General features: G+C 54.1%; 9 protein-coding genes, 6 long non-coding RNA genes, 1 other non-coding gene and 1 pseudogene across 117 annotated transcripts, besides 102 other annotated features; 9 read left to right on the forward strand and 8 right to left on the reverse strand.

Annotated features, from left to right (window-relative positions):
* Positions 8,012 to 8,306: a silencer, noted in NCBI's record as "tiled region #14803; HepG2 Repressive non-DNase unmatched - State 10:DNaseD". NCBI's record gives its function as "represses a minimal TATA promoter and a strong SV40 promoter by Sharpr-MPRA in HepG2 cells {active_cell/tissue: HepG2}" and the evidence as "EXISTENCE:reporter gene assay evidence [ECO:0000049][PMID:27701403]".
* On the reverse strand, positions 39,560 to 48,228 carry LGALS3BP (galectin 3 binding protein). Its single transcript, NM_005567.4, has 6 exons — positions 48,129 to 48,228; positions 45,445 to 45,519; positions 44,270 to 44,461; positions 42,993 to 43,124; positions 41,275 to 41,527; positions 39,560 to 41,009 (listed from the first exon to the last, which is right to left on the reverse strand). Exons 2-6 carry the CDS (start codon positions 45,494 to 45,496, stop codon positions 39,881 to 39,883), a joined length of 1,758 nt encoding a protein of 585 aa, NP_005558.1. The 5' UTR covers positions 45,497 to 45,519; positions 48,129 to 48,228; the 3' UTR covers positions 39,560 to 39,880.
* Positions 43,392 to 43,686: an enhancer, noted in NCBI's record as "tiled region #6708; K562 Activating non-DNase unmatched - State 8:EnhW". NCBI's record gives its function as "activates a minimal TATA promoter and a strong SV40 promoter by Sharpr-MPRA in K562 cells {active_cell/tissue: K562}" and the evidence as "EXISTENCE:reporter gene assay evidence [ECO:0000049][PMID:27701403]".
* Positions 44,481 to 45,164: an enhancer, noted in NCBI's record as "H3K4me1 hESC enhancer chr17:76972258-76972941 (GRCh37/hg19 assembly coordinates)". NCBI's record gives its function as "activates a minimal SCP1, AML or CMV promoter by ChIP-STARR-seq in naive H9 embryonic stem cells {active_cell/tissue: H9 hESC(naive)}" and the evidence as "EXISTENCE:reporter gene assay evidence [ECO:0000049][PMID:30033119]".
* Positions 48,262 to 49,254: an enhancer, noted in NCBI's record as "H3K27ac-H3K4me1 hESC enhancer chr17:76976039-76977031 (GRCh37/hg19 assembly coordinates)". NCBI's record gives its function as "activates a minimal SCP1, AML or CMV promoter by ChIP-STARR-seq in naive H9 embryonic stem cells {active_cell/tissue: H9 hESC(naive)}" and the evidence as "EXISTENCE:reporter gene assay evidence [ECO:0000049][PMID:30033119]".
* CANT1 (calcium activated nucleotidase 1) lies at positions 60,021 to 78,069 on the reverse strand. 3 transcript variants are annotated; one of them, NM_001159772.2, is made up of 6 exons: positions 77,969 to 78,069; positions 66,453 to 66,591; positions 66,145 to 66,268; positions 65,297 to 65,949; positions 63,323 to 63,526; positions 60,021 to 62,225 (listed from the first exon to the last, which is right to left on the reverse strand). In NM_001159772.2, exons 4-6 carry the CDS (start codon positions 65,925 to 65,927, stop codon positions 61,855 to 61,857), a joined length of 1,206 nt encoding a protein of 401 aa, NP_001153244.1. In that variant the 5' UTR covers positions 65,928 to 65,949; positions 66,145 to 66,268; positions 66,453 to 66,591; positions 77,969 to 78,069; the 3' UTR covers positions 60,021 to 61,854. The 3 variants fall into 3 exon arrangements, with proteins under 3 accessions (NP_001153244.1, NP_001153245.1, NP_620148.1); NM_001159773.2 differs by lacking the exon at positions 66,453 to 66,591; NM_138793.4 differs by lacking the exon at positions 66,453 to 66,591 and having other exon boundaries at positions 65,297 to 66,268.
* Positions 77,789 to 78,168: a silencer, noted in NCBI's record as "silent region_9077". NCBI's record gives its function as "represses an Ori minimal core promoter by ATAC-STARR-seq in GM12878 lymphoblastoid cells {active_cell/tissue: GM12878}" and the evidence as "EXISTENCE:reporter gene assay evidence [ECO:0000049][PMID:35858748]".
* Positions 78,409 to 78,458: an enhancer, noted in NCBI's record as "active region_12915". NCBI's record gives its function as "activates an Ori minimal core promoter by ATAC-STARR-seq in GM12878 lymphoblastoid cells {active_cell/tissue: GM12878}" and the evidence as "EXISTENCE:reporter gene assay evidence [ECO:0000049][PMID:35858748]".
* On the reverse strand, positions 87,514 to 95,960 carry C1QTNF1-AS1 (C1QTNF1 antisense RNA 1). Of its 2 annotated transcripts, none has more exons than NR_040019.1 (3): positions 95,681 to 95,960; positions 88,311 to 88,541; positions 87,514 to 87,921 (listed from the first exon to the last, which is right to left on the reverse strand). It is a non-coding gene; the product is annotated as a C1QTNF1 antisense RNA 1 (long non-coding RNA). The 2 variants fall into 2 exon arrangements; NR_040018.1 differs by having other exon boundaries at positions 88,264 to 88,541.
* Positions 91,239 to 118,093, forward strand: C1QTNF1 (C1q and TNF related 1). 13 transcript variants are annotated; one of them, XM_047435297.1, is made up of 7 exons: positions 92,474 to 92,799; positions 93,167 to 93,550; positions 93,748 to 94,240; positions 102,625 to 102,838; positions 112,260 to 112,428; positions 114,860 to 114,999; positions 115,843 to 118,093. In XM_047435297.1, the coding sequence occupies exons 5-7, from the start codon at positions 112,274 to 112,276 to the stop codon at positions 116,391 to 116,393; spliced, it is 846 nt and encodes a 281-aa protein (XP_047291253.1). In that variant the 5' UTR covers positions 92,474 to 92,799; positions 93,167 to 93,550; positions 93,748 to 94,240; positions 102,625 to 102,838; positions 112,260 to 112,273; the 3' UTR covers positions 116,394 to 118,093. The 13 variants fall into 13 exon arrangements, 12 of the variants coding, with proteins under 12 accessions (NP_699203.1, XP_047291253.1, XP_047291252.1 ...); XM_047435296.1 differs by lacking the exon at positions 102,625 to 102,838; XM_006721664.2 differs by lacking the exon at positions 102,625 to 102,838 and having other exon boundaries at positions 94,129 to 94,240.
* Positions 92,806 to 92,895: a silencer, noted in NCBI's record as "silent region_9078". NCBI's record gives its function as "represses an Ori minimal core promoter by ATAC-STARR-seq in GM12878 lymphoblastoid cells {active_cell/tissue: GM12878}" and the evidence as "EXISTENCE:reporter gene assay evidence [ECO:0000049][PMID:35858748]".
* Positions 112,270 to 112,770: an enhancer, noted in NCBI's record as "H3K4me1 hESC enhancer chr17:77040047-77040547 (GRCh37/hg19 assembly coordinates)". NCBI's record gives its function as "activates a minimal SCP1, AML or CMV promoter by ChIP-STARR-seq in naive H9 embryonic stem cells {active_cell/tissue: H9 hESC(naive)}" and the evidence as "EXISTENCE:reporter gene assay evidence [ECO:0000049][PMID:30033119]".
* Positions 114,959 to 116,158: an enhancer, noted in NCBI's record as "CDK7 strongly-dependent group 2 enhancer chr17:77042736-77043935 (GRCh37/hg19 assembly coordinates)". NCBI's record gives its function as "activates an origin of replication core promoter dependent on BRD2, BRD4, P300/CBP, MED14 and CDK7 cofactors, with strong dependence on CDK7, by STARR-seq in HCT116 cells {active_cell/tissue: HCT116}" and the evidence as "EXISTENCE:reporter gene assay evidence [ECO:0000049][PMID:35650434]".
* Positions 131,012 to 131,306: an enhancer, noted in NCBI's record as "tiled region #5335; HepG2 Activating non-DNase unmatched - State 21:Repr, and K562 Activating DNase matched - State 9:DNaseU". NCBI's record gives its function as "activates a minimal TATA promoter and a strong SV40 promoter by Sharpr-MPRA in HepG2 and K562 cells {active_cell/tissue: HepG2 | K562}" and the evidence as "EXISTENCE:reporter gene assay evidence [ECO:0000049][PMID:27701403]".
* Positions 142,991 to 143,530: a silencer, noted in NCBI's record as "silent region_9079". NCBI's record gives its function as "represses an Ori minimal core promoter by ATAC-STARR-seq in GM12878 lymphoblastoid cells {active_cell/tissue: GM12878}" and the evidence as "EXISTENCE:reporter gene assay evidence [ECO:0000049][PMID:35858748]".
* Positions 143,129 to 156,904, forward strand: ENGASE (endo-beta-N-acetylglucosaminidase). Of its 22 annotated transcripts, none has more exons than XR_934535.2 (16): positions 143,129 to 143,395; positions 145,735 to 145,802; positions 145,968 to 146,169; positions 147,794 to 147,942; positions 148,512 to 148,669; positions 149,230 to 149,378; positions 150,203 to 150,368; positions 151,325 to 151,428; positions 151,787 to 151,895; positions 152,066 to 152,256; positions 152,843 to 152,991; positions 153,539 to 153,647; positions 153,925 to 154,039; positions 154,238 to 155,488; positions 155,613 to 155,670; positions 155,751 to 156,904. XR_934535.2 is itself a non-coding variant. In NM_001396054.1 (15 exons), exons 1-15 carry the CDS (start codon positions 143,250 to 143,252, stop codon positions 154,652 to 154,654), a joined length of 2,421 nt encoding a protein of 806 aa, NP_001382983.1. In that variant the 5' UTR covers positions 143,129 to 143,249; the 3' UTR covers positions 154,655 to 156,904. The 22 variants fall into 22 exon arrangements, 10 of the variants coding, with proteins under 10 accessions (NP_001382983.1, NP_001036038.1, NP_001382984.1 ...); XR_934536.2 differs by having other exon boundaries at positions 156,056 to 156,904; XR_007065430.1 differs by having other exon boundaries at positions 153,925 to 155,488.
* On the reverse strand, positions 157,650 to 733,876 carry RBFOX3 (RNA binding fox-1 homolog 3). 58 transcript variants are annotated; one of them, NM_001385807.1, is made up of 18 exons: positions 727,174 to 727,280; positions 714,501 to 714,639; positions 712,442 to 712,547; positions 705,875 to 705,993; positions 550,759 to 550,903; positions 376,029 to 376,129; positions 304,071 to 304,110; positions 183,799 to 184,053; positions 174,956 to 175,093; positions 172,378 to 172,431; positions 171,467 to 171,559; positions 169,889 to 169,949; positions 165,997 to 166,050; positions 165,597 to 165,729; positions 164,958 to 165,138; positions 163,818 to 163,879; positions 162,756 to 162,834; positions 157,650 to 159,190 (listed from the first exon to the last, which is right to left on the reverse strand). In NM_001385807.1, the coding sequence occupies exons 8-18, from the start codon at positions 184,018 to 184,020 to the stop codon at positions 159,188 to 159,190; spliced, it is 1,080 nt and encodes a 359-aa protein (NP_001372736.1). In that variant the 5' UTR covers positions 184,021 to 184,053; positions 304,071 to 304,110; positions 376,029 to 376,129; positions 550,759 to 550,903; positions 705,875 to 705,993; positions 712,442 to 712,547; positions 714,501 to 714,639; positions 727,174 to 727,280; the 3' UTR covers positions 157,650 to 159,187. The 58 variants fall into 58 exon arrangements, with proteins under 58 accessions (NP_001372736.1, NP_001372747.1, NP_001372768.1 ...); XM_024450593.2 differs by lacking the exons at positions 157,650 to 159,190; positions 705,875 to 705,993; positions 727,174 to 727,280 and adding exons at positions 160,252 to 160,946; positions 733,676 to 733,876; XM_024450592.2 differs by lacking the exons at positions 157,650 to 159,190; positions 705,875 to 705,993 and adding an exon at positions 160,252 to 160,946.
* Positions 166,416 to 167,129: an enhancer, noted in NCBI's record as "H3K4me1 hESC enhancer chr17:77094193-77094906 (GRCh37/hg19 assembly coordinates)". NCBI's record gives its function as "activates a minimal SCP1, AML or CMV promoter by ChIP-STARR-seq in primed H9 embryonic stem cells {active_cell/tissue: H9 hESC(primed)}" and the evidence as "EXISTENCE:reporter gene assay evidence [ECO:0000049][PMID:30033119]".
* Positions 171,398 to 172,383: an enhancer, noted in NCBI's record as "H3K4me1 hESC enhancer chr17:77099175-77100160 (GRCh37/hg19 assembly coordinates)". NCBI's record gives its function as "activates a minimal SCP1, AML or CMV promoter by ChIP-STARR-seq in naive H9 embryonic stem cells {active_cell/tissue: H9 hESC(naive)}" and the evidence as "EXISTENCE:reporter gene assay evidence [ECO:0000049][PMID:30033119]".
* Positions 185,069 to 185,973: an enhancer, noted in NCBI's record as "H3K4me1 hESC enhancer chr17:77112846-77113750 (GRCh37/hg19 assembly coordinates)". NCBI's record gives its function as "activates a minimal SCP1, AML or CMV promoter by ChIP-STARR-seq in naive H9 embryonic stem cells {active_cell/tissue: H9 hESC(naive)}" and the evidence as "EXISTENCE:reporter gene assay evidence [ECO:0000049][PMID:30033119]".
* Positions 229,874 to 230,374: an enhancer, noted in NCBI's record as "H3K4me1 hESC enhancer chr17:77157651-77158151 (GRCh37/hg19 assembly coordinates)". NCBI's record gives its function as "activates a minimal SCP1, AML or CMV promoter by ChIP-STARR-seq in primed H9 embryonic stem cells {active_cell/tissue: H9 hESC(primed)}" and the evidence as "EXISTENCE:reporter gene assay evidence [ECO:0000049][PMID:30033119]".
* Positions 245,509 to 246,188: an enhancer, noted in NCBI's record as "H3K27ac-H3K4me1 hESC enhancer chr17:77173286-77173965 (GRCh37/hg19 assembly coordinates)". NCBI's record gives its function as "activates a minimal SCP1, AML or CMV promoter by ChIP-STARR-seq in primed H9 embryonic stem cells {active_cell/tissue: H9 hESC(primed)}" and the evidence as "EXISTENCE:reporter gene assay evidence [ECO:0000049][PMID:30033119]".
* LOC124904069 (uncharacterized) lies at positions 251,574 to 254,587 on the forward strand. Of its 2 annotated transcripts, XR_007065926.1 has the most exons (3): positions 252,809 to 252,882; positions 253,257 to 253,360; positions 253,831 to 253,995. It is a non-coding gene; the product is annotated as an uncharacterized LOC124904069 (long non-coding RNA). The 2 variants fall into 2 exon arrangements; XR_007065925.1 differs by lacking the exons at positions 252,809 to 252,882; positions 253,257 to 253,360 and adding an exon at positions 251,574 to 251,997 and having other exon boundaries at positions 253,831 to 254,587.
* Positions 251,582 to 252,462: an enhancer, noted in NCBI's record as "H3K4me1 hESC enhancer chr17:77179359-77180239 (GRCh37/hg19 assembly coordinates)". NCBI's record gives its function as "activates a minimal SCP1, AML or CMV promoter by ChIP-STARR-seq in naive H9 embryonic stem cells {active_cell/tissue: H9 hESC(naive)}" and the evidence as "EXISTENCE:reporter gene assay evidence [ECO:0000049][PMID:30033119]".
* Positions 256,392 to 256,551: a silencer, noted in NCBI's record as "silent region_9080". NCBI's record gives its function as "represses an Ori minimal core promoter by ATAC-STARR-seq in GM12878 lymphoblastoid cells {active_cell/tissue: GM12878}" and the evidence as "EXISTENCE:reporter gene assay evidence [ECO:0000049][PMID:35858748]".
* Positions 261,116 to 261,773: an enhancer, noted in NCBI's record as "OCT4-NANOG-H3K27ac-H3K4me1 hESC enhancer chr17:77188893-77189550 (GRCh37/hg19 assembly coordinates)". NCBI's record gives its function as "activates a minimal SCP1, AML or CMV promoter by ChIP-STARR-seq in primed H9 embryonic stem cells {active_cell/tissue: H9 hESC(primed)}" and the evidence as "EXISTENCE:reporter gene assay evidence [ECO:0000049][PMID:30033119]".
* Positions 270,788 to 271,606: an enhancer, noted in NCBI's record as "H3K4me1 hESC enhancer chr17:77198565-77199383 (GRCh37/hg19 assembly coordinates)". NCBI's record gives its function as "activates a minimal SCP1, AML or CMV promoter by ChIP-STARR-seq in primed H9 embryonic stem cells {active_cell/tissue: H9 hESC(primed)}" and the evidence as "EXISTENCE:reporter gene assay evidence [ECO:0000049][PMID:30033119]".
* Positions 279,452 to 279,962: an enhancer, noted in NCBI's record as "H3K27ac-H3K4me1 hESC enhancer chr17:77207229-77207739 (GRCh37/hg19 assembly coordinates)". NCBI's record gives its function as "activates a minimal SCP1, AML or CMV promoter by ChIP-STARR-seq in naive H9 embryonic stem cells {active_cell/tissue: H9 hESC(naive)}" and the evidence as "EXISTENCE:reporter gene assay evidence [ECO:0000049][PMID:30033119]".
* Positions 291,461 to 291,961: an enhancer, noted in NCBI's record as "H3K4me1 hESC enhancer chr17:77219238-77219738 (GRCh37/hg19 assembly coordinates)". NCBI's record gives its function as "activates a minimal SCP1, AML or CMV promoter by ChIP-STARR-seq in primed H9 embryonic stem cells {active_cell/tissue: H9 hESC(primed)}" and the evidence as "EXISTENCE:reporter gene assay evidence [ECO:0000049][PMID:30033119]".
* Positions 291,962 to 292,462: an enhancer, noted in NCBI's record as "H3K4me1 hESC enhancer chr17:77219739-77220239 (GRCh37/hg19 assembly coordinates)". NCBI's record gives its function as "activates a minimal SCP1, AML or CMV promoter by ChIP-STARR-seq in primed H9 embryonic stem cells {active_cell/tissue: H9 hESC(primed)}" and the evidence as "EXISTENCE:reporter gene assay evidence [ECO:0000049][PMID:30033119]".
* Positions 295,928 to 296,699: an enhancer, noted in NCBI's record as "H3K27ac-H3K4me1 hESC enhancer chr17:77223705-77224476 (GRCh37/hg19 assembly coordinates)". NCBI's record gives its function as "activates a minimal SCP1, AML or CMV promoter by ChIP-STARR-seq in primed H9 embryonic stem cells {active_cell/tissue: H9 hESC(primed)}" and the evidence as "EXISTENCE:reporter gene assay evidence [ECO:0000049][PMID:30033119]".
* Positions 409,168 to 409,217: an enhancer, noted in NCBI's record as "active region_12916". NCBI's record gives its function as "activates an Ori minimal core promoter by ATAC-STARR-seq in GM12878 lymphoblastoid cells {active_cell/tissue: GM12878}" and the evidence as "EXISTENCE:reporter gene assay evidence [ECO:0000049][PMID:35858748]".
* Positions 434,589 to 435,089: an enhancer, noted in NCBI's record as "H3K4me1 hESC enhancer chr17:77362366-77362866 (GRCh37/hg19 assembly coordinates)". NCBI's record gives its function as "activates a minimal SCP1, AML or CMV promoter by ChIP-STARR-seq in primed H9 embryonic stem cells {active_cell/tissue: H9 hESC(primed)}" and the evidence as "EXISTENCE:reporter gene assay evidence [ECO:0000049][PMID:30033119]".
* Positions 442,039 to 442,202: a silencer, noted in NCBI's record as "fragment chr17:77369816-77369979 (GRCh37/hg19 assembly coordinates)". NCBI's record gives its function as "represses an EF-1alpha promoter that drives an FKBP-Casp9 reporter gene in an ReSE screen in phorbol 12-myristate 13-acetate-treated (for megakaryocytic differentiation) K562 erythroleukemia cells {active_cell/tissue: K562(+PMA)}" and the evidence as "EXISTENCE:reporter gene assay evidence [ECO:0000049][PMID:32094911]".
* Positions 469,571 to 469,745: a silencer, noted in NCBI's record as "fragment chr17:77397348-77397522 (GRCh37/hg19 assembly coordinates)". NCBI's record gives its function as "represses an EF-1alpha promoter that drives an FKBP-Casp9 reporter gene in an ReSE screen in phorbol 12-myristate 13-acetate-treated (for megakaryocytic differentiation) K562 erythroleukemia cells {active_cell/tissue: K562(+PMA)}" and the evidence as "EXISTENCE:reporter gene assay evidence [ECO:0000049][PMID:32094911]".
* Positions 472,262 to 472,763: an enhancer, noted in NCBI's record as "H3K4me1 hESC enhancer chr17:77400039-77400540 (GRCh37/hg19 assembly coordinates)". NCBI's record gives its function as "activates a minimal SCP1, AML or CMV promoter by ChIP-STARR-seq in primed H9 embryonic stem cells {active_cell/tissue: H9 hESC(primed)}" and the evidence as "EXISTENCE:reporter gene assay evidence [ECO:0000049][PMID:30033119]".
* Positions 476,004 to 476,505: an enhancer, noted in NCBI's record as "H3K4me1 hESC enhancer chr17:77403781-77404282 (GRCh37/hg19 assembly coordinates)". NCBI's record gives its function as "activates a minimal SCP1, AML or CMV promoter by ChIP-STARR-seq in primed H9 embryonic stem cells {active_cell/tissue: H9 hESC(primed)}" and the evidence as "EXISTENCE:reporter gene assay evidence [ECO:0000049][PMID:30033119]".
* Positions 476,506 to 477,005: an enhancer, noted in NCBI's record as "H3K4me1 hESC enhancer chr17:77404283-77404782 (GRCh37/hg19 assembly coordinates)". NCBI's record gives its function as "activates a minimal SCP1, AML or CMV promoter by ChIP-STARR-seq in primed H9 embryonic stem cells {active_cell/tissue: H9 hESC(primed)}" and the evidence as "EXISTENCE:reporter gene assay evidence [ECO:0000049][PMID:30033119]".
* Positions 481,547 to 482,064: an enhancer, noted in NCBI's record as "H3K4me1 hESC enhancer chr17:77409324-77409841 (GRCh37/hg19 assembly coordinates)". NCBI's record gives its function as "activates a minimal SCP1, AML or CMV promoter by ChIP-STARR-seq in naive and primed H9 embryonic stem cells {active_cell/tissue: H9 hESC(naive and primed)}" and the evidence as "EXISTENCE:reporter gene assay evidence [ECO:0000049][PMID:30033119]".
* Positions 541,832 to 542,126: an enhancer, noted in NCBI's record as "tiled region #4769; K562 Activating DNase matched - State 5:Enh". NCBI's record gives its function as "activates a minimal TATA promoter and a strong SV40 promoter by Sharpr-MPRA in K562 cells {active_cell/tissue: K562}" and the evidence as "EXISTENCE:reporter gene assay evidence [ECO:0000049][PMID:27701403]".
* Positions 577,248 to 577,905: an enhancer, noted in NCBI's record as "H3K4me1 hESC enhancer chr17:77505025-77505682 (GRCh37/hg19 assembly coordinates)". NCBI's record gives its function as "activates a minimal SCP1, AML or CMV promoter by ChIP-STARR-seq in primed H9 embryonic stem cells {active_cell/tissue: H9 hESC(primed)}" and the evidence as "EXISTENCE:reporter gene assay evidence [ECO:0000049][PMID:30033119]".
* Positions 600,694 to 601,465: an enhancer, noted in NCBI's record as "H3K4me1 hESC enhancer chr17:77528471-77529242 (GRCh37/hg19 assembly coordinates)". NCBI's record gives its function as "activates a minimal SCP1, AML or CMV promoter by ChIP-STARR-seq in primed H9 embryonic stem cells {active_cell/tissue: H9 hESC(primed)}" and the evidence as "EXISTENCE:reporter gene assay evidence [ECO:0000049][PMID:30033119]".
* Positions 601,466 to 602,237: an enhancer, noted in NCBI's record as "H3K4me1 hESC enhancer chr17:77529243-77530014 (GRCh37/hg19 assembly coordinates)". NCBI's record gives its function as "activates a minimal SCP1, AML or CMV promoter by ChIP-STARR-seq in primed H9 embryonic stem cells {active_cell/tissue: H9 hESC(primed)}" and the evidence as "EXISTENCE:reporter gene assay evidence [ECO:0000049][PMID:30033119]".
* Positions 616,754 to 617,253: an enhancer, noted in NCBI's record as "H3K4me1 hESC enhancer chr17:77544533-77545032 (GRCh37/hg19 assembly coordinates)". NCBI's record gives its function as "activates a minimal SCP1, AML or CMV promoter by ChIP-STARR-seq in naive H9 embryonic stem cells {active_cell/tissue: H9 hESC(naive)}" and the evidence as "EXISTENCE:reporter gene assay evidence [ECO:0000049][PMID:30033119]".
* Positions 739,728 to 740,234: an enhancer, noted in NCBI's record as "H3K4me1 hESC enhancer chr17:77645285-77645791 (GRCh37/hg19 assembly coordinates)". NCBI's record gives its function as "activates a minimal SCP1, AML or CMV promoter by ChIP-STARR-seq in primed H9 embryonic stem cells {active_cell/tissue: H9 hESC(primed)}" and the evidence as "EXISTENCE:reporter gene assay evidence [ECO:0000049][PMID:30033119]".
* Positions 749,995 to 750,985: an enhancer, noted in NCBI's record as "H3K4me1 hESC enhancer chr17:77655553-77656543 (GRCh37/hg19 assembly coordinates)". NCBI's record gives its function as "activates a minimal SCP1, AML or CMV promoter by ChIP-STARR-seq in naive H9 embryonic stem cells {active_cell/tissue: H9 hESC(naive)}" and the evidence as "EXISTENCE:reporter gene assay evidence [ECO:0000049][PMID:30033119]".
* Positions 752,439 to 753,184: an enhancer, noted in NCBI's record as "H3K4me1 hESC enhancer chr17:77657995-77658740 (GRCh37/hg19 assembly coordinates)". NCBI's record gives its function as "activates a minimal SCP1, AML or CMV promoter by ChIP-STARR-seq in naive H9 embryonic stem cells {active_cell/tissue: H9 hESC(naive)}" and the evidence as "EXISTENCE:reporter gene assay evidence [ECO:0000049][PMID:30033119]".
* Positions 759,524 to 760,375: an enhancer, noted in NCBI's record as "H3K27ac-H3K4me1 hESC enhancer chr17:77665156-77666000 (GRCh37/hg19 assembly coordinates)". NCBI's record gives its function as "activates a minimal SCP1, AML or CMV promoter by ChIP-STARR-seq in primed H9 embryonic stem cells {active_cell/tissue: H9 hESC(primed)}" and the evidence as "EXISTENCE:reporter gene assay evidence [ECO:0000049][PMID:30033119]".
* Positions 763,530 to 763,699: an enhancer, noted in NCBI's record as "experimental_47566 CRE fragment used in MPRA reporter constructs". NCBI's record gives its function as "activates a minimal promoter by MPRAs in K562 erythroleukemia cells, with activity observed for both the introgressed and non-introgressed 17:77669234 or rs146414228 variant alleles {active_cell/tissue: K562}" and the evidence as "EXISTENCE:reporter gene assay evidence [ECO:0000049][PMID:34662402]".
* Position 763,615: a transcriptional cis regulatory region, noted in NCBI's record as "Neanderthal adaptively introgressed variant 17:77669234 (GRCh37/hg19 assembly coordinates) or rs146414228 in the experimental_47566 CRE". NCBI's record gives its function as "modulates activity of the experimental_47566 enhancer by MPRAs in K562 erythroleukemia cells {active_cell/tissue: K562}" and the evidence as "EXISTENCE:reporter gene assay evidence [ECO:0000049][PMID:34662402]".
* Positions 763,672 to 764,272: an enhancer, noted in NCBI's record as "H3K27ac-H3K4me1 hESC enhancer chr17:77669291-77669891 (GRCh37/hg19 assembly coordinates)". NCBI's record gives its function as "activates a minimal SCP1, AML or CMV promoter by ChIP-STARR-seq in primed H9 embryonic stem cells {active_cell/tissue: H9 hESC(primed)}" and the evidence as "EXISTENCE:reporter gene assay evidence [ECO:0000049][PMID:30033119]".
* Positions 765,641 to 765,960: an enhancer, noted in NCBI's record as "active region_12917". NCBI's record gives its function as "activates an Ori minimal core promoter by ATAC-STARR-seq in GM12878 lymphoblastoid cells {active_cell/tissue: GM12878}" and the evidence as "EXISTENCE:reporter gene assay evidence [ECO:0000049][PMID:35858748]".
* Positions 767,813 to 768,397: an enhancer, noted in NCBI's record as "H3K4me1 hESC enhancer chr17:77673338-77673922 (GRCh37/hg19 assembly coordinates)". NCBI's record gives its function as "activates a minimal SCP1, AML or CMV promoter by ChIP-STARR-seq in naive H9 embryonic stem cells {active_cell/tissue: H9 hESC(naive)}" and the evidence as "EXISTENCE:reporter gene assay evidence [ECO:0000049][PMID:30033119]".
* Positions 769,998 to 770,518: an enhancer, noted in NCBI's record as "H3K4me1 hESC enhancer chr17:77675499-77676019 (GRCh37/hg19 assembly coordinates)". NCBI's record gives its function as "activates a minimal SCP1, AML or CMV promoter by ChIP-STARR-seq in primed H9 embryonic stem cells {active_cell/tissue: H9 hESC(primed)}" and the evidence as "EXISTENCE:reporter gene assay evidence [ECO:0000049][PMID:30033119]".
* Positions 775,413 to 776,034: an enhancer, noted in NCBI's record as "H3K27ac-H3K4me1 hESC enhancer chr17:77680917-77681538 (GRCh37/hg19 assembly coordinates)". NCBI's record gives its function as "activates a minimal SCP1, AML or CMV promoter by ChIP-STARR-seq in naive H9 embryonic stem cells {active_cell/tissue: H9 hESC(naive)}" and the evidence as "EXISTENCE:reporter gene assay evidence [ECO:0000049][PMID:30033119]".
* On the reverse strand, positions 775,481 to 775,554 carry MIR4739 (microRNA 4739). Its single transcript, NR_039893.1, has one exon. It is a non-coding gene; the product is annotated as a microRNA 4739 (primary transcript).
* LINC02078 (long intergenic non-protein coding RNA 2078) lies at positions 775,571 to 780,622 on the forward strand. Its single transcript, NR_109783.1, has 2 exons — positions 775,571 to 775,961; positions 776,777 to 780,622. It is a non-coding gene; the product is annotated as a long intergenic non-protein coding RNA 2078 (long non-coding RNA).
* Positions 776,035 to 776,656: an enhancer, noted in NCBI's record as "H3K27ac-H3K4me1 hESC enhancer chr17:77681539-77682160 (GRCh37/hg19 assembly coordinates)". NCBI's record gives its function as "activates a minimal SCP1, AML or CMV promoter by ChIP-STARR-seq in naive H9 embryonic stem cells {active_cell/tissue: H9 hESC(naive)}" and the evidence as "EXISTENCE:reporter gene assay evidence [ECO:0000049][PMID:30033119]".
* Positions 779,444 to 779,993: an enhancer, noted in NCBI's record as "H3K4me1 hESC enhancer chr17:77684903-77685452 (GRCh37/hg19 assembly coordinates)". NCBI's record gives its function as "activates a minimal SCP1, AML or CMV promoter by ChIP-STARR-seq in naive H9 embryonic stem cells {active_cell/tissue: H9 hESC(naive)}" and the evidence as "EXISTENCE:reporter gene assay evidence [ECO:0000049][PMID:30033119]".
* Positions 780,623 to 782,035: 1,413 nt separating the features above from the next.
* On the forward strand, positions 782,036 to 782,131 carry LOC124904133 (uncharacterized; annotated as a pseudogene).
* Positions 785,183 to 785,682: an enhancer, noted in NCBI's record as "H3K4me1 hESC enhancer chr17:77690645-77691144 (GRCh37/hg19 assembly coordinates)". NCBI's record gives its function as "activates a minimal SCP1, AML or CMV promoter by ChIP-STARR-seq in naive H9 embryonic stem cells {active_cell/tissue: H9 hESC(naive)}" and the evidence as "EXISTENCE:reporter gene assay evidence [ECO:0000049][PMID:30033119]".
* Positions 796,127 to 797,087: an enhancer, noted in NCBI's record as "H3K4me1 hESC enhancer chr17:77701584-77702544 (GRCh37/hg19 assembly coordinates)". NCBI's record gives its function as "activates a minimal SCP1, AML or CMV promoter by ChIP-STARR-seq in primed H9 embryonic stem cells {active_cell/tissue: H9 hESC(primed)}" and the evidence as "EXISTENCE:reporter gene assay evidence [ECO:0000049][PMID:30033119]".
* Positions 796,127 to 798,047: a biological region, named in NCBI's record as "H3K4me1 hESC enhancers GRCh37_chr17:77701584-77702544 and GRCh37_chr17:77702545-77703504".
* Positions 796,886 to 797,005: an enhancer, noted in NCBI's record as "active region_12918". NCBI's record gives its function as "activates an Ori minimal core promoter by ATAC-STARR-seq in GM12878 lymphoblastoid cells {active_cell/tissue: GM12878}" and the evidence as "EXISTENCE:reporter gene assay evidence [ECO:0000049][PMID:35858748]".
* Positions 796,912 to 797,206: an enhancer, noted in NCBI's record as "tiled region #9091; HepG2 Activating DNase unmatched - State 4:PromP, and K562 Activating DNase unmatched - State 5:Enh". NCBI's record gives its function as "activates a minimal TATA promoter and a strong SV40 promoter by Sharpr-MPRA in HepG2 and K562 cells {active_cell/tissue: HepG2 | K562}" and the evidence as "EXISTENCE:reporter gene assay evidence [ECO:0000049][PMID:27701403]".
* Positions 797,088 to 798,047: an enhancer, noted in NCBI's record as "H3K4me1 hESC enhancer chr17:77702545-77703504 (GRCh37/hg19 assembly coordinates)". NCBI's record gives its function as "activates a minimal SCP1, AML or CMV promoter by ChIP-STARR-seq in primed H9 embryonic stem cells {active_cell/tissue: H9 hESC(primed)}" and the evidence as "EXISTENCE:reporter gene assay evidence [ECO:0000049][PMID:30033119]".
* Positions 799,248 to 810,524, forward strand: ENPP7 (ectonucleotide pyrophosphatase/phosphodiesterase 7). Of its 3 annotated transcripts, NM_178543.5 has the most exons (6): positions 799,248 to 799,697; positions 801,813 to 801,958; positions 803,348 to 803,974; positions 805,346 to 805,565; positions 806,221 to 806,367; positions 810,099 to 810,524. In NM_178543.5, exons 1-5 carry the CDS (start codon positions 799,445 to 799,447, stop codon positions 806,349 to 806,351), a joined length of 1,377 nt encoding a protein of 458 aa, NP_848638.3. In that variant the 5' UTR covers positions 799,248 to 799,444; the 3' UTR covers positions 806,352 to 806,367; positions 810,099 to 810,524. The 3 variants fall into 3 exon arrangements, 2 of the variants coding, with proteins under 2 accessions (NP_848638.3, XP_011523039.2); XR_001752505.2 differs by lacking the exon at positions 805,346 to 805,565; XM_011524737.2 differs by lacking the exon at positions 805,346 to 805,565 and having other exon boundaries at positions 806,202 to 806,367.
* Positions 801,167 to 801,216: an enhancer, noted in NCBI's record as "active region_12919". NCBI's record gives its function as "activates an Ori minimal core promoter by ATAC-STARR-seq in GM12878 lymphoblastoid cells {active_cell/tissue: GM12878}" and the evidence as "EXISTENCE:reporter gene assay evidence [ECO:0000049][PMID:35858748]".
* Positions 801,267 to 801,386: an enhancer, noted in NCBI's record as "active region_12920". NCBI's record gives its function as "activates an Ori minimal core promoter by ATAC-STARR-seq in GM12878 lymphoblastoid cells {active_cell/tissue: GM12878}" and the evidence as "EXISTENCE:reporter gene assay evidence [ECO:0000049][PMID:35858748]".
* Positions 810,268 to 810,437: a silencer, noted in NCBI's record as "silent region_9081". NCBI's record gives its function as "represses an Ori minimal core promoter by ATAC-STARR-seq in GM12878 lymphoblastoid cells {active_cell/tissue: GM12878}" and the evidence as "EXISTENCE:reporter gene assay evidence [ECO:0000049][PMID:35858748]".
* Positions 815,992 to 816,931: an enhancer, noted in NCBI's record as "H3K27ac-H3K4me1 hESC enhancer chr17:77721486-77722425 (GRCh37/hg19 assembly coordinates)". NCBI's record gives its function as "activates a minimal SCP1, AML or CMV promoter by ChIP-STARR-seq in naive H9 embryonic stem cells {active_cell/tissue: H9 hESC(naive)}" and the evidence as "EXISTENCE:reporter gene assay evidence [ECO:0000049][PMID:30033119]".
* LOC124904070 (uncharacterized) lies at positions 825,649 to 827,332 on the reverse strand. Its single transcript, XR_007065927.1, has 2 exons — positions 827,147 to 827,332; positions 825,649 to 826,018 (listed from the first exon to the last, which is right to left on the reverse strand). It is a non-coding gene; the product is annotated as an uncharacterized LOC124904070 (long non-coding RNA).
* Positions 828,405 to 828,906: an enhancer, noted in NCBI's record as "H3K4me1 hESC enhancer chr17:77733899-77734400 (GRCh37/hg19 assembly coordinates)". NCBI's record gives its function as "activates a minimal SCP1, AML or CMV promoter by ChIP-STARR-seq in primed H9 embryonic stem cells {active_cell/tissue: H9 hESC(primed)}" and the evidence as "EXISTENCE:reporter gene assay evidence [ECO:0000049][PMID:30033119]".
* Positions 830,621 to 831,121: an enhancer, noted in NCBI's record as "H3K4me1 hESC enhancer chr17:77736115-77736615 (GRCh37/hg19 assembly coordinates)". NCBI's record gives its function as "activates a minimal SCP1, AML or CMV promoter by ChIP-STARR-seq in primed H9 embryonic stem cells {active_cell/tissue: H9 hESC(primed)}" and the evidence as "EXISTENCE:reporter gene assay evidence [ECO:0000049][PMID:30033119]".
* On the forward strand, positions 845,616 to 856,288 carry CBX2 (chromobox 2). 5 transcript variants are annotated; one of them, XM_011525383.3, is made up of 6 exons: positions 845,616 to 845,690; positions 846,689 to 846,732; positions 847,667 to 847,732; positions 850,001 to 850,106; positions 852,037 to 853,337; positions 853,583 to 855,875. In XM_011525383.3, the coding sequence occupies exons 4-6, from the start codon at positions 850,074 to 850,076 to the stop codon at positions 853,752 to 853,754; spliced, it is 1,506 nt and encodes a 501-aa protein (XP_011523685.1). In that variant the 5' UTR covers positions 845,616 to 845,690; positions 846,689 to 846,732; positions 847,667 to 847,732; positions 850,001 to 850,073; the 3' UTR covers positions 853,755 to 855,875. The 5 variants fall into 5 exon arrangements, with proteins under 5 accessions (XP_011523685.1, XP_011523684.1, NP_005180.1 ...); XM_011525382.2 differs by lacking the exon at positions 845,616 to 845,690 and adding an exon at positions 846,453 to 846,612; NM_005189.3 differs by lacking the exon at positions 845,616 to 845,690 and adding an exon at positions 846,453 to 846,612 and having other exon boundaries at positions 852,037 to 856,288.
* Positions 846,258 to 846,637: a silencer, noted in NCBI's record as "silent region_9082". NCBI's record gives its function as "represses an Ori minimal core promoter by ATAC-STARR-seq in GM12878 lymphoblastoid cells {active_cell/tissue: GM12878}" and the evidence as "EXISTENCE:reporter gene assay evidence [ECO:0000049][PMID:35858748]".
* Positions 846,648 to 846,717: a silencer, noted in NCBI's record as "silent region_9083". NCBI's record gives its function as "represses an Ori minimal core promoter by ATAC-STARR-seq in GM12878 lymphoblastoid cells {active_cell/tissue: GM12878}" and the evidence as "EXISTENCE:reporter gene assay evidence [ECO:0000049][PMID:35858748]".
* Positions 847,113 to 847,706: an enhancer, noted in NCBI's record as "H3K4me1 hESC enhancer chr17:77752607-77753200 (GRCh37/hg19 assembly coordinates)". NCBI's record gives its function as "activates a minimal SCP1, AML or CMV promoter by ChIP-STARR-seq in naive H9 embryonic stem cells {active_cell/tissue: H9 hESC(naive)}" and the evidence as "EXISTENCE:reporter gene assay evidence [ECO:0000049][PMID:30033119]".
* Positions 858,262 to 858,411: a silencer, noted in NCBI's record as "silent region_9084". NCBI's record gives its function as "represses an Ori minimal core promoter by ATAC-STARR-seq in GM12878 lymphoblastoid cells {active_cell/tissue: GM12878}" and the evidence as "EXISTENCE:reporter gene assay evidence [ECO:0000049][PMID:35858748]".
* Positions 859,073 to 859,882: an enhancer, noted in NCBI's record as "H3K27ac-H3K4me1 hESC enhancer chr17:77764567-77765376 (GRCh37/hg19 assembly coordinates)". NCBI's record gives its function as "activates a minimal SCP1, AML or CMV promoter by ChIP-STARR-seq in primed H9 embryonic stem cells {active_cell/tissue: H9 hESC(primed)}" and the evidence as "EXISTENCE:reporter gene assay evidence [ECO:0000049][PMID:30033119]".
* On the reverse strand, positions 860,437 to 865,382 carry CBX8 (chromobox 8). The gene is made up of 5 exons (NM_020649.3): positions 865,235 to 865,382; positions 864,802 to 864,845; positions 864,555 to 864,620; positions 864,362 to 864,428; positions 860,437 to 863,863 (listed from the first exon to the last, which is right to left on the reverse strand). Exons 1-5 carry the CDS (start codon positions 865,301 to 865,303, stop codon positions 862,940 to 862,942), a joined length of 1,170 nt encoding a protein of 389 aa, NP_065700.1. The 5' UTR covers positions 865,304 to 865,382; the 3' UTR covers positions 860,437 to 862,939.
* Positions 861,651 to 862,365: an enhancer, noted in NCBI's record as "H3K27ac-H3K4me1 hESC enhancer chr17:77767145-77767859 (GRCh37/hg19 assembly coordinates)". NCBI's record gives its function as "activates a minimal SCP1, AML or CMV promoter by ChIP-STARR-seq in naive H9 embryonic stem cells {active_cell/tissue: H9 hESC(naive)}" and the evidence as "EXISTENCE:reporter gene assay evidence [ECO:0000049][PMID:30033119]".
* Positions 863,427 to 864,167: an enhancer, noted in NCBI's record as "H3K27ac-H3K4me1 hESC enhancer chr17:77768921-77769661 (GRCh37/hg19 assembly coordinates)". NCBI's record gives its function as "activates a minimal SCP1, AML or CMV promoter by ChIP-STARR-seq in naive H9 embryonic stem cells {active_cell/tissue: H9 hESC(naive)}" and the evidence as "EXISTENCE:reporter gene assay evidence [ECO:0000049][PMID:30033119]".
* Positions 865,081 to 865,460: a silencer, noted in NCBI's record as "silent region_9085". NCBI's record gives its function as "represses an Ori minimal core promoter by ATAC-STARR-seq in GM12878 lymphoblastoid cells {active_cell/tissue: GM12878}" and the evidence as "EXISTENCE:reporter gene assay evidence [ECO:0000049][PMID:35858748]".
* Positions 865,415 to 865,709: an enhancer, noted in NCBI's record as "tiled region #5922; HepG2 Activating DNase unmatched - State 1:Tss, and K562 Activating DNase unmatched - State 1:Tss". NCBI's record gives its function as "activates a minimal TATA promoter and a strong SV40 promoter by Sharpr-MPRA in HepG2 and K562 cells {active_cell/tissue: HepG2 | K562}" and the evidence as "EXISTENCE:reporter gene assay evidence [ECO:0000049][PMID:27701403]".
* Positions 865,415 to 865,830: a biological region, named in NCBI's record as "Sharpr-MPRA regulatory region 5922".
* Positions 865,621 to 865,830: a silencer, noted in NCBI's record as "silent region_9086". NCBI's record gives its function as "represses an Ori minimal core promoter by ATAC-STARR-seq in GM12878 lymphoblastoid cells {active_cell/tissue: GM12878}" and the evidence as "EXISTENCE:reporter gene assay evidence [ECO:0000049][PMID:35858748]".
* Positions 865,861 to 866,020: a silencer, noted in NCBI's record as "silent region_9087". NCBI's record gives its function as "represses an Ori minimal core promoter by ATAC-STARR-seq in GM12878 lymphoblastoid cells {active_cell/tissue: GM12878}" and the evidence as "EXISTENCE:reporter gene assay evidence [ECO:0000049][PMID:35858748]".
* Positions 872,598 to 872,697: a silencer, noted in NCBI's record as "silent region_9088". NCBI's record gives its function as "represses an Ori minimal core promoter by ATAC-STARR-seq in GM12878 lymphoblastoid cells {active_cell/tissue: GM12878}" and the evidence as "EXISTENCE:reporter gene assay evidence [ECO:0000049][PMID:35858748]".
* On the forward strand, positions 876,902 to 880,784 carry LOC124904071 (uncharacterized). Its single transcript, XR_007065928.1, has 2 exons — positions 876,902 to 877,291; positions 880,684 to 880,784. It is a non-coding gene; the product is annotated as an uncharacterized LOC124904071 (long non-coding RNA).
* Positions 877,438 to 877,567: an enhancer, noted in NCBI's record as "active region_12921". NCBI's record gives its function as "activates an Ori minimal core promoter by ATAC-STARR-seq in GM12878 lymphoblastoid cells {active_cell/tissue: GM12878}" and the evidence as "EXISTENCE:reporter gene assay evidence [ECO:0000049][PMID:35858748]".
* Positions 878,377 to 878,456: a silencer, noted in NCBI's record as "silent region_9089". NCBI's record gives its function as "represses an Ori minimal core promoter by ATAC-STARR-seq in GM12878 lymphoblastoid cells {active_cell/tissue: GM12878}" and the evidence as "EXISTENCE:reporter gene assay evidence [ECO:0000049][PMID:35858748]".
* Positions 878,657 to 878,776: a silencer, noted in NCBI's record as "silent region_9090". NCBI's record gives its function as "represses an Ori minimal core promoter by ATAC-STARR-seq in GM12878 lymphoblastoid cells {active_cell/tissue: GM12878}" and the evidence as "EXISTENCE:reporter gene assay evidence [ECO:0000049][PMID:35858748]".
* Positions 879,442 to 879,967: an enhancer, noted in NCBI's record as "H3K27ac-H3K4me1 hESC enhancer chr17:77784936-77785461 (GRCh37/hg19 assembly coordinates)". NCBI's record gives its function as "activates a minimal SCP1, AML or CMV promoter by ChIP-STARR-seq in naive H9 embryonic stem cells {active_cell/tissue: H9 hESC(naive)}" and the evidence as "EXISTENCE:reporter gene assay evidence [ECO:0000049][PMID:30033119]".
* Positions 879,442 to 880,056: a biological region, named in NCBI's record as "H3K27ac-H3K4me1 hESC enhancer GRCh37_chr17:77784936-77785461".
* Positions 879,877 to 880,056: a silencer, noted in NCBI's record as "silent region_9091". NCBI's record gives its function as "represses an Ori minimal core promoter by ATAC-STARR-seq in GM12878 lymphoblastoid cells {active_cell/tissue: GM12878}" and the evidence as "EXISTENCE:reporter gene assay evidence [ECO:0000049][PMID:35858748]".
* Positions 880,785 to 891,756: 10,972 nt separating the features above from the next.
* LINC01977 (long intergenic non-protein coding RNA 1977) lies at positions 891,757 to 896,009 on the forward strand. The gene is made up of 3 exons (NR_146504.1): positions 891,757 to 891,843; positions 892,100 to 892,179; positions 894,389 to 896,009. It is a non-coding gene; the product is annotated as a long intergenic non-protein coding RNA 1977 (long non-coding RNA).
* Positions 894,691 to 894,967: a silencer, noted in NCBI's record as "fragment chr17:77800185-77800461 (GRCh37/hg19 assembly coordinates)". NCBI's record gives its function as "represses an EF-1alpha promoter that drives an FKBP-Casp9 reporter gene in an ReSE screen in HepG2 liver carcinoma cells {active_cell/tissue: HepG2}" and the evidence as "EXISTENCE:reporter gene assay evidence [ECO:0000049][PMID:32094911]".
* Positions 895,157 to 895,658: an enhancer, noted in NCBI's record as "H3K4me1 hESC enhancer chr17:77800651-77801152 (GRCh37/hg19 assembly coordinates)". NCBI's record gives its function as "activates a minimal SCP1, AML or CMV promoter by ChIP-STARR-seq in primed H9 embryonic stem cells {active_cell/tissue: H9 hESC(primed)}" and the evidence as "EXISTENCE:reporter gene assay evidence [ECO:0000049][PMID:30033119]".
* Positions 895,659 to 896,158: an enhancer, noted in NCBI's record as "H3K4me1 hESC enhancer chr17:77801153-77801652 (GRCh37/hg19 assembly coordinates)". NCBI's record gives its function as "activates a minimal SCP1, AML or CMV promoter by ChIP-STARR-seq in primed H9 embryonic stem cells {active_cell/tissue: H9 hESC(primed)}" and the evidence as "EXISTENCE:reporter gene assay evidence [ECO:0000049][PMID:30033119]".
* Positions 900,179 to 901,000: an enhancer, noted in NCBI's record as "H3K27ac-H3K4me1 hESC enhancer chr17:77805673-77806494 (GRCh37/hg19 assembly coordinates)". NCBI's record gives its function as "activates a minimal SCP1, AML or CMV promoter by ChIP-STARR-seq in naive H9 embryonic stem cells {active_cell/tissue: H9 hESC(naive)}" and the evidence as "EXISTENCE:reporter gene assay evidence [ECO:0000049][PMID:30033119]".
* On the reverse strand, positions 901,461 to 907,745 carry CBX4 (chromobox 4). 2 transcript variants are annotated; one of them, NM_003655.3, is made up of 5 exons: positions 907,488 to 907,745; positions 907,316 to 907,359; positions 906,142 to 906,207; positions 903,951 to 904,017; positions 901,461 to 903,700 (listed from the first exon to the last, which is right to left on the reverse strand). In NM_003655.3, exons 1-5 carry the CDS (start codon positions 907,554 to 907,556, stop codon positions 902,264 to 902,266), a joined length of 1,683 nt encoding a protein of 560 aa, NP_003646.2. In that variant the 5' UTR covers positions 907,557 to 907,745; the 3' UTR covers positions 901,461 to 902,263. The 2 variants fall into 2 exon arrangements, with proteins under 2 accessions (NP_003646.2, XP_011523701.1); XM_011525399.3 differs by lacking the exons at positions 906,142 to 906,207; positions 907,316 to 907,359; positions 907,488 to 907,745 and adding an exon at positions 904,282 to 904,485.
* Positions 903,328 to 903,377: an enhancer, noted in NCBI's record as "active region_12922". NCBI's record gives its function as "activates an Ori minimal core promoter by ATAC-STARR-seq in GM12878 lymphoblastoid cells {active_cell/tissue: GM12878}" and the evidence as "EXISTENCE:reporter gene assay evidence [ECO:0000049][PMID:35858748]".
* Positions 904,293 to 905,114: an enhancer, noted in NCBI's record as "H3K27ac-H3K4me1 hESC enhancer chr17:77809787-77810608 (GRCh37/hg19 assembly coordinates)". NCBI's record gives its function as "activates a minimal SCP1, AML or CMV promoter by ChIP-STARR-seq in naive H9 embryonic stem cells {active_cell/tissue: H9 hESC(naive)}" and the evidence as "EXISTENCE:reporter gene assay evidence [ECO:0000049][PMID:30033119]".
* Positions 905,485 to 905,534: a silencer, noted in NCBI's record as "silent region_9092". NCBI's record gives its function as "represses an Ori minimal core promoter by ATAC-STARR-seq in GM12878 lymphoblastoid cells {active_cell/tissue: GM12878}" and the evidence as "EXISTENCE:reporter gene assay evidence [ECO:0000049][PMID:35858748]".
* Positions 905,575 to 905,869: a silencer, noted in NCBI's record as "tiled region #202; K562 Repressive non-DNase unmatched - State 2:TssF". NCBI's record gives its function as "represses a minimal TATA promoter and a strong SV40 promoter by Sharpr-MPRA in K562 cells {active_cell/tissue: K562}" and the evidence as "EXISTENCE:reporter gene assay evidence [ECO:0000049][PMID:27701403]".
* Positions 905,585 to 905,664: a silencer, noted in NCBI's record as "silent region_9093". NCBI's record gives its function as "represses an Ori minimal core promoter by ATAC-STARR-seq in GM12878 lymphoblastoid cells {active_cell/tissue: GM12878}" and the evidence as "EXISTENCE:reporter gene assay evidence [ECO:0000049][PMID:35858748]".
* Positions 905,855 to 905,904: an enhancer, noted in NCBI's record as "active region_12923". NCBI's record gives its function as "activates an Ori minimal core promoter by ATAC-STARR-seq in GM12878 lymphoblastoid cells {active_cell/tissue: GM12878}" and the evidence as "EXISTENCE:reporter gene assay evidence [ECO:0000049][PMID:35858748]".
* Positions 905,937 to 906,760: an enhancer, noted in NCBI's record as "H3K27ac-H3K4me1 hESC enhancer chr17:77811431-77812254 (GRCh37/hg19 assembly coordinates)". NCBI's record gives its function as "activates a minimal SCP1, AML or CMV promoter by ChIP-STARR-seq in naive H9 embryonic stem cells {active_cell/tissue: H9 hESC(naive)}" and the evidence as "EXISTENCE:reporter gene assay evidence [ECO:0000049][PMID:30033119]".
* Positions 906,761 to 907,582: an enhancer, noted in NCBI's record as "H3K27ac-H3K4me1 hESC enhancer chr17:77812255-77813076 (GRCh37/hg19 assembly coordinates)". NCBI's record gives its function as "activates a minimal SCP1, AML or CMV promoter by ChIP-STARR-seq in naive H9 embryonic stem cells {active_cell/tissue: H9 hESC(naive)}" and the evidence as "EXISTENCE:reporter gene assay evidence [ECO:0000049][PMID:30033119]".
* Positions 907,632 to 908,341: a silencer, noted in NCBI's record as "silent region_9094". NCBI's record gives its function as "represses an Ori minimal core promoter by ATAC-STARR-seq in GM12878 lymphoblastoid cells {active_cell/tissue: GM12878}" and the evidence as "EXISTENCE:reporter gene assay evidence [ECO:0000049][PMID:35858748]".
* Positions 909,227 to 910,050: an enhancer, noted in NCBI's record as "H3K27ac-H3K4me1 hESC enhancer chr17:77814721-77815544 (GRCh37/hg19 assembly coordinates)". NCBI's record gives its function as "activates a minimal SCP1, AML or CMV promoter by ChIP-STARR-seq in primed H9 embryonic stem cells {active_cell/tissue: H9 hESC(primed)}" and the evidence as "EXISTENCE:reporter gene assay evidence [ECO:0000049][PMID:30033119]".
* Positions 910,051 to 910,872: an enhancer, noted in NCBI's record as "H3K27ac-H3K4me1 hESC enhancer chr17:77815545-77816366 (GRCh37/hg19 assembly coordinates)". NCBI's record gives its function as "activates a minimal SCP1, AML or CMV promoter by ChIP-STARR-seq in primed H9 embryonic stem cells {active_cell/tissue: H9 hESC(primed)}" and the evidence as "EXISTENCE:reporter gene assay evidence [ECO:0000049][PMID:30033119]".
* Positions 913,141 to 913,360: a silencer, noted in NCBI's record as "silent region_9095". NCBI's record gives its function as "represses an Ori minimal core promoter by ATAC-STARR-seq in GM12878 lymphoblastoid cells {active_cell/tissue: GM12878}" and the evidence as "EXISTENCE:reporter gene assay evidence [ECO:0000049][PMID:35858748]".
* Positions 918,538 to 919,737: an enhancer, noted in NCBI's record as "BRD4-independent group 4 enhancer chr17:77824032-77825231 (GRCh37/hg19 assembly coordinates)". NCBI's record gives its function as "activates an origin of replication core promoter dependent on BRD2, P300/CBP, MED14 and CDK7 cofactors, and independent of BRD4, by STARR-seq in HCT116 cells {active_cell/tissue: HCT116}" and the evidence as "EXISTENCE:reporter gene assay evidence [ECO:0000049][PMID:35650434]".
* Positions 935,395 to 935,504: an enhancer, noted in NCBI's record as "active region_12924". NCBI's record gives its function as "activates an Ori minimal core promoter by ATAC-STARR-seq in GM12878 lymphoblastoid cells {active_cell/tissue: GM12878}" and the evidence as "EXISTENCE:reporter gene assay evidence [ECO:0000049][PMID:35858748]".
* Positions 937,499 to 938,026: an enhancer, noted in NCBI's record as "NANOG-H3K4me1 hESC enhancer chr17:77842993-77843520 (GRCh37/hg19 assembly coordinates)". NCBI's record gives its function as "activates a minimal SCP1, AML or CMV promoter by ChIP-STARR-seq in primed H9 embryonic stem cells {active_cell/tissue: H9 hESC(primed)}" and the evidence as "EXISTENCE:reporter gene assay evidence [ECO:0000049][PMID:30033119]".
* Positions 938,027 to 938,556: an enhancer, noted in NCBI's record as "NANOG-H3K4me1 hESC enhancer chr17:77843521-77844050 (GRCh37/hg19 assembly coordinates)". NCBI's record gives its function as "activates a minimal SCP1, AML or CMV promoter by ChIP-STARR-seq in primed H9 embryonic stem cells {active_cell/tissue: H9 hESC(primed)}" and the evidence as "EXISTENCE:reporter gene assay evidence [ECO:0000049][PMID:30033119]".
* Positions 956,841 to 957,342: an enhancer, noted in NCBI's record as "H3K4me1 hESC enhancer chr17:77862335-77862836 (GRCh37/hg19 assembly coordinates)". NCBI's record gives its function as "activates a minimal SCP1, AML or CMV promoter by ChIP-STARR-seq in naive H9 embryonic stem cells {active_cell/tissue: H9 hESC(naive)}" and the evidence as "EXISTENCE:reporter gene assay evidence [ECO:0000049][PMID:30033119]".

Here is a 962,984-nt window from a genome sequence, read left to right on the forward strand (position 1 = left end):
TTTTATAAGTGTCCATGGTATGGACACAGTGTCTTGCACCTGTAATCTCAGAACTTTGGGAGGCTGAGGCAGGAGGATCACCTGACACCAGGAGTTTGAGACCAGCCTGGGCAACACAGTGAGACCCCATCTCGACAAAGAATTAAAGAAATTAGGTGGTCAAGGCCAGGTGCAGTGGCTCATGCCTGTAATCCCAGCACTTTGGGAGGCCAAGGAAGCTGGATCACTTGAGGCCAGGAGTTCCAGAGCAGCCTGGCCAACATAGCGAAATCCTGTCTCTACTAAAAATACAAAAAATTAGCTGGGCATGGTAGCATGCCTGTAGTCCCAGCTACCCGGGAGGCTGAGGCACAAGAATTACTTGAACCCAGGAGGCTGAGTTTGCAGTGAGCCGAGATCGTGCCTGTACACTCCAGCCTGGGCGACAGAGCGATACTCTGCCAAAAAAGAAAAGGAAAAGAAAAAGAAAGAAAGAAATTAGCTGTGCATGGTGGCATGTGCCTGTAGTCTCAGCTTTTTGGGAGGCTGAGGCAGGAGGATCACTTGAACCCAAGAGTTCAAGGCTTTAGTGAGCTCTGATTGGGTCACTGCACTCCAGCCTGGGCAACAGAACAAGAGCCTGACTCTTAAAAAAAAAATTTCCATAATAAACAGCATGTATAATACTTCATATATGTGAAGTCAAATATGTGAGTGGATCTAGAAAGAAGTATACAGGCCAGGCACGGTGGTTCACGCCTGTAATCCTAGCACTTCTGGAGGCCACGGCAGGAGGATCGCTTGAGCCCAGGAGTTTGAGACCAGCCAGGACAACATGGCGAAGCCCCATCTCTACAAAAAATACAAAAATTAGCCGGGCATGCTGGCACACGCCTGCAGTTCCAGCTACTTGGCAGGCTGAGGCAGGAGGATCACTCGAACCCAGGAGGTGGAGGTTGCAGTGAGCCGAGATCGTGCCAGTGCACTCCAGCCTGGGCGACAGAGTGAGACCCTGTCTCAAAAAAATAAAAAATAAAAAAAAAGAAGCATACAAAGGTGTTCACAGAAAGGTTAGTGGGTGCGCCTGGGCAATGGGAACTCAGGTAGGTGGGTGTCTTCTGTCCTGTTCCGTGTGGAGCAGGTAATGTAATATTCCGATGAGGGTCCGGCCCTGAAATGGGCAGGCCTGGGGGAAGGAGCACAGATGTTTCCCACCCTTTCTGTATAACACTATTAAAGCCTTCTTGGCCACAGCCATCAGGGTTTACTTTTTAAAGATCCTGCTCCACCTTCCAGCCACTCTTGGTTCACGCCTCCCTTTGGTTTTCTTGTTTGCTTGTTTTTGTTTTGTTTTTTGAGACAGAGTCTCCCTCTGTTGCCCAGGCTGGAGTGCAGTGGCACAATCTCGGCTCACTGCAACCTCTGCCTCCCAGGTTCAGGCAATTCTCCGGCTTCGGCCTCCCAAGTAGCTGGGACTACAAGCATGCACCACCACGCCCGGCCTTCCCTTTGGGTTTTGTTTGGCAGAGTCTGTTGATCTATTTCATGCCATCCCACAGGCCATCTTTGAGAAGGTGGGACTTTGGCCTCTCTCCGTCACTTCCATCTCCTGTCACCCCAACCTACCGCCCCTCCGCAGACAGGCACCCCTCAGGGCAAAAGCAGCCATGAGCCAGGGCACCTCCCTTTAGCAAACCTGCTTGGATTCCAGCCTCTGCACACCCCTTGTGCCCGGCACAACCTTCACAGCCCCAGGCAGCAGCCCCAAAGCCAGCCCTGTTGCCCTGGTCAAGTCTCTAGTGACACCAGAAAGAAAGGAGGAGAGGCAGAGAGGTTGTCCTGGTGGTAAGCAAGAAGCCCATGACATCACTGGCTCTACAGACTGCCACGGGTAAACAGCTTAGACCAGATGACTCAGGCTGAAAGCATATGAACCCTTCCTGCAGGGAGGCCGCCCGGATGCAACAGTGGTTTCACCCCTGAGCCGGGCAGCCTTGGCAGACCTTGCTTCACGTGGGCTGAAATGGCAGTGTCTCTCCTCTTTGTGGCCAGGTTTTGCCTCCTCTTTGACTCGGAAGCATCTCCTATCCTGCAAGGACAGTTTGAGCAGGGCCCCCGGGCCCTCCTTCCAAGAGGCTTCTGCAGCTGTGGACCCCCAAGAGTTTATGCCGCTGAGCTCTGCTGTCTCTCCCCACCTGCTCCCCACCTGTCTGCCCCCACACCTGCGACTCTGGCTCTCCTGGATCCTCCTGTAGACTGGTTCCTATAAGCACAAGGAGGAACATGCGAGATGCTGGGATTGGATGCTCTGGGCCTGGGGCTGGTGTTTCCTCATGCCCGGGCTATTTCCTTTTGGCCCTGGGCATGCAGTCATGTGCTTCCTTTCATGGGCGGGTTGGGGACCAGGGCCAGCGAGCAGAGACGGTCCCCAGGGCTTCTCCATCACTGGCTCTCCCCAGGAAGCAGCCTCAGCTGGCGTGCTGGGGACCGGAGCTGGCCATGAGGGAGGGGTGGACAGTGGAGGAACCGGCTGCCCAGCTCAGCAGGGATTTGTGGAGGCTGACTTGCATGGTTTCGGGTTTGCCTTGCCTGGAAGCCTGGCCAGGGGAGGCTCAGGTTTCTCGCCAGCTGGCCTTCCTCCTCCTCCTCCGTGTGAGTGACGCCCCATGGCCATGATGTCATCACCTCGTACAAACAGAAGGGAGACTGGCTTGGCGGAGCTGGCGGCTGTCCCATGCTGAGTGCAGCAGTAAATTTCATTTCAAGGCTATGATTAGGTCTGTGCCCAAGAATGTCCCCTCTCTCCTCCCCTCTCCCCAGGCCTGTTTTTCTCTCTCTGTTCCTGTCCCGCCTGCTTTTCCTCCTTGCCCTCCCCTCTGGTCCTTCCTCTCTCTCCTCTGGGGATGCTTCAGTTTCTCTGTGATATGGACCCTGTGGCCAGCAGCAGCATCAGGCCCGAGCCAGACTCTCATTACCTCCAGTTTCAAACTCAGCCTCACGTCCTCTGGAACCGGCTTCCTGAAGCCTGGGACAGGTCTGAGTCCCTGGATTCCTCCTGGGGAGGATGGGTTGGGGTGAGGGGCAGAGTTCCTGAAGGTCCTCATTCAACCTTGAGCTGGAGTGCTGGACAGCAGGAAGAGCAGGCTTGGGGGTGGCTGTGGTCACTACCACCGAGATCAGAGGCAGTGAGGCAGGAGAAAGGTGAGAAGGAGCCAAGCTTCTTGGAAAGCGATTCAGATCCTTCTCGCCATTCCCAGCTGGTTTCTGGAGATTTGAGTCTGACTCGTTAACTCACTTTTTGGCATGGCCACCCTTCCTCTCAGCCCCCAGAGGGCCCCTAGGCTCTGTGGACACCTGTGACAGCCCTGTCACCCATCACACTCTGCCTTGCCTCTTGCGTGACTGGCTACCCTGGTTCTGTCCTGGTGCTCTCCGGCCCAGGAACAAGGCTGACGGCTCGTCACCCCTCAGCGTCCCCTGCATTCACCGGCCCCTGCTTGCCTCCCCTCGAAGGTGCCACCCAGCCAGAGCCGTGTTGCTGTGGATGCCCATGAGGAAGGCTCCGATGTCTGGGCAGGTGGTGTCCCACCGCACCTGCACTGGGCTGGGCTCCCTGCTGGGGTAGAGGGTGCTCTGGGTCGCTGTCGGTGCTGCCTGTCCTGTGGGACTGTGGTTCTGACCCCTTGAAGGAGGTAGCAGAACGCCCTAGATGTGGCCTCGTTGATGAGAGAGCCCACAGTCACTCCCAGCCCCATCAGACACTGCCTGCCCCGCATTCAGCCATCCTTCCTCATTAAGACCGGCCTGGCCTCCAACCCCTGCTCACCAGGCAACAGCCAGCTGAGAGTGAGGCGATGCGCTGCAGCCCCGGGGAGGGGCCCAGCTGGGGCGGGGCGGAGATGCAGTCGTCCTAGCAACCGGCAGAGGTGGACCCCGCATTTCTGTGGCTCATCACCCTGACTTCATCCAGACTCCCTGTATTTTATCTCATAGATTTCTCATTCTGATGTCTGTCTCCCCTACTGACTGTAACCTCTTAAGGCTATAGTTCATGTATTCATTCAACTGGTATTTACTGGGCACCAGCCATGGGCTGTGCAGACGTCAGGGAAATGGATGGGGAGTGACCCCTCCTTCCTGCAGCGCAAACCATCCTTTAATATGAAAGAGACAGAGACCATTGCAAAGAGTGTGCTGGGTGCGGTGACTGTGGTGCGACCCAGGACAATGGACGGGCGCCAGCAGGGTTGGGGTGGTCTGGGGGGGCTGTCTGGGATGTCTCGAGTGGGACCTGGAGGTTGAGTCAGGGTGATCCAGGTGGAGGAGGCAGGCACTGCTTCAGACCAGGGAGCTAGCGGCGCTGGGAGGCCCACAGGCCGGAGGACACCCAGGACTCCAGGGGGTCAGGCTGGCTGAGCCAGAGCCGGGTGGGGGCAGAGCCTGGGCTGTCGGCACAGGGGGCTGAAGGTGAGTGCAGGGAGATGGAGACAGCGGCAGCTGTTGGTGGTGACTCACTGCTACTCCGATGATTGGAAACACATGTTCCCGCCGAGAGGCGCGTTTATTACTCACAGCCGAGGGTTCTTGGACGACATGGACGTCAACAGGGAGAGGGGTGGGGAGGGAGAGTGGTCGGCGGTGGGGTGGTGGGGAGGGGCTCCAGGGTCCCTTACTTGTCGCTGCTCACCGACTCTGCCCCTTAGAGTCTGCGACAGGATGCTCTGGCCATATTCCTACTTGCTACTTAAAAAAAAAAAAAAAAACAAAAAACTTATGGCCAGGCGCCATGGCTCACGCCTGTAATCCCAGCACTTTGGGAGGCTGAGGTGGGCAGATTGCCTGAGGCCAGGAGTTCGAGGCCAGCCTGACCAACATGGTGAAACCCCATCTCTACTAAGAATACAAAAAATTAGCTGGGCCTGGTGGTGGAGGCCTGTAATCCCAGCTACTCGGGAGGCTGAGGCTGAAGAATCACTCGAACCCGGGAGGCAGAGGTTGCAGTGAGCTAAGATCGCACCACTGCACTCCAGCCTGAGCGACAGGGTGAGACTCTGTCTCAAAAACAAACAAACAAAAGTATTATGAAAAATTTCAGAATTGCAAGGACAGAGGCCAGTACCAGGCTGACCATGGACCAACACCCACGTTGGAAACTGATCGACTCATCCGGGTTTGTTTCATCAACATCCACCCAAGAGGATTATTTCGAAGCCGATCCCAGACATTGTAGTTCACAGGCAAATATTGGAAGAACTTTTTTTGTTGTTTTTACAATTTTATTTCTTATTTCTTTTTAAATGATTACCTTCTCTTCTTCTGGATAGAGAAGCATGTCAACTTTATATGGCAGCGGCTTATCTTAGCACAAGACATTTCTCTTAAGGGCAAAACCAGCTTCCCAGCATCCTTGCCTTGGAATCCTCACCCTCTGTGAAAACACACAACTTTTCACCCATCCTTGCAAATATGCCCTGGGGATGCCTTCAGGCCTGAACATTTTAATTTGGCAGGTGGCCAAGCAATATGCTTTATTTCTCCTTCCTAATTCTTGAGGATGCTGAGAGGCTCTGCCCGAGGCATCGGCTATAGGTAAAGGCTTGTCATTTTTTTTGAGATGGAGTTCTGCTCTTGTTGCCCAGGCTGGAGTGCAATGGCACAACCTCGGCTCACTGCAACCTCCGCCTCCCAGGTTCAAGCAATTCTCCGGCCTCAGCCTCCCGAGTACCTGGGATTACAGGCACGCGCTACCACGCCCAGCTAATTTTTGTATTTTAAGTAGAGACCATGTTGGCCAGGTTGGTCTTGAACTCCTGACCTCAAGTGATCCACTCACCTTGGCCTTCCAAAGTGCTGGGATTACAGGCGTTGAGCCACCGCGCCAGGCCAAGGCTTGTGATTTCTCAGGAGACTGGAGGTTTCTACGTGGGTGAAGGGACATTTGAAATATGATTATTACTTACCATGTTGGGATGCCTATGACATGCCACTTCCAAGCCATGATCTGATCTGATTCTCCTCCCACCGTGCAGTGCGGAAGGAGAGTTTAATACAGCAGCTCAACTGGGCTTGAGAATCAGATAAGCCGGAGTTCGCCTCCTACCGCCAGCTGGGTGACCTGAGCATGCGTGCTTCATGGGCTCCACCTCTCCTTCATTATTTGGAAAATGGGATCGTGCTAGTACCTGTCTGAAGGAGCTCACGGAACAGCGTGGAGCACATGGCAAGTTGTTGTGATGTTGGCTATGAAGGAGCCAAGAAACAAAAGCAGGATCGTACAGCTGGGAGGTTGCTGGAGCCAGGATTCAAACCCCCCCGCCAAAAGCTGTCAGACCCTGAACGCTGTCCCCCTTTTCCACCAGCAGGCACCCCTGAGCTCCCTTTGTTAGTGTCCACTGACCGACCCGGACCAGTGACTTTTGGTCCTGATCTGAAAGGTCTCTCTGCTGGGACCCATCCCATGGGCACCAGGGTTAGGGGAGATGTCCAGGGAAGCATTTTCCTTAAGAGATCAAGAGCCTTGGGAACCAGTAGCAAGGGGGGCCTTTCAGCCAATGTGGAAGTGGAGAGGAACCAGAAGAGAGCCATTCCTTTCCCCCGGAGGCAGGTGGAGGCCGCTCCTCCCACCTGCGGACAGGTCGCCTTAGTGTGACCCAGTCCAGATCTTTGGCAGTTTTGTTTTGTTTTTGAGACAGGGTCTCACTCTGTCACCCAGACTGGAGTGCAGTGGTGCGATCTTGGCTCACTGCAGCCTCAACCTCCAGGGCTCAAGAGATCCTCCCGTCTCAGCCTCCCAAGTAGCTGGGACCACAGGTGTGCACCGCCACACCCAGCTAATTTTTGTACATTTTGTAGAGAGAGGGGGTCCCCCATGTTACCCAGGATGGTCTTGAACTCCTAACCTTAAGTGATCCGCCCACCTCGGCTTCCCAAAGTGCTGGGATTACAGGCACAGAGCCACCACACCCAGTTGATATCTTTAGATTGTAAGGAATAGACCCCCAGATGAGACAGCTCAGTCGAAGGGGCTTCATTCAAATGATACAAGGAATGCCCTGTGACCTACGGGCAGAAAACACAGCTGGCGGGCAGGGGACTGCAGTGTCCTGGGGGCCACCCTCCCCTTCTTGCTCCTCGTGCTCCCGGCACCTCACCTCCACTGCTGCCCTCTCTGCCTCTACTCTCCCCACTGGCTCACTCTCTCTCTCTTTTTTTTTTTTTTTTTTTTTTTTTTTGAGACAGACTCTCGCTCTGTCGCCCAGGCTGGAGTGCAGTGGCGTGATCTGCACTCACTGCAATGTCTGCCTCCCGGGTTCAAGTGATTCTCGTGCTTCAGCCTCCCGAGTAGCTGGGATTACAGGTGTGCTTCATCATGACCGGCTAATTTTTGTATTTTTAGTAGAGATGGGGTTTCACTGTGTTGGCCAGGCTGGTCTTGAACTCCTGACCTCAGGCAATCCGCCTGCCTTAGCCTCCCATGATACTGGGATTACAGGCATGAGCCATGGCACCTGGCCCCCACCGGCTCTCTGCATCTCCATGGCCCAGTGTGACGGCTGTCACCCACTCTGCACCATTTTAGTTCAGATGCTCCCGTCTCATTCATTCTTCTCCCAGCGTCCCCCTCTTGGTAGTAAGGACCTGACTGAGCCAGCAGGGGCCAGTTGTGGCCACTGACACCAACCGGGTGGTCAGGGCCTGGGAGTCTGAAGGACAGGGCTGGTCTAGATGGGAGAGGGATGGACAGCTCTTGGAGGGAGGGCAGTGCCCCCACAAAAAGACTCATGGCAGAGCAGGTACAGTTGGGCCCTTGACTGGCCTCCTGTGAGGCCCTTCTACCCTCAGAACCTTTCAGCAACAGAAGGCAGTCAGGGGCTGGGCCTCTGGAGGGTCTGCCACACCGCTCGCTGTGACAGCCAGGTGCCCATCAGCTTGGGAGAGGTTGTGTTGGCCAGAAGGCTCCTGTGGGGCCCCATCCCTCAGGCAGCAATCTCTCTGGCCTTGATGGGGGAGGGGGAAGAACCCTATTTAAGGCAGATGAGTTCAGAATACTGGCCTTGTCCACTGTGTCTCCTGGGCAGCTGTGGAGGGCAGCGGCCACTCCAGGCTTGGCCATCGCCCGGGAGAGATGTCTGGGGCTGCCACCCTCATATTGGCTGCCAAAGAAAATATTTTTTTGCAGGTTTCCTGTGAGCTGAGAATGAAACTCAACACCCAGCAGGATGAGTTGTGCAGGGTGGGGAGGGAGGCTTGGCTCAGCGTGCTCCAGCCACACCAGGGCCTGAAAGTCTTGGCGGCTGAGAAGGGGCTGGGTGGGCAGAGCAGCCGAGAGTGGGGCTGGCCTGGGACCCCAGCAGAAATGGGGTTGTTGGGGCCAGGCATGGTGGCTCACGCCTGTAATCCCGGCACTTTGGGAGGCTGAGGCGGTCGGATCACCTGAGGTCAGGGGGTTGAGACCAGCATGGCCAACATGACGAAACCCGTTCTCTACTAAAAATATAAGAATTAGCCAGGCGTGGTGATGTGTGCTTGTAGTCCCAGCTACTCTGGAGGCGGAGGCAGGAGAATTGCTTGAACCCGGGAGGCGGAGGTTTCAGCGTGCTGAGATTGCACCACTGCACTCCAGCCTAGGCGACAGGGCAAGACTCCGTCTCAAAAAATAATAATAATAATAAAATGAGAAAAAAAATGGGGTTGTTGGGAAACTGCACGCACTAAAAAGGCAAAGGAGGGGACAGGCTGAGACTAAACACTCACCAAGAGGCATGTGCTAGAAATGACTTCTCAAGGGGGATTGCAGAAGCTCCAGCTAAAAATAAACAGGATAATAACAACCACTTCTGAAAAATACAGAATGCACAATGAGTTTAGAAAGTTCAGATAAGCCAAAAGAAAAAATACAGCCGATACTCATACAGAGAGCATTCCTCTTAGTATTCTGGCCCACATTATCCATTCTTTTTCTTTGCATATGATTCTATATATTTTTTCATATAGATGAACACATATATAGCTAGTGAGATCTCATGTGCTGATTTGTAGCCTTTTTTTTTTTTAACCCAGGAAGTTACCATGGACATCTTCCCACGTCATTAAGGGTTTTCCTGCAGTACCTCTTGGAATGTCTGCACAGCATTCCGCTGTAGCTCTCTCCCTCCCCAGGAGGCAGAATGCGGTTGGCAATGGCAATTGCAGGCTTGGTGGCCCTTATAGCTCCCAGCCCCAAAGAGTAAGCAGGTGTCCTCAGCCGTTGCCATGGAAAATACCTGAGGATGGCTCTGATTGGCCAGGCTTGGATCCTGTGCTCATCCTTGAGTCAATCCCTGTGGCCAGCAGGATTGAGGACTTGGATTGGCCAGGCCTGAGCCACGTGCCCATCCTGTAGCCAGGAGGAGGCAGGTGGAAGGGATGCTGAGGCGACAACAAGCAGAGATCCCCCAGGCTGCAAGCTGGCAGGAACTCCATAAATATGAGTGGGAAAATGCTCCATGGTGTCTTGGGCCTAAGGCTAAAGATCCAGCCCCTTCTCCTGAAGAAGCTTATAATTTTGGGGAGACCCCAAAATATGGAAAACTCAGTTTAAAAAGGGTTCAATGTCAAACATGAGATCAATGCTACAGGAGGACTTTGCTGCAGGACAGACTTGGGTTTAAGTCCCATTTCTACCATGACCTTGGCCAGTCTCTTTCCTTTTCTGGAGCCGAGCTTCCTTCCACGTAAAGTGGGAATAATATCACCTGCCACACTCATCAGTGGTTGAGAATTTGATCTGCTGCCATAAGCAATTTGGAGCCTGGCACGTAGTACATGTTTAATAGGTAGTAATTTGTAATAGCAGGCCAGGCATGGTGGTGGCTCACACCTGTAATCCCAGCAATTTGGGAGGCCGAGGTGGGTGGATCACTTGAGGTCAGGAGTTTGAGACCAGCCTGGCCAACGTGATAAAACCCCGTCTCTACTAAAAATACAAAAATTAGCCGGGCGTGGTGGTGGGCACCTGTAATCCCAGCTACTTGGGAGGCTGAGACAGGAGAATTGCTTGAACCTGGAAGGTGGAGGTTGCAGTCAGCTGAGACTGAGCCACTGCACTCCAGCCTGGGTGACAGAGTAAGACTCCATCTCAAAAAAAAAAAAAAAAAAAGAGTAGTAGCAGTAGTGTTCAGGGAAGGGAGACAGCATGATGCATAGACCCAGTGAGTGCTTGGAAAAGGCTGGAAAGTGAATGGTGGACTCATCACAGCCATAAGGTGGAAACAACCCAAGTGTCCATCGACTGAAAACTAAACACAAGGGGGTCCCTCCATGCAATGGCCATGAGAAGGAACAAAGTGCTGATCCATATGCAACCACATAGCTGAACCTAGAAAACATTATGCTAAGTAAAAGTAGCCAGACATAAAAGGCCACATATTGTGTGATTCCATTTATATGCAAGTCCATAGAGACAGAAAGTAGACTAGTGTTGACTCTGAGCTGGGGCAGTGGTGCAGGTACGGATGGGGAAATAGAGGCTTGATACTCGCAGGGTCCAGGGTTTCTCTTTGAAGTGATGAAAATGTTCTGAAATTGACTGTGCTGATGGACCCACATCTCTGAGGATAGTAAAATCCAGGGGCTGGGTGCAGTGGCTCACACCTGTAATCCTAGCACTTTGGCAGGCCAAGGCAGGCAGATCACCTGAGGTCAGGGGTTCGAGACCAGCCTGGTCAACATGGTGAAACCCCATCTCTACTAAAAATACAAAAATTAGCCGGGTGTGGTGACGTGTGCCTGTAATCCCAACTACTCGGGAGGCTGAGGCAGGAGAACCACTTGAAACTCAGCAGAGGTTGCAGTGAGTTGAGCTTGCGCCACTGCACTCCAGCCTGGGTGACAGAGTGAGACTCTGTCTCAAAAAAAAAAAAAAAGAAAAAGAAAAAGAAAACCATGGAACTGTCTGTTTCAAATGGGTGAATTGTACAGTAAGTGAATTCTATCTTCACATAACTATTATTTTTTTTTTTTATTTGAGGCAGAGTTTTCCTCTTGTTGCCCAAGCTTGGGTGCAATGGTGCCATCTCAGCTCACTGCAACGTCCGCCTCCTGGGTTCAAGTGATTCTCCTGCCTTAGCCTCCCAAGTAGCTGGGATTACAGGTGCGCACCACCACGCCTGACTAATTTCTTGTATTTTTAATAGAGACGGGGTTTCATCATGTTGGCCAGGCTGGTCTTGAGCTCCTGACCTCAGGTGATCTGCCTGCCTCGGCCTCCCAAAGTGCTGGGATTACAGGCGTGAGTCACCACGCCCGGCATAACTATGTTTTTAAAGGAAGGATGAAAGAAATGTGAATCTGAGACTTGAAAGCTGGGTTGAGTTTAGAAAGTCAGAGAAAAGAAACCTTCTAGGTGGCAGGGAGGGCTTGCCTGAGGCTGAGGGGAGCCAAGCGTGGTTCGAGGGCATGACGCTGGCAAGAAGAGGCTGATGGTGCAGGGCATGTCCTGGAAAGTGGGCGGGGAGGGTAAGGCAGGCCCGGAGGATGCCAGAGCCCCTCAGAAGAGGAGCCGGGGGCTGGGCCTCGTACTTCTACCTCTGTCCAGCTCAGAGTGCCAGGACAGACAGGGACCGCTCCATGGCCTTGTCAGGACGCTGTGAACAGGAGAAACTGTAAAAAGCCTCAGCTCACTGGCTCCCAGGAAGATGAACTCTAGAGGCCCCGTGCCCATGGAGGATGAGAGTGTCTCCATGCCACCTGCTCACACGCCACCCTCTGCAGCTGGCCTCTCCTTTCCTTGACAGCCCTGCACGCTTTCTGCCAACAATCTCTCATTCACCTGCTCTCTGAGCCAGGACCCACACGAACCACACGCATCCACTGTGATCTAGATAGTAAGAAACAAGGCAGAACAGAGCAGTGGCAACGGTGGCACCACCAGCTCCCCCATCGCCATCCTCTCCTCTTGGACAGACACTCCCCAGCATGGGAGTATTTTCTGCCACTTGGTGCCCACCCCAGCCCTCAGAGCTGTGAGGTCTGCTGGTCTGGTGCTGGGCATCTGAGTGGGAGTTGTGGGTGAGGGAGGGACCAGAGGAGGTGAGAAGAGCTTCTCACACATGAGCTGGAGAAGGCAGAGCTTTGCTGGCAAAAGAGCGAACAAAAACGAAGCCACCTGAAGACCAGAGGGTGGGGAGAAATGACAGGAGTCAAACACATTAGTTGGGATGGGGTGATGTTTCGGGGACCCTGGCAGCAGGAGTGGGGGGACTCTTGAGGCAGCTGCTATGGGCTTAATGCAAGGAAAATCCAGGAAGGAGGAAATAGGGGCGTTTTGCTGCGTATTTTGAAAACAATGCCTTCATTAGACGCCTGTAATCCTAGCACTTTGGGAGGCTGAGGTTTGGGAGACTGAGGGAGGATTGCTTCGGCCCAGGAGTTCAAGCCCAGCCTGGGCAACATAACAAGACCTCTATCTCTACAATCACTTTTAAAAATTAGCTAGGTGTGGGTGCTCGCCTGTATTCCCAGCTACTTGGGAGGCTGAGGTGGGAGGTCAAGGCTGCAGTGAGCTAAGATCGTGTCACTGCACTCCAGCCTGGGCAACAGAGCCAGACCCCATCTCAAAAAAAAAAAAAAAAAAAGCAGGTGGCCCGGAAGACACGAAGCCAGGTCTGCATTGTCCTCCCAGTGCTGCTGAAATCTGACGTTTCCCTGAGACCTGGTTCTGCTTGGGAGACACAGCCAGGCTGGGAGCTGCCCAGGGCCGCCCCACACAGCAAGGGCTGGGGCCGGCTGGTTCGCAAGCCCCATGGCCCAGGTCTCCCTCAGCTTCTCCATCCTCACGGACATCATGAGATACTGTGATCACTTTGCTCTCTGTGATCGTGGAGTGTTTGATGGGGAGGCGTGGGGCCTGAGGAAGGGGCAGTCCTGACATCATGGGGGACTCTGCCGCACTAAGGCACCCACTGAAGGTTGGCGTGATGGTGGCAAGTCCCACGCAAGGTGCAACAACCTCTAAAGGGCAGGTGAACTTCAGGGAGCATTCCAGGGCCAGCCCAAGTCCCAGAAGAGGGCATACAACAAAGCCATTCTCATCTGTGTGGGCAGACACTGGGCCTCCCAGCACTGCTCTGGAGGGCTGCCCACCAGGCTGGGCACCCCACGCCCCTTGCCTTCCTGCGTGTGGAACTTCACGAGAGACAAACGGCTCACGCTCAAATCAAAGTGGTGGCCTTGCGACTTTGGAGCTCAGACCTAAACCCTCTGCTGATTTCCTTTTGCGGGGGCATCTTGACAGGTGTGATAATTTTATGGCCCCTCCCTCTCGACAGGTGGCCCCACAGGCTTTGCATCCATCCTTGTCCTGGCTTCAGCTGCCTGAGGGAAGACTGACAATCTCTCACCCACCCCTCAGGGTGAGCATCAGGCACCCGCTGGCCTCCACAGATATCCAGAGCCATGTTTTTCTTCAAGCGCACAAATGTTGAGGTTAGAGCTTGGTGCATCTCTGCACCGTGGTCATGCCCCAGTGACGACTGTGCAGAATGAGAAATGGAACGTCACCGGCCCCCCCGACACCACCTCCCTCGAGTCCCTCCCAGTCACCACCCCTGCTTTAAAGCAGCTGCTTTCCTGACTTTGAGCACTGGGCATTCGCTCTGCCAGGCTTCTGTTAGGCCAGATCACCCCAAACACACATCCCAATTTGCCAAAACCCCGTCTGGTCATTTTTTGGAAAAAACAATTCTATTTATCTAGAAAACACAGTCTCTGCTTAGTTTGGTTAAACTTTCTTTTCTTTTTTTTGAGATGGAGTCTCGCTCTGTCACCCAGGCTGGAGTGCAGCGGTGCGATCTTGGCTCACTGCAACTTCCACCTCCCGGGTTCAAGCGATTCTTGTGCCTCAGCCTCCCAAGTAGCTGGAATTACAGGCATGCGCCACCATGCCTGGCTAACTTTTGTTTTTTTTTTTGAGACGGAGTTTCGCTTTTATTGCCCAGGCTCTGGAATGCAATAGCGTGATCTCAGCTCACCGCAACCTCCACCTCCTGGGTTCAAGTGATTCACCTGCCTCAGCCTCCCAAGTAGCTAGGTTTACAGGCATGTGCCACCACGCCTGGCTAATTTTGTATTTTTTTTTTTTTTTTTTTTTTTTAGCAGAGACAGGGTTTCTTCATGTTTGTCAGGCTGGTCTTGAACTCTCGACCTCAGGTGATCCACCTGCCTCGGCCTCCCAAAGTGCTGAGATTACAGGCGTGAGCCACCATGCCCAGCCAATTATTTGTATTTTTAGTAGAGTTTCACCATGTTGGCCAGGCTGGTCTCAAACTCCTGACCTCAAGCAATCCATCTGCCTCAGTCTCCCAAAATGCTGAGGTTACAGGTATGAACCACCCTGCCTGGCCAAACTTAATTTCTTGCCAACAGTTTGTCTGTATTTATCTGTATCAGGGTGACTGTCTTAGGGAAAAAGTTACTAGGTGTCTAAGTCATCAATATCTTGAGCAATTTCTAGATTTGATCCAATAATCTCATTCCCATCTCCTGAAGAACCAACCCCAAATATAACTAAAGGACAGACAAGATGGGAAGGTTTTCCCTGCATCCGCAGTTGGGATAACAGGAAGACGTCTGATGACGTGGATTCTAGCAGCAGGCAGCGGGCAAGGGAATGGCAGTCATCTCTCCAACGGCCGTGTCATCACACTGAGTCTCAGATGAACACACTTAACTCTGGGCTTCCTGTTGGGTGAGATTTTAAAAACATCTGTGTTGGCCAGGCACGGTGGCTCACACCTGTCATCCCAGCACTTTGGGAAGCCTAGGCAGGTGGGTCACCTGAGCTCAGGAGTTCCAGACCAGACTGGCCAACATGGTGAAACCCATCTCTACTAAAGTACAAAATATTAGCTGGGCATGGTGGTGCATGCCCTTATGAGAATTGCTTGAACCCGGGAGGCAGAGGTTGCAGTGAGCCAAGATTGCACCACTGCACTCCAGCCTGGCAGCCTGGGCGACAGAGTAAGACTCTGGCTCAAAAACAAAAACAAAAAAAAAGGAGGGAAGCAGTGGAGGGAGCTCCCAGCCCAGGGTCTGCCTTCCTCCTTCCTCTTCTGCCCTGGGCGTGGGGCATGCGGACCCTGTCACCTCCCCTATGGGTGGCAGCCCTTCCTCATGTTCAAGTTTGTCTTGCATGGTTGAGCCCTCCTCGCCACAGAGCACAGAGAAGTAGAAGGAGAAGGAGCGGCTTGCAGCCTGGGCAACATGGCAAAACCCCATCTCTACTAAGAACACAAAAATTAGTTGGGCGTGGTGGCAGGCGCCTGTAATCTCAGCTTCTCGGGAGGCTGAGGCAGGAGAATTGCTTGAACCTGGGAGGCAGATGTTGCAGTGAGCTGAGATCGCGCCACTGCACTCCAGCCTGGGTGACAGAGCAAGACTCCATCTCAAAAAAAAAAAAAATCTGTCTTACTTAAGTCCATTGAGTTGGAGTTTTATTTGCAAACCAGACAGAGAGACAGTGTCAGATCACGAGGCATTTCCACCCACTGAAGAAATTTTGTTTTCTGCAAAAAGGCTGTGATGACCTTTTCCTTAGTTTGCCCATTTCTCGTGGACAGGTAAAGATGGCCTGCCACCCTTCTGGGACCGGCTTTGGACTCGGCTCCAGCCAGCTGGTTCTGAAGGAAGTGCTCAGGGGACAGGCCCTGAGCACTCATACACTGAGGAGGGTAGGGCCTGCGGCCGAGGGCAGAGTGGGGAGGAGGGGAGGCAGGAGGCTGCGCTGCTGGGCACAGCTTTCCCAGAGGCCGCACCTTTTCTAGAGATGCTCTCAGGACACTGTTATTCTTGGAGGCTTTCTTGACCATGCTCAGCAAAGCTTTATGTGCCAAAGCTGCGGGACGGGGCTGGGTATGTAGGAGGAAATCAGGCTTGTCAAAGTTAACCTTGAGCAAAGAAAACAAGAATGGCTGTGTCTTGGGCTGCAGTGTTTTACTGTAACAAGGCTGGGTTCATGGCCGTGAATGTGCTGATAACATAAAAGCACTGAGGCGCCGCTCCTTCCTGCCCTGCCCCCATGTCCCACACAGGTCCTAGAGAGTCTTTCTATTGCCCATTTCTGCCGATGGCCTGGGAAAGCAGTGGCTCCCTGGTGCCAACCAAATTGCCTCCTCTGGGCTGTGGGAGGCCTGAAGAGGCTCTAAGCACCAGGCTGGCGGGGCAGGGTGGCCCCGGCCCCTCTTCCCACCTTTCACAAGTCCACATCTTAGAGGACTCAGTCACAACGTGGGGGTGGCATCTGGGTTTTGAAAACAAGTGACTGGGCATAGTGACTCATGCCTGTAATCCCAACACTTTGGGAGGTGGAGGCGGGCAGATCACCTGAGGCTAGGAGTTCAAGACCAGCCTGGGAAACATAACGAAACCCCATCTCTACAGAAAATACAAACATTATCTGGATACAAACATTATCTGGATGTGGTGGTGTGCACCTGTAGTCACAGCTACTCAGGAGGCCGAGGTGGGAGGATCACCTGAGCCTGGGAGGTTGAGGCTGCAGTGAGCTGTGATTGTGCCTCCATACTCCAGCCTGGGTGACAGAGTAGACTCTGTCTCAAAAAAAAAAAAAAAAAGAGAGAGAAAAAAGAAAACAAGTGAATGGCTGGGCATGGTAGCACATGCCTGTAATCCTAGCACTTTGAGAGGCTGAGGCCAGAGGATCGCTCGAGGCCAGGAGTTTGAGACCAGCTTGGGCAATACAGCAAGACCCTATCTCTACAAAAAAAATAAAATAACTAGCCAGGCATGGTGGTACTTGTAGTCCCAGCTACTCGGGAAGTTGGGGTGGGAGGATCACAAGGCTGCACTGAGCTATGATCATGCCACCACACTCCAGCCGGGGCAACAGAGCAGGACCCTGTCTCTTAAAAAAAAAACAAAAAAAACAAAAACAAAAAATGGCTGGGCGCAGTGGCTCACGCCTGTAATCCCAGCACTTTTGGGGGCTGAGGCGGGCGGATCACAAGGTCAGGAGATCGAGATCATCCTGGCTAACATGGTGAAACCCCATCTCTACTAAAAATACAAAAAATTAGCCAGGCGTGGTGGCGGGCGCCTGTAGTCCCAGCTACTCGGGAGCCTGAGGCAGAAGACTGGCATGAACCTGGGAGGCGGAGCTTGCAGTAAGCTGAGATCACGCCACTGCACTCCAGCCTAGGTGACAGAGCAAGACTCCATCTCAAAAAAAAAAAAAATAAATAAATAAAACAACTTAATGAACCTTGCCATATTCAGAAGCAGAGAAACATGTTTTGTAACATAAGCACCTAAAAATTCTAGCTGAATAGCTATACTTGTCTTCATTTATTTTCTCTCCAAGTATGATTTTTTTAAAAAAAACTTTTCTATAGAGACAGGTGGGAGGATCACTTGAGCCTGAAAGGTTGAGGCTGCAGTGAGCTAAGATTATGGCACTTCACTCCAGCCTGGACAACAGAAATTCTGTCTCAAGACAAAAGAACAGTGTTTTTCAAACAGTGGGTCATGACTCTTAATGGTTATAAAAGAAATACTTATTAGATGGAGAAAATACATCTCATGCCTTAATCCTAGCACTTTGAGAGGCTGAGGTGGGAGGATCGCTTCAGCCCAGGAGTTTGAGACCTGCCTGGGCAATATGATGAGATTCTTTCTCTACAAAAATTAAAAAAATTAGCCAGACATGGTGGCATGCGCCTGTAGTCCCAGGTACTCTGGAGGCTGAGTTAGGAGGATTGCTTGAGCCTGGAAAGTCGAGGCTGCAGTGAGCTAAGATCCCATCACTGCACTCCTGCCTTGGTGAGAGAGACCCTGTCTCAAAAACCAAACAACCCCCCATCACACATACACAAAATCAACGTCTATCACATGGAATACAGATGGCACCTGTTTTGGTTGCATATGAATACATGCTGTGTCCACTAGGTAGGGATGCAATGGCCTTGGTTAAGACCCTCTCAATTGGCCGGGCGCGATGGCTCACGCCTGTAATCCCAGCACTTTGGGAGGCTGAGGCAGGCAGATCATGAGGTGAAGAGATGGAGACCATCCTGGCCAACATGGTGAAACCCCATCTCTACTAAAAATACAAAAATACATGGGCGTGATGGCAGGTGTCTGTAGTCCCAGCTACTTGGGAGGCTGAGGCATGAGAATCACTTGAACCTGGGAGGCGGAGGTTGCAATGAGCCGAGATCACACCACTGCACTCCAGCCTGGCGACAGGGTGAGACTCCATCTAAAAAAAAAAAAAAGATACTCTCAATTATAAGCAACTATGTACCAAACTCACACAGTCTTAGACAGTGAAGTAGATTTGCTTGCTCACTTAACTGAAGAGTCCCCAGGGAGGGAGCTGTGGACATGGAACAAAGCTCTTCCCTCTTCTGAGCATCTGCTTCTTGCTCAGAGTGGATCACCTCATGGTCACAAAATGGCTGCCAGTACAACACACTTCCACATTCAAGTTGTGCCACAGACCGGAAGTCTTGAACTTTGCTATGAAGTGGTTAATAGTATAGGCTCAGAATCATATAGATCTGACCTTTAACTTAGTCTCCATTGTTTTCTGGCCTGTGACCTTGGGCAAGTTACAAACCTCAGTTTCTATAAAATGGGAAGAAAGATCACTCCAGTCTCACTGAGTTGTGGTGAGAATTGGGTGAACGAATATTAAGCACTTAGCACGGCCCCCATGGTGTAGTGAGCACTGTATGAATGTTGGCTGTAGAGGGCCCGTGATTGCATCAGGGTCCTCTACAGGAGAGGAAAGGAGAGCTGTTCCTCTCCTTTCTCTGGGGGACCCTGCTGGTTTTGTTTGGAATCCACACCTCCCCTAGACACTCTGGGGAGAGCTGAATCTACCCCAGCTCCATCAGTGACACATGTCCTATCTGCTGGTCTTGGTTATTGGCCTAGTGCTGGATAAATGGCCCAAAGAGGCTTGGTGAGAATGGAGAAGACATCTGGGAGACTGTGGCAGAAGGCATTTTTCGAGATGGACATAGCAGCTTCCACGCTACTCACACTCAATGCGACCTTGACACTCTTCCCAAGAGCGGTGGGATATGCAGCCCTACCCCTTGAATCCAGGCAGGCCTTTGTGACTGCCTTGACCACCAGTCTATCACAAGTGGTGCTGTGTGGCTTCCAAGGCTGGGTTATAAAATGCCATGTACATCTGACTTGTTCTCTAACCCAGCCACCATGCTGTGAGGAAGCCTATGCAGCCCTCTATGAGAGCAGCCGAGGCCCCCATTTCACAGCCCTTGTTGAGTTCCCAGACAACAGCCAGCACCATTTTTCAGCCACGTAGGTGAGCCATCTTGAAATGGATCCTCCAATTCCCAGGTGAGCTGTCCCAGCTGATGCCATGTGGAAGAGATGAGCCACCCTTGCTGAGCCCTGTCCAAATTGCAGATTATGAGCAAAATGAAAGATCCTTCTTAGCCTCTAAGTTTTGGGGTAACTTGTTATATACAAATAGATGGCCAAAATGGAAGTTCTGGAAAAGAGGCTCACTCCTGCCTTTTACCTTTTTAGGGTCCCACTCTATCAACCTGGCTGGAGTGCAGTGGTGTGATCATAGCTCACTGCAACCTCAGACTCCTGGGCTCACACAATCCTCCTGTCTCCACCTCTTGAGTAGTTGGGACTACAGGCTCATGCCACTCCTGCCTTTTAAATGTTGTGGTATAGAGCCTGGAGCCACTGCAACCACTTTGCCACTATGATGGAAACTAGTATGTGAATGAGTTGCTGCTACAGAAGGCATAAGAGAGAGGAAGACCTGAATCTGGACATGGTTGAACTGCTGGGCTCCATCAGCCATGAAGTCCACCCGGTTGGTATACTTTCTAGTTAATATGAGTGAAAACACTACCTCCAAAGGGTAAGCATTTCTCAATCATATTTGTTACTTATAGCCCAAACCATCCTAATATACCATCTATCCCTAACAGGGAATCATCAGCTGGGTTTAAGCAGAGGGAAATGTCTCGATGAGATGCTTTAGAACAATAGCTATGGTGTCTCCACAGGGCTGTCCTGGAGAGGGCTGGGAGACAGGAAGACCAGCCAGGAGCCTGCAGCAAAACTTCTAGGCAGGAGAAGGTGGGGGTCAGGGTCAAGCTCATGGAGCCGGAGGCTGGCATTGCGGAGTGACAGTGCAGGGCTGTGCATGACAGAAGGACACACCAGACACCACCTGTGCTCCACGGAGAGATGAACAAGCCCTGAGCAACTGGGGAATAGCAAAGGAAACTCCACCAACCCCCTCCCTCTCCTCCCTTCCTAGAGAGGAAGCCTCTCTCTCCCTTTGTCCTCACTGCCTGACTGTGAGGATCGACCAGAGATCTCCCAGGAGGATTTTGGAAAAGGCTCTAAAGGAAGTAGAAGCTTCCAGACCCAAGTGGCTCTCCCCTTTCAGCTGCTGCCCACCCCTACATTTGTGCTCGGTCGATCCCCACCCAGCTGACCTCAGCTGAGCTAGGACCGGCTCAGGACCCCGCCCCCAGCACCCCACACAGCTGGGAGTTGTTACTGCAGGCCCTCAGATGTTTACCCAAGGGCCTGCCTTGCCTTCGCTCTCTGCTGGCAACACAGATTCTTAAAGGGCCGAGGCTGGTTTCTCTTCTCCTGGGCCTGGGGGACCCTCTTCTCTCTGGATGCTTCCTGGGAGTCCCCTCCAGGCCCTGGTGTCTGTAGGGAAACCCCCTTCTGTAGGCGACGGGGGCGGAATTTGGACAGCCACGGCCAGCAGTCTGGATGACTCCCTCAGTGGCCAGCCCCTGGGGCCCAGGTCCCCCTGACTGTCCAGGGTGGCCCGCCTAACTGGCCTCCTTTTCTTCCATGGCTGGGAGGGCATTCACCCCCACCGTGGGGAAGCTCAGGGCAAGTTCCTGAGACCCACTTTTTGAGGACCCCTCCTACCAAGGTCTTCCTGGCCAGGCCTCCTCTCTGATCGGGTGAATAAACACAGGAACCCCAGGGTTTGGGGAACCCACAGCCCCAGAAGTACCAAACTGTGCTGAAATGCAGAAAACCCTTTTTAAGGGAGCTGAAGGTTTTAAGCATTTGAAGAAATTCTCTGAACTCATAAGACACCAGGCAGGCTATGGACGTGTCCCACGGACTCCCCACCCCCGAGCCCAAAGGGAGCTGCTGGTCCAGCAGGGCGGGAGGAGCTGGCTTGGCCCATCATGTGGTCAGTGGTGAGCCCTGCGAGTGGTTCCCCAGGCTGAGACCATGGAGGAGGGCAGATCAGCCACCCAGGCCTCGGTGGGCTCGGTGCCAGTGGGGTCCAGCTCCTCTGCTCTCCTCTTCCTGAGCCCCAGCGAAGGCACAGCCTTCGGATTGTGGCAAAGCCTGAACCCCAAACATGGAGCACTGCCCGTAATCAGATGGGGGTGAGAGAGAGCTTGTCACCAGGCCTGGGACAGCACCAAAATTCCTAACCTAGGGCTCCAAAAGAGGAAAGATTCCTGCAGGAGTTAGCTTGGAGCCGGTCCTCCATGAACATCAGGTAATGACAAGAAAAGATGCCAGCCAGATGTGCTGGCTCATGCCTGTAATCCCAGCACTTTGGGAGGCCGAGGCGGGAGGATCACCTGAGGTCAGGAGCTCGAGACCAGCCTGGCCAACACGGTGAAACCTTGTCTCTACTAAAAATATAAAACATTAGCCGGGCGTGGTGGTACATGCCTGTAATCCCAGCTACTCAGGAGGCAGAAGCAGGAGAATCACTTCAACCCGGGAGGCGGAGGCTGCAGTGAGTCAAGGTCATGCCACTGCACTCCAGCCTGGGCAACAGAGTGAGACTCTGCCTAAACAACAACAACAACAAAAAACAAAAAGAAAAGACGCGTAAACATCCCCACCATCTTGATCGCAAAAACAGTCACTGTCAAAGACTCCAGATGCCTTTCATTCAGTATTTACAACACCCTTGAAGAGGTCAGCAGCCCATATTACAGAGACCAGAGCTGAGCTTCAGAGAGGGGAGGCCTCCTGCCTAAGATCACACAGCCAAGAGGCAGGCGGCCAGCCTGGACTTGTGACTCGGAGCAGCATCTCACCACCTTTTGCAACGGATCCATCTGGAACCCAGAGGTCACGTTGCTCGTTGGGCTGTAGTTGCAGAGTGAGAGGCAGGCGTGGTCTTGGGCTGCGGGGTAAGACCAGGGCAAGCAGGGCCTCAGCTTTGGGTTGGGGGCTTTAAAATGGACACAGGACTCCTTTGAGCCTCCTGGAGAAAACTGTCTTAGGGCAGCTGCCCTCTAGGATGAGTGGGTGGGAGGGACGGGGTCGCTGAGGCCTCCCCTGAGCTCTAGTCTCGTTGCAGGCTTGGAAACGGCCCCAGTGAATGCGGGAGAGGAGAAAGCCAGCAGCCCCAGGAGACGGTGAAGGTCAAAAGCAGCCCTGGTTACCATCGCTAGCCAGCCCCCAAGTCTTTGCGTTGCCACGGCAACGCTACTCCTGTGCTACCCATCCCCGCACGGGGTCTGCTGTGACTGAAGCAAAAAGCCGCTTCCACGAGGCTCCTTAAAAAGGGTTTGAGGCTGTCTAATGGGGACCAGCTGCTCAGCAAATTACAAACACGCAGAAGAATAAGGCTCTGCTGGCTGGTAGAGTTCCCCTGCCCAGCCCTCCCTGCATGCAGCTTCTGCTGGGGGCAAGAGAGCAGCCCCTCCCGGAGAAGCCATCCGCCCACCCTTTCCACCTCTGACAGCCTCCCTGGAGCTGAGCTGTCCTGACCTCAGACACCCAGCTGGCTCCCCAACTTCCATGTCCAGCTCCCCACTTTGTCCTCCATTCTGTTGAGAAGGGGACGGGGGCAGGGAGACAGCCCAAATAGAGCGCACCCCATCAGAAGGGTACGGTGGGGCAAAGGCGTCCCCAGCGTTCCAAGCTCCCAGGAGATTCCAATACACAGCTCCAGAGGTGAATCACTGGCCCAGACCCAGTGGATTTTACACTCATGTGGCGCCAGAATTCCAGGAGGGCTCTGAAGTCACAGGCGCAAACTCACCCCGATTCCCTGGTCTCCGGTTCAGTCGGACCGGGGTGTTCCCGAAGAATCCGCGTTGCTGACGGGTTTCCTAGGCACCGGGATGCTGCTGAGTGGAACCCCACTTTGAGAAGTACAGGTTCCATCTGCTCTGATGGTGAGCAGAGCTGCTCCTGCATCTGTCACCTTCGTCATTTCCTCCACTTGTGACTCAACTAGGATTCATGTTCTGAATTTTGGGGGTTTCCTCCTGGGGTGTAGATGTAGTGAAGGTGGACATAGGTCTATACTGACCTTTTGTGTGAAGGCAGGGGTTCCTTCATTCATTCAGCAAAGACTTGAGGGCTACCCACGTTCCCACCTGGTGCCGGGCTTTCCCGGGAAAGACGAATTCAGCCTGGCAGTGACGGAGACACCGGCAGGGATCTGCCACACCCTGTGGAAGGGCCGTGAGGGACACAGAGTGTGCTTCGGTCACAGGGTGGGGCTGAGACTCGGATGCCCGAGAGGCACTCTCAGAGGTCGTGAAGGCTAAGCCCCTGGTCCCCAGAGTGTGCCAGAGGACCAGCAGCGTGGGCATTGCCGGGAGCCGATTAGAACTGCAGAAGTGCAGGCCCCTGTTTAGCAAGATCCCAGTGACTGAGGGTACCCAAAGGTTGAGAGATCCCCAGAAACACACATAGGAATTAACCTGGTAAAGAAGAAAAAGAATGTTCCGTCCTGGCCAACGTGGTGAAACCCCGTCTCTACTAAAAATACAAAAATTAGCCAGGCATGGTGGTGGGCACCTGTAATCCCAGCTACTCAAGAGGCTGAGGCAGGAGAATCGCTTGAACCTGGGAGGCAGAGGTTGCAGTGAGCTGAGATCGAGCGAGATCGAGCCATTGCACTCCAGCCTGGGCAACAGAGCAAGACTCCGTCTCAAAAACAAAACAAAAGAATGTTCCAGAAAAAGAAGTCATGAGTGCATTACAAGAATGATTTTTTTTTTTTTTTTTGGAGACAAGGTCTTGCTCTGTCCCCAGGCTGGGGTGCAGTGGTGCCGTCTCAGCTCACTGCAGCCTCAACCTCCCTGGGCTCAGGCGATCCTCCTGCCTCAGCCTCCTGAGTAGCTGGGACTACAGGTGCACAACATCATGCCTGGCTAATCTTCGTATTTTTTGTAGAGGTGCGGTTTCACCACATTGCCCAGGTGGGTCTTGAACTCCTGGGCTCAAGCGATCTATGGCCTCCCACAGTGCCTGGCTGAAAAGAACTTCCGACGCCCAGAGCCAGGATTTCTGGGGCTGGGTGATAGGGATGGGGAAGCATCTTTCTTTGTGAAGGGACCACCAGGGGCTGCTGTCGGTCCCTTACGTGGGGTAGCCAACCCTCCCAGTTTGCCCAGGATGGTTTTCTGTCGGTCATGTTAAAGAAAACGATTCAGTGACACTTGTGTGAGGTCAGTGAGGCTGACTCGACTCAGGGCCGTCTCGATAGGCGCAGGGACCATGCAGGGGGAACCTGCCATGGGCAGAGGTCAGGGTCAACTCAGATGCAGCACGGCCAAGTGAATTTCTAGCCAGGGAGCAGGGTGGGGGTCAGAGCGGGGGGAATTACTAAGAGGAAGCAGGGGGTCAGGGGGATTCCGGCTAAACCCACCTAACAGGATTCTTGCTGAAGGCAGGCCGGGGTGACCAGACATCGCCTGAGGGACGGTGGAGGATGGGGGCTTCTTGCTAAACTGACTTCGCAGGAATGGCAGAAACTGGATTTTACAAGGCGGCCTGGAGATGGGGCCCGGGAGAAGGTTTGGGGACCTGAGGCTAAAGCGCCAAGGACTTCGTCTTCACTTCCCCCACCTCTGACTCTGCCCTGGGGTGGTGGAATGACTCACCTGATGGAAAAAACTGGGTGTTGATTTGCTAAAATCCCAAAAGCAGGTCTGCATTTAGAAAGCGCTGGCTCCTTGAGAAGCCTGGCCTGGAACCTGGAGCCCAGGTGGGCTCCTTGAACAGATGATGCCTGAGGGATGTCGCCTGGATGCTGGGAGTGAGCGAGGCAGCAAAACACTGTCTCTTGGCCTGTCCCCAAGTCAAAATCCCACCTTAGGGGGGCCAGCTGCTTTGGGTTAAGGGTGGGGGAGTTGAGAGATGGAGAGGAGCTTAGAAGTCATCAGGGCTCCCCGTTTTAGAGAGAAGAGCCTCGGGGCGGGGGAGAAGGGACTCAGCTCTGGAACTAAGGACTGGACCTCGGGTCCCAAGCCCCAGTCTTAGGAGCTGCTACCTCCTTATTAAAGTGCCAGGGGGCCCTCCAGGACGGGCCCCATCCAACGCCAGCCGTCTCATCTCTGTCCCACTCTGTTAGAAAACACCTCCTTATATTAAGCTAAAATCTGTCTTTTCCACAGTTTCTTTGATGCGGCCTCTTGGATCTTTTTAAGATGCTGTGATCAATGACTCACTCAAATCCTCTCTCACCAATCTCACCACCAGCATCCTCAAATTGACTGAATTTGCTGTCTATTTCTAAGGTCAAATTTGCAGCCACTTCCTGATACCTCCCACGGAGGTTGGCGCTGGTCCTCCATGCAAGGAGGTGACTGCGGCCAAGGGACTCACCAAACGTGGAGGTTTGCCAAAGTTATGTCGAAGAGCCTGGATCTCAAAGTGAGCCGTCTCCCGGGAAACAGCTCGAGACGTTCAGATTCTGAACATCCGCTCCACATGCGGCAGGGGGGCTTGAGAGCTCTCAGCACGTTCATGTGAGAGAAGAAGCCCAGGAGGCCCCCATGGGCTCTGACATCCAGGAGGCTTGCAATGGGAGGATGGGGGTGTGGGAAGGTCCCCCTGGGAGCCAGGACTCCATCCCATGCCCAGCATCCACCTGAATGCCAGCAGGATTCGAATTAGAGAATGCACGTGATGGCAAAACAGCTTGCACTCCCGGAACCCTGAGCAGCCTCCTGTGGGCTGAATTCCGTCCCCCAGAAAGATACATCTGCGTCCTGACCACCAGTACCTGTGGCTGTGACTTTTTTTGGATATAGGGTCTTCGCAGATACAATCAAGGCTCTTGGCCAGGTGTGGTGGCCCACGCCTGTAATCCTAGTACTTTGGGAGGCCAAGGCAGGGGGATCACCTGAGGTCTGGAGTTCGAGACCAGCCTGGCTGACATGGCGAAACCCTGTCTCTACTAAACATATAAAAATTGGCCAGGTGCAGTGGCTCACGCCTATAATCCCAGCACTTTGGGAGGCTGAGGCGGGCGGATCACCTGAGGTCAGGAGTCTGAGACCAGCCTCAACATGGAGAAACCCCATCTCTACTAAAAATACAAAATTAGCCAGGCCTGGTGGTGCATGCCTGTAATCTCAGCTACTCGGGAGGCTGAGGCAGGAGAATCGCTTGAACCTGGGAGGCGGAGTTTGCGGTGAGCCAAGATCGCGCCATTGCACTCCAGCCTGGGCAACAAGAGCAAAACTCCGTCTCAAAAAATAAATAAATAAATAAATAAATACATAATAAAATAAAATAAAAATAAAAATAAAAATTAGCCAGGCGTGGTGGCAGATGCCTGTAATCCTAGTACTTTGGGAGGCTGAGGCAGGCAGATCACTTGAGGTCAGGAGTTCGAGACCAGCCTGGCCAACATGGCGAAAGCCCGTCTGGGAGTTCCCAAGCTGGGAGATAGGGCAGGGACAGAGTCTCCCTTAGAGCCCCCAGAAGGAACCAGCCCTGTAGACCCCTTGACCTCAGACTTCTGGTCTCCAGAGCTGTGAAAAGAAAATTTCTGTTGTTTTAAGCCACCCAGGAAATGTCTGTCCTTTAGGCAGACCCAGGAAACTAATACCAAGCCTCGCATTCCTGTCCCTTCCCAGGAGTCAGGTCTGGACATCATGTAGCCCCCAGGATCTGAGGTGGGCTGGAAAGGCCGGAGACTGGGTCCTGCTTCAGGGGGATTGAGGGGGTCAGAGACACTGGCAAGCTTGGGTGAAGCAGAGATTTGCAGGCTGGCTCCCGGCTGCCCCGACTTAAGCTAGTTCTGATAAGGAAGCAGGGCCGGGCAGCATGACTCAGGCCCCTACTCACCCCACCTGACTCTGGGCAGTGCAGTGATGGCCCAGAGTCCAGCCCTTGGGATGGGCTGACCTGGCCCTCCTGAGACCCCACTCCCACTGCTTGGAATGTTGGATTCTCCCCAGACCATCTATGAACACCGCCCTCCTTTTGTCTTTGGGTCAATACCCTGGCGCACCCCTCCAGCCAGGCTCCAACTCACCTTCCCTCCCTCCTGGCAGTTGTATCTTTCTCTCCATCTCTGCTGTGGTCTGTTTATCTCCTCTCCTCCCATTAGACTCTAAATGAAAACTGTCTCTACTTCTGACACTCAACGTGTGGGCCTTCCTCCCCCATACCGAGTAGTTCTCCAGTTTTTGTTTTTGTTTTCCCCTGTGACAGTGTCTCACTCTTCGCCCAGGCTGGAGCGCAGTGGTCCGATCCTAGCTCACTACAGCTATGCAATCCTCCCACCTCCTGCCACCACACCCCGCTATTTTTTAATTTTTGTACAGATGGGGGTCTCACTATGTTGCCCAGGCTGGTCTCGAGCTCCTGGGCTCAAGATATTCTCCTGCCTTGGTTTCCCACAGTGTTAGGATTATAGGCGTGAGTTCGTTTAATCCTGATACTATCCGGAGTTAGCGCAGACCCCACAGGTTAGGAGCTCAAGACTGCCCGCCACATCAGACCCCGAACATAAGCAGAGGGTCCTCAGGTTGCCCACGTTTCAGTCCAACTTGGCTACAAATTGGAGGCTTCCATGACCCTCTTCTTGGGTTTGGTGATTTGCTATTGGGGGCTCCCATGACCCCCTCCTCAGGTTTGGTGATTTGCTTTTCCTTTTTTTTTTTTTTTTTTTTTTTTTGAGACGGAGTCTCACTCTGTCACCCAGGCTGGAGTGCAGTGGCGTGATCTCGGCTCACTGGAACCTCCGCCTCCTGGGTTCAAGCAATTCTCCTGCCTCAGCCTCCTGAGTAGCTGGGACTACAGTCATGTTGTCCAGCTAATTTTTGTGTTTTTGTAGAGACAGGGTTTCACCATGTTGGCCAGGCTGGTCTTGAACTCCTGACCTCAAGTGATCCGCCCGCCTTGGCCTCCCACAGTGCTGGGATTACAGGCGTGAGCCACCACTCCTGGCCGATGATTCGCTATTGGTGGCTCCCACAGCCTCCTCCTCAGGTTTGGCGATTTGCTATGGAAGGGCTCACAGAACTTTCCTTAGGGCCTCAGGTTGATGATAAAGGATGCCAGAAGGAGACACATAGAGACCAAGGTCCAGAATCCAGGGCAGGCGCTTCTGTCCCCCTGGAGTACGCGTTATGCCAGCCTCCCGGCTCATGGGTTCGTTCATTACCCTGAAGTTCTCTGAACCCTTTCTCTTCAAGCTTTGATGGAAGTTCCACTATGTGAGCATGATTGATGAAATCATCGACAATTGGTAATTGACTCAATCCCTGGCCCTTCCGCCTTCCTGGAAGTCGGGGTGGGGCTGAAAATTTCAACCCACTAATCCCATGGTTGGTTCCTGGGGCAGCAGCCTCCATTTTGAGACTAGCTAGGGACCACCGAGTCACCTCATTAGCATAAGTAGGATGGTGGAAAGGGGTTCCTTATAAGTAACAAAAGGTGCTTCTCTCACCTCTCTCAGAAAATTTCAAGGGTTTTAGGAGCTCTGTGCTGGGAACCCAGGAACCGGGAACAAAGACCAAATAGAATATATATTTCTTGCCAGGCACAGTGGCTCATGCCTGTAATCCCAGCACTTTGGGAGGCTGAGGTGGATGGATCACCTGAGATCAGGAGTTCGAGACCAGCCTGGCCAACATGGTGAAACCCCATCTGTACTAAAAATACAAAAATTAGCTGGGTGTGGTGGTGAGTGCTACTCGGGAGGCTGAGGCAGGGGAATCACTTGAACCTGGGAGGCGGAGGTTCCAGTGACCCAAAATTGTGCCACTGCACTCCAGCCTGGGTGACACAGTAAGACTCTGTCTCAAAAAAAAAAAAAAAAAAAAAAAAAAAACCCACAAAAAAATATATTTTTTGAATAAGAATATTTTGAATAAGAATATATATTTCTTATTCTCTCACAGCCCTGACTGAGCCCCTTGCAAACAGAGCCCCCAGTCCTCTCCCTGGTGCCCCTGAGCTTGGCCTGGAGGAGTCTCTGTGAGAATCTCCTGAATTGGGCTTTTGAATGCACATGGGTGAATGCACACATATGGTGTGTGCATATGTGCAGACAGAACACACATGTAACACTTGGAGCGCTAGCGTAAGCAGGAGGGAGGTGTGGAAGACAGGCCTGCATTCTTCCTCTGCATTTTGCAACTGCCACAGGCTTGGCTTCGAGCTCCTGGCTTCACCCCAGTGACATTCTTTCAGAAGCCCAGCTGCTGCCACATCAAACCATTTCTGTCCAGCTCTCACTCAGGCCCAGCCACCTCCATGGGCCACACGAGTGGGGCACGAGGAAGCCCAGCCTTTTCAGGGAGTTCATGAGTGTATTTGTGCAAGGGTGTGGCTAGAACCTGGGGTGTGAATGCCTCAACAGCCAGGAGGCTGCTGTTAAGAAATAGTTCACTGCAGCCAGGCGCAGTGGCTCATGCCTGTAATCCCAGCACTTTGGGAGGCCGAGGCGGGTGGACCACCTGAGGTTGGGAGTTCGAGACCAGCCTGATCAACATGGAGAAACCCCATCTCTACTAAAAATGCAAAAATTAGCCAGGCATGGTGGTGCATGCCTATAATCCCAGCTACTTGGGAGGCTGAGGCAGGAGAATCGCTGGAACCCGGGAGACAGACGTTGCAGTGAGCCGAGATCATGATGCCATTGCACTCCAGCCTGGGCAACAAGAGTGAAACTCAGCCTTAAAAAAAAAAAAAAGAGTCATCCATGAATCCCCTCCCCAACAAAGGTGCTAACACAGGTCACATGCTCTTCTCCCTCCTAGCCAAATCCATCCCAAACCAATTCCCACAGCAAAGAGGATGGAATTTCCCATAGTCCCTCCCTCAGATCGCCCCAGGCTGCTGCCCAGTGGGATGGTTCCCTGAAGGAACATATAGGTCATCTGGGGAATGAGGAAGAGTGGGGAATGGAGACTCAACAGACAACCAGTGAATGTTCTATACAGGATTGTTCTGCACGTTGCTCTTTTGAAAAACTTGGGCCAGGCACAGTGGCTCACACCTGTAATCCAGCACTTTGGGAGGCTGAAGCGGGCGTATGGCTTGAGGTCAGGAGTTTGAGACCAGACTACTAGCCAACATGGTGAAACCATTCTCTACTAAAAATACAAAAATTAGCCGGGCGTGGTGGCGGGTGCCTGTAATCTCAGCTACTTGAGAGGCTGAGGTGGGAGAATTGCTTCAACCCGGGAGGCGGAGGTTGCAGTGAGTCAAGATCGCACCACTGCACTCTGGCCTGGGCGACAGAGCGAGACTCCATCTTAAAACAAAAAACAACAACGACAAAAAAACACTTGATGTTGTATCATGAAGATCCTTTATGTCAGTACATATGGGGGCCACAAAATCCTTCTGAGTAGCTCTACAATAGTCCACTCTCCGGATGCCCGGAATGAACTGAGCTGTCCCTCAATGCGTGGAATCTCCTTCTGCCTTTGTGAAGCCTGCCTCCATGTGACCTGCAAGGCCCAGGTCGCTGCTCTCAAGTGGCCTCGCGGGGCTTTGAGCCTGGAACAGGGCTCTCAGTAAGGCAGGAGTGGTTCAAATGCTTGCTGTGGGTGGTGACATCAGCCACAGCCTGAACCCAGTGTCCCCTGAGGGCGGTGAGCAAGTCTGTGTCAATTCCAGCCAGATTACTCCGGGTTCAGAGGTCCTCAGCTTCCTGGTTATGGCCAATTACAAATGGTCATAAATTCTTCAAAGCGACCCTCATCAGGAGGTGGAGTTTATTTTCCACCTTTGGATCGACGCTGACCTTGTGATGTGTGTGTCTAAGCCTGGACCTCAAGAAGCCTCGCATGTTAGGCTGGGCGTGGCGGGTCACGCTTGTAATCCCAGCACTTCGGGAGGCCAAGGCGGGCATATTGCTTGAGCTCAGGAGTTTAAGACCAGCCCGGGCAACATAGCAAGACCGGGTCTCCACAGAAAATTTAAAAATTAGCCAGGTGTGGTGGCGTGTGCCTGTAGTCCCAGCTACTCAGGAGGCTAGGGGACGGAGTGGGGAGGATTGCTTGAGCCCAGGAGGTCAAGGCTGCAGTGAGTCATGTTCGGGCCACAGCCATGATCATGCCACTTGCACTTCAGCCTGGGCAACAGAGCGAGGCTCTAAAAAAAAAAAAAAAAAAAAAAGGTTTTTTTTTTTGAGACAGAGTCTCGCTCTGTTGCCTAGGCTGGAGTGCAGTGGCACAATCTCAGCTCACTGCAACCTCCGCCTCAGCTCACTGCAACCTCCGCCTCAGCTCACTGCAACCTCCGCCTCAGCTCACTGCAACCTCCGCCTCCCAGGTTCAAGTGATTCTCCTGCCTCAGCCTCCCCAGTAGCTGGGATTACTGGCACGTGCCATCACGTGAGGCTAATTTTTGACAGGGTTTCACCATGTTGGCCAGGCTGGTCTCAAACTCCTGGCCTCAAGTGATCTGCGCACCTTGGCCTCCCAAAATGCTGGGATTACAGGCGTGAGCCCCACTCCCAACCAGAAACAAAACAAAACAAAAAAAGGTTCTGCATTCCACATCATGGAACACTGCTACCATGGGACCAGGCCTGGCTTAGCGTCCACCAGAATGAGACCCTATGGAGAGAGGGGCCCCACCTTCCCAGCTCTTCCAGCCACCCCAGGTGAGGCCTCTGACATAAGTGAGCCCAGCCAACACCATGGGGAGCAAAGGTGAGCCCTCCCAGGTGAGCCCAGCTGAAATGACAACCCACAGGGTCAAGGCGGATGAATGGTTATTGTTCTCATGGTTTTTAGCCACCGAGTTTTGGAGCAGTTTGTTACTAAGCAAAAGTTAACCGCACAGCCACCTTACTTAATTCCCGCTCAACTCCTAGCCTTCCTATCAATTCTGTGACCTTCATAATTTTTTCCATAAATCTTTTTTCTGTTGAAGTTAACCAGAGGTGGTTTCTGTTGGTTGAAACTAAGAACACTGGCTGGTATAAAAATTAGTATGAGGCTGGCCGGGCGCAGTGGCTCACACCTGTAATCCCAGCACTTTAGGAGGCCGAGGTGGGTGGATCACGAGGTCAGGAATCGAGAGCATCCTGGTTAATATGGTGAAACCCCGTCTCTACTAAAAATAATAATAAAAAAAATTAGCTGGGCGTGGTTGCGAGTGCCTGTAGTCCCAGCTACTCGGGAGGCTGAGGCAGAATGGCGTGAACCTGGGAGCTTGCAGTGAGCCGAGATCGTGCCACTGCACTCCAGGCTGGGCGACAGAGCAAGACTCCATCTCAAAAAAAAAAAAAAAAAAAAAAAAATTAGTACAAGGCCAGGCACAGTGGCTCACACCTGTAATCCCAGCACTGTGGGAGGCTGAGGCAGGTGGATCACCTGAGGTCAGGAGTTTGAGACCAGCCTGGTCTCACGGTAAAACCCCGTCTACTAAAAATACAAAAATTAGCTGGGCGTGCTGGTGCACACCTGTAATCCCAGCTACTTGGGAGGCTGAGGCAGGAGAATCTCTTGGACCCAGGAGGCAGAGGTTGCTGTGAGGCAAGATCGTGCCACCGCACTCCAGCCTGGGCAACAAGAGCAAAATTCTGTCTCAAAAAATAAAAGTTCATAGGAGCTTTACTCAAAATAACAACAAGAACAACAACAAAAACCACCCTCTGAAAACAACCCAAATGCCCATCCCCTGTAGACTGGGTTGATAACCTGTGGTATAGTCACGTAACGGGGTTCACTTCAGCTACAAAGAACAACGTGCGTGAATCTCATAGGCATTGTATGGAAGCCAAAAAGCCTGACACGACACTAGGGAGTGGGTACTCAGGTACGATTCCATTTACATGAAGTTCAAGAGCAGGAACAACTACTCTGTGTCGACAGAAATCAGATTTAGTGGTTCCATGGTGGAGGTTCTGACCTAGAGAGCCTTCTGGGGTGAGGGAAAGGTTCGGTATCTCTATCCGAGGGGTGGTGCCAGCAGTGTTTACATGTAACACAACAATTAACCAAGCTCTACGCTTCCCACATGTGTGTGTGTAATATACCAATAAAATGGTTTTTAAAAATCTCACTGGCAGGCAGGGTGCTGTGGCTCACGCCTGTAATCCCAGCACTTTGGGAGGCCCATACGGGAGGATTGCTTGAGCTGAGGCATTTGAGATCAGCCTGGGCAAAGTAGCAAGACCCCATCTCTAGAAAAACTCAAAAATTAGCTGGGCATGGTGGCACATACCTGTGGTCCCAGCTACTCAGGAGGCTGAGGTGGGAGGATCGCTTGAGCCCAGGAGGTCAAGGCGGCAGTGAACTATGATCACGCCATTGCACTCCAGCCTGGGTGACAGAGTGAGACACTGTCTCAAAAAAATAAAAATAAAGAGGAGCTCAGTCTCGGGATAGACAACTGAGAAAAGTTTTGTCCTTTTCTGCTACCTTCTTCTTGCTGCCTGAAAGGCAGAAGTGATGGCTGGAATCTCAGCAGCCATTGTAGATCATGAGGGTAGCCTTGAGGGTGGCAGGCATACAATAATGGTGTACAAATGGAAGAAGTCTACCTCCAGAAAGGGTGCCTTCTCCCTTTTATGTGTCAGAAAATAACAAAAAATGTCATATAGAGTCCCTGCTATGTTGGGCTTTCATGATAGGAAGCTGAAGCTAAAAATATCTAGTACAGGTGCATGCATGAGAGATTCTGGCTTTGTGCGCTAGCTTGAGCAGCTGGGAGCAGTGCTAATTATCTTCTCAATTGCTTGACTGAAAACTGGAGTCACGGATGGCCCGTGAATTCCTCAGTGTGTTGTAGAGAAAAGAATCCAAGGCATCGAGGAGCCAGGTGCCCTGGAGTGTGTGCCGTGTGCAGTCAATTGCTGGCCTTGACTCTGGACAGACCCAGGAAGCTCTCCTCCCCCAAAAGCCCGCCCAGGGAAATGTGCAGGGAAGGAGGAACCAGTCTCCTAGAAAATTCCCTGCGGCTGCTCTGTGTAGGTCAGAGAGGCCCTCTGGAGATGCTGCAATTGAAATGCTTCGTGATGGCCATAAGGTGGAGGTGCACAGGACCAAAACAGGCAGGGAGCTTGCAAAACCCTCACATGATCTGTAGTGTTAGAAAAGCTCAAGATCCGGGATGGGCGCGGTGGCTCATGCCTGTAATCCCAAACACTCTGGGAGGCTGAGGCAGGTGGATCACCTGAGGTCAGGAGTTCAAAACCAGCCTGGTCAACATGGTGAAACACCGTCTCTACTAAAAATACAAAAAATTAGCCGGGCGTGGTGGTGCGTGCTGGTAGTCCCAGCTACTCGGGAAGCTGAGGCAGGAGAGTCGCTTGAATCCAGGAGGTGGAGCTTGCAGTGAGCTGAGATTGTGCCACTGCACTCCAGCCTGGGGGACAGAGTGAGACTCCACCTCAAAAAAAAGAAAGAAAGAAAGAAAGAAAAGCTCCAGATCTGGTGAACAGAGGCACCTTGTGCCATCACGACAGAGTCGTAGCCTCTCACCCATTTCCTGGATCACCCAGAGCCCCTTGGAAGGAAGGGTGGTCAAATCTCTTACAGAAAGGACCCTGTAATAAAATGACAAGGACTTACAGTACCAAGAATCCGCTTCCTGGCCTTCCCCAAAGAGGCTCTTGGCCGTGAACCCGGCGACCGAGCTCCAGGGCAGGGGTTCGGCAGCTGTCCCGAGGACTTGGTGAGTAGCTTCTCGTGAGTTACACCAGATGAAGACGGCGCTGCCACTGTTTCAGATGTGGCTGATTGGAGTAAATGAGCACACCCCGCACGTGGATGCAGCAGTGGCTGACGGCAGCTCCCTCCCCCTCTCCCTATCTCGGTCTGTCTCTCCTGCGTCCACACACACACATGCGTGCACACACATGCACACACACGTGTCCTGCCTCAGGAGTACACCGGCTGTCTCGTTCTGCTTCCTGCCAACTCATGATGCTACAGTCATCACACTGGACCAAAGTGAACCCCAGTGGGTGCCCTATGTGTGTACCCCTTGGTGCCTTAGAAACGGGCCCAACCTTGGCTAGATCTCTGTGGACTTTTGAGGGGACACATGCCTTACTTGGGGAGTGGCTCCTGCCTCTTTACTAGAGACCCAAGTCTGGTGTCAGAGCACGAGGCCACTGTCTGCTGGTGCAGCTGCCTTGCCTGTGACCTTAAGATCCGTTAGGCCAGGACGTGGGGCTTGAGATGCAGGAAGCTATGCTGATGGGCGTGAGGGGCCCGCGGCAGGCCCGCTGGGAGGACCACCCAGGAGCATCCAGCGGTTTGGAGCTGAGCAGGGCCCTCTTTGGCAGGGAGATTCACTCCTTCCAGCACAACCAGCTTTGGCCCAAACATTCGAGCATGGGTCATGAGCTGCCCTCCATGAGCTGGAAGGACACAGGTGGACGTGGCCCTCAGGAGCGCGGGCAGTCTCTGGAGACATGGGTGATTTTCATCTGTGCCAAGGCTGCCCCACCCTCCACCCAGGGCACCTGGGGCTTCCCCCAGGGCCTTATGGTGCATTCCCTAATACCGGTGACGGAGGTGACGGAGGTGACGGAGGTGGGAGAAACGCAAGCCTGTTTCAGATTGCACTGCGGGCTAATTCCAGGTGGGAGTGGCCTGTTGCCCAGCAGAAAGGGGACCTCGCTTTGGGCAGAACCCGGAGTGGCCAATCTCAGTTTCCGTGTGGATGGAGGGAAGCCGGCCTTGGCCACGTGACCTGTGGAAGCAGCTCAGGGTTTGATCAGAGATGCCAGGGCTGGAGGGAGGAGGATGGAAGAATGAGTAGCCGTGAGCTTTGGGAAGAGAGCAGGGACCGGCGTCTTGGGATGGCCACAGAGATGAGGATGCTTCTGTCCCCTGACTGTTCCCTGAAAGGCCCCACTGCAGTCCTATGCTGGGGTGCCTACCCCGGGGTGTGGGGACAGGTGTCACAGAGTGTCACTCTGCACCTCTACAGCCTCCAGGGCCTCCTCTGCTGAGAGGTGGCCTGTGGGGAGGGAGGCTTTGCACGGGCTCACCACTGCCATGTCACCAAGGCTGATGGGAGCGGACCTGGCGCTCCTGGGCCTTCGCTCGGCGCCTCGATGCCCATGGGGAGCTCCGGCTTCCTGAAGGCCGTGGCTTGCAGCCGACCCCTTCCATCGGAGGAGGCAGCCGCTTGCTCCCCAGGAATCGACACTTACTCTAGATCTGAATGCCCCCATCCTACACGGCCCTCAGTGCCACCAGCCCTTCACTGACTCAACACCTTTCCCACCCTGTTGGCCACCCACAGACATGCAGGTGACTCAGGAGCTGCAGTCAGGCCGTGGGCTCATGGTCACATGTGTCACCTATCACACATTCAAGGGCTCACGAAACAGGAAGGCTGGGATGAAACCTCAGGCTCAGGAGGCCAGTGAAGGGAAAAATGCAAGAGCCTGGCTCTGCGGACGTGCTGGGCGGCAGATGAGACAGCCCCGGAAGTCCCTGCCTCCAGGTCCCCCAAATCATCCTTTCCTCCCTCCCTGTAGACAAGAAAATGCTGCCCTCCACCTGTGGACGCACCAGCTCAAGGAGCCCATCTGCATTTCTCCTTGTTCAGAATGCACAGCAGTGAGCCATGGGGCCCTGAGCAGGGCGCCCATCACCTAGTGCAAAGGTTCTGCTTCTAGTCCTGAAACCTGGGTTCTGTTTTTTTGTTTGTTTTTTGTTTTGTTTTGTTTTTTTTGAGACAGAGTCTTGCTCTGTCACCAGGCTGGAGTGCAGTGGCATGATTTCGGTTCACTGCAACCTCTACCTCCCGGGTTCAAGCAATTCTCCTGCCTCAGCCTCTTGAGTAGCTGGGATTACAGGTGCGTGTCATCACGCCAGCTAATTTTTGTATCGGGGTGGGGGGGTTTTCACCATGTTGGCCAGGATGGTCTCGATCTCTTGACCTCGTGATCCGTCCTCCTTGGCCTCCCAAAGTGCTGGGATTACAGGTGTGAGCCACCACACCAAGCCGACACAGGGGTTTTGCACCCAAGAGAGGAACGTTTCCACGATGAGACATCTCCACGTTCCTTCAAATTGGCAGTGAAGATGGGGATTCGCCTCTGGGACCACGGTGCCTGTGGGTGAACAGGTGAAGAAGGGAGGAGTGTTTCGGAGGCTGGGATGGTCGGTCCTGACTGTCCCGGGGGAACAGGGCTGCCGCTCAAAACTGCAAGCAGCACGGAAGAACTCCAGTGACTTCTCAAACTCCTGCATCTCCCAGCCCCACACAGGGCTATGGCCTCCCTTGCAGGCAGGACCCACGGGGCTCAGAGTTCCCTGGAAGGAAGACTCCAGTTACCTTCCCTGGCCGTGAGATGCCAGGGAGCACGGAGCGGGAGAGAAGAGAGCTGCTGTGGTCCTGGGACTGACTCGAGAAATGGAGGCTGTGATTCTGGTCTTTGCCATGTCTGCCACGCCTCTACCGTGACATCGCTTTTCCTTCTTCCTCCTGATCTCATTGTGGTTTGTCCCCAACACTGGTCTTGGCAGTGGTCCGTGGCGACGTGGCCCCTCGGTTGCTAAAATGTCAATAGGATCAAAATAGAGGTGGAGGAGATAGGCCGGGCAGAGTGGCTCATCCCTGCAATCCCAGAACTCTGGGAGGCTAAGGCGAGCAAATTGCTTGAGCCCAGGAGTTCGAGACCAGCCTGGGCAACATGGCAAAACCCCGACTCTACTAAAAATACAAAAAAAGAAAAAAAAATTAGCCAGGCCTGCTGGCGCACATCTATAGTCCCAAGTACTTTGTAGTCCCAGAGGCTGAGGCGGGAGAATCACTTGGGCCCAGGAAGCAGAGTGTGCAGTGAGCCAAGATCGTGCCACTGCACTCCAGCCTGGGCGACAGAGTAAGACACTGTCTCAAAACAAACAAAAAACATGTGGAGGAGGGGATGTCCTGCCAGGATGGTGGACCTGGGCTGGACGCAGGATCTGGAGGTGGGGGGGTTGGGGGAGCAGAGGCCTCCATCCAGTACAGGGAGCAGCTGCCTTCACAGGCAGGAGGTTTTGTGAGACTGCTTTTGTTCCTTGTGGCACCTGTGGGGAGAGGGTGGGTGGGGCGTCTGCTGCCATCTTGGCTGTTCAGCACCTGAACCTCCCTCCCATTAGGGGAGCCCCTGTGCCACCTCCTGTTCCAGAGGCCACACTGTTGTCCTCCCAGACCGTGGCACAGCGGCAGGTGCCAGCCTGAGCTCGGCCCAGCAGGTGCCTCCCTGGGGACTCTGTGCCTGCAACGGGCCATGGAGAAGCAGGGGCAGTTTTGAATTCCTGTTGGTGGTGAGCGACGTTCTGTGCCCAGAACCTGCTGTGGCATTGTCACGGATGTCCCCCCGGCATCCAATGGGTCCCCCAGCCTCCCCTGAGACTCTGTGGTTCCCAGGATCTTCCAGCGCACCTCTACCCGCCTCACTCAGCCCAGGGGAGGTGCCTTTTATTTGTAGTCAAGCACCTGTTGGTGGGTATTGACGTCGTTTCCAATTCTTCACTCTTACAAGGCTGAGATGAGAATCTCTGTCCCCTGTCCCTGTGGACCAGGATTTCCAGAGCGAAGGTTCCTAACTCCTGCTGTTCGTTCTCCCTCCTCCCAGCTTCCACAGTCTGCTGTCTGCTGCTCTCCATGACCCAGCCCGGTCACGTCTTCCAGAGACCCGATCGCCCCGCCGGAGGTGCAGCCCTGACCTTGCCACCTCAGCACCCTCTCCTTCCGGTCGGACGTGAGCAGGAGGTAGTGCTGGCAAAAGCACACCCACCCATAGGCCAGGCACGGTGGCTCACGCCTGTAATCCCAGCACTTTGGGAGGCTGAGGTGGGTGGATCCCCTGAGGTCAAGAGTTCAAGACCAGCCTGGCCCACATGGTGAAACCCTGTCTCTACAAAAATACAAAAGTTAGCCAGGTACGATGGCAGGTGCCTGTAGTCCCAGCTACTCAGGAGGCTGAGGCGGGAGAAGCACTTGAAACCGGGAGGTGGAGGTTGCAGTGAGCCAAGATCACACCACTGAGCTCCAGCCTGGGCGACAGAACAAGATTCTGTCTCAAAAGTAAATAAAATTTTAAGAGCACACCTACCCAGATAAGGGGTGAGGGCACCCGTCACAGCCAGACTTTCATGAGCACACACACGCCTGTGCACATGCAATCACACACCCACGTGCACGCATGCAGTGGCACGCACCCTCCTGCTCGTGTCCCACTGTGTCATTGCTCCGGGCTGGGAGGTGTGCTTCCTGTTCCCTGTCTTCCCCGTTAGCCTGTAGCTTCACAAGGACAGGGACTCTGCCTCATGACCTGTCCCCCAGAGCCTGGCACACCTGATGTCTAAACACGGTGTGGACCCAACAACACTTTCTGTACAAACAAATGTAGGAACCTCAATGTAATTTTAATGACCTCAGACCAGTGACAAGGGCAGACTGACCAGGGGCTGTGGGGGGATCCCAGAGCAACCTCGAGGGCGTCCTGGTGCTTACCACCTGGAAACTGGTGAGGTGGTGGGAGAACTCCTGGTGGACCCTAGTGGAAGCCTTCCAGTAATTTCTTGAAGCTGAGCGCTCAGGTGAGTAGGGCGACATCTGGTGGCCGGTTGTTGAAGGTCATTGCAGAGAGGAAGGAAGCCGAGGAGGGGAGCCTGCAGTGAGGGCGTCCTGGGGTTCTCCGGTTCTCACCACCCTTGGGCCACGCCGTCTAGTCCACACCTGAGGAGTTGGTCAGGTAGAAGGGGCGGATGACCGTGCGGAAGCCGTTGAAGTGCCCTGCCGGGCAGGGGAAGGAGGAGGTGCTCTTCGAGCTGTTGGTGTCCAGGGCACTGGGAATCGCAGCCTTCCAGCCCTCGAAATCGGTGACGTCTGCCACGAAGAGCCCTTCGCAGAGCATCAGGGCTTTGTTTTCGTAGGCAATGGTGCGATCTGAGCCGCCAGACTTGGTGAGGCCCAGGACAGGGAGCTCGTCCGAGGAGCAGGAGAAGCCGTAGTTCCAGCAGCTCTGGATGGTGGGGAGGTAGACCAGGGACCAGGACACCCTCTTGTCCTGGAAGAGGAAGCTGGGGTGTTGTGGAGTCTGGAAGGACTGGTAGGGGTAGTATCTGTAGTCAGAGGGGGCTTGGAAGTAATCAGAAGAATATTTGACCAAAGGCCCCCGTCTGGACTGATAGACCAGTTGTGACTTCCGTGCACTCCAGGAACTGTCTGTCACAAAGGCACTCCAGGTGGGCGAGGTGTAAATCCGGGGCTTGTAGGTATCCTCGGTGAGGTTCAGGCCTTTGTACCGGGCCAGCAACTGGAAGGGCACAGTGTGGAATTCCAGGGCCTGCAGAGTCTTCTTCTGGAACAGGGCCTCGTGGCTCCAGTACAGGGACAGGTTGAACTGCAGCTCAAAGAGCTCCTCAGGGAGCATCATGGGGAAGCGGATCTTCTCCACCAAGCCCTCCACCTCCTCATGGGAGGCACGCTCCCCCCAGCTCCAGGTGTCCACGGCCTTCAGTAGGGCCAGCTCGCTGGGCACCGCCAGGTCGCTCCTGGGCAGCAGCAGTTGGAGCAGGTCTGTGGGGACACTGGGCCAGGCCTCGGCCTGCGTCAAGGCCTCGAAGTTCCAGGCCAGGAACTGTAGGCAGAGCTTCTCCAGCAGGGCGTCCCCTGTGGCCACTGCATAGGCATACAGGTCCAGGGGCATCTGGAACGAGGGGTCCTGGGGGAGGAGGATGGCAAAGAGGCTTGCGCAGTAGCCCTGCAGCTGCCTGGCCCCATAGGCAGAGGCCAGCTTGTGGAAGCACTTGACTGACGACAGGGTGATGTCAATCCTTCGGGAGTAGAAGTACCTGGGGAGAAAGAAGGAGAGCAGATGCCGGCCCCACAGGACAGCAGGGGAGCCCTGGGCCCAACTGTCCAACACAGCCACCTGAGTGCACACAGTGTGGGAGTGAGCATGCGTGTGTGTGCAACTGCGTGAGTGCATGTGTGACTGCGTGTGTACATGTGCATGCATGAGTATGTGCAGGTGTGTGTGTGGGGGGCTGTGCTTTTGAAGAGGGGAGGAGGACAAAGCCCCTGGCGGCCCCAGAGCCTGAGGACGAGACGGCTCACCTGAGAAGGTCCCTGACCATGGGCACACACTCAGCATCCACACTCATGGTGACATTGCTGCCCGGCTCCTTCCACAGGGCCTGGGCCTCCAGGTTGGCAGTCAGGATGACCGTGTGGCCACAGAAGCCCAGGGCGTCCTCGCCCTGCACATTCACGCTGATGGACAGGTCGCAGCCCCGCTGGCTGTCAAAGATCTGGCCAAGGGCCTCCGAGAGCTCCCTGGAGAGGTCCAGGGTGTGGGTGCTCCTGGTTTCTAAGAAGGGGCGGGAGGGAAGTGGGCTGCGTTAGGAGCCGGGGCACTGCCACTCTCTGGGGTCAGTGTCTTCATCTGAAAGTGAGGGATTTGTGGCTGCCTCATTCACTCTGGAAGGCTCCTGGGAAGACGAGGGACAAGAGAGACCGGAAGTGTCGGATTCCTGGACCCTGAGGCCCCGCCCCTTCCAGCCCTGGGGAACAAGAGCAGCTAGGACCTGGCCAAGCCTGTCCAGGCCCCCGCTTTAGGCCCTCTGCTCTGTGCTGCTCCCCCGACTCAGGCAGCAGCTCCGCATGGAGACTTGGTGGTACTGACTCCGGAGCCCCCACTCCCCAGCCTTGGTCACCAATCACCACTAACACCAAAACCACTGCCTGCTTAGATGGCCTGAAAAGTTAGGGTCCTGTGGCAACCCCATTTTAGAACTCCGGGGGTCCTCGAGCAGCTTCCTGTCGGGGAGAAGGCCTGCAGAAGTCATGGGAGGCTCCCGGCTCGGGGGTCAGTGTGGTGCACCCTCTCCCCTTCTTTGAGCCCCTCTCAAAGCCTAACTCAAAATGAAATCCCATAGGTTTTTCTTCGCCACAAATATAGTAGTTTTGAAGTAACTGTGACCTTTCAACCAGGTGGGCTTGCCCTGGGCCTCCTAAAACCTGAGCCACCGCAGGACCCCCAGCTCCCTCCCACCTGCACGCCTTACCACAGCTCTCCTGCCCCAGGAGCTTTGGCCGTGCGCCCATGGCCCCGTGTGCTCCCCGCCGCCTCCCCTGGCCCCCGACAGCCCCATGGCGTCTCCTGGGCTTCCCCCACTGTGAGTCCAGGCTCAGCTCCAGCCACTTGTCCATCCCATGTGGGCACAGGGGCTCCCTGGGATTCGACCCGTCCTGCCTTAGGGGCCTCCAACTCCTGGCAAAGGGCAGTGGGCAGGAAATGCCCAGGTTGTCACGTGCAAGCCCAGGAAGAGCCACCTCGGCATGAAAGAAAAACAAGAAACTCAGATCCAGAGGCTCCAACCTGCAGAGCAGCCTGGGTTCCCTCCAAACTGGGCCAGGTTGGGGGAAGCAGGCTGAGGCTGCGAGTAGCCGGGACTCCCTCCGCCAGGACGGGCTTGAGCCTGTCGCGTGCTGTGAAGTGTATTTCTGAGCGGACGCTGGCATTTCAGGTCAGGCTGGAGCCAGGTGTCATGCTCACTGAAACTGTGGCTCACTGCCCCACACTCGGGTTCTGCATGGAGACTTGGTGGTTCTGGGTGTTTCTCCAGAAGGGGCTGGGGAGGAGTCTGGGACTGTGGGACTGGGAGCTGGTGGGCTCTTGGGACGTCTGGGCCTCTCCATGCGGAGTGGGCAGGCGGTAGTGGAAGGAACCTTTGTGTGCTTCATGTGCGTGGGGGGGTGGTGCTGGGAGGGGCAGGGGCCACGGGACCCCAGGGCACACTGGGGCCTCCGCAGGGAGGTGCGCCCCCGCTCACCATTGGTGCAGACCACACCAGCGTCTCTCTCGTGCCTGCAGTTGCTCTTCAGCCAGCCCAGGGACTTGCAGTCGGCCAGTGAGGCCTCGGTTCCCGTGCACTGGACCTCATCCAGCATGATGGGGCCTGATCCTGTGGACACAGCAGATGGCAGGGCTGGGGGCGTGACGACTGCACCCAGGAGTCCCACAGCGCGACTCAGCCCTTTGTTCTCCGCCCCGGCCGTGTGGGTCCATCTGCTTACAGGTCCTTCACCAGCGAACCACGGAGGATATTCCAGCATGGGCTGGATTTGTGATTGCAATGTCAGGCCATAAACTTAGCCTTCATGCTTATAAAGCTTACCGGCTGCTTCAGCGACATCACATTCATGTATAGTAATTGTGTGACTATCCCTGCAACATCAGTTTCACATACTGTAATTGTGTGACTATCCCTGCAACATCAGGTTCACATACTGTAATTGTGTGACTATCCCTGCAACATCAGGTTCACATATTGTAATTGTGTGACTATCCCTGCAACATCAGGTTCACATACTGTAATTGTGTGACTATCCCTGCTGCTAAATAGTTTATGGATTGTTTCTTTTTTTTCCAGAATCGCAACTGCTGTGTCAGTGGAAATCTTCCTGCAGACTTTTCTTTTGAGGAGAAATTGTTTCAATGGGATAAACTCCCTGGAGTGGAGTTTCTGGGCCGGAGGGAACGAGCCCAGCCGAGCTCTTGAACCTGCCCAAGCACCCGCCACCATCACTGGCCAAGTGTGGGTGGAGCAGTCCCATCAGAACTTGATCCGCAGGCCTTCAGCACCATTGAAAATGTTTGCTCATAGGCCGGGTGTGGTAATCCCAGCACTTTGGGAGGCTGAGGCGGGCGGATCACTTGACACCGGAAGTTTAAAAACCAGCCTGGCCAACATGGTGAAACTCTGTCTCTACTAAAAAATACAAAAATCAGCCGGGCATGGTGGCAGGTACCTGTAATCCCAGCTACTCAGAAGGCTGAGACAGGAGAATCACTTGAACTCAGGAGGCGGAGGTTGCAGTGAGCCGAGATTGTGCCACTGCACTCCAGCCTGGGCAACAGAGCGAGACTCCATCTCAAAAAAAAAAAAAAAAAAAAAAAAAAAAAAAAGTGTTTGCTCTTGCTAAATTAATAGGAATCCAATTTGCATGTCTTTGAAACCTGACTGTTTCGTCTTAGGGGATTTGCCCCTCCTGGGAGCTGGCTGTGCTGTGGGTCTCAGCCTCAGTGGAAGGGGACAGCAGGCCCTACCTTGCCCGAAGGCAGCTCTGCCCAGAGCCTGGGTGGCGTTCTCGAAGCCCAGGGCCCGGCAGACGACGCTGGCATCAGTCAGGTCCCACAGGTTGTCACACACAGTGCCCCACTGGCCTCTGTAGAAGATCTCCACGCGGCCCTGGTTGGTGGCGCCCCCATCGGCCAGCCGCATGTCACCATCGTTCACGCCTGCAGGCAGAGACCAGCGAGGGCGAGGCTGGGGCCTGCAGCACCCACCGCCCACACCTCCAGGCCCCATATGCTGTCCTGGGTCTCCCCTGCTGAGCTTGTATTTCAGGGCTTCAAGGTCCCCTGGCCTCTCCATGAGGGGCACCTCCATGAGGGAGGAGTGGAAGATACATACAGCCCCCCCTACCCCGCAAGGAGGCCAAACTCGCCTTTCCTTGTTTTAGGGGTCTCAGCCCTTCACTCCATAGACAGAACAGGGGCAGAGAAGCCCTGAGTTCTCCAGCACTGGGAGTGGAGGTGGCAAGACCCTGAGGGAAGGATAGGAGGGGAACGGAGGCCCCGTGCTGACCCGCCCTGCAGAGGGTGTCTGCAGTTTGGGGGTGCTGGCCTATGGGGGCAGCAGGCCTAGGGACCCCTGGGAGCACAGGCAGAATGTTTCCAGGGCAGATAATGGGATTCCCCCGCCCCACATGTCCTTCTGGGACTCAGTCCACCAACACTCCAGCCCCTACAGGAGCTGACAGAGCCGGGCAGGAGCTGGGTGCCTGAATCCAGTCGGGGGTACATCTGGCTTCCATGGGGCCCCCAGGATGAGCATGAGCTTCCAGGGGCTCACAGTGTAAAGAATGTGAGGAAAAGCAGCCAGGACCCTCTGGAAGACTGACCTGCGTCCAAGGCCACTGACCTCACAACGGCCCCTGTGACTGCTGGTTTGATCAGCCCCTCTGGTTCCCTCTGGACGGAATGGAGGATTCCCTAGTGTCCTCTCTATAACCTGCATCTCACCTGAACCCAGGTGAGCCCCCGGGAACCTCCAAGTCATCATCACTGGGGATACCTGGTGCTTCAAGCAGGAGAGAAGATCTGGCTAACCGCTGGGCCCCGGGCCCCAGGCAGAATATCTCCTTGAAGCTCTGAGCAGCCCCAGGGTGCACCAGCCTTCCACACTTCTGCTTTTGGTATTTCCCAGGGGCTCAGCTCACCTTGGGTTCCTGCAACCAGCAGCCACACCCAGAAGAGCCTCGGAGGGGTCATGGCCGTGCCTGGATGCCCAGATCCTGCAGCAGACAGAAGCGGAGGGGTGAGGCACGGGAGCCAGATGGCCCGAGGCCCCAGGGACTGGCCTGCCCATTCACCCTTCAGCCCAACCTGGGCTGTGTGGCAGGCGGGGTCCCTCTCTTGCAGAGCCCACTATGATCCCAGTAAGTGTGACGTGTGCTGTGGATGCCCCCGCGGGGGCCCCTCACCTGGTCTGCAGTGTGGTCCTGGAAGGATGTGTAACACTTGGCTAGATGAAGCGTGGGCTGGGGGCACCCCCTGGCAGTAAGGGCAGCAAGAATTGGTGACTAGAGGCAAGTGAGCTCATCTCAAAAAACCAGGCCCCGGGCAAGGCTGCCACACGGGCATGGGCGGGGAGATGGAGGAGGCCACAGGCGTGGGCCCAGGTCGGGAGGCCGGGTGAGCCTGGTTAAGATCTCGGCCTTAAGCTTCAGGCAACAGACCCCTGCAGGGACTGTCCCAGAGGGTCTCAGCAGGCAGAGACGAGGCTGCAGCCTGGAGAGTGGATGGGAGGGGACTCGTCAGGAGAGGGCACAGAATCCGGGCGAGGGGTGACAGAGATAAGTGGCAGGGAGATATATCGGGGCTCCGTGGTGTTCCGATGGGGAAGATAGATGAAAAGGGTCAGGGCTGCAGCCCAGGGTGGGCCAGGCTGGGGGAAGAACAGGGAGGAAATGCTGAAGTATCCCCAAGACACTGACACTCAGGCCAGGACTGGGGAGGTCCGGGTCTCCACCTTCTGGCCTGGTGTTCTTGCCTCCGTGTAATTTCCACGCTTTTGTCTTCGTCTGCCTCCCTCCCCCACACCCTGCCAATGGAGAGACAGTTATGGTTTCTCTGGCTCGGTAAGAATCCTGTGATACCTGACACTGTCCCCTCAGTTCAGCAAGCCTGGGGCAGGCCTCTGGGTGGCACTGCTGTGGGCACCGGCTGGGAGTCTGGGCCTGGTGACCTTGAGGCTGCTTGGAGGGGGCCTGGTGGACGGCTGCAATGGCATCCCCAGAGCTTGTCGGAAATGCAGTCATGGCTGGCCTTGCCCTAGCCCCTCTGCATGGGAGTCTGCATGAACAAGCGCCCTGGGAGCTGGGTGCACTGGCTGGTGAGCAGCTTTGCTCTGGGACTCGTGCTCGCTGGCACTGTGCAGCCACCCCTTGTCGGGGCTCCCCGGGCACCACTGGAGGCCTTACCGTGACCCTGAGAACCACCTTAGTTACACCTCACCTTACAAGTGAATGAGCTGACACCCAGAGAGGCAAATGGGCTCCACATCCACAGTCAGTGAGCCACAGGCAGGGGGTCTGCTCGGGGGAGCCCACCTCTCCTCCCTGTGTCAATGTCAGTAGATGGCTAAAGGGGCCAGGGTGTGACCGCCTGTCCTGTGTGCTGGGGACTGTGCTGGTTTTAGCACTGAAGTTTCCCTGTGTCCTGGGAAACCCCTCAGTCCCAGGCACGCCGGTATGGGTGGACGCCCTCTCCACTTCTGCCCCCAGCCACTTCACTCTGCTGCAGCCACTAGGTTTGTCCGTCCTGGGAGAGTAACTCAGGGCCTTGGAAAAATGGCCAACTGGCCAGGCGCGATGGCTCACGCCTGTAATCCCAGAACTTTGGGAGGCTGGGGCAGGTGGATCACTTGAGGTCAGGAGTTCAAGACCAGCCTGGCCAACATGGTGAAACCCCGGCTCTACTAAAAATACAAAATAATAATAATAATAAGCTGGGCATGGTGGTGTGCACCTGTAGTCCCAGCTACTCAGGAGGCTGAGGCAACAGAATTGCTTGAATCCGGCAGGCAGAGATTGTAGTGAGCCGCTGCACTCCAGCCTGGGTGACAGAGCAAGACTCTGTCTCAAAAAAAAAAGGGGGGGGGGCAACGAAGCACCTGGCAGGTGGCGTCGCTGCCCTTTGTGTGGCAGCGGCTATTTTTGCCTGATTCCTTCATACAGTTGAGACCCGGCTGCCTGTGTTGGCCCCTTCGTGCAAATCAGAAAAAAAGGTGCTCTTCCTTGGAGTGGGTGCAGGCCTAGGCCAAATGCACAGGTCTGAGAGAGGGCCAAGCTGAATTCTAACCCACTTGCCCTTTGGCTGGTATCCTTGTGCAGTGAGTAATCTGCCCAACTGTACACAGAGGCCCTGTGGGCCTGGGAGCAGCAATGATTGTTGCTGGACTCAGGAGCCCTGGATCCCCAGCTCCAGGCCTATGTGCAAACAGGGAGGCATGACCCCCACTTGCCTGTGTAGAGAGAGGGGTGCCCTGGCCGGGCGCGGTGGCTCACACCTGTAATCCCTACACTTTGGGAGGCCGAGGCGGGTGGATCACCAGAGGTCAGGAGTTTGAGACCAGCCTGGCCAAGATGGCGAAACCCTGTCTCTACTAAAAATACAAAAATTAGCTGGGCGTGGTGGCACGCGCCTGTAATCCCAGCTACTTGGGAGGCCGAGGCAGGAGAATCGTTTGAACCCAGGAGGCAGAGGCTGCAGTGAGCGGACATTGCATCACTGTACTCCAGCCTGGGTGACAGAGTGAGACCCTGTCTCAAAAAAAATAAAAATAAAAAAGAGAGAGAGACTGAGAGGGGTGCCCACCTGAGAGCTAGAGGCAGGAGCTTACCTGGCTGCGGTAGCTGCAACGGCCGTGTGGAGCCTCCTCGCTTCCAGCCACAGGATCCCTCTGCAGACTGGTCCTTTGACCCAGAAGCCTCTCCCAGTATGGAGCGTGGTCAGGCTGATCCCAGGAAATGCTTCAGAAAAGAGTCTACTTTCGATTTCCAGAAACCACCTGACATAGATGTCTTCCGGGATTGGCTGCTGCTGATACTCCCCAGGGCCCCTCTCTTTTGTCTCAGCTCTGCCTGTGGCTATCAGTGCCAGGCTGGCAGAGGCCCAAGGTGGGAGTCTGGCTGGAGCAAGGCCTGCAAGAGGACTAACAGCCACACTCAGTTGGAAAGGCCGCCAGGCTGGTCAGGGGCTGGCGTTTGGTGGACGGGAGGGGAAGAAGCAGAGGCTCTGGGCCCAGACAGTCTGCACCTGGTGGTGTGGCTGTGGACTCTGACAGAGCGCTCCGAGTCTTTTCCTGGGTCTAGCACGTTGCTGGCTGGGTGAACACCACACAGGGGGCTGCTTATGTGCAAATCCACCCTCTCTGTGCTCTTGGCATGCTGACCACACAGAGGGCCTGTGCCCCACAAGGTTGCATGGCACTGTCCCCTGTCCCCAGGGGAGGGAGGCACTGAGAACCAGGTATGCAGCTGGCCAGTGGAGGAGCTGGACCCTGCTCCAACACCTGACCCCAGAGCCTGTGCTCGCCACTGCTGGACCTGTGGCCACTCTCCTACTGTCTCCCCCTCAGCGGGGCGGGGGACAGAGCCTCTCTGGGTGACATAATGGCTCTGTCCAGCTCATACCCATTCCCTTTCCTCCCACTGAAAGCCGGCACCTCAACTGTCCCTTGGGGAGCACCCCCTCCCATTCCCGGCTGTGTGGTTCCCAGAGGGCCCCCAGCTCTTGGCCTTCAACCACCCAAGGCCTGGCTGTCTGAGCCCTGCGGGGGCCCCGGGCCACACTGCTGGTTTCAGGGTGGGGCTGTGAGCCCAGCCAGCCGGTGAGAGCCAGCTTCTGACTGAGAGGATGTGGGCCCAGGCTGCTGGGGCCGGTGGGGCAGAGCAGAGGGAAGCAGGCATCCTCCGGCCTGAGCTCCTGGGTCCAGCTGGCCTAATCCATGGTCAAGGCTGGGCTTCACCGCTCAGTGAGGCAATCAGCAGCCGCTCTTGTTTCTGTCACTTGCACCCCATGGTTCTGGATGAGCCTTGGGATGTGCCCAGGCCTCTGACCAGTGGTTCTCAGCCTGGGCTGGACAGAAGAATCATCAGGGAGTTTTACAAACTCCTAATGCCTAGACCCAGGAAGTCACCATCTCTGGGAGTAGGGGACAGGCAGGGGCATTTAAAAGCCCCCAGGCAGTCCCACTGGGTGGAAGGCCCTGGTTCCCTGGCAGCTTAGAGTCCGAGACAGCCAGCCCAGAGGTCAGACATTCAATGACTATTTCCTTCAAGGTGTGAGGTTTTAGGCAGCTGCACGGTTTGCCTAATCCCCTCCAGAGGAACTGTGAAGATCCAGGGGCAGGTGCAGCTGGAAATAGAACTGGCTGTGGGGAGTTTAAAAAAATCTCATCTGGATTAAGGGCCTGAGTGCACAGAAACCCCAGCATCATCCCTTCTCAGCAGTGCTAATGACTTCTGCCCAAGTGGCCAGGGAAGGACAGGAGTGCAGAGGACGGGAGGGCATCTCTGGGAAGTGCTGGGAAAGGTTTTAAAACTCAGGTGCCGAATCTTTAGCCCCAGAGTCCGGGAAAGTCCTAAGCCATCCAGGCAGGTAAAATGGAAAACCCAGAGGCCTCCTCGTGGAATCGGAGCACCAACATCTGCTCCCCTGGGGCTCGCAAGGCCTTTCCGGTGTGCGATGACCATGGGGTGGAGGGAAGCGCTGACAGGGGACAGGCAGGGGAAGGGGCAGCGGCTCGGCTCTGAGAAGACAGCTGGGTGAAAGCCTCAGATTCGTGTGGACAGAACTGCTGTCATCAGGAAGCCGCTCCCAAGACATGGTAGGGAAAGTGCGGGGCATTTCAGAGATGAGAATGGTTAACTGGCCTGTAAGGTCATCTTTTGTGCCTCTACCCCAAACCTCTCCGCAAATTGAGGAACGCTCCCTATAATAGCTAATATGGATTTCGCCAGGCATTACTATAAGCCTTGCCACAAATGAATGCATTTAATACTTCCAGCCATGATGGGAAGCAGCTGCTCTTATATTCCCTGTTACAGATGAGAAAACAGAGGCTCAGTGAGGCGACGTAATCGGCTAAAGTTGTGCAGCTGGTAGGGGAAGAACTGGGGTTTCAAACCCATCCTTTCCTTCTTTTTAAAAATTGGCTTTCTTGGCATATAATTTACGTGCAAAGTTTTGGCAAATGTGTAGCGATGGTATCATGACAACAATCATTACCTAGGGCGTTTCAATCACCCCTAAGAATTCTCTTATGCCCCTCTGCAGCCACCCCTCCCCCCAGCCCCTTCCCAGCAACCACCTCTCAGCTTCTGCCACTGCTGGTTGCCTTTCCTAGAATTCCCTCTATTTTGTCTTCTTTTTTAAGACACAGTCTCCCTCCATTGCCCAGGCTGGAGTGCAGTGGAACAATCTCGGCTCACTGCAATCTCTGCCTCTCAGGTCCAAGTGATTCTCCTGCCTCGGCCTCCCGAGTAGCTGGGATTACAGGTGCGCCCACCACCACGCCCAGCTAATTTTTGTATTTTTAGTAGAGAAGGGGTTTCTCCACATTGGCCAGGCTGGCCTCGAACCCCTGAACTCAGGTGATCCGCCTGCCTCTGCCTCCCAAAGTGCTGGGATTACAGGCATGAGGCACCACTCCTGGACCCTAGAATTCCCTCTAAATGGAATCATACAGTATTTAATATTTTGCATGTGGCTTCTTTTACTTACCACAGTGCTTCTGAGATCCATCCATGCTATCTCAACAATCAGTAACTGGCTCCTGGTTTTGCTGGGTGGCGGCCCACTGTATGGACAGAACACCACTGTTAATACATGTTTGCACTGATGGACATTTGGGTCATTCCATCTTCCACTATTATGCATAAAGCTGCTGGAAACATTTGGATACAAGTCTTTGTGTGAAAATAAGTATTTATTTTGTGTAAATACCTAGGAGCAGGATTACTGGGTCATATGGTAGATATATGTTTACCTTTTTAAGAAACTACCCAGCACTTCAGGAGGCTGAGGTGGGTAGATCACGAGGTCAGGAGTTCAAGACCAGCCTGGTCAAGATGGTGAAACCCCGTGTCTACAAAAAAATACAAAAATTAGCCAAACATGGTGGTAGGCGCCTGTAATCCCAGCTATTCGGGAGGCTGAGGCAGGAGAATCGCTTGAACCCAGGAGGCAGAGGTTGCAGTGAGCCGAGATCACACCACGGTACTCCAGCCTGGGCAACAGAGCGAGATGCCGTCTCAAAAAAAAAAAAAAGAAAAGAAACTGTTTTCCAAAGTTGCTGAAACATTTTGCATTCTTGCTAGTAATTTCTTCATGTTCCAGTGGTTTAAATCGTCACCAATACTTGGTATTGTCAGTCTTTAAATTTCATCCATTCTGGTGGGCATGTAGTGAAGTTTCATTGTGGTTATAATGACGAATGATAGGCCGGGTGCTGTGGCTCACGCCTGTAATCCCAGCACTTTGGGAAGCTGAGGTGGGCAGATCACCTGAGGTCAGGAGTTTGAGACTAGCCTGATCAACATGGAGAAACCCCATCTCAACTAAAAAATACAAAAAAATTAGCCGGGCGTGGTGGCGCATGCCTGTAATCCCAGCTACTTGGCAGGCTGAGGCAGGAGAATCACTAGAACCTGGAAGGCAGAGGTTGCAGTGAGCCGAGATCGTGCCATTGCACTCCAGCCTGGGCAACAAGAGTGAAACTCCGTCTCAAAAAAACAGAAAAAAAAAAAAAAGACGAATGATGTTGAGCATCTTTATGCTTCTCTGTCATTCACACATCCTCTTTGGCAAAGCGTCTGTTCAAATCTTATGCACGTTTGAAAACTGGCTTGTTTGTTGTGTAAGTTCTTTATATATATTCTGTTCCTGTAGCAGATATATGATTTGCACTTTTATTTTTAATGAAAAGCTTGCTTTTCATTATCTTTTTTTTTTTTTCTTTTTTTTGAGACAGAGTCTCGTTCTGTCGCCCAGGCTGGAGTGCAGTGGTGCGATCTCGGCTCATTGCAAGCTCCGCCTCCCGGGTTCAAGCCATTCTCTTGCCTCAGCCTCCCGAGTAGCTGGGACTACAGGCGCCCGCCACCATGCCGGCTAATTTTTTGTATTTTTTTAAGTAGAGACGGGGTTTCACCATGTTGGCCAGGATGTTCTCGATCTCTTGACCTCGTGATCCACCCACCTCCGCCCCACAAAGTGCTGGGATTATAGGCGTGAGCCACCACGCCTGGTGAGCAGAGGGTGACTGAATAGAATGGGAGGCAGGATGGCCCTAATCAGTCCCAGCTTGACTTTTCCCTTTAGCTGGTGATTTTGGGGCCCAAGATATTTTCCTTTCACAACTCTGTTCTCTGTGGGAACAAATGACTTCAACTTTAAGGCAGGAGAATGGTGTGCACCCGGCAGGCAGAGGTTGCAGTGAGCCGAGATTGCGCCACTGCACTCCAGCCAGGGCGACAGAGAGAGACTCCGTCAAAAGAAAAAAAAAAGAATGTATCCATTTGTCTCTCATCTACCTGTGACCTGGAAGCCCCCTCCCCACTTGGAGTTGTCCTGCCTTTCCAGACTGAACCAATGTTCATTTTACATGTGTTGATTGATGTCTTATATCTCCCTAAAATGTATAAAACCAAGCTGTGCCCTGACCACCTTGGGCACACACTGCCAGGCCCTCCTGAGGCTGTGTCAGGGGCGCCCACGTCCTCAACCTTGGCAAAATAAACTCTAAATTAACTGAGCCCGGCTGGGCGCGGTGGCTCACGCCTGTAATCCCAGCACTTTGGGAGGGTGAGGAGGGCAGATCACTTGAGGTCAGGAGTTCAAGACCCGCCTGGCCAACATGGTGAAACCCCATCAATACCGAAAATATAAAAAATGAGCTGGGTGTGGTGGTGCACACCTGTAATCCCAGCTACTCGGAAGGCTGAGGCAGGAAAATCACTTAAACCTGGGAGGTAGAGGTTGCAGTGAGCCAAGATCACACCACTGCACTACAGCCTGTCAGGAGAGAGATTCTGTCCCAAATAAATAAATAAATAAATAAAATAAAGTAAATTAACTGAGGCCTGTCTCAAATTTTCAGGGTTCACAGGGTTGTCCCAGCACCATGGTGGGAAGACAGTCTTTTGTATTTCAGGTGAATTACCCTGGCTCTTTTGTCAAAAGTCAATGGGCCACATCCATAAGGGTCTATTTCTGGACCCTATTCTGTCTCACTTGTCGGTGTCTGTTTTTCTTATGGCAATACTACACTGTTTTGATTACTTACAGCATTATATTAAGTCTTGAAGCCAGATAGTATAAGTCCTTCAACTTTGCTTTTCTTTTTCAAAATCAAGTCTGTAGACCCATGAAGACGTATACTGTTTTGTTCTTTTGAGTCTCTGATTTCTTTCATCAGTGTTTTGTAGTTTCAGGATGTAGATGTCACACATCTTTTGTTAGACTTATACGTAACTATTTCCCGATTTTTGGTGCTACTGTAATTGACAATGTTTAAAAATTTTACAATTTCTAGTTGTTCACTGCAGTTATAATAAAGTTAAATTTTGTATGTGGAATTAATATATTAATATGTTAAATATTAATGTATTAAATTTAACATATTAATATATATTAAATATTAATATATTAAATTTAGTATGTGTAGTTTCGTGGTTTTTTTGAGACAGAGTCTCGCTCTGTTACCCAGGCTGGAGTATAGTCGTACAAATACTGCTAACTGCAGCCCCAATCTCCTGGGCTCAAGTGATCCTCCCACTTCAGCCTCCCATGTAGCTGGGACCACAGGCAGGCGTGACCACATCCAGCTAATCTTTACATTTTTTTGTAGAGACAGGGTCTTGCTATGTTGCTCAGGCTGGTCTTGAACTCCTGGGCTTAAGTGATTCTCTTGCCTGAGCCTCCCAAAGTGCTGGGATTACTAAAGGCGTGAGCCACCATGCCTAGCCTCGTAGTTATTTTTTGAAGATTTCTTAGGCTTGTCTAGCTAGTCAAAGCTTGTCACTGGCGAATAAAGATAGTTCTATTCCTTCTTTTCAAATCTGAATAACTTCCTTTTTTTTTCTTTTGCACCAATAGGATGAGGAATAAAAGTGATGAGAGCAATGTCAGTTTCCTGGGTTTGGTAAATGTACTGTGCTTAGGTAATCAGTACACTGGAGGGAGCCACATGAATGCTGCACAGAAACACGACTGCTGGCCCCGCTTATCTGCAGTTTCACTTACTGCAGTTTCAGTTACCCACGGTCAACTGAGGTCTGAAAATATTAAATGGAAGATTCCAGAAATAATTCATAAGTTTTAAATTGCATACTGTTCCTAGTGGGATGAAATATTGTGTCATCCTGCTCTTTCCCTTCTTCATCACAAGGGCGAGTACAGTACACTAAGATATTTAGAGAGAGACCACATGCACATAACTCTTATTTTAGACTATTGTTCTAATTGTTCTATTTACTATGTTACTGTTAATCTCTTACTGTGCCTAATTTATGAATTAAGCTTTATCGCAGGTATGAATGTAGAACAGTAAATTCCACATTATCTATGGTTTCAGGCATCCACTGCGGGTCTTGGAATGTATCCCCCACAGAAGGGGGATATGAACCAAAAAGTATCTGAGACTGTTCTCAACCAGTTAATTTTGCCAAGGTCAAGGATAAGGCCAGGGAGGCAAAACAAAACGTGACAAAACACGGAATCGCTGAAACAGTCTGTGGTCTGTGCCTTTCTCCAAAGGTGACTTTGAGGGCTTCCATATTTAAAGGGGAAAAGCAGGCTGGAGGGGGAAGTGGGAGGGTCCGGTCCTAGTGCTGCCGCCACGGGTTGCAAGAGAAGAGAAGCAGGCAGGGGAACAGTCAATCGTGTATTCATCTGGTGCTCAGTAAATTGGCACTTCACATAAGATAAGGTGAGCACAGTAGCTACCTGCCGAGGTCTTTAGCCTTTCCTCTGTCGCTCTCTGCTTAGGAACAAGAGGAAAGGCAGCTGCTTGCATGACTCAGCTCTCAGCTTCCTGTTTTTTCCTATTGGAAGGGTGCATTGCGGTTTTTATTTTCCTTTCATAGGACCTACTGTATTTTTGCAACTTCTGTGTGGTTCAAAATTTTATTTCAAAGGAAAAAATGGTGGGGAAGAAAGTGGTGAAAGCAGACACTCTTGCGTTGTTCCTCAGGGGGAAGGCATTCAGTGTCTGACCGTGAAGTAGGAGCTTAGCTGTGGACTTCTCACCGGAGCCCTTCATCGGGTTAAGGATGTTCCCTAACGGGTTTTTTGGCTTTTTGTTTAGAATTGGATTGGGTGAATGGCTGTTAGATTCTGTCAAATGCTTTTTCTCTATCTTTTGAGATTATCATGCTTTTCCCCCTTTTTAGTCTTTTTTTTTTTTTTTTTTTTTTTTGAGATGGAGTCTCGCTCTGTCGCCCAGGCTGGAGAGCAATGGGATGATGTCGGTTCACTGCAACCTCCGCCTCTCAGGTTCAAGCGATTCTCCTGCCTCAGCCTCCCAAGTAGCTGGGACTATAGGTGCGCCCCACCACCCCCAGCTAATTTTTCGTGTTTTTAGTAGAGACGGGGTTTCACCATGTTGGCCAGGCTGGTCTCGAACTCCTGACCTCAAATGCCCACCTCAGCCTCCCAAAGTGCTGGGATTACAGGCATGAGCCACCACACCCTGCCCCTTTTTAGTCTTCATATGAATTTCATTGATTGATTTCAGAATACTGAACTAACCCTGTATTCCTAGAATAAACCACACCTATCGTGAAGTATTCTTGTCAGAGACGTTTGAACCAGAGCCACTCCATCTTGAACCAGGTCTGGGTAAATTACGGCTGAGACCTGCTGGGCTGCATTCCCAGGAGGTTAAGGCATTCTTAGTCACTGGAGACAGAAGGTTGGCACAAGATACAGGTCATACCTTGCTGATAAAACAGGCTGGCCGGGCGCAGTGGCTCACACCTGTAATCCCAGCACTTTGGGAGGCCGAGGCAGGCGAATCGCGAAGTCAGGAGTTTGAGACCAGCCTGGCCAACATGGTGAAACCCCATCTCTACTAAAAATATACAAATTAGCAGGGTGTTGTGGCGCACGACTGTAATCCCAGCTACTCGGGAGGCTGAGGCAGGAGAATCGCTTGAACCTGGGAGTCGGAGGATGCAGTGCGCTGAGATTGTGCCACTGCACTCCAGCCTGGGCAACAGAATGAGACTCCATCTCAAAAACAACAACAACAACAAAACAGGCTGCAGTAAAGCCGGCTAAAACCCACCAAAATCAAGCGGCGATGAGAGTGACCTCTGGCTGTCCTCACTGCTATGCTCCTGCAAGCACCATGATAAATGCCATGGCAACATGAGGAAGTTACCCTCTATGGTCTAAAAACGGGAGGCATGAAGAATCCACCCCTTGTTTAGCATATCCTCAAGAAATAACCATAAAAAGGGACAGTCAGCAGCCCTGGAGCTACTCTGCCTTTAGAGTTGCTATTCTTTATTCCTTTACTTTTTTTTTTGAGATGGAGTCTCACTCCATCGCACAGGCTGGAGTGCAGTGGCGCGATCTCGGCTCACTGTAACCTCCATCTCCCAGGTTCAAGCGATTCTCCTGCCTCAGCCTCCTGAGTAGCTGGGATTACAGACATGCACCGCCACGCCCAGCTGATTTTTATATTTTTAGTAGAGATGGGGTTTCACCATGTGGTCAGGCTGGTCTCCAACTCCTGATCTCGTGATTTGCCTGCCTCAGCCTCCCAAAGTGTTGGGATTACAGGCGTGAGCCACCGCACCTGGCCTACTTTCTTAATAAACTTGCTGTCACTTTACTCTATGGACGTGCCCAGAATTATTTCTTGTGTGAGCTCCAAGAACCCTCTCTTGGTGACCTGAATCAGACCCCTTTCCGGTAACATTCTAATTTTTGATTATTGCTGAATTTGGCTTGCTAATCTGTGCTAAGGATTCTTTTTTTATTTTTTATTTTTATTTATTTTTTTTTTTTGAGACGGAGTCTCGCTCTGTCACCCAGGCTGGAGTGCAGTGGCGCGATCTCGACTCACTGTAAGCTCTGCCTCCTGGGTTCATGCCATTCTCCTGCCTCAGCCTCCCGAGTAGCTGGGACTACAGGTGCCCGCCACTGTGCCCGGCTAACTTTTTTGTATTTTTTAGTAGAGATGGGGTTTCACTGTGTTAGCCAGGATGCTCTCAATCTCCTGACCTCGTGATCTACCCGCCTCGGCCTCCCAAAGTGCTGGGATTACAGGCGTGAGCCACTGCTCCTGGCCAGGATTTTTACATCTATGTTCATGAGGGATACTGGTCTGTATTTTTTTTTTTTGTAATGTATTTTTCTGGTTTTGGTATCAGTATAGTGGTGCCCTCATAAAATGAGTTGGAAAAGTTTCCCAACTCCCAGAATCATGGAAGATTTTGTGTTGCTTTCGTATTATTTCTCCCTTACATGTTTGGTACAATTCAAAAGTGAAGCCATCTGGGCCAGGGGTTTTCACAGTGTGACGGTATTTTATTTTTGCTTTAACTCTTTTAACAGCATGAAGGGATAACTTACCTTGAGATTTATCAATTTAAAGTGTACCGTGGGCCGGGCGCGGTGGCTCACACCTGTAATCCCAGCACTTTGGGAGGCCGAGGCGGGCAGATCACAAGGTCAGGAGATCGAGACCAAACTGGCTAACATGGTGAAACCCCGTCTCTACTAAAAATACAAAAAATTTGCCGGGCACGGTGGCGGGAGCCTGTAGTCCCAGCTACTCGTGAGGCTGAGGCAGGAGAATGGCGTGAACCCGGGAGGCGGAGCTTGCAGTGAGCCGAGATAGTGCCACTGCAGTCTGGCCTGGGCGAAAGAGCGAGACTCCGTCTTAAAATAAAATAAAATAAAATAAATAAAATAAAATAAATAAAATAAAATAAAATAAATAAAATAAAATAAAATAATAAAATAAAATAAAATAGTGTACCATGGCTGGGTGCAGTGGCTCACGCCTGTAATCCCAACGCTTTGGGAGGTCAAGGCGGATGGATCACTTGAGATCAGGAGTTTGAGACCAGCCTGGCCAATATGGAGAAACCCCATCTCTACTAAAAACACAAAAATTAGCCGGGCGTGGTGGCGCACGCCTGTAATCCCAGCTACTTGGGAGGCTGAGGCAGAAGAATTGCTTGAACCTGGGAGATGGAGGTTACAGTGAGCCAAGATCGTGTCCCTGCACTTCAGCCTGGGAGACAGAGCAAGACTCCATCCCCCCAAAATAAAAAAAAGAAAAGAAAAAAAGTATACTGGAATACAGGATTAACACGTGGAATGAAAGAAACTGAATCTCGTTTTTTTGTCCAGTTGAGGTGACTGGAGAGTCTTCCATTTGCAGATGAGCTGTGTGCCGGACCCATGAGTGTGGAGCCGGCAGTCACTGCCCCACGAGTCCCGCATGTCACAGCTTCTTAAACAGATGGTCAAGAGCTTACATGCGGTTCCTTATCCCAACCCGCCGCGGCCCGATGCGCCCTGGCTTTTTCTGGAACTGTTGTTCTGTGGATCCTCGCCGAGAACGCCCAGTTCTCCTTGCTGCTCAGTCATGGAGTCTCTCTGGGGACCCCGCTGCCGCGCTGGTCCTTCTGCAGAGGCCGCCTCCCTGCAGCGCTGTCTTGGTCAGGCTCCCAGCAGGAAAAGACGACACCCGAATGAAGATCATCTAAGGAGGCTTCAGTGAAGGGACCATTTACCACGGATGAGACAGCAGGGCGTGCGGGCGGCACGAGGGGCCGCTGTAGCATCTGGAGCTGCTAACAGTGGAGCTGTCACTCCCATGTCACACTCCCAGGCCAGAAGAGACCAGGGGAGGGGACTCAGCCCAGACACTGGGAGTGGCACCAGGGGGCTGCCTTGAGAGGCGAGTGCCAGAGAGAGTCAGGGACTCCCCAGGGGCCATCCCAGAGGGCACTGAGGAGGTTCACTGGGTCTGGGACCCGGAGGAGGCGGGGAAGGAGAGTGGGTCTGAAGGGTAAGGGGTCGATGTGGGTGCAATTGCCCTTTCTGATTCCGCTCTCCCGGTTTTCTGTCCCTCTCTGGCCGCCCCTGTCCTGTCTCTAGTTGAGGTCTTTCTTGGCCAGTGCCTGCCTCCCTGGCGCCTGTGGTTTCAGTGATGGGGATTCTTCCATGCGTCACTTGGAGCGACCTCGTCTGTTCCTGTGGACTCACTGACACACTAAAGACACCAGCTCAGCCCTGACCTCTCACCTGAGCGCCTCCTTACCAAGTCATCCAGATGGCTCCCCAGGGATGAGCAGCAACAAAACGGGCACGTGGGTGCCCAGCACACGTCAGGTGATGTTCTAAGCCCCTTGCGCGTACCCAGTCACTTACCGTTCACTGCAGCCCCGGGATGAGCTCTGCGATGAGCATCCTTTTGCAGACGAGGACACTGAAGCACAGGAAAGTTAGGTCATTTGCCTAAGGACATGCAGCTGGATGGGGACAGAGCCAGGATCGGGCTTGCAGTGGCTTCAGACCCCACCTTTCTGACCACAGCGCTCGTGCTCTTGGAGCGCCTTGAGATAGTGGGACAAGGCGGACTGGAGGACGCAGTTTCCAGATGGGATGCCCTGGCGGGCGACTCCCGTGCGCATGCCCAGCATCCTGCGCAGGCGCTCTCGTGGCCAGGCCTCTGCAAACAGTCAGCACAGACCGGGAGACAGAAAACTACACTCCCTCAGACGCTTTATTGTTTACAAAACAGATGGATCCCATAGGGAAGGAACACAATCATTATGCTGACAGCAGCGAACAGAGAGGGGAAGAAAAAAGGTGAGCTTTAAAGTAATCGCAAATCACTGCCTATGCGAAGAGGCTGCTTCCGGGCACCTGGGCTGTGACTCAGGTGCTGACATGAATACATCAGCAAGGTCTCAATTCAGCCACAGTCCCAAGTCCCCCAACCTTCCTGATTGCATCTCTATTTTAAATGACCCAGCCTGGACATCAAGGACAATGATCTAGGAGGCGGGTCAAGGAGACAGCCAGGCAAAGTCAGAACAGACTTGGGGCTTCCAGGCTATGCCCGGTGACAGCTGAGCTCTTCAGAAATGCGTCACATTCAGCGTTCACTTCCTTCGCTTCCTCCACTACCTATGACATAGCGGGGGAAAGAGACAACCATGAGAGAGGGGTCCCTCCTCGCTGCCCTCCTCGCAGCTGTGCTTGAGTTTCAAAGGGGGAGAGGTTTGTGAGGGACCGGCACAGGGACAGCCAGAGCCGGCACCCTCCGGCCCACCGTGGCACCCCTGACGATCGCGGGGTGGGGTAGGAGTGAGGGTGGGGGTCGGGGTGAGGTAGTGCTGTGGGGAGGGCACTGTGAATGATGGAAACGTCCCTTCTCAGCCTGGGTCGTGCCTAACCTGGGTCTCAAATCCCACTCTGCCTTCACCCTGGAGTACACTCCAGCGAAGCCGAGGCCCAGCCAACGCTCGTGAAGTTTCCACAGAGAAGAGCCTGCAAAACTCCCACTGGAAGAGGAGAAATAAAGGCCATGGAAAGAAACCCCAGGGAAGAGACAGGCCTCGTTCACAGACCCTAGGCAGGGAATAAAAAATTCAAGTCATTCACAGAAGTCTTGAAAGGCATGAGGATTTCTGACAGTTCCTAGAAAAAGGCAACATTTTCTTTATCTTTGTATCCATTGGCCAAGAACGCCGACATGTGAGACTTGCTTCACCAGCCGCCACCGCTTCCTTACAATCTCCCGCACTGCTGGAGCGGGCTGGGTAACTACAGGACTGTGCTCTGTGTGATAAGATTTGGTGATTCCACTTTATAAGAAAGGAAACTGCTTTAATTAAAGCAGGTTAATAATTAAAACTTCAAAGTACTGCACAGCCACAGAATTTTCTTGAAGGGAGAAAGCGGTCACTGGCCATATGATGCGGAGATGGTTTTATCTGAGGCCTGAGAACCAACAGATGTGCCTGCGCCCTGGCCTGTGCAGCTGTGGGCAGATGTGTCCCCAGGGGCCTGCCCTCACTCGTGACCATGCAATACCCTGCAACATAAACATTTTCTTTTCCAAGGATCTGCAGGGGTGGACATGATGCTCCAGGCACAGAGTAGGAAGAAAAGGGGGTGACCTGGGGTTCCCAGCAAACAGGTCCACCTCATGCTCACTGCGTTCTCAGGGTGAGGCATAGGGCCTGACATATGGTAGGAGCTCTAGGGATATTCACTGAACAAAAGAACATAGGAAAGAAAAGAAACGAGGTCGGATGGAAGAAACGACCCAGCCAGTTAGGCAGGCCTTGAGTCAATGCCTGAAGTGACCGAAATCACCACCAGATGGCAGCATGGAAAGCAGTTCAGACCGCGGCCTCCGTGGGGCCCGGGGGTCCAGTGCCCGCACCACTATGGGGCCCGGGACTGGGCTCCCTGTCCAGACCTCCAACCCAGGCACAGTTCCAAAAAGAACAAAACAAAACAAAAGTGCACTCCTCTTGTTTTTATAAAAGCTGAGTCCTGATGGCCTTGCTCAGTGTTTCCGTTTTGAGTTAAATGAACTCGATGCCTTCGTATTTCACGCTTCCGATCTTGGTCTCCGGCAACAGGAAGCGCCCGTCCAGCGTGAAGGCCATGATGTAGGAGGCGACTCTGCCGCTGTCCTCCTCGGATTTGAGGGCCACAATGATCTGGTCGTCGGTGTTGGGGATGAACTTGAAGGACGAGAAGCCGTGAGTGGGGACCACCGCCCCGACGTGGCTCACAGCGATGTCGCCGAAGTCAGGGGAGGCGCTCAGCAGCAGGTTGGCGCCCTTGCGCTCGTCGTCCTTCTCGCTGTAGCGCTCCTGGCTGGCGCGGCGCGGCAGGAAGAACCAGCGCTGCAGCGTGTCACTCCAGCAGGCAGACTCATGGATGAGGTAGCCTGGGAACCGGGTGACCGCGGGTCAGACACGCATGCGGCCTGGTGTGCCCAGCCCCACACCATCAGGCCGTGCGCAGTAGCAGGCAAGGGGCTGCGACCACCAGGGCCCACCAGCTCACAGCAACCCGCCCCTCCCTGCTCTCCAGGATTCTGGAAGGTTCTGTGTTCTCGGTTATCCCATGCAGGGAACCTGCAGCACCCGCTCCCTTGAAGCCTCCTCCCGTTCCACCGAGAGCTGCCTGTGAGCTGCATCAGGGATTTGGGCTCATCGGAGCCTCCTCGGGGCTGATCCAGAGGAACCCAAGGAAAGGGAACAAACCCCCATTGGATGTGGGGAGGCATCGGCGGGGAGGCTGCCTTGAGGCTGCAAGGAAGAGGAGACAGCGTCTGGGGCCCCAGGCACAGACTCAGTCACTTCCTCCTGAACCTCAGGCACCTAAGGCCTACTCCATCCTGACTAGGGGGAGGCCAAAGTGCTGCTGGCCCTATGTTGGTGTGGAACACCACGGCCCAGCGCCAGGGGTAGGGACAGGGCCTGACCCACCAGTGCAGACAACCGGGCCACAGGCTGGGATGCTAGGAGGCCAGCTGCCAGGGCGAGTGGGGCAGGAAAGAGAAAACAGCTCATTTGCCGCCAGAATCCACTGGCCTGAGGGAAGCCACCATCAGAGGCAACCAAAATCACTAAAATCAAGCAAGAAACGGCCTTGGAGGCTGGGTGTGGTGGCTCGCGCCCGTAATGCCAGCACTTTGGGAGGCCGAGGCAGGTGGATCACCAGATCACCCGAAGTCAGGAGTTCGAGACCATCCTGGGCAACATGGTGAAACCCTGTCTCCACTAAAAATACAATTAGCTGGGCGTGGTGGTGCACACCTGTAGTCCCAGCTACTGGGGAGGCTGAGGCAGAAAAATCGTTTGAACCCAGGAGGTGGAGGTTGCAGTGAGCTGAGATCGTGCCACTGCACTCTAACCGGGGTGACAGAGCAAGACTATGTCTAAAATAAAAAACGGTTTTGGAGGCAAATGCAGGAGGAAGCAGGTTCCCAGCGACTGGGCTGTGGAAGCCACACTGTGGGCTGGGGCAGGCGTCTCTTACCTGGCGGCTGGATGCCGGCAGCAGCCCGCAGGGCGTTGTAGTTGGACACCCAGTTCTCGTGGTCCACGCTGCCCTTGTAGCCCACCACCTTCACCCACTCCGGGTTCTCGTTCACCACATCACCCGTAGTGGTCGTCCACTCCTTGCCCAGGCCGCCCACGTACAGACGCTCGTCCTTCACTGCCAGCCATTCGGCCTTGAAGCCTGGCCAAGCAGAGTGTCCTTAGGCCCCGCACCCAGCTCCCGCCGCACCCCTGCACCTGGCTCCCACCCGGCCCCGCACCTGTCCTTAGACCCCGCACCTGACTCCCGCCCGGCTCCACACCTGCCTCCCCTCCGGCCCGCACCTGGCTCCCGCCCAGGGCCGGCCGGCTGCCCTCCCCTCAGCTCCTGAAGGTTCAGTGACCACTCTCAAGTCTCCTCTGATCCCCAACTCCCCGCTCCTCAAGCTGTAACCCCAACCTTAGGATTATCCTTAAAGGCTAGAAAAGCTGAAAAGTGACAGCACTCTGAAGGGGCACGTGTGTCCCAGGGGAGTGCGGGTGCTGCCCTCGGCCACACCTGAGGTCTCACCGAGCATCACTCTAACTCCAGTGGCCGGAGAGGGGCTTGGTGCTGGGGCTCCCAGTCTTCCTTTCAATGGATTTGTTCAGAAGCTGTTTTTGCTTTTTTTAAACTGATTTATTTAAAATAAGCCTAACTTTGAAGGCTGCCACAGTTCAGGCTGTGTGGGAGCCTGTGTTCTACCGTGTATTCTTATCATCCCTACACCCTGGTGTTCTAACTTCTGTTTGCTTTCCCCAAATTTTGCCAGCTTCTTGCCCCTGAGAGCTGGAGCTGTGCCCTCTGAACTGCCCGAGACTGTAGTAGCTTCTCTGCAGGGCCCTGGAGGGACCTGCGGTCTCCTGGTCTGCTTGTGCGATGAGACATTCTCCATGCCAGGGTCTTCCATCCCTCCCGGATGACCTGAGTACAGCCCAACCCCAGAGCTCCCTGTACCCCGCTTTCCTCCCTATCCAAGGGAAGGACAGAACTACACTAGGGTTGCCTAAAACCCTGACAAGTGCGAGGCAGGAAGTAGGCGACCAACGCCTCAGTTGATACCTCAGGTGAGGTCCGTCCCCTGCCCAGCCCTGGGCAAACACTGAAGATTTTATCACCGGGTGTGGGGAGGGCCTGGCCGGCCATGAACTGTGTGGGCCGTTGTTTAGTGCAGTTCCTCCTTGACCTCAGAAAGCCTGCGGTGGCATTTAGCTTTCTAGAAGGTGGGGATCCACCGCCAGCTCAGACAAACGGAGCTCAGAGGAGCTGGCAGCTCCTCTGCCAGCGTCCTTGGCACCTCCCCAGCTCCTCTCTGGAGGAAGACACTGGCCACCGTGCCTCCCCAAAGCCTGTCCCTGCCCTGTGGAAGCAGCACCTCCTTTCTGGTGAACAAAAAGGCTGGCATCAGGCTCCACTCCAGGGGGGTTGGCACAGCTCACACATGCCCTCCCCCTGCTGGGGTTCAGGGAGAGGAGGGCTGGGCAGCAGTTTACCCTTCAGTAACATGAAACCAAAGTCTGGGTTTTGAGTGAGAACCATCTGTCCCCATGGCTTTCAGGGCAAGGCTCCTGGTAGGCACATCCTAGCGTGGTCTTGAGAACCTTTGAAGGTGTAAAAAGGGCGTGTTCCCAGAGGCTCCGAGAGCAGCAGCGGATACAGCCGAAAACATCTTGGAGAGATTCCCCACGTCTCCCACAGGCCTCTAGCGATAAGCTCTTCCTCCTAGAAACTGCTCAGTGTGAAGTGACAGTAGGCTATGCTCCTGGCTAAGGGTAAGGGGGCCGCAGGTCAGAGCAAGAGGGAGACGTGCTCCCTCACCACATCCCTGGCTTCTAGGTGTGTGAATTCTTTACCATGTGCCTGTGTTTGCCAGCCAGGCCCTGAGCTCCCACTCCCCACCCACACCTCCATAAAACCTCAGGGTCCAGTTACCTTTCTCCACGGTGCCGTCGCCGTCGGACAGAATCACCCAGGGCACGGCTTTGCTGCCTTCGATCTGGTAGACGACCCCCGTCCGGTCATCCACGGAGTAGAGTTTCCCATTGAAAACAATCAGGTCGGATAGCTCCATGCCTCTCCCCTTCTCCGCCAGGTGGGACTCCAGGACCCCATGGTCTTTGTCCCATTCCACGGCCACCTTGTCCCCACTGTCTGACAGGGTCAGGTAGCCCTTTTTCAGGTAACTGAACCAGGTGTTTTCCTCTTGGGCCCTTGACTCTGTGTCCAGGTCTGCGATAACTGCGATTCGATACCGAATCCCAGCCGGTGTCCTTTGTGGGGGAGACAGGGGGTAGGTGTCATTGTACCAGTTGGCGGGCGCCTGGCCGAGCCTCCAGTTGTGTGCATTGTGGGTGGGGGGCCTGCCGGGGGCCGGGCGGTGGGAGCAGAGCAGCCAGAGGATGGCAGCACCCACAAAGAACGTCAGGATCACCTTCCAGCGGGGGCGGAAGCGGGGGTCCGCGGCCTTGGTCATGGACGCCAGCACAGGAAGGCCCCCCACACTGATCCGGAGGGAGTGCATAGACTCATTCCATTCCGGGTGCTCAGACAGCTGCACGGGCATCAGCGTGACAGACAGGCGGGACCTGCACAGCCAGGGAGGGAGGAGAGGAGTCAGCGCCTCCGCAAGCCCAGTCACATCTTAGTTCCGGAAGCTGCAGGCGCTGGAGGCTGACTTTTCCAGAAGAAACAGTATTTCACTACTCTGTGGCCATTCTTACTCCCTTGGCTTAATGAATTCCCGACTCTAGATTCCCGACTCTAGCAGTATCTTTGCTTACTTTCATTCGGCAAGACGTGAAGTCTTTCCACAGCAAAATTACTCCATCTCCCCTGTCCCAGCTGGCAACGTGGGAAGCTGAGTGAGGAAGGAAGTTCCATGCAGGCTGGTGCTCTGTGGTCCCTCTAAAGAGAGAAGCGCAGGAGAGTCAGGTGGGAGGGGAAGGCTGACGGGGTGAAGTGGGATAGGATCATAGACAGGGTACAGGTCTGTATTTTACTCAAATGCCACCTCATCCAGGAAGCCCTCCCTGACTGCCCTGCTGCAGACATCACCCTCCGTCCCTGGGTCCTTGGCCCTTGTCCCCACCTGACGTTAGAGTATTGTATACAGTTATCGGTTTGTTTGTTTCTGTCTCCACCTCTGTATCCTGGCTCCTAGAACAGTGCCTGGCCTGGAGCAGACAGATGTGCAGTAAAGGAGTCTCCACTTCCTCTGGGTTAGGCTCCTGCAGCATTGGAATACCAAACACATCCAAACCAAATAAAAACACTCCTTCTTTTTCGTATCTGTTGTTGTTTTTGGCAGTGTCTGTCCCCTGGCGCCTTTCTATTAATGCAAATGACTGCAGGGACCAGAGTCTGCGCTGCCCTGACTGCCTGGAGGCCAGCGTGTCTGTGCCTTGGCGCCAAAGAACTGCTCGGCTCACTGCGGGGCCTGGCTCGGCCGCAGGCCTCTCCCAGCTCACCCTCCACCCCAGGCGTGGCTCTGTGGCAGAGCCCCAGGGTCAGGGTGCTGGTGGCGGCCAGGAACTGCAGCCCTTCACTGCTGTCGCCAAGCCCACTTCCCGGGCATACAGCATGATGGCTCAGTGCAGCCATGGGGCACCAGGCCCACGTCTGCGCCGCCTTGGTGAGAGCTGCCTGTCTCTGGACAGCCGCCAAGTGCCACAGTGGGGCGTGGGGAGACAGCTCCCGGTGCTTCGATCGAGAACACTGGCCCTGGGCAGAGGTTCCATATCTCTGCCCTCCAACTATAGCTCAGTGAATCCCGGCCTGAGAAGCTTCCCTGGCTGGGTCCTCCTTGAGAAAACAACAAAGCAGCAAACATGTGCCTTTATGGGCAGACGCTGTCCTCCCTGCCAGGGCGCCTGGGAAGGGCTTGGGGACTCCAGTGGCTCCGTGCAATTCTGGGCCCCAAATATGTGGACCACGAGGCCCTGGTGCACGGCAGCCAGCAACAGACACCCCCACCAGAGACACCCCCTTCTCCACGCCGCAGCCTGCTGGGCTGAGAAGATACAAAAACAGGGTGACAATTCCACATGGAACTTTCGGACAGTCCTAGGTTTTAGCCCCAGGGTGAGGTTCAAGGAGTGAACAAGGCACATACGTGGAACCTGCTGCTCAGAGTGATCCTCCTAACAGCACAGGGGGGCTGCCAGCAGTTCCTCCAGGCCCGCAGGGAAGACTCCATGCTCCCTTTAAGGGGCAGGCCTCTCAGGACCCCCTGAGGTGGTCACAGGGCTGATCACCGGGGCCTTCCCGGCAGCAGGGCTGGGGTTCCCCGTGCTGGACATCCTCCTCTGACTGCATCCAGGCCCTGCCCCTTTTCTAGTCCCAAGGCCTCAAAACCCCAGCCAGGCCCAAGAAGTCTCCACTGAGCTCGAATTACTCTATCTTACCTGCTATGCCAATCCCGCCTACATTTCTTTTTTTGTTTTTCTGAGATAGGGCCTCGCTCTGTTGCCCAGGCAACAGTGATCACGCTCACTGCAGCCTCAACCTCTGAGGCTCAAGCGATCCTCCCACCTCAGCCTCCCAAGTAGCTGGGACTACAGGCGTGTGCCACCACGCACAGCGAATTTTTTTTTTTTTTTTTTTTTTTTTTTGGAGACAGAGTTTTCCTCTTATTGCCTAGGCTGGAGTGCAATGGCACGATCTCGGCTCACTGCAACCTCCGCCTCCTGGGTTCAAGTGATTCTCCTGCCTCAGATTCCCTAGTAGCTGGGATTACAGGCATGCACCACCACGCCCGTCTAATTTTGTATTTTTAGTAGAGATGCAGTTTCTCCATGTTGGTCAGGCTGGTCTTGAACTCCTGACCTCAGGTGATCCACCTGCCTTGGCCTCCCAAAGTGCCAGGATTACAGGTGTGAGCCAACACACCTGGGGCACAGCTAATTTTTAATTTTTTTTATAGAGATGAGGCCTCGTTATATTGTCCAGGCCAGTCTTGAACTCCTGGGCTCAAGTGATCCTCCTGCCTCAGCCTCCCAAAGTGCTGGGATCACAGGTGCGAGCACCCGCACCCCCCCTTACCTGCATTTCTGACATGCGTCTTAGACATTTCAAGACACGAGTCCTGTGCAGCTTTTCCCTCAAGCCTACTTGCTCCTCGTCTCCCCTTGGGAAGGGTAGTGGTGACGGGTGGCCACCGTGTCCACAGTGGTCTGGTTCAAGCTCTCTCAGGATCCTGGGAGATGTGCTTTTCTGTGTGAATATACACTTCGATAAAAACATAAGGCACTGCCACCACGAAAAACCTGACTGGCCTCATCCTCCGTCTTCCTTCCTCAGCATTGACTCCGTGGACAGGTTCTGTCCTCTTCCATGGCCCTTCCTCACCATGCCATGCCGGCTGCCTCCCTCCACCCCTCCTGCCTCTCCGCCCCTGACACTCCCATACCCCCCGCCATGAAGTTGCCCTGCCAGCTGCCCCCCACCAACATCCCCTGACACTCCCTCGCCACCTGCCATGAAGTAGCATCCATCAGATGGCACACTCCCAGCTTCAGCGGCTTCCTCAGGTCCTGGGGTGAACCCACTCTGCTCCCGCTCAGCCCTCACACTGTACCATCTCCTCTGCCTGCCGGCTGGCTACATAGACCTCCTTCTGTCCCCTGACCACACTGGCCCTGGCAGAGCCTGCAGTTCCCCCTGCCTGGAACAGTCGGGCCTGCTCTTCGCACCAGCAGCTCGGTCTCTCCTACGGGGCATCAGCTCCCTGGGAAGACTTGCCCACTCGCCCTCCCTCCCATGCCGCTCCGGCTCTCCCACCGTCCCTGCCTGGCTAGGTGATTATTTCTGCTCCTGGGGCAGGGATCTGGCCACTGTCACAGCCCCAGCACCTGACGCACTGCCAGGCAGGGAGCAGACAGTCTGCACGCATTGGCTGAAGGGAAAGAGATGCCAGGTGAGCCATTAGCCACTTCTTCAACAGCCCCTCTGCACTCTACCGGGGGCCCCACCTTAGGCATATTATGAACCCACAACCTGGATCAAGCACCCCAAAGATCGAGCTGCTCAGCTGCCACATCTGAGCTGCAGGCCCGGGAAGACGGTGCTTGCCAGCACAGAACAACGGTGCCTGCATAGACTGCTGTCAGACATCGTGAGGTGTCGTCGTCACCAGCCCCTGGAACCCCCATGTTCTTCCCTGTTCAACTCCCTCAGCACTCCGGAGAGCCACTGTCCTCACCTTCACCATTCCTGTCAAATCTCCGGCCCACTTCTCCCAGGAGACCACTCTGTGGCCAACTTCAGCAGCCGAGGCCCCTGGGTGGGGCTCACACCTGCCACTCAGGTCAGTCCCCCCAGCCGCCGGGCACCTGCTCTTCTGGTTCCTCCCTTCCATCCACAGGCTGCCCCAAGTCGCCCACCTTGTCACCATTTTACCTCCAGACCCCACACTCCCACAGACACTCAACTGCTGCTGAATAAATGGCGAATCTGTTAATGAAGGAAAACCCTTCCCTGAGTCCCCGGCACCTCTGTCCCTTCCCACCCCCGCCCAGGCCCCCTCGCCCACCATGGTACAAGAGCACCCACACCTACACCCTCTCCTTCCCTCTGGCTAATCCTCAGAAGCAGCCACCTGAAGCCTTCACCAGTGGCAAACCCAGTGAGCACATTGTCAGTGTCCCTCCTCGAGGCAGGGGGGCACTCTCTGTGGGCCTCCTCCCAGGCAGGTCTTCTCGGCCCCCACTGCTGGCAGCCCACTGACCTCTCCCAGGGCCTGCCCTCTAAGGTGAAGACCCCCACGCCTTTCTAGCCTGACCTAGTCTCTGAGCCTCCTCATCCGATACCCACAGGCACCGCAAACCAGGTCCTCCTCAGGAACTCCCTGTCCTGGCAGTGCCGGCCCTCAGGAGCCATCCCAGGAAGCAATTCGTCCTAACCCTCCTCCCTCCCCAGCCCCACGTGTCCCACCCAGCTTGAGACTCGCTTCCCTTCTCCCCATCCACACAGCCTCGGCTCCAGTTCCATCTCACCCTGATGACTCTCAGAGTCTTGGTCTAATGATCTAGACCAAGCTTGTCCAACATGTGGTCCAACACAAATTCGTAAACTTTCTTAAAACATGATGAGATGAGATTTTTTGTTAAGCTCATCAGCTATCAATGGATTTTATGTGTGGCCCAAGACAATTCTTCTTCCAATGTGGCCCAGGGAAGCCAAAAGATTGGACACCCCTGATATAGACCATCTGGGCTCAGCCAAGGGACTTCCCTTGGCCTCAGTTTACTTCCCGGAGCCATGCTGATGGGGTTAGAGAACTGTGCACAGGGGCTGACTGCTACTGCTTCTCACTCACTCTACAAGTACCCTCTCGCCTGCTGGGAGGGTTGCAAACTACCACCCGTGGGCCAAATGCAGTCTCCCGCCTAGTGTGTAGATGCGGCCTGTGTGGCCTGGTATGTGGTTGCAGCTTGGTGTGTAGACTCTGCCTGGTGTGTAGACGCGGCCTGCGTAGACGCGGCCTGCTGTGTAGTCACGTCCTGGTGTGTAGATGTGGCTGATTAAAGCCAGCTAGGACTCCTCCCTGGCATGCTGAGTCTGGCTGCACCGTTGAGTGGTCGCAACAGACTGTGGAGGCTGAAAATACTGACTCCCTGTCCCTCGACAGATCCCTGGTCAAGACCATCTCAAATCACCCTCCACAAAACTGACAGAATAATTTTTCCAAAAAGCAAGTCTGGATTCCAAGTCTAGTAGATCCCAATGCCTTCCATCTGAAGGACAAACGTCTCAGCCTGCAGAGAAAGCCTCAGTGGGTTTTTCCCCCTGCACTCCCAGGAGCAGGACCTCTCCCAGGTCGCTGTGCAACACTGCACGCCTTCCTATTCCAGACTCCTGGCATCTACACCGTGGCACACGCTCCCCACCCGGGAGGCTCATGTCCTCTGACCACATGGAACCAGAGGTGTCTGAGTCCCGGCGTCTCTGCCCCTCTGGGGAATCAGTGTGACGGAGGCAGGGGCCTTTCCTCCAGGAGCTCAGCACAGTTGGGGAGACAGACTTTGAACAGTCCCGTGTGGTCAGTGTTACCTCGAGGTCACGCTGATTCCCCAGAGCTAACAGAGGGGCAGAGACGCCAGGGCCTCAGCCACCTTTGGTTAAACAAGGGACTGCTTCTAGTGACAAGAGAACTCTGTGTACCTTCCAGAAAATTCCTTTAACTTCAGCACCAGAACACCTTCCCTTGGGCTTCATCTCTCCTTCAGGACCCCAAGGAATTATTTTATTTTGCAAAAAAATTTCAAATCAGATGCCTTTGCCACAGCCCATGCTGGTGTATGAGCTACCACTGGCTGCCGGGGTGCCTGGCTGCCGGCGCCTGCTGCAGGCAAGAGTTTGCATGTTCTTTAAAAAGCTGGGTTCTTTTTCGGGGGTGGGGGGTGGGGGGGCTCTTTTGTTTGTTGCCAGCCAGAAACAACAGAAATGAACCGGCGAGGGTAAGACACAAGATGGACAAAGTCCTTTCCAGAAGGGGCTCGTGTGAGGCTTCTCCCTACACCCCTCAAAGCTTAAGCAGTTTAAATGCTCGCTTTATTGTGAAAAGATTGACAAACCCAGTGCCTGCAGAGTAATGGTTTGATTTTAGATAATCAGCAACAAGAGGACTCAGGGACTACAGCAAAGTCATGGGTTCTGTGGCCAGCCAGGCTCTCCTGTTCAGTGGGGCTGCAAACCAGCTATCTCCCAGACTCAGGGGCCTACAGGGACAGGACCCCTGCTGCTGCCTGGAGAGCACTCACAGGAGCACTCACAGGAGGAATAACCACCTGCAAGGCTTGCAAGGCACCACGGAGGCATCTGTCCATCCCACAGGACACTCCCAGAGCGCAGGGGAGCCACCAGTGAGGGAGCTGGGAGTTAGGGAGCGGGGAGTTAGGGAGTAGGGAGTTGGGGGGGAGTTAGGGAGGGGGGAATTGGGGAGGGGAGTTAGGAAGAGGGGAGTTAGGGAGAGGGGAGTTAGTGAGTGGGGAGTTAGGGAGGGGGAGTTAGGGAGAGGGGAGTTAGGGAGGGGAGTTAGGGAGGGGAGTTAGGGAGAGGGGAGTTAGGGAGAGGAGTTGGGGGGGAGTTAGGGAGGGGTGTTAGGGAGAGGGGGGTTAGGGAGAGGGGAGTTAGGGAGAGGGAGGTTAGGGAGGGGAGTTAGGGAGAGGAGAGTTAGGGAGAGGGGAGCTAGGGAGAGGACAGTTAGGGAGAGGAGTTAGGGAGGGGGGAGTTAGGGAGGGGAGTTAGGGAGAGGGGAGTTAGGGAGAGGGAGGTTAGGGAGGGGAGTTAGGGAGAGGGGGGTTAGGGAGAGGGGGGTTAGGGAGAAGGGAGTTAGGGAGGGGAGTTAGGGAGAGGGGAGTTAGGGAGGGGGGAGTTAGGGAGAGGAGTTAAGGAGAGGGGAGTTAGGGAGGGGAGTTAGGGAGAGGGGAGTTAGGGAGGGGGGAGTTAGGGAGAGGGGGGTTAGGGAGAAGGGAGTTAGGGAGGGGAGTTAGGGAGAGGGGAGTTAGGGAGGGGGGAGTTAGGGAGAGGAGTTAAGGAGAGGGGAGTTAGGGAGGGGAGTTAGGGAGAGGGGAGTTAGGGAGAGGGGAGCTGGGGGGGAGTTATGGAGCAAGGAGTTAGGGAGGGGGGAGTTAGGGAGATGGGAGTTAGGGAGAGGGGGGTTAGGGAGAGGGGAGTTAGGGAGGGGAGTTAGGGAGAAGGGAGTTAGGGAGAGGGGAGCTAGGGAGAGGGGGGTTAGGGAAGGGGGAGTTAGGGAGGGGAGTTAGGGAGGGGAGTTAGGGAGAGGGGATTTAGGGAGGGGGGAGTTAGGGAGAGGAGTTAAGGAGAGGGGAGTTAGGGAGGGGAGTTAGGGAGAGGGGAGCTGGGGGGGAGTTATGGAGCAAGGAGTTAGGGAGGGGGGAGTTAGGGAGATGGGAGTTAGGGAGAGGGGGGTTAGGGAGAGGGGAGTTAGGGAGGGGAGTTAGGGAGAAGGGAGTTAGGGAGAGGGGAGCTAGGGAGAGGGGGGTTAGGGAAGGGGGAGTTAGGGAGGGGAGTTAGGGAGAGGGGGGTTAGGGAGAAGGGAGTTAGGGAGAGGGGATTTAGGGAGGGGGGAGTTAGGGAGAGGAGTTAAGGAGAGGGGAGTTAGGGAAGGGAGTTAGGGAGAGGGGAGTTAGGGAGAAGGGAGTTAGGGAGGGGGGAGTTAGGGAGGTGAGAGTTAAAGAGCGAGGAGTTAGGGAGCGGGGAGTTAGGGAAACTGTGCTTTTCTCTGTGCACACCCAGGAGGCGTCTCCCTGCTGCTGCCCTTTCCCAGGAGAAGGGCTCAGGGGCCACCTACCTCCCGAGGCCATCCCCAGGCCTGCCGCTGCACTCTGAGCAAGGCTATAATGAAGGGAGTGGCGACTCCCTGGACAGCAGACAGCCAAGAGGGTTTGTTTCTCCAGCTTCCTGCAGGAGTGGAATAGGACAGGTGGCAGAACCAGCAGGTTTACTGAGGGCTGCCAGGCTCCTCCCTTTCAGGATCCAGGCAGGGCAGGAAGCCACATCATCCTGTTAAGAGGCCGCCACATCCTAGCCCCCACCTCCTTGGAAGGGACGGGTAGGCAGGTGGCAGGTGCGCCAACCCCTTATCTCTGGAGAAGAGCTACCTTCCTTTCCCTTCCCACACCCAGAGAGCAGGCAGGCAGGCCTCAGAGTGCCCACTGTGTTCACTGCCATGGTAAAGAGCAAACCCCACTGACCTACAGACTCTTCAGCACAGCCAAGGCAGAAGCCAAGGCCTTCACACACTCATGCTAACAGCGCCTGAGAGAACACGGGTGGCGCATCTCAAAGAAACACTTATTAATGCCTGCTATGGGCCAGACTCCTTGAAAACGTTACCTGATTCCTGCTTTGGCACTTGCAAGGCTAACTATTGTACCTGCAAATTCCACGGCAAATCTCCTCGGGGGTGGGCAGTACAAGGAAACCAGAAAGGAAGAAGGTCACAGGGAGTCTGGTTAGGCCATCCTGCCTCCACAGACAGCACGCTCCTTAAAGGTCAAGCTCAGGATCTGACTGACTTCTGCACCTGTCCCCGCCCCTAGTATCCAGCACACGGCAGGCAGCAGGCACCGTCCTGTGGGACAGAAGCCTCACACGGGCCATGGCTCCATTCTCATGCCTCTTCCAGCTTCTGGAGGCACCCACATTCCCTGCCTGGTGGCCCCTCCTCCCCCTCCAAAGCCCGCCCACTGCACTTCCCCAAGGCTCTTGGCCATCATCTCCCTCCGGCTCTTCTGCTTCCCTCTTCTGTTCTTAAGGACCCTGTGATTACACTGGGCTCCCTGGGAAAATCCAGGATCATCTCACTACTTTAAGGCCGGCTGATCAGCAACCTTAATTCCCCTTTGCCATGTAATGTAACATATTCACAGGCTCAGAAGGTAGGACGTGGACATCTCGGGGAGCTGTTCCTCCACCAATCACAGGAGGAAGAGGGGAAAGAGCCTCCAGGTTTTTCCAAGGGCCAGGACCAGTCACTGTCTATGGTGTGGGCGCACAGCTTCAGAACCCTCTACGGTTTGCAGTTACTGCCTTGTAAAGAGGCTGTGTCTGCTTAATTTGTATCATCGATGTTACACCTGGAGGAATTTTAGCCAAAAGGCGACCTTCTCAGTTGAAAGGCACATTCCAAATGGCACCACACATCTGGGAAGGTGTCCTTTTCCAGAGTGTGTGAAAATAACGGGATGGGATCATCGCCCCATGGACCTGGATCAGGGCTGCCTTCCACACCGCGGTGGCACCTGCACGAGCCCACCTGCTTACTGCCACCTTCTCTCCTCACGCTTTCCTCCAGGCTCGGCTCCCGGGACACAAAGGCCGAATCGCCAGGACTTTCACTCAACCCGGCAACACCCTCAGAGCCATTCTGGGGGGTCCCAGTCTCACCTCTGCCCCACTCCCACATGGTGGCATCACGCACTGTCTTAAGTCTTAAGCCAGACTTCAACGCCTTCTTCACTTCCCATAAAACCATCCCAGAGGAACGCGGGGAGCAGCGTCCTGCCTGGGAACCAGGCGCTCCACATGACCACTGCACGCATGACAAAGACGAGCAGGGTCCAAAACAAAAAACAGAACGTCTCCCCAAACAGACTTCTCTACTGCCAGGATGATTTTTTCCTAATTAACCATCTTGATTAAAGTAAAAGGAAAATCAACATGAACATTCTTAAGAATTAATATAAAAGTTTCTAATTCCCTTGATATTGGCATTTCATAAGAGCTTTCCAGGAAATCTCGATAGTTCAGAGTGCACTGAGTGAAAAGAATGAATGCTGTGTGTCCTTGGCATCCCTGGTACCATTCAACAAACAATAGAAAAATGACCTCCTTGTGATAGTACTGACCCATTTCAGGACCTGGACAATAGTTCCAAGTCTCAGATCTTCTGTTTTTGAAAGAGAAAACACTACAGCATTTATACATCTACCTATCTACCTATACGGTTGCCAGAAAGTACCGAGACTCCGAGGACGGGCCATATGTACTTGGGGGAGCCTGCACAGGCACACACACCTCGAAAGCCACATCCAGGTGGCAGGGTAAAAACACCCACAGGGCCAGGAGAACTGCTGCTACCACACCCTGGGTCTCCTCACGTACTCTGCAGCTCAGGGGGGTCCTGCAGACCAGGTGCACAGTGACGGGTGAGTGAAAACGTTCTGGAGTACCAAGAGCTTTTACACCAACACATTTACTAAGCTGCCATGGGCTAGGAAAATATGGTTATAGCCTAAGGGGAAGAAAGGAGACCTCTGGCAATCAGAAGCGTCAAGCCTCAGATGTGCCCCTCCAGCGAGGTGTCCCAGGGTCCAGGGGTCCTATCCCGCTGCGAGTGGAGGGTTCCCTCTACCACCTTGTGACATGTCATTCTCTTTTGTGATCACGTTAATTTGGACATGAAAAAGTGACACTAGAAGTTGGTCCCCACACTGCTGCGGTGGCCTCATGACAGTGCCTGGACAAATCCATGCTTCACCTGAGTCCTGGCCGTGAAGATGCCTGGGGCTGCCCCGACAGGAAACCCTTGCCACGTCCAGAGGGGAGAGGGTTGGCTCCTTCAGTGTGCCTTTCAGCAGGGGCGTGTGCTAGGATAGAGGGCTCATTGAGGCCAGCAGGGAGGAGCACCTGGGAGGAGCCCCACTGCCGTTCCACAGGCTCCAGCCAGACTGTCCTGCTGAGAGGCCTGCGGTGGGGCTGCAGGGAGGGTCTGTGGTCCAGGCCTGGAGGGACCTTTCTCAGCAAAGCTCCTCAGAGGGAGAGGGAGGAAGAGCTGGGAGATAGCGGATCCTGAAGGGCTGCGGCACCCGCTTCCTTTTAGGAGCCTTCTACGACCTGACACTTGTTTCAAGTTTGGGCCCTTACACTGGAGAGCTAGCCGGATTCACTTGACACCAAGAGCCTCACATTTCCAAACCTCTGCTTTGTTGAAAATGTGGTAGGAAAGGCCATAGGGCATACAACCTCAAGAATAAAATAAGAAATGGAGCTGGGACACTAAGAGACGGCTTTTCCAGGGGTCACTAAGGGGGAAAGGTGTTTGGGAGAGAGATGTGTCTGCTGATGGAAGAGTGGTCACAGGTGCTCTGTGCCAAGCCTAGGGTACACAGAGGGCAAGGGAAAGACCATTCGGAGGGAGAAGCAAAGGCACCAGGCAACATGGACTGGCAAGGAGGTACCAGTCTCCAAGGATGAGAGAATCCAGACCGGATGGCAGTAGGGGTGTGAGACAGGTATGGTGGGGAGGGCGAATCATTTGCATGCAGGAAGATGAGAGTGAGCTGTGTGCCTGGAGGAAGGCTCCAAATTGGATGAGGGCAGGGAGAGCAAGGACTGGGATGGGGTGGGGAAGGTTGGCCTGTTACAGGTTTGACCAAGTGCCAGTCAGAGGGAGAAAATTCCCTTATCAGTCCAAGGAGACCCTGCATAGACCAGAGGAGGGGTATTTGAAGTCAGAAGGTGGTGGGAGGGGGTCATTCCCAGGAGGGGTGCCCCACACTAGCCAGAGCGGGGAGGCGTCCCACACTAATCAGAGGGGGATGGTCCCCACACTAACCAGAGGGGGAGGTGCCCCACATGAATCAGAGGGGGGTGGTCCCCACACTAATCAGAGCGGGGAGGTGCCCCACAGTAATCAGAGGGGGATGGTCCCCAAACTAATTAGAAGGGGGGTGTCCCACACTAATCAGAGCGGGGAGGAGTCACATAATCAGAGGGGGGAGGTGCCCACACTAATCAGAGGGGAATGGTCCCCACACTAATTAGAGAGGAGGGGTGCCCACACTAACCAGAGGGTAATGGTCCCCACGCTAGTCCCAGGGATGAGGTGTCCCAAAAGTCAGAGGGGGTGGTGTCCACCGCCTGTCGGAAGAAGGGGACTTTCCCACAGGTCAGAGGGCAGAGTCCCAGCCCAGTCTGCGAGTCAGGGGGCAGAGATCCCGCACGGGTGGGACGGGAAGGGGGCCTGACGGGTCAGGGGGCGGGACGCGGCAGGGTCGGAGGGCGGCGGCAGGCTCCGGGACGGGGGTCCGGGCCCGTGGCTGGGGCAGGGCGCCGGCGGCCGCGGGCGCAGTCACTCACCCGCTGCGGGGCTGGCTCCGGTGCCCGCGATCGGCGGGGCTTGGCTGGGCTTGGCTGGGCTTGGCTGGGCTAACGGCCGGGACGGAGGAAGGTGGCCGACTTCCGCCCCGCGCGCGCTCGCCCCGCCTCTGGGCCCGCGTTCCCGGCAGCCTCTGCTCTGCGGCTGCGCGCGGACGGCGCGAGGGCTGCTGGGAGCTGTGGTTTGTGTTTTTTTGGGTTTTTTTTTTGTTGTTTTTTTGTGTTTTTTTTTTCCGTCCTGCGCCTGCGCGCTGGAGGAGCGGCCGGCTGGCTGCAGGCTGGAGGGGCGCGAGGGTCCGCACTGGCACATGAGGGCCGTCTTCCACCGCGTTGCGCTGGAACGTGGGCCCAGCAGATCTTTTGGGGTGGGAGGCATTGAGGGGGGTGAAGGCTACTAGGGAGGGAAGTTCTCATTCTCCGAGCGAGGGCCCCCTTACATGGGCCTCCCGACCCTCGTAGTCTTGGGAGGCGGAAAACCGTGGGCCCCTTTCTGCCATCCTCATTCTCAGGCAGCCCCTCTCCTTGGCCCTTCAAAACAGCCGCCTCCAGAGTGCTGCTGACCAGTTGCCAAAGCCAGGATCAGGGAGGTCTAAGGCTGTAGTGTCCTGGGGTGGGGACGGTGGGGTGTTTCCCTGCAAAAAATCTGCAGTTGACAAACCTGCCAAACAAGGGTCTCTGATTTCTCCTTTCCCCTCCGTAGCCCTAGCCCCCGAGATATTTTAGGGCACTCTGTTAAAAGGCTTCCCCGGCCCCGCCCTCCTCCATCCCAAAGTTCTGAGAAAGGCCTGGTGGCCGTGGAGCCTCTGGCAGGAGAGCTTGGCAGAAGGGTGCACCAGCCCCCTGCCCATCTGCACCTTCAGCTTTCCTGCTTGATACCAGCTACTTCCCCCAGCTCTCTCAAAACCTTCCGTTCAGTAAAAGATACACAAGAGGAGGAATTCAAATTATATAAATGGTACGCAATGAAAAATAAGCCTCCCATTGCCGTTCTGTATTCCCTGCCCAGAGGCGATCACTAGATGTTATATGGTATCCAAACAAGTCATAAACACGTATCTTAAATTACCTTTAACTAAATAGAAATGTGCTAAACACTGTTATGCACTTTTGGTTTTTGATTTTGGAGAGGAGACAAACCTTTCTTGAATTCATTAATGTTTCTTGTCATGCTAAACTGAGTCCCAACCATGTCTCACATAATACTCATTATTGTCAGGCCTCTGAGCCCAAGCTAAGCCATCATATCCCCTGTGACCTGCACATATACATCCAGATGGCCTGAAGCAACTGAAGAACCACAAAAGATGACATTCCACCATTGTGATCTGTTCCTGCCCCACCCTCACTGATCAATTGACCTTATGACAATACACCCTCCCCACCCTTAGGATAATGTACTTCGTGATATTCCCTCACCCTTAAGAAGGTACTTTGTAATATTTTTCCCACCCTTGAGAATGTACTTTGTGAGATCCACCCCCTGCCCACAAAAAATTGCTCCTAACTCCACCACCTATCCCAAACCTATAAGAACTAATGATAATCCCACTACTCTTTGCTGACTCCTTTCTCGGACTCCGCCCACTTGCACCCAGGTGAAATAAACAGTCTTGTTGCTCACACAAGGCCCGTTGGTGGAATCTCTTCACATGGACGCATGTGACAATTATATTTGAATCTTTTATTTTCTAAAAGATCCACATGTGCCTTCCAGCTTAAGAAATAACACATTATTCCTGCATCTTTAAAACTCTCCAGGTTCTTCCTGTTCTGTACTCCCTGCTACCCCCAAGAGGTGGTAGCCACAATACTGAATGTTGTGTTAATCATTCTGTTGCCTTACTTTATAATTTTAGCACATAGGTATGTATCCCTAAACAATATATTGTTTAATTCTGTCTATTTTAACCTTTATAAAATGAAATAAAACTGTATGCAATAATTGAGAGATCCAGTGGCTCTCTCAGAGGCCTTCGAACCAGAGCAACACCATCTTGAATAAGGGCTGGGTAAATGAGACCTGCTGGGCTGCATTCCCAGGAAATTAGGCATTCTTAGTCACAGGATGAGATAGGAGGTTACAAGATACGGGTCACAGAGACCCTGCTGATGAAACAGGATGCAGTAAAGAAGCTGGTCAAAACCCTCCAAATCCAGGATGGCAATGAAAGTGACCTCTGGCTGTCCTTGCTGCTAATTATACCCTAATTATAATGTATTAGCATGCTGAAAGACACTCCCACCAGCACCATGATGATTTACAAATGCCATGGCAACGTCAGGAAGTTACCCTAGATGTTCTAACGGGGAAGAACCCTCAGTTCCAAGGAAATCTCCTCCCCTTTCCCAGAAAACTCATGAATAATCCACCCCTTGTTTATCATATGAGCGAGAAATAACCATAAAAATAGCCAACCAGCAGCCCTTGTGGCTGCTGTGCCCATGGAGTAGCCATTCTTTTATTGCTTTACTTTCTTCATAAACTTGCTTTCACTTTACTCTGCGGACTTGCCCCAGATTCTTTCTTGTGGAAAATCCAAGAACCCTCTCTTGGGGCCTGGACTGGAACCCCTTTCTGATAACATCTTGCTGAGAAACCATGAAGGGACAACACTGGAGAGACCTCTGACCCAAGGGAAATAGACTTCAGCACCAGTTGACCAACTTTGGGTACATGGTGGGGTATTTTATCCAGGGTAATGGATGGAATTGGGTTAGAGGCCCAAATTAGGAGAGTTAGAGTCCCTCCTAAGACACAGGGAGTTAGAGGCCCCTCTTTGTAAAGAACAAGAATGCTTGTTCAAACTTGGGTTGAAGGCTCAACTTCAGAATGTTAGAGGCCACCCTTAGTAAGAGCCCTCTTGGTTAAAAATGGATTCAGCACTGCAGGATGTTAACCGCCATTCTATTTGGATTAATTTGCCATGCCCTCTTTGCTGATGGCTGTGGGTGACAAGATTAGGCATGTGCAGGATCATGGGACCTGGGGAGCTTTTTTTCCTCCCCCAAAGGGGAAAACTTGAGAGCTGATGGGACTGCTGGAAAAGATCCCTTTTTGACAAGCAGCTGTCTGAACTTTTGATTCAGTGTCACTGTGATGGATGGGTCTTTCTCTGGCTTCTGTGAGCTCCTCACCTCTGCAACCCACCACAGGCAACACTCTTCTCCCTTCCCTTTCCTCTCTCTCGTTCTCGCCTTTCCCTTGTCTGTCTTCTCTGTCACTCTGGGTGATGATCTACTCTTCCATCTTGCCCAAAAACCACCTGTTGAAACTCCTGGTTGGCAGTCATTCCGCCCCCACTTTGAATGGATTAAACACTACAGGGGCCAATGGGGGAAGTTTTGAGCCTTGCCAGGTCGATATTGGGTGCTGAGGGGGGTGGCTAGTGTCTGTGTTTTGTCAAGTGCACTTTGTTCTGGCCAGAATGGAAAATGTTGATTCGATTCCTCCATGCAACTTGTTGTGTAGCATCTTGCAAAATTGAGAGGCTTTTCCTATGGTTCCATGAAATGGAAAAGGGTGATTTTTGCTTTGCGATGTGGCTTGGCCCCCACAGTTATGGTGCTGTGAGCAGGGTCACGAGGGCTGCTTAGGGAAAGGGATCCCAGAAACCTGGCATGCTGGCAAAAGGGTAAGAATTTCTTACCAGTCAGGCCTTTGGTCTCTCTCTCTCTATGCAAACCAGTTGAGTGAATGGTAAAAATCACTGTCTCCTCTGCAAGGTTTTGATGAATGGGAAAAAGGATTTGTGAGGCTAGTCTTAGGCTGTGATGAATCTGGTGTACTTTGTGCTATGAATTTGGCTTTCTGTGTCATTCTGTCATAAAAGGGGTATCATAGGATAGAATGTGGCCCTAGGACCCCTGTAAGCCCACTATTCAAGCTGGCCCAGCAAACTGGTCAGTTGACAACTTTGCTTCAGGTCACTGAAACAAAAACTGGATGAGGATTCCCCCTCGTCTTGTTTTATGTCCTTGGGAGCTTGACTTGTGACCATGGAGGGGTATTTTCTCTTGGTCTGTACCATCCCTGTGAGTCATGTTTTACAACCAAAATATATAAAAGAGCTCTATTTAATTGGCTTAAATAAAAATAAGCACTTAAATAAAATATTTTGCCAGAAAAATTAAAATGCTAATGCCTTTTTGTTCACATGACTTTAGTCATCTTTGGAAAAGCAAGGCAGTTTTAAAGATTATTGGTAAAATAAAAATGTCTTTGAAATTTAGACATTTGGTCTAAATTAGGCAGGTCAGATACTAGGTTTACTAAACTACTTCTCTGACTTTTGATAATTGTTCAATTTACCTTCTTTGGAGCCATTAGCGTCTATGTAAGGCCTGGGAACATATGGAGTTAGCCATGCCCCTAGCTATGCTGGAAGGGGTCAGACCTTATCTGCACTTTTGTCTGGTGCCCCAAGCTCTACACCTGGTACACAAATAAAATCACTTACCAAATTTTTCGCCAAAAATAAAAGTTGCTAAGAGTTAACATTGTACCATATGTAACTGAGGTTACTGGAGGAACACTTTTACATGCACAGTGTGTAAGGAAAGTATAATGTGTGTTTGGTAAAAGATTATAAGAAGGCATGGGAAGGCAGGGTGTTTTTGCCTGGTTTGGAAGTTTAAAGAGTTGTTCTTAGATAGGAGAAAGCGGAAGGTCTAAGCAAGTCGTGGAAGGTTTGTGAAAGTCTAATCTTGTAAAAGCAATTCTCTGTGTTAACATATTGGCTAAAGTTAAAGGAGTATTATTTGGTTTTTCCATAAATTGAACATTGGAATAAAAGCACAACAGGGTTTTCTTAGAGCATTGGTCTACTCTTTAACAAAAAAAATTGTAAAGGGTTATAAAAGCTTTATGAAAATCTTACATTATGGTCAAACTGATTGAAGTTAGGAAAATTTGTCTGTAAAGTTTTACTAGGAATTGAATTTGACATCAATAGTACACTCATGCAAAGATGAAATTTGGCTTTCTCTCTTGAACAAGATTTTCATGTAATATTAAAAGATAATGAAAGATTTTTGTTTACCTTTTAAATAAACTACAGGAGAAAGAAGGGAAAGAAAAGATTGTTTGAAGAGCTAAATCTTCCCTCTATCAATGAGTAAAGCCTTTTGCCTTTTTTAAATTGTTGAGTTAACATTTTGGCTAAATAAATGACTTACAGTGACCTGGAATTTTATGTTATAATATCAAGTGTTTTAAACTTTTGATATTTGACGAACTTTCCAAAATCAGATTCTAAATATGTCTTTTTCTGACCTGATTAATCATTTTAGATGGTAAAAACCCTAAAGTCCAAAAGAGACTTATTTGGCTTATTTGGTATATTAAAATCATACAGGAAGCATTATCAAGTATGAAATGGTGTTTGGCTTTCTTTAGACCATATTTGTATAAATATATTATTGGTATGCATTCTAAAATTATGGGAAATTCCTATAATGACCTAGGTGTATGTTATTGGTGACTTAGTGTATGTTATCAGTAATAATTATAATTGTTATGTAAAATTGTATGCTACAGAAGTAATGAAATTTCCTTGTCAATTGCATCTTTGACTGTGGCTATCCTAAGACTTTTTTGTCATTCAGAGACAATTATTGTCTTGTTTTAATCCTCTTCAAAAGAAGGTTTATAACCAGCTATAGGATGCTGACAATTACTCTTAAATGCGAGTGTCTGATAACTTTGGAAAGTGTGCCATTAAAATAGAGAGGAAAAAAAAGCTTCCAAGACTCTTTTGGAAAGCTAATGTGTTCTTAAATATTGAGCAAAACAGAAATTAATTGTATAGACTAATGAAAGACTGAAATAATCTTTTTACGACTTTTTGCATAAAATATTGCTGTTCCTTTCTGTTTTGTTTTCCAAGTCGAGCAAACTTTTTTATTTTTTATTTTTTTTATTTTGAGATGGAGTCTCGCTCTGTCGCCCAGGCTGGAGTGCAGTGGCGTGATCTCGGCTCACTGCAAGCTCCGCCTCCCGGGTTCATGCCATTCTCCTGCCTCAGCCTCCCAAGTAGCTGGGACTACAAGAGCCCGCCACCACAACTGGCTAATTTTTTGTATTTTTAGTAGAGACAGGGTTTCACCCTGTTAGTGAGGATGGTCTCGATCTCCTTACCTCTTGATCCGCCCGCCTCGGCCTCCCAAAGTGCTGGGATTACAGGCGTGAGCCACCGTGCCCGGCCAAACTTTTCTTTTGAACTCTTTACAGCTTTTAACAGTTGAGTAAAATACACTCCTGTAAACAAAATTTGGAGCATATTTCTTTCTCTCTACCTGATTTCTCCAAAAATTGAAAACTATTTGTGAGTATTCTTAACTTATGGCTATATATTAATAGTTATTTGCATAAGTGCAGTAAGAATCTGTTTTCTTTTGTAACAGGACACAATTGGAGAAATTGGGTTTTACTAAGGCTTTGAATGGAATGGCGTGCTTTCAAATATAAAAAAAACTGCCTTAAGGAATCAAAGTTGACTTATAGAGCTAATAAAAGGCCCTTGGAAAAACTGGCTTTATACCTTGTCTATGCAGTCCCTGTACAGGGTTCCTGCCATGTGGTAAGTAAAGAATGTCACTTTGTGACAGGTTCAGGAGCCCTAAGTTATATTGGGACTTTGAGACGAGAGAAATTTACCTAACTCATACAGGTATTTGAAGGCATAAACCCATGGCTGGGCAAGGCTTTAAAAAGTCAAATATAAGATTCCTTATGGAACAAGATTCCATCAAAGCCATTTTTTTGTAAAAAGAGCCTATATGGTGAATAATTATTCTTACTGCACTTCATGCAAATGATCATGCCAAGTATAATAAGACTAAGGTTTATTTTTCAAACAAATAAGTCCTACCATTATTTGTTTTTAATAAAAATGGGGACTGGAGAGAGAAAAATTAGGTTTCAAAAACTATGGTACACCTGTTATTAGATTCTAGTCTCATTCATTGTTTTTTTTTTTTTTTTCTGCAGTCTAGACTGACCCTGCTTATTTCTGTGAACCAACCAGTGATCTCTGGCCATGGCTCAGAACAAATAATAGGGATGGGTAACATAAGAAATATCTGGATCAGTATTCTAATTCAGGGCACATATTGGAATCTGTTAGCAACCCCATATCAGCTTAGTTCCAACAGTTGCCCAGTTGATGGAATGCCTTATTTAATTTATTTGGGATAAAGTATTAATCCATTCTCACACTGCTATAGAGAAATACCCAAGACTGGGTAACTTATAAAGCAACAAGATTTAATGGCTCACGGTTCTGCAGGCTGTACAGGAAGCATGGCAGCATCTGCTTCTGGGGAGGCCTCAGGGAGCTTTTAGTCATGGCCTAAGGCAAAGGGGGAGAGGCCTCTTACATGACAGGAGCAGGAGAAAGAGAGAGAGCGAGGAGGTACCATACACTTTTAAACAACCAGATCTCACGAGAACTCACCCACTATCATGACCAAGGGGGATGGGGCCAAACCATTCATGAGAAACTGCCCCAGTGATCCAGTCACCTCCCATCAGGCCCTACCTCCAACTTTGGGGACTATAATCGGACATGAGATTTGGTGGGGACACAGATGCAAACCATATCAGATAATTTTACTTATTTTGCTTTACTATTGTGGAATATATTCCTGTTGTACTCGTTGTGTAGGAATGCAGAATAAGCTTACTCGCCGTTTTCTTAAATTGAACATTTGCCAGTCTTCCAGATATCACCTTTTGTTGGAACTCAGAGTTATGAATGGCCGTCAGTATGCTGATGCTTTCTGACTGAGTTCCTCTCTACCCTGAATACAAAAGACCTTAATAGTTAGATGAGAATATCATTACTCCTATTTAGCCTGAAGAAGCTACAGAAGGGGAATCTTCCTACCTCTACAACCCTTAGGATTAGTGGTCCTCTTGTAAAAAGGAGGGGGGAAATATGTCAGAGGCATTGGAAGCAGAGCAACTTTAACTTGAATAGGGGCTGGGTAAAATGATGCTGAGACCTGCTGGGCCACATTCCTGGGAGGTTAAGGCATTTTAACCTCCCGGGATCTGAGATGAGATAGGAGGTCACAAGATACAGGCCACAATGACCCTGCTCATATAACAGGATGCAGTATAAAGGCTGGCCAAAACCTGCCAAAACCAAGATGGCAACAAAAGTGACCTCTAGTTGTCCCAACTGCTCATTATATGCTAATTATAATACATTAGCATGCTAAAAAAACACTCCCACCAGCACCGTGGCAGTTTACAAAGGCCATGGGAACGTCTGGAAGTTACCCTGTATGGCCTATGACGGGGAGAAACCCTCAATTACAAGAAATTCTTGCCCCTTTCCCAGAAAGCTCATGAATAATCCACCCCTTGTTTAGCATATGATCAAGACATAACCATAAAAATAGCCAACCAGCAGCCTTTGGGGGTGCTCTGCCTATGGAATAGCCATTTTTCTTTTCTTTTCTTTCTTTTTTTTTTTTTTTTTTTTGGCACAGTGTTGCTCTATTGCCCAGGTTGGAGTGCAATGGCGCAATCTTGGCTCTCTGCAACCTCCATCTCCCACGTTCAAGTGATTCTCATGCCACAGCCTTCTGAGTAGCTGGGATTACAGGCATGCTACTTGAACAGGGGCTGGGTAAAATAAGGCTGAGACCTGCTGGGCTGTATTCCTGGGAGGTTAGGCAGGAATAGGGGTAAATAGGGGTAATTATATTTTTAGTAGAGATGGGGGTTCACCATGTTGGCCAGGGTGGTCTTGAACTGATCTCAGGTGGTCTGCCTGTCTCGGCCTTCTGAAGTGTTGGCATTACAGGCATGAGCCACTGCGTCCGGCCTCCTTTACTCTCTTGATAAACTTGCTTGTATTTTACCCTGTGGACTTATCCCAAATTCTTTCTTGCTCAAGATCAAAGAACCCTCTCTTGGGGTCTGGTTTGGGACCCTTTCCAGTAACAGCTCCACAGACATCATCAGATGGCTTAATTTTGCCAATCTGATGGTAATCAGTGTCTTCTCCTTGCCTGATTACTGTGAGGTTGTATATCTTTTCTTACACTTTTTGGCTGTTTACGTTTCTTTTTCTGTGGATTCCCCATCATCTTGTGTGTTTTTAGGAATTGATCCATCCCATCCCCATTGATATACGTGCAATGCCAATTTTGTCATAGATCAAGTTTTCATACACACATGGGTCTTTGTCGGGTGGGCCTTCTATCATGTTGAACTAATATACTTGATCACATCTGTTCCAATACCAGTATCTTCATTATTATGTCTTTATAATAAGCCTTCCTATGATGTAGGACAAGTCCCCTCCTACCTCACCCACCTTCAACCTTCTGGGATTTTGAATGGAATTGCTTGGAATCTATAGCTTAATTGAGCGAGAACTGAGTTTTTTTTTTTTTTTAATGATATTGAGTCTTCTATCTAAGACCACGCTTTGCTTTTCCATTTCTTTGGATTTTCTTTAGTGCTTTTCAGTAAGGGTTTGTAATTTTCACTTCACAATATAGCTTGGAGATTGTTCCAGATCACATATAGAGAGCTGTTTATTCTCTAAAGAGCTACACGGTGTTCCACTGTGTGGAATTTATTTTACCAGGCCCCTAATGATGTCCTTTGAGGGTATCTGTGCTTTTTTTATACTACGGCAATGCTTCAGAGGATATCCTTGAACTTACTTATTTGAGCACCCTTCTAAGTTTATCTGTAGGAGAAACTCCTAGAAGAAAGATTAGGGGGTCAAAGGGTATTTGCATTCTGTGAGCGAACACACCCTCCCTTCCAGAGAGGCTGTACCATAAAATCACTTTCCTTAAGGTCAACAAATACAATCAGGCTTTCATTGGATTTTCATTCTCCTTGTCTTCTTTGCATCCTCAGAGACTTCACCATAGACTCCTTTTGGAAATTCTCTTTAGTTTCTGTGGCTCTGCATAAAGGACAAGACATTCTTTATTGAATCATTCATTCATATGTTGACATGCATTTACTCACTCATTTCATAGTTAAGTGCTTGGAACTGGGGAGTCCACCAGGGGGCCCTCCCATCTTATTTATCAAGTAAAATATTGCCTAGTCGATCAGTATATGCCTGTCTCCATGTAACTGAAAACATTCATTGCCAAAACAGGAGAGTAAATATTCAGAGGTGAGGAAACTGAGGCATAGGGAAATTAAATGGCTTGATAGAGTTGCAAGGCACACGTGTACATGGCCTCAGGGGAGACTTCTGTGGAAAGGCATGGCTTCCTGGAAGAGGGAACGCCCTTACCCTCCTGGTTTTCTGCAGGTGTGAGGACCATAAAGAAACCTATTCACCTGGTGTGTCCTTGCAGCTGCCAGTCCTGATCTCCACCTGTCCCAAGCTGCTCAGAACGTGGCAGCGCCATCCAGGAGCCACGAGCATGGGCCAGTGGCCAGGGAGGCTGGATCTGTCTGCCAAGTTTCCACTTTTCCATCTTAGCAGCTTCTCCGAAGCTCTGTGGAGACTCTCCCCACTCCCACCCCTTGGCAGTGGGACGTCACCATCGGAGCCGGCCGGTCGCTACCCTTGGGAACAGAATTCAAAGTTTGCAATACCAATCTCTGCCCTTGTGGGATGACTGGGCAGCCCGACCCAAAATAGCTGGGAAAGGCGGGATGTTAGGGCCGCGGTGGGAAAACTCACAGTGCTGCTAATGACATGCTGTGCTTATCTGGAACCGAGTGTCTTGCAGACTTTAACTGAGATCACATTGCTTTTTCCAGCAATAAGTAAACAGACCCAGCGAGTGGTGGTGACAGGCCCAGGGAGAGAGAAAGAATTACCAAATCAGGGAGGGCACAGAACGTGCTGCCTTCCCTGCCAGGGGTTCCAGGAAATATTTCTTCCCATTCTAGGATCTACCCTTGACTAAGAATATGGGATGATTTGGGAATATTCAGGAAGCCTTTAGGGGTTTTGACCCAGACACCTTGTGTAGATGTGAGCTCCTAGGGAGTTTTAGGATGGGTTTGTGGGGGCTAAGAGAGAGACCTTGGGGAGGGGACTCAGTCTTTCTGGAAGTTGGCTTTGACTTCTGACCCATAATCTCAGGGCTGATGAAATCCCCCAGGCACTGTGGCTGATTTTTATTTTTGATTTCTGTTGTTGTTGCCCAACAGGAAAGGATTTTGCCAAAGGGAAAACACTCTGCCTCTTGTTGCTTGGGGGCACCTAAGGCTGAGAAGGAAGAAAATCAGCCACTCTGCAAGGACATCCCTTGCTTGCCAAAGTTTCCATCTTTCCTACTTAAAATTACAAAGCAGAAGTGAAGTTGATGACAAAGAGCATTAGGAACCTGGCATGCTCTCTATTTTGGATTTTTTTTTTCACTTTATTGAGGACAAGCTTGTATTCTCTGGGAGCTGGCCTTGTGAGTCTTTGCCCATTGCCTGCTGCCTTGAGTTGTGAGCCATGATGGTGGCACCTAAGACATGTGCTCAGACCTCAACTCCTATTCTTTGGAAGTTCCCATGCCTCCGAGCCTTGGGTCTCACACAAGATCTTGGGAAACCCCAGGCTCTCTTTGTTACCGTTTGATACCACTCCTCCCTATCCCCAGTTTCTGCCTCAAGGAAAATGAGTAATCCCTTTTCTAATCTCCTCCTTCCCTCCTCTTCCCAAGAGGATGGAAGGAAGATTATACTTGTAATAATGGTAGTTGCAATGAACAATGTGTCTGTTCCACCAACCTTTTTATTAATCATGTGAGAAGCTACAGGTTCACAATCACTTCTCCAAAATCCCTGAAATGCAAAAAATCTGAAACCTTAGTTTTTCCCTAAAGTTGGCACACACAAATTTGACAGAACAATGTGGCTTGAACTATCCTGAGACTATGGATGCCTTCATCCCACTGCCGAATATTCAAGTGTTTAACGAAGGGGCGCTGCCCGAAGCCCACTGGGTAAGATGCTTTGTGGGATATTTGCATCTGACTCTGAACATATCTGACCTCCTTGGTTCCAGATAAGAGACCCTGGACCTATCTCTGCTTTGTAGATAAGGAAGCTAAGGCCCACTGAAGTTTGGTAGCATCCCCAGGCTGCCTCAAGGTAGGACAGAGCCGGGACAAGACCTCCTAGTAGGATGAGCCAGGTGCACCTGGAAGAGATGACCAGCCTTCAGCTGTCTTTCTAGAACTTTGCACTATATTGGGCCTCTGAGTTCTGTCTTGGAATTGTGTTAAAGATAACTGTTTTCCAGTTCTTCAACACCAAAGCCATCTTGGATGGGGTAAAGAGAAAGAATAAATATTCCATCATCCACAACTTTTTTTTTTTTTTTTGAGATGGGGGTCTTGCTCTGTTGCCCAGGCTGGAATGCAATGCCATGATTAGGGCTCACTGCAGCCTTGACCTCCTGGGCTCAAGGGATCCTCTCACCTCAGCCTCCTGAGTAGCTGGGATTACAGGTGTGTGCTGCCAAGCCCAGCTAATTGTTTTATATTTTGTAGAGACAAGGTCTCACTATGTTGCCCAGGCTGGTTTTAAACTCCTGGGCTCAAGTGATCCTCCCGCCTCAGCCTCCCAAAGTGCTGGGATTAAAGGTGTGAGCCACCACACCCAGCCCATCATCTGCATCTCTTTCTCTTTCAAGCTGTGTGTCCCGCTTTGTGAATTCTGGTATCTGCCCACGACTTTCCTGAGTCTGAGGCTCCCAGGCAGGGCAACAAGAAGCCTTCTCATTGCACTGAGGGATTTCCTAGCTCGTAAGAGTTCTAGAAAGTCCCAGATTCTCTGAAGTATGGACGAAGGTCTCATAAGGGCTGCAAAAAATGCTGTTGTTTTCTCTGGTATCCCTGCACCAAGGGCTATTTGAGGACAGAGTAACTAAGGAAAGGTCAGTCCGTGTGCTAAGCCTTGCTCCTGGTGACTGGGAAACTTCCTCATGTCACTTACAGGAATGGAGACAAGCTTATCTCTGGCTTTTCCTGTATCAATAAGCAACCAGGGATGTAGGTTTTGCCAAGCCTCAGACACGTATGCCAAGAACACAAGCAACCCCTGATCTTCTAAGCCTAGCGGAGGCTGCATCTCTAGTTGGTTAAGTAGTGTTGACTTCATATCCCCATCGTGTCCTCTGAGTTCCCCCTGGGTGCTGGAGGCCTGGCAGCCTTTCTCCCTGTACTCACAGGAGGGGTTGACGCATGCAGTCAGGGCCTCTGTGGAGTGGCTTTTGGGCGCCTCGCCTGCCCGGAAGCCTCCCCTTCTGTTCTCATCTCCATTTGTCCTCAGCTCTACCTGAGTGCTGGCCTCGCCCAGCCTGGGGCAAGGCAGTGGGCATTGTGCTTGCACCCTCTTCTTCCTCTCCTTTTTGATTCTTTTCATCTGTCCAGTTGTTGGTGCGGCGGATGGGAGGACACTCCAGGCAGGGAAAGGTGAGGCCTCTTAGTTTTGCTCTGAATGTCCCAACCAGCATCCCCATTTTCGCATCTCCTGTTTGTCCAGAGACAGACCCTCACAGGAGGGATAACAAAACAAAAAAATCCAGCTGCAACATCGAGGTGAGGGGCAGCTCGGAGAGAACAGGGCAGAGGGGGGAAAAAAGAAGCAAAAAAAGGGGGAATGCTGTTATCATCAGAGCTGGCTTCTGCTTCTCTGGCCAAATCCTTCCCCTGCTAGTGATATGGTAAGTTTCCAGAGCAAGCTGGGCTGACGCAGAGTCTAGGGATGGAGACTGGGTCCCAACCAGGGCCGGCTCTGGAGCAGCCTGGATCAGGGATCAGGATGGGAGGGCAGCCTACGGGCCTTGTTCAGAAAAAATATTTGTGTATGACTGAGAAAATGTCAGGTTTTCATATCAAGGAATGAGAGGCCTGATAGAGACTGAGGAGTGCTTCCAGCCATCCTGGGCTCACCACTGTACTCGTGCTGTTCTCTAGAAAATGGAAATCTTCCCGGCAGGGGCTCCTTCCTAACCTTTAGATCACAGAGCTCTCAAGACTCTGAACAAAACAGTGGACCATCACCTTCCAAAGGTGATGCGCGCGCGCGCACACACACACACACACACACACACACACACACAGTTTGGCATTTTGTTATAGGGGGTTCACAGATTCCCCCAAACCTGTCTGAGTCCCCGATAATGCACAGGGCGTCTCAGGTCTGCCACTGTTTGGAGACCTGACCCCTCAGGGTTGGCCACAGCGGATCCCGGAGGCCTTGGGGCTCATCCCTCTGCTACCAAGTGACTAGGAGCGCTCAGCCTTGCTGGGCACCCCCATCCTGCGGGGGGCATTCTCGTCCGGGGCTCGCAGCCCCTCCGCCTCTGGACGGACCTCCAGACTCACGGAATCTGCCCCACCCCCACTCTCAGCCTGGCGGGCTCCCCAGGGGGCCGGGAGGAGGCGGCCGCTGGATTTCCCTGAGGCGCGGCGCGGGGCACACACGGTTAATCCTCCGCGGCTGCTGTTTGGACGAAAAGCGCTGGGGGTGTTGGAGGCTCCTCGCTGCTCACATCTGGCTGGGCTTCGCTCCTTGCGCGTCTGTCCCACTTTCTCCCTCTCTTCCTTTACTTTCGAGAAACCGCGCTTCCGCTTCTGGTCGCAGAGACCTCGGAGACCGCGCCGGGGAGACGGAGGTGCTGTGGGTGGGGGGGACCTGTGGCTGCTCGTACCGCCCCCCACCCTCCTCTTCTGCACTGCCGTCCTCCGGAAGACCTTTTCCCCTGCTCTGTTTCCTTCACCGAGTCTGTGCATCGCCCCGGACCTGGCCGGGAGGAGGCTTGGCCGGCGGGAGATGCTCTAGGGGCGGCGCGGGAGGAGCGGCCGGCGGGACGGAGGTAGGTGGCCGGGCCGGGGGACCCAGCGCTGCCCCGCCCCATCCTCGTGGCTTCAGCCTGGTGGCCAGGGCGGGGATGGCAGACACCTGGGCCGGGACGGACGGAGAGCGCCGTGGGAGGGGCCGGTTGGCGGTGGCGGCGCAGGGGCGGAAAGACCCGGGTTTTCGGGGGCAGCCCTGGCGTCTGGCTCTGGCTCAGCCCCCGCCATAGGCGCCTTTGCGCGGGGGTCATAATGGTCCCGGGTCTCCCTGACTGTGGAGGAGCGGGGCTTTTCTGCACGTGGATACTAACGGGAGGAATTGCACCTTCCCCCTAGTTTTTTGTGGGGTGTTTATCTTGTTTCACTGTTCTCTGGTGCCTTTCTGAGGGTGTGGAAGGAAGAGGAATGGTACTAATGCCCGCGGCTGCACCTGGCGGGGATGCCCTCACCCCACTCCTTATCACTGGGACCACCTGACCGCCGGGTCTGTCCAGTCCTGTCTGTGGCCAACCTGGACCTTCACGGAATAGGAAGCGCTGACTTTGGCCCCCCGCATCTGACAGCCTTGGTGTCCTGGAGGGGGTCCAGCTTGGGCAGGAAAAAACGGTGTTGCTTCCCCGGGGCCCTCCTGGGAAGCGAAGCTGCCTGTGCCGCTGGGAGTGGCCCCCCCGGCCTGGGGCTGGAGCCTCTGAGCCGCCCTGGGGCTTCTGGACCTCGCAGGTGGACCCACCGCCCACCACCCAGCCCTCCATGGCTTCTCCACCGGTGCAGGTGTGGTCCCCACTGTTAGCCCGGGCCTCGCGGGGCCAATACCCGGGCCACACTCTTCCAGCCCCAGAAAGCCAGATTATCTTCTCTGGACCCTCCGCGTGCTTCAGGCACCCTTGGGCCGACTCATCCCTGCTTGGGAGGGAGGGAGGAAGCCGCCCCCCTCTGTGAGGTGTTCCTGACTCTTCTACCCCACCTAGTTTCTAGGAAAGGAGGCAACATGACGTGCTGGGAGCTTTCTGGTCCTGAGCTTTGAACATGAGAAATGCCGTGAGAAACTGTTTTCTCCACCGCTGGCCACTTCACAGCCCCAGGGGAGCATGTGATGTCCTTACAGGCTGCCCGGCCTCTGCTTTTTATAGTGCAGGAAAGTACACACTCCCTGGCAGGCCGTGCAGCCATGAACAGCCACAGATAGACGCACTTGGCTGTGGTGTGTGCTGCAGGGAGCGGGAGGACATGGGAGGACGTGCTCCAGGAGGCCTCTCCAGCACCTGCCAACCGGGGAGGAGGGAACCAAGACAGGGAGATGGGAGCCGAGGTCTGAGGACAAGCAGAAGCTTCCCCACCCTCCCTCTTAGAGCTGCAGAGCTGGAGAGGCCCCTAGAGTCCACCCAACAACAACAGTGGCAATCATCATCACCATCATCATCATCATCACCATCATCATCATCATCATGATGTCAGCCACAGGTTTGTGTGTCTGCTTCTCACATGGCAGGCGCTCAACATTATATTAATAATTATAATAATTATTATAATAGTTAATTCTCAACACTTCTATCAAGGGAACTCTCACTTGTGGAAAGAGCAGAGCTGCAAAGCTCAAGAGGCTCACGGCTTGCTTGAGGTCTCAGAGACAGGGATGGAGGACTCAAGACTCCAATCTGTGTCTTTATCCCAAGTGCGTCATATGCTTCTTTTTTTTTTTGAGACAGAGTTTCGCTTTTGTCATCCAGGCTGGAGTGCAAGGCCAAATCTCGGCTCACTGCAACCTCCACCTCCCAGGTTCAAGCGATTCTCCTGCCTCAGCCTCCCAAGTAGCTGGATTAGAGGTGTGTACCACCACGCCTGGCTAATTTTGTATTTTTAGTAGAGACTGGGTTTCACCCTGTTGGTCAGGCTGGTCTCAAACTCTTGACCTCAAGTGATCCACCCGCTTCAACCTTCCAAAGTGCTGGGATTACAGGGGTGAGCCACCGCGCCTGGCCTCCGGGGCGTATACTTTTAACCTTCCTATCTGGTGTTGGGAACATGGCACTCAGCTCGCCAAGCTGATGCTGGGAACTTCTCTCTCCCAGCTGCTAACAGAGAATGCCCAGGGGCAGGAAGGACACAGGTCCGCTACCCAGGGACTCTCTACTTCTCCTCCCGCCTCCCTCTCCTCCTCTTGTGTTGCCAAGGGTGGTGTCCCCAGTGAGCTCATTCAGGGAGGCAGGAAGCATGGTGCAGGAAGCCCTAGGTGGGCGCTGTGCGGCTACAGGACACCACTGCCCCTCCCAGGCAGGTGCAGCCAGCTGGCGAGGGACGTCCTCCCAAGTAGGAGCAGAGAAAGCCCAAGCTGTCCCAGGAAGGCCATGGGTTCCCTCCTTGTTCCTAGGAAGTGACCCCCCTTTTCAGGGCAACCAGGACAACAGAGTGTTTTTGGAACATGCTCCTTTCTGTTCTTCTTCCTGGTGCCTCCCCCCAGCTGTAATTAGCATGACTCATAAACCAAATATTCTGGCATTGAACTTTGCTCATCAAAACAAAGATGAAAAGAATTTCATAGATACAGTTGTGCGCAGGGACTGGAGCTTCCCATTTGTGTCTTGTCCTCAGGGGTCCCTGTTCCTGGGCGGGGGGGGGCTGTGGCTGAGGCTCCAGAACCTTAGGGAAGGGGTGGGGGTGACGGACACCAGGAAGGGCAGGAAGAAGTAGCAGGTTACACCATCCCCTGGACGATCCCACCTCTGCCTGACAATCAGTAGCCTCTAGAGATGTTCAAGTGGGGGCACTCCCTCATGGGCCACAGGTTGCCATTTCCCCTGTTAACCTGCTGAAATTGGCCTGCTGGTGTCAAATGGCACAAGGCAGCTCTCTGGACAGGACCCTGCCATCTCCCTGACCCCTTCATACAGGGCAAGAACTCACCTGCCCACTTTAGAGAGCAGTCTGGAAGAAACAGCGACGTCAGCTCAGCTCAACAATGTGTTTCCTTCAGGCTCTCTTGGGGCAGCCCAGCAAGCCGCTCTCATGAGCCAGGGATCCTTGGGGCCCTGTCCTGGGGTCTATGCTGGGGTCCTTGGCCTGGAAGGGCCAGTCCTGAGCTTAAGCAGGGACATGCAGGAGCAGGACATGCTCACTCCTTTCCTCCTTCCCGAGCCCCGCAGTGAGATGCTCCAACTGCTGCCGCTGCAGCCTCTAGTTCTCTGGGAGAGGCATGCGGTGTGAGCAGGAAGGGAGGGGCTTCGGAGCCATGTGGGAAGGATCTTTATCTCTGGGTCCTTGTCAAGGTCACGGCTGTGTGACACTTGTGCTGGGGTGATATGAGTGGCTCTTGGCAAATCAGCACCCCTCCAGCTGCCTGTTCTTGCCTACATTTGATTTCCAGAGCTGGGCTTGGCATCTGAATGTGGTTCAAAGGGGGATGGTCTCCAGCAGGGGCACGGGGACCCCCACAGTCCCCACTGTACACCAGGGCACTGCTATCTTGCCTCTGAGGCCCCCTGGATCTAAGCCGTTCTCCAGCTTCAGATGGGGCTGGCACAGACTGCAGGCCCCTCCCCGGGCCCCCATCCTGTCCAGGACGGCCGTCGGGACGGCTGTGGCCGGGCCGGTGTCTGCCCATCTCCCTGGCTCCTGTAGGAATTTTCCTTGACACGAGACAGAGTAGAGCAGGAGACGGCAGGCAGGGAGGCAGGAGTCGAGGGGAGGAGGAGAAGAGGCAGACAGGCAGGCGGGGCATGGGGAAGTCAAGTTCTTGGTGCCCTGTGCTGGGTCAAATGTTGTTCTTGGCCACGGCTAAAGCCACACTTGGTGGAATGCCCCAAACCCTATGCTTTGGGTTGTACCCATCCCCCTCAGCAAGACATCTGGATAACAGCCACCCTCTGCCCTGGGGAGCAGGGAAGCTGCTGGGAAAGCTGCCAGCCCTGGGTGGGTTCGAGGCAGATGTAGGTCAGAAGGCGGGCAGGGCCCCCTGACTCTGCCCACAGGTTCCTGGGGCCAGTCTTCAGAGCTGGGGACAGAGGTGTGTTCAGAAAACGCTTAGACCCATTCTCCTTGTAAAGAATCTAAAGTGAGAGATGGAAGGATCTGGGTGGGTTAGGGGGTGACCACAGGTCTCTTGCGTCCTCTGGCATTCAGGGGAGCCCCCTCCTCCATGAAAGGATATCAATGAGGGCAAGGCCCATGGTCCTGAGGGTCCTCCCCGTGTGGTGCGTGAACTTAGATTCCTTTGCAACTCAGAGCTCAGGTCTGCTTGTGCCCATTAGAGGGCACTGGTCGGGAGAGAAAAATCATCTGTACCCCAGCACATGGGTCTTTTCCTCCCTTCTTCAGAGCTTGCCAGCATGCTGGTGTCTCTTCACCCTACAAAAGCAGTGCCCTAAAAATGCACATCCGATGGGCCACACTGCCCAAGCCCCTCACATTTTAAGGTGTGTGTGTGTGTGTGTGTGTGTGTGTGCATGCACGCGCGGGTGTTCCTGGTGATCCTGTGCCTAAATCCAAAGGAATTAAACTCCGGTGGTGTATTTTAAGATGCTAGCAGGCTGGCACCAGGGATATCTTAGCACATTGCATCAAGGAAGATGGTTACAGGTTTCCCTGGTACCCCATACCATACCTGGCATGTAGTGGGCACTCGGTAATCCTCTGTTGAATGATGAATGCAAGGGCTCAGCTGCTGGATACAGTCCTCGAAGCCAAAGGCTGCTGCAGCGGTTCCACCTATAAACAAGTAAGCAAATTGGTGGGCACCGTAACCCTGAGCCCAGTGGGCGGGAACGGTCGCTGCACCATGGCTTGGGAGGAGGAGGAGCCTATGCTCTCTGGCATCTTTCTGGCCACCCCTCGGGGTGAAGTGTAATGTGCTTTGCTGTCGGACACACCTAGGTCTAATCTGAGCTCCAGCACCTCCCCACTGTGGAACCTGGGGCAAGCGGCTCCATCGCTCTGAGGCTGTTTGCGCATTCTAAGGATCAGGTATTCTAAGGATTAGGCATTCTAAGGATCAAGCTTTCTAAGGATCAAGCTCAGTGGTGTAGGGAAGGCACCATGGCCAGAGTCTGGCTCTCAGTGGTGGCTTTTCAGGGGTAGCGGGGCTTTGTCAGAAGGAATCTCTGATAAACATTGGGCTACTCCTGGGTCCAGGAACATGCTGGCCATTGCACATCACGCACAGGATGGGCTGCAGGACGGGGCTCCGTTTCCTTCTGTTTCACGGCTGCAGGCCACCGGCCCTACTCAGGCAGCCTCCTTCAACAGCAAGGGCCAAAGACGAACAAAGCCCCTCACTGCTAGGAAACGGGTTCTCTCTGGCTCGCCTAATTCCAGCCTGGATGAAGTGCCACCCTGCTGGGCTCCCTACCACCTGTGCTGTTCCTGGTCCTAACACATCCCATACCATAGCTGCCAGGGACTCTACTGCCCAAGGGAAAGGGCATCTTGTTCCGTTCGTCCCAAGAATCCAGCTCCCTGCTGGGTAGGTAGTAGACACTCAATAAACACCTGTTGAACAAATGAGCAAAAGAGCGTGAGACTTCAGCACTAGGTCAACTTGTATTCCCCGTGGTTCCGCTTGAGCCTCAAACGATGCAATATAACAAGCTCTCTTTTCTCCCCATCCTACTCTTCTATGCATCTAGTCGAGTTTCCTGGAATAAACAAAATGCTCCCTTAGTCCCCAGGGTGGGGCTTATTTGTCATTTTTCTAGTGGAAAATAATGTGTACTTACTGTGAAAAAGGACGTGACTGTTACAGGGGAAAGAAACAGAGAGGCCAAAATAAGAAAATGGTAAGCATCTGTATTTTCATCACCGCAGATAATTGCTGTTGGCAGCCTGGTGGGTGGCCTTTGGGTCTTTGTGGTTTTGTGTGTGTGTGTGTGTGTGTGTGTGTATGTGTATGTGTGTGCCTGTATGTGCGTGTGTTTGGGTCTGCATGTTTTCATTCTGCATTTTCAAAACTCATTACTGCTTTACAAACTTTCTCTCTCTTTCTTCTTTCTTTCTTTTCTTTCTTTCTTTCTTTCTTTCTTTTTCTTTCTTTCTTTCTTTCTTTCTTTCTTTCTTTCTTTCTTTCTTCTTTCTTTCTTTTTCTTTCTTTCCTCTCTTTCTCTCTCTCTTTTCCTTCCTTCCTTTCTTTTTCTTTTCTTTTCTTTTTCTTTTTTGAGACAGAGTCTTGCTATGTTGTCCGGGCTGGAGGGCAGTGGCGTGATCTCAGCTCACTGCAATCTCCATCTCCTGGGTTCAAGCGATTCTCCTGCCTCAGCCTTCCGACTAGCTGGGATTTTAGGCACACGCCACCACACCCAGCTAATTTTTGTACTTTTTAGTAGAGACGGGGTTTTACCATGTTGGTCAGGATGATATTGAACTCCTGACCTCAAGCGATCCGCCTGCCTCGGCCTCCCAGAGTGCTGGGATTACAGGCGTGAGCTACTGTGCCCGGCCCAAACATCTTTCCATGTCAGTAAATATTCACCTATTTACAGAGACGCCTAACTGGTGCTGCTGGCTGATTCTGCTCCCCAGTCCCTCCATATTATTTCTTTTCTTTTCTTTTTTTTTTTTTTTGAGATGGAGTCTTGCACTGTCGCCCAGGCTGGAGTGCAGTGGCATGATCTTGGCTCACTGCAAGCTCCACCTGACAGGTTCATGCCATTCTCCTGCCTCAGCCTCCCAAGTAGCTGGGACTACAGGTGTCTGCCACCACGCCCGGCTAATTTTTTGTATTTTTAGTAGAGACGGGGTTTCACCATGTTAGCCAGGATGGTCTCCATCTCCTGACCTCGTGATCTGCCTGCCTCGGCCTCCCAAAGTGATGGGATTACAGGCGTGAGCCACCGTGCCCAGCCCATATTATTTCTTTAAATGTCTTTAGAAAGAACGCGTTTACTGGTTTACCACAATCCCCATCCCTCCCTATTGCTGATTTCACCACTCTCATCAACCACCTTGTTTTTCTAGTTTCCATCATATGGATGGATGCACTGTAAATTTTTTGTTTTCTTTTTTTGAGATGGAGTTTCACTCTGTCACCCAGGCTGGAGTGCAGTGGTGCTATTTCACCTCACTGCATCCTCGCCTCCCAGGTTCAAGCAATTCTCCTGCCTCAGCCTCCCGAGTAGCTGGGATTACAGGCATGTGCCATGCCTGGCTAAATTTTGTATTTTTAGTAGAGACAAAGTTTCACCATGTCGGCCAGGCTGGTCTTGAACTCCTGACCTCAGGTGATCTGCCTGCCTCAGCCTCCCAAAGTGCTGGGATTACAGGCGTGAGCCACTGCACCCAGCCATGTATTTCATTAGACTGTCTTCCTGGACATGTAGGTGGTTTGTAACCTTGGTGAATGGAGGCAGTGGTTTCATCTCTTTGAAGCAATAGACTTTCTGAGTGCAGATAAGAGGAGCGTTTCTAGGGAAGATGGCTACATGGCCACACCAGGAGTCAGCACTCTGGTGACAGTGATGTACCTTGGATCTCTGTGTCCCCAGCTGGAATTAGAGAGAGATTTGGACAGGCTTGTGGCTGAGGCATGTCATCTTTGGACGATGGCTCTGTACTTGGGATTGATTGAAGGTGAGGAGAGCATTGGAGCCCTGTTGAGAGTTAGACACCGGATGCTGGTGATGCCTGAGAAATGAGATGGGGCTCCCATTTCCCAGGGGCTTGGAGTCTTGGGGACAGGACGAGGAAACCAAGGACTGTAGACCGGTTCGTCCGGATGCTGGGGGAGGGGCACCTACAGCACACCCAGGTCTGGGCAACTTCCCGGAGGAGGTGGCCTCAGGCTGAGCTCTGGAGAATACACGGATGGAGAAGGTGGAGGAGAAACAGGCATCCAGACAGAGGAAAGAGCGGGTGCCAGAGGACGAGACCTCAAGTGTGATCTGTTAGGGACTGAGTAGCTCCAGGGAGCTGGACTGAAAGGGACTCACGCGGGGTGGGGAAGGGCCAGATGGAAACGCTCAGGGCTTACTCCCTCCTTTACTGGCATAGGAAGCCCTTGGAGCCAGGGGTGGCATTCAGATTTGCGTTTTTCAGAGCTGCCTCTGGAAGCAGCGTGGGAGACAGATGGGAGGCAGAAAACCAGCCAGGGCTGGGGAAGAAGTGATGGAGAGGAGAGGAGACCTGCAGGGGGCTGGCGATGGATGAGATGTGGCGGGTGCAAGGAAGGTGGCATCCAAGTGGCTTGCAGGCTTCTGGCCCGGGACCCCGCGTGATGGCATGCATAGCTTTCACCAAGCTGCAAGCCACAGGAGGAGAAGCTAATGTGGTAAGGACGGGGGAGAAGGATATGAGTTAATTGGGGGCTTAAAAGCCTTAGGGCAGAGCAGCCTGGTGCGGTGGCTCACACCTGTAATCCCAGCACTTTAGGAGGCCGAGGCGGGTGGATCGCTTTGAGGTTAGGAGTTCGAGACCAGCCTGACAAACATGGCAAAACCCCATCTCTACTAAAAATACAAAAATTAGCTGGGCGTGGTGGTGGGCACCTGTAATCCCAGCTACTTTGGAGGCTGAGGCAGGAGAATTGCTTGAACCCAGGAGGCGGAGGTTGCAGCGAGCCAAGATTGTACCATTGTACTCCTGCCTGGGTGACAAGAGCAAAACTCTGTCTCAAAAAAAAAAAAAAAAAAAAGTCTTAGCGCAGAGCAAAGAGGAGGTGTTCAGCAGATGATTGCATATGTGGGTCTAGACCAGCGCTGCCCAGCAGAACCTTCAGCTGTGGTGCAAGGTGCTAAGAGCTGTGCTGTCTAGTATGGCAGCTGCTAGTCACGTGAGCACTTAAAATGTGGCTCCTTGGCCGAGAACTGGATGTTTCATTTTGTTTAACTGACATAGCTCCATGTGGCTCGTAGCCACTGTACTGACTTAAACATTTGCAAGCCCAGGTCTCAGCAGCCAGGTCAGTGGTGGGGACATGGAATGGGGCATTGTCAGCTGAAGATGTGGTGTGGACCAGGACAGGCAGAAAGAGGTCAGGCACGGTGGCTTCACGCTGATAATCCTACCCGCTTTGGGAGGCCAAGGCTGGAGGATTGCTTGAGACCAGCCTGGGAAACATAGTGAGATCCTGTCTCTAAAAAAAAAAAATTTTTTTTTTTAATTAGCTGGATGTGGTGGCATGTGCTTGTAGTTCCAGCTACCCGGGAGGCTGAGATGGGAGGATCACTTGGGTCCAAGGGTTTGAAGCTGCAGTGAGCCATGACTGTACCACTGCACTCCAGCCTGGGTGACAGGAGACCCTGTCTCCTAAATAAATAAATAAATAAATGTAGAATTAGGAGCAAGAGGAGCTGAGAGCTGAGGAACAGCCTGGGAGAGCACCTGTCTTTGGGGGTTGATCAGGAAGGCTAAACACTGGGAGACAGTGTGGGCCAAACCCCATGGCTGAAGAAGAGGGCAGTCGACATTGGCAGATGCTTACAGTGCGCACGAAAGAGGAATGCAGAAGGGTGTTGGGTGCCACGAGGGTCGTGGGTGATCGTAGCCAAGCAGTCGGGGCGGGGCCAGCAGGAGGAGGGCCAGTGGGATGCTGTGCTGATTATATTCCTGACCTAGAAGCCCCAGGCTGGGGATAAAGCCCTGTCTTATGCCAGGCTTCCTCAGGAGCTGCCTGGAAAATGCTGGGGCTTGTCCAGGCCCCAGACAACCAAATACGTTTGTGCTGCTTGTAAAGGGCTGGGTGCGACGGGGCACCAGGCCATAGAATTCCCAGGTTCTTTCCTCCCTCTGTTTTGGGAGCGGTCGGTCCCCGAGGGCGTCCCCGCTGCTGGTGCTAGGGAAGTGGGCGGCGGGCCAGGCCACCTGCAGAGTGGGCTCAGGACAGCTGTTGGTGCCTCTTCTCTCTCACACGGTTCTCAAAGCAGGGGCAAGCCTGCCGCCCGAGGCCTTCCAGCTGGGAGGTGAGCTGAGGACAGCTGCTCTACTCAAGGAAATCTTTGTTTCCACTGGGACGGAATCGGAGCTCTGGAGGCTGGGCTGGCCAAGCGCCCCGAAGGCCCGATGCCTGACGGCTCATGCGGCCTCCTTGTTTGCAGGGCCTGGGCAAAAATTTACACTGAGTCCCACTCTTCGCTCCAGGTGAGTCCTTCCTGGTGAAGGTGCAGTTGCTCCAAGATGGGAGGGAGATGCTTTAGGATGGGAGAATTCTTGGCCTATCTTCGCTTCACTTTTTTGTCCCAAGCCAGACCTCATTCCCCTCCAGGGAAGAGGAAACCGTTGCTAATTAAGTAGCAAGTAACCCTGGAAGAGTCTGTATTCATCCCTGGACTTGGGCTTTGGAAGTAACCAAATAAACACCTAAGCCTTAAAAACAAACCCTCCTTCTGCAAGACAGAGGGCAGCTTTTTGGAAACAGGAGAGAGGGAGATTGAGAGAGGAGATAGGCTCCAGGACCCCAGCATCTCTCAGGAAAAGGGGCTGCTCGGCTCCATCTGGCGAGAATTCCTTCCATAAGGGACCCCCATCCACCACGAGGTTGAGGGAAAGAGGGAGAGTCTGAGACCAGTGGGGGCAGTGCAGTTAGAGCAGGGAATATTAGCTATTAAATGGGCTTCTAGAAGAGGTAAACACACATCACTCATCAAATGGGAGCCACTCTGCCCGCCTCCTGCCCATCACCGGAGGAGTTTGGTCATTGGGCAATTAGTGTGATGAATGAATGGCTTCTGGCAGGGAGGAAAGGGCTATGAGCAGATGTCACCTGTCAGAAGGACACCCCAACGTGGCACCTTCCTCTTTCTTGGCACCCCAGTACCTGAATCCTCTTGCAGCAACAGGAGAGCTCTAAGCTTCTCAACAGGAGAATTCTACCAGACGTCAGAGCCGAGGGGGAGTGGACTCAGGGCTTCTCTTCTGGTTGGGAGGATTCTGGGGATGTTCCAAAGGTGGCTGGAGGGGATGGCACGAAGGGGTGGTGATGGCTAAGGGGCCGTTGAGGCTGTGTAGAAACCAGGAGTGTTTGAGTTCTGGGCTGAATCGTATTTTTTTTTTTTTTTGAGACAGTCTCACTTTGTTGCACAGGTTGGAGTGCAGTGATGCGATCTCAGCTCACTGCAACCTCTGCCTCCTGGGTTCAAGCGATTCTCCTGTCTTAGCCTCCTGAGTAGCTGGGATTACAGACACACACCACTGCACCCAGCTAATTTTTGTATTTTTAGTAGAGACAGGGTTTTACCATGTTGGCCAGGCTGGCCTCGAGCTCTTGGCCTCAAGTGATCTGCCCACCTCAGCCTCCCAAAGTGCTGGGATTATAGGCGTGAGCCACCATACCTGGCCTGAATCCAATTCTTGAACTGGACACCACTAGATGTGGGATAAAGTCCTATCTTATGCCAAGTTTCCTTGGGAGATGAATGTAAACTGGGGGCGGGGGCAATGTCTAGACCCTGGAAAAGGCAGACGAAGATGCTTGTCTTGGGTGGACTGAGGTCTGGGGGACAGCGGAGCCCCTGGAGGGCATCTGATACAGGCACAGGGCAGGAGGGAGAGTTGACCTTTAGGATCTATTCAAGCAGGCTGGGGATGGATGAGATGCGGATGCATGAGAGGAAAGGGTCTAAACGCCTCTCAGATTTCTGGCCTGCTGTTTGTTCACAGTTACTCTTCCTCCTTGATGACTTCATTTTAATCTAGAACAGAGCTGTCCAACAAAACTTTCTGCAATGATTGAAATGTTCTATTCTATACTTTCCAACATGGTAACCACTAGCTACATGTGGCTTTTTATTTTTATGTTTTGAGAGAGGGTCTTGCCCTGTTGCCCAGGCTAGGGCGCAGTGGTGCAGTCGTGGCTCACTGCAGCCTCAACCCCCTGAGATCAACCAGTCCTCTTGCCTCAGCCTCCAGAGTAGCTGGGACTACAGGTGCACACTACCATGCCTGGCTAATCTTTGCATTTTTTGTAGAGATGGGGTCTCGATATATTGCCCGGGCTGGTCTTGAACTCCTGGGCTCAGGCGATCCTCCCACCTTGGCCTCCCAAGGTGCTGAGATTACAGACATGAACCACTGTGCCCAGCCTACATGTATTAATAGTTATTGAATGCTTGAAATGCGGCTAGTGTAGCTGAAGAACTGAATTTTGAATTTTCTTTCATTTTAATTAATTTAAATTTAAATAGCCACACATAACAGCCACTGTACCGGACAGCACAGTTCTAGAATGTTACCCACTTAGCATTTTAATTCAACATGTGTTGTTCTGTCTTGAGCTATAATTGGGTACGTGTCTGTTTCCTTCACTAGCCTGTTATATTCTTGAGGTCAGGGAATAGATTTAATTCCTGGTTGAATCACTTCCTCCCAAGCTCTTGCACAATGCCATGCAAATCATGGGCATTCAGTAAACCCAGCCTGTGTTAGATGGTCAGCTGAGAGGGCAGCTTGGACATGTCTGCCAAGGCTCCTTCCAATTCAAGGAGATTATAGGCTTCTTGCCTCTCAGAACAGCTGCTCACCTGATGAGGATTAAAGAAAAAGGAAAACAGTGTTTACAGAATGCTTTTGTCAAAAGGCCCTGCGCTGGGTGGAGCATAAGGACAAAACCCAGGCACATAGTCCCAGAGCTTCAGAGGTCCGCTGTCAGCACACAAGCATGAGAGCACGGAGGTGAAACAAAAATATAACAGGACCCACTTATTTGTTTATTTATTCACCATGCCCAGCTATTTTTTTGTTTTTGTTTTTGTTTTTTTGAGATGGAGTCTCGCTCTGTCGCCAGGCTGGAGTGCAGTGGCATGATCTCGGCTTAGCACAACCTCCGACTCCCTGGTTCAAGCGATTCTCCTGCCTCAGCCTCCCAAGTAGCTGGGATTACAGGCACGTGCCACCACGCCCAGCTAATTTTTGTATTTTTAGTAGAGCCAGGGTTTCACCATGTTGGCTAGGATGGTCTCCAATCTCCCGACCTCGTGATCCACCCGCCTCGGCCTCCCAAAGTGCTGGGATTACAGGTGTGAGCCACTGTGCCCGGCCAATTTTGGTATTTTTACTAGAGACAGGGATTTGCCATGTTGGCCAGGCTGGTCTCGAACCCCTGACTTCAAGTGATCCACCCTCCTCGGCCTCCTAAAGTGCTGGGATTACAGGCGTGAGCCACTGCGCCCAGCCAAAAGGCCCAATTTGAAACAAATATAAGGAATGGTGAACTTGCATGTGACTACTCTCTCCTTAAAGGACCTACCACAGAGCTAAGAGGCCTGTGGAGGGATAAAAATTATTATTATTATTATTACCACAGGGTCTCACTCTGTCACCCAGGCTAGAGTGCAGTGGTGCGATCATGGCTTACTGCAGCCTTGACTTCCTGGACTCAGGTGATCCTCCTACCTCAGTCTCTTGAGCAGCTGCTGGGACTACAGGCGAACACCACCATGCCTGGCTAATTTTTGTGTTTTTGGTAGAGATGGGGCTTCACCATGTTGTCCAGGATGGTCTTGAATTCCTAGGCTCAAGCAATCTACCCACCTTGGCCTCCCAAAGTGCTGGGATGACAGGTGTGAGCCACCACAAGCAAACAAGGGATACAATTTTTTTCTTTTTCTTTTTTTTTTTGAGACGGAGTCTCACTCTGTTGCTCAGGCTGGAGTGCAGTGGCGCGATCTTGGCTCACCACAACCTCTGCCTCCTGAGTTCAAGCAATTCTCCTGCCTCAGCCTCCCGAGTAGCTGGGACTACAGGTGCACCCCACCACGCCCAGCTAATTTTTGTATTTTTAGTAGAGATGGGGTTTCACCATGTTGGCCAGGCTGGTCTTGAACTCCTGACCTCAGGTGATCCACCTGCCTTGGCCTCCCAAAGTGTTGGGATTACAGGCGTGAGCCACCGCGCCCGGCCGGGATACAAATTATTCACAAGGATGTGTCCTCAGGCTTCCTGTCCTCCTCTACGTCCTGCGTGTAGCCTGGTTTCTCTTTTCTGGCCTCCCTCCTCCTGTAAAGGGGGATGTGTTCTTGTTGGGGAGAAGGTCAGGTGTAGGTGGATGATGTGGGGTTGAGGAAGGGACGCTGAAGAGCGGCTAGTCCTCAGGGACATGGAGGGAAGGAAAATGGTCGCCGAATTACCATGGAAATTGGCTCATATTTGCAGGATTTGGGAAAGGCAAGTAAAGAGCTTGAGTCATGCTGGAACTGTCTTCAGTTGCCTTGCCTGCGATGAGGCCTGGAGACTGGGCCACGTGGATCTGGATTCACACAGGTTTCACGTCACTGGCCAAGATGTGCTCAGGGCACTTCCCTGGAACTGCCTAACACATTCTTCCAGATAACCTTGCTGGGACACAGCCTCCCTACTGTAGGGGGATTTTTGCTGGAAATCACTAACAGTGATCTGGAGCCAAGTTTGGTTAGATGTTGGGCAATACTGTCTTTGCCCAAAAGTGACTAAAATGATCATCATGTTATGACGCTGGCTTTGCTGTGGGATTTGGTAAAATGCTTCTTAAGATCTTTTCAGGAAGGAAAGATTTCAACCTGGGTTTGCTCTGACTCCGAACAGCAGGCTTTTGAGGAGAGCCACCACCGCCAAAGTGGCCTTGTCCCTACCAGCCTGAGCCTGGGGCTCTCTGCTGGGGTTTCCCAGCCCCACCCCACCCCAGTGACAGCATCGTTCCTAACCCAGCTGCATCCTGGACCCCGTCTCTTCTGACCAAGGTGTGGAAAATCCCTTTGCTAGACTAGAAAGAGATAGACCAACATAAAAACAAATGCTGGTGCTTAGCTAGGGGCAATTTTGCCCCTGAGGAACAGGCATATTACCATGTTTGGAGACATTTTTTGTTGTCATAACTAGAGGTAGTGGTGCTAATGGCATCTGGTGGGGACAGTCCAGGGTTACTGCTAAGCATCCTACAGCACACAGGCTAGCCCCCCACCACAGGGGATTATCTAGGCCCAAACCTCAATGGTGCCAGGGTTGGCTGGCGCGGTGGCAAACGCCCGTAATCCCAGCACTTTGGGAGGCCGAGGCAGATGGATCACCTGAGGTCAGGAGTAGTTCAAGACCAGCCTGGCCAACATGGCGAAACCCTGTCTCTACTAAAAATACAAAAATTAGCCGGGTGTGGAGGCACACGCATATAATCTCAGTTACTAGGGAGACTGAGGCAGGAGAATAACTTGAACCTGGGAGGCGGAGGTTGCAGTGAGCCAAGATCGCGCCACTTCACTCCAGCCTGGGTGACAGAGCGAGACTCTGTCTCAAAATAAAATAAAACAAAAAAACCCAGCAATCCTTCAATGGTGCCAGGGTTGAGAAACCACAGAGTAGAATAATCCAAGGTAGCTTTTTAATGCGTTTTGTAGTTACTTTCCAACCTCTCTTAAATAAATATGTGTGTGTGTGTGTATATATATATATATGTAAATATGTATATATGTATATATATGTAAACATGTGTATGTGTATATATAAAATTTGGGATTCAGGAAAAAAATATTTAAAGAAAGGAAAATCTCTTTTCCTTTTAACTGGTACAAGTTTGCCACTTAAAAGGAAAAAACAGAATAATTATTAAGGCACCAAGGAGAAACAGAGGAAATACAGAAATGGAGAAATAAACAAATTTAGAGAATTCAGTCTGACAAATATTTGCTGAGCACCAGTGATTCAGGGTGCTGCAGGATGCTTGGCTAGGGGACGTCCCAGCCCTGGAGGAGGTCACCCACGGTCTGCTGAGTAGACTCTCATAGGCTAGACAAACTCTCTGCAGTAGGAGACAATAGGAAAAATAAAATTATGGCGCCCACCTATAATCCCAGTACTTTGGGAGGCCAAGGCAGGTGAATTGCTTGAGCTCAGGAGTTTGAGACGAGCCGGGGAAACACGGTGAAACCGTGTCTTTACGAAAAAACAACAAAAAAATTTAGCTGGGCGTGGTGGCGCATGCCTGTAGTCCCAGCTGCTTGAGAGGTTGAGGTGGGCAGATGGCCTGAGCCGGGAGGGTTGAGGCTACAGGGAGGCAGAGTGAGACCCTGTATCAAAAAAGAAAACTAAGACCGAGGATGGAGAATTTTTCCCAGTTGAGGGGCCTGGGAAGGCTTCAGGAAGACTATGAGACCTTGAGTTGGGTGTTGAAGACAAGGCGGGCAGGATTTTATTGTCATCTGTTGTCAGCCTGTCTGAGTCCAAATGCAGCCCCCCTGCTCAAAAATCAGTCTTGGCCCGGCGTGGAGGATCACGCCTGTAATCCCAGCACTTTGGGAGGCTGAGGTGGGCAGATCACTTGAGCCCGGGAGTTTGAGACCAGCCTGGGCAACATGGTGAAAATTTGTCTCTACAAAAAAAAAAAAAAAAAAAAAAAATTAGCTGGGTGTGGTAGTGCATACCTGCAGTCCCTTCTACTTGTGAGGCTGAGGTGGGAGGATGGCTCAAGTCCAGGAGGCAGAGGCTGCAGTGAGCCGAGATTGCACCACTGCACTCACTCACAGAGTGAGATCCTGTCAAAAAAAAAAATCAGAATTTTAGGCTAATTAGCTTCTCCAAGTCTCTGTTTTCTCATTTACATATCTGCTACAGTCATGAATGTATATTGTCTCCCTAGAGGATTGTGGGGCCATCCGTGATGGGATAAAAATTATTAATGAGGAAATGTTCTCAAACCTAACTAGACGGATAGCTGGAGAGAGAACTTAGATGTGTATTTTATAAATTACCATGTGCACATACACCCTTTTTTTGGCAAGTGGTGGGAGGTATCAGAGATTCTGGGTGGGGGCTGTGGCCTAAGCAGCTCCTTGGTCATTGGGACGGTCTCTGGGCCCTGACGCATGGGAGGGACAGCTGGCTGGTAGGACACTTGGAGGTGGGGGCTCCAGCTAAGCCACTGCAGAGATGGGGCGTGGGCCATGCAAGGTGGTGAAGACTGGGTGTAGGTATGTGTGACAGGGGAGGAGAGAGGTTCGGGGGGGCCAGCCTTGCTCTCCTCACTGTCACCTCGGAGGCTCTATCGGGAGAGCCCTGGACTCCAGATCTTCCCCTGCAATGTTGACTTGGCGTGAGGGCTCTGCGGGGAGCCCTTCAGACTTCACTCAAGAGCCCACTAAAGTCCTGGGCCGTGGCTCACGCCTGGAATCCCAGCACCTCGGGAGGCCGAGGTGGGTGGATCACTTGAGGTCAGAAGTTCCAGACCAGCCTGGCCAACGTGGTGAAACCCCGTCTCTACTAAAAATACAAAAATTAGCTGGGCGTGGTGGCGCATGCTTGTAATCCCAGCTGCTTGGGAGGCTGAGGCAGGAGAATCACTTGAACCTAGGAGGCGGAGTGAGCCGAGATCACACTGCTGCACTCCAGCCTGGGTGACAGAGCAAGACTCCATCTCAAAAAAAAAAAAAAAAAGCCCGCTACAGACATCCCCCGCAGAGGCTCCAAAGCCCCCGAGCGACGGTGTGTGTGGAAGAAATTCCCGGCTTCCCAAGATGAGTAAGACGTCGCGGTCATCTTGGTGTGTAATATGGGCAGAGAAAGAAATCTGTCAGGATTTTAACTTTCCTTAGACATAAGAGGAGTTAGAGGAGAAAGAGTCTGGCCCAGGGCCTTTGGAGATGAGCCCTTGCTTTCACTGTTTGCCTCTCAAGAAAGAGCTGGAGTCCACGCCGGCCTGGCAGCCAGGAGTGAGGGACGCTTCTCACCCACCTTCTCACTGGGCGGCTGTGTGTTGAATGAGGTGTTCCCACGGGGCCTGCGACATTTCGAGTTTTACATTTTGGTGAACAAAGAGGGGTTAGAGTTGACCACAGTCGCTGTGCCCCTCGGTGGGGAGGTTTTCGGCCCACCTGAAACGGCTGGGCCTGCGACTCCTGATGCCAGATTCCTGGGCGAGGGGAGCAAGCCGCTCACAGGGTGGCAGGTGGGCGTTCGCCTAATGTGGGCCCAAGTGCCGCCCCTCGCGGGCTCCCTGGACTCCCCACCTCCGTGAGCACCCCTTTCTAGAAGGACTGTCCCAATACTGGATGGAGGGGGTCCTGCCCCAAGCTTTTGCCAAAAGCTCTGGGAGTGAGACGTGGGGTTGGCTTCCTGGAAGGATGACTGCTCTGTGGGGCTGGGCTTGGCACATCCCTAAAGTAGATGCCAAGGACACCTGCTGATGCGCCGCCTGGTGGCCAGAAAGCAGCTTGCAGCCACCTTCCTACCCACCTACCCACCGGTGAAGGACCTGGTCATTGAGCCAGCTTTGCTTTGAGTTAAGGGATGATGATCATTCAAAGCTTGCTTGGGATTTTTCTTACTGTCCTAAGAGGGGTGGTATACAATTGTCTGTGGGGCCAGCGGCTGATGGACTCTCCTTCCCGAGAGGCTGGGTGGGCAGAGACAGCACCTTGCTCAGCAACCCCTCAACACCAGCCTGACTGGCTGAGGCTCTGGGGGCAGAGTGTGTGCGCACATGTGAAGGTGTGTGTACATGTGAGCGCATGTGTGCATGAGTGGATGTGCATGCATGTGAATGTGTTGAGAGTATGCGGGCGTGCACGTGAGTGTGCATGTGATGTGGGTATATGTGTGCATGTTAATGTGTGCACGTGTGTTGAAAGTGTGCATGTGTGGATTGCATGTATGCGAATGTGCATGTGTGTGGATTGCATGTATATGAATGTGTGTGCATGTGTGGGTTGCATGTGTGTGTGGGTTGCATGTGTGTATGTGTGTGCATGTGTGCATGGATTGCATGTATGTGAATGTGTGTGCATGTTGGATTGCATGTGAGTGCATGTGATGGTATATGTGTGTGAGTGCATGTAAAAGTGTGCATGTGTGTGGATTGCATGTGTGTGTGAATCTGTGTGCATGTGATATGGGTATATGTATGCATGTGTGTGCATGTGTGTTGAGAGTGTGCATGTGATTTGGGTATGTGTGCATGTGAGTTGTGCATGTGTGTTGAGTGCATGTGAGCATGTGGATTGCATGTGTGAGTGCATGTGTGTGGACTGTGTATGTGCATGTATGTGCATGTGAGTGTGAGTGTATGTGTGTTGACTGTGTGCATGTGAGCGTGTGGATTCCATGTGTGTTAAGAGTGTGCATATGGGTGCGTGGATTGCATGAGTGTGCATGTGATGTGGGTATATGTATGCATGTGTGTAGGTTTCATTGTTGAGACTGTGCATGTGTATTGTGTGTACATGTGTGTGGATTACATGTGTGTGGATTGCATGTGTGTTGGGTGCATGTGAATGTGTGGGTTGCATGTGAGTGTATGTGACTGTGTGTGCATGTGTGGATTGCATGTGTGTTGAGTGTGTGCATGTGTGGGGGTTGCATGTATGTGAATGTGTGTGCATGTGCGTGTGTGCACGTGAGTGCGTCGTGAGTGCGTGTATGCATGCATGGGTGTGTGAGAGTGATTGTCCTCCCAGAAGCTGTGTAACTGCAGCATTTCCCAGTGGCGTGAGGCTGGGGAAGCACCTCCGATTTCCAGGCTGTTTCTCTCCCCAATTTTCAGGCTGTTTCTCTGTGCAGCTCCTTCCTAACTCGGTGCCTTCCCTGTGTGTTTCTTTCCCACCAGGGCCCGGCAGGAAGATGGGCTCCCGTGGACAGGGACTCTTGCTGGCGTACTGCCTGCTCCTTGCCTTTGCCTCTGGCCTGGTCCTGAGTCGTGTGCCCCATGTCCAGGGGGAACAGCAGGAGTGGGAGGGGACTGAGGAGCTGCCGTCGCCTCCGGACCATGCCGAGAGGTGAGGGGCCACGAGGGTGTAATAGCAGGAGCTCTGGCTCTGGCCAGGCTGAGCCTGGGCCTTGGGGCCCCTGGGGGAGCTAGTTCACTGTGAGATGTGAAGGCAAGAAAGCTGAAGCTGAGCCGTGGCCCTGCTGGAGGCTGGTCCTGCAGGACAGACGAGCGATTCCTCCTTTCAGTGGCTTGGGCACCTCACCTGAAACTGCGGACAGTGATCCAGCCTCACCACGAGCCTAAAGGAGTGGGGTCTGCAAGTGGCTTTGCAGCTGCCTCCTTAAGAGCAGACCAAGCTCCCAACCTGCCCTCCAGTTTGTCTTTCCATTCTCACTTTGTCCGCTGAGAATATCTGCTGGGGACCTAGGCACCACTTGGAGGCAGGGAGAAGTGGAGCATGGCCTTAGGAGAGATGCTGGACCAAGAGCTGGTGTCCATGGCCCACGCGTCTTATCACACTGCAGGACAGGAGAGGACAGCGGAGACTGGGTGGGCCAAGTGTCGGCTTCCCTTGAAAGGTTGTGAAGGACTCTGGATGGCCTTCGTGTCTACGACCTGCAATGACAGAGAGACTCCAGCCGACCTGGGACATTTCCTAGGGAAGCCGAGTGCTTCATCCAACTGCCATGTACCCAGAGTGAGGTCCTGGAGACCCGGCGACAGCTCAAGCCTGGCTTGGAGTCTCTTCATTATTTTGAGCGTTGGGCTGACTTGATACTTGAGGCTTCAGACTAACTTCAGTGTACGATGGGATTGGACAGGATTTGAGGTTGAGTCACATCATTCCGTTCTTTCTTCCTCTCCCTCCTCTTTCTTTGATTGAGCCCCTCCTATCAGTCAGGCCATCCCCCAGGCACGGGGGGACACATGAGTGGCACAGTCCTGGCCTCCAGGAGCTCTGAGGCCGAGAGGGAGATAGACACATGAGAGACAGGGCAGCGTGGTGGGCTTTGTAGTAGGGGTGTACCCATGACGCTGGAGGCAGGGCCAGGAGAGGGAGGAGCGGGTCCCAGGAAGACTGAAAGGAGTGAACTAGGTCTTGAAGGACACCTGCGGGCCTCCCAGGTGCAGAAGGAGGGGAAAGCTACCTGGTAGCCAGAATGGGGTGTGCAAAGGCATGGCTGGTGGTGTTTGTTGGGCTGGTGGGTGGTTTGGGATGGTGAGACCCAGTGCTGGAGGCTGGAGGCTGGAGGACAGTAGGGCAGTTGAGCCTGGAGGCAGCTGGGTCTAGTTGGGGAGGGTCTCACCTGAACTCAATCCTACAAAGAACAAGAGGAATCATGGGAAAGCTTGAATTGGACGGTGTTCTCGGAAGAATGCCAGAGGGAGGCAGCAGAGAGGATGAGCTGGTGCGGGGAGGGGCAGATTCCAAGTGAGAGTCGAAATGGCAGGGGTGCATCAGAGATGATGAGGGCCCTGGGCTCAGTTCTGGAGGTGCCTTTTGGCTGGGAGCCCAGGACTCTGCTGAAAGTTGTGCCAGGGGGTTGGCGGAGGGAGTCGGGGGTGATGCCGAAGGCTCCACCCTGGGCACCCGCTGTTGATGCCAGGAACAGAGCTCAGAAAGAGAAGATTCCAGGGGCGAAGGGATGGGGACAGGGGTTTCGGTTTTGCATACATGACATCTGTGGGGCCTGTTGCATCTCCAGATGGAGACTTCTGGTGAGAAGTTTGAAGTCAAGGTCTGGGGCTTAGGAGAGAGGTAGGGGTGAGATGTCCATCTGGGAGTCCTGGGCTTATGGGTAGCTGAACTTAGGGCACAGAGATCCGTTTCCTGGATAGTCTGGGGTGCAGAAGTGGGAGCAGCATTAGATGAGGAGCTGGCCCATCCAGGGGGACTTTGCTGCCCCCGTGGGTCTGCGCAGCTCTACAGCCTGGGCAAGAAGAGCCACAAGCCAGAGCACATGTGATGCCATGAGGGGCCGCGAGGTGGCAGCCAGGAGCCGCCGCCGTCCATCCTGCCTGCGGGCTTGTCCTTCCAATCAGGTTGGAAACATAAGAGTCTCTCCAGCGGCTACAGCTGAGGGGAATCCTAAAGATCCAGTTGAACCTTCTTATTTGCAGACGAGTCAGCTTCATATGTTATTTTCTAGCATCACGGATATACGATAGGGAGTCCCGGCATTGTCTTGTGTCACCCAAAGACCCTCTCTTAGAAGTGTGGATTTCTCCCGAGCAGCCCCCATCTTGCGTGGCACTCAATTGATCGCTGCGTGTGTTTCCAGGACTGTCATTGCCTTTAACAGAGGGCAGGGGGCTCGTTCGGTAGTGAGGATCCCAGAGTGGGCCGTGAGCCCACCAGCGTGAACACAGAGCCTTGTGGGTCCAGGTGAGAGAGTGAGAAGGCAGGTCAGGCATGCCAGAACCACTGGCAGCAGGAGAGAGCAGCGTTTCCAGGCCTGAGAGTGGCTGACTTTCACTGTGATTCTTTATTCCCTCAGGGCTGAAGAACAACATGAAAAATACAGGCCCAGTCAGGACCAGGGGCTCCCTGCTTCCCGGTGCTTGCGCTGCTGTGACCCCGGTACCTCCATGTACCCGGCGACCGCCGTGCCCCAGATCAACATCACTATCTTGAAAGGTCAGATGGCTGCAAAGACAAGCACGGGGTGGCCGGGCTGCTCTGTGCTGATCCGGAGGAAGGGATGGAGTCGTTAGGGTGGGGCTAGGCGAGAGCAGAATGGCTCCCTCGGGACAGGGAGCAGAGGCAGGCAGGCTGTCATCTAGAGGGGAAGGCACAGGAAATTCTGATTTTGAGGCTCTGGCCCCTCTCCAAGAGGAGGGGTTGGAAAGGGGCCCACAGGACCAAGAGCAGGAGAGGGAGCCCAGAGGCTACTCGGGGTCTCGTCCCTCCAGTTGTATGTGGACGCCAGGCTTCTAGGCCCTTTGCTTTGGGGCTTGGTCCCCCAGCCTGCTTTCTGAAATGCCACCTGCTCGCTCCGGTCCTGCACACGGCAGATAACCCTGCACAGCCCCGTGAAATCGAACTGGAAACACTTGCAGCCTAGATCCCCAGCTGGCCCCGACATCTGGAGTTCATTTGCTCAGAGCGAGCCGTCGGTCTGGCCGCAGAGCCCATTGCTTTTGGACGAACCCGTATGTTCCATTTTCTTTTTTTTCTTTTCTTTTTTTTTTTTTTTACCAGGGCTTTCCAGAAGGAAAAAAAAATTATTGCTTCTGGGCGAAAATAGAACCATCCTTGAGGTTGAGTCTGTTTGCTTGGCCATTTTGGGAATCACAATACCTCTGTGCCAGGCTGGGACGCCGCCCGTGGCAGGGGGCTGGGGGCAGGAGTGAAGCTTCTGCCAGGTCAGGGCTGTGAGGACGAATCAGGACAGCGCCAGGGACCGGAGAGTGAGCAGCCAAGGCTCAGGACACTACCGGATTGCTCCATTAACAGCACGCGTTTTCCCATCCCTTTTAGGGGAGAAGGGTGACCGCGGAGATCGAGGCCTCCAAGGGAAATATGGCAAAACAGGCTCAGCAGGGGCCAGGGGCCACACTGGACCCAAAGGGCAGAAGGGCTCCATGGGGGCCCCTGGGGAGCGGTGCAAGAGCCACTACGCCGCCTTTTCGGTGGGCCGGAAGAAGCCCATGCACAGCAACCACTACTACCAGACGGTGATCTTCGACACGGAGTTCGTGAACCTCTACGACCACTTCAACATGTTCACCGGCAAGTTCTACTGCTACGTGCCCGGCCTCTACTTCTTCAGCCTCAACGTGCACACCTGGAACCAGAAGGAGACCTACCTGCACATCATGAAGAACGAGGAGGAGGTGGTGATCTTGTTCGCGCAGGTGGGCGACCGCAGCATCATGCAAAGCCAGAGCCTGATGCTGGAGCTGCGAGAGCAGGACCAGGTGTGGGTACGCCTCTACAAGGGCGAACGTGAGAACGCCATCTTCAGCGAGGAGCTGGACACCTACATCACCTTCAGTGGCTACCTGGTCAAGCACGCCACCGAGCCCTAGCTGGCCGGCCACCTCCTTTCCTCTCGCCACCTTCCACCCCTGCGCTGTGCTGACCCCACCGCCTCTTCCCCGATCCCTGGACTCCGACTCCCTGGCTTTGGCATTCAGTGAGACGCCCTGCACACACAGAAAGCCAAAGCGATCGGTGCTCCCAGATCCCGCAGCCTCTGGAGAGAGCTGACGGCAGATGAAATCACCAGGGCGGGGCACCCGCGAGAACCCTCTGGGACCTTCCGCGGCCCTCTCTGCACACATCCTCAAGTGACCCCGCACGGCGAGACGCGGGTGGCGGCAGGGCGTCCCAGGGTGCGGCACCGCGGCTCCAGTCCTTGGAAATAATTAGGCAAATTCTAAAGGTCTCAAAAGGAGCAAAGTAAACCGTGGAGGACAAAGAAAAGGGTTGTTATTTTTGTCTTTCCAGCCAGCCTGCTGGCTCCCAAGAGAGAGGCCTTTTCAGTTGAGACTCTGCTTAAGAGAAGATCCAAAGTTAAAGCTCTGGGGTCAGGGGAGGGGCCGGGGGCAGGAAACTACCTCTGGCTTAATTCTTTTAAGCCACGTAGGAACTTTCTTGAGGGATAGGTGGACCCTGACATCCCTGTGGCCTTGCCCAAGGGCTCTGCTGGTCTTTCTGAGTCACAGCTGCGAGGTGATGGGGGCTGGGGCCCCAGGCGTCAGCCTCCCAGAGGGACAGCTGAGCCCCCTGCCTTGGCTCCAGGTTGGTAGAAGCAGCCGAAGGGCTCCTGACAGTGGCCAGGGACCCCTGGGTCCCCCAGGCCTGCAGATGTTTCTATGAGGGGCAGAGCTCCTGGTACATCCATGTGTGGCTCTGCTCCACCCCTGTGCCACCCCAGAGCCCTGGGGGGTGGTCTCCATGCCTGCCACCCTGGCATCGGCTTTCTGTGCCGCCTCCCACACAAATCAGCCCCAGAAGGCCCCGGGGCCTTGGCTTCTGTTTTTTATAAAACACCTCAAGCAGCACTGCAGTCTCCCATCTCCTCGTGGGCTAAGCATCACCGCTTCCACGTGTGTTGTGTTGGTTGGCAGCAAGGCTGATCCAGACCCCTTCTGCCCCCACTGCCCTCATCCAGGCCTCTGACCAGTAGCCTGAGAGGGGCTTTTTCTAGGCTTCAGAGCAGGGGAGAGCTGGAAGGGGCTAGAAAGCTCCCGCTTGTCTGTTTCTCAGGCTCCTGTGAGCCTCAGTCCTGAGACCAGAGTCAAGAGGAAGTACACGTCCCAATCACCCGTGTCAGGATTCACTCTCAGGAGCTGGGTGGCAGGAGAGGCAATAGCCCCTGTGGCAATTGCAGGACCAGCTGGAGCAGGGTTGCGGTGTCTCCACGGTGCTCTCGCCCTGCCCATGGCCACCCCAGACTCTGATCTCCAGGAACCCCATAGCCCCTCTCCACCTCACCCCATGTTGATGCCCAGGGTCACTCTTGCTACCCGCTGGGCCCCCAAACCCCCGCTGCCTCTCTTCCTTCCCCCCATCCCCCACCTGGTTTTGACTAATCCTGCTTCCCTCTCTGGGCCTGGCTGCCGGGATCTGGGGTCCCTAAGTCCCTCTCTTTAAAGAACTTCTGCGGGTCAGACTCTGAAGCCGAGTTGCTGTGGGCGTGCCCGGAAGCAGAGCGCCACACTCGCTGCTTAAGCTCCCCCAGCTCTTTCCAGAAAACATTAAACTCAGAATTGTGTTTTCAGCATCCTGCCTCGTCAGTTTGCTCATTAAACTGAATCCTTTTCGTCTTCTCCTCTCCACCCAAGGCCCACTCCTGCCTGGGAGGCCCTCAGCTTCATACCTGGGGACATTGGTACCCAGCAGGTGCATGCTGGACCCTGAGTTGCCTCGCTCCTCCAGGGGGTGCAGCCTCCCATGGGTGGGGCAGCGACAGCGTGTCTCAGCTGCAGCTGAACGTGTGCCTGAGTCGGGCGCCTGGGGCCTGGGTGGGTCTGGGGACTTGTGAGAGGTGGGTGGGAGGCAGGGGCTTGATCTCCTGAGCAGGACCGCACTGTCCCCCGGGAGGGAGAGAAACTGTGGAGGTAGCAGCTTGGCCATGGCTCTGCAGCCTGGACACTATTCCTTTCCTAGGGCTGCCGTGGAAACTGGGGTTGGGGCGTGGGTGGCATAAGCCTCTAGCGGAGGGTCCTTCCTGCCCCTTCCAGCTATTGGTAGCCCCAGGCACTCCTTGGCTTGCGGCTGCATCTCCTCAGGTTCTGCTTCCGTCTTCATGTGGCCTTCCCCTCCGTGTGTCTCAAATCTTCCTCTCCCTTCCCTTACTATAACACCTGTTGCTGGATTTAGAGAATCAGGTAAATATTTAGGGCCCACTGTAAATCCAGGATGGTCTTCTCTCTAGATCCTAACTTAATTACGTCTGCAAAGACTATTTCCAAATAAGGTGACATTCACAGATAGCAGAGGTGAGGACTTGGACATATCTTTTTTTGGGGGATACAGTTCAACCTCTACCATGGCTTGCAGCTTGAATACACCCATCAGCAGCCCCCTCTGTTCTCCAGTGGTGCAGAGCAGATGTTCCTTCTTCTCTCCATCGCTTGCCAACTGGGTTAACAGCCAGGCACTGCATCCAGCTGCCAGCGGGGAGCACAGAAGCTACCTTGCTCTCTCTGGTGCCAGCAGGCTGCAAACAGCTGATCTCCTTCCTCTGCCCGCTCCTGGGGTGAGGCCATGTGTTCATGCTTGGCCTTGTGCTAGAGCCAGACTGGATCAAGGGGACCCTGCAATCCTGCTCTGTACGGGAGAAGGAGCAGGCTCCTACCTCCGCGGAGTTCAGGCCACTCAGCAGAGGATGTGCTTCCCAGGCAGTGGGGAGCAAGGGCTAAGTGCCCTTCCCAGAGGTGCCTGGAGGGAACCAGCCAGCTTCATACAGGTGCCCAATGACAACCCTCTCTGGAGACGGAGTCACGTGGACCATATAATACCTGTTTCTCTGCTGGCCAAATTCCCATGGGAAAAGAGGCAGGGTCTGCTCCAGTCCGCTCCATGCTCCTTTTAACATCCCTCTATCTTTGGGGTTTCCCCACCCCCAATATTTTCAGGCTGGCATTTATGCTCCACCCATTCTTCCTCCAAATATTTCCCTTGCTCCTGCTTTGTGGCAGATCGTGTGCTAGGCACTGGAGGCATAAGGACAGATAAGATATGGTCCTTGCCTTCCTGAGGACTTTCCCAGGGTTTCGACTGCCGTCTGACAGAGGTCAGCCTTCTCAGAAGAGCTGCACGCTTGGTACCAAGTGATCTGCTCCACCTGATGCCTCCCCAAGCAGTTGATCTTGACGGGATCCTCTCCCGGTTTCCTGTCCCAAGCTGGTGAGAAATTGGCTAGCCATCTCACTAAAGGGTCTAGAAAACTCAGTTGCAATACAAATATCAGTGTTTTAGCAAAAGGACTTAGTAATGGCTGATGACTCAGCCCAACGAAATAACTGCCTATGTTAGGACTTTCAGGAGCTTTTGTAGCCAGGGATGGGGATGAGGAGGTCATGGCCCACACTAGTCCTCAATGATAATTTTCTGTAAGGTCCACTATGGGAACGCAGTGGCGTGATGGCAAGCTGATTTTATTGGGCCATAATGACTAGCATAAGATGAGACATTGTTGCCCAGATTATTAAAAAAAAATAGAATGTAACAGAAAATAATAAATAATGCAAGATATCGATGTCCCAACATGCAAAAGAATGGAGTTGGGCCCCTACCTCACACCATATACGAAAATTAGGCCTTGGATCAAAGGCCTAAATATTAGAGCCAAAACTACAAAATTCTTAGAAGAAAGCCCAGGCATACATCTTCATGACCTTGGATTAGGTGATGATTTCTTAGGTATGATATCAAAGGTACAAGCAACAAAAGAAAAAAATAGATCAACTGCACATCATCAAACTTGTAAATTTCTGTGTTTCAAAGGACACCATCAAGTAAGTGAAAAGACAACTCACAGAATGGGAGAAAATATTTGCCATCATATATCTGATAAGGGACTTATATCTAGAATATATAAAGAACTCTTGCAACTCAATAATAAAAAGACAAATAATCTAATTAAAAATGGGCAAAGCAGCCCACACTTCTCCAGAGGAGATATACAAGTAACCAATACACACATGAACAGGTGTAATCATCAGAGAAATGCAAGTCAAAACCACAGTGAGACACAACTCTACAACCACCAATACACACATGAACAGGTGTATCATCAGGGAAACGCAAATCAAAACCACAGTGAGACAACTCTACAACCAATGGGAAGGCTGTTGTCAAGAAGACAGATGATAACATGTGTTGCTGAGGATATGGAGCTGCTGGAACTGCTGTCAGGAATACAAAATGGTGAGTCCCCTTTAGAAGACAGCCTGGCAGTTCCTCAAAATGTTAAGCATAGAGCTACAGCTGACCCAGCCATAACACTTCTAGGTATATACCCAAAAGACATGAAAATATATGTCTATGAAAAGCTTATAGATAGATGTTCATAGCAGCATTATTAGTAATAACAAAGAAGCAGGTACAACCCAAGTGCCCACTCAGCTGATGAACAGGTAAACAAATGCAGTGTGTCTATACAAAGCAGGCAGATCACAAGGTCAGGAGTTCGAGACCAGCCTGGCCAACATGGTGAAGCCCTGTTTCTACTAAAAAAATACAAAAATTAGCCAGGCGTAGTGGTGTGTGCCTGTAATCCCAGCTACTTGGGAGTCTGAGGCAGGAGAATTGCTTGAACCTGGGAGGCAGAGGTTGCAGTGAGCGGAGATCGTGCCACTGCATTCCAGAGCCTGGGTGACAGAGCAAGACTCACTCCATCTCAAAAAAAAAAAAAAAAAAAAAAAAAGGAATGAAGTGCTATTACCTACTACAACATTGGTAAACCTCAGAAACATTATCAAAAGGGAAAGAAGCCAGACAGAAAAGGCCATACGTTGCATGATTCCATTTATATGAAATGACCAGAATAAGCAAATCTAAACTAAAAATTACTGAATTCTACACTTTAAATGGATGATTCTATGGTATGTAAATAATATCTCAATAAACAGCAGTTATCAAAACAAGTAACACAAAACCAAAAAATTAGGCTGCCGCAGCCTTCTCTATTCAAGGCTGGAAAGTCCTGGAGCTCCAGAGTCATGACCTTCAGAGTTGGTCCCATTGTTCTGGGCTTGGCTTACGATGGCACAGGGGCCAAGGGCCAGTGAGATGGGATGGGAGTGTCAGGGTTAGTTTTTCCAAGGACATTGTTGAACAAGCATTTTTGAATCAACTGGTGGGTGAGATCACAGAGTCAGCAGGAGGCTGATGCAGGTGCCAGGGGAAGCATTCCACAAGGAATGACTAATTGAGGACCATGTCTTCCTCTCTAAAGTCCTTCCACAGCTGGGGCAGGGATGGGAAACTATGGTGACCTCAAGTGCTCCCATATCCTGCCCTTCCTAGGGCAGAATGGAGTAAGCCCATTTCTCATTATGCAGATGGCCAGGCAAGGACAAGGAATTTCTACTTCAGACACTTTTATAGATAGGATTAGAAGTCCATATGCTCTGGAAAATTTGGAAACCTCCTTGCCTAAAGACAGGAAATGTTCCAACCGCTCAATTGACATAGCCACTAAGTTAGTTCTCCAAGCAACTTGAGATCCTGCTTACTGAGATATTCCACAAGAATGTATTAAATGCCTACCACATGAGGGAAAAAACTCTTACCATTTAGAGTTATCACAATCAGAATATAAAATAACTATGCTTGCTACATTCAGGGAGGTAAAAAAAAAGGATTGATATTTGTGGCAGAAAACTTTAATGATGGTGATGATGGTGGTGATAATAAAGAAGCAAATGGAAGCTCTAGAAGTGAAAAACAAAACAAATGAATTTAAGAGCCTGGGCAACATGGCAAAATCCCATCTTTACAAAAAAATACAAAAGCTAGCCGGGCATCGTGGCACATGCCTGTAGTCCCAGCTACTTGGGTGGCTGAGGCAGGAGGACCACTTGAAACTGGGAGGTGGAAGCTGCAGTGAGCCATGCTTGCACCACTGCATTCCAGCCTGGGGTACAGAGTGGGACCCTGTCTCAGAAAAAAAAAAAAAGAAAAAGAAAAAAAAAAATAAACTAAGAATTTGGTGGATAAATATACCATCATACTGTACACAGCTGAAAAGAAAAATCAGTGAATTAGAAGAGAAATCAGAAGAAAATATTTAGAAAGAAGTATGGAAAGACAAAAGGATGAAAACACAGAACAAAAGTACAGAAGTGACAATAAGAAGGCCCAATACACGTGCAACTGGAGTCCCAGGAGGCAACATGAGAGAGAAAAGGCAACAGAAATATTGGAAGATAAAATAGCTGAGAAAAATCACCCAATTGATCAGTCTCTAAGGTACAGATTCAAGAAACTCAGTGAATCCCAAGCAAGACAAATAAAACCAAGGTCACAGCCAGCATGGCATATCATGGTACAACTACTAAAAACCAAAGACCAAGAGAAAGTCTTAAAAGCAGAGGGGAAAATATTTTCTTTCACAGGAGCAATAATAAGTATCACAACTGACCTCTGCTGTGGTTTGGATTTGTGTCCTCACCCAAGCATGTCAAATTGTAATTCCCAATGTTGGAGATGGGGCCTGGTGGGAGGTGATTGGGTCATGGGGGTGGTTCCCCCTTGAGTCCCCCTGTTCTTGTGATAGAGTTCACATGAGATCTGGTTGTGTCAAAATGTCTTCCCCGTCTCTCTCTTCCTCCTGCTCTGGCCATGCAAGACCAGCCTGCTTCCCCTTTGCCTTCTGCCATGATTGAAAGTTTCCTGAGGCCTCTCCAGAAGCCATCATGCTTCCTCTACAGCCTGAAGAACTGTGAGCCAATTAAACCTCTTTTCTTTGTAAATTGCCCAGTCTCAGGCAGTTCTTTATAGCAACAAGAGAATGAACAAATACAAGCAAAAGAGCAGAAGCCACAAGATAGCGGAATGGAATGTTTAAAGGGCTAGAAATAACTGTCCATCTCAGTTCTATTTCCAATTAAAATATTTTTAAAAAGATATTTTCAAACAAACAAAAATTGGGAGACTCTGTCACTGGAAAACCTGCACTGAGAGAAAATGAATGCAGAGGAAAGGTGAGAGATGCAGGGAGGAATCCAGGCCTAGAATAATGGTGAATTTGGTGGCGATTCTCAACGGATGTCGCCAGTAAGAAAATAATAATCTTGGAAACCAGTCGGAAAATTCTCAGAATGTTAAACATAGAGTTTCCACATGACTCAGTACTTCCACTAAGTGTATACCCAAGAGAAATAAGGACAAGCTCCCACACAAAAGCTTGTACTCCAATGTTCCTAGTAGTATTCATAATAGCCAAAAAATGGAAGCAACCCAAATGTCCATCAGTGGGTAACGGAATAAATAAAATGTGGTGTGTCCATATGATGGGCTATTATTTGGCTATAAAAGGAATGAATTAGTGATGCATGCTACAGCATGGAATGAACCTCAAAACATTACACTGTGTGCGAGAAACCAGACATGAAGACCACATATTGTGGGATTCCATTTATATGAAATCTCCAGGGGAGGCACATCCATGGAGACAGAAAGCAGACGAGAAGTTTCCAAGGCTGCTTGTGTGTGGTGGGGGGATTAGAATACGACTGCTAGTTGGTTTCTTTTTGGGGAGACAAACTGTTTGTTTGTTTGTTTTTTTGAGATGGAGTCTTGCACTGTTGCCCAGGCTGGAGGGCAGTGGCATGATCTTGGCTCACTGCAACCTCTGCCTCCCAGGTTCAAGTGATTCTCCTGCCTCAGCCTCCCAAGTAGCTGGGATTACAGGTGCATGCCACCACGCCTGGCTAATTTTTTTGTATTTTTAGTAGAGACAGGGTTTCACTATGTTGGTCAGCCTGGTCTCAAACTCCTGACCTTGTGATCCACCAGCCCCGGCCTCCCAAAGTGCTGGGATTACAGGCGTGAGCCACCATGGCCGGCTGAGACAAACTGTTCTAAAACTAGATTGTGGTGATAGCTGCACAACTCTGTTAATTGTCTTGTTGTTGTTGTTGTTTGTTTGTTTTTGGAGACAGAGTCTCGCTCTGTCACCCAGGCTAGAGTGCAGTGGTACGATCTCAGCTCACTGCGACCTCCACCTCCTGGGCTCAAGTGATTCTCCTGCCTCAGCCTCCCGAGTAGCTGGGATTACAGGTGTGCGCCACCATGCCTGGCTAATTTTTGTATTTTTAGTGAGACAGGGTTTCACCATGTTTGTCAGGCTGGTCTTGAACTCCTGACCTCAGGTGATCCACCCACCTCGACCTCCCGAAGTGCTGGGATTACAGGTATGAGCCACCACGCCTGGCCGAACTGTTAAAGAAGACCTTATTTAGTGACTCTTGTTAAGGCATGGTAAGGCAGACCTTATCAGGACTGTTGAGACAGGTACAGGGACCATTGCAATGGGGTCTTGTGGTGGAGGAAAGGGATTGGGTGTAACCCAGAATACAGCTTGGGCAAGTGGGGATTTATAGCCGGGGAGCAGGGTGGGGGTCAGTGGGTGGAAAATTCCTAGGAGGAAACATCGGGGTGAGGGGGTTCTGGCTATAACCATTAGGTTTTTATTGTGGCAGCATCTGTAGGGAATGCTGGGCTGTGAGTCAGCACTGCTTCCCAGTGCATGTATAAGTTATGTTTACGCTATACTATAGTCTATTAAGTGTGCAACAGCATTAATTCTTATCAAAAATGTACATACCTTAATTTAAAAAATACTTTATTGGCCCAGGCATAGTGGCTCACGCCTGTCATCTCAGCACTTTGGGAGGCTGAGGCAGGTGGATTTCTTGAGCCCAGGAGTTCAAGACCAGCCTGGGCAACGTGGTGAAACCCCATCTCTACAAAAAGTTAGCTGGGCATGGTGGCACATGCCAGTACTCCTAGCTACTTGGGAGGCTGAGGTGGGAGGACCACTTGAGCCCAGGGAGGTCAAGGCTGCAGTGAGCTGAGATTGCACCACTGCACTCAACCCTGGATGACAGAGTGAGACTGTGTCTCAAAAAACAATAATAATAATAAGAATACTTTATTGGCTAGGTACAGTGGCTCACACCTGTAATCTCAGCGCTTTAGGAGGTCAAGGTAGGAGGATTGCTTGAGCTTAGGAATTCGAGACCAACCTGTGCAGCAAAGTAAGGGCACCTATCACCTATCTCTACAAAAAATAGAAAAAATTTAGCCAGGCAGAGTGGCACACGGCTGTGGTCCCAGCTACTCGGGAGGCTGAGGTGGGAGGATCACCTGAGCCCAGGGAGGTTGAGGCTGCAGTGAGCCATGATAGCATCTCTGCACTCCAGCCTGGGTGACAGAGCCAGACTCTATCTCAAATAATAATAATAACCATAATAATAATAATAATAACAACAACAACACAACTTTGGGAGGCCGACGTCACCTGAGGTGAGGAATTCGAGAACAGCCTGGCCAACATGGTGAAACCCTGTCTCTGCTAAAAATACAAAAATTAGCCAGGCGTGGTGGTGGGCACCTGTAATCCCAGCTACTAGGGTGGCTGAGGCAGGAGAATTGCTTGAACCTGGGAGGTGGAGGTTGCAGTGAGCTGAGATTGCACCACTGCACTTCAGCCTGGGTGACAGAGCCAGACTCTGTCTCAAACAAAACAAAACAAACAAAAAACAAAACCAAAACTCTTCAAAGAAAATGAACAGGGCTAGAATCTAATACTGGATGCAGCATGGTTTTTTTCTGAAACATACCATGTCACCCTTGGCCTTAAAACTCCCCTCCTCATGTGGTTATTTGTGTTACACCCGCTTATTCCTCACCCCACTGACCCCAAACCCAACACATCCCACCATTGCCGACTGTGACAAAAACTTAGTGGCCAACACCAGAGTCATGGCAATAAGTTCCCCTTTTGTGTGTGTTTTCTTTAAACGAGCAATCCACAACCCCCACAAGAAAGAATAAGATAATGCCCATGGGCCTTAACGAGGGCCTGATCTCACAGGTCCCCACCCACCCCACCGCCACGTACACATATACACCTCCCCCGCTGGGTGAGCTCCCTGCTGTCTCTGGACTGCCCATCGCCCTCTCAGGCACGTTGTTCTCTCCAGGGTCTGTGAGTAATAAACTGCTTCTCTTCCGTCATGTGTTCTGTAATGATGCCTCCTGGTCAGGGCTCTTCTAGAGAGTCACTGTCTTGGTAGGGACACAGGTCACACAAAAGCCACAAGGGCTTCCAGTGGAAACAAGTTTCCTGGGAGAGGAACACCTGGTGACACATAGGCATTAGGCCATCTACCAGAATAAAGAAGGCTCTTATGGCCAGGCGTGGTGGCTCACACCTCTAATCCCAGCGCTTTGGGAAGCCAAGTGGGACAGATCACCTGAGGTCAGGAGTTGGAGACCAGTCTGGCCAACACAGTGAAACCCCATTTCTACTAAAAAATACAAAAATTAGCTCAGTGTGGTGGCGCATGCCTTTAATCCCAGCTACTTGGGAAGCTGAGGCAGGAGAAATGCTCCAACCCGAGAGGTGGAGGTTGCAGTGAGCTGAGATCATGCCACTGCACTCCAGGCTGGGCGACAGAGAGAGACTCTGTCTCAAAAAAAGAAGCCTCCTGTGAAAGGCATACTGCAAACGCCCACCAGCACTTCCCCTGGAGCCTTGTCAGGGCGAGTTTACAGGCACCCTCCAGAAGAGACCTGAAGGCCAAATTAGAGGAAAATCACACCACCACTGAGCAGTACACTTAAAATGGGCAATTTAGCAAATCTTATGTGTGTTTTATCACAGTAAAAAATCTGGAAAAAAAAAAACAGGAAGCGGAGAAGTGGACGGTGGTTGGGGTTGGGCAATGAGTACATTTGTATTTGTGTGTGTGTGTGTGTGTGTGTGTGTGTGTGTGTGTATGTGTGACAGAGTCTCCGTCTGTCACCCAGGTTGGAATGCAGTGGCGCGACCCTGGCTCACCGCAACCTCCACCTCCTGGGTTCAAGCGATCTGCTGCCTCGGCCTCCTGAGTAGTTGGGATTACAGGCACGTGCCACCATGCCTGGGTAATTTTTGTATTTTTAGTAGAAACAGGGTTTCACCATGTTGGTCAGGCTGGTCTCAAACTCCTGACCTCGTGATCCACCAGCCTCGGCCTCCCAAAGTGCTGGGATTATAGGCGTGACCCACTGTGCCTGGCCACATTTGTATTTTAAATTCTACATAATGTGCATTGTGTGAGGTGCACATGCTACCTTTTTAGTATGAAAAACCAAGCTAGCAGCCGGGCATGGTGGCTAATGCCTGTAATCCCAGCACTCTGGGAGGCCAAGGCAGGTGGATTATTTGAGCCCGTAAGTTCAAGACCAGCCTGGGTAACATGGTGAAAACCCATCTCTACAAAAAATGCAAAAAGTAGCTGGGCATGGTGTCATGCGCTTGTGGTCCCAGCTGCTCAGGAGGCTGAAGGGGGAGGTGTGGCAAACTTCATTCTTGTCTTTTTTTTTTTTTTTTGAGACAGTATCGAGCCCAGGAAGTTGAGGTCGCAGTGAGCTACGATCCTGCCAACTGCGCTCCAGCCTGGGTGACAGAGCCAGACCTTGTCTCAGAAAAGCAAAATAAAACAAACAAAAACAAGTAAAACCAAACTAGCACAAAAAGCTATATGTCTTTATTATAGAAAAATATTCAAATAGAAGCTGGTTATTTTAGTTTAAAGTAAAGTATCGGGCCAGGCGCGGTGGCTCGTGCCTGTAATCCCAGCACTTTGGGAGGCTGAGGGGGGCCGAGGAGGGGCGGATCACCTGAGGTCAGGAGTTCGAGACCAGCCTGGCCAACATGGTGAAACCCCGTGTCTACTAAAAATACGAAAAAAAAAAAAAAAAGCCCGGCGTGGCAGCACATGCCTGTAATCCCAGCTACTTGGGAGGCTGAGGCAGGAGAACCCTTTGAACCTGGGAGGCAGAGGTTGCAGTGAGCTGAGATAGCACCACTGGACTCCAGCCTGGGTGACAGAGCAAGACTATCTCAAAAAAATAAAATAAATTATCTCTCAGATTAAGAAAACATATATCATATATATATTAATAGTAAAGCTTTAGTTGCCATAGCTAGAGATTCCTCTGATGGATCTGGGCAAGTCAACTGAAAACCTTCTGGAAGAGATTCCCCATTCTAGATGACATTAAGAACATTCATGATTCATGGGAGGCCAACATTCACAGGAGTTTGGAAGAGCTTGATGCCAACCCTCATGGATGGCTTGGAGGGTCCAAAATTCCAGTGGAGGAAGGAACTATAGAGGTGGTGGAAATAGCAGAGAACTAGAACAAGAAGCGGAGCTTGGAGATGGGACTGAGTTGCCACAATCTCATGATCAAACTTAAATGGATGAGAGCTGCTTCTTAGGGATGAGCAAAGAAAGTGGTTTCTTGAGATGGAATCTACTCCTGGTGAAGATGCCATGAACATTGTTAAAATGACAACACAGGATTTAGAATATTCCATAAATGTAATTGATACAACAGTGGCAGGGTTTGAGAGGACTGATTCTAATTTTTTTTTTTAGATGGAGTTTTGCTCTGTCACCCAGGCTGGAGTACAACGGCATGATCTTGGCTCACTGCAACCTCTGCCTCCCGGGTTCAAGCGATGCTCATGCCTCAGCCTCCCAAGTGGCTGGGATTACAGGTACCCGCCACAGTGCCTGGCTAATTTTTGTATTTTTAGTAGAGGCGGGGTTTCATCATGTTGCCCAGGCTGGGCTCCAACTTCTGACCTTAACTGATCACTTTAAATCCCAAAGAGCTGGGATTACAGGCCAAGCCACCATGCCTGGCCTGATTATAATTTTGAAAGAGGTTCTTCTGTGGGTAAAATGCTATCAAATATTATTGCATGCTGCGGAGAAATCTTTCCTGGATGGAAGAGTCCCTCGGTGTGGCAAATTTCATCATTGTCTTTTTTTTTTTTTTTTTTTTTTTGAGGCAGAGTCTCACTCTGTTGCCCAGGTTGTGCAGTAGCACAATCATGGCTCACTGCAGCCTTGACCTCCCCAAGCTCAGGTGATCCTCTCACCTCAGCCTCCCTAGTAGCTGGGACTACAGGCGTGTTTCAGCATGCCTAATTTTTTTTTTTTTTTGTAGAGAGGCGGTTTTGCCATGTTGCCCAGGCTGGTCTTGAACTCCTGGGCTCAAGCAATCCTCCTGCCCTGACCTCCCAAAGTGCTGGGATTACAGGCGTGAGCCATGGTGCCCAGCCCTGTTGTCATATTTTAAGAAATTGCCACAGCCAGCTGGGCATGGTGTCTCATGCCTGTAATCCCAGTATTTTGGGAGGCCAAGGTGGGTGGATCACGAGGTCAAGAGATCAAGACCATCCAAGCCAACATGGTGAAACCCCGTCTCTACTAAAAAATACAAAAATTAGCTGGGCATGGTGGCGCATGCCTGTAGTCCCAGCTGCTCGGGAGGCTGAGGCAGGAGAATCGCTTGAATCCGGGAGGCAGGGGTTGCAGTGAGCCGAGATCGTGCCACTGCACTCCAGCCTGGCGACAGAGCTAGACTCCATCTCAAAAAAAAAAAAAAAAAAAAAAAAAAGAAATTGCCACAGCCACCCTAATCTTCAGTAACCACCACCCTGGACAGTCAGCAGTCACCAACATTGAGGCAAGATCCTCCACCAGCAAAATGATGACAACTAGACTTGCTGAAGGCTTAGATAATCACTAGTAATTTTTAGCTATATATATATATATATATATATATATATATATTTTTTTTTTTTTTTTTTTTTTTTTTTTTTTTTGAGATGGAGTTTTGCTCTTGTTGCCCAGGCTGGAATGCAGTGGCATGATCTCAGCTCACTGTAACTTCTGCCTCCTGGGTTCAAGTGGTTCTCCTGCCTTAGCCTTCTATTACAGGCATCTGCCACTATGCCCGGCTAATTTTGTATTTTTTTGTAGAGACAGGGTTTCACCATGTTGGCCAGGCTGGTCTTGAAATCCTGACATCAGGCAATCCACCCACCTCGGCCTCCCAAAGTGCTGGGATTACAGGCATAGGCCACCGAGCCCGGCCACAATAATGTATTTTTAAATTAACGTGTGTACCTTGTTTCTTAAGACATAATGGTATTGCACACTTAATAAACTACAGTATAATGTAAACATTACTTTATAATTAATTAATTTTTTTTTTATTTTAGAGATGGGGGGTCTCACTCTGTTGTGCAGGCTGCAGATCCATGGTGCCAACACAGCTCACTTCAACCTCCAACTCCCAGACTCAAGCAGTACTCCTCCAGCCTCCTGAGAAGCTGGGACCGCAGGCATGCACCACCACGCCCGGCTAATTTTTGTATTTTTTTTGTTGTTGTTGTAGAGACAGGGTCTCACTATGTTGTCCAGACTAGTCTTGAACTCCTGGGCTCACTTGGTCCTCCTGCCTCAGCTTCTCAAAGTGCTGGGATTACAGGCATGAGCCAAGGTGCCCAGCCCATAAACATAACTTTTATAGGCTCCAGGAAACCAAAAAATTGTAACTCACTTGTATTAGTTTGTTTTCACGCTGGTGATAAAGACATACCCAACACTGGGCAATTTACAAAAGAAAGACGTTTAACGAACTTACAGTTCCACGTAGCTGGGGAGGCCTCACAACCATGGCAGAAGGTGAAAGCTACATCTCACGTAGTGGCAGACAAGAGAGGAGAAGAGACCTTATGCAAGGAAACTCCCCTTTTTACAACCATCAGATCTTGTGAGACTTATTCACTATCACGAGAGCAGCACGGGAAAGACCCGCCCCCATGATTCAGTTACTTCCCATTGGGTCCCTCCCACAACATGTGGGAATTCAAGATGAGATTTGGGTGGGGACACAGCCAAACTATATCATCACTTTATTGCAATATTAACTTTACTTTGGTGGACTCAACTGAATCTGCAATATCTTTGAGGCAAGCCTGTACCAAATTAATTACATTGTTGCATAACAAACCACCTACCTAATAGCTTAAGAAGAAAACATCAGTTCCTCATCCGTCATGATCGTGGGGGTTGGCAGGTGGATCTGCTGGCTTTATTTGGCTTGTTCATGAGGCTTTCTGCAGCAGGTAGTTCAGCTGGAGCCAGGTGGCCTATGATGGCCTCACGCACGTGTCTAGGGCCTCAGCTGAAAGGGCTGAGGTGTCTATGTCTCTCTCCCCGCATCCTCTTTCATCCCAGGCTTCTTCGGAGTGTAGTGATCTCAGCACAGTGCTCCAAGAGGGTAGGAGAGGAATATATGAGGCCTACTGGGACCGGGCCTCGGGAGTCACATGGTGGCCCCTCCATCCAGTCACAGGGCCAGCCCAGGGAAGCGGTGGGTAACAGACTTCACCATGTCATGGGAGGAGATGCAGAGAATCTGCAGCCATCTTTAACACATCAGAGAGGCCACTTACAAAATGTCATTTACCCAGAGGCAAATCTTTTTTTTTTTCAAGATGGAGTCTTGCTCTGTCACCCAGGCTGGAATGCAGTGGTGCAGTCTCGGCTCACTGCAACCTCTGCCTCCCCAGTTCAAGTGATTCTCCTGCCTCAGCTAAGTAGCTGGGACTATTGGCACCTGCCACCATGCCCAGCTAATTTTTGTATTTTTAGTAGAGATGGGGTTTCACCATGTTGGCCAGGCTGGTCTCAAACTCCTGACCTCAAGTGATCCACCCACCTCCGCCTCCCAAAGTGCTAGGATTATGGGCAAGAGCCACTGTGCCCAGCCCCAGAGGCAAATCTAACAATCAATGTGTAAGACCTTTACACAGATAACTGTTAAGAAGTATAAAATTGAAATCCACGGACAGCACGTTGGTTCTTATTCTCTGAAAAGATGCCAAGACAGGATTGGAAGTCCATGAGATTTATTTGGGGACGTGTTTGTGAAGGATAAAGGCAGGAGGAGGCTGCAGTGGGGAGCTTAGACTACGTGGGAAAGAGAGGGCAAGGCAGGAGAATTGGGTTGGAAGAATCTCAAACTGTAGCACAGTTCCCAGAAAGGTTTGGCCAGGCTGATGGGTAGTCCTTGAGCAAACATGATCCTTTGTCACAATGCTGTGCTCAGTCATGGGCTAAGAGCAGACTGTGGGCAGCACAGCCTCAGCCTGGCTTTGTGAAATCCCCAAAGACAGCAGCTCAGCCCTCCAGTCACCTGTTCCCCTGTGCCCAGCAGGAGATCTGAGTGGTGCATCTGCTTGGTCTCCGTGGAAGAATATGCCATACTCGTGTGCTGTCAAACCCAATCATATAATGATGTCAATTTTTTCCCAACCCGGGATTTCAATTATATCTCAATCCAAATTCCAGTAGAAATCAACAGAATAGGCTGGGCTCAGTGGCACACTCTTGTAATCCCAGCACTTTGGGAGGCCGAGGCAGGCAGGTGACTTGAGGTCAGGAGTTCCAGACCAGCCTGGCCAATAGAGTGAAACCCCATCTCTACTAAAAATACAAAATTCAGCTGGGCATGATGGCCCACACCTGTAATCCCAGCTAGTTGGGAGGCTGAGGCACAAGAATCGCTTGAACCTGGGAGGCAGGGGTTGCGGTGAGTGGAGATCACGCCACTGCACTCCAGCCTGGGCGACAGAGCGAGACTCCATCTCAAAAAAGAAGAAAGAAACTGAAAGTACGATTCTAAAAGTTATGTGGGGCCGGGCGCAGTGGCTCACACCTGTAATCCCAGCACTTTGGGAGGCCGAGGTGGGAGGATCACCTGAGGTCAGGAGTTCAAGACCAGCCTGGCCAAATGGCAAAACCCCGTCTTTACTAAAAATACAAAAATTAGCTGGGCATGGTGGTGTGTGCCTGTAATCCCAGCTACTCAGGAGGCTGAGTAGGAGAATCGCTTGAACCTGGGAGGTGGAGGTTGCAGTGAGCCAAGATTGTGCCACTGCACTCCAGCCTGGGAGACACAGTTAGACTCCATCTCAATAAAATAAAATAAAATAAAATAAAATAAAAATTATATGGAAATATAAGGGCCAAGAATATCCCTGTTAATCTTGGAGATCAAGGTCAGAGAACTTGTTCTGCTAAATATAAAGATTTATTTTAAAGCTTCGACATTAAGACTTTGGGATGTGCACAATAAAGACAAATGGAATAGAGGGCTCAGGCACGTGTGGATGTGTGACTTTCCAGAAGGGGGCACTGCAGAGCCACAAAAGAGACTTTCTGGAAATCATGTGATGACTGGAGGGACATACGATAAAAAATAAAATAAAACGTGTCCCCTTCCCTCACGTCATAAATAAAAGCAATTGCAGGTGAGCTGCAGATTTGAAGATTAACGGAAAAACAGTAACGCTTGCGGAAAATAACAGAGGATGGCGTAGCCCATAAGGTCATGACTTTGAAGTAAGGAAGTGTCTTTAGAAAAATCCACGAAACTACTAATAATAAGAGAAAAGGCTGATGAACTTTACTACAGTAAAATTAAGAACTTTTTTTTGATGGGTTAAGGAGGAGCTAAAAGTAGAAATTACAGAGTATTTAGAACTTCATGAAAATGCAAGTACTACCCCATCAAAACCTATGGAGTAACAAGAGAAGTGATTCTCAGGGGCACACGTGTCCCTGAGACTGCATGCATTTGAAAACAAAAAAGATTTAAAAATAAGCGAACCCCAATTCGCAATTGCAAAATCATGGAACCAACCCAAATGCCCATCAATCAAAGAGTGGATAAAGAAACTGTGTGTGTGAGAGAGAGAGAGATATATATATATCACAGTATATATATCATATATGGTATATATATGGTATATCATATATATACTGTGATATATAAGATATAATTATTATATATACTGTGATATATAAGATATGATTATATGATATATAAATGATATATATGATATACCAAATATACACCATATATATGATATATACTGTGATATATATGATATACTGATATATCACATATATATGATATACATCAGTATATATACTAATACATGTGATATATACATATATATGATGTGAAAGAGAGAAACTGTGAGAGAGATATACATCATATACATACAGTGATATATATGACATACTGATATATATCACATATGATACACATATATCATATATCTGATATGTAAGTGATATATATATACACACACACACACATATAGGATGGAATACCACTCAGCCATAAAAAGGAATGAGTTAACAGCATTTGCAGTGACCTGGATGAGATTGGAGAGTATTACTCTAAGTGAAGTTACTAGGGAATGGGAAACCAAACACCTTATGTTCTCACTCATAAGTGGGAGCTAAGCTATGAGAATGCAAAGGCATAAGAATGATACAATGGACTTTGGGGATTTGGGGGGAAGGGTGGGAAGGGGTGATGGATAAAAGACCACAAATAGGGTACAGTGTGTACTGCTTGGGTGATGTGTGCACCAACATCTCAGAAATCACCACTAAAGAACTTACTCATGTAACCAAATACCACCTGTACCCCAATAACCTATGGAAAAATAAAAAATCAAAAAATGAGAATAGAAATAAAAAAATAAGTGAACCTAAGTTTCCACTTTTGAAACCAGAAAAATGGCCAGGCAGCCAGGCGCAGTGACTCACGCCTGTAATCCCAGCACTTTGGGAGGCCGAGACGGGTGGATCACCTGAGGTCAGGAGTTTGGGACCAACCTGGTTAACATAGTGAAATCCCATCTCTACTAAAAATAAAAAATTAGCCGGGTGTGGTGGCATGTACCTGTAGTCCCAGCTACTCGGGAGGCTGAGGCAGGAGAATCGCTTGAACCCAGGAGGCAGAGGTTGCAGTGAACCGAGATTGCACCACTGCACTCCAGCCTGGGTGACAGAGTGAGACTCAGTCTCAAAAAAAAAAAAAAAATGGACAGATGAGGTGGCTCATGCCTGCAATCCCCGCATTTTGGGAGACCGAGGCAGGAGCATCACTTGAGCCCAGGAGTACGAGACCAGCTGGGCAACATGGTAAAACCCTGTCTCTACAAAAAAATTAGTCAGGTGTGGTGGTATGCACCTGTAGTCCTAGCTACCGGCAAGGCCGAGGTGGGAGGATCGCTTAAGCCCAGGGGTTGCAGAGGTTACAGTGAGCTGAGATCTTGCCAACTGCACTCCAGCCTTGGTGACAGAGCAAGACCCTGGCAAACACACACACACACACACACACACACACACACAAAACAAACACCAAAAAAACCAAACAAGAAAAATCCAGAAAAAGAACAGCATAAATCCAAAGAGCATGAAAATATTAAAAGCAGAAATTAGTGAAACAAAAAATAGAACAAAATAAAGAGCTTGTTTTTTGAACAGACGAGTAACATGGACAGTCCTTCAGCAAAAAAGCATGAAGAAAAAAAGGAAGAAGACACAAATAAACACAAAGAGGCGGCACAACCAAGAGACGAAAAGAGACGATTAGGAGCAACTTAATACCCCAAATTTGAAAACCTTGATGAAATGGACACTTTTCTAGGAAAACAGTAATCAGCAAAATTGGCCCAGAAAGAAAGGAAGGTCTGAGTAGGTCAATAACCAAGAAGGAAGATGAACTATTAAAGACCTACTTCCCAAAAGGCATCTGAATTTGTAGATGTAAAAAGAAAAAACAAACAAACACAATTAAGCTAGAGAATTATTAGCCAAAGATGCAGGAGAATACCTTTGTGAGCTTACAGCAGGACAGCTCTGCTAAACTGGGGAAACAGGAAAGTCATATATGATGATATGAATCCACCTGACCATACTGAAGTGTGAAATACCAATAGTACCAGAGACTTTGAAAGAGTTCAAGACAAGCAGCACACAGATTCGCTCCCTTCATATACAGTAAAGGCAAAATATCAGTATCTGGGGTATGCAATACACCCCTAAACACCAGTAAGAAAATAACATAATTGAAATGAACAAAGGGCTTAATGGGATTGTCACAGAAGATGTAACACATGTCCCAAGGGCTAATTGACATTACAAGCTGTGCAACTTGAAGTTTTTGTGTGTGTGTGTCGAATTGCTTTTTTCTTTTTCTTTTTTTTTTTTTCTTTTTTTGAGACAGGGTCTCACTCTGTCGCCCAGGCTGGAGTGCAGTGGTGCAGTCTCGGCTCACTGCAGCCTTAACCTCCAGGGCTCAAGCAATCCTCCCACTTCAGCTTCCCGAGTAGCTGGGACTACAGGCGAATGCCACCATGCCTGGCTAATTTTTTGTATTTTTTTGTAGAGACGGGGTTTTGCCATGTTGCCCAGGCTGGTCTTGAACTCCTGGGCTCAAGTGATTCATACACCTCGGCCTCCTAAAGTGCTGAGATTGCAGGAGTGAGCCTCCCATGCCTGGCTGGTTCAGATCTTTTGAGAGACAGGGCCTTGCTTTGTCACCCCGGCTGGAGTGCAGTGATGCAGTTATAGCTCACTGCAGCCTCACTGCTGGTTCACACTATCCTCTTGCCTCGGCCTCCAGAGTAGCTGGGAATACAGGTGTGTGCCACAATGCCTGTCTGATTTAAAAATAAATTTTTTTTTTGAGATGGAGTCTCACACTGTCACCCAGGCTGGAGTGCAGTGGCCCGATCTTGGCTCACTGCAACCTCTGCCTTCCAGGTTCAGGCGATTCTCCCGCCTCAGCCTCCCAAGTAGCCGGGATTGCAGGCACCTACCACCACACCTGGCTAATTTTTTGTATTTTTAGTAGAGATGGGGTTTCACTATGTTGGCCAGGCTGGTCTCGAACGCCTGACCATGATCCACCCGCCTCCGCCTCCCAAAGTGCTGGGATTACAGGCGTGAGCCACTGCCCCGGCCTAAAATTTTTTTGTAGACTTGCAGGTGTCTCATTATGCTGCCCAGGCTGGTTTCAAACTCCTGGACTCAAGCCATCCTTTCACCTTGGCTTCCCAAAGTGCTGGGATTGCAGGCATGAACCACCATGCCTGGTGCAACTTAAAGTTAAAACAACAATGAAACTCAATGTTCACACATCAGGTGAGCAAAAAAAAAATCTTAAAGTTTGATAACATCACTGTTTGTGAGGTTGCAGAGTAATACACACTCATCCAGTGCTGGGGAAGATGTCAGTGGTGAAACCATTTTGAATGACAATTTGGTAGTGACTGTTACAACTGAAAGTGTGCATATGCTACTGTTAGTAACTCATGTTTTTACCTTAAAAAGAAAAAACATATATATATACAACCCAAAAAGGTTTATACAAAGATATTCATTTTAACATAAAAAATAGCAAACAAATGTTTGTTATGTTGCTATTTAAGCATTCACTGAAATGATGGCATATTAAGTAGCAGTCAAAATGAACAAATTAGAGTTACATAAATCAATATGGCTTGATTTAAAAAATACTGCTAGGTGTAAAAAGCAAGATGCAGAATAACCTGTACAATATGATACGATTTTTATAAAACACAAACAGCCCTATACAGTTCCAGGTACATACACATATTTTAAAGCATGTATGTTTTGAATATCTATACATGTACAGAAAAGTATTTTATTTTAGTTTAGTTTAGTTTAGTTTAATTTATTTTTGAGACAGAGTCTTGCTCTGTCACCCAGGCTGGAGTGCAGTGGCGTGATCTTGGCTCACTGCAATCTCCGCCTCCTGGGTTCAAGTGATTCTCCTGCCTCAGCCTCCAGAGTAGCTGGGCTTACAGGTGTGCACTACCATGCCTGGCTAATTTTTTGTATTTTTAGCAGAGACAGGGTTTTGCCATGTTGCTCAGGTCTCAAAGTCCTGAGCTCAAGTGATCTGCCCACCTCAGCCTCCCAAAGTGCTGGGATTACAGGTGTAAGCCACTGTGCGTGGCCCAGAAAAGTATTTTAAAACATCTGAAAAATACAGGCCAAATTGCTGATATTGGTGGAATACTGAAGGGTGGACTATTGAGGGGGAAGTATGGAAAGCAAGGGGGAGTGGATGAAAGGCAGCATGAATTCTATCTGCAATGCTTTGAAATTTTAAAAGGAGAAAATGAATGCCGTGTGTCAAAAGACAAAATTATAACACATTTAGTTATAAATCTAATTGGCTTTTATTTGAGATTCATGAATCGGGGCAGCTTCCCTTCTACAACATGGAGTAAGAGCTTCCATTGGCCAACGGCAGACAGCGGCTTTTGTGAGATGGGAACAAGGAAACGGAACCACGGGAAAAACGTCAATTGGTCACCATCGTGTTACCTCCTTTGGTAAAGGTTAAAGCAGAGGGGACTTCCTTATCACACTGACTTAAGTAGACTGGAATCTCCTGTTTTCAGGAAAAACTTGTCTGTTTGGGATCTATCTGCTTCCTTAAGGGTTCGGTTTGATGATATGTGGCGTTTAGCATGAGTGACTCCATCTTGCTTTGCTGTGGTCTGTTGGAGCCTAGTGTAGGAGCTCAGTCCAAAATAATGGGTTCCCATAATTTTTGTTTAACAAACACTTGTGCAATTGCAATAATAACACAAGGGAAAATGGGCAGGGCAGGCATCCCAGGTAGTGTCAATGTATTGTTGAGGAGTGAGTGTGTGTTCACAGACAGAGGCGTGCAGGCAGGCAGGACTTTCGAGCAGGTACCTGGGTGCAGCCTCCAGTGGGTATAAAGGTGAGTCGGGGGGCTGGAGCCAGAGGCCAGCCATAGCCACAGCTTTCTTTCATTCATTAAGCCTTTACTGAGTACCAAGGAGAAAGGGAGTGACAGTTGAAAAGTTATTCTTACTCTTTCTTCCTTTTTTTTTTTTTTTTTTTTTTGAGACAGGGTCTCAATCTGTTGCCCGGGATGGAGGTGCAGTGGCACAATCATGGTTCACTGCAGCCTCGACTCCCGGGGCTCAAGTGATCCTCCTACCTCAGCCTCCTGAGTAGCTGGGAGTACAGGCGCATGCCACCACCTGGCTAATTTTTTGTTTGTTTGTTTGAGATGGACTCTTGCTGTGTTGTCAGGCTGGAGTGCAGTGGCATGATCGTGGCTCACTGCAACCTCTGCCTCTCAGGTTCAAGCGATTCCCCTGCCTCAGTCTCCCAAGTAGCTGGGACTACAGGTGCATGCCACCATGCCCGGCTAATTTTTTGTATTTCAGTAGAGACTGGGTTTCACCATGTTTGGCCAGAATGGTCTCGATCTCCTGACCTCAAGTGATCTGCCCACCTCTACCTCCCAAAGTGCTAGGATTACAGGCATGAGCCACCGTGCCTGGCCCAGGCTAATTTTTCATATTTTTTTGGAGAGATGGGGTTTCTCCATGTTGCCCAGGCTGGTTTCCAAGCCTGCTCAAGCAATCAGTCCTCCTGCCTTGGCCTCCCAAAGTGATGAGATTACAGGCGTGAGCCACTGCGTCCAGCCTTGAAAGTTTTACATTGTGCTTTTTGTTTTTCCTCCAGCTGGTCTGAGACATGTATCTGAATGAAGGGACAGTGAGATTTATTGCAGAAGGAATGCAGTGACAACGAACAAGGTAAGAAGATTTTGAATGACAAAAAAAGATACCAGCCTTGCAAGCAGGCTGCTGTTTTGAGAGGTTTGTCTAAATTCCAGGATTTATCCCACTCATCTTAGTTAGATTTAGCTACTGTAAAAACACCAACAGAGTATTGGCTTAAATAAGACAGAAGGGTATTTCTGTCATTTAAGAGTCTGGGCTGGCCGGGAGCAGTGGCTCATGCCTGCAATTCCAGCATTTTGGGAGGCTGAGGTGGGCAGATCAGCCTGATGACAGAGCAAGACTCCATCTCAAAGAAAAAAAAAAAAAATTAGCCTGGCGTGGTGGTGGGCGCCTGTACTCCCAGCTATTCAGGAGACTGAGGTGGGAGTTCGAGACTAGCCTGGCCAACATGGTGAAACCCTGTCTCCACCGAAAATACAAAAAATTACCAGGCGTGATGGTGGGCGCCTGTAATCCCAGCTACTTGGGAGGCTGAGGCAGGAGAATCGCTTGAACCCGGGAGCTGGAGGTTGCAGTTAGTGTGCGGAGATCACGCCACTGAGCTCCAGCCTGGATGAGAGTGAGACTCTGTCTCAAAAAAAAAAAAAGTCCAGACATAAGCAGTCCAGGGCAACACTAGTCTTGCTGTTGGGGACCTAGGCCCCTCCCAGCCCTTCCACAAGTGGCTTTCATCTCATGGTCTCAGATGGTTGCTGCAGTTCCTGCCATCACATCCTTGCACCCAGCTGGCGACCAAGAGAAGCCAGGAAGGAAAGGTGGAGGGCAATGCCCCCTTTGTTTTGCAGGCACAACCAGAATTGCACTTCTCACTTTGTTTCTTGTTTCATAAACCACAGCTTACTTGTAAGTAAGTACACGTGGAAGGTCTAAGTTCTGCCTCTGGGGAATGCTGTCTTCATCTGGGCTACCATGTAGTCAGCAAAAACGTGGGGCTTCCGTTCCTAAAGGACAGGCTCGGAAGGAATATTGGGGACAATTAGTTCCTGCCACACTCTTCAGCATATCAGCAACCAAGCCCGGGGACCAGGTGGTGTCCACTCACCTGATTCTCATTTCCGGCTCCCCCGGAGGCCATGAAGGAGGAGGCAGAGGAAGGCAGAGCAAGCAGGTGTGACTCTAGGTCCCCACTCCGGGCGCTCTGGGCATGGCGAGGGGGGGTGCAGAGGCAAGTGCATGCACTGCGTCACGACCTGCAACAGGAAGCTGATGGGACAGCATGGTCAGGCAGGGAGACCCGAGGCTCAGCTGTCCCAAACCAACCAGTACTGGTGTGGGCAGAGCCCAGGACAGCCAAGAGCCTGCAGGGAGGTGTCAGAGGGGCCCCTGTAACAGGGCAGGGTGGCTCTGCCGAGGCTGTAGTTCAGATTCACAGGTAGGGATGCCAGATTTAGCAAATGCATAGACAGCATCCTAGTTCAGTTTGAATTTTAGATAAATATGCAATAACTTTTTAATATAAGCTTGTCCTATGTCCCAGGCATCATTTATTTGGAATTCAAATTTAACTGATTGCTCTGTATGTTATCTGAAAACACCAGAAGGTTAGGGTTTTAGAGGGCCCACTCAGGCCTCAAACGGATCCAGAGCCCCAGTATGAGCCAATGTGAGCTCAAGGCAGACAGGGCCCCTCCAGGCTTGGCCTGACATCCAGAGAGACCACGAGCCACAGGGGCTAACAAGAGGCCACAAGGCCTAAGTCCTTTCTGTCCTCAGGGGCGTGCAAGGCTGCCTTCACTTTCTTGCTCTTCTAGACCAGGTGCCTACTCTTTGGAAAGGAGAGAAGAAAAGGGAGGTTTGGGCATATTTTCTCCCAGAGACTGAGCATTACCCAAAGGCTGTTCAAAGTATCCCTTAGAACTGTGTTCTAACCTGGGTAGGATGAAAGTTTATCTATTTTTATTGCTAAGCTGCAGGTGAGGGCTTGGGAACACCTGGTTACATGCACCCCAGATCAAGACTGTCCACGTCCGGTGCACCCCTGAACACAGCAGGAGGGAACTTGGGGATCCACTGCCCTCGCTCACTGTAAGCTTCCCAGGACTGAAGCCCCAAAGAGGAGCCCTCTGCCTTCTCTGTCCTCCCCATGGGTCAGCGTGTCCTGCTTCTGAGTGGCCCGTCCTTCCTGCCTAACTGGCTGGCCTGCACCATGGCCCATATTCAACAACCTTAGTCATAGTTCCCACCATTGGCGTTTATGGAAGCTTGGAGCCTCATAAAGTTCAAAGTCTGCAACAATAATAAAGGCCCAGTCAACTTGGCTTGGGCGGCAGCTGCAGCCCAGCACTGGAAGCTCCTAGCTGTGGAGGGGCGTTGGGGCCTGGAGGGAGGAGAGCCTTGGTTTGCCCTGTGGGGCCCAGCCTTGAGTTCTGGCTTCTCAGGGCTCTGTTCTATCATGTTTCCTGTGAACTCCTTTTGTGCCTAAGACGCTGGGCAGTGCCACTCTTGCAGAGGTGCCACTCCAGGCCCTGCACGCTTAGGGGTAGAGCAACTACTACTGTTGGGCACAGGCGTGGGGCTGTAGAAAGAAATCCGTGTTTCACTGGAAAACTATGCATCCTACATAGGACACCAGCTTCCACATGGCCCGATACTAACCTACTAACCTTTCATCTTTTTTTTTTTTTTTTTGAGACGGAGTCTCCCTCTGTCGCCCAGGCTGGAGTGCAATGGCACCGTCTCGGCTCATTGCAGCCTCTGCCTCCCGGGTTCCAGCGATTCTCCAGTCTCAGCCTCTCAGGTAGCTGGGATTACAGGCATGCACCACCACGCCCGGCTAATTTTTGTATTTTAAGTAGAGACGGGGTTTCACCATGTTGGCCAGGGTAGTCTCGAACTCCTGACTTCAGGTGATCCGCCCGCCTCGGCCTCCCAAAGTGCTGGAATCGCAGACGTGAGTCACCGCGCCCGGTCTGAAAATTATCTTTTAATAGGGGTTAGCTGCATGAGTTAAAATCTCATTGCCACCATTTGCTGACTTTGTGCCCTCTGGGAGATTGCTTAATCTCTCTGGGATAAACCTCGGTTTGCTTGACAAAGGAAGCTGGTGAGGCTAAAGAGAGAACTCTAAGATTGGGGCGTTCCGAAGCCTTCTAGAGCCTTCTAGCACCCTGGACTCATAGCCAATGATGGGCAACAACAAGAACGACGACGAACCCTGGGCTCGGAACTCGCCCAGGCCCCGCCCCTCACAGCCCCGCCCCGTCCTCGGCCCCGCCCCCGGCCTGTCGCCTCAACAAAGTCCCCGCCGCGCGGCCGCTGGCCGGGAGTCAGCTCGGAGTCCCGTCCCAGCGCGGCGTCAGCGCTGCGCACTTCCCATTGGCCGAGCGCGGCGCGGGGGCGGGCCCGGGCCTGCGATTGCCTCTCGGCGTGCGCGGACAGTGTCATGGAGGCCGCGGCGGTGACGGTCACCCGGTCGGCTACACGGCGGCGGCGGCGGCAGCTGCAGGGGCTGGCGGCCCCGGAGGCGGGGACGCAGGAGGAGCAGGAGGATCAGGAGCCGCGGCCGCGGCGGCGGCGGCCGGGAAGGAGGTGGGGCTGCGGGGCCCGCGTGAACCCCGATCCGCGGGGCTGAGAGTCCGTGGCCCCGGGGCCCGAGGTTTCCCGGCACGGGCGCGCCGAGGGGCGGGGGGCCGGCGCCTGTGTCCGCTCCGTGCACAGTAAGGGACAGAGGGTGGCAGCGCCCCTCCGCCCCGGTCCGCCCCGCCGTCCTCGCGCCACTGCCGGGCAGCGGCCTCCGGCCCCCGTGCGTGACCCCTGCCTATCTCAGAAATACGGGTGCAAACCCGAGTGGCCGCGGGGCCCAGCGGGAATCCCGACGCCCCGGCCAGACCCCTGCTTCCCACGTCGCTGGTCTATGCGGAAGATCCCGGCGGCGGTGCTCATGCCTGGCTCAGTGGATGCCGGCTGGTGGAAGGGGTGGCCTTCTGTAGGGGTGACACTAGAACTGAGTCTTTGGGGAGGAGGAAGCCTTCAGTAGGTGGAGAATAGGGAGTAGGGTATCCAACTGGCGGGGAACAGAAAGGGCCAAAGCACAGAGACAGAAAGGGACGAACATGCCCCTCTGGGCTGGGCTTCCTTCCTTTGGGGGGCACTTGCCCACCCGGTAAACTCCCCCTCAGTAGGTTGCAGGGGGAGAAGTTAGGAGCACAGACATGGCTTCCGGAAACAGCAGCCGTAGCTTTGTTTCTAAACCCAAAGCAGTGAGACTGCTGAGCATTTCAGACCTCATGAAGATGGGATGAAGGCTGGCTGCTGGGAAAGATATTTTTGGACAGGAGGAATGTGGAGATGGCTCTTTCCCTCCTAGTGGAGGAATGACAGGTGACAAAGGTGACCTGGTGTGGGATTGTTCTGAGAAGGTCTGGGAGGGGGTGGCTGAAGTATAATAAGGACATCAACGAGGAAGGGGGCTTTGGAAAAGGAAGGTGGAGAGGAACAACTGCGGCATCTCTGCTTGAATCCGTCCCCGACCCCTGCAGTTCTCAGGGTCTCCCAATGTCATTCTGGAGGCCCTGGGTCAGTGTTTGGTGATGGCAGATGCTACAGAGGACTCTTTGCAACAGGCCTCTGAATGGCAGTGGAGTGATGGCAGATGACAACTCAGTGAACAAAGAAGTGGCCTTGGGCGTTGGTAGATTTAGGGAATCTCAACGTTGGTGCCATGGCCTCTAAATAGCCACTGCGGTGTCTTCTTACTGCTCCTAAAATAATAATGATTTTTTAGGCCAGGCATGGTGGCTTATGCCTGTAATCTCAGCACTTGGGAGGCTGAGGCGTGTGATCACCTGAGTTCGGGAGTTTGAGACCAGCCTGGCCAACATGGTGAAACTCAGTCTCTACTAAAAGTACAAAATTAGTCAGGCGTGGTGGCAGATGCCTGTAATCCCAGCTACTTGGGAGGCTGAGGCAGGAGACTCACTTGAACCCAGGAACTGGAGGTTGCAGTGAGCTGAGATTTCACCACCTTACTCCAGCCTGGGCGACAGAGCGAGACTCTGTCTCAATTAATCAATCAATTTTTAAAAGAAAGTGGTTTGAGATGTATTTAGGAGCTTTCCATGTTAATGTACCGAAGGAACGAAGGAACTCTTTCTCCCTGTAACATACATCCATGAACAGCGCGGAAGGCACTTAGGGAAGTGTGGCCTATAGAGGAAGCCTGGTCTCTGCTCTCTTAGGACCTGAAACTTTCTGGTGCTTTGGGTATTTGGATATTGCCCCTTGGCCATAGAAAATCCTGGGGACCCTGTGAAGTATTTATGTCTGGTCTTTGTGGTATTGGGGTGGCTGCTTTAGAGGGTAAGGTTTATTCTATTTATTTATTTTTTTGAGATGGAGTCTCGTTCTGTTGCCCAAGTTGGAGTGTAGTGGCACAGTCCCGGCTCACTGCAACCTTCGCCTCCCAGGTTCAAGTGATTCTCCCTGCCTCAGCCTCCCAAGGTGCTGGGATTACAGGCGTGTGCCACCATGCCCAGCTAATTTTTGTATTAGTAGAGATGGGGTTTTGCCATGTTGGCCAGGCTGGTCTTTAACTCCTGACCTCAGGTGATTCGCCTGCCTTGGCTTCCCAAAGTGTTGGGATTACAGGCGTGAACCACTGCGTCTGGCCTAGGGTAAGGTTTATTCTTAGGAGTAATCATTGGTACGTGTGTCCATGTGGAAGCCAAGCCCTGGTTGCTAATATAGGTAAAACCTTAGGATTATCACAGGGCACTTCCTTGCTTTATACAATGTTTCTATAGTTAATATTAAACAACATAAGGCAGAGAATATCTCTCTGTGTTTAGATGAAACTGGTCCATTTGCTTCTAAGTGTTCTTACCTATTTATGTTTTTATTTATAAATGTACAACTCCCTCTTTGCTTAGCATCAAAGATGAAGAAGAAGAGACAGTCTTTCGAGAGGTGGTCAGTTTTTCCCCGGACCCCCTGCCAGGTGAGGAGACAGAGGCTCTGAATACCGATCCACCTTCACACCTGGGGCTTTGGGGCAGGTCAGCCCCTGCCCCCTCTCATGTTCCTTCTCTGTTATTGTTAAAATGTTTCGATTAATCCTATAATAGTTTCCATTAATTGCTCAATGTTTCTGTCCTCGGACCAGTTAGATATTATGACAAGGACACCACCAAACCAATCAGCTTTTACTTGTCTTCGCTGGAGGAGCTCTTGGCGTGGAAGCCCCGCTTGGAGGATGGCTTTAATGTGGCCCTGGAGCCCCTGGCGTGTCGCCAGCCCCCTCTGAGCAGCCAGAGGCCCCGGACTTTGTTGTGTCATGACATGATGGGCGGGTACCTGGATGACAGGTGAGGACCTGGCCTTACATTGATGTTGCTTACATTGTTCTCCTTTGCTGGGGTGGGGGCTGGAGGGGCGGGAGAGAGTGCCATGTGTAGAAAGAGCACTGGGCGGGGAGTCAGGAGACGGGCATTGGAGGGATGGCACTAACTGCGAGAAGAAGGCAGGCCCCAGTGTTTCATCTGTAAAAAGGGAAGACTGGGCTGGGCTTGGTGGCTCACACCTATAATCCCAGCACTTTGGGAGGTCAAGGCAGGTGGGTCACCTGACCTCAGGAGTTTGAGACCAGCCTGGCCAACATGGCGAAACTCTGCCCCTACTAAAAATAGAAAAATTAGCCAGGCATGGTGGCAGGTGCCTGTAATCCCAGCTACTTAGGGGGCTAATGCAGGAGAATCGCTTGAACCAGGGAGGCAGAGATTGCAGTGAGCCAAGATTGCACTACTGCACTCCAGCCTGGGCAACAGAGTGAGACTCTGTCTCAAAAAAATAAAAAATAAAAAAAGGAAGGTTGGATTAGGCAGTGTCTTATGTCCCTTTCAGCTCTAGAATCATTTGACTCCTTGAACCTCCTCAACTTGAAGGCTGGTAGTAGATTGGAGGGAGCACAGCAGGCAGGGGGTCCTCTTCGGCTGCCTGTCCGCAGCCTCACCCCCTCACGTGGTTTGGTGTTCGTCACCTTCTTCCCTTAAGCTCTGATCCTGTTCTGGGTCGCTGGGCTCTGGCTTTCATGCACAGAGATGTTACATGCCCCACCCACCCCAGGTGCAGACGTCCCATCCAAAGTTGCCGTGGAGTCCGCGCGGCGCTTTTAAATGTCCATAAAACAATCTTGGACCCTGTGATTGATGGGAAGGCTTGAGTCAGAGCCAACCATCAAGGTAGAGATAGAAGCAGGTGGTGAAACCTTGGGCGCAGCTCACAGGGCTTTCAACCCCGACCTTCGAGTTCCGGGAGACTCTGTTCTGAGGGACTGCCTACCCCTCCAAATAGAGTGGGAAGCCAGAGACGGGACTTTGACACGAGACTTCCTGCTTCCCCTCCTTTCTCTCCCTTGTTCATTGGCTCACAGGGGGTAGCAGTGCTCGGTCCATTAGATGCAATGGCAGATGCCTGATGCCCCGGTCAGAGCACTCTGCCTGTGGCTACAGGAGTGGCAGCTGGTTCCTGCCTCTCTCCCTGCCTGCACCTTGCCTGGACACAGCAGGCTTCCAGGGAGTCTTGACTGAATGGAACTAAAGAGAAACCTTTGGGGACACCCTGCGGTCTCCGTGTCCTTATTCTGCTTCCTGGGACCTGACTCTGTTTCTTTTTTTCTGTATTTTGAGACAGGGTCTTACTCTGTCACCCAGGCTGGAGTACAGTGGTACAATCTGGGCTCTCTCCAGCCTTGACCTCCCAGGCTCAAGCAACTCTCCCACTTCAGCCTCCCAAGTAGCTGGGACTACAGGTGTGCACCACCACACCTGGCTAATTTTTCCAGTTTTTGTGGGGAGAGATGGGGTTTTGCCATGTTGCCCAGGCTGGTCTTAAACTCCTGGGCTCAAGTGATCCACCTGCCTTGGCCTGCCAAAGTGCTGGGAATAAAGGCATGAGCTGCCGTGGCCAGCCCTGTTCTGTTTCTTTCCCCAGGTTCATTCAGGGCTCGGTGGTGCAGACTCCCTATGCTTTCTACCACTGGCAGTGCATCGACGTCTTTGTGTACTTCAGCCACCACACCGTCACCATTCCCCCAGTGGGCTGGACCAACACTGCCCACAGGCATGGGGTCTGCGTGCTGGGTAAGAGCCAAGGACTCACCTCTGTGTCAGCCAGACTCCTCAGCTCACCAGCCAGGGGACCCCGTGATTAGGAGGCACGGGCTTTGCCTGCTTCTCAGTGCCCAGAGCCCCTCGCTGGGGGCCGCCTTGGTCGGCTAGGACAGGCAGCTGCAGGCTTTTTCTGGAAAGGACCAGATAGTATTTTCATGATTTCAGACCACTGGGTCACTGTGGTGATTATTGGAGTGATGGCAGGTACACAAATAGGCAGGGCCGTGTTCCAGTAAAATTGCATTTTACAAACACAGGTAGTAGTGGGCATCGGCCCAAGGGCCACGGTTTGCCGATTCCTGGGTCAGAACAATGCTTCTCAGCTTTAGCCTCAATCCCGATCGTTGATGGGCTTCCGTCACCAGGACTGCTGGTCTGCACTGGCAGAGTGTCTGATTCACGGGATATATGGGGATTTGAATGTCTACCAAGTGGTCAGGTGATACTGAAGCTGCTGGTTCGAGAACCTCGCTTTGAAAACTGTGGGTGGAGGGAAAGTGATTCCCGTGGCTGACCTTGTTTCTCTCCTATCCTCACAGGGACTTTCATCACGGAGTGGAATGAAGGGGGAAGGCTCTGTGAAGCCTTCCTGGCCGGGGATGAGCGCTCGTACCAGGCAGTGGCTGACCGGCTGGTCCAGATCACTCAGTTTTTTCGTTTTGATGGCTGGCTGATCAACATCGAGAACTCGCTGAGTGTGAGTGCCCAGCCCTCACCCACCTCCCCGCCCCTTGCTGTGTTGCCGCCCACCTCCACCTCTTTCCTGCCTTGGCCTCACCTCGCCCCACGCCTGGGCTGCAGGTTGCAGCAGTAAGAGCCACTTCTCGCCTCCCAGGCAGTGCCAACTCTGAAATCTTAGTTACACGCAGTGAGACAGAATCTCCTCCGACTGTTTCCAGCAAGCGTGCTTGGCCGGCTCCCACGTTTCCCGCCCCTGCCTGTGAGCACACCTTTCCTTTTCCGCGCTCTGCTCTGGGCTGGGTGTGTGGCTTCCTTCTCAGGGCATCCTCCCCTTTCGGTGCACTCTGTCTTTTCCTGACTTCTGTGTTCATGTCCTTCTTGCCGCAATAAGAAAGGACGGTCGTCTGTTTGGCTGGACTCCACTTGCGGGGCTGTGGCGGGGAGGGCCTTTCAGAACTGCAGCTTCGCCTGTGGGTCTGTTTGCTCTGCATCCCCCTGTCTGTCCAGCGCTGGATACTTCTCATGATAGATAGATCTGGGGCTCACTGAGGCTCTCACCTTGTTCTTCTCTTTCAGCTGGCCGCTGTGGGGAACATGCCTCCTTTCCTGCGGTACCTCACCACACAGCTGCACCGGCAGGTCCCAGGGGGCCTGGTGCTCTGGTATGACAGCGTGGTGCAAAGTGGGCAGCTCAAATGGCAAGACGAACTCAACCAGCACAACAGGTGAGCCTGCAGACAGGTGCTGTGAGGGGGCAGGTGCCGTGGTGGGGGCGGGTACTGTGAGGGGTGGGTGCCGCAAGGGGCGGGCGCAGTCTCCCTCATGGAGGTGATGCATATATGACTGCATTGGGTAAAAAGAGGGAGAAGGTGGGCCAGGCGCAGTGGCTCATGTCTGTAATCCCAGCACTTTGGGACGCCGAGGTGGGCAGATCAAGAGGTCAGGAAGTTGAGACCATCCTGGCTAACACGGTGAAACTCCGTCTCTACTGAAAATACAAAAAATTAGCTGGGCATGGTGGTGGGCACCTGTAGCCCCAGCTACTCGGGAGGCTGAGGCAGGAGAATGGCGTGAACCTGGGAGGCGGAGCTTGCAGTGAGCCAAGATCGTGCCACTGCACTCCAGCCTGAGCGACAGAGCGAGACTCTGTCTCAAAAAGGCAGAGTTCTCTTAACATCCTGAGCCTCAGCAGACACCATGGATGCTGGGCGAGGGTTTCAGGTCACCATCTGGGCTGCTCGCTGCCCCTGGGGAACAGGCCATATCCTAGGTCCTGGAGGCAGCTCCCAGCCTGTGAGTTGCAGGTGCCTCTGAGATCTAGGAGGGGAAAGGCTGAGATTGTGCAGGTGGAGGGGGTGGCCCTGTCCCTCTGGGCTCTAGGAGGGGAAAGGCTGAGGCTGTGTGGGGTGGGGTGGGGTGGGGTGGGGTGGGGTGGGGTGGGCCCATCCCTCTGAGTACTAGGAGGGGAAAGGCTGAGACTGCAGGGTTGGTGGGGGTGGCCCCATCCTTCTGGGCCTGGGCCTCACAGCAGGTCCTTGTTGCTTCTCAGGGTCTTCTTTGATTCCTGCGACGGCTTCTTCACTAACTATAACTGGCGGGAGGAGCACTTGGAGCGGATGCTGGGGCAGGCTGGGGAGCGCCGGGCTGATGTGTACGTGGGCGTGGATGTGTTTGCTCGAGGGAACGTGGTCGGAGGCCGATTCGACACAGACAAGGTGGGTGGTGGCTTTCGTCCAAGGGCCAGCGGCCCAGTGCCTCCCCTGGGACCTCATTTCCTCATGGACCTTCCATTCCCGTCTGCACCTCAAAGGAATGACAGCAGCTGTTCTTCCCAGAGTGGGGATCCCGTGGCACTGAGAAACAGGTGTCCTGCCCCGGCCAAGCTATGTCCCCACTGAAACCCCTTTCCCGGCTATTTCTACAATCAGATAATGTATTTTTGTGTGGGTGTTACCAGACAGAGGCGCGTCGTTCCCCCGCTGTCCGGTCCTCGGCGGGCCTGGGCCTCCTGTCCCAGCTGCGTTCCTTGATCTTCCCCGTGAGGGAAGCCTGCGGGGACGCACAGGGGCCTGCAGCGCCTCTCACTGCGGCTCAGGGGCGAGGACGGGGGAGGTGCCCAGGGTTTGGGGATCGGTAGGTGTCATGACGAGGGAGCATTTTCTGGCAAGGCAGGTCACACCAGCACAGAGGAAGGAGCGGGGCCAGGCCGGTGCCCCTGGCGTGGGATGCGCAGGGCTCTGCCTGCCTCTGGTCTATCAGTCCTGCCCGTTCCCAGAGCCCCAGGGATGTTCTCAGCCCTTAATTTAGCTTTAAATGAGTAAATTAATCCAATAACTAAAGAGCCTCTTTACTGCCCGTGATTCTGATAATCGAATGAGAGGTGTGCCAGAGGACAATGGGACCGCGCAGCCACAGCCAGTTGGGGCCCAGCCCCTGCCCCCCTGCCCTTGCAGCAGCGCTGACCGCCTCTCCCGCGCCCTCTTCTGGCGGGCTTGTGGAACGACGGGGGTGATGCCCAGCAGCCTCCAGGTGCATCTAGGAGGGAGGGGTTGGACAGCTTCCCCCTCCCGTTTCTGAGCTGCCCTGAGAGCCCCAACCCACGTCACTGGCGTCCAGGAGCCTGTCTGGACTCTGGTCCTGATGTGCCCAGCGTCTCCCTCTGTCTCTTCAGTCGTTGGAGCTGATCCGAAAGCATGGCTTCTCCGTGGCTTTGTTTGCCCCCGGCTGGGTGTATGAGTGTCTGGAGAAGAAGGATTTCTTCCAGAACCAGGACAAGTGAGTCCTGCTGTCCTGGGTGCTTAGTGCAGGCTGATGGGAGGGAGGGGTTTCTGGTGTCTCTGATAGGACACGTTTGTGCTCTTTAGTGACCCTTCCTATGGGGGGGTGGTTAAGGGAGGATGACAGGGGAGGAAGCCAGCACCCTGGCTGCTTCCGGGCAGGGACCAAACCCAGCGGCCGCTTCCTGCAGACTCGTGTTTGCAGCGTATCTGTAGACGGGGAGGCTGCAGTCCTCCTGGAAGTCCTGTCTTGGAGGGTGCAGGAGAGCCTCGAGTTTCCACCAGCAAGTTTGAGGGACACTGAGAGGCTCCCTCCCTTCCTCCGGACCGAGCTGTTGCCCCCATGTCTCTGGCAGGTTCTGGGGCCGACTGGAGCGTTATCTGCCCACACATAGCATCTGCTCCTTGCCTTTCGTCACGTCCTTCTGCCTGGGCATGGGTGCACGGAGGGTCTGCTATGGCCAGGTGGGTGGGTGTCTTCCCTCCGTGTCTGTCCTCTGGCCTCAGCTGGGACAGGTGGGAGGAGCCTGGGACTTGCCAGCAGGCACGGTGGTGGTCTTACCCTTCCCTGCCGCTCCGGGCACCCCTGCTCTGTTGGCCTCTGCTGAGTGCCCCTGTTCTGCCCTTTTCTTCAGGAAGAGGCGGTAGGGCCCTGGTACCACCTGAGCGCCCAGGAGATCCAGCCCTTGTTTGGAGAACACAGGCTGGGAGGGGATGGCCGGGGCTGGGTGAGGACGCACTGCTGCCTGGAGGATGCCTGGCACGGAGGCAGCTCCCTGCTCGTCCGGGGTGTGATCCCACCGGAGGTTGGAAATGTGGCTGTGAGGTGGGTGAGTGACGGAGGACGGTGGGCCCACCAGCTTCTCCCATCACACGTGGTGGCCATGGAACTGGACAGATGGGGCAGTGGAGGCCAGAACAAGGACAGAGGACAGACCCAGATGGGTTTTTTAAAATTGTGATCAAAAATGCATTAACGTGAAATTCACCATCTTGACCCTGTTGAAGTGAACGGTACAGGAGTGTTAACTCTGCGTACGTTGCTACGTGACAGATCCCTAGAACTGTGTCATCTTGTAGGACTGGACTCTCCCCATTGCACATTAGCCCCCCATCCTCCCCCAGCCCCCCAAAGCCACCCCTTTACTCTGCATCTGTGAGTTTGGATACTTTAGATGCCCCATATGAGGGAATCCCATACGGTATTTCAGAACTGAGATGTTTCAGCCCACAAAAGAATCTGGCCTTGGGGGAGGACTTGTCCCCTGGCTACGGACAGGACCACGATGTGGGAGCATTTGGCACCCAGGCCCCCTGTTCCTGGAGGGAGGGGCTGGTGGACGCGATTTGGAGCTGGCTTCGATTTCTCAGTGGTCTCTCCACGGCACCCATCACAGGACCTTTTTCCCCAGGTTATTTTCCCTGCAGGCCCCAGTGCCACCCAAGATTTACCTGTCCATGGTGTATAAGCTTGAGGGGCCCACGGACGTCACAGTTGCTTTGGAGCTGACCACAGGGGATGCCGGCAGCTGCCACATCGGTGGCATCTCAGTGTTGAACGGTGAGGTAATGGGGCCCAGGCCTGCCTCTGCCCAGGGCGGAGAGCTCAGGGAAGAGAAGTGTGGAGAGGCTCCTGGGGTGTGGGGAGGAGCTGGTGTGGACAGTGGGGGGGTACATCCTGCCTTTGCCGGAGTCAGGGCAGCTTGTGGTCAAGGCCTGGACAGGGAGGATTCACTTCTCAGCCACAGCCTCTGTCCTGTGTCCTCGTCGGGCAGCTGAGGCTCCTGTGCAGGGTGGACATGGGCCCCTCCCAGAGACCTGAGCTGCACAGCCTTGCTGCTGGCCGTGGCGTGGAGAGGGGCGAGCAAATGGGGTGGGGGAGACGGCAGGCTGGAGGGCGCCAGGACGAGTGAGGGCGCGGCTGACCCCAGACACGCATTTCCTTCACCGAGCTCCTCCGGAGTCCTTGCTGGTTGCTTCTTGGGACCCGCGAGCGTCTGGCCGAATCAGGCAGCCTTCTCTGGACTCCTGGGGCGCCCTTGGTGGTCCTTCTCAGTGCCTTTTCCTTTGAGATTCTCCTTTTTCAAGTTCCGTGTCTCCTTCTGCAGCAGAAACAAGCTCAAGACACAGCCTCCGACCCCTCCGGGTGCCCCCCACCAAGCTGGCCAGATGGGTGGGCCGCTGCGGCCGGCAGCTGAGTGGGGGCTGGGTCCAGCAGTAAGTCCCTCTGCTTCTTCACGTCCTTCTCCCTCACTCAAGTCTCTGTTGGGAAACCCCAGAGCTGGAGGGATGGAGGGGCCCTGGGCTGGCCCCCAGGTTTTGGGCAGCTCTGAGACAGAAGCCCAGGACAGCTGCTGGGAGCCCTGCTGTCGGCCTGGGGTCCCCCATGACCCTGGGATGCATCTCCCTTCTGCTGTGGCTTGGGGCCTCTGGACGGCTCACCCTGGAGCCTCTGGGCTGAGCCCGGCCAGTGATCAGCCCTTTCGCCCCGTAGCTGCTACGAGGTGAGCCTGCGTGGGTGCCTGCTGCTAGACCTCCTCGTTTGCTTCTCACGGCCGCCGGGTAGTCGGGAGGAGGAGAGCTTCACCTGTCGGCTTGGAGAGATCCAGGTGATGCTTCCCAGAGGGGCTCGGGCTGGGCTGGCTGTTTGTCCAGCTGGAGTGGGGGTGGAGGCCGCCCCAGGCCGCCCCCTTCTTGGGTTCAGCGGGGAACTGGGGTGGAGGAGTCAGGGAGGGGAAATGTGTGCGTGGGGGCACCCTCTCCCCGCCCCCGGGCGTCCAGCCGTGCTGAGCCTTCTCTCCTGCCAGGTGGTGGACGCTGCCAGCCTGCTGGCCCCTCTGCCCCAGGTGCAGGCCGTCACCATCTCTCACATCCGCTGGCAGCCATCCGCCTCTGAGCGGGAGGGGCCCCCTGCTCTGCTCCAGCTCAGCTGCACCCTGCACTGGTCCTTCCTCCTCTCACAAGTCCGTTGCTTCCGAATCCACTGCTGGGGAGGGATGAGTGATGACTCTCCGGGCAGGGAGCTGCCGAGGCCAGAGATGCCCATGTTCCTGGGGTTGGCTTTTGCCACCCAGTACCGGATAGTGGACCTGCTGGTGGAAGCCGCCGGGCCCGGCCAGGATCGTCGCATGGAATTTCTGGTGGAGCCTGTCCCCAAGGAAGGGTTCCGGGTACCTCAGGCCGAGTGGGGCAGGGCAGTTCTGCTTTATTCAGCCCCTGCATGAGCGGATGCTAAGGCCGGGTGGTCTCCTGGCCTCGGGCTGAGGCCTCTTCCCGGCTGTCTGCCCCTGGCCTGCGCTGGACCTGCTAAGTGCCCACAGTGGCAGCGAGGTCCCGGTCCCGGGGCTGGGGTGGGAGACCCCGGGCTGAGTGCTGTGGCTTTCTGGTGGGGGGCGATGGAAACAGGAAACCAAGCAGTGGGATCGCAGCGTTGGTCACTGCGAGGCGAGTGGCGGGCTTTCTGTTTCTGCCTTGTCCCTCCCCACGGTACCTGGTTCCCAGGTGAAAATGAAAGGAGGGGAGAAGTTGAGAACAGAACATTCCATAAAGGATATTTCCTAATAGGCTGCAAGATGCTGATGCCGAGAATGATGATTTTCTTTCCTGCAGATGAAACTATTAGAAAGGGTCTTAGATTGTGGCAGGTAGGCTTTGGAGCAGGCGCCGAGACATTTCTGAGCATGAGGACGAGCTACAGCAGCTCCTGGGGTGGGGCTGCCTGCGGGATGGCGGGAGAGGATGCCCTGGAGAACCGTCCTCCCAGTGTGGAAGGCCCTTTTCCCTGAGGAGTGGGCATTCTGGGCCAGCCGGCGCTGGCTTCGTGCCTCCACGTGGGCCAGCCCCAGCTGCTCCGTGTTTCCTGGCGTTGGCAATTTACTGTGCTGCTGAGTGTGAGGTCATCTCCGGAGCGTTTTCAGCAGCCCCTGGCTCTGCGGCGTCTCTTCCGGGCTGTGGGCATGCAGGGAAGTGGCTCTGAGGCAGTCTGCGCTGTGGCCCTGCCTCTGCCCAGCGAGAGGCCGTGGGCTCTGGACAAGCCGCCCTTCAGGCTGGGGTAGCAGGTCAGTCCAGGCAGGAAGCAGCACCTGCCCCCCGCGCCAGCCCAGCCCCAGCCTGAGTGCAGGAGCTGCAGGACCCGCGGGGGCTTTTCCAGCTACTCTGTTCCTTCACGTCCTCCCTTCTCAGCCTCGTCCAAGCACCGGGAAGACCTCCAGGCTGACCCCTTGAGCAGCAGTCAGCACAGGTGCGTGGGGGCGTGAGGGAGGCAGGGTCTTCACCACAGGCGCCTTCCTCTGTCCTTCCTGCTCTTTCTTCTCTGCCCAGGCCGCTGCAGCTGCACAGCCTCTGCTACACCTGGGCTGCCTGGGAGGCTTCCTGGTGTGGTGTCTGGACCCCACGGCCTTGGGTCATCCTGTGGCTGGTCTGGGGTGGGGTCTGTTGTGGTCCTTCCACGGTGTCAGTGGCCTGAAGTCCCTCGCTTTTGGGGGGGGGGTCTCTCACCCCCAGGCCACATAGGGCCAGTGGTAGGGGTTCCCTCTATGTCGGGCAGTGCTGAGGGCTGGGATGCTCTGTGACCCCAGCTGGAGCCCACACCTAAGGGCTGGCATCCACATCATTTCACCCTGCAGTGAGGGAAGAGGCCACCAGGTGGCAGCACAGCCACACCCGTTCCCACGTCAGAGGAGGGCAAGGCTGGGTACTCAGCAGCCACTCTGAGCCGGGGCTCCTTCCAGGAGCTGAAATCCACCTGTCTCCATCTTCCTTGCCTGCCTGGGTACTCATGCCAAGCAGAGACTGGGATTAGGGGTTCTGTGCTCTTGCCTAATTAGGAACATTCTCCCATGTCTCTTGTGTGGTCCCAGAAGGAGAAGTGAGTTTGCCAAGGATATGGGGCAGGAGGCTCCCTCTGCTGACCCCCTGCAGCCTGGAGCCAGCCCGGGGACTGTCCTGGGTGGAGGGCAGGTGAACACAAGCTGCTGCCGGGGACTGTCCTGGGTGGACGGCAGGTGAACACAAGCGGCTGCCGCATGTAGCCACTCACTCGACTTTTTTTCAGCTGTGACCATTCCCGGGAGCTCTTTGAGCCTTTCTGTCTCATTTGGAACCAGGGGGAACCAGGAAGGGGCTCCTGGCCTCTCTGTGTCCTCTGCAGTGGGGGTTGTGGGGGGCGCAGCATCCACGCCTTGCTGCCCTTCTTTCATGAAGTCTGTTTTTTAAGTGCTGGTTCCCCCGAATATTTTATGCAGAGGAGGGAAAATTTATAGTGGCAATTATTTTCTCACAGTCTGGTGAGCAGGCAATTAATTAGGAGTAAGGGGGCCTAGTAGAGCGTGGCGTGTGGCAGAATCGCACCGCCCCGGCTCCCCAGCCCACCGCCATGCAGGGCTCGCGTGCGGGAAAACTAATATGCCGGCGTTTAAGCCTGTGCCCCTCTGCTGGGTGTAACTGCGCTGAAATAAATGATCTGACAATGTGAAGCGTGCAGTCGAGTCCTGGTGTGATGGGGCGCGGGCAGCACCAGCCCGGCCCTGGATGCTGGCTCCCTGTCCAGCCCTGGCCCCAGCCCCAGGCTTCTGAGCTCTGGGTTCAGGTTCTGCCACTCGTCTTCCCATCTCCCCGCTCAGCTGAGCCTTTGCAGCTGTGCTCTAGCTCCTACCCACCTTCCAGGAGGGGTGACTGGGGCTGGCGAAGTGGGTTTACCTTGAAGCAACATGGCTCCTTGTGGGCCCCAACAACTCAGGCTACACCAGGCGTGCAGAACTGGCTGGAGCACCAGCCATCTATGCCTCTGTGCCATGTCCCCCCACCCTCCCAGCTCCGTGCTCTTTGTTGCACTGGGTCGACCAAGCACAGCTGTGTGGTCACCAGTTCTAACCTTTCTGCTTCCTGGGGTGCATTCTGCTCTGAGGTCACGCTGTGTCCAGCACATGCTGTAACCAGGAAAGAAGGGACCAGGGCTGGCCTCGACCTGAGTCCGAGAGGCAGGCCAGGCAGCACAGATATGCCATGAGCTGCCACCCACCCAGCCTATCCTGGGGTGGGATGCAGACGACCAGCCTGGACTTGAGGATTGGGACTGGAAAGTCTAGGGCCTTCTGACACCATTGCCACCTGGCTGTAGGCCAAGGCAGGGCTGCATCCCGTCCTGGCCCCCGTCCTGCACCCTGGGCCGCTATGCCCTCCACCCACCATGCCCGGGAGCTGCCAGAGCATACAGAGTTGTCCTGGTTTGAAGAAAGAAATCTTTATTAATAATCTTAATAATACTGTTAGTTTGAATGGTCACACCTTGGAAGCATACAGAATGGTAAGAAAGGAAGCCCGGGGCTCGGCTGCAGTCCTGGGGATCTGAGTGAGTCGGGGGGTTGAGCTGCTGCAAGAAAAGGGTCCGGAACAGCAGAGGGGACAGGGGGCTCTGTACAGAGGACAAAGCCGGAGGCAGGGCGTGGGGCTATGTACAACGGGAATAGAAAAGGAGAATTCCATTTCAATAGCTGATGCTGAATAGAAAGTGAGGTGTATTTTTAAATTTTTGACACTTCATGAGACAGTGGAGCCACGTTGGGAGCCTGTATTTTTTGCTGCTTCCCTACTTCAGTGCTCCCTGCCTCGCCAGGGGTTCCTCCCTGCCACCTGCTCTGCTCCTGCTCCTCCCACCGGGTAAGCCTGGCTGTCCTTGGTGCTGCTCCCGCCACCTGGACACCTGCCTTGGGAGCAGGGAAGGGGCCGGCCCAGGCTTCCCCATCCCTTGCCCTTCCCATGGGCCCCTGCTCTGGCTGTGCCCGTCCAGGCCCACAGCCACTGTGACTCCCAACCTCGCGATGCAGCCGGGCGCTGGCCCGTCCCTGGCCCTGGGCGCCCACGGTGGACTGGGCTCACAGGGGAGCGGCAGGGAGGGCTGGGTCCCAGCAGGCAGCACGAGGTCAGCCTTGGTGTACACAGGCCCCGGGCCTCCTCCAGAAAGGGAGAGATGGCCAGGAAGAGCAAGTAAGTCCTTGGCCTCAGGGCCCACTTGGCCACACTTGGAGGTGTGAGGAGTGGCTCCTGGCTGGCTGGGCTTCCTTCGTCCTCCCATGGAGCGCCCCTGAGTCCTGGAGCCACGTCAGCCCTTTCTGTTGGGAGCTGGCCCCGGGGCTACTGTTGGACGGCTTCCTCGCCAGGCTGGGGGCACGGGCGGGACTGCCGGGCAGGAGGGAGGTGGGACGCAGGGGACGCGACAGGAGGGTGACGGGGCCCAGTGGAGCCCCTGGGATGAAAGCTGCCCGCACCCCTCAGCCCCGCCGGCCCCCTGGCACAGCTGGCCACAAAGATCAAGTCTTGCTAGCAGCGCCTGCCTGCTCAGGCCCGGGCCTGCTCCGCCGCCGCTGGGCTCCACACTGTCTGTCTTGGGAGTTGGGGGCTGGGAAAGGAAGACTGGATGGAAAACAGAGCCCCCCACGGGTCCCACAAGGGAGGCCCCTTCCCCTCCAACTCCCCCACTGCCTGAGACGGAGGGGCGTGTTCCCACTGTGCTGCCAGCCAGGACGCGGTGGGGCCGTCCTGTCCTGGGGCCGCTCCTCGGCGCCCCTGCCGGCGTGCTCCCTCGGTGCGGGCGTGTGGCCAGGACGCGGGACTTGGACTTGGTTGGATGCCTCTTGGTTTGGTTGGTTTTTTTTTTGTTGCTTGGATCTTAACATCTTTTTTTGTTTTTTTTGTTTTGTGATTTTTTTTGTTTTTTTGTTTTTGCCCTTCATGGTCCGAGAAGGAAACGGTGGAAGGTTTCACTACAACAGAAACAGAAAGGCAGGACTTGCAGCTTCTCGGGGGAGGCACAGCAGGTGTGAAGGCGACAGGACCACGTGGCACGGGGCCCCTGGCCTAAAGTCCTGGCGCCGCCACACCTGCCCCCCAGGTTTCCAGGACCCTCATCTTCCAGGGCTGAGTGTGGGTGGATCCCAGGATGGGGCCCAGGCAGCCCAGGATGGGAGGAGACACCTGGGGCCCTGAGGAGGAGACAGAGCTGAGCAGGGCAGGGTGAGTGGAGAGGCTGGGCCAGCACAGGCTTCGAGGCGGCCTGGATGAGATGGCAGAGGGTGATGGTCTGGCCACGGGAGGTGGGGGAGCCGGGCCCCCCACGGCAAGGGCCTGGTGGGCGGCAGGACTTCAGCCCTCACTGGTGGGGAACCCACACCCTCCAGCTGGCCTTCCAGCCCCAGGAGCCCAGCCGTGGCACACTCAGAACCTGAGGCTACTTTTCCCTGTCATGGAGGTACAGATCTGTGTGCCCCAGGCCAGTGCCAGGAAAGGACTGTGCCTGTCTTGGCTGGCTTTTCCTAGGCAGGCCAGCAAGCTGCCCACGGCTGTGCTCAAGTGAGGTCCCAGCCAGTGTCTCCCCAGAAGCGCCATGCACCGGGCTGGCCAGTCCCAGGGCTGAGGAAGGAGTGGCCCGCAGGCCACAGGGCCCTGCCTGCAGTCTCCCTAATGCAGGGAGGGGACTGACCTGGGGCTGACCGGCCTGCGCTCAGGGGAGGGCCTGAGCAAGGGTGCATTCTGCCCCTCATCAGCTCTCCTGCCTGCTGAGGACCCCTCCTTCCGGAATATACCCCAATAAAGACATTTCGAAGCTTGGGGACAGGGAAAGTAGGCTGTGCCTCCAGGACAACCCCCTTGCAAGGCTGGCCTGGCCTTGGCCCTGCGGTGCTAAGGGGCTCCCTGAGGAGCGACCAGGACGTGCCTTTCCACATTTCCACTTTCTGCTGCAGCAGTGCTAAGGAGTCGCAGAGACTGGCGTGACCACAGCAGTTTGCACACCACGCGACACGCTTGTGACTACGTCGGCAAGAAATATCGTCAATAAAATTTAATGAAAAATATTAGTTTCAGCTGAATGGGGCGAGGAGGGGCAGTGGCTACTCCTGTGGTTGGCTGGGTGAAGGCCTGCGGGAGCACCCTCAGGCCGGGGAGACCCACACTGGGTGCCTGGAGCCCCTCCCTCCCTGCGTCAGGGTGCTGGACACTAGGGCCATGGCACGGGGCTGGTCGGGTGGCTTTGGGGGAGGCCCTGCCAGGCGTTTCTGTTGTTCTGTGCAGCCTGGGAGGCCAGGAAATGTGGCTCTTGCCCTCATAGGGCGCTACCGCTACTCCCAGGTTGGGGGCTGCCTGGTCTCCTGGCCCAGCCTGGACCCCACGGTGTGCACACCGTACCTGCAATGGCTTGGGTAGTACAACATCAACAAAGTCAAAATAGGAAATCACGGTTGCAGACATACAGGAAAAACCAGGGTCAAAGACACACACACCAGCACAGGTGGGGTGGGGAGACCAACTGGCTGGAGAGAAATAATCTATAGATTTTAGAGTTGCAGGGGGCCAGCCGTGCGTGTCGCTGACCGGGAGGGGTGCACTGTCTTCTGGTGGCTGTGCCTGGTTTTGGGCTGTTGGGTTTGGTGTGTAATAGGCAGTCAGTGTGAATGCTGTTAGGGGCTGGGTCTCTTGCTAGTAGGGGGTGAAGCGGCTGTACCCTCCTCGGCAGAGGCTAGCCTGCAACATCAAAGATGAAAAACAGCCAATCAGTACCGTCTTTTGGAAGAGGGGAAAAAGCAAAAAGAAAAAAAAAAAGGAAAAACAAAAAGAGAAATAGCCAAGTCTCGATTTCTTTCCCCCTATATTCCTTGGGGAGAAAGGAGTTGGGTTGTCATGGCAACAGGAAGAGTAGGACCTGCCTCTGACATAGTGGTCTTGGGCCAGTGTGGGGTGCTCTGGGGTCATGGCCAACAGTGCTTCTAGGTCACAGCTTGAGTTATGTCTGGGTCACTTCTCTGGGCTCAGGCCTGGCCTCTCACTGTCCTTATGCAGAGGGGGGGTCCCAGCTTGAGCCCCACCTCCTCGCACCCCAGCAGGGTGGCACGGGGCATCTTCAGAGCACTGAGGGACCTCCTGGCGGGTTCCTGGGCCTTGGCTCAAGAGCCTGGGGCCACTGAAGCCAGCTACGCTGGGAGAGGCAAGCCTGCTGGGCATAGTGTTCAGAGCCTTGCTCTCTGGGGGGGTCTCTGGGTCCTCCTGGGCCCACCTGAGGCCCAGCCCTGTCCTACTGGGGAGAGCGGGTCCTGGATGCTCCAGCTCTCCCATGTCCTGGGCTGCCTCCAGTCAGGGAAGGCTCTGAAGGGGCCTCCCACCCTCCCACCACCCAGTTTTCCCAGAAAAGAACAACACAGCAAGTGCAAGAGAAGAAAAATTGGGGAAAAATAGAAAATCTTAAAAATACAAAGTGAAAACACAAGAGGGAACCCTCCGTGCGTTAATGAAAGCTTTTAGCTTGCAGCTGCACGGAGGGCCCAAGAGCCAGGGTATCACACCTCCATCCGGGTGGGGCCGCACCAGACCCGCGCCTGTGGCTGCCCACAGCCACCACAGGCTGCTGGGGGTGTCTGAGGCTCGTTAAAAATTGAAAAAAAAAAAAAAAATTGGAGGGAGTCATCAAAACCAAGAAAGATGGGAAAAATCCATATTGCCTCTGAACCTCCTCCCTCCTCACTCTCCCAAGATGTTTTCATCTTTGATGCTGGATGCCAAGCTAGCTAAAACCCGTGTTCACACCCCGGGGCTGGGGCCAGTGGGTACAGGAGGCAGGTGTCTGCTGGAAGCAGCTCTGGGTGCAGAGTGAGCTGGGCTGCACGTGTCAACAGCTGGCCACACACACACACACACACACACACACACACACACAGAGACACGCCACGCCGCGCACCTCCCCGCCCCGCCCCTTCCACCCCACAGCCTGAGGGAGGAGGCTGGGGCAGAGCAGGCACTGTTTCCCCAGGACGCCAGGAGCCCCCAGGAAGCCAGGAGCTAGAGCCTGGTGAGAAGCAACCGGTAACCCACACTCCCCTCTCGGATGCGATGCGAGGGGGCTGCAGCAGTGCGGGTGGGCCGTGGGTATGCGGTGTGGGCAGAAACAGCCCCGGGGCCTTGGGAGCCTCTGCTGGGAAGGAGAGGCGGCCCTGGTTTGGTTTCTGAGGTTTTCCTGGTGGAAATGGGAATGGAGGGGCCTCAACGGGACTTTATTATAGTGAGGGAGCTCAGGGAAACGGATCAGGCACATTGGGGTGCTTTCCAGAGGACCAGATGGTACGGTGGGCTGACCAGCCATTCAACCTGCTTCCCCGCAACTGAGAGGGCGTGAGGGGCCAGCCCTCCCCTCACCCTAACTCACATCCAGGCCGTGGTCCTTCCAAAGTCTCCGGGACCAAGGCATTGGTCAGAGGGCTCGGCCTCTCCCCCAAGGGCCTCACCACCCATGCCCAGCTGTTAGGACTGGCACCCAGGGCTGGGCGGGCCTGGGCTCCTTACCATGGTTCCAATGCTGTAGGTCGCCGCGGGCCCGATGGTGTGATGGTACGGGTCGGCAGCTGCGTAGACTCTGCCGTAACTAGGGAAGAGCGTGGGAGGGGGAGTGGGAGGAGGGTGGGGGAGGGGGGCAGGTGAGGGGCAGCAACGGCCTCCCACCTCCTCCCAGACACTACATGGGCACCCTGTACCGAGGTCCCATCTGCAAGGCACCCTCCCCTCCTGCAAGGCCTGCAAGGCCTACCCCTCCTTCTTGTTAAGAAGGAAGCTTCTGGAACACAACAGGCAACCCTCTCAATATGCCCACAGTGTGCTGACCCTGACGGGGTGGGGGGAGGGGGTGTGTTCCACTCAGTGCTACGTGGAGGGGGATGGTGTCCTCATGGAGCTCGTCTGCAGGGAAAACAAACTTCCACCCCAAAAAGAATGTGGTAAATACTGGGGAGGGTTTCAAGAGAAGAGAGAGGGTCAACGAGGAGGGACCAGGAACACTGCCCCCAAGAATGTGACACTTGTGTCCCTCACGACTTTCCCTTCAGCAGTTTGTCTGTGCAGGGAACTCTCAGCTCCTTAGAGAGCAGAGCTGGGCCACGGCACCCTGTACACCACACTTCAGGGAGATGGAGCCGGGGCTGCCAGGAGGGAGGGGGTACAAGCGGTCCCCAGACCAGAGTGGTGGAGCTCAGCTACCAACAGGCCAGATGTCTGAGGGGAAAGGCACTAGGCTAGGTTGCTCCAGGAGGAAGCACTCAAGCGTCTGCCTCCAAGACAGACAGCCACTGTGGGCACGGGGCTTGCGGGGGGCGGTGGGGGGACTGGGAATCAGAGATGCGGTCTCCACCTGGGGTTTCCACAGCCTCCCCATGGGGTAAGCAGGAAGTGACTGAAGTCAGGGGCTCACTGGCTCAAGGGCCACACTCAGACCTGCTCCCCTGTCCCGACCCTACTCCCGCCAGGCCTGGAAGAGTGGGTTACGCCTCCTGCCTGTCTGGGCCCAGCTCCCCAGGGATCCTTGTCCATCTTCTCCCCACCCTGCTCCAGAACAGTGCTGGCCCCCGGCCTCACCTGTCGCTGTAGGCTGCCGCCGCTGCAGCGGGCTGAGCGTATCTGTAGGCTGCGTAGCCTCCCTGCAGGGTAAGTGGGAGGAGAGAGAGCAGAGGGACTTAGTGGGGCTCCCCAGGGAAAGGCTGAGTGGGGAGAGGAGACAGACCCTGTGCGGGTGGGGCCCTGGGAGGGACTACAGACCTTCCCAGCCTCCCAGCCTCGGCTGGGTAAGGATTAGGTGGTACCTGGCCTGGGCACCTAGTTCTGGTCTAACACAGGACCGAGGACTGCAGATGGCTAGGTGGCACAGTTCAGGGCGAGGCAGGTCTGCCTGTCCACTCCATTCATTCACTCATTCATTCACACATCCATCTGTGCACTCCACACACATTAGCGGGTACCCATGACTCATCTGGCTGGGTGCTAGGCCTTGGCAAGGAAGAGGTGCTCACAGACCTGCCACCAGGCCACTGAGGCCTGACTTGGATGCTGAGGGGCTGGGAGAACCCACAGTGACTCTGGATAGTGTCCTGGACACCAGGAAGGGTCAAGGGTAAAGGGCACAAGAGGACGTGAGCTCAGATGATGTCCTGGCCTCAAATGGGCAGGTAACTGAATTGTAGGCAGCTGCCCAGGACTGAAGGGTGGCTGGGTACATGGGGTGTGGCCGTCAGTGAGTCTGAGACAGAGGAAGCAGCACATGTGGCCCCATGAAGGGGGAGAAAGGCCACCGGACCCCATCAAGGGGGGTAGGCCCTGGAGCACAGGCACCCAGGGGCCCTGCCTCCTGGCCCCTCTTGCAGCCCGTGCTGTGGGTGCCTTAGGGGCTCACTCACTGACCGCAGCGTGGTTAGGGACGTGGCAGAGTCCCACTGCCCCCATTATATGAGGCCTTGCCCACAGGAAGATGGTTTCAGCTCACAGGGCTGCTGGGCGGCCCATTAACTGCTCCCTTGATGGGTACCAACAACCAAACTGTGCCATGCTGGGATTCTCAGGGATGCCATACTCTGGGCAGACGTGGCACCCTCGCCCTCCTGGCTTCAAGGGTGGGATGGGATGGGATGGGAGGAGCGGGCAGTGAGAGAGGAGACGCCGACTTCTCATTGAGACCCACAGAACGCCTGATCCCACCCTCCCTCCCGGCGGGGCTACACTTACATAAATCTCAGCACCATAAAATCCATCCTGATACACGACCCTGGAAGCAAACGGACAAGAAAGTGGTGGGAACGCTGGAGAGGTGGGGTAGGCCGGCTCCGGTGTCTGCTGAGGAGGGAGGGGGCACGGTGCCAGCCCCGCCCATGGGACTGGCATTTTAACAAGCGTTTGCTCCAGTGCCCTGTTTTGGTATAACAATAGAGTAACACCCTTGCTGATCAGCAACTTTCTCCCACAAACCCCGGGGCCCATAGCCCACCCGACCCCAGGCAGCTGTGCCCCCCACCCCTTTAGTGATGGAGGGCACCAGACCCCAGGGAATGGGAGCAGAGAGGGCTCAGAGAAGCCCCTCGCTGACCTCAAGAGTGGACAACGGCCCCATTAAAGCATCCAGACAAGGTTCTGGGGCTCTGAATGTCCCCCTAAATGCCAGTGACCTCCGCGATGCCCGCCGTGGTGGGGATAGGGGTGAAGATAATGGAGGCAGCTGCAGGGCTGAGTTCTGGGGCTCCCACGATCCTCCCCCCCCCCAGGTCTGGAAAGGCTGCCTAGCCCCTCGCACTGCGCAGGGCCTCCCCATTTCCCTCCTCCCCGCCGTCCTACCCCCTCCTCCACGCCTCCCCCGGCCCAGGTACTCACGCTCCGTAAGTCGGGATGGGGGGTGGGGGTGGCGCAGCCCGAAATGTATTATACACGGCCCGGCCCCGGCCCCGAAGATGTGCGCCCCGGTAGGCAACGGCTGTGCCGGTGGTGGGGTAGGGGAACCCCGTCACTGCAGGAAACGGGGCCCGAGACACGTGTGAGAGGCACAAGGGGACCCACCTGGCACCCCCTCCCCGTACACCTAGCCCCCCCGCGCACCTAGCCCCCAACCCCTCCCCAAGCCCCGCCCCCGGAGCGCTACTCAGTCAACACGGCGACGGGAGGGCGGGGACGGCCCACCTGGCCCCGCCCCTCATGCCCCGCCCCCAGAGCCCCCGGAGCCCCACGGGGCCAAGTAGCTGGTCTCATCCCATCCCCGCCCCGCCCCAGCTTTTACCTGCATAGAATTCAGGCCCGTAGACTGCGCCGACCACTGGATTTAGCTTCCAGCCTAAAACAAAGGCACAGAGACCTAGTCACTGCCTTCCCCGACCCTTTTCCCACCAAAACGTATGCCTGGGAACCCCAGCGACACCGGTGGAGCCCTTGGGAACATTCCCAGGGCGCCTCCCCGCGCCGGGCCCCCCTTTCCCACACTGCCCGGACAAGTGCTGAGTTCAAAACACCAGGGTCTACTCCTTCCTGACTCTTCTGCCTGGGGGTCTGCTAGGATTCTTTCCCAATTGTGATCCTCCTCAGCCTGCCCCTGAGCAACCCTCACCCCTGGGCGTCATCCCCCGAAGCCTGGGGTACCCACCTCCCAGAAGAGAACTGGAGAGGGAAAGTGGAACTTGTTATCTACCCCCCTGAGCACAGCTGGGATGAGGGTTTCTGGAGTCAGACTCAGCACAGCCCCACCATCCGAGCTCCAGGTGGCCAGAGGCTGCAGGAAAGGCGCTTGGACTCTGCCCATAAGCTCTCCCCACTGCCTGCCAAAGTCCCCGTCCTGCTCCCTCTTCCCCGTGCTGAGTCCTGCTCTCACTTTCCTCCCGTCCTCATCTTCCCCCAGAGCGGCTGTCCGGGAGGGTGGCCTGGGAGCAGGTCGAGGAGGAAAGGGCATTTGGACTGGGAATGATAATAAGGATGGGCTGGTTTTCCTCAACACTGTGTGTGAGCCACACAGACTGTTCGAAACTCACGGGGTCCTCCCTGCCCAGTGAGCCACCACACCCTCCCCATTTTGCAGATGAAGAAACAGCCCTGGAGAGGCACAGCAACCTCCCGTCAGCAGCTGGGGAGTGGCAGAGCCAGGGATCCCAGCCTGTAATCGGCATCCCAGCCTCTCCCTTCCTGCAGGTGGGCCAGTCTTCCTCTCCCCGGGGGAACCCAGGAGCAGAGCAAAGACCTGCTCCACCTGGAGGCCTCTGCGGGGGACACCAGCTGCCTTGCAGTGGGCTCCGGCTCCAGGCATTCCGACAGGTTGGGCAGGAGGGCTTCTTGACGAGGCCCAGCCCCTTACCCCTCCTCAGTGTACCCAGGTCTTATCTCTACAGCATGCCCCGTGGGCCCGGCTCCTTGTCCCTTTGCACTGGGTGGGGAGGAACAGCAGGGACGAGAGCCCACTGGCCAGCTGGGGAGATACATCTGGAGAGGGTGGCAGTGGGCCCAGGCCATGTGTGAACCCCTGACCCAGATTCTAACAACCCCACTGCAGGGCAGGCAGACTGGAGGCAGTGAGGACGGAGGGTCGGGGTATGTTCCTCCCTCTGGCCAAGTCTTCACCCCACCCCGCATCCCCGGCCCACCATCACACAACCTTGTGTCTGGACGCCATTGCTGGGACTTTGGAATCTTCCAAAAAGATAAATCCCAGGTTAGGAAGGAAGAAACTTTTTTTGGGGGTAGGGGGGCACAGTTTCTTGCTCTGTTGCCCAGGCTGGAGTGCAGTGGACGATCACGGCTCACTGCAGCCTCGACCTCCTGGGCTCAAGCGATCCTCCTACTTCAGCCTCCCGAGTAGCTTGGGCCACAGGTGCCTGCCACTACACCCACAGCTAATTTTAAAAACTATCTGTAGAGACAGGGTCTCCCTGTGTTGCTCAGGCTGGTCTTGAAGTCCTGGGCTCAAGGGATCCTGCCACCTTAGCCTCCCAAAGTGCTGGGATTACAGGCATGAGCCACTGCATCAGGCTGAAAGAAATGTTTTGTTTTCTGGGAAGACCTCCAGTCCGAAGAACTGACTCTTCTTACTAGAAGGCCCATGATGGAGCAGAGTCCTGGAGACCCTGACCCCAAGCCCAGACTCCCCGGGGCTCCATCCAGTGACTCTTCTGGGTCCACTCTGGGCGAGTGAGACTTGGAGGCTGCATGTGTGCTTCAGATGGCCCTGGGCACCTTCACCTGTCAATTCTGGCTTCCTGGATGCCTCCACCGGTGATTCTGGCTTCCTGGGTGCCCTCCCCTGTCAATTCTGCCTCTCTGGGAGCCTCCACCTGTCTCTGCTGCCTCCATTTCACTGTCTGGAACCCCAGATGGCAGAGACAGCCTGAGACTGCCTGGCTGGCCTGTTTCTACCGTAAATAGTTAACACCTGGGCAAACCTGGTGGGTTTGTTTTCTACAATGGAAACCTCCACCCCCAACTGATGAATTCCAGAGTGTTGGGTAGTGTTGAAGCCAAGTCACGCAGCACTCGCCACCAGAGCCCATGGGTTGGCTTCGGTGCCAACCTGCAGAGAACCCAGGGCCGTCCCACTGCAGCCCTCTGTGCCCAGGCTGATGAAGAGATTGAGATGAAACGGCTCTTGCTGCAAAGGTGGGCAAAGGTTCCCACCTCCCTCCATTCCCTGATGTTTCACTGGTGTAGGTTCCGTGCCCCTCATGAGCCGCATAGCCCGAGGCCATTCAGAGATGGGTCTGTTCTGATTTCCATGCTCCCCTGAATTCTCACTTCTGCCCAGACAGCGGTGGGTGTGGCCCTTGGGTGCAGAGTGGGCAGCTGGTTCCAGAGATTTTGCAGCCCCGCTGGTTGATCACCTGTACCCTATAAAAATGTCTACCGCTTTTACTTCCTGTGCCAAGTGCCAGATCACAGAAGAGTCACACCCAGGACGCACTCGGGATGCTTGCAAAGTGGGAACACTCCCAAATTTTTAAAAAGAATTTGAGATGTGTAAGTCCTCAGAAAAGCAGGATATGAGGCCATGAGAATCAAGTCTAACTTGGGCCAGGCCAGAGGCCCGGCCCCACCCCAGCATCGGACACCAGGAGAAGAGCTCGGGGGAGAGGTGGCGGATCGGGCGGTCCTGTCCAGGCTTCCATGCTGGTTGTCACCTGACTCCACGTATGGCCGATCACATGGGGGGCCATGAGAGGCTGGGGGTGACACCGTCTGAAAGTCCACGGCAACAGGGAGATCCATCCCGTCTAGGGGCAGCGCTGAGGCTTCTAAGGGGTCCGAGTGGGAAGCTGCTCCCTGGCAGGAATGAGCGGAGGCCCCCAACGTACGCCTGCTCTGCTCAAAGCAGGCCCCTTGCCGGATGGAGTTAAGACTCGCAGTGGCCACCAGTGGTCCCCCTGCTTCTCCAGAGCCAGCACTTAGCGTCGGCAGATCCATCTCCAAGGAAGACCGGCCACCTCCGTTTGCAGTGGGGTGCACACACACAAGATTCCTCAGTCTCCCCTTGCTGTGGACAGCAGGGCTCAGCCTGGGGCCTCAGGGCCACCCATGTCAAAAAGCCCCAGGAAGGCAGTTACTGTAATCACATCCTCCGAAATCTGAGCACCTCCCCCCGGGCCCTTCCTCATGGTGCTTAAAGGTGTCATTTGTCATCGAACAGCTCTGGGGGATGGTGTCACTATTCCTGTTTTGCAGATGAAGAGACTGGAACTCAGAGAGGTCTAGAAGCTCATCCAAGGCCCCCCGTGCCCTCACTGCCCTCCCTGAGCCTGCTTACACTGGGAATCGGTGCAGCAGGTCTCAGCACAGAAGCCTTCAAACTCTGGCCCTGGGGGAAAGTCAGTCCTAATCCAGGAAGGCACAGCTATCCCCCTGGATCAGAAGCCTGCACGTGTGGCCTCTGGGGGCCAGGCACGCCTGGGAAAGTGAGACTCCAGCTATGGCTGACTGTATGGGGCCATGAGAGGGGTGAGTGGCCCCCAGCTCTCCTCCCGCCTCTTCTGCCCCACCCGCTTCTGACCGGGAGCAGAGCGGCAGCCCCAGGGCTGGGACACTGGGGACGGAGGCTGCCTAGGATCCAGGAAGGTCAGCCTGCAGCAGCCTCAGCTCCCCCAGGGCCTCTGTCCCAGCCAGTGACCCCAGCAGCCTTGTGGGGGGACCCAGCCCCTTACCGTTGGTGTAGGGGTTCCCCGTCTTCTTGTTGGTCATCACTCGGGCCGTGGCATTATTGACCTGTTCAAAGAGGGAAGGAGAGAGAGGAAGAGGGAGGATTAGCCTCCTGGAAGACCCACTGGCCACTCCTCCCCGCCCTGCTCCGTTAGCCCCCGGCACCCCCCGCCCCAGCCTCCTCTCTCCACCATGCTGCCTGCCCTCCGGGAGCCTTGGCCCCCACTGCTCCCAGCACGGGCTAAAGCCCCGCCTGGCCCAGGACCCCAGACCCAGGCCTGCTGGCCTGTATCCTTCATGTGGCTGTTCCCATAAACCCAGCCCCAGGCTCCCAGGCACCCCAGGACAGCTGGAGCAGCTCCCTGGTGGACTCTCCACAGAGTGCTCTCTGACCAGAACCAGCTAAGAGGCTGGACTCCAGGATGCCCCCTCCTCCCTGAGGCTGCCAAGGCCCACCTAGGCATGGGTACCAAGATGGCCACATACCCCTCCTGGATGATGCCCCCCTCCCCCGAGGCCAGAGTCCTCAATGCTGCAGAGTACAGAGGTCTCTGATGGGGCCCGTGTGCCCCTGGAGGACGAGGCCGACAGGGAGGGGGGCTCTGGGCACGAAGTCACCTATTTTCCACACATATGCCTGGGTGAGGCTGTCCAGGGGCAGCCTGGGATGGAGAAGACGAGGCATGTGTGGGAGGGAGTCGAGAATAGCAGGGGTGATGGGTCCCAGGAAGGGGTCTGGGCTGTTCTGCCTCCCCTGCGTCCTCCATTGAGCCCCGAGGGCGTGGGGCTGCAGCCTGGCCAAGCCAGTGCCTTCAGAAGTCTGGAAACCTCCTCTCAGGCCCTTCACTGCCTGCCTGAGGGCTCTGTCATGGTGGCTGGCCCCAGCCCTCCTCCAGCCACCCTTTGGCTGCCCTGCCTGTTGGGGTACCCAGCTCCAGACACCCAGGCCGCAGCAAGGGAACACAGCCCACTGGCACTCTGGACCCCTGGGGAGCAGGGAAGGAGGGGACAGAGCGGGATGGGTGTCAGGGAGGGACCCAGGGCCCCTCTCCCTGCTCCTCCTTGGGGCCTGGTCTCTTCCTCTGCCCTGGCCATTGCCACTGCTGCCTCTGCTTCTACCCAAACAAGGGGTGGAGTGGGGCCAAGGTGGGGGCAAACTGCAGGGCCCAGACTGGGCCATGTGGGGACAGGTTGGGGACAGCCGCTGCTCCATGGTGAGCAGGGTCTGGGGATTAATGGCTCCTTGGCCGGGTGGGCTGGCCATGGTCCTTGAAGCTGCCAAGCCCCAAATACAGGATTTCTGGGGCTCCTCCAGTGTCTGGTTGGGGACAGCGCCTCTCCTAGGAAAAGGAGGGAAGAGGCAGGGGAGAGGGGACCTCGGGTGAGCCTGAAGGGGTGACAGGTGATAGGGCTCAGCCGGCAGCTGAGCACCCTGGCCTTAGTGCGACCCTTCCTCCCACCCCAGGGAACCCTGGCCAGGCTCTCTGAAGGGTGCGGCAGTGGCAGGGCTGGTTGGTTGGGGGAGCTGGGGGGCAGGTGGGCGATCTTGGGGCATCCCTGCCGCAGCACACTTATCTGAGCACCTCAATTTTCCGTCCCTCTACGATCGTCCCATTCAGCTTCTCCCGGGCTCGGTCAGCATCTGAGCTAGTTTCAAAAGTTACAAACCCAAAACCCTGTGAGCAGAGGAGAGGGAAGGACAGGCACGGAGAGGAGGACACAGGGCGAGAAAGAGGAGGAAGACGAGGAAGAAGAGGAGTGGGAGGGGGGCAGGGGAGTGGGGAGAGAGAGAGAAGGGGTTGAGTCAGGTGAGTTGAGGCAGAGACGCAGGCAGCCCAGAGGTCTGTCCTAGGGCCACCGGCAGGATGCCAGGAGGGGTATGGGCCCCAGGGGGGCAGCTGCTGACCCAGCCTGAGCCCAGCCTGAGCTGATCACCCGGCATCTCCAAAGGGACAGGCCAAAGCCACATAAGAGACGCCATACCTGACCACAGGCCAGGCCTGCCCCCTGAACCCCACCTTGGGGTAGGGGGCCCAGGCTGGGCTTCAGGACCTGCAGGGGCAGCCCACCCATCTCCACCCTCGGAGCCCAGGGTAGAGGGTCGTGCCTTCCTGGAAGGGGAGTAGGGCTTGTCTCCGCCGGACACCCTCCCCAGCCTGCCCTCTCTGTAGCCCCTCCCTCAAGCTTCAAGGCCAGTGGTCCCCTGGGGTAAGTGTTCAGTGGGGGTGGGGCCCGGACCTGGGGCCCAGGGCTCTGGGGTGCAGGCAAGAGGTCCTGGTGGCTCAGAAAGAAAAAGCGGCAGCGGCAGCAACAACACAGACAGCTGGGGTGGGGGCGGGGCGGGTGGGGGCGGAAGAGCGGGGAATACAAGCACCCGTGTCGCTCAGGGGTCCTCGGGCGCGAAGCTCTCCAGGAAGGAAACGCACATTTCACACGTTAGCCTGGCGGGACCTACAGCCGGCGCTGTAAGGCGGCAGCTCCGTGCGGCACCCACCTTGGAGCCCCGCTCGTTAAAAATGATCTCCACGTCTAAAATTTTTCCGAATTGCTGCAGAGACAGAGACAAAGAGGGAGTGGGGCAGACAGGAAAGTGCGGGTTAAGACTGCTGGCCCAGCTGCCCGCTCCACTCCTGAGACGCTCATGCCTGTGCTCTGCCCTCGGCCCCCAGCTTGGGAAAGGAGACCGGGGACCCCCTCCCACCCCTGGCCATGGAGCAGCTGGGACTTGGCCACTTGGAGAAGGCGATGGTGGGGATAGGGTGCCCAAGGCATCACCAAGAGGGTCCTTGGTGTGGTGTGGGGACAGGGACAGCTCTCCCAGCCTCTCCTGGAGGCCCGTGTCTCCCTTCTGCCTTGGGGAGCTTTTACTGCCAGGACACTAACTCCAGCTGCCAGCTGGGCATGGGGGTAGGCACATCACCAGTGTCCCCTCCTCACCCTGCTAGGACATGGCCACTTGGAAAGGGTTACAGTGGGGATAGGGTACCCAAGGCATGACTGCCCCACCCCTAATTCACACTAAAGGGTAAAGGTCTGCTTTGAGACCCTTCTCTAAAGGATGGGGGAGAGGGAGACAGAGGGACATGAGTGTCCATTAGGGACAAAGTGCCACAGAGAAGAGAAAGTGCTGGGGTCAGGAAATGGAGACTGAGGCCACCGGAGAGCAGGACCCCTGGTTGGGAAATGGGACCCTCAGGCCTCCCTGAGATGGGGAGGAGGTTGGGCAGGGGGAAAATGGGGTTGAGGGTGTGAGGGCAAGAGGGAAGCATAGGAGGGTCTTCCGCCCAGGCCCCCGGGACCCTGCACAGCCTGTCATGGGGCTGTGCTGGCGTGCGGTGCTGAGCAACTGTTCAGGTCGTTTGGGCCAGCTGGGCCATGACGCTCTAGCTGCCTTCTTCCCTCCCATTGTTGGCCATAGTCCCCATGGGGCAGCCCTGTCTCTCTCACTGGTACTGAGACCATGAGCCTGTGAACAGCCCCGAACAACACTTCTGAGGTCCCCAGGGCCTGTCCTGAAGCCTGCAGTGCAGGCAACTGATGGGGGTTTCCCAGTCACCTCCACACAGTCCTGGAGGCGGGGGGTGCAGCAAGCCCCAGTGGGGCCAGACAGCAATGAAATCCCAACTCTGCCAGGTGCTGAAAAGAGGGGGACAGTAACCTCCGTTCTGCAGGGACCCAGGGAGCTGATGGGGGACAGTGTCCCCATCCTGCAGGGACCCAGGGAGTTGATGGCGGATGGTGCCCCTGTCCTGTAGGGACCCAGGGAGCTGACAGGGGATGGTGTCCCCGTCCTGCAGGGACTGAGTGTATGTAAACAGGTCCCCTGCAGGGGGCATCCAGCCAGAGCTCCAAAATGTCAGCTGCTATTAAGGGGCAGCCCCAGGCCCAGAGAAACCTGGCAGCTTGCTCAGGACCCAGAGTCGAGAAGGGACAGAGTCCTTGCCATCTGATGATTCTAAGTCATGCCAGCCCTCCAATGAGTCTAGACTGCAAATCCAACCAGGCCGGGCTCCTGAGACGGGGAGTGGACTTCTAGGGATCACGTCAGGGGGTAGGTGAACGGGGACCTCTCCACCCTGGGGCTGCCAGAGGTGCTTCCAGTCTGCCTGACAAATCCCAGCTGGGTCAGGGTGGCATGAGGGGAGAGGCTGGGATTCAGGAGCCAGAGGCTGTCTACCTGCGCAGCAGAGGTGGGGTGGGCACCGTGGCAGGCAGGCGGAAGAGAAGTTTGGAGGGAGGGAAGAAACACGGCCGGGCTGCGTGGTCCTCTGTGGCCAGGGCAGGCCTGGGAGCCTGGGCTGAGCCACCCAGCTGCTGCCGCTCACCCACCACTCGGCAGCCCCAGCCCCCTGCAGGCATCAACACCTGCCTGGCGCATTCAAGTCCAATAACAACAAAGTGACCCAGGACCCAGGGGCAGCCCTGCACGTTCTCACGGTGACCCCACCACGGGGCTGAAGCCTACAGTGCAAAACCCGGAACAGGCCCTCGGAGTCCAGCAGGGGCTTCACTTCCCATTGACTGTGCATCCGGTTCCAAGTTCCCCACCTGGGGGCCCGGGGGACACAGGCCCGGAGAGGTTGACTGCCCGGCCCCCGGGCACACAAGAGAGGCCAGGGCTGGGGCTGCTGCTCTATGGGAGGTTGAGCTGCCCCTCCAGGTACCCTCTTGCGAGGAGACAGGAGCCAGAATGTGGGAACAGGGCGGTCATAACCAAACTGGCTGCGAGGTCCCAAGGTACTCTAGGAAACCCCTGAGCTCAGGTGGTCTGGGGGGCATGGGTGGATTTCTGGCTGGGAGCAGGAGGGGTGGGGTTTGAGGGGCAGCCGCAACAGATCCCCCTACTCCTCAGCTTGAGGCCTTCCTCTTCCCCGCCACCGTCCCAGCAGGTTCAGGTCAGGGCAGGGCTGGGCCCAGGAGGGAAGGAATCCTGGGGCCCCGGAGGCTCCCTGCGCAGTGGGAGGCAGGAAACCCGGGGGAACAGGTGTCGGCAGGAAGGCAGGGCCTGTGGGCGCCACCCTGGAGCTGGGGCAGGTGTGGAGGGCAGGATGGGTGGGGCCGCGCACACTCACCCCGAACATTTGCCGCAAGTCGGGGTCCCTGAACCGGAAGGGGATGTTGGAGACGTGTAGCCGCTTGGGCTGCTGCTTCTCTGTAGGGTCGGAGGGGTGGAGCGGCTGGCTGTCCGTCTGTGCCGCCTCGTCTGTCTGCTGCAGGGAGAGGACTGGGCTGTGGAGGCTGCCTCTGTGTGCGGGGTTGCCCATCCCCTCTGCTAAAGGGTCGGCAGAGTCTAAAGGCCAGATTCTCCCCACCCTTCTGGGCCTCTCCCCCATCCCTGGGCTGGGATCCTTGGCAGAATCTGGGCAGACGGTTCCCATGAGATACAGCACAGGGGCACCTCACACAGAGAGGCCCCACCTCTAGGCCTTCGCCCAAACTGTGCAGGTGAGGCCGCCTCCCTCCCGCCATCCCAGTGCAAGGCCTCCTGGCCTGCTCTGTTCCCCGCTCCCGCAGCCCAGGCCTGTCCACAGAGGCTGAACCTCCACGGTCTCTTAGCCCCACTGACATCTCAAGGCAGTTCTGGGAGCCTGAGGACCCCACTGTCTTTCAAGTCCTGATGATGAAGTGGTGAACTGCAGACAGATGTCGGCCTGGCCCGAGGGTCCGCCTGTCCGAAGGTGCTGCCCTTCGTGTCCCCCATCCCTGCCATGCTCCTGCTTATTCCAGCCTGCTGCTGCCACTCAGAACCTTTGGGGTTCACCTCCAGAAGCCTCTCCCAAGGCAGGGCGTGGCCAAGTCCAGTCCTCTATAGCCCCCATTTGGACCCAAATACTGGTGGGCAGATGGGCTCCCAAAGACTTGGGTCTCAGGAAACAAAAGCCACCTGGCCCCCAGCTCGCTGTGAGAAGGCAGGGGTGTCGCCCGAGGCAGCGCAGTGTGGCCTGTGTGAGGCTTTTCCTGCGTGGTCTTCTCCAGTGGACTGGCCGTGAGCTCACGGCAAGGCTGGCCTTCAGTCTGGCTTGGTCCTGGCTGTATCCACAGAGCAGGAACTCCAGGCATGTGGCAGGTGCTTCATCAGCATCGGCCGGGTGGATGCACGGGTGACTGTCCGAGGTGGCCATTAGCTCATCACGACCTAGGCCCAGGCCCAAGGGCCTCTACAGGCCAGTTCCATGGATGCAGCCAAACCGCAGGTGCCAGCCTCGCAGGCTGTTTGTTTTCCCGCTCAGCCCACTGGCAAGGCGGGTGGGTGGCACAGGAGCACCAGGGTACAGGAGAGTCCCTCGGTGGCGACAGGCACAGGTGGTGGGTGCACGCTCCAGCTCCCGCGGGGTGCCCTGGAGGGGTTCTCACTGTCCACACTTCCTCCAACAATTTAAGCTCAGCTGCCCATGGGAACAGCAGGCTGACAATGTGCCTTTTATTGGCTTCCTTCGCCTTCCCGCCTCAATTCCATGCTGCCCCTTAGGGGTTTTGGGAGATCATCTCCCAAATACACCCTGTGCATTTGAATCTTTGGCTCTGGGCCTCCTGACACTCCCAGTGGACAGCTGGAGACCACACACGGAGAACCCCTCCTCAGAGGCCATGTGGCTTCTGGGACAGGACGCCAGCCGAAGGTAGGAGGGTCTTGGCTCCAGCCGTCTGGATCCTTTCTGGAGCGGCCGTAGAGGAGACTGGGGTCCCTTAGAGGCCTACACGGCAGCCGGTACAAATGGAAGGCTGGTAGCATGGTCTCCCGTGTGGCCTGCGGAGCAGAGGCAGCCAGCCTGCGAGCAAGAGGAGGAAAGCCAAGAAGAGAGGCTCCAGAGAGCCATTCCCACGCATCTCCAGCTAGGCGAAGCACCTGGCTGCTGAAGCCACTTTCCGGAGGGCATCTGTCGCGGGCAACCAAAGGAGTGCTGAGTTAGGACGGTGAGTGGGGAGCCTGGGGTCACAGGGCTGGAGGCCTCGGCCCACGGCAAAGGAAATGGAGCCAGGGAGGCAGAGCCGTGCCAAGGTCACACTACAGCTAAGTGGCCACAGCTTGGTCCCTCGACTCCTGTCTGAGTGGCTGTCCGGCTGTCGCCGCCCCCAGCACGGCCACCCTGGTTGTCCTTTCTGGAAGGACAGGCTGCTCCCCTGCATTTCCGCATGTAGCCAGAAAGCCTCTGACCAGGCTCCAGGGCAGCAGGTGCCGCTAGGTGACCAGAGGGGAAGTCACCACTTCCTGGGCTGCGCAGGGTGGTGGAGGACACAGCCTCCCCCGTACCACAGCTTCTTCCCTGGCGACAGCCCCTGGCACTGGCAGTGGGGCAGGCTGGGAGTGGGGTCTCAAGGGCTGTAGGGCTGTGGAGCACACGTGTCCACGTTCCTGATGCAGCTCTGTCCCCTGCGTTGAACAGCGAGGATGCAGCACACACCCCACAGCGTGGGAACCGCTGTCCCGATGCTCACCTGGGCATGCGCTGCAGGACCTGTCTCAGCAGACGCGCCATGTGGTATGCTGTCCCAATTCCGACAAGCATGTGTTCTGAGCTGTACGTGTTCCCAAGGTGTGAGGCTCCGGGTGGATCCTGCATCTCCCTCAGGACCCCAAGAGGTGGAAAATGGTCATGGCTCTCGGAGGGCATGAGCCCCCAGGCTTGGGCAAGCTGGGCGGCTGCTCCTTGGGGTTCCCTGACATGTGCCACCCCCATCAGTGGGGGCTGAGCTTTGGCACGGAGGCATCTGTGGTGGGCACAGCTGGCAGGGCCAGGAGGGTGGATGACAGGCCTCCGGAGACTCCTGGTCTGGCTGGCATCACGTCCCCAGTGACGGGCAATGCAGGGCAGCTGACTCTGGCTCGACAGGGGTATGCGGGAGGCTCCTCCATCCAAGCCTGGGGAACTGGAGATGCCCAGCAGCCCAGTTTCCCAGTTCTGCTGCCATCCTCCTTGGTCCCAAGTTTTCTTGCAGAAAGCAAGCCTATGCTAGACCTCCGGAGGGGACGACCTTACCCCTGAACCAAGGCGAGACCGTCCAAACATCCACCGATCTTTATGGAGGTCTGAACCCCACCCTCCCATTGGACAGGCGTGGGTCTTTCCTCCTCGGTGGACAGGGATGTGCCTGTGCCCTCTGCTGCTCTTGGGTACAGGTGACTGAGTCATCCCAGATTCAGGAATCCAGCCTGGAGAGGGGCACACAGCTCTGGCCTCTGAGCAGCAGAGGGCGATGGTGGGAACCAGCCCCGCGCCCACCCACAGGCGCTGGGGCATCCACCCCAAAGTCCTAAAGGGGAGCAGCCGAGGATGAGGCGGGAGGAAGGGGGTGATGGGGTGTGAGTGGGAGGAGCCATGAGTGGGGCCAGGACACAGGTGAGGAAGAAGCCATTCTATCCCTGCTCAGCCCCGGGCAGAGGCTAAGTGGGTTCAATGGCTGTGAAACCGTCAGGTGTGCAGGGAAGCCCTCGCATGACTGCACACGGACTGCCCCAGGCCGGGGGATGGGGGCCTTCCCACACTGACTGTAGCGGTCCAGCAGCCTCCACCGCCTTTCCAGCTTTCTCAGGGGCTTTCTTTCCCCCACTCAAAAAAAAAAAAAAAAGCCGTCTTTGCTTCTTGTTCTCAAATGCAGGGAAAGAGAAAAGGACAGGACTGCCCTTCCCTCCCGACTGGGCTGGGGGTCCTGCTTCTGCATCCTTCCCCAGCTCTGTCTTGGCCCGGCCATTATGGACACCTCCCCAGCCCACTCAAGTTCGGGGTGGGGGTCTAGTTGCCACACAGCACCTCCCACTCTCCACATCCTCTGAGGAGCCTGCACCCACTTTCGCCTGGGGCCCCCAAGCTTGGCACGGAGACAGACAAAGGGAATGAGCCCCAGGCAGGGTCTGGTAGACCTAGGCAGACCCTGGACAGCAGGTGGGACCCGGTGGCTGTTGTTGGCACGGAACCAAGCTGTGCTGCTGTGGCACCACATGAACCGGTTTTTGGAAATCCCTTCCTCGACAGCGCCGTCTCCCTTCGTTCCTCCAAAGACCTCCTAGGCACTCAGGCAAGGACCTGCCTTGGTGAGCCGCTGGTGGGCAGCCAGTCAGCCTTGGAGGAGGGGTTCTCTGCGTGTGGTCTCAACCTATCCACTGGGAGTGTCTGCTTCAGAGCCTGGTGGCACTGGTGGCCCCTCCTTGGGTGAAGCTGTTGGCTCCCACGTGGCATTTGAAGAACACAGGATTTCAAGCCCCTCCTGATCTGGCCTCTGCACCGTGGCACGGGCAGCCGACTGACGCCTCATCCACTCCCACCTCCCAGCCTGGGTAGGGGCATCTCAGCTGAGCCTCACTGTGGCGTTGCTTTGGGGACCAGCGCCTCCTCTCTTCCGCCCTTCTCAGGCCAGTGGCCAGCCACGGCCTACCCCTCACCCCTTCCATAAGCTGTGAGAGCCAAGAACACAGTGACCAAGGGCTGCAGCTCCTGGCTGAGGGGAGAGGGCCTTGGCCAGACTGTGAAGCCTGTAGTTATAGATGAGGTGGTCCAAATGGAAGATCAGGGCAAGTGCGGGAGTTTCCGAGGAGGCTCAGGCCCGACGGACAGCAGAAAGGACAGAGGTTCATCCTGGGGCTGCAGGTCACTGGGCAGAGAGGCCTCCAGGGACCTGGGCGCACAGGCATCTATGCCTGCAGTGAAGCCAGGGGTGCAGAGCCCAGGTCCCCAGCAGGCAGTGAGGGAGGTGCTGGCCCCTCAGACATCAGGCCCTTGCGGCCCACGTGGGGTCCCTTCTGGCAGGTGGAGGAGCCCACGTGGGCTCTGGAAAACACCAGTCTCATCCCGTCTCCCTCTACCTGGCTGGCCCTCCACAGTGACCCTCCGTGCTTTGTCTGGCATTTTTTTTATCTGCGTGCTAATCTCTCTCTCTTTTTCTCAGAGTTTTGCTCTGTCGCCCAGGCTGGAGTGCAGCGGCGTGATCTCAGCTCACTGCAACCTCCACCTCCTGGGTTCAAGTGATTCTCCTGCCTCAGCCTCCCGGGCAGCTGGGATTACAGGCACGAGCCACCATGCCCGATTAATTTTTGTATTTTTGTAGAGACAGGGTTCCACCATCTTGGCCAGGCTGGTCTGGAAGTCCTGACTTCGTGATCCACCTGCCTCGGCCTCCCGAAGTGCTGGGGTGACAGGCGTGAGCCAACATGCCCGGCCCGTTAGCAAGCTGAGGGTCCCTTGAGCACAAAGACTCCCAAGGGCCCACAGTACTGGCACCTGCGTGACCCCGAGTGAGTGAATACATGCTCCAGATGGTGACCCCTGCTGGGGAACACAGACCCTGGGGGTGGCTCAAGGTAGTGAGATGGGGTCCCCCGGTCCTTCCGCAGCCCCTCATCGCACTCTGTACCCTTTGCTGCTTTTGTCCAGAGAAGGCAGGTGATGTCGTGGTGAGCGGTGAGAGAAACGGAGCCTATGTGCAGGTGTGCGTGCCCCTTGTGGGTTCTTGTCACATGTCCCTTCCCATCACGGATGAGCAGAGACGCCCCTGCCCCACCAGGAAGGAGCCTCCGTATTTCTGGACGGTGAAAAGAGGTGTCCTGCTCAGAGGGGAGGAGCCTTCCTGGGGAATGATGTAGCTGGAAAGTCACTGGGGGTGGTCGGGACCCACCCGAGGGTATCGAGACCACAAAAATCAGTGCACGCTCCGCCTTCTGTGGGAAGTCTCAGTGTCGGTGAGGGACCGGTGGCCCCCAGGAACCCCATGTTTCTCTCTGCAGGGTCAGCTGTGCTTCTGTGACTAGGGGTTGAGGGGTGCATCCCACCTGGGTGGTGGAGGTGTCGGGAAAGGCCCTGAGTTGGATGAACACGGACTTCCCACCAATTGCTGGCTGGAAACCCTCCTCGGGGGAGGAGGAGCAGGAAGAGGCCTCGTGGTTCCAGAAATTCCAGGAAGGCCTTTCCGGAGCTGGGGCCCAGGCTGTCTTTGAGGATCCTGGGGTGGAGGAGACGGAGAGGTCTGAGGCATGGGGATGGGCTGCAGGGGCCACTGCTCTCTCCCATCGACGCCATCAGCCCCAGGTCCTAGAACGGAACAGGCTGCCTGTGTGGGCCCCCGGGCCTGGACAGGACCCTGCCGTCTAGGGGCCGGCTCTGCCACAGCTACCAGTGGGGTGGGTGATGTGGGGGCTGGACAGGCACTCCAAGCTCCCCCTCTCCACTGCCCTGGCCACACCAACTGCCAGGGCAGCCCATGCTCACCAGCAGAAGGAAGTCCCCTTGGGCGAGAGGGCGGGAAGCCCCAGTGGCCTCTGGGTGGCATCTGGGTCCAGGGAGCGTCCAGGGGGTTGTGTGCCCTGACCTGGTGCCAACCTGGGCAGCAGGCTCTCGGGGGGGGGGTGGGCTGGGTAGGACTTCAGGGATGGTGGGGAAGGAAGAGACCAGGGTACTTGGTGGCTGCACACGGGCCCTCGAGTGCCCCGGGAGCTCAGGAAGACACTCTGACCTAGGCAGGTCTGGACCAAAGCTCTGAACTCATCCCACTTCCTATCCCGAAGATCTAGACCACAATACCAGGCTGCTTGGGGCAGGGCCAAGGGGAGGCTCGAGTGAGCTGAAAGGGCCCTGCTGATGACCCAGGGACAGGGTCTGGGGACACCTGAGCCAGCAGGGAGGCGTTCGGCCTTCAGCTGTGAGTGCCGGGCAGCCTCTGGGAGGAAGGAGCTCCTGGAATCTAGAACACCCTCTCCAGCTGCCTTCCAAGGTAGGAAGGCTCTGCATGAACAAATACTCCAAGGTTGGGGAGCGCATGGCCTCTGAGGAGGCCCAGGTCTTTGTTCTTCGTGGGGCACCACGCCGATGCCGTAACTTCTGCCTGCAGCCCTGCCCTGGGTGCAGGTCATGGAGGATGACTCTCTCCTCTGGGTCCCTGGATGAAAGATCTGCAGACCATGACCCTGAACCCTCTGCCAGACCTGAGAGACCCCAGCCTGAAGAAAGGAAGGTCAAGGCCGTCTGTCCATCCTCTGGGCTCTGGGTGCTTCCCACCTGGACACGCTTCCTGGGAGGCTCTGGAGGCTAATAACTGGGTGGTGAGACTCCCATCCTCCTGGTTGGAGAGTACTTCATTGGATGCAGCATTCACCTTTTCAGCAGCTGCTGCTCACTCGGGGATTCTCTCCATGGTCTGTGGCCTCTCACGGGCAAGCCAGACCCAAGCCAGCCTCTGTTTCTGACTTTCCTGTCCTTGCGTGGCAGGAACTAGGGGACAGGGCTGGGTCCTTTCTTCTTTGTAGCCTCAGTGCCAATTCAGTGCCTGGAACACGGCAGGTGCTCAGCAAATGTCTGCCGAGTGAAGGAAGACTTTATGTGTGTCCTGGTAGGCTGTGTCTGGTGGCCCCAGGTGTCCAGGAGGCATCTGGCCTCGGTTCTGTTGTTCAGTTAGAGTGCTAGGTCCGTCCCCAAGCTGTGTTATCTGTGTGTCTGACCCTCCTGCTTCTGGTTTTCTTCTGGGACGAACCCCTGAGGCTCACCATGAGAGACCCCCTCGTCTGTCCATAAGGTGGCTGTCAGAGGTTTGAGCAGATAAGCTGTGTCTACTGGAGTCAGTCAGAAGGAGACCCAGCCTGCTCTAGCGTGACTTGTTTATGGTGAACCCGGCTTGGCTCCTGGGATCATCTCTGTCTTTTCTAAGCACACACAGGGCGTGGGTTTGATGAATAAGAACCAGAGCAGACAGGGAAGCTTGGCCCCTGCTTCTACCACCCTGGGGCCTGGCCTTTTCCATGTGTGTCCTGTGGCTGTAGGAACCCTGGGTATCAGGATGCTGGGGGCGCTGGAAAGGCTGATGGTCTCGGGGCAGATTCGGGCTGGGCGGGGCTCCAAGCAGGGAGGAAAGGCACCGCCTGGGTGCCAGATGAGGGTCGGGTCCAGCCCAGGAGGTGGCTGGGTGGGCTCTCTCGGCAGAGGGCCTGGGTGACGCTGGAGGAAGCCCCTGCCCACACATGCACCGGGGGAAGGCTCCTATCTGCGTCCACGCAGCACGCTGGGAGCCAGGCTGGACGGCAGGAGGGCTGAGGCAGTCGGGAGGGGGACCCCCATTGGGAGCCGCCGGGGCGGTGCCACTCCCGGGCAGTGCAGAGAGCTCTGGCCTCCTGCCCAGCCCCGCCAGCTAGCACATCCAGCGGCTGGGACAGGGCCAGCGGGGACAGTTGGATGAACCTGGAGCCCCAGAGCAGGGGCAGGGGAGGCACATGGAGATCTCAGTGGAGGGGACCAGACAAAAGGAATAGGCCGGCTGGGGCTCTGGGGGGTGGGTGGAGGCAGGGCCTGGTTTTTGTACCCAGAGCCCACTCCAGGCCAGCCGCTTGGCCACTCCCTGCTGGCTCTCTTTGCTCTCAGGAAATCTGAGAAGTGAGGGCTCAGCACTTTTGCCTGGGAGCTGCATTACAACCACATAATTGAAGCTATCTGATTGGAGGCCAGCCAAGCAGGTAGATTACAAGTGATTAGAAATGATAGGAGGGCCTGCAACCCGAGGCAGCTCGGAGGGCCCTGGGCCACCTCCACGGCTCTGCCTCTGCCCTCCGCCCGTCTCCTTCACTTTCCACTAACAGGTCTCTGGCAGCGAGGACACCTCCCAGCTGGGGTGAGTGTTTGCTCGAAGCAGGGAAGCCAGGCCCAGGCGGCTGGAGGACGGTGGCTGCCACCCCACCCCTAGGTGCCCGGCCATTCCTCCAGATGCCTGCTCATCACAAAGCTCCTTGGCGCCGGGGGTCGAGCAGGGGCTGGAAATGCCTTCACTGGGGGTGACTTCTGGCCCAGGAGCCCCGTAAAAGGCCTGCCCTCCACACACAGAGGCCCTGCCCAGGCCCCTCGCCCACCTGGTACACCTCATGCCCTTCTGGGCCACCCTTCTTCTGGGTGGGTGCTCCTCCCTGAAGCTCCAGGGCTGGGCCTGGGGTCGTGGGGGCCCTTACCGGCACTGTCTGGGTCCCGGCGATGGGCTGTGTGCTGGCCTCGGAGCCTGGCTGCTCGGGGTGGGTCTGTGCTGGTGTGTACAGGGTCATGCCATGCTCTGTGGGGACCGGGGTCTGGCCGGAGTAGTCCTGCGTGGGGTGCGGTGGGGGCGGGGCGTACTCGGCAGGGATGCCGTTCTGTGGCGGAGGGGGGTACTGGGCGGGGGGGTAGGGCTGGGCCATCGCTTCAGGCGGAGCCGTGGCGTCCTGATCGCTCTGTGGAAGGAGAGAGAGCAAGGCCTGGTTAGAATCTTGTCCCCTTCCCGGAGCCCCTGAGGATGGGGCCTTGTGGCTGAGCAGAGCTTCTCCAGCAGTATTTTCAGCAGCCTTTCCCCGGCCCCTCCAAGGGGGGCTCGCCGGCATGGGCACCAGCTCAGAGCAGGAGGGGGTGCTGCGCTGGGAATGCCGGGGAGCCTGGCTCTGGAGTCAGACACCCCTGGAGTTCAGCCCATTTACTCACACTTGTCAGACCTGGGTACAAGAACAACTGAAGGGTTTTTGTAAACTACCTGATTTTAAAAAAATTAACCATTTTAAGGTAACTGTAGGCTCGTGCAGCTGTAAGAAGTAACACAGTGATCTGTACACCTTGTAACCAGGGTCCTCACGGTAACATCCATAAAACCACCACCAGCAGGATACTGACATGGATTCACACAACACACAGAATGTTCCAGCAGCATGAGGACTACTGCTCTTCCCCTTTTAGAGCCAACCCATCTCCTTCCCACCTCAAGAATTTTAAGCCTTGACAGGTGGATCACCTGAGGTCAGGAGTTCAAGACCAGCCTGGCCAACATGGTGAAACCCCATCTCTACTAAAAATACAAAAATTAGCGGGATGTGGTGGCACGTGCCTATAATCCCAGCTACTCGGGAGGCTGAGGCAGGAGAATCACTTCAACCTGGGAGGCAGGGGTTGCAGCGAGCCAAAATCGCACTATTGCGCTCCAGCCTGGGTGATGAGAGCGAAACTTCATCTTCAAATAATTTTAAGCCTCAGTTTTGTCATTGGAAAGCAGAAGTGAGAGGGCGGCGCTGCCCAGCCCGCACCTGGATCCCTGGAAGTGACTGTGCAGAAGCTGAACTCAGGGCCTCCTGCCTCCCCTGCCAGTGATGGCCATGACAGTGAGGTGTGTCGGGGGGCAGGGAGGGTTCCAGCCTCTGTGTCAAGGATCTCTGAGGAACTCTCAAAGATCTGTCTGTGCCCCCTCAAAGGCCTGCTGCCCCAAGCGGGGAATACTGCTCCTGCAGCCACTCTCAGAGGCTCTTAGAAGCCCAGGCCCTTGGGCAGGACCCCAGCAGCAATACAGGGCAGTGGTTGTCAAAGTGGCCTGGGCCCACAGCATCAGCAGCACCTGGGAGCTTTTTGGTGGGCAATGCGGGTTCCAGGGCGCACCCCAGGCCTCCTCCAGCAATCTGCGTGCACTGAGAACCACTGACCTAGGGCCTGAGAAGCAGCCCTGGTGGGGAGCCCTTATGATCCCAAGAGGAGGGCTGGGGTCTTTCACAGTGCCAGAGAGCAAGGTGCAGGCGGAGGCGGCAGAGGGAAAGGGGCTCCGGCCTCCTCCACTCGCTGTCCTCCACTGCAGACACAGCCTGGGGCCCAGGACCCCCTGAGCAGGCGAGGCACTCGCCCCCCCAGGAGTCTGCGGTGAGGAGGCCCCACTGCCTGGAAGGACAGATGCCGCCTCTGCCTGGAGCAGCCCAGTGTGTTAGGACCCCTGCTCAGATGTGGATGGGTCTGACGCTCAGCCACCCTGGCAGGGACAGGCAGGAGTCCGCGTCCTTGCTGAAGGTGGGCTTTGCGGTGGGGAGGAGGAGCGCCCAGCAGGGAAGTGGCTGCTCACCTCCCTCACCTGCGCCTCCACCCCACGCTCCCATCACCCGGGGCCACGCACGCTTTGTTCACACCACACACGTTAGTTCAGTGAGCACCTACTAGGTGCAGGCAGAGGCTGGGGGCTGCCCCCGCAGGGCGGTCTTTCTCCCGCTTCCCTCCACACCCACACATCCCCCTCTGCCGGGCTCCTGTGTTCTCGGCCTCTGGGCAGTGCCTCCCCTGGCTAAGGAGGAGCCCCTCATGTGCCCATGCTCCCTGCACAGGTGGATCTGGCATGTCCACCTCTGTCCTGCCTCCCCCACCCCTAGCCTGTCCTCTGCATCCTTCATTCAGTTCCTACAAATCCACCCAACAACTGTTGATGGGGTACCTGGGGTGTGCCAGGCCCATGCCAGGGCAGGGGCTGTGTTGACAGCAACCCCGACAGCCCCTGCTCCCTGCTGGTGGGGCCTGCAGTCCAGCGGGAAAGGAAAGCTTCAGAGAACAATGACCCGATGTCAAACCATTGTTACAGCACTGAGGGCTGCAAGGGACCTGGCTGCACCAGGGAGGTGGCCCCAAGGGACGGTCCAAGGCTGGGTGTTCTGCTTCAGACCCGGCCACCCCCTCCTTCTGTTTATGGCCCCAAACCCTCTGCCTGGGGGCCCAGCAACCTAGGGTGGGTGCGCATAGCTGGAAGGGTGGAGCCTGGGCAACCCAGCCGTGCCCTGCTCCCTGAAGCCCCCAGTGCCGGCCGGCCCTGGGCTCTGCAGCGGGGGCCGTCTCGGTGCTCGCCACCCTGCGACAGACTCGCTGACTGGGAACCTAAGGAGCAGAAGTGCTGTCCTCCTCCCATCCCCACCCCTCCACAAAGCCAGCTGGCTCCTTCCCTCTCTCTGCAGACTCTGAAACTGGGGCGACATTCAAGCTCCTCAGCCACGGGAGGGAAGCACACACGTGTGCATGCGTACACACTCGTGGGAGGTTCCAGGCTCATTGCCCCAAGGTAGCTGGTGAGGCCCCATCGTCCGTTGTTAGCAAACGTGTTGGTGACGGAGTCCAGTGGGAAGGGGTGGATCCATGAGGGAGGAGGAGGGGGAAGGAGAGTCAGGGCACCCAGGAGGGGTGGAGAGCATCTAGAACCCAGGATGGCCAGAGGCAAAATCAGGAAAACAGGAGCAAGAGAAAGTGTGGAAGGCACAGCGTGAGGGCCCTGCAGACACAGGGGAGATGAATTTGCTGATAAATATTTGATTAGAGCCTTCACCGCCTTGCACTGTCTTCCCAGCAACCCCCTCCTCCACCTCCTCCAAGGCCTGAGAAAGAGTGGGCTCCTGGTTGGGTGCAGTGGCTTATTCCTGTAATCCCAGCACTTTGGGAGGCTGAGGTGGGAGGATTGCTTGAGCCCAGGAGTTCGAGACCATCCTGGACAACACAGTGAAACCCTCTCTACAAAAAATAAAAAAAAAAAAAATAGCCAGGTGTGGTGGCACATGCCTCTAGTCCCAGTAATGTGGGAGGCTGAGGCAGGATCATCACTTGAGCCTGGAGGTTGAGGCTGCAGTGAACCAAGATCACACCACTGTGGTCCAGCCAGGGTGACAGAGGAAACCCCTGTCTCAAAAAAAAAAAAAAAAAATAAAGAAAATAAAATAAAAAAGAAAGCGCAGCTCCTGTCCCATCTGCTTCCTTCTCACCCTACCTCTAACCCTCTGCAGGGCTCTAATCCCTGTCATTCAACTTGGGGCTGAATGACAGCTGCCAATCACTCTCACTTGAGGTTCTGCAGGGCTGAAGCCCAGAGCCCTGAGCTAACAAATGACAGGCGAACCCGCCAACATAAAGGGGGGAGCTCCGGCAGTAGGTGCCAGATCTGAGGGCATCTGTGGTGGGCAAGAGGTCCCTAGCAGATGGGGACATTTTAGGGACATTTGTGACACTAGAATAAAACAGCATATTTGAGCCCACAGTGCTCCCTGCTTTTACAGACGCTCACTCATTGAGTGGACACTTCCCCCTTTCCCAGCTAATAAAACCGAGGTGTAGAGACAAAGTGATTTGCCAAACTAGTATGGGAGGACCCCAGAGAGCAGCACTGGCAGCCAGGATCCCAAACCCACCATATGCACCTCCACATGGAATTGTAGCCCTGCCCAGGGTGGTTTGCAAGGGAGAGGAGGTTTCACAGCCAAGCATCGGGGTCTAGACCCTGCAATGCACGGGGATGGGCTCCAATGTCCCCTCTTAGCCACCAGGTGGTCCTGGTGACTGTCTGTCCTCTCTGCACAGGTTTCTCCATCCGCAAATGGTCACAATAGAGCCTGGACAGAGGAAATGCAGAATGAAAGCCAGCCAGCGTGACTCAGGGGGTCTTAGGGTGACAAGCAATATCCCTGCCCTGTGTGTCCTCCACAGCTGTGCTGGTGTGGCTGTGGTCCTGCAAGCGGCTCTCAGAGCTGGCTACACATCCCAGTCACCTAGAGAAGTGTCCACACCTGGGCCGCACTCCTGAACAACAGAGGCCACTTACAACCAATGTTTCCCAGGAGACTGACATGCAGCCCTGGTGGAGAGCCCCAGACCAGAAAAGCAAAGTGTATCAGGCCCATCCTGATAGGGTACGTGAATGCCCAGCACACAGAAGGCTGTGCAGCCAGTATCTGTCCCATTGCTTCTCTTCTTCCCAGGTCTGCTAGGGTCAGAGTCAATGAGGGCCTGGGGTTGGGTGGTGTGAGCGGAGGAGTTCCTGCTGGGCTATGGGGCTTATCTCAGATGACCTCATGTTGGACCAGCTTGTGGAAGGATCTGGTTCCCCAGGGGACTGTACATTCTCAGAGAATGGGGACCACTTCACTCACCCTTTGTCCCCATATCCCTGCACTCAGCACAGCACCCTGTTCTACTCAGAAGAGTCTCAGCGTACAAGAACGGGTGGATGTACGTACGTATGTACGTATGTATGCATGGATGGATGGATGGGAGGGGTACATGGGTGGGCAGGTGGGTGGATGGAAGGATAAATGGATGGTTGGATAGATGGGTGGATGGATGGATTAAAGGGTGGGTAGATGAGTGGATGGATCAGAAGGTGGGTAGATGGATGAGTGAATGGATGGATGGAAGGGTGGATAAATGGGTGGATGGCTGAATGAATGAGAGGGCAGATGGATGGGTGGGTGGATGGATGAGTGCATGGATGAATGGATGGGTAGATGGATGGGAGGGTGGATAAATGAGTGGATGGAAAGATGGATGAATGGATGGAAAGAAGGGTGGATGAAAAATTGGTGGGTGTGTGGATGCACGGATGAATGGATGGGTGGATGGTTGGATGGATAGATGGGTGGGTGGGTGGGTGGATGGAAGGGTGGGTGGGTGGATGGATGGACAGATGGATAAATGGATAGATGGGTGGATGGATAGACGGATGAGTTTAAAGACCATGGATAAGTTGTTATCCTCCCTTCCTCTACAAACTTGCCCCCCTCTTCTATCATCACTTGTGCCTGGCAAAACTGGTAAGACCCAGCTCTTCCTGCTCTACTCCACAGCCCACACTGAGGCAGATAAACACAAAATCACCCTGAATGATTCATTCAGAATCCATGACCACCCCCTGCCATGGGCCAGGCACTGCCATTCAGCTCTCACGACCTGAATGTTGATTTCACCCTTCCTCCTCAACCTTCCAAATATTCTCCTTTATCCTCACTCTTGGTGAGACCTTGCTTCCTGTTTTCTAGGAAACAGGAGACAACATCCACATTCACCTGCCCACCTCCCTGCCTCGTCACCTACACCAGGCCCTCCCTTCTGTCCCCAGGGATGAGCATCGTGCTCCCAGACATGACCAACCACGTCACCTGTACACTAGAAACCAGCCCTTCTCACCATCATATGCTCACATCTCTGGCAATTCGCCCCTTGCACTCCACAGCCATCAATGTTTTCCTCCTGCCAGCACCCTGACAGGCTGCAGTCTCTCCCGTGACAGGGAAAGAAAACCCTCCTTGACACCATGGCTCCTTCATCCTACAAACTCAATTCACCACCTCCCTTAGAGCAAAACTTCCCAAATGAGTTGTCTATACCTGTGGCCCCAATTCCCTCACTCCCATTCTCTCTTGGTCCCACTCCAAGCCAGTGTTCCGAGGCACCATTCCCTGAAGCCACCTTTGTCAAGGTTTTTACATCCACCATACTGAAAATGCAATGTGACCATTGCAATGTGACTGATGTGTCCAGTCCTTGTCTGGTCTGGGCCCTCAGCAGCATTAGCCATAGTTGGTGGCTCCTCTATGTGGAGACACTTCTCTTGGCTGCACTGCCCCACTCTCAGTTGGTTCTATTTTACTGGAAGCTTCATCTGCATTGCTGATTCCTGTCTATCTCTCCAACATCTGGATACTGATGGGCCCCAAAGCTCAGAACTCGGACCTCTTTCTTCCCTGTCTATGCTGACTTTCTGAAGGTTTTGATTTAGTCTCCAAATTAAAAAAAAACATCTGTATGTTGACAATCCCAAAGTTTTATCTCCATCCTGGACTTCTCCCCAGAATCCCAGCTGCCCCTTGCAGTCTCCACTTGGACATCTGATACACTTTGGGGGTTTGACGTGCCCCCAAAGGGACCTCTGACCTCCTCCGCATTGCCCCCATCAAACCCATCTCTGAGGTCTTCCCCATCTCAGGAAACACCTGCCCCCCAGTCCAGCACATAGTCCTAATCTGGGGGTCACCCTTGACTTGGCTCTTTTGGCCCACACACCACAAACAGTCCAGTAGCAAACCCCACAAACAGTCCAGTAGCAAACCCCACTGGCTCCGCCTCCAGCCGCCCTGAACCGCCCACTGCTCCCACCTTGGTCGGGCCGCCATCATCTCCTGTCTGGTCCTCCTACTTCCTCCCTGGCTCCTACACTCTGTCCTCTGCACAGTAGAACCCAAAGTCCTGAGACGGCCCCTCCCCCACCAGGGTCCTGCACGACCCCTGCTCCTGCTTCTCTCCTCTTGCTTGTCTACTCCAGCCACAAATGTCTCCGCTGTTCCTTGAACGTCTAGCTGCCACCTAAGGAATTTGGCACACAGGTGTATAAAAAGGTGCTCACCATCATTGATCATCAGAGAAATGCAAATCAAAACTACACTGAGATATCATCTCACCCCAGTTAAAATGGCTTAAATCCGAAAGACAGGCAATAACAAATACTGGCGAGGATGTGGAGAAAAGGGAACCCTCATACACTGCTGGCGGGAATATAAATTAGAACAACCACTACGGAGAACAGTTTGGAGGTTTCTCAAAAAACTGAAAACAGCTGCCGTAGGATCCAGCAATCCCACCTCTGAGTATGTTCCCAAAAGAAAGGAAATCAGTATATGGAGGAGATATCTGCATTGCTGTTTATTGCAGCACTGTTTACAATAGCTAAGATTTGGAAGCAACCTAAGTGTCCATCAACAGATGAATGGGTAAAGAAAATGTGGTACAGATACACAATGGAGTACTATTGAGCCATAAAAAAAAAATGAGGGCCTGTCATTTTCAACAACATGGATGGAACTAGACATCATTTTGTTAAGTGAAATAAGCCAGGCACAGAAAGACAAACATCGCATGTTCTCACTTATTTGTGGGATCTAAAAATCAAAACAACTGAACTCACGGACACAGAGAGCAGAAGGATGATGACCAGAGGCTGGAAAGACGAGGGGGGTGTGGGCTGGGGGAAGGTGGGGATGGTTAATGGGTACAAAAGAGCAGAAAGAATGAATAAGACCTACTATTTGATGGTATAACAGGGTGACTATAGTCAATAATAACTTAATTGTACACTTAAAAATCACTGAAAGAGCATATTTGTATTGTGTGTAACAGAAAGGATAAATGCTTGAGGAGGTGGACACCCCATCTTCCCTGATGTGATTATCACACACTGCATGCCTGTATCAAAACATCTCATGTATCACATAAATATATACACCTACTATGTACCCACAACAATTAAAAGTAAGAAAAACGAAAACCCTGCTGGCACTCCCCACCCCCTCTACCCCCAGCTCAGTTCTGCCCTTCCCCCTCTGAGTGCCTCCAGGTGTCCATGATCACCGTCTGCCTCTGCCCCCAGAACTAGTCAGGAGAACAAGGACTTTGTCCCTCCTGCTGCTGAATCTCCGGCATCCAGAGCAGTGTGTCACACACAGAGGGGACACGCTAACAACGGCCCTAATGGATGGATCAATGCCCAGATGAAGAAAGACGTCTCGGTGGGCGTGCTCGCTGACCAAGCTCTAGTGTACCCCACACGTGCCATCTCATCGAATCCCCACAAGCCTGTAAGGCAGGCTCAGATGTCAGCCTTGCTCTGCAGATGAGGCTTGGGCAGCCATTCCTATCGCACCTGGCAGGCAGGCGGCAGGCAGTAAAGTTTGGCCAGCCCCCGCCTTCAGGGGCTATTGATGCAGGTGGGGACGTGCAGGAAACCCGGCTGTGCTGCAGGCCTGCTCTGTGTCCACTGCCTCGCGGCCATCATCTCATCTTTACTTACCATTCCTCCATGTGGTCGGTACCACGAACGCCATTTTTACAGAGGGGCCAAGGTGCCTGCCCAGGGTCACAGAGCCAAGGTTCTCACATAGACTGCCCCCTCCCACACACTCTACTGCACACACCCTCTTCAACACAGCAGGCAGGGAAGCGCAAGATGAGTTGGCATGGAGGTGGCGGCTGGCTCATCCCAGCATGTGAGTGCCACTGGGCATGCTCTTTACAACTCCAGGTCTAGTGACCACACTGGGAGTCTGAAATCAGCCCTGGTGGGAGCATTTACACCACAGGAATCGGCAAAGGCTGCACATCACACATAAGGGCTGGATTGGGATTTGTCACAGAAGAGAGGGTTGTTAGACATTTACCGGCACGCCACTGCCCAGCTCCCTTCAATCACACAGCAAGGTGACCACCATGGCTGCCCCGGAGGCCTGAACGTGTGGCAGATAAATGACACTGAACGAGGCTGTCTGCAAAGACTGCACTCGACATTTTAAAATCAAATGCAATTCAAGCAACAGTTATGGAGCCCCTCCTCTGGGCCTGTATTTAGAGGTGAACGAGATGGGGCCTTATACACTAGAGGATTTCTGGTACCACAGGGAACTGACCATTCCCAGCCAGCAGCAGCAAGGGCTGGAAGGTGGTGAGCTCCATAAAGGCTAATGTCCACGTGTCTGGCAAAAGTGAACCAGGGGCCATGACAGAGAGGGATGGCACCAGCTCGGGTGTGGGGGCAGAGGGAAGGTGTTGCGGGGGTGGGTGGCCAGGGCTGGCCTTGTAGGCAGGGCCAGGGCTCTGGGAGTGGCTGGCCTGCCAGGCCCGCTCTCCACCCCTTACCCCGCCTCTGCTCCATGAACCTGGCAGCCTGGCCTGGACCTGTAGCCCTGTGGCTTCCTGGTGACAGTGGGGGGTGGGAGAGGAGTGTGGGTCTGGTGTATTTGGTCCCCTGGTTGCCCACTGGGAGGCTGTCGTCGGCTGGCTCTGTCCTGGACCATGGTGGACTGACCTTGTCTCGGGGGGAGCCCAGTCCACGACTCTCCCCACTCCCTGGCTCTAGTCATTGCTTCCTCCACGCGCTCCTCCGGGCCTGGCGTGGTGATGGCTCTGTCGTCGCCAGTTCTGGGGTCCTGTGCTGTCCCTGGTGGTCCCTCCAACCCTGACCTCTAGACGCCTCCTTGAAAATAAACTCGTCTCCAATTATCCGGGAATGAGCGAGCCACCTGCTGCCTGTTGGATCCTGATGACATGACGGTGTGGGGCGAGGGCTTCCCTAGCCCAGGACAGGCAGGTGGGGCCCTGAGCAGGTTGGGGCTGTGGCTGGCTGTCTGAGCCACAGGGCCTCGCCTGGGCTGTGCTCTGGGTGTACATGTCCTTGGTCCCAGGACCCTGTGCACTAGCCCCACCACCACTTTGGGCCTCAGCAACTTAGTTTGTGGGATGGGGACAATGACTCATCTGCCTGGAGGCAGGGCCGGGCAGAAGCACCCTCCATCTTCCAGACCTAGAGCTGAGGACCCCCAGAGGTGTCTGCCCACGTCGCTGGCCCAGTGTGTTCTCTACCCGGCCTATCCCTTGGCCAATGTGCTCTCCGGTCCTGCCTGGTAAGGTCCCCCAGCCTGCGTGTGGGACAACGGGCCGGCAGGGAGCTCAGGGAGCAGGCGGCAAGGAGACAGGCTGGCCAATGGTCTGGCCGTGGATGGAGCCCCTCCCGCACGGCCTGGCCGCCTTCCCTCGGCACAGCCCTTCCTGGCTCCCTCTCCTCTCAGGCCCTCCAGGACAATGAAGCTAATTGCCTTCAGACGGCTCCCGCCTGCGGGAAGGGCGCCGCGTGGCCCTGGGCCGGCGGGGCAGGCTGCAGTGGGAGTGAGGCTGGTGGCGAGGCTGGGCACCGGGCCATTTCTCCAGCACCTCTGGGCAAAGCCCATTCCAGGCAGAAATGGGGAAGGGAGGGAGGGGGAACGCCAGGCCCCATCCGCCGAGCTGTGAGGTGTGTCACAGCCTGTGCCACCCATGCAGGTCACCTGCCTGCCCAAGAGGTGAGTCCACCCACCTGCAGATCTGTGCTGCCCTCACCCTCATAGCCACTACCACCCCCTGCACATTTAATTCTCCTGCTGACCTGCAGAGGTGGATGTCACAAGCTGAGTTTCACAGAGGGGACACCGAGGCCAGCAGCTATGTGTTCCGTGAGCAGGAAAGCCCCTCACCCCCTCCCCACGATCTGGGACACCTCAGACTTCCTGGACGCGTCTGCCACATTCCCAGTTTGAATGCGGTTGGAACACAGACGTGTGAAAGTCTGGTGTGAGGAGGGGGCTTGAGGCTGTCAGCCCCACATATCCCTGTGATGGGGACCAGAACAGGACAGACGGATGTCCACTTCCAGAGTCTGGGGTGGGGGCCAGAGCCATCTCACCAAGAGCGTGTGGTGCCCTCATGTGGCAGGCGGCGATTCACAGGCAGGTACCCGATGTGAGCACCCCTGCCCGGCCCACAGCCCTCCCGAGATCCTGGAGGAATCTGGTGTTGGAAGGGGAGGCTGGTGACCCGGGGGCTGACCTCTGGCAGGTAGGGGGTGTGGGTTCCAGTCCCTGGGGTCCCTGATGATGGCTGGATCAGGTGACCTCATTACTCTGACCTCCCCTGCCTGGAAGCAGGGGTGGTCCTGCCCTCCTCCCTGTCTATACACCCAAGGGCGTGCAAACGAGGCCCCATCTCTCTGCATGGCAGGGAGTCTACATCCTCGTCTCTGGCTGCAATTGAGCACCCTGAACACTCCTTCAGTTCTAGAATCTTAGAACAGGTAGTTTCTGCAGGAGACACCCAGCCCAGCCCGCCAGACAAAGTCTCCTCTGTTCCCTCCCTGACCGGCACCCCGGACCTCTGCTCAAACAAGCCTCCTGACCGGTGCTTTACTAACGAGGAGGCTCCTTCAGTCCACCTCAGAACAGCTCTGCCACTCACTGAGCTGAAATCTGCCTTCTGGAAACTTCCACCCGGCACCGGGCTTTGCAGGCATCCCACAGCCTCCTCTTCGCAGGCTGGTCCTCCAAGAACGCACAGAATCCACCTCTCTAGTATGTTTGGCTTGGGTGAAGCCTCCAGTTTCCTGAGTGGCCAACTGCTACCAGCTTTGCCCATCCTGGCTGCTCCTCAGCACGACTCCAACGCCACATTCACTCCCAACTTACAGGTCAAGAGTCACAGGCAAATGGCTCTGGTTGGATCTGAATCCGGGCCAGCCTTCCAAATTATCACCCGACGTCACCATCATGCAGGTCCGGGTGCACCCTTCCTTCCTGAGGGGCTGGGAGCAGCTTCACTTCTTGATACCTGAGTGCAGAAAGGGGGGCTCCCCAGCTGTGCCTGCCCAGGTGGCCAGTTCAAGAGCAGAGTGGGTAGTTTCCACGAGCCAGAGGACAACCCAGAGATAACGCATCAACAGGAACGATGAGAGGGAGACCTGAGGGAGAAGCAGGTGTCCAGAGCGGTGAGGGAGGAGAGGAGGTGGGAAGAACGGAGGAACAGAAGAACAGGCATTTCTAGACAATGCATTTGCTTCTATTTTCTTGCAGGTGATGCTCCTATTTTCTTTTCTTTTTTTAATGTGCATATTACAGGTCAAAGAAGTTTTAGGGAAAATAAAAGATTATCTAAAACGGATGAAGATTAAGCTGGAAAACATGATGATGTCAAGGGAAGGCCCAGGTGCCCCCGACCGGCGCCCTTGAGCCCCCGCATCAGAGGCCGGTTCCTATTGCTGATGTCACATCGTGTGCTGGGGTCGGGTCTGGTTCCAGGAAAGATGTCCTGCCATGATTAAAGCTGCACTGGGCTGGAACAGCACGAGTTATCTGGATATCTCCGAGGAGGGTGGAGCTGGCCCCACTCATAAGAGACCTGTGACCCCCGATCCCAGGAGGTTCAAGATGAAAGGCGTCTCAGAGAACATTCTGTCCACTTTGTCAAGGAGAAAATGGGCACCGGAGAGGCTGACTTGCCCCTGTCACGCTGCCCCCGTCACGCTGCTGGTGCGGGCAGGGAGCCCTGCTGTTCTGCATGTCTGCACCAGCAGGAAAGTGAGCAATGGTGTGCGTGAATCTGCCCCCAAAATACACACCATGCGACCGCTCAGCGCCAGGTTCTAGATGTCTGGGCACAGCAGCGGGTAGAGTCCTACCCTCAGGGAGCAGACTCCTGGCGGAAGCCCTCCCCAGCATTGGCTAAATTGGAGATGCATGATTCCATGCTCAGGGGTCCCCCACTTGGCCTCTATTATGTTTGGCTTGGTCGAAACCTCCAGTTTCCTGAGTGGCCAACTGAAGGCTGGGCACGTCCTCCTGGCATTGAGCATTTGCTTCAGTGACTCCTAGAGAGGATCCCCCATGTGTGGATGAGGGGGGGACTTTGCTTCCCAGAAGCACAAATAAACCATCGTGAGCGTTTTCTACGACCCACTGAGGTCCCAGAAGCAGGTTTTCCCCAGGTGCTTTGTGGACCCAGGATCCGCCAGGGCTTTCCCAGGATGGAGGTCACAGGTGGCAGGGGGACAGGAGGGCCCGTGCAGCCACAGCTCTCTCTCCCGCACCAGGTTCCTGCCTTCAGACTCAGCTGCTTCCTCCGCCCAGAAACAGGCCACCTCTACAGCTCACAGGCTCCTAACTCCAAGGTCTGTGGTTCCGGCTGGACTGGGAGAGTGAGCATCCCTGCCGGATGAGAGCAGAGGCCCCTGACCAGCATGGAACACCCCCAAAAGCCAGGTCGTAGCCAGCAAGGTGAGAAGCCTGGGAGCCGGGGCTGCCTGCCCCTGCTCCTGTGGGGACTCCTGCTGTGCCAGGACGGGCAGCTCAGGAGACCTCTCACTCCAGGGCAATCTCATGCCTCCTTATCAGGAGCTCTTCGGGAGTCATCCCCAAGGTGCAGGATGTACAGAGGGGTCCCTGCAGGTACTTTAAAGCCAGAGACCTTGGTGCATGGCCCTGTTTCAGCAGAGGTGCTATTGCAAATGCCTCAGGCCAGAGTGAGGCTATGATCACAGTGAAGAAACCTCTGGTGGTGCTTTGCCACCTGAGCCCACCTGAACTTTCCAGAACCTCAGCAGTGGAGGGTAGCACCCCAGACCCCGAGACCCTGAGCACAAGTGCTTGTGCTTCCATCACTGAGTCCCCAGGGGCTGACCCGGTTCAGGCACATGGCAGGTGCTCAGTAAATGCTGAGTGATGCTGCTGCTGCTGATGATGATAATTAGAGTAGTGACGGACGGTGGCTGAAGGCTTACGAATGCCCAGCACTGGGTGAAGCACTGAAAGTACATTATTTCATTTAATCTTCAATGCGCTAAACTGGCATTCTTGATGCAAGGAAAGAAACTCAGAGTGGGGAAGTTACTTGCCCAAGCACACACATCCAGGATGTAGCAGACCTGGGATCTGAACCCAGGCCTGTTTGATCCTGGAACCACCTGCTGCTACCTGACAGGTATGGACTGCTTTCCAATCCGGAGTAAGAGGGTGTGCCCTAGAGACCCAGGGGAGGAAGGAGGGGTGGGCAGCAGGACAACGCTCTCTCCTTCCCCCAAGCCCCCCAGGCTCCTGCTGAGCCAGTTGTCCAGGCTTCCTGAGTTCATTCTAACCTAGTGACCAACCAGGGTTTCCTGAGACCCTGATATGCACCCACCTCTGTGCTTGACACTGTCCTTCAAGGTGCAGAGGACACCATAGCCTCTGTAGGGGCTGACTCAGGACCTCCCCTGCCCCAATGGGGAGAGGTAGTGGTGTGCTGGTAACATTAACAACTGGCTCCGTGGGGAAAAGACTGCTTGTGGCGTTTGCCAATTTCCCTGGTGTAAATACTCCCACCATTGCTGGTTCTAAACTACCAGCCTGAAATCTCTGAAGGTGCAGCTGGGAAGAGATACTTACAGTCCAGAGCTTATATGACACCCCAGCCCATGCCAGGGAGGGGAGGAATGGGCGGACCTGCCCCAGTCGGGCTCCAATTCACTCTCCTTGCCCCAGCAAGAGGTCTAGGGAGGCCCAGGAATGGGGGCTGGTGAGCAAATGGGAGCTCTGCAGGAGGAGGGCAGGGGCTGCCCTGCGGGGACCGGGAGGAGGCTGGGCAGCGCTGCTTGCTGGGGAAAGGCTCAGGAGGTGCCCAGGCCTGGAGCAGGAATGCACCTGAGTGACTTGCTCCCACCCCATCCAACCCATTCTGTCCCCTGACAGCAGGTTTAATATCTTTTATTAATTAGGGCTGTCGGACGCCCCGCCACACTGCATATTACTTCATTCAGGGACCATTAGGTCTCCATGTTCCACAGCCACCGGCTCTCAGGTCCCCTTCCCCCCCGACTTCTCCACGAAGACTTCCTGGAAGGCCCAGGGCAGATCAAGAGCCTGCCCCCGCCCCTCAGACCTAGAGGGGCTTCAGGGATCATCCAGGCAGAGCCACACTGTGGGTGAGCAGGGCTCCGAGGCCCACAGTCACTTCGCAAGCCAACAACCCGCCACCAAGTCGCATGCTCTGCCGCCTGCTGTTGGCAGTGGAGGGCGGGCACAGGCTGGGCCGCTGTGGTCCCTGCCACCGCCCTCTGCCAGGAGCGTGGATGTCCCCACCCTCTTTCTCTCCTTTGCTCAGGTCCACAGCTTCTCATTTCCCCCTAGGGCCTCAGGGCTCTCCCACAGTGGCGTGAGGGCAGGCGGTCCAGCAGGGAGGCGCTGAGTGGGCCATGGGGCAGACCTCCCTGCAAACTCCAGGCCTCGGCATGCAGCCTGCTCTCCAGGCCCCGGTGGGGACAAGCCTGGGTCTCACAGAGCCCGATACCGAGCAGTCTTCTGACACAGTCCCTGGAACGAGTGGAGTGCCCTGTCCTTCAGCCCGGGCTTGGTGCGGGATGGGGCCTGCCATGCTCTAAGCTCTGGCCTCCCTGCCTGGAGGCGGGACCTGGCCCAAGCCTCAAAGCCGAAGCACAAATTCCTCATCAGTGAAGATCCAGAGCCGCCGTGGTGCTAGGACACGGTGCGCGGGAATCAGCCCCGCACCTGCAAGGCAGCGTGCTCTGCGTGCCCTGCGTGTGCCCCATGTGTACTGTGTGCCCCGTGTGTGAGCATGTGTGCCCCATGTGTGCTGTGCCCCCATGTACTTGTGTGTACCGTGAGCCATGTGCTGCGTGTCCCGTGTGTGCTGTGTGCCCCGTGTGTGCACATGTGCGCCCCGTGTGTGCTGTGTGACCCGTGTGCTTGTGTGTACCGTGTGTGAGCCATGTGCTGCGTGTGCTGTATGCTGTGTGCTCCGTGTGTTCTGTGCACTGTGTGTGCCCTGCGTGTACTGTGTGCTCTGTGCCCATGTGTGCTCCGCTCAGTCTCCATGTGCCCTCCGTGTGTATTCCATGTGCCCTCCGTGTGCTGTGCTCTGTGCACGCTGGGAACAGCGCTAGAGCGTCTGTGCTTCTGGACAGGAAAACAAGCCCCTCGTCTACCTTCACCGTCTTCCAGCTGAACGTTGGTAGCACCTCCACCCACAGACGCGGCTGCAAACCCCACGGCGTGAGCCCACCTGACGCAGCACCCACCACCACCCGCAGGAGCCTCAGGCCTTCCTGTTAAGCGTCGCCACTCCGCTATCTGCTGACCTTCACGCTCACTCCAACTCCAAACCTGGGCCTGGTCTCTCACACGTTAGGAAGCCACGGATCATGTTTTCATGCACGGGTATTTTCTTTTGGTAACTGTATCTCAATACAATTGGTTTCCTTCATAATAATCTGTTTTATTTTATGCATTTAAGACCATTATTGGAAGAAGGGGTCAGATATTGAGGGGTTCAAGGCACAAGACCTGGTAGAAACCACTGGCCCAGTGATGCCAGGGGCCTCCCTGCTCTGATGGCTGAGAGATGGCCCCGAATCCTGCCCGGCCACCTGGCCAGAGCCCAACCCCAGCCCCAGACCAGACTCAGTCCCTCCCTGCTCAGGTCAGCACAGATCTCAGCTGAAAAGCGCCAGACGAGGGGACAGATTTTCACACGATTAAGCGGTAATTCTCTCCAAGCTCACTGCATACAAATCATAAATAATGTGGCTCCATAAATCCTCTTCTCCCACCAGCTTCACCTCCACCTACTCTGCGTCTTGCCTGGGGAAAATCAGCAAGGAGCCAGGTGTCTGGCTGATGGGGCTTGGTCGGCAGGTGCAGAGCGGGGTGCTGGGAGGTGAGTTCACCTCGATGGTCAATCAGACGGACGGAAACACCAACAGTTCCCAGCTCCCAGGGTGAGGGGGCTTGAGGCTGCTGGCCAGCTGGGGCTGAGGTCAGACTCAGGCACAGAGCCCAGGAGGGGTCTCTGCAGCGGGTAGACTGGGGTGGGGTGGGGTGGGGTGGGGGGCAGAGGGCGTACGTAGAAGAGCACTGCACTTAGGGTAAGCAAAGGAGCTGAGCGACGCGGGCCAATCACTGCCCCGGATGAGCAGCGGCCTACAGCCCTATTCCATGCACGTCCCTGCCGTGGTCTGAGGCTGTAGCTCTGAGTGTGCACGTGTGTGTACTCACGCAGGTGCAGGCGCCACGGGGGATCAGCACCCGGCACTGGGCGGCTCCCCTCGGAGCCAACAGGAAACAGCGTACATTGCTGGTCTGACGGGTGAGATTGGCAGGAGTGCCAGAGCTGCTGGGGGCAGAGTCGGGGGTGAGGACAGAGGGCCTGGGTGCAGGGTGTCGCGGTCCTCTCTCCCCCTGCTCTGCCCTCAAGCCGCAGGCATCCGCCTGACTCGCCCTTGAGCGGCCTGGCTTCCAGCTGCTGCTCACTGGCCCTCCCCTGGGGCTGAGGAGAACCTCGAGAGCAGCAACACTGGAGGACAGGGAGGGGGTGCAGGCGACATGAGGAAAGCCGCAAGGATTGGGAAGAGAGCACCCAACTCCTCTGAGAGGTAAGGGAGGCGCTTAGGAAAAGCAAAGCCCTTCCCCTGGGAGCAGGAACCCTCTTCTCCACCCTGGACGGGGCGTGCGGGCCCGTGGGAGGCTCCAGGTCCTGAGGATGATCCCCTTGCCCTCATCGTGGCCCCTATAACCAGGCTGCTCTCCATTTCACACACGAGCAAAGTGGCCTGAGCCACACAGGTAGGGGGAGCTGCCAAGGCTGGGTGGGCCTCAAACCCCAGCGTGGGGGTGACCAAAGGCCTCCTTCCCATCCAAGGAGACCTTCTGCCTCCAGGGAGGAGGGGGAGCTCATGGTGGCCTCCTGCCCCTGCCCACAGGAGCAGGGTGGGGAGCAAGGGTTCTGAGATCCCGGTAAGTTACCAAGGCAGGGGCCAGTGGGAGAAGACAGAGGAGGCTGCAGGGGAAACCAGAGGAGCGGGTCCCTGAGGAGGCCTGGGCCCAGCCTTGTCCATCCATGGTCACTACCAGCTCCTAGCAGAGCTTCACTGCAGCTCTCATGCAGCTCCCATCTCACCTTGTACCTTCCCACTCACTCAGCTGAGATCTGTTTGCTGAGCACCTACTAGGTTTGCTGAGCACCTACTAGCCATCTCTGGGACACCATGGTGAAAAACACCACCCCATGTGGTGTCATGGACAGGCTTTGTGCAGAGCTTCTCTGCTGTGACTCAGGTCTTCCCTCCTCTAATCCTCCTCTACATCCTTGAGGTGTCCAAATACCTCCTCTGGGAAGCCTTCCAGGCTACCCCTACCCAGCTGTGATCTCCACTGTACTCAGTTCCTCCTCCATCCTTGCTCAAGTCCTGCTGAGATGCTGCTGTGAATTTATATAAGCAGGTGAGTACACGCAGCATCCGTGGTACACACAGCATTTGGCCTACACCTGAGGGTGGACCAGGAGACACCAGGTTCCTACTCAGTGGGATGGCAAGAACATCATCCAGGCCAAAGCTCCCTCCCAGGGCCTTGTGAGGACAACGCAACAGGTCAGCTGTCAAGTGACCCACCAGAGGAGAAGCGCTGGCTGTGAATATCGGAGCAGCCCCTGGGCCTCTCTCCCCCAGGGTTCCAGGGCCGCTTGCTCTGCCAGCTACAGAGGCATCCTCGTTTCTGTTTTCTGCATATTCATTAAGGAATATTAGCATTATTAATGGCCCATGGTCTTCATTTAGCAAATGGAACAGGATATTAAGCACAGTGCCCAGGACATGAGGTGGGCAGGAGGGGGTGGAGACGGCGGGAAGGCAGGACCCCACCCTTGCACTCTGCACCCAGCAGCCTCAGGTCTGGGACGTTCCCCTGTCCCTCCCACGGTGCCCTGGGGCTTCCAGCAGCCACCTCCTAGTTACTGTGAGCTCCAAGAAGGCGGCTTCAAATGAACATTTGCAAAATGTAATTAGGAAGGTAAATTTCCTGGCAACGAAGATTACATAATGCGTCCCACAGCCAAACACCCACCTGGTGGAATGTGGTTGGAAAACTGGATGTATTCATCACTTGGGATCAGTCCCCTGATGATCCCTTCTTTAATGGGGGTGCTTGGGAGTTGGTGGTCCGGGCAGTGGCTCTGGGAGGGAGACTCTGTGGGTACAGAACCCCTGGGTGCTCACGCCTGGTCGGTCACATGTGGCTGCGCACAGCAGGTGCACACAGCTCTGCAGCCTTGCAGCTGGGACACAGTGAGGTCTGTGTTGCATGGTGAGCTTTGAGACTCTGCTCCTCAAAGTCTGGACTGCGGACCCTGTCATCTGCTAGAAATGCAGATTCCTGGGCTGCACCCTGACCTGCAGCCTCAGAATCACAAACCACAGCTGTCCCAGGGAGGGGGTCCTGAAGCCAGTTGGCACCCTGACCGTGTCAGAGACACCATGCAGGGGCACAGTTCCCCCTGGGGGAAGAGGCAGTTCCCCCCTGCGCCTGGGCCCAAAAGGACGCCACTCGGAACATCAGGGACAGCAGCCACCGGTGGACACTGGCATTCCCACCAGTGGTGCTGAAACAGCTGGTGGGCCTGGAAGAGGGGTCTGGAGGAAGAGCACGGCGGGGCTGGCTTCTGAGTCCATGGGAAAGGCCACCTGGGCACCCTCAGTCACAGCAGAGATTGAGGAGGGGGCAGAGACTTGGTGAGGGAGGGGGACTCTGAGTGCCGTCCTCTGAGAATCACAGTGAGTGGGACCCCATCTGATCCCACAGATGGTGAGGTTGAGGACACTCAGCACACCCAGGATGAGGATACGCGGTCACGAGGTGAGGGGCACCACCTGGTCTAGAACCCTGGCCCAGGGGGCAGCAGGTGCTCTCTGCTTCACCTGTCTGTACCTCTGAGCACCTGCCCAGTCCACTGCCCGGCCACAGCCAGGGAGACTGAGTCAGCGCCGCAGGCCGTCCTGGGGCTGTGTTTCAACTGTAAAATGGGACAGGCAAGGGAAGGCGGTGGGGTCCTGGGGAGGTGAGATGGGTGGCGGTGGGGTCCCTGGGGAAGGAGCCAGGCCACCTTAAGTGCTGTCCTCTCATAAGGAAAACCTTGCTGCCCCAGCCATTAGCCTCTCCTCCAGCAGGACACACCTGCCCTGAGCCATACCCCACCTTTGGAGGGGGTTGCTCTGGGCTGGACACAGGGATGCTCCCTGGGAGGCCTGAGCCCCTTACAGGATGCCCCCTTCCCAAGAGCAAAAGCAGGGCTTCCAACAGGGGGGCATCTGAGCAAAGGCCTGGGCTGCCCATGACTGGCCCGACCTTCCTTCCAGGTGCTCCCCAGCGCAGTGGGGGCATCGGGGGAGGGATTCCCTGTGGCATGTCCCATCCCACCCCCATACAGGATCTCTGTGGGACCATTCCTTGCCAACCTTTCCCCAAAGGACCAGAAACTGTCCTCACCCACGTCCCTAAAATCCACAAGCGGCCTGGCATCCCAGGGCTCCCTGCCCCCTCTGCTGTGGCTAAGACAGCAGCCAAGGACTCAGAGATAGATGCTTCAGGCTGGGGGACACACGAGGTCACAGAGTCCCTCCCTAAGACGCCAGCCAGGGCTGCGCTATGAGCTGCTGAGAGCTGAGAGCTTGTGGATTCCACAGCTCCTCGGCCACTTATGCTGGGTGGGGTCACAGTTCTTGGCATCAAACCTGAGTCCCCCGGCTGCAGTCTGAACCTACTTCCTCTGGCACTGTTCTGTTCCTAGCTAGGCGGAGGCCTGGGTCTCCCTCCTGTACATCTGGACGGGTGAAGACTGAGCTCCCTGGCATCCCGTGGGCTGCCTGTTTCTGTTTCCCTTCTCCACACGTGCCGACCTCAGAGACGTGACAGCACCTTCGCCCTGGAGAATCTGTTGTGTCCGTCACGCTCTCCCTGGCTCAGCCCTGACAGCCCCCGCAGTACGCGTGCACCCCACACTGCCTTCATCCACTGCCCAGCCCACGCCTGGGCAAGGCCCACCCCTTCCCTATGACCCCTCCCAGCCAGAGGAAGTGCCATGGGAGCGGCCAGTTGCACCCCTATGTAAGGTGGTGGAGCCTGGACTGGGAGATGCACTCAGGAACTGCTTAGGATAAGCACGCTCGTGCAGACCGTGGCAGGAGCGTGGGGAGGAAGGAGGACGTGCCTGGCCCAGGAGCGGAGGGGACCCCATGCTGTGAAGAAGCACCCCCCACCGGCCCCAGGCTACCAGACCTCTCACTCAGGGTGGGACAACCTGCACCAAATGGGTCCATCCTGTGCTGCTGGCCACTCAACTTTCCAGGCACTGGGGCCCCTGGGTCTCTCGCCCAAGCTCTGTTGGTTGGCTCAGCCTGGCGTAGCACTGCCAGAAGATGGGGAAGGTGCTGGGAAGCACCGGGAACCTGCTGATCCTCACCCGGAACCGAGCTCTCAGCCAGGGTCCCCGACCTGATGTCTCAGTCCTCTCAAATGCCTGCCCCAGGGCAGGCGGCAGTGCCAGGCCAGCTCTCATCTGAGCCTGCTCTGCTCCCATCAATCAGTAGCAAGCTCCTCCTGGCCTGTGACAGCCACTTCCTAGGAGATAGTCACCACCTGGCAGGGGCCACCCCTCTCACAGTCTTAAGCCAGAGTGGACGATTCACACTCGCTCTAAGAAGGAGGCTCCATCCCAGGGGCGTGGGGACAGCTTGTATGGTCCTGGGATTCTGCACATTCAGCCACACGCCTCTGACCTTCACAACCCTGGCATCCCCCAGGACTCCCAGAGGTCCAGGCCCTCCTCCGGCTCGAGATCTTCCCTTCACCAGAGGCACCCCTGTTTGGGTTCTGAACCCCAGCGGGGTAGCCCCTGGATGCATCCTCACAGAGACACACACACGTGCTCACATGCATGGACTCACACACGCAGCCTCTGTGCACACACGCAGGCCTCGTGGACATGTGCTCACACAGACCCTCTTCATGCACACACACACACACACACAGCCCTGTTCATGCACACTCACAAGACATGCAGTCCCTGTACACGTGTACACACACACACATTCCCAGTGCATTCTCACACAAGCACCCCTGGATGACAGGAGCACCCTCCAACCCCCAGGCCATTGTGAAATTATCAAATATCCTCAGGCAGGGGGCGGGGCAAAATCACCCCCTGTTGAGAATCACTGACCCAGACACGCCTTACCCGACCCCTCCACACACACGCGCCTGCAGTGATCGTGCACGCAGCAGTGCACCTGCACACCTACACACATTTCCCACCCCCCAGTCCACCTGCCTGGACTTGGGCTTGCCCTCCACTGCCTGCCCCCCGGGGCCTGAGCGCCTCCTTTCCTCCCAGCCAAGCTGCTGGCGCCTGGCCTGGCCCGGGCACGCGGGGAGGGTGTCGGGGGAGGAGGCGGATGGCTTCTTTTCCCGTTAGGCGCCTGGCTCATGGAAGAGGCGAGTGTGGATCTAATCTTCAGCTGATTAAATGTCCCTCATTAATGAGTTTCTTTAATTAATGAAGTTTTTGGGTCTGCTCCACTTGCTTTATTCCAGCCACACTCTGCCTTCTCAGCACAAAGCGGGGCCATTTCCTCCCGGGTAATTGAGGGAGCCGCGGCCCGTTCCTGCCGACGCTGCACTTTGCTGATTGCGCCTGTCAACTCGGGGCTGACAACTCCATTTTTAAACATCTTCTTCTCTAGAAGCCATGTGCACATGTGTGCTTGCACAGGCGGAGGCACATCCCAGGCAGCCCGCCCCCGCCAAGCACTGTCTCCGTCACACGCCAGGCACACACACGCCCACTCACGCGGACAAGGCACGCTCGTGGGCAGGTCTGATCTGCAGCTGGGAGCCTCTCCAGGCACCCAGAGGGGCGTGTGTCACCGAGCCTGCGAGGCACACTCCCACCGCAGGAGCAACCTGTACATGCCTGCACACTCACTGCACACATCCGTGTGCAACACGCACACTCAGACCGTGCATGCCTCTACATACCTGTATTCCCCATGTGCATACACACAGTACACACTCGCACACTGTGTGGACTCACCCGAGCACGCTCGTGTGTACCATGTCACACGCAGGTGTGAACACCCGCACGCACACACTCCACACATACACAGTGCACACTCTCATACTGTGAACACTCACTCCACACTCTCACACTGTGAACACTCACTCCCAAGCTCATGCACATACACACCATGTCACAGTCATGTCCAGGTAATACGTACAGCCCACACTGCATCCACACGCATATACACTGTGCATGCTCACTCCTGAGCACACACAACCAAAACACACATTACACCTGTATGGTGATGCAACCCCTCACCCACACACACATAGCACGTGTTCACACCTCCTCACCCACACACGCACATACACAGCACATGCATTCACACCCTCACCCATACACATGGACACAGCACATGCGTTCACACCCCCTCACCCACACACGCATGCACACAGCACGTGTTCACACCACCATCCACAAACATGCACACAGCACATGCCTTCACGCCCCCTTACCCACACACATGCGTTCACACCCCCTCACCCACACACATGCACACAGCACATGCATTCACGCCCCCTCTCACCCACACACGCAGGCATACAGCAATGCATTCACACCCTCACCCGCACACGCACACAGCACATGCATTCACACCCCCCTCAGCCCCACACATGCACACAGCACATGCGTTCACACCCCCTCACACACATGCACACAGCACATGCGTTCATGCCCTCACCCACACACGCACGCACACAGCACGTGTTCACACCCCTCACCCACACACACATGCACACAAGCACATGTTCACACCCACTCTCACCCACACACGCACAGCACATGCGTTCACGGTCCTGCCTTGGCATGCTCACACCTGGGCTCACACCCATGTCCACACACATTCCAGTTCACACACTCACCTAAGGCACCCTCCCCACAAACACAGGGCCCCCCCCACCCCGACACAGGGAGACCACAGATACACAGGCATCAGGCAGGGCTGTGCCCACCCCAGAGGAGGAAGAGCTTGCTATGGATGCCTGCATGCCAGGTGACTATGTCTCCAGGTCCACCTGTCATCCAGATGACCTGCCCAGCCGCATCTTGGCCCTGCTGGCTGCACTTCCTGCTGTGACTGGGTGCCAGCTCTGGGCTCCAGGGCCTGGAAGGACGATTTACACCTTCTCATTGGCTCGTGAAGAGCTCTCTGAATTAAAAGCATTCATCTTCTCCTGCTGACCGGGATGTGGGCTCCTTCCCCGTGAGGCTGGCCGGAACTGGGCAGGCAGGGTCACAGCTCCAGAGCCAGGGAGGAGGATGCACTGCCGGCCAGACTCTCCTGTGGGTGGGCACGTGGCTGTGATGCAGTGGGGGACCAATGGGACAATTCTTTCCTACCAGGATCTGCCCACCACCAACCGCGAAAAAGGAGATCCTTCCCAAAGGCAGAAATGGGCCCTTCTGCCGCTAGGGATCAGCCAGGAGTGGCTGTGCCCAGGGCAGGATGAGCATCTCTGCACTGACGATGCCGGAGGGGCAGAACCACCGTGTGTGCCCGGGGAGGACGTCTTGCTGACTTCATCCCAGCCAGACGACGTGGGTGTCACTATCCCCATGTTACTGATGGGAAAACTGACGCCGAGAGAAGCCAAATAAGTCTCAGGCTTTCCCTGCAGGTAAAAGGGGCAGGGCCAGGCCTGGTGTCCAGCTCTGTCTCACTCCCAGGCCCATCTCTCCTGGTCCCGCGGCCCTGCCAGGCCACCCCGCCCTGTGGCTTCCCCAAGAGGGTTCTGGCATCTCCATGGGTAGCTCTCCCGCCCAGCAATGACAGCCTCGCATGTCATTGACCAGACTCTTCCTGCGCAGCCCTTGGCAGAGTCTTCACCATACCTGAGGGGAATGTGCTGTGATCTCCATTGTACAGGTGAGGAAACTGAGGCTGCGAGAGCTTAGTGGCTATGGGCAAGTCACGCAGCTCAAGTATAACAGCTCAGCTCATCTCTGAGCCCAGGGCCATTTCCATCTCTCCACTCTGAGCCCCATTTCTGTATCTCCAGCCCTGGCCCTGGAGGGTGAACCCTGTATGATGCCACACCCAGCCTCTGAGCTGAGATGCCACTGCCTCCTGGGCACCAATCACACACCTGTCTCCAGGTGCATGTGTGGGCCAGACACAGCGTGTGCCAAGCACCTGCTGCAGGCTGGCACCGGCACCCACATTAGCTGTAAAGCTCACGATGGCCCAGGCGGTGACAGTCCCTGGTTTTGCAGACAGGGAAACTGAGGCTCAAAGAGAGAGAAGGACAACCTACAGTCCCACAGCTCGGAAGCACAGCATGACAGACCAACCCAGGCGTGTGCCACAGAGCTTTAGTCTCCTAGCATGTTCTAGAAAAGTGCTCCATGGCCAAACTTCTTGGGGAAAATGCCACCATGCTGTCTAGAAAAGGCCCGGAGAAGTTCCGCAGTGGAGAGACAGGTTTAACTGTGCTGGGCATGCCATCCATCCCTCACACTTCTCCACCCGGAATTCTTTTTTTTGCCAAAGACCTATCAGAAGTAGAGATATTTGGGAAACGGAGCCAGATGCCATGCTGAGGGCTGGGGTTGGTCCCTTGAAAGGACACCTGGCTGTGCTCACAGAGGTCCTCTCCTACCAATGCTGAAGACCCTTGCTGGGTGACAGAGGCAGCCCGGGTGGCTTCGCAGGGATGGTCCTGGGATTTCCTGAGCACTCTCTGGGGACAAAGCTCTATACTTGGAGAGTGCAGGGGAAGCCCAGGGCCCAGCAGGGTGGCAGCTGCCTGGTAAACGGGGATGCACCGTGGCTCACGCGGCTGTCGATACAGGCAGAACGGAGGCCTGAGAGCTCCTGGACTGATGAGCACTGTGGCTGGGGACAGAATTGGGAGGGGTCAAAAGACTGGTCTTTCTGCAATAAGCGAGAGGGCTGAACCTAAGATTAGTGTGATTGGACTCAGGAGCTGGGGTTGGGGCAGGAATGCTTATGAGCAGGACACTGTTGGGGGCCAGCCAGGAGCCCCCTTTGCTGCTGGGAGTTACCCAGAGAGCAGGGAAGGCTACAGAGTTCACACAGGCAGAAGGCAGAGGCCCTGCCTAGGGCTCCGGGAGGGTCTCTTCTGGGCATCTGATTCTGAAATCTCAGTTCTATCACAAGAAGCCAGTGTTAAATTTCTCTTCTTATAGTGGCTCAGAGGGGGTCAGCATGGGGCCTGAGGTTACACAGCACATCAGCAGGGGAGGGTCAGGTGGTTGGGGTGGGGCTGGGTCTCCTGATGTCCAAACACTTACAGAAAGCCACAGCCCCTTGGCAATGTGCCTGGGTCGGGCAGGCTAGAGCTTGAGTCCTGAGAAGTTGGGGGTCCCTCGGTAAGTCCTTCACCTCCCTGGGGGTCCTGTTTCCTCATCTGTAAAGCAGGCATAAGACAGCCTCCCTGGGCAGGCTGTGTGAGGACTAAAGCTGTTAACACAGGTGAGCGGACGACACAGTGCCCCCCGGTCGCAAGCAAAACAGACAGTGATGCCGAAAGTGAGCGTTATCTATAAGAACCCTGCTGCCTGGGCACCCCAAGGGAGCTCTGGAGAGCCAGCCTGGCCTCCCCTACCTGACCTCACAGGAAGAAAGGGACGCACACAGGTAGGAAAGCAAAGAAACCCTGAGAAAGAGGAGGAGACGGGGCGGGGCCCAGGACGGGATCCTTGCCCGCTGCCTCTGAGTTTGTGGGAAGGGAGGGAAAAGGTTGGTGCTGCTATCCTTTTACGATGCTTTGAAACACCGTCTGGATGAAGGGAAATTAAATATCGCAGCTTTTAACTGGAGCCACACCGAAAACACAACCTTGCAGTAAATAAAAAGACGATTTACCACCGTGACACTTTCATTTCACAAAACTCCCTGTGTGCCTTGTCTGTAATTATTCCCTCCCGGTCCCCGGCCTCTGGCCCGACTGTATTACCTGCCTCTGGGGATGGGGAGGTGGCTGCGGAGCCTCCAGGGGTGGGAGCAGCCCCGTTGGAGAGGCAGGAGGGGTCTGAACATGGTTCATTATGATTGAGATTAAACTGAAAAATCAATTTTTAATTGAATGTATTCTTCAAACAGACCCTGTTGCCCACGGCTGAGCACTAATGGAATTTCCATCCTAAGCCGCCCCTTCTCCTTGACGAGCCCTCCCCAGCCTGCTGACCCCAGCAGGACTCACCAGGCCAGCAGATCTGCCCCTACTGGGGCTGCAACGCTGCAACTAAACTCCGCCAGCGGGGCACGGTGGCGGGAGGCCACTCGTGGGTGTGTGGAGGTGGGGAGGGGCTGGATGGTGGAGAGTCTGTCTTCTCCACGTAGACTGGCTGGCCAGCTGGGGGGTGCCGGGGGTGCACCTGGGCTCCTCTGAACAGGCCGAGGGCTGCTGCTTCTTGACCCAGTCTGGGGCTCTTACGAAGTTGTTGAAAGATGGGTCTGGGCTTCTAGGCACAGGGGCAGGGACACAGCCCCCAAGGTCCTCTGGTTCCCAAGAGACTTTTCTACCAAGAGCCATGTTCAAGGATGGGGGGAGAACCAGGCCCCTGGGAGTAATGCCCCCCATAACCCTGAAGACCACGGCCTCCCACCCATGCACGTGGCCCTGCCTGGCATCCCACTGAGTCCAGGTCCCAGGACTAGAAGACGAAGAGGGAGGCCCAGGACAGGGACATCCTGGTGCACGGTGGGCTGCTGTGTGAAGGATGCTGGTCCCTGCACATCTGCTTCCCATCTGTAAAGGGGACTCACAGCAGGCTGCAAGGGCTGGGCTAACAGTAAGAAGGGTGGGACCACCTGCCTGCCATACCTTGGACCCCACAAGAAGGGGGGTCCCTGTGTCTGTGTTTTGGGCAGCCTTGCATCTGACCGTGGCGACTAGCACTGACCGGATCTTGGCTGTGCCAGCTCGCCCGAGTCCACCCCGTTCTCTGCCCACCCTGCCTCTGTCCTTACAGGCCCCCTGGAGAGTTCCCCAAGCCTGTTCCTGGGGGACCTGGATATTCTGGGGACAGTTCTGTGGATGGTGCTGTCCTTGTTGGTGGAGCGGGGGGTGGGGGGGGGTTCTATAAATCCATCTCAGGCATTTCTCCTTCTCCAAGCCAGCTCCACCTCTGACCCTCTTTTCCTCCACTCCCTGCTGCCCCCACAGCTCAGAAGCCAACCCACCCACAGCGTGGGGGTCTCCTCCCAGGCTCGCCACTACCCTGTGCAGAGCAGTTCCTTGATGAGGCTGGGCCTTGGCCACCAGAATCGGGGTTCTCCCCACCAGGGACACCTCTGCTCTGGCCACAGGTGACCCCCTTCGCTCGGCACCAACGCCACGTGCAGGAGCTCCCTAGGGACAGGAACGGGGTAGGGGACCGTCGTCCTCCAGCACAGGCCCCCACACCTGGAAGCCACTCTGCATCTGAGGCTGGGCATGTTTTGGGTTGGAAGGTGGGTGGTGCCCTCGGAGCCCCTCCTGCAGGAAGCACTGACTCATGAAGACCCCCTCCATTTTCAGTCGGTGAGGACCCCCGACCTGCAGTGCCTGGGCTCAAGCCAGGACACCCCAGTGGAGGGTGCTCTTCACGGCCACCCCTGTTCCTATTTAACTGCAGGCCAGGACGGACACCCCCATCCTTCCACTGAAGGGTGGCCACGAAGGGGGACAGACCTGCTTGGCCGGTGCCTGGATGGTAACAGGCCCCCGTGCCCAGCTCTGCCCGTGACACCCTCCAGAGGAGGACACATCTAAGCCACAGGCCCGGCACTGGCATCGAGGGGTCCAGAGATCTCCCTGCAGAGGATGTCGTGTGTGGGTGGAGGGATGCGCTGACCTGGCCAGAGAGGGGGGCCTGCCTCCCCCTGCCTCTGAGCCAGGCCAGGCCCTCCAAGCCGTCCTGGCATCAGTGGGTGGCCAATGGGCCTGCTCTCGAGGCAGGATCCGTGAGGCCTGAAGAATTGTCCCGCTCTACCCCCGCCCCATGGCTGCCTTGTTTAAAAATGTGCCAAGATTTTGCAGGACGGCCACGGAGGGTGGGGTGGGCAGAGTAGGCGGGAGACGCCTACCACAGAGGCGTCACATGACCCCCAGCTTCCCAAGGTCCCTCCCCAAGCCTCCTAGCTGCCTCCTGCAGGCCTCACTCAGAAGCTCTTTCCTGGTGTGGGGCAGGTCCAAGTCTAGATGTTTCTAGAAGCTCAAGCATGCTCTGCGCCCCACTGCTGGGGCCTGGGTGAGAGGAGTTGGTGGGTGGAGGGGGCAGGGCTCATGCCGCAGACCTGAAGCCAAGCCCAGGGTTGAGCCACAGGAGGAGGAAGAAGCACCCCTCTCCCGGCCCTGGGACCACGGTTCCAATCCTGCCTATGTCCCCGAACGCCGAGTGCCTCCTGAAGGCCAATGAACCTCTCTGGGTTTCTGTTTCCTAGTCCTAAACTGAGGACTAGGTGCCCCCCACTCGGGCACAGGAAGGCAGAGCTCAGGTGCCAAAGACCAGCCTGAAGTGTAGATGTGTCAGAGCTGAGGGCCCGAGGCAAACGCCCTCCCTTCACAGATGTCTCCTGGCCCACAAAAGGGGCAGACGGGCCGCTGCCTACCCACCTCCGAGCTGTCACCAGGTTCCGAGTCCAAAGGAGACGAGCGCACCTGTGCTCCCACACGCTGGTTCCCACCTGAGCCAGGGAAGGAGAATCCACAATGATGCCTCGAGGCTCTCAGCAGGGACTGGCACTGAATCGCAGCAAGGTGGGGGCGGGACAGGGTGTGCGGGGTCCTTAGTCGCTGCCTGTCCTAGGAGATCAGGGGAAACTGAGAAACTGCCCAGAAAAACAGCTCAGGAAGCCCAGAGCCCGAGTTTGGGCACAGATTCTGTCCCATCATCGAGCTCAGCCAGGACCCCCAACACAGGAGCCTGCGCACGTCCTATCCGAGTGTGCACCTGCGTCTCCTGGGGTCTTGCAGAGATTCTGACTCAGTGGTATGGGATGGGCTGAGTGTATTTCAAATAAGTTCCCGATGTGCGTGGCGGTTCTGAAACGTGGCCGCACCCTGAAATTGCCTTGGAAGCTTTAAAACATACTGGTGCCTGGGTGCCCTCCCTGGAGAGGGTCTGAGGCCACTGGCCTGGGGCGAAGTCTGGCCACAGGGACTTTAAAGGCTCCTGTGGTGATTCCAATGTGCAACCGAGTTTGGGAAGCACCTGCTCTCCGTGTTCTCCGGAGCCAGCCCACAGGCCAGCCCAGTCGGCTCTGAGAGGGGGCCCCGCCCCACCGCCCTGGCCTTCCTTCTGGGGGCGCAGAGGCCTGCTGAGCACTGGCCCCGCATGTGGTGGCAGCAGGGAGGAAATGGGGCATTCGCCGCTCTGTGGTTGTGTTTTTTCTGCCACCACCACAGGCAAGGCGTTCGGCAAAGTGAGTGCATAGTTCCCACTCAGCACCTGGACCCACTGACACGTGGATCCATGCGGCCCACACGGGGGCTCTCAGCCGGGCGACGGTGCCCTGCAGGGGACATTTGATGACTGCTGGGGACAGGGTAGGTCAGCGTCTCCAACCTTTTTGGTACCAGGGACTGGTTTCATGGAAGACAATTTTTCCAAAGGCCGCCGGGGGCAGGGGGGTGGTTGGGGAGGGATGGTTTTGGAATGAAACTGTTCCACTTCAGATCATCAGGCATTAGATTCTCATAAAGAGCATGCAACCTGGATCCCTTGCACGTGCAGTTCACACGTGAACTGTGCCCCTTTGAGAATCTAATGCCGCTGCTGATCTGACAGGAGGTGGAGCTCAGGTGGTCACGGCAGCGATGAAGAGCGGATATGAATACAGACGAAGCTTCACTCCTCTGCCCGCTGCTCACCTCCTGCTGTGCGCCCCAGTTCCCACCAAGCCATGGAGGGGTTGAAGACCCCTGACGTAGGTTGTCACAACGTGGGGTGTCCCTAGCATCGAATGCAGGGAGGCCAGAGATGCTGCTCCACCTCCTACAGACGCCCATCAGAGTCTGACCCAGCCTGGCAGTAGTGCCCTGGGCCAAATGACAGGAGGGAGAGCTTCCCCAGGGGCCGGCAGGCCCCCGTTTCACCACTGCATTAGACCGAGTCTGCAAGAGGGTACGTGACTCCATCCTAAATGGGTGTTGCTTGGACTTGAACTCAAGACCTGGGTTTAGTCTTAGCCCTGTTCTTTCCCTCTCTGAATTGTCAGGTTCAATGTTAAGGGCCTGGAAGAACCCTACATGCCATCCTGGTTCCAGGCAAAGCCAGTCGGTTCCCAGGTGTGTGCAAAGCAGCCAGACAAGCCTTGTGCCTCACTGGGGAGCAGCTGAGGGGCTGGTCTGTGTGTGACCAGCTGCCATCTGCGAGTCCAGCCCCACCTGGCTCTGGAGCAGAGCTGGTGCCTGCCCAGGGCCCAGAAAAGCTTCTCCATGGGGGCCTGGGCCTGCAGCCTGCTGGTCACGTGGGTCTGCTGCTGGGAGGTCCTGCAGAAGCTGGGGAAGATGGTGGGTCTCCTCTCTGCAGGCTCAACCTCACCATGAGGAGGGGGCAGAGGCCTGAGGAGGGCGGGTGCCCCTGCTGTGAGCCCCTGGGCAGGGTGTCTGGCAGCTCCTTGGCTGCCCCCTTTGGCTTTAGCAAAACATGATCAAAACGGGCCCCCTGCCTGCCTCCTGGACACACCCAGGGGTGAGATCCTTTACTTTGGATCTTACAGGGAACAGGGGACAAAATAAGAAACTGCACCAGCCTCCGGGTGTCCCGGGGTCAGCCCCCGGTGCCAGGTTCCCAGCCTGCTGTGCTGCTGTCTGGACACCAGAGCCAGGACCCTCCAATTCCAAGGCTGCTCCCTTGCCCTCCCGTCCGTGTCGTCCTCAGAGATGGCACGGCCCAAGTCAGGAGGACACTGTGGTCACAGGAGGCGCTGGCCATGTCTGGCCTTCTGGAGGAGGCAGGAAATCCATTCAGTGCCCACCTCTGCAGGTGGCCGGGAGGACAGCTTCAGTTCACCAGCCCTACGCAGCCCATTTTACAGAAGCAGAAACCCAGATGTAGAGAAGATAATTAACTAGGGAACATCAGAGTTGGGGTTTGAGCCCAAAGCCTGGAAGAGGCTGTAAAGGCAGTGAGGCCGCCAGCCTTCCCCCAACCCCTCCGGAGCCTGGCCCATGCTGTGCGCCAGAAGAGGCCTGGGGAGTTCCCTGCTGCCCTGAGAGGCAGGCCCTGGTCCAGAGATCGGGAGGATCTCATTGGGGAGGGGGGGGGCTCACCTTCTGGTAAGAGGATCCTGGGGGCCATGGCTGTCCCCTGCCCTTGGCAAAGCCCAAAGCAGGTAGTTGGCAAGACCCCAAAAGGCAGAGCACGTGGAGCCCAATCAGCCTTGCACACCCCTGGTTCTGGGCTGGCCAAGGGCCTTGTCCGCCACCCACAAGTGTGTCCAGGCAGGCTCTGCGCCCCTGGTGCCCAGTACCTGGCCAGGGCTGCCGGTGGGCGACGAGGCAGTAGCTGGTGCAAGCTTTGCCAAGCGCCTTCGATCCAGCCTCTCTCTCATGCTAATGACTGTCAACATGAAACAGAGGCTGTGAAGGGGAAGAAAATTACTCCCTGAAAAGGAATTGACTGATCCCCATCATTTCTCAAGGAATCACTGACCTGTGAATATTTCATTACCCAAAATGCTGCACCATCCATCCAGAGCCGCCGCTGCCGTGGGGCCCCGGGGGGAGGGCGGATGTACAGGGCCAGGCTCTGGCCTGTGACCAAGATTTCCTCACCGTGGGACCCCAGGGTGCGTGCGGCCCTAAAGACCCAGAGACAGGTGTCTGGCAGACAGGAACACGGTAGCCTCTCTAGGTTTTGGGAGCGGTCATGGCTAACACTCCTTGCAGCTGTGTTCTGTGCCTGGAGTCTCCATTCTGGTTGGAGGACTGGGGTCCCGTTTCCCACCCACAGTCCCTTCTCCAGCCTCCCAAGGTCCCTTCCCAAGCCTCTCGGCTGCCTCCTGCAGGCCTCACTCAGAAACTCTTTCCTGGCTTGGGGCGGGTCCAAGTCTAGATGTTTCTAGAAGCTCAAACATGCCCTGTGCCCCACTGCTGGGGCCTGGGTGACAGAAGTTGGGGGGTGGAAGGGGCAGGGCTCATGCCACAGCCTGAAGCCAAACCCAGGTTTGAGCCACAGGAGGAGGGAGAAGCACCCCACACCCCCCCAGACCATGGTTCCAATCCTGCCTCTGTCCCCGGCCACTGAGTGCCTCCCGAAGGCCACTGAACTTCTCTGGGTATCCGCTTCCTAGTCTTCAACTGAGGCTAACAGTAGTTGGGGCCACCTTACAGGTTGTTGAGAATAAACTAAGACCAAGATCTAATCTCAGTGCCCGACATGAGGCAGTTGCTTCCTGGAAGTGATGAGAGTTGGGCGACTCTATCCCAGAAGCACAGGCCACAGAGTCTGAGGACGCAGGGGAGGGAGGCCGACCCCGCCGGGGCTCCCTGCAGCCTCCGAGGGCCTCTGCGGGCCTGGCTGGGGTAGGCTAAGGCCAAAGTCCCCAGAGGATGGGAAAGGCTGAGACCACCCTCGCTGGCACTGATCAGGTCCTGAGTTTGTAAGGTCATGGGGGATGGAGGGGGACAGCCTGGGGCTTTCTCCAGGAACTTCAAGGGGCTGGAATAATTCATTCAAGAAACGCTAACCATAAAACCCTCATGCTGTTCTGGGCTTGGACTGGGTGGGATTCAAACACTCAGCCTGCAGCTCCCACCACTGACGAACAGCGCACTCTAAAGCTTAAGAAGCACAAGGAGATCCTCCAGGGCATGGAGGCTCCCGCAGCACCCAGGCTGGGACCCCCGCTGCCTGCCAGGAAAATGCGACGTCTGTGCTATTATTGCCGGGGTTACACCAGGGATGGTGTTTCCAAATTAGCAAAGGCCTGGGAAGGTGGCAGGGCATCCATCTGGGGCTTAGTAGAGCGTGGGAGGCAGCATCTCGGGACCCCTCCCTGGCCCGGTGCAGCCACGGGGAGCCCAGATGCAGGCAGTGGGGGGAGTGGGGGCACGGGGGAGGACAAAGGGGGGCTTGGCTCAGGCCCAGCCCCGGCCCCTCCTGGTGGCTCTCCCCACTCGTTGGATTGGAACACGGGCATTGCTGTCCTGGGGGAGGAGCAGGGCTGGACACGAGAGTGGACCTGGCCTCAGTGAGAAGGACTTTGGTGGGCTGTGGGGAGGAGCTTCAGGCTGTGAAGTGGGTGGGGCAGTGGGAAGTGTGCCTGGGGGGGTCCGTGGACGATTCCTCCTTCGGGACTGCTTGACCACTGCCTTCCCCGCCAGCTGGACCGTCCCCACACACTGCAGAAGGTTGGGGGTGGCCTAGGGGCTCATGCCCGCCCGCTCAGGCCTTCTCTCACTTTGTCGGACCCAAGACCCTGGGATGTCGAGTGGGGTCAGTAAACGGACCTGCAGGTCCTGGGAGGACAGGGCAGGGCGGCTGCTGGGCATCGCCATGAGCTGAGCTTCCACTGAGCATCTCTGAGTGCCAGGGTGAGGGGACAGAGATGGCTGCCAGCCTCCTCCTCTGGGGCCTGGAGACAGGAGGGGGACAGGTGTTATAATAAGCAGTGACAGTGGCTGCGCTGAGGACTCAGGCTAAGTGCCAGGGTGGGGATGGGGATGGGGGCTGAGGGTGGGGATGGGGATGGGGGTGGGGGTGGGGGATGGGGATGGGGGTTGAGGGTGGGGGGTGGGGGTGGGGGATGGGGATGGGGGTTGAGGGTGGGGGTTTGGGGTGGATCTAGTTGGAGGCAGACAAGGAGGGACTCTCAGGTATCCACAGGGGAGGGGCAACCAGGAGCTGCCCTTGAGGTCAGGACAAGAGGGTGGTGGGCAGCGGTGGGCGGCAGCTGTGGGCCACGACCTAGAGCAGCAGCCACGTCCCAGGAGACTGAGGCCCTCAAGGCACAAAGCCTCGTGGGGGGTCCTGGCTGGGGCCCAGGCCACTCTGCTTGGGTAGGACGCTCTGGGTCAAGGGGCAGAGTGGCTGCTGTGGGCCTGGGACACGCAGACAGTAGAGGCCTGGCCGTTCTCTGGGCTCTGCAGGCGGCCAACCCCCTAACTCAGCTCCATCCGCAACCCCCATACCCTGTTCCCCAGCCCAGGAGGTTCCTTCAGTGCCTCAACCTCACCCTGGTCCCGCCTGCCCATCACTCAAGATAGGAGGCAGCTGAACTGCCGGACACTCTACAGGTGGCCGCGCTGGCTCAACTTCTTTGAGAACCAGGGGAGACAATGGGAGGTGCAGGGCCACCAGAGCTGTCACTGAAGTAGGGGATACCTGACCACCTCTGGGGGCAAGGCCAGGCCTGCCAGGGGCAGGGGCAACAGATTCACCTCCCATCTCCTCCTTTCCCCAGCAACCCCACACCTGCCCCACATTCTTAGCCAGAGAAGAGGCAGGTAGGGATGGGCACTTCCGAGAAAAGAGGGGGGCAGGGAACTGCAGAGGCCACAGGGTGCCTCTGACTGGCCATGGGGCCTCAGGGGGGTCACCTCAGCTCGAGCCTCAGTGTCCCCGTGTGCGCAATGGGAGGACGAGGGCTTGCTCATGCCTAGCGCCGCCTGCGAGGGAGCCTCAGTTGGGCAACGAGCCTGGCTTGCTGCCTGCCACAGAGGGCTGGGCAGTGCTGGTGGCCGCCCCGCTGCTGTGCGGCTCTCACCAGGGCAAGGCCACCTCCCCAGTCCACGCTCCGCAAGTGCTCAGCACACACACATCCCTCCACCATGCTGGGCCCTGGACTCTCAGAACCACAATAAATGCAGCTCTTGGCGCAGATTCTGGGTTTGATCCTCGCGCTGCTCCCCCTACTCGGGGCAAGCAACAAAGCCGGCATCAGACCCTGCGTGCTGACCACCCCCTGCCCTGGGAGGGCTGAGGGGAACACAAGAGAAGAAAAAGACACACAGTCCAGGGGGAGAAGCGAAATCCAGTGCCGGGGCTGAAGGGACCCTGGGTCAGCTGCCCCACGGGACGCGTGGTCCCGACGGCTCTGGGTCCAGACACGTTCGGTGTCACGGGAAGGAGGGGAAGGGGCTTCCCGGCAGAGAGCAAAGGCACGGGGCTGGGAGGGGACCTGCAGGGGGAGGAGGGGAGGCGAGGATGGGAGGGGACCTGCAGGGGGAGGAGGGGAGGTGAGGATGGGAGGGGACCTGCAGGGGGAGGAGGGGAGGCGATGGGAGGGGACCTGCAGGGGGAGGAGGGGAGGCGATGGGAGGGGACCTGCAGGGGGAGGAGGGGAGGCGAGGATGGGAGGGGACCTGCAGGGGGAGGAGGGGAGGCAATGGGAGGGGACCTGCAGGGGGAGGAGGGGAGGCGAGGGTGGGAGGGGACCTGCAGGGGGAGGAGGGGAGGCGATGGGAGGGGACCTGCAGGGGGAGGAGGGGAGGCGATGGGAGGGGACCTGCAGGGGGAGGAGGGGAGGCGAGGATGGGAGGGGACCTGCAAGGGGAGGAGGGGAGGCGATGGGAGGGGACCTGCAGGGGGAGGAGGGGAGGCGAGGGTGGGAGGGGACCTGCAGGGGGAGGAGGGGAGGCGATGGGAGGGGACCTGCAGGGGGAGGAGGGGAGGCGAGGATGGGAGGGGACCTACAGAGGGAGGCGCGGATGGGAGGTGCAGGGGGAGCTCCCACATCCCCCATCCCCAAGGCCCCCTGTCCCGCAGGGGAGAACGCTAAGAAATGGGGAAGCAGGAGGGGTGATGGGAGGCTGGGAGGCCTCAGGGCTCCCCCCACCCACCAGTCCCAATACCTGATGGACTAGAGCCAGTCTCAACTGGGAGCCTGAGACTGTGCATAAGTGGGCGAGTGGGGTCCCAGGAGAGGGGCCAGGGTTGGGGAGCCCCAGAGGGCTCTGTCCCTGCAGGGTCTCAAGCCATGTCCAAGCCCAGCTGCTCTCTAGCACCTGGGGCCTGGCCACCCCCGGGGCGAGACTTCGGGGCACCTCCCCCAGCCCATCCTCAGTGAAGCTGAGAGGCGGCTGCTTCGGGTCAGCAAACGTGGACACTGCCTTCCAGAGAAATCAAAGCACTGTGCCAGCCGAGGCCCAGAGAGTCATAGGAGCAGTGCGGGCCGCAGCCGAGGCAAGGAAGCAACCTCCTTAGGGGGGACTAGGGTGGGGGGGTATCCCTTTCCAGCTGGGCCGGGGGTCACCCCGAACTTGGGATGAGGGCACTCATTCTGTGAGCTTCTTCACCCCGCTTAACGCCCCACAAGCGCCCTGAACCCTCTGTGCAAGTCTGTAAGCTGCACAGGCGAGCAGAGACTCTGGGAGCTGGGAGAGGTGGAGGGTCCCCAGAAGGAGACGGAAAAGGGGAAAGAGAGGGAAAGAACAATGTCACAGCCAGCGAGAGGGCCAGAGCAGGGCAGACACAGCTGTGGGGGGCACCGAAGCAGTATCCACATAACAAAGGAGGCAGGGCCAGAGGCGAAGACAGGGCCGAGAGGCAGAGTGGCTTGGGCACAGGTGCCAGACTTGCCCCATCCTCCCACACCAGGAACACGGCGCCGGCCTCCGGGACTTCGCCGCATTGCCCATTGCTTTCTTGCGGGTGTTTACAGGCTGCCAGCACTCCTGTGCTGGGGGTGTTTCCAGCCCTTCTCTGGTGAGGCAGGGGAGGTCTGGAGGTGGCTGCGGTCGGGTGGGCCCGCTGTCCAGATACCCCGCCCCACCCTACTCCCTAAGTGCAGGGCAGGACATCTGCCCGCTGGGGCTGCCCTATTTCCTCTGTCCCCGTCCTGCCCCTCACCAACTGAGCAGCTCACTTTTCCTGCCTCACCCTGGTCCAGCTGTGTCTGCCCCCGACCCTTGGCCCTGTTCTGGGGTCCCTCCCATTTTGCAGAACTGCTGACCCCCAGATCCTTGGCTGGGGGTGGGTGGCGGACACAGCAGGCAACGACCACCTGTGATCACCCCATTTCCCTGCACCCTGTGCTGGCCAAGATGTGCAGAGGGTGTGGCCAGGGAGGTAAACAGCACAGGCCTTCTAGAAGGTGCTGAAGGAACTTCATGCCTCATTGAGAGAATTTCCAAATTCCCTCTACTAGAAAATTCTCTCCACGAGAAGCCCATTTTTGGGGCTGGTGGGGTGATAACAGGTGTGAGCCCAGCTAAGCCTCGGTGTCAGGGCTGGGGACTTCAGAATGACAGGAGTGGCTAAAGCTGACAGGGCCCTGGGAACCAGGGTGGGCCAGGCTTCCCGTTTATCAGAGCCCAGAGAGGCTAAAGGGCTTGCCCAAGGACACACAGCACTGAGAACACCAAGCTCCCAGATTTCCCATCCGGCTTTTTCTTTTTCCTTCCTCCCAATCCTTACTTGCTGCACGGACATTATACACACAGGAAAAGAAACCAGGAAAGAATCACGTGTAACCAATCCCACCACCTGCACCTGGGCACCTGACTTCCCACCTCCTCCTCCCACCTTTGGCAATGGGCTTTCTACCCGGCTGGGACCATGGATGTTGATATTTGGCACCTGTGGTTGCAGCCCTCTCCTGCCACATGCCCACACAGGCCTGAGCCCCGGCTGCCCATGGTGGTCTCCAGCCCCCATGATCCATTCCACCCTCAAGTGACAACCGCAGACCCTACTGTCTTGAGGGGATGGGAGGGGCGGGCCCAGTCCGGCTCCCACGGCAGCCAGGGAGATGGTTAAAACAGCACACACTGGACCGTGCCTCTCTGCTGCCTGAAACCTCTAATGATTTCCCTTCACTCTGAAGAAATGTACCCTCCTGACCCCGGCCCCCAAGGCTCTGCTGGTCCCCTCCCTCCCTCCCTCCCTGTCCAGTCCCGCCCCACCTGGCTGGCTCCAGCCACCAGAGTCTGTGTTCAGTTCTTCGAACACGCTAAGCTCCATGGCCTCAGGGCCCTCGTACATGCCCTTCCCTGTACCCACAATGCTGTTCCCTCAGTCTTTCCTTGCCCAGCTCCTTCTGTTTCAAAGCTGCCCCTTCAGAGATGTCCTCCCTGGCCACCCTGCCTGAAGTGGGTTCTGCTGTTAGCCCTCTGTCTCGGGGACCCCGCAGACTGTGAGCCTGTGAGGACCAAGACCTCATCTCTCTTTCTCTGCTGCACCGAGGTGCTGTCACGATGCCCGGCACATAGCAGGTGTTCAATAAAGGAGTGAGTGCCTAAGTGGACGAGTGGGGAAGGGTGGATGGAGGGAGGAAGTCGGGCGCCTGTGCTGAAGGGCTCAGAACCTGACTGGAGAGGTCTGGCTGAGGGCAGACAGAATGAAGGACGCTGGCTGGCTGCCCAGCCGGGCATGAGCCAGGACGAGCCAGTATTTGGCTGGGTCTCGCCCTGCCCGGTCCCCACGTGGCCGGGAGACTGGCGTGGGTTCAGATCAGCCGCACCAAAGACCTCAGGCCTTGGAGCTGCTGGCCCCTGCCCCGTTGGCTGGTTCCTGCTTCTCTGAGGAAGGGGAGGCTGTGGGCAGGAGGTGCCACTGAGGAGTCTGGGCCTCCCCCAAACCCTCTACTGAGCAAGTGCGAACCCTCCCAGGCACCTGCACAGGTGCACATGCACAGGTGGGCAGGACATCCCCACCTCCCTCCCTGCTCTTCCACAGGCCCCGGGGTCCTGCGCCTCCCAGGACACCTCAGCCCTCGTCAGGTGGCGCTGGCAGCCCAGCCTCGGCGTCTGAGGAAGGGGTGGCAGCCGTGCCAGGCATCCAAAGGGTGGGTGGGGGAGGGGGCAGTGGGCAGCCGTGAATGGCGGCCTCCCTGCCACGGCACGTGAGCTCGGCCCAGCGGTTCCCGGGGCAGCAGCAGCTCCCGCCTAAGTACTATGTTGAAGTGGCCAGCTAGTGCCGCGTCCCTCCCCGCCCGGGGCTCTGTGCCTTGGTGAGGTTTTATTGTGAACACAGAGCCCACAAGGTGGGGGTGTGGCTGCCAGGGCGCTGCTCAGAACCCGCCCCACACCCCCAAGCCTTGACAGTACCCCCAGCAATCACTCAGACTCCTCAACACTTTCCCCTCCCCGCTCCTCGGGCAACCCCAACTCAACAGTGGAGCTGGGCACTGCCCGCTCTCGGGCAGGAAGCCAGTGGGCAGGGAGGTCCGGGGCGGCAGGCTCCCAGCTCCATCAGACGGATACCTCGGAGCGGAGCCAGCATGAAATATTCATGCAGTAAATGGTGCAATTTTGTCTGCATTCAGCCGACTTCATGTATATTTCAGAGTATTATGAAATGGTAATGCTGTACGGCAGAGGTGGTGCAGCCCGGAGGGCCACAGCTGGGGGCAGGGGGGTCTCAGGGTGAAGACGAAGTGGGTGGGGAGAAGGACCCTGTCCCTTAGGGGCACGGAGATGAGAACGACCAACTCTCTGACCAGGGTGGGCAAGAGAATGGAGGTGCCAGCACCTCCAAGACGGGGGAGGCAAGGACTGGAGGGTGGGTGGTGGGAGTCCCCAAGAGTGCCACAGCCTGGCAGGAGGCAGCCCACCCCTGCACCCCCAGGTTGGAGGCACCCCAGACGCACTCCCCTCCCGATGGTGGCTGGGGGTAGAGCTGTTCCCACCCGCACCTCTCCTCTCTGACTGCCACGGGGCTCGGGTGTCAGGCCAAAGCCTTGGTGCCAATTCAGCATCGCTGCCTCCCAGGTGCGTAGCAGCAGGGCCTCTCGGGGAGGCCCCAAGTGCAGAACCTCCCTGGCCCCTCCAGGTGGGCATCATTCAGCGGCCTCGTCCCTCGGCCAGGCCTAGCCATCCCCTGGTGCCTGAGTCCAATCTGGCTGTTGTTCTGGGGACTGACACACTTGGGGGTGACGGGGAAAAGGTCTTGGGAAGGAGGATGCGCCCGCCTCATTTGCTACGCTCTGAACTTTCTGGGGGTCTTGGATGCAGAGAGATCTGGCATCCAAGAGAGGTCACCCAGAGAGAAACTGTCCTTCAGCCTCTGCTGTCCAGGACTCAGGTTTGGGGGTTCCATGGTGGCCACCCCAGTCCTCCATTCTTCATCCACCCAGGCACCAACCATGGCTTCTCTGGACCAGCCTCCCGGGGCCTACACCAGAGGAAGAGCCCCTGGTTGGGAGGGTCCCCATTCCCAGGGACAGTGACCCCAGAGGCCTGGCAGCCCCACACACTGCGGGGGCAGGGGAGAACCTCGCCTGAGCTGCTTGGGCTGGGAACTGGGTTTCCTTGGCTGCCCTCACCCCTCTTCCACGTCTCCAGTTGGGCAGGCCTAGGGTCCCCATGGTCAGCTAGACCAGGGATACGCACAATTCAGCCTTTGGGCCAAATCTGGCCCGCTGCTTCTCTATGTAAATAAAGTTTTATTGGAACCTGGCCACACCCCCTCACTCACATATTGTCTCCGGCTGTGCTCGCCCTACCGCATCACTGAGGAGTTGCAGCAGAGGCTGTGTGGCCCGGAGAGACTAGCCCAGGTGCTGTCTGGCCTCGTACGGACTGGGCTGGCTGGCCGGCCCCTGAGCTGGACAGCAGGACAGGGTGAGCCTGGCTTGCTGGAGTCCTTGGCTTCTGCTGATGGGAACTGGCCCTTCTCAGGAGTCCCGGGAGGAAACGGCATGCTGGCAGGCGCGGGGACTCTGTGCCCTTGGCTGGCTGTGTTTGCCCCGCTGTGGTGGCTGGGTGAGAATGAATTTCATCCCTGGCAAGCTACAGAGCCACACTGTCTGGTCTGCAGCCTCCCTGGCCAGAGCAGCAGCCCCTGCGCTCTCCTCAGCCGCTGCTGTGGGCCAGGGAGGCGGTGGAGGTGGCCGAAGGGCAGGGGCCTCTGGAGGGCCCCCAGAGACTCAGAGAAACCCCTCCGGTGTCCTCGTCCTGACACCTCCCTGCTCTCTCCTTTGCGTGTCTCACTTTGGGCTCTGCTCTTACTCCCCGTCTCCCACCCCAGGGGCCCCCACTCTGTCCTCACGCTCCCTCTGCTTTTGCCCTGGCCTGGCGTCCATCAGCACCCAGGCACTGTCCACTCTGCAGCTGGCCCTGTGGCCTAGCCAAGAGCCCACAGTTGTCCATCCCCTCTGCGGAGAGCCCAGCTGCCGTCCATGCACCCCTTCCACAGACACTGACCACAAAGCTTCTCCCCGTAAGGCCCCGGAATCTGATCAGGACCCTCCGAGGGAACCTGCCAAGAACACAGATGCCTGGCTTCCCCCTGGGTCACCAAATCTAGCCCACAGCGAGAACTGGCCGGTGCCACTTACTGATGTGCCCAAGGGACTCAGCGTGGTAGAGTATGAGGACCCGGGGGTGAGGTTGTACAGGGGCCGGGTTTCCCTAAGTCCCTAAAAGCTGAGATGCCCTGGGCCCTGAGCACAGCTCCTCTCCTTGTCCCAGGAGAGCCAGCTCTGCCGGGGGACAGAGGCCAGGGCATCAACAGTCCCTCCCAGGCCCACGCTGTCCCCACCACCACCTCTTAAGGCTGGCAGTGCCATGTTCCACCCAGCTCGGCACATGCTGGCCCAGATGACCAAGGACACCCCACTCCCTGGCTGGCCAGCCCCAGATGAACAATGAGTGCTGCTTATGGTCACCGCACGTCTGGAGACGCAGCACAGGGGAGGCGACTGCAAGCTAGGATGGGGCTAGACGGCCCTGGGGAGCTGCCTCTGCTGCTGAGAACGACCGAGCTGTATCACCCGCTCCAACTCCTACGCTGAAGTCCTAACCCCTAGTACCTTAGAATGTGGCTGTGCGTGGAGACGGGACCTTTAAAGAGGTGATTACATTACACTGGGGTCATTAGGGTGGGCCCTAATCCAACATGACTAGCATCCTTACAAGAAGAGGCGATTAGGACATAGACACACACAGACAGACGACCATGTGAGGACACAGGGCAACGACAGCCATCCACAGCCAAGGAAGAGAGGCCTCCAACAGAACCAACCCTGCCCACACCTGGACCTCAAACTCCCAGCCTTCAGAACTGCGCGAGGAGAAACGCCTGTTGTTTATGCCACCTGGTCTGTGGCAGACCAATACGGCTACTTACTAGTCGGCTGGCCCTGGGCAGGCTTCCTATGCCCTCTGTGCCTCAGTTTCCTCTACTGTAGAATGGGATAGCAATGTGCCCACCTCTTGGGCTGTGGTGAGCCGGTTAAGATGTGAAGAGCCTGGAGCAGGCTGAGCAGGGGCACTGCAAACCTGCTCCTGTTCTTACACTTCCCCACGACTCAGAGGCCGGGGACACTGGGCACCTTGCTTGCAGCTCTCACGCCAGCTTACTCCTAAACACCCCAACCAGAGCCCCTACAAACACAGCCAAACGGAGCAGAGGCAGGCAGGGTCTGCTCCCGACAGCCCTTGCTAAGGACGCCCGACCAAGGCTGGCAAGGAAGGTGGCTAGGGCTCAGAGCTCACTGTTTTCTGGGAGGAGAAATTAAAACATAAATGAAAAAGGGCTCCGGGGCTGAGCAGGGCATGGAGGTGGCCAGGACAGGAGCCCAGCTGCAGGTACAGCCCCAATTTATGTGATTTTTAGGGACCTGGAAAGGGACCTGGCTCAGCCCACGTGGCAGTCACTTCTCTAACTTCCTAACTGCGGCCCCAGGATGGCTGCTGGGACTCCCAGAGATGGACTCTCACGGCTTCCAGGGGTGCAAAGGAAGGACAGTGTGGAGTGTGCTGTAAGCCCCAACCGACACTGCTTGAGCACCTGCTGTATACTAAGCGCTTTCATACAGTGAAGGCGAGGCTGCAGGCCATGTCCAGCTCACAGACAGAGACACCAAGGCCACCCAGGCACCAAGGTGATGCAGCTACCGAGGCCACACGAGAAGCAAGAGGGCATCTCTGTGGCAGGTGGGTAGTGGGAGTTAGTGTGAGTTGGGGAGCGGAGACCCAAAGAGCTGTGCTGGGTGGCCAGGGAGGCTCTGACTCAATGCCCAGCACCAGGTGAGCTGACCTGGGGGTGCCCATGTGTCCACTTATGGGAGACCAGGAGGCAGAGGCAGGTTGGGATGAGAGTCCTGGGGGTAGAGCTGGCCCGGGCGGTTCCTCCTCACAGATTCTATAGCCGGAGATGGAGATGGCTCAGGGGCATGCCTGCCTGCGGCCCTGGCTCTCCAAGAGCTCTGAGACCAATGCCCCCGGCTTAGCCCAAGCCGCACAGGAAAGCCATCCTGTGGACCAAGTCTGGGCACACAGAGAGGGCTGGACTCCACACGCATCTGTGGCAGGCTCCTGGAGACTCCTGGAACACCCCTGCATTCTCCCTTCATTCTCAAGCAATATTCCTTTGGGAAAATGCTCACCTGGTCTCAGCTGAATCCAGGAAATTGATTGCCACCCACTCACACACTCAGAGTTCAACTGGGGTGGTAGGGACACATGCACAGGACCGTGCCCACGCCTGGGCTGCATGCCCGCAGCTGGGGGACACACACACAGAGTGACGTGCACCCATCACTTACACACACACATTGGTCACACACATGTCCACACTAAATCATTTGCTCACAACCACTCACACACACACTACCTCCACACTCACACCCTACAGCTGCTGAGGAGGGTGAGGACAGGTCGCTACTCCCACCTCCCTCATAGGATGAGCTGCAAAACGGCTCAGAGGCTTCAGCGAGGGTGCATGCGTGTCCGCCGAGTGTTCCAGCGTCCCGGGACAGTTCTCCCCAGCACCGTTGATACAGCCCCCACTGCCCTCTGAAGTGCAGACAAAACGGAGGGCAGCTCTGCTCAGGGCCTCCCTGGCCCCAGGAAGGGCCAACAGGCAGCAAGGGCTGCCTTCCCCAGGAACGCTCCGCTCGAGTAGTAAGTGACTGCCTAGCTCCGGCCCCGGGGGATTCTCCTGAGATCTGTGAGTAGATGAAGCTGGGGATTAGCAGACATAGCTCCAGGCCGGGAGGAAAAATCCATGTGTGATTCATGATGCCCTCCCAGACGTGGGGCGATGCAGGTGGCCTGGAGCCAGGGCTGACGCCTAGGACCCCAACATTTCTCTGCACCCAAGGGGTGGACCTGGGGGCCATGCAGGCACTAAGGCAAGGCACGAGCGTGTGAGCGTGCAGCAGACAGCATGGCAGTGTGGTCCCACCTCAAGCTGCAGGGCAGAGCACGAGAGACCCAACGTGGTCTCTGGATGGGGTCTCAATTATCCTGTACGGCCAAGGCCTAAGTTCTAAGAGCTGGGCAGTCCCCCGTATGTGGGGCGGTCACAAGCCTGCAGCTGTCCCTCCTGCTGTATATCCATCCCGAGCTCACCCTGGAGCAGGCCTGGGTTCCCGGGGCACCCCCATATCCCACCTGCCCACTCTCAAACAACTCTTAGGCCAGAAAACTCTCTGAGAAGGGACAGCAGGACTTGGGATTCCCCCATTCATTCATTCATTCATTCATTCATTTTTTTCTTAATAAACATCTTGGCGAGCGTAGTGGCTCATGCCTGTAATTCCAGCACTTAGGGAGGCCAAGGTGAGTGGATCATTTGAGGTCAGGAGTTCGAGACCAGCCTGGTCAACATGGTGAAACCTTGTCTCTACTAGAAATACAAAGATTAGCCAGGCATGGTGACGCACACCTGTAATCCCAACTACTTAGGAGGCTGAGGCAGGAGAATCACTTGAACCCAGGAGGCAGAGGTTGCAATGAGCTGAGATCACACCATTGTACTCCAGTCTCGGCAACAAGAGCGAGACTCCATCTCAAAAAAAAAAAAAAAAACAAAAAAGTCTCGTGGGCTGGGCACAGTGCTAACTGCTAGCAACACCCAGGCAAGGAAGATGTCTATCTGGTTTTTGCCCACCAGGAATTTGGAGGTTAGAAACATAGCCCCTCTGCAGATAATCTGTAGCAGGACAGAAAACAAAGCCTGGTTATGGTGGGGTCATCCAGCCTGAGGCACTCAGGGGAGGCTCCCTGGAGGAGGTGGCCCAGCTAAAGCCTTGAAGGATGCACAAGAGTGAGTGAGCCAAGGAAGGGGCCGGCACGAGTCAAGTCGCAGAGCCCAGGGGACAGGTCAGGTTGGAGAAGGGATGCTGAGAGGCCCCATGAAGCCCGTCCTCTGCTGCCAATGAACCCTTCATGGAGGCCTGGAAGCACCGCATGGCTCCAGCACACACCCCGATCCCATCACTTCCGTCTCCGCATACCAGCTGGGGATGCTGCTCCAGGAAGTGACCTCACCTTTTAAATACAATGCGTCTTCCTGCAACTTAACCCCCTCGGGGGTGTGTGGAGGCCCGGAAGCTGGCCTGCCTGCTCTTGCAGCTGGTGGTTGAAGTGCCCTTGCTCTTCCGGTTATGGCTCTTCCGTTTTTTTTTTGTGTGTGTGTTTTTTTGAGACAGGGTCTCACTCTGTCACCCAGGCTGGAGTGCAGTGGCGCGATCTTGTTTCACTGCAACCTCCGCCTCCCGGGTTCAAGCGATTCTCCTGCCTCAGCCTCCTGAGTAGATGGGACTACAGGCGCATACCATCACACCCGGCTAATTTTTGTATTTTCCTAGAGACGGGGTTTCACCATGTTGGCCAGGCTGGTCTCAAACTCCTGACCTCTTGATCCGCCTGCCTCAGCCTCCCAAAATGCTGGGATTACAGGTATGAGCCACCGTGCCTGGCCACACCCACACTCTGTGGGGACCAGGGCCTCCTGCCACAATCAACCCACAACAGTCGAAGGAGGCTATGAGGCCCCAGCGGGACTTTTGGGGGACAGGGATGGGAGGAAATTCAGGACTAGACAGATTACAAAACCGCTCACAGACTTCTGCCCCCAGCTGCCCCTGCTGAGAATTGGGAGCCAGAAAAAGGAGGCCAAATCTCAGGGTAATGTTCATGCTCCTTGTAACCTCTGGTCCCATTAAACTAGCAGCACAATCCCAGCTTTACCTTGCAGAGCCAGACATAATGGGGCATTAGAAGGGAATTGAATTTCCCTTTAATTACAATGGCCCACAGACATTGTTTAATTTGTAATCTGGGAGTTAATGTGGTTTTCTCCTCTTGCAGTCATGGGGCCGCCTGCACACACATGTTCTCATTCACCCGGACGGAGCATGGGGCCCACCCTGCAAGGTGAGACGTCGGACAAGGCCGCCCCCAGCCCGGTGAGTGGAGTGCCGCGCCCAGCCCTGCCTCTCTCCTGCCTCCAGCCAGGCCCACCACACAGAGGACGTCAGTGTGGCTGTCACATGTCACATGGAGCACACATGCATGGAGCCATCCTAATAGGCAGGCAGGAGCATAATTTTTCCTCTAATTACATATTCAGCACTTCTGAGAAAATGAGATTTTAGTAATTCAATTGGACTGAGAAGCGGGGCTATAATAAAATGGAATTTGTAACAATCGCGCAGTTAAATTAGTTAAATGGAGAGGAAGGAGCTGTGGAAAATTGACCCCTCGATCTCCTAAGGACTAATCAGACATTTGAACTGAGCTGTGCTAACAAAGCCCTCGGGTGTTGTGGGTGGTGTGGGCGGGCGGGGGTCTCCCGCGGCAGGTGAAGGAGGGGACGGCGGAGAGAGCAGGGCTGGGAGAGCCGGGAGGGGTAGAGGACAGCTCAGGGCTTGGGGAAGTAGGTGCTGGAATGGAAAAAGCCAGTGGCACGGCTTCTGATCAAGCGGTTCTCAAACTGCAGTTTTCAGAACATCCTCCAGTGCCACCTGGAGAGGGACAAAGTCACGGAGGAGACCGAGGTCTGTGACATGCAGCTCTCGGGTGCTCCTGAGCACAGACACGCCAGGGCTGTCTGGGGGAGAGAGGGTGACGGCGGGACCAAAACTGTGCCCACCTCACTGCCAAGCTGAAACAGAGTGGTTCAAGCTGGGGGAGAAAAGCAACTTCTGGCCAGGGTGTGGCCACTGCTCCCCCATCTCACCTGGGAGCATCCGGCCCCAGGACCCTAGCCGGGTCCCTCTCTGGCCTTGGCCAGCTCCCTCCTTGGGGCCGGGCAGCACACTCGGCTGAACACCAAGTGTCACAGAGGAGGCAACCGCTCCTGCCCCGCCTGGGGAAAGCCGCAGGCCCGGGGCCTCACGGCCTCAGTGTTCTGAGGGTGTCAAGAGGGGAGGTGTGGACCCCAAGCCTTTGGAGAAACTGAGAGATCCCGGAAACAAGACTCCAGGGATGCTCTTCAGGCTGTGGTGGGGCAGAGTGGAGAGGCCAGGGCATCCGAATGTCCTTCTGACGCTGCCCCAGACCCTTCTGGTTTGCAGAGATCCTGTCATTCAGGAGAACATTCTTCCCCAGAAACCCTGGCAACATAAAAAGTCAGGGAAGTCCCAGAGCTGGAGGGCAGGATGGGAACCGGGAAGGTTGTTGCCACCTGGACCAGACTGGTGCTTTCCTCACCCTGCCCACCCAGCACTGGGTGCAGAGCTGCCTGGGTGGGGAAGGCCTAGAGGGATGCCCCCCACCCGCCCGCACCCCACTTGCTTCCCTCCTGGCTGATGCGGAAGCTTTGCCAACAGGGTGCCCCACCTCCCTCAGGCACCTGGGACCGCCAGATGCAGAACGGGTCTCCTGCGTTGAGCTCCTCCTTGCCCAGGTGCTGTGGGTGTCTCTGGGCCAGATGGTGTCCAGACAGGCCTGCTGGAGCCCACCCAGCCCAGGCCTCCTGAACTCTTATGCTGAGCCATGCAAACAGGCTGGGGCCAATTGGAGGGTGGGGACCCCTGCCCCACAGCCTGACCATACAGCACATTCTAGAATATCAGCAGAAGCAGCTTCCTGCTTTCCTCTGCAGGCAGGCCCACCTCCACCCCACAGCTCAGACAGAGGTGTGGGCTCCAGGAATCCTTCTGTACCAGGGTTCGGAAAAGGGTGAGATGGGGAAGCTCAAGGTTTGGGATGGGGGAGGGAAAGAATGGGCCAAGAAGATCCCAGAGATCCCAGGCCTCTGGGAGGGGTGGGCATGGCTGCACCCCAGGTTCCCCACCTGGCAGGGGCGGTGGCGGTAGCGCCTGGGCAGAAAAGTGCAGCTGCTCTTCAGGAGTCCAAGGTTAGGGCATAGTGGGGAGCTGGGAGAAGCCAACAGGCTAAGGACTTCCTGTGGGCAGCACCGTGCTGAGCTCGTGGGGTCATCCCACTTAACCCTGAAGACCCCCAAGATACAGGTGCTGGACTGTCCTTGGCTGTGCAGTCCGCAGCTTGGGTGCAGGACAGGGGCTCTGCGGCCTGGTGAGAGACGCTCCTGGGGGTGGGCGGCACTTCACCCCTTCAGTCTTGGGGGGAGGTGTTACATAATTAACACCTTGGGTGCCTTGGCGCATGGCCAGCTGTGCCAGTGAAAACGGTGCCACTGGCCCTTGGTGGGAGGCCCAGCGTCAGGTGCGGCCACAGCACGGCGGAGCAAAACAAAAGTGCACGCATTCCTCGGTTCATGGAGGTGAGCCCTTCTCTTGGTGAGGGCAGTGGAGGTCCCAAGTGGGAAGGCCGGGGGTCCAGGCACCCTCCTGGGAGCCTCACCCGCGTGGTGGCTGCCCTGATGCCCCAGAAGCTGGTCTTCCCATGTGCCTGGGCAGCGGGCTGGGAGGGCCAGGGGGAGCCAAACTGCAGAAAATGCAGTGGCCCTAGCAGGCAGAACTCACCCTTAACTTCCCTCGCCCCTCTTCTCCCTGCACCAGAATCACCCAAGGGACCCAGCGTTTCACTCATCTTTCCACCCTTAGTGCCGGGAAGAAAATGAACCCTCAGAATAACATCTGCTAAGGAAAGACCAGACCACACGCTCATCTTTCTAGAGCCAGGAGGAAGGAGCCTCTGACATGGCCCCTGAACAAAAGCAGCCGGGCCACACCTAACAGGCAGGGTGGGAGGGGGAGGCATGGGGAGCAGCCGGGAGGGATGAGAGGCGGGAGACATGGGCTGGTGTCCTCTGCCCTCCAGCATCTTCCTGCACAGCCCTCTGGGCTGGCTTCCACCTCCCAGGCTGCGGTGAGCCATTCAAATATTTATCCTTGTGTCATCTTCTGAAAGGGGAGAGAAGAGAAAGAGGGAGGGAGGAGGAAAAAACCCGAGTTTCTCATTTGAAAGTTAATTAGTCTAATTAGGTCTAATTAAGAGCCCCCAACACAATGCAGTGCACAAATGAAGTGCCGGCTCCTCATTTCCTTTGGTTCTCATTTTAGACTGAGCTGGGAAAGCCTGGGAAGGAGGGGGTGCCTGGGGAGGCCGCAGGAGGGCACAGCGGGGTCCCATCCCTCTGGGGGACAGGTGGCGGGGGCCCCTGGGCAGAGCTGGCAGGTGCACATCCCGATTCCTCCATGCCAGCCATCCCGGGAGGTGACGGGATGAACTTTTAAATCCCATTCTCAGTGCTCTCCTGTTTTCTGGCTCCGGAGCCCCCTGGAGAAATTCTGGCTTCGCCGGCCGGGGTCCCTGGCTCCTTTCGCAGGTGCCTCAGACACGATCTTCAGACCTGCACAAGGGCTTGGGGTCTATGTCCAGGACATGCCCCACCCCCAGGTTCTGGAAGCTTCCAGAAGTCAGGCCAGGTCACAGGATCATTAGGGGCTGAGTCCTGGTTTGGGGGTCCCGTGCCTACCTGGATCACCCCAAAGGAGGGCAGGGCAGCAGCAGATACCATGAGACGCCCTGAGATTGTGGGCATTCTGCCTGCAGCAGGGCTGGGAGCCGGTGACACGCGGCGGGGTTGCTGAGGACACTGTGAGCCAAGGCCCTGCAGGGCACCCGCGTGCACTGGCCGGGGAGGGATGTGTCCACAGGCCCCGGGTTTACACAGAGGGAAACTGAGGCCCAGGGAGCTGGAGTGAGATGTTGCACAGATCTGTACCCGGCGTGCGGCAGAGTTGTGATTGGAACTAGGTACAACAGAGGGATACAAACCTGGGCTTGGCCCACGCCCACCCCTCCTGTTCCCCCCCCGGGCAGGTAAGGGCGAACCTTGGCCCCAGACAAACTGGAGGATGCAACTCCAAGCAAACACCAGTGTGGGAGGGGCTCCTTTCCCTCCTGCACCCCCCAGCGCAGCCTCCCGTGGGAGGGGAGCCTTGGCAGGAGCTATGCTCAGGAAAGGAGGCCCGGGCAGTTGTGGGGAGCCCGCCAGGAGCTGTAGCCGCCCCGGGCTCCAACTCAGGCAGCCGAGACTGAGCCATGCAGCAATGGGAATGGCCGGAGGGGATGATGTCTGAACCAAGATCAAAAGACTTAAGTAGGCTCAGCTCTCAGCCACAGATGAAGGGGAGTCCAAGAGCCACCCACGGGGAGCTGAGATGGGGGAAGGGAATGAGGGGGCTTCGGAAGGGTCCCGAGGGAGGGCAGAGCCTCAGGGAAGGTGAAGGCCCAACACCCCAGCACCGAGATCCGGAGGAGGAGCCCAGCCCCTATGAACATGCACAGGTCGGAATGTAGGCCCTTGACCCTCACCATCCACCTGGCCGAGGGAAGCCCCCAGGCCACTCAGAGCCCATCCACCCCTCCTGCCAGGGCTGGCCCCAGCCAGGTCAGAGTGCGGATGCCAGGCTGGGCTCAGTGGGAGAATCGAAACAAAGGGAAGTTGCCAATAAACTTTTTGGGTGATGAAAATTCAAAAACGGGTTTCTGGGATGGTTGCACAACTGTGAATTCCTTAAAAGTCACCGAATTGCACACCTGCCAAAGAGTGAATTTTACAGTATGCAAATTACACCTCAATAAAGCTGTTAAAAATAAGAAGGTGAACAGACCAGTGGCCATGCCTCCGGGGGCCCAGAGACAGCCTCAAACAAAGGACCATGAGGAAATCCAGAGAGCCCAGCTCTCTCAAGACCCCCGGCAAGGCGGGCACGTCACCCCCACGACAGACGCGCTCACAAGGGCAACCTTCTCAGCTACTCTGGGCCGCAGTTCTTCTCTTCTGTGAAATGGGAAGATCGATCATATCCTGGGGCTGCTGGAGGCTCAAGTCAGAGACTTCCAGACAGTGCCAGGCACATGGCCAAGAACAAGCCCAGGTACAGTGCCAGGCACAGTGCCAGGCTCGGGGAGTGCTAGGCCCCTCTTCCCTTGTTCTCTCCCCAGGGTCTCCATCAGGCTCTGGGGGGCCCCTTCTTCCCCTCCCTCTGGGGTCTCTATCAGGCTCTGGGGGCCCCTCCTTCTCTCCCTCTGGGGTCTCTATCAGGCTCTACGGTCCTACTGAGCACCCTCCAAGGAGGCCCTGGCTGATGTCAGGGCTGTGGGTCCATGGGACCTTGGCTCTAGTGGGGCCGCATAATCCCCCAGCAGCCTCCCATGGGTCATGGAGTCCTTTCCTGGCCATCACAGGCTTGGCGGGGTTGAGGACTCCAATTTACAGATGAGGGCACTCAAGCCTGTCTTCTGGTCTGTCTCTCTCACCCCGGGCTCACTCACAGCCCCGGCCGCAGTCTGCCTGCCCCCGCAGAGGAAGCGTGCTTGGTGGGTCCCCTGCAGTCCCGCCACCCGTCTAGATTCCTCGCTTTAAATTCTCCCCATCAGCTGCCCTGGGGCCTCTTCAACCCTGGCCCTACCTGGGGTCCAGGGCACCCCGGAGCCGGAGCACGGGGCCTGGAGGTGCCCCCGGGACCCTGGAAGCTGCCTCTCTGGGATGCTAGGTCCTCTCAGAGCTCATCCGGGACCCTCCAGGGGAAGCACAGAACCTCCAAAGGCTCTATGGATTTCCGAGGAGGGGGCAGGACAAAGATGGGCCTCCCCCAGGTAAAAGCCCTTCCCTTCACCTCCAACCACAGAGTGGGGGGCAGTGGGGGTCCCCGGCTGGACCCCAGCCCCAGGGCTGGGTGAGGGGTGGGTAACTGGGGAGGGTGGTTGGCACTTTATTTACGGGGTCCTGAAACAGTGGGGCCGGCTCAGAGGCTAAGGAGCCCAGAGGGCTCTGATGCCCCGACCCTCGTTCGGGAGGTCCATCCCTGAGGGCCCTGACCCCGCTGCTGCCTGACCCCTGACCGGCAGGGCCCTAAAGAGGCAGGTGCGGCTTGCCATGGGTGGGTCCCCCACTGGGCAGGGAACCTGCGACCAGTGCCTCCAAAGCATACTTCCAACCCTAAATTAAAATAAATCCCACCACCAACTCATGAATAGCACAATTGCATGGCACCTGCCTGAGTATGGGTTTAAATTGTGAATTGACCAAATGGAAATAGTCAAGATAAACTACACATTTTGTGACCTTATCTTAGCAATTTCTCTTCCTGATGTCATAGATCCACAGCCTAAGAGAACAGAAGAGGCCCGTGCCCAAGGGGGTTGGCCCCACGGCCGCCCTATGTCCTGTGGCCCCCTGACCCTGCCAGCCAGGAGGTGTCCTCACCCCCACTGGTCCATGAGGAAACTGAGGCTCTGAGGGGAGAGGGGTCACTGAGCAGGTGTGGGCGGCCTGGCCCGCTTGTCCACATCCGCTGATGAATGCACTGAGGTGGGACAGTGCCACCTTGGACAGGCCAGCCGCACGGGGCTGCGGCCTCTCTGCGGGTGGCCCGGCAGACACAGAGCCATGGTCTCCTCTGTCAGCCAGTGTGTTTGGGAACATGGCCCATTTGCTGGTTCATCCTCCTAGCTCACCCTGTCTTCCCGCTGGGCTTACATGCCGGGTGCGCCCTCGCCTGGCCCTGGGTCATGAAGGCACTGCAGATGCATGCAGGTAGGGCAGAGAGCCCACTTGGTACTCACAGTACCAGATCCGTAGCAATGCAGCCGTGGCCCCAGACACACAGCCGTGATACATGCCTGCCACCCTTGGAAACAACCAGCACCCCAAACACGCACACTGGCTCTCGCCACACTGCCGCTGAGTGGAGGACCTTCCAAACAGCCCCCTGGCCCTGCTCAGCTCTCAGGAAAGAGCCCAGCTGCACAGGGCGGATCCGTGGGGACTGTGTGAATCCCGGTGTCATTTCCTACTTGGGATTTGTAAGAGGGACAAAGGCAGCACTCACAGCCCTGATTCAGACATGCAGGGGGGTGCCCACCTCTGCTTGGGCCCAGGGCAGTCAGCAACCCGGGTTTCACTGGAGGGGCTGGGTTTTTCTTTTTCACACACCTTAGGCATCCTGAACTCAGATGCTGGGGTAGCGGTGAGGATTCCATATAGGGGAAGGGCAGGGAACACCCCTGGGCTGTGCGGTGGGCAGTCCCTCTCCTCCTCCCCTGCTCCTTCACCCACTGCGGGCAGGACAGGCCCTCAAACTGCTCCCACAAGACCCCTCTAAGAGCCAGCTAAGATCACACACCCCACCCAGGACCCAGGACCCAGGACCCCGCCTGCCTCCGCCAGGGCTGCAAGCCCTCAGTGCAGAGTCCACACCCTCCCACCATGGGACCCTGCACACTGCAGCCCTCGAGAAACAGGAGGCGGCACCGAGGGCCCCACCTGGTGTGGTCCCGTGGCATGAGGCAGCCCCAAAAGGCAAATCCACAGAGGCTGGCAGGAAGGCCGCACACGGGTGGGCTGGGAGGCTGCCAGAGGCTGGGTGGGGAGAACGGGAGGTGGCTGCCACTGGGCATGGTATTCTTGTTAAGATGGTGAAAATATTCAGGAACTAGAAGTGGCGATGGCTGCACAACGCTGAGAATATACTGAAAACCACGGAACCGTATACTTCATAAGGGTAAATGTTACGATACGTAAAGCCCACAGATACAAATCATTAAAAGGAAAGGAAATGAAGAGAGGAAAGAAGGAAGAAGAGAAGGAAAGAAGGAAAAGAAGGAAGGAGAGAGGAAGAGGAGAGAGTTAAAAAAGGAGGAAAAGTGGGAGGAAAGAAGGAGGGAAGGGCAGGAAGGAGAGAAGGAAGGAGAAGAGGGAAGGGAAGGAGGAAGAAAGGAAACGGAGGAAGGAAGGAAGGATGGAAAGCAGGAAAGGAGGAGGAAGGAAGGAAGGAAGGAGGAAGGAGGGAAGGAAGGAAGGGAGGAGGAAGGAGGAAGGAAGGGGAAGGAAGGGCAGGGTCCGGAAGAGGCTGCCTTGGCTGCAGTAGGGCTCAGGCCAGATGTTCACGGAGAACAACAGGTTAACGGTGTCCAGCTTCCAGGAGGGCCAAGTGTTCATGGCTGGCTGGGGTACCGGCTCCGGTCCTGCCAAACGGGCCAGAGGGGAGATAGAGGAAGGAGTTGGACCTGAGAGTCCCCTGCCAGGGGCCTGCAGCCCAGCCTGGAGCCTGAGGGAGGGCTCCAGGGCCAGGGGAGGGAAGGTGTTTTCTCCATCAGGGAGCCACGGCCTGGGGGCTCTTGAGGGCTGGGGGGGCAAGGCCTGGTCAGTGCAGGCTCAAGCATCCCATCCACCACGCGTCTGCACCGTCCTGAAGCCAGAAACCAGCTGTTCTACAGGGACCCCTCCGTGGTGTGTCCGTTAGGCCTCCCAGGTATACCTCTCCCGCTAAAGCTTCCCCATCCACCCCTCTCTGTCCCTACTGCTGCCCCTGCCCATACCCCTGTTCCGGCCGCCCCTGGTCTGTAGCTTTCTGGCCCCTCCTTTTCTATCCCAGATGAACTTTCCTTACTTGTAAATCTGATCCTCACTCCCTGCTCAAAGACCTTCTGTGGCTCCCTATTGCCTACTGGAAAAAGTCAAAATTTCTCAGCCTAGAGCCCCAAAACACTCACTCCCTCGCACCCCGGGTACCAGGTGCTCCAGGAACCCCCGTGAACCCACTCAACCCTGTCTTTCCACGTAAACTGCTGCCTCCGTGTGGATGGTCCTGTTCACAGATCCACTGCCACAGGTCCAGACCCCAAACACAGAGGGCAGAGCCCCGCTCCTGAGACACCTGCCTAGGTCTCCGGTGGAGATAAGCCTTATTCCTTTTAGATCTGAGCTGTCCACTTCAGCAGCCACTGGCCCCATGTGGCTGTCGAGCAATTGAGGTGGGTTGTGAGTGAAAATTATACAGTGGATTTTGAAGATTCAGCATGAAAAGAGAATGCCAAATATCTCAATCATGTGTATATTGATTAAATGCTGCAATGAAAACAGTTTGGACTGGGTTACACAAACACGTCATTAGCACGAATTTCATCTGCTTCCTTTTACTTTTGCAGATGCGGCTGTTAGGAAACGTAACATCACCCGTGGCTTCACCACGCTGCCATCTGCGGACAGGGCTGGTGTAGGCCAGAGACTGGCCAACGTTTTCTACGAGGGGCCAGAGAGCAAATATTTAGAGCTTTGCTGGCCATATGGTCTCTGCTGCAACTGCTCATTTCTGCCGTCGCCAGGCAAAAGCTAACACAGACAACACGTAAACAAATGAGCGTGGCTGTGTTCCAATAAAACTTTTAAAAAATAAAAACAGACAGTGGGACAGATTTGTTCCACAGACCCCTGCACTAGATCTCTGGTTTCCAGACTTTTGAATCACACTAATTACTAACATTTAATTACTTTTTTTTTATAAATTAAAAAAAAAATAGATCTTGCCACTTTGCCCAGGCTGGTCTCAAACTCTTGGGCTCTAGTGATCCTCCCAACTCAACCTCCCAAAGTGCTGGGATTACATGTGTGAGCTCAAACTCTTGGGCTCAAGTGATCCTCCCAACTCAACCTCCCAAAGTGCTGGGATGACGGGTGTGAGCCACCACACCCAGCTGTAATATTTAATTTAAAAAGGGTGGAGGAGGGGGAAGATCCATTAGAATTACCAACCTTTGGCTGGGTGCGGTGGCTCACGCCTGTGATCCCAGCACTTCAGGTGGCCAAGGCAGGTGGATCACCTGAGGTCAGGAGAGTTCGAGACCAGCCTGGCCAACATGGTGAAATCCTGTCTGTACGAAAAATATAAAAATTAGCCAGGGGTGGTGGTGCACGCCTGTAATCCCAGCTACTCGGGAGGCTGAGGCATGAGAATTGCCTGAACCCGGGAGGTGGAGGTTGCAGTGAGCCGACATTACACCACTGCACTCCAGCCTGGGCGACAGAGTGAGAGTCCGTCTCAAAAAAAAAAAAAAAAAAAAAGAGAAAAAGAAAAAAACGCCAACCTTTTATTTTCCCAAATGAGGACATTTAAAAAATGAACAGCAGATATCACTATCACAAAAATGGGCATTTCAACACAAAAAGTAAACATCTTTATGAAAACCATGACTACATTATTCTGATTTTGCCCACTTTGCCACAGGTAGGTGAAACCTTTGTCACAGACACAGCGTGTTGTTGCCTGGTGCAGGAGCTGGGAGGGGACCGGTCTGAGTCTGGTCTGAGGCCTGTGGTCATGGGAGTTTCTCCCAGGCCACCCTGTCCACGTCCCCCTGGTGCTCCCCATGTTCTAGAGCAGCGTGACTCCCTGGGCCTCCATCTGATGGCGATTCCAAGGGAGGCGGCTTGGGGAGCCGGAGGGTCTGCGCTTCTAGCTGGCTCTCCTCACTGCAGGACCAGAGGGAGTATCAGAGCCCTAGAGTTGCTGTGTCCAACAGAAAAGAATGTTCTAGATCGGCCAGTACGTTAACCAGGAGACCCATATGACTATGGGTCCTGGAAACGTGGCTTGTCTCAACAGAGATATTCTGTTTGTGTAAAATCTACACCCAATCTCAAAGACAGTACAGACACAAGAATGTTAACGATCTCTCATAGTTTATCTCATCCTGATTATTCTGGGGGATAAGATTTGAGCTATGCTGGGTTAAACAAAATGTATGATTGAAATTCATCTCATCTGTTTCTTTTCACCTTTTAAAAATGGCTACCAGACGGGTGAGGTGGCTCATGCCCGTAATTCCAGCACTTTGGGAGGCCGAGGTGGGTGGATCACCTGAGGTCAGGAGTTTGACACCAGCCTGGCCAACATGGTGAAACCCCATCTCTACTAAAAATACAAGAAATTAGCCGGGTGTGGTGGCGCACGCCTGTAATCCCAGCTACTTGGGAGGCTGAGGCACGAGAATCGCTTGAACCCAGGAGGCAGAAGTTGCAGTGAGCCGAGATTGCACCACTGCAGTCCAGCCTGGGAGACAGAACGAGACTGTCAAATAAATAAATAAATACATACATACATACATACGTACATACTACTAGAAAATGTAAACTTCCCTGTGACAAGCACTGTATTTCCATTTGACAGCGTTGCTTTGGAGCCTTTCACAGAGCCAGCCAGCCTCTGCTGAATTCTTCTGGTGATGGGGAACTTACACCTCATGAGACAGCTCATGCTAAAGGCATTAACACTGGAGACGCCCTTGGAGGTCGTCTTCCTACTGCCATCCCACCCTCTAGTCCTGCTAGCCCTGTGCTGCCTGGTGGGGAGGGCCTATTCTCTCTAAGGGGCCCACCTGCAGACTTTTGAAGATGATCAGCTAAGATCCCAGTTAAATGCCCCTGATGCCTTTAGCTGATCTTCCCGGTCAACCTTCCAAAACACACAGTGGCTTGGCAGTGACGGCACGGCACTGGATGCGCCAGCGGGTCTAGGTGGCTCTGACCCCATCCCGTCCGCTCACTGGGTGATGGGGCAGGGGGCCTGGGAGGAAAATGGTGAGCTGGAGCCACCCCTGGATCTCAGACTTTGCTGATTTTACCCCAGGCCTTCTCCCACCGTGTCTTGCCATGCAGCTGGAGATGGCTTCATTTTTTACATCATCCACCTATCGGAATGGACTCTCCATGGGTCATTCTGAGACCCTCTCCCCACGCTGAGTACAGAGCTTTGCACACGCCACGTGCTGAAGTGGAGCCCTGCTGGGGGTGGGGGGTGGGGGTGTCAGCGACCTCTTAGTCACCCTTGACTCCAGGGTCACTGGATCTTCTGTTTCCTTTTGCTTCCCCTGAATTTGTTGGTCTAGTTCCTTGTGAAGTCCCATCCGCTTATTAGCTACACCAGGAGACACAGAGGAAAACGGCGAGCGTCTCAGTCCCAAATGGGGAGAACAGGGCCTCTCCCCAGGCCTGGTGGTGGGGACCAGGGAAACCTCCAGGGTGAAAACACCTGGTAGAAGGTTTCCTGGGGCAGGGACGAAGTGCTCACTATCACTTAGCTGTCCTCTGCCTTGCCCTATGGTCAGTCCCACACACACAGGCACACACACAATGCACACTCACATGCACTCACATACATGCCACATGCACACAATGCATTCACTCACATGCACACAGACACACGCACACAATGCAGCCACACGTGCACACAGACACATGCGCACACACACACATCCACAATGTACTCTCACACTCAGACACGCACACATGCACTCACACACACTGACACAATGCATATCACATACGCCACATGCACACAATGCAGTCACACACGCATACTGACACATGTCCACAATGCACTCTCACCGACTCACAGACACATGCACAGTCACACACTGATACACAATGCACACTCACATGCACTCATACATTGACACATGCACACACCACTCACACTGACACACATCCACAATGCAGTCGCTTACATGCACTGACACACACCCAATGCACACAACCACTCACACACAATGCACACTCACATGCACTTGCACACACACAGACACATGCACACAATGCATTCACACGCACACATACACTGACGCACACACAACACACTTGCCCCACTTAGCACAGGGCCCGGCACAGTGAGGAGCAGGTGACGTTTGTCTAAGTGAGACTGAGGCCTAGGAGTAGGCGACCTGGGCACAGGAGAGCTGAGCGTCCCCTTGCAGGGTACAGCCACGAATCCCAGCAAAATGCACCTTCATCCACAGTGGCCTCTGCCTGGAACGGTTCCTCCTTCCCCTGCTTGCAGGCCTCAGCTCGGGGCCTCCTCTGCCCCTCTCCGAGGCCCCCGTGCCAACCCCCAGGCATGCCCCAGCCCCTCCTGCCTCTTCCTTCCTCTTCCTCCATACCTGGCAAGTCTATCTGCCTCTTTAGTGACACTCTATCTCCCTTCCCCACCCACATGATAACTCCGCCAGGGCAGCGGTGACTCATGGGGGTCTGACACGCAGGTGGGAGTACCTGGCGATGGCCAAAGGACACATGGCTGAACAGCGCTTGGGCAGCATGAGGTCCCTGACCCTGAGCACCTGTCATTTCCCAACTGGCATCCTCGCTCTTTCACATAAGGAAACTGAGGCTCCAGGGACAGGGAGCTCACGCTAGGCCACCAGGCTGGTCACCAGAAGGGCCCAGGACAGCAGACTACCCCACCCATCCCATTCCTCTGGAGTCCCTGTCATAACGGCTTCAGATGGACACGGACCTATGACCACTCCCAAGGCTGGCATGGAGTCACTCTCCTGGGATCTCCCGGTGTGGGCACTGGCCGAGGGTGGGGTGACTGGGGTCCTTTCCCGCGGGCGTGCTGCCCACTGGAGTGTGATGAAGCAGCCCTCTTCCTGTCTCCAGGCGGTCCAGGGCCTGGCAGACACACTGCCTAGACCACCCCTCTCCTGCCCCGCTGCCCTGGCTCCCCAGTGCTCCCTGGACGAGCTCCCCAGGGTCAGATGCTTGAAGCTGACTCACCACAGCTCAGAAGCTGGGCACGCCCGAGTTGCCGGCTCTTGGGGTGGCGCCTCTGAGGGTGATTAAGAGGCTGTTCAGAAAGCCTGGATTGGTGGTGGGCAGCAGGTCCGAGCTGCGGGGCGCAGTAGCCTCTGCAGCCCCAAAAGCTCTCTGGAGAGAAGATGTAAAACCCTGCCTCAGAGGCTTAGACACAGACGCCCCGGCTGGAAGGGCAAGACGGCTGGTGGACTCCCCACTCTCTCTGACCACCTGGGGGCTCGCATACACCCTCACAGCCAGTGCCGGGGAGATGTGCTTGTCACCCTGGGGACCAATTTCTGTGACTGAGTTGTGTCTGTGAACCCCAGGAAGGGCAGGACAGGGTCCTTTACTCTGGACTCTAAACTCAGGGCCTACTGTGGTGCTTGGCCCAAACGGCAGCTCCAGGAGGAATTTGCGGAAGGGGGTCCTCTGGAGACGGTGACGCCCCACCTCTTTGCCTTCTCCTCTTCTGTGGATTCCCTGAGCTGTGCAGGGACCCCAGGGCGAGGGCATGGCCCTTGGATACAAAGACCCTGCCTGCCCCACAGAGGTCTGGGCCCAGCAGAGACAAGACTTGCTCCATTGCCCTTCTGTGGCTGTCGGGCCCATCTCTGTTGAGCTGGTAAGGGACCCACTGTCCACAGTTCAAGCTGGACCTGCTGGCACCAGAGCCCCCAGCACCCCCCAAGCAGGGCCCATGGCATGAGCCCAGCAGCTCAGCCGAGTAGTCCCAGCCTTCCTGCCCAGGCCCAAGCCCCCCAGCCCCAACTGGGTCTCCTTCCAGAGCCGAACTCGCTGCCCCGGAGGGACTGTGAAACCAATGGCCATATTCCAGCTGCGCTGGTGACACAAGAAGTCGGAGTCAGTCCTTCTGGTCTCGAGTAATGCGATTTGCAAGATACACACAGCCCCCGACAAGCCAAGTCTGCCTGGTGGATGGGTTGGCTGGAGGGGGTTTCCCAGGGGCCTAGTTAGAGCCTGGGGGATGAGGAGGGGCTGGAATCTTCCGGGAGGAAGTAGTGGTGGCTCTCCCTGAAGGAGAGAAGCAGAGAAAAAAAAAATGACCGTGGCAGAGAGAATAGAAATTAGGCAGGGAGGGAAGAAAAAGGTGAAAAGGGAGAAGATTAAAAGCATGGAAAATTCTAGGGGCCACAGCTGATCATAAAGGCAGAAGAAAAAGGGTTAAGGCCGGTTAGGAAGCTCCGAGACAGGTGCTCCAGAGAAGGAAGCCAAGAGAAGAGACAGACGGTGACCTGTAATCTCCTTCACGGAGGTCCCAGCTGCTGTCCCGGTCTGGGTCGGAATCCACTGGCCTCCCCTAGTCCCCACTATGCCCCCTGGGTCCCACACCACCAGGAGCTCCGGACCTCCCTCTGGACGCCTGCCCATGGGACTGTCTGTCCTGGCCCAGGTGCCACATGGGCCTAGCCTGGGCTGAGCTGGGTGCCAGGGGTTGCAAGCACCTCCCCAGAGCTGGCCCAAGGCCACCACTGGCCTCCTCCTCTCCCCCCCCGCCCTCTCCCCAGCCTTGGAACCTGATATTCTGCTTTAAGCCACCTTTGGGTTGTGTCCCCAGGACCAGAGGACAGGAGACAGAAGGGCACGTGGGCTATCTTGGCCTCCACCTCCTCCAAGGACGGCAGCCGTTTGTGCTTCCCAAGTTGTGTGGCTCAGCGTCTGCCCTGCAGGTCTAGCGGGCAGCAGACACCCCGCTGTGCCAGGCTGGAGAGGAGAGGCGGGAGGCACATTCATTGCATGGCTGCAGCGTTCTCCCCTGCCCTCTGCTAACCTCCCAGCATGCCGAATGGCCGTCAGCTTACCCCCCTCTGCGAGCCCAACCTGCTCCTCTGGCCCATACCGGTTGGAGAGCCAGGGGGCACACTGGCACACCCATGCTGCCCACCAAGCCCAGGTCCTCAGGTGGGACAGGTCGGGATGGGCATTCTTCCCATGTCCATCCCAGAGCCTGGGTGCAGGTGGACCCGCTTCCTAGACCCTCCATGGGCAGGGGTCGGGGAGATTTTACTAGTAGTTCCTGGGAACTGGTACATGATTCAAACCTTAGTCTGCTCAGCCATCAGGATGAGGTTTTGCAGCCTCTTTAAGGGACCTGAAAAATCCTACCACCCTCAATCAAGCGCAGAGTTAGCTGCTCCCCATTGCCTGGACCATCCCTGGCCCCGGCCCTCTCCAGCCCCTGAGAAACACACATTTGTCCACGTTGGGAGGAGCCCCAGTCTCTGGACAGAGACGGCCCCCAGGGAAGTTGGAGGTCCGAGGCTGCTGGCTGCGCACAGCCCACATGCCCCGCCGAGTCTCAACACTGAGCAACCCGCCGATCCTCCACCGAGCAGCCCCCATCTGTGTCCAGGGCCGGAGCTTTCTCCTCGGCCATCACTGCCGGGCTCCTACGGGCTCCTTCCCCGCCGCCACGTCCACCAGCCATGCTTATCCTGTGTCCAGCCAGCCAGAGCTCCCTGCTCAGAGAAACTCACTCACCCCACGGAACAAGACACCATGTGGAGGTTTCCGAGACAGGACCCTTCCGCTTTTCTGAACCCAAAGGAATCTCCTAAACTTCGCTGGGTGTCAGGGTTCAGGGGAGATCAGGCTAAAGACTTGCAGGAAAAGCCAAGAAAGAGCTTAAGCCTCAAGAAGCCTCCAGATAATGCATGTTTTCTTTTGCACATGGCCAAGAAAAGGGGTTGGAAAAGGACCAGAACTTCCTGAATCTTCGTTGTTCAGGAGAAAGCGACATGGACTCGAGCCCCAATTCTGGAATCTGGCTGCCTGGGCTGGAATCCAGGTTCTGCTTCTCAGCAGCTTCCCGAGGTAGTACGTGACCTAACCTCCCAGTGCCTCGGTTTCTCCAACTGAAAACATGCATGTCCACACCCTCAGCAGATTCCAGAACAAACGTCAGCTGCCAAGGAATGAAACTGGGGAAGAACCCACAAATGTAACCGAGCTACTTCAGTAACCAAATGACATCAGGGTAAAGAGGTCTCACCTGTACGGATGCGTGGCTCAAAGCAAGGACCAAGTGCCATCCTTTCCCCCCAATCATTCCCAGGGAGTGAGGGCGCAGGACCGCTGCGTGGGTTCATTCAGAATAAACATCACCCGACCTCAACTACTTGTCTGGTTAAATTCTCCAGTGAACAGGACAATTTTTCGGATGTGGCTGCAGCCAGCAGACCAGACCTGGGCAGCAATGGATGCTGCCGCGGGTGCACGAGCTGCTGTTCAGTGCCCTCCTCCCTCCGCTGGCCAGTGGTGGGATACTCTCTAGCCACCCATGCTGACCCGCGAGCCAGCGTGTCTCAGACGGGGTTCCTGGAATCCCACCAAGTCAACAGGGGAAGCATCAACAGCCCAGGGAACAGAGACTAAACGCAAGGTGCAAGGGGTGGTGCTACGTCTGCCACAGTAATTAATCCTGATTAAAAATGCCTGTGATTAGCAGCCTCGCTACCTTAGAGGGAAGAGAGAATGATTATTAATAAGAACAGTGCCTCCTAATGAATCTCAGAACAGACCCTAGAATCCCCCTGCCCCTCGGCGGAGCCTTTGGGTTCCACAACCAGAGGGAACGTGCTCTGCCATCAACAACTCCAAGAAGCAATTGCTGGGCACCGTGAAGCCGCTCGGAAACGCCGCATCCTCCACGGAAGCTTCCGGTGCCTGGTGATGTTTACCTCAGCAAGGGAGACTATCTGTGATTTCACCTTGATTGAGCACACACGGAGAGCAAAAGCAACGGAATTCACGACGCGTCCCCCAGGAAGACCCTGGGTCCTCTCAGGGCCAGTCCCTCTCCCCCGGCCAGCCCCCTCCCCTCCCCTTACAATACTTGAAGGCACTCACAGCCCTCTCCCCCGGAGCCATTTACTGGCTTGCAATAGGATGGAATAAGATTCTCTTTTATAGGAGACTGCAGTTTAATAATAAAGTAATTACCGTGACAAAATCCCATTTTTCGAGCTTGGGGTTTTTTCCTCCTATCCTCTCAAACTTGGTCCACTGGATCCCAGGCCAGGGCCTCCCAGAGAGTCCTGCTGATGGTCTAGATTTTCAGATGAGCTCCTTCTTGCCCTGAAAGGTGACCAGTATCAGCCCCAACCCTCCTCACTGGCCATCATGCACCAGCAACAAAAGCTTCAGGGTTCCTAGGAGGGGTCAGATGTTGGGGGACCACGGCACGGGGCTACCCTTCAGGGAGCTAGGCCGGCGCCCAAGTGGGGCTCCTGGAGGTGGGCTGAGTGGGCAGGAAAGCTTCAAAGGGCATGAAGTGAGTGTGGCCCAGGGTCACCCCTCATGAGCTCTTAACAAACACCAGAGCCCAATGCACAGCTGGAGTTCTCCTGGTGTCAGATGATCCGAAATCATCCCGGGATGGTCGGAACTCAGAAATATCACCTCCGCTGCTGGGAGAGGGGCTGAGAAGACAGAGGGACCAACAACAAGTGCCTCTAATTAATCACAGAACTGTTGTGTCTCAGGAGGGACACACCCCATCCCCAGCCTACCTAGGGTCCAACCCAAGGCAGCAGGAAAAGGCTCATGCTTCAGTAGAACGGAATTCCGCTGGGTGAGGTTTTAGTTGGTAATTTCCAGTGTGAAAGACTATAGGCTTAGAAAGCCTGTTTAAATGCTGCATCTTAATGTGCCTCAAACTACGTCTCCTGTCTTGCTTGATTTCACGTCTTTTGCTCCCGCTCTTGTTATCAAATGTGCTGTTGAGATTGAATGTACAGCCTACATATGGTGCCAACACTCACGCAGAGGACCTGCAGCCCCCACCTGGGAGGCTGGAGCACCACAGGCTCTCATTTCTAGAGGCCTGGCCGGGTATGGCCCTAGGCCCCTCCTCCTGTGGCCTTTACCTCCGGGGGCTGCTGCAGGCTCTGGCTCATTCCAAAGGTGGTTTGGGATAAGCGGGTTCCCAAACTAAATGTCGTTATTTGTTTCTTAACGGTTCTGGACCGCCCCAGCTGTGTGTGCTCACCTAAAAACATACACCCACAAATAGCCAGGAAATGGCTGCATTCTAGACCTTTCCGGAGTCCACCGAGACACATGGCCAACCACCCCAGCAGAACAGCCGCGGGCGAGGGAAGGAAAGTGAATGCTCAAAGCCCGGGGCAACAGCAGGCTCTGGCTTTCCCAGGGACAATTCGGGATGGCTATGGCTCCGTGGACATCTTTTTGCCTTCCCACTGCCCCTACAGAAAGCTCCAAATGCCACAAGTCAGGGATGCATTCACCTAGCTCTGGAGAAATCGGGGTGTCTTCCCCGTGGGTCATGTTGGTGGACTCACCCCAACTATGAGCGCTGGTCTAATTCTACCGAGACAGCGCCAAATGTGTGGCTGCCATTTTTCGGAGGCTTGCCTCTACTTCATCTTAACTCAGCCCTCACATTCAGCCAGTGAGGACTATGTCATTCAAGGAAGACACTGAGGTTCAGAGTGGTGATAACTAAGACAACAGAATCAATAAACCATGGATTGGTCTCCAGACCAGGACCCTTACTCTAAATCCTACACTCTATCTGCAGAAACCCAGAGCTACGCTTCCTGCTGCCTGGGACATTCCTGCCATGCCTGGGTGGCTGTACAGCAGATCTGTCCCCAATAACCTGACCTGGCCACCCCAGAGATTCCCAAGTCAGTCCTATGCTCATGGAAAACCGGGAGGGGCTGGGAACCTGACCTCGGAGGCCTATCCTGACTCCCTGTGATTCAGTGTCAACTGGGAATTTAGGGCAATGGCCATGGCCTGGGATTGGATGACTTCCTGCCTGTCAGTTTGGGGGCTCCCCAGTGGCTCCTGGGCTGTGTCCAGGAGTCCCCAGATGTCACAGGTGGTCCTGGGAAGATGGCACCAAAGATCAAGGGCCCTGGGCTGCAGGCCACTGCCGGCCACCCTCTGCCACTGCCGGCCACCCTCTGCCACTGCTGGCCACCCTCTGCTCCTGGACCAGCCTCTGCTCCTGACCATCACACAGTTCCCCTGTCCCTCTGCGGCTGCTACGTTTGGCAGTCCCTCATGCATGGGCCCTTGTAACGGGCTGACCCAAGTGCCCAGGGGCTAGCTGCCCTGGGCCAGCTCGGAAGGTCCCATCTTTGCCTTCTCTGTCCATTGCTCCACCTTAAACCACCTTCTATAGCTCCTTGGAGGGCCAAGGGGCACAAACGGGTAAGAACCCATCACCCAAAGGCCCAGACCCCTGGAGTCTCTCATTGTCTCCAAGAAACACACACACACACACACACACACACACACACACACACAAACACACAATCACTCTTCTCCATTTCTCCTCCAACGTGTGCATGGAAGCGGGGGTGGGGAGACATCTTCATGGAGACTCTTGGCCTGGCCTGGCCAAGTTCCTTGGGGTGGGCACCCTGTACTCTCTCTCTCTCCAGTCTCGAAGCCCCCAACACGGGGTGCAGAACGCGTCCTATGGGAACCCCTCTCACTGGGCCCTGCAGGCCCCAGGATGAGCCTGAAGTGCTCACAATCCCACCAGGCTCCTCCAGCAGCCGCCCCCACCCCTGCAGGCCCAAGCAGAGGGTGAGGGTGGGAACCGAAAACAAGGCAGACGCCACAGCGCCAGGAGGAAGAGACAGGCCCAGAGATGTGGGCAGCCAGGGTGGGTGAGGCCAGGGTATTGAAGCCCGGGCCAGGCTGGCGCCGGGAACTGCGGCCCACAGAGGCCGAGGGGCCTGGGGGAGACGAGGGAGTCCCCCTCTGTCCCCAGTGCAGGCCTGGGACTGCACTAATTCCGCATTGGGTGGCAGCGCAGGACCCCCGTCCCCTCCCCCAACGCCCCGGCCGGCCGGCGGGCAGGCGGCTGCTGATGCTCTGTGCGCACCTCCCCACGGGGCATCCTGGGGATCTGGTGGCTCAGAGTCGCCGACTTTCCTGCCCCCACCCAACCCCAACTCGCCAGCCGGAGCTTCCTGCGCAGCCCCCAAGATTGCAAAAGTCTGGCCCCAGCCCCCTCCCCGGCCAGAGCTCCTGGGGCCTCCCTCGCCAGGCGGGTGGCCCACCTCCCCCGCCTCCCCGGAGGCCCGGCGCGCGGTCTGCGCTGCAGCAGAGCTCGGCGCCCCCGCCGCCACCTCTGCGCGCCCCCCGGCTTTCCCGACGCTGCCAGGGAGGATGCCCCGCTCCCCGCCCCGAGTCCCCAGCGGCCCGGCGCGAAGTTCCCCAAAGTGACCCGGGCGCCGAGAACCCCCGCCCCCTCCCCTCGGGCTTCCCCGGAGACTCCGCCCGCCGCCCCCTCCCGCGCCTTCGGAAAAGTTGCGAGCGACGCCCCAAACTCCGGCCCCCCCGCCTCGCGCCGCGCGCGCCCTGGGCGCCCCCGCGCTCGGCCGCCGCGCAGGGGCGCAGTTCCCCCTACCCCAGCCCCGGCGCCATGACGCGGGGAGCGCAGCGGGGGCCACCGGTGGCGGCGGCGGCGCAGAGGCGGCCAAGTGCGGGGCGTGGGCGGCAGCGCGGGGCGCACGTGCGCCGGGCCGGGGGCCGGGGCCGGGCGGGGGGCCGCTTACCTGTTGGAGGTAGAGGAAGGCGGGCGGGCAGGGCACGGAGTGCGGGAGCATGCTGCCGGAGTTGGACAGCAGGAGGCAGCCCGAGTTCGCCATGGAGCACAGCATGGGGCGGCAGGGGGGCGCCCGGCGGCGGCTCTGCGCTCGCTGCGTCCCTCGGAGTGTGCGCGCGCCCTGCCTCCCGGGCGCCCTCCCGGTCTCTCTCCTCCTCCTCCTCTGGGCCTCCCCTCCCCCTCGTGGCGCTCTTTAAGAGGGAGGCATCGAAAGGAGAGCGGCGCGCCTCTGCCCGGTGTTCCCCCTGCCCGGGCGGGGAGGCTGGAGAGAGCGCGCGCGAGAATACGGCCAGAGAGTCTGTGCGCGAGAGATCGGGCGAGCGGGCGAGAGCAGGAGTCAGTCACTTTGGAGCCTCCGGAGCCCTGTCTGCAAAGAGTGGTGCGTGTGCGTGTGTGAGTGCGCGCGTGTGCGCGCGTGTGTAGCGGTGGGAGGGGGAGTCCCTGGCGTACTCCAACATCAAACGGAGCCCCGCGCGGAGGGAAGAGAATCCGGAGCGACGGCACAACAGCTGATCCCACACTTAACCCCTCGCCCGCCGGCACCGGGGCAGCCCTCCCTCGCGCCCTCCCACGCTCGGGCCCCTGCGCGCCCCTCCTCCCCCCCGTTGCCAGCACTTGCTCCTGGCCTGGGGGGTCTGGAATCTCCCTTTGCCCCCGCTCCGTTCTCCGGCCGCTGCGGAGAGGAGGAGCCGCTCCGCCGGCTCTGCGGCCGACCGACCGGAAGGCGCCTCGTCCTGTTTCGCGTTCAGAGAAGCGCCTTTCCTAAGGGAGGCCGGCTCAGTGGCGGGGATGTCGGTGATGTAATCCGAGGGCATCTACGCAGAGGCTTCCGCGCTGGGGAAGGCTTCTCTGGCTGCCCAGGGCTTGGAAATCCAACCAGAGCCTCCAGGAGCGTCTCCTGCCCTCCTGCTGGCCCCCAGACCCCATCATACATCCCAGCCTCCTGCCACAGGCACCTGGTCTTGTGGCTACTTAGATGGGGGTGGGGGACACGGGCACCGGCCACAATGCATCCTCCCCTCCCTGTACCCAGACACACTGGACTTGACGTGTTTCGCTCCCACGGGACAGGCGTGCATAGGTCCCCACCTCCTTGCCCCATTCAGCATGTGGCAGAGGTCTCGGCAGTGCCCCTTGTTCCACCACTGTGACTGTGCACACACCTGCAGCTTCAGCGGCCACACACACACCCACTGGCCTGCCCCGAGTCCACACTCACCAGAGGCCCCGTGGATCAGTCTCAGTTTACCAGGATAAGCCACAGGTGAGCTTGGCTGCAAGAGGGATGGGCTGCCAGTGGCCACTGTCAGAGGCAGAGCCAGTGGCTCATGCCTAACCTCACGCCTTCCAGGAAAGGGGCAGATCCCAGGCACCCAGTACCCATTCTGAACGCACCTGTCCTACCTTAGGGCACTTGTGACTCCCCTCCTCTCACTGCAGACAGTGAGCCCTGAGCTGGAGGGAGGCAGGCCTGGGGCCGCCTGGCAGTGGGGAGATGGCTGGCCCGGCAGTCATGTCGGACCCTCACTTGCTGTGTGATCTCAGGAAGGTCGATTGTCCCCTTGGGGCCTTGGTTTCCACATCCAGCCCGAGAGATGGGTCAGATGTTGTCTGAGATCCCTGTTGCACCCACTGCAGGACACGTGGCCTGAGGGCCATTGAGGAAGAGGGAACAAGGAAGGGAGGGAGAGAAGGGTGGCCTCTCCACGCCCAGTTTAGGAGGCTCCATTTGAACAAGGCAGGTAGGTGCAGGCACCTGGGACCATTCTCTCAGGTGCCCCTTGTTCATCTTCTTCGTAGAGGAGCTGGGATGTGGAGTCCGGGAGGGAGGCAGACAGGGGAAGAGAGAAGGCTCAGGGGAGAGACGAGGCAGGCGAGCTGGCCATCTAGCCGTGTGGTCTGACCTGCAATCCTGCTCTGTGTTCCCTCTGGGGTGGTGCTGGCACAGGACAAGGATAGGGGGCTGGTCTGTCTCCACAGGGTCTTGGCTATGGACTTGATGAGGCCCTCCCTGCTGTCAGTAACTTGGTTTCCCAGCCTAGGACAGTGGTGGGGGTCCCAGCGCAAGGGCCGGGCATGCCTGGGCCAGGAAGATGAGGTGGGTTGTAGCATTTGCCACCTGAGCCTCGCAGAAGGGCTCCTCGTGAGCGTGGTGCCCTGGAGTGGCCCTTGCTGCCTCCCTCCTGAGTCAGGTTGTTCTTGCTTGTTCCAGAAGCCATCCCTCTTTTGTCTTCTCTGGGCACCTGTCCGTCACCACTGCCCTGCTGCACCTTCCCTGGAGGATGCTCAGGAATTCGGGACAGCCACATAGCATTCAGCCGAAACCCAGGCTCCAGATCCACCCTGCCTGTGAATCATTTGCTCATTAATTTGCCATTATGACCATTATGACCAAGTATCTCCTGTGGAATCCAAGCCTCATCCCCTCCAGAAAGGGATTTGGGAGTGCTTCCTAAGCCATGCCTGACACAGAGCCACTTTTTGAGTCAACGCTACTGTTTTTCCTTATTGAGAACCCACTATATGCAGACAGTGTGCTCGGTGCTGGGGCTGCAGAAATCAAGTTCTCTGCCCTGGAGTGAGCACACCGTCTAGTGGGGGAAACCAAGCTTGTAAACGAAGACTGCAGCCTAATGTACTGAGAGCTTTGACAGCCCAGGACAGGGAGAGCTCAGATCTGGGGTGTGGCCAGGGAAGGTTTCCTGGACCCCTGAGCTCAGTCATTGGCCCAAAGAAAGCCAGGGTGGTCCCCACTATCTGCATCTGCATCACTTCTGGCAGCCCTGCATCTGGTCACCTGTGTGCCTCTCTGCCCAGCCACCTGCCTTCCAGCCTCACCTCCAGATTGCACTGGGCCCAGGAGCATGTCTGGACACCTGCCTCCATCAGGCGGCTCATCACACCCAGCTCCAGAGAGAGAGGACTGAGAATAGCAGAATGGAATGAAAATAATACCTCCAGAAAAAGGATCTGAACGTGTGTGTTTGGCTTATTTCTTGGGACAGGGGCTGTTACGCTGTGCTTCAGCACGAGCCAGTTAGCGAACAGCACGCACCTCAGTGCTCCGCTGTGATCGTTTCAGAGTGTCGCGCAGGCCTGACTCTGCGGACCCCACCGGCAGGAACCATGCCCTCATCACCTCCTACCTCCAGTACCTGGCACCAGGGCGGTACGAAGCTTTTCAGATTCTCCAGGCCCCATGCAGCCCTCCCGAGCCCCTGGTGCCTTGTGGACTGGGGTGGGTGGCCCTGAGCAGGGGGTGGGGGAAGCCTGTGCTCCTGGTGGCTGTGCTGCCCCCGCTCCTGGGGCGGAGGGAGGCTGCGTGCTGGGAAGAGCTGTCACTCCAGTGCTAATATTCACTACTTAAAAAAAAGAGGCAAGAAAAAATACCCCATTCGCCCTGAATCTGAGAAGGGCCTTGTTAGGCAGGCAGGAACTGAGCTGTAATTATTTCTGCGCTCCTGGGCACCACTATAAATATCAGGCAAGGGAGGCACCTCAGAAGGTTCCGATGGTTCCAAGGCTTTGGAGATCTCCTGGCTCCTTCCTGCCCCCATCCTATGTCACCTTCCCTGGCAGGGGCCTTGGAGGGTGCAGGCACTGCCTCTCCTCCAGTTGGGCAGGGCGTGTCTTCCCCAGCTTCCCTGAGCGTGCCTGCCTGGGAAATTCTGGCCCACGTAACCTTGCCAGATGCCCTGAATCTCTTCAGTGTGTACCTCTGTGAAATGGACACACAGGATTCTCCCTGGGAGAGCATTTGCTAAAAGGTGTGCAGGGGAATACTAGACTCCAAGGTGGCCTGTGTTTTTAACAAAAGGTGGGCCAAATGAGTCCTGTGGTCAGATGACTTGGGGGAGTATTTCTTTTGACCCCTACCCATGTCCTTTGGAAATTCCCAAGGTGGCAAGTGGCAAATCATAGTAGAAAGGAAGCAACTCCACACTCCCTTTAGGGGAGGAAGGGAGGTGAATTCCTCATGCTCCTGCCCCTCTTTCCCCTTCCAGGCGCCCAGGCCGACCATCCTCAGGCTTCCCCTGCGCCGTGAGGACAGTGTGCAGCTTGGCAGCAGCGCTCCCAGGACAAGGAGTGAGCTCACAGTCTCTGGTTGCAGCTGTGCTTGGCCGCGCCAAGCCGAGCCTTCATCGACAAATACATCGTGCTTTCCGCAGAGCCAGACCTTCCTGCCCCAGCCCTGGGGTATTTGGCCTGGGCTTGGGCATGAGCACTGGGGGACGAAAGAGGCAGAGTGGCAGAACTAGATCTCCACAGTGGGGTGGGGTGGGCATGGCTCAGGGATGGGAGGATGTGTGCGTGCCTGTGTGTGTGTGATGGGGTGTGGGGAGAGCCAAGAAGCCACTCTGACCAGCTGGAGTCCTGTATCACCATGGAACACTTTGCAGGGGAATTAATGTCCCAATTCAGCAGCCAGGGCAACAGGGTTGGAGTCAGGGAGAAGCCCCCACTCAGGCTTTCATGGGATGCCCCCAGCAGACACCACGGGGCAAGGTCAGGCTGGGGATGGGAAACCCAGCAGACACCATGGGGGAAGGTCAGGCTGCGGATGGGAAACCCGGCAGACACCATGGGGCAAGGTCAGCTTGGGGATGGGAAACTCGTCAGCCTTTTTTTAAAAAAATGTAGAAATTCTCACATTCCCAGAGGAGGCGGCTTCCTTATATCAGGAGTCGGGGGCTGCTTCCACTTTGTTCTGGCCTGTTTAATCTCCCCAGAAGGGCAGAAAAGCCGGCAGAGGGTCCCTGCAAGCAGGGGTGAAGCAAGCCCAGGGATGAGCCGTCGGTGCAGCCCTGGCAGGCGAGGCCTCGCTGGAGGTGGCCAGCAGAGGGCCCACTCACACCACCTTCACCGGCTGGCCTGCGAGGAAGGGCTGCTGGGGTGCTCCCCACCCCCAACCCCCTCTGCCTCCCTCTGCCAGGGGTCCTCAGCAGTGCAGAGGGAAAGCTAAGCCCAGCCCAGCTGCCGGGGCCAGCACTCACCTTCCGGCTCAGCGGGGGTCCCCCACCCACTGGCACTGTCCCCCTGGCCCCAGCAGAGACTGCAGCAAAAGTAAAAATCGGCGTGCAAAGGAAGTTTATTTATCTGTTTAATTAAGAGGCGTTTGCCAGCCACATTCGGGTCCATCCGTCTCACTTACAACCATGTCCCAGCAAAATTAAACATAATAAATACAGGGAGACTGAAAGCGAAGGGCACACTTGAGATATATGGGCAGAGCCAGGAGTTGCACAGGGTTGCAGTTATAAGCACATCTCTCTCTTGCAAGTTCCTCTCCCCTCGGGGGCCCAGGAGCCGGAGGAATGCGCTCAGAGAAGGGGCTGTGGGTGCCGCTCACTCTGCTCCTTCCACTCCGCACTGTTGCCAAGCTTTATTTATTTTAAATGAGCCCCCAGGACTTCTCCCTTCTCCTCTTCTGTGGAAGGCGAGCGAGCTCTACACCGAGCAAAAGGAACATCTGAAAGCAGCCAGCACTGTGATGTTCCACCCCAGGGCTCGGTGGGTAAGAGGCCTTGGAAGCTGCGGCCCTGGAAAGCTCGTTGCAAGCTCCTGCTGCATCTGGGCCATGAGCTCCTGGCAAGGAGACAGCCTAGGCTGAGCAGAGCCTGGGAGAAACAGATCTTTGGTCTTCAGTGCCAGCTGTGGCCAAGCCACCGTTTGGCAAACTGGGCCCAGAATCCCACAGAAGCCAAAGGAAGAGGGGGGCACTTTGATTTCTGTCTCTCATCTGAAGGCTCAAGAGCCTGGCCATTTGCTTAAACTTCCCAGGAACAGAAGCACACAAAGGGGGAGAATGGCAATTTATTATTACTGATTGCTAACTGTAACAATACCTTGTATCTGCTCAGTGCTTTCCTAACCTTTTCAAAGAGCCTTCATGTATCTCACCTGATCATCACAAGTTAGGTAGGGAAGGTGTAATGATGCCCATTCGATATATGATGACCCTTTTAGGATCACAGAGGTGGTCCAAGGTCACACAACCAGTTAGAGGCAGCGTCTGGGCCAGAAGGCAAGACTTGGAACTTGGATTTATGGGAGCCCTTTTCTTCCCTTCGACTACTGTGCTGGGCTCATGCCCTTCTGTGAACATGCTCGTCGTTAGCCCTTGGCTCTCTCTCCTAACAGGATCAACCCCAAACCAAATCCGTTAATGTAATAGTCATTTGCAATAGCTTGGGCGTTTACTAATCACACCACCGCTCCGTCTGTGCAGCAATTATCTCGAATTTCCTCTTTCTCATTAGGCAGGAGGTCGCGAGGACTCAGTGGGTTGCTGAGCCCTGTGATGACGCCAAGGAGAGGAGCTGCTGCTAGACCAAGGAAGCCCTCCCTCAGCGTTCCTAGCTGATCTTCCATGCAGCGCCCAATTTCCTGGGCCCTCACCCCGTGCTCAGCTGACCCACCAGCCCCGAGCCCTCCTGTCCTGCCCAAGCCTGTGCATGTGTGCCCTTGTGCCCAGACCATAGATGGCTACAGAAAAGAGAGTCCTGAATGGCTTGGGAAGTTGTATATTTGCTTGGAGATGATGACTCCAGCTCGGACTGGGTATCCAGTGAAGTGCCCTTGGATGGTTGGGCCCCCACTGCAGACATGACTGATGACAGCCTTTGCTCCTGCCAGGGCAGGGATCGCACCAGCCAAGGAAAACCCATATCACTCGCTGCTCCACGCAGCCCACCCAGGAGGCATGCACCGCTAACATCACTCTTGGTACCCCCACTTGCTCTCCTTCAGCATCAGGGTCAACTCCAGCCTCCTGTTTGAGGTCACCTCTTTCCCCCAATCAAATAACAGAGTGAAGGCCGGGTGCAGTGGCTCACGCCTGTAATCCCAGCACTTTGGGAGGCCAAGGCGGGTGGATCACCTGAGGCCAGGAGTTTGAGATCAGCCTGGGCAACATGGTGAAACCCCATCTCTACTAAAAATACAAAATTAGCCAGGCGTGGTGACACATGCCTTTAATCCTAGCTACTCGGGAGGCTGAGGCAGGAGAATCACTTGAATCTGGGAGGCGGAGGATGCGGTGAGCCGTGATCGCGCCATTGCACTCCAGCCTGGGCAACAAGAGTAAATCTCTGTCTCACCAAAAAAAAAAAAAAAAACAAAAAAACAGAGTGAAGAAGAAGAAAGGAGTCCTCAGGGACAAGAGTGATGGGGCTGGAAGGGGAAGTGGCATCACGTCGCCCAGTCCCCGGCCTTCTAGCTGGCAGACACCAAAGCCTTCAGAGACACGTGCTCTCTTTTTTTTCCCCTTGAAGCTCTCCACTGGGGGAGACCCTGCTGTCTCTCCGGGGAGCCCAGTTAGGTTTTTATCACCCTGAGTGCCAAGAAACTCTGCCTCGTGGTACACAAACCTTTTCCGTCTTAATTTTATTCAAAGGGTGAAGGCTTTGAAAGAGTGACAAGGGGGAGCTTAGACCAGAAGCTGAAGCCACTGCCGCTCCCTGTAGCTCCCAGGAGGGACTGGGGCCACTGACCAAAACTTGTAGAGCAAAGCCGTGCATAAAGGGAGGGGGCTGAGTGAGCACAGCTCTTGCATACCGATGGGGAACAGGAGCCCTGCACTCTCAGGGTGTCCAAAAGGGAAGACTGTACACACAATGTGGGTACAATTTGGGTAGCTCCCATTGCTACGGCCGGCATGAATTTGCACCATGTTTGGTTAGAATTGAACTGAGGAAACAGCATTCAGGGTTCCTGAGTAGAGACCCATGGGAAGAGGTCAAGGTTTGTTCTTCCATCAACAGCGGGTGGGTCTGAGCTGACCCCTGGGTAGAGGCAGCAAGGGTCCACCTCCAGCAGTGAAGTGGCTGGGTGCTCCCATTTGCCATCAATTTTTAGAAAATCTTACTTAACAGAGAAACCAATATCCCTTCCTCCAGCACTGGGCAAGGAGAGGCCACATGGAGAGCACGTGCAGCACTGTAGAGAGGGAATGGTGGCCCGGGGGTACCCCGCACCCCAGGACTGGGAAGTTAGGACCTTCAAACTCTGACCAAACCTGAAAGACTCTGGAAAAAGCAGCTGCCTGTAGCCCCAGCCCCAGCACTCAGTGAGTTAAAAAGCAACCGCAAGGCCTCGGGAAACAGAATGTGAGGGGCGGGCACTCTGTTCGTCCCCTGCCCCTGCATGCCCCCTAAAGCCAAAGCGTCAGCTCATTAAAAGCTCATTAGGAGCCCAAGGCACACAAAGGCCCGGAGAGGCATTACTGTCCTGGCAGAGTGCGTGGCCCTGGGGAGGCCGATGCACTGCTAGGCAGCCAGTGCCAAGCTGCAGACAGGGGCCGGGCCATGGAGTGACGAGGCGGCCGGCGGCGGGAGGTAGGGGTGCAAGGTCCTTCTAACGAAGCCTCATGGGAGCTGAGCTTGTCCCAGGACTCAAGGGAGTGGGGACGAGCATATCTGCCAGGAAGCAAAGGAACAGATGCAGACGGTAACCTACAGACTCACCTCCCCACACCTCCACAATGACAGAGGCCAGATAAGAGTTCCTTTCTCAGGCTTTGAGAGCAAGGAGAAGGCAGGGTTAGGCAGGACCCTGGGCAGCCTCTTCCCTCCCGGCAGCCTAAGATACACCAGGGAAGTTGTGTGAATTGCTGCCCGGTGAGCAGAGATGGGGCAGTGGATGCTGATGTGTTTTAGTCCCTAAAAGTTGCCCAAGAGCAGGGGAAGTGCCTATCTGGTGGGGGTGTGGAAGCTTGTCTTGAGTTAGGTGTGAAGCTATTCTGAGGCTGCCACCCCTGCCAACCCCCTACCGTCTCCTCCCTCTTGATCCTGGGAGGAAAATCCCTCCCCTTTCCTGATCCACTCTAGCATTGGGGTCCAGCGATGTTTTGGCCCCAACACAACTCTCCAGTTCCAAGGCATGAGGTTTCTGAGAATTCACTGGCAAGGAGGTGTGGGAAGTTGGCAGCCAGCTGAGGGCCCTATGCTGCTCTTAGCCGCTCCCGGCCTTTCCTCCCACTGAGAGTTGCTGCATCAGGATGGGGGGGAGCCGTCTGTTCCTGCTCTTACTTCCCTAGGATGCTGTGACTTTTGATTCCTGCTTGATTAATATACAGCCAACAGAGACTGTATTTAAGGCAGCTTTAATTCTCTCAGGTCACCAAACTCGGGAGCAGCAAAGCTGCAAGGAGCCAGCCCCGCAATAGATCAAACACCAGGACCTTCAAATCGCTCTGTGGCCCAATTTCTTATTGCTGCTGCTGCCTGATAACCCTCCCAGCTTGGAGGCAATAGCTCCTTTTTCTAGGGGTGGACACGGGGGCTGGATGTGGATGTCCATGGCTGAAACCCTCCTGGCAGCACGGAACGAGAGCTGGAAGGACCGGGCACGAGAGTGAGACCGTCAGCACCAGGGACAGCTCCAGCCAGACCCTGGAGCCGCCGTGGCTGCCTACACCTCTGTCTCCCTGGGCCCAAACAAGCACGGGTGTCAGTGAACTCTCTGTTTTGCAGGGGTGGCCAGCGGCTAGCCCTGCTGATGGCCACCTTTTACCAAAACATCCTCGCCTGTTGAGTTAGCCTGCTGCTCCCTTTGGGGCCCTGCACACTCTCACTGGCTCTGTCTCCCTTTAGGAGATCCAGCTTTTGCCATCCCTGACCCCCAGAGGGAAGCAGGCTGCTGTGAGGACTATCTGTCTGGCCTCTGTGCCAGCCCCTGGTGCCCAGGGCTTCTGTGGGGCCAACAGTTTCCTTCCTGGCTGAACCTCATCCGCTTCCAACTTGCCTCATTAGCATCTCCTGAAAGGCAGGCTAATTCCTCTGCTGAGCACCTGGGTGTTCACTTGCTCGGTGGGGGCAGGGGCAGGCATGCCGGCATGGCTGCCGTTTCCTCCAAAGCACCTTTTATAGACCTGGTCCGTGTTGCAATTTGGGAGGCACCGGGGAGCAGCACAATGTGGGGAGATTACGCTCGGAAGCCGGGCTTGTAAATTACCTCCCAGTGGGGGCAGGGAATGTGCCTATTAACAGAGAACCTGGTGCACACAGCCATTCTCATTTAAGAGCAGGATCTTCCCGGATCAGACTCTGATCAATCCTTGCTGCCACCAACACACCATATATTAGGAAGAAATGTTTGCATTGAAGTTGGAGGAAGCCCCATACTCACCTCCCCCCGCCAACCCCCTACTGCTGTTTTATTAGGATTTTCTCTAAACCCAGCCCCATTGGATTTATTCCCCCTGCTCTGCCTCTATCCACTTAAAAATATTGTCTATGGATTTTCAAATTATTGCTACACTTTCTAAGAGAAGGATGCAGTGGTTAAAAATTAACAGCAAATTTATGGGAATTCTATATGGCAATTACAGAATTATAATGAAGTGGCTGCCACTTGGCTGAGTGTGGGTAATTGGAAATCCACACTGGGAAGACTAGAATCTTTACTGTATTGGAATTGTGTTTTTGAGAGTAAATGCTGTGGAGAGGGTCAATGGAGCCTTGAGTAGGCCAAGTTCTTCTCTACAGGAAAAAGTGGTCTGCTCACTGCCTATTGGGAGGCAATTTAGAAGGAGAATCACTTATGCTGGCCCACAGGAAGGTGGCTGGAAACCACTGGGGGAGGTAGGTGTTCCGGGCTAGGGGAGCAGGCCTGATGGTGGAGGAGGTGGGAGTGGGAGAGCATGAAGGGAGGAAGGCCAGGGCATCACCAGCAGAGGGAAGGCCCACTGTGGTGCAGCTCGAGCCTGACAGAAGGCAGCACCGAAACCCTGATGTTCTCCCTGCCCTGTGGGTTCATTTTCCTTGGAAAAAAATTTTGGTAAAAAAACAGAGATGATTTTATCATGAAGACACCAATGTTGCTCTCCTTTCACATGGCGCTGTCCTCGCTCCCACAGCTGCTGTGGTAGAAATGGACTTTGCCTCTGATCTCCTCTGCAGCTCTTTAGGGCCTTAGTGGCTGAGAGGTGGAGCAGGAGTCTGTGATAAGGGAGCCCAGATTCCGAGCAAGGGGGTTCTGCCAGGAATCTAGGTACAAACTGCCTCCTGGAAGCCAGGTGCGGTGGCTCACACCTGTAATCCCAGCACTTTGGGAGGCTGAGGCGGGTGGATCACTTGAGGTCAGGAGTTCAAGACCAGCCTGGCCAACATGGTGAAACCCTGTCTCTACTAAAAATACAAAAATTAGCCAGGCATGGTGGGCATGCCTGTAGTCCCAGCTACCGGGGAGGCTGAGGCAGGAGAATTGCTTGAACCTGGGAGGCGGAGGTTGCAGTGAGCTGAGATTGCACCAGCCACTGTACTCTAGCCTGGGTGACAAAGTGAGAGTCTGTCTCAAAAGAAAAAAAAAAACTGCTTCCTGGTTCTTCAAGAGTTTTGTGTAGACCTGGTGCTGTTGAGTGCAGGGGCCACGGGCCACATGTGGGCATTCAGAGCTAAAACACGGCCGGTTCTAATTGAGACACTCCCTGTGTGTGTGGGTGTGTGTGTGTGTGTGTGTGTGTGTGAAATGCACATGGGATTTTGATGACTTGGGACCATAAAAAGAGTGAAAAAATAGTTTGTATCTAGATTACATGTCAAAATGATCATATTCAGGTATATTGGGTTACATAAAGCGTATAATTGAGTGCCCCCAGTTTTGTTTGTTTTACTTTCTCAATGTGGGTGCTGAAGAATTAAGCATTTCCATGTGTGGCCTGCATTATGCTTCTATTGGGCAGCTCTGGTCTAGAACATGGGCAGATGTCTTTCCGCTCAGCCCCACCGACATCAGCTCACTATCATCCCCATTGCCTGCGCGGTGCCTGGCCACGGGTAGCCTCTCAAGAAGAAGTGCAGGCCGGGTGCCGTGGCTGATGCCTGTAATCCCGGCACTTTGGGAGGCTGAGGCAGGTGGATCACCTGAGGTCAGGAGTTCGAGACCAGCCTGGTCAACATGGTGAAACCCTGTTTCTACTAAAAATACAAAAAATAAGCCGGACATGGTGGTGGCTCTCGTGCGTACAGTCCCAGCTACTCAGGAGGCTGAGACACGACAATCACTTGAACCCAGGAGGCAGAGGTTGCAGTGAGTTGACATTGCACCACTGCACTCCAGCTTGGGTGACAGAGTGAGACTCCATCTTGAAAAAAAAAAAGAAGAAGAAGAAATGCAAAATGCAAAGCCAACTGGGTCTCTTCTTAGAGTAAGGCCGCACGCAAGTCTGTGTGGGCAGGAAGCCTGCCCTGATCTCCCCATCCCAAAACACAGACACCCAGCAAAAGGGTCTGCTCCATTTCAGTCTACGTTTCTTGGTTTCTGTCTGCTCTATCCTGATATCTGAGACTGGGGCCTCCTTATTTTGTCCTACCATTGCAGCTGTGCAGGCACACAGTGTCTGCTGAGGCCAGTGGTGGGGTGGCGGGGGTGGCTTTCCTTCTGTGCTCCCTCCCCTACGACCGGACAGCACCAGGAAACCAGCACTCTGTTTTGGGGTTTGGGGATGAGCTCACAGGCAAATACTTCTGCTTCCTAACCTGTGACCTGTGCTAGGAGAAAGTGTCCTAGTGGCCAGCTCCCGTGCGGCTGCACTCGCTTGCATTTGGCTGCTGGGTGAGCTTATTGATTTTTCTCTCCGAGGTAGAAGGAGAGGCCTCGGAAATGCCATTCCAGTGAAACTGGGCATGGCGATAATTATCATCATCAGAACACCCTGGACAAATTGGATCTCAGGCACCCAGAGCACCCTCAGCCTCATGCTCCACCCCAGCCTCCTCTGAAGGCAGAGGGAAGGAAGTGGGAGGGTGAATATTATTCTTCCCATCTCGTTGGATGGAGAAGCTGAAACCCAGGGTAGAGGAGTGTCCCAAGATGGGAAGTGGAGGCCGGGATGCGGGGTCGGAGTCACTGCCCCCTTCTACTGGAGAAACAGCAGCAGAGTGGAGCTTGGATCATCTTGAGCTCCTAAGAAGACTGTAGTCCCGCATCTCCTACCTTCTACCACACACCCAGCCACAGCTGTTTCTCACACCCTCCTCCAGCAGAAAGTGGGGCCCGCTCCAGCCTGGGAGTCACAGACCCGGAGTCCAGCCCATCTCTGCCCCGACCACCCGTGGGACTCTGAGCGAGCAACTAAACATCTCCAGTGTTGGTGTCTGCGTCTATCAGAATGGGACGGCAGTACCTCTCTCAGTATCGCATTCCCACAATACCTTGTGAGGATTCAAAAACATGTCATATACAAACCAGCTGGCACATAGTAGATGTTCAATAAATCATGGTAATTAATTCAACAAATACTTATTGAGTTTCCCCAAGTGCCTGGTTTTGTTCTAGGTCCCTTCTCTCTGCAGTGCCCAGATGAGACTGCTGATGAAATTTCCTCTCTTCACCCGGATGGACTGCACTTGCCCTGCTCATCTCCTAGGCCTTGGTACAGAAAGTACAGTTAACTCTCAATTATCTATGCCAATGGAGTGGAACGTTCCACTGATAATTCAGAAAGAGCAGAGAGTCTACAGATAATTCTTATTTGAATTAGGAATGCATTATGCTTATTTTCACATCGGGTTTACCTTCCTAATTACTGTTTGTTCTGGATTATGCTCAAACTGGTTTGCATTCTCAGAACTCACATCGGTGTGGTGAGGGGTGTGCCGTGGAAGTGTACTGGGGCCCACCAAGTGGAAACCAGCCACAGACCACCTCTCTGCACTGCCCTCCAGCACCCCGGGTGGACTGACGCCTGCTAACAGGGAAGTAGTAGGCACTGGGGCTGCTTGGTATCTGCCCGGGAGGAATGGTGGCAGCTCCTTGCGTGTTGTTTTAAGGCTGTGCCCATGTGGGTGGCTGGGCACGCGTGGGTAAAATGGAAGGAGGTGCACCAGTTCCTGTGAGCTGTGATTCTCCCCAGAAAGCCAGGTGCAGACATAAGAGGCATCCTCACATGCAGCCCTCCGTCGGGGCTGTCCACATGCTGTTTTCTGTCTGTCTCTTCTCTGTGTCTCCCGCTACATCTTTCTTTGTGTGTGCATCTCTCTGTCACTCTCTGCCTCCCCTCCACACTGCCATTCACTGCACTCTTTTCTCTGGGACAAACCAGGAAACAGATATTTCTTTTCTTTCTTTCTTTCTTTTTTTTTTTTTTTTTTGAGACAGAGTCTCACTCTGTCGCCCAGGCTGGAGTGCAGTGGCATGATCTCGGCTCACCGCAACCTCTGCCTCCCAGGTTCGAGCGATTCTCCTGCCTCAGCCTCCCGAGTAGCTGGGATTACAGGCATGTGCCACAACATCCTGCCAATTTTTTTTTTTGTATTTTTAGTAGAGACGGGGCCTCACCATGTTGGCCAGGCTGGTCTCAAACTCCTGACCTCAAGTGATCCGCCCACCTCGGCCTCCCAAAGTGCTGGGATTACAGGCATGAGCCACCTCCCAAGCCCAGAAAACAGATATTTCTTTCTACAGACACATCGTCCACGCAGCCAGGGCTGCAGATGGTCGGGGCTTGTGTCTAGCTGGGCAGTTCCTCCTAATGCCACTCCATTCCCCTTTGTACAGCAGAGAGGGACGGAGAAAACACCAATCTAACCTCCCAAACCACGGGCAAGCAGGGAGCCGGAAACCCAAAGAAAAGCCTGAGTCTCTGTGCCCTTCCTCACCTCCCCCGACTCCGGGCATGGAAGGGGGTCTGCCCTGCACCAGGCAACCAAGACAACATCTATCTGTGACTGCGGCGCGTGCTTCTGATTTCCTAAGCATGCCGAGTGAATCCATCCCGAGTGCCTCTGTCTGCGTCAGGAGAGTCGTGTGGGGTGGGCTTGTCATCCCGGAAGTGCTACGGTTGCATCGTGTGGGGTGGGCTGTCATCCCGGAAGTGCTACGGTTGCATCGTGTGGGGTGGGCTGTCATCCCGGAAGTGCTACGGTTGCATCGCTGGACCATCCTCAACACTGGACCAGACCAGAAGGGGAAATCATGGGTGACAACCGCCTCTGGCCAGCCCTCTGCCCTCGCCCCTGCCCTGCACCTCTCCATCCCACATGAGGCGACCTTGCAGGCACAGGTGCGGACAGGAAGGAGAGCCTGCACCTGGCGATGGTGACTCAGGGGATGTCTTTCCAGCTCTCACGGGACTCAGTGCTAAGGTGACAGTGGAACGCTGGCATCTGTGTCCCGCCTGCCAGCTCATGGAGAAAGTTCACAAATGTCACCTCAGTATGCCTCACTCAAGCCTGTGGGACAGATGGGTACAGCTGGAGACTGAGGCTTGGAGAAGTTCACAGACTTTCCAGGATGTATTGCCCATGCCACTCGTCACTCTGATAGGACTTTTAGAGATGTGAGAAGCCTCCCTGCTTTTGAACTTTCTCTCTCTCTTTTTTTTTTTTTAAGATGGAGTCTTGCTCTGTCACTCAAGCTGGAGTGCAGTGGCATGATCTAGGCTCGTTGCAACCTCCACCTTCCGGGTTCAAGCGATTCTCCTGCCTCAGCCTCCCAAGTAGCTGGGATTATAGGCATGTGCCACCACACCCAGCTAATTTTTTTTGTACTTTTGGTAGAGATGGCGTTTCATCATGTTGGCCAGGCTAATCTCGAACTCCTGACCTCAGGTGATCCACTCGCCTCGGCCTCCCAAAGTGCTGGGATTACAGGTGTGAGCCACTGCACCTGGCCGAGCTTTTTGATGCCTAATATTCTACTGCTTCCCACTGGTTAAAATACAAATTGTCTCCTGCAAAGATGCTGAGTTTGTGAGGCTGAACATTGCCTGTAACTCAGTTGTGAGGCTGTTGACTGAGAACTGGTTTTTAGGGAGAGAGGGAGGAGACCCAGAAAACAGTGGGAAGCAAGTGGGGGCTGTCTCCATGGAGTGAAAGCTGCCCAGCAAAGGGTGCAGCTGTGGTCATAGGGTGGGGATGGGAAGGCAGACTCTGGCTGGCTCACTCTGCCTTCTGAGAATGTAAAGGGCCTTTCGAAAAGACCTCCCTAGCCCCCCACCCTCGGCAGCACCACCCACCAGCCCCTTCCGGTGGACTTCACACCTGCACGGCACCTCCTGGCTCTCATTCATCCTGCCCTTCTTCTTCCAGCAGGTGGGAGGGTCAGACTCAGAGGAGGGAGCATTCCCAGGAGCCTCCAACCCTCTGCCCACCGCCCTACTGCAGGAGTTGCAGATCTTGGGGGTCTCTCAGTGGGGGAAATCAGCCCAGGTGGGACTTGAGGAAGAGGAGAAGGCCAGCCATCTGGATGGCCTGAACCCAGTCACTGACTTAGGGCTGCCAGTGACCTCTGTGGTGGGAACAGGTGACCTAGAACACACTGGTTTGGTCCCAGTTCAAGAAGTAATTAGATATGCTCTCAAAGAAGTCCCCAAAGCTTTAATTAAACTCCAATAAAAGTGAGGCTCAGTCCCTTTGTTGCATGAGCTTCATTTCCAAGAGTCACACATGGCTCCTGGTGACCATATTGACACAGATATGACATTGCTGCTGCTGTAGGATTTCTGAAGCACGCTGAACAAACCCACCCTGATGCTCCAGTCTGTCAGGAGAGTGTCTATTCTACAGTACCGCTCTAAAGCTTCCCACATCTCAGTTTCCTTATCTATAAAATGGGGAGAAAAGGGCCGGACGTGGTGGCTCACGCCTGTAATCCCAGCACTTTGGGAGGCCGAGGTGGGTGGATCACCTGAAGTCAGGAGTTCAAGACCAGCCTGGCCAACATGGTGAAACTCCGTCTCTACCAAAAGTACAAAAAAATTAGCTAGGTGTGGTGGCACATGCCTGTAATCCCAGCTACTTGGGAGGCTGAGGCAGGAGAATCACTTGAACCCGGAAGGCAGAGGTTGCAGTGAGCCGATATTGCGTCACTGTACTTCAGCCTGGGTGACAGAGCGAGACTCCGTCTCAAAAAAAAAAAAAAAAAAAAATTGGGAGAAAAGTACCCTCCTTAAGTACTTCCCAAGGCCCAGTGAGATGACAGATGGCCAAAGCCGAGTGTACAGATCATCAGCAAGGTGGCCTGTGCCCAAGCTGCTGGACAAACCCTCTTCACCACAGCCACTCCCAGGGAGTCAGAAGGTGGGGCTCCAGGGAAAGCCAAAGCCTCTTGATCAGGCAGCAGGCAGGGGGGCCACCAGCTGTCACTCAGGTGTCCCACCTAGTCTAAGAGCAAATACAAGAAAAAGAAGAAACCAGCCCCACAGACAGAGTCACAAGACAGGAGTGGCCTCAGCACAGAGCCAAGAGGGGCAGAGGTGCCGCCGGAGGGACAGCGGTGGCCGAGCAGAAGCCAGGGACCCCACACCACCTGGCTCCTTGCAGCGCCAGAGGAGAGCTGTTCAGGGAGGGCCTTGGTGGGTTGGGACATGAGGTGTCTCAGGTCACGTCTCTGGGGAGTTGAGACGCCAGGAGAGCTCTGCTGGGCTGCCAGGAACCCTGACGTGAACTCAATAATAAAAGCAAACGAGAACTTTGCATGGAGGGTACAGCTTTGCTGGGGAGGGGAAAAATCCACAAAACTGATGGGGGATGCACCTGGACCCCTGGTCCCCCCTACCTGATGTAGTGACAAGTCCCCTCCTTAGGCCATATCTGGGAAGCCAAGACAGAAGAAATCCACCCAGCCTTTCACCCCCTCCTGCGTCCTCGTCTCTGTGTGCGGCGGGCAGCTGGGCCTGGCCAGTCCCAATTCCCTCAATATGAGCCTGTCCCTCCCAGCCCTTCACTGCCCTCAGCTCCTTCCTCAGCCATTCCCACACGTCTGTGTTCTCCCCACGACTCCTTCTCTCCTCTCTTCCCACCCTCTCCTTGTGTGTCCTTTTAGCCATCACTTCTTAACAACAACAACGACAACAACAACAACAAGAGGTGCATCAGATCATCCGGATCCGATGGAGCTGTAACCAGATCCACACCAGAGGCCTCAGCATTGCCCTGACACACAGAGTCCGTCCGCCCACTGGGCTGCTCTCTCCTGGTCTCCAGGTTGGAATAGATCTACTCTTATTGGCTCAGAAAGTAATGGGCTGAGAGAGGGAATTCTGAATACTTTAAAAAGGGAATGTGGGGGATGACCTGGGTGGGAGAGGGGAGGGAGGGAAACCAGAGGATGTTTTGCTCCCAGAACCCCGGCAGTGGCAGACTGTCTGCCAGAATACCGAGAAGCAGGTGGCCTGCTGTGAGCTCAGGGAGGGCTTTCCAGGGCTAGGGAGCCCTCCTGGGCTTCTCAAGTCTGCCTGGGCTGCAGTTCCTGGTCCTGAACCTTCCTTTCTTCCAGCATTTTCCTCCTAACCCTGGGGCATTCATGATTTCTGTCCATCCTCTCAGGAGGGGACTGTTCACGATCTCTCTTCTCTCTCTTTGTATTTTCTGGAACACGGAAAGTGCTTCTGACAGGTGTATCACATCTTCTGCAATCATAACACTCTTGCCCCTCGGAGGTGGCGGAGGTGGCCCATGGCCCCCATGCCCGCCCAGTGCCAAGCTCACACACAGCACCCCCTGCCTTCTCTGTCTTCACCCCTTCCCACGTGCTTTCTCTCCTCCACACTTCCCTGACTCCGCTGGAGGCTGGGGGAGATTGACGAAGAGCCTGGGGCAGACTTGGGCAAACTTCTTGAAAAGTTGCCTTCTACTTTCAGGCCTCCTCTCTCTGCGTCTCCGCCCCTGCAGGAGAACCCAAATGCTCAGCTTCATGCTGACACCACCTTCTCTCTACAGTTACTGTCTCATCCTCCTCCTCCTGCCGGCTTCACTCACAGCTGTCACAGTCCTGGGGTGCTGACACATATCTCTGGAATCTCAGCAGTCATTACCAGGAGAATGACCTCGGTCCCCTGGGTGCACTGACAGGCTTCCCCGGCATGGGGGGTAGAGTAGGGAGGGCCCAGGAAAGGAGGGCTCTGGAGGAAGACACCCCGGGGTGTGGTGTGATCCCTGCATCTGAGCTGGACTGTGCTCTGTCCCGCTGTATCATCTACAGGGGCCTCTTATCCACAGCAAAACGGGAGGAGCCTGGAAACAGAGTGGGATTGGCAGGAGAGGCAGCCCTGGGTAACTCTGGGGCTGTGTCGGGTACCACGCTCACGTATAATAACAGATGACTCTGTTTCCCCAGCCCCTGAAAGCCCCCTCTGTGCTCACGGCAGACCACTCACTCCTCTGTATCCTGGTAGAGTCTGCCACTGCTAGGGGTGCTGGGAGCAATCCCTTATATAAGCGCAGAGCCATACAGCTTACGAAAATTTCACCAACACCATCTCACGAATTCTTACAACAACCCCATGGGACGGTTATGACTATGTCAGTGTTACATCCGGGAAGAGCGAGGCCCAGGCCAGGGGCTTGCCCCAGATCGCCTGGCTTGAGCCCACACAGCAGACACCACCCCAGTCCCACCTCCCTCCTGCTCTTTTATTCCAGCCTTGGCTGTGCGTGTCAGAGCGCACAGCTGTGATCCAACAGCCCCTCGCCCTAACACGCTGCACAGCACTGCCCGCCCTGGGGCTCTTCTGTTACTGCCACGTGGGACTCCTGCAGAGCACACTCAGCCATGCAGATGCACTATCATGCCTGGTGGTGAAAAGGCCTTAATACCACTGTGTGGGGCAGTCCTTGGCTGGACGGGGAGAGGACCTGGTGAATAAGCCATACATGGAGCCCCGAGGGGCTAAGCCCCCAGCGCCCACAGTGGTCTCAGCTCAGTAACGCACCCTTGGATTCCTTCTCCTTTCCCTATTTTACTCTCCCCAGTGCCCCTCCCTCCTGTGCACTTCCCAAAATATGCTACCTGCATGCGAGCACTTCTCTCGGGGCCTGGATTTTGGGGGCTCCCAAGCTAAGGCAGTTTGTTCCTAAGATGCCTAGAAAGTGGCCCCTCGGGATAGGATTCTGGAGTGGGGCCAGACATTGCTAAGGACCACGCTGCTGGTGACAGATGGGGCTGTGACAACCCCTGGCCTGTGGGGGCACTGTGATTACATAGACCCTCACTGGCAGAGGATGGGGAAGAGGGGCAGGTGGAGGTGAAGCATCTGGCTATGCTGTTCCTGTGGCAGTGGTTTGAGGGTGAAGGGGCGTGTAAGGACTGTGGGGGTGGGTGGAGGGCGAAGGGGCGTGTAAGGACTGTGGGGGTGGGTGGAGGGCGAAGGGGCGTGTAAGGACTGTGGGGGTGGGTGGAGGGCGAAGGGGCGTGTAAGGACTGTGGGGGTGGGTGGAGGGCGAAGGGGCGTGTAAGGACTGTGGGGGTGGTTGGAGGGTGAAGGGGCGTGTAAGGACTGTGGGGGTGGGTGGAGGGTGAAGGGGCGTGTAAGGACTGTGGGGGTGGGTGGAGGGTGAAGGGGTGTGTAAGGACTGTGGGGGTGGGTGGAGGGTGAAGGGGCGTGTAAGGACTGTGGGGGTGGTTGGATTTATTAATGGACTTAGAAGCTTTGAAAAAGGAAAACAACTGTCTCAAGCTAGCTGACTGTCAACACAGGGCCCCTGGCCTTCATGGAAATATGTAACTAGACCTTTGTCTCCTAAAGCCCAGGAAGTAATTGTCACCAATTAGTTTTTGGTGTACCAATTGTATACCAATTGTACCAATTACAATTGACACCAATCAGAGTCACCAAGGAGCCTGAACCCACGGACATGGCACTTCTCCCCTGACGAAGTCCAAGCACCGTAGGAAAGAGTGAGACCCTGGGATGAGAACGTTTGTGTGGATGAGCCTGAGAACTTTGCACCCCTAAATTCCCTGAACGCTCTGGGCTGGTGGAAGTGGCCCCTTCCATCTTTGCTAAGAGAAAGCAGACTTTTCTCACCTGGAGAACCAGCAAAGACCTCAACTGAGAAATTTTCTCATGAGATAACACTTGTCCCCCACTGAGAGCTGCCCCTACTTCCCCTACTGCCATGACAGCAATAGCTAGAGTTGGGGTTCAGCACAGGCCAAGGGGGCAACAGCCCCAGCTCAGGAAGAAAACAGCCACACACCCAAAAAGCTCCAAGACCCAGTGGATACACACCAGTGGACGCCGGGGAGCGGACACACACCAGCGGGCGCCGGGGAGCGGGTACACACCAGCGGGTGCCGGGGAGCAGGGGGCGTAGGTGGGGTTGGGGCAGAATGTAAGTCTGAACAGAGGAGAGATTACTGACGTGAAAGTAACTTCTCATGACTCAGGGCTTAATATCCTGGAAAGGACACGCGTACCAGTCCAGTGAACAGCTCCTTGAAGCGCACACATACCGACAGCATTCAGTCAACGAGGTCGACGCGCTGGAACTACTTTGGTGGAGTATTAAAGAAGGGGTCCGAAGGCCCCAGATGCTGTGAACAGAGAACCCACTAGATGACTCTGTGTCCCAGAAGGGTATGGGGGACATTCCCTCCACTAAGGCAATAAAAAATGCAATTCTGGGGTGGGGGACCGCTGAGGCATTTGGAAAGCTTCGTGGTGAGTGCCTTCACTTAGGGTTGCCATTAGGAGATGCTGCCACTAACTGGGCTCCTTAGTATCAGTGAGGATGAGAAGATTCTAGAATAGCAGGGGCCAGATAGTTGCATTTAACCATCAGAGGCAAGTTGGAATTAAATACCACCGTGGTCAGCCAGGCTTTGGAGATGACCAGGGTGCTTTGAACTACAGAAGTCTGCAGCTAATAAGCCATGGTGTTCCTGGGGATGAAATGGATGGGTGGCCAAGTAGGGTATTGCTTGGCTTATATAGCCAGGAAAAAATCAAGAGCTAGAGAGCAGAGAACTCCTCAGTCATCACAACGGGAAACTGCAGTACCATATCCAGTTCCAGGTCTAAGGCAGTTCTCCAGTCAGAGCCCACTGGTGGAAGGAAGACCAGGTAGGGCTTAGGAATGCACTGCAATATTTATAATGATAGCATCCCCATCCTTCCCCAGATGGACCTGTGGATACTTGCCAGAGAACCTGTGTCCTGGGGAAGGGGACTAGCAGAAGTTTTGCAGGCAGGAGGATACATGGTTAGAGCAGACACTGATACCTGTGAAATGAAAACACCATCATTTCTGCCAGTTAGAGTGGGGGTCCACAGAAACCCAGGGATATATGACATCCTGAACCACATCCATCTTACAGCAGGTCTGTCAGGCTCATGGACCCATCCTGTGGTTTGTTCTCTGGTCTCTGAGTCTGCATTTGGATGGCTACACTTAGCATCTAGCATAACCTGAATATGAGTTCCCTGACGTAGGAGTGCCAAATGGGAGCCTATAAAACCTCCCTAACCCCCAGCTAAGACAGGAAATCAGAAAAAACAGTACACCCCAGGGAACTTGCAAAAATTATATCCACTATCAAATACTTAAAGGAAGCAAGGATGAGGTCCCCATCCTATCCTTGTTCAATTCACCTACAAAACAGAACCCTACAAAAACCAGATGAATCAGAGTGGGTGATGGTGGATTACTGGAAACTTCACCAAGCAGCAGCCTCCAATTATTCACAGCAGTGTTGTATTTACTGGAATAGCTCGACAGAGCCTCTATTACTTGGTATATGGTGATTGATATGGAAAATGTATTTTCCAGTCCATGTCCATAAAGAGTCAAAAGCAGTTGGCTTTTTTTTTTTTTTTCCTTAAAGTAGTTTGCTTTTACATAGGAAGGACAGCAATACACATTTCCTATCTTGCTGCAAGGCTGCAATCATTCTCTTGCTCTTTTCCACAATATAGTCTGCAGGGACCTTGGCCGTTGTGACATTCCAGAGAATATGCTCATCCGATACACTGAGGAAATCAGGCTCATTGAGCTAGACGGGCAGGAAGGAGCAAGTCCAGCTAATGCCTGAGGAAGACCTGTGTGTCAGAGGGTGCGAGGTAAAGCCTAGCAAGAAGGTCTACAGCTTGCCACGTCAATGAAATATTTAGAGTCTGGGGCTTTCTGGAACATCCCCTTGAAGATCATGTAAAAGCAAATCATTGCACTCCTTCCACCAAGAGAGGGGCACAGAACTTGGTGGCCTCTTTGGATGCTGGAGGCAGCAAATATTCCCCTTGGGAATACAGCTCTAGCCTAACACTTCCAAAGGCTATCCGTTTTGAGTAGGTCCCAGAGCAAACGAGGGCTCTATAGCAGGTCCAAGATGCAGTGACATCATCCCAGTGGTGCCCGACGTACACTGTGGCGGATAAGGCTGTGTGAGGAGTCTCCGGCAAGTCTCATTGAGAGACACAGCACTGACTCCTCAAGATGGTTGAGGCTGGCCGTCATCTTGAAGACTCTGTGATGAGCTGGACATAGTACAGGGGTGCAAGAAGTGGGCGGGAGCGGATGCCTCCTGTGTCCACCTTGTCTCCTCTAAGCCCTGCTTTTCACTCCAGACTTTGCTGCAGCCATCAGCTGTCCACAGATGTAGCCTGAAGACAACTTGACTTAGTGAGTCTCTCCAGGCCACCACTGCTCAGCTGTCCCCTGGCAGGAACAAACCTGAATGTGCCGGCCAGTTAACACCCCATGGTGCACCCTGCGCTGTGGGCTATGGCAGCTGGTGGATGCAACCTTCCCTCTTCTATCCCTCAGGTGGGCAGCTCAGAAAGTGCCTTCTACACCACTCCTCAGAGAAGTCCTAACTGGATTGAGTCTTGGAACCACTCCCCATCTCATTGACTCAATAGTACACCTGGAATGGCTTTCTTCCTCCCCATTTCACTTTTCCCAGCCCCCTTTCCTTTGGCTCATTTCCCAAAATAAACCTCCTGCATGCAAGCCCTTGTCTCAAACTCTGCTTTGGGGAGAAAACTCTAGACTAAGACAGACAAGATTTGAAATCTGAAGTTTCCCATGCAAAGAAAAAAGCCATGCAAGTTTTCTCTGTTTGCCTGTCTCCCCAGTAGAAGAGTTTCCAAATGCTTACTGGGTTAAAAGTGCCTCTGCCTAATATTATAATTAGTAGGGTTGTTTTACGATTCAGAAAACAGAGGAAAGTATGAAGAAGATTATCACCCATGGTCTAATGAGCTTATTGGGCTTAATGGTTCATATTTAACAGGAATGAAACGCTCCTTTCCCATGTCACCAGGACAGGTACAGAGTTGAAACTTCCTCTCCATGTGCCCAAACTCACTGCTGGACCTGAGTGAGGCCCCCAGTGTCCCTCGATTAGCCACCTGCTCAGTGGCCTGAGGCCAGAGTCAGGGAGCTACGGTCAGAGGTGCCTGGATGCTGCTCCACCCCTAGCGAGGCCTGCACTGTTCCCAGCGTGGCACCAGGGCCCCTTGCAAGCTTTACCAAGAAGCCTCTCGGGTTATTCCCTGTGGCCAGGCTCGGGCTGGGTCCCTGGGCCTATGGGCTGTGGGGTCAGCCCACTGGGCAAAGGGATCTGGGATTTCTTGGGACAAGCTCCAGGAACAGGAAACTTTGGAACACGCCCTCCTCTCGCGGGCCTAAGCTCCCTTCCCTTTTCTAGGGGGGTGTCTGCAAGTCTCTGTGCTGCCCTCTGGGGAGGACTGGCCTTCAGGAACTTTCCCGTCGGCCACTTGGAGACTGGGGTGCACACCAGGGCACCTCCAGGCAGCGCCTCCTGCACGCTCACACCTCCTTTCCCTCCCCTTCTCTCTTCTTGCTCATCCTCAGCTCTTTTGCGGCCAGCCAGTCTTGCCCCCAAAAGGAGGAATGGTTATTTCTTTAGCTATACAATTAATCAATGTTTTGGCCCTTTCTTTTAAAACAGTATGGGCCACAAGTCCGGGACCGCGGGAGCCTCGGCAAGCCTCGGCTGGGCTGGGTGAAAGGTGGCCCTTCTCTGGCCAGCTCTTGGTGTCTCCCTCCCTTTGTTCTCCCCTCACGCCCTTCTTCCTGCGTCTGGAGGGAAAGGCTTATTTACAGTCACTGCAGAAACACTCCCTCTCCCCTCTGTTGGTAGAACCACAACCAAGCGGATACAGCAGAGCTGAGATGCTGCTGGCAGTGCGGGTCTCCAGCTGTCAGCCCCGAGCTGTGGCTCTCAAGACAGGATTCAGGCACAGAACCAAGACTCTTGGTCCTTCCTGCCCAGCCAGGCTGTCTCTGTCACACACACACCCGGCCAGGCCATCCCAGCCAATAGCCAAAGGCCTCGACCGCCTGGAAACCAAAGGGGCTCCCCTCGGCCCTCCAAGCAGTCCGGGGAAGGGGTGGGGCTGGGAGTCAGTCGGGAAGGTTGGGTCAAGGAAGAGAAAAGAGGCACTTGCCTTCTGCTGGGGTCTCCAACCCCTGGCTGACTTCTCTCTTGGGATGACTTCCAGCTTCTGGCTGTTTCCCCAGGTGGTATCTTTGAAAACACGGTCAGCTGTTCATCTTCTCATGGAAGTGTGGGTGCCAGGCAAGTGGCATTGAGCAACCTTGAGTGAAAGATGCCCACCTGGCTGGTGGAGGCCCTTCCCGGGCAGAGGCAGAGGCAGAGGCAGAGGCAGAGGGGAGGCTCTTGGTGGAGAGATGTTGTCTGAAGCCAGAATTATTCTGACCGTGTCCCCACGCTTGCTCCTAGGGCCCTGCTCCTGCCTTAAGGGGCCCCACAGGACCTCACTCCCATCTCCACCCTGGCTGCTCTTTCTCTCTTTCTTTTTTTTTTTGTTTGAGACGGAGTCTCGCTCCGTCGCCCAGGCTGGAGTGCAGTGATGTGATCTCGGCTCACTGCAAGCTCTGCCTCCCGGGTTCACGCCGTTCTCCTGCCTCAGCCTCCCAAGTAGCTGGGACTACAGGCACCCGCCACCACGCCCGGCTAATTTTTTGTACTTTTTTTTAGTAGAGACAGGGTTTCACCGTGTTAGCCAGGATGGTCTCGATCTCCTGACCTTGTGATCCGCCTGCCTCGGCCTCCCAAAGTGCTGGGATTACAGGCGTGAGCCACCACGCCCGGCCCCTGGCTGCTCTTTCTGTACGTGCCCATTCCTCCCCTCTCCCACCAGGCCACCCATGTGAGTTGTGGTTGGTGATGTGGCTGGGCCAGCCCTCCTGCACAAGGCCTTCTGTGATGTGCCCCCATCCCAGGAGCAGGCCAGTGCCTCCTTCTGGGTGCCCACATTGTTTGAACCCCATCACCATGTTTGCACCTGCTCTGTAACTATTAATGCACAGCTCCGGGACCTCCCAGGGGGCAGGGACAAGGCTTCATCCCTGTTGTGTCTCCAGGGCTGAGTGTGGCAGGCAGGACAGAGGCACTCGGGACACACCCATTGAACCAAACGGAACTCCCACTTCCAAAGCACCATGGAACAAAATGTGGCCGGCACCGCAGGTGTGGCCTCTCATTCCCCATACTGGGGACTTGACTTTCTCCTCCTCTAGGCAGTGAGCACCTCTGCAGAGAGATGAACCACCTCGGTACCCCAGTGTCCAGCATAGGTGTCTGCACATAGTACCTGTCCCATAAAAATAAGCAGGACGAGGTTGCCTGCAGAGACACAGCAAGAGGTGGGGTGCATGGCTCACATGTGCTATGAAAGGACGGCGCTGGCCGGGCGTGGTGGCTCATGTCTGTAATCCCAGCACTTTGGGAGGCGGAGGCGGGTGGATCACGAGGTCAGGGGATCGAGACCATCCTGGCTAACATGGTGAAACCCCGTCTCTACTAAACAAAAACACAAAAAATTAGCCGGGCGTGGTGGTGGCCGCCTGTAGTCCCAGCTACTTGGGAGGCTGAGGCAGGAGAATGGCGTGAACCTGGGAGGCGGAGCTTGCAGTGAGCCGAGATCACGCCACTGCACTCTAGCCTGGGCGACAGAGCAAGACTCCATCTCAAAAAAAAAAAAAAAAGAAAGAAAAGAAAGGACAGCGTTTCTGTGTGCGCACAGAGGCGCCTTAGCAAATCCTGCAAAAACAACAGACACACAGGCTCAGCTTCTGCCCTGGCTAGATAACCTCTGGAGCCCGAGGGAAGAGTGTACCTGCCTGGGGGGAGGGATATGGAGTGGGGAGTGCAGGGGGCCACCCGGTTAGGGCAATGGGCAGGTGCCTGGTCAAGGAGGGAGGCTATTCTTTTGTGAACTTTTTTTATTTCTTCAGTGTTTTTTCAGAGTTGGACCCCCGGCGTCTTCACGCTAATGCCACCGTCTTCATTTCTCTCTGGCTGCATCTGCTCTTCATCTCCATGCGGTTATAGTTTTCACCTCGCTGTAATCAGGGGTCCTGCTTTTTCACTTGATGATATACAGAGACGGCTTCCCTTGTACGGGGACTTCCTACCCATCAGGTCTCACGGCCGCACAATATCCCATCGAGTGCCCGCCGCATACTTCACGTAACTATCCCTTTACGGCGGACAGGTAAGATGATGCCAGAGGGGTTTCTTCTGCTGCTATAAATATCTTGGCACGTCCAGCTTTTTTCATCTTTTGAATTATTTCTCAGGGATATGGTCCCGGGGCGGGATTATGGAATTGAAGGGTCGGGTGGCTCTTGTCCTGTTCTGCCAGTTGCCCTTCAAGAGATGGGGCTGGGGTAGGTGATGTGGAGGAGTGCCCTACCACCCTCCATCTGCACGTCTGGTGCCTGGTGGGGATGTGCAGCATGGGCAGAGGGTGCAGCCCGCAGCAGGAGCTCCCAAACACAATGAGGGTGCCGAGTTTTGGAGTTTCCAACACCTTCTCCAGCGTCCGGTGATCTCAGTCCTGGTCTCCTCTAGGCAGCGAGCAGTGAGCACCTCTGCAGAGGGATGGGCCACCTCGGTATCCCCAGTGTCCTGCACAGGTGTCCGCATATAGTTCTTGTCCCATACAAATAAACAGGAGGAGGTTGCCTGCAGAGACACAGCAAGAGGTGGGGTGCGTGACTCACATGTGCTATGGTGTGCGGCTTGGGCAGAGGGTGCAACCCACAGCAGGAGCTCCAAAACACCATGAGGGTGCCGAGTTTTGGAGGTTCCAACACCTTCTCCAGCGTCCGGCGGTCTCAGTCCTGGGCCACGGAGCAGACGGTGGGAACACAGGCTTCCTGGCAGGCAGCACGGCCCGATGCGGGCTGGTCTGGTGGGTGGCTGTGGCTTCCGTCGTGGGGAGGCACAAGCCCTGAATCAGGATGCTCATTTTGGCACACGGCAGCCTGTGCCTCTGACCCTGCCAACGCCAGCCTCCGCCACCTCCTGCCCGCTCAGCCTCCGGAACCATGAGCAGGACGTTCCAGATCCGAGCTGCTGACAAGCCACAGCAGGCAGGAAGATAAATGGAAGGGTCCTTAATCCCAACTTCTTTCCATAATTAAGTTTTGAGATCATCGTATGCTGAACCCAGGTTTCAGCAGAGCTGCTGGGACTGGCTCCAGGTGGACGCTGGCGTGCAGTTAACAGGGATAGGGGCCGTGTCGCTGCTGCCAGCAGCCTGGGAGAGCCCTGCTACTCATCCCCTGCGGATGCCTCCTTCCCACGCTCAGACTCCGGGGGGCTGGACAGACAGGGAGGCAGCTGCAGATACCCCAAGGTCAGAGTCCCAGGCTCCGGCAGGGCTGTACCCCGGTCCATCTCCAGCCCTGACTCCTCCAATCCTAATATGACTTCTCACTGCTGGTTGGGGCATTTCTAGATCCCTTTACCAGAACCACTGGTAACTCTCCTCAAAGCAACCACAACGCTTTGCCCTGGTCCTCCCTTAAGCCCTGGACTTTCGGTTAGGCCCTCTCTTAGCACCTCTCCTGGTCACCTGGGTTGTGCCAGGCTGACTGCTGGGCACGGGGATACGTGGGGGGGAACAAGACAGATGAGACCCCTGCCCACAAGGAACTCCCCCAGCGGGCCCAGGAGGTTGTGGCCAGGCCAAGCTCCCGAAAGCTCTGGTCTCCTGGGGTCTTGGAAGACAACCAGCCAGCACCCTCCCTCCTGGAGTCCCGCTGCATTGGGGAAATTGACCAGCGCCCAAAGACGGGCCCACCTGGGCATCTTCGACCATGCCAGGGACAAGACAGCAGAAAAATGGCCCCAGGGAGAAGGGCTGGGGTCTCTGGACTCTTCTCCAGGAAAACCTTCAAACTCTAGACACCCTTGGCCACCCGCTGCCCTGGGTTCTTCCAGGCTGGGGCTGGGGCTGGGGCAGGGCTGCTCCGCCTGGGCTCCTACGTGACTCCTTTCTCCTCCTCCCCTCCCCATTTGCCTGGGAGGAAGGAAGGGGCCGCACTTGCTCCAGCCTCTCTGGCTGCTCCTTCCTTCCCTCCTGCAGCCGGGCTCCTGGCGCTGCCCGTTCCCAATTTCTCCTTCCTGTAGGACTGCTGCAGGGGCCACCCTGTTTTTAGGGGGTCGGGTCTCACCCTGGGCCCCCCAGTCCGCAACTCCTGACTCCTTATTCTGCACTTCCTTCCTTGTTCTTCATAAAGAGTAGATTTCAGAGCAACTTAACTTCTTTCACAAGCAAATTCCCAGAGCCTGGTTCTTCCCCAGCCCTGGAGGGCCTCCCCGTAATTGCAGGCCTTACTCTCTCTGCTCCTTTTCAATCACAAATGTCGCTGACAGTCCCCACACTACCACTTGTTTCCCCTTTTGTCCTAGAATGAGAAAAGCAGGCTGTGGGGAGGGGCGGGGAATGGGAGAAAGTGCCTGGCTCTAAACAGAAGCCAGGCCCATTCTCTCCCTTAGGGGACCCAGACAACTTCCTGGGGCCTGGAAACAGATGTCACCTCAGCTACAGTGTTTGAGTTGGAGTCTGGCTCTGTTGCCCAGGCTGGAGTGCAGTGGCGCAATCTCAGATCACTGCAACCTCCGTCTCCCAGGTTCAAGAGATTCTCCTGCCTCAGCCTCCTGAGTAGCTGGGATTACAGGCATGCGCCTGTAATGCCCAGCTAATTTTTTGTATTTTTAGTGGAGACAGGGTTTCACTATGTTGGCCAGGCTGGTCATGAACTCCTGACCTCAAGTGATCTGCCCGCCTTGGCCTCTCAAAGTGCTGGGATTACAGGTGTGAGCTACCACGCCCAGCCTGGACATGAATATTTTAATGACAATGAAAAAGAGGATAAAGTTCCCCTGTTTCTCTTGTGAGCAGATGAGGGTTGAGGGTCAAGGGTTTAGGGTGGTGGTGTTGGAGCAGGTGGCTCCCTCGCCTCCCTGCCCTGCACTCACCCAGGAAGGGGAAGGACGCGGCGGGGGGGCACCTGGATCCACAGCCCTGCAGATTCCACAAGGGAAGCTGTGTCTTCACCAGCAGTCCAGGCCTCGCGTCAAGTCCCCAAAATATGCACCCGCAACTGCTACCAGGACCTAAATCCAGCAACAGCCAGACGGGGGAGGGTGAGATGAGGGCCAAAGTCAAGGGCTGGCCCTCCCCTTCTTGGCCTCCCACCCCGCCAACCAGTGGGGCCCATCCAGAGGCTCCTCCCCCAGGGTCAGCCCCACTCTCCTGTCACTCCCCCTTTATCCACATGCTTGTTTGGTGAGATTTCCTAAGTCCTTCCATCTTGGATGTCCTGAGCCTTCCCCGGGGACTGCGACCATTAGGGGCACTTTGCACCTAACAGGGTGTATCCACTCGGCACCGCCAACAAATGTTGACCAGCTGATAGCTAAAATCTCTCCTCCTCTCTTGGACTCCCACCAGATATAACTTTGGGAACATTTGTACCCCAAGGACAAAGGGCTGCGAACGTCACAGGAAACCTGACTTTCCAGCCGGCCACACTCCATGCACAAGCCCAGAGGGTCTCCTCAGCCATTCTGTACTGGGCATTGCTGGGTTTTGGGAATTGAGGATGTGAAGGAAGCCAAGACATCGCGTGCTGCCTGTGACCTGTGGGCCACAGCCCCTAAACACTCAGCGGATCAGACTTGGTTCCGTTTCCGAAGGTGGTGCCAGCGGATGTTGGGAGGCCCGGTGAACTACAGCCAACCCTCGCATGGCGCCGCCCAGCTCTGGTAGGAGGGACTGAAATAAATGGAGTCAAGTGAACTTCTTTGGTAAACCATGATGGATCTCTCTTTAGGAACTGCCCCTCACCAGAGCTTTGCCACCCGTGGGTATTAGGACCCTGATAAAGTCGGCCTCTCCAGCAACGCACGGAGCTATCTCACTTACAACGTGAAAGTGGCTGTGTGTTGGTTGCCGGCATGAAAAAACACTTTGCTTAATGATTTTTAATAAAAATCAGACATGGTCATGGAGGTGCCTCATGGAGGAAAGCCCTGTCTCCTCATTAATTAGACAAGCCCTCCCGCCCGCAGGTCCAGCAACCAGGGAGGGTGGGGGCTCTCTTCTTGAGAAAAGTGATGCAAAGCCCTTTGGATCAGTGTGACTGGGAGGACGCTGCTGCCCACCCTGGCACCCAGGGAGGAGGAGGAGAGATGGGAGAAGAGGGGCTCCCTGGGGCAGGCCAAGTGGGAGGGATGTCTGGGGGGGGTCTCGGAGGAAGCAGGAAGGGTTGGCCTCTGTGGCTGTCCAGGGAGAGAGAGGAGGAGCCCAGGCTCCCAGGCAGGGCTGAAGCTGGGTCTGTTCCCCAGGTTCCTGGGAGGGTGGCCATCTGGGAAGCCCAGGAGGGGAGGCTGGAGGCCCAGGGGCCCCCAGCTACTAGACGGCCCTAGGAAACAGACACTAAATCCTCATTACAAGGCTTGTTAAATGCACAGACAGGATATTAGCGTTTAAACAGCTTCTATTACTCCAGGGCAAACTTTAAAAAACATAATATTTATAGAAAGCCTCATTCAGCTCACCCTGTTTGTTCTTTATTTCTCTGGCAATTACCGCTAATTTGGAGACGTTCTGCCTTGGCATCTTCGCCTGGTGCCGGTCAATTATGAAGCCACCCGCTGGTGCTGCCCCCACACCCGTCACTCCTGCACAAGACCCAGCGGCTGCAGGGCTTGGGGGAGTGACATGAGCCCACCCCCTGGCTCCCTGCCCTTCCCCTTCCTGGGCAGGGCAATGTTCACACACCCCAGGCCATCTTCCTGTGCCATCTGTTTGTCCCATCGGGTTGGCTCTGGGGGAAGTGGGAGGGAGGTGCTGGCCCCCGCAGGGCTCCCGGCTGAAGCTCCCAGGCCCCAGACTGCATGCTGCCGCCCTCGTGCAGCTCTGAGCTGAGCCCAGCAACGCTGAGGCTGTAGGGGCAGGGAGGTCCTCCGCTCTGGGCTGCAGCCCCGTCAACCAAAGAGTCACACTGGTTTCCAGACCTATGAATGTGACCGTGGTAGGAGACGCCTCTGGAAAGCACCCTACTCATGCTCAGACGTGTGGCCCCTGCTCTGCCATGCCAAGGACGTAGCACTGTCAACACGCTCCCTCTCTCCCTCCAACCTCCCTTCCTTTCTCCATCTGTTCCTTGAGTCCTTGCCAAGCCTCTCCCCTTTCCAGGGCACTGCTGACCGACCACTCAGACTCATCTCCTGCCCACACGGAGCTCACAGTCAGCTGGTGCCCTGGGTAAGACAGGCACCCCTGGTGTGCGGGGACTCACAGAAGATGGAAGGGCAGGGCTCAGGGAATAGCACATAGAGGAATAAACTGGTCCCCAAAGGCTGTGCATGGCTGGACGTAGCCCAGCAGGAGCGTATCCCCCAGGCTTGGCTCTGCTGTAGGCAGCCATGCCACGCTGGGCACCGCCCTCTCTCAGCCTGCCCTGAAGCGGAGCACCCACTGCCTCGGTGCCTGCTGGGCACACTGCCGGGCTCAATGTGTCCTTTGCTTTTGTCCCCAAGGCAGTGGGAAGCCACTCTGGCGGCTGTGGATGCTGGTGCAGGCATTTGGACGTCGTCCTGAGGGTTCCTGAGTAGAGGTCAGAGCCAGAGTCAGGTTTAACCCGATAGCCTTGCAAGCAGCGGACGCAGGGCTGGAGCTGATGGTCTTGGGGTCACCCAGGGGTCCAGCACTTGTCCCCTGCCCCCAAGCGTCCTCAGCCCAGCGGGGGTCAAGATGTAACTGTCTGGGCTTTGGAGCTGGAGACCAGGTTCTGGTCCTGGACATCACAGTTGGGTTGGTGACCTGGATATGTCACTGCCACCTCTGTGGCCCCCCAGCTGGGTGGGGAGAGCAGCCCAGCCTGTTTGCCTCCCAGGCGTAGGTGAGGCGAGCTGAGACGCCATCTGTGAGGAGGCTCTGAGAGCCACTGTGGTCTCTGCGGTGTGTGGCATTCTTGGGACACAGGGTCCATGTGAGGAAGTGTACCCACCTGACGGAAGAAGGTGGAGACCATGGGGACCACGGAGCAGGTGGGGAGGGGTCTCCTGGCTGGGACCACCTGGAGGGCCTGGAGTGGAGATGGACTGGGGGGCAGGCAGGAAGGAGGGGTGGGGCATTGTAGGAGCAGCTTAGAGGTAGGACCAGCATGAGGCCAGGGGGCAGGAGTGAGAGGAGGGAGATGAGGAGCACGTTGGGCTGAGCCCAGTCTCCTGCAGGAAGGAAGGTACCATGGCCCCTCAGGCCCAGAGCACAGGCCCCACGGCTGGTGTGGGCTTCTCTGTGGCAGTGAGCAGAACCCAGGTGGGGACAGGGTCACATGCCCACCCGTTCTGGCGTCTCCCTGTCCTGCCAGCAAATATCCCTGTCCTGCTTGACCGGGCACAGAACACGCAAACAGTAATTTTCACCCAACCTGATCTCACTTTACAGATGAGCCACCTGAGGCTCAGAGAGACTTGGTGACTTGTCCAGGGTCATGCAGCTGCCAAGTGGCAGAGCCAGATCCCAGAGCAGGCCTGAGGAACACGAGTCCCCTGCCCCTGCCATTGAGCCCACTGCCCAGACCCCAGCAGCCTTTTTACCCCCGGCCCCTGTCTCCCCACCGTGGTGGCAGCCCTCCTCCAGGGGGTATCCCCAGGTGAAACATCCGAAGGCAGAGATACCCCCAAAGCAGGCAGGGGGCCCCCCACTCTGGGCCTCTCTCACAGAACAGCAGTGACCTCCACACCCTTGCTACCAAGGGGAGCCCCTCCCCGCACGGCCAAGCTGAAAGGGCCTGGGGGCAGGTTCCTCCCTGCAACCCACTCTTGCTTTGCCAAGGCCAGGCCCCTTGGCTCTGCTGGCAACTGTCCCCTTCACAATGAGCACAGAAATCATTGGCCGCAAGTTTGCCAGCTTTAAAATGGGAGCAACAATATCTCCAGTGCTGCCCTTGAAAAGCCATGCCCATGGGAGGTGGAGATATGTTCACTCGAGGATGGGAGAGGAGGCTGCACAAGAGTGGGGAGCCCTACAGAGCTGCTGCTTCAGGGGATACCCCTGGCCAGGTCCCATCCTGCATCTCGGAACAGACTCATTCTTTCAATCACTCACTCGTTCATTTCAGTGTTCAGTGTTCCCAGAGCCCCAGCTGAACATCAGACACAGGGCAGATACCAGGAACAAGAACTGAACAAGACCCAGCCAGGGTGCTCGAGGGAGCTGCAGGCAGAGGGGAGATGGAGGGGTGAATGGGTAACAGGAGCACCCAAGGATGAGGGTGGGGGTGCAGAGGAGGAAATGGCATCTGGCTGTGGGGTGCTCAGGGAGGGCTTCCTGGAGGTGGTGACAGCTAAGCTGCCCTTGACTCCATGCCTGCAGCAGCCCCTCATGTCTCTGCCTGAAAGCTCACCCTGAAGTCAAGCAGGAGCCAGTTATGGGGGTGGGGTGGGAGGCAGGGTGTTTTTTTAGGTGGAACAAGCCCAAAGGAGAACACGGCAGATGTTCAGATTAACCTTGGAGCAGCTCAGCCTGGCTGGGCCACGGGGCTTAGGGAGGAGCCGGAAGGAGGTGCGGGGTGAGGTGGAGCTGAGAGGGCAGGGTGGGGAGAAGTTAGCGCTCTGTGTTACGAAGGTGAGATTTGATCGGGGCAGGCGGGGCTGGGGCTGGGCCTGGAAGCTGAGTGGGAAGTCGGGGTAGAGGGAGGCAGGACCCACTCTGGGAGCTGGGGTCAGGTGGACGGTGGTACCCACTGGTGATCCGCAGGGCAAGGATGGAGAAGCCAGTCTGAAGGAAACAGCAGTTTTCAAGGCTCATTTTTGAGTGTGAGTTTGAGGAGTGTGTGGGCATCAGGTGGACAACAGGAATCGAGCTGGCGAGGCTGGGAGGGGGTCCTGGTGGGGTTCGGACTTGGGGGGTGGCAGCGTTTGGGTGCCGTCTCCCACACTGGGGTGGGTGACATGGCTCAGGGAGGGACAGCAGGAGAGGAGGAGGATCCTCCTATGGGGGCCTGGTTCTCTGCCCAGCTGCAAATCCCAGCTTGGAAGTGGAGCCGGGGATCTGGCTCCTGGGAAGATGAGAAGGAGAGGCTCCCCGATCAGGTTCCGTCCCATCCCAAAATAGCCTGGAAGGTCCAGCAAAGGAGCACTGGCCCGGCCCCCAGGGCTTGGCCGAGCGTGGCTGAGGACAGGCAGAGCCCCTGCTGGGGAGAGGGGGAGTTCTGGGAGGAAGACCCCCAGAGGAGCCCGGCAATCAGACCCTAACCAGAGACGGAAGCCCCCTCCCACCTCTGAAGGGGCTCCTAGGCCGGCTCACACACGCCAGGTCAGGGCCGGGAGCCGAGATGCAGGGAGGTCAGGGAACAGGGTTCCATTCTGCCTGCAGGCTCAGGGAATGTCTTTGGGGAAGTGGTCGCTGAGGCTGGCCTTGAAGAATGAGGAGGGGGACTAGTGGGACACATCAGGGCATTCTTGGTAGAACCAAAGGCCTCGGTGCAGACATGGAGGCCGGAGCACCCGGGCACATCCTTGCCCCAATTTTGCCCTGAATGGGAGCAGAGTCAGCAAAGCACAGCAGAGCTCAGCCCATGGGGTGACCAGCGGTGAGCTTGACCCTCGCGATTCTGACTCCCAGGGGCCATCCGTCCCTTCTCCACGGCTGCCATGGCTCCTGCGGCCTCAGCCTGCTCTGCGGACCCCCTGCTGGACCCACAGTCCAGCTGCTTGGTGTGGGCCCCACAGGCACCTGTGCGGGGTCAGGCCCTCCCAGTGGGGCTCCAGGGCCCTTGAGCCCTTCTCCTGGTGATGGGGCTGGACTGTGGCCCTGGAGTTCCATGCTGCAGGGTAGATTGTGTCTGGACCCAGAGGTCAGGCTGGGAAGGGGTACCCGGATGTGGGGTTGCCCCTGCCTGGGAAGTGTTCCTGGGCTGAGGCTGCTGGCTGGGCACAGGGGAAAAGTTCACCCTACACGGAAAGCACAACAAATTCACACAGATTTCCAAACCACTTCTGCGCAAGCCTAGAGGCTGATGATCCGGGGATATGCAGCCTTCTCCAAAGTGTGTGCATGTGCGTGCGCGTGCACACACACACAAAGACACACAGACACACACACATACCCTAAACCTTTCCTTCTTCTCCCAGTTCCGCCCAGTTGAGCTAGGATGGCCCGGTCCTCCCCTCACTGTGAGGGCCCCTTCCTGCTTGGCCTCGCCTGGTACTGCCCCTTCAGGCCTGTCTGGCCCAGACCCCTACCCTGATTTTTCATTTCCTTTGCCAAAAGGCACAGGGGCTCGCAGAGGAAGGTGGGGGAGGCTGCAGAGTGGGGGCGCCTACTCTCCCCAGGGCCTCTGCAAGCTGCTCGTGTCTGGGCTCAGAGCTCCGGGGAGGTCGGCTGGGGCTCACAGCCATGCTTCACCACTCCTTCCCAGGGTCCGGTTTCCCACACCTGATTTTGTTTGGGAAGCGGGAGGAGTAAAGGCACAGGATAAGGGGGAGGGGAGCTTGTGGGGCTGGGGCTGGTGTGCTGGGTTCCTGGGAGCCATCTGAAGTTTGGGCTAGTGTATCCCCTGCCGGGTATTACTGGAGGCTGGGCCCAGCCCCCTGTCCCAGCCCCCTGTCCCAGCCCCACCGTCTGCATCCGAGGCCCACCTAGAACAGTCTGGCCGACAGCCAGCACTTCCTGTCTGGGGACACCTCCAACCGGCACCCCTGCCTGCTGGGCCCTGGGGGAAGGGTGGCATGGCCTGGGAAGGCACGGGGTGGGGGGGTGGGGGGAGCACGCTGAGCTTCCCAACATTTCAGCCCCAGATCTGCCCAGAGTGAGAAAGCAACACGCAGTCCACGCTTGGTACATACCCAAAAATACATCATCATTTCGGAACCGCGGCTCCACAGCAGGCTCCCGGGGAGGAGGGGAGGAGACCCAATCAGGGAAGCGGCCGCTGGCGGCAGGTTGGTGGGGGTAGGGGCTTGGTCCCCCAACGCTGGCACTCAGTTTAGCTGTCACTTGCAGCTGTCTTAGGAAGTGCGGCTCTCCTCTCTGCCTCCCGCTCGCTCCTGCTCACTCCAGGTCCTCTCTCCCTCTCCCTGTGTCTCTGCCTCTCGCTTTATTTCCCCAGGTTGCTCAGCTCCGTGCCTGCTCTCCGCTCGCCCATCGATGGGGTCCTGCCCGGCACTGCCCTGTCGCAGTCACTCCTGCTGCCTGGATCTCTGTTCAGAGTTGAACTACAGCGTCCTGATTCCAGCGCTCATCAAGCAGGGGACCCAGGGGAGGGTGTGTGTGTGTGTGTGTCGGGGGGACACAAAACCTTCCAGCCTAGCAGATCTCACGGATACCGGAATGGGGAGGACACTTTACTGAAGGTTAGAACAATTCTCATAAGGTCCCTCTTGGCTTCAGAGGGTGGGAGATGAGATTTGGAAGGGCCAGAGAGGTGACACTGCCTGGAGACCCCAGCCCCAAGTTGGAGCAGCAGGGAGGGAGGAGAAGCAGCTCCTGCAGAGGCGGGGCGGCTCTCCAGGCCTGGAGCGTGGGCCAATCAGAGACGAGGCGCAGAAGTTGAATGTGCATTGGGTGCAGCAGGGGTGAGAGGGTGGAGTGCAGGGAGGTGGGGCCACCGCCTGCAGGAGAGCCTGCATCTAACGTCTGTCCTGCCTCAGCGTTTTCCAGGACACCCCATCCATGAGGGACTCCGATACCTTCTCCACTAACCCACCCTGCTGGGGGCTAGGACCTTTGAGGACTCACTGCCCTGCAGCCAGGATTTCCGCTCAGCCCTGCCGAAAAGCCGATGCCGGCTGAGCGCTGTTGACAGAGGCCTCTCAGCCGACCTGCCTCGCTGCCCATCATCTCTGGCCAGTGCCACCCATGGGCTGTATACAGCCAGGGACCCAGGCCCAGGGCCCGGTCGGGAGCCTGCTCCACCATCGGCCTGAAGGCCAGAGCCCACCCGGGCGGTTGCCTGCTCTTTGAATAGACAAAAGAGACTTCTTTCTATGGTTCTCAGAGTTTCTTCCAATGAGCAACAATGAGGCCCAGAGGCCGGTTAGTGTTGGGGTGGCTGCAGGCGGGTGGCTGCGTGAGGTCTCATGTGCTGGCTCTGCTCTCATGCTTCCACTCTTTCCTCTGGAGAGTGAGAGAGTGATGCAGGTTGGGGGGCCTCTTGTCCCCCTTGGGCCTGCATTGGTGGCCTCAAGGGCCAGCCCTAGACTAAACACCCAGGACTTTCCTTCCCTGGAGGGTAACTTGGGTCCCCCAACCCAACTGTGTCCAGCTGTGGTAAGGTGGGGTCCGGGCGAATTCATGATCGTCTTCAGTGAGAGCCCACCCAGACCCACAGAGGTCTTCCCACCCTGTCACTCCTTCCATGGGGACCTGGCTGAGTGGAAGGAGGGCTCGCTGGGAAGGAGGAGGTGGGGGTCGGTGGCTGGAGCCTCTGGCTCTGCTCCCTGGCTCCCCTCCAAGGCCGCCGCCCATAGCTCTCTGGCTGGGCAAGCCCAGGGGAGGTGACAGGATGCAGGCAGCAGCATCAGCTTTGAGTCTCTGGGGCTGGCATGGATGCCTGGCAGGAGCGGGGAAGGGTGGAGGTGCAGATGGGGAGGGGTGCAGAGGGCAGAAATATGAGTTGCTCATGTTGCAAGCTCTAGAATGAGACTGCCCAAAAACCTCCACCAGCCACAAACACCTGAGGGTAGGAAAGCAGGTGTTCCACCAGAGCCGATGCCATAGGGACCTGCTGCCTGATTTCTACCCGTTGCCTGATTTCTACCCATTGCCTGATTTCTACTGCTGCTTGATTTCTACCCGCAGCCTGATTTCTACCTGCTGCCTGATTTCTACCTGCAGCCTGATTTCTACCTGCAGCCTGATTTCTACCGGCAGCCTGATTTCTAGCAGATCTAAAGCCCTTTATGGCTCCCTGGGGATCCAACACTTTGTGCTAGCTCATGCCAAGGAACCAGCCCTGGCCAGAAGGTACAGAGGCCTAAGATCCATCTAAACCAAACATTTCCCAGCTCTGCCACTGCCAGTCTTGCAGCCTCTGTGGGCTGCGTCGCTGCTCTCCACCTTAGTGTCCTCATGTCTAAGCTGGGATGGCAGGACAAACCCTGCTCCAGGGCTGTTTGGGGAAGCTCCTGTTCTTTTGAAAGGGCCAGAGCTCTGGGGACTCTGAGTTGGCACAAGCCCCTGCACCTGAGACTCTGAGCAGCATTCTGTAGCCCCTTGCCGAGGCCAGTGAGCAGCCACATGTCCTCTCGCACGTGTCCAGAAAGTTGAGCTTTGGGCTCAGAAAGCTCACAGGACGACAATGCCCACCAGAGATGGCCTTGAGCCCCTCCTCCATGTCCCCCCACACACAGCCTTGTCATTGCACATGGACTGGGCTGTCCCTGCCCTGGGCACACAGGCACCTCCTAGAGGGCAGGGGCTCAGCCACACTTGTCATGTCCAGGGTGGCCAGCATGGTGCAGATGCCCAAATGCTGGCTGTGGGGCTGGAAAGAATGAAGAGGTGGCCGGGCATGGGCTGGGTTGCTCTTTGGGGAGCACAGGGTGAGAAAGAAGCAGTTTCCTCTGTAGCCTGTGTCCCCCGGGCTCCATTCTGGAGGGTCTGTGATGACAGTGGTGAATTTCTGGCTGCAGCTCTGGGGTGTCAGGGTGTGGGTCTGCCACCTTTTCCTGCATGCCCTGGGGACCTGCCCATATGGCCAGTGGCTTCCTCAAACAAGCTGCCTGTCTCCTGCATCCTCTAAATTCTGGGGTGGCCACTCCATCACCCTCGAAAAATGGGCTCACAGGCAGGGCCTCTGCCAAGTTAAGTTCCAGTGTTTCTGCTCTAAAACTCCACACCTTGAGTGCACATGTGGCAACAGCAGACAGCACACACAGTTGCCTGTGTATCTGTACACACACACGGTCCCCCTACACACACACAGCTGCATATATCTGCAAACACACACATGCACGGATGCCCTGATACCCCTGCACACGCACACAGCTGCATGTGTATCTGCACACACACACATGCATGGATGCCCTTATCCACCCCCCTCACAAACAGCTGCGTATACATGCATGGTCACATACACACCTCTGCACGCAGAACCTTCCCCTGGAAATGTACCAATGTGGCAGCCCCACTGGGGCAACCCCCAGTGAGCAGACCACTTCCACACATGCCCTGGAGGTCTTGGGCTTGTCCCTGCAGATCCTGGCATGGAAACCCGACCCTGCACTTGGGCCAGGCTGTGACATTTGCCACACATTCTGCCCACAGCCCTCAGGCCAGTGGCGTGAGACATGGAGAGGATGCGGCATCCTCTGGTCAGAACGCCAGCAGCTATGAATAAATAATGATGAAGGGAGAAGAAAGAGGGGCCGGGGTGCAGGACACTCCCCCACCGAGGGATTCTGAGGCCTGGGCAGCTGTCCTGGGCCGTCGACACATTCCAAGCTCAGCTGCTCTGTGGCAGTGCGCCCCCCCTACAGCACAGCACTAAAGCAAACAACACTTTCAATAATTCAGCAGCAGGAGAGGGGATTTAGGAAGGGAAAATCCACCTCAGCATTGACAGAGGGGCCAAGAGGAACAAGGCAAAGGTGTGTATATTGGGAGGCAAAGGTGTGTATATTAGGAGGGAGGGAGAGACAGCAGAAGGGAAGATGGCAAGCACGATGGAAGGCAGGCTTGAATGCCGCCTCCTGCACACCTCGCCAGTTCTCTGCGTGTGTCCTGATTGAGAGTCTCTGGGCAGATTCTTCTTTCCCAAACAGTAACATATGGTGGTCACTGAGGCATTAACTGCCACCAAGAGCCTCCGGAGTCACCTGGCCTCTCCCCTTCCAGGACATAGGAAATTCCTCTGCAGCCTCCCCACCGCAGATGCCTCCAAGGACCAAGGACAGGGAATCCAGGCAGCCCACCCGATGGCTGCCAGCTGTCATGGTCAGGAAGTTCTTCTTTCAGACAGCCTGAAATCCATCTCCCCCAGACTCTCCTCATTGATCTTAGTTCCGCCATCTGAGGCCACAGGCATTGTGTGGACTTTCCCTTCCACAGGCCAGCCCTTGAGCTTTCCAAGACAGATCAACCAGCTCTTTCCTCCTCTGGGCACACAGCGCTGGTCCCTGGGGCCATTTCCTTTAGGGTGCATTTGGGTCTTTACCCCGTCTTGTCCACTTGGCTGCGAAACATCCCCTGGCCCATAGCTGGGAACTCCAGGGTGAAACTAACATTCCAGGTGGCCCTGCGGCCCAGGGATCCCCTGAGGTGATCCAGAGTGGACCTTACCCATGCCATCTAAACAGAGTCAGCTTGGAGGGCAGCCACTTAGCTTTGGAGTCATCGTCCCTCCAGCTTCCTGGGGACACAATTGGTTTACACTGTAATTATTAACAGGGCTGCAGTTTGGAGGATGTGTCATCTGGTCACTCTAATTGTACTGAATTTGTGATCAGTGACAGCCCCTGAGTCTTCTTTCTCTTGTACTCATCCAACTGGTGTTTTTGGAACTCAGAGCAAGATTTTACATTTAGTCTTGTTACATTTAGTGAATTTCACCCCTGGTGCTAGCCAGCTAACCAGGAAAACTATTAGTTATTCCTCTCATCTTTAGAAGAATAAGAATTTGATCATCATGCCTACTAAATGTTTACATAAACTGCTGGTGAAAGGCATGACTAGCATAGGGTTGAGAGCCCAGCCTTGTGGCGCACCATTAGAGACACCCCAGGAGTCAGTGCCCTTTGACCATTCACACACGTCACCTATGCAAAACATGCCCCTGCCTTTCCACCATCCAGTCTTCAGTGAAAGGTGACCAGCACGTACACAGCCCACATGGCTTGCACAGTCAACCTCTCTCCCTCTTTGGAAAGTTCGGCTGTCTCCCAATCTCAAGCTTCCTCCCTGGGCATCTCTCGCTGGCCAGTCCCCTCCCCAGCACTGCTGTCCCCTCCCTCCATTCTTTTTTTTTTTTTTTTTTAGACAGGGTCTCACTCTGTTGCTCAGGCTGGAATGCAGTGGCACCATTTGGACTCACCGCAACCTCCACCTCCCGGGTTCAAGCGATTCTCATGTCTCAGCCTCCCGCATAGCTGGGATTACAAGCATGCACCAACACACCTGGCTAATTTTAGTATTTTTAGTAGAGACGGGATTTCACCATGTTGCCCAGGCTGGTCTCAAACTCCTGACCTCAAGTGATGTGCCCACCTCAGCCTCCCAAAGTGCTGGGATTAAAGGCATGAGCCATGTGCCCAGCCCCCGGATCAATTCTGTAAGTGCTCAGCTGCTGGATTGACTCTGGAACTCCTCACAGCCAAGGGGAGCGTGTGTCCATGCCTCGAGGACCCACAGACCCCAGCTGGGTAGGGGGCTGCTGGGCAGAGCCGGAGGGGGTACTGGGTCCCTTCTGCCTCAGCAGCAAGTCCACAAATGTGTGTGAGGTGCCAACTGCAGGCTGGGCCCATTCCACACCAGGGACCCAGCTTTGAACCAAACAGGTTAACCTTCCTGCACTCCTGGGCTTTACCCCGTACTGGGGAGGAGAGTCAACAAACATAATTTAGAAAATTGTCTTGCATGTCAAAGGGCGACAGTGGTGGGGGAAGCAGGATGGGGGTGTGGGAGGGCAGAGGAGGGGGCTGCAGTGTTCAGCCAGGTGGTCAGAGTAAGTGTAATTGATGAGGTGATGTTCAGGCCCATCTGGATAGGCCCAAAGAGGGGGCTCTGAGGCTTTCTGGGGAGAATATTCCAGCAAAAAGAATATCCCTGGCAAAGGGCATTCCACATCATGGGATATGTCTAGCTATTTGGGGAACCAGCAAGGTGGCCCATGGGCTGGAGTAATGAGAGTGGGCAGGCAGCAGTGGGAGAAGTGGTCAGATCATAGGAGGTCCTATATGGGAGGGTATTGTGAGGACTTTGGCCTTTCTCCAAGAGAAGTGGGAGTCACAGGAGGATTTGGAGCAGAGGAGGAGTGCAGCCCAACTTGGGCTTTAACCGTATTAGCGTCACCCCAACAGCACATTCCCTGGATAGGAAGTGGGCCAGGTGTCTAAAGATGGACCTCATGACCATCTTTGCTCAGCCTGAGGATTTTGTAATGGTTGGTATTCACGGGGAGGTGGGGATGGCTTCCTGGCCTGATGAGCAGTCACCTGCCTGCTATGCTTCCCACCGTGGTCAAGAGAACGCATGGGGTCTGTGACTGCACCCAGTGTGTCCTGGGCATCACCCTGTGGAGCAGGAGGAGCCTGGGATGTGGCAAAACTCAGACCTGAGCTCAAATTCCAGACCAGCCACTGTCCTGCTGGGCAGCTTTGAGCAGATTACTTAACCTTTCTGAGCCTCTGTTCCCTTTTTGGTAGAGTGGGGATGGCAACATCTACCTTCCTGGGGTGACTATGGGGGTTTAGCAGTCACCAAGGTGGAGGGTCTGGCACACAGGTATTGGATAAAAAATATCACATTAATCAAGGGACATGGGCATTTGCAGGTATGTGAGTTAGGAAAGAGGGAGCGTGAGGCTGGCAAATTTCTACACCAGCGTGAGACTGGATAAGGACAGACTCCAGCTCTGACAAGTTGCTCGGGAGGCTCTGGGACCTGCCAGGCCTGGGGGAACCCACTAAGCATTCTGGGCAGGGACCTCTCACTCTGGCCTGCGCGGAGCATCTGCAGAAGCAGCAGAAGGCTGCGGTGCCTCCAACCCCGCCTTGCTCCCCTTTCTCACTCCCGTGTCTCTTCCCTCCCTCCTTCCCTCTCCCTCTAACTTATCTGCAAGCGCCAGCCAGTTGGCAGGCTGGACACTCAGCAAAGGAGCCATGGAGACTTCTTGCTGGTTTTGGCCGAGACCACCAGTTTTGTGTGTTGAGTCCCCAGAGGCGAATTCCAGCAGAGGAGGGACAAAGTAAGTCCTGAGAGGTCCAGCGAAGCAGCGAGCCAGAGAACATCCACAGAGGCAGGTTGGGCCTCAGTTTCGGAGTGGTTTCCCCTTTTCCTCCTGGGCTGGTGTCCTTTGATCCCATGGACCAGATGGAGGTGTCCCCATGGATGTCAGAAATCCAGCCCACCCCTAAGAGGGGGTGAGTATTGTTTGAGCATCAGCTCGTCCAGGGCAGGGGCTTTGTTTGGCTCCTTGTTGCATCTCAAGCATGTCATTTGTGCTCACTGCACAGGAGATGAGCAGGTCTCTGATGCCAGTGGGGGACTCTGCCATAGAGAAGGATTCAGCACAGGGCCCCGCTCATTCCCGGCTGGCTGGGGGATGGCGGCGTGGGGAGGCTGACTGGCGGCGGTTACTCACTCTTCCATGGCTTATAACTGGAGCACATGTGATGGCCAAGAGGCAAAAAGCAAAGTGCCCAGGAAGACCCTGACCAGCCTGAGGGATGCAGGCAGGTGGCCTCAGTGTCCAGGTGAGGGTGGGAGAAATCCAGGGGCAGGGGAAGGTAGGCTCGGGGCCTCTGTGTTGGTTTTTCCTTCTGAGCTGGTAATGCCAAGGCCAGCGAGGTCCTGAATTGTAGCCATCACATTGCATGGACCTCCACTTTGCTTAGTGGGGAGCAGATAGGTACTGCAGCTTTTTAGCCACCAACAGCGATAAAACCCACCTTCTTTGTGGACCTCCCCCTACGAATCCTCTGGAGAGACAAGGGGCCCTGCGGTCAGCGTCAATGTAAGGCCTGCAGGGTCAGAAGGACCCAGGTGTGGGCAGCCAGGCTGGCCAGGGACGCATGTCTTCCCTGCCCTTCCTCCGTAGGACGGAGCCTGGCCTGCTCCTCCTTCTAAGCTGCTTACAGGTCTCTCTCGTCACCTGTTCTGTCTTAAGTGGGATTGTGTCAAGACCTCACTATCTCGCCTCTCCTCCCTGGCGCTATCCGTGGGCTCTCCGTGTTCCCTCCGGCCTGTGCCTTGGCAAAGCTGTCCGCTCCGGAGCGGGCGGGGTGGCCATGAAGCCTGAGAGAGAGGTGTGTGTCCTGCTCTCTGCACCGTGACGCCTCCCGCTCCCTGAAAACCAGGGAGAAATTACTCTGCCCAAGCGGAACACGCCCGGACAAGCCTCCTCTCCAGCTGTAATTAATACTCTGGGGAAAACACAGACTTGGGGTTTTCATACTTCCACACAAACACACACACACTCACAGATTTCTTTCCATTGTCCTCCGATCCCATCTCAAATGTTTAATGTCCTGCTTCTTTCATGGGTAGCACAAAACCACCCAACTGGATACATCCAGAAAGCCAAGGGAGGCACCAGGGACCCTCTTCAGGTTCCGTGATGCAGAACTTGAGCGTTTGGGAGCTGATTTGCCAACAAGCAGTGCCCAGGCTGCATCCCTGACGTGGAGCAAAGCAGCTTTGGCCTTCTCAGAGTCAGAAATAGCCGTGAGTTTGGGTTAACCCTTTGTGGTCAACATTCTGGGGCATTGCTCTTTATTTCCCCCATCACAGTAGCCTAACTGATGCGCTAGTCCAAACACGTGTGCGCATACCAAGCGCTCCTGCCACCTGACTCATTACAAAACACTCTGGTGAGGCAGGAGCCTTGCAGTTCCATGAAGCTAGGCAGCTGGCAACTCTGATATTGGAAATGTTCTCTCAAAGGACAGGAGAGGGCCGGGCGCAGTGGCTCATGCCTGTAATCCCAGCACTTTGGGAGGCCGAGATGGGCGGATCACTTGAGGTCAGGAGTTCAAGACCAGCTGGCCAATATGGTGAAATCCCATCTCTACTAAAAATACAAAAAAAGTAGCCAGGCGTGGTGGCATACGCCTGTAATCCCAGCTACTTGGGAGGCTGAGGCAGGAGAATGGCTTGAGCACGGTAGGCAGAGGTTGCAGTGAGCCGAGACTGTGCCATCGCACTCCAGCCTGGGTGACAGTGTGAATGAGACTCTGTCAAAAAAAAAAAAAAAAAAAAAAAAAAAAAAAAAAAAAGGGACAGGGCTGGGCGTGGTGGCTCACATCTGTAATCCCAGCACTTTGGGAGGCCGAGGAGGGCAGATCACTTGAGGTCAGGAGTTTGACACCAGCCTGACCAACATGGTGAAACACCATCTCTACTAAAAATACAAAAAAATTAGCCAAGTGTGGTGGTGCACATCTGCAATCCCAGCTACTCAAGAGGCTGAAGCAGGATAATTGCTTGAACCTGGGAGGCAGAGGTTACAGTGAGCTGAGATGGTGCCACTACACTCCAACCTGGGTGACAGAGCAAGACTCCATCTCAAAAAAAAAAAAAAAAAAAAAAAAGACAGGAGAGCTCAAGTGGGCCAGGAAGGGTGGAGTCCTCTGCATCTCCCACTGGTCAGAGAGCTCCTTTGGGGTGGCATGAGGAGGTGGGGATGGGAATGGGCTCAGAAATCCAAACCCGTGAAATCCACAGTCTCCTACAGGGAGGCTTGACTTCTCCAGGGAAATTCTCAGTGTGAAAAGTAGCCTGAACAACCAGGACTGTGGTCTTGCCTTGGCCACTTCCAACGTGGGCCTGGGTGAATAATCGACCCATCCTAAGCCTCAGTTTCCTCATCTGTAGAATAGGGACACCATTCCTGCCTTTTGAACAGGCCTGTTGTACGGATGACATGGGACGGCAGGTTTCACTTGTGATGACCTGTGTCCAAGCTCCTAATCAGCTGGAGATGCTGTGCCCAGATAAAGGATTGGGTATGTCCGACTCAGCTGAGGCAGGTGCAGGGACCATGATTTGGAAGACCAAACAGGCTCAGCTTCTCATGGGTCCTCCTCAGCTATTCTCACTGGGGGCAAGGGGGGTGCCGCCCAGAGGCACAGTGACACGCAGTGATGATGAGGCTGGTTGGGTTGCCGTCGGCCTCTAGGTTCCCTTCTCCCCAGTTTTCTCATGTTCCTCACCACCCAGTCTTTGAGAGGCTTGGAGGCATTGTTTTTCTCTCACTTTCTCTCCATATTTATTTATTTATTTTTTTGAGATGGAGTCTTGCTTTGTCACCCAGGCTGGAGTGCAGTGGTACGATCTTGGCTCACTGCTACCTCTGCCTCCTGGGTTCAAGCGATTCTCCTGCTTCAGCCTCCAGAGTAGCTGGGACTACAGTCACCCGCCACCATACCCGGCTAATTTTTTGTATTTTTAGTAGAGATGGGGTTTCACCATGTTGGCCAGGCTGGTCTCGATCTGCTGACCTCGTGATCCGCCCGCCTCGGCCTCCCAAAGTGCTGGGATTACAGGGGTGAGCCACGGCACCCGGCTCTCCTTATTCTTTACAATCAAAATGTTCCTGAGAAGAAACGCTGTGAAGCAGTCTTGCTAAGCCTTTCCAGAGCTAAGTTCCGGCTCCTGCAGAGCCCTCATCATTGAGGAGAGGAGGCTGTTCTCAAGGCATGGGAAGCAAAGGTGCCTGTCTCTACACTAGGACTGTGTGTCCCAGGCTCACGAGTGCTTCTGACAGCCCTGTAGCTCGTCTCCTTCCACCCTGCAGGGGACTGGGGACAAGGGCCAGGCCCAGCCTGTGTATGTGCCTGGGTTTGTTCCAGCAGCCGGGCAGTTACTGCAGAGACAGATCCGGTGTAAAGAAGAAAACAGTTCTGCTTCTGGTCAAGATGGAGAAATGGGGACTGATGTGCCTGCCTCCGAGAACAATAACAACAAGCTGAAGACTAGTTTTCAAGACACTGGACGAGATACAGTGAAGGGCAGTGATCCCCCAGTGCTGGTCATAGAGGAGCTGCACAGTCGTCCCAGCTGACTGTCTTGAGGAAGTTTTCAGGCCATGGTGCAGTGACCCCAGGTCAAGCCTGGTGTACTCCCTGAGTTGAGGAGACAGAGCTGAGAGGTGGGGAGCCAAGGTGGCTGGAGTTATAAGACAGAGCAATGGGGAGAAGACAGCTGGACAGAGAAAGAGCTCTACAGATACTAAGAGGGTCCCACTGAGTACTCAGCTGAGTACTGATCAGCACAAGCTTTGGAGAAAACCACCCAAGGTTGAGGCGAGAACCCCCTGGAGGGATGAAGGACACAGCACTGGGCACCCTCACAGGGCCAGAGTAGCTCAGTCCTCACTAGTCAGATTGGAACAGGAACTTTTTACTGTTCATGGGGCACTGGGTAGAGCATGCAGAGCCCTGCCTTAGTAGCAAGAACAATCACACCTAGGATAAATACAGCCCTGGGCATATCAGGGCTGTATTTATTGTAGAAGAAAACTGCCTTTGTTAACATAATCATTTATATAGAAAATCTGACGGAATTGACACAAAATCTACTAGAACTAGTAAATAGATTTAGCAAGGCTGCAGGACACAAAATCAATGTACAAAAAATCTATTTTATTTCTATACGCTAGCAACAATCAATCAGAAATTGAAAGAAAAATACCATTTTAAGAAGCATTAAAATATGAATGACATTGGCATAAATCTAAGAAAAGATGTTCAATATCCATACACAGAAAACCATAAACCATTGATGAAATTAAAGAAATTCTAAATAAATGGAGAGAAATACCTTGTTTATGAGTCAGAAGGCCCAGTATTGTTAAGATGTCACTGATCGCTGTATTAGTCCATTCTCATGCTGCTATGAAGAAATACCCAAGACTGAGTAATTTATAAAGGAAAGAGGTTTAGTTGACTCACAGTTCCACATGGCCGGGGAGGCCTCAAGAAACTTACAATCAGGGCGGAAGACACCTCTTCACAGGGCGGCAGGAGACAGAATGAGCGCAAGCAGGGAAATACCAGACGCTTACAAAACCATCAGATCTCGTGAGACTCACCCATTATCACGAGAACAGCATGGAGGAAACCACCCCCATGGTCCAATTACCTCCACCTGGCCCTGCCTTTGACACATGGGGATTACAATTCGAGGTGAGATGGGCATATCAATCCCTCAAACTGACTTATAGATTCAATTCAATCCCGATCAAAATCCCAGCAGGCATTTTTTTTTCTTAGAAATTTACACACTAATTCTAAAATTCATATAGAAATGTAAGGGGCCTAGAAGAGCCAATATAACTTTGAAAAAGAAGGACAAAGAACAGGAAGATTACCTGGTTTCAAGACTTACTAGGAAGCCATAACAATCACTGTAATAGCTGTGGTAGGACTGGCATCAAGACAGGCCAACAGATCCAAGAAACAGAATATCAAACCCAGACATAGACTCACATACACATGACAACTGATTTTTGATAAGACTGCAGGGACAATTCAATGGGGGAAAGGATGATCTTTTTAATAAGTAATAATGAAATCATTGGACATCCATATGGAGAAAAATAAACCTCAATCTATAGCTTGCCCCATGCACAAAAGCTAATTTGAGATAAATCGTGGAACTAAATGTAAAACCTGAAACTATAGAAGATCTAGAAGAAAGCATAGGCGAAAAAAAATCTCTTTACTTTTTAGCAAAGAAGACATAATAAATGCCAAATAACCATACGAATAGATTCTCAACATCATTAGTCACTAGGGAAATATAGATTAAAACCCCAGTGAGCTACCGCTACATACCTAGTCAAATGGCTAAAGTTATGAAGACTGACAACACCAAGGGTTGCGGAGGCTGAAGAACTGCAATTCTCACCCACGACTGGTGGGAATGTAAAGTCGTGCAACCACTTTGGAAAACCGTTTGGCACTTATTTAGGGCGTTAAAATATACTTACCTTGAGATCCAGCCATTTCACCCAAGAGAAAACAAAGAATATGTCCATGCACAGACTTGCACACACATATTCACAGCAGCTTTATTTGTAACAGCCCCAGACTGGAAACAGCCCAAATGTCCTTCAAGGAATGAATGAGTCAGCGCTTTGTAGCTCAATCCCAGCGTGGAATACTACTTGGCCAGAACAAGGAGAAAAGTATATCTATGTCCAACATCACAGAGGAACCTCTGAATAACTATGAGGAGTGAAAGAAGCCAAGCAAAAAATGACCACAGATGCTACGATTCTATTTATATAAAACTCCAGAAAATATACATATTCTACAGCGACAAGAAGCAGAGTCAGTGCTTGCCTTGGAAGAGGGGATTGGGTGGGGTGTGAGGAAGAGATTACAAAGAGGCACAATGTAATGGTTGGGGGTGATGAATACATCCATTATCTTGATTGTGGTGATGGTGTCATGGGTATACATATATATCAAAGCTTATCAAATTGCATACTCTCTGTGATGTTTATCATACCCCCAATGTACTTCAATAAAACTATTTAAAAAACCAACGTGCAAAAATCCAAGTTTACGGGACCAGGCAAATGACTGCATTCTTACATAGAGTGCAAATGGATTCCTTTTTTTTTTTTTAGACGGAGTTTTGCTCTGTTGCCCAGGCTGGAGTAAGTGGTGCAATCTCGGCTCACTGCAACCTCTGCCTCCCGGGTTCAAGTGATTCTCGTGCCTCAGCCTCCCATGTAGCTGGGATTATAGGTGCCTGTCACCATGCCCGGCTAATTTTTGTATTTTTAGTAGAGACGGGGTTTCACTACATTGGCCAGGCTGGTCTTGAACTCCTGACCTCAGGTGATACGCCCGCCTTGGCCTCCCAAAGTGCTGGGATTACAGGCGTGAGCCACCGCGCCCGGCCCGGCAAATGAATTCTTTATTCTACAAGTGACTCACCTGGGGGCTCCTTCCGATGCTTCCCTGTAAAATAGATTCAGTTTACAGCGGTGGCATCTCAGGAGGCGGCTGTGACGGCTGCTGCCCTCCTCGTGGTGAACACTTGCGGGCGCCTGTGAGGCCAACACCCGGCGGCCTTCCTGTCTACTCCCACGGAAAACTGCATCTAACCCTGACACACACAGGCAGCCACTCGGTACGGGGGACCCTGTTACACACGGCCCACTGTGGGAAGCCTGAGGCCATGTGAAGGGGACCCCCTGGGCTCTGTCTCTTTGTCCTCTTCCTGCTAGAAAGCCGGAGAGCCGGCAGCAGAGCCCGAGCTGCCTCTGCCCGCAGCCCTGAGTGGCTCCGAGGTGACCTGCTTCTAGGACGGAAGCACCCGGCTCAGGTCTAGCCCAGGTCTAGTTCTAATGTCAGGTCTAGCTCCAGGCCATCTGGTCAGTGCCCACTTCTGAGCCAAGGGCGGGCTTAGGGCAAACGCGGTACAAAAAAGAGTGCCCAACTTTTCTAGTTTTGGCTGAAGAAGACTTCATACGCTGACGGATCTAGTTTCCGGTCCTGATTTTTGAAAAACGCAGCGCTGGCCTTGTGCACACACCACCCAAAACCCAGGACCTAGCGAAGAGAGGCCACCTGAGGGCCGATGGCTGCATTTTCTAATTTTGTTCACACTAAATATACATTACAGATGATCTCCAACTTACGAAGGTTTGACTTACGATTGACTTTGAATTTTTCAACTTTATGTTTGTTGGGTTTATTGGGGGCATTAAGTGCTTTTTTTTTTTTTTTTTTTTTTTTTTTTTGAGATGGAGTCTTGCTCTGTTGACCAGGCTGGAGTGCAGTGGTGTGATCTCAGCTCATGCAACCTCCGCCTCCCGGGTTCAAGTGATTCTCCTGCCTCGGCCTACCAGTAGCTGGGACTACAGGCACCCGCCACCATGCCCGGCTAATTTTTGTATTTTTTAGTAGAGATAGGGTTTCGCCATGTTGGCCAGGCTGGTCTTGAACTCCTGACCTCAGGTGATCTGCCCACCTTGGCCTCCCAAAATGTTGAGATTACAAGCATGAGCCACCAAGCCCGGTCCATTAAATTTATTTTTGACTTACAATATTTTCACCTTATGATGGGTTTATCAGGACACAACCCCATTGAAGGTCCAGAAGCATCATACTTGTATAATAATCTCCCCAAAGTAAACTCTGCAAGTGAATCTGTGGAGGGGGTCAGCCACAGGTGGGTAATGGGGGTTGGAGGTACAGAGCAATGGACCAATGGGCTCAGGCAGTAGTAGCCAGTCCCCCAGCGAGGGTCAACACTGGGAACTGAGCTGGTATCCGAAGCCCCTTCCCCGAGGAGACCAGGCCATGGAGATGAGTTGGACCACCCTGGACCAGCAAGCTGGGGCTGCCTGAGGAATGGGTGGCCATGCGCGGAGCACCTGGGGTGGGGGACCTTGGGGTTGGGGGAGGGAAAGGATCAGGAAGGCAGTGACATTGCTTCTCAGGCCAGCCAGAATTGCCTAAAAACAATCGTCCTCCATCCTTACCCCATTTATCCATTTCCCTTTCAGCCCCTCCGGCTCCCAGTCCTGCCTTTCCCAGCACATTTTGGGCTCATCCATGGGGGACAAGAGAGAACACGACACAGAGGTGCTAAACGGCGCCAAGCCTTCCCTCCACAGCCCCCAAACTCTTCCTCCCTCCAGTGGCTGGGAAACCCCAGAAACTCCTGGCTTTCATTATCAGCAGCTCCCAAGATGTTCAACATGCTCATATCTGTCAAAAACTATTCAGGAAAAATAGAGAAAGTCTTTATACCTTTTATTCAGCCAATTTTCCCCGAGGCACTCTGGGCTCTCTAAGAAAAGAAAAAGAGAGAAAGGAGAGAGAATCACAATCAATGTTGTCATCATGCATCTGGTTGCTGGCGATGCTATTTGCTCATCGACTAGGGAAGTCTGGAGGTGGAAGCATCATCTCCCTGGGAGTCCAAGGAAACCTGCCTGGGTTAACCTCTGGCTGCCGTCTGCATCTCAAGCATGGCTGGGAGGCGGCGGTTAGATAACAGGCAGAGATAAAGCAAAACAGGGCACGGTGGACCGGCCACCCAGAGGTTTCAGACTCATTTTCTCTGCGACTCTGGATGTTCCTTTTTTTCCCCCACCTCAAACTCCAAGCACTCCCCAGCCTGGTTTGAGGTTGTCCACAAACGCAGGCCTTGTGGCTTGTTGATGGTGACGTTTAGTTTCACACTGGGTTTCCTCTGCCATGCCGTGGGGATTTGCTTCCTCCTCCAGGTGTAGGGCGGGGGTCACTTTGAGTGTGGTCATGGCATGCACATTCATTTTATTTATTTATTTGTTTTTGGAGATGGAGTCTCGCTCTGTCTGGAATGCAATGGTGCGATCTTGGCTCACTGCAACCTCCGCCTCCTGGGTTCGAGCGATTCTTGTGCCTCAGCCGCCCTAGTAGCTGGGAGTACAGGTGTGTGCCACCCCGCCCAGCTAATTTTTTGTATTTTTAGTAGAGACGGGGGTCTCGCCATGTTGCCCAGGGTGGTCTCAACCTCCTGAGCTCGGGCAATCCACCCACCTTGCCCTGCACATTCATTTTATGTTATTAAAGAAAAGTTATTTAACAAATTCTAAATCCCACCAAACACATAATTATAGAGGCAATCGTTGTATGTTATTGTGAATCAGGTGCACCTACCAGCAGCAGGAACAGCTCAGTGATACGGACAGACTGGCAAGGACCACCACTCACTCACTTTATAATCCAGGGCCCGGGGCCAGGGTATCCACTCCTGCCTAAGTCACAAAGCTAGCTCACTGGGGCCTGGGACTCCACACGAGTGCCTGGAGACCTTCCTTTTCTTAGTAGGTCATTGAGGAGTTCAGAAACAAAGGGGTGTGTGTATAGTGTGCTTTAAACAAACTTAGATTTCCTTCCTTTATTTTAGTAATGTTTCATAATTTTCTGTGTACATGACTTGCACATTTTTTAATTGTGGTAAAATATACATAATATACAATTTACAATTTTAACCATTTTCAAATGTACAATTCAGTGGTATTGAGTGCATTCACACTGCTGTCAATCACTGCTGCTCTCTGATGCCTGAACCTTTTCGTTGCTCCAAAAAGAATATCCATACCTGTTAAGATGCCACTCCCTGCCCCCAGCCTCCTGTGCATATGTGTATGTGTGCGTATTTTTTAAAACTTAGTGCAAAAAATAAAAGCAAGTGAAAAGCTTCTGGAATTGAAAGACGGTCAGACTGGGCCTCTTTCTTCAGATCTAGAAAAATCACCACCACCGTCTTCATCCACATCACTGTAAAAAGGTTACTGCGGTCGTTTAGTTTGCATGGTTTATGAGCCAGGCACCGCCTGTACATTGCTTCATTCAGCCCTCCCAACAGCTCTAGCAGGCAGGTACACTTCTTACTCTTCCCATTCTTCAGATAAAGAAACCAAGGCCCCAGCTGGTGAAGCGACTGTGGCCACAGTAACTGAGTCAGCTGGCCCGTCCCCCAGAGCAGGTTACCCCATCTGCCTGTCTCACCCACAGGTGGAAAGAAGTACCCCGCCCTGTGGGAGGCGAGAATGAACGTGGCCACAGAACACCAAAATGCACAGGGCCTGCCTTCCCTGCTGGAGTTTGTGCAGATCACAGTGGCAGTATTGGGTACTTCATAGGCGGGCCCCTCCCAGCCGCATCAGGGAGGGCTATGGGCCAAGGAGCAGCTGAACTTGAACTGGGCACTGGGCTGGCCATTTCCAAGGTGGCCCTGTGGAGCCCCTGTTCTCCTCCCCAGTAAAATGGCAAAGGTAACTTCTGGCCCGTGGAGCCATCTCCACACACAGCTCACAAAATGACGCTGAGAAGGGCAGGTGTGATTGGAAGGCACTGCCAGTGAGAGTCACTTCGAAAGGAAATGTGTCATCTGAGCGGCTTGCATCAACTGCTGCCTTCGTTAATTTGGGGGATTTTTTTCTATTTTTGAGACAGACTCTCGCTCTGTTGCCCAGGCTGGAGTGCAATGGTGCAATCTCAGCTCCCTGCAACCTCTGCCTCTCAGGTTCAAGCGATTCTCCTGCCTCAGCCTCCGAAGTAGCTGGGATTACAGGCATGTGCCACCACACCTGGCTAATTTTTGTATTTTTGGTAGAGATGGGGTTTCACCATGTTGGTCAGGCTGGTCTTGAACACCTGACCTCAGGTGATCCACCTGCCTCGGCCTCCCAGAGTGCTGGGATTACAGGTGTGAGCCACCACACCCAGCTGGATTTTCTTATTGGTGATTTCTTTTCTTGAAGTGAGTTCTTCTTCCAATTCAATACAATTTGATTCAATTGAATCCAGCCCCACTGAACAAACACACAGCCAGGCATTTGGATCTGAAGCCAGGTCCAGAGCCTTGGAAGGGTACGTCTGTGGCTCTGCTGGAGGCAGGCTCGGGCCCATGGGCTGAGAAGGTGAAGCAGGACTAAGCCAAAGATTCAGGGCTTCACCTCTCTTCCCGAACACCTCCGTGTCCCCTGTCCCTTCTCCTCTACTGGCCCAGGCTCTATGCCCAAGCCCTTAGAAGTCCTCCCAGCACAGTAACTCCTTTCGGCTCTGGAATTCCCAGTCTTTAGGCCACATCAGCCCAGATGGGAGCTGGCAGAGTAGCCTGTTCACCCCACCCCATCCAACCCAGCTTCTCTGCCTCTGCCAACCCTTCTCTCCTGAGAGATTGCTGGCATTTCTTGAGTTCTCTTAAATGTGTCACACACGTACGAGTGTCTTTATTTAGTCAAGGTGAAATATGTCCTACCTGCACTGTGTGAACCCGGGGTTGCAGTGGCATCTGGAGGCCCAGGGGCTGAGCCACATTTCAATCACCAAAGAGTCCCCATTTTTGAAAGCTCCAGAACTAGAGGGATGGTCAAAGAGCCGGTCGAGCCTGATGCCTCAACCACAGGGTCCAATCTGTTTTCCTGGTTCTTCGGGCCAGGAGCTCCCCGAGCCCAGCTTCGTCCTCCATCGTTTCACAGAACCTCCAGGGTCACGAAATTCCCTGCACCTCCCCGGAGGCTCTTGTGCATGGAAAGGAAGGTGGTCTCTGTGCAGAGCAGCCCACAATTTGGGAGCAACCAACTCCAGTGGTGGCCTGGTTGCCCATCCCTGGGATGGTGCCTCGCTTCGTGTTTCTGAGATGTCGGCTCCCCCTCCTCTTCTGCACTCCCAGCATTTTCTATGTCTCTGGTCCTTGCCCCACCTACCCAATCCTGGGGGCGGGGGAAGGAGAGAGGCCCCCCAGGTTCATTCCCATTCCATGGGCCTTTTGGATGACATCCCACGGGCGTGCTCCCAGGGTCATGAAACACGGAGCTGATTCTCAGCCTCACTGTTAGCAAACACTGCTCTCAGCCACTCAGCGGGATAATCAATTATGGTAATTTTTGCCTCCATGAATCAGGTTCATGGAGGAACACAGGGATCAGCACAGTGGTGCCGACTTCCCCAAGTGCACATGCAGTCACACCCTTCAGCAAAGCCCAGACAGAGCAAGACCCGCCTGCCAGGCTCAAATTGTCTCCACACTCCCAGAGTCCACTCCACACTGCCCACTGCCCCCAGGAGACGGCGGGGCACTGCACAACTCCACACTCTTCCTGGGGGAGCAGGGAGGGCTGTGGTTGGGGTGAGTGCCCAATGTGGAGCCCCTGGTCTGCTTTCCCACTAGACTGTGATGCCCCCATGGGCAGAGGCCATATCTTAGAGGTCCTGGTGTCCCCAGACACTGGTGTGGGGCCACCATGGACCAGAGGCAGTGGATGTTTGCTGAATGAATGAACAAGGGAATGAAATTGTAACAGGTAAGGGTTTGACTCCAGAGGTCAGAGCTGGACCCCTGTTTTGAAGCATGGGATTGGACACTTTGAGAATAATATTTGCTCTTGGGGAATCCCAGCCACGGATGTGCATTTATCCACCTGGAGAGGCCTTTTCTCATGTTCTCCCTTTCTGTCCTGTCTCTCCTTTAGGCCCCTTGATTCCACCTGGCTCACAGTTCAACTTCCCACCTTCGCACTAGTCCCTCCAAAGACGAGTTCCTTGTGGGCTTTTCCCTGCAATTCTCCTCAAGGACATGTGATTCTGTCTTTATTGAACTCCATCCAAATGACGGAAGTCTCCCACCTCCCAAAGCCTTTAACCCTAGCTGTCTTCTGTCCATAAAACATTTCATTCTTCAGAAATTAAACTGGGGCTTGCTTGTGTGGCCCTTGAAATGAAAAGCACATGTGTTCCTTAGTAAAACTCATCGTTAGTGGATCATGCAAGACAACTGGCCAGAAAAAAACCGCTCATGTCAAAATCAGACCACTCCCACTCATTGGTGGCCCTTCAGCTTAGCTGTCACACATACATCCCTTCTCTCCCAAGATAGATGCAAGTTACTTGATTATGGGGAAGGTCTAGAAAGGCACAGAGCAAGCGGAACGTGGATTTCTGCATGGATGTGTCCCCAGCTCTTTGATAAAGTCAATTTCTTAGCAGTGGCCATCATGTCTCTTATTTATTGAGCATCTACTGTGTCAGGCACTGAATATACATCATTGACCTCACGTCAGCCCCATTAGGGACACATTCCTACCCTTGATACCAAGATGAGAGAAAGGATACTCTGATGTTTCTCCTGGTCTGTTTCACTTTATTTTTAAAATTGTTCTTTTTATTTTTTTGAGATGCAGTCTTGCTCTGTCACCCAGGCTGGAGTGCAGTGGCACAATCTCAGCTCACTGCAAGCTCCGCCTCCCAGATTCACGCCATTCTCCTGCCTCAGCCTTCCAAGTAGCTGGGACTACAGGCACCCGCCACCACACCCAGCTAATTTTTTTGTATTTTTAGTAGAGATGGGGTTTCACCATGTTAGCCAGGATAGTCTTGATCTCCTGACCTCGTGATCCACCCACCTCGGCCTCCCAAAGTGCTGGGATTACAGGCATGAGCCACTGCGCCTGGCCTAAATTTTTCAATTAAAAAAAAATTTTTTTTGAGCAGGATCTTGCTCTGTTGCTCAGGCTGGAGTGCAGTGGCACAATCATAGCTCACTGCAGCCTCCATCTCCTGAGTTTAAGTCACCTTCCCACCTTAGCCTCCCAAGTAGCTGAGACTACAGGCAAGCACCAACATGCCTGGTTATCTATCTAGCTATCTATCTGTCTATCTATTTAATCTTTTTTTTTTTTTTTAGTAGAGATGGGAGGTCTCAGTATGTTGCCCAGGTTGGTCTTGAACTCCTGGCCTCAAGTGAGCCTCCCACTTCGGCCTTCCAATGTGCTGGGGCTACAGGTGTGAACCATGGCATCCGGCCTGTTTCGCTTTAAGTTTGAGCCCTCTGCGTAACACCATCCTGCACTTCTGGGGAGGTGATATGTGGAGATTCCATCATTTTGGGACATCTCTTCTTAACTCCATTGGCAAGGACAACTGAATCAGCCACAGATGATGGCTGGGAAGAGGGGCAAGGAAAAATGGGGCCTGTCCTGGTGCCAGGGTTCAGGGGAGCACAACTAACTGATGTTGACGTGGAAGGTGCTGAGGAAGGTGACTCTGTGCTGAGGAAGGTTCCACTGTGACCACGTGGAACTGTTTGTGCGGGAGGAAGCTTGACTGTCTGAAGCAGGGAGATGGTTTTTGTCACTTTGGCTGCCATGATAATACCATAGACTGCCGGCTTAAACAACAGAAATGTATTTCTCCCAGTTCTGGAGGCTGGAAGTCTGTGATTAGGGAGCAGTGTGGTCAGGCGCTGGTGAGGGCTCTTGTCCTGGCTTGCAGACAGCCGCCTTCTCACTGTGTCTTCACATGGCAAGGAGACAGCGTGAAAGCAGTCTCCCTGGTGTCTGTTCTTGTAAGGGCACTAATCCCATTGCCCAAGGGACCCTCCCTCATGACCTCATCTAACCCTAATCACCTCCCAAAGGTCCCATCTCCAGATATCATCCCTTAGGGAGTTAGGGCTTCCATATAGGAATTTTGGGGAGTGACCGACATTTAGTGCAGCACACACAGCTTCCACGTATTCACTCGATTCTTTGCTTTCTTTCCTTCCATGTTTTCCTAAATGTGCAGTGACGGTGCTTGGACCTAGTTTATGGTCAGAGTAGATTTATTTGGCATTGTACGAGTTCCTGCAGCAGAGGCACTGGTGCCAGGAAAGACCTTGGGAGCTCTGGTTCCCAGCGTGCTGCTGCTGCTGGTGGAGGGGGTGCTACCTGAGGAGCCCCGGGGTGGGGGGCAGGCCGTATGGAGGGTCCTCGAGGCAGCTTTGAGAAACTCCCAGTGCACCACTCTCTTGTGTTACTTCAGATTTTATGAAACGATCTGTTTGTGCTCTTTCCCTAAGGGGAGCTGGAGGTGAAGGGTGCAATTTTATAAATCACTATAAAATTATAAAATTTTTTATAAATTATAAAAAATCAACTGTGGGTGGCTTAAACCTGGCTTGTGATGACGGTGATCAGAGCAGGAGAGCCACATCTATTTAATGTGATGTTTTCCTCCTTCTTCTGAATAGAAATTTGCCTTTAGAGAGGAAAGGAGGGGAGAGAAGAGGAGAGGGGAGGGAAGGGGAAGGGAGCATAGGGCAGGAGAGGGCAGGGGAGGGAATCTGGCTTATGGCTCTGAGCCATAAACTGTCACCATTAGGGAGACCGGGGAGTTCTGGCAGGTTCTGGCCATCACAGTAGTCCCTGGAGTGGCTTTGGGTTCTGAGCACACTGCCCATACTTAGGTCTGTGGGAAGGGCCACCCCCTTACTGGGCCTCCACAGGGCAGCAGGGCAGGGCTTAGGGGTTATACGCCGTGCTCAGAGCAGTTTTGCCTCCTCTCCCAGGAAGCCCGGGCAGGGCTCCACAGCAACCTGCCTGGAGTCCCACCTTCAAGGTCCTTCTAGGCACTCTAGGCCTTCAGCTGTGCTCCAGTGGGGCCTTACTCCTCCTCTGCCTGCGTGGACACTGCTGTGGGCCCCGTGACAGCAGCATGCATGCCTAGCACTTGCTGAATGTATGCCAGGCTACCTGCTGGGGACTGTGTTTTTCTGGGGTTATGCCATTGATGATGTCATTTCAGCTTTACAACCACCCTAGGGGGCAGGTACTATGATCACTTCCAGTTTCCAAACATCAAATCTGAAGCTTGGGGAAGTGAAGCAGATTGCCCTAAATGCCACAGCTGGTAGCGGTTGCAGCTGAGTTTGCGCGAGACCCACCTGACCACAACCTTGTGCTTAGAGCTGATTATTCTGCTCAGGCCAAGCACTCCCGGATAAACCCTGGAGTGTCAGAGTGAGCAGGGGGCAAACCAACGTGGCCCCAGGAGAAAACCCACTGTACTCCTTTTGCTCATTGCCGGGTCTAACTCCAACCTGCCTCCCACCCCAGCACTTGTGCAGCCTCAACGCCCAACATCAGCCCAAACCTTCTGTGACCAGTTGACTCTTCCAGCTGTGCTGGGCTTTGCAAAGCCCATGTGCCTTTGCCCTGGGGTGTCATTTGGGACTGTGGAGTCGACCACAGTCAATTGCTTGGGTGATATATTAGAGGTTCTGTCTGGTGGGATGAGGTCTGCAGGCACCTGGCTGCCCTCAGGTGGGAGGGTGTGGGGAAGGTGCTGGCTTTGCATGAGCGGAACTTAGCGCACACCTGTGGACTGAACTGAACTCACTGGCCCACCCCTGAGCACCCTTGACAACACCCAAGCTGTGCCACAGACACCATAGTGTATCCTCCACCTGTCCCTGGGTCAGCCAGGCTCAGAAACAGAAGCCCAGAGAAGGAATTTTGCCAAGGTTGACACAGCTTCCAAAGGGCAGAGCCAAGACAAGAAGGCGCAATGCCACCAAGCAGATGGCAGTGGAGGAGACAGAGACCCCACTGAGGATGCAGAAATGGCCTGCGGTCCCAGAGGTAGGGGGCAGGTGGGAGGCCCAGTGTGGCATCTCTGCCCTGGAGCATCTCCAGACAGGCAAGTTTCAGGGGCCAGAGCCCAGCACTGGGTCATCTCAACAATCCATAGACACCCTCGGCCTTCCACACATGAAGGAGATACCACCGCACAGGGCAGAATGGTGTCCCCAGAGTCCATGTCCATCCGGAACCTTATTTGGAAACAGGTTCTTTGCAAATGTAATTAGTGAAGATGAGGTCATAGTGGAACAGACTGGGCCCTACATCCAATGCCCGGGGTCCTCATCAGTTGAGGAGAGGACACAGAGAGACACGCATTGGGTGAGGGTGTGTGAGGATGGAGGCGGAGATTGGAGTGATGTAGCCACAGGCTAGGGCGCGCTGAAAACTGCCAGGAGACTTGAAAGGACAAGGAAGGAACCTGCCCAGAACTTTCAGACAGCAGGGCCCTGAGACACCTGCATTCCAGACCTCAAGGCTCCATCTCCAGAGCAGTAAGAGAATAAACTTCTGTTGTATGAAGCCTCCCAGTTTGTGGTCATCTGTTACGGCAGCCACAGGAGAGTAACCCACCCACCCTCCCCACCTTCAGGGCAGTGCCAGCGAGGGCTGCGGGCGCACAGTGGGCCTGGTTTTCACCCCCTGCCTGCACCCTACTCACTCTGGGCTTGCTGGGCCTGGTTCCCAGAGCATGGTGGCCCTTTCTTCACGGTCATTGCTCTTCCACGACTTCTCCATGATGTTATTCCTGACCACACAAACACTGTCACAGGTGCCCCTCCTAGAGCCTTCCCTTCCCTTCCCTTTTCTTTCCTCTTTCTTCTCCCATTCCTTTCCTTCCTTCCTTCCTTTTCTTCCTTCCTTCCTTTATTCTCCTTCCTTCCTTCCTTCCCCCTCTCCTTTATCCCTTTCCTTCCTTCTTTTCCTTCCTTCTTTCATTCTCCTTCCTTTCCTTTCCCTTCCCTTTCCTTCCCTCCCTCCATCCCTCCCTCCTTTCCTTCCTTCCTCTCTTCTTTCTCCCATTCCTTCCTTTTTTCTTTTCCTTCTTTCATTCTCCTTCCCTTTCCCTCCCTCCCTTCCTTCCTCCCTTTTCTTTTCTTTCCCTCCTTCCTTCTTTCTTTCTCCCTCCCCTCCCCTTCCCTCCTCTCCCTTTCCTTTTCTCTTTTTGTTTTTCTTTTCTTTTTGAGACAGAGTCTCACTCTGTTGCTCAGGCTGGAGTGCAGGGCCATCTTGGCTATCTGCAAACTCCGCCTCTCAGGCTCAAGTGATCCTCCCACCTCAGCCTCCCAAGTAGCTGGGTCTACAGGCGTACGCCACCACACCCGGCTCATTTTTGGGTTTCACCTTGTTGTCCAGGCTGGTTTGGAACTCCTAATGGGGCACACTAGAGGGACCTAGAGGCCACATGCCACGGTGGCCTCACACAATTGGACCCCGAGAAAGACCGTTCAGACCAAAGGACCCCAGGAAAATGGTTTTTCCTTTGATGTTTATTTGGAAGCCACTTTTTTGGTTTGAATTTTTTGTGGTAAAATGCCCATAATATAAAGTGTACCATTTTAACCATCTTTAGGTGCACAGTTCAGTGGCATGAAGCACCTCACACTGTTCACCCATTCCCACCGCTCACCCCCTCAGTCCTTTGTGAGGCTGAGTGATATTCCATTATATGGATACACCACATTTTGTTTATCCATTCGTCTGTAGGTGAACATTTGGATTTTTTTTTTTTTTTTTTTGAGACACCTAACTCTGTCGCCCAGGCTGGAGTGCAGTGGCGTGATCTCAGCCCATTGCAACCTCCACCTCCTGGGTTCAAGCGATTCTTCTGCTTCAGCCTCCCGTGTAGCTGGGATTACAGATGTACACCACCATGACTGGCTAATTTTTGTATTTTAGTAGAGACGGGGTTTCACCATGTTGCCCAGGCTGGTCTCGAACTTCTGAGCTCAGGCTATCCACTCACCTTGACCTCCAAAGTGCTGGGATTCCAGACATGAGCCACCACGCCCAGCAGAACATTTTGGATTTTAATCCACTTTTTAAGACAATGAGAATCACGTCATTGGCCCCATTTCCCATTTTGCTTCAGCCACGAGCATGTCAGAAAAAAAAAAAATTGTTGCTCAACCTTACTGGTTGTATCAAAAAGCCCCACTGCCTCATTTTCCTGCCCTCTCTGTCTTCCATTGTCTGACCTTGACTTTTATCTGCTGACGTGCTTCCGTCTGATTTTATGTGGCTATGGCAATGGAAAACCATCTATAGAATGACATGGACACAAGCTGAAACGACCCTGCCTCAGGTCATTCTCCAAGTCCTCCCTGATGCCACAGGGGGCTGTGTGCCTCCGGGAGAGCCACCTTCCCTCCCTGCCTTGCAGCCAGGCACAGGGCACAGCACTGCATGAGAGGAACAGTCCCGCCCCCGACTGCTCGTGGACTGTGGGCCTTGGACACCTTTGGGCTTCCAGATTTCTTGGTCACCTCCTCTTGCTGGTGTCTGATTACGCTGAGTGGGCTGTTCTTCCTTCTACTGTGAACCTAAGGGAAGCGGAGTCCCTGTCTGAGCTGCTCTCTCCGGAGCTGGCGCTGCACGCCATATTCCCTCCAACACTCAGCTGAGACAGAGTTCAGCAATGATGGTGTCCAGATGGCCGTCCAGTCCCCACTTGGCTGCTGTCTGCTGCACCTGTCCCCCTGCTCCCGGGTGTGGAGAGCCAGCCTGCCTATGTTCACAGGCACAGCCGGGATGTCTCTCCTATGCTGGTGAGATCTCAAGACCCATCCGACATCCCTTGGAGAGATGGAAACTCTTTGAGACCTGAAGAGGCACCACCTCTCTGCAGAGAGGGATGTGGCTGGACCGAGGACGCGGCCTCCCAGCAGAAGTGTTGCAGGGGATGCTGGGTTTGGTCCTGCCCATGTGTGGCTGTGAGCAGTGCCAATGGGATGGGGGTGGGGGGAGAACGGCGGAGACAGGAAAAGGAGCCGAGTTAATACACAGGGCAGACGGCACCACTCAGCACGCAGGCAGCTGGAGAACGCCGGCTTCTTAGATGAGCGCGTTTCATTATCAACAATTTAGACATGTCCTTTCTCCTTTGGGAGATGGGCAAAATCTCATTTCCTGAGCAAATCCCCTAAGAAACCAACCTATTCATTCCTCTAAGATTTTCAGAAATCCGTCTCCATCAACCTACTTACAAAATAAAAGTAGCTAATAGGCCAAGTGTGCTGGAGGCTGGCTGCTAGAATGGCTGGTCTGTGGAGCCCACGGGAGCCAGCCGGAGGTCCTAAAAATGCCTAGGATGAAAGGTGGGAGATACAGCCAGCTCATCTCCCCACCCTGGCTGGCTTCGGTAATGCCACAGGTAGACACACACAGAGAACATAATCGTATTTTTTTTTTTTTTTTTTTTGAGACAGAGTCTCACTCTGTCACCCAGGCTGGAGTGCAGTGGCACCATCTTGGCTCACAGTAACCGCTGCCTCCCAGGTTCAAATGGTTTTCCTGTCTCAGCCTCCCGAGTAGCTGGGATTACAGGTGTGCACACCAAGCCTGGGTAATTTTTGTATTTTGGGTAGAGACAGGGTTTCACCATGTTGCCCAGGCTGGTCTTGAACTTTTGACCTCAAGTGATCCGCCCACCTTGGCCTCCCAAAATGCTAGGATTACAGGAGTGAGCCACCGCATCTGGCCCCCATGTTGTTTTAATTTAAGGCAACAACTAGATAAGCATTTGTAGAATTAGAGAAAAGCAATGCAGAGTTTTGCATCTGGGGAAAAATCACAGGGTGGGGCATCTCCACTCTTCCAGCTCCAGAGAAGAGAAGGCAAGGCAGGACCCTGGCTGTGCTTGGAACTTAGATCTGGCGGTTGATCCATGTTCTGAGTCAAGCTGGGATGGTTGGTAAACCTCCCATGGGTTACTCAACATCGAAGTGCCTCAGTTTACTCCCCTGTAAAAGCGGGGGTGACAGTAGGACCCACCTCTAGGTATAGGGATGAAAGGCAGCCCAACCCTTAGCACAGTGCCTGGCCCACAATGGGAGGAAACAGAGCCACCCTTAGCACAGTGCCTGGCCCACAATGGGAGGAAACAGAGCCACCAGAGGCAGTCACAGCAGGAGCTGCTCAGGGCTGCAGTGAGCTCCGGTGGGGAGACCCTGGGCTGTGGGTTTCACCCAAACAGGGCGAAGGGGCGGGGCTCTCCTCTACCTCCGGGGCACAGGAGAGGGAGGGACGTTTGGAACAAACCCCAAGAAGACTTCTGCACCTCTTGGACCCAAGTGATGAAAAGGCTGGTGGCTTTGTTTTGTGTGTGTGTGTTTTTTTTTTGGAGATGGAGTCTTGCTCTGTCCCCTGGGCTGGAGTGCAGTGGCGCAATCTTGGCTCACTGCAACCTCCACTCCCGGGTTCACGCCATTCTCCTGCCTCAGCCTCCCGAGTAGCTGGGACTACAGGCGCCCGTCAAGGGCTGGTGGCTTTGAAGTGATTAAAAGCCAGGTGTCTGTCCCTGGAAGGGTGGGGGGTCTTAGAGACTTTGGTGGGATTCACTTGCACCAAGATGCCTTCTACCCGGGAGGAGGCTCAAACCTGAATGAATGCAACGTCATTTCCACGTGTTAAACTGCACTCCCCAACCTAAGCTAGTTTCCCTGGGAGGTAACGATTTTTGAAACAAAACCAAGAGTAGCTCCCATGGGCAACTGTGGGCCTGTGCTTGGTGTCCCCCACAGTGACGGCCGGAGTGCTTTGCACATCTCCTCCAGAGGATTCTCACCCCACAACCCTATCGGGGGGTGCTTGTATCCCTAGGCACAGGTAAGGAGCTGAGGCAATGGGGGTCCCCGTTGACTCACTCTCTTTGGGGACTGAGGCTGGCAGGGAGTGTTGGGTGTTGCCACGCAGAGCCACTCAGCATCCAGCCTCACTTACCAGCAAGCTCCAGCTCCGCAGAGATTCTCCTTCTTGGAGGCCTCAGAGCTCTGCAGCTCAGCGGGCAGCTGGAGGCCCACATCCACTGCCTCTTCTGTGGGAGGGCCCCCGCCTGCCACTCGCCAAGCCCCCATTCTGAGCTGGGACCTGCCTCCATCGGCTGGGATGCGGTGCGGTCTTCCGCCAGCGGGGCCAGAACCCAGAGCGAGGCTGCCTCCCCTGGGTCGGCAACGCCACCTCGCTTCCTGCAGCTGACAAAGGACTCCTGAGGCCACTAACCCTTCCAAGCCCTGCAAAACCATCTCTGGAACCACCCTGAAGCTAGGGACTCGGCTCAGGAACTGCTGCTTGCTGGGGCGTCGAAAGCCAAGCGCGCTCAGGTCTTCAAAGCCACCGTTTGTGCTTGGGCTGCGGATTCTGGCTAGTGAGATGCTGAGCTGTGAACAAAGTCAGAGTCCACTCATAACCACCTCCCTCTGTTCCCTGTGTCTCGGCCCGCTCGGCTCCAATGCTGCTGCAGTCACCGTCTTTTATTCCCTGTATTCTGATGCTTTGACATCTGAAGCCTTGCTGGCCCTGGGGAGACGGCTCCTCCCAAAGTAGCAGATTCCGAGAGGCAGCAAACAACGGGCTTGGGGTGTGCTTTTTCACCTGCAAACCGGCCAACCAGATCCCACACCCCAAGCCCCTGCCTCTATCGGGGTCCCATGCTCCCGGAGACTGTTTACCTGTCCTAATCACCCCAGAGCCAGGTACAGACAATCAGATCCAGCCCCATAGCCCAGAGCTCACTGAAATGATCCAAACCAGCCAGCCCCAAAACCACTTCCCCTGCCTCGCCCGTTCCTTCCTAGGGAAACCACAGTCAAGACCCCTGCCCCTGTGAACCCCCATTCCCTCTGCCTCCCGACCAAACCTGGTACCTCCCTGTGTGTCCCTGATGCCGAGTTCCCTGTCTCTAGGGATCTGTCCCTAGATAGGCTTCTTCTGCCATGCCAGTCATTTCTGTATCTGTGTGTCTTTTTTACCCCATTAAAACAAATTCCAGGTATCCTTAGATCCCCACCAGCCTCACCATCCTAGCTGCACCTGCCGGCATCCCTGGCATCGCTTTGGCTCTTGCGAGAGGGAGCCAGTTTTAAGGATGAAACCGTAATGCTTCCCTGGTGGTAAGGAGTTCCTTAGCGCTTGGTGCAGCTCAGAGGCTGCTGGCTCAACCGGATTCAGAGTTTCCACTGCCACAGCCGCGTCAGAAAGACTATTACTGCTCAGCAATTGCCTTTCGGGATTAATACATCTTTACTCACATGATCAATTTCAGTCTCCTACTGGATACGGCCTCAGAAGTGAAATGTGAACATGGACTTCTATCACACCCATGTCCCGGTGAACGTCCATCTGCAACTAACCCACATTGACAAGCAGCTAATTTGCAGATTGTGCCTGTATCGACAGTTGGGTTTGTTTAATAATAGATAGTTGCTGTCTTCCCTGGGTTCTGTTCATGCAGAAGGTCTTTGCTGAGACGGAACACGATAAATTGCGAATGTGTTTACATGGACATTCCCAAGGCCCCGGGGCTCGTGGTCAGACTTTAAAGAATAATAAAAATAATTTTTGTTGTAGGAGGAGTTCCTGATGAGGGCGCTTAAATGAGCCGATCACTCGGCGTGGGCAGGAGCACCATGCAGGGAGACCCAGCCTCACTGCTTGGCCGATACTCAATGAACATTTGCCTCAACAGATAAACACGCTTGCTTGAGCTTCATATGCCCTCCCAGGCTTTGAGGACCTCTGATTTATAAAAATAAAGCAGCGTTGAGGTGCCACAGGACAGTATCCTCTGCAAGACTCCCTTCGGCAGCCACCCCTGTGCTTGGCTGTCCCCGTTTCTTTCTTCCTTTCTTTCCTTTTCTTTTTCTTTCCCTCCCTCCCTCCCTTCCTTTCCCTCCCTCCCTCCCTTTCTCTCTCTCTCTTTCTCTCTTTCTTTCTTTCTTCCCTGAGTTTCGCTCTGCAGTACAGTGGCTCACTGCAACCTCCACCTCCCGGGTTCTCCCAAGCAATTCTCCTACCTCAGCCTCCTGAGTAGCTGGGATTACATGTACGTGCCACCAAGCCCGGCTAATTTTTGTATTTTTAGTAGAGACGGGGTTTCACCATGTTGGCCCGGCTGGTGTCCCAACCTCAGGTGACCCACCTGCCTCTGCCTCCCAAAGTGCTGGAATTACAGGTGTGAGCTGCCGCGCCCGGCCTATCCCTGTTTCTGATGTGAGCTCAGCCTCCTCAGCAGCTCCCCTTCTCCCTTGTCCCCTTCTGGTCCTAGCCACACACCCTGGATGCTGTCTGTGCCCTGGCTCTATCCGCCACCCACCACCAGGAACTCCTGCATGTAGGTTTACAATCCAGATCTCTGGCACCTCCTAGATCTTACTACCTGGTTACTGGTGCCAACGTCACTCAACGTGTGGGACAGAGAACAGACGAGGGCCTCTCCCGAAACCTCCTCTACCGCTGCCCCTCCCAGTATAGTCAATGGCACTAAAGTTGATTCAGCACCCCCAAACTCACTGAAATTGATCCAGCACCCCTAAACTCATTGGAATTGATCCAGCATCCCAAACTCAGATCTCTGGGCACAACCCTTCCCCCTCCCTTGTCTCCAGTGCCCACCCAAGTTGCCTCTAGGTCCTATGCATTCTTCTTCCTTAACACCTTCTGTACCTGTGTGACCTCCGCTACCCACAAATCCACATGGCTCAGGCCCCTTCTCTTCCTAGAACATGGCGCGGCCTCTGAACTTGATCCTGGCTCAGAAACCCTACAGCTCCCACATCCAGCCTCAACTCAGTGGCCAGACGAGTCGGCTGCATGGCAGGTTCCGCCCCATTGTACACTTCACAGCTGCCCACAGGCTCAGGGAAGGTTCAAGACCTCTTGGCCTGGGGCTGAGGATGCCCACACCTGGCACCAACCCACCTGCCCACCTGCTTCTCCCTCGGCTCCCCCACCAGGGGTCTGCCCTCAGGCTGAGGAGAGCGTCTTACAGCTCCCCAGTGGCCGAGCTCACACTCCTGGATCCTTCCCCTCCCTGCCTGAAAAGACTGAGCCCTCTCACTCTACCCAGCAGCCTCTTACTCACCTGGAGACCAGGTGGCCTGAGCCAGCCTTGTCTTTCTCCATCTCTCAGCAGGGAATGAGTCTGCTGACCACGCCTCATGCCTCTGGAAGCACACTTTGTCCTGGGCTGGCCCACACCCTCCTGGTCTCCCCATGGCTCTGGCCCTTCCTCCTGCCTTTGCCTAGTGGGTAACTGGGCATTGCAGGGCCCCTTCTCCTTCCACCCTTTACTTTCTCCCCAGGCAACTTCAGAGGTCTGGCTTCAACCCGCACCCTGATGCCAGCAATGCCCACTCTAGCCGAGTTCCCTGTGGGTCCAACCTTTTGCTTCCCTTGATGTCTCCCAGACTGCTCTGTCCCACATGGCTGAGGCTCAGGGTCTTCTCCCAGAAACCTGGTCCTAGCTCAGTGGTCCCTATTTCAGTGAATGGATCTATCACCCGTCCAAGTGAGCAAGTCAGCTGGGGTCCACTCTGACCCTCCCTCTCTTCCTCCCCCATCCTCCAATCCATCATTGACTGTCAGTTTGACCCAAGGAGTTCGGGGGCCTCTAGAGGCTGGAACAGGGAGGCAGTGGACTCTCCCTCGGAAATGAGCTCTGATGGTTCCTCGATGGTAAACCAGTGAGGCTCCTTCCTGACTTCTGCCTTCCAGAACTGCAAGGCCACCCATCCAGCTCGTTTCAAGCCGCTACGTTTGTTTGCGACGGCGGCACCTAATGCGGTCCTCTTGGAAAGTTCTCAGCGTCACATCGCTCTGGCTGTGTTGACCACTCCCAGCCAACTGCCCCTCTCAATGCCCCTCTCCTTTCCCTTCCTTTTTGGGTCTTCATGTCCACAGAGAGTGAGGCGTGGACCCAGGCTTTCTGCCTCTCCAATGAGACAGGAGGGCAGGGAGCTGAAAAATCTCAAATCTGCCAACCCCACCCTTCCCCCTCTATCCCGCCCGGCAAGCCCCAGCCCCCTAAACCCGCAGCCTTCTTTGCCGTCTACACTCAGCAAAGTCAAGTCCCTCTCTGAGCAGCCTCTGCTTCCCAGATGGAGCCTCTGGCCCTGACCCTGCGGGGTGGTGCTGTGTGGGAAGGGGCAAGAAAAAGGAACAAGCAACGCTTGACAAGGCTGTTTCAGGTCCCCCTTCTTCTTTCAGCCCAAGTAGATCCTGGCGGCCGACAGACACCGCAGAGGGAGGTAACCACCACTCCTCCTAGCACAATGCATCTGGTGCTCCCTCAAGAGCTGCCAAAGCCAGACGGGGCTCATCTTTCCCCCCACCTCAAATACCTGCCCTTCACCACACACACATCCGGACACAAAGCCGGGGAGGACTCGAATTAATTTAACTTTTAATTATATTCACTTAACAAGATGATCCAGCTGAGGTTAAAAAAAAGTCTGCCTCCCCGCCCAGATGAAAAAAACCTCTTCTGTATCTATTTATATCCAGTATATACATAACCAGAAACGAATCTTTCTTTATGGACCATTAAAGATCTAATGTTTAATTTATAGCCACTTTCTCTGGCGGGGTATCCAGGCACAATGTCAACATTTTTAATTAAATGAAATTTTTTTTTTAAATCACAAAGGAAGATATATATTTTTAAAGCCACATTTGAGCCAGTGAGCAACAGCCCTGAGTTGCTGCTTCCAGGAGGTGCTGCTGGTTGGAGAGGGTGCCGGGGAAAGGGGAGACATCTCTGGAATTTCAAATCCCTGGCTGGCCAGTCTGTCTGCGGTTAGGGTGGCAGGGGTGTCCCCAGATGAGGGCATGGCAGTGTACCTAGCAGGGGAGGTCCCCAGCTGCTGTTTGTTGAGCACCTACTGTGTTTTGGGCAGTGCCCTAGAGGGTTTTCACATGCCATCATCTTTAATTCTCCCAGCAATGGTCCACGGGGTGGCCATGGGATGGGATTACCACGGAGGAAGCTCAGAGAGGTTGGACACCCTGCCTGAGGTCACACAGTAGCAGATGGATGAAGAGCCCATGTCTGGGTCCAGGTCAGGTTCCCAAACCTAAGCACTTTTCTCTTCCCCCACGCAGCCTCTGAGGGCGGGTATGGGAGGGAGCCTTCTCCCCAGCTGGTGGCAGGACTTCTGAGTCCTCCATGGTGCAAATGAAGTCACTGCAATGCCCAGGTCCTGGGCAGGGAGGCAAGTTCACCACTGCATCGCTAGCACCCAGGACACAGGAGCCTCACAGAAGTCATTTGCTGAGTTTTGCAGTTCATGAGAGTGAAAGTGATTTTCCAGAAGGTTCTCAGATGTCCTGGCTTCAGGGAGCAGGGCCCCTGAGGTCTGGAAGAGGCCAGCTGCTGCCCAGTCCTATTCCTGCCTCGTTCAGAACCCTGCCCACCCCGCAACCCCCAGGTGGCAGCAGGTGAGGAACCTTACTCCTGAGACCCTCAGCCCTAGCTCCACATACCCCCAAACCTGCCCCCCAATCCAGGACACATGGCACCAGGGCCCAGCCTTGAGACCAACCAGCTGGACTCTTGCACACTGACCTCTGAACATAGATGGAGGGAAGCCCTTGAGTTGCTAAGCCTGTAGGTGACCCTGACTGAGGGTTCTGGGGCTAGAGATGGAGCTTTGGGAAGCTGAGCCCTTGAACCCTCAGCTGGTGACCAGTGCTGGCCCCAGGGATCTCCCACCTGCTTGGGTTGGTCTTATGCCACCAGGGGCCACTTCTGAGCCCTCTTGGCGATTCGTATACTTGCCCCTCCATGCAGTGTCAGTCCAGGCTGTGAAAAACCCGCCCTGCCTGAGTGGGTGCCTTACCTGGACAGTATCCAGGTGGACAGGTGCCTTATCTTGGCTGGGCATGAGAGGGGTCCCAGAATGTCTGGAAGTGCTGGATGGCCCAGGTTATGGCCACTTGGCTATCACCATGGGCTGGACTCTCTAAGGACAACGTGGGGCTTCAGGCTGACATGCTGGGATTGGCAACACCCCAGACTCTTGCTCTAGGTAGGGCCTGGGGCAGGACTATGTGCCCTGAGCCCTCTATCCTGGGCAGGAACTGTGGGTCAGAGCGGAGGGCAGGCAGCTTGTCCTTGGGACCTTGCTGGCTTCCTGCCCCCAGGGCCTGTATCTGCTTGGCCTCCCCTCCTTAGCCAACTCCTTGACCCCTCAGAAACTTGACCTCTCTCCAGGCTTTTCCTATGGGGCCTACCCAGGCCACACCCCTCCCAGCCAGTCTGGTGCTGCCTCCAGGACAGAGAATGGGAGCTGAGTGGCCCTGTGGTCACATGTGTGCGTGTGTGTGTGTGTGTGTGTGTGTGTGTGTACTGGGGGTGTGGCATGAGGAGGAGCACTGGAGAGGGAGTCTGGGGTGACGGTGCCGTAGACTCACTATGGTGGGTCTCAGCCCGGTGGCTGAACATCAGTGACACCGTTGAGAGACACGTGGACACTTCAACATCTGCCCTGCTCTTCAAAGAAGTGACCTCACAGGGGCATAGTCCCTGTCACCATTCTCCACCCCAGAGCCCTGGCCCCCCATCTGTGCTCAGGAACAAGGCTGTGCTTAGGAACAAGGCTGTGTCCACCCTTGAATTGTCCAAGGGTGGAAATTAGAGGCAGCCAGAAGCCGAGGCTAGCATGAGCCAGCGGCCTTTAATGGGACACTCCATCTTCCCCTGGCGACCGCGTCTCCCAGGAAGCCTCGGGAAGCTGCTGAGTCAACACTGCATGGGCAGGGTGGCCGGTGCTCAGCAGCAGCACTGGGCCTGGCCTCCCAGTCCAGCTGATCACCATCCCGGGGGCACCTGCAGCTCAGGGGCAGCGTCCCTGGGCTTCTCCTCCTCCATGGCTGCAATTCCCCTTCCTAGAGGGGCCGCAGATAGGAAGACCCTCCTGTACATCCCAGGGACGGTGGATGTTGCTGGTGTAGGGACTGAATCGACACCACTTCTGGGACTCCTGTCTTCTGCTTGGGGCTGGGGATCCTGGACCCGCTGCCTGCCGAGCACAGAGGGGCACAGCTGCCTCCCCAGCCAACTCCCTCGGGGGCTTCCAAAGCAGCCATCCAGAAAATGCCTGGTCATAGTCCTCTAGGAATTTCTGGAGCTGTCTTCCATACCACCAACTTCCCTGGTGCGGACGGGAGGGGCTGACCTAGCAGTCCATGGTAGGGAAGCCCCAGCCCATTGTAAACCCTCCCAGCCCCGCCAGGTGTGCACCCCCGCCTTGCTCAACCTTCATCAGCTGTGGAGGTCAAGAGCCTCATCACTCCCTCTTAGCTCTGCTCCTTCCTGCAGGGAGGCACGCTTGTCTCTGGGGCTTCTATTCCCATAAACCGACCCTTCCTTTCTCATGTGAATCCACTTTAATTACAAAGCTAAATAACGAGAAGGAAATATTAAAATTAAAAAAAAATTCCCTACACATAGCAAGTTTGCTTGTGCCGGCCACCGGCTCCGGGAGCTGAAGCCCAGAGTGAGGATGGCACCACGCCACTCACTAAAAGCATGAGTGTCCCTAAATCAATAATTCATTTACTTTAATGAGATAAGTACTTTGAAAACTAATTGCAAACCTGCTCCATTTACTCCAACCTGCTACAGCCCTTAATGTAAATCGCAGAACCATGGCTGTGGGGAGGAGAAAGTCTTTAGGTGGAAGACACTGTGTCATCTTCCCCTTTCTTCTAAGAAAGGGAAAGAAGTTCTGCCAGGTACGGTGGCTCATGCCTGTAATCCCAGCACTTTGGGAGGCCGAGGCAGGTGGATCACCTGAGGTCAGGAGTTTGAGACCAGCCTGGCCAAGAAGGAGAAAACCCATCTCCACTAAAAATTCAAAAATTAGCCGGGCATGGTGGCGCACGCACCTGAAATCCTATCTACTCGTGGGGGGCTGAGGCAGGAGAATCGCTTGAACCTGGGAGGTGGAGGTTGCAGTGAGCCGAGATTGTGCCACTGCACTCCAGCCTGGGCGACAGAGTGAGACACCATCTCAAAACAAACAAACAAACAAAACAAAACAAAAAAAAAACAAAAAAAAGAAAAAGAAAAGGAAAGAAGTTCGTGACGCGGGTGGGAGGAATCTGGGGAACTGGTGGACTCCTGCTGTCTCTCCACCTGCCCTACCGTGAGGCAGCAGACGGGTCCCCTCCAGTATGAGGTTCGACTCACATCCTTCCCCTGGGAGAGAGGGTAGCACTGGGAAGCCGGAATGTGGCAGCACACACTACAATCAATGCCGGGAAGTGACTGTCCTGGGGCCTCCGGGGACTCCTGTGAGTCCCTCTGCCAGCAGGTGCTCTGAGCAGTCCTTCCCCAAGCCCCGAGCCCCGGGAGGTTTGTGCGGTTCCAGAGACACCAGCACAGGGATGCATGTTGTTAGGTGAGTTTTCAGTTCATGCTTTGGCAAGTGAAGTCCCAAAGGGTCCAATGTTCCAATAGCTTCCCCAGAATACAAACCCGAGACCAAAAAGATGCTCTGACTAGCAGGTGCCCTGAGGAGTCTGCTGCCAAGATGCTGAGAGCACAGCCTGTGCTGAGTGGAGGACAGAGCAGCAGACCAGGAAGCTGCTCACCTACCAGGGGTTTGGCCAAAGGGCTGCAGGGCCCATGGGGCCAGGAAAAGACACCTGAGTCCTTCTCACTGTTCTTTGCTTTTTTTTTCCCCCTCTGAGACAGAGTCTTGCTCTGTTACCCAGGATGGAGTGCTGTGGTGCAGTCTCAGCTCACTGCAGCCTCCACCTCCTGTGTTCAAGCGATTCTCCCGCCTCAGCCTCCCGAGTAGCTGGGACTACAGGCACATGGCACCACACCTGGCTAATTTTTGTATTTTTAGTAGAGACGGGGTTTCACCATGTTGGTCAGGCTGGTCTTGAACTCCTGAGCTCAGGCAATACACTCGCCTCAGCCTCCCAAAGTGCTGGGATTACAGGTGTGAGCCACCATGCCTGGTCTGTCCTTTGCTTTTGTTTTGGGAAAAAAAAATAAAAAAATAAAAAGCAATGATGGTACATTTTTCAGCTTCTAATCTTGTGGGGACGGGGGTCTCAAATCCTTCTTCTCTCTCCCCCTTTATCCCCTTCTCTCCCCACTGTCTCTCTTTCTGGTTTTTGGCCTCACTGGGAATAGATGCCAATGCCTACACAGAAGTCCAAGTTTGCTTCTTGACATTTTCAGGAAGAGCCTGTTTTAGAGATTATGACTCTTGGAAAATGCAGAAGAACCTATTTCTGCTTTGCTGCTAGACACTGGTTGGTCCTCCGCGGTGAATAGCTCAGCTAAACCAATCCAGCTCTCAGGGCTGACCCAGTGCAGGGAGCACCACACTGACAGGCAGTCGCAGCACCAGACAGCAGCCTCCAGTGATACGCCGCAGACACAGAGAAAGGATCTGAAACGGATTCCCGCTTAAATCTCAAACCCTACTCAATACTCCTGTACTGAGGTGAAAGCAGAGGATAACATCTCCATTCCTCAGAACCCACCAGGTGTGTTGCCGTGGACCACAGTCAAGGTTGCTGCTGTTATGATTCAGCATTTACTGAGCACGGGAATGTGCTGGGCCAGCCCTTCCCACGGGGGTCCCTGTCTAAATGGAACACAGGTTCCCCAGCCTGGATGGAGCCAGGACCACTAACGACACTCAGGGGTCAGATCCTGGGCAGACTAAAAGGAGCTCTAGAGCCTCAGGGCCAAGGGAGGGTGGGACAGGGAACGTGGCGAAGTTCTTCTCAGGTGCACCCAGCAAGAGAGATGGACAGGCCCTTTGGAAGATCAGGAGGCAGGGGCTGGTTGGTGGGGGGTGCACTCACAGCTGCTGAAGACCCTGTTCAGGAAGGGCTCATCTCCTAGTGGGAATCCCACCCTCGCCACACCATCCTCCTCCTGCTCTGCCGATGACAGAGAGGGTCCTGCACCTGGGCCACCTTGTACTTGACCCGGCTATCACAGTCCACCTGCCATGGCTACTCGATGCCATGTCGAAAGGCGCCGTCCCAGCAAGTCTGGCCCCAAAGCTGCCCTGCTTTCTCAGCGCTTGCTAGAGGGAAGCCTGCTCTTTCTAAGTGGCTGCAGCTGCTTTTGCAGAGTCGCTTATCACTTGCAATCCCAGCTCTAAGTCATTGCTCAAAACCAGAAATGTCAAAATTCTCTTTCCCTTATAATTCTGCCCTTCAGGCTAAACTGTCTGTAGGGATGACGACAGCAGAGCACTGGTGGGTACTGAATGCTGTTTTTCTATAGACCCACTTTTCTTCTCCCTGAAATACTGACCCAATACGCAGCTGGTGTCTGGCCCACCTGGCATCTGTGGACTCTGCCCCAGGGGCTGTGCTGTCCTCGGGTCGAGGGTGGAGCAGGAGTGGGGAGTGGGCACAGCACCGATCTCGGGTAGGGTCCACCTGCAGGACCCGCAGCCCTGTGGCAAGAGGGTGTGTTCTGGGGTCCCTGCCCTTCCGTGGTGAGGGCAGCTGCCTGTACCCCAGAGGCGAATGGGAAGGTGAGGGCAGGGGCAGGAGGCACCAGAGATGGGGTCATCGCCAGAGAAGAGCTCTCCTGTGTTCCTGAGAAGACAAGCTGCAAACCAGCTGCATCTGGGAGGCAAGGCCTGAGGAGGGAAGGGAGCAGGCAGGACTCTGGGGGCCCAGGTGAGATGGCGTTGCCTGGGACCGCATGGAAGGGAAGGCCACTCAGCTGATGCAGAGGCAGCTGGGAGGGGGCTGAGAGCAGGGACCTGCTGGTCAGTAGACCGGGCTCCCTTTGCTGAGCCTGGCAATCCTGCGTTCCCCGGGAGCCAGGAGACGCAGGGACAGGCTCGGTGTGGCCTGGGTGTCTAGGTGCCCCCGCATCTCAGGGTCACAGTAGCCGCAGGGGCTCTGCAGCAGGCGCCATTCTCAGTACTGGGCAGCATTTTCCCTCTCTCTCTCCTCCCTGAAGAGGCCCGTCTGAGCATTATCCCTCTTTTGCAGATGAGGAAACTGATGCTCAGATATGTCAACTGTGAGTGCAGCAGGGATGTGAATCCAGTCAGGTGGGCTGGGCAGCCAGATGCTGAGCCCCTTCCTGGCCGCTGACTTTCCCTGGGTAGAGTGAGGACCATGGGAGATGGTCCTCACACCCCTGGTGTGGGGAGCCCTCTGGACAGGTAGAGTGCTGTCTGCACATCCCTTATTGTCTAGCCAGCACTTACTGAGCACCCCTGGGCCTGGCCCAGCCCATCGGCCACCTGGTTTAATCATCAAATAAGGAGGTACAGGGGGAGGTGGAATGGGAGCCTGCCTTGCCCAGACCCTCACACCCCTCCCCACTGGCTAGCTGTCGGGGACCCCCTGCCCTGCTGAGGCTCAGCTTCTCCCAGGGCCCCTTCCCACAAAGCAGCCCCATGTGCCGGCACCTGCTCCCTGCCACAGTGGATCCAGCACTGTCTGTGGCCTCTGCCCCACACGTTCTGGGCCCTGAGTGGAACCCAGATGGGGTCTTGTTCTTTCCCCTGCACCTTGGAGCTAGGAACCCTGAGAAGAAAGAACGTGGCCTGAGAAGGGCCCCAGAAAGAGCCACGAGGTGCCCACAGTGCACGCCAATAGAGCAGAGATGCCACTGGCACCTCCACGGGTGAGGGGTCAGCTGCTGGGGCCAGGCCCGTGCCCCTAACTCTGAGGGCAGCACTGATGGCCAAGGCCAAATCCAGAGCCCCAGGGGTGGCCCAGAGAGGTGTGGCCACACTGGCCTGAGGCTGAGGACACAGCCAAGCTGCAGCCAGCTTGCCCGGCCTTGGGGCCTGATGGGAATCCGACGCCCCTCCCCTGGGGATAGGAACATGGCCAAGGAAGACGCTGTAAAGTGCGAGAAAATGGCATGTAGGAGAGGATTTTCAGTCCACATCACAGAGCAACTCCAAAGTCCTTTCCCAGCTCTGAGGCCCACCAGCTCTGGCCGACTGCCAGACTCTATCACCCTCCACGGGCCGCACACTGGCCTCCTCACTGGCCCTGGCACCTGCCGGCACACTCCACCCAGGGCCTTTGCACCAACTCCAGCCTCTCCCCTACCATCCATGTGTTTCCCTCCCTCCCTCCCGTCCTGGGGCCGGGGCCTCTCCCCACCCTAGCTGTTCCTCGCTTGCCTTCGATCTTTGCCCAGATCCTTTTTCTCACCTCAGTAAAGTCAAAGCCTTCATACCCCTACACCCCTCCAGTTCCCACCCCACGGCGTTCGCTCCTCGAGCCCCCTACAAACATACTCATCTGTTCCCCCAACTGCCCATCTCCCCTATTGCAATGTAAGCACAACAAGAGATTTTTATCTGCTTTGTCTCCTGATGTACACACTGATGTGTCTCCAGAGCCCAGGACAGGGCCTGGCACAGAGCAAACAATAAATATGTGTGAGTAAATGAAGGAGGGGGCACGAGCACCCCGAAGCCACATGCACAGGGTCTCTTTCTTTTTCCTTTCCTTTTTCTCTCCCAAGACCCAAGACCTGCTTTTCTCTTGCAGAAAGTGGTGTTCTGAGGGGCATGGAGCTCCTTGGAAGGAGCCGGAGGCAGAGGATGCAGGTGGAGGCGCTGTACTGCCACAGTCCCCCAGGAGCCTCCCAGGCCTGTGCGGCTCTCTCTCCCCGGCACAGGATTCCCTGGAGGGCTCTCCACAGTGCAGAGTCAATGATGCGGCAGGTCTGGGGTGGTGGGGGTGCATTTCTCACAAGGTCCCAGGTGACACGGAGGCTGCTGGAGCAGGGGCCACCGTCTGAGCAGCAGCTCGCACACAGGCGGGTGGGCGGCAGGACCCTCCCTATCCCATCCCGCACTGGTCGCCACGGGGACCTTGGTGTGAAACCAGGATGAAGGCTGCACACCCCACGCTTCCCCTGTTCACACAAGAGGCCCCCAGAGCGGCTTCCCCTCCTGTTTCTTGGCAGCTTCTGATGGAACCCGAAGAGGGGAGGGGAGGACTTCAGGTGCTCACGGCCGGCCCCGCGGAATTGTGGGTTTGCCTTTACTGGGGCTTGTGGAGGGGGGAGGCGTACGAACACCTGCAATATTAATGCAGATTGCTGGGCATCGGGATCCTTCACACACTCCAAAACTTTGCTTTGAGTTCCTCTGAGATTCCTTTTGAGGTTTGAGATTCCTTTTGAGATTCTTTTGAGTTATTTGAGTAACTTTGAGATTCCCTTTCTCTGCCTGGGCTGTATGTTAAACCAAAACCACTGCTCTGGAAAAGCCTCTCGTGGCCACAGCTCTGTACACACAATGTGGCTAAGCGGCGGCCAGGCCAAGCCCGAGATGCGGCGGTTCTGAGCCTCAGCTTCTCCATGGAGGCTCCCACAAGCCCAGAGCTCTGCAGCCAGGGGCAAGTCCCGCAGCCATGGGGGGCCCCGGACAGGGGCTGTGGGTAGGAAAGGGGTGGCCAGGACTGGCCTGGGAGCCAGCCATGACCCTGCGCAAGCAGATCCCACTGAGGGGACACGGTCCCTCTCCTTGGTTTCCCTGCCAGGACTTGCACATTTCTCTGTGAATTCCACCTCGGTCGTTCTCCTTTGAAGAACAATCGATGGGTAGATCTCCACTGATCACACAGGGACAAACTGATTAGGATCCTAAATTAGATCAGTGCTGCTGTCTGCTCAGAGGGCAGGACCCCTTAATCCTATTCCAGTCTCAAGAGGTGGAGGGAGGCCCAGGCTGGTGGGAAGGGCTGTGGGCCCTCTGTGCAGGCTCACGGTGCCAGCTGTGGACAAGCCCACAGGCAGGAGTGGAGCTACGGATCTGTGGCTGCCCCGTGTGCCCCACAAGGCTGGAGTCCATCCTTACTTGGGGCATGAGGACAGCCAGGCCAAGACTGGTCCAATAGTATCAGCTGCTCCCTGTTGGATGGAAACCAACCCATATGCCTTCAGCCATGAGCACTGGGGCAGCCCCAATAGGGCGAGGCTCCTTCTTGCTTCTTGGCTGCAAAGCGCCAGCTCTGGTTGCCTTCTCCTTGTTTCAGGTGGCCTGGCTGCCAAAGCTGTTGGCAGACACTTGCTGGGCTGATGAACTCTGCAGGTGAGGCTGCAGCTGGTAAGGCCTCAGCTGCCTCCCCCGGGAGAACTTGCTCTTGGCCACTCTGGGTTGAGGCGACTTAGCTGAGCAGGCCCAGGCCTTCAGCTCAGGCAGGGTAACTCGCCCAGGCCTAGCGTGCCCCTCCAGGGTCCCAGGGCCCCGCGAAGCCACCCTGACCCAAGTGGATGCTGGGGTACCCCCCCGGCTGTGCTGCCTCCCCCAACCTTTGGAGGGCTCAGGCTCTGGAAACACTCAGGCTAGAGGGAGAACACAGCAAGGGCAAACTTTTCGTGATTTCTGCTCTTTCCTCTCTCCCGGCCCAGCATTGGGAAGGTGGCCAGCACTTTTAAGGAACAATCCAAGTGAACGCTGGTATTTTACAGGCACTTTGTAAATTCTGCAGCACTTGAAATTTATGTGATTTGTTTGGAACGCTGGAAGGCACGTGGAGTTTCTGCGGACACAGAGGCCTTCTGCCCCTGGTCAGGTTTTTACCAGTCGTGGCGGGGCCCTGGGCCCTGGCTGGGAGAGTCCCGTGCTGCTCGTGGCAGAAGTCCTGGGAGTGGCCACTGGAGAGGAGGCAGGAAGGCAGAGGCTGCCCCAGCTCATCGTGAGCCACCCCCACCTGCTCTCTAGGGTGGCCAGGTCATATCCACCTGGAAGGCAGACCAAATGCCACCACACCCCCTCTGCCCCGAGCCCAGGCTCCATGAGAGCTAGGACTCTGCGTGTTGTTGCCTAGAACGGTGCCTGACACACAGGGGGCAGCCAGCGAATGGCTGGATGAACGCGCGCTTACGAGGGGCAGAACGATGTCCCCAAGAAGGTATGTCCAGTCCTAACCCCCAGAGCTGGAATGTGACCTTATTTGGAAAAGGATCTTTGCAGATATGACTAAATGAAGGATGATAAAATGAGATCATCCTAGATTTAGGGTTAGCCCTAAATCGAATAGCGGTTGCCTTTATAAGAGAAAGGAGGGAGGCTTGAGACACACAAGGAAGAAGGGCTCGTGGAACCAGAGGCAGAGATTGGAGAGTCAAGGAATGCCTGGAGCCCCTAGAAGCTGGAAAGGCAGGAAGGACCCTTCCCTAGAGCTTTGGCGGGAGCGCAGCCCTGTTGGCATCTTTTTTTTTTTTTTTAAGACGGAGTTTTGCTCTTGTTGCCCAGGCTGGAGTGCAGTGGTGCGATTTCAGCTCCCGGATTCAAGTGATTCTCATCCCTCGGCCTCCCAAGTAGCTGGGATTACAGGCACCTGCCACCACACCTGGCTAATTTTTGTATTTTTAGTAGAGACAGGATTTCACCATGTTGACCAGGCTGGTCTCGAACTCCTGACCTCAGGTGATCCATGTGCGTCGCCCTCCCAAAGTGCTGGGATTACAGGTGTGAGCCACCAAGCCTGGCTTTTTTTTTTTTAAAGACGGGGGTCTCACTATGTTATCCAGGCTGTCCTCGAACTCCTGGGCTCAAGCGATTCTCCTGCCTCAGCCTCCCAAGTTGGTAGGATTACAGGCAGAAGTCACTGCACCCGGCTCCTGCTGACATCTTGATTTTAGACTTCTGGGCTCCAGAACAGTGAGAATCCATTTCTGTTGTCTCATGTCACCCAGTTCGTGGTCATCTGTCACAGCAGCCCCAGGAGACTCATCCACGTGCTCTGGTCTGGAGTTTAATTCTAGCAAGAGCAGATTCTCCTCATAGCTTCCCCAGTTCACCCACCTGATGCTGTTTCTGTTTTCCTCCCTGGGACCTTAGCAAGCATGGGCCCGGGGTACAGTCTCTGTGATTGGTGGGTCCTGTGTATACTGCCAGAGGCGGTGTGCCCCACGAACCGGGCCTCGACTTCCCCATGTTCTGTGCCTTCTCCTTGGCTCCTGCCCCCGCTGGAAGGTTCTGCTCCCCTGTACGGTTCTGCAGGGCAAGCTGGGTGAGAACATGGGGAAGTGTCCGGCATTACTGCCACGAATGCCCTTGGAGACCCTCAGTGCGAGAGGAGGGGGGGGGGGCGCAGATTTGTGGCGATCATAAAAACTGCATCAAACTACTACAGAAAGCAGCCCATGCAGCTCTGTTCCAAGCAGACTTTCCACCACCTCCCCTGCCAGATGCCACGCTCGGCAGTGACCACAGGGTGAGCTGGGCAGAGGCAGTCCAGCCCCCCGTTCCAAAGGACAAAACGCAGAACACAAACAGTTCCAAAGAACAAAACCCTCTCACCACCCTTCAGCCTGGAGGAATGCTGGAAATGAAACCAGGTTTCATGAGCTTGCTCCTAAGTTTTTAAATGTAATGCCGTGTCCTCCCCGAAGCCGGCCCTGGGGGGCCACAATTATTAACTGTCTTCAGGCGGTCATGGGGAGCAGCTGGCCTCCGGGGCTCCCACAGCCTCCCGCTTAACGAGGGTTTCACCGGCAGCAGCTGACACTGTCCTCTCTCTTGCTTTTTCCTTTCCCTAATAGTCTCTCATGAAGGACCTCATCAAAAGCTTTTTGAAAACACAGGTAAATTATGTCCACTGGGCTGCCAGAAGGACTGCCACTTTATTAACTTTTTAGAGCACTCTGGAGAGTTAGAGAGTCTGATTTCCTTTTAGATATGTGTAGCAGTTTGACCTTATTACCCCTGGGCACGCGGGTCTGTAATTTCCAGGGTCTCCCAGGCTGATGTTAGCGACTTTCCAATTTCCAGAAAGGGCTTAGTTTCCGAATGCCTTTCAAGATCACTGCTATTTTATACTTTCTAATTCCATTAGGTGAATTCTCTCCCATTCCGGAGATTTAGTGGGCTGGGATTTTGCAGGTAAGCTTATAACCTGCTTCCTGAGAGCCTGCGGCTGGGCAGGCCTGCCAACTCTGGGCAGGTCGTGTCTACCGCCAGCTCCAGGTGACTTTGGACAGGTGGCTCAGAACTGGCTTGGGGAGGGGGCCCCCACAGAGCTCAGGTCAAGAAGGCTCATGGCACAGCATCCAGACTGCTTAGGCAGCAGGAATTTAAATTTATACAAACACTGTGTAAATCCATTCCCGCTGTAACAGACCTAGACCAGAGCTGACTTTTCCCAGAGGGCTGCTCACCCGGACCGGGCAGGTGAGACTGTCTGCTCCAGCCTTCCCGCCCCTCTCAGCCTTCTCTGGGCATTGCCCTGCCCTCCTTCCTTTGATTCCAATGGGAAAAGACCCTGGTTATAGCAGCCTGTTCTCCCATGGCAGAAACAACCTTGAATGAAGTGAGCAAGTTTCCTGTCTGGCCTGGCCTCCATCCCCAGCTGATGTGGGAGCCTGGACTTCTTGGCACATTCCCCTTGAGGACATTTCAGCCCCTTGAAGGGAAGTGTCCTCATCCTCGTGGTCCAGGCACCTTCTCACCTTGTTTGCTTCAGCTTCTGATTTACCTGCTGAAGTCAGTGCTCCGCCCGCCCATCTCATCCAGCTGTGCTTTCTGTGTTCTGTTGGGACTGTTCCTTTTCTTAGGGGGTATTATTCAGAACTGGGTTGGAATTGTTTGCTAAGTTTCTGTGTTCTGTGATTTGACTTTCAGGAGGGCTGTTACTGGGCCGGGTTCCCAACGCGGAGCTCCCGAAGTGCTTGGAATTTCCCGTGTGCCAGGACGGTCTTTAGAAAGTTATGAGATGACTCTTGGTGGCCCCTAGATAAGATAGCTTCAGAATGGGAGCTGGCCCCAGAGACACCAACTTTGTGATTAGAGGGCTGGGACTTCAGACTGGCTCAACCTCAGGAGAGGGGAGGGGGCTGGAGATGGAGTTCAATCAGGTGTCCAGTAATGTCATCAATCATTCCTACATAATGAAATCCTGATGGAGAAAGCTCTGGGCCCCTAAGTGTGGTGGAGCTTCCTGCTTGGCGAACACGTGGGTGTGCCTGGAGAGTGATGGGGTGAGGGCATAGGAGCTCCGCGCTCCTGCTCAGACCTCACCCTCCCTGGATCCTTTATAACAAAACTGGAATCATTTGCATGCCACTTTCTTGAGTTCTGTGAGATGTTCTAGCAATGACTGAACCTGAGGCGGTCATGGGAACCCCAGAATTTGCAGCTGGCTGGTCAGAAGGTGGGTCCTGAAACTAGGAGCTGGCTTGGAAGTTAGGGTGGTCTTGTGGGGGACTTTGCCCTGCACCTTGGAGTCTGAGGCTGACTCTGAGCAGTGAGTGGCAGAATTGCACTGAAGCCCACCCACTTGGGGTGGGGGCAAGGGGGCATCACACCAGATGCAGACCTTGCTGGCTCTGGGCCCTGTGCCATCTCTCAGCCTCGGTTGGGGAGTCATACTCTTTGGCGGGTCGCTGAAACTTTAGGGCCTTCAGTGCCTCCCCTTCAAGCTGATGGTGATGGGATGGATGATCTCCAAGTTCTGTCCAGTCCTGAAATGCTGTGACCCCGAGCCAAGATGCCCATGTCACTCTCTCTCTTTTTTTTTTGATTTGAGATAGAGCCTTGCTCTGTTGCCCAGGCTGGAGTACAGTGGCGCGATCTCGGCTTACTGCAACCTCCACCTCCTGGGTTCAAGTGATTCTCCTGCTTCAGCCTCCCAACTAACTGGGATTATAGGCGCATGCCACCATGCCCGGCTAATTTTTGTATTTTTAGTACAGACAGGATTTCACCATGTTGGCCAAGCTTGTCTTGAACTCCTGACCTCAGACGATCCACCTGCCTCAGTCTCCCAAAGTGCTGGGATTACAGGTGTGAGCTACCAGGCCTGGCCCCATGTCACTCTCTATGGAGGAAGATGCCAGAGCTCATGGCCTTGTTGTCTGGGACCTTGGCTGACACCATTCCTCTCAGGGAGAGACCTCCTGAGTCATGGAGAAGCCCAGGAAGGGTCTAAGGTGTGGAAACCTGGGCGTGTCAACTGGCAAGGTAGAAGGAGGAGGAGCTAGGAACGCGCAAGGCAGAGAGAAAAGGACGGGAAGGAGGTGTCTCTCCAGCCTAACTCTTGATGGCTCTGGGCTCTATCCACACGATTTCTAAAATGCCTTCCACTTTTTATACCCCCACTATAGAATTCAACCTGCACATGTCAAAAATGTCCTCGGTCTCTGCAAATTTTCCCCTTCTCCAGGGAGTTTTCACCTCTTTCAACCCTCCGCATCATCCGTTGTCTCTCCCATCTCCTGGAGGCGGAGTAGATGCGTTTCCTGGCTGCCGTGAGGGGCAAGCAGGGAGAGTGGCTTCTCGTCTGCGAGTCTGCGAGGGTGTCCCCTGTGGGGAGCATCTGCTCAGGACTGGCGGGTTGCAGACCATCTAGCCAGACCCTGGCCACCCTCAGGTTGCCTCTGTAACCGTCCCAGTGTTTCCCAGCCCACCTTGCCTCACCTCCCATTTCATTCCAGAAACTGCCCCTACTCAAAAGTTCTCCCCTGGGCATGACCGACATTGCCTCTTGATGGCTTCCCCATGGGTCTGAGTACCACACTCCTGACCACAGAGGCCAAGCTCAGCCCCTTCCTCCAAGACAGACCTTCTGGCCCTTCCTCAGCTGGGGTGCTGCTAACTCTCCCGCTGCGGGTGGGGACGTCTCTTCTGCCCTCTGAGCTCCAGCCACAGTTCCCAGGCCAGTCCTCTGCCATCTTCATGGGAAAAGGAAGCTGATCTTCTCCTTTGTGACCCCAAGCCCCTGGCCTGCACATCCTCCTGGACTCCCTTCCCCCAGGAAAAGCCACACTCATGCCCTGGCTGACTCCAGCCCCCGTGTGATGACCCATGGCTCTGGCATCCCTCCCGCTCCCTGACTTCCCACACCTTCACTCCGCTCCCCATCTGTCCCTCTCCAGTAGCCCCCGGACCTCATCCCAACCTGTGCTGCCCGCTGCCTGCCACCCTCTTTCCTCTTTCTCTCATTCCTGTTCCTTCCTCCCACAGAGGACATTGGTCCTGGGCCTAATTAGGACAGCTCAGCCATTGCTCCCTGAAACGTCTCCCTCTCACCCCCTTGTCTTCACACGCCTCCTTGTCCAGCTTAGCTGTTGTACTGGGGTGTCCCCCCAAATTCATGTCTACCTAAAGCCTCAGAATGTGACCTCATTTGGAAATAGGATCTTTGCAGTTAGCTAAGATCAGGTCAGACTGGACTGGGGTGGGCTTTACATCCAATCACTGGGGTCCTTCTGAGAAGGGGAGATGCGGACACAAAAGATAGAGACGTGCAGGCACACGCCAGGAAGAAGGCATGGGAGGGCTGAGGCAGAGATTGCAGTGATGCTGTCCCCGCCAAGTAATGCCCGGGGTCCCAGGAGCTGGAAGAGGCCAGGATGGATCCTCCCTTAGAGCCTTCAGAGAAAATGCAGCCCTGCCCACACCCTGACTTCAGAGTCCTGGCCTCCAGAACTGGGAGAGGAGGCATTTCTGCTGTTGAAGCTGGGTAGTTTATTACGGTGGCCCCAGGAAACTCACACAGACGCCAGGACTCAACCATCCAAGAAGTCACAGGTCACTGTCCAGGACTCCTCGCAGGCAGCAGGTGCTCAATGAATATTGGCCCTTCCCACTCCTGCCTCTGAGAGCTGTGGGAAAAAATTCCCCCCTTGAGGATCACTACCCTATAAACACACCTTCTCTATTGTCACCTGGCCCTCTGGATCCTCCTCCCCGTCTCCCTGGGGATCGTCCCATCCACACCTTCTCTGTTCTCCCCCTACCTGACTTTCTGCCGGTGACCTCCCCTCCTGTTCCACTGTCAGCTCCCTGCACCCCCCACCTCTTTTCTCCTGGCGGGGCCTGGGTCTTTCCTCTCCCTTGTCTGTCACTGTCCTCTCTCCAGTGTCAACACCCTGTCTTTCCTTGCCATTAGCATTTAAATGCTGGGTTCCTTTCCATTGTAAACATCATCACAAGCAAGCCTTCCAGCAAGGTGAGCCCCACCACTGCCCTCATCCACCTGCAAACTCTCCAGCAAAGTGAGCCCCGCCATTGCCCTTATCCACCTGCCCACACTGCCCCTCCCTGTGCCTGCCCTGCAGCATCTGGGGTGGGGACGCCACTGCTGCCCTCAGGGCCTCTGCTGCTTCTCCATTCAGCGAGCATCTGTCTGCCTTCTTGGCTTGACCTCTCCCCCTCTGCGAATCACTCCCTTCCTCCTTCTTGCCACCCTCTCGCTGGTCTTCCGCCTCTGTGGCCACCCTCCTGGTTCTCCTCCGTCCTCCTTCCCTTTGCCATTGGCTCCTCTTCCTCAAAAATGTCAGTTTCCATGGAGGAGCATTCCCTGCTCCCTTTTTCCCAACTCCTCTGCCAGGGCCCCCGCCATGGTTTTGAGAACAGCCCTGTGCTGATCACTTCCAAAGAGAAGTGTGCTGTCCTTGCCTCTCTCCTGAGTTCAGAACCATCTCTGCAGGTGTACTGACCTGTCCACTGGGGTCCCTCAGATACCCAAACCTCTAAGGCTGATCTCAGTACCCTTCCCTAAAAGCCTCTCCTCCTGCACTCCCCAGCTCAAGAGCGGGCACCCCCTCCCCTGTGTTGCTCAAGCCAAACACCTGTGACCCATCCACCATGCCTCCCCTTCTCCTGTACCCAGGTCTGTCCTTTCCTATTATTTAATATGGCCACCTCTCTTCTTTCCCTTTGCCACTGGGCAGGAACAAGGGCCGCCATTTCTCACTGAGAATAATGCAATGGTGCCAGGCCAGGACGCACCACTAAAGGCATCCAAGACTGGTCCCCCTCCAGGTGCAGCGCCTGCAAAGAGAGCGATGTAGGCAGAGTAAGGAGGGGAAAGAGGCAGTTCTGGCGGCCCTGTTCCTCCTCCACTGGGCCTAGGGGGCAATGTGGGGAAGCCCTCCTGCTTTAATCCACAAACACACAGAGGGACAACAGGCTTTGCCCACTGGCATGACCATGACAATACCTTGCACAGAGCATGTACTACACGCCATCTTCATCCCCATTTTGCAGATAAGGAAATGAGGCCGAGAGGTTCAGTCATTTTCCAATGTTATGCAACAACATGCTAGGGCTGGATTCAGATTCCTTTTCTTTTTCTTTCTCTTTCTTTTCTTTTTTGTTTTTTTCTTCTCCAAAGCCCAGGACTGATGACTTAATTTTCAGGGCCCATTGCAAAATGAAAATATGCATCTTTTCTTAAAAATTCATAAGATTTTTTTTTTTTTTTGAGACGGAGTTTTGCTGTTGTCACCCAGGCTGGAGCGCAATGGTGCGATCTCGGCTCACTGCAACCTCTGCCTCCCGGGTTCAAGCGATTCTCCTGCCTCAGCCTCCTGAGTAGCTGGGATTACAGGTGCCCGTCACCATGCCCTGCTAATTTTTGTATTTTTAGTAGAGACAGTGTTTCACCATGATGGCCAGGCTGGTCTCGAATTCCTGACCTCAGATGATCCATGTGTCTTGGCCTCCCAAAGTGCTGGGATTACAGGCGTGAGCCACCGTGCCCGGCCTAAAAATTAGTAAGAATTTGAAGGTGGGACAGCAGAGCATTAAGCCAGGCATGGGAGTCTTCTAAGCTTGGGTCGGATCCCTGTGTGCCTGCCGGACTCAAGCTCATTAGCCGCTCTTTGCGCTGTCCTTCTCCCCGGGCAGGGCTTTCTCCCAGGATCAGGTCCCTCCCAAGGCATGCTGGAGCCCTCTCTCTGAGGGCAGAGGATGCCTGGGCCATGTTCCTACCACCAAGTCTTTCTTCTGACTTTCCCTTCTCCCACCCCATCTCATTCCAACTGAAAGCTCTGACCCTGCGGCTACTTCCCTGGGTGACCCTGGGCAAATCACCAGACTTCTCTGGACCCCGTTGCCTAATTAAAGACAGTAAGGACACTGGTCCTAAAGGGTACAGAGCCACTGTAGAAAGTATCAGATCCCAGAGAAGAAGCGGATCCTACTCCCAGGACACCATGAGGAGAGTCAGGACCTAGAGGCACAGGAGTTCCCCGGGGGCTCCCCATGGCTCCAAAGGGTCTAGTCCAGCCAGTGACCGCAAGAACAGAATCCACACCAGCAGCCGGCCACAGAGGGCCGGCCAGTTATTCAGCACTGAGCTGGCCCTTCCCGCGGAATATATGTCCTCAAAATAGCCCGCTGGGTGGGCCTGGTTAGGGCCATCTCCCTTTTCGGGGTGGGAACGCCGAGGCTGAGAGACGACGGAAACTTGTGGAGTCAGGAAAGGGCGAGGGGGAGGGTGGTTAACACCAGCTTTGGGGTGTGTGGGGCTCCCTGCTGGAGAGAAACAGTCCAGGCTTAGAGACCAGAAATACACAGGCAGCAGCCGCCGTTGCTATTGGCAGCCACTGGTTACATGGCCTTTGTGGCTGGGGGCGGGGGGCTCTGCTGATCTCGGGGTTACCTTGAATGAGACCCTCACATTCTGTTTGCAGGAAGACCCAGGCCTCACTGTCTGACTGTCCCTGTGACACATGGCTCATCTGAGTCCAGGCCTGCATGCAGGTGGCAACACACTGGTGATATTATCACTTAAAATCACAAGATAACGGGAATAACCATCAGCATTTTCTCTCCAGTGGTTGCTGAGACAAGCCATTCCCCTCTTCTCAGTGTTACACAGGCTGCCGGCCGGCCTGGGGAGCCACATGGCCCCTGCCCACGCGGGGCCACGCAGGTCCCACCTGGCTGCCTCCCCAGGTGGCCCCTTCGTTTCCTGAGGAGGGGGTAGGGGGTCTCTCCTGTCCTCCTATCAGATCGCTCCAACTGCCCCCTTTGGGGACTTCCCTGTTGTTGGTGAAATTGTTTAAGTTGGGAGTTTTGCTCAGTTCCAGCTCTGTCATCGCAGATAATTGTGTCACCTGGCACGTGTTCCTGTGTGAGTCAGTCCTGGGGTGCTGTGGAGGGAGGGCTCTGGATGCAGGAAGCTGGGGCTTGAATCCTGCCCTCTTCCTCTCCTGTCCCCTTTCCCAACATCTTTCTCCAGAAAGATTGTCTTCCCGATGTGCCAGCTGTGCCTGTCTGCTTGCCCCGTGTCCCCATCTCTAGGGCCACCCCAGTACCAGGAGCCTCCGAGGGTGGTGGGCCATGGCAGGGAAGCCACTAACCTGCTAGGAATTTGAAAAATGTTCCCACGTTTCAAGGGGCGCCATGCTGGGGCTCTGCCTCCCAGGGGTAGCACTGACTCCCTCTGGGGCTTGGCTTGGAGCCAAAGAACAGAGTGGTGACCTGTGACTACCAGGAGTCCCTGGCGGAATCTAGCCACCTGGTGGACGGGTGGCACTGCCCTGCCTGTGCCAGCAGATCCAGGGTGTTCTCTGAGCCCCTGCAGCAATCTGAGTCAACCCTTCCACAGCCGGCCTGAAGCCCCCAGGAGTGACGTCCACCACCAGGGATTGAGGGCCACTTGCACTCTTGTCATTTTTTATTGGTTGTGGGGACAGGGCTGAGACCAAAGTCTGTATTCAGAGCAATCTGCCTGAAACCTGGTGTCACAGGAATTTTCCAGGATACTTCAGTCCAGGGCTGTGAGAAGGGGAGAGAGTGTTTTAGGGTGGGGTGGATGGAGTCAGGTTGTTGGAGGAGGTGTGCAGAGGCCTTCACATAGTAGGCTGCCCTGTGCCCAGAGTCCCAGTGGTCCCCCAGTGAAATCACCAAGCCAGGCTTAGCTTGGCAGGCTATAGGGTAAACAGTGCTCTGGGGGGGGCGGGGGCGGGGTGCTAGCAGATGGGGCTAGTCCTGGGGGGCAGCGTGAGGCTGGCCCTGGTCCTGGGGCACATAGGTGGTCCCAAGATGGGCATTGGTACCACAGAGCTCAGCCCCATTGGCAGTGATGTCCGAGCGGGGCAGGTCCAGGATGGCTGTGGCCAGGTGCCAGGAGCTGGCTTCAGTGCAAAAACAGTTAAAGTCCGAGGACAGAAAGAGCTGGGCTGCAGGGAGCCCGTGCCCTCCTGCCACAGTGACAGGCAGTATTTGCAGGGGGGAAGGAGGAACCTTCTGCCAAGAAGGGACCTGACCTGGTCCAGCCAGCTGGAGCTGACCCAGGTCTCCCTGCCTCCTCCGTTTCCTGCAGGCACAACTCTTCCAGGGTTGGCGATTCAGCACAGGTGTGCCCCAGATTAGTGTCCAGCGCCACCCTGGCCTTGTGGAGAGACGGTTAGGTGTCAGCAGAGCTGCTGAGCCAGGGCAGGGGCGGACGCTGACCCCATGCATACAGCTGGCTGAGAGAAGGCGGTGTGCCCTGGCCGGTCCTCCCACCAGCAGTGTCCACCTGTCTGGGCACTGGTACCACCTGTCTGGGCACTGGTACCCCTCCTACAATTGTTCTCAAGATGTGCTCCTGCCTTTTGGCTGGAGACTGGGATGGGGGTTGGATATCAGGATGGCGGAGAGTTTCCTGCCCCTGTAACCTGGCAGGAGCTTCAGGACCTTGCTGCCTCAGTTTCCTCATTTGCAACACAAGGAAATAGTACCGCCTCATCGGATGTCATGAAGATGAAGTGAGAGAATTGTAAGATTGCTCGGCAAAGGGCCCAGCACATGGTAAGTGCTCAGCCAAACCAAGGTGTCGCAGCTCTTCTCTGCACTCAGGCGCGAGGGAACTCCTTTGTCCTGCTGTGAGGCCGAGGAGTTGAAGCTTCCGTATCTGGGCGGGGAGGCTGGTCCGACCTCTGTCCTCCCACCTGCCCTGGGCAGAGGCTGTTCCTGGTCGTGGGGCTCAGGGAGCCCTGTGGTGCAGGGCTGGCTCTGTGGCACCTGGAAATGCCAAGTCAGGGCACCAGCGAGGGTCCCCTCATCCCCCAAGAGGCTGGGGGCACAGACGTCTCCACCTGGCTCACTCCCCGCTACTGGCCCCCAGACTTTTCCACCCCAGGAAATGTCTCCCCTGCCTGCAGCTTCAGCGAAAGCCCAGGAGGCACGCTTGGCTCCTGCCCATCCTCCCTGACCACGGTCCCGCCAGCACAATCCAACCAGCAAGCCTCTCAGCCCTGCCTCCAAAACCAACCCCAAATCCCCTTCTCTCTACGTCCTGCTAGTGCCCCAATCCAGGTCATTTTCACCCCCTCCCCACACTAGGGTCTCACATGGCCCCCGCAGGCATCCCCACCCCACCCCCGTCCCACCTCCATCATCCACCAGCCCCAGAGCTAGGAGCCAAACTGGTCCTGCCTTAGACTCTTGGCTGTGCTACCCGGCCTTCCTGAGCCAGCCTGCCTCTACACCCCTTCTCTCTGCCTCTCTCTCCATGTCTCCCTCTCTCTCTCTCTCTCTCTCTCTCTCTGTCTCCCTCCCTATCTCTCTCCCCCTCCCCTGGCCTCATGCTCCTCCCCTGGCCTCATGTTCCTCCCCTTCTCACTAAAATTTCCTCCCAGATTCTTCTGACCTTCCCAGCTTGTTCCTGGCTGGGGCCTGCACTCCAGCTGTCCCTGTGTCTGGTTTTCTCTGTCCCTGATGTCACCGGGTCATTAGGTCTCAGAGAGGCCCCTGACCACCAGGCCTGAAGCACAGCCTGGGCCTCACACTTGTTCTGTTCTCTGCTGAGCACTCACGTGATCATGATTTCCTGTTTGGGGACTAATGGTCCCCCCCCAACCTCCAAGACGGTAGGCTTCATGAGCTCAGGGCCACCCACATCCCCAATACCTGGAGGGTGCAGACCGCACGCTCACTGAAGTCCTTGAAGGGAAGTGAAGGAATGGGTGAGGGCCCCTCCCCAATGGACACAGAAGCACAGGGGGTATCAGGCAGGGTTGCCAGCACACCACTGTGCCTGGCTCTCTGCCAGATGCATCGGCCACCCTCAAAGGACTTCAGATCTGGTTACGGTAGCTCCCCCACCCCATCTCACCCATACTAACACTGTGTGGTCAAGTGGCACATGGTGGGCTATGGATGGTCAGGAAGCAGGAGGCCCTCGGGCTGGGCTTGGAGCTGGAACAATCAGAGGTGACATTTCCTCTAAATCCAGAGCCACCGGAGGACCCAGGTGTTCCATCCGTGGTATATACCCAAGAGAAACGAAAATGTATGTTCAAACAACTAGCTGCACACGCGTATTCATTGCAGCGTCATTCACCACAGCCAAAAACGGGAAACAACCCGAATGTCATCAAGTGATGAAATGATCCACACACTGCAGTCCATCCACACAATGGAATTGTGCTCGGCCATAACAAGGAGGGCATTTCTGACACATGCTGCACCGTGGATGAACCCTGAAGACGGTACGCTCAGAGGCAGAAGCCACACAAAGGCCCCGCGTGGCATGATTCCATTCACGTGACACGTCTGGAGCAGAGCCATCCAGGGATGGAGAGCAGAGGACTGTCCCCCAAGGGCTGGCCGAGGCAGAAATGAGTGACTCTGGTGGGTCAAGGTTATTCTGGGTGAGGAAACATTCTAGACCGGATTATGGTGATGGTTGCCCAACTCTGAATACACTAAAAACCCCTGAATTGTACACCCTAAAGGAGTGAATGGCTTGTGAATTGTTATCTCAATAAAGCTGCTTTTTTAAAAAAATAATGTTTCTTGACCAGGCGCGGTGGTTCACGCCTATAATCCCAGCACTTTGGGAGGCTGAGGCGGGCGGATCACCTGAGGTCAGGAGTTCGAGACCAGCCTGTGCAACATGGTGAAACCCCATCTCTACTAAAAATACAAAATCAGCTGGGTCTGGTGGTGGGCGCCTGTAATCCCAGCTGCTCGGGAGGCTGACGCAGGAGAATCGCTTGAACCCAGGAGTGAGAGGTTGCAGTGAGCCCAGCTTGTGCCACTGCACTCCAGCCTGGGTGACAGAGCGAGACTCTGCCTTAAAAAAACAAAACCAAAACACAAACAAACAACAAAAACCAAAACCAAAAATCAAGAAACTGGAGTGTTTCTTCAGCTGCTGCACCGGCCAGGCATGTTCTCAGCAGTCCACGTGCATTGATTCAGCCAATATACAACAGCTCTCTGAGGGAGAAGAGACCACTGCCCCTCTTGTACAGAAGGGGAATCTGAGGCAGGGAGAGTTTACTTGCCTAAGGACTCAGGGCTGGTACAGGCTGGAGCAGGGTTTACAGCCAGCTCCCTGTGGCTCTAGGACCTGCACAGTCAGCCACCCCATCTGCTATGGCTCCCAGTGAGCACATGATGACGTCAGCCTCGGCCTTCTCCAAACTCCAAGGTGGTGGTGCCAGCTCCACTTTTGCCTGGAAGGTCGGTGGGTGACACTGGGCACATTGAGCCTTGTGTTCCACCAGGGACCAGAGTAAGCCCAGCCCACTTCTCTGCCCCTTCCTGGTGCAGCCCACCTTGCCCCCAGGCTGCCACTGGGTTCAGGCTCTGTACACATGGCACAGCCTGGTTCTGCCCCACCTGCCTGGCTCTGCCCAGATCTTTCAAAGCTCCAAGGCCTCCAAGGCCTCCAAGGATTCCAATGGTGGGGAGGGGGGGGGTAGTGCTGCTCGACTGGTACCTTATACTGTAAATACAGATATAAGTATTACAATTGAGTTTAATATTTAATACAATCAGGTTAATACACATTCCAAACTCCATAAATAATCATTAGCTGAGGTTCTAATTGTGCTGGTGGGATCCAACTTCATGACTAATTTAAAGACCAGAAGATATTCCCATACTCAGTTCCCCGAAACACCATAAATTAACCCGCAGCCCAATCTCTGCTGTTACAGCCGACGCGGTATGTTTGCCAAGGATGGCCTGGCCACTGCGGGCCTCTGCCCAAACCTCCCCAGGCTCACTGCCTGGACAGGCAGGGGTAGCATGTGGCGTGCTGGGCCTTGAAAACTCCACTGGGTCAAGGGTCAAGTCACTGTTGCGGGTGGAGGCTTGGAAGGAGGGTTGGCTGTAGTGTGGGGGCTCATGGTGGGAAGCCAGCTGCTTGCAAGGGGAAGCAGAGGATGGGGCAAGCCAGAAGGCTCGGAGACAGCGTGTGCAAACACAGAGCCTGGGCACATCCCCTTAGCCCCCTGCAGTCCTGCACCTTGGGCAGGGGACTCACGGGGATGGGAGGTTGTCTCTGCAGAGTTCTGGAGAGGGACTTCAGAGTTGCCACCGAAGCAAAATCCCAAGAGCTTTACAGGCAGGAGGGCAGGGGCAGTTTTCTCAGCCTGATTGGAGACTTCTGTGTGATATGAGGAAAAAGCCTGGAAAGTGTGGCTCACTCTGCAAATGTACACAAAATGCCAACATTTCAGAGGTGTGTGGTGACAACAAGGGGCCACATCTGGAATTGAGATGGCCCCAGGAAGGCTGGGAGGCTGGCCCGTGGCAGCCATGGGGGGCCTCGGGGGTCCAGTCCTGGGAGAGGCAGCACCAGAACTCCACAGCCCTGCTCCCCAGGCCTGACGGGCTCCCTGGCCCGTGGCTCCAGGCTGCCTGCAGTAACAGCATCATAGGATCACGAGAAAGAGGGCCTCTGCCCCCCTCCTCAGAATAGCTGAGGACCCTGGTTCCTGGTACCCCAGAAGAGGGACCCCGATGCCAAGCTCTTGGTGTCACCCTGCCTGATGGGGTGGTTCAGGCGCCTGCCACATGGCACCTGCTCCCAGAGTGGGGGAGGTTGAAGCCAGAACTTTGCTGGCCCTGCCTCTTGGTGGGTGCCCCCTGCCCAGCTGCCTCCCACTGGGAAGTGGCCCTTGCAGTGAGGTGGGGAACCAGGGAGCATGCAGACCCCCCACCCTGCCTGTGTGCTGTGGGCGTGGCCTGTGGTGCCGGCCGGGCCTGTGCCCAGTCTTGGCCTGGAGATCTGCCCTGCCAGCGGCAGCCCGCACGGCTTGTGTCTCTGTCTGGTGTCCAGGTGCAGCCTCACACGAAAGGCACCCCTGACTTAAGCCTCTACCCTGTCCAGGACGAAGATGCATCCACATGCATAGGGCAGTGGCCCATCGTCAGCTTAGTGGAATAGCCAGGGCACATGATGCCAGAACGGGAAGGGACTTAGTGATCTCCTGGCCCAGCCCCTCCAGTGACAGATGAGGAAATGCAAGCCGTGGGAGGAGAGGCAGGGGAGTGGTGCCAGCAGCCGGTTCTGGTTGAGCACTTTTGTGGGGCCAGCTGCCTCTGCCTCTGTCATCCCACTTACATCTCCACATGCTCCTCTCACAACTTTTGGAGGCACATATTAGTAATGCGCCCATTTTACAGATGAAGAAATTGAGGGTCAGAGAGCTTCAGTCCTCCAATTACTAGTGGCAGAGCTGGGACTAAAATTCTGGCTTAGAACCACACCGTGATAGGAGGAGGAGGAGAGGAGAGGGCAGGGGAGGGGTGGCAACAGGGTAAGGTGGGCACGGGAGGTGTTCACGGGGTCTTAAGAACAGCCAGGAGAAAAAGATACAGAATTGGATTAGCAGGAGGTGTCTCTGCTTCTCTAGGTTGGACATTTTGGGGACATGGGTCCTGGCACACAGTAGGCACTCGATATTTATACTGACAGGGTCCCACAGCACCCAGGACATTCCCTCCTCCAGTGCTTACATTCTGGGACCTCTAATGGTCCAGTTCACTCTTGTTATTTTTCTAGACCTTGATGCTGAGATTCCAGTGGGTGGAGGGAGCATCCCCCACCACCCTCACGGCACAGCATGGCCCGGCCCGGCACGGTACGGCACTGTCACGGCGGGTTGTGGGCACGTGGCAGATGCTGGGTGACCAAATAGAGCGAAGGCATGACCCAGTCCAAATAACCTATGTGCCAGCCAGTTGTTTCTGGTCACCCTGTCCTGTCCAGCTAGCACTGCTAGCATTTGCTCAGTAAACGCAAACTCACTGCAGGCAGGCCTCAGCTCCCCACAGCCAGCAAGGCACTCCCACGGCAGACAGCTCTGCCCTGCAGGCTCGTGGTTGCAGATGTAAACTTCACTCCTTGGGAGCTGTGGGCTCCGCTGTCCACCCCAGGCAGGGGGAGGTCACATTCTCAGGAAAGGGGATGCAGGTTAGTGTTTGTCACTGAGAGGTTGGAAAAAAAGGACCCGTGTTGTCTAGGGAGGAACAACTGGAAGGTCTTAACAACTCCAGGCACCAGAGAGGTGAGGCACAGTCCAAGAGGCACCGCGTGTCTGTGTGTGTGCCTGGTGTGTGTGTGTGCTTCTCAGAACAATTCTAAAATAGTAATGGGTAGTCCAGAGGAAAAAAATCATGTCACCATTAAGAATGTCACCACACCCCTATGGGAAGAGCGAAGCAGCAGCTAGGGTTGTAGACAGAAGGCACAGCATGCACATGTGTATGCACACACACACGCACATACATGTCACACACATGTGCGTGCACACACACACGCACACACCACTCACACACACATGCACACTTATACACACCACACACTCACAAACATGCACACACACGCACACATGCACACACACACACATGCACACACCCTCCACACACATGCATATACGCACATGCACACACCACACATACACCCCCCAACACACCCACCCTCTGAGGAAACCATCAATGCGACAAAAAGAAAACACGTGAGTCCTATGGGACTGTCTGTGTGAGATGGAGAAGACACACAGAGGGTCTGGGCACAGGACACACACACGCTGGAATGTGAGGCCCACCCATCAAGGCCGCGATGCCTTCCTGCGAGGCCTCCCACACCGGAGCTCAAGCTCTGTGGAGCTCCAAGTTCCATGGAGGGGCCTCACCCCTGCCTTGAGCAACTGGGAATGTCTTCGGAGTGAGCTCAGGTTCCCATAACGCCTTTGAGGAGAACACGCTGATTCAGGAGGGTGTTCCTTTTAGAGAGTGAATTTAGACGAAAGTCATTATGTTTTGGTCACAGTCATGTAGACGGGCCTTGGGGCGCACGGCAGGCGGGGCTGGCATCCTCCTATCAAAGCTGAGCACAATGAACCGAAGCATCCAGATTTGCCTCTGCTTTGCCAGGGGCCTCTGCCTGCACATCATCCTGAGACCAGGAAAGAGCTGCCAGGCAGGCTGTCCCATTGTGGGGGGGGGGAGGGGAGGGTCTCCTGCAGGCATGTGGGGCACAGCTCTGCCATCCATCACGTATTACTTAGAACATTCTGGGAAGAACCTCCCATCAATCAGGAGTGTAGGAGAAGAGGCAGTGAAGCGAGCACGTGGGTGAGGACAGGGGATACTGAAAGATGATCCCCTATCACCTCCAGACCACATCTATCACCCCCACTGGCAGGTGGCAGTGACAGATTTCACAAGTGCTTCTGAGCCAGACATACCTGGGTTCCAGCCTTGGCACGGACCAGCTATGTGACCTTGGGAGCTTCGCGTGTCTTCCAACCTGAGCTGCTTTATTTGTAAAATGGGAACAGCCTTGTGGAGTTGAGGGAAGGATTTGGATAATGATGGGACTACCCAGGTGCCTTGGGCCTGGAGGAGCCGTGGGCTTGTGGTTTAGCTTGGATGCGTGTGGTTAGCTTAGAGAGGACTATCCAAATGCCTTGGGGCTGGAAGGAGCCGCGGGCTTGTGGGTTAGTTTGGATATATGGGGTTAGCTTAGAGAAGACTATCCAGGTGCCTTGGGCCTGGAGGAGCCGCAGGCTTGTGGTTTAGCTTGGATGCATGTGGTTAGCTTAGAGAGGACTATCCAGACGCCTTGGGGCTGGAAGGAGCCACGGGCTTGTGGGTTAGTTTGGATGTATGGGGTTAGCTTAGAGAAGACTATCTAGGTGCCTTGGGTCTGGAGGAGCTGCAGGCTTGTGGGGTGAGCTTGGGTTGGCTCAGGTTGGCTCTCCTGCCCTTTGGATATTTTATCAGCACTCACATCTCTGCACCGCTAGCCCATTCTGCTCAGTGATCAAATAAACTGGTGGACCTGGCTGGAATTCACACCCAATGGTGTATGCATTTAACTGCCTTCCTCAAGGGCTTTTCACACATCAAAAGGTGTTAAAATCAATAAGTAGCCTTGAGGTTTTTTCTTCTTTGAAAGTAAATATATGCATGATCTTGCACTTGGTCAAGCTCACCCGTCCTGGCATTGGGTGCTTAGGAGTCCCAGTGAAGGAAGCCATCATCGGGGAAACGAACAAGCCATTAGGCTGCAGAAAGACGTCAGAACAGGTGCAGCCCGTTAATTTCATCATCACTGAGCGGGTCCGTGGACTTTGCTGAGACAAATATATCTGGAAAGAAAACACTGAGGGGGCAGGGGATGGGAGGAGACTGACATGAATTCAGAGGTTGTTGGCTGGGGTTGCAGTTTTATTTGCTTTTTGAAATAGTGCTGACCAAAGGCCCTGAAGCTTATTAAGAATCCAGGCAGTTCTGGAGGGGGGCTTGGCAGCACCACGGGATGGGCATGGGGAGCTATGGGTGGGGAGGTGGTGGAAGGAGACTTTCCCACAAACGAATCCATGAGAAGGTTGATTGAGAACACGGCCACGAAAGCAGGGGTAACGGAAGGGGTGCAAGGAGAAGAGGGAACCTCGCCCTGTTGGCTGAATAAAGTACAGGAAAACTTCCATGTCAAAATGTTTTTCCCCTAAGGGATTCGCTGATGCATTTCCTTTTTAGAAAAGGGTTCTTTTCTGCTCTCGGGAGCTTAATTTCATTCGGAATGAAAAATGACGAGAGTGAATTGGACCAGCAGCTTGTACCCAGCCTGAACTGCTGGCTCAATGCGCTTCATGTTTATTTAGCTGGAAGCCTGGTTGGGAAGTCATTACCTTCACCAATGCAAAGAGAATAGGGGTGTGGGGTGGGCAGGGAGGGTCACTGCACGGGGATGTGGCTGCAGGGCCGGCCGCTGACCCAGAAGGGGTCCTGGAGGAGCCCATAAGAGGCACTGTGCAGGGGAAGCCACCTCTGCCACGCATCCGCCTGGACCCCAGGCAGCTGTGTTCTCTGGGCATCGGGGGCCTCAGCCCACCTCTTCCAAACCCAGCACAACCAACACAACATCAGTCCAAAGTGTGAGGGCAGCCGCAGGCTGGGCCAGTTCCTGGCCTGATGGAGGCTGGAGAAAGAGGCTGGTCTACTGGACACCCACAAAACAAGACTGACCCTCAGCTCTGCCTGGTACCTGCAAAGCAGCAGCATCTTTGAAGTGGTTCAGGTTTGAGCCACCCAGCCAGTGGTTCTCACTGTATTTTAGCTCATGTGAGGAACAGAACCAAATTGAAAAGGGGAAGCCACCAGCATCACAGGCACACAATCTGAGTGATTTTGTTTTCAAGGCAGGCCTGGAAAGTTTTCATTTTCAGGAAAGAAATCAAGGCGGGGGCGGGAAGAAAACGCTTGCTAAAGCCATCGATATTTTGTCATATGGAACAGGAGCAGCCTCCGTTAGTAGGTTTTGCTTCCTTCGTGGTTTCGTGTTCATAGCTTCTAGAATAAATGAGGGAGACAGAAGTCTGCCTGTGCTAAGGTAATATTCCTATGTTCCTTTTCTTTTTTTTTTTTTTTTTTTTGAGATGGGAGTCTTGCTCTGTCGCCCAGGCTGGAGTGCACTAGCGTGATCTCGGCTCACTGCAACCTCTGCCTCCTGGGTTCAAGCAATTCTCCTGCCTCAGCCTCTTGAGTAGCTGGGACTATAGGCATGTGCCACCATGCCCAGCTAATTTTTGTATTTTTAGTAGAGATGAGGTTTCACCATGTTGGCCAGGCTGGTCTCGAACTCCTGACCTCAAGTGATCTGCCCGCCTCGGCCTCCCAAAGTGCTGGGATTACAGGCGTGAGCTATCGCATGTGAATTCGGTCTAGATTTAAAAGTACACGGAATCATGGTGAGATTTGTTGTGTGTGCTTGTGACAGGTCCTTAGAGACCTGGTGGGAGGATGCCTGGGCAGCCCAGGACCTGCCTTTTCTAGACCCTCTTGTTGGCAACACTCCTCCCGATGTCAGACCCGAGTCCTTGCCCATCATGCAGAGCGGTTAGTGGCTGTGGCAGCTCCAGCCATCCTGTTTCTTTGTGCTTTGTTGGATCCATCGCCTAGAACTCTATGACTGCTTCAAAACCAACTAATTTCCCTTTGTTTGAGACATCGTATCATTTGCCTGTTTCAGTACTTATAAATGGAGATGCCTTCTCCAGGACCATCGTAACATTTGCCTGTTTCAGTACTTATAAATGGAGATGCCTTCTCCAGGACCATCGTAACATTTGCCTGTTTCAGTACTTATAAATGGAGATGCCTTCTCCAGGACCATTGTAACATTTGCCTGTTTCAGTACTTATAAATGGAGATGCCTTCTCCAGGACCATCGTATCATTTGCCTGTTTCAGTACTTATAAATGGAGATGCCTTCTCCAGGACCATCGTATCATTTGCCTGTTTCAGTACTTATAAATGGAGATGCCTTCTACAGGACAGTTGATTCTCATCTGGGCCATGTTTCCGTGAGCATCGGCACGAGTGGACAGTCCGTTTCCAATGCAGGGTTGCTGAAGAGAATTATTTATGAAGTCTCTGAACCACTTGGGGTTCAGAAAATATTTTGGGAAGAGTAAAACCTAGGTTACAATATTTAATAACTTTCTTCAATGTTTTGTTATTCCAAATCCACAACCCAAATGTTTTGGTTTGTTCAGAAAATAACAGCAACAAGAAAGTCATAAAAAATAGGGAGGAGAGTGCGTGGTGATTGAGACAGGCCCTCATGGGAGCTGAAGGCTCAGAGCAGTCACAAGGAGATGGCTGGAAGCAGGCTTGGGGGAAGAGACTCGCTTTTTTTTTTTGACATGGAGTTTTGCTCTGTCACCCAGCAGGCTAGAGTGTAGTGGCTTGATCTCGACTTACTGCAACCTCTGCCTCTGGGGTTCAAGGGATTCTCCGGCCTCAGCCTCCTGAGTAGCTGGGATTACAGGTGCTCATCACCACGTCCGGGTAATTTTTGTAGTTTTAGTAGAGACGAGATTTCACTATGTTGTCCAGGCTGGTGTCGAACTCCTGACCTCAGGTGATCCACCCACCTCGGCCTCCCAAAGTGCTGGGATTACAGGGGTGAGCCACTGTGCCCAGCCAGCCTTCTCTTTTATGACTGCCCTGATGGACTTTGGGGTCATGAAGGGGCTGGAGATGGCAAGCTTGGGGCCCTTCATCCTCTGGCCCTGGTGTTCGGAGAGAAGAAGGGCAGACACAGAAGTAGACCTCGCTTTGTAAATGGTCATGGATTCAAAAGCTTGTGTGGATATTTGCAGCCTGTGTGACACCTGGCAAATGATTCCACTCCCTGTGCCTCAGTTTTCCATCCACAAAATGGGAGTGGTGCTACCTGCCTTGCGGATGTGTTGGAGGATGAGAAAGAAGATGCTTGAAAATCTCCTTCTACGACGCAGGCACATCGCAAAGAACAGCCAACCCTCCTCTGGGCTGTAACCCTCTCCTCGCTCCTGCACTGAGAAGCTGTCAGTGGCGCTGTCCCCCCTTTCTGCCCCAGCCAGGTGGATAGACAAGCTGCAGTTAATATGCCCACAAGAATTCCCATTTGCTCTTTCCTGATTTCATGCCATGGTCAGCTAATGAAACAGACCTGTTGATGAAAAGTTCCATGTGGATGCAAATGGTACTAGTTCATAACCATATATTCCTGCTCATTTACGTGATACACCCAGAGATGTTGTACCTTCATTTCTGACCATCTTCAATTAACACAGGCTCCACATACTGTAGCATACAATGCCCTGAAACCTTTCCATCAAGTAGGTAAAGATCTGTAAACCAATATTGAAATGCACTAGAGAAGCTCCATCCTACAGGAATCCTGCTGTGAGTCCCTGTGGTTTCCCGAAGATCCACTGACAGTGCCAGAAACCACCTGCTCCTTTATCTGCTTTGATAAGGCTGCATTTTCATGCATTGGTTTTTGTTTTGTTTTGTTTTTTTGAGATGGAGTCTCGCTCTGTCACCCTGGCTGGAGTGCAATGGTGCGATCTCAGCTCATTGCAACCTCCGCCTCCTGAGTTCAAGTGATTCTCCTGCCTCAGCCTCCCAAGTGTCTGGGATTACAGGCGCCCACCATCATGCCCAGGTAATTTTGTATTTTTAATAGAGATGGGGTTTTGCCATGTTGAGCAGGCTGGTCTTGAACTCCTGACCTCAGATGATCCACCTACCTCGGCCTCCCAAAGTGCTGGGATTACAGGCGTGAGCCACTGCACCCGGCCTGTGCATTGGGTTTTGTTCAAGTGGGTACATCTGTCCTACACAGAAAGTCAATGGGCAGAATGGCTGCTGGCTTGAGACCATTCCACTCAGATCAGCTGGCACTGTGACCTTCTAGAAGCTGAGTACTGGTGCAGAGTCTATTGCAAATAAATGTCCCTGGCCTGCCTCTCCGAGCCCTTGTGAGGACCCTCTGACGTCATGTGGCTGCCTTGATTGGCATTGCAGAGATTGCTTGGCTCCCATGTCATAGTGGCCACCTGGAACTTTCTAGGACTTTCTGCCCCTTAGAGAGCCTGGTAATTCCTGGCTTCTCACTGCAGGTTTTGGACTCAGTGGAGTGAGGCCACTTTCTCCACGCCCCCGGCTGCCATCTGCAGTTCTGCCCCAGAAGTATAGAGATGACTCTCCTGTCCCCATCCCCTCCTCCATCACCAAATCACCCCAGCACTTCTCTCCCCCTGCAGCCTGCTCCCAAAGACCAGCAAAGCCTGTTGAACAGAAAACGCTGAGATGGGGGTGCTTCACGCCCGGCCCCTGATGCTTATTAACTGTGCAGGGAGGGTTTGCCCATCCCTGGGCTGGCTTCCTCCTGATATGTGACAGAGCTTAATACGCTGCGGCTCCCAGCCTCGCCAGCCACCCCGAGAGAGCTGCATTTCACAAGCCTTTTGTTAACCCCCTACTGGGCTGATTCCGTGACTTTCTGGTTCTTCTCCCTTGGTGTTAAGAATGGGAAAGGGTAGGGCCCTAAAGAGGATGGAGCCAGGCTGTGCGTTAACATAGAAGCTGGAGAGGGAGGTCCCACCCATAGACCTGCTCACTGAGGGAAGACGGAGGTGCCCAGCAAGGAGGTGCCTGCTGAGGACGCCCTGGTGCCCTCCTCAGACACTGTCAGAAGCCTGGTCCCACACTGTGGGCTGAGAACGCTGTAGGGTCAGGGTTCCCTAATCCACCCTATGTGCGTGTCAAGTGAGGTCCTGTGGCCAGAGACTCTGAGAAAGCAGCATGAAGCCAGGCACAGTTCACTAGCGGTGCTTCCCCCACATCACAGCGGCCCTGACGCAGCTCGAGGGGCTCACACCGGGGCAAGCAGGATAGCTTTACCCAGAGGACAACTTGCTGTTGGCAGACCAGTGACAGAGCCTTTTGTGGAGCAAAGGGTGCTCTTTTTAAGGGGACAATCGCTTCTTCACCCTGGTGCTCTGAGTGTGTTTGAGACCCTCTGCTCGCTAAGGCGAAGGACCCCCTGCCTTACTGCTCCCAGGTGCGAGAAGGGCTGACAAGTGTCACTCCCACTTGGAAAGCACCAATCTTCCCTGACCCCCATAGCACTCCCCACCCACAGGGGGCCCTGGGTGCAGCATGTCTGTGCAAAGAGGGAGGGAAATTGGGTTTCAATGGATTCGTTTTTCCTCTTGAGTAGGTTTGCATTGAGTGGGGGGTAGAGTGGGGTGTTGATCCGAGGGGTTGTCACATACGCCTTGACCTTCCAGCTCAGTGTCTCCCCTTGCTGCTGTCCAGGAGCTCCATGACATGCTCAGCAAAATCCACAACGTGAGATTCTCCAACCAGTGCTCTGGGCAGGATCAGACCCACTGATGTGAGACCGGCCAACAGGCAGCTGGGCCAGGCCAGGGCACCAGGGCCCCTCCCCACCCTGAGAATCGGGGATCCTGAGGTGACCTGTGCCCTGTGCCGGCACTGATGAGGTTGGCAGGGAAGCTTAAAGAAAGAAGGGCTCAGCCATGGCTGGAGGGACAGAGCCCACAGGGGTCCAGGCAGGTTGGGCTCCCCGGTCTCAGAAGCTTCCTGGACACCTTGGCCTGTGCTGACCGCCTGGCCTCCCTGCTTCTGGAATGGACGGGCTCATGGGACGTGTGCTCTGACCTGCCCACTGTTTCTCAGGATTGTCACATTGCGGCACGTCGCAGACAGTGAGTGCGGCTGTGCATGGGACGCGCTCTGCCAGTTAAGTCGGGCCATTCCGGGCGCTGCTGCAACCCCTCTCGGGCTCCACATTTCACTCCCACACACAAAGTCTTAAGTCCCCACGAGGCCCTGCCTGCTCTGCCCCAGAACCCTCCAGATTCCACCTCTGAGTCTCAAATGCCAAAATGCCACCTTCTCAGTGAAGCCTCTGATCTCCTCCTTCCCTTCTCTGCACCCCGGGCCTCAGCCCTGCTCCCACCTGATATGCGACAAATCATACCACTTGCTGGCTGCCCGTCCCCTCTCGGGGCCAGGGAAGCTCACCAGGACAGGGCTTCTTTGGAAGTCTGTTTTGAGAAAGGTGATCCCTGCCCCCAGATACCACAGGCCACCAGGGAGGACGGACGGGCACACAAATACTTGCCATCAGAGAGCGGAGATAGATCCCATCTGTCTGCTCAAAGAAAGTCCTCCCATGACTGGAGGAGTCTCCTGGCCTTCTTCTGCAGGCTGGACTTCCTGGTAGTGGGGCCCGATAACCACTGCCCCTTTCCATTCTCTGCAGCCCCCCCCAGCCCGGCTTCCAGCCCCTCCATCCTGGTCAGTCTGTGGGCATGAGACTCCCCCACTGCAAAACGTGATGGGCAGTTTCCGTCCTTACCACGTCTCTCCCCACCTCCTGCATGATCCCTCGCCCGTCATCCCAGAGGCTCTGCCCTCAGCTTCAGTGGCCCACACTCCAGCGAAATCCCAGGGCCTCTTTCCCCTGGGCCTAGCTTCAGTTCACTGGTCTTCTCACCCCACAGCGACATGCTCTCCTGGGATGATCTTATCCATCTCCACGTTTCATGTCCCCCAAAATATAATGACCCCCCCAATTGATATAGCTGACCCCAATAACCTCTCTGATTTCAGAGTTCATCAGTGAGGTAATAGGGAGAAGTAGAGTGTTCTAGGCAGAAGGAACACTGCATGAAAAGCACAAGTTCTGAAAGGGAAGGACCTGGCTCCTGTTGGGGACAGAGTTGTTTAGCATGGATGGAATACAGTAGCAGGGAATGAGGGGGTGAGCCCCAGGGACTGGGGTGGGAATCTTGCATCCATGGGGACAGCTGGGGGGAGTCACTCACAGCTGTCCTCCTGTCATTATCACATTTGGAAAGTGACCTCACCAGAACCTGTCATCTCTAACCTTCTGCTGCTCCCCAGATCCCAAAAGACACGCCCCTATGCAGAGCCAGGGACACCAGGCCTCTCCAATACGTTCCGCACAGCCTCTGCCCACGTCGTAGTCTCAGGCCCGAGTCGGCGGGTTAGGTGTGGCAAGAGCCATCTGGAGCCCTGTGGCTGGCCCAAGCTTCAGTCCCTTCAAGCCAGAGAGATGGGGAAGGTTAGAGTATTCTCCAAAACTCAGGCCTGTTTCTGCCCCGGCCCTTAGTGTCGACACCCAGGACCAGCTTTGTAGACCAGTGAGCACTGGGACCCGGCAGCCTCGCCAGCCATCAGCAGCCACAGAAGGAACCCAGTACCCAGTCCCCATCAAGCCCTTGACTGGCCTTTGCCCCTGACTTCAGAGCTGAGGTCCCCAGAAATTATCTGTCTTTTCTGTTTAAGCCACAGCTTCCCCTGACTTCTTCCTTTTGTGTTGGTGACAGCCCAGGGACTGTGCTTTTTCCAGACACGATGTTAACTCTCTGGTCCTACTTCCTGGCTCAGGGGACAGCCCTTTGGGGCTTTCCCCCTTTGGCATCATCTTTAAAGCTGCTTCCTGCACTCAAAGCTGCCTCCCAGCTCCTGGCCTCTGGTTTAGAGCTTCCCCCAGAAAGTGGCGTATTTTATCTTTATGTGTCAGGATTTATATAAAAAGGGGATAGTTCAACTCTAAATGTAATGAGTTGGAAGAACAGCTCTCTGGTGGCTTTCTGTAGTGAACATGACATCAATAACATTGATTGCTAAAAATAACTAATAACACTGGGCTATAACTAATAACACTGGGTGGCCAGGGACTGCTCCAACCCTACCCCTAAAATGGATGAAAGGGAAACAGGCCCTTGCCTCCAAACAGACACACCTCCAACAGGTGAGTTCCCAGAGGGTTCAGACAGAAGGTGGAGGAGAAGCAAGATGCCCAGGGGGTCTGAAGGGGTGAGCAGAAGTTTTTCAGGCACTGGAAGCTCCTTGGAGGGCAGGCAGGTGGTGGGAGACAAGCACATGCTGTAGGGGGGTCCTCACATACCAGTGTGAGACACACATGTCTGGAAGGGGAACCTTCTCAAGCTGGAGGAGGCATCATAGAGCCTTGTGAAGGAGGCCTCTTGGGAGGCCCATGAAGATGGCAAAGGAAAAGGGAAGGAAGGAATGAGAGGCAGGATGGCTCGTGGCTAGGAATGCAGGCTCTGGGGTGAGCCAGCTGGGTTGGAGTCCTTGCTAGCTGTGTGGGCCCGGGTAAGCCATCGAGCCTCTAAGGGCCTCATTTTCCCCATCTGGAAAGTAGAGATTCGTGATTTTCCATATGCTGTGACGGTGTCATGGGCTTCCCATGAGGACCCGAAAGCACAGCCTATGTGTGGCTCTTCGCCTCATGCCTGGTGCCTGGGAAGTGGTTCAACACATGCCTGCCGTTGCCACGTCCCTTCTCGGTATAGCCAAGGGAAGGGCTCTGAGAGCTAGCAGTTAGCAAATGGAGTCTGAGGTTGACCCACGTGACCCTTGCTAAGGGCCTTCTGAGGTCAGGCCCGAGGGAAATAAATGATATTTAGGATGAATGTTTACCAAAATCAGAGAAGCAATCATTTCTGACAAGGCAGACGGACAGGCATAGTTACATACATCTCATCGAGCCTCCAGAGGCTTCTCCTCTGGGTTTGCTGACTGGTGGCTGGAGAGGCTCTACCTTACACACAAAATCAATTCTTCCATGCCCTCAGCCCTGGCCACTCTGCCCTTGACACCCTGGCTGCGTTCTCCCAGAAATAGCTGTGTGCTTGGATTGGAATCTGCTGGGGCGAGGGGCAGCTGCAGCAGGCAGCTCAGCTCAGCTCAGCCTGCGTGGCTCTCTGCCTTTCTGGAAGGATTAGCTTGCCTAACCTCTCCCAGTGCTTCCCACCCCTCTCCTGGGACTTTGGGAGAGGAAAGGCAAATGAAAGGTGTGGTGTTGGGGGCTGGAGGAAAGAAAGACCATGATAAAATGCCAGCCTGCAGTTGAGGAAGAAAGTTATTTAGTGGGTCAAAAATGAGTCAAAGTTTATAGAGAAGAAATGACATGTTTTAAAATTAATAGCATAAATGTCAACTCTGATGGCCAGGGCATTAAACCATAGGATCAATGGAGCATTCTTTGTGAGGTTATTTTCTCTCTCAGATGTGCCCTGGGTGTGGGGAAAAGAGCGAGAGCTCGCTCTGCGGTGCCACATTTTGGATTCTGGGGTAGCTCCATCAGCTAGGTTACAGTGTGAGAGATAAGAAAGTTGCTATGAGGCTGTGTTCAGTTGGCTGGTCTGCATGGAGCTGACATTAAATACAGTAGGAATCTGCAGCCCTCGGCTTCAAGTGTGGGGATTTATTGAAGTCTTGCAAAAGCTCTTGGTCAGGGATGCTCCTCCCCTGGGCAGGAAGAATGGGGCTGAGGGCACACTCAGAACCCTGTGTCATGCATCCACCCCTTGAGCCTCACAGTCCCTTATTGCATCAGTAACAGGGTCTGCAGAGCCGGAATGGCTCACTGCCCAGGGAGGCAGGACCAAACAGGGAGTTTTCTCTGAAGTCTGCCTTGATCTCTGTTCTCAGGGACAGGCAGCAGTGTGGAAGAGCCCCTGCGTTCACAGAACACAGAGAGTACACAGCCCCTCTCCCCTGGCAACTCTTGGAGCCTTTCTAGATGACCTCATGTGGTTCCCCTCTGTTCAGGAGCAAGCAAGGGAACTACCTTTGCAGGTTGGCTATGAGAAACTAGGGCGCCACATGATTTAGCTAATTCCAACACAAAAGCTTCACCACGGAGCTGAACCTTGAATTTCACAACGCCCAAGTCTCAATCCTGGGTTGGAGGCATGGGTTTAACTACAGCCAGCCTCCACCCCTACTTAGATGCTGTAGCTTAGGACCCCCAAAGCCAGCCACGGAGCTCTCTCACCAATTTACCCCACCCCTCATTCCAGGGCTTTCTCTGGTGATCAGTATTTTGGGGTTGCTCTGAATTACTATGAATCTTCCAGTAATCATATTGTGGTAATAGAGGGGTTGCCTGAAAACCACAGGAAGCCAGGAGATGCCTGGTGCCAGGACACTTCACAGGACCTGAAGAACAGCTTCAGGTGAGGACTAAGAGCAAAACCAGGGTAAGGAAGGGCAGAGAAAATCCCACTCGTGTGCATCTTCACAGACCCCACGAGTGTCAGGACCCCGCATGCCTCCAGTATAGAATTTATTCTATTGTGCCTTCCTTGTCTCCCCACTAACCAAGAGCAACCAGGGGACCAGTGCTGTCTCCCCACTAACCAAGAGCAACCAGGGGACAAGGGGACTGTGGCACCAGTCACTAGCATGTCCCCGGCACATGGAAGGTTCTCAATGAATACTGGTTGAAAAAAGGAATTAAAATGTTAGTCTATAATGGAACATGTTTACACTCACACTTACAGTTGGCACTGTACACACACACACACACATGCACACACACACACACGCACACACACACACACATACATGCAGACCCAGTGCACTGCCCTTAGAAGTGTTTGATGCTGCGAAGGACAGCATGGGCTGCTTTCGCTGTGTAATGAGGGAACAGCAGTATGCCAAATGCTTAGAAGAGATCCTTTTGCTTTCTTTCCTCCGCTCAATTCTGCCGCTAGAGACCCTACTGTTGTATTCTGATTTCACCAACATGAAACTGCATTTGGGGGAAAAAATCACCCATTCCCTTTATATTAGGAAAGTAAGAAGCAAACAGACTTCGTTTTGGAATTTGGCCTTTGTTTTGGGAGTTGGTATAAAAGACAATTCCTCCCTGGAGGTTTTGCTTTGGTTTTATGGGGTTTTTATACCTGCCCCCACCTTCCATCCCCCTTGAAAAGAGGCCCCTGAAGAGTTTGCTTGGCTGGAACATCACAGACCAAAGTCTGAGAACTGCTTCTATTTTACAGTGCCACTGTTAGTAATGCCTCATATGTATATTATATTTCATAGTTTTTCAAAGCCACTTAAAAGTATGGCCTCATTTGACCCTTCCATCAGACCTAGATGGTCAACAGAGCACATCTCATTATCTCCGTTTAACAGGTAAGAAAACTGAGAATTTAGAGGGTAAAGTGACCTGCTCAAGCCCACATGGGGCCAACAAAAATGTTCCAAGTTACTCATCTGCTGCTCACATCAAGACCGATCTTTGCTTCCTTCCTTCCTTCTTTCCTTCCCTGCCTCCCTCCCTTCCTTCCCTGCCTCCCTCCCCTCCCCCTCCCTCCCCTCCCTTTCCTTTCCCTTCCCTCCCCTCCACCCCTTCCTTCCTTCCTTCCTTCCTTCCTTCCTTCCTTCCTTCCTTCCTTCCTTCCTTCCCTTCCTTCCTGTCTCACTCTGTCTCCCAGGCTGGAGTGCAGTGGCACAATCTTGGCTCATTGCAACCTCCACCTTCTGGGTTCAAGTGATTCTCCTGCCTCAGCCTCCTGAGTAGCTGGGATTACAGACTTGCACCACCATGCCTGGCTAATTTTTGTATTTTTAGTAGAGACGGGGTTTCACCATGTTGGCTGGGCTGGTCTCGAACTCCTGGCCTCAGGTGATCTGCCTGCCTTGGCCTCCCAAAGTGCTGGGATTACAGGCATGAGCCACTTGCCCAGCCTGAGCCATTCTTGCTTTAGATAACCTGCTGCTTTGGGGGCTGACAGATAAGCAGGAAGGCTGCCCTGTAGCAGCGGCAAGGTCCACAAATAAGCCAGATGAAGGAGAAGAGAAATATAGGGAGGCTGTCAGGGACTCATTCTGGTTAGGATTTAAGCCCCAGCTGCTATTACAGGATGGAGAGATGAAACAGGGCCGAGAAAGAGCCTCGGCCAGCATGGGGTCAACTAGGGCAGGGGAAGCAATGACATAGTCTCACAGAGTCACCTGTCCGACTTCCAGAGCAGGTACAGATTCATACAGAGCAGGTGCAGATTCATACTGCAGCCTACTATGCTCTTCAACTGGGGCCACCTGCTTGCCTTACAGAGTCAGAAAAGCAAAGTGAACCAGTTTTCTATTCCTCTCCAACAAGCCGCTGCTCTTCCCTAACAGTTTATCTGCACTTAAGATCCCTCAGCAGAATCCTGGACTGGAGAGCAAGTTCGTCAGATTAGATGGGGCATACCTTTCACCCAGTTCTAGCCTTGAGTGTCTGTGCCGGACTCCGGTAGCAGACACCTTTTGCTTTTTTTTTGTGGATGGAGTCTCACTTTGTCTCCCAGGATGGAGTACAGTGGTGTGATCTCTGCTCACTGCAACCTCCATCTTCCGGGCTCAAGTCATTCTCTTGCCTCAGCCTCCCGAGTAGCTGGGACTTCAGGCGCCTGCCACCACGCCCAGCTAATTTTTTGTATTTTCAGTAGAGATAGGGTTTCACCATTTTGGCCAGACTGGTCTCGAACTCCTGACCTCAAATGACCTGCCTGCCGCGACTGGGATTATAAGCGTGAGCCACCACGCCCCGCTAGATACCTTTGCTTCTTGGAGAAACAGGAAAGATGCGGAATGGGGGAAGGCAGGAGTTCAGCACCACGGACAGCGACCTGCGGGTGGGAGACGCTGCCAGCCACGCGGCCGAACTCCGGACTGGGGGCCACGTGGAGGAGGCCTTGGTTCAGCTCTGCCCCATGCCTCACGGGACACACATTTATCACCTGGAAACAGCGGCCAGTGCTCAGGAAGGCTCATGCCATTGCGGATCTGCCTTCATTAAATCCAAAGCATGATTGCTTGTCACTTGCTTTAATTCGTTTCCCTCCCAACTCTTTATTTGAAGAGCTTTCTAAAGTTTTGTCCATAAGAGGAAGAGATTCTCTTTTGGGGGTGGGTGAGACCTTGTTATGGAAGAGAACAGCGGCCAGTTCAGGGAGTGTGGTCTTCCACTTCGATCGTGATGTGTTTCTGTGTCGCTTGAAGTCTAGCTTGCCTTTCCTAACGCTCTCGGCCCGGGTCAGAGACTCCATGTGAGAGAAGACGGCCACAGGGAATGTGCTTGGATTTGGGAATCTTCTCAGAGGCCACGGTTTGACCTGGCACCAGTGGTTGGGGCCCATAAGCCACGCAGCACGCAGATGAAATCCGCCTCGTGTGTCCTCACTAAATCCACAGCGCTAGAAATGCATTTAAAGGCAATCCTGCCTGCCCACAGCAGATTTTCCATACCCTGGCAATTGGAGCATGTTAAGGATGAGACACAGCTGCCAGGTCTGATTTCTTAAATCAAGATTCGTTTTGTAGGGAGAGCAGGAGGAAAAAATTAATGCACAACCTGGCAAGGTGAGGGAGCGAGGGAGGGATGCCTGCCGCCTTGGTGGCTCTGTCCACTTTGGGTGGGAGCCAGTTCCTTTCCAGCAAGCGCCTTCCAGCTCAGGGAAGGGCAGGGGCTTCCCACAGACAGCCTGGGATGAGCAATGCCTGACTCAGGGTCTGAGTGCGGGCAAAGTCAGGTGCTGATGGAAAGATCAGAAGTTGTTGGCTTACATTTTGTTTGATTTGTTTTTCTCTGAGTTTTCAGCCATTCTCACCACATCACACTTGGTTTCCTGTCCTGCCCCACCGTCAGCTCCCCCTGCTCCCCCAGCACCCTGTGTCCATCCCACAAGGATGGATGAGCCAAGCTGCTCAGGCACAGCTTGAGGGTGGGATCTAGTACCTTCCCTTCCCTGGCTGCAAAGCATGGGGTGCGTTTGAGGAAGGGTGAGGGCAGCATTGGGAGTGGGGACTGTGCAGTATGTTTCGGTCTGTCTGTGGCAGGGCATGGGGAAGGGCGGTTATTTGTAAATAATACTTAATTGATGAGACTTAAATAATAGATGAGCCAGCGTCATTCCCAGTGGCCCAGCAGTACTGATGGCCACCTTCATTCTTCCATTTCCCAATTACAACAGGGTGGGGCTGGGCTTGGGGGAGGGGTGTCAAGAAGGGGATAGAAGAGGGCAGGGGAGCAACGGGGTGAATTAGAGACTTTTGTTGCATTTAATATCAATTCATTTTGCAGGCTGCTGACACAGCCAAATTTCACAGCTCTGAATTTGTGGGGCTCCCCAGTGTACAGACGCAAAAGGAAAATACAAAAGAACTTTTTAAAAAATGGCCTGCCATCAGCAAAAAATTAAAAGAAAATTTTAACCCCCACCCCGCAAAAAGGCACAAACAGACACACACACACACACCACACACACACACACACACACACAAAATCTGATTTTGATTTCTTATATGGTTGAGGGACTCATCTCATTACTTAATAATCACATTGTTTGCCAGAGCCGGGCTGTGTTTTGTCGCTCTATGGGCCGACTTTGTTACACCTGCATATAAAAATGACAAGTGTAGTGAGATTGTCAGCAAAAGGGACACACTGAAGAACAGGCACAGTCCCCTGACTGGAGGAGGGTAGCCCCAGTCTAACCCCTCCCCGGGGAGCCGGGCTCCCAGGAAAATGCCCAACGGAAGAGTCCATACCTGGCCTCCAGCCTGGGAGGTTTGCTTCCTCCACACACACCAGCTGTAGACTCTCCCATCTCCCTCCTCTTCCTCCTCCCCTCCCTCCTCCCCTTCCTCCTCTTCCTTTTTTCCTCTTTCTCCTCCTCCTGTCTTCTCCTCTTCTTGTCCTTTCTCCTTCTTTTACTACTCCTCTCTGTCTTTCTCCTCCTCTCCCTCCTCTTTTCCTCCTCCCCACTTCTCCTCCCCTTCTTCCTCCCCCCTCCTCCCCCTCCTCCTGCTTCTCCTCCCTTTCCTTCTCCTCCTCTCCCTCTTCTCCTCTTTTTCCTCCTCCCCATCCCCTCTCTCTCCTCCCCCTCTCCCTCCTCCTCCTCTTCCTCATCCTCTCCTCCTCCCTCTCCTCTTCCTCCTCCCCATCCCCTCTTCTTTCTCCTCCTGCCCCTCCTCTCCCCAGCAGCTCTGGCTTTTTCCTCCTGATCTTGGCCAGTGTCTTGCTCTGTGTGCGTTCATTTTCTTAAAGTGATGCCCAAGGCCCACTACCTGCCTTGTCTGGAGCTTGGCAGAGCCTCCTCTTCTCCGAGCAGCCATGAGTTGGGGACTGGGGTCACATAAAAGCTGAATAAGAATGACTCCCAGCAAACAGCTAACACCCTGGACTCCCATCTAGGGACTTAGTGAGTGCTCCTTCCATGGGCCCCTTGGGATCCAGCCTCCCAGGCAGGCTTATCTATGGCCAAGGTGCCCCTCATGTGAGCTAGCCCTGTGGAGAGCCGTGTGCCTTTGGGAAGCACCAAAGCTGGGGTGCTGCTGCACATCCCGGGCCAGCCCCAAGGGTAACTAGTAGAGCAGGTGAGATTCATCTCTCCCTGGTGACATGGCTTCCTCGGGCCATCCCCCGGTACCACTGAGACCCCTTCCAATCAGCAATCCCAGGGTCCCAGGAGCAGGCTGGGCTCTGGCCTCCAGGAGAAAGAAGCAAAGCTGATGTAGGACAGACACTGGAAATCTGGCCCAGTGCCTGCCACAAAGCAGGTGGCCATAGGCCAGGGCACAGTGTGCCTTTCCCAGGGAGATGGGGGTCAGGCCCAAGTCATGGTTTATTCATAATAAACACAGCCGGCCACACTGACCAGTCCATAGGTCCCAGCCCACTTGGGGGTGGCCCTCAGGAAGTTATGCCCTTGGAATTGGGCCACAGGAGCAGATGGGGTGACTGAGGCACTGGGTGTTTCCCCACCTCACTCCAGCTACTCTTTAGAAATTGTTCTAAACAGTTGAGCAGAAAAGCCTATTTGTCTGACTATACCCAAATGGTCAAATAATAATAATAAAAAAGCCTATGAATTACCAACAACGCGTGTGTCTGGGAAGATGTAACGGGTGGTAGTGTCCCATTCTGGTAGCTTCTCCTTGTGGAGAGTTCGCCATCAAGCAAATACGAAACACATTTGGGTTAAGTCATTGGACTCAGTAGCATCTTAGAGCAAACAGTTAAAGGTAGATATGAGCCAGTTCAGATCTAGCAAGCTCAGGAGCACTGGAGATGTCTTCTGGAAGTCAGAAAAGCATCTGCAGCTACTTTGCAGCACTCCATCGAGCAACACCCCAGGGGAAAGGAGCTATGTCTGCATTTAATGGGCAGTTTATTAAACACCAAATAAGTGCCGGGCACTGTGAAGGCATGGGTGGGGGACAAAAGTAAATTGCAACAAATCTCAGCTTTTAGCTGCTCCCTCCTGGTAGAGAAGAGACTGGAGGCATAGGCTGGCTTCACGATGGGCGAGCACAGAAAGCACAGAGGCGGTGCTGGGAGAGTTGTGGCTAGCTTCTCCGGGAGAGGACACCTGGATTAAATATCAGAAGACAAGCAACCTTTGACTAACAAGGGTTTTCCAGGCCAAGATGCAGCATGACCAAGGGTGCAGCGGTCAACAAGCCAACGCTTCACTTGATGGAGAGGGTCAGGAAGATTCTGCGGCCACCAGGTCGCCAAGTCCATGCTTGGTGGAACACGGCACACCAGGAGAACAGCAGGGCATTGCAGCCCCAGAACCTGCCGAGGAAGCCATCTCAGGCCAGTGATGTGTCAGAAGGTGCCCCCTGAGATCCGAGGGTCATCTCGCCGGCAGGGCCCAGCTGGGGAAGCTGGGGGTCCTACCTCTTGACACTGCCCCCACTTACACACCTTGAGTTTGAGGTGTCAGGGGTGGTAGGAGAGCTGGAGTGGTTTCTCAACAAATGAAGTGGAAGAGGGTGGAGGGCTGTGGTGTGGGCATCACTGCAACATGCCACTGCTGCTGGATGCGAGTGATGTTGACCTTGCTGGCAGGACAAGACAGCAGCAAACAGACTGTGCTGGTGGCACGATCCATCAGGGCTGGGTGGCAGCACCGGGCGGCAGCCTGCTGATGCAAGGCTGGGAGGCGGGAGGGCGCGAGTCTGTAACTGGAGAGGTTTGTTTGGATTCAGCATTGCTGAAATCCTCCCTGGCAGCAGATGCGGCTGGCCTCGGAAATACGGGAGGGACATGGGAAATGAACTAATAAATAAGAGGCCAGGTGTGGTATCTCGGTGCTGGCAAAACAGAGGCCAGAGAGGGTGGGATGTGAGGGCGGGTCCCATTCCTGAAAGTAAACCTGGCAAACCCTGGCCAGCACACCCAGACACAACCCCGGATGGCATCAGGCTCGGTTAGGGGCTGAGTTTTGTCCCCTCAAAATTCCTGTGTTGAAGTCCTAACCACTGGTTCCTTAAAATGGGACTGTACAGGCAGTCCTCTGGATCTTAGAGTTCTGCATCCATGGATTAAACCAACCACAGGTCAAAAGTATTAGAAAAATAAATAAAAATAATGATACAACAATACAAATAACAGAAGTGAAAAAATACAGTGTCATTGCTATTTTCGTGGCATCTACATTGTATGAGGCCTTGTGCGTCACCTAGAGGTGATCTCCAGGGTACTGGAGGATGCACGTGGGTTACATGCAGAGGCTGCGCCATTTCCTACCAGGGGTTTGAGCATCGTCAGATCGTGGGGTTTTTGGAACTAACCCCCTGAGGATACCAACGGACAACTGTGTTTAGAGATATGGACTTTGAAGGGGTAATTTGGTTAAACTGAGTTAATTAGGGTGAGTCTTAATCCAAAGTGACTGTTCTCCTGAAGAGGAGATTAGGACAGACGCAAACAGAGGGATGGCCACATAAGGACATGGAGAAGACGGCGTCTACATGCCAAGGGGAGCAGCCACATCCCTGCCTCCAGCATCTCTGTTTAGCCAGCTTCTCAGTACCCCACACAGGCCTCCAAAGGAATCTGCCGACACTCTTTTTTTTTTTTTTTGAGACAGTGTCTCGCTCTGTGGCCCAGGCTGGAGTGCAGTGGCATGATCTCGGCTCACTGCAACCTCTGCCTCCCGGGTTCCAGTAATTCTCCCAACTCAGCCTCCCGAGTGGCTGGGCTTACAGGCATCTGCCAGCACACCCCCTAACTTTTGTATTTTTAGTAGAGATGGTGTTTTGCCATGTTGGCCAGGCTGGTCTCAAACTCTTGACCTCAGGTGATCCACCCAACTTGTCCTCCAAAAGTGCTGGGATTACAGGCATGAGCCACTGTGCCCGACTCCTGCCAACACCTTGATCTTGGACTTCCAGCCTCCGGAGCCACGAGAGAAGAAATTTCCATTGCTGGGGCCACCCTGTCTGTGCTGTGTTACTGCAGCCCCCAGAAATTGATACGGATCCCAAGCACTCAATATTGCCCTGGGAAGCACCCAGAATCCAGTAGAGATGGGAAGAATCAGAAAGGGAAGTGGGTGATTCCACCCGAAGTGGGGAGATGTGATCCTATTAAATTGCTGCCCTAATTTAAAAAAAATCTCTTTGATTTCTTAATAAAAATGAAATAGAGACATAGACTTTGGGAGAAAACCCTGGAGGAGGGGAGAATCTGTGTGGGTTAAATAAGCTTAAACGTGAACAACAGAAAGATCTACCAGTCAGTCAGTGACAGAACCAGGAGGCTGGGGCAACGTGGACTGGCGTGTTCTTCTGGAACTGATGGAGAGACCATTTCGGATAAAGATGATATTGCTGTGACTATTATTGTTGTTTTGCCTGATGTGATGAACTCCCCAGGGGATCTAGTTTCCAAGCCGACGTTTCGAGACTCTGGGGGACACCCAGACGTGACCCTGTGCCTCTGCACCAGAGACCTTGGTGAGGCACCTGGGGCTGCACTTGTATTTTAAGTTTCTAGAAAAGATGAATGGGTCTTGGGAGAAAATGGACATTCCAGTGTTTCCTTTTCAGAAAATTCTTCCTTAGGTGGCCACAAAGCTTTTATAAACAAAGTCCCAAACAGGGGAGGCATGGATGCCAGGGCTGACGCAGGGCCCTGACTCCGGCCTTGACTTTGGGAGAACATGCCCTTTTTCCTCACCATCACCTCCTGAAATCTTGCGGGCCACCAGATCACCCCTTCCCAGTCACTGCACCTCGGCAGTTTTAACATACGTAGGCCCCAGGGAGAAGCCTCTGGCTAGGAGATGCTCCCCTGCTGGGATGGGCCTGGGAGAGCCTCAGAGGCCACTCTCTGGGTCCCAGCCCATTTAATGTATGGGACTTTCTGGGTCCCAGCCCTTTATGTCAAGAAGGACTTTGCACATGTGGACCAAGCCCTTTAACAGGTCCAGCCCTCTGGGGCTGCGAGTTGTCCATCTGGGCCACACCCGGACTTGGAACCCCACTGGGGTGAGCGGCTAATAGAACACAAAGTCTCCCAGGGTGATGCAGCTCCCATAAGCCTTGTGCAGCACCAGCGGGAACACTGCCTTGGTGGCATGTGTGTTTTCAAGACTGAGACCACAGAGGTGTACTCCAAACATTCTGGCGCTCAGAGTCGCCCTGACAAGGCTCCGGCCCTGCTCACCTAAAGGCCATCCACAGGCCAGTCTCACAGGCTCTGCCTTTATGTGGGAGAAAGCAGGGGAGGAGCACCTCGCTGGAAAGTGAGTTTCCTAGTCAGTCTATCTTCCATCACACAGTGTCAAGACAGTCATGACAATGCAGACCCACCCGCAGCAGCACTACTCCCAGTGGCCAAAAGGGGACAGCAGCCCAGGTGTCCATCAAGGGATGGATGGAGAAGCAGAATGCGGTTCCCCCACCCATACGTTGGAAACTATAGGGCCTTAAAAAGAAAGGAACTCCTGACACAGGCCACAATGTGAATGAGCCCCGAAGATCTTATGCTGAGTGAAATAAGCCAGACTCAAAGGGACAAATACTGTGTGATCCCACTCACGTGAGGTCCCTAGAGTCATCCGATTCACAGAGATGGAACGCAGGATGGAGACTGCTAGGGACTGGGGGAGGGGGTGGTTTCTAAATTGGTGGGGTATTATTTAATGGGGACAGAGTTTCAGCTTTGCAAGATGAAGAGTTCAGGAGACAGAGGGTGGTGATGTTTGCACAACAATGCAAATGCACTTATACCACTGAACTAAAGATGGTCAAGATGTTAGCTTTTGCTCTATGTATTCTAATATAATGAAAAACAAATGTGAACAGACATTTGCACCCACTGAGCTCTCACTGCATGCCGGGCACTGTGCTGATTCCTTCACACAATAAATAAATACCCCTCCCCTTCCATCAGCAGCCCTTCAAGAAGCATATTATTGTCCCATTTCATGGATAAGAAACCAAGGCTTAGAAGTTAAGTACACGATCCAGGATCACTCACTAGTAAGACGGAGCCAGGGTTCCACCCAAATGTTTCTGGTTCCTGGCAAGCACTACAGAAATAGACAGTGTTGGCCAGGTGTGGTGGCTCACACCTGTAATCTCAGCACTTTGGGAGGCCGAGGCGGGTGGATCACCTGAGGTCAGGAATTTGAGACCAGCCTGGCCAACATGGTGAAACCCCTTCTCTACTAAAAATACAAAAAATTAGCTGGGCGTGGTGGCAGTCGCCTGTAATCCCAGCTACTTGGGAGGCTGAAGCAGGAGAATCAGTTGAACCTGGGATTGCGCCATTGCACTCCAGCCTGGGCAACAAGAGCAAAACTCTGTCTCAAAAGAAAAGAAAAAAAATAGATGGTGAAAGAAATGAGTGAGTGAATGAATGAATGATACCAAGTCCCAGGCTTCATATACCATTGAACTTGGCTTGTTTTGCAAAGTTTTTGGTTGGTAGTAGTTGGGATGCCTTTTAAAACAAAATAATATTTAAATTATTCCCAAGTAAGGGGTTTGACTTTGGAGTGATGGAAATGTTTTGGAATTAGACAGAGGTGGTGAATGTACTCAATGCCACTAAGTTGTTCACTTTAAAAGGTCTATTTTGGCTGGAAGCTTACGCCTGTGATCCCAGCACTTTGGGTATGTAAGGCCGGAGGATTTCTCGAGCCCGGGAGTTTGAGGCTGGCTTGGGCAACATAGTGAGACCTCATCTCTACAAAAAAAGATTTACAAAAATTAGATGGTTTTGATGGTGTGCACCTGTGGTCCCAGCTACTTGGGAGGCTGAGGTCGGAGGATCGCTTGGGCCTAGGGGTAGAGGCTGTAGTAAGCCTTAATCACACCACCGTACTCCAGCCTGTGTGACAGAACAAGACCTTGTCTCAAATAGTCCATTTATGCTATGATTTTTAATTCACCAAATTATTTTAGAAATATGTATACCTGAAATTGAATATAAATATACCAGAAATATGTTTACTGATTATGCGGTATATGGTTGCACAAATATACACACAAATGCTTCGCCTGTGGACAGCATCGTCTGAGTGGTCTTGGGGAAGTGGGGGTCTCAGGGGTCTTCAGCTGGATTTGTTAGGGCAAAGATGCTCACCACCTTGTGCCCCCTCAGGTGCGGAGCCTGCAGACTCTAACCTGCAGGCCAGGGATTTGGGTCTCTTTTAAGCCTGATTTTATTAAAAGTCCCCTGAGCATTTTCTCTTCTGAGGTTTGTCTGCTTGCCTCCTGAAATAATAAGTCACATGGGCTAGGGGCACTGACCTGCCCAGACTCATCAACATCTATTTCCCTTTATCTTTTAGAGAGAAATGATAGTTTACTCCCCGAGAATGGTTGCTAGGGGCAGACCATCTGATAAATAGATGTGATTAATAATGAATTAATTAACATCACCTTCCAGCTGACAATGAAGAGAAGCTTCCACACACTAGGTGCACGTACGTGTGTGTATGTACCTGCGTGTGCGGTACACAGTGTGCATGTGTTTGTATGCATGTGTGCATGTCTGCCTGTGTGTGTGTGTGTGTGTGTGTGTGTGCATGTGTGTACTTGGCCACACATGCATCTGGAGGACCTGGGAAAGACCTCCATGAGGGAAGGAACATGAAGCCAGATGCACCACCCGCTATGGAGCTGCCTGCGACTTGGGGTTTTACCCATTATAGGAAGTTAATGCCCCAGGGAGCCCATTTCTCACAGAAGCTCTTTGGAGTGTATGTTTGCAGTCTCCTTTATAATGTGAATAATCATTTTCTAACTCCTGTTTGGAAAATTAATCTTCTAGTTTCTTAGAGTGTAGCATAGAGTTTTGGAAATAGGGTTGGTGGTTAATGCCTGTCTTAGTACTTGCAAACAGGCTTGAGGGACTGGTTATGGTTTTTCTATGCAACAGAATGATATTCAATCATGAAGAATGAGGTTAATAGCAACCTATAAATATGTTCCTGAGAATACTGTCTAGCAACAACAGCAAGTTACAAAACAAAAAATATATATGTATATATATACACACACGTAAATATATAGGTATATATGTACATATATTTGTATATAATGTAAATATATGCATATATGTACATATATATTTTGATATATATGTGTATATATATATAAATATATAGCATGATCCTGCTTTTGCAGAAGGATTTTCATACTCTTATGTGTTAAAAAAAAAACTGCTAGAAGATCACACACATCACACACGCACTGAGGTGTGAGCTGTGGTTATTTCTGGCAGATTGTTACTTCTTCGTTTTTCTTGTCTGTATTTTCCACAAAAACATCTATTGCTTGTGTAATAATAAAAAGATACTGACCTGACTTTAATTGAAAAAGAAAATTATTGATTTTGCTGAAAGTCCCCAGACCCTTCTAACCCCAGGGGAGAAAAGATGATGGGATTAGAATGAAAGAGGATGGAAGTCAAACCCGGGGCCTCTGTTCTTGGTTCCAACTCTAAGATTCTCGGAAGGTGCTGGTGGCTGTTGGGTTATATGAGGGAGAGCTGGCCGTGACACGGGTGCCGTGTTCTCGAGGCAGAGTCTTGCTTACACCTGCTCGTGTCTGTGGGAGAACCAAATCCCTCACCTCCTTCACTTGGCCCCTCCCTCCCACCGCGTCTCACACTGGGGCATTCCATCATTTTCCATGGACGCTATCCTGAGCCCCGTGCTTAGAGGGCCGGGTGGACTCCGCTGTGGCCCTGCTCTCAGAGGATGCTGTTTCAGCAGGGTGGGTGGGCCGCCGCCTGGCCAGGGCAGGAAGCACAGCTCTGGCTATTTTTAGTCAATCATCAACCCCTCCGATGGTGGCCCCAGGTGGCTCAGTTCCTGAAGATCAGGCAGTTGAAGCAGAGCCACTAAAGGGTTCTTGCCTGTGTGGGGGGGAAAGGGAGAGGTGGGGGCAGGGGGCTTGGAACCCTGCGGCCGGCCAAGCCCTGCCGTCATAGCTATTACTGGGATCAGTTTCATCCTGCCTTTCAATCATTATGTTTTTCTTTTCCACCCACCCAACTCCCCAGAACAGAATCAGATAAGAAACCCTAAAAAGGTCCACCAAATAATCAGAAAAATCAAGACGACGCACAGCTGTCCCAGTGGGGCTTGCTGTTTGGTTTCAGAGCCACGTGTTTCCACCTCCATTTCCCAAGGCAGGGCAGAGCCCTGCCCCCTTGTCCGCCTCCTCTGGACAGACCGACATGAAATGGGCTCGGCCGCCCCCTCCAGTGAGCCCCTGAACAGGGGAGAAAGACTTTGGGGAAGTCACGGTCAGATCTTTCTGCCTCTCCTTTGGCCCTGCGTCTTCCTCCCACACAGCCTGTGTGGGCTGGGGTGGGGGCTGTACCAGCTACACAGCTCTGAGCTGAACAAACTCCTGAAAGGGCAGGGAGCCTCCGCTGGGCCATTTTTCAGACTTTAATTGCATTGAGTGAAACTTAAAAAGGACTTTCCGTTTGCTCAGGCTGAATTCCCTCTCCGCTGTGGGCAGGCAGCCTCCCTCCAAGGAGAGCAGAACAACCAGCAGAGAGTGCATAACCTGGCTAACCATCCAGGGCTGACCTGCCGTAGCCTCTAGCGTAGAGCCCTGGGCAGCAGTTGTGCAAGCCAGTGGATGGAGGCTGCCCAGACTCTGCCGTCACTGGCTGCCCTGCTAGAGCTCAGCTAGAGTCGAGTTTCATAAAAGCAGCAGCGTCTACAGTCTGCCTTTATGTCCAGCGGGTGAAAGCCAGAAAGCACAGACGGAATCTAGCCGATAGGGCTCCATGCTCTGCAGAAAACATCCTGACCCGAGGCCTGCAGGCGGCGGCTGCTGCAGCCAGATAACGCCAGCCTGAGCCTCAGCTCTGCCAGTTCCCAGCTGGGTGGCCGTGACCTCCCTGAGCCCTGCTAAGAGCACCCATGCACGGCAATGGCGGAAAATAAACGAGACGGGGCTGTGAGACATCTCCCCGGCCCACGGCACTCAGCAGTGCTAGCTGACAACGCGCCAGGCCAGGGCGGCTCACACGTCCATGCAGAGCGCCAGCCATGGCCCGCACGCGTGTGACTCTCTTGGAATTTGGCTGATCAAAGGAATCAGTGCAACGGAGCCTGCTGCCAGCCTACCCTGGCACACCTGCCCTCAGGAGCGCCCCTCCCCTCCCTGCTTTGTTCCTGGGGCTCCCTTCTCTTACTGTTTCCAACTCAGGCTAAACAATTCCTGCCGCAGCCTCTGAGCCTGGGAGAGGATGAGGGTGGGGTCTTCCTCAGGGGCCATCCCGAGGCCACTTCCTCCCTTTCCCTTCCATGCTGCTGAGTTGGCAGAAGGATGTGAGAGGGTGCAGGCAAGAAGGAAGGTGCCAGAAGGTCCAGGGTGCCCTGCCTACCTCCCTCTCTTGGCTGCCCAGATACCAACAGCCCCACCTGAGCCAACCTCCTAGGCCTCCCGTGCCGGGTGTCCTCCTCCACCCCCAGCTCCACGGGCACCTGGGAGAGCTTTGCCATGCCTGATCCTCAGACCCGCCAGCCTGGGCGTTGGGCCTCTGTCAGGAGGAAGATGAGAGGCTGGGGGAAAAGGGAACCCCTCTCCTGGTCTGGGGCCCGACATCCACGACTCTTGGAGAGTCTGGCCCCAGGCCCTCTGAGGGAGTTTTCTTTGATATTTATTAACCCACTTTCTCTCTTGGCACTCGGAGCAAGGAGGGAAACTCAGCCAAGGCTATTAATAGGCTAAGGCCATCCCTGGGGAGAAGAATGAGCTCATACCTACAGCACAGGTGCCAAGTATAATAAAGGTTTCCGACTCAGGCCTAAATATAGGCTGCGGCCACCTCGGGGCGCGGAAGGAGGGCCTCGCATGAGCAGCGTGTCCGCCCTGTTGCCATCCAGCTGGCCACTTGGGCAAAGCTTTTTGACACCTGTGCCCGGGACGAGCTCCACCGGGAGATCTTGCGGTCACACGGTCCTGTTCCACCCTAGGTCAGCCCCGGTGGGAGCCACCCAGGAGGCAGGGGAGGCGAAATGACATTTCATTTATATTAATGACTCCTGTAAACAGAGAGTTTAATAAAAAGGCAGTGAGGGAATTTATGGGCAACCCAAGGATAATTAAAATTATTTATCTACTTACCTCCCTTGCTTGCTGATCAGTCTATTAATTATCTATTATATACTCGCTGATTTGCATTTTAGTGAAGGGACTGGGGAAGGGCAGGTGAAAAGCACAGAGGAGTTAGGGAACCCCATGGTGGGGACCCTCCTCTCTGCAGACCAAAGCTCCTCCTGCAGACACCCTCACGCATCGTTCCCCATGGCGGTGGGCCACCCTGAGGCCTGGGAGAAGCCCCCATCTGAGAACCAGCTCGGGGGGAGCAGAAAGCATTGCGTAGAGAGGTTGGTTCTTACCTGTTTGCAGAGGGATGGCTCCAGGAGCAGGTTCCCAGCTGGAGGGGCTGCAGACCTGGGAAAATGGTGGCAGAATTTCCTCTGGCTGCTGTGACTTCAAGCTGCATTTCAAAAAGAAAACAAGAGAACAAAACGGTGTTCAATCTCTGAATATCTAGAGTGCATCAGACGCATGCTCTCCCGCACTCTTGATTGAAAATATTACAGGACAGAGTGTCACGGGCACTATGTCTTTTGAACGATACAAACAGGAATGCGTTAGGCTGGGAGAAGCTGTAAGAAGGTGTCCCTGTCCACCACCTCATGGGTAGAAGATGCTCCCAGCTCTGCAGCCCTGGATATTGTAGGTGAGACTCACGGTATCAAAACCGAAGCTGGGGTCAGAGGGGAGAGTGCCAGCAGGTGACGGGGTCAGGCTGGAGTTTGGACTGACGGGGGAATGGCCGAGTCGCCTGTCCCCAAGCCGGGCCCCAGGTCTCTCATGCCAGCAGAGCCTCCTTGGGGATGAATCCTCAGCACCAGGCCCAGCTCCTGGGCGCTGGGCTGCATCCTAGAGGAAATTGTAACGGCCGGCGTGGGTTGAGCAGCCCTCGTGGTTTGTACTTGCAGCCTAGCTAGGCCCTCGATGGGAAGTAAGGCTGTTTTCTCATCAGACCCCATCAGTGTCACCACGAGCAGCTGTGAATTCTCCTTCTTGGTCTTAGGCTTCTCTGGGGTTGACAGTGTGAAGGCCTCTGGCCACCAGGCCTCCCTGCTAGACACTGGGTGGGGGCAACGTCAAGGGGGCACCTGGCTTCTGCCTCTTAGCGGCTCACTCTGCCGATCTGTGTTGGCTGTGAGCAGGGACTGAGTCTGCCATGGTCCGAGTGTTTCTGTTCCCTCAAAGGCCAAATGTGATGGTATTTGAAGGTGGGGCCTTTGGTGGGGGTCATAAAGTCATGAGGGTGGGGCTGTCTGAATGCGATGAGTGCCTTCATAAGAGTGTCTGTCTCTCTCTCTCTCCTCTCTCTCCACCCACCCACCCCCAACCCCCAGTGACAATACACCAGATCTGCTGGCACCTGGATCTTGGATTTCCCAGTCTCCACAACTGTAAGAAGTAATTGTTTGTTGGACCGGGTGTGGTGGCTCATGCCTGTAATCCCAGCACTTTGGGAAGCCGAGGCGGGGGGATCACTTGAGGCCAAGAGTTCAAGACCAGTCTGACGAACATGGTGAAACCCCATCTCTACTAAAAATACAAAAGTTAGCTGAGTGTGGTGAGTCCTAGCTACCAGGGAGTCTGAGACAAGAGAATTGCTTGAACCTGGGAGGCAGAGATTGCAGCGAGCTGAGATCACACCACCGCACTCCAGCCTGGACAACAGAGCAAGACTCTGTCTCAAAAAAAAAAAAAACTAAATGTTTGTTGTTTAAGCCACCCAGTGTATGACATCTTGTTATAGCAGCCCCAGCCCACTAAGACAGAGCCTCACGTGGCTTGTATTCCTCAAAGCACCTGAGAGTAGATTTTGCACAGGAAGGAGGAAGGCAGACAGGGCAGGAAGGGGGTGTCACATGATTGGGGTCTCCGCTGAAACTTTGGACTCTTCCTCCCTCCACCTCTCCTGAGCCTTCCTCTCCCACCCCGTGGCTCTGGCCCCGTGGGCACTGCCCCATCCCCTGCATGTGCCCCGCCCCCTCCTGCTGCTTCTCACACCTGCTCCTTGCTCCCTCTGCCCCACCCATGGGGGCCTTCTGGTTGGATTTGACCTCAGGGTCCTTGCACATGTTGTCCCCTCCTCCAGGTGTTGGGTGACATCTGCATGTTCAGGCCTCCCCTTGGAGAAGCCCCCAACCATCGTATGGGAAGCCCCCTCCCCATCACCTGCCGCATCTACTCATGGCCTGTCGCATCATAATGTGGCTTGACTCTGTGTCCCCACCCAAGTCTCATCTGGAATTGTAATCCCCATGTGTTGAGGGAGGGACCTGGTGGGAGGTAACTGGATCATGGCGGCAGTTTCCCCCATGCTGTTCTTGTGATGGTGAGTGAGTTCTCGTGAGAGCTGATGGTTTAAAAGTGGTTGGCAGTTCCCCCCTCACTCTCATCTCCCGCCACCATGTAAGACGCACCTCACTTCCCCTTCGCCTTCCGCCACGATTGTAAGTTCCCCAGACATGAGGAACGGTGAGTCAGTGAAAGCTCTTTCCTTTATAAGTTACCCAGTCTCAGGTAGTTCTTTATACCCCACAGTCATAAAGTAGTGCCATCATTGTCTTCATTTGTGCACAACGCCCTAAAACGGAAGTTTCCCGAGGACACGTGGAGCTGCTGCGTGGTCTCCATACCGGAGCAGGGCCTGGCAAGCCGCAGGTGCTCAGGGAATGAGGAATGAGGGATGAATGTGTGAATGCACAGCTACCCCGGACGCGGTGTTCCAACTCCTATTTGCATTCCCTGCCCGCAGCATGGCCTCCATAGCATGCATTCCCCAACCTGCCCCTAGAGTAGATTTTTAAAGCACAAAGTTGTTTAAAATCCCTTGAAGCTTCCCTGAAGGCCTGGGGGTTAAGTCCAGATTCCTGAGCCTGGGGGTCCAGGCCCTTCACAGTCAGTTTTACTTCCTTCCCAGGGTCCTCTCCCCATGACTGGTGCAAACCTCAGCCCTGCCAGCCTGCCCAGACCAGGGCGAGACCTCCTCTGTGTCCCCAGAGCAATCTGTCACCAAGCTCGAGGTTCCTGTAGACTTTTTTCTGCACTCCTCCCAGTAGAGGCTCCCATGGGCCCCTCCCACCCCTCTCTTTTCTCTCCTACCTGCTCCCCAGCCCCGTCCTGCTTCTAGGACAGTCAGCAGTGGCTGCCCATTTCCCCACTGCTGAGGGTCCTGTCCTGTCGGCGAGGTGGAGCTCCTGCAGGCTCACAGAGGAGAAGGACCTCCACCCTCCTCCCGCATTCCCCAGCCTCTGCCCGGGCCCTTCTGTGGAGGGAGCACCGCTCTGTTGCTCACCGATGGCACAGACAAGTCACCCCCAGCGCTGCCTCGGCATTAAACATCTAATGCAAGTTAGGAGCCCATTTTCCATAACACACAGAAACATTGCTGTTTCCAGGAGTTCACTGCCCTCTAGGCCCATCCATTGAACCCTGGTCATCAGCTCTTGGGGTCTCGGGGCATCTGATGGTCAGTGTTATGCGTCCACTTGGCCAGGCTCTCGTCCCCTGGGATTCAGTCCAGCACGTACCTAGGTGTTGCTGGGGTGGTACTTGGTAAGTGTGGCTAATGCCTAAAATGAATTGATTTCAGCACAGGATATGGCCTTTCTTAATGTGGGTGGGTGGGCTTCATCCAGTCAGTCGAAAGGCTTCATCCGGTCAGTTAAAAGGCCTTAACAGCAAAAACTAAGGTTCCCTGGGGAAAACATTCTGCCTCAAGACCGCAGCACCAGCTGGGCGCAGTGGCTCACGCCTATAATCCCAGCACTTTGGGAGGCCGAGGCGGGTAGATCACCTGAGGTCAGGAGTTCAACACCAGCCTGGCCAACATGTCAAAACCCCATCTCTATTAAAAATACAAAAATTAGCTAGGCATGTTGGTGGGCACCTGTAGTTCCAGCTACCCAGGAGGCTGAGGCAGGAGAATCACTCGAACCTGGGAGGCAGAGGTTGCAGTGAGCCAAGATCACACCATTGCACTCCAGCCTGGGTAAGAAGAGCGAGACTCCATCTCCAAAAAAAAAAAAAAAAAAAACAGACTGCAGCACCAATTCCTGCCTGAGGTTCCAGCCTGTCCACCCATCCTACAGAGTTCAGATTCGGCAGCCTTCGCAATAACATGACCTAATTCCTTAAAATCTGTCTGTCCTATCTGTCAATCAATCAATAATCAATCAATCAATCATCTACCTACCTACCTAGGTCCTGTTGACTTTGTTTACCTGGAGAACTCTGAGTCAGGCCCTCTGGGGTCTCTCGCAGGTTGGGCTCCTGGAGCTGACTCTGTCCATCAACAGAACCAGACATCCCACCTCCCCATGCTCTGCCCAGCATGCAGTTCTGGCTGGTGGAGTGGGAAGCAGTGCCCCCATGATGGCAGAAACGGGGAACAGGAAGGAGGCAGCCCAAAGCCTCATGTCTGCTTGGGGGCAAGGACAGCATTCTCACGAACCTGGAACAAACCGGCCCTCCTGAATGTAAGGTCAGGCGCGGCTGTGATGAGGACAACCCAGGTGCCAGCTTCAGCTCGGGCCTGAAAATCCCTCCCCGTCAGAGCTGACATTTCAGGACAGGCATCTGCCCTCTCCCTTCTCCTCCCCCTTCCTGACTATCATTTCTCAATTCTGATGATGTATCAATAACTGCAAAGCAAAATGCCACAGTTAGCAGCGCTACCGTACTGTAACTAATCGTTTTCTGAATCAATTCTCAGGGTTGTGTGTGCACAACGAGGTGGGGCTGCATCTCCAAAGCCTCTGCAGCCTCCAGGAATTAGGCACACCAGGAGAAGTTTCAGGAGACAAAGAAGAGGGCTGGGAAGAAAAAGGGAGCAGGCAGGGGAGAGACAAGGAAAACAGCAGATTAAGAAAAAAAAAAAAAGAGGGCGAAGGGAGATTCTCAACAAGACAGAGAGCCGGTGGCAGCAAGCCATGGCCTGACCCACCTTTCTAGGGTGCAGCAGAGATGAGGAAGGGGCTGTGGTCTGAGCACTTTTGATGGGATGAGGTGTGGTAGGCAGGAGGCAGGCCACCAGATGCACTGTGAGGGCAGGAGCATGAGTCTGCCAGGCGCTGTCCTGTGCTCTCGGAATGTCTGAGTGAGGATACTAGGCCAGACCAGACCAGGGTCCCCAAGGTGGGGGCAGGTGGTGGGGCTGGCTGTCAGGTGACAGGTGCCTTCCTGGGAAGGGGACACAGGGGAGAGGGCAGACTGCTGTACACCCACCTGTTCCAAGCAGTAAGAAAGACTCAGGCCCAGGAAACCCTCCAGCTCCTTCATGCACATAAAAAGACCTCAGGGGTCTCTGGAGTTCATGCACTTAAGATTTTATTGGCTTAATAAACTGTGCTGCTGCTGCCCGCAGGTCTTCCTTGGCCTGAGCACATGTGAGGATGGAGGGGCAGCTCTCTGTAGCTGCTGTAATCTCCTCGAGGGGGAGAGAGCTGGCAGGAGTGGGAGAGAAAGGACAGGCAGCTTAGACAGGGCTGCAGGGCCACAGTGGGACCGAGGGAAGCCCTTTCTGCAGTATAACTCATTAACCCTTCCAGTGACCCTAGGAGGAAGCTGAGATGTAGGATGCTGGGAGAGTCTACTCCAAGGCATACAGCCTGCATGCTGGCAGAGCTGGGACCCAAACCCAGGGCATCTGGCTCAAGAGCTCAGCGCGGCACCTCTACATTGCTCTTGCTCTCACTAAGGTCAGCCAGCTGCAGACTCAGTTTCCCCATCTGTAATGTGAACTCTTTAATAGCTGCCCCCCTTGCTTCTGGCACCTTCCAGGCTCTTGCATACCCCACTGGGGTGGGAATTATCAAAGGGGTAGGGCAGGCAGGGCTGGGGGAGGCTCGACCTGGCTCCAGGGGCTTTCTTAGTGAAGTGCCAAAGATGGGATGGATGTCCTCACAAACGTCCAGAGCACGGACCTCCCAGTGAAGCACAGTGAATATAGCAGCCTGGGTCCATGCCTCACTTCTTCACTCACTCATTCATGTACTCATTCATTTAGTCAAGCTGTGCTGGGCCTGTTTACCTGTTTCCACCCTGAGGTCTCACCCCAGACCCCCCTGCAGGTCCCAGGCCCAACCATCCAGGGCTCTGGTCAGTGTAGGGGAGCAGCCACAGAACCCCTACAATCCTGACGAGAGTCCAGTAACACACTCAGGGGAGCAAGGGAGAGATGGGCGGGGCGGGACCTCATCTTTTCTTCCTGGAGATAAAGTGAGGCCAGGCCAGGCCTGTGCTCCGTCATGGGTACCCCTTGCTCAGAGCCTCCCCTTCCCACCCCCAGATCCTTGGGGGCTGTGGCTTCAGCCCCGACCTCCCAGCAAGGCTCCTGGGGCAGCAGCATCTCTGCCTCGGGGTGGGGGGCCGCTTGCTCCCAAGTTTCAGAGCCCAGGTCTTGAGCCCACCACAACCCCCACAAGACAAGAGGCTCCCCTGCTTGTCCTCCCACCTCCAGGAGCTACTGTGGGGCTGCACCAAATACCTTCAGCCTCTGAAAAGAGGGAGGCTGTTCATCCTCACTTGCATGTCCGGCTCTTGCCCGCAACTGCTGGGAGGGTCCTGCAAACTGGCCTGGGGGCTCAGGTAGCCAGGTGGCCTCAGAGGGCAGCGAGTGGTCACAGCCCCCACATGGTGTTTCAGTCACAGGCTCATGATCATTCATGGAGGGGGCTACAGACAATGGGGTCTAACAAGAAAGCCCAAAAGTTTCTGAATGGGTCACTCTTGTTGTTTTTTTACTAAAAGGGCTTTACGTTTTGCTCTAAATCTTTCTGAGGTGCAGGCTGCTTTCCCGAGTGACAAAGTAGGAGCTGGGGTAACCATGGCTCCCTGGGAGTGTGCAGGACCCCCAAACCTGCTGAGAAGCAGAGGAGAGAGGCATGGCAGTCAGGCAGCTCCAACAAACACAACACACCAGAGCTGGGCTCTCTCGTGGGCACAGTGAGAACGATCGGCCTCAGCATCAGTGATGCTGGGAGGAGACTGAGATCGCATACGGAGCTGGTGGGATAGGCAGGTGCAGATGGCCTCGCAGGACCTGGACAAGATCGGCCACTCACAGCCAGGTCCACGCCTGAGACAGGAGACAGCCACCAAGACTCTCACTCGGCATTCTCTGAAATAGCTGCACTTTGCAAACCACTGGGAGTTTCATGAATGAAAGAGTGGACAAAGAAAATGGGGCAGGTTTCTAAGTCAGATTCTCCACAGTAGATAAAAGGAACGTATCAGAAACACACCAGAGCTGCAGAAACCATGTTCAGTCAAAGAGGTGAGTTGCAGGAAGAGGCCATGCATGTGCATTTGAAGAAGACATAAAACAGTGTGAGCTCTGGTCCACGCTTACATGTGTGTATAAATGTTTTTCTCAAGGGACAGAAATAATAGATGCCAAATCGATGCTCAGAGCGGCCTCTGGGTGTAGGGGAGGGGAACGGGGCTGGGTGTGCTGGAGGGGACTTGGACTTTGTCTGTGATCCTTCCTTTTTTTTTTTTTTTTAAGACTAATGCAAGAGAACAAAGTGTTAGTTATTGTTAATTGCAGGTAGAGGAGGATAGATATTTATCTTTTACCTTAATTATAAAAATTCTCCAAAAATTTTTTGAGACGAGCATGGTTAGATTGATGGCCCGCTGCAGGAGTGAGAGACCCTGATTATACATGCGTGACACAAAGCTGGTGTCAAAGCACAGTGTTTTCTATGATTAGTGGCTCTGTAGAATCTCACCGGCTGGTGGCCTGACGACCAAGTAAATGGATGACGTACACGATGGAGTGATTCCGGAGGGAGCCACTTCCCAAGAGGAAGTAAAACCATTTCATCCCTAGTGATGGCCTCCAGACTCTAGACCATCCATGTCTCCAGGAGGTAGGCTCCCCTGCATCCTTCTCTCTGGGGACCCAGACCCTGGTCTTCTGAGCAAAGCATTCTCCATACCGAGAAGGAGGCCAGAAAGTGCTGGATGCAGAGGCGGCTTTTCCCTCTTCTCACACCACCATCTGCAGGCCGACAAGGAAGTCAGAGGGGACGTGAAAAGAGCCACCTCTCCCATCCCCCGACAGATGGGACCCGCAGGGGTAGGGGAAGAGCGGTGTCTCCCAGGCCGCGCCTTCACACTTGCTGGCCACTGCGGCCAGACAGATGTGCACCCTGGTCCTTGCTTTGATCTCACACGGTTACACTTTCAGTGTTACAAGCTCATAAAAGCCACGTGATCAAATTCCAGGTCATTACTCAAGGAAAGGGACCCCTCTGTGGTCGACAGCGACAGTTTCAAACCAATTAAAATAAGCCTGGCGTTTCTGCGGGCTGCCGCCCGTGCCGCCACCCTGGGGGTCTCTGAGGGCCTTGCTTGCAATGAGCAAGATGCAGGAAATGTTAATGGAGACGCTTAAATGGCGCGCCGAGGGGATTCTGGTAAATAAGGCCACGCGGAAGGGGCTGGGGAGAGGCCTCCCGAGCTAACCCTGGAGGAAACTTCAATAAACACGAGATTGGATTGGAAACAATTCACTCCGCAAGGGGTGGGTCCGCCAGCAGCTCTGGGAGGGGTCTTTGGGGGAGGAAAGCTATTTCATTCCCTATTAGTTCCCCTTTGCAAGTATCTGTGCCCCCTGCTGCTGGCACTGGAATCTGCCAAGGCTCGACAGCACCCACTGAGCAGGCTGGGAGCACCAGGGTATAATTTGCCAAGTAAAAATTGGAGAGGGCGGGAGAGGCTGCGCGGAAGAGGAGAAGGGGTGGCTGGTGATGGTGGAGGGTGGAGGGGCTGGGGCTGAGGACGAGGCCATGCAGTGGCTTTGTGACTGTCTGGCAGGTGCTCTGAACTCTGCAGGATCCTGTTTCGGGAAGATCGAACGTCACCCATGAAACAAACAGAGAAGTTTCCAGAGAACACCACCCCAAGCCCAGGCCAGCATGTAGATGGGGCCAGGCCAGCAGGCTGTGGTCGGTGCTGTCCAGCTCAGTACAGACTCAGGGCCCACCTGAGTTGTGGGCAGCCCTCCTTGGGCAGGGGCGATGGCTCCCACCTCTGCTCCCAGCCAGGGACTGTTACTCAGGATGTGGGCAGCTCGTCGCTCTGCTCAATGCAATGGAAGGAGCTCCAAACGTGAGAAAGGGAAGGGAGGTCTTGAGCAAAATGAGGAGCCTGGGCCACACAGCCTGTGTCCTTCCTCCCAGAGCCCCTCCCCACAAGGCCACCACGGCCCCAGACCCCTGCACATCTGCTTTTGTGGGCCTAATCTTACAGCCGAAATAGCAAACCTCATTCCAGTGACAGTTTCCACATTTAGGAAATAAAACCCCTGGATATGCAGTTAAATTAGAAATTTCAGATAACAGATAATGTTTTCATTGTTTTAGTATAAGTTCATACCATGCAATATTTGGGAAGTACTTATATTAATTTTTCATTGCTTATCTGATATTCACATTTAACCAGTCACCCTGTGTTTTTATTTGGCAGCCCTAGCTTCCAACTGCCTGATTACCCAGGCTAAACACACACAGGTGCACATATGCCTGCACACAAGATATGCACACTCACCCGCAAATGTGCATGTGCACGCACACACACAGATGTGCACGGACACGTGCACATACACATCCTTCAAAGAAAGGAGCTGACCCTCCATGAAGACCGACAAGGAGCTGGCATTTCCCATATGCTCCCTCATGGAACACTCCTCCCATCTCCCCCACGGCCACCCCCCTCATTCAGACAAAGAGGTGCAGGCTCCAATTGCCACTTTCTCAAGGCCACACAGTCAGCATATGGCCCGGCTGAAATTGCAGACCCAGTTCATTCGTATTCCAAAGTCTGCACTCTTTCCACCAAACCAGACCCAATACATCAAATTTTAGATGTTTCTTTTCAAACAGAACGGCCATAAGGAAGTTGCTATTGATTCTGCAGTCAGGCCAATGGCCTTGGCTCAGACCCACACGGACCTCAGAACAAAGACGCAGATTTGAGCTGGTGAAGCCCCCACGGGTTCAGCCTCACCAGGGTTCACCTGTGGGGCTCAGGGTGAGCACATCTGGCTTCCACACAGAGGCTGGTGGTTTGGGTCCACCCTGGAGGGTTCTGCTGGCAATTGAGTCCTGAGCAGGCACTGGCAGCAGCACCGATGCCCGTGGCAGGGCCTTCTAGTGAAGGGGATGTTTCTCCCCTGGACGTGGTCTCAAACTCAAAGGGGACAAACACAGACTTGAAATTGTCTGCAAATTGGCAAGGAATCCCTAAACTCTGGCTTCCACTAATTAACTAGCTGCTTTCCAGGTAACTAGTAGGTACTTTAGGCACTTGTTATGTAAGAATCACAATCTTAAAAAAAAAAAAGTTGCAATGTTCGATGAGGCCATGGTGAACCTAAGGGTGCCACCTTGTCTACCTGGGCCATCACTCGGCAGGCAAAGAGATTCGATCTGGCTGGCAAATCTTGTTCTTTATGTGAGCAGGACAATTCTCAAGTAACATGCTAACTTCCCTATCTTGAGTTGTCGGTTTCATGATTATTTTTCTAGGAATGGAAGTTAAGCTTGCCGCTTCATCATTTCTAGAAATGTCTTTACCCCCTTTAAAAAAACTGTCTGTGGATTGGGAAAAACCTCCAGCCCCTTGTTACTCAGGCCTCATCTCCTAAACTGCCTGGCTGCTGCTGACAAAGTTGCTGAGTAGACAGAGCTTACAACTGGGGAGGTGTCAGCCGGAGCCCTTGCCATGGTGATGGCTGATTCCTATCATGAGTGGAACAGGAGCATTTTGGGCCTGAAGATCTGGATGCTCCGGGTGGTGTTTGCTCAGCCAGCAGCCAAGAAGTCCAGCAAGGAGGGAAGAGGAGAAGGAGGTCTGTGTGCTTCACCCAAAACTCCAGCACGGAGGATGCTGCTGAGCCAAAACCCAGGAGATGAAACTGCTGGGGGCAGAGGAGCTGGGGAGGTCTGGGAAATACAAACAGCAGCAAATCTCCCCACTTTATCTTCATAGCCACCACCCCTTACACCATATGGCTCCCCCTCTCAGCAATGCAGTTGAGCAACGGTCTCAGCCATACCATAGTGGTGAGGGTTTCATGATTTGCCTAATGAGAGGTCTTACTGGCAAATTTCATACTAAGAGTTGGATGTTGAAATTTGACTGTGGGGCCACGTGCGGTGGCTCATGCCTGTAATCCCAGCACATTGGGAGGCTGAGGCAGGTGGATCACGAGGTCAGGAGATCTAGACCATCCTGGCTAACACGGCGAAACCCTGTCTCTACTAAAATTACAAAAAAATTAGCTGAGTGTGGTGGTGGGCGCCTGCAGTCCCGGCTACTTGGAAGGCTGAGGCAGGAGAATGGTGTGAACCCGGGAGGCAAAGTTTGCAGTGAGCCGAGATTGCGCCACTGCACTCCAGCCTGGGTGACAGAGCGAGACTCCATCTCAAAAAAAAAAAAAAAAAAAAAAAAAAGGGATGGAGGGAGGGATAGCATTTGGAGATATACCTAATGTTAAATGATGAGTTACTGGGTGCAGCACACCAACATGGCACATGTATACATATGTAACTAACCTGCACGTTGTGCATATGTACCCAAAAACTTAAAGTACAATAATTAAAAAAAAAAAGAAATTTGACTGTGGAAGGAGGGAAGACATGAGGGTGGGCGGAGGGAAAGGAAGCCAGCACCGGATGTGGCTTTCCCGGAGGCAGCCCACTGGAAAAGCGGATTTCATTATAGTCAGGTGGTTGTTTTTTAGGTCACCTACTTCCCAGACGGTTTTTCCTGCTTTTCTTTCCTGTTACAAAGTTTTGACATATTGGAGCCGGGAAGGAAGAAAAGTCGCACTGTATCACCAAGAAGTAGGGGACCCAGGGGCTCAGTGATCCACAGCAGAAAGGAAGAGGCGAGGAAGGTAGGAGATGCAGAGAAAGGAAAGAGGCAGAACGGGGGCTCCTGCAAGTGCGGAGATGAAGCCCTGTCCCAGGAGGTCCCACTTGGGCTGCCGGAGTGGTGATGACCCAGGGCTCGGCCTACTTTCAGCCTGAGAATCCTGAGAGAACCCCCTCCAAGAGCAGCCTGGGCAGATTGGTCTTGTCTGGGCTGCTGGTCTTGTCTGGGCTGCTGGGCTATGTCTGGGCTGCTGGTCTTGTATGGGCTGCTGGGCCAGCTGTTCTTATCCTGGCTGCTGGTCTTGTCCGGGCTGCTGGTCTTGTCTGGGCTGCTGGTCTTGTCTGGGCTGCTGGGCTATGTCTGGGCTGCTGGGCTATATCTGGGCTGCTGGTCTTGTATGGGCTGCTGGGCCAGCTGTTCTTGTCCAGGCTGCTGGTCTTGTCTGGGCTGCTGGTCCTGTCTGGGCTGCTGGTCTATGTCTGGGCTGTTGGTCCTGTCTGGGCTGTTGGTCTTGTCCAGGCTGCTGGTCTTGTCCGGGCTGCTAGTCTTGCCTGGGCTGCTGGTCCTGTCTGGGCTGCTGGTCCTTTCTGGGCTGCTGGTCTATGTCTGGGCTGCTGGTCTATGTCTGGGCTGTTGGTCTTGTCCAGGCTGCTGGTCTTGTCCGGGCTGCTGGTCTTGCCTGGGCTGCTGGTCCTGTCTGGGCTGCTGGTCCTTTCTGGGCTGCTGGTCTATGTCTGGGCTGTTGGTCTTGTCCAGGCTGCTGGTCTTCTCTGGGCTGCTGGTCTTCTCTGGGCCAGCTTATCTTCTTTGGTGGCATGTGGGAGGCTTGAGTGGCTGGTGTCTCCTGAGACTAGAGACCTTTCCAGAAGGCTGTGGTGGACTTGCTTCCTGACCACTGCTGGTGTGTCTCCTGGAGGGAGTGACTGGAATTCACTCCTGCATGGAGCCGCTCTTGGTGCTGACCCTGATCCCAAGCCACCAGAGGGACCTCCCAGGACCAGAGGGGCATTGCTGGCAGTCCAGACCCCTACCAGTGCTGGCAGCCTCTGCCAGAGACAGATCTGAACACCTTGGCCATGCAGCAGGATCCCACGTCGTGCCACTTGGGGCACAGACTGGAGAATGCCCATCTGGTCATTTCCTGCCTTCAGGCAGTAGCCCTCATTAACAGCTTTTGGTTCTGTGAGGATCAGTGCTATTTTAAACACTTCCCAGCAGGGAAATCCGTATACCTGCCCTCCCTTGGCAAACCCTGCCCATATCTAACCAGCTCTACTGCCAGAATGAGTTCTTCCTCCCATCCCTCCAAAATCCTTTGCAACGAAACCACGAGTCTGTCCCCACATTCTGTTTGGAGAGTGGCTGCTCACCACCCTCTGGGCGTTGCCAATAGAGCCCTCAACTAAAACCAGGCACCTCAACGCAGGAGCCCTGCCCGCCTGCTCTCGGTGTGAGTCTGTCTTCCCCCTAAAACCTTGGAGCAGAACTGCCACTGTTTGCAGCAAAAACAACTTTGAGGTGCTGTTCTAGGTCTCAGAATCAGAGTCCGTCTGTCACCATCGCTAACAGGTAGGGGGAAAACAGATTATTCAGCCTCCTGAGAAGCCACCTTCCCTGCACATTCAGAGTCCGGCACATTCTGCCAAAAGCTCCCGTCACAGCAACACTGGATCCTAAATGTAACTGGTGGTTCCACCTGGAGCCATTCACAGAGGCCCAAGGGTCCCAACAGAGCAGATCCTAGAGGCCCCCGTGCCACTGCCAATATCCATGTGCCACGAGGCAGCTCAGTGATTGGATTGGTGGCCTTTATGTTGCAGATTGAGATGGTCTAAAGCACAGGTCAGATGAGAACTGCAATGGGCTCAAAGACCATGCAGGAGCCCAGGGCATAGGGACACCACAGTCTTCTATGGGCTCATTTCCCTTCTACAACGTACAGTGATGCTGGGGTCTCTACCTCATGTCTTCCCTGTGTCTGCACCAACTTCTCAGTGTCAGGGAAAGAAAAAGAACAGAAAATCAGGACACTCTTGCAATGGCAGCAGGACGTAGAGAGGCTATGGCAGCCAGGTCCCTGAGCTAAACGTTCAGCTAGACCCCTCCAGGTCCGGCCCCAACACGCCCACTCCTAACTGGAGCCGAGACACAGAAGCCCTTCTGAGCATGACACAGAAACACAGACATCTAATTTTCCCATGGAGCGCAGGTGAGAAAGTTCTCATCCAAACGGTGGTGATGTGGGAGCTCTACCATCGCCAGTGTCCTAGCAGACAAGAGAGATGTTAGAGGCAGAGGGAAGGCAGCAGTGAGTCTTCAGCAGGCACAGAGGACCCCATAAGGTGCACAGTACAGGATGCCAAAGAGCTGGAATTGCGAGCCGGGCTTTCAGGAATCTGGCTTTTTTTTTTTTTTTTTATAGACGGAGTCTCACTGTGTCACCCAGGCTGGAGTGCAGTGGCACAATTTTGGCTCACTGCAACCTCTGCCTCCCCGGTTCAAGCAAATCTCCAGCCTCAGCCTCCCAAGTAGCTGGGACTACAGGTGCACGCCACTGAATCCGGCTAATTTTTGTATTTTTAGTACAGATGGGGTTTCACCATGTTGGCCAGACTGGTCTTGAACTCCTGACCTCAGGTGATCCACCCGCCTTGGCCTCCCAGAGTGTTGGCATACAGGCATGAGCCACCATGCCCAGCCAGGAATCTGGATTCTAATGCAGGAGCAGAAACTGATCTTTGAACTACTCTCAATGTTACCTGCACACCAACAATTATGAAATAAATATAAAAAGTGACACAGAGAAACGTCAGGGCCAGGAAAAAAGAGATGGGTGTGATGAGGAGGGGCAAGAGGACTTGCAGGTGAGGGTGGGTTTTGAGCTGTGATTCATAAACAGTAAAAAATACAGGGGGGTGGGTGGCAGGGAGAAGAGGGGCACCTCAGGAAAGAAGGGAGAGAGAGAGGAAGAGCAAGAAGCTGCTCTGTGGAGCAACCTGGTGTTCAGCGGAGGCTGGGGCTACGCACTCCGAACTGGAATGCTGATGGGCTGGGGGAGAGTTCCAAGTCATTAAGTGAGATGGCACAGGTGGGGTGCCCAGGCAAGCTTCCAAGCACAGAGCTTGGCACCAAGCACGCCCTGAGTAGAATTTAGCTCTCTTCCTCTCCCTTCTCCATGTCAAGTGTAACAGATTGGGCTAGTAGATTGCAGAGCTGAGGACCTGGCTGGAGAAGCTCGCTTTCACAGGGAAGATGGAACATGTGTCACGCAGCATCCAAAGGCAATGGTGGCCAAGCACGACCCCGAAGGGAGGGGGTACAGAGGAGACACAGCTGGGTCCCCAGCCGCTGAGACAGGGACTCCTAGGCAGGGGTTGAGGACGGACCAAGCAGCTTCTAGGGGTCTGGGAAGCCCCCTCTGGGCCTGTGTGTTCATATATGCATGCCCCAGAGGGAGGATACCAGGCTTGTTTTGGGTTCTCAAGGGGGGCCTGGGATGTTCAGTGAGCTGACCGGCAGCACTGGAGCTCCCCAAGTCCCTTGCCCAGAAGTTGCCTTCCCAGCTGTCTACACAGCCGACTGTCTACACAGCTCAATTGCAAAGCACCCAGACAAGCGTATTGGATTGCTGGCACTGCATGTGGCCAGCTGGCCCTGAGCTCACTTGTCACAAGCATTAGTTTGCAAGTAAGAAGTACGTGGGGGCATTGTGCTGGGGGACATGAAGGCTGGGAACCAAGCAGGCCTGGTTTAGACAGATTTCTCAAAGCCTTCATTAGGAGGGGGCTCCTGCAAAGCTTTCAGCTTTTCTAAGCCTCATTGTCTTAGGTGTCAAAGGAAGATTATTGATATTCTGATCCCACTGTCACTGGGATTGGAAATGATGCTGGTGAAAGACACAGCACTGGCATGCAACAGGAGCAGATTTGCTATTGTTTTCCACAATATCAAGAAAAACATTGAGCTAGGGCATCTCAAGAAAGCTCCCTGGGTCTGGAGAGTTTATTTCCAGGAGCCACTTACTCTTTCAGTGTTTGTGCTGAGCCATTGCTGTGGCAGAGATGTGGGATGGATGCTCTCCCAAGTTCATAACCATCCCAGGGCAGTTTTCCTGGAGATGGAGACACGAGAGATGGTTGCGAGAGGTCCACTGTTTTGTGAAGTGAGTTTTTAAGCCCCACCTTGCCACCCTGGGTGATGATAACGGTAGCACGTTTTGCAGCCAGGAGAAGGGCTGTAATGGCAGCTGAGGCCACCAACAGATGCAGAGTACTCAGTGACTCCACCTGCCCACCCAGCTGGACCTCCTCCCCAAGCCTCCCTGCAGCGGGGGCTCGGTCCTGACCTTTGTCCTGTTTGATGCTGCCAGGATTACTGAAGAAGTAATGTCCTGCTCAGCTCTCTTCTGCCTTGGCCAGAGATGGCTGCGTGCCGAGAGCTGGCGAGAGAGGCATGTTCTGCCCGTGGCCGGTGGTGTGTGGAGCAATGCACCAATGCGAGCCCGCAGTGAGGGTTCATTACCATGCAGATCCAAGTTGGCGAATGGAGACCAATTGTTTGGGCAGATTGCTTACTGTCTAGCTAGAGAGGCATGATGAGAACTCAGGATCTTGCATTTCCAGGCTATTTTGCAAATCTTCAGGTGCCCATTTCTAGGAGGAACAGCATCACTCAAGTGCTTCTGTGGTGTTGGGTGCAGCAGGTGGGAGATGGGAAGCCCGCTTCCTCTTGTTGAGCCCTTTACAGGGGTCATTACTGTTCCTGGGAGCTTGCCAGAGCCACACAGCTCACCTTAGCTCTGCATCCTTCAGTGGGTCAGGCCTGGGGACTGCCACCCTCTCAGGGCCTCCCTGCAATAGGAAAGGGCTGAGGGATGAGAAGGGAGTCACTTGCCAGCCTGCAAGCATCTGGGAAGGAACTGGCTTTGGGGGCTTGGGTCACTGTCACAGCCAGGAGGAGCAGCAGCACTTTCCCTCTGCTTCCAGAGCAATCTGCCATGGCCCAGTGGCAGCCTCAAAGCTGGCTGACATCTGGCAAATGAGCGTGGGATGCAGCTTGAGCTTCCAGAGTGTACACGCTCCCTTCTGGGCAGACCCCAGGGGCTCAGGAAGCCTCCGAAGCAAACTCTGTTTTCAAGGGCTAGTGAGGAGTCACAGTTGGCACACAGCCCTCCCATTGGCAGTGCCCCTTCTTCGATGGAGGGCATGTAGCTTATCCTCACATCCTGGCAGTAGCCCCTCTGGTGGGCAGACAAGCAGGTGACGTGGGCAAAGCATTTATGAAGATGAATCTGCAGGTGGCCCCCAGCTCTGCTCCTCAGAAAGCCTCCCGGCCCCATTTGGAGTTCAGAGGACCTGGCTCCTGGGTGGAGGGAAGGGAGACCCTTGGAGTGGGGAGCCTGGATAGGGGAGAGCAGGCAGCCTTCCTGCTGCAGCACGGCCACAAGCCAACACCTGGCCGAGCAACCTGCACCCGTGGGAGGCAGACGCTCATTCATCACCCTTGAAGCTCAGCCCTTGCTTCCTCAGCCTCTGGGCAGGCAGAGAAGCAGGAAGAGGGCTGAAGAGCCATGAAATATTGCCCACAGTCCAAGGTGGGGTCACCATCCCAAGGACTATCCTCTGCCTGGGATTTTCTTTAGGCTTGTGTGCAAAGACAGGAGTGTATCAAAGCAGGAGGGTGTCTAGGAACTGCAGAAGTTTAGCGCACTCAGCGTTGGGCATACCCAGCCTTGATGACTCTCTAGAAAATGTCCAAGCCCTTCAAAAATGTTGAGGCCTGAGCCAATTTTCCCCCAACCCTGGGCAACACCACCCCTGTGCCCATTCCTGCTATGTGCTGGGCCCTGCATCAGGGAGAAGCAGACGGAGGAAACTGAGCCAAAGGACAAATGGTGGCAGGGAGCTGCCCCCTTTGCATCCCCAGCCCCCTGGGTGGGCTCATCCCTGGAGATTCCACAGGTGGGTGAGGGCAGCCTGTGGGGTGCGGCCTTCCCTGGAGATGAGGAGTTTATAGCTCCCTGGGCTCAAATGTGGTGGGAAATTTGAGGACTTGGGTCATCTCATTGAAAGAAAGAGCTATGGCATCAGAGGGACTAATTTGAGGAGCCCGGCAGCACTGTGGGGAAATCTACTTATCCCTAAATGTCAACTACCCAGTTAGTTACATTTTCCCAACCAAACGGCCCCATTGACCTCAATCCTCCATGTGGGAGACCCGATAGAGACTTGTCCTTGGAATGGAGGGAAAAGGAGGCCAAGGGAGAATGTCTTTAAAAGGTCACTCAAAGCCACCTCTTCTTAGGACATTACCACCTCCTCACCCTGAAAAAATAATCAATCAATAAAAAACAAAAAGCACAACCAAAATGTAAGTACAGCTGCAGTGGCTCCTCCCTCTCTCCCTTTCCCTACCTCCCCCTCCGTTGCCTCCCTGCTTTGAGCTCCAACCTCTTGGATATTTATCGTTCGCTCCCTCCTAAATCATTCCTGACGGCTGGACTGCTCACACTCCATTACAGGGCGAGGCTGTGCGGAGTCGCAGTTCCGTTTAGCTTGCAGAAAAAGGAGCCTCCTAGGAAAAACCCACCCGGGAGCTGTCCGGTGCTGAACTCCGGCATGATGGACGATTATGGACCAACTGCACTTTCAGAGGGGGATAGATTTATGAGCGGAAGAGACAGCTAGAAGAGTGTCCATTACTATAACTCACTGCCCTCTTCAGAGATATTCTAATCAGGCATCCTTTCCTACCACCGAAAGGCGCAGGTTAAGAACTAGCAAGAGGGGAAATCAATTACATACTTCTGGGGCGGTTTCTTCCAGAGCATCACTGTCTGTGGCATTGGGGGTAAGGGCATCAGGAGGCCGGGGATGGGGGTGGATGGTGGTGGGCCCCTCCACCTGCCAAAGCAGGCTTCCCATCAGCACTTCCTAGCGTCTCCCGTCACACCACTGCTCTTGATCTCTTGCAACTGGTTGAGAAGCTAGGAGGCGCCAGGATGTCCCTCCCTTCTCGCCCTGCACGGATCTAGTTGAGATTTACTGACAACCCAGGATCACGCAGAGGGCTGCAGTGAAAATATCTGGTTCTTCCTGGTCGCCCATGCACTTTGACACTGATGTGCACAGGGGAAGGGAAGAGAGTGAATCTCCATGGGATGCTGGCCTGGGGTCAGGCACTACACTGGATGCCGTCTATATATTCTTTCACCATAATCTTATTCTTACTTTATAGGTGAGAGAACAAAGGCCCAAGGAGGTGCCAGGTTTCCAGCCCAGGCCTGCCCAACCCTCTCTAGACAACCCGCAGGCACAGTTGGCAGTGCAGAGGTGCCCCTGGGCACTCCCTGCCAGAGGTGGCGAGCTCCCTGCTCCCCAGCTCCTCTCCAGCTGCATTACTCCCGACATGTCTCCTCTGGGCCCAGACCTCCCACCCTCTAATGTGGCCTCAGTGTGAACCCTCAGGCCCTGTCTACTTGAACCCCAGCCCTCTAGAAAAGACAGCTACAAACAGATTTCTCCCATTTCTACAGGACTTCAGAGTTCACAAAGCATTTTGACACTACTGAACCTGACCACAGCCCACTGAGGTGGGCCCAAACAGATAATTTTAACCCCATTTTAAAGATGAGGACACTAAGGCCCAGAGAGGTTAAGTGGCTTCCTTGAAGCTGCACAGCACACCAGGAGCCGATCTGGAACCAAGCCCATGCCTCCTGGCTCTGCAGTCAGGCCTGTCTGACCTCACTCTCTGCTTCCCAGCAGGCTGCTCTGAGCACAGTCACCCTTGAGCATTTCCTTCCCTAGGGACCAGCCTGGGCTGGGTACCCCCCACACCTTCCCCACAAGGCTCTCCCTCTGTGGTTCCAGATCTTCTTTCCTTTATCCATTCCCTTCCCTCGAATCACTACCAGGTCAGAGAAGACTGGATTTTAAGTCATGCAAAGTGATGATCACACCCTTGAGGGTCTCCTTGGTTCACACCTCCCTGGGAAGGGTAAGTCCTCCAACTCATGGGGAGTCCTTGGCAACCTCACCCTGGCACAAGCTCTGAGACTCCAGTCAAAGGCCCTGGACATCAGGAAATTCACCCCACCTCCTGCCAGGACCCTGGTGTTCTCCAAGATGATGGGTCGGTGGCCTGAGCGATGGTGTCCAGCTCAGCAGCAGCGACCACGGATGAATGCTCCAGAGCCAGGTCCTAACCGGGATGAAATCAGGCTGCACCTGAGAGCAGCAGAAGCTCAAGGTGTCTTTCTTTTGTTGCTTTTATTTTTATTTATGTTTTAAAAAACTACAGTCCTACCTGCCTCACCTGGGAGCTCACCTGTGGCTTTTTCACCTGGGAAAATACTTCTGGTTTTGCCAAGCCTGCTATAGTCATCCACTTATTCCTTCTCTTTTTTTTGAGACGGAGTCTCCCTCTGTCACCCAGGCTGGAGTGCAGTGGCACAGTCTTGGCTCACTGCAACCTCCGCCTCCTGGGTTCAAGCGATTCTCCTGCCTCAGCCTCCAGAGTAGTTGGGACTACAGGCATGTGTCACCACACCTGGCTAATTTTTGTACTTTTAGTAGAGACAGGGTTTCACCATGTTGGCCAGGCTGGTCTCAATCTCCTGACCTCACAATCCACCTACCTCGGCCTCCCAAAGTGCTGGGATTACAGGTGTGAGCCACCGCACCTGGCCTTCCTTCTCTCTCTTATCTATACAAACATTGATGACAAAACCTGACCTTGCTCTGGGCAATCAGGAAAGGTTTTCTGCAGGAGGTCACACCTGCTGAGCAGTGGAAAAGGTGGTCAGGTAGAAGGAGAGTGGGAGGGCAGAGCCCGTGGGTGCAAACACGGGCAGGACTCATGGCATACTATTCTGTGTGTCTGGAACGGAGATGGGATAGATCCAGGAGGCGTGAGGCTGGATTGGGGAGCAGGGGCAAGGACCCCTTTTGATAGAACCTTGCCCTAAGCCTCTTACTCTGCAGAACTGGCCACTTTCTGCTGAGCATTCAGGACAGGGTCATCCACTGTGCAGACCACACCGTCCATTGTGGCAGGGCTATCTGGTAGCTGGGGTGACCCTGGCCACAATCTGTGGCTGAGATGCCTGGCCCCATAGCCACTGGCATATGTGGATTTTGAACACTTGAAGGTTTTTGGGAGTCAGCATGCCTGAGGAACAGAATTCATCACTGTATTTCATTTTAATTTGATTCAATGGAAATGGCCACCCATGACCCGTGGCCACCGTTGCAAACAGCACAGGTCTGGGTGGTGAGATGCTGCTGACAGCCCCCAGGTCTTGCACAGCCTGACCCTCGCAGGCACTGGCTGAGTGCACTTCTTGACAAGACCCTCATGTTCCCAGGCTTTGAGACCCAAGCAAACTGCTGGCAACAGAGCGATGGAAGGGGGAGTATCTCTCTCCACCCGGAGACATTTGGCTTCACCTGTGAAAACAGCATCCACTTGATGAATGGCCGTTTCCTGCACTTTGTAAAATTAAATTCTTGGCTTGGACCAAGCAGCGCAGGGTTAGCCGTGGTTGCCCAGGGATAGGGATGGGGCATCAGGAGGGAGCCTGGGCAGCAAAGGACTCAGGGTCCGAGGTCCTGGCAGCTGCCACACATGGGGTGGGGGAGATCATGCAGGCAGAGAGCTGAATCAGCAGGTGCCCCAGGTATGGGCTGAAGGCAGAGGGGAAGAAGTAAAGAATAAAAATGCAAGAAAGGACCCACGTGGCCAGGAGGGACAGGGAGGAGGCTGGATACAGAAAGATAGTCCCCACCCCACCCACTAAATCCCAGCCCTGGCTCCCGCAGGGCCAGGCCTCTCCAGGGAACCATTCACATCTGCTCTGAGCTTCCCATGGTGCTCCTCCCATTTCAGACACTGGAGAATGGAGGGATCCCTAACATTTCCAACCCAACTCTGCTCTGTATGGAAACAAACTCCCTTCCCACGCCATTATTACCATCATCATCTTCACTAGTGCTTGGTCCAGTGTACCCGTCATGGTCATCCTGGGGCTCCTATCAAGGGCTCTTCACCCAAACCTGTCCCCCATCCTGGCCACACTCCTGCCGGTGATCCTGTGCACCCTGGGGAGGAAGGCATGGAAGTGGCTCCCCCAGCCTCTTCTCCCACCGTAGCAGTTCCTGCTGATGGTGTTACGTGGCCACGCCATCAACCCAGATCACCCGTGAGAACTTCCTTCATTAAAGGGCCACTATATAACCTGAAATTATTCCACACCGTGCCCTCTCCTCCTTCCCTGGAAGGAGCTCTGCATGCCTGGTGGGGGCTCTGAGCAATACCCTCTGGTCCATGTCTCTCACCTGCAAAGTCTAGGGAAGCTGTAGGCCCCCCACCCCGGCCTAATGGCCAGCCCCGGTGCATCTTCAGGAAGACACAGAGGCACCCTGGCCCACGCCTGTCCTGGATTCACCCCTCGCTCTCCCAGGAGATCTCCATCTATGGCTCCCATCCCGGTTCCTCTTCACCGGGCTTCTCTTTTAAACAAATGGCTGGTCGCACATTTTAGCCTGGTGTCACCAAGGGTCCCACGCAGAGTCCGGCTCCTTCTCAGACCCTTCAGCCCTGACCTCTCGTGCTGATCTGTCCAGAGTGGAAGAAATCACTCATCCCAGGAGCACCTCTGTTCACACCCCTAAGTCACAGCCAGAAAACAGCCCCCAACACCCACCCAGGCCTGCATCTCTCAGCTCTCCATTCAGAGCTGAAGAGTTAAGCTGGGCAGAAAAACTGACCATCACATGAACTCCAGAGACTCTTGTGTGTGAGCATGTGTGTGTGCAGGTGCGTGTGGGCGCGCGTGTACCTGCGTGTCTTCACTGCTTCTCCAGATGAGTTTAACCCCGCTGTGGGACACAGCAATGTCTTCTCTTTCCCCTGTGCCCCCTGACCCCCGGTAGAGTAGACACTGGGGAGTGTCACCCTCATTGAGGTGAAATTGAAGGGTTTGGGGTATCATGCTGGTTTCACTGCCATGCAGGGGCTTCCCCTCTTGCCCTGGATGGTTCTGGAATTGCCCTAGGACTACACAGGAGTCCCCCCAGTTTTCTCCCACTCAGACCCTCACTGTCATGGTCAAAATCCCCTCCACCGAGCACAACGATGCCACCTGTTGTGGTTTTTTTTCTTTTCACGCTGCAGAATCTTGGGTCATTCCTGCAGATGCTTGAAATAGACGAGGGGATATTCAGGTTCCACACGCTTCTCCGTTTTACAGAGGCGGGGTTTTCAGGGTGGCAGGGGGTCTGATAGTGGTCCCACTCCTGTCTCCCCCAGGCCTCTCCCACACCCCTGACTCTCACCAGTTTCTGGCTCTGGGACGGGCAAAATCCAGCCCCACGGCCACCATGTGGGCTTGGGGATCATGAAGTCACGTGGTGGGGCTGTGCCTGGGGGGTCTTCTCTGGGTCTGAAGGTCCTTGGGCCGCTCCCTGATCAACCAGGTCCTACTCACTCTGAGCCAAGGATGGACCCTCCCTTCGGAGAAGCCTTCCCTGACTCTGTGGCCAACAGGACCTTCTCTCCCAGCTTCTGGTCTCAGGGCTCTGACAGCCTGGGGCAGCCGTCGGCCACGTCTCGCTGTGTTCTGACACACACTGGGTCTCGGATCCTTGTGTCATTTCACTCTATGTTGCTCCTGTTTCATGAATGTGGGTCCCATCCCGCTAACTGACCGGTATGCTTAGATTTTAAAGAAACGTATATCTGCAGCCCCCAGGCTCTAAGCATCTCTTTCCAAGTATTTATGGGTTCTGTCCCCTCCCAGACCGCCCAGCTCAACATGGGCAAAAAGCAAAAGCTGTGTTCCTGGCACCCTATTTATTTCTGTTCCTTGACAACCCCTCCCTGAGCCTCATGGACTTCAAGCCCTGCTGTCCCTTCGGCCACCATCTCCCATGCTCAGCCCAGAAGCATTTCCCCTGCCGTTTGCCTTTCCTCTTCATTCTCACTCTTTTCCTTACAAGTGGTCCCTGGTCGCCACATGTCTGGGATGGCCACACTGCCTCTCCCCTGTCCCGTTCTGTTCACATTACCAGAGTCAACAAGCCCCTTCCTGCCTCCAAAGCCTCTGGGGGGTGCATCACTGTCAGGGTGGGTGTCAAGACCCACCCCAAGCTGAACCTGGGGACCCAACACAAATGTTTCGCTTCATTCCAGAGGCCTCTGCCCCCCCTGGACCCCTGGAGAATGTCCTGCCCGTGGCTCCAGCCTGCACTGCTCAGTGTTGTTATTAGACGTTTTCACAAATGCAGATTCTAGATCTCCTAAGAGATTGAAGACGGCACTCCCAGAAGACGGCACCCCATCACAATCACTTTTGTTCTCTGCTGCACCTGCCCCGGGGCTGGGCAAGTAATTGACACCGCAAGGACTTTCTGAACTAAAAGCGTGCTGTGGCCTGCCCGCTGTTAACACCCCCATCTTCCCACTGGAAGTGAGGCCACACAGCTCTGGTCTTTAGTGACACTACAGGGGACAGCACAGAATCCCAGTTTTCTTCGACTATTTTTCTCAATGCCCCTGGAAGCACGGAGGGTCCCGACCACCCAGTGTGAAGCCCTCCTGTGCGGCTCACAGGGCCAGCCTGGTCCTCTTGGTAGAGACGTGCACCCCACGATGACAGTCACTTCCTGCTGCTCTAGACTATTCTGTTTTTCCATTCTATCTCAGGTCTGAGCAACCACGTGTCCAGACTCCTTGGGGCTCCAGGAGCAGACCCAGGGCTCCCGGCAGGTCTGCTCTGGTCCCACCTACAGGGTCATCCGAAAACCAGAGCAGCCATGAACTAGCCCCTCTTAGCGGCTGCCTGCCTTCTTTCCCCACACCCCTTGCCATTTCCTGCTCCTTGTCTGCTGCCGTCTGGGCTGGAATTCTGTCTCCAAATTGGAGATCACTCCAGGCCCTCAGGACTGGAATTTGAGCCCTGGGAGGGGAAGGGACCATTTGTAGCTCTTTTCTTTTTTTATGCTGCTGAGCGAAGCAGGGATCAGGCTGAGCACAGCTGCCAGGGAGGTGGTGTTTTGTGATAAATCAATAAACTGCTCGGGGTGGGAGAGGGAAAGGGATAGATAGGGAGCCCTAGGATGCTGGAGAGGAGGCAGGCTCTGGGGTCCACGTGAGCACCTGAGTCAATGAACAAAAAGAGATGAGAGACGGGGTGCAGAGGGGAGGGGAGCACATGAGTGAGGGGCAGCCAGAGACAGAGACACAGAGAAGTGTGGGGGCGTGGGGAGACAGAAACATAGAACCAGAGAGACAGAGAGAACAGAGACACACACAGAGAGACAAAGAGAGACAGAGATGGAGACAGAGAGACAAAGAGAGATGGAGACAGAGAGACAAAGAGAGACGGAGACAGAGAGAGAGAGACAGAAAGACAGAGCCTGAGAGACAAAGAGAGCAGAGACACAGAGAGAGACAGAGAGATAAAGAGAGGCAGAGACAGAGAGGGAGACAGAGCCAGAGAGAAAAAGAGAGACAGAGACATAGAGAAAGAGAGAGAGATGGGGTGGGGGAGAGAGAGAGACAGAAAAACAGAGATGGGGAGACAAAGAGAACAGGGACAGAGAGAGACAGAGGCAGAAAGACAGATAGACAGACACAGAGAAACGGGAGGGAAAGAGACAGACAGAAAGAGGTAGAGAGACAGAGAGAGAGAAACAGAGGAAGAGAGAGAGAGATGGGGTGGGGGAGAGACATATAGATAGACAGAGACATAGAGAAAGGGGAGGGAGAGAGACAAAGAGACAGACACAGAGAAAAAGAGAGAGAGAGAAACAGGCAGAGACAGAGGAGGACAGGCCAGGGGAGACCCTGCCAGCCTTTACCAGGGAGGAGACTGACCCTCCAAAACCACATTTACACGCAGCAGACCAGCTCACAGCCTCAGTGAGGCCTGCACCCATCAAAGGATTTGGGGGAAGGTGTCCTCGCTTCCTGAACTATTTTCATTAAAAGAAAAAAGTTGCCGAGCTGGCTTCTCCACACTGGCCTCCTGCGTACTGTGCTCTGCAATGGTCTTGCTTTCTTTTGTTCCAGAGACACAGAACTGTTTAATTCTCATCCCTTCAATCAATACCTGGTGTCATGTCATCCAAAGCCATTATTTTTACACCAGAGAAAAATGGAGACCGAGTACAGTATAAAGAGAGAGAGGAGACAGAAATCATTGCTTCAGAGGCTGCAAGTGAAAACCTCGCTCAGAGCCACCCAACCTCAGCATCATCCAGCTGGCTCTGCAGGTCTCCTGGCTCCCAGAACAAAAGCACCTGGAGAAGCAGGTGCAGGAGAGGAAAGTCCTGGGGGAAGAATGTCCCATGACCCCAGAGAGGTCTGTCTGATGGCAAACAGCTTCTTCCCAAAGACACACCCACAGTCAGCCCCTGGATGGGAGTTCAGCAAGGGCTGAGTCTCCCCCAGCTCCCTGATCCCATCCTCCTCTCCCTCCATACCTCCCACTCTGCCTCTGCCCCCATTCCTGCCCTTCACCCCACGAGCACACACAGCTTCCACATCCTCAAGAGGCATCATCCTGGGACCTTCCCCCTCTCCCAGATGCCGAGGTGTCTCCTCTGTCTCCTCCAGACTCTGTCTACACTGCCACATCGTCCCTTCCTAGGAATTGGAATCTGCCCATGTCCCCACCCCTCCCTTGGGAATTCCCACCCTGGTCACCAACGATCCCCTCATTGCCAAATCCAGCAATCCATCTCAGTCCTGCCCCATTTCTTGTTTCTGTTGCTTTTACCTGATGATCCTTGAAACTGCCTTTTTCCATCACCTCTTCCTGTTTCTACCATCCACCCATTCCTAGGGCCCCAGTTCCTTCCCCACACCTCCTAAATCACAATCTTTAGCTTGGGCCTCCCTCTCTCGAGACTCCTGTGTCCTAGTAGACACTTTCACCCAGAGATGTGCCCCAGGTGGCTTCACTGGCACCCAATGCTTCTCCTGCATCTGCCATCTCAGACAGTGGCATCGCCAGCTGCATGGCATCCAGACAACAAAGTGGAATCATGGTCACCCACTCCTCATGCTCCGTAGGTTACAGGGACTTGTTGGTGTCTCGGAACCTGTCCCTTTCTGGGTATCCACTGCTTCTGACGCTGGGCCTGGATTCTTGGAATTGCATCCTTAGTGTTCAGATCCTGGAACCACTGTTTCAAAATCTCCTCCTTACCTAGAGATGGGCTTCTTAACCCTTCGGGGCCCCTAGGAAACCTCTTCCCAGAAAAGGCACATATGTGCACAAAAGTTTGCAACCATTTCAGGAGGCTCATGGGCCAACTGGAGCCCATCTGTGAGGCCTACAGTTTAGGAGCCTAGGTCTGCAGGCCCAAGACTGAGCTCTCCAGGGAACCAGGACCATCACACTCCAGCTCCCACACATCTTTCCAGCCTCAGTTTCCTCGTCTGCCACATGACAGCAGTAATGGACCCATCTCAGAGGATGCTTGTGAGCTTGAAGATGCAGTGAAAACCACATCGAGCTGTGCCTGTTGCCTGTGCCTGGCACGTAGCAAGTGTCTCACCCCCCAACCAGCCCAGCCCACCCTGCACAGACACAGTGGCATTTCTCCAGCATGCTGGGGGCCTTCCCTTGACAAACCTTGGACATTCTGTCTAGAATATTCTCTGCCAGGGAACCCTCTCTTACCCTCTGAAACCTGGCTCAGATGCCACCTCCTCTCTGCTGCCTGGAGCCTCACTAGGGCTCCCAGAGTTACTGTCATCACACTGTGTCTGCCTCTGCATCCAGGTGCTTCATTAGAGGGGCGTATGTGGGCCTCTCCCTGTGTAGACGAGGCTGCCAGAGGATGGGGCTGGCTGGCTCCAGCTTCTCCTGCCCCCAGATGCACAGACTCCAGCACACAGCAGGTGGCCAACATGAGTATGCTTGATTTGCAAATGAAACAGATGGAGATGTCCATTTGCGACCAAAAGGAGATGCCTAGGACAGAGTCTGGGGGACCTGCATGTGCCTTCTTTCACCCTTGTGAGGGCTGAGAAATGAAACATCATGTAAGTGTATGTATATGTGTGTGTATATATGTATGTATATGTTTTCACATGCACGTTTTGCTATTATTTACTTTAACACGCACAGACACTATTGTCATCACCCTCGTCTTACAGTGGAGGAGGCTGAGGTCCGACACTTGGCCATGCACGGATCCTCTAGAATCAGGACTCCAGCCAGCCTCTCATCTCTAGGTCCCAGGCTACACTGGAGTGTCCGTGTACACAGGCATGAGTCCACACCCCTTGGCGCAGAACCCCCAGCCTCCGCCATCTGGCTCTTGCTTTCTGCCCTGGTTTTCCTCCAGTGACATCTACAACCACGCTGGGTCTGGCCCTGCTCCCACGTGCTCATGCTCACAGGTGCTGTGCTCCACCTGAGCCCCTCCAGGCCCCACTTGCTCCCGTCCTCTCGTCCTCCACATCTCAGATCCCCAAAGCCTTCCCTGGCACCGCACACTCAGGCAATCTCACCTGCCCCTGCACTCCACGTAGCCTGCAGCCATCTTAGCTTTTCCTGTTCAATATTGGAACTTTCCAGAAATGCTACCCTAGTTGTCATCCTTATCCTATTCAATGGGTTTCTACAGAAAAGAAAACTCGCTGTTTCTCACACCTGCCGGTCTGCCTGCGCCGCTTCGTAGACACCGCCCTCCCTCTGTGCTGTTTGCCATGGACTCCAGATAGCTTCACACACATTCCTTCATTTCACCCCATCACACCCGTTCTTTTAAATCCCACTGTTCTGGCCGGGAGCAGTGGCTCTCGCCTGTAATCCCAGCACTTTGAGAGGCCAAGGTGAGTGGATCACCTGAGGTCAGGAGTTCGAGACCAGCCTGGCCAACATGACGAAAACCCATCTCTACTAAAAATACAAAACTTAGCCGGGCATGGTGGTATACGTCTGTACTCCCAGCTACTCAGGAGGCTGAGGCAGGAGAATCACTTGAACTCAGGAGGCAGAGGTTGCAGTGAGCCAAGATCGCACCACTGCATTCCAGCCTGGGCGACAGAGTGAGATTTCATCTCAAAAAATAAATAAATAAATAAATAAATAAATAAAATAAATTGAAAAAAAAAATAAATCCCACTGTTCCAGGTGGGGCAACCGAGCTTCTGAAAAGCTGAAGTCCCCTGTCCAGCAGCGCATGGAGACAGAACTGTGCAAAGGGTTGGGTCACATTCAGCTGTCTGGACTCACAAGGGCAGAAATCAGTGAGACCCACAGGTGAGGTCCCTGGCCTCGTCCTCTCTCCTCCACACTGGACCTTCAGTAAAGACGGTGCTGTCCTCAGGCCCGATCCCAGCCCTGGCTCAACCAAGGGCAGCTCATTCAGGGGGATCACAACAGGGGGGTGGCTCTGAACCAGGAGGTGCACATAGTGAATACCAACAGAGAATCTTCCAGAGCTTTGGGGCTTTTACTGGTGGCTGATGGCCTTCAGGAGGCAATTAAAAAGGCACAATAAAAAGTGAAGTGGGCCGGGTGAGGTGGCTCACGCCTGTAATCCCAGCACTTCGGGAGGCAGAGGCGGGTGGATCACCTGAGGCCAGGAGTTTGAGACAACCCTGGCGAACATGGTGAAACCCTGTCTCTACTAATAATACAAAAATTAGCTGGGCATGGTAGTGCACGCCTGTAATCCCAGCTACTTGGGAAGCTGAGGCAGAAGAATCGCTTGAACCTGGAGCAGAGGTTGCAGTGAGAGGAGATTTTACCACTGCACTCCAGCCTGGGCAACAGAGAGAGACTCCATCTCAAAAAATAAAAAAGGTGAGTGCTCTTATTTCGATAGTCCTGACTCTCACACCACGGGAAAGGACCACGTCATCTTGGCTCCTCCTAGGATCAGACTCCAGGCTAGGACTTTTCAAAGGAAACATTGTGCTTACCTGACAAAAAAAAAATTAATCCCAGGTGGGATGGAGCCACACATCCTAACAAACTTCTCCTTGGCATCTCTGGCACCACTGCTATTTCCAGAACCATCTCTCAAAGCCCACGCACAGCACAGCTGCATCCGGGCACAAATGCACTCTCGTGTGTTTGCACTGACATGCATGCCTCAGGTCCCCGTGGGCACATGCGTGTACAAGAAGAGCCCATTCACAAATCGGATCAAGAAAATGCAGTTGCGCCGGGCACGGTGGCTCACGCCTGTAATCCCAACACTTTGGGAGGCCGAGGCGAGCAGATCACTTGAAGTTAGGAGTTCGAGACCAGCCTGCCCAAGATGGTGAAACCTAATCTCTACTAAAAATACAAAAATTAGCCAGGTCTCGTGGCACACACCTGTAGTCCCAGCTCCTTGGGAGGCTGAGGCAGAAAGACCAGCTGAACCCGTGAGGCAGAGGTTGCAGTGAGGTGAGACTGTGCCACTGGACTACAGCCTGGGCAACAGAGCAAGACCCAGTCTCAAAAAAGAAAAAGAAAAGAAAATACAGTTGAGTTTACTATATATATGTCACATACACACACACAGAGTTCTTATAGCCTACCTCTGAAAGAGAAGTGGCAGGCATGTGTCTCTTTTTCTTAAATTTTTGCTTCTGTTTCATGTGTTTGCTGGCATACTTCTCCAGATTTTTTTTTTTTTTTTAGACAGAGTCTCACAGTGTCACCCAGGTTGGAGCGCAGTGGCGCGATCTCGGCTCACTGCAACCTCTGCCTCCTGGGCTCAAGTGAGTCTCCTGTCTCAGCCTCCCGAGTAGCTAGGATTACAGGCACCTGCCACCATGCCCGGATAATTTTTGTAATTTTAATAGAGACGGGGTTTCACCATGTTGGTCAGGCTGGTCTCAAACTCCAGACCTCAGGTGATCCACCCACCTTAGCCTCCCAAAGTGCTGGGGTTACAGGCATGAGCCACCGCGCCTGGCCTTCTCCAGATATTTTTTAACGGGCTGGAAGGAACTGGGGTTTCTTTTTGATCCTTCCAATTGTCACCTGCAATGGTGGGAACACAGACTGGGGCTGTGGTTTGTGTAGCTCTCCGTGGTGCTGCCCTGAGCCGAGAATATCAGCAGACAGGGAGAGTATTGCAACCCTTCTATGACTGTAGTTTGTGAAATTTCTGTCTTTCCATGGAATTTCAGGGTGATGCTGGTGAGATGGGAAGAGTCCCTGTGAAACAGCTTTTCCAGAATTGGGTTTGGATCCCCCATAATTCAACTCCCTGAGGCACCGCACCGCTGCTATTAGCCTGAGAACTTATTTATTAAAGACTTCCTGTCATCTGCATTGGTTTTCAGCAAACTATACTCACTTAAGGGGTCGACATACATCCCCCAGGAGTAGAATCTGTGAGTTTACCATTCCCTGTCCTTTTTGGAACTCGCATTGCTACACATGTCCCCAAGTGCTTCAACAACCACAGAGGGAGGAGAGGCGTGAGATGCAGTCAGCTGTGTGTTCCAGAGGATGCCTTTCTGATGACTGTTGCTTTTCCTTGTTAGCCCTGGAGACAAATAAAGAGCTAGCTCAAACTTGCTTGGCCCTGTTTCTACTCTTCCTTCCCATAATCCTTAGGCTATTGTTTGTGTTTGGCTGTGTGATCAGAACATTTGCATCAAACCCACTAGTGAGAGGGAAGGAGGCGGTTCTATAAAAATTCAGATTTAGGGCTGCTGAATTCTGAATTCTGAATTCTGGGGAATAGAAAATCTATTTACCAAGTTGTGCAGGTGATTGCTTTCTTTTCTTTTCTTTTTTTTTTTTAGACAGTCTCACTCTGTTGCCCAGGCTAGAGTACAGTGATGCAATCATACCTCACTGCCACCTCGATCTTCCAGGCTCAAGCAATCCTCCCGCCTCAGCCTCCTGAGTGGCTGGGACTACAGGCATGCACCACCACACTCGGATAATTTTTAAATTTGTTTGTAGAGACAGGGTTTTGCTGTGTTGCCCAGGCTGATCTTGAAGTCCTGAGCTCGAGTGATCCTCTTGTCTCGGCCTCCCAAAGCGCTGGGGTTACAGGCATGAGCCACTGTGTCCAGCATTGATTCTTAGTCGCGCTGAAGCTTGGAAAACCATTGTTCTCAAAGTGAGAATTACCCATCGCCTACCTCAAGAAAAGGCACAGTGCAACACCAGCCTCACCCACGAGCTCAGTAGAAAGACAGATTCTCACTGGAGCTGGGTGGGTTCCTTATTGGAGCTGGTGGGAGGGAAGGAGGAAGTGGTTCCTTAAAACACAGACTGCTGGGCCCCATTCCCAGAGTTTCTGATTCAGTATGTGTGGAATGGGGTCTGCTAATTTGCTTTTAAACAAGTTTCAAGAAGGTTCTGAGCCTGCCGGTCTGGAGGCCCTGCTGAGAGAAGAGCTGTGCTGGGAGACGATAACTCGGGCTGGCACAGCAACTGTTGGCCTGGAAGTTGGGGTCTGGGTCCTCATTTTGGTCCTAACCTTAGACAAGTCACTCAAGTCCCTTCTCCTATTTGATTCAGAATTTTTTTTGGCATAAAACAGGACTGGATTGAACAGGTGTGCAGTTCCTTTCTAGCACCTACATTCTACGACTCCAGCCCTTGCTGAAATGCAGCAGTAACTGGTGACCAGGACAAACAGCTAGCAGAGAAGCAGAGTCCTGCTGATGCCCCCTGTTCTCCCTCTGTCTTTCAGAGTCCTGTACCCTACTGATGTTAAACTTCTGAGCATGGGCCGGGCACGGCGGCTCACACCTGTAATCCCAGCACTTTGGGAGGCCAAGGCGGGCAGATCACCTGAGGCCAGGAGTTCGAGACCAGCCTGACGAACATGGTGAAACCCTGTCCCTACTAAAAATACAAAAATTAGCCAGGTGTGGTGGTGCACGCCTGTAATCCCAGCTACTTGGGAGGCTGAGGCAGGAGGATTGCTTGAACCCGGGAGGTGGAGGTTGCAGTGAGCCGAGATCACACCATTGCACTCCAGCCTGGGCAATAGAGTGAGACTCCATCTCAAAAAAAAAAACAAAAAACAAAAACAAAACTCTCTGAGCATGATAGAATCTATGTTGGGAGCCAGGCTGCCAGCAGCTGCCTTCCGCAAGCCCCACCTCCCAGAAGTGAAAGCTTCTATTCGTTCTTCCCCATGGGGCAGGGTTCCTGGGCTTACAGCCTGAGCCGCCCTGTGATTTTCAGAGTTCTGTGTAAAGATGGAGTGTGTTCCCCTCCACACCTCCCCAGCTGCATGGGGCAGAGTGACTTCACTGCACATCCTGGTGTGTCTGAAAAGCGACATGATTTGGGGGTGATTAAAGGCAACCCACATGCTTGATGAGCATGTAATTATTGCCTGTTTCATGACACGGGTCTGGCACTCAGAAACCTGGAGACGCAAGCACTTGCAGTTTTTCATGACAGCCTGACTTCATCCGATGAATGAAAAAAAAAAGTAAGGAAAAGAAAAAAGATGAAAACATCTGTAATGAACATCTGGATTCCATTGCTAACCATGAAAGCAAATTCCTCAGAGTCAGCATGCCGGAGAGGGCTGGGAAAGGGTGTATTTATAAACAACTGTGGTACTTGAATCAGAAAAAATGCCCCCAAACACCACCCCTTCCTGTTTGAAAACCTTTCAGAATGGAGAAGCATTGAGTTTCAGTTCTGTGTCTAAGCAATGGAGAAACAGTTACACCTGCAAGTCAAGCTCTGGACTCAAACAAACATAATGACAGCCTCTGGGCTCAGCAGTTGGTTCCCCAAAACAGTCATCTGAAGAAAAGATTCAAATACCTCTGAGTGTTTGCGGGTGTGTGTGCAGTCATGTGAGTGCACAGACATGCACACGGGAAGGCAGACATGCACGTATGCACAGTGTGTACACAGTCATGCACACCTGTAGGCGTGGGTGTGTGCAGAGAGTCATGCACACAGGAATGCAGGCAGGGGTACACAGGTGTGTGTGTACATGTGTGTGCACAGGTGTGCACACAGAAATGTAGGCATGTGTTCATGTCTCATGTGTGTATGCATGCACAGAAATGTCCAATTCATATGCCACAGCCCACTTTTTTGCAGCCTCCTTTTTTACTTCCTCATACTATACAGCTTCATACCTTGTTTACAACTTCCCATTATTCATATACCTATCACCAAGTTGTGCCCTCTTCGTGCGTAACTAATTGAGTTCGTGGGAGGCTGTTGCTGGGGGTCCGGCAATTACAGCACAGTGGCGGGTGTTGGAAGCCAGGGGAGCTGAGGCTAGGCAGCATGGCTGGGGCTGGGGCACGGCTGTCCTACACGCCACATGGGCTGTGCACATGGAGGCTCCTTGTTGGCACCTTGGAAAGCCTTAGGGTCCATTTCTCTACCTGGAGAAGCAGTCACTGCCCCTTGGTGTGTGCATGGGGGACAGAGCCAGGGAGCGTCTCCCTTGCTCCCTTTCTGAGTTCTGAGCTCCAGGCTCCCTGCATAACCATCTTAACAGAAAGAGGAGTGGCGAGCCTGTCTGCTCTCATAAACCATGTGCCCCTGCAAACCCCCAAGCCAGGGCTAAGGGAAAAACAATTTGCAGCCGGTGGCTCCTAATAGATGGAAATAACTCTATCCGTGAATGCAGGTGATGCGCTAATGTGAAAAGAGATGAAAAGTGGAATTCATTTGGAAAATTTTGGCTTTGGCCCCCAAGGCTGGGGCAAGAGGGTGTCCTCCATGGCTGGCCCCCTCCCCGGCCCCCTCCCAGCCTCCCTGTGAGCTGGGGGCAGCCTGGCCCAACCTGTCACCTGGCATTAGAGGCGATAAAAGCCATGTGCTTCCCTCACCTCGTGGTGCAGCTCGTGTTTAGGGCCTTTGCTTTATCAGTTTTTATTTCGTGTAATATTCATCACACTGGTTTATTTATGGGGCCCTTGTTGGGAAGTTATTTTTCAGGCCTGGTGAATAAAACATTAGACTTTGCGGCTTGTCAGGGTGACTGCGGCTACTCTGATGTCAGCCTGACAAACCGCCTTTTCTTTTTCCCAACAACTGCACTTTTAGAGAAATTTATTTGTATTTTGTTGGGCATTTGTTGTTTTTTTCTCCTTTTGGCTGGTGGATGTTGGTCAGAGTCGAAGTCTCTCTCTCTCGTCTGATTAAATGCTGGAGCCTTCACTTGCTGAGAAAGGCAATATGTTAAGCAGGAGAAGTGAGGTGAGCACCTCGGGCCTCCAGAACCTAAGTCCTGGGCTACAGGAGAGCCATGGGATCCCAAAGCCTGCAATGAATCCCCTCCCTGCAAAGCCTAGCGGCTCAACCTGGGTGTTCACAGCCAGTGAGCGAAGTGCTTTAGCCGTGCAGGTCAGAGTCGAAGGATGACCTGGAGGAACTGCTGGAGAGGTTGATGGGGCTTTGTGCGGAAAGGCAGAGGGCACAGGAGTGTGGGTCCTAAAATCCTAATGAGAATAATGGGGGAAAATCCCAATAAATTAAAAACAAAACAGGCGAAATGTGGCTTTAAGCAAAGCTCTCAATAAGAAAATCTGCACTTAAGGAAAACTAGGGTGAAGAGACTCACTTTACAACGGGGCTTGTCACAGTATTTCTCAGTTATTCTCATGCACTTAAAATGTGGATTACTTTACATGACTTTTCAAGTTTTGTTAAACAAGAGAAAGAGAACACAGTGGGGGGAGAGAGAAAGAGAAAGAGAAAGAGCGAGAGAGAGAGAGAGAGAGAGAGAAACCTGGTAATGCTATATTTCAGATTGAAGAGTGTTGAGTTTTTCTTTCTTTCTCCCCAGAAATCAAAAGGATTAAGAAAACCCCAATCAATAACAATCCAGCCAGCTGCTGGTGATTCACTGTGACTTGTCCTTTAGATGGCTTAGTACATGACGATCTCTTCATTAAGTGATACCTGGACTGTGTTCATCCTTACTAATAGCTCATAAGCTCAGTGGCTTTTTTAAAACTGGAGGAAGGGCCAGGCGAGGTAACTCACACCTGTAATCCCAGCACTTTGGGAGGCCTAGGAGGGTGGATCACCTGAGGTCAGGAGTTTGAGACCAACGTGATGAAACCCCATCTCTGCTAAAAATACAAAAATTAGCCAGGTGTGGTGGTGCACACCTGTAGTCCCAGCTACTCGGGAAGCTGAGGCATGAGAATTGCTTGAATTTGGGAGATCGAGGTTGCAGTGAGCCGAGATTGCACCACTGCACTCCAGCCTGGGAGACAGAGTGAGACTCGGTCTCAAAAGAAAAAACAAACAAACAAACAAAAAAACCCAAAAACACTGGAGGAAGAAAATGTCATTTAGCTTCTTGAGCAACACCACCACCAGACCAAGGGCATCAGCTTCCCTTCTTGGATTCTCCCGTGGATCAGGTGTCACCTGGGATGGCTGCACACTGACCCCTAGTAACAGAGGCTACCATTTGTGGGGTATGTACTGTCAGCCAGGCAGTGAAGAAAAGGGTGCCATCATTCATCTTCCTTCATCATTCATGAGACAGGTCCTGTCAGCCCATCTTACAGGTGAGGAAGCTGAACTCAGAGGTGGAAGAACAGCCCAAAGTCACTCAGAGGAATCACGGGGCAGGAATTGGACACAGCCTGCCCGTATCTAAGCTCTTACATGAATCTCCCTGCCCACAGGTCGGCTGCATGCACAGGACCATGGAATTAGACCCCCATACTCTCCAGAGAGATCCCACTCAAGTGGGTATGAGAGATGCCAGGAAGATGCCACTGATCCATTAGTGTCTGTGACAAGGACAAACACTTATATAAACCACATCAAATCTCCAAGAGGGGTTAGTGTGGGCTACATGCACCCCTGTCAGAGGTGTAGGCAAATGGGATGGATGATTTGAGAATCAGGATGCTCATACACAGCTAGGGTTCTATGTCCCGGGTCCTGAGGCCAACATCTTTTCCTCCAGACTTTAAGGAGTCAAGACCTAAAGTAAAAAATGCAAATATATCTTCCAAAAAAATTCCTTGATTTGGGGGAAATTTTAACTGGCTAATTTGAGTTGGCATAAATGAAAAAATTCCAGACTGCCAGTGAGTACATCCTTGGAAGGCTCTACCATTCCCGAGAGCTTTCAAACAACCTCCGGCGATTCTACAAGCACCAATAAAAACAAGGACTATGCATCTCTCCCAACAGCCACCCCCTACCAGAGCTGCTGCCCTCTCCCTCTATCCCCTTCCTCATTGGGCTTCTCAATCATTTTCCTGCAGAGGATGGATTCATGTTGTCACTTTGTTTGATTATTTATTTATTTATTTATTTATTTATTTAGAAGACGGAGTCTCACTCCATTGCCCAGGCTGGAGTGCGGTGGCACAATCTTGGCTCACTGCAACTTCCACCTCCCAAGTTCAAGCGATTCTTGTGCCTCAGCCCCCCAAGTACCTGGGATTACAGGTGCATGCCACCATGCCTGGCTAATTTTTGGATTTTTAGTAGAGGTGAAGTTTTCACCATGTTGGCCAGGCTGGTCTCAAACTCCTGATCTCAGGTGATCCACCCACTTCAGCCTCCCAAAGTGCTGGGATTACAGGCATGAGCCACCACGCCCGGCCATCTGTTTGCTTTTCAACCCACCCCAATCTGCCTCTGTCCACACCACTTCATCAAAACTCTCTTATCAAGGTCACATTTGACCCTCTGACTGCAAAACTCAGAGGATGAAGTCACTTGCCTGTCCTCAGACCATACTTGACCACTCCTACCTTCCTTCTGGAAACAAGTTTTTCTTTGGTTTTGTGACACTAAACTGCTGACTGTTCTCTGCCTGTAGGGCTGATTATTCTCTGTTGTTTTTGCTGAACTCTAAATGCTGGAGTTCTTCAGAGGACAATTCTAACTGTCTTCTTCAACAGCAGTGTTCCTGAGAGCTTCTCTTCTCCACCTGTTTGTTTTGGTTTGTTTTGTTTGAAGAATTGATCCATTTTACCTAAATTGTGACATTTACGTGCATAGAGTTGCCTGTAGTATTCCCTTATTATCCTTCTAATGGCTGCAGGGTCTGTAGTGATGTCCCCTGCTTCATTACTGAGATTGGTAATTTGTCTTTTGTTTATCCTTGTTGGTCTTGCTAGATAGAAGTTTATCAGTTTTATTGCTCTGTTCATAAAGGGATTGAACCAATTTATGCTGTCCTTCTTATGAATAAGAAGCCTGATGATCATTATATTTTCTGAAACTTGGATTTGTCAGGCTTTGAAAGTCTTGCCAATCAAATGGAAGTTAAACGCTACTCATTGTGGTCTAGATTTGCATTTCCCAGCTGATTAGTGAGGTTAAACATCTCTTTTTATGTTTATTGATTATATATTCTCTTCTGTATGAAATTCCTGCCTGTCCTCTGCTTTTTTCTCTTTTGGGATGTTTTATACTTTTCTTCTTGATTTTCAGTTATTTAAACATTTTTGATACTAATCTTTTGTCAGTTGTGTGTATTGCCAATATTTTCTTCTAGTCTTTTCACTTCTTAAAGACTTCACTTTTTCTAAACCATTCAATATATTGAATTAAAAAGCACTTATTTTTTCTTAACTTTAATGTACTCAAGTCTGTCAATCTTTTTTTATACTCATTTGATGTGTCTTGTTTAAGACATTTTCCTCTATGAGATTTGTTTTTTGTTTGTTTGTTTGTTTTGTTTTTTTGAGATGGAGTCTTTCACCCAGGCTGGAATGCAGTGGTGTGATCTTGGCTCACTGCAATCTGCACCTCCCGGGTTCAAGCAATTCTCCTGCCTTAGCCTCCCAAGTAGCTGGGATTACAAGCACACACCACCATACCTGGCTAATTTTTTGCATTTTTAGTAGAGATGAGGGTTCCATCATGTTGGCCAGGCTGGTCTCGAACTCCTGACCTCAGGTGATCCACCCACCTCAGCCTCCCAAAGTGCTAGGATTACAGGTGTGAGCCACCATGCCTGGCCTCCTCTAAGAGATTTTTGACATTTAACTACTTCATCCACCTATGTCCATTTTCAAAATATGGTGTGAGGTAGAGATCTAATAGTGTACTTTGTATATGGGTAACTACACAATTTTTTTTTCCAGCTCACTTTGTTAAACATCCCTGCCTTTTGCCAGTGATTTGAAATGCTACCTCTAACATAACCAAAGTTACATAAGTTCATGGATCTGTTTCTGGGAATCCTGGGAATTGATTAATTGGTTGATCCTTATGACAACACTAGGTAATCTTAATTACCATAGCTTCACAATGAGCCCAGATATGCGATAGGAGAAGTATCTCCTTCATGCTCTGCTCCTCAGAGGGGTTCTGGCTAATTTTTGGTGTCTTAATCTTCTATATCGTCATTTGATGAGGCTCCAATTGGGAATTAATCAGAATTGCATTGGCTGTAGTCAATATAGATCAACATGGGGAAAATGACATTTTAATGATATAAAAACTTCCTATTCATTTATTAGAACTCCTCTACTTACACTTCATAAAGTTGTACATTTTGCCTGTATAAGTCTTAAGCATTTTAAAATTAAATTAAAATTAAATTTATTCCTAGGTATTTGACATTTTCTGATACTACTAAAAACAATGTCTTCTATTTGTGTGTGTTTGCTGCTGGTATGTAGATAAAAACTGAGTTAAACTTATGCCAGATAACTTGCTATACTCTCCAGTTTCTAAAAGATTTTGTGTAGATTTGGGCAAGGGTTCTATGTAAATGATCATATCATCTGAAAATAATACAATTTTTTGTTCTTTCCAATCCTTACACATCTAGCTTCTTTTTCTCTCTTTGTTGCACTGCATAGGAGAATGGAAGTTTTACTAGCTTTCACATCTGAATGACAATTTGGCTGCATGTAAAAGTCTATGTTCTATGTTCTTTTATTCTGTGCTTTGAATATATCACTCCATTGTCTTCCTGCATCTGGCATAGCTGTTGAAAATCCTGAAGTCTGTATAATAACTTGCTCTTTGTGTGTGATCTCTTCCTGTCTGGAAACATTAAGAACTTTATCTTTGTTATTCTTAAATTTCACTGTAAGTGTATAGGTTTTGTTTCCCTCTTATCTCTTCTTTTTGGGACTCCAAGACCTCTTCAACCTGGGCTCTTTCATCCTTTTTCTTTAAATCCCATTGATTTTATCTCCACATTTTCTTCATATATGTCCTCTTCTATATTTTTATTTTTCTCTCTTTGTAGGACTTCTATGATCCACATGTTAACAACTTAACATTAGCACCTTAACTTCTTTCCTCCTTGTGTTAGAACTTTTCTATTTTCTTTTTCTTTGTGCTTTTCCTTATTTTTTTCTTGGCTGATACATCAAGCTGGTCCTCCAATTCACAAATGCATTCCTCAGTTATTTATTCTAGTACTTTTCTCCTGTATCGCATTATTTCCACAGCTATACCTTAACACCAACAATTTCTACTCGGTTCCTTTGTATATCTTCTTGATCTTATTTCACATTGCTAATATGTCCCTTATCTCATTTAGGAGGTTTATTAAGCTTATTTTTAAAATTGGTCCCTCTGTTCTGGTATTTCTATTCTGATAGAATCTGGAAGCTGTAACTCAGTTTGTTGCCTTAAAAAAAATGCTTGTGCTTCTCGAATACCTTGTTATTTTGCCTGCCAGCTCATTCCCTCCAGTGGAAGTCTGCTACTCTGCCCTGCCCTGTCTGAGAGGTGGGTAGCCCAGTAAGCCTGAGTGATCTCAGAGAGCGGTGGGTGAATGTACTCCAAGTGGAGAGGCTCCAAAAAATCACAGTCAACCCCATCCACTCCACCAAATTCCTCCTTAGATCAGAGCTTCACCTTCCCCCTCCTGAGAGATGCGGCATTCAGAGGGACCTCCCCAAGCCTGAAATAGTGCAGTCTCCTGGTCGTCTGCAGAAAAGCGGGGAAGTGACTGCTGGGGTCAGGTGGGCTGCACCTGTTTTGCTTGGCTCCCTGTGAGCACAGGTCCCTCTGCTGCTGTGCTGTATTAACACCTGCACCTGAGCCCTGCATAGCCACAGGTATAGACAGGCATGGTTTGTCCCAAGGCAATAGTGGCTGGAGCTGGGCTAAGTAAGAACAGACATCAAACATTCCCCTTCACGCTTATTCTCCCATAGCTGTGTTTGGCCCACCCCTGCTCCAGGCCAAAGCCATAGCCCCATGCACAATGATTTGAAACCCCTCACCCCCTCCATCTGCTGTCTCATTGGTTTCACTCTATTCTTCCCCTAGGGGTGAGTTTGGAGCAAGGAGCTAGTGGTCTTGCTGGTTACCATCAGAACAAACCCAATTTCTTTTCTTTTCCTTTTTTTTTTTTTTTTTTTTTTTTTTGAGACAGAGTTTCACTCTTTTTAAACAGGCTGGAGTGCAGTAGTGCCATCTCGGCTCACTGCAACCTCCGCCTCCTGGGTTCAAGTGATTCTCCTGCCTCAGCTTCTCAAGTAGCTGGGCTTACAGGTATGCCCCACCATGCCCGGCTAATTTTGTATTTTTAGTAGGGACGGGGTTTCACCATGTTGGCCAGGTTGGTCTCCAACTCCTGACCTCAGGTGATCCACCTCGGCCTCCCAAAGTGCTGGTATTACAGACATGAGCCACCACCCCCGGCCTAAACCCACTTTTTCAATCATAATGTGTCCAAGCAGATCTCCCGACATCTCCACTCTCCGAGAAACCCTGCTCTTCCCTCTGCATCCTTCATGTGGGTAAACAATCCCTCCAGGCACCTTATTAGCTACATCCCCTCTGAAAGCCAGCTGTGCCTCTATCTCTCCCTCTTCCCACAAATTCAACTCACTGCCAAGTCCAGTAAGTTCTGTCTCCAAAATGTACCCATTTCTTGGCTCCTTCCCCATCCCCACGCCTGGCGCTCCATCATCTCCTGCCCCAACCATGCAAGTTTCCTGCTTGGAGTCCCTGCTTCACCCTCACCGAGCAGCCAGACCTATCCCTGCTCAGCCCCTGCACGTGCCTTCCACTGAGCTGTGGGCTGCGGGGCCAGGCACAGTCCTGCCTGCACCCTCTCCTCCCACCTCTCACCACTCGCACTCCTCTGCCCACTCAGCCACACAGCCTTGCTGGGTCTGGGGTCACTCTCATTTGCTGAGATCCTGCCTCCCGGGGGCCACTGCTATTGCTCCTGCTTCTGTCTGTCACCTCTCACTCTCCTCCTCACTTCTCCCACCTTCTCCTCCTTCTCCCAACTCCTACTCACCCTCCCGGTCCCTATTGAAATTCTGCTTCTCAGAGAACCCCCAGACCTCCCATTGAAGCACCCCAGGATGCCTTGAGCATTTCCCTGACCATGGTGACCACTCTTTCATGTTTCCACTGGTTTGTGCGACTCCAGTCTGATGTCTGGTGATCCCACCAGGCCCGGCAATGCCTGAAGATGACGTCCCTGCTTATTTCCTTTCCCCCTGTATCCCCGGGGCTCAGCCCAGCCCTGGAATACCGTCACAGCTCAACAAAGATGCGTCATGTAGCTTGGTGCACCGAGAGATGCCATCAGTGGTGGATCCCCAGCAGGGCCTTGCCTCCTAGGGAAGCCGAGGTAGGCACAGCCGTGATCACCAGGACGGAATGGGTTCCCTGAGCCCCCCGGGGCAGGCACGGCCATGATCACCAGGACAGAATGGGTTCCCTGAGCCTAGGCCACGTGGCCCACACCCACAGTTGGGTGCCCTCTGCTCCAGGAGGAGAGGCTCCAGAAAATCACAGTCCACATCGTCCATGCCACCAAAGTCGTCCTTAGGTCATTCAGATCTGCTCATCCCTCGCAGATCCATTCCCGCCCCACCTGTGTAGAGAGAATCAGACACTCAAGCCAGCCAATGGTGGCTCAGGCATGGGGAGGAGAGCGCCCAGGATGCCCCCTGTCCGTGGCATTGTCCAACAGCTCTGTCCTCCCTGGCTGCAGCTGCCCTGGCAGCCCCTCCTGACAGGCAGTTCTGACAGTGGCCGGCTCTGCGCCCCATCCCGCCTCTCCAGTCCTAGGGGCTTCTGTCTGCTGCTGTCCTTCCTCCTCTGATGGTCCTGTTTAATTCTCCAACTCTTCCCTGGTCAGTGTAACTGATTCTTGGTATTAAATGCTCTCTCTGAAACTCCCAGATGGGTCTCCCTTCTCCTGGGGGGACCCTGACTGATACATCCTGTGACTATAGGTTCTTAGAGTAAAAGGCAATTTCATTTCATTTCATAGTTATGGATTGATAGGGTGACCAATGAATCCTGGTTTGTCTAGGATTATCCTGATTTTAGCAGTGAAAGTCTACATCCCAGAAACTCCTTAGTCCTGGGCAAGTCCAGCCATGCTGGCCCTGGGGACTTCATGGAAGGCAGGCATGGCTGTGACCCCTGCCCCACCATGCCTCTGTCCCTGAGAAAGCAAGAATGACCACGGCTCACATGCCAGCCGGTGTGTCCCTGTGACCTGGTGCTCTGCAGGGAAGATGCACCATCCTGTGAGAGCCCCTGATGAGGGTTGTGGCAGACAGGGCTCAGGCAGGGCGGCCTGCAGGGTGGCGTGAGCTGGCATGAATTGCGGGGAAAGAAGGTCTCTCTGAGCTCAGGCGCCCCCATGGCGACTCTCCCACCTTCCAGTGCCCTGGCTGTCACCTCATTTTTTTCTTTCTCTAACTCCCCTTCCCACCTTTTCCCCTCCCTGGCATCCCCTGGTAACCTCTAATCCACTTTCTTTCTCTCTGAATCTGCCTTCTCTAGGGACCTTATGCACGATGAATGGTTCAGTATTTGCCCCTGTGCATCTGGCTGTTTCACCCGACGTAATGTTTTCAAGGTTCCTCTGTGCTGTAGCATGTGCCAGAATTTCCTTCCTTTTACCAGGCTATGTAATATTCATGGATAGACCACATTTTGTGTATCTGTTCATCCATCGACAGACACTTGCTTTGCTTCTACGCTTTGGCTGCTGTGAACGATGCTGCTATGAACACCAGCACAAGAGTCTCTGAGTCGCTGTGTTCAATTCTCTGGGGGCATGTTCCTTGAAGTGGAAGTGCTGGGCCACAGGGTAGGGCTCTGTATAGCTTTTTGAGACACTGTCAAACTGTTTTTCCAAAGCAGCCACATGCTTTACATTCCTATCTGCAAGGAGCAAGGGTCCCAGTTTCTAACCATCCTTGCCCATTCTTGCTTTTTTTAAGATGGAGTCTCACTGTGTCACCCAGGCTGGAGTGCAGTGGCTCACTGCAGCCTCCACCTCCCAGCTTCAATCTTGCTGTCTTTTCTATTGCAGACATCTTACTGTGTGCCAGGTGGAGTCTTGTTGAGGGTCTGATTTGCATTTCCTTGGTGACGATGATGTGGAGCATCTTCTCATGTGCCTGTTGGCCATTTGTATGTCTGCTTTGGAGAAATGTGTAGTAAGTCCTTTGCCTATTTTTAAAAGTGAGCCATTTGCCTTCTTGGTGTTGAGTTGTAGTTCCTGATGTATCCTGGGTTTTAAACTCTCATCTGAGATATGATGTGCAAATATCTTCTCCCATCTGTTGGTTGCTTTTCCACTTTCTCGATAGTGTCCTCTGATACCTCAGGTTTTAATTTTGAGGAAGTACAATTTTTCTTTTGTTGCCTGTGCTTTTGGAGTCCTACCCTCACCCTTGTTTTAAGGCCTCCTTGACATTTGTTTTCCTAGAGAGTCGTTCAGGGCCTACAGGTCCCTGTGGGAAATCAGGATGGGAGGGGATCTTAGAGGCCTGTGAACCCCGGCTTCTACTGAGAGGAGAAGCTTCTGCATTCCTGGTGGAGCAAGCATATCCACCAGAACCACTAGAACCAGCCCCATCAGCACCCACCTCCTTCTGTGTCCTGCCTTTTCCTCCTTTCAAGGGAAGTTGTTATGGTTTGGCTCTGTGTCCCCACCCAAATCTCATGTTGAATTGTGATCCCAACTGTTGGACATGGGGCCTGGTGGAAGGTGATTGGATCATGGGGGTGGTTTTTAATGTTTCAGCACCAACCCCCTAGTGCTATCTCATGAGTGAGTTCTCATGATATCTGGTTGTTTAAAAGTGTGTAGCACTGCCCTCTTTGATCTCTCTCCTGCCACCATGTGAAGATGTGCCTGCTTCCTCTTTGTCTTCTGCCATGATTGTAAGTTTCTGAGGCCTCCCCAGCCATGCTTCCTGTGCAGCCTGCAGAACTGTGAGCCAATTAAATCTCTTTTCTTTATAAACTACTCAGCCTCGGTTCTTTATGGCAGTGCGAGAACAGATGAAAACAGAAGTGCCCTGAGGGAATGCATGGTCTCCAAGTGCCTTCCATTCACTGGCCAGGCACCGCTGTCTCAGATCACATCCCCAACTTACCTCTTAAATGTTCCCTCTGGAAAGGTAAAAACTCCATGATGTCAGAGTCCACTCTGGTTTACTGGTGTGGCCCACACCTCCTAGGGTTCCCTTACATCCACAGTGAGTGAAGAAAGGCAAAGAATGGTGCACAATGAGGCATGGGTGGCAAAGAGCCTGCTGCCCCCCAGAAATGACCTCACAGTGTCAGGTCACCTAGGGGACCACCTGGTGGGGCTCAGCCTCACAGGCTCTGCAGCCCCACCCTGTCTGCACTGGGAATGGGTCCTCCTGCTGGGCACTGGGGCCACATCAGTTCTACTCATTGACATTGACTGGCACACTCCAGCGAGCACTGCCAGAGCCTCCCTTTTGGGCAGACAGATGGGAAAGTTTGCTCATCAACACAAAGGCGCTTGGAGCATCCACCTGGAACAGGAGTGAGGATCACACAGGGACTGCCTCGGGACATCAGGATGACATGGTCTGACCTGATGTATCTGCTGCACAGGAGGGACATCGTCCCTTGACAATAAAACTATGAGCCTGCGTTGGCCTGGACGATCATGCCCTGAACAACCTCGCCCTGAACAGCACATCAGGGAGCTGCTCACCAGGGCCTCTGCGGCTGCTGTGGACACTGGTGCGCAAGTGTGTGTTTGAGTCCCTGCTGAAGTCTCCTTCATCCCAGGGTGGCTGGGAGCACTGCCCTCCCATCCTCTCCTCCATGGGGTGGGATCTTCCCTTCCCCTGAGATCTGTCAATGACTCTGGCCAGCTCCGTGGACTCTCCTGTGAGTGGGAGCACACTTGCATGCTCCTCCTCCTCCCTGCCACTCACTAGGTGCCCAACCTGGGTGATGAGCAAGCTTTGTTTGTTTGAGCAAAAAGAGACTCATCTAACAATCTTAGCTTACAGAATTTCTGGGAAATCCAATATAGCAGCTAAGATGCCACTATATAAGAAGCAATACTGCCCGGAGAAATACCCATCACTCATGCAGATGCTGCAGTGAAGCTGCAGACCAAACACCAAACCTCCAGGAAATCACTGCAAGGAAAAGCCACGTGATTCTGCACGTGGCCTCTCCAGAAAGCTGCGTGTCTTCTGGGGCCTGGAGCTCACATGACCTCCTCGGTCTCAGCCAGTCGCGTTTGTGCACCACCGAGGCTTAGCCAGGTGTCTGGCTGAAGGTGGAGATCAAGCAGAGTGCTCCTGAGGCACGAGGGGCCCCCACTGGCTTTCTCACCCTTCCCCAGGCGAACCTTGCACTGTCCTGTCCTGCAGATGAGGTGTGCAGTGGGGGCCGCTCCCTGAGGTCCCACCCCCGCGTTACCCACTTGACCATCGACCTCCAAGTCCTCTGCATCTCTCTCAGGAGATCTTCCCTTTCACCACCCGACTCTTATTTTTGTTTTTAATAGCCTTAATGTTTTTAGAGAAGTTTTACACTCATAGTGGGATGGATGGGAAGGTACAGAGAGTTCCCACAGACCCCCTGCCCTCCCCATGACATGCACAGTCCCCCACTGTCCACAACCGCCTCCAGAGGGTCCATCAGTTCAATGGGTGAACTATACGGACAACGTCATTGTCACCCAGAGTCCAGGGCTCACAGGAGGATTAGCTGTCAGTGTGGTGATCCTGTGGGTTTGGGCAAATGTGTAAAGACGCAGGCCCACCATTCTAGTGTCATGCATGGCGGTGTCACCGCCCTAAAGAGCCTCTGTAGGCACTGGGGCCACATCAGTTCTACTCATTGACAATGACTGGCTCACTCCAGCTAGCACTGCCGGAGCCTCCCTCTCAGGCAGACTGATGGGGAAATTTGCTCATCAACACAAAGGCACTGGGAGCATCTGCCTGGAGCAGGAGAGTGAGGACACCCCAGCCCCCGGCATCTACAGATACTCTCAGTGGTTCCATAGTTCAGCCCTTTCAGTCTTGGCGTTTTCAACATTTTTCTCAGAACTAACCCCGGGACAGACTTCACTTCCACCACGGGGAGAAACCAGCGTGGAAGGCAGTAGGAAGATGACAGGGACTGAGGCGTGGAACAGACTGCGCGTTCAGCGCAAGCCAGGTTCCTGCTGCCTCTGGTGCAGCTGTGGGGGGAGAGGAGCCCTCAGGAGGGTTTCCCTTCCCAGATGTGTGAGAGACTCAGGCACAGGGACCTCACCTCCAACTCCGGCCCCTCAGAGAGGGGTTAATTTCCATATTTCACGATTAATCATTATTATAACTATTTTTAGTTCCACAAGACAAGGTAGTTTAACACGCTGTGCATTTTTGCAAGGTATCCTTGATCCTTCTAAAGTAAAATTAAAAGCTATAATTAGCTCCCTTAATAGAGAATTGCACTTGGTTCGGCGTCAGCTAACAGCGGGCTCCCTTCCCTGGCTGTGGGATTATTAATGGGTGTTATTTTGCTAATAGTCCGCCCCTCTAATGGGGACTCTTCCCACCGGCCTCTCCTCTTTATAGCCCCACACGGGATCATTCTGACTCTCGGATTCCACTTTCTCACCTACTTCCAAGAGGTTTAAAACATGACCGTGTAATCAACTTAACACATTTAACATTTAACACGGGGTTCGGCACTTGTGGGGTCGGGGGTCCCTGTTCAGAGCTGACTCTCCCTAAGAAGAAAGTTCTTCCGAGGAAAGGCATCAAGGCTTTGGCTCTGAACAAGCATGTGAAGCCTGCAGAACGTATCGAGGGCTCTGGGGAGACGTGTTGTTTGCAGAGCAGGCTGACTTCTGTTTTCAGCCACTGGGGCACAACTCCATTGACTTTGCCAGGCAAGCATTTCCTCTCTGCGTGGGATACCCGCCCCCGTTTCCAATGCTTGTACCCAAGCCAAGTGGCCCCGGGCGATGGTGGCAGAGGCAGCTCCCCTCCAGCCTCTCCAGGTCCTGCTGCCTGGGAAGCCACCTGCTCCTGAACCCCTGAGTTCAACGCATGTTAGAAACTAAAAGCTGAATATACCCCAAGCCTGTGAATTAATTGCTTTTTTTTTTTTCCGAAACGGAGTCTTGCTCTGTTGCCCAGGCTGGAGTACAGTGGTTTGATCTCAGCTCACTGCAACCTCCACCTCCCAGGTTCAAGCAATTCTCCTGCCTCAGCCTTCCTAGTAGCTGGGATAACAGGCTCACACCATCATGCTCAGCTAATGTTTTAATTTTTAGTAGAGATGGGATTTCACCATGTTGGCCAGGCTGGTCTTGAACTCCTGACCTCAGGTGATCTACCTGCCTTAGCTTCCCAAAGTGCTAGAATTACAGACGTGAACCACCGTGCCTGGCCGAACTGCTTTTTAGAAATTATGTTTCTTGTAAGTGCAAGGAAAATTCCAGCTCTGCTAAATGTTTGACATCCTTATGTAATATGTGACTTAGGTAATTTCCATAGTCTGACATCTGGCTCACTCCTAACTCCAAATATCACTGCGTCTGTATAAACTCTTTCCCCTCTCCTGAATTAGAGCATGAATGTGGGGATGTGCTTTGGGGCGTTCACCCCAACTGAAGTCTAAGCTCAAGTGTTCTTGGCTCTTGACTTTTGGCAAGAACTTGAGCTGACGTCGGTCCTGCCTGCTGCCTGAATGTTCCTGCTTGTGAAACTTGGAGAGGCATGTTCTCCCAGGAGCAGGACATACTTGCAGACCCTCCTGCAGACGGGGTGGGGGAGAGAGGAGGCACTTGATCCCACCTGGGCAATGCCAAGGTACCTCTGCCGTGAGGCACGTACTTTTTCACTTTTAAAACAGGGAAGTTTTTTTTTTTTTTTTTTTTTTTTTTTTTTTTTTTTTTGAGGAGGAGTCTCACTCTGTCACCCAGGCTAGAGTGCTGTGGCACAATCTTGGCTTACTGCAAGCTCCACCTCCCAGGTTCAAGCGATTCTCCTGCCTCAGCCTCCCAGGTAGCTGGGATTACAGGTGCCTGACACCATGTCCAGCTAATTTTTGTATTTTTATTAGAGGCAGGGTTTCACCATGTTGGCCAGGCTGGTCTTGAACTCCTGACCTCAGGTGACCCACCCACCTTGGCCTCCCAAAGTGCTAGGATTACAGGCATGAGCCACTGTGCCCAGCCAGTTTTGATTTTTTTTTTTATGCCATCAGAGAAGGACATAATTTAGTGATAGGTGTGAATAACTATTTGGGAAATAATTTCTTTCCTAAAATATGTCCAGAGAGAGACCAAAGGTAAGAATTTGTTGGGAAGAATCATGAAAAGTCAGTTTTCACCTTGCAGTTACAAAGGTGTCAAAAGTGCAGCCGGGCCTGCCTGGGCCAGCCACTGCCCCTGCTGCAACTCCGTCCCCCTCAGCCAGCTCCTGTCGGGCTGAGCCTCCCAGTGGCACTGAGATGGGACACTTGGCTACCCACCTCTTGCTTGAGAAGCTATGTCCTAAAGTGTCCCCCTGAGCACTCACAACAGAGACTCGGCAGTGACAACTGGGGAGCCGGTGCCCTCCATGTGGCATTCCTGCTCTGTCCTAGCCCCACGGGGGCCCCAGACACGCCCACACCCGCTGGTGACAAACTCGGCCTCCCCGGGTGCTGTGGCTGCTGCTCTTGCACACACATCCTAAAACGCAAACACAAGCAGGCTGTACGCACATGTAGAGTGTCTGTGCTTGCACATGAGCACACTCGCCTTTAAGCAGAAAGAGCGCCACTTGTAAGCTGCCCAAAAACGAAACAAAACAAACACTAGCCAGGAGCAAAAGTAAAGCTTCATTCCAATGTTTAAAAAACTCTGAAAGAGGCTGGGAGCTGTGGTTCACGCCTGTAATCCCAGTACTTTGGGAGGCCAAGGCAGGTGAATCACCTGAGGTCAGGAGCTTGAGACTTGCCTGGTCAACATGGTGAAACCCTGTCTCTATTAAAAATATAAAAAAAATTAGCTGGGTGTGGTGGCGCACGCCTGTAGTCCCAGCTACTTGGGAGGCTGAGGCAGGAGGATCACTTGAACCCAGGAGGTGGAGGTTGCAGTGAGCCGAGATTGCACCACTGCACTCCAGCCTGGGCGACAGAGCAAAACTCTGTCTCAAAACAAACAAACAAACAAAAAACAAACTCTGAAAGACGACTTCACTCCTCATGCTAAATGAAAAGGCAAGAGTTTAAAGCGCAGGGGGGCGGTATAGGGGGGTGGTGAAGAATGAAGTGCGTTTGTTGAATTTGTAAAAAGACAGAGAAATATTTTGTTACCTCAAGGGTGTTTTTTTTTTATTTACTGCTTTCCAAGTCAATACAAATGTTTACCAATTAAGTTCATTTTTTTAAAAAATCAGTAAATTGAAGTTTTTTTTTTACTTTAGTATTTAAGTAACTTCCACTTACCAGATCCCAAACAAGCTATTATTATTATTATTATATATTATTATTATTGACAGCATCTTGCTCTGTCACTGGAGTACAGTGGCACATTCATAGCTCATCATAACCCTGGGCTCCTGGGCTCAAGCAACCCTCCTGTCTCAGCCTCCCAAGTGGCTGGGACCACAGGCACACACCACCAGCCTAGCTAATTTTTATATTTTTTGTAGAGACAGGGTCCACCTATGTTGCCCAAGCTGGTCTCAAACACCTGGATTCAAGAGATCCTCCTGCCTTGGCCTCCCAAAGTGCTGGGATTACAGGTGTGACCAGTGTGCCTGGCCCCAAAGAAGCTATTTTTCATCCCTCTGGGACCTAACAACAGGCACAAGGGGGAAGGTAGTGAGCTAGAGCCGTCTTCCCCTCCCCAGCACTGGCGAGGATGCTCACGCCGTGGGGAGACCCCACCATCGGCACACTGCCCTCCCTTCTGACTCAGGCAAAATCCCACCTCCTCCATGAAACCCCTCAAGTCTACACTTCCTCTCATTTTTCTTTTCTTTCTTTTTCTCTTTTTTGAAATGGAGTTCTGCCCTGTCACTCAGGCTGGAGTGCAGTGGCATGATCTCGGCTTGCTGCAACCTCTACCTCCCGGGTTCAAGCAATTCCATTGCCTCAGTCAACCTAGTAGCTGGGATTACAGGTGTGCACCATCACGCCTGGCTAATTTTTGTATTTTTAGTAGAGAAGGGGTTTCACCATGTTGGCCAGGCTGGTCTCGAACTCCTGACCTCAGGTGATCTGCCTGTCTTGGCCTCCCAAAGTGCTGGGATTACAGGTGTGAGCCTCCGTGCTCGGCCTGGTTCTCTCTCTTTTCTGAGTTATAGTCACAGGCAGTGTTTCCAACACAGGGTGTGGCCATTCCATTTCGCCATCAGGATCCCTGGGTTTCTCATGTGTATCAGCTCTACCTTCCTGCCAATTGCTCGAGAGCCACTTGGGAACCAGAACAAAGTATCCTTCCCTCTTTTCCCAAGTGCCCCCAGAGGGCTCGCGCAGAGCAGACACCACGAGTGGCACAGGGAAGCTGCCCCCTGCCCCACACCCAGCCCAGGGAGGCACAGAGCACTGGAAACTTCCATGGGTGGGTTTGCACCAGGCCAGGTGTATCCATCAACACATCCTGTAATCCTCTCTACAACTGTATTTTATGAGTGAGGAAGTAAGATTCAAATGGGTTAGACGGATTTAAACGTATCCCTAATCCACCTCTTAATGACCCCACAGGCTCAGGGCAAGAGCTGAGGGGCTTGGCTGACTGCAGCGCCTACCCCGCCCCTCCCCAGGGCTGCCAGTGTTAGCAAAGAAAAATACAGGATATGCAGCTTAATTTGAGTTTCAGATAAACAACAAATAATTTGTAGTACTAGTCTATCTCAAATATGGCATGGAACATATTTACACTAAACACTATTCATTGTTAATCTGAAATTCAGATTTAACTGAGCAGCCTTTATTTTATCTAGCAAGCTACTCTCCACATCCTCCCCCACAAATTCCAAAGAGCATATTTTGCTGAAGGTGAGGCATAGCCTTCGAAGGAAGGGCACGGCACCTGCCTCCCCGCTGGCTCCTAATCTCTGCACCCAGACAGGCCAATCACATTTGAACAATTTAGCAGACACTCCTTGGAAGAGAAGAGAAAATCACCCACCTCTCCACCCCGACTAAGGCAGGACCATAGGATGGGGCTCCAGGGAGGGCTGGCTCTGCAGGGGCCTCTTGGTGGCTCTGCCAGGTTTGACTATCTCCTGCACTTCGTAATTTGGGTCATTTTTTTTTTTTGAGATAGGGTCTCACTCTGTTGCTCAGGGTGGAGTGCAGTGGTGATCAAAGCTCACTACAGCCTCAAACTCTTGGGCTCAAGTGATCCTCCCACCTCAGCCTCCTGAGCAGCAAGGACTACAGGTGCACGCCACCATGCCTGGTTAATTTTTGTATTATTTGTAGACAGGGGGTCTGGCTCTGTTGCCCAGGCTGATCTCGAACTCCAGGGCTCAAGCAATACTCCTGCCTTGGCCTCTCAAAGTGCTGGAATTACAGGCGTGAGCTCCCATGCCCGGCCTAGGTCATTGATGTTTCTTTATTTTTTTTTTCATGTTGGTATTCAGTGTCCTTATGACTGGGTGTTTGCCTTTTCTCTTTCCGACCTCCATGCACCTTAACTTCATGAAACATAGCAAGCATGCTGTGCTCATGAAACAAAAATACTTCATGGTACTGGAGGTTTTTAGGGGTGTGGCCAGCTAGCCCAGCTTCCCACCCTTACAACGATATCGATATCTGAAGCAACCAACAAAAGCAAAGCGAGGGTGCAGCAGTGAGCTTGGAAACAGAGAGCCTGGCCCATCAGCCTGGGCCTGCAGGGAACCAAGGAACCTGCAGGGAACCCTGCACCCAGCTGGGCACGCTCATCAGACTGCAATCCCGCCAACAGGTGCCACTGGAAGCTGCTCACCAGCCCCGCCAAGCGCCGCACCCTGGGGCCCCCACCCGTCAGCTTCTGCAAAGGTGCCCGCGCTCAGCAGGGACGTGAACAGTTTTCTTGACACTCCATCCTCATTGAAGTGAAATCCACGCAGCCAGCATCGGAGACGATGAAATGGGACAAGCTCTCACCGCTGCCCGTGGAGGGATACCTGGCTGGGACTCAAAACCCCTATTACAAAAATCAGACCATTAAAAAAAACTAGCCAGGAAGAAGCCAGGAGATTTCCCTCCGCCATCTGTTAATTTATAGGGTTATCGGTGTCAGCAATTTAGGAGAAGTTAAATTATATCACAGCCCCACTCACAACTCTGCCATGGAAACTCAGAAATGTAATCACAAATTTTAATTGAGAAAAATTGCTCTGGATCAAATTCCTTTTTTTTTTTTTTTTAAGAAACAGATTAAATTATGTTGGGGGAAGGGGAGTGGCAATATGAGTTTGAAATTAGTTGTGATAAAATTGAGGTGTGATTGTAAACCAATTTGTGTTTTGTGTATTGTGAGTAATTGTTGGGAGAGAGAAGCCTGTCCGGGTTATTTCTGCTGAATGCCGCACCGTGCCTGGGAAGAACATCAGCTTTTGGAAACAGAAGTTCACGTCTCAGGCAAAGGAAGGGAAAGGAATAAATGGCCGAACCCCTCCTAAGTCAAGAAAGACACACATTTGGCTCCAAAGGTTTGAAAGAGGGTGACAGACAGCTGTCACCCTCCCTCTGCTAACATCAGGCTGTTCCCCAGACCCACCCATCTGCAGACAATTTCTCCTGGACCAATCCCATCCTCGGCTTGCCACTGCCCGACCTGGCCTCTTCCCTCTCCCCAGGCTGCTGGTTGGCGCCTTGATCCATTTGCCATCGGGGCTATCTGAGACGCTCATCGAGGTGCTTACCCGCTAACAGCTCTGTGCAGGTGGCATGAGCTTGCATCCCCCACTGCCTTCCTTGTGGAAAGATTAAACATCTCTCAGATGCTGGGAGGACCCTCACGGTGGCCCTTGGTTACTGGAGTCACCAGGACCTGCAGCACCTTGCCAACACCCTGGCCACCACCTCCTGCCCCTGAGCCCGCGTGGCTCTCTGTGCCACAGCTGGAGAGGGCCCAGCTGATCAGCAGCTCTGCCAGGCACTGTCCAGGGCTTCCCTAAGGGACATGCCAGCCCACGTCCATCTCTCCTCCTCCTCCCAGCATCCCCTCTCTTTCACTCTGCCCTCAAACAGCATTTCACTCCATCATTCATTTCTTGGTCTTTGGGCCAAGGTCATGTGTGTGTGCACACGTGTGTGCGCTGTGCAGGGGTACCCAGTGTAACTGCCTGCACTTATTTATTTAGAGAAGCAGAGGAAGTGGAGGTGTTGCCAGTTCTTGCCATTTCATCTTGATTTAGTCATTTTTATATGGCTCACAAGGCATAGGCAGATTTCTCTGTTTCTTTATTTGTTCATTAAAACTTCAATAAAAATGTTATAAAAATGTCTTATTTTGGTAGTTAATTGCCATTTCCATTTTAATATGCAAGCGGTGTTGGCTCTTCTCCGAGATTCTTCGAGTCTCTCTGTAAATAATACAGCTGCCTTGGACGAATGTTCCCTGCCTGCTGCGTATTTACTCAGTCATCAAAGCGCAAATGTGGTGGGTAACAGATCACTCCCTTCGAGAGAATCCACTCCACTGCCAGCTCACACACAGCCCTCCACGGGCCACGGCCAAGCGCTGAGCCAACAGAGTTTGCCTCCTGCCTCACACCGGGGTCTTTCAGCCTGAGGTGAGCGCCCCAGAGAGCTTCCCAGGTTCTCAGATATTTTCCTGCCTTTGGGAAAATGCATCTGTCTCCCTGCGTTTCTCTGAAGCCAGAATCCCGGCCCTTCAGGGCTTGGCTGAGATCCCCGGCCAGCGTCTGCGTAGGACGGTGGGAGAGGCTGAGTGCAGCGTCTTTCAGAGCCAAACAGAGCCCCAGCTCTGAGGCATGGGGAGAGGATCACCCAGGGGACCAGGGGGTGGGGGTGGCGGTGGGCGTGGAAGGCCACCTGCGCTGGGCCTGGATGGCACTAGGCTGAGGGGAGCAGGGGGAGCAGTGTCAGCAGGGGCCTGGCTGTGGCTTGGGATGGAGATGGGAGCCTTTATGTCCCGCGTGTGAGGGGCCCAGAGGCCTCTTTGCAAAGCTTGAATACCTGGCGCCCCAGGAAAATGAGAGCCGGCCTGCCGGGCAATTGCTTCCTGTGACGGAGCCAGTTACTGGCACCTCATCTCCACTGGCTCTGAGCTGCACAGGCTCATTAGAGACCATGGGATGGGGCCTCCGAGGAGCTCTGGGACTGCTCAAGGCCACCAGAGCTGGAATTTGTTGCCACAGCTATGAGAGAGGGGTAAAGCGGGAACATCAGACAACCCTGAACGCCCGGCTCTGTGTGCAGACCTCATTCTCGGACACTTCGAGGCCACACAGGTGTGAGAGGTCCCACTCCCCAATCTATATCCCCAAATGCTGGTGATGTCCTGTCCTGAGTCCAGGACCCCTCTAGGGTTGGAGCGGGGTAAGCCCCAGAATATCTCACAAGCCAGAGTACCTTCTCCAAGTGCAGAAAACGGAGAATTACGGGAAAGTAAAAATTCAGAGGCATGACGCTTGCACATGCGAGGTTTCTGGGCCATAGTGAGCCGCAGGGGAGGCACGTGGCTCCTGCAGGGGAGATGGAGGGGAGGCACATGACTCCTGTGTCTGAGGTGGCTCCTGCACTCCTGAGCGTGGCCAGGGGTTCTGTAGTGCCAGCAAGGCTGATGCACAGAGAGGGGACATGGCTCACGGGTGACAGTTAGGGTCAATGTGCAGAAGAACCAGGGGACTCTTTAAAGGGCAAATGCGCTGTGAATGGAGACTCTCTTGGCAACGCCAGGGAGAGGAACAGGATTCCTGGGATACCCAGGAAGTCTGTGGGCTGTTCCCTCTGGAAATAGGGGGCTAAGGTGTTCCCAGGCCTGGTCACCTCCACCCCAGACTTCCAAACTCTTCTGTCTGGCTGCCTCCTCGGCTTTTTCAAGAAGCCTCAGAAGTATCTCAGAAGTATCTCAGATCTTCTGAGGATGCCCAACACAAGGCTCAATTCCCCTTCCTGTTCCTGCCCAGCTTCCCTGGGGGGTCTCCGCGAGCAACATACCTCTTACCCAGGGGCCCAATCGAAGATCTAGGGCCTTCGATTCCCTCCTTTCCTTGATGCCAGTATCCAGGCCACCAGCAGGTGTTTCAGGGACCTCCGACACGCCTCCAGAGCCCCCAACACCTCCAGAGCCCTCCAGCCTCCATGCTCAGCCCGTCCGCCCCCCAGCAGCCTGGGTCTGACTGAGGAAGGTCAATCAGCTCGCACCCCTGCCCCACTCAGAACTCTCTGGGGCTGTCCACTGCACTGGGATAAAGCAGACGACGGGCTCCTGCAGCCCCTAACTCTCCCCACCTCGTCCCCCTCACCCACTCCACTCCAGCCACCCTGGCCTCCAGCTCCTCCACAAATCACAGCCTGTGCTCCACCACGCCCTCCTTTTCCACCAGGCTTTATGGGGCTGTGCCTTCTCAAGCCTCAGCTCAGATGCCAGGTCCTCAGAGAATCCAGCCCTACAGGAAACAGCCACCAGCCACCCACCCCATGGATTTTCGGGACAGCACGCACCACTCTGGGACCATTCACTCAGTCATTTAAACAGCCCCATGCCCAGAAGGCAGGCTCCGTGGGAACTGGTGTTCAGCCTTCCTCTCTGCTCCACCTGCCTGCCCAGAGTAGGTCTGGCACAAAGTGAGCAGAGATGGTAGCCATCAGTTGACAGGATCACCAAATCCCAAATCTCCATTTCCTGTTGTTCCTGGCATGCTGTTTTAGGACAGTCCTGAACTGGACTTGCAGTCTATAGAAGACACACGCTTGGGTGTTCCTTGAATGACGGGGCTGATGGAGATAAAGCTGCCATTCAGATGCAGGTGGACTCTGAACTCTGCGAGGAAAGAGATGCTCTCTGCAGCTGGGGACAGTGCTGCTCTCCCAGGCCAAGCACGTCTCCCAGGCATCTGATGGGTCAGTGCGCAGTTAATGAGTGTGTTGACTGCACAGACACTGCGTGCAGCTCTGGGGATGAAAAGATGCGTAAGACAAAGGGGCCAGGGGTTGAAGGATGAGGGTGTGCTGGTGGGTGACGGGGAGCGGGCGTGAGCAGGTCGGATAGCCTGCTGTTTGCTTTCTGGTGGGGAAGCACGCTCTCCACTGATGGGGGACACCATATGGGGCTGGGGACCTAGAGGAACACATTATAGCCCATCCAGCACAGCCTCCAGGGAGAGGACCCCGCAAAGCCCCAGGATGACTACCCAGCCCACGCATGTGGCCTTACCTACAGCCTGGGTTGCTCCCTCAGCTGGAGAGGCTACCTTGTGTGGCCAGAACCACTCAGTCAATGTGAGGCTGACTCCTGGTGCCCAGGGAGTGGCTGGGCAGGAGCCACCCAGCTGCAGTGCTTGGGCAGCAGTCAGCCCAAGGCTCAGAAAGGCAGCATCCAAGCAAAGGGCAGGATGCTCCCTGGGCCAGTCTTGGACACATTAACTAGAGTTGGTGGGGGAGGCTTGTCTCTTGGTATTTATTGGGCCCCCAATAAAGCCTCTCTACCCTCAACACTTTAGTTTCTGCTCTGGATGTGCGCACACACACACACACACACTCTCTCATGCACATGCACACGGTATTTCTGGGGAAAATCTTAACTCCTTGCTCTTTTCAACTCCTTTAAAAAAATCACTTTGGCTTGTTCCAGTTTCATCCTCCTATGAACAAAATATCCACTCCAGCAGAAGTGGGAGGGATGACTGTAACTGTGGGGAAAAAATAGCATCCCCTTTGATGTTAAGTAATACAACAAACTCCTAAATGAAAATCCACTAAGAGAAAATGAAATAGAAAGCTGCCTGGGCATCAAAAATTGCAAAATGAAACTGTTAAAGAATAAAACTCATTAAATGCCTGTGATAACACTTTATTTTAATAGTACATTTAATTCATACTTAATTCCAATGTGCTCTAGCGCGGCCCTGGCGCTCCCACGCGAACACCAGATAAATGGATTACGGCAAGCCAGGAGACAATGAGTGCCCACTGAAGCCGGCGCGGCGGCAGGTGAAAAATGCTTTAACGGAATATGTTTCCCATACATGAATCACCAGCATATTTGATAACACCTTCCACAGAAATAAACCTGAAGGAATATATCTTCCCCACACTGACAATGTAGATTAAATAGTTTTACCCCATATTCTATGGGGACGCTGCTATCTGATTTAGAGCTCACAGAATTCACAAGGTAAAGAGGGCAGGGGCAGGCACCTGGCAGGGTCAAGGGGCTATAGTGTCTGCTGCCCGAGAGGGAAGGGGGCTTGCCAAGAGCACAGCGGCCACACCTCTGGGTGCCCGGTAACCATGGAGATGGCAGCCCTTCTTGGATACCACACTCTTGCACCAAAGACGCCATCAGCGTCATGACCACGCCACGGATGTCCTGCCACTGCACATTTCTGATCTGAAACCAGGAGGGCAGCACACAGGGATGCTTCTGCCCACAGGGGACACACCATGCTGCAGCCTGGAGCCCCTGTGCTGAAAGTCACCTTAGGGAAAGCAAGTAGAGCAAGCTTCAAAACCAGCAAGACAGAGGCATCAATCAACCCGGTCACTAGGAAAGCTAGCTGCATAGCTGACGAGAAGCAACCCACGATCAGCCTGTGGTCCAAGTCATGCCCAGGCACCGCACTAGTCTTTCTGGTAGACGATCAGGCATCTCGGGCACCATCACTGGTAAAGGGGCTGCTTTCTGTATAAAGAACAGCAGAGCCCAGCCAGTGACTCCCTGACCTGTTCATGCCTGCAGACCGTGGCTGTCTCTATACTAAGCCGTTTCTTTTTCTTTAAAGTGTTTATTTAATTCTAAAGGAATGGGTGGGATCTGGCAGCTAACGCCTGCTCTAAAAGCGAGCTGTGATTTTATGGTATATTATGCCGGCGCCACGTCTCAATCTATCAAAGTCAGTGTCCCCAGAGCCTGAGAAATCAAAACATCATGAATAGAGCACCACTTCCCAGCTCCTGCTGTCTGCCGGCGAGAGAGCCAGCCCAACGAGCAGTGCCTTATTGACCCTTCCATCGTGCACAGTCGATCCCAGCCGCCTCGCCGCCAGCCCAGCATCTGCTCAACTAGAGGAGGATGAATGCAGGGCCCCAGCCCAGCAGAGGCAATGTTTGAGGAGCTGGAAGGCTTCTGCCTGTGGACACTGGCAGGACTGGGGCACAGCCCAGCAGGACGACCCTTGTCCTTCCTAGCAGATGTTGTGCTGGCCCACCTGGAGCCCCTTCCGGGGAGCTGCTCTCACCCCAGCTGCTGGGACCCTGGGCAGCTGAAGGCTCTCAGCTGAGTCCCTCCCAGAGTACTGTCCTCAGAGAGAGCCACCTCGCCCAAGGGCCCTGGGGAGGGTCCACATCCATGACAGGTGGGCAAAGGGGTACAAAGGCCATGCCATTTTGCCTCAAGGTGGGGCAGCTCCAGAGCTACGCAGAGGTCTGCTGCACCGTGTTGTGACTGCCTCACAGCCTCACACCTCCCTTGCCCAATTCTGCTGCCCTCGCTCCCACATGAGTGCTGACCCCAGGCCTGCATGTCACCTTCGCAGAGTCGGCTTCCGGAGGACCCCAGCCTCAGACACCCTCCTTTCCTTCTTCTCTTCCTTCTCCTCGAAGTCCTCCTCCTCTCCCTCCTCCCCTCCCCTTCTCCCTCCTCCCCTCCTCCTTTTCTTCTTTCATCTCCTCCTCCTCCCCCTCCTCCTCCCTCTCCTCTTCCCCCTTCCCCTCCTCTTCTTCATTTCCTCTTCCTCCCCCTCCTCCTCCTACTCCTCCTCCACATCCTCCCCTCCAGTCCTCCTCCACCTCAAGTCCCCCGACCTTCTCCCACTGCTTGATCCTTCTTCAAAACGCAAATCACATTGGCCAGATTCATGCATGTATCACCCAGCAGTTAGCGATGAGCACTCATGAGCTCTGGGCTACAGGTGTCAGGAGAGACCGAGACAAGAGAAGACACACAGTAAGAAGAGTCCGCTTTCCCTGGTTTTAAGGTTTAGATTGCAAAAGTCAGATTTACTCCCAGCCAGTAACTTGAAAATATTTCCCCAGCCACCTACTACGGGATGCAGCAGAGGAGAAAATGGCACTACCATCCACCCCTCCGGGGAGGACAGGCAAAGGGAGCCACGGCCAGTGGGTGTCATGGTGGGCCGGACAGGCAGCTCTTTTGGGGGGTCTCTGTGGCAGCCAAGGTATGTGACAGAGGAGGAATCAGAGCCCGCCTGGCCCCCCAGGAAGGCTGCTCACCTGAAGGCAGACACTGTGGACAATCCACCGACAATCGTTCACTATGAATGGGTTTCTCCTGCCTCCGAATGTCTGGGACATCCCGGCATGACTCTGTGTGCATTCAGGGCTGGGGAATTAACTTCAGCCAAAGACAAACAACAACCGAGGGTCAGGGACACCTGAAATTCTTACAGGAGATTCTCAGCACATGGCAAGGTTAGTCCCAATGGGATTTGCTTTCATTTCCTGCTAATGAGATTAAGAGGCGTGGGGACAGAAGTTCCTGTCCACACCATCCTTTATTACGCATTGGCCCTGTCTTTCCTTCCACGGGATCCCACGGGATGGGTTCTCTTACAGAACAACTTTTCCCCTCTCCACAGCCGTGCCCACGTCATTCTGCAGAAGGGCTGAGCCTTATCTAAAGCAAAGGGAGCTGCAAAGATGAGGGGTCCAGTAGGAGCAGCAGCTGAGGAGAGACCTCCCCCTCCACCAGCCTGGGGCTGTAGCCAGGCCACACCATCCAGGTGGGGGACCAGGAAGCCAGGATCCTGCGTGCTGTCCTGCATCTGGGTTTCCCAATGTGGCTTCACAATGCTATTTGAACTGTGTTCATTTCCAAACCTAGGACGCCCGCATTTGCAGATGGACAAAAATGCCACACTTGGGAGTCAGTCGTGGGTTCCACCGGTTCCCCGCACCTGCTGCCTTGGTCTCAGTTCCTCTGCAGGACAATTGAGAAGCCCGTGGGTGGGTGACCTCATGTTGCCATGAAAGACACCACTCCCTGGATTGTTACCATCCGAGAAGGTGCTGGAAGAGCTGACCAGATTCCAAGCAGCAACCAACCCAGAGGTCCTCGCACACCAGCCCGATGCTGGTCCGAGGCCCCACGCTCAGCCTCCCTCCAGCCAGACACACGGGTGTCCGGGAGGTTGATCCTCAGCCAGGGCTGACACCATTAGGGCCATGGAAATGTCATGATTTCTTTTAAAATGAGAAGATAAAATGAACTTTAAGGGCCAACGATGCTTTTGTCTTTGTATCCACACTGTGGCAAAATCTACTTTTCACTATTTTTTGATGGCAGGAGATGGCCCACACAGGGCCCATGACAGGATGCAGCCATGGGCTTCACGAAGGCAGGAAAAGGCAGATCCCAGTCACTCGCTCACCGCCGCCTGCTATCCAGCCCACGGCCCACCACACAAGGAGAGCGAGGAGGGGCTCCAACCACACCAGCTCTGCCACCCCTGGACAGCCTGGGGGCATCTGCTCTGAGCTGTCTCACTGCGCCCAGTGCAGCTGGTGGGCATCCGGTGGCACTGTGCCACTCTCCAAGCACACGAGCAACGGGCAACTCTGGGTGGGGAGGGGCTGCCCATCAGCCGGGGTTGACCTGTGGCACCGGGTGCCAACACCATCTTCCCACCTCCCCAGGCACGGCGCCACCTCCACATCTGTACCCAAAGGCACCGGAGTTTCTACCACAGTCTGCCCCCACTCCCCGGGGAGGGGCTGATGGGGGCTCACCAGAGGGGTTGCCCTGGACCCTGACCGTGACCCTTGCCGTGACTGCTGGGGGCAAAGGACACGCGTTTCGGAGGGTTTGCTGTTTTCACCCCCAGAACTCAAATGGCCTTAGCAAGACAGGGCTTGTCTGGGGATCCCCTCGAACACCAGGCATACACAAGGCGCCTCCTCCCAGGCCTTTCCCTTCCTGCCACCCCAAACTCTGGGTGTGTGTTCTGGGGCATGGTTGGTGTTGCTCTGGTTAGCGTTGAAAGCCGCTCCCCTGCCACCACCATCTTGGTCAGTTCTGCCCGCAATGGCCTTGGGAGCCCACGTGTGTCTCCAGGTGATTCTTCACTGCTGTTGCCTCCCCTCTCCCTAGAGGGCCTTTCAGGTCCTGCAGCTCCTGGTGCCACCCCAGCTCAGGCTCTCTCTGCAGCCTCGGGAAAGATCATCTGCCCGCCCTGATGGATGGAGATTTGGTCAAACATCTGAGTGTCTATCCCCTGGCCTTGTCCCTCCTGTCCCCTCTTTCCCTCTCAAAGAAGCTCCCACGGAGAGAGAATTCCAGCTACGTCGGTGCAGAGTGGCCTTGGCTGAGGGTGAGCACTGGGCTGCAGGTGCACATTTCTCCTCTAAGCCCCACCAGACGCCCTTCGTTAGATGGAGTTTGGGATCCCACCAAAGAGAAGGCTCTTGGCCAGCAAGGGAGTTCACACCTGGGGCCTCGCTGGCTTCCAGCCCTTCCTGATGCTCCCTGCTCTGTGGTGACCAGGTCTTGGTGCCAACCCCATCATCACCAGAGCACCTCTCTCACCAGGAGCCAACGCTCACAGAGCCAAGAGGAAAGAAGTCACTGACAGCACTTGGACGTCAGAAAATCTTCCAGATAGATTCCCCAAGGAAGCAAAGCTGGAGACACCACTCTGCCCGGGTTGCCACGTGTGCAGCCCTCCCATTCCCAGCAGGGCCAGAGCCCCACCCAGTGCCTGAGCCCCACCCAGGGCCTCACTTGACACTTGCAGAATGCACTTGCTGCCACCTCAATGCTGTGGCCAAGGTGGACACATCCGACCATGCTCACATGCTCACATACACATGCACACACCCTGATGTGCACAGTCACATACTAACATACACTCACACACGTGCTCACTCACACAGGCACACACACGTACACGTCTCTGGTACACCCTGAAATGCACACATACACTAACATACATACATGTGTGCTCACTCACACAGGCACACACACGTACACGTCTCTCATACACCCTGACATGCACAGTCACATACACTAACATACATACATATGTGTGCTCACTCACACAGGCACACACATGTACACATCTCTCATACACCCTGAAATGCACGGTCACATACACTAACACATACGTGCTCACTAACACACACAGGCCTACGCTCACATACACACGCACATGTCTCATGCATACACCTTGACTTGCAGTCACACTCACTCACACACAAGCTCACTCACATATGCACACAGGCACATGCACACACATGCTTCTCTGGGTCCTTAGTTCCCAGGGCCAAGCACCTTATCTGGAGAAACCAGTGCCCCCATGTGGGGCCAAGCCAAGAACACCTGGAGCTCCCAGCAGGTGCTTGTGACTGGGAAGGCACCTTTCCTCTCCTCCCCCGGTAGGGGGTTAGGGAGGGAAGGGGGACATGCACGGCAGGGGACTTGGGGAGGCATGCACGGTGGGGTGGCTTCCCAGGCCAGCACGGTGTCCCTCCTCCTGTCTGGGTGTCCCTGGGCCACCTGCTCTGCACTGGGGCCTGGGACCTCCTTCTCTGCCTTTCTTCACTGAGGGACCATGGCGAGGGGCCACAGTGGCGGCCCTGTTGCCTCCATGGGGCAGATTAACCCCACTTTGCTCTGCCTGGGCACCTGGGTTTGGAAGGTTCTGGTACGTTCCACTGTGAAATGGGCACATCCGAAGGGCTGTGAATATCTTGCTGCTTTAGAACAAATGAGGAAGCTTTGCCCGTGGCCAGATTCCAGAGGAGCCCAGGGCTTCCGTCTTCCTCAGCTGAGTGCCCATGCTCGCCCTCCCCTTTCCTGCTCCCTGTGGGGGCAAGAGCTCCCTGGCTGCAGAGTGGCCCTTGTTGCTGGGCTCCATAGACCCCATGCAGTCTATCAGGGGCTTTGGCTCCTGAAGGCAGAGCACTCCTTGCTGCTCCTGACACCACTCTGTTTAAAGAGAAAATCGAGACGCCCAGAGTGTCCAGCAGTCCCTAGGGTTAGGGGCCACTCGATGAGGAAGGTCCCACCAACCAAATGTGGTGGGGGGACACGTGTCATCTCCAGGACACCCCCAGCAGCCCTCACGCTCTTTCCTCTTCTCGAAAATGTGGAAACCACGTGTTAAAGATGGCAGATCCTGCAAGTGGGAGGGACTGGGGCTTGGGGTCACCCTTGGGAGCAGAGCCTCGCCCTGGTCAGCCGTGCCCTGAGGGACCTGGCATGGTGAGAAGCGTGTCTCTGCTGTGTCACGACACTGAGATGGGGAGCTGGCTGTCCCCGCAGAAAGCATTGTTCAATTCATACCAAAACCAGGATCAGAGGATCGAGGCTCCTAAGCAGGCCAAGGAGAGGTGCAGAGCAACCACAGCCCACAGGCAGGTTCGGGGAGACCCTCCCCGCAGACGCTTCAGTTACAGGCAGGTTCGAGGAGACCCTCCTCGCAGACGCTTCATTTGGGCCTAGCACGGTGAATGCACCCTCTAAACGCCAGTAACTGCGAGGATGACTGTGGCCACGGCAGCCCTCAGCAATGCGCTGCCCGGTGCTGTGAGGGCTCCTTCCCCAGGAACAGCCTGCCCCGGACAGCACTGCCTGCCCGCAGGACTCTGTCAGCTGGCTCCCCAGCCTGTCCTATGGCCTCCCCATACTATCCCCGGCAATCCTATGGCTCCCCTGGGTCCTATAGCCCCTCTATACTATAGACCCCCCCCTGTCAAATCCCCCCCATCCTATGTCTCCTCCCAGGTCCTACAGGCCCCACCTCCCCATCCTGTGGATCCCCCTAAGCCCTATGGGCTCCCCCATCCTATGGCTCTCCTCAGTCTTATGACCCCCCAGTTTTATGTCTCCCCCCTGGACTTATGGGCCAGTCCATGGCTCCGCCTCTGTGTGATGGATGCTCCCAAGGCCAGGCCTGGCCCGGGCTCCCACCCCTGCGGGTCTTTCTCCATTCTAAATCCCCCCCAGATCCCTGCCAGGATGAACAGCCTAGCTCAGCCCAGTCTCCTGGCTGGAGGCTCTGGGATGTCAGCTCCCCCATGTTTCCTGGGGACTTCCTCCCCACCCACAGGGGCAGGGCAGGGACAGACGTGTGAGACACACCTGATTAACCCTTCTCATGCTCCAGAAAAAGGGGAGTCTGGGCAGGGACTGTTGCCCACCTTTGCGTGGGCATCAGGAGGAACCAGCATAGAGGTAGAGCTGCGTGTCCAACTGGCCGCAGGTGTGCTGGGGGAAGCTGACAGAAAACATGAGTCTGTTCCTGAGATTTTTCTGGTGCAATTGCGTGAAATGAGTCTATAACGCAGAGCAAGACAGGGCAGAAGGTGGGCGGGGACTGGCAGGAGTCAGGGGCTGATAAGGAACAAGGGCCAGCAATTAGAGCCCAGCCCAGGGTGGATGGGGCCGGCCCACTGGACTTTTATCTCACTCCTCGGAAGAGGAAGCTCACGTCGCCTCTCAGCAGGTGGGGCAGAGGCCTGGCCTCCAAAGCTTGCAGAGACAGGGGTGACGGCAGGGGAGCAGGTTGATTCCAACCCCATTTCCATGTGTTACAAATGCACCGGACTCCCCCAGCTGTGGCCCAGGCCTCAGGTCCATGAACCCCTCCAAGTTCTTCCCTCTGTCCTCCCCACCCCTACGGCCCCCACACATACATACTCAACTCCAGCTCCTTAAGGGCCTAGTCGACACCTCTCCCCACATTTCCATTTGGAGAAAATGAAGCTCAGAGAGGGAAGGGGGCTTGCCAAGGACCCAGCCCAACCCTACCAGGCACTCGGGCTGGGCGTGGGAGCATGTCACGTGCTCAGAGCCTCTGATCATGAATGGCAGCACCAGCCTGAACCCATCCTGGCTCCATTCAGAACACACCTGAAATCCTTTCTCCAAAGTGCTCTGTGAAATGGGTCAGAGGGGCCAGACGGGTGCTTACCTGAACACACATCTGAGCATTTCGCAAACACTCCATCTGAGGACTTGACGCCTGCTGGCCTGAATCTGTCTCGGTGGTTTTACAGCCCACACTGGAGGCCCCTGGGGTGCCAGCATCATTTTTATGTGTGAGTTCCACACGGCTGCTTTCTCCTGGACAGAGCTCCCCCTCAACCCCCGAGCAGGAGCCGGGCCTACCACCTGCCCAGCAAGTCACGGGCCACCCTGGAAGGACACAACCTCCTTCCTCCAGGGCAGGCTGAGCGCAGGGACCAGTTTCCTCCCATCTCCCTACGGTTTTGTGATGAGTTTTCTTTTTTTGTTTTTGTTTTTGTTTTGAGACTGAGTCTCACTCTTGTCGCCCAGGCTGGTGTGCAGTGGCGCGATCTCGGCTCACTGCAACTTCCGTCTCCAGGGTTCAAGCGATTCTCCTGACTCAGCCTCCTGAGTAGCTGGGATTACAGGGGCCCACCTAATAATTAGCCCAGCTAATTTTTGGACTTTTAGTAGAGACGGGGTTTCGCCATGTTGGCCAGGCTGGTCTCGCACTCCTGACCTCAGGTGATCCACCTGCCTCGGCCTCCCAAAGTGCGGCGATTACAGGCGTGAGCCACCTCGCCTGGCTTTGTGATGAGTTTTCTAAGCACCTGGTGCAGCTGCTTCCTCTACATGGAGCAGATTCCAGGGAGAGGAGGGGCTGACGAGGAGAGTGGGCGTGAGAGAAGTAAAGACGAGAAGCCGCAGCTTCCCAGGGCAAGGGACCACCATCTCCCAGAGGGGTTTCCAGGCGAGGGGGCTGGTGTGTGGGTGGTGGTGCGGGGGCAGGCTGCTCTGTGTCCAGGTAGAACAAGGCTGAGCCTTTCTTCTTTGGAAAGGACCGGCTTTCCATGCAGAAACAGGATCTGCTAATAGATGAGAATTAAGAAAACCCATTAAGCTAATGAGTTGCTGCTGAAGACTTAGGGCAGCAAATAAAACCTGGAAGGGAGGGCTTTCAACATTTGCTTTAATTTAAATTGAACCAGACTGATGAGAAAATGCGAGAGCTGGCTGCGCCCAGGTACACGCAGCGAGGTTGGCACACGCACGGCACATGTGTACACGCTTGAGGCTCCGTTCGCATGTTTGCGGGCTTTCTCCTTGTTTTCACACGTGTAGGTGTGCCTGGCTTTTAAGAACACTCCATATCAAAACAGATAACTTAAGGAAAGTGTTTTTGCCTTTAGCAAAAGGGTTATTTTCTGGGAAAGATTTCTGGCAAGACTTCTTTACAGACTGAGCCTCCCCCAGTGCATTTAAAATATGATTTGATTGAAAGAAACTCTATTTACTCTATTTCCAGGCAACATCCACAGCCCTTGCTCCTCTCAGCCCAGTGGCTTCCTTCTTCCCAGAGCCCCAAGCTGCGGCTGCTTCCCTCTCTCCCTCCTGCCCCAGCCCTACCCACCTCCCTTCCCCTGCCGCTCCACCAGCCTAAGGGCACCACTCTCCTCACCTTGCCAGATCCTGGTCCCCTGGGCTCGCCAAGAGCCAGCACACCAGGTCCCTGCCATTGAATGACACCCTGTGTTCCTACAGTAATGTGACATCCCCGGGAGCAGGAACACGGTCCTCCTAAATCCCGTCATTTGGTCAAGACAAGTTTCCTCCAGGAGATTCCAGAGAAGAGTCAGTGAAGGAAAATCATTTCCCAGGCAGCTGGTCAACAAGCCTTGATTATGGATCAACCCACGCTGCAGAGACTTGTGGAAGGCTGGATGGGTAAAGAGGGGACAGGGCCCTCCCTCTAAGAAGCTGCTGGTCCAGTTAGGAAGACAGAAGACACACACACACACACACACACACACACACACACACACACACGAAGCTCTTCAGTGCTGGGGATGTTGAGGGTGTGTATTTGGGGAGTGTTGAGGGTAATCAGGGATAACATACTCTCGGCCCCCAGGGGAGGCCCCAGAAGCAGGGTGACGTGCTGGGCTCTGGGGAGGGAGCAGCGTTCTGGGAGAGCTCTCTGCCACCTTGTTGCCATCTCAACTCAGGGTGGGACACACAGGTGTGCAAAAAGTTTCTGGGGGCTGAGCAGACTCGGGCAAGTGGCTGCAGTGATGGAGGTGGGGTGAGAGGGGATGGAGTTGCCCCCTTGGAGGCCATAAGGGGCACAACTCTGATACCCAATTCAACCTCACTGCCAGCATGAAACCCCTCCTTTGAAAGGGGCCGCTGAGCCCAGAGGCTGCAGGACACGGCCCCTCACCGTCAGGTCCATGACAAGGTGAGCCTGCCTGCTTCCGGGTGCCTGGGTTCCAATCCTGGCCCTGCCCCACACCAGCTGTGTGGCCTCGGGCAAGTTATTTAGCTTCTTTGTGCTTCAGTTTCCTTGGCTGTAAAACGGGGAGTGCAGTTGTGCTTCCCTCACAGTGTGGAGCAGGGATTTAGTGAGATTCTGTTTGTAGAATATGAAGATCCATTTCCAGCACACAGTGAAAGCACAATAAATGTAGAGACGATTCTCGTCCTGATCATGCCCAGATGTGGAGTCTGAATGCCCCAGAGCCCAGCCGACCCCCTCCCAGGCAGCATGGTGGCCCTGTGTCCCCCAAGTCAACACCCCCTCCTTCCTTTCTCCAGCAGCCCCTGGGCGAGGAGACTGCCTTCTCCAGGTTTGTCTCTGTCCACTGGTCCCAGGGACTCCCAGCCTGGAATCGACTGGTTGGAATGAAATGATTTCCTCCCATTTTTGGCCCCACTTGGAAAGGAGAGAGAAAGTCCGGTCTCTGTTCCTGAAGCTGCCTTCCCAGTCATGGGTCACAAGCAAAGAGGAGGTGTGGGTGGAGAGGGAAGGTGGGGGTGGCAGGGGCCGGCCAGGCACCCGCAGGACCCTCTCTCTGCAGATACTGGGGAGACTGGAGCTGCCAACATGAAGAAAGCTGGGCCTCAGGTGGGAACCCCCACCCCAAAACACACACAGCCAAGTGTTCAGCTGAATTCTTTTTCAAAATATTGTAAGAGAAGTCATATTCCACCGTGAGCAAATTGACTCAATTAAATTACCAGGGCATCCCCGGCCCAGCCCACTGCGTGTTTGCTCAGCTCTCAGGAGTGGGAGCTGCTGTCTTGCAGCCAGGGCCGCACGGGGGCTGGAGGAAGAGGAGGGGTGCAGATTCCAGGTCCAGTGACCATGAGTTGAGGACCTTGTTTTCAGCAGGTGGGGAGGCTCGCAGGGGGATGGGGGTGCTTCTTTCACCTGTTCGCTTTTCTGTCTCTCCACTGTGGAGACATCGTGAGCACAAGGACAATCTGGTTTCTCAGGGTTCCATTTTCACCTCCCTGGAACCCCGAGATGTGGGAGGTTGGGAAGCCCCCATTCTCTTCTCCCTTGCTCAGTGCCACCCCAGCCTGGAGCCCGACACCTGCCCTCCCGCCAGTACCTCCTGAGGACCAAGGCTCGCTGCTCCCTCCAGCCTGCTTGCAGGTTGAGTTTGGGGGTGTTCCGTGTTGTTCTTAGAGAAACCGCAGTGGGCAAAACACCCTAGACCAAAATACAAAATATCCCTCCTTCTAGAGACTCCTTTTCCTAATTAGGCTACTTCTGGGGCATGGCTCTGGCTTTCCACTGCCCAGCTGGTCTTGCATATTTGTCTAGACACACAGAGCACACGTGTACACAAAGATACACACACACTACACAGACGCACAGAGATGCAGAGACGTGGACCACAGATGCATACAGACATAATTACACAGAGACGCATACAGAGCCCTGCATGGACACGTGCACACGGAGACACAGGCACTCTTACACACAGACATGCACACCCACTTGTAAACGGAAACACATCCATGTGGAGACACACACACTCATACACACACAGACATGCACACCCACCTGTAAACAGAAACACATGCACGTGGGCATGCGCACGCACACACACACACCATGCTCAGCGACATCACTCCGAGTTGGTGACATCCTCCTGACAGCTCCATCGCACCCATGCTGTAGGTGCGGCGGCCGAGGAACTCCCCTTTGGTAGGACGCAGAGCTGCACTCAGGCGGTTCCACGGTGACAGCCGGAGCAGGGAGCCAGAACGGCATTGTGTCCACGGGGGAGGGGCATCGAGCTTCTGAGTGCCAGCATTGTAATCAGGGGCTTGGGACACCGCTTGGGGTCCTTTATTTGCCCCTCTGCCCTGCATCCCTTTGGAAACTGCAGAAGCCCACGGCTTTCTAGGTGTGCGTGTCCCTGGTGACCCGAGGTCGCTGCCCTGGTGGAGGGCAGCCTGGAAATGTGTGGGCACTTGGCTGCCTGCGGGACTGGGTCACCTGAGAATTCCCAGCACTCTAGAGAGGGGGCAGGGCATATCTCCGTCAGGCCCAGGGCCCATACAAATACTTTCATTTATTTTAAAAACAGAATAAACTTTTAGGTTAGGGAAAGTGTCTTAATATAGGATAGGAATATATTCATTTTTATACCAATGCAGTCACAAACTATAATATTTCTTTATGGAGGAAGCGGATTGTGAAGGCACAAGTGCCCGGACCCCGTGACTCCCAACACAGCCTCTGAGAGCACATCCATCTCATAGGGGGGGCGCATCAGGGGTCCCAGCGGGTCTCCACCGAGCCCAGAGCCCTGGAAAGCACCGAGCCTCCCCGTAGGGGCTTAGCCCTCATCACCACTCTGGACACAAAGAACTGAGCCTCTCCCACTGGTCCTAGAAGACTCTTCTCCTAGAAGAGTCCAAGAGGGGCTCAGAGAAAGGGACAGAGCAGCTGACTCCCTTTCTGGAGCCTGGACTAGCTTCATGAGGGGGATCCCACTTTAGTAACACATGAGTTAGACACAGGCATGCCCCAGACCATAACTTCCATCCCAAGAACAGGTAGAGGATATATTTAAATAATACGATTGAGAGCATTAAAAAATATCGCACTTGCCCAGGTGTCGGACTCGCTAGGACATAACCCGTGGCCGCCCTTTTGGGATTGTGTTCACAGACCCCAGGAAGCCAAGGACAGGGTTCGGATGGGTGGGCTGAGCCCGGGACAGAACCTCCCAGGTGCTGGGGCTGTGTGGGGGGCCCGGAAAAAGAAACCTCCTCTCGCTCTCCTGCTCTGCACTCTCCTGTCCCCCAGCCTCACCTGGGAGCCAGGCTGTGTCCCATGTTAATGCAGCTACTTCACACAATTACCCCAAGTTTCTCCAGTAGGGGCTAATGGATAACATTTGCTAATCACAGCACATTGATCTCAGCCTCGCCCCCGGAACCCTTTCCCCACTGAAAGGCTGGCAGGGAACATGGATCCTGCTCTCCACAGCCGCACAGTGGGTACAGGGGTGGGGAGTCTGGTCACCGGCACCTGCTATTTGCCTCTGCTCCAGCCCCAGGGCCCAGAGGCCCCGTCCAGGCTGCACAAGCTTCGGAAAGCGGGTAGGAGCCTGGGTTCCGTGTCCCAGCCCTGGGTCTGACTCTGGCCATGCCTCCTGGGGAGGGGGATTCTCAACTGGGGAAGCTGTCACAGGGGCGATGTCCATCCCAAGCCTGATGGACACGTTCCACCACCTCTGCCACTCCCAGCCCCATCCTGGCACAGGAGGGCAACCGTCCCATGGCACGCGTCGGGGTGAGCCAGCCATGCGCTTGCTTATTTGTGGCTGCTCAGCTCCACGCAAATAAGGGTTTGCCTGTTTCACTCCCAGGGCTCAGGATGGGCCCGCACATTGTGGGGTCACTGCCAGAATTCCCGACTCCTTGCCTGCCCTGGGGACTCAGGTCTCGGGGATGACCTCCTACTTCCGAGAGCTCACAAAATCCTCCTATGAATGGAAAAGTCGAAGAAGGGGTGTGTTCTGATTCTACCCCGTTTTCGTTTTGTTTTAAGGTCCTCCCTCGTTCACCTAAGGGAGACACACACTTGTCTCCATCTTCACACCTTTCTCAATGTCCTGGATTTTCTACATTAAGCACGGATGGCTGTTTTGGTCAAACACCACTATCATTTTAACCAGAGAGAATTACACCCTGGCCTTGAAAGAATGAACACGGGTGAGCAGGGACCTCGGAGACTCAGCCTCTCAGGGGCCGGCGTTCCAGGCGGGAAGCTGGCTCCAGGGCTACACTGCGCTTGTGGTGAGGGCCACACAGCTCAGCCCCCGCAAATCCCGGATGGACTCATCTGCGCCCCCGAAGATGGCTTCCCTCACATCCAATTCCCGGTCCAGATCGGACTCCAGGGTGTTTCATGATTTCAGGCCCCCAAGATGCCATCCGGGTCCTCACATGTGACCTACAGTCCCCTCCCTCTAGTTACCCACCTAAGAAGCACAGAGCGGCTCTCAGGCCCGCACGAGTCTGCATGTGCGTCCTGCAGCTCCTCCTGCCGCGGCCTCTCCCGCACCCTCCTTGGTACAGCTTCTCCCTCCCTGTCCGCACATCCCCGGCTCTGCTGTTCTGCTTCTCTTCCAAATTCTTCCCCTCCATCCCTCTTTGAGTCCCTCTGTTAGTCACCTCCCACAGCCCCACTGCAGCCCCTTCCTCTCCTAGTCCATGACCGCATGGCCATCATCTCCATCTTTCCCCCAACCCTCAGCATCTCTAACCCTCCCCGTCTGGCTCCCCCACCTAACAAATCTCCACAATCCCCCCCTTGCCACCCCTCCCCCAGGCTGCCAAGCCCATCTCCAGCACACGGGGCAGATCTTACAGCAGAAGGATTTAATTGCATGTCAAAATTAAATCTCTTTTGATGAAGAACAATTCAACTACGGCTCTGCCTAATCAAATTAACAAAGTCTTTTTTAATTTTCAATTATCTTCTTCACAGGAACACTTTATCCAAGGCTCTTGTGAAGGTGGCCGACAGGCTGTGCATTCACAATGAAGGGCCCTAGCCTGGACCTGCTGACCGTGGCCCTGGCTGTCAGCGCCCCTGGCCTGGGAGAGGGCTGCACAACCCCTGGGGTCTGCCCAGAGCCTCCTTGGCCTCTTGGAAGCCTTTCCTAGATGCTGAGCCAGAGAGCAGGGACCGTTTACTGCAGCATTTGTCCTTTGGAAATGGGAGAAAAATGGGTGAGGGGCAGGCACTCAGGAGAAGGGGCTGGAAATCGTGGGGCACCAGCTTTGCACTGAGAACCAAGCTGAGCATTTTGGATGCATTTGGTGAGCAATGGATCCACAGTGGCCCTCAACAGAACAGGAGCCTGGGTTCTACCTGCGTGCTCTGGTGCCCTGCCACCACACTTTCTAAACACCTCCAGCCTCCACCACACTTTCTAAACACCTCCACGAGCACTTCCGTATTTGGACGTCGCTCCACGAGGCACCTGTGTCGGCAGACATTGCTGCCCCAAGACCAGCTCTGTCCCGTGGAAATGCAAGGGAGCCACACATATAATTTTATATTTCCCAGTAGTCACATTAAGAAGGTAAAAAGAGGCCAGGTGCAGTGGCTCATGCCTGTAATCCCAGCACTTTGAGAGGCTGAGGTGGGCGAATCATGAGGTCAGGAGATCAAGACCATCCTAACTAACACGGTGAAACCCCGTTTCTACTGAAATTACAAAAATTAGCCGGGCATGGTGGTGTGTGCCTGTGGTTCCAGCTACTCAGGAGGCTGAGGCAGGAGAATCGCTTGAAGCTGGGAGGCGGAGGTTGCAATGAGCCAAGATCCCGCCACTGCATTCCAGCCTGGATGACAGAGCAAGACTCTGTCTCAAAAAAAAAAAAAAAGTAAAAAGAAACACGTGAGATTCATGTTAATTTTTTTCACTTAACCTGATACATTCTAAACATTGTCAGGTCGACATGTGATCAATGTAAAAACCATGCATGAGATGGTGTACATGTTTTTCTTTGTACGGAGTCTTTGAAGCCCAGCGCGTGTGTCCCCATCACAGCACCTCTCTGGCTGCACTGTGAGTGCTGAGGAGCTCCCCGGGGCTCGGGGCTGCCGTGTCAGACAGCGCATCCTGGGCCACAGACGTGTTAGGGCCGGTCAGGCAGGGCATCTTCTGGTGTCCATGTTCCCCTCAACCCACACACCGGGCCTGGCATCCAGCTGTGCGGAACAGGCACTTGGTGTGTGAATAAACTGACCACCTTGTACGACTTCGATCTGTTATTGAGGTAGGGGCAGAGTTGGGGGCAGGACTCTCCTGCTAGGGGAATCACCCCTCTTTTCCCATTTTCTGAACTCTGAGGGCCCCTCAGCAGCCAGCAGTCTCCCAGGCAGGCCTCAGCGCCTTCCTTTCCCATCTCCAAATGTTGCAGCTCCCTCCCTGGACTTGAGAGCCCCAGGAGGAGGTTATTTGGAAACGCAGACAGAAGGGAACCAGCCTCTCAGCGGGGCCCAGGGGTGCACTGAGGAAATAAAACCGAAACCCGGTGTCACCATCATCACAAAACATATTTGACAAAACGTCTCCAAGGACAGCTCAGTGCTCCATGCACTCCGATACCCTTCCAACAGCAGCCGCCAACAGAGCCCCCCAGGGCATGGCAGAAAAGGTCCAGAAAGACTAAACTCACACACTGCGGGACCCACAGAATAGGAGACCGTGCTGGGCTTCAGATCTCACCCTGGGGTGGCCTAGCCATACCCAGCCACCCAGACTCAGTTTCTCTGGGGCTCTTGTGCCACCACCCAACGGGAGACGATGGTCACATTCACTGAAGCAAGCTTTGGGCACCAGGCACTCGTTCATCTGCTGTCCATGGAAACCAGTTGTCAGGACAGCAGCATCCACTGCCCAGGCTTCCACTGCATCCCTGCAGGGATGGGGGGCTCTAGACCACTCCAGGTTGGGGGCTAAGCCTTCCTTGTGTCCCACCAACTGCGTTACCAAACAGCCTGTATCTTGTCATGACAGTGGCAAAAAGTGTACTTTCCCAAGAGCAGCCTGTGTTGGGCGGCACGTGGTTACTCCTCAGGGGGTTCTTGGGCAAACCTGTTTCCCATGTCCTCTAGGGCAGGAGCCAGAAAGGCTGACACGGGCAGGCGGGGCCCCTGTGAACTGGTTCCACATGTGCTTGCTGGGGAAGCCAACCCTTGCGGTCATGGGCAACCCTTTCTTTGAACCAAAGACCTGACCAGATTGGCCACAACCACACTCACGCGCATTTCCAAGGCTTCAGTGCCAGCATCCTCGCAAACAGCTTCTGAATGCCATTCACCCAATGTGGTCCTGGGCAGCGCCCTCTTGCCTATCGCCTCCCAGGCTCCTTGCAGCCTGATGCAAAAGGAACAGGGCTCCTGCCATCCTGGCGTCCATGCTTTGGGTGCTTGCTGGTGGATGCCATCAGGGGAGCCTGAATGGGGCATTTCCAGAACCTTGCTGACCTCTTAATGAGGTTTAGGGTGGGGAGGCCAGGGTGACTAACTTGAATGGCTGGTTTAAATTTTCTTAACGATGGGCTTTAGCTATTAGGACCACATTTTCTGGGGCTGTGTGGGCACATTTCCAAATCAATCAATCTCTGCCTCTCAAACACACACACACACACACACACACACACACACACACACACACAGTGTGTAGAATCAATACCGCAGCCTTCACCAGAGCCCTGGGGTCCAGTATCTGATTATTGTCCTCTTGAGATCACAGCACAGAAGAGGATGGGAAAAGGGGTGTATCCATAGACCAGGGACAATATCACATCACACAGCCTGCCTGGGGGCTTCCAGCCACCCCTCGCCTCCTTCACCCAGGTTGTCCGGCCTCTCCCCAGGACAGGCTGTTGTCTAGAGGGTCTAACACGGCTGGCCACGTGACCACTGCCTCCCCAAGCGGCCCAAGAAGGTGCAAAGGCACCCTCCACCACCCCACGGCCGCGGCGGTGCACCAGTAAAAGTAGTTAACTGTATCTACCCTTCAGCACAGAGACTTGTTTGATCAAAGATTTAGTCACTTTTTCTCCCCTTCCAGCACAAAATCTTGGGCTTTCTTGACAGAGAATTAATTGCTGCTGATTAAATTTCATTGCTGAAGGAACACGCATCCCTGGAGGAGTACCCCCCCGATGGCTGCCTCCTGCCCCAACGTGTGGAAAGTGCCCCTTACAGAGTCAGAGCATGGGACACCTGAGGGGTTCCTAGGGACTTTCTGTGGGTGCAAGGTCAGGAAAGTACTAGAACATGTGGTGGGAATCATGATGGTTAATGCCCAGAGCTTGGTGGGTGAGGATCAGGGGCACCCCCTGGATGACTGTAGGGCCTGGGGAGCTCAGTGTCCCCTGCCCCTCCATCCTGGCACACAACACCCGGGAGATGCTGCTGGAAGAGCAGAAAGAGGCCTCCCTGGCCAACACTGGGTCCTGGCATTCCCTGCCTCTTATTTCAGAGGTGTAGTGGCCCCCGGGACCCCCATATGTGGCAAGGAATGTCAGAGGGGGGGGCAATCAGGGTATGTGGGGGAAGGCAAGATTCAGGGTTTGGACCCAAAGCCAGACACGGGGCTAGAAGCCAGGCTTTCAAAGGTCAGACTGGACTCTGGAGGCAAAGCGGGACTCGTGTGAGTTCTCGCAGCCGCCACATGCCCACAGCAAGGAGAGGACACCTACAGCGGGCTCAGGGCGAGGGCTGTGGCCAGGTCAGGCAGGTCCAGGCAGGGGAGCTGCACTTTCTGGGGATGTCGGAAAACAAAGAGGGTTTCTGAGCCTCCAGGACTCACTCTGGGGACCCCGGTAAGGGGAGCGAGGAAGGTAATGAATCTCCCAGGAGGCCGCACTGCCAGGCACTCTCTGTAGGTCTGTTCAGAGGGAGCTCTTAGAGGCTGTGGGGGAGAAGTCCACCCACAGGACATCTGGCCACGCCCTCCCTGTCTATGCCTAACAGACTTACTTGCTTGTAAGGGGCTGGTCCACCTCCCTGGGAGTACATTTCCTGGCCCAAGAGTGTTCTTGCAGGGTGACTGCACAGGGGGTTTAAGCAGGCTGGACTCTGGAGAACCGTCTGCCCTCAAAATGCCCCTCTCTGTGGTATCTGCAAAGCCAGCTTCCAAACCCATGCAAGAGAGATGCACCAAGAATCAAGGGGCCGGAGCCCTGCCAGCACCCTCCTCAGGCCCACCCAGGCCTGCGCATCTGGGGACCAAGGCGGTCAATACAGTTGATGCCTCGGGAAGTCCACAGACGGCCAGGGGTGAGGCCCAAGCAGGCTGCAGCCTCATACACCAGCGCTGACCCAGCTGGCGGGCCAGTCACCTGCCGTGGAGGAGGAGCTGCTGGCAGGCTGGCTCCCACCCACACCGGCCCCTGAACACAGCACATCTAAATACTGGCTAGCAGTTGTTGGCCAAGAGTCCAGCGGCAAAACGCATCTTCCGGGGGATGTTTCAGTGGGGAGGGAGACCTTCCAAACTTCGGCAGCTACACGCCGGCTGCTGCCCACCCAAATTCTCCCAGCATTATCTGGGGAGAGGCCCAGAAGGTCCCTGGAGCCTCATCAGATTGCCCTTCCAGGGCCTGGTTCAGAGGCAGGGCTTTGTGGTGGGACCAACATTTCCCGGCCCCTGCCAGGCCCTTGCAAACCCCTCGGGTCCCAGGAATGCCCTGGCTCTTGGGCCCACCTGCCACAAACATCAGCAGCTTGTCCCAAAACACCTAACGTGCATGGGAAATAACTGGGAAGGGCAGAGACGGGAAGGGGAGGACAGAGCCTGGGAAGAGAGCTCTCCAGGGTCCCACAACAAGGCAGAAAGAAGCCCTTGGCAGCTCAAACCAGAGCACCCAGCAGGGCGGGGAGGCTGCAAGGGAAACACCAGGCCCCATGTCCACTACCAGCCATGGGAAGTCAGGCAAGACCCACAAAGGTCACTGAAGGAAGAGCTTCAACTTTGCCAAGAAGCTCATGGAGGAGCCTGAAACCATCATCCATCGAGGGTGCAGGATGCAGGACAATCAGCGAGCCCCCAAGAACACAGGTGTCCTGTCCTGCCAGGCAGGAGGGGCTGTGCCTGTTCCTGGCCACAGTGATCAGAGCTGCTGGCTGAGCCTGGTCCCCCATGCCCATCTGAGAACTCTCAGTGAGTCACAAAGACAGAGGTTCGCTCTCAAATACCACGTGTGCTGCTCCCTCATTCTGTGAGCCCTCTGGGTGGGTTCTATCACCCCCGTTACAGACAGGGGCTCCAGTACCTCCTGTGACAGACGGGCTCCATCAGCTCCCATAACAGAAGGAGGCTCTATCACCTCCTATTACAGATGGGGGCTCCATCACTCTCCATTACAGAAGGAGCTCCATTACTTCCTGTAACAGATGGGGTTCCAACACCTCCCATTACAGAAAGAGGCTCCATCACCCTCCATTGCAGACAGGAGCTCCATCACCTCCTGTAACAGATGGGGGTTCCATCACCTCCCATTAGAGAGAGAGGCTCCATCACCCTCCATTGCGGACAGGAGCTCCATCACCTCCCACACCAGATGGGGGCTCCATCACTCTCCATTACAGAAGGAGCTCCATTACTTCCTATAACAGATGGGGTTCCAACACCTCCCATTACAGAAAGAGGCTCCATCACCCTCCATTGCAGACAGGAACCTCCTACACCAGACGGGGGCTCCATCACCTCCCATTACAGAAAGAGGCTCCATCATCCTCCATTGCAGACATGAGCTCCATCACCTCCTGTAACAGATGGGGGTTCCAACACCTCCCATTAGAGAAAGAGGCTCCATCACCCTCCATTGCAGACAGGAACCTCCCACACCAGACGGGGGCTCCATCACCTCCCACAGCAGACAGGGGCTCCATCACCTCCCATGACAGAAGGAGGCTCCATCACCTCCCATCATAGATGAAGGCTCCACGATTTCCCGTTATAGGTGAGGGCTCCATCACCTCCTGTAAAAGGTGGGGCTCCATCACTACTTTACACATAGGGAAACTCAATAAGAGCCAGAAAGTTACTAGTCCAAAGTCGACAGCTAGTGAGTGGCAGGGCTGGAATCCAAGCTGGGGTCCAAAGCCAGAGCCCTCATACTATCACCATGATGTCAGTGAGTGACAGAGGAAGGAGCCCCCAAGTGTTCTGTTCTCCACCAGGTCCCACAGAGCCAGACACCTTCCCCAGAGTCAGTGTGAGCTCCCGGCCAACAACCACGGGCACCTTTCCCCAAGGAGTTCCTTCCCCACCCGACATCTTGGCCCCGCTGTTCCCTGCAGCCCTTGGGGTCCAGCCCCTCCAGGCTACCCGGCCCCACCCCCTACTCCAAGCAGGACCACATTTCTGACTAGCCTGCTAAGAAGGCTAAGTTCTCATGTCTCTACCCACCCCGCCTAGTGGCAGAAGGCCATCCCTAGCAGCCATGTCCGTGTGTGATGTGGCAGGACCCCATATTTTGACATTTGCTGTCTACTTGGGAAGACAGGTCTACTTATGAAGGAGAAAAATGGAACTCAGAATTGGAAGGTAGATACCTGGAAGGCAGAAACTCTGCTCTTGCAGAATTCTTTTTCACTATTTTTTACATGATTTTCCCCACCCCATTCACAGGCCAGTACCTCTAGTACTGAACAGGGACAGGAAAGCAGGACCCAGGGGTTTGAGAGGTCCCCAGGGCTCCCTGGGGTCCCTCTTGAGTTCTAGAAGAGTCTTTACTGAGTCCTACTGTCCAAGCATGGGGTCTGGCCACACTCATGCTTACACACAGCATTTCCACTGCGTGACTTCAGTAATTTGTTTCTACAGTAAAAACTGATCTGATACAGCCTAGTAAAGGGTTTTGTGTATCTGAGTGTGCTTTTCATCACAAAAAAACCCCAGCATCCTTAAAGGTTAAGAAAAATCGGTCCTATTATTCTAACAACTCACAGGCGTGAGTCAAAACATGAAGGCAAACACACTCTGGGGAACACTCATCAGAGACCCTGAAAACAAGTCCCAGGTCTTTTAAAAGCAACCTCAGCTTTCCGGCAGGGCCTGATCTAGGGATAAATACTGCCAGGGCCCACAGGGTCCCACCGTCTTCACTGGAAGATGGCTGGTACCGCCCGCATGGGCTGGATGAGAAAGCTGAGGCCAGAGAGGACAGGCTTCTCCCCCAAGCCAAATACAAATGAGGGGCCATGAGCTCTGCCTCACTGTGGTTCTCACCACTGCCTATGTGCCATGTTGTTGGACTGGGGGCCCCCAGGCTGGGTGCAGTGGGGCCACTTCTTTCACTGGGAGCAGGAGGAAGATTCTTCTTGCCTCCTGAAAACCCATAACCACACTGCAGGGGGCCTGGGCACTTGGAGTTCAAGGGAAGAGCCCACTCCTTCCCAACCCATACCCCAAGAGCAGGACCAGACTAACGTGTGCATGGGTATGTGTGCACTGTACAGTGTGTGTGCACATGTGCAAGAGTGTGTGATTGTGTGTACGAGTGTGCATACATGCGTGTGCATGTGTACATGTGTGCATGTACATGCATGTGTGAACGTGTACCTGTGTGTGCATGTGTGAATGTGTACGTGTGTGTGTGTGTGCATGCAAGTGGATATGAACTTGTGTGCATGTACATGTGTGCACTGTGCAGTGTGTGTGCCTACGTGTGCATGTGTGTGCATGTGGACATGTATATGTGCATGTGTGGTTGTGCATACAAATGTGTGTGCATGTGTGTGTGCATGTGTGTTAGCAGCTCTCTGACCACACAGACTGGGCCATAACTACGCAGCCCCCATGTGCTCCATGGGCTGTGACTGGGGTGGGGGCTCTATCACAGAAGAGTCATGCCCAGGCCAGAAGAGCTTGAGAGAACAAGGAGTTGGGCCCTTCCAGGGCCTCAAAAGCACCCAGGCATGACCACGGCTGAACGAGGATGCAGAGCCAGTGCAAGATCCTGTTTTAGGGAGCTTTGTCAAGGGTTACTCATCTCCCCACGCATGGAGCCTGTTCCCTACTTCTTCCAACACACATGGAATCGTTTTCAGCTGTGTCCAGATGCCTTCCCACCTGCATGCGCCTTACTTAGTCACCAAAGGCAGGCATTTTTAAAAGAGAAGATTTTTAATAAATCTCTAATCTCTTTTAAAAACAGGGGATTTAAGCTGGCTCTGAGCGCCCCTGCTCCAGGAAGCTCACTGCACAGCTGCGGGCTGGATCTCGTTCCCACCTGCAGCAGCACTACCCTCTAGTGGCCACGGAGGATGTCCACGTCCCGGCCAGGGTTCCCGGCAAGGACACAGGTGGCAGCTCCTCAGCAGCCGCCTCCAGCCACCCCTCCTGCACATGCCCCGGTGCTGCCGGAGCCTCTCGCCAAGCATCACTCACACAGGTGGCCACCACAGCCCCACTGATAATTCATCTTGCCCGCTAACCACTTATCTCTGAGCTGTGCTCACCGATCACCATCCTCTCCCAGCGGCAGGGAACAGATTCCCTTAACTCCTCCCAGCCGCCAAGCCCTCCAATCCTTTAGAACTGGGGCCTTGCCTCTCAGCTTCCTTCGCCTCCTGCAATAAGCATTTCAGAGGGAGACGTGGCCCCACCAATGGCCTTTTCTCTACATCCTTCCTCCACACTGACCATGAATGAGAACAGAGACGGAGGGACGAAGCGGTGGGCGCGGGGGGGCGGTGTGGCAAGCACCGCGTCACAGGGGAGGAAACTCACTTTTGAAGTTTGGGGTCCCCTTCCTCTCTCCCTCGCTGCTCTTCCAGGAGAGCACTAACCACCAAACCTCGGGTCACTCACCCCTTTGGTGTGCAACGAGAGTTGGTGGTTATGTGACATATGGAGGACTGGGGGTAGAAACACAAAGGTCTGGGGACCCCTAGAATGAGATGCCCAAATAAACAGTAGCTGGGTATTCTCTGGAGCACTCCTGCCCCTGGGAGGCCCCCTTTCTGGACTTTTGACTTCTCCCCGTCAGTAATGCTGCAGCTGGTTCGTACTTTTCAGGAACTCTACAAGCCAGCTGACAGCAGCTGACAGCCCTTGAGGGGGTATTTACAGCAGGGGAATTGACAAATGCTACACATCAACCTGCTTTAGTTCCTTTGGAAGAGCCTATTGTTAAACACTGAGTCCCCCACCCTGCCTCGGCCTCAGTGGGTCTCCACTCAGGTAAGGGCAGCCTTACCGACACATGACACATGAGCATGCTGGGCCGGTTTCCAGACTGCCTGACTCCAGAGATCTGGGGTGGGACAGACGACATGCCTTTCTTGTACGTTCCTGGGGAATGCCAGTACTTCCAGGCTGGGGACCGTACTTGGGGAACCAGTGCTCAGTGGTTCATCAGCACGAATTAATTTATACAAAGGCACAAAAGACAACAGTTTAGAATGAGAGGAGACTGAGGGGGCCAGGGCCATGCTCAGATACTGCAGGGCTGGAGACTAGCGTTTTCTGTTTCCAAAGCAGAGAGGGTTTCAGCTGAGAAGGAGGCCTTGGAGCAACCAGAGCCAGGTCTCCGCAGCCTCCAGGTCTCTGTAGCCTCCGGGTCTCCGCAGCCTCCAGGTCTCCGCAGCCTCCAGGTCTCCGCAGCCTCCAGGTCTCCGTAGCCTCCAGGTCTCCGCAGCCGCCGGGTCTCCGCAGCCTCCGGGTCTCCGCAGCCTCCGGGTCTCCGTAGCCAGCCACCCGGCCGAGGGGCTGGGTCCACAGAGGAGGACCAGCAGCAGTGAAGGGCAAGTCCACAGAGTTCTGAGGTGTCCAACCTCCGGGACGCTGCACTGACTTTCAAGTGCCCAGAGGTCCTCCTAGAATAACACATCCCTCCGCCCCATCATCCTGCAATCCTTTAGCTGGCAGACACCAGCATCCCGGGGGGACTTCTTAGACTCCACTCTGAGTTTGGCTTTGCCACGCTGTGGTTTCATCACGACCATCACGGCCAGGTGACGGGTTCCAGCTCATTCGGGGCTCAGCCCCATCTGCCCACTTTGGTGCTGGAAAATGCACTCAGAGTCCAACCGGCGTGGAAATACAGTCTTTGCGCCACTGCTTTTTTTTTTTTTTTTTAGATGGAGTCTCGCTCTTGTCGCCCAGGCTGGAGTGCAGTGGCACAATCTCGGCTCACTACAACGTCTGCCTCTCAGGTTCAAGTGATTCTCCTGCCTCAGCCTCCCAAGTAGCTGGGATTACAGGCGCCTGCCACCAAACCCAGCTAATTTTGTATTTTTAGTAGAGACAGGGTTTCGCCATGTTGGCCAGGCTGGTCTCGAACTCCTTATCTCAGACAATCTGCCCGTCTCGGCCTCCCAACGCATGGCCCATTCAAAGTTTGCCAGAGGCGAGTTCAGGGTGGGGATCCTGGCAGTGGGAAACTGGAGGAGCGCATGGAGCATCTGAGAGTTGAGGCAGCGGAACCCCTCACCAGGAGGCACCTTCCTGCCCAGACACCTCGGGATGAGCCCCTGGTGGGACTGCTCGGGTGCCGGCAGGGAGTTCCTGGACCCACCCAAAGCCAGCTCTGCTTCTCCCTTCTCTCTTCCCGCTTTCTTCTCCACAGCCCCCTGATTCCCACAGATCCTTCCCTGGAAGGCTTTCTCGCTGTCTCTTCAAAGTCTCTCTTCTACCCACTGCCATGGGAGCCTTCGCACCTCGGGTCTGGTGGCCTGTAACCCCTGCCAGCCAGGCTCCCTGATACCAGCCTCTCTTTTTCCAGACAGTCTGATTAACTTTTCTAAAACCTCACTACCACTGTATCAAACTCCAGCTTCTCTTCAACCGTCAGCGACTTCCCCACTGCTTGCAGGATGAAATCCAAATTCCTTAGCGCAACCCCCAAGCTGGGGTCTCAGCTCCAGCACCTCTCACCTGACCCTCAATGACCAGCTGTCTCAGGGGGAGAAAAAGGGAGGATTTAAACCCAGCACACCTGGGTTCAAGCTTCAGCTCTCCTTCCCACGATTGGTGAACACTCGGGCAGGTTACCTAACTTCTCTGAGCCTCAGTCTCCTCTGCTTAATAATGGGTGGTATCATAACATCTTCCTGAATTATTATCTAAAATGTCAAGTTCATGACTTGTCCGCCCAAATACGGCAAATGCCACCGATTTTAATCTCACCCGAAACCAACCTCACAGGTGCTGATTCACTTTTAGGAATTAGGAATTTAGTTTTAGGAATGAAGAAATGAGGCCCAGTGAGGTACATGTACACGTGCACATGTGCATACATGCGTGTGTACTTGCCTGCCTGTGCATCCACATATATGTGCGTGTGAGCGTGTGTGGGCACAGGAAAGTCTGTGTGCACGTGTGAGTTAGGGTGGGGGGTATGTGGAGACACCAGGACCACCAACATGCATGACAACGAGAACCAGTACGCATGTGTTTGGGGGACAGCACACCCCCGCTCTGATCCTCGGTTTCCGAATCTGTTAAAAAAAAAAGGCTCCAGGCTGGACAAGCCCCAGGTCCCCTCCTTCCCGGTTCTGAAGCTCACAGGTCGCGGGTTTGCTGAGAAGGCACGTGCTCCCCCTGGTGGAAGGAAACTTGTATGGCAACGCTCCCGCCAGGGCCCCGCGATGGTCAGGCTTTCTGCCGTCTTGGAAACAGACACCGACAAGCAACAGGGTTCCCATAGTGCCCGGGCACTTCGGACCCGCTGCGGGACCTTGGGCAAACTCTTTTAGCCTCAGCACCTTCCTCTGTGAAATGGAGCCAACAACAGCACATCACAGAGCTAACAGTAAAGAAAACTGGGGCAGCCTCCTCACCCCCGTCTCTTTTCTCAGTGGTTAGTTATGCCAACGATTGTTCCAGAATCCAAACTCACACAGCAGAGAGAGGCAGCTCAGCACACGGACCTTGCAGCCAGTTGGCCCTGAATTCCAGCCCTGCCACTTACTAGCTGTGTGATCCTGGGCACGTGATTTCACCGTCTTTCATTGTGGAGTTGTGAAGATTCATAAGCTAACTCTCACACGGTAGTGAGCGCAGGGCCCGGCCACTCACAGGTGCATGGTAATGTCGGTGGTACAGGTGTCTTGTGGCTGTCACTGAGGTTGTTCATAATCTCCTGGCTCCTGTTCCTGCTGGAGCCACGGGGAGCTGCCCTTCCCACCCACTTAAGTTAGGCACCATCCCGTGACTTGCTTTGCCCAACAAAATGGGAGCAGAGGGGTGTCACTTCCAGCCGAAGTTTGCAGAACCAACAGTGTGTGCAGTACCACACCCTCTCTTCCCGATATCTGGCAAGCATCGGGCAGTGGCTCTATGAGCTTGGGTCCTGAGTGAGGGCAACAGCACAGCACAACACCCTCAGGAACCAAGATGCATATGAGCCAGAAATCAACCCGCAATTGCTACAGATCTCTGATGTGGGGTTGTTTGTTACTGAGCATAACCTGCTGCTGCTGACTGAGACACTGACTCCTGCAGAGCTTCTCTGAGGAGAAAGGATTCCTTCTCATTTATCCTGACATGTACTTACTAAATAGGAATATTTATCAGTTAACGAACACACATTTCCTTTCCCCAAACCTAAACTACCAAGCAAGAGAACCACCAAAATTTGCAATTCCAAGTGCATCGTGATGGAGACCAAAGCCCCAACTTGACCACTACACAGTCTGCACATGTAACAAAATTGCACCTGTGCCCCCAAAATATGTAGGAGTTGTAAAATATACACAATGAACTGTGATATGAGCAAGAGATAGAACATAGCAGAGTGCAAAGGCATTTTTTCTCAAACACACAAAACCTTTATGGAGACGGATTTGGGGTTTCACAGTTCAGTTCCACCCGCGTAGCCGCCTGCTGCAGCACAGGGGGAAAGGGAGGCTTGGGGCACCTCTCCTACCCACACCCCAACCCCACACTTCCACCTGCACCTAACTTGCTTGTTAGAAGACAGGAGAGTCGTGGTTACAATACACTGGGAGGGAGATGCTGGACGAAGCAAGCCTCTCAGGGGAGACCCGGCCAGTGAGCAGCCGCAGGGAAACGCTCTCCGTTCGTGTGGTCCCTGGCGCCACCTCGCGGCGCTGGCTGGCACTGCTGGGAGCTGGCTCCTGGTCGGCAATCTGCTCCTGCTCCTGGCCAGGGCAATAGCACACTGGATGCTGAGCGGGTCATCACACACATCGGAGCTGGTCATCAATGAACATCTGAGCCAGTCATCACATACATCGGAGCCGGTCATCAATGCACATCTGAGCCGGTCATCACACACATGATCTGAGCCTGTCGCCACACATCGTCTGAGCCGGTCATCACGCACATCTGAGCCGGTCATCATACACATCATCTGAGCTGGTCATCACGCACATCAGAGCTGGTCATCATGCACATCAGAGCTGGTCATCATCATGCACATCATCTGAGCCAGTCATCATGCACATCTGAGCTGGTCATCACACACATCATCTGAGCCGGTCATCACGCACATCATCTGAGCCATTCATCGCACACATCAGAGATGGCCATCAATGCACATCTGAGCCGGTCATCATACACATCATCTGAGCCGGTCACCACGCACATCGTCTGAGCCAGTCATGCACATCTGAGTCTGTCCCCGTGCACATCATCTGAACTGGTCATCACACACATCGGAGCTGGTCATCAGTGCACATCCGAGCCCGTCATCATACACATCATCTGAGCCGGTCACTATGCACATCGTCTGAGCCAATCATCACGCACATCTGAGTTGGTCCCCGCGCACATCATCTGAATCGGTCATCACACACACATCTGAGCCCTCGCCTGTGGGCTGAGATCTGCGAGAATGGACAGAGGGCCCAGGATGGAAAAGCATGAGGGACTCAAGGACGACACTGTGTCCAGGTCCAGGGAGGAGCTCACCCTGCACCCTGATCACTGAGACACTCACTCCCCACAGTGCAGAGTGACCCTGAGGCCAGAGCCCAGCCAAGCCCCCATCTCCACCACTGGGGCAGGGGTCTCCAGGGCCCTCTGAGTGCAGGTGGGGTTCATCTTACCCCCTGGAAAACAGTCTGGCTTCTATGTCCACCCTAGGCCGGCACCCTAGTGCTTGGCCAAAAATGGAGCAAGCCACGCCAGCCTCAAGGGCCTGTCCTTCTCCATCCACTCCAGGACAGGAGGCTGACAGTCAAGGCAGCACGCACAGTCCTCCCAGCGAGATGAGCAAATGAAGGACGTGAACTGGAAACAGGTCCACAGAGTAAACAAATGGCCCCCACTCTAAATGGTCTTGTCTGAAGCCTTGGACCATGCCTCTTTATCCAAGTCTCTTTGCACAGATAATTGTTCCAACACTGAAGCCTGAGCCCCCACTGACCCACACATCTCTCTCCTCAACTACCCCAGGCTCATTGGAGCCACAGCTCTGCCCCACTCCTGAGACGTCCCGGGCCCTCGCTACATGAGTGACCCAGTGAGGTAGAGGGATATGAGAAGAGCTAGGAGAAGGGCCTGGAGACGCAACACAGGCGCTCGGGGCGTGTGCAGGTGGGACGACGCAGAGAGGCGGCAAGACGTCAGGAGGTGCCAGAAGGGTGGATGAGAACCCAGGGTTAAGTGCAGCCTTCCAGAACAGCCTTAAAGGTGGATCAGCCATCCCAGTGGTGGCCACAGCTGCTGTCATTCAGTGCGACTGATGGGGATCCAGGCCCGCAAAGCAGTGCTCTATCTGGGCCTCCCGTCAACCTTCTGCCGGAGACCAGGGATTCAAGGATCAGTGGCAAAGGGCTAGATGTTTTTGTTAGTCCCTTTGTTTCATTTGCAGCCACGATGAGCTGACACCGGACCCAGCAATGTGTGGCGGCCTCTGTGGAGAACAGCTGCAGGCTCTATCTTGAGCAAGCCTTTGGCTCCCTGCCTGGGAGGACCCCTCCTAAGGGATGGGGCATTCCACACCTGGACTGAGCACAGTGGAGCCAACCACCGCTCAGTGCCGGGAGGAACCACACTTCCTGGGGACCTGCTATGTGTCTGGCCTCGCTTAAGCTGCATCACATCTGTGAGCCACACACGGCTCCATTTGTACAGGTGACCCTCACTGAGGCCAAAGGTGTCTTTGAGACCCTCTCTCCTAAGCCAGGCTCAGCACACAAGCCAAGAGCTCTGGGCTGTGGTTTACAGTGGACAGCGAGGTTCCCTTCACACTGGATGGTGACAGCTGGCGCCCGCCTGGCAGTTAGTGTGTGCCGGGCACTGATCCAGGGGCTTCCAGTGGGTCATCTCCCCCAACCCCAACGGGTGGGACTGGTGGTCTTTCGCTTTGCAGAGGAGGACGCTGAAGCACAAGGCAGAAGCGCCTTGCCCAAGGTCAACAACAGCAAGTGGCTGAGCCGTGACGTGACCAGGAGCCCATCACGTCAGCCCTGGATTGAGGCTGCCTCGGTGACTCAGGAGGCTTGAGATCCCCTCCTGGCTGTGGGAGCAGAGCATCCTGCAGAAGGGGTAGACCCTCACCTGCCAGCGGGGCTGCAGCTAGGCCATGGGGCATCCCTCACCCTTGGTCTGGGGTACAGGTGCACTAACAAGGTGCACACAAGGAGCCCCGCCTGCCACTGGTTTCCGTTCCAGGATCCGGGTCTGGTGTCATCTGGATGCTCAAGCTGCCAGGACCTGAGGATGTCTGAGCCCCTGAGTCCTTCCCCAGAACTCTGAGCATCTCAAAAGTAACAGGGCAGGGTGCAAAGCCACGTCTCCACCTGGGGCCGGAGGGCCCTGCCTCCAAAACCTGCCTCCCACCTTCTTTTGGTTACCACCTTGGCTGCCTGGACCTCCAGTGGAAGGAAAGATACCCTTTTGGATCAAATTTGGACTGGGCAGAGCCGGGGGAGAAGGGTGTGGCTGAGCTCAGAACAGAGAAGCCCAAACTTGAAGCTCCCTGTGTCTGTGCGTCTGAGATGCTGCAAAGTGACCTCTGCTGCCCACGAGGACTCTTGCTTCTCTCCCTGCTCATCCTGGCCTTGCCCTTTAAAATGCAGCATCCTAAGGAAAAGGGGCTCCCCACTCCCTGAAATAAACCTCTGTCTTCTCCAGCACAATGATACCAGAAGAATTAAGGGTTTCTTTCCAGAAAGGGGGAAAGGACCTCCTTCCTTAATGCAAATTTTATTCTGACTCCCCCTGAGACCCCCTCCCCAGCCCTATGCCCACCCTGCTCTCTAAGTGGGAGGGCATCCTCACAGGTGCTGGCCACCCCGTCATTATCCAGAGAAAAAAGGGACCCAGACTCAGGAGGGCTGTCATTGTCCAGCTGGCCTGGGTAGGCCCACCTACTGCTCGGAGGGATGAAAGCTGTCCCCCTCGGGCCCCAGGCTGTGGGCAGGACCAGCTACATAATTTGCAGGGACCATCCCCTCATTAAAAAGTTGTCCAGAATTCCCAGACAGCAACAACAGGGCATGAAACCCAGCCTGGATCCCTTCTGAGTGCAGCTTCCAGCGCCTCCACCGGTCACGGGTCCGTGAAGCCGGGCCAGGGTGGGACCTGTCATCCATGGTAGGGAAGTCTGCAAGGAGAACGAACCCCTGTCACAGCGGCAGGGAACGCGCACCAGGCTAAGCCGCAGAGCCTGAATCTTGGAAATGCTTCCTGGCTGCAAGGACGACCTGTCTCAAGGGGTGGATTTGGGAATAAAGAAATACAGCTTTGTCACTTTCACAGCATCAGTGTTTCCAGGAGACGCCTCCCCACAGCCCCGCGGACAGGCAGGATTTCCTTGCCATAGCATCACTATTTACATTCAAATAAGTGACTATCCTTTTAAGAAGCGTGGGCTGGGCGCAGTGGCTCACGCCTGAAATCCCAGCACTTTGGGAGGCCGAGGCAGGCGGATCATGAGGTCAAGAGATCGAAACCATCCTGGCCAACATGGTGAAACCCTGTCTCTCCTAAAAATAAAAAATTTAAAAAAAAAATTAGCTGGGCCTGGTGGCGCACACCTGTAGTCCCAGCTACTCGGGGGTCTGAGGCAGGAGAATCACTTGAACCCGGGAGGTGGAGGTTGCAGTGAGCCAAGATAATGCCACTGCCCTCCAGCCTGGGCAACAGAGGAGGACTCCATCCCCAAAAAAAAAAAAAAAGTGCGACCCCCACCCCCAGAAGTTTAGAAAAGCCCATTAAGAGCCTCCTCGCATACCTCATTTCCCATCAAAATCAACCTAGGGCAGATTTAAGCTTCGGGCCAGGTGAGCTGGCCATAGTGTCTGATTTAGAGCAGCCCAGCTCACACCTCACTGACATCTTTTCCTTTACGACATGGTCCAATGGCTGAGATAAACCAGCTGCATCACAGGAGTCACGGCAGGGACCTGTTACCACCCCCGGGAGGCCTCCAGGACGTCGGGGAACCCTCTGTTTTTCTGGATACCTTTCTCAGGCCACAGCGGTGGGCAGGGGAGGTGTCTCAGCCTTGACAGTTCGATGCCAGCACCGAAAGCTACAACCACAAACAGAGGCCCTGGGGCTGGGAAGATGGATTTTCCGTCCTGGATCACCGTGAGACGCCGTCACGAATCTGTCCGGCGGCGGATTTTCAGAATATTCTCGTCTGCGGTCCTGCACACCCCCACCCAGACAGCTTTAGGGTACAGACAGTATCACAGGAGTTTAAAGAGGAGGAAGACTCGGAGCCCGAACGAGGCTCTGGGCGCCTTGTCGGGGCCCCAGAGTCAGGGCTTTGCAGCTGAGCAGCAATTAGAGCCCAATCTAGTGCTTTGCAAGAAAGAGAAAATACAAGCAGTGCTGAGAGCAGTCCTGATCCTGCTGGGCCTCGGGAGGCTCATTATGCACCAGAAAGGAGGCCTGCAGAAACTCCCAGAACTGCCCCCCAAGTATGGGAGCGTCCAGCCCTGAGGCGCTCCTGGCCTAGACGAGGCTTCATTGCATCAATTTGCACCACGGTTTCAGAAAAGTGGGAAAGGGTGAAGGTGTCCCGTCACCCCAGAATGTGGGGACCCACTATGGGATGTGAACTGGCGAGGCCTGGCAGGAGGACACAGCCTGACGATATCTGTCAGCGTTTAACATACGTACACCACATAAACCACGTCAGCGGCTCTCCACCGAGAGTAATTTTACCTCCTGGGGAGGGACACGTGGCAATGTCTGGAGACATTGTTGGTCATCGTAACTGAGGGAGGGGCTTCTGGCATCTGGTGGGTGGAGGCCAGGGGTGCTGCTGAATGCCCTGCAGCGTACAGGGCGGCCTCCACCGTGGGCGACGATGCGGCTCCCACGTAGCAGCAGCGCTGAGGCTGAGAGAGCGGAATTACCCTGGGAGATGTGAGTGCATAAAGTAGTAAGGGCAGGGGCACAGTGGCCATCTACGTGATGTTTACCGGGGGCCAGTCACGAGTCTGACCACTTTTCACCTGGGGACTCACTTCGCCCACCCAACACACACAGTGCACAGCTGAACTGTGTCCCTCTAAGATAAGTTGAAGCGCAAACCCCTGGTACCTGTGAACGAGATCTTCTTTGGAAACAGAGCCTTCGCCGATGTAATCAGGTAAAGATGAGGTCATAGGGTGAGCCCTAACCCACCATGACTGGTGTCCTTGTAGGAAGAGGAAAACACCGTGTGAAGACATGCATGAGAGAAGGACGCATGACGGCAGAGGCAGGGTTGGAGTGACGCGGCTACAAGCCCGGGAACCCCTCGGGTGGCTGGCGGCCCCCAGAGGCTAAGAAGCCGTGGGGAGGATTCTACCTGGAGTCTCAGAGGGGGCATGGCCCTGCTGACCCCTTGGTTTTGGGCTTCTGACCTCCAGAATGTTAAAAAAAAATCTTGTGTTTCCAGCCACCCAGTCCGTGGCAGTTTGTTACAGCGGCCACAGGAAATGCGTACCGTGGGTGAGGCTATCCCCGCTTCACAAATGAGGAAACCGAGGCACCGGGAGGCAAAGGTGCGTGCCCGCACACACACAGCTGGTAAATCAGCAGTTTTGCTTCCGTGCACGGCTCGCGCTTCTGATTAGAGTGACAGCATTGCACCAGCTTTCATGAAGGGTTTTCCTGGCGTGACTGCAGGTTCCATGTGGAGGGCAGGGATGGTTTTTTTTTGCCATCTTTTCAAGACAGTGGTTCAGGGAGGACTTTTCACCATCAGGGGTCATCAAATTTAGCAAAATCCCACACGGTGGCCGCACCAGGGCCCAGCAGGCCACGCTCTCCCAGCAGTCACAAAGGAGAAAGCAAAAAAAATCTACCTTTAATTTTGTGGGAAAAGTGCTGCTGAAACCAAAAGACAATGTCCATTATGAAAACCTGTTTTTAAACTCTGATGTTCTCATCACCTTTTCCTGCTGGCTTCTCAGGCAGATGTAGCCGAGGCCCCTCCCCGGGGAGCAGCAGACACCACAGACCCTCGGGCGCTCCCGTCTTCAGCAAGCGTGAACGCGCCGCTGGAAAGAATGCTGGCTTTCTCTCCAAGTGAACGTTGTCCTTAACTGGCTAGTGCAGGACAGTCTAACTCCCGCTCTGGAATCTAGACATCGTTTCCCATCACTCAGGAAAGGTCTGGAGATATCCAGGTTCACCCACTGCTTGTCTCTACCCACAGATTCTCTCAGGAGTGCTGGAGGGACAGTGGAGCCACTGCTGATTTAACCGGTTTCCAGACACTTCCAACACTGCCCCTGGGATCAGGATCGGAGCAGGATTCTCGGGGAATGGGGTTTGGAGTGGGGAAAAAGTCTGACAGTGAAACAAATGCACCACGGGGCTCTGGAACTCCAGAGGGGAGCCACAAACTGGGTGGCTCAGAGCAACATGAATTTTTTCCTTCACATTCTGGAGGTCAGGAGCCCCAAACCAAGGGGTCAGCAGGGCCAAGCTCCTGCTGAGACTCCGGATAGAATTCTTCCTCATGGCTTCTTAGCCTCTGGAGCCACCCGAGGGGCTCCCGGGCTTGTAGCCGAGTCTCTCCAACCCTGCCTCTGCCGTCACGGGGCCTTTTCCTGTATGTGTCTTCACACGGCGTTTTTGTCTTCCTACAAGGACACTGGTCATGGTGGGTTAGGGCTCACCCTAGTGACCTCATCTTTACCTGATTACATCCACAAAGGCTGTTTCCAGATAAGGTCACGTTCACAGGTACCAGAGGTTGGCGCTTCAACTTATCTTAGAGAGACACAGTTCACCCATAACACCCACCTCACAAGGTGTTGGGGGTGGGTGAAGTGAGTTCACGTGTGACCCGCGAATTAACCACAGTTTTAAGAATGCAGAAGGCTCAGACACACTAGGAAGATGCGGCTGTAAGCGGGGTGTCCCAAATGCAGCAGCTCCTGCTCTAATGCCCGTTGACTGAGAGGTGGGAGCTGGACTCACCCCTTTTTGGGGGCACCTGTTGGCCCCGTCACTGCCCTGATCTGGGAGGGTCTCTGCATCAGTCAGGCCACCTCCGAAGCCAAAACCGAAGTCCCCACACTCTCCTAAGCTGGGCCAGCCCCTCACAAAGCTGCCACAACACCTTGCCACCTGGGGAGCTCCTGGATGTGTCTACAGACAGCCTAGCTAGCATCCCTGTGCCAAGAGATCCTCCTCCGAACAAAAACGAGACAAAACAGAAAAACACGTCGTCACAACCCTACTTCCAAAGCTAGAGATCCGGGCGTGTTCATTTTTAAATTCACAGACGCAGAGCCTCTCCAGTGCTGCCCTGCAGAGCAGTCAGCCACGCTGGTGCTCGCTTCTGGAGCTGCTTCTAGAATGACAGCGGTTCGGCAGGGGAGATCAATTCCTACAGGAACGATCAAAGGAAAGATAAGAACTTCGGGGCTCCGCGGTCAGGTTCCACTCACAGCCAGCTTCTCGGAAAGGAGCCCTGAGCGGCGGGAGCCACGCCCCTGCGCACGCTGCTGCTCACGCGCCCCACCAGGTGGTAGAACGGGGCTACTACCACTTTAAAATAGGTCAACTTCAAGCCAAATGGGAAGACAAAAAAATAAGAAGAGCCAGTGAGCCCCCCAAAACGACTCCTTCATGATCCAGGGGTACAGTCAACCAATCAGCCAATCAATGAGACCACCTTGAGAGAGTCTGCAAAATGCAAACGCCTTATTCCCTGTCCTGCGTGTGTGTTCCCAGTGTGCACGTGAGACCCTGCCTTCAGTGCAGAGGGAGAGGGGAGGGAATGGGAGAGGGGAACCTATTTCTTTTGTTTCACTTTTAAAGGAGACAACACTCCAGTATTCCGCAGCTCATTTCTCCCTTCACCCCGATCCCATGCCCCGTGTTTGGACGTTCGCTGAGCCTGCTCCGTGACGGGTCTGTAAGTTCCTACATGGGGCGTCCTCTCTATGAGCCCCAGGGCACCTGGCCCAGCAGTTCACGGTCTGTACCCACTCAGATATCATTGTGGGTCTGACGACCGGCTCCAGATACAGCAGCTTGACACACCAGCCCCAGCCTCCCGAGGGAGCGCGGCCCTGCCTTGATCCTGGACTCTGGCCTCCTGAGCTGTGAGAGCATAAATGCTGCTGTTGAAGCCACACAGTTGTGGTCATCCGTTCTGGTGACCACAGGAACCGCATACGGCTCTCTTACAGGTGAGACCTTCCACGTTACCTGCAGAGCAGCCACCTGGGAGTCACACCTGAGAAAGAGCAGAAGCAGGGGACAATCTGTGGCCCACCACCAGGAGCCCAGGGTGGAGGACCCAGGCAGAGCTGGGCATGCTCAGAGGCTGCTGTCCCCATGGCACCACTCAAGGAGAAAAGGGGTCTCTGGAGAGAGAAGAAGGGAAGGGGCTCTGCAAGGGAGGCAGGATCCACTTGGCAGCTGCTCAAATTTAGTTTGCACCTCCTTTGCCAGTGCAGAAGAAAACAAACGACCTGCGAACTGAATGAAAAATGGTGATTCATTACCCCTGATGTGTGATGATGGCTTAATTATTTTTCTAACTGGGGAGAGACGCTTTCTGACAGCAGGTGCAAATGAATTCTCCACTGTTTTAAGGAGTGATTGGCCCAGGACAGGCGGAAAACTGGGAAACCTAATTAAATTGGGAGCCCCATGAAATAAATGGAGCGGGGAGTTTGTTTGCTTGTGCTAACGGGGATTAACGATCCCCTGAGAAGCTGTAGGGCTCCCGCTGGAGTGAGCGCAGGGGGCCCCGCGGGGCGGACACAGACAAAGCAGGAGCCACATGGGGTGGTGGGGACCCCACTGCACAGGAAAGGGTGGGCCAGGGCCTGGACGCTGAGCTCTACGACTGGCTATCATCTTTGGCTCTCGGTCTCCTTGTCTGTGAAACAGGAGGCTGGACGATGGGAGGACCAGGTGAAGGCTCAGTGCCAGGTGATGGGATGGGATTTCAGAGCACGGGTTTGGAGTTGGACAGCCCGGGGTCAGAGCCAGTGCACCCTCTGCCTCTGACCCGGATCCAGCTTGGATCCTCAGTTTTCTCATCTCTACTATGGGGGTGTGAGCAGTACCTACCCTCCCGGATGTCGTGGGGCTGCCCCGAGGTTGCAGGTCACATTCTCAGCAGGAGCCTGACCCACAGGACGTGCCCGGCAAAGAGAAGGCTCATCAGGATCGCCATCAGATCATGCTGAAGGTCTTCATCTGCTCTGCTGTGGGAAGGGCTGACCCTCCCACCAGGCACACTAACCCCTGGACCTTTTCTCATCTCGGAAGGGACACAGTGGCCTTGCTGGGAGAGGACTGCAGCCAGGGGGAAGGAGGAAGACTTGGCTCCCTCCCCCTCGCTGGGGCCCTGAACAGGCCTCCCTTGGTGCTTGGGGAGGGGCGGTGAAAAGCAAGACCCTCCCCACCACCCTGTATGTCCTCCTGATGGCTGAGAGCCTGCTGGTCGCCCTTTAGCTTGCCAGACTGTCCTAGAAGGCCCTTGGCTGGCAAGGCCCACACCCCTACCAGGTGGGGCCAGGTCCCGGCAGCAGGGCTGCCCCTGAGGTCAGGGATCTGTGCAAATTAGAGACGGGCAGCTCCCATGGGGGGTTCAGGCTCCTGTGGATGGGCACCTCTGTCAGGGATATCTGTCACCTACAGGTGGGCAAGCCTGACTTCCAGACTCCAGAGCTCAGGAATAATCCGTGAACACAGCCCCACCATGGACTTCCACCCCCGTCAGCCCCACAGCTCCACAGGTCCAGCTTCCACAGACCCACAGGTCTAGCCACTGAGGGCTGTGCTGTGGTGGGAACGTCCCGGACAGCTTCGGTGGGAAAGTCCCTGGTGGCTTTCCTGGCTTGGGCAGGGCGGGGCTTGTTCCCTGTCCCCCAGTACACTGCCCCCTCACCCGCCCTCCAGGCATCTGTGTCAGGGCAAACCTGCCCAGGCCCCGTCCTCTCAGGTTCCCCCAGCACAAGCTCCCAGATGTTCTTTTTCTTTTTTTTTTTTTTTTTTTGAGATGGAGTCTTGCTCTGTCACCCAGGAGTACAGTGGCGCGATCTCGGCTCACTGCAAGCTCCACCTCCCGGGTTCACACCATTCTCCTGCTTCAGCCTCCTGAGTAGCTGGGACTACAGGCGCCCGCCACCACGCCTGGCTAAGTTTTGTATTTTTAGTAGAGACGGGGTTTCACCATGTTAACCAGGATGGTCTTGATCTCCTGACCTCGTGATGCACCCATCTTGGCCTCCCAAAGTGCTGGGATTACAGGCGTGAACCACCACACCCGGCCCAGGATGTTCATTTTCTATGGTCCTCTCTTCTCACTCCTTCCCTGCCAAGGGTGATGCCAGTGTCCCGTCCCCACTCTCAGTTGAACACACAGATTTGGGGGAGCCTGAGGGGGAGAGAACAAGCTGGCGGGAAGCCGCAGGACTGAGGCCCGTGAGGACAGTGGGCGTGGGCAGGGCCACAGCGGTGGGAGCCCTCCATGTCCCAGCCCACCAGGGGCCTGGCTAGGCACTGGTTCCTCCCTCCTAAGCCAACTCTTTGAGGTGAGCAGTCTACACTCCGGGCATGAGGGATGCAAGGAGTTGGGACCAGAGCACGTGTCAAGGAGTCCCAGCCCGCGGGCACCCCAGGCCACACGGCCCCACTCTGCTGCAAAGCCCTCTGTGCCCAGGTCACGCAGCTGGCCCAAAGATGGCAGGAGACACAGATGGACGCAGAGGGCCAGCCTGTGAGAAGCCAAGAAGCACTGGGGGTCCAGTCTCAGCCCCGGCGCCCTCTCCTCTGCCCACATCCAGGCCACCAGCTCCACGGACTCTCCTGTCCCTCCCCTCCCATTACCTAGCTTCTGGCCCTCCTCACCACCCCTGTGGGTCCCTCAAATCACTCACTGGGCCCAGTCCTGCTCTCACAGCCTCCCTCCCCCAAGAACCATCCATGGCTCCCTGTGGCCTGGTATGCTCAGACCTCAGCTGCCTGGGCCATTCACCTGTCCATCTCCAGAGTCCAGCTGCCTTCCTACCCCACACCAAGTTTTAGGCAATTAACTCTTTCCTCTATATGTGTTTGACCTCCCAGCTAGTCTGTAAAATCCTAGAAGACCAGAATCATGGATGTTCAAAGAAGTAGATAGCCTCAGTCCCCTCCTCAGGACCTGACACCTAGTCTAGACTCCAGGAAATCAAAGGCCTGCATCGGATCGTCCCACCCACGGCAGGATGCTGGGACTCCCAGACTATGAGGGCCTCCCAAGCAATCACCACAGTGAAGCATGTTCCCCAGGTCTCTCCAAAAATAGCCCTTTACGTATTCATCTTACAGCTGATTTTCCCCCAACATTTTATCACCAATATATTCGAACATATGGAAAAGCTGAGGAGTTTGACGGTGACGGCTGCACCCCACCAGCTCGATGCAACTGGGGCATTCTCCTCCACACTGGGGCATTCTCCTCCACACGCTGCATCACACATCTGAGCCCATCTCCACCCTCCGCCGCCCGACAACCTAGTTTATTATTTTTGATGCATTTGAAAGTAAGCTGCAGACGTGTGTGCACTTCCCCCGATACTTCAGCGAGTTTATCATCAACTAGGGTTTGACATTTGTTTACATTTTTTTTTTCTTTTGAGGTAAAAATTGACATACAATGAAATGCATGAGTCTGGGCCAGGCATGGTGGCTTTATCCTGCACTTTGGGTAGATCACTTGAGGCCAGGAGTTCAAGACCAGCCTGGGCAACATGGCGAAACCCTGTCTGTACTAAAAACACAAAAATTAGCTGGGTGTGGTGGCACGCCCCTGTAATCCTAGCTACTTGGGAGGCTGAGGCAGGAGAATCGCTTGAACCCAAGAGGCAGAGGTTGCAGTGAGCTGAGATCATACCGCTGCTCTCCAGCCTGGGTGACAGAGTGAGACTCTATCTCAAAAACAAAAACAAGAAAGAGAAAAAGAAACGCATGAATCTGCAAATGCACACAGCTGCACAACTCTTCACCTGCCAAGATGCAGACCATGCCCCTCAGGAAGTCCCCTCATGCCCCTCCCCAGCCATTCCCACCTCCAGCCCCCAGGGCAACCACTGTCTTCACTGTTTTCCACCACCTCTGAGTTTTCCCTGTCCTAGAACTTTCTGTGCATGGATCTTGGGACTGCACGCCTTCACTGCTGGCTCCTTTCATGCTACATCAGGGTTTTGAGGCCCATTCACCTCCCTGCATGTATTGGCCCCTTGCCCCTTTTCATGGCTGTGTAATATTCCTAATGCCCCAGGGTTTATTTATCCATCTCTCTGCTGATGAATGTTTGGGCTGTTTCCATTTCTGGGCTCTTGTGAACAGAGCTGTTGGGAACATGCCTGTCTGTGTTGTTCAGCTACAGCTTATTTTGAGAGATTATTTTCTCATTCTTTATGTTGCTTTAGAAGATGGAAACCAGGCAGAGACAAGCAAACTCTCTTTTTGCTCGTTCTCCCAGCTGCCGACAACCCTAGGGATGGGGTCGGCTCAGCACTGCTTCAGCCCCAAAATTCTCACCCGTGGCTCCCGCTGGGGGATCTTGACTCTGCCAGGTCGCTTCTCAGTCTCCACGTCTCAGGACTGGTTGGGTCTCAGAGCTCTTCCTGCAACACCCTCCACTCCGTGTCCAGGCAGGACAGCCACCTGCTTCTCCCTGGGCTGGCGAGGATGAGGCCTCTCCATTGCCTGGCTGTTGTTTCTCCCGCCAGGAAATCCCTGACTCACTTCTAATTGCCGGGAATTGTGGAGAGGGAGGCGTGTCCCATCAGGATGGGGACAATTAACAAACGGTGCCCTCCATTTCCTTTCACGCCTGTAAATGTGACGCGGCGCTGAGTGTCATTATCTCCCCATGTCCTACCTTCCCAACATGACCACGTCGCATGGAATTGGCTCCAGCAGTTGATAAAATTTGCTTCATAAAATTCTGGGGCTACTACATGTGTTTGTTTAACTGGCTTGCCCCCGCCATGGGAAAGGGTGACTCCCTACAATGCTGGATGCTTACTGAGCAGCCAGGACCTGGGGGGACAATATTTGGGGGATGCAAAGAAATACCCGAAGCTGGCTCCAGACTCCTCTATGCAGCTGAAGTGGATCTGCACGGACTTCCATGCCAGGCTGCTGGGGAGCTATGGTGGAGAGAGAGGTGAGCTGCAGATCCACCGGTGCTTACCAACGTCCGTGCATGCTTGTGTGTTTTTGTTTCTGTTTTGAGATGAAGTTTCGCTCTTGTCGCCCAGGCTGGAGTGCCATGGCAATCTTGGCTCACTGCAACCTCTGCCTCCTGGGTTCAAGCAACTCTCCTACCTCAGCCTCCCAAGTAGCTGGGACTACAGGCACCCGCCGCCATGCCCGGCAATTTTTTGTATTTTTAGTAGAGACGGGGTTTTGCCATGTTGGCCAGGCTGGTCTCAAACTCCTGACCTCAGGTGATCCACCTGCCTCGGCCTCCCAAAGTGCCGGGATTACAGGCGTGAGCCACCTTGCCTGCCCTGTTTGCATGTTTTTAGTAAAAGTAACAATAGAAATCTCACAAATGAACAAATAAATCACTCAACTATTGAATAAAGGTCTGGGAGTATCTGTCCTATTGTTAAAAGAGGCTTCCCCTGGGGGAGGACAGGAAGGAGTGGGGCTTTTCACTTTGTATGTGATGTGTTTCCGCATCTTCATTGAAGTGCTGTGAGCTTGTCCTGCCTTCTTTCAAGGTAGTATGTAATTTGGCTGGAGAGCAAGACGGGAACATGCAGTAACTCACAATGTGAGACAATAAATGAGGCTCCGCATTTGGCTTCCATTCAAACCAGAAGGAGCGAGTTGTCTGGAGGACAGAGGGTCCCTCAGGATTGGGGGACAAGGCGTGGGGAGGACTTCTGCAGGATTGCAAAGGAGGAAGGAGAGCTAGGCGGCCGGGAGCAGGAATTCATTCAAGGTGGCTTGGGGGAAGGTGGGAGTAACACCGAGGCAAGAATGCAAGGCGCCCTCTGAGAGGGCTTGTGAAAAACCCCTGTTCTCAGAGTCCTCTTTGCTAAGACTAGAAACAACAGAGAATCGTTCTTTTACTCCTTTGCACTATATAAAGACCTACTATGCAGCCAGCACTGGCCTGGAGTCGGAATGCAAAGATGAAACGCCGGCTTCTCCTCCAAGGAGCTGTGTCGAGCACGGAACCCAGGTCCCAGCTAGTTTGTTTCCAGCGTGGGCTCTGGAGCCCGCCAGCCCCACTTCCGATCCTGCCCTGACGCTTGCCAGCTGTGAGACCCCAGGAAGCTGCTTCTGATCTCCAGAGTTCTGTTTGCTGGTCTGTGAAGTGGGGGGAGAAGGAGCACTCGCCTCCTGGGGTCACTGTGGGGAGGCAGGCTGCGTATCTAGCAGAACACCCGGCCCAGACACACACTCGATGGCTGGGTCTGCAGGGGCTCTTACTAAATGATCTCTCTCATCACAGTGAGAAGTGCCCCACCGAGGACAGCTTCTTCACCCAAGCGAGACCAGTGGGAGGGTCGGGCAGCCCCCACGCAGCACTGAGCTATGAGGTCAAAGATGAGGAGGTGAGTCCACGGGGCAGAATCAGCCGAAGAACTTAAGCAGAAAAGGCTGGAGCAACCAGCGGGCAATGAGATCTGAGCAGGATGGGGGCCCAGGGCTCTGTGGCTCACGGCCATCCCAGGAGCCTGGCCAAGTCATTCTGTGGTTTTAAAGACAGCGACCTCCGAACCTGCGGGTTCCCCATCTGCTGCTCAGGGCTCCCCCAACCACAGATCTAGACATGGTTGCTAAGGGGGTGCTGGATGGAAGGCAGGTCCCTAGGAGACCCTGTTCTGAGAAGCAGAGTCTTAAAATGCATTTAGCCGATGAGGCCCACATTGTTTGGCTGAGTTAATGCCAAATTGCATCTGAATAATAATAATAACCAGAATTATAACGCCAGGTAAAGCTGAGCTGATAACATCATCACCATCATTGTTCTTGCATTAATGGTCTCTCTCACCAAGTAATTATTGTAGTATTATTATTCATCGAGGTGAAATTCACATTACACCAAATTAACCATTTTAAAGTGTATCATTTAGTATCATTTAATCTGTGATGCAACCACTGTCTCTATCAACTTCAAAAACATTCCATCACGCCAACAGAAAGCCCTCTACCTGGTTAAGCAGCCTCTGCCCATCACCAGCCCCTGCCACCTGGCCCTCAGCCCTCAGCGACCACCAATCTCCTTTCTGACTCTATGGATTTACCTACCCTGGGTATTTCATATAAATGGAATCATACAATATGTGGCTAGACACAAAAGGCCACCCCTTCTGCTGAGCACACTGTTTTCAGGGTTTGTCCACGTGGCAGTCTGTATCGGAACTGAATTTCTTTCCATGGCTCTGTGGCACTCCCTTGCGTGGCCCTACCACGTTTTGTGTGTCCATTCTCCAGCTGACAGGCATTTGGCTTGTTTCCGCCTTTGGGCTCTTGCAAACGGTGCTCCTACAAACGTGTGCACACATGGATTTCTTTGAGCCCCCACTGCAGTCTTTTTGGAGTGTGTGTCTAGGAGCGAGACGGCCGGGTTGTGTGATAGTTCCATGTCCAACTTTTTGAGGAACTGCCACCCTGTTTTCCAGTGGCTGAACTATTTTACATCCAACAATGCACAAGGGTTCCAATGTTTCCACATCCTCACCAACACCTGCTATTTTCTGGTTTATTTTCCTTCTGTGGCCTATGAAGTGGCTGCCTATTACTTGTGTAGATATATGGCCTTCTGAAGTCCATAAGGCATGTGCAGAGGGTGGTGGCATGTTGCCTCTGTCCATATGGAAACTGATAAGCAAGAAGTGAAGTGCAGGGCCCTGTGTCTAACCCCAGAGCAGGTGGGCCTGAGACCTGGAGCTGGCAGGCAGCTGGGGTCCCCGTATTCCCACAGAGCGGGCAGGCAGGTCCCTGGAGACCAGTGCCATGGGGTCAGGCTGGGGGATGGGCACTGGTGAGAGGCGGCAGGGGGCCAGCTCTAGGGATGCTGTCTGGCCTCTGAGAGACACCCCCCCATCCACCCATTTCTTATCCCAGCACCTCTGGCCCCTGTTGATGGGGTCAAGTGGCCTCAGCCTAGAAGGTGCAGATTGGAGGGAGGAATGGAAGTCTCCTGGCATCTTGGGTGGTATTTGGAATGCAGACAATGCGAATGGAAGGATGTGTTGTGATTTCTTTTAGGACAACAGGTCCTCTCCTTATTTCCCGCCTGCTCCTCTCCACTGCCACTCTCCACCCTTCAGCTCTGCACACCTGGACAGTGAACAGCTGTTCCCGTGCCTGCTGCCTCAGCTCAGCATGCGTGTGCAATGCTAGACGGCCCCCTGCACACAGTGTCCTGGCCGCCTGGCTGCCTTGGGCCAAGGGAGTGTCTCTTGTGGACGGTCAGTTTCCTCTGGGACATAGGTTCTCCCCTGCACAGTCTTAGCTGCTCCCAGTCAGTGGCATCTACCCTGCTGCGTTTCAGGCTGGTTCTCGTCTCCGTGCATCATTCTGGCTGCGGCAGGCAGAGTTCCAGGTCAGCACCTGGTGTACACACATCTCCAAGTTCTTCAGCCAAACACAAACCGAGGTGCAGCTGTGAGGGGATTTTGCGGCAGGGGGGCGGTCATTAAGGACCCAGGTAGGGAGTTTATCAGGTGGGCCTGACCTAAGCAGATGAGCCTTTGAAACACAGAGAGTTTTCTCCAGCTGGTCGCAGAACAGGAAGCCAGGGGATTCCACAGTAAAAGGGATGGGGCAAAGGGGAACTTCTCCACTGGTGGCGTGAAAGTGGAGGGGTCCCGTGGTGAGGAATGTGCATCTGAGCTTCTGACTGACAGAAAAGTGGCCTTCAGAAAAATGGTGTTGCTTAAGCCCCTGAGCTGGAGGTGTTTTGTTACTCATCAGTGGCACATGCACGCCCAGGTCAGGCGGTGCCTCCTGCCTCCTGCTTCCTGAGCTCTGCAATCCCTCCTGCCTCAGTTGCTTTGCAGGCTGCTCCGCTTGACTGCCGGCCCCAGGAAGGCAAGGCCCCGCCATACCAGCTGCTCACCTGTGGCACCAGCAGGTGCTTGCTCACTGTAGGCTGGGGAACGAGCTGGCACCTGCTCACACCCCTCCCACTCTCTGCACCACACGGCTGGGCTGGGCATCTGGAGACCTGGGCTGAGTGCAGAGACCCCGCTTTCTACTTGTGCGATCTCTGCCAGCTACCTTGCCATTTTGTGCCTCAGTTTCCTCCTCTGTAAAATAAAAACAGCAACAGGAACCACCTTGAGCACATTTTTTTCGTGCCCCGGCACCAGGCGCTGTGCCGACGGAGCCGATGCTGTCACGTAACCGGATCAAATGTTCCCAGGACTTTCTGTGTGCTGCTTGCCTGCGCCCTGCTTTCTGGGTGTGTGTTCCAGCTTCTGAACTATATCGAAGGGTCCCAAAGGCATTTTGGGGTGGGGGCACCTCATGGCACCTCACTGATCTGCTCACACCAAATGCAAAAACCAAAACCCACTGAGACTCATTCTGGAATTACCTGCAGTTACCCCAAGCAGCCAGGTTGTCTCGGACCCAGGGCCTCTGCACGCACCGTCCCTCTGTGTGGAGCATTCTTCCCTGGGGAGCGTGTTCAGCCTTGGCCTCAGCTCCACGGGCTCCTCCTCCACCCTTCTCCCACCTCCCCTCCAGGTCTCCATCAGTTCCCTCCTTGGGGCTGCCCTGGCCCCAGGCTTCCCCTTCCATGCCCTCCCTCTGTGCTGTAAGCCCCTGCCTGCCAGCCCGACTTCGGTCCCCACGCCCCCACCTGCACAGTGGTGAGGCAGGACCAGAGCCTCATTCCCTTGTATGTCCCCAGTCTCCCATGGTGCCTGACTTGTAGCAGTTGTTCATGCTGTGATCCATGCATGCAATGGTTGTTCTAGAGCACCCGTGTTGGACAAGCCAGGCCCCAGTCCTCGTGGAGCCCTGGGCTAGCACTCAGGGGACGTTTGCTGAATGAATGAACAATGAAGGCTCATACTGGGGCCAATTAAATGGAAAATATGGAACAATGTGTGTGCAGCGTGTATGCACGTGTTGTGTATATGTATGTGTGGTGTATGCGAGTGTGTAGTATGTGTGCGTGTATGCACGTGTGTATATATGCCTGTGGGCATGATGTGTGTTATATAAATGTGTGTGCAGCATGTATGCACATGTTGTGTATATGTGTGTGTGGTGTATGTGAGTGTGTGGTATGTGTGCGTGTAGACGCATGCGTGTATATACGTATGTGGGGTGGTGTGTGTATATAAATGTGTGTGGTGTATATGCACGTGTTGTGCATGATCTGTGTGTGGTGTAAGTGTGTATGCACATATGTGTATATGTGTGAGGGCATAGTGTGTATGTGTGTCATGTATGCATGTGTTGTGTGTGATATGTGTGAGTGTATGGTGTGTGTATGGTATGTGTGCGTGTATGAACATGTGTGTATGTATGTGGGCATGTGTATATAAATGTGTGTGGTGTGTATGCACATGTTGTGATATGTGTGGTGTGTATGCACATGTGTGTATGTGTGAAGGCATGGTGGTATGGGTGTGAGTGAATGTGTGTGAGGTGTATACATGTGTGTGATATGTGTGAGCGTATTGTGTATGTGTGTGCACATATGCACATATGTATACATGTATGAGGGTATGGTGTGTATGAATGCATTGTGTTGTGTATGCATGTGTTGTATGTGATATGTGTGTGCTGTGTGGTATGTGTGTGTATGCACGTGTGTATATATGTGTGAAGGCATGGTGTTATGTGTGTGTGAATGTGTGCATGTATGCATGTGTTGTGTGTGATATGTGTGAGTGTATGGTATATGTGTATATGTGTGTATGCACATATGTGTATGTGTGAGGGCATGGTGCATATGTATAAATGTGTGTGGTGTGTATCCACGTGTTGTGATGTCTGTGTGGTGTATGTGTGTGGTGTATGTGTGTGTGCCTCTATGCATGTGTGTGTATATATGTGAGGGCATGGTGCGTGTGTGTATGAATGTATGTGTGGTGTGTATGCACGTGTTGTGTATGTGTGTGGCATGATCCCCACCCACAGTAAAGGGGTGACTACCACTCTCTGACCCTGAGCCCCTCTCTGTTCAACCCTCCAGCCTCCCTTCTGCTCTCTGACAGCCAGAGGAACCAGCCTGCTTCTGCCCTGTCTCCGTCCATCTCTCCTAAGAAGGAAAATTGGGCATTTTCCCAAAAGGTTCTGCTGGTTTAAAAGCAGGGAGGGGGAAAGGGGGAACTGCCTGCAAATGTCACTTGCAGATGAAATTTCTGAAATGCAAGAGAGACCAAAACAGAAACCTCAAATCAGCCCAGACCCAGCCTCAAGAGGGCAGGCCGGGGCACCCCTCCCCTGCAGTGCCCATTTCTGTGCCAGCCAAGAAACTGCTCTGGTTACAAAGGCTGCACTTTCTCAATTTCCGTGACTTAGACTCCAAATTATCCCAAAGGCAGGATGTGGAGTCTCTGAGTGGAAGAATGACCATTCACCTGGCTCTCCTTCCAGAACCTGCTGCATCCAGAGGCTTTCTGAATTTCCATGGATGTGGGGAGGAGCCACAACACAAAAGTGACACCTGGGCTACTGGGGCCCCCCACAAACAGCAGGGAATCCCTGGAGCCACAGCATCCCCGCTCCCACCCAGGAGGCTCAGGCCGTGAGCTCTTCTCTTCCCGTGGCCACACTTCATCAGGGAGCAGGTTTCCACCTGGAGCGTGGAGACTCTGAAGCCAGTGGGAAGGAGGCTCTGGGCACAGGCAGCGTTGCAGCCCCAGTGAGAGATCCTTCTGCAGGTGCACACCTGGGCGATGGGCAGAGGGGAGGGGGCTGGAAGGCAGCCCGAGGAGCAGCAGGCCGCGAGCCCACAGGGTCCAGGAAGAGCTCGCACCTGGGCACCCAGCCCGGGCCATCCTTCTGCGGCCTGGCCAGCAGCCATGTGCACTGGCTGCCACAGGGCAGGCGGCTGCCATCCCATCTGCACCTCAGCTGGGGCCTGGGTTCTGTGCCAAGTGGTCCCTACCAGCCTCATACAGGCGGGTAGTGGTGCCCTAGGCAGGTGGCGTGGGCTCTGGGGGTAGGAGAGGGGGCATGTAGGGGGCTGTGAAGCTGTGTCTCAGGGGCAGCAGGGGCAGGACAGGACCAGGCAGAGGGGACCCAGCTGGGTTTGGGCAGCTGGAAGGAAACTCCCCACCAGCTCGGCTGGCCTCGGCCTTGTTATTCTACCCAGGATCCACAAAGCCCCCAGAAGAGGCTCAGGCAGGTTCTCAAGGGCCCTCCTGGAGTCCCCTTCAGGGCCACACTCCTGTCCATATCAGGGACTTGCGGCAGCATTTTCTAATACAATGCAAATCAACAATTGCCTTGCTGAAGAACAAGGGGTAAAAAAAATCACTGTAAACAAAGTCTCCGTTGCCATGGAGACTATTAAAAATAGATTGGCCACCCTACCCCCTTCCTTCTGGGTAATGTACAGCGAGTTCCTTCACACCACATTATTATTACTTTTTAATTATGAATAATTTCCTCCTTTCCATAGGAAGATGGATTAACACACACAACTTCCCCACAAAGCCCCTCAGCGTGTATTTCCATATGCAAATGCGGCGGGACGGTGCCCCGTGTGTCCAGGCCCCAGGGCGAAAGCTCCCCGTGAATCCCTTCCACCTCTCCTGGTCTCCCTGCACTCTCAGCTTCCTAAGCCTGTGTCTGACTGTCCGTCTGGCTGTCTGTTCGCCTGCCTGCCTGCTCCAGGCTGCGGACTCAGAAACAGTAAAGACAGGTCTGGGAGGTCCGGCCTGGCAGAGCTAAGGAACTGCTGTGTGGGGTAAGCAGCAGACCCCCAAGAGGATGGGCACCTGGGAAGACAGCGTGCCCACGGGAGGACTGAACAGCCTCTGCACTCCCGCTGGCGCGAACAGGCTCTGGTGAAAAGATGGGCTTTGTAGCTCCTTGCTGACATCTTTCCATTCAGTCGGGAGGAACCATGCAGCAACCCCCTGGCAGTGGGTCTGGGACAGAGCCCGAGGTGGCGGGAGCCAGGGCAGCGGGAGGGGCCGTCGCAGTCCAGCTCCCGTTCCCAGAGGGCTCCTGAGCCTCTGAGGTCCCCAGCTGCCAAAGCACAGGTCTGTTCCCCAGGGCAGCCTCCCCAGCTCATCGCCACGGTCCACATGCGGACAAAGACTCACACCAATCCCAGGGCCACCAGGCTGCAATTTCATCACGGGGTTCTGAGTCTGGGGAGTTCAAGTGACTTCTGAGACCACTTGGGGGTGCAATCTGCCCGGTGCCACCTACGAGGACCGCCTTTGCCGAGGTACCTGGGCCGAGGCCCAGCAATACCTGGTAGAATCTTTGTATTCGTTTAAGCCCAGATGAGTTCCAAAGAGCCAGTCCCTGGCACACAGACTCTCACCTTTAGGAGGCTGCCCATGGCTGGACCCTGAGTGATCCCCACATGAAGTGTGGGGCTAAATACTCCAAGGTCCATTTTTTGATCCTGGGGGTCAGAGTACCTCCCCTCCCCCACCCAGGGAGAAGGGGGCACTGTGCACCCCTGAGGCCGACCCTAGCGGCTGTGGAAGAGCTAAGGAAACTTGGAAGCCCTGGACATCTCGGCTCTTGTATTTCAGCACGGCAGACGCAGATGGAGGAGAGAGAAACTCCCTCCTCTGGTGGTGTGTGCATGCAGGCAGCCCCAAGCTTTCCAAAGCCACTCTGCCGGCTCCTGGGGCCACCAGGGCGGGCAGCTAGATGGCCAAGTGGCAGGACAGTCACACAATTGCATGCGGCTCAGTTACGATGGGCACACAGGGAGCAGGTCCTCGGAGGGAGGGGCTGGGGCGGAGTCGGCTCCCTGCCTGACGTTTAGGTGAAACTCTTCTTTCATCTGGGCCCTGGGGGAGGCAGAGTCTGTGTGGGTCATAAGGAGGGGTCTCTGCAAATGGCAGCCTGCATGTGCTGGGGCTGTGGAGGAAGGGAGAGGGACTGCAGGGGTCTCTGAGCATGCCGCAGACCCCAGGGGAGCCCACACACTGGAGCAGGCCCCTCCCACCTCCTCACCTGCAGACGCCCCCAGACTCTGAGAGTCTCTGCTCCCCTCTCCACTGACATGGGCCCCAGAATTCCAGGAGGAGGCTGGAAAAGGCCATGCCTGCGCTGCCTCCTTCTGCCGCCGCCTCTTCCTCTCGCCTGCACTCCAGGGTCCATGTGGTGCAACGGAGTCCTTCCAGCACCCCCAGGCAGGGCAGGGCTGCCCACAGGTGCCCCCACAAGGCCAAGGGCTGCCACCTGCACGGACAGGTCTCAGCTCACCTGGGAGGGCCAAAGGACAGCTGGAATCCTCCCCGGGAGCAGCTGGAATCACCTGCAACCCTCGGTCAAGGAGTGGACCTGGGAGCAGTTACTGCACCCAGAGCTCCCTCCCTCTTCTGGTCTGAGGTGCTTTGGCCATGGCCCCTGCCAAACCAGCCCTTCCTGCTCTGCCCACCGCCAAGCCCAAAGCCTCCTCCCTAGCAGACCCGCCAGCTCTCCTGCTAGGCATAGTATAGGGCAAGGATAGCACCACAGTCCCCATTCTCACTGTCAGCCCCCACTATCCATCAAGGACGCCCAATGGTTCCAGGATCCAAGACAGCGACGTGGCCCAGCACTTCTGGTGTGGCCCCTGCGATGGCGTGACCAGAGAGAGCGAAGACACTTGCTCTCCCACGGGGGCCAGCAGGTGAACCCTGGGGCCAATCCCAGTAGCCTCCTGTGGGGAGAGAAGCTGCAGGAGAAGTGGAGGCCGGCCCTCCCCCGCACCCACCCCTCCAGGTTGGGATGGGGCTGCCACTCAGGCTTCAGCAGCCCCTTGGATCTATCTGCCTCGATTGCTGACCCCTTGGTACTGACAAGCGCAGCTGGCTGTTTTGTGACCTTTAGAATCTAAAGCAACACAAATAGAGCAGCCCCCTTGCCATGAAAGTCTGCAGGGCAAACTGTGGGCCCAGGGGATGTGCTGTTTTGGGGATGCGGCTCTCCCTCCTGCTGGCTGCACCTGGCTGGCAGGTTGGGCAGGACCCATGTTCCTTACCCGCATCCGAGGAATACCACAGTTGCCTGGTAAGCCCCAGGCCCCTTGGCATGGTTTGCAGCAGGGTTCGCATGGCAGGGAGTGGAAAGGCGGCCCCACCCTGTCCCTGCCGCTCTCCCCAGCTCTGCATAAGGGGCACATCTCTCCTGGCAGGGTGGAAGGGGCAGCCAGGTGTTCTGCCAGGATGGCAGGAAAGGGGAGAAGTGGCTGTGACTGTGCCTATGTCATCTGCACAGCCTGGGGGAGAGGAGAGAAGATAACAGAGGCAGAGAAGCTTCTCCTTGCTCCCCGTAAGAGTCTCTCAGCCCCTCAGCCTCTCCCAAAACCCCTGGTCAGAGGCAGAATACTCACTCCTGCTCAGGGGTGCCTCAGCTGAAGCTCTCAGGAAAGAAGGGGCCTGGCTCTGCAGTTCTTGAGGACATCAGAGAGGACACCCCTGGCCCTGTCACAATCCCTTCCAGAGAGCACCAGCGGCCTGGCTTGTCCCTGGATGTTGAAAAGTAGCTGTTCCCCACGGCCTTTCTTTCTCAGAGGAACATGCCCAACCAGGCAGGGAAGAGTCCTGACTACAAGCCAATGGGCTGCCCGACACCCATAAGGATGGCTGCTATCAAAAGCACAGAAAATAACAAGGCATTGGCGAGGGTGTGGGGAAGTTGCAACCCTCATGCATTGCTGGTGGGAATGGAAGATGGCGCCGCTGCTGCGGAAAAGGAAGGTTTGGCGGTTCCTTAAACAATCAGATGGAATTGCCATATGGTCAGCAACCCTGCTCCTGGGTACAGCCCCAAGAGAACTGAGAGCCGCAACTCCAACTGAGAAGTGCACTTCGTGTTCACGGCAGCATCACTCTCAATAGCCACACGGGGCGGCAGCCCAGTGTCCACGGATGGACGAATGGAGAAACAGAACATGCTCCATGCATAGAGGGAATATGACCAGCCTTACAATGGGAGGAAATTCTGACACACACAACATGGGAGAACCCTGGGGACATGACGCTGAGTGAAGTAAGCTGGTCACAACAGGACAAATCCTGTGTGAGTCCACTCATGTGAGGTCCTTAGAGTCATCAGATTCAGAGACAGAAAGGAGAATGGAGATGCCAGGGGCTGGGGAGATAGGAAGGGGGCTTCGTGTTTCCTGGGGACAGAGCTTCAGGTTAGAAAGATGAGAACATTCTGGAGATGGATGGTGATGGCCGCACAACAAGATGAATGTACTTAATGCCACTGAACAGTGCACTTAAAAATGGTTAAGATGGTACATTTTATGTTATGCATATTTTACCACAACGACAAAAAGTTTTTTCCAATCGCAGGGATGTATGTGTTCCATCCAGCTGCCTAGTCCTCCCTCCTTGCACACCCACCCATGCACACGCGTGCACACACGTTTCCCACACTAAAAGTTGGCCACGTTCTTCCTACAGCAAAAGAAAGGTACCTGCCCCCAATTTTCCCTCCACTAGATAATCTCCTTGAACAATTTCATAAAGAAGGATTCACACCGTGCCACGCGAGAAAGCCGTGTGTGTCAGCCAAGAGCCTGCGGCCTCTGGCCAAGAGCAAGAAGAAAGGCACAGACATAGATGCCCAGACATGTGAAGGTGGTCAGTCGTGGGGCCAAGTCTCAGGGCAGCATCCCAGCTCAGGGATGCTTCTTGGCAAGGAGGTCTGGGAGAAAATCAGGAAGTGGCAGACTAAGACCAAGACAGAGAGGGATGGATGTGGCTGTGCCAAGTGCCCTGGCATCCCCCAAGTCTGGGTGGCAAATCCACTCTCCTTAGACTTGCTGCTTGAGAAGGAGGTTTGGGAGAGGAATTCCTTCCCAAAAAGTGAGGGAGGACATGGCACGGAAGACCCAGCCCCTTCCCATGCAGCCTGGTACCAGGCAGTAGGTTTGAGGAGATGGCACCCTTGTCTGTGCTAGCTCAGACTGGGTCACCACCCAGCTACAAATGTATCCTTATTTAATCTATAGCAATTATATTCACATTCTGCTAGACAAATAGATTTTACAAGCCCTCAGTTAAATGTGGATAATTACGTCTGCTGGTGTCAAGGGACCGTATCGTCCAAGCTCAGGAGGAAGCGTGGCATCCTGAGTCCTCCTAATGCTGTAAATTAGCAGGCAACATTCCCATGGCAGCTAAGCAATTATCCATGATTTCATTTTTCCCCACGCCCCCTCCTCACCTCTGTGGGCTGCCCGGCCATGCCTGTGCACACATGTGTGTATGGATGTTTCAGGCATACGTGGCTGGGAATGGCTCATCTGTCTCTCGAGTTGCTAAGATGCCTTTTCCCCGTGAGAGGCCTCTCCCCATGTTGGGGTGCCACCCACTGCTCTGTGCTCTCCTGTGCCAACCTTTCTCCTGAAAATGTCCATCATCAGAGGTGTTTCCAGAAAACCAAAGATGAGCCAACGCCTCACCACTGCCAAGACCTACGTCTTGGCAGGGTTCTTGCAGATGCAGGAGGTCAAACAGGAGCTTCGGAAGTGCATAGCAGGCAACGAGGACCACCCAGTGCTCACAATGGTTGCCTGTGTGCATGTACACACACGTGTGCACAAAATTCAGAGGCGCTCAGGCGCTCCGAGGTTCACAAACGCCTGCAGCTCTGCCACTTTTACACAGGGCAATCTTGGAGAAGCCCCTTCATCTCCAGACCTCAGCACGTTCACCTCTAAACGGGAGAAGTGATACCCACCTCCCACCTGCAGTCCCCCTCACAATGTGGTTGTGAGATCATACGCAATGAAAAATAGGAAAGCATTTTGAAACACACAAAGCACCAATGAAATCAAAGGCAGGGCTGCTTGTGTGAGTTCTGGGCGCCCTGGTGTCTTGGCATCCTCTCCAAGAGCAGACTTATGAATGCTGTAAGATGGTTAACAGGGGCCGGGCGCGGTGGCTCATGCCTGTAATCCCAGCACTTTGGGAGGCCGAGGCAGGCAGACTGCCTCAGCTCAGAAGTTTGAGACCAGCTTGGGCAACACGGTGAAACCTCGTCTCTACTAAAATACAAAAAATTAGCCAGGCATGGCGGCGTGTTCCTGTAATCCCAGCTACTCAGGAGGCTGAGGCAGGAGAATCGCTTGAACCTGGGAGGCGGATGTTGCAGTGAGCTGAGATCATGCCACTGCACTCTAGCCTGGGCAACAGAGCAAGACTCCGTCTCATACACACACACACACACACACACACACACACACACACACACACACACAAAAGATGGTTAACAGGTGTGCCTCCTTTTAGGCAAATCTGATGTTTAAAAAACACAAATTGGCTGGTGAGTCACTTTACAAAAGGTCCCTTTAACGTGGAAATGGAAAGTTTCTGAGTGCATTTCAAATCTACTGCCATTTTTAAAAATACTTGTTTATCTACAAGTTTCTCAGAACATATGTGCAGCACCAAGTCAGGGACTCCCAATTAGAACGCCCCCACCCACGAAGGGAGCATGGGAGGAAAGTGTGAGTCAGCGGCCCCAGGGCTGCTGGGCGGAGTCCTCTGCCAGCCAGCCTGCTAGAGTCCCCTGGGACCTTCTCCCTCCACAGCCATGTCCAGGCTCTGTCCAGCACCTAGGTCTGCCCCCATCCCAACCCAGGAGAAGGGGTCCACATTCTCACAGGGGTCTCCATGGCACCACTGTTAGCAGGCAGGGCAGGCCTAGGGGAGGGAAGTGCACGGGAACCGCTTGCCTCCCAGCCACTGCTCTGCAGCTGAAGAGCTCGGCCACCCGAGGGGAGGGTGGAGGAAAGAGGCCTTGCTGTGAGGAATCTCACCCCTGCCACAGGAGGGTCAGGCCTCTGCCCTCAGCTTCTAGGACAGGATGTCTAAGCCCCTGGAACGGCTTACTGATGAGTGTCTTTATTTACTCAGGGTCTTCGTCTAGCCAGGAAGTAACAATGTGATGTGGGGGCTGGTCTGGGGTCTCACGGGATCAGCTGACCTCTAGAAAGCCTGGAGACTCAGGTCAGCCATGTACACCTCCCAAGCCGCCATGATGAAGCTGGTGAAGACTCGGGCATGGAGGCCCAGGGGCTTCCCTGCTGAGTGAGCCTCCCCTGGTGGGTTGAGGGGCTTCCCTACTGGGTGAGCCTCCCCAGGTGGGTCGAGGGCCTTCCCTGCTGGGTGAGCCTCCCCAGGTGCTGTCAAACATCAGTGCCAGGAAGATGACACCGTCCTGGCTTCACAGCAGAGGGCAGGATGCTCCGTGCCCTAACCTACAGGCCTCCATGCCCTAACCTCCGCGGCCGCTTCTCTCAGCTGGTTCCACCCTGTGTCTTTTAGCTGTAATGAACCCTGAGCGTGAGAACCATGACTGCTGGGCTCCGAGGTCCTCTAGCAAACAACCGGGCCTGAGAGTGGTTCTGGAAGCCTCTACGCTTGAGGCTGGTGTCAGAAGTGGGGCTGCTTGAAGTGGATGGCCCCCTCAATGTGGAAGGAGGCTGGGCCTGGCTGCCTGCCAAGCCTAGGGGCCTCTCCAGAGCCCACGGACCACAGCCACTGGCAGGACAGCAGCTCTCAGCCCCTCCCCCTGAAGAAAGCATGTGGGGAGGGACAGGGCCCAGGGCCTCACCTGGACAGGAGGCGAGGCTCAAATGACCCATGCTGGCATTGGGTGACAGGAGGGGGCCCCAGAAGTTGAGGACACAAGGAACATGGACCCCTGACCAGGGCATGCGGGACCCCAGGGGCACACCGAACGCGGTCACCATAGGACCAAACAAGATGACCATAGGACCAAGCAAGATGACGCAGGCCCCTGGCAAGCCTGAGGCCGGGGCAGCAGCCATGCTCTCTCCTCCTGTGGTGGGGAGGTCTCCTTGAGGCCTTGGGACAAGGGCAGAGAGAGAGAAGGGGAAGGAAGTGATCAGGTGCCGGAAGGCCCCGTGAGGGTGGCCCACGAGGCTCATGGGTTCCAGGAACCCACGCCCCACCCCAAGCTGCCCGGTCCTCAGCAACTGGCCCCATGTTCCACAGGCTCAGCAGCTCCCAACAGAATTCTAGGTGCTGCCCGGACGAGATGAGGAGGGGGACTTGCCGGCTGCTGGCTTCCAGCCTCATGGGGTACAGAGGCACCCAGGGAGGGGCAGAGAGGGGAGAAGAGCATTGAAGGGGCTGAGAGAGGCGGGACTTGGAGCCTGGGGAGAAGGGTGTGGGCCGGGGAGGAGAGGAGAGGTCCTGAGAAGGCCCTCTGATGATAGCTGCTCTGGAGAGGCAGAAGGGAGACAGGGAAACAGGGGGAGCCATGTGCAGACAGCAGTTGGGACGGGCACGCGGGGAGGGCTGGCCCCCGACAGCGGCAGCACAGCCTCGTCTTCCTGGTAAATCATCCTATGGCCTCGCTGGCAACTGTGACCAAGATGCCCAACCCCCCTCCCCACACATTCAACCCCTCCCTCCGTCCTGTGCTGCCACAGCACCCCCACTGCCTCCCTGTGCCCGGCCCTCCACTCCCAGGCCGGTGCCTCCAGGAAGCCCAGGGGGTCACCTGCCCGAGCCGGCTGCTGCCCTCTGTGTTTCACCCAGGGCTTCCCGGCCCAGGCTGCCTCCTCTGTCCTCCCGCTCCCTACACACCCCTTCATTTGCGGAAGCCGCCAGGCAGACACTCGGTCTGGGCAAGGCCCAGGGTCCAGCAGCCTCAGGCTGGGCGGGGCCAGGCTGGGCAGATGCTGGGTCGTCACCCCGGCAGTGCTCCTCTCTGCCTGGGCGCAGTGGCGGGAACCCGGGGTGCACCCTGGCTCTTCTCCATCACCACCTGTTAGGGTCTAAATTGTGCCCCCTCCCCAACTTCATATGTTGCAGCCCTGACCCCCCTGTGTAGCTGCATTTGGAGGTGGAGCCTATAAGTAGGTTATTAAGGTTCAGTGAAGTCACAGGGACCCTCATCGGATGGGATTGATGCCCTTACAGGAAGAGACAGCAGGGCGATATGCACTCTCTCTTCCTCTCCCTGTCTCCCTCTCTGTGTTTCTGTCTGTCTCTCTCCAGGGGTGCACAGAAAAGGCCACGTGAGGTCGCAGGGAGAAGGCGGCATCTACACCAGAAAGAGTCCTCACAGGCACGGGACAGGCCGGCCCCTGCGACGGGACTTCGGGTGCCCCGTGTGCCACGAACTCCCCTCTTTCTGCCTCCAGCCCCAGTCTCCTTCCAGACTCCAGACTCTTGGGTCCAGTGGCCAACTAGTCACCCCCACCAGAGTTTTCAAACGTGTCTTGGCGTCACATGTCCAAAACCAAACTCCTCACGTCCTGCGGTCTCCCCGTGGAAGCCCCATCTTTCCAGGTTCCCAGGTACAAGTTCGTGGCATTGTCCTGGATTCCTTGACCGTCCTCGCCACGCCCCCATCGACCAGGATGCCAGGAGCCAGGATGATTCTGCTTTCAATGCTTGTGCAGATCCTGCCGCACAGACCCCAACCCTACCTCCAGTGTGGTCCGGCGCCACCACCTCTGCCGGACGTTTGCTATCTCTCTACCTCCGTGCCCAGCCCCCGGCTATTCTCAGCACAGCAGCCAAAGAGATTCCTTTAAAATAGAAGTCACATCCTGCCAGCGCTGCCGGTACCCAGCACCTGGGGTTCTCCGCTATCTCCCACACATCGTTCTCAAACGCCGCCACCTCTCCACGCTGGACACTGCCCCCTGTGCAAACGCAGCCCCCACCCCTTCGTCCCATTTGCTTTTTCCCAGGAATGCCTGCCCCCCCGACCACCCCGTGCCCACAGACAAGGTCAGCTCAATACATACTTGTTCAAGGAACGGACAAGGAACAAGCCCAGTGGAGTCGCTGCTGGGCAGGGCTGCCCATCAGCAAATCCCCTTGCAACTTCTCCATCGTCCACGAGGCTCTTGGTGACCCCATCCCGGATGCCCAGTCCAGGCGCACACTCAGTCATGTGCTACCCAGAGCACGCCACATGCCCTCAGCTCCCTGAGGCCTTTGCAGCCACTATGCCCTCTACACGGAATGGCTCCCTCTTGTCCTCTCTTGGCAAGGGCCAGCCAGCCTGCAGCCCTAGCCCAGGCACCCCTTCATCCAAGGAGACCTCCCTGCCCCTCAGTCCGAGTCAGGAGCCCCTTCTGTGGGCGCCCTCTAGGCACCCTCACTCACCCCATACCAGGGTGCTGCACAGCCTTCAGCCCTCCCTGTCTCCTGCTCACAGCAGAAGCTCCCTGCAGCCAGGGGCGGGTCTTATTCACCCCTCTCCCCAAGTGCAGAGCGGAATCCTCCAGGCAAGTACATCATGTGAGGAATGAACACACAGTAGGGGCTCTCCCAGCACAGGTGGCGTGGGAATCATAGCCTGTCCGGGCCTCCCGCCCGTCCCAGGAGCACAGGGGTGAGCGTCTCTCCCTCGGCACTGACCAGGGGATGGACAAGGAAGTCCACAGCCAGGAAGCCCCTGCCCCCAGAAGTGAAGCTGGGGCTTGGCAGGAAAGAACAGCCAGCCAGGCTGGCGGAGCCTGCCCTAAGGTCCCTCCGCTCCCCCCGCAACTGAGCTCTCGACTCTCAGCAGCCATGGGCCCTGCCACCTGCCAGCCATGCTCTTCCTGTGAAATTCTCTCCAGCTGGAGTCACCACTGGCCTGGGGCTTCTTCCTGTCTCCAGGGTGGTGCCCACTGAGTCTCCTTGACTAGGACCACCCCCTCCCCCACCAGGCTTCCAAGGGCTCGGTCCAGCCCTGGCTCTCCTCTCCCCTCTGGCCTCAGGCAGGTCTGTGGCTCAGGAGGACCTGCTGACAACAGCCATAGTCTTCCCCCTCGGGCCGGGCCGGAGCTCCAGCTGCCACCTCATGTCCTTCCTGGGGTCATCCCTTGGGATCCTCAAACCTGGCCTGCCTGGACGGATGCTGGTGTCCCCTGACTCGCCCCATCTCTGCTCCTGGAAGGCAGCCCCTACCCATTTAGTCACCAAAGCCCCTCCCCACCATGGTCAACTGTCTGCAAGTTCCCAGAGGGAGACACATTTCCCTGTGGCCTCTGCTGTGCTCTGACACCCTGGGCCAGCCCCACCCTGTCGCCCGATGGCTTGCTGTTTAACATGTATCAGGTGACACTCACGCCCTGCTAACCCCTCCACAAGCCTCCTGGTTTTAGAAAATAAAATCTGTGCTCCTTACCCAAGGCCTGTTATGCCCCACCCTCCTCTCTCACCTCCTCTTGCTACACTAAACCCTCCAGGAGCATGGGTTTCTGTCAGCTTCTAGAACATACCCAGATCCTTCTGCCCAGGCCACCGCACCCTGCAAACCCCCCTTCCTGGAGCACCCTCGTCCAGACCTAACTCCTTCCTGGCTGGTTCTCATCCCTGAGGCCTCAGCTCCCTCTGAGTGCCCTGAGCAAGTCCCCTCCGCAGTAACCCTCTGCAGTGGGGAGGGCCTGGGGGGGCTTGTGTGGCCCCAGTGCTCACTGGGAACCCACAGTGTGTAGCCAAGCAGGGAGTCAACCCCCTGGGGCCCCAACTGCCTGCACTCCCCAGAGGAAGGAGGCACCTCCCACCCGGACTGGAGCCGTGTCCACAGCTGCCAAGGATGGTGCCCTAAAAGATTCTCACTTCCTTCAGAGGGGCAAAGCCTGAGATATCTGGGAGACCCAACAGGACACAGCAGAGGCCATGGGGGTAAATAAAGAGGGAGTTTCCAAGGTAGACCCTGCTGAGCTGTGCACTTGGGATCAACCTTGGGGCGGCACTCACAGCCAAGAGATGGACAGAGCAAGGAAGGGGGAGAAGACAGGAGGGCCACGAATTCCGACTTAGAAGGCGGCAAGAGCAGAGGGAGCAGTGAAGGGACAGAGCGGGAGATTGGGGGCCCGGGGGTTCCGAAAGACACTGGACAGTTGCAGTGGAGATGGGGAGGGCAGGAGGAGAGGATGGGGGGAGGAGAGGACAAGGAATGGTGAGGGCAGAGACCCCCTTCCAGGGATCTTGCTGCAAAGAGGGGCGGGCACCAGGCCTGCGCCTGGGAAGGTGGTGCGAGGCGAGGGCTCTCTCTGCAATGGGAAGACAGACGCGGTGACCAGTGTAACACTGGAGGAATCACGGAGAGTGTGGAGGGGGAGAGAGCAAGGCTGCGGGACTCATGGCCTGGAGCTGGGGAGGAGAGGGAGACACAGCCCACAAGCAGAACCAGGGGCTTTTGGCAAGAGTGAGTCAGGGGGCATGGGTGCTGGTGGCCTGGGTTTGAGGAGAGAGAGGAGCAGAAGAGCTGGCTGGGGTGTGAGGACTTTCAGGTTCCCCAGGTCGTGGGGCCCACCTTTCCGGCAGCATCCCAGTCCTTTGTCCCACTTGTCCCATGCAGGCAAGGCCCAGAGGGGAGGCAGACAGTCGAGGATGGCTGTCGCAGGTGCTGGGAGAGGAGGTGTTCTCGTGAATGCGCCATGTCTTTCTTGCTCGAACAGTAAATAAAACCTCAGGGTCAGGGGAACAACCCACATTCTAAACTGGCATCCCTGAGAGGTGACAACAATGAAGAGACAACGGCAGGCAGGCCGGGAGCACTCGCGACACAGTGTTCTGTGGTTCCAACAAGACTTTCCTTCCAGCCGATGGGGCAGGCACCTATCATCCTCGTTTTACCGGTGAGGGAACTGGAGTCCAAAAGTGAACTGATGAAGCCTCGGTGTGAACCCCAGAACTTCCCTAGCCCACAGCTTGACTTACTTGTCCACACCCCACCTCATTTCCAAATTTTGGAGGGGACAGCACGGCTCTATTTACTTTGGGGTGTGTGTTTTTTGTTTGTTTGTTTGTTTTTTTGCTTTGAGACAGAATTTCACTCTTGTTGCCCAGGCTGGAGTGCAGTGGTGTGATCTTAGCTCACTGGAACCTACACCTCCCAGGTTCAAGGGATTCTCCTGCCTCAGCCTCCCAAGTAGCTGGGATTACAGGCATGCACCACCATGCCCGGGTAATTTTGTATTTTTAGTAGAGATGGGGTTTCATCATGTTGGTCAGGCTGGTCTCGAACTCCTGACCTCAGGTGATCCACCCGCCTCGGCCTCCCAAATTGCTAGGATTACAGGTGTGAGCCACCACACCCAGCCCCGGAGTCCCTTTTCTTAGTTTATTTATCTGCAGAAGCAGGGACCTGGCTCTGATGACCTGCAGACCCTCAGTTCCCGCCAATCCCGAAGCTCTCTACATCCTCAGTTCTCCAGGTATGGTGCTCGGAGCAGTAGCTGTGCCTCCCCTTTAGCTGGTAAGAGATGCGGACGGGGGGCCCCTGCCCAGACAGGCCCACTCAGAATCTGGATCCCAATCTGTCCGGGGAAGCAGTGCGGCCAGGGAGGCTCCATTCCACATCACCCAGCACCACCTCAGGGACCCTGCTCTAGGGAATGGAGGGGCTGAGGCTCTAAGGTCCTGGGAGATGTCCTTTGACCCTGTTGGTAGAAAGGTCCCTACACAGTTGGGCTGGCGGGAAGCACCCCTGTCTCTGAGGGGCGACTGCAGGGGGCCTTCCCGGGCTGTGCCTGCTCCTTGCAACACTGATCCTACAAGATTTCCCACAAACCAGGGGAGCTGTGAGGCCGAATACGCTTGGGAGCTCAGCCAGTGATTTTGCCTTGTGGATGCTCCTGATGAACACTGTCCCATTGAAGGCACCAAGAAAGTATGGGCAGAGCCCACTGCACTTCCTTAACAGCATTTCTCACTCTTAACCGTGGAGACCCTTGTTAGGACACAGCTAAGGCCCCCGAAGAAGGATCCTGTTGGGGAAACATCCTGAGATAGGAAGCACAATGAGCAGAGAAGGCAGAGGCTCCTCATAGCACATCCATTCACACCATCTGACAAACCCCACCTGCACACGCACAGATGCGCACACACATATTTGCAACATGCACAGGCGTGCACACATGAACATACATGTACACATGCACATATGCACACATGAACACGTGTACACACGTCCCTGAGGATGCTTTGTCTCCCAGCCACTTCTTTTCCAAAGCAGCTGTTGACTGGGCCCCGTGCTCCCAGCAGATGGAGCTGGGCCTGCTGGTTACGGCTGGCACTTCACCTGACGTGGCCACCACAAAACCACGGCATCCCCACACTCCCTCCTCCTGTATAACTGAATGTCCAGGTCAACCCCTACACTCAGCCTTAAGAAATGGGCCCACAAGGCAGCCACTGTGCCGAGACAGACTCCGCCTGCAGCAATATCCTCGCTGTCCTCGTTCCCTCTCTCTCTGTCCCTTGAAGGTGCCTGGTGCACTGTAGGTGGCTCCTGGGTGTGGCACCAGCACAAACCCTCCCATCTCCACAGTCACAGCCTGAAGGCACAGTTTCCCCGGAGCCCCTGCAGTGAGGGGAGGTGAGGGAGGGCAGGTGCCATGGGGGAGCTCGCGGGGCAGGACGGTCTCCTGCAGACCCACCCTGGTCTGGGAGCCACTCTCCACCTGCGTCTGCCCCCGCCCAGCCTTCGCATCCAGGAACAAGTCCAGGGACACGGTATCAGGGCAGAGCCAGCTCCACTGATGGGGCCTAGAGCCCTCTTAGGCTGGTCTCAACTTTTTACTTGTCCCTAACACGGGGCTGCTGTCCCCTGAACATCACCACAGCCATGCCAACCCACAGGTGACCCACGGGCCTTCCTGCTTTCCTCTGGTTCCCTGAGCTGCACCCACAAAAAGCCTCCGACAGCCTCGGGAGGCAGAGATACGGACTGCTCTGATTTCACAGACGCCCACGTCCACACCCCTGCTGATAGAAGCCATGGTGGCAGTGCCTGTGACGCTCACGTCCCCAGCAGGACGTGGCCTGTGACCTCCCCAGCTCAGGACTGAGGGTAGGTGACACTCCCTGCCCCCCGGCTTATGTTCTCAGAACTAGCAGTGAATTACTGATGGGTAACCATCGGTCTAATTTCTGTCTGTATGAATTTAACTGTTCTAGGGACCTTGTATAAGTAAAGTCATATAGTATTTGCACAGTATATTGGAGCTTGCCCTTGCTCCATGGACAGAGTTCCCGGAGTGGCTGACTCCCTCTTTACTCCGGGTCCCCCTTCCAGTGCTTCCCTCACCGACTCTTCCCCTGCCAGTGACTCCCCCAGAGAGACTCTTCCCCCTTGAGATTCTCCCCTACCCAGAACCTTTTCCTGCTGCTGTTGATGCCAACAACACCTCTGCCAAAGCAGCCCCAGGTCCACGTGCTGTGCACACGTGTGCAGAGGCACACACGCTCACACACGGCCGTGGAGCATGCTCCTTGCAGCCTCTTCAGGGACACCAGCACAGAGCTGGGCGAGACCTTGGAAAGGCATCCTTGACCCTCTGTGAGGAGAGGCAGTGGCCAGCGACCACACACCCGCACAGAGCCTCGTCCACCCTGAGGGGCCCTGGGATGGTCATGAGTCCCATCCTTGCCCATATGGGAGAGGAACAGAGGAAACCGGAAGAAGAAACGCTTGAAGTCCCCAAATGGGGACTGGCAATGTGGGGTGGCAGCAGGTGATGGGAGGAGAAGAGATGCAGGCAGAGAGTGAGTCCAGCAGGCTGGGCAGGAGGAGGGAGGCCATGCCGTGGACTGGGCCAGGGTTTGTATATACAGTTGCCTCTCACTCAGTCCCTCACTAAGAAGCCCAGTGTGGTGCCAGCTGCCTGCAGCTGCCGAGGTTGGGTCCTCAAGGGGGCACCTGGGGAGCCCAGGGGAGCCTGAGGTCACACCTGGGCCAGTTGAGAGGCTGACTCTAATTCCCACAGTCCTGCCACCCAGAAACTAGGAGCTCCATTTTACAGAAGACAAAACCGAGGCCATGGGAATCAATGACTCGTCGGGGCCACATGCTTCCTGAGTGAGATCCAGGATCTGATGCCAGCTGCGTTGGGCTCCAGAGCCCAACATCCCTACATTTGTTCTTCTTTTGGGAGGAAGGGGAGGGCTTGCAGCCTTTGTTCTATAAATTCGTGGTTCTGCTCAACTTGGGGCCTGTGCTTGAGGACCTGACTTTGGCCTGGGAGTCCTTGACCTCTGCGAATCCAGAAAGGAAAGTGGGTGAGAGGACAAAGGATGCAAGCCCCCAGCACATCAGAGTCCAGGCAGGGGGCTGCCGAGGCGAGGTGGGGGAGCCTGGTGCTTCACCTAGCTCCCTGGAGACATCAGCGCACCAACCCAGCTCTAGGATTGAGTGATTTCCCCCAGCGTTGCACTCAGACCACAGGGGCCAGCCAGCCGTCGCTTTGAAGACGACTTCAGAGAAAAGGTGTTTGATTTGAACAATAGCCCAGTCACTTCGAGAGCCATTGTTTTTACAATAGCAAGAAAAATTCTTAGGAGAGTGAACCTGTCTAAAACATCTTCCAAATAAATAAATAAATAAATAAATAAATAAATAAATAAAGCAGATAAGAAAAAAAGTAGAAAATAGACTCAAACATAACATGCCTGAAAATCCTTCAACACATCCGTAAATGGAAAACCCCTGCCTACAGTTAAGGAGGCTTCCCAAACTATAGTTCATTTAACTGTCCTTTTAGGAGTCTCTTAATCAGAAAGGTGATTTCAGTATCAAATACGCTTTTGCAAGTACTTTTGTTTCTAAAGTATAAATAGTATGTGCTTTATACTGTGCTCGACTAATATTATTATTATTGTTTGAGACAGAGTCTCACTGTGTCACCCAGGTGGAGTACAGTGGCGCCATCTCAGCTCACTGCAACCACCGCCTCCGGGTTCAAGCGATTCTCCTGCCTCAGCCTCCTGAGTAGCTGGGATTACAGGTATGCAGCACCACACCCAGCTAATTTTTGTATTTTTAGTAGAGATGGGGTTTTGCCACGTTGGCCAGGTTGGTCTCAAACTCCTGACCTCAGATGATCCACCCGCCTCGGCCTCCCAAAGTGCTGGGATTACAGGCGTGAGCCACCACACCCGCCCTGTGCTCAGCAAATATTGTTTCTTATCTGCCAAAAGACTGTCATAAGATCACTGGGCATAAAGTGAAAACAGACACGCTCAGAGCCCCATGTTCAGTTTGCTGCCTGTGGACATCAATTTCACCAGAAAGCATGTCTGATAGGTGCCGAAGATTGGAAATTCATTGATCTCTGTGGCCAGAAGAACAACTTCAAGTTTCCCGGATCAAACCAGAGAATCATTCCTTACAGTTAAGTCTAAAAACATGAGGTCAAGCCCGATCGGTGATCATGGGTATTGCACATGAAAAGGATCGGGGAATCCAGGGCCCAGCTGAGGAACACGAAGGTGTGAAATGGAAACCTTAAACACGCGGTCTGTTCTCACTGCAGTGGTTATGTTCCACAAAGACCTCTCAGACACTGACTTTACAAATACTGAACCATTGTTCCTAGGGGAAACACATGGTTAGGTTCCCAAGAGCCTCTGACCACATTTTCTTTTTTTGAGACGGAGTTTCACTCTTGTCCCCAAGGCTTGAGTGCAACGATGCAATCTTGGCTCACGGCAACCTCCATCTCCCGGGTTCAAACGATTCTCCTGCCTCAGCCTCCTGAGTAGCTGGAATTACAGGTGCCCCCCACCCCCCACCATGCCTGGCTAATTTTTTTTTTTTTTTTGAGATGGATTCTCACTCTGTCATCAAGCTGGAGAGCAGTGGCACCATCTCGGCTCACTGCAACCTCTGCCTCCTGGGTTCAAGTGATTCTCCTGCCTCAGCCTCCTGAGTAGCTGGGATTACAGGCATATGCCACCATGCCTAGCTAATTTTTGTATCTTTAGTAGAGACAGGGTTTCACCATGTTGGCCAGGCTGGTCTCGAACTCCTGACCTCAGGTGATCCTCCTGCCTCGGCCTCCCAAAGTGCTGGGATTATAGGCGTGAGCCACAGCGCCCGGCCCACATTTTCATCAACTGAACAAACATATCTCTGAACCATTACTATCTTGAGTGTACAGTCAGTGGCATTCGGAACATTTGCTTTGCTGTCCAGCCATCGCCACCTTCCATCTCCAGAATGCTTTTATCTTCCCAAACTGAAATTCTGTCCTCATTAAACACTAACTCCCCAATCATTCTCTCTCAGGCCCTGGTAAACACCGACGTAATTTCTGTCTCTATGAATGTAACCATTCTAGGGACCTCATCTAAGTCATACAGTGCTTGTGCTTTTAGGTCTGGCTTCTCTTACGGAGGCATCACGTTTTCTGGCTTCATTCACACTGTGTATTCTGTGTCAGGATTTCCTTCCTTTTCAAGGCTGAGTAATATTCTCTGGCATGGACAGACCACATTTTGTTTCTCCATTCATCTGTGGCTGGACGCTTGGGTTTTCCACCTCTTGGCTCTTGTGAATAACGCTACTATGAACCGAGTGTGCACATGTCTCGTCCATACCCTGCTTCCAACCCTGTTGGGTGTATACCCAGAAGTGGGGTTGCTGGGAGAGTCTTTTAAAAGATTGTTTCATAGAAACAAGCATCTCCATGGAGCTTCACCTCTTGGGCCAGGCGGCAAAAGCCAGCTTGGCTCATGGAGGAGCTAACCATACCCACATCAGTCACCTGGGTTGGTGGGACATCTGCAAATGCCACTGGAAACACGTGTTCACTTCCCAAGGGTCGCGAGCAGCCTTTTATTTGTGTGCAACCTGTTTCGTTAAAAAAAAATCTGCCTCATTTGTTTGAAGTGTAAACAAAGGACAATTAATTAATTTGTTAATTATTCTTCCGTCCTTCTCATGCACACTGGTATCAAAGGCCCTGTGTCCCAGATGTGAAGGGAACGGGTTCATTTACTGATGAGAAACCAGGGAGATGCCCTAAGGCAGACAAAGGGGAAAAAAAAAAAAGCTAACGTGGTACAAGCTTTCAGAAAAGGAGACAACGTAATTGGAATGATCCTAGAAATTCTGCAAGCTCCTCTTCTTAGTATTCTTAGTAAAACAAGTGGGTCTGTAGGACAAGTGCCACAGCTCGCGAGGCTGGGTCCCTGAAGATCGGTGCTTTACACTTAACTTGGTGACAGCGTGAAAGACGTCCTTAAGTAAAACGTTTAGAATCCGGTCGCTCTCCTCCCTCTTCTCTTGCTCCCCCTACCCCAGCATTAATTAACTAGTCTCATTTTCTCTCCCTCTCCCAGCACAGACTCCAGGTTACATCTTCATCCTGCTGGTGTTGGTGTGGTTGGCAAGCTTGCCTGTGTCACCACCAACACCAATGGGACACAGACGTCTCTGCAGGGAGACACGGTCACTCAGACGCTCAGGGCCAGGAGGGTCCAGGTGCCATCAGGAAAATGGTGTGAGTCACCCCACTCGCATCCTCTGTTCCCAGGGCCACCTTGGGAGAGGTCCCGCCCTGGTCTCTGGGCCAGGGCTCCCTCACCACAGTCCTACCCCTACTCTAGCTACCCAGGTTTTAGGCCAGTTGACCTGGACATCCTGCCCATACCTCTGTCTTTTAAGCAGATACAAAATCTAAGTGTGGGAGAGGGGGCACTGTTCCCACTTCTGTCATGTGACTTTGTACTCCTCCCATGGAAGCAAGTGTATTACTCCACCCTGTGACATTGTGCTTGGCTGGCTGGCTGGCTTTTACCAACAGAATGTGAGCAGACAATGTACACACAGGCTCCGAATGTACTTATGCAGCTGGGCTTGGCCTCTTGGACCTCTGTCGTGGCTGGGAGAAGAACCTCCCTTGGGAGCTGCTGCCCCTGGACCCAGCCGATTCCACGTGAGCAGGACTGAGCCACGCCCAGCTGGCTCACAGCTTGAAGCAGCTGCAGCACCCAGCCCAGCCCAGCCCAGCCCAGCCCACACTGACCTGCAGACCCCACGAGCAAGGTGCGGTTGCTTCTTGACATTTGCCATGGTTATGTTCTATCAAGTCACCGTCCACACTGGATTAGCCAATACTAAACCAAGGGCTCCCGGGGAAATACATGGCTAAGTTCCTGCAAGCTTCTGGTCGCAAAAGTTTCATCGGTCAATCAGTACCTAACCTTGTTTTAAGGGTGTTTCTATTTAAAGACACTGTATTTCATATATACTGTTGATTTGTTAACATTGAACTCACGGCTAACAGCACTAGAGGAAGCACCTCTAATTTTCTCCATAAGACACGTCACAGCCTCCTGGCGCTCAGGAACACTGGACAGCTGTGTTGCACGGGGCTCCAGCGCCCTTTTAAACAGTGAACCCCCCAACGGAAAGCACAAAAACGTGAAGAACATCGCACTAAGCAGGTCTCAGAAAGGACGCTTTGTAGTGTGAGAGCTGAGGCTGGAAGGCCTTGTTTGACCTCAGCTGGGACCACATGCATCTGGCTACTGCAATTTTTTTGCTGCTCTGCACAGGTGCAGGAAGAATTATGAAAGCACCTTTAATCTTGATTTTGGGGTCACAAATAAATTTTAGCAAGTAGATGAATTTGCAAATACAGAATCCTCAAATAATGAGCATCGACTGTAAATGTTTGAAGCCATGGACTTATGGGGCCGTTTGTTACGCAGCAAGAACTGACTTACACATGATGAAGACCCAGAGAACCCATGCCCCCAACTTCCAAGGAGGAGGAGTCTGGAAGTGTTGGAAACACCTGGGTAGGCTGAAGTCCATGAAGCGAGTTGGGATTCTCTTTATCCTATGACAGCATAAAAATCCCAGTGTTCACATCACAGTGGGAAATAAAAGCCTACTGTCTCTCTTTCAGGCAACATGCCTCTCTTGAACCCCAACACATTCTAGGTGAGTTGCATCTAGCTGTGTGATTTTGTATAGGGGATTTAGCCAAGGGAGCAAGCAGGCCCAGACAATTGTGCATTGTACTTAGGGAAGAGAGGATTCAATTCATAGTACTTCAAAATCCTGACTCTGAACTTCAGAGAAAGCTGTGTTTTACTCAGGTTCATTAATGGGGAGAGAACTTTTTCTCTGGAGATGGACTCCGGGGCTACGGGGAATCAGGTGATGGCCAAGCATGGCTGGGACCCTGAAGAATGGGGTGACAGTGCTCAAAGAATGACTGTGCTCCAAGCAGGCTCCTGTCCAAGCAGGTGAAAATGCAAGTTCTAAGTAAAAAACGTGTGTGAATCCGTGCAAAGAAAACACCAAGGAAGGTAACATCACGAAAAATACAAGTTTCTCCTCTGCAAAACAAAAAGACATGATTTTTGTGGCCCCCAAAGCCTTCCCCTTTTCCTTCAATCTGGGACCCCAATATCTGGCTCTGCTGGGTGCGTCCTGGTGCCAGCGTGTCTGCCCCCCACCTCCGCAGGGTGGACAGTGAGTTGTGCCCTCTGCCTCTGGCCTGCCTGCTGGTCACCAGAGGAAGCTGGTTCTCAGTTTGGAGTCTCTGTCCCATGGAATGGCACCACATGGAGGTTGGAGTGTAGGCTCTGGAGCCAGGATCCAGGTCTGCCATGGAATAAAGGTACCTGCTTATGCTTTAAAGGGGGGAGAAGGAAGAAAGCTCATGCCCTGAGTGTCCCCCACATGTGGCTGTCCACAGGCTGCCAGAGCTGATTCCAACACAGGCTTGTCCCCATGCAGGATCTGCCGCTGTGTGGCACCCCTTGATCCTGGTTCCTGAGCCTACGCTCCAAACCCATCTCTGTACCCAGCTTTACCTTTCTGTAGAAGGAGAATGAGCACAGTCACCACCTCCTCCAGGGCGTTTAGGAGTAAATGTGTCAACAGGAGGAAATCCCTGCAACAGAGCCTGGCTCCTGGTAGGCACTGACAAACGTTGGTCCCCGGGCTCAGGCCCGGGCCCCTGGGCCCTCCAGCCCTGTGCCCCATTCCCCTTTGCTGGCCAGGTGCTGGCATTCCCATTGGTTTGCATTTGTTAGTTCACAGGGTGTCTCCATGCAGGTGGTTCTTTATCAGTGGTGTGTGGCTTATCCACAACAGCCTTCCAGTCCCCGATGTCTCCCAGCCACCTTGCACATCCCCGGCCACCTCCTCCCACACTCCAGCTCTGTGTGCTCGGGGAATGCAAAGCAATCTTAACATTGTTCTAAGTCAAACATAATTGGGAAGGTAAACCTATAGTGACAACAGAATCACAGACTGCATTCCAAATCCACAGAAACGGCACTGGGATCTCAGACGCTCCCTGCAGCTGTTTTCACCGCCCCCATGAGACCTGCAACCTGTGAAAGAGCAGAGGGAGCCTCACTTCCCCAGGCCCATGTGTGGATTCTTCATGCTGGTGGGTCTACACCACAGAGCGGGGTTCTAGAAGAATGTCAGCAAACACCCCCGGGTAGGCAGCCGCTGGGCATCTGCTGTGAGTGGGCACTGTGCAAACGTACAGGACATGGGGCTGCCCACAGGATGCCTGGCTTGGGTGGGGCAGGCAGCTCCATTGGCAGCTGCTCTAAGGCAGTGCTGGGTAACAGACCAGGGCAGGGGAAGGTCATTCCGAAACACACATGCTTGTGTGTGCACATACTTGGGTGCAGCTGGACAGAGGGGCATGGCCCCGGGTGCACCTAAGCATGAGTACGGTTGAAGCAGAGGCCACATAGAGGTACCAAGGCCTGGTGACAGAGGGTAGCCTGAAAGTCCAGCCCCATGGGCGGGACAGGGCTAGAGGGCAGCTGGAGAGCTGGCAGAGCCCAGGACACCCGGGAGGAGCTGAGCCTGCAGGCCACCAGGAGCAGGTGGAAGAGCAATAGGCAGATAGATAGATGTGGGGATGGGAGGCAGGCAGCAGTACGTGCCTGGGCCTGGAGGGACCAGATGATTAGGAGGCCAGGGAGCTCCTGCCTAAGCCCTGGAACAAAGGCGCCTGCTTATGTTTTAAAGGGGGAAGAAAGAAGAAAGCTCAGGACCTGAGTGTTTCCCACAGGTGGCTATCCACAGGCTGCCAGAGCCGATTCCAACGCAGCCCTGTCTCTATGCAGGATCCAAGGCCCAAGGCACTGGGACCTCACCAGCCTCAGAGCCAGGGAGCCCAGGGTTCATTTTTGACAAAAAACTGCCACCCACCCCCTCCACTTGGCCCCTGGTGATGCTTTGACCTCTCCGGGGAGCTGGGGCAGGAGGAGGGGTGCTGTGGCCAGAGCCGCCATCTTCTGTCCTGGGAAGCACTCTGTTAGAGATGGGGGCCCAGAGAGTGGAGTCTCAACTGAGGCTGAATAATTTCAATCAGCCTACAGGCCGCCCCGATTCCCTTCTCCAACAGGGACCTTTGAGTGCTCAGGAGGGTCTCTGGGGTCTGCCTTTGAGCCTCCGCTTTCTCTCCTCTGGATTCCCCATGCTGACCTCATCGCCAGGCCTGAGGGTCTCACCCCCCAGGAGCCCCCCTGGGGTCTGGGGCCGCCCCATCCCCAAGCCCCAGAGGTTGGCTGGTGCCTCCACTGCTGCCGGCTGGCCCTGACTGACAGCTGCCCATGCAAATATTGTCCGTTCCAAGCTCCAGCCGGGGAGGCCGGGTCCCCCTGCCCACCCGCTCCTCCTGGAGCTCCTCCAGAACCTTGAAGAGATGACTCAATAAATGACGAGCCCAGGGAGGTGCGGGAAAGCCCATAGCACCTCTGAGCTGAGCTGCCTGTCACCGTCACTGCCACTCTGTGACACCAGCCCCACTCCAGGCTCTGAGGTCCTGGAGGGCTGCTGGAGAGCTGGCAGAGCCCGGGACACCCGGTAGGAGCTGGGCCCCCAGGCCACCAGGAGCAGGTGGAGGAGCAACAGGCAGATAGATCCATGTGGGGATGGGAGGCAGACAGATCCATGTGGGGATGGAGGGCTGGTCTTCAGGAGTCTCCTGGGCACCCCAGAGTCAGGAAACCCCATTCCCAAATGCCAGGCTCCCCAGACTTCCCACCCTAGGCCGGCATGAGGCCTTGGTCCTGAAACCTGTGTCATCTCCCAAAGGGTATTTCCAGAAGGCATCTGGCTCCTGCCTGACTGCTCTGCCCTTTGGGAATCTGGAAAACCATTTGTTCTAGTGCCTGACATACATGCCCTTCCCTTCTTCATGAGCAGACCTGGAGAGGCACATGCCACACACATATACTCATGTACATGCACACGCATTCACACACAGATACATGCATGCACAGAGGGGCACAAGCACACCATGCACACACATGCAGACACAGGTACACATGTACACAGAGGGGCACAAGCACACTATGCACACACAGGCATGCACACACAGGTATACACAAGCACACATGTATACATGCACACACACAGGTGCACAGGCGCACACACACACACACACACGTCACCACCAGGGCTCTAAATGCAGCTGCAGTGACCTTCATGTTGTTGAAAAGAAAACCTCCTTCTGTGCTGCTGGCCAGGGTCCCTGGCAGCTCTCCCTGCTCTGGCCCCTGAGCTCAGGTCCTAACCCTGCAGGCCCAGTAGGGGCACCGCTAGCGCTGGGTTCTATGTATCCTACTCCCTCTTGCCCAGTCCAACCAGCTCCTCCATGATAGTAAACATGAAGTAAAACCCACCCTGTTTTTCATGGAAGGATCAAGGAGGATCTGTAAGCTACTCTTTTCCCTCCTCTCCAAGATCAAATGATGAGCTTCAGCCTCCAGCATATGGCTCCCAACTCCCAGGTCCATGGCTCTGCTCTCCTGGATCTCTAAACGCTGATCTGGCTCTCCTGGATCTTGAACATTCGCCCTCACGATAGCGGGGCAGCCAGGCTGCACAGCAGTGGGCTCCTTTCTCTGGGGTCACTCCCCGTCTCCTCTCCCCTCTAGGAAAGCCTGGCCCAGTACCACATAGGTGAAGTCAGGGGCTGGCTGGGGGTCTCCCCAGGGGCCAGCAGGGGCCGTGCCTACAATCGGACTAGGTCAGGCCTCATCAGTTCCCGAGGGCACTCACCTGCTTTGCTTGGCTTCTCGGCCATGACCATCACCTGCGTTTCCTCTAGAAGGGAGGAGTGCCCCCGAGCAGGAGCTGAGGGGAGGGATGAAATCTGGAAGTCACTGCCTCAGAACTGGTCCATGGCACGGCAGTAAGAGAAAATGAGTTCTGGGTGTGAAATCCCCGAAGCTCAATATTTTGGTCTGTCCATACATGGGGCAGGAAGCTGGGGAAATCTCCCTTTTCTCCCTCCTCCCGAAACCATCAGCTTCTTTACAAATTCCCCAGCTCCCAAGATTTTAATTTTACAGTTCACATTTTCTCCCGGCAGAATCCCAGGATGACGAGGTAGAAAGTCTGCCCTGATTAACTGTCCCTCTGGCGCTGAGCAGGGCCCGGCGTGATAAATAGCAGGAATAAAACCGAGAGAGGCGCGCAGCAAGCTGTCGGCAGGTCTGGCCGTAAATCCCAGCTCTGATGGGGCCGAGATGAGCTGGGGGCTTTATGGAGGGGAAGAGAGGCTGCTTGCAGAGCAGCACCCCGCTCCCCAGCCCCTCCCCAGCCCTCCTGATGCCCATGCAGTGGATATAGTTTAAGTAAGATAGAGCGAAATCGCTCTGTTGTGTCATTGATTTTTAATAAAAACAGGTAACGTACTGCAAATCTCACTGTGATTTCATCTCTCCTCGCCTTTGCCCAGATGTCCCGTAACCTCCCCTAAAGGCTCCATCCAAACAGCAGTGACCATGACTGGTGTCTGGCAGGCGGTGGACTCAGGATTTTGAGAAGTTTCCAGGAGGTCTAGGCTGTTTTCCCTCTTGACATACACACACATTCACATACATTTGCGTGAACACATCTGTGCATACAGGCTCACAAGATGTGTATGTCATGCACACACTCAGCTCACACGCACACTGCACACATGTATGTCCATGCATGTGCAAGCATGATCGCATGTGCACACGTGCCTCTGCACATGCACACACACTCAGTGGCATACACCACACACCGTGCATATGCACATGTGTGCGTAAGTGCAAGTACATGCATGCACACACACATACATGCACACACACACATACCAGACCTTCCTGGGGAGAGGCACAAGCCAACACTGAGCTCTCCTGCTGACCCAACTCTACTCTCTGGTGACCCTGAGTCTGTTATGAATAATCCAGAACATTCCAGGAGTAGGAGAAGGCACACATGTGCAGACGGGAAAATAGGAGAGGCGTCAGAGAAGGAGGACGCAGGAATGGCATCAAGCGGCAGGGGAGGGGAGCGTCCCTGTCAGACTCATGAGGCTGCCCGAGCCTCACACCCGGGCCAGAGGGCACTTGGGGGGATCTGGGCTGAGCGGCAACGAGGACATGGGCCACCAGCGATAACCAGGCCTCCTCAGGAGGCCTCTGTCACTTTCACCAGCCTTACCGAACAGAGATAAAGCCGTGTCTAATTTGCAGCTGAAGCAGGCACACTGTTTACCTGTTATCAGGGTTAATAGCGTCCGTCTGAGCTGCAGAGACAGCGCTGTCCTGCGGACGGGCCGTGCTTTTCCACGGCATTTCCCATGTCCCAGGGCATTTTTGAAAATGGTGGCTTCCTTTAGGGTCACATTTATTGTCCCCTGTGACTACAGAGGCAGGTACCATCCTCCCCATCTGATGCACCAGGGGCCCGAGTGACTTGCCTGATCTCCTAGCCAGCTCCCTGCCAGCTGGGGCTCCATTGGCTATACCTGGGCCGGCCGAAGCCCAGACCAGGGGAGCCGAAGCCGGTGACCACAGGGCAGGGAGCTCCGTGACAGCCTCTGCCGACCTCTCCCACAGCAGTGCCCTCTTCAGATTTTCCTCATTGGCCGTCCCCACTGGACTTCATTTTTAGCCATGGAATCCACAACTAAATCACCTCTGGACCCCGGACCATGCCCCTCGCACCCCAACTGTGAGAAAGCCTCACCCGCAAGGTTGACCTTTGCCCTATGGCTCTAGTTCCCCAGCACAACCTCCTGCCATACCCCCCTTCCCCATGGCCATTAGCCCCTCCCCACCAGAGGAAGGGCCCCCCTGCACCCCCTCATCAGCATCCACACCCCTGCTCCTGACCACGGCCTCCCTTCACCCAGGGTTTGTCCCTCAGAGGCCTCCTGGTCTTCCCCACACCCCATACGAGGGGACTTGGAGCTCTTTTCAGGCCCAGCCCTCGCACGGTGAGTCGGAACCAGATCAGAGACATGCATAGTTGCCGCACAGGCTGGAAATGTCCCGCCAGAGCTGGCTTGGGCCCAGGGGCAGCTTTGCAGGCAGGTCACACACCTGGGGGTGCAGGGAGAGGATGCCGAGTGGATCAGGACCCCAGGAAAGGGCGTCAGCGGAGGCAACCAGAGACACAGCGGAAGGATTTGTGGAAAGAGAAATCGCCTGGGGCAGGGTCATCAGGAGAGGGAAATAAACTTGGCCCAGAGATGGGTCCAAGCGTGAGAAGGAGCAGGTGTGACGAGGGTGGGCCAGGCTCTAGGCCAGGGTCCTGGGCGTGCCTCCTTCCTCCCGGAGCCTCGGCCTGCAGGGGCTCAATAGTGGCCCCTAAGATTCATGTCCTCCTGGAACCTGAGAAGGCAACCTTGTTGGAAACAGGGTCTTTGCAGATGGAAGTAAGGTGCAGATAGAGATGAGGCCATCCTGGATTAGGGTGGGCCCCAAATCCAAGGCCAGAGAGACAGGAGACACAGAGGCACACCCAGGGAGGTGGCCACGTGAAGACAGAGCAGAGATTGGAGAGACGCTGCCTTGAGCTGAGGAATCCCAGGGACAGCGGACAGCCCCCAGATCTGGGAGAGAGGCCAGGGACAGATTTTCCCTCCAAGCCTCTGGAAGGAGTTAGCCCTGCCAATACCTTGATCTTGGACTTCCAACCTCCAGAATGGCAGAGAGTCCATTTCTGTTGTTTTAAGCCCCCTAGTGTGCGGTCATCAGTTACAGCAACCCCCAGAAAGCAGTGCTGCGTCCTTGCCTGGGAAATGAGGGTGGAGCCCCGGCAGACCCCAGGGTGGGTCTTGGGTGGGAACACACACTCGTGGCCCACAGGCCTCGGCCAGCCAGGGCTGACGTGGTGCTGGTTCAGCCCTGGCCCAGGCAGGTGCTTAGTGAGGCAGGTGAAATCAAGGGTCTCACTGAATCAAAACAGATGGCCGTAGAGAAAGGCAGACCAACAGGTCAGGAGCCCGGGCCCCGCCTTGACCTTGGAAATCCTCCTCAGGTCCCCTGAGGAGCCACTTACTCTGGGCTCCAGCCCCAAACTTCTCAGGGAAGCTTCCAAGAGCAAAGATGCTCTTCAAAGGCCCTGGGGTGAAAGGGACGTGTTGGGAGACCTGACCATCCACGGCCCTCTCCTCTGTCCCTGCTGAGCCTGGCCTGGGAGGGAGGGGAACCCCATTCGGCCTCCAACCACAGCTGCTGGGGACCACTGGCAGAAGAGAGAGGAGGAGGGAGGGGGAGAGAGAGAGAGAGAGAGAGAGAGAGAGAGAGAGAGAGAGAGAGAGAGAGAGAGAGAGAGAGAGAGGGAGAGAGGGAGGGAGAGAGAGGGAGAGAGAGGGAGTGAGGGAGGGAGAGAGAGGGAGGGAGGGAGGGAGGAAGAGGGGGGGAGAGAGAGAGAGAGAGAGAGAGAGAGAGAGAGAGAGAGAAAGAGAGACAGAGAGAGAGAGAGAGACACCAAGCAGGGCTGGGTGAGTTGGGTGTCAGGGTAGTAAGGAGCTCACCCTGCAAGGCCCCTTGTGGTGAGAGGCGTATGGTAAGAGCTCCAAATGGCGGTGGCTGCTGTTGCTGGGATTTCATGACAAAATGCAGACACAAAGGACAAACCCAGAGGAGGGAGCCACCTAGGACTCTGCTACAATTGTGTGTTTCCACCTAGTACCTGCCGTGGGGGCTGCTGGTGCTCCAACCTCATTTCCCAGAGAGGACCCTGCACTGCTTCCCTGGGGCTGCCGTAACTATTAATAATTGCCAGAGGAAGCTGCAGGCAGAGCCGGAGGGGCAGACTGGGGTGGGGGTGAGGAGGGGAGAGAGGGTGAGGGGAGGACACCTCCCAGAAGAACCCCTCCCAGGAGGACAGGACCTGAAGGTTTCTTCTCTCAGCTCCCGGGTAGAATCAGGTCCGTGCATGATTCCACTCCTTGCTTCTGGTCTGAAGCTCCCCACAGCCACAATGGAAAATCTGACTGACTTGGCCTTAAAGAGGTCCCAGGCCATGAAGCAGCGCCCAGCAGCTCGGCATTGGTCAGAAGCCTCCACCTGCCTGGAGAACCCCTGGAAAACATCCACCTGTGCCATGAGGTCCTCACAGGCCAAAGGTGCACATGGACGAGACAGTGGTGGCCTCTGCCCCTGTGGACAAAACCGGAGCTCAGCCTCCCATGTCGCCTCCCCAACCAGCCACCTGGGAACCCGAGGAAGTCAGATCAGCCGAAGGGGCCCAGCGTCCAGTCCAATCCTGGGTGCTGCCAAGTCCCCTCTGCCCCAACAAGCTGCTAGGTGTGTGTCACCAGGCCTCTGCCACCGGCCTCGCCACGGGGGAGACCAGGCCAAGGCCTTGCCAAACACACACTCACATAAATGCAGTCATGCTTAGACACACACAAATGCACACTCACATACACCCTTGCCTCTTTTTTTTTTCTTTTGAGACAGTCTTGCTCTGTCGCCCAGGCTGGAGTGCAGTGGCTCGATCTCGGCTCGCTGCAACCTCTGCCTCCCAGGTTCCAGTGATTCTCCTTGCCTCAGCCTCTTGAGTAGCTGGGATTATAGGCACCTGACACCACTCCCGGCTAATTTTTGTATTTTTAGTAGAGATGGGGTTTCACCATGTTGGCCAGGCTGGCCACAAACTCCTGACCTCAGGTGATCCACCCGCCTCGGCCTCCCAAAGTGCTGGGATTACAGGCATGAGCCACCGCACCCTCTTGTTCACTGTCTCACATGTGCACACACTCGTTCTCACATGCTCACACTACTTGGGATCGCAGCCTCTTCTCCCTTGTCTAATGACCACACTGTCCCACTGCCTCCCTCGGCCCCCGACCCTTTATTTGCTGAGCCCCAGAGTGACCCTCTGGGATGATGGTGGGAGGGGCAGGCTGCAGAGAACTCAGAATGCCAACAAGGAGAACAGAAATCCTACAGGGTACCCGTGACTTACTGGGCTATCCCGAGTGCCGTGACACTTCATCTCATGGTGCCTGAGACAGGCACTGCCATCCCTCTTCCCATCTCCCAAAGGAGGAAACTGAGGCAGGAAGCAAAGTCAAAGCTCATACCCTGGCAGGCCCTGCTCACAAATGCACACCTGTATGTTCAGGGTGGCTACATGGAGGTCAGTGAATCATTAGGGGGACAGAATGTGGGAAGGATACATTGAGAGGGACAAGGAAACCCTGGGGATATGGAGAGAAAAGAAGGCCAAGGAGGGGGCTGCAGACCGGACACCCACTTCAGGTTTGCCCAGCACCCTCAGGGGTCAGCCAACTTCTGTGACCTCAGCTGGGGGACTGGGAGCCCCTTGTGGGTTGGGGGCCAGCAAGACCCACCCCTCTTATGGCCTGTGCGTCTGGCTCAGGTCCACTCTCAGGCACCCTGAGCCCAGTGAGGTTGGAAGCAGCTGGGCATGCATCACCGAAGACCAGCCGGGGGAAGAAACCTGAGCTCACAGAGCAGATGGGCTGAGCAACACCCCATGAAGTCTTGAGCCAGCCCAAAGCCCACATAGGCCGGTGCCTCTGAGCCACAGCTCCAAAGCCCTCTGTGCCTGACCCCAGCCTCCCTCACCAAACCTCTCTCCACCACTTCCTCTGGGCACCCAAGGCTACCCTGGACTCCTCTCTGTCCCCTGATGTGACCTGGCTTCCAGAGTCTCCCTCAGACACTTCCCGGACTGGCCTTTCACAAGCCCTGGGTCTAGATTTGTGCCTTATAAGCCCGCATTTGCTCCAAACTAAACTGTGGGCTCTTCTCAACAGCGTGCAGTAGAGAAGAGCCTACAGTTTAGTCTTGAGCAAATATACATTCAGATATATATATAGTCAGTTATATATATGCAAATATATATATGCAGTTATATATTATATATTCTTCCAGAATATATAAGGAATTACAACTCAATCTAATTCTAGAACGTTTTCATTGCACCAAAAAGAAACCCACACCCATTCACAGTCACTGCCCATCCCCAACCACAGGCAACCACAGATTTTTCTGTTCTGGACATTTCAGGAAAATGGAGTCACACACTCTGTGGCCTTATGTCTGTGTCTTTCACTGAGCATGACGTCCTCAAGGTTCATGTGTGTTGGAGCCTGTGTCAGGTTTCATGCTTATTTGTGGCTATATAATATTCCACTGCAGGGACAGACTCCATTTTGTGGACCTTTTCATCAGTCGATAGACATTGAGTTGCTTCCACATTTTGGCTACTGTGAATGGCGCTGCTGGGAACACGGGTAGGTGTGTTCATGGCAGACATATGCTTTCATTTCTCTTATGTATATTAGGGAGCACATTTTCTTGTAAGGGGGTCCCACTGCCCAGTGGGAATGTCAGGTGAAGCTCAGGCTGCAGGAGCCAAGGATGAAAAATGAGTTTCTAAATGACAGCGGCCTGGGTGAGGGCCTTCCACGTGCGGGAGGCACTGCAGGGCTCTGGGGTCTTAGAGGAGGAGACTCGATTCTCTAAGAAACCTCAGCCACAGGCCTCAGGACCCGCCTCGATTTCCAGGACTGTCTACCCCAGCCCACAAGCAGAGCAATTTCCAGATCTTCAAGACAAGCCCACTTCCAGGATCATCTCTCCCCACACCCTCCTCCCCTGTGATTTCCCTTCCTTGCTGTGCCGAGCTCAGAGCCCACAAAAAGCATCTGTCTGCACAGCCTGCTTTCCTGGGGGCAAAGCCGGGGAGGCAGAAGAGTCCAAGATGGGGCATTCCAAAGCCCACCCCTTCCTCCTCCATGTGCTCCCAGAGTCACAAGAAGCTGCTCGGCTGGGTGTTGCCCTGTTTTATTGCTAGAACCTTCTGATTCAGCCGGGGTTTGCAGGACAGTCCCCAAATCACTTGGCCTTGGGAAGGTTTTGCAGAGGGCAGGGGCTCTCTGAGTCTGACTGGTGGACCTAGGGCAGGGGCCCTCCAACCAGGGGTGGGTTTGCCCCTGGGGCCATTTGGTGGTGCCTGCAGACATTTCCAGTTGTCACAGCTGTGGCTGGGGGTGATGCTGGCACATGGCGAGCGGAACCAGGGATGCTGCTCATCCTACAATGCAAGGAACGGCCTCCACATGAGAGAATGGTCCCCCGACATGTCAACAGTGCTGAGGTTTAGAAACCCTGCCCTGAAGGGTAGGGGACCTGGGAGGTGACAGCTCCTCTGAGGCTCTGAACTCCTCACCCAGCATGGTCGGTCAAGCTGAGAGCACGCTGGCCCTAGAGATGGTCAGGAGCCTCCAGGGCCCTGGCGATGCTGCCTCCATCATTCCCATACTCCAAGGACACAGGATTCCACACGTCCAAAAATTCCAGCAGCTCCTCTCTCTGCTCTAAGCAGGACATGGCTGCCTTTCTCCTCCAGGCAGCAATGCGGCAGACCCCTGGTCAGACCTCAGGGCTGGGAGGAGAGGAATGATTGTGGTCATGCCTGGGGTCTCACATAAACTCCCTCCACCCCTATTGAGGCAGGAGGTGGAACTTGACTCCAGAGGTGAGGCTCAGACATCAGACCAAACTGAAGACTAGCCAAGCAAACGGGATGGAAGCAGCTCTCCCTAAGATATGCCCACTAGCGTGCCATGTTAGTGTACCATTGCTATGGCAACGCTCCTGGGCAGCACCCAGGAGTGACTGCCCATTTCCACGGCAATGACCCATGACCCACAACTCACCACCCTTTTTCTAGAAATTTCTGCATAACCTGTCTCTTAATTTGCATGCAATTAAAAGTGGGTATAAATCTGACTGCAAACCTGCCCTGAGCTGCCGCTCTCAGCACACGGCCTATGGGGCAGCCCTGCTCTGCAGGGGCAGTCACGGAGCTGCACACGGCCCATGGGGCAGCCCTGCTCTGCAGGGGCAGTCACGGAGCTGCCACGTCATCACAGATGTAACACCACGGCTTCAATAAAGCTGTTTTCTCCTACCATTGGCTTGCTGTTGAATTCTTTCCTGAGAGAAGCCAAGGACTCTCCTGGGCTAAGCCCCAGTTTGGAGTTTGCCTGCCCTGCAACACGAGTACCTGAGGCACAGCCAAAGCCTACCTTGGGTGAGGCTGGGGCCCGTGTCAACCTGGGCCTCCCTTCAAATGCCTCCATTCTGTCTCTTGATATTATCTCAAAACAAGCTTGGACGTGCAGTCCCTGCCTTCCATGTGTGCAGCAAATGTGAATTTGTCGGCAGTAAACATTTCAAACAGACCTGAAGTTCTGTAACCCGCTTTCGGCATGCCTCCATTTTTCAGTCGAACTGGAGCTTCTTCTGCCAGTGGATGCAGCCCAGGTCTCTGCCACCTTCTGAGAGGCCCATGAGCAAATCTCAGGGCTGGAGCTCTGAGCCGCAGGGAAATTAAATGTGCAGCCTCATCCATCCAGCCACCTCACTGCACAAATGGTCCCACAAACTGCCACTCCCCCTCCACAGATGCCGTGTTTGCTGGCAGAGTGCCGGCTTCATCTGGAAGGTTGTGCCTAACCGAGCAGGCATGACTTGCCTGTGATAGCCTGTGACCCGTCTGTCTATTGTGTACGGTGATACGGTGCACAGTCCCATTTTACAGAAGGACTAACTGAGGCACAGAGAAGTCAAGAAGTTGCCCAAGATGCAGCACAGGGAGGGCCAAGGGGCTGAAATTGAAGACTGTGCCCAAGCCTGGGCTTAAAGCACCATCCTCACTCCCTTGCCTTTACCTTGTGGGGATTTTCTTACAGGCAGTTGGGGAAGGATTTGGAGGGCTCCTTCTCTCTCTGAAGCTTCATGCCATCCATGTGAGCATTGCTCAGCAGAGCAGGCTGTGGGCCGTGCTGAGGGGCGGCCAGGGTGAGCCCCAAAATGGGTGATATGGTTCGGCTCATGTCGCTACCCAAATAGCATGTCAAACTGTAATCCCTAATATTGGGGGAGGGACCTGGTGGGAGGTGATTGAATCCCAGGGGTAGATTTCCCTCTTGTTGTTCTCATGATAGTGAGTGAGTTTACACAAGACCCAGTTCGTTTGAAAGTGTGTAGCACCTCCCCCTTCGCTCTCTCTCCTGCTGCCATGTGAAGACGTGCCTGCTTCCCCTTCACCTTCCGCCATGATTGGAAGTTTCCTGAGGCCTCCCAGCCACGCTTCTGGTACAACCTGTGGAACTGTGAGTCCATTAAACCTCTTTTCTTCATAAATTACCCAGTCTCAGGTAGTTTTTGATAACAGTGTGAGAACAGACTAATACAATGGTTCAGGAGCCCCCAGAAGAGGGGGTGGGGGTGTGAGAGTCTGGAAAACTGGGCAGAAGACTCTAAACTGAAACCTTTGGACACTGTAGTAGGTTAAATTGTGTCTCCCAAAAAGATGTGTCCAAGTCCTAACCTGGGACCTCAAGCTGTGACCTTATCTGGAATGAGGGCCTTTGCAGACAAATTTAAGGTAAGGATCTCAAGATGAAATCATCCTGGATTATGATGGGCCCTAAATCCAGGGATCAGTGTCCTCATAAGAAACAGAAGAGAAGAATGACACACAGAGAAGGCCACGTGGAGACAGAGGCAGGGACTGCAGCAATGCCTCTCCAAGCCAAGGAACACCTGGGGCCGAGAAGCTGGAGGAGGCAGGATGGACCCTCCCCTGAAGCCTTTGGAGGGAGCACAGCCCTGCCCACACCTTGATTTCAGGCTTGTGGCCTCCAGAAATGCAAGACTTCATGTCTGCTGTTTTAGGCCCCCAGAAAGCGGTCACTTGTTATATCAGATGCAGGTCACTCATACAGACATACTCAAGGACTGGGGCTAAGGGGCTTCAACTTGCAGGAGCTCCCAGAGCAGGTTCAACACCAGGAATCTGGCCTCGCAGGCTCAGAAGTAGGCCATCTCCCTCTCCCCACCTGGACGGCAGCCCCTGATGAAGGGAAAACAGCCCCCAGACCCCTCATGCAGGTTCCCTGACACAGAGAAAAGGGCCAGAAGGATGTGGCTCCCATGGTGAATTTGGCTCAGAGTTGACGTCCTGGGCACTAGAAGGGTCACTTTGCCAGCCACGCTCCCCTGTGGACCCTCACGTCTGCCTGCCTCGGCCACTGGGTTGGAGCTGCTTTGCCAGGTTGGGGGTGCACAGGTATTAGTCAAGAGCCCAGACCCCTCTTCCTGCCTGTGCCTGTAGTCCCTTACCACAGAGAGGAGAGGGAGAGCAAACAAAACCCCTGAAGCTGAGAGGTTCGGGTAGGAGGGGCCCGGGATGGGTTTCTGGCACTGTGTGTTTTTTTCAGCTTCTATGAAGAAAATTAACAATTACAGTAGAAGCTACATGAAACATAAGCAGAGGCCTGTCACTCACCTCTCTTGCTTCCTGTGCTAACCCCCGTTAACCCCTTTCTGCCCCCACGATCCTTCCTCCCTACAGCCTAGAACACGGGCTGTCCCCAAACTTTCTCCCTTACAGTTCCCGGGTCCCCCTCTCAACCTGCCTCCAGGTGAGTCTGCAAAATTTCCTGGGCTCTCCCCAAAGCTCACCCCAGACACCCTAATCCAATTCATCCAACAAAACCATTCAGAAGCCTCCAACAACTTCTACTCTGAAATATTCTAGAATTTTGCATAATTGCCAATTAAGGTCAGTTTTCATCATTCAATTATAGGTGAATATACTGATGTGCTTATTTGAAACCTGCACACATAAACACACACACACACACACACACACACACTTTGAGTCTGGCCACCCGTAGACCCAATGGAGCATCTCTGCTGGTGGACGTTACATTCCGGATGCTGGATGGCAGGTGACCCCAGCTCTGGGGGCGCACATACATGGATGCAACCTCTTCACTTCTGCACTAAGAAAGGAGAGTGGTCTGGGCAGGAGAAGACTCAAGGGTTAAAGTCACGATGGGCACACCATTGTGGTGGGTGGCTGGCCCCCTCCTGGCCATTGTTCAGCAGGGTCAGCATATTTCCATCTTCCAGCCAGCCCGCTCGTTAATTAATCACTCATTAGGCTAATCACAGCTATCTCGTTTCCCACTAGGGGGGAAGATGTTAGCACAGTGGAATGCCAAAAAAGCCCAAAATGCAACTAATGGGTCTGTGTGAAGAGGCAGAAAGAGAGACCGTGGAACGATGGGACGTTTCTAACACCTGACATACACACACACACATGCACACGCATGATGAAACAGAAGCCATGTGTGTGCAGAAACTCTCTCAACATGGATGCCAGACTCAAGGAGGTCAAAAGTCACCCGTGGGTGTACAGACACTGTGGACTGCCCTCCCGCCCTCCTGTAGGCGAGAGTTAAGCAGAAAGGAAAAGAGGCCATTTCCAATTTCAATTCTAATCACTTCCCTTCTCAGGCTGTGAATGAAGGCCTGGACTTGGAACAAGAGCTACTTTGGCAGTAGGAAGAATAAAACGGGGAAAAAACACCGGAGCCTATAGGAGCACCTCCCTACAGATGTGAAGAGGCAAATGCCGAGGTATTGGCACAGATGTCCCCATCGGAGCCATCCTGGGATGGGGACTCCAGGAAAACGAATCACCCCAAAATTCCAAGAGGAATTACAAGTTCATCCAAACACAGACCACCCTGGACTTCTGATTTTTTTTTTTATATTATGATGGGCTTATCAGGGTATTAAATATATTTTCAACTTAGCAATAATTTCAACTTATGGTGGGTTTGTTGGGGTGTGACCCATCATAATTCCAGGAGCACCTGTATATGGGCCTAAGGAAGAAGAAGACAAGAACAACTATTAGCAACTCATCGTGATCCAAAGTGCTACACTACTGAAGATCAGGAGGACCCCTGTCTGGCAAGGATTCGACGGAGCTCCCAGGGTAGCCTGCCAAGAAAATAGCACTGTGCAAGGTGCTGTTTGCATGCATAACAATGATAAGACTAGTCCCAAAAGATATATGCCAAGAGGAGAGAAAAAGTAAAACTCTGGCTAAGGAAACAAATTCAAGAAGTAAAACCTACTTTTAGAAAAGCACAAAATGAGATTTTCTAAATCAGAGCTGGCAGCCTTCAATTAGAAGGGGGTGCAGCATTCTCATCCGAGAGCTCTGACTCCCAAGCCCAGGCTGGGGGGCCCGATGGCTCACCCAAGGCAGTGTTTTCTGTCCAGAAGTTTCCACCCACAAATATGCCAAACCCTTCCTCTCGCCTGCCTTGCTTCACTGGGACAATTTGCTATCGAAAGGCACAATTATCAGGGGACATATGATGTTTAGGAGCATCATTTGGAAGAAGTTATATCTAAACACCTGAGTAGTAAATGAGAAAAAAAAATACATTAGGAAATTTGGTTTTAAATGTTTTATGCTAATTTATTCGGCTCAGTCAAGTGCAGTCAACCCTGAACCCCCGGGACTGTCAGTGTGGGTGACAATCACAGGCAAAGACGTGCCGGGAAGACGTTGTCACCTCCGCCGAGCTCTGAACCCAGAAGACAAGCTTGTCAACATCTCAGAAGCATCATCTTGGGGATAGAGAGGAAGCTGGGGAAGTCTGTTCAAATCTTCCCTAGAGACAAATCTCTTCACCTTGACTGCAGCTCAACTGTTCAGCCTGAATCAGGGGGTGAGGCCTGCCCTTGAATTGCAACTGGCAGGAGGGAAAATGACCTACTCTCAGATGGGGATCACCTACGAACCATCACAGTAAGTTACCCTCAATGCAAGAGGCATCCGTGGAGCACCCACCCCTGGTGAGGAGGCAGCCCAGGCTCAAGCCTTGGCTCTGACACTCATGGGCAGGGAGGCCCTGGGCAAACCACTGGGTCCCCCGCAACCTTCCATTTCATCCTCTGAAAAACGGTGACAATAAGCGTACCAACATCATCAGATCATCATGAGTACTGAATGACAGCATCGCAGTGTTCGTACGTTAGGTGGGGCCTAGTGCCCAAGGGATCATACGTGCTTCACGTCTGGAGACGCTTCCACAGAACACCTTCCCCCACGCCCACAGCATCCCTGCCACCCAGTACTGGCACCCTCATCCACACAAATTACAGGGGGGTACCAACACCCGCAGGGCTCTTTTGAGTCCTAGAGAGCCCAGAGGGCTTTACGCTATGTTCCCTGTGGCTACAGGGGAGGAGAATTCAGCTGGCCTAGAAGGATGGGTAGAATTCTGAATGGTTGAAATTAAGGAGAAGGAAGTTGCTGGAAGGCATGGGGCAGACGGAAGCATGGAGGTGGGAACTGCTGAATGCTGTGATCTGGCAGGAACATGGGATGTTTGAGGAGGAAGGCGGAGGTGAGAGTGTAGGGGCTAGCTGGGAACTGAACTTTTTAGAGAGTAAGACTGGGAGCTCAGATGGGCAATCGGCAGTGCAGGATGGAGGCCCACCCTGTCACCACCTCCGCTGCGGAGGAACGCAGCAGTCATGGTGGAAGGGAAGGCGGATGGGCATTCTTTGTGCACATGCCTTCGACGCAGAAGGCAGAGCTCCAGCAAGTCACTGACGCTCCACTGTCTTGGGACAGATGGATGCTCAGACATGGACGTGGTTTATGATTGTCCAGGTTGAGGCTGTTGGCTCTTTCTTCTTCAGGGAGACCGTCCCCTGCCCTCTGGCTTCTGGCATGCAGCAGCGAATGGGTCATTAAAGATCACCTTGGAGGTGGGGGAGTGGGAAAGGGAAGTTAGGGCCATCAGGGGAGAATGGGGTCACAGAGCGGAGAGGGGAGGCTCCAGGAAGAAAGAAGCCACACAGCAGGGATGAGGGAGGGGACCACTGGGAGAGACTCGGACTTGGTGGCCACAGCCCCTGCCAACTGCTGGAGAAGTTGGCATCTCCCTGCCATCAGTGGAGAAGCAGGCCCGGCAGGGTCAGGAAAGGTGAAGGAGGGCACAGAGAGCTTGCACAACCCGGGGGCATTGCAGGGAAGAAACACCCTTGGCAGGCTCAGGGCCTTTGGACCAAGAAGCCAGTGGAGAGGAAGCAGCACCGTGGTGCCATCCCGCTCACGGCCCCCCGGCCACCTGGACCACGTCTCCCCTCCAACACCCACTGAGACGTGCAGCTTGGAGCACATGGCTTCATCTCTCCAGGTCTCGGTTTACCCATCTGTGGAATGGGGGTGATCGCAGGGCCTCCCTCAGGAGATTGCTTTGAGGATCAAATGAGCGAATTTCTGCAGCAGTCCTCAACCTGCAGTCACGGCAGTGTGTCCTTTCTGTAAACCCGGGATGAAATGCTAATAGCCGTGTCATTCTACACATGCTATGCCGGAGCTGAAGAGTGCGTGTTGGCTCTGCCCAGACCCAGCGGCCATGCTGGCCACACCCTAAGTCCAGAGCGATGCCCAGAGAACAAACCACTCTAGGCCCTCTGGGGCAGTGGCTTCATCTCATTTTTGAAAGGGGGAGCTGTGTGGCCAGCAGAGATGGCCATAGAAGCTGGGGCGTCGCAGTGGGGCCCCTCTCTTCCTCCTGGCGGCAGATGGGGAGGCTGGCCCTGAGTGGCCAGCTCAGTGGTCACAGAGGGACAGGCCTCATCTCCTTGGCACCCTTTGGGGTGGTGGAAGGGAAGCTGGTGGGAGGCAGGGATGTCACCCAGAGTCCCAGGATAACAGAGGGGACTGGCAGGCCGCCTGCTGCAGCCCCACAGCCCCACAGGGGTTATGGAGAGAAATAGTGCCGTTTAAGAGTGTGCAGAAGAGTGGGTGCGGAGATGTGTGGGTATGTGCAGGTGTGGCCAGGCACATGGGGTGTGTGTGTAGATGTGTGTGCAGTGTGTGCCGGTGTGTGCAGAGGCATCTCTGGGACAGGACTGGGGCTGGTGAGCCTCACCCCAGAGGACCCTGGGGGAGAGATCTTCTCCCATGTTCTGCCAGCTCCCTCAGGTCCCCATGCAAAGCTGCAGCCTGACACGCAGGCATGAGGGAGGCTCTCGAAACAGCTTGGCTGGCAGAGGAGAGGAAAGGGGGCTGACTCCATGCCCAGGAGCTGAGTTCTGGGATCCCTTGGACACCTCTCAGCCCGGGGTGGACAGCAGGCCATGACCTGGGGCGGTGCTAGGTGCCATGTGCCCCCCATGGTGAGTTGGGAAGCGTCTTTGGTGACGTCCTGTGTAGGAAATGCGCTCTGACAAGGGGTTGCACAGGAGGGCACCTCTCAGATGCGCCAGGGGAGGCAATGCCGTCTGGAGCCCTGCCCCATCACCTCTGCTCTGACCCCCATGCCAACCTGGCACCTCCTCAGCCCCTTCTGCACCTCTCCCCTGTTCTCAGAAGGGTGGCCAGGACCCATTCCCCACCCAGCCGCATGCCCCAGGCCTGGGCACATCATTCTGGCTCCCAGGGCCCTCCCTTGAGGCCTCTCCTCAGCATACCCCCAAATCCAGCTTCCAGGGAGTCCGAGGCTGCCTACATCTGTCCTGCCCCAGGGCCAGGTGGCTCTGTCTGCTGTATCCCTGCCCAGCCCCTCCTGCCCCTCCTGGCCTGCCCTCTGCGGAGGCCCAGCCCCGCCACCTCTCTCATCCACCAACCTCACCTCTCCTGGGATCAAGAACACTGCCGCTCCCCCACCTTGCCCACCAAGCCCTCCCAGCACCCCCAATCTCTAGCTATTTGTAGGTCCTCCTGGCCTGTCCACAGCAAAGGGGTCCACTCACTCTTGGACCCAGTCAAGAAAGTCCAAGGAAGAATTTCATACCGTCCGGCCCTGTGCATTACCACACAGGGAGAAATGGGAGTTTGGCAAGGAATCAAAGGCCCAGAGAGGTTAAGCGACCTGTCTGGAGTCACACAGCTCATTAGGCAAAGACATCTGACCCACCTTAGGGCTCCTGTGGCCCACTCCAGAAGCAGCCCTATCCACACTGACTGGAGCGACTTGGAAGATGACATGAGCTGAGCCAGGGTCTCATCTGATGGCCCCATGTGGTGATGGGCCCACTCCCATTGTAGCTCCTCAGTATTCAAGGCCTGGGGTTTGGGGGCCCTGCACCCAGAGGCAGGAGATACTGCCTACCTGCACCCACTCAGACTGGGCTGCTACAGAGCCAGCCACGTGCACGAGGCCCGACAGCATCCCCCATGGGGTGTGTGCAGGCCTGGCAGCATCCCCTTTATGGGGTGTGCACAGGCCCACAGCAACCCCTCCATGGGGTATGTGCACACAGGCTGGACAGCGTCCCCCTCCACGGGGTGTGCACAGGCCCGGCAGCATCCCCCTCCATGGGATGTACATGGGCCCCACTTTTCTTGTATCTTAAAAATGAGCCCCATAACTGGAGGAAGCTGGATGTGCTACTCCCAGGTCAGCAGCCACAAAAGGATCCAAAGACGCGCAGGCTACCGTGACGGGGGAGCGGAGAGGGGGAGAGGCAGGCCCTGAGCAGTGGCATCTGGGGAGGAGAAATTCGGAAATTGTTGGCCAGGAAGAAACCGCACCACGCTTCTGCCCAGGAGAGACCACCTGAGGGTCATCCAGGAGGGTCAGTGTTAACTGAAGGTGGGAATCAGATGAGCCCAGGAGAGTGGCCATCTGGGTCCAGAAATGGCCAGGCAGGACTCCACGGGAGCTGCCACCACAGAGCCCCATGGAGATGCCACGGGGCCCGTGAAACCTTTGAGCAGAGGCCAGGGAGGGTGAAAGGGGGAGGCCAGGCACACGGGTGTGTGCACACACACACACGCACGCAGTCACACACTCACATGCGCACACGTTCAGAGGAACCTATCCACACACACATTCATTCACACACACACTTCCACAATCACATTCACAGACACACATGCCACCACACACTCGCTCACAGCATCAGACGGACGCAGACATTCACACATTCCACACTCACACTCATCCACAGAGCTGCTGTCACACGCACAGCCACACACAGCCCCATGCTCCACATGCACCCTTGACACCTGCAGCGGCACCTCCAGCCTGGCCTCCCCCGAGGGCCACCCAGGTGTCCAGTGCTACGTGGCGTCTGCCTCTCTCGGACATTGCACTAACCAGGTCCCACCGCAAGCCTCAAGAACATCACACTGATGAGGCTCCACCCCAAACCTCAAGAACTTCACACTGACGAGGCTCCACCCCAAACCTAAGGACATCACACTGACCAGGTCCCACCCCAAGCCTTAAGGACATTGTACTGACCAGGCCCCACCCCAAGCCTAAAGGACATCACACTGACGGGGCCCCAGCCCAAGCCTGAAGGACATCACACTGACAGGGTCCCACCCCAAGCCTTAATGTGCTCCCGAGCCTGTTCCTCTCTCACGCAGTCTTTCTTTCTGCTACTCAACCTGAAAATCTGGGCATCATCCTTGCTCTGTCCTCTTCTCCTAACCCTCGTCCCGCCAACTCTGTTTGTTCCGCCTCCCACTCTGACCCTGTCTGTCCCCTCCAGGCACCATGGACATCTGGGGCTGGGTCCTTCTTGGTGGGAGCATCCCGTGTGCTGTAGGATGTTTACTGGCATCCCTGGGTCCCCACCCACTGGATGCCAGGGGCAGCCCCCTCCCCAGCTGTGACAACCCCAGACATTGCCATGCATCCCCTGCTGGAGAGAACCCGCCCCAGACCAAGCCCCAGCCCCTCTCACCCAGGCTTTGCGCTGGGTTCCCAAAGGGTCTCTCTGCCTCTGACCTAGTTCCTTCTAACCATATACCAGACCATTCTTTTAAAATATTAATCGGTGAATTTCAGAGATGCCATCATTTTATAAAGACACTGTTAAATGCATATTTATACCAGGCCAGAGCCCCTCCTGAGTCAGACCCCCGGGAGTTCCCACCACACTTGAATTGATTCAAACCCCCCAGGGCCCTTCAGAGCCTGCCTCTGCCCACCCTGGCCCGGCCGGCTCTCTCGGTCTTTCAAACACAAGCTCGAGAGGTCTGGGCACAAGTCAGTCCCACTGCCTGGACCAGCCCTCTACTCTCTGTCCCCAGCCACCCACTCAGCACAGGGCTGCCTCCTCCCATCCTAAATCCCCCAAGTTGTTCTGTATCACAGCACCTGCCCATTCCCATGGGAGTCCTTCCAACAGTTAGTCATGAATTGTATGTGTGTGTTATAGGCAGAGGTACAGGCATAGGTATATTGATAGAGAAGATAATGAGATAGGTTGACACAGATGACACACACGTGGCACAGGTGTAGACAGGCAGGGTGAGGTCTACAGGCACCCTCCTCCCCAGGGCATGGGCTCCTGGGGGCATGGCTGCCCTACTTCCTGGTCCCCTGAGCAGAAGGCCTGGGCCCATGTCCAGCATGGAGTAGGGCCTTGTTAGAATATTTCAGGGTTGATGGTCGGACGGATGAGGGCCTCATGGCATGGCCTCGGGTAGCAGTGGAAAAGGAGCTGTTGTGGAGACACAGGACACAGGCTGGAATCAATAGCTCTCACCATGTGGTGTGTGCCATCACTCCTCACTGGGGTGTTGAGGGGAGGGGTTGCTTTAATATGGCTCATGAATGGGGGTACGGCCTTTCTAATCTCCGCAAATGTCATCGACTTCCAGAGATCTGTGAAATCACCCAACCAAGACACGTGGCCGCTAACTCCTTCTAACGCGCCTTCATGTCCTGCTCAACATCCCAGCGGCTCTTCCTGAAGCCCAGGGCCAGCAGCCCCGTGTAGATGCCCCGGGACCTCCGTTTCCGGGGCAGTTGGGGCGCCCTCTCTCCCCAGGACAGTGGCAGTGTGGCAGCACAGAGCAACAGCTGGTCTCTGCTCCCAAAGAGATGCAGAGAATGAATGCGTCCTAGGCCAGCCAGGCCCTGGGGCTGTCCCCGCGATGTCCCTGCACACAACAGCCATGAGATCCCTGCCCTCAGGCAGCGAGTCCAGTGTGGGGAGGTGCAGGAAAACCCTTGAGACCCTTCAGTGCATAAGGAAACGGAACGTGACCTCTAAGAGCAGAGGCGACTTGAAGAACACAGCCCAGCACAACGGCAGAAAGAAGGTGTTCAGGAAAGGGTGTGGCAGTCAATGGATTCCTCCAGAAAACACGGTGGGTGGGGAGCCAGAGGTCCTTGCATCCAGCAGTCAGGCCACAGCACAACCTCACCTGGGCCAGGGCAGCAGAAATCCCCAAGTCCCTTGACCTCGCAATCATGCAACCAGGCCCAGGCCATCTTTGCAGGGCGGGGGACCCGGGTGTGCCTCCCCAGGTGGGTAACAGAGCAGGCAGTTGGGCAGGGAAGGAGCAGGGAGAGGTCCGTCTGCCAGGCCCACATGGTAGGCAGGCACGCAGTGTCTCGAAGCAGTCGGCGCACACGGTTACCCTTAATGGGACTGCGCTGCCTGACTCATATGCTCTGAATCTGTCAGGGCCTTGTTTTTGTTTTTTGTTGGGAAATAATTACGGATTCACTAGAAGGGGCAGAGAAATGTACAGGTGCCTCGCACCCTTCACTCAGCTCCCCGCAATGTTGACGTCTCACGTAACCACCATGCAACCAGGAAACCGAGATGGGGCAGTACACAGGGCTGACTCAGATTCCCCAGTGATATACACACGTGTGTGCATCTGTGTGTGCATGCCTGTGTGTGCGTGTGCGTGAGATATGTAGCTCTTTGCCATGTTATCACATGTGCAGCATCGTGCGACCATCACCGCAGTTGAGATACGGAACTGCTGCATCAGCACAAAAGCCTGGGTTGGGGTTTATTTAATTAAAAAAAAAAAAGGTTGAAAACTAAGAATTGTCACAGCAAGTAAGTGAGCTCTTCTGCAGTGCTAGGGCAGCTCAGCTGAGCTGGGGCGGGGGCAGCAGCTGGGCAGTCTGCTTCCTGAGCGGAGGAGCAATTTCCTGGTGTCCGGGGACTCTGGGTGGCAAATCAGGGAGAGAATAAGGAGCGAGATGTTGAAGCCCTCACCCCTGCCACAGGAGGCCCAGCTGAGAAACAGCCACCAGCTTCCTCTCCTGTTCCTGCCTTCACACTCCCCTCCATCTCTGGTTCCCGGGTACTGTTCCCTCTCTCTGTCCCTCCAAGCAGCATGGCTGGATCTAATGGCAAGCACAGGAAGCTGGGGCACCTGCCTGTGCAGAATGTGAAGCGCGGCCGTGGGCTACCAGGCCTCCACCTGTGCCCACTTCGTCCTTCTCAGGGTCTCCCTGTCTGTATCATCTCTGCAGCACCCAGACCTGACCAGCTCTGCAGCCCAGGCACACAGAACCCCTCCCCTAGGCACTCCACAGCCTGCTGCTCCCAAGAGTAGAGTCCCCAGGTCCCTCTTCTGGCATGACTCACAGGCCCAGGTGGCTCTCAGAGTGCATAGGGACAGCAGCAATGCCGCAGCGTCACCTCTATGGGGCCCTGGAGGTTCCGAGGCTCTGGAGGCAGAGAGAGCTGCTGCTCTTCCACTAGCTGGTGCTGGCCATGTGGGAGGCGCTGGGGAGGCTGGAGGGCAGGGGCGGATGTGCAGAGCGTTCAGGACTCTCTTCCCTCCACCCACCCTCCAAGGCTGGACTTCATTTTTCTCCAAGAAGTGGGGAGTCCTGTGGAACCCAGTGTGACCAGATGGTACAGAGCACAGTGGGGCGGATGGCACTGGGCAACGTCCTGCCCGGCAGAGGAAGGGGATGCCAAGGACCAGATGGTACTCCAGGCTGCAGGACACCAGGCGAGGGACCAGGCAATCACGGGGCAGTGCTGTGTTCCCCTGGAAGTCAAGTCCACCACCCCCACCCCCACCAATCCTAGAGACTTCCAGGCCACCCTCAACACTGGCCACCTTCTTAAAGGCTAAGAATAAGGTCCCTTGACACAATGGCAGGTATTGGAACACACCTGTTCCTTGCAGGTGGGACACAGAGATGATGATGGTGAGGTTGGGGGAGAGGGGATTTAAGAGTGAGGGGTATGGGATTCAGGGTTACTGTTTCATTTCCTCATTCTACAAACACATTTTGAGCACCAGAAATCTTCAGAAAATAGTCCCACATGTCTATTGTGTGACTGGAATAGTCAATAGTCAAACGTCCCTTGATGGTTGAATGGATAAACTCAATGGTAGGTCCAAGCAGCGGAAGATTACTCAGCTGCAAAAAGGAATGAGGCATGGACAGGTGCTGCAATGTGCTGCAGAAGGGCAGGTTTCACTCCATTTCTACAAAACACTCAGAACAGGCAAATCCACAGGACAGAATGCAGAGGGGCAGTTGCCAAGGGCTACGGGAGGGGATGGGGAGAGGCTGCTAATGAGTACAGGATCTCCTTCTGGGATGATGAAAGTGTTCTAGAACTTGACACAGATGATGGTTGCACAATATTCTCAATGTACTGAATACCACTGAATCGCACCCTTTGAATCAATTAATAGTTCATGTTATGTTATGTACAATTTTACCTCATTAAAAAAAAATGGGCCCCTCTCTGACTCTTCTGCTCCCAGGTGAGTTCTGAGTTTTGTCCTCTCTACCTCAACTCCAGCAGCAGCTTCCTAAAAGGCTTCCAGTCTATCATCCACCACACTCCCACCACAGTCAGCTCCCCAGAATCAAGCTCATCAGGTCTAGCTCTCCCTCCCTGCAGGCAGAGCTCGCAGGACTGTGCCAGCTAGGGCCACGCCCTCAGCCTCAAGCCCCATGCCCCAGCCACTCTGAGCTCTCTTGCTGCACTTACATAAGCCATGCTATGATGGTTTAAATATGTCTCCTGAAGTTCACGTGTTGAAAACTTATTCCTGCCACAGGATGTTGAGAAGTGGGGCCTAACAAAGGTAATGAGGTCATGAGAGTCTGCCCTCATGAATAGATTAATGTAGTTATTGTGGGAGTGGGTTCATTATCACGAGGGTGGGTTTGTTATAAAAGTGAGTTCAGCTCCCTCTTGCTCATGCTCTTTTGCCCTTCCACTTTCCACCGTGGGAGGATGCAGACCTGCACCAGATGCCAGGGCCATGTTCTTGGCCTTCCCAACCTCTAGAAGCAAGGACCAAGTAAATGTCTATCATTTACAAATTACCCAGTCTGTAGTATTCTATTACAGCAACACAGAATGGACTAAAACAGTGTCTTTTTTTTTAAACCTCCATGCCTTTGCTCTGTGTGCAGTTCCATGCTCACCAGTTCTTGCCAGAAAACTTCTGTGCATGCTTCAAAACCCACTCAAAAGCCTTTCCACTGGGCCCCCAAAGTGTTTGTTCTGCCTCACTGCAAAGGATGCATAAACTGTAACCTATCTGTCTCCTCCATGAAACGGCAAGCTCCCCAAGGGGGTTGTTGGGGGTACACATTACATTCATCTGGGATCCTGAGGACCCAGCGTGATGACTAACACATCCTTTCATTTCACAAATACCACTGAAGGCCCAGGATTCAATGAGGAATGAATAAAAGATGGTGAGTCATGAGAACTCAGCCCATGAGGACCTCTGGCTGTCACAGAGAAATATTCTCTTCTCATTCACATTCTTTCTGTTCTGCTTCTGAATACCACCACCCAAGTCTTCCATTCTCCCTGGGACAGTGAGTTGAACAGCTGGGAAGGAGGAGGAAGATGGAGAGATTGCATCTCCAACCATTTCCGCCTTCTTTGAACTCCAACAGCATTTGTAGGTGGAACTATACCATTTTAACAATTATAGACTACATCTTATCCTTTCTATGCCTTGTGAAGTGTCCCCAGCCCTGCTGAGCACAGGGTCTCGGCACACTGCCCATTTCCCCATGGTGAGCATCACTTACTGCAGTGGGTTGAACAGTGGACGCCCAGAACTCAGATATACCCAGAACCTCAGAAATGACCTTATTCGGAAACAGGGTCTGCACAGATGTCATTTGTCAAAGCTCTTGAAACGAAATTGTCCTGGATTTAGGATGGGCCTCCAATCCAATGACTGGCATGTTTATAAGAAAAAGATGGGGATTTGGACAGAGACACAGAGGAGAAGGCCATGTGACACAGAGGTAGAGGCTGGAGGGATGCAGACACAGGCTGAGGAACGCCATGGGTGGCCAGCAACCCCCAGAAGGTGCAAGGGGCAAGGGAAGTTCTTCCTCAAAGCCTCCAGAAGGAACCAGTCCTGCCAACGGGCACCTTGATTTCTCACTTCTGGCCTCCAGAATTGTGAGAGATTACATTTCTGTTGTTCTAAGCCACCTAGATTTTGGTAATTTGTTCTGGTAGCCCTAGAAAATTAACCTGCTAACAAACTGTACAATTTATGGATGTGTTCAGTGTCTGCCTCTCTCTCTAGAACACAAGTTCTATGAGGGTAGGTATTTCTATCTCTATCCATCAATGAGTACCAAGCTCCTAAGACAGTGCCCCGCAAATAGTACGTGGCCAACAAACACTCATGAGATGCATGAACGATGTAACGATAAGATGCACAGGCTGCCTGAGCCTGACTCCCAGCTCTGCCACCAAGGCACTAATGGTGTGACCTTGGGCAAGTTCTCTAACACTGCTGGACTGCAGATTTCTCTTCTGTAGGGTGGAAAGAATGATTAAAAAGAAAAGTCATGGAGCATTACATGGATTCAATGCTTAGGAAGGCATAGACGGTGTCTTACGCACAGTTAGCCCTCAACGTTAGATGTTAGAAATGAAGTCACTCAAGAATAAATTAACAGTGGCTCTCAACTGGGGGCAAGTGTTGCTCCCCAGGGGACATGAGACAAATGCCTGGAGACATTATTGGTTGTTACTACTTAGTGGAGGGATTGCTACTGCCTCCAGTAGACAGAAGTTAGGGATCCTGCTCAGTGTCCTACAGCCCAAAACATCACTAGTGCTGAGGTTGAGAAGTCCTGATATAAAGTAAAATTGGTTTCTGGAGAGAAAGAAGCAAGACGTAAAGATGAAATAAAGTCCCAGATACGGAATTATAAAACTGGGGAAATGACTACACACACGTCTATCTTTCCAACCCATTAGCTGCCATATTGAAAGCTCACACAGAGCGTCTCCAGCCCAGACACAGCGGTTATCTGACATTTACTTCTTCTGGGACACTCTCAGCCCAAGCCCATTCCAAGGTGGAGGAGAGAAAGCAAGAGAAGCCTCTTTGAGCATCGTTCGATTGCCCTGTTGCCACTGCCACCTCCACCACCATCGCCACTGCCACTGCCACCTCCACCACCATTGCCACTGACACCTCCACCACCATCGCCACTGCCACCTCCACCGCCATCGCCACTGCCACCTCCACCGACTTTGCCACTGCCACCTCCACCGCCATCGCCACTGCCATCGCCACCGCCACTGCCACCGCCACCTCCACCACCATCGCCACTGCCACCTCCACCGCCATCGCCACTGCCACCGCCATCGCCACTGCCACCTCCACTGCCATCGCCACTGCCACTGCCATCGCCACTGCCACCTCCACCATCGCCACTGCCACCTCCACCACCATCACCACTGACACATCCACCACCATCGCCACTGCCACCGCCACCTCCACCACCATCGCCACCTCCACCGCCATCGCCACCGCCAGTGCCACCGCCACCTCCACCACCATCGCCACCGCCACTTCCACTGCCATTGCCACTGCCACCGCCATCGCCACTGCCACCTCCACCGCCATCACCACTGCCACCTCCACTGCCATCGCCACTGCCACTGCCATCGCCACTGCCACCTCCACCATCGCCACTGCCACCTCCACCACCATCACCACTGACACCTCCACCACCATCGCCACTGCCACCGCCACCTCCACCACCATCGCCACCTCCACCGCCATCGCCACCGCCACTGCCACCGCCACCTCCACCACCATCGCCACCGCCACCTCCACTGCCATTGCCACTGCCACTGCCATCACCACTGCCACCTCCACCGCCACTGCCACCTCCACCGCCATCACCACTGCCACCTCTACCGCCATCACCACTGCCACTGCCACCTCCACCACCATCTCCACTGCCACTGCCACCTCCACCGCCATCACCACTGCCACCACCACCATTGCCACTGCCACCTCCCCATCGCCACTGCCACTGCCACCACCATCGCCATCACCACTGCCACCACCACCACCATTGCCACTGCCACCTCCCCACCATCGCCACTGCCACCTCCACCACCATCGCCACTGCCACTGCCACCTCCACCACCATTGGTAGCAGCCGTGACAGCTTTCCTAGGGCTGCTCTGCAAAAACAAACTCCTCCTGGGCTTAACCGTAAGCCCTTGGCAACCACCAATGATGGGGAACTTGACTGCTGCTTTGCTGGACCCAGACCAGGAAATCCAGATGGGAAGACGCAGGAGTGCACCAGCTCCTCGTGCTCTGTGGCGAGGCCTCTGCGAAACGGGCGCACATCAGGAAATGTTCGCTCTCCCTTCACCACCAAGGAGACTGGCCGATTTCCTCTCCTTCAAGCTTCTTCCAACGGACAGAGAAAATTCCCAGAAAGACGTTGGGGGAAATGTTAGCGACAGCCCGGAGAAGAGGGGAATGTTTACGTGGACGGGCCTTTGTGCCTGCCCAAGGTGCCGTCCATCAATACCGCCAACTTGGGGAGGATGCCCATCAAGGCGGAGCAGGGACACAGAGGTGTCACGTGCACCTCGGCCCACAGAGGAAGGATGCCCAGTACATCTGTCGGGGCGGCCCGAGGACAGGCGACAGATTCCCCCGCAGACATCTGCCTGCTGGAGGAACGTGCCGTGATGCAGACGCCGGGGGGAGGCAAGGAGAAGGGAGGAAGGGAGGCAACTCTTTTTATAGCAAGTGAGCAAACAAACAAACTGTTTTGCCTTAAGAAGCCAAAAAGGAAAAAAGAAAAAGAAGGAGAATACATTTCTGCCACTGCTGGGAGCATCGTAAGAGCCACCTTGGTTGACCACAGAAAGAAGTGCAGGGTGCCAGGCACACTGAGGCCAGGGCCTTCCCTCCGCGGCCCCGAGGACAGCTGAGAACAGGCCAGCCCCAGCCGCTCAGATGCCAGCAACGTGCTGGCACAGTGCTCGCCCTGTTGTGAATGAGTCCTCAGTCCCTGCAGAAGCTCAGTGAAGTCGGATGGTCACTAACCCGATTTGACAGGTGAAGAGGGTGAGGCTCGGCAAGTTAGCAAGTGGGGAACCACGAGGTGGCCCCAGCTCTGAGCCCCCACCTGCCACACTGCCATGGGGACCCAAGGGTCTCCCGTTTATGAGCTCAGCCTTCCGAAGGCGAGGTGGAAGTGAAGGACTGCAAACCCCGAGTTAAACCCTCTGACTTCTCTCCACCTCCCTCGTGTCTTCCTCCTCTGGCCCTCAGACCCTCGAGCCGATGAAACGCACCACGACCTTGGCTTCCCGAGGCGGCCTCCCCTCACCCCGACACGGGAGCTGACATTGTGCATTCCATTCAGAGCTCCCTTTGTTCAGGCCACATAGAAACCAGAGCTGCTCGTCAGAGAAAAGCTCCATCCCATAATAAACAGCATGAACTATTTATAATCCCGAAAACATCTTTATTATTATTTTTCTTCCCTCCAGAAACAATCTCACGCAATCCTGTTAAGTACACACCACGGAGGACTGGAGGGCCACGGGTCGGGGCTGCTTCCCCTGGCCCTGCCCAGCGAACAGATGGCAGCGTGGGCGTTAGGTACCAGCCTCCTGGCAATCTGAACATCTGTTCCCGTTAGAAAATGCTAATTGCCATCAATCAGGACAGCACCTACCCACATTTACATGCAAGCACACATGCACAAAAAAAAAAAAAATACATCTAAATTTCTCCAAGTGCAACACTCCCTGCATGTTAACTAGCCTAAGCTTTGCCTCAGCCTCGGAGGAGCAGCCCCGTGGCCAGCTTCTGGCCTGGAGGGCTCCCGTCGGGGCCTGCCCTGGACCCACAGCAAGCAGTGAGGTTAGGGAGTCACTCGGCAGGTAGCCATGCTTCAGCCCCCGGTGGCCTCTCATCCGCCCAGCAGGGAGTAGGCACGGGATCGCGGCCTGGGCAGTGCAGGCCGCCTGGACAGAATCCCTCCCTAGCCTGGATGTTTCTCTCTACGCCTCCACAAAGCCACTCCTCCGGCTCCATCTGTCCTCGATGTCTGCACCCATTCCCCTCTCCCTGAGCAAAGCTTCTGGGCATCCCCACGGCCCCCAGGAACAACCCAGCTGGATCTCCCAGCCCAGAGGTCGTCTCCATATCCACATCCAAGGGCTGGCCCATGAGGCTCCCTCTGCCCAAAGTGCATGTGTGGAGACACCTGGCAGCTCCAAGCCAAGGTCCCAGACCCGGCCTCTGCTGGGCTGTGTTTTCTACCCCGTGGGGCTGGGGACAAGATCTCTCCAGCATGTCAGGTGGGACTGGGCCCCAGCGGCCTCCTCCCTCCTCTAGCCTGGAAGCCCTAGGCTTGTGAGGCCCCGCACCCTCTCCCGGATTGTTCTCTGGTTGAGCATCACAAAGCCACAGGCCTTGGTGATCAGGAAGAGTCCTGGGGGGCGGGGGGCGAGCACAGGCAGTGGAAGGGAAGCAAAGCTGCCCCAGATAGGTGGGTGACCCAGGATGGAGAAGGGCAGCACCTGCGAGTGTTTGCCCCTTGGGGAGTCGAGGGCAGAACCTCCCTCCTTCCTTGCCTGGCTTTCTGCAGAGCCCCTGCCCTCCCCAAGGAGCACAGACCCAGGCTACTCCCTGGGACCTTGGGAGGGTCACCTGCAGCCCTTCTGGAGACCACAGGGACCAATAACATGCCACAGTGACCTCAGGCCATGCATGCCCATTGGAGGACCCTCTGCATTTTTAGAAAGTGAGCTGGAAACATTGGCCTATTATATAATGAAAGTCCCACACACACACACCCTCCCCAAGAGAAAGCGATTTTGCTAATTTTTCTCCCGGGCGGCAGGCGCCGTTGCCAGCCTTGGTTGCTATGGGGCCCAGTGACTGGTTTGAGTGGTAAACTCAGGGGATTGGAGGAGAGGTTTCCATGGGGAGCCACAGAGTGCAGCCGATGAGAGGCCACAGGTCTCCCCACCTAGGGCAGCCCACACGACCAGGTGTGAAGAGGGCCTCCTGGACCCAGACCTGGCAGGTGACCCCATAACAGGCATGAGCCATCTCCATGACATCATAACAGGGTCTCTTAATGGGGACATCCCTGTCTGTGAACCAGGTACAGGCTTCCTCTGTGCACATGCATGACACATGCCATATGCATGCACTGCACACGTCTAGATAAGGTGCAGAGCTGGCACTGCCACGGGCATGTGTTATGGCCTCATCGAGATGGCTCAGGACTGCGGTGGCATCACCTGCCAGGTCTGGGTCCGGGAGGCCCTCCTCACACCTGGTGGCACGGGCTGCTGCAGACGGGGGGTCCTAGGGTCTCTCACCAGCCACACCGTGCTGCTTCCCATGGAAACCTCTCCTCTGATGCTTGAGAGAGGCTGATGTGTGGCTTAGGTCCCCAGAGTAGCGTGCCTTCCTCAGAGATTTCAGGGGATGAGTGATAAATAAAGAAGTGGGTGGAGATGAGGGCAGAGCGGGGAGGAGGGAGAGAAGGTGGAAAAACTCAAAGAACCTTGCTTCCAAATTTCTTTTACATTTTGCCTTCTTTTAAGATGATCCCTCTCTTGGTACCAGGTAAACTCATGTGGATGTTGAGGACATGAGGCCACCTGATGTCCCGGGGGCATGTCCCAGCTGTGCACCTGTGGCCAGCACTCCTGGGCCACCCCCTGCTCTGCCTGCCTGACAGAGAGGCTTACCGCCACCAGCAGCTCTGCTCCTGAGCTGCCTAACTGCAGATGGTGGGGGGCAGCACCTGTTCCGTGGGGCTTAGGGCCTCCGGCTTCCATCCATGAGTGCCAGCGTCCCTGGAACGTGTGCCCCACCTGCCTCCTGCCAGGATCCAGGAGTGGGCACCTCTCCTCCCTGGGATCACTATGGTCTTTGTTCAGAATCACAGTGTTTCTCTCTGCTATGGGCCTTTGAGTCCTCCCAGGAAGGGACCTTGAGCAAGGCCTCCGGGAAGTTGGCCTCCTCCTCTGCTTGCCCCCTCCCACCACGCCCTCTGACCCTCTGATTTCTCTGTGGCTCCTGAGCATGGCCTGTCTCCCTGCAAGGTGCCACAGGTATGAGAACCCAGGAGACGGTTCTTCTCCAACACCCGAGGCAGACGTCATGCCTCCTCCCTGCCTCTCACTTCCCACTTTGCAGCTTTACTGTCCGCATTGTTTGGTTCGCTGAGCCCTAGGAGCTGAGAGACTGGTTAACCATGAGGGACTGTGGAGCCAGGAAACATGACTTTGACCATTTGCCCTTCCCACCCTGAACCCCACACGCTAAGACCAAAGGAGGATGAAGTTTCCAAAATCAACTTCACAATAATGATAGAAATTAATGAGTTCCACACAGATAGGCAGATAGACAGGGGATGACGCATGAATAAATGGATACCTGCATAGATGGATAATAGATAGATGAGTAGATGGATAGGCAGATGGATATAGAGACATACAGATAGACAGGCAGGTAGACAGGTGACAGATGATGGATGGATGCATAGACAGATGATGGATGGATGGACAGGTAGGTAGACAGATACATAGATGGATGATTGAACAGACAGACAATAGATCAACAAATGAATGGATAGACGGGTACACACATGGATGATAGATAGATGCATACACAGACATAGGTAGATAGATCGGTAGCAGATAGGCAGGCAGGCAGGCAGACAGACAGGAGGATGGATGAATGAATGAATGGATGGATGGATGGATAGATAGATAGCAGATAGGCAGGCAGATAGACAGAAGGATGGATGGATGAATGGATGGATGGATAGATAGATAGGAGACAGGCAGACAGATAGGAGGATAGACGAATGGATGCATAGATAGATAGCAGATAGGCAGGCAGATAGACAGGAGGATGGATGGATGGATAGATAGATAGATAGGAAGATAGATGGCAGATAGACAGGAAGACAGGCAGGAGGATGGATGGATGGATGGATGGATAGATAGACAGCAGATAGGCAGGCAGATAGACAGGAGGATGGATAGATAGATAGGAAGATAGATGGCAGATAGGCAGGCAGATAGAGACGGGAGGATGGATGGATGGATGGATGGATGGATGGATGGATGGATGGATGGATGGATAGCAGATAGGCAGGCAGGCAGACAGGAGGATGGATGGATGGATAGATAGATAGACTGATTGATTGACTGATCGACTGACAGACTGACAGATAGATAGATAGATGGATACAGATAGATATGGATATAGCTCCTCTATAGAGGAGAAAATGTAGGGAAAAAACCCCTATATTTTCCCCTACACCTTCTCCTTTATGGGTCATTCAGAAAGGTCGGTCCAGGTCTTGACATCGAGTTGGCAGCAGAGGAGCCAAGGACTCAAGCCAGATGAATTCTCACTGGTCACGAGGTGTCTGACATGTATGCTGGGCGGGCTCAAGTCCAGGTCTGTGCCCATCTCCCTGCAGCAGCACTGGGGCCCCTTGGCCGCCCATGCAGTCCTGGGAATCCAGGCACCAGGGACCAGACCTGACCTGAAACAGGGATGTGTGTGGAGAGGACCCCACTCCACGTCAGGGCGCCTGGTCCTGCCTAACGCTCCAGCCTGGACAACTGCCCTGTGCCTACATTCCCTGTGCCGTCCCTGTCCCCTGTCCTGCAGGTAAGCAGCTGACCACCTGCTCGCACCTCACATCTCCCTATGGCACATGCCCCACCCCACCACCCTTTAGGTGCCACAATGAGCCTGCCAGACCAGACTCCCTCCCTCCACCCACAGCTGCACACAACTGGATGTGGGACCCCAAAAAACAGGTTTGGCCTCCCTCATTCCACCAGGATGGGGTGATCTGAGCTAAGAGAGGGAAGGACCTCTAGTTAAATGTAATGGGGAGGGCAGCTTGCTCACGTGCAGTCAGAAGAACACGCATGAAGGAGAGCGCTCATGAGGGAGAGCTCGCATGGGGGAGCACGTGCACGGAGGAGAGGGTGCACAGGGGAGAACGTGCACAAGGGAGAACGTGCATGATGGAGAACGTGCATGAGAGAGAGCACGCATGGAGATGGAAGACCATCTCATCGTCTCCAGCCCATAGCTCCTCACCCTAAAACACATCCCTGGCAGTGTGCTCCAAGGAGTGACCAAGAGCCAGGGTGAGGGTCGTAGGCACGTGTGGGGCCTCCTGCAGACCACAGGTGCCTTGGAGGAGAGGCTGTCATGGGTCATCTTTGTGTCATCCTTACGTTCAGCTCCACACACACAGCCCCTGGCCCCGATCCAGACCCAAAAGGGCCCTGCGAATGTTGGAGAATGAATAGTTGTGTGCTTCAATATCACCTGAACTCAGGAGATCACTACTGGAGACACCACCGCAGCCCCAGTGGCCCACATGTGTGTACCTGGGACATCATCCTGGCCCCGGTGGCCAAAATGCCGTGTGTCCACTCTGCTGGACAGAGGGGAAAGAGTAAAGACTGTCAACAGCAAATAAGACAGGCTGGCGGGTGGGCTAGGGCTGGACGGAGGGCTGTCTTCACTCAACAGCTCCCCCCGAGGCTACTGGCTCCCCATGTGAAATGTCGCCACATTATAAGCAGAGTCTCATAAAATTTCACAGGAAGGTGGCATTAAAATTCTTCTACTCCAAACCACCCCTCAGCACACACATGCATCTAAGGTTAGAATCCCTTCCCCAACATCCTACCACGTGCTTCTCAAGCTAGGGAACCCCCCTCAGCCCCCAAGGGTGTGCAGAGGTGAGATGAGGGTGGCTGGCCACACAGCCCACGCATGTGCCTCCTCTCAAAGTATCCGTTCTAGCCAAAGTGTCTGGGGGAACTATTACTGTCAGGTTATAGCCAGCACAAGCATATTGTGGATTCAATGTAAGATGTGCTTGAAGTTTTAAGAGAACAAATAAGACTTCAAAGAAATGTCATCCTTTCTCTGGACCCCTTCTGGCAACACACGCCCAGTCCCTCAGGGGTACAGGTTTAATATTTCCTCTCTTCTGGAGTCTTCCGGGGAAAATGTATACCTCCAGGGAAATGCTGTGTGCCTCTCTGTCATCCAAGACAGGCCACTTAATCTCCCTTTGCCTGAGCACAGCCCACTGCACGCATGTTCTAGCTCTGTGATGCACCACCACGAAAAAAATAACAGCAGAACCAGCCCTTCCTTTCTATTCACTGAAGGAGAAAAAACAGAATTAACTGCTTCATAGACAGTCAAAATAAGCTTTCTGCTGGCCTCAGTGACAATGCTTGACATCCATAATGCAGAATGGAGGTGAGTCCTGGGTCCCCAGCACCCCTCCTGCTGGAAGAGGCCAGGACACACGAAGGGTCTCTCATGGGAAGCAGCCATCGTGGCTCTCAGCTCATGGAAAGCGGGGTACGTGACCAGCACTGGCCAGGGTGCGACGCTTGGGGTATTCGCAGGGAAATGAGGGCAAAGCATTTTGCAAAGAGCGTGCAGGGCCGGGCAAAATACTAAATAATTCAAAAATCATGATGACCTTGCCTTGGGAACTTTTGGAGCAACAGAATGGTTTAGAATAATGACCCATCCAATGACATTCTGGCTCACAGACAAGAGACAATATTCAAACGCCACCTCTGGTCACCCCTGGCCTGAGGGACATTTGTTTTGGTGGCTGAGGCAGCCGCCAGTTACCCAGTACTGTGGGTACAGGCGTGAGCTTTCTCAGCTACAAAGAGCACGACATAAACAAGGAAGGCGCACACACACCTGTCACCTCTCCGTGGACTGCAGTGTTTAAAAGACAGTCATCACCCAAAGTGCTTTTTATAACAAGAAAGGACTCTGAACGTTGTCAGGTGAGTAGCACTGCCTGTGTCCCCATGGCCAGGGCGTGTGCAGAGCCTGGGTGGACGCAGGCAGGTTAGCTATCCCAGCCCTATGCATCACTCCTGCATCACACCTAGCGCCCCGTGTGTGACCCGGGATCCCACCGTTCTCCAGGGTCGAGGGAGAACACTTCAAGAGAGGCGACTAAATCTCCACCAAGCACATTATATCAAATACGCCTCAGGAAAACCCTTTATGGAAACCTACTATGTGCAGCACTGTGGGAGAAACAAGTTGCAGCCTGTGCCCTTAAGGAACTCCAGAAAGAAAAGGGGACAGGTGACAAGAGACATGACCAAAGAGGCAGCTCCATGCACAGATGACGACGACCGCCCAGCTGCCCTCTGCAGGTGTGCAGGACCAGAGGGCAGGAAGGTGGGGTGGGGGTGGGCTCTGGGTCATGCCCACTTGGCCTCCATCCCAGAGAGCAGCTCCCCCAAACCTGGAATGATGAGTGTGCCTGACGGGGCCCATCTGAGATAGACCACAGTGGTCGTACTAGCTGGTGGCAGAGGGTTGGGAGTGGTAGTCCTTAAATTATTTTGAAATAATTTAAGAATCACAGGAAGTTGCAAAAATAGTACAGAAAATTCCCGTGCACCCTTCTATTATGGACTGAATCATGCCCTCTCAAAATTCATACATTGAAGTCCTAACCCCTAGTACGTTAGATGTGACCGTATTTGGAGATAGGACCCTTACCAGGCCATATGGGTGGGCCTCATCCACTCTGACCAGTGTCCTTCTAAGAGAAGAAGATTAGGACACAGACATGCACAGATCAAGGGGCGGCCATGTGAGGACATAAGGAGAAGATGACCATCTACAAGCCAAAGAGAAGCCTTCAAGGAAACCAATGCTGCCAACAGCTTGATCTTAGACTTCTGGCCTCTTGAATTTTGAGAAAATTAACCTCTGTTGTGTGAGCCCCCAGGCTGAGGGGCTTCACCATGGCAGCCCAAGCCGACCACACACCTCCCACATCTCATGACCACCCTCCATTCTCAAGCGAGGACACTGCCCTGGGTCTGTTGGTCAGTGGCAGAGCTTATTCAAACGTGACAAGTTCTGTGATCTGACCTGTGTGGCCTCTATACCGGCACTTCTCAAACCATCTGTGGTGAAGGATTCATTGGTTTATTTCCAATTCATTCTGGACCTACATTTTTGTTTCTTTGTTTTGTTTTTTGAGACAGGGTCTCACTATGCTGCCCAGCTGATCTCAAACACCAGGGCTCAACCAATCCTCCCACCTCAGCCTCCTGAGTAGTTGAAGTGACAAGCCCTTACTTTTGGTTTTTAGAAAACCTATAAAAATAGAATCACTAGAAAAATGGAATAAAGAAGGCATACAAAACACAAAGCCCAGGTTCTTAACGATTAGACTCATCAGACCTAAAACGACTCCTTCAAATGACTAAAAGATTCTAAATGCTTAATTTCAGCTTCTGTACTCAGTTGCAGGGATCAGGAGCAGCACCTCACGGGCTGGCACCCATCCACAGACCTCACTTTGAGTAGCTGAGATATGGGTCATGTGAGACGTGTCCTCAGCCTGTTGCTAGGGAGCTGCTGTGGGTTTGAATTCTGTATGGCCCTGGGTTGGTCATTTATCTGCAGCTCAGCTTCCTCACAGAGCCCGAGTTGGAACTGTTGTGAGGATTCACGATGATTCATATATATTTTGGGACGAGAACCTCGGGTAAGATAACCTGCTCACATGTGTCATTCAGGGACGTCAGCCTGATGGATTTCCAGGCCTTGCATACTGTTCTGGACACTCCAGGCACACAGATGCCTCCCACAAGAAGTTGTGTTACGAGTGTATTATTTGATCTTTGTTGAACTTGGGTTTATCTTTGCTTGCTTTCAGGCCCTCCCATAATGTTGACATCCTGATGAACCCCCGCTGGTGACGGCAGGTGGCCACACCCTGCAAGCTCCCTGTAATTCCAGCCATTACTCAGCAATGCTCAGCAATGCAAGGTCACTCAGAAACACCATCTGTCCAAGCTCCATCTCCCCTCCCACCCCAAAGGAAAAAAGAAAAATTATTCTGTTCCGCCTCCATTTTTCTCCTCCTCCTAAAAGCACACACACACACTCACACACACACACACGCAGAACTAAAGTTAGGCTTGCCTTGACCTCTACTTCTAAATTAATTTTCCTTCCTCAGGCATTTGCTGACGCTCCTTTTCTGTTCTTTCCCCCACAGAACACAGATGTCTTTGAAAGCACCAATCCTGCAAACACTTTGTATATCCTTGCAAATCGGGTAAAAGAATAATTTTCTCCAAATCTATACAAATCCTCACTCGTCCATTCACCTTTGCCATGGAATTCACCGGCAACCCCCTCTGAGGAATGCACGTGTCAATGCAGAAAAAAAAAAAAATGAAGAAATTCCGGAATCACATCGAGGGGCCTCAGCCCCAGGTCCCATCTAAGAATGAGGCCAGCAAGAACCACTTAGGCTCTTGGATGCCGTTGACTCACGTCCCTGGTGGCCCTTGATCATTTTGAATCTAAAACATATGGATTTATACAGATTCATGTGGAACCTTCTCATGTTTCTCCATCCAGAATATCTCTGTGACGATGCAGTCACAAGTTCTGCAGTTACTTCTGTGTGACAGGGTCTGTTTGGATCATGCTTGCACAGGTGTCGATATACCATCCTGGAACACGAGGACTAACCCTCCTTTCCCTCAACGGATGGTGACAATCATTTATTGGCTCTCACTGAAGACACAGCCCTTATCGCTGGGGGACTCAGCATCTCAGAGGAGGATGGGCTGTGCATGCAGAGGGAACACAGGGAGCAAAGTCTGTGCAGAAGGTCACCTCACTCACATTTGACTTTTGTATCCGTGAACTTCAGTGCAGCGTGTACCCAGGATCTATTTTCTGCTTCCATTCCCCCTCATTCCCTGGTGCCATTAGTTCCTTTTCCTAAAGTCCTCATGGGTCTCCCCCAGCCCTGGACTCTTACCTCCACCATCACCACCTGACTCAGTCCCTGCTGCCCGCCCACTGGCCTGCCTCACCACCAGAGCCCCACGCATCACTAACTTCAGCACCCGTGCCCACCCAAAAATGTGTCCACATCCCTCTCTCCCCAGAGGTCTCTTTTTCCCTCTGTTTCTTGGGCCTGACTCCTACCTTTCCTTCCAATTCATTCCTTCCACACCTCAAGAGCCCCCTGGAGAGACCTCACAGGCTCCCCTCTCCTGGCCCAGCTCTACAACGCCTCCCTCTCCCACAGGCAGAGCAAGACTCCAGTTTCTCTCTCCTGTGACAAAAGTGTGCGCCCAAAACTTGCAGCACGAACTGTTTATTTTTAGGTTTAGATTTGGGGTCTGGCTTTTAATTCTTAGTTTGTTCTCAAGTCCGATCTCAGCAGTGGGAGGTGGGAAGTGGGTGGGGGACAGAGAATGATCTCAGCTCATCGTTCCAGGTGCCTCCCTCTCCACTAGGTCTGTGGACGGCCTTCTGACCTGGGGTCCTGGGGTTCTTCCAATGTCCACTCTTACAGCTCCAGTCATTCTGGCCTTGGTTTTACCGCTCAGCCTGCATACCTTCTTATCATTGTCTTAAAATCAGCCAAGGGATGGTTCTTTTCCAGAGCATCTCAGTGTCTGGGTGAGATCAGGGCCGAGGGTCAGGGGACACCTCAGGATGAGTCGTGGGCTGTAGAGTCATAGTGCCTGGGTTCATCTTCCTCCCTGGCAGCCTTGGAGGATACAGTGGGTGGAATCATGTCCCCCCAAAACATGTTCCAGCCCTAACCCCCAGGACCTGGGAATGTGGCCTTAGTTGGAAATAAGGTCTTTGCAGATGTGATGAAGGTAAGAGGTGGGCCCCGATCCAATGACTGGTGTCCTTAGAAGAGGAGGGGAATGAGAACACACAGGTGCACACACATGCATGCGTGCACACATGTACACACACAAATGCACACACACACAGGAAGGTCGTGCGCGACAGGATACACAGGCATGGGGGTGGGGTTGCCTCATGATGATGGAGGCAGAGACTGGACTGACAGTGCATCTATAAGCCAAGGCCCACAGAGGATGGCCAGTGGCCCCCAGAGCCAGGAGAAAGGCCTCCGTGTGTGGGACAGTTTCTCCCTGAGAAGCAACCCCGCTGCCCTCCTGATTTTGGATCCTGGCCTCCAGGAATTGGTGAGAACGAAGAGCTATCGTGAGAAGCCACCCAGTCTGTGGCATTCTGTGATGGCAGTCACGGGACACCGACCCAGATGATCTGAATTTCCAGCCCCACTGGCCAGGCTGACTGTCCTGGGGGCTGCACCTGACACCCTGTGCTCTGGGGGCCACTGACACCCTGAGGACCAGGCCCTGCTGGCTCCTCTCCTTGGATTATTTCCATCTGGGGAGCAGCGGCAGGGCCCTCCCTTCCCGCTCCAGCGCTGGAACTACATCTGGAAGCTCTTCTCACCCTTAATTGTTCTTAATGCTTTAACACACGGAGTGACTAATGGGCTCTAATTGGGAGCGGTGTCCTGGGGAACTCGCCCACAGCGCCCTCTGCGACCCGCCCAGTCTCCTCCGCTGCTCACTCACAGAGCTCTAAAGTCACCAAGGAAAAATATTGGCCCGTTTTTCTATTTTTTTAAAAAATGTCACACCAGTGCCAAAAAGCAGTTTTATCCTTCAGCCAACAAGTATAGGGCAAAGAAAAGGATAGAGGCAAAGCCAAAAGCAGATGGGACAAAATATCACAAATGCCACTGAGGTCTGTGACATCTGTCTAGAGACAAAGAGTTCTTGGAGGCAAACCCCACGCCAGTCAGTTCAGGGCGTGTGAAGGATTCCAGCCACATGTTTCCCCTTGAAGGGGAAAGGAAAGAGGGGATAAGGCATCTCTGATGTCTTCTCATCTCCTCTCCGACCCCTGTGAGGGGTAAGTGGTGACTGCCAAGTCACCAGAACTGCAGAGAAGGAACCAGATGATAGAGAGGATAGGCAGAGGCAGGGTGGCAGAATTAGGGGGTCTGGAAAAGAAAGTGCAGAAAAGCCTGAAGTGCACACAATTCCTCAGTGGGGTGGCGGGGACAGAGAGAGACAGACAGAGACAGAGAAGGAGGAAGAGGAGGGGGAATGAGAAAGGAAAGAAGTAGGGGGAGAGAAAAAAGAAGAAAGAGGAGAAAGAGGAAAAGGAGACGGAAGAGGAAGAAGAAGAAAAGGAGGAGGAGGAAGGTGCTCACCCTGTAACCCCAGCACTTTGGGAGGCCTAGGTGGGTGGATCACTTGAGGTCAGGAGTTCGAGACCAGCCTGGCCAACAGGGTGAAACCCCGTCTCTACTAAAAATACAAAAATTAGCCAGGCGTGGTGGTGGGCGCCTGTAATCCCAGTTACTCGGGAAGCTGAGGCAGGAGAATCTCTTAAACCCAGGAGGTAGAGGTTGCAGTGAGCTGAGATCGCGCCACTGCACTCCAGCCTGGGTGAAAGAGCAAGGCTCCGTTTCAAAAAAAAATAAATAAAGATAAATTAAAAAAAAAAAAAAAAAAAGAGGGCGCGGTGGCTCACACCTGTAATCCCAGCACTTTGGGAGGCCAAGGCAGGTGGATCACGAGGTCAGGAGATCGAGATCATCCTGGCTAACACGGTGAAACCCCGTCTCTACTAAAAATACAAAACATTAGCCAGACGTGGTGGCGGGCGCCTGTAGTCCCAGCTACTTGGGAGGCTGAGGCAGGAGAATGGCGTGAACCCGGGAGGCGGAGTTTGCAGTGAGCTGAGATCGCCCCATCGCACTCCAGCCTGGGCGACAGAGCGAAACTCCGTCACCGGAAAAAAAAAAAGAGGAGGAGGAGTAGGAAAAAAGGGTGAAACAGAAGCAATGGAGTGGGGCCCCAGGTCCTTGTCTCATGTCCTCTTTCTCACAGGGACATCCTCAGAGCTTGCTCTGGTGGTGAACAAGCAAAGGGGCAGGGTGGCAGAATTAGGCAGGATCAGAATGAGGGACTGAAGTGGCTGAGCCTGGCATCCTTCCTAAATATTTTCCAAATACATTTCTTAATAGAAAAGGAATCACAGAAGTTTTTAGGACCCAAGTCTCCAAAGACTGGCTCAAACTAAAGTCTTCTCATTAAAATATTGGATCCAAGAAGGAAATAAGATGCCCCTGTAGGAAGGAGAGACCCCAGCAACGTCCTTCAGCTGGGCACCGCCTGTTCCACCCAGGAGCACCTAGGACGAGCTCCTGCAAAAGGAATGCATTCACTGCAAGCCTGGGAGCAACGTCCCATCCGCTTCTGGTATAACTAAATGAAGCCATGATCCCCCTCTCCCCGCTGCCAAGCAACGCTCATGTGCTCCAGGAAGCCCCACGCACGTTCCCACGGCTCATGCGGGCAGCCTGTGTCTCGGCTCAGCCCTCAAGGGTGCCATGCTCCCCGTGTGATGGATTCCAGTTTAACAGCTTTTAAAAACAAGCAGACAAGAGACGGGCGTGATGGATGAGTGCAGGAAGCACGCTCATTTGGAGATGATTTATGGGAAGTCATGTGTTGCCGCTCATGGGTGCGTCCCTGAGGGTGGGGGCCGGGGTGGATGGATGAGTTTGGATAGTGTAAGCTGCACTACCACGGCAGGCTCACACTCAGCCCCATGGCGTGTGCGGCAGCTCCCGCTCCCATCTCATCACGGCAGGCTCACACTCAGCCCCATGGCATGCGCGGCAGCACCCGCTCCCATCTCATGCTGTCTGCATCAGGGCAGAAGACTTTGTTTATCTCTCAGCTCCAGAACAAAGATGCTCCCCCATCCCCAAAAACATCTAGAGAAGAGACAACCGGCCACATTCCTTGGCTCCTCTGTGTGACCCCAACAACGAACAGCAATGTGGTTTAGGAAAATTCAGGTTATCCCATGAGAGTGGTGAAGGGGAGGGGAAAGGAAGGGAAGGGTCAGGGTTGGAGGAGCAGATGACCCTCCTCTGGAGTTTTTGCTCAGGCCCATCTCTTCCCTGTGGACCTGAAAGACCCATCTGCTCCAGGCCTCAGCCACTGCATGTAACAGACAAATCTCGTTTTGCAGCATCCATGTTTTTAATAAGGACTTAGAATTTACTATACAGTAAAACCCAAATTGAATCCATAGTTAAAGGGATGAGCTTTAAAACGGGATCTAATTGACAGGACCCTTTCCGAGGCAGAGGCAATGAACCAGGGCTGAGGCAATGTCCTAGGAGGAAACTGCTTCCTCCCCACACTCTCCTTTGAAGCAAGGACTCGCCTGCAGTGATGGGGAGTCTCGGTCGAAGGGCTCCTTGCCAAGGCCATTCCTGAATCAGAAAGGCCAGCCCGCCTCACTGGGGCAAAAGCTCCTGCAGGCTTTTCCCTGCCCGGGTTTCTCCATCACTGTTCTCCAAGTCCCTCTTAGGAAGCCCCTTCCTCTAGTCACATTCCTTTGGGCCATGGACGGCATCCACATGCCAGAGCTCTGGTAGCCCAAGGGGTGGTTTTGGCGGCCCCTTCTCTGAAGCCCATGTCCAGGCTGCAGGGAGAACCCAGGAGCTCGCGGGGCAGGAGGGTGTCTACAGGCACACCTGACCTCAGATGTGTGTACATGGCCCTCTTCCTTCAGACACCCGCCATCCACCATCCTGAAGGTGAATAAAAGACAGGCAGAGATTCAAAGCCACACGCAGGCCTCAGACTGCATTGCTCCTTGCTCTGAGGGGCTTCCTCTCAGAGGGGCTTCCTTCTCTCCCCTTGACCTCACCCTTTTAGAAAAGGAAGACTCTGAAAGGCAGATTCCTCACTTCACAATTCAGAGCACACCTTTGGAATCAACAAGGGGCTGGACAGTGAACACACCGAGGGAAGCAGCTCAGGTCCAAAAGAGCTTGTGGGGTGACCCCACCAACCCTGGACTTCCCAGACGCTCCCTCGGGGGTGGGCTGGTCTTGTACTTTCACTGTTGATGACCCCGAGGATTTACCTATTTGGGGGACACAGGTTCTCAGACCCACAGAAAGGTGAGGCTGGGCCCCGCAACCTCCTTCTTGGAGGCAGCAGGAAGTGGCATTTTCAGAGGAGCATGGGAGATGGTGCTACCGTCACGGCCTGCAGGATGTCTGTACGTCAGGGCCCTCCCCTAGGGACAGAGCTGCACGCATCTTCTTGGAACTAGGCGTCTGAGGTTCCAGAGACAGAGCATGATCTCAGGGGGTCTCTCGTCCTGCACTGAGGCCAGCCCCAAACCTCGTGCCCTATACTCATTTTCTCAGACAGCCTGCAAGCACAGTGATCTTGGCACAGAGCGACCTGACCAGGAGCCGTAGTGGATGGCACACCAGTGCTGCCTTCACAGCGACACTGCAGGGAGCCCCAGGACAGAAAGAGCCAGAAAGAGCAGTGGGATTCCTGCCCTCTAAACAGTCACATTGCTGCTTCTCTGTCCCATACAGGCTGGGGTGTGTGGCCTTCCTATCTGGGCTCCCCGAGGGGGCCCCTGATGGTTTACGGAATGGGGTGACAGCCGTTTCAGCAGAGGAGGGGAGTTGTTTAAGGGTTTATCTCAGACATGGGCCCAGATCCACCACTCCTCTCCTCCCGGGTCCATGGCAGAGCCAGTGCTCCCAGGGATAGAGTGCGACAGTGGGCTCGCTCGTCAGCTGTCCCTTGCTTCCACTCTGTCCCCCTCACAGAAGGCAGAGACACCTTTGTATGTCTCAGGCCATTCAATCCCTCACTCAGAGCCCTGCAGTGGCTCCCACCACCCTTAAGACAAAATCCAAAGTCCTCAGTCCCAACCTAAAGGCCTCTGCATCCAGCCCTGGACCCTCTTCGTCATCTCCTTCCTCCACCTGCACAGCCCCCGGACCCCGTGATGCCAGCCCCTCCTGCTACTTCTCCAGCATGCCCACACGTTGCTGCCTCGGCGCCTTGGCACTGGCCATTCCCTCTGTCTGGAACACTCTCCCCTCAGACATCCTGGGGTCCTCCCTCCCTTCCTTCTGTCTTGGCTCACAACATCAGCACCGGGGCCTGCCCTTCTGTCCTGGGCAACTGCAGCCCCCACCATTCCCCGTGGTCTTAATGCACTGCATTTATCTTCACAGCGTTATGGCGCCTGACATACATTTATTCGCCATGTCCCTGCTAAAATATAAACACCATGAGGGCCAGAACTTGACCTTGTCTCCACTGCGTCTCCAGCACCCCAAACAGGGCTCAGCACATCGGGGGCTCAAGGTTGTGGAATGAACAATGTAGGGCAGTCTGGATGGATGAGCTACGGCAAGAAGACCCCAAGGAGCCCTGGAGCAGAGAAGAGCACCCATGGCCTTCACCAGAGAGAAGCAAGCAGTGCACGCCTGGAGAAGCACCCAGACTGTGCATAGAGACTTCCAATTCTGCAAACTCTGGAAAGAGCATCTTTTGATGGGTATTGGAGAGACCAGCCTGTGTCCGGGCCTCTGGTCTCTTTGTCCAGGGTTCTCGTCGGCATCATCTGCTCAGCCTACAGTGGGTCATCATGCAAAGCCTGCCTGCAGGCTTCAGGGCTCCAGTCCTCCCTGCCTGGGGGTCGCTGACCCACAGCTTTGCATTGTCTATCAGCAGGGAATGGGGCTGCACTGAACCTCATGGGGGTTTAAGAAAGAATTCACCTGGTGTCTGTCCCTGGTTCCTGGGAGGTGATCTCTAAAACTGCTGGGGTTTCCAAGGGATAGGAGTGTCTTCTGTTATTCATAAAAAGCCACTCCTGACCACACCTGACCGTGTGCTGACCTGGCAACTCACAGGGACCCGTAGGAAGCTTCAAGTGTGAGGCTGGCCGTGCACGTGATTAGAGGGTTGGAAATTTCACTCCCCACCTCAGGGGAGCAGAGAGGGCTAGAGACAGCTCAGTCACGTGGCTCGGGGAGCTTGCGGTTGGTGAACTTGTGGGTGAACCAGCAGGGTGGTGCATCCTAACACCATGGGGAATGGGTGTGGATGCTCCGAACTCAACCTGTGTGTATCATACGACTGTCATACAACTGTCATTTTTAGTGTAGTGCTTTTTTGTTGCTGTCGTTCTGTGAACTGTAGCAAATTATCAAAACTGAGGGGTCCTGGGAACCTCTGAATTTGCCACTGGTCACAAGTGCAGGTGACCCTGGCAGCTTGCATTCGAAGTGAGAGCCATCTTACAGAGCACTTGGCCCAAACCCTGTGGAGTCTGACGCTGACTCCGGCGGTTAGTGTCAGAGCTGAACGGCAGTCACCCTCTCGGGGTGGGAACAGAGGCATCATGCCGTCCCCTCTAGAGCCACAGGAAGGCTTCAGGGCCCTCCCTGAGCCGCGGAGCAATCTGGGCAGCAGAACACGAACCGTGCAGGGGAGGGTCAGGCCCTGACTTTGGACTCTATGGCATCTTTGTTGACACCAGACAGTGGACCCCACACCCCGCCCACCCTCCTTCCAGGACTAACTGCCCCGCAGCCAGGCTGATGGGCTTCGAGGTACAAAGAGCGGTCACTCCTTAAAAATTCTACCCCATACCTTCTTGGGCGTCCGTCGATGTTCCCCCTCCTACTCCACAAAGACACCATGACTTGAAAGCTATAGAGAGCAGCACAGAACGCCCCTACCCCACAACCCTTGCTGGAAAATCAAATCACCGCATTAAAACGTATTTCCTCCACAAATGCAAACTCTGGGGATGGGCATGGCGGACAGGTGGGGCCGCCTTACCTGGTAGTGGGAGGTGAGGTCTGCTTTGCTGAGCGGGGAGGCCCCAGTGGGGCTCCTTCTGGACCGTCCTTGGCAAGGAGGGGGCTGCTGGGGAGGAGTGGCGACCACAGGAAGACTGTTAGCTTCTCAGAGGCAGAATTTCAACCTGCAGGGGGAAAAAAGCAAGTAAAAAAATTGCCTTTGAAGAAAACATCTTCCTTTTGATCTAAAACAAACATTTGGTATTAATAAACCAGGGAGGGGGCAGCTTCAAAGCCAACTGTTTGCCACCAGGGATCGAGGGATTGAGGGATCAGCACCCTCCAAAGGGCACTTTGCTTTTTATGCCCCAGGGGAGTAAAAGGAAACTTGCAGAAAACACATCATTAGGACCCTATTGCCAAACAGCCACCGTGCAGTCCATCCCAGGGTCCGCCCCTCTCCCAGCCCGCTTGCAATGGTCCCCCAATCCCAGGGACTCTTCCACCCCACCACGCTGGCCCCTCCCCATCGCCTTTCCCACTACCGCCCGCTCTTGCTTCCTCCCCCACCCAGCCTAGATTCCAGGACCCACCACTGTCCGCACTCTCCCAGCTACTTTGTCCCTCTCTTTTAAAAATATTCATCAGATGATGTCACTGTCCTGATCTGGTGACACAGCCTTCCACTGGTGTCCTGTGTCATTTGGAAGAAACACTTAAAGTTGCTTCAGTGGCCTGCAAGCCAGGTGAATCTGGCTTCTGTGATTTGGGGACTTCCTAAGAAAATAACATACGAGGTCTCACATGGGGGCCGTGCGCTCATAGACAGCTTCACGGTCAACCCCCTTTGCCTTTGGGGCTCTCGGCAGTCTGGCTCCCTCTCCTAGTATACTCCCTCTCTCCCCTGCAGCCCCACTGGCTTCCTGGCCATCCCTCCACACAGGCGCATGCCTCCCCGACCCCACCCCTGCACCACACCTTTGCAGGTCTACTGCATGGAATGCTCTTCCCTGCACAATTGCAGGCCTCCCTCCCTCCCTCCCTCCCTGCCTGCCTGCCTACCTGCCTCGGAGCTGTGCACATATGGCACCTTTCCAAGGCCATCCAGGAGCAGAACACCCCATCAAAATAACCAGCATCCCTATGGCATTTCCTTCTCCTTTTCCCCACGAATTTCCCCCCAGGGACTTAGCACATCTGGCTTCATGCGGATGTGCTGGATCCCGCCATCCCACTTTGCCTCCACTGGAATGCAGGCTCCCTGAGGGCAGGCATCCACAACGGCTGGATTTAGTGCTGAATCCCCAGTGCCCAGGATGTGCCTGGCACATAGCTGGGGCTCACTCCGTATTCTTCTGAGTGGATAAGTAAATGAATGAATGAATGAACCCACAAAAGTTACTCCCCCATTAATACTTCTGGGTTTATTTAGAATCATATCCCACGATCACACCGGAGAGCAGGAATTCCCGGGATATGGAGGGGACTGAAGGATTCTGTTTGTTTAGTTGGTGAGGGCTGGCAGGGGGTAGACCCAAGCCTGGGAAGTCTTGTTTGCTTAATTTACTCCAACCCAAACAGTGTATGTGTGCCATCAGCCAGACAGGACACAAAAACGGTTTAGGAGATCCACTCTGATTAGCCTGAGAGACTGTCTCTGGGACAGAGTCATGAGATCAGGGTGGCCAGGGAGTGGCTGAGCTGTGTCTCCCTGAATCCCCCCCACCACTGGCACCACCCAGAAATTTCACAACGGAGTTTTAAACAGCAACACACAACAATAATAAATCTACCAGTTTGTTTCTTTTCCTAAAATCCAGTCACTGGACAGAGTACCACCCCCATACCGAAGAACCGAAGAGCAGAACCAGCATCACAGAGAGCCCAGCAACCCCGGAGCAATGCCTGGGGAACATCTGCCCTTTCAGGGACCATTGGTACAGAGCCCAGTGCCCACTGCTGGGTGTGGGAGCCACTCTTCAATGGCAAAAGTGTAAGTAATAGGAACAGTTCCATGGATGAAATGCAGCCAGGGAGGTGGCTGGGAGAGGGCCTGGGTGCAGGGGGCCTGGGTGCAGGGGCCTGGGTGCAGGGGGCCTGGGTGCAGGGGGCCTGGGTGCAGGGGCCTGGGTGCAGGGGGCCTGGGTGCAGGGGGCCTGGGTGCAGGGGCCTGGGTGCAGGGGGCCTGTGCAGAGGTAGAGGACTCAGGTGGAGGTGGAAGGCAGCCCAGGTTGGGTAGGAAGGGGCTCCAGGAAGGGGCTGGCCTGGTGGGGAGAGAAAGCAGGCGGCAGGCTTCTCTGCGACCTAAGTGCTTGATTCTCAGCAGGAGCACAAAAGGCAAGGGCTAGAACTCACACTGCACCAGGCCCTGGGCAGGGAAGTCCATGGGGAACTGAAGATCTGCACCTAGCCTCCTCTGAGCCTGCTGTCCACACCCCCACAGCCCCAGCTTCCAGCTGTTCCAATGACCGGAGAAGCAGAAGTTTCTGTAAGCCCTCAAGTCTCCCCTGGTCCCCTTGGGGCTTTCAGGGAGATAATAGGATACACTTCTGGTCCTGGAGGCGATTCCCAAGCATTTGCTTTAACTCTCAATATCACCTCCTCCCCAGACAGGGCTCCCAGAGCCAGGATGGAGGCAGGTGGTCCAGGGAGACTCCTGCCCCGCTGCTCTCTCCCACCAGCCCCAAAGCAGAGGCTGCCCAGGGCCTGGGCGAGAGGAGAGCCTGGGGAGAGGCGGGCTGTCTGCCGGGGCTCTCACCCTTCCTGACTTGTCAGTTCTCTTGCCTTTGAGGCGGATGGAGCCCTCCTTCCCAGAGCAGTCCTGGCAGGGGAGGCGCCCACAGGAAGGAATGGAAACAGAGTCCATCCCTGGGGATCCCAAGTCATCCCCTGGGGCCACATGGACACCCATGCTGCCCAGCCTGGCAGCCAGTCCAGGGCCAGGGAACATAAACCCTTGAAGGAGAGGGGGAGGAATTAGAGGGAGCAAAGACAGGGTCGGGAGATGTGATGAAAGAACCCAAGAGAAGCTCCAACCCCACTGCTCCCCTCCCCAGCACAGAAATCTTTAAGTGTCATGCCTGAAACCCAGGCCGCCTTCTCTAGGTGCTGCTCTTGCTCCTCCCCCATCCAGCCTAGATTCCACATCCCCCCAGAGGCTGAGCTGAAGGCGGTGCCCCCAGCAGCCCCACACTTCTCCACCACACCTTGCAAGCCAAGCTCACAGGAGATTATTTCATTTTCATTTTAACTGGTCCTACCCAGCCCTGTCTGCAGCCGCCGGCTTAGAAGATGGAGACACGAGCGATCCACAGGCCGCCGAGTCCGGAGGGCAGGGATCAGCCTCAGGGCAGCCACCCCTGCCTGCGCTCGAGCCTCCTTGGCGCCCCGCACCCCTCCTCTGCCGCCGGCTAGGCGAAGGCGCTGCATCCTAGCCCCACCGATAGGCCCAGCCTGGTTTTGTTTTGACCCGAGCTGAGTGGGAGATAACTTAACAGCTTGTCCCCGATTGTAATGGCATGTTTTTCCCCACTCCGCAGTGGGAAACACCATCCATCATCCATAGCGCAGAACACGGGCCTATGGCCCCCTCCGCGTGCGCTCCTGTACCCCACGCCCCACCCCTTGGTGCTGCGGGGTTTAGGGGACCTCAGGGCTCGCCCCAGGCTTGTGGCTGGCAGAAGGAGTGGAACCACGGTGGGAGGCAAAAGGCCCAGTGACCAAGTACCCTTGACGGCTCTCTAGGCCCCGCAGCCCGGCAGGGTTGGGAGCGTAGTTGGGGGCTGGGCTGGGCTGCAGGTGGCTTCTCAGGGCGCAGTGGCAGGGACCAGGGTGGGCGGGGCCTGGTCGAGGCCACAGCCTACCATTCCCCCACTTCCTGGGGACAAAAGGGTCCAGTCTGTCTCGGGAGTGAGCTGTGTCCTCCTCATTCTCCGACCTGTATTTATTGCCCCTCACCATGCGCTGAGTGCAGTGCTCAGAGCACAGCAGAGCACACAGGGACACCCCACTGTTGACCTTCAAGGGGAAAAGCCCCTGCAGCCTCCTCAACTCCCCTTCTTCTGGGAGGTCAGTTGGGGAATTCTGAGATCCCATCCTGTCCCCTACACACACATATGCGTGCACATATGCTCACATATGCACACGAGCACAGACGGGCCATCCTGGACCCTACCCTCCACCTGCTTCCTCAGGATCTAATCCTCTTGCTTTAATGACAGGGCCCCCAAATAATAAAGGAGTCCAGGGAGAGGCTTAAGCATCCCCAGAAGGCTGGCTATGGGTGGCAGGGCCCCCAGAAGAGCTGGGAAGCATGAGGAGTGTCCTACAAAGGGTGAGGGCTGTGCCCTGGGGCTTGGAGGGGGGCCTCAGTCTCAGAGAAGGATTTTAAAGACTCCTGTGCCCGCATCTGCAGCTGGCCAGTTTCCTCTTCGCAGCTCTCAGCCTGGCTGCTTCAACCTGCTGCAGAACCAGCCAGCACTGCTCCCGAGGCAGCACGAGACTGGGGCAGCCCCTGGTGCTCTGGCCCCAAAAGGTCTCCTCTCAGATTCTTGTCATTGGAAAGAGAAGATAGAAAAACAAACATCTGGACTGCTATAAAGTGTCCTCTATCAAAAAATAAGCAGATACACAAAGGGAGAGGGAGGTAGCAGAAGGAGTGAGAGAGACCGAGGGAGGGAAGAGGAGGGAAGGAAGCCTCTGGGGATGAGGCATGTTCACCCAGCCTGGACAGGGGAAGATTGAGGAGGGCCATGGCAGAGGTGTGGGTGAGGCACACAAGGTAGCTGGAGCAGAAGCCACAGGCAGATAGCCCAGGTGAGATGCACTGGCCAGGCAGAGAGGAGGCTAGGATGGCAGGCCCTGGGCAAGGGCAGAGAAGGCAGAAGTCAGATGACCTGCCCTGGCTGGCCCCGACGACCTTGGACTCACGAGTTGCCTTTGGTCAGAAGCGTGGACTTGTGTTGACAAAGATGCTGCAGAGGCCGGGTGGCGGGGAGGCCAGAAGCAAGGGACACGCACAGCTAGGAAAGAATGTGCTGAGATGGGGGAGAGGAGAGCCTGGCCGAATCACCATCATCATCCTCGTCCTCAGCCCCCCGTCAGTGTTTGCTCACTATCGTGCCCCAGCGCCTGGCCAATGCTGGCACACAGTAGGCGCTCAGCAGTTTTGGTGAAATGAATGCTGCAAAGAAGGAAGTCAATCTGGGTGAGTGGCATGGAGCTGGGTAATGTTTCTGATGAAAATTCCAGCACTTTGGGACGCTGAGGTGGGTGGATCACGAGGTCAGGAGTTTGAGACCATCCTGGCTAGCACTGTGAAACCCTGTCTTTACTAAAAATACAAAAAATTAGCCAGGTGTGGTGGCAGGCGCCTGTAGTCCCAGCTGCTTGGAGAGGCTGAGGCAGGAGAATGGTGTGAACCCAGGAGGCGGAGCTTGCAGTGAGCCGAGATCGCTCCACTGCACTCCAGCCTGGGTGACAGAGCAAGACCCCATCTCAGAAAAAAAAAAAAAAAAATTCCTGGGTGACCTGAACACCAACAAATGGGATCAAGAAGTTGTCACTGATTTGCATCTGACGACGGGATGGTCTTCAGGCTCCTAGAGGTGGGGGTGAGGTGGAATGAACTTCCCATTCTACATGGCAAAGCAAATGAACTCAGCCCACCTAAAACACAGGCACCCCAAGACCCTCACACTCACAGCCTCCTGTGCAGAGAGAGGACAAACAGCCAAGCATACATCCTGGATTTTTTTCCGCACATCTCCAAATAGAAGGCCACACTTGGACTTCAGCATGCAAGGACAGGCTGGGGACATCACCAGTCCCTTATAAATTAAGGCTCATCTGAGGACATGGCTTCATTTATAGGATTTAAGATGAGGCATCACAGAGAGGCAGAAGTGGCCGGTGAGTTGAGGCGGAGCCCCCCATTTCACTACCCCCTCCCCGGGGCCTACTGACAGCAGCACATGGGGGAATGAGACAATGGTCCCCCTCTGGGCAGATGCAGCCTTGCCAGTGCAGGACTTGAATTCTGAGGCTGTTCGTCTTCTCAGAGCATGCTACACTCCATTCTCTGCAACAGCCTGATTGGCATGCCTTGGAACATTCCAGGCCATGGCAAGGGAAAAGCTTGGAGCAGGACCCGCAGGCCTGGGTTCTCCTCCCAGCCCATCACTGTGTGACCTGGGACATCTGAACATCCCTGATCCTTTCCGCATCAACTCACAGGAAGTGTCTACTATGTGGCAGATGCAGACCCAGGTTCCGGACATTCAACAAGGTACACTAGCAACCCCATCCCTGCCCAAAGTGTCTTGGATGTCACCTTCCCTGCCCCCTGTATGAGGCACACAGAAAGAAGACAGAAAGGGCTTTGCACTAAATCACAGCTGCGCTTTCTCCTAATACTCCGAGGAGTCAAATGACCTCTGAAGGCCACCAGAGCCACAGGCCTCTTTGTGATGGTCACACATGGGCTTGTGAAAGAGCCATTTAGGGACATAGCATAGGGGACTCTGAGACCAGGGGCTCCAAAGGAAGGACCCTAAAATCACCAGAAATCAAGTTTGGGTTTTTATAGCATTTTGCTTATCTTTTGTTTTGTTTTGTTTTGTTTTTTAACAAAGATAGCAATATCACCAGAAATATGCTTGCATTCTTATTTGGCTTCCTGGAGGGACTCAGAAAATGGCATTTGCAAAATCTCAGAGGACTCCACTCGCACATTTTAGATTTTACTTTTCTCCCCAAACTACGCCTTTGCTGGTTCATTTTATTGCAGAGAGCGGAACATTTTAGCCTTCTAGTCCTGCCAGAAAGTTAAAAAAAAAAAAAAAAAAAAAAGAATCAGAGTAATGGCAAGGATTTAACATTCTTCATTTATTTTATTTTTTGAGACAGGGTCTCACTCTGTCACCCAGGCTGGAGTGCAGTAACTTGAACACAGCTCACTGCAGCCTCCACCGCCCAGGCTCAAGCAATCCTCCTGCCTCAGTCCCCCAAGTAGCTGGGACTACAGGTGTGCGCCACCATGCCTGGCTAATTTTTGCATTTTTTGTAGAGATGGGCTTTCACCATGGTGCCCAACCTGGTCTCGGACTCCTGAGCTCAAGCGATCCACCCACCTTGGCCTCCCAGAGTGCTGGGATTACAGGTGTGAGGCACTGCACCTGGTCCAACATTCATTTTTTTAAAACCATGGAATTCTCCAAAGGTACTAGAGCTGTGCACCCTCCCAACTGCAGCATTTCCTCAGGGTATGCAGCCCTCTGGAGCTTGCCCGGGGTGCAGTTCCTCAAGGCACTGTTCTCTTTCCTTCTGTTTTTCTTACACTAGCTTCTCCCTGGGTGCCAGTGGTTCTACTTCTGCCATCTTTTCTGGTTAATCCCTCTCATACCTTTCAGGGCTGCTGGCTTTGCTCTCTTCCATTTTCCATCACCCCAATTCCTCCTCAGCCTCTGTACCCCGCAAAACATAAGCTCCTAACCAAAATCAGAGTTTAAAATAGGACTCAAACTAAGAAAGCAAAATTTGCTCTTTCTTTAACCAAGAGAAAAACAACACAGAGCACCTCATTTTAGTAGTAAAGATTATAGGGAATATACAATATTCAGAATAAATGAACCTCCTCCCCCTGTTTTTAAACCACTCTTGTGAAACCAGCTTAATTCCTGGCTCCCCTCATGCCTTCTGAATCCTGTCTCTGGCAAAAATAATTTGGGTTTTATTCTTCTGGCATCTGGTGGGAGTCGGTGACAATTTTACTGTAGCTATACTTCTTCTTTTTTAATACCAGTGTGTTTTAATAATACAGTGTACCTTTTGGTATTGTTGAAATGTTACATTATTCAACGTATCCAACGGGAAAGGGAAAGGCCTTTTGTAATTTATGTGTCCTCAGTGCTGTGTTTAAAGCTTGCAAAGTGGAGGGCTGTAATTTGGGAAGCAATTTTCCCCAAGGTCGGGAGAATGGTTTCTGGAGGAGAGGCTGGAGACTGCCTGACCCGGGTTCAGTGGGGCTGGGGGCCCAGAACCCTGGCCATGAGGCTGATCCTAGTGGTAGGGAGTACCGTGGGCTCAAAATCAGAAATGTTCCCCAAAATACAGCAACAACAACAAATCCTCAGCCTGGCTATGGCTGGCTTGCTGGGCCACTTGGGTTTCAAGCAACTCATTTAGTTTCCAGTTTCTGGCCCTTCCAGAGAGCATCACTGCTGTGCTAAACATCCATGAGTCCCTCCTGCATGGATACTGGGGCACAGCTGGGAACACCACAGGCACCTGTTGAGGGGCCTGCAGTGTAGAGAGAGAGAGAGAGAGAGAGAGAACAGGTAAACCACAACCCCAGAGGCAGGGTATGGGCTCCTACAAGATGGCAAGCTCTAGAAGGTTGGGGCCTTATTTTTCTCAGCACCACAGCTAAGCCATCGAGAATGGTGCCTGGCACACCCCAGGTGCTAAGCAAACATGCTTGAGTGAGTGCATGAAAGAGTGAAGAGCCAATAGAGAGACATGGGTGACGGGTGTCTAGGAACCTAAGCAGAGGTACTGCATTCATGGGAGGTGTTCTGGCTTCCTAGGGCAGGTGACCAACCCTGGAGTGAATCGGAGAGGAGAGGGGAGGGGAGGAAAGGAGAGGGGAGGGGAGGGGAGGGGAGGCGAGGGGAGGCGAGGGGAGGGGAGGGGAGGAGAGGGGAGGGGAGGGGAGGGGAAGGGAGGGGAGGGGAGGGGAGGGGAGGGGAGGGGAGGGGAGGAGAGGGGAGGGGAGGAGAGAGGAGGGCAGGTGCAGAGCCTTGGACAGAAGGGGTAGGGGAAATGTCATCTAGGGAATGCAAATAATAGAGGAAGTTTAGGACTAGGGGTAGCAGGAGATGAGACCAGACATATAAGTTAGAAACCAGATCAGGAAGTACCTTGAACACCATGCCAAGGACTTTAAAAAGCCATTTGAGGAATTTTAAGTAGGACATGATGAAGATTTGGGTATTCGGAAGCACGCTCTGGTGCCGATGTGGGCTGGGTAGAGGGGAAAAACCAAGGCAGGAATCTCAGTAGGGAGGTGGCCCAGGTGATCCAATGGCCTACGGAAGGGCGGATGGAGTTAGTGACTGTGAACACCAGGACTCGGTGACCAGTCCCACCCACATGGGAGATGAGGAAGACGCAAGCCACCTCCCGGGTTTCGGGTTTGTCCAACTACATAAATAGGGGGCCAGTTTGTGATAAGGTGAGGAGGAAGAAGTTGGGCTTGGGAGACCAGGACATCAGGAAATTGCAGTGCAGGGGCCTTCAGCTTGGTGATGGTGTCATTTATCGCATTATTACCCACAGTCTACTCTGCTATTCCTTACACCTTTTCCTATGTTAAAAATGGCACAAGGCCGGGCATGGTGGTTCATACCTGTAATCCCAGCACTTTGGGAGGCCAAGGTGGGCAGATCACTTGAGGTCAGGAGTTCAAGACCAGCCTGGCCAACATGGTGAAACCCTGTCTCTACTAAAAAACTACAAAAATTAGTCAAGTATGGTGGTGCATACCTGAAATCCCAGCTACTCGAGAGGCAGGAGAATTGCATGAACCTGGGAGGTGGAAATTGCGGTGAGCCAAGATCATGCCATTGCACTCCAGCCTGGATGACAGAGCAAGACTCTGTCTCAAAAACAAAACAAAAAAGAAATGGCACAGTATGATGTTTCAAGGCCGATGGGGCTGAGCTCACACTGGACATGCTGAGTTTGAAGAGCCCCTGGAATGTCGGGGAGGAGGGTTGGTCAGTGGTGGTGCTAGCATCCAAGCTGGAGAGAATCCTGCCTGCACTGGGGACTGTGGCAGTCCAGGCTCTAAGACAGCCCCTGTGTCTTCACCTCCTGGTGCCCAGACACCCCCTGGTGTCACCTCCCCTGTCATACCAGCACTGGTCTGTGTGACCAATAGAATTCAGCAGAAGTGAAGGTTCATCAATTCTAAGATTAGGTCTTAAAAGAGCTCCATCTTTCTCTCACTCTGGAGGAAGTCAGCCGCCCTGTCATGAGGACACTCAGGCAGCCCTACAGAGAGGCCACCTGGAGAGGAACTGGGGCCACAGCCAGCAGCCACGAGAGAGACCAGCTTACAAGCAGATCCTCCAGCCCCAGTTGAGCCTTCCCATGCCTGCGGCCCCGGCCAACATATCAACGCAACCTCGAAGGGACGCTGAGCCAGGCACTCAGCTGAGCCCCTCCCAGATTCCTGAACCTCAGAAACCATGAGCTAATAAATGATTGTTGTCTAAAGCCATTAAATTTGGGGATAATCTATTACACAGCAATAGATAACATAGGGATTACAAAAAAATATGAATGGTGGCTGGAGCCACAGGCATGGAGAAGAACGCGAAGTGAGAAGACAGGATGAGAGCAGATTACAGAGGTGAGGAAGGTCACACTGGGACACGCCAGGAGGCAGTGGTGGGAGAGAAAGGCCCGTGAGGAGGGAGGAGGAAGAGCCCTCAAAAGGAGGAAGACAAGGCTGAGAAACACAACAAAATCCCAAGGATGAGAGGTCTATTAGGCTGTTCTTGCATTGCTATACAGAGATGCCTGAGGCTGGGTCATTTATCAAGAGAAGAGGTTTAATTGGCTCCTGGTTCTGCAGGCTGTACAGGAAGCACCGTGTTGGCATCTGCTCCTGGTGAGGTCTCAGGAAGCTTCCACTCATGGTGGAAGCTGAAGAGGGAGGAGGCGTATCACACGGCAAGAGGGGAGATGAGGGAGGCACCACACTCTTTTAAACAACCAGATCTCACATGAACTAATTGAGGGACAACTCACTCATCACCAAGGGGGTGGTACTAAGCCATCCATGAGGGATCCGCCCCCATGATCCAATCACCTCCCACCAGGCCCCACCTCTAACACTGGCAAATGATTTCAACACGAGAGTTGGAGGGGGACACACATCCAAACCGTATCAAGAGCATTTCCAGAAGGAGAGCGTCAGATGCTACAAAGGCACAGCAGGACCCCGGCTTCCCAGGGACCAAGTTCTCCCCCTACCCTGTCTCAGTCCAGACCTTCTTACCTGCCACCTCCCTGCCTGGCTGCTGGCCCCATCACATCTCTCAGATCCCACTCCCAGGGTCTTCGGTCTTCAATGAGAGGCCTTCCCTGACCACCCATGCTAAAGGAGTCCCCAACCCCAGTTTCCCGGTCACTCTGTCATAGCTGCCTGGCATTTGTTGCAAGTTGTAATTATATTTTCATTTGTTTCTGTCTCAGCCATGACCTATGAAGGCTGGGAAATATCTGTTTCATTCACTACCATAAACCAAGTGCATGATATATCCTAGTTTCTCTATATTTGTTGGATAAATGGATGGAAAGAAAGAAAGATAAAAACCCTGAGTTTCACCTGGAGGCCCAGTTCAACTGGTGGAAAAACCACTTCCCTCCCCAAGTCACACACCCGCCGCGGCAGTAGGGCTCCTTGGCTCTGGAGGAAAACATAGCTGGGCTGGGGGAGGAGGTGGAGAAGGACAGGAGACTCTGAAGTTGACCCAGACCAGCTCTTCCATCATTCTAAAAGTGGGGAAGCTGGATACGGTGGTGCATGCCTGTAATCCCAGCTACTTAGGAGGCTGAGGCAGGAGGATCACTTGAGCTGAGGAGTTTGAGGCTAGCCTGGGCAACATAGCAAGACCCCATCTCATATCTCATAAATAAATAAATAGTAATTAAAATGAGGGCTTCTTTAGGAATTCCAAGTGGCCACCGTATTTCCTTCAAGCATTCAACAAACATCAACAGGCTGAGGCTGTACAACTGGGCTAGGTGGTGGGAACCTGTCCCCTCAGCAGTTCAGAGTCTTGGTGGGGAAGCTGGCAGCCAGGCAGGGCAGGAGAAGATGCAGTGTAAGGGGTGAGGCCTGAAGGCTGACTGTCCCCCTCCACCCTTCCTCCCCGAGCTGTGAGGCCCTGGGCAAGTAGCATAACGTCTTAAACTTCCACAGCTTGCCTGTAAGCAGGACTGCTCCCACCGCACAGGCTGGCACCCCCTCTTGTTCCTCACCAACAAAGCACTTGGGCCTGGGCCAGAGCATAGGTCCACATTGCCATGATTTCAACTGGTAATTACAATACACTGCAGAGAAGACACACAGAGCACTGTGGACACAGGGAGGGTTGGAGTGGGCTGGGGAATGAGCAGCTTTCTGAAGGAGGTAACAGTGGAGGCTTGAAGGAGCGGGAGGCGTGGAGCAGAGAAGCAGCTCAGAGACATAAACCCTCCCATGCCCAGGCAAGGAGGCCAGAGGGCCTGAACAGCTGAGGGCTTCAGCAGCAGGACCCAGGCTGGAAGTGAGGCCCGTCAAGGACTGAACCCAACCCTGCCTACAGAGGAGTATCTGTGGCCAGCGGCACAGTCACCAACACCAGCATCCGGTCCAGGGCCACAGCCTGAGATAGCCACACCCAACAGAGGCACAAGAGGACCCACGCAGGAGCCATGCAGAGCTGGAGGTCGATGATTTTCATCTGAACAGGGAGCTGGGCCCCGAGGAGGACTTGGAACCACCCAAGTCTGCCCCATCTTTGGGGGTGGCTGTCTGTCCACGCAGTGGCCATCTGGGATATGGAGGGTGGCACGTTTGCCACAGTTCAGGTTCATCCCCATGCGTGCTTCCCCAGGTGTTGTGCCCCGTTAAGGGTCGAAGCCCCCTCCTCACAGCCCATCCTGTTTCCCGGTCCCCTCGAGGATCTCCACAGGTGAGTTACCTGGCTTACGTCGGGTGGGAGGTGAAGAGAGGAACTTTCTAGTTGCTTTTCTCCAGCTTGGAAGTGAGGCCTTGGAGAAGCCTCCTGAAGGGGGGAAGGGAGGGACGGCTGGCACGGGTCGTGAACACCATGGGGGAAGCAGAGAAGGGCGGGGAGTTGGGGGGTGCAGGGGGCTTCCGGGGGACAAGGGAGGGGCACTAGTGTAGAAGCCACGATGGGGTGGGGTACAAGGGCACAAGGAGGTAGGAAGGGGGAACAGGGGGTGGAGGTGTGGGGAGAGGGAGAGGGGACTGGGACAGGGGTGCAAAAAGGCAAGAAGGTGGGGGAGGGGTGCAGAGGGTGGGGAGGTGGGGGAGGGGTGCAGAGGGTGGGGAGGTGGGGGCAGGGGTACTGGGGGCAGGGATGGGGATGTGGGAAGGTGGGGGAGGGGTACAGAGGGTGGGGAGGTGGGGGAAAGGGTACTGGGGCAGGGATGGGGGTGCAGGAAGGTGGGAATGGAATGCATGGGACAGGCACAGGTACATAAAGGTGGTTGGGGGCACAGGGGTGCAGATGGAGGGAGGTGGGGGAGAGGGTATGACAGGGTAGGGCACGGGGCAGGGGAGGGGTGCAGACATCCACAGTCTGGGTGCAGGTGTAGGGTGGCAGAAGGTGGTTGGGGGTGTAGGCGGTGGACGGGGTGGAGGTTAAGGCAGAGGCCCCTGTGGGCAGGGACCCTGCAGGCCGGGACCCTGCAGGCCTCCAGCCTCGGCACAGCCTGAGCAGTGGCAGCGTGGCAGATGGGAACGTGCAGAAACATGCAGAAGCATGGCCCCTGGTTAATAAGATTAGGATGTTGAACGGCCGACATGTTCTCCGAGACTGGCTGTATGCCACAAATGGAGGGGACTGCGACCTTAATAGAATGCTGAACTTTTGGAAAGTGGAGCAAAATGGAGAGAGTCAGAGTTGGGGACTGAGAGTCCCCCTCTCGGGCTGGAGGCCAGGGCTACTGGTGACCTGAGGGCTTCCGGGAGTTCAGAGTGGGGCATTTTCACTTCTGGATCCTAAAAGCCGGTGGGCCTGGATGGGACTCATTCCTTGGCGTCCTGTTACAGCAACAGGAATGACCAGCGCTCCTAAAGGCCCCCCACCTGGCCCTGAGACCTCCATCTCTGCCCACGGTCTGGCTGCATCTCCTGGAAGGTTTTGTTTTTTAATGCTCCTGTCCTGGGGCTCTTCCTCTCTCTAGGCCTAGCACACACTTCCAGCCTGGGCATCAGGGAAATAACTCAAAACCATAACACGCTTTAAAAAATACACTAGCCAGCAACTGCAACAACATTTGCTTTGCACAAACATTTCAAGAGAATTCCCCAGATAGTCTTGCTGTGGGGGAATTCTAGCCACCAGGAGAAAGCTGCCCAGGCCCTGGCGGGGCTTGGCTTCCCAGCGGTCCCTGGCCACCTTGAGGACAGGAGGCAAACAGGGACAGACAGCAGCAGAGGGGTTTGAGGCCACAACAGCATACAGAATTTCCTGGCAGGATGTGTCATTAGAGCTCTCCTAGAGACGGCCCTTACCCCACCCTTTCCTTGACAGCCTAGGACACAGTGATGCCCACCTCTGAGCCTCCCATGCGTTATCTTAGGTGTTCACGAGATTGTCACGTGAATGCCGAAAGCCTGCCTGCCTCCCACGGAGCTGGGAGCTCTTGAGGACAATGTCTGCCACGTAGCAGGGCATGGAAATCTTCCTGAGTGATTTGGGTGTTACCTGTGTGGAGCCGATGACCTTTCACGGTCCTTGCCTGCCTCGGGACCCCTGTTCTGTCAGGCTGTCCCCATGCTATCCCTCCCAGCCAGCCCATCACCTCAAAGAAGCGGGGCTGTCATGAGCCTGCACTGGCTGAGGCCATCATGAGAGCCCTCCTAAGGTGGAAGCGGAAGTCCTGGGTCCACCCCCTGCATGGCAGCCCCCACCCAGGTGCACTGCCACTCCTCCCCCTGGCCCCATGACTCAAGGAACTTTCCTGGGAGCTGGGAAAGCTGGGAAATATCTCAATTTAGGTCATGGCTATAATGGTACAGATATTTGTCAAAACTCACTGGACCATACTAAGACCTACGCATTTCATAGTATGTAAATTACCCTCAGTTTTTTAATTTAAAAAAGTTAACTCCTGGACCGAAAACAGATTTGAGCAAAAGCCACTGCCTCAGACCCCTAAGGCTTCCAATGGACCGCAGAGTCTTTTATTCAGCCAAAGTCAGCCAATGGAGCCCAAGCAATACGTTTGGGAAAAAAAGCAATCATCAATGTAATGATAAGGAAAGTGTCTCATACGTAGTACTAGGAGACCTGCCTCGGTGAGTTTCTACCAGCAGTGGCAGGAAGGCCAGAAGCCACCGGTGTCCACACAAAGCCTGGCTCTTTCCTCATCAGTTCTCTGGCAGTGAGGAGAGGGCAGGAGTAAACACGAAGCTCTAGAACAATGTCCTCTTCCCAGCCCCCCAGCTGGCTGCCTGGGTAAGGTGCCAGGTAGGGATGGACATTACATACACAAGGCTGGTGGTACTGAGGGGCCATCTCTGAAGGTGTGCACCTTACAGCAACACAGATGGGCACGGCCAAAGCTGCTCCCCTCCCCTCTGGAGCCAATGGCCACCCCAGCAGGGACTAAGCCAAAGCTTAGAGTCTGCCCAAGACCTCCCCAGGTTAAGAGAGGCTACTGCAGGACTCCAGGAGCTTCCCCACTCCCTCTGACAGCAACAAGGCCCTGGCCTTGGACCAGACCCCTAGAAGAGCAGATGTTAGGCAGATGTGCAGGAGGCTCCAGAAGGTTATGGTGGGAACAGCTGTGGGTGCTGAGGAGCAGACAAAAGCAGACAGGAGAGGAGCAGAATGGAGATTTACCTCTTTGGCAAGAGGCTCTTCTGACCACCGCTTGCCCTGCCTTTTGGCTGAGAACACAGACTGAGGCCTGGCAGAGAGAAGGCCTTGCTATGTAAGCCCAGGTTGACTCAGGGCCAGTTTTGGCCTTCAGTATGCTCTCCCTCAGGGATCCCGCCATGACATCTGCCTTCATAGGAACTCGTTTTCCTTTTGCGCTCCTTTGGGCAGCATTCTTACAATCCAACAGAAGAATTCTGGCTCTTGTGGAGCTTCATGAAGGGGGAAGACCTCCCAAAACCAGTATGGCTCAACAAAGCGCCACCTGCCCACTCATCCATCCACCCATCTACATACCTACCCAACCACTCACCCATCCATCTACTCACACAGCCATCCTTCCACCCACCCATCCATCTACCCATTCACTCATCCATCCATCCATCCATAAGCCTACCCATCCATCCACTCATCCATCCACTCACTCACCCATCCATCCACTTACCCATCCGTCTACTCATGCACCTATCCTTCCCCCCACCCCATCTACCCATTCGCCCATCCATCCATGCATCTATCCATCCATCCATCCATAAGCCTACCCATCCATCCACTCATCCATCCACTCACTCACCCATCCATCCACTTACCCATCCACCTACTCATGCAGCCATCCTTCCACCCACCCCATCTACCCATTCAGCCATCCAGCCATCCATCTGCCTACCCATCCATACACTCATCCATCCACTCACCCACCCTTCCATCCACTTACCCATCCATCCACTCATGCACCCATCCTTCCACCCACCACATCTACCCATTCGCTCATCCATCCATCCATCCATCCATCCATCCATCCATCCATATGGCTACCCATCCATCCACTCATCCATCCACTCACCCACCCATGCATCCACTCATGCACTCATCCTTCCACCTACCCATCCACTTACTCATATGTCCACTCATATACCCATCCATCCACTCATACCCTCATCTACCCATCCATCCATCCACATTCCTACCCATCCATGTACTCACTCATCCATCTACTCACTCATCTATCCACTTATCCATCCATCCATCCACCCACCCATCCATTCACTCATCCACCCACCCACCCATCCATCTACCCATTCACTCATCTATTCATCCAATCATACATATACCTACTCATATATCCATTCATCCATCCATTCACATATCCATTCACCTGCCCATCCAACCACCCACCCATCTACCATCCATTTATTCATCCACTATTCATTCATGCACTCATCCATCCACGCATCCAACCTTCCATCCATCTATATATTCATCCATCCATCCATCCATCCACTATTCATTCATTCACTCATCCATCCATGCATCCAACCTTCCATCCATCTATATATTCATCCATCCATCCATCTACCCACTCACCCATCCACCATCCATTCATTCATCCACAAAGAAACCCCAATGAGAGGGGGTGAGAAGGCCCACAACAGGGGCAGGGTTTGGAGGTCAGTACTACAAAGCCTGAAATGTGAGGTACCTACAAGTCTGGGCTTGGGTATCAGATAATCCTGGATCAAAATCCTGGCTCCCTTGTCACTATCTTCGGGCAAGTTACTTAACCTTTCTCAACTTCAGTTTAATCACCTATAAAATGGGGCAATAATAACTTTCTCATTGGGTTACCATAAGAAACAGATGAGACCGTGTATCCAGAATGCTTGCTCTGGTGGCAGGTACATAGTTAGCATTTGATATACAGTGGTGGCCATTATCCGCATCATCATCAGAATTGGCCACCCTCCACACCAACAAAAGAGTATGCATTAATGGGGCTCTCTATTCTTTCCTACTTCATGCCCTTTGCCATGCGATTTTGCAGTTTTTCCTGCAAAAGAGGTGGAGCCTCCTTCCCTACCCTCTATGAATCTGGGCCTGCCGTGGGACTTGTTCAGAATGAGGTGGAAGAGATGGTGAGCCATTTCCAAGCCTAGGCGAGAAGAAGCCTTGTATGTTTCCACTTGTTCTGTCATTGCCATGGTTGGCTCCCTGGTCCCAGGACGGGGATGAAAGATCCATAGAGCACAGCTGCCCCAGCTAGACCAAGCCAGGAGCAGGGCAACTGAATCAACCCACAGACCCATAAGGGAGACCAGCCAGGGTCAGCCAACTCCCAACGACACAGACTTGTGAACCATAAAGAGAAATGACTTTTTTTTTTTTTTTTTTTTTTTTGAGATGGAGTTTCACTCTTGTTGCCCAGGCTGGAGTGCAAGGGTGCAATCTCGGCTCACTGCAACCTCCGCCTCCGGGGTTCAAGTAATTCTCCTGCCTCAGCCTCCTGAGTAGCTGGGATTACAGGCATGCACCACCACGCCTGGCTAATTTTGCATTTTTAGTAGAGACAGGGTTTCTCCATGTTGGCCAGGCTGGTCTCGAACTCCTGACCTCAGGTGATCCTCCCGCCTTGGCCTCCCAAAGTGCTGGGATTAGAGGCATGAGCCACCATGCCCAGTCATTGATTGTTGTTTTAAGCAATGGGTTTTCATAGTTTGTCGTGCAGTAATAGCTAACTGGTATACCTTCCCCCTTCAATTTCCCCATCCCCCTTCTCCTTTTCCCGTATCAAAAGACATTGATTATGAAACGTCTAGTTCTGTCTCCCTTACAAACCAGAAAAGGAAAGACTTCTGCAAGAGATCCTGTGAAGCCTCAACTTCCCTGCCTGCAGCCCCTGCCTGTTCCCTGGAAACAGGAAGTGACAGTGAAGCCCAGGAAGAATGACGTTGAGGGCAGGTGGGCCAGGCTTGGAGATGCAGACACCCGTGCTAGGGACACGTTTGCTTGTGTGCCTGTCTACTTAAGTACTTTTAATTCAAGGTAACCCAATTTTCAGCATCTCCAGGGAGTGGGCTCTCAGACGTGGGAAGTATGAGAATTTGCTGTGGAAATCACTGCCGAGGGGAGATTAGGGCTTCCGTGAAGGGTGCGGAGCTCTTTCCTGCAAGACCATTAGGGATTCCGCACAGCGCACGTGGCGTAAATCACTTCCTATTCAGGCCTGCTGATGAGGGGCTCAAAGGTCGATTTTCCATGGTTATGACAACAAAAACTAAAATTGGGTCAAACCCGAAAGCTATTATCTTCCTCCGAGCCGCTAAATGCTCAAGAGTAATGAGGTTGGTTGAGCAATACGCTCCAGCCTGCTTGCAGGCTGCGGGGAAGACAGACAGGCCCATTCACTGGGCGGGCTCAGCCGCCCTGCCACACCTCCACATGTCCAGCGGAAGGTCCCAGACCCTTCATCTCGCTGGCCAGAGAGGCTGGTTGTCTGCAGCCCTCAGGCCCTTCTTCCTGCCTGTAAAAGCCTCACAGCTACCAAAGAAGAGATGTCCAACAGCTCCAGGAAACCTGAGTCACTGGGGTTGGTGGGGGAGGCCACTTTTGTTCCCGAGTCCCACCCTCTGCCTCCTCCTTGTCATTATGACAGCCACAGGTTTGAACCTGCAAGAGCCGAGGGGCTAAGGATTTGTTCCAGCTGGGCCCCTCCCTCTGAGGAATCCTGGCCTCTCACTGTGGCAGACGCCATGCCAATACCTGGAATTTGCATAATGTGCCCTTCTCCTTATACATTATTGATTTGCATTCCATGCACACACATGCCCCGCCTGGAACCCATCCTTCAAAGCCTCACTGTCAATAGGCTTCAAATTAGACCCATCATCTCAGTTTATACAGTATTTAACAACTGACCTGTCCCACAACTTGGAGTTATTCTTAGAAACTGCCCTGCCTTATCTCAAGAGAAAGAGAAGAGGGAAAACGGGGGAGATATTTAAAGCCAGAAGTATCCCTCCAGAATTGATTTTGTTCTCTAAATTATGTGACAGCCATTTATTAAAATGGTGGATGGGGCATGTTGGCAAAGCTGGGGACACGCTGGCAGCACCCGGCCAGGGTGAAGTGGACAGATCCTGGAGAAATATCTGAGAACCCTGGTCATTGCCACACTCACAGGCCACGTGACCACTAAGCAGGTCCCACTGAGCCTTGATATAAGCCTCAATGTGCTCATCTGAAAAATGGGGCTAATATAACCTATTTACAGGGTCTGGAGAGAGTGGAGTGAGATTAGTTAAATGAAAGGGCTTTGAAAACATTAAACTATATTCTGATACATGAGTGAACCTTGAAAACATTAGGCTAAATGAAATAAGCCAGACACAAAAGGACTAATACTCCACTCATGGGAAGAACCTAGAATAGCCAAATTCATAGAGAAGGAAAATAGGGTGGTGGGGTGCCAGGGATGGCAGGGAGGGGGAAGGGGAGTTGGTGTTTAATGGAGACAGTTTCCATGGGGAAAAATGACAAAGTTCTACAGATGGAAGGTGGTGATGGCCACACCACAAGGTGTGTTCACTTAATGTCACTGAACGGGCCACTTTAAAATCATCAAGATGGTAAATTTTATGTTATGCATATTTTACCACAGTAAAAAATGTAATGTTTCACCATGATACAACTGTGCAGTGATGTGATGTCAGTTCCTGTGTCTTTCAGGAACATTTATCTCATGCCCCCAGCCTGGAACTGGAACCCTGCTTGGGCAGAGGGAGCAGCTCCAATCTTGCCTTTGAACTGGAGAAAAACGGGGTTCCATTCCTTGCTGTTGCCTCTTCGGCCTTTACCACGACTCACTCATGCCGTGGAAAAGCATGGATTCTGTTCCTCGGCACAGATCCAGAGTTTGAGAGAGGAGGCCCGGCCTCCCCACTCCCTGTCCACGGGGTTCCAGCAGGCTTGCAAGGAGGGGGACCCTGCCGCCACCACCCTGGCCAACCTCCTCCAGCCTTTCACAGAGAACCCTTTCAAAGTCCTGTCCCGATCAGCTCAGGACCCCATAACAATATCACAGACTGGGGACCTTAAACAAGAGACAGGTATTTCCCACAGTTCTGCAGGCTGGGAGTCCGAGATCAGGGAGCAGCGTGGTCGGGTTTTGTGGAGGGCTTTTCCGTGCTTACAGACAGATGCCTGTTCCCTGCATCCTCATGTGGAAGAGAGAGGGGAGAGAACAGGCTCCCTGGTGTCTCCTGCTATAAGGGCACTGATCCCATCACAACGGCCCCACCTCCTGACCTCACTTGACCCTGATCACCTCACAAGGCTTTGTCTACAGATACCATTCCACAGGGGCTTAGGGGTTCACCATATGCATGGGGCGCCCAATTCAGGCAGCAGACCCTTCAGATTAGATCTGCAGCAAACAAGCCAGTCTCCCTCTGCCCCGGAGCTGGCACAGCCACCCAAAAGCGTCTGCTAACACATGGGATTTTACATGTTCTAGGAGCCATATTTTAAAAAATTGAAAACAAGCAAAAGTAATTTTCATGATATGTGTATTTAACGTAATATATTCACACTATTATCATTTTGACATGTAATCAATACAGGGACTATCAATGGGAGATTGCTCATCCTCTGCCTCGCACGTGGTCTTTGGTACCCCATGTGTGTTTTAGACACTCGGCCAGCCTGTCTCCACCCAAACTCCCACATCTCCAGCTCCACGGCTGCGTGTGGCTCGGGGCTGCCACACTGCACGGTGCAGGTGAGGGATCCCTCCGTGTCCTGCAGCCCCACAACCAAGGGACATGGGGCCCCACTATGGTTGTAGGGGTCCACTGGGAGGGGAAGAGAAGCCGGTTCCCAGGAGCTGATTGTCTTCTGCCCGGCTCTCCTACACAGGCTCTAAAGCCACAGCTCCTCCACACCAGCCACCATCTGAAGGAGGGTGTTTGCCTGATGGAATCCAGAGGGGTGCAGAGCTCACAGGGGCTCCTGGACCAGGACGGGGATGCAAAACCCTTCCTCCCGACTTAGACTCCAGCGGAGCTTGTGCACACCCACCTTCCAGACTCCAGTCAAGGAAATGGGAAGGTGGGTGGGCGGGGTGGCAGGGTGCTCCAGGTGGCAGGGTGCTCCAGGTGGCAGGGTGCTCCAGGTGGCAGGGTGCTCACCTCGAGCTCCTGAGCACCGTCCCCTGAGAGAGTTCCTGTGACCAAAGACATCACCTGCTTAGGCAGAGGGAGCAGCCACCCCAATCAGGGCTTGCCCACATGCAACCGTTCAGTCGCGTAAGCGTTTGTGACATTGGCATGTACCCCAATCAAAACCTGGCATAGCAGGAGCCGCCGTAACAAAGCCGTTGGCAGCAGATATTTAAAACTCCTAGCTTCTCCCTCGCCGAGTCAGAGATCGGCCATGGGACGCTTCCCTCCCACCCAGAGTAGCTCGCTCACTAGCAATGTGGCACATTTCTTTACAACACAGCATTAGTTTCCTCCTGTTCCTGCAACAAATGACCACAAATAGAGTCGCTCAAAGCAACAGAAGCTTCTTCTCTCACTGAGGGAGACCAGATGTCCAAAGCCAGTTCCCTAGTTGAAGTCAAGATGTGAGCATGGCCGAGCTCCCTCCAGAGGCTCCAGGAGAGAAGCGTTGCCTGCCTCTTCCAGCCTCTGGGGCTGCAGCAACTCTCTGGCTTGTGGCTGCATCGCTCCAGTCTCTGCTTCTGTGGTCACATGGCCTTCTCTTTTGTCTGTGTCAAATCTCCTTCTGCCTCTCCTTTATAAGGACATTGGTGATTACATTTAGGGCCCGCCTGGATAATCCAGCACCATCTCCCCAGCTCAAGATCCTTCACTTCATCACACCTACAAAGTCTGCCTTTGACATATAAAGTAACATCCATCGGCTCTGCAGATTAGGGCATGACTATCTTTTGGGGGCCCTTATTCAGCCAACCACAGATATGCACTAAAAACATATACAGATGCGGACGTGCGTGAGGGATGAGATGGTGAGATGAGATCGGTTCACTCCCTGGTGATGAGGCCTGGTGATGTGGCCATTTGCCACAAGAAAATGGTTCTTGGGGAGATTCTAGCATTGCCTAGTGAGAGCTGGCACCCAATAAGGTAAAGCACCCACTGGCCGGCCAGCTGCTCTGAGCATCCCCAAAGCTCAGGCATCTGAGGCCCAGGGCAGGCAGAGAAGTTCACAAGGAGATGCCACCCAGAAGCTGCTTAAGTGGAACAGTGGGAGGATTAGACTCTGGCACCACAAAGGAACTCTATCAGCTATTAGCACCACCATCATGATCGCTTCAGAAGAGGATCTACAGAAGACCCCGCCCAGGCCCACCACACCCCCGCTTTAAACATTTCAGTGTACGCAGCCCCATCCCACTGCCAGCACCTGCCTGGGGTCCAGAGTACCCCTGGAGCAGCCTCAGTCCACGAACAACAGAGGTGGGTGTATAAATACCCCAGCTCCCTCTCCCCTGGGCTGGAGACCCCTAAGCTGTGTGTCCTACACTTGCCTTCAGGGTCCCCAGTGGGATTCAGCTTCACTTGCCCGCAGCAGACCCTGGGCTGCCTCTCTTCCCTGTCCCACCTCCCCAGCTCCTCTTCTGTCTCCTTCACCTCCCCCAGTGCTTGCCCTTAGATACTGATGGCGGAGTCTGCTTCTGGGAAAAGCCAAACTGAGACATGGGCACTGTCAGAGCACCAAGGAGGTACCACCACCAGCTCAGGAATGGGAGCAAAAGCAGAGGTGTATGAGCCTGGAGGTGTCTGGGATGAAGGTCAAAGGGGAAGTGAAGAGGTAGCTGGTGAGACAGTGCTGCACTGCTCTGATGGTCCCCACACCGCACGCCTCTAAGGGCAGACATTTTGACCATGATATTGATCTCTATCGCTGCTATTAAGTGCTTGATGCTGTAAACACTAGGCACGATGCTGAATGCATAGCCTGCATATTTCACTGAATCCAGGCAACCAAGGTGGGGTCTGGCATGGCCCCTATGTTATAGCTGAGGAAGCAAAGGCTAAGAGCATAACTGGCCCAAGGTCACAGCCCTCCTAAGTGGCTACAGGTGGATTCAAGCCTGGACGCCTCCCCCTTCCCTTACTCCCATATGCACCAAACACATAGATGCTTATGGCAAACGTTTTAAAGTTCCCAGGCTAAGAATAACAGAGAAGTAAGCGTTTGAGGAAGAGTAAGGGAAAGCCAGAAGAGAGATGAGGAAATTGATACCACATCCCTGTGGACCTTGCTTCGCAAAGGGAATGCCCCCGGACATCTCCACTTCTAGACTTTCCTCCATCAGAGCCAGAAAAGGGAGGAGGGAGTGCCAGGAGGAGGGTCCAGAAGGGGTGGGGAGGGACTTGAGGGGGCCAGTTTCCTGCCTGGCTTGGCTGTGTGGCTCTTCTTGAGAAGCAGCAAAGGTACACGGACTCGGCTCATCCTTGGCTCCCACGATCACTGCATCACGCATGGGGAAATTCAAGGCGATGCCGAGCGGCCATCTGTCTGTTGTGGGGAGCTGGGCCAGAGGCTGCGCTGGGTGACCTCCACACTCCCAGCCCCCTCTTAGATTCTAAATATTGTCAGATGTCCCAAGAGGAGTGCTCCAGTGGCCCCCTACCTTCCTGCAGCACTGCCCCGGGCCACAGAGCCTCTCAGGCCATGACCGGGGAGCTGGACCCCAGATGGCGAGGAAAGAGCCAAGGAAGCCAATTGCCGCGGCCAGGCCTGGGGACTGGAGTGCTGAGCGGGCCAGCCCCTTCACCCTGTTCTGTTTGTCAGAGGTTGGAAGCTGGGGCCAAGGTGGGCTCAGTGAGTCTGGATGGGAGACAGGACCAAAGCACCGAGGAGAAACGAATCAGGATGGGGGCCGCAGAGGAGCGGCGGCCGCTTCCGGCAGAACATGGAATCCTGACGCAGCCCAGCTGGGAAGCTGGAACCCTTCTCCAGTGCCCCCACGATCCAGAGGATGGGAAGTTCTAGAGACAAAGCCTCTAACCCAGTCACCACAGGAGGCCTGCGCAGATGTGGCCTAGGATGGGTACTCTGGGTTGTTGCGGGCTGGCAAGCATCTGCCTGAGAAATCGGGATCCACCCTCAGGAGGCAGCTGGAGCCCGTTGGTGGAATCTGATGCTGCCTGGGAGCCCTGGGGGCAGGAGAGCGGAGGAGCCTGGCCGGAGGGCCTGGTGGTGATGGCAGACCCCCGGGGGAGGCTGGAGACACAGCCCCATTCTCCACACCCTGCAGCAGACCAAGCGGTGCTCCATCCCGCCTGCTTCTTATCAGACACCACTGGGTACCTCTGCCATCCCATCAGACACAACCGCCAGGGCCTCAGAGCACTGGCTGCGCCCACACCACCTGCCACTCAGGTGTTTTAAATGGGGCAGTCACCCCCTGAAGACCCCTGTCTCCTCTCAGCAGTATAGGCCTAAGCAGGGCCCGAGACTTATAATTCTGAGGTTGGAGGGCCTAAATTTGGCGTCCATGGGGGCGCCACAATGGGGCTCCTGCTTGGCAGTCCCCGCCCCACATGTCAGGTGCCCGCGGGATGCTGGGTGGGTTCTCGTCAACTCCATTCTCAGCCCCAGGGTGGAGACGGGGAAGGGTGGGCAGTCCTACTCCCCTGCCATTGTCCAGTCCATATCCCAGGTCAAAAGAGATTCAGAAGAAACAGAAGCCCTCCCCTCTCCTCAGACAAGAGCCCCCATGTCAGACAAGCCACAGCTGGTACTGCCACTCAGAGACATTGGCCACATCTTGCATCCTCAGGAGATGTCCATGAGGTCTCTTCACTGATAATGAGACCCTTCTAGAAGTTTCCAGAGACTTCTCTAATGACCACCCCAAAGGGAGAGTCTCCTCTCTCCTTTACAGGTGAGAGAACCAAGGCACGCACCAATGAGGTTGCACAGAGCAGGCCAGGAAAACCCACCCTGGGGAAGCTGAGCCTTCCTGGGCCTGGGCAGCCCATCACAGTGACAGGGCCAGTGAGGGGGCCACACACTCCAGCATCTGCCACCAGAATCCTTCACCAGACAGCTTTTCTCTAGCTCTTCCCACCAAAGACCTGAATGGGGCTTAGGAACATGGATGCTGTTGAGGACACAAGTCAGGGTCTGGCCCGTGGATTTAGGAGCCTCAATGGGACCGATTTGTAAACTGCCTGGTAACATGGAAAACACCAGCAGACTCCAGAGGCCACGGTGAAACCGGGGCAGAAAGGAAATCCCTGCATGAAAATGACGGCAGCCCCTGCGCTCGCTGGCCTTCTAGAAAAGCCCACCCGGTGGGCCGCTGGGAAGAGCAGGTGCCATGGAGGCCAGCGTCAGCTCCCCGAGAGGGGGTTCCTCCAGCACAGGGGCCTTCCGGAGGGAGGCTTAGTGGCTGGTGACCCAGTGCTGCCACCCCAGCCACATTGCTCCCTGGAGGTTTGCCAACATTGGGGGCGTCCTGAGCCGCCAGCCCAGCCCGACCTCCTCCGCCTGCCTGCCCGAGGCTGGGCCGCCGCCCACCGCCTCCCTGACCGCCCGAGGCCGCCCACTGCCTCCCTTGTTGTTATTCTTCTCAGTGCCTCCCTCCTCTCTCTGCTCCCCGCACCCCCACAGGCCTCTGCAGCACCGCGCTGGCTCGGCCGAAGCTGACTGGAGTTTTAATGACTCATCTGGGGTTGGGGTGGGCGCTCCGGCCCCAGGTCCACCTGCTGGATCCTTGCCAGCCAGCGTCCTCTGCCCCAGCAAGGGAAGCTTCGGGCTGTGCACAGCCCCCTCGCTGGGAGATTTGGAGAGCCCACCCGGTATACCGTGCACACCCCACACTCCGCACACCCCACACACCCCGCACACCCCACACACCTGCTGCTGCCAGCACAGCCATGTGTCCCCAGGGCAGAGGGCTGAGGCGGGCGGCAGGCGTCCATGCGAGGTGCCCCTGGCTGCATCCCTCGGCTTCTACAGGGCACACCAAAGCCAAGGACTTCTTGCATCACAGATTTTAAAACTTCTCCTGCAGCCTCAGACCACACCCCCAGTCCACATCAGGCTCTCAACCTCACCTGCAGGTCAGAAACACCTGGGGGGCTTGGAGCCTGACCCACGTCCGGGCCCCCCGAAGGCTGACGAAGTCAGAGCCCAGGGCAGGCAGACACTAGTATTGTAACAGCGTTCCAGCTGGTTCTTTGGCCGGTCTGAATGACCCAGCCCCAGGGCCCCGGCCCTGGGGTCTAAATCAACCACTGCCCCCATGAGGTTGTGGAGGGATCCGGGCAAGGGGCTGCAGAGCCGGGACACAGCAGGAGGACAGCGGGGTCCCCAAGGCGGCCTGGTCGATAGGAGCGCCAGAGCCGGTGTTTCAGCGTGGGTGGCTGTCTCTCTCTAGGACGCTGGAGCTACGGAGGCTACACAAACGGACAAGAAGAGAAGGGCCCTGGTCCTCCCCACACCCCCTCCAGCCCCAGAGCACATAGCTCAGCAAAGCCAGGGGCCCAGGCTCCCACTCTGCGGGTATATTTGTTCACTGTGACCTCACCTGCAGGTCCAGAAACACTTGGGGAGCTTGGAAACTGACCGATGCTCAGGCCGACGGAGTCTGAGTCCAGGGCAGGCAGGCACTTGTATCGTAACAGCGTTCTAGCTGGTTCTCCGGCTGGTCTAAATGGCCATACCATTCCCCACCCCAACCCCTCCTTCCCTTATACTAACGGTTCCATGGCAGGGTCGGCGCCTGGGAGAGCTATGAGGCCTCAGGGACCCGTCCCTTCCTTTCCCTCCGTCATCCATCAGCCGTCGCACCCCAGGCCCTCGGTGACAGCTGGGGTAGAGCCCAGGGTTAGGGTGAGGGCTGGGAGCTCCGGGCTGTGCATGGAGGGAGAAGCCAGGAGCCCAGGGCCTTGCCCTGTGCTTCCATGGACTCAAGGACTCTCCACCCCTCCCTGAGCCTCAGCTTCCCCAGTTGCCAAGAGCAGGCACTGCACTATGTCATCAGCAAAGATCCTTCCAATCCTACTTACTTGGGCATGACGCCTGGGAGAGGAGGCACAACCAAATATTTTCTAATATGCACATATTACCTTCATAACCCAAGAAAAATCAATTTTACAACAGGAGTCAATGCAGAAGGAGCATCCACAGCATTACCTCTGGTCCTCAAGTGGCGGCGTGAATGGCCTCACGCAACTCTGCCAACAGCCCGGCCCACCCACCAGAAGTTGGCCCTGCAGGTCAGCAGCCAAGTCTCCTGCAGTGGACGGGTGGTGGAATTGTCTGGTGTCGACAGAGGTGCCACGGAAAAGCCACCAGCCCTTCCCATCGGCAACAAGTTCCATCCTCCCGGCCAGGCCCCGGGACTCTCGGCTCCCTGTAACCAGCAAGCCCTGTCCCGCCAAGCCCCCACTTTAAATACTTTGTACCTGACCCGCTGCGCACCCACCGCCAGGTCTGACAAGCACGCAGGACACGACAAGGGGCCAAGGCAAGCTGCCCCTGCTGCTGGCACCCAGCCACCCTACCCTCAGACGACACACTCATTTCTGTGCACCCTCAGCCGCACCAAATCCCATAACCTTCATGTTCGGGGCCACAGGGAGAGGGGCACCGTGCCTGCGCAGCCCCTCCATCCCAGGCATCCATTAACATTCCCCGTGTAAAGTTGGGGCTGTAATTACAGCAAGTGATTAACAGGCCTGAGGTAGCCTGTCTGGGAGGGAGCAGATTAACAGCAGAGCTTGGGAATGCCTGCGCTCACCTCAGAACCACCAGTGCATCTTAAACAGGGCCCAGCGCCCCTACGAGCGGGTGATTAATGGAGGGGATGAGGACGGAGGACGTTTCCCTGGCATCCGTCACCAAACTTTTTCCTTTGGGCGCCTCCCTTGCTGGCCAGGCACAGTGGAGGGCAGGGGAGGGCAGCCAGGACTCGGGGCGAGCACCTGGGGCTTCCACCAGGGGCCTCGCTCTACCTTCCCCTGGGCCAAAGTGTACCCCCAAGCAGCAGCATCCTAGGGAGAAGGAGAGGGAGATGGAAGCAAAGCCCACAGGGCCGAATGCATCCCAGGAGCCAAGAACCTCGGCCTCCTTTGTCCAAATAGAAAATCTGAGGCTGCCCCCCAGAACCTCCTCCAGCCCCAGGCAACATTCAGGGCTGTGCTAACAGGGAAAGGCTCTGCCAGGACTGTCCTCATCCACGCAGGGGCACCAAGGTCAAGCAGAACAACTGCTTGGCTGGCAGAGGGCTCACGGGAGCCTCCACCTGGGCTGTGTCCTCCTGAGGGTCAGGGAAGAAACGGGAAGGGACTCTCCCTGGGCCAGGAGGTGTTTGCAGGGTTGTGATGTCCAGATATCCGCTTAGACGAAACTCTGTGTGTGTGCAGTGTCGTGGGGTGTCATGCAGTATGACATGTTACCTATGCATTTAGGTTTTAAACTACCCCCTTTTCAGTGCCTAATATGTGTCGGGGCTGGGGACACAAAGACAGTTTAGGGATGATCGTCCTGCCCATGAGGCTCTTGGTCTTGCAGAGGAGGAGTCGTGGAAATGGGATAATTGCTGGAGGGCTCTGTGAGCAAGAGCTGCACAGCAAAAGCAAAGGGGATGCAGCAGTTCTGCCCGTGTGGGGTGAGGGCAGCAGCAGGAAGGGCTTAATAGAGGAGGTAACCCTGCAGTGAACCGTGATGTCAGGTGAGAATTTATCTGTCAGGCAACATGGGCCAGATGCATGTTACCATCTAGCACAGCCCCATGGCCAGGGGACACCCACCCGGATACATGTTACCATCGGGTACAGCCCCATGACCAGGGGACGCACACCCGGATACATGTTACCATCGGGTACAGCCCCATGGCCAGGGGACACACACCCAGATACATGTTACCATCGGGTACAGCCCCATGGCCAGGAGACACACATCCGGATACACGTTACCATCGGGTACAGCCCCATGGCCAGGGGACACACGTGCAGATACATATTACCATCGGGTACAGCCCCATGGCCAGGGGACACCCACCCGGATACGTGTTACCATCGGATACAGCCCCATGGCCAGGGGACACCCACCCGGATACATGTTACCATCGGGTACAGCCCCATAGCCAGGGGACGCACACCTGGATACATGTTACCATCGAGTACAGTCCTATAGCCAGGGGATATACACCCGGATACATATTACCATCGAGTACAGCCCCATGGCCAGGGGACACCCACCCAGATACATGTTACCATTGGGTACAGCCCCATGGCCAGGGGACACCCACCCGGATACATGTTACCATCGGATATAGCCCCATGGCCAGGGGACGCACACCCGGATACATGTTACCATCGAGTACAGTCCTATAGCCAGGGGATATACACCCGGATACATATTACCATCGGGTACAGCCCCATGGCCAGGGAACACCCACCCGGATACGTGTTACCATCGGATACAGCCCCATGGCCAGGGGACACCCACCCGGATACATGTTACCATCGGGTACAGCCCCATAGCCAGGGGACGCACACCTGGATACATGTTACCATCGAGTACAGTCCTATAGCCAGGGGATATACACCCGGATACATATTACCATCGAGTACAGCCCCATGGCCAGGGGACACCCACCCAGATACATGTTACCATCGGGTACAGCCCCATGGCCAGGGGACACCCACCCAGATACATGTTACCATCGGGTACAGCCCCATGGCCAGGGGACGCACACCCGGATACATGTTACCATCGGGTACGGCCCCATGGCCAGGGGACACCCACCCGGATACGTGTTACCATCGGGTACAGCCCCATGGCCAAGGGACACCCACCCGGATACGTGTTACCATCGGGTACGGCCCCATGGCCAGGGGACACCCACCCGGATACGTGTTACCATCGGGTACGGCCCCATGGCCAGGGGACGCACACCCGGATACGTGTTACCATCGGCTACGGCCCCATGGCCAGGGGACGCACACCCGGATACGTATTACCATCGGCTACGGCCCCATGGCCAGGGGACGCACATGCAGATACATGTTACCATCGGGTACAGCCCCATGGCCAGGGGACACCCACCCAGATACATGTTACCATCGGGTACAGCCCCATGGCCAGGGGACACCCACCCGGATACGTGTTACCATCGGGTACGGCCCCATGGCCAGGGGACACACATGCAGATACATGTTACCATCGGGTACAGCCCCATAACCAGGGGACACACACCCAGATACATGTTACCATCAAGTACAGTCCTATAGCCAGGGGACATACACCTGGATACATGTTACCATCAGGTACAGCCCCATGGCCAGGGGACACATACCTGGATACATGTTACCATCAGGTACAGCCCCATGGCCAGGGGACACACACCCGAATGCATGTCACCATTGGGCACGGTCCCATGGCCAGGTGACACACACCCAGATACATGTTACCACCAGGCATGGCCCCACGGCCAGGTGGCCCACACCAGGATGCATGTCATCATCAAACATGGCCCCGTGGCCAAGTGGTACACATCTGAATACATTCACCATTGGGCATGGCTGTGCCATGGCCAGGTGGCACATACCTGGAAGCATTCACCATCAGGCACAGCTGCCCTGACCATACCCCCATCCTCCTGTGGACCCCCATCCCCACAGTGGGGGCCTTTCTTGGTGAAATGGCACAGCAGGGTGGTGAAAGGGCCTCCTTGGAACCAGACTGCTTGAGTTTGAATCACAGCTCTGCCTCTTACCAGCCACGTGGCCTCGGGCAGGCTGCATGATCTCTCTGAGCTCCAGTGTCCTCCACTCCACAGTGGGAGCCGCACAAGCTTGCCTACCAGAAAGAACCGTCAGTGAGGCGGTACAGGCGCTGGGCACTTCACACAGCCTCCTGGGGCCAGCACACAGAGCCATTTCTCCCGAGTGTGGTTCCTGGGTCTATGGGGGCCCGCGTGCCCTAGTGGGCCTCTGTGGTTGGCCTTCTGGGCCTGCCCCTGCACATCTGGTAGCCAGCTCACCCCTGCTTCCCCTAGTCTAACTTGGAATTTGGCTAGGGCTGCCAATCAAGATGCCCTGCCCACCATGGGCATGTGACCAGACCTGCCAATCCTTGAAGCACTGTGATTGGTCCAGGGGCAGGCACGTGACCTCAGCCAGGCCAATCGGTGTACTTTCCTGGTATTTACCCCTCTGGAGTTGCTGGGTGGGGACCATGTGTATCAGACTTGCCTATGACAGCCTCCTACCATCTCCACCCTGTGCTGGACAGAGGAAGCCACTGGAAGCAGCAGAAAACGCGGCCAACACTCCTGGGATTCTGCTCACCTCCCAGCGTCCACACAGCCAGGCACCCCCTCACCCCACCCTTCCCAACAGCATGCACCTCTGCAGTGGGCTACATTCAGAACATGCACCTGGGTATCCGACACACGGGTACACACTCGGCGGTCACGCAGACATGCACTCCCTGGGCCCAGCACTGGTCCAAGCAGTGGGCCACTATTGCCTCACTGAGTCCTCTCACACCTGCCAGGTAGGTTCTAGAACCACCACATTCACAGATGAGGTCACGGGTGCGTGGCCTCACACACCCAGGTGGCCTGAGTCACGCCTCGTTGTTGTGATCTTGACAAAGCACCGCTGTCTCCTGGATCTCGGCAACCACACAGCGATATCCTGCCCTTTTGTGGCCACTGCCCGACAGGCTCTGGGGCCACAGGCAAGTTTCCCTGGCTGCCACCACACCCCTAGTGTCCCTCAGCAACACCACAGCCACCCCTAGTAACCCTGGCCCTAACCCACAGCATCTAGCACAAGCCTCTGGGTGGCATCTGCATCCCCCCAGGCCATGTGGATCCACTGGACCCTGGAGCATTTCTATTTGGTTAAGGCCACAGCTTGGGAAGGACAAAGATGGCCCAGTGCATGTGAACGTCCTCTGTGCACTGTGAAATGGAACCGTGCAGAAGCTGTGGTTGATGTGGAGCTGTTCTCTTGGGACTTGGTGGGACAGGATGGGGAGCTTTCCAGAAAGACCAGACAGGAGGCTGGGGCTCGGCGCTGCCCCATTCCTAATCCCCACTTCCCTAGAGCCGTCACCTCTTTGCTGCCTGGGGTGAGGGAATTCTCCCGACTCTCCAACACACCTTCGGGTGTCCTGAGGCAGAAGTTGGCCTCTGCCTGGGTCCCTCAGCCTGGGTGCACCTGGTAACATCTGGCCCCACCCACACATCTACGGGAAGGTAGAACTTGGCAGAAGGGCAGAAGACCCTTTCCGGAGGAGCAACACTCAAGCCAAGTGCTGAGCTTCCATCTGGATCAGCAGAGCCCTGCTCTGGTGAAGCCCTGTGGCAAGCCTCCCACTGCTCCCCAGGCCAGGTCACCTCATAGCTGGGGCCCCTGGGGGTGTGCAGTGCCCAGCCTACAGCTGGGAGACAGCACATGGCCCAGGGCCCAGTGATCCAGCCACTCCCCCATCTGACCCCCACGCAGCTCCCGGCCATGTGTCAAGCCACTTGTACCCCAGGTCTCTCCCATCTCCTGTGTTACACTGATCCCCTTCCCTGAGACTTGCAGGAGCTCATCGACAGGGTTACAAGAGAACCGCAATCGGAGAAGAGCCACCAGCACATAGAAAAAACGAGAAATGCTGGCCGCTGGCAGCACAGTTCCTTCTCAGAGTCTCTGCTCTGCTCTTTCCTTGAGGATGTTTTCTCTTCCCTCCATCAGAAAACCTGTTTGCCTTTCAGTTTCAACCCAATGCCACCTCCCACATTGCCCCTAAGTACCCACCCTCCTCAAGGAGGTATCTGCCCCTTCTCTGGGTCCTTGCTGTGGCAACCACACACCATGTTAGTGTGGTGGGCAGGCATTCGAGGCTCCCGGCTGAGGTTGCACCGCTTCAGAGTCCGTCGCCACCCTTCACCCCTGCACCGAGCCCCACACGCTACTAGCACATCACAGGGACTAAACTGCTGCTGGGTGGATTGGCTACAGGCCTTCTCCAGCAAGGAACATAGTTTATCTTCTTCCTTCCAGAAACCTAGCTTTAATCGAGGCGCTCACCTCCAGGACCGAAGTCAAGGTGTCCTCGACTCCAACAGCCTTGAGTCCAAGGCTCTGTGTGCCTACAGCCAAGAACATTTCACCAGGCCAACAGAGAGAGAGGAGAGAGTCAGAGAGAGAGAGCAGAGAGTCCGAGAGAGAGAGGCAGAGAGAGCACGCACAGCCTGGCCAGGAGCACCAGCTGCTGCTGTATCAGTCTGCATTCTCTGGGCATGACAAATGTTCAACACAACAAACGAAGAAAAATGAACCATTTCCATTGCCTAAAATACTCCCATCCCCACGGGGCTTAAGATAAAAGTAAGAAGGGACAGACATTGAATTGAAGAGAACGCAGGTGGCCATGAGTTCTATGAAATGCCCACGTGTGGCCACACTCCCCTCCCTGGGCACCCCTGCCTTTCTACCAGCATGCCCGGGCCTGCCCCCTGCCCTGGAGAACCAGGATACCCAGCTCCTGGGCAGAGAGACACAGGCTCTCACCCCATGTAGGATTAAATGAGGCTAACTCAAAAGAGCTGCTTCATAAATATTCACGTCCAGCCCAGAGGGGCTCCAGGCCTTAGAAAGAGCCAGAGCTCTGTTCACGCCCCGAGGTCAGAGTTCATCCCCAGAGGAGGTCCTGGGACCCTCATTCCTCTAATTACTCCTGAGAGCCTGGCCCAGATGGTAGAGACGGGATGGAAAGTCTCAGGTAACTCAGATGAGAAGCTAGGAGCAGCGAGATGGAGCCACAGACTTGGGGCCTCCCCAGGTGTGCCCTCCGAAAGCACGCTGGAGCAACACACTGTGCATGGATGGATGGACGGACAGACGGATGGACGCGATGCGCTGGAACGATCCCTGCCCCAGGAAGAAAGGAAGCTCTGACACACGCTGCAATATGGATGGACCTCGAAAACGTGACGCCGAGACAAGCCAGACACAAAAGGTCGGATGTCGTACAATCCACAGTCCACCCCTCGGGGAGTCATACTCGTAGACACAGAAGGTAGAATGGGGGTTGCTGGGCTGGGGATGGGAATGGGGAGCCGGTGTTTCATAGGGGCCGAGCTTTGGTTGGGGAAGATGAGAACGTTCTGGAGGTGGATGGTCACGATTGCACGGCAATGTGAAGGTGCCGAATGCCACTGGCTGAACTGTGCCCTCAAAATGGTTCGTGTGGTAAGTGTTATGTCATGTGTATTTTATCACAATAAGAAAAAGGAGGGCCGGGCGCAGTGGCTTACGTCTGTAATCCCAGCACTTTAGGAAGCTGAGGCAGGTGGATTACTTAAGGTCAGGAGTTTAAGACCAGCCTGACCGACATGGTAAAACCCTGCCTCTACTAAAAATAAAAAATTAGCCGGGCATGGTGGCAGGTGCCTATAATCCCAGCTACTTGGGAGGCTGAGGCAGGAGAATCGCTTGAACCCAGGGGGCGGAGGTTGCAGGGAGCCAAGATCATGCCACTGCACATCAGCCTGGACTATACAGTGAGAGTCTGTCTCAAAAAAAAAAAAAAAAACAAACAAAAACAAAAGAAAGGAAGGAGGAAAATGATGGAGGATGAGACGAAAGGAAGAGTTCTGAACTTTGGAAGCGGGAGTGGGGTTCAGGGGCCCCCATTCCTATGGCTGAGCTCTTGCTCAGTGCTTCAATTACTCAGCAGGGAGAGAGATTGTCAGGACAACTCAAAAACTCCAAGGTGCAGTGAAAACCCCACCCAGCCCACCACTGGCCTCTCACCCACAGCTTCAAAGAGGGAAGGCCAGGGAAAAACCCCACGGTCATTAAATAGATTGTGTTGGGGGAAAGTTATCATTTCGGTAACATCGACGGAAACATCAGGAAATTTCCGCTTCTGAGACACATGATCTCCATCCTTCCTTCCCTCTGGCAACTTCAGGAGCCGCCTCGCCTGTTCCTGACTCAACACCAAAGCTCCCGGCAGATCCCTCACCTTCTTGAAAGCAGCTAGCCCGAGGTCTGACCCGGTATTGATCCTGAAGTGCAGACAGGAGGCAGCCGGAGAAACCGAACGAGACTCCCATAATTACATGGAGATAAGACTATCAGGTGTAATTAAACAGTATCCACAGGCAGACCACTTGGCTACATCCTCCGTCTCTCCCCTCCCTCCTCCTCCTTTTCCCCAGGACTGCAAAATAAATTATCCTGTGAAGTCAGCAGAGGCTGAGCTATGGAAACAATTAAACAGAAATTAAATCTAATTCATTTATACTCTGAGCACAAGTGGATAATGTAGGTTTTTTTCTCTCTCTCTCCTCTTTTCGCCTTGGTGTTAGAGAGGACTATTATGGGAAATTAATCACGAGACATGGCAGTGAAAGTGATCTATCACTCTTTCAAGCGCACAGACCCACTATATACGATCTATGACAGCAGCTACAAATGTGCGAGTGACACTGTTTGGGAGAAGCGGGCAGGCGGGGATGGGGGCGCCTCACGGAAGCCCCTGTGATGGCCTGGCCGGGGCCCCAAGTCCTCCGGGTCGGATGGTGCTGGAAAGTGCCTTGTACACGAGTTTCCCTGGGCTTGCTTAGGTGTCTCCAAAGCCTGGCTCATACCCACGTGGGGGAAACACTGTAATCCCTGAAGGCTGGGGGAGCTGGGGCCTGGACGGCTGTGGGGAAGCCTACTGGATTTTTCTCCCACCACTGGAAGGGCAGGCCTGGCGGAACAGCCCCTGGGAGGAGGACCTGCAAGAACAAGCCAGGCCTCAGGCTCCCCGTGCAAAACCGGGGTTGAGGCCCCCTTGCCGTGCCTTCCCTAACAGAAGCAACACGGTGCAGAGTAGGGGTCAAATGAGCAAACCCACAGGAAGGCATTGAGGAAGGAAAGCCGCAGAGTGGTGTCTAGCTCTGGGCCCACAGAGGCTCGCTCCAGCTTTCCTGCTTTCAAGAGAAACAATTTGGAAAATTGTTTTCCCGTCGTAGGGAGGGTGGAGATGGCATAAATAGAACATTTCCTCCAAATGAAGGGAGGGCCGAGGCGGCCACGGCCAGGAACGGCCAGAAGGAGAAAGCCAGCCATCGCGGGAGACGCGTCTTCAGGATGCTGTACCCGGGAAGCACCAAGAGAAGCCCGGGGCTGGCAGCTCCCCCTAAGGCCTGGGGACACCGGGCCCCCGAAACAGATGCTCCGGAGGTAAACCAAGGAGCTGGGGAAGCCCGAGCTTTGAACTCAGCATAAAAATCGGAAGAAACAAAGGCCAGTTTCTATTCTGCTTCTCTCTTGAAGGGCAGGCAGCCCTCTCGGCAGATGGGGCCATCCCTGGGAGCCTGCACACCCCACGCCCCCACCCCCAGGGCTCACACTCCCCACAGAGTGCTCCTGCCATGCTCTCAAGGAAGCAGAGCAAGAGACCTGCCAGTGACGGCAAGCAAAGGTGTGTCCTGCAAGTCCTAAGCCCTCTGGCCCTGGAATGGCCCCGGCTTTGCAGCCCACCCAGCTCAGAGGTGGGACCGAGCTAGCCAGGACCAGGGTGGGTACGGGGAACAGAGCCCCTCAAGAGGGAGGAGGCCACAGCCCTGCTTCCCTGCTGAGAGGAGACGGCTCCCCACCCATCCCCTCCCCTTTACCTGTCCTGTCCATGCTGTCAGGATCACAGCATCCATCATCACACTGTCAAGCGTCAGTCTTACCTGGAAGGTTTGGCCCTTGACCCTGGCTCCTGGGAGGTCACCCCTAAGCCCTTGGAGTAGCCTGCCTGAAAGAGCATCCCTGTTTACCTCGGGCCCCACCATGTCAGCTTGACCCTTGGAGTGGCTGGAGATTGAGGTCAGCACCTGGGTGGTCAGTCACGTCTCCATGACTGAGACCCAGTAAAACTCTGGACACCAGGGCGGGGGTGAGCGTCCCTGGCTGGCAACACCCATATGTGCTGTCCCGCATGGCTGCTGCGAGAGGACCAGCAGAGCTCCTGGCTGGTCCCCGGGACCCTGCCCTGCCTCTGCGCTGCTCCCCATGGCTGGTTTTCCTCTGCATCCGTTCACTAGAATAAGCTGTCACCTCGAGGATGGTGGCTGTGCCGAGTTCTGAGTCCTAGCAACCCTCAACCTCAGTGGTCCACAAAGCCCGTTGAAAGTCACCAAGCCAGGTCTCCCCTGTGCAGTCGAGGACACCGAGGCCCAGGCTTGAGTGAATTGCCCAAGTCATGCAGCTCCATGGGTGAGGGGGCTGGGACCAGTGTCCCTCCCAGCCTTGCCCCGCCTCCTCCCCTGTGGAGTGGGGCTCACCGGGCAATGTGTCAGCCAGTGGCAGTGTGACAACGCCCCAGGCGGGCAAAGCAGGTGACGAGGCAGCAGGGCAGGAGACAGCAGGGGTGGGACGCAGGCTGCTCCCCGTCAGCCGGAGACTGGGGACGTGCAGGGCAGCTGCCAACCTGCATCTCCGGGGACAGCAGTGAGGACTAGAAGGAGCATGTCGGGCCAAGGCAGGGAGCAGCCTGGAGCTGCAGCTGAGCGAGCTGCCCTCCTGTGCGCACGTGCCAGGGTCCAGGGGTCAGGTGCCAGGAACACAGGATGCGCATTAAAACCCCAGCCCATACTCCCGCACCCAGACACACACGTTCCCACACCGCCTGCCCCCTGCCACCAGCCCACCAGCCGTCTCCCTCTGCTCTGCCTCATGCACAGGGCCAGAGGCCTAGAAGTGATTAATGTCCTCGGCCACCTGAGCCTGACATCTCGGCCTGGGGACAGCCGGCGCCACCCTGCAAAGAGGCCAGCACCTGCCACGGGGCCTCAGGCTGGCAGAGCACAAGGGTGGGGTTCGTGTTGGACTCCCCTCCAGGGCGGCAGGGAAAGAGTCGGGCCCTCCCGGCTGGCCGGGTGCCACACAGCCTCCCCCGGCAGACACACTCGCACACAGCTTCCAGACTGGCTTCTATTTGAAGTCGCCCCATGCTGCAAGAGGTCCCCACCAGATCCAGCTACACGAATTATAGTCCTCAGAGCAAAATGCAACTGGGAGGCCCTTGTTTGAATCTCACAATGGTGACGGCAGAGCACTGAGCCAAGCACAAGCCCTCCCGAGCAGGGAGCACACGGGTGAAGCCAGCTTGGCTCTGCTGCCAGCGCCACTCCTGGCTGTCTGGGAGGGGCCGGAAGACACGCAAAGAGGATGGGGGGCATGAGAGACACAGCTTGTCCCCCTTACACCAGGTAAAGCCAGGCACCTGCTTTACCACAGTGACCACAGCAATGCACCAGTACATACAGGCATGCACAGACACACACAGATACACACTCACGCTCAGACACACACACACACATTCTCATGCCCAGGCACACACACACTCACAGACACACGCACAGACACATGCACAGACACACTCACAGATACACACACATGCTCAGACACACACATTCATACACACATTCACACACTCACACTCAGACACAGATGCAAACACACTCAGGCACAAACTCACATACACAGACACACACATACCCTCACAGACTCACACTCTCATACACACATAGGCACAGACACATACACAGAGATACACACATTCAGACACATTCACACACACACGCAGATATATACTCACAGACACATACGGATACATTGACAGACACACATTCACACACACACTCATGCACAGAAACATACTCCACAGACATACACATTCACATGCAGACACGTGTAGACACACACACAGACATACTCATATACACTCACACACAGATACATTCATGCATAGACATATGAACTCACAGACACACTCATACTCACACACGGAGACACACTTATACATTCACACAGGCACACACACACACATATACATACACAAATACATAGACGCACACACAGACAAGTGTGGACACACAAAAACACACAGTCACACATGCACATACATATCCTTAAGACACTTTTTTGCTAAATAAATTTTATCTCGGCTCATTCAAAGTCCTAGATAACTGTGTAGCCTAACTAATGTCCATTGCCAGTGAAGTGGACATGGGAGTTTTTCAGTGAAGTCGGTGGCTCAGGACTCAGGGCCAGAGTGAGCGGCAAAGGAGGGCTCTGCTGCTGCTCCCGCTGCTGGTGACAGGCTGACCTTCACCCGACGGAATCTTGGACCAGTGCAGGCCACACTGGAGGGGAGACCCTGGAAAAACTCGGGCAACTGGAATTGCTCCTAAAATGTGTGGTTGCCTCTAATGCTGAAAAACTGTTTTCACAGCACTGTGTGAGCTCCTGAGCAGCTCCCCACTCTCCAAGTCTCCACCTTTGAGGAGCTGGTTCTCTGGTGCTGTTTTTCTGGAATGTTCCCTGCCATTATTTTTCTAGAAATTGCTCTAACCCAGAGGCCCTGTGTCATGCTGTCTTCCTAAAGGCAGCCCTGAGCCTTAAGTCCACCAGTCTCTAGAGATTCTCTCCCTCCTCAAAAACCATCCTCAGGAGCTAGAGGCCCCCAAACTTCACGTCCAGACACAAACTCTCCTGCTGGCACCAGGGCTGGAGGCCTGAGGGGCCATCCCCACCGCACACCACCCCTGAGCTAACTTTTACCCAACTCCAACTATTTTCAGGGTACATTTGGGTGTTTTGAGAGATCCTTAGTTGTATTAAGACGGCATCACATTTAAAGTCCTCTCACCCGACACACACACCACCTCTCCCCACTGAGAGGATACGAGATTCACCTCAGGAATGTCAGATCTCATCCAAAGTAAAGAAGAGGGCTGGGCGTGGTGGCTCACGCCTGTAAACCCAGCACTTTGGGATGCCAAAGCAGGCAGATTACCTGAGGTCAGGAGTTTGAGACCAACCTGGCCAACATGGTAAAACCCTGTATCTACTAAAAATACAAAAATTAGCCAGGCATGGTGGTTGATGCCTGTAATCCCAGCTACTAGGGAGGCTGAGGCAGGAGAATCGCTTGAACCTGGGAGGTGGAGGCTGCAGTGAGCCAAGATCACGCCACTGCACTCCAGCCTGGGTGACAGAGCAAGACTCCGTCTCAAAAAAAAAAAAAAAAAAAAAAAAAAATGCAAGGAAGCTCTGACGCAGGCCAGAACAGGATGGACTTTGGGGACATTATGCTGAGTGAAATCAACCAGGCAGAAAAGGACAAATCCCGTAGATTCCACTGATTATGAGGTTCCCAGAATAGCCAAATCCATAGGGACAGAAGGAAGAATGGAGGTTGCCAGGGGCTTGTGGTGGGGGGGCGGGTGGTTTGGGAGAATGTGGAATTGTTTCTGGGGGACAGACTTTCCATCTGGGAGGAGGAAAAAGCTCTGGAGATGGGTGGTTGGTGGTGACAGCTGCACAACAAGGTGAATGCTCTACATACCACTGACTTCTAAACGGTTACGACGGCAAATTTTATGTGATGTATATTTTATCACAATCTAAAAAGCAAAGTTTAAATGTCTCAAGTGTGGAACTGAACTTGCCTAAATGTCACCAGTCACCACCAAACCCCACTGTGTTTCAAGTGTTCAGAGGGCGGGAAACGGGCTGGAGGGAGGAGAGGTCCTTCTGTGCTCTTAGACACATCCCTGAAATGTTGACGAGGAAGCTTCCGTGACTCTTCTTGCGTTCCTCATGGTGAGGAGACCCAGGTCCTCAGTGGTGACTTTCTATTTTGAGTTCTGTTGTCCCTGGTGAGCCACCAAAGAGAGGATGTGATCAACGGCCCCATTGGTTCATGGACAGAGAGTTACTGAGCCTGGTGGAGCTTCAGGTGAACACGCAGCTGCCAGGATTCCGGTGAGGGATAAGGCAAGCTGCCTGCCCTCGGGACTCACAACCCCGTGGGGTAGAAGGAGATGGGCAAACACAAATTAAACACAAGGTGATAAAACGCAAAACGAATAAAAGGCGAACCTTGTAAACTAGCCAGCACATTTTGAGTGGTCCTTGATTTCAGAAGGTAGATAAGAGTTCGGTGTCCTAATACCTTATCCCCCACAGCCTCTCCACACCGTGTATCTCAGTCTCCCCTGGCCACCTCGGTGGCACTGGAAAACGGGGCCAGACTTTCACAGCCTCAAGTGGAGGTTCGGGTTTCTGTCCTGCCCTCATGACCCTCTTGTTGTTCTTCCCTTCTGGCAGTCAGTTTTCCCATCATTAAAGCCAGGGAGTTGGGTTAAATGGTCCTTAAGATCCCTTTGAAGTCCCGCATTCTATGATTGAGGACCTTTGAGTTTTCCTCCTGAGAGAGGATTCCAGGATCACAGAGCATTCTGAAAATAAAATAATCCTGCTCCCCATTTGGATAAAACAATGAGTTTGGCAAAAGGGTACTGCAGACAACAATGTTTGGGCAGGCTTACCAACACACAGTAGACATGCTGCAGGTTCAGAGCCATTTCCCTGGAACCAATATTTACAAACACTGTCTCAGCATTCAAGCAGGCAAACAGCTTCACAGGAGTTTAACGGAGACCTCTCCTCCCCCAGCTTAATGGAGGCAGCCCGCTCTCTCTTCGGCAACCTCCCAATGGTTTTAAAGAGGAAAAACACCCACACCAAAACACACCTTCACTCTCACGGCGGGCATTTAGGCTAGCTCTGGGATTTCACTGCCAGATGACTACCTTGAATCTGTGGCAGCATCCCCCTCCTAGGAGGCCAACCTCAGGTTGTGGAAGCTCTTTCCTCCCTCTACCAACAACGTGCAGAACTGGGGGCTGGATTCTGCTGCCCCTGGCTGTGCTGGGAGTGTGGAGCAGGCACGGGCACTGGGGGTTAGATCCTGCTGCCCCCGGCCGGGCTGGGAGCGTGGAGCAGACACGGGCACTGCATCTTCCAGCACATGGCTCTGCCGTGCAGCAGGTTTGTAAATGGAGCCCTAGTTTGCAGAGCACCTCGAACATGGCATCATGGGTGGGTTCAAGCCGAATGAATATGCCTCCGCCCCACAGCAGGTGTAAAGGGAGCCCCAGTTTGCATAGTGCCTCAAACACAGCATCATGGGTGGGTTCAAGCTGAATCTCCCCAGGCCCTGTTTGGTTCTGTCCCACCGAGTGCTTAAGATCTCCATGATTCCATAATTGGCTAACAAGGATTCTTGCATATTATTCACTGTCAGAGAGCAACACCCTGCCATGTTCCTCTAAGCATATTGCCCTCAAGGGCTCTGGCATAGAAAGAGACCAACCATGTCTCCCAACCTTTCGGGGTGCCCTGTAAACCAGAGTTCGGCACTGTTGACATTTGGGGTGGGAGAGTTCATTCCTAGTTGTGGGGCCGTCCTGTGCATTGTGAGGTGTGGAGCGGCGTCTCTGGGCCCCTCCCACTGGACACCAGGAGCACCCCACCTCCAACGGAGAAAATGCAAGATGTCTCCAGACATTGCCAAATGTCCCCCCGGGGCAAAATCACCCCCTAGTTGACAACCCTGCCATAAACTAAAGCACCACAGGCACATCATGGGGCAAGAATCACCATTCTCCTAAAAAAGAGTAAGCCAGAGACCAGGGCCTCTTGTACTCATTACATGGAGTCACCAAGTTACAGGTGAGTTTGCCAAAAAGTGAGAAAGACTGGTCTTCAATTCCCTGGAAATGCTTCCCAGTCTTCCCGGAGGGGCCAGCTGCCAAAATCAGCTGGATTTCTATAACACTGCACTCTCTCTCACCCCCATTCTAGAATTATCTGCACCTCTGTAAAGTTTCTATAATCACATACGTGTAATCAAATCAAAGCTATTAGGCTTGCCAGGAGCTCGATGTCTAAAGGAACATTGCTGGAATTCCTTGGGTAGTATATTAGAATTCCAATCACCATCATCTATTTTTTCTAAGCTTGGGTTTTTGTAGAGGAAAGTTGTTTCCTTGTTTGAGTATATATTCTATGAGTACATTTTAATTCAAAAGGGATCAAAACATTTTTTCTTTAGAATTTCAACCTGTCTCTTGTGATAACTGGAAAAATGCTGGAATCCCCCAGCCAGGATGGGAATCGCTGACCTACAGCCTGCGAGGAAAGCCCGAGAAAAGTGGCTGGATTCAGTAGGACGAGCTGGCTGTGGAGACAAGCCACCGCCACCCCCGACGGCCATTGGCTCTGCTGCGGCTCAAAGGTTTGCCTCCAGGCTGCTTCCAGGTTGGGGTACACCAGGGGCACTGACACCACCCAGCCACAGTGCAGGAGACTGAGCCAGGAAAGGAAGTCCATGCAGCCAGCACTCAGCCATCTTACCTGGAGGTGACGCCAACACTGCCAGTCACAATCCCTCAGGGAGAGCTAGCAAGTTGTGTGGCCCCACTTAGGAGCAATGGAGGCAGCACCATGAGGGGAGTGTGACTCTCAGGTGGTCACCCACAGAGGCTCAGCCAGAGCGGCCCTGAACCCTGCCTGGAGGAGCCACCCAGAGGCAGCCCCCACATGATCATGAGGAAGCCAGCCTCATCTACGAAACGGGACCAGGCGTTGAGCCAAGTGGCTTCCTTCCCAAAAGAGAAGAGAACCCAGGATAGTCATCATGCATTTTGTCACCTATCACACGATCCTAAATCCTAGGGAATTTCTGCAAGGCTGTGCCTCCGCCACTGACAAACAGCGAGGTCAGGACAGTGGCCTGAATGCCCCGAGTGGTCCCCGGACGCACTCTTGGACCAGGTCATGAGATAGGAAGTATCCTGATCGGTAGCAAGGGGTCAGAGCAGAGGACGGTGGGGTTGGCAAAGGGAAAAACCACAAAGGCAATAGGGGAAGGGCACCACCGTCCCAGACAAACCAAGTCCTGCTGGCTGGATGTGAAATGGACATGAGCACTCAATTCCGTTGCCCTGGCACATGGAGTTTGAAGGGTCATGGCATGGCTCAGATGAACCAGGCAGGCCTCATTCTCTGCAGAGAGTTTTGTATAGACAGTGATTCACCTTGCACCTTCCCGTTATACCCACTTTGGGTGAGGGAACTGAGTGTATGAGAGGGTTTGGAAAAAAACCATCGTGTGACACCAGGTCAGCCCCCTCCTGCTCTTAGCTCTGCAGCCAGCCACGCTGGAGGCTTCAAGGTAACCAGACACAGAAGGACCCTACAGCTGGAAGACTCACAAGTCACCTGTCAGCCCCATGACCAGTGGCCAATCCCCCAGGTCAGGCATCTGCCTCTGCCCCCACCCTGGGCAGCCTGAGCTCCACCTCTGTCCTCCTGGCTGGATCCTATCTTCTCTTCCCGCCACTCTGAGCTACTCGTGCCTCTAGGCACAGAAGTACCTCCCTGTCACCCGCCCAGACAAAGGAGAATCCTTTAGCTCGGCTTGGTCTCCTGTCTGCACCTGCGGATGCAGAGCACGCCTGCCACCTCTTCCCTGCCAGGAGCTTCAATTCAGTTGGCTGGAAGCTAAGCCCTTCCTTTTCTTTCTTTTCTCTCTTTTCTTTCTCCAATTGCCCTTCTAGGAGAGAGAAGAAAAGCCAGGTCTTTTTGGAAACGCCCATCCTGCCACTGCATATAGAAGATCCACCAGCGTTGAAATCTCAACACTAAAAAAGAACCTGGGGGAGCACGGTTCCGCAGCTGTGCCTGGTACTTCTGTGCTCAGCTACTCGATGGGCTTTGTGCCCTCTCCTGGCCAACTCCCTCCCCCACCAGCTTTGTCTCTCTCGTGTCTATTTTAGTGGCTGATCAGTGTGCCTCTGTTTCCCAACCCAGGGCTTACGCATGTGTATTTCTATACATTATTCCCTCCACGGAGGCTTCTGAGCCATGAAAATGGCTCCTTATGCAAATCAAGGGCTCCTCCATCTGCTTCCGATATCCCCCACTTCCCCTTCATAACCTGTTTGAGGGGATGCGGTACAGGCAGCAGATGATGCAACTTTATTTTTGTAAACCCAGTTGGTCCTGGAGTGCTGGCAGCCACAATAATAGGAGAGCATGCCTGTTGCTGCCTCTCAGTGAGAAACCAGCCAGGAGGGCCTCCTGGGGCAAAAGGGAAGGGGCGGTTCGGGGTCTCAGCAAAGAGGCCGATGGAGTCCTTGCCCTCTCCGCTCCTTAACACCTTCCTCTTTCTGCCGAGTCAGGGCTTGCTGTGGATTGAATTGTGCCCACCACCAAACAAAAGACACGTCAAAGCCCTAACCTCTGAGTACCTCTGAGGAGAATCTTAGTTGAACCACTGAGTACCTCTGAGGAGGATCTTAGTTGAAACCCTGAGGTATCTCTGAGGAGAATCTTAGTTGAACCTCTGAGGTATCTCTGAGGAGGATCTTAGTTGAACCTCTGAGGTATCTCTGAGGAGAATCTTAGTTGAACCTCTGAGGTATCTCTGAGGAGGATCTTAGTTGAACCTCTGAGGTGTCTCTGAGGAGGATCTTAGTTGAAACTCTGAGGTACCTCTGAGTAGGATCTTAGTTGAACCTCTGAGGTGTCTCTGAGGAGGATCTTAGTTGAAACCCTGAGGTACCTCTGAGGAGGATCTTAGTTGAAACTCTGAGGAGGATCTTAGTTGAACCTCTGAGGTATCTCTGAGGAGGATCTTAGTTGAAACCCTGAGGTACCTCTGAGGAGGATCTTAGTTGAACCTCTGAGGTGTCTCTGAGGAGGATCTTAGTTGAACCTCTGAGGTACCTCTGAGGGGGATCTTAATTGAACCTCTGAGTAACTCTGAAGAGGATCTTAGTTGGAGACCGGGTCTTTGCAGATGTAATTAAGTTGGAAGTTAAGATGAGGACATTTTGGAGTAGGGTGGGCCCTACATCCAATATAACTGGTGTTGTCCCAAGGAGAGGAGGGGATGCAGAGACACATGTATCGGGGAAGGCCGTGTGAAGATGGAGGCAGAGGCTGGAGTAAGGCAGCCACCGTCACGGAGCACTGCGGGCTGCTGGGAGCCACCAAAGCCAGGAAGAGGGGAGGGAGGACTCTCCCCTAGAGTTTTCAGAGGGAGCACGGCCCTGCGACACCCTCCCCTCGCAGGGGATGACCGCCCAGCAGCCCCTCCCATCTCACAGGTGCTGTTGTGACTGGGACAGTGTCTGTCTTCACTCTGCACCGCCCCTCAGTTCCTGCTTCAGGGCCTCAGGGTATGTGCTCAAAACATATTTGGCAGAATGAAGGCAGAGTGTTAAGTAACTGTTCCCACATAACAGCACAGCAGCCTCAGGTAGAGGTGGGGACATGGAAACACACCTCCATGTGAATGGATGCTATCTCTTGTGAGATCTCATTTAACACCGGAAGGACACTACTTACATTCCAGTCTGAAGCTGCATTCCCCTGGTGAAGGGTACCCAGGATTCCACGCACTTTTGCAACTTTCTATGAGCCTATAGTTATCGCAAAACAAAAGCCTGGGGGATGGGGGTGCATTTTCTTTTTGTTTTGACAAGAGGCTGTAAAGCCCAGCAAAGGTTGACCCATCCCCCCACCGCATCACCCATCACCCCACCGCATCACCTGATCCTGAAAGTCCAGAAGACAGGGTTTGAATTCCCAGGAAGGAAAGCATTTAGGGAGAACTGTCCCTTCTAGTCCTATGTTTTCAATCCTCCACGGAACCAGTTGCATGGCTCACAGCAGACAGAGGGAGACTGGGGTGCAGGAGTGGGATGCGTGCAAAGAAGCGGCTAGCTAAAGTGGGGGCGGGGTGGCTGGCCAGCAGCATGGCACCCCGGGAGGGAGGTGGCTGATCCTGCAGTGAGGAGGCATGAGGGGCCCTGCCGAGGCCCCAAGAGGGAAGAGGATGCTTGTGTGAGGTCAAGGGGTAGAGGACACAGTCTGTGGCAGAGGGAGAACTGGTACCACTAGCCCTGGGGACACCGCTGAGATGATGCTGAGGTCTGGGCATGCTCCAAGGCAGAGGAAGGAGGGAGAGTGAGGAAGGAAGGGTCGAGGGCACTGCTCATCCTGCCCCCGTCCCCTGAGGCTCTAGAAGAGGGGCTGGCAAACTCCGGCCAGGGCCAAACCCAGCTCCCCCAGTTCCCCCAGCTCACCACCTGTGCTTGTGAACAACATGTTGCTGGGACCCAGCACGCTCCTTCACGTTCATCCATGGCTGCCTTCCTGCTGCATGGCACAGCCACGTGGCTCTGAGAGGCTGAGACCATCTGGCCTGCCAGGCCTGGAATATTTACAACCTGGCCCTTGACAGAAGAAGTTCGCCGACCCCTGCTTCAAATCATCTCCGCCATGGAGGAGCCAGCGTGAACTTCCACAAAGCCTGGATGGAAGGGGCTTTTTAATGAGATGAGGCAGCATCGAGCACAGCCCACAGAGAGGAGGAATCGGCAAAGTGAGTTTTCTTCGTTCTCACCCTGGAGAAAACCTCCAGCTGTGCACCACGGAGAGAGTGGACTTTGCGGGGGCCAAGCTGGGGTGAGGCACCTGCCCTGTTATCAATTTAAAGTTGTATTTTCAAAGCAGGGATGTTGTCATGCTGTGGCAGAATTGTCCTGATCACCCTGGCCCTCGTCCCTCTGCGAATAAATCCCCCACGCATGGCACCATCCACCAACAGAGCGTTCTTGCCCAAATCTGCCAAAGAGTATGAAATGCGTAAGGCCCAGAGCCGTGCCTCCTCCGCCTTTGTGCCGCAGCCCTGGGCTCAGCGACAGCTCACCCGGGGCCAACTGATGGTAGTTTACTTTGAGGCCGTGATGGAATCCATCCACAAAAATTCAGCACCAAGAGGCAGCCCAGCCCTGCAAGCCAGACCACAGAGACCAGAGGGGAGGATGGCCGCCCCAGCAGTTCCCTTGATCAGCGCCAGCCTGTGTAGGCCCTGGAGCTTCAAAGATGAATGAGACTCTGCTCCAGCCCTCGGGTGCCTGCAATAGGGCTGCAGAAACCATGAAGAAGCCCAGACGGGACAATCACCACAGTGTGATGTTCTGGGGAGGTGCCCACATGCCGCGGGACCACAGAGGACGGAGCCTCCGGGAGCTTCCAGAGCAGCTACTCCAAGGCCGTCTATACTGGGAAAGGGGGTCTGTTTGCAGCAGCGGATTCTAAGTAACTCACGTTGTAAATATTCCAGGCCTGGCGGGTTAGACGGTCTCGGCCAGTCAGAGCCACGTGGCTGTGCCGTGCGGCAGGAAGGCCGCCGTGGATGGACGTGGTGGAGTCATATTGTGGGCTGCTGGTATTCTTGGCCCTCTACCCTAAGGTCGCTGGGGCTTTGTGCCCCAGTCCAGGGGCTCCTCCCCGCCAGGACTTAGCAATCGTTTGCGCAGAGCCTGCCCACTTTCTCCTTGGAAGAACGGGCAGATTCCTTCCCAGAAGGTGCTACACGGAAAAGCCCCATTGTCACTCCCAAGCCCCCAGACCCCACTTCTCAGTCCCCACAGACTGTGCTTGCCCATGGGGGTGGGGTCTCCTGCTGCCGGCCCAGGAGGGTCTGCAGCACAGGTGCCCACCTGCCCTGCCAGCATCTATTGCCGCCCAGAGGCCCCAGGTGGGCATGAGGAGGCTGCCTGCGTGTGCGGAGGAGGGCGGCCCAGGCGAGCAGGTGGGCCCAGGCAGCTTGGCGGCTAAGTGTTCTCGGCATCTGAGGCGGCTTCACTTTTCGGCAGCCAGTGAAGGACAAGCACCCTGTAAATTTAGAACGCGTGATGGCTGGCTGCTTTTGGTATTCATCTGAGTGCACGGGGGAGACGGAATAATCCACCCATGGTCATGCCCTTACATCCCAGCCCACGTCGCTGCCTGCAGAAGGGAAAACCTTTCCCAAAAGTAAAAAGGTGATGGGCCCCTCTAAGGCCGGTCCCAACACCAGCCTTGGCCGCCTCCCAAGGGGACCCTCCTCTCCTTCTCACATTTAGCTAAAAATAAAGCCCTTTTTGGCAGCAAACGCACCCAGTTTCCCCAGAACATAAGCTCCCCGGGAATCTAGAAACGAAAGAGCTCTACCTCTTATCAAACCCAGATGGATTCCTGAAAATCTGTGTCCAGGCAATTTGTGCAAATCAATCACGTTCTCCGTGACTCACCTTCATCTGGGATGCGTCCCTCACAGCTGACCGCCAGGCCGCTGACCACCCGCTCCGCACACAGCAGGCTGGACAGTGCCGGCCTGCAGCAAACCCTGCAAGAGGGGCCAGCTGCTGCAGGGGAGGGTCCTCAAGGGATGTGGACCCTTGAACCCAGATTCTGCTGTGCATGTTGGGAGGTCAGGTTCCCACAAAGTGAGGCAGGCCTGAATGCAGATGACCCTGCCGTGGATTCTTTTAGACCTTGGCCTCATTCCTTCTCAGGTGGCAGCGCCAGAATTACCCTGGAACCTCTCACAAAGTTGTCCTCGGGGCAAATGATCTGAATGTGAATAACTGCACTGGAGGGGGGAGGGGAGGAGGAAGAATGAGGCTCAGTTCCCCCTTTGTACACGTTATCCCCTGCAGCTCCTAAAGGCAGAATAGGATTGGCCCAAGGCCAGCCAGCTCCAGGCTGGGACTCCATGTGGAGCCTAGGGTGGCACAGAGGGGATTGAGGTGGGGCCCAGGTGAGCCCATTTGCACTGCAGAGAGAAGCCTCTGGATTGGGACAGAGGAGGAACCAGGTTGCATGCAGGGAGGCTCAGCCAGAGCTGATGAGGTTGCAGGGGCTGCAGAGATGGACAGAAAGGGTCAGATCCAAGGTGAGTGGACTGGGCAGGGGGCCACACGTGGGAGGCTGGAGGAGTGGAAGTAACCGAGATCAGCGATGGAGGCCCACACTCCAGAGGCCCACACTCCAGGCTAGGAGCCACTGAGGCCACCACACAGAGCTCGCTCTCCAGGAAGGAGCGGCCAGGGGCCCCTGCCTCTGTCCCTACTCTTGATAAGGGTGGAAAGGGGTTGTGGGGACAGAGTCTTGGCCTTGCTGCCCTCACATCGCCAGCATAGTACTAGAATCCTGGGACACAAGCAAAGGCCACAGGGACCGATTCCTGCCCTATGGCTCTCTTTCATCAGGTGACTATTGAACACGTGTGTGTGTGTGCACGCATGCACGCCGCCTGTCAGGGAAGGGGTGGCCCCTGTCGAAACTGCTCTCAGCAGGTAGGAGTTTGATGTCAGCTGACAGACGGAAGCTCTGGCAGCAGACTTTACTGGTTTGTACCAAGGGAAGGGGCTGTCCCCAGCTGGACTCAGCATTCCTCCAATGACAGAAAGACGCAGCGCTTGTCCTGTCTCAAGTGCCAGGCAAGGTCTTGACTCCCGTGATTCCTTTTAGTTTTCACATCCCTGTGAAAGAGGCGTTGCCCCCATTTTCTAGATGAAGGAGACTAAGCTTGGAGAAGTTCCTAAGAACCAGCTGGTGGGCAGCTGGGACTTGAACCCGGCCATTTCATGTCTACTTCATGGCCTCTGCCCTGTGTTTCCCTGGTAGGACGGTCCCAGGGCCGGGACAAGCTGCGCTCTTTGTCCTCCCCAACTGGAGGCAGAGAGTCGAGTCCAGGCATCGAAAATCCTCCCAAGCCTACACCTGGCCATGCCCATTGGCTGGCGGCGGCAGAACAGAGGAATAGTGACATTGTCAGCGAGGGTGGCGATAAACCCACCCCTCCGTGCTCAACATAAAAGCCACAGCTCCATGCTCAACATGGTCTGCACCTGTCAGGGAGGGGCCTCCAGGTTCTGGCATGACTGTTTCTTTCTCTCCTGGCCGACTGGGGGAGTTTTCTGAAAAGCATTTCCATTACTTCAACCCTCACAGAAACCAGCATCAGTTCTGCCCAGCCCAGGGTGCCCCGAGCATGAGGCATAGATACCCCGCGATGGGGAAGGGGAAGCTCTCAGGGTGTGGCCCCCTTGGGAAGAGCCCAGGGGCTGGTCATGGGTGCTTTGCAGCATAGGAGGGCAGCCTGGGTCATCTCTGGTCAGAGAGTCTGAGCAGCCTCTAGAAAGATCCGTGGTATCACTTTTTCCTTATTATAAAAGTTATACATATTCACTGTAGAAAATTTAGAAACTACACATATGCAAAAAGAAGAAAATAAAAATAACCCATAATCCCACTAACCCGAAATAACTCCTGTTAACATTTTGAGCATATATACACTCCCAGACTTTCCTATGCATAGAATATATATTTTGGGTTCTAAGTGGGATCATACTGTACATTCCATTTTGTAACTTTTTTCCATTTAACTCTATGTCATACCAAATCATTAACTATTCTTCCACAACAGCATTTTTAAATGGCTGAATTAGCCAAAAAATACTAAAGGGACAGTTGAGGGCAGGAGAGGAAATTTTACAACACAGAAACTTGCAATTAAGCATTAAATAAGAAAACGCCCTTTGTAAACAAACGTATTTTCTCTCTTTAGTCCAAATTCTACAATAGTGAAAAACGAAAATGTCATCCAACTTGAGACAGGAGACCTCATCACCCATAGCTGGTGACGGCTTCAGGAGGAGCCGGCATCACCGTTCAGAAGGGCTGACCAACTCTCCCTGCAGGTGGGAAGTTGTCTAGATATTTCTGAGGCTGTAGGATTGCAGTCATCGGAACATTGTCAAGCCATTCCCCGGCGAGATGCTCAGGAGTGGCTCAGAGGGAGGTGGGAGAGGTTAGAATCCGAATCCAAGGGGATCCCACAGGACTCACATCAGCTGTGCCAAGAGCAGGGTATGTCGTCACATATGAAATGGGAGCTCTGTGGGGTCTGCCAGACGCTCCCCAGGTCCTGGAGGGGCTGACATCCTTTCCAGTCCAGGCTCGGAACCAGCCAGAGGCTGTTCCACACCACTGGTCCCTGAAGCTTGGTAGCAAATCCAAGAAAAAAGGTGTTCCTGGGGGTAGAACCAATGATGAATGGCCATTGCCGTGCCAGCCCCAAGACCCACCGTGACCTAACAGCGGTGTCTGGAGAAGAAATCAGGCTTGTAAAACATCACCATGGCCAAGCATCTGTGTCTCCCCAGTTTATTCAGGTTTCTTTTCTCAATGTGCTTTAGGGAAGCCCCTTCAGGAAAACGCCCACCTGCCATGTGCAAAACAAAGACAGAGGGAGATCGTCGCCCCCTCGGAAGTCGGTTTGACAAGTGCCCCAGAGACTGGGCCCACAGAGACAAAGACCAGGGGGAGAAATACGGGAGAGTCTGCTCTGGGGGACTGCCATGTGGGCAGCTCTCATGCCCAGAGGGATCCCAGCTGAATCGGTTAGGATGCTTTCAGCTGCACCCAACAGAAACCTGACCCAAACTGGCTGAAGCCACGAGGAAGCGTGCCAGTCACATGACGGGAAGTCCAGGCTGTGGCAGCTGCGGGGTTGGGCGATTCAGCCCCTCTCTATGCCACAAGGACACAGGTCCTGTCTCCTGCCTGCTCTGCTACCCTCAATGTAGGCCTCCCCCTTGGGCTAGAAGCAGCAGCTCCACGGCAACATCCCAAGGCCCCTCTCCAAGGGCTGTTCACAGAGGCTGACTCCCGTCCTCCCTTTCCTGAAAGACACTCTCTTTGACTCATTGGCCAGATCTGGGGATCACCTATAGGTAAGGAGAAGAGGGAGGGTGACAGAGGCTCCCAGAAGTCAGCCCACCAGCAAGGCCTCTCTCCAGCAAAGCTCATTCCTACCTGTCCTCCGGAGAGTGTCACAAGGGGACAGCGGCCTCCAATCTCCCGATTCCTTTACTCTCCCCTGTTACCCAAGTGAGTCACCCCAAACGAATGAGGCCCTCAGATGATCCACAGGCTGGAAGGGGCCCGGCTACCCCTCAAAGTTTCCTGGGCTTGCAGGTCTGCTGCATGGCTGCGGTCCTGGCCAGACCACATTCTGGGCGGACAAGGCAGGATAGCCAGCCCACAAAGACACAGTATGCGCAGCCAGGCAAGGTTGCCTGTGTTGGGGACAGTCAATCGGACATAGGAATAACGTGTCCTCTGCACCCAGGAAGCCTGCAGCACTGAGCCGTCTGCATTTGCTAGGGCCACCAGCTGCCACTTACTCCAAGGAACAGGGTGGGAAGAGTCCACACGGAGAGGGGCCGTGGGTTGATCTCTGCTCCCCCTCAGTCACAAACCCACTCCTGGTTTCCCTGCACCTCCCCCAGCCACTGCACCCCTGCCCGTGACCAGTAGCGGCAGGGTCATCTCCACAGGCCCCTCCCTCCCTCCACAGCTTCCTAAGCACTGACAGGCCCTCTCTGTCCTCCCTCTCCCCACTTTCATTCCTGGCTAGATTTAAGCTGGTCTCACAGGGGGCTGGGGAGGGAGAGCTGCAATCCCCATGGCCAGGCAGTTCGGCCCCAGACACCCTCACTCTGTCACCCAGACTGGAGTGCAGTGGCGTGATCTCAGCTTACTGCAACCTCTGCCTTCCAGGCTCAAGCGATTCTCCTGCCTCAGCCTCCCAAGTAGCTGGGATTACAGGTGTGCACCACTACCACCCAGCTAATTTTTATATTTTCAGTGGAGACAGGGTTTCACCATGTGGGCCAGGCTGAACTTTTGACCTCAAATGATCCACCTGCCTCGGCCTCCCAAGTTACTGGGAATACAGATGTGAGACGTGGCACACAGCCCACCCCCATTATTCTAATCACCATCAGATGTGCCCTTGTCTTGCCCTGCACAGGCCTGGTTATGTGTGTTCCAGTAAAATACAGCACCATGGAAGCCTGAACATCTGTAAATCTGCCAGCTGAGTGGCCCTGCTTAATTACAGCTCCCAAAACACCCACTGTGGTGGCATCAGCCCCGTCAACGGTGATCCATTGCCCTGATGGGCAAGCTCATCACCCTCGGGCCTCCTTGGCCACGGGTGTTTTCCCCTGAAGGAGCCGGCCACAGGGCATGCTTGCCCCGCCCCAGCGTAGCACTTTGCAGAGTCCCACACTGTATCATCCGTCCTCTAACAGAGGCAGGACAGTGACCTGTTTGGCAGGTGTGTGTGTGTGACTTGTGGCTGCCGTAACAAATCACCACAAACTCACCGGCTTAAAGCAACAGACATTTGGCCGGGTGCGGAGGCTAACACTGTAATCCCAGCGCTTTGGGAGGCCGAGGCGGGCAGATCACAAGGTCAGGAGATCGAGACCATCCTGGCCAACATGGTAAAACCCCGTCTCTACTAAAAATACAAAAAATTAGCTGGGCATGGTGGCGAGCACCTGTAATCCCAGCTACTTGGGAGGCTGAGGCAGGAGAATCACTTGAACCCAGGAGTCGGAGGTTGCAATGAGCTGAGATCACACCACTGCACTCCAGCCTGGTGACAGAATGAGACTCCGTCTCAAACAAAACAAAACAAAACAAACAAACAAAAAACAAAAAAAAAAAAAACCAAAAAAGCAACACACATTTATCCTCTTACAGTTCAGAGTCTGAAATCAAGGTGCTGGGAGGTTTGCGCTCCCTCCAGATTCTAAGGCTCCTCCCTCGCCCCTTCCGGCTTCTGGCATTGCCGGCGGTGCTCAGTGCACTTGACTTGTTGCCAACATCACTCCTGGCTCTGCCTCCATCATCATGTGGCCCTCTCCCTGTGCATCCGTTCTCCTCTTTTCTTAGAAGGGCACCAGTCATTGGATTTAGGGCCCACCCTCATCTTAACTTGATGAAATCTGTAAAGACCCTATTTCCAAATAAAGTCCCATTCACATGTTTGGGAGGTTAGGATTTGGACCTGAGGGATACACAGCCAGCCTGCAACAGTGGGTGTCCCCTGCAATGCCAAGGGGGGACAGTGTCCTCACTCCTCCTGGGCCATGCTAGACACACAATTCCCTTGGACTAGCCAAATTCTCTTTCCCTAGAACCCCCGCCCACAGGTCCTGTTTCTGCCTTTGAACAAAAACGGACAAATCTACTTCCTCCTGCCCATGACAGACTTTGAAACTGTGGAGCATCGTGACAGGCCTACCCTCTCCCCAGTCCCCCAAGGCTCCCAGCTCCAATTATGACCCCCATCTCCCCACCTCAAATTGAGGAGGTGAGTCCCTTTGTGCCCAGCTCTTGGGCCAGGCCAGCCCCAGGTGGTCACTGTCTCTCCTACACCAAGTCACAGAGTGGACCCCAAGTGTCCCAGGAGGATGAGCTGATGGGGGTGGGGGAGATGAACACACCTGGAGGCCCAAGGCATGTCCACACCCCCCGAGGAGATGCTTCCCCTCAAACGTGCACTGGGTGCTGTGGTGGGGTTGGGGGCAGGGGTGCTGGTGAGGGCAACACCAGGCAAGGCCTCCGTACTCAGGACTCTGGAGCCCAGCACAGGGGTTGGGGCAGAGATGCCAGGCAGCTCTTCCCCTGAGCCAGGCTATCCTTCTGCTATTCAGCTATTTTGCAAACACAAACCCCCAAAACTTAAAACCGACAGAAGAGGAGCTGCCCCTTCCCAGGCTGTTGTGAATACATGTAATCTCATGATGAGTCTTCTCTCCCACAGGCTGATGGCCCTATGGCATCAGGAGCATCTGTGTGTGCCTGGCACACAGCAGGAACTTAACTAAGCCAGTGGGATGAATGGAGGAATAAATGAATGAATGCACAGGTGATCTGGCTACAGTGGAGAGAGAGAGCTGGAGTTTTCCCTTCTATGCCCCTTTCCTCCCACCTTGCAGTCCATGAGGCACCGCCCTGGAGTGAAGGGCAAGTTTGGCCTTGCGGGAGGCAGGGACAACCACAGTCAGGGCAGGAAGCCTCGATGCCACCTCCCTGCCAAGGCCTGGTTCCCTGCTCTGGAGCTGAGCTTTCCCTAGGCACAGTAAGAGCAGGACAGTAAAGGCGGGTGGGCTTTGAGAATCATCCTCGCCAGCCCCTGCCTTTAGGGCAGCAGTAGGGCAGTGACACATTCACGGAGGAACTCAACCACTGTGTGGTTCCTTCAGACCCAAGAATCAGGATGAGATCGGCAGGAAACAGGTGCCCATGTGGGGGCTGGATGTCTGTTATTCCCAGGAGACCCAGGAGGCCACCATTGTGAGCTCAGGTCTAAGTCCCAGAGATCAGGGGAGGGTCTGATCACACTGGCCCAGAAGCAACCTCAACACTGTATGTAAAGTCAAAGCATGGGTATGGCCCATATGTAAAGAGTGCCCTGAAATTAATAAGAAAACCACCCCATGGAAACACGGACAAAGCATGAGAACAGGCTGTTCACATAAATACGCATGCAAACAACCAGTAAACACACGAAAAATACTCCACCTTCCTCAAGTTGGGGAAATGCAATTAAAATGCTGAGATGTTTTATATGCTTAGACTGAAAAATAAGGACTAATACGTGGTCAGGTGTGGTGGCTCATGCCTGTAACCCCAGCACTTTGGGAGGCTGAGGCAGGAGGATTGCTTGAGCTCAGGAGTCCGAGACCAGCCTGGGCAACATAGCAAAAACCTGTTTCTACAAAAAATAGAAAAATTAGCAGGGCATGGTGGCACATACCTGTAGTCCCAGCTACTTGGGAGGCTGAGGTGGGAAGATCACTTGAGCCCAGGGGGTCACGGCTGCAGTGAGCCATGATCGTACCACTGCACCCAAGCATGGGCAACAGAGTGAGACCTTGTCTCAAAGATAAAAATAAAAATAATAACTGATGTTGGTGTGGGAATAAAATAATCACATAGTGTGGAGGCATCTGTCAATACTTTTGACTTTTTATAAAGTAACCCAGGTGTAGTTTTAAGTTAAAATTTAAGATACACATAACCTTTGCCCCAATAAGTCTACTGTTGGGGTTTTCTCCAGGAAAGCTACGAGTGCCAGGAAAACACATAGTGCATGGTGGTGTCTGTGCATTGGTTTGGGAGGAGACATTTCCCATTGCTAACAGTGGTTAACAGTTGGAGGTCAGAGGTCGCCCCAGGAGAGTTGGATTTGGGGAAGGAGGTCCCAGACTATTCATTTCACTTTATACACTTCTGTGTTGTAAGAACAAAGAAGCAAATATTTTTATAGCTCATGCAACTGAATTTTTAAATGACTAAGAACGTCATTTCAAAGTAAAGCCTTTCAACTCTCTATGCTATTACAGGTAGGGTCCTAGATTTAGGGAATAAGAACATGGCGCATGGTTAACTTTGAATCTCAGATGAACACGGTTTTGTTTGGGTTTTTAGTGTAAGTAGGTCCCACGCGATGTGTAACACATACCTATACAAAAAAACCTTTGTCATTCATCTGAAATCCGGATTTCATTGCATGTCCTGTGTCTTATCTGGCAACCCTGGGGACAGCAGGAGGAAAAGGAAGAAACAGCTTCACAAATCTCTGCCATTTTAATGGATCCGTTTCCTCTCCTTCCTCATGAAAACCTGCTGTGTCCAGGGTGATATTTCTTTCTCCCGGTAATCACACGCATGCACACACACTCACAGGTGCTGACCATTCGTCACCCTCCAAGAACATTCTGACTCGGAGTGAGCATTTCAGCAGATGCTGATATTCAGCGTGGCTCCGATCTGAGAGCCAGGATGTCACTTCAAACTCATCCTGCTGAGAGACCTGAGTCTCTAGAGCAGGGTCCGGGACTCTCCAATGCTGTGTTCCAGCCTGACAGTGCCCGGTGCACGGAAGGGAGTCGGCAAATGCAGGGAGACAAATGAACGGCGGAGGCCCCGGCACACAGTGGAGGGGCTGGCATCCACCTCCTTAAGGTGCATGGCGTCCAGGCCCCAGCCCCAGAATCCTCCTCAGCGTGTCAGGCAGGGCTGCCCCACATCTGTGCCAAGGCCAGCATCCTGGATGGTCCTCCCACTGCCAGGTGCTCCTGCTGTTCTCTCCTCCCACGCAATGCACACTCCTCCACACAGAAGGGCCCGGGCCCTGCTTCCAAAAGCAGACTCCATGTCATTCACATACCGCCGTGGTGCACAGACGTGGGCTGAGAGCGGGGAGCTACACTCGGGCCTGGAGCCGGTGTGGCCTCCGCCAGGTTGTGGGTTGCTCGACCTCCTGGAGCTTCAGTGCCCCCATCTGTAAAAGTGGAGGTCGATGAAATATTCTTGAAGGGGTTTCTAAGCATTTCTGAGAGTTTAGGGTCAGTGGTGTCCTCAGCTGTCCTAATCCATTTAGTACCAGTTCTACTTCAACCGGACACTTCAGAGCATCTCAGCCAGAGACACGGGGCCACTAGCTGCAAGAAAGTTCCTTCTCGCCCCTCTTCTTGAGGCCTGGGGGGATCTGCAGGCCCAAGTATCCTCCGAGGAACTGCTGCTTAACCCGAGTGCTTGTCGAGCCTCAGCAGCCACAGACGAGACATTAGCGTTACAACCCACACTGATCTTTGTCAATTACGCTCCAGTATTTGAGCTCTAACCAGCTTTAAATTGAATCAGGACAAAATCATCAGAATAAAAAGAGCCCAAGCCACAGCCTTTCAATTCCAGCACTGGAAAAAAAAAAAGCTATACATTTCATAATGGCCTTCTACCCCATAATGAACAGGAAAAATAAATTAGATTCCAAGCTAAGGGTATATTTATGCAATTTCATTATGTGCCCATGAGCAAGCCTGGTTTTCACCAAGATAAAAATGAGCTCTCAGAAACACTCACACTAAATAAATGGAGTGATATAACAGCTTAACAGGGAGCGTGGAAGAGGAGCTGAAGGACAATGTCAAAAATGAGAAAATAAAAATAAGAGAAGCTTACAATGTACCACCATACTTGGTGTACAAAGTACTAGAGGCGCCTGGAGTCTGTGGCCGGCAGCGGGTCCGCCTGTCCCTCCGGAGGAAGCAGCTCTGTCCTCAGCACTCCAGGGACCTAAAGCCAAGAACAGCGGAAGGGACACGGCTTCTCCCCTTGACACACGAGCCCATGTGATGGCAAATCCACCAAGGCTCTCTCTGCACCCTGGTCAGTTACACTGTTACCATCAAACCGCTAGGCCTCAAGTCAGTTCTTCAGGCCCACCCCGGCTCCTGGCAAGAGACCGCTCACCCCGGAGCAGGATTTCAGTGGAAACTCTGGCTTTGTCTCAGCCCTTTCCGTGCTGATCAGTAACCTTTCTTCATCTCACTGACAGAGTCCCTCTTGGTTCTCTCTTTTGCTTGTCTCAGGGCCCTCACGTTTGATGGCACCAGTTTCGAGGGCAGAGTGACACCTCCTGCCGATGTCACCAGGTGGGCCACGGAGCACGGGGCTCCTCCAGGGTCCCCACGCACTGGCTGCCGGGGCCTTCCCTCGAGTGTTTCTTTTTACAGAACAAAACCATGTTCTCTGCTGCCTTTAAACACCTTGAGAGCGTCGACCTTTTTTTTTTTTCATGTATTGTTTATCGTGCAACACTCCGAGACCTCTATGTGAGAGGCGTTTTATAAGTTCAGGTTGTTGTGAAGGTTGACAAAATAATAGATTCCTTTTTATTTTTTCAATGGATATTTACAAAGCTGGAAATTGTTTCCTGAAAACCCTGGCGGTGTCTAACTGGGGCAGACTCGAATTCAGACAGCTCAGGGGTCTCTCCCAAAAGGCAGCGGCTTCACCCTCCCTGGCTGCCCTCTGCAGACTCACAAGGGGCTCCCCAATGCTGTCAGCAAGGGCCAAGGAGAAGGTAACGAAACTATGCAGTGTGAGCGCTAGTGGGGCGGCTCCCTAGTCCCTAGATGAGGAAATCAGGAAGAGATTAGGAGGGATCCCAATGAATCAGCGAAGAAGCTGGGCTTAGACCAGTCTGTCTGATAGAAATAGCATGGCAGTCCCACGGGCAATTTTCAGTTTTCTAGGTGGCTGACGCCTGTAATCCCAGCACTCTGGGAGGCCAAGGCAGGTGGATCACCTGAGATCAGGAGTTCGAGATCAGCCTGGCCAACATGGCAAAACCCCGTCTCTACTAAAAATACAAAAATTAGCTGGGCATAGTGGTGCATATCTGTAATTCCAGCTACTCGGAGGCTGAGGCAAGAGAATCGCTTGAACCCAGGCGGCGGAGGCTGCAGTGAGATGAGATCACACCACTGCACTCCAGCCTGGGCAACAGAGCGGGACTCCATCTCAAAATAAAAGGATTTTTTTTTACAAAACAAAAGAAATTAATTGTAATCACATATTTTATTTAACCTAATATATTCTAAATATTTTTGGGTCAATATGTAAATTGTATAAGGGATTATCAGTCACGTGTTTTACATGCTTTGTCCATGTGCTGGGTCTTGGAGTTGGCGTACACTTTTCACTCTACACACGTCAACTGCCCAGCTCTCTCCCGTGGCCGGTGGCTGCCATCCAGGTCCAGGCAGGCACAGACCCCTATATATCACAGCTGCCTCCCTCACAACCACAACCCCAAGCCTAAAAGACAACCATTTGGCCACATGTAACCCGGCATACGGCAGCTGAACGGTAAAGGGGAATATGTCCAACACTCAGAACCGTATCTTTGCAAGTAATGAGTGATTTTCCAAAACCACCAGGAGACCAGCAGAAAATCACCTCCTCCACGCCTTACTGAGCATCTTCTCTGTGCCAGGAGCAAAGGACGTTACAGGTGCGAGTTTGCTACATCTTCAGAGCTCTGCGAGGCCAATGCTGCCTTCACTGTGACTCCCTGATAAACGGAGGCTCAGATAGGGCCGCCCAGAATTGCATCAGTGGTGCACAGTGAAAGGACGCCTGAAATGCCAATGTTCATCACCCTCTGAGGGTAGAATTTCCCCTCCTGACAAGCAGGACCCCCTTGGAACCAAACAGGTACTCAACACCCCTACGTCTCTCGTGGGGCAGGCTTCGGCTACTCAGCTACTCGGCACAGAGCGAAACCAAGGCCTTCCTGCCAACTTCACACTCCCCCCTTCATCAGCTCCTCCTTGATCAGGGCCTCCGAGGAAAAGGAATAAACAAACAAGCTGATAAACAAACAGCGAGCGAGGTAGATGAAACACGCGGCGAAGATGAAGCATGCTGGGCACGTTCCAACCCCGCGGTCTTAGGTACAAAGCCCATTAACTCATTAGTGCGGATGGAGTTTGAATTCCACAGCACCGTGTGATTCTTGGCTACCGTCCAGCAATAATTCAGAGCTACTGGTCAACCAGGAAAGACACAGCCAGGGTGGGCCGAATGGGGCAAGGGTGGGATGCAGGGTGGGCCGAATGGGGCAAGGGTGGGATGCAGGGTGAGCCCCCTACCCCCCAGAGCCAGGGTGCCCACAAGCAGCCTGAGAGAGGGGAAGTCAGAGCAGCCATACCACCAAGTAAGGGAAACTCGTGCCTAGGAACAGAGGGGCTTAAACAACCCTCAGCCCGTCCCTGGGCATTGAGAGCTCCTTTCCCCTGTGCTAAGGAGGAGGTAAGGCCCACAGATAGTCCTGCTGCCATCCTCACAGTGACCCTATGAGTCAGGCACTTCTGTGTTGCAAGAGAGGAAACTGAGCCCAGAGGGCTGGTTGGTGTGGTCCCTGGACTGACACTGGCCGGTCACTGTCTCAGTATCACTTGTGTGTGTTTTCTTCCAGCCTTGTGGAAGAAACCCTGAGATCTATACAACGGAAAAGTACCAGAATCAGCCCCCAAGGATGCCATGAGCTCAGGCGCGCTGGCACGTTGGGCACTCGCTGTGGGCTGACTCTATTCAACACGGTGATTGCTGGTGTTGGTGGAAGGAGGCATCGAGGAAATACAGAAAACTGGGAAGCTGTCTCCCCAGTCGCTGGGGCACTGATTTGGAGAAGGAGGTGACAGAGAAGCACAGAATGAAGAGGAGAGAAGAGAAACAAAGCGCAGAAGGATCAGGAGCCCCCATCAAGGCTTGGAGAAGTCCACTCCTCCCGTCGGAGTACCCCGACCCTCCATACCTCCCTGCCCTGCCAACCCTGACACCTGCCATCCACCTGCCCCACCACACCTGCCCCACCACAACCACCAGGCTCCCTGCAGACACACCTGGCTGCCTTCCCCAGGGCTCAGGGAGCAAGCCTGCATCCTCAGGCTCTGTCTAGTCCCTGGAGCCGCCTCCTCGAAGCTCTTACATAACTCGGGTCCTTCCTCACCTCCTGAGCAGCACCGCCCTCCCCCCACCTTCTAGACATGGGGGAGTAACATCTGCTGTCCTCACTCCTCTCCAAGAGAACTCCCTCCCCAACACCCGCACCCCAAACTCAAACACCGCCACCCTCCCCAAAGCAGCAAGGGATAAAAAATAACATAAAATAAAAACATGCTACCACCACCACCCACCACATCATTAAGGGCAAAAAAAAAAAAAAAAAAAGAGAAAGAAAGAGAAAGCTCGCTCCTACAAATAAAACTCTTTCCTTCTTGTTCTAGAAAAACAAGAATGAATCCTGGGGGGAAGGAGCACAGGAAGGGGGCAGACGGGGCCGCTCTACCTTTTCATCTTCATTGCTGAGAGCATCTTTGATATGGCTTATTTTGTAAAAAGAAAGAAGTCCACGTAGATCCTTGTGCTTGCATGCACGCTAAGAGAAGGTATCAGAATCCCGCTCTGGGAAGGGCGTCGAGGGTCCCCATTCCCGCCCTCTCCCTCGCCCCTGCTAGAGGAGCACGTCTACCAGGAAAGAAGGAAGGGGCCAGCCGTGTTTGGGTTTTGGATCAAGAGGCCAGGATTAGCCTGATTGGAAGGCTCCACAGCAACATGGGGAAGAAGAGAAAACAGCCTGGCTGAGGAGCCGGCCACAGGGTCCCACCGGCGACCACCCCATGCCCTCTGCCCTTGCCCCTGCCTGGCCTCTCCCCACTTCGGCCACCTTGGCAACACTCAGCCTCCAGGGGCCCAGAGGGAGCGGAGGTCTCCCAGGCCTGACTTGGTGTCCCAGGCTTCCCAGGTCGCTTCCTTCCAGGCAGCCGATTGGTTCAATGTCTGCCTTCCCTTCCAAACACTTCCAAGAAAACAAGAGGGGAGGCCTTACTTCTTTCCCCAGGGGACGCTGTCCAACCCACCTCCTGTTATCCAATTCCGCCTCCCAGCTGAGACTGCAGTTCCCCTTAACAGTGTGTTCCCAGCTGTCCTGAGCCTTCACCACCCTGCTCCAGGTTCTCACAGCCACCAGGACGGTTCCAGACATGCACACTCAGACACACCCGTGCACACTCAACCCCGCCAGCTCACTCGGCTCACTCCATTTCTTTGGCAGTTCTCATGGGGCATGGAAGGTTCTCCTTTGATCATTCCTATATAGCTAATTGGAAAGACTGTGTGTGTGTGCACGTGTGTGCGTGTGCACGTGTGTGTGCACATACATGCATGTATACTACTGCACAAGCCATCATGCTACCACTTGGACAAATCTCAGATATGTGGATACCTCTCGCAGATTTGCATAATGACAAATTTAAAGCAAATAATCTTCAATGGCTATAGGTAGATCCAGAAAGGTCATAGCCACAGTCTGGACCCCAGTAGTTTTCCATCTCCCTGATCTATATTCCACCTGCCACCACTGATGAACGACAACCATGTAGACCCATTCAGGACCTCAGCCGAGAGCCCAAACCCCAGGACGCTCTCCCACCAACACAGAGGATCCAGCTTGACACCCCAGAAAGGAAGCACAGGTTTATGGAGCACCAGCCAAGTGTCTACAGACAGTCTCCCTTTTCATCCACACAAACGGCCATCAGATGAACGTCATCACCAGTGCCCCACTGCTGAAGTGTGGCTCTGAATAAGCACAGAGCCCTATCTGCTCTAAGCCCTTGATTTCCAGCACCCCAAAGAGCAAGACGACTCCCTAAACAGGGTTGATCGATGGCTTGTCTGTAGCCCCCTCCATGCCCATCCATCTGACGGCTTCCCAATGGCCTGTCTGTAGCCCGCTCCACGCCCATCCATCTGACGGCTTCCCAGCTGCACCAGAAGCAGCACATGGCTTGGTTCCCTCCCATTCCCATCCGCCGGCATTCCCAGCAGTACCTTCCTCATTCTATTTTTTTTTTTTTTTTTTGAGACACGGTCTCACCCTGTTGCCCAGGCTGGAGTGCAGTGGTGCTATCTCTGCTCACTGCAACCTCCGACTCCCAGGTTGAAGTGATTCTCCTGCCTTAGCCTCCCGAGTAGCTGGGATTACAGTTATACACCACCACACCCGGCTAATTTTTGTATTTTTAGTAGAGGCGGGGTTTCTCCATGTTGGTCAGGCTGGTCTCAAGCTCCCAACTTCAGGTGATCCACCCGCCTCAGCCTCCCAAAGTGCTGGGATTACAGGTGTGAGCCAGTGCACCCCAGTCCCTTCCTCATTCTTTAGACCCACTACTCAGCAGGGGCTCTGCTCAGGGACGAAAAGGGAAGGTGGGTCTGAGCCTGACCCTTCCATCCAGGGCTGGACAAGGAGCCCTAGGGAGCCTGGCAGGTGAACAATTACCTTGGGGCACCTGAGTCTGCCCTGGGGTTCAGAGATAAAAGCATCTTTCAAGCCAACTCCCAAGCGTTCACTTTTCTATTAAAAAATCACTCACGCCACTTTTGGAGGCCGAGGCAGGTGGATCACGAGGTCAAGAGTTTGAGACCAGCCTGACCAACACGGTGAAACTCCGTCTCTACTAAAACTACAAAAATTAGCCAGGCGTGGTGGCATGGTGGCGCACGCCTGTAATCCCAGCTACTCGGGAGGCCGAGGCAGGAGAATTGCTTGAATCCCAGAGGCGGAGGTTGCAGTGAGCCAAGATTGCACCACAGCACTCCAGCCTGGGTGACTGAGCAAGACTCCATCTCGAAACAAAAACAAAAACAAAAAAACTGTTGCTTGTGGAAGGGACAAAGAGACCAAGAATAGGAACTTCAGGAGCCAAATCCCCAGACAAGCCCTCCTGAACCCTCTCTCCTCAGAACTGGAGCTGAGTCCACTCACCCAAACAAACACACACCCCCAGCACACATGAGAATTGTGTGTGCTTCACTTTCGGGGAACATCCACTGGGGAGAAGAGACCACAGCATGTACCACACCCAGTCCAGGGGCTGCCGTCCAGCACCTGCGGAGACCAGTGGAGCAGGCTGGGGGAGGACGCGGGACTTTAGGGGGCAGCAGGCAGGGGCCACACCACAGCCCCTCTCCCTGGACAAGGCTTGGGTTGGGTACCTGGGCTGTACTCGCACCCACACCGATTCACAGCCTTAGCCAACATCCCGGCACCCCAGTGAAGGACTCGGACCTCCAGCCCTTCAGTGGGCTGAGCAGCCAGTGGGTTCATCTGATGGAGGCCCTGCCGAGGGCTGGCCATCCCCTGACCTCCTGGGAGAGGACCAGCTTCCCTCCTCACCCTATCCTGGACTACTCTGAACATTTCTTTTCCTGTCTCCACCCATTTCCTCAAATATTATGGAAAAATCAAGTTCCCAGGCAGAGTTTCCACTCAGGTCTAGTGTCTTCTACCTGGGAACCTCGCCCAGTGCGGCACGGGCTGTGCCTCCCTTAAAGAAAGGGCGGCAGGTAGGGGCGGGCACAGCTCCTGGTGCCCCCAGCTCCTGCTCCGCTCCCGGAGTCCACCCAGGAGGGCCCAGCCTGGCTCACAGCAGAGTTTCAGAGGCCACCAGAGCACTGGGGTCTCGGGCCTGAGGCTGCCCTCTCTGGACACACCCCCACCTCACCCATGTGCTCCTGGAACAGAAGGGCTGGCTTGCATCTGTGACTCCCGAGGCTCGGAGGTCCAAGTCAGCGTCCTGCCTGTGGGGAGGACAGCAGCCCCCATCTTCTCCAAAGGGCCTGGCAGCCCCGTGGCACGGCTGCCACCACCCCCAAAGCCTGTGCACTTTATTTCTGCAGGAAGCGCAGCTGTGCCCAGGATGGTGGTATGAACTAAGAGGCTGTCTCAGGAGGTCCGAGAAGTGCAGCTCTTGAGGCAGCATCAGATGCTGGAGAGGGGCCCAGCTCAGGCCTCAGTTTCTCCAGCTGTAAATCAGGGGACATTCCAGCCTGTCCAGGCAATGCAGCCCACTGCCACAAGACACTCACTAAGTGGAGAACAGCCTGCTACCATCTCTACAGGGGTGTGCGTGTCCTTGGGCATGCGTTGCATGTACTGCTGTAGCCCCAGTGCCTGCTTCAGGACCCGGCATACAAGTGCTCGAAAAATACCTGCAGAATGAATATATGACAGCTACCTTGTGGCATTTTATTTTATCCTCATAAAAAGCCTGCAAGCTAGCAAGTGCCATCACTCCCTCGCTAGATACCATGGTAATTGTTGCAGTAACAAATCCATATTGACTGTAAGGCACTTTGCTGGCATAATCTCATGCCTTCCTCTTCTCCAGGCTGTGAGGTGGTGGAATTGTGGTCACTAGTTTGCAGATGAAGAAACTGAGGCTCGGGATGGGCAGATGCACTGACCAAGGTCCCTTGTCCCCAGGGCAGAGCAAACACCAGTTATAACCAGGCCAGGCTTTGTCTGCCCTTCCAGGAAGGCTAGGGAAAGCCTTGCCAGCAAGTGACAGCCACACAGCCTCAAGATTTTCATGAGTCTCTCTGGGCTCTGCCAGGCACAAGCTGGCCTTACTTTGAAGTCCTAAGGGAGGTTGGCGGGGCTCAGCCTGCAGGTAGGAGCCTACAGCAGAGAAGCTCCGCCCCCTGGCTGGTCCCAGCCCACTCCTCTGGGGCTCATCCGTCCGGCACAACCCCAGGAATGAGCAGATGGCCTCCCTTTTTCCACTAGAGACAGGGAGAGGGATGCAGCTCCATAGTAATTAGAGCCAACTGCAGCTTTGAGGCGGCAAAGCTAATGTTTCTGCAGAGACGTGAGAGCAAGTGAATCTGATACCAGGGTTAGAGAACCAAAAACATCTTTAAGGATCATAACAATGATTTGTGTCTGTGTCAAAGTGGGGTGGTGATTCCAGCCTCCCACCCAAAGCGGGGCTCTGGGGACACCCAGGATGATGGGGGCCCTCAGTGGGGCAGGCCTGAGGCCTTCCTGTGGGCACTGGGGAAGGAGACAAAGGAAGGCACAGCAGGTGCTGCTCCCCAGTGTGAGCCTCATGCCCTGTCCCTCTGGGAAAGGAATCTGACTGTCACCATGGGGCCAAATATCACAATGGAGAGGGCTCAGCAGCTGTGGTCACAGGCCTCAGCCTGGTCAGAGCTAACGTTCAATCAAGAATGTCGAATCGTCATAAAAAGTGAGAAAACTCCAGGCTTTAGTGATATGATGGATGAAGCAGTTTACCTAAAAAACCTTCATGTTCTGGGAAGACCACACACACCAAAAAAAAACGTGGACAGCTAACTTGTAGGGCAGGACGTGGGCATGCTGACCAGCCGTGCCGGGCACCATCCAGAGCTCTCACGCATCCCTGAGTCAATTGCTCCCTGTTGGGACCATCTTCCTCCATTTTCTGAGGTCTACACCGGGACAACTTCCCCAGCCAGGGCCCTGTCAGGCCTGTGAACCTGAACACAAATAGGAGAGGTCAGGCAGGAACACAGGGACTTGGGGAAAAAGAGCACTGAGCCCAGGGAAACAAGAGGGCCCGAGGGCATCCCAGCTCCCAGGGGCATCACCCTCAAAGCTTATGTAGCTTTGATGTAAAAGGGGCAGCTCCATGAAGCCAGACCTGTTCCATGGGAGCCAGTGTATTAACCAGCTCAGGCAGGAGAAATCATGGAATTGAGAGATTACGGTGCAAGGAAGGCTAAACTGGTACAGTAAAAGGGGGCCCAGACATCAGGGAGAAAGTCCAGATGCAGGTCCACAAGCTCATGGTAAGGAAGTACATCACACACACACGTCTAGTACCCAAGCCTGGGATGGAGGACACATAGACCATTCTATGGTTTATTTAATAAGTATTTTTCAAAGTACCACTACATGCTATAATCATTTACGGAATGACGGAATGACAAAATGACTAAGTGGATGAATAGATGGATGAGTGGACAGATGATGGGTGGATAGATGGGTGGGCAGATGGAAGAATAGATGGATTAAAAGACGGATGGATAGGTAGGTGGATGGGTAGATGGATGAGTGGATGGAAGGATGGATGAGTGGATGGAAGAATGGATAAGCGGATAGGTGGCTGTGTGGATGAATGCGTGGGTGGGTGGATGGATGGATGGTCAGTGAGTGGGTTGATTTATGGACAGACAGCTGGATGATACTCTGTTGAAATAAATGGAAGCAAATGGACAGAAATAATTTGACTTTGCAATTCAAAAATTCTCAAAATCTAGGACTTGGTATATTCTACATCAGTGCCATCCAATAGAACTTTCTGTGAGGACAAGAATGCTTTATACCTGCACTGTCCAGTGTGGTAGCCGCTAGCCCCATGTGGCTACTGAACACTTGAAATGTAACTAGTATATCTGAACAAAAGAAATTTTATTTAAATAGTCGCATGCAACTAGTAGTTGCTGCATTGAACAGAACAGTTCTAGAGTTTTTCAACACACCTTGCTGGTACTTCCTGGGAGGCCCTTGGGAATCCAGGCTATGCAAGGCCAGTTAGAAGAGATGACTCTGTGAGAAGCTGACACCAACATGAGCAGGGCGATTCCCCTCTCCCCCAGCCCCTGGTTTCTGCTGAACAAGAAGGGAACTTGCAAAGCCAGGGGCTAGGAAAATGCTTTTCAACTTTAACATGTAGTATAATTTGGATATTTGTCCCCTCCAAATCTCATGTTGAAATGCAATCCCCAATGTTGGAGGTGGGGCCTGGTGGAATAAGTGGATGGATGGGTGGATAGATGGGTCGGTGGATGGATGCCTGGTTGAATAGGTAGATGGATGAAAAGATGGGTGGATGGACGGGTGGGTGGATGGACGGGTAGGTGGATGGGTGGATGGATGGACGGGTGGGTGGGTGGATGGATGGGCAGATGGAAGGTGGATAGATAGGTAGGTGGATCCCTCATGAACGTCTTGGTGCCATCCTCCATTTGGGTCATGGGGGCGGATCCCTCATGAATGGCTTGGTGCCAACCTCCTGGTAACAAGTGAGTTCTTGCTCTGTGAGTTCACATGAGATGTGGCTGTTTAAAAGAGCCTGGAACTTTCTCCTCATGGTCTTGCTTCCTCTCTCACCATGTGACACTCTGGCTCCCCTTCACCTTCCGCTGTGATTGTAAGCTTCTTGCAGCCCTCACTAGAAACAGATGCCAACACTACGCTTCATGTACAGCCTGCTCATGGCCAAATAAACCTCTGTTCTTTATAAATTACTCAGCCTCGAGTATTCCTTTAGAGCAATGCAAATGGACTAATATAATATGCATACAAAGCACCCAAAAATTTTGTTTAAAATGCAGATCCTAAAATTCAGTAGGCATAGGGGAGGACTCAAACATTTGTATTTCTAATAAGCCCTTACATGATGCTGACGTTGGTCCAAGGACAATATTTTGAACAATAAGAGTTTTGGAGGCTTTCCATTCCAGAAAAACAAGGTTTTGTGGGTAGCAGAATGGAAAGACCCTAGAAGACCAAGATTAAATACAGAGAATATGGCATAGTAAAAGAAAAATTCAAATCTTCAAAATTTGATAATTTAAACAAATTAATGTATTGAAACCTTACTATAGGCCTGTATGCTATGGAAAATGCAGGGAGCTTCTGAGCTAGTTTAGGTTGCAAAATAAACACATGAAAAGTTAAACAATAAATGACTTAAAATAATGGCTTAAACATCACACATCAGCAAAGCCTTTCATGGCCCCCACTCTTCACACTGCAACCTCACCCTGACTCCTCTCCCAGCAGCATAATTTGCCATAAGAATATCATTATCTAAGTTACAACACAATTTTCTTATTCGTTTCCCACCTAGAATGCAAGCTCCAGTGGGGAAGGAATTTCTATCTGTTTTGTTCACTGTTGTATCACCAGGGCCTGAACAGGGCCTGGTGTATGGAAAGCGCTCAAGTCAGCAAATATTTCTTGAATTATAATGATTCCATTGTAATTCAAGAAATATTTGCTGACTTTAAGGCTTGGCTCCATTTGGAGTTTATCGAGGTGTAAAAAATGTTCTTCAGGATTCTTAAGTTTTTTGCACATGCATTTTGCACATTTCTTGTTAAGTTTATTCCTAGATATTTTATTTTTGTTATCATAAATAGGGGCCTTTTCTCCCATTATATTACTGTTGTAAGACAGATACATATATACATATGGACATGCATACATGCATACATAGGATTACCTTGTTGGTTGTAGTAGTTTTTCATGGATTCTCTAGGATTTTCCAAGTATACAATTATATCATCTAAAAAAGGGTAATACTTTTAGCCCCTCCTTTCCAATATTTATTCTTCTCATTTCTTTTCTTGTCTGATTGCATTGGCTAATGCTTCTGCTACAATATGAAATAGTAGTAGCAAGAGTAGGCATCCTTGCTTTTTTCTTAACTTCAGTGTTTCCACATTAAGAAAAAAATGAGTTTTGAATATGATTACAGTCACGTTAAGAAAGTATCAATTTATGTTTTGCTGAATGTTTATCAAGAATGGATGCTGAATTTTGTTAATGCTTTTTCAGTGTTAAAAAAGATAATCGTGTGTTAATTCTCTTTATATTAATATGATGCATTATATAAACAGATTTCTTCCTATTAAACCATTCTTGCATTGCTAGAATAAACTCCAAGTAAACACAGGGTATTATTATTTTAAGATGATGCTTGGATCCTATTTGGTAATCTGTTATTTAAATTTTTGCATTGATATTTATAAGTGAGACTGGCCTGTAGTTTTATTTTTGTACAATATTTGTCAGGTAAAAAAAATTTTATTCTCACTTTAGGAAAATTACTTAGACTTTTTCTTCTTTATCTTTGCTGTGGAACACTTTAATTAGCATTGGAAGCACCTGCTCTTTAAAGGTTTTGTTCAAATTCCCCTGTGGAACCATTCAGACCACAAGCTTTGTGTGAGAGTAGCTTAGAAACTTTCTATCTTCCATACAAATTGATCAGTTTGGTAAATTATATTTCTCCCTTATTATTCCTCATTATGTGTTCCTTGGGTTTTCTTGGGGTTTTTTTGTTTGTTTGTTTTCGTTTTTGAGACAGAGTCTCTCTCTCTCTCTCTCTGTTGCCCAGGCTGGAGTGCAGTGGTGCGATCTTGGCTCACCACAACCTCTGCCTCCTGGGTGCAAGCGATTCTCCTGCCTCAGCCTCCCAAGTAGCTGGGATTATAGGCACCCACCACCACATCCTGGCTAATTTTTGTATTTTTAGTAGAGATAGGGTTTCACCACGTTGGCCAGATTGGTCTCAAATTCCCAACCTCAGGCAATCCACCCGCCTCGGCCTCCCAAAATGCTGGGATTACAGGCGTGAGCCACTGTGCCTGGCTGCTTTCTTGACTTCTAACCTTGACTATGTTTGTTAGTGGTTCATCTAACTTTTTCCAGAAAACAGCTTTTATTTACTAGTCCCATTTTTCTATTTTGTGGCCCATTATTATTATATTAGTTCATTAATGGCTTCCTTCTACTTTTCTTCAGTGCATTATTTTTTGTCCTTTTTCTAACTTTTTTGAATCATAAGCTTAACTGAGTTACTTTTGTTCTCTCATTTTTATTGGCTGTGAATTTAAGGCTGTGCATCCTCTCCATCCTCACTCACAGTCACCCCTCACCTGGCCCTCTCCATCCTCACTCACAGTCACCCCTCACCTGGCCCTCTCCATCCTCACTCACAGTCACCCCTCACCTGGCCCTCTCCATCCTCACTCACAGTCACCCCTCACCTGGCCCTCTCCATCTTCACTCACAGTCACCCCTCACCTGGCCCTCTCCATCTTCACTCACAGTCACCCCCGACCTGGCCCTGCTGGCCCTTTCTTCGTGGGTGCTTCGCACCCCGCTGTGAGCCTGACTTCATTGTGCTGTGCTGTTTCCACTTTGCCTTCCCCAGCAGGCTGGGCTCCTAGGAGGTGGGGACCACGTCCTGCTCAGTTCTGGATGTCTAGCACCTAACACAGGGTCTCACACATGGAAGGTTTTCAATATACATTTGTGGGAAAAATTACAGGGTGGATAGTAATTTTGATGTAATATACAATCATTATAACTCTAAAACCAATATTTGAATATTAATTCTATTCCAGGCTCTGTGTTAGGTTCTGATGAGCATAACTTTTTTAATCCTCAGACACCACCATGAGGTGGGGTTTCCTCTCCCTCTTTTATGGAATAGAAGACCCGGGCTTAGAGAAGCTAAAGACTTCTCCAAACCATAGAACATCAACGGACAGAACTCAGCCTCATGAACAGCTAAAATGTACAGTCACAAAAAGCAAAGGAAACCAGCCTGAGGGGAACAAAGAGGGTCCACAGGGCAGGGCAGCCAGAACACAGGCTTGAGTGTCAGGCAGACTTGAGTTGGAATCAGATCTGCCACCACTAGCTGTGGGACCCAAGGCAAATAGTTTCTCTGTGCCTCAGATGTTTCACCTGTGAAATAGGGAGAAGAGTATCCATATCCCCAATGGATGACTGTAAAAATCACATGGGTGATAGCTATCACATACCCAGCACAATGCCTGGCCCATGGTAAGCACTCGGGAAGTGGTGATAGTGATGGCCATGGTGGTGGTGGTAGTGGTGGTGATGGTGGTGATGATGGTAGTTGTGGTGGTGGTGATGGTGGTGATGATGGTAGTTGTGGTGGTGGTGATGGTGGTGATGATGGTAGTTGTGGTGGTGGTGATGGTGGTGATGATGGTAGTTGTGGTGGTGGTGATGGTGGTGATGATGGTAGTTGTGGTGGTAGTGATGATGATGATGACAATGATAATGGTGGTGATGACAGTGGTGGTGGTGGTGGTGATGGTGGTGGTGATGGTAGTTGTGGTGGTGGTGATGGTGGTGATGATGGTAGTTGTGGTGGTAGTGATGATGATGATGACAATGATAATGGTGGTGATGGCGGTGGTGGTGGTAATGGTGATTATGTCAGTGATGGTGGTGGTGGTGGTGGTGATGGTGATGATAGTCATGATGGTGGTGATGGTGGTGATAGTGGTGGCAATGGTGATGATGGCAGTGATGGTGATTATGATAGTAGTGGTGGTGGTGATGGCGATGGTAATGGTGATAATGGCAGTGATGGTGATGACGGTGGTGATGGTGACGATGATGATAGTAATGATGGTGGTGATGGTAACGGTGGTGATGATGATGATAGTGGTGATGGTGGTGGTAGAAGGCAGTGGCAGCAGCAATGGTGTTGGCAACAATGACAACAATTACATTATCCCAGAACTCCAACTACAACAATGTCACCAAAACCCAATACCATACAGTGAAGACAGGCCCCATTGGAAAGATGAATCAATGCCCACAGAGCAAAAGAAATGGAAGATTCTAGAATGTCAGAGCGGGAAAGCATACTTGCAATCATCCAGACGCAATTCCTCCACTTTACAGACGGGGAAGCAAAGACCAGGATCAGGAGAGCAGTTTACCCAAGGTCTCACACCTGCTACCAGCCAGGCCTAGAGAAGACCAAGTTTTCCAAACCAAGCTGGTCTCCACTCCTCCCTCCCTGCTGACCCCTCAAACACCAGTGAGCACTTACTCTGGGCAGGGCACTGGCTTAGGTCCTGGGAACCCAAAGAAATGAATACAGGAAGGGGACGTCAGGACATAAGGCAAAATAGACAGCAGTTCCATTCGGTGGCAGGAGGAGGAGTGCCCGTGTGGCTCCGTAAAGCATTTGAAGGGCCGAGGAGGGGACAGACCATGCTGGAAACAGGGTTGATGGAGGTAGCTCTGCCCAGGCCGCCCACAGGAAGGCTTACAGGGAGCTGTTGGGGAGGAAGTGTTGATTTTAACACAAATGAGCGACAGGAGGAGGAGCTGTAACCACATCCAGAGTGGGTGGGGAGAGGAAATCAAGTACACAAATTAGGGCTGATGTGAAATTAACGGCTACTTAAAAGACTCGAACTAATTTAATAACTTTGTCAGTAATGAAAATATATGAACTAGGAAGAAAAGACGGGCAAAATATTTACTGGCAAAAGGCAAAATAAGCAAATATCTGAGAAGGCAGCACATCTATCAACGTCTTGAGATGGCAAAATTCCTAGGAAGGGAGGGACTTTCTGGAGGCACAGAGTCCACCGAAGGGGAGCGTGGGGAAGGGGACAGAATCAAGGACTCCTCACTAGCAGGGGTTGCTGCTGCCCAGGGGTTCACCCTGTGTCCAGCTGGTGCTCAGGGCTTTCCACGTCTGTCTCCATGGTCCCCAAAGAACTCTACTGAGAAACTGACAAGGCTAGTCATGGTGGCTCATGCCTATAATTCCAGCACTTTGGGAGGCCGAGGATGGTGGATCATTTGAGGTCAGGAGTTCAAGACCAGCCTGGGCAACATGGTGAAACTCCATCTTTACCAAAAAATATAAAAATTAGCCAGGCATGGTGGTGGACACCTGTAATCCCAGCTACTCGGGAGGCTGAAGCAGGAGGCAGAGGTTGCAATGAGCCGAGGTCGCACCACTGCACTCCAGCCTGGGTGACAGAGTGAGACACTGTCTCAAAAAAAAAAAAAAAAAAAAAAAAGGAAAGGAAAGGAAAGAAATTGCCCAGAGAATGAGCAGGTAGCCTGGAATTCCAATCCAGGCAGTGTGGCCCCAGGCCCTGGACTGTTAGTCTCTATCTGGTCTGTTACCCCTGCCCACCCACCCAGCCATGGAGAAGCCAACAAGGGCCACCCTCCAAACCCCGAGAAAACCCAAGTCCAGTCTACTCACAGCCAAGCCCCCATCCCACAGCTGCAGTCTCTGAGATGATGGAACATTTCCAAAGAGACCACGTCTGGGGCCGTGGGAGCCCGGCGGTGGTGGGGGGAAAGGGGGGAAGAGTGGCAAGGACCAAGTGACAGCTGCGGATCCCCAGCCCATTTTCATAGGTGCCACCAAATTAGCGGCTGTTGGTGAGGCCGAAGAAACGAGTCTGAAGAAATGTTCTGTGTGAAATTGGACTAGATTGGCTCTGGTATCAACACAGGCACAGGCTGAGGGAGGCTGGACAGCCATAAACAAAGGCTAACGGCAGATGTCAGCGTATCGGGCAGGCGGGGGCATCTCGTGGGAGGCCTCCTGGGCCACTGCAAGGCCCCAGTTTTGTTTAATATCCAAGCTAATGATCTGGAAGACAACAGACAGGTCACGAGCAAAACCTGCCGAGGACGCAGGGGGTGGCGCTGCGGTTGTTTGCTGGGGCAAGGGGACGGCCGGGAGACAGAGGAGACCTGGAGGGAAGATAAGTAGCTCCCAAGTAAATTGAGATTCAGCTTGAAGAAAAATTACAAACACTCAAATCTAAGAGGAGAAAAAAGCAGCCTGAAACTGCTATTTTCTGAGCCGAGGAAACCCAGGAAGCAGGGAGAGGGGACAGACTCAGATCATCACGAGGTCCATCGCAGACCAGCTTGTGATGTCACACGGGGAGGGTGATTTGTGTTTTGTTCACTGTTTGGGGGCAGGAAAGACATACCCTCAGAGGAGCTGAGAGGGCCACGTGGCCCAGGCCCAGGGATCTACCTGGGTGGCCGCCTTTGCTCTGAGGGGCCTGGCGCAGGAGCAGGAAGGAAAATTGGAGTTCAGAAAAATATTTGCTAACACAGAGAGAGTGAGAGCCAGGATCTCCCGCCCTGTGTGCATGAGAGCCAACCCAGTGTCTGGTGACTGGCAGACAGCAGGGAACCGTCCGGAGGGTCCAGGCGCAGAGACCGGCTGGGGGCAGCTGAGGGGCGGGGCTGAGGGCCCCAGGGTGCTGGCGGATGGGGAGGATCTTCCAAAGCAGAAACACCAGGGCCCACACTTCCCGGCTGCCCAGGAGGGAGGCAAGACCACAGTCAGGACCAGCCCTCCAAGGTGGCTTCGGGCCCCTGAACACTTCCCTCCCGGCCGGGCTCCATGCACTCACTGCTTGAGAGGAAACCAAAATTGTCAGCCCGGACACATTTGGAAATTTACTGGAGCAGCCTTCCCCTGCCTTGCGGGGATTGGGTTAGTCAACCTGTTAACCACATATTCTCACCACCCACAGTGCGCGGAGGCTGCGTGGGCCTGCGGGGAGCAGGAGGGAGAGAGGAGGGACCGAGGCCAGCTGCACAAGAAGGACATTGACAATGGTGGGGGGTGTGCCAGGGGATGCAGGGCCAGCATGGAGGGCACAGAGAGGCTTGCTAAGGAGCAGGACCCCTGTGGCCCAGAGGCTGTGTGGATTCAACGTGGGCAGGTGCCCTCACATAGCAAGCATTTACCAGGCATTGTCCATGCCAGGTGCTCAGCTGAGGGGCAGCAGCTGGACTCCTGAGAGTCCCCACCAGGAGACCCTGGGAGCCCTGGCCAGGCTGGTCTCGGGCCTGGGAACCTCAGTCTTACACGGGCAGCAGCACTGATGACCTCACAATCTAGCACATTAATTGTTCTCACTGGAATAGAGCTCCCTGAGGATGGGAGGGGCGGGGGTTGTCTGTCTTTTTTTCCCATGATTGTCTTACTGGTGCCTAAAATAATACCTAGCATGCATTAAGTGCTTACTAATTATTTATAGAATGGATGGATGGGTAGATGGCAAATGGTGGGTCATGGTGGGTGGTGAGTGGGTGGTGGATGGTAGATAGGTGAGTGGCAGTTGAGGTGGATGGTGGATAGTGAATGGGTGGATGGGATGGATGATTGGATGGATGGGTGGATAAGTGAATGGGTGAATGGTAAGTGGTGGGTGGTGGATGGGTGGATAGTAGATGGGTAGGTGGATGGTGACTGATGGATACTGCATGATGGATGGGTAGGTGGTGGATTTTGTATGGGTGGATAGTGGATGGTGAATAGGTGGATGGGTGGATAGATGAATGGTGGGTGGACAGATGGGTGAGTGGGTGGGGGGGTGGATGGAGAGTGATGAGTGAATAGGTAGATGGATGGATGGGTGGATGGTGAATAGTGGATGGGTGGATGGATGGGTGGGTGGGTGGATGGATGAGTGGGTCGGTGGGTGGATGGATGGGTGGATGATGGGTGGTGGATGGATGGGTGAATGAATGGGTAGATGGATGGATGGGTGGATGGTGAATAGTGGATGGATGGGTAGGTGGGTGGATGGATGAACAGATGGGTGGGTGGATGTTAGGTGGTGAATGAATGGGTGGATGGATGGATGGGTAGATGGTGAATAGTGGATGGTGGGTAGGTGGATGGGTGGGTGGGTGAGTGGATGAATAGATGGGTGGGTGGGTAGGTGGATGGTCGGTGGTGAATGAATGGGTGGATAGATGGATGGGTGGATGGTGAACAGTGGATGGGTGGAAGGATGGGTGGGTGGGTGTATGGATGAATGAATGGGTGGGTGGATGAATAGGTGGGTGGGTGGGTGGTGGGTGGATGGATCTTGTGACACCCCGTTGCATCTTCAGCAACTCCTAGAAAATCAGGTCCAAAGTAACAGCCTCCCCCACCCACCGTCAATCTCCATCCCAGCCCCAAAAGACTGAGTGTAGAAGTGACTGGGCTGAAATGGTTGCTGGGTGGTCACCGAGCCAGAGCAAAGCACAGGGAAAGGCTGAGGGAGACCCGAAAAGCCTAAGAATGCCCAGCTCTCACATACACAGGGATACTTTGCGAACTGCAGAGCAGAGAACCCATGCAGGTATTCATGCTTCATTCGCCATCCCACTGCAAATGAAGTGCCCTCCCTGTCCTGCTGGCGGAAGGTGTGAGAGGGCAACCACTTTACTTCTCCTTGACTGTAGCCTCAGGACCAGTCAGAACAGGTACTCAAGAAACAGCAATTTCATTTTTATGTTTACCAGGACGGTGGGCACCTAATGAGCAGCTACTGCCCACCCGACCATGGCGTGTCCAGGAACATTGAAGAATACGCACTCCAGGGATCATGGGGTTCAGTGACTTATGTTCCAGCACCAACTCCCCACATCTAAGCCTGCCAGCCAGTGCTGTCACAGCAACCTCACCTCACCACAGCCAGAACACTCGTGGCGGGAAGCCGTTCAGTCTCCATCCACAGATGCCCCCACCCACTTCCCCACCCATGACAGCACGGCCAGCGCGAGAGCTGCAGCTGCAGGTGCTTCCCGAGCTTCAGCCTGTCACTGGGTGGCATGCGGAGGACTTCACCTGCGTCCTCTCCTTTTCTCAGCTGCCCCAGGGGGTAGGAAGGATGCTTGGTCCCATTTCACAGTTGGGGAAACGGAAGCTCATGGGGATTCAATAACTTGTCCAAGACCACGTGTGTAATAAGAAGTGAAGCCAGCATTTGGACCCCAGCCAACTCTATGGGCCAGGCTCCCCACCAGACAGAGCTGGGGGCGCCTGGCCTCTCCCACAATCAGCTGCACCCTCAAAGGAGGATGTGTTCACAATTCAAACAAATAGACCTTGCACTACAGTGAGTCCAAAAGAGGAGTCTCAAAATCTTTAGAGATTTGGAACAGATGCTTAGAACTTAGTAAGGTGACTGCTTTGCAAAGGGTCCTTTTGCCATTTTAAAAAAGTCACTACCATGTATGCCCCTGGGGGCTTAAGTTCACCACCGTGCTCCAAGGGTTCAAAGGGAGTGTCAGGGGTGCCAGAAATAGAGCCCAGCCTTGCCAGGGCTGAGCAGCCGGCAAGCCCAGCTTCCAGGAAGAAACGCTGGACAGTCAGCCCTTCCCCAGGCTCTCCAAATCCTAGACCTCCCTCTGCTCCAGTCACCCCCAAGGATTAAGGGTGAGCAGAGACCACCACTGCAGATTCAGATGACAGAGAGCAAGGGTCGCCAAACTCAGGAGTCCCCAGAGACACACGAACGAGGCTGACCCCACACCCCAGCTCCACGAGGCCACTGGGTCAGCGCCTTTCCATCAGCCGATGTCACCGCTGAAACTGAAAAGCGGTGCGTGTTGGTGACAGCAGTGAGTGCCCAGTGTATGCAGACCCCTCGAGGCAAGCACCACCCAGCTGGGCACTGAAGCAGGTGTCCTCACAGCAAACTCTGCAAAAGGAGCCCTCCCTTCATCCCGGCCCGAGTCACAGAGCAGCAACCAGCGTCCTGAGGGCAGCCCTCACCTCTTCCCAAGAGAGGGGCACATGAGGGTAGGGACTTAGACCCAAAGCAGGCTCAGGCTCCCGTCCACACCTGTGTCTGGTGGGGACGGGCAGGAACGCCCAGCAAAGATGTCATCCCTGGCATCAGGGGGAGGGACATTGGGCTTCCCATGCATGGTGCTATGAGTCCCACTGCTGGGTGGGCAGCAGAAGAGATGGGCAGCGGCCCACACAGCTCACCTCATGGGGACAAGCTAATCACTCCATTCCAAAATGCAAGCTGGCAGCCACTCAGCAGCCACCAAAGGCCACCAAAAGGGGCAGACCAGTACGTCTGTGACATGCATTAGCAAATTCATTAGTGAAATTAATTCTCCCCCTAAACAGCTGAGATTGTGTTAAACAAAGCCTTGTAGAATGGTTCGTGGACTCCTTTTTTCTTTATTCCTGCCTGCAAGGAATAGCATGCCGGCTGAGACTACTGGGAACCGGGAATGGAAGTCCTGAGCCCTCACCCGAGTCGGCGGCTTCCCCATCCACACACGGAGCTGAGTGCCTCTAGGGCCAGAGTCCTGTGGCTCTCTCCGCCGTCCATCTCCTCTCTTGAGTACTTGAGCCTTGTCTTTTTTTCTTCCTCTCCCCTTGAAAAATCAAGTAGCATGCATGTTGGGTTTCGCTGGATGCTAGAGATTAGATTGCATCTGTCTGGATATAAATAATTTACTGCTTGATGGTCAGAGGGAATTTAATTAGTTCTTGTTCTCCTGATAGAATCAGCCCACCATTGCTAAAACATTTCACTCCGAATTAGTCTGAAAGGGGCCAACAAGGCAATGCTAATTTTATACACATGACGTCCCCCGCAGCTTCTGAAAATACACATCCAGCACGAAGTACCACCCGGGCTGTTGCTGCTGCCGCTTCGGTGTCTGGGGGCGCCAGAGAAAGTCCATGGAGGGTGGGCCCCGGCCCCGGCTGGAGATAAGGGAATCGGGGTAGGGGCCAGAACCCTGCTGCCTGCCACATACAACCTTCTCCTCCCAGCTCCAGATAAAAGGAGCAGGGACCCTAATGACATGATGATCAATGAGTCCACGGGGCCCAGGTAAGGGGCTCGTACCCACCCCAGGAATCCAGCAGGAAAGACTCGACAGAGCTGTGCTGGGATTTTTTCCCCTCTGCAGAGCACGGCTCTGCTGGACGCCTGCCTCCCACCTGCCTAGGGAAATCACAGCTCAGATGAAAACCTGGAGATGAGGCCCTGTGCCAGCCAGCACTCGCCCACTGCCTCCGCCTGGCCCCTGCGCAGCAGCAGAGCGGGCGGGGGGAGCAAGAAGGCCTGGTTTGTCCTGAAGTTCCCTTTAGGAACATTTGAAATGAAGCGGATCTCAGAAAACAAGCCAACAGGATCAATAGCCCACAAAAACCACCAACAAAAGGATGTTTTAAAATGTGGGCCAGGTAGCCAACGGGTCTTTGAAAAAAAAAAAACAAAAAAACAAGAATCTCTAAGGAATGTTCAATGAGAAGGAAGAGGATGAACAAGCCAGAGGCTGACTCATCTATTGATCAGACTGTCCCTTCAGAGACAGCGGCCTGGTGAGGCAGGAAATGAAACGCCTCGCTTCCGTCTGCAAGGAAAGGGCAGGATCCCTACGCCCCACTGCCCTCAGCAGCCCCTTAGGGGGAAGATGAAGGCAGCCACTTCTCAGCATGTTTCTCTCTCTGGCCTACAGCACATTTGATTTCATGGCATGATTTAAAGGAGTGCCTGTTTCACCACAACCTTCCCAGCATTGTGTGTTAGCATTTTTTAAGTCTTTGCTAACAATCTGGGAAAAGAGGTGTTACGTTGTTGACATTGGTACAGGTTTGATTACTCGTGAGATGAGTTTCCTTTCCATATACTAGAGGAGTAGAATAGGTCTTCTCTTGCTCTTTTTTCTTGGCACATTCTTTTCCTTTGGAGTTAAACCAATCCATCTTCAGTGCCTTGCCTGAATCCCCCACTGGCCGGGAGTCTAGGTCTGAGGGCGTCTTGTCGCTATTTGCTTGTGCAATACATGTTCTCCACCCACAGAGCTGGCATTTAATAAATATTTGTTGGGTAAACCAGAGGATGGAGTTGAGGAAGTTCTCCCATGAGTCATAAAAGCATTCTTCATATAGACAAAAGCAACAAGAATAATGATTCTAAGAAAAATGTCTCCCATTAAGTGAGCACTAACTATGCTACGTACCCTATGCCAGGCTGAGTACCCTGCACATTTCATGGTTTTGCTTCCCCACTGTGACACTCAGCCCCAAAACAGATGGAGGACCTGCAGCTTCTTTGGGGTCAGTACCTTACCCAAGGTCACACAGCTAAGGAAAGAACCAGCATTTAAATCAGGCAAGGTGGCTTCTGGCTTTGCCCTGAGCCATCCTGCTCTCCCCGAAGCCCAAACCATCAGGCTCTTTTTGCCATGCAGCTCCCATTTGACTTCCTTTCATTCATTGAACAGTCCTTCCCTATGCACTTTGAGCCAGATGAAACAGACAAGGTTCCCAATAGCAGCAAACCCAAAATGGCATTAATCGTGCTGGGAAGAAAACCAGGAGCTGGTGTAGTGGGAACCTGCCTGAAGGGGCAACATTCTCACCTATTACCTTGGTGAAGGTGGCATCTAGGGATAATGGCCGAGCTGGCCTTGCTGGCTGGTGGGGGCTGGTGTGCACATCTTAATAGGAGCCGAACCTTCCTGGAGGACGCCTTAGCAGAACGGTGCTGGAGCCTCAAGAACATTTATATTCCTTGACCCAGGAATTCTACTTCTAGGAATTGATCCTACAGAAATAATCAGAGGCGCAGACCAAGATTTATGTACAAGGAAGTTAATCACAGGATTATTTATAACGCAGAAAAAAACTGGAAACAACCCAAACAGCCGACAGTACAGGAAAGAGGAAACAAATTATGAATTTTGGGGACATCCACACCACAGACTAGTCAGCAGCCACTGAAGTGTGTGGTTGTGGTAGAAGCTCGGTGGCTCACGCCTGTAATCGCAGCACTTTAGGAGGCTGAGGTGGGCAGATCACGAGGTCAGGAGTTCGAGACCAGCCTGGCCAATATGGTGAAACCCCATCTTTACTAAAAAATACAAAAATTAGCCGGGCGTGCTGGCACACGCCTGTAGTCCCAGCTATTCAGGGAGCTGAGGCAGGAGAATTGCTTGAACCCGGGAGGCGGAGTTGCAGTGAGCAGAGATCACACCACTGCTCTCCAGCCTGGGCAACAGAGCGAGACTCTGTCTCAAAAAAAAAAAAAAAAAGAGTGATGCTTACCTTGTCATATTAAGTAAAAACAGGGTACAGACTATATATAAATATCATTCTAATTTTATTTTAAAATATGTATTTTTTTAAAAGACTGCTAGGAAATATACCAAAATGTTAAAGTAGTTATCTCTGGGTGGGAAGATTAAGGTAAGGTTATGATTGATTTTTGTTCCCATCTCTACCCTCTTCTGTGCTTTCTCTACTTTTTGCAAAGAGACACTATTTACTATAAGCATAGAAAATATTTTTTAAGAAGCAAACAATACATTTAGGACATCTTTTTTTTTTTTTTTTGAGACAGAGACTCGCTCTGTTGCCTAGGCTGGACTGCAACAGCATGATCTCAGCTCACTGCAACCTCTGCCTCCCAGGTTCAAGCGATTCTCCTGCCTCAGCCTCCCAAGTAGCTGAGATTACAGGCATGCACTACCACACCCAATAATTTTTTTGTATTTTTAGTAAAGATGGGGTTTCACCATGTTGGTCAGGCTGGTCTCGAACCCCTGACCGCAATTGATCCGCCCACCTTGGCTTCCCAAAGTGCTGGGGTTACAGGTGTGAGCCATCATGCCCAGCCTAGCACATCTATTTTTTGGCAATAGAATTCATTTTGGAGTCTTACTTGATTAATCAAAGTCCTTTTAAAGTAGGGCATAAAGATCTTAACATAAGACCCTGGCAGTGCCCTATCTGAGAAAGGGTAGAGCAGGGTCTCCTCCTTTCTTCTGCAGACAATACTTCTATGAATGCAACCCAAGACCACTCTGCATTTTGGATGCAGCTCTGTCACACTGCTGGCTCACGCTACAGCTTGCTAAGTCATACATGCAACCAGCTAGCTCTGTCTCACCATCACAGGCTTGGAGAGCTTGGCTATTTGGACCCCAGTATTTTGGGTTCTACTAAATTGTATTTTGCTAGCTTCACCCTACCATTCTGACTGTCGAGATATATTTAGATCCTAAGCTTGTCTACGAAGCACTCTCACCAATCCTTCCAGCTCCCTGTCATCCTCGGATTTAATAACTCTGCCACCTGCGCCCCATCCGAGACATCAGCAGCCACAAGGAACAGGGAGAAGGTGCTGATAGAGCCCTATGGCACATCTCTAGAGACCTCCCTCTATGTTTCTTCTACTTGTTAATCAGCTTTCATTTGTTATTCAACCAATTACGAATGATGAATGAGCCCTCCCTTTGCGTAAGCACGTCTTGCCATAGTCCCTATTTAAGCCTCACCAGGCTGGGCCTGGGGTCTCCACTCATCCACTGTAAGAAGCGGCCAGCGCTAAAGAGCCTTCCTCAGTAGCTCCGTCCTTCATCACCATGGTCCTGCAGCTCCAGGGGGACTCTCAGGTGCATGCAGGAAAACTGGTAAGACCAGCTTTGGCCCAGCACCGCATCCATCCATGTGCTGTGCATCCTGGGGTGGGCCAGGGGACGGGGGAAGAGCTGAGGTCCACAGCAGATCCTAAAGCCAAACCGCCAGAACCCCAGTCCTTCCATGCTTTGAGGAAAGTCTTGCAATGATGGACAGAATCAGCCAGTGGAGATGAGGCTGTGCTGGGTCCCCAACAACCCAGGCCACTCCAGCCAAGATGCTGACCTGCCTGTGGGCCTAGGGCACTGTGGTTGCCCTCAACCCCAGAGGCAGAAGCCTTGCTTGCCACTGTTCATAACCAGTATCTGTGGTTCATTCGTTCTGTGGGACATCCAGCACCTTCAGCCGAGCATTGCCCCAGAGGGGACACGAGGCAGTTACAATGGCTGGGCCCTGGCACCTGATGGGACAGGTCCAAGCCCCATCCGGCAAGGCAAGAGTCACCAGCAATTTGCTTCACTTGTTCTTAAGCAAATTACCTGGTTCATGTGCACCTCTGTTCTCTTCTTTGTAAAATGAGGTCACAATAAATTCTTGTTAATGGAAGTCACCCTGCAACCGAGGACTCACTCCTCCTATCTAGCTGCAATTTCATGTCTGTTAACCAACTTCCTCCCATCTTCCTCTTCCCGTTCTCCTTCCCAGCCTCAGAATCCTCTCTGCTTCCATGAGCTCAACTCTTTTGAGTTCCCACGTATGAGTGAGAACATGTGCTATTTTTTTTCTTTCTTTCTTTCTTTTTTTTTTTTTTTTTTTTTGAGACAGGGTCTCACTCTGTCGCCCAGGCTGGAGTGCAGTGGTGTGATCTCGGCTCACTGCAACCTCCAGCTCCCAGGTTCAAGCGATTCTCCTGAGTCAGCCTCCCTAGTAGCTGGGATTATAGGTGCCCACCACTATGCCCAGCTAATTTTTGTATTTTTTGGTAGAGATGGGGTTTTACCATGTTGGCCAGGCTGATCTTGAACTCCTGACCTTAAGTGATCTGCCCGCCTTGGCCTTCCGAAGTGCTGGGATTACAGGCGTGAGCCACCGCACCCAGCCAGGATTTACCTTTCTGTGCCTGGCTTATTTCATTTAACATGACGTCCTCCAGATTCATCCATGTTGCCATAAATGACAGGTTTCCCTGATTTGATCATTACACACTGTATATATGCATCAAAATATTGCTTTGTATCCCATAAATATGTACAGCTATTATGTGTCAACTAAAAATAAAGGGAATAAGTAAATAAATAAACTAGGTGACTCCTTGTCCGTACCTCTTAGGGCTGTCGTAAGGATTTGCTGAGATGCTACGTGCCAAGTTCCTGGCAGGGAAGAGCGATCTTTAACAGAGTCCTTGCTGGGACTCCATCTCCAGGCTCTCCAAGCCAGGGCTAGCCAAGTCAAATCAATAAAGAAAACCCTCTTTTCTTCCAATTCAACACATTCAGAATTTGAAAATCAATTTGAAATTCATATAAAAGAACCTGCCTGACCTTTACCTCTGCACTGTCTATTAAGAGATGGTTTGCAGACCAAATCAATGATGTAAAGTCTCCTGGAACCCTTCTAGGATGCTCCCAGAACAGCATGGGTGCCCGCTCTCCAGTGACAGTCACACTGCGTGTACTTGCGCTGGGTACTTCTTATCTTCCAGAGCAATAGCCTGCTGGAAGGAGTGCGGGCTCACCTTTCCCTCACCCCTGCCAGCCCCCAAGCTGGGGTGACACACATCTAGAGTACAAAGACTTTATCTGGTCTTGGAAGCAAACATCCAAGGCCCCCACTAAGCAACACTATGCTGTAAACTCAGTACCGATACCACAAGCAAGTCCATGTGCTGAGAGAACAGAGAACCGATTCCTTTTATCACACAGCCTGAGCATCTCAAATCTGAAAATCCAAAATGCTCCAAAATCTAAAACTTTGTGAGCACTGACATGATGCTCAAAGCAAATGCTCACTGGAGCATTTTGGTTCTTGGATTTTTAGGTTTGAGACACTCAACTGATAAGTATAAAGCAAATATTCCAAAATAAAAAAAAAATCCAAAATCTGAAATACTTCTGGTCCCAACCATTTCAGATAAGGGATATGCAACTGGTAGGCAAACTTCTGCTGGTTCCCCTGACTCCCACCACAACTAAAGCTGGGGGTAATGCCCCTTCTTCAATGTTTCTCCAGTGCTGGGGGCCACCCACCCACAGCACCCTCGATACATTCCAAAGAGGTGATTCCTCCTCATGAGAGCCTGGGAAGACTCAAGAGACCCCCATGCCCTGTATGGTGAAAAAAGGCTAATTTCCCAGCTCCGCCCCCATTTAAAAAATCCTTCGCTCTGAAGGCGACTGGTTGGCCCATAAGCCAGATTCCTGTGTCCCACTCACCACCACCAAGGGCAAACTGGCCAGACCCCCAGGACCTGCTCCGTGGAAAGCACCTGAGTCAGCGAGACCCCTGCCGCCCCACCTCCCAGAGCTCCGGACCCAGTGAGGATGTGCTGAGGGGTGATGGGGGCTACCTCCCCACTAGATGCTTAGGTATCTGCCTTCTCCTCAACCCACCCACCTTGAGAAATACCCCCACTAGCCTCTCAGGTAGGTTTCTTTATTCTTGTTTTAGGGGATTTTTTCATTGTGGAAACATCTATAGCAAGAAAAAAAAAAAAACCTTGCCATTTCAAACCATTTTTCAGTGTACAATTCAGTGGCCTTAATTACATATCAAATGTTGTGCACCCATGACTATGACCCACTTCCAGAACTTTTCTATCACCCCAAACAGAAACTCCATTCCTATTAAACAATAGCTCCCCACTCCCCCCAAGCCCTGGCAACCACTCGTCTACCCTCTGTCTGTATGGATTTGTATTCCAGTTATTTCATCTAAGTGGAATCATGCAACGTGTGGCCTTTTGTGTCTGGCTTCTTTCACTCAGCACATCATTTTTAGGGTTCATCCATGCTGTAGACTGTCAGAGCTTCATTCCCTTCTATGGCTACGCACTATTCCATTGTGTGGATATACTACATTTTGTTTGCCCACTCACCTGTTGACGGACATTTGGGCTGTTTCACTATTGTGTGGTGAATGATGATGCAGTGAACATTGGCATACAAGTATCTGTGTCCTTGTTTTCAATTCCTTTGGGTATATGTCAGTAGATTTCTTTAATCTGCCAACCTGCAGATTAAACCTGCAGATTAAATAAATGCTAACGTGCATTTATTCCATTTGCTGTTACTTAGCGGGGCCTGCTGCAAACATTGTACCAGATGCAAGATATTCTGGTGGCCAAGGTCAACATCTAAGAGTGTTTGGATGGATGGAAAGATAGAAAATCGATGGATGATGGATAACAGATGGATGGTGTATGAACAGATGAATTATGGATGGATGGTGAACGGGCAGATGGATAGTAGAGAAGGAATGGACAGATGGATTATGGATGGATGGATAGGTAGATTATGGATAGATGGTAGATGGATGAATGGCAAATGGACAGATGGATAATAGATGGATGGTAGATTGATAGGTGGATTATAGATGGATGGTAGATGGATGGATGGATAGATGAGTTATAGATGGATGGTATATGAACAGATGAATTATGGATGGATGGTGAATGGGCAGATGGATAGTAGAGAAGGAATGGACAGATGGATTATGGATGGATGGATAGGTAGATTATGGATGGTAGATGGATGAATGGCAAATGGACAGATGGATAATAGATGGATGGTAGATGGATAGGTGGATTATAGATGGATAGTAGATGGATGGATGGATAGATGAATTATAGATGGATGGTATATGAACAGATGAATTACGGACAGATGGTGAATGGGCAGATGGATAGTAGAGAAGGAATGGACAGATGGATTATGGATGGATGGATAGGTGGATTACAGATAGATGGTGGATGGATGAATGGTAGATGGACAGATGGATAATAGATGGATGGTAGATAGAAGATAGATAGATGGATTATAGGTGGATAGATGGGCAGATGGATAATATATGGAGGATGAATGGGTGGACAGATGGATGGACAGACATCACAGCCACGTTGCTCCTCCCTTCCCCCTACTGACTGGCACAGCAGCAGTCTAAGAACTTCTGAGCGGGCCTGCCTTCATTTGTCTCAAACCTTGTCTGTATCTGAGTAATGTTTCCCACCAACAGTGTTGGCTGCCACTAGCTCTCAAGCCCTCCTGTCCCTTAGGGTCACCTGGACAGCATTTCCAAAGTGACACTTACAGACCCCACCCCTGGGGACCCTGACTCCACACTCTAGGGTGGAGCTCACAGTCAGTGCTTTTCATGAACTCTCGGGTGGCTCAGGGGATCGGCCAGGGCTGGGAACCCCTGATGCAGGGCTCACATCTTTCCAGGAGTGGGCCTGTGGGCCGGGCTGCTTTGCATGCCTTGCAATAGCTGTGGGTTGCTTTTAAAAAATAGAATGTCATGTCTCAGGAAGGATGAAGAAACCTGTAAACCACAGATAAGAGACTCTTACTGAAGGATGAGGGGGGGCCCCCGGGAGAAAAGAATTTTTTATAAAATAGAGTGGCAGGGAGGAGGAGTGAGGCCAAAAATGCTGCAATGAAGTTAATCTATTAGGTAATTATTGTAATGCCAGTTCCACGTCCCCGGCCCTGGCCTAGCTGTCATTTAACTCGTTGAAAAGGATGTTTCTCATTACTGGAATTTTACCCTTTGGACTAACAATCTGGTAGCATCAGGCATTCAAGATTCTTAAGGAATCCCAGGGTCCCCTAGCATCTCTGGGTTCTTGAAAGAAGTCAGCATTGTGGCTTCCAAATATCCCCAAATCAAGAAAATGGCAGAGCCTGCCCTAGAGCCAGCAGATTATGGTCCTTGCTGTACAGCTGACCCCTGAGCAGAGCCCTGACCTGGCCTCTGTCAAGCCTGGCTAGGACAGGCTACGGCCAGGCCTCCCTCTCCCTTCTGCCTATGCCTGCGGGTGCCATATCCTCTCCACTGCCAGCCCAGAGTCTTCCTCGAGGCCCCATCATAAAAGAAGTGTCATAAGTGTTTTTCATCTGCTTGGGTGTCCCCACTCCCACCCCCCGCCCCCCCAACCACTCTCTTCCATCACAGAAATTCAGATTTAAATGGAAGTGTACCAGGATAATTTGATCAGGTTGTCTTAAACCTGGAGTCTCATATTTGTGATCTACAGTTTTAATTAAGCTTTGAATCTCCACTGCAGGATCTCACGTTATCTTGCTGCATCGCACCAAGCAAGGGTGGTGGGTCAGGACGCAGCCGACCTGGCCAAGACTGGATGTTCGTGAACTTGCTGCAGGGGGTCTGGCTTCCTCTTCCTGCTCCTTGAGTAGACTCTAATCCAAGGATCCCTCAAGGAGGGAATGAGGTAGGCAACAGGAAGGCCTGTGGTGGCGACAATAGAATGGGCAGAAGACTGTGCCTATGAGCACCCCGGGTGTGGCCTGCTCACCTCCCCCCAGCGTCCTATCTCACTGCCGACCCCTCACCTGCAGGACTTTTGTCATAAGAAGGTGATTTGCTGGGAGCCATCGGGTGCAGACACTACCTGGTGCTAAGTATTCTCTCATTTAACCCTCCTGGGCATCCCGAGAGGCGGGTGTTATTATCACTCCTCCCATCTTATACACGGGGAAACTAAGGCATCAAGAGGCTGTTTGACTTGCCCAGGGTCACACAATTAGGGCAGTGGGGACTGGGCTGGGATTCAGGTCCCCCTGCAGCCTGACACAGAGCCCCTAACACACCTGCTGCCCAGACCATGGTCCATTTGGTGCTCAGACCAGGGCATTCCCCTGCCCCTGGCAGTGAGTCTTTAGGGCAGCATCGCCCCGCCACCCGGCTTAGCCATCCCTGAACCCACAGTCCTTGGGGCACCTGGAGTGGCTTCTCCTCAGGCAAGGTCCCTGTGTCCAGGAGCTCATTGTGGCCCCAGTGCCTAACACCCAGCAGGTGCCCACCCACCATGCACACCCATGGATGAAGCCGAGGCCGATCCCACCCCTCTTGCCCCTTCTCCCAGACCCCTCCCACCCCAGCTCTGCCCACCAGGCCTCCCTGGTGGATCCTGAAGGCCTTCAGCCCTCTCAACAGGGTGGGGGGAGGGAGGGGGAAGGGGAGCCAAGCTGAAGGCAGTGGGAGCTGAGCCCTTTCCCCGGAGGTGGCCCCAGGTGAGTACCACAGTCTTAAGTATTTATTAACAAAGGCAGGAGGGCAGCCAGCCTGTCTGATTACTTTATGGCCTACAGCGGTTTGCAAACGTGCGTGTTTCCCAAGGCTCATTGTCTCACAGCAAAGACCTGGGGAAGCTCAGCTGCTCATTAGGGCTCTGAGGACCAGAATAATGGCCACGCTGCAGGGACGCAGAGGCTGGCCACCCGTGCTGCCCTGAGGTGCCTTCCGGATTCCCCACCCACCCTCACCCCATGCAGGCTTGCCAAATTTGGCAGATAAGACAGCATAGCCAGTAAAACACTAATTCCAGAGAGAAGACAAAACAATTATAGGATAAGTATATCCCATGCAATCTTTGGGACACACTCATACTAAGCAATTATTGTGTATCTGCAATTCCAGTTTACCTGGGCGTCCTGGGTACACCTGGCAGCCCTGCCTCTACGGCACCTGACACCTTTCCTGCTTATGCCTCAGGCATTTCCTCTTCTTTCTGTCCCCTCTCCCTGAAGATTCCCAGAGGGGCAAGAGCCAAGCCCAGCCACTCTAGAAGTCACCCTCTCCAGAGCGCAGCAGCAGAGCCACTGGAAATACTTCCTCCAAGCCTGAGACAGATGAAAAGGAGAGAAAGACCAAGGCCACGGGGAACAAAGGCAGAGGGAGCTGGGCATCGAGACTGGGCTCTGGAAGGAGCTGCACGCAGCACTGCATCCACACACACACACCTGTGGGACGACTCTGGGCTATGCAGTCCCCAGCCGTGCTTTGAGGCCTTTCAATCTTGCAGGACCTCGTGCAGCCTGGAGGAGGGGCTTCCAGGCTGAGCACTCGGAGCCCACGGCCCTGGAGACACTCTCTGGTCTGCAGAGGGGCTCCAGGCAAGGAGAGAGGCCCTTCAAGGCTTTCACCCTGACTTCCCCAGCACGGGAAGAACAGGCACCTGTCCCTTTAACAAGCTCTCTCCATCCTACAGCTGTGACCACTTGATGTGAATGATTGCTGCTGAGAACCTCATCTGGGATTTTCCAATGCGATGATTCAAGCCTAGCTGTGTTCAAAAACCTCCCCTTCCGCCTTGCCATCTTCCTCTGGAATGTTCTGTCCCCTCCCCTCCCCCCGGCATCACCTGCCTCCAATCTCCATCCTACTTGGAGTTTTTCTCTCTGAATCTGCCCGGTGGGGGGAGGGTGCCTAAAGCAGAGCCACGCGGGCACGTTCACCAGCTGGAGAAAGACAATGCCTCCTTCTCCTCCCTGGCTCAGGACAACATTCTCTAGGAATAAACTAAACTGCGGAGGTGGGAAACCAGGCGGGGAGGAGAAAAACAGAAACTCCAGCGTCTCCACCCATGAAGAAGGGGTGCGAGCCCCCAGGGGTGGGCTGCCCACTGGAGAAGGTGGGCTGGCCCTCAAGGGAGCAGGTCAGCAAGGAAGGGATCCAAAAGGAGAAATCTGAGGGGTTGTTTAAAAAGTCCTCACGGAGAAGTTACAGAAGGTGGATCTTCATCCCTCTCAACCCTTAGGATTAAGGGTCCCCTTGTCAAAGGGAGGAGGGAATATGTCAGCGGCGTTTGAACCAGAGCAACTCCATCTTGAATAGGGGCTGGGCAGAATGAGGCTGAGGCCTGCTGGACTGCATTCCCTGGACATTAAGGCATTCTTAGTCACAGGATGAGACAGGAGGTCAAGTGATACAGGTCACAAAGTCCCAGCTGCTAAAACAGGATGCAGTAAAGAAGCCGGCCAAAACCCACCAAAACCAAGATGGCGATCAAAGTGAACTCCAGTCATCCTCACTGCTCACTGTGCGGTAATTATAATGGATTAGCTGCTAAGAGACACCCCCGCCAGCACCATGACAGTTTACAAATGCCATAGCAACATCAGGAAGTTACCTTGTACCGTCTAAAAAGGGGAGGAACCCTCAGGTCCGGGAAATTCCCATCCTTCTTCCAGAAAACTCATGAATAATCCACCCCTTGTTTAGCATGTAATCAAGAAGTAACTATAAGTATACTCCGTTGAGTAGCCCATGCCGCTGCTCCGCCTATGGAGTAGCCATTCTTTTATTCCTTTACTTTCCTAATAAACTTGCTTTTCACTTTAAAAAAGAAAAAAGGCTTCACAGGTTCGCTGAGTGAGAGCGTGGTGAGCCACTGCCACGCTGGTGCCAGAGACAGGCCAGGGTCCAGCCTCCCAGGTGGTACCCAGAGCCCTCCTCAAACTGTCACATGTCCCCCAGCCACATGGGGATCTCATTGAAGGGCAGGTTCTGAGTCAGCAGGTCTGGGCCAGGCCTGAGTTTGCATCTCTAACCAGCTCCTGCGTGATGCCGCTGCTGGTCCAAGGATCGCACTTTGAGTGGCACAGTGGTTCCCAACTTTGAGTGCATACTGGAACCAGCCAAGGAGTTTCAAAATGACTGCTGCCCTGGGGTCTACCCCCTAGGTTCTGAAGGCAGCCTGGGTATGGGGGCTGTGAAGCCCCCCAGGCGATTCCAACATGGAGCCTGGGCCCAGAACCCCTGATCTAAGAGGAAAGGCGCTGGTTCAACGCACACCCAGCAATTAGTTATGAATTACAGCATGGATGTCCTGCAGACAAGGACAGGTATGAAACGCTGTGAGGGCATGCAACAGGGAAATGGGGGCTCTTGAGTTAAGGGGCAGGAACGAGTACATGGGATAGGGGGGCAGAGTGAGGGAGACAAAGGGGCCACTTTCCAGGGCCCTGAGGCCAGGGAAGACAAGGTGCTAAGAACTCCGGGAGGCCACAGAGCTACGATGGAAGTGGGTCGAGGTGCAGGGGCAGCCAGCAGGGCTGGGGGACGGACCTCATGCCATAGGTAGGAGCTCCATCTTCCAAAAGCCACGGGAAGCCCTTTGAGGTGTTTTGAATATAGTAGTGACAAGGTCAGCCTTCGGCTTAGAGAAACCGGTTGGAGGGAAGTGCACAGGAAGAAGAAGGAAGACAGTCGTTTAAGTCCCTGTCACTCACCCTTTGAAAAAGCTATTCTAAATGAGGCTAAAAATTGAACAACTAGGGCACCTCTGTCTTAGCACTAAACATGGGGTCAAGGCACTTCCGACTTCTGAGAAAGAGCTAAGTCCTTGCCCGGGGCAGCCTGCCAGAGCAAATCTAGCCCTAGGCCCAACACATGCTATTTTTAGTCTGGCCCCTCCCCATAAGGCTGCAAATTATTTCATGGTATTCCTGTGATAGTAGCAAGCCCACCCCCTCGGTTAGGCTGAAACCACTGATCCAAACCAAACTTCCAAGCAAAAGTCGCCAGTCCTGTTGGGAGCTTGGAGGGATGCTGTGCTGGTCAGTGTTGTGTCCACATGGCCAGGCCATAGTCTCTAGGGATTAAGTCCAACATGAATCTGGGTGTTGCTGAGATAATATTTGGTCGTTGTGGTGAACATCTACAATCAGCTGCCTTCAGTACAGGAGATGAGCCTCCAGAAGGTGGATGGGTAGGTCCCAACCAATCAGCTGAAGGCCTGAAGAGCAGAAACTCAGGCTTCCTAGAGAAGAAGAAATTCTTGCCTGAAGACTGAAGCACAAATCCTGCCTGTCCTAGGAATTTCAGACTTGCCAACACCTGTAATCATGTGAACAAATTCCTTAAAATAAATCTCTTGATAGATGGAGATATGGGGATGGAGATGGAGATGATGAAGAAGATGAAGATGGAGATCACAGAGATGATGGAGATGATGGAGAAGCTGGAGATCATGGAGATGATGGAGAAGATGGAGATCATGAAAATCATGGAGAAGATGGAGATGATGAAGAAGACGGAGATGATGGAGAAGGTGGAGATCATGGAGAAGATGGACAACATGGAGAAGATGGAGATGATGGAAAAGTTGGAGATGATGAAGAAGATGGAGATCATGGAGAAGTTGGAGATGATGGACATGATGGAGATGATGGAGAAGGTGGAGATCATGAAGAAGATGATGGACAGGTTGGAGATAATGAACATGATGGAGATGATGGAGGGGTGGGAGATGATGGAGAAGTTGGAGATGATGGAGAAGGCGGAGATGATGAAGAAGATGATAGAGAAGATGGAGATCATGCAGAAGATGGAGATGATGGAGATCATGGAGATGATGGAGAAGATGGAGACCATGGAGAACATGGAAATGATGGAGATCATGGAGAAGATGGAGATGGAGATGGGTAGAGACAGCCTACTGGTTCTGTTTCTCCAGAGAACCCTGACTGATACAGGTGCCCACAGCTCTGGTCCCAGACACTTGTAGTCCCCTCCCACCTGGCTATGGCTTGATGTTTCCTGCTGTCCACCTTTCTATCTTAAAAATGGGGTTCCCGAGAGCCCCAAAACCCAGACCCCAAAGACCTGACTAGGATGGAGGGGGATTACTCAAGCCTATAGAGCCCACACACAGACGACTCACAGCATGGAGGTCTCACTCTGGACTCTTCACTCTCCAGACCCCCATCCCAGCCTTGCCCTCAAACCCCAAGAAGTGATCTTGGCTTTGATGAAGATGGACAGAGCCAGTGCAGGACGTGTCTGTCTTCCAATGACCAAGATCTAAACTTTCCAAAAGCTAGATTTCCGACAATTCTGGCTAGAACTGAAAAGTAGTGGGTGAGTAAGACATTGGAGAACCTGGTGGGGTGCAGGATCACTGAGGGAGTCAGGCACCATGAACGGGGCAAATGGCACCCTCCATGGGGAAGCAACGAGGCCCTGAAGATGGAAGAAAGTGAGCAATTCTTCACACGCACGGGCAGACTCAATTCGGCAGGGGAAATGCACCAGAGGAAAAAGCAGCAATGTCAAAAATGTCTCTAAGCTTGATTGTTTAAACACTTATCATCAAACTTGAAGAAATAAACTCAAAGGCCATTTTAATGACATACGCGGGGACAAGAAAAGCATTTGTGTTTCCAGTGCCAAGTTCCCTTGCATGAGCGACAGAAGTTTCTGCAAGTACAGTCAAAGGTGATGGGCGCACACTTTGCCAACAAAGATCCCACTTCCAACACACACACGTCTGTGGCTTATCATTGCTGACTTGTTTCAGAATTGGCTCCAGCTCCCGAAGCAGGTTGTCAACCCACCTCCTCCCTGGAAAACCCAAAGGAGAAGGGGAGGGAGAGAGGTGGAGGGGCCAGGGAGGCCAGTGTAGGAGAACTGGGGTACGGTCCTCTCTGGACCAGAGCAGCATTGAGCACCCTTTGTGAAAAGCTCGGCAATGCCAGGCTAGGTCCCCCTGGTGCGAGGGTGGCTCTGAACCACTGTCACAGAAGATGGAGCTCAGGGGCCCGTGCAGACCCAGCGTGGGTGGCAGTGCCCACAGGCTCCTAAAAATAAGCATCCGTTCAGCTCAGAACCCTGCTGTCCCTCCACCTGGCCCCAGAGTGTCCTCACTTCCTCGGCCTGAGCACTGCTGGCTTTCCGGATGGGCAGGAGGCAGAGCTGAGCCCAACCTGGGGTAGTGGTGGAGGGAAGGGGGGTGGCCCAAATTTGTCCAACAGCAAAGGCCACCTGGAGCGCTTCTCTTACCCGTGGGGGATTTTGGCGATGCCGGGAGCAACCACAAAGCCCGGGGAAATCAGGAGCTTTGCAACAAAACCCGCTCTGGGGAGCATCAGGGCACTCAAGCCCTCCAATACCTTTCCCCAAACAGCACATGGTCAATCAGGAATGCAAAATAGGCAGCCCATCAGATACAGAGCAAAACCAAACCGAGGCAGGGTGCCCACTGCCTGGTACCCCTTGGGGCAGGCTCCCTGCACATCCTCTTCTGTGTGGGCACACAGGTGCCGTTCTTTGGGGAGGTGGCTGTGGGTGTATGCACACAGTACCCACTCAACCCCTGATGGGCTTGTGCCCTCCCTTGGAGGCAGGTAGATGAGGTGAAGGCCTGGACGGGCCGGCCATCCTGAGACCCGCTCCGGGCCAGGGACCTGCACATTCGTGCACCTTTTCCGCATCCTCAACAGAGACCCTTGGTCTGGATGCTGCGTGAATTCACAACATCTGTCTGTGGGAGAGGAACTCCCTGACTTGGCTCTGAAAAAATAATAATAAAATAATAAACATTTAAAAGGAAGTGCAGCTTCTTCCAGGAAGCCAGAGGTGTGGGTAGCTGGTGTAGGGTTTGCTTGGCATTGGGTTTGGAGCACAGCAGATCATTCCAGAATTCCACCATTCTCCTGGCACAGGGTCTTTGCCCAGGGCTGACCTCAGGGCTCGCTCCATCACCGCATGACCCCAGTGGCACAACTGTGGTTACACCTGCTGCAAATGCCCTGGTTAGTTACGTTCTCTAAGACGCAGTGGCCTTGACTCAGGGTGGCTGCACTTCAGACTCAGCCTCCTGCCCCCTCAACGTCCTGAGCATCGTGCTTGGTCCATCTCCCATGCGTCTCCGTCGCGTTCCCTCTTCCCTTCTGAACAGGACGGGCCTTTGTGCTGTTTTCTTCCTGCCCAGCTCTGCTTCCCACTCCTGCCCTTGCCTAATTGTTCTCCATGCTCTTTGGGGGAACCTCGTCTGGTCCTGCCCTGTGGGGAGGCACAGACCCGACTGGGCTCCCTGTCCCCTGCCCGAGGCAGCCCAGTCTGACATGCATGCTGCGGTTGACACGGGTGCTGGCTCTGCTGCCGGGTGCTGGCTCTGCTGCCGGCCGCTGGCCCATGGCTCCTACCAGAAAAGCCCACATGGGAGGCAACATCACATCAGCCGGTTTGCTCCCCAAAACCAAGAACTGCACCCCGCTTTTGGCCTTGATATTCACAGGTCATTTTCCTTGGATACTCAGGAAGATTCTGTCTTGCAGACCATCTCCACAAAACGTGGCCCTGGGACCTGCTCGGGGCAGGGCAGAGGGGTCGGCAATGCTGAGGCAAGGCTGTGGAGAGGAGAGCATCCAGCACGCGCGAGTGATGAAGGAGAGGAGGAGGCAAGCTCCGGGGCTGGCGGGAGCTGGAGAGGACAGGCTGGGAGCCATCAGGAGATGGAGCAGAATGTGGTCAGGTGGCTCAGGCATCCACTGAGACTCGGCACCATGGTGGGGAAGTCACTGGCGCCATGGTGGGGAGTCACTGGCGCCGTGGTGGGGAGTCACTGGCGCCGTGGTGGGGGTGTCACTGGCGCCGTGGTGGGGGTGTCACTGGCGCCATGGTGGGGAGCCACTGGCGCTGTGGTGGGGAGTCACTGGTGCTGTGGTGGGGGGGTCACTGGCGCTGTGGTGGGGGGTCACTGGCACTGTGGTGGGGGGTCACTGGTGCTGTGGTGGGGGGATCACTCGCACTGTGGTGGGGGAGTCACAGGGTTGGGGAGTCACTGGGTCGGGGAGTCACTGGCTGCCATTCACCCTCAGTTGTCATCTCTAAAATGGGAACTGGTGCCACAGCGACTGCACTCAGCTGGTCCCTCCGAGGTAACTGCACCTGGTACCTTCCCAATCTCATCTCTGAGAACTTGGCATCCCAGTCCCATCTCCTGAGTGCCCCTTGGGCTTCTGTGCTCCGTCCTCCCACCATGGCTTTGCTTAAGGGTTTGTCTTACCTGCAGTCCACCCAGTCCCTGCCCCAGTCCCACCATCATTATCATCTCCATCTCCTCCTCCTCCTCCCCCCGTCCTCCTCCTCCCCCCCCATCCTCCTCCTCCTCCTCCTTCTTCTCCTCCCTCTCCCTTCTTGGATTATCCAGATTTGATCTATCAGCCAACAACTCCCTCATCCCACCCCGAGCAACAGCATGTCCTATCTTTTCATAGGTTTAAACCACAGCCCCCCAGCCAGACAGGCAACCCCATTAGACCAAGACAAAAACCCAATCCCATTCTTATTGCTTCCATCACTCTGGGCATAGACGACTGTTCAGCGGTGCTCAGTGAATTAAACCATTGCCAGAGGCTGAGAGACGACTTCAGTGAGGCACCTCGATCAGCCAGGAGAGAGGAGGTTCCGCTGCAGTAACAAACAGCTGCCAAGTCGCAGACACTCTTTAGAGCAAAGTTTTTTTTGCTCATGCTATGTTCCTATCATGGGTCCGTCTTGCTCCTCATACAAGGGGCCAGGCTGATAAAGCAACCTCTTTCTGGAACATTCCTGGTGGTCACGACAGAGAGGAAAGAGGGATGGATACACTCCATCCTAACCCATGGCAGACACGACTTCCAGCCCCATATCAATGACTTTGGTCATTGGCCAAAGAAAGGCACAGAGGTACATGAGAGCTCCACAGCTGGGCAGAGCAGAGACACCAAATATTTGTGACCAAAGTGAGTCTGTCTCAATGACACTAACCCAGGCCAATGCAGATCATAAAACACCAGTGCGGCCAGGTGCGGTAGCTCACGCCTGTAATCCCAGCACTTTGGGAGGCCGAGGCAGGCAGATCACGAGGTCAGGAGATCGAGACCTTCCTGGCTAACATGGTGAAACCCCGTCTCTACTAAAAATACAAAAAAATTAGCCGGGCATGGTGGCGGGCGCCTGTAGTCCCAGCTACTCGGGAGGCTGAGGCAGGAGAATGGCATGAACCCAGGAGATGGAGCTTGCAGTGAGCCGAGATCGTGCCACTGCACTCCAGCCTGGGCGACAGAGCGAGACTCCATCTCAAAACAAAACAAAACAAACAAAAAAACAAACAAACCAAAAAAAAACACCAGTGCACTTAGGTTGTCACGGAAGCCTCCGGGCTTTTGCAGAAACAAGAAGGAAGACTTCCCCTCGGGCTCAAGTGGATCTGACCACTCCTTCAGGGGTTGCCCTTAGCTGGGCCAGATTGCAGTCTGGATGCCCTGGACACCAGAGCATCAGGCAGGAAAGAAGATGGAATGAAGCCAGAGGGACTGTCAGAGTCGTTACGTCACTCACCGCTGCCATTTCCATGCACACGTGAATCATGGCAACAGAAACACCCCCACACAGAGGGCCACGGCTGTGTAGACGCTCCTTGGCCTGCCTTGCCCCGAGGCTGAGGATGCTCTGCCCATTATTTGATATGCGGGAGGTTTCCACTTGGTTTCCTGTTGCAGGAAGAGAAGAGAGCTGTACTTGTGCCCACACAGCCAGGGGCTGGAGGAGGGCAGGTGCCACCTGCTCCGGACCTGGCAGGGGAGCACCTCTTGCTGTTCCAAGGAGTTTGGAAGCTGGACCCAGAGGGATTTGGCATGGTTTTCATAGACACTGCCATGGAGCATCTGCCATGGAGCTAGAGCCACTTGGCCACCATAGGGAATCGTGTTAGCCCAGAGGCCAGGTTGCCCCTCTGCTAAAGCTCCCCTCACGCCTGTGTGTGCCTGTGTATGCAAGCACGTGCCTGCCCATGTATGTGCCTGTGCGTGGCTGTGTATGCAAGCACGTGCCTGCCCGTGTATGTGCCTGTGCGTGCCTGTGCGTGCCTGTGTATGCATGCATGTGCCTGCCCATGTATGTGCCTGTGCGTGCCTGTGTATGCAAGCACGTGCCTGCCCGTGTATGTGCCTGTGCGTGCCTGTGTATGCATGCATGTGCCTGCCCGTGTATGTGCCTGTGCGTGCCTGTGTATGCAAGCACGTGCCTGCCCGTGTATGTGCCTGTGCGTGCCTGTGTATGCATGCATGTGCCTGCCCATGTATGTGCCTGTGTATGCATGCATGTGCCTGTGTGTGCATCTGTGTGCATGCATGTGCCTATGCCTGTGTGTGTGTGCCTGTGCCTGTCCCTACATGTATGTGTGTGTGTGCAAGTGTCTGGCCCTGGAAAAGTGGGCATTCAGCCTCGCTTCCACTCTGTGTGTGCTCCTTCTCCACCTCCCCACAGCCTCTCTTTGTCCATCCCTGATGACTTGGGGAAGGGGAAGACAAGATCTTTCTCTTCTCAATAAATCTCTGTTCAAGATGCAATTCCAACCGGGTGCGGTGGCTCACACCTGTAATCCCAGCACTTTGGGAGGCTGAGGCAACAGGATTGCTTGAGCCTACGCATTTGAGACCATCCTGGCAACAAAGACCTCATCTCTACAAAAAATACAAAATTAGCTAGGCATAGTGGCATATGCCTGTAGTCCCAGCTATGTGGGAGGCTACTGAAGCCCGGGATGTTGAGGCTACAGTGAGCCATGATCGCGCCACTGCACTCCAGCCTGGGAGACAGAGCAAGACCCCGTCTCAAAAAAAAAAAAAAAAAAAAAAAAAAAGGATGCAATTCCTGGAAGGACCTGAGTGGCTAGCAGCGCCCTGCCCTGTGTGATTGCCCATGGGATGTGTTTAGATGCTCGTTCCTGAGGGCCTCGTTCAGGCCTGTCTCAGCCTCCCAGAGCCATGGACCACTGCGACCCACAATGGGCCTCTGGTGCCCACTTCCGCCAGGGCTTCCCACAGATGTGCCACATCATAGGCTGTTGAGGGCACTGCAGGGGACAGGCAAGCCCGTTCCTAAGGGGCCACATCAAGGATGAAAGATCCAAACACATGGAAAACAAGCAATGAAAGCCGTACCAAGTCAGCACTGGGCGCTGCAGGGGAGGGAGTGCTGGGGACTGGGCAGTGTGGACCAGTGGCTCTTCATCGACACATGACCCTGGCCTCCCCAAGCCTCAGCTTCCTCCTGGTAAAGCAGGGCCCTCTTTCACAGGGATGCTTTGAGGATGCAGTAAGCTGATGTGTGTGAAAGGCCCTGACACTTTCATTCACTGGTCTCTGCAACTGTTTAGTCTTTAGAGAGTGAGCGCCACGGCAGGTCCTGGGACCCCACGGTGACTCAGGTCGAAGGGCCCCTGACCTTACAGAAGACAGACAGATGTCACGCAGTGCCCCACAGTGACTGCACTCAGCTGGGGTCCAAACTTCAGGGGGCATGTGGGGGTATAAGAACAGCTAACTGGGACCCCTAAGTGGGGACAGTTAAGGAAGTCTTTCCTTAAGGGAGTGACATTTGAGCTGAGCTCTGAAGACTGGGTCGGGATCAATGACAAGGTCAAGGGGAGAGGGAGAGGAGGCACTCCAAGCAGGAGCTGCCTGTGCAAAGGCCCTGAGGCCCAGAGGAGTGCAACCTCTAGAGGAATGGACCGGCCAGGAGGTACGGTGGCTCTGGTAGCATTTCATGAAGCACTATCATCATGTTTGCATTTTTAAAAGATGCTCTGCCCATGCTCCCCTCCAATCCACCTCCCACTCAGTAGCCAAAGCCTGTGAACCCAGGCAGGAGGCCGCGGCCATGGTCCAGGCCAGAGAAGGTGGTGGCCATGGGAAAGGAGGGAAGTGAACAGAATGAGGGCTTTAGGAGGTGAGAGGGGAAAGGTGTGGGGGTGCCTAGAAAGCGGACATGGCGGGGGATGGAGAGCACAGAGGGAGGAGCCCAGCCTCCGCCTTGTACAAAAAGTGAGTTGGGAGTGGTGCTGTCCTCTAAAATGGAGAATGCTGGGAGAGGAGGAGGCAGGGGCACGGATCACAAAAGGCCTGGGGCTAAGGACATGAACAGACAGTTCTCAAAAGAAGATATACCAATGGCCAACAAGCATATGGAAAAATGCTCCACATCACTAATGACCAGGGAAATGCAAATCAAAACCACAATGCAACACCACCTTACTCCAGCAAGAATGGCCATACCCAACCAATCAAAAAATAATAGATGTTGGCACAGATGTTAGCAGGGAACACTTTTACACTGCTGGTGGGAATGTAAACTAGTACAGCCACTATGGAAAACAGTGCGGAGATTCCTTAAAGAACTATAAGTAGAACTACCATTTGATCCAACAATCCCACTACCAGGTATCTACCCAGAGGAAAATAAGTCATGATACAAAAAAAGATATTTGCTCATGCATGTTTATAGCAGCACAATCCGCAATTACAAAAATATGGAACCAGGCCAAATGCCCATCAAATCAATGAGTGAATAAAGAAAATGTTATATATACATATGTGTGTGTATGTGTGTGTGTGTGTGTGTGTATGAATACTACTCAGCCATAAAAAGGAACAAAATAATGGCATTCACAGCGACGTGGATGGAACTGGAGACTATTATTCTAAGTGAAGTAACTCAGGAATGGAAAACCAAATATCGTATGTTCACACCCATCTGTGGGAGCTAAGCTATGAGGACGCAAAGATTAAGAATGATACACTGGATTTTTTTATTTTTATTTATTTATTTTTTTTTTGAGACTGAGTCTCACTCTGTCGCCCAGGCTGGAGTGCAGTGGCACGATCTCAGCTCACTGCAAGCTCCACCTCCCGGGTTCACGCCATTCTCCTGCCTCAGCCTCCCAAGTAGCTGGGACTACAGGCACCCGCCACCACACCCAGCTACTTTTTTGTATTTTTAGTAGAGACGGGATTTCACCGTGTTAGCCAGGATGTTCTCGATCTCCTGACCTCGTGATCCGCCCGCCTCAGCCTCCCAAAGCGCTGGGATTACAGGCGTGAGCCACGGCGCCCAGCCGATAAATTGGATTTTGGGGACTCTGGGGAAAGTGTGGGGGGTGGTGAGGGGATAAAAGACGACACACTGAGTACAGCGTCCACTGCTGGGAGGATGGGAGCACCAAAATCTGAGAAATCACCACTAAAAAGCTTGTTTATGTAACCAAACACCACCTGTTCCCCAGAAACCCATTGGAATAAAAAAATTAAACAATTAAAAATTTTTAAAAGGCCAGATGATGGCTCACGCCTGTAATCCCAGCAATCTGGGAGGCTGAGGCGGGTGCATCACCTAAGGTCAGTAGTCCGAGACCAGCCTGGCCAACATGGTGAAACCCCATCTCTACTAAAAATACGAAAAATGAGCTGGGTATGGTTGCAGGAGCCTGTAATCCCAGCTACTCAGGAGGCTGAGGCAGGAGAATCGCTTGAACCCGGGAGGCAGAAGTTGCAGTGAGCCGAGTTCACAGCATCGCACTCCAGCCTGGGCGACAACAGCGAGACTCCTTCTCAAAAATAAATAAATAAATAATAAAATAAAATAAAAATGTTTAAGACCTGGGGGAGGTCTAGGAATATTCAGGAGGAGGGGCCTGCATGAGCTGGCACTTGGGTATTGGCTGAGCCCTGGTCCAGCCCAGGGAGAGTGAAGAAAGAGGATGATGCCTCTAGGAACTCCCAGCAGCAAAGTGCCAGTAGGGAGGATGAGCCCAGGAAGCAAGAGCATCTGAACTCAGGGTGGACAGATGAGCCTGATGGGCCGAGAGACAAGAGAAAGTGAAAGGTTAGGATGGGCTCCGTGGGGCCGGGCAGTGAGCTGAGACTGGACAGGAGAGGAGCTGGACACAGGCCTTCTTTGACCAAGTCTTCATTTGTCTTGCTGGCACTGACCCCCAGCTGAGCTCCTGCATCCACCAACCAGCCTTCCCATCTCCCAGGCTGGGGCCCTCAGACTGGGGTGATTCCCAGCATGGAGGCTTGCCCCTGGTGTGGACTGAGTGCAGAGATGCCCCAACTGTTCACATGTCCATGGAAACATTCCCTTTGCAATGTGACTTTGTAGCTCCTTCCACCAAGAGGCAGGGTCTACTTCCTTGCCCTTTGAATCAGGGCTGGCCTCCAGACCAAAAGATGTCCTAGACACGAGGGTGCCCCCATTCCAGGTGGGGCCTCAGCAGGCCTTGCTCACTTCCATTTCTGTCCCGGGACCCAGGCACGGACGTGTGAGCAAGCCTGAGTGAGCCTGCTGGAGAAGGAAGAGCCAGGAGAAGCAGGGACCTGTCTCAAGTCCAGCGGCCTCCGCCCCACCTGCCAGCTGACCACAGAGGTCCCAGCAAGCCCAGCTGGGACCAGCCAAGCATGGCCCAGTTCAGCAGAAGGGCCCAGATGACCCCTGGACTCATGAGCAAGAACAACAACTGCTGTTTCAAGCTACAGCGTTTTGGGGCGTGTTTGTGATGCGGCAGTCGCTGACTGGTACCCCCTTCCCCCAGGCATGAGGACGTTCCTCAACTTCATCCCGCTTCCCAGGATTAGCTAGAAACCAACAGAGCCATGTGGCTAAATCCATTCTGGTAGGGCTTGTAATTGAGCTACTTGGTGAGATCTTCCGTTTGATTTTCTCTTTTCATATGTTTTCAATCAGAAATATCAGAAGCTGCTTTGAATGTCCCTGCAGAGTTCTCAGAAGCATCCTCTCCCGGGTTTCTCTGGAGAGCCCACCTTGTTTGTTGGAGAGTGTATTCTCCTGCAGCTTTTCAAATGCTACGTTTTCCTCTGATGGCAGCCAGGGCATTTGATTGCATGAGAGATGGTGATGTGGTTGCAACTGCTGTCGATATTCCTTTATGACTCTGAATTTGCATCTGTGCAAGTCTGGTAATACCTGAATTCCAGGCACAAATAAATGAAACTTATTTAAAATAACTGGGAAAAATTCCACACTGGAGGTAAAATAAAAAATAGATTTGCTGCTACAGATGCAGAAACTGGTCCAAGAAAGACCACTGGAAATTGACTCAATAACTGGCCGGTCCCAAGAAGTCTGTAGCCAGAGTAACTGGTGGGCGCAAGGCAGAAAGGTGAACCATTAAGGCCTAGACCACACACCCTGTGGTGCCTCCACTCTCCAAGACCCCCCGCAACCCTGAGAATAGGAAGGTGGTGTGAGGAGAAGGGAGCATGGCTGGTCACGAGAGCCCTTTTCCACACTCGGTCACTATGGTGCTGGCATCCTTCCTGTGCAATGTAAGGGGCAGCAGTGGTGCCCACATTGCACAGGAGAGGCTCCATGGAGCCAAGGCAGCATGACCTTACATAGCATGTCCACGGCAGCCTGATCCCAAGACCTCCACCTTGCAGTCCAGTGTCCTTTGCAGTAGACACCAGCAAGGCTAGGGACCCCAGCCCCTGCTGTTTTCATCCTAACTTGGACTTATCTGTTGTGATGGCCAGGCCAACCCTGTTTGGGAGAAGGCGGCTGGTGAGAATAAACAGGGAACACCGGCATCGTCTACAAACCCAGTGGAGCCACTCAGCCAGGACCCTCAGCCCCAAGCTGCCCAAGTCACTCAGCCAGGCGAGGTCCCCCCACGGAGCAGCAGGCTGGCCAGAAAGCTTCAGACCACAAGCTTCGGACCAAGCGGCACCTAGGAAGGGAGCAGGTATGTAACCAGGGAATCACAGGACCTTGATCGAGGTCCCACTTGGAGGCAGGGGGAAAGGCTGTGGGAGAATAGATGAAGGAGCCCACGGGGAAGCAGACGGAGCTACTTCACGGGAGGACGGAACATTTGAGTTGGGTCTTTTTTCTTTTTAGAGATGGGCTCTCACCCAGGCTGGAGTGCAGTGGCACAATCATACCTCACTGCAACCTTGAACTCCTGGGCTCAAGCAATGCTCCCACCTCAGCTTCCTGAATAGCTGGGACACAGAGGCATGCCACCATGCCTGGCTCTTTTTAAAAAATGTTTTTGTAAAGAAGGGCTCTCACTATATTGCTGGACTTGAACTCTTGAGCTCAATCCATCCTCCCACCTTGGCCTCCCAAAGTGCTGGGATTGCAGTCATGAGCCACCTTACTTGGCCTGAGTTGGGTCTTGAGGCATGCATAGGAGTTTCCAGGTGGGATGCAGTTGCTGGAGCTGGACCATGCAGATCCAGCTCTGGAGCTCACAGTAATGTTCATAAACAAATGGTTTTGAGCCTTACGTGAGCCAGGCCCAAGACTGGGCATTTTCTCATGTGTTTTCTAATGCACTTGATAACTGATCTTATTCTCCCCCGGGGACTCTGGGTGCAAGGAGACATTCTGGGCTTCATCCCACCATGAAGACCAAAAAACATCCTGAGGGCAGGCTTGGCATCAAATCCTCCTCCTGCCACTCCAGGAGCCGAGCGCAGACCTTGCTGCAGCCAGGAAAATAAATAGTAGTTGACCAAGGTACTGACCACCCTCACCCCAGGTTAGGAAGAACCTGCAAGCCAATTTCTCTTTGATGTGTTGAGCTATAGCCCACCCCACACCCCCTTCACTGCTGTTTGCTTCCCTAAAAATGAATAGCACTCTGCAGGTATCCCCACCCTTAAGCACAGCCCTCCCCCAAGAGACCTGTCCTGAGCTTGGACCTGGGTGATATAACGAGACCCATCCTGAGCTTGGACCTCGGCAATATAGTGAGACCCCATCCTGAGCTTGGACCTGGGCCATATAGCGAGATCCCGTCCTGAGCTTGGACCTGGGCCATATAGTGAGACCCCATCCTGAACTTCGACCTGGGCAATATAGCGAGATCCCATCCTGAGCTTGGGCCTGGGCCCTATAGCGAGACCCCATCCTGAGCTTGGACCTGGGCCATATAGTGAGACCCCGTCCTGCACTTGGACCTGGGCCATATAGTGAGACCCCATCCTGAGCTTGGACCTGGGCCATATAGTGAGACCCCATCCTGAGCTTGGACCTGGGCCATATAGTGAGACCCCGTCCTGAGCTTGGACCTGGGCCATATAGTGAGACCCCGTCCTGAGCTTGGACAGTTCTTTCAGGGCATAGCAGTGCTCAAGGGTGGGGAACTTAAGGAACTGCCTGGGAGGGGGCATTAGAGCTGGGGCTACCATAACACAGGACTGCACACTGGCGGCCACAAACAACAGCATGAATCCTCTTGCGCTGCGGCAGGCTGCCGTCTGAGTCTGGGTGTGGACTCCGCAGGTGGGCTTCTTCTGGGGGCTCTGAGCGAGGATCCGCCCCAGGGCTCTCCTTGGCTTTAGGTGCTCTCCTGAGTGTCCGTGGCCTGTGGCTGGCTCACCCCAGCCAAGTGCTGTCTTCTCCCTGTCTCTCCACATCACCGTCCCCTGTTTGTGCCTCTGTGTCCTGATTTACCCTTCAGATAAGGACACCAGTCCTGTTGGATTAGGGCCCCCCATCCCCTCTGAGAAGACCCTGTCTCTAAGGTCACATTCTGAGGTCCCGGAGGTTAGGACGTCAACATGGCTTTTTGGGAGGACATGATTCAGCCCGAATGGGTAGCCTCTTCCCTCCCAATCTCCTCCCTGCTGCCTGCCCAGGCTCCTGGAGCTTCCCTGGGACGCCCTGGGGGCTGTACCAGAAATGCACGGGGAGGAGCTGGGACCCCCTGGAAGGGACCCTGGAGAACGGCAGTGAAGAGGGGTCACATGCACCCCGACACCCTCCACACAACCCAATACCCCCATGTGGGTTTGGCCTGCATCGTCCCACCATGGGGGGTCTGTCCTTCCAGGTCTCGGCAAGGCCCAGGCATGCTGGGGAGGGCTGTCAGTTCAATGGTGGACACCAGCGTTTGATGTGGAGATTTGGCAGTGAGAACGGATGTGCCTCAGTGCGAGGTTTATATAAAATGACAGATTCTGGAAAATGAAGCCCTCAGATTAAAAAAGAAGAAGAAAAGGAAAGAGGAGGAAGAGGCAGCAGGGAAGGTGCCCTCCACCCCCCATGTATTCCCTGGAGGGCACTGCAGGGGCGGTGGGGGACCGGGAGACAAATGCCCCATTTGGGGGTGCTTCCTGTGCTGCTCAGTGTGCCTTGGCTTTGCCCCAACACCGCCTCCCCACCCCCCAGGCCACACACTTCTTTACCATCCCCATCCGTCCTATACCCAGGATAAGAACCCCAGGGGACAAGGCCCTGATAGGGGACAGACACGCGCCAAGATAGCACGCGGTAAGAGACAAGCAATTATTTGGAAACTTTCACATTACTGTCGTTTTAAAAGGGAGGGGGCTAGATGGAGGCAAAGACTCCAAGAATCCTTCCTAGGAAGCCCACAAAAGCAAAGATGGATTGCACATAATTGCCCTTTGTTTAAAAGGCACATGGATATTCCTGCAGAGCTGGAAACTCATTCTTCACACAAAAAAGCTTCCAAAAATTGCAACCTATTTGTTGCCAAGTTTGGGACTGTTATTTCCTTCCCAGCCCCCTTGGGTTGCTTTTTTATTTTTTAATGACCTGAAATGTAAATTGCCTTCCCTGTGGGTCTCCTGGGGCTGGGATGAGGTCTAGGGAAGTCCGCCTCCCAGGACATCCCAGCTGGGGCTCCTCCAGGAAAGGAGGCGGAAAATCCAGGATACCAATGAAGTTCATTCTGGCCACCTGGCACCGAAAGTGGAGCAAGAGACCAGACCTCTTCCCCTGCCTTCTCCCTGGATGCTGCGTGTCCACCTCCTGGCGTTCAGATGGCCCCTTTCTCACCAGAACGAAAAGGAGAAAGCAAGGACATCAGCTCAGCCCTGGGGTAAGAGTTCTCATCACCACAAGGCCCAGGAGGACAATATCAAACACAGCCAGCATGGACCCCACCCCAAATCTCAAAGAAATCTTCAATGAACCCCAAGAAGGGGCCTCAAGACTGCAGCCAACTTCTCAGAATTCCCCAAGCATCCAGCCTCTCAGGAGCACAAAAGAAGCCTGTGAGCAGCTTCCCAGCCCTCGGAGGGACGAGAAGTTCCCGTGTCTGCCGGGGACCCTGGGAGCAGGGAGCTGTCGCCGCCCCTTCCTCCCAAGCCTGCTCACTGTTCCAGAAACAAGGAGTCCAGGAGAAGAGCCAGGATGGGGGAATAAAGGTTTCCATGAGGGGAGATCCCAGAGAGGCCCCCTGAACCTGGCAGTCACGTGGTCCCGGGGGTCGGCACCCATTGCCATGTGTCCCCCCTGGCACAGGTGTCGCTGGGGGCCAAGGCTTCAGAAGTTACTGCTGGAATGAGCCCACCTGCCTCGGGGGCTTCCTTCATCTCAAAACTCAGAGTGTTGTCACAGCCACGCTGCCACTCTAGATTTCCTGGGGACAGGAGACACACCATGGCCAGGACCAATCCTGGCACCAAAAAGGAGAACCCCCAGCCAGGCTGCGCCCATCCGATGGACACCAGACTCCTTGGTACACATTTATTGGGCACCTACTGTGTTCCAGGCACAGCCTGAAGTGATAAAAGCCAGGCACAGCGCCAAAGGTCCCAGCAGAAGGTGGCGGCCACCCCCAACCCCCAGCCCATCCCCGTCTTTCCTTCCTCTTGGGCCTCCTGTCCCCTCTGGAATTCAGCCCCAAACAGTATCGTGTTTTCTGTTGGGTCACCGCCTTTGCTTGGAGCCCCTGAAAACAGAGCCTGGGGCAAGGGTTGGGGCACAGATTGCTGGTTTGAGAGCAAGTCCAGGAAGCTGGTGTGAGGTTATCTGGGAGCCTGATGAGGATGGAATAAAAGCTATGTGTGCACGTATGGAGGGTGTGAGGAGGGGTGTGCACGTGTGGAGGGTGTGTGGAGGGGTGTGCACGTGTGGAGGGTGTGTGGAGGCATGTGCACGTGTGGAGGGTGTGTGGAGGGGTGTGCATGTGTGGAGGGTGTGTGGAGGGGTGTGCATGTGTTGTGTGTGGCATGTGTAAACGTGTGCACGCATGTGGTATGTGCAGTGTGTGTGTGTGGAGTGTGGAGTATTGTAGTGTGTGCACACATGCATGTATGTGTATGTGTGTGGGTGTGTGCAGGGGTGGAGTATTTTGTGTGCACATATGCATGCATGTGTGTGTGTGTAGTGTGTGTGGAATGTGAAGTATTGTCGTGTGTGCATGCATGCATGTGTGTGTGTCTGCAGGGTGTGGAGTACTGTCGTCGTATGTGCACACATGCATGCATGTGTGTGTGGGGTGTGGAGTATTGTCGTCTGTGGATGCATATATGCATGTGTATGTGGGTGGGGGGGTGTGGAATATTGTTGTGTGTGCACATATGCATGCCTGTGTATGTGTGTGGTGTGTGAACATGTGCATATGTAAATGAGTGCATGTGTGTGGTGTGTGCAGTGTGTGATATGTGTGGAATGTGTAGTATGGGCACACGTGTGCATGTGTGGTGCGTGCATATGTGTGTGGACAGGTGTGCATGTGTGTAGTGTGTGCATGTGTACGTGCGTTTATGCAGTGTTATTGAACAGGTCACCCTGTGGGCAACTGGAGCTGGATCCATGGGGACCTTCCAGGTCACCCCGTGGACTGCCTGTCCCTGGGAAGGCTGGGGCAGGGAGTGGTTCCCTCCCCACACTCCCACCTGCGCTGTGAACACACTCCCTCCTCTCCCACTGAGTTGAGCCCAGGACTGCGGGCTCAGGACACCAGGACTCTCCCAGGGACAGCCACTCCCAAGGTGGCCCCAGCAGGCCCAAGCCAAGGCTGTCGTCTGTTTCAGACTGGGCACTGCGGCATGGGGCCCTTGACAGGGAAATGTACAGCAGTCCTGGCGCATCCCAAATGTTCTCTATGATGGCAGCACCTTAGACTTCATCCCACAGCCATGTGCTCCCCTGCCCCTTCTCCCTGCCCAGAAGGAACCTGGCACACCCACTACCCCACACCCCTGCTTCCATGGCCCCCTGCACTCCTGACCTGGCAGACCCCAAACCACAGTCTGCTTAGTGGCAGCAACCACCGGGTGAAAAGCCTGAGTGCTCGGAGGTGGGGGTCAGGGAAGGCAGCCCACACTGGGCTCTTGCCACTCTCGGGGGACAGAAGTGGGTGGCAGCTGCTCCAGGGAGGGGTGCAGGTGCAGAAGAAACCCCTAAGAGAGGAACATGTGTGTCCACAGCCCACTCTTGGCAGGCAGACACCCCCAGGAGACCCCACATCCCACCAGGACGGACACCACCTGCCCTTCCCTGGCAGCTCCCAATCCTTCCTCCTTCTCCCAGCTCTTTTTTTGTAAACTAAGTCTGTTTCTGGAGGGCGCGTCATGTGTGCACGCCTGTACATGCATGCCGAGTTTTTATTCCAATCCTTAAATGAGGTCTTTGCTGAGAATTTACAATTCCCCTGTGGCCTCAATCTTGCAAAGATTGCTTTTTTAACGCTGTTAGGCCTTAATTCTAATAAGCCTCCTCCTTATTACAGAACCAGGTCACATTGCCTTGACACCGCCAGAAAATCTCTCATGGCCACGGGAGGGTGGGCGTGGAGAAAGGGGCTGCCAGAGAATGGGGCAGAGATCTGGGAACACCGAGGGAGGAATCCTTTCTTAATTCAATGCAATTCTAAAATAATCTAATTTCTGAGGACCGGAGTGGCCTCTGCTCACTTTAGATAACTTTGTGATGTGGTTGTGTCTCCTGCAAATGTTAGTTTTCTTTTTTGTGTCTTGATTTTGAAAACGACAAGAGGAGTCGGGGAGCGACGGAACCCGATGGGCACACTGGGCACCAGTTCAGGCCCTGGCCTCAGGCAGTCGGTCATCTGCAGCGGCCCAACGTCTGTTCTCCCTGCTCCCAAGGGCCAGGAGAGGAAATTGAGAGAGTATGGCACCAGCAGGCTCCAGGACAGAAACCAAAACCCGCTGGCACTTGTTGGGGGTGGGAGGCACTTGGACCAAAGGGTTTGGGCACCTGGGGAATCCATCAGTCAAACTCGCTCTCCTCCCTCTTCCTGAGATAGCTGTTTTTAGGTTCAAGGGGATACAGAGGAAGCACGCAATTGAGGAAAATGAACCTGCCTCTGTCTGACTCATCAGGACAGCGCGACAGTCCCTCCTGCATTCTCACAACATTGATTAAGCGCCTACTCTGTGCCAGGGAGTGGAGAGGTGGGTCCTCCTGACCCACCTTCTCCACTGGAAGTAGAAGAATCTCAGAGCTAAGGGCTGAGACGGTGCTAGAATGTTCTTTAAAACCCTTGGAAACTTTCGAGACTGAGGGGTGAGTCCAGAAACAAGGTCTTTCTTCTAGAAGATTCTGCATATGGAGCTGTGGAGACGGCACTCTGCGGGGCAGCAGGGACAAACAAGAAGTGGAAGACACAGCCCTGACCCTCTGGAGGCACCCAGGCCATAGCAAGGAAAGAGATGGAAATGGCTTGCTGTCCCCAGATGCTCCTGTTCACACCACCAGCCAGCCCCCTCCAGGCTCTGCCTCCCACATGCTGACTTCAGAAGCTGTCCACTCCAGGGCCACCCGGGGCCTAAATCCGGCTGTGCAGCCCGGCCCCTGCGCAGGGAGGACTCGAGCCACACAAACCCAGCACCTCGAGGTTCTTGTTCCTGTCCCTGGGACTGCAGGACCCAACAGCACTCTTCCTCGAGGGCAGTGTGAGCAGAGCCAATTTTTTAAATACAGAACTGTACATCAATGTGACGTCTAACATAAGGCACCTTATAAATCAGAGGCCATTTTTTAAAACTTGGATGTGAAAGGTTCTGGTGTCCAGGGGCTGGGGGTGTAGGCAGCTGCGAGGCCTTCCAGGGGCACCCCTGAACATACAAGGAAGCACCCACTCAGCGCTTCCCCACCCTCGGCATGCCCCGGAAGCCACCCTCAGAAGCCTCCACTGGGAATTTCTGAGTTTTCACGTGTGGTTCCTCTTATCCTCCATCCCCTGTGGGTGCCACACAGAGGGCCAGAAGGTTTGCATTTACTGGGTCCCCAAAGAGGAGACCAGACTGGACCATGTTTGGCACAAGTGCTGACCAAGAACGGAGCCCTGAGGACACGCCCTCAGAAGACGCTGATCCCCTCCCTGGGATGACGCTCCCCATCCCACCCTTAGAGTAACAGCAGGAATGACCCCCACCCCCGCCTGGAGAGCCATCGGTATTGAGAGAAACGAGCCACTTTCCAGGTGTGCCGAGGCTGACCATAATGGGGCCACCAAGGTGCAAGGTCAAGCTTGCCAGAAAGAAACCGGCACGCAGACACGCAGCTCCCTGGAGAGCAGACTTGGGTCCCCAGCCCAGGAACTCGATCCTCCCACTGAGGCCCACCGTGCCCCAGCGAAGAACATGCTCAGTCAGCAACCGCTCGCTGGGCACCTGCTTTGTGCCAGGCACTGGGCTAAGCACTGAGAATACCAGATGAAGACGAGACAGTGCACCAGGTCCACACGCTTTAGGATTAAATCACACTGACGGTTCTGCCGTCTTTCTTTTCCACGAAAATGGACTGTGGGTCTCTTTCCACATCCATGGAAAGCAGCTGCCTAAAACCCACCGTGTGTATGAATAGGCCATTCTCTCTTGAACGCTTTTAACCAATCCCCTGCTGCAGGGAGTGTGTTAGCAGCGGGGAGACCTGTGGGAAGTGGCATGCCAGCCGCGCAGAGGGGAGGACGGACCTGGCATCTCCCTCTAAGCCAGCCGCCAAGTCACGAGGGGCTCCTATGCATTCCAAAAACCCTCCTAGAGGAAGAGCAAGGTGGCAGCCCTTGGCCCATGGGCAGCAGATTCTTGGATTCTGCAAAACATAATTGTGAAGCCCAATCTGCCAGCGGAGAAATATGCAGCGCATTCACAGGCTAAATATAAATAATATTGATTCATCTGCCATCTTGAATTATCCATTCCACTTCTGTTTTCCATTAGCATCAATAATCACGAGCGTACTCCCCTGTGGACGGGGTACATTACGCTCCGAAGGATGCAGCTGGCCCCAGGGTCACACATCTGGAGGAGCCTCAGGATATCTTCCAGAATTATCTGGCATCTTCTAGAGCAATCCAGAACCTTCCTGGTACTTTTTCCTCCCTCTTATCTACTCCTCATTCCAAGCCCAGGAAAGAGGGGTGGCTCAAAGAGACATCTGAGACCCCCCTTTCAGAGGCAGTCTGCTCTATTTGGCAGCTGACTCTGGTTCTGGGAAACAATTGCACACGCTCCAAGGTTCACTTCCAAGGAAGGAGGGGAAGAAGCTCCTGGGGCTGATGCAGAGCCCAACTGAACCCTCAGGGCAGAACCAGGGCCCATTTCCTCTCTGGGCCAGAAACCACAGTGGCTTTCCTGCAGATCAGCGGGGTCCTTGTTCCTCTGACAGCCCTCTGCCCCCAGGCCCTGGGGCTCTCTGATCAGCAGGCAGAGAGTGTGCCCAGCACCAGCCAGGGGTGGGCCAGGGCCTCCGGCACACCCTCCTACCCCTTCTCAGTGGAGCCTCTAGAGACAGAAATAACCAAGGCACGGAAACCCACCAGGGCCACCCACCGTGGGCCCAGCCAGGCCACAGAGCTAATGAGCCACAAAGGCCCCTGCCCCCCAACCAGCTCTCAGAATTCAACAAATGTTGATTGAGAATGGACTATGAGCAGACAGCCATGCTAGGTGCTCTGGGAAGACATGGATCAGCTGCAGCCCCTGCCCGCGAAGCACTTGCAGCCCAATACGGGAGATGGAGCTGCAGACGCCCATCAGGATCTGTGATTTTTTGCTTTTCCTTCTCAGTGCTGATTACAGCTCCCAGAAAGTGCTATGGGAAGCAGGTGCTGACATCAGGCCCAGAGGGAGGCTTTGTGGATGCTTCTCATGTCCTCTGCGTGCCTGTCTACGTCAGTACGTCCCACTTGCTCACCGCCTTAGATACACCCAGTGATAACCTATGGCTTCGCTATGTTCCGTGTTGATAGAAGGATCCAAAACCTTCCCGTTGGCCTTCACCGTCTACTTAACGAGCCACGCCCCTCCTAGGACACTGCAAGAGAAATGCTGGGGTCACCCCTGGCCGAGGCCTCCCTCCTGCTGGCCACACGTAAGAAAGGACTTCACAAGGGAGACCTCCGTGGCTGCCACACACATTCACCCCAAATGCTTCCTGGAGAAAGCACCTGCCCTCACACTGTGAGCTCGTGAGTTTGCCAAAAAGGAGATGCAGGAGCCTGAGATCACCTCCTGTCTTGCTGCTAAAATATCCCAGCCGTGGAAAAGCAAGGCTGGCCTCAAATTGGGGAATCTGGTCTTGCCAGCCCAGCTGTGCTCCAGGGACTCCGGTTTGCATTGGGAATGAGAGAGTGTTGGCCGGGTAAGATGGCAAGACAGACACAGTCCTCCTACAGACTTGTAGAAGGGCTTTCTGCCCGCCCCCACCCAGGGCAGAAAGAGGAGGCACAGGGGAAAACAACAAGAGCCCTGGCCAAGAATGAGCCCTCTGCCGTCGTCCTGTGTGTGGCCTTGTGGCCCAGCACCAGCGCTGGGGGGCACTTTGCCCTGCCTGACAGGAGGAAGGGATGCCCTAGTGAGGTGGGAAACAGAGGGAGAGGTTGAGACCACCTTGGACAAGAAGGGCCAGGGAAGGCCCTCCTCACCTGTCACTACAGCCCGACACTTAGAAGGTACCGCCTGATTTCAGCCTCTGCATCCACGGTCACCTACTAAGTACCCCCCATAGGTAGGGGTTGGCTCCTGCCTTTCCCAGGAGGGAGGACAGACTCACCCTGTGGCCAGCAGGGAGCAGACACCCCCAAAAGCCACTGGGGCTGCAGGGCCCCCAAAGTGGAAATGACCTGCCACTCTGTCCATCCCATGGGGGAGAAACAATCAGACCCTAGGCAGGGGGCATTTAGGGCAAACAGCTGGCCCACAGCACGGACTCTCCTCTTTGCAGCTAATTTTTGGACTGCATGGGCCACATCTGGGCCCTGGGACTTCCCATGGAGCCGCGGCAGGTAGAAGGATGGAACCCCACAATCTGAAGAGCAGAGAGGAGCCTGATCAGAAGGAGTCTTGGCTTCTTTATTATTCCTCCTTGACCCACCCTCTTTCCACCATCCCTCACTAGCAATTCTCCCCAAAATCCTGCTGCAGAAATCTGCCTTCCAATAACATTGCCTGGGCAGAAGCCACAGGAGCAGGAGCGCTGCCTGCTGGAGGGTGACCAACAGGTGCAGGGGCCTCAGGTGCCACTGCCTTTACACACGTGGCCAGTACAAAAGAGCACTCCAGGAGGAAGGTGGTGGCAATGCAGAGATGACCGTGCACATGCACACATGCACACGTGCACACATGCACACACACGCTCATGCACATGCACACACATACATGCACACATGTGCACACATACATGCACATGTGCGCGCACACACACACACATGCACACGCGCACACACCCTCCTCGTTGTTAAGGACCTTAACTTAGAATGATGTATTCTCTGTTCTCCTGGCTATAATTATTTTAGCGTGGGAGACAAATTCTGTCTCCAGCATCTCCGAAGTGCAATGTTGGAAAATCACATCCCATGGTCCTGGAAGATCCCTACCTTCTCCAGCTCTTTTCCTCCACAGAGGAGCATAAACAGACCCTTCCAAGGGGTGAACCTTGGAGGCTTTAATTCCTCCTCCAAGCAGCTCCACGTAGAGCAACAGAGACGCAGGGACCGTGCAAGTAACCATGGCAACTCCAGGAAGTTTAAAAAAATAAGTTTTTGAGTTGTTGAGTTGTTATTTGGTGCTTAGTGGGTTGGACTCTTGCCTTCCTTTTTGAGATAACGAGGCCTCTGAATGGTGCTTTTAATGAGCTTTGTGGGTACCGTATGGAAGGCAGCCCGTGTCCCCAGAATCTCATGACCTTTGAAGGGGGAAGCAAGTGTCTCATCTCAGTTCCACAGAGTCCCAGGCAGGTCTGTCCTCAGATTAGGTTGCTCCCTGTGGGGTGATCTTGAGCCAGTGTGGCCCCTCCCCAACCTTCCACCCACCCACAGAAGTGAGAAGTGCTCCATGCCTCCCCCTCCCCAGGAGACCCAACATTTACAGGAACTCTTACAGTGCCCAGCTACTCTGCAATCCAGATCCACCAGGATCCCAAATATTCATCCCAAGACACCCACGGGGGCAAGTTTCCACGCACGCATCTCCTAAGTGGGGGAAGAGGGTCAGGCTACCCCTGCGAACATACTAATATGCTGGCCAGCACGCATGTGTAGGTGCACAGGAGACCCGTGCAACTCCACCCCCGCACGACACGACCCCACTGCCCACACTCGGAGATTCTCAGGGTCCCTTGAAGGGTCCAGCTGGCCTTGGTGGAGGCGAATGGGAGCCGCTGTCCTGGGGTCAGCCCTTCTCTGTGCAGGCCACAGCAGCAGGTGTTCTGTGCCAAAGGTCATCCTCGCGTGTGCCGATGGGGTGTACATGTGCTCACACAGGCACAAAAGCACGCACGCTGCTATTCGTGCCGTGACCGTGAAGCCACCGCAGCAGGCCACGTCTTGCGGCTCCCAAGGGCAGGCTGCCTTGACCACCCACTGAGCACCTCCGACAGAACCATGGCGGAGCCGCAGCCCCCCAACAAGAGTTTGTTGCAGGTTGGTGCCGGGAGAGCTGAGGAGTGCTTGGGCCACAGCTGCAGAGGCAAAGGGCTGGGCTACCTGGCTGGGGAAAAAGGAATATTTTCTTAAAGGGAGAAAAATCCTAAATGGCCCTCGCAGTCTCTTGGCACACATAATTGTAGTATCCAAGTTAATGAAAGGCCTGGCACATGGGCTGAGTCACAGCAAATGCCTGGCCCTGCACCTCACATGCAGCAGCTCGTAGAAATCAGACGATGGCGGGCAGGGGGCAGGGGGGGCCCAGGAAATAAAGAGCATTTCCAGGAATGGCAAGTCTCCCACGCGGGATCATATCATCAATTAGCCAGTGGGAGGGCCGAGGAGTGCTGGCATCTCATTTCCACAAAGACAAAGTTTCCTTGAGGAAATTGCCAGAGTCTTCAAGGTACTGAAATAACACACAGAACAAATGAAGAAGGACGGCCGCAGGGCTTGGTGGATGCTCAGAAGCCCAGCTCCCGGCAGCCTTGCAGAGGGGCGTGTGTGTTTAAAGACACAAGTGGAGCCTGCGATGTCCAAGAGGCAAGCACCAGTACCAATACATGACACACACATGTGCTCACACATGTACGACACACATATGCTCATGCACGCACACAGGTACATGTGGGTACACAAATGCAGAAACACACTTGTGCATGTGCACATACATGCACACACATGCACACATACAGGATGCACATGCATGCCTGTGTGCACACTCTACACACAGGCACATGCATGTACAATCTACACGTGTGCATGTGTGCACTGATATGCACGCACCTGTGCACACATACATGTGCACAAGCTCTGCTTGCAGGTGGGGGTCCACTATCCTGACTTCCAAACATTCAGGTTTGAGGCTCTTGCAAATGCCAGATACCATGGAGACAAAACGCCCTCTAAACACATTATCCAGAATTTTCCCTTAATTCCCTACAGCACATGCCCCATTTGTGAGGAGACCCCCGGGGTCTTCAGGCTCTGACTCTGATGGAGCTCAGAGTATGTCAAACCCTTGAACAGTCCATTCAGGAACCTTCAAAGCCACACCCCAGGGGGCTCCCACCTCGAAGGCCCGGGGAAGCAGTCTAGCTCAGCCGTCTAAGTGGAGGTGACTGATTTATTCTGACCATCCTGACTCTTCACGACACTGCTCTCCTCCAACCATGCACGGCTTTAATTGTCCATCAAGCAGGGCAGGGAGGAACCGTAAATCTTTCCTCCCGCTGCTCCGAGCTGAGCCTGCTTGACCTGCAATTGCCAGCCCCTCGCCTGCGTGCAGCCTGGAGAAGTCCGCTGGCTCTGAAGGTGAAGGAGGGGAGTGAGGAAGGGGAACGCAGGAGAGGCAGAAGGGGGTCAGGAGGGGAACAGAGAGAGCCAGGCAGCAGGAGAAAGCAAGCAGCCGACATGGCCATGCTCCCGCTGCTCCCGCCCCGGGGCCCCTGCGGAGGAATGAATGCCTCAGCCCGACTGCAGCCTCGAGGGGCCCCGGCTGGGGCGTCTACACACCTCGCCTCCCAGGCTCCTGCTCTCAAGCAGCGGGACCCTGATAAAGTGAGCCAGACCCTCAGGGAGTCTTGGCATTCCCTTGCCAGGCTATAAAACATCACAGCCCCAAAAGGAGCCCGCTGCGGGGGATACTGATTCTCCATCCCACATTCACGGTGTCTGCAACTGGACCCCAGCTAGGGGCACAGGATCCTCTCTTAGGGTGGGTGTCTCTGTGAGGGCAGGGACAGGCCAGGGGCCACATAGCCCCAGCTGTGGCCGGGAGAACAGAGCTGGTCCAGGAGGTTTAGCCACAAGCTCCAAAGCACGCCCCCTTCCCCTGCAGCAGACTTAATATTTTCTGTAATTTTAGTATATATTAATGCACTTCAAAGTGGTGAACATTATAGTTATGATTATTACCTAAAGACTTCCTTTATAGCCCTCATTTTCCAGTGCTCATTACTTTCTGAAAAATTATCCTTGGGGGCTGAAATTTTCCTAGTCTGGTCTTGTGAGTTTTCTTCTTAGGTTTTAAGCAAAACATATCCGGAAGGGGGAGAAATTACTTCTCCCAAAGTCAGTCTCCTTGGTGACTTCTGCCAAGGAAAGAACCCCATGGGAAGGGGGCGGGCTGTGTCTTTAGCATGTAGATACTGATACTGTTATCAGTGATCTGGCCTTAGTTGTGCCCGTCTGTTCTGGAGAGACGGCTCTATTTTAAAAGTCCAAGAGGCGGGGAGGTACCCATGCGACACTCATCTTGCATGCTGCAGCCTGGGCAAGTCAGGAAAGTGAATGCTGGTTATGGCAATGCTGCCGACGCACACACACAAGCAGACGTATTTTCCAACACAAAGTGCAGATCTGCAGAAAGTCTCCTGTCTGTGGCCTGGGGATGCCGATAGAGTTAAAAGCATGCAGATTCTAGGTGTATCCTTCTCAGCTGTCCTAGATGAGATCTGCCGGTGAGAAAGAAAAATGTACCCGCTGGAAGACGGCCTTTAATCATCCTATAAAGTTGTCCCAGACAACGTCACAAGGCTTTAATGGTAAGGAAAAGGGTAACAGGCTCCCCCATCAAACACAGGCCATCGTCCACCTGCTCTCCCTCCCGCCCTTTGGCCATCAGCTGAAGGTTCCCAGCTGTCAAGATATCAAACAGACTTCTGGACGATAAAGCTCGACACAGCGTTGGCTGTCTGGGAGTGTTGATTATAATGTTACGCCACTGACAACAGTAATTCTCACCTTAAATTTCTTCTCTTTTCTGCTAAGATTCCAAAATACTTGAATAATGTACCCTTGGATAGCACCCCTGCGAGGAACACAACCAACCACTGTCGGTCTTCTCCCCAGCAGCTGGGGGCACGCAGCCAGGATGGCCGGTGAACCACACGCCCCGTCCCAGGTCTATAAGGAGCCTGTGGAAGCAACCCCTCGGGTCTCTAGTTCCACTTCACCTGTCCCTGCCGTGAGGCCCCCAGCTGTGCCTAATGGCATGACATCAATGATAGTCAATACTCCAGAAAGAATAAAAGCACACACTTTGTTTTTTTTTTCTAATGGGCTTTGCAAAGCTGTGCTTCGGTTTTTCATGGGTTGAGAACTGAGATCCAAAAACATATATCCACACGGAAGGCAGGGGTGAGCTGGAATCCCTCAGCCTGCGCGGTAAGCGATGTGGCAGCAAACTATAGGCTCAGAGGAGCCCGGGAAGGGCTGGGGGAGGGAGGCCATGATCCTGCTTCCTTTCCTCTCCCTCATGGGAAATCCAACTGGCATGGTCTGGAGCCTCATCTCTGATGATCCAATGCCACTCCCTTTGCAAAAGCAAGAGGACCTGCTGCAGTGCCCCTCTCTCCTTGAGCTACCCTTTTTTTTTTTTTTTTTTTTTAGGGGGAGTCTTGCTCTGTTGCCCAGACTGGAGTGCAGCGGTATGATCTTGGCTCACTGCAACCTCCACCTCCCAGGTTCAAGTGATTCTCCTGCCTCAGCCTCCTGAGTAGCTGGGATTATAGGCGTGCACCATCATACCCAGCGAATTTTTTGTACTTTTAGTATAGATGGGGTTTCACCATGTTGACCAGGCTGGTGTTGAGCTCCTGACCTCAGGTGATTCCCTGCCTCGGCCTCCCAAAGTGCTGGGATTACAGGCGTGAGACACCCTGCCCTGGCCTCCTTGTGGTACTCTTGACACCCCGCTGGCAGTGGAGGCATGGGGAGAGCACACCGGGCCCATTGAGGGGACACAGCACAGGCAGGAGCCCTGTTATCCCCTGGATGGCCTGACCCGGGTAACAACTGAGTCCACGGCCCCACAGACAGGACCTTACTTCTTTCTGCCTGGCTTCGGGGTGTTCCTAAGGACATGAGCTGCTGGGGGCTGCTCCAGGGAGCCCTTCCAGGCCACCCAAGGGAGTGAGGGTCCCCTCAGACCCCAACCTCTCTATAGAGACATGCTAAGGGTTGTTTCCATCCTTACATCTGCAAGTTTATCTTTTAAAGCGAGCTCTATTAAAGCAGCCTCATAATTATACCCACAGGGAACAGTTTGGAATCCATTCCTTAACCCTGACCCTTCCGAACCCTAGCAACATGCTCGTTCCTCTACTAGGTGGATAGCCCCAGGGAAGGGTCCCACTCACCACATCAGCGGCTTTACATAGATCGCCTGATCCACGCAGCAGTCCCTGCTTCTCAGCAGGGTAAACTGAGGTTCCAGAGCCTGCCCTGGGTGGCAAGGCTGGGAAGGGTGCACGCCCTCCCCAGCGGTATGCTGCAGGCAACCCTGCCACCATCAGAGGTCAGCTCCGGCCTCAGGCTGTCCCTGCACAGAGCCCGCCCACCAGCCAGCAGGTGCAGGCCGAATCCACTCACCACACCCACAGGTTGTGCGGCCGGCCCTGATGGGCTTTAAGAGCTCATGAAAGGTAACTGACATACCGCCTTGCTCAGAAGTCACTTCCATTTCAATGTGCATGTAACTGTGTGTGCCCACGGGCAAAGGGTGATTCTTGTAAGAATCAGCTGATGGGAGTGGGGAGCTGCCAAGATGTACAACCTCAGAACCTCCCATGAATAAGGAAACTAACTGAGTGAAGACTCAGCCACACCTCCAGGGTGAAGGGCAGGTGTCAACACCAAGTCATTAGGCTTTGCAGAGCCCATCAGGAGCCTGTGCATGGACCCAGTTTAAAGCATATTCTGGGTTTCCTTTTTTTGCTCGGATCTCAAGGTGACGGGTAATGTCGGGACATACCGGTGTGTGCGGCTCTCCCAGGTGATACATTAAAAAGTCATCCTCACACCTCGCTGCTGAAAACAAAAAGCTACAAAGCCCTTCTTGCCATTGCTTTTTAAAAAGTGGGGTGGGCTGGGGTGGGGTGGGGAAGAAGAGGTCACCAGCAGGTGCTTGATTCCAAGGTGCCCAGAAGCTCTTAGGAACAGACCCTGGAGCTTCAGCCAGCCCCCAGCCCTCAAAAGTTCCAGAAAAATAGGAGTTGTTTTTGATGTAATCCAGGAGAGAAACCTCTAATTTGCATTAAGAGTTTGGAGCTATGAAAGTTTAGTGAGAAATGATTTCTAAAGGTACCAGGGTGTTTGTACTTGCTTTAAATCTTTCTCCAAATTGTGGACCTTCCTAATACAAGGAAACCCTATGTCCTTTGGCTCCAAAAGAGGTTCCCATTTTTCCATCAAAAATCTCATTGCTGAGGATAGCCTGCTCCTCCATGTTCTCATGACCGTTGCCTAAAAGCAAACGATCCGGAGACATGAGCCTGGCCCAGGAATCGGCATTTGCTTGGTGTCCAAGGATGTGAACTGCAGGATGAGAGCAAGGGCAGGAGAAGCACCTGGACTCCAGGGACACCATTCCTGCCATCTTCATCCCTGGGTCTCACCTGGTGTCATAGACAAGGAGACGTGGATGAGAAGGACTGCAGTCCATGGTGTTCGGGCTGCTCAAGGGCAGAACTCTGAATGCGCCCTTGGTTTGCGTGGCACACTGCCTCCACTACTGTATTGGTGGCCCTGCAGAAGAGAATCTGATCTGGAGGTCCGGGTTACCTTTGTTTGTTTGTTTTGATGGAGGGAGAATTTTGGAGCAAGACAAGATGCCTTGGCACACAGGATTCTCCGCTCTGGCACAAAAGATACATGTTATGATCTCAACTGGGCCCCCAAACAAGGACTTGAAACTGTTCAGGGGCTGGCTGGTGGCAGCTTTCTATGCTCAGGCAGTTTCCTTGCCTGCAAATGGGATTATTTTCTAAAAGGGCTAAAATAGACATACCCGGCCACCTTCCTCGCCAGCTGGCTTCCACTCACAGCCCAGCGTTCAAGGCAGGGTGGGCTCACCTCCCCAAATATGGAGCAGCCAGCCACGCAGAGACCTGCGCATACAGAGCTGATGACCAGCGGTGGGTCCAGTAGGGAGACGGCCAGGTACAGAGCGGTTGCTCCGCCTAGGCCTCTGTTCTTCTGGAGTCTTGGGAGAAAGCTCTCAGCACAGCCGCTAACCAAAGCAATAAGCAAGTAAATTCCTGCTAAAAATACATATATTCTTCCTCTTTCTTTTTTCTGCTGGGAATATGTTCTGAGCACAAATAATTAAACCTTAAAAGAAAACTTGCAGTAGCAAGTGCTTGGCTCTTGGTCCTAAGAGGAAACCACGGAGGCTGAGGACCCCCAACTCAAGTTGACGCCAGCAAGTTACAACCCACCTCTCAGGTGGAACCCACGAGCCCTGGCCCCAACCTACACGGAAGGAGTGGAGACGGATCCAAGGGAAGACTGATTTTCACTTCTAAAAAGCTTCCCCAAGCCGCAGCTTTCTCTACCCACAAGGGGAACACTCCCCACAGAGGAGAGCACCCCATCCCTTGTTCTTCTGCCCCCTATCCCCTGACTGCAGAGCCTTCGATACCACAGTCTTGTCAATGTTTCGAGTGCAGTGAGTTGGCAGGGGCAGCAGCAGTGAGAAGGGAGAGGAGGGGCAAGGAGACCACCTCAAGCTGCTGGTCTGTCTAGAGACCAGGAAGAAACCAGAAGGACGCCTGGGCCTGACCAGAACAGTCAAGGCCCCCACGTGTCTTACAGGTAAGGGCCAGGATCAGAGGCCTGATGACACCAAGCTCCCTGCACCCAAGAGGTGGCCTTTGCTTTGGGAGAAAACATACTTGTCCACTTAGCACTTGTAATTTCTATAGGAGTCCTATCACACAGTGGAGCACATCCCTAGGCCCCTAAATTAAAGATGGTGGATGGTCCTTTCCCAGGCCAAGAGGGGGACTCCCGTGGTACCCGGGCAAGACGCATCCAGAATGACTCCTTCCACCTAGACCCTGGCCACACTTTTCAAAATGCAACTGATAGACTGAGCTCGCCCCGAGCTACAAATAAACTAACAGACTTTATACTCTTTATTATTCCAGCCTCCCTCTAAGGCGTGTTTTGGTGTCAGTCTATGTGTTGGAGAAACTGTGATAGCAAACTAATTTACTAAGTGCATTGCACTTAAAAATGTCTATTTTATACACCAAATCAGTCTGTGTCACGTGGTATTTCTTGAAGGGAGGTGACTCGTCTGTCTGTGGGTCCCCAACCCAGAACAGGCCCCGCCGGGTATGCACAGCATATGTATGTGTGCAATGCTCCTTGCATGCCCGCCATGCAACTGTTAACCAAGAGCCGTCCTCAACCCTCACAGGTCACACAAGGAGGCAATCACACACTAAGCATCCGCGCCACTCAGAAAGCACAGGAGGAAAAAAGAGTTGGGGAGAGGAAGAGATAGACGGACAGGGAGACAGGGAGATAGACCCAGGACGTTATAGAGGACAGGGATGGCTCAGGGAGCAACCTTCTTCAGAGAGGCAGCAGAAAGTAAGATGTTGAGGCTGCCTGAATGTTTCATGAGCCTGTGAAAATACCGCGCTGCTTTATGAAAGAGCGTGGAGAGATGCTGCAGCTTATCAAAGGGTGGAGGTACAAACGGGATGTGTTTATAAAGCCGGTGCCTTGTGCCAGGAGCAGGGGCCTGTGGCAGGCAGGGATTTAGGGAATGGTAGGTTCCCTACCAACCAACAAACGGGTCTCTGTTGAAGGGGGAGAAAGTTTCAAGATGGCTTCTTCCCCTTCACTTGTTTAAAAATAAAAAATTCCTCACCAAATGTCAGCTGCGTGTCAGGTTCCATTTGTCTTTATAACAGAGTATCAAGCAGGAGCGTGGAAATAAATAAACACAGGGAGACAACCGACCAAAACTTGCAGGCTCTGGGCTGGGCTGGGCTAGAGGAGGGAAGCCCCACCCTGCAAGGGCTGAAAAATAATATTGCAGTTTCGCGTTCAGCACTGTGGCTCTGGCCCACTGACATGTTTTCCTCTCTTTACTGCCCCCCACCCCCTACCACCACCACTCTGGCGCTTCTGGGAGGGATAGGAGCGTGACTTATGCATTCCTTCCTTCCGAATTGCACAGGCATCATGGGTCAGAACACCATCTGCGTATATGGGGGAGGGGGCAGATAAACCAAGCAGGGCCCCTGCCCTCAGCAGCAAGGCACCTCCAACTGCCACACATCGGTATGAAGGCGCCTTAGGCCAGGGCTGAATGTGGCTGGGAGAGAGGTGTCAAAGAAGGCTGCAGGGGAGAGGCAACAGGGCTGAACCAGCCAGGGAAGATGGCATTTTCTCTGGCCACTACAGTGTCTAGTTCATCCCTAGACACCAAAGAGCCCGATAATCTCTCCATTTCACCGATGCGCCATCAGCCACGCTCCAAGTTGAGTAAGTGACAGGCGCAGGACAGAAGGCCCACTCTGGAATGGTACCCAGGAGGCCTCCTTGCTGTAATTACCTCTTCGCAGGCCCTGGGCTTTTCTGGCTCTTGAATGAGCCTCGGGAGCCCTCCCCATGTCCTCAGCAGCCTGAGGGCGGCCGCCCGCAGCGCCTCCAGCGGCCCTGGGACCGTGTCAGAGGAGGGAGGGCGAGGAGGGCAGGCTGTGGAGGCCCCGGCCCTGTCCTTGGTGCTGGCGCCCGCTGAGTGCCTGCTGAGCCACTCAGAGGCAGGGGCCGCCCATGCCGCCACCTTCCCTCGACATCCGCCTCTGGTCCCTGCGGAAGGGCAGTGAATACTCCCAGCCCCGCTGTGGCTCCCAACCGAGGTCACTGGGTGCGGAGCATTTGCCGCAAAGGCCCATCCGAGTAAGGGGCGGAGCCTAGGGACTTCCCTGGACTCCTGGCTCCTCCTGGCACCCAGAGGCGACCCGAGGTCCCCGGGGTGGGCACGGGTCTCTCTAGGCCCCAGGCCCCTGAGGAAGGTGGATCAAAGCAATCACCCAGGTTCCCTTTTTTCTTTGGGGGGAGGAGGGTGGATAGCTGCTAGAAATGGACAACTCACCCCAGAAAACCCCGGCCGTGCAAGCGCAAACAGCCCAGCACCAGTGGCAACCCCTGCCGCACGCACGCAGCCACCTCGCCAGGCCCAGGCTGTCTCGGCTTGGGTGCGTCCCTTCAACCGTGCTTCTTGCTCCTTAACCCCTTCAGTGGTCCCCACGTCACCCGCTCTGTCTCCCTCCTGGGGACAGCCTTGCCCTCCCAGAAGCTGTCAGCCAGGAAATGAAGGGTTAAGCGTTGCTTCCAGGAGTGTGCGGTGAGCGGTGAGCGAGGCGCCCACGCAGGAAGGCCTCCAGTCCTGGGGGAGGGGCGGGGGGGCCAGCCTCGGTCCTCGGCCAAAGGGAGCTCCTCGCCCGCAGGAGGCGGAGAAGGAAGGCGCGCCGGGATGGTTCTAAGAAGGCTCCCCTCCTCCGCCCCCGCCATGCCGCCCCCACGCCCCCACCCCGCCGGCGCTCAGTGACCTGGGGCGCCCCTGCAAGAGGCCCATACCCGGCTTTCATCAGGCAGCGCCTTCTCGACAACTTTTCTCCCTCTCTCCCCTCACAATTTTTGCTCACCTGGAGGGTCGGTTTTTAATTAGTGTAATATCCCCGTGAACAACGCAGCCTAATTAAGACATCCGTCCCGAATCCGCGATGCACACTTAATGAGCAGGTTCTGCCGCAATGTTTATACTTTTTTTTTCCATTATGTTTTGCAGACCAGTAAAACCGAAGCCGGCTTCCGGCTGAAAGACCTCATTACGGGCGACCCCACTCCATTAGCCTCCTACCTGCTCCACGCTAAGTGCCCGGGGCGCCCGGGTGCATGCCCAAGGCGTCCCCGAGTCCAACCTGCGTTTGGAGCAGGAAATTAGCAACCTGCGCGCCCGAGAAGCGACTTCACCACCAGCTGGGGCAGGAAGGGGGACTTAAACCCAGGGATGGATCCCTTGGGTCTCTGTCCTTAGCCTCCACCGTGGGGTGTCTCGCGCGTCGGGACTAGCGGCTCCGCGGGACTCCTTTTTAAAAGTGATCATTAAATAAATCAGGTACCTCGCCAAAGCTGGAACGGAAAGGGGAGGGGGAGGCAGCTCTGTTGTCCAGGAGTTTCTCCCCACCTCGCTGGGCCCCCGCCCCCACCAGTGGACTCCGGGAACATCCCACCCCCACCCTACGTGATACCAGGGATCCCAGGGCCGCTTGGGGACCCGACAGGTTCCCAATGCCCCTCCACGCGGGGCGCCGCGTCTCGGTCCCCGCACCGACACTGCAGGGCTGCGCGCCAGGGGAGGCTCCGCGTCCCGGGGAGGGAGGCTGCGACCCCCAGCACCAAAATGACCACTGGCCTCGCGCCACCCCGAGACGCCACAGAAGACCACCTTCCCGAGCGTGCGAGCCCAACACGCCCCGGGCGAGCCCCACCACCGCCCGGGGCCACCAGGGCAGAAAGTTTGGGCCAGGGGCGTGCCCGGCTTTCCCAGCCCGGCCGCGCTGCTCGAGGCCCTGGGGGTGGCCGAGGCTTCAGAGAGGCAGCCTCTGCTCCCGTTCCAGCCTTCCTATCGTGCTTGGGGACTCGGCCCGGAGCGCCCCCAGCCCGCCCCCTGTAGGGCCCTGCGCGCCGCTCGCCCCTCGCTGCTCGGCCCCCGCGCACACCGCGGTGCTGCGGGCCCCGCTCCTATTTGGGGAGCTGTGGCAGCCCCTTCCTCCCCACAACTCCTTTGGGTCATCAACCTCTCAGCGACCCTCCTTTCAGAGGACCCCGGCAGGGCTCTCTCCGGGCCTGGGTGCCGCGACAGACGCACGTTGCACCACCGCCGGGTCGCCAGCCTCTCTCCCACCCGCGCGGGCTCCGGCTGCCTGCTCGGACGCGCCCCGCGGGGCCGGGATCTCCGCGCGCCTCTGCCTCCCCCCGCCGGGGAGTTCCCCGCGCCGGGCATTGTGCCGCCGCCGCCGCCGCCACAGCCACCACCACCGCCACCGCCACCGCCACTGCCACCGCCACGCAGCGCGCGGGACTCCCTGGCGTCTCCATGGAGCCCGACCCCCGGGCCTTCCCATTCACAAAATCGCCCCTCTGGCCCACGGCCGGACAGAGCGTCCAGACCCCAGCCCCGGAGGGACCCAGGGACCCCGACCCCGCGCAGGGACCCCTGACCCCGAGGGCGCCACCCCACCCCACGCGCCCTCGGGTCAGCCCCGGCCGCGCTCAGCAGCCCGCCTCCCACTGCGGGGTCCCATGCGCCCCTCCGCGGCCATGTCCCCCTCCCCCAGCTCAGCCCGATGGGAATGACCGCCGCAGAGCGAGGCGGGCGACGAGGCCAGGCTACTCACGGGCTCAGCGCTCCCCGCGGCAGGTGACTGGGGGCCGGCGGCCATGCCCCGGCTGCATCCCGGCCGCCGAGCGGGCAGCGGCGTCCTGGGGCCGCACAGGCACCGGCGAGCCAGCGGCAAGGGGCGCGCGAGGCCGGGCTCGGGCGGCAGCTGTGGCAGCTGCTTCTCCTCCGACCACGCGAGCTGCTGGGGCCCGGCTGGGGCCGCTGTCCGAGGAGGTTCTGCTGGCTTCGGAGCAGCCCCGCGCTCGCTCTTCCCTCGCCTCCTCTCTCTCTCTCTCTCCTCCCTCCTCTCTCCGCCCTCCTTCTCTCTCTCTCTCTCTCTCTCTCTCTCTCTCTCTCTCTCTCTCCGCCCTCCTTCTCTCTCTCTCTCTCTCTCTCTCTCTCTCGTTCCTCTGGCTCGTTCGGCTGGAGCGAGGCGGCAGCAGGAGCACGCGGCGGCGGCGCGGGCGGCGGTGGCAGCTCGAGCGGAGCGCGCAGCGCGCGGCATGGGAGGGGGCTCTGGCTGTCGCGCGGCCGGGGAGGGCGGCGGAGCGGGGAGAGCCATGACCGGGTGGGCTTCGGCGGTCAGCACCCTGCAGCCTTCAGCGCCAACTCCTCGGGGCAGGGGCACAGAAGAGGTGGGGTACACACGGAAGATCCCAGAACCCAGTGCTGCCCTGGTCCCTTCAAGGGCAGCCCCAAGCCCGCTGCCCCTCCCCACCTCCAAGCTATCTTGGGGGCGGATCAACCCAGGTGACCCTTAACAGGACCCCTGCCCTTGTGCCTCGCTGTCCCTGGGGGCCATTTTTCTTTGCCAGGCCCAGGGATCCCCAGCAATGGGACGTGGTCACCAAGCATCAGGGACGAATGCCACCCCACCCCGCATGCCATGCCATGCCTTTGAGTTGCCCACATACCCCAAACCCCCTCACTAGGCCCAGGTGCCCTGACTTCCTGGAGGACCACTGGAAAGGAAGGGATCGGGCCCACTCCGTGCTGTTAGTCCAGATTGGCCAACCCAACCCATTTAAACATTTCCACCTGTGCCTGGCTGGAGAGGAAGGACTGTGGGAGGTCAGCTTAGGATTTCCCTAAAATCAAAAGATCAGGTAGCTCCTGTCCCCAGTCCCAGCCTCCCCCAGCATCTAGAGTAAGGGGCCTGGTGTGAGTTCTGGGAGGGTCTCTATCCTTGGTGCAGAGGGAGCAGGAGAGCAGAGGCTGAGGACACAGTGGAGTGGGGACCCTCTGGAAAGGCAGGAGAGATCTATTGCTGGGGTCAGCCCACCACTGGCACACAACACCAGAAGTGGGCAAGAAGGTCTGGACGGTCCCAAACAGGTTTAGGCAGGAGGCTGAGTAATCATTTCCAAAACAAAAGACATTCTGGTGCAGCAACCAGGCTGGAGAAACGAGCCTGCACCATCGAAGGACATTTCCAAATTACACACAAACAGATCCAAACCCGTCCCCATGTCACTTTTGCTCCTGAAGGCTGCTCCTGGAACAATTAGCCTCCTCCTCGCACCTGACTGTCCTGCTTTTCTGTGTGAGGTGAAAAGCACATCATGGAATCTGGGGTTTGGTAGGGGCCTGGAAGACCCAGAGGCCAGGAAGAGGGGAGTATGGATTTGGAGCTTCTCGGTAGTAGGGGCTCTGGGCTGCTGGCTGCCCCCCCTGCAGGGCAGCAGAGACGGTGGCCAAGACAGTGGCCGCTGCCCACTTATGAGCGTCATGCTTTTAATTTCTGGCCCTCCAGCCCGTCTGGGTCATTGATCTGTCTTGGCCGGTGGGAATCGTGTTATACAATTCCAAGCATACAGCTAAACAGCCCCACAGCTAACCACCAGATAAATGCCGTGTCTACGAGCAAGGCAGCCGCCTGGTTGACTGAACTTTCCCCTGCCACCGGATTTGAAATGGCGCATTCCAGCTCTAAAGCCCTAATTGGGCCTCTTGGTTCTCTGCTGTCAGATGGTCCAGGCTTTCGTGGCCTCCAACTCCCGGCTGGGCCCAGCCACTGCCTGGCAGGCACCTGTCTCCCTGCAGGCAGGGCTCTTGCCTCGCTGTGCCGGCAGTGCCCCCTGTCGGTCCCGCTTGTCCCTTGCCCACATTTCTTCTCCCTGGGGAGCCTTTTCCTCTCTGGTCCAGACCCTACTGCCCTTTGGAGCCTCCTCGCAGAAACCTCTCGAAGAGTGGGATTCGAGCCCATCTCCGTCTCCCTTCAGCTCCCCATGCGAGTTCTGCATGTGCCTGTGAAGTGGGGACACATTGACCTGGCAGAGCTGTGTGCCCGAGTGGAAGAGGGGTCCCTGCAAAGCATAGGGCCCGGTAAATCATTCCTTGGGGACGTTCTGGAAGAGCTCTCTGAAGACAGCACCAAATCTTGTTCCAAGTTCCACCAGTCCCAGCCCAGGACTCAGGACACGGTGGGCCTGCTCAGACGCCCGGGTGGTAAACTGAAATTGGCCTCTGTGGTTGGGACTGGCCACAGGGCCTGCGCGTGAGGACACCCCTTGGGAACAGGCCCCAGCCAGGCCGGCCTCATTACCAGCCCCAGAGAGTTTGCCCTTCGTGCTCAGCTGTCGTAGACAGGGATCTGGCCGGAAGAGAGTAAGTGTCAGGGCCAGCAGGACATACCAGCACTAACCGGGAGATTTTCCATTTGGGGACGTCATCTAAGAGAATTTTTAAAACCTCTGATTTGGAAACTTTAATTTTTAAAAAGTGAGCACATGGGGAGGACTGGGGAGTCCTTGGTAATAATCATTAGGAGAGAAACACAGGGAGACTGGGCTTGGGGCCAACAGGACGACTGAAGGCACAGAGCTAATTTCGTGCCCTCTGAAAAATCCCACTAAAACTACAAAGAGAAAATTTTAAAAAGGGGCTGGGCATGGTGGCTCAAGCCTGTAATCCCAGCACTTTGGGAGGCTGAGGTGGGTGGATCACCTGAGGTCAGGAGTTCGAGACCAGCCTGGCCAACATGGTGAAACGCCGTCTCTACTAAAAATAGCAAAACTAGCCAGGTGTGGTTGTGGGTGCCTGTAATCCCAATTACTTGGGAGGCTGAGGCAGGAGAATCACTTGAATCCGGGAGGTGGAGGTTGCAGAGAGCCGAGATCGCGCCACTGTACTACTCCAGCCTGGACAACAAGAGTGAGACTTCCATCTCAAATAAGAATAACTTTAAAAAGGCATAAACCCCAACGACCTGGAGAATAGGAGAAAAGAGAACAGTAGCCGGCTGTGGGCAGCGGGGAGGCACAGGAGAAGTGGCGGCCCGCCCTCACGGAGCTGAGTCTCGGCCCAGAGGCAGGGAAGGCTGACAATGGAATCCCCCGAAGGCTCAGAAGGCGTGGGGCCCAAGACCCGGGGAAGCCTGGAGATCCTCGGATAGCCCCTCTGGAGGTTTATTCCCTGAGGACACTGAAGCAGCCTCTGTGGCCTGGGGGCCGCCAGACACTGCGGACAGAGGGGCGTCCTGCACGGAGAGCCCCCCTTTTCCCTCACGGCACCTGTCAGCATCCTGACCTCCACCCTCCTGGCAGGAGGCCGGAAGAATCTCCTCTGGGGAATCTCACCAGCACCCAGAGGGGAAACCTGAAGATAGAGCTTTGCTGCTTCCAAGCACAGGCCCCACTCCCTGCTCGGAGCTGCCAACCAGCTTTGCAGCCCCCCTAAGGTGAGTAAAAAGCCAAGGATGACCAGACACCTGCGGAAAGCCTTCATGAGAAGGAGCCGCCAAAACACGCAACAGAGCGGGGCCGACTTCGAGGAAACAGATATTAGGCAGGGAGGAGAAAACATCAGAAATAGCAGTATTTAATATCCTCCCAGAGATCAGAGGAGATACCGCATCCATGAACCAAGAGCAGGGTGCTATTTTAAGGAGAACATTTAGAGAACAAAAAAGCTGGGAAGTTAAAAGCATGAGAGCAGAAACAAAACATCTCAACAGACAGGCTGGAAGAGAAAAGTAAGGGAATGCCCCAGAAGGCAAAGCAAAAAGGCAAAGAGGAGAAAAAGAAGAAAGAGGGGATGAAAAAAAACTAGATGATCAATTCACGAGGCTCAACACAAAAGGAATTCTAACCCCGACCCCCATAGGGCCCCCAGAGAGAAGGAGGAGGAGGAGAAGAAAGGAAATCATCAATTACTTAAGAATTTTTTTCCAGAAATAAGTTTCCAAATTGTCCACAAAATCGATGGAAATGATTCATATCAAGGCACATTATCTTGAAAAGTAAATCACTGAAGAAAAAAAAAAAATGTTTCCCCAAGTTTCCAGGTGCCATAAAAAAGAGCAGGAACGAGAATAGCTCCAGAATTCTCAACACAAAGAGGGCAGCTAACCAATCACAAAGCGTGCCTTCAAAAGCTGATGGCAAGTGATTTCTGGCCTGGAATCCCTTACTTCACAAAATTAACAATCAAACGTGAGATTAAAACAAAGACATTTGCACATGCGAGATCTCGACAAAATTATTTCCCACACACCATCTCTCAGCTACCAGAGGACGTGCTCTAACAAAACAAGGGTGTAAAGCATGAAAGAGGGCAATGAGGGATGGAAGAAACAGAGGATCTAGTAAGCGGGCAGGGATCCACATAGTGGGAGAGGAGGGAGGGCAGGAGGGCAGCTGTGTACCGGGCAAGAGGTTGCCAGTCCAGATGAGAGCAGGGTGGTGGCATGTCCAGCTGCCTAGGGCTCAGACATGTAGAGGGCTGTCACTACCAAGATGCCTCCTGCCATTGTACCACCCTTTCAGTGCCAGGTGAGCCTGGCCCCTGCTCCCCTCTGTGCCCGGCCGGCTCGGGCCGTGTTGCAGTGGAGTGCCTGTTTTCCTTTCCACGCACTGCCACCTGTGTAAGCTGAAGACCCTCATTTCGCCCCATGGAAGCATTTACTTTGATCTACTCTTAGCATCAGGAGGTGGCCACAGGGAACAAAGAAACAGAAAACACACATCAGCCCACCAACCTGCAAGAAGCCCCAGCCAAGGAGGCCCTTGGTTCCCCAGGACCCCTCATGCCTTGCCCAAGAACTCCCTAAAAGAGGCTCTTGTAAAGCGTGGGGCAGCTGCGGTTCCAGAGTTTCACATTGTCTTCTCCCAGGCTCCTCCGTCTAAGGGTAGCAGACCCAAATCATCACAGACAGAAAGGACATCATGGCCCCACTTTCATATTCAGCACTGGACACATCCACAGATAGAAAGGAGGTGAAGATGCAACTGTAGAAGGATCGAGGAAAGCAAGAGATCAGGGGCCTGCTTTTTCCTTGCTGGTCTTTGACGTTCTTGTGAGGTCCACAGATGGCCAGCACCGACGGCCCGTTGGAGAGCTGATGTCACCGCCATTGGCTGCCTTGCTTGCTTTCTCAGTCCAACAGAGTAAATTATAAGGTTACTCTATGTAGTCGTAACCTCCTTGTTAAGAATGGATCTCTCGGCCGGGCACGGTGGCTCACACCTGTATTCCTAGCACTTTGGGAGGCCGAGGCAGGTGGACCACCTGAGGTCAGGAGCTCAAGACCAGCCTGGCCAACATGGCGAAACCCCCTCTCTACTAAAAATACAAAAATTAGCCGGGCGAAGTGGAGGGCACCTATAATCCCAGCTACTCAGGAGGCTGAGGCAGGAGAGTCACTTGAACCCGGGAGGTGGAGATTGCAGTGAGCCAAGATCACACCACTGCACTCCGGCTTGGGCGACAGAGCAAGACTCCATCTCAAGAAAAAAAAAAAAAAGAATGGATCTCTCTGTCTCTCTCTATACAAACACACACACACACACACACACACACGTGTTACTACTTCCCCACTACTGCCAGGCCTGCTACCGCTGTTGTATGTGTCGGATCTCCCCTTCAGGCCACCATCCAAGCACGCTGTGGGACCCTGTGCAGTCCTGCATCAATAAATACCACTTAGGGAGAGCCCCACACGACCTGAGGGAATGTATGATCAAAACGCCCCACTACTGTTTCACGAAACACGCGGGGCAGATGTGCAAACATTTATACTGTGTGGGCTCTCAGGGGTTGTGCACCTGTCCGGGCTCCATGGAATGTAGGTCACAAGGAGACCTTGGAGGTCAGAGACGCCAACCAGCTAACTTAAATGAAGACGTCACAGGGCCGGGCTGTGCTCTGTCCCATAGCTGGAAGAGAGGTGTTCGGCCCTCACACACCCAGCCTCAGCCTCAGCTGTGTCCGCCGGCTGGCTCTCCGCTCTTCACTTCAGTCCCAAGGTTTATCATCCCTCTTTCTCCTGACCCTTTTTTCCTGGCAGATGGTGGCACAGTTTCACCTTGAAGCTAGAGCCTTCAGTGGGAGCAGCTTTCTCCCTGCACGCCTCCTTCTAGTTTCATCTTGTCTTCCTGCTCCCTTTCAAATTCTTCTTCCGTTTTCTCCCTCCATCCAGCCCTCTCTTGCTCTATCCTCTTCTGTCTTTCCTGCTCTGGGGATGGGGGGGTCTTAGCCTACCAGCCTAAAAACCTTATCTGGTCTTCCCCATCCTTCCAGAAGCACCCCTAGATGCTCTTCTCTCCCCTCGTTCCCCTTCCATCCTCGCCTTCCCTCGATCACAAGCATCCCTACCTCCACGTCCACACCCACGGACACCCCAGGGAAATGGCTCTCTCGGGTCACCAGGGAAGGCTGAATCACAAACAGCCAGGCCTGCACTCCCTCCTTGGTTTACTTGATCCTTTACTGCAGGTGGCCCCGTGGCCAAGTCCCTTTCTAGAAACCTCGACTTCATCCTCCACCACAGCACCGTCTCCCACTCTTCTCTCCCGAGGTTGCACGTCAGCATCTCCACCTGTCTTTCTCTGCTTCTCCCTAAACACCAGCGTCCCATTTTCCCAGGTGATCCTATTTTTCTCCCCAATGAGCTCATCCCTCCAGTGGTCTCACTGTCGTGGAAGTCATCCCCGCATTTTGAGCTGAAAGCAACTTCAGAGGTCATGTTGCACAGTCCGCCCATATCACAGATGAGAACACTGAGGCCCAGAATGTCCCGTGGCTCGCCAGCAGCTCTGGGTCCTGGCCTGGGATGCTGCCTACTGCGCCAGCCCCACTGCCCCGCCGCCTCTTGTGTCACATGCAGGGAGCAGCAAGCGCATCTGCGATGTCACATGTGCACCTCCAGGCTTGATATTTTATTTAAGAGTGTGCGACTCCATATCAGTGCCCAGTGGCTTTCAGTTCTGACATTTATCTTCTCCAGAGGAGGATGAACCACTTGCACGCCGTCCGTCTCTCCTCCCACGTGGATGGGAAATGTCAGAGGGAAGTCCAGGTAGTTCAGGGTCCCACGTCCACACCACAAGGATTTACTGTTTTTGTGCTGCTTGATGACACAGCTGTGTTTGGGGAGCGGCGATAGCCTAAAAAACACACAAGTGGAAATAGCAAAGGTTTTCTGAGGCACCGTCAATTTCTGCAGCCGGGGCAGTGGCCAGTGTCTCCGGGAACAGGCGCCGCAGTCCACTCAGGGGCCCACAGGTTCTTCCCCGTCTTCCATCTCCTTGTCTTGAGTGGGACGTGAGCCGTATCTCTGAGCTCAGCCTGTGATTGCACAATAATACCACCCAGAAAACAAATTAAAAATAGGAAAAATCCATCCAAGCCGTGTGTCTGCTCAGGCAGAATAGTGTCAGATTGCTAGGCAACTCCAGGCAGTCCTGGGGGAAGGAGGGCCGTGCTCAGCTTGTTCTGCAGAAGTAGAGTCCTTGTCCCTTTTGTGTGGATGTGCTCAGCCGAATCTCAGCAAAAGTCATGAACAGAAAGGAGAGGCGGGCTGCATAAGCCGGCGGAGTGCACATCCGTCTGGACAAATGGATTTTCCGGAGGATGGAGAAGAGACGGGGGTGTCCACGTGATGAGAAACATCTGGATACGCGCTGGAAAAATCAATCTGATTTCTCTGTGCTTCCCAAGATCCAGGTGTTTACAATTGTGTAGGCAAAGCGTCTGAATGTTAATGAAGTCTTTCCTCTCAATATCCTGCATCTCCCTCAGCAAGAGGCAAATGAAAACTAGGCTCAGCAGGCCTGGGAGAGACGGGGAGCAGGAGGAGGAACTAGAGAGACCCAGGCAGAGGAAGCCGGGAAATGGAACTGGGAGATCACACTCGCCCAGTCGGGGTTTCTGCTCCCAGGAAGGAGATGGAGGCAACAGGGCAAGAAAGACACGTGCATTTTTCACAGTTCAGTCGAAACCATAATCATATTAATATGTTTGTGGATGCTAAGACGTTGGCTATAAGCATCAAATACTTTTCAAAGGAAGAGGCAGGGGACGTGGCATCGTGAAAAATAGCACCAATTTTCCATTTGATTGTAAGCTCTTTAGCACTCCAGGAGGGTAGAACCTCGACAGCGTCTTCTCTTTTAGGAGGTGCAGAGACTGCCCAGGGCCAGCACAAAAGCATGGATTCAGGTCCTGGGGCTGCCACAACAAAGTCCCACAAAACCAGAGGCTGAAAACACAGAAACTTATTCTCTCACAGTTCTGGAGGCCAGGTGTTTGAAATCAAGGTGTCAGTGGGGCCAGGCTCTCTCAAAAGGCTCCAGGGGGACTCCCTCCCGTGCTTCCCTCCTCGCTCCTGGGGGCCAGGGGCAATCCCAGGTACTCCGGGGCTTGTGGCTGCGTCTCTCTGACCTCCGCCTCTGTCTTCATGCAGCCTTCTCCTCTGCCCTTCTTTGTACAAGGGCAGCAGTCGTTGGACTTAGGGCCACCCTGATCCTGTATGACTTCATCTTATCTAACTATACCTGCAAAGGTACTGTGTCCAAATAAGGCAGGCTCTGAAGTTCTAGGTGGACATGAACAGGGGATGGGGGGCAGCTCAACCCACTACAAAGGGCTTGTGAAGGGACTCAGGCAGGCTCCGGGGCAGGTGGACTCCAGCAATCCTCTGATCTCCTCCACGTCCCGGACGGACAGGGTGTCACCCAGGAAGCACTCCAGGGACAAGCCATTCACCATCTCCCCTCCTCCAGCCCTGGGGGAGCCTCCTCTACTGGAAAACATCCTTTTCAACAGCAACCAAATTCTCCTCTGGCCGTCGTCCAGGTTGGAGTTCAGACCTACCTTCTGGAGTAACGAAAAATAACAAAAACAGCAATCGTGGCTGCTTCCCGCACCCTGGAGCCCAAGCCAACCACACGCGCACACACGCACATGCACACACATGCACATGCACACACACACGTGCACACATGCATATGCACACACGCACATGCACACATATGTACATGCACACATGCACACAAGCACATGCACACATGTGTGCATGCACGCATATGCACACATACACACATGCACACGCGCACACACATGCACGCGCGGACATGCACACACATGCACACACATGTGCACATGCACACACGTGCACATGCACACACAGGGACATGCACACACGCACATGCACACATACGCACATGCACACACACGTGCACACATACGCATATGCGCACACACGCACACACGCACATGCACAAATATGTACATACACGCACGCACACAGACATGCACACACACGGACATGGACACACACGGACATACACACACATGCACACATGCCCACATGCACACACACGGACATGCACACACGCACGTGCACACATGCACATGCACACATGCGCACACACATGCACACGTGCACACACGCACGTGCACACACGCGCACACACATGCGCATACGTGCACATGCATACGCGCACATGCACACACGCATGCACACATGTGCACACCCGCGCGTGCACACACGCACGCACACACACGCACGCACGCACACATGCACACACGCACATGCACACACGCACACGCACACACACGGACATGCACACACGCACATGCACACACGCACATGCACACATGTGCCCATGCCGTCCTGTAGGTATTTCTCAGGCGACCCCCTCCACACCCTGATGCCCTCCTGGAACCCCACATGATTCTCTGGGGGTTCCTCAATGGTCCCAGAACCTGGCTCCACCCTCCACAGCAGGGCAAACGGCAGAGAAGGGTTATCATTCCTGCCCTTGGGACCCAGGCTGTCCACTGTGACGTCCTTAGCTGCCACATCACACCCGATCTCATTTCAGGCTGGTTTCTTCTACGCCGTTCCTGGGGACATCCAGACATCAGTGGGGTACTTCTCTTACTCCTGTTAAAGTTAATCCAACTTCTTTTTTTTTTTTTTTTTGAGATGGAGTCTCATTCTGTTGCCCAGGTGGGAGTGCAGTGGCACAATCTCAGCTCACTGCAAGCTCCACCTCCCAGGTTCAAGTGACTCTCCTGCCTCAGCCTCCCAAGTAGCTGGGACTACAGGCACGTGCCACCACGCCCGGCTTATTTTTCTATTTTTAGTAGAGATGTGGTTTCACCATGCTGGCCAGGCGGGTCTCGAACTCCTGACCTCAGGTGATCCGCCCGCCTCGGCCTCCCAAAGTGCTGGAATTACAGGTGTGAGCCACCACGCCCAGCCTGTCCTTCACTTTGTATTATCCCAAAGTTGAAACCCAGCACCGAAGGGCTTGATCCAAGCTGGGGGAAACCGTTGAGCAGGAATGGAGCCCTGAGCAACCCTGCAAAGCCAACGATACCCAGCGAGGGGGCCATCCTGAATCTACACATTTTCAAGGTGCAGATATTAAATAACCATAGTAAAAGCACGTCTCTACCAACAGGCAGAAGTGAGACTTCACTGAATCATGTTGGTCGTTAGAGTTTGCAATACACTGAGTGCCTGGGTGGCAAATTCTGACCTGTACAAGTGTCCATGAACTTCTCAGTGATGACTGTCGGGTCAATGTCAGTTTCATCGGGGCATAACCCAGTGTCCTTCAGAAACCAAGTGCGGGAGTCGTGCATGTCACTAAATGTTCATGCGTGCCTGCAGGACTCAGGGGCACGTGGCTGTGTGGGATGCAGCCTCTATGGGAAGCTTGCTGCTAGCACTGCTAGCACGTGTTACTAGGTGTACACAGGCTAACCCAGTCACCACCCACAAAGGCAGCAGCTGCTGGTGGCTGCTCTCACCCGTGTGAAGACACACACATCATACAAGATCGAGCGTGTGTTCATGACACCGCTTAAGAGACACCCGAATCCGGGGAGAAGGATAAGGGACAGGCTGCAGAGAAGACCGCAAGCTAATCTCAGACCTCTCAGACCCTGAACTGTGCGTGTCTTTGAATTCACCCTTAATGTAAATTTCATTCTCCTTAGTTCAAGATCTTTCAAAAGTAGGGCTTTTCTAAGGTGTCCTTTCATTCTCATTCTCCTCCTGGAGACTCTCTGTGGGTTTCTCTTCAGCCATGCACATGTTACTAGGTATACACAGGCTAACCCAGTCACCACCCACAAAGGCAGCAGCTGCTGGCCACCACCGCCAGCCAGACTCACATCTTGGCACACCTTCAGACCGCCTGCCCGTGGAGCCTGATGGGGTGGGGGGTGGCAGGACCGAGCCCCCTCCTTCCAGTTCCAACCTGCTCTTGGAGAAGCATCTGTCACGGGGAGTGGCAGCCCCGTACCCTGCACCCTCCCCGGGCTCTCCCTGCCTCCCCGAGACTCAGCCAGAGGAGGTGGGGCTGGGAGGTGGCCTCTCCCTCTCACAGGGCCAGACCACCACTGCTCTCCCTCCCCCAGGTCTGAGTTGGCTCAGGCCACCGTCTCAGAGGACCGCAGACTGTGGATGTAAACATTCATTCTCCCGCAGATCTTGAGGCCAGACGTCCAAGATGGAGATGTCAGCAGGACGGCTTCCTTCGGAGGCCTCTCTCCTTGCTCTCAGCTGGCCGTCCCCTCCCTGTGTCCTCCACAGCCGTCCCCATGTGGCCTGCATTCTACATTCCCTCTTCCACTGAGGACACCAGTCAGGTTGGATTGGGGCCCATCCCACCACCTCATTTCACCTGAATCACCTCTTCAAAGATCCTCTCTCCAAACACGGTCACACGCAGAGGTCCTGGGAGTTAGGACGGCACCATATAGATTTTGAGGGGCCCATGATATACCTGTTTCTTCTACTAATGTCTTTATTCCAACACAGCCACAGTGGTTCCTGTTCTGCAAACGTGGCAGAGCCTCCGCTCCTCCCCTTCCCCAGCTGCCACTCCCCATCAGCCACAGGCCCCATCTCTACCACGCCCTGTCCTCAGTGCCCTCCTGGCCTCCCCACTGCCCTGCCTCAGCCCAGACCCTCAGCTCCCTCCCCTACACTCATGTACACCTGACCGGGGAGCCAGAAACGTGCCCCAGCCCTGTTACTGCCCCAGCAGAATCCTTCCCAGCTGAAGAAGAGACTGCCTCCACTCAGGATCCTTCCCTGACCTCTGCAGGTGTGCTCATCCCCATCTACAGATGAAGAAACTGAGGACTTGATAGACGCAGAGCAAGGTATGGGGTCAAGGCTGAACTTCTAGAAGCAACCAAAACTACCAAAAAACTGGTTCAAGAACACCACCATGCCCACTGCTGCCCACAGCCTGGGCGCTGAGTTTGAGATACCCCACAGGAGGGAGGTAGAATACTGGCCCCAAAATGTCCACGTCCTAACCCCTGGAACCTGTGACTATCTTAGGTTACACAGCAAGGAGGAAGGAAGGTTCCAGATGGGATTGGGGTTGCTCACTGGTGACCTTGAGATGGGAGGTGATCCTGGATGATCCAGGTGGCCCAACGTAACCACAGGGTCCTTAAAAGTGGAAGAGGAGACTGGGCGCAGTGGCTCAGACCTGTAATCCCAGCACTTTGGGAGGCCAAGGCGGGGTGGATTGCTTGAGGTCAGGAGTTTGAGACCAGCCTGGCCAACATGGTGAAACGCTGTCTCTACTAAAAAATAAATAAATAAAAAATTAGCCAGGCATGGTGGCCCACACCTGCAATCCCAGCTACTTAGGAGGCTGAGGCAGGAGAATCGCTTGAACCCAGGAGATGGGGATTGCAGTCAGCCAAGACTGCACCACTGCACTCCAGCCTGAGCAACAAGAGCTAAACTCTGTCTCTAAAAAAAAAAAAAAAAAAAGTGGAGGAGGCAAGAGAGTCGGTGTCAGAGACAATGTGATGATGGAGGTGGGTCGGAGAGAGCTGTGCTGCTGGCTCCGCAGGGTGAGGGCTTCCATCTTGAAGAAGGAAGAGGGAGCTGGGAGCCAAGGAGCGCAAGCAGCCTCCAGAGACTAGAAGAGGCCCGGAAACAGACCGCACCTTTGACACTCCAGAAGGGAATGCAGCCTTTCTGCATTTTAGCCCAGAGAGGCCAGTGTCGGACTTCTGACCTCCAGAACGGCAAGATAATGAACTTCTGTGTTTTAAGCCACTAGGTTTGTTGCAGTTTGTTACGGTAGTCCTAGAAAACTTAATCTACCACTTCTACACCAAGAAGGGTGACGCTTCAACCACCCCAGTACAGCTTCCTAGAGAGGGGAGGCCTCATCTCCTTCCCCGAGACCCGTCAGCTCCCGGATCAGGGTCTGCCATGGACACACCTGCCTGGCCAAGTCCGGGCCACATGGCTGGCCTTAGCTGCAGGGGAGGCTGGGGAAGGGAGGGAGGCTGGGGAAGGGAGGGAGGCAGCCCTCACCCTACTAAGTTCCATCATTCCAGAAAGTCCTCCATCACAGAGAGGCCTCCAGTTGCCAGGCAGCCAGAAAGACAGGGAGGAGCTCCAGGGCAGGGGGTTTGGTGGAATCTGGAGACTCAAGTCCAACAGCGACCACAGAGCCCTCTCAGAGACCAGCAAGTCCGAACTAAATCCAGAGCCGAGCGAAGGGAGCAGCTCACCCTGGTGCCTAGCACCACCTCAGTCCTCTGTCTCTGTTGAGGATTTTCTCGGGACCTGCTTCTCTTGTGTCCAGGATGGCCAAGGTGCTTCGGCACTTCTGGAAGTAAGGGCCCTGCCGACCCTCCACTCACAGGCAGCCCTTGGAGCCTGCAGACGCCTCTCCCATGTCACTGAGGTTCTCCCACCTCTGAACTCACCCTTAGAAGGCACCCCCGCCCCCCACCCCCCGCCCCATCCCTCGAGGAGAACCATCCGGAGCTCCCACTTTGGGCACACTCACTGCCAGCCAAGCTCAAGGAAGGGGTCCCCACCACGAAGCGCCCCAAGGGCAGGACTCCTGCCCTGTGTACTCAGAGACTGGGGAAGGCAGCATGTGTGTGTGTTTAAAGGGCGTGATTGAGGTGTGACTGGCATATGGCACACCTCCCATGGTTAAAGGGTACAGTTTATGCGCTATGACATGCAGATATGCCCGTGAAACCATCACCACCATCAGGATAGGGAACATATCCGTCACCCCCAAGGTTTCCTCCTGCCCTGATGTGCCCTCCTCCTCCTCCTCCCTCTCCCTGTATTCCCCACCCCCGGGCAACCACTGCCTTGCTGTCTGTCCCTGTACATGAGTTTGCCTTTTCTGGAGTTTATATAAGTGAAATGACACAGTACATACTTCTTTGTTGCCTGGCTGCCTTCCCTCAGCACCATTCCCCAGAGATGCGGCCATGCCCTTGCCTGCACCAAAGGTTCACTCCTTTTCATTGCTGAGTAGTATTCCATCGCATGGATGTGCTACAATTTGCTTAGCTGCTGTTGGTGTACATTTATCTCCAGGTTAGGGGTATCGTAAATCAAGGCACTATCAACATTTGGATGGACATGTGCTTTTATTTTTAAAAATAAGTGAGTTTGGGGCCAGGCGTGGTGGCTCACACCTGTAATCCCAGCATTTTGGGAGGCTGAGTGGGGGCGGATCACCTGAGGTCAGGAATTCGAGACCAGCCTGGCCAACATGGTGAAATCCCATCTCTACTAAAAATACAAAAATCACCTGGGCATGGCACTAGGTGCCCATAATCCCAGCTACTCAGGAGGCTGAGGCAGGAGAATTGCTTGAACCCGGGAGGTGGAAGTTGCAGTGAGCCGAAATCGAGCCATTGCACTCCAGCCTGAGCAACAAGAGCAAAACTCCGTCTCAAAAATAAATAAATAAATGAGTTGGGTAAAGGTGGGCATGTGGCCCACTCTCACTCGCCCACACACGTGCGCAGACGGGGGTGGCTGCGGCCGCTAGGGCATGGGAGGCAGCGCCCCTTACCACCAGCAGAAGCCCCAACTTTGAGAGCGAGGGGGTTTGGGGGGACGAGGTGCTGTTTATGGTTTTGCAGTTGCTCCAGGGGAAAGGCGGGCTAATGAACAGTTAGTGGGAAATAGTTTATTGAAGTGAACAGAACAAGAATACATTAAAATTATTAAGACTGTGGCCTGGGGCAGTAAGCGGCATCCTGTTTTCTCATAGTTTACATGACAGTGGGAGAACACAGGAAGTGGGGGGAGGATGCTGGGGGCAAGGAGATGCAGGGAGGCCTCTGCCAAGGGTCAGGTGGACCAGAAACTTCCCTGGACTCATCCTCCAAAAGTTAGCATCTTCTAGCAGACCCTCCAACCTTTGCACCTCCCACCCCATCCCATTCCGTCCACAGCAGTGCCTCCTAGCCACTTCTCTTTGCTTATTAACAAAAGAAAAGGGGGAAAGCCTTCCTTCCCAGCTAGGGCAGGATGCTGTCTCATCACCTGTCTCAGCGGGCCACGCCAGTAAGCAGGAAGCGGCCACTGTCGCTTCTGCAGGGAAGGAATGGGCTTCCCGGTGTCTCCGGGGCTTAATACTAAAATCATCATCCCCCGTCTGGAACCAGGATTCTCACGGCCCCATCTGCATTCTCCTTTTTTGTGCCAATAGCAGGATTCTCGATATTCAGCTGGGCACCTCATCGTCCAGGATAAAGACCACGCCTCCCGGGCTGGGTGTGAGTCTGTGACTACTCTCCCACCGATGGGATATACACAGAAGTGACAGCTCCAGCTCCCGGGTCACACACTGAAGGGGGCATCCCCCCATCTCTACCGCATGTTTGCAATGCGGTGAATTGTGAGCCTTCTTGGGCCAAGCATGTGGGCCGACACCCTTAGGATGGGGAGTCCCGAGAGAGAAGGTGCTCGAGCCTCCGGTGACCTCCCGGGGCTCAGCCACCTGCCTCCAGATGGTCACTTCTGAGAAAATTAACTTCTGATCTGTGGAAGACCCATGGAAGCCTGGAGCCTCGGTCATGCTCAGCCTCATGTATGTCTTAACGGAAACACCATTTCTATCTCAATTCAGCCTCGAGCCTCAGAATGAAACAGGAAGATGCACCCAGCAAATAATACTTTTGGCATGTTACTAATAAAATAAGGAAAGGAAAAACCTGGGGCTCAGACGGTCATCTGATTTGCCAACAGCCACACACGGAGGTGTGACCAGGCTGGGGACTGCAGGAGCCCTGGCCCTTCCCTGTCCAGGGAATGTGCCCTCTGAGGAGCCTGGTCTGTTATTCTGTTTCCAGCAGTAGTAATCAAGGACCCTGGGCTCCCAGGTGACTTTGACCAGTGCCTCCACCTGATGCCACCTTCCCCCCAGGTGCATCTTCAACATAGCTTCCCCCACCCCCTGGAGTGTCCAGCTGGGCACAACCAGGCCCCATGGCACCTGAGAAATAGGAACACAGCCTCCCCGGTGAAGTAGAGGAGAGTTTAAGCCAGGACTTTGCCTGTGCCGAGGGCCTGGGAGCCGGGCTCAGCTCTGCCTGCCTGCCAGGGATGGGACCAGGGCTCGGCTTTCTCCTCTGCTAACAGGAAAGACCCCATAAGCCCTCAGGCCTGACTCCAGGAGTGAGACCTGTGATTCTATGTGAAACAGCCCCAGGCTGCCCACAGCAAGCCAAAGAATAAGAGCCCGCGCCTCTCCAAGGATCCGAGACCCAAGCAGCCTGGTGCCTTCTGCAAAACCTCTTCCTGCTTCTCTTCTGCAGGGAGCAGCGGCGTAGGTGGCTGGGGTGGTAGGGAGGAGAGGTGAGCTGCTTATTGCTGGAGATGACTTTCCTCTCTCCTCCTCCTTCTCTGGGCAGCTCGTTTTTTCCAAAATAACTCTTCTTCCTCCCTCCCCAGGTTGCTAGTTTCTGTCTCCTCCAGGCTTCCAAGTGCCCCCTGCAAGGGCAGCCGGCGGAGGGAGCAGGGGAGGGCTTACGTTCTCAAGATGCAGAAGTACAAGCGTAGACAAAAGAGACCCCCACGGTCCCCGTCAACCCCCTCACCTCTGTTTGAGCCCCCATCACTCCCCTGGGCTGCCTCTCTCTGCTGGCGGCAGAACAACTGCACAGAGGCTCTGCTCAGGCCTGCTCCCCGCCCAAGGGTCCTCACAGCATCCCAGGCCTCAGAGAAAGCGGCTGCTTTAAGCATTTAAAAGCTCCTACAGGCTCAACTCCCCCTCCTCTGTTCCAGGACCCCCAACTCCAAACAAACAGGTGTGCTGATCTATGCTTGACCAGGCCGGAGCCCTGGTCCCCAGCTGCCCTTGGCTCAAGTCACCCTCCCAGCCTAGCACATCCTTCTGTTCCCCACCCCAAACAAGGACAGACCTAGGGATGACCAACCCCGGCCTGGCCCCAATGCGCTTCCTGCTCAGACCTCTGCAAACCTGATCGTTTCCCCCTCGAAGACTCCCCTGGATTGTGGGACACCAGTTCTGATCTGAGATCTTAGGGCTAACACAGGAAATTAGGGGATGGGTGCATAGATGCAATCCCTGCTTCATCACAAGGCCGCAGAGTCCTTGTCTGCCATGACGTGCCCGGGTTTAGACTGAAGAGGCAGGAGCTGGGGCCAGCGAGGGGAGCCCTGAACTCCATTCCTTTTAATTGAGGCGAAATTTATATAACATAAAAGTAGCCATTTAAAGTGTGCAATTGAGGGGCACTCGGTGCATTCACCATGTTTTGTAGCCAGCACCTCTATCTTGCTGCACCTTCCATCATCCCAGAAGGAAAGACCTTACCCATGAGGCAGCAATTCCCTGTCTCCCACCACTGGACTTTGTGTTTCCTTGGAAAGCTTTTGATCCGAGTGCCAATCTGCCCTCCAGAAAGGCAGATTGTCTATTTGATGATAAATAGACAAAAGGCAACTTTCTTCTATTATTCTTGTTTCACAGCACCGGCCCTTTGGAATAGGAGCATCACACTGCCCTTGTCCCCTGGGCTTGACCACTGCCCCAAGCAACACGAGGGGGCATGAAGACCACAGCAGTGTCCTGAGCTGCCTTCGTGATCCACTTTGCTATTTGCCCAAAGAAAGGAGTAGCTCATGCAGGGCCTTTGTTCATTCATTGATTCAACAACTATTCTTTGCCACCTTTGAAGTGACCGGCTCTGGGGCAGGCAGAGGGGCCCACAGGCACGAGCAAGATGCAATCCTGCCCCCGCGCCCTGGGTGTGGAGTTGGGGAGACAGGTGGGTGAACAGCCAGATAACAAGTCCACCTGGTAAGTGCTCTGAGAAAAACCTGAAGAAATAATCAACCTATAGGGTGGCTTTGCCATCTTCTCCAAATATTGTCCTCCAAATTTCATGCAGCCATCTTCACCTCCCAGGCCATCTTTAACTACCAAAGCCAGGGCCACACATGCTGGGTGACACCTCAGCATGCAGGGACTTGAAGAGGCCACTCACAAAAGAAGACTGAGAAATGACTCCAAAGCAGGGACAGTGTCGAATCCCACCAGTCACCAAAGCAAAGCAAATCAAAACAAAAGCCCACTTCCATTTTTTCCACCTGCCAGATTTTGAAAATGCCCATTGCACCCAGTGCTTCAGGGGGTGCGGGGAAATGACCTCTCATTCGCTTGCTGGTGGGATTCGGAGTCAGTGTAATCTTTCTGGAGGGCAGATTGGCACTCGGATCAAAAGCTTTCCAAATGTGTTTAACCTTTAACTCGGCAATTCCACTTATAGGAATTTACCCTAAGGAGAAACTCAGGAACAAACACAAAGACTTATCTGGAAAGATTTATGTACTAGAATATTTGCACCATTGCTCATAACATCAAAAGATTGAAAACAAACTAAATGTCCAACTCCAGGGTGCTTGGTAAATAATTTGTGCACTCATTAAAAATCCTATTGTAGAAGAATATTGAATGCCATTGCAAAGTGTTTATAAACCATTAAATGAAAAGATTTATAAAACAGAATGTGCAAAGCAATCCCATTATACTCCCCAGGCCTCCGAAGCAGGCTGGAAGGACACACTCCTGGGCCTGGCAGTGGTTTCCTCTGTGTAAGTGGACGACGGGCTATTTTGTATTTTCTTTTTTGAATTTTATGATTATATTCTAAATTTTCTACATTGGATCTGAATCGTATTTGTAATTAAGAAAACTATAAGGAAAAATTTTTTAACTTGGTAAGGCATGTCATGGATCCAGTTTCTCCCCCAAGGTACCAGCTCACAGGGGAAGGAAGACTAAAGGACTGCCTCCTGATGAACGTGGGGGTCCGCCTGTAGGGTTTCCACGATGCTCGAGAACCCCGCAGAGTCTCAGGCCTTTGACCAAGAAGACTCCAGAGTGAGCGCCTTAGGGAAACACGGTCGGCCAAGCATGCAGCACCTCCGTGCCCAGACTGGATACGGCACTAATGATGCAAACAAGTCATCGCTCAGTCAGGGAGATGGGTCATTGTTGCTGTTGTTTTTATTTGTTGTTCAGTGGCCAGATGCAAACGTGTTGCATAAGAGCCACCCAGAGGCGGCTTGAGCTCTTCTCGGAGGAAATGTGGGTACTGTGTTGCTTGATCCTGCCTCTTGACAGTCCTTTCCAGATTCAAGTTTAAATGGGTTTGCCGGTATCAGGATGTTAGGGGCTCTCCAAATGCCAGTGGAGCAAATGGCCCATTGCAGACACATTTCCAACCCTCATCAGGGGCTTCTCAGGAAAAGGCCCAGCCCGTGTTAATTATTATTTGAACACAAGTTCTGGAAGTTTCATCCTTACAAAATATTTTTAACGCTCGTGGTTCAGGAGAGGAAGGGAGAGAAGTGAGTAACACTTACTGACTCCCTACTATGCACTAGGCACCTAACGTGTATTTTCTCGTTTAACCCTCAAAATAATGCAGCGGGTCTGCATTATTGACCCCAGTTTACAGTTGTGGAAACTGAGTCTCTGAGAGTCTAAGTGACCCAGACCTGCAAGGTTTGCTCAGCACCCAGTAGCAGGCTTCCCCCAGAGCAAGCAACCCGGAAAAGCACGACAGCCCCCGCCCCACGAGGTGGAGGCCACAGTCTCTTCAGAACCTCATGGCCAGGGACGGCCGTCAGAGCCAGAGTCCACTCAGACAGCAAAGCAAGTCGTCTCTCCACTACCTCACGCCAGTGCCTCTTGCATTTGGATTAACCAGGGTGATTTCTAAATCTGGACGTCCATCCTGCAGCCCACACAGGGTGCAGTCAACCCTCTGGGGTGGGACTCGCATCAGGACGTTGAAACCTCCCCAGGCGGCTCCAGTGTGAGAACCACTGCAGATGTGGGAAGGAACCCTCCAGCCTTCAAATCACCACATCATCTGCCTCGGCCATCTCAAGAAATTCATCAGGAAGTGTGGGTCTAAACACTCTATAGATGCCCCCAGGGTCAAGAAGGAGACACGGGCAGTGAGAGTGATTCCAGGAAGAAAGTCGTTGACTGCAATTCACACGGTGCACGGGCCTATTTGGAGGCTTAGGGAGGACCCAGATGTGAATTTACAAGCCAGTGTCAGACACCAGCTTGTACACTCATCTGCCTTTCAGGGACTAGGTCCTCCCAGACCAGGAAGACATCCACCTTCAGCGTCCAGACTGGGGTCCATGAGGGACCGGCCAGGGCTGACCACACGGGGCCTGGGAGGCACCACCTTCCCCACCATTTCTCATGGTATTGACCTTTGATTATGTTCTCAAGGCACCGAGGAAGTGTCTTCTCACCGCAGTGTCTCAGGAATTCCCTGCAACCCTCCCCAGTGGCTCACCTCTCAGGAGGAGCTGCCCACACTTCCCTAGAGCGGGGGCCAGAAGATGGAGAAATGATGGAGACCCATCTTCACGGGCCTAGCTCCAGGACACAGGCAGACCCAGCCACCCTCAGGCTGCTCCCCCTGGAAGAAGGATGCCAGCTCTGTGGGGTCCCTGGAGTGTCGTTTATAATTGCCCTTGCACAGCACCCTGACGGAGGGTACCCAGCAGATCCCTCAAGGTTCTCCCTGCCCCCAGAGAATGAACAGCTCACGGACAGCAGAGCTCCGTGTCATCCGCCTCCTGCCAGGGCACAGGGGATCCTGGCAGCCGATGTGCCGTGGTGCCTGCGGCAGGGCAGGCTGCGCAGGGAGACAGCGAGCCCTCCGCGCTGCAGGAATGTGGGCCTCCTTCCTTGAGAATGCAACATTTCAGCAACCAAGAGACAACTCTATTGGGAGAACAAGAGCTAATTAAATTTACTGGGATCACTGAAGATGAAATTATTTAATATTCTGAACAGAATTTAATATTTGAAAGCACGAACAGCCTTGGTTCGTTGTAGACGGGTTTTCCATCACCTGGGTCTGCATTAGGAGGATCCGTATACAGATGAGGGGTGGGGCCGGGGATGTGCTGCTTCTGGAAACCAGAGGAGATGGGAGAGGAACTGGAAATGGGCAGGAGGACAAAGTCCTCTTCGGGATCCTGGATGATTCTGCTCCACGTTTCCAGAGGGACCCCTGTTGGTGCCTCTAAAGTGATGGAAAATCACAGTTGTGGTGCCAGGACCCCATGTCTGGGGTCTCTGACCACTGCCTGCCTCCGCTCCACCTATCTCTAACCCAGGGTCATTGCTGGCCAAGTCACATGGTGAAGTCAGAGGATCCGGAAGCCAGTGCTCTTCCCTGGCATGCACGAGTCCCCGGCCACACGCTCCTGTGGCGGAGTACAGTGGCTCACACCTGTAATCCCAGCACTTCCGGAGGCTGAGGCAGGCAGATCCTTTGAGCCCAGGAGTCTGAGACCAGCCTGGGCAACATAGCAAGACCACGTATCTACTAAAAAAAAAAAAAAAAAAAAGTTAGCAAGGCCTGATGGTGCACACCTGTGGTTCCAGCTACTTAGGAGGCTAAGTAAGGCAGGAGGATGGCTTGGGCCTGGAGGTCAAGGCTACAGTGAGCTGTGATCACAACACTGTACTCCAGCCTGGGCAACAGAGCAAGACCCTGCCTTGAAAAATTTCATTTAAAACACTCCTGTATTCCACAGGGGACACTGAAAGAGAGATGGGCACTTTTACCAAGTCCCTGAGATACCCAAGTTTGGACCCAGTCAGGAATTTCTCAGCCATTTTTCCTAAAGTCACTCTGCAGACCATCCACGAAGTTCCTCAAGGAGAGTTTCTCCTAAAGGAGCTGTCGGCCCATGTTGGCAACGCCCCACAGTGTTCACGGGGCCATGACTCGGCCTCCAGAGTCCGGGGCTCGGTTTCCCCAGATACCCTGGAAAAACTGTGAGTACAGAGCCCAGGAGCCACAGCTAAGACTCAGCCACCTGGGGCTCCTGCATGGGCAAAGTGGCCGCCAGAAGACTCCCTGGAGAGCTTGACTGTGGGGCCCCAGGCCAGAGCCACTGTCAGTGCCAGCGGGCAAGGCCACCACCAACCGGAGAAGCTCTGGGCTCAGGTCATTCCGGGTGCACCCCCTCCCCGGGGCGGCAGCTGCAGGGAGAACACAGAACGCGTGTCCACCGTAGGGAGGTGGGCTGGGTGGGCAGGCCCCAGTGTGAGCCCTGCAGGGCCCTGGTCTCATGGATGCACAGGTGAGCCACCTCCTCACTGCCTGATCAAACCCCAGATGGGCAGATGCCTCCGCAGGCCCCCAGTGGGACTTGGTGCCAGCCAGACTCCAGCGGCTGTTTTTTTTTTTAACTGTAACGGATTCTGTGTGCTCCACACCCTGAGGGCCTGGAGACTGGACATGCTTTGTAACTGAAATTAGAAGTCAATAAACCGAGGGCCAGGTGGGTCAGTAGAATTTCCATCGTGAGGCATCGGAGGCTGCTCTCGGCACATCAGCCCTGGCTCCTTCTCTCATCCTTCCAACCCTTCACCCCAGTGAGTGGGAGTTTCTAAGAGCCCCGTGTCCTGATGTGCCACCCTTGGAAGAACAAAACCCTGAGACAAACTCGTATTTTGCTTTTTTTAATTGTCTCTCCCACTTTGCTTCCTGTTCAAACAGATTATCATGCACATCTGTAATCCCCACTTAAGCACCTAAGACCCCCTCTAAAATAACCCATTAATCCATTCCCACTCCTGTCTGCTGCTATTAACATGTTTGTCTTCGACGCCTTTGGCAGCTCATCCCCTTCCTCACCGGGCTTATCTGCCTTGCCCGGCATTGGGCATCCCATCCAGAGGTGGGAGGGGTGGCAGCCTGGAGCCCTGGAGGCCAGGGCCACCTCCACACCTCTCCCATGCTTCCCAGACGCCACCCTCACACTCTGCTTTCTGTACTGGTGAAGGAGACAGGTAAGAACTGCAGATCCATCTGCCCTTGGCCATGGGTCAGCCCTGCCCACCTCACCGCCAGAGCCACTGGTGAGCAGGAAAGGCTGGGGCACCTCCCCTCGTCTACCAGTAGGAAAAGAGTGAATCCCACTTCCACCCACACCCTCTATTCCATTCCAGGGGATCCAAAGGCCTTCCGCCCCTGCTGTCCTCAAGACAGGCTAAAACCCACACCCAAAGTGGGCTTTCTGGGCCAACCAACTATGGACACAGTACATAGCCTGCAAAGCCTCCTTGGACATCAGAGCTGCCCCAGAACCCCGGCGTTCCCATAGACCCGCAAATGGGGTTCTATAGAGCACCCACTGCATGTCCGACTCTGTCTAAAGACCGTGGGTAACACAGAAGCATGAGGCACAGAGGGTCCTCAGGGAGCCTTCAGGGTAATTGACCAACTCACCCCTAAGACAACGGGAGGGAGCACATGGGCTGTGAGTGTCTTGGCTGCACACAGAGAGGCCTACTGTTCTGCCATTTCCCATCCTCATGTCCTGGAACTTTCCTTCCATTTCCTCAATTATAAAACTGGGGAGCAATGGCTCACACCTGTAATCCCAGCACTTTGGGAGGCCGAGGCGGGTAGATCACTTGAGGTCAGGAGTTCGAGACCACCCTGGCCAACATGATGAAACTCTGTCTCTACTAAAATTACAAAAATTAGCCAGGTGTGGTGGCATGCACCTGTAATCCCAGCTACTCAGGAGGTTGAGGCAGGAGAATTGCTTGAACCCAGGAGGCAGAGGTTGCAGCAAGCCGAGATCACCCCACTGCATTCCAGCTTGGGCAATAAAGCGAGACTCCATCTCAAAAAAAAAAAAAAAAAAAAAAAAAAAAAAAAAAAAAAAAAACGTTGGCACTGACATAGATGATATCTAAGGTTCCTTCTGGCTCTCAAATTGTCTGCTTCTGTAATTCAGATCTGAGCAGTGAGGCATGGGTAAGACACTCCCAGAGTCTCAGGGATGCCTGGTTAAGGGCTGGAGGGGGCATGGAAGGCTTCCTGGCATCACCAGGATGCAGCCCAGATACTCATGGGCCCTGGCACCTGGAACCATCTGCTCAAAGGCATCACGTGGCAACCTGATCGTCCCATCATCTTCCAAAGCCTCAGAAGAGCAGCTGAGAAGGATCCTGGGAGCCCTGTCCTGTTACATAGGAGCTTCCCTGCCACGTTCCCTTCCTGCCTCCTCCCAGACGATTCTCTTGGATGCAAAGCAAGAATCTGAGGAGGCTGAGAGAAAGTCACTTTCACCAGATGATAATATTACACATCATTTTAAAATCTGAGCATGGAGAATGGTTAAATGCTGTGTAAAACATAGAAGACATTAAAGGAAAAACTTCTGGCTAAAAACAAACAACTTCTGTACTGGAAAAAATAGAGACTATAAACAAAGTTAAAAGAAATATTACACAGTGGGGGAGAGATTTATATCCCATATAACAAAAGATTGATTTCCTTCATAAACAAAAAGTTACGGCAAATTAAGAAGTAAAGCATGAACAACGAGTGGGAAAAATGCTGTTTCACAGAAAAATATAAATGGTCATTAAACATAGGAAAAGAGGCTCCACCTCATTCATCATTAAAGAAATTCAACTAATAGCAAGTTACGATTATTAAGTGTCAAAGTGGCAAAAATATTAAATAATACCAGGATAGAACAAGGTTCTGAGCAAAAAGACACCATTTGATACATGGTAGGTAAGTCTATAAATTGATAAACCCACGTGGAAGACCTATTTGGTGATATTTATTATTTTTTAAATGTTTGTGCCTTTGATCTGAAAATTCCATTTCCAGGAATCTATCCCACTGATTTACCCTGACAAGTAAGCCAAGGTGGACATACAATGCATAAATGCAACAGAAGCAGGAAATATACTATAGGGTGAGGGGGAGTATTTTCAAAGTGAGATAGAGCTATATGTGCTGATAGAACACTATATCCAAGATATATTGTGACCAAAAAACAGTACACATAAAATTCCATTTATGTAGAGAAAAAGGGATTATAAAGGATTATGTGTGTGTGTGCATGATTTTCTGAATATACCTATATATATAATTTTCTGAAAAAAATACACTACCAATTTTACTGCTGGGCCATGGGAATAAAGGGGGCATTAAGAAAGGTCAACCAGGGAGACTTTAGTTTTCATTTTTTAACTTTTCTATACTGTTTTCATGTTTTTGCTATGATCAAATATAATTTTTTAATAGAAAAATTGTTTTAAGAGAGATTTTTCTTTAAAATGGTTTTAAGAACAGAAGTAAAAGTGTTTACTTTTACTTAACTTCAATCGCATACAAAACTCTTTTGTATGCAATGTGATCAGCTTTAAATGGACTATTATAACTATAAGATGTTTTATGTAAGCCTCACTGTAATCACAAGGAGTAAAATCTCTAGTGGATACACAAAAGCAAAAGGAATCAAAGTATGCCACTATAAAAAAATCAACAAATCATGAAGGAAGGCAGGAAGAAAGAAAAAAAGGAACTACAAAACAATCAGAAAACAAATTAATAAAATGACAAGAGTAAGTTTTTGCTTATAAACATTTACATTACATGTAAATAGACTAAATTCTCCAAACATAAGATGTAGAATGTCTGAGTGGATTTAAAAAAAACAAGATTCAACAACATGCTGCCTATAAGAGACTCGTTTTAGCTTTAAGGATGCACATAGACTGAAAGTAAAGCGATGGGAAAGGATATTCCATACAAATGATAACATGGGTGGCTATGCTTATGTCAGATAAAATAGACTTTAAGTCAAAAACTGTTATAAGAGAAAAAGGTTACTATATAATGATAAAAGGGTCATTTCTACAAGAGATATAACAAATATAAGTCTATATGCACTCAACATCAGATCACCTAAATATATAAAGCAAACATTGAAAGAGCTAAAGGGAGTGATAGACAGCAATATAACAGTAGTAGGGGACTTTAATATCTCACTCTCTATAGTGGACAGATGATTCAGAAAGAAAATCAATAAGGAAACAGCAAAACTAAGCAACAGTATAGACCAAAAGAACCTAACACATATACAGAACTTTCTACTCAATAGCAGAAAAATATACATTTTTCTCAAGTGCACTTGGAACATTCTCCAGGATAGATCACATGTTAGGTCACAAAAAAATTTTAACAAATTCGGCTAATGTCTGTAATCCCAGCACTTTGGGAGGCTGAGGGGGGTGGATCACCTGAGGTCAGGAGTTCGAGACCAGCCTGGCTAACATGGTGAAACCCCGTTTCTATTAAAAATACAAAAAATTAGCCTGGCGTGGTGGCACACACCTGTAATCCCAGCTACTCAGGAGGATGAGGCAGGAGAATCACTTGAACCCAGGAGGTGGAGGTTGCAGTGAGCCGAGATCACACCATTGAACTCCAGCTTGGGCAACAAGAGCAAAACTCTGTCAAGAAAGGGAAGGGAAGGGGAGCGAAGGCGAAGGGAAGGGAGGGGAGGGGAGGGGAGAGGAGAGGAGGGGAGGGGAAGGGAGGGGAAGGGAGGGGAAGAGAAGGGAAGGGAAGGGAAGGGAAGGGAAGGGAAGGGAAGGGGAAAAGGGAAAGGAAAGGAATTTTAACAAATTCAAGATGATCTAAATTATTCCAAGTACCTTCTCTGACCACAATGAGAAGAAACTAGAAATCAATAACAATAAGAAAATTAGAAAATTCACAAATATGTGGAAACTAAATAACACATACTTGAGCAACCATTGGACAAAAGAGGAAATCAAAAGGGAATTTTAAAAATATCTCAAGACAAAAACAAAAACACAATACACCAAAATGTATGGGATATAGCAAAAGCAGTTCCAAGAGGAAAGCTTATTAAAATAAATGCCTACATTTTTAAAAAGAAGAAGAAAGATTCCAAATAAACAACTACTTTATATCTCAAGGAAGTAGAAAAAGAGAAAACTGAGCTCAAATATAGTAGAAGAAGGGAAATAATAAGGATTAGAGCAGACATAAGTCAAATAGAGAATAGAAAAACAATAGGTAAAATTAACAAAACTGAGTTGGTTTTTTTTTTTTTTTTAAATAAAATAAAATTGACAAACCCTTAGCAATACAAAGAAAGAGAGAAGGCTCAAATAAATAAAGTCAGAAATTTTAAAAGAGGTATTAAAATGAATGTCTCTGAAATAAAAAAGATTATAAGGGACTATCATGTATAATTATATGCCAACAAATGGGATAATCTAGAAGAAATGCATAAATTTTTAGAAACATGCCACCTACCAAAACTGAGTCAGGAAGAAATAGAAAGCCTAAACATCCTATAGTTTGGATGTTTGTCTCCTCCAATCTCATGTTGAAATCTGATCCCCAATGTTGCAGGTGGGACCTAATGGGAGGTGTTTGGGTCACAGGAGTGGATCCTTCATGAATACGTTAATGCCCTTTCTTAGGGAAGAGGGGTGAGCAAGTTCTTGCTCTATTAGTTCCTGTGAAAGCTGGTTGTTATAAAGAGCCTGGCACCTCCCCACTTGCTCTCTCTTGCTTCCTCTCCTGCCATGTGATCTCTGCACAAGCCAGCTCCCCTTCACCTTCTACATGAGTGGCAGCAACCTGAGGCCCTCATGAGAAGCAGATGCTGGCATCACACTTTTTGTAGTCTGTGAGCCAAATAAATCTCTTTTCTTTATAAATTACCCATGCTCAGCTATTTTATAGCAAGACAAAATGGACTAAAATACAGAAAAATATCAAAGAAGGAGACTGAATCAGTAATCAAAAACCACTCAACAAAGAAAAGCCCTGAATCAAATGGCTTCACAGTTGAATTATATGGAACAATCAAAGAACTAATACTAGTTCTTCTTAAAGTCTTCCAAAAAATAGAAAAAGAGGGAACACTTCCAAGCTAATTTTATTTATTTTTTTATTTTTTATTGTTTATTTTTTTTTGAGACAGAGTCTCACTCTGTCGCCCAGGCTGGAGTGCAGCGGCGCAATCTCGGCTCACTGCAAGCTCTGCCTCCCAGGTTCACGCCATTCTCCTGCCTCAGCCTCCCAAGTAGCTGGGACTACAGGCACCCACCACCGCGCCCGGCTAATTTTTTTGGTATTTTTAGTAGAGATGGGGTTTCACTGTGTTAGCCAGGATGGTCTCAATCTCCTGACCTCGTGATCTGCCTACCTTGGCCTCCCAAAGTGCTGGGATTACAGGCGTGAGCCACCGCACCCAGCCCCAAGCTAATTTTATGAGGCTAGCATCACCCTAATAGCACAGTCAGACAAAGACACCACAAGAAATGAAAACTACAGGGCAATATCTCTGATGAACATAGATGCAAAAAAATTCCCAATAAGATACTAGTAAACTGAACTCAACAACACATTAAAAGGATTATACATTATGACCAAGTGGAATTTATCCCTGGAATGCAAGAATGGTTCAACATACATAAATCAATGTTATATACTACATTAACAGAATGAAAGGGAAAATCTATATAATCATCTAAATAGACATAGAAAAAGCATCTGACAAAGTTTAACATCCATTCATGATTAAAACTCTCAACAAAATAGCTATAGAAGAAACTTACCTCAACACAGTAAAAGCCCATAACTAATATCATAATCAATGGGAAAAAAACTGAAAGCCTTACTATAAGATCTGGTGCGAGTAAAGGATGCCCACTCCCATCATTTCTATTCAACGTAGTACAGGAAGTTCTAGCCAGTGCTATTAGACAAGAAAAAGAAATAAAAGCATCCAAATCAGAAAGAAGTAAATTTTTTTCTATTTGCAGATGGCAAGATGATATACGTAGAAAACCCTAAAAACTCAACAACCAAAAAACTGCTTTAAAAAATTCTGTAAAATTACAGAATACAAAGTCAACATACAAAGATCAATTGTGTTTCTATACACAACAATTAAGTATGTGAAAAGGAAATTAAGAAAGTAATCCCATTCACAATAGCAACAAAAAAAGACTTAGGAATAAACTTAAAGAGGTTGAGGGCTTGTACAGTGAAAATTATAAAACACTGATGCAGGAAATTAAAGAAAATAGACATAAATGAAAGGACATCCTGTGTTCATGGATTGGAATAATTAATATAGTTAAAATGTGCATACCACCTACCACGCAAAGTGATCCACAAATTCAGTGCAATCCCTATCAAAATCCCGATGGCATTCTTTACAAAAACGAAAAAATAATCCCAAAATTTGTATGGAATCACAAAAGATCCTGAATAGCCAAGCAATTTTGAACAAGAACAAAGCGGGAGGCATTACACTTCTTGATTTCAAATATCACAAAGCTACAGTAATCAAAATATTATGGTACTGATATAAAACAGATATATAGACCAATCGAACAAAATAGAGAGCCCAGAAATAAATTCATTCATTTATAATCAACAGATCTTCAACAAGGGTGCCAAAAACACACAATGGAGAAAGGCTAATCTCTTTAATAACTGGTGTTTAAAAAAACTGAAGATTCACATACAGGAGAATAAAACTGGACTCTCACCTCACTCCATACACAAAAATCAACTTAAAATGGATTAAAGACATACATGTAAGACCCAAAGCCATAAAACTACTAGAAGAAAACATAGGGAAAAAAACTTCTTAACATTGGTCTGGCCAATGATTTTTTTGGATATGACACCAAAAGCATAGGCAATAATTCTAAAAATAAGTGAGATTGCATCAAACTAAAAAGCTTCTGCATAACAAAGGAAACAATAAAGCCAGGGTGAAAAGGAAAGCTATAGAATGGGAGGAATATTTGCAAATCATATATCTAACAAGAAGTTAATATCCAAAATATATAAGGAACTCAAACAACTTAATAGCAAAGAAACAAATAACCCAAGTTTAAAATGGGCTAAGTACTTGAATGACATTTCTCAAAAGAAGTCATACAAATGGCCAATAGGTATATGAAAAGGTGGTCATTATTAACTATCAGAGAAATGCAAAGCAAAACCACAGTTAGATATTCCCTCACACTTGTTAGGATGGCTATTATCAAAAAGACAAAAGATAACAAGTATGGGCAAGGATGCGAAGAAAAGGGAAACCTTGTACATTGTTGGTAGAAATGTATGTTGGTACAGCCATTAGGGAAAACAGTATGGAGTCCTTAAAAATTAAAAATAGAACTACCATATGATCCAGCAAGACTACTTCTAGGTATATATTCAAAGAAAATGAAATCAGTTTCTCAAAGAGACAACTGCACCCCCATGTTTATTGCAGCATTATTCACAATTGCCAAGATATGGAAATGGGAAACAACTTAAGTGTCCATCAGTAAATGAATGGTTAAAGAAGACGTTACATACATAATAGAAAACTATTCAGCCTTTAAAAAGAAGAAAATCCTGCCATTTGCAACAACACAAATGAACCTGGAGGACTGATATGATTTGGATCTGTGTCCCCACCCAAATCTCATGTCTAATTCTAATCCCCAATGTTGGAGGAGGGGCCTGGTGGGAAGTGATTGGATTATGGGGGAGGTTTCTCATGTTTTAACACCATCTCCCTTGGTGCTGTTGTGCTGATAATGAGTTCTCATGAGACCTGGTTGTTTAAAAATGTGTGGCACCTTCCCCTCTCTCTTCCTCTTGCTCTGGCCATGTAAAGTGCTAGCTCCCCCTGCACCTTCCACCATGATTATAAGTTTCCTGAGGCCTCCCCAGAAGCAGATGCCACCATGCTTCCTGTACAACCTGCAGAACTGTGAACCAATTAAACCTCTTTTTTTAATGAGTTACCCAGTCTCAGGAATTTCTTTATGGCAAAGTAAGAATGGACTAGTACAAGGACATTATGTTAAGTGAAATAAGCCAGACACAGAATGACAAATACCGCATTATCTCACTTATATGTGGAATCTAAAAATGTCAAACTCATAAAAACAAATAATAGAATGATGGCTGCCATTGCTGAAGGGTGGGAGGAAATGAGGAGGTGTTGGCCAAAGGACATAAAGGTCCGGTTATGTGGGATAAATAAGTTCCAGAAATCTAATGTACATTATGGTGACTATAGTTAATAATAGTTGAAATTTGCCAAGAGGGTAGATTTTTAAGTATCTTCACCACAACAAAAAATACTGCAACTATGTGAAGTGATAGGCATGTTAATTTGCTTGATTGCAGTAACCATTTCACAATGTATATATATATACAAATTCATCATGTTTTACACCTTAAATATATACAATTTTTATTTGTCAAGTATACCTCCATAAAGCTAGAGGAAAGTATTTTAAGAAAGCATGCTGTCATTTTCTTGTGAATTTAATGATCTCTCTCACTTCACTTTTTTATTGTTAATGTCATATGGGCTTATTATAGGGAAAAAAAGTATAAAGTCTAGATAAAGTAAAAAGTACAGCAGACAAAGCTAATATATAAATTAAAATGGAACACTAAAACAAACAAAGTTAACCACAAAGAAGGCCGAGAAGGAGGTACAAATGCACGAGAAACAGAGGACACAAACAGAAAACAAATAGGAAAATGATAGATCAATTCTAGCCATATCAATAAGTACGCAAAATACCAATGGACTAAATCTTTCAGTTAAAAGGTGGAGGTTATCAGCTACAAATATAGATCGAGCACTTTTTAAAAGGCTTAAAATGAGCCTGAGCAACATAGAGAGACCTCGTCTCTACAAAAAATTAAATTAGCCTGGCATAGTGGTGCACTCCTATAGTCTCAGCTACTCAGGAGGCTGAGCTGGGAGGATCGCTCAAGCCCAAGAGTTCAAGGTTGCAGTGAGCTGTGATCACACCACTCCACTCTGGCCTGAGCAACAAAGTTGGACCCTGTCTCTAAAAAACAAAAGGCTTAAAAATGATACCATGCTAACAATAAGCATAAGAAGGCTAGATGGGTTACATTAATGAAAATAAATTAGACTTGAAGACAATGGATATTAACAGAAATAAAGAGTAACATCACGTAATATTAAAAGATTTAATTTTTAGGAAAATATATAATTCGCAAGCATAAAGGGCCTAAGAGAAGAACTTCACAATACATAAGGAAAAAGCCAAAAGAATTAAAGGGAGAAATCTATAATCATAGTTGGAAATTCTAACACCCCTCTCTTGACAACTGATAGAACAAGTCAAGAGAAAATCTGAATAACATCATTAACTACTTTGTCCTAATAGCCATTTATAGAACACTAAATTCAACAACTGCCAAATACTCATTCTTTTCAAGTTTACATGACATATTCACCAAGATAGATCATGTGCTGGGCCATTTTTTTAAAAGTCTTCATACATTTCAAAAGATTGAAACTTGCTGAATATGTTTTCTGACCACACGGAACTAAATTAAAAATTGATGACAATAAGATATATGGGAAAATCCCCCAAATATTTGGAAATTAAACAATACATTTCTAAATATTCTATAGGTCAAAGTAGAAATCACAAAGCACATTTTAAAATATTTCAAACTGAACAGTAATGAAGAAACAAATATCAAAATTTGTGAACTATAGCTAAAATAAAGCTTAGAGAAAATTTGTAGCTTTAATATGCTTATATTAAAAAAGACGTTCTCAAATTAATGAACTAAGCTTCTACCTTACAAAACTTTTTCTTAAAAAGTAATTAAAAGGAAATAATACAAATAATAGCAGAAATTGAGTAAATGGAAAACAGACAAAAAGAAAATTAACAGAGCTAAAAGATGGTTCTTTGAAAAGATCAATAAAAAAAGAGAAAACACAAGAGAGATCTCTAGAAATCCTACATATATTAAAAGGTTAATAATGGAATATTAAGAACAACTTTATGCCAATACATTCAACTATTTAAATGAGATGGACATATTTCTGAAAACACAACTTACCAAAATTGACACAAGATGAAATAGAACATTTGAGTAGAGATTGAATACATCATCAAAAACTTTCCCATGAAAAAATTTCAGGTCCAGGTGGTTTTACTGGTGAATTCTATCAAAACATTCAAAGAAGAAATAATTCTACTGGAACTTTTGCAGAAAATAAAGTAAAATCTTCCCAGTATGCTTTATGAGGCCAACATAACTATGATATCAAAAACTGATAAAGACATTACAAAGAAAAGCACAGACTGACATAACTCATGAATATAGAAACAAAAATTCTCTACAAAATACTAGCAAAATAAAATTAGCAGTAACATTGTTGAATTTTATCTCAGCAATGCAAGGTCTTTTATATTAAGAAATCCTAAAGAATCTATAACATAACTAGAACTAAGCAGTGTATTTATCAAGATCATAATATACGTAATCAATACTTAAAGATCAATTGTATTTTTATGTTTAGAGATAAAAATAATAAATAACATTTTTTAAATCCACTTGCAATGATGCCACAAATAATAAATTTTAAAATAGGTTTAATAACATGTGAACGAAGTGTACGTTGGAAATTAAATATCTCAGGAAGAAATTAAAAGCATCTCTGGGCGAAAGTAAAGAAGACCTAAACAAATGAAGACATATATCATGATTATGTAAGCAGAGAATTCCATATTGCTATGACGTCATTTTCTTCCACTCAATATAGAAATTCAATGCAACTGTAATCAGAATCCCAACAGGCTTCTTTGTAGAAATTGACAAGCTGGTTCTAAAATTTTTATGGAAATGTGGAAGGCTCAGAAAATGGCAACTTTATTCTTCCAATTGTTCAGAAAAACAAAACACCTGTAGTTATCCTCACCTCCTCTCTTCCTTTCAGGCTTCGTGTGTAATCTAGCAGTAAACTTGTGCTGACTCTGCCTTCACAATATACTCAGAGTCTAATCACTTCTCACCAATTCTGCCACCACTGCTCAGACTCAAGCTGCCCTTACCGCTCACCTGGGCCATCGTGAAGCCCCCGAACGGTCTCCCCACATCCACACCCCGCCTTTCGCTTATTCTTCTTTCGCTCATTCTTAGGTCAGTTCATGTCCCTCCTCTGCTCAGAACCCCAAAACCTTGCGTGCAATGTCCAGCAAGTGCACCTGTGTGGTGTGCCCCACCCCTCAGTCCCACCCTCCTCCTCCTGACTAGCCACCCGCCAGAAACACCGCCTCTTTATGCGCCACCAAATGCCAAGCACACTTTGGCCACGGAGACCTTGCAGTTCTGGTGGCCCCTACCTGGAATAATCCTCCTCAGATATCCTCATGCCTCTTCCCCACCCTTCAAGATGATGCTGAATGTCACCTTCTAAGCGAGGCTTGCCTGAGGACCCTCTTAAGACCTCATACCTTCCAGCTGCCCCTTCTCTCCATCCCCTGCTTCCAGCCCTACACTTGCCACTGGGTCTGCCAACTTCCCAGTCCAGCCCAGGGAGCCCAGGCCTGGCATCACCCAACTGCCCAGCCCATCCCTGGCATCATCCAGTTCACCGTCTTTCCCTTAAACACTTGCTGCCTGGACCGCAGCGGCCTCCTTCACTTAAGGCACAGGGCTGCCTGGCCAGGGCAGAAGGAGTGAAGCGGGGTTAGCCTGCAATGAGCCCTCACCTGACAGAAGAGGAGCCCTCACCTGGCAGGCAGATGGGGTAAAGTAGAGGGAACCTTGAGACACCCCCATGGAGGGGCCCAGAACCAACCTGTGAAGTTTGTCAGGACTCAAAAGGAATCTGCAATAATTCGACATCCTTGATTTAGATGGATGCTCCTGCACCTCCCGCAAAAACTGTTTCCTCTCTTTACATCCACCTCTCTCCCCACTCTCTCCCTTGCACTAAGATCCACATCTTCTCTTGGTCTCCTGGCCTCTCCCCCTCCACCCTTTCACAGTTAGTGGGCTTCGGGATCTTGTATCTCACCCCCAACCCCCAGCCACTCCCTTCCCCAGAAAGACACCGTGATCTGTCATGCATGTGCCCAAAATGTACAATTGATTTTTTTCTTAGGAAACTCACCTTCCATCCCTTGTCACACACACTGAGACCCAGGGTATTCTTGCAGAACAAGTTTGCAATGTCCCAGGTATTGTTCAGAAACAGATGGTACAATGGAAGGTGTTGTCAGAAAACGTGACATGAGAAGTTTAACCAAAAACTGAAAAAGAAAAATGAGTCCCATTGTATTAGTCTGTTCTCACACTGCTAATACAGACTGGGTAATTGATAAAGAAAAGAGGTTTAATGAACTTACAGTTCCACATAACTGGGGAGGCCTCACAGTCATGGCAGAAGGCAAAGGAGAAGCAAACGCATGTCTTATGTGGTAGCAGGCAAGAGAGTGTGTGCAGGGGAACTCACACTTATAAAACCATCAGCTGTTGTGAGACTTATTCACTACCATGAGAACAATATGGGGGAAACTGCCCCCATGATTTGATTATCTCCACCTGGCCCTGCCCTTGACATGTGGGGATTATTATAATTCAAGGTGAGATTTGGGTGGGGGCACAGCCAAACCATATCACCCATATCACAAAGACCAAACCTGACCTGCCCATTTGCTACCCCCAACCCCAATATCTCTCCTGTCTGGCTCTGCTCTGCCGCCAGCACCCTGACTGTCCCTCTGTCCTGCCAGCCACCCTCTGCCCCATGACCTTTGCAAGTGCTGATCCATCTGCCTGACCTGCTTTTCCCCAGATACCCACACAGTTCACTTGCTGGCCTCACTCAGGCCTTTGCACTGCCTGGCCTTAGCAGAGAGGATGGCCCAGTGTACAACTACAGCATCCCCAGCCCAGCAGTGGAGCCAGGGGACAGGGGACAGGCCAACCCCACCTCTCCTCCTTGATTTTATTTCCTCTGTGACATTTTCACTGCCGTGTGTGTGTGTGTGTGTGTGTGTGATCTCCTTGCACTAGAATGAGTGAGAGGACTTCATCTGCTCATGGCTGAGCTGTAGCCCTGATGCCTAGAGCCGTGCCCAGCCATGCCCAGCAACAGGGCACCTTTCATAAACAACCATGAACTGAGCAGCCGCTGTCAGCATCACTCCACCGGTGTCGCCTGCAGAAAGCCTGACACATCCATGGGAATGGCTCCCAGGAACAACACATTCCCCTGAAAATGGGTGAGTTCCTCTCTCCCATAGCCTCCAGTTGCCCCTTTGACCCTCCTCTGCCTCAACGCAGTGCGAGGTCTCTGCACAGGAAAGCAGCAATGAGACCCACAGCACAGCAGCTGCCACTCATGTCAGCAATGCCTCCAGCTAATTCATGCAACTGCCGGGGAGGATGCCTTAATACCTCTGCACAAGACAGAGTAATTACGTCTAAACATAGCTGCTTCCACACTGTCTCCATTTCCCGGCACTGGGAAATCTCTGGCCCAGAGTCAGCTCTCTGCCATCTCCCCCAGCCCCGGGAGCCTGGGGCCATCCCACATCTGTGGGAGCACCAGAGAAGCACATGCCACACAGAGCACCCCAGCCCACAGGCCCTGCTGCCCCTAACTGCACAAGGTCATGGCACAGCGCATGACCAGGGCCTTGTGGCTCAGGGCTTCGATCCACCTGACCCCTGCCTCCTCCCCAACCTTCCACCCCACTCTCCAATGGCCCGGGTCACCCTGCCCCACCCCCAACTCACACCTGTCTCCCACCTCCAGGGCCAGTGCTGTGGTGGACACAGAGCCCACCTGGGGGTGGAGTGGTAGAGACAGAGCCCACCTGGGGGTGCAGTGGTGGACACAGAGCCCACCTGGGGGTGCAGTGGTGGACACAGAGCCCACCTGGGGGTGCAGTGGTGGACACAGAGCCCACCTGGGGGTGCAGTAGGAGACACAGAGCCTCCTGGGGGTCCAGCAGGGGACACGGAGCCCATCTCAGGGTGCAGTGGTGGATGCAGAGCTGGTCTGGGGGTGCAGTAGTGGGCACTGCTAGTCCCTCCGAAGCAACAGTTCTCAGAGTTGGGAGCATCAGGCATGGTCAGACAGTGTGAGACGAACTGGATGGGCCTATGAATGTGGTCAGGGACACTCAAGATGAGCTCTGCTCATGGCCAGCATGGGACTGGCAAGAGTACCTGCAGGACAGGGAGCGGTGCAGATGACGTGGGTAATGGAGACCTAGAGCTTAGCTTAGGCTGCACAGTCAGGACCTAACTCACGGGCACGTCCTCCCCAGAGGCAGGTCACCCAAGAACTGGGCCGCTGAGGTATGAAACAGATGCCTGGGTTTGCATCCTGCTCTCCAGTTACCAAGCTCTCCAGACCCCTGCAATAGCATTGTGGGGACAGGCGTGGCCCCATTGCAGAGGCTGGTAAGGAGGCTGTGCCTGAAGCATGTCCAGCAAGCCCTGCAAACAGCAAGTACTCCACGATGTTAGCTGTGGCTGTGACTCTGTCATCCCTCCACAGGACCTGGCCACCTCTGCCTCGTTGGGGCCGATGGGGGCATGGCAGTACTTCCTGGTATTAGGGTCCAAGGACACCCCTCAGAGCCATGGCCAGGTATGGAAGCGGTTACATAACTCCGGCAGGGGCTGGGGCTGCTCTCCAAATGTCCCCACGCCATCAAGGTTTCCCAGCCTCCCTTGCAGGATGCTGGATCCCTGTGGCCAGTGGGTTGCGGGCAGAAATGATACAAGCCGTTTCACACCTGGCCCTTAAAACCCTCTTGCTCCAGCCTCTCCCACCCACACCTATGCCCCACCACAGCCACCTGTGGTGTTACATTCCAGATGCCATGGCCACAGGATAAGGAAGACAGCTCAATCAGCTTAGCATGAGTGAAAAATGTCTTTTTTTTTTTTTTTTTTGAAACATAGTCTCACTCTGTAACCCAGGCTGGAGTGCAGAGCTACAATTGCAGCTCACTGCAGCCTCCACTTTATGGGTTCAAGTGATCCTCCTGCCTCAGCCTCCCAAGTAGCTGGGACTACAGGCACACACCACCATGCCTGGCTAATTATTTTTATTTTTTGGTGGAGATGGGGTCTTGATGATTGCCCAGGCTGGTCTCAAACTCTTAGCCTCAAGTGATCCTCCCACCTTGGCTTCCCAAAGTGCTGGGATTACAGGTGTGAGCCACCATGACCAGCTGAGAAATAAACATCTACTGGGACAAGCCAGTGAGATGCCTGGGCTTGTTTGTTAGCACAGAAGAACCTGGTTTATCCTGACTCACCCAACAACTTTGAATGCACCTACATTAGTCTGTTCTTGCACTGCTATAAAGAAATACTTGGCCAGGTGTAGTGGTTCACACCCATAATTCCAGAACTTTGGGAGGCCGAGGCGAGTGGATCACCTGAGGTCAGGAGTTCAAGACCAGCCTGGCCAATGTGGTGAAACCCCGTCTCTACGAAAAATACAAAAACTAGCCAGGCATGATGGCGGAGGCCTGTAATCCCAGCTACTGGGGAGGCTGACGCAGGAGAATCACTTGAACCTGGGAGGCGGAGGTTGCAGTGGGCGGAGATAGCGCCATTGCACTTCAGCCGACAGAGCAACACTCCACCTCAAAAAAGAAAAAAAGAAATACTTGAAACTGGGTAATTTTTTAAGAGGTTTAATTGGCTCAAGGTTCTGCAGGCTGTACAGGAAGCATGATGCTGGCATCTGCTTGGCTTCTGGGGAGGCCTCAGGAAACTTACAGTCATGGAGGCAGGCGAAGGGGAAGCAAGGTATCTTCCATGGTGGAGCAGGAACAAGCAGGGAGGGAGGCGCTACCCACTTTAAACAATCAGATCTCACAGTAACTCACTCACTATCAGGAAGACAGTACCAAAGGGTGGGTGCTAACCCATTCATGAGAAACCGGCCCCCTGATCCAATCACGTCCCACCAGGCCCCACCTCCAACATTGGGGATTACATTTCAACATGAGATTTGAGCAGAGACACAGATCCAAACCATATCAGTGCCTGTGCAAGGACCTCTCATCATAAAAACAATGTTTCTAGGGAAAGCTTTGCTGGAAGTTCCCAACAACTGATGGTGAATTATCCCCAACTAAACTGGGGGGATTCGATTTTTCCACTCCTTTCTCTCTCTAATCACCCAAAACAGATAAGAAGCAGAAACAGAATGAATTAGAGAGTAATGCTGGATGCCCGGGCCGAGGGAGAAGGGCAGAGCTAGGGACCTGTGGGGTGGGCCAGGGACGGGGCTGCTGATGGCAAGCAAGTTGATTTGCCCTAAGGAACCTCCAAAACTCAGGGAAAGCAGAGGCCCTGGGTACTTTAAAGGCCCAGGGGAGGCCAAGGCACTGGGGGTTCTCATAAGGATTCTGCACCCTGCCAGCCTCATTGCAGCCACGCCGCTCTCCCACCCACTGAGGCGCATTTCCACTAGGACGTGAACCAGAGAGACCTGGGGCTCAGGGATGCCAGGCTCACAGAGCAGGGGACAAGCACAGTACTGAAGGACTATTAAACAGAAGTCTCCGGCCCCTCCACTGCCCACCCCAGAACCCAGGACCCACCCCAGGCAGATCAGAGGATGCACTTCTGGAGAGACTAAAGCTCCCCAGAGAACAGACCTATAAATACACCGACACTTAGGAGTCACAGTAGAAAGGCAGCTGTCCACCCATGGCCCCCGAGGGAAGACTGCCATCGACGTCAGCGCCCACCAGTCCCCGGCATCTCCAAGCGCCCTGCAGGCTCCAGGGTGGCACCAGCATCTCCATGCCTGAAGCTTCTCCTAAAACCTCAGAAGATGGCTCTGCCTCTCGTGGGGGTGACAGGGTCCTGGCCTTTACCCTCGGCCTCTCCAAGAGCCCTGCACCCGGGACTCGCCTGAGGTGGGGCATAAACACCCCAGCTCCGCCAGCGCCATCCAGGCAGGGGATTCCAGGTGTGTGTTCTGCACTGTTCCTCAGAGGTCCCTGCAGGGTTGAGTTCCAAACACACGCACTGCAGGATTGAGTCACCAAGTCGCCGGTTTGGTGATGCACCCCTTCTTGGCGGCCTTCCCTTCCAGGGTCCACGTGCCCACTTCCCCTACCAGGGCTTCCTCCACCTCCCCAGTAAACTGCTTTCCCCCAAGCCTTGGCTCAGGGTTGGCTTCTGGAGGAACCTAGATAGAGAGGGTCTGTGAGCTCCTGGCCATCAGCTCGATGCTGCAGGTCTTAAACATAAGGGGAAAGACAGACAGCGCCAGAGAGTTGAGAAAAGTCTCCAGTGGACAACAGCAACCAAAACAACAGACAGGGGAAGATGCGGATCATGTTCTGTGGTGCCAGACTCCAAAATGGCTGCCTTCTGGTGGTGACACCCCCGGGCCGTCCCCTCCCACTGTTCCAGGTTGGTCTCTGTGACTGATGGAGTGTGGCATGCAATGTGACTGGTGATATGGCACTTCCGAGATTAAGCTACAGAAGATGCTGCAGCTTCCATCTTGGTTTGTCCTCTCCCTTTCTCCTTTTCTCTCTTGCCCCCTTTCCTCTCTCTCTCTCTCTCTCTCTGTCTCTCTCTCTCCTCCCCCGCCTCTCTCCCTCCCTCCTTCCCTCCCCCTCCCCCCTCCCTCCCTGTCTCTCTTTCCCTCCCTCTCTCCTTCTCTCTCTGCCTTTCTCTCTGTCTCCCCCTCCCTCTCCCTGTCCATCCTTCTCCCTCTCCTTCTCTGTCTTTCTCTCTGTCTTCTTCCTCTCTCTCTCTCTTCTCTCTCTTTCCCCCCCTCCACCACCCCCCATCACTGGCTTTGAGGGAAGCCACCTGCCATGTCAAGCAGCCATATGGAGAGGCTCACGTGCCGAGGAACTGCAGCTCCTGCCAGCAACCAAGTGGCTGAGCTTGGGAGCAGATCCTTCATCCCCAGTCATGCCCTAGATGCCCCCAGCCCTGGCAAACATATTGACTGCAAATTCACGACACACCCCAAGCCAGAACCACCCAGCTAAGCCCAACCAGATCCCCCGCCCATGGAAACTGTGAGATAAAAGCCATTTGCTGTTTTAAACCATTGTGTTTGGGGGTAATTTGTGACATAGTAATAGATAACTAGTACAAGTGTATGCTTTACAAAGAGAAGAAAACTTCAAAGAATCCATTAATATTGTCACAGAGATGAGAAAAGATACTACATCCATGAAACAAGAAGAAATAGAGAACAAGAATGTTTGCAAGTTAAATATAATAACATAAGCTGGGGTCAATAGAAGTGTTAGAAAATAAAATTGATGCTTGAGCCCAGGAGGTCAAGGCTGCAGTGAGTTATGATTGTACCAGTGCACTCCAGCTGGGGTGACAAAGCAAGATCCTGTCTGGAAAGAAAGAGAGAGAGAGAGAGAGAAAGAGAGTGTGGGATAGGTGCAGAAGAAAGGAAAGGAAAAGGAAAGGAGAGGGGAGGGGAGGGGGAAAAGAACGAGAGAAAGAGAGGAAGGAAAGGAAAGGAAAGGAGAGGAGAGGAGAGGAGAGGAGAGGAAAGGAAAGGAAAGGAAAGGGAAAAGGGAAAAAGAAAGATTGAGAACATTTCCCAGGAAGCAGGACAAAAAGGCAAAGAAATGTACAGTCGGTTTTTGTTTGTTTTAACTGAAGAGTTAGGTAATGAAGCCAGGAGTTCCAGCATTTGATAAACAGAAGTTCCAGAGAGAACAGAGAAAATTAAGGGAATAAAATTATCAAAGAAATAATACCATAAATGTCCCCAGAACTGAAAGGCATTAAGTCTTCAGGTTTAAGACCATTCCAAGTGTCCAAACAATGAAAACTATAGGCACACCTTTATGACATTTCAGAACACCAAGGATAAAAGCTTCCAGAGAGAAGAAAATGGGGCCATATAATAGGATCAAAAGCTGAATGTCATCACCATTTTCTACAGCAGCATGGAAATCAGAATTTAGTGGGAAAAAAAATGCCTTCGAAATTCTAGGTAAAAATAATTTCAAACCCAGGATTCTGTACTCAACCAGACTCGTTAACTGAACATGAGAACAGAATAAAGAGGCTTAGGATATTATAAGAGAATGTGCTCCACTAAGGCCAAGCAGTAAACAAAAAGATAAAGCTGCTAGATCCAGGAACATGCACGTCGGCACAGGGTTGAGCAAAGAAAAGTCCTGGATGAGAGCCCTGCAGCTGCCTTAACAGTAACCTGTGAGTGCCAGGGCACAGGTCTGAGGGCCCCAGGACAACTTCCCCAGGCAGAAAAGAGGGCTAAGATGTGTTGACTACGTGGAAGGTTGTATGAAAAGGCATGTTGGAAGGTGTACAAAACCCTAAGCCATTATTAACTCCAGGATAAACAGAAAGTTGTACAACAAAAAAGAAAAATGTTACAGTTATCATTGTTATAGTAAGAAAAACCTTAATGTAGATTTAACGAAGATTGAGGTTTCATTGTTTAGGTGTAAGTGAGATAAAAACCCGATCTACCATAAAAGAAAGCTTAAAGATGAAGTGTAAAAATAATGAATCGATAGCTTCGAGTGTATAAGCAATGTTCAGAAATGCAGAGGTTAATTCCGGAAGAAACAGCTAGCAGTAGAAGAATAGGCAGAAGTAGGAAGGGGGAAAGAGAATGCTGGTGTTTATTATAAATTTGGAGCATAATTTCAATTTTAAAACTATTTGCATGTCGTGGTTTTTTTTTTAAAGTTAGCTGGATTTCCAGCACTTTGGGAGGCTGAGGTGGAAGTCTTGCTTGAGACCAGGAGTTTGAGGCCAGCCTAGGCAACATAGCAGGACCCTGTCTCTACCACCAAAAAAAAAAAAAAAAAAAGTTAATTCAGCTTTTTAAAAACTCATAAAAATAAAATGTTAGGGCACCTGTACTGGAAAGTCTCACCAATTCATACAAGTTGTTTGGTTTGTCACCTGAACAGTATGATTTTGAAAGAAATACTGCTCTTTTTTTTTTCATCTCCACAAAGTAGGTTATCTAAAGCAAGCAGTTTTGCTAAAAGGATAAACAAGGGCATGAAAGAAAGAGGGAATTGTGGACGTATACAGCTTGCAAAGGCCTTCCAGTTTTCTGGTCCAAGCCACTCATTCATTGCACAGACTGGTAAATCGAGCACCGGAGAGGCTGTGTTTACCCCAAGATGGGTGGGTAACAACCAGCACAGCCAGTCTCTGACCAGCTTTCGGACTCTCCAGCCCCTGAGCCCCTCTAGACTACCCTCCAAAGAATTTTTTCACAGTGGGAAGACTCTTCTAGGGCAGGTGGCCTGGCACTGAGGTCAGGGAGCAGGGAAAGGGAAGACACTGGAAAATGAGTTCCAGACACACCTAAGCAAATGAAAGAAGCATTAGAAAAGGTTACCTTGGCTGGGGCATGTCTAAAAGACTCAGCCCATGTTCCTGATCCTTTTCTGAAGACATTGAAAACTCTACAGATCAAAAAGTCTACGGCCCAGCTGGAGAATTCAAATAGACATGGGCACCAACCGCCCCCAGGTACAAGCCCCTCGGTGTAAGGGAAGGAGTCCCTATTAAGGAGCTCTAACTTTAACAAAATGACCTGATTTCCAAACAAAAAGAACTGGACTTACCCAGGTAGCAGAATTTTGTCCTTCAGAATCGTTTTAGCACCTTGCAGGGGAGGGCCCCTTTTTTAAAATGCTATCTCATTTGGAACATCTGGGAATTCCACTTTGAGAGGTGGCCTTCAGAGCCAACGTAAAATCCACAAGGAGAAAATGGGTCTCATCGCTTTATGGGCCTCTCCCTCTCTCTGAAGCAACATTATGCAAATGCCTCCTGGCTGCTTCCACAAAGCGAGCCTACCGTCTAAGGACTAAGATCTGACTCCGCGGAAGGACAGGAAAAACAGAATAAACTGTACAGTCTGAATGGGATTCTAGAGGAGAGTTCCAAAGCGACTGGACCATGCCATTAGCACGAGTCTGAGGCTTAGCTTCCCGACGAGGCTGTTGGAAGGGAAAGCACCCAAGTAGATGAACACACCGGGCCGTGAGTTAAATGTCGGGTGGAAGCTCAGGTCAGTCCACTCTGCTGAGTGCTATTCTGTGTCCTGCACTGGTCCCTGGGGCCACAGGAAAAGCCCTGCACCCGGACCAGCACGAAGAGGGCACAGGTCTGACCTAAGTCCGCAGGGGGAAAAAGCGGGAGACAGGGAAGTCACTGACGGTGGCCAGGCCCTAGGTTCATGTCTCAGTTCCTGGACTCCCTGACCAGGTGACCTTGAGGCTGTGTGCCCAGGGAAATAACCACGTTCCCACCCCCCAGAGCCATCTATAGGACTCAATGAAGTAATGCATAAAAATTGCAGTAACTGTCAAATAGAAAGTCCTCAACCAATGTAAGCTGTGACTATGTGTCCAAACCCTTTATCCTAAATTCAAAAATTCCAAAAGCTCTGAAAGCCTAAAGTTTTACCTTCTAATTTTGGCAGTAAAACTCATTTGGCAGCAAAACTTGACCTGAGCCGGCAGGAGGCCATTGGTGGCCTTTACTGACCCTGACAGGGACTGGCTGTGCCTTTTGCTTCCAAAACACCCATGTGTGAGAATGAAGTACAGCTCCAGACTCACTGAGACTCTTATGAGGTAGAAAGCAGGTATGGCCCATGATCTCTCTATAAGAAGGTTCTGGAACAGTCAGTGTGGTCAAGGGATGTCCAAATCTGACCTCAAAATCATCCCTCAGTATGGGGTGTCCACCAATACTCCTGACTTAGCCAATGCCTCCTCACCCCAGCCCCACACCAGTCACACTCATGGGAGACATTCTCGACCTTCCCACTGCCCGACCCGCCTGACCCATCCAGCCCCTAGTCCTGCTTACCTCAGCCCCTAAACCTCTGGATGCCATTCTCTACCTTCTTGCAGGCCTTCCAGAATGGCCCCAGAGCCTTCTGCAGGGACCCCGAGGGAAGCTTTAGGCTGGGCTCCCCGTCCCTGCCTCACTGCCTCCCCCGCACTCTTGCTTCTGAGATCACTCTCAAGCAAACCACCAGAACCCACGTCCTTGTCACAGCTCTGCTCTGTGAACAGCCCAAAGGAAGGCAGCTTTTCAACCCAGGGGCCGGCCAACTTGCTGTCAAGGGTCAGGAGGTGAATCTGTTCTGCATTTCTGGTCACATTGTCTCTCCTGCAACTCCTCCACTCTACCCTTGTCTCCAAAGCAGCCATTGACAATGCACACATTAATGGGCGAGGCTGTGTGCCAATGAAACTTTATGGACAAGGCCGGGCACGGTGGCTCACACCTGTAATCCCAGCACTTTGGGAGGCAGAAGTGGGCGCATAACTTGAGGTCAGGCATTCAAGACTAGCCTGGCCAACATGGTGAAACCCCATCTCTACTAAAAATACAAAAATTAGCCGGACATGGTGGCGTGTGCCTGTAATCGCAGCTATTCGGGAGGCTGAGACAGGAGAATCGGTTGAACGTGGGAGGCGGAGGTTGCAGTGAGCCAAGATCACACCACTGCACTTCAGCCTGGGTGACAGAGTGAGCCAAGAAAGGAAAGAAAGGAAGAGAAGAAAGAAAGGAAGAGAAGAAAGAAAGGAAGAGAAGAAAGGAAAGAAGGAAGGAGGGAAGGAAGGAAGGAAGGAAGGAAGGAGAGAGAGAGAGACAGAAAGAAAGAAAAGAAAGAAAGAAAGAAGGAAGGAAGGAAGGAAGGAAGGAAGGAAAGAAAGAAAGAAAGAAAGAAAGAAAGAAAAGAAAGAGAAAGAAAGAAAGAAAAGAAAGAAAGAAAAGAAAAGAAGGGAAGGAGGGAGGGAGGGAAGGAAGGAAGGAAGGAAGGAGGGAAGGAAGGAAGGAAGGAAGGAAAAGAAAAGAGAAATTTATAGACAAAAACAGGCAGTAGGCCGGATTTTGCTGTGGGTGGTAGTTTGCTGACCTCTGTTCCTGTTGCATCCACTCCCTCTGCCCTGTTCCAACAGGGTCTCCACACAGCAGGTAGGAGGGCCTTTTCAGAAGGCAGATCTGACCATGTCACCTTCCACCCTAAGCCCTTCAATGGCTCCCCCACTGCACCCTGGAAGAGGAGAAGAATGAGGAGGAAGGGGAGGAAGGAGAGAAGGGAGAGGATGGGGAGGAAGCAGCCACACGGCAAATGGAAGCCTTCTCCTCTGAGCTGATCCTCAGTGGCCTGTCCTACCAGCTAAGGGGGAGATTGCAGCAGGTCTTTAAGCATCCAAGTCCCCCACCCCACCCCCACACACTCCCAGCATGTTATCAACATCCCAGCCACACACATCAACTCTGAGGCTGGATTCTAGAAGTGAGCATAAAGAACAGAGCTGGAGCTGTGCACAGTGGCTCACGCCTGTAATCCTAGCACTTTGGGAGGCCAAGGCAGGTGGATCACCTGAGGTCGGGAGTTCAAGGCCAGCCTGGCCAACATGGTGAAACCCTGTCTCTACTAAAAATACAACAATTAGCCAAGCATGGTGGCAGGCAACTGTAGTCCCAGCTACTCAGGAGGCTGAGGCAGGAGAATCGCTTGAATCTGGGAGGCAGAGGTTGCAGTGAGCCAAGATCGTGCCGTTGCTCTCCAGCCTGGGTAACAGAGCAAGACTCTGTCTCAAAAATGAAGAACAGAGCTGGACACCTGGAGCACCCAACAGGCTTCTGCTGTGAAATGCAGTGGGTCACCACAAAAAATCAGCCTTAAACTACAGGAAAGAATGCAGAGGTTACAATGCAGGTCCCAGGCATCTGCCAAGCAATGAACACGGATGTTTCCCTCCGTTTTTAAAGAAGGCTTAAGCTCTCTCAGGCAAATGCATCAGAGTAACACCAAGGAGAAGGCCCAGTATGGCCCTGGGCCCTCCTGGAGACACAGAGGGCATCTTCAGGACAGAGTCCCTCAAGACGAAACGACCCCAGGCTCACTTTAGTGGAGAGAGAGACACTGGCTGAGAACAGTCTGTTCTTCTGTAAGAATGACAAATGAGGCCCTTGAGTTTCAGTGGCCCCAACACAAGCAGCACAGGACTTACTTTACTCGTGGTTTTTTTAAGTCCAGGAGAATTTGCTACTATAAAAGGGAAGGACTTGCAGTGCCCATAAAAGAAAGAAAACAGAGGATGACTTAGAAGGAAGCATGGAGTCACTCTGTTCCCCATTTCCTAATTTAACCAAGTGAAATGGTCCCCTCCTCCATTTCTCCCTCCCTCCCTGTCTCCTCCTCCTCCACCCTTCCCTCTCTCCCTCTCTCCCCCATCTCTCTCTCCCTCCCTGTCTCCTCCCCCTCCACCCCTCCCTCTCTCCCTCCCTGTCTCTTCCTCCTCCACCCCTCCCTCTCTCCCTCTCTCCCGCCATCTCTCTCCCTCTCTCCCTCCCTGTCTCCTCCTCCTCCACCCCTCCCTCTCTCCCTCTCTCTTTCTCTCTCTTCCTGCATGTGCACTCCATCACACCTGCACCCATGGATAATTCTACCCATCACCGTGGCCAGTATCCTGCCTGCCTGGAATAGGCACTGATTACTAATGGAGAAACTGCAGCTCAGAACAGTGAAGCTGTCGCTTGTGCAGAGCTAAGATGCAAATGGTCCCTCTCCATTCCACTGCCTCCTCCCCTGAGGCCAGTATCTCTGCCTCCATCATCCCTTTGGCACAGCACCGAGTGCTGCACTGTCATCGCCTCAGGAGAATTTTGCTGAGCCCCTACTGTGTGCCAGGCACGTGCTCATTCATCGGCCCTGAAAACACAGAAACAAGAGCTTATATTCTAGACAAAGACACAGACAGGAAGCCTACAGGCAAGTCACTTACTCAACAAGATAACCTCCATTTGCAATGAGCGCTTCCTGCACTGGGATAGTGTAGGTTCTGCTGCAGTAGAAAACACACTCACATCTCATAGGTTTGCGGAAAGGTTTGTTTCTTGTTTATATCACAGTCGAGTGTGGTCCGGGCAGCTCTTCTTGGCAATGCTCCTCCTAGTGGTCACACCAAGACCCAGGCTCCTCACATCCCTGAGCCCTTCCTACTGACGTGAGTGGCCGCCTTGGTCACCGCACAGGAACAGGGAGTGTGGACCACGCGGGGGCCCGTGACAACATCTGGAAGTGGAAGGCATTGCTTCCGTCTACAACCCCCTAACCCTGACCTCACTGCAAGGGAGACTGGAAAATAGAGTCCTCCTTTAAATCTTCCCGGAAAAAGAAATAGAATTTGGTGAACACAGGCATTGTCTCTAGAATAATAAATGAAATAAACAGGATGATGTACCAGAGGGTATCTGGGTCAAGCGGCCTGTTGTGGATAGATAGGGCAGGGAAGGTTGCTTTAAGGGGGTGACTTGGATCCAGCTAGGAAAGAGCACTCAGAGCCCAAAGAACAGCAGGTGCAAAAGACTGGGGCGGGAAAGCACCTGGCAAGTTCAAGGAACAGAAAGGTCAAGGAGATAGGCAGGTGGGGAGCGAGAGTGGGAAGAAGGGAGGGCTGTGCATAGGCCAGGGCAGGTGGTGACCCTGACATACATCAGAGCCACACCCCAGACACCACGAAACCTCCCATGCTGGACCCTCCCCACTCCCCAGAGACTGATCCAGTGATTCTGGCCTGGGATCAGACTTTATATTTGTTACTGCTTTGTTTAAGAAAATAATACATATGCTCAAAAGTACACAAATAATTAGTATAGGCTCAATGAATAGTCAGAGTGGACAATCCAGGCAACCACCACTGAGATGGAGAAATAGAATACACAGATCCCTGGAGGGCCCCTCTTCCCTCCCCTTCCCCCCAGCCTCCCACCTTTCTCCTCCCTAAAGGGAACCACTATCAAGATTTCCATCAAAATCTATGCTGAGTACAGTGGCTCAAGCCTATAATCCCAGCACTTTGGGAGGCTGAGGCGGGCAGATCATGTGAGGTCAGGAGCTCAAGACCAGCCTGGCCAACATGGTGAAACCCCATCTCTACTAAAAATATAAAAATGAACAGGGCATGGTGGCGGGCGCCTGTAATCCCAGCTACTCAGGAGGCTGAGGCTGGAGAATCACTTGACCCTGGAAGGCAGAGGTTGCAGTAAGCCAAGATAACACCACTGCGTTCCAGCCTGGGAGACAGAATGAGATTTCATCTAAAATAAAAAAAATCAAAAATCAAAAATCTAGGCAATACCATTCAGGACATAGGCAGGGGCAAAGATTTCATGACAAAAACACCGAAAGCAATCGCAACACAAGCAAAAATTGACAAATGGGATCTAATTAAAGAGCTCTGCACAGCAAAAGAAACTATCATCAGAGTGAACACACAACCTACAGAATGGGAGAAAAATTTGCTATCTATCCATCTGACAAAGGTCTGATAGCCAGAGTCTATAAGGAACTTAAACACATTTACAAGAAAAAATCAACCCCATTAAAAAGTAGGCAAGAGATATGAACAGACACATCTCAAAAGAAAACATACATGTGGTCAAGAAGCATATGAAAAAAAGCTCAACATCACTGAACATTAGAGACATGCAAATCAAAACCACAACAAGACTTCTTCTCACACCAGTCAGAATGGCAATTATTAAAGTCAAGAAACAACAGATGCTGGCGAGGTTATGGAGGAAAAGGAATGTTTTTACCCTGTTGGTGAGAGTGTAAATAAGAAGATGACGTGGTGATTCCTCAAAGATCTAGAGGCAGAAATACCAGTTGACCCAGCAATCCCATTACTGAGTATATACCCAAAGGAATATAAATCGTTCTATTATAAAGATACATGCACGTGTATGCCCACTGCAGTACTATTCACAATTGCAAAGACATGGTATCAACCCAAATGCCCATCAATCACAGATTGGATAAAGAAAACATGATACATATATACCATGGAATATTATGCAGCCAAAAAAAGGAATGAGAACATGTCCTTTGCTGGGATGTGGATGGAGCTGGAAGCCATTATCCTTAGTAAACTAACACAGGAACAGAAAACCAAACACAACATGTTCTTATAAGTAGGAGCTGAATGATGAGAACACATGGACACAGGGTTGGGGGAATAACACACACTGAGGCCTGTTGGGCAGGGGGAGGGAGAGCATCAGGAAGAATAGCTAATGGATTCTGGGCTTAATACTTAGGTGATGGGACGAGCTGTGCAGCAAACTACCACAGCACACATCTACCTATGTAACAAACCTACACATCCTGCACATGTACCCATGAACTTAAAATAAAAGTTGAAGATTTTTTTTAAAAAAGGTTAAAAAAAAAAGATTTCCATCTTGCCCATTTCTGAACTTCACATGAGTGGAATGCCTGGATTCTTTGATTCTACATTATTTGGTGAGGTTCATAGAGTATAGATGTGCTGTTTAGTGTTTAGTGTTCATAGAGTGTAGTTCTGTTTAGAATCATAATTGTGTGATTTCACAATTTATTTGGCCACACTACTGTGTTGCTTGGCCTGGGTTACTTCAAGCTTGAAGTTGTGAAAAACAGTGCTGCTGTGGTCACACTCATGCACACATTTCAGTGCATCTGGGCTTGCATTTCTGGCAGGTGATATCTAGGGATAGAGTAGCTGGGTTCTGGGGCAGGTGTATGTTCACCTTTAGTAGATTCTGCTAAACAGTCTTCCAAAGTGATTGTTCCCATTTACATTCCTACCAGCAATATAGGGATGCCCCAATCATTCTATATTTCTAGCAACCCTTAGGACTGGCAACCTATTCACTGTAGCCATTCCAGTGTCTAGATGGCAGTATCTGGTTCTACCTGATGACTAGTAAAGCACTTGGTGAAGTGCTTGTTCAAGTCTTTTTCCCATTTTTCTGTGAGCCCTTTTTTGGTGACATATGTTGCCAATATCTTCTTCCACTTGGTCCTTGCCTTTTTGCTCTCTTAATTGTACCCTTTGATTGTGCCCATTGCTCTTATTCTTAATATAATCTGATTTGTTAATATTTCCCCTTGTGGTTAATATTCTTTGAATCATGAAGATATTCTACATCTTCTGTGTTATCTTCTAGAAGACAGATTTTTTTTTGATACAGTGTGAGGTAGGGATCAAGCTTCCTGTTTATTCTTTTTTTTTTTGAGTCGGAGTCTCACTCACTCCAGGCTGGAGTGCGGTGGTGCAATCTCTGCTCACTGCAAGCTCTGCCTCCTGGGTTCACACCATTCTCCTGCCTCAGCCTCCTGAGTAGCTGGGACTACAGGCGCCCACCACCACACCTGGCTAATTTTTTGTATTTCTAGTAGAGACAGGGTTTCACCATGTTAGCCAGGATGGTCTCAATCTCCTGACCTTGTGATCCGCCCACCTCAGCCTCCCAAAGTGCTGGGATTACAGGTGTGAGCCACCGCGCCCGGCTGCTTCCTGTTTATTCTAAGGTGGCTATTTGATGGATCCAGCACCACAGGTTGCTGGACCCATAGGTTGCAAAGATCTGCCATGCCCTCCTTAACGGGACCGCCTTTGTCATGTGCCAGTCATATACACCCTCTTGTGCTGGTTCCATGCCTGGGCTCTCTGCTGTCTTCATTAGTCTATTTGTCTGTCCTTGTATTAGAATCTTTTTACTGTCTGTTGGTGATTCTAACACGCAGTCGGGGTTAAGAACCATCAATCCAGAACCTTGAAGTTCATGGTAACAAGTCTGGGTGTTAGTCTAAATGCAATTATGTAGAAACCCAATAAAAAGTTTGTAGAGGAAAAATAGATTAACTTTGTGGCATGGGAAGAGAAACGGCAGAACCGTGGGGAAGGCATCTGTGGAGTGGCTGAGGAAACCAGGTAACAGGCCTGAAGCTGAAATCTCAGAGCAATCCAGCCGGCTGTTCACTGTCTCTCTTCTCCCCGCTCCAGACCTCCAGACCCTCCCACACCAAAGTACAAACAAGGAATGACAAACACAGGAAGGAAACGTCGCTGTTTAAGTCATCAGCCAAATTTAAGGAAATCTGATCCCTCCTGCAACCACGTTTTATTCCCTGGTTACCCTGGCATTTCCTATAATTAATGGCTAGGTTTTAATTAAACATTGATTAGCCACTAATTAGTCTAATGATTAGTCTTGGGGAGGAGACATGGCTGTCAACACCGCAAAGGAGGAAGGGGAGATGGTGAAAGATTATGGCTTAGGTAGAAATGCTATTTCTACCTTCCTCCAAGCCAAATGTTTTCTATGATTTGGGTCCATTATAAATGATGCTTTCAATGTGAATTTTCCTAATCGGTTTGAGTCTGATGAAGTCCCAGGTGACTGATGCCAGGAAGAATGAATCTATTCGCCTTTTCATCAGATTTCAGACTCTTAATGCAGCCAAAGAGCTTCTTCCCACTTAGAGAAGAATTCGTTTCTGTCTCCACAATGAAGTCATCCTGGGCTGAGGCTGTTCTCCTCCCAAGTCCTTTATAGGGGGTCTGACCTTGCCAAGGACTTCTGAGATGCAAACATCACAGGGTGTTTCCCCCAGAGAAGATTCTGCAGACACCTTGTGCCCCCACATACCTGTTCCTCATTCTTTGCCACTTCGCCCAGACCTCCCAAAATATTGACACAGCTCTAGTTTCATCTGCAGACAGAATACTACTTGTGTGTAACTTGCTGTCAATCAAGGATGTATTTGGCCCCCCTGACCCTCAGCCAACAAGGAAAGTTGAGTTGCTGTGCATGGACACAGTTCATATTAAATTGCATTGGAAGTTATCCTACTAGAAGTTAATAACGCAGTAAATCTTGGGGCGGGGGTGGGGTGATGTGATAACATTGGCCAATCAATCCCCCAAGGATCTTTTGTAAGTTTGAATTTACGTAGAACAATACAAAATTCCCTTGAAGCCCAATCTTCGTGTTGAGTATAAAGCTTGGGAGAGAACTGAGGCGTGAAACTTGAAATCCAGAAAGGACCAGGGAAGAGGGAAAGACGCTGACTACCAAGGAAGGCAGGTCCCGACGAGCAGGCCTCGCCAGCCCCAAAAAGCCTCCGTGTTTGTCTTTGGGGTTCCTGCACTACTGGAAACACCTCTGCTCGGGTGGGAGAAGGGATGGGAAAGACACAGAACAGTTGGGAATACTCTGCTTTTTTTAAGTGTGGTAAAACACAACGTTAAATTTACCATTCTTACCTTTTTTTTTTTTTGAGATGGAGCCTCACTCTGTTGCCCAGGCTAGAGTGCAGTGGCGCAATCTCAGCTCACTGCAACCTCCACTTTCCAGATTCAAGCAATTCTCCTGCCTCAACCTCCCGAGTAGCTGGGATTACAGGCACGTGCCACCATGCCTGGCTAATTTTTGTATTTTTTTTTTTTTTGAGATGGAGTCTCGCTCTGTCGCCCAGGCTGGAGTGCAGTGGTGTTATCTCAGCTCACTGCAGGCTCCGCCCCCCGGGGTTCACGCCATTCTCCTGCCTCAGGCTCCCGAGTAGCTGGGACTACAGGCGCCCACCACCTCACCTGGCTAATTTTTTGTATTTTTAGTAGAGATGGGGTTTCACTATGTTGGCCAGGCTGGTCTCGAACTCCTGACCTCAGGTGATCCACCCGCCTCGGCCTCTCAAAGTGCTGGGATTATAGGCGTGAGCCACCGCGCCCGGCCTACTCTCACCATTTGTAAGTGCACGGTTCAGTGGCATTACCTGGCCATTGTTGTATAGCCACCACCTGTCCATAGAACTCTTCCATCTTCCCAAACTACAATTCTGTCCCCATTAGATGACACCTCTTACTCCCTCCTCCCCCCGGTCCCTGGAGACCACTGTTCTCCTCTGTCCACAAGGAGGGACCTTCTATAAGTGGAATCACACAGGATTTGTCCTTTTGTGACTGGCTTATTTCACTTAGCATAATGTCCTCAGGGTTCATCCACGTTAGAGCACGTGTCAGAATTTCCTTCCATTTTTAAGGCTGAATTCTATTATTTTCTGGAAAGATCATAGTTTGTTTAACCATTCATCTGTCTATGGACACTGGGGTTGCTTCCATCTTTCGGCTGGGAAATCCTGACACTCCTTGATCCGGCATTCAGATTCAGATATTTGAGTCTTCAGGTGAACAAACAGGTTAGACAGGGCCCTATGCAAGCCCCACACCCGCCCACAAATCTCTGTTTCACTCTCTTCAAATCGGCAAAGGAGAAGCAAGATTTGTCCTGAGCTCTCGAGACTCTATCAGAATTTTTATGTCCCTTTTACATCCCCTTTTTATCTCTCTTACTTGTCATTTTCCAATAGCTTTTGCCAGAAGAGCACACGGGACACATTCTACACAAACTTTTATCATTTCACCGAGATGGGGCCAGAGCTGCACGAAATCTCCTTACCTGGGAGGGGCCTGGAGAGGAGCGGAGCAGAGAGGAGGGGCCTGGAGAGGAGCGGAGCAGAGAGGAGGGGCCTGGAAACCGACGCCGGGGTCTGAGCTGCGGCTTTGCCAGTGACTTGGGCAAGACCCCTGGCCTCTCTTTGCCCAAGTATAAGTGGGGCCTTGTGCCTCTGGCTCTGACAGGCTTTGGGATGTGTTATCTGAGGACTCTGCACAGTTGCATGGGCATAAAAAGCGGCTGCTCCACAGCCCCACGGGATCCGCGCCAAGTGTGTGCACGAGGCCAACAGTGGCTCACGTGAAGCCTCTGGCTGCCAGCCCCAGACTTCAGAAATGGTAGGAAAAGGGCCTGGCGCGGTGGCTCATGCCTATAATCCCAGCACTTTGGAAGGCCAAGACGAGTAGATCACCTGAGGTCAGGAGTTCGAGACCAGCCTGGCCAACATGGCAAAACCCTGTCTCTACTAAAAAAAATAAAAAAATAAATAAATAATAATAATAATAAATAAAAATCAGCCAGGTGTGGTGGTACACAGCTTTAATCCCAGCTACTCAGGAGGCTGAGGCAGGAGAATCACTTGAATCCAGGAGGCAGAGGTTGCAGTGAGCTGAGATTGTGCCACTACACTCCAGCCTGGGTGACGGAGCAAGACTCCATCTCAAAAAAAAAAAGAAAAAGAAAAAATGAATGGTAGTAAAAGGAAGCTTTCTCCAGGACAAGGGACTGGAGGGTCAGCAGTGCAGGGGGCCATTGCTGCTGCTTTATCCAAATTACATCCCCGGGAGCTCTCATCACTGTAGACTCAGAGTAACTACCAAAGGCTGAACAGGTAACAGGTGCCTGGCCGCGAGAGGCTCTTTACTGATGACAGCGTGTTAATCTCCACAGGAGGTGTATCGTGTCCATTTAAAGGCCAGGAAATTCGGGGCACAGAGCTAGCAGGTCATGTGCACAAAGCCACATAGTTGGTCCCAAACCCCTGTGACAGGGACAACAAGCTGGCCCCAACAGACATGGGGCTCCCTGGCCCCCAAGGTGGGTAACCAGGGGGAACTGCACTCCCCACCCATATTAGTCCGTTTTCATGCTGCTGATAAAGACATAGCCAAGGCTGGGTACTTTATAAAGAAAAATAAGTTTAATAGACTCAAAGTTCCACGTAGCTAGGGAGGCATCACAATCATGGTGGAGGGTCACAAACACGTTTTACATGGTGGCAGAAAAGAGAGAATGAGGCTGGGTGTGGTGGCTCATGCCTGTAATCCCAGCACTTTGGGAGGCTGAGATGGGTAAATCACCTGAGGTTGGGAGTTCGAGACCAGCCTGGTCAACATGGTGAAAGCCCGTCTCTACTAAAAATACAAAAAATTAGCCGGTGTGGTGGCAGACACCTATAATCCCAGCTACTCCGGAGGCTGAGGCGGGAGAATCGCTTGAAACCAGGAGGCAGAGGTTGCAGTGAGATCATGCCATTGCACTCCAGCCTGGGCAACAAGAGCAAAACTCCATCTCAAAAAAAAAAAAAAAGAGAGAGAGAGAGAGAATGAGAGCCAAGCAAAAGAGGTTTCCCCTCATAAAACCATCGCATCTCATCAGACTTACTCTCTACCATGAGAACAGTATGGGGGAACCACCCCCATGATTCAATTATCTCCCACCAGTTTCCTCCCACAACACATGGGAATTATGGGAGCTATAATTCAAGATGAGATTTGGGTGGGGACACAGCCAAACCATATCACACTCCACCCCCACTGCATGAGGACGGAACTACGTGTCTGGTTCTAGCCAAAGGAGTGGAATTGAAAAAGTGTGGTGTCTCTTCCAGGATGAGGGTCCACATCCCCATCTTGGAGAGGACACTGTCACAGAAGGAGGAGCGGCTGAGCCTGTCTTGTGAAGGACACTGTGAGAAGAGAGCAAGCGTGCATGTGGTGTGCTATGTTGCAGGAGGTGGGGACTGCTTGTCACAGCAGTTAACAGGACTGACTGATACACCTCCTGCCCAAACCCCAGGGTGACCTCTGGCCTGGTGAATTGGGTCAAGGCAACCGTTTCGGAGGGAGGCCTCATGGTGTGGGCCATTCCCATGCCTGCTCCTCACAGACGACTCTAACATGGGACGCAGCCACACACTCTCACTGCTGGAGAACGGCTCCGCTCAGCCTCCCTGGGTCGGTGTGGCAAGCCTCTGTGGAGAGCAGATATGTGCCAGGAGCTCGTGGTACAGAGAGGAATAAAACAGCCTTTGGCCTCAGGATGCTGATGAGATAAACGAAGACAGATGGGCCATGGGTGGGAAGACAAGGCCCCCGGACACTTGGCCCAACCAGAAGCTCAGGAAATGCTTCTTGGGCAAGGGGAGTCCTCAGCTTGGTCTTAAAAGATATGCACCATGGGCCAGGGGCAGAGAAGAAGAGAGGGCAGTCCAGGCAGAGGGCACGGCACGAACAAGGCACAGAGGCGGATGGAGGCACACTCAGGGCCAGCACTCGGGGGCGTTGCAGAATCAGACCTGGCCCACAGACCTGGAACCTGCCAGCTGTGCCTGGCAGCATAGAGATAGTCCTGGGCAACCAGGAGCACTGGCAGCTGGTTACAACAGGGGAGAGGCATGAGCGGGTTCCCATGCTAAACACGCCAGCCTAGTGCAGTGCAGGGCATGATGTGGGGGACAAGGCTGGAGGCCAGGAGACCATGGAGAGATGGCCCCTACGGTCCTGCCAGTGCCCCTGCTTCTGAAAGGCATGCAGCAGGCACAGACCAGCAGTGGGTACCCGAAGGAAAGGAGACAGAGAGATCAGGTCAGATTTGAGACAGCTTCAAAACATCAACACAGCAGTGTTCTCGTAAATGGTCACCTGCCACCTGGGACAGAAATAGAGGGAATTTCAAAATCCATCTTTCTCTCAAAAAAAAAGACCCCTTGATGAGGCCACAAGGGACACTTGCCCGTTATTCCTACTTAGCAAGAAAGAAAAGGCAGCAGCTGTCATGCTTAGAGAGGGACAACTGTAAGGTCTCTGAATTCTCTCCTGGCAGCCTGAGAAGAAAGGAGCACCTGAGCAGGGAGGAACAGCCTCAGCAGCAAGGAGCACCTGAGTGGGAGGAACATCTAAGCAGGGGGAACACCTGAGAGGGTGGATCAGCCTGATTGGGAAGAGCACCTAAACAGGAAGGAGCACCTGAGCAGGGAGGGACACCTGAGTGGGAGGAGCACCTGAGTGAGAGGAGCAGCAGTGAGCCCCAGCCAACTGCAGCTGTGCTGTCCAACGCACACACGCCAGCCTGGGGACTCGCTCCCCTCCACCTCCTCCCCTCTGATCCCAAACACTCTTTCTGCTGACTTGGCAAATGCCCCGAGACAGATTCTCCCTTCCCCCCACCAAGCTGCTCTTGCTCCTGCTGTGTCACTGAGCCAGCTGCTGCCATTTTGAGGGCATGCCATCATCCGGCCAGCCCACAGGCCACTGGTCCTCCTTCAGCCCAGGCCCCCACGCCTCAGGAAGCTCATTTCCAGATGTGCGGGATGACGGCACCCTGGCTTACCTGGGCTCAGCACGGGGGCACTTTCCAGGCAGACAGCATATTGGAGACGGCTTCTTCCCACCTGGAGGGGACCCCAGGAAAGCTGGTCCTCATTCTTGACGGACCTTGCAGGATGAGGGTGGATCAGGTCTCAGAATCCCGGTTGGATGGGCCTAAGGAGGGAATGGGGAAACTGAAGACACGCTGCCTGGTTGGATGCATGTGCGCTTCTCAGGACCCCGGGCTGCTGGCGGGTCCCTGGGAGTCTGAGATGGAGCTGGGTCCTGCTTAACCATCAGGGAGCACAAGATCACCCCACTCGTGCTTTCCTTTAATTGTTGCAATGAATGCTTATGACCTGCCCACCTGCCCTCCAGGCAGGTTGACAGATGAAGAAATCAATGGACAGGCCCAGGCTCCAGGGAAAAGCTTCTGGCCACTGGCAAGGCTACGAAACAGCGCCAAGTTCCAGGAGCCCAGGAATGGAAGGATAACCTTTAGTTAGAGGCACACAGAAGGCTTCCTGGAGGAGGTGACATTTGAATAGGGTTCTGAGGGATGTGCAGGATTTCAAACGGAGGAAAGAACCAGGCCCATGTCCCACACAGAGGTCCTGGGCCAACGCTGCCCAGGGTGAAGAAGATCAAACGGTGACAAGATGCACGTGGGGACGGGGAAGCCATGTAGGGACGCTGCCAGCCAGAAGTTCACTCAGTTATTCAACAAACATTTATTGGCTGCGAGGACTGAGCTGGAGGCACTGAGGCTACAAACTGTGTGACTCAGTGCAGCAGCAAGGCTGAGTGGTGAGGAGGGTCCAGGGCACCAGGGGACTGAAGACAGAAGCCAGACGTCCAGGAGCCTTCCAGCAGGCAGCTGCCGGAGACCCTGGACAAGAGGTGAGATGGGGCCAGCCTGTGCCTTCAGAGGAAGACAGTGGCAGCTACTTGCTCATCTGGTGGGTCCCCAGGAGGGAATTCAAACATTGTCCCCATCCTCACGACAAGTACACTCAGGGTGACCAGAGAAACTTGGGTCACAGTGGCCAGTGGGCTCCTGGGGAGAAGCTGTGGGGACTGCAGGTGACTTCTCTGCCCATATGAATTATTGACACACCCAGCCAGGTCCACTGTGTTCCTACAACCTGTGCTGTGGCTGCCCCTTGCTCATCACTGTCCTGAGTTTCGGGTGCTGCCTCCAGCCACAGGGGTGAGTTTTCCTATGAGCTGGCAAGGCCTGCCCATGTGCTGGTCGTCCTGGCCGGGGGTTCAGGCTCCACCCTCCCACTTCCCTCTGCATTCACTGGCCCAGCTGCTGGAGTAGTGACTGCTGTGCACCTCTCATCAGATGCAGATTGGGGGAAATCAATGGGGTTAGGTCACCAAGGGGGAGACAGGGTTGGTGGCAAAGCCCCTTGTTGCAGGTCCTGCCCAGTAGGAGCCCCAGGGAAAGCAGGCTCCTCCTGGCTGCCGTGCATTTGAAGGATAAGGAGGCAGCTGTCCCTTCCAGAATGCACTTAGGGATCTCAGTCTCTTCATGGGGGGAGGAAAGGCCACTCTCAGCTGCAATCTGAGGTTCAACACAGCCTCAAAATGAAGCAGCCTCCTTCACCTGCAGGGTGAAGGTGGCAGTTGGCGCCTGCCACCGCCAGCCATCTCTGCAAGTTGAAAATCCCTGGGAGGTTCCTGAGACACAAATCAATGGTGATGAAGACTAAAACTGGAGCTGTGAACCCAGAGAGGACCGGGCAGCTGAGGAGTCATCCAGGGCAGCCCAGCCAGGCACGTGTCTGGCCCCAGCTGCCCAGCACCCGGCCTGCCAAAGACTCACACCCACCCCAGCCCAGCAGGAGCCACTTCAGTCCCTGAAACTCCAGAAGACACACGTGCGCACGCGCACACACGCTCATCCCATTATTATCTTGCTGCACCGGCTGAAATTTATTAGCAGCAGAAGCGTCAAGGCCCTTTCCCAGAGCTTTCATGCTTTTCTACAAAGTAATCTTCCACGGGTGCTTCTGTATTCCTTCCCTGTGCGGTAGAGCAACATCTCAGCCGCCAGACCCTCTGAATGCTAATTTATTTCAGGAGTCGGAGCAGTTGGCTCCAGGAGGTCCTCCTGGCAGGGAAGGGAGGGAATAAAAGGTATTTCTCTCTCCAACTCTCCAACTGCAGGCTCCAGCTGCCCCCACGGTGTTTACCTCCCTTCTCACCCCACCGGGAGGGAGCAGAGCAGGGTGTCCATGGGGGCTGCAGGGGGGTTGGTGGGGGACAGTAGCCCAGCCCACACCCACAGCTCCCTCCTCCATCCAGGCTCAGAGCCATGTTCCCAATGTGAGGCCCCTCGGGAATGAAGCAGACACAAATGGCCATGCTTTCTGGGCGAGACAGCTGCGCCAGCCTCATTGGGGGCCTGGAAATTGCTTCTGTCTCAGTGGCATCCGGAGAGCCATTTCAGAGGATGCTGACAGGCCACATGCATCCTCCATGGAGGGGAGAGGCACGGTCCTGAGTCATGGAGGAGCACAGACAGACTGACACTGCATAGGTCTGGGGACTATGGAATCGAGTCAGAGGCAGGTCAGCCCCCAGAGCCGCTGCTCCACCACTCAAAGGCTCCACACATCTCCCCTGGCAAGTGGAGATACCCAATGGGCCAGCCTCAGGCCCCTCCCAGCACCAGGCCCTGCTGGGTCGTGGGTCCACGGTGCCCCTGGTGGGAGACACGCAGAGCACACAAACGAAACAAGTAATGATGTCATTGTAGGTGCCTGTGTGGGCTCTGCAGAGAAGAGAAGTCACTTCTGGTGGAAGTAACTGGCCACCGCAGGGCTGCTGGGCATCTTTAGGTTGTCGGGAGGCCTAAGCAGAGGACACTGGAGTTGAGACCTAAATGACAGGGAGGCACAGCCACCAGCATTTGTGAGTGAAGCAGAGCCCCCAGGAGACTGTGTGTGTGCACCTGCATGCACGCATACACAGGCCTAGATGCCCACATGCTTATGCAAATGCACAGACACACATGGATGCACACATACACCTACATGCAGTGCATGCGTAGATGCTCACATAGACACACAGACACACATGGATGCACATGTACCTATACACATGCAAATACATAGAGATAGGTGTATCAGCACATATACAGGTACACATATATCTACAAGTACGTAGATAGAAACTCACACATATACGTACTTGCACACATACACACATATGCACATAAACACATACACACATTGATAGATGAATGCATATGCATGTACACAGGCACACACATAGATGGACACATACACATAAATGTACATAGGTGCATATGTGTTTATACAAACATGAACACACATGTATATCTCTACACATAGATATATGCATACTTTTACATATACACACATGCATGCACATACATATACATGTACACATGCATATACACACCCACAAATGCATGTATAGGTGCAAATACACATGCGTGCATATTACATGTAGATACAATTGCATATATACGTATTCATACATGTGCGTGTCACACATACATGTACCATACACAGGCACACATATGAAGGGACTTTTCTACAGCGATTTGATGTCGCACCACAACCGAGGAGCTAGTTAAGCCATCTCTGTGAGGAGCTTGAAGTCCACAAGGGAGACTGTGGGAAAGGGACAGTGATGTCAGGTGGAGTGTGGGAGGTGGGCGAGAGTGAGGAACCCAGGTACAGGCTGGAGCCCACAAGGATGGGCTGGGGCCATGGCTGTCCTTGCTGCCTCTGAGCATGGTGGTGTGGGCATCCTGCAGAAGCCAGGCCCTCGCTCACAGAGCCAAACACCCACATCTGGCTTGGGAGCAGGCTGTGCTGGAGGAGGATCAGGGTTGGAGGAGGATCAGGGTTGGAGCAGCTGCAGCGCAGCCACTGTCTCTGCTGTTTGGGGGCCAAGCTGTGCGGCAGGGCCAGCACTTAGGAGGTTTCACCCTTTACCCAGCACCAGGTGGAAAGGATGGGGGGATACAGACCACAATTGCTGCAGGGAAACAGTAAGAAGGGCTTGGGCTCTGGAAATGTTTGAGAGGAAGAGCAAACAGGACCTGTAGGTGGGATAGGGTGGGGTTGGAAGAGAGAAACCCCATGTAGCTCTGTAGCTCTGGCCCAGCACACTGGGTGGCTGGTATTTCCACTCAGTCCCCCAAGAGGAGAGGTTTGGACAGAAAAGATCTGAGAAGGATAGGAAGGGGGAAGAGAAATTAGGCTTCACCTTGCCCCCAAAATGTCCCAGCTCCCAGGTATTCCTGGGGTGCTACCAAAAGACCAACCTTTCAGTGAGGCCAAGAGACAGAGAAGCCATGGGGCTGTCTGGGCCTGATTCCAGTCCTCCCCCAATCCACACCTTGGAGCCCTCATGGAGCTCACGGTCAAACCAGACTCTACTGCCAGCCAAGTGGTAGTGGGCTCTTCTCGCAGTCCTGGGGAAAACACACAGGAGGGATTAGTGGCATCTGTAACTGGGACTTCTCCACTGTTCTACAGAGAGAAGTTGGAAAATGCTTCTAGAGGAAGCACAGGGAGTGATTGTGGTTGGTGGGAATAGGTTGGGGAAGACAACAGGTAGAATGGCTGGTGCCCAATCTGACAGCAGCATCAGCAGATTTGCACGAGCTACAGATGTTGGAATTACTTTAAAAATGCATAGACTTGAAAAAGAACATATAAATAAAAATTTCAGAACTGAAAAATGTACTGACTGAAATAGAGGACTCCGTGGATAAGTTTTAAAGCAATTAGACATAACTGAAGAGAGAATTAGTACACTGGAAAGTAGGTCTGCAGAAAACATGCAGAGTGAAACCTGGAGAATCCAAAGGGCAGAAAAGAAGGAAAAAAACAACAAAACAGAAGAAGAACAGGAGACCCACAGACACAGTGAGAAGGGCTGGCATGAAGCTGAATTCCAGGAGGGAGAGAGCCCATAGGCAAAAGCAAAATTGAAGAAGCAACCACTGAGAATTTCCTATAACTTATGAAAAACATCAAGCCATGTTTTCAAGAAACCAAACAAACCCCAAGAAGGACAAACCAAAAGAAACCCACACCCAGACACAAGATAGCAAAACTGAAGAAGAGAGACCATGCCATCCACCCACCATCATTCAAGTGGCTGAGGCAAGACCTGAACCCAAAAATAAAAGGTAGTTTCATCAGAAGAATAGTGGGAAGCTCCTAAAAATCAAGGAGAAAGCTGGGGGAACAGATTCAGAGAGGGATAGCAACGAGGTGACCCCAGGAGACTCTAGTGATGACCTTGGCCTTATCTAATCCCCCCAGGTATAAGAGAAGGGTCCCTGACAGGGGGGCATGCAGCAGGGCCCCTCTGGCTTCTATAGGGGAAGGGCAGGTGTCTGCCTCCCTGTCCCTTGTACACCACGCTTTCCAAGACTCCCCAGCAGTGGAGCATGGGCCTCTAGTGATGCAGAATTTTTGGTTTTACTCAATTGCTACCTCAGAGCCCAGGGCACCCCAAGACAGGGCTTGGTCATGTGGGTTCAAGTGGAACCTCATGCAGTCCCCAGAAGCACTGATCCAGCCACACTCAAGCACTGTTGTGGCTCTAACCAGCATCCCACGTCCCCTACTTGCTAAGAATGTTATTTCAGGGGTCCCACTGCCCTTCTTGCAAGCTGCCTTCCAGCCCCCTCCAAGCTCAGCTCATCAATATGTCAACATCTGAACCCCACTAGGGAGACGTTTCCCCTGGGGTTCCCAGGCTGCACAGAAGTCAAAGGATGGGCCCGGCCTCCTGGCAGAAGGATTCCACAGCAGACAGTGTGGCTCCCTCATCCACAAGCTTGGCCACAGAGGCGTGGCCAGTGCCTCTTGGGTCAGCTTTGACCCAGCCATGACATCTCACCCCATGAGACTTAGGGCTGCAGGAGGAATTTGAGACCCTAGTACAAGCCAAACCTGACTCTTCTGGGCTCATGGACTGGACAGGCCTCAGGCAGAACGTCCCCTGGACACCAGTGGGCAGGGCTGGGGCAGCAGTGACTTACACTGGATTCAGGTCCTCAAACTCACAGCATAGGGGCAAGAACACATCTCTTCTGTGGCTCCACCCACGTCGCTGTCTTTGGCACCTGCTTCCCTGAGCAGCAGACACTGTGCCTGCCTGTCCTGTCCCCTCACCCTTGCAATGCCTTCTGAATGCCAGCACCTGTGCTTCTTTGTCTGAGGGCTTTCTCTGGCTTTTCGAGCCACTTTGTCCCCATCCTCCCCACCTTGCATCCCAGGCAGCAGGCTGGAAGCACCAGGGTGTTCACATCCCAAGGGAGCAGCCCTCAGAGGCTGGTAGGGCTGGTGTGGGAACTCCCAGCTCCTTTGCCTCCTGATGGGATAACCCCAAGACATAAGCCACACTCCGGCGGCTGTCCGGATAATCCTCCTGGATAGGCTGCCCTCCCCGGCCCGTCCCATGCCCCTCTCCCCCACTAACAGGTTTTGCGTCCCCCGACAAATTACTTGCACCCTATCCTTATCTCGGGTCTTCTGGGGAAACCCTATCCAAGCACCCACTGCCGGCTGCTGATGGGACAAGCTGGGAATTGGAGTGAACATCAGACCTTGAGCAGGCCAGCCTCGGGGGTGGATGGTGCAAGAAGGCACCACCTCCTGCAAATGCAGCTAAATCAGCCAGGGCTGAGGTCTTCAGGCAGTGGTGGACACCTGAGGGTCCAGGGGAGTCAAAGCAAAGCCCTTGGGGTCAGCAGCAAGCAGAAGCCACTGAGAAAAGAGAAGCAGTGGAGCAAACCCAACAGCTCCCAGGAAGATCCACAGAGGGCCAACGGGCACGTGGAGGTGCTCAGAGCCCTCAGTCATCAGGAGAATGCAGAGCAAAGCCACAATGAGATACCACTGCATACCCACTAGCATGGCTATGATTAAAAACTAGAAAGTAAGTGCTGCCGAGGAGACAGAGAAATCAGAACCCTCATCACTGCTGGAGGGGATATAAAATGTTGCATCTGCTTTGGAAAGTGGTCTGGCAAATCCTCAAAAAGCTAAACGTAGAGTTACCATATGATCCATCAATGCCACTCCTAGTATATACCTAAAAGAATCGAGGCTGGGCGTGGTGGCTCATGCCTGTAATCCCAGCACTTTGGGAGGCCTAGGTGGGTGGATCACCTGAGGTCACGAGTTCAAGATTAGCCTGGCCAACATGGTGAAATCCCGTCTCTACTCAAAATATAAAAATTAGCTGGCTGTGCTGGTGTGTGCCTGTAATCCCAGCCACCTGGGAGGCTGAGGCAGGCGAATCACTTGAAGCTGGGAGGCGGAGGTTGCAGTGAGCTGAGATGGCACCACTGCACCCCAGCCTGGGCAATAGAAGGAGACTCTATCCAAAAAAAAAAAAATTGAACTGACATTCACACATCATCTGTACACAAATGCTCATAGCAGCATTAGTCACAATAGCCAAACAGTGACAGCAAATGTCTATCACCAAACAAATGGGTAAACACAATGAGGTCCATCCATACAACAGAGTCTCATTCAGCCATGGAGCAGAATGAAGCACTGATGCATGCTACAATGTGGGCGAACCTGAAACTTTCACACTAAGTGAAAGAATGCAGCGGACCCAAAAGGCCACACGTCACATGATTCCACTGTATGAAATGTCCAGATAGGCAAAGCCACAGAGAAAGGAGACGGGTGGCTGCCGGGGGATGGAGAGAGAGAGGAGAGGGAGTGACTGCTTAATGATGATGGGGTTTCCATTCGGGGTGATAAGTTTTGGAACTAGATAGAGGCGACGGTTAATGACATCGTGAATTACAGAAAGCCACTGAATTGTTCACGTTAAAATGGTTACATGTTACATGATGTGAATGTTGCCTCATAAAAGAAGTCCATCTGTATCACCAATTTAAATACATCTTCCTGGTAGTGCCTATTAAAATTATATTGACTTCGATCTTTTTATTATGAAAATAAACTGCACTCGGGTGGAAAAAGAAAGCAAACTTCTGCCACACTGGATCCTCGGAGGGAGGGGGCAGTTGCAAACCCAGGGCAGGAGGACGGCACACAAGCCATGAACGGCAGCCGTCCGGGGGCATCACCACGGCGCCTCACCATCCCTTCTCTGTGTGATTCCTGTTGTTGCCATCCTTCTCCCTAAGAAAGCATCTGCCCTGCTACCTGGAGGAGGGCAGCTGAGAGCTGCCACTTGAAAATGCCTACAAGGACTGACCGTATCAGTCCATTCTCACACTACTATAAAGAAATACCTGAGACTGGGTAATTTATAAAGAAAAGGGGTTTCATTGGCTCACGGTTCTGCAGGTTGTATAGGAAGCATGGCTGGGGAGGCCTCAGGAAACTTACAATCGTGTCAGAAGGCAAAGCGAAAGAGGGCACGTCAACATGGCTGGAGCAGGAGGAAGAGAGAGGAGGGGACACGCTACACACTTTTAAACAACTAGGTCTCATGAGAACTCACTCACTGTCACGCAAACAGCAAGGGGGAAATACCCACAACACATGACCCGATCACCTCCCACCAGGCCCCTCTTCCAACATTGGGGATTACAATTTGACAGGAGATTTGGGTGGGGACACAGATCCAAACCATATCACAGACCTTATGAGTGGTACCGGCAGGTGTCTTCAGTGGGACGCCCTAGAAGGAGCCCCCAAGCTGGGGATTCTTGTTCGGTGGAATTTCCAAGGACAGGGTTCCCAGGAGTGGAGTGAGGGAGGGGACCCATGTAGGGCAGGGGAGAGGCTGAACAGGCACGGCCTCAGCAGGAGGCCAGCCTCAGCCTGGGCCCACGAGAAAGCTCTGAGAGCAAATGGCACCAGCGCCCTTGCCACCGTGGGGCCAGCCCTTACGCCTCCTATCACCTGGCCAGGCACCGGTGGGCAGTTCCCCACGGAGGGCTGCCGTGGGTTGGCAGAGCTGGGGCAGGGCCCTCCTGACCCCTCTCCTCCTCTCACCCAGTGGCCTTGAAGGCCAGAGCACAATCCCAGGGAGGTTGGCAAAATTCCCTCCTTCACCTGAAGCCGGCACCAAGCCAGCTCTGTGGGCCTCCCGGCAGCACCGCTTTGCCGACCTGCATGTGAGTGGCTGTTGCCAGCACCTTCCAGGCTGCCCAAAAGCCTCTGGAGTGCACCTGTGACAATTACAGGTTTCGTGGCACTAACAGCAATAATAATCATTAGAAAGCAGCCTGTGCCGGCTGCATCGGTTTCTTGTTTAGTTGTGCTTTGAGTGCAGTTAATCTTATAGCTAATATCTAAATGGAAAGGGCAGAAAGACTGTGTTCTTTCTATTTCCCCTCTAAATAGATGTTGCCTTCACCCAGGAACATGGCTTAGCAAGAGGCATGGCTTACAGGCCTTGCCGTGCCCCAGGAATGGCTGCTCTGAACAGCTCACAAGGGTCCCGATTCCTTACTGCCGCTTCAGCAAACGTTCCTGCGGATTTTACGTGGTGACGGGTGCCCCCTGCATGATAGCCGTCCAGACCCCAGCACCCACAGAAACTAAGCCACCAAAACAAGACCTAACAGGAGGGGACCCGCAGGGCTCCTGAGCAGAAGGCTGGGCGTCAGGGGAGTCCCAGCAGATGGGCGCTTGTTCAAGTCCTCAGGGGCAGACAGAAGGTTCCAGAGAGGTCCTCCCTGCGGCTGCCGCCTCCCCGGGCTGTGCAGGGCTCACTTGCAGTTAATGAGCCCTCATTAACATGTTGATGGGGATGTGTGCTGTGTCTACTTGGAACCCTTTCACTGTGATGGTTGTTTTTGTTGGATTAATGATGCTCAGGTTGGATCCCTTCATAAAAGATGCTGCTTCCCCTCCTTCCTCAACCCCAGCCTTTTCCTAACAGAGCAATGCCATTTTCCCAGGCAGGCCTCCCTGCAGCCTCCCACCCTCGGCCAGCCCACTGACCCCAAATACTTGCCCGGACCACGATCCAAGTGCGTCCCTGCTGGCTTCCCCTCCCCATATGGCTCCACAGGCCACTTCCAAGTTCCAGGTCCCTCCTGCTTTCCTCTGAGCAATGCATTGATCCTGCGGCTGCCTCTGGGCCCAGCAGCTCCTTAGCCTGGGGATCCAGGAGGCAGGGGCTCCGGGGACCGCTTGGCTGGGACCATGCAGAGCAAGTCCAGGGCCAAGGCACCCAAGGCCAAGTTAAAGCTTGGAGCCTGGAATGACTCAGCGCGTGCCCCGGGAGCTGGCCTCTCCAGTGGGCACTCAGGGTTCTGGTGAGGAGCTAGGGGCACCTGCAGCTACCTCTGAAGGCGTGTTTCTTTCCCAGGTGCTGTGGCAATTTAGGAACAAGCTCAGGTGAAAGGTCGGTAATAAGGGAAGAGGTCTGTGCCCTGGGGTAGGGTGTCTCCTCTGAAACCATCGCGGACTTCCCCAGCCTGGCTCGAGTGCCAGTCCACCTCCGTCACCTCCGTGTGACCTGGAATCTCTCCTCCATGTCCTTGAATCCCCTCCACCCACTCCTTGAACCCCTCCAGCTTGAACCCTCTCCACCCCCTCCCTGAGCCCCCTCCACCTTGAACCCCTCCATCTTGAACCCCCTCACCTCCACTTTGAACCCTGCACACTCAGTCCACACCTCTCACTGCTGCCCCTTTGCAGGTCTCATGCCCTTCCCCACTCCCCTGAGTCCCCTCAACTGCCACATCTACTTCTAAAGCTCCCCAGCCTCTTGATGCAGTGTATTAGTCAGCAACTGCAGAGTTAACACTAGGTAAGAAAACTCCCGCCATGTCACTGGGGAAGGTATTCATTCCTATCTAGCGAGCCTGCAGGCGGGTCCGAGCTCTGCTGGTTAGAGCGGGCTCCACCCACCACTCTGCTGCAGCTGCGTTCCAGGAGAGCTTCCTCCAGACCAGGCTGGGCCCAGGCCTGTCCCTCGTGTGTTCATTCTGAAGCCCAGGCTGAAGGAGCAGTGGCTGCCTGAGGCCTGCTTTTCTCCAGGCATCTGTCACTGGGAACTCAAGAACCAAGCCAGCCACGTGAGCTCTGTGTGCATCTTGTCCACTGCCATCCCGCTGGTCAACAGTCAGGCCCTGGAGCCCAGTGTCAGTAGGGAAGGGGATGTACACTCTGCCTGCAGTGGGAGAAAGCCCGGGAATCCTTGCTAGGAATCGCACCAGCTTGAACCCACTTCCCGGGCTGCACTGCCGGGCCCCCTGAGCAGCCAGACCCCCTCCTGCCTCTGAGTCTCGAACATGCTATGGACCTCCCCCGGCACAGGCCCAGCAATGTGCTGCATATGCTGGGTTGCCGATGCCTACAGTTCTGTGGCCTCTCGTGGTCCTGTTTACCTGCACAACCCCTTGCATGATCCCTGTCACATAGTAGATGCTCAGCACACACTCTGTAATCTCCTCGCGCACCCAGCTTTCTATCACTCAGAAGGGCCAGGTTCACCCCAGCATACCCACCCCAACCCCCACAGCTCAACAAGGGAGTGCGCTTCCCCCACAGGTTGGGGAAGCTTTGATGTGCTGGCCCCATCCAGGCCCAAGGCAGGGACAAGGGGACCAGCTGTTCTCTGCCCTGCCCTGCCCTGCCCTAGCCTCTGCAGAGACACCTCCAGCTCTGTTGCTATGGTTGCCACTCTGTTATCCCCTCTGCTTGCTCACTGATGCCAGACTTTTCTAGAGTGGGAACTGACCCACACTCTCTAACAGGGCATAAATCATCAAAACTTTAAAGTCCTGGTTAAGACCCAGGGACAGGAAGGGCCCCGAAATCCTGTGCTGGTGAGAACGTGGCTTCACTTCTCCCCTGCAGGGCCATCTGGGGGTTGGCAGGCATGGCAGGTCCATCAGAATCCCACCCTGCCCCAGGCAGGGGGCTCTGAGAGCTGAAAGCGGGACGAGCGCTGGGTGTGGACACATTAAAGCAGACAGGTGAGATGCTGAGGGCGTTACTGACCCAGGTTGAGCATCAAAGAAACATTTGTCGAATGAATTAATGAATAATGACAAGGCATTGCTTCCATTGCACCATGCTGATGTAACCCCAGGGTGGCCACCATCCCAGTTTACCCAGGACCAAGGGGCAACCTGGGATGCAGGACTTTCAGTACTCAAGTCAGGAGAGTCCCAGGCAAACTAGGACAAATGGGTCACCCTCCATGAACAAGGAGATCCTTCAGCCCCTTCCCGGTGACTCTGCTTGGGGTGGAGGGAGAGGCAGAGGCCAGAGCCCAGCGGCTCCTCCGCACCCGCTCGCCTGGGCCCAGAGGGGTGCACCAGCCTCTGGGGGAGTCCTGCCATGGCCACCCACAAGCTGCTCAGAGGGGAGACAGCGGGACCCCTGGTGGCTGGGAATGAGACTCAGCATCTCCAGGGCAGGTCCAGGAGCCGCCTCATCTCATCCAGTCGTGGACACACCCAGGAGTTCTGCTGGCAGCAGGAAGCAGGCGCTGGTTGGCTTCTGTTTGCCGATGTCTGTCCTGAGAGGGAGGTGGGCTTGTTTCTGGGACAGCCGAAAAGCAGAGAACCAGGTTTGCCTCCAACCCTGTGGCTTCCACCTGGCCAGCCCCTCACCGAGTCATTGTGGCTCCTTCAGAAATCACAGATTGGGGTTTCCCAAGCACCGCCGGCTCAGTTGGCAGGACTGACTTTGGACAGGAGACACATGAGACCCTGACTGAAGCTCTGCAGCTGAGGACCCCCACGGCACTCAACAGGCCCCAGGAATGCACAGCTCCTGAGAGGGGATGAGAACATTCCTGGGGTTTGCAAAGCTCAGATCTAAGGCTAAACGCAGTGTTCTGCTTCAAGCAGGAACCCAGGACATGTGAGCCAGAAAGGAGTGGGGAGAGAGAGGAAGGGAGGGAGGAAGAGAGGGGTCAGGAGGAGAGAGACACAGAGAGAAGGAGAGAGACACAGAGAGAAAGAGGGAGAGAGGGAAAGAGGGAGAGAGAAGGAGAAAGGACCTGCTGAAACGTGAAAACAGAAATCCAACCAGAAAGAGGAGACAGGGTTGAAGGAGGAAGGAAAGAGGTAGAAAGCTGAAAGTGAGGAGAAGGAAGGAAACTCCGTTCTGCCCTCGTGCCCAGACAACAGGTGCTCATTCAGAAAGCATGGTGGCTCTGGGCCCAGAGATGCCCTGGGGCTGCCCAGATGCCGCAGGGGTCAGTCGCCTCCCGGAGGCAGAGCTCAGCCAGTGTTGCCTCCAACCCTCACCTCCTGGCCCAAGGTGAGCCACACACATTTCTACACATGGAAAGGAACTGTGGAACTGGAGAGGGTGAGCCCAAAGACCCATGCAGACCACTGAAGGCCCAGACATAGCAGAGACGCCCTGACGAAGAGCACCAGGGGGTGAGGGCACTGCCCTGCCAGCCCCTAAGACACTATAAAGACACACTAAAGACAGCGGCAGTAGGCAGCACTGGACTGGCAGAGAGACCCATGGGACAGAACAGAGCCAGGGCAGCCCCATGCACTGATGTGAGCTTGGTCATGACCAAGTTCACGCTGCAGGCGGCATCGCGGGAAACGGTGCTTGGAGTCAGGTTATCTATACTCTAAAATAAAATGTGATACCCCCCACAAGTTTAAAATTTTTTCAAAGAAATGATTTATGATCTTGTGGTCCATAAGAAGGTCTTTTTTAAAAATCACACAAGCCATAAAAGAAATAATTGAGAAAATGTAACTGCTTAAATTTTTTAAAAACCTATTCAAGGCCAGGCGGGGTGGCTCACACTTGCAATCCCAGTGCTTTGGGAGGCTGAGGCAGGCGGATAATCTGAGGTCAGGAGTTCGAGACCAGCCTGGCCAACATGATGAAACCCTGTCTCTACTAAAAAAGAAAAAAAAAATTAGCTGGGCGTGGTGGTGGGCGCCTGTAATCCCAGCTACTTGGGAGGCTGAGGCAGGAGAATCACTTGCACCCAGGAGGCGGAGGCTGCAGTGAATGGAGATCGTGCCACTGCACTCCAGCCTGGGCGACTGAACATGACTCCATCTCAAACCAAAAAACAATACAAAACAACTACAAAGGCTGGGCACGGTGGCTCATGCCTGTAATCCCAGCACTTTGGGAGGCCAAGGCGGGCAGATCACGAGGTCAGGAGATCGAGATCATCCTGGCGAACACGGTGAAACCCCGTCTCTACTAAAAATACAAAAAATTAGCCGGGCAAGGTGGCAGGCGCCTGTAGTCCCAGCTACTCGGGAGGCTGAGGCAGGAGAATGGCGTGAACCCGAGAGGCGGAGCTTGCAGTGAGCCGAGATCATGCCACTGCACTCCAGCCTGGGCGACAGAGCAAGACTCCATCTCAAAAAACAACAAGAACAACAACAACAAAAGGCTGGGCACGGTGGCTCACGCCTGTAAACTGACAGAGCAAGACTCTGTCTCAAAAAAAAAAAAAAAAAAAACACATACAAAACAAACAGAAAGTGGAAAAACAAGTCAGAAACCCAGAGATGGTTGCGGCATGCATAACTGATAAAGTTTGTATTCAGAATGCATTTAGGACTCATAAAAATCAATGTTAAAAAACACACGAGACAATCGGAAAATAAACAAAAGACCAAAAAAAGGCATTTCATACAAGGAAGTGTCTAGCCGATGAAAATGTGGATCCGTATTCAACCTCATTAGCACCCAGAGATACAGACATTGAAGCCGCAATGAGAAACCACTGCATAGGCATCCAATACTCAAACCATCTTTAATGGGGTAAATGGGGTAATATCTGGTATTGGCCAGGATGTGGGTTCAGGATCCATCAGACACGATTGGTGGACTTGTCACCGCTGCAGCCACTTAGGAAACCGTTCGGCCTCACCTGACGAAGCTGAAAATGTGCTTCCCTGAGACCCGACAACTCTCCTTCTTGGCAAATGTTTTAGAAGTCTTGCCCATGTGCACCAGGAGACGTGGACATTCACAGCAGTGATGCTCAAACTGATTAAAATCACATCCTCCACCTGGAGAACCGAGGGCTGCTGTGCATTCAGACGCTGGAATTCCACACAGCACTGAAAAAGTGGGCCACAGCCACACATCTGCACATTTGCCCATCTCAGAAACGACACAGAGTCAAAAAAAAAAAAAAAAGCAAGAAGAATTACACACTGGAATTCCATCCAAATAAAGCTCAGAAATATACAACTGAACCACATGTGATTTAGAGTCAGAAACAGCAGATAAAACTATAAAAGCAAAGAATAGAAAACACCACACTCAGGATGCTGTTCCCATTTGGAGGAAGAGGGAGAAGGCAGGGAATGAAACTGGGAGGCGGGCAGGACCCAGAAGGCCACGCCAGCCATCTGTGCCTCCGGCCGGTGGTGGACACAGGACACACTTTGCTTATTCATTATTTATACGTAAATGTCTCTGCATATTTCATCATGCTCCAAAAGAACGCAAATGAAGGCAAGAAGCTAACGCAACAGGACAGGGGGCCGAGGGAGGAGAGGCCAGGCAGGCTCCAGCTAGGGAAGGCTTGTTCTCAACACCCCCCCGGTCAGCTGTTGGGGGCTGTGCCCTTCCCCCCACCACACCCTACCATCTTCTGATGCTCTGTCCTCGTCCCACAGAAGTGACTGGTCTGGGTCTGACACCCGGCACGTGAGCATCCCCAGGATGTGAGGGGCAAAGCATACCTGTGGTCCCCCCACCTGGGGGCTCATTAAAAACGCGTGTGGACTGCACTGCGCTGTGCTGACCCGGGCTGGTCCGGGATGTGTGGACGCAGCCGCTGGTTGGAAACGTCCATTGTGCCGCTGGCTGGTGGAGGACGCCGCATGGCTGAGCCACCCCGAGGGGACCTGGCTTCCTTCCCCCTTCCTTGTCCAGTCGCCTCTTCCTTCCCTCTGGTCCTCACTCCGACTTAACCCACAGCTTTGGGTGGGCTCCCTGCTGCCCCAGTGGGCCCAGTGGGCAAGGAGGGGCGACCCCCAGGATCCTCAGAAAAGCAAACCCTCTCTCCACAGTGCCCCTCGCTGCCCCACATTTCCCCAGGTGTGTGGGGGCCACACAGTGGCAGCCAGGTCTCTTTCAGTGCCTCCCTCCGCCTGCCCCAGGAGGGACACCCTAGAACCCCACTCAGCACCCACCAATGCACAAGCCAGAGCAGCTAACCTCTGCCCAGAGGGAGGAGGATGCCCTTGGGCCAATTCTTCCCCCACTTGCCTCTCTGATGGCCTTTCCAGGGTCTGGGGTTGGGGGGGATCCTGAGAGCCTGGCCGTCAGTCCCGCCTGGAGGAATCACTCAGCCTGGAGTGGGCTCCACCTCCTTCCCTGCCCCTCCCCAAGGTGTGGGACTCTGTGCCTCAAGCTCTGCCTTCCAGCTGTCTAGGCTGAACCCCCAGATGACACCCCAGAGCCTCCACAGAGCCCCGAGGCTGCCCCGGGCTATCTGCCAAGGTCCAGCCAGGGGAGGGATCCCAGCTCTCCCACTGGTTCCAGCCCAGGCCCACGTGGCCTCCTGATGTGGCTCCCAAACCAGCCTTCAAAGCCACTCACTGTGACGGACACAGGAGGAATGCCACCTCCTCATCCAACGTGAGGACAAAGGATGGAGCCAGGCCGTCAGCAGTGTGAGTGTGTGAAACTGCTCGGCCCAGAGGGTTCAGCTTCTGCTTCTCAGGGGACAGAGGCACCAACTTTTACCAAACACTGGAATAGAAGGAAGCTCCGTCTGTCTGTCCCTGGGTTAACAGCTATTGAATGATGGACAGAGGGTACATGTCTACAGAGGGTACAGAGGGATTTATCAATGTCTCTGTTGACTATTGATGACAATTGGATTTTTAAAAGCCTAGGGCACAGTGGGTTTCACTCTATAGAAATCGCACCTTAATAAATCTGAGCGAAAAATCTTAAGGAAGGACAAAGGGATGGGGACAATCTGTCCATTCCCCTGTCTCCAGATGGCCCAGCCCGTGAATGATCTGGTCATCCATTCTACCGGCCATCCCTCCTGTCCCCTCAGGACAGACCCAGCTTTTGGCTCTGTTTCTACAGAGATCAATGGCACCTCCCCACTGTCCATGGCTCTTCACAGACAGGCCCAGGAGACCATGTGGGCCAGGCCCCAACACAGGCAGACCCAGCGTGCAGAGCCCACCTCACCGAGGCAGGAGAAGGCGGGGAAGACTTCCTGGAGGAGGTGCATTTTGGAGGCTACATAGGCGTCCACTAAGTAGAAAGGGATGGAGAGGCTGGTGCAAGCTGAGGAGCCTGGGTAAGGCTGTGGCATGAGGCATAGGGAGCTGGAGGATGTGGCCTAGACGGGGCCAAAGGGGACCCTGGGGAAGAGTCAGGGAGAGCCTGTCCACCTTGCTGAGGAATCTGGATTCTATCCACTGGGAGCACGGGGGAGCTTTGAGCAGGAAGCACCAGGACTGACTCCGTGGGTGGGAAACTGGGCAGAGACAGAGGGGGGCACACAGCCAGGGGCAGGGGCCCAACGGGGACTAGGACCGTAGCCCTGTGAGAGACCACAGTGGTCAGGGCCAAGGATGGGAAGACGAGAACTGGGGGGGCCCCTGAAAGTGGAGGTGAGGGGTCAGGATGGTACCCAGGTGTGGGCACAGGAGGGCAGGGGCACTCCAGAGGCAGGAATGGAAGAGCCACGGAGGGACTGAGTTCTGTGCATGTCGATTCCCGGCGCTGGCAGGGCTGCCGGGGGACTCGTCCAGAGAGTACGGGGACATGGACACAGGCACCATCATCACTCCGTGGTGGACAAAGCGACAGGCTGGCTAAGCAGAGGGACAGGCAGAGGACAGGGTCCTGGGAAGCACCCTCGGACGTGGGCAAGCAGAGGTCCTAAGCCAAGGGTCCTGGCCGGGGAGGACAGGGAGGTCAGGAAGCCACAGGGGGGTATCCGAGGACGCCGAGGGCTGTGAAGACACTGAACAAAGCGAGACCAAAGGTGGCAGACAGTGGCCAGACCACGATGACCAGGCACAAAGGCTTCAGAGCACGGCAAGGCTGAGAGCCGGAGTACAGGATGTGCCTAAAACCCCTCACCCTAAATGCCCCTGAAGACAAAGCACAGGTCATCCACGCTGCAGGGCCCCCCAAGGAAGGCGGCTCCCAGGCCTCAGGCTCAGCTACCCAGCCTGGAGCAGGAAGCCCCTTAGCAGGGGAGTGGGCTGTCAAGCCCATTGCCTCAAGCCAGAGGGCTCCAAAGTGTGCCTGGGGACCACCGAGGGTCCCTGAGAGCCCTCCAGGGGTTCTCAAGGTCAAAGTTACATGCATTTTTAACACTGAGCCAATTTGCCGCTTTCACCGAGCGGACTCTCGCTGTCGGCCCAAACGCAATGGCAGAAGGACTGTGGGCTGACAGGGTCAGGGCCTCAGCCACCGCACTCCTTGCCGCACGCATTTGCAGAGGGAAAAGGGAGTTGAACAAAGTGAGCCTGTCACTCCAGGGAAAAGAAATGATGGTCTTTGTTATCAATGATAAAATCTATTCTTTTTTTTTTTTTTTTTTTTTTTGAGACAGAGTCTCCATCTGTCACCCAGGCTGGAGTGCAGTGGCATGATCTCAACTCACTGCAACCTCCGCTCCCCAGGTTCAAGCAATTCTCCCACTTCAGCCTCCCAAGTAGCTGGGATTACAGGTGCCCACCACCACACCCAGCTAATTTTTGTATTGTTAGTAGAGACAGGGTTTCACCATGTTGGCCAGGCTGGTCTCGAACCCCTGACCTCAAGTGATCCGCCCACCTTGGCTGCCCAAAGTGCTGGGATTACAAGCATGAGCCACCACGCCTTGCCAAAATCTACTCTTTCAAAGAGAAATTAGAATTTGGGGAAATGTTATCCACCACAGAGAGCTTGACAGCCTCCCAATAGTTCCAGACTTTGCTGATGAGAACAGAGATGGTTTTAACAAGTATGATTTTTGATACTGCAGAGCAAAAATTGTTTTGATATGGTAGTACATTTTTTTCCAGACCACTGAGGCACAATGATACAAGATCATATGTGGCTAAAAGATCCATTCAAAGTGCAAGACAGACCAGGGGATTTTAGGATAACAGAGCAAAAACATTCATTAATACGCTTTCCGTTTCCATATTGCAACTAACCCTTGAGAAACCGGTACTTGTGAAGTGTCAGTGCAGTATCAAAGAGGAAAAGCCACCTGGGGGAGCAGCTACGAGATTCCAGCTGTCTTCTATCAAGCCAGAAGTTAAGGAGATTTGCAGAAATATAAAACCATGCCACTTTTTTTTTTGCTTTGGAAAAAATACATTTCATCATAAATATTTATGCCAACATGTAATGACTATGATCTTTACTGAATTAAATATTTTTCTTTTTTTTTTTTTAGATGGAGTCTCGTTCTATCGCCCAGGCTGGAGTACAGTGACACGATCTTGGTTTACTGCAACCTCTGCCTCCCGGATTCAAGTGATACTCCTGCCTCAGCCTCCTGAGCAGCTGGAATTACAGGCACACACCACCATGACGGGCTAATTTTTGTATTTTTAGTATAGACGGGGTTTCACCATGTCGCCCAGGCTGGTCTCGAACTCCTCGCCCCAAGCAATTCACCCTCCTCGGCCTCCCAAAATGCTGGGATTATAGATGTGAGCCACCACACCTGGCCCGTTCTTTTGCATCCTTTATAATAAGCTGAGAAAGCACCTTCCTGAGTTCTGTGAGCTGTTCTAGGAAATTCTCAAACCCAGGAAGGAGGCTGTGGGAAACCCGGTGTAAAGCCAGTCAGAAGTGTAGGTGGCCAAGGCCAGGCACGGTGGCTCACGCCTGTAATCCCAGCACTTTGGGAGGCCAAGGCAGGCGGATCATGAGGTCAGGAGATCAAGACCATCCTGGCTAACACAGTGAAACCCCATCTCTACTAAAAAAAAAAAAAAAAAAAAATACAAAAAATTAGCCGGGCATGGTGGTGGGCACCTGTAGTCCCAGCTACTCGGGAGGCTGAGGCAGGAGAATGGCGTGAACCCGGGAGGCGGAGCTGGCAGTGAGCTGAGATCGCGCCACCGCACTCTAGCCTGGGCGACAGAATGAGACTCCATCTCAAAAAAAAAAAAGAAGTGTAGGTGGCCAAAACTCACAACTGGTGTCTAGAGAAGGGGCAGTCTTGGAGCAAAAGCTTCAGCCTGTGCAGTGTGACACTACCTCCAGGTAGTGGCGAAGTTGAATTGAATCAGAGAACACCCAGCTGGTGTTGAGAGTAGGGAGGAAGCCCACTCTCCTATTAAAAGAGACACAGCTGGCCAGGTGCGGTGGCTCATGCCTGCAATCCCAGCACTTTGGGAGGCTTAGGCGGGCAGATCACGAGGTCAAGAGATCGAGACCATCCTGGCCAACATGGTGAAACCCCATCTCTACTAAAAGTACAAAAATTAGCCAGGTGTGGTGGTGCGTGCCCGTAGACCCAGCTACTCAGGAGGTTGAGGCAAGAGAATCACTTGAACCTGGGAGGTGGAGGTTGCAGTGAGCTGAGATCGCATATGGAACTCCAGCCTGGTGACAGAGCAAGCAAGCCTCCGTCTAAAAAAAAAAAAAAAGACACTGTGCATTTGGTGTCAGGAGGAGAAAAACACCTGGGAGCCTCTCCCCAGCTCCCAGGTGAAATCACGCTGATGGGGTTATGTCAAGGTCATACTTCGCTTCTTGGGTTCATTCTCCAAAGCCGGCATCTGCAGACCATGTGGAGCTCACACTTCCCTTCTTGGGTTCATTCTCCAAAGCCGGCATCTGCCAGATTTCCGCTAGTGTTTCCCACCTCGGTCTGTGTCCGGTCAAGTCCTGTGCCCCTGAATCTGGTGACCCTCAGCCCTCCTCCCCAAGGAATAAACCCCCCAAAGCAGACCCAAAGGTCCCGCCTTGCGCTGTCCTTGCAAGGAAGAGAGAAATGGCAGCAAAACTAGCCCAGATCCTGTTTTCTTCCTCGCTATGTGATGCTGTGCTGAGTATAAATAAATATATAAATAAATGAATAATTTAGGTTTTTCTAAATAAGTAATGAAAAATGGATGTGTGCGTCAGTCATAACTGTTTATGGACTAGAACTGCAGTTAATAGTTGGTTAAGAATAAAATGTGACAAGAATTAATGGAAATTTTACATTCACAATTAAATTTGAGATCTAATTAAAAAAAAAAAGCCACCGCTGGATCTGACATACTCAGGTCATACCTGCTGGGTCTCCCCAAGACGCCTTCCTCCCTCCCACGACCCCGACAAAGGGGCTCCTTGTCCTCCTGTTCAAAGACATTCATGTGGCCTCTCATATCAATATCACTACAGAGGAACAGTCCCCTCTCTCAGCAACAGACCCCCACAACCCTCGAAAACAATGGGGGAGACTGGGGGTCTTAACCCCAGCACCACCTCCACCACCAGAATCTGTGCATGGCCTCTGACCTTTGAATCTTAGCCCCCACGACCTCCTCCTCCCACTGCTCTGCATAAGCCAGCATCTCAGGTACCCCCAAATCTCACAGGAAACCTCACAGAGCACAGAGAGCCCCGGACAACACTCACTCCTCCCTCAGCCACTGTCCTGGACCCCACCAAGCCGCACCGGCAGCCCAGTCCATCATCCCTCCCCGGTGCCCTGTGTCCTATAGTGTTTGGTGTCCTGTTTTCTGGCTGGATCTACGAGCCAGGCTGCCTCACACACATCATGGGGTGGATTTGGACTGAGGTGGGGCCGCTGGGCTGCATGGAGCCTGCAAAGCTGGACTCTGGTGCCGAAGTTTGCCGACACCTACTCTGCTGTCCAGCCTGGAGACCGAAAGAAGAGGAGCTGGCCTGGGGCCCAGGAGCTGGAGTTCCCAGTCCAGTGGGATGACGAGGAGGATGGGGTGGAGGGGGAGAGCCCGGGCCCACCTGGAGAGCCCTGCTGTGCTCTGCTGTAGGGCGTGTGAGAGGGGCCACAGACTCACACGGACTCACAGGGCTTTGGACTTCTTAGCAACCTGGAGAGGAGGGAGAGAAGGAGCAGAAGGAGGGGATGGGAGGCCTCATGGAGTTCCTCAGGCCCTAGGGCCACCCTCAGACCAAGGCCACACCGTCCTGCAATCCAGCTGGCTGCTCTAAAGGGGCTTTGTGTTCCCAACACCTAACCAGGTTCCTCTTCCTCCAGCTTTGCTTCTGAGGTCTCCAGGCCGTGAGACCCTCAAATTTGAATCCTCCCTGATCACCCGCAGCCCCACACATGCACATAAACACACACATGTGCCCACAAACATGAACACACAATGCAAATGCACACACACGTGCACATGCACTCACATGCACACACGCCATGCACACGCATGCACACATGCATTCACACTCACGTGCACACGCGTACACATGCATGCACGCATGCATTCACACACATGCACACACACACACGTACACATGCACACACATGCACACACATGCACATTCACACTCACACATGCACACTCACACGCACATGCACACACTCGCATGCACACATGCACATGCGCCTCCAAGGCTGGCCCTTTCACGCAGCTTTGCTTGCCCAGCTTCCTTCAGGTCCAGGTTCCCAAAGCCCTCCCCTGACCACAAAGTTTCCAGGCCGGCCTTGGGTTTGGCCCCACAACGGAGGCAGAGCCAGACACCACCTCAGAGATGGCTCAGTCTACCTGCTGCTGTACGACCAGGTCAGAAAGGCCCAAAGAGGCCACATGATGCCGAGGTCACCTGGCCTGCCTGAGGGAGCTGGGTCCAGGCTCAGCCCTCCAATTCCCGGGGTCTCTTCCCAGACCCCAGGAGGCCTGGTGGGCGGGGGTTCTAGGGGCCTGAACTGTGAATGTGGGACACAGAGCTGGGCCAGGGTTCCAGAGCACAGGCTGCAGGAAGGGACCAGGCAATCCTGGAAGGAGGAAGAGCCCATAGCTGTCCATCCTGCTTGTCTTCATGCACGAAGCAGGTGTCAGTCAGCTGGGACAGGCCATCTCGAACTGGCAACCACCCCACTCAAATACATGATTTTAAGTGAGCCCCACTCTGCAACTCTGGCCAACACAGCTATCCGCATTTGTTTGCCTAGCTCAGAAGGGGAAAAAAAATATCAAGAGGCAGGCGCTTCAAGTGCAAATGTATCCAACTCCCAGCAAAAGGTTGTGCTGCGGGCCCACGGCCAGGCAGTATTCTGGGATTGGACCTCTTCCCTTGCCCTAAATTTAACCAGCTGGAAATCTTTTTTTAAGCTGCATCCTATTCAACCTTTTGAAATAAAGATTTGCCTTTTAATGGGAAATCTGCATTCCATTGTGGAGAAGGAACCGGCACCCTTGGCTCAGCCCGGCTCCTCCTGGCACGCGGCTTCCTGGTTTTGGCTGCAAACCTAGGAAAGCTCACATGTGCAGGGGTGGAGGCCCCTGACCGTCCAGGCCGCTGTCCCTGGGCTGAGGGGACATTCTGAGATGGGCACAGAGACTTTCTTAGGGAAAGCAGGAAATTAAAAGCAACAGCAATGAAAAGACACTGTGCCAAGAAAATAAATAAGACATTCTTCAATTTTTGCCCACGAACGTGCCCCACGCATGGGAGCTGCGTGCGGCCCGTGGTCAGGCAGAAACACCCGCACACAATGGCTGGGTTCAAATCTCGCCCTACCCCTCCTAGCTCGTGAAACATCTCTGTGTCTCAGTTTCCCCATCTGTAAATCAGGGGTGAGGACAACACCTACCTCCCGGGGGCTGCTACATAGATTGAGTTAATAGTGGTATAGCACACTGGTAAGAGCACAGGTGGGGCCAAAGAATAAATGATAGATGAAACGTGTTCTCTCCTGGAAATGGCTTACTACCGAGTCATGCAGGAGGGAGAGTCAGGAGTAGGGAGAAACCTTTAGTCCAGGTTCGATTCTGCGGCCTCGGGTGTGAGGCCGGTGCTATGCAGGGGCTGTGGGAACAAGGACATGGCCTTCACCAGCGTGGAGAGATGAGGCAGACGTGGAGGTGGACCCAAAGTGGGAGATGTCAGGGCAGACCTGGCAGTTGGGGATGTCTTTAGGGACAAAAGGGGACATGAGCCAACCCCAAGGGAACTAGGCAGGCAGAAAGGGCAGGGACCCATCCTCCTGCAGACACACTAGGATATCAGACGATGACGGAGCCTGTGTTCTGGGCGCCTGGTCCAGATGGAGGCGATGCAGGTTGGTAGAGGCCAGGAGAGGAGGTGGGCACTGTTTCAGGACCCCATGTGTGTAAACAATTTGATTTTCAAATGTATCACAGAAGTGGTGGCTGGGCCTGTGCGAGGTATGAGGACCCGATGGAGACTCTGAATGATGGTGGAGAGGACCAGAGAAGACCGCCCATCGGCTGAGTCCCAGAGCGACTGGGGCATCTGATCCCTTGTCCCTTGTACAGGAGAGACAGTTGGGCAGCGTACAAAGGAAGGCACCCTATGGGGACAGCTCTGAGGGCCCCAGCCAGCCCCAGACACTGGAGGGGGACATAGGAAACTGGGAGGCAGTCCAGGCACAGGGCCCTGTAAGCTGTGAGTTCCAAGGACAGGACTGCCCAGGGTAGAATCAGAGCATGGCCACCTCTGCACAGCAGATGCTGTCCGGGAGGGCACAGGGGAGCCTGGGCAGGGTGAGGGGTGCACATGTGGAAAATGCGCCCAGCCGTACCTCTGTGGCACAGCTATCTGAGCACGTGTGCATGTGTGTGTGCGTGTGTGTGTACATGTGTGCATGTGTGCGTGTGTGTACATGTGTCTGAGTGCACATACGTGTGCATCTGAGTGCACGTGCATGTGTGCCTGTGTCTGAATGCACATGTATGCACATGTGCTCAAGACCAGGGAGGGCAGATCCTGCAGGCCAGCTGTAAAGAAGGAAGGGGGAGCCCTGGACTAGAGCAGATCTCAGGAACCCCAAATCAGGGACTCATTCTCTTCATTATAACCTCGGGAGAAGAATTACAGAAAGTTATGAGAATTGCAATCACTTCCTATGTGTGCCCAAGGTGTACGCACTTGACCGTACATATGTTACACCCTGAGGAAAATGTTCATTAGGATAGAATATTTGCATAATTATATGTCAAGCTGTACACTATTTTGGTAGGCAGATAGGGGGCTTCATGAGATGACCTTTCAGAGTTCTCGGGTTTCTTAGGGGCTATGAGGGGGTGGAATAATGGCCCCACAGATGGCCACATCCTCATCTCCAGAACTCAACCCCTGCTTCTGTGAACCCTACTCTCTGTGAATTCATTGCCTTGCATGGCAGCAGTCACAGGAGTCAGTTAAAGATCTGGAGATGGGAGATTATCCGGGTGGGCGGGTGCAATCCCAACGTCCTTAGAAGTGGAAGACGGAGGCGGGAGGGGTCAGGATGATGTGATGGATGGAGCTCATGGAGGGCACAAGCCAAGGAGTGCCGCAGCCTCGAGAAGCTGGGAAAGCCAAGGAAGCAGATTTCCTGCCCTTTGAGCCTCCACAGAGGAACACAGCCCTGCCGACACCTTCATTTTAGCCAAGTCTAACCTCCAGACTGTAAGATGACAAATTTGTAGCTGGGCACGGTGGCTCATGCCTGTAATCTCAGCACTTTGGGAGACTGAGGCAGGAGGATCACTTGAGCCCAGGAATTCAAGACCAGCCTGGGCAATGAAGTGAGAACCTGTCTCTATAAAACATTTTTTTAAATAAAGATAATAAATCTGTGTTATTGTAAGCCACTTAATGTGTAGTAATTTGTTAGGGCAGTAACAAGTAACTAACACAGACTGTGACTCTCCGAGCACTGGGAGTCTCTCTCCACCCTGCCACCATCCTTCCCAGGAGCTTCCTTTCTTCTGTCCAACCTCAGGACCTGCTCCCTCAACAGACAGGAACTAAGGTGCACCATCGGGAGGCTGCACGCCATGAGTGTCTTAAGGGACAACACACCAGCAGAGACGCACGTGTGCCGTGGAGGTGGCAGAGGTACTCTGCGGATGGGAAGATGCATAGCTACTCAGGGCGTGCGTGGCCACACACTGTGGCAATTCCTACACCCACAATGCAGGCGGCTGGCCTGTGGGCTCTCACAAATACACACACACACGCACAGGTGTGCACGTGTGCAGGTGCCAGCTCCTTCCACCCAGCCCATCCCTGCTGGGAGCCAGAACGTACACCTGGACACCCAAGGAAGGGGGCGCTGCACGTGTCCTTTCCACCCTGGAGTCAGGTGCCAGCACCTCCCCAGATTCCCTCAGCCCCTCCCCAGTCACAGCTTGGAGTGTGCAGGCCCTGCTTGGAGGGCCATTCATCCGCCTGGTTTCTGAGAAGAGCTTTCGTGCCGTGGGCCTGTGTGGGCACCTGCACCCATGTGGACCTTCTGAAACCGGGAGGCTGTGCCACGTCTGTGGGTAGTTCGGTGCGCACACGCTGGATGGGCACACGTGTGTGGGCGCGTGCATGTGGGCATACAGTGGCACATGCGCACGTGTGACAGGGGCTAACAGGTCCTAGGCCTGAAGCCGCGTGGAATCTCGGAATCCTGAGGCCTCCTTTCAAGCACTTGTGTCATCCCCTACTGAGGTCCCTGAGTCACCATGATAGTTGGTGCCTGGCCTCCGAGTTGCCAGCCCAGCCCAGCCCTGCTCCCCTGGGGGGTGGGAAGTTCCCTCTGGAAGCTCCTGTCACAGCTGCACCTGAAAGGCCCAGCTCCCAGCACAGGCCCTGAGGGACAGCAGTGAGGACCAAGGCCAAGGAAGCTCCCATTTCCATGACAACAGCAGGCAGGGATCATAGGAGCTGCCAGAATCTGGGAGAGGCACGGAAAGACCCCCCAGAGATCCTCAGAGAGAACGCGGCCCCACTGGCACCTTGACCTCAGGCTTCTGCCCTCCACAACCCTGAGTGACCACATTCCCGTTGCTTCCAGCCACCCGTGTGGGGTCTTTTGTTACAGCAGTTGCAGGAAATTCACATGTGGTTTGGGCCCATCAGCCAAGCTCCCGTACAAACTGGCCCCCCAGAAACCACATGGATGGGGAGGGCCCCAGATCATAGCCAGGATGCAACCCACTCACAGGGGCCACACGCCCAGCCCTGCTGTTGTCCTTGGCAGGATGCCCTGTCATTCTGGTTCAAAAATGTGTCTGCTCCCTGCTGGAGCTGTACAAACACTTCCTCTCCGAGTTCGGAAGATCTTTCTGCATATCCGATTCTCAAGTTCAAAGAATGATGGAAACAAGAAACAGCCCCAAGCCTGAGATGGCAGAGCTGGAGCCAGCCCTCTTCCCTGGAGAGCCGGTGGAGGCTGGGCTGCAGGAGCCTGGGCAGAGGCTTGGGCCAGCACGGCGGCCCCACCCCTGAGGGTGAAGAGCAAGGCGGGAGGAAGAGGGCAGGAGCTGGGCTCTGCATGGTCACTGCAGGCTGACTCTCACCTGCTTTAGCAGGGTCAAAAATATGAGCAGGTCTTTGGGAATGAGAGCTGGCCAGGAATGGGAAAGCTCCTCCAAGAGGGACCAGAGGTGCCTGGGAGCAGGTTTCTAGAGTGTGTGTGCTCGCTCTTGCTCTCGCTCTCCTCTCTCCTCTCTCCTCTCTCCTCTCTCTCTCTCTCTCTCTCTCTCTCTCTCGCTCTCGCTCTCTCGCTGTCTCTAGCTGTCTTGCTACCTATCTCCCTCTGATACAGAAGGGAAGTGCTGGGAAGGGAAGGCATGGTCCCTTTAAATGATACAGAAGGGGGTTAGGGAAATGCTGGGTAGAGGGGGGCATGATCCCTCGCTAGGGCCCCACCCCCACAGGCCTAGGGCAAGGAGTCTAAATGTTGCATTTTCCAAAACCACCCTGGCCCGCCACGCCCCCATCCCGGGCCTATAAAAACCCGAGACCCCAGCGGGCAGACACACAGAAGCTGCTGGAGAGCGGGAGGAACACATGGGCAGAAGAAGACAAGTGGCCAAGCGGCCGGGACATGGACAGGACGTGGAGGGGAGCACGTCGGCAGCCCGACTCCACGGAAAAACCATCTCCCTTCTGGCTCCGCCATCTGCTGAGAGCTACTTCTCTACTCAATAAAACTTTGCACTCATTCTCCAAGCCCATGTGAGATCCGATTCTTCCGGTCCACCAAGGCAAGAAACCCTGGGATAAGGAAATCCCTCTGTCCTTGTGATAAGGAAGGGGGTCTAATTGAGCTGGTTAACACAAGCCGCCTACAGACGGCTAAACTAAAAGAGCACCCATAACACACACCCATCGGGGCCTCCCGAGCTGTAACACTCACCCCTAGACATGGCCTTGGGGTCAGAGCCCCACAGCCTGCCCGTCTTATGCTCCCCCAGAGGTTTGAGCAGCTGGGCACTGAAGAAGCAAGCCACACTCCCTGTCACACGCCCTGTGAGGGGGACAAGGGAACTTTTCCCGTTTCACCTCTCCCACCCTTTCCTTCTCCCTGCACCCCTTCCCTCTGCCTCCTTATGTCCCCACAATCCTCCCTGCCATCATCAGGGTTTCAAACAGACAGTCCCCTTGGCATGGAAGGAACCAGCAATGACAGTCATGTGACTCTAGGCAGCACCTTCAGCTCTAGAGACCCAGGTGCTTCCCCCTGGCCACGGTGAAGAGGGTGGAGATAAGGAAGGTCCCTTCTGAAGTCAGAACAGAAAAGTCCCCGAAGTTCCTGGTAAAACCCCCATCGAGGCGGTGGCTCAAGCCTGTAATCCCAGCACTTGGTGAGGCCGAGCCGGGCGGATCATGAGGTCAGGAGTTCGAGATCAGCCTGACCAACATGGTGAAACCCCCTCTCTACTAAAAATACAAAACTTAGCTGGGCATGGTGGCGGGCACCTGTAATCCCAGCTACCCGGGAGGCTGAAGCAGGAGAATCACTTGAACCCGGGAGGTGGAGGTTGCAGTGAGCCGAGATCACGCCACTGCACTCCAGCCTGGGTGACAGAGCGAGACTGCGTCTCAAACAAAAACAAAAACCCACCACCCAAGTCGTTTTCCTCAAAAGTGTCAGTTTGGGGTTTGTCTATTTACAGATCCTCAGCATCACGGAAAGGATGGGGGCAGCCATTCATTAATAACTCATAGAAGCCAGGGGACCAATTAGAACGGGTTTTCCATTTCAGGGCACGCCGGAAAAGCCACCGGGACCTGGAGCAGCCACTGCAGGAGCAGGTGGGGGTGGGTGAAATGGTGGTCAGAAAAAAAATCCCATAGAGGAGGAAACATTTCAAGAAAAGATATTAAAATAGAAAGCAATGATCCATTGCTAAACACTTCACATTTTTCCCAAAGTTCCCTGCAACTTGCTTCTGGAAGAGTAAATGGAAAACTTTGGGAACGTAATTTTAATTGTCTATTTCACACCCACGTGTCCTGCTCCCTCCCCGCCCCCACGCAGAAGCTGGGCCGTCTGCATCAAGACCCTCTTCCTCCAGCTCCAGCGGTGGCAGTTGTGGTGGAGTGACCGGGGACACAGCAAGCAGGCGGCAGCCCCATGCACGCGGGGAGCTGTCTGGCCTTCGCAGGGTTTTTATTGTATTATTTAACACCCAAGCCTTTCAGCATGTGCCTGCCGCACAGTTTATGCTCCCAGCAGAGGGACAATAACTGAAGGAATATTTGCAAAAAGCTGAGTTAAGTAAATATTTTATGCCCATTAATGTAATGGCTCAGGAATGATGTGTTGGGGCAGGCGGGCAGGGGAGCCAGTGCTGCCAATGTGCAGAGGGTGACAGGGGTTCCTGTGGGCCTCAGCCAAGCTCTGCTGACTCTCAGCCCACCTTTGAGGCCGCCTAGTCAGAGAGGGTGGAGGGGGTGTGTGGCAGGCCTCCTCCAGGAGAGAGCCACACACCCCCTCCACCCTCTCTGACTTGGCTTGGTTCCAGCAGAGTTGAACTAAGCACACCTGAAGCCCTGATGTCTCTACTTAAAAAGAGAAAACTTCCCATGAGCACACGCCCTTGGCTCAGTTAATGTGCTTCTCAAAGTAGGGTGCCCGGGGCATCAGCTGGTTAGAACCTCGAATTCTCAAGCCATGCCCAGACCCACGGGATGAGACGCTGTGGGGGTGAGACTCACGAGCTGTGTTACATGAGCGTTCAGGGGATTCCGTATGGTCGAGCGCAGACTCACTGTCCTGGGCCACCAGCTGTCCAGCTCCCATGTCCCTGTCCAAGAAGGCCCTTCCACCTTTCCTGGTGAAGCCACCCTGCTGACCACACCCACGGGCTGCGTCCGTCTCTTAGGTTCTAAGTATTTGACAAATTACATGATGACCCAGCTAGGGGGGTCAACTGTTCCCCACGCAGCATCTACAACCAGAGGATGGAGGCTGGGATTTACGTTCCAGCCCTGGACCCACCCCACTGGCACCCCAAACCTGCCCACTCTCACTTCAGACCTGCCCAATGTCACCCTGGACCTGCCCACTCTTACCTCAGACCCACCCACTCTCATCCTGGACCCGCCCACTCTCACCTCAGACCCGCCCACTCTCACCTCAGACCCGCCCGCTCTCACCTCAGACCTGCCTGCTCTCACCTCAGACCTGCCCACTCTCACCTCAGACCTGCCCACTCTCACCTCAGACCTGCCCACTCTCACCTCAGACCTGCCTGCTCTCAATCTGGACCCGCCCACTCTCAACCTGGACCCACCCACTGTCACCCTGGACCCGCCTACTCTTACCTCAGACCCGCCTGCTCTCAATCTGGACCCGCCCACTCTCAACCTGGACCCACCGTCACCCTGGACCCGCCCACTCTTACCTCAGACCCACCCACTCTCACCCTGGACCCGCCCACTCTCACCTCAGACCCGCCCACTCTCACCTCAGACCCACACCCTCACCCCAACCCTTGGTTCAGTTAACGTGCAAGGTGAGAGTGTGACTGTCATGGTCACCACGGACCTGCCCACATTCATGCTGGATCCACCCATTCCAACCCTGAACATGCCCGTTCTCACCCCAGACCTGTCCACTGTCACCATCACCCTGGACCCACCCACATTCATGCTGGACCTGCCCACTCTCACCCCAGACCCACCCACACTCTCACCCCAACTGGCCCACTGTCATGGTCACCCTGGACCTGCCCACTTTCATGCTGGACCCACCTACTCCCACCCTGGACCCGTCCACATTCACATGGGGCATCCTGCCTGCCTGGAGGGGACTGAGTCACTTAGGATGCACGGAAGCTGGGGTGCTGGTAGCTGTCTTGATCTATTTCACAGGTTTGGGGGACCCAACTGCACCCCAGCAGAGGGCCTGGAACAGGTTCCCTCAGCCTCACAGACAGGCGGCATCCAGTCCAGGGACTGTAGCCCTGACAAGGAGCCCCACCTGCCCAGGGCCCCCCAGCAGGCAGCGTCTCCCGGACTTCCTCCCCCACCGCAGGCCCTGGGATGGGGCATCTGAGGGAGGGATCTTTCTCTAAAGTCAGGCAGTTCCTGAAAACGATAAGGCAGCGTCTCCCCTCCCACAGTCAGGCTCAGAGTGGAAGGTCTGCATTTGGGGTCTGCCGCCCGGGGACAACAGGGAGCCCTGGAAATGACACGCCCCGCCCCCACCCTTCCCTGATGCCTTGCTCTGGAAGGTTCTTCCTCCCAGCCAGTCTCCTCCTGAAAAAGGAGTGCGGGCACTCTGCCTTGCTTCAGGAGGCCTAGAAAGAGGGGACAGGGCCTGGGGAGCGGGGGACAGGATGAGGGGGAGGGCAGGGTGGGGGAGCTGGAGGGGGTGTTGGGAAGGGCTCAGGGAGGGACAGGAGGTGGAGGCAGGGGTGGAGGACTGGGTGCTCCAGTCTGAATGTGTGTGTCCCCTCCAAAGTTCACCTGCAAACAGTCTCCAGCAGGATTGTGTTAAGAGCTGGGGCGTTTAGGAGGTGATGAGGGCCAGAGGGCTCCTCCCTCCTGCCTGTGCCCGGATTAAGGCCACACCAAAGAGGCTTCACACAGCACTGGACACCTTGTGTCCTTCACTTCCCGCCAGGGGAGCACAGAGCAAGAGGCACCATCCGGGAGCAGAGAGCAGCCCTCACCAGACACCCAGCCTGCCGGCACCTTGATCTTGGACTTCCAACCTCCAGAACTACAAGAAAATAAATGCCTTTTCTCATAAATTATCCAGTCTCAGGTATCTTGTTCTATAGCCCAAAAGGTCTCAGACATGAAGGAGGGGAGGGGCACAGGTAGGAGGGTGGGGGAGAGGAGGGATGCAGGTGGGAGGATGGCAGAGGGGAGGGGTGCAAGTGGGAGGGTTGGGGAGGGGTGCAGGTGAGAGGGTGGGGAAGGGGAGGGGCACAGGTAGGAGGGTGGGGGAGGAGAGGAGCACAGGTGGGAGGGTGGAGGAGGGGAAGGGCACAGGTGGGAGGGTGGAGGAGGGGAGGGTCACAGGTGGGAGGGTGGGGGAGGAGAGGAGCACAGGTGGGAGGGTGGAGGGGGGCATATGTGGGAGGGTGAGGGAGGAGAGGAGCACAGGTGGGAGGGTGGGGGAGGAGAGGAGCACAGGTGGGAGGGTGGAGGAGGGGGAGGGCACAGGTGGGAGGGTGGGGGGGCATAGGTGGGAGGGTGGAGGAGGGGAAGGGCACAGGTGGGAAGGTGGAGGAAGGGAGGGTGACAGGTGGGAGGGTGGAGGAGGGGAAGGGCACAGGTGGGAGGGTGGCGGAAGGGAGGGTCACAGGTGGGAGGGTTGGGGAGGAGAGGAGCACAGGTGGGAGGGTGGAGGAGGGGAAGGGCACAGGTGGGAGGGTGGCGGAAGGGAGGGTCACAGGTGGGAGGGTTGGGGAGGAGAGGAGCACAGGTGGGAGGGTGGAGGAGGGGGAGGGCACAGGTGGGAGGGTGGAGGGGGGCATAGGTGGGAGGGTGGAGGAGGGAAAGGGCACAGGTGAGAGGGAGGGCGAGGGGCACAGGTAGGAGGGGCATCTGTAGGATGCAGGAGCAGGGGCATCTGTAACCCCAGGCCTGGCGCCGTGAAACACTGGAGGCCACCAGGTGCAGGGAGATGGTGCTGGGTCAAATGAGCCTCTGCAGAGGATCAATGGCGGCCAGAGCCATTAGCCAGGAAAATGAGACAGAAGCGAAGGCCTGACAGGTGATCGATACCGGGTCACCCAGCGCAGACAGGAAAGGGTCCAGCGGAGGACACCAGGGGCCAGCGATTGACATCTCACCCTGAGGAGGCGGCCGAGCTGTCTGTCACACACACCCCCGGCCACAAGCCTCCCCCTTCAGGGACCTGCCGTCACTGACAGCATGGACTCAGTGTGGCCCGAGAGGACTGCAGGGACCACCAAATACCCGAGTCTCCTGGACACTGGGGCCCCCTGGGGGCGGGTTTCCAGAACAGCTGGCAAGCAGGGCACCCCAAACAAAGGAGGGCGTGGTGCACGCACAGGGTGCATGGGGACCCTGCAGGCCCGAGGCAGGGGCAGGTCTAGGAAGGAAGCGGTGCACACAGGCAGAGGAATCCAGGGCACTCCACAGCCAGGCGCAGGCTGGCCACCACTGGGACAAGCCACCCCGGCCCTACCTCCCACCCAGTTTCTCTCCACCTAAAGGTCAGGGGCCTGGGAGAGGCACGCGGGGGCCTCCAGTCCAATCCCACCCTTGCTGAGTGATAGGTGTGGCTCTCCGACAGCGGGAGAAGCATCCCTCTCCACCCACCCCAGCACTGGGGTCAGGAGGGAGGAGAGAGGGTGCTCCCACCCCTCCATTCCTGCAGGTTCTTGGCCACATGTGCCGATTTCATTTTGCTCGCTGGATTGCAAAGGCCCTCATGAGCGACTGAGAGCTGCCACTTCGATTTGCGAATCTCGCTGAGAAAAACGTGACATGCACGTTTCCACTGGGCACTGGAGAAAGAGCCAGGGGACTTGGGCAAGACAAAAATAAAACCAGTCAGAGTGGTGAACACGGGCAGGACGTCCACATTGCTCCTCTCTCCTCTGCAGACCCTAGTGGGCCAGTGGGGCCCTGGCCTCCTCCTCCTTCCCTCCCCTTCCTCCTCCCCCTCCTCCTCCCCTCTTCCTCCTCCTCCTTCTCCCCCTACCTCCTCCTCCTCTTCTTCTTCCTCCCTCTCATCCTCCCCCTCCTCCTCCCCTCTTCCTCCTCCTCCCCTCCTCTATCTTCCTCCTCCCTCTGCTCCTCTCCCCCTCTTCCTCCACCTCCCCTTCCTCCCACTCCTCCTCCACCCCTCCCCCTCTTCTTCCTCCTCCTACTCCTCCTCTGCCTCTTCCTCTTCCCCCCTCCTCCTCCCTCTCCTCCTCCTTCCTCCCCTTCCTCCCCCTCCCCCTTCTCCTCCCTCTACCTCTTCCTCCTCCCCCCTCCTCCCCCCCACCTCCTCCTCGTACCCCAGGCAGCCCCTTCAGGTCTCAGTCCCGTCAAGCTCAGACCTGGGACCCACATAGACCCGGGTCAGGTGCCAGCCCCTCTGCAAGACCCTTGTTGGGCCCCTGGGCCTCTCGGGTCCTTGCTGTCAAATGGGAGCACTAGTTGTCATGGTGACAACTCCAGCAGTGCCCTGGGGACTGGAGCGCATACCAGGTGGCCCAGCCTAAATGGATGGCTCTGAAAAGTTCTCTGGGCACAAGGGGTCCCGGGCTCCTCCTGGGAGAACACGAGGCCCTCCCTCCTGGCCTTCCAGACTCAACGGAGCTTCTCCAGGCTGCAGGGACAACAGGCAGAAACTTCTCCGAAGCCAAGAGCCTGGGGCAGAAGTGAGCAGCAGCCAGTGGCACCTGCAGAGCCGGGGCACCCGCAGGGTTCCCAAGAGAGCCTGGAAGATCTCAGCAAAGGCAGGAGCAGGAGAGACGTCGAGGGCGGATGAGGAGTGGACACGGTGGTGGTGAGAGGGGTCAGGAGGAGGAAGGCCAAGGCTGTCCACAGGGATGGGGCCAGCATCTTTCCATGCCCACAGCAGCCATGCCAGATGGGACCCCAGCCACAAGCCCGGGAAGGCCAGACGGGAAGCCCTACAACGGGAGGGCCAGGATGTGCCCGAGGGAGGGGCTCAGAGGCACCCCAGGGAGAAAGCAGAGTGGCTGGGCTCTCTGTGCCTGTTTCTCCACACACAAAAGGGGCGCAGGTTTGCAGCGCTGCAGGAGTGGGGGGTAGGAGGTGGCGTGGAGTCAGCCCAAGAGGCGTGAGCCTCGTAACAAGCAAGCAGTGCAGCTGTGGTGGTTGTTTCTGAGAATGCGTGGATCACAAAAAGGAGGCAGATGGTAAAAGTTAAAATGTAAAACAGGTGTGCAAAGCCAGGCATGGGGGCACAGCTACTTGGGAGGACCACTTGAGCCCAGGAGTTTGAGGCCAGCCTTGGCAACGTAGTGAGACCCTGTCTCCAGTAATTAAAATAAAATAAACAGGTGTTCAAATACGAGCTTGTGCTCGCGCGTTCACGGCGGCGCAATTCGTGGTGGCCAAAGGGTGGAAACAACTCAAATGTCCATCAAGGAAGAAAGGATCAATAAAATGTGGTCAGCGCAGACAGTGGAATATCACGCAGCTAGACAGAGGAGTGAAGCCTGACTCATGTCACCACACGGAAGATGCCAGAAAACATTTGCCCGATGAAAGAATCCAGATGCAAAAGGTGCATATTGTATGATTCCACTGATACACAATGTCCAGGATAGGCAGACCCACAGAGACAGAGAGCAAATGGGTGGGTGCCGGGGATGCAGACTGACCACTAATGGGTATGGGGTTTCCTTTGGGGTGATGGGAATGTTCTGGAACTACATAAAGGTGGTTGTATAAGGCCGTTCTTGCATTGCTATAAACAACCACCTGAGACTGGGTGATTTATAAAGAAAAGAGGTTTCATTGGCTCACAGTTCTGTAGGCTATGCAGGAAGCATGGCTGGGGAGGCCTCAGGAAACTTACGGTCATGGCAGCAGGTGAAGAGGAACCAGGCACATCCCACATAGCTGGAGCAAGAGGGCGAGAGGGAGGAGGGGCTATGGGAGCGACACACCTTTAAACAACCAGGTCTCGTGAGAACTCACTCACTATCACGAGAACAGCAAGGAGGAAATCGGCCTCCATGATCCAATCACCTCCTCCAGGCCCCTCCTCCAACCCTAGGGGTTACAGTTCAACGTGAGATTTGAGTGGGGACATAAATCCAAACTGTACCAGTGGTGGCTGCACGATACTGCATACGTGCTAAAAGCCACTGAATTGTTCACTGTAAAATGGTTAATTTTATATTATGAGAATTTCACCTGGATAAAATAAAATTTTAAAAATAAAGTTAAAACAACAGCAATGGCTGGGCACGGTGGCTCACACCTGTAATCCCAGCACTTTGGGAGGCTGAGGCAGATGTGTCACTTGAGCTCAGGAGCTTGAGACCAGCCTGGGCAACATGGCAAAATCCTGTCTCTACAAAAACATACAAAAATTAGGCGGGTGTGGTGGCGCACCTGTGGTCCCAGCTACTGGGGAGGCTGAGGTGGGAGGAACACTGAGGCTGGAAGGTTGAGGCTGTGGTGAGCTGGGATCGTGCCGCCGCACTCCAGCCTGGGTGATGAAGCAAGACCCTGTCTCAAAAATAGCAATAATAATAACAATAATAATAATAACAATAATGGCAGCGAGCACTCCGGAGGCGCTCACTCTGAGCTGAAGAGGGTTCTGAGGGCTTTGACCCAGTGAATTGCTGCAGGACCCTATGAGGTGGGAACTTCTCTGTTGCCTTTTCCCAGCTGAAGGAACCGAAGCTCAGACACGGTGAGTGACTTACCCAAGGTCACCCAGCCACTAAGAGGCCAAGGGGACAAGAGAACTGAGTGTAAGGAGGAAATCAGGAAGAGACTGACAGGAAGTGAGCAGGGGACAGTGCGCAGCTGTCCTCGTGATGGGCCCAGCCTTGAAGGCAGCGTTCCGGCTCCCAGAGCTGGCAGCAGGAAGACATTGCTGGAGGGAGCAAGAGGTGGGGCGGGCAGGAGGGCCACCTGAGCCCTGAGCCCTGAGCCCTCAGCGGGCTCCTTGGAGAGTGACCTGGACCTTAACATTGACCCTGGCACCCCGCCTGCTGTTCCCCATGACGCCCCACGCCCCCACCCTGCGTCTGCTCCTGTGACTTGAGGAAACGGACCGACCTCCTTTAAAGGAGGGGTTCCTGAGCCTGGGGAGCGTGACTTCCGAGCCTGTCCGAAAACACCAAACGCCAAAGACACCGAAGCTGTTCCACAGAAGCCGCAGCCGATCGAAAGCCATTGCTGCACGGGATTTTCTTTGGAATTGGTTTTTGGTTCAGGTATTTTTTGGATTAGCATCATCAACACTAGAACTCAACATGAGAAATCCTCCTGGCACCCTCAGACCCCCAGGATCCACCCGCAGCGCCCCACCCCTCGGGGGTCTAAGGACGGGGCCACGGGAGGTGCTCCCCACGCCTTAGCTAGACGCAAGGCCCTCCCGCAGGCTCCCGCAAGCCCATCAGGGCTGGGCGTTTCCCACCCCTTCCCACCCCACCCATCCACCTTCCGTCCAAGCAGGAGTGCAGCCTGCTTGGGCTCAGCGTCCCCTCTTCTGAGAAGCAGCCCGGCCCCATCCTGAGCGCCCCTGGGCCCACAATCCCTCCTCACGTGTGTGGGGCTGGCCGTTGATGTCGCCTGGGCTGGGGGTGCACCTGCAGCGCAAACACGTGACTAAGCATCTTCCTGTCCCGGGCCCTATCAGCGTTGGGCCCCAGGCAGCCCCTCCAGGGGCTACAGTCACCCACCCACCTACAAAGCCCCTCATCTGCAGCGGTGGCTTCATTCCCGGGACGCGCCCCAGGCTCTGCTCAGTCATGGCCCCCAGACCCTCAGGAGCCCCCGAAACATGATGACCTCCAGCCACGTGCCAGCTGCCAGGAGGAGGCTTCAAGACCCCAGATGAGCACCCGGCTGGCCATGCCCCAGGGACAGAGGACCCAGTGTGACAGAATCCGGCCTGGGCCACAGCCACCCACACAGTCCATCCCAGTTCAGCCCGAGGTGGACAAGAAAAGTCCCACCAGGGACTGGAGCAGATGGGGCGGGCTCCGGACCCCTGCCTGGTCCACCATCTGTCTTGCCAGTCGGTCCGTCTACCCAGGCAGCCCCTCCTCCCGGCCCACCATCTGCCCGGCCCTGCTAGGCCCTCCTCCTGGCTCCTCCAGGGCCCTCAGGAGGAGACAGAGCTGGAGCCAGGGCCCAGACCTCCACTGCCTTGGGCCCGCCCCATCTGGCACCTCCAGAAGAAGGGGGCGGCAAGAGCTTGGCCAGGGCAGGGGCACTCCAGGGCAGCCGAAGGCCCTTGCCAGCTGTCTCATGATGAGATGAGCAGAGGGAGGGGGAGGGGAGGAAGGGAGAGGCTCTGGGAAGACAAGGGCCCCTCCGCTCCTCCTCCCTTCTTCCTCCCCTGCCCACGTGGCCTGGGCGGGAGGGACACGCCGATGGGAACATCCCAGCTGGTCCAGGCCTCTGCTCCCCCCAGCTCCTCCTCCCTGGCGGGCAGCTCTTCTGGGCTCCTGAGGTGCTGCGCAGCCCCTTCCCTGGCCCTGGGACCCCCAGTGCCTGAGATGAAAGAGGAGTTGCTTCCATGGACGGTCCCAGTGCAAGCTGGGGGGCGCTGGCCTCAGGACACCAGGCATCCAAGACATAGGGACACCAGAAGCCCCGGCTCTGCCTCTGAGGTCCAGCAGCCCCAAAGCCCCTGCTCAGAAGCCAGCGATGGGAGGGCAGGGCCTGCCTGTGGGACCCATCATGGGCGCAGCAATCGCCAGGCCCTGGGCAGACAGCAGCACAGCCTGTGAGTCCAGGGCTGGGGTAAGTCGGCAAGTGCACCCCCGGAGGTGGAATGACAGGAGCTCCTGTGGAGGACGCAGGCGACCCCCGCCCCTCACTCCACTGTGAGGCCTGAGGATGTACAGGGGCAGCTCTCCCTGGCTTATGAAACGCCCCCACCCTGCTGCCCCTCTGGGTCCTCCTCACCCTGTGGCCTGCAGGGTCAGGAGCATGACTTTGGTGTCAGGAGAGAGGCTGGCTCCTGCCTGTGGCGGGTGTTGGGGGAGGAGTGGGGTTCATTATAAATTACGCTCCCCTCGAACCCGGCTGTTAGGTGAGGGCAGGGCTGGGATTCACCCTGCTCTCTGCAGGGGAGGGTCAGCCCCCAGGTGCTCCTGGGTGGGTCTCCACGGCAGGCCAAAAGGGCAGGCCCTGGGCATGTCCACCCCCTGTCTCTGGTCCCACAGCCCCCTACTTGCCACCTGCCCTGAGCAGCCCCCAGGAGAGCACCCGCAGGGAGGATGCTGAGGTGCTGGAGGGCAGGAGTCCCAGCTGAGGCTGTGACCCCAGCTGTGCTCCCCGTTCCCTCTTAGGACCAGCAAAGACCCAAGGACAGGCGGCCAATCAGGGCCCGGTGTTTACCCCTCCTCCCCCACCCCCATCACGGGCCTCCCGCAGGACCCCCAGGAAGAGCAGCTTCCATTGACCAAGGTCGGGGGACGCCCTCCCGCTGACACTCACTCTCCACGGATCCTGGAGCCCACGAGTCCCCTCCCCACCTCCACTGCACTGGGCCCCCCGCAGGCCCTGGTGGGGGTGGCCACGGATAACCACACAAACATGCATTTTCCTTGTAGGAGCAGGCAGGTGACAACCAGTGTCCTACTTTCCTGCATTAAAACACCCAAATCAACAGGACGGAGAAGGCCCGGAAGAGGGGACCTGAGGGAGCCAGCCGGGCGCTCAGCCTGCTTCGCTGGGATGCTTGTCGAGGTCGGGACGGCACCACCAAACTCACCTCTGTGCGCCCTGCGGGGCCCAGGAGACTCGGTCCTCCCTGGGCTCCCCCAGGCCTGGGGTGGACGTTGGAATAAAGTGGGGACAACACGATGAGAGACCCCAGCCCTGGAGGTGCCCTCGGCCAAAGCCCGAGATCAAAGCTGGGAGATTCGTGGCTGGACAGCACCACCTGGTGGACACGTTGGAGATTACCAAAGCCGAACAGTCAATTCGTTCTTGGTTCTGGGATTTTCTTAATTGGGTCTTAGCTGGGCCTTCCTTTCTCTTTCCCCAGTAGCAGGGGCTTTGTGACTATCAGAAACACCTGCCAGGCCTGGGCAATATGGCGAGACCTCATCTCTACAAAAAAAAAAAAAAAAACACAAAAATTAGTGAGGCGTGGTGGTCCCAGATACTCAGGACACTGAGATGGGAGGATCGCTTGAACCCGGGAGGTCGAAGCTGCAGTGAGTCGTGATCATGCCACTGCACTCCAGTCAGGGTGACAGAGAGAGACCCTGTCTCTAAAGAAAGAAAAGGCCGGGAGCAGTAGCTCACGCCTGTAATCCTAATACTTTGGGAGGCCGAGGCGGGAGGATTACCTGAGGTCGGGAGTTCGAGACCAGCCTGACCAACATGGAGAAACCCCATCTCTACTAAAAAATACAAAAATTAGCCAGGCATGGTGGCGCATGCCTGTAATCCCAGGTACTCGGGAGGCTGAGGCAGGAGAACCACTTGAACCTGGGAGGCAGAAGTTGCAGTGAGCCGAGATCACACCATTGCACTCCAGCCTGGGCAACAAGAGTGAAACTCCGTCTCAAAAAAAAAAAAAAAGAAAGAAAGAAAGAAAAGAGAAGAAGTCCTTGTCTTCTAATAAGATGTTGTTGGTTTCAGAGAGCCCAATCCAGGCACTTCAAACAAGGCAGGGAAATCAATGGCCCTGAAGAAAGTTTCTCTTCGACAAGCCCCTCCCTCCCTGACACTGGCATTCTGGCATTCACCCACCAGCCCCTCCGTCCCTGACGCTGGCACCCTGGCATTCACCCACCAGCCCCTCCCCTCCCTAATGCTGGCACCCTGGCATTCACCCACCAGCCCCTCCCCTCCCTGATGCTGGCACCCTGGCATTCACCCACAAGCCCCTCCGTCCCTGACGCTGGCACCCTGGCATTCACCCACCAGCCCCTCCCCTCCCTGATGCTGGCACCCTGGCATTCACTCACCAGCCCCTCCCCTCCCTGACACTGGCACCCTGGCATTCACCCACCAGCCCCTCCGTCCCTGACGCTGGCACCCTGGCATTCACCCACCAGCCCCTCCCCTCCCTGATGCTGGCACCCTGGCATTCACCCACCAGCCCCTCCCCTCCCTGATGCTGGCACCCTGGCATTCACCCACCAGCCCCTCCCCTCCCTGACACTGGCACCCTGACATTCACCCACCAGCCCCTCCCCTCCCTGATGCTGGCACCCTGGCATTCACCCACCAGCCCCTCCCCTCCCTGACGCTGGCACCCTGGCATTCACCCACCAGCCCCTCCGTCCCTGACACTGGCACCCTGGCATTCACCCACCAGCCCCTCCCCTCCCTGATGCTGGCACCCTGGCATTCACCCACCAGCCCCTCCGTCCCTGACACTGGCACCCTAGCATTCACCCACCAGCCCCTCCCCTCCCTGACACTGGCACCCTGGCATTCACCCACTGTCTGGGGCAACTACCCTTTCCTCCCACCACTGATGGGACGGCACCCTGGCACCCTGGCCTACCAGTTTTGAGGGGAAAAAAATTAGAAATCTTTGGCCAAAGAGGGGACAAATTGAGCCTAAAATCAAGCCTTGGTGTCTCACTTTTTAAATCTACTTTTACCTTTTGTGTATTGGTTGTGTGATTTTTTGTGTACTCATTGTGTATGATTGCTGAATACACAATGAATACACAAAAGCTATAAATAGATTTAAAGAGAGAAAGCAAACCAAAACCCATCGGTAATCCACTGGAAAAACAAGCCTCCAACTCTATTCAGAACATTGTCAATTAAAAGAAAAGAATTAAGAATTTCCCTTTTAAACTATATTTCAGGATAACTCAATAACTCTAGTGGACAACAGCAAGTATTTTTGGTTTTTGTTTGTTTGGTTTCTTTTTTTTGAGATGGAGTCTTGCTCTATTGCCCAGGCTGGAGTGCAATGGCACAACCTCGGCTCACTGCAGCCTCTGTCTCCTGGGTTCAAGTGATTCTCCTGCCTCAGACTCCTGAGTAGCTGGGATTACAGGCGCCCGCAACCAGGCCCTGCTAATTTTTTGTATTTTTAGTAGAGTTGGGGTTTCACCATGTTGGCCAGGCTGGTCTCAAACTCCCGACCTCAGGTGATCCACCCACCTCGGCCTCTCAAAGTGCTGGGATTACAGGTGTGAGCCACCACACCCAGCCTGTTTGGTTGTTTTATTTAAGAGACAGGGTCTCGCTCCATCGCCCAGGCTGAAGTGCAGTGGTGTAATCACAGCTCACTGCAGCCTTAACCTCTTGGGCTCAAAGGATCCTTCTGCCTCAGCCCCCGAGTAGCTGAGACTACGGGCGCGCACCACCACACCTGGCTAATGTTTTATTTTTTTGTAGAGATGGGGTCTTGCCATGTTGCCCAGGCTGGATTCAAGCTCCTGGCCTCTCTCACCTTGGCCCACAAAAGCTCTGGGATTACAAGCGTGAGCCACCGTGCCCAGCCTTTTTTGTCGTTGTTGTTTTTAACAGAACAATTTCAGCTACTCATTGTGAAGGAGATGAGATCATGAGAGAAACCATGATTTTGCCACCTCTCATGACATAAGTATTTCTCGCAAGGGTCATGGATGAGATCAGTAATGACAAAACTAGGGCATCACAGGGTGGATCCGGGCTATGACCACCTGGACCCACGGGGCACACTTAGCATCACAGGGTGGGCCCAGGCTGTGGCCACCTGGACCCACGGGGCACACTTAGCATCTCAGGGTGGGCCCGGGCGATGGCCACCTGGACCCACGGGGCACACTTAGCATCAGAGGGTGGGTCCGGGCGATGGCCACCTGGACCCACAGGGCACACTTAGCATTACAGGTGCTTCCATGTGGCTCTCACAGCTCTGCCCACGAAGGCTTCTGGCAAAGAAAGATGAGCCTGAATCTAAGGGCGTTTCTGCGGCACAGCTTCCATTTGCAGGAGACACGGGGCGAGGCGACACCACAGAGAGGCAAACAGCAGCGCGATAGGCCACACATTTGCAGGACAGCTGATCTGGTTTCTGCAACAAATCACAAGTGGTGGGAGGAGCAATGGGGGTCGGGGGCGGCGCCTGATCTAGAGTAAGAGAGGTTCAAGAGGCGCCACCACAAAACTTAAACTTTGGGCCTTGTTAGGAACCTGTGTGTTCCATCTGATGGACGTAAGCAAACAATCAGGGGAATGTGATTCTGGATGGGGCCTGAGCGGGTGCCAAGGAATGACTGTTAATTTGAACATTGCCCTAAGGGAACCGCAAGTGTGTTCCAGAGTTTCCCGTACTTGGCGCCTTGCAACCTGAAGTTCATAGGAAGAAAATTTCAGAACGTTTTTGCTACAGGATGGAAAGTGCTTCAGCCACAGGGGAAAAGCAAAGAGAAAGACAACAGCAATGCATGAAACAAGTGTGGCGATTATCGATAAAGTATGTGTGGTGATCACTGATCACGTGTGTGAGTTTATTTGAAAACTTACATTAAAAAATTTTGAGGCCAGACACGGTGGCTCACGCCTGTAATCCCAGCACTTTGGGAGGCCGAGGTGAGCAGATCACCTGAGATCAGGAGTTCAAGATCAGCCTGGCCAACATGGTAAAACCACATCTCTACTAAAAATAAAAATAAATGCAAAATAAGCCGGATGTGGTGGCAGGTGCCTATAATCCCGGCTACTCAGGAGGCTGAAGCAGGAGAATTGCTTGAACCCGGAAGGCGGAGGTTGCAGTGAATCAAGACCGTGCCATTGCACTCCAGCCTGGGCAACAAGAGTGAAACTGTGACTCAAAAAAAAAAAAAATTTTTTTTTTGAAAAGAGACTAGGCATGGTGGCTCATGCCTGTAATCCCAGCACTTTGGGATATCAAGGCAGGAGGATTGCTTGAGGCCAGGAGATCGAGACCAGCCTGGGCAACATGGTGAGACCCTCGTCTCTTAAAAAAAAAAAAAAAATTTGCCTCCCAAGACACATGCCTGTAGTCCCAGCTACTTGGGAGACCTAGGAGAGAGGATTGCCTGAGGCTGGGAAGTTGAGGCTGCAGTGAGCTATGATCAAGCCACTGCACTCCAGCCTGGGTGACAGAGCAAGACTCTGTCTCAAAAAATAAACAAAAATGAAGAAAGACATAACCTTTCTCTTACAGACATGATCAGGCATCATGGAAATCTTATTGCAGAAGTTGCTTGCCCTTCACCCCTGAGCCTCACCTCTCTGTTTCAGGGGATCCGAGTTTAGGGAAGGAAAGTCGAGGGGGCCATTGCTTCTCCCTTGTGGCTGCTGCGCCCACAGCCATGGGCCCCTCACGCTGGGGCTGGGTGCCTGAGCAGAGTCCCTGTGCAGCCCCCACCAAGCTCCAGCATCCTGGACACCTCACGCCAGCCCTCCTGGACTTTGTGCTGGGGATGAGGTCAATATGACAGCCCCCCTGAGGTCTGGTCGCTCCCACACACCCTCCACAGTGGGCAGAATGGTGCCCCCCAAAAGGCCCACATCCTAATCCCGGGACTGTGAATGGGTGACTTTTCATGGCAAAAGGGACATTGCCAGTGTGACCGAGGGTCCTGCGATGGGAGACTCCCCAGGATCATGCAGGTGAACCCAATGGCATTACAAGGGCCCCTGTGAGAGAGAGGCGGGGGTCAGAGCAGACGTGGCTCGAAAGCAGAGGGTGTGGTGACGCCCCAGCCTGGGACTGAGGCCCAGAACGCGGTGGCCTTCAGAAGCCGGGAAAGGCCAGGAGACGGATCTGCCCCCAGCCTCCAGAAGAAGCCAGCCCTGCTGACACCCTGGCTTTAGCCCAGCGCGGCCCCATGGGACTTCTGACCCCCAGAACTCTAAAATAATAAATTGGCATTGTTTTGATCCTTCTGTGGCTGATATGTGTGATGAGGGGGTTTTCACACTCTTGCGTGGGACGTGAAACGTCTTTAGAACAGTGGCACGTTACCTGTCTTACATGGGGAAAAAAGAGGAAAAATAAATACATTTGCATTGTTTTAAACCGCTAAGTTTGTGGTCACGTGTAACAGCAGAAACAGCAAACGGATGTGCCCTCCGAGGCTCCCCTACATGCCTGCGAAGCTCGGGGACGCTGGGGAGGGTCACCTTGGCCATCTGGGAGCAGGTGGTACATCAGGACCCTCCCTCCCTCATCACCACCCTTCCTCCCCCTTCGCCATCCTCAATGGCACGGGAGCCAACCCACAGTGAAGCGGCCGGACAGGCAGGCTGTGCTAATTCTCTGCAAGGCAGAGCTGTTCCTCCAGCCTCAGAATGCAGCCAGCCCCTGCACGGCAGCCTCAAGGGGACAGGACCCCCGTGCTCTCTCCTCTCCTCTTTCCCCTGGCCCCGGCCCTGCCTCTCTGCTCCCTGCCCCCCAGCCCCACTGCCTTGGGCCTCCCTTGAGCTCCCAGGACAGGTCAGCAAATTGCTATGTGTGCATATTTTCTAGGGAGAGTCCACAACCATGGTCAGAGTCCCCGAGTCCAAAAAGAGACAGAGACATGGCCTCAAGTGGCTCCTTGGGCCCCAGGTTCTGAGCTGGAATTGGATTCCCTGAGCCAGCTCTTAGTCCACGGTGACAGGCATCTGCTGATGTAGCCTCCTCTTATCTTCCCCAGAAACCAGATTAGACGCGGCCAGCAAAAAGAATATTCTCAGCTGGCAAAACGCTTTCACCGGCCACCAAAGGCCCCCCGTCCCTCCAGCCCATGGAGGGCACGGTGCTCTCTCATCCAGATGGGCTCCGGGCCCTGTGCCCCACATCCCGGGAGTGAGCCTAGGCCCTGCGCTGCGTTCATCGTTTGGGAGCGTTGTGGGGTGTAGGTTTCCACCCACATCCAGACCCTTGAGTCCTCAGGAGCAAGGACTGGCCTCTCTGGTTTCCCTTCAGCAGGTGCTGAATCAATGCCCGGGAACCGAGGCGACCCATGAGGTGACAGAGGCTGAGCTGGAGAAGGCTCACCTGAGACCTGCACAGATTCAGGCGTTATCGCCGCCAAGGCCCAGCAAAGGAAGCGAGGCTGCCGTGGACACAACTCATGGCTCAAACTGGGGCGGCCCGAATGTTCCTTCGTGGGGCTCCGGGGCTGGTAGAGGGGGGTCTATGCTCTTCCCCCTGATCTTTTGGCAGGTCCTGGCTCACCGGGGCTCAGCCCCACCCTCCAACGCACCAGGTGTCACAGGGCACCTGCTCAGTGGAGCCTGTTGCTGTCCAGAGACTGAAGGTGGTGATGATGAGGCCAACACCGATGGCCTTGGGACCAACATCAAGGTGTTTTCCTACCCAAGGACTGCACCAGAGGGACACCCCTCCCCGCCACACACACACACACACACACACACACACACATGAGATCCTGTCCCCTGATGGGGGAGGTAAGGGGGAGCAGGCCCTGCAGTGACCTGTTGGCCATCTCTTATCCACCTGACGTGGCCAAAGGTAGCCACGTTATCTCCCATAGCATGTCCTCTCCTCCGTATCAGGACACAGTAGACATCCAGGTGCCTATAAAATAGACGTTTCTGGAGATAGCAGACCCTTGCAGGCTCTCCGGAAAGACTCTGTGATAACAGCCCTGGTGAACAGAGAAGCCCTTAGCCACACGGTGTCCAGGGGCCCCACCACACCTCTGGCCTTTGGACAAAGTCAGCACAAGCCACTCCCACCCCACCCACCTCCTTCGTGCATTCTGCAGCTGCCACTCCCTGCCCACCAGGGCGACCAGACGCTGGCTGGAGCCAGGGCAGGGGCGGGCACTCTTCACCGTTTCCACAGGAAATCCCAGACCCTGTCCCCGCAGCCTGGCACTCAGACAGCTGCTCCCACTCTCCCCCTGCCCATGGGAGCTCAGCCTCTGGGGCAAGAGGGGACCCTGTTTACACCAACACACCTAGGAAAAACCTTGGGGAAAATTCCAGGCCTGAGTCCCCAGTGTCCCCAGAGTCCATGGCTGGTGGCAGAGGGCCAAGAAGATAGTGACAACGAGGATTTATACCCCAGCAATGAGGGGACAGCAACAAGGCAGCTTCTCTGCAGGTCCACACAGGAAAGGAAACCCACAGTGCGGCTCCGTGCAGCAGGGGCTCTGAGTGACACTCGCAAGGCCATGGCACCAGGCAGGGGACCCCCCCACCGGAGGGCATGGCTCAGCAGAAGCCGGGAGAGGGTGGGTCCTGGGATCCCAGCCCAAAGCAGGCAGTCAGGAACTGAGTGACCGCGGGTACCCTGGGGGTACAGGGCAGAGGGAGGAGAGTGTCTCCGAGGCCCCCTTGCCATCCCTCAATGCCAAGTCCAGCAAAGGTGGTTTTCTGGCGCCAACTAGCAGGCACTGACCCCCCTCGTATCCCCAACTCGTGACCCAGCCACCTTTCCCGGGGGCTGAGTGGCTCTGAACAGGGGTAGAGCCGTGGGGCAGTGTGGGGCTGACACCCAGGAGGCGGTGGGGGAGGCGCCCACTCAGGCCCTCGCTGCCCGGGGAAAAGGCTGCTGCATGCAAAGCACGCTGACGCCAGAGCCTTCGGCAGAGGAGGGGGAAATTGTTTATATCTCACCCTCCTTCTTACCATGGGCCTCCTGGGGGCTGCTGGCCCTGGGTGAGCAGGACGGACCAGGACCCGAGATGCCTCAGAGGGACACTTCTTGGGCAGGAGGACAGCACAGGCCATGGAGTCCCAAGGGGAGGGGGAGGGCTGTCACACTGGGCCCCGGTGGGTCCTCTGCAGCATGACAGTCTAGCCTGCCCCTGGCCATGCTGAGCCATGTGGCTCTCCTCTCCCAGACCCTGTGGTGACAGGCAAGGGCACAGGGGTGGCGGGGCAGAGGCACTGTTGAAAAACCTGCCCAAGGGCCTGCCCTTGGCATCTCCTGGACCCACCCTCATCTTCCCCGAGGCTGTCCGAGTGCTTTCCCGGGTGGTCTGTCCTCAGTGGGAATGCGGCAAGCCTCCCCCTTGTGCCTGGTATAGCCCTACCTGCTGGGGGAGGGGACACTAATGATCACCCCCAGCTCATAGGCACAGAAGGGAGGCCTGGGGCAGGGGTAGCCCAGGGTCGTGGCTGAGCCACTGAGAAAAGCTCAGACCCCCAACCCCCTCAGCTCTTCCTCCCCCAGGTTCCTAACCACGGCCCGACCTCCCTGGTCCAGTGAACGTCCCACTCCGCATTGCATGCTCCCCTCTGGGTTCCTCCAAGGTTCTCAGAGTCCAAGCCTGGTGATCACCAACAAAAATCTCTGCAAACAGCAGATTCCTACACAGATGGCCCTGCCTTAGGATGGCTCCACCGACGGCCTCTGACTCCACGATGGTAAGAATGCGGCCAGAACTCAGCAGCAACGGCACTTGAGTCCCACACCACCATGTTCACTTTCAGTACAGTGTTCGACAAATTGCACAAGAAAATCAACACTTGATTAGAAAAATAGCTCGTGAGCCGGGGACAATGGTTCACGCCTGTAATCCCAGAACTTTAGGAGGCCAAAGCAGGAGGATGGCTTGAGCCCAGGAGTTCAAGACCAGCCTTGGCAACATGGCGAGACCCCATTTCTACAAAACAAAACGAAACTTTTTTAAAATTAGCCAGGCGTGGTGGCACATACCTGTAGCCCCAGCTTCTTGGGATGCTGAGGCAGGAGGATCATTTAAGCCCAGGAGTTTGAAGCTGCAGTGAGCTCTAATCACACCACTGCACTCCAGCCTGGGTGGCAGAGTGAGAGTCCGTCTCAAAAAAAAAAGCAGACCTCATGTGAGCTGATTTTGTCCACCTAGAGGCTAATGGGAGTGTCCTGAGCACACATCTGAGGTCGGCTGGGCTGAGCTGGCCGGGCGGTTAGGCACACTAAATGCACTTTTTTTTTTTTTTTTTTTGTGATACAGTCTCACTGTGTCGCCCAGGCTGGAGTGCAATGGCACCATCTCGGCTCACTGCAACCTCCGCTTCCTGGGTTCAAGCGATTCTCATGCCTCAGCCTCACGAGTAGCTGGGATTACAGGCACGCACCACCCCGCCCAGCTAATTTTTGTATTTTTAGTAGAGACGGGGTTTCACCATGTTGGCCAGGCTGGTCTCAAACTCCTGAGCTCAAGCTATCTGCCTGCCTCGGCCTCCCAAGGTGCTGGGATCCCAGGCGTGAGCCGCAGTGCCCGGCCGGTAAATGCATTTTTGACAGGATATGTTCCACTTGCGACAGGTTTACAGGGACCCCAGCATGAATGGAGGAGCCTCTGTGTGCCATCCGGAGCCCAGCAGAGCACAGGGCTTGTTAAACTCCTGCTGCTCACAGAGGGCATCACCCAAAATCACAAAGAGGACCGGACAGAGCCACAGAACCCCCCACTACTGCCCAGTGGCCCCCAAGCTGCACCAGGGCCTGAGCCCCCAGAGACTACAACTCAGGCCTTGCTGTGTGGAGACCCCAGAGGCAGGGGCTGCACTGAGCCTGCACCTCTCTGTCCGGCCCTGCCTGTGCCCCGCTCTCCAGGGGTGAAGGCGCCTCCCCATTCTGGTGCTCCTCAAAATCAGCCTCAGGACCTTGGAGTTCATTGTCATGTCATAGGCAGCTGGGGCCATTGAACACTTGAGTTGTTTCCACTTTTTTTTTTTTAAGTCGGATTCTCCCTCTTGTCGCCCAGACTGGAATGCAGTGACGTGATCTTGGCTCACTGCAACCTCCGCCTCCCGGGTTCAAGCGATTCTCCCGCCTCAGCCTCCCAAGTAGCTGGGACTACATGTGCCTGCCATCATGCCTGGCTAATTTTTGTATTTTTAGTAGAGACAGGGTTTCACCATATTGGTCAGGCTGGTCTCGAACTCCTGGCCTCAGGTGGTCCACCCGCCTCAGCCTCCCAAAATGCTGGGATTACAGGCGTGAGCCACCACGCCCAGCCTGTTGCCACATTTTTGCTTTTGTGAATAAGCTGCTATGAACACCTGTGTGCAAGTATCTCTTTGAGACCCTGCTTCCGATTCTCTTGGGCGTATACCCAGGAGTGGTACGCATGAACAAATAAACAAGGGACACGCCAGGCAAGCCTGTAATCCCAACATTTTGAGAGGCTGAGGCAGGAGGATCCCTCGAACCTAGGAGTACAAGACCAGCCTGAGCAACACAGGGAGACCTTGTCTCTACAAATACATTTTAAAAATTAGCTGGGCGTGGTGGTGCACACCTGTGGTCTCAGCTACTCAGGAGGCTGAGATGGGAGGATGGCTTGAGCCCAGGAGGTCGAGGCTACACAGTGAGCCGTGATCTCACCACTGTACTCCAGCCTGGGTGACAGAGCGAGATCCTGTCTCAAAAAATAAATGTAAAAAAAACACAGGACAGGCCGGGCGTGGTGGCTCACGCCTGTAATCCCAGCGCTTTGGGAGGCTGAGACAGTGGATCACGAGGTCAGGAGATCGAGACCATCCTGGCTAACACGGTGAAGCCCCATCTCTACTAAAAATATAAAACATTAGCCAGGCATGGTGGCAGGCATCCGTAGTGCCAGCTACTCAGGAGGCTGAGGCAGGAGAATGGCATGAACCCAGGAGGTGGAGCTGGCAGTGAGCCGAGATCACGCCACTGCACTCCAGCCTGGGCAAGACTCCATCTCAAAAAAAAAAAAAAAAACAGGACACAGGACGGTCACAGATGGGCATAGACTCACACCTGGAAATTCTAGGTGTGAGCACACAGGCTTCCAGAGAGGAGGAAGGTGGGTCGTCAAGCATATGGGTATTTTATAGGTTGAAGCGTGGTCCCCCAAAATGATATGACCCTGTCCTAATTCCCAGAATGTGTGAATATGGCCTTTTTTGGATGGAGGGCCTTTGCAGATGGAATTAAGTGAAGGATGAGGAGATGAGGTCATCCTGGATTATTCAGGCAGGCCCAACATCCAAGGGCTGGTGTCCTTATAGGAGTCATACAGACAGACACAGAGAAGGCCTCGTGAGGATGGTGGCTAAGCAGGAGGGATGCAGCCACAAGCCAAGGACGCCCAGGACACCAGAATGCATGACTGCTGCTTGAAGCCACTCAGCATGTGGTCATTCATTACATCAGCTAAGCCAGGTCTGCACACACCTGCAAAGCAGGAACTCCGGAGCAGAAGCCAGACCCAAAGAGGGACAGTTTCCCCTCTGGCCAGGACCTCACCCCATCAACCCAGCTGCCCACGAGGCTGCTGCTCAAACATCCCAGGCCTACAGCTGCCAGCCTGTCCTGGGCTCAGCCGAGGGAAGAGGGAGCTGTGAACAACTCAGCCCTGGGCCCCTGCAGGGAGCCAATGACCCCCTCCCTTTCTCCCTCATGCATTCATCCCTTCATTCATTCATTCATTCATTCATTCATCCATCCATTCATCACTCCTTCAGTAAACAGGCCTGGCACCTCCCACGCGCCTAGATATGAATGCAGTATCAATGTGTCCCTTTCAGGGGCCCACAGTGGGTGGGTAAGCACACCCACAAATTCATAACTCCAGAGGGGACAGGAGGCCCAACAGAAGAATCACAAGGGAAAGCCACAAGGGCCTCAGCTCTGCCTGGGGCAACAGGGAGAAGCCCCCTAGACTGGTGTCTGGAGGCCCATCCTGGACTGACGCAGAGGCTTTCCTGATGGGCAAAGAAGGAGGCCTCCCTCTGGTTTGTGAAGGAGATGGTGGCACAGAGAGCTGGAGGTGGGATCCTGGGTTTTGTCCTCCAGGCGATAGACACAGGAGGGGTGAGAACAGGCTCACCTTTATCAAACTTTGGTGGAAAATTGAAATTGTGTTCCAGGACAAGGACCAAGAAAGTCTGATGCTGGCCATGTTCAGGCTGTGCTGCTCTGAGATACTGGGGCAGGCGGGCTTGGCAAGGTGGCCCCCATCCTTCTCTCCCCATGTCCCCCTGCTCCTGCTCCTGCTCCATGTCTCCCCACTCCCAGCTCCTCAGTGGCCAAGTTTGGCGTCCTTCAAGAAGTGGCCGAAACCTCTAAAGGAACTTCACCCCGCAGGGCAGGCCCTGCCCAAGGATGTCTCCACCACCCAGAGTCCAGTTCCGGCCCTCGACACCCCACCCCCATCCCAGAGTCTGGAATGATGCAGCCCCCAGCTCCTGGGGTCCCCACGTGGAGCCCCTGCTCCCAGCAAACCAGCGAGGGAGGCCTGGGGGGAGGGAGGGGCTAAGAGGGAGGGGAGCGCCTGGCCGTCCCCAGAGAGTACAGCTAACCCACAGCACATAATCCTGTTAAAAAATTAATCCTCATTTAGCCGGGAGGCAAGGCAGCCGCTGAGATAAAGCCCCTGAGAAGTAATAAAAGGCAACAGCAATTGATAAAGTGGTGAGGCCGCTCATAAAACCCTGCTGCAGTGAAGGTCGGGCAGGCCCCAGGAATCGGAGAGTAACCACTGCCAGGTGGGGGCGGGGGGCATTGCTTACAAGCCCCAGCCCCTGCAGAGGACGACCCCCTTGGGCAACAGAGCTGATGCTGATGGTGGACAGAGGGAGAAAGGAGGGAGGCTGCCTTTCTCAGCTCCTCCCTGCTCGGCCTCACTGGACGACCGTGGCCCTTTGGGAAGGAATCACCATCCTTGGTCCTTGTCTCTCTCCTAACATCATAGCCATGAAAGATCACAGCCCTCCTGGGGCCCAGCCGGTCCCAGAGTAGAGCTGGTGAGCCTGGGCCTGTCTCCTGTGGCTCCTGGTGGCCCCCGCTGTCCCCCACACACTTGTCCCAGGGATAGGAGGATGGAGAGCCCACCCCAGCCCCCACACCAGGGACTCACCTGGAATCCTCCCAGACGGCAAGTGTGGTCACCACTGCAATTGGCATCTGCCTGCTGGGGAGGACTCATTGTCATGTCCTCACGGGGACGTTCCACTCCAGCCAAATTGCATAACCAGGCCATTCCTCCTTCAGGGTCCCCAAAAGCCAGTAATGGTCCCCACAAAAGGGCACTGGACTGGAGGCAGGAGAGACCCATTGAGACCCAATATTGTACCATTAGACATGGTGGAAAATTAGGGGAGGGGACTCGATGCCTCCGCTACTCCAACACTGGCGACGACCCACAGGTGTAAGTGCCCAGCTTCCAAGCCCACCCCCCTCACCAGGGCATCGAGGGCTCCCTGGAAGCACCAGTCTGGGGCTGCACCCTGGCCAGAGACGGAAGAGAGTGATTCCCATTACTGTATCACTCCAACTGCTGCCTGGAGACTAAGGAGAAGCAAGGAGACCGGTCAGAAGGCAGTTGCAATGGTCCTGACCATGCTAACTTCACCCACGTTCTCTTTCATTTATGCACTGAAGAATCATTTATTAAACACCTACTGTGTGCCAGGCATCAGACCAGGAGCTCGGGATACAGTGCTGCTCACAGCCTTGTAGGAGAGACACATAAACAATTGCAATAGAATTCCTTGTATCAGGTTATTAATGAGAACAGGAAGTTAGCGGCAAAGCTGACCTTGTGGAGGACAATGCCTGCCTTATGGCCCTCGGCCACCAGCTGAGACACCAGCAGGCCTGGGCAGGCCAGCCCCTGGCCCAGAGGCTGGGTCCCTAGGGCCCGAGCCCCCTACATGGCTCATCTGCATGGGGCAATCTCTACCCGTGCAAGCGTCAAATCCACCCGGTCCCAAGGACAAGGAGGCCTCTGGGATCAAGTCCTGCTGGGCACCCAGAGCCCCCTAAGCAAGAAAAGCAGTGAATAAACACTTTCCTATGTGTCCATAAGGAGGAGCCCTCTCCCCTACAGACACTGGTTTGCCCATAACCACTGCACCCACAGTGGCCATCAGCCCTACCTCTCTAAGCTCACATCCATCTGCCTTAGGTGAGGAGTCCTCAGCTTCAAGGACACTGGAATGACGACTTTACGAATGCTTTGCCCCCCACCCAGGTAACAAGGAGCCCACACACCTCCCAGATCTTGATCTCTAATAACATCTCCAATAAAACAAGCCAGGGCTCCTTGAGAAATGCTGGATTCTAGGGCAGAGGAAATATATAAGATAAGCCTGGAGCATCTTATAGTGCTCAAAACACATACATCCACACATGCACACATGTACACACACTTGCACACATGCACACACGTGCACACACCCACTTGCACACAGAAACATACACACGCGCATTCACACACATATATGCATACGCGCATGCATGCATGCACGCACATGCACAAACATACATGCATACACACACACACTTGCACACAGACACGCGCACTCGTACACACACACATTTGCACACACTGCAGGGAAACGTGAAACAGATTAGGAGCCATCTGAAAGACTGCCCAGCAGCCAAAAGTGGAACAATTGGAGCTGCAAAATAGAGAAATACAGGATTACCACTCAAAGTATAAAATAGTTATCAGTCCATACTGACATAAACGAGTCACTGAATGAATAAATAAATGGGATGGGGGGCAAACCCCCACACAGAATTCCAAGTAGTCTATGCAGCCACTCCATTGTCCAGAAGCGTGACCCCTCACCCCGTGAGCGTGAGTGGCATGCATGGCCTTCCTTCCAAAGAACAGGGTATGAAGGGGGTGGAGGGCAGGAAAGACAGCAACCTCCAGGGAGACACCCGTGACTTTCCTCGGCTGCGTGACCCAGGCCACGTCACCAGTGATAAGCCCTGTTGATAGCGTGTGCCTTGATGTGACCTGGTGGGAACGCCTCCTGTTTGGTTGCTTTTTGTTTTTTGTTTTTTGTTTTTTTTGAGATGGAATTTCACTCGCTGCCCAGGCTGGAGTGCAATGGCGTGATCTCGGGTCACTGCAATCTCCACCTCCTGGGTTCAAGCGATTCTCCTGCCTCAGACTCCCAAATAGCTGCATGCCACCATGCCCGGCTAATTTTTGTATTTTTAGTAGAGACGGGGTTTCACCATGTTGGCCAGGCTGTTCTCGAACTCCTGACCTCAGGTGATCCACCCTCCACAGCCTCCCAAAGTGCTGGAATTACAGGCGCGAGTCACTGCGCCCGGCCAGGCAGGAACAGCTCTTTATCTCTGCAAACCTCCTCCCCAAAAACCATAACCCCAGCCTGGCGATAAGGAAAACATCAGATAAATCCTAATTGAGGGACATTCTACAAAACACCTGACCAGCCCTCCTCAAAACTGTCAATGTCATCAAAAACAAGGAACAGCTGAGAAATTGTCACAGCCAAGAGGAGTCTGAGGAGACCCAAGGACCGAATACCATGCATTCGTTGTCCAAGAGGTTGAGGCTGCAGCGAGCAGAGATTGTGCCACCGCACTCCAGGCTGGACAACAGAGCAAGACCCTGTTTCAAATAATAATAACTTATCAGTTGGGCATGGTGGCTCATGCCTGTAATCCCAGCACTTTAGGAGGCTGAGACGGGTGGATCACCTGAGGTCAGGAATTCAAGACCACCCTGGGCAACATGGCGAAACCCCATCTCTACTAAAAATAAAAACAAATTAGCCGGGCGTGGTGGCGCACACCTGTAATCCCAGCTACTTGGGAGGCTGAGGCAGGAGAATCACTTGAACCCTGGAGGCAGACGTTGCAGTGAGTGGATATTGCACCATTGCACTCAAGCCTGGGCAACGAGTGAAATTCTGTCTCGAAAATATAAATAATAATAATAATAACTTATCAATGCTGGCTCCTTAATTGTGTAAAGTACCACCCTAATAGTCAACATTAATAACAGGGGAAACTGGGTGCAAGGAACGTGGGAACTCTATATTGTCTTCGCAATTTTTCTGCAAACCTAAAACTGTCGTAAAATAAAAAGTTCTGTCAAAACAGAAAGTATGTTAGATATTTGCATGCATTTGTCCTCTTAATTTATTTACTCATGCAACAAAGATGCATTAAGCACCTATGCTGTGCTGGACACTCTCCCAGGCTCTGGTGATACCATGATGAGCTAATATGGCAGGCCCCTGCTTCAGAGAGCCTGACCTCACCGTCTACCTGAAGGCTTGCATGAAGAGTATGGGGAAATTTCAGGTGACAGATATAAAGGACAAATGTTTACCCAAAAAATATAATCTAGGCCTGGCACAGTGGCTCACGCCTAGAATCCCAGCACTTTGGAAGACGGAGGAGGGTGGATCATCTGAGGTCAGGAGTTAGAGACCAGCCTAGCCAACATGGTGAAACCCCGCCTCTACTAAAAATCCAAAAATTAGCCGGGCGTGGCGGCACAAGCCTACAGTCCCAGCTACTTGGGAGGCTGAGGCAGGAGAATCGCTTGAAACTGGGAGGCGGAGGTTACAGTGAACTGCGATCCAGCCTGGGGCCTGGGCAACAAGAGGGAAACTCTGTCTAAAAAAAAAATATATATATATATATTCCAAAAGTATAAATTCAGAAGAATGTGCATTGTGGCCAGACTCCACATGCTCAGCATGAAGTGGATGGGGGAAATTTCAGCTGACAGATATAAAGGACAAATGTTTATCAAAAAAAATATATTCCAAAAGTATAGATTCAAAAGAATATGCATTGTAGCCAGGCTCACACCTGTATTCCCAGCACTTTGGGAGGCCAAGGTGGGAGGATCACTTGAGCCCAGGAGTTCAAGACCAGCCTGGACAATATAGAGAGACCCCGTCTCTGTTTTTCAATAAATAAATAAGAAAGAAAAAAAAGGAAAAAATATGCATTGCAACATACATAAGGAACCAATTAAACCATAAGAGTTAACGCTGGGCTGCACACAGTGGCTCATGTTTGTAATCCCAGCACTTTGGGAGGCCGAGGTGGGAGGATCACTTGAGCCCAGGAGTTCAAGACCGGCCTGGGCAACATAAGGAGACCCTGTCTCTACTGAAAATTTAAAAATTGGCCGGGTGCGGTGGCTCACACCTGCAATCCCAGCACTTTGCAAGGCCAAAACGGGAGGATCAAGAGGTCAGGAGATCGAGACCATCCTGGCTAACACGGTGAAACCCCGTCTCTACTGAAAACACACACAAAAAAATTAGCTGGGCATGGTGGCAGGCGCCTGTAGTCCCAGCTACTCTGGAGGCTGAGGCAGGAGAATGGTGTGAACCCGGGAGGCTGAGCTTGCAGTGAGCCGAGATCGCACCACTGCACTCCAGCCTGAGCGACAGAGCAAGACTCCGTCTCAAAAAAAAAAAAAAGAAAAAAAGAAATTAACCAGGTGTGGTGGTGTGCGCCTGTAGTCCCAGCTATGCGGGAGGCTGAAGTAGGAGAATCACTTCAGCCCGGGAGATAGAGGCTACAGCAAGCCGTGATCATGCCACTCCACTCCAGCCTAGGCGACAGAGCGAGACCCTGTCTCACACACACACACACACACAAAATTCAGTGCTGAAGAACCCACTTAATCAGTGGTCGAGGATAATAAAAGTCCTCACATGGGGAGTTAGAGACAAGAAATCATGACATGGAAAATCTCCCAGTTTCTCTGGCTTGATACTTTAAGATATCTTTACACGCCTATGACACTATCGAAAAGGAATAAAAAGATAAAACCCAATAAAGGTAGCACGGGGTGGGGCAGAGGGGATATTTACATTAACTCGTGGCTGCTGGTGCTATCAACTGCTTCAACCTTTCCTGTGTTAAAGAAAAAACATTTGGCCGGGAGTCATGGCTCGCACCTGTAATCCCAACACTGTGGGAGGCTGAAGTGGGAGGATCGCTTGAGTCCAGGAGTTCAAGACCAGCCTGAGCAACATAGCAAGACCCCATCTCTATTAAAAATAATAATCATATGGCCGGGTGCGGTGGCTCATGCCTGTAATCCTAGCACTTTGGAAGGCCGAGGTGGGTGGATCATGAGGTCAGGAGTTCAAGACCAGCCTGGTCAAGATGGTGAAACCCTGTCTCTACTAAAAATACAAGAGTTAGCCAGGCGTGGTGTCAGTGAGCTGAGATCATGCCACTGCACTCCAGCCTGGGCAAAAGAGTGAGACTCCGTCTCAAAAAATAATAACAATAATAATTTTTAAAATAAAGAAAAAAAGTATTCATGACTCTTGTTAAAGACAGGTAGGAAGACCTTATTCCAGGGGGGCTACCACAATGGGGTTTAGCTGTAGGAGAGCCAGATTGGGCTCAGTCTCACTCTACCAAGGACGAGTAGGACATGCAGTCCAGGAGCAAGTGTGCCGGGTGGGTGGAAAATGACTAAGAGGAGACATTGAGGAGACGGGATGCTTACTCGGCCAACTCAGCAGAAATCTTCCTGAAAGCAGGCCAGGGTAACAAGATATCGAGAGTGGAGGATGAGGAATCTGATCAAATACTGAGGGTGATCACATAGGATTTCCACTAAACTGACTCAGCAGGACTCTTGCTAAACCCGAACTAAAGAAGCCGAGGACAGAGCCCAAGGTCAGCGCCTTGAAGGCTTAGTGGAGTAGAGTTAGGTCGAGAAGAGGGTCTGTCACCTGATAGCCATCTGATCATAACAGCCAAGTAGCTTTTCCATCCTTTGTCCAATAACCTTTCTCTAAGCACTGTACCCCAAGGAAAGAAGGCAAAGGTTAAAAAAGAAAGAAAGAAAAGGAAAAAGTCAGTGGTGTCAAGATACTCACAGCTGCATTATTTTTGTTTGTTTGTTTTGTTCTGTTTTTTGAGACAGAGTCTCGCTCTGTTGCCCAGGCTAGAGTGCAGTAGTGTGATCTTGCCTCACTGCAATCTCCTCCTCCCAGGTTCGAGCAATTCCCATGCCTCAGCCTCCCAAGTAGCTGGGATTACAGGTGCGCACCACCATGCCCAGCTAATTTTTGTATTTTTAGTAGAGATGTGTTTTCAGCACGTTGGCCAGGCTGGACTACACCATTTTTTAAATAAAATGTTGTCAATAGACCCAAAGCCTGACAATAGAATCCCAAGTGAACAAAGGCTGGTAAATTGCTGCCTTTTGAAGCAGCTGAAGCTGAACACTGGGGCTCGGAAGCCAGAACGCTTGGGTTCCAGCTCAGCTCCTCCAGTCACCAAGTGATTTTAACCGCTCTCTGCCTCAGTTTCCAACCTGTAAACTGAGGATTGTACTAAGTCCTACCTCAAGAACTACCTCCAAGCTTCAGTGAGATCGTGGCTATTGCCCAGTGCCCACGGACTGAAGGAAATGTCCTGTAGCCACGAGCTACAATCAACCACCGCACACCCTTTCCATCCAAGTGCTCTATGAGATCGCAGAGAAAATGGAAACATACGTGGGGTGACCCAAGGAGCTCCCCAGCAAAGCGGGATTGAGGTACAGAGCCAAAAACCAAAGGAAGAGTTACCCAAGCATGGCTGGGATGTCCTGAGAGGAGCAGGAGCAGACCTTTCATGCCATCTCCAGACCAGGCCCAGGCAGGTAAGAGGGTGAACAGGACCAGGAATTCGCACAACCCCAGGGGCCGACAGGAGAACCTGCAGAACCACGGACCCCAGACCTGCGAGCCACCAAGATCTGCGCCGGCCTCAAGCACACCCCAAATGCACTCCAGCCGAGGCCTGGCCAGGCCCCTGGACCACTGCCTCGGCTCCTCACTCAGGCCCTGCCTCCCTGGCGGCCCTCTCGAGCCCCACCCCACAGCCAGCTCCTGCTTAAACCTAGCAATGCCCCCCAGGCCTGGAATTCTATTATCAGCTTGAACTAGGTCCCGCTGAGAGTGACAGGAAACCCAAATAATGGAAATTGCAACGAGGCAGAGTGTGTTGAATTCTCCCCGGGAGGATGCAGCCTGGAGCTGAGCTACACAGGACGCTGGGGACCAGGCCCCTTCTGTGCACCCCGGCCATCCCCGGGGAGCCCCTCATCAGGCGGCTTAGGGTGGCTTGCCAGCCAGAGGCATCAGATGGAGGAAAAAATCAAAAAAGAAGAGAAGCAAAGCTAGCTTCCGGCAAGAGGCTGGGACTGCTACAAGACATTCTCCTTTTGCCCCATTGGTCAAAATGTGGTCACGTGGCCCTGCTTTGCTGCAAGGAATGCTGGGAAATGTAGTCTTTCTTCTAGCAGCCATCTTATCATGGAAAGAGGGGAGAACAGATATTAGGGGACAACTAACCAGCTCTGCCACAGCGGAAAATCCAGATTCCGCCACGGCCTACAGGCTCCTCCTGGTCGACCCTCTCGGGAGCCCCGGTGCCTCCCTTCCTCCATGCCTGGTCCCTCTGCCTGAAGCCTTCCCGCCCTCTCTCCTGGCTCCATGCATCCTGTGGGCCTCCCACAACGCTGGTGCCAGCAAAGCCCGATCTCCTCTCCCGAGGCCGCCTGCATTCCCCCTGTGCGTGCATCGTAACCTGTGTCCCTGACTCACAGGGATCCTTACCCTCCCCAAGGTCTGTGCTCCCCAGGGAGGAGCCAAACCTCTGGGTGCCCTGAGCCCCAGCCCTGCAGAGCAGGCACCCCACGCGGTGGTTGCAGGCACCGGGCAGTCGCTCCATCCTGGTTTTCAGCTTTTGGTGCACAGAAGCATGAAGAAGAGGGGTCACTGGCACGGAGTCCTCCTTGAGAGTGTGTTCCAGTCGGCCAGGCAGGGGCAGCCGGGGATCCGTACCAGTGGTCCCTGCCCACCTGGGTTAGGAAAGGCTGGCTGGCCTGGGGAGGCTGTGGACGGCGTCTGCGGTGTCATCTGAGTGCCACGGCCATCGCTTCGAGACGGCGTCTGCTTGCTGCAGCCAGCCAAAGGTCTTAAGGAAGGCCGGGGCCACTGTCGGCAGGTGTGTGGCTCCAGATTGAAATTGTGACAATACCTCCAACCATGCCCTTCCGTCTTCCCACCGCGCAATCCAGTGCACCACCTCCCACCATGCAATCCAGCGCACCACCTCCCAGCAAAACCTCCAGGATCCGCCTCAAACCCAGCCCCATCCCACAGCCACCACCCTGGTCCGGGCCACCAATAGCTCTTGCTCAGACACAGGCAGTCACCTCTCCAGGGAGCACCCAGTGTCCATTCTGCCCTCGTTCTGGTCTATCCTTCACCCACAAATGGAGAGTATATTTTAGCATTAGATCAGTTCATGTCACTCTCTTGCTTAAAACCCCCGCCTGGCTTCCACTGCCTGGCATGAGAATCACCGCCACCTGCCCTACGGGACTGGCCCTGCCACCCCTGCCACCTGCCCCATGCCCGCTCCCCTAGCTCATGGTCCCCCAGAGTCACTGGCCTCCACCATCCTCTCAGCGAAACCCCACCAGCCACCACTGCGTGCCGCCCACCCACCCCGCCAGCCTCTCCATCACGTCTTCCTGCCTTCCCTTCTTTTGGGAAACTCTTTTTTTCTTGTTTGTTCATTTTATCTTCTGTGTCCCCAACTCGAATGGAGGCCACGAGGAACATTGTCTGTCTCATTCACTTCTGTGTCCCCAGAACCTAGAACCATGCCTGGCACACAGAACGTGCTTAATAGGAACTGAGACAGAGACATACAGGGAAGGAAAGAGGGAGAGAGACAGAGAAAGAGAGAGAAAATAAGAGAAGGGGAAGGAGAGATGGGGGAGAGGGAGGGAGAACCGCACACTGAATCCAGGGGTTCCTCTCCCACCCTTCATGTGCCTATGGTAACAAGGGAGTCCCCCTCTTCTGACCCCTTGTTGTCATCAAGCAAGAACGTCCGAGCCCCAGGCACCCTCTGAAATTCCCAAGAAGGAAGCATCCCAAGAAGGAAGCATCCCAAGAAGGAAGGCCCACAGGACGCTGGTCTGGAGCCATCCGGTTCCCGGTCTGCTCACCACGCTCAAGGAGCCCCTTAACAGGACCAGGAGGAGAACAGGCACCCAGCCTGGGGTTCCCCCCGGACAAGGCCATGCTGTGACCCAGGCTTGGTCCTGGCCCTGACCATGGGAAGCCCACCCCACAGGCCCTCACCCAGGCAGGCCTGAGGCCCATGCACCACTAAAGGCCTGGAGAGGGGGTCCCACCCCAGCCTCACCTGGGTCCCCTGGGGTCAGGGTGAGCTGGGACAGAGGGACCACCTGTTGCTATGGGAGAGGGAGAGGGCACGACTTTCCCAGTGGAATGGGCTCCTGCTGTGCTCTGAGCCCTGGGTCACTGTCCCCACTCTGGGGAGGGAGGGGAGGAGCCTGGAGCACCAAGGGCGCGGCTGGCAATAAAGGCAGATGCTCAAGTTGATGCCACCCCACGCACGTGAGGCTGGGACCAGGGGTGGCACTGACACGGCTGGGGAGCCCACTCCCGAGGTTCGACCCGGGGATGTGCACAGCCACATTCCAAAGGCGCACGGGATGAGATCAGCCCGGGTGACCCTGGGACTTTGTCCTCCTCGGCAGGAGCCAGCCCTGTGCACCCTGTGTGCCTGTCCATCTGGAAGGCCCAGCATGAGAGGCCCGGCCGTCCTCCTCACTGTGGCTCTGGCCACGCTCCTGGCTCCCGGGGCCGGAGCACCGGTACAAAGTCAGGGCTCCCAGAACAAGCTGCTCCTGGTGTCCTTCGACGGCTTCCGCTGGAACTACGACCAGGACGTGGACACCCCCAACCTGGACGCCATGGCCCGAGACGGGGTGAAGGCACGCTACATGACCCCCGCCTTTGTCACCATGACCAGCCCCTGCCACTTCACCCTGGTCACCGGTGAGTACTGCCCTGTGACGGGGCCTGGGGGTGGGAGGGCCTGAGAAACCAGATGGCACAGAGCCGTGTCGTGCAGGATAAAGGGGAGAGGTCCTTGCTCCAGGCACAGGACAGAGCCAAGGGGACCATTAGGAATCCTCACCGTTGGTAGCAACAGATCCGGGACAAAGAAAAATGACCAGGGGGGTCCTTAAACCCGTGGCCACAGCCAGGGCAGCAACCCCAGAAGGCTTCAGGAGGAGGGGAGTGTGGCGGGCTCCCCGCTGGCTCCCATGGCTCCCCTCCCCTGCCCGCCCCTCCAGCTGGCTGTGTCAGCCTCTCCCTCTCCCTTCCATCCTTTCCATTTTCCACCCAACACCTCCCTGACAGATCTGCCCAGGCTGTAGACAATACAGACATAGGTTTTTAAAAAGCCAAATATGGGGCCAGGCTCAGTGGCCCACGCCTGTAATCCCAGCACTTTGAGAGGCTGAGGCGGGCGGATCACTGGAGGTCAGGAGTTCGAGACCTGCCTGGCCAACATGGCGAAACCCCATCTCTACTAAAAATACAAACATTAGCCAGGCATGATGGTGCATGCTTGTAATCCCAGCTACTTGGGAGGCTGAGACAGGAGAATTGCATGAACCCAGGAGGTGGAAGTTGCAGTGAGCTGAGATCGCACCACTGCACTCCAGCCTGGGTGACAAAGCAAGACTGCATATAATATATATATACATATATATATACATATATATATGTATATATATATATATATACACACACATATATATATATATGAGGCCAAGGCAGGAGGATTGCTGGAGTCCAGGAGGTAGAGGCTGCAGTGAGCTGCAATCACACCACTGCACTCCAGCCTGGGTGACAGAGCAAGACCCTGTGTCAAAAAAACAAACAATAATAAAATAATAAAAAGCCAAGTACCACAAAAAAGGTGTTAGAGAATTGAAAAGCAATTGGCCCTCCCTAGGGGCTCAGCCACCTCCCAAACCTGCGTCATCCTCCAAAGACCCTGCGTGGGTGTCCCAGGGCGCCTGCAACAAAGATCTGCAGACTGGCTTAAACCCACAGAAACGGATCCGCATGCTTCTGGAGGCCAGAAGGCCAAACCCAGGGCATTGCAGGGCTGCACCCACCCGGAAGGTTCCAGCAGAGGCTCCCTCCTCACCTCTTCTGGCTCCTGGGGCCTCGGCAATCCTTGGCATTCCTGGGCTGGCGGCAGCATCACTCCGACCTCTCCCCACGTCTCCCCAGGGCCTTTCCCCTGTGTGTGTGTGTCTGTATTCAAACTTTCCTCTTCTCACTAGTACACCAGTCGCTGAATTTCGGGTCCACACTTCTCTGGTATACATCCCCTTACCCTAGCTAATCACATCTGCAAAGACCCTATTTCTAAATAAGGCCACGTTCTAAGGTTCCAAGTGAGCATGAATGTGGTGGGACACCATCCACCCCAACACAGGCAGCTCATCCCCACACCAGCCTTTCTGCCCCTTCTAACCGCAAACGGAGGTGTGCGGGTCTCCCGTCTGCGCAGCGCCTCTTTTGCTCTCTGTATCGCAGATGAGGACGGGAGGGACCTTCTCCACATCATCTCTCCTTTTGCACCTTTTGGACTTAGTACCATGTGCACGTGTTTCCTGTACAAAAATAAATTCAAAAAATCTCCTGGAGCTCCACGTAGTTCACTGAAATTCCTGCCTGGGATCTCGTCTGATGGCTGGGCCATCATTTATTTAATGAGTTCCTTCCTGACGGCCGTGGAGGTCACCCGCAATCTTTTGCTAAAGCAAACAAGGCTGCCACCAGGATCCCTGCACACGCATTCGTGCCTGTGTGCCCGTCCAGCTGTGGGACAAACTGAAAGTGGAAGTGCGATTGCTAAAACAGGTCAAAGAACACGTGTCTATTTGTCTCAGACATGACCTCGAACCTTGGCTCCCACGGGGCAGTGCAGGAGGAAGTCTGCTCCCCCCAGCCCTGCCCCAGGCCCACTCCCCACCCAGCACACAGGGAAACCTGGGCTGTTTTGACTTCGCCTCTTCCAGCCCTGGGTCCGGCCTTCGCTGTGACCCCGGTCCATCCCGCCGCCCTCTGCACCTCTTCCTCCCTCAGGCAAATATATCGAGAACCACGGGGTGGTTCACAACATGTACTACAACACCACCAGCAAGGTGAAGCTGCCCTACCACGCCACGCTGGGCATCCAGAGGTGGTGGGACAACGGCAGCGTGCCCATCTGGATCACAGCCCAGAGGCAGGTAATGTCACCCCCGCCCATACTGACATCGCAGAGCACGGGGGCACCTAGGCCCAGGTGAGGCTTGGAACCATGTGAGATCCACGGCAGGTCCCTTCCCCACTCCAGGGTCTCGGGGCTCCTGGCCTACCCTGGCACAGAAGGGTGTGAAGTAGGGCCCCAAAAGGGGCAGGTGGTGGGTGCTGGTGAGGACTAACCAGTGAGCTACGTCCGGCTCGGCCCATGGACACAGCCCTGCCCGGTCCTCTCTGGGGGGCCCTGGGAGCAAGAGGGATTGCTCTGTCCCCCTAGTCGGAGGGAGAACTGCACCCTTGGGCCCTGCAGCATTGGGGGTGAGGGTCGGACAGGGAAGATCACTGTGACTCAACAAGAAAGCATTTAACAATTAGACGACTTTCTCCCTTTCCACATCCCTGTCACAGCTGAACAGCTAAATTCTAAAGGGCCAAAGACAAAATGAGAGGTGGGTTACAGTATTGACCCAGGAACCCCCCCACCCACCCCCAGTTTGCAATGCTCTGGGGGCTTCCTGGCCCAGAGGCGAGGCTTCCAGTAAACAAAGTCAGTGGAGGTTTCCAAGATGACGCTGGAATAAATGTCAGAGCCCATGCCCACCCCAGAGCCAAGTTATCCACTCAAGCCGGGGTTCCCTCACTCCAGAAGGATCATAGACACACTCAGGGCTCCTTCCACCGGCTGGTGAGCAGGAAGCCAAGGTAGAGACCCTGGCATCACAAGGCTCTTGATCCAATGAAAGAATATCCTGGGGGAGTGGACGGGCAGGTGGGATGGACAGTGATGAGGCAGACACTGCGTATCTGGGAACATTTTTTTTTTTTTTTTGAGACGGAGTCTCGCTCTGTCGCCCAGGCTGGAGTGCAGTGGCGCCATCTCCGCTCACTGCAAGCTCTGCCTCCCGGGTTTACACTATTCTCCTGCCTCAGCCTCCCAAGTAACTGGGACTACAGGCGCCCGCCACCACGCCTGGCTAATTTTTTTGTATTTTCAGTAGAGACAGGGTTTCACCGTGCTAGCCAGGATGGTCTCCATCTCCTGACCTCGGGATCCACCCGCCTTGGCCTCCCAAAGTGCTGGGATTACAGGCATGACCCACTGCGCCCGGCCTCTGGGAACATCTTTATACTGATGTCTTGTTTAGTGCTCAAGTCCAGTGGGCACCTGTTGTTTCCTCTATAAAATCAGGTTTTACCCCCATAGAACATGAGATCAGGGATGTTTTAGAAATTAAAGGCCCCGCAGCTGCAGCTAGGAGCAGGGATGGGTGGGTGGAACAGAGAAGTAGGCACGTGGGGGACAAATGTGTTCACAGGCATGAGACAAGGGGCAGCCCACTGAGGAGTCCTGTCTTTCACGCTGCCTTGTCTGGCAGGGCCTGAGGGCTGGCTCCTTCTTCTACCCGGGCGGGAACGTCACCTACCAAGGGGTGGCTGTGACGCGGAGCCGGAAAGAAGGCATCGCACACAACTACAAAAATGAGACGGAGTGGAGAGCGAACATCGACACAGTGATGGCGTGGTTCACAGAGGAGGACCTGGATCTGGTCACACTCTACTTCGGGGAGCCGGACTCCACGGGCCACAGGTACGGCCCCGAGTCCCCGGAGAGGAGGGAGATGGTGCGGCAGGTGGACCGGACCGTGGGCTACCTCCGGGAGAGCATCGCGCGCAACCACCTCACAGACCGCCTCAACCTGATCATCACATCCGACCACGGCATGACGACCGTGGACAAACGGGCTGGCGACCTGGTTGAATTCCACAAGTTCCCCAACTTCACCTTCCGGGACATCGAGTTTGAGCTCCTGGACTACGGACCAAACGGGATGCTGCTCCCTAAAGAAGGGAGGCTGGAGAAGGTGTACGATGCCCTCAAGGACGCCCACCCCAAGCTCCACGTCTACAAGAAGGAGGCGTTCCCCGAGGCCTTCCACTACGCCAACAACCCCAGGGTCACACCCCTGCTGATGTACAGCGACCTTGGCTACGTCATCCATGGGGTGAGTCGCCTGCTGGAGGCACCACCTCCAGGGGCTCCCTCCCCAGGCTCTGGGTCTTCTTTTTTTTTTTTTGAGACCAGGGTCTTGCTCTGTTGCCCAGGCTGGAGTGCAATGGCAGGATCTCAGCTCACTGCAGCCTTAAACTCCCAGACTCAAGCGATCCTTCCACCTCAGCCTCCTGAGTAGCTGAGACCACAGGTGCACACCACCATGCCTGGCTAATTTTTGTGTGTGTTTTGTTTTGTTTTGTTTCATTTGAGACAGAGTTTCACTCTTGTCATCCAGGCTGGAGGGTAATGGTGCCATCTTGGCTCGCTGCATCCTCCACCTCCTGGGTTCAAGCGATTCTCCTGCCTCAGCCCTCTGAGGCATTACAGGCGCCTGCCACCATGCCTGACTAATTTTTTGTATTTTTAGTGGAGACAGAGTTTCACCATGTTGGCCAGGCTGGTCTCGAACTTCTGGCCTCAGGCGATCCACCCGCCTCAGCCTCCCAAAGTTATGGGATTCAGGTGTGAGCCACTGTGCCCAGCTGATGTTTGTATTTTTTTGTAGAGACAGGGTTTTGCATGTTGGCCAGGCTGGTCTCAAACTCCTGGGCTGAAGCGATCCTCCTGCCTGGGCCTCCCAAAGTGCTGGAATTACAGGGGTGAGCCACTGCGTCTGGCCTCTCCTTCCATCTCCATAGAGGCACTTCCTGTTTCTAGCTGGTCCCCAGTTTGAGGAGTGTCAGCACCGAAGGGACACTTCCTTCACTATGCGGTAGGGTGTGTGCACATCTGTGTGTGCCCTCCACATTCAGGCACCAGGCAGTGGGAGTGTGTGTGCACGTCTGTATCCATCATGACCAGGCACTGTGTGATAGGCGTGTGTGTGTGTGTGTGTGTGTGTGTGTGTGTGTGTGTGCGTCCTACGTGTCCAGGGTAAAGTGTAGAAGTCCAGCCCCAAGGGTGACATGGAAGAGGTAGGAAAGAGTCAGGAGCCCAACCTCCCCTCAGCAGACAGCACAGGGATGCTGAGCCGGAAGCGAAGCACAGATTAGGGAGCAGACATCCCCGGAAAGGAAGTGACCGATGGGAGGCAGCGTTCAACACCGCACAGGCGGCAGGCCCCGAAGCCTGGAGCTGCCCGCTCCACTCCCATTTACTCAGGGTCTGGTCTCCGTTCATTTAACTGGACCTTCCCTGAACTTCACTCTTTAGGGTGACTGATCTTTGGAGGCTCAGAATTCGGGGAAACTGAGTCTTGGAACCCCTCCAGCCCTCACGTTGGTGCTCCTTCCTAAGGGGGTGTTCATAGGGTGGATAGGGTAGGCGGAGAGGGTCTGTTGCTCCCAGCAAGGACCCAGGACCCTTGCCCGCTCCCCGGCAGAGAATTAACGTCCAGTTCAACAATGGGGAGCACGGCTTTGACAACAAGGACATGGACATGAAGACCATCTTCCGCGCTGTGGGCCCTAGCTTCAGGGCGGGCCTGGAGGTGGAGCCCTTTGAGAGCGTCCACGTGTACGAGCTCATGTGCCGGCTGCTGGGCATCGTGCCCGAGGCCAACGATGGGCACCTAGCTACTCTGCTGCCCATGCTGCACACAGGTGAGGGCAGGGTGCCCCAAATCCCCGCCTGCTCTGGTGTGTACACGTGTGCACACGAGGGTGCCTGCATGCCTGTGACCAGGACACCCTTGAGCCCCAAGTGGGGCCACCTCCCCTGGCTTTGGAGAACACCAGAATCTCTCACATTCCCACAACACGTGACCTCTCACGAGCACCTCATGCATCTCGGGCGGCACGAGAGGGCGAGGGGGAGGAGTGGGCAGTCTTGCTCAAGAAGGGGCTGGAGGGAGCGAGGGTGGCCCAGGCGGGCCTGCTGTGCAGAGCCCACCTCCTGGCTGCTGGATCCCCACTCCCCACTCCCCACCACAGCAACCTGAGGGCCTCCTTTCTGGAATCTTCCTGTATCAGCCTCCCACACACACACCTCCCCACTGGAACCTGCCCCATCTTGGGGACAAAGGCCACCTGGAAACTGACAAGGTGGCGACCCCGGCGGGGGCCTGGCTGGAGAGGGGTGGGCTCTACTGAGCAGGGCTATGAAGGGCCGTGGTGGACAAAGGCCATGGGACCAAGGGGGCGGTGAAAGAGGAAGGAGGGGCTCGTGGGGACCAACAGAGGACCCCGAGTTTACTGTGGAGAGGCTGGGGTGAGGAGCCATCCCTCTCTCCCTCACAGGTCCTCTGGCTTTCCTTAGAATCTGCTCTTCCGCCTGATGGAAGGCCTACTCTCCTGCCCAAGGGAAGATCTGCTCTCCCGCCCAGCAGCAGGCCCCTCCTCGTGATGGGACTGCTGGGGACCGTGATTCTTCTGTCTGAGGTCGCATAACGCCCCATGGCTCAAGGTCAGAGACCCAGAAGGCAGAGGCGGGAGGGTGGCCCCACGCTCCCTGACCCTCCACCCTGATGTCCCAGCTACAGTCCTAGGCAACCAGAACAGAGCTGCCAGGCCCCGCCAAGCAGGTGACTCCCACTGACCTGGCTGCCCCAGAGAGGCCATCACCCCTGAGATCCCGAGGCTGACCCTTCCAGCCTCTCTGCTCTGGGCTTGGAGGAGGTCTTTCCAGAGCAGACCACCCGGACCAGTGGCCAGAATTCCCACCCTCCCCCAAAAGCCAGAACTCCCTCAGCCTCTGGCCAGAGCTGCTGCCTCCCCTCCTTCCTGCCATCTCTGTGCTCCACTGGGATAGCTCGGAAACCGTCACCTGCGGTGCATTTGGGAGGAGAGCTCTGGGGCTGTGTTCCTGGAACTCTCCAGGAGCCTCCTAGGACACGCATGAGGTGTGTTTGGTAGGAGAGCACCAGGGCTATATTCCTGGAACTCTCTGGAAGCCCACCTCTGAGGACACGCGTGGGGTGCATTTAGGAGGAGAGCTCTGGGGCTGCGTTCCTGGAACTCTCTGGAAGCCCACCTCCAAGGACACGCGTGGGGTGCATTTGGGAGGAGAGCTCCGGGGCTGCGTTCCTGGAACTCTCTGGAAGCCCACCTCCAAGGACACGCATGGGGTGCGTTTGGGAGGAGAGCTCCGGGGCTGTGTTCCTGGAACTCCCCGGGAGCCTCCGAGGACAGTGCTCCCTTGTCTGTCTGTGCAGCCACAGCCTCCTAGGCCAAGCAGAAGAAAGTCATTCATTCATCCCGAAAATATGTAACGGGAGCCAGCTCCATGCCACGCTCTGGTCTGGGCTCAGGATATGCAGCGAACAAGACAGTCCAGGACCTGTCATTTAAAGGTGCAAGAAAGCAGAGAACACAAAAGCAAATGAATCCACGCACAGAGTGCTCAGATGCTTGTGATGGCAAAGAAGAGACGGCCACAGGCAGGGACGAGGCAGGCGCGACCTTGTCATTTGCCCGGCCTGGAATGGCCTCTCTGAGAAGGTGGATTTAGGGAGAAAACCAGAATGACAGACACACCAGAAGAAGCCAGACACACCAGGCAGGGGAAAGAGCCAGGGACAGGCCCGCGGTGGGACAGGTTCGGCGTGTTTGGGATGAGACAGAAGGCCAGTGTGCCTGCAGGTTGGCACAGAGCGAGGCTCTAACAGGAGCTGACCACAGCCCCAAGGCAGGAGGTTGTGGGATGCACAGCGGGGAGCCCCAAGCTGAGGTTACACAGGGTCTGAGGTTGATGATTAAATGAGTGGCTCCCACTGCTGGGCCGGGGACAGAAACGGGAGCAGGAAGTGGCCAGTTTGGAGGTGGCTGCAGGACCCAGCCGGACATTCCAGTGGCGGGGTGGAGAAGCTGCAATGTGCACAGATTCCAAATACCTTTAAGAGGCACGACATTCGAGGTTTGTGGACAGATTATGTGGGAGGGTGAAGAAAATGCAAAAATGAAAGATGGGTCCAATGCTTGGGTCCTGAGCCACTTGCTGACATGCTAAACTGTTGGGGACAGGAGTCGGGGGGGCCGAGACTTGTTTCGGCCGTGATCAGCCTCAATGCCGGCGACGCGGCCACGTGCAGCTGTTCCTGGGCACAGGTTGTGCAGATGAGTCCACAGCCAGGGATGCAGTTTAGTCTGGCAATTTAAATTTGAGACTTGTCAACACAAGCTATGGGACTCAATGAAAGCCCCCAGCCAGAAGGAGTGGACTGAGAAGAGATGGTGACCACACCACTCACTGAGAAGGCGGGGCTGGTGAGACAGGAAAAGCCAAGAGCTTGTCATGGGTCAAGAGGGGAATGAGGCCAGGTGCGGTGGCTTCCGCCTGGAACCCCAGTACTTCCAGAGGCCGACGCAGGAGGATCGCTTGAGCCCAGGAGTTCAAGACCAGCCTTGGCAATATAGTTAGACCCCGTCTCTGTAGGAAATTTTTTTTTAATTAGCTGGGCATGGTGGTGCGTGCCTGTAATCCCAGCTACTGGCAGGGAGACTGAGGTGGGAGGATCGCTGGAGCCCGGGAGGTGGAGGCTGCAGTGAGCCTTGTTCCTGCCACTGCACTCCACCATGGGCAAGAGTGAGACCTTGTCTCTACAAAATAAATCAATGAAAGAGAAAGGAGCGGGTTTAGGGTTTAGAGAAGTAGGAATGTGGAGATGTGTGTGGTGGGGAGGACCATTCATGCCAAATGTCACATCCGGAAGGGGACCAGAGGACCCTTCAGCCCGAACCCCTCAGGCAGACGAGGATGCTGGAACCCAGAGGCGTTAGCTGACTGGTCCAAGGGCACCAAAGAGTGGCTGGTGGTGTGTAAATGCCAGTTTTAAGGTCCTGGTCCCGAGTACTTTCAGCCACAACGCCTGCCTCTCTGTGCTCAGGGGCTTGGGTCCTGAAGCAAGTCTTCCAGCACTAGGCAGGGAAGTGATAAGGTTTCCATGGCGCTAGAGTCCACAACCATTTGTTCTCCACATTAACCAAGAGAGGGACTCAGAAAAAGTCATTATTCAGACTCACACACAAGGAAATTGAAGCACAGAAAATCAAAGATCATGTGACTCTGCATATTCTCACACGGCTTTTCCCCAGAGGAGCAGCCACGGTGGCGTCCCAGCAAACCTGCTCTCCAGATCCCCCTCAAAAAGCCCTGCTGTTGGCCCTTACCCATTTCTGCGGCGTGAATACTCCCACCATGGCCCATTTCAAGCTACCAACGTGAGGTCACCGAACACAAAGTAGGGAAGAAGCCCGCAGAATCATCTTTCACAAGCAGCATCTGCTGGGCTGAGCAGGTTGCTAAGAGCTGGGGGGTCCGAAGTTTTCATCACAGCCTGGTAAAGTCCATTTGGAACTAGGCTGTCTTCTGTGGCTAGCTTCTTTTCTTTTCTTTTCTTTTCTTTTTTACACAGATTCTCACTGTGTTGCCCAGGCTGGAGTGCAGTGGTGCAATCACAGCTCACTGCAGCCTCGACCTCCTGGGCTCAAGCAATCCTCCCATCTCAGCCTCCTGAGTAGCTGAGACTACAGGTGTGCACCACCATGCCCAACTAATTTTTTAATTTTTAATTTAAAAAAAGAAAAGCAAGCTATGTTGCCCAGGCTGGTCTCAAACTCCTGGCCTCAAGCGATCCTCCAGCCTTGGCCTCCCAAAAAGCTGGGATTACAGGCATGAGCCACTGGGCCCAGTCCCTTGGGCCCATTTCTTTCCTCTGAAGCTAGTGTTGAAAGTACATGTGGCCAGTTAAAGGCACATTGTGGAACGGACGCAGTCCTTGCCCTGACTTTACAGAGTCCTCCTTCCCCAGCCAGAAAAGCGGGCAGAAGACTAGGGGAAGCTCTTCTGCCTCCTGGGATCCGCACACTGCCAGCCAGGCCTGGGACAGTGCCCACCCCTCCCCTCCCAGCCCTGGGAGAAGGGTCTGAAGCCTGACATCAGCACGCCACCCCCATGTCCACACCTGCCCCGCACCTGTGCCCTCCCAGGAATCCCTACACAGGCCCTTCTCAGCGCAGCCTGGTAGGGCCGCCCCCTTCCACTGCCTGCCGCCCCCCCTCCCCCAGCCCACCATCCTGTTTCCCACGACCCCTCCCTCCCAGTCCAGCCGCACCGCTGCTTCACCTGTCCCACCAGACCTGCCCTCAGCCTGCCCCATCCTCTCCTCCCAGACCAACGCGTGCTGCTTGCTCTTCCAGGAAGCCGCCGGGAGCTGCCCGCAGGCCCTGGGCCGGCTGTCTCGCTGCGATGCTCTGCTGGTCGCGGACGGACCCTGCCTCCCCAGCTTATCCCAGGCCAGAGGCTGCATGCCACTGTCCCCGGCAGCGCCAACCCCTGCTTGGCTGTTATGGTGCTGGTAATAAGCCTCGCAGCCCAGGTCCAGAGCCCCCGGCGAGCCGGTCCCATAACCGGCCCCCTGCCCCTGCCCCTGCTCCTGCTCCTCCCCTTCGGGCCCCCTCCTCCTGCAAAACCCGCTCCCGAAGCGGCGCTGCCGTCTGCAGCCACGCGGGGGCGCGCGGGAGCTCTGCGGGCGCTGGAACCTGCAGACCCGGCCTCGGTCAGCTGGGAGGGGCCCGCCCCGGCACAAAGCACCCATGGGAATAAAGGCCAAGCCGCGACAGTCAGCACGGGGGAGACTTTTCCCTAAAGCCTGCCGGTTTCCCGACGGTCCCACCATTGACCCCAGCGTGGGATAAATTTCTAACTCCTTGCCAGGCTTCACAAGCCCCAGGGACCCCTCCATTCTCGTTAGGGGTGGGCCCTGGTTGGACGGCTGGCCAGTCCTGGAAAAGGGGTGAGTTTCCTAAAAGGAAGGGGGGAAGGCATGAGGAGGCTTTTTGTGAACGATAGGGAAGCAGCATCTATAAGCCACGGTGCTCAGCAAGAAATCACGTTAAACCAGGCGGAAACACCGCAAAGAAAGTCGCGTGGATTGGCTCTGACACAGGACTGGGGTGGCCGTGGCCAGGAGCCGAGGGACCCTTCCACACCTATTCTCCTGTGCATTAAGAGCATAGGCTTTGGAGTCAGATAAACTCATGTTCCAGCCCTGGCCCCCCACCCAGATGCTGTGGCATTGGCAAAGCAGTTGACCCTCCCCAGCCTCAGTTTCCTCATCTGAAAAAGTGGGATAATGAGGACCATGCCTGCCTCCCTGGGGTACCTGAGAGTAAGGTGGACACATTGCGGGGAGGCTGGCACAGAGGCTGGCCCCAAGCAGGTGCTCAAGGATGGCAGCCCCTGGGAGGATTAAAATCCTGCCCTGGGAGGTGCTGGGTTTGTCAGTGCCACCCTGCATAGTAAACCAGCTGGGACACCAGGAGACACAGTCTTTGAAGTCTGAGTTTGTCAGATCTGCCTATTTCCCTGCCTCCAAAGCCCGCAGCCCCTAGCCCCCACCCCGGGTCTCCTGCTTCAGCTCCATGGAGTCTCCAGGGCCCATTCCAGCCTGCTCTCTGCAGCAGCCTGATTGGCTGCCTGGGGCTGAAGTCCTGCCTCAGCCTGAAGAGCCTGGACTTTGGCCTGGCCTGTGGGCCCCCTGCCCCACAATCCAATTGTTCTTCCTGGAAGGACTGCCCCGGTCCCCATGCCAGTGCCTGCAGCCACACCCCATGACACCCAGGCCAGCCACCCACCTGCACAAGCTCTGGCTCTGTGGCTGGGCTGGGGAGGGGAGGGGGGGACCCTCCCTGGACAGGCCCAATTCCAGTCTCAGCCCACCTCAGCCTGCCCCACCTGGCCAGAGGAGACCAGGTAGAGTCCACATCCACGTCCTCGGAGTGGTGAGCGCTCACAGTGCCGGCACTGCCACTGCCCAGTCTCCAAGAGAAGCCCTGCCTTCCTCTGAGCCCCCCACCACCACCACCACATTTGCTCAGCCCTGTTCATCAGCGTTGCAGGGACTGGGCCAACCAGAGCTGTGAGAATTGCCTCATCCACAGAAGAAGAAAAGAAACAGAGAGGAGAAAGAAAGAAGAGAGACAGGAAAATAACCAAGTCTGTCTCACATTCAGTATTCCATTGCTCCAGATGTCTGGTGTAACAAAGGCATCACCAAGAGAGTCCTGGTGGCTGGCCGAGCACTCGCTGATGGAGCTTCCGGTGTCAGGAGCATGGGGGCTGAGGCCTGGCTGCACGCATGGGGGGCTGATTTTCCTATCTGTGCAGCCCTAGGTGTCAAATGTGAGGGGTGCCACCTTGAGCAGCACAGTCCCAGTTCAAATCCAGCTCCCCCTCTCCAACACCTGCTCTGTGGCCCTGGGCAAGTTGCTAACCTCTCTGGGCCTGTCCTCCTCTGTAAATCCAGGACCAGTGGCAGGACCTGTCTCATAGGGTGGTCTCAGTGATAACATGAGTTAATATTCACAAACAGCTGCGAACAGGGCCTGCTACATGGAAGACCTGGGTGTTAGGAAGAGACAGGGCAGCAATTACCTTGTATCAAATTGTGAGAAAGTCATTCACTCTTATAGACTCACCTCCAAGCCTTCTTGCTTCTCTAGCAGAACGTCTCTGGTCCATAATCCCACCCCTAACAGGTGTCTTCTGTGACATGAAGAGAGGCACCAGGCTCAGAGCTCCAGCAGCCAAGCAACAGCATAGGATGGACGGTTGCCACAGCTTGATTTGCCTTGTGTTTGTTTTTATAATCACCTTCAATTTTTGGTTAGTGCTACTCATTTTTCATTGACATCTGTTTTTTTTCTTTTTCCTTTTTAAAATTAATTTAAGCGATTTTTTTTTTGAGACAGTTTCACTCTTGTTGCCCAGGCTGGAGTGCAATGGTGCAATCTTGGCTCACTGCAACCTCCGCCTCCTGGGTTCAAGCAATTCTCCTGCCTCAGCCTCCCGAGTAGCTGGGATTGCAGGCGTGTCATGTGCCACCATGCCCAGCTAATGTTTGTATCTTTAGTAGAGACAGAGTTTCAGCATGTTGGCCAGGCTTGTCTCAAACTCCTGACCTCAGGTGATCCGCCCACCTCGGCCTCCCAAAGTGCTGGGATTACAGGCATGAGCCACCATGCCTGGCCTAATTTAAGGGATCTCTTCATGGTCCTTAAAAAAGTCTTTTTTTTTTTTTTCTTTGAGACAGTCTTACTCTGTCACTCAGGCTGAAGTGCAGTGGCGTGATCTCAGCTCACTGCAATCTCCACTTTCCAGGCTCAGGTGATCCTCCTGCCTTAGCCTCCCAAGTAGCTAGGACTACAGGTGCCTGCCACCTGTAATTATCAGCATGCCCAGCTAATATCTGTATTTTTAGTAGACATGGGGTTTCACGCTGGTCTCCAAATCCTGACCTCAAGTGATCCACCCACTTTGGCCTCCCAAAGTGCTGGGATTACAGGCAGTAAGCTACTGCACCCAGCCAAAAGAGTCTTTTAAAAAATTAAATTAGCCGGGCACAAAGGCACATGCCTGCAATCCCAGCACGGTGAGAGGCTGAGGCAGGAGGATCGCTTGAGCCCAGGAGTTCAAGACCAGCCTGGGCAATATAATGAGACCTTGTCTCTACAAAAAGTTTTAAAATTAGCCAAGTGTGGTGGTGCATGCCTGTAGTCCCAGCTACTCAGGAGGCTGAGGTGAGAGGATCGCTTGAGCATGAGAGGTTGCAGTCAGCCGAGATCGTACCACTGCACTCCAGCCTGGGCAACAGAGCAAGACACTGTCTCAAGAAAAAATCATATTAAGTAACAAAGAATGAGCTGATTCAAAGAGAAATGTTGACTAAGTAATAATGAAGGTGGCTGGGGGACATGACAAACTATATACAAGAGGTTGGCCAACGGCAAACCTGCTGGGGGTCATCAGGCTCTGGCCTGCCTCCTCTGCCCACCAACCATGTGGCCAGCCCAAGAAGTTTCTGGAGAGTAGCACTGGCCTCCCATGGACAGCATCCAAAGATTCCCCCCAGTTTTCCCTGCCTAATGCACGGTGTTTCCCGGGCTATCAGATGACCAAGTTCAGAACTGCTCAACACCGACCTTGCAATTGACTATGCAAAGCTCATTTTACCATCGGCCCAACTGAAACAGACTCGGAAGAAAACCACAGGTGACACAAAGCCGTGCACTGCATATTGGAGCCACTTGGAGCTGACTGGGGACGAGTCACACAGACACATCATCCACACAAACCTGTCAACCCAGATCTTTCTCTGAATTTAGCCAGTCCAGGTGCTAGCAGTAACACACAAAACATCCAGGTACTGACTGGGGTGGTTCTTGCAAGGCAGGTCATACCACTGGGACACAGAAAGCAGGCTTGGGGACAGGCATGGTGGCTCACTCCTGCAATCCCAGCACTTTGGGAGGCCGAAGCAGGTGGATCACCAGAGGTCAGGAGTTCAAGACCAGCCTGGCCAACATGGTGAAAGAGGGATCACCAGAGGTCAGGAGTTTGAGATCAGCCTGGCCAACGTGATGAAACCTCATCTCTACTAAAAATACAAACATTAGCTGGGCGTGGTTGTGGGTGCCTGTAATGCCAGCTACTCGGGAGGCTACAGCAGGAGAATCACTTGAACCTGGGAGGCGGAGGTTGCAGTGAGCCAAGATCGCGCCACTGCACTCCAGCCTGGGTGACAAGAGCAAAACTCTGTCTAAAAAAAAAAAAAAAAAAAAAAAAAAAAAAAAAAAAAAAAAAAAAACAGAAAAGAAAAGAAAAGAAAAGTGAAAGCCAGCTTGGTTAGGCAGCCCCTCCCCAGTGGAGTCAGCTCTGTATACTGTCACCAGGAGGCGGCGCTCTTGGGCCCCTCAACACTCCTGGAAGCCTTCCTCACTTCCTCAGGCACCTTTTGAAGCAGTGAGAATTGAGAACTCCCTTCTGTTCCTCCACCTCCTCCCTCTCCTCCTCCTCCTCATTCTTCTCTGAAAAAGCTTCAGTCCTGCTCAGACCCAGCCTTGAGATAGTGATCAAGGATACTTGTTTGCTGAAGTCTTAGATGGACCCCCAAGTGAGCCCTGGTAGTTCAGAGAGGAGAACTGGAACCCTCAGGGCCAGGTTTTTCCGGGGAGGTGGGGAGGGATCCCCTGAGGGAAGGGATCCCCTGAGGGAAGGGATCAATAGTCCCATCCCTAGCACAAAGACCACCGTGGATCAGTGATTTCCAAATCTGAGCAAGCCTCAGAATCACCTTGTGAGATCTGGGGCGCGGGGGGCACAGGCACATCCACTCCCACACTCCTTAACCTGAAGGTCTAGGGTGGGCCTGAGACTCTGCATTTCTGACCAGAGCCTGCGTGATTCCGCTGCTGCTGGCCTGGGCCAGACACTCCAGAATCGCTGCACCTGATAAAGGTTATGGATAAATGAATGCATGAGGGAGTGAAAGCTGGTCCTGCCCATCCTCCTCAGGTTAAACGGATGAAAAGGCAGCACCACCCCTGGGCCAGGAACTGGGCAGAGGAGGGAGGGGAGCACAGGCACCTCCAGGCTCAATCCCAGTGGGGCCTGGCCAGCTCCTTCCCAGAGAGGCGCTGCTTGCTTATGCAAACAAGCCCTTTCTTTCCAGAATGCAGGGAGCACGGGCCCAGATTCTCTCCTCTGCACTGACGTCCGGCCTCTGTCAAAGGCAGGGACTTCCTTGGTTCACCATAAGCCTTTTCTTGTGTCCCGGGTCGGAACAGGAGAACCTGTAGGTTCATGTAACCGACAAGTCTGTTCGCGATGCCGTCCTGGGCTCCTTAAGGCCTGGGCTCCCCATCTTTAGTATGGGCGGGTTCATCTCCCACAAGCCGATCCTAAGAGCCAATAACCACGCCTGAGGCTTCCGACCTAGGAGCTGCAAACACCTGGCGCGGGGGACTCTCAGGGGAAAGAAACAGCAGGAATTACTCTGTCCCCAGCTCCAGGCCGGCAGAGGACCCGAGTGAGGTCCCCGGGTTCCCCGGGCAAGCAGCAGGGACCGAGGAGGGCACCGCGTCCCGACCCCTGCCCCGGCGCCCCACCAGGAGGGATGTCAAGGCGAGGGAGGATTCCCAGGGGTGCGTGCTGGGGCAGCCCAGTTCCTCCGCGGGCTTCTTTGGGACGAGCAGCCTCCCCTCCCCCACGCCCGCCTTCTGAGGTGCGCAGGGCCCCCTCCCCACCGCAGCGGCGCGGGGGCTGCAGGAGCATCTGTTGCCATGGTGACGCGCGGCGCTGCGCTCCTCGGATCCGGCGCCACCGCCGCCACCACCGCAGTCCAAGAAGCCGAGAGCTGGGGCTCAGGCGGGACCGGGACACCGGCATCCCGCACACGCGCCACACACACTGCACATGTGCGACGGGCATCCACGCACGCTGCACACCGGCACACTCACAGGCACACTCATGCGCTTGCCACCCCATCCCCCCACCCAGACACAGACACACAACACAACACACACGCACACACTGCACACACCTGGCACCGTGTGCACCACCTCATGCCACAAGCAGCCACACACCCCACACGCGCCCGAACAACACCCTTCACCCACACTGCACACGCTGCAGCCCTGTACACGCCACATAACACACGCACCCCACACACCCACTCGGGACCCCGACGCGGGTGAACAAGCGATGGGAACAGGCCCTCGGGGTGGGCCGTAGCGGGTAGGGCGGGCGGCGGGGGTCGCACCCGGGTCGGCGCACGCGCAGCAGGCTAGTGCCGCCCCCTCCCCCTCGCCGGCTGCCACGTCTTTGCCCTCTCCGCGGCCGGGCCCTGCGGGGCACCCTGGGTGCCCGACGGCCTCCGGGAGCGCGGTGGGCTCCAGCCCCGCACCCCGCGAAGGAACGGTCAGCGCAGTCCCCCGGGCCCTCCGCCCCTCGCCGGGCCTTGCGCGCCCCCCGCCGCCCGGAGCGCCTGAGTACCGCATCCCAGGGCGCGGCGCAGCCAACGCGCAACCCGCCCAGGTCAGGGGTGCCCGCGCCTGGGCCGCCGGCGGTGCGGTCCCGCAAGGGCGAGGGAGGGACTGGGCCTCGGGACCCCCATCCCCGGGATGCCTCCGTGCCTAGCCCGGACCGCGCCCTGGAAGAGATCGCCCTTCCATCCTGTGGGGTTGGAGGAGGGATGGGGCACCTCTGGGGCGGGGCAGGGACCCGGGCCCCTCGCGCACCCGCGGAGCCGGGAAAGCGATCCCCGAAGGCCCCAGTCTCTCCTGGCGCCTGGAGAACCCAATCAGGCTGTGTTTTTGGCTTTGGTTTTGGTGACAGATCACTGTGTGACTTTTGGCTTCAATGTCTGAAGAGGTTCAAACAGTGGAGAGACATAACCCTAAGAGAACTGTCCATCACCACGGATCAATTTACGTAAATGAGTTTTCTCACGGTCCAAGCCCATCAAAATAAAAACAGGTTTGGAATTGATTCTGGGCTCTGTCCCAGATAAGAAATAATATTTATCCAATGACATCTGAACCATTGGGAAAAAATACAATCCCACCCATCTCATTAAGAGATGCAGTCCAACAAAAATTTAACTTTTATGTATATAATAAACATATACTGCAATTTTAATATATTTATGCTGGTTTGATCAATTTAACAATTCAATTTAATATTCAATCCAGAATAAATTTTTTAAATACTGAGAGCCTTAGAGTCACAGGAAATAAAATATTTTAAATCTAAATTATGGTTCAAATATTGATATTTCTAGACCTGGTCTAATTCTAAAAGAATTTACTTTGATGAGCATTTTTGAGACATAGGTTAATATTTTTTAAAGTTTGAATAACTGATGTGCCTGTTCTTGTTGCAGACATATGCTTGGGTGAGCAGTGAATTACTTTCAAACATAAAAATATTTTTTATTACAATAAGGTTTTGGAGAAGAAATGAAACAGAACCCAGAGGTAAAGAAGAAAAGGATCAAAAAGAACCTGCCCTTTTATTGGGTCACATTGCTACCTTATTTCTATTTCATTGGATACACTTAAAAGGATTGCCCAAGGAAAACTGGAGGCAGATTGCACTTAGAAAAAAAAAGCTTTCTTGCAAAGGAGCCAGACTTCAGAAGGACTGACTCACCAAATACAAAAATCCAACAAGTATTTAAAGGGAAAAAAAATTCCCAAGAGAATCAAGGTTAGTAAATGTACATTCCTCTGTCTCTGGTGGTTAGCGGCAGCTTCCTCACGTGATTATGCTAATCCTAAAAGCTAGGACACCGGCTTGGAAAAGCAAAAGTCACAGCTAAAATTCTTGTTATTGTAGAGTCCAGGTCCACAGGAAGTAGTTAAGGTTTTATAATTTGGGGACTCTGTGATTTTTGGTTTCAACTGAAGAACTGTGACTTCTTCAATGATATTGGAAGCAGGATAAAATGTCAGCTTTGGCTTCTATAGAGAGAACAGCAGTTTTATTTTTTTAAATGCCAAAATTTACAGTACACTGGAAATCACATACTTTGCAACCATGTAAACTTCATGGTGGAAAAATGGTAGCTGTCAATCTTAAAAGGTGTCAAGGGCTATTATTTTTTTAAATTATTTTCCAGGCCATGTGGGTGAAGACACTTGGAGGCCATGACCCTAGGCCAGTTCCTTTTTGGACAGAAGAAGAAACTGAGGTTTAGGGGAGGAGAGTGACCTGTCCACTGTCCACAGCTGATAACAAGCAAGGGAGGCGGTGCAAACGCCCAACAGCCCAGGAAAGATGACACCCCCACCACCCATCGTTAGAGAAAAGTAAATTAATGCCACAGCACACCCCCTAGGATGGCTAGAACTTTTTATTTTTTTTAAAAAAAAGAAAATAACAAGTGTTGGTAAGGAGGTAGAAATGTTGCAGCCCTCAGAGATGGCAGGCTGGAGTGTAAGACGATGCAGCTTCCATGCGAATTCTGACAATTCCTCAGTAAGTTACACATGGAATAATTTATTGAATTATTGAAATTATTTGAATAATTTATTCAAACTTTTTTTTTTTGAGATGGAGTTTCGCTCTTGTTGCCCAGGCCGGAGTGCAGTGGCATGATCTTGGCTCACTGCAACTTCCACCTCCCAGGTTCAAGCGATTCTCCTGCCTCAGCCTCCTGAGTAGCTGGAACTACAGGCACACACCATCATGCCTGGCTAATTTTTGTATTTTTAGTAGAGACGGGGTTTCACTATCAGGCTGGTCTTGAACTCCTGACCTCAGATGATCCACCCACCTCGGCCTCCCAAAGTGCTGGGATGACAGGCATGAGTGAGCCACCGCGCCCAGTCTCAAACTTTTAAAAACAGTAACCGCGCCCAGTCTCAAACTTTTAAAAATAGTAACCAATGTCTTTTAAAATGCTCATCAAGTAAACTCTTTTAGAATTAAACCATATCTGGAAATATCAATATTTGAGTCATAATTTAAATTTAAAATTTCCTGTGTAAACATATGACTCAGCAATTACACTCATGGGTATACACCCAAAATACTTGACAGCAGGTGTTCAAACAAAAACTTGCACACAGATGTAACAAGCAGCATCATTCACACTCACCAAAAGGTAGAAACAAAACAAATGTCCATCAAAGATGAATGGACAAACAAAATGTGGTCTATCTATATAATGGAATACTATTTGGCCATGAAAAGGAACAAAGTACTTAGCCGGGCATGGTGGCTTATGCCTGTAATCCCAGCACTTTGAAAGGCACAGGTGGGAAGATTGATTGAGCCCAGGAGTTCAAGACCAACCTGGGAAACATAGCAAGACCCCGTTTCTACAAGCAGAAAAAACAATTAGCCAGGTGTGGTTGTGCACAACTATAGTTCCAGCTACTTGGGAGGCTGAGGTGGGAGGATCTCTTGAGCCCCGGAGGTCAAGGCTGCAGTAAACTATGATTGCACCACTGCACTCCAACCTGGGTGACAGAGCGACACGCTGTCTCAAAAAAAAAAAGGAATGAAGTACTGATACATACTTTAATATGAATGGACCGTGAAAAACATGCTCAGTGAAAGAATTCAGACATAAAAGGCCACATATTACACGATTCCACTTATAGGAAATATCCAGAATAGGTAACTCCATAGACAAAAAGGAGATGGGAGGTGGCCAGGGGCTGGGGGAGGAGGGTGGGAAGTGACTGCCTAATGGATTTCTTTTTGGTATAATAAAGACGCTTTGGAGCTAGATGGTGGTGATGGCTGTATAACATTGTAAATGGACTAAGTGCCACTGTTAAATGGCTAAAATAGTAAATGTTATGTGCATTTTTTTTTTTTGAGACAGAGCCTCCCTCTGTCTCCCAGGCTGCAGTGCAGTGGCGCAATCTCAGCTCACTGCAACCTTCACCTCCTGGGTTCAAGTGATTCTCCTGCCTCAGCCTCCCTAGTAGTTGGGATTACAGGCTCACACCACCACGCCCAGCTAACCTTTGTATTTTTAGTAGAGACGGGGTTTCACCATGTTGGCTAGTCTGGTCTCAAACTCCTGACCTCAGGTGATCTGCCAGTCTCAGCCTCTCAAAGTGCTGGGATTACAGGCATGAGCTACTGTGCCTGGCCCTGTTATGTGTGTCTTACCACAACTAAAAGAAAACAGATTCTGGGGCCACATCTTAAAAAAAAAAAAAATAGTGGAAGGCAGATAATGACCATGTTTCAGACAGGGTTTGCCCAGTGGCTTCCACAGAGCTGTCCCATCTTTGGGGTGGTTAATAAAAGCTTCTGTTGGGAGACTCAGAGGGAAGGGCTGGGTGAAGCGAGCCTGACTTGTCCTCACCTGAGATCCATCAGCTCCCACCAGAGCCCGGCAGGAGCCCGGACTCCTTGGTCGGAGAAGCACGGAGAAGGTGGCCAAGGGCACCGCAGAGAGCCCCAGCAAACTTCCCCTTCGGGTTTTTCTGGGCCCCAGCTGTGGGCCGTCAACCAAACTTTGTGAATCGACACTGGTGACTCGACATGGAAAATGACTCTCCGTCATCCGATTCAAACGTCATCAGATTGCTTTTGGTGTGGGAAGCAGAGCACACCTTAACAAACACCTCCCCAGCTGTCCCTTTTAATAAAATACACAGGTTGAATGTATTTCCAATTCTGGAATTAATCAGGGAAGTGGGTGGTTTTTTTTTTTTTTTTGAGATGGAGTCTCGCTCTGTCGCCCAGGCTAGACTGCAGTGGCACTATCTCAGCTCACTGCAAGCTCCGCCTCCCGGGTTCACGCCATTCTCCTGCCTCAGCCTCCCCAGAAGCTGGGACTACAGGCGCCCACCACCACGCCCGGCTGATTTTTTTGTATTTTTAGTAGAGACGGGGTTTCACCGTGGTCTCGATCTCCTGACCTCGTGATCCGCCCGCCTCGGCCTCCCAAAGTGCTGGGATTACAGGCGTGAGCCACCGCGCCCGGCCGGAAGTGGGTTTTTTAATCACCAGCTCTCGGGAGAAACACATTCTGGAGAGCAAAAGGCAAGAACCAACCTTTTCAACAAACCAACCTGCGGAGAAACCCCTCTGCGAGTCCAGTGTTGTAAATGAAAATGTTACCAGGCCGGGTGCGGTGGCTCACACCTGTAATCCCAGCACTTTGAGAGGCCGAGGTGGGTGCATCATCTGAGGTCAGGAGTTCGAGACCAGCCTGACCAATACGGTGAAACCCTGTCTCTACTAAAAATACAGAAATTAGCCGGGCGTGGTGGCAGGCGCCTGTAGTCCCAGCTACTCAGGAGGCTGAGGTGGGAGAATTGCTTGAACCCGGGAGGCGGAGCTTTCAGTGAGCCGAGATCACGCCACCGCACTCCAGCCTGGGCAATCGAGCAAGAGTCTGCCTCAAAAAAAAAAAAAAAAAAAGAAAGAAAGAAAAAGAAAAAGAAAAGAAAACGTTAGCTACACACACAGCTTAGGGGCGGCTCCCTGAAATTTGTAACTGTTTAGCCCCGGGTGTGTCTGTCCAGGATGGGTCATGTCTTTCAAGCTGCACATGCCCACAGGAGAGCTCACCCCCAAAATGCTGCAGCTGTCACAAGGTTGCCTCTTGTTCATTTGGTTCTTAACATGGTTGTTCTTCGGACTTTGATAAAGAATGAATGGTTTTGGCTGGGCGCAGTGGCTCACACCTATAATCCTAGACCTTTGGGAGGCTGAGGGGGGAGGATCGCTTGAGTCCAGGAGTTTGAGACCAACCTGACCAACATGACAAAACCCCATCTCAACTAAAAATACAAAAAAAGTAGCCAGGCATAGTGGCGGGTGGCTGTAATTCCAGCTACTCGGGACACTGAGGCACGAGAAACGTTTGAACCTGGAAGGTGGAGGTTGCAGTCAGGTGAGATGGTGCCACTGCACTCCAGCCTGGGTGACAGAGGGAGACTTTCTCTCAAAAAAAAAAAAAAAAAAAGAATTAATGGAAATGGTTTTGGCGGAGTGCAGTGGCTCACACCTGTAATCCCAGCACTTTGGGAGGCCAAGTAGGGAGGGTCACTTGAGTCCAGGAGTTCAAGACCAGCCTAGACAATGTAGAGAAACCACATCTCTACAAAAAAATTTTTTTAATTAGCCAGGCGTGATGGTGCGCACCTGTGGTCCCAGCTACTTGGGAAGCTGAGGTGGGAGAATTGCTTGAGCCTGGGAGTTCAAGGCTGCTGTGAGCCATGATGGCACCACTGCACTCCAGCCTGTCTCAAAAAATAATAATGAATAGAAAAAGAATTAATGTTTTCCATTTATATCGTTTTCAAAAGAGGTTTGCTCCTCTCATATGAAACTGAGACAGTCAATTCTGCAAAGAAATTCAAATGGCCAGTAAAGCATAGGAAAAGATGTTCATCCTTTCTAAAGAACCAAAAGTTCCAACAACAATCAGATGCTATTTGGATCTAATGATTGTTTTTGAAGGCAATACTTGAGGCTGGGGCCCTGCCACCGCCCACCCAGAATGAGACCCATTAATCATCATCACCCAGGGCTTACTCTTTCTTTTTCGTTATTGGTTTTCACGTCCAGCTTTGCCATTGATCATACACGAGACCTGGGGCAAATCATTCACTCCCTCTGTGCCGAGTTTTCTCTTTGTTCAGCTGAGGAGCTCCACGTGGTATTTGCACTGTAGAGTGGGCAAGGCCCTCTGCTATTCCGTAGGCTGAGTGGGGCCCCGTCCTGCTACAGTGACCCAAAGGCAATTGTGAACACAAGACAAAAGCGTTACGTATTTTGTGTTGTTTTCATCTGTTCCTGCTGCTGTCACAAAACACCGCAGACTGCGTGATTTATAAGTAATAGAGATTTATTTCTCACAGTTCTGAAGCTGGGAAGTCCAAGGTCAAGGATCTCCGCTTCCCAGATGGCACCTCGTTGCCACATCCTCCAGAGGGGTAAAATGCTGTGTCCTCACATGGAGGAAGGGAAGCCCTTTTATAATAAGGCTCTAATCCTGCCAGGCACGGGGGCTTATGCCCGTAATCCCAGCACTTTGGGAGGCTGAGGCAGACAGATCACTTGAACTCAGGAACTCAACACCAGCCTGGGCAACATGGCTAAAACCTGTCTCTACAAAAAATTTAAAAATTAACCAGGTGTGGTGGTGTACACCTGTGGTCCCAGCTACTCGGGAGGCTGAGGAGGGAGGATCACTTGAACCCAGGAGGTGGAGGTTGCAGTGAGCCAAGATTGTGCCATTGAACACCAGCTTGGGCAACACAGCAAAATCCCATCTCAAGGCCACGCGTGGTGGCTCACGCCTCCCAGCACTTTGGGAGGCCAAGGTGGGTGGATCACTCGAGGTCAAGAGTTCGAGACCAGTCTGGACAACATGGTGAAACCCCCGTCTCTACTAAAAGTACAAAAAAGTTAGCCGGGCGTGGTGGCAGGACCTGTAATCCCAGCTACTTGAGAGGCTGAGGCAGGAGAATTGCTTGAACCCAGCAGGTGGAGGTTGCTGTGAGCCAAGATCACGCCACTGCACTCCAGCCTGGGCGACAAGAGTGAGACTCTGTCTCAAAAAAATAAATAAATAAATAATACAAATCTCATCTCAAAATAAAATAATATAATATATGAGGCTCTAATCCCTCCCCGGAGGGCAGAGCCATTACGGCCTTCTCACTCCTCAGTACTGTTGCACTGGGGATTAAGTTTCAACGTGAATTTTGGAGGGACACAAACATTCAAACCACAGTTAAGTGTTGACAGTGTCCTGAGGCGACAGGTCCTTGCTTCCCTCTCGTCCATGTTGATGATCAGGCGACCCGCTGGATTGGTTTCCTGCGGCTGCTCTGAGAAAGCACCACAGACTGAGGGCGTTGAGCCACCCAGGTGTGTTCCCTCGCAGGTGTGGAGGCCAGAAGTCCAATCCAGAGAGGCCGTGCTCACTCTGCAGGCTCTGCAGAGGTCCCGTCCTTGCCTCTCCCAGCTGCTGTGGACGCCAGTGATTTTGTTTCATGTTTTTGTTTTTGTTTTTTTGAGACAGAGTTTCACGCTTGTGGTGCAGGCTGGAGTGCAGTGGCGCCATCTCGGCTCACTGCAACCTCCACCTCCCGGGTTCAAGCGATTCTTCTGCCTCAGCCTCCTGAGTAGCTGGTGTTACAGGTGCCCGCCACCACGCCTGACTAATTTTTGTATTTTTAGTAGAGATGGGGTTTCACCATGTTGGCCAGGCTGGTCTCAAACTCCTGACCTCAGGTGATTCATCCATCTCGGCCTCCCAAAGTGCTGGGATGACAAGCGTGAGCCACCGCGCCCAGCCGGGACACCAGTGATTTTGGCCCACGCCTTCCTGTGTGCTGCTCGGTATGAAGGAAAGCCCTTTCCCTGAAACCCAGAGACCCTCCACCTGCTTTTATTTTTCACTTTTGATAGAGACACAGGTAGTGGAAATAGTTTGCTTTCTTCTTAACTATAAGAAAAGCAACAGCATAAACACAGTTACAAACAGTGGTCAACCTCTGGTCTCAGTGCTGAGTGACCCTAGAGAGTGCTGGGATCTGTGGCAGGAATGAGAGGCTGGTGAGGAAGCCGCCTATCCTCATGTGTCGACCAGCCCAGGGTGGCCCGATGACCCTGTTTTTGTTTTTGTTTTTTTTGAGACAGTTTTGCTCTCGTTGCCCAGGCTGGAGTGCAGTGACACCATCTCGGTTCACTGCAACCTCCGCCTCCCGGGTTCAAGCGATTCTCCTGCCTCAGCCTCCTGAGTAGCTGGGACTACAGGCGCGTGCCACCACGCCCAGCTAATTTTTGTATTTTTAGTAGAGATGGGGGTTTCACCATGTTCGCCAAGGGGTGAACAGGCTAGGTGTGCCCAGGGCACTTCATCCCATCTGCTCAGCCACACCAAACCCAGAGATTCAGGGTGCAACCTGTGGTGATCTCGAAGTGAAAATATTTCCCTTGGATTATCTCATAACATTTCACAGTGGAACTAGAAGGAGGATGTTGAGGCATAAATGAAGCCAAAGGCTTAATTGGAGGGATGTGGAAAGGCAACGGAGAGGCCGCAGCATGGTTGTGTGGAAGAAGGGCTTCAGCGTTGTTGAGTTTCAATTGCAAAGCCACCTGGAAGCAGATGGGGAAAGCCTCTCCATGCAGGAGAAAGAACAGTAAAAGTTCCCAAGAAAATGTTCTCGAGAGCCTCAGCCCCAAACGCAAAGTGCTCAAAGAGCTGCCACTGATGCCCAATATCAGGCCAGCCCAGCCTAGAATAAGGACATCAAACACATTGGAGAAGGGAAGGATAGAAGCTGTTCCCCATCATCCCCCAGGCCCCATCCTGGGAGCCCCGTCACCAACCACCTTTCTCTTTAGTCCTCAGCTGGCCTCGATATTGTCACCAAGTAAACTTTGGGGTCAACAAACATGGGTAGGAACCAACATTAGCACGGTCAGCAAATGCGCCCCTGCTCCAGTAGCTGGGTCTTTATATTGTATCAGGAATCCTCCTGGTCCACCTCCCCCTCACCCATTCCTTCTACTCAACCAAGCTCCCGTACCACGCCACCCCCACCCCTCTTCATCGGCCAAGCTCTCCCCCACCTCCCAAAGGCAGACACAACCTCATCTCAGCTCGCCACCGTCCGCCAGGGGAGACTGACACACATTGACCGCTCCCCGTGCCACCTCTGCTGTGCACTAATGCATTCGCCTAATTTCCAGTAGTCAGTGACATTTCACTGTGGAGGCAGAGGTTTCCACTCACGCCAACTCAAGTCACTGCAGCCTTCATGGAGCTCAGGCAGGATTCGAGGCCCTAAAGAGGGGTGGTAAATAGTGAAGGAGGTTACAGGCACAAGGCAGAGAAATGATGGTGCCTTCCCATTCCAGGTTTACTTTTTTCTAAAGCATTTACTAAAACTAAATTGGAACATCTAAGTTGGTGATTGCATGATTGAGATATTGGAGCAAAAGAACAGCTTGGTTGATAGTTGAGTTTTCACATGGACAGTAGAATCACCGACGTTTTGCTGTAGGTATAAAATGATTTCCAGGCTGGGCAAGGTGGCTCATGCCTGTAATCCCAGCATTTTGGGAGGCTGAGGCAGGCAGATCACTTGAGGTCAGGAGTTCGAGACCAGCCTGGCCAACATAGTGAAACCCTGTCTCTACTAAAAAAAAAAATACAAAAATCAGCCAGGTGCGGTGGCACCCACCTGTAGTCTCAGCTACTGGGGAGGCTGAGGTGGGAGGAACACTTGAGCCCAGGAGGCAGAGGTGGCAATGAGCCAAGATCAAGCCACTGCATTCCAGCCTTGGTGGCAGCGGGAGACTACATCTCAAAAAAAAAAAAAAAGATTTCCAGCCGGGCGCAGTGGCTCACACTTGCAATTCCAACACTTTGGGAGGCCAAGGCAGGTGAATTGTTTGAGCCCAAGAGTTTGAGATCAGCCTAGGCAACATAGCAAGACTCCGTCTCTACAAAAAATACAAAAATTAGCCATGTGTGGTGGCACACATCTGCAGTCCCAGAGACTCAAACTACAAGTGGGAGGATCGCTTAAACCTGGAAGTGGGAAGCTGCAGTGAGCCGTGATCATGCCACTGCACTCCAGCCTGGGCAACAGAGTGAAACGCTGTCTCAAAACACAAAAAAAATTATTTCCTTCTCAAGCCTTCCAAATACCTGGTCTTAGCGCCTTTAATATACAACGAATGCTTACAAATACAACAGAAAAAGATGAGTAACCTAATACAATGGATAAATGATTTGGATAATATATTCAGACAATTCTCAAAAGAAGTATGCAAATAGCCAAGATGTCAGCCTCAATCGTAATGAAAGAAAATAAATCAAATGGAGTTGTAGTTTTCATCTTGTGGCATCTTTTAAAGCTTGATAAAAGCTACTGCTGATAAGAAATGGAAATAACAGGCCTCTCACCTCATGTCAATGTGCCTGGGCACAAGCAGAAGCTTCTGGAAGGGCAATTTGGCTTCATCCATCAAAATGTTAGGGCAGGTGTGAGGGCTCATGCCTGTCATCCCAGCACTTTGGGAGGCTGAGGCAGGAGGATCGCCAGAGGCCAGGAGTTGGAGACCAGCCTGGGCAACAAAGTGAAGCCCATCTCTACAAAAATGAAAAAGGAAAAATTAGATGTGGTGGCGCATGCCTGTAGTTCCAGCTACACAGGAGGCTGAGGTCAGAGAATCGCTTGAACCTGGGAGGTAGAGGTTGCAGTGAGGTATGACTGCACCACTGCAATCCAGCCTGGGCAACAGAGCAAAACTCTGACAAAGAAAGAGAGAGGGAGAGAGGGAGAGAGGGAGAGAGGGAAAGAGGGAAGGAGTGAGGGAGGGAGGGAGGGAGGGAGGCAAGGAAGGAAGGAAGGAAGGAAGGAAAAGATATATTGAGCTATTTCTTTAAGAGCTGTACTCTTTACTATATGTAAGTTATATCTCAATTTTGTAAACTTTTTTTAACCATGAGCATATGTTACATTTATATATAGGGAAAACACAATATATTTTTAAAAATTAAAAAGACAGGCTATAAATATATTTTTATCATGACACTGTATATCTTAGAGAGAAAACAATATATAAAATATATTTAAATATACATAAATGTTTAAAACATAAAATATGAATATTTTACCAAGAGCATATATTACTTTTATACACATGGAAAACACAGTATAGAAGGAAGACACAAGACCAGATCCGGGAATGGTGAATCTCCTCCCCCCAGGCAAACTGGTCCTTCTCACTTGGGCCTGAGGAGGACTCCACACCCCTCCCCAGCCCATACCTCTCAGTCTCACCACCCCCTTCCTGGCACTTGGCCACCAGCTTCAGGGCTGGAGACATTTCTTTCTTTCTTTTTTTTTTTTTAAGATGGAGTCTCGCTCTTGTTGCCCAGGCTGGGGTACAATGACGTAATCTCAGCTCGCTGCAACCTCCGCCTCCAGGGTTCAAGCGATTCTCCTGACTCAGCCTCCCGAGTAGCTGGGATTACAGGTGCGTGCCACCACGTCCAGCTAATTTTTGTATTTTTAGTAGAGACGGGGTTTCACCATGTTGGCCAGGTTGGTCTTGAACTCCTGACCTTAGGTGATCCACCCACCTCAGCCTCCCAAAGTGCTGGGATTACAGGCATGAGCCACCACACCCAGTCAGGGCTGAAGACATTTCTAAATGCTTGCACTTGAGAAATGGTGAGCTCAAAAGGAACTCCTGCTTGCCTGGCTGAAGGCCTTGTCCAGGAGCAGGCCTTGTCCTGGCTGTAACTGCGTCTGGGTTCACACAGCTTTGCATTGACAAAGACGGGAGAAAGGGGCTCTGGGGAGCCCTGGGCAGCTTCCAGTAGTCAGGGGAGGTTTCCTGCCACGACTACAGTGGGGCGACCGAGGGCAGAGGGCAAGTTCAGGCAAGCCTTGAAGAGACCCAGCTGTGTCAGCACAAAACGCAACCGTCTTTCCAGCTGTTGACCTCATAGCTGCCAAGTCAGTGCCCAAGGGGCTGGAGACAACAGGGCACCCACAGCTGTGCTCCGGGGCGGACACCTCAGCCCCCCAGGCAGCAGTGTGGATAACCCACGTGGCCTGGATGTGGTGGGTAAAGTGCTGGCATGCACCTTTGTTCGGGTGGACTTTGGGTCTTGTTGGTCAGATGGTCGTGGCTCCGCTGCTTTGATCCAGGGAGAAACAGGAAAGCAGAAGAGACACTCACTCCAGCAGGTAACCTCCGCCAGGCCGGCCCCACTCTATTCCCAGGGCGCTCCTGGGCCCCTGCTGCTGTCCAGAGGTGGTGGTTTTTCTTCCTTAAGTGAAACCACCAGTGTCTCCGGACTTGAGAACAAGCACCAGAAAGGTGAGGACCACCTGGCACTTTGTTATCCAGTCGCACGTTTCAGCTGGAGGCCAGCCCGCCGACATAACCCTTGGAGGGCCAGGCCAGGAGCATCTCCTCCTTTTCAAAGAAGGGGAAGCCGAGATGTGGGCAGGCTTGTCCCCACCCAAGGCAGCTGAGAAAGCCGAGAGCTCCTCTCTCCATTCTCACTCTCCAAACATCCATGGCCAACCCAGACAGAGCCCCCAGGCTCTACAGAAACCTGGACACCAGAGGGACAGACAGGACAGGAGAGGGGTGACAGTGTGGTAGAAAAATTACGTGGTCATTGGCCAGGCGCAGTGGCTCACGCCTATAATCCCAACCACTTGGGAGGCCCAGGTGGGAGAATGGCTCTAGGCCAGAGGTTCAAGACAGGCCTGGGCAACATAGTGACACCCTGTGTCTACCAAAATAATAATTAATAATAATAATAATAATAATAATTAGCCTGTAGGCCAGGCACGGTGGCTCACGCCTATAATCCCAGCACTTTGGGAGGCCAAGGCGGGCAGATCACTTGAGGTCAGGAATTCGAGACCAGCCTGGCCAACATGGTGAAACTCTGTCTCTACTAAAAAAATAAATACAAAAGTTAGCCAAGCGTGGTGGTATGTGTCTGTAATCCCTACTCAGGAGGCTGAGGCAGGAGAATCAATCACTTGAACCTGTAGGCGGAGGTTGCAGTGCACTGAGATTGCGCCACTGCACTGCAGCCTGAGTGACAGAGCGAGACCCTGTCTCAAAAACAAAACAAAACAAAAACAAACAAAAAGCCTGTAGTCCCAGCTACTAGGGAAACTGAGGCAGGAAGATCACTTGAGCCCAGGACTTTGAGGTTGCAGGGAACTATGATCGCCACTGCACTGCAACCTGGGTGACAGAGCAAGACTCCATCTCTTAAAAAAAAATATTGACTGGGCACAGTGGCTCACACCTGTAATCCTAGCACTATGGGAGGCCAAGGTGAGTGGGATTGCCTGAGCTCAGGAATTCAAGACCAGCCTGGGCAACACGGTGAAACCCCGTCTCTACTAAAAATACAAAAATTAACCAGGCGTGGTGGCACACGCCTGTAATCCCAGCTACTCGGGAGGCTGAGGCAGGAGAATTGCTTGAACCTGGGAGGCGGAGGTTGCAGTGAGCCGAGATCGTGCCACTGCACTCCATCCTGGGTGACAGAGCAAGACTCCATCTCAAAAAAAAAAAAAAAAAACAACTTAATGTATGTCTACAAGGCAACAAGTCCTTTGATATATAGCAATGTAATAACGTTGTCACACAGCTGCCAACCAAGCACCGGTCCCTGCCAGGCTCCACTCCCTCTGGAGTTCTCTTTGTCCTGATAGTTTTCCCACGTGGAATCTTCTACTCCAACCCCTCCCAACTCAACGGCAAATTCTGAATCTAAATCCAGAGTGCCAGCCTCTGGAAGCTCTGGCCTCGTCCCCACCCCCAAGCACTTGTTCACCCCATTTCCATTGCTTGCTGCCAGCCGCTGGCCTGGCCTCTCCCCAGAGGCTCCGAGGATGCCCAGCAGAAAAGCCCTGGCTCTGGGCAGGTTTTCGCAGACAAGACTCGCACCTCCTCTTGGACTCACGTCCCCACCCTCCAGGGACCCATAAGAGAGAAACCGGTGGCACAGATGGCAGTGCACGGCTCCCAAAGGGACCGAGTTGGCAACAGCAGGCAGTGCCTGGCCAACCCCATTGCACTCCACGTGGGGCATCCGCTGGGAGGCCAGGGTCAGGTGGGCCCCAACATTCAGAATGACAGACAGAAGTAGGAAAACGAGGAAGCAGGCCAGTGCCCATGCGGGGAGATCAGTCTTATTCACATTTTTCAAGAGATAACAGAAATCTGAACTTTTAGGTAAAACATCCCGTTTCTTACATTTCAGTTCCAATAAGAAAGCACACGTGCCGATTAGGGAAATGCAAATCAAAACCACCATGAGATGCTGCTTCACACCGACTAGGGTGGCTAGAATCAAAAAAGCAGAAAATCGCAAATGTTGTCGAGGATGTGGAGCAATTGGGCCCCTCGTGCAGTGCTGGTGAGAAGAGAAAACGGTGGAGATGGTTTGGGAGTTCCTAAAAAGCATAGAATTCCCATAGGCACCAGCAATCCCACTCCTGGGTATACACCAACAAAAACTCGCACACAAGTGCTCCTAGCAGCATTATTCATAAGAACTGAGCTCAAAAGTGGAAACAACATCAGTTGTCCACTGGAAGATGAATGGATACACGCAACGTGTCCACATGCAATACAGGCGTGGTGGCTCACGCCTATAATCCCAGCACTTTGGGAGGCCGAGGCAGGTGGATTTTGTATTCAGCCATAAAAAAGCTGAAGTACCGATGCAGGCCACTGCCTATGTGCACACGGAAAACATCGTGCTCAGTGCAAAAGGCCAGTCACCACAGGCCACATACTGGCTGGCCACAGTGGCTCAGGGCCGGGAATCCCAGCACTTTGGGAGGCCAAGGTGGGAAGATCTCTTGAGCTCAGCAATTTGAGACCAGCCTGGCCTACATAGGGAGATCTCATCTCTACACAAAATAAAAATAAAAAATTTTAAAAAGGCCACATGAGATTCCGTTTATATGAAATGTCCAGAACAGGCGAATCTGCCGAGACAGAAAGCAGATTGAGGGTTGCGAGGAACAGGGGGAAGGGAGAGAAAGTATGGGAGTTTCTTTTGGGGATGGTGGAAATGTTCTAAAATGGATTGTGACAATGGTTGCACAAGCTTATGAAGATACTAAAAATCATTGAATTTTACACTGTAAAATGGTGAGCTTTATGTTCGTGGATTATATTCCAAACAGACAGTGCAAGCGGAGCCAAGGATATCTATGGGCCAGATTGCACCGGGGGGCAGTACAGCTCCCCCTCAACCCTGAGCCTGAGCGCCGACCCCCAGCACTCAGTCTCACTGTGGGCTGGAATCACTTTTTTCTTATTCCTTCTCTAAGACAAAAATGTGCAGTAGAATTCCCCAATGAATACTGTGCCACCGACACCCACTGCTGCTGGTGATGGCAGTAGCCGGCCTCTGGGGAAAGCAAGGTGGCACCTACAACACTGGGCCCCATGGAACCACGGGGGCCTTATGCGAGGGAGGCAGGAGCTTCAGGGTCAGAGCAGAGATCAACGGAACATGATTGCTGGCTCTGAAGGTGAAAGAAGGGGCCGCCACGAGCGAAGCAATGTGGACCTCCTTAAAGAACTGGGAAAGGCAGGGAAACAGATGTCCCTTGGAGCCTCCAGAGAGAACCAACTCGGTCAGCACCTCGGCTTCATCCTCATGAGACCTGGGTCAGACTTCTGACCTCTAAAAGTGTGAGAAAATACATTTGTCTTGCTTTCTTTTTTTTTTTTTTTTTTTTTTTTTTTTGAGACTGAGTCTTGCTCTGTCACCCAGGCTAGAGTACAGTGGCACAATCTCGGCTCACTGCAACCTCTGCCTCCCGATTCAAGCGATTCTCCTGCCTCAGCTTCCTGAGCAGCTGGGACTACAGGTGCGCACCACCACACCTGGCTAATTTTTGTATTTTTAGTGGAGACAGGGTTTCACCATGTTGGTCAGGCTGGTCTCAAACTCCTGATCTCGTGATCCACCTGCCTCGGCCTCCTAAAGTACTGGGATTACAGGCGTGAGCCACCGCATCCAGCCTTGGATTGTTTTAAGTCACTAACTTTATGGTCATTTGTTCCAGCAGCAACAGGAAACTAATACAGCAGGTGATTTAATCTCCTTAAGACTTCATTGCTAGGCCAGGCGCAGGGGCTCCTGTCCAGAATCCCAACACTTTGGGAGGCCAACACGGGAGGATTGGTTGAGCCCAGGAGTTTGAGACCAGCTGGGAAACATGGAGAAACCCTGTCTCTATAAAAAAAAAATATATATATATATATACAAAAAATTAGCTGGGCATGGTGGCACACGCCTGTAGTCCCAGCTACTAGGAAGGCTGAGGTGGGAGGACTGCCTTGCTTAAGCCTTGAGGGAGAGAGGTTGCAGTGAGCCAAGATTGTGCCACTGCACTCCAGCCTGGGTGACAGCCACACTCTGTCTCAAAAACAAAAGGACTTCATTTCTAAAATTATTATTTAATAATTTTACCTGCTTACCAATGGAAGGCAAAGAGTAAATGATATCATCTTTGTAAAGTGGCTGTCCCAGTCCTTGGCACATAAATGCTCAGTCATGACGAGTATCCAATGACAATTGCACAAGCAGGAAAAATTATGTTTACAAGGAAGTATACTTATATGAGGACATGCTCCTAGTGTGCTGATGCCGATGGAAGAAATTATAAAGATTGTATACATATATCGCCTATGTAAAAATGCAAAAAGAACAATTATATAAGATATTAATATCGCCTTTTTTCTGGGTGATCTTTATTCTATCTAAATTTTCGTGTATTATCTATGGAATGTTTTACTTTTTACTTTTTTTGTTGCTGTTATTAAGAGACAGGGAGGGCCAGGCTCAGTAGCTCACGCCTGTAATCCCAGCGCACTTTGGGAGGCCAAGGTGAGCGGATCACAAGGTCAGGAGATGGAGACCATCCTGGCTAACACAGTGAAACCCAGTCTCTACTAAAAATACAAAAAATTAGCTGGGTGTGGTGGCGGGTGCCTGTAGTCCCAAGCTACTGGAGAGGCTGAGGCAGAAGAATGGCATGAATCCGGGAGGCGGAGGTTGCAGTGAGCCGAGATCACACCACTGCACTCCAGCCTGGGCGACAGAGCGAGATTCTGTCTCAGAAGAAAAAAAAAACAAACCCAAAAATTAGCTGGGCATGGAGGCAGGCGCCTGTAATCCCAACTACTGGGTAGGCTGAGGCAGGAGAATCACTTGAACTCACAAGGCAGAGGTTGCAATGAGCTGAGATCACACCATTGCACTCTAGCCTGGGCAACAGAGCGAAACTCTGTCTCAAAAAGTAAAAAATAAATTAAAAATAAAAAAAGATATTATCTTTGGTGAACTACCTGAAGTCTTTTGCCCACTTAAAAAAAAAAAAGAAAAAGAAAAAACATGGAATTCTGTGTCGTTTTTTTTTTTTTTAATTTGTAAGAGTCCTTTGTATATTCTACATACAAGTTCTTTGTATTACAAGTATTTTCTCCCAGTCTGAGGCTTCCTGGCTCATGTTCTTGTAACGGTATCATTTGATGAGTGCAAGTTTTAAAATCTGACAAAGTCTAATTTGTCCATTTTTTGAAAATAACTCTTGCTTTTTAGAAACCAACAGACCTTTGCCAGCCTAAAAGTTGCAGGTATTCTTTTGTATTTACTGCTTTTTTATTTTTTAATTTAATTTTTTTTTTTTTTTTGAGACAGCCTTGCTCTGTCGCCCAGGCTGGAGTGCAGCAGCACATTCTCGGCTCACTGCAACCTCTGCCTCCCGGGTCTGAGCAATTCTTGAGCCTCAGCCCCTCAAGTAGCTGGGATTACAGGCATGCACCACCACGCCCTGCTAATTTTTGTATTTTTAGTAGAGATGGCCTTTCACCATGTTGGCCAGGCTGGTCTCAAACTCCTGGCCTCAAGTGATCTGCCTACCTCATCCCCACAAAGTGCTGGGATTACAGGCATCAGCCACAGTACCTGGCCATTTATTTTATTTTATTTTATTTTTATATTTTAGGGACAGGGTCTTGCTCAGTCGTCCAGGCTGGAATGCAGTAAGTAGTGCAATCGTGGCTCACTGCAGCCTCAAACTCCTAGACTCCTGGGCTCAAGCATCTTCCTGCCTTAGCCTACCAAGTAGCAGGTACTACTACAGCTGGTTGCACCACCCCAGCCAGCTAACTTTTGTTTTTGTTTTGAGACGGAGTCTCACTCTGTCACCCAGGCTGGAGTGCAGTGGCATGATCTCAGCTCACTGCAATTTTCACCTCCGGGGTTCAAGTGATTCTCCTGCCTCAGCCTCCCGAGTAGCTGAGATTACAGGCACGCACCACTATATCCAGCTAATCTTTTATATTTTTGGTAGAGACGGGGTTTCACCATGTTGGCCAGGCTGGTCTAGAACTCCTGACCTCAAGTGATCTGCCTGCCTCAGCCTCCCAAAGTGCTGGGATTACAGGTGTGAGCCACCATGCCTGACCCACAACCAGCTAGCTTTTTAAAAAAAACTTTTTATTGTCTAGGCTGGTTTCAAACCCCTGGCTTCAAGCAATTCTCCCATTTCAACCCGTATTTACTTCTAGAAACTTTATTATCTTCACTTTTGTGTTTAGGTCTGAGCCAACTCACATTAATTTCCAGGTGTCATGTGAATTGGGGCCATGGGTCTTTTATTTTTATGTGTATGGATGACACAGCTGTCCAACATCATGTGTTGAAAAGTCTTCTGTCCCCGATGATTTTCTTTTGTCAGAAATAAAATAACCATGTATGCCTGTGGGCCCATTTCTGGACTTTCTTTGCTGTTCCATGAATAGTATTTGTCTATTCTACACCAAGTCACAGTGCACTGACTATGTAATTTTATAGTTAAGTCTTGAAATAAGGTCATGTGAGTCCTCCAACCCAGTTCTTTTTCGAGATTGTTTGGGTAATTCCAGGTTCTTTGCATTTCCCTGTATATTTTATAATTCACTTATCCATTACTTTCTTGCCTTTTAGATGCTGAGATTTTGATTAGGATTGTGTTCAATCTTTAGATCAATTTAGGGGGAACTGATATCTTTTTTTTTTTTTTTTGAGACAGAATCTCGCTCTGTCACCCAGGCTGGAGTGCAGTGGCGCGATCTCAGCTCACTGCAAGCTCCGCCTCCCAGGTTCACGCCATTCTCCTGCCTCAGCCTCCCGAGTAGCTGGGACTACAGGTGCCCGCCACCACACCTGGCTAATTTTTTGTATTTTTAGTAGAGACAGAGTTTCACCGTGTTAGCCAGGATGGTCTTGATCTCCTGACCTCGTGATCCGCCCGCCTCAGCCTCCCAAAGTGCTGGGATTACAGGCATGAGCCACCGCGCCCAGCCATATTAGTCCATTTTCATACTGCTATGAAGAGATACCTGAGACAGGGTAATTTATAAAGGAGAGAGGTTTAATGAACTCACAGTTCCACCTAGCTGGGGAGGCCTCACAATCACGGTGGAAGGTGAAGGAGGAGCAAAGTCACGTCTTACATGGCAGCAGGCAGAGCGTGTGTGTAGGGGAACTCCCCTTTATAAAAACGTCAAATCCCGTGAGATTTATTCATGATCACAAGAACAGAATGGGAAAACCCCACCCCCATGATTCAATTACCTCCCACCGGGTCCCTCCCACGGCACGTGGAGATTATGGGAGCTACAATTCAAGATGAGATTTGGCCACGCCATATCAATATTCTAAGGGCTGGTTTGCCTGATGATGGTCCTCAGAGGTGATTTAAGGATCTCTTGTGGCTACAGGGAAGGAAAAATGGTTCCATGGAGTCATACACACGGACTCAGCACAGGGCCTGGCACACAGTGGGCACCAACAAATGTAAGCCATGTAGCGCAGCACAAAGCAGGGAGGAGGTGGGGACGGATCAAGTGCTATGGGACAGACTGTGTCCCCCGCAAATCCATATGTTGAGGCCCTAACTCCCAGCAGCTCAGAAAGTGACTGCATTTGGAGAGAGGAACTTTAACAAGGTAATTAAATTAAAATAAGGCCATTGTGGTGGCCCTAACCCAACAGGACGGGTTTCCTTATGAGAAGTGGAGATGAGGGCCGGACGTGGTGGCTCGCACTTGTAATCCCAGCACTTTGGGAGGCCAAAGCGGGTGGATCACCTGAGGTCAGGAGATCGAGACCATCCTGGCCAATATGGTTAAACCCTGTCTTTACGGGTGTAGTGGCGCATGCCTGTAATCCCAGCTGCTCGGGAGGCTGAGGCAGGAGAATCACTTGAACCCGGGAGGTGGAGTTTGCAGTGAGCCAAGATCGCACCACTGCACTCCAGCCCGGGCAACCAAGCAAGACTCTGTCTTAAAAAAAAGAAGAGGATGGCCGGGCGTGATGGCTCACGCCTGTAATCCCAGCACTTTGGGAGGCCGAGGCAGGTGGATCATAAGATCAGGAGATCGAGACCATCCTAGCTAACACAGTGAAACCCCATCTCTACTAAAAACATACAAAAAAAATTAGCCGGGCATGGTGGCGGGCGCCTCTAGCCCCAGCTACTTGGGAGGCTGAGGCAGGAGAATGGTGTGAACCCGGCAGGCAAAGCTTGCAGTGAGCGGAGATCGCACCACTGCACTCCAGCCTGGGTGACAAAGCGAGACTCCATCTCAAAAAAAAAAAAAAAAAAAAGAAGAGATAAGATGAGGACACAGATGTGCACAGAGGGACAACCCTATGAGGACGCAGGGAGAAGACACCGTCTACAGCCAAGGAGAGAAGAAACCAACCCTGCCCACATCTTGATCTAAAACTTCCAGCCTCCAGAACTGTGAGAAAATTAACTTCTGGGAGCCCCTAGAAGGGCTCCCAGGGCATGGAACTTTGTTGTGGCAGCCGGAGGAAATACACGACGGGAATAGCCAGTGCCCCATCCTGCAAGTCTAGGAAATTAAGAATCTTCCACTCATTTAACACAATCCAAGCAGTGCTAGGCTCAGTGGCTGCTAAACTGTTTTCTGATCTTGCCCTCTGGAGAGGGTACAAATGACCCCCAAAGTGGCCACAAATTCTTCCAGATCCTGTATGGTCACTCATTTGCTACTCCTCTGGTCAAGAGGTTGGAGTTTACCTCACATGGCTTCCATGCAACTTGCTGTGGCCCCTGGGACGTCAGCAAACATGGGACCCCAGCTTCCATTGGAACCACCGAAGAAAGGATCCACGCTGGCCTGCTGCAGACAGACAGCCCCGCCAACAACCAGCACCAAGCACCAGCCACGCAAGAAAGGCCATCCCAGGCCATCCAGCCCCAGCCAAGCCGAAGCCATGTGAGTGACGCCGGCATGACCAGCAGGAGCACTGAGGAGCTGAGCCCAAGGATGATCCGTCAGGCTAAGGTGTTCTCCCCGGCTAGGCCACAGCCCCCAGGTACTCAGGCAAACGCAAATCCAGTCGCTGCTGTGACTTGAGGTGAAGGAGCTTACCCCGAATAATCTGGGTGGGTCTGATCAATTCATTGAAAAGAAGCAACTCCGCCTGTGGACCGCAGCGCCAGCTCCTGTCTGAGTCGCCCCGGCTGCCTCTGAGGAAGGCTTGCTCTGCAGTTTGGGACTCGCCTCACCAGACCCCACCATCACATCAGCCAGTGCCTTCAGTAAATCTCTTTGAATGCTGATATTTCTATCTATTGGCTGTTTCTCTGGAGCACCCCGTGGTCTAGGTTGGGCTGGGGGTTCTGCTAGTACTTTTGTCATTCCCTTTGCTTTCCTGTGGCTGGAGACTGTGCTTTGTCATCGTTGCTGGCCCAGTTCCTGCCCGCCCTTCTCCTCCAGGGCATCCTACAAATGTCCTGTGCCACCACCTCTCATAGCGCTGCCAGGAGCAGTGTGAGAAGGACTCATGACCACGCCTCAATCCTGAATTCCCCTCGCCCGTTCCTCTCTGGATGCAATCTCACTACTTTGTCTTACTTCCCCTGCTTCAGAGGGCTGAGATTCGCCATCCTGGGGGGCACATGTCCCCATAAGCAGCATTCACACAGGACAGGGGCCTCTAAAGGCAGTGACCGCAGGATGCAACTTGTACTGAACCCAAAGAAATATGAATGTGAGGCCGGGCACAGTGGCTCATGCCTGTAGTCCCAGCACTTTGGGAGGCCGAGGTGGGAGGATCACTTGAGGTCAGGAGTTTGAGAGCAGCCTGGCCAACGTGGTGAAACTCCATTACTAAAAATATAAAAATTAGCTGGGCGTGGTGGTGTACGCTTGTAATCCCAGCTACTCGGGAGGCTGAGGCAGGAGAATCACTTGAACCCAGGAGGCAGAGGTTGCAGTGAGCTGAGCTAGCACCACTGCACTCCAGCCTGGGCGACCGAGCTAGACTCCATCTCAAAAAAAAAAAAAAAAAAAGAAAAGAAAAAGAAATATGGGGAGGGATAGCTTTAGGAGATATACCTAATGCTAAATGACGAGTTAATGGGTGCAGCACACCAGCATGGCACATGTATACATATGTAACTAACCTGCACATTGTGCACATGTACCCTAAAACTTAAAGTATAATAATAATAATAAAAAAAAAAGAAATATGAATGTGAGGTCAGTGGCAGCCTTTCCTGCTGATGCAGCAGGGACATGGAAAGTACAAGGTTTCAGCTTCAAGGAGGAATATCCTATAAACGTGCCTCAAAAGACAGTAGCCATCCCTGCCAGCATCAGGAGCCCATTCTTTCCAAATACACAGAGTCCAGCGAGGACACGCCAGGCCATAGGAGCTGAGGCTGCCAAAAACGCTTCTGTGCCTTGTGAGTTAAATTAACATCATTTCGGTGCACAGTGGCTCACACCTGCAACCCCAGCCCTCTGGGAGGTGAAGGCAGGAGGATCTCTTGAGCCCGGGAGTTCAAGACCAGCCTGGGCAACACAGTAAGACCCCCAATTTCTATAAAAATAAAAATAGTAGCCAGGTCTCGTGGCACACCTCTTGTAACCCCAGCTACCTTGGAGACTGAGGCAAGAGGATCACATGAGTCCAGGAGGTCAAGGCTGTGGTGAGCTATGATCACACTACTGCACTCCAACCTGGGCAACAGAGCAAGATCCTGTCTCCAAAAAAAAAAAAAAATTAGCATCATGGCTGGGTGCAGTGACTCACGCCTGTAATCCCAGCACTTTGAGAGGCCAAGGCGGGTGGATCATCTGAGCTCAGGAGTTCGGGACCAGCCTGGCCAACATGGCAAGACCCCGTCTGTACTAAAAAATATAAAAATTAGCCAGGCATGGTGGCGCGTGCCTGTAATCCCAGATATTCGGGAGGCTGAGGCAGAAGAATCACTGGAACCTGGGAGGTGGAGGTTGCAGTGAGCAAAGATCGTGCCACGGCACTCCAGCCTGGGCAATACAGCATTTCTATAGAGAAACTTTTTTTTTTTAATAAATGCTACTCACGGCAGCAGAAGCTAAACACTGGAAACAACTCACCATCTATCAGCCATGGTCTGGTAAATAAACAATAAACTATGCAGCATCCCACCCCAGAATACCGCGGAGAGGTTCAGCAAAGAAAGCAAGGCTCTCCATTGGATGGAGAGTGACCTTCTGGCCATACTGCTAAGAAAAAAGGCCTGGCATGGCTGGGTGTGGTGGCTCACACCTATAATCCCAGCACTTTGGGAGGCGGAGACAGGTGGATCACCTGAGGTCGGGAGTTCGAGGCCAGGCTGAGCAACATGGAGAAACCCTGTCTCTACTAAAAATACAAAATTAGCCGGGTGTGGCGGTGCATGCCTGTAATCTGAGCTATTCGGGAGGTTGAAGCAGGAGAATCGCTTGAACCCAGAAGGCGGAGGTTGCAATTAGCCGAGATCGCGCCATTGCACTCCAGCCTGGGCGACAAGAGTGAAAACCCTGCTCAAAAAAAAAAAAAAGGCCCGGCACAGTGCAGCCTGTGGTGGCGTGCCACCGTGCCTGTGATAGAAAGAAACGAGCAGGAGGGCAGCTATGAGAAATGTTCTGAGGCCCCTTGCTAGGACAGGCACACCTCTGGAGGAGACAGCGTTTGCTGCCTGCAGAGTGGGGAACTAGGTTGCTGGGGACAGGGAAGGAGGAAGGCTTTTCAGTATATATCCTCCTGAACCTTTTTTATTGTTGTTGTTTATTTATTTTTTTCTGAGACAGAGTCTCGCTCTGTCGCCCAGGCTGGGGTGCAGTGACATGATCTCGGCTCACTGCAACCTCCGCCTCCCGGTTCAAACAATTCTCTGCCTCAGCCTCCTGAGTATCTGGGATAACAGGCACCCGCCACCACACCAGCTAGTTTTTGTATTTTTTAGTAGAGATGGGGTTTCACCATCCTGGCCAGGCTGGTCTTGAACTCCCGACCTCATGATCCACCTGCCTCGGCCTCCCAAAGTGCCGGGATTACAGGCGTGAGCCACTGCACCCAGCCCTCCTGAACGTTTTTATTTCATCACCTGGGCGTACCCCACTCTCCTGGCTGAGTTGACAGCCACCAAGGTGGATGGTGGTGGAGGAGGCACAGCCTGACTGGTGAGGTGCCGCCCTGCCCCGGTGGGAGCCCAGCCTCAGACCCTCACTCACCTGGGGAACCTGGACACGCTCTGGGCTGCCCTCTTCTCACCTATAAAACAGGATTTCCCAGTCCCTTCTTCTAAACTTCCCTGACTCCAATTGCAGTTCTTCTATTACTGAGAGTTTTGCCAACAACAGTGAGAGAAAGGGTCTTTTTTTTTTTTAATAGGAATTTCTTGGACAGATCTTTACACTTTCCCACCAAAAAGCAACAGGATCTCTCTCTCTTTTGTGTGTACATCAAACAACATTTCTGTGTTTGGGTTCTTTCAAACAAGAAGTAACTCATCTGAGGAAGGGAGTGAAATAGAACAAGCATTCGATTTAGAGGGGATCTTGCAATGCAGTTCTCCAATCTTTAAACCCACGGGTTGTTCCCAAAGGATTTATAGAGGATGCTGAGGCCACCAGCAGGAGAGAGGAACAACGGTTAACACACTCAGGAACTGTGCGCTTGTTCTCATCACTTAGAATCCCTGAACTATTTGTTTGTAAGTAAGGGTTTCACTCCTAGATTTTAGACCTTTGAAAGTGTATGGTTTTGTTTGTTTGGTTTGGTTTTTTTTGTTTTGTTTTGCTTTGTTTTGCTTTTTGAGATGGAGTCTCGCTCTGTCGCCCAGACTGGAGTGCAGTGGTGCCATCTCGTCTCACTGCAACCTCCGCCTCCTGGGTTCAAGCAATTCTCTGCTTCAGCCTCCCGAGTAGCTGGGATTACAGGCACGCGCCACCACTCCCGGCTAATTTTTGTATTTTTAGTAGAGATCGGGTTTCACCATCTTAGCCAGGCTGGTCTTGAACTCCCAACCTTGTGATCCACCTGCCTCGGCCTCCCAAAGTGCTGGGATGACAGGCGTAAGTCACTGCACCTGGCCTGTTATTTTTTAAATTGTGAAAATACTGCATTTCACACTGGAAAATTACGCTCATAAAACCGTTTTGCACTGTAAAAATTCTGCACCCGGGAAAGGTCCTGGAAAAAGCCGAGGTGGCATGCGCGCGGAACTGCCGGACCAGCTGAGCATCAGGTTGCTCAGACATCACTGGATCACTTGCACTTACTAGAGTTACTGAGAAGTGGGGACAGAGGCAACCCCATCTACCCGGGCTGTGACTGTGAATTGGTGCAGACCCTCGGAGGGCAGTTTGACAATAGCTAACTCAGAAAGGTAGAGCCATGTATCTTCTTTTGTTCCTTTCTCCCATAGAGAAGACATACCCTTTTAAGACAGCTCTGTGCATGCTATTCTGTAGATACGCTGGTACTTTGCACATGGGAAGACAAAGATGGTCATTGCTGCACTGTTTTAATAGTAAGAAACTGGAATCAGGGACCGATCTGATTGCAAAATTAATAAATGACACTCTTTAAAATAAAAGCTTCATGTAATGGAGACCTCCTGCAAGGGGACTGTCATCATAAATGAGCTCATTGTCCATTTCCCACCTCCTATAACTGTGTTCCTTAACCACCCCCTGCCTCCAGGATCGGGGCGGGGAAGGGGGGTGCCTCCAGCCTGAGCCTGTCTTTAGGTGTGCTGCAATGAGCTAGGTGGCCTGGTGGGTGAGGGTGAGTGGAGTCCGAGAAACATACGGGGTTGCTCCAGCCTTTGACCTTGGAAGGCCTCCTGAGAGCAGGCTCTCCACCACTTCCAGAACAGCCTGCCCATTTGCCCCTCCCAGGCCAACATGGGAAACAGCAGGCCCAGGCTCCACGGTCCTGTACCTGATACAGTTTGTATTCTCCTGCCTCATGTGCACAGCGAGGGATTGGGCAGGCTGCCCTTTGTAAGAAGTGTTCTAAACGCTGAGAGCCCTGGGCTGCCTCTGGCTTGTCCTGGGTCAGAATCCAGGGGCGGACATGTGCATCGTGTGCCCAGGGGTCCTTAGGCAAACTGAAAGCTTGAGGGATCCTGCAAGTGCCTGAACTGTGCTTATTTTTACTTGAGTTCTGATACACAAACACGGTCTGTCCCGCATATGTAATATTCACATATTACATACACAGAAACGGCGTGACATTAACACAGCTAGCCTGTAAGTCACACCTTAGTCTTGCAAATGTGCAGAGGAGCTGGGGGCAAATTACGACATGAGATATTAAATGTGATGTAAATGTGTGATGTATTCTAAATCCTGAGTGTATCCCATGCAGACCGGCTGGTGGTGGTGTCTGGTTCCTCCTTTTAGCCAACACCGCTGATGGCAGTAGGGAGACAGTGCTTTTAGAAAATCTAAGAGCTGTTTGAAAGTATTTGGTTAAGAAGTAACTACTGTTACCTAGTTACAGCTGCCAAATCCAGGGTCACTGGATTGATCTCAATTCCTGACTTTTCCATTGACTTCAGAGTGAGACATTCTTTGCTTTGGCATCTGTAATTTTCGATCCACAAGCATAGCGTGAAAATACTTATGCTTTCTTAGTAGCATTTCAGACACGAATAAGTTAATACTTGTCCTTATCACTTGCGTAGAAAGGAAATCAGTACTATACAAAGTCTGTACTCCCTGAATGTCTTCCTCTGTGCCTGGATTTTTAATATCTTTTTTGTATGTGTTTTAAACATTCTTGTATATAATTAAGCATAACTGTGAGTGTAGGTAAACTATTCATATTCCAGGATTAATTTATGTAACCGTATTACTTTCATTTAAAATATGTTTAAAGCAGATCCCTCTCATTCCTGTGGACCTGCAAAGTGTCCAGTACAGTGACCACCAGCTACATGTGGCTACTCCCACTGAAATGAATTAAAGTGAAATACAATTTAAAATTCGAGCCTTCAGTGGCACTAGCCACACTGCCAGTGCTCAGCAGTCCCAGGTGCCTAACGGCCACCACACTGGACGCAGTGGAGGGAGGCTCTGTCCATCCACTTCCATCACCCACAGATGGAGCTGCTGCTACGGTCTTATACTACTGGATATCTAGTAGTGCCCACATGATAGTACATACTAACTATCTGTCGAATGAATAATACAATAATTAGTTTTAACTTGTCTTAATAATTCTTAAAATGTGACAGTCAAAACGGAAGACGTCCGCTTGTTTTACACAGTTGGATTAGCTGGGGGTTATTCTTCCCTTCTGCCTATTCCCAGCTTTGTTTTTAGGGAACGTGCCACAGATTTTGGATCACACGTTCACAGAATGTATCTGATTATTTCATTCTGGCCAAATCTGTCATATTTGTTTCTCCAAATGAATTATCTAAATATTATTTTACCCAAACTGTTTGCAGTTGGGTAGATGATGTACATGTTAAACCTTCCTGGACGCTGATTTATTTTTTTCAATGTGTTAGTATCAAATTCTAGCAAATTTATTTCTTAAGCAAAGAAATCATTCCCTTTTCAAAGCCTTCTTTTCTTTAAAAAGAAATCAAGCAAGTATCCCAGCATACCATGAGTCAAAGAGGAAACTGGAAACTTCCAGGGCAAAATCTTAGACCCAAGATGAATTCTGCAAGGAAACGTGATGTGAAACTGATCCAGCTATTTGTAGGATTACAATAAATACACCTTTGCCCTCAACTCCACAATTTACTGCCAAGCTGCACAAGACAGGGATACAAAAGGAGCCGGCGGAGACACTGTTAGCGGATCCCTTCACTCCAGAGGCCAGTTTTATCCCAACACAAGGATTCTTTACTGCCTCTGCCCCTGAGTAAACAAACACCTTCCCCCCAAGGACATTTCCCTTTCTCCTGCCCTCTTTGCAAACAACATCTGAATTTGCACGTACTCTCCAGGAAATCAAATGAATGTAACCTATCTAACCAAAGAAACTGAAGAACACGCCATAAATTGAAAGATCGGTTCCTACAGTTCAGTATTTTCTCCAGTAGGCCTTTCTGTAAAAACAAAAAAACACATTTCTCCTGCAGAACCCTTTATAAATATGGTTTTGATGATCACAATTACATTGAGACAGTCTCCTACAACAAGAAACGACTTTTGGATCTGCTCAACAGAAAGAGAATTTTGCAGCTGTGTTCAAGGAAGCAAGAAAAGCAGAGAGTGAATTTTCATGGAGTTAGACTGCGTTGAGACGAATGAAGCTAAGGCTCAGGTCTCTTTCATTACGTGTTTGACTTGTCCTGATTCAAAATCTAAATAACTTAAAGGGTGATTCTTCATGGAATTCGAATCTTAACACCGGAATAAAAGGGTAGCCTGCTGACGACGATCACAGGGAGGACAAGGGGTCACCCCCACTTTCATAACATGGCCTGACCCTTTTCTGCCGCGGACAATTGATCCGAAGGACGCCGGCTGCCCAGCCCTGGCGGGCCACTACTGACCTAGTCCGAAGTTAGGAACAGCCTTGCAAACCGCCCCCTCCCCCTCCATTTCATCAAAATCGGGGAACAAATTCAGAAAAGGTGCAGCTGGTTTTCTCCCTACACGTGCCCTAAAACTCGGGGGCTGGATCCACTTTTCATAGCTGTTTAATAAGAACTCCGGGCAGTTCGTATTACTTCTTTCTCAGAGTGCTTGGTGGTTTAAGTTAAAGCATTTTCCTCTCTCGCCTTTGGGGGAAAAAGCCTCGGCTGCTGGGGTTTGTGGGCCCCTCCCCCGGACTTCGTCTTCCTTTCCTTCCCCAGCCCCCGACCCGTTTTGCTCTCGTCCAAAACAGAGCGACTCCCCCGCTGCCGAGGAAAAGCCAGTTCAAGAAGCCGGGGGAAGGGTGGGGCCCCGCGTGCCCCGGAGCAGCGCCCCTCGAAGGCGGGGGCAGGAAGCAGCCGCCGCGCCCCGTCCCGCTTCCCTCCCTTCGGGCCAGAACAATGGCTTTTTGCCCGGAAAACGGAGTTGGGAGCAAGGGCGGGCGCGCCCCGGGAATCACGCGGGACTCGGTGGGCGCCCCAGGCCCGAAGTCCCTAGGCACCTCCTCCCCCAGCCAGGGGCCCGCCCGCGCCCCCACCCCCGCCCCCGCCCCCGCCCGGGGCCCCGCGCGGGACCCCCCGCCGGAGCGCGAGGCCCAGCCCGCCGCGGACAATGCGCGCCCCGCCCCGCCCCGCACCCGCCCCCCCTCGCTGATTGGCCCGCACGGGATTTGGGCAGCGCGCGGGGGCGGGCGGCGGGCCGGGGCGCGGGCGCGGAGCGGCGGTGCGCGTGCGCGGGGCGGGCCGGCGCCGGGCGGGGGCGGTGCTTTGTGTGCTGCCGGCGGGGCGCGCGGCGGTCCGGGCGGGTGACTGGCGGCGGGCGCCGCGGTCGGGCTGGCTGCCGGGCAGCATGGAGGAGCTGAGCAGCGTGGGCGAGCAGGTCTTCGCCGCCGAGTGCATCCTGAGCAAGCGGCTCCGCAAGGTGCGTGCGGCCCGCCGGGCCCCCCGCCCGCCGCCCGCTGTCCGTCTGGCTCACGGCCCCTCTTCTCTCCCCGCAGGGCAAGCTGGAGTACCTGGTCAAGTGGCGCGGCTGGTCCTCCAAGTGAGTCCCCCGCGACGCCGCGCCCCCCTCCCGCCCCCTCGCCCGGGGGTGGGGACGTGGAGCCCCTCGGCCGCGCCGTCCGGTGGCCTGGGGGCGCCCGCGGGCAGAGCGGGAAGTTCGCGGGGTCCCCGCGGGCTCCTCCGGCTCTGAGGGGGGCGGGGGCCGCCCGGCCCGAGGTTGCCCTTTGTTTACACGCCCGCGGGTGCAGAGCTGGGCGGCCCCCCGCGCCAGAACCTCCTCGGCTGCCGCGCCGCGCTCCCCCCAACCCCCGTCCCGGCCGGGAGGGAGGCGCGGGATGCAAGCCCCCCTCCTCTTGGCCAGATTCTCCCCGCTGTAACCTGAGCTTGCTATTGATGGATGTAGAGTTTCTTTTTTTTTTTCTTTCTTTTAATGGAAGGGAGGGTGTTTGGCATCCCCGGAAGGGGCTCTCTGCACAGCTGCTCCCGCGGCCCCGTTTCTGCGTCTTCCCGGACCCCGCTCTTTCTTCGCTACCCCTCGAGGTGCCCCGGCCCGCGCGCCACATTGTTCTGGATCTCGGGCTGGGCGCCTGTGCCCCTCCCTGCATGCTGGACCTGCCTTCCCTTCCTCCTCTGGCTCCGGGCCAGGGTTTGGGGGAATCCCTCTCTGCAACTTTGCGTTTTATGGGGGTTTGTTTTTCTCCCAGGCAGAGACTGTGGGAGTCCTCTTGTGGCCTTGTTTTAATTGGGGGGTTGGAGCGGCAGTTTCCCTTTGGGTCTGAGGTTAGAGTGCTGGCTTGGTGGGGGGTGGCCAGCCTCCAAAACCTGGGTTTGGACTTTGAGAAGTGCCATGGTGCTACGGTGCCACTGCCATCGGCCCAAGTCGAGGAGCGGTGAGGGCGAGCCCCCTCGGGCTGCCTTGCAAAGCGGTGATCATCAGCCTGGCGTCTAATGCTGCCCTGTCCTCTGCTTTGCAGACATAACAGCTGGGAGCCGGAGGAGAACATCCTGGACCCGAGGCTGCTCCTGGCCTTCCAGAAGAAGTGAGGACGCTGACAGCACTGGGGAGGGTGTGGGGGAGGGACGGTGGCTGGTTGGAGTCGTGCTGGGCGCTGCTCGCCTGCCGGGAGGCTGGAGCTGGGGCTGTGGTCTGAGGTCCCTTAGCAAGATTGTGTCCAGGGCCATCTCTGTGGCTGGCTGTAAAAGTCCCCAGCCAGCCCCTCTCCCACCTTCTCCTAGCCAGCCTGTATCCATCCCTGAGAAGAACCTAAGTAAGTGCTGCTTTGGTGTTTCCGACAGCCATACTTGCAAAAACCAACTTTTTCAGTTGCTTCAGATAAAGATGTTATAGCTTCTCTTGGCCTTTTCTGCTGAGTAATTTGCACATGGCGCTAACAGAAAACCAGGAGAGCAGGTTTGCCACAGTGACGCAGGTCTGCCCTTCCAGCCCTGCACGCGTGTGCCATCAGGCAAGAAGGCTCAGAGAGGGAGCTGGAACACACAGCACGCAGTTGTGCCTATTGTGATGTCTCTCTCAAGAAAGAAACATTTATTTTGCTCTGGCCTGCAGCATACAGTACCAAGTAGCACCATGAGGCCGGATTGGGCCAGACTTGTTTCTGTAATTCTAGATGTCATTTCTATTTTTAGGTAGGAAGTTTAGGTTAAGAGATAGGCCTCCTTGAGATGTTCAAGGGCAAGGGGTGGTGAGGAGAGGGCAGTGGATGTGCCCACCTGGCATGAAGGGCCAGGGAGTACTGTTCAAGCAATGGCAAGATGGGGGGTGGTTTCACTGACGGCTCCCCCTGGATCCCCTGGCTGGACTTGCCCTGTGGATAGAGGCAGAAGAATTGGTTGCTGGAGTCTTTCCCAGCCAGGGTCAATCTGGACGGTTTGTTCTCTGGTAGCAAAAGGTGCATTCCCTTTTTTCCACTGTAGCGGGACATATTGGGTCTTCCCAGAGGGGTCATGATAATGGGGAAATAGAGTTTTCTGGTGGGGCGAGCAAAAAGAAGAGCCTGTGCTTGCTTAAATCCCTTTGGAAAATCGTAACAGCAACCCATCGTCTTCTGTTAGTTCCTGTCTGGGTGCTGTGAGCCTTGGGGTGGGGGAATGGCTTGGCCCACTTCAGAGGCTGGTGCGCTTCTCTGGATCTAAGACGGTGTCCTAACTGTTGAGAGAGATTGTGGTTTTGGTTAGAGCAGAAACACCTGAGATAAGAAGAGTGTAAAACCCATGGGTGGCTTGGATGACATCGTGGAAGAAAGAAAACAGAGAAGGTGGGACAGCCTTCTCCATCCACCAAAATGTTAGCTCTCTCTGGGCACTAGGAGCTGGCGGTTACCTGCTTGGTATTGGAGGGGGTGGGGGTATGGCCCTTGGCGACGCACAGGATCACAGCAGTCAGTGCACAGGTTAATATTTCAGCGGAGGAGATCCATGCAACACTTCATTGTCCTTTTAGGAGATTTCAGGTTAAGGACCAGCACTTAAGAGTATGAACTTTGCCTGGTACTAATCAGAACTGTGTTGAGGAGGTTGCCTTCCAGGCCCCAATGAGATGATGTTTGCCCAGATAATTACCAGGGCCCCTTTTCTGAAATACAGGCTTTCCCTGGGGGCTGGAGGTTCTGCTAGCACTTCATGACCCTGGAGGTGTGGAGGCTCTTCTGGGGGCGGGGGGGGTACTGCGAGTGGTGCGTGCATTGAGCCTTGCCTGCCTCAGACCTCGGCACCTCTGTCATCTCCCTCAAGAGTAGAGTTTAGGAACAGAGAGGTATTTTTAAAAAGGAAACAAGGAGAGTCATGTGCCAGCAGCCAGGCTCTGCGAGGGCTGGAGGACAGGGCCCACGGTGCTCCTTGCCCGGGTGAGGGTTTTATGCACCAGAAGCTGCCCAGGGGATTGGTGGCATCTCCTTGTCCTGGGCTTCCTTCTCCTATTGAAAGTAAGGAGGTTGGACCGTGTGGCCACCGAGGCCACTTCTGGTTAGAATATGCTAGAATTTCCATGCAGCAGTGCACCTGCAGGAAGCTGTCTTAAGTCAGAGAATACTGGGGCGTCATTGTTTTCCCAGCGTTGCTTTCCTGTCTTCAGCTTGTCCTTAGCCAAATGAAATGGGATGGCTGGTTACTGACCCTAGTGCAAAGAATGGGGTCTGATCTCTGCCTTGGGTATTTGATGATGTGTTTGCGGCAAACAGGATAAGCTATTACAGGCCAACAGGAATAGGGTGCTGGAAGCCATAGAGTCCCACATGGTAGAAGGGGTACGCACAGGGCTTCTCCCCCATTAACTAGTGGTGTGCCTTCAGGGAACATGAGAAGGAGGTGCAGAACCGGAAGAGAGGCAAGAGGCCGAGAGGCCGGCCAAGGAAGCTCACTGCCATGTCCTCCTGCAGCCGGCGCTCCAAGCTCAAGGTGGGTGGCTGCGCTGGGTATGCTGACCCCACCTCCCAGCACCCCCTTGGCGTAGGGGGCAGGCAGAGGGAGGGTTTGGGGCCCTCAGGAAGGGGGTGGCACTTCTGCCAACAGTCTGTCCCTCTACTCGGAAAACAGGAGCCCCCTTTCTTCCTGTCTCTCAGCTTCTGCTGCCAGGGGCCCCAGCCGGCTGAGAGTTCCTCCCCGCCCCTCCCAGGGGCTTCCTGCTTCAGCCTGTCCTGCACGCCTCTCTGCTGGGTGGCAGGGTCAAACTGCTGCAGACAAGCACTCTTCCCTCCCAGGGGGTCCTTGGGGGACGGAAAGGAACAGGAAGCATGCGTACAGTAGGTGCTCATAGGATTGCCGGCTGGATGTGACTCAAAAGCCTAAGATTTGGGGGCTACTCCGGGCCCACCTGCGGGTGCACCTTAAATCGAGGTGGCCACGAAAGGCAGGGCTGACTGAATAGCCAGGGGGTGCCAGGAGGGGCCTTGGAGGAGGGCAGAGGCAGTGTGGGCTGATGATGTGCTTTGGCCTTCTCGGGACTGTCCTGTCACCCCTCCTCGCTACAGTGATGGGCTCACCCCGCCACAGGTATGCATGCGCCCCTGGGGTCCGTGGTAGGGCCCCTCCCTCCCCTGAGGACAGGTGAGGCAGGACAGGATGGGGGAGGAGGGCCTGGCCTCAGTCCCGGGTGTGGCTTTGATTCCCTCCTCCGGGCACTGTCCCTGGACCTTCGCGTGTTGTGGCCACGAGCTCAGTCACTAACTGAACCTGCCTTTCCAGGAGGATTTCCTGAATGAACAGGATTCCCTGCTGTAGAATCTTGTTGGCTGGTCTACACTGGCCTTACGTTATCTTGAAAATCTTCCTTTTGAGCAGGATTGTGGGGGCTGCAGGAGTTCTGCTGACTGAGGAGTGGCCACAAGGCAGTGATTGATGCCTTGTTTGAGGAGGTTTGAGGAGATCACTCCTGTTGAAGTTGGGAGAACGGGGTGGTAGGGAGGCGGTGTTGGATCTGACTCCTAAAGCACACGCTGTAGAATTCTGACCCAGCAGGCAGCATGGCGGCCTGTAAAACACAAGGACACTCTTATTTAACATTGGCGGTGACATCCAGAAGGCGAGGAAGACAGTGGTTTATTTACCTGTATCCTGGAAGGCTCAGACTGGGAAATGGGGATACTGAAGCCCACTTGGTGTAGGCTGCAAAGCTGTGCATGCTACTTAATACGACTTGTAACCTCCTGAGTCCTGAAAACTGTGATGCTCTGGATACAGTTCCCTTTGAACGTCTGCTCTACAGCCCGGAGCTAAATCTGCATCCCCCTTGAAAGCTGATGGTGGACGGGGATGTCATGGTGTGGACTCTGTCCGTCCTTAACTCTGTCTTCATTTTTACGAGCCACCTATTTTTCTCTCTATCTACCTTTAATTTTGCCTCTCATGGAACTGTGAGCACGGTGAGAAGTTGCTCCTTCCTGACTGCCTCTCTGGTCTGGAAGCCACAGGAGTTGATGGCTGCAAGGTGCCCAGTGTTCCTTGGGGACAGCATGGCGCTCTGGACCCTGGGAACAGGCAGTGGAGGTGTGACACCTTCTCCTTTATCTTTTTTTTTTTTTTTTTGAGACGTAGTCTCGCTCTGTCGCCCAGGCTGGAGTTCAGTGGCACAATCTTGGCTCACTGCAGCCTCCACCTCCCGATTTGAAGCAATTCTCCTGCCTCAGCCTCTGCAGTAGCTGGGACTACAGGTGCGCGCCACAACACCCGGCTAATTTTTGTATTTTTAGTAGAAACAGGGCTCCACTATGTTGGCCAGGCTGGTCTTGAACTCCTGACCTCAGGTGATCCACCCGCTTCGGCCTCCCAAAGTGCTGGGATTACAGGCGTGAGCCACTGCACCCAGCCAACTTCTCCTTTATCTTTCCAGGAACCCGATGCTCCCTCCAAATCCAAGTCCAGCAGTTCCTCCTCTTCCTCCACGTCATCCTCCTCTTCCTCAGATGAAGAGGATGACAGTGACTTAGATGCTAAGAGGGGTCCCCGGGGCCGCGAGACCCACCCAGTGCCGCAGAAGAAGGCCCAGATCCTGGTGGCCAAACCCGAGCTGAAGGATCCCATCCGGAAGAAGCGGGGACGAAAGCCCCTGCCCCCAGAGCAAAAGGCAACCCGAAGACCCGTGAGCCTGGCCAAGGTGCTGAAGACCGCCCGGAAGGATCTGGGGGCCCCGGCCAGCAAGCTGCCCCCTCCACTCAGCGCCCCCGTTGCAGGCCTGGCAGCTCTGAAGGCCCACGCCAAGGAGGCCTGTGGCGGCCCCAGTGCCATGGCCACCCCAGAGAACCTGGCCAGCCTAATGAAGGGCATGGCCAGTAGCCCCGGCCGGGGTGGCATCAGCTGGCAGAGCTCCATCGTGCACTACATGAACCGGATGACCCAGAGCCAGGCCCAGGCTGCCAGCAGGTTGGCGCTGAAGGCCCAGGCCACCAACAAGTGCGGCCTCGGGCTGGACCTGAAGGTGAGGACGCAGAAAGGGGAGCTGGGAATGAGCCCTCCAGGAAGCAAAATCCCGAAGGCCCCCAGCGGTGGGGCTGTGGAGCAGAAAGTGGGGAACACAGGGGGCCCCCCGCACACCCATGGTGCCAGCAGGGTGCCTGCTGGGTGCCCAGGCCCCCAGCCAGCACCCACCCAGGAGCTGAGCCTCCAGGTCTTGGACTTGCAGAGTGTCAAGAATGGCATGCCCGGGGTGGGTCTCCTTGCCCGCCACGCCACCGCCACCAAGGGTGTCCCGGCCACCAACCCAGCCCCTGGGAAGGGCACTGGGAGTGGCCTCATTGGGGCCAGCGGGGCCACCATGCCCACCGACACAAGCAAAAGTGAGAAGCTGGCTTCCAGAGCAGTGGCGCCACCCACCCCTGCCAGCAAGAGGGACTGTGTCAAGGGCAGTGCTACCCCCAGTGGGCAGGAGAGCCGCACAGCCCCCGGAGAAGCCCGCAAGGCGGCCACACTGCCAGAGATGAGCGCAGGTGAGGAGAGTAGCAGCTCGGACTCCGACCCCGACTCCGCCTCGCCGCCCAGCACTGGACAGAACCCGTCAGTGTCCGTTCAGACCAGCCAGGACTGGAAGCCCACCCGCAGCCTCATCGAGCACGTATTTGTCACCGACGTCACTGCCAACCTCATCACCGTCACAGTGAAGGAGTCTCCCACCAGCGTGGGCTTCTTCAACCTGAGGCATTACTGAAGCCCCGGCGCCACCAGCTGCGCGGTCTTACTCCCCTTCCCTGCCTATGGTGTCGCTTGGCTAAGTGACTCCCAGCCCAAGCCCCCTCAAGAGTCTGGGTCGGGGGAGGAGGAGTGGGTGGCCTCCTTGATGGGCAGGCTTGGAAGGGACTTCTCCCGCACCCCACTCTGTCCCAGGACATAGGGCAGGGGGCCTCACTGCCTTGTTGGTCTCCACCTTGTTCCTACCTCTGCAGGCCTCTTTGCTCTCCCCTCTTGCCTCAGGAAACCCGGTGGCACCTGTGGCTCCAGGTGACTGTCTTGAACAGAGCGGGCTTCTTCATGGCTGCGTTGTTGCTGAGTTTGAACTGCTCCTCCCTGGCCTGCGTGACTGAATCACAGCTTTGGTCCCTGTCTTGCAGGGGCTGAGGTGTCAGGAGGGGACTTCTGGCCCACCTTGCCTTCAGCCCTGGAGTGGGCAGAGAGTATTGTGGGGAGGCATGGCCAGTGGGACTAGTGTTCCCTCCATCTGGCCACAGCTTTTGGGAGATGGGGTGGGCAGGGGTGGTCCTGGCTGGCATTGCCTGAGCCGGCAGTGATGAAGTGGGGAGCTTGCCCTTGACAGGTGGGGGCTGGCTGGGGCCTTAATGTGAAAAGACAGTGGCAGGCAGCTGGAGTAGAGCGAGCCCAGCAGCCCTAAAAGGCTGCCTTCATGGCCATCTAGCCCCAGTTCAGGGCAGCATCCATAGCCCACAAGCCAGCGTGGGTGGGGCGGGGGTGGTCCCACAGCTGGGTTCCACCTGAAGAGCCTCCGTGCCTCGGAGCAGGAGAGGCAGGCTATGGCTGCCACCCTCCCTCCTGCCTGTGTCCCAGTGAGAACTGACCTGAGTCCCCTTCCAAACCCAGACCCACCTCCTGCCCCAGGCCCACTGAAGCATGTTCCATTTCTAAAAAGCCCAGAGTTCAGTGTGTCCCAAGGAAAACCCAAAGTGGAGGTGCTCAGGTCCAGGGGAGTCCAGTGGGCAGGACCCTTGGCAGGCAAGCCCCTCCCTTCACTCCCAGGACCTACCTTCTGCTAGTAAAGGACTGGCTTCATTCTAATTATGGCCCACAGACTGCCCCGGAGACCTGGAGGACAGCAGTGCTGGCACTTGGGTGTCCATGGGCCCGTCTGCCGGCTCTGCCTGTGCTGCAAGTGTTGGCCGTGGGTCCAGCCAACAACTCCCTACGTCCTGTGTGGGGCCCTGCCCAAGTGGATGAGGCATTCCTTGAGGAGTATCATTTTCCCTGACAATCCCCATCACCTTTAGGGGTTCCCTGCTTGGCTCCTTTCCAGCTGAAAAACTAGACCTGTGCCATTGGGGAAGCTGGACAAAGTCTAGGGGGCCCGCCTGGTAGAGGGTCCCGGGAAGCTGGATCTGTCAGCCTCGGCCCTGAGGCCCCTGTTAACTCAAGACTGTGAGCTGCCTCTAGGTGGTCACGTCTGGGAGCTAGCTTGTATGGCTTCTGACCAGTATCAGGATTTCTGTTCTGAGAGCAGCGTGGGCAGCAAGGCAGGGCAGCCCAGAGGTGGCAGCGGCAGGCAATCTGGTCACTAGGTCTTTGTGATGCCAAAAATAAAAGAGGGTGGGGTGGGTGCTTTCTGTTCCTCTGATTGGATGGAGTCCGCCAGCAGGCATGGGGCTACATTCCAGTGCCTGACTATAGGGAGGCACTCCTGATTCCATGGAGCAGCCCGGACTTTGAGAATGGGCTCTGGTTTGCGGGGGGCAGGCGTACCAGACTGCAAGACCCCCCAGTACCTCACCGTGCCAAATAGGAAGAGGTGGCCTTGGTGTAGCCAAATGGATCTTTTTAACAGTGTGCCTTTGGGGAGGGACCCATGTCCATGGCTTCGTTGAGGGCCATCCATATGCCAGCTGGGGGCCAGCCCACAGTGGCCATATTGGCTGCAGCAGGAATGGTGCCCACCTCGGCGAATTGAAGGGCTAAGAGTCCCAGATAGCTAGGCCAGAGCTGGAAGCAGACAGTAAGGGGAAGAGCTGCTCCCACAGGAGAGGGAGAGATTCCAGCTCACTGCGCAGCCTGGGAGGAGGCGTGGATCCTGGCACGCTGAGCCTCAGGCACCAGCCTCCCTGTGCTCGACAGCAAAGTCTTGACTCCTTCCTGCTGAGCACTGTGCTACCTTCACTGCTCCAAAGCCAGACTAACAGCTCTCCAAGCCCTTGGGGTGACTCGGCTTCCAGGAGCTGTTGGAGAAATGAGGATGTCTGTCCCTGTCTGCCTGGGCAGGCCAGATTCCTCCCCAGCAGCCGGGTCTCTCCAGACCCTGATTCGGTGCCTTTCTGTTTACCAGCTACTTCAATCCCAAAGTTTGAATCTGCAGATACCTTACTCCCAGCCACTTTGCCTTCTTACTGTGTTGTGTGTTTTTCCTGGTGCTTCAAGAGCGTGTGCAGGGCAAGTGCCGTCACTGGGAACTGCACCAGATGCTCAGACTTGGTTGTCTTATGTTTACCAATAAATAAAAGTAGACTTTTTCTATTTTTATTTGCTGCTATTTGTGTGTGTGTTTGTGTTTGTGTAGCTAGGTATCTGGCACTTCTGACGATGCATTGTTGCTTTTTTCCCGAAGGTCCCGCAGGAACTGTGGCAATGGTGTGTGTGTGAAATGGTGTGTTAACCGCGTTTTGTTTGCTCCTGTATTGAATAGGAAGCAGTGGCCAGTCTGTCTTCCTTAGAGATGTTAGCATATTTTTATATGTATATATTTTGTACCAAAAAAGAGTGTTCCTTGTTTTGGTTACACTCGAAATTCTGACCTAGCTGGAGAGGGCTCTGGGCCGAGAGCTTTCACTAAGGGGAGACTTCAGGGGAGGATCAAGCTTTGAACCAAAGCCAATCACTGGCTTGATTTGTGTTTTTTAATTAAAAAAAAAATCATTCATGTATGCCACTTCTAATTGCTTTCAACTATGGCTGTTTGCTTTCTTAAAAGAGAACAAAAGTAGATATGTTATTGCCCTAGGAAAGGATCTCTGTTGAAACAGGACAGCAGCCTAGGGCCCACATTTAATTAGGATCAACCAGTTTAAGGAAATGCTTCCCCCAAAAAGCCCCTGATGGTGTGGGGAAGGGGAATGGTGAGTTGGGAACAGGTAGTGCCTACATGACCAGATTTTACTCAAGTGCATCTCATGATTCTGTGGGTTTTCTAGCATTTTTGGAAAACTAGCATAGGTTGCAGGGTTTTTTCTTCTTTTAGACTGATGTTAATTTATTTTGCAGGGGAAGGACAGCAAATGGCGTCAGAAGATTTTTGTCCTTTTGTTATCTCTTAGTATATCAATAAATTTTTAAAAAAAAAATTTGGCCTGATGTACATCATGAGTGATCCCTGGAAACACAGTAGACTCTGCTCTTTTCCTTTCTTGAGGCAAAATAATTCGTCTGGACATAGGCCAAATACTTGGGGCACAGAAAAATCAAAGACTGGGAAAGGCCACTTGCAGAGGGTGCAGAAAAAGATATGTTTCCAAGCAAAGGATGGGTGTTTAAGAGTCCATATACCAGTGGCTCACAACAGAGAACAACTGGCATTCCAGGGAACACTTGCAGATCTGGAGATCTTGCTTGTCACGCTGTGGGGTGGATGCCACTTGCATCTAGTGGGTGGATACCAGGAGTGCTGCTAGACGTCCTGAGGTGCACAGAACAGTCTCCATGACAGAAAGAAATGATCCTTCCCAGCACGTCAGTAGTGCTGAGTTTGAGAGACTGAATTAATGGGAAAAACAGAAAAAACACAATGGCAGGGGTTGGGGGCAGGGGCGGCATTATCGGCATCTGTCAGGTGAGGTCAGGGATGCTGCAATATATAATCAACTCATTTTGAGACTGCTCCCTTCAAAAGACATGCAAAGTTAAAATAAAACTCCCTCTCCCCGCGCCCACAGTATCCAGAGATGCTGTGTTGGAAAGCCACTCAACCCCTTGAAGCCACCACATGTGCTAATAATGCTTTACAAGGAGGCAGCCATAAAATTCCAGGGGAGTCACTGTGAGTTAGCAGCTACTGCAACTCCTAACCCAAAGCTCGCGAATAAAGAGGCGATTTGCTTATTACAGAACCTTCCCCGGCTCCTTAAGGCTTCCACCAACTTCAGCATGAATTTATTCATGAATTCCAGCCTCCAGGGAGAATAGAGCTTCTTTGAAGTGAAGAGAGAAGCTGGGCCTAGATGTTGGAGTAACTGGGTGAAAAGCTACTTGGGGCCAAGGCCTGAATGTTTTGGTTCAGGAAAGGGTTCCCCCTGCAAATGGAAATGTGACCCCCAGCACTAGCCCGCTCCAGGAAGTCCTGCGAATTCGAAATCGACTGTTGCAGAGAAAGAAGACTGCTGGTGGGCTCTCTTTTGCTGCCTTCGCAAGGCTCTGGCTGTTTCCTTTTGGAGAAAGTGGGCAAGGGCGACCCCAGCGGGCCTGTCCTCTGGCTTATGAGAGCTGCAGAAAGGGGCTGGGACCGCCAGGAAGGAGCAAGCTGGCCGAGCAGGAGCAGGCGCGGCCCCGGATGTGGAGCCAGGCTTTCGGGAGAGCCCATTTCTACAGGGATTCGGCCCGACGGGTGCCGGGCCGAGCTCGCTCGGCCTTTGTTAGTTTCGGCGCCGCTGATGTGATCGCCTAATCCAGTGGACCCTGAGAAGAACAGACTGGGCTGCCAATGGCCCGACCCCACGCCGCCGCGACCTGCCCGAGGGCACCGGGAGCGATGGGTGCGGAGGGGCTGGGAGGACGGTCATCCGGGCGGCTGGACCTCTCCTTCCTCCCCTCCGCCTTCGTGGCTCGAGCGCCGGGCCTCAGGGAGGACGCAGAGGGGGCGCCCGTGGCGGTGGGCGCCCAGCGGTACCTTTGGGTCGGGGGGAGGTAAGGCTTTCTCAGCTCGGGTTCGGAACCAGAAAGCCACCGGCCCCCCGGGGGTAAGGGGTGGGCGCCGGCGACCCGGGCCGACGCCGCCACCTGCAGAGGGCGCGCGCGTCCCACCAAGGTCGGCCGCCGGCCCTTCGGACGGACGAGGGAAAAGCCAGCCGCGGCTCCAGGGTGCCCGAGACTCAATCGCACCACCTGCACCCCGGCCACCTCCGCCTCCGAAGTCTCAGGAGGAAAGCCCCGACCCAGCCCGCAGCCTCTCTCGCCGCGTTCAGGACCCGAGGCTGCGGGCAGCCGCCTTCCACGACGGACAGCACGGAGTCCCGCCGGGCCCCGAGCCACGCCAGTCTCGGACTTCAGCTGGGTCCGAGGCTCCTCTGGGCCTGGAGGGCTTTTAGAGGAGAAGAGGAAACCAGCACAGGAGCCCCAGAGGGCCGGGACAGGTCTGTGCGCCAGCGGCCCGGGCGCATGGCACAGTGCCTGGATCAGGATTGGTGCGAAGCCAGCATCAAACGGACAGAAAATGAATCCGATCCGACACTCTAGGAAGAGCATGAACCTTCCAATCCAACCAATGTTTGTGCGAGGCCAGGTTCCCCGCCGCGGTGGCCACACAAGCCAGCCCTGTCCTCGGGACGCAAGGTAACCAGTCCGGCTGGAGGCCGCCACGCACGCCTGGTCTCTGCAGTTGTGGCGGATTCCCAGGGACTCTGCCCAGGAAATGGAAACCCGTGAGGGCGCTCCTCAAAGCCGAGGGTGGTGATGGCCAGCGAACCCGAAAAAGGGGCAGGGTGGGCGCCCTCCCATCCGCTTAAGCAGTAGCCCATTCCACTGCCCCACACGCCCAGGAGTGGACGCAGGAGGGAGCCCCGTCCGAGTGGACGCAGGAGGGAGCCCCGTCCAAGTGGCGACCATCGCGGGGCCACCCCACCCACCTTCCCTTGACGTCCCCTGCCAGCACAGAGACCGCCCGTTGCGGTGGGGCAGTCTCGGGCGGAGATCTTTGACGCCTGGCGGCCAGCGACCCTACTCGGCCGGCAGCGCAGGCCCTCACGTCGGAAGGACACTCAAGGCTCTGTGACCCGCTAACCTGGGCCTGGGCAGCAGGACGCTGCTGTCCTCCCGCGCCCTCCCACACCGGTCACAGCTGGGGAAGGGGGAAGCTCTGCCAAGGGCCGGGCCACTGACTCCTCAGCAAGGGGCTGGAGATGCGTGAGCTACCCCTGTCCATGTTCCTCCTGGTGGGCGTTAGGGGTGAGCCTGAATCGTGGCTTCCTGGCAGGGTGACGTCTGCGGGGCACTACGGAAGTAGAAATGGGTTTAGTGCGGTGGCCTCTTTGGGGATCCGAAGAGTGGCTCTCCTGTGCGGGCTTCAAGACCCCGCCCCCACTGCTGTGAAGTCTGCGGCCAGAAAAGGCCAAGAACATCTCTCTCTCCACCCCCCACCCCGCACTCTGCTCTCCCGCACCGTCCCTTGCCCAGCGCTGGGGTTTAGGCCCGCCCAGGAGACCTGGGCCGGAGAGGCTGCGGGGACTCGGGGGCGGGGGTGCGCGGGGCTGCGGCGCGGCGGCTCCAGGTTCACTAATCACATCAGCAGCGCTCTGCGCCGGCTCCGAGCTTGCAGTTGCCTAGCAATACCCGCGAATTCAATTCCTCAATCAATAGGCGCGAGGCTCTGCATTTAGGGGAGCGCTAGCAAGGTTGGGTGGGTCTGGGGAGTGGGTCTCAAGACAGCTACGAGGGGCTGGCACCGGGAGGCTTTGGCTAACGCGGCGAGGCCCCGGGGCCTCGGAGACCAGACGCCTCCGGCCTGGGGGTGTGGCGCGCTGGAGGATCCCGCCAGAGGAAAGTGGAACCCCCGACCTCAGGCGCATCCTCCCGGGATCCCCAGATTCTGCCCGGGGCCCGAAGAAGTGCAGCCAGTAGGTGCGGAGAGCCACGGATTCCCCCGGACGGGCTGAGGGGAGTCTGCCCCAGCGGCCTCCCACGCCCACCTCTATCCCAGCCAGGTGGGTTCCCCAGTTGGGGAAGGGCCTTTGCAGGAACGGTGCCCCCGCGATGGGGGCGAGGATGGGGGCGGGAGGACGGGATGAGTACTGAGAGAAGAGGGACGGATCCTCTCCTCCCGGGATGCCTCTTCCCTTTGCTCAGGGAAGGAAAAAGAAGAATAAAACCAAGACATGTCTCTATTTACAAAGTATATATTTAAACACGTAAAAAGCGGTATTGGATACAGACATTCACGACCGCAGAAGATAGGTACCGAAGCTTCACTCTTGAGCTGAGGCGGAGATCGATTGGAGATTTGTACAAATCTTAGAATTAAATAAACCCAACAGCGCACACACCCTGCGCGGTTGCAGACTCCCAGCCACGTGGCCCCCGGCCCCTGCCCACCCACCCCCCAGGTCAGCGTCGCAAGAGCGAGAGAAGGAGACACATACACACACGGCCACGGACAAACAGCAGGACGGAGGGGCGGCAGGGACAGAGCTGGCTGGAAAGAAGGTCCAAGGGAAGGGGCAAAGTCAGCCCCCAGGAAGGGAGGGAGGTGGGAGTAAAGGACAGGCGGGAGAGAAGGGAAGGCGGCGGCCAGGTGAAGACGCGTATCCCCCAGTCCCGTCCACTAGGTAACAGACATGCCCCTTCAGTGAAGTTTCATCTGAAAATAGCATCGACATTTAAATAGATACACTCGGTCAACGGCGCTTCTTTATACAAAGTCTAAAATACCAGTTTTACAAATGTGAGTAGATAAAAATCCCCATTCCAGGGGCTTCTCTTTATAGGCGCAATTTGATATTCAAAAACAAACACAATCATGTAGTACACCGTTTCCCTCCTTTTCTCTCTTTAAAGGCAAGAAAGTCTGGAGGAGAGGCTGAGAAGCCGGGAGTGCGGAGGACGAGGCTGGGGTTCCCTCCCAGCACCCCCCACCCCACGCGAAGCTCCCCCACCCCCGACTCCCCGCCTCGCTCCCCCCGAGTCTGTGCTTCCTCTGGCGTGCAGGGCCCCCGCGCCCCTCCCTCAACAAGCAATGGGAAGTTAGATCTTCGCTGGCCCTTTAAGGGCGGGGAGGGCAGGGAGGCTGCGGGATCCGTGCTCCAAGAGACGGGGGTGGAGTGGAGGGGACTGATTTGTGCTTTTGAGTCAAAAGAGGGGCGCGCATTCTGCGTCCTCGGAGCGCAGAGCGGTCAAGTCCGCCGGGCAGGGGCGTCCCAGGCCCCGCCGCCTCGCACGGCCTTCCCCGCCGCGGCCGTCCCCACTCCCAACTCCCGCTCCTCCCTCCCCCTTTGGCGGAGTTTGAATGTCGAGTTCAAATAGAGAACACTGCGAATCGAAAAGACCTATAAATTATAGCTTTTGCTTTTAAGAAGGACGGGGGAAAAAAAAGGAAAAAGCAAAAGTTCCGATGCGCATTCTTGGATGAAAACCCCGCCTCGCCCCTCCTTCCCGTGCCCGGCCGGAGCCGCGGGGGTGAGTCTAGCCCCAGCTCCGAGCTCCGAGCCGTGGTCCTCAGCCACACTCCAAGCCTGGCCGTGGAGAGGCCCTGGGTGCGAAGCCACTGCTCCTAGCAGCGCCCGCCGCCGCGCCTCCCTCCGTGGGTCCCGCAGGGTGGGCCTGTCTGGCCATGTGTCCACCACAGAGCTGGCGGCCCGCCCTCCCCAGGCAGGGAGGCTTGTCCAACTCTTCCTGGGAGGTGGGGGCCACCGTCTCTTCTCCTGGCAAAGCTAGAGGACGCGAAAAGGAAAAGTCCACCCCAACACTTTTCTTGCAAAACAACTGTCTCGAACTCTCAGCACTGACACGCAATCCTCCCAATTTATCCTGGCATTTCGGGAATGTAAACAGATTCGCTGGATTTCTTTTCTTTCTGCGGAGTAAGGAAAGGAACGAGGGAACGGGGAGATTTTATCCACATGACATACACACGATCTGCGTGTACCACACACACACCCCTCCCTAAAGTGCATTTCCTGGTGTGGTCCTGGGGAGAAACCTCCTGTCCCTGCCTGCTGGGGACGTTTTAACCTTCAACATCACACACGAAAAGCTTATTCAAGTTAATACTTTTTTCCCTAATAGACTTCTTTACCTTAAAAAAAAAAAAATAGAAAAAAGGAAAACAGACTGACCCCACCCCCCCTTTTTTCTGATTGGGGAGCCAACCTTTTGTTGGCCTGCCTGGCCAATGGGAAGAGAGAGCAAATCTGGGCCGGGCCTTGGTGCCAGGAGTCTGGCATTGGGCTGTGGGAGAAGGGAGGAGGGGTGAGGTGGGCAGGCCAAGCCCCTCCAGACACTCTCAGAAACCTGTACCCAGGGCCCAACTTCCCTAGAGCTCTGGGGCAAGGGGGCCCCTCCTGCCCCAGCTCATTCGGGCTGCCCCAACTAAAGCACAATGAGAGTCTCTCTCCTTTAAATAAAACAACTTCGAGTTGAAATATATATATTTAGATATTTTTCTTAAATAACATATTTACATCTAATAGAAAATATAACTCTAGAGATAATCTTTCCAACAAAAACTGAGGGGGAGGAAGGAGGGATGAAAGGGGCTGGTGGGGTGGGGGTGACATCAGGGACGGGACCAGCCAAAAGGCCACATCCCACCCAGAAATAAAAATCACTATGCCAAGCTCACGCTCACTCTCTCCCCTGCTCTCCTCCTGGACACACCCACCCAGCATTCATCTTTTCTCTTTAAAAAAGCCTTGGTCCGTGTTACTTTCCTTAATGGTGACGGTCAAAAAGTTTGAGGTCACGTCCGTGACCACCACCTTCTCCAGGTTAGTCAGGGAGGGGCTCCAGGACTCTTCCTCCGGGTCCCCCAGGATTCTGGCCACAGGGATCCTGGCGATGAGGGAGGGCCTTCCCCCCTGGGCCCCCATGTCCCGGTACAGGCCCCCCCCAGAGCTGGGGGGGCCTGAGCCATGTCGGACCCGGGTGCCATTGGGATCTAGGGCACCCTGGCCTTTGGCCTCCAGGAAGGCAGCCCTGTGCTTTATCACCCTGGCCGGGAAGGTGTCCACAGCCAGTTTGCCCGTGGCCTCAGCTGAGCTAGGGCTGGTCACACCACACTGCACCAGGTCCGAGTCCTGTCTTCGGGCCAGCTGGATCACACTGTGGCCGGCTGGAAACTTTCCTGCCCCGGAAGGGGTGTCGTCCAGCTTCCTGCCCTTGAGGTACTCTCCGAGGCCGGCGCTGGGTTCGCCTAAGGGCCTCTGTGAGGGGTCCGGGAGCTCCTTCCGGGGCTTGGGGCCTCGCTTCTTCGAGCTGTCCCCCGGTGAGCTGGGCTTGTCATCCACTCTGCTGGTACCCCGCTCTCGTTCCCTCTCACGTTCCCGCTCCCTCTCTCGCTCCCTCTCCCTTTCTCGATCCCGCTCCCGGTCCCTATCCCGGTCTCGGTCCCGGTCCCGAGGGGCCTCTGCGCGGCAGGTGCTGCTGGTGCTGGTGCTGCTCGCTGGCGGGGACAAACCCATGTTTCGAAGGCCCTCCCGGGCCCGGGAAGTGGAGGCCAGGTCCTGGGGCGAGCGGCCAGGGTAGGGGATCCGGATGCCCCTGGCTGAGTCACTTCGAAACTCGTAAGTTTTGGCCTTTGCCTTGGCCTGCGCCTGCAGGAGAGAAGATGGTCTCAAGAGTGGGGCAGGGCCCTGTCCACCCCCACAGGACTCCTCCTCTATCCCTGACCTCCTATCTTTACCCTATGATGCCTGGGAATTTCTACATGGATGCATGGATGGGTGGGTGGGTGGGTGGGTGGATGGCTGGATGAATGGGTGGGATGGCTGTTGGAGCTGAGAGGTAGAAGGATGAGAGAAGAGGTAGAAGATTTGGCTGGAAGTAGTCATTTGCAAAAAGTACACTTTTTGCATTTGATTATTGTGTCCATTTGGGAGGGGGAGCGTAAAGGAATTCTAGTGTGGCCAAGCCCGTCCCCCCAGACACAGTTGGTGCTGCTACTGACTTGGTGACATCTTGTCAGGGAACTCCCTCCTACATTACAAATAGGCAACATGTGTGGACACCCCATTGGCTCACAGCCCTCAGAGCCCCCTTCCCACAAATCACTCCATAACATGGTCCTCCACCATTGGACACTGCCAACCTACTTTGAGGAGGAAGGTTTTGGGCTTGGGTCCACGCTTTTTGGGGCCATAGAGCTCCATCTCTCTTTCCCTGGAGAAAGAAGAAAAGGAGAAAGGGTGCGTGAGTAAAGAAAGCAAGTGGGACTCTAGTCCAGGCTGGAAAGAAGCCACTCTACTTGTTTCTAAGTGAGCGGCTGGGACTTGGAAGGGTCTGTACCTTTCCTCAAAGGCTGCGAGCAAGCGAGCATCCAGGATGTTTTCCTCCGGTTCCCATGTGCTGTACCTAAAGGGAATCAGGAAGAAGTGGGCATCAGTCCCAGGAGCAGGGTGAGAGCAGAGGGGGTGTGTGTGTGTGTAACTTTTCTCATTGCATTGTATTGTATTTCAATGTAAAGGCAAAAAGAGGAAGAAAGAAACCTCCCGAATAACAGTCTGGGGTTGAGAATTGCATATAACCTACTTACTTCTGCGACCATCCCTTCCATTTCACGAGGTATTCCATGCGTCCCTGCGGGTGCAAAGGCGATAATGTGTGTGCATGGGGAGAAACGCATGACGAGGATACAAGAAATGCATGCGAAAATGCATGCACCAGATGAATGCTCGAAACCCCGCCGCAAAAGGCACGCGCCCGCTGCATCACCCCTGCACCTAATGCTGCACAAAGTGCATGCACCGGCATTCATTCCCCACCCCGCCCCCCACCCATGCAATCCGTGCATCGCTGCAAGTCTAAGGAAAGCGCCTGGGCTCAGAGCTGCCGCCGCCGCCGCCGCCACGGCCGCGGCCGCTGCTGGGACCTGGGGGAAGGGAAGCTGGGCTGCAGCAGGGGGAGGGAACCCGGGCCGGGAGGGGAGGGCCCGGCCGCACGGAGGCCCTAGGCCCGGGGGCACCTACTTTCCGTATGCGCCGCTTCAGGAGGGCTTCGGCCGCGAACACCCGCTCCCCCACCGCTGAAAGCTCCATGTTGACTCGCCGCTTCCCCCCTTGGCCGCTTCCAGGAGCAGAAAAGCAGCAGCCAGCGCACGACAGACCATAATACTCTCCCGCTGACGTCAGTTCTCCTCCCCCTCCCGGCGCTCTCGCTCCCTCCCGCGGCCCCCCTCCCGCGCTCCTCCGCTCGGCCCCCTCCCCTCCGCCCAGTGCTTCCTCCCGCCCCACGTGTTGCTAACGACGTTGCTAAAGCCGAGCGGCCGGAGGCCTGCGCCCCCGCACGCTGATTGGACGAGCTCCGAGCCACGCCCCTCTGCCTTTCTCCCCCGCGTTGCTACGTGACCAGCGTTCCAATCGCCAGGGGGCGGAGTCCGAGGCGACTCCAGAGACCGAGCGCGCGAGTGGGAGGGGGCGCCGCCGGAAGTGACGCCAGGGGAAGGCGGGCCCGGCCGCTGTCAGTCTGCGGGGCTGGCGAGGGGGGCAGGCCGCCCTCTGTCCTCGCCGGGGCCCCCCTCCCCCGCCACCAAGTTGTCCCTCCGGCGTTCGGCGTCCCCCACAGCTCTCGCTGGGATCCCCGCGGCGATGTCAGCCCGGCTCCGCCCCTCGGCAGACCCCGGCCCGCCGCCCCACCCCCACCGCCCAGGACTCGCGCGGTCCCCTCCCCCAGCCGCCCGCGCCGCACAATGCACAATGCACAGGTGCTGGGGCGCCGCGGGCCGCGCCCGAACCCCGAGAGCCTGCGGCGCGCCCATCGGCTGGCTTCTCCCCCGGCCCCCGCCCCCCTCCCCCGGAGCCGCACACCCGACCCCCGGTCTCCATGGCAACGTCCCCCCCCCCCCCAAGCCGGGTCCCGCTAACAAATCAATGTGCATGTGTCTCAGGCTCCTGTCGCGCGGCCCTGCCCTCGGCCACCCTCCGGGCCCTGCGAGCCGGGCTGGCTGGAGCGCTCGTCCCCGGCTCCGAAGCCGAACACAGACCTGGTGGAGGCCGGGCTGTTCCCTCCGGAGCCCGGCTGCAGCCCAGGACCCCACAGAGGATGTCGCGCGGCTTCTTCCTGCCCCCCGACCATCCCCGACGCCCGCAGCCACCTGCCCCTGCCCTTAGCCCAAGCTGCCCGCCCCCGCCAGGCTTCGGCCCCGAACCTCGCCTTCCCCTCGCCGCCCCCTGCTCGGGGCCTGGGTGGGCTAAGGGCATCTGGGCGGAGCCGGCAGAGGATGGGGCGAGCGGCTGGGGGTGCGTCTGGCTTTCCCCGAACCCCGGCGCCCGGCCCGCGCACTTCCTGTCCACCGCTCTTCCCAACGTGGGCGGCGGACATCCTGCGAGAAACGCCAGCGCGGGAAGCTGGGGGACGTCGCCGGGTCCAGTGCGGGCTGGGCGAGAGGGTCTCACGCGCGAAGATGGCGGGCTCCTGGAAAGGGACAAGGGCCGGCCGCGACCGCCTTGCCGTGCGCACACAAGCACGTGCACCGCCGACCCTGCCGCCAGCTAGGCTACCGGTGACCCGTGGCGGGGGCGGCGCTGGGGACAGCAGCCTCACTCTGGGCCCAGCTCCCTCCCACCCTGTTCTCTTATTGCTCAAGCTCCAAATCACAACTCCCACTCCTTGGAACCCACGATTTAGTTCAAACATCGATGATCAGCCTGACTGCAAGCAGTTTCCCTTGGCCAGAGATGGGGTGGAGAAAGAGGGGGGGAAAAGAGAGAGGCAGAGAGAGAACGATAGGAAGAGAGAGAGAAGCAGCCAAGGAGTCTGACACGGAGGGGCAGGAAGCCCAGAGCGGAAAACTGGCCTCCTGTCCAAAGTGAGGCGCGCGCAGGCGGCGGCAGCCGCGAGGTCCTCGACCCGCCGGGCAAGCGGGGCGCTTCGCCCATCTTCCCTCCCAGTCGTGCCCCAGCCTCTGGAAACACGGGTTTCAGGTTTTGGCCTTGTTCCTAAACTTCACAAGGTGGCCGCTTGTCGAACAGTCCCATCTCTCCGGCCGTTCTGTCTGAACGAACAGCGCGTCGAGGACGCTCAGATCTCCCAGTGACCCTCGCGGGCCGCCCGTGGGAGGCCGCCGACGGCCGCGTCCTTAATCATAAAAAGTCATTCCCGGTAACAAATAGTTTCGTCGGCCGGTGCCAGCGATACAGCTGTTTCTGTTTAAGCTTAAATACTTTCCAACAGTTTGGGCAGTAAAAATAAAGTCGGCCTCAGCCGCCTGTAAGTGTCTGGTTTCCCCGCCCAGAGAAAGCCCACCCTCCGCCCTGGGCCCGGGTCCCTCTGCCTGTCCCGCCCGCCTCCTCTTGGAATCCGCTGCCCGCCAAGGACAACAGCGCCCCAGCCCCGCACCGGCCGCCTCAGCCCCTCGAGCTGGCTCCAGGGCCACTGTGGAAGTGGGAGGGAGGGGGCCTTCCCAGAGTGGGCCGGGGGGACCTGACCCGCCTGGCCTCGCGCCCTACCCCCACCCCTGGCAAGCTCTCCCGCACCCGCGAAGAGCGGTGATTTTCCTTCAGATAGGGTTTCTGGAACCCGCTTCCCGGAGTTGTGCTTGCCCTTGATGCCTTTACTGATCATGGGGTTTGCGCTAGGCGTGCAGAGGGCGATGGTTTCAGTTTCTCCCCAAAAAAGATAGCTGTAGTCGTTCCTCCATGCGTTCTTTCCATTTTCCTTCCTTCCTTCCTTCTTCCTCCCTTCCTTCCTCCCATCCTTCCTTCCTTCCGTCTCCCTCTCTTTCTGCCCCATTCTCCCTTCTTTGCCTAAATACCTCTGAAACTTGAAGAAATGGAACCCCTGATGCTGGCAGGTGCGGCCCCCTCCTCTGGATAGGGTCTTAGGTAATTATCTTAGCTTCCCCACCCAATTTTCCACCTGTCTTTGTGCCTGATGGCGATTATTTCGGAAATGCTTGCTCTAAACAAAACTATCGCTTGCGAAAAGTCTGAGTTTGCAAACGTCGGGGAATCCTGCAAAGCTTGTGGCAAAGGTGGAACTCGATTCAGAAGGAAGGAAGAGGTATAGAATGATCTGAGGGCAGGGAGCCTGGCTCTTGTCAGTAGCAGACGCGCTCAGTCCCGCCAAGGAAGGCAATCCCCAACGGGGCAGAGTGTGTCTCATCCCTGCCTGGCGCAACCCCTGCCCCCCAACCCGTGAGAGAGCAGCGTTGCAGGGGGTGTGAAAACAGGTCACCGGGCAACCTCATTCCTCGACAGTTTGGAGACAAAGCGGGAGGTGGCGGTCTGAGAAATGGGAGCCCACCTCCCGGGCTCTGGCTGGGTGGGCGCGGGAGGAAGCCCTGTGTTCCGGGAGAGGGTGCTAGCATGCGTGGGCGTGGAGGGGGAGGAGGTTTGCAGTCATTCCAGCCGGGTCAGATCCAGACCGAGAGGACAGGTCAGCTGGTGGCATGGTCTTAGGAACCCACAGAAAGAGGATCCTTGCTCCCCACCTTTCTTATCAACCCCCTTCCCCAACCGACTCAATTCTCGCCACCTCCCTTTTCTCCATACAACCGCTTTCCTGTTTCAAAGTTAGATAATTGCCTTTCCCACCTACACGTCCCAGGAGCAAACAAAACAAAGTTGTAAAAGACAAGACACGCTACTCTTAATCCCATTGCTCGGCGGTCCGCTGCTCAGGCTGCGGCTGCCAGGTTGGCGTGCGCCGCCTCTGCAGTAAATAAGGTAACTGCTTCCTATTACTTTAGCCCCATATGGCTGCAATTTGAGTGTCTTTAGAGACGGTGCGTGTGTTGGGGCGGGGGATGGGGGGAGTGAAAGTGGAAATCAAATGCTCTCAGATCGCATTTTTATGAAGGAAATTGTCGGCGATTCTCTTAACAGCCACCCCCTCTCCTGAGATGAGCTGCCCCGTTTCTTTGTTTACGGAAATGCGGGCGCCCGCCCTCCTAGGGACACCTGCTTCCCAAACCCCTAGGTCTCCGGCCCTGTTCCGCACTCTTCTGGCGACCTGGGCGCACGGCCCGCGACTGCCCTTCCCGACAAAGGGTCTGCGACCTGCTCCCGGGAGCCCGCCCTACCCTTGGCCCCAGCCTCTAAAAGGTGCCAGGACTCTGCCCTCGATGCTGCAGCCTCCTGAGAGCCCGGAGTTTGGGGGCCCTCTTAGGCCTCCCTGGGCCCGCGGACCACGGACTCGTCCTCCGGGAGGGAGGGTGGAGGCTGGAGCACTCCAAGGAGAGGGGCGGACGGGCCCCAGCGGGGCGCTGGGCTCCTGGGTCTTGGGCCAGGCCGGCAAGCCCTAGCGCGTCCTCTAGCTTGAGGATGAGGCCGGCCCGGTTCTTTGGGAGCGTTTCAACTTCGCGGCTTGGCGGGCGTCGGACCTGCCCGGTCTTGGCCGCGGACGCGGGCAGATTTGGAAGCCAACCGTTTGCCTCGGGCGGGCCGGCAGTGAAATGAGCGCGGGCGGCTCCGAGGCGTGGCCTTGTGGCCAGTGGCTTACCTCCCGCGGTCCCGGAGCCGGGCGGGCGTCCCGCAGCGCTGCTTCCTAGACGCCGAGCTAGGGCTGGGCGCCTGCCGCCTGCTGCGGGAATGCCGCAGGGTGACCCGACATTCTGGAAACTGGTCCCAAGGCCCAGCCTGGGTGACTGGAAGTGAGGTTGTCCAGGTTTCTGGCCTTGGTTCCCGCCGCTAGTTGTTCCCAAGAGCAAGAAGCTCCCACCTTTCCTGTCCCACTTTCTCCTCCCTAGGAGACATCCACACATCCTCCTTGTTAGAGAAGCACTGGAACAGGCTGCAAAGGATAAGAAGGGGCTGCCCACTCTACAGGAATCTCCCACAAGGCTGCACACATTCTAGAAGCCACATTTCTGCCTTAAACCCCGGAAACTGAAATCAGGCCCCCTTTCTTCCCCTCCACAGGAAGAAAATATCCCCTCAGAGTTAAGCAACATCTATTGCTTAACTAGTTGCCCTATATCTAGGGCCTGCGTTATCCCAGTTAACATTCACAACAGCCAGGTAACATCAGTTCCCTTACCCCCATTTTCTAGATGAGGAAAGCGAGGCACCGCGGGGCCAAGTCACTTGCTCAGGGGCACGCAGCAGGGGTTCTGCCTGAGAAGCCGTAAGCTCACGTCCCTAAAGCTCCGCAGCAGGGGCTTTGGATCCTTGTGAATTTCAGCTCCTCCAAGGCTTGAGGAAAGAATTCAAGAAAGGTCCAGTGGAGCCTCGTGGAAGCGCAGAGCAGTGCTCCAGCAGGAGGACCCTCAGAGCCCTCGGCAACAAGGATGAGACTGGAACAATAGAGACAGGAGGGAGTTCTAGGGGCCGATTTAAGTCAACTGGAAGCTGGATGTTGGTGGGCGTTTTCGCTTTTTTTTTTTTTTAATGCTAGAGCACAGTGGCTAAAAAAGGTGGGCTCTGGGGCCAGCCTGCCTGGGTTCCAATGCACTTGCTGGCTGTGTGCCCTTGTGCAAGTTACTTAACCTCTCTGTGTTTCAGCTTCCATAACTATAAGAAAAGGAATATTAGCACGTTTTCCCAACAGAGCCCATGGGGGGTTCAATGAGATATGGAAGCACCCCCACACTGTCAGGCACAGGCAAATGCTCAATAAATGTTCATTATTAGTTACTGTTGTTGCTGTTATTGGTGTTCTGAGACCAGAACAAACTCATAGGACCTAGTGATTCTGTTCTGACTTTCCCCAGGAACTCCAGTATCAGCCTCGGCTGTCCCTTCTTCTCCATGAGGGGCAAGCCCAGAGAGGGTGCTCAGCACACACCCATCCTTCCCTGGGAAACGGACCGTATGCTGCTTAGAGGCAGTTTTGATTCATTCCTTGGGCATCTGGACCGGTTGGGCCACGTGGGCTCGCTGGGAAAACGCGCCGGCGTCCCCTCGGAGCGCCGAGGCCGGGCGAGCTGAGGGTGCGGTGCCGCTGGAGCACGCGCACAGCGCCCGAACCAGCACGCATGCGCGCCGCGGGCCGGCCCCATTTCCGCCCCCCCCCCACGCGCCCCCCCATCACACGCACACCCAATCCCCGGACTGCTCGCTGGTGCTGCTTGTGAGACCCATTCCTAGGAGCCCCAGGCGCCCTTGGGGAGCAGAAAGAGGCGGTCCAGAGTTGGGCCGGACAACCGCAACCTGGAAGGAGTCCGGGAGTCCTTGGGTCTGGGCGCTCAGTTCTCACGGTCTGGGGAGAAGGGGCTCAGACGGGACGGACTAGGCACAGCCAGGGGCGGGGACTGCGAGAGGCGAGGGGAGGCCGGCAGGGTGTGGCGGCAGAGCAGCCCGGGACAAGTGAGCGGCCTAGAGATCAAGGCCTTGGAGTCCCGTCCGAGAGCAGGACGTTATCAGAAACCTCCAGCCCCAACCCCTGCCTGGAGATGCCCGGGGCGCGCTGACTCTGTTCTCGCATCACCCCGGGCCCTGGCTCAACGCGTGAGCAGCCTGTGGTTCCAGATACCCCGAGTGGAGAGTTTGACCCCAGATTCTGCCTGCACTGACAGGCTTGGCCTGGCGGTTACGAGCCACGGTTGATGAGCGCCCCTCCTCCCGTGACCCAGCTCATGAGAAAGGCGGGGAGCACCAACCCTCCCACGGGAAAACACGGGGAGAGGCTGGGCGAGTCAAGGAATGGTGGCACCAGAGCCTGGGCGCAGAGAGGCAGCTGGACCTCCTGGGCTCCCTTGAGCCGGAGCTCCGCCAGGGTGGGCACTTCTGCCTCCAGCGATGCTGGGTGCCACAGTCCTCCCGCCTCCTCCTGGACCACACGCGGCTCTCCAGAGTCCCAGGGAAGCTCCAGGGACTCCTCGGACTCCGCCTGGCGCTTCCCGTTTTTTCATTTCCTACCCCACCCCCATGCAGAAGGAATTGAAGTGACTTTTTTGCTGGGACGTCGGGACCTCAAGTCAGTTCCAAAGTGGGAGTCTCTCAGCCGGTGCCGTTCCCTTGCGAGATTGTTAACGCCAAGAGCCACAGTCCAGCTTCCCCTTTTAGAGATCAGAAAATCCTAAGTGCAGGGCCTGCCGGGTCATTCGAGAAGGCACAAGCTGCGGAGGCCAGTCTGGGGCCTCTCGCAGAACCTCGGGGAACAGAGGCGTCTGCCGGGCCGCCTACCCTCCGCAAGAGTGGGCCACGCGGGCGGCAAACCCGAGGGCAGACGTTTGGGAGCTGACCGAGAAAACGCGACGGTGCCGGCGAGGTTCTGGGCGAAGCCTCGGCGTCCTCCACTGTGGTCGACGCCTTTCCTCGCAGCCCCGGTACAGGGCTTCCTCGGTGCACCCCTAGCCGTTGCCCCGGGAGGAGGCGCCGTCTGGGACACGAAGGGGCTCGGCTGGCGTCGAGGCTCCGCGGCCAGAGCGCGGCGGCTCCGCGCACGCCCAGAAGCCGTGTTGCCGGTTCCGGGGCTGCCGGAAAGCGTGGGGCCAAGCTGCTGCTCTGTGCCCGCGCAAGCGCCTCGCTACCCGGGCGGGACCTTGCTCTCTCCGGCCGCCCTGGGCCGAGGGGTGGCTCAGCATCGTGGGGGCGGACGCAGACGGCCACTCGGCCGGGACACCGTCGGCCCGGGAGCCGTGATGCCTTTTCTCTCTGCAGCTGAAGCCTCCGATCGGTTTCCCCGCCCTTCTGTAGGAAATCAAATTCAGGGAACATGGTACCGTATTTACCCGCACAACTTCCTCCCTTGACATTTTGCACTCTCGAAGTTGGGGCAGAAGTAATTATGCAAACATCTGGGGCTGTCCCGCGCCGCTACCGGCACCGTCTTATTCATCCTGAGAGCCGCACTCCCTCATTTGCATAATAATGGCTTATCTAGAATAACACAGCAATCAGAGGCAAAATTAATTTTCTTCAGCTAGTCCTTGAGATCCTAAAAACAGAGGAGGCTTATGGCAAGAAAAGCCGGTTTAGCAGAGGGTGTAGGGTTCCTGACCAGGACCAAGGAGAGAGAAAGTTTAAAGCAGTGGAAATGTGATGTTCACGCTGAGTTTCTGTATTTTTCTAGTTTCAACCTCAGAGCTTACTTTTTGGCCAAACGGATGAAGGGGTAAGCCACCGTGGAAGTCCCAGCAGATACCCCCACCATCGCCCCATCCATCCTGGGAGGTTCGGTGGCCCTCGAGGCAGAGACATGGACTGTGGCTGGGGTATTGGGGGCAGATGTTCAATGTGTTGGGGTGTGGAGAGGGTAGATTGGCAGCCTACTGAGGATTAAAGGGGTGTCCTGCAAACCAGCTCCGGGGTCTGGGTCCGGACCTTCCAGGGACTCAGTTCCGCACCCTTTGAACAGATCAAGACAGAGCACTTCCTTGCTCTGGGATGGTCGCCTCAGCCACCGAGACAGCAGAAGTCGTTGAATTCAAAGCAGAATAAAGGGGTGCGTGGGTGGCGGTGGGGTGCCTTAAGTGGAGGAAACATCTTTTATACATTAAAAAATCTTCTTGATCTTTTTTAATACGCAGAGGAGTGGGAGGAGAAAATCCACAAATAAATATGGTAAATGAATTTGGACCAGAATTGTAATTGCAGGGCCACTTTCAGGGCAATTCCGGGCTCCAGACAATTTTTGCAGTAAAACGTGTTTCCTCCGAGGGCACCATTCTCACTTTTGCAGTCACAGAGCAGAGAGTGAGAGGAGCTCAAAAGGGCTCTGCAGCACCTCCCGTCACCCCTCTACGGACAAGAACGTCCTCTCTCTTGGAAAAGATGCAGGTTTTACGTTTAATGAGAAGGTGCCCACAGTTCAGGCTTGCAACTAAGAAGTTTGGTATCAGTCTTAAGTTCTTTTTTAAAATGAGCTTTTAAATAGTTCAGGGTTACAGGAGGAAGCCTAGGAAGGAATTGCTGTGAGTAGAGCAACCTGTGGGTGAGATGGGTAGGGGGAGGAAAAATGGGTGGAAGATCTCAGTGACACCTTCAGATGCTGTATTGGTGGGAAGGGAGGAGGGTGCCAAGGGACTGTAGGGCCTGGAAAAGGGAGTGTCTCTGGAGAGCCGGGCTGCTGGGTTGGGAGGGATAGGCCTCATTTTATCTCCTTCCTCTTCCCTTTGCGGTCATTCCCACTGCCCTTTTGAGGCAGTCTCTAACTTTTTTACACCACCCCGACGGTGCAGCCTGACTTTAGAGGTATCATCTCCTTTCCAATGTGTGTGTGTTCGTGTGTGTGTGTGCCTGTGTGTGTGTGTGTGTGTGTGAGAGAGAGAGAGAGAGAGAGAGAGAGAGAGAGAGAGAGAGACAGAGCGAGAGAGAGATCAAAGTTTCCCTAGGGGAAGGGGGCGCTCTGGGGGAGGGGCGCCCCAGGATACCCGAAGACTCCAGCTGTCCCCAGGTATTTTCCCAGCCAAAAACCTCAGGGGGAGTTGGGATTCCAGGCCTTCCATTCAGTCCCAGGTTTCTCCCTCAGTTTCTCCCTTTTGGAGAGTAGGGAGGACCTGGGATGAATAGAAGAGGAAGTGGCCAGCAGGGAGGCCTGCAGGGGTTACCAATTCTTCTGTTCCCTGAAACCTTTTCTTAGGTCTGCAAGACAGGATCTCTGGCGGACCTCATTCTCCAGCCTGCTCCAGGCATTATACGAGCTCTGGGATGGGGGTGGGCAGTCCCTTGGGGAACTGTCCTCTCTACCCCACCCCCACTCTGTCCCAAGCTGAGGGGAGGGGTTGGACCTCTCCTCTTGAGGGGGGCGCCATTCAGCCTGGAAGGGCCTGAGCAATGGGAAGGGTGTCCACTGGATAGGGGTGCAGGACACTGGGCTTCAGCCTTGGAGTGGTCTTACAGCTCCCCAGTGAGGGACAGCGGGGTGGGTACAGGTCCCTCTCAGGAGTCGGGAACATCTAAGAGCATATCCCCAAGTCTGACCCTCACTTTGCACAAGTCTGGTGTGCAGTGGTGTCCAGCCGAAATGAAGAAGGTGGGCACAGGTGGGCATGGGGGAGTCGAGGGTCTTCAGGAGCAGGTGGGGCCATCGCTGGCAGAGATCACAGAGATGTCGTTCCCAGAGTGAGGGCATCGAGTGTAGGGAAAGAAAAGGGGAGAAAGACAGGAGTGGATGTTGGGGGAGATGATTTGCCACGGCAAGACAGGGCAAGACTGAGTCACTTTCTCCCACAGCTCCTGTTGGGTCCTTCGGCACCTGCAGTCTAACCCAGGTGCCTCACCAGCTGCCTCTCTCAACACTGACTGCCCGTCCCTTCAAATCGTGGGACTAGTGGCCAGTGGAATCTGGGGAAGTGCCTCACGTGCTTGCACCACAAGATCAGGTCTCTCTCCTGGAAATCAGTGGTCCCACCTGCAGAATGGGCCAGTTCTTTCCCATTTTGTTGCTATGACAGGCATCTGTAATGGACCCACAGGATCCCAGGAAAGCAGGACTCCATACTACACACACACACACACACACACACACACACACACTTGCTGTTTTTCCAAGATGAGAAAGGAGTCCTAGGCTCGGTTTCTTCCGCAGCTTCTGTGGGTTCACGCATCCCCTTCCCTGGAAGGAAAGTTTCTGGGGCTGTCTACATGGCAGTTCCAAGGATGCCCTGGGAAGTGGTGTGTGAAGGGTTGCAGGGCCCTGGATTGTCACAGGGGGCAGGGCAGGGCAGAGGGTGGAGCTAGGCAGGACTGGAAGAAAGTGTGCAAGGGCAGGAAGGGGGTTGGATCTGATACCCACCAACCACTCATCACGGCATCTGCGAGGGAGTGCTGGGAATACCTGTTTCTACAGTGGCTCAAATGGACATGATGTGTTATGGTGTTTGTATCCCATTGGTATCTAGCCTGGCACAAGAGGGTGTACCAGAGTGCTGGGAGTGGACAGATGTAGCCACCATCCGCTGAGTGAGGGCTGCTCTGAGCCAGGCTTTGTGCTGGAGGTTTACGGGACTCTGCTTCTATTCCTCATCACAACCCTTAGAGGGAGGCTCCATTTAAAGATGAAGACACAGGCTCAGAGGGTTAAGTAACTTGTTAATGACCAAGTTAAGTCACAGGACAGAGCTCAACCTAAATCTGTCACCCAAGAGTTGAGGAGCCTAAGGGGAAGCTTCAGGGTAGCTCTTGCTGGTGTGGAACCAGGCACCTAGGGGAGCCGGGCATGGCTGTGCTGCGCTAGGGTTTGGAGCTTGGCATGAAGAGCAGCCTGTGGCAATGTCACTGGCTATGGCCAATCCCAGCCTTTGGCGGGACCAGGAGCTTAGCAGCCTGAGACCAGAGACCCACTGGCTTTTCCAGCCTCTGTCCAGCTGCTCAGGGAGTAGGACTGGCTGAGATCAATGGTAGTCAGTTTCAAGTCCCCATGCTAGGGCTCCTGGGTTCCAGGATTGACAAGCCACATTGACACAGAAGCCCATGCCTGGGCTGCTGCTGAGATGCACCTGCATAATGCATAAAACAGTGGATTGGGAATGAAATCCAGGCTTGCTCTGCCCCTGGCTAACTGGGTTACCTTGGACAAGTCTCTCTCTTTCTCCCTGCAAAACCAGCATTCGGAGCAGGCAGCCTTGGGGCCGCCAGTCTGGTCTCCATGTTCGACACCTCGAGATCATTCGTGTAGGCATATGAGGGTTTTCCTGAACCTTTTGGAAATACTTGTTGACTGTTGAGTGCTGACCACTGATGCACATGCCCAGGGCAGTACACAGAACCCTGGAGTTTGTGCCTGCCCAAGAAGCTAGGGACTCCTAGTAGGAGTGGCAGATTCCTGTCCCAGATACACCGGGTACTGGCCACCATTTTCCCAATGATGCCAGGCCCAGAGCTACCAAATACCTACTAGGAGACACAGGGTGGCAAGAGGAGGACTCCAGGGGAAGGCCTGTGTGACTAGGCTACCATTCCAGGCTCAACTCTGGCGAGGAACAATCTAAGGTGTGCTCCTCCCTCCAGCCCCACACTGCTGGCAGCAAGGCTGCAGCTCAGACTAATTCCAGGTACATTCTATAGGTGGCATCATGCTACTGGAAATGGCCTCCTTGGAGAAAGAGGCTCTCTTGTCAGCATCTCCAGGCACTGGCGAGCCGAGGCAAGGTTGACACAATCACAGTCTAAACTGCGCGGAGAAGGACACCTGAGGGGCGATGGGTATGTGCTGAGGGACAGTCCTCTCCATATTAGGGGCCACTGCTCCAGGTGCATAAGCTTCTTCCGTGCCATCCACCGGTGAGGCCTTGGGGCCTGTGGGTGTCGGGGGTCTCTCCTGCCTTCTGCCACCCGTGGGAGGTAAAGGCCTCACTGTGCACCTGGTGGGGGTGCTAGGCGGGCTACCACTAGGTCTACAACAGCATACACCTGCACCAAGTCGCCTTGCCACCAGGCTGCGTGAGAGAACTGGGTCAGTGCACCACGTGTCCTAGCCAGAGAGGCCCCTCCACACTCCCTGGACATCCTGGGGCCACTTTCACCGTCCAGACCCTTGCAGGGGCAGCTCAGACTCCTCTTCCGTGGGCAAACAGACCAGCCAGAAGTGGGGAGAGGGAAAGCAAGTGGGGCGTCCTGTTCGAGACGGACACTGAGGTCACCAGCACAGGCAGGCGTCAATCTGACCAAGGAGACCAGGATCTCAGGAGGCTTCACCCAGGACCCACCGCCCCTCTGGCAGAGAATCCCTGAGATGACTCCTTCCTTGCCCAGATCCGGCCCTGATGGCTTCAATCTTCCGAGCTGGGGGGCCTGTCCCCTATCCCCCCAGCCTCTTGCAGCCTGCCGTCAGGAGCAGGGCTGGCACAGCGACAGAGAAGAAAGGTGTGACAGCGACACCTCTCACCTCTCCCTTCCACCACCTGGCTGGCTCCAGGCCGCCCGCGCCTCCAGGGCACAGAGCCAGTGGGTCCTCGTGGCCACTGTTCCCGGCCTCCTGGCGCTGAGGCTCCACGCAGCACTCTACCGGCGCCTCCCCCCGGCCCCCGCCCCCCGCCCAGACCCTAGGGCTTTTCCCCTTCTCTCCCCCAGGCGTTCTGCTTGGTTTGCCGGGATCCCAGGCGTCTGCTCAAACTCAACACGGACTGGCTCACATTTTTTTAAACAAAAGCAATTAGATTTCAATCCCGGTTCATCTGCATTTGCACCTCCAAATGGGGGGGCAGGGGGAGAGGGAAAGGATGGGGAGCGCGGCGGCGGCGAGTGGCACCTTCCGAGCGCTGCAGCTGGCCGGGCAGCCATTGCGCCGGCCACATCTGGCCCGGGCTGAACGGCCGCCGCGGCCCCCTCCCCGCCGGCTCCCGGGGCCCGCGCGCCGCAGCCCGCTCGGCGGCGCGCTCATCGATCGCCGGGGCCGCGGCCGGGCGAGCGGAGAACAAGGTATAGCCTGTATTTAGGTTCCTGCCCTTATATGGCGATGTGCGCGAGCGCCCGCCGAGCGGCCGCACCATATAAGGGCACGCGGCGGGCGCCGGGCTGAGCTGGTGCGCGCTCATTGGCCCGCGCGTCTCTCGGCAACCGGCTCTCACGAGTGGAAACCAGCCAGCCGCCCCCGCCCGCTCCCCGCCCCCTCCCTTTCTTTCTCCCCGGGTATCTCCGCTCCTCGCCTCCGCACCCCCTTCGTTGCTTAACCCCCCTTTTTGCCTGTACCCTCTCCCCAATTTTTCTTCCCGCGGCCTTCCTCCTCCCTTTGCCTCGTTGTCATTCTTCTCCCGTGGCCGCTTGGCCTGTCCTCTCCCGCTCCGCGCACGCTCCCACTCCCACCCCACGCACCCCCTCCCCAAACCCGGCGAGCAACGGCGGAGGAGCGGGAAGGCCCGGATGCGGGAGGGGAGCTTGTGTGCGTGTGTGTCTGTGCGTGTGTGTGTGTGTGCGTGTGTGTGTGTGTGTGTGAGAGTGTGTCGCTGCCGCAGTAGCCGCTGCAGCATCAGGTTCACTGCGTGCACGCACGGGGCTCTGGGAACAGTCCGAGACCGCCCCCCCCCACCCCCCTCCGCCACCTCCCCCCTAGATAATCAGAGCAATTAGCTGCAAAAGAAATGTGCTTCCGAGGCTAGGGAAGTGCTAAATCATAAACAGCCCTAGATACCTCCAAATTAGCATCTCCCAGGGTGTCCCTTCGGGCTGGATTTCTGAATGCAATCATAATAATGGTAAATCGATGTCTCATTTAAAGGTTACTTTAAAAACCTGCCAATTGTTGAGGAAAAAAAAACCCCTGCGTGCGGGGAGAAAAATGCACTAGGAGAACCACTCTGGGGTTTCCAGGCAGAATGCAGTGGAGCGGTGGCTGCGGGTTGTTGGTCAGGTGCCCAGCGCCGGGCCCACCCGCGGGATGGGAGCGGGCGAAGAGAGAAGGCGTAGCTATTCCTCTGGGGATAAGGCTCTCGATCGCCTCAAACTCAGGCAGAAAGGGCACTGCGGATTCGGGGGCGCCCCTCGCCCCCTCCCCAACCCGCCGAGGCGCGCGCACGCGCACGCATGCACAGGTGTCCGGCTGACCCCTCTGGGGCTGTCACGGTTCCGGCGCGCGTGTTCTGGCGACGCCGTGGGGGCCAGAGCCATCCTCTCGGGGACCCACTCCTGTCCTGAGTTCACCCAAAGGGAACCGCTAAGACAATGGACACCCTAGTGCCCTTAGGGACTGTGCCTGTGACCGAGCTCGCCTCTAGGGCTGCCGCCTGCGGGAGGCGCCCGGCGATGCCCCCTGCTGGGCAGCCTGCGCCTGGAACACCGCGCAGGTGGGGGTCGCGTGGGAGGGCCAGCTAGAGTGGGGGATGGGGACCAGGGCGCGATGACCAGCGCGACCTCCGCCCGTCTTGGGCATCCTCCCTTACCCTCGTCCTCCTTCTCTTCAAAATCTCAAATTCCCTAACCTGGTCCCTACCAGAGGAAGGTGGTGGAAGCGGGCACTGCCAGGGAACGAGGGTGCTAGATTGGGGAGGGCGCTGCCTGCTGGATCGAGTTAGCTTCGGCCGCCTCCTCCTTGCTGTTTCTGCGGAAGGAAGCGCTGCGGCGGCGGCAGCCCTTGGTGCCAGCATGTATCCCTCCCTGACCTTAGCTGAGATTCGCTGCCGCGGTGTTTTGCCCAGAAGAAAGCTGTTTCCCTCCAGACTAGGGACTGGGGAGTGCCCTTGGGGCGGAGAGTTTGCCTGGGTTTTCGCCCAGCGCCGGACCTCTGCCATTGAGACCTCTTCAGGTCCTGGAAAATCCATGGATACCCGGGTGCTGCCTCTTGGTGCCCCCGAAGTACACCATCCCTGACCCGCTCTCCCCACGCCCATTTAGCCAGGTCATTTATAATAGATCCCCATCTTCAAGTTTCTGCGTGCTTAGGTACATGGATTCCTCCGCCCAGGTGGGGGAGGGGGAATGCGGACCCCCGGATGTCCCCCGACTTCTCTCTGCACAGGGACGTGTCTCAAATGCGCCTTTTCTTCTCTGTTCTTAAACCCCAGGAGCAGAAGCGCTCCCGAATCTGGAAACCCCTTTTCCTGACCTGTTGGCTCCTGGTCCCTGGCCCCTGCCCTCTTATACACTGAATTTGAATTTTCCAGGCGCTGGTGGTGAAATCAGAAGAGTCGAGAACGCAGCTGGCGGAGAGGGATGAGAGAGAAACTTGCAGAAAGGGAAAAATAAAGCACCAAGTCTACAGGCACACCTCTCCCCGGCCGGCCCGGCCCGCTGGGGCCTGGGTTCCTTTGGGTTGGGGAAGTGGGGGTACGAACCCACGCGGCTGTGCCAAGGGGTCCCAACTCCGGAGTCCAACCCCACCCACCAGTCCTCTGTGCGCACTTTTCGTTTATTTCTCAGCAGTCTCAGTCCTGGAGCTCCTGGGGCGATTTCGTCCCCTGCCCTGGTGCGCCCCCGGGCCCTGCCCTGAGCCCATGCCCCAGGCCGGGTGTCCAGTTCACCCTGAGCTCCCCTTGGCGCCCGGAGAAGGGTGCTCGGGCCCGGGTGCTGGGGAGCGGCGGGGTGGCCGCCGGCGCCTCTTCGGCGCGGATGGCTCTCGGCGGGGCCGAGGAGGGGGTCGCAGAGCGGCTCCCCGCCGAGAGGAGGGTGGGCGCTCGGCACCTGCTGAGCTACGGTGGTGGCTGCGGTTTATGGCGCCCGAGGATCCACCCGGATCTTCTCCGCGGAGTTCCGGGCTTGGCTCGTCTGTAGTCAGCACGCACACAGCTTTGTTATTTGTTATTTTTTTAATTTTTCTGCGGGGAGCATCGGGGCTAGCCCGCCCAGCTCCAACGCCAGAGGGTGTGGGGGAGACTGATTTCTAAATGGGTGGGAGCGACACACGGTCACCGAGGTCAACACCCCATTAACATTTCCCCACCGGAGCGCCGCGACCTCGCGAGGGCACCGGGCACCGGGGTGGGGGTGGGGACAGACCGAGCGCGCCCTTCCTGCGCAGTCCCCGGCCGCCCCCACCCCGTGCCCCCTCTGCCCGCAGGTAACCGCCCCTCCCCCGCTCGCCCCGCGGCCGCCCCCGCCCGCTCCCCCGGGAGGGTCCCTGCGCCCGGCCGAGCGTCCCCGGGCGGGCACCGAGAGCGGGGCTGGGGGCTGCGGCGCCCGCCCCCGCCGGGGCAGCGTGGCGACTGGCGCCGCTTTGGCAGCCATTTTCTGCAGCTGCCGCGGCCGGGGCTCTGCGGAGTGAGGCGGAGGCTGCAGCCGCCAGACAGAGGCGGCGGGGGCGGCGGGCGCGGGGTCACCGGCGGGGGGGCGCCCGGCGGCCGGAGGGGGGCGGGCGGGCGCTGTCGCCGGTGCCCCCGCCCCTCCCCCTGCTGCATTGCAGGCAGAGCGGGGCCGCTCCGCGTGGCGAGCGCCTGCGATCCCACCCTTTCCCCGCCATCTTGTACCCCGGCTGGCGCCTTCCCAAAGCGGAGCTGCCGCAGACAAAGCCCGCCCCGGGCCGGCGGGGGCCCCTGCAGCCCACCCGGGCTGCGCGGCCTGGGGGCCCCCGAGGCCCGCACCCTCGCCCCGCCCCTCCCGGGGGCCGGCGCGCCCCCCCTCGCCCCAAGGGGGGCTCTGCATGCGGCGACCACTCACCCAGCCCCAGAGGGCCGGCCGGGACCCCCCCTTCCACTCCCGATCGCCAGACTGGACCCGCGCCCAAGCCCCAGCACCAGCCCACCCTGGTTGCTGGAAGGAGTAGGGGTTCCCACAGGCGCGGCACAGATGAGGGCTGGGGACTTTTTCTAGCTCTGGGTTCCTTCTCTCTTCTGATGGGGTTGGGGGGGTCACTAGCCCTAGAGCCCCCATCGCCCCCTCCTAGGGCCAGCCCCACGCGCCAATTTTCCCACGGAAGAACCGCAAGAAAGACGGCAGCGTGGGCGGCTCTCGAGACCCCCCCCCGCCCCCCCGCCCAGCAGCTGCTGAAACCGGGAAAATTGGGCACTCCATTCTCTCAGATGGGAGCACTATCGCCTCAATCCCCCAGCCCTCTCGGTCCTTTCCCTCGACGCTCCTACACAGGAACTCGGGACCTAGGCCCTGGGCTGCTGTGTGGGGAGTGAGGCACCTCTTCCTCAGCCCAGAAACACCGAGAACCCGGTGCCTAGCAGCCTATGTTATCAAGCATGCCACTCCTTGATAGGAAATTTGCTCCCCAATGATTCCATTTTCCTGTCTCCAAGTCCTCAGGCCTGGCATTGGGATGGGAGCATCCAAGGTCCTGTCCACAACAACCGATCGTATTTCCTGGGGACAGCTCGACCCCCAGGGGAGCACGTGGCCACCAGCTCTGCCGCCTTCCTCCTCCTGAGACCGACCCTAGGAGTCCTCGTGCCCCAGTCTACCTAGACTCCCAGGAGCGTCCGGCCGGAAGAGACAGTGGGAGATGAGGAAACTGAGATTGGGAGGGGGACGTGATGGGGTAAGGCCATTCCTAAGGCTTGTGGCAGAGCTGCCTCTTCACCCCACCCCCATTTCTTTCAGATGCGGAGATCAAAGCCCAGGCTCACTGGTGGGTCGGGAGCTCACTCCTCCAAGTACACTTGGCCAACCTCGGGGAGCCCGGCGGCGGCGGGAGGGGCGCGGGCACCTGGGGGATGGGGGTGGGGAGCGGCCAGTCTGCTGGTCCACACCTGAAAACGGGGTTTCCCCGACCGGATGCCTGCCGTCCCCCCGCCTCCACTCTGCGGGGTCGCCTGCTAGGGTCGGGAAAGGACCCTCCACCGCCACCCTCGGGGTTCGGTCCTCCCCCACCAACGTCTGCCAGTCCGCGTGGATTCCGAGCCCGGCTCCGGAAACCAGTCTGACCACTTCGCCCATTTCCCAAGCCTCCCCGGGCGGCGGCCGGCCAGCTTCCATGGTGCGGTGAGCCAGGCTCGGCCGCCGCCTCGGCCGCCCTGCGATGAATGGCTCTGCCCAGAAGGCCGGCGTCCAAGCGACGCTCCCGCCCGCGCGCCCGGGGCCTCCAGGCCGCTCCCCGCCCCGTGTCCCCACATTGCGAAACGGACGGTCGGATGCTCCGCTCCAGGGCCGGGGTCGCCTGTCCCCTGCCGACCTGGCGCAGAGCCGCCTTCTGCACCCGGCCCCGTGCCGCCCTGGGGTTGCTTACAGCCGGGCTGTGCCACCGAGCTGAGCCCGGAATCGAATGGCGGGCCGCGGAAAAGGCGGCCAGGCCCGCAGGGGCGACTGCTCGAGGTCCCAGAACAGCGCCCGGGGAGCCCCAGGCCGGCCTCGAGGGGACCGCGGGCGGGACAGGAGGGGAACAGCTGGCATCGGCGCCCGGCTTCAGCTGCCCGACTGCGGTGGGCGGGTAGGCACGTTCCCCCGCAGCCACCCGCGCACGGGTTTCCAAGGCGTCAAGGGCAATTCACCTGGTCGCTGCAAGAAAGCGACTGCGCCCCCACGTCCAGCCAGCCGCCTTGTCCATGAGAACCACCTGGAGGGCAGGGTCCAGTGCCCGGGTGCCACCCGCCACGTGGTGACGGCTCTGGGATGGCACAGGCTCGTGCGTGGCCGCCGGGCTGCCGTCTCGGCCCCTGTGCGGGTCTGCGCTTTGGCGGCCGCCGAGCCGAGGGGAGAAAATGGCCGGTGGCGCGGGGCCCGGCCGAGGGTCGCGGGAGGGCTGGCAGGCGCGGCCGCTGGAGGGGCGCCGCTCTCAGGGCTCGGTCAGGCGGCCCCTGCGACTCCTGGTGCCCGGCTGGGACACGTGGGGCCGGCTTTGCGGAGTCAGCAGGGCCAAGGTGCGCGGGGTGCGCTCCCCCCCGGAACCCCGCCCCTTCTCACCCCATCTCGCTTTTTTGGGAGAGGAGAGTGGAGCCGTCAGCACCCACTGGCAGTGTCGGTGCTGTGCTGGGAGTCCTCCCAGACCAGCCCACTCCTCCTGGTTTGAGCTTCCGATCCATCCCTACTCCTTTACGGTTCTTCTTCCCCGTAGTTAACCTGCGGAGAGGAGGAGGTACTGTCTCCGCACAAGGTACTGCGGAGGTACCTTGCGGAGGAACCTTGCGGAGGAGGTACTGCGGTGGGGAGGCAGGGGGGAGGCGCATCTGCCTCCGCACAAGGGGTCTAATGGCTTGCTTATTCCTTCTAGGCCAGGTTGAAAGGTTTTTAAAAGCAGGTGGGGGTGCCAGGATAGTGAGAAAAACAAGAAAAGACACTGCTTTTTACCCCATGCGGGGCAGAGCTGGTCTCCTTTCTGCAGGTGTTGAGGGGAGTTGAGTAGGAGCCCAGAGCTGGTACAGGCCCCGTTTAACGTGCCCCCGCAGAGTGAGGGCTGGGGGTCACCCCATAGGCAGGGGAGCCCTTCTGGGAGGGAATTCCTGCTTAGGTGGGAGGTTGACCTGAATGACATCTAGGTCCTCTACCTCCCAGATGCCGAATTTTCAGGGAAGGAACCAAATGGATGTATGGCCCATGCCTGGGTTTGAATCCCAGTTCTGGCCTTCATTCCTCCAGGCCTCCATTTCCTTGTCTGCACTATGGGGCCATGGTGAGAACTCTGAAATAACACCAACTGCCTGGTGCTTGGTAGGTGCCACATTACAAAAGCGGTGGGAAGGAGGCCCTTTGGTTTCCATGTCGGTGGTCATGTCCCACAGTCCCCGTTGCCATCCTGATTATGGAAAACTTCATTTCATGCTCCAAATGTTCCTCAATTCCTGGCACTGTTCTAGGTCCTGCACCCAGGCTGGTATGAAAAAGGTGCCGAGAAGGTCCCATGCATCACCAGCCTGGAGGTAGCAGCAGAAGGGAAACCAGTGCCTCTGAGAGTGGGCAACTGTGCCCCATCCACCTCCTCTTCTTCTTGGAGATCTCAAGATAAGACAAGAGACATCAACCTGGGATTGGGTTTCTGGGCAGAGAGTAAAAGTGAGCTCCTTCTGCCTGTGCACGCAGCTTCCCTCGGTACTGGGATAGCCGAGATCCCTTACTAGAAGCAGCTCACAAAACCTCCCCCAGTTACTGGGATAGCCCAGACACCTTCCTAGGGCAGCAGCGGAAGAAAGAAGGGGACAAAATACCAACGACCAGAAAGAAGAAAGAACTTAGCCTCAGTCACCAGCCACTGGGAGCTGATAGTAACTGAAGGGATGGAAAGCCCTCTGGGACAGTTTTAGTGGGAGCCCTCCAGAGCCTGGAGAGACTGCAGGTGGAGCAGGAAGGTGGGGAAGAATTAGAGCAGTGACCCCGGCCACTTTTGGCCTCACGGTTCTGCACAATGAGACATTGCTCATCTTCAGAGAACCGTGCCATTCTGGCCATCTGGCATCCTAGACAATTTTCCACTGTCTCTCAGTATCCAGCCATCCAGCCATCTAGCCTCCTAACTACTTCTCTGTGCTGGTCCAGCCCAGTGCTCAGAGTTAGGATATTTTTATGAATAAAACAGACCTAGCTTCTGCCCTCGTGGAGCTTACAGCGTGGGGCGAAAGGAGACTGATCAAAATGCCACACACATGTAATTTACAACCTTGGGAAGTGCCAAGAAGGGGAAGTGTTGGGTGCCACTGAGAACATTCACAGAGGTTAACCTGGGGCTGAGGTGGAGGAAAGGTCAGATGGAAGCTGTCTAACCACCCTGGGCTTCTGGCTTAGGATGTGTAGGGCTAGCAGCTCAGCCCATGAGGTTGTGTCTTGAACTTGGGTATTGATGGAATAGCTATAGAAACAGAACAACCATGAAGTGAAGATGGTGAATGAAGATCCTCTCATCAGCTTGCGATTGCATGACAGAGGAGGCTGCAAGGACACTCAGGTGTGAAGACGGGTGAGTTGCCAGTTCTGGAGTGCAGATGTGGTTACCAGCAGCCTCTGTTTTGGAGGCTACTCTGAAGCCATATTCAGCTTGGGAGGCCTCCTGCAGGGTTGACCCAGTTCTGGAACAAACCAAGGTGTTTGGGTCTGAACCAGGGCCTGAGCAGATCCCATCCCATATCCAGCTGAACTGTCTCACCCAGTCTGCATTGAGTATCGGTCCCAAGTGGAGGCCACAGGAAGAAGTGCTGTTCCCTAGTGGTCTTAGATGCTTCATCAGCTAAAGCGTGGGGCTCAGTCTCCTGGTGTCCACCTGTAAAATGAAAGTGGTGTCCCAGAGTCTCTCCAAAGCTCCTTGTGGTGACTCTATGGTCCTAAGAAACCGTTCACTTTATAGGCCTATCTCAGTGCACAGCTGATGCCTCTGATGCAGGGGTGGCTGTGGCTGTGCTGCCGCTCCTATGGGGGAGGCATCCTGGCCAGCACGCTCTTTGCACCTGATGACTCCCTACGGCAGCTGCACAGCACTGCAGTTAGAAGCCCAGGCCACGTGGATTTCAGCCCCGGCCCTACCACTCAGTAGCTGTGTGACCCTGGGCCAGGTGTTTGACCTCCCAAGGCACCCATTTCCTCATGGAGGTAATAATAGTATCTATAACCTCAGTTTACCACACGGATGAAAAGACAATGCATGTAAGGGTTCCTCCGCGGCACCTGGCTCAGTGAGCAATCTGTAATTGTGAGCTGTTGTCATTAAGAGGCCGTGGGAACACTAGTCGGTGGTGTGTATATCCAGGGGTGGGTGTTGCTTCTGGCATCTCTCCTAAATTCAAGCTGATGATGAAAGTCATCAGAGAGACAGAACAAAATACCCCACAAGCTATGACAAAAGGAACCTGTATTTCATAAATCAGAGAAGAGTAAAGGACAGAGACCAAAGCCAATAACTAGTGTTTAAACATGCAGAGAGAAAGAGAGACAGAGAGAGAGATGTTTCCTCTGCCTTCCACTACCATGGGCAGGTGGGAAATACCACCGACCCTGGGGACCCTGGGATGGTCCCTGAGTGGGCCGTGTGCCAGGAGCCTGGCCAGAGAGCCAAGAGTGGTCATGGCCCCCTGGGAGTTCTACTCTTTTCTAGGCAGCAGCAGTGACTGAGACCTTGTACACAAAACTCATTCATTCAATCAGTATTTATCTAGGACTTCCAGAAACAGTGCTAAGCTGTGCTGGAGAGTGATAGTAAAAAAGACACAGTCCCTACCAGCGAGAGACATTGGGTCCAGCTGATGAGTAAGACAAGCCAACAGAGTAGGGCAACAAGACCAGGATCCCTTCGGGGCATTACTGAGCACACGGCCTCGGTCTGGAATTCTGGACACATTCTTCACCTTAACTGGGGGTGCATTGGGGATTTAAAACCCCCAAGAGCCAGGGATCTTTCCCACCCAAGCTAATTTCTGGGCAGCTGTGCCACTGCAGGGCATGCAGAAGGAAGAGAGCCTTCCAGAGGAAAGTCGCCTTGTTCCTTGCTTTGTGACCCTCATCTCTGCGAGGTAGAGAAGAAAAGGAGGGCTCTTCCATCGGGAGCTTCCAAGGTTCCGGGTGAGAGCTAGCCAGCTCTGCATTTGGAGCAGAGAGAGGTAAGCGGCCCAAGCCTGCTGAGCCTGCGAGGTGCTTCGGGAAGGGCCACTCTGGAAAGCATTATTTATAGATCTGACTGTTTGCCCACTCTTATCTTGAAGACAGGAATTTGGGACACTAGGTCACAAGTTGGTCTCTTCCTTTGTCAGCAGTCCATTCAACATGGCAATGCCCACACCCACCTCACAAGGCATGGATGACACAAAGAGATGGCTTGCCTGCAAGAGACCCAGCTGGTCTGGAGTTGGAGGCACACTTCATTTCTCTGCCCAGCTCGGCAGGCGGCTGGAGCAAACCAGGAGATCGCCTCAAATGTTTTAAATGTCAATATGGTCCCTTCTTGCTGGCTTGCCAAGATTTGACCAGCTAAATTGGCCTGTGTGGTGTGTTCCCTGCAGTGCACGGTACGAATTTAGATCTTTCATCAATGCTGTAAGGGAGGCTGGACAGCCGTCAACAGCAGCATGCAAATTCCCAGGGATGCTGTTCTGAAGGCTTCCACCTCCATCTTGAGAGCTACTTCCTGTCTCTTTGGGGCTTCAGTTTCCATAAAGGCCCTCATTGAACCCTTGGGCCCTAATTGGATTGGGGAAGAGACCAGTCCCATTTGGGAGACCACAGTGCCTTCAGCACCCTTGGCAAACTTCTTGGGTGCTGCAGTCCTGCCTAATGCCAGCCTTCTAGCAAGGCCTAGGGCGGGTCTGTCATTCCCACAGTGTCATATGTGCCAGGGGACAACCTAAATTGTGAGCTACACTCACCTAGACTACCAGAGGGCTTCACTTGCTCAGTCATTACTCAGCCAGCCGGGCCACGTGGACTATTTTCTACTGACTTTGCCTCTCTCCCATCACAGGGAGGCAAGTGAGAGAGTAGGAAGGCGTTGTTCTTCTCTAGCATGGTCCACTGTCAGGAGGGGAACACCAGCCCAGCATGAGGAGAGTGACCTGGGGGCCGAGGGTGATTTTTTTCTTTCTTTCTTTCTTTTTGAGACAGAGTTTCACTGTTGCCCAGGCTGGAATGCAGTGGCACGATCTCAGCCCACTGCAACCTCCGCCTCCCGAGTTCAAGTGATTCTTGTGCCTCAGCCTCCCGAGTAGCTGGGACCACAGCTGTGCACCACCACGCCTGGATAATTTTTGTATTTCAGTAGAGATGGGGTTTCACCATGTTGTCCAGGCTGGTCTCGAACTCCTGACCTCAGGGGATCTGCCCGCCTCGACCTCCCGAAGTGTGAGGATTATAGGCAGGAGCCACCTCGCCTGGCCCCGAGGGTGCTTTAGTTTTAGAATCTTCTCATTATAGGTGTGGTTGAATGTTTCTGGGACCCAAGCTGTCACCAGGAGCTGGCCCCGTCATGACAAAATAATTCACCCCTTCCAATCTACCCTTCCCCAGATGAGATAAAAATGACTGGGCATCCAGATTAATGACTGGATCACATGCAGGAACGTACTGGCTGTGAGCAGCCCTGGGCCAGGGCAGAGGTGAACTTGACAATCATGTGGACGCTGGCTTTTGATTACTGCTTCTTCTGGGCTCACGCTACCCAGGGCTCTCTTTAGACCATCTCTAGGTGAACTTTCTGCCCCAGGAATGATCACCTCCATTTTACTGGTGAGAGGTTCAAGGACTTCCCTTCCTTCTTTCCTCCCTTCCCCTTCTCTCCACTTCCTTCTCCTTCCCTCCTACATCATTTTTCCCTTTCCTTTCTTCCTCCCTTCCTTTAGCAAATAGCCCTGGAGCAGCTGACCGGTTCTAGGAGCTGAGAACAGGGTGATGGGTAAGAGGGACAAGGGCTTGCTCTCACGGTGTTTACATTCTAGTGGGGGCAGGAGACAAGTCAACAGATCAATAATTTCAGATAAGAACAGCTGCTCTAAGAAGAACAACTGGGGAGTGAGATGCAGTCCACTTTAGGCCGGTGGTTGGGGACGGCTTCTCTTGAGAGGTGGCATTTAGGGGACTAAATGGTAACAATGAGCTGGCCTTGGGCAGGTCTGGGGGCAGAGCCATCAGTGCCAGGGCACAGAGCTAGGAAATGCAGAGCAGCTGGTACCCACGACTGGTCTTGCCTGAACCCCTAATCCTTGCTCTTTCTGCCACATCCTGCTTTCCCACTTGGCCAAAGAATTGTGGTTGGCCAAAGGTGGGGCTAAGCTGTGCAGTGGGAGGGGCCAGGCTGAGCTGGAGGTGGCCAGGAGCCTCCTGGTACAGGGCCCTGGTGCCAGTGTCCTCACCCTCCCAGAATCCTGTTCATTTGTGTTGAGGACATGGGGTGAAGGATCTGAAAATGCATGCGCAGGCAGACGACCCACCCAGGCCATTCACAGCCGCAGCAGTTTGGGACTCTCCGCTTGGCCCAGGTAGGGAGGCACTTGCGGTCCTTCCCAGGCCTGCCGTGAGGCTCCAGGGCCAGCGCCTATCCCCAGCCCCAAGGAGGCACTCCGAAGAACCTATTTTAAATCTCAGCTCAGCATTTTTGGCCAACTTACAGAGAAGCTGCAAGATGAGTAAAGGAACTTGCCTATATTTTTTATCTAGATTTACCAGTTGTTGACATTTGCCCATCTGCTTTGTCATTGGTGCTCTCTCTATTCTGTGTGTGTGTGTGTGTGTGTGTGTGTGTGTGTGTGTGTGTGTGTGTGTTTGTGTTTGTTTTGAGATGGAGTCTCCCTCTTGTTACCCAGGCGCGATCTCGGCTCATTGCAACCACCACCTCCCGGGTTCAAGCAATTCTCCTGCCTCAGCCTCCCAAGTAGCTGGGATTATAGGCACCGGCCACCACGCCCGGCTAATTTTTTGTATTTTTAGTAGAGACGAGGTTTCACCATGTTGGCCAGGCTGGTCTCAAGCTCCTGACCTCAGGTGATCCGCCTGCCTCAGCCTCCCAATATGCTGGGATGACAGGTGTGAGCCACCGCGTCCGGCCTTCCCACATATTTTTTTCTGAACCATTTGAGAGTCCATTGGAGACCTTGTGCCCTTTCTGCCTGCATACTTTGGGGTAGTGTGTTTTCCCTGAGATCAAGGACAAGATCTTACACAACAACCACAGTGCAATGGCCAGAATCAGGATGTTTAACATCAATCCAATACTGTTGTCTAACCCACAGTCCAGATGCCGTTTTCTCAGTCTCCTCAATAATGCTCTTTATAACTCACTTCTCTTTTCTGTTCCAAGAGCAAAGGATCCTGCGCTCATTCTGCGCCCTCTCCCTCTGGTCTCCTTTGCGCTGGGCAGGACCTTGGCCTCTCTCTGTGTTCTTTCACCTTGGCTTCTGAAGAGTACGCATCTGGGATTTCTTCGTGGTTGGATTCGGGCGCTGCGTTCTGGCGGGAAAACCGCTGGAATGACACTACGGACTTCTGGGTGCGGCTTCTCAGTGTTGGGAGGCCCACGATGGCAGTTTGGCCCATGATTGGTAACACTGGCTTTGATCCTTCCAATGTGATTTTTTTTTAACTTTTATTTTAAGTTCAGGGGTACAAGTGCAGGTTTGTTACGTAGGTAAACTTGCGGCGTGGAGGTTTGTGGCATAAATTATTTCATCACCCAGGTATTTTTTTTTTCTTTTTTGAGACGGAGTCTCGCTCTGTTGCCCAGGCTGGAGTGCAGTGGCCCGATCTCCACTCACTGCAAGCTCTGCCTCCCGGGTTCACGCCATTCTCCTGCCTCAGCCTCTCGTGTAGCTGGGACTACAGGCGCACGCCACCATGCCCAGCTAATTTTTTGTATTTTTAGTAGAGACAGGGTTTCATCGTGTTAGCCAGGATGGTCTCGATCTCCTGACCTCGTGATCCGCCCGCCTCAGCCTTCCAGAGTGCTGGGATTACAGGCTTCAGCCACCGTGCCCAGCCTCACCCAGGTATTAAACCTAGTACCCATTAGCTGTTTTTCTTGATCCTCTCCTTCCTCCCACCCTCCACCCTCCAAAAGACTTCCGTGTGTGTTGTTCCTTTCTATGTGTCCATGTGTTCTCATCATTTAACTCCCACTTATAAGTAAGAACATGTGGTGTTTGGTTTTCTGTTCCTGCGTTAGTTTGCTGAGGACAATGGCCTCCAGCTCCATCCATGTCCCTGCAAAGGACGTGATCTCTTTCTTTCTTTTTTTTTTTTTAGATGGAGTTTCAATCTGTCACCCAGGCTAGAGCACAGTGGCACAATCTTGGCTCACTGCAACCTCTGTCTCCAGGATTCAGGTGATTCTCGTGCCTCGGCCTCCTGAAAAGCTGTGACTACAGGTGCACACCAACACGCCTGGCTAATTTTTGTAATTTTTTTTTTTTTTTTTTGTGAGATGGAGTCTCGCTGTGTCGCCCAGGCTGGAGTTCAGTGGCGCCATCTCGGCTCACTGCAAGCTCCGCCTCCCGGGTTCACACCATTGTCCTGCCCCAGCCTCCCAAGTAGCTGGGACTACAGGCACCCGCCACCACACCAGGCTCATTTTTTGTATTTTTAGTAGAGATGGGGTTTCACCGTGTTAGCCAGGATGGTCTCGATCTCCTGACCTCGTGATCGCCCGCCTCGGCCTCCCAGAGTGCTGGGATTACAGGCGTGAGCCACCGCGCCTGGCCTAATTTTGTAATTTTAGTAGAGATGGGGTTTCATCATGTTGGCCAGGCTGATTTCGAACTCCTGGTCTCAGGTGATCCTCCCGCCTCAGCCTCCCAAAGTATGGGGATTACAGGCGTGAGCCGCCGCACCTGGCCCACGTCGTTCTTTTTTATGGCTGCCCAGTGCGGTGTTTTTGATTCGCACCATTTCCCGCCTCCTCTGGGCCTTTGTGTCTTCCTCGTCGTTGTCCTGGGCACCCCGGTCATCCTGGGTGCTCCTCGCCTGCTTCTGTCTGTTTCTGTTATGATGTTTCTCTGGTGTTTGGTCCCCGACCCTTTGGCTTCCTGACCTCTGTTTCTGTCTCTGTCTTTATCTCTGCTCTTCTCTTGGTTTCCTCTCTCCCTGCTGCCGCCTTCTCCCTTGATTTTATCCCTGTCTCATCCCTTTCTTATTCTCTCTCCAAAACACTGAAATGTCCATGACTGCAAGTGCCACATGGATCAACCACCAGGTTAACCTACAGCTAAAGACTGCAAGGTGCACCCTCTGGTTCTCACTTCTTTCCTAAGAGGATTAAAATGGAAGTGAGGAGAGTTCCCTCTGCGGAGCTGGACCTTGGAGGCCTCATACTCTACCCTAGGCGAGACTCATCCAGGAACTCATCTCCAGGCCCAGGAGAAAGGGCTGGCTTCAGGACCAAGCATTCCATAGGAAAGCTCCTCTCCCTGCCATCTAACTGCCTTCTGCCCACCCATAGGTCCTCTTGCACAGGAGGGCACACAGACCCCTACTCCCCTGTGGACCTAGGGCTGAGGTTCGCTGTGGTTTGGCTACAGCTGAGCAAATACTGTCTGTCTGCCTGCCAAGGCAGAGTCAACTCCCAGCTCTGAGGTTAGCAGGTTTCTCACCCTTTGAAGGACGGGGCCCACAGCAGCCTTCCTCTCCACTTGGTGGTCACCGGATTGGAGGAAGACCAGACCCTCACATCTTTCTGGGTTAGGCCCCAAACCACAGTCTGGAGAATGGAAGCCAGACCACGGCCCTCTAACAGCCACACTTGACCACTCACTCACTGCTTCGGCATTGAACTTTGAATTATGTTATCATCATTCCTATTACTATACCTAATTTTATAGCTGGTAGACAGGTAAACACTGTTCCTGACTGGAACTCAGATATCCACTTGTGGGCAAAGAATGGTCTCTCTTGCCCAACGATGATGTCTTGGCAATGACATCATCATTGCCAAGGTGATGATGTCAATCATTCACCTTGATGTTGACTTTTGTCTTTGGGGCCTCACTTTCCCCATTGTAGAACAAAGGGCTTGGAATAGAAACCCCCTGGTCCCTCTCTGTTCTGAGCTTCCAGGAGCTATCACTCCACCATCAATGGGCCAACCCTTTCCTCTGGGAGGGGCAGATGACTTACACTCCCCGTGGAGCTGACCCTGCGCCGTCCCTGGTCTTGGTTATGATGATGATTTGGTATGTTTGTGTGTGTTTCCCTCCTGGACCAACCCCTGGGACTTCCGCCCTTCTGGTTCCTCTGCAAACATTTGTTTTCATCTTAGTCTATGGAACAAGACATCACTAAGGACCAGAGTGATGCAAAAGACAAAGGGGAGAAACACTCCTGGCCACCCTGTCTAGTTCTTCCTGCTGGGCCAGGGGCTGCTTAGCACCGTCTCCAGCCTCAGGCCCTCAGCAGTCTCAGGGCTCGCCAGCTGCAGGTTAGGGAGCAGCTCAGAGGTTGGCCTACCTTTTCTTTGCCTCTTCAGGTGACACAGCTCAGGGGATGTCAGAACCAAGGGCCTGGAGAGCTCACACTCCACCCAACCCTCTCCTTTTGCAGATGAAAAACCCAAGGTCCAGAAAGGGGACGCAATGGCCATAGCAGCAGCAGAGCAGGGACTGAATCCCAAGGCTGATGACTTTGACTTCGGTGCTCCAGCATTCGTCTTCCCTGGATTTCTCAGCTCGCAGGCTCGATAACTCTCTTCTCTCCCCAGACTTGTTGGCAGGCAAGAGGAATAACTCATGTGAGTCAAAAGCAATTTGCAAACATAAATAATTTTCAATGCCAGGAGAGGAGACGGTGGGAAGATGCATGGAAGGTTGAGAGGAACACAGCCAGCCCCAAGTCTCCCTCGCCCTGCTGGGCACTTCCTCTTTCCACCTCGGCGCTGGTGGGAGAGTCGGAGTGCGCCATAAACAAGGCAGGAAACGGCTATCATGATGCTCACTTCCGCTCTTCCTAGAAGGGATTCTGCTCGGCAATCTCTCCACTCCCCACCCCCTGCCATGCACAGGATTTTGTACTCCCAGCTCCTCTGGAGGCTCAGAGGAGGAGATGGTCCTGCTGCACTGGCCCAGCCTTCCTCTACCTGGCTTGTCTTTTTCCTTGTCCTCAACCCCAAACAGCAAGTATCCTAACAAAGAATGGATAGTACACTATTATTTTTGTGACATTCATCTCAGTGTCATATTCCAAAGGAGCTTGACATTAATTGTCCTGTTCCTAATTTGGACACTGGTTTACGAAAGTGTGGTGACCACTGGAGACTGTTCTCTGACAGTGTAACAGGTATTCGCCCCTTTCCCCAGGGTACTAAGACTCACGTGGCCCTGACAGCCAGCACAGTCTCTTAGGAGGTTCCGGAGGGTGGCAGTGGGAATGAGCGTAGAGCCGTGTCATTTCGGAGGGCTGAGTGCATTCCACACATCTTCCCAAAGCCCACCCCAAGAGGCTGTCTAACGCAGGGGGAAACAATGAGAAACCAGATACCATGGAATTAGCAAAGAATTTCTCAGATGAAACAGGAAAGGGAGGAAATCCAGAGGGGTTTACATTACACCTGGCTCAGGTTGAAAGGATTCAGGGCCAGTTGTTGGCAATATTAAACTCCAGGCTGCGTTTGAAAGGGTCCTTCACTCGGGCAGCCAAAGAGAGGCGTTCCTGCCAGGATAGGTTGCATCGCTGCAGATCTCCAGCCCTACGTGCATACACACGTGCACACACACGTGTACACACACGTGCACACACATGTATGCACACACATGTATGCACACACATGCATGCACACACATGTATGCACACACATGCATGCACACACACGCACACACATGCACACATGCATGCATACATGCACACACGCGCGCACACGTGTGCACGCACATGCATGCACACAGACACGCACACGCACACACATGCATGCACACACGCACACACATGCACACACACGCACACACGCATGCACACACACACATGCATGCACACACGTGCATCTTGGATATCTCTTGTTAATGTCAGCCCTCTGCCCCAAACTAGATTTGAAAACTTGTAGGTAATCAAGTTTTCTGGTTAAGAGAAATAATCCCAGCCAACAGTTAGTAAGCTCTTATGTGTCAGGCCTTATCCAAACAGTTCACACGAAGACCAGATCCAAAAATAAAAGTGTGCTTTGTCCTCTGTGTGTTGCTGTGTGTGTGTGGGGGGGGGGTCACATGCACACCCACATCTCTGCCACCCTGAGTTGCGTGTTAAAGCTGCCTACGTAAGGGTAAAGTGGTTGCCATGCTGTTAGAAACGTGTAACATGTGTCTGGGCATGATGGCTCATGCCTGGAATCCCACGAATTTGGGGGGCTGAGGCAGGTGAATCACTTGAGCTCAGGAGCTCGAGACCAGTCTAACCAACATGGCAAAACCCCATATCTACTAAAAATACAAAAATTAGCAGGGCATGGTGGTGGGCACCTGTAATCCTAGCTACTCGGGAGGCTGAGGCAGGAGAATCACTCGAACCCGGGAGGTGGAGGTTGTGGTGAGCCGAGATTGCGCCATTGCACTCCAGCCTGGGCAACAAGAGCGAAACTCCGTCTCAAAAAAAAAAATAAAGAAAAGAAAAAAATGTATAACAGGTACCACTAGGCTAAATACAGAAATTCAACCATGAGCCTCTGGAACTTACTCCAGGATTATCCTTAGGGTCTGTTTCCCCAAATTCAATTACTACATAATTACCTGGAGTCTCCTGAAATTCTCACCAATGGATCAGGTGGAGAGCCAGGGGGCAGCAGGACCCCAGAGCAGCTGAGCGTGCACATGTCTGCTCTGCCCATGGTGGGGAGAGAGGGAACAGCCTCTGGGATGAGAGGGATGAGTCTCCTAAATGCTGGGGCTCCTGGGGGCAGCCCTGGGCCCTGGGTTTGTGGGTGATGTTAACGGCTTGCAGAGCAGGAACTGGCTTCTCTGCCTGAAAGCCCCAGTCTCTCTCTCTCTCTCTCTCTCTCTCACACACACACACACACACACACACACACACACACACACAGTTCTATACAGACACAAGGCATTGGATTCTGAGGTTTCTATTTAAGAACTGTGCAGGAGCTGAGGGAGTGCAGAGGACACCAAGACACACTGTTTTCCTTTCAGGAGCTCCAGGCTCTGTCTAGTTGGAGAATCCAGGCCCATATGCATATATGGGTGTTGGAATGTGCAATTGATTGACAATGAGTAGTGGGCGGGGGTGGGGGGCAGTAAACAGTGAATACATCAATAATTCAGCAGAGCAGGCCCTGGTAAAGGCTGGAATAATCTAGAACAACCTCAGGGAGGGGATGGGGCCTGAGCTGGCCTCTGAAGGACTCACAGGACCCTGGAAATTGGGAGCAGGACGGACCCTGAGAGGCGGATGATGCTAGCTCTAAATCCTTCTTTCCTCATTGACTGGCTGTTTGACCTTGGGCAGGTTACTCAAGGCCTCCATATTGCCACCTGTGAGAGAGGGACAATGACATTCCCCACCTCACCAGATGTGAGGATTTAATGAGATAATTCCCCTAAAGTGCTTGGCACATAGTAAGCTCAATCAATGTTAACTGTTATCATTTACTGCAAAGGGAAGAGAGGAGCAGGAGGAGGGAGTTGGGGGTGTGGTGGCTGCAGGAAGTAGACACTTGTGTCCAAGAATAACAACCTTCAGTAGGATTTCCTCTGCCCAGCAGTCACCTTCTCAGAGGAGCAGCCACCAGAACACAGAGCCAGAGAATACGCTTATTTGGAGAAGAAAGAAGATTTGATTTTGTCCAAGTGCAGGCTTGCCAATTTGCGGCTTGTCCTAACTCTCCTGTCCCAATGTCACTCTTAGGGACCCAGGATAAAGTTGGGGAGGCTGAGGCTGAGGTTTCAGATCCACAGATAATCCCCCCAGCAGGAACTGAGGGAAGAAGGCAGAGAGCTTTAGAGAGGGGGAGAGGGGTCAGGAGAGTTCTTTAGAGAGGGGGAGAGGGGTCAGGAGAGTTCTTTAGAGGTAAATATGACTGTGTGTCCATGCCTCAGTCAAACTAAGACTCCAGGCCAGAAATCGTTAGAAGACATTTAGATCTGACACAAGATGTTTAATGTTCCCTGGTGAAAAAATAACCTGTGTGTTTACTTAGGGAGTTTTCCAGGAGTGCTTAAGGTTCTCTCCCAACCCAATTCATCTTCACCATCTTGGCTCATCCTTTAAGGTAACCAAGAAATGGAGCTGTGGACAGGTAAAGGTTCTCTGGTGAGGGGAGTTGGTGCACCAGCCATCTCCCTTGTTTGCTCTAGAAGTTTGCTGTTTGGTGCTGGCGGGAGTCGGGGAGGAGCCCAATGTGGGTCAAATGGCAGAGGGACCCATTCTGGTCTCCCCCACTTCTCTGGGTTGTATCGCATGCACAGAGAACCTGAGAACTCCCACCCAGCCCCCACTAAATACCAGGTGAGGACCCTACCATCATGCAGTCATCCAGCAATTGTTCTATGCCTGACAACATACAGTATCATAACCACAGTGGCAGGACAGGTGGCTTTCAGCTTCCCATGCCTTCTCTCTCCTACTGGACTAGAACATCCCTGTGGGCAGGGACTGACCCTGTTGACGACTCAGGACCAAAATACGGCTTCCAGATAAAATCCAGGATGGCCAACTAGAGTCTGAATTTTACATAAACAACACATCCTTTTTTTAAAAAAGTAGAAATATGTCTCCAGCATTTCATGGGACAACTTCCACTAAAAGATTATGCATTGTGCATCTGAAATTCAAATTTCACTGGGCGCCCTAGATTTTTATTTGCTCAGTCTGCCAACACTGGACCCAAAGCACCCTGGATCTGTGGATCTCCTCTCCGCTGGACCCAGTGGGATCCAGGGATGGAGCAAACGCTAAAGGGCCGAACTTGGCTCTTCTGCAAATGAGCTGGGGGAGGGGCAGGCTGCACGGAGACCAGAGACTGGGGCGGGGCTGGGGTAGGCAGGGCTCGCTTTTCAGGGGTGGATACACAAGTGCTCCTCTCTCTGCCTGGGTGAGCTCCAGCCTGAATGCTGGAGGTTCAGCCCCATTAGAAAGATTCATTTTGAGGAAAAATAAAGACCGTGGGCTTGCTAGTGTGCAGGGTTAAGACCTAGCACCCTGCTTTCCTTCTCTTCCCTGAGCTTGGGCTCAAAGAGAGGTTTTACTACCCTTTGCTTGTGGGCACTGAGGGACATCCAGGGTTAGGAAGAGGCCGTCTACACCCAGAAGAACTGGGGCACCTGGACTCTCCCCACCCCAAAGACCCTTTGAGGAGAAACCCTCCTGTCCCTGGCCCCCTTGGAGCATTTCCAAACCCTTAACACCTTCGAAAGCCTGTGTCCAAGAGGCCCTGGGGCAGGTGGCCATGGCGTGTCTCCCTGCAGGTGGTGGAGCAGCCAGCTGGGCTCTAGAATGAGCATGGAACCTGGGCAGGCTGTCTGCCTATCAGGACCTCAGACTCTCCTCCCACAGGGAAGCCCAACCCCTGTGGGGACTGAATTGAACAAGAGTCACAAGCCCAGTGGCACCTGACATGTCTCAGAAGGGTCAGCAAATGTCCCTTTCGTCTAGGGACAGAGGGGGTCTCGGACCCTCTAGGGACAGAGGGGGTCTCGGACACTCTAGGGACAGAGGGGGTCTCGGACACTCTAGGGGCAGAGGGGGTCTCGGACACTAGGGGCAGAGGGGGTCTTGGGCACTCTGTTGGGTCTGGCACCAGGCTGATATCCCAGCAGCTCTTCCTGACCCACCCGTGGCCTCTGCCCGTTGTCTGCCTTCTGACCTCAGGCTTCAGGCTCTGCCCAGGACCACCCTTCTCCACTCGAGGGCTCTGCTAGCAGGCCTGGTTTTGAAGGCCTCAGGCCACCTGCAGGCCACACCTTTCCAGGAATGGTAGTGGAACGGTTTCCTTCCCTGTTCTGCGGGAGTGCCACCCTCTACCTCCCCTCTCCCACCCCCAGACCCAGCCAGGCAGAAGCCACCCACAGGGTGGGGGACACCACCAAGGGCTAAGGGTCACTCTGGTCACCAACTGTGGGCCTGAACAAGAGGCTTCCCTTCCCCTCCCGAGTCTTCAGTTCTCCTCAGCTAGAAAAACAGGGAGACGACGTCCACGCCTGGCATGGGCCTTTGTGTACCAGCCGGTGAAGGACAGGCCCAATTCTCGTGCCCAGCAGGCAGTTTGCCAGAAGCAAGATCACCCTCCTTCCACCCCCGGGGTGGCAAAGGACATTCATTCCGTGGAGGGGGAGGGGACTGTGTAACTCACTCTAAATGGGGCTGGGGTGACCGGGGAGTGGGAGGGACCACTCACAAAAGCCAGGGCTAGAAACTCCCAACGGCTTTTTTTTAAAGAACTTCCCTTCCCCCTCCCCTCCCCATGCTGGGCTCCCCTCCCCCACGTCCAGCCGCTGGTGGCCTGCAGCCAACACTGGCCACACTGTCCGCATTCAGGCCTCCCCGCCCTCCTGGCCCTCATCTCTCCCCAGCCTTCCCCACACTGGCTCTCTCGCCACCTCGCCACCCCCCACCACTCTGAACCACGTTGACCTCTTCCGCCCTGGCGCCCCGCACAGACCCGGGCCCCTTGGTCCCAGGCGGGCAGGGGAAGGGCTTCGGAGGCCGGGAGCAGCCCCGCGCCCGCCAGGCCCCCAGCCCCGCGGTCCCTGGCCCTGTGCGGCCACCTCAACCAGGAGGAAGATCGCTGCGTCTGCAGAAAGCTGGCCACCGCCGCCGCGTTCCCGGGTCGCGGCTTCCTGGCCCGCTGAGCCGCACCCCGGAGTTCGGCCCAGTCCCGTCGCCCCCTCTGGGACCTTAACCCCTTCCTCCCCCGCGACACCAAGGGCCTTGGCCTTGCCACCCTAAGGGAGAAGGGTGAGGAGTCCCAGCTCTCCTCGCTAAGGAAGTGGGGGTGGCAGGCCTCGCTCCCCCGCCCTCCTCCCCGTCCCCATCCATCTCGCAGGAAGCCCCCCGCCCCCCACCCCGGCAGCGCTCGCCGCGCCTCTAGTGGGAGCCTCTGGCCTGGTGGTTTCCGGGGAGAGAGCCCGAAGAGCAAGGGCCTCGGCAGCTTCCTCAGTGGGGCAGGGCCGGCGATGCCAGCCAGGGACGCCGGAGAGGCTGGGGGTCCCCGCCCCGCGGAACCTGCCCTACCGGGCGCGATTATTAAGAAGGAACCTCCCTGCCCCGCCAGGGCTTGCGCCTGGGTGTGTTGAGCCCCAGGGGTGGAGGCTACGGGGGAGGAGAGCCAAAGGTCAGCCGCTGCCCAGTGGGTGCCGCGAGGGAGACTAGCCCCACCCGCGTGTCCGCGCCGCCCACCCCTGCACCCCCTCCTCCCCTACCCAGAACCCAGGGTTTGCCAGTGCCTTGGGCACCGCCGGCCGGAAAGCCCTGGGGGCGGGGACGGCTCCCACACCCACCCCCCCGCAGGAATTCCCCTTCCCAGCCGGGCGCCTCTCGACTTCCCAGGGAGCGGGGTCACCCTCCTGCGCCGGCGCCGCGGCCCGCAAAACCAGCCCACTTCGCTGGTGCAAAGGTTCAGCACAGGGCTCGAAGGCGGAGTTGGTGGCGAGAGGGGTCCGCTCATCTCAAACAGCGAAAATGCACCTTCAACATCTCCATTTAATATTTACATTCAAGCAGGTAATAGTTGGAAGCTTATAGTTTAGACATTTCTAGTAGCAGCAGTTTCTAGAGAGCTCGTGTAGCCTTTTAACAAACTTTTTTTTTTTTTTTTTTTTGCACATAGAAACAAGACATCCATGTGTACAGTATCAAAAAATATATACCAAGGTTACTGGTATTGCAGTTCGTGGAAGGGGAAGAGAGGGGAGAAAATGAAATCAACCGAAATACTGGATGGAGGGGAAGAAAGGTCAAAAGAAAATAGTTTGTCTGATATAGAATATAACATGATCTAGAGGAAACTCCATAAATCTAGGTTTTTATATTTCAATATATAAATACCTACAAATAAATATATATATAGCAGCCCGAAGGGGGGTGGTCGGGCCTTTTGAGCTCAAACAATACATTTCAATAATAACACCACGTACAAACGGGAGTAGAGTCAGCACTTGACAAGTTAGCACGGTTAAAATATAATACTAGAACTCTGAGGCCGGGCGCAGAGCTGCCCTGTCCGTTCCGGGGGTCCATCTCCAGCGGGGAAGGGCAGGAGAGGGCGAGCCCCGCCGGCACCGCGTGGAAGGGGCCTCCGCCCAGGTCTGACAGCCGCCGCAGGGGGAACATGGTTACCTCCGCTCCGGGCGTCCTCACCCTGGGGGCCAGCCTGGGTCTCTCGCGGTTGGCGGGTTGGCGAGAGGGGAGCCCGCCCCGAGGCCCCAGGTGCTCAGCTCCCCGCCCCCCCGCGGGAATGGCGCTTCCCCTTCCGACGCCCTCCGGCTACACCGTCACGTACTCCTTGAAAGTAACGGTGAGGCAGTTCGCGGTGACGTCGGTGATAATTATATTCCCAAAGAAGGGCTTGAACTCGCTCAGCGACTCTGCAGGTTCGTCCTGGGCCTCGGCTGGAGGCTTCTCCGCCGTCGTGGTGGGTGCCGCTGCCGCCGCCACCGCCACCGCCGCCGACGCCGGTGTCTCGGGCTTCACCTGGAGGGAGCTGGGCGGCTCCCCGGCCTCGCTGCGCGTCTTGACGCAGCGCAAGTCTATGGGTTCATCCAGGTCTGAGTCTAGCAGGATGACCTCGGGCTGCGGGAGGGCGGCGGCTGGTGGCAGGTCGGCCGGGCGCTCAGCGGCTGGGCTGCCCCCCAGGCAGGTGGGGGTGCTGATGCTGCGCGCAGTCAGCCGCTTCTTGCAGGGCTCGCGCTCGCCGTGGGTCTCGGAGAGGCAGCGCTTGCGCACGTGGGAGAGATTCAGGCCGACGGCGTGGTGGTGGTGGTGGTGGTGGTGGTGGTGGTGATGGGGGTGCGGGTGCGGGTGGTGTGAGGGCGGGTGCGTGTTCCGGGCCGGGTCCCAGGCAAGCAGGTCGGGCTTGGTGGTGAGCTGCAGGGGCTGCTCTCCAAAGGCCTCCTTGGTCGGGGACAGCTTGCGGGAGCCGGCATCCTGGGGCTGCGGATCGCTAACCCCGGACACCTCCTCCTCCCTCCTCTTGGGCGGCGCCTCCACCTTCTTCTCCTCTGCGCCCGCCGCCTTTTTAAAAGTCCTGTCGGCAGGAGGGTGGCGCTCGTCGGCTGCCCGCTTCTTGTGGCTGGGGGAGCGAGCCTCCCCCTCTGCCACCTCGCCGGACTTGATCTTCACCGCCTGCATGCCGTTCTCCATGTATTTGCTCATCACGATCACGATGCGTCCGTTCTTGTTCTTGTTCTTGACTATCTTCATCTTGCCCCCAATCCCGTTGCCCGTCACAGCCTCTTTGGGGGCCGGCATCATTCCGTTGGGGGGGCCCTTCTCGGAGCCTTTGCCTGGAGCACCCGCCGCACCGGCCAGGGGCTTCACCGCCCCCAGGTAGCCTTTGGCCCCCGCACCTTGCGCCCACTTGTCGGGCGGGTGGCTCTTGGCCCCCAGGTCCGGGCAGGTGGGGCTGGGCGCCTCCTTGTGGCCGCCCTGGTACTGCAGGTCGTACATTTTGGGGTCGGGCTGGTAGGGGTGGTGCTTCTTGCTGTTGAGCTGGTAGTAGTACTTGCCGCTCTTGCCCGGCGGCGGGGGCTTGCCCGCCCGCTCCTTGCTGTGCGGCTGGTACTGGTGGTGCTTCTTGCTGTTGAGCTCGTACTGATGCCCCTGGCCCTTCCCCTGCGCGCCCAAATCCAGCTTGGCACGGTTGTCAGTGGAGGAGTCCTGGAGGCCGGTCAGGACATTGGAACGACGGGCAAAGGTAGGCACCTGAGGGAACGGGTGCAGGGGTGAGAGGAGGGAGGAGACAGCCCCACCGCATGCCGGGAGTTTCTGGAGCGTCCCAGCCCCCACCAGGTCCGCAGCTGCCTCATGGGGGGCAGGAGGTGGGAGGTCTAGTAGAAAGGGAACAGGGTCAGGGTGCTGGGAGGAACCACCACCACCCCCCCCATCCCCAGGCCTGGAGGCAGCTCTGGTGGCCATGTCAAGGGGGTGCCCAGGGGCGGCCGTGTGTATTCACCTGCACCACTAGCGGTTTGGGCTTCGGCCCTCTCTTCCGATATCCCATCAGCTGCTCCTGCCGTTCCCTGGGTGGGAGGGAACAGAGGGCAGTGCTGTTAGCCTCAGGGTCGCCCCCTACCCGCTAATTCCGGAATCTTCTGTGATGCCCCCCCCCCCGCTTCAGAGAGCATCAGGTAGGGCTGGCCGGACACAGGAATCAAGAGTTCAGGGCAGGTCAGGCCTCTGCGCCCTTAACCCTCACACCAACCCTCCTCTGCCCAAGAGGTCCTGGGCAAAGGGCTCCCCCACTTTGATGCCCACACCCGAACCAGCACCCCCCCAAGCCCCACCTCTGTGCTCAGGAGGCAGAAGCTCAGGGCTGCACCTCTGGCCCTCCTGCCCACGGCCTTGGGCCTGTGGCTCTGTGCGAAGCAAAGTGGACACGGGGATCCAGGGAAGACAAACCAGCCCAAGCGAGGTGTGCGCCGACCTCATCCCTCCCGTCAGAAGCGCGGGATGCTAATGACCTCATTAAGATTCCGATAACGAGTGCCTCCGGCAGAAGGGAGGGCCCTTTCTTAAAGGCCAGGCACTAAACAGGGGGAGGGGCTGCGCCCTTGTTTACACAGCGGCAAATGAGCCAATTAGGGGCTGGGGGCGGGGGCGGGCCACCAAGGCCAGGGTGTGGCCAGGTTTGTGGCCACCTGGTGAACGCTGCGCTCCTCCCAGCTGAGCAGGTGGGCGTGGCCGGAGCAGCTTAGAGAAGCACCGCCTCCTCCTCGGAGTCTGGCTCCTGGCTGCCTCAATTTCCAAATAATGAATAAAGCCCATGGGCGGAGGCACCGGTCACTACAGCCACCAGGCTCCTGCCTGCAGGCCAGCCTAAGGGTGATCCACAGCTGGGGGCTGGATCTTCCCAGGCACTACCCAGCCCTCCACGGACGAGTGGGATGCCTCTCTAGTGTCTGCCAAAGTTGCAGCCCATTCCTGGGCCGGAAACGGGTTCCTCACAGACCCTAGCTACCACCCCCATGCCTCCTTGGACCAACCCTGGGGAGTTCTGACATGCCCCAGGGCGGGGGCCGGGGCCTGACTCTGAAGTTGCGTGGCATTGCGACAGCCTGCGTTTTAATTCTTCAGGGACCCATTATGCAACGTGGCATCAGCCGCTGACATGGTTACAGGGTGGTGAACTCCCAGGTGGAATGGGGCAGGATCCCAGCTACGTGCCCCCCCTGCATTGCGGGAGGGCAACTGCCCTGCCCCGCCGGTGGCTAGCTCAGAGGGTCTACAGTTTACAGTTTTAGCGCCAAACGCGCCACAGGAAATAGTGCAAAATAAAAGGGGGAGGAGAGATGGAAGGCAGCGGGGTGGCCGAGCTCCAAGGGCCCCGGCTGCTCCTCCCCTCCTCGCCCTTCCCCCTTCTACCCTCTCCGAAACAGAGAACCACAGCCACCGGCGACGAACCCAGCTGCAGCAGCTGCAGCGTGACAAGCAACCGTGCGCACGAGGATGAGTCCCCCAGAAGAAGCCACCCCTCCACCACCAAGCAGCGCCCACCCCAGGCCCTTGGGCCAAGCCCCCCTGCCTTGAGGGTGGGTGGCCCTGCCCTGCCAAACAGCCCAGTGGGGTCCGGGGCGGGGGGCAACCCAGCACCCTATGGAATCTACTCCTGACCAAGCTTAAATTCCCTGGGGTGTGCGGGTGCAGCTTTTAAGGCCATGTCAACTTTCCTCCAGCCGCCAACAGGTTAAGTTCAGTTCCATGACGTCCGGGCGGTTTCACAATGCCAGCTCCCTCAGAGCTGCACCGCGAGGTGCTGGTGCCAAGCGGCCAGTGGCTGCAGGACAGCAACACCTAGGCTCCGGGGGTGGGGCTCCCAGGTTGCAACAGGAGGGGCCCCTGGGGAACCAGGCACAGCCCCAAGTTCTCCGGGCAGCTGCATGGCCACCCACACACACCCTTCCCAAACTTCCCCCAAAACCCAAGCCTGGCCTTCCCTGGCCTTGCCCCGCCCCCACCCCAAGCTGCAGCAACCGCCAAGGACGCTGGTTAGAGGAGCTGGGGCCGCAGCGTGCCCATCCAGGCCGGTTGGGGAGGGGGCTCCCACCAGCCCCCTCCACGCCCCTTTCCTATTGCTGCGTCGCCCACTTTGCCATTCCCATATACGGTCACGGGTGGCAGGCGGTGGCTGCGTGGGGGACGCTCACCTGTTCTGGAAGGCGATCAGCAGCCTGGGGTCCAGGATGTTCTCCTCCGGTTCCCACGTGTTATATCTTGCAAGGGAAAAGGGAGGGGGACACGGTGTAAAAAAAAAAAAAAAAGCCACCTTTGCCGCGGCCTCCAGGTGGGGAGTGACATAAGGCCCTACTCTGTCTTTATGAACATTTAGCCGTGGATGTGGAAGGTAGATTTCCGCAGGCCTGACGTAGTCCCTGATACACAGCCCCCCCCTCAAATAAACACGCAAGGGCAGGAAGAAAGGGGAGGGGTAAGGAAAATGAAACTAGCAGTTTATTTTGCAGTTGTCAAGAATTTTAAGCATGTTACTGCGACATGTTCCAAAGCCACTTTGCTCACCAGGAACCCTGCGTGCAAAGCAGCCGAAATGCAAAGTCGCAGTCCCCCTCCTCTCCCCAGCCCCGAGTCCCCGCGAGGGCTTCAGCCGTTCTCCATTTGACCCCTAATCCGATAGCCAACAGCCAAGCGTCCCCCCCACACCCCCTCGTGGCCCAGGAGCCCGCTGTCACGGGCGAGCAAACCCCAAATACTCAGCAACACAAAAATATGCCTCCGTGTGTGTGTGTGAGTGTGCGTGTGCCTGCGCGTCTATCTCCATCCGGTGCCTTCGCATTTCAAATTAAAGAAAAAAAATTCTCCACCAAAAGCGCCGCAGTGACAGTTCCCAACATTTTCTGCCTTTCTTCTTCCCCTCCCTGCACCACTAGGAGGGAGAAGGCACACAATTGCATTTTCGTCGCTTTTTAATTTTTTTTTTTTGGTTTTGCAATATGGAGCCGTTCGGTGGAGGGAAAGGGGAAAGGAGCCATTTTCTGCTGCACATCAGTCAGTGCCTGCGCCCTCCCTCCCTCCGCCGGCCTCCCCGGCTCGGCCCCGCGTCTCTCCAGCTCCTCCGGCTCCTTTTAGTGCATAAATTAGTGATGGCATTTCCCGGAGAGCGGAGCACAACACAGGGCGCCGGGCTCGGGCTCGGCGGCTCGGCTTCCCCAGTGCCTGCCACCGACTTCCCCACCCCCTCCTCCCTCCACCCCACCTCCACCCCGCCTCCCGTCCGCTCCCCCCACCCCCCCAGCAGCTCGGCGGGTCCGCGGCCCCGAGCCCCGCGCCTCGGCCCCCGGGCCCCCGCCCTCCGCCGCGACTTACTTGGGCGACCAGCCTCTCCATTTCACCAGATACTCCACTCTGCCCTGGGGGGAAGAGACAGCACTCCATCAGCTTCCGCGGGATCCCCGGCCCGGCCCGCAGCCTCCCCACCCCCTCCCCGCCTCCTCGCGGGCCGCTCCGGCCGCCGCTCGCCGCCCCCGCGCCGCCCTACCTTGCGGATCCGCTTCTTCTCGATGCTCTCCACCGCGAAGACGTGCTCGCCAACAGCTGGCAGCTCCATGGCCGAGCCGGAGCGCGCCGGGGCGCTGGCGGCCGGCGCGGCTGCAGACGCTGCTAGCTCCCGCCGGCGCCCAGCTGCCGCCCCGGCCGAAGCGCCCCCGCCGCCGCCGCCGCTCGCCCCGCACAGCCCGGCCGGCCCGCCGCTGCCCGCGCCCGCCCCGGCTCCCGGCTCGCGCTCGCTCAGACAACTGAGCCCGGGCCGCGGCTGCACAAGAACTCATGCAAATCCCGGACGTCAGCGGGCGGGGCCTCGCCGGGCCCAGCTCGGCGTCAGGGGGCGGGCCGCGGCGCGGATTGGCGCAGCCGGGCCTACCGGAGGCCCCGGGCCTGGGCGGCGGGGGGAGGAGGAAAGGGCGCGGGTGGGGGACGCGGAGGGGAGGGCGCCGGGGAGGTGCAGGGGGAGGGATCGGCGAGCCTGGGAGAGGGAGGCTGCAGAGAGGGAGCGGGACCGGGAAGGAGAGGTGTGTCCGCCGGGGCGGAGGCGGGCGGAGAGCTTGACAGCCCGGAAGGGTCTCGGCGGCGACCCCTCGCCCACATCCCGGTGCCCGGGCCTCCCCCTCGCGGCACGTTCTCAGTGTTCACGGCCCCGGGACCCCTGCTGGGGGCCACGGAAGCATCCGCCGCCGCTCCCAGTTGCACCGAATTGCGTCACCAGCGCCCCGGGACGCGCGGGCCCCGCCGGCAGGGGGCGGAATGGGGCAGGGGCAGCTCGCGCCCCACTGCGGGCCCCGCCTCGCCTCCAGGCTCCGGGCATTTTGGAGCGCGAGGAGGGAAAGGGACAGGGCGGAGAGAAGGCCGAGGACTGGGTGCCAAGGAGAGATTGAAGAACGCACGAGGAAGGGGACCGAGGAGCAGCCAATCCCGGGGCCCTGGCGCCCAAGAACCTCGGCAGAAAGGGCTCCAAATCCGATCCCACCCCGATCCTCAATGGCTCCGAATTTACACTTGGTCCTCTTATTGACGGGGCGAGATGTCCTGTTTCTAGCAGCCTCCAGAGCCAAGCTAGGCGAGAGGCGTAGGAGGCAGAGAGAGCGGGCGCGGGAGGCCAGGGTCCGCCTGGGGGCCTGAGGGGACTTCGTGGGGTCCCGGGAGTGGCCTAGAAACAGGGAGCTGGGAGGGCCGGGAAGAGCTTGAGGCTGAGCGGGGGACGAACGGGCAGCGCAAAGGGGAGATGAACGGAATGGCCGAGGAGCCACGCATTCGCCTTGTGTCCGCGGACCCTTGTTCCCGACAGGCGACCAAGCCAAGGCCCTCCGGACTGACGCGGCCTGAGCAGCAGCGAGTGTGAAGTTTGGCACCTCCGGCGGCGAGACGGCGCGTTCTGGCGCGCGGCTCCTGCGTCCGGCTGGTGGAGCTGCTGCGCCCTATGCGGCCTGCCGAGGGCGCCGCCGAGGGCCCGCGAGCTCCGTGGGGTCGGGGTGGGGGGACCCGGGAGCGGACAGCGCGGCCCGAGGGGCAGGGGCAGGGGCGCGCCTGGCCTGGGGTGTGTCTGGGCCCCGGCTCCGGGCTCTTGAAGGACCGCGAGCAGGAGGCTTGCGCAATCCCTTGGCTGAGCGTCCACGGAGAAAGAAAAAGAGCAAAAGCAGAGCGAGAGTGGAGCGAGGGATGGGGGCGGGCAAAGAGCCATCCGGGTCTCCACCACCGCCCTGACACGCGACCCGGCTGTCTGTTGGGGACCGCACGGGGGCTCGGGCGAGCAGGGGAGGGAGGAGCCTGCGCGGGGCTCGTGTTCGCCCAGGAATCCCGGAGAAGCTCGAAGACGGTCTGGTGTTGAACGCACACGTGGACTCCATTTCATTACCACCTTGCAGCTCTTGCGCCACGGAGGCTGCTGCTGCCCGGCGGCTGCTACCCACCGAGACCCACGTGGCCCCTCCCCAGGGGTGTAGGGGTGACGGTTGTCTTCTGGTGACAGCAGAGGTGTTGGGTTTGCGACTGATCTCTAACGAGCTTGAGGCGCAAACCTAGGATTCCCTGAGTGTTGGGGTGCGGCGGGGGGGCAAGCAAGGTGGGACGACGCCTGCCTGGTTTCCCTGACTAGTTGCGGGGGGTGGGGGCCGGCTCTCAGGGGCCACCAGAAGCTGGGTGGGTGTACAGGAAAATATTTTTCTCCTGCCGTGTTTGGCTTTTTCCTGGCATTTTTGCCCAGGGCGAAGAACTGTCGCGCGGGGCAGCTCCACCGCGGAGGGAGAGGGGTCGCGAGGCTGGCGCGGGAAGCGCTGTAGGTGGCAGTCATCCGTCCACGCCGCACAGGCCGTCTGCGCCGTCGGACCATCGGGAGGTCTGCAGCAACTTTGTCCCGGCCAGTCCCCTTGTCCGGGAAGGGGCTGAGCTTCCCGACACTCTACCCTCCCCCTCTTGAAAATCCCCTGGAAAATCTGTTTGCAATGGGTGTTTCCGCGGCGTCCAGGTCTGGGCTGCCGGGGGAGGCCGAGCGGCTGCTGCAGCCTCCCTGCTGCCAGGGGCGTCGGACTCCGCTTCGCTCACTACGCCCAGGCCCCTCAGGGGCCCACGCTCAGGACTTCGGGGCCACACAGCAGGACCCGGTGCCCCGACGACGAGTTTGCGCAGGACCCGGGCTGGGCCAGCCGCGGAGCTGGGGAGGAAGGGGCGGGGGTCGGTGCAGCGGATCTTTTCTGTTGCTGCCTGTGCGGCGGCAGGAAGCGTCTTGAGGCTCCCCAAGACTACCTGAGGGGCCGCCCAAGCACTTCAGAAGCCCAAGGAGCCCCCGGCCACCCCCGCTCCTGGCCTTTTTGCCAACGACTTTGAAAGTGAAATGCACAAGCACCAGCAATTGACTTCCCTTCCGTGGTTATTTATTTTGTCTTTGTGGATGGTGGGCAGATGGGGAGAGAGGCCCCTACCTAACCTCGGTGGCTGGTCCCTAGACCACCCCTGCCAGCCGGTGTGGGGAGGAGCTCAGGTCCGCGGGAGAGCGAATGGGCGCCAGGAGGTGGGACAGAATCCTGGGAAGGTACAGCGGACGCCCTGGAAGCTCCCCTGATGCCCCAGAGGGCCCTTCCTGGGAAACCTCCCGGGGGGGTGCCCCATACCATCCCACCCGGCTGTCTTGGCCCCTCCCAGGGAGCCGCAGGAGAAACTAGCCCTACACCTGGGATTCCCAGAGCCTTCTGCTGGGGCTCCTGCCCCCGACTTCGGATAACCAGCTCCGCACAGGTCCCCGAGAAGGGCCGCTGGCCTGCTTATTTGATACTGCCCCCTCCCAGACAGGGGCTGGTCGAGCCCCTGGTTCTGCTGCCAGACTGAAGCCTTCCAGACGCCACCTCGGTTTGGGCCCCCAGGGCCCTCAGGGGCCCCAGGAGAGGAGAGCTGCTATCTAGCTCAGCCACAGGCTCGCTCCTGGTGGGGGCCAGGCTGAAGGAGTGGACCCTGGAGAGGTCGGGAACCTTTTAACAGCCGTGGGCTGGAGGGTGGCTACTAAGTGTTCGGTCTGGGAAGAGGCATGACCCGCACCATCCCGGGGAAATAAACGACTTCTTAAGGGAATCTTCTCGCTGAGCGGGTGCTCTGGGCCAGGAGATTGCCACCGCCAGCCCACGGAACCCAGATTTGGGCTCTGCCTTGAGCGGGCCGCCTGTGGCTTCCCGGGTCGCTCCCCCGACTCAGAAAGCTCTCAAGTTGGTATCGTTTTCCCGGCCCTCGGAGGTGGATTGCAGATCACCGAGAGGGGATTTACCAGTAACCACTACAGAATCTACCCGGGCTTTAACAAGCGCTCATTTCTCTCCCTTGTCCTTAGAAAAACTTCGCGCTGGCGTTGATCATATCGTACTTGTAGCGGCAGCTTAGGGGCAGCGGAACTGGTGGGGTTGTGCGTGCAGGGGGAGGCTGTGAGGGAGCCCTGCACTCCGCCCCTCCACCCTTCTGGAGGAGTGGCTTTGTTTCTAAGGGTGCCCCCCCAACCCCCGGGTCCCCACTTCAATGTTTCTGCTCTTTGTCCCACCGCCCGTGAAAGCTCGGCTTTCATTTGGTCGGCGAAGCCTCCGACGCCCCCGAGTCCCACCCTAGCGGGCCGCGCGGCACTGCAGCCGGGGGTTCCTGCGGACTGGCCCGACAGGGTGCGCGGACGGGGACGCGGGCCCCGAGCACCGCGACGCCAGGGTCCTTTGGCAGGGCCCAAGCACCCCTCGGGGCCACACCGCCGCCCGCAGGGCCGCGCCTCCGCATTGCGGCACGCTGGGGTCGCAGGCGCCGAAGCGGGACGCGCTGTTTTCTACGACGTCCGTCCCTCCCAACGTCAGGGCAGCCACCTCAGGCCCGCCCGGAGAAGCCCACCCGGCCCCCGGCCCCCACTCAGTCGCGAGGCCCCGCCGGCCTGGAGATCTGCGCCCCCGGGATCCATATTTCAAATATGATCTTTGGAACGGCTTCCACCGCCCGCCGCCGCCGCCGCCGCGCTCACAACGGCCTCGGCGCACTGTGTTTTTATTTGGGTTTCGTTTGCTCAAGGTCGCCCCGCGGCTCTCCCGTGCCCCTGAGGTTCACCCCTTCACGCCAGCCCCTGCGTTTTCCTCTCGGGTGTCCCCGTCGCGCCCCCAAACCCAGCGGGGCCCACTCGCAGGGCAGATTTCTTTCTTCCTTTTTCCAACCAAGAGCTGCTGCAGCAAGGCAGGGAATGAAATAAAAATCGCTAGGCGGACCCCGAAGTGGTCGTCAGCCGAAGCGCAACTGCCCCCCTCCAACTCGCTCCCCTGCGCCCCTCCCCCTCGGCTACTCCCCTCCCAGCTCCCAGCCTCGCGGCGCGCCGAGGGTTAAGCGCGCGCGCGAGGTGGGGGTATTTGGCTTGGGAGGGGGGCGAGAAAAGGGGGCGCCGAGCGCCGCTGGCGGAGAAGCTGGGCTCGCTCTAGTTCCCTCTCCCCAACCCCGGAGCCGAGGGGCGGCCCGATCGGAAGGGCCCGGCGCGTCTCCGCCTCCCCGGCTGGCCTGCAGCCTGGCCTGGCCGCGGCCCGGAACCGCGAGGACGCTGCTTGGAGGCCGCGTCCTGCGTAGCCCGAGAGGGGGAGGGGGGCGGAGGCTCCGGAGCCGCGGCCGCGCGTCGCCCGCCAGCCGATCGATCCCCAAAGGCGGGAGCGCGGTGAACCCCGCCGGACACCTGGGGGGTCCCGATGCCTCTGCAGGACTGAGGGGCGAACGGAGAGGGGCTCAGGGATCCTGTGGCCGTGGGATGGCGGCCGGCAGGGCCCAGCCGGACCGCAGCTTGGCCTGCACTGCAGGGCGGGTGGTAACACCTCGGGCACCCCCAAAATTCCATATTGTCTGCATGGGGCCCAGGCTTTGGACACTTCCGGAGCCGAGTCCGGTCGCAGTGCAACTTCATCCCTACCTGTCCAGCCCCCAACCCCACCCCCATCCCCGATGACGAGGTCGTGGGACGCGGTCACCCCAGTCTATCTGGTCGCCCCGCCCTCCTGAATCCTGGTAGAAATGTTCGGGTGTCCCCTCGACCCCACCTACGGGAAGATAACCCAGGTGTGCCCTAAAAGTCCCCTTCCCCAGCTTCTTCCAGAAGGCCGTTTCCTGAAGTGGTCCCTGGGGATGGCCCCTGAGGACCTCCCCCAGCCCCCCCGAGCCCCCAACCCCAGGGATCCCCCTTGGCTCCTCGCCTGCCAGTCCCGGGTGCCCAGGCAGGGCCCGGGCAGGGGCGCAGAGGAGCTTGCACTCGCCACGCCCTCCCCTAGGGGGCGGGCTCCCCCTGGCCGGTCCGGCAGCCCCTCCGCGCCTCTCCCGCAGGGGGGAAGGAGGTCCGGACGCGGGCAAAGCGGGGGTCTCGCTGCAATGAGAGATGGCCTGAAAAGCCCCGCACCCCCGCCTCCTGCACACCCCGTCCCTTCCCCCTCCCCACGGCGGCCGGGCTGCTGCTTTCGTAGCCAGAAACAACCCGCTCCAGGGGACTTTGAACCTTGGGAGCCCCTGCGCCCTGAGCACGGAACAGGCCCCAGGGGTGCGGGCTATTGTCCCCGACGCGGGCCTCGTGCTCGGGGCCCTTCCACTCCCAGCGGGAAGTCCACACGAGCAGCACACACATATCTTTTTATTTGAGAGTTTAAAAGGAAATCTGAGGTCCAGAGGATCACAGAGCCTCTTGTTCTGCTATCAAAGGACCAATAAGAAGCAAACTGATATTACAGGGCAAATGTTCCCAGACAGCCCAGCCTGCTCCCCTTAGGAATGAGTGTCCCTGGAGGGGGAGAGCCTGGAACCAAAGCCCCGCCAGGAACTGCTTCCCCTAAACTGAGGTTCTCTGAAAAAAATGTTCGCCTGGCTGATAAAGCCGCCTCTTAACAGAGCCCAGACACTTCTGTGCTTCCCCTGGGTTGCTAATTGAGGACACTAAAGCCCTAAGAGATACCCCAGGTCGGGGGAAGGGGCCCCAAGACCTAGACCTCCGGTGGCGACCATGCCCTTGAGAGGATGGGAGCTGAATTGGAGCACGAGATTATTTATCATCGCTGGATGAAGCTCCAGCTAGAGCTCAGTATTTCCTCTTTTTCTGGGCTCAGACAGACACAGACTGGAAGGAATCCTGTCCGTGTGGCTGTGGGAGTGTTCAGTTGATAAAGGGCATGTGTGGTGCAGGGGTGGGGCCAGCCCTGTGCTCTTCTGGGTGGGGCCCCTCTCCATCAGGCCCAGGAGGCTCCGTGCAGGGCCCATGAAAATGTTCTAGTAAAAAAGAATTGTTTATTTTAAAAATTGTGGTAAAATACATATAACATGAAATGAACCATTTTAACCAATTTTCAGGCTCAATTCAGTGGCATATGCACATTCATGTTGTAGTGGGACCATCACAACTGCTAGAACTTTTTCATCTTCCCAAACTGAAACTCTGTCTTCATTAAACACCAGCTCCCTCTCTTAGACCCTGGCAGCCTGCATTCTACCTTCTGTCTCTATGAATTTGACTACTCTGGGGACCTCATCTGAGTGAACTCACACAGAATTTGTCCATTGTGACTGGCTTATTTCACTCAGCACAATGTCATCAAGGTTCATCCATGCTGTAGCAGGAGTCAGAAGTTCCATCCTCTCTCTTTTTTCTTTTTTTGTTTTTTGAGGTGGAGTTTTGCTCGTTGCCCAGGCTGGAGTGCAATGGTGCGATCTCAGCTCACGGAAACTTCTGCCTCCCGGGTTCAAACGATTCTCCTGCCTCAGCCTCCTGGGTAGCTGGGATTACAGGCATGCGCCACTACGCCCAGCTAATTTTGAATTTTTAGTAGAGACGGGGTTTCTCCATGTTGGTCAGGCTGATCTCGAACTCCCAACCTCAGGTGATCCGCCCGCCTCAGCCTCCCAAAGTGCTGGGATTACATGCGTGAGCCACCGTGCCCGGCCCACCCATCCTTTTTCTTTAAGCCAATATCTCCAGGGAATTTCCATTCTTTTAAAGGCTGAATAATATTCCATTGTGTGTATATATAATTTATTTTAAAATCAGAAGAAACTGGCTGGGCACAGTGGCTCATGCCTTTAATCCCAGCACTTTGGGACACCGAAGCCCGTTGATTGCTTGAGCTCATCCATGAGTTGAACTCATCCTTGAGTTCAAGGCCAGCCTGGGCAACATGAGGAAACCCCCATCTCTAAACAAAATATGAAAATTAGCTGGGCATGGTGGTGCAAACCTGTAGTCCCAGCTGCTTGGGAGGCTGAGGTGGAAGGATCTCTTGAGCCCAAGAGGTGGAGGTTGCAGGGAGCCGAAATCATGCCACTGCATGTCCAGCCTGGTGACAGGACAAGACCCTGTCTCAAAAAAACAAGACTATTTTTTTTTAAATTTTTATTTATTTATTTTTGAGATGGAGTCTCGCTCTGTCGCCTAGGCTAGAGTGCAGTGACATGATCTCTCCTCTCTGCAACCTCCCCCTCTTGGGTTCAAGCAATTCTCCTGCCTCAGGCCCCCAAGTAGCTGGGACTACAGGCATGCGCCACCCTGCCCAGCTGGTTTTTGTATTTTTAGTAAAGACAGGATTTCGCCATGTTGGCCAGCCTGGTCTCGAACTCCTGACCTCAAGCGATCTGCCCGCCTTGGCCTCCCAAAGTGCTAGGATTACAGGTGTGAGCCACTGCGCCCAGCCAAAACCCAGAATATTTTAATATATAATATTAATGTGTTCATCCCAACAAAGCTATAAAATGTAATTCTACTTATTTTATTTTATTTTTTTGGGCACGGACTTTCATTCTTGTCACCCAGGCTGGAGTGCAATGGTGCAGTCTTGGCTCATTGCAACCTCCGCCTCCCAGGCTCAAGTGATTCTCCTGCCTCAGCCTCCCAAGTAGCTGGGATTACAGGCATCCACCACCACACCTGGCTAATTTTTTTTTTGTATTTTCAGTAGAGACGGGGTTTCGCCATGTTGGCCAGGCTGGTCTCCAACTCCTGACCTCAGGTGATTCCTGCAGCCTCCCAAAGTGCTGGTATTACAGGCGTGAGCCACTGCGCCCAGCCTATACAATGTAATTTTAAATAACTTTCTATGGAGGAAGGGGTCCATGAAAGTGAGGGTGCAGTCCCGCTTCTGGGGGAGGTTTCAAGAATGGCACCTCTGAGGAGACCTCACAAGTCAGGACCACCAGCTTCCTTGTGGACGCCTTCAGTGAAATCAGCTGTTGGCCCTAGACTGATGGCCGTGGTGGCCCAGAGTCCACCTGCCCCTGTGCCCTGGGACACGAGGACAACCTTGGGCCACTTCTCCTCACTATTGAATGCTGGCTTCTGTTTATTTGACTAAAACAAAGAGCATGTCAAAGTAACAGGGAGAAGGGGGAATAAACACACAAGCCTACCTTTCTCTCGTGGTTTTATTCCGAGTTAATTCCGTGGGGCTCTGAACCAGCTCCAGTACTATGGATTTCTCCCGGATGTCCATCTGGCCTGTGTCAGGGAGTTGATTGCCCTATGATTTGACAGTAATGATGATAATGGGGTGATTTTGTATTCTTTGACTCATTCAGATCGGAAGGTTCAGAAATAGACCCATGTCCTCCACCCCCAACCCCTTGCTTGAAACTAGTCTTTTGATTCTAACGAAATGGCAGGATCTTATGGATGAACTGCCACAGAGAAAGGACCCTTCTCTTTTTGAAGCTATTGGGGATGACTGGGGTTTATCTTTTTAGCCTGGAGACCAAGAGTTAGTACCATAGAAGCCGATAACTATTGCACAAAACCAGAGAAAATACTGCCACAGAAGCCTAGGTGGGAGAGAAGTCTTTCTCGGAATTTTGAAAAACAGCCACAGCTGTATGTACACGGAGCGATCTGAGGATAGCTCACTCCCACACTCTGCTGATGTCACTTTTTCATCTTCTTCTTGGTTACCCACGGGCAAAGATACGTTCTCATTTGCACTAAGCCTGACTTCTGCCTTCTTTCCCCAGATAGGCCCTGGCAGGCAGGCAGACGGACAGATGGGTGCAGACGCAATGCTAGAGGTGTTAAGCAATTGGACCAAGGGCAACTTGGCCCCTGACAATGTCTCACTTGCTTCTCAGCCTGACCCAGGGGAGCCACATCTGCCTTCTGATGTGCACGTCGCAGGAATTACCAAGAAACACTGTGTTCTGCTGTGGCACCTGTGTGTGTCCTGGAGGACAAGTCCCAGCTCTGGGGCAGCTCTGGTTTTCCAGAAAGGAAAGGTCAGTGTTGACGGACGCAGCCTGCCGAGCTGGCGCAGGCTGCTCCAGGGCGACATAGATTGTACCGCCATCATTTTTCATGTCGCTCATTAGCAGTCTGATTAGGGGTGATGCACGTCCGTGATTTCCCCTCAGCTCAGACCCTCCAATCCTGCAGAGGTGTCGCTGGACCTGAGGGTTTGTATATCCCACCCTCCAGAGCAGACTAGGGATGAAATACATCATCTACCTCTGCAACCCCTGCCCCAGGTAAACGAGCTTTATCGTCAGGTCCTGGGACTGAGGGTGAGGCACAGAGGAGGAGACTCCCTCACTGCAGAGTGGCAGTGGGGCTGAGAGTTGGGCGGGGAGGAGTCCCTGCACCTTCTGCTGGTGCATGCATGGCCTGGTCCCTTCGTCGGGGGTCATGCACAGTCTGGGAGAGGGTGGAGATATGTCTTTAAGACCAAAGGGACACCAGGAGGTAGAATCACTCACAGAGGAGCCAGGCTCCAGGTTGCCAAGGTGAACTTGTCAATAGAGTATTGAACAGGCTGGTCCAACTGGCCATAATTGTCTATTTCAAAACAGCCAGGCTCTGGTCCTCCTCGCACGGCCCAGAGGCCCACAGGCAGGACCCTAGCTGGGCAGAAATATCTGGGAGAATGAGCAATGGGCTCCCAAGACAGAACCCACCAGCATCCCCACCCGTCCCGAAGGCACATGGGTCTGAAACCTAAGAAAACTAAGAAAGGTTTCTTTCCTCCCTCACTTCTACCCCGGCTTATGACTCAAGGTGACACAAAGAACATCCCAGCTCCCCAGAACCTGTCCCTTTTTTATCCAGAGGACTCTGCCTGGAGGGACCCCCTCGTGAGAGTTTCCCAATTCCCTGTGAGCCCCAGACAAGGGTGGTGGGGCCTTTCGCTTCACAGGGCAAAATGAAAATGTGGGGCTCCTTGATTAATAATTATTAACAATTTCAAGGTGTTGGACCATGCCACCCACCTGGGGCCATTCTGATCTCAGGGCCCCATGGGTCTGTGCAGGTCCCATGTGACAGGCCCTGTCCCCTCCTCTGGCAGCTCACTGGTCTCTGCTGGCTTTCCGTGGCTGTGATTTGGCTCCTGTCTCGTTTCTGCTTCCCTCTGGGTCCTTTGGCTTCCAGTGCCCCCTCCCCCAACAGACCAGCTCATTCCAGCAACCAGAGTCCTCCCAGGCTGAGAGCTGTCCCGTTAATCCTCGTCATCCCTGTTGGGGGAAACTAGTGGTGGCCCCAGGGTCAGGTGTCCAGCTGTAGTCAGGATGAGCAGGCTCACGTGGCTGAGGGCGGAGGAGGAGGGGCCTGGAGCAGGCTTTCTGAGCTGAGGCCTCATCAGTCCCCAAGCCTGCTGGGGTGCCCCAGTAGTGGTGTTTGCATGCTCGGTCACCCTCCTCCCAGCTACACTACACGCACCCTTTCTTTTCCTTTTTTTTTTTTCTTTTTTTGAGACAGAGACTCCCTCTGTCACTCAGGCTGGAGTGCAGTGGCACAGTCTTGGCTCACTGCAACCTCCGCCTCCCAGGTTCGAGCAATTCTCCTGCCTTAGCCTTCTGAGTAGCTGGGATTACAAGCGTGCACCACATGCCCAGCTAAATTTTTTTTTTTTTGTATTTTTAGTAGAGAAGGGGTTTCACCATGTTGCCCAGGCTGTTCTCGAACTCCTGGCCTCAGGTGATCTGCCCGCCTCGGCCTCCCAGAGTGCTGGGATTATAGGCATGAGCCACCACACCCAGCCCCTTTTCCTCTTCATCCCATTAAGGTTGCACCTCCCCAGGTCACCAGCAGCTGAGCAACTTACTCATGTGGGAGGAATGCCCCTGCAAGTGGGGTGCACCCCAGTGACTTGCGTGTCAGACTAGATGTGACTCATCTACTTGTCCTAGACAGCCTTGTCTTCAGCTTCGTGTGGGAGCCTCTATGGGCCTTGGGTCCTAATACCTAGTAGAGTCTCTGTTCCTCCCAGCTTGCCCCGTGAGCCACCCAGGCAGAGGTCCAGATCCACGGGGACTGACCTGACAGAACTCTTGGCCATGGCCAGTTAGGACTGTTGAGACAAGTAGGAGCTGGGGCGCTGCACACCTGCTGACTGTCCCTCTGCCATGTGGAAGCAGGAGCATGGTGTGGTAAGAGCCAGACGGACCCAGGCTTCTCCCCGCTCTCCCGCCGGCCACCGGCGTGACTCCGAGCACCAGTGTATTCATCTGCAAAGGGGAGAGGAGACTTTCTAGGCTCAACACCCTAAGAAGTCCTCTGACATCCAAGGCCCTGCCTCATGTGTCCCCGTGACCTCCTGGCTTTCTTTTCCACCCCTCTCTCCCTTATACACTCTGTTCTGGGCACACGGGCTCCTCCACTAATCCTCAAACACTGACTTGGTGTTGCCTCAGGGCCTTTGAACTGACTGTAGCCACCACTTGGAATGTTCTTTCTCCAATAACTGCATGGTTCTTTTTCACTCAAGTCTTTACTCAAATGTCATCTTTGTAATGAGCTGGCCCTGACCACCTGATCACTACGGTCCCAGCCCTGTCCCCACCAACACTCCCAATCTCCTTATTCCTGCTTACATAGCACCCTCACCTCCTTACAGACAGTATCCTCTGGATGTTGATGGTGTTTCCAGCCTGCATCTCCTGTTGGAACATAAGAGCTGCAAGCGTCGGGGCGTGTCCACACCCTTGTCCGACGTGTCCCTGGCATCTGGCACAGTGCCCAGCACGTACCTGTCAGATGAATGTTGAATTAATAGGATTTGTGTGAGGACCGAGTGAGCTCACACAGCCAGATGAAGCTGGTCCACCCGTACGGGCTGGCAAGAGCCGTTGGCCACATTCTCAGACATTTTGTGAACCCGTTGTTGAACCCAGCCATGATTACAAATTAAATGATTGGCATTTACAATTAAATTATGTAAAGAACAACAATAATAAATGCTCACTACTGACTCCTTCCTAGTGATTTCCTCAGATTCACATGTTCCCGGGTTCTTTGTGTCCCCTGTGTGTGGTGGAAAACGCCACGCAGGGGCAGCTGCTGCTGCACATCTCGGCCCAATTCTGCCTTCAGCGCTGTCCTAATGGTAGCTTGAAGCCAGCTATGGCTGGAGCTTTTACTCAACAGAAATTGGTAAACACGACAAATCGTGACTTGATTTTTTCTTTTGTTGATTGTCTATACTTTAGAAAGTGATAGAAAAAAAAAAAAGAAAGTGATGAAAAAGTGTTAATCATGCAGATTAAACTTAAAAGTGTGTCCTGTTGGCTGGGCACGATGGCTCACGCCTGCAATCCCAGCACTTTGGGAGGCCAAGGCGGGCAGATCACTTGAGGTCAGGAGTTCGAGACCAGCCTGGTCAACATGGTGAAACCCCGTCTCTACTACAAATACAAAAATTAGCCGGGTGTGGTAGCGTGGTAGCGGGCGCCTGTAATCCCAGCTACTCAGGAGGCTGAGGCAGGAGAATTGCTTGAACCCAGGAGGCGGAGGTTGCAGTGAGCCCAGATTGCACCACTGCACTCCAGCCTGGGTGACAATAGCGAGACTCCATCTCAAAAAACAAAACAAAACAAACAAAAAAGTGTGTCCTGTTTGTAGCCATTATGTTCTTTTGTTCCTTCTTTTCTTCTTCTTCTTCTTTTTTTCTTTTTTTTTTTTATACAGGGTCTCACTGTGTCACCCAGGCTGGAGGGCAGCGGCAAAATTTTGGCTCACTGTGATCTGCAACTCTCGGGCTCAAGCAATCCTCCCACCTCAGCCTCCCAATTAGCTGGGACTACAAGCGTGCACTTCCATGCCTGGCTAATATTTTTGTATTTTTTAGTACAGACGGGTTTTTGCTGTGTTGTCCAGGCTGGTCTCAAACTCCTGGGCTCAAGTGATCCAGTGGCCTCGGTCTCTCAAAGTGGTGGGACTACAGGCATGAGCCACCACACCCAGCCCATTATGTTCCTAAGAGCACAGGAATGGAGGAAGTAGTATTAAAAAACTATTCCCTGATTTATGAAAGAAGTTCCTGACATCATTATGAACGAGAAGTTTGACCTATTCCTTCGTTGTTTCACTTTCGTTTTACTGGTTAACTTAAATGAAAATACCCACAGCCATTCAAGTCAGAACCACACTCATTTATCAAAGGCAAGCCTGGGCTGGCAACTGATCCCAGAGTTTGGCAAAAAAGCAACAAAAACCTTCTGTGAATCCATCAGTATATGGAGCTTACAATGAAGAGTATCTTCTATTTTATTATTTGTTTATTTATTTTATTTTATTTTTTTGAGATGGAGTTTCCCTCTTGCTGCCCAGGCTGGAGTGCAACGGTGTGATCTCAGCTCACTGCAACCTCTGCCTGCCAGGTTCAAGTGATTCTCCCGTCTCAGCCTCCTGAGTAGCTGGGAATACCGGCATATGCCACCATGCCTGGCTAATTTTGTATTGTTAGCAGAGACGGGGTTTCTCCGTGTTGGTCAGGCTGGTCTTGAACTCCTGACCTCAGGTGATCTGCCCGCCTCGGCCTCCCAAAGTGATGGGATTACAGCCGTGAGTCACCGTGACTGGCCTATTTTATTATTTGTGAATGGCGTGCTATGCATCCTTTATATCTGTAATATTTATTTATTTATGAAAAAAAAATATTTTAAGAACGGAGTCTCGCTCTGTCGCCCAGGCTGGAGTGCAGTGGTGCGATCTTTGTTCAGGGCATCCTCCACCTCCTGGGTTCAAGCGATTCTCCTGTCTCAGCCTCCCATTAGGTGGGATTACAGGCACTCACCACCATGCCTGGCTAATTTTTTGTATTTTTAGTAGAGATAGGGTTTCACCATATTGGCCAGGCTGGTCTCAAACTCCTGACCTTAAGTGATCCTCCCACCTTGGCCTCCCAAAGTGCTGGGATTACAGGTGTGAGCCACCGCGCCCTGCCTATCAGTAATATTTACAATAAATAAATAAATAAATAAATAAATATACATGCATGCATACATTTCTTTTTTTCAGAGAGCCAATTGTTAATGCTAAACATTTACTAGCATCTCATACAAGCACCAGCCCAGAGGAGGCATTTAGATTACTGTAAACAAATGAGAGATGTTTAATTAGGCAGGGCTGAGGGAATTAATTCAACTCCATAGATAGCCAACCCCAAAGAAGGCTAGGAGACAGGAGGCCTGACCAGGCCAAGGGCGCAAGTGGTAAGAACCAGGTGTCAGTAGGGCAGGGACCACAGCGTGTTCGACAGGGTCATGACGAAAGGTGCAGCCCAGTCCTGAGGATGGTGACCTTGGCCTTTTGGGACAGTATCTTTAGCTCATACTTCTGGGACAAGGTGTTCCTTCCTGTGGGCTGCACGCATGCCCAGAGCTCCAAGCCCCTAGGCATTGTCCAAAGGCTGAGGGCCACATGCCCCTGGACGCATGCCCCGTTATCCTTGGGGTTGCCTGATGCTGCTGCCTGCTCTCCATTCTCCCAGCTGTTTAGGGACTGACCATGTCTATGCTGCCACCATCTATATCTGCTCAACCCAAGGAGGGGCTGATCTAACCCTGGCCCTGACTCTCCTCTTGCTGCTGGGAAAGAATTGTCCTTTTTTAAGTTTATTTTTTAAGTGTGTTTGCAGAAAGCACGCTTTAGGTTTAGTGGTCAGGGAAGGCTCACTGAGGAAGGAGTGTGTGGCTTGTCATCTCTAGGTTGGGGAGGAGCTGGGACAGCAGGTGCCAAGGCCCTGAGGTAGGCACCTCCTGAGTGTGTTTGAGGACCAGAAGGAAGGCAGGAGCAGTGGGCAGCGTGGGCTGGGGGAGTGGGGTCAGATGGCAGACTGAAGAAGGAGGAAGGCAGTTTGCCTGAGTGTCTGTGACTCGGAGTTTGGACTTGAGTCTCATTGTTATGGCAAAGCTTTGGAGGTTTTAAGCAAGGAAGTGGGGGGACCAGATAACGGGGTCAGACCCAGACCCTGGGGCCACAGGGCAATTCCTGGGACTAGAGGAGGAGCTGTGGGATCAGCAGGGACTGGGGGTAGAGAGCCACCATGCCACTGCCCTCCCCAGAGGGCGTTCTCCTGCAACAGGTCAGCTTCTTCGAGGCAATGTAGAAGCAACATGTCTCCCTCAAAGGAGTGTGAATTTAAAGACTCGAAGGCCGAAGACGGAGATGCCGGCAGCCAGGTTGCATAGCTCTGTGTTCTGGCTGGGCCATTTATTCACTCTTTGACCTTGAGCAACTGATTTCACCCCCCTGTGCCTCAGTTTCTCCATCCTGAAATCGAGGCTCATGATGAAGTGGTTGGTGGTCACGGAGGTTAACTGGATTAATAGGCAAAGCACTTAGCACTGTATCCAGCGAGAGTGAGTGCACAACACATGGAAGCTATTACTGTTATTTTTATTGTTGTTATTATCGCTATTAGGACAGAGAAACACCCGGGGCAGCCAAGCCCAGGCCAGGATGCCTGAGCACACTGCCCTGTTGGCAGAGCGGGTGGGGATCCTGGACCAAGGCTCATGGGTTGGAGCCTGTCGGGGTAAATCCTCTCCAAGGCCTGGCTCTGCTCCCTGCCAGCTGGACTGAGCTGCACACGCTGCCGCGTCTCTGGGGCAGTAGGTGTTACGTGTAGTCCAGCCAAAGGTTCCAGAGCTGGAGGAGGTGGACATCTGGGGCCACAGAGCCCTGGGGCCCTCGGGACTTGGGGCCCCAGTGCTGCCACTGCTAACCCATTGGTGCCCCTCACTCCCCGCCAGCCTTGATGGTGACCCTGGGGAATAGGCATCGGAAGGCTTTGGTCCTTAGTTCAGGGTTGACCCTCTGCTGGGTCTGTTTATTCCCAGGAAGTCCTCAGTGCAGATAGAAAGGCTGGGCTTGGTGGAGGCACCGGGATTGGAGCTGAGCACAAACACTGCTGGGGGCAGGGTCCTCTCTGAGAAGCAGAGTCGGGATGTGGGGGTGTGCGCTGTGTACTTGGGGCCTTTGGCTCACTGCGTGTGAAGAGGAGATTTTAACGCCCACCCGGTGCCCGCCTTGGACACACAGCTTGGGAGGCTCGGCTGGGCAGTTCTGGGCAGCAAGGTGAGGGGTCAAGGGGACCACAAGAGAGGAACCAGGGTGCCATCCAGCTCCTGGGGAGCCACCGGCTGGATTGTGTCGATGGCTGGAAACCCACCTGGGCCATGTGGTCAGGATGGCAGCGTGTTGTGATCACACAGCCTGTACCTCATTTTGAGAGGAGCGTCTTATGCCCCCACTTCAGAGGGGGAAACTGAAGCTGTGACTTTTGTGCAAAGTGGCAGCAGAGCTCGGACGCAAACCCAGGGTTGCCAGCCCTGGGCACGTGCCCTGGGCCCTCTCACTTCGAGCTGGACAGCAGCTCCCCCCGCTTCTCTTCCATTCCCTGACCCTGATGAGTCCTCGGGGGTGGTGGGGGAAGTGCAGTGCGATTTGGAGTGAATTAAACAGACACAAGTCCCCATTGTCTCAGAATTTACTCTGTGTGTGTGTGTGTGTGTGTGTGTGTGTGTGTGTGTGTGTGTGTTTTCTGGAGACGGGTCTCACCATGTTGCCCAGGCTGGTCTCAAACTCCTGGCCTCAAGTGATCCTCCTGCCTCTGCCTCTCAAAGGTCTGGAATTACAGATGTAAGCCACTGTGCCCAGTCTCAGGGTTTGCAGTTTTAGAAGATAGAAGCTGGTGCAGGTAGTGTGGGCTGAGGACTGCCTTTAGGCGGCTCGTTCACCAAACACTGGACTGAGCTGAGCGCCTGGTGAACACATTCCTATCTTATCCGCACAAACACTGCATGAGGTTGTCCTAATTATCCTCAGCTTTGCAGAGGAAACTGAGGCCCAGAGAGTTGAGCAATGAGCAAGAGGGCATGAGGGGTGGATATTTGTAAAGAGTGGGACAGTGTGGATTTTGGGAGCCACAGGGCGAATCCTAATGCATTGAATACTTGCCTCCCCCAAATATTTGTCTACCTGGAACGTCAGAATGTGACTTATTTGGAACAAGGGTCTTTGTAGATGTGATTAAGGTGCAGATCTTGAGAGGAGATCGCCCTGGATTGGAGTGGGTCCTGAATCCAATGGTAGAAGAGACTGAAGAGGGGAGGACACGCAGGGACATTCTCCTGGCATCTGAAGCAGAAGCCAGGGAAGACGGAGGCAGAGGATGGAGCGATGCAGCCACAGGCCCAGAAACGCCAGGCAGGAGTCCCTCCTGGGGACTCTGCAGGTAGCACAGCCCTGATGACACCTTGATTTAGGACTTCTGGACTTCAGAACCAGGAGAGAATCCATCTCTGCTGTTTGAAGCTCTCCAGGTTGGGATGGAGCCAGGGCTTGCCCCTGAGGCCTCGTTTCTTCCTGTCCCTGTGCGGCTCGGCTGCCTGCCCAGCCTGGATCCTGGTGTAAAAGTCCCGCATCCTTTTCTTTCTTGTGAGACAGAGTCTCACTCTGTTTGTCGCCCAAGCTGGTGTGCAGTGGCTCGATCTTGGCTCACTGCAACTTCCACCTCCCAGGTTCAAGCAATTTTCCTGCCTCAGCCTCCTGAGTAGCTGGGATTATAGGTGCCCACCACCACGCCTGGCTAATTTTTGTATTTTTAGTAGAGACAGGGTTTCGCCATGTTGGCCAGACTGGTCTTGAACTCCTGACCTCAGGTAATCTGTCTGCCTCGGCCTCCCAAAGTGCTGGGATTACAGGCATGAGCCACTGCGCCCACCCTCACATTCTTTTCTTATTATTTCCTGAGCACCTACTATGGGCCAGGTGCTGTGATGTTTCCTCATTTAATCTCCATTCAATGTGAAATCGTCACTGTTATCCATGCTATAGAAGAAAGAACACCTCACATGGCCCTGACCTGGCCCTGAGAATGTGGGGAGGACACACAGAATGGGGACTCCTCTCCCAGGAGCTGCTGTTGGCCTCTGCTGGGGCTCGCCCAGGGCTCTCCGGAAAAACAGACCTGATAGGATACATGGAGGCTCTAAGAGGGGACCCCCGTGGGAATTCGCTCACACACTATGGAGGCTGAGAGGTTGCAGGGCCAGCCATCTGCAAGGTGGGGAACCAGGGAAGCCAGCCATGATGTTCAGTCTGAGTCTGAAGGCCCTAGAAGCAGGAGCTCTCGTGTCTGAGGGCAGCTGGAGGTGGATGGTCCAGGTCAAGCAGACCCAGTGCAGTAGCCTGCTCCCAGCCTTCCTGTTCTACTCAGGCCCTCGAGGCTTGGCTAATGTTGCCTACATTGGTGAGGTGCGGTCTACAAATCCAAGTGGGAACCACTTTCGGAAACACCCTCGCAGACTCAGCCCTGTCAAGCTGACACATGAAATTAACCATCTCATCATCAAAATGCCCCTGAACGTGCAAGATACAATGGGGAAACAAGCAGATCACTCAATGGACCCAGCATGGTGCCATTAAAATCCCTGCAGTTCACTGGGCACAGTGGCTTACGCCTGTAATCCCAGCACTTTGGGAGGCCGAGGTGGGAGGATCGCTTGAGCCTAGGAGTTTGAGACCAGCCTGGGCAACATAAGGAGACTGTTTCTAAAACAAAATAAAACATAACATAAAAACTCTTTGCCGGGCACGGTGGCTCACACCTGTAATCCCGGCACTTCGGGAGGCCAAGGCAGGTGGATCACTTGAGGTCAGGAGTTTGAGACCAGCCTGGTGAAACCCCACCTCTACTAAAAATACAAAAATTAGTGAGGTGTGGTGGTGGGCACCTGTAATCCCAGCTACTCGGGAGGCTGAGGCAGGAGAATCGCTTGAACCTGGGAGATGGAGGTTGCAGTGAGCCTAGATGGGGTCACTGCACTCCAGCCTGGGTGACAGAGCAAGACTCCGCCTCAAAATAAATAAATAAATAAATAAATAAATAAATAAATAAATAAATAAAACTCTCATAGTCCCCGCTAAACACACATGAAATTTCTGGAAGGACAAAGCTCCGTGGCTGTTCCTAGTCCTGCCCTGGGTCCAGCCATCATCTCTGAGTGTCTGGATTGGGGTGGGTGCCACAGCTCTACCTTTCCTCCACTGATCTGCCCCATCTTATCACTCATTCCCTCTCAAGCTGCCCGGTTCCCTTGTCTGGGCACCAGAGACCTTCTCCTGGCACCCGCCTCCTGCCTGGGACTTCCTCTTCAGCCTCATGTCTGTTCCCTGTTTCCCTGCTCCCCTCGGAGAAGCTCCATCGCAGCTGAGCAGCCTCCCTGCAACCCTCCTTATGGGCCCTGGCCTGCTCAGGTGGTGCCCCTGCCCTTTCAGGGGAGGGAGTGAGGGGAGGACATGTACAGAGCTCAGCTACATCCCAGGTAGGGCTTGAAGCCCTTTACCTGCACCCTAGCTCTTCCCAGGAGCCCTCACGTTTCTTTTCTGAGGCAGAGTCTTGCTCTTTTCTCCCAGGCTGGAGTGCAATAGTGTGATAGCTCACTGCAGCCTCGACCCCTAGGCTCAAGTCATCCTCCCACCTCAGCATTAGCTGGGCATGGGGGCAGGTGCCTGTAATCCCAGATACTCAGGAGGCTGAGGCAGGAGAATCGCTCGAACCTAGGAGGCAGAGGTTGCAGTGAGCCAAGATCGCGCCACTGCACTCCAGCCTGGGCAACAGAGGGAGACTCGGTCTCAAAAAAAAAAAAAGTATAAAAATTATACAATGAAATATTTACATTGTCATTATTGTTGTTCTAAGTCTTGGAAATCCAGTGTGGATCTTGTACTTGACAGCCCCTCTCCGCCGGGACTCGCTGAATTCCAAGGGCCCCATAGGCACACGTGGCTCTTGGCCCCCACAGTGGACAGTAAGCGTCTGGGACAGGATGGGGTGACTTTCACATCCCAGGTGGAGCAAATTCCTCTGGGCTCTGACCGGTTAGAGCTTTATGGTATGTCCCTCACAGTCGTAGGGGCCTGAGGCAGCATCGGTGGCTGGACTTGGTATCAGTGGTCATGTGGTCATTTATGTGCCCAGTGTGGCAAGCCTGGCACCAGACCTGGCAAGGGGGCTTCATCTGGGCCCAAAAAAGTACAGACAGCGTGGTCTCCAGCCTGCCTCCCGGGGAGGCCTCCCCAGGTGGACTTAGAAAAGGAGGTCAGAGGCGGGATGGGAGGTGGCCTTTGCAGGCACCTGGAGGGGCTGTGGTGTTGGGTCCCTGGATCTGGAAGGTCACATCAATAATGTGTCATCTGCTAGTCCGGGGCCACTGCAAAGGCTCCCATCCCAGGAGACGGCAGTTTAGCACTGGCCTGGAGGCTGGCTGGCCTGGAGGCTGGCTGGCCTGGAGGCTGGCTGGCAGGCGCAGCTGGGGCTTGGGTTTCCTCTGGGGGAGGCTGCTTCTTCCCTCGTGCCCGTCCACGCTTTGGTTACAGGCAGTGAAGCCGCTGATGTCAGCGGGACCGCGGCTGCCCCTCTGAGGTGTCTGTGGCCTGCCACCAGAGCAGCGGGCGGGGTGGCCTCCCGCCTGAGCCTGTTTATCATTTAAGTGGATACCATGCTCTGGCAGCTGAGGGTAATTACGGGGGCTGCGTCCTTGAGGACGGGTCTGCGCATGTGCTTCTCGCGGGGCTGGTGGCCCAGCCGGGGCGGCCTCGGTGCCGTCAGCTGCTCGGTGAGATGTGAAGGGCCGGGGCTCCGCGTGGGGCCTTCCGTGCTGCAGCAGAGGCCTGGGATTGGAATGCGAAATCCCTCTGCGGTGGAGACAGGGGCTGGTGGGGGTCATGCCATCTTCAGGGCCGTCCTGTTGGCTCTGACCTCCTGCCACCAGCCACAGACTCTGCTCCAGGGTGTCCACCTACCCCAGCCGTTCCTCCTCTTGTCTGCATCCCTCTGTCCCTCTCTTCCTTCTCTTCCTCCTCCCTTCAGTCGTGTTTAGCAAGTCCCATTCCCTGGCCTCAGCGTCCCGATCCTCCCATCCCTTGGCTTTGCTGGGGCTTTTCCAGGCTGCTTCTGCAAGCCTTGTCATTTTGTTGCTGGGATGGCGCCGGGAGGTGGAATAGAGTGCCCCCTGCCCCCACATTCATGTCCACCCAGGACCTCAGAATGTGACCTTGTTTAGAAATAGGGTCTTTGCAGATGTAAAATCAAATTGAGATTAGGTCATACGGGATTAGGGTGGGCCCTTAATTCAATAAAACTGATGTCTTTTTTTTTTTTTTGAGACCGAGTCTTACTCTGTCACCCAGGCTGGAGTGCAGTGGCGCGATGCCAGCTTACTGCAACCTCCATCTCCCAGGTTCAAGCAATTCTCGTGCCTCAGCCTCCCGAGTAGCTGGGACTACAGGCACCTGCCACCACACCCAGCTAATTTTTGTGTTTTAAGTAGAGACAGGGTTTCACCATGTTGGCCAGGCTGGTCTCGAACTCCTGACCTCAGGTGATCCACCTGCCTCGGCCTCCCAAAGTGCTGGGATTACAGATGTGAGCCACCACGCCTGGCCAAAACTAGTGTCCTTACAAAAAGAGAAAAACTTGGACAGAGAGGGAGGAAGGCCAAAAGGCCAAATGAAGATGAAGGCTGAGATGGGAGGGAGGCAGCCACAGCTAAGGTGTACCACGGGTTGCCGGCAGCCACCGGAAGCCGAAGAGGCAGGAAAGATTTGACCCCAGATCCTCAAGGCGAGCCTGGCCCTATTGCCACCTGGATTTTGGACTCTGGCCTCCAGGAGCCCAAGACAATAAACTTCCATTGTTGAAACCAACTCGTGTTGGTTATTTGTGACGGCAGCCCCAGGAACTCATACAGCCCCCTCCCCTGGGCTCGGCCCTGTGAGCAATAAGAGAATCCCCCCAGCTGACCCTGCTCTTGGGGCACCTTCAAGCCTCAGCAGGCTGTTCCTGAAATCCAGCTGTGCAGCCAGGATCGGTGAGCACACACACATTTTCAGGGATAATGGTCTTCAGAATTCCAAAGGATTTATTGGAGCTCGCCCGACGTGGACCACAGCCGAGCTGAAACCCACACTTGACAAGTGATGCAATCAGCGCTCGACTCTTGCCAGCGTTTTCGGGAGATTAGGCAGCAGCAGGGGCTGGGGTGCACAGGAGCAGGCAGACAGGAGCAGGCGATTGCAGCAGCATCAACACCTGAGTCGATGTGATGGCGTGGCGAGTGGCCACAGACTCTGGGAGCCAGCCGGGGAGCACAGCGTGCCCGGCAGAAGGAGGTGATGCTGGCTGAGCAGAAAGGTCACCAGGTGGGGTTGCAGTGGCCTGGACAGCCAGGAGGATGCTCTGTGGGCAGCCAGCCGTGGCCAGAGGGGAAGGCTGTGAACGGGGTGGTTAGAAGCCACCTGCACTGGAGTCCTGGCCACAGTGGGGGGTGGTCCTGGATCTCAGGCTCCTCTCTGTATAGGGGGCCTTACATGGCCCACCTCCAGAGCCCGAGGAGGCTGAGTTTGGGGAGGACAGTAAGCCCTTGGACTTCCTGTTGCTGCTTGGTGCTGTTGTTAGGAGTCTGGAATGTGCTGGAGCTATAGATTGGGTCACTCTCTGCAAAAAGCAGAGGAAGGAGGTGCAGGAGGTCAGGGGCAGTTCCCGGGGGAATATCTGAGGAAGGGCAGCCATGGAAGAGATGGATGGAGGCCAGGGAGACGGTCCCAGAGGCCACAGCAATCACAGGCTTAAAGACGGGGGGAGGGTCAGGGAGACCCAAGGGTGGGTCGGAGATGGGCCCCAGGGACTGAGGAGGGGAACTTGGACAGAGAAGTTTCATAGACAGAAAAGAGCAGACAGGAAGTTATGGAGGGTTGGGGTCGGATTCATGCACACACACACACACACATGCCCATATAAATACACACACACCAGCAAACACACGTGCATGCACGTGGGCACACACACGAATACACACATGCACACACATATGCACAGGCAGCAAGACTGACGCTTGGCCATGTCATGCAGGCTGTCAGAGAGGAGAGGTGAGTGAGGGGCTGGGTGGGAGGGCGGCAGGGGTCAAGCAGAGGTGTGTGTATTTCAGGACAGAAGAGACAAGAGTTGGAATAAAAAGAATTGAAGATGACGGGGAACCGGGGGTGCGAGGAGTTTGGATGCGGGGGCGTCTGCCTTGGAAAGGTGCAGAGCCTGGCAGGAAGGAGGGCAGATCAGGTGCCTTGCTCTGGAGTGCTAGGAGGGGAAGGGGGTCTGAGGGGGTGCTCACCCTGGCTGTGGTCTTTTCAGAAAAGCCAAAGACAAGGTCATTGCGCAGTGTTCCTAGGGGAGGCTGGGGCTGCACGCAGGGTCAGCTGGAGATTAGGGAGCAATGGCTGCTCAGCAGGGAGGCTCGGCCAGCCAGGGCAGACCCTGCAGAGACTGAGGCTGCCCCATCCTAACCCTGTTCCTGGTGAAGACCTGCAAGCGGCCACAAAGCAGTGGCTCAGGACAAGGGCTTGGCCTGGCCCGTGTCCAGGGGCTGAGAGCCTGCTGTTCGTTCAGTTGGGCTGAAGTGGCCCAATTCCCCTTCTCCTCTCCCTGCCTGTTTGGAGTCCCAGGATGCCAACAGAGAGGTCTGAGCTGAGCATGCCGGGGAGGGTGGTCCATCACACTCTGTAAGGTGTGAATTTGCAGAGAGGTGCGTGGAGGCATGCTCACTCCATTGTCATCACCTCTGGGCAGTGGCGTCTGATGAGTTTTATTTTCTTCCTTTCTCTTTTGTGGTTTATTTTATTTTATTTATTGATTCGAGACAGAGTCTTGCCGTATCGTCCAGGCTGGAGTGCAGCGGTGTGATCTCGGCTCACTGCAAACTCCGCCTCCCAGGTTCAAGCGATTCTCGTGCCTCAGCCTCCCGACTAGCTGGATTACAGGCACGTGCCACCATGCCTGGCTAATGTTTGTATTTTTAGTAGAGATGAGGTTTTACCATGTTGGCCAGGCTGGTCTCGAGCGCCCGACCTCAGGTGATCTGCCCGCCTCGGCCTCCCAAAGTGCTGGAATTACAGGCATGAGCCACTGTGCCTGGCCTCTTTTGTGATTTTAAATTTAGTTTATTGTCAGGGTGCGGTGGCTCACACCTGTAATTCCAGCACTTTGGGAGGCCGAGGTGGGCGGATCAGTTGAGGTCAGGAGTTTGAGACCAGCCTGACCAATATGGTGAAACCCTGTCTCTACTAAAAATGCAAAAAAAAAAAAAAAAAAAAATTAGCCGGGCATGGTGGCGTGTGCCTGTAATCCCAGCTACTTGGGAGGCTGAGGCAGGAGAATCCCTTGAACCCAGGAGGCGGAGGTTGCAGTGAGCCGAGATTATGCCACCGCACTCCAGCCTAGGCAACAAGAGCGAAAACTTCATCTCAAAAAATAAAATAAAAAAAAATAAATTTAGTTTACAATCACCATGTACATTTTTTTTTTTCCAAAAATAATAAAGCCAGGAAGACCTCCTGCACAACGCCCCCATTGTTTGACTTGAGCTGGGGGTGGAGCTTCTCTGCCTTGCGCTAACTGTCACAAGTTCTATTAGAGGAATTTCTTCTTTGAGGATCCTGATGCAAGAGAGCTCAGAGGATGGTACAGCGGACACCAACCTGAATGCAACAGCCCCCCAAGCCCTTCCAGCTGAAACTGTCCCCTCTTTGAAAACCACAGGTGTCGGCCGGGCATGGTGGCTCACGCCTGTAATCCCAGCACTTTGGTAGGCTGAGGCAGGTGGATCACCTGAGGTCAGGAGTTCAAGACCATCCTGACCAACATGGTGAAACCCCGCCTCCACTAAAAATACAAAAATTAGCCAGGCATGGTGGTGGGTGCCTGTAATCCCAGCTACTCAGGAGGCTGTGCCAGGAGAATCGCTCGAACCTAGGAGGTGGAGGTTGCAGTGAGCCGAGATTGCGCCGTTGGACTCTAGCCTGGGCAACAGAGCAAGACTCGTCTCAAGAAAAAAAAAAGAGAGAGAAAACGATACGTGTCCTGGTGACGACTCCTGCACCTTCCCTGCTAGCCTGCCTTGCTCTGCCCTGCCTCCTCCCTCCTCCTGCTGTGGCCTCTGGAGCTCCTCTCTCCTGGCTCACCCAGGGACGTCACCCTTGCCTCTTCTCTCTGCGACTCCCAGGCAAAGGACTTTCCGCTCACAAGCAAACATGTGCTGGCAGGTCTCTTCCTGTGATCCCTCCACCCTCTATAGCTACTGCCCCGATCCCTCTGCTTCCTCCAGCTTCTCGTCAATTCGCCTGGGCGGCGGGGAGTCTGCGCTTTTGGGATGTGATTGGTGCTCCCCAGGCGATCCTCATTTACAGCTAGTGGGGACAGCCACCAAGTCACAGCCTTCCAGAAATTTCACCCATCCTATTGCCTTAACCAATGGCAAGCTGATAAATGTTTAATAGTCAGCTCTGGGGCATGGGGACAAATAGCCCTGATCTGTATCATTATGCAGTTCCTATGATGTGACTATTTCCACCATGGCCAATTTCAAGCTGCCAACAGGAAGAGTACTGGCTGTCAAAATTCCTGCAAATTTTACAACCCAGGACAATTCCATCTGTGGGTGGCATCTCCCTGGAGCCTGGGTCTACTCTCTGAGTTGGCTCACCTGTCCCTCTGGAACCTGGTTAGGCCATGGGTGAAAATCAGCTTCCATGCCCACTGCAGAGGGAAGGAAAGGATGCTTGCATTGAGTGACTGCTGGAGCAGCAGGGGCTTCCCCGCTTTACAGTTTTACAAAGCACTGCAATTATCTCATGTAAGACTCAAGTCTAAAGTGACGTGGCCAAGACCACACAGCAAGCAGGTTCTAGAGCCAGCCTCAGACCATCCCCACCGTGAGTCCCCCGTGCGAGTGCCCCTTGAAGGAGGTTTTCTAACAGGTGAGTGGTCTGATTCTGTCTCTGTCCTGTGGGATGGATGGGCTGGCACTTGATGGCTCTCCTTCCCCCTCACCCTCCACGGAGAAGGCTGGAAGGTGCATTTCTCAGACTTCCTTGCCTGGGAAATGGGAAGTGATGCAGAGGATCCCAACGTCTCCTCGGCAGGCTTGGTGGTGGACGTGCTGGGCCATGTTCCAGGGGCCAGCTGCTGGCTCCGTGGGTGCTGAGAGGAAGGGGGAAGGCTGTCTATTTTTTGGCCAGGATGAATCCAGCAGATGTGGTAGGTCCTGGCCGCTTGCTGACCCGTGGGTCTACCGGGTGCTCCGGAGCTAATGGTCCCCAGATGCTCCACCGTCCTGATGTGGCAGAGGCATGGCATTTTGGCGGGCCAGTTTGGTGGCATCCTGGGAACCGTTTTGGAGGCTCGAGGTGCAGCCTGCTTCTCCAGCTTTTCCAGTGATTTTTCTGAGCTTCTTATTTCATTTCTGCCACAAGGAGCCAAAGTGCCTTCTGTTTTCTGCACCTGAGCCCTCACTGATACGTCTTTTAACCTTGGTCACCTCCAGTCCTTTTGTCCTGTAACCTTCATTCAAGTCCCAGGCCTCCAGTTCCATGATGGGGTGTGTCGGGTTTTGTTTGTTTGTTTGTTTTGAGACAGAGTCTTGCTCTGTCACCCAGGCTGGAGTGCAGTGGCGTGATCTCGGCTCACTTCAAGCTCCGCCTCCCGGGTTCACGGCATTCTCCTGCCTCAGCCTCCCAAGTAGCTGGGACTACAGGCGCCCGCCACCACACCCGGCTAATTTTTCGTATTTTTAGTAGAGACGGGGTTTCACTGTGTTAGCCAGGATGGTCTCGATCTCCTGACCTCGTGATCCGCCCACCTCGGCCTCCCAAAGTGCTGGGATTACATGTGTGAGTCACCGTGCCTGGCTTAATTTGTGTATTTTTAGTGCAGACGGGGTTTCTCCATGTTGGTCAGGCTGGTCTCGAACTCCTGACTTCAGGTGACTCGTCCACTCCGGCCTCCCAAAGTGCTGGGATTACAGGAGTGAGCCCCTTCTCCCGGCCCCACACACAATCTTAAGAACCACACAGCCTTTTTGTTGGTTCACGGAGGATGAGAAGGGAGATGTAGAAGTGAGCATGACTGTTAGGGACAGGCATGCAGATAGCAGGGAGTAGCAACAGTTGACAGTGAGGAGGAAACTGAAAACTATAAAAACAAAACCAAGTGCAGGAACTCAAAAGCATAACCTGGGTGGGGCTGGGTCCGGAAGCACAGTGGGGGCCCCCGGCCTGTTCCCAAGATCCTGAAGTCACCACCACCTGGGCTCAGTCCTGAGGCACTATTGAAGCCAGTGCCTCAGATGCACCAGAGAAAGGATAACCCATGGGTGCAGCTAGGGAAGCTGCCCTCCTGGGGTCCTGCAAGGACAGGAGGCGAGGCCTGAGGCTTTCCTCGTTTCACTCGGCCACTCCTGAACAGTGCAACCACATTTTAACAAGACTCGCCATGTTAGTGATTGTTTTGATTTTTTTTTTTATTTTTTTATTTTTAGACAAGGTCTTGCTCTGTCACCCGGGTTGGAGTGCTGTGGCATGATCTCGGCTCACTGTAGCCTCCACCTCCCAGGCTCAAGTGATCCTCCCACTGAGCAGCTGTGACTACAGACACACGTCACTATGCCTGGCTAATTTTTGTATTTTTTTCCGTAGAGACAGGGTTTCACCATGTTGCCCAGGCTGCTTAAAGTCCTGAGCTCAAGTGATTCACCCACCTTGGCCTCCCAAAGTGCTGGGATTACAGGCGTGAGCCACTGCACCAGGCCCCTAGTGATTGGTTTTAAATATATTTTTTGTCATAAAGAAATACATATTTACTGGAAAATTCAAAAAGGAAGGGAGAGAGAGAGGGGAAGAAGGAAGAAAGGAAGGAAGGAAAAAAGAAAGAGGAAGAAAGAAAAAAGAGAAAGAAAGAAAGAAGAAAGAGAAAGAAAGAAAGAAGAAAGAAAGAAAGAAAGAAAGAAAGAAAGAAAGAAAGAAAGAAAGAAAGAAAAGAAAAGAAAAGAGAGAGAGAGAAAAAAGAAGGAAGAGAGAGAAAGGCCAATTGCCTATAATCTTATGACACAGAGACAGACACTGTTAAGCTTTGGGGATTTCCTTCCAATCTTTCTTCTGTCTCTATCTCAGGCTTGGTTGGTGTCTATATCCGGGTCGTTCTCTCTATGTGAATACATTAAATACATTAAATTTTAAAAACATTATCATTTGGCCACTCGCAGTGGCTCACACCTGTAATCCTAGTACTTTGGGAGGCCAAGGCAGATGGATCACTTGAGCTCAGGAGTTCGAGACCAGCCTGGGCAACATGGTGAAACCCTGTCTCTACTAAAAAATACAAAAAAATTAGCCATGCATGGTGGCATGTGTCTGTGGTCCCAGCTACTAGGAAGGCTGAGGTGAGAGAATCACTTGAGCCAGGGAGGCGGAGGTTGCAGTGAGCCAAGATGGTGCCACTGTACTCCAGCCTGGGTGACAGAGGGAGACTTCTTCTCAAAAACAAAACAAAAAACAAATAATGATATCCTGCTTTTCACTTAACTTTGTATTTTTATTTTTTGACTCCTCTCATCAGGTGATTTGAAAAAACAAAAGCCGTGGTGCAGTGGCTCGCACCTGTAATGTCAGCACTTTGGGAGGATGAGATGGGAGAATGACTTGAGCCTGGGAGTTTAAGACCAGCCTGGGCAACAAAGTGAGACCCCCATCTCTACAAAAAATAAAAAATATTAGCCGGATGTGGTGGCATGCACCTGTGGTCCCAGCTCCATGGGAGGCTGAGGCAGGAGGATCACTTGAGCCCAGGAGATTGAGAATGCAGTGAGCTGTGTTCATGCCATTGCACTGCAACCTGGGCAACAGAGTGAGACTGTCTCAAAAAAAAAAAAAAAAAAAAAGAAAAGAAAGAAAGAAAAGAAAAGAAAAAAGAGAAAAACCAAAACCCCAACTCAAACTCCAGCTGCTTGGCATCTTTCAGTGAAGATTTCTAGATTTTGCAAATAAAAATATAAAACACCCACGTAAATTTGAATTTCAGATAACACCCTCCCATGTAAATCTGGGACGGACTTATACTAAAAGACGATTTGCTGTGTGTCTGACATTCAAATGTAACCGGCCTGTGTTTTGCCTGGTGATGCTCCCCTCTGGTGCTGAGTGGCTTCAGATCCTGGGAGGCTGCTGGATCCGGGCGGCCGGCTCACACCTGGAGGGCTGAGTCCCGGCTCACACCTTTCCTTCCTCAGCCGTGGATAGGTATCCAGTGACTCCTGGCTTGAGCCCTGTGTCCCTCCTACCTGTCAGGCACCAGGCCTGGTGTTTTGTGGTCATTGTCCGTTTCACTCTCACGAGAGCTGCGACCCCATTTTGCAGAAAAGGAAGAGGAGCTTCAGGCTGAACAACTGTCCAGGATTTCTGAGCCAGGAAGAGGTTTGGGGTCCAGATCTGCCTCACTGGGGTCCCCTTTGCTTGGATGCAAGAGAATCAGAAGGACGCTAAGCCAGGACAGCAAGCGTAGCCCAAGAGGCTGTGACCACGCACCCTCCCCAGAGAGCCCCCTCCCTGGGATGCCCCCTCCCTAGAGGCCCTTCCCCAGGATAACAGGCCTGGGCCTCTGGACCCCACCGCAGCTGATGAAAAGCCCCTGACTGCCCTTGGGGTTCTGAGCTTTTGAATTGCTGGCAACGGTGTCTTCTGAGCCCTCAGGGCTTATTTAAAAGGAGTTAAAGTGCCCCAGTCCCTGGTGGGAGAGGTTAAGTAGCAGGGGTGGAGGATTAAGTGCTGGCTTGGGAATGGGGCGGGGCCTTTGGAAAGCTCTGGAATTGGTTGCTCAGTCTCCCAGCTCTCCTGCCTCTCCCAGACCACCCCACCCCCTGCCATCCTTTTCCCTCTGGTCCTCAGCAAGGTTTTTTTGTTTGTTTGTTTTTTGAGATGGAGTCTCACTCTGTCACCCAGGCTGGAGTGCAGTGGCGTGATCTCAGCTCACCACAACCTCTGCTTCCTGGGTTCAAGTGATTCTCCTGCCTCAGCCTCCGGAGTAGCTGGGATTACAGGTGTGCGCCAGGACACCTGTAATTTTTCTTTGTATTTTTAGTAGAGATGGGTTTTCACCACGTTGGCCAGGCTGGTCTGGAACTCCTGACCTCAAGTGATCTTCCTGCCTTGGCCTCCCAAAGTGCTGAGCTTACAGGCATGAGCCACCACGCCTGGCCTCAGCAAGGTTCTTAGACATAGATGTACCCACAGATCCCTGGCAGAGAGGTAGATACTGAGTGGGTCAGAAAGGTCCGGGACTTTGCATTCAAATAGGCACTTGGAGATTCCAAGGCAGAAAGCCTGCTCCTGACACTTCCCCTGAAGCGCTGGTTTCTGAGACCCCATCACGTGGCTCACCCTGGGAAAGGTGGCAGAGAGGTGACCCCTAGACCTCCTCCACCTGCCCTTCCTCCTCCCACTTCCCCTCCTTTTTCCCTCCCTCGCCCCCCTCCTTCAAGGAGGTGCCCGTCCCTTTTCTGAGGTTGGAGGTCTCGGGAGAAGCACTGACTGGGTGGGCCCCTCCCAAGGGCCTGGTGGCATCTGGAGGCCAAGCCTCCTCCTTCCCCAGCAACTCCTGAAGAGGCAGGTGGAGGGGTCAACTCCGTGAGCCCCTGCCCGTCCCACCCTCTCCCCTTGGGCACAGGCCTGGGGACCCCGGGGAGTCTCAACCTTGGGGGCCCAGGGCAGGAAGGGCCTTCATTAGCCTGGGAGACAGAGTAGCCACAAAGTTCAGCTCCAGCCAGGGGCCAACCTGGGACACAGGAGACTGGGCCCTGTCATCTGGGGCCACACATCTTGGACCGGCTGCAGCAGCCCGGGGTTTTTAATCCAGGGCCCTGAATTAAGCTGTGTTCCGCCGTGACGGGTTTGCTAAGTCCTCGGAGCCAGACCACGTTGGCTGCTCTGCTGGGAAAGGGGTTCTCGGGGTAAGTGAGGAGCAGGAGACCAGCCAAGCCAGCACCGCAGCGGCCCAGAGCCAGGCGTGAGAGGCCAGGACGGGAGGGCTCTGGGGGCAGCACCGTTGCTTTGGGCCTGAGCAGTGGGTGGGAGGTGGATTCAGGCTGAGCTGGGGAGGCCGGGAAGGGCTCAGACCCAAGGCGCTACAGGAGGGAAGAGAATGTGCCCATCTGCCACGTTGGACAGAGTAGAGGCCCCACTGCAGCAAGAGGGATCTGGGTAGGATCTGGAGGAGGCCTTGCTTCCTGGACTGCATGTTTCTAGAAGTCTCCTTGCAGACTGATGGGGTTGAAGGTGTGTTCAGAAGCAGCTCCCCTTTGTCCCACTCAGGCTGAAGAAGGAGGGACATGCAGGCTCAGACAAGTGCAGCTTACGATGGCAGCCTGGGTCTGGAGACACGCCTGCTTGGAGGACGCGCGGGGTCTTCGGGAAGGGGCTTGGTGGGTAGCTCACTCCTGAAGGAGTCAGGCTTCCCGCAAGCTGGTGAGCTGGGCCGCCGCAGCCTCCGCCCCTCGGGCCTGGTGCAGGCCTTGCCTCGGTTCCATTCTCTGCTGTTGCTGTCCTGACGCCCTCCGCACATTTTGAACAAGGGGCCCCACACTCTCATTTTGCACTAGGCTCCGCAGATTCTGCCTGCTGGGCCAGCCCGGGGGAGGCACCTGTTTCACATACTTGCAGAAGCCGTGTGCACTGTGCAGGTGCCTCATCTCGCAGAGGGAGGGGCTGAGTCAGGGGGCTCCTTCCTCCAAGCTCACCAGTCCCACCACCAGCTGGAGTGGGGCCTAACGTGTACCCAGGGAAGGCCGCCCACTGGAAGGAAAGAGGGGTTGGGGCATGGACAGTCCCCACACCAACCGAGCCTGAAGCCATTGGGGAGGAGGCAGAGAGAGCCCAGGGGGACCAGGAGCCCGGAGGAGGAGTGGGGTTCAAGGCGGAACCCCACCGGCCTCGGTGATCCCCGCTTTTCACCTTGTGAGCCCCTTTCACACCCTGGCCTTCCTTTACTGCATTTTCTCCCATTTCACAGGGGGGAGAAACAGACGCTCGGAGGGTTACGGTTGGGAACCCCCCAAAATGGGTATGTGGCTGGCTGGCTTAACACCTGGTGTCTGGTTCGAATAGAAACACCAGGATGCTGCTTGCAGGGAGCCGTTCTTGAACAGGCCTGGGTGGAATCTCAGATTCATATTTCTAAAACCTCCTCAGATTTGGGGACTTCTATGTGAAGTCTTTGCCGAAGTCCACACCCTGGAAGATGCAGGGAGGATGAAAACGTGCCCATCTGCCTCTGGCTTTTGATTCCAGCCCCACCACAGCACAGCTGCCTTCGAAAACACAGGGCAGGAGCTTTCTGCAGCAGTGGCTGGTGGGACAGACAGATGGACGGACACACACACACAGGCAGCAGAACTGGAGGTGAGGGCAGTCAGGAGGCAGTTATGGTTTGGTTCGGTTTCTTTCTTTTCTTTTTTTAAACACCAGCTTGAAAGCTTGAACTAGATTTTATTTATTTATTTATTTGAGACAATCTTGCTGTGTCACTCAGGCTGTAGTGCAGTGGCATGATCACGGCTCACTGCAGGCTTGACCTCCCAGGCTCAAGCGATTCTCCCACCTCAGCCTCCCGAGTAGCTGGGACCACAGGCATATGCCACCATACCCAGCTAATCCCTCCCCTCCCCTCTCCTCCCTTCCCCTCCCCTCCTGTCCCCTCCCCTCTCGTCTCTTTGTCTCCCTCCCCTCCCCTGCTTTCCCCTCCCCTCCCTCCCCTCCCCTGCTTTCCCCTCCTTTCCCATCCCCTTCCCTCTCCTCTCTTCTCTCTTTTCGAGACTGGGTCTCACTTTGTTGCTTCGGCTGGTGTCAAACTCTTGGGCTCAAGCAATCTGCTCACCTTGGCCTCCCAAAGTGCTGAGTAGGTTTTGTTTATTTTTTAAATTAACATTTTAATGTTGAGATAATTGTTTATTTACATGTTGTTGTTGTAAGAAATAATACAGAAGGATCTATGTCCCCTACCCAGAGTCCCACCCATGGTGGTGTCTTGTAAGACTAGAGTACAATGTTACAACCAAGACGTGGATATTGATCCGGTGAACCCATCTTACTGACGTTTCCCTTCTGCTTGTACCCATTTGTGTGTATTTCCTTTCTGTGACCTGTGTAGCTTCCTGTATCCACCACCGCAGTCACAACGCTGAACGCTGCGGCACCCCAAGGACGCCCTGGATCACTCTTTTGCAACTGGACCGACCTCCTTCCTCTTCCTAATCTGCCTCCAAGTCTCCAAGTCTGTTATTTCAAGAATCTTATGTGAACGGAATCATACACCTTGTAACCTTCTGGGAGTGGCTTTTTCCCTCAAAATCATTCCCTGGAGATTCCTGCAAGGTCTTGTGTGGCCCAGTCCGGGGTTCCTTTTCCCGATCCGTGACGTGGAGGCACGACAGCATGTTTAGCATTCGCCCACTGAAGGTCAACCAGGTGTTTCTGGTTTTTGGCTATTATGCATAAGCTGCTATGAACACTTGTATGCAGCTTCTTTTATTTTTTATTTTTATTTTTTAGAGACAGGGTCTTGCTCTGTCGCCCAGGCTGGAGTGTAGTGGCACAATCACAGCTCACTGTAGCCTCAAACTCCCAGGCTCAAGTGATCCTCCCCACTCAGCCTTCTGAGTAGCTGGGACTACAAGTGTGCACCACCACGCCCTGCTAATTTTTAAAGTTTTTTTATAGAGACAGGGTCTTGCTATGTTGCCTGGGCTGATCGCAAACTCCTGACTGAGTAATCCTCCCGCCTCGGCCTCCCAGGGTGTTGGGACTATAGGCGTAATCTACCACGCCCAGCCTTGTGTATAGGTTTTGATGTGAACAAAAGCTTCCATTTCTCTGGGATAAATGGCCAAGAGCACAGTTGCTGGGTCTTATGGCAATTGTGTGTTTAGTTTTATAAGAAACTGCCAAATTGTTTTCCAGAGGGGCTGCACCATGTGACAGGACCAGTAGCAGTTTCTTTTTCTTGTTTTTTTCTTTTTTTTTTTTTTCGAGACGGAGTTTTGCTCTGTCGCCGAGGCTGGAGTGCAATGGCACGATCTTGGCTCACTGCAACTTGTACCTCCTCAGTTCAAGCAACACTCCTGCCTCAGCCTCCCGAGTAGCTGGGATTATAGACACCCGCCATCATGCCCAGCTAATTTTTGTAGAGATAGGGTTTCACCATGTTGGCCAGGCTGGTTCCGAACTCCTGACCTCAGGTGATCCACCCGCCTTGGCCTCCCAGAGTGCTGGGATTACAGGCGTGAGCCACCACGCCTGGCCCCCGGTAGCATTTTCTGAGTGATCCTATTTCTGTGCATCCCCACCAGCATTTGGCGTTGCCACTATTTTTAATTTCTGATAGGTGTTGATGGTATCTCACTGTGGTTCTAATTTGCATTCCCCCCATGGCTCATGGTGTTGGACAGCTTTTCATGTGCTCACTTGCCATCTGTATATTCTCTTTGGTGAAATGTCACCATTGAATTTGAAGCGAGTTTCTTGTAAACAGTGTATGGTTAGGTTGTTTTTCAAAAAATAGACTGCCAATCTCTTGCTTTTTACTTGGTGTATTTCATTTACCTTTAAAGAAAATTATCAATATGTTAGGACTTAGGTCTGCCATTTAAGGATTTGTTTTCTCTGTGTATGTTTTCTTGCTTTTCTGTGGATTCCTTGAACATTAGGATTGAGGTTCATCTTGGTTGATTTATAGTCATCTAGAGGGCGTTTCTTTGTATCACTTCCCTAGTGGTCGCTCTGGTTATTACAAGGTACACGGGTAGCATTTTACCACCTGCAGTGAATGTGGAAGCCTTACTTCCATGTAGGTTCTTTAACCTGTCCCCCTTTTATTTTCATTTTATGTTATTTTTGAGACAGGGTCTCACTTTGTTGCCCAGGCTGGAGTGCAGTGGCACAATCACGGCTCACCGCAGCCTCAACCTCCTGTTCTTAAGTGATCTTCCTGCCTCAGCTGCCTGAGTAACCAGGACTACAGGCACATGTCACCACACCTGGCCTATTGATTGATTGATTGATTGTAGAGATGGGGTCTCACTATGTTGCCTGGGCTGGTCTTTAACACCTGGGCTCAAAGGATTCTCATGCTTCAGCCTCCCAAAGTGCTGGGATTACAGGCGTGGGCCACTGCACCCCCCACCACACCTTTTTAAATATCATTGTCTTGAATATCAGACAGTGTTAGAATTTTTGCTTCAATCATTAAATTTGATTTATAAAGCTCATGAGAAGGATCATCTATTGCAGATTCCCATACACTTGTTCTTTCCATTATTTTTTCCTTCTTAATGCTCCAAGATTCCATTTTATTTTATTTTATTTTATTTATTATTATTTGAAATAGAGTCTCTCTCCGTCGCCCAGGCTGGAGTGCAGTGGCGTGATCTCGGCTCGCTGCAGCCTCCGCCTCCCGGGTTCCAGCACTTCTCCTGACTCAGCCTCCCGAGTAGCTGGCATTACAGGCATGTGCCACCATGCCCGGCTAATTTTTGTATTTTTAGTAGAGACAGGGTTTCACCATGTTGGCCAGGCTGGTCTTGAACTCCTGACCTCAGGTGATCCAGCCACCTCAGCATCCCAAAGTGCTAGGATTACAGGCATGAGCCACCACGCCCAGCCCATTTTATTTTAAAAATCATTTTCTTTCTTTGTGAAAAAACTTCCTTTAGCTGTTCTTTAAGGGCAGGTCTGCTAGCAACAAATTCGTTCAGAAAAAAAATAGATTTTCTATTTTTTCATTTGTTTCAAGAGAACTTGTAATTGCCACTGAAATATTTTTAAGCCGCTTTAAAATCTCAGAATGTCTTTATTTCCCCTTCATTCCTGAAGGATGGTTTTGCCAGACATGATTCGCTGTTGGCAATTCTTTGTTTGCAGCACTTGCAAACACTCACCTTCACCTGGTCTCCGTGGTTTCTGATGAGGAATCTATGGTTTGAGTGGGTGTTCCCCTACAGGGAATGTATCATTTTGTTCTGGCAGCTTTCAACATATTTTTTTTCTTTAGTTTTCAGAAGTTTAATTATCAGGTGTCTCAGCATGGATTTCTTTGGGTAACTATCTGGGACTTGCTCAGCTTCTTGAATGTGTAGATTTGTCATTTGGCAAATTTCAGAAGTTTTAAGCCACTCGTTCTTTTAATACTCTTTCAGCCTCATTTTTTTTTTTTTTTTTTTTTTTTTTTTGAGTCAGATTCTCGCTCTGTCGCCCATGCTGGAGTGCAGTGGCGCCATCTCAGCTCACTGCAAGCTCTGCCTCCTGGTTTCAAGTGATTCTGCTGCCTTAGCGTCCGAGTAGCTGGGATTACAGGCACATGCCACCTCGCCTGGCTAATTTTTGTATTTTTAGTAGAGACGGGGTTTCATCATGTTGGCCAGGCTGGTTTAGAACTCCTGACCTCAGGTGATCCACCCGCCTCAGCCTCCCAAAGTGCTGGGATTACAGGCGTGAGCCACCACACCAGGCCTCAGCCTCTTTCTTTTTCTCCCCTATTTCTGGGTAACTCCAATAATATGTATGTTGGATCTTTTGTTCTATCGTTCCACAGATGCCTGAGGTACTGTTCTTTTTCTCCCCACACCAGTATACTTTCTGTTGTTCAGTTTGGGTAAATTCTATCCATCTGTTCTGAAGTTCGCTAATTCTGTCCTCTATGATCCCATTCTACCATGGAGACTGTTCATTTCTGTTATTGTATTTTTCAGTGCTGTAATTTATATCCTGTTCTTGCTGATAACTATTTGCTGAGATTTTCTATTTTTTCATGTTTCAAGATAACTTAGAATTGCTTGCTAAAGCATTTTTATGCTGCTCTGAAGTCCTGGCCAGATTTTTCCTACATCTGATTTATCCCGGTGTTGGCATTGGTTGGTTGTCTTTTCTCATTCAACCTGTGGCCTTTTCAGGCCTTGGTATGATGGGCGAGTTTTTTTTTTTATTGTGTCCTGGACATTTAAGCTGTTACATTAGGAGGCTCTGGGCTCTCGTCAAATCTTTTGGCCAGCGCGGTGGCTCACACTTGTAATCTGAGCACTTTGGGAGGCTGAGGCAGAAGGATTGCTTGAGCCCAGGAGTTCAAGACTAGTCTGAGCAACATAGTGAGACTCCCGTCTCTACAAAAAATTTAAAAAATTAGCCAGGCGTGGTGGCATATATCTGTAGTCCCAGCTACTCAGGAGGCTGAGCTGGGAGGATCACTTGAGCCTGGGAGGTCGAGGCTGTAGTGAGCTGTGATCGTGCCACTGCACTCCAGCTTGGGCCACAGAGTGAGACCCTGTCTCTAAAATAATAATAATAAATAAAATAAAATAAAATAAATCTTTTATTTTAGTAGGCAGCCACTCTGCTTAGGTTTAGCATGCCGGTCCTGCCCTACTGTTACTGGCTGTGGTTTCCATGACAACCTAATTAGCAGAACCTTTTTGGTGTTAGTTTGGTCGGCGTGGTTAATCTGGTGCCATCGGGGCTGCTACTGGTTCCTGCTGGTTCTTCTTAAGGTGGCAGAAGGAGTGTCTGTGGGTGCTTCTAGGTGGGTGAAGGGAGCCGCAGCCCACAGGGACAAAGAAGACAAAGGTTCCTCCTGCAGGTGACCCCTGCCCCTGGCATCTCTTGGTGGGGGAGGGGAGGTTTCTCTGGCCAAGTCTCAGTAGCGGGGTGATGGGGCCCCTGCTTGTTCCTTTGCTGGTGCCACTAGCTTACCACATGTTGTGGACGGGACTCCTGTTTAATCTGGGGACACAGAGGACCCTATCTGGCTTGTCTGTTTTTGCTGGGCCTGGGTTCCCTTCCTCCACGAGGTGGAGGGCCGTGGCGCTCTGCCTCACTGGGGCTCCTCCAGTCCGGGGGCTCTCACCTGTCGACTGTCTTCCATCCACCTCTGCGTTCTCCTTGGGTTGTCTCTTGTGTTATTTCCAGGGCTTATGGTTGTACTTTGAGAGGGGAGGAGCAGGAAGAAATGAGCCTAGATCATCTTGTCTGGAATGCAGGTTCTGTTTTATTTTTTAAGAGGGGCCATATGGAAGTAAGTTTGGAAGCCAGTGGGAAGGACCTGGTGGAAGGAAGGCTGAAGATGCAGCCAGAGAAGAGAAACTGAGGACATAATGCTCTCCCGGGGCCAGGGCTGGGCTCATTGCTCCATCACCAGCACCTCCTACAGTGCCTATGGGAGCTGCATACGTGGTTCCGGAGTGGAATTGACCCTGAGCTTGCGGGTAGAGGTTCCTCCTGTGAGGGCATAAGAGGGAAGGAGAGTGGGTTTGATGATGGTCCGGGGGGAGGAGGATGGGGAAGGTCTCCTGATGGCTGACACATCCTGATGCTGACAAAGCCATGAAAAGTGAGGGGTGCTGGGCCTGGGGAACTCTGTGAACACAGGGGTTAAATGACAGAGTGAATCCAGGCACAGAATGGTGCCCATACCCACCCCAACGTCATTGCCTGGGAGCTGACATCACCTGCACCTGCCAGGCTGACACCAGCGCTCCCCAGCCCCAGGGCCTCCTGTAATCAAGGCCTTAGGAGTGGAGCCTCAGAAGCAGGAGGAGAAATCAATTCTCTTCCACGCGCCAAAAGCTGCTCATTCAAAACACCCCAAAGACACATCAGGTGGGAGGCACCTGCACTGAGGCTCCTGGAAGCTACTGCAGCAGGACGTGGGAGCAAGGCCCGGCTCCATTTGTCCCCTGCTGGTACAGCCATTTCATGGGTGGGGAGGGTGGAGACCAGGTGTGCTGGCCAGGGATTCCAGGGCGTGGGGTGCAGGGTCCCCTGCGTTTCCTCATATGGATGTCAGAAGTGGAAGAGAACGTCATAGCAGGCCAAGTGGGGTCCAACCCTTTCCAAGGTCTGGATCAGCTGTGCTGTGCACCCACAGCCCTCTGCCTGCCCTCTGCTCCACACCTACCCCTCCAGGCCCTGATTTTCCCGCTGGACTGTGCCCGGGAACATGTCGTTCTCTCTATTGTATGGGTGTGTGTGTGAGAGAAAGATGCACATATTTGGGTATATACATGATGTGTGAGGCATGTATATGTGTGTATCATGTTTAATTTTCTCAATATTCAAAAAGCCCACAAATTTGATAAGAAACAGATAAACAACTCAACAGAAAAATAGGCATAAATATAAACAAGTAATTCATAGAAAAGGAAATTCACATAGTCAATTGCACTTAAAATATATGCAAACCCTAGTAAAATATGACATTATTTAAAGATACAGATACGATGACCAACATTGGTTCTAGTGAGCAAACATGAAGCAATGTTTAGCCTCATCAAAAGGAAAATGCAAATTAAGGCCATGAAGTGATACATTGTTCGCCCTTTAGGTTGCTAAAATTTAATAAAAGCTCTAAGATTCACTGAGGCAAAAAACCTGGGGGAAATAGACATGGACATGCTTGGTGGAAATGTGAATGCAATTACTTCCTGGGAAAGTACTCTGGCAATATCTACTAAAATGAAAATAATACACATAAGCTTTGACCCAGTGATTCCACTCTGGGGAACCTCTTCTTTAGAAACAAAAACAACGGGGTATGAAAATAGATGTAAAAGAATTGCTTTTCCAGCTGGGTGCGGTGGCTCATGCCTGTAATTCCAGCATTTTGGGAGGCTGAGGCAGGTGGATCACCTGAGGTCAGGAGTTCGAGACCAGCTAGGCCAACATGGTGAAACCCTGTTTCTACTAAAAATACAAAATTAGCTGGGCATGGTGTCACACACCTGTAATCCCAGCTACTCAGGAGGCTGAGGCAGGAGAATCACTTGAGCCCAGGAGGCGGAGGTTACAGTGAGCTGATATGGCCCCACTGCACTCCAGCCTGGTCAACAGAGTGAGACTCCACCTCAAAAAAAAAAAAAAAAAAAAGAATGCTTTTTCGGCACTGTCTATGGTGGTGAAACCAAAGCAAAACAAAAAAAATAAAGAAATTGGAAGTAATTTGTGAATGCACATCTTTATAAGTATATAATTGTAGCATATTTAGGGCAGCCACAGTGGTTGACACCTGTAATCCCAGCACTTTGGGAGGCCAAGGCAGAATGATTACTTGAGCCCAGGAGTTCAAGACAAGCTTGGGCAACATAATGCGATCCCATCTCTATAAATAATTTTAAAAATTAGCCAGCCATTGGCCAGGCATGGTGGCTCATGTCTGTAATCCCAGCAGTTTGGGAGGGCAAGGCAGGTGGATCACCTGAGGCCAGGAGTTCGAGACTAGCCTGGCCAACATGGTGAAACCCCTTCTCCACTAAAAATACAAAAATCAGCTGGTTGTGGTTTAGGATACAGGCCCGTGCCTGTAATCCTAGCTACTCGGGAGACTGAGGCAGGAGAATCGCTTGAACTAGGGAAGTGGAGGTTGAGCCAAGATTGTGCCACTGCACTCCAGCCTGGGTGATAGAGCAAGACTTTTTCTAAAAAAAGAAACCAAAAACATTAGCCAGGCATGGTGGCATATGCCTGTGATCCCAGCTACTAGGGAGGCTAAGGCAGGAGGATTGCCTGAGCCTGGTAGGTTGAGGATGCAGTGAGCTGTGATAGCACTGCTGCGCTCTAGCCTGGGCGACAGAGCAAAATGCTCTCAACTGCCCGCAGCCCCCGTTCCCCGACACACACAAATTGTAGCAAATTTACACATGGCAGCCTTGAAATGGAATGAGTTAAATCTAGGCCAATTACCATGAAAGGGGATGTCCATCAAATATTTGATAAAGAGGGGGGAATACCAAATAGACACTGTATGTTATGATCTCCATTTTTTAATATGAAGCAAGAAATAATCCTGCTACCCTCCACCAGTGGGGTATGAATAGGAGGAATCCATGGACCAGTCCCAAACTGGCTGCTGACCCTGAATGCCTTGGAGAAGTGAGATTGGAGGGAAGGTGGGAAAATGGTGAACTTTTCTTTGTTTATCTTTGCATGGTTTCACTTGCCAAAGCCGGGAGGTGTTACTTTTTTTTTTTTTTTTTTTTTTTTTTGAGATGGAGTCTCTCTCTCTCTGTCACCCAGGCTGGAGTGCAGTGGTGCGATCTTGGCTCACTGCAACCTACGCCTCCCAGGTTCAAGCGATTCTTCTGCCTCAGCTTACTGAGTAGCTGGGACTACAGGCATATGCCACCATGTCCAGCTAATTTTTGTATTTTTAGTAGAGACGGGGTTTCACCATGTTGGCCAGGATGGTCTCAATCTCTCGACCTTGTGATCCGCCTGCCTCAGCCTCCCAAAGTGCTGGGATTACAGGTGTGAGCCACCACGCCCGGCCAGTGAGCCACCACACCCAGCTGAGGTGTTACTTTTTAAAAATAGCTCTACTGATGTATAATTTTTTTTTTTTGAGATGGAGTCTCGAGCTCTGTTGCCCAGGCTGGAGTGCAGTGGCATGATCTAGACTCCCTGCAACCTCCGCCTCCCAGGTTCAAGCGATTCTTGTGCCTCAGCCTCACTAGTAGCTGAGATTACAGGCTAGTAGAGATGGGGTTTCACCATGTTGGCCAGGCTGGTCTCGAACTCCTGAACTCAGGTGATCTGCCTCGACCTCCCAAAGTGCTGGGATTACAGGTGTGAGCCACCACACCAGGCCATGATGTATAATTGAGATAACAAAAACTCACAAATTTAAAAGGTATACTTTGATAAGTTTTGACATGCATACACCCATAAAACTATTACCCCAATCAGATAGTAAACCCGTCCATCGCTCCCCACATTTCTTCTCCCTCCATCCCTCCCTGCTTCCCTGCTCCCCAGTCCTGACCTCTGGCAACCACACTCTGCTTCCCGTCAGCATAGATTCTTTACATTTTGCAGAGTTTTGTATAAATGGAATCAACAGTATGGACTCTTTTTCATCTGGCCTCTTTCACTTGGATAATTATACTGAGATTCATTCATGCTGTTGGCTTTATGAATAGATCATTTATTTTTATTGTACAGTAGTGTTCAATTGTATGCAAATAACACAGTTTGTTAATCCATTTACCTGTTGATAAGTTGTTTCCAGTCTTCAGCTATTACAAATAAAGCTGCTATGAATATTTGTGTACCAGTCTTTGTATGGACTTTCATTTCTTACATTCAGGCATTCATACATTTCATATCCTACATTTCATACGTTCATGAAATGTATACTTTCACTCAAATACCTAGGGATGAAATGGCTGGACCACACAATAGGTGTATCTTTGACTTTTTAAGAAACCAGCAACCTTTTCCAAATTCATTGTACCATTTTGCATTCCCAGCAGCAGTACATGAGAATTCTATTTCGGCCACGCCCTCGCCAAACATTTGATTTCATCAATCTTTTTACTTTAGACATCTTAATTGGTGGGTAGTGGTATCATGTTGTGGTTTTAATCTGCATCTCTCTAACAACTAATGATTTTCAACATCTTTTTATCTTCTTATTCGCCATATGTATATGTATATATACATATATATATATATGACTTCTTTGATGAAGTATCTATTCAAATGTTATGCCTACTTTTTTCTTTTTTTAAGCAGGTGGGGGGTTGTTTTCTTATGATTGAGTTATGAGAGTTCTTTTTATATTCTTTATATATGTCCTTCATCGGATGAATTATTTACAAATATTTTCTCCTAGTTTGTGTCTTTCCATTCTCTTCTTTCGAAGAGCAGAAGTTTTAACTTTTTCTTTTTAAAACTAAAATAGCTTTATTGGGATATACGTCATATACTACACAATTCACCCATTTACATGTACAACTCAAAGATTTTCAATATCCAGGTGACCCTTGAACAATATTCATTTTAACAACATGGGCCACTTATACACAGATTTCCTTCCACCTCTGCTCCCCGTGAGACAGAAAGATCAACCCCTCCTCCTCCTCCTCCTCAATGGGAAGACCATGAGGATGAAGGCCTTTAGGATGATCCACTTCCACTTAATGAACAGTAAATATGCTTTCTTTTCCTTATGATTTTCTTAATAACATTTTCTTTCCTCTAGCTTATAGTAAGAATCCAGTATATAATACATATAACATGCAAAATATGTGTGAATCAACTGTTTATCTGTAAGGCTTTTGAACAACAGTAAGCTCTTAGTAGTTAAGTTTTGGGGGAGTCAAAAGTTATACGTGGATTTTTGACTGCAGGGAGTCAGTGCCTCTAACCCCCGTGTTGTTCAAGGGTCAACTTGTATTAACAGATATGTGCAAACATCACCACTGTCAACATTAGAACATCTTCATCACCCCCACAAATCATCTTATATGCATTAGCAGTCCTGCCCCATTTTCTCCTACCCCCACCCCCACCCCCAGCCCTAGGCAACCTCTAATGAATATTTTTAATTTTGATAACTCCATGTATTAGGCTGTCTTGCATTGCTATAAAGAAGAGGTTGGGTAATTTATAAAGAGGTTTAACTGGCTTACAGTTCTGAAGGCTGTACAAGCATGGTGCCAACATCGCTTGGATTCTGGGGAGGCCTCATGGCTGCCGGTGAAGTGGCAGCAGGTGTGTCCTGTGGCAAGATCAGGAGTGAGAGAGAGTGGGAGGGGGGTGGTACTCTCTTTTCAACAACCAGATCTCCCGAGAACTCTCACTATCAAACAGCGGCAAGGAGATGGCGCTAAACCATTCATGAGAAATCCATCCCCATGACCCAGTTAGCTCACACCAGGCCCCACGTCCAATACTGGGGATTACATTTCAACAGGAGATATGGCAGGGGCATGTGTTCAAACCATATCACCCCAAGTTATCAAGTTTTTCTTTTACGGATCTCACATTTGGTGTTGTTTCTAAGACATCTTTGCCAAACTCAAGGTCAGAACATTTCTCTCATATTTTTCCCCCAGAAGTTTTGTAGTTTTTGAATTTACATATTATAGGTCAATGATCCGTTTTGAATTAATTTTTGGGTGAGGTGCGTGGCATGGATTAAAGGTCTCTTTTTGCCCGTGAATATCCACATGCCCCATTGGATGAAGACGTCATCCTTTCTCCACTGAATTGCTCTTGGACCTTGATCTGATTGGGCTCTGTGTCCCCACCCAAATCTCATCTTGAATTGTACTCCCATAATTCCTATGTGTTGTGGGAGGGACCCGGTGGGAGATAATTGAATCATGGGGGTGGCTTCCACCATACTGTTCTCATGGTAGAGAATAAGTCTCACGAGATCTGATGGTTTTATCAGGGGTTTCCACTTCTGCGTCTTCCTCATTCTCTGTTTGCCTGCTGCCATCCATGTAAGACGGGACTCCTTCCTCCTTGCCTTTCGCCATGATTGTGAGGCTCCCCAAGCCACGTGGAACTGTAAGTCCAATTAAACCCCTTTGATTTGTAGATTGCCCAGTCTCAGGTATATCTTTATCAGCAGCATGAAAATGAACTCATACATACCATTATCAGAAAGAATCAGTTTTTCACGTATGTACAAATCTGTTCTGTTCCACCAGCCTATTTGGCCATCTTTGCACTAATACCCTACAGCCTTGAGTACTGAAGCCTTCTAGTAAGTCTTGATATTGGATAGTTTAGCTCTCCAACTATGTGCTTCTTTTTCAAAGTTATTTTGGCTAGTCTAGGTCTTTTTATACTTTTATATGAATTGTAGAATCAGCTTCTAAATTTCTACCAAAAGGAAAAAAATCCTGCTGGGGCTCATGCCTGTAATCTCAGCACTTTGGGAGGCTGAGGAGGGTGGATCACTTGAGCCCAGGAGTTCAAGACCAGCCCAGGCCAACATAGCAAAATCCCAGCTCTACCAAAAAAAAAAAAAAAAAAAAAAAAAAAAACAGTTAGCTGGGCTTGGTGGCACTTGCCTGTACTCCCAGCTACTCAGGAGGCTGAGGTAGGAGGATCACCTGAGTTTGGAAGGTTGTGGCTATAGTGAGCTGTGATCACATCACTGCACTCCAGCTTGGGTGACCCTGTTTTTTTAATTAAAAAAAAAAAAAGCCTGCTGGGATTTTTTGAATCAATAAGTAAATTTGGGGGGAGGTAATATCATAACAATATTGAATCTTCTAAGCTGTGAACAGGACACCTGTTTCCATTTATTTAGATCTTTAGTTTCTATAAGCAATGGTTTGTAGTTTCCCATGAACAAATCTTAGTTCCCTTGTGCCAGATCCATCCTTGAGTGTTTCATATTTTTGGTGCTATTATAAATGATATTTTTAAACATTTCAAATTTCTAATTGTTGCTGGTATCTAGAATACAATTTTTTTTATTATTTTTATTTTTATTTTTTTTTGAGATGGAGTCTTGCTCTGTCGCCCAGGCTGGAGTGCAGTGGTGCGACCTCGGCTCACTGCAAGCTCCTCCTCCCAGGTTCACACCATTCTCCTGCCTCAGCCTCCCAAGTAGCTGGGACTACAAGCGCCCGTCACCACGCCTGTCTAATTTTTTGTATTTTTAGTAGAGATGGGGTTTCACCGTGTTAGCCAGGATGGTCTCGATCTCCTGACCTCATGATTCGCCCGCCTCAGCCACCCAAAATGCTGGGATTACAGGTGTGAGCCACCGCGCCTGGCCTAGAATACAATTAATTTTTACATATGGATATTTGTTTATTTATTTGAGACAGAGTCTCTGTCTGTGCAGTGGCGCGATCTCGGCTCACTGCAGTCTTCACCTCCTGGGTTCAAACGATTCTCATGCCTCAGCCTCCTGAGTAGCTGGGATTACAGATACGCACCACCACGCCCGGCTAATTTTTGTGTTTTTAGTAGAGACAGGGTTTTGCCATGTTGGCCAGGCTGCTCTCGAACTCCTGACCTCAAGTGATCTGCCCACCTTGGCCTCCCAAAGTGCTGGGATTACAGGCATGAGCCACTGCACCCGGCCATATTGATATTTATCCTGAAAACTTGCTAAACCCACTTACTAGTTTCTAGCAGTTTCTTTGTAGGTTCTGTTTCATTTTCAACATAGATGATATTGTCCACAGAGAAGGACCATTTTACTTTTTCCTTTCCAGTGGAGATGCTTTTTTTTCTTCCTTTTTTCACAGGCTAGAACCCCCAGTACCATGCTCAACAGAAGGTGAGAGCAGGCATTCTTGTATTGGTTCTAATCTTTGGGGGAAAGTATTTAGTTTTTCACCATTTATTGTGATGTTTAAGGTGCATTTTTCTCACATGCCCTTTATCAAATTGAGAAAGTTCCCTTCTCTTCCTAGTTTGCTGAGAGTTTATTTTAGTCATGAATGGATGTTAAATTTTGTCAAATGTTTATTTCTGGCTGGGCACGGTGGCTCACGCCTGTAATCTCGGCACTTTGGGAGGCCAAGGCAGGTGGATCACCTGAGGTCAGGAGTTCTAGACCAGCCTGGCTAACATCGTGAAACCCCATCTCTACTAAAAATACAAAATTAACCAGGTGTGGTGGCGCGCACCTGTAATCCCAGCTATTCAGGAGGCTGAGGCAGGAGAATTGCTTGAACCCAGGATGCAGAGTTTGCAGTGAGTGGAGATCGTGTCACTGCACTCCAGCCTGGGCAACAGAGTGAGACTTTATCTCAAAAAAAAAAATAAATAAAATAAACAAAATCAAGGTAATGCGTGCATACAGATTTTCTAAAATAGTGCAATAGCTTCCTTGGCTTCCTTTTCCCTCTTCTGAACCTGTTCTCCAGAGACAGCTGCTCTTCAGGGCCCTTAGCTCTTTGTGGACTTAGTTCTGGCCATTGCCTCCACATCTTCAGATGGCAAACGCATGCAACCCCCCATTTGATGGATATTGACCCAGGGCCTCCTGTGTGTCAGGCACTGTCCCAGGCCCTTGTGAAACTCCAGAAACAAAACAGGCAAAGATCCCTCCCCTCTGGGAGCTGATATAGGGGACTGACCTCATCCTGGAGCAAACATAATTCCCGCAGGGGCAGATGGACAACAACTGATAAACACCATAAACCCGTGAGTGGGGTGCACCTGAGAATGCAGGAAGCACTTTGGAAAAAAAATAGCACAGGGTAAGGGGAGAATCAGGAGTGCCAGGAAGAGGGGTACGAGCTAAAGTAGGCTGGCCAGGGAACACTGAGCTGAGGAGACGTTTAAGCCAAGGCTTACAGGAGAGGAGGGGCTAGCTACATGGAGGTGTGGGGGGACAGGAGCGGGTGTTCCAGGCAGAGGCCCCAAGGCAGGAGTGTGTCTGCTGTGTTCAGGAATAGCAAGGAGGCTGGTGGGCTGGAGGGGACCCTGGAGTCAGAGATGAGGAGGAATGAGGAGAGGAGGCTGGGGGGCTGGAGGGGACCCTGGAGTCAGAGATGAGGAGGAATGAGGAGAGGAGGCTGGGGGGCTGGAGGGGACCCTGGAGTCAGAGATGATGAGGAGGAATGAGGAGAGGCGCCCCATCACTTAGGGTCTTGGAGGCAATTGTAAGGACTTCAGTTTTTTTGTTTTGTTTTGTGTTTTGTTTTTTTATCAGAGAAAAATGAGGAGTGCTTGCTAGATTCTGAGCAGAGAAGTGGCATGTGCTGACTTGGGCTTTTACAGGACCGCTCTGGCTTCTCTATTGAGGATGGTTCTCGGGCAGAAGTAGGGACGCTGGTTAGGAGGCCAGTGCATTAATCCAGGCGAGAGATGGCAGCTGCCTGGGACCAATGGAGGGGACTAAGAAGGGTGGGTTCTGAATCATGGAGCAATACTGAGGGTAGAGGCGACAGCACTTGTTGATAGATTGGATGTGAAGAGAAAAAGAGAGAATCAAAGACACTCCAAGTTTTATTTGCTGGAGCAACTGGAAGGACGGAGTTGACAAAAATTAGGGTGGGGCAGCTGCGGAGGGAGGTCAGATGTCCAGTCTGCGGGGTGCGGAGGTGGGTGGCCCCCTCGATGGTCTAGCTGGGATATCGTCCATTTTAATTGGATGCGGTCCACTGGAGTTGGGAGCATGGTTTGGGCTAGAGGTGTGACCTAAAGAGCTGATGACAGGAAGATGCTATTTAGTGCCATGGGACTGAGTGCGATCACCACTCATCTCTTATCTCTGCATCCATGTGGACCCGTTATCTCTTCCTGCTGTGATGGCGGAGCAGCAAACCCAGTCCCATCCTGCTCCTTCCAATACAGGAGGACCATTACTTTTATTTATTTATTTTATTTTTTTTAACTTTTTTTTTTTTCCCGAAACAGGGTGTCACTCTGTTGCCCGGGGTGGAGTGCAGTGGCGCAATCACAGCTCACTACAGCCTCTACTGCTGGGGTTCAAATTGTCCTCCTGCCTCAGCCTCCCAAGTAGCTGGGACCACAGGTGCACACCACCCTGCCTGGTTAATGTTTTTCTTTTTTGTAGAGGTGGGGTCGCACTTGGTTGCCCAGGCTGGTCTCAAGTGCGCACTTGGTTGCCCAGGCTGAGCTCGAGTGATCCGCCCACCTCGGCCTCCCAAAGTGCTGGGATTGCAGGCGTGAACCACCGCACCCAGCTGGGCGGCCCAGGACTTTTAGCTGCCGCTTGCTTCACGAAACTTTGCTACAACCCCATCTCAGAAGCCACAGAAGACACTGTCCCAGCGTCTCTCAGCTGACTCTCCTCTGGGTTGTGAGGATATGAGGGTCCCTGCCCCGCCCCTCGGGGCTTCCCTCCGCCCCACTCTCGCCCTCTGCATCTCTGCTTCTCTAGCCTGCTGCGGAGACTGGGGCTGGAGGCTCCTCTGTGACCAGCTATCCTTCGGGCCTTTTTCACAGGCTGGTCCTAAAAGTGGGAGATTGATGGTGGTTATGTGACTATGACACGGCCCATGAAGATTCAGGCACAGCTGAGTGGCACCGTGGTCATGGCTGTGGGTTTTCTCTGGGTCTCAGCTTGCCCTCTCTCTCTGTTTGCACCATCTGCCTCTGTCACATCCCGGGCCCTTCTGACTTCACCGTGATAGCGAAACTCCTCTGAGATGCCGTGGGGCTGAGTCCGCTGTCAGTTTGACTGGATGAAGCTTCAGTGAGCTCGAGCCTGTCCCTCTTCCGCTGAAAGGGAAACCCTGGGGTCTGGCCTTTGGTTAGAATATTGGGATGCCCCAGCTGTGTCTGTGAGGGCGTTTCCGGGGGGAGATTGCTGTGAGGGTTGGGAGACCAAATGGTGAAGACCCACCCTCCATGTGCGTGGGCACACCCAGTGGCCGGGGTCCCAAATGGAACAAGAAGGCAGAGAAAGAATGAATTCCGGCTCTCTCCCGAAGCCAGCTCACTTCTGTCCTGGACGCCAGGACTCCAGGCTCTCTGGCTTTTGAACTCCAGGACTCGCACGCATGGCCTCCTGGGTTCTCAGGCCTTTGGCCTCAAACTGAGAGTGATGCCAGCGGCTTCCCTGGCTCTGAGGCCTTTGGACCAGGAGTGAGTCACAGCCCGGGCTCCCTGGGTCTCCAGCTTGCAGGCGGCCTGTCATGGGACTTAGCCTCCATAATTGAGTGAGCCAATTCCCTTCCAAACTCCCTTCTCACCCCTCTGTCTCCCCGCTGTGGGTTCTGTCTTCCTGGAGAACTCTGACTGAAACAACTCCTTTGTGGGAGAAGTCCCGGCCGTTTGGGAGCCCCTGCCCCTGCTCTAGCCTGGAGGTGGCTTGGAGCTGCTGCTCAGCGTGTGTCCAGGGACAGGTTCCTTTCATGCCCTTCCTGAGGCAGAGCCAGATTCCCATGCCCCATTGCTGCTACTGCTGCTACCACTGTTCCTACGAGTGCGACTGCCGCTGCTACCACCAGCATCACCGCCAGAGCTACTGCTACCACTGTTACTATGGGTACTACTGATACCACAGTGCCACCAATACCGCTTCTACCAGCACTGCTATTCCTTCTTCTAAATTGAGGTGAAATTCACACAACGTAAAGTTCACCACCTGAAAGTGTACGACAGTGGCGTTTAGACATTCACAATGTTGTAAAACCCCTATCTCTATTTTTGTTGTTGTCATTGTTTTGATTTTTTGAGATAGAGTCTCACTCTGTTGCCCAGGCTCGAGTGCAGTGGCGTCATCTCAGCTCACTGTAACCTCCGCCTCCCGAGTTCAAGCGATTCTCCTGCCTCAGCCTCCCGAGTAGCTGGGATTACAGGCATGCGCCACATGCCTGGCTAATGTTTTGTATTTTTAGTAGAGACAGGGTTTCCCCATGCTGTCCAGGCTGGTCTCGAACTCCTGACCTCAGGTGATCCGCCTGCCTCAGCCTCCCAAGTGCTGGGATTACAGGCGTGAGCCACCGCGCCCGGCCCCCTATCTCTATTTAGTTCCAGAACAACCCATGGAAATGGAAACCACGCACCCTCTAAGCAGTCACTCCCCGTCTCCCTGCTCCCCCAAGCTCCTGGCAGTGGTGAGCCTGTTTCCTGTCCCTAGGGAGTGCCTGTTCCGGGCGTTTCATGGAACTGGAATCACACAGGCACGTGCCTTCCGCGTCTGGCTTCTGTCAGCACAGCGTCTTCCGCGTTCATCCCTGCTGTGCACGCATCAGCATCGTGCTCCTTTTTGTAGCTGAATGCTGTCCCCTGCACGGATAGACCACATTTTGTCTGTTCATCCATGGATGGACACGCGTGGCTTCCACCCTTTCCGATCGTGGATAATGCTGCTGTGAACACATGTGTACGTGTATTCGTTTGGGTCCCCTTAGGGTCTATACCCGCAAGGGGACTTGATGGGTCTACGGACGTTCTGTGGTAGCTGTTGGAAGAAGCCCTGTTGCTTCTTGGTGCTCCCTGCTGAGCATATCCTAAGGAACTTTCCAGGAAGGATCTGTGGGGGCCAGACTTCCTTAGACCTGGCCTGTCCCCCACTCCATCACAGCTGGCCCAGAAGCTGCTCCTCTCTCTCCCTGCCGAAACCCAGAGGACTGTTCTGTAAGAAAGTGGACACCCTTGCCAGCGGATGCTGGGATGCAAAGCACAGCTCTGCATCAGCATTCCTGGGTCCCGTCCCTGTCAAGATTCCCTTGCCCATAGCTAACAGGAAAGCAAACTGCACAGCGCTGCTCAAGGGAGAGTCATGTCCTGACCTCACTTTGTTTGCGGGACTGGCCAAGTGCAAGTCCCCGTGGGATGGAAGAGGAAAGGGGGCTCAGGGAGGCAGAGCTCCCGCTCCAGGCTCAGAGGGAGTCAAGACAGAGCCTGGCGTCCTCACTCTGTGACCCCATGCCAGGGCTCCCTGCCCAAGGGTAAAGAACCTTGGATGAGGTCCAGGTTCATTAATCCCTCGCCAGCACGACTCTGGGCAGGGATCTTAGTCAGGGAGATTATGGGGGCCAGGTTAGAGGAGGTATGGGGACCTGGGCCAGCACAAGGGGAAAACCTAACTCTGGGGCGGGGAGGGAGGTCAGGGAAGGCTCCCTGGAGGAGGAGGTTCTGGGGGCCAAGTCTTAAGAATGCAAAGCAGATAGTCAGGAGGAAAGGGGCTGATGGAAGGAGGGTGATTCTGGCAGTCATAAAGCTTGGGTGAGGTGGGAGAGTAGGGGCAGTGATTAGAGGGACAGGAAGGGACCCTCCCAGGAAGGAGCTTGACCGCCAGTGCAAATGTTTAGATTTTATCATGAAGGCCTCGGGAGGCCCTGGACAGCTCTAAGCAAGAGGAGCTATGGGATAGGAGGTCGGATCCCATCTGGAAATCTTATTCTGGATCAGCAAGGGGTGAGCCGAGGGAGGGACCCCAGCACCCAGACCTCTGTCTTGCAGGGCTGGAGTGACTGTCAACAAGCTAACCAGTGAGACAGGCGCGAGCCCACACTCAGGGACTTGGGCTTCCCTGGAAGCCTCATCCACTCCCCATCTCACCCAAGCTTTCCTGCAAGCCTGGAACGCCTCATTTCACCAGACCTCTTCCTCCTGAATACCCCACGCGTCCTTAAGCGCATACACCAACTTTCACGCGAAGCAGAATCACGTGGCATTCGGAACTTCGTGTACGTGTGAAATGTAAAAGTCCTGAACTGCACCAAATATCAGCTTTCACACACGCAGCAACCATTTCTCTGCAGCCCATCACCCAAGGACCAAATCTCACACTCAACTTGACAGGTGTGGAAACAGCTCATGACTGGGTCGTACCTGGCTCCCGGGGACAGGACAGCAGTGGCTGCCAGGCTGCTGGTGGGCAGTTCAGGGCCAGCAGATCCCACCCCACCTCCCCTCCAAGCCCCCACGGGGATGTGGCCCCCTGGCCTTTATTCCTTCATTGCTTGAAAGCTGGTTGGCAGTTTGTTCTCAGCCTGGCTTTGAGTCTGGGGACCCCAGGACAGGACTGGTCCCTGCTTTCCTGGAGCAAATGTGGCTCGGAAACAGCCGTAAAGATGCCCAGCACCAGGCAGGGACCCGTGGAGGGCCCACAGGGGTGTGAGGGAGCCCTGCTCTATCAGCCATGTCACTGGACAGGTTGCCTCAGCTCTTGAGACCTCAGGATGAAACATGGCATGTTCTAGAAGCATTTGTGACCAGGAGAGCTAGAGACTTTCCTAAGGGTCTCAACCAAGCCCTGTGGGGCTCCTTGGCGCCCCAGCCCTCAGAGGGTCCCGCTGGTGGACGAGGGGCTAAGGAGACCTTGGCCAGACTGGCACTGGGAGAGCAAATTCTCCCCTTTCTCCCACCCCATGAGCATGACCCCGAATGGTTCTCTGTCCATTCCGGACCTCATCCTCTCCGTCGTAAATGAACAGACTGGATCAGACCACAGAAGTTTCCCGTAGCTCTGGCCTGCGTTCTGTAACTCTAGACAAGCTAGGCCATCATGGCTCCTCCCCCAGGACAGATGATGAGCAGAAACAGAGGGTGTCTTTCTGTAGATCACACAACAGAGGGATACCTGAGTGGAGGACAGACAGAGGTTTCTGAGCCACCGCCTAAGGCTCCTACTGGCAGCAAACCAAGAGGTGTGGCAAGTGCAGGGCGGTGCATGAGTGTTTGCAGGTGCAGGGCGGTGCATGAGAGAGTGTTTGCAGGTGCAGGGCGGTGCATAAGACAGTGTGCGTAGGTGCAGGGTGGTGCATGTGTGCTTGAACATAGGCATGAGACAGTGTGTGCATGTGTGTGAGTGTGTGTTTGGGGGAGTGGGCTGAGCCCACTCAAACCTCTCCCCAACCCCCAGCACTTTGTCCAAACAGTTCCAGGCAGCCTGGATAGGCTGGGGTATGGATCTCTTTTTCTGGCCTCTTGACCTCCCCTGGAGGCTGGGAGGCCTCCCCTTCTCCTCAACCCCATGTATTTTTAGGCCATCTCCCTGCAGGCAAGATCCCCGGAGACCATGGTGCAGGCAAGTGTCTACAGCTGTCGCCTGGAAGCCTCCTTTCAGGCCAGCAGCAGTGGGGGCAGGGTGTGCAGAATGAAGTGGCCAGTGGTGCCTCTAGACTTCAGTTCTCTTAGTGGAAAAATGGGGAGGATAAAATCAGTTTGGTGGGAGGTGACGTGAGCTGATGCATGGAGGGTGCTTGGCACGGATCCTGGCATTCAGCAGAAGCTTGACAAATGTCAGCGTGGCCCCACGTCCCAGGTACATGTGCCCCCATGTCTGCCATAGGTGCTACAGTTCACAAAGTGTGCTTGCAGACTTCCTTCTGTCTCATCCTCACAACTGCCCCGGGGGCAAAGACAGCCCTTGTTAGCCTCCTTCCTCCCTGTGCTCCACAGCCTGCTTGGTTCCAGGAATCAGGAGAGGAATGTGGCTCCTCCAGCCCTTAGTTTGTCAATCCCGGCAGGGAGGTGACTGGAGTGGGAGAGGTCTGGGGGACCCTCTGCAAGGCTGGCCTATCGATCTTCCTGGGCACAGTGATGCAGAGCCCAGGGTGGGGTTGGGTAGAAGGGGCTGGATTAACGAAGTGACAGAGAGCTTGAAGAGCATGAAACACCCAGCTGGCAGCACAGCACAGGCACTCAGTAAATAGTCGTCATCATCATCACCACCTTCATCATCATCATCATCACCATCATCATCATCATCATCACCATCATCACCATCACCATCATCATCATCATCACCATCATCATCATCACCATCATCATCATCATCACCATCATGATCATCATCATCATCATCATCATCATCATCATCATCATCATCATCATCATCATCATCATCATCATCATCATCATCATCATCATCATCATCATCATCATCATCATCATCATCATCATCATCATCATCATCATCATCATCATCATCATCATCATCATCATCATCATCATCATCATCATCATCATCATCATCATCATCATCATCATCATCATCATCATCATCATCATCATCATCATCATCACCATCATCATCATCATCATCATCATCATCACCATCATCATCATCATCACCATCATCATCACCACCATCATCATCACCATTATCATCATCACCATCATCATCATCATCACCATCATCATCATCATCATCACCATCATCATCATCATCACCATCATCATCACCATCATTATCATCATCGTCGCCATCATCATCATCATCACCATCATTATCATCATCACCATCACCACTACCACCTTCCTTTTCATCGCTGTTGTTGTGGGCATCCCCCTCCTCACCAGCACCTCCATCATCATCATTGTTGTTGTCATCATCATCACCACCATGAGCCTTCCTCTCCTCTTCCTCATCCTCATCAGCAGCATCACCCTCATCAAAATCATCATCATGGCCATCATCATCACCACCATCACTCTCATTATCATTCTGGGATTGGGAAGAGAGGAGGGAGTGGGCAGGGTCTCATCCCATTCCTGACATTTTGCCTGCCAGTGTCAACCCAGAGTTGCCTGGGAGCCTGCAGCCCCCATCTCCATGTTCATTCTAGTCTCAATACTATAGACCGCCTTCCCACCCTTGAACCCTTGAATCCTCTTACTCTTCCACCCCCAACACAGATGATGGGCTTCCCAAGGAGGAAGAGT

Source organism: Homo sapiens, chromosome 17 (genome assembly GCF_000001405.40).
Source record: "Homo sapiens chromosome 17, GRCh38.p14 Primary Assembly".
Classification (NCBI taxonomy): Eukaryota; Metazoa; Chordata; class Mammalia; order Primates; family Hominidae; genus Homo; species Homo sapiens.

Bases quoted from the DNA above. Each gene is read 5' to 3' on its own strand.
- LGALS3BP (NM_005567.4), bottom strand. From the start codon at position 45,496: ATGACCCCTCCGAGGCTCTTCTGGGTGTGGCTGCTGGTTGCAGGAACC. The intron at 41,528-42,992 runs GTGAGCGGGGGC...GCCCCTTCTTAG, and splicing joins TGGTGTGGTCTGCACCAATG to AAACCAGGAGCACCCACACC. The intron at 41,010-41,274 runs GTGAGCCGTCTC...CTTTCTCCCCAG, and splicing joins ATGGTCAGGGACCTTCTCAG to GTACTTCTACTCCCGAAGGA.
- CANT1 (NM_001159773.2), bottom strand. From the start codon at position 65,927: ATGCCCGTGCAGCTGTCTGAGCACCCGGAATGGAATGAGTCTATGCAC. The intron at 63,527-65,296 runs GTAACTGGACCC...CTGCTTGGCCAG, and splicing joins CGACGGCACCGTGGAGAAAG to GCTTCAAGGCCGAATGGCTG. The intron at 62,226-63,322 runs GTAAGAGACGCC...CCCGGTTCCCAG, and splicing joins TGCCGGCATCCAGCCGCCAG to GCTACCTCATCCATGAGTCT.
- C1QTNF1 (XM_006721663.1), top strand. From the start codon at position 111,980: ATGTGTGTTGAGTGTGTGCATGTGTGGGGGTTGCATGTATGTGAATGT. The intron at 112,429-114,859 runs GTGAGGGGCCAC...TTATTCCCTCAG, and splicing joins CCTCCGGACCATGCCGAGAG to GGCTGAAGAACAACATGAAA. The intron at 115,000-115,842 runs GTCAGATGGCTG...CATCCCTTTTAG, and splicing joins CAACATCACTATCTTGAAAG to GGGAGAAGGGTGACCGCGGA.
- ENGASE (NM_001396052.1), top strand. From the start codon at position 143,250: ATGGAGGCCGCGGCGGTGACGGTCACCCGGTCGGCTACACGGCGGCGG. The intron at 148,670-149,229 runs GTGAGTGCCCAG...CTTCTCTTTCAG, and splicing joins ACATCGAGAACTCGCTGAGT to CTGGCCGCTGTGGGGAACAT. The intron at 151,896-152,065 runs GTGGGTGGGTGT...CCTTTTCTTCAG, and splicing joins GGAGGGTCTGCTATGGCCAG to GAAGAGGCGGTAGGGCCCTG.
- RBFOX3 (XM_024450593.2), bottom strand. From the start codon at position 184,020: ATGGCCCAGCCCTACCCCCCCGCCCAGTACCCCCCTCCGCCACAGAAC. The intron at 165,730-165,996 runs GTAAAAGCTGGG...CGTTTCCTGCAG, and splicing joins CGGGCCTGAATTCTATGCAG to TGACGGGGTTCCCCTACCCC. The intron at 160,947-162,755 runs GTAAGGAGCCCA...TTGATGTTGCAG, and splicing joins CCTACAGCATTGGAACCATG to GCTAGCCTCTGCCGAGGAGG.
- ENPP7 (NM_178543.5), top strand. From the start codon at position 799,445: ATGAGAGGCCCGGCCGTCCTCCTCACTGTGGCTCTGGCCACGCTCCTG. The intron at 799,698-801,812 runs GTGAGTACTGCC...TTCCTCCCTCAG, and splicing joins CCACTTCACCCTGGTCACCG to GCAAATATATCGAGAACCAC. The intron at 801,959-803,347 runs GTAATGTCACCC...CTTGTCTGGCAG, and splicing joins GGATCACAGCCCAGAGGCAG to GGCCTGAGGGCTGGCTCCTT.
- CBX2 (XM_011525382.2), top strand. From the start codon at position 846,541: ATGGAGGAGCTGAGCAGCGTGGGCGAGCAGGTCTTCGCCGCCGAGTGC. The intron at 846,613-846,688 runs GTGCGTGCGGCC...CTCTCCCCGCAG, and splicing joins TGAGCAAGCGGCTCCGCAAG to GGCAAGCTGGAGTACCTGGT. The intron at 847,733-850,000 runs GTGAGGACGCTG...GTGTGCCTTCAG, and splicing joins CTCCTGGCCTTCCAGAAGAA to GGAACATGAGAAGGAGGTGC.
- CBX8 (NM_020649.3), bottom strand. From the start codon at position 865,303: ATGGAGCTTTCAGCGGTGGGGGAGCGGGTGTTCGCGGCCGAAGCCCTC. The intron at 864,846-865,234 runs GTAGGTGCCCCC...TTGCACCCGCAG, and splicing joins TGAAGCGGCGCATACGGAAA to GGACGCATGGAATACCTCGT. The intron at 864,621-864,801 runs GTAAGTAGGTTA...GATTCCCTTTAG, and splicing joins TGGAAGGGATGGTCGCAGAA to GTACAGCACATGGGAACCGG.
- CBX4 (NM_003655.3), bottom strand. From the start codon at position 907,556: ATGGAGCTGCCAGCTGTTGGCGAGCACGTCTTCGCGGTGGAGAGCATC. The intron at 906,208-907,315 runs GTAAGTCGCGGC...TTCCCTTGCAAG, and splicing joins TGGAGAGGCTGGTCGCCCAA to ATATAACACGTGGGAACCGG. The intron at 903,701-903,950 runs GTGAATACACAC...CCGTTCCCTCAG, and splicing joins CCAAACCGCTAGTGGTGCAG to GTGCCTACCTTTGCCCGTCG.